Source organism: Bacillus rossius, chromosome 1, assembly GCF_032445375.1.
Source record: "Bacillus rossius redtenbacheri isolate Brsri chromosome 1, Brsri_v3, whole genome shotgun sequence".
NCBI classification, from domain to species: Eukaryota; Metazoa; Arthropoda; class Insecta; order Phasmatodea; family Bacillidae; genus Bacillus; species Bacillus rossius.
This window is the reverse complement of record NC_086330.1, coordinates 348,066,702-349,135,743: the sequence shown is the minus strand read 5'-3', so window position 1 is coordinate 349,135,743 and position 1,069,042 is coordinate 348,066,702. Positions and strand designations below refer to the sequence as shown.

The 1,069,042-nt window shown below is 38.2% G+C and overlaps 9 protein-coding genes and 3 long non-coding RNA genes across 25 annotated transcripts; 8 read left to right on the top strand and 4 right to left on the bottom strand.

The window, feature by feature from the left end:
- Nucleotides 1-98,480: 98,480 nt before the first annotated feature.
- Nucleotides 98,481-278,532, top strand: LOC134528314 (motor neuron and pancreas homeobox protein 1-like). The gene is made up of 3 exons (XM_063361833.1): nt 98,481-99,012; nt 272,005-272,219; nt 277,912-278,532. The coding sequence occupies exons 1-3, from the start codon at nt 98,481-98,483 to the stop codon at nt 278,278-278,280; spliced, it is 1,116 nt and encodes a 371-aa protein (XP_063217903.1). The 3' UTR covers nt 278,281-278,532.
- Nucleotides 278,533-287,716: 9,184 nt separating this feature from the next.
- LOC134528205 (uncharacterized) lies at nt 287,717-346,049 on the top strand. Its single transcript, XR_010074364.1, has 3 exons — nt 287,717-287,829; nt 334,364-334,513; nt 343,790-346,049. It is a non-coding gene; the product is annotated as an uncharacterized LOC134528205 (long non-coding RNA).
- Nucleotides 346,050-355,730: 9,681 nt separating this feature from the next.
- On the bottom strand, nt 355,731-768,073 carry LOC134528204 (CLIP-associating protein 1-B). Of its 5 annotated transcripts, XM_063361605.1 has the most exons (31): nt 767,845-768,055; nt 758,619-759,042; nt 673,291-673,396; nt 672,088-672,259; nt 669,579-669,755; nt 662,587-662,660; nt 445,809-445,852; nt 443,948-444,019; nt 441,954-442,035; nt 437,459-437,518; nt 434,052-434,212; nt 433,056-433,292; nt 430,968-431,221; nt 428,145-428,332; nt 418,790-418,933; nt 412,768-412,920; nt 406,328-406,438; nt 400,487-400,703; nt 398,812-398,932; nt 397,542-397,691; nt 395,642-395,704; nt 391,136-391,303; nt 389,538-389,743; nt 385,618-385,891; nt 383,698-383,864; nt 380,229-380,500; nt 379,422-379,596; nt 372,371-372,548; nt 369,361-369,567; nt 365,947-366,158; nt 355,731-359,609 (listed from the first exon to the last, which is right to left on the bottom strand). In XM_063361605.1, exons 2-30 carry the CDS (start codon nt 758,808-758,810, stop codon nt 365,958-365,960), a joined length of 4,626 nt encoding a protein of 1,541 aa, XP_063217675.1. In that variant the 5' UTR covers nt 758,811-759,042; nt 767,845-768,055; the 3' UTR covers nt 355,731-359,609; nt 365,947-365,957. The 5 variants fall into 5 exon arrangements, with proteins under 5 accessions (XP_063217675.1, XP_063217673.1, XP_063217676.1 ...); XM_063361603.1 differs by lacking the exons at nt 418,790-418,933; nt 443,948-444,019 and adding an exon at nt 420,810-421,178 and having other exon boundaries at nt 767,845-768,063; XM_063361606.1 differs by lacking the exon at nt 418,790-418,933.
- On the top strand, nt 446,664-454,053 carry LOC134528203 (uncharacterized). Of its 3 annotated transcripts, XM_063361600.1 has the most exons (7): nt 446,666-447,489; nt 448,019-448,161; nt 449,526-449,735; nt 449,859-450,130; nt 451,297-451,433; nt 451,525-451,728; nt 452,880-454,053. In XM_063361600.1, exons 1-7 carry the CDS (start codon nt 447,266-447,268, stop codon nt 453,103-453,105), a joined length of 1,416 nt encoding a protein of 471 aa, XP_063217670.1. In that variant the 5' UTR covers nt 446,666-447,265; the 3' UTR covers nt 453,106-454,053. The 3 variants fall into 3 exon arrangements, with proteins under 3 accessions (XP_063217669.1, XP_063217670.1, XP_063217671.1); XM_063361599.1 differs by having other exon boundaries at nt 446,664-447,489; nt 449,526-450,130; XM_063361601.1 differs by lacking the exon at nt 451,525-451,728 and having other exon boundaries at nt 446,668-447,489; nt 449,526-450,130.
- A 9,888-nt stretch (nt 768,074-777,961) lies between the features above and the next one.
- Nucleotides 777,962-817,152, top strand: LOC134528202 (testis-specific serine/threonine-protein kinase 3-like). Of its 3 annotated transcripts, XM_063361598.1 has the most exons (6): nt 777,962-778,211; nt 779,423-779,592; nt 781,770-781,919; nt 784,317-784,590; nt 787,544-787,698; nt 810,271-810,618. In XM_063361598.1, the coding sequence occupies exons 1-5, from the start codon at nt 778,059-778,061 to the stop codon at nt 787,691-787,693; spliced, it is 897 nt and encodes a 298-aa protein (XP_063217668.1). In that variant the 5' UTR covers nt 777,962-778,058; the 3' UTR covers nt 787,694-787,698; nt 810,271-810,618. The 3 variants fall into 3 exon arrangements, with proteins under 3 accessions (XP_063217668.1, XP_063217667.1, XP_063217666.1); XM_063361597.1 differs by lacking the exons at nt 777,962-778,211; nt 779,423-779,592; nt 781,770-781,919; nt 784,317-784,590; nt 787,544-787,698 and adding an exon at nt 806,670-806,755 and having other exon boundaries at nt 810,271-817,152; XM_063361596.1 differs by lacking the exons at nt 777,962-778,211; nt 779,423-779,592; nt 781,770-781,919; nt 784,317-784,590; nt 787,544-787,698 and adding an exon at nt 807,073-807,295 and having other exon boundaries at nt 810,271-817,152.
- A 2,316-nt stretch (nt 817,153-819,468) lies between these two features.
- Nucleotides 819,469-831,555, bottom strand: LOC134528201 (uncharacterized). Of its 4 annotated transcripts, XM_063361594.1 has the most exons (3): nt 827,494-827,560; nt 826,764-826,913; nt 819,469-821,184 (listed from the first exon to the last, which is right to left on the bottom strand). In XM_063361594.1, the coding sequence occupies exon 3, from the start codon at nt 821,170-821,172 to the stop codon at nt 819,712-819,714; it is 1,461 nt and encodes a 486-aa protein (XP_063217664.1). In that variant the 5' UTR covers nt 821,173-821,184; nt 826,764-826,913; nt 827,494-827,560; the 3' UTR covers nt 819,469-819,711. The 4 variants fall into 4 exon arrangements, with proteins under 4 accessions (XP_063217664.1, XP_063217665.1, XP_063217663.1 ...); XM_063361595.1 differs by lacking the exons at nt 826,764-826,913; nt 827,494-827,560 and adding an exon at nt 830,221-831,555; XM_063361593.1 differs by lacking the exon at nt 827,494-827,560 and having other exon boundaries at nt 826,764-826,955.
- A 12,637-nt stretch (nt 831,556-844,192) lies between these two features.
- Nucleotides 844,193-846,117, top strand: LOC134528200 (uncharacterized). Of its 2 annotated transcripts, none has more exons than XR_010074363.1 (2): nt 844,193-844,522; nt 845,792-846,117. It is a non-coding gene; the product is annotated as an uncharacterized LOC134528200 (long non-coding RNA). The 2 variants fall into 2 exon arrangements; XR_010074362.1 differs by having other exon boundaries at nt 844,193-844,555.
- Nucleotides 846,118-849,632: 3,515 nt separating this feature from the next.
- Nucleotides 849,633-856,594, bottom strand: LOC134528199 (uncharacterized). The gene is made up of 3 exons (XR_010074361.1): nt 855,891-856,594; nt 853,128-853,191; nt 849,633-851,302 (listed from the first exon to the last, which is right to left on the bottom strand). It is a non-coding gene; the product is annotated as an uncharacterized LOC134528199 (long non-coding RNA).
- Nucleotides 856,595-870,750: 14,156 nt separating this feature from the next.
- On the bottom strand, nt 870,751-925,508 carry LOC134528198 (ran-binding protein 3). Of its 2 annotated transcripts, none has more exons than XM_063361589.1 (13): nt 924,005-925,508; nt 923,776-923,813; nt 919,158-919,293; nt 918,471-918,653; nt 913,900-914,038; nt 908,901-908,985; nt 899,507-899,566; nt 886,627-886,710; nt 883,153-883,296; nt 881,680-881,838; nt 878,987-879,082; nt 871,992-872,169; nt 870,751-870,928 (listed from the first exon to the last, which is right to left on the bottom strand). In XM_063361589.1, the coding sequence occupies exons 1-12, from the start codon at nt 924,057-924,059 to the stop codon at nt 872,002-872,004; spliced, it is 1,347 nt and encodes a 448-aa protein (XP_063217659.1). In that variant the 5' UTR covers nt 924,060-925,508; the 3' UTR covers nt 870,751-870,928; nt 871,992-872,001. The 2 variants fall into 2 exon arrangements, with proteins under 2 accessions (XP_063217659.1, XP_063217660.1); XM_063361590.1 differs by having other exon boundaries at nt 923,782-923,813.
- Nucleotides 925,509-939,258: 13,750 nt separating this feature from the next.
- Nucleotides 939,259-961,138, top strand: LOC134528197 (translin). Its single transcript, XM_063361588.1, has 5 exons — nt 939,259-939,490; nt 952,325-952,418; nt 955,027-955,239; nt 957,908-957,987; nt 959,192-961,138. The coding sequence occupies exons 1-5, from the start codon at nt 939,419-939,421 to the stop codon at nt 959,456-959,458; spliced, it is 726 nt and encodes a 241-aa protein (XP_063217658.1). The 5' UTR covers nt 939,259-939,418; the 3' UTR covers nt 959,459-961,138.
- A 14,852-nt stretch (nt 961,139-975,990) lies between these two features.
- LOC134528196 (uncharacterized) lies at nt 975,991-1,036,360 on the top strand. Its single transcript, XM_063361587.1, has 14 exons — nt 975,991-976,036; nt 981,591-981,799; nt 998,735-998,765; nt 999,013-999,266; nt 1,000,024-1,000,199; nt 1,010,745-1,010,871; nt 1,011,088-1,011,147; nt 1,011,873-1,011,938; nt 1,013,699-1,013,777; nt 1,014,181-1,014,351; nt 1,016,456-1,016,574; nt 1,028,703-1,028,962; nt 1,031,715-1,031,822; nt 1,035,456-1,036,360. The coding sequence occupies exons 2-14, from the start codon at nt 981,662-981,664 to the stop codon at nt 1,035,592-1,035,594; spliced, it is 1,728 nt and encodes a 575-aa protein (XP_063217657.1). The 5' UTR covers nt 975,991-976,036; nt 981,591-981,661; the 3' UTR covers nt 1,035,595-1,036,360.
- Nucleotides 1,036,361-1,037,045: 685 nt separating this feature from the next.
- On the top strand, nt 1,037,046-1,062,447 carry LOC134528195 (probable glutamate receptor). The gene is made up of 10 exons (XM_063361586.1): nt 1,037,046-1,043,740; nt 1,045,565-1,045,740; nt 1,047,561-1,047,736; nt 1,051,506-1,051,656; nt 1,052,952-1,053,046; nt 1,055,012-1,055,188; nt 1,055,594-1,055,826; nt 1,056,177-1,056,394; nt 1,059,489-1,059,748; nt 1,061,708-1,062,447. Exons 1-10 carry the CDS (start codon nt 1,043,578-1,043,580, stop codon nt 1,062,018-1,062,020), a joined length of 1,962 nt encoding a protein of 653 aa, XP_063217656.1. The 5' UTR covers nt 1,037,046-1,043,577; the 3' UTR covers nt 1,062,021-1,062,447.
- Nucleotides 1,062,448-1,069,042: the final 6,595 nt, after the last annotated feature.

Here is a 1,069,042-nt window from a genome sequence, read left to right as displayed (position 1 = left end):
TAGGTTTATAGGCCTTTTGTTTCTGTGTTACGCAAATAACAAACTGTCTCATTATAGATAGATATAGGGTCTATAGTTAAATTCAAACATTTCACATTTCAAGTGTGTGTGTATTAAAAGAGACGGCACAGGGCCTTGGTTACCCGGCTCCTTGCCACCCCTGTAGATGAGACAAGGAAAACTACAAGTCTACGAGGTCCTAAGACATCATGACTACGCAACTACGAGCCATGAGGTTACGAGACAGAGGGACTACAGTGGTGTAGTCGTTAGATCATTCACTTCCCTAAGATAATTTGGTCCAATCAACGGGGGAGTTAACCTTTTCGAACATACTTTCTCAATTCTTAAATGTATAGTTTTGAATAATTTTTTACTTTAACTATAATATTTTTTGTGTATTTTATGTAGTAATAATCTTAAGCTATAATTGTAGTGTTAATGTATGATTATTATAATATATAAAATTATGAAACCATTTTATATTTTCATAGCCATAAACCAAGACCCACATATTTAAGATTTTACCAACTCCCTGTATCGTTATAAATTGTCACTTCAATGTGCGAATATATTGATCAGTCTCGCACGCCATGTTGATTTTATAATTATCTTTCCTCATTTTATCATTATTACTATTATTTAAGGGCTCTTTCTGAAATTCTAAGGCAATACTTCTATTGTTTTGTTGTTCTAACTCCAATATTTACAAGAGAGATTCACTAAGTTTAATATAATTGGTGTAAAAAGTTACACAAGTGTTTCTAATTATCACTTAGGCATTTTTTTACACCCATTATACTACACTTGGTGGATATATATTTATATACAGTTGAGTCCCGCTAATACAGACCCCGCTCTTCCGGGCATCTGGTTAATCACAATACAATATACAAATAAACACATGAGTCCCTTAAAGCACAAGTGGTGTAACTCAAATTGTCTTTGGAGATATTTAATGTTTATTAAAAGTAGGATGTACCTATTTTTGTAGGTTAAAAATTTAGGTCTTAAGTTTATAGGCCTTTTCGTTAAAGGGCTTTCTGCATTACACAAATGATAGATGTAAAAAACAAACGTGTATATTTTTATATTTTCACCCATTTAAAACTTGTATAATGAGCATTTTGAGGCAAATTCTGTTTAATCGTGACTTTCAGTGATTCGATTAGGGTCCTGTCCCGTCTAGTCCATATTAGAGGAACTCTGCTGTATTTTGGAAGTATTAGTGACAACGGACATACTGGGACCTCAATGAGGTATTAAGATTAATTTTATCATCTGATTTAACTGATTCATGATGGTAGAGATTATTTATTGGAAAATATTAGCTAAATGTTGACTCTTAGATGGTTATAAGGTTTTTTGTAATTATTTTTTTACCAAAATAATTAATCAATTGAACATACTTTGGGGTTATTGGAAAAAGTTGTTATGCCCGATTTATGAAAATTGGTGTTTTGTAGTAACCAAACAAAATGGTTTGTGTGTCTATTTGAAGTAAGGAAATGCAATGCATATTAATTATTGAAGTTTCAGAATTTAAAAAAAAATTGATATTAAAACTATGTCAATTGTTGACAGCAAATTACTCACTTGTTTTTGTTAGTTATCACATTTTTAAACCCCACTATATTTAATTCCATTACATTTAACATCATTGAAAAGCAACGCCTGCGAATCGGCTAGAATAATAATGAACCATATTCACTGGTGTACATGAAATTCCAGTACTTTTATTTGTGTAAATAACGAATAATCCAACTGCAGATTACACCCTGTGGAATGAATACCGCTGTTGAATTAAAAATGTAAAACGTGATAACAAGCTTTCCGTCATATTTACGGTTATCATCGTCTACTCAGTGAATCGCAACTGCTTGCTGTCATGAATAATGCATGCTGCCTCGTGACCACGCTGGAATTGTTTCCTCCATGTACACACTGTTGGAGAAATTTGATATTGGCAGTACACAGTAACAGTAACATTATAGTGTCTAAATAAAGAGTTCCTCGTACTAGAAAAACACTAGTGCATTTGTCTTAAGCTTTTACACAAGCACAGTACATTATTATACTTAGTATTATACCTAAGTATAATGAAATTATAATTCAATGACATTAGCAAGAATCGTACATTGCGATTATCATTTGTACTAGCAAGGTATTGGTGAGCCTGTTCAGTATTGGTTGCTGTAGGTTTAATTAACTCTTTAAGTTTCTGGTTTATTTTGCAGATTGGGAAATTAATTTAATAAATAAAAATAATATATATATATATATATATATATGTTGACTAGATTCTGCTCAATATTATTTTATTTAGTTTATTGTGTGCACACCATTGAGTTTGTTATGAACATCACAGTGTACATTACAAAGAACGGGAAAAAATGTGATTGCATCGCTACTATGTGTATTAGAAGTAAACTTCACAACATAGACTTATGATAATGTATATGAATTTGTGCAAGCATACTAGTGACCAAGAAGACCCCTATGTGAGTGAGCAAGTATGTATAAAATGCAAGTGTGCTACTATGGATATAGCCTTTGCCCCACTCCACATTTACATTATGCTCTGTCATCACTACCTCAACTTACCCTACCAGTTGTATTAAAATTTCACTTTGAAAAACTTTTTTCTAATTTCGCCCTGAATATGATGGTTGGTAATTGTATACAGTAGGTAGGTGTTAATCTGTGGGGGGGAAAAAACTCCAAACATTAATTAACATTTGCTCTCATTATTTTACAAAATATTTATTAGAGCCAACCTAGCCAACTGTACACATGATTTAATTTGGTTCCTCAACCTTTTAAAATTTTCTGGATGTGGAAGTCATTTTAAAATTATTAACCACATAAAACATTCACACACGTATACAGTAAACTCCCGGTATATCGCGCCCCGATTGATCGCGGAATCGGGTATATCGCGGGTCAAACCATGTCCCCCAGTCAGAAATGAATAATAATAATGGAATAAATGGTTGACAGCCGATTAGGATAATTTTGCGTTGTAACTAACAAACTAAGCATCGGGCAGAAAAAAGCCTAGGCGTAGAAAATGTCCGCAGTAAAATTCTAAACAAGATATCTCCGTACATTATTCCTCTATCTTGTAGGGTTTTCAAATTATGGTCCAATCCAGCCCAGTGATATTTTCTGAAACACTAGTTCTTAACGTCGCTTTATCTCACAAATGAAGCATCGGACAGGGGACCTGATAAAGCCCACCTTCCAGCGACATTGTCCAGCGTGACTCGGCTGGGGATTGATGTTGGATAGGCTTGGTTGTCGGCAAGCGCTGGGTAGGGAGAGGCGAGCCGAGAATATGGAGAGAGGTAGAGATTAGAGCGGGCAGAAACTTGTCGAGGGGGAGTGGGGGAGGGAATGTGTTCACGCAGCACACAGGCAGAGCATGAGTCACTTGACTGAGCAGCGTCCCTGCGTACAAGGCAAAATCAGGTAGTCCGGTGTTTAAAATTCCACTCCAGAATCTTAATTGGTACTTTACTGGACATCTGTATATAAATGTTTTGTTACAACTTAAACCTACAGACGTAATATTATTGGGTAATTCATTGTATTATACAAGTTCATCTTTTTACTTTGGTATAATGTTTTAACATTAAATAGTAAAGTAAATCGGCTAGCGTATTTTTAATCTTTGCCCAGGAATTCCCAGTGGTCCAATATTTACTTGAACCATACTGTACCACTTTTGCCGTGAGGTAGTAAACAAGTCCCGGAAATGTTTATGTGTAGCGGTCTCCCGACCTTTAAACAGAGGCTGGGGAATATAACACTTGCCGATCCGAGCCACACACACTCAGCAACTCGACACAGCTTTTGGTGAAATAAGTAAAGACAAAGTTTAACACGGTTTTTAATACGGTGTCACTGATTGCGCTAAAATTAAATTGGCGCAATTTTTGTTTCCCACATGTGACCATTTATAATTTACTGTAAGCATGGGTAATAAAGTTTAACCACTTGACACGAAAGACGATTCTTTATTTTTTATTGTACGAATGCTAGAATCGTTTTTTTCCTGTATCTGCGGCCTGCTTCTACAAAAGACAAGCTATCTGTAAGTAAATCTAGAATTTTTATTTTGTCAATCAAACTCGGTACTTTGCGATTCATATTCGGTTTGAAGTATCACTACGGCCTTTCTTTTTAGAAGACTTTGACCACAGAATCGTGTGTAACCGCACACACTGCGCTTACTTTGTTACGGACACTGACGAAGCAGATACTGTGGCTAACACCACGAGACTGGCAGCAGCAGCTTGTGTGCCGCACATGTGTATGGCGGCGTGTGGCGCGCTCGTAGGCCGTGCGACAAACTGTGCGCGGCACGCGGAAAAATAAAAACAATTCAACATTTAATATTTATCTTTAAAATTTATTATTTTTATTTTTTCACCCGTGTTTAGTGGAAACTGCGGATGCAAAGTCCGCACAAAGGCGGGCCGTCTATACTGTGCGTGCTTGCCGACCTATTAGAACACAGGCGGTGTTTTATGCCTTTTGACCTTGGTCACATCGAAACATCGCGGTTATGCAACAACGCGGGTAAAAGTTATGTCCCCCGACAACCGCGTTAAATAGGGAGTGTACTGTATTTATTATTATTTATCATGTTGTTCATTGTTAACGGTAACTGCATGGCACGCATCAACTTTAGCAGTACTGCCATCTGTGTTACCGGCTGTAAAGAACTATTTCTTCAAAATAGTAATTCTCATGAAATTAAACAAGAAACTCAACAATAAAGGTTCACTATTGTAACAAACATAGCAACGAAAAACCTACAGTTTTTAGATAGATTTCAAAGAAATACTACCTATTGTAGCCGTTACCATGGTGCGACATTTGGAAAATTTATATACAGATTTTTGTTTCGTGGACCGTAGACATCAAAACCATCACAACTCAAATGTTAATATGTGTGTGTGTATATATAATCTTTTTTTGTGAATCACGATAAAACAATTTTTCACAAAACATTTCTGAACTGGTACATAAAATCCAGTAGTGGAAAATCTCGGTCCAGTTCGTTAATGGGCAATATCTGACCAAAGGGATAGAAATGGGGAAGGTGTTTTATAAAAAAAATATCGTTTTAATGCTTATAATGTGGAAAATATCACATTGTTTGAATGTATTTTAACTTGAGTAATACTAAAATCTTTTATCTGAATAAGTTTTTGATATGACCAACTGTAATTGCAAGTGTTTCAAAAAATAAAGGTTGGAGGACAAAAAAAATCCAACCCCCATTCATAGGAATAACATTGAAGTCATGCAAATTTAATATTAATCTTATAATTTTTGTCTGAAACTATTGTTGATTAGACAAACTATTGCTGCAAGGGTTTGAAAATTGAGAGGTAAAATTAAAAAAAAAATTTCAAAACTCCCTTAGTAGCTACACTATCAAATCCATTAGAATTGTTTGTAAATCTTATAATTTTAATCTAAAATTTTAGTCTGATACAATTTGATACGACAAACCATTGCTGCAAGGGTTTTTAAAAAAAAAATCCTAAAATCCGTTCCTTTTGCACTACTAAATTAATTACTTTTTATTGTGAAACCTAAAAATATCTACAACTTTTACCCAAAATTATTTTTCGTATGACCAACCATTAATGCAAGGGGTGGAAAATAACAGCAGTTGGAGACAAAAAAATTCATAAATCCCTTAATGTGCACACTATTAAAGCTGTAAAAATTGTTTATAAAACATAATTTTTATCTTAAACTTTTTTTGGGAACAATTTTTGATAATACAATTGCAAGGGTTGAAAAAACCTGGGGTTGGAATGAGAAAATAAATAAAACTTCCGTACTTGGTACACTAATGAATCCATTGTTTTTTTTAACTGCCTAAATATTGACTAAAACCATTCTTACAAGTGTTATTGTTTACCCAACTATTACTGCAAGTGGAGGAAATAACATGAACAAGGTTTGAAAGTAAAAAAATAATCATTACTTTTTAAAAAATATATAGGTATACTATCATATCCATTAGGTAATAATTGATTGTATGATCCTAAACTTCATCTGAAAGTTTTTGATGAAACAAATTATTACCGTTAAAACGGGTTATAATTAAAGAAAAATTAAAACTTTCTTAGTATCAATTTCATTTGAATTAATTGTAAATCATCTTAATATTATCTTAAACCTTGGTGCAAAGAAAATTTTTATACAACCATGTTACTAGTGCAAGGAATGAAAAATAGTGTTTACAGGTTAAAAAAAATTAATAATAATTACCTTAGTTGGCATATAGGAAATTTGTTCTAAGCTATTCAATGCTGTATTGTAAACTTTTGAATGCTGGATACACAAGTTAAAAATATTTGTAATATTGGAGAACTTAAATATGTTATGTACATTAAGTTCTTAAAATGTTCCAGAACATTATCAAAGTTTTCAAAATATTCCCAGGATAAATATGTTCGAAATCTACCTACGCCTGTAAGGTGTGCCGAAAGGGATTTTTTTTTTTCATCTGTCTTACTCCTCTATTCGTTTTCTCCCTTTCCTCCCCCTCCCCCCTTCTCAATCGTTATTACACCTGCCATTTTTATCTCTTTTTCAAATCCCGTGCTATCGGACAATATCTGTTACCTAAAACCATTTCCGTAACCCGTAATGACGTATTCGCTAAACTGTACATAAGTGTCACCTAAAGAATTACGTCTGCATTTAGTCTCGGAATTCTAGCGCTATTGTAAATTTTACTATATAAAAACTGATTTTATTTTTGCCTCAACGATTAGACACTACCAACTATAACAGCATTAATTTCTTACAAGCTAAAACTACCAAAATAAACAAAGTAATGGGTTTATAGCCAGGTCGTTATGTTTGTTTCGTGTTAAGTGCTTGTATTTTTACAGATATCCTTTGGTCAATGTTTGTGTCGATTGCAGCTCAGCCGATACTGAATCCAATCGAAACTAGGCGAGTTATGAGTTCGGTTGTGGCGTTGTCAACGTGGCAAACGGGCATGTGGACGGAAGAAGCGAGTTATTGTTATGATGTAACAAGTTGTCAAGTTGTAATCATACCAAGATGATTCTCGCGGTTTACGTGCGCGATAAGTAAACTCACTACACGTAAATTTACGAAGATATCCCTGCATTTACTTATTAAGCTCTCTAGTTAATTTATAATCGGTAAGTAGCTAGGTAGCCACTCTGTAGATTTTAGAACATTTTTAACAGTGTAGCAATGGTACACGTCGTTGAAGGGTTAACTTTCGTAACGAAGCGTTCTCATTTAATCGGCCACATATCGGGCTGTTTTTCGGTACGTAAGACATAACTGAGGCCCGTTCTACAGCGGCACGGAAACAAGAGACGGATGAAACCGCGCAGATTAGTTTGGCAATGCTCTTCGTTTACGTTGCTCCGTGCAACCAATAGAAGCTAAGCACATCTTGGCTGCGGTGATAACCATGCTTTTTAATCTTCTATATACGTTAGAACTTGTTTCAAGTACAAGGACATCTAGTGTTCTATAATTAATTTGTCGGTTATTTTTTATTATGTATGTAAATTCTGTCCGTGCTATAATCGCAAAGCATACTTATTTTTCAAAAAATTAAATTAATATTTTGTAACCTTGCAATTTCATTGGTTTCCATTTGTTTCATTTCCGTGCCATTGAATAACGGGCCTTATATGCCTGCACGTCGTGTAAAGTAGCAACTAACCACCCGCGCAAATATAGAGGAACGTGGGGAAATACCGCACTGGCAGGCACTACCTAACTATGCCGTTATTGTGACTTGCATTGTAAGAAAAGTAGGTATGTGATCAATTCCAAACTAGAGCGATAGACAAAGCACAGTGTCAGGAGCATATAAGAGTCTAATAATATCAATACTATTCAGTTTTTGGAATTTTGATAGTGGTATATGTAATGCTCATACCTTTTAATTTTTTTACACCTTTTAACTTTTGATTCGTATGAATGGCGTATGGCGATGTTTCATTACCAGATTTATTTGTTTTGAGATGTGCGATGTCAACGATCCATGGCGAGTCTAGTGATGGTCCTGCTGCACCATACCGAACTACCAAACCCCCAGCTTATATACCCTAAATTTCTCCCCCCATTCCCACCTATTGCCCCTCACTTGTCTGGGAAGAAACAGAAAATCTGAGACTATATTAGAATGTTCTAGAAGTTTCTTCCTTGTAGTCCAAACAATCGATACACTGGCGAGTTTTCCGGTTGTATTCTTCTTCTTCTTCTTACTAAGATATCGGTTGGTACCCCTGAGTTTGAAGCTGTTTTTGGAAGGAACCCCATGAATTTTGGTTGGAGTTTGCCTGCACCCATCATTAGCCTGGCTATGACTTGTGATGTCACATGATGTTATGTCCACATGTTAACAACGGGGTAAGGTTATGTGTTTTCTCGTGTCCTTAATGTTTTCCAATGTAGAATTTAAACATGAAACGTCTCGTGGCCAAAACACACTGTCACAGAAGTGGAAATGATTGTACAGGTATTTTATATATTTAATATAAAATCAAGTATAATTTACAAAACTTTATTTCAAAATGGCAACAGTTCTTCAACTCTAAGTAAGGTACGCTAGAGGTACACAGATTCGTTCATTTACATTCTCACATGACTTCCAGTTCTGACAGCCCCTGTCATGTCACTTCCCGGGGACAAGTATTCTACGTATCTAAGTAGGCTATATTCTTCAGGTGAATTCAGAAACAGCCTTATCTTCAATTTAATGCACATTTTGAAGAGAAAAAAAATTGAAAAATACGCTCTTATTTCGTTTTAATTTTAATTTTAATGTAAAGTAGGCCACATTCGCATTTATACTTTCAGTTAATTGGAATTTATGCTTAGAATAATTATAATAAAACCTTTATATTGTATATTCATTAAAGTATTGGTTTTAATGCAGTATAAAATTACAAATCCAACATATTATTGGATTGCTAGTTATGCTTAGTCATAATGAAACCAAACCTACCTCTTTACCCCAAGAATGGAATAAAAAATAACTCAGGTTATTCTTAATTTTCAATGTAAAATATATTGGGCTTATGTAAATATTCACAAGTACTGATTTTGTGAATACATTATTCATTAACGTAACCAAACAATATTCAATACTTTTTACCACCACATACGTGAAATCCGATATAAAAATTGTAATAAACTGACATTATTTTGATTGGTTCCTTAGGGGCCCTATCAACGCACAGTTCGGCCTTCCGAAAAACTTACGTGTCTGGAGGATGGCCGGGTCTTCATTAGGTTTACGTGCAAGGAAAAACATCGCGTTACACCCGCTGTTTTATTCCACCGTGACGACTGGTGAAAATTTTCTTCTAACGGAGTTTATAGAGGAATTTAGAAGCCAACCATCTTTACATAAAATTAAAAGCAAAAACTATCGTAATCGCGATTTGAAAGAAATCAAATGTTGTAAACTTGTCGAAAAAGTAAAAACCGTTAGTAAATTAGCGAACAAGAAGAAAGTGTTGAAACACATAAGTAAATTTTGAAGCTCTTTCACAAAAGAACTCAAAAAAACTGTAACTTTGGAAGTAATCAGGTTCGGGGACCAGTGATGTGTATACGCCAAAGTTGAGGTATTTCTTGAACCAAGAAGAGTGGTGAAAGGGGTTCGGACGCGAGCGCAGAAAACGAGAAAGAGGTGAGTGTTTAAATTATTATTTTTAATATTATTACGAAACAAATGCACTGTATCACCAGTCTGTTTACACATGTTAACCGTATGAAAACTATTCAGGCAAGAATCTGTTAGTGACAGAACACATACTGCCTGTTTTGCGAGCTGTGTTGAGTGTGAGTGCTGTCCACTTTTTATACTTTTTTTCACTGCACTTAAGTCCACTTGTAACTGCACTCGTATCAAAAACCTATCCATAAGAACGTTCAAGGGGCGTGAACTGGTTGGAAAATTTACTGTGAAGAAAATTATGCAGGGCACAAGCCACAACTTGATGGACATCTACAGTTATTTATTTAAAGTGACAGGATATTGCAACACACTGAATATAGCTACAATAATAGCACAAACAGTTTTTCATTCATCGAGCTTATGCTAGACGATGATTTTACATTCTTTCATTTGTAAGGAATTTTTGGTCAAATGGTTTCTTGATATTTTCGCTGAGGGGAAAGGCACCAATTGCTACTTGAACAAATGGCAAGTTTCTAACTGCAATGACGGTTTTGTTTGGTACATTCAAAGTTCCGTCCTGAAATTTTCTTTCAAAGTCAGAAATATGCTGTTACTATACTGTTGGTTCTAAAGTTTAATAACAAAAGTTAATGTCTATAGTTCGCATTAGTAACGAAAAACAGAATTTGACTGATAAAATGGACAAAAAAAAACAAGTTAACAAAATACCTAACCTTTAACAGGTTGCTTCCACTAGCGTAAGTGGATGTTATTTTTGTCGTCATACTGTTTTAAATTTGTGTAGCAATTTTGTTTTAAGTTTTTTTTTCCCTCTTAGAGTGGGAGGAGAGTAGCAAACTGTTAAGGCACCGTCGTCTCACCACATCAGGGATTTCACGACCTCTCGAGTTGTTATGATACAATGGTCAGAACCACTCTGTTAGAAATCACATTAAATTTACGGACTTCTCACAAGAATGTAACTCAAGTAAACGAAGAGTTCTTCGTAATTTAAATTAACTGAATCTTCGTAGAAACTACGCCTTGTTTCGACTCCCGAATATTATGTTTCGTTATAAAAAAAAGTAAAAGCACGCGTGTACAAAAAAATTAGTGTTCTTACTGTAGACTTGATAAGTTTTTGAATGTTTTGTTAAAATACCTACCCAGAATATATTTTTTTTTTGTATTCATGTTCAAAGCAAGTGCATTCAGTGTCCGTAAGGTTACGAAGACCCCTGGATAATTAAAGACTGGAAATATAAAAGGCTGTAAGTGCCTGTTTTGTCAAATATTATATTTTCAGCAAAAAAGGATGTATGTTCCAAGGCCAATAACATGAATAAGGCTGAAAGTGCCATGAGGAGTGGTTAGTTAGTTGAAGCAACCACCAGGTTGTGCTTGCTATATCTCCTGGCAGTATTTCCTTAAAAAAAAAAAAAAAAAAATGTAAGTGCCATTCCAGTTATAACCTGATCAGAAGTTATGCCTTCAGTTTTGTTTACTTAACCTGTTGGACATCAGGGCAGGTCTATTCTATTTTATTATTATGTCTTTTAAGCGGAAACTTGGGTAAGGGAGTGTGGTGGAAATGAGAACAAATGGGCAAGAATATGTAATGGCAAAATGAAGAAAAAGCAACCAAGCAGCCTCCATTGCAATCGGTAAGTGTGTTTCTGTAGCTGTATTTGTTTGTTGTTATCAGAGTTTAATCGGTACTTCGTTACTAATGTTAGAATCTATGTAATCAATGAAATTAACATAAGTATTATGTTTTATATGTTTATTAAATAGATAAGTTAATTGCATATAGATTCGTTACAGTTTTAATTTTGTCTTTGTCGCTTTCAGATTGATTGCAAGTGTCATTACCAGTGTGAGGATATGGATTACCAACAATGGGTGAAGTTATTTACTGAATATTACAAAATAAAATACTACGCTTCCCAAACAACGTATCTTTTGAGACTATTTCACGCAACTGAAATCGCTCGTCGTTGGCATGGAAAGTACCGACATCCTCATCAAAGCAGAAGACAAAGTTCGTTTGCATACACATTACCTACTGCTGAAGGAAATGTAGTTCGTGTCTGCCAAACTTCATTCCGCAATGTGTTCGCGTTAAGTAAAAATAGTTTATAGGTTCTTAATAACAAGAAAAATGAGAGCGAAAGTGTTGCTAATGAACCTAGAGATAATAAAACTGTTTATAGAAAATATTCATAAGAATGTGAAAAAAAAAGTATCGTTGATCACAAAAACCTGATCCCTAAGGATATCAGTCTCTACTCTTGTAATAAGACTTCTAAGGAATGCCTGAGCGCTGATTTTAACTACCACAGGTTAATTCTGGCTTATAAGGAACTGTGTCCCAGCACTAATGTTTCATACAAATACTATACAAAAGTATTTATTAAGCATTTCCCAAATGTTCCCGTGTACCACGATCAGATATACTTAGTGCAAGACTAAAAGCGGATCCGTCGAACACAGTTCTGAAAACGAAGCTAGAACTGCACCATCGAAAAAGTGAGAAGGCACTAAAATGTATGAAAGAAGATCACCAGATGTCGGTTTTACCTAACAGCAATGTTACAACGTGTTCAATGGACTTGCAGCAAGTTATTTTTCTTCCTATTCTGAAACATTCCCAAATCTTTCATTTAAGACAGCTGTCAAACTTCAATTTTGCGATTCACGTTGGGGACAAATGATGCGGATTTCATGCACCTTTGACTTCGAGAATTCGCAGGCAAAATCTGATTATGTGGTTGACAATGTACAAATATATTTTTTTTAAATACGTAAGAAAATTGACATTACAATGATAATAATACATATTCTTCTTGCACTATGTCCACTGGTTCGGTAACACAGCGGTAGAGCGCGCGCTTGTAAAGCTCAAGGACGAATTTTGACATGTTCAAACATCGTCACTGGAGATATTTTTTTTTACATTTTTAATAACATAATAATATATTATGATGTAATAATAATGTTGAATCAGCTCAATAAGGTTAAGGTTTGATCGTAGGAAGTATGTATGTACAGATTGATTTCAGTCTTTTAAGCTAAAACAAATATTCAAACACTTCCTTAGTGTTATTATAAGTGATTTAAAAGGTTTTAGGTTAATATTTTAGTAATTCCATGGAAGTATAACTTCTAACGTGTGTGGAAACGTTAAAGCATTAACTATTTAGTGGATTTTAACAAGATTGGCAGTGTTTCAATAAAATTCTTCGTTGAAAAAAACAGGTTCTACACCGGGGTTTATGATTTATTCAAGGTTTTTTTTCTCTCGCTTTTATCGGATCTGTTTATAATAGTTTAAAATGTCCGTCTGTTTCATGCTGCTATCTGCGCATGATGGTGGCAAGCAACGTTATTGGTTCAGGCAGCGAATTCTACCGGCTGGCACAGAAAGTACGTATGTGGTTCGCGTACAGTACCTATATTTATCACGCTTGGCATTATTTTAAAGAATTCTGCGTTACATTTCGTGTCTTAGTTAAGTATTATAAGTTTATTTGCAACATGAACAAAACTAGACAACATGAATTTGCTTGTTACCTTGGTTAGAAGTTACATATCACTGGCGAGTACTGAAAGAATAGCTCATTTTTCTCTCTCTTTTTCTCTCCGTCTCCTTTCTCTCTCTCTCTCTCTCTCTCTCTCTCTCTCGTGGTGAATGATGACATGTGTGGTTTGTTCAGCATTTAATCTTTTGTGCATTAAGTAACGTCCAAGGTGGTCTCATTTTATTATTAATTAAACGTTTCCTTCGAAATACATTCACAGGGGTGTAAATCACTTGACAATCAGTGCCCCTGATTTGCAGCAGCTCTAGCATACTGGGTGTAGTGCGTGTTGCAAATGACATCAGGCGTTGCAGTTTTTCGTTCTCCGTTATTGATTCTAGCGTCTATCGAAAATGTGGAGTTTAGGGAATTGACACGAGGGGCTTTTTTTTTTCGGATTTTAAATGATGATTAATGATACGCCTTTTAAAAACTACATTATTCTACCGCGTCGCATAAATATTATAAGGACGTTACCAATAAATATGTCTACTTAATTTTACGGTGGCAACGAGTTTTGTGTTGATTGAAAGATTTTTTTTTTTTCACTCAGTCACTATCCAGATGCGTAAAGTTCCATCTTAAATACTTTATTCTTTATTTGCAGCAAACCAGGTGTACAACTCCCAATTCAAATACTTATACCAGCCTCGGGAAGATAAGTCGCATTATATGTTTTCCACGATTTTTTTTTTTTTTTTTCGTATTCAACCTGCACCGAATTTTTTCGGTAGAGTTCTGAACACACCGTATATATTATTATATATATTTATGCATAGTTATGTATTTATAAGGTCACTTGTAAATTATGAGCGCTTCGCTACGGGCAGGAAGAGAACCCAGTAAAATCAAACCTTGCCACGTTGCTGCTGAACTTCGTTAAATACGGCATACTTTGGCTGTACAGGAGAAGGGGAAGGGGAGGGGGTGAAAATGGGGTGCGAAAGTATGCAGGAATAAAAAATAGGAGCGGAAAAATGAGCGAAATGGGGAGGTTCAGGAAACAACGCTGCGACGAGCGGCAGCCATGAATCACGGCCGCGGCGCGCGCCATACCGCGCTGCCTTCACGTTCTGACGGCGGGTCGTTATTCATCGCGCAGTCGCGATATTTAACCAGCGCGTAACGAATATCGCACTTTATTTACGCGCTGTCATATTAGCCCGGGGCGCAGGCCCGTAGCAAACTGTTATCGTGATTTTTGTATTTTATCTGTTCCCCCCCCCCCCCCCCCCGGTTCCCTTTTCCAAGCCCCCTTTCCGTCCTGACAGTCGCCGAAACTAAGCTTTTCACAAACAAAAATGACTCGTGAGTAACGACACGCGAACGCAGTTTGTTGTTGTTTTTTTTTTTGCCCGCTTTTCCGGCACGTCTTTCTGGCTTTGTGACGCTGCGCCGCGCGTCCAAAACTGTAAATCAACAAAAATCCCGTGTACGGGATTTCTGTAAGTACTGAATGACAGATGCGATTTTAATATGAAATGTAAACATCGTATAGATGATCTAACGAGTTTTTTTTTTTTTTAACGAAAATATTTGTACCCTTAGCTACACATTTTTTTTTATTATTTTGGTAATCTGCAAGTAAACACTCGTAACTATACTGAACAGCATTACCGTTGTAATCAGCTTATTACTTTTGAAACTGAAGACTTCTCTGGCTTTGCAACAGTTTCCTTCGAAAATTCCAAAAATAATATCGTTTCGAAACAACGTAAAGAAAAATTTATATGTTCACTATTTGTTATTATTATTATAACTATCAAATCTCGGAGTTCATAACTCACGGACCATGGAGGTAATAAGTTAGGCAGTTGATGTGTGCAATCTTTACTAGTTTAATAATTGAAGTTAAAATAGATTTTTATTTGAAATATTTTTTGTGAAGAGTAACATCTCACGAAAATTATTTCAAGATGTCCTGCTTGCCAATTTTCCCAAAAACGTTTTATTTTCAAAGGAATCCAGTCTGTGGAAAATATATATTTCGTTTAAGAAATTACTTCGCAGGACACCGAAAATATGCGATTTAGATAAACGACGTAAATGTTTCAAAGAGGCAGGAGGTTAACAATATGCAACGTTTATCGAATACAAGACCTCCAATTTTTCCTATCCGAAAAGTAGAAAATTTTGTTATAATGAATTTAACAATAATTCCCTACTTATTGCTGTTCAAATCTTTATTTAACATTACTCACTTCATGGTTACATTTTTTTTATTATTCGTAGTGAAATCATTTCAATTTATTTCACTGTAATTTCTTTTGTAAATGAAACGTAAATATTCATGTAAAATTACAGATATTTGTCAATTTGTACATTTACATGAAAACAACTGTATCACTACAAAACAGTGTTTGCAGTAATACTGGGTTCGGATTCTTACCCGGGCATTTATGCTTTGTGTTGTCCCAGTACGTCCAATGGATTAAAGATATTTGTAAACTGTTCCCTGAATTGCTTTCCAGTATTATCTGCGCACATTAATAAGCATGATAAAACAAAATAAAGCCAAATTATTGGTTATGATATGAGTTTTTCTATGGTTTAAAAGATATTCTTCAATGCAACAAGTAGGTATATATAGTATGTCCTGGTGCAGGGGGGTTGGGGGTCGGGAGCCGGGGAGCCACGGCCACCATCTTGGATTACGTCACTTCCGGCGGCCATCTTGGATTCGACCTTGACCTTTGACCCCGGCGGCCATCTTGGATTACATCACTTCCGGCGGCCATTTTGTTTTTATCTGCCATTTTGTTTACTAGAACATTCCGCCAATTTGAGTTTCGTCCGCCATTTTGAAAATCTTTATTTATTATACGATTTTAATGAAATCAATTTTAAAATTTATAAAAAAATTAAATAAAATTTAAAAATATATTACTTAATAAAATTTTAATTAAAAACCTGCGCATCGAACACCCCACTCCTCTACATTACGAGTACACCAACTAGCCCCCCCCCTCCACTGTTACAATGACATCGTCATCGAACACCCCACTAACCCCTGTTACATTTTTTCGTTACACCACATTCTTTAAAATAAATTTATTATCAAAATAAAAATATATATACCATCGTTGTCTGCTGGAGGCAGCCATCTTATTTAGTGGAGACCGCCATCTTGATTTCATCTGATGGATGTCGTCATCGGGTTTAGGTTTCTAAAGTATGTTAGTGTATATAAGGTCGAGTTTCAATTCTCTACCAACATTATTATGAACCTTATAGACCGAAATTTACAAAATCCACAGTCATTTTGTTGTTGTAACCATAATTTTTTCTTAAAGTCTTATCATTTATAGGTTTTAACTAAAATATATGTTATCAATACTATCGTTGTGGATGCGTTAGTTAAAGTAATGATAATTAAAAAAAAAATTATCACTCCATCTTAGCGGACCAGAAATTTTTCAGTCTCCTAACTTACAAGTAATATTCTCTTCTCATGTTTGCGTACACATGTTTAAAAGCTGCATGGAAGCAGATATTTTTTAATGTTTGCGTATAATATCATTTCACTTTTCCGAAACCAATTTTAAATAAAATAATAGGAGAATTCATGTTTTATATTAAAATAGTAAAACAATATATGGGTAAAATTGTATTTATTAAAAATAAAATCTCATGAAGAGAAAAACGTACAAGAAAAACAGAACTATACAGCAAAGGGAAACCATGCAACAAATGGAAAATTTACAACAAAATAGATATAACAGCAAAAACAGAAAACTATACTGCTAAACTGTAACTATACACCAAAATGGAAAATATATACAAAAAAATAAAACGACAAAACAGAAAATAAATACAGCAGAAAAACTATACAACAGATTATTTTACAGGTCATTGCCAACATATCCGTGGGGGACCGTGCGGATACCATCTTCGCAGATCAGCCGTTTGTCGTCCTCCCACGTGATGGCCAGCTTATTGCTATATTCGCTGTATAGTATGTGCTGCCGGGAGCGAATGGCTCTTACACCCGCCCTCCTTGTGCGGTGTTCTTGCAGGGCAACCAGGTAGTCGCTGAATATGATGCGGTTTTTGACCACGCACCGCTGGATGCCCTTGGCCTTTTTCTCGCTCTTACCACCACACCTGTAGGCGTAGAGTTTGGCTCGTAAGCTTACAAACTCCTCCATCACTTCTACCCCACATTCATCTTTGAATTTGCCAACAACTTTCTTGTTGGTGGGGGAGAAGCAAGGGTGGCCGGAAGGGTAGCAGCTGGTGTCGAACTTCTCCATCAGTATAGGGTCGGCTTGGAGGTCATGGTAGAAGTCCTGTGTCTGGATCTCATACACGAAACTGTCTGTATCCATGTACGCCAGATGAATATTTTCAGAGTATTTAGGCTTCATGGTATTGTAGTGGAAGTCATACATTAGAATCTTTGATAGGTCAAGTACGGCCAGTCCGGCATAGATCGGCTTGTCAAATATTATCGTTTCATGGTTCAGGTGGACTAGAGACAAATTCGGCTCGTACATTGTGCGATCCTTGAAGGATGGGCGGCACACCAACTTCTTGAACCTCTTCTCAGAACACACCAACTCCATTTTGAGCCTTCGTCTCTTGTTCTCCATCAATTTTCCGAAGGTGGAGTTCACAGCCAACTTGAAGAACTCCTTCTCGAATTCGTTTGCTGCTGCTTTACGCTTGTTGGTGTTCAGTCGAATATAGGGCTCCAACCATGCCGACTGCTCAAACTGAAGAACTTTATGTATTCTTATGATTTTTAGTCCATGCGATACGGCTTGCTGGAGGTTTTTATAGTGGACGATGTAGTGCTCTTTATTTTCCAGCGTTGTCATCAGCTTTGATTGTTTTGAGCCGGGAGGACATTGATTCACGGGGAGAAATGGCAGGTCTTTGTGACTTTCGTGGAGCTCGGGAGGGTACTCCACGTCACACTCAATTATGTATCCAGTAGGTGAATTTTCCGGAATAGACATAACATCAACGGATGTATCCGACCATTTGAAATGACGAATTGGAAGCGGTAGAGACATCGCCCACCCGTACAAATTATTTGCATCAATATACTCTAGGAATATGGATGGCTTGGAAGCATCATATGTCTCAGGCACATATGAATTATTCGCAACACAATGACGTTTGATGCTTTGCGCTACACCACCACGAATACCAGCCTCCACAAACATATACATGTCATAATCTGTGAGTAGCTCTAGCTGTACACCTGTGGTTCGAAGCATCGCGTCGAAAGCGAACCCAGGACAAGAAATGTAGTGAGATGGATCTAAACTATATGTCTCCAAACATATGGAACGGAAATTCTCGAATACATCTGCTAGGATCAGAACATCCGTCTTCAGGTACAAGTCAGCATACTCCCCCAAAGTAGCACACTGAAACTTGTCCCAGACTTTCACTGCATGAGCATACTCCGTCTCTGAAATCCCAGAATCAGTCAGAATATTAAAGAAATCATCGATAGGTGGAAGACTCGTATCGTCTAGTCGAGCAAAAGAATCAACGAAGTCGTAGGGGAAGACTCCCTTGCGAGTAACCAACTCCAAGTCATCAGGAGCGAAAAACTCAGCAGTACTGACAAACTTGTCTGCAGGCAAGAACTCAGCGAGCGAAGCAAGACCCCGACTCATGAAACGGAACGTATCAACAAACTGAATGCTGAACTTATCATGTAACTTTTTGGAAAAAGTTATCAGCTTCTCTTCCGAATTAGGAATGATGAAGATGTCTTTAGTGTCGTACCCCAACTTCCTGATAATGAAGTTCTGATCGTACGCCAGGTTGTGGAAGAACACAATCATCTTTTTCGGTCTGCGCCTGAGAAGGTTGCAGTCATTACATGCAGGTCCAATAAATTCACCGGTGAAGTGATTATGATCACGAACTTTCTTTGCGACCCCTCCGAACTTTCCTTTACAGTAGCAACAACACCTTGCTTGCAGAAAAGCAGTGTTCTGCGAATGTGTGAGCGGAGTCATAGGAACAGACGTAGAAAATATTTTCTGTACGTCATGTCCAATCTCCACAATGCGGGATATGAATTTGTCTTCTGCGTCACAACCACGATACACTTCAGGCTGTGAAGGAAGTGAAGAAGTGAGGTGTGCTGGAATGACGGAGTTATCTGCTTTCACATAAATGCAGTAGCTGTATGCTTTATGCTTTTGGTACTGCAGCGTGTATGGCTCATCAGGATTCGGGTGACACGTATGGATTTTCTCCAGAATAGCTTCAAAGTCGCAATATACCACGATGGGCATCTTATCACTGTGATGGAAGTTTTTGAACTTCAGAACAGGTGGCTGGCCATTTTCATCAAGCTGTGGCATCTCAATCCTAACAGCAGCATGCTGTTTGCAGAGCACACTGTGTTTTTCCAAACACTGAAGACCAGTGAGCCCACTAACCCTATCCTGATCATCATAATGCTTGAAGCATCTTTTGCAAACATGAATAGCCTCAGTGTGTGTAGTGAGTTGGGACCGAACCAGGGCAGAAAATTTTTTAATGTATGTGAAATGGGACGAATCGTCATTGACCAAGAGCAGTAGATCGAAATGATGTTCTTTCTCTTCAGGAGCGACTCGTGCAGGAACAACATTCAGATTTTCGTCGATACTGTAGATGTTGATAGAGACTCCGGGGTTCTGTTTTTCAAACAGCGGTATTTGCTTGATTGGAGTAGGAAACTCGATGTTCGTGAAGTTGAATTTCTCTTCCAAGTCATGGTACCGCTGGTTGACACGTTCAGGATTCCGCCCTTCCACATACTTTACCAGGATCGCCCACTTGAAGCACATGTGATCATCCAGGTTTTGTGGATTGATCACTGCGTGTTTTGTTTCGATGGAAGTAGGTAGGTCGATGTAGGAGCTGGCACGGAGTGGATCAAGCTTGTTGATTCTCAACTGTAGTCTCTTAACGGCCGATAAAGTCCATCCGGACCCCTTACCCATGTAATCTTCCTCCTCCTTGCAGATCTTGGAGATGGACTCGGCAACTGCTTCCTCCACCTCGTGAACTGCGTAGAGGGGGGCATTCATGGTTTTGAAGGCCCTCTTGTCTTCGCTGGCATCCACAGGTTTCTCGTAGTCACACTCCAGCATTATGTTAAATTTCAGCGGTCCATTCTCTTCAATCTCCTCCATGAGCTGGCTTATTATTTTTGCCTTGATGGAGTTGAGATATGCGCATATGTCCTTGGCAGTACTTGTTGTGTTTTCTGCCACGTATGTTTTCAAGTTGCCCTTGAAACCTACTTCGGCGGTGATGAAGCCGTGGGTATTGGCCAGACCCATGCCGGACACCACCTTTGTACGACCTGGCTTGGACATAACTGCAGGCTTAACTACTGCCATCCTCTGCTTTTTGGTCGGAGGTGGAGCAGGCCTCTTGCATACCTTAATGTGGGCTTTCAATTTGTCAGCCCTGGCGAACTCCTTAGCACAGTTCTCGCAGGAATGCACTATGCGGTTTGGGTTTAGTCCACAAGCAGACTTCTCATGTCGTCTGGCATGGCTGGAGTTCTTGAAGGCCTTATAGCAGAAACTGCACCGCATGCTTGATGTCGTGGTGATAGCACCGGTACATGATGCAAGGTGCTGCTGCATCTTGTCACTGCGAGCGACAGTCTTGCCACATAGGTGGCACTGCTGGTAGTCACGATGCAGGTTCTCGGCACACTGTCGCTCGTGTCGGTAGCAATTCTTAGATGCCGTGAAGGAGGCAGAGCAGAAACGACATTTCTGAACGGTAGATGTCATCTCGACAATCGGTAGTCCGGTCTCAACGTACGGAACACGCGAAGGAAGCTCGACGTACGGAGAACTGCAACAAAAGAATTAAGAATACAATGTAGCTAGATGTTACATGAAAACAAACATAACCTCAAAACTCTAGCCCTCAAGCTTACTAACCTAAACTGCTAGCAATGTTACTAAATAAAAAAAATTGCAAACATACCCTCAAAACTCTAGTCCTCAAGCTTACTAACCTAAACTGCTAGCAATGTGACTAAATAAAAAAAGTTGCAAACATATCCTCAAAACTCTAGCCCTCAAGCTTACTAACCTAAACTGCTAGCAATGTTACTAAATAAAAAGGTTGCAAACATAACCTCAAAGCTACTCCTTTATGTACAATCCTAAAAATGGTAGAATATTTAAAGTACTGATAAAAGTTAAAGCTGAAAAAGTATTCAATGTTAACTCAAAATGATTGATTACATAACCTCAAAACTACACTAATACACAACTCAAAAATGCTAGAATATTTAAAGTACATACTGTTAAAAGTTTAAGCTAAACAATTACTGGTTACCCACACATAAGTGTACAGAGAAAAAAACTAGCTAGCAGATAACCTACGAAAAAGCTGAGAAACATAAAAATATTAACGAAACATGTAGCATACCTCAGAAAACGATGAAGTGGAGCTGCAGAAGATGATGTATCGTTGGCGGTAGGAATCATGGTAGCAGCGAAACTCACACACGAACTAGCTCACTCAAACTCCAATAACACAATGAAGCTCCGACAGCTAATCCTGGCCTTTTATAGCCTCGGACCTGCCTGTTCTTGGAAAAACCATTAGGAACAGAGTATTTCTGTTGTATCCGCCAATAGGAATGTAGTACATGGAAGTACCATTGTCTTCGGAAAAACCCAGCATGACTTATGTGCATGTCGTAGCAGGTCTGTGAGGGGTGGGGGTAGAAATGTAACCTGACAGCCAAACAGAGGAAACCTCTCTCGGGTAAAACCACTAATTACCTAGGTGATTAGAGATTAGGGCGCGAGGCACTGCCTGCATCGTGACTCATCACTCAGGAATGTCGTCTCGCAGTGCCGAGGGGACCCAAACAATAGACTTGACCGTGCATGTCACAACAGGTACATTAGTCCGCGACTTTGTGGCGCCATGAGGCGCTCATGAATGTCTGAGCCTGCCACAAACAGCTCGTCAAAGAATCATCACGAAGCACTCGAGCTGCAGTCATGACGCGCATGCTACAACAGGCCCGTTAGTCACCGACTTCGTGGCGCCAAGCTGACACTTGGGTAGACAGGTAGCTAAATGATAATACTAGTAATGCAAGGAAATAAAAAAAATCGGGTATGTTTAATACATTTTTTAAAAGTAAGAACACATTACAAAACTAAAACATTAAAAATTTATTCTACATTTATTATGACCAACATTCGTTTAAAATTTTTTAGCATTTCATTGCGAACAATCAGTTGAACATCCACAGAATGACACATTTTGCTGATGTTCCAGGAACAAACCCTTTTCACAACCATTTAAGGAGACTTTCCTTAAGCTCTCTTTTCATTGGTCAAATAAAACATCTCCCTCTCTTCCCCTTTTACAATGATGCTGCTTCACCATCACGCTAAAATTCTGTAAGACCAAAAAAATATATACTTCCCTTAAACCTTACGGTAGAAATTTCATCCTAGGATGCTGTTACTGCATCTAGAAATTAAAAATTATATTATCTCATACAGGTTTTATTTACATGTTAGACTTAACCATCCTACCACACACACACACACACACATGCACACACTTACACACACATGCGTGCGCATGCGTGCACTGAGATGAAATACATACCTGCCCACATAATGTACTTTTATTTACAAAGGCAACATATTAAAACACATAATATTTAAATTTTGTGTAGATTGGATGGTACCAGAAACCATACTGCAAAACGAGCGGACAACACTTGAGTCTTTTACTATGATTGGGCTGACGGATTGCCTCTGGAACGCCCTTGTTACCTTCAACGACTCAGAATTAAAACTTTTATCCATCAAAAAACAACAACTGTTTAACTAAGCAAACATACACCCTACACCCCTAAAAAAATTGTTATTACACAAGGCATTATTTACATGGCAGGAGACCGCACACACGAAGTGCGCAGCTTCAGGTTAGAAATATTGATTAAAATAACTGCTAAAGATGCTAATTTGTTTATGAAAAAATTGCACATGAAATACAGACACTTAGTTATTTACACACACGTACATACATACATACATACTTACACCCTGCATGGCTTCAGAAGGAAGTACGATATTTTAAAAACCACTCAAGACTTACATCTGTTTATGAAAAGGAGCTAAATATTAAAACATTTTCAAAGTTAATTTTAGAGATGAAATATCATGTGCAAGTCCTTGCATGCGAGAACATTTTATTACGTAATTATCTTCATTTTTCCCAAACCATAGGTCTGATGTCTGGATACCACACAAATCACATACTTAAGATATGCACTACGAGATGACTGCACGCCAGTCCAAGCCCATGCGCTTAGAGACGAAACTGCACTAGAAGCGTTAGCAAGCATTGCAATTATCTAGCTTCACTAATGCAGATTCACCTCTGACTAGGTGGACCTCCTGAAACAGTAAACATAGGACAGCGAAACACATTAAAATTATACATTTCAATACATTTCAATAATATAAAACACTGCATATTTCACGAAAATCGCCACGCAACTGACAGCACTTTCAGTCACAATTCTGCGAATGCTATCAGAGAATGCTAGATTTAGAAAGAAAGGATCATTCATTCCTTCATTATGGAACAAAGTGATACATCACATGAAGAGAAACAAAAAAGGCACACACTTCGTTCTTAGACTCGTGCCGCCTCCTTGACAGAGATAAAAGATTTAACACATAAAATAGTATATATTTCATTTCCAGCGATGAAGCTGTACCAATATCACCTTGACAAGCTTAGATGATCTAGGGAGAGACAAAGTAAATATATTAACAAAAAAACGACTAAAAATCATTTACAAACAAAATACTTAACATTCCTTCGATTACATATTTTTCTCAATTTAATAAATGAGAGAACACAAACATTTGCTTAAATCACTATTTATCAATTTTAAACTCTCGTGTACATCAGGAAAAAATATATTGTAACATTCATTATTAGTTGTAATGTAAAAAATGCAAAACAGTTTCTTTGTGGGATGTGGAATGCTCACTCACGATCGAAAAAAAGAGGGGCTTCGCTGTAACGCAAGGGGAGGGGGAAACCATCTTGAAAGTTGATGTTTCTCATATATTTGGATGTATAGTAATCAAGCAAGTAATAACATTTTGTGGTATAATCTCCGTCTGATTAAAGTTTATTTGCTAACATGAATTCACAAATTAAACGAATCTCTGAGTACATTTGCTTATCTTTTATAGAAAAAAATGCACAGATTGATTGTTTTATCATGAATAACCAGGAGCACACTAAAAAAACCAAAAACATTCTCGCCAATAATAACCAACAGCACACAAACAATAGAAAAAAACGATGTGTCAGTAATAACATGCAGCATGCGAAGAAAATCACCAAAATATTGTCAAGAATAACCATCAGTACATGTAGAATACCAATAAAGTCTTAATATGAAAAATGCTGAAGTGCACGGAGAAAATTATCAAATTCTTGTCAGGTAAAAAAAGCAGAAGAAAATGAAAAAAAACTCAACAAAATTATAACACAGTAAAGTTGGAGCACCCGTAGAAATCTATCGAAATTTCATGTGAAAAAATAGGAGCACTCAGAGAAAACTATCAGTGAGAAGATTAAAAACATCATAAATTATCAATTTTTTTAAAAAAGTTCAAATAAAATCCTGCCAGAACTCTCATGTTGCTTAAGCGAAGAGTTCACAAGCTGACTTGTGCCAGAACTCTCATGTCGCTTAAGCAAAGAGTTCACAAGCTGACTTGTGCCAGAACTCTCATGTTGCTTAAGCAAAGAGTTCACAAGCTGACTTGTGCTAGAACTCTCATGTCGCTTAAGCAAAGAGTTCACAAGCTGACTTGTGCAAGAACTCCCATGTTGCTTAAGCAAAGAGATCTGGCAGGATTTTATTTGAACTTTTAAAAAAAATTGATAATGTATGATGATTTTAATCTTCTCACTGATAGTTTTCTCTGAGTGCTCCTATTTTTTCACATGAAATTTCGATAGATTTCTACGGGTGCTCCAACTTTACTGTGTTATAATTTTGTTGAGTTTTTTTTTCATTTGCTTCTGCTTTTTTTACCTGACAAGAATTTGATAATTTTCTCCGTGCACTTCAGCATTTTTCATATTAAGACTTTATTGGTATTCTACATGTACTGATGGTTATTCTTGACAATATTTTGGTGATTTTCTTCGCATGCTGCATGTTATTACTGACACATCGTTTTTTTCTATTGTTTGTGTGCTGTTGGTTATTATTGGCGAGAATTTTTTTGGTTTTTTTAGTGTGCTCCTGGTTATTCATGATAAAACAATCAATCTGTGCATTTTTTTCTATAAAAGATAAGCAAATGTACTCAGAGATTCGTTTAATTTGTGAATTCATGTTAGCAAATAAACTTTAATCAGACGGAGATTATACCACAAAATGTTATTACTTGCTTGATTACTATACATCCAAATATATGAGAAACATCAACTTTCAAGATGGTTTCCCCCTCCCCTTGCGTTACAGCGAAGCCCCTCTTTTTTTCGATCGTGAGTGAGCATTCCACATCCCACAAAGAAACTGTTTTGCATTTTTTACATTACAACTAATAATGAATGTTACAATATATTTTTTCCTGATGTACACGAGAGTTTAAAATTGATAAATAGTGATTTAAGCAAATGTTTGTGTTCTCTCATTTATTAAATTGAGAAAAATATGTAATCGAAGGAATGTTAAGTATTTTGTTTGTAAATGATTTTTAGTCGTTTTTTTGTTAATATATTTACTTTGTCTCTCCCTAGATCATCTAAGCTTGTCAAGGTGATATTGGTACAGCTTCATCGCTGGAAATGAAATATATACTATTTTATGTGTTAAATCTTTTATCTCTGTCAAGGAGGCGGCACGAGTCTAAGAACGAAGTGTGTGCCTTTTTTGTTTCTCTTCATGTGATGTATCACTTTGTTCCATAATGAAGGAATGAATGATCCTTTCTTTCTAAATCTAGCATTCTGTGATAGCATTCGCAGAATTGTGACTGAAAGGGCTGTCAGTTGCGTGGCGATTTTCGTGAAATATGCAGTGTTTTATATTATTGAAATGTATTGAAATGTATTATTTTAATGTGTTTCGCTGTCCTATGTTTACTGTTTCAGGAGGTCCACCTAGTCAGAGGTGAATCTGCATTAGTGAAGCTAGATAATTGCAATGCTTGCTAACGCTTCTAGTGCAGTTTCGTCTCTAAGCGCATGGGCTTGGACTGGCGTGCAGTCATCTCGTAGTGCATATCTTAAGTATGTGATTTGTGTGGTATCCAGACATCAGACCTATGGTTTGGGAAAAATGAAGATAATTACGTAATAAAATGTTCTCGCATGCAAGGACTTGCACATGATATTTCATCTCTAAAATTAACTTTGAAAATGTTTTAATATTTAGCTCCTTTTCATAAACAGATGTAAGTCTTGAGTGGTTTTTAAAATATCGTACTTCCTTCTGAAGCCATGCAGGGTGTAAGTATGTATGTATGTACGTGTGTGTAAATAACTAAGTGTCTGTATTTCATGTGCAATTTTTTCATAAACAAATTAGCATCTTTAGCAGTTATTTTAATCAATATTTCTAACCTGAAGCTGCGCACTTCGTGTGTGCGGTCTCCTGCCATGTAAATAATGCCTTGTGTAATAACAATTTTTTTAGGGGTGTAGGGTGTATGTTTGCTTAGTTAAACAGTTGTTGTTTTTTGATGGATAAAAGTTTTAATTCTGAGTCGTTGAAGGTAACAAGGGCGTTCCAGAGGCAATCCGTCAGCCCAATCATAGTAAAAGACTCAAGTGTTGTCCGCTCGTTTTGCAGTATGGTTTCTGGTACCATCCAATCTACACAAAATTTAAATATTATGTGTTTTAATATGTTGCCTTTGTAAATAAAAGTACATTATGTGGGCAAGTATGTATTTCATCTCAGTGCACGAATGCGCACGCATGTGTGTGTAAGTGTGTGCATGTGTGTGTGTGTGTGTGTGGTAGGATGGTTAAGTCTAACATGTAAATAAAACCTGTATGAGATAATATAATTTTTAATTTCTAGATGCAGTAACAGCATCCTAGGATGAAATTTCTACCGTAAGGTTTAAGGGAAGTATATATTTTTTTGGTCTTACAGAATTTTAGCGTGATGGTGAAGCAGCATCATTGTAAAAGGGGAAGAGAGGGAGATGTTTTATTTGACCAATGAAAAGAGAGCTTAAGGAAAGTCTCCTTAAATGGTTGTGAAAAGGGTTTGTTCCTGGAACATCAGCAAAATGTGTCATTCTGTGGATGTTCAACTGATTGTTCGCAATGAAATGCTAAAAAATTTTAAACGAATGTTGGTCATAATAAATGTAGAATAAATTTTTAATGTTTTAGTTTTGTAATGTGTTCTTACTTTTAAAAAATGTATTAAACATACCCGATTTTTTTTATTTCCTTGCATTACTAGTATTATCATTTAGCTACCTGTCTACCCGAGTGTCAGCTTGGCGCCACGAAGTCGGTGACTAACGGGCCTGTTGTAGCATGCGCGTCATGACTGCAGCTCGAGTGCTTCGTGATGATTCTTTGACGAGCTGTTTGTGGCAGGCTCAGACATTCATGAGCGCCTCATGGCGCCACAAAGTCGCGGACTAATGTACCTGTTGTGACATGCACGGTCAAGTCTATTGTTTGGGTCCCCTCGGCACTGCGAGACGACATTCCTGAGTGATGAGTCACGATGCAGGCAGTGCCTCGCGCCCTAATCTCTAATCACCTAGGTAATTAGTGGTTTTACCCGAGAGAGGTTTCCTCTGTTTGGCTGTCAGGTTACATTTCTACCCCCACCCCTCACAGACCTGCTACGACATGCACATAAGTCATGCTGGGTTTTTCCGAAGACAATGGTACTTCCATGTACTACATTCCTATTGGCGGATACAACAGAAATACTCTGTTCCTAATGGTTTTTCCAAGAACAGGCAGGTCCGAGGCTATAAAAGGCCAGGATTAGCTGTCGGAGCTTCATTGTGTTATTGGAGTTTGAGTGAGCTAGTTCGTGTGTGAGTTTCGCTGCTACCATGATTCCTACCGCCAACGATACATCATCTTCTGCAGCTCCACTTCATCGTTTTCTGAGGTATGCTACATGTTTCGTTAATATTTTTATGTTTCTCAGCTTTTTCGTAGGTTATCTGCTAGCTAGTTTTTTTCTCTGTACACTTATGTGTGGGTAACCAGTAATTGTTTAGCTTAAACTTTTAACAGTAAGTACTTTAAATATTCTAGCATTTTTGAGTTGTGCATTAGTGTAGTTTTGAGGTTATGTAATCAATCATTTTGAGTTAACATTGAATACTTTTTCAGCTTTAACTTTTATCAGTACTTTAAATATTCTACCATTTTTAGGATTGTACATGAAGGAGTAGCTTTGAGGTTATGTTTGCAACCTTTTTATTTAGTAACATTGCTAGCAGTTTAGGTTAGTAAGCTTGAGGGCTAGAGTTTTGAGGATATGTTTGCAACTTTTTTTATTTAGTCACATTGCTAGCAGTTTAGGTTAGTAAGCTTGAGGACTAGAGTTTTGAGGGTATGTTTGCAATTTTTTTTATTTAGTAACATTGCTAGCAGTTTAGGTTAGTAAGCTTGAGGGCTAGAGTTTTGAGGTTATGTTTGTTTTCATGTAACATCTAGCTACATTGTATTCTTAATTCTTTTGTTGCAGTTCTCCGTACGTCGAGCTTCTTTCGCGTGTTCCGTACGTTGAGACCGGACTACCGATTGTCGAGATGACATCTACCGTTCAGAAATGTCGTTTCTGCTCTGCCTCCTTCACGGCATCTAAGAATTGCTACCGACACGAGCGACAGTGTGCCGAGAACCTGCATCGTGACTACCAGCAGTGCCACCTATGTGGCAAGACTGTCGCTCGCAGTGACAAGATGCAGCAGCACCTTGCATCATGTACCGGTGCTATCACCACGACATCAAGCATGCGGTGCAGTTTCTGCTATAAGGCCTTCAAGAACTCCAGCCATGCCAGACGACATGAGAAGTCTGCTTGTGGACTAAACCCAAACCGCATAGTGCATTCCTGCGAGAACTGTGCTAAGGAGTTCGCCAGGGCTGACAAATTGAAAGCCCACATTAAGGTATGCAAGAGGCCTGCTCCACCTCCGACCAAAAAGCAGAGGATGGCAGTAGTTAAGCCTGCAGTTATGTCCAAGCCAGGTCGTACAAAGGTGGTGACCGGCATGGGTCTGGCCAATACCCACGGCTTCATCACCGCCGAAGTAGGTTTCAAGGGCAACTTGAAAACATACGTGGCAGAAAACACAACAAGTACTGCCAAGGACATATGCGCATATCTCAACTCCATCAAGGCAAAAATAATAAGCCAGCTCATGGAGGAGATTGAAGAGAATGGACCGCTGAAATTTAACATAATGCTGGAGTGTGACTACGAGAAACCTGTGGATGCCAGCGAAGACAAGAGGGCCTTCAAAACCATGAATGCCCCCCTCTACGCAGTTCACGAGGTGGAGGAAGCAGTTGCCGAGTCCATCTCCAAGATCTGCAAGGAGGAGGAAGATTACATGGGTAAGGGGTCCGGATGGACTTTATCGGCCGTTAAGAGACTACAGTTGAGAATCAACAAGCTTGATCCACTCCGTGCCAGCTCCTACATCGACCTACCTACTTCCATCGAAACAAAACATGCAGTGATCAATCCACAAAACCTGGATGATCACATGTGCTTCAAGTGGGCGATCCTGGTAAAGTATGTGGAAGGGCGGAATCCTGAACGTGTCAACCAGCGGTACCATGACTTGGAAGAGAAATTCAACTTCACGAACATCGAGTTTCCTACTCCAATCAAGCAAATACCGCTGTTTGAAAAACAGAACCCCGGAGTCTCTATCAACATCTACAGTATCGACGAAAATCTGAATGTTGTTCCTGCACGAGTCGCTCCTGAAGAGAAAGAACATCATTTCGATCTACTGCTCTTGGTCAATGACGATTCGTCCCATTTCACATACATTAAAAAATTTTCTGCCCTGGTTAGGTCCCAACTCACTACACACACTGAGGCTATTCATGTTTGCAAAAGATGCTTCAAGCATTATGATGATCAGGATAGGGTTAGTGGGCTCACTGGTCTTCAGTGTTTGGAAAAACACAGTGTGCTCTGCAAACAGCATGCTGCTGTTAGGATTGAGATGCCACAGCTTGATGAAAATGGCCAGCCACCTGTTCTGAAGTTCAAAAACTTCCATCACAGTGATAAGATGCCCATCGTGGTATATTGCGACTTTGAAGCTATTCTGGAGAAAATCCATACGTGTCACCCGAATCCTGATGAGCCATACATGCTGCAGTACCAAAAGCATAAAGCATACAGCTACTGCATTTATGTGAAAGCAGATAACTCCGTCATTCCAGCACACCTCACTTCTTCACTTCCTTCACAGCCTGAAGTGTATCGTGGTTGTGACGCAGAAGACAAATTCATATCCCGCATTGTGGAGATTGGACATGACGTACAGAAAATATTTTCTACGTCTGTTCCTATGACTCCGCTCACACATTCGCAGAACACTGCTTTTCTGCAAGCAAGGTGTTGTTGCTACTGTAAAGGAAAGTTCGGAGGGGTCGCAAAGAAAGTTCGTGATCATAATCACTTCACCGGTGAATTTATTGGACCTGCATGTAATGACTGCAACCTTCTCAGGCGCAGACCGAAAAAGATGATTGTGTTCTTCCACAACCTGGCGTACGATCAGAACTTCATTATCAGGAAGTTGGGGTACGACACTAAAGACATCTTCATCATTCCTAATTCGGAAGAGAAGCTGATAACTTTTTCCAAAAAGTTACATGATAAGTTCAGCATTCAGTTTGTTGATACGTTCCGTTTCATGAGTCGGGGTCTTGCTTCGCTCGCTGAGTTCTTGCCTGCAGACAAGTTTGTCAGTACTGCTGAGTTTTTCGCTCCTGATGACTTGGAGTTGGTTACTCGCAAGGGAGTCTTCCCCTACGACTTCGTTGATTCTTTTGCTCGACTAGACGATACGAGTCTTCCACCTATCGATGATTTCTTTAATATTCTGACTGATTCTGGGATTTCAGAGACGGAGTATGCTCATGCAGTGAAAGTCTGGGACAAGTTTCAGTGTGCTACTTTGGGGGAGTATGCTGACTTGTACCTGAAGACGGATGTTCTGATCCTAGCAGATGTATTCGAGAATTTCCGTTCCATATGTTTGGAGACATATAGTTTAGATCCATCTCACTACATTTCTTGTCCTGGGTTCGCTTTCGACGCGATGCTTCGAACCACAGGTGTACAGCTAGAGCTACTCACAGATTATGACATGTATATGTTTGTGGAGGCTGGTATTCGTGGTGGTGTAGCGCAAAGCATCAAACGTCATTGTGTTGCGAATAATTCATATGTGCCTGAGACATATGATGCTTCCAAGCCATCCATATTCCTAGAGTATATTGATGCAAATAATTTGTACGGGTGGGCGATGTCTCTACCGCTTCCAATTCGTCATTTCAAATGGTCGGATACATCCGTTGATGTTATGTCTATTCCGGAAAATTCACCTACTGGATACATAATTGAGTGTGACGTGGAGTACCCTCCCGAGCTCCACGAAAGTCACAAAGACCTGCCATTTCTCCCCGTGAATCAATGTCCTCCCGGCTCAAAACAATCAAAGCTGATGACAACGCTGGAAAATAAAGAGCACTACATCGTCCACTATAAAAACCTCCAGCAAGCCGTATCGCATGGACTAAAAATCATAAGAATACATAAAGTTCTTCAGTTTGAGCAGTCGGCATGGTTGGAGCCCTATATTCGACTGAACACCAACAAGCGTAAAGCAGCAGCAAACGAATTCGAGAAGGAGTTCTTCAAGTTGGCTGTGAACTCCACCTTCGGAAAATTGATGGAGAACAAGAGACGAAGGCTCAAAATGGAGTTGGTGTGTTCTGAGAAGAGGTTCAAGAAGTTGGTGTGCCGCCCATCCTTCAAGGATCGCACAATGTACGAGCCGAATTTGTCTCTAGTCCACCTGAACCATGAAACGATAATATTTGACAAGCCGATCTATGCCGGACTGGCCGTACTTGACCTATCAAAGATTCTAATGTATGACTTCCACTACAATACCATGAAGCCTAAATACTCTGAAAATATTCATCTGGCGTACATGGATACAGACAGTTTCGTGTATGAGATCCAGACACAGGACTTCTACCATGACCTCCAAGCCGACCCTATACTGATGGAGAAGTTCGACACCAGCTGCTACCCTTCCGGCCACCCTTGCTTCTCCCCCACCAACAAGAAAGTTGTTGGCAAATTCAAAGATGAATGTGGGGTAGAAGTGATGGAGGAGTTTGTAAGCTTACGAGCCAAACTCTACGCCTACAGGTGTGGTGGTAAGAGCGAGAAAAAGGCCAAGGGCATCCAGCGGTGCGTGGTCAAAAACCGCATCATATTCAGCGACTACCTGGTTGCCCTGCAAGAACACCGCACAAGGAGGGCGGGTGTAAGAGCCATTCGCTCCCGGCAGCACATACTATACAGCGAATATAGCAATAAGCTGGCCATCACGTGGGAGGACGACAAACGGCTGATCTGCGAAGATGGTATCCGCACGGTCCCCCACGGATATGTTGGCAATGACCTGTAAAATAATCTGTTGTATAGTTTTTCTGCTGTATTTATTTTCTGTTTTGTCGTTTTATTTTTTTGTATATATTTTCCATTTTGGTGTATAGTTACAGTTTAGCAGTATAGTTTTCTGTTTTTGCTGTTATATCTATTTTGTTGTAAATTTTCCATTTGTTGCATGGTTTCCCTTTGCTGTATAGTTCTGTTTTTCTTGTACGTTTTTCTCTTCATGAGATTTTATTTTTAATAAATACAATTTTACCCATATATTGTTTTACTATTTTAATATAAAACATGAATTCTCCTATTATTTTATTTAAAATTGGTTTCGGAAAAGTGAAATGATATTATACGCAAACATTAAAAAATATCTGCTTCCATGCAGCTTTTAAACATGTGTACGCAAACATGAGAAGAGAATATTACTTGTAAGTTAGGAGACTGAAAAATTTCTGGTCCGCTAAGATGGAGTGATAATTTTTTTTTTAATTATCATTACTTTAACTAACGCATCCACAACGATAGTATTGATAACATATATTTTAGTTAAAACCTATAAATGATAAGACTTTAAGAAAAAATTATGGTTACAACAACAAAATGACTGTGGATTTTGTAAATTTCGGTCTATAAGGTTCATAATAATGTTGGTAGAGAATTGAAACTCGACCTTATATACACTAACATACTTTAGAAACCTAAACCCGATGACGACATCCATCAGATGAAATCAAGATGGCGGTCTCCACTAAATAAGATGGCTGCCTCCAGCAGACAACGATGGTATATATATTTTTATTTTGATAATAAATTTATTTTAAAGAATGTGGTGTAACGAAAAAATGTAACAGGGGTTAGTGGGGTGTTCGATGACGATGTCATTGTAACAGAGGAGGGGGGGTGGGCCAATTGGTGTACTCGTAATGTAGAGGAGTGGGGTGTTCGATGCGCAGGTTTTTAATTAAAATTTTATTAAGTAATATATTTTTAAATTTTATTTAATTTTTTTATAAATTTTAAAATTGATTTCATTAAAATCGTATAATAAATAAAGATTTTCAAAATGGCGGACGAAACTCAAATTGGTGGAATGTTCTAGTAAACAAAATGGCAGATAAAAACAAAATGGCCGCCGGAAGTGATGTAATCCAAAATGGCCGCCGGGGTCAAAGGTCAAGGTCGAATCCAAGATGGCCGCCGGAAGTGACGTAATCCAAGATGGTGGCCGTGGCTCCCCGGCTCCCGACCCCCAACCCCCCTGCACCAGGACATACTATGTATACCTACTGCAACATCAGTTAAAACATAAAATTAAGTGCCAATTTTAGTAAGAAATACTCAGTATTATCTCAAAAAAAGGTATTTAAAGTATGCAAAAACAACCTTAGCCATGTGTTGTACAAAGTTACAACATGTTTCTTGTAGTTCAAAAATATTTTTGAAACCATGGAAAAGATAATCAAAAATTCAAAAAATTGACTTTATATTTTGATTGCACTTATTAATGTTCGCAGTTAATACTGTAAAGCTATTCAGGGAACGGTTTACAAATAACGCTAACTATTGGAGGTACTGGGACAACACAAAGCATAAATGCCCGGGTAAGAATCCGGACTCAGTGTTACTGTGATAATTATTTTGTAGCGATACAGTTGTTTTCGTGTAAATGTACAAATTTACAAATATCTGTAAGTTTATATGAATATGTTTGTTCCATTTATAAAAAAACTAGTGTATGTATTCGTTCTTTGAAAGATTCGTACGATGGAGAATATTCATTTAAAAGAATTTCGTGCACATTATTCACTGCTGCTTTTCGCACTGGATGTCATAGACGACAAAGACAAATACATAAATACACGGAGAAAAGCCAAAATCAACTGATACCACATTCCTAGACAACACAGAAAATTCCTCTAAAGGAATTAAGTAAAAAATAAAAATAAAAAATAAATTGGTTGTCTGTAAAGTCGGTTTACGAACGATAGTTAAACGTGACAACGTCATAACAAAACATTGATGAAATGATTGCATACTTTTATGAATAAAATTGAACCATTTTTATTGAATTATCGCTATTTTGTATGGATACAAAGAAGGAGTGAAATGTAATGTACAATTTAATTGATAAATTTACTTTTATTTGCACTCATTAATTCAAATATGTTTATTACTTTAACGAACAGATAATTTAACTATAACTTTTATACATGTTTGCTATTTAACTTCTTCCAATCTGTGTTATTCTGTTAAGGGTAGGACGATGATAGGAAAAGTAGGAAACGAATGGGAGTGTTTCAAGTTTAATGTGCCTCGAAAAAGTCAAATCAATAGTTGTTCCAATCGAGTGGAAGCGAGATAGATACGGCGCAAGCGTACAATGAGCGTAACGGGACAATGAGTCATCCTTTTTCGTGCGTGAAGCCGGCGTTCATCGATTTATTAGTCGTTGTCACGTCAAAAAAAAAAAACTTACTGCACAGACAAGCACAGCAGGCTGACAACAACGAGACAGTTGCAACCCAAACAATAAACATTGACAAACAACAACACTGGTCAACACAGCGACGCACGGACGAACCCAGGTATGAGACTACACATATATTCTGGACAAACAAAGACAGCACAGACGAACGGAGTAAGCGGCTCCCTACGACAAAACCATTGCGACTTTTCTACGTCACTGTGAACCGGCAATGGTGTATGACCATGCAATATTGTTTTCCGTCATTTGTAACGTGAGGGCATCTCACGTTTGTTCGAGTTGTAAATTACACTCTATTCAGTATTCGATATTTATTAGGTGAGATTTTTTTGGCAGTTGCTCCACAGAACATTCACACTTTGACAGCAAAATTATTTTTATAAAATGAACAAAATAACAATCGATAAATGCTCAGCTAGTCTGGTGCCACATGAATCCGTGTTTATCTAGTTATTTACCTCACAATATTCAGCTGTCAATGTATGAATGTTGTTGAGACTGTAATGAACTAAGACAGTAGACGTTTCCATAACTTTACTGCGTGAACACCACAATATGACTGAACGCCCAGCAGGCCATTCTTTTACAAGACAACAAATACACAACACGGAAATTACACCAACTTTACAATCCTAAAAACACACATACCAACTGTAACATATACAACATAACCTTACACTTAAGTTGAAGACCGCTTCCAAATCATTAAAACACTAGTCATACTGACTATGAGAAAAACGGACAGGAGGCTTAACATTTCTTACAGATCTTTCATGCAAATTAACATCAATTGTTTCACCATTATTTGAATCTAAATTCTTTCAGGATTATGGTCTCCAAATTGGCTATTAGACACTGTGCTTGAGGGTAATGGAAACCAATAATTACAGTATCCTTAATTTCGCTCAAAATGATCATTGTCACATAAGTAACTCTTTCTTAATTGCGTAACATGCACTTTCTTGACTTCACCAGAATTAAGCTTGACCAAATATACAACATTACCGATTCTTTTGACAACACCACCAGGTAACCATTTTACTGGACCTTTCAAATAATGCAAGTTTACAAGAACCTTGTCGTTAACTGGATAAATTTTATAAGTACATTCTTGAGGAGGAGTGAACCTTACTTTCCCCCTCCTGGGTGATTGCGAACAATTCGTTTTATTTTTAAGACAACTGACTGGATTCGACAGAGAAAGAGGACATTTGGGTTCATAATTCAACATGAGACTCATCGGAGACACACCAGTAACACTTGAAGGAGTAGACCTTAGTGAAAACAAACATTGATTACACTGGTCTGTAGTGAAACAGTACTATTTGCCAGTACGGATCTTAACAAGGACCTTTTAAAAGATTGCACCTCTCTTTCGGCTAAGCCATCTGAGCGAGGATTATATGGTGGAATTTTAATTAACTTAATTCCTCTGTTACGACAGTAACTATCAAATCCTTCAGCATTAAATGGTGGACCGTTATCAGACACTATAACACTAGGTATAGAAAATCTAGAAAAACATTCACTTAACTTAAGTATAACATCATCTAACTTTGTATTACTCATGACAAAACATTCGATCCATTTCGTGTAATCATCAATAACAATCAAAAACTTTGCCTTGTGAGTGTCTAGCAAATCCACGTGAATTCTATACCAAGGAAATTTAGAATTGGGCCATGATTTGGTTATTCTACGACTAGAATTTTGGACTGACTGACACACTTTGCATGTTCTCACTTTCAGTTCAATATCGGTACACATTCCAAACCACCAAACAAAAGACCGTGCTAACAACTTGCATCTCGTGATACCAACATGATCTGCATGGAGAAATGATAATATTTTACCCTTCAATTGATCATGTATAACCACTTTATTACAAAACATAAGACATCCCTCCTGAATCGACAATAGGTTAAATATTTTACTATACCTTTTTAACTCTGGTTTACTACACAATTCCTTGATATTACCACTTAATAGTATATTCATGACCTTACTTAACACAACATCTGTTGAAGTTACCTCGGCAATTTCTTTATAAGACACTATAGGAGTAGACATGTAAATAAAATTACAATCAGATTCATCACCATGAAAATCAGTAACACCTTTGTCTGGTAAACGTGAAGAACAATCAGCATTCTGAATGTGTTTACCTTTCTTAAATTGTATTTTATACTGATAAGATGAAAGAATAAGAGACCATCGGAGTATGCGAGCTGCTGCCACTTGTGGAAGCTTTTTACCTTCCGCAAACAAACACAATAATGGTTCATGATCAGTTATTATTGTGAACCGATTTCCTATAATGTACTTGTGAAACTTGGTAACAACAAAAATAATACTTAACGCCTCTCTATGCAACTGACTATAATTCTTTTGAGCAGGTGTAAGTGTTGCGGACTCAAAGGCAACGGGTTTCTCTATACCATCACAAATCTGACTTAATACCGCACCTACACCATAACAACTACTTTCACACGTAAGAATGATTGGCTTTGATGGATCAAACAGGACAAAAAGTGACTTCTCTGAAATGACAGATTTACTTTTCAAAAACGCCAGCTCACACTCCTCTGACCATTCCCAAGGAACATCTTTCCTAAGTAACTTGTGCAAAGGTTCCAAGACATCAGGGGCCATGTCAACAAATTTATGGTAGTAATTGAACAACCCAAGATAAGATTTCAACTGAGTCACATTTTCAGGACGTGGGACTGAGAGTAACTTTTCTATCTTAGATTTACATGGGCTGAGGCCATTGGCACTAAGTACATACCCTAATATCTCTAAGAATGTGACGAAAAACTAACATTTGTCAATATTTATTTTAACATTATAATCATTAAGACGTTTAAGCACCGTAAATAACACACTTTTACAGCAATCATAATCTTTACCACCAATTAGGATGTCATCTTGATAAGCACCACAATGATAAATATTTTCCAATATCTTGTCTATGACAGATTGAAAAATAGCGGGTGCTGATGACAGACCAAAACACAAACGGTTGTAAACAAACAAACCACAAATGGTTTTAATAGTTAAGAATTTTTTACTATTCTCATTGACTTCTAATTGCAAATATGCATTTGACAGATCTAACCTACAAAAAACCTTACAATCATGAAATTTTTGAAATAAATCTTCAAATTTTGGCAAGGGATATTGATCAATATTTACAAATTTATTGAGTGTAACTTTCAGGTCCACACACAATCTAACACCACCATTTTTCTTAGGGACACAAACAATAGGTGACGCCCACGGACTATAATTAACTCTAGATATTATGCCTTTACATTTAAGAGATAATAATTCCTTTTTTACGTTTTCTCTCAACGCATATGGGACATCATATGCCTTACAAAATACAGGGACGCAATCATCTTTAACATTAATGTTGGCTTTAAATTGCATGATTGGTTCGTTATTCCTTTGTCTGCAAAATGCAGCGGGAAATTGTATTGCGAGGTCTTTTACTATGGACTTGCTACAACCTAATTGCTCTTGCTCAACTGTATTCACACTGACACACTCACTAATTGACTTCTCAAAGAAGGTGGTACTAGAACATCTAACCAATATCGACCAAGTAAAGCCTTGTTATGTTTCCTTAGCATTACCAATAGTTCTAAAGTACCAAAATCTTTATTATTGAACCTGACTCTGACAACACATTTTCCCAAAATGGGTAAGGCTTGATCATTTGCTGCCAATAATTTTCCATCAAATTTAACTAAATCATCATTGGAAAAATACTGTTTGAAAATATTTATGAGAACTAATGTACATGCTGAACCAGTATAGACGTCAAACACTATAGACTTACAATTAATGTCAATACTTAACTGTACTGGGTTAGGCATGGATGACTCACTTGTCCTATGACAAGAAAGGGTTATAAGATTGTTGTGAACTGTTTTGCTAAGGCAAAATTTAGAAATGTGACCTCGTTTGCCACAATTATAACATGTCCAAGACAAAGATGGACAATTATTAGGTTGATGCTTGACAAGACACTGACCACATCGTTTCCTCTGCTTTGAAGTAGTGTGGGGATAACTAGACCGCTGGCCTTGATTTTTCGATCGCGAACGACTTCGATGACTCACTGCACTGCTACGTTGACCAACTTGAGACGAAGACACTGGATGATTTTTCTTCACGTCGCGTAGAGACCAAACATCTGAAGCACTGCCAGGATGTTGAGTTGACGAAACTATTTTGCCCGCGGAAACATTAGCACTTTCCATATCAAGGACAATTTGACAAGCTTTATTGAAAGTTAGGTTAGTATCTTCAAGTAACAAGCGATTGACCATACCCTTATCACGAAGACTAATCACCAACTGATCACGTAAGGCCCGATCAAGAAAAGTATTAAACTCACATTTAATGGAAAGTTGTTTCAAATCAGCTATTAAATCCGAAAGGCATTCTCCATTGCGCTGAAATCTGCTGTGAAACTTAAATGTCTCGGCTATCACACGTGTCGTCGGAGCATAATGAGACAATAAACTTTGCTTGCATTCTTCAAAGGTACACTCTTTGACGGTTTTCGGCACTAACGTATTTTTAAGGACATTAAAATGTTCAGGACTAAGTAAAACCGTAAGATGATCAACCTTTTCCCGGGACGTTTGAATATTATGAATGTTGAAATAAGATTCCAGACGTTCTAGAAAGTTATCGACGGGTTCGTCATTCGGGTTAAACGGAGCAAAACTGTTACTCTGCATGTTGAAAGGTCGTAACACAGACGGAGACTTGATATCCTTACAGTCACTTGCGAGGCCAAAACAGAACATAACACCGAGGCTGACAATCCATGACGAAAAAATGGCCATCCTCGTCGCCAAATATGTTGAGACTGTAATTAACTAAGACAGTAGACGTTTCCATAACTTTACTGCGTGAACACCACAATATGACTGAACGCCCAGCAGGCCATTCTTTTACAAGACAACAAATACACAACACGGAAATTACACCAACTTTACAATACTAAAAACACACATACCAACTGTAACATATACAACAAATGTGTTCTTTGCAGCATCTGTCAAATATGTCTCATCTCGTATTAAACTAGTGAACTAACTTGTTTTATTATCTATATTTCATACATAATTCAAGTGCATTTGCACCTCTTTACTGAGTAAAATTTAACGATTTCGGATAAGAAGAGATCAACATCAGGAAATGTGTTGAATAAAAAAAACATGATTGTGTTTAAAAATTTCCAAAGTAACAGCAATTTTTGTTAAGAAAAAAATTGTATAAAGTACGTTGGTTTTAAATAGGGTTTTCATCCTGTAATAAAAAATTAAAATGCTTGTTTTTTTTTATGTAAAATGCTTTCACACAATAATACAATAAAACCACTGTTTGAAATCGTGAATAAAAAGTTTGGTTGAAACATTAGCAGAAAAGTGTTTTTTTAATGCATGTTTATAAATGCATGTAATAATTTATTTCGTACTGGTGCGGTTTCCTATCTTTCATAAAACGTTAGGCAATCTTTGTAAATATCTTCATTGCTTCCTTTCGGCATTGAAAGGAGATCGACTCTGTACTAAGAACAATCATGAATAATTAATTATTACGGTTTTGTTTTTAATCTGGCAGTAATTCTCTGTAATTTTGTCGGGGAAGGGTTGGTACAGCCTTATTACAGCGTCAACCATCTTCAACTCGAGTAGATACAGCAGTGCCTTCTCTCTCTCTCACTCTCTTTCTCTCTTCGCTAGCTCTTTGCTGCCGCCCATAACAACCAGTCAGACAAGCAATTGTCTAAAGTGGCTTTGCGTTAGGAGAACTTTTCGCATTACGCCATGTTTACTCGACCACTACCCCCTCCCCTCTTCATCGTTCGCCTTCGCTCTCGCCCCCCTCCCCCCCACCCCCTGCCTCGCTCGCCGAACCCATCCGACCCTCTTACGACTTCTGACGAATCGATTCCCCGAATTGGACGAGGAAGATCAGGGGCCCCTCTTCCCAGCTAACTGAATTATGTTCTTCTTTTGTTTCATCATCCGGCACTGCTGCCATCTACCAGCCATTTCCTTAATGAAATTTGAAATTCAATGAAGCATTGTGTGACGTGTATAAGTTGCGCGATGGAGATTCCCCGTCGTCGCTGCTGCTTTTAGTCGGTTATCCTCGAAGCTCCAAGGGGATTGCTTGCTCTAGTGGAAAAGACGAGACGATAATTCAGAGTGGATCCACAGATTACGGAATACTTTTAGATATAAATCTCCCTTCCGTGAGGAACGGATTTTTTTTTTCCGGCAGCAATACAAAAAAATAAATGAAATGAAAATATCACACAGAAGCATTTCATATTGCGAAACCTTCCAACCAGAAAACTGAAACTTTTGGGATTTTCCAGAATCATATGCCATCACAATTTTCAAAAAGTGTGGGGGGGGGGGGGGGGGGAAATAAACTAAAACGAAGTGTTCCGTAGTTTGAAACACTTTTCCGTGTACCACTTTTGTGTCTCGAACGTCCGTGTCAATAGGTATTGATCGTGGTTTTATTTCACGCACTGTTATAGTTTCGGGAAAGGCGAACAAACTTGTATTAATTGTTTTTTTTTAAAGACTTCCTTGCTTTTTGTATGGCTTTGCTAATGCAATGTAATGTGAAAATTTAAAAAATATAATTAAGATTCATTATAAACGTGGAAAACATACATTTCCATTTAACGATTTCAAACGCAAACAAGGACAGAACTAGGCTTTCCTTATTTCAAGGCAGACATTGTGTCTAGTGCTCCGTTCCCGTCCCACTGGCAATAAAAGTAGGCTACTATGCATAAATATTTGTATCCGTTTAAATAATATGTAAAATGTTAAGTAAACTTTTATTATTAAAATCCTTATATTAAGTTATTGATAATGAGTAAAATCCAAATATTAGTAATTAGCTATTAGGTTGTTATTTTTTTCTAGCCGCCTTTTAGTCCACACCTTTTATAGTCCACAAAAAGATATTTGTCAATACATCCTGCGCCCCCTCTACCCCCCCCCCCCCCCCACCTAACTCGGCGCCAGTGACCAGATGCCCCCCCCTCCCCCCTGGTTGACCACATGTCCGTCCCTAACGCAAACCTACACATTTACACAGAAAAACAAAAAAAACATTCGAGACATATTTAGGAGGAGCATTTGTCTATATATATAAAAATGAAACCCGTTTTCCTTGGTCACGGCATCACGCGTGAACGGCTGGACCGATTTCACTAATTTTTTTTTGTTGTGTTTGCTATGGTCAGGAGAAGGTTCTTATGAAAGAAAAAATTAAGAAAATTGTGCGGAAAATTAGAAAATTTAAGAATAATGAATTCCTTTTTCCCTTGGTCACGCCATCACGCGTAAATGACTGAACAGATTTCACTAATTATTTTTTTGTTGTGTTTGTTATTGTCACGAGAAGGTTCTTATGAAAGAAAAAATTTAACGGAAAATTAGAAAATTTAAGAATACTGAACCACCATATATAAAATTATTTCCAAACTAACCCAATACTTTGTACAATATAAATATTTTTAAAGTAACCTTATGACGTTTGACATAGAATTGACAGAATGTTTGCTGCAAATATCTTCAAAGAGGATGTAAAGAAACTGTATAGTTTAGGAAATATTTATCAACATTAACGTTTTACTACATATTGTACCGGTACATTCGGTACAGAGCTGCTGGCGCAGGCTATTCTGGCTGTGTACATTCTGCCTAGGCCATTGTCATGCCATAATTCGTTATTACTGTGTTGCAGTTTAAAAATAGAAAAACAAATCAATACATTATGTAAACATTTTCTATGTTTGTTTTTGTGTGATATACTTGCTTATAAAGAAGAATACAACCGTTTTCTTTAATTTACAGTTGAATTTTCATTTTTGAACTTTTTTAATGTAAATTTATGTCGTTTGACATATAATTGTTTTAAATACTAAGAAGATTTTTGTTTGCTAATAAGTGTTTGTTAATCATGGTAAGTTCACAGCTTCATATTGATTTTTAGAACTTTTTGGTGACTACACAATACTATAATTTGGTATACATGGTTATACAGAAAATGTATGAGAGCTTTTTATTTTCAGTTGGATTTTCGTTTTTAACAATGCCACCAACCAGACGTACAAGCTTAGGCCGCAGAACTCGAAATACGGCAAGTCAAAGAAATATACGAGCAAATCAAAGTGATGAGCAACGCGAAGCGCGAAATGAACTTGAACGGAATCGATATCAAGATAGGAATGTTGTGTTTAATCCCCACAGAGCTGCATTCAGTTATAATGTGGCAATTGATTACAGTTCAGAGCAAATTGTTGCTATTGGACTAATGAATATTGTGTGTCCACATTGCAAGGCATTGAAATTTAAAAATGAAGCCCCTGGATTGTGTTGCGCCAGCGGCCAAGTCAAATTCACGCCATTTGTACCGCCACCTAAGATACCTAAGATAGGTCAGCTATACAAAATAAAGTAGTGCATCATTGCTACGCTAAGGCGGTACGAAGTTCGCCGGGTCAGCTAGTATTTTATAAAATCATGTTCATTGCAAGTTTTTTTTATATGAATAACAATTGGCACCAAGATTGTTAACATGTCTAAAAATGTTCAATCTCATAGTATTTTCTCCCTCCTCTATCTAGCTCTCTCTCTCTCTCTCTCTCTCTCTCTCTCTCTGTGATCCTTTCTTCCTCGGGGCCGCAACCCAAGGGACATCGACTAAGGGTTGCGAAGTTAGTTTTCTGCTTCAGAGCACCACCGCTTGATTGCGCTGCTATCGCAGAACACGTTTGTCGGGCGGAGAGGAGGAAACGGAAATTCCCCCGGTACCTGTGCGGCGACCCGCAGAACGTGACGGCGGTGTTGCCAACATAACAAAAAGAAGTGCATCCGTTCTCCCTCGCCAACCACAACTTGAAAAAAAGAAAAGATCTGATTATGTGTATAGCTGACGCACAGTGTGGTGGTAGGTAGCACTCAGAAACTATTTTGTTAAGGCTCGGTCTCTCATGTTATGTTGGTTTTCTCGTTTTTTTTGTCATAACTTTTATTTAAGAACTATTTTTTTTTAACTTTTAACGTTTTAACTTGACATGTTCCTTGCATTTTTTTTCTGCTACAAATATTTAAACAGGTATTCACTTAGAGTAAAAAGGCGCGCAATCTTCGTAATTATCATCACTTGCGCGACTTTATACAGCCTTTATATTACACATGGTGAAAATCTGTTGTAAGTATTGGTGACAAAACATAAAATTCAAGGGAGGTAACCTGTTAGAATATCAGAAATCCGTAGCCCTTAAATAAGTAATAGAAATGACGGGAAAATGAAAAAAAAAAAAAAAATCAAAATATCGAATGAGATAGAGTCGTTTCACAAGATCCCAGGAGCAAGAATGGTGATAAGGGTGACTCCAGCTCACGCATCAACCACCCACTAGCCTCTACACGCGCAAGATACTTAACCAGACGTGTTGCGAGATGGTGCGGTATTCCAAGACGTTCGGGTAAGGTAGCGAATAAGCACTGCCTTGTTGGATACCACCGTAACCTAACTCGCGGGCCGTATTCCAGAACGTGTCCAAACTGAATCCCAGTAATATAACAGATCGGCAACCGTTTTAATAAACGGTGCCCTGCCTGAGGCTAGAAACTGGTTCCAACGCATTCTAGCGGACGTTCCGCAACCATTGATACAATTGTTACGGCAAAAATCCTAGAGGTAGCAGCACCATCGCACAAAATAAAAACCGCCTTTCTAATTTTTAAACGTATCTTAGAAGTTGCGATTAGTTAGTCTTGTATGAACATTAAAGTGTACAAAATGTATTCCAGGATAGTTTTGCTATCATAAAGTTTCATTTGGGAGCCGTTTTGTGCACTTGGAATACGGTTAGGGTACAAGTGTAACATATTCAACACCTAAAGCCTTATTTTTGTGTATTGGAATACTATGTAGTCATAGTGGACACACTAAAATGGCATTGCATGTGACAACAGTAATCTACGTAACTGGAATAGTTTGATGTTTTAGAATAAAAACTTTCTTACGTAAAAAAAAAGTTTTAAAAATACCTACCCCCAAAAATGCAATTTCTCAATAATTTGAGTAACTCACCATATAAATGTAGGGCCTGGATATTACATCCTAAGGTTCTTGATTGCTATTCGAAGACAGTACACACAGCAAAATGTTCAGATAAAAGCTTTCTTAAGGCTTGTACACACGAGCTGTGTTATTTATTAGAAGGCTTAATCGCATAAATTTATCACTATGCAGCTCTCGCATATTGTGTTTCATTTCAAATTTTCTCAACGTATATTTACTCAAATTTTATGTAATAAAAGCGGTAAAAAGTCACGCTGGGGTCCATAACTACGATCAGTTGCGTGAACTTTTACACCTCGAAAATTACATTTAGTAAATGCGTACCTATGTGCTAAGACAAATTGGTCGTAAGTGAAATGCAAGTTACAAGAATATCCCGTGATTAAAAGTAATGACAAGAAAATGAAATAACCAACTAGGCATGTGAGACCGAACCACAAGAGTAAGCTGTAGTCAGGTGTAAAATCTCTTCAAGTAGTTGCAGAAAGTTCTCACAGAGCTCAGTGTTGCAGCTGTCAGTCACATAGGATTATCTCTCGCCACTGTGTCCAAGACGGTCTTCCTTTTCTATTGCAGAGATTTTTTTTTTCTTCAAGCTTTGCCATACACTCGTCGCCGACGTTTTTCAGACAAGACTGCAGCTTACTATTTATTTTAAAAACTATTAATAATAAAAGTGAGATACGTGTTTGATTGAAGGATTCGTAACGTGCTTGCACAAGATGAATTCGTACTGAATAAGTTTTGCGGCGCGTGCAGGACGCTTTTGACCCCGCACGGGATAGTTGCAAGCTAGCAGAAACGTCGAAGCCACTGTCTAGCTTCCAGCCTCTGGTTCTAGCCTTGAGAATTTTTGAAGTGAAAACTTCTTTAGCCGCGTTGAGCGATTTTTGGTAGGGGTAAAACTTATGCTAATGACGTGTTGCGCCAGACAGGCGAATCGCAGCGGCCTGTGTACATGTATACGCATATATACACTAATGCTTACATTGTATATACTCGACTGTATCATGTGCGTGTTGGACTCTTTTTTGGATGGGTAAAATCTTGTGAGTTCGCATCACCGACATGCTGTAGTAACAGTAAGTGAAGTTAATTTGACCACGTGAATACATGACCTAGGTCTGACATCACTGGTGAGTCATAGCTAGGTAATGAATTTTTACGTAATTTTTACATACCACTGACATCTGTTGTGACTAAAAAATGATGTAAGGATAAATGATATCATGCTGACATCGTACTGATATAATACCAAAATAATTTTCTTACGTAGTACATTTGACGTAGAAATGATGTCATATTACACATTTAAAAACAAAGTTTTAAGTTTTCACTTCTGTTGACAGTCCCCATGACTGGCTATTTTTTTTTTAACTTTGTGGCTAACGTGCTTGAATTCAGGTCTTTAGGACAAAAGTGCTTGACTTCAGTTGCTGCTATGATTGTGGTAGGTATCAAACACACGCCCCTCGCTCCATGAGTGACTATGACTTTGCGTGTGCTTTTTTTTTTCTTCCTAAAATAAACAATTTTTGCATTGAGCGAAGATCGAAAAAAAGGACCGGAAACGATCGAATCAGTCAATAAATTACTGGGAGAGATTTTTTTTTTTTTTTACGATTTTTGGAATTTTTCCTGAATTTCCAGTTTAATAATTACTTATTTTCAAGATGGCAGCCCAAATGGCCAACAAGATGGCGGACGGACGCCATAGTAATAAATACTACTGCACTCCAGCAGGTAAAAATTAAACTGATATGGCGGCAACGATATCTCGTTGTGTGCACTTTGTATCGAGTACTCAAAATAAGATGGCTGCAGTAGGGTCCTATAGCAAACGATGTAGGTATGCACTAGCGCTCCTGATAGCGAGTATTGTAAAAAAAAATATTTGGCTGTGTGGTCTCAAACAGGTGATGCTATTATTCCTTCAAATTTAAAAATACGTCCGAATATGTGTGTAAATTTTTTTTTTATACTGTTCTCGGTCTGATAAATCTGTCGAATGACGTGTGGTTAAAAGTGTATGTTTTCCAACCCAGAGGGCCGAGCTGTCATTGTTCGAATTACCTCGCTTCCAATGTATTTTGTATAAAAAATTTAATTTAATATGTCGATAAGGACCATAACAACGTTGGTAGGTAATGAAACAGAAACCTTATGTGCGTGAGACAGAGCGATGCTGGCGCTATCTAGGAACAAACAGCAGAAACAAATATGGCGGTATCTAAGATGTTGACCTCCACAGAACAAAAAGAAAAAAAAATAACATGGCAATCTCCAGCAGACGAAAACAAGGTGGACGTGACATCATCCAATATGGCGGCCTCCAGCAGACGAAAACAAGATGGCGTATGTGATGTCAGAATCAGAAAAAGTGAGTGTGATGTCAGATCAAAGATGGCGGACGTGACATCAAAATTCAATATGGTGGAAGGTTCTACCGAAACGAAAAGTTTAACGATCGAGGACTACGACGCTCGATTTCCAGATGGCAGAATTAAAAGTGGAGGACTAGGTCAAAGGTTAAAGTCAAAATGCCGACCATAACGAAAAGTAAAATTCAAGATGACCGCCGTGACGTCAGATGGCGTTCGGTCATTGATAATATCCACAATCCACACCCAGAACCCAGTCCCAGGATCTATCCTTATATACTACTATAAATGTTTGAAATTCAATTATTCCGTAATTATTTGTGTGTGTTATAAGCCCAATTATCGTCTTTTCGAAGCATTAGCTATTTTTTAAGAAGCATTTCTCTAGAAGACTGCACATTGGCGTCAGAGACAGGGTTACATTTTAACTATTTTATATTAGAAATTATTGCACTTGTGACAATGCACCTTTATCTTGGTACAAAATAAAGCTGTATACTTGCGTGGTTATGATCTCATTCATGTCTCCCCTAGGTTCTTTATTAAAAAACCTTACATTATCCTAGCTAGAATTCAAATATCTCAATTAAATGTTGTGGGGGAAAAATAGTACAAAAATTCATACAGACAACTAAAATGAATTAATAAAACTTTTTTTTTAGTATCTGCAAAAACAATTTTTTTTTTAACTAGGGTTGACTCTGAAAGGTTAACGGCCTTGGGATGAAGTATCTGTGTGACATGTGCGACTTTTAAAACACGCGCGCCTCCCCAGCAGTTAGGAAATGGAGCCTTCGTCGGGAATCGTGAGTGGGTGTTTGGAGGGGGTCAGGAAGGGGTGCGCAGGGAAGCAAGAGTAGAGGAAAAGCGCTGGAGGGGGGAGGATACTTGGCTCGGAGAAATCGTTGTGTTAGTGAAGGAGGGGGGGGGGGTTTAGGGGGGCGGTACCGAAGAGGAGGGAGGAGTAATTTGATGAAAGCCAATCAGTGTCTTTTTCCAGACGAAAGGGAGCGCATTCAATCGCGAGGAAGATTGGGAGAATTGGCAATAGAGACGAGGCATTGTGCCCGTGGCCCGACTACGCTGGCAAAAAAAAAAAAAAAAATCCCACACACCGACCCGATAGCTGTCGATATTTACCGAGGAACAATCGATTCTGACGAAACGGCTAGAAACAAAACAAAAAAAAATTGCGATTTAGCCATAATTATTTCCTTGGAGTTGGAAATAAGTGTGTGTGTGGGGGGGGGGGGGAGGGGGGGGGGGGTTAAATCGAAATAAATATCATATTTTGGGTGCTTATGTCGTGCCGGACACATAGGAAGGAACTGGACTCGTTACTGGACTCGTAAGCACCTGAGGCAGCTGCGTACCAACGAAGAAATTCCTGTCCCGGATACCGTCTCAGCTTGGAACATAGTGTAAGATATGCCAAGACATTTATCAGGGTGTCCACACAGTTATGTAATCAAATATCCCTGAATTTAACCTGTCTTACCTTGACCAAAATTTCATATTTCCCTAATTTATTTGGTCGTAATTATCTACCCAAATATTGCATTTTTTTCTGAAAGAAAGCAATAAACAAAATCCAGGCTCCAAAATCTCCATAGCTGGCCGAGTTCACTCTCTCCATATTCTTTATTTAAAGCAGAACCTTGCATACGCCATTTTTATAGCTTGTACGACCATGACATCTCCCCTTAGGGAATTTCAATGACTTTCCCTGAATTTAAAGTAAAATCCCTGACTTTCCGAGGATTTCAAGTAAAATCCCTGACTAATTCCAACTTCCCTGAATTTTCCCTGATTCCCCATGACTTTCCAGGATGTGCACACCCTGTCACTTCACACTGTTGGATGCCGAACTCCGCAGCGCAGTCGGACGCTAAAGGAGTTCTGGGTTCGAGTCCCGGGTGAGGCAGCCAAAAACTGTCGACAGCCAAACGGTCAAACAGAAGAAATAAACGTCAATCAGAAGTCTTTAGTGATGAAAACTGGTTACACAGAAAAAAAAATGTTCTGTACTTCTACAAAATATTTATTTGGAAACCAATTGCCAAGAAATAATTTGTAATACCACAAGAAATATACGAGAATATTGTAACTTTGTACACATGGCTATGGTTATTTTTTTCATACATTAAATAATTTTTTAAAGATAATACTGAGTATTCATTACGAAAACTGGCGCTTAATTTTGTATTTTGACTGATGTTTCATTCAAGCATATTTTTAATTCCTGAAAAAGCTTATCTAATATAAAATAATTGGACATTATTTTGTTTTATTATACTTATTAATGTGCGCAGATAATACTGGAAAGCTATTCAGGGTAAGAATCTGAACCCAATATTACTGCAAACACTATTTTGTAGTGATGAAGTGATATAGTTGTTTTCATGTAAATGTAGGTACTATATGTAATTTTACATGAATATTTCTGTTCCATTCACAAAAAAAAAAATGCAGTGTTTTGCTTCTGGATTGTAAGCCAACAAATTTGTTTCCCGGTTGCTTAGGATATATATATATATATATATATATATATATATATATAATGTGCATCTAGGGAATTTCCTATACCCGCCGCAGGACAGAGCGTAGAGTGGTCCATTCACCTCCGGTAGGCTACTGATCGGTTTTCCCACCTACCACTGACCAAATCGATCTTCACACCTACCAATTCGATTATGATACATCGATATTGATTCAATGATTTAATAATAGTTATGAATCTATAATGTACAGGTAAATTTCACAAATTCAAAAATAATTGTTGCCTAAGCTTTTATTACAGACACGTAAAATGCTTCGAAGTCATTTAAAACTGTAACAAATGGGTCTTTTCCTCGTAGCTGTGTTCGCCACGTGAATTCGGCTAAGTAAGATGTCAGGAATTTCCCTTTTTTGAAGTGAAAACTTATATAGGAAGGTTAGGATAGGGAGTAAATTCATGTAAGTCGTCATCGACATGGTCACGTGACGTTTTAACGATAACACTATATCTGTTCTTATTAGTGTTCAAATTGTGTTTTTGTTCAATTTTTATTTTAAATCTTAAGTATACGAATTCTGTGCAGTAAAAAGTGAGTATAACATATTGTAACGATTTATCAAAATAAAAATAATAAATCGTCGTGTGGGAAAACTACTGGGTTCGTAAATTGACAGCCCAATTAAAGATTTTACTACACAGTTTTATTGATTGCCAAAAGGTATTTACACCACTAACAAATAATCTTCTAAAAATGCCTAATAATCAATTACACCTAAATAAATGTATATTCCCCAGTAACTCAGTTTTTACACACCGCACACCTCGCTGGGCCGCACCTCTGGTGCAACTCTCGCCGCAGCACCCCTCGTGGACCTCCATCGCGGAACTTCTTCGCCGCACTCCGCCGCCGCCGTCGCACTTCCCTTCGCCGAGGATCCACTCGACGCTTCGCTCGGATCCACTCGACGCTTCGCTCGGAACTTCGCTTGGAACTCCGCCGCACCCGCCGCACTATCGCCCGGAAAACTCCACTCAACACTGAACTCTCCGCCCTGGAACCTTCGTCCAGGGACTTCGCCGCCCCACCGCACCCGCGGCACTATCGCCCCGGAAACTCCGCCGCAGGAAAACTCCCGACTCCTCACTGCCAACTCGGAGGCTGGCGTCCTGGGCTTATATAGGCCCAGGAATAACGAAGAAAACGGAGTCTTTGTAGCCATATGACCTAAAAATTAAGAACGTCATTATTAATTTTTTAATACCTTTAATTTCTATGCAATGCGTATTTTATATTAATTTAGGAGTTATTTTACTAACGTGATAAAACAAAATTTTGGTGTGATAATATTTTTTTCGTAAAAATTGCGAAAAAGTCTCTGATTTTTATCAAAAAATATTTTCTTATGTTACACCATTATATTTTACAACGTTAGTATTTCTTATTTCAAATTATATTTGTATTTTCTTAATTCTGTTATTGATATTAATAATAGTACCTTTGATTTAAAAGTTTTAATTTAAGATGAAACAATTAATTTGGATATCCAAAAATAACAACTGATTGTTTATAGTTTTAAGTTTTCACTTCTGTCGGCAGTCCTCATGACCGGAGTGTGTTGTAGCGTTTGCTGATCCATGATTTACAGTGTAATGTATATAACCCTCACGCCAAATGTTTATGTATGCACTCCAACAATCACTTACAATTACACAGGCCAACAATAGTTTTGGTGCTGAGGTATTTGGAGCTGATTTCATATGAATTTGGTGACCTTAATTCAAATACATTAGTTTTTGCCTAGAAGGTCAAATTTCTACGATAGGCCTATAACGTTTTAGTAAAATGTACGTTTTACGTTATTTGAGGTTAAATCCATGAATAAAATCTAAAAATCAAACACGAAATTCTAATTATTAAATTACACAAAAATTATTATACTATACAAATGTCATAATTTATACTAATATAATTATATTATACAAATATTATTAGTTTATACGAATATTATACATACACACACACACAAATAGTACCAAGTCATCGATGGAACCAACTAAGTCATTCAACACTTCGGAAGCTTCTTTTTCGTGAACTTCTTGAATATATCTTGGAACAGTCCCTTTATAAACTCCAGCCATAATCTGCCATCATGTGCGTATCCCATATTCTTTTATAGCGGTCCTACATAATTTTAATATCTTGATGAAATCTTTCACTTTGCTCCTCACTGCTGTCTCTTGTATACAATCCCTCATAATCTCTGTCACCTTCATTAGTATCAGAAGGGTGATTATAGGGACAACACTCGTCCTCAGAAAGTTCTGGAAGCTGATGAAATGCTGGGATCGGTACTTCCTCTGAGTAAGGGACCGAGCGTCTTGCAGAGACTAAACTTGCTACGGTTGTTTCAATTGATTCCAGTAATATCTACTAGACAGAAACAACAGTCATCGTTTTTGGGTGCTCTACAAACCATCGGTACGTCGAATTCCAAACTTATTCTTTTCCCGCTAGTCCATTGGCGTAAATATTCTGTACAAGTTTTAGAAACCTGATGCGGTGCCCAGTATTTATCCCGATCGCCGAGCTTAACACCAAAGTATCCATGATAAGCTTTCTCGACAAGGTCACTAATAGTATTTCTGTTATCTTTTAATGTGTATTTCCGCATATTCAGCAAAACACATCAGGATGATTTACACAACTTTTAGGCCTACTGGAACTCATTTTTGATCAACTTCGATCCATCCTGCAGGGCTAAAACTCACAAACTGACCTCAAATTTTATTGAAGCGTTGAAATGAAGGATGGGATTCCCATCCTGGGGTATTCCAGTGACGAAGTGGGAATTCCCAGCCTGGGATATCCCTGTGACGAAGTGGCTTGAGTCAAGCAGGTGGTTTTACTTCTTTTTTCACACAGTAAAGCTGATAGAAAAAAAAATCATATTTAGATTTAGCGCCCAAAATGTAGCTATAATTAGTTCCAAAATCCTAGGCACCAAAAAATGTTTTTCTTGTCGGCCTTTGTTATAGAGCCAGTTTTTTTTATATACAAATTAGTGGCAACATAGGGTACTGAGATCTGTTTGGAACAGGCGTAAAAAGACATTCATCAGTCTCTCGGCAAATTCCGCCAAAGACCCACTATTCAGGTAACAATATAACGGCGTAATCTTTTTCTTTTGGAATAGCCTACAAGGGTTTCATCGATTTCGACGTAGAGGCCATTTCCTCCGATTAGAGTTTCTTCCTGTCGCATTCGCCACACGCAAACCTCACGCATGTAATGGCTGTGATCAACGAAAGCCTCAATGCAAATGTTCAACTCTTTATTACAAAATGATGCATTCTTCAGTTATTTCGACCAACAGTAGGTATATAAACAACAAAATCGTCTCCAACGATGATAATTTAGATCCCTCCTGCCAGTTTCCTTTCCGAACACCACGTTTAAACATTTCATCATGCATCTCCATGATATGACTTCTCCAAACGACAAGTACATTCTGTGGCTATTAATGCAGACATTTTCGGAAGGAATTATCCAATAGCGTTGGAAAAATATTACACTAATCATCACTGAAATACAGAAACAAATAACACCTCGACATTTAGAACTACGGATTTTAATGTTATCAACAGAAGTCGAGATAATCGAATTGTGGGAAATATCGATATGCCGAAGTATAGTTTTTTTTTTCAGGTGGAAGTACTACTCAACTTAAAACTGAGAAAGAAAATAGCGGACAACTGCAGTATTATCTAGCTTAGTAATCTTAAGGGATTAGTATCCTAAATTATTTTTGCTTCTGTTTCGTGTTGTTACACATGATTTTAAATAAGTACATTTATAATATAACCAGATTTTATTTTGTATAAAAAATATTTTCCTACTGAACAAGTCCTCTTTTTAATGTTTCATAATAAGTTAAAGGCAAATTGGTTATGTCAGTCCTAGTATGTACTGAAAGCATTACAATCATGTGCTAAAGACTACATATTTCAATTAACCGTTCATATGTAGCTTTCGTCTAAAAACTCTGTATTTTTCGTAGGTATATCATTCATTAAATCAATAAAAATTAGGTTTTCCCGAAACCCTGTAAAATTCAGGTTTATGCAGTTTTTGGGGAAACAAATATTTTATTGATTCTATAAATGATAGGGTAAAAGATTAGTACCTGATGTAATTTACCATGTCAATTTTATTTTTTCACAATTTTTTTTCCTTGTGTCCGAGAAACTGAAAGTAGGTACTACTAAGTGACCGCGAAAAAGTTTGTGATCACTGAAAAAAAAAAACCAAATTTCGTGACCAAAATATTGATATTCCTAAATATTGTTTGGCGGTGTAGAAATCGTCTACTCTCTATACCAACTTTTAAAGGAAATTATTTTGTTTTATTTAATGTATTTTATATTACATACTTGGAAATGATTATATATTCTTGTGTGAATTATATTGCTCTCTGCACACTCACACACACACACACTCTCTCTCTGATGTGTGTGTATGTGTGTGTGCGCGCGCGTACTATATGAAACACTTGGTAAGATAAACTGAAAACTCATTATTAATTAAAGGTATGCAGTAATGTGTTCGCGTTTTGTTTAAAAATTCGGTAAGTAGACTAAGTCGTTGGAAGAAACATGACTGAAAACAGTAAACCACAGGGGAGTCATTATTTTAAGGGGTATTTGGGGGGGGGGGGGGGTTAATTCATTGCTCTATTCTTTATACATGAACCATATAAAGCTAGGTCGCTCCATGGATAGCTTTTTCGTGCATAACCCATCTACCAAGTCATTTACAACTTTTTTATAATTTAATTTAATTTTGGAATAAATATTAGGCCTACCTACTGCTTTATTTTTACTTGAAAGCTGAATCATAGATTAATGTCAGTGAAGCAATACTATAAATCACGTTAATGAGTTGTTTATCACGATAGTGTATCAGTGGACGTATACCTAGCACTTGAATTAACTGTATGAAGTAACATTCAAGTAGCAGCAGTTATACAAGATTTACGAACAAATTTCTATGTTTCGAAGCGTTTCCTTTTTTTTCAACTTTAGAGTGCGGTGTTGCATGCAGACGAACAGGTATTAACACACCGGCGCTGCAGACTTCTTACTGAGTCAGAAGGGTTATCAGATACCTAATATTCAATATTCGTACATCTAAGGAAACTTAACAGAAAGTCAGCACATTGGTTTCAACCTCATTTTTCATAATATTTAGATCGTTTAATATTAAATTTTTTTGGCTCTCTTTGGCAATAGGACATAATTAAAGGAACGCCTTTTTATTTATATTGAAAGACTGCTACAAATAGGTTCACCAGAGAAATAATAACTGGTGTTTAGAATTTATATCCCCCCCTCCTTTTCAGAATCTATGCATCTGTAATAATACCATTAAAAACACTTGTTTTTGGCTTAAAAAAATAATAAATTTAAAAATATACCAATACTTGGTATAATCATCGATATTATATAAAATAATTATAATTTTAACAAGCTGTGCAGTGTCAGTCTGGCAACAGTGATTTCCATTTGGTCTTTACTGCAGTCTAAGCGCGATAAGGACTACATAGTCTTGAAATATTTTCGCGAAACATAGGCCTACATGGCGGTGACTCGAGCGGAATCAGTTCAGAGGCAGGAACTATACAGGTGCGCGCGTCCAGTCCCGACGAGCGGCTTTTCTGACGGTGTACGCGACAGGAGAGATTAAAAAAATAGAAGTAAAAGAGAGCGAGAGAAAGGGCGAAAAAGAGAGAGAGAGAGAGAGCGATGGCTGGGGAAACGCTGAGGTCGTAGATGGGGCATGAGGGAGAGATAGAGAGCGGATATATATATAAGGCCCGGATCACCGGCGGCTGATGTAATTTTCTGTGCGGGAAAGCTTCGCCTGATCACCCTGGTGGCCCGCTCCCGCGCCTACACATAGACGTGTGTATATACATAGGTATAGGTATATACCTACAAGGCCTCGCGCGCCTCGTTACGACTGCTCCAGGGCACGGACGAAGGAGGAGAGTAGGGATACCGTCCTCACTTCCCCTCCTCTCTTGCCGACGACATGACACGAACAATATATATATATATATATCCCCCTCCCTGGACGACCTCTTCCCCCCCCCCCCCCCCTTGGGTTCAGTTTTACAATGCAAATATTGAAATTTCGGTGGACGCAAGCGGGCACGGGAACGCAAGAGACAATCGCTTTTATACCTGCCGGTTAACGCGCGTCGCTTTGTCGGGCGGACCCAGTGGTTGGGGAGGGGAGGGGGGGCGCCCCCTTGCACCTGTACACTTCCCCCTCCTTTCGTTTCACCCGCGGCGACGCGACGCCTGCAGCTTCGCGTCTTCGCGTCGACGTCGCGCAAACCAATATGGGAGTTTAAGATTAATTTATTGGCGCCGAGGCGGAACACTCCGATGATGGGGGTGGGAAAGCCTCAACCAAAAGAAGTATCGAATCACAGGCGAACCAGTTCAGACGACTTACAACAAGTTAAGCAGCCAACGATCTATGGCGTTGTTTGTCCGAGAATACCAATAACTGTGTAGTCTATACCCCGAAGGTCATCGAAACCGCGAATTCTTTCAGTCCCTAATAATTTTTTTTCTTCACATTTTTGTTTTAAAAAAAATATATATCTTTCGGCACAGCCTACAGGCGTAGATATATTTCGAAGCAACTACTTATTCTGGAAATGTTTAGGAAACTTCTATAAACTCCTGGGACATTTAAGAACTGAATGTACATAACATCCTATGTGTTCTCTAGTATTTCAAAATGACATATTAAACTTGTTCTCATATTCCATGCAGCGAATATACTTTGAATGTTTTTAACTCGATGCGTCCAGCATTGAATAACTTATCAAATTTGATATGATGTCTACTAAGATAATTAGTTATGGAATTATTTTTTACCTTCAAACACAGTTTTTTTTATCGCTTGCACGAATACGTGGTCGTATAATTTTTTTAAACCAAGGTTTAGATGATATTAAGATGTCAAAAATAAATTTTAAAATTTGATGATCAGACAATTAATTTTTTTTTAAATTTCAACTCCTGTTTTTAAGTTAGGTGTTCGTTTCATCAAAAATTGTTACAGACAGTAATCGTTGGTCATAAGAAAAATATTTTAGCAAATGTTATGATATTACTACTGCAAATTATAATACGGTCAGAAGGATGTGGTACCTATTTATTATATATTATGGGATTTATAGCGATTTTTCGGTTTTCCAATAAACCTTCCCCATTTCTACCCATTTAGTCGGATATTGCCTATATGTAGGCTATATGTGTGTATGCATATATATATAAATAAGTATATATATATATATAACTTTTGAGTTGACGATGGTTTTGTGGTCTATTGACCATTAAACGAAAAACTATATTAAATTTTTTTGGGCAGTCGCACCATGGTAACGGCTACAATAGGTAGACTAGTATTTCTTCGAAATATAGGCCTACCTAAAAATATGTGAGCAAGTCTTTCAATACTCACCAGAAATGTGTAACTTGTAACCTCGGTAACGAGCAAATTCACGTGTTCTCATGTTGCAAATACACTTATATAATAGAAAACTGGACTCAAAATTTAACGTATAATTCTTTAAAATAATGCCGAGCGTGATAAATGTATAGGCTACACGAAAATTAATTGTGTTTTCAACTAAGTACATTTCCTGACGCGAATCACTCGTAGTTTCCGCACCCGTCGCCAGAATTCTCTGCCGGAGCAGCTACGTCGACTTTCGATCATCCCATTACATTAGCAGAGCGAAACACGATGAAACGGCTCCTACAAAAGCGAATAAGGCTTGAAAAAATAAAATTAAACCCCATGCTTGGGACCTAGCTTTCGACAAGGAATTTTATTAAAATACTGACCATGTTGTTAAAATTCACTAACTCAGTTAATACTATAAAGTTTACATATGTTTTATTTTTTTGTGAATTGTTGGTACGCGCCATCCGCCACAGATGGCAGCACCGTGTTCACACATTTCCGTTCCATTCACGAAATCACTCCTACCAAGTGCCGTAAACCGAGAGGTAAAATGTAGAGTCCCGGAAATTTCGCGGATTCCTCTGGCCGCAGGATAGAATTCAAAGTTATAGGTGTGCCCGACCCATGTTTACTTTCCCATTGGTTGATTTCTTAGCGAGAACATTTTTATACTTGTTATTTGGCACTGCCTGATTCGCTTACTTCTCTCCTAGCTGGGCATCGTTGGCTCACGGTCGTAGAGGGGCGTGTCCAGATAACTGCGGCCCGATCATGAACACAGTGCGAGAGTGTGGAGGTTTGGATTCTAACTTGCGACTAAATGAATCCGCGAAATTTCCGTGGCTCTAGTAATATGGTACACATAACATAAAGGGGTGAAGGGGGGGGGATTTAGGTAGAGAGGGGGGCTGCGCTTGGCAAGTGCCCCAGTTGCGCCGCTGCAGAGAGCGTACTCCGTCCGAAGACAGTGCGCGCGGGGTAATTGGCACCATCACTGCCTCGGGTGCCCCCCCCCCCTGCCTCCTCCTCTCCACAGCCGAGCGCTAGCTCCCGGCGAGGATATTGTTCCAGCCACCTACTCCACACCACCTCCTCTTTCAGCCCGTCCCACGCGCTCTCTTCCTCTCTCTCTCTCCCTCTCTCTCTCTCTCTCTCTCTCTCTCGCGATATCCTCCTAATTACGGGTAACTCGGTCTCTTGCGCCGGGCTCCGCTACTAGACTTATAACAGCATTAGGCGGGGGCCGGCCCAGCGGGCGACAGCCGCACAAGTCTCGGGGCGGACCGCCGCGCCGCCATCTTGGTCTCCCATGGTGGAGCCTGCCCGTGGCGGTCGCCAGGCGGGGGGGTTTTTCATGAACTAGAGACCGGAAAAAATTCGCGGATTCATTTCGCGATAGTCTAGAATCCAAAAAAAAAGTTTGCCTTTATGCCGCATCAGTGATCGGGCCACAGTTTATCTGAATGACACTACTCGGCCAATGGAAAAAAAAAAACTTCAACAAAAGAAGTATCGAATCATTAACGTCCCAGTTGACAGGTGTCACGAGTCAGTAGCCAATGAGCAGATGTAATTTTCCCGCGTGCGTAGAGGATCATGGAGCATATCCTATACAGGTCATTGAAATCGCGAATTTTACCGGTCTCTATCATGAACCACGCAAGGCGCCAACAGCTGCTTTCCTCTGCGCACCCGGGCAACTACTATACTGCCTGTTCGTCACACCTGTGAGACGTCTCGACTAGGTAGCCTGTGATTCGATGCTTCTCTGGTTGATGGTCTCTCTCTCTCTCGTTTTGGCCGAAGTAGGTACTCCGGAGGAACTGTGATCAGCAGACAGCAGAATCAGCCCGCAGACATATTTTAAAATATCGCACGGGGGTGAATCCGCGAATTTTTCCCGCCTCTGGCAAATAGCGTAACGCAAGTGTAGTTTTAACTTGCAACTTTCTTGCATTTTGGCAAGAAGTCTTATTTTTATTATTTAGCTGCATCATGTTTATTAAACTTGTTAAACTTTCACACAGCGGAAAAAAAAACTTTTAAAAATTAAATTATAAACAGTTTCTTTTGTTTTCTTGATAAATATTAGTTATAAAAAACCTCGGGTTAGAAATATGTTTTCTGTTGGTTTATAATTTTAGGTTATTGCGTTATGTCTTGCGACTTTCGTGCTTTATTAACGACTGCGATTTTCTTGCGTTGGTTGAGTGTTGCGCTGTTGCGTCGTTGCGTTCCTTGCGTAGTTCATAAACACAGCCTTACGATGGCGCGACTCCCGGAAATTCAGTTCGGATCCAGTTACAGCGAAAGGTCTTTCATCCGGCTCGTTCGCGACCAAGGCCCTTGCCGGATTATAGAACGTCAATAAGTTTCAACGGCGATACCAAGCGATCGGAAAAACTCGCGGGTTCAATGACCTCCAGGATGGACTCCTGGATCCTCTGGATACTCGGCAAACTTCGCCCTTTCATTGGCTGCTGACTTGTGAGGCATCACAACTGGATGACTTATTTTGATTGACAGTCTCTAATTAACCCACATACCGCCAGATTAACAGTGAACCAATAGCAGAAGCAGCACAAAAGAAATATTATTTGAATTTTAGCCTAACACAAAATGAGTCCGTGAATTTTTCCGGTCTATAGCAATACCAAATGTCTAAAATATGACATGCAACCCGCTAGAAAAAAAAACTGTCCCGAGATGAAAAAAAAAAAAAACCGTTATAACAATAAACTCTGAGCGAAGTAAAAATCGCTGGCAGCACAGTAATGCGACTTGTCAGCCAGAGGTCATCAGTCGTAAATGACAAAAAAAAACAACAGAATGTTAGCGTCTCTATTGGTGCCGGATTACAGAATGTGCAGAACAATTCAATGCCGAATTAAAAAAATTTCTGTAGGTATTACGTTTTTGTTTCATGGTTCTCAGATCCCAAAACCAACTTCAACAAAATATTGTACCTATATACGAGGTATGATCAAGAAAATACGGTGAATAATTTTATCACGGACGAAGTAATAAGCTTACATCTCATATGAACTAATCTCCTTCGAAATAATCTCCTCGGCTGACTCCACGACTGCAAGCACACCTGGATGCGGACAGACAGGAACCTCTTGTTCGGCCCAGAACTCACGGAGCAGAGGCGAGACCTATAGCTCGGCTCGTGGTCGTGACGGAGGAGCAAGCCATTGGCCAATTCTTCTGGTTTCCTTTCCGCAAACAAAACTAAACTTTAACGCGTTGTTCGAAATCCATGATTGTAGAGACCTGAAAAATTCGCGGATTCATTTCGTGAAATGCTACAATTCATATAATTATACCTTAGTTCTGCTTCTGCCATTGGTTCACTGTTAATCTGGAGTAATGAGGGCCAATTAGAGACTCTCACTCATAGAAGTGTCGAATCACCGGTGGCCCAGTCGAGACGACTCACAAGTCAACAGCCAATGAACGGTTGGCATTTTCCCGAGTGTATAGAGGATAGTGGAAACTATCCTTGAGGTCATTGAATCCGCGAATTTTTGCTGGTCTAATGATTAGAGATACGGAAACTACTCACATTCATTACGTCGCAAGTTAGAATGCAAACATTCGCACTCTCGCACTGTGATCATGATTGGTCCGCAGTTATTTGGACACGCCCCTCTACGACCGTGAGCCAACGATGTTCAGCTAGGAGAGAAGTAAGCAAATCAGGCAGTGCCAATTAACAAGGATAATAATGTTCTCGCTAAGAAATCAACCAATGGGAAATGCAAACATTTTTAAGCACACATATGACTTTGAATTGTACCATGAGGCCAGACGAATCCGCGAAATTTCCTGGTCTCTATCCATTTTTCACGACGGACACGGTAAACACGACCTCACTCTTCCGGCTCTGGAAGCCAACTGACAAGTCACAACTTGTTCAAATTTGGCACCGACAAACGTCACGTATCAGGCTATCGGGATCATTACATCGAATAGCTGTAGCGTCGGTGCTGCTATAAAAATTTATTCACAGTATTTTCTTATCACACCTCGTGTAGGTATAGGTATAAAGTGAAATATACAGAATGAGTCTGAATTCGACCGAAAAACCTCGTCTGCTGGTGAAGTAGTCTGAACTGGTTTGCCTGTGATTCGATCCTTCTTTGGTTGAGGATTTCTCATTGGTCCCGAGTCGTCGAGATGAACTGTGTGTGTAAGCCGATAGAAAAAACAGCTTAATTGTCTTATTGTTTTTTTTTAATTTTAGTCTAGCGCGAAGTTAATTCGCGAATCATTCCGGTATTTATTTATTAATTTTATCAAATTACTTGCCGAAAACACAGATATAGTAGCAGCAGCAGCAGCGCTCGATGGCATGATTGCTTTGCGCGCTTGCATACTTGCTGAGTGGCGCAATCGCATTTTTGCTCACTCGCATTCTTATACATGTACACTCACATATCTTTACACTTGCCTTTACGCCTGTAGCTATATACTTGCACCCTTGCACGCGTGTTTAGAATAGTTGCGTACTCTACAAATTGCCTATCCCTAGGGGCATGCACATTTCGCGAAATATTCCGGGACTAGCTGAAAGTCAATAAATTGTAGCATCGTCCGTGTTTCGTGATTGGGTGAGTTTCTTTCAAGTACATGTCGATTGTTACAACACCAACCACAGTAATTCAGTGCGGAAGCAAACGCGTCCTGAGTGGCTCGGTAGGATAAGGCAACGACTTCTCTCGCAGACGGCCGCCAATCAGGAGGAAGAAACCGCTGGTGTGGGTATACCTTGTTGCAGTCTAAAAGGTGTTCAGATCTTTTCGCGTAAAATGCCTGCCCGTACCTATCCCTTTATTTGTGAATGTTCCACTTCTAACGGGTTTAGCGGCCACCCACCCAATTTGTTTACATAGGCCTACTTATATATATATATATATATATATATATATGAAACTTCACAGATAGAGGCAACTATTAATATATATATTATTAGTTGCCTCTATCTGTGAAGTTTCACTTTTCACGCATTTGACGGCCACGCGCTCGTTTTTATTCATTTTTTGTACATCGTCAAAGTTTTTTTTGTAAATGGGACATAAATACGCATGTAAAATTATAGATATTTGTACATTTGTACACTTACATGAAAGCAACTGTATCACTACAAAATAGTGTTTGCAATAAGACTCGGTTCGTATTCTTACCCGGGAATTTATGCTTTGTGTTGTCCCGGTACCTCCAGTATGCAGTTGATAATTTGTTTGTAAACCGTTCCCTAATTAGCTTTCCAGTATTAACTGCGCACATAATAAGCATGATACAACAAAATAATGACAAACAGTTTAATATTCGATTAACTTTCTCGTGGTTTTGACAAAAAAAAATATATGTTTGAATGAAACATAAATTAAAATATAAAATTATGCGCCGATTTCGCTAAGGAATATTCAGTATCATGTCGAAAAACGTATTTAATACGTGCAAGTGTTGTACAAATCTATAATATCTTTCTTGGCGACTGGTTTCTGAAGAAATGTTTTATAAAAGTACAGAGTTATTATATTTTTCTTCTGTGTAGTTGCGTGGTTGTTGATCCTCGGCCGTGTCCCGCGACAGACGAGCCGTGGACTACCGCCTATCCCCCCGCCCTCGCACCCTCTTGTCCTAATTTCCCCGCCACCTCCCGACCAAGGAGCCTTTGTTTGCCCGGCTACCCCCCTTCCCCCCTTATCGCCCCCCTCACGGCGAGAGTCGCAGTCATCGTTACGCCCTTCCTTCCGCCTCTTCCTCGCAGACGGCGATAACAGTTACCGCTCCCACCCAGGGCAACTCCTTCTCTGGTGCGGCGCCGGCGCCGCTAATCTCAACACTTCTGTTGCCAACATCTGCAAACAAAAAGAAAAAAATTTTGTACCTCACATCATGGAGTTAGAAATTGTCAGGAGACGGCATTCTGCTACGTGGATGAAGTCATTTTTTTTTTATTTTTTTTTTAATTTTTACCTCGCCATCGTCGTATTGGACGCCTAAAACATAACTGTTAGTAAGTATGAATTAGGATAGCCATCGATAAACACAGTCAGGGGCGCAAATCTGTAGGATTCGCAAGGAGGGCCCGCGGACACTTTACCGAGGGAGGGGGGGGGGGGGAGGGAAGCCCTCGAGCGTTTTGCACGCTTTGGTTAACCGACACGTCATCTGTGTATGCGGTGCTTGTATGCTGTATACTGCCCATTATTTCGGCCTATATGCCGTTTCACAGTCACGTTTTTGCACTTTTGCAAGTGCAGGCAGGGCCCCTACAGTGAGGGGCTTCTTAAATACAGCCCCCCTACCCTTCTCTACGATTTACGCCCATGAACACAGTCCCGTGCATAAAATAAGTCATTTAAATATGTTTTCACAATGAAAACACTAAGCTTCAGCTAATTTTTCGGGCGTCTAACCAACATGGCACAGATAATGAGATAAAAATCCAAACAAAAAAAAACACTTCACTCAGTTATAGGTAGAGACCGGAAAAATTCGCGGATTCATTCGGCGATAGGCTAGAAGTCAAATACATATACCTTTTAGATGATTTTGCTATTGGCTTACCGTTCATCTGGACGAATCTCAACCAATTATAAAACACCAACCAAAGAAGGATCGAATCACAGACAAACAAGCTGAGACGACTAACAAGTCAGCAGCAAATGAACTGCCGTTATTTGCCCGAGTGTACAGGGGAATGTGCAGTCTATCCTGAAGGCCGTCGAAACCGCGAATTTTTCCGGTCCCTAGTTATAGGGACTGTAAAAGTTTGAGGGTTCAATGACCAGGATATCCTTCACACTCCTCTGCACACTCGGGCAAATGTCACCTGTTCTTTGGCTGCTGACTTGTGAGGCGACTCGATTGGGTAGCCTGTGATTCGATGCTTCTTTGGTTGATTTTAAACCTACTCTGAGCACGAAAAGTCAACAGAGACTCCTGCCAGTTATGACATAAGTACCTACCAGGAGAACTACTGTTAGAGATAGGTGTTGGAAGCATTGTTCTGTATAAGGGAATACACACTAAATAACACGGGATGTATAACCAAATTATTTGGCTGTTGAAACAACATGCATCAAAAGCTAAAGTGCACTATACATAAATAATTCACAAGTTTAACTTATTGCTCGCAATAACAACGCGCTGAATGTGTAATATGGGGTGCGCGCGGGGTTATGTAAAGACAACGATACCTCAATCAAAAATATACTTATAGCGCGACCTCAAAATACTGAAAACAATTTACTCTAGAATAAGATTATCACCTTACATTATCAGGGGATTATGCGATTATTGAAAGGTCTGAACAAATTTTAATCTAGTTTTTAATACAATCACTAAAAAAAACACAATAAATACGTCCCCATGGGATCCAGGGAAATATTAAAATTACGACTCAAAATAGGGCAAAAAGCATTTCAATCAGGTTGAAAAACATTATTCAACATGCTTTATTAAAAAAAATCGTCAACAGATAAAATATTTCTATATTTTTTTCAAAATATTCCTTTGGAAACCAGTTGCCGAGAAGTAGTTTGTAATACCACAATAAATATATTGTAAATTTGTAGAACATATGGCTATGGTTATTTTCGCATATATGAAATACGTTTTTCGAGATAATACTGATTACTTTTTACGAAAATTGGCGCATAATTTTATAGTTTAATTGATGTTTCATTCAAGCATATTTTTTTTTAAACCATGGAAAAAATAATCCAATATTCAACAATTGGACTTGGTTTTGTTTTATTATGCTTATTAATACTGGAAATCTATTCAGGGAACGGTTTACAAATAACTTTAACTATTGCAGGTACTGGGACAACGGTATTTCCCCGAACACACACACACACACACACACACACACACACATATATATATATATATATATATATATATCAGAAATCTTAAATAATAATTTTGAATGTGGCAGCCAGGACAAAATTTAAACCAACCAAACTGACCAGTTTACAGGAAGCGGTATCGCCAACATATACCGTGCACCAATACAATATTAAGTCACCTTCATGCGCTCCCATGACCAGTCCTCGCCGCATTGTTATCACTGATGATCTAATCTCTTGAAGCAGCCAACAACGTACAGGGAACGAGTCACCGCCGATCCACCATTGGCCAGCCGGGCCAACTAGTGGTGGGCGAGGCCAGAAACAGTGGTTTCTGTAACTCGCAATGAGCATTTTATTTCTAGAGACCGGAAAAATTCACGGATTTATTTCACGATATGCTAGAATCCAAATAACTGTACCTTTATATTGCTTCTGCGATTTGCTTACAGTTTATCTGAAGGACTTTGAGCCAATGGAAAACCTTCAACCAAAAAGAGTATCGAATCGCAAGCGTCCCAGTTGACAGGTGTCACGAGTCAATAGCCAATGAGCAGGTGGCATTTGCCTGAGTATGTCGGAGGTTCTGGAGTCTATCCTGGAGGTTATCGAAAGCGCGAATTTTTCCAGTCTCTATTTATTTCATATGCGCCCCCGCACATCTGTTCAAGTCATTTGGATCAAGGGGCGGGGGTGAGTGTCCCTTTTAGGGTAAGTTTGGAAAACGGCCCTGCGTGTTGCTGGGATATTGTGTAACGCTAAAGAAAATCACGTTTTCGTGTCGTCGGCGGGGATGGGTGAAGGGAAGCCAGGGCATTGCCCCCTATCAAACAGTATCTGCTCGAAAGGCCCTGTCAGAAATTTTGTCTCCAATATACCTATTTGACAACAGAGTTGCAGGGGTAGTATTTGACGTCTTAGTCTTCAAAATTTTCTCCGTCAAATGTATTTGGAAAGATAACCTCAAATATGTTTTAAAACACGTTACACTATCAACATTTATTTTTGATCTGAGCTATATAAAATTATTTAATTTTAATCTAAATTTTGAAATTAAATAACGGGTCACAGTGATGATTGAATGTTTGAACTTGTTATGCTATTTGTCGATTTTTTTAATACATAAATTTAATGTAAAATAATGTTCGTTACATAATTAAATAATGTTCAGTATTTTTTTTTTTAAGTTATAGAAATACAATTTTCTTTTTACAAAAAAATATTTCTCACGCGGCATTCATATTAACATTATTTTAGTTATGTTACTTTTACAGCTTCTTTAATCGGACATGTGTTTTTCGCCATTTTAAAGGATCGTTTGGACGGAAACGGATGTCATTTCCGTTTTCGCTAGGCACCATTTTGATTGGCCGATCGCATTCAACATCCAAGATATTTTAGAACCCGTCATATAGCTGTGCAAAATATTTTATAGAAACTCAAGTCATCCAACTTGTCAAACAAGCATGACTGCGCTAATGATGTTTTCGTATACGTCATAACTCTACAACTTTATTTGGCACAACATATTGGAAGATATTGGAAGCGAACATTTGACAGTGTGGCAGGACCTTAAGAAAATGTGCCAATAGGGGCGAGGCTATCCCTACCCTGGGGAGGGGCCATTAGAAGTGAACACTACCACTATAATGTAAAAAAAAAAGGGGGGGGGGGAGCGTTGAGAAGGGAACACGAACGCCTAAACGAAGAAGTCCGACGATCGCCGAAGCACCTCGGGGCGGCACCAGCGCTCAGCGATGATGCAGATGGTCTCTCATTGGCGCTAAGTCCTCCGCAGATAAACTGTGAGCCAATATAGCGGAATCAACCCAAAGGCACAAGTAATTTATATTCTACCTACAGCGAAATGAATCCACGAAATTTTCCGGCCTCTTACCGGTTACCATGTAACTATGAGGACGTGGCCACCCCTTGCCTCACATTGTAGGCAACCATTTTCACCGCCACAGTAATAAATAATTAAAGTGGCAAAATACATATATAATTGAGGTTGTGTTACCGTATGCATAACGATGTCAGATCGCTTGTAAGCTTTCATTGTCGCTGGCAGGGAGTGTCTCCTGGCCGTTTTCATGGGAGTGTTTGTGAGGTTATGTTCCCGTATGTATAATTTATTTGGATTATAAATTATTACATTGGTATTCAATAAATAATTAAAATTAATAAATTAGAATAAACCTTCAGTATATTTATTTATATTCATTACTAATTATATTTTAACTTTATTATTTTACTAAATTAAATAATTTGTTTTATACACGTGTTTATATTAACGTTGAATACTAAATACGTAGGCCTATTTAAATTTATATTATTGATTTTATTTGTACTTTATAAATATTATTTATAGTATTGCTCCAGTAATTTTATTATTTTTTTATAAATTATTTACATGCAAAATAAAGTCAATTTTTTTATCATGCCATGTAAGAATAACTTTTAACGTGCGAACACGTGCGTACACACACCCATTTTTACATGCTTTATATTAGCTTCACCTGTATGTTTGTCTGTCCGTCTGTAACTCTTTCTGTCCGTCTGTAACTCTTTCGACTAAGAGTGAGTGGCTCATGACTGTAAAATGTCCCAACAATTTCATCACGTTCGTTAGCCGAGCGGTCTAAGGTGCGCGACTTCTGAGACGTCAGCTTTCGTAGTCAGCGATCGTGGGTTCTACTCCCGGCCACGCCGAAAAAAATAATGTTTTTTTTTTCTGGTAAATTCTAAGATTATATCCATACATCTAACTGTAAATGATTCGGAGAGACTTTACTATTTCTTTGTGACGTTGCAACTTCAAATAGTTATCTCAGATGGTAATAGGTAGTGTCGGTAACTCATTTCCCTAAGATAATTATATATAAATATAGTTTAAAAAACTAAAAAACATGCTTTTAAAGAATATCAAACTAAAAAGTTAAAAATAAATATAGTTTAAAAAACTAAAGAAACATGCTTTTAAAGATTATCAAACTAAAAAGTTAAAAATAATTTTAAAATTTAATTTATGACAATAGTATATAAGCAATACTAGTATAAATGAGAAAAAAGCATGGGGCGCTTAATATACAAAAAATATGGCACAAAGCGCCTCAAGCTTTTTTTCTCATTTATACTAGTATTGCTTATATACTATTGTCATAAATTAAATTTTAAAATTATTTTTAACTTTTTAGTTTGATAATCTTTAAAAGCATGTTTCTTTAGTTTTTTAAACTATATTTATTTATTTGTATATAGCCGCGGACATAATAGTTACGGATCCTTGCCGCAGGCGGTTCCTTCCCCGAATACCTTCAAGGTGTGTACTTGTGTTGGTGAGGCGGGATTGGGTATAAGTGCAAATTCTGCTGGCGCTTCTAGCGCGGTATCGCCTCTAAGTCCAACACTCGGGGAAAAAAAATTGGTTGTCTGTAAAGTCGGTTTACGGACGATAGTTAAACGTGACAACGTCATAACAAAACATTGATGAAATGATTGCATAATTTTAGAATAAAATTGAATCATTTTTATTTTAATAATAAAAGAATAAATATGTACTTGAAATTATACGAGTAATCAGATTTTTAAAATGCAAGAATAATTAACCTTTATTGCCGAAATTTTTGTTGTAATAAGCAATGAAAACCACATTAACTTTTCACTTCACTTTATAAACAGTCGACGAAACAATACACGTGTAGATGTAAGTTGTGTGCTGCCGCTGTCTTTCTTCTCCTCGGACGCATAGGCCAATCGAGTGGAAGAGAGATAGATGCGGCGCAAGCGTACAATGAGCGTAACGGGACTCAGCGTAACGGAACAATGTGCATAACGGGACACTTTTTCGTGCGTGCAGCCGGCGTTCATCGATATATTAGACGTTATCAAGTCAAAAAAAATTGTAATTTTACAAGGGAAGTCCTTGAACACTCAGTTGCCAACGATATCAATTTTAAAATTGCAAGGCAGAGCTTTGCACCATTCAATTCTGTGCAAAGAAGTTCTACAAGTGATATCGTTGGCAACTGAGTTTCAAAGGTTTTTCCTTGTAAAAGAGCAATTTTTGTTTCAGTGACGAGTCGGAACTGGCGTTCACACCCTTAGAAATTACAGTAAATTTACATATTTTCCAACGAATAATTCACCTCAAATGAACGAAAAGTTCTTCGTAATTTTACATAACTATGGGTATTCGTAGAAAACACGCCCTATTCCGACTTTCGCGTTCCGGATATAATTATATTCAGGGCGAATAGGCACATTGAAAGATAAGAGTTTTTTTTTTTTTAAGCTGTCGACTTGAAAAGTTTTTAAATGTTTTCTTACTTAAACAAGGTTATTCTTGTTGATTCGTGTTCAAAGTAAGTAAACTAATTACTCGTAAAATTACGAAGACATGCGTAAATTTACGAAGATTCCTGTATAAGTTGTAACCAGTATTTTTCGTAAATTTAATGTGAAAAATTTTAACAATGTTCTCGTCGTGCATGCGACAGCTATGAGATTGTAGCAGTAATCATAACCTTAAATTGCAGGTAAATAAAGACAAAAGTGTAATGCAAGTCCCTTGAGTGATTTGGTATCTGTACCGGGAGTTTCATGCCTATACAAAATAATAATTGTGAAAACGCTCGGTTTAACAATAAATTTTCACTCGTCTAAACATCATCTACAGAAACGAAATGCGGAAAAAAAAACTACTCACCCTCCTTCAGCGCATTTTTAAATACTTTTCATAAGCAGAGATTACTCGGATATCTCTTAAATAATTATGGTTTTATTCTAATCTCTACTAATATGCATAAGTGTATTGTCTAGGTTTGAACCATAATTTATGCACGTTTTTGAAGAAAGGGGCTTTGATAAGAGCATTGTTGACTTACATATCAAGCAAGCATCATTTCGAAATCTATATTAGTTAATTAGTTATAAGCAAAATGAAAATAGCATTGAATTTTATGAGGTTAACGTGGGTTGCGTAGTGCCCCTGAAACACTGGAGTGGCCTCTTAAATCGCTCTGCGCACCGCATGTGTCCAGATAGGTGGGTACCTTAATTGCGTGGTTTATTGTTTGGACGGCTGCTGTTCTAGCTGACGACAAGACGCTAAGCCCACAAATAAATAAATAAATAATAAAATTTTATGCTGAAGAAAAGTCTTGATTATGCAATAGGTAGATTCTTAGATAAATATTTTGTTACGTGTTACGCAATAACTAGGGACCGTAAAAATTCGCGGTTTTAGTGATCTCATCTACATGTTCAGGGAAATACCACCTGTTTATTGGCTGCATACTTGTGAGACCGATTGAACTTTGTTGTCTGTGATTCGACACTTTGATTGGTTGAGGGTCCCTCATTGGCCCATAGTCCTCCAGAAAAAACAGCAAAGAGGAGAAATTGTTTGAGTTCTAGCCTGTCACGAAATGAATCTGCGAGTTGTTCTGGTCTGTAGCAATAACATAACCGGAAAACTGGGGGAGGGGGGGGGGGAGTTTTCTACTCCGGCAATTGCACTTCGTAGGGTTGGGGGGGGGGGGGTGGGAGGGGGGGGGCGGAGTCACTGAAGGCGCGGACGTAATGAGAGAGCGCGAGAAGGAGGGAAATGAGTGAAGCCGCGAAAAGGGACTCATAACAGCGATGTGCTCCGAGCTGCGAGATTCGCCATAGCCGTGCTCACGGCGATACTGCTGAGAGTCGCTGGGAATTACACTGGAGAGCGCCCGTACAGTCGGCGCAGCGGCGCTGTAGACCGGCGATTCCGACAGCAATTTATTTATTTATTTATTTATTTATTTTTGACGTGACAACGTCTAATAAATCGATTAACGTCGGCTGCACGCACGAAAAAGTGTCCCGTTACGCACATTGTCCGGTTACGCTGTGGCCCGTTGCCCTCATTGTACGCTTGCGCCGCATCTATCTCGCTTCCACTCGATTGGAACAACCATCGATTTGACTTTTTCGAGGCACATTAAACTTGAAATACTCCCATTCGTTTCCTACTTTTCCTATCATCGTCCTATCCTTAACAGAATAACACAGATTGGAAGATGTTAAATAGCAAACATGTATAAATGTTATAGTTAAAATAATCTGTTCGTTAAAGTAATAAACATATTTGAATTAATGAGTGCAAATAAAAGTAAATTTATCAATTGAATTGTAGATTTAATTTCACTCCTTCTTTGTATCCATACAAAATAGTGATAATTCAATAAAAATGATTCAATTTTATTCATAAAGGTATGGAATCATTTCATCAATGTTTTGTTATGACGTTGTCACGTTAAACTATCGTCCGTAAACCGACTTTACAGACAACCATTATTTTTAAGTGTGTAACATCTTAGCACTCAGTATACGGCATTTGGTAGCAGTAATTTCGTGAACGTAACGGAAGTCGCATGGAACGGAAGTGTGTAACCACGGTGCTACCATCTGCTGGCGGATGGCGCAAACCAAAGTTCACAAAGCCAAAGGGAAACTCTTATAGTATCTACTAACTGTTTAGTAAATTTTTAACAAAATGGGCAGTATTTTAATTTAAATCCTTAGTTAAAATCAGGTCCGAAAGCCGGGGTTTAGTGTTTTACGAGTCTTTTTCGCTTTTATCATAGCCGTTTCATTATATATAAGTATAGGTTTAAAATTTCGGTCTGTTAATCTGATGAATCAATAGCGGTTGTAGCTGCTCCTGCAGGGAATTATAGCCGCGGGTGCGAAAAATACGCGTGATTCGCGTCAAGACATGTAGTTGAAAACAAGATTTGCATACATTTATCGGCATTATTTTAAATAATTATACGGTAAATTACGTGTTTTACGTTTTGTGTTATAAGTGTATTTACAACAGGAGAACACATGAATTTGCTCGTTACAGAAGTTATGTGTTACACATCTCTGTACTGAAATACTCGCTCACATTTGTTAAAAAATATGTATAAGTAGGGACAAGCAAAAAGCCCATTACACTGCAAAAAAAAGGCATAAGGACACGAGCGGTTTCTTCCATGTAATTGCCAGCCGTCTGCGAGAGAACCCGTTACCTTACTTGGCCGAGCCACTCAAGACACGTTTGCTTCTGCACTGAATTACTGTCATTGGTGTTCTACCCACTAGAAAAATGTAAACCTGAAATAAATCACCCAGTCACGAACCACAGGCGATGCTGCAGTGTTTTTACTGTCAGCTAGTCTCGAAATATTTCCGCAAAAATAATGCATGCCCGTATGTACCTATAGTCTATATAGTCCACTCTAATCGATAAGTGAATGATGATAATGTTACGAACGCGAGAGACCAGACCGCGATGCCAGGTTCGGAGCTGGCTGGCGGCCCTGCACGCTGACGTAAGGCATGCCACGCGCGCTTGGCCGGATTACAAGCGTGGTCGCTAATCCCTCCCCCCTCCGCTCTCCGCGCATCGTCCTGCCTCGGCGCCGTTATGTATCGCTGAGCGGCCTTGAAAATTCCGCTATTCTCGACGCTTCGGGCATCGGGTCGGCTCGGAATGACGCGAATCGTCACACCTGCTCTCGTCGGTTCGAGAAGGGCGCCATAGACTACTTAAGCAACGACGCCGGCCTCTGCGGGAGTTTTTGGCAACCTGAGTTCCGCGGCGTGTGCCGCGTGAGTTCCGCGGTGAGTTCCGCGAGGAGTGTGGTGAGGAGTGTGGCGAGAGTTCTGCGACGTGTTCAGCGACAGTTCCGGAGTTCGGAGAGTTCCGCGAGTGAAGGGAAGTGCGGCATCGGCGAAGAGGGCGAGAGACCCCCTCGAGGGTTGCGCGACGCGGAGTTCGGCTGGACCACGGGGGTGCGGCGACTGAGTGTGTGTGGACGGGCACTGTCGAGCCTAGCTCCCGTGAGGAGTGCGAACTCCTGAACTTGGCAGACATTAAGTGATTTGCAAATAAAAATTTTTAAGTGCTAATAATTGGTGATTAGTAGAGACCGGAAAAATTCGCGAATTCGTTTCGCGATAGGCTAAAATACAAATAGTTATACCTCAGTGCTGCCTCTGCTATTGGCTCACAACTCACCTGGATGACTCTGGGTCAATGATAAACACGCAACCAAAGCTTTATCGAATCACAGGCTGCTACATTGGGACGTCTCACAATACAGCAGCCAATGAGTGGGTGACATTTGACCGAGTGTACGTATAGAACTATGGAGTTCATCCTGCGGGTCATTGAACCAGCGAAATTTTCCGGTCCCTAGTGATTAGGCATTCTTAAGTAAGATTATTTATTAGTGATGTAAATATTAGCAAACAATAAAACTATAATTATAAAACTTGATTGGGGTACCTATCCCTTACGAGCCCAGTTCTCCCCACATCATTAAATCGTAACAATGAGTAGGAACCGGAAAAATTCGCGGATTCATTCCGCGACAGGCTAGAAGCCAAACATGATTTAACTTTTTCCTGCTCCTGTGATTGGATCACAGTTGACTAGAAAGGATTCCGAGCCATTAAAAAAACAAAAACAAAAACGTGAGACGTATGGAATCACAAGAAACCCAGACCACCAGGTCTTACAAATCAGTAGCAGATGAGCAGGTGGCATTTTTCCCGAGTGCGTAGGCCTAACAGGATTTTGGAGTCCATCCTAGATGTCGATGAAACCGCGATTTTTTTTCAGTCCTTACCAGTGAGGTAGGGGAAAGTGGGGAAATACCGCACACTTAAGGAAAAAGTGCTATAAATTGAAATTTATTATTTATTTTAAAATATGTTGATTAATTATACGAACCTAGATCTATACAATTTGCATCTCTATAATATAACCTGCAAAAAACTAATTAGTTTATTTACATTTTACAACAAAACAAAATGATGCAATTGTGCGGTATTCCCCACCCCATGGGGCAATACCGCACACACCATGGGGCAATGTCGCACACCATATTATTATGTACAAGCACCACATCATAAACTTACTACCGACTATGTAGCATAAATTACATACTCCATTTAAACTTTGTATTACATTTAAACCTTTGGGAACAATATAAAACTAAGACATGTATATCAGGCCAGAAAATTTCACATTATAATTATTTCTACATAATAAGTAATTATTAATTTTTTTATGTTTTCCTCTCACAGTCCACCAAATCAATTAGCTTTGCAAAAGTCACACACAAAATTTTCTGCTGTGTCAGATGCGCTACAGTCAGCATGTACCCATCCCGAACAAAAAACACATCTGAACCACAACTCCTTATTTCTGCCAAACTCCCTACAAAACATGCACGTGTCACTTGAATTAGGTGTAGGCGTAGTTGCACATTGGTTAAATAATTGGTCAAGATTGTCAATATCATTGTCATCGCATAAATGTGCAAAAGAATCTGCATCACTTGCTTCATCGGAACTGGCAGTGTCAAAAAGTTTCTTCTTTGGACCAAATTTGCTTATTTTCTTACTTTTCTTTACTTTCTTGTCAAGCTTCAATTTCTTATTGCTGGTGCTCATGCGCCTGTCAGGATTCGCTTCTCTTTTCTTAGCTTTTAGGTTTTTTTTAATGTTCTTTGCTTGTTTTTTCTTCATAGCTTCTTCAAGCACAACTTTAGTTGGAGTTGCAGTGAAAATTACCGAATGCTGCCTAGACCGATGCCTAGGTGTTGCCTCTGAAGGTCCAGCTGTAGGTCTAAGACAAGGAATGGGATTTACATCAGAAAATCTAATGGAAATTATAGCAGTAGATAAAGCCTTTTCAGTAGGCCTAATGACAGTTTGCTGGTAACATTCAGCGTTTTCACTCGATTCATTCACAACATTTTCTTCCTGAATGTTTTCGTTGTCACTGACTGTAGGCCTAACCGTATGATCATGACTATTCTCGACTTCACTTCTCTCTGCGACATCATCAGAAACAGTTACAAGGTCAGATGTACGCCTGGAACTTATCTGAGTGGTAGGGAATGAAAAATCATCCTTTGAGAATTTATCAAGATTCATGGGATAAATTCCTGCAGCAGAGAATCCAGAAACTCCTTTCTCAATAGTTGCAACCCTCATAAATGCTTTGTTGAACAACATTGCAACATCGTCTGCCCTTATCCTTTTAAATGCATTTCCCTTAATAAACAAGTCGCACTCTCGGTTGTAGGCATTTTTTAAGGGACCAAAGAATGTTAAGTCCAGTGGTTGGAGACGATGCGAGGTGTGAGGAGGAATCGTTATCATAACAATACCATGATCTCGACAAAAATTGAATGCATTTAATGTCTTGTGAGAGTTATGGTTATCGGTGATCAACAGCACTGGGTCTTCTTTTGTTGGCTTCGCATGTGCTTCAAAATGCTCCAGCCATTTAATGAAAAGATCTTCGTTGATCCAACCATTCTTAGAGCAGTCATATATTGCCCCTTCAGGACCTCCCTTCTTCAAAGTTGGACTCATCCTCACTCTTGGAAAAACAAACATCGGTGGTATGTATGACCCACTTGCACTCATAGCCATGCAGACAGTTATGTTTTTGCCTCTTTCCAGGCTTGTTAGTGATCCAATTTGTTTTTGGCCTTTGGGCGCCAAAATTTTATTTGGAGTCTGAACAACAGATATTCCTGTCTCATCCATATTGAATATTCTTGACCCCTGAAATCTGTGTTTCGTCATCACTGTTTCAAGGTTTGAAGAAAACTCTTTTACAGCAGCTTCACTGAACCCAATAACACTATTCAAACTTGTTGCTTCTGGCTTGCGAAGGCTGACTTGTGGATTTCGCTTAAGAAACCCTCGAAGCCAGTCTTTTCCAGCTGTTCGAGAACTTGCATTAAAATTATTCCGGATAGAATTTTTCTCAGTGAATTCGAAAGCAATTCGGCGCAAATCTACAGGCGTGATTCCATGAAACATTCTAGCCATCGTTATTATATGATTGGTTAGTTACTTTTCTTGCGCTGCAGAGAAGACGGAGTTTCTACCTAAGCTAGCTTCGTGTGAGCGTCCAGATTTGCACCGATCTTTCAGAGTGGATACAGGAATCCCAAAAGATCTTGCTACTTCCCTAAGCCCTCGACCCATTGCCATGGCATTCAATGCTTCCTTCATACTCTCTGCAGTCCATTTCGCTCTATTTGTGGTTCTCAGTAGGAGTGACGAAGGGGTACTGGCTCAATGTAAACATTGAAATGTAAACACCGCGCCAGTAACCCCCCCATGGGCGCCGCCATCTTGTTTCATGGGGGCCGCCATCTTGTCACGTGGGGGCCGCCATTGTTGTTGACAATGGTTACCAGGGCGCGCCGGTAGGCCGCCATCTTAGTTCAGCCTTTAGTTACCGGAGCGCGCCACCGTCGCTCCGAAGGCGGGAATTGTATACAAAAAAACCTGGGCACTGGGTGGATTCGATCCCGGGGACGCACCAACGTCGGGAGGCGGACACCTTACCCACCAGACCACGACACCATTTGAGGAGAGTAGAAAGAAATAAGGAAGACATGCTTAACCCGCCATGTTTTAAATTTCGAAAAAAATGCAACCATACTAGCTATGTCGAAACCGTTAGCAAATACCGCAACCCCACCCCCCAGCGTACGCTTAAAACAAACACCACCATAATAGCTATGACTAAAGAAACATAACCTCAAAAAAGCGCCATAATAGCTATGTCTACCCCACACCCACCACCAGTATGCTTAAAACAAACACCGCCATATTAGCTATGACTAAATACCTGGGAGGAACATAACCCCAAAAAGGCACCATACTATGTCTACCACACCCCCACCACCAGTATGCGTAAAAGCCCCGTCATACTAGCTATGACTAAAGAAACATAACCTCAAAAATCCCGCGCAGAGAGAGCGAGATGTTGTCCACTGGAGCATCACTCATAAACTGCGCAATTATAACCCCCCACATCATATTATAAGCATAATAAAGGCGCCATGTTGTATGCTTAAAACCCCCGCCATACTAGCTATGCCTAAACAGTCATATTTAAATTTCGAAAAGAAATAAATCGAAAAAAATATATATTTCTATAAACCCCCACCACTCCACAACCGCCAGAAACCTCGCTCGTGCGCCGGCGACCAGGAATGTGTTTACCTGCTGGGTGACAGCGAAAGTGATTACCACAGAGAAACAAGGGCAGGCCATCGCTGCGTACTGGAAAGGAGCAAGCACATGCTTAAAGACCCCGCCGTACTAGCTATGCCTATAGACCCCACCACCCCACAATTGCCGCCATGTTTAAATTTCGAAAAATAAAATATCGCTATGCCTATAGACCCCACCACCCCACAACCACCATGTCCTTAAAAAAAATATGCTTAAATCAACCACCGCCATATTAGCTACGACTAAACCACTCCAACCCCCTACTACGAGTATGCTTAATCGCCATATATACATTTCGAAAAGAAATAAAATACCGCTATATTTAAATTTAAAAAAAAATACCGTCATGTTCATTAAATTACCGCCATACTAGCTATACCTAAACAGGTAACTGTCGAAAACAACCCGCCATGTTTCAGTATGCTTAAAAAACACCGCCATATTAGCTATGACTAAAACAAACATAACCTCAAAAATCCCGCGCAGAGAGAGCGAGATGTAGCCTGCTGGAGCGTCACTCATAAACTGCGCAATTATAATCCCCACATCATATTATAAGCATAATAATGTCTTTTAAAAAATGCTTTAAGTAATAAGCATAGTTAAAATTTATAATATCGTAAAGATAGAAAATAAGCATAGTTAGGACAATGACTATTATCTTACATCAAGTAAAATAAATAATGTAAAAACAATGTGTAGTAATTAGCTCTCGGCCAATGTGTTAAGCATAGTGACTATTACATTACGCCGAGTACAAACACCGTGCTGTAAGCCTCGCTCGTGCGCCAGCGAGCAGGAATGTATTAAGGGACCCCTACAGGTAACACGAAGCGTTCAGTAATTAAAAATAAAACGTAGATGCGGCACGATCGACAGAAATAAACCAAATAGTGTGAAGCGACATGTACCAGCGTAAATATAATCCCCACATCATATTATAAGCAAAATAATACCTTTTAATTAATAACAGAAGCCCACTCACGAATATGCTTTAAGTAACAAGCATAGCTAAAATTTATAATATTAGGAAAACAGAAAATAAGCATAGGTAGGACCCCCCGCAGTTAACACGTAGCGTTAAGTAATTAAAAATAAAACGTAGATGCGGCACAATCGACATAAGGTACCGAGGTAATAAAAAAATAGCAAATAAGCATACATAAAATAAAAACTCATCGGAACGCACCCCAACCACCCCGGCGACGTGTAACAAATAAAAACGCAGACGAAAAGATATATTAAAAAAAATATAAAATAGGTATATTACAAAGCGGGAGCGGCCCACTCACGAATATGGTTTAGTGTTATAAGCATAGTTAAAACCAAAAATAATGTAAAGCAAGTTAAGTATTAAGCATAGTTACTATTATTTTACGTCAAGTAAAAAATAAATATTATACAAACAATGTGTAGTAATCGGCTCTCGGCCATAGTAATAAACAAAATAAAAATAAAATGTAGATGCCGCACGATCGCCAGAAACAAATTACGTATGTTACCGAGATAATAAAAAAAATAAACTATAGGCGCCACCCCCATTCCTAGTATGCTTAAAACACCCACCCCAAGTATGCCTAAAAGAAACCCCAACCATACTAGCTATGCCTAAATCATTTGCAGCCATGCTTAAAAAACCCCGCCATACTAGCTAAGACTAAATGGAGTGCCACATATACACACCGCCATCTTTAATGTCACAGAGGAGAGCGAGAAACGTAACGTAAAAATGCTTGAAGTAATAAACATAGTTAAAATTTATAATATCGTAAAGACAAAAACAAGCATAGTTAAAAAACGTAGATCACCATTTAATAGTACTGGACCAGATAACATATGCCATAGAGAAAGCATGAATAAGCATAGTTAGGACCCCTACAGTCAATACGTAGCGTTAAGTAATTAAAAATAAAATGTAGATGCCGCATGAACGCCAGAAATAAATTTACATAAGTTACCTAGGTAATAAAAAAAATAGCAAATAAGCATACATAAAAAAAAACTCACCGGAACGCATCCCGCCCACCCCGGCGACTTGTAACAAATAAATATAAATAAACGTTGAACAAACGACCGTGTAGGGGAGCTGTAAGCCTGTTCGCGCACCGCAAATAAGCATACATAAAGGAAAAACACACCGGAACGCACCTAATCCAACACGGTGACGTGTAATAAAAAAAAACGCAGACGAAAAGATATATAAAAAATAGTAACACCTATGTACCCCGTGTAGAGTGCAACCCGCACAACCGACAGCATTTAACGATAAGTAAATTATTAAACATATTACAAAGCGGGAACACACGTCTGTACTGCGTAGACGCACTCCTCGAACTGTTGACGAATTCCTGGTACGACGAAAGCCAGCGAGAAAAGAAAGTTATTTTTCGACCCTGGCCCGCCGCGTGCTATAGTAGCTTGCAGCAGACTACACAGAACACGCCTAAGCGTGGAACACAATTAAAAAAACGTACAGCCCAGAGATACATGAAACCGCCGAATGCATGTGACAAAAAAATTACCATAAATAACAAAAAAAAAACAATTAAAACATAACAAAAACAATCAAAATACACTCACAAACGCAATACAGCGCAATGCAGTGGAAACTCCCATGAAATAATAAAATCGCTTATTGAGACAGCATGATGCAAAGAGTAAAAATCCCTATACGTAAAATAAAACAAACGCGAAAACAAAAATATGACGTAATAAAATAAACAAACGACAGCAAAAGCAAGAAAGGTTATAAAAATACTAATTCAGTTACACATTGAGGAAATAAATGACGGACCCCCAAATACCACATTCACTCTCCAACACACCAAATGGCATGACCCGATAAATGACAACACAAATAAATATCAATAACCATAAAATACCTACATAATCAAAATACGTTATTAAGCAACCGAATGAACGGCACAACACCAGAGACAAAACACGCTATTCCCATTAGTTAAAAAGACGCACATACGAGTCTGTAGTGCTAGCCCAGCTAGTATACATTCATTATGGTATTTGTGTAGGCAATAAATAGGAAGTACAAAGCGATATAGCCACAAGACGTTATTAAATATAGTAATAAAGTGTATGTATATCCATTAAATAATATACATGTAAGTAAATCGTGTTATACCCTAAACCAAATAACTGCAGGTTTAAGCTCTTATGGTCATACTTTGTAGGAATATAAACATAAGTCGTTTTAACGGTCTGCGTAATACAAATGCTTATCATCAGCTCTGAGTAATATACCATTCATAGAAGTAAACACAGCATGTTATTCTAATAAACTATGTAACATTATAAAATAGTTATACCATCGTTACTAAATAAACATTCAAAAAAAATATTAACTGCTATCCATCCGTCCCTTTCGCTCATGACATAGTGTGTGGTGTTCTAAATAAGGAGTGAAAGAATATTATATGAGTCATGTTGTAAATGCTTATAAGATTATTGTTAACTTTCCATCAAGGCTAGATAAAACACAATCTCTATATAGTGGTAGAGGAATAACCAGAGACCAACTATAGTCCTCATACTAGTAAATAAAAATAATTAAGGATATATCGGGGTACATATAAGAACCTATATAACTACACCCAATAAGCATAGGAAGCTCTAACGTTAATAACAAACCGTAAAATAAAAGGTTACTGGTTCAGTTTTAAATAAAAACTATATTCTACTACTACGCATCCCATTAAGCATAAGAAGGACTATAATCCCATACCAACGAAACCTGAATAGAACACACCAGTAATGTTTGTGAAATAACACACTAGGATAACATATTAATAACCACTTAGCCAAAATCGTTTACAGACATAGCAAACACCGCTTCGACGATGGTCCAGAACACGACAGACGCCTCGGCGGACCACTAGTAACTTTCACTTGCCGGAGGGCAGACGGAAATAAGTATTGTTTAATACAAACACGCAGCGTCCTCCGAACACAAACCTCCAGCAGGATAAAATAATATATTAAAATATGTTTTGCCTTGCAAACGATTAATTACGCCACCAATGACTTTAAAACAAAGATAGTGAATGACGAGGCCCGACAACAACTTTATAGTGACAAGGAGTAAAGAAGGAAATAATAATTACATGGGGTGTACGAACACTCATTTGCCCACCAACTATGTACTACCTACGAGTGCTAATCCATTTATTGCCAGACATAAAATAACCATTTTTATCTATAGAAAACACCTTTACATTAAAATAAATAAGTATGGAAGTAACTGAAGCGTGTACACAAACAAAACTGTATACCCCAACATATATAATTCGTTAATAATAACATAATATAGTTATCAGAAATAACAAGACAACTCGAAAAAAAAAACCAAACAACGCCTACAGGCATAGTGCAACCTACATCGAAACAACCACTAGATGCCCAATCCAAGACTCAAACCCAGACACCTCATAAACCCACAGAGATGGCCAGGAGAAATTACATTCCATATACTACAGATGCTGTACTAAAAAGACACATGTATGCCAATGAGAACAGGTGTAACCGCCATAACTGAAAGTACTATATAAAAGAAACAATACATTAATACCACAGCCTCAAAAAAAAAAAACACAAAACAGGAGAATGAACTAAAAGAGCAATTTCAAAAGCCTAAACTAAACAGAAAATTAGGTAAACAATGACGTATACACATGAGAGTACAATTAAGTAGAAATATATATTAAAAATATTACATTACCTAGCGTAAGAAAAACGCATTCAGAAAGACCAGACATCAATTCCCCTCGCAAAATGTTCAATGGTACCCATAATAACATACATGTGAAATAGAAAGAGTTAAACACCAACTTTAAAGAGACAACCACTCGTTAAAGACGTGTAAAAGTTTAGATACCAACCATACAATTATAACAATTTAAATACGAAACATATAAAAAATCCTCGGGTAAGTCGTATATCTAGAACCATACTGTCACCAGTAGTTGCCTGTACACATAATGAAGTAATAATAAAACATCCAGTGGTTACAAACAGAAATATTACAAAAATATGCACTTAACAATGACTTAGGTTATCCAGAAGCATATAGTAATAAATATACAAATAAAAAGCAAACAAAATTACAAATAATATGGAATCACCTCAAAAAAAGTAAACAAAGTTCAGACATTACAAACACAGAAAGCTGAAAAAACGCAAATAGATCAGTAAGAAGAAGCTTCAAAGACCAATTCCCTCGCGGATAAAGGATGATAATCATTGTAGCACACATTGTCCCACATATGTATCGAAACACAAGGTTAGATCGTAACACACACACACACACACACAAACACACACGACTTCCAGGATGTTTCCACCATCATGTTTGGAACCTTTATACTTATTGTTAATCTAAATTTACATTGATTAACAACGAGAACTGTAATATATAAACAACAGCACCGATAGTAGCTAAACACAACACACGTAATAGAATATTCTCCATCACTTTCACAAACCCATCCGTGAAATAAAAAATGAAGCAGCCAAGAAAAAAGTATCGATATAAAGACCTTAAACTCTGCCGTCCACCGCAACCCAGCATGAGTTGCCAGACGTGACCTTCACAGACAAAAGGGGTTGCCAGTGCGCAACCCATATGTAATTATTGTAAAAGTCTCAATTAAAAAAAATCAAACATGGACGTTCATACAGGCTAGCTTTTTCATAGTTTAAGGGAAAACAGGCCGGAACACAACTTGGTAACATAATATTAGCTATTCCTAAACCTTAAATACATACCTACAATGTAAGAAATCGCACTAGCCAACTTAACACTCATATTCCACAAAACATAAGTTCACCGAGATACAATGACACACGAATATATGCATGAATGATAGATAAATACTATACAAGACACAAAGTTAAAAACATATTTATCAAAGTACCCTTTCAATACTAACCCAATGAAGCAGAAAATTCCATTACATCCCAAGCATTGTATATGAAAGTAAGCACATATCACAATTGAACTAGAAAAAATAAATATAAAAAAAAGCTAGCGAACACACAGACAAATATTCATCATAGCACCATTGGGTGGAAAGAAGATAGTAAGTACCATCAATTTCATCTCTACAGCCACATGCATTAAGAAAAAAAAAATATATATATATATATATATATATATACTTTTATTAACCTCACAGGAATCTTTTAGTGTATAATCGTTGTGAAGCAAAATTAGGAGGATAAAATTACAATGTATTTAAAAAATAAATCTAATTACAACTATTAAAAAGTATGTGCGCTAACTCACAATTGTAAAACCATTAATGAAAAACCTACAAAACCTCTCTCTTCATATCTCTCTCTCTTTCTCTCTCACTCTTTATCTCTCTTATTCGCTCTATATACTGGTTGCGAAATTCCACGATTGATACAATTAACTTAGAGATAACCCCCACACCGATGCATTGTAACGTCAACTACATTCCGCTTTTGAGAGGGAAACTAGAGCAACTCGAGAACACTCGCAGGCTCACAGCAATGTCCGCCACATTTACACACAGAACTAACCACTCGTACCCACCGGATGGGATACGAACCCCGAGCAAAAGGCAAATACCTCCGCTTAAACACAATAACAAGTGATCTAAATATAGAACGATAGTGCTAACGCGAGCAAACACATTGGTTGAAAACTTTTTTAGAGTAATGGAAACAATACGCTCTTCAATTCTGTGTGTGTCAACTCTGGAAAATCATTACGTAGCGGCGGCAATATTTTACAACATCTTTTATAAAGAACCCTAAAGGAAAAATATCTCAAAGTAAACGATGAAAACAAAAAAACGTAGTATTTGTCGGTCGATGGTAGTGAAATAATGTGAGATAAAACATTAAAATAATGTTAAATAAATATATTAATTTTTACTATAAAATGAATCCACGTATAACCATTGTTTAATTGTTTAAATAATGCCGAATGTTATAAAAATACGAAATAATTTTATCCTTTGAAAACCTAACTATAATTCTGTTTCACAATATCGTACTATTGATTGACAGGGCTGACCTAACAACAGGAGTGCCGAATGCGTCGCATGTAAATGCCTCAAGGCTGAACCTGTGATATTTCCCCCCAGAATAGAAATATCATTGCCTGCGTATTAAAGGTATGCTTCTTTAGGAACCATAAATGCAATGAAATAAGCACGCATTACACGAAGGAAAGTTAACAGGTGGAAAATCCAATGCGCATGCATGCAGAAACTGCTATAGTCATGAGCCGAAGTCATCAAGATGGTGGACACACGTGTGGCAACATGCACCCGTGCATGTTTAGCGAACATCGGGGGATGCACTAAGTGTATTGGTGTGCCAAATGAATCTCTATGGTAGTGAAACTATCCTGGAAAACATGATGTAAGATTGAAAAGTCATAACAACATATAATATAATTTCACCTTTAAAAATAACTATAATTTACTAGCCAGAATATATGTGTTGGATCAAACATGACTCAAAGAAATTGAATATTTTGTTGGTTTTCTAAAGCTTATCGAACGTGGCGCCATATTTTAATATTTTTCAAACTAAAATTTTAATTCAATAGATACATAAAAACAAAATTAACCTCAAATATTTTAAAACACAATTTATAATAGCCTACTAAGTATATGTAGATATATTCGTTTTTGTTAAACGACAGAAATCAAGTCTGGTAAATACTTCCTACAAACAAACCTTGACCTTATTGAGCTAATGCAACATTTAAGATGTAACAGTAAAAACTGTATCACAAAATTATTTGTTCAACAATGCGTCGAATGTATGTAGGCTAACAATTTTTTGATTACAGTATGACGAACGCTGCGCTTTCTCTACATTTAAATGTTAACTAAGGAGTGTCAAAAGTGTAATGCGTACTTTTACAGTTGTCATTATTTATTTTATTTACTATAAATTATAACAAGGGACACCTGTATTTCACGAATACATTTCGTGACAAGGTATTTCACAAAATACTGTAGCTTTTCTCCTGTGGTTATTGGCTGAGGTCGGTGAGAGGTGTCGTCCCGCTCTTGACGGGGTCAATGAGAATGTGGTCACCGTACTGCTGCACCCTCACAATTTGCCATGACTCTTAGAAAAAACTACAGTGTTTTGTGAAATACCTTGACGTAAAATGAAATTGCGAAATACAGGTGTCCCTAATTATAACATAAAGTAAATGTAAAGTTTAGTTAGGCACACCGATACGCTTAGCACATCCTTCGACTGTCGGGGAAGTTAATATGTACGAATGAATCACGCGAGCCCGACATCTTTTCGAGATTTCTGAGACATTCGCAGATGGCAGCACCGTAGGTATACTAGGACGCATTCCCGTTCCAATCGACGTCCGTTCCGTTCACGAAATCACCCAAATCTCTCGTATTCCAAGTGCCGCACACCGCAGAGCTAACGTGTTGACACATCAAAAATATCTGTTTAAACAGCCCCGTTCAACGAGAGTGAGTTCGCAGCGTGAGGACTGACTCGATAGCTATAGTCGCCGTGACCCTTGCCGACACGACGCGACGAGGCGGCCTCCATCCCCCGCGGACTGCGGTGGGGGGGGGGGGGGGGGGAGGGGTAGGAATGCCCGGGCAGCGGTGTTTGATGTTCGTGCCCAAGAGGTGCGTGGCGTGTTGGTGCTGTCGCCTCAAGCATAACAACCCCCTCCCCCCCCCCCCTCCGCTGCAACTCCCTGCGCGGCTGCCCCGGGTCCCGCGCCCGCGCCGCCGACAAGGAAGAACACAGGGTGCTCCATGTATACAAACACCATTATTTCACTCCAGGATAGGCTCAACTCGCCTCAGCATGCAATCGAGCCTTTCAGAGGCGGTAACTACGAGTGATGATTAGAGACCTGTAAAATTCGCGGATTCATTTCGCGATAGGATAGAGTCAAATACTTTTGACATTATTTTGCTTCAGTTATTGGGCCACAGTTTATCTGAAGGACTCTGGGCCAATGAAAAATCTTTAACAGAAGAATTAGCGAATCACGATAATTCCAGTCAACATGTGTTACGAGTCGGTAACCAATCAGCAGATGTAATTTGCACGAGTGCATAGAGGATCATGGATTCTATCCTTTAGGGATTTGAAATCGCGAATTTTACAGGTCTCTAGTGATGATCAAAAATTACGGTGGATAATTTTATTAAGAACTAGCTAATGCCCGGTATGCGTTGCAGTACCTCTTTCAATTTTTTTTTGTAATTTATTTGAAGTAGGTACACATATAACAACATCTCTATCTCCCTCTCTATCTATATCTATCTATATCACCCTATATATATCAATATCACCCTCTATATATATCAATATCTCTTCCTAGCTCTCTATCTATAAAACTCTCCTTATCTATTAATCTCACTATTTCTCTATCTCTCTCTATTTATATCTATATCTCTTTATCTCTCTCTATCTATATTCATAGGCTCGCGCACCACCATTATTATTCGGACCATAGAAAAGAGGAACTGTCAATAAATACTTACAGGTAATTATCCAATTCTACTCGCTCGCCACCTTAAATTCTGCTTTAAGGGTTGGTTTCATCGTGATCTCGCCTAGACAAGTCACCTCCCTCGGGTTTCGTAGGTCAAGTGTGCAAAATTTTATCACAATCGGATGAAAGGTTTATAGGAACGCATATACGGTATACAACCAAACATTCATTTTCATACTACGGACAAAGTAATAAACTTACGTCAAATTTGTTCTTTTGTTCTTCGAAATACTCTCCTCGGCTAGCGATGCGCATTATCCCAACGCTGACTCCCCGACTGGAAGCACACCTGGATGCGGACAGACAGGAACCTCTTGTTCGGCCCAGAACTCACGGAGCAGAGGCGGGGCGTGGCTCGTCGCGTGGTCGTCATGAAGGAGCAAGCCATTGGCCCAGTCTTCTGGTCTCCGTTCCGCAAACAAACACGTTGTTCGAACTCCATGATTACAGATACGGAAACTACTCACATTAATTTAGTAGAAATTTGGAATGCAAACCTTCTCACTTTCGCACTATGTTCATGATTTGACCGCAGTTATTTGGTCACGCCCCTCTACGACCGTGAGCCAACGACGCCCAGCTAGGAGAGAAGCAAGCAAATCAGGCAGTAACAATTAACAAGGCTGAAAATGTTCTCGCTAAAAAATCTACCAATGGGAAAGCAAACAAGTCTTTGAACATGAATATGTCTTTGAATTTTACCCTGAGGCCAGAAAAATCCACGGAATTTCCGTGTGTCAATCAATGATGCGTGAAAGACACGGTAAACACGACCTCACTCTTCCTGCTCTGGAAGCCGACTGACAAGTCACAACTTGTTCAAACTTTACTTTGACTATCTAAACGGATCAGGATATCGGGCTTATTATTTCAAATATATTTAGCGTTAGAAGTTGCGCTGCTATAAAAATTTATTCACCCTTTTTTTTATCACACCTCGTAAGGACTGGAAAAAATCGCTGTCACGATGACCTTCAGGATGGACTACACAGTCTGTATAACTCGGGCAGTAATAAAACGCCAGTTCATTGGCTGAGCTGGTTTTGAGTCGTCCCGTTACTGGTTTGCCTGTGATTCGATACGTCTTTGGTTGAGTGTTTCTCACTGGCCCATCAGAGACGTCCAGATGAACAGTGAGCCGATACCTATCAAAAGAAGTTTAATTGTAGATGTGTTTGAACATTCGCTGATCGCTTTCTGGTCTCTTTAATAGTGCGTCTGAAACTCGGTTCAAAGCGCATTCTTCGTTGCAAAGTTCAGGCTGTCCTGCGGCCTGGCAATTCATCCACACTTCTTGTATTACCTCACGTATCATTAGGGGCAGGTATTTTTCGCGAAAAGATTTGAACACTTATTAGACTGCAACAAGGTACACCCGCACCAGCGCATTCTTCCTGTTATTGGCGGACTTCTGCGAGAGAAGTCGTTGCCTTATTTGACCGAGCCACTCAGGACGCGTTTTCTTCCGCACTGAATCACTGTGATTGGTGTTGTTACAATCGATATGTACCTGGGAGCAACTCACCCAATCACGAAACACAGACGGTGCTACAGTGTTTTAACTTTCATCTAGTCTCGAAATCTTTTCGCGAAATCTGCATGCCTCTACGTATCATCAATTGCCAATATTTCTCCATCAAATTTAAACGATGACAAACACACATTAGCCATAGGGAGAGCGAATCTGTAACTTTATTGATGTGTAACATCTTAGCTCTCTGTTAAAGGTGGGAATAATTTCTTGAATTCGACGGAAGTCAACTAACGGGAATGTGTAGGGACTGAAAACATTTGCAGATTCATTGCGCGATAAGCTAACATTCAAATATGTGTACCTCTTAGCTGCTTCAGCTTATTGGCACACAAGTATATACATAGGGAATACTCTTGGCCAATGAGAAACACTCGACTAAATAATTACCGAATCACTGGCTACCAAGTTGAGACGTCTCACCAGTCGGCAGCCAATGAACAGGCGACGTTTGCCCCAGCTTGCAGAGGACTGTGGATTCTACCCTGGAGGTCATTTAAATCGCGAATATTATCTTTGAAAGATTTGTGCAATGGGAGTGCATGACTTGATGTAAGTTTTTGGACAAACACCATTGCTAAGAACTTTTTTCTGTTGAAGAAAAACTATAAAATAAAAAAATAAAAAACCCAAAAAAGACAAAAAAAACACAAATTAAGCAAAAAATTGCTGCTGTCAACAAGGATATAAACACCACAAAATAATCCGTAACAGGAATATGGTCAACAAACAAAGAAAAATGTACTAAGAGAACGAAAAAAAACCCACAAATGATGACGACACAGAAATATTGAACCCAAAAAAATTCAGCACAACGGTTGAAACGAAACGAAAAGACGAAACAAACATGATAGTTTTCCAAAACAGAATAGAACGATAAAAAAAAAAAACCACAAATGATGACAGCACAAAAGTATTGAACCCAAAATTATTCAGCACAATAGTTGAATCGAGACAAAAACACGACAAAACGAAAAGACGAAACGAACACAATAGTTTATTTTCGTTTTGTCGTGTTTTTGTCTCGATTCAACTATTGTGCTGAATAATTTTGGGTTTAATATTTTTGTGCTGTCATCATTTGTGGGTTTTTTTTATCGTTCTATTCTGTTTTGGAAAACTATCGTGTTTGTTTCGTCTTTTCGTTTTTTCGTGTTTTTGTTTAGTTTCAACCGTTGTGCTGAATTTTTTTGGGTTCAATATTTCTGTGTCGTCATATTTGTGGTTTTATTTTTTCCGTTCTCTTAGTACTTTTTTCTTTGTTTATCTTTGTTTGTTGACTATATTCCTGTTACGGAATATTTTTTGGTGTTTTATATCCTTATTGACAACAGCAATTTTTTGCTTAATTTGTGTTTTTTTTGTTTTTGTTTTGGGTATTTTTATTTATTTTTTTATTTTTTATTTTTTCTTCAACAGAAAAAGTTCTTAGCAATGGCGTATGTCCAAAAACTTAAATCAAGTCGGAAATCGCGAATATTTCCGGACTCCAGAAATGTTTAGAAACCGCGGTGCTGGCATCTGTGGCGGAAGGCGCGAACTAAAGTTCACAAATACAAAATGTAAACTTTATAGTATAAACTGTTTAATGAATTTTAACGGGAATGAGAGTATTCTAATAAAATTCCTTTTCGAAAATCATGCCCAAATCCGGGGTTTAGTATTTTTTCAAGTCTTTTTAACTTTTATCGGAGCCTTTGTTTATATAGTTTAAAATTTTGGTCTTCTAATCAAATGATTTAATTGTCACTTAAAAATTAAAAATAAATCCCTTTCGACACAGCCTACAGGCGTAGGTAGATTACGAAGTACCTATTTCTTATGGAAATATTTTGAAAACTTCTATAAAATTCTGAAACATTTTAAGAACTTAATGTACATCACATATTTATGTTCTCCAATATTACAAAATGATTGATTAGGTAAACATTTTCTCATTTTCCATGCAGCGAAAATATTATGAATGTTTTTAACTCGATGCATCCAGCATTGAATAGCTTAGAACGAATTACATATTATGCCAACTAAGGTAATAACTCAATTTTTTTTACCTTCAAAAACTATTTTTTATCCCTTGAACTAATAGGTAACGTGGTCGTATAAAAATTTGCTTTGCATCAAAGTTTAAGATAATAAGATGGTTTAAAATAAATTCGAACGGATTTGATACTAAGAAAGTTTTTTTTTAAATTTGAATCCTTGTTTTACGGTAATAATTCGTTTCATAAAATAGTGTTTCAGCCAAAGTTTTAGATAAAGTTCAGGATAGTATACTTTCAAACCTTGTTATGTCCACTCCTTGGTTAAATAAAAAAATTATTTTAACAAAATTTTTAGACAATATTTAGAAAGATAAACAAAAATAAGAATAGATTCGATAGCGTACATGGTAGTGAAGTATTATTTATTTTCTTATTCTAACCCCAGGTTTTTTTAACCCCTTACAATATTTTTTTGTATTATCAAAAATTATTTCCTACAAATGTTTTAGATAAAAAAATTTACAATCAATTCAAACGGATTTGATGGTGTGCTTATTAAGGGAGTTAATAATTTATTTCGTATTTTAATCCATTTTTATCGACCCTTTGTAGTGGTTTGTCGTATAAAAAAAGATTTCAGACGCAAGTTGTAGATAATAATTTATGGTTTTACAATAAATTCAGTATGGATTCAATAATGTACTGTAGCTTACATGGTAGCCTACGGAATTTATGATTTTTTTTTTAATTCTACGCCTGTTTTTTTAATCTTTTTTCTGCAATGGTTCGTTTCATCAAGATTTGTTTTTGTCAAATGTTTTAGCTAAAAATTATACCATTTACAAATAATTTGAATGAATTTGATTGTATGCTTACTAAGAGAGTTGTGAATTTTTTTTTTTTTTGTAGTCTAACTCTTGTTTTTTGCACCCCTTGCAGTTATGGTTGGTTGTATCAAAAATGTATTTAGACAAGTGGTTTTGGTATTACTCCTACTAGTTATAATACGTCCAACGGATGTGATATTAATAATATATTATTATGAGAGTTATAGCGATATTTCTGTTTTTCAAAAAACCTTCCCCATTTATACCCCTTTGGTCGGATATTGACCATTAACGAACTCGACCGAGATTTTCCGTGATTATATGTTATTTTTCAGTTTGGAAGTGATTTGTGGAAAATTACGGCAGTTAGACTATAGTGTCCCAAAAATGTGATATATATATATAATTATATATTTATTTAAATTAAAACATTTGAGTTGACGATGGTTTTGGGGTCTATGGACCATGAAACGAAATTTTTTTTAAACATTTTCCGGATTTTCTCAATGGTAACGGCTACAATAGGTAGTATTTCTTCAAAATCTGCCTAAAATAGAACAAATATAACGGAGAAACGCGTTAGAGTTATCAAATTTAGAAACATACAACGCAGAACAAAGTAACCTAAAAACTTAATTAAAAAGTTATAAATTATAGGCCTAACTCTTATAACACTAATAACTTATAACTGAAAATGAACTTCTAGTGCGTGGCTTATATGCATTCAATAAAAAAAGTTTTAATTGTAAACACTGGATACAATTTTTAACATGCAATTTTGCTCCCTTGTGTGTTTGTCGAGTATTATTTGATGATTTAGTCTGTAAAGCTGGACCTATTCTTAAATAAGAACGAAATGTTACGTAGTAAAAGTGTAGCTAATATTATCTTCAAATTATTTCCCAACTAACATCAAGCGGCTTTTATTAGTTTTATTTTTCTTATACCTATTTACAAAATATAAGCATTTTAATAATTCCGTTAGAAACATTGAAATAATAAGTAATTTTACTGTAAAAAAAACGTTATTTGGTTATATTTGCCTTTTTTTTTTTAACAAAAATTGTTTGCTGTATTTGCAATATTTTAGCCTTATTTATCAATTTAAAATGCCCAAATTATTAAATATAATTTAGCAGTTTTCTCGAGTCTTTTCTACAGAATTTTCACGAGTGGGCAATACATAGATTCTATGGTAAAATGCGAACCATACAAATGTTTCTAAACAAGTCTCAGCTGGATTAATGCGCTAGTGAGCGATAGACTTAAAATAAAATTTTACGTTTGAATTTATTCAGAAAACAATCCTAAAACCTTGTTGAAGATTCCAAAACCCTTTGTTAGCAAAAGTAGGTATAACAAAGCCTGGAGTTTGTTTAGTAGGTATATATTACGCATTTTGTATTTTATAATTGGTGTAACTTATTTAAAACTCACAGATCCACAGATAAAATCCATCTAGGAATCATTTGGGTATATTACCTCGGCATAATATAACGTAGAACTGATTCTTTTTTGTTTACCAGTTCGTTGAAAGACGCAATCGAATAATATAATGTAGATTTAATAAATGTTTAATGGGTGTGCCTGATGTTAAGCGTGAATTCCTACAGCTCCCATTACGCCCGATTGCAATACGTCCAAACGAAATTCAAAACATACTCAATATAATAGTCTTCATAACGCGTACATTTGTAAAATTTTGTAGTGCGGTGGATAATACAAATTTTTTACGAATCTGATTTTGTTTTTAACATACGACAAAAATTTTATCTTTTATAGTTCGATAACACTGCAAAATTCAATACCTACTTCTGTCTGTACTTCATGCTGAAAACTTTCGTAACTCTTCAAAGCTCGTGATTGTATCTACTATCGGAAATGACGTGTCAACTGTCGAAGATAGTGTGCAGGTCTAAGTCACTCATGCGTGGTTAAGTGTTTATTTTACAGCGCCCATTACACGTGTAATCGTTCTATTATCATCAAGGTACACTTCATAAAAACACTAAAAGAGTCTCACTTCCCTATGAATGTATACCTACCTATAGCCTATACATTATATATACCTATATATATATATATATATATATATATATATATAATTTGTAAATGGAACAGAAATATCCATTTAAAATTACAGATATTTATAATTTTGTAAATTTACATAATGGAAAAAAAATTTACCGCTACAAAAAAGGATTCGCAGTTATACTGGGTTCGATTCTTACCCGGACATTTAACTTTTCTCTTGTATTGTCCCAGTACCTACCTCCAATAGTTAAAGTTATTTGTAAACCGTTCCCTCAATAGCTTTTAACTGCGCACATAAGCATGAAATAATATCGAGTGGTTGAATATTCGATTATTTTTTCCACGGTTTGGAAAAAATTACGCTTGAATGAAACATTAATTAAAATATAAAATCATGCGCTAATTTTCGTATAAGAAATATTCAGTGTTATCTTGAAAAACGTATTTTATAAGTATAAGTAGCCTATGTAAATATAACCATAGCCATGTGTTGTACCTACAATATCTTTCTTGTAGTAGGCCCTACCTATTAAACATTTTCTTGGCAACTGGTTGCCTTAGAAATCTTTTGTAAAAGAAAAGAAAGTGTTTTCTGTGTACTTATATACAGTATTGAATTTATAGAAGACATATATAAAAATAAGACTGTGTTACATATAATAAATATTCAGCTGTTTAAATGTGCACACTACCAATAAGGTAAAGGCACCTATTATGGGACCCCTTTTAAATAAAATTCATATATTTTTATTAGGTGAACATAAATTAACATTTGACGTCTAATAAATCACTTGATATGTTTAACTATAAAATGCAATATATACATATTGTTTTAAACTAATAAATTTACGTCCTATGCAAAAAAAGGAAGACACTGCACTTTTCCAAAGGAAAAAAAAGGTTTCCTAATATGGGACACATTATTTCTTTATCCTCTTTTGGCACTGAGGACACACAAAGTGACTGTCAGTTGCACCACAATGTTCATGAGCCCAACGACCGCAGACAATACACTGTATCCACTGTTCGCCATGTTTGTCATCTGAAAATATGCATCCACAGAAGAGGCACTCAGCATCGTTGTCTTCTTCACCAGAGCTATCTGATAAGATGTCGAAATCATCATCCGACTCGTCGCTGCTGGATTGTTCCATTAATCTTCTTGTACAACTTCGTGATCTTGTCTTTTGTGTGTTGGCAGAAGGTTTTTTCGTCAGGGTTTTATGACATTTCCATGCAGCTTATTTTTTAATTTTTGCTGTTGTAGCTCTTTCCAAACTCTTCAGGAGATCAGATTTGTAAGGCGATGAGGTTATTACAGATGCTTTGCCACATCTTCGGCTTTGTAAATTTGCTGAAAGACTAGGAAGTGGCTTAATGTCTTTAGGAGAGATAGGTGTGATGTCCATAGTTTGAGCAGGACTAGCATCAGAAGGCCCTGTGCCAGAAAAATGTGGGCGATCCATAGGCAGAACAGGGTGAGAATTAGATGGTCCTGCACCAGTTGATGTGTCATTCGAAGTGGCGATGATAGTTGCACTGGTATGAACATCTCTATCAAGAATTTCTTGACAACTGTGAATTACAAAGTCACATTCACGAAACACATCACTGTTGAATGGGTACAATCCTGTTTTGCGGAATGCATTGACAGCTTTGCAGCTCGTTGATATGCTGCACTGAACAACTTTGCAACCAAGAGTGGTGTTACAATACGGTTAGGGTTGTTTCTTAAAAAAGACTGTATTTGTGAGGCATATTAGGTTTTCAGTGGCTTCATGAAGCCTACATCCAGTGGCTGCATTTTGTGTGAACTGTAAGGAGGGATACAAATGATTGATACGTGGTTCTCTCTAGCCAATCGTATCACATCAACATTTCTGGTGTGTGAGTAGTGGCCATCGAGAACAAGAAGAACAGGGTCTTCAAGTGATGGCTTTGTATATTCAATAAAATGATCAAACCACTTTGTGAACAAATCCCCCTGAATCCATCCAGAAGGGTGGCATCCCCAAATAGAACCAGCTGGTGCCCCATCCATGAGTTCTATTTTCATATTCTTCCTTGGCCACACTATCAATGGAGGGACAAAAGAACCAACTGCATTCATGCAAGTAACGACTGTTATGAGTGACCCTCTCTCAGCTGATGTCAGTGCAGCTACTTCTCGTTTTCCTTTCAGGGATATTACCTTCTCAGCTCTGTGCTGTACCACAGTTACCCCAGTCTCGTCAACATTGTACAACCTGTGAGGACGGCCTTTAATTTTGTCAAATTCAGTTACATAGAGCTCAAAATTTTTTTTACATTTTCAGGACTGAAACCTTTTACTCTGGCGTGAGAAATGCCTTGGGTAACTCTTAATGACAACTGTGGATGACGCTTTAAGAAAGAACCCATCCACTTCTTACCAGCTGATTTATTTTTTTCTGAGAATGGATGTTTGATACCATTAGCAATGGCGAGTTGGAAGGCCATCCTTTTAATATCACATTTCCTCAACCCATAAAACCTTTTATCCATCTCAATGCAGTACGTTACAAGTTCATTTTCTAGTTTACAGCTTAATGTAGGTCTTCTTCTTAATGGCACATTTACCAAATCATCAGAACGCAATTCAGTATTTTTCACATACCTTTCCACTGTGCTCTTTGGTACCCCAAAATGTTTCGCTGCTGACTTGTAACCCATAGTACCTGTTTGTACAGCTTTGACAGCTAGGATCATCTGCTCCTTGTCCCATTTCTTCCTTTTCGGATTTCGGCTATGATCCATCTAAAAGAAAAACATTAATATGAAAGGTAATAATAAAGTTCAAATCAATGTCATTTTAGGCAAAGAAAACTTAATTTATGACTATAAATTTATATTCTAAGACCAGCATTACTTATGATATATGTCATTACAGTTTGTTAATAACGAGAATTATATTACTATATACTAGATATGAAGCAATTTAATTACATTATAACATAACAAATAATCATTGTATTGTAACAAGGCGATAGTTAAATGATATTCTGATGTTTAAATGCATAACACTTTATTTAGCAGGAAGCTCTTAATATGAGACCCGGTTCCTAATGTGAGATAGTATCCCATAAAAGGGTACTCTGTAGGTCTCATAATAGGAGTCATCAATATGCAACAAAAGACATTGTGTTGCGGATACAAAAAGTGCACAAAACACAATCTCACTAGCATGCACATAACCCCTCATCTATATAGCAATCATCGTGTATGAATGTTATAACAAGTAACCTTACCTTGATTTATATGTAAGCCGTTTCTGTTATCTCAGTGGAAAACTCGATAGCTCGTAAAACACAAAATCGGTAACCACGCTTGTCTACACATTCGCTCGCTAATGAAAACAATACACACGCAAGAAAACGTTCACTGCACCGAGTTAGTGTATTGTCCGCTAGAGTTCAGGAGCTCCCGGCTGAGAAAGTCTAGGGTCTCATATTAGGAAAGGTCTCATAATAGGTGCTTTTACCTTACTACTTCTATAAGTTTTGAAGATTATATTTTTATTATATGTTTTTACTCACAGGGCTACCGCTGCCGAAATATCGTGACACAATACCGTCCAAATTACTAAATATGCTAGCCTGAAACATACCTTTATTTGATTTTTTTACGCTGACTTTTCACCGATCAATAAATCTCATGAGAACCTTCCGCCTAACAGGTAGCCGAAGGACATTTTTTTTTTTTTTTACATATTTGAGCTCTCAACAATCAAAATGTATTATGGCGGAAAGTTTTGTTTACTAGGGCCTATTTCGATTTTGGAGGCGCAGATAGCCTGAGTCAACAACGCCCCCCCATCACTGTAAAAATAAAACTTCTGAAAGTACTCATTCAATAATAGCTGTTTGTGGTTAGCTTCTGAAGTACGATAAACGTTTCCTGATAACGACTTTAAGTGACAGAAAAAAAAATTAGATCACGTCGGGTTTTTTTTTTTCCCTTCCAGTTTGTCGAGGAGAGATATGATGCGTCAAGTTACAGCGGTTAGTGGGAGGAGGGGTGGGGAAGTGGGAGGAGCTGGGCGTGGCCTGTCGCCCCGCCCCCCGGGGGTCGCCGGCAGGGGAGGGAGGAACAAGTGACTGGCGGCGGGTGGCCGGGGCGGAGCGGGCCAATGGGAGCGCGCGGCCGGGCGGGCGCCGGTAATGTGGAGTTGACGATCCTTTGACGCAGTTTGGCGCGCGCTGGGGTGCTGGGCGGAGGCGTCGCAACACGGCGTCCCTGGAGTCACTGGCCCGCGCGCGTGACAGTCGGCGACATTTCCCCGCCAAGGGATTATCGCAGGCGCTGGTAATTGATGGCAACCCGCGATAGCGCTAATGTGGGGCGAAACTAATCTCGACGGTGATGAGATATTAATGATAGATTATGACGGATTCGACGCGCCCATCACCGCCGTAGATTACGTCGTGCGTGATTAAACTGTAATTTCGAGTTCGGGGGAAAAGGTTTCGGATGGCACTGCAGTGAGCCTGCGGTCACGCGGATGTCTTGAGGGACGTCGAGAGGGCAGTTCCCCCCATGGCGGCGACCACGGCAGCTCTGGTGCCGCCGCCGCGGGAGGCCGGCGACTCGGCGGCCACGCCCCCGGGCGCCGCCGCCGCCGCCGCCGCCTCCGCCGCCTCCGGCAAGTCCAGCAAGTTCTGCATCGAGGCGCTGCTGTCGCGCGACGAGGACGTGGACAACAACAACCTCCTGGGGCGGCGCGGGGGCGGCGCGAGCGACGACTCGGCGGCCAGCCTCAGCCCCCCCATCTCGCCCGGCTGCGAGGACCGCCCCCGGCCGCCGCCGCCGACCGCCGCCGGCTCGCACATCGTGCCGCGGCCGGGCCTGCTGCCCCCGGGGCTGTTCGCCGCCGCGCACCAGCCGCCGCCGCCGCAGCTGTACGCGTACCCGTTGCTGCCGGGCTCCGCCTCCGCCTTCCACCCGCTGGAGGCGGCGCGCGCCGGCGCCGGGGGCGGCGCGCCGCTCAGCCACCAGCACCTGCAGCACATGCAGCTGGAGTGGCTGGCCCGCGCGGGCATGCTGTACCCGCGCCTGCCCGATCTGGCAGGTAGGCCCGCGATAAGGACGACACCACCTCGTGTGGCAGGTGTCTCGTCGACCCTAGTCGCAAGGCGGGTCGCGTACTGCTCTGACCCCATACATTTATTGCACACGACAAATGACTACTAGACACATATTATCTGAATTTTATTGTTTTTTAAATTCACCCCAAAAATACACTTTTAGAAATTTTTAACACTCATTTTAGGTAGCTAAGTAGAGACAGCCTAGTGAGCGTTACTGAACTGACGAAACCTTTCTCAGATGTTTTTTTCTAAGCAAAACCTGACACCAGAACGGGCTGAGTTCAGTAGCGGTTCCAGAGGGTGGGGGGGGGGGGGGGGGCTAAGGGGCTCAAGCCCCCTCCAAAAGCATCTGGGTCCACTATTGTTTTAGTGTTTGCCTTGATAAAGCCTAGCCTCTGCTGGGTCAAGCCCCTCCCAAACCAAAATCCTGGATCCACCGCTGGCTGAGTTCTAAAGCTGTACACACCTATTAGTGCCAGCATTAAGGGCGATATTGGCTCGAGCATCAAATGCCTCTTCGGCTCAATGCGTTGCCCGGGATTGCAACCACTTTCTATTAGGGCACTGCAAGAAATTGGGTCGTCCTATAGGATTTGTCCCGAACAAAAATATTTAAGTCTCAACTATTCTGTTAATTAAAACACATAACCTACATAGTTATATATAATCACGAGCCAGAAACGATCACATAAGTACCTATATCGTTAATTCTATGGAAAAATGAATTTTTTTTTAAGTTACACTAAACGACAGTGTGAAAGGGGTTTAAATACCCATTCCTTTTTTCGTGTGGTTAGTGATCAGAAACCTTAGTAGTTAAAGTCTCTTTGTTTGTTTGATAAATCAAGGTGTGTGGCATTACGGAAAAATGGGAAAACCTGAAATAGCTAGGGAATTTAAATTTTCTGGAAAAATCTGTGCGTACCAAGGAAAATGTATGTTACATCAGGGAATTTAAACTATGCGGTAAGACAAAAGTTGGTATTTATAAGCTAACCCATTAAATGTGCCGTGCATATTGCATTTTGGTTCAGTAGGTATTTGTGTTGCGATGCTGTTATGTCAATCACTTTTTTTTTGAGCATACTCGAATTTTATGGCACGTCAGGCGAAATTCCATCAGTGATTGTGTCTTGGAATGCACTGTCCACAAAATCTCCTGGCTTTTGTGTTAACATGCTTGTCACGACATAAGAGGTCTCTACAATGTAAAACGATGTCATTGTTACTGAGTTATGCAAAAAAAAAATCAGTAATTTTGGTTTTCTGTTGAAATTGGTCGGGTAAAAATTACGACAGACCAGAAGTCAGAGAGTTCTGTTTGTGGATTTTGCTGTACATCCTGTCGGCGGTAGGTACCGCTCTATCTCAAACCTACGAGACGTCCTGATGTAGGATAGCGGCCAGATCCAAGGTCGTGAAATCACGTCTGTCTGTCATCGTACGTGAAAAGTAGAGACGTGCAAAATTCGCGGATTCATTTCGCGATAGGCTAGCATCAAAACAACTATACCTTCGTACCGCTTCTGCGATTGGCCCACATTTTATCCGGGGAACTGTGAGCCAATGGGAAACACTAAACCAAGAAAGTGCCGAATTACGGACAGCCTAGTTGAGACGTCTCACGCGTCAGTAGCCAATGAACAGGTGTCATTTCCGCGAGTATTTAAAGGACTGTGGAGTCTATCCTAGAAGTCAATGAATACGCGAATTTTGCAGATCTCTAGTGATAGGTGTAGTTAGTTAATGCACCAGTTAAGGCCAATAGCATCAGCGGGGAGTGTTTGATAATAGCATTTACAAAAAGGTTTAAAATCTATGTTGATGGAGTTGACATTACAGTTGCTGTAGTTGGTGATAGGTCAGACTGAGCCGAAGAACTATCAGTTGCTGATGGCACATGTGTAGAGACCCTAAAAATTCGCGGGTTCATTTCGTGTAATGCTAAAATTCAAATAATTATACCTTAGTGCTGCTTCTGTCATTGGTCCACTGTTAATCTGGAGGCCTGAGGGCCAATTAGAGACCCTCACTCATAGAAGTGTCGAATCACAGGCCACCCAGTCGAGACGACTCACAAGTCAGCAGCCAATGAACAATTGGCATTTGCCCGAGTGTGTAGAGGATATTGGAGTCTATCCTGGAGGTCATTGAACCCGCGAATTTTCCGGGTTTCTACACATGTGTTTATGCGCCATTTAAGTCCAATAGCAACAGCGGGGAGTGTTGATATAGCATCTACAATAGGATTAAAATTTAAAGAAGATAATTCCCAGAGAAAATTTTTTTACTTCATCTTCAAGATATCGTCAGATTAGCCTCTTTAACGTTCCGTTTGTTTAGAGCTAATCGTTACAATTACCACGCACAGGGTGAGTCAGACATGATGGCATCGATTGTGTGAGGCAGCTGTTCATTATAGAAATGAAGTCAATAATGTAGTTAGATAACCATTGTTTTCTAAACCGAATATTTTTTTCTGAACAGAAAATCAAATTCGCAATTTTTATTTGTTTACGAATTTAGATAACTTACTTGAATTTTTGAGACATAGGTAGGCCTACGATGTTTTAAAAATAAAATTGTAAAATTTAGATTTGGCGGGAAAATATTTGGAAATATCATCCTCATTTCTGTGTTTTTGAATATGAGTTGACATCATGCATGAAATATAAATAACAGCGATTTTGTTTTCCGTTTAGGTTTTATAATGAGAAGTTGGGACAGTGCAGTTGTTAAAAAATCTTGATGGCTAAAATTGAATAAATATAGTTAAACTTAATTTAATCACTATTTCTTAATACTTTTATTTTCAATAAAAAATTTGGAAAACAAAATCACAATTATTACTATTTGCGATAAATAAAACAGAAAAAGTAATTTTTTTGTCCAATGCAAAGCATATCTTAAAATGTCTTGTTGTCATCACAAGGTGTCTATCAAGGAAGGTTAATTTTCACTAAAAGTTATGTAGTACATAAGTACATAATTATAATTTTTTGTCATAATTGTTTAAAGTGTTTTATAAAATTTAATTTTATATGATAATTTTGCAAAAGTTGAAAATCAATTAGCCTAAGTATATTCTATATCCTACGAGGTCTTACTTAACACATTCGTTTGTTTAATTGAAGCTTCCGTGGATTACATTATAATTAGGCAGGTATGTTACTTTTTTGTGCCTATCATTGATATGTAGCTGTTCAGGTCATGTTGAATAAATCAAGGTTCATTCGTCGAAATACATTGAAGAAATATAGCATGTGTTTTCAAGTGAGACAGATAAACTCACATATTAACGCTTCGAATGTAAAATATTTTTAATTAGAACCCAGTAATGTATTTTATAATATATGGTAATTTTTCTTCTTAAAAACTACGTATAGAAATTTGTCAATAATAATTAGCCAATTTAAAATTGTATTGGCAGAGCTACAAAATAACCACAATAAAAACACATATTTATCATCAGATGGAATATGTTTGCAATTGGTTGGGTCTTGTTTTGATGTAAATGTCTCTTTTCCAGTACGTCTCTCTCTCAATAATATGCCGACTGTACTGCAATGTGCCTATGATAATGCTAACCGAGACTCTGAATATTTAAAGCCTATATTTTATTTGTGGGTTGCGGTAGCTGAAGTATTTTTTTATATCGGCTACGTATCCAGGCTATTCGGTATTAGCATACATATCCTAAATCCACAATTATGATTCTCATTTTCTTTTTAATTAATGTAATGTTTATGTACTATCAGACTACAAACATGTGTTTTATCATTCTTATGATTGTCTGAAAAATGATCGTGTCACCGCAGTTTTAATAATCTGTCGGTTCATTGTAATATAGGTACTAGGTACATACCTACAACAAAACATATTTTGTAGAAATGGCTTTATCAATTTTCTATAAAAATTTGAGCAGAATATTCTCAAACTTAAGTTTACTTTATCTTGGTTCTATAGATAACTATAACATTTTTTCAGCAGTTAATAGTGAAGAAAGTAGCCAAAATGTAATTGTCAAACAATTTAAGAAAACAAAAAAACTTTAGTAATAGTTATGTTGTGAGTTAGCCCTATTTTCAAACTACTTGTCACCGGATACCAAATAATACCTTTTTTATATAGGCATGCATATTTTGGGTTTTAAACGCCAGACTTGTAAGCTATCTGAAAAGGAAAATGTAATCGGTGATGTGAATTTTGCACCGTTTAACAAGTAGGCTTAACTCATTTTGATGAGATCTTTTTTTGGGCTCCATCCGCTAAATTTTGAAGGAGGATTGAGATTTCCGAAATAATATTTGTAATAAAATTCAAAATATTCCATTGATTGTCCAATAGGTATAATTTATTTGATAAAATTCATCATTATAAGTACAGGTTTAGGGACAACAATACTTTATCAAAAAAAAGTAGTGTAAGGTTTACTTTCTGATGTTAATTTTTATTTGTGGATTATTATATTTAGGCATAGCCTACCTATTAAATGCATGACATAAACTTTTCTATATTGTGTACACATCGTGATATGGTTATCATTATCATTAGTGGCTTCAATAAACTGCTATCGACTGGCAAGCAGATGTATCAAATGCATCTCCTTAATAAACTTTGTTCAAAATAAAGACCGAACATTATAGACATCGTTTGATCGCTTCTGTAACCCATGTGAACTAGCTTCCACACTTTTATAAATTAGAATAACTACGGACTTTTCTACGAAAAAAGTAACCAAAATATGATTTTTAGTAGATATTTCTAGATAACCGGATTTTATTGGGGGAAAAAATTCTTCTTCGTATTCCGACATTAGAGTTGTGTGTTCCGTTGTTAACAATGTAAACACTGCGTAAAAGGAAGAAGAGTTTTTCTGCTGTAGATCAAGTTTTTAGAGGTTTTGTTGATACTTCAGTACAATTCTTGTCAGTTCGCGCTCAAAGTATGTAAATTCATTCAATATCCGTAAATTTATGATAATCCCTGAATAATTTGTAATCAGTGTCTTCGTAAATTTATGTAAAATGTTTAAGTGTGCAAAAACACAGGAATATAAAATATAACTACAGCAATGCTTAGGTATGCTTAGAAAAAAAAGTGAAACGCCAACTTCAGAGAAATTTCAATACTTATGCAACACGTCTGTAAGATTTCACTGTTTAAATTGTATCTAAGTATATTGTCAACAATAATTATCTTAAATTTACGAAGAACGCTGTTTACAAATTATCCAGAGATCTCCGTCAATTCACGGTAATCGGTTATCTTCTTAAATTTTTTGGTACTGATTCCACTTACGTTGAACATTAAGGGAATCAATCATGGCGCCAATAGCTGCTATGTCTGGCCAATCCCTACATAAAGCACACGATGCATGTAACCCTTCCCTGCATGGCTAATCGTAGCATGACTATGCGTATAGGCTTCGGCCTGAGACGCACTTAGCTCCCTCCCTTAACCGGACTCCTCCTACAAATACAGTACACTTAGTTTAAGGTAGGTTAGAAAAAAATCATTGAACACGAATAAATAAGAATAGTGTTGGTATGCAAAAAAAATTAAAAACTTGTTAAGTATTCTTCCTTACACTTGCCTGGTTACTTTGTTTGCAATGATACAAAGAACTCGGAGGTCATACTTTGGAGTGGTTATTGCGAAGATCCGGTAATCTATAATAACGAGGAACTCTTCGTTTATTTCAGGTAAATTCATCATTATCATCATTATCAACAGCTTCTAGCCTGTCTTCTCCTCTCTCTCTTGCACTCCTTTAACAATCTGCTCTTCCCACCTTCTTCCTGGTCTTCCTTGGGGTCTTCTTCCTGTGTACTTCAACACTATCACTTTTCTAGGCAGACTCTCTTTTCTGCACATGGCCATACCATCTCATTATTGCTTTTTCAATGATCTCTTTCAGTAAAATTATTTGTTGAAAATTCCATTAATTTTCTGTGATTTCTAACAGTGTACAAGTATTTCGGCGTACTTCCAGTTCAATTACTTTCAAGAGTTTAAGAGCCCTACGTGACTAGCCACTAATGCTATGCTCATGCAGTTGTTTACTCAAGAACTGTTTGAAATATTCCCAATCTCTTTCCGCAAGGAAATAAAAAAAAAACGTTTCATGTAATGTCGGCAGCTTCATTGTTTTTCGTGCTAAGCACGTGAGTTTAATGCTCACGGAATAGGCGCGCAAAGCCTGTAGGGAAAGGCGGAGCTACAGTCTTGTTTCATAGTTAGATTGCAGTACAGAGTAAATGGCGAACACTGTTGCCAGATTGTCACTTCCCGGTTTGTTAAAACTGAAATTCTTATTTTGTACTTATACCATCGTTAATCAAAACAAGTTTCAATATATTTTTAAAATTATACTATTTTTTATAAGACCATGAAATAGTGTCTACTGACATTATAATTAGGTACATTCTGACAGAAAAAAAAATTAAATGCTAAACACCAATTTTTTTCACGGGAGAAACTATTTGTAACAGACAGTCACTAATAATAACCAAACATTCCATGAAAGTATGTGCAATGCTTAGCCAAAATTCTTAAAATTAAATGGTGTAAACAAAATTTTTACGAAAACGATTTAAACCCAAGATTATGTCTTTCAATTACATCTCCTTAGACTTAAAAAAAATGGAAATTACCTAATGACGCTCTTGATAAAATACACCGGCAAAATGTATTTCCACAAATCTCATTCCAAATTTTACCATACAAAATGTAAATTTTTTCCGATAATTTTGTTAAAAACAATTCTTTAGATTACAAAGTTGTTTCTGAAATATTTGCGCTCTGTGGCGTACATGTGACAACAGAGCTCACCGAAACAAGGACAGTGCTAATACAGAAATCGTGCATTGGAAAGAGAAACGAAATTTCCAGGATGAGATGCGCTATAGTTGTTACACGGGGCAAGTTGTTACCATTCGAAACCCACCATTGACCGTAGTTATTCCGTTAAAGGCCCGTCTGCATAGCAATGTCATAAATTGTGTCCGACGGACACTGATCGCTGATTGGTCCATGTTACCCTCTGACATCAGAAGTGGCGTGTGTGTGTGTGATGGTACGAATCTCCCTGGTCCGAATATAGGCTATTGGTCAACTTGAAACCTTTTGTCCCATTTGTGTCCTTTGGTAGAATGGAAGAAGAAAACAAATTATATTTGCTGCTTCCGGTTCCTGTTTACAAAAGTAAACAGAAAATAACGGACAATGTGGTAGAAAAAGGAAGCCAAGAAAACCGAGACGAAATATTGATTAGTGCCGTATGTTTGTGATCGGAGTTTTTCAAAGGCAGAACACACAGTTTTATTCGTGGTTGCGTGATTAGAATTCATTTATTAGCATTTGGGTATTTGTGCTTTACCGAATAACTAAATATTATTGAACTCTTACAACTTTTACAAGTTAAATTAATCACTGAGCATCACTTGTCTCGCGGATTTTTGACGACGTTCCTATATTATCCTAATGCAATATTTGGAATGTTGTTACAGCCAGTTGGAGGTTAGTTTTTACATTGCATTTACAATACAGTGTTAGTGTTCTATGCCCAATCAGATTTTTGACTTCTTCTAGTGACGTTACTGTGACTATTGAGTAGACTTGCAGTAAAAACCAAATATTAATTTTACTAATCTAATTTCAAACAATACTCTTACATTTTTTAACATTTTTGTACTGTAATAAAATGTTCTATTTTTTATACGTGAATGAAACCTTTATACATATGACACATTTGACATTATAATGCATTATGAAAATATATATCATCGAGCATATGCATTGAATAATATATTTAAATTGTAACACTGTGCCTCTGCGTGTGTAACATACGCCGTAGTGGGGTAAATTGTTACATTCTGAAAGTTTTTAGTTGACTTAAATTTACAAAAAAAAAAAGCTCTAAAATCCAGCAAAAAAAAACTGGATTATTAACCTTAAGTAAATCTGCAACTGGTTTTCTTGCTCACACATGTAATAAATAATATTACAAAAATTTTAATAAAGGTAGAAAAAATTGTAAATACTAGTTCCGGTCGTCTCTATGGGTTTTTGCGCGCTGAACTCTGCAAAAAATTTTCCACTGATAGAGCAATAAGGTCACAACTCTAAGTCTCGTAAGCGATGAGTCGACGACGGGAAGTTCAGAGAGTAGCGCCTCGATGATGTATTGCATTCGTATATATTTTCGTAATTCAAGTGATTACTATAGACAGAAAAAAATAATTTCATTTCGCGTCAGTTTAGAAGCCAAACACGTTTCCTTCTTCTGTACTTAATTGGAACACAGTTGACTAGAAGGACTCTGGGTCAATTAAAAACACTCAACATGAGCCGTATCGAATCACAAACAACTGACACTGTAAGAAATTCGTAAAATTACATAGAGGTACAAAGTTTAAGAGATTTTATGTTTTTTGTCGTATTATTTTGAAAAAATAAAAAAAAAACTATTAGGTACAGTTAGTGTAATTTTACACAAATGATTCAAGGAAACCAAATTGTGCTTCAGGATTCGGTAAAAAAAAAAGTTCAACTTTTATTAGATACTATAACTGACGTGTTAAATTACACATTTGGCTGTATACATGAAATTACACATACATAAAGTGTTAAATTAATCAGTGACCTTTTTTGTTGTCAATACAATGTACTTGTAGGTACACTCAAACGTCACTGCAAATGTGCAAAATAATTGTCAGAATAAATTTACTACTACCAAGGAACTGGAAAAAATAAGGTAATATTTTTGAAATTCATTCTGACAACCCCATTTAATTAAAATTAGGTTAAGAAAGTAGTAAAATTGCACTAACATCGTTGGAGACTCTGCTTCCAAATAAAATTTGTGTAAAATTACACCTTTTTTTCGATTGTGACAACAGATGTTACAAGTCAGTAGCCAATGAGCACGTGCCATTTTCCCGAATACGCACAGGGTTGTGGAAGCCATCCTGGAAGTAAATGAAACCACGAATTCTTCCAGTCCCTGGTGGTTACCTATTTGGAGAGAGGCTGAATTGCATAGGCCTATACCATTACACAATAGAACTGCGATCTAATTGCACCGCCCAGAAGAACAAGGAACCAATACCAACATTCAACCAAATTCAAATTAACCAATCACACGCAATCCGGTTGGAAGGTGAAACGTATCAGCATCAAATGTACAATAGACACCCGACTGATTGGTGTACACTGTTAAAAATTTTCACCTTAAATTTACGAAGAAATCTGGTCAAAAATTTTTATAACTCCCTTAGTAGGCACACCATCGAAATCGTTCGGATTGTTTTTAAATCTTATAATTTTTATCTAAAACTTTTACCTGAAACAACTTTTGATAAGGCAAACCATTCCTGCAAGGGGTTGAAAAAAATTAAAATAATAATAATAATAATTTCCGTACCATGTACGCTGTTAATTATTTATTTATTGTGAAACCTTATAAAATTATCTACAACTTTCGTCCTAAATAATTTTTATACTACCAACAATTAATGCAAGAGGTAGATAATAACAGGGCTTGAAAGACGAAAAAATTAATAACTCATTTAGTAAATACACTATCAAATCCGCTCAAATTGTTTTTAAACCTTATAAATATTTTCTAAAACTTTTGTGTGAAACAATTTTTTGATACAACCAATCATTGCTGCTAAGAGTAAGATAAACAGGGGTTAAAGATTAAAAAAAAGCATAGGCTATTTCCCATATTAGGTAAACTATAAAATCTATAACAATAAATTGTAAACCTTTTAAAGATCATCCAAAACTTTGGTCTGAAACATTTTTTGATAAGACGAACCATTACTGCAAGGAGTTGAAAAATATTGTGTTGGAATAAAAAAGAATAAATAAAAATTCCGTACTACGAATAGAAAAACAAAAGGAATCATAATTTTTAGTAGGTGTAATATCAAATCCATTATAATTTATTTCAAAAATTCTTAACATTATCTAAAACCTTTTATATGAAACTATTTTTGATAAAACGAACCTTTATCGTAAAAAACATGGGTTGAAATTTTTAAAAAATAAAATCTTCTTTACTATCAAATTCGTTAGAATTTATTTTAAACCATCTTAATGTTATCATAAACCTTGGTCCAAAGCAAATTTTTGTATGACTACGTATCTATTAGTGCACGGGATGAAAAAATTGTTAAGGTCAAAAAATGCATAAATATGTACTTTAGTGGGCATAATACGAAATTCGTTGTAAGCTATTCAATTCTTGATGAATTGAGTTAAAAAACATTCAGAACATTTTCGCTGCATGTAATATGAGATAATGTTTTAACGATAATTTAGGAATATTGGAGAACATATAGGATGTCGTGTACATTAATTTTTAAAATGGTACAGTTATAGAAATTTCCAGAACATTTCCAGAAGAAAAAAGTACTTCGGAATGTACCTACCTACTCCTGTAGGCTGTGCCCAAAGGGCTTTTTTTAAAAAAAAAAAATGTATTATAGCGTCTCGCCGCCAGCGAGGTGAATAAAGAAGGTACATACACTCAGCGAGTTCAAAAGTACAAGAATTTTTTTTTACAGTGTAGGTATGTTTCCACGTATGAAATTTTACTTTCAACAGCAACTTCTTGCAAATCTCTGTGAAACGCCCGTTGGTAACAACGTGTGATTACAAGAGCTGATTATTTTATTTTAAAATTAAAATATAGTGAAGCGGGCCCGTGGAGCGATGTAGAGGAACAACGCGGAACTGGGAAGGCCGGACGATGTAGCTGCCACGCCAGTCACACACATCGTGACCGAGCAGTCAGTTGAAGAGGGTGGCTGAGGGGAGCGAAGGGTGGACTAGGGAAGGAATTGTTTGTGGGTGGGGAGGGGGGAGGGCGCGAACTGTGACGTCAAGGACACGCGCCAGACATTGTGTCGGGGATCGACCCCTCAGGGGCGGAGGTGCGGCCGACACAGGTGGCACGACCTTCCTTTCGCGCGCCCTCGGCATCTCAGAGCCTCTAGGATAGGGTGACCAAATCATAAACTTGAAAAAACGGGACACATCCAGGAGGGTTTGGGGGCGATACAATCCAGCTAATAGGGGGTCCAAGGGGCCTCCATCGAGACGTAATCATTGAAACATGCTCTTATTTTATGCTAATTTGAGACCTATAAATCTTTTTTCAATTTACCTATGAATATGTAATTTAATTTAAATTGTGAGGCGTATAATAATTAAAATCAACAATTTTGCAGTGAATACTCATTTATTATAAGTATTATGACATACTTCAAAACATAATTAAACAAGATAACTAAAATTGTTAGTCAAAGTTATGTTAAAAATATTTAGGATTTCAATTGGGGATATTTTTCTTTCGTTCCAGCCAATTTTAAAACTTCTTTCTTTTCCAATATAAAGTTGTAAAAACTATAACAGTCCATTTTTAAATTGTATAGGCTAGTACCTGCAAGATTGCAGAAAGGGTATCCACTCCCATCTTGTTCCTTTCATCCGTCCATTGAATGTCCATAAGCGAAAAGATTCTTTCAGTAGGGGAAGACGGCCCGAGGAGAGGCGCGACAAAAGTGCAATATCAACCCAACGTAAATACGGGACATTTAGGCGTCCCGGGAGACTTTTTCGGGACACCGTGTGCGATCGTTAAAAAACGGGACAATCCTGTTTTTACGGGACGTTTGGTCACCCTACTCTAGGAGCCTTCCTGGAGCCTCAGAGAGACACCTTCAAGCCTCTAGCAACTATGAAGAGCCAGAGAATCTCAGGGCCTGTAAGAGTCACTGCAGCCTCTAAGAACCTCTACGAGCCACTCTAGAGCCTTTAAAATCCACTCTTGAGACAAAAAGAGCCTCCAAGAGCCATTATAAAGCCTCGAATAGCTACTTTGGAGCCTTTAAGAGCTGCTCTGTAGCCATTTAGAGCCACTTTAGAGTTTTTGTATTCCACCCTATAACCAAGGATAGCCTCGAAGAGTCACTTTAGACCCTCCAAATTCCACTCTTGAGACAAAAAGCTACTCTAAGAGCCACTTGAGAGCACGTCGAGCTACTTTAAAGTCTTTAAGAGCCTGTAAGAACGGCTCTGTAACCATTCAGATACACTTTAGAGTTTATACATTCCATCCCAAACCCAAGGATAGCCTTCGAAGAGCTACTATATAGCCTGTCATACCCACTCCGGAGCCTCTAAGAGCCTCTGGTAAGCGCGTGCAGAAAGGCTTGTTTAGGAGGACGACTTAACGATCCACTTATCAATCCTAAACACAATCTTGCCCGTCATGACAGTGTGAAGGGGGTCGTCCGGTGTGGGACTGAAACTATCAGGTAAAATCACAGATATTTGTAAATGTATACATTTATATAAAAACAACGGTACCTATCACCTAACAAAAAAAAAGGTTTCGCAATAATACGGCTTCAGGTTCTTGCACGGGAATTAATTTTTGTGTTGACGCAATAACTACATTAGTTAAAGTTATTTTTAAACCGTTCCCTGAACTATAAAACAAAACATATTCCAATTGTTAAATATTCGTTTATCATTTAAACGGTTTAAAGAAAATTATTCTTGTATAAAACATTTGTCAATATTTAAAATTATGCGCCAGTTTTGGTAAGTACAAGAACTGATCAGTGTTTTTTTTTTTTTTTTTTTTTTTTTTTTTTTTTTTTTTTTTTTTTTAAGTATTTCATTGATGCAAAAATGGTCATTGAAAATACGTTGCACAAAATTACACTATTTCTTGGCAACTGGTTTCCAAAGGAATTTTTTGTAAAAGTACAAAAAAAATTCTGTGTACATTTCCATACCTGTAAGTAGTACTTATAGGAATGGGGCCCCGAGCGCACGGGTTCTGGGTGTGGAGCCGAGAGCCGGTCCGCCATATTGGATTGTGACGTCACGGCGGCCATCTTGGAGGAGTGTAACGGGACATAGCGTAACGGGACAAGTTTGACCTTGACCTTTGACCCTCAAAATCCGCCAAAATTGGGCAAAATTTGCCCAAAATTCCTCAAAATTCGCCAAAATTTCCATTTATGTGAAAAAAAAATTCCGCCAAAAAATCTCAAAAAATTCCGCATTTCAAAAATTCCCGTTTTCGAGAGAAAAATTCCCGTTTCGAGGGAAAATTTCCCGTTTTTAGTCCTTAAAAATCCCAGCGGCTAGAAATGTCCATATGTAGGCTTAAGCATCCATGTCTACAGCCTACGATAAGCCTCTGACGTCATCATGGATTATGACGTCACCGTTGCAATTTTCGTTACTGCCGCCATCTTTAACTTTTTTATTTATTATCCGATTTTAATGAAAAAAAAAATTAAAATTTATAAAAAAATTCACTTAATAAAATTTAATGAAAAATACTTATAAAAAATATATTTTTACGACACGGAGTTTGGAGTCCTCGGTTCGAACCCGGTGAGGGCAAAAAAATTAAAAATGGCGACCGATCCTTCCCCCGTGGTGGGTGCTAGCAGACTGACTCCCACCACTTTTTTTCAAAGCATATATATCGTCACCTAGTATGACGTCATGTCCGCCATCTTGTCTTTGATGCTGGAGACCACCATCTTGTTTTCGTCGGCGAGAGTGCGCTGACACCATGTTAGTTTAATTCTTATCCGCTAGAGTGCAGTAATCATTTATTATTACTGTGACACCCGCCATCTTGAAATTTGACCGCCATCTTGAAAATCCGTAATTATTTAGCTAGAAATTCGGGAAAAATTCCAAAATTCATTAAATAAATCACTCATTAATTTACATATTGATTCGATCGATTCCTGTCCACGGTTCGATAACCGATCGATGCAAATAATCTTAATTTTTATGTAAAAATACCTAAAAAATGACAGGTTCGAAAATAAAAACACTGCAAGTTCTTTTACAAACATAATATTTATTACATAATTTCTATTTTACTACAGGATCACCTGCGAAGGTTAGCAATCTTACAAACATTTAGGTCCGCATAGGCGTGAAATGACTAATTCTTAGCTCCAATCGGTTTATACAAGACAGAGTCCAACCAGATCCTTTACAGACATAGTCCTCCTCTTCTTGACAGAGTTTCTGGATACCTTGTTTAACAGTTTGCTTGACATCGTTAGAACTGTAAATTACTGCAGCCGATGTCTTGAATGCACACTTCTTCACTTTGTCATCGAACGGATAAGGCTTTCCATATATACAGTCCAACCACAAGTTATATTTCAAAGGTCCGTTTGTTGCTACGTCATCAGTAAGCTGATTGATTATGTCCTGTCTGATATCAAGAAAATTACAAATGTCCTTTGACTCACTTAACGTACTTGGATAATAGTAGTCTTTCAATGTTCCACGAAATGCAGACTGCGCCAAGTAGAAGCCATTATCGTTCACTTGTAATGCTCCGATCACAGTCTTATGTTCAGATGCCACAGCAATCGGTTGCTGCACATCAGTTTTTTTACTTGTACGCTCACGAGTCACCAATCTAAACTCAGGAGTCGTAATTGCTGCAGGTAGTTCAGCAGTAGGCGCACGGACTTCACCTTTACAGTTTATCGAATGTCGGCGCAAATTATCAATTCAAGTAAACCATTTATGACACTCGTCACAGCGAAACTTCATGCGAGAAGGATTCTTCGTACATTTACTCCTCTCATGTCTCCGTACATCATGTGCAAATGCAAACGTCATGTCGCAGTAGCCACAAGGATGCCTAGTTGAAGACAAACCCGAACCAGATGTCGCTGTTACTGCAACTGAATCATTTCCAGGCATACTCTTATGCACATCAATGCATCGTTGTTGTATAGAAATCTTTACTTTCTGCCGCACTGCAGGTCCTTTACATGTCTCCAAGTGATGCTTCAAATTAGCATTTCTTGTAAATTGCTTGCGACACTTAATACAACCAAACATTTTACGATAAGGGTTCTTGGCACATTCTCTCTTCTCGTGTCGACGAGCATTGCTGATGTTTGAGAAAATCTTGTCACAGTAACGACATCGATGTTCGTTAGTTGTTGACGATTCGCCATCCATTGAAGTCTCCATCGAGGGCGAAACAGCGTTCGTCGAGGTTTCCTGTACAGTCAGCACTACCGGCATTAAAGTCTCTTCTGCTGGTGGTATCACATCTGTTGAAATCCCCTCCAATGTTGACGTCATCGTTACCAACGGGATCTGCTCCTTCTCCGTCGTAGCTGTCGATAAGGTTCCCGTAGTCGATGGTACAACCTCCGAGTTCAACGTTAAAGACGGTAAAGATGCCATCGAGTTCGCAAGAACAGGTAATTACGCGATTTATGCTCCAGATTAAACAAACTAGGTGATCCTTACACCGCCAACGTCAGTAACAAAACTGAGCGTCCTGCTGTCTAGGACTCGCTTATATACATGCACCGGATGGAATAATACGCTAGTAAAATCAAGAACAATTTATTATAATACTAGAGTCAAAACAACATTAAAAAAATAGAAGCACCATCAAAAAAAAAAGGAAGCACACTTGGAAGCACCGACAACGAAAAGGCAGCACATTTGGAAGCACCGACAACGAAAAGGCAGCACATTTGGAAGCACCGACAACGAAAAAGGCAGCACCATCATCGAAAAGGCCGCACATTTGTCATTGGCTCCAATATTCATTGGCTCCAATATTCATTGGTTCCATCAGTCTATTGATTCTATCAGTCTAGTGACTCCAACAGTCATTGACACCAACGGCCTTTTTCTTCATCAGCTCCAATGATATTTGGCTAGAATGCTACGAGTCTAAGAGACCATGAGACTACAATTCTACGAGTGTACAAGACTCCTCCAACTACCTTCAAGTGTATAAAGCTCCAAATGCTCCAACAGCTCCAACACGCAATGTACGCGCAATACATGCAATTTACACGCAATAAATGTAATGATTACACAGTACACACACACAGGAAACGGAACGTACACACAGTACACACAGGAAACGGAACGTACACACAGTACACACAGGAAATGGAACGTACACACAGTACACACACAGGGAACGGAACGTACACACAGTACACACAGGAAACGGAACGTACACACAGTACACACAGGAAACGGAACGTACACACAGTACACACAGGGAACGGAACGTACACACAGTACACACAGGAAACGGAACGTACACACAGTACACACAGGAAACGGAACGTACACACAGTACACACAGGAAACGGAACGAACACGTAATATTCACGCAATTGACACACAGTACACGCAGAGTACACGCAATTTACGCAAAGTACACCCAATGTACGCAATGTACGCAATATATATGTAATGTACACACAATGACTACGCTTCGTTCGCGCAGGACAAGCATTTAATGAAAACGAAGCACGTTTGGACGGAAATTCTATAAAACGAAAGCTCATTTAACGAAAAGGAGGCGCATTCTCTCGTTCATTCAACTTGGTAGGATACGATCTTCAATGATAAGTTAGGATAAAATCTCTCCAACAGTCTATGAATCCAACAGTTTATATTTCCATTAGCCATCGACTCCAACAGTCATTGACTCCAACAGTCATTGGCTCCAACAGTCATTGCCTCCAACAGACATTGTCTCCAACGGCCTTTTGGTTCATCAGCTCCAATGATATTTGGTTAGAATGCTACGACTCTAAGAGACTATGGGACTACAATTCTACGAGTGTACAAGACTCCTCCAACTACCTTCAAGCGTACAAAGCTCCAACTACTTCAGCAGCATTATGTTATACTTAATAGTACAAGGCTACTTGACTACGAAGCTACAAGTCTACATGGCTCCAATTGCGGCATCTGTCTTCGTCTGAATTTTCTCTTTGACTCCAACTCCGCCCGCCAGCATCTCTTCGATCTGCACCTCGATTATGTTATAATAGTACAAGGCTACTTGACTACGAAGCTACACATCTACAAGGCTCCAATTATCACATCTGTCTTCGTCAGCATTTTCTCTTTTGCTCCCACTGCTCCAACAGCATTATGTTATATGATTCCATGGATACTTTGTTACATAGCTACAGGTCTACGAGGTTCCAATGCATCATGTTTACGAAGCTTCCAGAACACAGGGTTACGAGACTGCGAGGCTACAGGACTACGAAGCTTCCAGGACACGAGGCTACATGGCTACGAGACTACATGACTCTAACTGATTACAATAGCACCACTCAGTGGTGAGAGTTAGGTTATCTCATGCAAAAGTACTTTATGCATGTAGTTCTGCTTTTCAACAACAGATGTCGCCACATGTTGCTTGCAGGTAAATAATATTTAGTTCTTTTATGCGGGATGCGGGATGCTCACTAACGATCGCAAAAGAAGGATGGCTTCGCTAGACTCCAAGGAAAAGGAAGTTCGTCTTACATGTTGGTGCTCCACAGATGTCTCATGGCGTAATATTAATTTGACTGAGTAATGATATTTGTCAATTCCACCTGATAAAAATATTGCAAGTTTTGATTTAGTAGCAGAAATTATCGAATTAAATGTAACTCCAATTAAAATGACATGTCTCAATAGACAAAAAAAAATCCATGCAGAGAGTGGTTCCTCAGAATAGTCAGAAACACTTGAAGAAACCACAGGAATGATTGCAAGAACACGGGAAAAACCATCAAATTATTGACATTAATAATCAGGAGCACACGGAGAAAACCATCATAATATTGGCAAGAATAATCAGGAGCACACGGAGAAAACCATCATAATATTGACCAGATTAATCAGAAGTACTCGGAGAAAACCACCACATGTTTTCCTTGATATCATAAAATTACAGGAAAAAAATATTTAAAAAAAATAAAAATTAATAAAAAAATAAAAAAATAAAAAAATGCATAAATTTCTGGCTTGTACAAGAACTCTATCTTTGCTCAACAATGATAAGTTTACAAGCTAGCAGAAACTGTTTATGCATTTTTTTATTTTTTTTATTTTTTTATTAATTTTTATTTTTTTTAAATAATAATAAATAAAAATAAATTAATAAAAAATTTAAAAAAATAAAATAAAAAAATACATAAAATTCTGGCTTGTACTAGAACTCTATCTTTGTTCAACAATGAGAAGTTCACAAGCTAGCAGAATATATTTATGTATTTTTTTATTTTATTTTTTTTAATTTTTTATTAATTTATTTTTATTTTTTATTATTTTTTTCCTGAAATTTTATGATATCAAAGAAAACTTGCGGTGGTTTTCTCCGTGTGCTCCTGATTATTCTTGTCAATATTATGGTGGATTTCTCCGTGTGCTCCCGTTTATTCTTGACAATATTATGGTAGTTTTCTCCGTGTGCTCCTGATTATTCTTGACAATATTTTGATGGTTTTCTCTGGGTGCTTCTGATTATTCCTGACTAGACATCTGATGGTTTTCTCCGAGTGCTTCTGGTTACTGATGAGGAATTGATCTCTGCATGAAGAATTTTTTACTTAATGAGTCATGTCAGTAGGTATATATAGTTCATCCTGGCGCACCGGTGGGTGGTGGGGGATCGGGGATCCGATCCAGCCACCTTAACGCTTCGCTTCATCAGCCATGTTGGATTATGTCACTTCCTTCGACCATACACACATGAAAAAGTGTCCCGTTACATTCATCAGCCATGTACGCACGAAAAAATGTCCCGTTACAGTAGTTGGAAATAGGGGGTTCAAGCACAGGCGGAGGAGCCAGGAGCCCGCCATCTTGGATGACGTCATCGGCGGCCATCTTGGATGACGTCATCATGACCTTTGACCTTGACCTTTGACCTTGCTAATCTATGCTAATATATGCCAATCTATGCCAATCTACGCTAATCTATGCCAATCTATGCCAATCTATGCTAATATATGCCAATCTATGCTAATCCGTATGCTAATCTATGCTAATCTGTATGCTAATCCATGCTAATCTGTATGCCAATCCATGCTAATCCATCCGCCTATTTGTATTTCTAGAAATTTCCACCAACTTCGAATCGTGACGTCACCGTTGCACTTTGTGTCACGGACGCCATCTTGGATTCGAATTTTTTTTTCGAACTTTTGAAATTCGATGTAAACATCAACCACCATCTTGTTTCGTCTGCTGGTGGCCGCCATCTTGTTTTCGTCTGCTGGTGGCTGCCATCTTGTTTTCGTCTGCTGGAGGCAGCCATCTTGTGACGTCATATAGTTCTGTTGGTCGCCACCAGATAGCAGCAGGGATTATTTTTTTTTTTCTTTAACTAAAATAATTTCAGTGACGAGGCTGGGATTCGATCCATGGGACGTGAAAACGTCCAGGATGTCGTGGTTACGAGGCGGACACCTTGACCACTAGACCACGAGACCAATTGGGATATGGTGGAATAAATAATCTATATATGCCACGTACTGACGTCAAGTTTTATGATAAAAGGGGGGAGGGTGTCTTTGCCTTCCCAAATGCATGAAATTCAAATTATTATTATACCATCGCCATCTTTAATTCCAGCACAGACTACCAGATGGCGCCAAATTCAAATATTAGTTAGGGAGTCGGCAGGCAGGTGTCGCATGCCGCCATCTTGGTTCTCAAGTTGGCTGGTAGATGTCGCTAGTATCGCGCGCCAAATTCAAAAATTAGTTACCAGAGGCGCCGCCATCTTGGTTCTCAAGTTGGCTGGTAGATGTCGCTAGTATCGCGCGCCAAATTCAAAAATTAGTTGCCAGAGGCGTCGCCATCTTGGTTCTCAAGTTGGCTGGTAGATGGCGCCACCGTCGCCATATTTTAGTTCATACAATCGATACCAGATGACGCCACCATCGCCATCTTTAGTTCCTAGTGTTGCTACCAGAGTGTGCCACTGTCGCCATCTTTAATTCCTAAAGTTACCGCCGGAGCGCGCCACCATCGCCATCTTTAATACATAAAGTCGCTACCGGATGGCACCACTGTCGGCCATCTTTAATTCAAGGTATTGTCGCCGGATGGTGCCAAGTTTGAATTTAAAAACCTACAAGTGTTATGCAATGTGTAACCAGTCGAGATAAGTTTGGAACCTGTAGCCATATTATTATTATTATTTATTAATGTATGTTTATTAAATATGATAGAGTATTTATAAAATATTGGTGTTGTGTAGAGTCTCTCTCTCTTCTCGTAGTGGCGGAAGACATCTCGAAGGTAGTGTTAGAATTTATGTATTAAAGCAATCACTCTAGCTGAGGAGACTAATAACTTATAGTTACAATTCAATAATAGCTAGCGGCAATTAAATATTTTGAAAGTAAAGCAAACAACGTAAATGTTAAACACATATTTATTTAAATCTTATTACAAACAGCAAGGGGTAAGAACAATCGATGATTTAAAAGAAGTAAATAACGAGTAATAAAATCACATAATATTCACACACTACACATCATAGTGACAAAGGCAACATTAACTCGAGACCCAATACCTAAATATTAAGCATAACTACAAGTTACATAGAGTATAATAAACTCTGAAATACATATTAAAGAGAAAATTGATATAAATAACATTATACTTTGCTCAATAGTTCCAGAAGTAATGAACGTACAGCTACACGGGCAATCTCAACAGTTCTTTCATCACTAGTGTTTTCTGTGGAACATACTTGAGTGGTGTCTTCACTGATCGGACCTAGATGACTGAGATCTCGGGTTCGACTCTTGCGAGATGTAGGAAGGCGAAGCTGACGCCGGCGTTTAGGCTGGACTGCTACTGATGTAGTAGGTGCTGGCGATGTAGCACCCATCTGGGTACAGGCAGTTGATGTCTGTACTGGCGAAGTCTGGCCACATGCAGATGCTGGTGGTGACCGAATAGCTGGTAGGTTGAATGCATGTGCGAAAACCTCTTCAGGTGTTGCAGGGAGAACTGTATCGTCTCTCATCATATTCACACTACAATGTCCATAGCCCAGACAGTTGATAACTTCTAGAGGTGTATCTTGAGGTCCTGGGTTTAAAACCTGTTTCACGTGAAACACAGCGTCACATCTCTCCGAAAAATGTTTTAAAACCCCGTCGATAGACTCACTGTAATCAACAGTACCTAGACCGGGCGTTACACTGGAGTATATCATGTTCGGTTGAAAGTTAGACATCTTGGTTAACTACTTCTGCTGTAGGTCCTTACACCACCACAGTTTCAGCTCGACTGCCATCGCACGAGGCGAGGGTCGTATTAAAAAATATATGTATCACTTGGATAAATATGTCTGTTATGCAATTCCATAGAGTAGAGCATTTATTAGAACAGTCCATTGTTAAAATTGTTTTCAGTTGTATACTATACTCTATGAGATGTTAATTGCTGATTCACTTACGTTTATAAAGTTAGACGTTAGATTTGCTCCTAGCATGAGATGCGATGTCCGTGCTGGTCTCCCCACAATTGATGGAGGTGACGGTCTCTCTTTGATTGATGTAGGAGGTGATTGACGAGATGCAATTGGCAGTGGTTCGACAGCGATGATTGGTGGTAACATTGGTTCACGAGCAGGTTGAATTGTAGGTACATCTCTAAAAACTTGATGTGCGGACTCTATTGGCGAACGATCACGCTCAGGGGATCGTCCCCACGGCTCTTCACGTGACCAGCGTCGCCCATGTTGTCTGCAGTACTCGATTTCAAACCAATTGTGTAGAAATGTTTCCTCATCCTCTGCTTCACTTGGTATGTCCTCTAAGGGTATGGTCCTAATACATTCACACGTATTCCGCCACAAGCTGTTGAAATCATTGTCATAGCGTGAAGACATAATAACAACCGCACGAACCTTCAAATTGCTTCTTAGCTTACAAATTTAACTGAAGGGTGTGAAGCGGTAGAGTCTACACAGTAGAAAGCTGCAGGATGTGTACCAATGATGGTTAACGTAGGTGGTGTTGTGAATAAACCCGTCACACTGTTCCTTCCAACTAATAACTGCCTCCGGATCGGTGTTGCGCCGCAACTCGCACCTTACTGAGGAATAGTCTGGTTCCGAGCTTATAGTTTCAGTCGCTGATGCAGCCTTAAGCGCTTCTAATGTTGTAGGGAATGTACTGTCAGGTCTTAGATAATGGACGACACAATCTACCTTGTTGCAGGATGTCTCGATGATGTCCGGAGCCTCCTCGTCACAATCACTGGTCCAGTGATGACCGAAGTTGCAGACCTCTAGTTGAAAGTATCCATCCTCGGTGATGTAGTTCACACGGCGAAATCCCGGCGTTACTTCCGCATACTTTGCAGACGGATCGAACGGCATTTGCTTGAATTTGTAGCAGCAGCACTATACCCACTCGACTATGAGTTGACTGCTGTGTCTAGGGTGTTGATGTCAATTTATACCGTTAGGACCCCCCTCCAGTCCAGTCACATGTACCGTTGCTTCCGTTGTTGTCCCCACCGCCTTGCTGACGCCCTCCAACATTCCAACGCGGTGATCAACCATCCAAGCCCTAAGCATGCTTGCATTGTGTCTTGAGATCGGACCTGGACATGTATTATTGCACGTGTACAATTTATTTAATTCTTTCAATGATGGACAGTCATATTCTGCTTGTACATCTAATATTAGCACATGATGCTTACAAAAGCTAGCCAGCCACCGTTTCTGCTCTATTCCTACAACCAATACAGGTCCGGTCAGATGACTTGTCAATATGTTGGGTATTGAAGCATAAGGAAAGAGTCCGTGTTCCCAATGTAAACCATGAAAATTTCTAGTGAGCCAAGCATTTGTTTTTTGATGCTTCCTGGTGAGATATCGCCATTCAAATGGAGGTTGAAAGTTACGTGTTATTACATTTCCTTCTTCATCTGCAATGCTAAGTTCCTTGATAATAAACCCATACTGACTTGAGAAGCCTTGGAGGTTTACACATTTCGTCATGGCAGTCGAGACGAGACTAAGCCAATATCCTTTCTAGGTCAGTATTTTAACAGTTTTGTCTCTTGGGTTATACGATACAAGTCTATCATGTAGTATAATCGCAAAGGCTTGAGTTAAAGCAGGGATGTTCCTTGAAGTTGTAACTTCAATTTTGCAATCTATTACATTTGAAGCAATCCTTTCATCCTGGCGAGATACATCAAACATAAACAGAGTTGCTCTGTCTTTGAAACTTTGAGGAGTCAAAAGCGGTGCACATTGCCGTCCATAGAAACTCGACTGGAAGTTTGCATACATGTTATATGCAAGTAAGTAATATCCATTAGTGAAATTGTTTTCTAAATCAATGTAGGGGTAGCTTTCTGAGTTGAGGTATACTTTGATATTCTTTACGTCGCAGTGATCAAATCTCGATTTATCAGCATTAATGGTGTTATGTCTAGCAGTTTGAAATGCTACGATTATATACCGTGGCTTCTCTGTGGAAAAACTCGATTTCACATTCCAAGAAATTGTTTGAGCATGTGGTAAACTAGGATATGATTCTATGCTCCACGATCTAAAAGCTAGGTCGATATTTTTTCCCTTCTCCACCAGTCGAAGAAGCCGTGTTCTTTGGGATGGTGAAACAGTGATCTGTGGAACAAGCCATTCGAAGCTATTTAGAGTTAATGACACTTGTTGTGGTTGGACACTTACATCTACAATGGCATTAGTAAATGTATTTGCCAATACTATCACTAGCTCTTGCTTTGCATTTATGATAATATGCTTATAGTCTTCTGCGAATCCGAGCAGATGGTTTAGTGGCACACAAATCTCAAACTGTCCAGCTGCAGTAACAGGAAGGCTGTAGTTCTCTTCGAGACTCCACCCTGACATTTCACTAAGTCCATTTTCATCACTTGTGCGTGACAAGTAGTTTTTCACGGTAGATACAGTCCCCACATCTCGACACTCATCAATCTGAACACCATTCAGCTCATATGCTATCCGACTCATCATATGCATTATTCCATTGTTTATAATTTTTGCATTATCCGGTGCTGTACCATCTGCCTTGGTGAAAGTGCCACGTATGCGTAGAATGCTCTTGGAGATTAGAGTGTAGATATCAGCATTTTGTATTGAAATTCTTACCTCAGAGCTTGCTTCATAGGGACCATGTAGGAATGGCCTATAAGAATGGTATTCACTTTTGGTAATGTCATCATCGTATTGTATCGGCTGTTCAATTTCTAAAATACTATCGGCCATTTTGATTAACTTTATACCCCAAATTCTTAAGTAAGCGTACGTTTACACGTGTTAGTCGCTTGAGGTCTCGTGATCCACTGACTCTAGGTTTCGTCACTCCCCTACCTTTATACAGATTAAAGTATTTCACGCCCATATTTCCTCAGATGTAGACGTAAAGTGATTTGTTCGTTTCGAAAGTTAATTAGGTAACCGTCCTGGTCAACAACCCGCACAATCAGTTCCTGTATTCTCTTGACGGTGACTGGAGTATAAATGAGACTTTTTGGTAGTTCCGTTATTTTATATCCGGGTGGTACAAGTGGAGCAAACTCATGTAGCGTGCTGTTTACCTTTCCGTTGAGAAAACTGTTGCCGACGATATTGGTTGTAATACGTATGACGTTCACTGGAAGGATATTCACAGCCAGTGTTGATTCATGTACTATTCCTTCCTTGTAGATTCCAGCTTCAAAGCCAAGCATGCTTCGTAGAGTATCATTTGCACGAAAATCTATTGCTGCATCACTATACATTGCACACTGTAGTGTGTTGGGGTTGCCTCTTAGTGTGAAGATGATGTTAGCTGGTAGATTTTGTTTCACATACATCTCACTGTCCGCAATTTCATAACTGCCTGTTGGTAGAATCAGCTCGTGGGACTGCTCTTCACCCTTTAAGATATAACGAAAATAATGGTTTGTTTCATGTACATTAGGAATGCTATTATAGCTGTGAAAGTCGACAAGAGCCATTTCCCACTCTCCACCACTAAGTTCCAATGGAGGAAAGTGTGTGGAACATAGTTCCGAACTGTTTCCCGTTAGTATTAACGTAATCGACATTTCAGGTTATACGATTACGTCTCTCTATGTGGTGCCACTTTCCCTCGTTTTTGAACTGTGAGCCTAAACTCTCACTTGTGTTTCTTATATACAGAGAGCAGAAACTGTATGCATAAATGACCACAGTTCCATGAGTTCATTCTCTGCTGCCTAGTATAGTTGTAGGTTATATTTGATGGATTCAAATATTGTCTTAGTTCCAGGGGTGGAGGTAAATCTCCAAAACTATCGTAATATGTAACATTCAGACCCTTCTTGCTAAAGGAAACCCAATGACTTCCAGGGCCTTCAGAGGAATCTAAATTAATAATAGCACATTCGTTATGCCATGGTTTTCTTGGTAGGTTGTTCCTCATAAACACATCTCTAAAGTAGGGAATTTTTAATTTTTTTATTGCTATCTTTAAGTCTACATTGGTAAGAGGTCGTTTCGGTAAGTTATTTATTATTGTTTCTTGTTTCCCTTCTTCTTGCTTCTTGGTTTCTGCCTTCCTCCTCCTCCCATCACTGGGTAAGGTTGCAAGAAGAGGCCGGACCCGTTTTTTGAAATGTGTGCTAGTGCCTGCATTTTAGCATTATGCTGAGCATTTTGACTTAGCAATTTCACCTGGTTCTTAGCAGTGTTAACAGATTTGGCTATGCCTGCAGCTCCACCAATCAAACTACCTAGCGCAGCCAATGCTGGGAAAATAAAGGGCAACAGTCCACCCTTCTTTATGGGTGCTTTCCTATTCTGTTTTTTCTTCATAGGTTTGTGTCTTATGCCCGATCCAAGTTTACCTTTAACACGCATGATTTTATTTACACCCCAAGCCGCAACTTTCTCCCCGAATTTCGTCCCTGAATTCTTTGCAATTTGCGCAGCTGTGTCTGCTAATATACCATCTGCTATGTGTCTGTCACTTAGATTATTGCTTTGCGAATAGCTAATATCATGCTGCTTGCATGCTTTGTCTAGAGAATTTATGCCTGAGTCACCACGTGCTAGTCGTTTCGATAATTTCGTCCCTGGACCACAGTATTGATATCCTGGCAGGTGTAGTTCAATTGGTAGCTTGTTAATAACAGAATTTATTAACCCTCCACCTTTCTGTACCTTCCTTCTTGCTCGAGTCATAACAACGAACTGATAGTATTCTTTATAAGTATGCCTGTTTTATAGGTTTACACTCAGTGTCATGGAGCTCGTAGCACAGAGCGAGTCGTTACCAGTATGCATCACTAATGATGATGAAGTAGATGCTTGTGATTCGCGACATGGGTCTTTATTACCCTCAACTGTTCGATGCATAATCGCAGGCCCATCCAACTGCGGAAAAACGTGTGTACTACTGAGTTTACTAGAGGAACCAAACGGTCAGATGACGCCACCATCGCCATCTTTAGTTCCTAGTGTTGCTACCAGAGTGTGCCACCATCGCCATCTTTAATTCTTAAAGTTACCGCCGGAGCGCGCCACCATGTCTGATAGGATGATGGTAGTAGAGGATTTAAAGTCTCTTTGATGATGACGAAGATTTTGATGATGATGAAGGTGATTATGTAGACATGGATAATTATACGGAAGATGAGTGGGATGCTTATTTACAAAATTTGTTTGCGGAGATAGACGATGAACGGATGACGAGAGATTTTGAAGTGGAGGAGTAATTTATTATTATCTTCCTTCCAACCTCTTTGCTGTCATCTTTTGTTGTTGTAATTAATGCTGGGAAGTATGTTTCAGCGATGGTTATTTTTCCCTCAATGTTTGCACATATTTACCCTCCCCTTGTGTTCTTATGGGAATTGTTTTCATTTTTCAGCTTCGTGGGGGGGTAACACAGCCAGGCATGGCACTTGGGATAATGTAATCGGATGGATGGTTTGTTTGTTACAAACAAATGAAAAGCCATTCCCTTGCATTACTCCTCTGGTTCCATGCTTGCCCGGTGCCAAGTCCGGGTAAAATAGTGGAGGCATAATTTCTAAGTAGTGTCGAGATGTAGTATAGTGGTTCCAAACTGACTACAATTGCTACAACTGTCTGCCACTACGAGAAGAAGAGAGAGAGACTCTACACAACACCAATATTTTATAAATACTCTATCATATTTAATAAACATACATTAATAAATAATAATAATATGGCTACAGGTTCCAAACTTATCTCGACTGGTTACACATTGCATAACACTTGTAGGTTTTTAAATTCAAACTTGGCACCATCCGGCGACAATACCTTGAATTAAAGATGGCCGACAGTGGTGCCATCTGGTAGCGACTTTATGAATTAAAGATGGCGATGGTGGCGCGCTCCGGCGGTAACTTTAAGAATTAAAGATGGCGATGGTGGCACACTCTGGTAGCAACACTAGGAACTAAAGATGGCGATGGTGGCGTCATCTGGTATCGATTGTATGAACTAAAATATGGCGATACTAGCGACATCTACCAGCCAACTTGAGAACCAAGATGGCGGCGCCTCTGGCAACTAATTTTTGAATTTGGCGCGCGATACTAGCGACATCTACCAGCCAACTTGAGAACCAAGATGGCGGCGCCTCTGGCAACTAATTTTTGAATTTGGCGCGCGATACTAGCGACATCTACCAGCCAACTTGAGAACCAAGATGGCGGCGCCTCTGGCAACTAATTTTTGAATTTGGCGCCATCTGGTAGTCTGTGCTGGAATTAAAGATGGCGATGGTATAATAATAATTTGAATTTCATGCATTTGGGAAGGCAAAGACACCCTCCCCCCTTTTATCATAAAACTTGACGTCAGTACGTGGCATATATAGATTATTTATTCCACCATATCCCAATTGGTCTCGTGGTCTAGTGGTCAAGGTGTCCGCCTCGTAACCACGACATCCTGGACGTTTTCACGTCCCATGGATCGAATCCCAGCCTCGGCACTGAAATTATTTTAGTTAAAGAAAAAAAATAAAATAATCCCTGCTGCTATCTGGTGGCGACCAACAGAACTATATGACGTCGCAAGATGGCTGCCTCCAGCAGACGGAAACAAGATGGCGGCCTGCAGCAGACGAAACAAGATGGCGGCCACCAGCAGACGAAAACAAGATGGCGGCCACCAGCAGACGAAAACAAGATGGCGGTTGATGTTTACATCGAATTTCAAAGTTCGAAAAAAAAAATTCAAATCCAAGATGGCGCCCGTGACACAAAGTGCAACGGTGACGTCATGATTCGAAGTTGGTGGAAATTTCTAGAAATACAAAATGGCGGATGGATTAGCATGGATTGGCATACAGATTAGCATGGATTAGCATAGATTAGCGTAGATTGGCATGGATTAGCATAGATTAGCATACGGATTGGCATAGATTGGCATAGATTAGCATAGATTAGCATAGATTGACAAGGTCAAGGTCAAAGGTCATGATGACGTCATCCAAGATGGCCGCCGATGACGTCATCCAAGATGGCCGCCGATGACGTCATCCAAGATGGCGGGCTCCTGGCTCCTCCGCCTGTGCTTGAACCCCCTATTTCCAACTACTCGTGTCATTTTTTATTCAAGGTTGCATTTAATTACTGAAATTCTGCCAATAAATCAGCACTTGTAAATTTTTATCAGGTGGAAATTTAAAAAAAAAATATATCATTATTCAGTCAAATAATCTCTGAGAAATCTAAGAAGCACTAACAGGATGGACGAACTTCCTTCTCCTTGGTGTCTAGCGAAGCCCTCCTTCTTTTGCGATCGTTAGTGAGCATCCCGCATCCCACATAAAATAACTAATTAATATTCACCTGCAAGCAACACGTGGCTACATCTGTTGATGACAGCCAGAACTACTTGCATTAATTTGCTTTGCATTAGATAACCTAACTCTCACCACTGAGTGGTGCTATTGTAATCAGTTAGAGTCATGTAGTCTCGTAGCCATGTAGCCTCGTGTCCTGGAAGCTTCGTAGTCCTGTAGCCTCGCAGTCTCGTAACCTTGTGTTCTGGAAGCTTCGTAAACATGATGCATTGGAACCTCGTAGACCTGTAGCTACGTAACAAAGTATCCATGGAATCATATAACATAATGCTGTTGGAGCAGTGGGAGCAAAAGAGAAAATGCCGACGAAGACAGATGCGATAATTGGAGCCTTTTGAAGCATTTGGAGCTGTGTTAAGCATTTGGAGCCTTTTGGAGCTGTCAAGCATTTGGAGGCCGTTTGGAGCATTTGGAGCCATTTGGAGCTGTGTTAAGCATTTGGAGGCCGTTGGAGCTGTCAAGCATTTGGAGGCCGTTTGGAGCATTTGGAGCCATTTGGAGCTGTGTTAAGCATTTGGAGGCTGTTGGAGCTGTTGGAGCCATTTGGAGGCCGTTTGGAGCATTTGGAGCCATTTGGAGCTGTGTTAAGCATTTGGAGACATTTGGAGCTGTCAAGCATTTGGAGGTCGTTTGGAGCATTTGGAGCCATTTGGAGCTGTGTTAAGCATTTGGAGGCTGTTGGAGCTGTTGGAGCCATTTGGAGGCTGTTTGGAGCATTTGGAGCCTTTTGGAGCTGTTGGAGCTGCTGGAGATATTTGGAGCTGTCAAGCATTTGGAGACCGTTTGGAGCATTTGGAGCCGTTTGGAGCTGTGTTAAGCATTTGGAGGCTGTTGGACCTGTTGGAGCCATTTGGAGGCTGTTTGGAGCATTTGGAGCCTTTTGGAGCTGTTGGAGCTGCTGGAGATATTTGGAGCTGTCAAGCATTTGGAGACCGTTTGGAGCATTTGGAGCCATTTGGAGCTGTGTTAAGCATTTGGAGGCTGTTGGACCTGTTGGAGCCATTTGGAGCTGATGAAGCTAAGAAGTAGTCAAGTACTCGTGTACACTTGTAGTCCTGTATTCTCGCAGTCTCGTAAACGTATGTTCTAGAAGCTTCGTAGCTCTGTAGCCTCGCAGTCTCGTAAGCTTGAATACCCGTAGTCACGTAGTCTCGTTACCTCATGGCTCGTAGTCGCGTAGTCATGATGGCTTGGAGCCTCGTATACTTGTAGCTACGTAGCCAAGTAGCCTCGTTGACTTGTAGCTGTGTAAACAAGCAGTCATGTAATCTTATAACATAATGCTGCTGAAGTAGTTGGAGCTTTGTACACTTGAAGGTAGTTGGAGGAGTCTTGTACACTCGTAGAATTGTAGTCTCATAGTCTCTTAGAGTCGTAGCATTCTAACCAAATATCATTGGAGCTGATGAACCAAAAGGCCGTTGGAGCCAATGACTGTTGGAGGCAATGACTGTTGGAGCCAATGACTGTTGGAGCCAATGACTGTTGGAGTCGATGGCTAATGGAAATATAAACTGTTGGATTCATAGACTGTTGGAGAAATTATATCCTAACTTATCATTGACGATCGTATCCTACCAAGTTGAATGAACGAGAGAATGTGCCTCCTTTTCGTTAAATGAGCTTTCGTTTTATAGAATTTCCGTCCAAACGTGCTTCGTTTTCATTAAATGCTTGTCCTGCGCGAACGAAGCGTAGTCATTGTGTGTACATTGCATATATATTGTGTACATTGCGTACATTGCGTACATTGCGTGTACTTTGCGTAAATTGCGTGTACGTTCCGTTTCCTGTGTGTGTACTGTGTGTACATTCCGTTTCCTGTGTGTACTGTGTGTACGTTCTGTTTCCTGTGTGTACTGTGTGTACGTTCAGTTTCCTGTGTGTGTACTGTGTGTACGTTCCGTTTTCTGTGTGTACTGTGTGTACGTTCCGTTTACTGTGTGTACTGTGTAATCATTACATTTATTGCGTGTAAATTGTATGTATTGCACGTACATTGCGTACATTACGTGTTGGAGCTGATGGAGCTGTTGGAGCACTTGCAGCTAATGGTCAATTGAAGCATAGGAGCAAAATGTAGATGGATCTGATGACGTGAATTGTAGCTCTTGGAGCCTGGCGTATATTGGAGAGATCGAATTTTTTTTCGATCAAATGATCCTCTTTTTTAATTTTGTAGATTTGACTCTAGTATTAATGTACATGGTTCTTGATTTGACTAGCGTATTATTCCATACGGTGCATGTATATAAGCGAGTCCTAGACAGTAGATCGCTCAGTTTGTTACTGACGTCGGTGGTGTAAGGATCGTCTAGTTTGTTTCTTCTGGTGCATAAGTCGTGTCAATTATCTGTTCTTGAGACCTCGATGGCATCTTTACCGTCTTTAACGTCGAACTCGATGGAGGTTGTACCGTCGACTACGGGAACCTTGACGACAGCTACGACGGAGAAGGAGCAGATTCCGTTGACAACCACGGCGACAACACTGGAGGAGACTTCATCAGACGCGATACCACCAGCAGAAGAGACTTTAATGCCGGTAGTGCTGGCTGTGCAGGAAAACTCGACGAACTTCGTTTCGCCCTCGATGGAGGCTTCAATGGATGCCGAATCGACAACAACTAACGAACATCGGTGTTGTTACTGTGACAAGATTTTCTCAAACAGCAGCAATGCTCGACGACACGAGAGGAGCGAATGTGCCAAGAACCTATATCGTAAAATGTTTGTTTGTGAGAAATGTCATAAGCAGTTTGCCAGAAAAGATAATATGAAAACGCACATGAAGGCATGCAAAGGTCCTGCTGTGCGGCAGAAAGTAAAGGTTTCGTCGCAACAACGATGCATCGATGTGCATAAGAGAATGCCTGGAAATGGTACTACTGTTGCAACGTCTGTATCTGGATCGGGTCTGAAAGGATCGTCTTCATCACCACGGTATCCTTGCAGCTACTGTGATACGTCGTTCGCATTTTCCCATGATGCACGAAGACATGAGCGGAGCAAATGTACGAAGAATCCTTCTCGCATGAAGTTTCGATGTGATGAGTGCCTTAAATGGTTTACTCGAATTGACAGTTTGCGACATCATGCGAAAAAATGTAAAGGTGGAGTCTGTGCTCCTACTGTTGAACTACCTGCCGACATTTCGACTCCTCGCTTTAGATTGGAGACACGAAAGCGTACAACAAAAAGAACAGATGCCCAGCAACCGATTGTTATGACGTCTGAACATGGAACTAAACCTAAGACTGTGTTCGGAGCATTACAAGTGAACGATAATGGCTTCTACTTGGCGCAGTCTGCATTTCGTGGAACGTTGAAAGACTACTATTATCTAAATACGTTCGGTGAGTCGAAGGACATTTGTAATTTTCTTGACGATATCAGACAGAAGATAATCAATCAGCTTACTGATGATGTAGCAACAAACGGACCTTTGAAATATAACTTGTGGTTGGACTGTATATATGGAAAGCCATATCCGTTCGATGACAAAGTGAAGAAGTGTGCATTCAAGACATCGGCTGCAGTAATTTACAGTTCTAACGATGTGAAGCAAACTGTTAAAAACGGTATCCAGAAACTCTGTCAAGAAGAGGTGGACTATGTCTGTAAAGGTTCTGGCTGGACTCTGTCTAGTATAAACCGATTGGAGCTAAGAATTAGTCATTTCACACCGCTGCGGAACTAAATGATTGTAAATTTGCTGGCTTTCGTAAGTGATCCTGTAGTAGAATAGAAATTATGTAATAAATATTGTGTTTGTGAAAGAACTTGTGGTGTTTAATTCCTCGAACCTGTTACTATTATGTTAAATTGATATTTTTTTCATCGTCCATAATCGTACCAAGGACCTAAGTTGATCTAATTAATCAGTACATTGATTGGAAATTTATTTAATGATATCTGAACTTTTTCCCGAATCTCTAGCATTAAAATTATGAATTACCAATATGTTGGTGTTGGTGGCTTATAGGATGATGATGACAGTAAAGGTTTTAATGTCTCTTTAAGAATGTTGAACATGGTTTATTGAAATTATTATTTTTTATATAAAATTAAATGTTTTGCATCATTCAGGGATCGAACCAAGGACTGGAGCGGATCGAATCAATATGTAAGTTAATGAGTGATTTATTTAATGAATTTTGGAATTTTTCCCGAATTTCTAGCTAAATAATTACGGATTTTCAAGATGGCGGCCATATTTCAAGATGGCGGGTGTCACAGTAATAAATGATTACTGCACTCTAGCGGATACGAACTAAACTAACATGGTGTCAGCGCACTCTCGTCGACGATACAATGATGATGATGATGGCTTCCAGCATCGAAGACAAGATGGCGGACATGACGTCATACTAGGTGACGATATATATATGCTTTAAGAAAAGTGGTGGGAGTCAGTCTGCCAAAAGTCACCACGGGAGGAGGATCGGTCGCCATTTTTATTTTTTTCGCCCTCACCGGGTTCGAACCAAGGACTCCGAGCTCCGTGTCGTTAACGTATGTTTTTTAAATATTTTTATTAAAATTTTATTAATTGAATTTTTTTATAAATTTTAAAAAAAATTCATTAAAATCGGATAGTAAATGAAGATTTTAAAGATGGCGGGCGTAACGGAAATTGCAACGGTGGCGACATAATCCAAGATGGCGGTCATGGTATCCTTATTCCTAGAAATGGCTTAACTGAGGCTTGAGTTAAGGATGCTTAAGCCAGTTTTAGGAATTTTCAGCCGCTGGGATTTTTAAGGACTAAAAACGGGAATTTTTCCCTCGAAACGGGAAATTTTTTCCCTCGAAAAGAGAAATTTTTAATTTGTGAAATTTTTTGAAATTTTTTGGCGGAACTTTTTTCCACAGAAATGGAAATTTTGGCGATTTTTGAGGAATTTTGGGCAAATTTTGCCCAATTTTGGCGGATTTTGAGGATCAAATTCAAGGTCAAGGTCAAAGGTCAAGGTCACAACCATCCAAGATGGCCGCCGTGACGTCACAATCCAAGATGGCGGACCGTCTCCTCGGCTCCTCACCCAGAACCCAGTCCTCGGAAATACTTTCCTATACTACTCCTGTACACTCGACTGTAAGCTTGCATACTTACACATTTGTACAAGTGTTCCAAAACCTGTATTTGGGTATCCTGCAAATTTGTATACCCCTCTATCGTTGATGTTTCACTTCTAATGCGTTTTTTTGTAGTTGTTGGTAGGAATGATTGTCGTTAATTTGATTCCAAAATGTTCTGATCGACTGGAATGTTGCATCGAGATCTTGTAGGTTCAGTCACCTCCAACTCCAGGGAAATAACCGTGTCGCGTGAAGCCAGGGTTCCGCTTCAGCCATTTCCATTTCTACTTTCCTCTTTTCTTATTTGTCTATTTTTCTGTGAAAAATTAGGACATTGATGGGCAAAGGAAGAATGTGTAATTTAAAGTGCTGGCAATACGGTTTTCATGATTTCGCATTAAAAATAAAATTTTCAAATATCTATATAATGACGCGATTTCACCCGAGTTTAATCTAAGGAATTTATAAAACTAACCCGAGCATAATTTATTAGAAAAAAACATCAAAATTTCTCAAGAAAAATGAGCAAAACCATTGTCGGAAATTAGGATCAAGTTTGACTTAAAACAAAAATATGTGAGCGTGTCTTTCCGTACTCGCCATTTATGTGTGAACATCTAACTTTTTTTTTTTAAAAGCAAATTCATGTGTTCTCATGATGCAAGTAAATTTATAATTCGAAAACTCTGACCCGAAAATTTAATGTACAATAAATTGTTTAAAATGATGCCGAGAATGATAGATGTACGAACATTGTATTTTCAATTACATTTATTGACGCAAATCACAAGTAGTTTCCGCACCCGCCGCTAGAATCCGCTGCCGGAGCAGCTACGTCGACTATCGGATCACTCGAACTGCAAAGAGAAATTTTAAACAGTATAATGAAACGGCTCCGATAAAAACGAAAACAACTTGAAAAAAAAATTTAAACATCAGTTTTGGACCTAATTTTCAACAAGGAATTATATTAAAATTCTATCCGTCCTTTTTGACGTGACAACGTCTAATAAATCGATGAACGCCGGCTGCACGCACTAAAAAGTGTCCCGTTACGCACATTGTCCCGTTTCGCTGTGTTCCGTTACGCTCATTTTATAATGCTCTTTGCTAACCTGAACCTCCTAGCATTGCGACCGAGTCCGTGGCGTAATTCTGTTTTCATGCATTTCAATGTAACATTTTCATTGCTCTTTGCTAACCCGTTCCCCCTAGCATTGCTGCAGATTCCGTGGAGCAAATATATTATTTTTGACTGCATCTTGGTGTTGGGTAAGCCATTTTCCTTCACATCATCCTTGAAACACTCCCATTCGTTTCCTACTTTTCCTATCATCGTCCTATCCTTAACATAATAACACTGATTGGAAGAAGTTAAATAGCAAACACGTATAAAAGTTATAGTTAAAATAATCTCTTCGTTAAAGTAATAAACATATTTGTATTAATGAGTGCAAATAAAAGTAAATTTATAAATTAAATTGTAGATTTAATTTCACTCCTTCTTTGTATCCATACAAAATAGTGATAATTCAATAAAAATGATTCAATTTTATTCATAAAAGTATGCAATCATTTTATCAATGTTTTGTTATGACGTTGTTACGTTAAACTATCGTCCGTAAACCGACTTTACAGACAACCAATTTTTTTTTTTTTTTTTTAAGTTTTCCTTTGGCTTTTGAGAATTTTGGTTCGCGCCTTCCACCGCAATTGCGATTTCCGTTCCATTAACTAACTTACTCCTACCAAAAGCCGTATAGTGAGAGCTGAGATGTTTATCTTGCTTTTAAATATATATATATTTTTTAACATCCTTCTCGGGAGTGATCCCTGAAACCCCAGTCCCTTCGGCAAGGCGCCTCTCCACAACAGGACCCCGCATGAGGAAGGGCCCAGGCCGCACGGCCGCCTGTCTCAGGACGGGCCCGCAGCCCCGGCTCTCAGGGCGTTATCTGACAAGCTGAAGCCGGCCACTTCCTGCCTCGTCACACCCCGTCCCGTCTGCGTCGCCATTGGTCCTTGCTAGGGACGGGGCCAATCAAATCCTCAAACACCATCAAATACCCACCAAAATACTTCGTATTTCGAAGGATTAGATATCCGAGGGAAAATAGTCAAAGGAAAATATTAACTGAAATAAAGTAAATTAAAAAAAATTCAACAATAATAACCTTTTAAGTTCACAGCATCAATTTTTTTTCTTTCATACCTGTCCTGTCACCATTCCCTAAGATATTTTACTTTAACATGTCATTATATATAAATAAAATTACATTATTTATTAATTCTGGAAACTGTGGAACAACAATTTGAAGGGTAGAATATTTCAACAACGTAGTTTATGCTTTACATTTATTGCATTTTATTTTATTTTTTGACCCTTGCCACCTATAATCGGATTCTAGGGATGAAGTATTCGAAGTATCGCTGGGAGTCAAATTCGAAATGCGGATTCGGAAAATAATCGGGATCTGACCCATCACTAGTTGTTTCACGTGTTTGTGGGCTCTGTTTAAAGAGCTCTGCCCCAACCAGAATCGCAAATCTGAGGAGTTAATCAAGAAAAGTCATGTCTGGATCCAGGGGTGCCATTCCCCATCATCCCTCAACGATGATGGCTCATTCCCCCCGCCCACTTAAAACAGTAATTCTGCCCCCCCCCCCCCCAAAGTTACTTTTATAGTGTCCAACCAAGTGGCACGGCAGTCCTGAACCAGAAAAGTTTTTAAAATCAGTTAATAAAAATCGTTTTATAATCTAAATATAACACTAAATTAGCCTACTGGGCGAAATATTGCACCTAAGGGGCAAAAAATGTAAACTGATAAAATGTTTTTAGATTTTGTGTTAATTTATTTCATCCCTTCCCCCTCCCCCTCCCCCCTCCCCCTTCACGGGTTCTCATTAGTAGAGCAACTCGCTCCATACATCTCACTCGGTAAAGAGAACAGAGAAGCACATGGTTTTACCATAAATTATCAGTGATTATAAAGAGAAGAGAATAAAATGTTTGCATGTACCAATTATTCCTGTGAATTGAATTTGAACTAGATTTAGTTTTCATTCAAGGAAAAATCTGTTTTCTAACAAAAACTACACATTAAATGACTGACGACAGCTCACCCACATTTCAACTTGTTACCGGGACTAAGAATAAGATAGGAAACCTTTAATTTTTTTTTTTTCGTTTTACTTAGGTCTTGTACTACTGTTTGGTATGAAAATTCTGAAATAACAAGTGAGGGAATTGATGAAAAAAGAATTCATAAAATTGTGTTTATTTAGAGGTATGATTAGGCAACACATGTGCGATTTTAAGTGTTAGCCTATTTCTATACTATCATTTAAATATTACACGAGGGTAGGTCGATTATAGTCTGGAACTCTTTCAATAATGCATGTCTACCTTCTCTTAATTCGCTTTTGCATCCATCTCGCTGGAGATCCACTGCACAAATGACTACGTTTGCTGTAAACTACGCGTTTATGTTGTTTTTTTTTGGATAGCGCCATCTAGCGCTTCGGTTGAGTTCCGAGCATAGCGTGTGTACATTGTACGGTGACTTGAGCTTACATAGTTGCGCTCTGTCGCTTCTTATGTGCGTACCATTCGCAGGAGCATTGCGTGTTATGTTTTATTAAAAAAAAAATTTGTTCTCAGATAAACGTAAAAATGATATCTGAATTTTTAGAAAGATGTGATCATTCACTACTTGTACAATCAGGTTCTTAAGAGTGTTCCTCAGTCTCATTTTAAATGAGAAAAACACGTTTAATCCCCTTTCCCCTAGTCCCTTGATCACTATTGTGGATATTGTAACGGAAAATTTTTTGCAGAAGTAAACACTAGGAGATAAATTTTTTGAATGTTATTATTTTTAAATACGTCATTGCTAAATATTAAAAAAAAAACTCGTAAACACTCAACTTTGCGCATGATTTTACTTTAACTGGAATATAATTACTGTGAAAATTAAGCCATTTAAGACATAATAAAAACGTTTTCTAAACAAAATCAAGTCTAAAACGGGTTTAATCATAATATCGATTTTTTTTTCAAGTTTATAGTCACTCGAGACTCCTGCTAGCCAAGGCGTGTTTTTTATTATTATAATTTTTTTTTTACGTTTTGCACTAAAATAATCTTATCTTGCGCCCTGCAGAACACTCCTGGGGTAGTGCGCTGCGATGTATAGAACAAGTTTCTCTCTCGGTTACAATCACGATTATGTCATAACTTTACTTTCTTGGATTTGGACCTTTTTTAAAGCACTTTTACACTGTAAATTTATTTTGTAAATGGAACAGAAATAAACATTCATGTAAAATTATAGATATTTGTAAATTTACATTTAAACAACAGTATCACTACAAAACAGTTTTCGCAGTAATAAAGTCCAATTATTGAAATTTCTATTATCTTCTGCATGGTTAGAAAATTCAGGCATGAATGAAACATCAATTAAAATATAAAATTATGAGCCAATTTTCGTACGAAATACTCAGTATTATCTCTAAAAACGTATTTCGTATATAAAAAATAACAATATCTATGTATCGTACAAAGGTACACTATTTTTCTCATAGTGCAACAAAGTATTTCTTGGCAACTGGTTTCCAAAAGAATATTAGGTAAAAGTACAGAAAAATCTTCTTTTTTTTTGTACAATCACACGCGATCAGGAAGAGTAAATCTATTAATTCTTGGCTTCTCTGTGGAAGCTACATCTCAAGGTCGAGAAACAACTGTAACTCGTCTTTGAGGATGGTTGGTACAAGTCATGCCGAAACATCGGGCACATAATTTACATGTGCGCGGCCTCAAAACAGAAGCCAAAGTAGTCAGTGGTTCTGGCTACGAATACCTGCGTTTCTATAGATACAGGGACAGTAATGTGGATTTTTGGATCAGCCTACTTTACAGTAGGTACAATTCCGTTGAAGTGCCTGAATTTTATAGAGCTGTTGAGGGTAGGTAATTATAGTAGGTTCTGGCACAGGGGTTGGGGGCGCGGGATTTTGGGGATTCGAGGCGACCATCTTGGATTACGTCACTTCCGGTGGCCATCTTGTATTACGTCACTTCCCGTGGCCATCTTGGATTACGTCACTTCCAGCGGCCATCTTGTGTTACGTCACTTCCAGTGGTTATCTTGGATTACGTCACTTCCGGCGGCCATCTTGGATTCCGCAATTTGGTTTTCTAAAAAATTCCGCCATTTTGTTTTCTAGAACATTCCACTGAATTATGACATCACGTCCACCATCTTGAAAATCCTCAAATATTAACTTAGAAAATAGGGTAATTTATAAAAAAAAATATAAAAAATATTAATACAATTTTAATTTAAAAACTTGAGCTCCTCTCTCCTGTGCGTTGCACTTTTCGTTTCGATGCCATCATCATCAACCTTCCCACTCCTACCCATGCATTATAGTCTGCTGGAAGCAGCCATCTTGTTTAGTGGAGACCGCCATCTTGATTTAATCTGATGGATGTCATCATCGGGTGTAGGTTTCTAAAGTATGTTAATGTATGCGAGGTCGAGTTTATATTTCCTACCAGTGTTGTTATTACCCTAATAGACCAAACAATTCACAAATTAAGTTAAAATAAATCACAAACTCCACAAAATCCACAGTCATTTTGTTGTTGTGTCCACCCTTTATTCTTAAAGACATAAAATGTATGTAGGGATGTGTTTATATTTCCCAACAGAGTTGTTATGAGCCTTATGGACACAAACGTGTCACAAATAGAAATCATTCCAATTGCTGGTACTTCGTCAGGACCAACTGTCTCAGTCACTGCGATTTATCCCTTGCCCAAAGCTCAAAAGCAAACCAAAATGAAAAGAATTGGGCAGAAATCTGAGATTTTAACTGCAACACTTTACAAAAATTTGCTCTTAGAAAAAAATAAATAAAAAATAAAAAAAATAAAAAAATTGAAAATGCGAAAGCAAGAGCTGAAAGAAAGCTATCCAAGTCAAACACTACGTTGTTGAAAAACAACAAAGAAGAGAAATGTGAAACATCGAAGTTACTTACAGCCAAACGCAAAATAACATTCAATACGAGAAGTGCGTCCGATCAGCTATCTCCTTTACAAGACTACATCTGCCCTCGATGTGATGAACCATGCAGTGATGAGGACTGGGTGCAATGTTGTGAGTGTAGTGAATAGTGGCATGAACTTTGCTCATCTTATGAAGGGTGCGGAGTTTTTTTTATTGTGATTATTGTTTAAAGAATATGTGATAATTTTGACTGGGTGCGAGTAGCGTGTGAAGGGAATAGTAGCATCAGATTTATTGGTTGTATAAAAAGAAATTCTAAATGTTTTAATTATGAAAATAATATGTTACATTTATGTATAAATGTATAAATGTTCGTCCAGTACGATTTTATGTGTAAAAGTGAATACAGTGGGTACAAAAATCTAAAGTATACAATGTATAATGTACTACTGATAAGAATTATGCGCACACTTACCTGACATGCTGCGCACACTTTCCCTCTCACAGAGGGTAAGTGTGCGCAAATGCCGACTTTTACCATTTTGCTCATTAAAAGAAAATCTCCTGCTGTACAATTACTTGGGCTCTCCAGGACATTCTCGAATAATTATTCTATCATCCTGTATTATTAATTTTCTTCAAATGCGTATTGGTAAATATTTATGCCAAATATTCCACTAAATGCGCACACTTACCCTCCACTACCTTATGCTTTGAGATTTTGGTACTGTAGTGTGTATGCTTCATCGGGGTTTGGGTGGCATGTATGGATTTCCTCGAGAATAGCCTCAAAATCAAAATATACCACGATAGGCATCTTATCTGAATGGTGGAAGTTTTTAAACTGAAGTACAGGAGGTTGACCATTTTCATTGGGCCGGAGTGAAATAATTACCCATTAATATGCAAAGGTAACCGTACAGTAACGCAGATCCCTGGATTATTTGTAACCCGCGTTATTCGTAAAATCAAGGTGAAAATTTTAAACATTGTATTTATACAAGGTATACAAGGTATTTTTTCAGTGTTTTTTCCCAAAACATTTTGCACTGTATATTAACCACTTGTTGCAATGAATAAATATAGTTTTTTTCCCTTGACAGTTTAATTTGGCTTACAATAAAAATGATGACTATCTATCCCTGACACTACAGTTTATCTTCTATGGTCCCATTTTTTGGCTACTTATATTTCTTCATAATAATCTGGAGTTATGAAAAATTCAAAATACAAAATTGTGGACAAGGCTTAGCTTTAATAATTAATTTTTCTATTATCCTTACGCCCGATGTTCAAATAACTTTGACATTGTTTTGGTGAATTAATTGCATTCGTGCGTCGAACAGTATGAAACTGTTACACAGTTAGAAACATAAAATAGCTGTCATGTTAAATCTTGTTTTGCAACAAGTAAAAGAAGATAAACTTATGTATTGTCCACACGTATTCCAAATACAATTTTCCCTAGTGTAACTACTTTATGGCTCACCAAAGATTTACATCTGTGACACTAATTATTATTTATAATAATTATTTATTTCCTTTTTTACATCATTTACACAGTCTAAATACGTTTTTCAGAAAAACTTAACACTTGCAAAGCAAACTTTTGTGTGAGTGCTGTGCTACTAGTCTCTTTTTGCTATAAAAATTGCTTCACTATTTTAATGCATTGTTTTAAAGAGCAAGTAATTATTATAAGTATTATACAATTTAAAATCATGATTATTGAAAAATATATTAAATATACATTAGACCTTTGCAGCCAGAGAAAGGAAATCTATACTTAAATATTTGATAAATCTCATCATCAGTTAAATTACCCAGCCAAAGTTGATATATTCTTTAGTTGAAAATTACTTCTAATTGTTAGTGCTGCAAATAAAAAAGAGTAAATCGCCCTTAATTTTATGAATATAATACTGTAGGGTGTGGCGTGGAATAGCATTCAGGAAACATGTCACGTGTCTATTATGTCAAATATTTTAAGGAGGAGGAATATTAATTAAAATATGCCATGTTGGTTTTAACAATTTTCAGGCCATAACATTTTTTTTTATGTTTAATTTTAAAAATTCGCCGTTTTAAATCATACATTATAATCTAATTGAATTCCCGCAGTGACTGGCTGCTACAAATAGTTTTTTTAACTTGTGAAGTCATTGGGGTTTAGTAATAAATTTTGGAATGATGACAACTGTCAACTGATAATATTTTTAGTATTAGAAATTATATCTGCTTTAACGAGGGAAATATAGAAATTTTAAACTAAAAAAAAAATGCTCGTTAGAAGACCAAACCGTTATTTTCGAAGTGGTGTCTTTTAAATAAGAACATTCAGATTTTAAGACTTTGATTTATATGCATATAGGCTACACACTAAATCCGAAGCAGTTATTTGATGTTTAAAGAAATTACAGGAACTGAAGATTCTGCTAAGTTGTTGTTGATTCCTGGAAAACCAGAGGAATTTGATATGAATTAAGGTAATGTAAATCACTGTGAAATCAGCGAAAAGCTCTAATTAATAATTTAATTCCAGTAACTGAAAACAACTGTATGATTTAGTATATTCGAGAATGGGAAGTTTTGAAAAATATGCAATCAAATTTAACTATTGTGGAGCAATATCCAATGTCTCAATATCAATTTACACTATTACAGCAAATATAAAAACTTTTGAGCTAAGAATGCACCTCAAATATACAATGATTCTTTAGTCTTCGTTTAAAAGTCCATAAATGTTCTATAATTTTTAACAGCGCAGTTAACGATCAGTTTTTTTGCAGTCTTTGCCATGGTGTGACATTTAGAAAGTTTCTGTCCAATTTTTCGTTCCAATGTCTCTAGACTCCAAAACCATCGTCACCTAAAGAGTTATATAAATATATAAATATATTTATGTATCTATATCACATTTTATGGACATTATAACTGCCGTAATTTTCAATAAATTTTTCGAATGATTCATGTACCTATATGTAAGAGGAAAATATCCAGTGAGTTTTTTTATTGGGAAAAATCATACTAATAAGGTAGAAATGGGAAAGTTTTTTTTTAAAAAACTAAACATATTTCCATAACTCTCTTAATATAAAAAGTATCGTATCCGTTTTATTTTATTACACTTCCTATGTCTTCAGTACCATTCTAAAGGTTTTACTGATAACACTAACAATTAAATAAAGGAATGTACCTATAATAATAGTGTTTGATGGATAAAAATTCATAACTCCATTAGTAGGCACAGTATCAAATATGTTCAAATTTTTTGTAAAGATTTTGATATTTTTCCTTTGTAATGGTGGCTCCGAAGGTAATGACATGAGATAAATGGATGAGCTAAAAATTTTCACAATTAAATTACGCAGAATTCTGGTTAAAAATTATCACTTTAAAAACTAACTTATGATTTTCATATTTAACTATTACCGAAACCTTTAAAAACATTTTTTTAAATCTCGATCTTACACGCCAAGAAGTTTTTTTTATTTCTTCATTTTATCGTTATTATTATTATTATTATTATGTGAAGGCTATTTCTGATATTTTATTAACATAATTCCCTTGCATGTGTTAATCTGTCACTAATTTCTTAAACAGATATTCACAACGTGTAAATATAATGGGTGAGTATCTGATGAATAAATTAGTGACAAAACCAAAGGCAAGAGAATCATCGTGTTCAAATTTAAAAACTAGTCCTTAAATAATAATAATAATGACGAGAAATTGGGGAAGGAAATTTTTTTTTAGCGAGTCTTTCAGTACTCGCCAGAGATGTGTAACATCTAACCTCGGTAACAAGCAAACTCTTTTGTCCTCATGTTGCAAATACACTTATAATACGAAACCCGGGCAAGAAATTTAACGTAGGATTCTTTAAAATAATGCCATGCGTGATATATATACACGCAAATTGTGTTTTAAACTATATTTCTGGACGCGAATCACGCGTAGTTTCCGCCCCCGCCGCTATTCGTTGCATCAGCACCTGCGTTGACTATCGAACCATTGGATTAGCACATCGAAATTTTAAACTATATAACTAAACGGCTCTGATAACAGCGGAAAAAAAACTTTTAAAAAAGTACTTAAAAAACCCCACTTTGGACCGGATTTTCGACAATGGATTTTTATTAATACTGTCCATCTCGTTGGAAATTCACTAAACAGTAAATGCTGTCAGGTTTCCTTTTGGCTTTGTGAACTTTGGTTCGCGTCATCCGCCACAGATGGCAGCACCGTGTAGCTACACGTTTCCGTTCCACGCGAATTCCATTCCATTCATGAATATTATTATTAGGGACCGGAAAAATTCGCGGGTTCAATGACCTGTAGGATGAACTCCATAGTTCTACGTACACTCGGTCAAATTACACCCACTCATTTGCTGCTGTCTTGTGAGACGTCCCAACGTAGCAGCCTGTGATTGGATAAAGCTTTGGTCGGGTGTTTGTCATTGGCCCAGAGCCATCCAGGTGAGTTGCGAGCCAATAGCAGAGGCAGCACTGAGGTATAACTATTTGTATTTTAGCCTATCGCGAAATGAATTCGCGAATTTTTCCGGTCTCTAATTATTATTATTATTATTATTATGTTAGGTAACACAAAATTAAAAACTTGCACGTGGCGTGTGGTACCGAGACTGAAGACCTGTTAGTTTGTCGGGCCGGGGAGTCGTGATGTGTCCAGGCGGCGGCGGCAGGCAGAGGCGCGGAGCCTCGGTCGGGTAATGGTGTTGACGCACTCCACCCGGTCCGCGCCGGCGTGGGTCAAACACTCTTGCCCGCGGCGACATGTGTCGCCCCTGGCGGCGCGCGCAGCAACCGCCCAACCACCCTCCGCGCGCTCCGCCTTAAAGGCAGGCTCCGACTTCACAAGCCAGCTCCATCTCGTTTTGTAATGTTACCTCTTGGCTCTCGCGGCACGCGGCGTTCGGTAGGAGTCATTTCCGTGAACGGAACGGAAATGTGTGACCACGGTGCTGCCATCTGTGGCGGATGGCGCGAACAAAAGTTCGCAAAGCCAAAGGGAAATTCTTTATCATTAATTTTTTTTCCATGAACGGGCAGTATTTTAATAAAGTTCCTTTGTCAAAAATCAGGTTCAAAGCCGGGGTTTAGTAATTTTGTTCAATATGTTTCGCTTTTATCGGAGCTTTTTCATTATACAGCTTAACATTTATATATGCTAATCAAATGATTCAATAGTGAACGTAGCTACTCCGGCAACGAATTATAGCGGCGGTTGCGCAAAACAGTGTGATTCACTCAAATAAATGTAGTTAAAAACACAATTTGCGTACATATTTATCACGCTTGGTAATGTTTTAAAGAATTCTACGTTTAATTTCGTGTCCGAGTTTCGTATTATACGCGTATTTGCTGACACGAGAACACATTAATTTGTTCGTTACCGAGGTTACATGTTACACATGTCTGGCGAGTACTGAAAGACTCGCTCATATTATTATTTTTTTCTTCATTTTATCGTCGGTGCTATTAACACTATGCCTATCTTGCATGTGTTGTCCTGTTACAAACATTTTCAACATATATTTACTTATTGTTAAATTTACAGAAAGAGCCCTTAACTATTAGAAACTACGAGGAAATGAAAATAATCAACATGGCGTGTGAGACCCCACCTTAAGGCTTGGTCTTACACGCAATTTTATTATTTTTCTTGCTCTTACTGTTATTAAAGGTCTGTTTATACAATTTATATCTCGATACATCCGTTGCATTTGTTGTTCTGTCACCAATATTCTCAACTAATTGCTACGAGGACTCAGACGAAGCTGGCCCAGTCAGCTGTCACGCCAGCCCTCGTATGGGTGCGATGCAGGTAGCGCCCGTCCTTCCATTATCGTTAAGTGCCTAATCTGATTAGCAGCGGTAGATTTCTCTCTCTTTCTCTCTAGAATGTTCGGCACTTTCCCTGAGCCCCGTCTACGTGAGGTGGTGTAACTAGGACTCCATTATTCTTGTAGCTTCGGGTGTTAAGTCGACCTTGATGACGTGACACTTCGAAGGGTTGCGAGATCTGCCCATAGCGGAGCTGAGAGGTTTTGTAAACCAGTACGTTAGACTGCGAGGGCAGTTGAGTGAAGAGGGTGAGTGACCCCTTGGTGAGCGATAACGGAGCGCGAGTGGCGGGCTTCGTGTACGAATATAGGTGCATCGGGGACCTAAGCATCCGGTACTGTGTTGTATGTGCGGCGGACGAGTGAGTAGTGCGAGGCAGTGTGTTGGGACAGAGATGTGCACGGTAAGAGACGAGCAGTAGAGACAGCCACCGTCGAGCCGAGCTCCAGAGGGGAGAGTAAATTTCGAATTAAATGAAAGAGTGATTAGTTTGTGAACAGACATTTAAATTGTTGTAATTTCATTAACAATGTTAATATTAGCCTGTAAATAAAACTCGTTAATTAAGTATTTGGTTTATCTTTTACAAACCCGTGTTTTACAACTTCGTACAATTTATTCACGTAGTGTAATATATTATATGTACAAAGTCTCGTAAGTCTTCGTAATTTTTACCGCCGGCGCGACTTGTTACACTCTTTATATCACACAAAGTGAAGTCTGTAAAACATATTTGTGACAAATTTGTATCTAATTTGTATCTAATTTAATTTTTATACCTTTTAAAAACTTGAACATAGATATTATTTGACTATCACATTTTCAAATGCTGTTTTACAATTCCCCCCTCCCCCCTATAGCCTATGTGATGCCGCGAATATCTTATGTTAAATCACGTAACACCAATGGCAATTCACTTTTCGCATTAAAACCTAAACAGACTTAGTGCTACGATATCAAGACAGGAACAGAAAAAAAAAACCCATCGTGGTTTCAACAGTTTCTAGGCCGTGACAATTTTCTATGGTTTAATTTTCAAAAATTAGATTCTTTAACGTATAGTTTGTAATTTACTAGAAGTTTTGAAGCGACTAGATGCTACATCGTTAAAAATTTTCACTTACGAAGAACGCTGGTTACAGTTTATCCGTGGATCTTAGTAACTTTACGGCTTTCCTCGTAAATATACGGAAAGTGAGTTCACTCACTTTTAACATGAATCACTCACTTTTAAAGTTTAACAAAACTTTGAACAAAAATCTGGTTTAGTCTACAGTAAAAAAAAACACACATATTTTGTCTATTTGTGTGTTTACCTTTGTTTTGAACGTAACATAACCCTTGGAAGTACAAATACGGCGTAGTTTCTACGAAGATTCAGTTATTTTAAATACGAAGAACGCTGTCTATTTAAGTTTAATCCTTCGTTGAAAATTCTGTAAATTCACTGTAATTTCTAAAAACCGTACAAATAGTTTCCCTTTTTAGTCGTTGGCATTTAGTAGATACTGAAATCACTTTTGAAAATGACTACAACTGTGATTATTATACTAATACCATAAACATATTGCGTGATCTCTGCCTTAACAAAGGTAAATTTTCAATATTAAACGGTTATCTAATATTTGTTATGTCATAGAAACCGTGTTTCGGTTCCTATATCCATCCCCTTTTAAAGGCTTGGAAATCGGCTTAACTGCGCAGTATTGCTTGTTTCAGTTCTATCGGCAAACAATCCGTTCGAGTTTGGAATTAAAAAAAAAAAATATTGGTTTTGAGAACACGGTGGAGTTTCGCGCGGCGGAGTTGCGCGCTTGTTCCACGCAGCCGCGCCCAGCTCCCGGTAATGCGCCCGTGTTTTCGTATCACGCCGCCAGATGGCAGGCCACTCGAGCCGCTAATACAGTGTTATTAGGAGGCGTGATGGCCGTTTGTTTTACCAGCAATTAACAAGGCGGCCACTCCACGCGGCCCGGCCACTCAGTCGGGTAAATATGATTAGAAAGAAATAACATCAGGCAAACAAACACCAACACATTACACGTTTCCGGGCAAGGGGGGAGGAGGAGGAGGGCAACACGCAGGACACGTGACTGGGACGTCACAGGCAGAGAGACCGCCTTCGTCCGGCATTTGAAAGTCGTCATGCGAGTCTCCAACTCCGCGCCCCTGGCCTTCGTTCTGAAGTTCAGCTCTAAGCTGGCTGTGCTAATGCCGTGTTCGAAATCATCTCAAGGTCAAACCTCGTCTGTCCGAACTAACTGGGACCAAAGGTAACCCGGAAAAACGAAAAATCCGGATGATCGGGTAATATGTGTAATACGCAAAAAAAAAAAATCCTTAAGTAAGCAGACTTGCCGTTTATTACGATAGAAGAAATTAAGTTTTGTAACAAAAAATACATAGTATAGATGCCTTATATTGTTTACAAGACATTAAAAAACATTTAAAAAATAACTTTTAACATAATTTCTTATCAAAGAATTCGTCCACTCTCTTCTGTTTCAAACACGTTATGACGCAAACGCTTTATCATCAGCCGGAGCGGTGTCTCAGTACTTCATGATGTTTGTCAGCTGGTGCGCTTTCTTAAACTCTATACAAAAATCATTCTATTACCATAATTCTACCATCCATGCAGGAACTGTACATTTAATCAAACTGTAAAGTGGATATGTGGCGTAGGTATCTACTTATAGTTACGTTCTTGCTGTTGTAGATAAAAAAAAAGGGGGGGGGGTTTGTCTGTAAAGTCGGTTTACGGACGATAATTTTACGTAATAACGTCATAAGAAAACATTGATAAAAATTGCATACTTTTTAATTTTCAAATATTATTTACAGTTTTTTGCAAATTTTATTGAAATAATTTGTTTAAATATAATCACGAACAATTAGTTATAGAAATAAACTGAAATCAAATCAATGTCAAATTGTTAATTTGAAATGACGAAATTGTACAAATAAATCAAATTTTTTAAATTGCTGCTTTAAAAAGCCCACCTTAATAACCTGTTTGATATTATAGAAGATTTTCTCGCACGGTGTTTGGCCGGTTCTTGCACGCTCGGCTCAGGTGGAACATGACAATGAGTCATGCTTTTTCGTGCGTGCAGCCGGCGTTCATCGATGTATAAGACGTTATCACGTCATTAAATAGTGTGAACATTAAATAAAATGTCTACAAATTTAATCCCAATTATCCTGAGATCCGGATCAACGAGGGCCAGATAAACGTGGGTTTACTTACCTTTGTACTTACACGTACTTGCCCTCGGAAGGGACGTCACGATGGGCTGTTCGAACTGGACGTGAACGAATATGTGCTCTACTTCTTACTACTTGCTAACTTTGAGTTAAAGAAACGTCACTATTGTGAAAACAAATTTAAAGGTTATATTTTATATGACATTTAAATAATTTAAAAACCTGTAAAATCATTACAAACTTTATATTTTACTGGTTTTGATAAATTGAATAAAAAATAAATATTCGAGCATGTATATAAGGTAGTTTTTTTTAAAAAAAAAATAGCCTTCACGTTTATTCATACCAATCGTAACTACGAAAGAAAGATAGAATCATAAAGTTAATTGCAATAAATTAGCGTGGTACTAAACAAGTGCTAAATTTTCTATAATTACTTAAAATTTTCCAATAAAATTTATTTGGCAAAAAAAATGAAAACAGTTTGTTCGGTTTGCTAATGTAATTTGAAGAGGACAAATACTGAGCCAGTCAGGATTCGTCAAGTACGCCACACGGGCAAGTCCAGTACGCAAGGTCGCAAGTACGCGACTGCGTACTTGAATTCGAGCACGTACTAATCTCCGAATGGATGTTGTTTTAGTTAGAAGATCAGATGGTCACCATTTTTTAATTTATGCTCCTACATTTTAAGCAATTTGATAACTCACTTTAACATAAAAATGTAAAAAAAAGGCACCTTAAGCCTAGAGTGTACATTGATTTTAATGTTAGTTTATGACTATTGTAGAATTTTATAGCTACCGTAATAGTAGCATTTCTTAAAAAAAATTAAACCAATACTATTGAACGCTCTTGAATTAAAATGTGGAAATACTGAATTGAACGACAGGTTTTCAATTATGTGCTAAGCTTTAATTTTAAATTATACCTTAACAACAGAAAAATCTGTAATCGTATGAAGACGGCTGAATCCTCCTTAACTTAATCTAAGAGGTTATATATACATTCCAATGTGCGTCAAATTCATTCACTAACTGAGCTATAAAAATTCGGAACCACTTACCTGTAGATAAGCTAGAAACTTATAATTTTGCAGCCTTATAGATCTTGATGGGTAACCGACGAAAATATTCCAAATAATTAATCGATTTGTTTAAGTCCTGAGATTCACTGTGGTTAAGCGGTGGGACATATCGAAATACGAAATATACCATCGAATTGAATTTGGCTAGTTCCACAATTTCACTTTCATTGCATTTTGTCGTGTACCATTTTATTATATGTATTTCAAATAGAGTTAAATTCTTTTTAGTAAGCTAAATTTTGTATTTTTTTTCGCGTATCTTTCAGTTATTTCCACACTTAGCGGACAGCTAGAGTTTTCAAATGCGGCAGAGCTATCCACATTATAGTGGTATACAAATTTAGTATAGTGGGGTTCGGATTCTTACCCGGGCATTTATGCTTTGTGTTGTCCCAGTACCTCCAATAGTTAAAGTTATTTGTAAACTGTTCCCTGAATAGCTATTAAATGGACCCATCAATAATCATAATAAACAAGTCAAATGATTGAATATTCTATTATATTTTCCATGGTTCAAATATATATGCTTGACTGAACAATCAATTAAAATGTAAAATTATGTGGCAATTATCTTAAGAACTATTCACTATTATCTCTAAAAATGTATTTCATATATGCAAAACTATAGCCATGTGTCGTACTAAGTTACTATATCTTTCTTGTAGTATTACCTTCAAACTATTTCTTGGCAATTCGTTTCCAAATGAATCTTTTGTAAGAGTACAGAATTTTTTCTTCTGTGTAGACTAAGTGTTGCTCACACGCAAATACTCTCCTAATATGCGAAGCCCTTTGGTTCTTAAACGTAGTCCACATTGTATTTAAGTTATTCTAGATGAAAAAAAAACCTAAGATATACTGACCCCGAGTAATAGAATGCCCGAATAATCTTCGTTCATACATCTTAGGTTAAGATAAGGTATCTCTGTTGCAAACATAAAATTACTAAAAATTTTTTTTTTTAATTTTTATTTTTGGAAGGGCAAGTTTCCACACGTCGTATCTTAAATTAAACTATTTGTTATTGTTTGGTCAGTTACCTACATAAAATAATTCGTAAATCTTTCGTTGAAGTATTAATTATTGTTTGCGACAATTCTTTTTGTTTTTGAGGTTGAGTTTTCTCACGCCTAGACAATAAATTGCAACTTGAATGAAAGGTTTGTTGGGCCAGGTCAGCATTATTCAAAATTATTCAAAATCGTGAAATCTTGAATTATTTCTAGTATAATTTACATTTTTTAATTACCTACTTATGGCTAACTAAATTTTCGGCTTGAAAAGGCATACCTAAATGATATCTGCCGACATTTGGTTTATACCTTATCACAGTTTTATATTCACTAACGGGTTACAGTTCCGTTCTTTGGAAGACATTTGCAATTGTGACAATTCCATTTGAAACAATTTCAGAACTACGCCATCGCTGGTTTTCGCCGGTTGTCACAGTAAAACCTGGAGAACCAGGGGCGGCTCCAGGCCTGGGCAAGTCGGGCAATTGCCCAGTTCCCGCGAATATTGGGACCCTGTGCCGGCGCATTTTACTTTTATTCCCCTTGTCTGTCTAGTGTTCTGTTAAGAATATTGTCATTAATGGGGAAAAAAAATTGAATAGTTACTAGCGCGTGTTTTAAAGTGCCGGACAGTAGCCTACCTATTTCAATTCATGATTTCGTATTTAAAAATTTTTAAAAGGTTTTATTTTCCGATATGAAGTTGCACTTTCACAGGAATTTGATCGTAAGAATTTATAAAACTTACCCGAGGATGACTTATCCGGAAATAATATCAAAATTTATTCAGATGAATCAGCAAAACCATCGTCGAAATGTAAGTTCTCGATTGGCTTGAAAAAAAAAATGCTGTTTGAAAGAAATTTTATTTTACAAAATACTATCCGATACACTGTTCCATTCCAGACATGGCTTCTCTTCAAAATATCATGCCACTGTAAGTGTAGGTACATGGCTCGGGGCCCAGCATAGTCTAGAACCGCCACTGTCGAGAATGGACAGCAAATATGAATGCATAAATACACGGAAAAGAAGCCAATATCAGTTTATGTTTGTGTGTGTTCAAGTGCTGCTATGACATCCAGTGTAAATCGGCAATGGCACTACGTTCATTAAATTGTTTTAAATCAGGTTTACAGTTCTTAGCCTTCGCGTCGGGAGGAAATAACGGATTATTTTTTTACTCGGGACACCATAACTATAGTGGCCTAAAAAACCTTTCCCCCTCTCCCCCACCATGGTTCACTAGATTTTACATCAACGCGTAGCCAAAACTTTAGGTCCTATGCCATATCGAAGCGTTAAAGATCATTACTGCGACAACTTCATCGTAGGACGTGGCGTAATATTTGGAAATAAAGACAAGATGTCGGGCATAATTCCAAATCTACGAAGAATGTTCGTAAAGAAAGGTCCGTTTAGTCATTTAAAGAAATAAACTCGTGAGAATAAGTTTTTGACAGTAGGTATACGTAATCACCATTCAGTTCCAAACACCTTTCGTAACGCTGCACCAGTTTGTTTAACCCCCCTGCACAGAAGTTCGCCGCCTGGGAATTAAAACAATTGACAATCGCAATTTCGTAATGTTTGCTGTACTTGCTGACCCATTTTTCATGATATCAACCAAAATGACGCCCTTTTCCTTAAATAAAACGCATGATAAGGCGCACTTAGTCTTCCCTAATCCAGACCCCTTCCGACCCAGTGCACTTAGAATTAGTTAAATTAGGAAAAAAGGTTCATTAACAAATGGAAAGAATTTGAAAGCAAACAGCGGGCAAAGTGGTATTAACCCCCCGCCCCCTCTTTTTCCCCACAGGAATTAAATTCTGCCTACGCTGCTAATCGGGACAGAAGGCACAATGTGGTATCGGCCTGTTTAGGGCTATGAACAATAATGTGGAGTCTAGCCCAATGCCAGAAAAAAAACGGAAATCTTGCAGGCCTTTACATATTTATTGTATAAGCGTTTGATTAAATAATAGCCTTATAAACGGCAAACGCAAAATTATAACGATTGTTTTTTCTTAATTATTCCTTTATAGCGTTCCTGTGACAAAAATTATTATTTTCACCGGATATTTTGATGAACAATTGTTGTGTATTAATATGTGGACTACTGTATTGGTTTTACGTTCAGGAACAAGTTAAAACAATTTAGTAGGATCACTAACTCTAAAACATGTTACGTATACTCCATCATCCACCTATTTACTCCCTAGTTGACGAAAACACTGAACTGATTTTAAAAACAACCTAAAACTAATATTAAAATTAAAATACGCATATATTCAAGTTATTGAATGGGATTTGTCCATCAATATACAAATCAATCGAATTTTTTCTAAGCTTTACAATCAAAATAGAAGTAAAGAATTTGCTGTTAGATTTGTATACCTATAACTACCACCATATATTCGAAGCAGTTTGAAATATCACGATAAAACAAATATTTCATTAATTAATCCTGAGATTACTATCTAAAATTGTCAGTACTGTGCGCAGTTTTTGACTCAAATAATTTCGTACAGTCATACAGACAGACATCTTTAACTCAGAGGCTCAAGAAAAGAAAAAATTAATATAATGATTCGAAAATCGCAGTTAGACACTTGGATTCTGTTTATTTTTATTGATCGATTCGGATCATGATTGATCGACTAGAAGGGTTAACATAAATACGTAACAAGTTCAAAAACACCACAAGAACGCCCATCGCTCCTTCAGATAACGTAAGCACAACCCAACAGCACTCTTTGAAGCTGGAGGAAGAAGCGGACAAATAATTCTTATGTCTGTTGAATTCCAATGCTCATTTTCCGAAGATAGCTAAACAACCTACAAGTTCTGCGTGACAAATGGGTATAGACCCAGGGAAACCTTCCAATACGGAATTCAAATACATTTTACTCCTGTGTACATACGGAGCGCTTAACGCGAGAGTCAGTCGCAGGTGAGGAGGACATTTCAATTGAAATAAATGCGTCGTACAAACAATTCCACACTTTAAAATGAAATACCATTTTGTGCGGGCATGAGTGGTATCTTTCTCAACACACAATATGCTACTAACGGCGGTATTCCAAGATGTTCGGGTAAGGTAGCAAATAAGCACTGCCTTGTTGGGACACAATCGGAACCTAACTCGCGGGCCGTACATATTCCAGAGTAGTCCAGATGAACAGTAAACCAATATCAAAAGCAGCATAACGATATATCGTATATATTTGATTTTTAAGCTTAACGCGAAATTAATTCGCATTTTTTTTCTATCTCTACCCATACATCCAATCATCTAACCAGCAATTTGACTAAATGATATCTACCTTACCTAGCGTCTGACTAATGTTTTAATACATCTAAAAGATAATCGAGAATTCACTAAATTGATTTGATTTTGTTTTATTGTGCTTATTAAAGTGCGCAGTTAATACTGGAAAACTATACAGGGAACGGTTTACAAATAACTTTAACTATTGGAGGCACTGGGACAAAACAAAGCATAAATGCCCCTGCAAGAATCTTAACCCAGTATTACTGTGAACAACTATTTTTAGTGCTGCAGTTGTATTCATGTAAATGTACGAATTTACAAATATCTGTAAGTGTACATGAATATTTCTGTACCATTTACAAAAGTAAAGAGCATCGATTGTCCGAATACCGATCAACCGAAATATCGATTAACCGGAAGCGTTCCAGAAGCAAATTCAAATTAGCGTGCCACGTAGTTCCTCTAGCGCGGGCGCTAGCGTGAGATTTAGCGGGGAAAAACTGCCTCGGCTCAGAAGCAAAAGACAACTTGGGAATACTATCTTCCCACAATGTAGTGTTTCTTTGGTTTACTTTTACTATTTTATGTAATTTATACATTCTTAAGACGTTTGATATAAAATGTAGGCCCAACCATTTTGTGTTTAATATCAGTGTTTCTTTGTTTCATATGTATTGTTCCTATGACACTGGTACAAATTTACTCGTAAATAATCGGTTACACGAAAAATCATTCATCCGAACACGCCCATTCCCGAATTGTTTCGGATTATCGATGCTGCACTGAACACGGTAAACAATTTTGAATGTGTATAGCACTCTTCCATGCGTAATTAATTACACTTCTGTGAATTGGACCATTTTTTTTGTTTCAAAACACAACCTTTTAAATGTGTTTAAATATAATTTTAAAAAATAATTATATAAACATCTAAAGAACTAAACTAAAGTCAAAAACGTCTAACATGATTAAAAATTTGACACGCAAAACCCTTGCAACCATTTTGAGGTTATAATTACATCTGTCCGTCCGGCAAAAGTTTGAAATTTCAAAGTTTCTGACGGACGGACGGATATAAATTTTCGGGCCATATGATTGGCTGCAGGTCACGTGATTGACGGGCGGAGACGACGGACTTTGTAATTCCGGCTTAGGTAATTCGCTAAGTGAATAAGACAATACTATTTTCTTGTCAACATAAGAAAATGAATTCTGGAGTTTACTTAAAATAAATAAATAAATAAAAGGTCTCGAAGCCTAGTTCTCCCTTCTCTAGATTATTCGAGCTTATTACCCCGCCTCTCTCCTTCCTTCATCCCCTATTTCCCCCACCCCCCTCTGACTTACCTGCGCCAGAGCCATGCAATACCAGCTAGGAGTAACACCCGATAGTATCGAGCTATTTGTCGCGCTGGCAAACAAATCTCCGTTCCATTTTACGGACAATTCCCTGTGTTCTTCGCGTCGCGCGGGGCGAATACAGGATGTTCGTGAAGAAGAGGAGGGGTTGGGAAGGAGAGGGAGAGGAGTTCGGAAAGAATCGTACATCAACAGCTTGTTTATTCTCGGCTGCGGATCCGGCACAAATCTCCCCGACGTAATTCCTCTCGACGGCTGCCATTTCATCCGCGTCTCTCTGTCTCTCTCTCTCTCTCTCTCTCTCTCGCTCTTCGTCTTGTCTTCCAAGATGCCGGTCGGTAGGAGCCATTAAGTTTCCTTCCTCCCTCTCCCTTCCTCCACGCCTTCGTGTCTTCGTCCGCCCGCGCTCTCGCGTGTAATGCCAACCTCGCAACAATGTAATTTATGGCTGATGGACTGCGCAGGCGCCATGCGAGCGGGAGGGGTAAGGGGGAGAGGGGAAGTAGGGGAAGAGCAGAAGGACGGGAGGTGGGGAGTGGAAGGTAATGCATGCAGATTGCCGAAAGGGAGAAGCATGACGGAGGGAGGTTGGGACACTGCTGGCTCCGGCACTGATGACAAGATCTCAGTGCGATGAATGAAATATTAGCGCCCCCTCCCCTCCTCGCGATATTTCCATATTTCACGAACTGTTTGTTTTACTCGTTACACCCGAGGCCTCGGAGCGAAAGCGGCACATGCGTGTTATGTTCTCGACGCCTAAGTCGCGCGGGTAGGCAGGTTCAGGGGGTGGACTCTATAGAAAGCGGCGAGCCAGTTTCTCCAGTTAATACAATATTTTGGACATACGCCTTTGCAGTTTCGCATTTTGTTTCTTATTTTTCATTCTTGAATTTTTTCCATGACAAAAAGTGCGAAACTGTAATGGCGCATGACCAAAAAATTGTATTTAATCAAAATTCCCCATTCCATGAATCATTTCAAGAACGTACCAGTTTTTATAGTTTCGATAAGCTAAATATAACATTGAAAATAAAAAAAACTGTACAACCACTATATACTAATAATTTTTAACATTATATAGCTATATATACTTTGTATATATATATATATATATATATATATATATATATATATATACTTTTTCAATTCAATGAAACGCTAAATTTGTTATTTCTTTTTAAAATGAGAAAAAGTAATTTTTATTAAATTTTTTTATCATGAATTGCTTAAATCATGGTAAACGAAGAAGATAGTGCCTAGTGCAACACTGTTAAAAATGTGCACCTTGAATTTACGAAGAAAGCTGGTTACAAGTTACCCAGGGACCTTAATAAATTTACGGCTGTCTTCGTAAATTTACGGACACTAAATTAACTTACTTTGTCATGAATAAAAAATTGGTTGTCTGTAAAGTCGGTTTACGGACGATAGTTTAACGTGACAACTTCATAACAAAACATTGATGAAATGATTGCATACTTTATGAATAAAATTGAATCATTTTTATTTTAATAATAAAATAATATACTAGTAATCAGATTTTTAAAATGCAAGAATAATTAACCTTTATTGCCGAAATTGTTGTTGTAATAAGCAATGAAAACCACACTAACTTTTCACTTCACTTTATAAACAGTCGAGTGGAAGAGAGATAGATGCGGCGCAAGCGTACAATGAGCGTAACGGAACAATGTGCGTAACGGGACACTTTCGTGCGTGCAGCCGGCGTTCATGGATTTATTAGACGTTGTCACGTCAAAATGAATATTCAATTAACAAAACATTCAAAAACTGGTTACGTCTATAGCAAGAACACTCTTCTTTGTCAACCTTTGTTTGGAACAAAAAATGCAACTCGAAAGTCGAAATACGGCATAGTTTCTACGAAGATACAGTTATTTGAAATTTTCGAAGAAGTCTTCGCTTATTTGAATTAAATTCTCCTTTGAAAATTTGATAAATCGACTGTAATTTCTAACAGTGAAGGAATCTCATTCAGTGCTCGGAACGTTTGTGAAATAAGTATGCTTGAATTTGATATACAGTGGGCGTAATACTACAAGGACAGAAGACCAAATAACAATGATGACCTTTTATACAATCTCCCATCGTTATGTTACTTAAATAAAAATGTTACAACTTAAAAATATGTTATAATTTTAGTATAACAATCTTAATAACATTTTTTTTCCAGTTAGTTTCGATAGATGTGGTTAGCACTGTGGTAATTGGTATACATGGTTGATGAATGAAAGAACATGGAACCGAATCCAGTCCGTTACAATTTTAATTTTTACATTTTCTTGTATGACTCATTATTACATTTTAACACTATAGTTATAGAAAATCATAATATTACTTGTTATTGTTTCAGAAACTGTAATAACTTTAAATACACAGCCCAGTCCGTTGGTTTGGTTATTTTACACTAGGTAGGCCTAGGCATATAATATTTATTTTTTACTTACAGTAAAAATTAATCTTATAAAAATATCCAAAATGTTTGATTGGGTATACGTGAATATGTGTAAATACATAAATATAAAGAAAATTTATGTTTGTTTGTATAAATAAATTGTAAGTCTGTTACTTCACATGCTAACAAAAAAATCCATAGTTTTCCCAGAACAGATAACATTTTATTTAATTGTATACCCACATAGAAGGCTAGCATTTCCACATATTTTAATTAATACCATACCTCATTTATTGACTAAAACTTTTGTCGTATTTCAAAGCATGGCAAAATTGCTTTCATGTTTGCCAAATTTGCGATATTATACAGCGACTACGAAGAAAATAAAATGCGAAGATTTAATACCATTGAGATACATTCATAGCATTGAGGTACATAGATACTACTGTCACTGATATACGAGGCCTTGAGCTGGTTCCGTTATTACTAGAGACCGGAAAAATTCACGATTTCATTTCGCGACAGGCTAGAAGCTAAACACGTTTAGGCCTACCTAATTCCTACCTTTGTTATTGGACCACAGTTGGCTAGAAGGACTTGAGCCAATGTAAAAACCCCAACTTGAGACGTATCGAATCACAAGCACCCTCAGACACCAGGTCTTACAAGTCAGTAGCCAATGAGCAGGTGGCATTTTATCGAGTACGTAAAGGACTGTGGAGTCCATTCTAGAGATCAATGAAGCCGCGAATATTACCAGTCCCTAGTGCTGTGTGTCACTGATGATAAGTAGGGACTGGACTTCCAGGATAGACTCCACGATCCTCTGGATACTTGGGAAACTATTACTAGGGCCATGCATATTTCGCGAAAAGTAATTCATTGCGAAAGTAAGCGCGTCTTGAGTGGCTCGGTCAAACAAGGCTTCGACTTCACTCGCAGACGGCCGCCAATCACAAGGGCGAAACCTCTGGTGCTGGTATACCTTGTTGCAGTCTAATAGGCATTCAGATTTATTCGCGAAAAATGCCTGCCCCTAACTATTACATATTCATTGGCTGCTGACTTCCTTCAAGGCGTGTCAAATTACTCGTGACCCAAATACAAGAGTCAGTTAAGTGTACAAACCTTAAGTTATCTATATTTATGAACTGTCTTAAGTTGCTTATGGTTACCGTTAACTTTAATGTGGATTATGGCATTAGTGTGTGGTACAATGACAATTATGATAATTATGGCTGTTTATAGTAAATATTGTAACCCAGAAAAAAAATTCCTGTTGGAATGTTACTTTAGTACGTAAAATACTAATTTTTTTAGTTGTCTGAGAACTAAAACAACAGGATTTCAAATTAAACTATAATAGTGGAAAAAAAATACCCGAGGAATTAATTCATTACACACATTTGAAACATTTTTAAGCGAGCAGAGGAGATGAAAATTGTTTAATCATTTGCTAAGTACGATAAAAATGAAACTTCACGCTTTAATAACCACTTTAACGATAAAAATATTCAATAATTCACTTTAATGATAAAACTAAACAATAAAGTACGCAATAACAAGAGATACGGATAATCCGTGCATTCGTTAAGTTACAAGTTAGAATCCAAACATTCGCACTCTCGCACTGTGATCATGATTGGACCGCAGTTATCTGGACACGCCCCTCTACGACCGTGAGCCAACGATGCTCAGCTAGGAGAGAAGTAAGCGAATCAGGCAGTGTCAATTAACAAGGATAAATGTGTTCTCGCTAAATCAACCAATGGGAAAGCAAACATGGGTTGAGCACACATATGACACATCAGTAGAGACCTGCAAAATTCGCGGTTTCGATGGCCTTCAGGATAGACTGCACATACCCCTGTACACTCGGGAAAATAACGCAATACGTTCATTGGCTGCCGACTTGTAAGTCGTCTCAGCTGGTTTGTCTGTGATTCGATCCTTCTTTGGTTGAGGGTTTATAACTTGTTTGAGATTCGTCCAGATGAACAGTAAGCGAATAGCAAAATTATCTAAGAGGTATATGTGTTTGAATTCTAGCCTATCACCGAATGAATCCGCGAATTTTGCAGGTCTCTACACATCAGTCTGTTTGTGCCTGATGACGGCAGTTCCCGAAAAGTCGCAACTGTTTTGTCACAGGAAACCTATCGTGTTCGTTGGTGTTTTCGTCGTTACGTTGTTCATAATTTCTGTTTGTCTTCACCGTTGTGCTCGAATGTGTGCCGCGTTGACCAGGTTTTCTTTTATCTATCTGCATTTACTGTTATTGTTGAAACTGTCTCTTCGTTGTTAGCCCACTGTGTTCGTCTGGCTGTCATTATTTTTTTCCACGACTAAATTCCTTCCACGGAATCCTTGTGTTATCTGTCTTTTAAGTTTGAATGTGTTCTTCTGTGTTGTCCATAACATCTGTTTAGGCTCATCGTTGGGTTTATCTGTTCGACATCAGCCGATTACGGCTTGTTCTCTGTGGGTTTAAGTTTTTTTTTTAAATTCTTGCTTTATATTCATGAATTTTTTTCCATAACAAACAGTACAAAATTGTATGAAATCAAAATTCCCCATTGCATTAAACATTTAAAGAACGCACATACTAAATGCCATCACGTGTAAGAAATGCGCGGCTGGGAGAGTCTGAGAGTGTTTCCAGCGGGCTGTCTCCTCGGGGACCGCCCGTCAGCAGCACGAGTGAGTCGCGGTGTGCGGCGGCAGCGTAACGACAAGTGCAGCACTGTAGCGTCGCTTCACCAACTCTCACCCGAGAGTGAGAATTGGGGCGATCATAGAACGTCCCACCCCTAAGCGTTGCTTTTTGACGAGACAACGTCTTATAAATCGATGAACGCCGGCTGCGCGCACGAAAAAGTGTCCCGTTACGCACATTGTTCCGTTACGCTAATGATCCGTTACGCTGTCGGAGAGTGCAGTAATAATAGGTTATGTTACAAATGACTAAAAAATTAAGGTGAGTCATATAATTTATGATAGATATTTGATTACAGTTTATTTATATGAAAACTTGTTCATAATTAATGTACCTGCGGGTAATAAGGCCTGTCGGGTAATAAGGCCTACGATCGATAAAAATGTAGTAGGAATGTCTGAATGCCTGCTCGCTGGCATATATTCAGGCGCAGACAAGTTCTAACCTGCACGCGGGCCCTCGTTGCCCCGCTCCCAGTCACCAGTGGCGCGCCAGTTTGTGCGGAAGAAGGTTGTGCAGCGAGTGTAACAAATATCCGTCAGAAACAATCGTAAGTAATTTTGGTACAGTAACATGAAACTATGTAAATGTATGCTCTATATTTTCCCCAGTTCATGCTCTTTACGAACCAAGTTGTTTGAATAAGGTTTTGATGCTGTTAGGATTTGTAAACGGTCTGTTTTTAAATAAGGAGGTAGGCGGGTATTAAGGCCTATCAAAATAATCGATAGGCCTTATTACCCTCCGGATAGGTTTTGTCCTCTATTTGCATTTACGATGCTGTTGATAATCTTTTGTCAATATACTTAATGACTATAGTAAAAGTACTCCATGGCCAGAGATCATACGTTCAAATCGAGTAGGGGCAAAACATTTTTTAACATATTTACTTTTGTTTCTCAGTTGTGATGAGAACTTCTATTTAAAATAAAATGTACTAAAATGACTCTTTATGATTTGATTAGGATTGGCATTTCTTAAAACAATATTTTTTCTTAAAATAATATTTTTTTCCAATGAATGGTTACTTTATACGTTTTCACATTTTTTGCCCTTTCAACATACTGTACTTTCCTACTGAATGTTGACTGAATAATTTTCATTGCTTTTGTTATTATATAAGGATGTTAATTAAACATTACTATTTGGTGATCAAATTTTAAAGTGCAATGGAGCATGCTTAAATTGTCACGTAATAAACACTAAAACCTAATTATATGTAAAACTTTTTGAGGAGCAAGAAAGGCTGTTAAAAAGTTATGTTTTATTTATAATCAATGGTAGTAACAAATGCTAACAGTATAAATGCACTCTCAAACAATTTAAAAATGTTTTTAATCATTGTGTATTTACAACATTTGGGAGGCAGCATTATGCTGCGTTTATTTAAAAGGGGACATGTGTGCAATTATTGGAATTTGCTTTATGCGCAGAGACATCGACCACGATGCAGCCCAAAAGAGCAGTATGGTCAGAAGACAATCTTGCGGCTGCAGTTCGTGCCGTGCAAAGGAGATCTCCAAGTACGTATGCGGCCGCAGAGAAGTACAAGTTCTCTATAAGAACGATTAGAAATCATCTCAAGAGTGGAAGTGTGAAGAAATATCTGGGACGAAAATCTATCTTGACCGAAAATCAAGAAGCTGATCTGGTAAGTAGAATTATCAGATATGGAGACATAGGCCTGCCTGTGACACCACCGACCCTGCGTCATCTGGTCTACGGATAGATATATTGATCTTTTGAACACCACTGGGATGCCGCAGTCTTGTCATTTTTGGACCAGAATCCACACAAGCAACTCACGAAGGCACGATTTAATGTCATTCTATCGAATGTCTGGTCCAAATGTAAGACGCACAAGAACATTACAAGTGGCTTCAAGGCAACTGGCCTGTTTCCTTTGGATTCTGCAGCAATCCCGGAAACAGATTTTGCTCCATACATTTTGACAGAAGATCCTGTGCAACTGACACTGGATGCCACCGACAACGAACCGATGCTGCCTTCCAACTCCCAGAGATCGTTGACATCAGGAACAGACCAGAAGACTTCAGATACCCATAACACAATACCACGTAGAAGATGATTCCTTTCATCATCATCTACCTCTGCAGCACAAGTTCAGCTCAATGAAACATCAGTCAAGCTGACTGGAAGATTATCGCACCGCGTGATTGCTTCTGATACTGATGATGATGATGATGACGACGATGTACCCATCTCACAACTGCAAGAACAAAATAATAGTTTTAATGAACTCATGCCAACACCTATCAAGACGATGGAGAAAACACCGGTAATACGGAAAAAATCCATAAATTACAGAGGAACACCAGTCACGAAAGAGCTTTTTGAGAGAAATAATACAAAAGACAAATATGTAAAATCGGATGCACTAGCAAGGATGATGTTTCTTTAATGAAAACAGGATGGTATTTTCATCAATGTGGGAATGATAGGGTGGCTGATATGCGCCAGGGCCTCAGTTGCGGCAAGTGGTACCATGAAGAGTGCATAGGATTAACAGCAGAAGATTATGATGCCTTTGAGTGTGCAAATTGCTGTTAGGTGGGACAAAATTATCGTGTTATGTTGAATTTCATTTTGAATTTACTATAGGACTAATTTTTGACATATTTGCACTAAATAAAGTTACTGCTTTGTATTTATTTACATGGTATATCTATAGGCCTTATTACCCTACCATAGTATAATAAGGCCTATTTGCATTGTGTTTGCAAATGTGCTAATTTTATTTAGTTTCATGGAGAATTCACAATGTTCCATTTTACATTTCTTACTAAAATAATGTAGTACTTATTGCCACTTAAACATACTGATTATCTGCTATACGTTTTATTTTATAGTCATTCCCCCTTAGGTAGGCCTTATTACCCGCAAGTACCTTATATTTAAACTTTATAGCTAAACGCCAGTTTTTAATATTAATTACGTCATCTACACGTGAACTGTTTCGTCGACTGTTTATAAAGTGAAGTGAAAAGTAAATGTGTTTTTCATTGCTTATTACAACAATTTCGGCACTAAAGATTAATTATTCTTACATTTTAAAAATCTGATTACTAGTATAATTTCAAGTATTTATTCTTTTATTATTAAAATAAAAATGATTCAATTTTATTCATAAAAGTATGCAATAATTTCATCAATGTTTTGTTATGACGTCACGTTAAACTATCGTCCGTAAACCGACTTTACAGAAAACCAATTTTTTTTTTATTACGGTCTATGAGTAGACAGAGGGAAAATTCGCAGATTCATTTCGTGATATGCTAAAATTAAAATAAATAAATACACTAATCTTTGGGCTGGTTCTGTTAATGGCTCACAGTTCATATGGAGTACTTTGGGCCAATGGAGGGACCACCAACCAAATAAGCATCGAATCACATCAGTCTACCCCCAGTCGAGACGTCTCACGAGTCAGCAGCCAATGAGCAAGTAATAAGTAGTTGCCCGAGTATGCAGAGGATATGCTGGTCATTGAATCCTTGAATGTTTCCAGTCACTGCTTTGACTTACCCTGCCAGCCGAAAAGATGTTTCACACAAAAATTGGTTGTCTGCTAAGTCGGTTTACGGACGATAGTTTAAAGTGACAAAGTCATAACAAAACATTAATGATTATTTCAACTATAAAGTTTATAAATGTTTGCTATTTAACTTCTTCCAATCTGTGTTATTCTGTTAAGGATAGGACGATGTTAGGAAAAGTAGGAAACGAATGGGAGTGTTTCAAGTTTAATGTGCCTCGAAAAAGTCAAATCAATGGTTGTTCCAATCGAGTGGAAGAGAGATAGATGCGGCGCAAGCGTACAATGAGCGTAACGGGACAAAGCGTAACGGGACAATGTGCGTAACGGGACAATGAGTCATCCTTTTTCGTGCGTGCAGCAGCCGGCGTTCATCGATTTATTAGACGTTGTCACGTCAAAAATATGTATTTTTGAAAAAAATAATGATTAAGATGTGAACTTTCATTTTACCTAGTGTCAAACCGTATAATTTTAATTTTTCATTTTTTTCTCTCCTTTTTTTCACCACGATGTTATTCGTGTAATGATTTTTGCACAACTAACTATACTTACTTCTTAACTTCTGAGTCGAGACCACATCTGTATAATTTATGGTTTTCCTGGCGTTTCGGCGGGCCTTGTTGCAGATTGACAGCTGTCACTCGCCCACGGAAGATGGCTGCAGCAAAGCACGCCGAAACGTCGAACCAAACATTTACTTAATGTAGCTACAGAGCAGTCGTCGACCCAGAAGCCAATAAGAAACTAGTGACTCTGGCCACGAAAAGCATGAGATCTGAGTTTTGCGTCACGGATGACGGGAACAAGCTACTGTCGGAAGTCATTTCCAACGTATGGTCACGAGCTTGGAAGAGGCGGGGGTGAGGCAGGCTAGCGGTCAGCTGGCCGCCGGGTGGGTCACGACCCATTAAGGGGCCTCCCTAGTAAAAATGTTTAGCTCGGTGGGCCACTGGCCACGTGCTACTGCCAGTGGTTGGGCGTGGCGATATACCTGAGCCTGTCGCCTGAGCCGCGGTGGAGGGGGGAGAGGGCGTTTCAGCGAGGGGGGCGGAATAATGGGAGGGTTGTCATTGTGTGGAGTCCATTTACTACTTATACCTGCGTTATCTGCGAACAAGATCGTGGCAAGAAAGGTGACTGTTTTTCCCTTTCGCTACATTCAACCAAAAGATAATGTTCTCATATTGCCTTGCTTGCTTCCTGACAGTGTTTATTAACTTGAAACATTAAATTAGTGTTGCGATCCAGTCCATATCCATTAAATACAAACAATCGTCAATTCTGTTTAAACATGAATTTTTATTTTTTTAATTATGTTCTACATAATTAATAGATTTACATACATTACAAAAAATTGTCACCAAAAATTGATGCGTTAGCTTGTGTTTTCAGAAAAAAAATTGTAAAAATTATTATAATTAAAAATAAATTTACAACATTATACTTTAGAACTGACATTTGTGTGATGAATGGTTTTGCACGAACATTATGCTTTCATTCATAAAAGTCTTCCGCACCGCGACGAGAAATCACGTCCTACTAATAGATTGAGTAATAAAACTGGGAATAAAATGATGAAAATAATATTACATATTTTTACTCTTAGACACAAATCAACTTTTGAAATCGCAATAACGACAAACAAATTTTTAACTTACTTCCTAAAGAAAAAGTGCATGTCAAACTCACTTTAAAATTCTGTAGAGAAAAAAATGTCAGGAACAAACAAGTGATCCCACCAACGACACATCGTCAACTTTGTATTCTAGGGTTCACGTCGTATTTAGGTACACTAAATATTACAGCATATTATTATTTTCTGGCACTTATTACATGTTTAGCATTTTATTTTTTTTAAATATTTTTTAATGACTTTAACGTTGCATAATATGATGAATAAATATACACGAATGAACTGGAATCCCGTTCCGAGTTACATACAGACTGTTTACGAGCAGTGTAAATTTCTTAGCTGTTGCAACAGCGGCCTACAGGTGGATTCAGACTACAGGCTTAGTCAGTCATGCTGAATCCACCTGAGTTCAGATTTTATCGAAGACAAGTGCGGGTGGTATGTAAGAACTCAGTGTGCACTGACTGTTGTGCTCAAGGTGTCAGTGAAATGTATAGCTGGAATCACGGGCGAAAATCTGTAGGATTCCCATGAGGCCCGCGCGATAACGTGAAGATTTTGCAAATCCAAGCGGGCCCCCTCCGATGGGCTTTTTTTATTTCAGGGAGGTTCGGGCCACCCTGAGATTTTCCCCTCCTCCCGGAATGTACACATGCAGCTGGAATTAATTTTTAGCCAAGTACGTAATTTGGTGCTGTATTTAGGCTGTCAAAGAAGATACGAAATATGGCTGCTTTGATAATTGACGATAACTCCTTTTTATTGTGAAATAGTACCCATCTATAACGAAATCCCTAAATATATCACCACTACTGTTGGGGATTTTCTATACAAACTATCAAAATAATTTTGGTTTCGTCACTGTCACTAGCTGTTATTGTATCATACAAAAACATGTTTGTTTTGTGTATTAATTTACGGTATTCATCTCTGTCAAAAAAAAATCCATTTCGATAATAAAGTGTAAGCAAGGTAGAATATAAGGCTTATTTTAAAATAAAAATTGAATAAAGTATTTTTTGCTTGCAGTAGTTCAAATTTTTGAATTAATTTAGTTGTTTGTTAAAAAAAAACCTTCTAAAATCAAAGAAACTACCTACTTCCTAAATAGATAAATAGCGCTTTAAGTGTTCACACGCTTTTATAAATATTTAAACGCCAACATTTCAAATGTAGGTTTCACATAATGATAAAATCTTATCTATTTTCATGGTTACGCCTAATGGAAATAATACACAACAATTCGTCATATATGTTTTTTATGCTTTTAATAACTACTCTACACATGAGCAAATTTCAATATACATAAAACTAAGGAACTCTGCATTACATTTTAAATCTGTGTACGACACTAACAGAAATTGAAGCATAAAATAACATTTTTATTTTTTAATTAATAAGTATTTCATCAACGTGAGCTATGCTTTCATCTCAATGAAGCCACGCTACATAGAGGAAGTGCACATGTATTCAGTCATAACAACAGACCCTGCGGATCACCGAGTAAACTAATGAATGGAATTCATAGCATTACCAGGGTTTTAAGACATATTTTCGCTTCTACGCAATCGCAACATCTCACTTAGCGCGTAAAGTGGTTTCAGTAAACATAACATAAAAAATATTCGCCCCATGTACAGTAGAGGAAACTAAAATGTTTGGAACACTGTAAACTAATTGTATTGTCATTTCTGTAGTCGCTCGAAGCGGCAAACTATGTATTATTGTTCAATTAAACGAAATATTAAAACAAACAAACAATAACATTACGTTCAGACAATTCGTTACGTGAAGTGAATGTAATAAAATACACAAGACAGTTTCTTAAAAATACACACACCATTACCAAAACACAATCCCATAAAAATCATATAATATTCCATGTCGATTTAAATTATTATCTATTATTCACCATGGTAATTTCTTGCGGGTAGCCAGCAGCAAAGGGACACAATTTTTATTCATTTAATTAACTTTGACCAAACTTGTAAAACCTGGCATGAGCAAAGTAAGCTAATTCACAATTTTATTTTGCGTCACAATATGAAACATCAACTAGTAATGAATTAAGAGTTTGCTTCGCTTGGTAGAACATCGAATATAGTCATCTCCAGGTATTAAACTGAATTTTGAAAGAGGGACTCAAGTTTCTGAACAAGTTGTTGACTTTCCTGATGATCCATCGACAGTTCGTAAACGGTCTCATCGTCGGGATGTCGAGCTTGGGACCTTTTTCCTCACCATAGACCCGTGGTCTGTTCTACCATTCGCACAGCTATCCCAACCTATACAAATAGCCGAGTGCTACTTCTCCCGTTGCTTCTATCATGGAGCTCGCCCGCAGTCGTACTTCCCTATCCAGCCTGCGTAATACACGCGTCCTACCTGCTAGCCGCCAAGAACGCGTCCATTTGTGAAAAAGCCTCACCCGCTAACAAATACTAACTCATTAATTATAATATGCAAAACATAAAAACATTACATATGCGATAAAACAAAATTTGCTGCTGTCATAAGCCGAAGAAAAAAAATCAAGTTGAAATCCTTATAACATACAGATAAATCTAAAATAGAGTTATCGATAGTAATGTTTTAATAAACAGAATAATGTATGTCATATTACACTAAATACATGTTCTTACTAACAACCGAATTTAAAAATAATATAAATTACTTTTTTTTCTTTTTCAACCATAACCGCATAGACGAAACAATAATTTTGATAAAAAAATTTGTATAACTATATACGACAGGACTAAAAGTACATTGTACGTAATAAGTATTTGCTTATAGGAATTAATGCTGCAGAATATACGAATAGATTCAAATGCATAGAATTTAATATATTGTGGAATTTATTTGGCAATATGCATGTACAAAAGATTGAATTTGAAATGAATTAACTGTTTTTAACTACAAATATATTTTTATCATTTCTCACTTTTATTCAAACTTCAGAGTGTCATTTTCAACAACAAAATAGCCACAACTTCACTTAAAAAATATTTTAACTTGATACTTATATTGTATAACTTTTGATGAAATTAAATGTTAAGAGTTTCATTTAAGTTCGAAAGGAAACATAAATAAAACGTTCAAAATAAATAACAAACGTTTTGTCTAGTTAGGAGTTCCGCGTCATGCAAATAAAGGAAAGTTTAACTTTTCAGTATACGGCTGCAATAATTATAGAGGAAAATACTATTTATTCATTACTTTTAATTCCCGTTTGAAGAAGAATAAATCGAAAAGTGCTATACCGAAAGTATAAAGTTGAAGTTCAATATTGCTTGTCAAGTAAGTTCAAGATCAAAACAAAAAAGAAGAAAATTTGTTTTCTTGAATATACTTTTTTCAGAAAAGTATACATACATACAATATTTTTTAAAACTAAAATAAACATTTTTAGTCCTTGAGTATAAATTTACTGAAATATTTTTTTAGTTAATTAATTTTTTCATGCGAAGAAATATTTAATTGTTAAAATCACGAGAACATAATTTATTACGTTTATGTATTCTAAAAGCTTATGTTAAAGATCGACTATATGCTATTCAATTTGCCCAAGAATTTTACTGCAATAGGAGAGCATTGCAAAAACACAATTTAACTAATAGGTATTATCACAATAAGTTATGTTCATAAACTATATTAAAGGGAAACAAATATTTATCATTTAATGATATGCAACTTTTTCCTTTGAGGTAAAAATTTAGGTATATTTAATGTAATAAGTAAATCCTCACATAAAATTTACTGAAACTAATATTCTTCATTGTCCGTCATATTATGATTCCAAACAGTTTAAATCAACTGAAACATGAAATAAAATAGTAAGGTTAACCATGAGGTGTGGAAGAAATTAGAGATTGCTTTGTAAAAAGTGTTAAAAATTTCTCATGAAATATTGTAATTATTATGTTCGTACATCATGTAATAAAAAAATTCAATACATGAAATTCAACACATAGGTACTTTGTATTGCAAGTTATTAAACATACCTATATTTTAAAAACACATGTGCGTATCTAAGTCGAATTGTTATGTAATACATGATGAACAATAACATTACCAACACAACTTCCCTTCCAAATAACTTTCACCCAAAGATAAGGCCGCGGACAAATTATACACACTGGTCGCACGAGGAGCTGAAATAAGTCTTATAAGAAAGCCGGCCGGAGTAATTCTTTTCAAGCCAAAGCTGAAAGTAATGGATGTTGTTTGTCTAAAGCAGGCAGTGAAATTACATACAAGTTTACAGAATAGCCATATAAGATCTTTGACGCTTCTTATCCCGTCAGTGGACTGTACGCGAAGAACCAACTGCATCATGGCCCGCCGCCAGTTATATACTTACGTATGAATACACTTGTAAACGATGGTTTGTATACTTATGTATGTTGCCGACATCGATAGGTATTCTTTGGCAGCTCGATGTGGATTCATTCGAACACGTTAGCGCTAAACACGACATATTTTTACATAAGAGTGACATCGCGCACTGAAAAAAGTTGCAGGTCTGTAACGCAACAGTGATGCAAATATTACATAGTTCGAACATTTTCTGGAGCACGACATTCACTTTGGGTAATGCTAAGCTACTTGATAGGTAGCCTACACTTTACCCGCTTTAAAAGTGATAACTTAAAAAAAAAAGTGCACATGGAAGCAGACTCAGCCATATGTTTATTGCTGTTGTATTTGTCATAAACCTACTAAGTTCAATACGGCCTGTAAGTAGAACCCATGTTTTTTTACGACTTGTGTACAAGCTGTGGTTGTAAAGCGAATTTATATTCTTAGTTAACTAACGTCTATCATAACAAATTTGGAATAAGGCTACCTTAATTTTTTTTCTAGAACGAAAATATCTGGAAATAAAAATCAAGGAAAAAAGCATGAAAGATTACGGATTTTTTTTTCAACAACAAATGATTAATGGTTTAACTGCTTTGTGTACTATATAAAAACATAACAAGCTTTCAAAATTTTACATTTTTTTTTTATTATCCGTTATAGTTATGTTTTGTTTTAACTCATAAATATTTAAGTTGATTGCCAACGTCACGAGTGTACAATAATTTATGTCACACTGCTCCGGGTTGCAGGTAAAGTAACAGGCGTGAAATTTGATTAGAAACGCGTTATATTTATTCAGGGCCTTTAATTGGGCGTGACGGACCATGTGCCAAATATGTAACAATTATAAGTAGGTGAAGTATTAAACAAAAAGAACTTGAATGCAAAATAATGCATCTAAAAAAAATAATTTGCAAGGTTCTTCGTGGATGTTGTAATGTATGGGCAATATTTACTTAATTTTGGTTTTTGGATAAATTAATTGTGGTTTGTAAAATTTTAATAATTTTGTATAATTGCTGTAAAAAATTTATTTCCTGTCCTTATTAATTAATCGAGCTGTAGAAATAAGTTTATCTGAAAATTTACGTCATCTTCATTAAACATTGCCACTATTTATACTTTTTAACTTCCAAATGGTTTTTGAATTTTGTAATTAATAACGTACCATCCATAATTACATATGTGAGCGATCGGTCACTGACCTCATCTTCAATACTCCTCGTGACTCCTGCGCCAGGAGGAACATATATATACTTCTGACTAGCTTATTTAATATAGATCTTCCCTTGTTTTTATTTTTTATTTATCATTCCATGAACATTTTTAAAACAGAGAAGACCATCAGATATCTATCTAACCAAAAAGCATAGAAAAATAACATTTAGTTTTCAAAATATGATTTTTCTTTTAGTTTAAGATACATTTTATATAAACCTACATTTTTAAGTATGAAAACTTTTGTAAATAGTTAACCATTTGGTTAATACCAGTATAAATTTTTCTTCAGCGTTGTAAGATGTGTAAAATAATTTTGGAAAACTAAAATAATTTAAAAAAATATTGGGCAGTATAATAATTGTTTTTTGAATATTTATTAAAAATAGAAGGAAAACACTGAAGTGTATGTTCATGTTAAAAGTTAAATAAAAATTTTGTCGAATTAGCTAGCGAGACTGTAAAGTCACCAATAAATAGTTTGTACGACAAATTTCAACGTGTTGATTGAAAAAAAGCGATGTTTTAGAGATACACGAATATACACACAGAGTAAGTCGAGCACATGGTACTGTGGCGAGGCACACTAAAAGCAATTCTGAGAATTTCTTTCGGTCATGGGATTATCTTTTACCGGTGCCGGTTGTGGGTTGTCTCCCTCTCACGCACGCACGCACACACAGGTAGCCTGCCTCCCCCCCGGGCCAGGGTCCACCACCACGCTACCTGTGCTGTGGGCTGCGAGCTGGCTTCGCCGAGCGGCAGCACGAGACGGTGGAAAACTTTCAGGATTTGCAGAAATTGCGGAAAAGATATCTCGGAATTCAGAGCGATGACTATATGTTTTAAATACATGAATTTCTTCAGAAAAAAATTATCTTTTTTTCTAGACTTGTACTTTTTTTCTGTCATTCTCCTAAGCAGTATAAAATGGCCCCAAAGTTGGACATATTGGTGATTTTTTATTTCATATTTTGATAGAAAAAAACATAAATGTAAAAGTATACAGACAATTCGTGTAGTATCTTCTCTTGGGTGAAAAATTTTCAGATTCGTAGTGTCGATCAATAAAGTCCCATCATTATTTAAAAAACATAGTGTTCCGCTAACTTCTGAAGCTACTAGGGAGGCCCCTTAACCAGCCGGGGGGGGGGGGGGGGGACTCAAACAGCCCAATATGTACCCAAGAAGAGTTTAAAATCCACAATAGATAGCGATACTATAGCTAGATAGTTCTTTTGTAATTAATAGAGATCTTTAACACTTATAATTAAGTATTATTTATTGTAGTGAAACTTCTAATGCGGCTTCCAGCAAGGTTGCGTTAAACGTTTAACGCTACCATGGAGGGGGTATGAAAGCACTGTTGCGTTAAACGTTCAACGCTCCTGGGGAGGGGGAATAGAAAGAGACAGAGCGAGAGTGAATGCGTGGCACTCGAACGCATGCGCGTAGTATACCTGTTACAGGCCAACGCAAGAGGGAGAGAGAAAGAAAGATACACAAAGGTAGAAAGTAGGAGAGAGAAAGAGAGTGAGTCGGTAGATCCCAAGCACATGCGCGTGGTATTCTTGCTATGCAGCGAAGTAAACAGTGTGAGCGTCGTGAAAACCAAAGGGGGAACTACCATTGATACAGTTTTTGCAAGAAATATTAAAAAAATAGAACTCAAACATTTCGTATCTTACTTTAGTTATCATAATCCCATTGTAAATGTTATAGTTTTGGATATTTCTCCACTCGAAAATGATAATTAAAAGATGCGATCAATTGTGAATTGTAAGCACTGTTAATAAAGTTTGTCTCAAAGAAACAATATTATTTCACTAAAAATCAATTTCTACCCCTTCCTATTTTCATTTCCACATTACGAAGTTTCACTTCTTCCGCGCGGAGGGACTCCACGCACTATTTTTTATGACTGAATTAAAAGTATGAATTAAATGATAAATATTAGAGGAAAGGATACGAATATGAAATAGTGCTTTAATATGGAATACCACGATATCTCATGAAGTAGGTGGTACACTCTCTCTGTGTTATTGTGAATTACGACAGCCGCACCAGCGCTGCTCGTGCAAGGAAGCACAGCAATTCTCCTAGTTACGTTTGTGTTGTAAGTTGCCATTTGTATTTTTAAAGAAGTTGAAACTTTTGCAGGTATGTACGCATAATTTAATTACAACATTATTGTAAGTTATTAGGATATGTGTAAATAATGGATCGTTAAGTACACGGATAAGTCTTAATAAACATGTAATTATTAGTTTTATAAAAACACAGATGTGCCTCTTTTGTTATTACACATATTTCAAAATGGCTAGATGACTAATATGTAATACTAGGATGGTTCAAAAATGGAATACTATTCCATATTTGCGACCTGATATTCCATATTATGTTCGTGCAGTTATGGCGCGGGGAAATTGAAAAAAAAAAGAGGAGAAAAGAAAGCAGTGGAATGCAGCATCCATGAAAATGGCTATATCGCAGGTGAGAGAAAATAAAATGGGCTACCTAAAGGCTGCGAAGGTTTTCAGTGTTTCAAGTACTACATTGTTTAGGCTTGCCCGGTCTGCCATCTCTCCTGAGATCGCGGTTCAAACAAACAAATCTCGGTAGAAAAACGGTCCTATCGCGGAATGTGAAAAGCAGCTCGTAGAATATATGTTGTTGATGGAGAATAAATTATTTGCCCTAACGACGGTAGAATGTTCGAAACATGGATTACCAAATTAATAAAGTTAACGACATTAGTAATCATTTGCATCAGGAAGAGCAGGAAAGGGATGCAATGACTGCTGGCACATCCAGCTCTTCAGCTTGTTCACAAATAACTTCTGTAGAGCCCTGGGATACTTCTCCAATTACAACACTCAAGAAAATTAAGGGCAATCGAGGAAGAAAAGCTGGCACAGCAGCTGCCTTGACGTCTTCGCCGTGCAAGATGCAGCTGGAAGAATCTTTAAAAAAATAATTCTGGAAAGAGCTTAAAAGCAAAGCATAGACCTAGAACTACACCTAGGCCTACACCTAGTAGGAAGCAGAAGCCGACAAAGAGCACCATTAGAAAGTCTATGTACACCTTTTCTTTTTCTGATGATGACGCATCATCAGATAGCACAAGTGCAGATATGAGTGTGGGATGATTCGTCCGATCTCAGTATTCCTGATGCGTCAGTGCCGGAAAATGGAGATGAATAATGCCTAATCTGTAGTGGAAGATTCTCTGATAATGTGCGCGGAGAAGAGTGGATGCACGTGTGTGCTTTGTGAAATGTGGACACATGTGGAATGTGCTGGTCACGAAGGTGGACATTATGTCTGTGATTACTGCAAGTAATTTTTAAGCAGCAGTACTTCGATTTTCACTACAGACTATGTAAATTACTTCTGTAGAAAGTGTGATAATTGTCACATTGTAGTAAATTTATAGCTCTGTAAAGTTATTGACAAGACATTGAACTTTTTCTTCTATATTAATTTATTTTAAATTGGTTCAGTGGTATTCCATATTAGTAACCCCCTTTTTTTTTGGTGGGACAAAAATGTCATTTTTCACAAAAAAAAATTTTTTTATAAAACTTTGATATGATGTGTTGTTACAGTTTCACAAATGTGTGCGTAATTGTTTCAGGTTCATGCTGTATTTTTCTTGTTATACTACAATAGAGATAGCACTTATAACCAAAAAACTAAATCGTATTCCATATTTGTATCCTTTCCTCTAGTATAAAAGTAAATAATTATTTATTACTATTGTTTGTTATATGTGAGTTTTTTTTAACGGCAAAGTGTTACCACCTGATCGCTCTATAATAACTGAAGAAAATTATTAGCAGGAATAATATAGTGCATAATATAAATTAGAACAATTTTTATAATTAAAAAAAAACATTCAGCGTACTGGTATTTTAGCGAGTATCCTGGCTTCAAACAAGTCTTAGGGTGTTTATTATTATCATTAATTCGCTACTATGCGAGCCTGATAGTTTATGTAGTGCCCGAGTTTAAGTTTAAAAAGAGTTGACAATCAATTTTTTTTTTCAATAGGTTGTATTGTATCGTCACGCACTTTCGATCAAGTTACGTCGTTTGTGGATTCATATATCTATAGAAGTGTAGTCGGTGATTGTACGTGGGTCTAGGAAAACAACGTTGAGTTTCCAGTCTTTCAGATACGTGGTCGTTGGTGCCAAGTGCCTTGTAGGAACAGCAAGGTCCTCGTTACCTCCCCACCCCCCTCACCACTTCCTCCTTCCTCGGCGCTTTGTCACTGACCCTCCAGAATCTCTGGAGGTATCCGCTGACTACGGGAGGCCGCCGCGTGGAATGGCATAACAAGGACGCCATTGTTCTGGTGGCTTCGGACGCGAGAACATTCCAGAAGGGGGCCTAAGGTATATAAATACGGCGAAGTAGAAGTGTAAGTAAGGAGGGCGAGTGACCCCTTGGCTAGCGATAACCGGACGACAGGCGACGGGCCTCACGTGCGGAGACGTGCATCGGGACTGTGTTCGTGTGCGACGGACGAGTGAGTGGTGCGAAGTGTGTCGGGACAGAGGCGCGAGAGAAAGAGCCACTGTCGAGCCGAGCTCCAGCGGGGAGAATAAACTGTGGCCCGAAACGAAAGGGTGATTGACTAGTGGACGGACATTTCAAGTGTTGTAATTTAATTAAAAGTGTAAATAATAGTTAATAAATATAACTGTATTTAATAAATTGAGCTATCATTTCCGAACCTGTTTTCCCGCACGTTACAATATTCATATTACCCGGAATGCATTTTATATAGTAGATGCAATAGCCTCCGTGTGACTCCCTGGTAAGTGTCGCATTGCCCTGTACACTGTTAAACAAATTTCACCTTAAATTTACAAGGACCGCTGGTTAAAAATTATCCAGGGATCTTCGTAAATATACAGATATTTTTCGTAAACTTTTACGGACACTGAGTTTACTAACTTTGAACTTGAACCCAAAAGAATTTTCTTAGTATATATTAATAAAAAAATTCACAACTGGTTAAATCTGCAGTAAGAACACATGTGTGTTTAAATATGTTTAAAATGAAACATAGGCCTACAATTCGGGAGTCGAAATACGGCGAATTATCTATAAAGATTCAGTTGTTTGAAATGACGAAGAACTCTTCGTTTATTTCAGTTAAATTATTCGTTGAAAAGTCCATAAATTTACTGTAATTGATAACGGTTAAGAGTTTACACTGTTGACTTGCTTATGGTAACATAGGATATAGGTGTTATTGTAATTAACTTAAATCCACGTTGGATATTACAGGTAGGCTACTCTCTGTTCTTGAAAATCTTACATAACCTTCCTGTAGCTGATAGTAAGCAACAAGTTCAGCCCTCCCTTCTTATAAAATAATAAAAGTATGCTCTTAGGTCTTATACAGTGTTTCTTTTATCATAGTGGCAGAAAAGGACAAAATCAAACTTGGGTAGATAGAGTGTTTGCGAATTACAACGTAAAATATTATATAAATTGTTTTCTGTTCTCGATTGTTTTGATATCATTAATTCATGAATCTGAAAAGAATACACTTAAATTTGAAATTTTATCGGAATCGGTTTGCTGAGAGCAGGTGGGTTTTACCATGGTATACTCCTATTTGCCCTCGTCCATTATTCCTTTGATGCTATACGTTCTCACATCACAAACCTTCAGCGCCTCACATGACCAGCTATGTCGACGAGACTTTCCAAGTCCTAATTCATTTCTTCACTTGAATGGCTCACAAAACCTCCAGGTGAACACCGCAGTCAAATCACCGAGACGCGTTTGAAATCCAGCCCATCGTGAAATGACCATGTACGGGCACGGTCATCGTAATGGTCCGTGGTGGGACAGGGGGGTGTGAGTTCTGAGATTTATTCTTTGATGCTTGGGCTTACCTTGATAGGACAAAATTACAAGTCTATCCTAACTAATATTATAAATGCGAAAGTGAGTTTGTTTTTTACATGCTTTATTATTAGCTTCACCTGTATGTTTGTTTGTCTGTCCGTCTGTAACTCTTTCGACTAAGAGTGAGTGGCTCATCACTGTAAAATGTCCCACCAATTTCATTACGTTCGTTAGCCGAGCGGTCTAAGACGCGCGACTTCTGTGATGTCAGCTTTCGGATTCAGCGATCGTGGGTTCTACTACAAAAAAAAAAATGGCACAAAGCGCCTCAAGCTTTTTTCTCATTTATACTAGTATTGCTTATATACTATTGTCATAAATTAAATTTTAAAATTATTTTTAAGTTTTTAGTTTGATAATCTTTAAAAGCATGTTTCTTTAGTTTTTTAAACTATATTTATTTTTTGATTGTTTGTTTGTTACGCTTTCACGCGTAAACTTTCCGACCGATCATCATGAAATTTTGTACACGTGTTCTCTAGGGCATAGTCAAAGACATAGGACACTCTTTTATGTATAAAATTTTTTTTTCCGAATACCATATTATTTTATTTGCAATGATCTTTGATACTTATTTAAGGACATTAACGTGAGCGAAGCCACGGGTAAAAGCTAGTTGTTATTGTAATTCATAGGAGACCTTACAATTATGCGATGCGCACATATCACGTTTACATTATGTAGTTATGGCCATTCAATTTTTTTTTTGAAAATGGAACATAAATATTAATTTAAAATTACAGATCATTGTAAATTTGTAAATTTACGCTACATGAAAACAGCCGAATCACTACAAAATTGTGTTCTAACCCGGGCGTATATGCTTTGTGTTGTCCCAGTAGCCCCAGCAGTTAAATTTATTCGTAAACCGTTCCCTGGACAGCATTCCAGTATGAACTGCGCGCATAAACAAGCATAATAATACAAAATAAAGTCCAATGATTGAATATTCGATTAAAATTCCAAAAATGGTTTTTGCTGGAATGAAACATAAATTAAAATACAAAATTTGATATTTCTTGTAGTATGACAAACTATTTATTGGCCAACTGGTTTACAAGAGAATCTTTTGTACAGAAAAAAATAAATAATATTGTGTGGTAACGTTTGCAGTGTGTGTGTGTGTGTGTGTGTGTAAATTTATATGTATATATAATGGAATTGTTGGGGATTAAAAAGTAGTAAGTTACGTTAAGAAATGGAGAGAGGGCCCGACAAATTGTCTAGCCTCTGGGTCCTTAGTTTCTCTCTACGGCGCTGTGATCAGAGCCCAGGGCCTGCCTTGCGCCCTTGTTGCAGGGGGCGTGGCCGGCCCGCCTCCCGAGACGAGGCAAGTGAAGCGTTTACTGCCATCTCTCGCGCTTCCTGTCACTCTTTGCCCCTCATTCTAGTCGCTCCTAAACGTCAAAATGCGAGCCGCCACCGGAAAAAAAAAGAGTCCTGCAGCAGCGTTCAAAATTGCGAGGGTAAACAAAATCATCAGTTTTATAATATTTCCGGGGCATGCCGGAGAGTGTTGACTGTTCCAATCAGGAGAGCCGTCTCTCTCTTTCTCTCTCTCTCTTGCAAGGGAGGGTGCTAGGTTGTCACGGAGGCTGCAGTGGAAGGGTAGCAGAGTAACAGGGTAGAAAAGTAAGGGTGGGGGGGGGGGGTGGAGTTAGACCGTGTTAAAAACTATTAGGGAAGCAGGTTTAAATACTGGCGTAGGGTGAGGCTCGTAGCACAACCCGCGCGCGCCTAATTACAGCGCTCTTGGAATAACTTGGCCATATTTACACTGTCGCAGGGTGAAGGGAGGGAGAGAGAGAGAGAGAGAGAGAGAGATTTTCGCTGGGGTAAAACTTATCGCTCATTAGCAGGCTCGCCAACCTAGTTACCCGCCATTTCTTTCCCGCAGCCGGAGGAATTATCGCGTCTCCAAGGGTGAGAGAAAAAAAAATGAAAAAAAAAAAAAACTTTTTTTGAGTTTTCGCTTCGGACTCGAAACGAAACGAGTTTCAGCGAATGCAAACAAGTCCACGTGTGGCGAGGATTCTCCAGAAACCCGCTGTCATGTTAAAACAATTCTAATCGAGTTTTCTTTTTTTTTTTTTTTTTTTAAATAAATTAGAGCGATATTCTCGGGCAATACAAAACGCTCCGTGCAAAAGAATTACGAATATAATCTTATTTCGAAATATTTTTTTCCCCCCTGGAGTCGTTTTTAAAACGTTAATCAACTCCAGCAGGCCGAGATGCTGATATGAAAACACCACGTTCACATGTTTCGAGTGACGAATAACTGTATTATGACCAATTCCATTCACCATTTGAAAACAAATAAGAAAATTTCTCCCATAACAAGGTACGTTTTCTAACTCGACAATTTATGTACTTTGGACTTTAAAAAAAATTGAAATGGGCAGTACTAATTTGTTTTCTGAAATTGTTATGGCTTTTTAAGAAAATGTGCGAAACCAATTGTGGGGGAAACTAGCCAGTACGCTGTTGCTTATGTATGGTATATATAGTGAAATTAAGATAATCTGCACGTTTTGAAATCAAATTGCGACAGTTATTCCTGTATAAAAATTGCACATAATTAAAAAAATTATTGAATAAAATAATAAAATAAAATTTTTATTAAATAAAAAAATAGTCATTAGACCTCTTTTAAAGGGTCTTGGACTGGGAGGCATTTTTACAATTGGTTTGGCATTTCATAAATGTAAAATCTCTTTAATAGGGATTTTTCGGGGAAACGGCCGTTCTGGAATGGTGTTTATGTCGGATTATCAAATTTTACTATAGTTTTACGTGTGGAGAAATCAAGGTCCGAAATTATTAGCCCTATATATATAATATTAAGTTTAAATTATTAATTAATATTAACACTATTATTTACACATTAATTTTTTGTAAATGATAAGAAATGTTCTTGTAAAATTACAGATATTTGTAAATATGTACATTTACTTAAAAAAAAACTATATCACTAAAAATTGTGTTCGTAGTAATACTGGATTCGTATGCTTACCAAGGCATTTATGCTTTGTGTTGTGCCAGTACCTCCAATAGTTAACAGTTATTTGTAAACCGTTCACTGAATATCTTTCCGGTATTAACTGCGCACGTTAATGAGCATGATAAAACAAAATAATAAATAATTTTTGAATACTCGATTATCTTGTCCATACATTAAAAACATGGTGTTTGAATGAAATCGCAATTAAAATGTAGAATTATGTGCCAGTTTTCGTAAGAAATACTCAGTATTATCTCAAAAAAACATACTTCATATATGCAAAAATAGCTTTAGCCATGTGTTGTATAAAGTATAGGTACAATATCTTTCTTGTAGTAGGTATTACACACTATTTCTTGGCAAATGGTTTACAAAGGATTTTATTTAAATACAGGATTTTTTTTGTGTAAGTTATAACAATTTATAGTATATATGTCCACAATGTAGTCACATTTTAATTAGTCCTATTATTCCCTCTCCCCACCGACTCTCTCCTAATGTAGTTTTTTTTATGAACATGATCCAAGGAAACTTAGTTCCAACTAAAACAATTGCAAAATTGAAAGCAGAGCTTTGCACCATTTGCAATTTCACAAAGGTCTGCCTTGCAATTTTATGTGCTTTACGAGTGATTTCGTTGGCAACTGAGTGTCCAAGGAGTTTTCTTGTAAAAGAACAAACAGTTTTACAGTAGATATACTCTTCGTTCTTGCCACAAACTTTGGTCCCAACACACTGATGCACACCACTCACTCGTCCGCCGCACCGCGACACCGCTCCCGATGCTGTGATCTTTGAACACGAAGCCCATAGCTCGTCGCCCGCTATCGCTCGCCAAATGAGTCACCCGCCCTTTTCAATTTACAGCGCTCGCAGGTCAGCCTCCCTTAAATACCGCCAAGGTCCTGCCATGGAAAGGTTTCGTATCTCTCCGAAGTGTCACGTCATCATAGTCTTACGATTTAATAATCTAAGCTGCGAGAACAATGGAGTCCTAGTTACGCCCCTTCACGCGACGGGGTTCTGAGGACTTGCCGAACCCGAGAGAGAGGGGGGGGGGGGTGGCAGAGGCACCCGGACTCCCGGTAAAGAAAGAGGCTCACTAATGGGAAGTTCATGTAGGAGTAGTGGGCGGGGAAAGGGAGGGATGGCCGTTACCTTTAGTCTCATCTGTTGAAAGAGGATATGGGTTTGTTGTTTCCCTAGGAATCCAACAGGCGGGTAGCTAGGCTGGTTGGCTGGCCTCGTCTTTAGCAGCCTCGTAACAATTGTTTCAATGGGAATAGCGAAGAAATAAATTATGTACAGAACATTTATATTGTTATTAAAGTACTGGGAGAATGGCTACTACGTGGGTCAGTGGGTCTAGTGGTCATCTGGCCTGTTGGTCCCCGGGTGGGGCGCGGGCCATTGATGCAGCGCATACCTCGGTGGATTAGCGGTCCGACCTCGCTACCCTCCTTCCCCTGCCCCCCCCCCCCTACCGCAGCGCTTTGCCATAGACCCTGAGCCGTCCATCTGGAGGGTTCTGCGGGCTCCCGGAGGCCGCCGAGTGGAGTGGCGTAACTAGAACGCCACGGTTCTGGGAGCTTCGGGCATCGGGTCGACCCCGATGATGCGACTCGTCAGAGGGGCGTGAGACCATTCCAGAAGGAAAGGCTGAGGGGTATAAAAGCAACGCCGCCAGCCTCCGAGCCAGTGTCGTCGGAAGTGAGGTGAAGAGGGCGAGTGGCCCCTTGACGAGCGATAACCGGACGACAAGCGACGGGCCTCGCGTACGGAGACTGGTGTCGGGGACTGTGTCGCGGTGCAATCGAGTGAGTAGTGCGAGACAGTGTGTCATTACAGAGATGTAAGGTAAGGGACGAGCGGTAGAGACAGCCACTGTCGAGCCGAGCTCCAGTGGGGAGAGTGAACTGTGAACAGAATGAAGGAATAATTAATTTGTGAACAGACATTTTAATGTTTTAATTTAATTAATAGTGTTAATATTAGTAATAATTAAAACTATATTTTAATAATGAGGATATCCTTTAAACCTGTTTTCCCACTCGTAAAAATATTTAAAAGAAATTAGGATATAAGCTGCTCTATGACAATAAAAAAAATACACTTGAGCGTTACCGTATAAAATAAGACTCTGATATAATTTTTAATTTGTTTATATGCGCCCATCAACATGTGTGAGTAGTTTATAACAGCCGATTCTGGTGCAATGTTATTCTTATGGGACTACGAATTTGTGGTGGATTCTTGTGGTGGTTTGACAATCGTCAGGATTCGGCCATGTTCGGATGTTGCTGGATGTCTAAGATCGGGACCTCATCGACAATCTTCGGGCTCTTTCGTCTTTTTTTTCTTTTCATCCGCAATCCTGCACAGTTGTTCGCAGTTGTGCTAGTGTCGCCTGCTAGGCGTACTACCGTCGTTGATAGTCGTATTTTTTATATTTTTCGCGGTGTTGGCTACTTCTGCTGTAAAATAGTTTTATGTTAAGTTTTATGGTGATTCCTTAAAATATTTAAAGAAGAGAAAAGAATGTTTTGGTGGGGCGGGTTCGAACCCACAACATTTAGATTACTTGCTCAGTGCTCTAACCACTTTTTTTATATATAAAGATGGGTGGCACACAGGCAAGTTTTTGACAGTCACCAGTGTGCCAATCATCTCCCCCCCCCCCCTTAACGTTGCATTGTTATGTCACCCCGAGTCATTGTGAGATTGTAGTTGTGATTGTTGGTGTATTAAGACAACACAAATTACATCCATGTCTTACCCGGGATTCGAACCCAGAGCCCCCGCGCCGTAGCCCGGTGCGTTATCGACTACGCCACGGAGGCCGACTTAACTACTGTGTCAATTATATTTAAAAGAAGTTCATAAGTGTATTAATGATACCATTAATTTACTTTTCAAAATAATTAAAAAGAAAACTTTCTCATAAAACAATTACAAAATGTCTGTTCTGGACCATCTCCTCCGCAGAATACTGGCCACGGCCCTGTTCAGAGGATGCAAGCTCCGCGGGACTCGACGCACATATCGACTATGGAGCGCAGAGTCGATATATCTCGCGGGTGGCTCGTTGAGGGGGAGGGGGGCATGGGGGAGGGGCTGAGCGAGTGTCTGCGGCGCTGCCGCCTTGCCTCCCTCCCCAACTGGGTACGAGGGGTAATTGTGAGGGGGAGAGAAAGGCAAATCAAATTAGTTGATTGCTGGCATTGAGACGGGGCCACGTAAGGGGTGGCCAACCCCCGAGGCTCCCCCGCTCCTTGGCTCGACGGCCGCCAGCGATGGCCGACGCCCGAGAGACGCGACCCCATGCTGGGACACTGGCCGTTAAAGAATACGTACACAGAAAAAGAATTTTCTGTACGTTTTTTAAAAGATGGCCACGGTTATTTATGCAAATTATATAATTTTTTTTCTATGTAATACTAAGTATTTCTTACACGAAATTTTGCGCATAGTTTTATACTTTCATTGATGTTTCATTCAAGCATATATTTTTTTTAAAAAACTTTGAAAAATTAATCCAATATTTATTTATTTATTTATTCATTGCCTTATTTTGTGGCGAAGTTAAGGCGTACGGCCTTGTCTTACACTTAACCACATACATCTTTACTAACTAGGTACGTGCAAAGTAAACCTGATAAATGCTATAGCCTTCACATACCAAAAATTGTCACAAATACATTTAAATAATAACTGAATTAACATATCAGTACAAATATTAAAATAACAAAAAAAAATAGCATATAAGATACACATGAGCTACCTGAAGTATAATATATTATAGCCATATTATAAAAAGACATTTTTTAAATATATCTAATGCTAAAGTTATAAAGATTTAAAGATATTAAATAACCTTGAATTTATTTTGTTGTATCGTGCTTATTAATGTGCACAGTTAATACTGGAAAGCTATTCAGGGAACGGTTTACAAATAACTTTAACTATTGGAGGTACTGGGACAACAGTACTACCGCGAACAATATTTTGCAGTGACACAGTTGTTTTCATGTACATGCACAAATTTACAAATATCTTTAATTTTAGATGAATATTTCTTTGCCATTTACAAAAAAAAATACACTATAGGGATGCGTCCTTATACATCACTTAGGAAAAGAAGCCACAATGGAAAGGACGCATTTCTAAGGAAATACTTTAATTACTAACGCCACCTATCGACAGTTGGTCGTACTAATGTGCACGCAGCAATTTTGGGTTGTGATATATACTGAGAGCCAACGAAACGTAAACAGTGACCATTGGAAAATTACAAAATTTTAATGTAGCGTGGATGTTGTAAAATGGCTAGCGATTAAAATAAGACAATAGTTATGAATTCCGAAATGTTAAAACTAATTCGAGCATTAAGTACACTTATAATTATAAGTTTATCTATCGGTAATACTTCTACTAACGATTTTACTTTGTCTCTATTTAACTTATAACTTACGCTATTTAAGTTTTCAACAAATATTATGCCAAAAATAGGAAGAAATATTATTTACAAACAAAATAAAACACACGTCTGAAGCTAATGGACATAGGGACGCACCAGTAGATGCGAATGTCGCATCCCTAGAAATATCGAGTTTTAGTGGACACACATGCATAAGCATCCCTTTTGAAGATTCGAAACAACACAAAGATGGCCTTGACAACGATGCACTTTTAGTGCTGGGATACTGTTTGGAAACAGTTACTGTTTTTCGCGGGAAAATTTGACTATACACAAAGAGTTTATGTGTCTATGTTTTGCACAATCATCATCATCATATACATATATATATATATATATACATATATATATATAATGACTCAAAGGTGTTTATACATTTTCAGAAACAATCGCCCAGTTAATAAATATAATTTTTTATCATTATATATTTTTATTATTGAGTTAGAAATAATTTGAATTAAAATAGTTTATTATTGAATTATTGTTATTACATTTATATAGTATTATTGAATGTTTGTTTGTTTGTACGAGTATTGCATTAAAGTTACTGGATGGATTTTGATGAAAATTTTTGTGTTTTAAAGCTTACGATTATAATTAATAACTGGCTTATATTTTTATCTCACTACGATGATGGGAGATGGAGATACATAACAATAAAATAAAATTTGTTCACTATCAAATGCAGGTATCTACCTATAAGGTTTTACCAACACCCACTTTCACTTCCAATAGATACTACTATGTGCCACATACATAATCATATTTATTTATTCTATCACAATCAGTGACTATTTCACGGGTTTTTGATAACTTTTTTATTACATTCTGTGATAATTAATCTGCAAAAAATCACCGTGCGATTATTTGCTCGGGGACCCACACTAGTTGTTATATAACTGCTAAAGACTTGTAAAATTCGGGTAATTTTTCACGAGAGGCTGGCATGCATTCCGTTACGCTCTTTAACTGCGTTCTCATTGGCCCGTAGGTAATTTTAACATTATGGAAAGCAAATATAAAATAATTACTGGGAACGGGACAAACCCTCTTAATACACATACCTAGTAAAATAAAATAAATTATTAAATAGTCGGTTACGTTTTTTCACGGTTTAAAAAAAAATAGCTTGAATGAAACATGAATTAAAAAATTAAAAAATGCACCAAATTTTGTAAAAAATACTTAGTACTATCTTGAAAAATGTATTTCAAATATGAACAAATTACCATAGCCATGTGTTGTACAAAGTTACAAAATATATCGTAGTATTACAAACCATTTCTTGGAAGTTGGTTTTCAAAGGAATATTTAGTAAAAAAAAACAAGAATTTTTTTTCTGTGCACTGTGGCAAATGGAACATAATCACTAACTTCCTAAAAACTGCCTAAATGTTAGATCACGTTTGAGTATTGAAAGGTTGGTCTCACATGTTAAAAAATATAATTTCATTTTAAGGGCTTTACTTCTCTCATAGAGCTATTTCTGCAAATTTAAAGAAATCTCCAACAAATGTGAGAGATGTTGCGTGTTAATTTACAGAAATATTCCTTAAACACTATGGCTTGTGAGACAGAGTCATAAAATATACAGTACTACAAAATACCTCTGCCCTAAAAATGTTACTCTGTATATAATAGTGACACACAGAGTCGTATTTTAAGGAAATCACTAATCATCATTACCGTAAATTCTTGAGTACTAAATCATAAAATAGCTTTTTAATCTAAAATATAAAAAAAGTTTCAATCCAAGATCAAAAAGGGTACACTTTGAGGTCGTAATGTGAATCAAATTGGTGAACAGTCAAAATATACATTGAAATGCTGGTTTCAGAGTCTGTAATCATAAACCCCCACCATTCCATCTTTGCTAAACATAACTGGGATACTACAGTGGAGATTTTTGTTCATACTGCATATACAACGAAAATGGATGGAGAAATGATTAACTGCTTATGCAGTAGACATTTCTGAAATGATATTGAGCTTACACGTGTACCCACTGATGATCATCAAACATCCTATTCAAATCATGCTTAAAAAAGTTGTCTGTTTAGTCTACAACTACTTGTAATATCACATTTTAATACTTAAATGTGATATTTAATGTAGGAATGAAATTCGCTTTGTTAACGCAATAAAGAGTTTTCTTTCATCGGGAAAGTAAAAATTCAGAACCGCTTAGAGTCCTAAACCTTCCAACAACCATGTAGCTCCAACAGTTGGCACGAATGAACGTGGCAGCCATTAGGGGTCTGTTCGCCCGCTTGGTGGCGAGATGACGTCATGATGTGTACAAAATGGCGCGTATTATGTCAGCGAAGTTCTCCGCCGAGAAAGAGGGGGAGGGAGGAGTCTGTTTGACGAGGAGGGGGGGGGGGGGGGGTGTGGGGGAGGGAGAAATGCGATTTCTCGTCGTTGTGAGAAGTATTTACAGGACGCTGCAATCTCGTTACAAGCTTTGTTCTTCCAGTTAGCGCCTCCCTCCCCTCCCCTCTTGGCCAACTGCTCTTCTGCCAACCTCACCCTCCTAAATTCCCCTCGGCGGGCCTCACGGCTGCTTCATCGCTCGACGGCAAATTGGATCAGGGCGCAGGCGCTCGAATAAAAGGGCCGGGGCATATTATAAGGGAGTTTGCGACCATCAGGTCGGCGCGGGGAATCCAGTTGGCGCTGACGAGCTGCGGACCAGAGTTGGCAGCCCTGCCCGGGGTCGGCCGGGAGAGCGCCGCGCCAAGGGACGGAAGCTGATTAAAAGATTTCCTTGCCTTTTTCCCTCCCTCCCTTTTTTATGTGTGTTTGTGTCCTTGCTTACGAGCCTCGCTTGCTTCCCTCCAGGGCATGCATTTACATTAGGCTCAGCTATTATTTTGACACGTTTTAACTCGAATTCGATTTCAATTTTAACTAAATTTTCTCTTGCATATACTATAAGCCCTTCGTTTTTATTTTTGTGTGTGTGAAGTAAGTAACATTAATATTTAATGCCATATAAATTTAATTTTGGAAGAATTTGGGGAATAATGTTTTGAGTATATGCTTGCAACGGTTATGCATTATATAATTATATATATATAATTAAATATATAATTAAATATATATAGGTACATATGAGGGATGGGCCAATCAAATCCTCAAATACTATCAAATCCTTAGTATTTAAAGAATTCTGTATTTAAGGAAAATATTTCAAGAATAATATTAAAGGAAATAAATAAAATCAAAAAATTCAAAATTGAAGTTTAGAAGGTCAATATTTTTTACATAACCTATCCTGTTACAATTTCCCAAGATATTGTTCTTTTAATATGTAATTGCTTATATAAATAAAATTACAAACTGTATTGATTCTGGAAACTTAGTTCATGATTAAAACATTAAGATAAAGGGTTAAATGTTTCAACATCGTTGTTAATTTTTTTTTGTTCATTTTTATACATTATTTTATTTTGGACCCTTGTGACCTAGAATCGGATTCGAGGGGTAGCTAAATTCGAGATTTGGGATATTTGGGATTCAAATTCGAGATTCGGGAATCGAAACCGGATGGGATGCGTGTGATATTTTTAATAGTAAAATTTATAAGCATATGCTACATATACAAATAACAAGAAATGTCTATATTTTAAAATTTTGCTAAAAAAAGAAAGTGAAATACAGAAGTGGCGCTACGGTGAAAGGTTGGACTTATATTCGGAAGAATGCGTGTTAAAATCCTGTTTACAATAGTTTAACCATGGTTCCCCATCAATTACGACATGCGAATGCTGGAATAGTTCCTTACCATAGTCCATGGACGATACGTTTCTCGATTTATCCGGCCTAAGACCTTGCTGTCGATACGAGAAAAGACCAAACACCTGACCTTTGCAGATTTCGGTGCAGTATCGGTACTTTAATATTGCAATATTTATAAATCTCGGTTGCAGACATCGTTCGGTTTGATGCCAGATTGTCACCAGAAAAAGAAATGAATCGGACGCTGAGTGATAAGGCATATCCCATAAGCACTGTGTGTGAACATTTAAAATTGCACCGTAAGGAATTGTTCAAAAATGTACCGTAATAATCTAATATATGGACGCAATGCAAAATAACGAATGGTATGAATTAAAAATGGGCAAATAAAATCCTCAATTCATTAATTACCATCAAATCTTAAGCTATCGAAAGATTTGAGATTCGTGTGAAAAATTTTTAAAGGAATATATATTGAGGAATATAAATTGAGAAATGCAAAAACTAGCACCTTTGTAGTTGACAAAGAATACTTTATTTACCGCCACAGAAGTTATCACAGAAATGTCTGCTTTTGCCTGCAGCTACAAACCTGTGGGAATATTTGTTGAGCGCAAAATAAAATGTTTTATTTCCTAGAAATGTAGCAACGCTATTTATTAAAAATATAATTTTAAAACTTTTGAATATTTTTTTGAAATTTAAATTTATCTTGAAATATCCTATATTCGGATTTAAGGCACTCTTTCAAGAATCGAATCGATTTTGAGATTAGGATCTGAAATAAACTGGATTCAACCCATCAGTAGAATGAATTTTTAATTTTTTTTTTTTTTTTTTACAATTTTACAATTTTACATTAAGTCACTAAATCAAATAGGCAATTGAGCATTCACAAAAGCAAGATTGTGTGTGAGTGCATATGGTCACTTTAATACACGTACGGAATTTTGACTAATGTAAACATTTAAAAAAAATTGTAACAATTGACGAATAAATAATTTTAAAATAATTTTAAAAGACTTACATTAGTTTTTATACAATTTTAAAGCTAAAGATATCGATTAATTTAAATACTAGGTAAAGTATAACATTAGGCCTATTTCAGAAAAATTCTAAAGCCTACATAAAACAGTCAAAATTTTATATTTACCTAATAGCAAAACTAAAAGTGCATAAGTAATATCAGTATGTAAAACCTTACTTAAATATTAAAAAAAAAAAAAAAAATCAGTTAAATTGTCCGGCCAAATATTGATATAATTATTTGTTTAATTTGAAAATATATATATTTTTTTGGTTGAATCCGCTAAGATTCGGAGAAATCACCCTTACGGTCAACAAGACGTGTTTCGCCGCTTCGTCGCGTGCAGTCGTCGATACTAATCGACAAAACGTCGCACTCGACGAGCAATAAGAGGCCCCGAGGAATATCTCTCTCTGGCTGGTGGTAGCTGCAGTCGTGGAACCACCCCGCGGTAAAGAGAAACCCGCTTTTATTAGATGCGGGTGGTACAAGGCCAGTTCGCCCAGGGGAAGGCTGAAACAGAGAAGGAAGAAAGAGAGCGGGAAAGGGATGAACCAGGGGGAGAGGCGAGGGAAACATAAATTAGAAGGAAAGGAAAGTAGTGAGCAGGCAGCAGGCGTCTCTCTCCCCCCCCCCCCCCCCCCCTCTACAAGCCCCTTATTCCAAGTCTTGTTGGCTCCGAAGCTTTGCGGGTTGCCTGGCGGAAAGGCGCTGGGAAAAGGGCCCTCAGGAGTAGGGAGGGTTAGGAGAAGAGGGCAATTATATCGGCGAGGAGAATGTGGGGGGTGGCGAGCCCAATTAACTTCCCCTTCGTCGGCCGCTACTGCCAACATGGCGCCCACCCCCACCTCGCCGCCAGACCCCTGGGCCAACCCCGACAGGACGAATCGACGTTGAAACAACAACGGCGATGAGACCAATGTTAGTAATCACAGTTAATTTCACGGACTTTCCAGGCAACGAAGTTTTCACCTGAAATAAACTAATTTTTTTTTTTTTCGTAATTTAAGATAGCTAGATCTTCGTATACACAATGCCGCAATTTCACTTCAGAACTATGCATTTCGGTGTAAACAGGGTAAGCACACACATTGTAGGAAATAACAATGTTCTACAGCAGTTTAAATAAGTTTTTAGATGCTTTGTTTCTACAACAAGTTTATTCATGTGGATTCATGTTTAAAGAAAGTAAACTTAGTACTCGCTAATTTACGAAGAGAGCGATAGGTATATTTACGAAGAGATCGATAGGTATATTTACTAAGAACCTTGGATAATTTGTAACTAATTTAAGGTAACTTTTAACAGTGGGGCGGCCATCTCAGAATCTTGAAAACAAGGGTGGCCAACTATTAAAATTTTCGGACCGATTATTACAAAAAAAAAATTAAAAAATCTAGTGGTCCAATTTGTTTGTTTTGTCTTTAGCAGCAAAACAAGAAGCTCATGGAAATTAAATTAAGTTTGCTTTTTAAGGGGGGATGGGTGGAGGGAAAGCACTTTTGTTCAGAAACTATAGAAATGTTTCCCCTTTGAAAACGTAATCCATTGTAAGTTGTGGTCAAATAAAATGAAGTATAATGATGAGGAGGGGGGTGGGGAGTTATGCTTTAGCCATAGATCCGCCATTGTTGTCAATTATATGTAATCATTAATCAACAACAATCATCCAAGCTCCATAATTATATTCCTGATTTTATGAAGTTTATGGTTTTTATGTAATATATAGAGAAAAGAAAAATTCGCAGATTCATTTTGCGACAGGCTAAAGCCAAACACGTTTACCTTTTTTTTTTTTGCTTCTGTGATTGAACCAAATTTGGCTAGAAGGACTCTGAGCCAGTGAAAAACCCTCAAATTGAGACATATCGAATCACAAGCAACCCAGACACCAGGTCTTACAATTCAGTAGCCAGTGAGAAGGTGGCATTTTCCAGAGTATGTAGACGATTGTGGAGTCCATCCTAGAGGACAATTAATCCGCGAATTTATCCAGTCCATAGTTATAGTACATAAGTTAAGGCAATTGTTTCTTATTGCGTAGGCTATCGAGTTGTATTTTAACATAAAATATTAAAATAAAGAAAGGCATTGTATGTTTTGTGATGTAAAGCTGTATAATTACCATATTATACTTGATTTTGAAATTATATATATACTTACCTAAATCTTTGATGAACATTAATCCCGGGAGCAATTGTACTGTGCAACATATCCAATTGTATTTTAATGTAAAAAATAAAAATAAAATAAGACGTTGAATGTGTTTGTGATTTTAAACTGAACAATTACTTTTTTTTTTTTTTCATTTTGAAGATATTTATTATAAAGTTTTGATATAAACTTGATATGCGATTAGGAAAATAGCATATTGCCCCGTGAGCAACTGTTGCGTGTACCGTATGCAATTGTATTTTATCGTAAAATATTAAAATAACGTAAGTAGTTTAATGTGTTTGTGATGCGCAACTATATTATACCATTATATAACTGAACTATAACCGAAATAAATTTGATTTTTTAAAATTTATTTTGTAAAATTTCGATATAATCCGGATATGCAATAAGGAACTCTTACCTAAGTAACAAGCAAATGGGAATCTTGTCACATGTACCATCTATGAAGCGATCGTGGAGAGAGATGGCAAGAGATGGCGCAGATGTGACATGCTGGACTCTCGTTCCCAGAGAACTCGTGTTGGTATTCCGGATACGTCCATCGTGATATCTGTTTTCCATGGTTTCCCGAAATACTCCAGGTACCAGGATCATCTCCACACACTCGTACACAAATGAGCCAGAGTCTATTTTCCATTGGCTGATGAATGGAGGCAAGAAAAAAAAAATCACGCATTCACTTCGCGATAGGCTAACATTTAAATACATGTACCTTTAAGCTTCTTTATCTATTGGCTGACTGTTCATCTGGATGACTCTGGGCCAATGAGAAACCCTCAACCAAAGAAGTATCGCATCTCAGGTGAACGAGTTGAGACGACTCACAAGCCAGCAGCCAATGAACTGGCGTTATTTCCCCGAGTAAACGGAGGACTTTGCAGTCCATCATGCAGATAATCGAAACCTCGAAGTTTTCCAGTCCCTTCTGATGACACATTTCATCTTCAAGGTCGGATTGCATGTAATTGGGCCATTTGAATTTTCTTATGTTATTGGTATCTTTTTCCTTAGGGGCGGGTGAAAACTGTATATGGTCCAATGAGGACGGAGTTCGTGTGTATAATGGTATGCAATGAGCCTCTCTACAAATAATAACGCCAATTTTTCAGGTCTTTAGCCAAATAACATGGCCGATTCCTTCTCCGCTTTAAATGTGAAGTATGGAGGCCACATTCGGCCTGCGTGCCGCTTAATATACAGGGTGAGTGTGAATTCCTCCGACAAACTTAGGCTGCAAATAAGTTGCAAACCTCTATACGATTATTCACAAAGTGCTTTATAATGCTGGTGCACATCTTTGAAGTTGTATCAGGACAACATTTTCTTGAAACTAATAAAGATAGCATTTAAGATGGATCATTTAGAGTTTTGATTGTGATTAATTAAATGTTCTACAACCACAGCGAATTTTATGGCTATAGTAAAATTATTATTATTTTTTTGCAATAATTTGAGGTAGTAACACGCCAAAATAGTTTGTTTAAAATTAAGGTATTAGGGTATCACCCCTAAATATTTCAATTAAATAATTTTGCAACAGTGACAAAATTCATGGTGGTTGTAGAAATGCATTCAATTAAACATAATGCAGACGCTCAGTGAACCATCTTTAATGCTGTGCCATTATCTACTATAAAAAGTTTTTTTTCCCTTGTTAAGTGGCACTGCCTGATTCGCTTACTTCTCTCCTAGCTGTGCATCGTTGGCTCAAAGGTCGTAGAGGGGCTTGTCCAAATAACTGCGGACCAATCATGATCACAGTGCGAGAGTGCGAATGTTTTCATTCTAACTTGCGACGTAATGAATGTGAGTAGTTTCCGTATCTCTAATCATGGAGTTCGAACAACGTGTTTGTTTGCGGAACGGAGACCAGAAGACTGGGCCAATGGCTTGCTCCTTCATGACGACCACGCGACGAGCCACGCCCCGCCTCTGCTCCGCGAGTTCTGGGCCGAACAAGAGGTTCCTGTCTGTCCGCCTCCAGGTGTGCTTCCAGTCGGGGAGTCAGCGTTGGGATAATGCGCATCGCTAGCCGAGGAGAGTATTTCGAAGGAGATTAGTTCATATCAGACGTTAGCTTATTACTTCGTCCGGGATAAAATTATTCACAGTATTTTTTTGATCACAACCCGTATTATTGGAAGGTTATGACGTCACCAAAAACGTCAATAACGAAGCCATGTTTGTTTGAGAAGTTGAATGACTTGAGTTTCCATAAAATATTTTGTACATAGGACAGATTATAAAATAGTGTTTTTTATGTTTTATGTTTGACGGAATCAGCCTATCAAAATCATGCCCAGCGATGGCTTGCGTTTCCGGCCAGTCCAATGATAAACTTTGATAGTGTGACAAATCTTAAAACATGTTGTTTAGGGGCTATGTACAAATTTCTTTGTTGGAGTAGTGTGTGGTGTTAAAAAATATATATATATTGTACCTTAGAGCTGCAATAACTAGCAAGTATGTATGGACGTAAAAATCAGTTAAATTATGAGAAAGATAAATTTACCTATTTCTCTACTTCATTAAACCATTTCTCAGAGATCTTTAGAATATTTTCTACCAACAATTGTAACTATTATTCCTGAAAAATTAAAATAAAATTTATCTTCAAATAAATGTATCTATATAAATCTTTGGCTGGGTAATTTAACATATAATATTATTTATCTAATATTTAAGTTTGTTTTCTTTTATCTGGTTGAATATGTATAGGTACGTATAGGTATGTATTTTTGTTTTAATCTTGATTTTTAATATTATATATTTGATGAATCAATGAAATAATGAATCAAACCTAAAAAAAATTACCCTTTTTTAAAAATAGCATTAAAATTGTTAATTTTATATTTTCAACCTTTTTTATACTGTTTGTAATATTTATTCTTCCTTATTTGGATCATATTGTCAAAACACCGCACGTAACATTAAGAGGCTAGTAAAACTCGCGCACAAGTTTGCTTTTGTGAATGTTAAATTTCCTGGGGGGAAAACTGTGAGAGAGTCTTTCAATACTTGCCTGTGGTGTGTAGCATATAATCTCGGTAACGAGCAAAGTAATGTGTTTTCATGTTGCAAACACAAATTATAATACGAATCTCAAACACGAAATTTAACGTAGAATTATTTTAAACAATATGCCGAGCGTGATAAATAGAGGAAAATAATTGTGTTTTCAACCACACATCTTGACGCAAACCACACGCAGTTTCCGCACCCGCCGCTAGAATTCGTTGCCGGAGCAGCTACTTCGATTAACGAAATTATTTGTTTAGCAGATCAAAATTTTAAACTATATAATGAAACGGCTCCAATAAAAGCGACTTTGTGGACCTGATTTTCGACAATGAATTTAGTTAAAATACGGTCCATCCTGTTAAAAATTCATTTAACAGTCCATACTATAAAGTTTCCCTTTGGCTTTGTGAACTGTGGTTGGCGTTGTCCGCCACAGATGGCAGCACCGGGGCTACCACCAGGGTGTCCACAGTTAGTACTTTCGTACCTGATCTAGTACTTTTATAAGTTTTTTAGTGGTCAAGTACAGATCTAGTACTTTTTTCTTTAATATAATAATATTACAGTAACTCCAATATGTTTTATTATTAAGCGTAATTATTTTTAAAAACTATGGAATGTATGTGTGTGTTTGGTGTGATATATTCAAGTTATAATAACTTCCTAAATTGTTAAAACCATAACAAATTATAATTTAGTACTTTTTTTTTTTTCAAATCTAGTACTTTTTTCTCGCCTAAGTTGGTACGAAATATTTTTTTTCCTTGTGGACACCCTGGCTACCACTTCCAGGACCAGTCGCTCGACGTCCGGGCCCGCGCGGGTCAGAAGTCTCTGGACGGCGAATCTGGCGGGGAGGTGTGTGTTCTCGTTATCATTCCGCAGCGCCTGCAGACCCCTCCCTCCCCCCCTCCCCCTCCGCGATACTTTCCCTTCTGCCCCCACGTGAAATGTAGGCCCGTGGGAGGGGTGGAGAAAAGGGTGCGCAACAATTTACGAGCGACTTCCAACTTGTCCCGGGTTAGCGAGGACTGGGGAAGGAGGGGGAGAGAACTAGCGAACTTTGTGCCATTCGCCGGTCGCTCCGGTACGCTCCGCTCCCCGTAAACATGGGCACCCGCCGTCTATCCCTCCCCTCCCCATCATCCATATAGCCGATCAGTAATAACATCACTTGGGTTAAATTATTTTAAAAAATAAAAATACCTGGGGAATGGAAACAATTCATGGCGTAGAGACCTGCAAATTTCGCGGATTCTTTCGGTGATAGGCTAGAATTCAAACACATATACCTCTTAGATAATTTTTCTATTGGCTTACTGTTCATCTGGACGAATCTCAACCAGTTATAAACCTTCAACCAAAGAAGGATCGAATCATAGACAAACCAGCTGAGACGACTTACATGTCGGCAGCCAATGAACTTGCGTTATTTTCCCGAGTGTACAGGGGTATGTGCAGTTTATCCTGAAGGCCATCGAAACCGCGAATTTTGCAGGTTTCTATATCATGGGTTTTAGCAGGGACGAAAATCTGTAGGATATCATTCCCGTTTCACATTTATGATTTTGTAAACCAGCAGGCTCTCACAATGGGGGAATTTTAATTCCTGTGTGTGTGTGGGGGGGGGGGGGAAGAGCTGCCCCCCTCCTCTCGGGATTTACACCCATGGGCAGGGGAGGAATGTCTTTTTCGCGAAACACTCTGATGGCTCGTTAGACTGCAGTAAAGTATACCCGCGCCAACAGTTTCCTCGTTGTGATTGGCGGCCGTCTATAAGAGAAGCCATTGCCATTTTTGGCTAGGCCATTCAGGACGAGATTGCTTCTGCACAAAATTAAAGTGATTCGTGTGCCGAAAGTTCAAATGCACCTTAAATAAACTCAACTAACCACTTACACGGACGATGCTACAGTGTTTTACCACACAGTCAGTCCCTACCCATGGGTTCTAAGACGATGGTGGATGGAACCCACTAATGTGTCAAACGGAAATTATTAATTATTTATTGTATATTTCCTAACATCTGTGGTGTCCTGCCAGAATGAATGAATTGAATAGTGTAAATTAACCTTACTAAAATCCAAACTGAAAATATTTCTTAGTGTGACTATTTTATCTGTGGTAAATAAAAGTATGTGATCTCTGTAACATATGGTAGTGTATTATCAAAGTGTTGTATCGTTGACATAACAATCATACAACATATTTGATTCACAGAATTAATAAGTCACACTATAATATAAGTAAAATGATTTGCTAATCTAAGATAATTGGAATTCTTTCAGGGATTTTAGTTACTCATCAATTCAAATGCAAAGTCGAAATCAAGTTTCTAAAATTAATATTTAGGCAAAGATGTAAATCAGTTACTTCAGATTAAAATAAATTAAAATTATCTCTCCTTTTAAGTTTAGTTCATGTTGAAAGTTACAACAAGCTAAAATAAATTATATGTGACTGTGTGCCGTTTAGTAATCAGTCGGTGAGCAAACCTCTGTGTTTCAGTGAAAACATACTACACCAGAATAAACATCTTACTAAATAGTTACTAACTCCAAAATGAATTCCAATCAGGTACTAAGTCTAAAACTATGTAATACTGGGATCCCAGTATAATATACGATAAATTAAATTAGCCAAGTTAATATATATGCAGAATAGGAGTTACAATTTTTAGTTAAACTTTCAATTCTTTAAGTCTCTTTGAATGAATAATTGTTGATTAGCGTGGATAGAAATCTCGAACGTAACGACGAAAGTTTATACAGCGACGGGACGGGACTGGGACAAACCAACCTCGGTTTCAGCAAACCACACCAAGGAAAATAGGCAATCCTCGGTGACCACTGCACAGCGCGATCAACGGACAGCGACCTCCATCAATCTCGTTACTGGTAGAAGCAGTCCTTCGCGCACTCCTCTCGAACGGTCTCCTGGGGCTGGTCGTCGGACTGGCTCACGGATCGTCCTTCTCTGGATACTCCATCGTTGCGTTGAAACGTTCTTCCACCTTCCTTCAGTCAGTCGTGGTTGGGCAGGACAGAAGTAGAATCGGGAATCAAATCTTCATTGAATTTGTCGATTATTCTTTAGCAGGTCAATTTGAGATTATCCTCAAAATTATATATTCCTGGTAAGTTCTTTTATACACGTCGATATCCGCAGCTAATGGTTCAGGTCTCGTTGATAATATCTGGTAATTCTTCGTAAATAATTTTATATAAATCCACTTAATTCCTTGCAAATAGTAGTATAGCTTGGCCGGTCCGAGATCAGGATGCAGGATGTGGAGCCAAGAGCCGATCCACATCTCTGACGTCTCGTCCATCTCTGACGTCACGGCGGCCATCTTGGATAAGCGTAACGGGACACAGCGTAACGTGACACTTTTTCGTGCATGCAGCCGGCGTAACGGGACACAGCGTAACGTGACACTTTTTCCTGCATGCAGTCGGCGTAACGGGACACATCGTAACGGAACATAACGTAACGGGACAAGTAGATCACGGCGGCCATTTTGGATCCGCCATCTTGGATTTGTGACGTCACGACGGCAAAAATTCCTCAAAATTCCTCAAAAATGACTCAAAATGACTCAAAATTTCCCGTTTTAAGAAAAAATTTCCCGTTTTCGAGGGAAAAATTCCCGTTTCGAGGGAAAATTTCCCGTTTTAGTCCTTAAAAATCCCAGCGGCTAGAAATGTCCTGATAGAGGCTTAAGCATCCTTAACTCTATCAGGATGTGACCTTGACCTTTGACCTTGACCCCGACGGCCATCTTGGATCCACCATCTTGGATGACGTCATTTCGTTTTCTCGAACATTCCGGCATTGTGTTATCCGCCATTTTGAATTATGACGTCACGGCGGCCATCTTGGATGAGCGTAACGGGACGTAACGTAATGGGACATAACGTAACGGGACAAGCAGATCACTGCAGCCATCTTGGATCCGCCATCTGTAAATCGAGCGCCCCACTCATGATGAAATGTTCGTCTCTGTAGCCATATTGATTTTTTTCTGTTCCGCTGCAGGCCGCCATCTTGGATACCGTCGACTTTGTTTCTGTTGTTTGTTCCTAGATAGCGCCAGCGTCGCTCTTGATTTTTTTCTGTTCCACTGGAGGCCGCCATCTTGGATACCGTCGATTTTGTTTCTGTTGTTTGTTCCTAGATAGCGCCAGCATCGCTCTTGATTTTTTTTGTTCCGCCGCAGGCCGCCATCTTGGATACCGTCGACTTTGTTTCTGTCGTTTGTTCCTAGAGAGCGCCAGCGTCGCTCTGTCTCATCACATAAGGTCGATGTTCCATTACCTACCATAGTTATTAAGAACCTTATCGACATTTTAAATTTTATTTTTTATGAAAAATATATTGGAAACGCTGTGATTCGAACCATCGCAGCTCTGATCTCTAGGTTGGAAAACATACGCCTTTAACCGCTCAGCCATCGAGACATTTACCAGACCGAAGATTAAATAAGGTATATATAAAAATAACATGCATGTTTGGACTTGTAATTTTTTTTAATTTAAAGTAATAATAGCACCACCTGTTCGAGACAGACCCACCATCTTGTCATTTGGCCGCCATCTTGAAAATCCGTAATTTTTATGCTAGAGATGCGGGAAAAAGTTCAAAATTTATTAAATAAATTGACAATAAACATAATGTTTGATTATATCGATGTACGTCCTTGGTTCGATTCCCGGCGAGAGTAAACGGTCGATCCTTCCTCCATAAAAGCTACCTAGACTGATCTACCACCAGCAGTACCAAGGTATATATCATCAACAGGTATGACATCATGTCCGCCATCTTGTCTATATCCGCTGGAGACCACCATCTTGTTTTTCATCTGCTAGAGTGTGCCGATCCCATGTAGTATAATTATCTGGTCACCATACTTTTGTCCTCAACTGTTGACATTGAACATTGACCTTGAAATTTGACCTTGACCTTGAAATTTGACCTTGACCTTGAAATTTGACCTTGACCTTGAAAATTGACCCTAACCTTGAAATTTGACCTTGACCTTAGCCTTTGGCCTTGACCTTGAAATTTGACCTTGACCTTGAAATTTGACCTTGACCTTGAAATTTGACCTTGACCTTGAAATTTGACCTTGACCTTTAAATTTGACCTTCACCTTGAAATTTGACCTTCACCTTAAAATTTGACCTTGACCTTGAAATTTGACCTTCACCTTGAAATTTGACCTTGACCTTGAAATTTGACCTTGACCTTGAAATTTGACCTTGACCTATAAATTTGACTTTGACCTTGAAATTTTACTTTGTCCTTGTCGACCATCATGGACCCGACATTTAATGTTCAGTACATGCTACCAGGAGCGACCAACTGCTGGACTACGTCATCTTGTGTGTGTACTCATATTATAGAGTACATTTACATCTGGTTAATTTTATTTTAACCTGCTACAGTGCAGTAATCATTTATTACCGAGGTGCCCCCCGCCATCTTGAAATTCGGACGCCATCTTGAAATCATGTAATAATGTAGCAAGAAAAGCGGGAAAAAATCCAAAATTCATCAAAAAAATCACTCATTAACTTACAAATCGAATCGATGGATCCCTGTCCACGGTTCGATTCTTGACCAGAGACAGTTGTAACTAATTATTAAATAAATGTTAGGTTCTGTTTTCCATTACCTTTCGTGGAGTTTATTAATCATTCACTCTACGAAAATCAACTCAAGTCAATATACCGGACCAACGAATTAAATCAGTGCCGATTAGCCTATTATGAAAGTCTAATTTTTCAAAAATCTGAATAACATATAAGCCGTTCATGTACAAAGCAACACATATAGATCAATTGCCTTCAGTCCATGAGACCGAGTCATGTCATTATCAGACGTATAGGCTAGTCATTTCAGGACTACATGACCTTCGTAATCCATCGTGACATTTTTATACATTCTAAAGGACCAAGTAACCTTGTAAAATATTTTAGTAACACCAAGAGGTGATAAACTAGTAAATATTCAATCACTACATTTTGTACTACGCGCAATCAACAAAAAAGGAAGCACCAACAACGAAAAGACAGCACCACCAACGAAAAGGCAGTACATTTGGAAGCACCGACAACGAAAAGGCAGCACATTTGGAAGCACCGTCATCGAAAAGGCAGCACATTTGGAAGCACCGACAACGTAAAGGAAGCACATTTGGAAGCACCGACAACGAAAAGGCAGCACATTTGGAAGCACCGACAACGAAAAGGCAGCACATTTGGAAGCACCGACAACGAAAAGGCAGCACATTTGGAAGCACCGACAACAAAAAGGCAGCACATTTGGAAGCACCGACAACGAAAAGGCAGCACATTTGGAAGCACCGACAACGAAAAGGCAGCACATTTGGAAACACCGACTACGAAAAGGCAGCACATTTGGAAGCACCGTCATCGAAAAGGCAGCACATTTGGAAGCACCGACAACGAAAAGGCAGCACATTTGGAAGCACCGACAACGTAAAGGCAGCACATTTGGAAGCACCGACAACGAAAAGGCAGCACATTTGGAAGCACCGACAACGAAAAGGCAGCACATTTGGAAGCACCGACTACGAAAAGGCAGCACATTTGGAAGCACTGACAACGAAAAGGCAGCACATTTGGAAGCACCGACAACGAAAAGGCAGCACATTTGGAAGCACCGACAACGAAAAGGCAGCACATTTGGAAGCACCGACTACGAAAAGGCAGCACATTTGGAAGCACCGTCATCGAAAAGGCAGCACATTTGGAAGCACCGACAACGAAAAGGCAGCACATTTGGAAGCACCGACAAATTAAAGGCAGCACATTTGGAAGCACCGACAACGAAAAGGCAGCACATTTGGAAGCACCGACAACGAAAAGGCAGCACATTTGGAAGCACCGACAACGAAAAGGCAGCACATTTGGAAGCACCGACAACAAAAAGGCAGCACATTTGGAAGCACCGACAACGAAAAGGCAGCACATTTGGAAGCACCGACAACGAAAAGGCAGCACATTTGGAAGCACCGACTACGAAAAGGCAGCACATTTGGAAGCACCGACTACGAAAAGGCAGCACATTTGGAAGCACCGACAACGAAAAGGCAGCACATTTGGAAGCACCGACAACGAAAAGGCAGCACATTTTGGATGCATCATCGAATAAGGAAGCACATTTGGAAGCTCCATCAACGAAAAGGCAGCACATTTGGAAGCACCGACAACGAAAAGGCAGCACATTGGAAGCACCGACAACGAAAAGGCAGCACATTTGGAAGCACCGCCAACGAAAAGGCAGCACATTTTGGATGCATCATCGAATAAGGAAGCACATTTGGAAGCTCCATCAACTAAAAAAGGCAAAAAGGAAGCACAAGTTACGAGATCTAAGTCTTAGTAAGAAATCATAATACAAGAAATAAAAACATTACATTCTTATAATTTAAATTATTTATTTTATTGCTTTACATTATACAAATGCAAGTAAAACAAGTCAATATTGTATGTAGCCAACATTCCTCAGTTCCTTGAGTATGAAGTATATTTCTTTGATGCACGAATAGTTTCCTGCACAAAGCGAACCATGTAGTAGTCTTAGCCGGTCAACCAATATGTTTGGATCTTTCCATGATGTGTAATCATTCTCTTCTACCACCATCTTCCTTGCACCTTTATAATAAATATTATGATCTCTGGTGTCTTCCGTTTTACCACCAACCTCAGGGTAACTTTCATGTTTGAGACGGTGATCATCACAAGCTTGATCAGATTTATTTAATATATCACGTCGTTTCCATCGTTTCGGTCTCAGGACACCGCCACATTCTTCGATCTTGGCAGCTTTAGGTGCTTCATCATAGTCTATGTCTTTGTCAACAGCCTCAGAGTCACTGTAACAATCACCGTAGAAGGAATCGTCTTCACCCAATTTACCGTAATAATTCGATGTTGATGATGTTGAAGTGTCTTCATCGTCTTCGTGCTTCCTTTTTAGGAGTCCATCATTTTTACAAAGTAGGAAAGATCTACTTGAATTCGGCTGGAATATATTCTCACTTTTCACGTTAAGGATTCTTCCATTGTCTTCATTCTTCCGTAAATCATCAACCTTCTTCAATTTAAGTTCTTTGTCGAGATCGGAAGAGCCAAGAAAATTATTGTCGTAATGCAGATCACTCTTCCTTAGGCTAGTAGATTCATCGTTGTCCTCTAGCTTGTACGCAGGCTTGGCGCTACAAGTTCTGCCATGTCTTTTTAGGCTCTCTCTCCGTGTAAACGACTTGCTACATCGAACACAACTTATCATATTGCGCAGTGAATTTTTAACACAGTCATTCTTCTCGTGTTGTCTTTTATTCTTTCTCAAGATAAACTCTTTACTGCAAAACTTACACCTATGTTCTTTCGAAACAGCGTCAGATCCCAAATCGGAATTCATATTAGTTACTGAGACTAATGCCAGATACCAATTGAGTGTTTTAAATTAGATTCAATACTTAAATAGAAATTTTTTCATATTTCATCAGCGAGAATTAATATATCTCATGCAAAAGTACTTTATGCATGTAGTTCTGCTTTTCAACAACAGATATCGCCATATGTTGCTTGCAGGTAAATAATATTTAGTTATTTTATGCGGGATGCGGGATGCTCACTAACGATCGCAAAAGAAGGATGGCTTCGTTAGACTCCAAGGAAAAGGAAGTTCGTCTTGCATGTTGGTGCTCCACAGATGTCTCATGGCGTAATATTAATTTGACTGAGTAATGATATTTGTTAATTCCACCTGATAAAAATATTGCAAGTTTTGATTTAGTAGCAGAAATTATCGAATTAAATGTAACTCCAAATAAAATGACATGTCTCATTAGAACAAAAAAAATCCATGCAGAGAGCGGTTTCTCAGAATAGTCAGAAACACTTGAAGAAACCACAGGAATGATTGCAAGAACACGGGAAAAACCATCAAAATATTGTCAAGAATAATCAGGAGCACACTGAGAAAACCACTATAATATTAACAATAATAATCGGAAGCACACGGAGAAAACCATCATAATATTGGCAAGAATAATCAGGAGCACACGAAGAAAACCGCCACAAGTTTTCTTTGATATCATTAAAATACAAAAAAAATTAATAAAAAATAAAAACGAAAAAAATTCAAACATTCTGCTAGCTTGTGAACTTCTCATTGTTGAGCAAAGATAGAGTTCTAGTACAAGCCAGAATGTTTGAATTTTTTTTCGTTTTTATTTTTTATTAATTTTTTTTTGTATTTTAATGATATCTAAGAAAACTTGTGGCGGTTTTCTTCGTGTGCTCCTGATTATTCTTGCCAATATTATGATGGTTTTCTCCGTGTGCTTCCGATTATTATTGTTAATATTATAGTGGTTTTCTCAGTGTGCTCCTGATTATTCTTGACAATATTTTGATGGTTTTTCCCGTGTTCTTGCAATCATTCCTGTGGTTTCTTCAAGTGTTTCTGACTATTCTGAGAAACCGCTCTCTGCATGGATTTTTTTTTGTTCTAATGAGACATGTCATTTTATTTGGAGTTACATTTAATTCGATAATTTCTGCTACTAAATCAAAACTTGCAATATTTTTATCAGGTGGAATTAACAAATATCATTACTCAGTCAAATTAATATTACGCCATGAGACATCTGTGGAGCACCAACATGCAAGACGAACTTCCTTTTCCTTGGAGTCTAACGAAGCCATCCTTCTTTTGCGATCGTTAGTGAGCATCCCGCATCCCGCATAAAATAACTAAATATTATTTACCTGCAAGCAACATGTGGCGATATCTGTTGTTGAAAAGCAGAACTACATGCATAAAGTACTTTTGCATGAGATATATTAATTCTCGCTGATGAAATATGAAAAAATTTCTATTTAAGTATTGAATCTAATTTAAAACACTCAATTGGTATCTGGCATTAGTCTCAGTAACTAATATGAATTCCGATTTGGGATCTGACGCTGTTTCGAAAGAACATAGGTGTAAGTTTTGCAGTAAAGAGTTTATCTTGAGAAAGAATAAAAGACAACATGAGAAGAATGACTGTGTTAAAAATTCACTGCGCAATATGATAAGTTGTGTTCGATGTAGCAAGTCGTTTACACGGAGAGAGAGCCTAAAAAGACATGGCAGAACTTGTAGCGCCAAGCCTGCGTACAAGCTAGAGGACAACGATGAATCTACTAGCCTAAGGAAGAGTGATCTGCATTACGACAATAATTTTCTTGGCTCTTCCGATCTCGACAAAGAACTTAAATTGAAGAAGGTTGATGATTTACGGAAGAATGAAGACAATGGAAGAATCCTTAACGTGAAAAGTGAGAATATATTCCAGCCGAATTCAAGTAGATCTTTCCTACTTTGTAAAAATGATGGACTCCTAAAAAGGAAGCACGAAGACGATGAAGACACTTCAACATCATCAACATCGAATTATTACGGTAAATTGGGTGAAGACGATTCCTTCTACGGTGATTGTTACAGTGACTCTGAGGCTGTTGACAAAGACATAGACTATGATGAAGCACCTAAAGCTGCCAAGATCGAAGAATGTGGCGGTGTCCTGAGACCGAAACGATGGAAACGACGTGATATCCTAAATAAATCTGATCAAGCTTGTGATGATCACCGTCTCAAACATGAAAGTTACCCTGAGGTTGGTGGTAAAACGGAAGACACCAGAGATCATAATATTTATTATAAAGGTGCAAGGAAGATGGTGGTAGAAGAGAATGATTACACATCATAGAAAGATCCAAACATATTGGTTGACCGGCTAAGACTACTACATGGTTCGCTTTGTGCAGGAAACTATTCGTGCATCAAAGAAATATACTTCATACTCAAGGAACTGAGGAATGTTGGCTACATACAATATTGACTTGTTTTACTTGCATTTGTATAATGTAAAGCAATAAAATAAATAATTTAAATTATAAGAATGTAATGTTTTTATTTCTTGTATTATGATTTCTTACTAAGACTTAGATCTCGTAACTTGTGCTTCCTTTTTGCCTTTTTTAGTTGATGGAGCTTCCAAATGTGCTTCCTTATTCGATGATGCATCCAAAATGTGCTGCCTTTTCGTTGGCGGTGCTTCCAAATGTGCTGCCTTTTCGTTGTCGGTGCTTCCAATGTGCTGCCTTTTCGTTGTCGGTGCTTCCAAATGTGCTGCCTTTTCGTTGTCGGTGCTTCCAAATGTGCTGCCTTTTCGTTGTCGGTGCTTCCAAATGTGCTGCCTTTTCGTTGTCGGTGCTTCCAAATGTGCTGCCTTTTCGTTGTCGGTGCTTCCAAATGTGCTGCCTTTTCGTTGTCGGTGCTTCCAAATGTGCTGCCTTTTCGTAGTCGGTGCTTCCAAATGTGCTGCCTTTTCTTTGTCGGTGCTTCCAAATGTGCTGCCTTTTCGTTGTCGGTGCTGCCAAATGTGCTGCCTTTTTGTTGTCGGTGCTTCCAAATGTGCTGCCTTTTCGTTGTCGGTGCTTCCAAATGTGCTGCCTTTTCGTTGTCGGTGCTTCCAAATGTGCTGCCTTTTCGTTGTCGGTGCTTCCAAATGTGCTGCCTTTACGTTGTCGGTGCTTCCAAATGTGCTGCCTTTTCGTTGTCGGTGCTTCCAAATGTGCTGCCTTTTCGATGACGGTGCTTCCAAATGTGCTGCCTTTTCGTAGTCGGTGCTTCCAAATGTGCTGCCTTTTCGTTGTCGGTGCTTCCAAATGTGCTGCCTTTTCGTTGTCGGTGCTTCCAAATGTGCTGCCTTTTCGTTGTCGGTGCTTCCAAATGTGCTGCCTTTTCGATGACGGTGCTTCCAAATGTGCTGCCTTTTCGTTGTCGGTGCTTCCAAATGTGCTGCCTTTTCGTAGTCGGTGCTTCCAAATGTGCTGCCTTTTCGTTGTCGCTGCTTCCAAATGTGCTGCCTTTTCGTTGTCGGTGCTTCCAAATGTGCTGCCTTTACGTTGTCGGTGCTTCCAAATGTGCTGCCTTTTCGTAGTCGGTGCTTCCAAATGTGCTGCCTTTTCGTTGTCGGTGCTTCTAAATGTGCTGCCTTTTCGTTGTCGGTGCTTTCAAATGTGCTGCCTTTTCGTTGTCGGTGCTTCCAAATGTGCTGCCTTTTCGTTGTCGGTGCTTCCAAATGTGCTGCCTTTTTGTTGTCGGTGCTTCCAAATGTGCTGCCTTTTCGTTGTCGGTGCTTCCAAATGTGCTGCCTTTTCGTTGTCGGTGCTTCCAAATGTGCTGCCTTTTCGTTGTCGGTGCTTCCAAATGTGCTTCCTTTACGTTGTCGGTGCTTCCAAATGTGCTGCCTTTTCGATGACGGTGCTTCCAAATGTGCTGCCTTTTCGTTGTCGGTGCTTCCAAATGTGTTGCCTTTTCGTTGGTGGTGCTGTCTTTTCGTTGTTGGTGCTTCCTTTTTTGTTGATTGCGCGTAGTACAAAATGTAGTGATTGAATATTTACTAGTTTATCACCTCTTGGTGTTACTAAAATATTTTACAAGGTTACTTGGTCCTTTAGAATGTATAAAAATGTCACGATGGATTACGAAGGTCATGTGGTTCTGAAATGACTAGCCTATACGTCTGATAATGACATGACTCGGTCTCATGGACTGAAGGCAATTGATCTATATGTGTGGCTTTGTACATGAACGGCTTATATGTTATTCAGATTATTGAAAAATTAGACTTTCATAATAGGCTAATCGGCACTGATTTAATTAGTTGGTCCGGTATATTGACTTGAGTTGATTTTCGTAGAGTGAATGATTAATAAACTCCGCGAAAGGTAATGGAAAACAGAACCTAACATTTATTTAATAATTAGTTACAACTGTCTCTGGTCAAGAATCGAACCGTGGACAGGGATCCATCGATTCGATTTGTAAGTTAATGAGTGATTTTTTTGATGAATTTTGGATTTTTTTGATGAATTTTGGATTTTTTCCCGCTTTTCTTGCTACATTATTACATGATTTCAAGATGGCGTCCGAATTTCAAGATGGCGGGGGGCACCTCGGTAATAAATGATTACTGCACTGTAGCAGGTTAAAATAAAATTAACCAGATGTAAATGTACTCTATAATATGAGTACACACACAAGATGACGTAGTCCAGCAGTTGGTCGCTCCTGGTAGCATGTACTGAACATTAAATGTCGGGTCCATGATGGTCGACAAGGACAAAGTAAAATTTCAAGGTCAAAGTCAAATTTAAAGGTCAAGGTCAAATTTCAAGGTGAAGGTCAAATTTCAAGGTGAAGGTCAAATTTCAAGGTCAAGGTCAAATTTCAAGGTCAAGGTCAAATTTCAAGGTCAAGGTCAAATTTCAAGGTCAAGGTCAAATTTCAAGGTCAATGTCAAATTTCAAGGTCAAGGTCAAATTTCAAGGTCAAGGTCAAATTTCAAGGTCAAGGTCAAATTTCAAGGTCAAGGTCAAATTTCAAGGTCAAGGCCAAAGGCTAAGGTCAAGGTCAAATTTCAAGGTTAGGGTCAATTTTCAAGGTCAAGGTCAAATTTCAAGGTCAAGGTCAAATTTCAAGGTCAATGTTCAATGTCAACAGTTGAGGACAAAAGTATGGTGACCAGATAATTATACTACATGGGATCGGCACACTCTAGCAGATGAAAAACAAGATGGTGGTCTCCAGCGGATATAGACAAGATGGCGGACATGATGTCATACCTGTTGATGATATATACCTTGGTACTGCTGGTGGTAGATCAGTCTAGGTAGCTTTCATGGAGGAAGGATCGACCGTTTACTCTCGCCGGGAATCGAACCAAGGATGTACATCGATATAATCAAACATTATGTTTATTGTCAATTTATTTAATAAATTTTGAACTTTTCCCCGCATCTCTAGCATAAAAATTACGGATTTTCAAGATGGCGGCCAAATGACAAGATGGTGGGTCTGTCTCGAACAGGTGGTGCTATTATTACTTTAAATTAAAAAAAATTACAAGTCCAAACATGCATGTTATTTTTATATATACCTTATTTAATCTTCGGTCTGGTAAATGTCTCGATGGCTGAGCGGTTAAAGGCGTATGTTTTCCAACCTAGAGATCAGAGCTGCGATGGTTCGAATCACAGCGTTTCCAATATATTTTTCATAAAAAATAAAATTTAAAATGTCGATAAGGTTCTTAATAACTATGGTAGGTAATGGAACATCGACCTTATGTGATGAGACAAAGCGACGCTGGCGCTCTCTAGGAACAAACGACAGAAACAAAGTCGACGGTATCCAAGATGGCGGCCTGCGGCGGAACAAAAAAAATCAAGAGCGATGCTGGCGCTATCTAGGAACAAACAACAGAAACAAAATCGACGGTATCCAAGATGGCGGCCTCCAGTGGAACAGAAAAAAATCAAGAGCGACGCTGGCGCTATCTAGGAACAAACAACAGAAACAAAGTCGACGGTATCCAAGATGGCGGCCTGCAGCGGAACAGAAAAAAATCAATATGGCTACAGAGACGAACATTTCATCATGAGTGGGGCGCTCGATTTACAGATGGCGGATCCAAGATGGCTGCAGTGATCTGCTTGTCCCGTTACGTTATGTCCCGTTACGTTACGTCCCGTTACGCTCATCCAAGATGGCCGCCGTGACGTCATAATTCAAAATGGCGGATAACACAATGCCGGAATGTTCGAGAAAACGAAATGACGTCATCCAAGATGGTGGATCCAAGATGGCCGTCGGGGTCAAGGTCAAAGGTCAAGGTCACATCCTGATAGAGTTAAGGATGCTTAAGCCTCTATCAGGACATTTCTAGCCACTGGGATTTTTAAGGACTAAAACGGGAAATTTTCCCTCGAAACGGGAATTTTTCCCTCGAAAACGGGAAATTTTTTCTTAAAACGGGAAATTTGGGTCATTTTGAGTCATTTTTGAGGAATTTTGAGGATATTTTGCCGTCGTGACGTCACAAATCCAAGATGGCGGATCCAAAATGGCCGCCGTGATCTACTTGTCCCGTTACGTTATGTCCCGTTACGATGTGTCCCGTTACGCCAACTGCATGCATGAAAAAGTGTCACGTTACGCTGTGTCCCGTTACGCCGGCTGCATGCACGAAAAAGTGTCACGTTACGCTGTGTCCCGTTACGCTTATCCAAGATGGCCGCCGTGACGTCAGAGATGGACGAGACGTCAGAGATGTGGATCGGCTCTCGGCTCCACATCCTGCATCCTGATCTCGGACCGGCCAAGCTATACTACTGCAAATATCTATAAATCTTCTCAAATTTTCAGCAATCCAGCTTGAATTATTTAATATCGTCATATTTCTTGTAGTAGATATTTGGAGAATCTAACTTAAAAACGTGCTTACTGACGAACATTCCAAAAGAACCCTTTTCTCTATCTTGTTAATAACAACGCGATTCTCTAAATTTTGACAAAACATGAACTGCTTGTCCAGAAATTAAGTAATAAAAACTCCTATTCTTTACAAATGCAGAGAAAATGAATTAAAATAAAATTTAAGGTTTATGACCAAAGATAAAATCATAATCATAGACAAAGCAAAATACTTTTCAAATCACACACAATTGCATAGAATAAGCGAACCATAATTTAAACTGATGAAAATGTTAAGCGTGAATAAAATAAATAAACCGATTTCTATAAAGTGTAGAAATTACCTTTATAATGGTTCTCAACAATGAGAAATCCATGGCCTATCTGACTGCCAGTACATGTTTTATCCCAAGACCGCTAACATAAAGGAATTTAAAAACTCGGGTTGTAAAACAACGTATAACGAAGAAAGATGATTTAATAATAAAATGCTTACCTGTTTACATACACCGTTTGGTGTCTCTTGCTGTCTAATAGCCTCTCGTTTGACTGTATCAACCATGACGTACCTCCTTCATTTGAAGAAGTCCATTTTTTTTTCGCAGTGCTTGACATCGGTAGGTTTGAAATTGTGAAACTATTTTTTTTTTTTTTACCCACTCAGAGGACGCTCATATTGCCTTTGTGATAGAAAGTTCACACCAATAATGCGCCCCATGAGGAGACATGTCTGAGTGTATACACGGATGGAAAATTTTCACATTAAAAATGAATGTCCCGTTCCAGGTTGTTATTATGTTATGTTTACGTTCCACCAGTTAAACTTGCTGATGTTTTGAGTTGCCAAACTGCGAATAAAATTAGTGCATACTTTTTGACAAATTAACTGGCAAAGTTTAATTTTTAACATATTTGTGCAGTACAGATAAGGAGAACCAAATTGAATGAATAACGGAACATATTTGGGTTTGGAGGCAATGCTGGTGGCTACTGCGTGGTATGGTTTAAAATTCTTTCAGAAAAAAATATTTAATTTTGTTAGCCTTTTATAATTGTAAAAATTCTGATGATTTAAAAAGCTATGTAAAAAAAGTTTTTTTCTGAAAGAAATCAAAACAATTTCACATAACAGCCAGTAAAATTTACTTTAAACCTAAAAAGTTACAGTTTTATGTTCCATTTCATTCTCCTTATCCATACTGCATAAAAACTTAAAAAATGCAACATTGCCAGCTAATTATGCAAAAAGTATGCGATATAGGCCTATATATATTTTTCATTTTGTGAAAGTTCAGCAACTCAAGAGTTGGCACATTTAACAGGTGGAACGTAAATATAAAATAATAAGCTGGAACGATACATACACCCTTAAATTTACGAAAAACTGTAGTACTAATTATGTAGGGATAGGCCTATTCGTAAATTTACCTTTGTATACGTAAATTTACGGGTACCTAGTATGTTAACCGATTTTCAACATGAATCTACAAAAATAATCTTAGCATACTATAAAAACCTTTAAAAAAAAACTTGATAAGACTCCTGCAGAAACACTCTTATTTCTTATATAAGTGTGTTTACCTCAAAAACAGAAATCGGAAGTAAAAATACGGTCTAGTTTCTATGGGAAATTACGAAGAACTCTTCGTTTATTTGAGTTGATTTCTTCAGAAAAGTCAGTATAAGTAACACATCCCGCAAGTCTGCTAACACTTTCACCTTGCTTATTGGGAAACAATCTTGGCAGATCTGTATTTCAAAAGCTGGTGGCTACTGCACTACAAATGAAGAGTGAATTTCACTGGATACAATGAAATTTGGTCGTGAGGCAAGAGAGCCAGTATTGCCAAAAAACTTTAGCCCAGTTAGAATAAACTTCGGAAAGAGAATTGTTGTGAAAGCCAGTGAATTTATAATTGGTCTGATTTCACGCACATTTCATCTAAAAACGACCTCCGATAACATTCTACTATTCATACAAGCATATCAACAACAGAGTTCCCATCAAGAAACAGAAGATAAAAATGAAAAAAAGGCTTGAAAAAGATGTGCTGTCACAGTGAATACAATTGTGGCCAAAGATGACTGAAGAACCAGATAAATTTTGTGTTGTTTAAAATAACTCTAAGATAGTAGCTTGGCTTCTGAGATGTAGCCGTGTCCTTGGCTACTTCAGACAATGGCCGTGAAAGCCTGCGAACATTATTAACTCGAAGATAAATGAGAATTTTTAAAAAGAAAAAAAAAATAAGGCTACATATTTCAATTTGGTTCTTTATGCTATGATTTAAGGGTGCCAAAAATTAGTTATAATCAGCTTAATATCGCAAATTGCATTTGAAATACTAAATATTGTAAAAGGAGAACCCAATCCCACAAGTCAGAAACTATACTTACTAATACATAAGCCTAACGGAACACGAATCGTCCACATTAATTTCATCCCCCCAATTTTCTGGAAGTCATTATTTTACTTTTTCTTTCTCTCATGAATTCCGAAATGGGGCTCAGGTACCTTTTAACAATACATATGTGGCCAAGAACACCCGCGCTACCAACGGCAACGTCCGCCGCGTTTTACCACGGTGCGAAGATCGAGCCGGGTTCAGTTCTCCCCCGGGGTGTCTCCTCGACCATTACGTCACCGTGTCTCCCCCCCCCCCCCTCAAGGCAGCCCATGGGTGTCGGGAATGCCTGATTGGAGGTGCGCCCACCTCCATCATGCTCGACCGCGCCTCATCAATTATGGATGACGTGGTCGGTCAGGCTGTGAGGAGGGGAGGTTCAGCACATCACGTCGCGCTGATAACAATACGGCAATATTGCCACGCGATAATGCGCACACACCACGTCGCATTACATCGCGTTTATCCTCCCAACGCGCGCGGCGGTCTAGCGGTCGGATCACTCCTTCCCCCCCCCCCCCTCAAACACACACCCAGCCCCTTCCACCCATGCACAGGTGGCGGATTAGAAAACGTGGCGGATGTTTCTGTGACCTGGTGGCAGTGGCGGATACAGGATTTATTTCTCTGTGAAAGGGGAGGGGGGAGATCAGTGGAGTCTAGAACGTCCATAATTTTTGTTTCTCCGATAAATGCGTGCTCCTATGGTTAGGGGCAGGCATTTTTCGCGAAAAAATCTGACCTCTTATTGGACTGCAACAAGCTATACCCGTACCAGCGGTTTCTTCCCTGTGATTGGCGGCCGTCTGCGAGAGACGGTGTTGCCTTGTTTGACCGAGCCACTCAGGACGCGTTTGCTTCCGCAATGAATCACTGTGATTGGTGTAGTAACAATCGACATGTACCTGAAAGAAACTCACCCAATCACTAAACATAGACGATGCTACAGTGCTTTAACTTTCATCTCGTCTCGGAATCTTTTCGCGAAATATGCATGCCCCTACTTATGGTTACTCATTGGCTGAGTTAAGTTCAGAAAGAGCTTCTTTCGCCAGAGGCAACAATACACTCCCTTTCGGCACAGCCTACAGACGCATGGCAGATATTTCGAAGTACCTATTTCTACTTAAAATATTTTGGAAACTTCTATTAACTTCTGGAAAATTTTAAGAACTTAATGTAGCCTACATAACATCCTATATGATCGCCAATATTAGGAAAAGATCGATTTAACGTTTTCTCATATTCCGTGCGAAGAAAATATTTTGAATATTTTTTAACTTAATGCATCTAGCACTGAATGTCTTAGCGAATTTCATATTATGCCTACTAAGGTAGTTATGCAATCAATTATTTTTTATTTTCAAAAACTATTTTCCACCTCTTGCCCTAATACATGGCCTTATACATTTTTTTGGACAAAAGTTCAAGGTCTCATTAAGATGGTTATTATTAAATTCCGACGAATTTGATACTGAGAAGGTTTTAATTTTTTTTAATTCAACCCCCTTTTCTTAACAGTACGGTAATAGATCGTTTCATCAAATATTGTTTCAGCCAACGATTTTAGATAAAGTTTAAGAGTTTTACAATAAATTATAATGGATTCGATGGTAGGCCTATATCTATTTAAAAAAGTAATGACATTTTATCTTTCTACCATTGTTATTTCTTCTACCCCTTGCAGTAATGGTATGTATTATCAAAAATTGTTCCAGACAAAAGTTTTAGGTAAAAATTATAAGCTTAACAAAAAATTTGAATGGATTTTATAATGTATTTACTAAGAAAGTTATGATTTTTAAAATTCTATCCCTCATTTTTTCAACCCTTTGCAGCAATGGTTAGTCTATTCAAAAATTATTTCAGACAAATGTTTTAGATAAAATTTATAAGATCAATATATTATGTGTACGAATTCGATGTTGGGCCTACGAACGCATGTATGATTTTTTTTGTGTCCTCCATCACTTGTTTTTTCAACCCCTTGTAATTATGGTTGGTCGTATCAAATAAAAGATTTTGGTATAACTCCTACGAGTTATAATACGTTCAAACTGATGTGATATTTTCCATACTAGGGGAGTTACAGCGACTTTTCAGTTATTAAAAAAAACCTTCCCCTTTTACTCCTTCGGGCGGATATTGGCCACTAACGAACTCGACCGAGATTTTACACTACTAGATATTTACGCATGTGTTTGGAAGTGATTTGTGAAAAATTGCGACATATGTTGTGTACACAAAATTTATATATATATATATATATATATATATATATATATATATATATATATATATATATATATATACACCTATACATACATGTTTATAAACTTTTAAGTTGACGGTGGTTTTGGGATCTAGGGACCATGAAACGAAAAACTATAGGTATAAAAATTTTCCGGAAGTCGCACCATGGTAACGGCTACAATATGTAGTATTTCTTTGAAATCTACCTAAAATAAATACTTATAGCAAACATGGACAACGTTTATGGAAGAATACCAAATAGGAATATCTCCGTTATAACTCCATCATCCCTAATCATGGAGGTTCAAAACTGAAGTAAACGAATAATCTTTGGCCAACTCAAATGCGTAATAGAAATCGTGTAGAAAATAAACATAGCGTGTTGAAGTCTAGATGTTAATTTTTCTCGCAAAATACAAAAATGTCTCTTCATATCAATGACGTCCGAAGTGCATGAAACTTTTCGCACTCCCGCTTTGTCTTTTACAACGGCCCTGTAGATGCGAGTGTTGCACCGTCGCGTGGCCGTGTGCAGGCCAGACGCGCGCCGTTTAGCACGCCGCCCCGCTCGGCCGTCGCTGTCGGCGCCGCCGGATGACAGCGTGCTAATCCCCGGGACGAGCGTCGCAATTACTGCCCCCCTCGCCCCGCGTCCTCCGCCGGTCGCGGCTGTGAAGAGGGAAGAAGGGAGGCGGCTGGTGTCCATTCCTTGCTTTGTTTCGTCTCCCCCCCCCCCCCCCTGCGGCGTAATCCCGCGGGCTAATTTATCGCTTGTCAGTCCTGCGCGACAGTATGAGCATGACACAAACGACGCCCTGACGAGGCCCTTTATCCGTCGCTCTTCGCCGACGCAGCCACCCACCTCCGATAAGGCCTATTTAATTAATTAATTAACGAAGATGGTGATTCACATCGCAATTTTTTTTTTTTTTTGGAAATGGGGAAAAGAATATTCATTTATAATTACCAAAATGTTTCATTTTTTTTTTACTTTTACACGAAAACAACTGTATCATGGGCGGATCCAGAATGATGGTCAGGGGAAGTCCAAATTATATTTTCTAATACAATTTTAGAATTTAAATATTTAGTTTGTTTTATTTGTGGTTCAAAGAATTGCTGTTATATATATAGCACTGCAGTAAAATAACACTTAAGTAAGTTTGGAGAAACTATGGTAAGGAATTAGGAGAAAATTATGTGTGTGTGTGTATGTGTGTATTCAGGGTTCAGGGGAGGGCCATACCACTATGGCCCTCCCTCTGGATCCGCCAGTGAACTCTATCACTACGAAATAGTGTTCTCATTAATATTACTAGGTTAGTATTATTACTCGGGAATTTATGCTTTGTGTTCTCCCAGTAGGCTACCTCCTATAGTTGTAAACCGTTCCCTGAACAAATTTCCAGCATTAATCGCGCGATTAATAAGCATGATACTACAAATTAAAGTCAAATTGTTTAATAATCGATTCTCTTTTTTATGGTTTCAAAAAATTATGACAGAATGAAACATCAATTAAAATATAAACTTTTGCACTAATTTTCGTAAGAAATACTCAGTATTATCTCGAAAAACGTATTTTATATATCTAAAAATAACCATAGCCTTGTGTTGTACAAAATTACAATATATCTTACAAACTATTTCTTGGCAACTGGTTTCTAAATAAATCTTTTGTAAACACATAGAATTTTTTTTCTGTCTACATATAGACACAGAAAAAAATTTGCTAGAAATCAAAACCATAAACATTTGAGCTGCTTTCCCTACTGGCTTACTGTTCCTCTGTATGAGCTCTGGGTTAATGAGAAACCCTCAACCAAAGAAGTAGAATCACACACAATCCAGATGAGACAGCTCATAAGTCAGCGACCATCGAACTGACAGTGTTTGCCTGACCATACAGATGACTGTTTAGTCCACCCTGAAGTTCACTAAACCCGTTAATTTTTCAAATCCCTGTCTCAGGACACCTGAGAAATTCGCGTCATTATTTTGACACAGGCTGGGAAGCACACCTTCGTTAACTTAATGGCGGTCTCGTTGGATCGTCAGGAATTTGGACACGCCCCCGAGGGACCGTAAACCAATAGCTAGTGTCTGGAAAAATTTGCCGTTTAATTCATCCCCAGTCCTCTGCTTAGTCGGACAAAACCACCTGCTCATTGGCTACTGACTTGTGAGACCCGTTGTCTGCGGGTTACTTGTGATTCGATACGTCTCAGTTGAGTGTTTACCATTGGTTCAGAGTCCTTATAGTCAACCGTGGTCCAATTACAGAAGCAGGCAGAAACTGAACGTGTTTTGCTTATAGCGTGTCTTGAAACTAAAACTGAATTATACATTTCAGATGACCCAATCAAAACCCGGCTGGAAGGTGAAAATGTGGCATCAGTGACGACTTATCTGTGAACATATGTACAAGTGTGTTCATATAAACCAGAATAGGGACAGGAAAAATTCACATATTCAAGCTCAATTTTAAATAATTATACTTTTATGCTGCTTCTGCTATTTGGTTCAAAGTTAATCAGTAAGTCTGTGAGACAATTGGAGAAACAACCTCCCCCCCCCCCCAAATCAAAGAAGAAACGATTAACGAATCACTAGGGCCGTGTATTTGTCACGTAAAGATTTCCAGACCAGCTGTGTGTTTAAACTTTTTAGCATAGGTTGTGTTTCGTGGTTGGCTGGGTTTATTTCATTTACAGTGTTCACTGTCGGCACACCAATCATAGACATCCGGTGCGGAAGCAAACGCATTCTGAACGGCCTGGCCAAACAATGCAATGAATTATTTTGTAGACGGCCGCCAATCACAAGGGAACAATCACTAGCGCAGGCATACATTAATTTCAGTATAATGAGAAATCGTAGTTTTTCTAAAAAAAAAAAAAAAAATCACACACATTGCCCTTACGTATCACCCAATTGAGACGCCTCACAAGCCAGCAGCCAACGAACAGGTATGACGTTTGACCGATCATGCAGAGGATTGTGGAGTCTATCCTGGGGGTAATGGAACCCGCGAATTTTGAGGGACTGGAAAAATTAGCAGTTTAAATGACCTCCAGGATAGACTCCACGATCCTCTGCGTGCTAGGAGAAATGTCACCTGTTCATTGGCTGCTGACTCGTGAGACTTCTCAACTGGGTCTCTTTGTTCGACACTTCTTTGACCCAGAGTCATCCAGATTAAAACTGAATGACTTGCAGCAGAAGCATCACAAAAGTATAATTATTTAGAATTTCAGCATAACAGGAAATTACTACGCGAATTTTTCTTATCTCTAATATATGTTTGCGAGACGCTCGTAGCGAGTCTAAGCCGTTGTCGTTGACTAAAGTCGCTGTTTACTGACTCACTTCCCCTCCCACTCTAACAAACCTGGCCAGTTTCTACTGAATGGAGAGAGATCAATCAGCCATTAACTGTTCGAGTGACGGGCGTTGCCCATTCCTCACTCGCAAGATAAGGACTTTATCTGTGAGCTAGCTGTTCCCCTCCGCACAACGACAGATCGTGATGTGGGGAGACTCCAACTTCAACCTTGGCGTGATTTTCATTTTCCCTTATTTTCACATGCAGTACCGTTGTATAACGCTGCACTCGCTATCAATAAAATCCACGGGGTTTGAACCCAGGACCATATCTCTGTTTTCCCGTGGTCTCCTCAATCACTCCTGGAAAATGTTCAGATAGTTCCTTCACATTAGTTGAGGGAGATTCCTCAGTCGATTTCCCTGAGTTGCGTTGTTACCTGCTTCCGTCTCCATCGACATCGCTGTAGACTACAGGCACCACCAAAATATAAACACCGTCAGTAGAAGATGATAAAGTTTTGGTTATAAATTTATGGTAGAAATTACTTATTAATAGGGGGCAGGCATTTTTCGCGAAAAGATCTGAACACTTATTAGACTGCAACAAGGTATTTCCGCACCTTTGGTTTCTTCATTGTGATTGGCGGCCGTCTGCGAGAAAAGTCGTTGCCTTATTTGACCGAGCCATTCAGGACGCGTTTACTTCAGCAATGAATCACTGTGATTGGTGTTGTTACAATCGATGTGTACCTGGGAGAAACTCACCCAATCACGAAACACAGACGGTGCTACAGTGTTTTAACTTTCATCTAGTCTCGAAATCTTTTCGTGAAATCTGCATCCCCTACTTAATAATTTTAATAGATCTTAATAATTTCAATATGTTCAGTATAAAAATAACTAATTAATAGGGGCATGTATTTTTCGCGAAAAGAGTTCGAGACTAGCTGAGAGATAAAAACTGTATCATCGTCCATGTGTCGTGATTGGTTGCATTTATTTCAGGTACATGTTTACTGTTGGTAAACGAATCACAGCCATTCAGTTTGAAAGCAAACGCGTGTTGACTGACCTGGTCAAATAAGGTAATTAATTGCTTCTCTTGCAGACGCCCGCCAATCACAAGGAAACAATCTCTGGCCCGTACATACATTAATGCAGTCTAATGAGCGATCAGATTATTTCGCAAAAAAAAAATACACGGCCTTACTTATAAAGCACATTTAAAAATTTTTAATTTATCTTATCAAAGATAATTGTCTGGATCTAATATCAAGAATCAGATATAAGTATCTAAGTATTATGTAAATTAAGTTAAATATCGGGAAATCACTACTACACTGTTATTCTATTCCATAATGTTATGATGTACAAACATGTTTTTTTTTTTAAATTACTATAAGATTTATAAAGCTGTTATGACTAGGCACTGAGAAAATTCGCGGTTTCATTGACCTCTAGGATGGACTCGTCAATCCTCTAGGAACTCTGGAAAATGCCTCCTTCTCATTGGCTACTGACTTTTAATTCCTGGTGTCTGGGTTGCTTGTGATTCGATACGTCTACCGTTGAAGGCTTTCCCATTAGCTCAGAGACCTTCTAGCCAACTGTGGTCCAATCGCAGGGAAAAAGTAAACGTGTTTGGCATCTAACCTGTCACGGAATGAATCCGTAATTTTTTCCAGTCCATATTTATAAAGAATTTTTTTAAAATTTTTTTTTTTAATTTTGAACATTTATCAATAGAGACTGGAAAAAGTCGCGGGTTCAATTACCCGTAGGCTAGCTTCCACAGTTATCTTCTTACTCGTGCAAATACTACCTGTTCATTGGCTACTGACGTGTGATACATCTCGATAGGGTAGCCTTGTGATTCGGTGTTTCTTTGGTTGATGATCTCTCATTGGCCCACAGTTTTCTAGGTAACCTGTGATCCAGTAGCATAATCAGTACAAAGGTACCTACAGGTATTTTAATTTTTGCCTATCACGTAATGAATCCGCGATTTTTGCGGGTCTCTACTTAATCAGATACTTATGTATCTTGATCGAATATCAAAACGAAGTTATTAGTATATTTTAATTCAATTAAGTTCACTATCGGGATATCACTACTGACATGTTTTCTATAATTTTATGATGTCCTAATCATGTTTTTTTTATTGAATATAAGATTTATAGCGACAGGAAACAGATTAATTTCGTGATAAGATAAAATTCAAATAGCTGCTTCAGTATATTGGCATCCGAGTACATAGAGAATACTCTTGGCCAATGAGAAACACTCAACTGAATAATAACAGAATCACAGGCTACCAAGTTCAGACGTCTCACCAGTCGGCAACCAATAAACAGGCGACATTTGCCCGAGTGTACAGAAGACTTTGGAGTATATCCTGGAGGTCATTGAAAACGCGAAATTTTTCCGGTCTCTATACAGTCTATAAATTTATGTCATATTTTTTTAGTTTGATATAAGATTAATAAATATGTTAAGGGTATTCAAATGGCTTGCAAAGCATATTTAACTAACAAGTATTAACTGCGTACATAAATAAGCAAAATAAAATTTTTAATTACAATTGTTTGATATTTACCATCTTTTGCAATGTTAAAAAAATTAATGATCGTATAAACCATCAATCAATTTTTTAAAATTTTGATCAAATATTGGTAAGCGTGACAATAAATATTCAGTAGTATAATGTTTCCAAAAACATATTTCATACATGCAAAACATAGCCATAGCAGCCACAACAAATTTACATTTTTCTTGTTGAAATAGAAACTTTTTGTTTGCAGTTGGTTTTCATAGTAAACTTTTATAAAAGCAAAAAAAAAATTCTACTGGTTCTCTAAAGTAGTACCGGTAGTACCCATTCCCGACCGTCACATTCAAGGTAACATATGCTGCTTGTTCTCGAACACTGATTTCCAACCGGAAGTTGTTTACAAACACTGTTTATAGAACAACATTGTCAGAAGGTTACGTTAAACATTGGTAGGCTACTACTTTTGAGAACTGCCAAAATTTGAGACGAGTTTACATGAGACTGACTGTGCCTATTCTCCGAGTGTTGATCACACGCAAGTGAAGAAAATTCGTTATTCTGTGTAAGATATTAGCTCTCGGTATACGGCATTTTGTAGGAGTAATTTTGAGAATGGAACGGAAGTCGCAGGGGACGGAAATGTGTAACCACGGTGCTAACATCTTCGCGGATGGCGCGAACCAAAGTTCACAAATACAAAGGGAAACTTTAACGTATTTACTATTTAATGAATTTTAACTAGCAGGGCAGTGTTTTAATAAATTTCCTTGTCGATAATCAGGTCCAAAGTTGTGGATTACTGTTTTTTAAAGTCTTTTTCACTTTTATCGGAGCAGTTTCCTTGTATACTTACTTTAAAATTTCGGTCTGCAAATGGAATGATTTGATAGTCGACGTAGCTGCTCCGGCAGCGAATTCTAGCGGTGGGTGCGGAAGCTACGAGTGCTTCGCGTACAAAAATGTACGTAGTTGAAAACACAATTTGCGTATATTTATCACGCCCGAAAATATTTAAAGAATTCTACGTTAAATTTCGTGTTCGAGTTTCTTATTTTGAGCGTATTTGCAACATGGGGACACTTGAGTTTGCTCGTTACCGAGTTCAGATGTTACCCATCTTCTCGGGCGAATACTGAAAGACTCGCTCGCATTTTTTATTGTTATTGAACCTTTTTTTGTATTGATTCGTTTTACAACACTATAGTATTTGATTGAAAAATACAAAGCTCCTACTTAAAATGTTTACTGAGCCTTACACGACCTCAGAAACGACAAGCGAGTGGTGAGAATAGTATATACTTACCGCCTTCAGCTTCCTTCATTGGAGCAAAGCGAGAGATGAGTCAAACGAGTCGAGCTGGAATAACGATGGCGCGACAGAAGCGACGCGACAGCAAAATATCGCGTTATTGTAAACATGCAACAACCAGTTGTAAATTTGTTAGTGCCATTATATACTCGCACTGAGCATAGCTACGACAGCCGTCAATGTTTACAAGTTGGGTTTGATGGACCGGTTTGAGAAAACGAATTGGTTAATCCAAATTTAATCCAAAATAATTACACGAAGACATTAAAAATAATTCGCTAACTTAAAATCCTTTACCAGTACTCCAGTTCAACCAACATTTGGAAAATAAATTCAATTTATTTATTTCACTGATATCGAGCTTACGAATTTCTTCGTGCCGTGTCGAGCGTGATTGGTTAAAGAATTTATTTATTTTTTTGTCGCGTCGCGTCGTTCGCGCGACTCAATCGACCGTAGATCCCGCGGCCGGATAGGAGTCCGCGCAGATAGATGCAGTGGCGGGTCGCGGGCCTAGTCCATAACATGTGTAACGATGTTTGTTATTGCCGGCGGGCCGTTGGCAATTAACCGAGATAGTGCGGCCCCTTCCCTCCACCGCTCCACCGCCCTTTCCACATCACCGTGCTAGAAGGGGGGAGGGGGTCCGCCACTACCCCCTCCCCCTCCCCCTCGAGCAGTCCGCTGCCAATTAGCGGGAACAACGCCGTTACGAGACCCCAGCGGGCAGGGAAGCGACGCAACACTTCCCCCCTTTCGCCCCCTCCCCTTTCAGCATCTGCATATCGCTGCTAATTACCGAGCGCGTGGGGTTATTAGCCCGCGGCCAGCCGCAACCCCTCCCCCCCCCCTCCGGCGTTCAGGAGCCATCATGCCCTACCGCCGCACCCCAGCTCTGACTGCGGTCGGCCGGCGCCTTCAGAGCCGCAGCGGTGCTGTCGTAACTCTCCAACACACCAGCTAGAACATAACATAGAAGCAAACTGGATCTTTTTTTTTTTTTTTTTTATAATTTACGACAGTTCCAAGTTAGCTTGTGATGGTTCCAATACCTGGATTTATAAGTCGTGACTAGAGACCGGAAAAATTCGCGGGTTCAATGACCTCCAGGATAGACTCCAATTTCCTCTACACACTCGGGCAAATGCCAACTGTTCATTGGCTGCTGACTTGTGAGTCGTCTCGACTGGGTGGCCTGTGATTCGACACTTCTATGAGTGAGGGTCTCTAATTGGCCCTCATTCCTCCAGATTAACAATGGCAGAAGCAGCACTAAAGTATAATTATTTGAATTTTAGCATAACACGAAATGAAGCCGCGAATTTTTCAGGTCTCTAGTCGTGACTGTTCTAAACTGTGGTTTTTACAACTAGATGTGTAGAGACCGGGAAATTTTTCGCAAAACGATTTCGAGAGTAGCTGAAAGTTAAAACACTGACTGTATCATCAGCTGTGTTTCGTGATTGGCTGAGTTTCTTTCGGGTGCGTGTGTTCTGTTTGGTGCATCAATCACAGTTAACAACGGTCACAGCGGATTCAAGCGCGTCCATAGTGGCTCAGTCAACTGAGGCAATGGCTTCTCTTGCAGACGGCCGCCAATCGCGAGGAAGAAATCGCTGTCACACAGGCATACTATGCAGCAGTCTGATGGGCGTTCAGATTATTTCGCGAAAAAAAAACATGCTTCTACGGATTCATTTCGTGACAGGCTAGAAGCCAAACACGTTTACCTTTTTTCCTGCTACTGTGATTGGACCAGAGTTCACCATAAGGTGTCTGAGCCAATGGAAAAACCCACAACGTGAGACGTATCGAATCACAAGCAACCCATACACCAGGTCTCAAAAGTCAGTAGCCAATGAGCAGGTGGCATTTTATCGAATGTGTAGAGGGTTGTGGAGGCTATCTTAGTGGTCAATGAAAACGAGACTTTTTCTACTCCCTAACTATAAGGTGGGATGTTTCTAAATAATATGATTCAGCGTTGCGTTAGCTTTACGTGTTTCTAGCTTATGGCAGTTCAAAGTTGCGCGTTACCAAGTTATGATTTTCTAAGTTAGGTGTATTGGCGCCGTTTTTTTCTAAATTACGTGTTTATAACGTATGATAGTTTTTGTGTTTATTTATGTATTTCTAGTTCTGCTTAGTTATAATATTCTAAGTTACGTTGTTTGTAAGTTATAATATTTTAATGTTAAGATTTTATATCTTACGGTGTTTCTATCTTGAGACTTTCGAAGTCAGGAAAATTGAATCTGAACCACACAGTCCAGTTCATCACAAGCCACTGTGGAACCAACTCCAGGTACAAGTGGACCACTAGTCAATCAAGTCTGTGGCTGGGAGAAATCTTATCTCTGCCAGATGCAAGCAAACGTAGGATTCAAAGTAGGAAAAGGAAGACGCAGAGAAGTGAAGTGCTTACTACAATTCAATTCAAAGAAGCTAAGTGTGATCGGTGTTTGCTTTTAACTTTGAAATACATTATTTAACTTTATTTAGAGGGTACAGTTATGTTGTAAATTCTGTGAAAACAAGAGAAACATTTCATTTAGTTATTGAATACATTGTATCGTTTTTAATAGTCTTATTCTAAATTTGAATAAATTCATGCAGTTTGAACAATTTTTTAACATTCGAACATCTGCGTTTGTGAAACTTTATACTGCTTAAAGAGCTCTATCATAATATTAATATGTGTCCATGACATTAAAAAACACATTACATGTATTATGATCCTGTACACAAATCCTTGGAAAGTTTTGTAACCCACCAATCTCAATGAAAGAGAAAATCACTCACTTTTTTTTAAGTTCAGTATTTTCACTAATTGCATTAGAGTTTGTGTTTATTTTACCAGTAAGTTTAATAAATATTTATTAAAATGTTGTTCTTATGGCATATTATTCTTAATTTTTGATACCTGTTAATTTAATTAGTAGTAACAAAAATATAACCTGCCCGGGGCTAGAAGACTCTGCTCTACACGATCAAGTATAGTTGGATCCAGAAGGAAAAGGAATGGGAGCAACATGGTCAAACATCTTCCCCCCTCCCCCCTACAAGATACTTTTCCCAGAAAGGTACAAGATGCACTGGATGAAACTGTTAAATTTTTTAAATATATATTTTTAATATTTGCCGAGGATGGGTGGTTATGAGGCTATGAGGCTACGAGGCTATGAGGCTATAAGTCTTAAAACCTCCAACGGCTACAATAACTCCATTCAGCTGCAAGAGTTAATTTATCTCATGCAAAAAAAAAAACTTGTTGCAAGTAGTTCCTATTCTTGTCAATAGTTGTCGTCCCATGCTGTGTTGTACAGGCAGTCGCTCTTTCGCGTGGTGTAATTATTGGTAAATTATTATGGACATAATGTTCAGACAAAGTTGTTAGTTACCTAGAAATTAAGTGATTTTAAGTTCAGTCCTGGGAAATCGCTGAAGTAGTTACTCGGTTGTAAAATTCATTGCTAAACAAAAAATTTATATTATTAATACAATATTAATAAAGCTATAAAGGGTATTTATACCCTAAAAATAAACGCATTTACTTGTTAAATAATTTTGAAATTTTTCTGAGTTAGCTTAAACGGTTCGCTGGTTTTATTGGGGAGGGTTATTCTACTGTAGACTCCGGATTGTAAAAATTTTTTGTACTTTTTACAAGGCAGATCCTCGGAAACTCAGTTGCCAACGACATCACTCGTAAAACTGCCAGGCAGAGCTTTTTAGAATTACCAATGGTAAAAACAAAGCTCTGCCTTGCAGTTCCACAAGTAATATCGTTGACAACTGAGTTTCTAAGGACTATCCTTGTAAAAGTACAATATTTTTTTTACAGTGCGGGTGCCCCCCACCCTTTTTATTTTTACTACCACCAAAAGTTAATACTGTATCTGCCTTTGCTATCGAAATAAAAAGAAAGCAACACTGATTTGAAGAAGGTCGAGATTTAAAAGTTAGAGAGAGCACTATATGTCCACCTAAGCGCTTACGCTATGCACATGTACGTCTTAGGGGGTGGTAAGTCCACACCTTTCAATCTCACGTATCCACGTTTTGTAAAACTATCTGCAACGATTGGTTTTTGAGATCGTAATTTCATTGCAACGAAAAATAAATATAAAAGATTTAGTCGTTTCAAATTTTTCAGTTCAGGCGCACGATATATATTTTTTACTTGGTGCTTTAAAACATAATACCATTCAGTAAAATCTTAAGATGTATGTGTGTTTCGAAGCTCATAATTCTGTACTTTGTAAAAAAAAAGCTAAAGTACTTTTCAATTTAAGGTCATACTTAATGTCATAATTTTAAACAATATTTTTTTCGCCTTACTCTTAAAAGATATAATATCTCCAAATGTATGCGTTATGTTACAGTCTTTAGAAAAAAATTCATATTTCTACCCCCATTGGTCGGTTTTTGCCCATTAACGAACTCGAGCGAGATTTTCGATTGCTATAATTTCATAATTTATTTATCTGTCTTCAAGTAATTTTTTTTTACAAAATTGAGGCAATAATCGTATGCGTGTGTACATACATATGTACACTTTTAAGTTGATGATTTTTGGGGGTCTAGGGACCATGAAAATAAAAAAAAATTCAGAAAGTCGTACCACGGTATCAACTACAATAGGTAATAGGTACACCGAAATCTAAATAAAAATTTACATACGCTTCTAATGGCGAGCTTTTTCTTATTTGTCCCGAAGAAACTGGAAAGGCACAAGTATCTTAATATTCTTTGTTTTATCTTGCGAAAATTCGAAACGGCTGCTGCGAGTTAAAACTTAGGCTTCCGCCGACTCTATACCACAAACAAGCTGTGGAGAGAGAGTGGCAGAGAGAGAGAGAGAGAGAGAGAGAGAGAGAGAGATCTGTCAATGTTCAACAAGCAGTCCTATGTGAAATAAGCAGTAGCAACATGTTAAGAGACGTCGGTAGCTACAGTTATTACGAAACAGCACAATAAAACGTTGCTGTTTTTGGAGTTTATTTCTTTAGGTGCATTATGGGGAAAAAAAAATGCTGAGAGTGAATTTTTACGATGCGCGCGCAGCTTGCAAAAAATTTTCACGGGATAAAAAAAAAGTCTATATACAAATAACAATTTTATATGTGCTTTTAAATATTATAATTTAGTAATTGTTATTGAATGCTGGTCCATATAATTAAAAACGTTTATTTATTGTGCATATTAGTGATACAAATTGTGTTAATAAATTTCAAGTGTATTTTCAAGTGTATCTATGTAAGTGAGGTTATGTTCCCGTATGTATAATTTATTCGCATGATAAATTAATATATTATTTAATAAATAATTAAGATATAATAACATATATTTATTATGTTTGTTGAATTTCATTATTAATTTAAAATTATCTCAATTATTTTATTAAAATAAATAATAAATGTTTTACATCAATATTATAGAGTAGTTATCTAAAAAATTTAATTTGGTTGAATTTATACTTTACAAGCTGTATTTATTATATCACACCAGTATTTGTATTAATTTATTTCTATTAATTATTATTGGCATTCTGAATTAAAGTTGGTTTTTTATTACGCCAAGTATGTATAACTTCTAACGCGCGTACATAAGTACACGCACCCATTTATTTCCCCATTTATAGCTACTATTTTGACATGTATCATATAGTTAACGGTACTTTACTACTAGTTTCATAGTATCACGTGCATGCACAATTCTTACCTATTACTTGTTAGCTACGGGCAGTAGGTACGTACCTAGTATCGGCAACACAGGTGTTGAAACGGTTAGCCTGTAAATGGACTAAACTATGTTTAATTTTTCACTTCAAAGTTCGGCACATAAATGTGTCCAGAAACCAGCTGAATATTTGGAATATAAGCCGTTTTGTGTGAATTTGTAAAAAAAAAAAAAAAAAAAATGCTCGAAAACAGCACAAAAGATTTTGTTGAGAAAAAAAAATTGAAAATTTTGGGCTCGAGAAATTGATTTACCTAGTGGTTTAACAGAAAATCTTATTATCTTGTCAGCATTTTTCACTCAACAAAATAGAATTTAATAATAATCAAACTGTATAAGAATTTGTTTTTTTAATTTAAGATCCTACCATCAAATATTCCGCAACATACCTAAGCACAAATGGTAAATAACAGGTATATTTCACAGGTGGGAATCAGTGGCAGTAAACGACAACAGGTGGCTATTAAGAATTCATACACAAAAAAGAACTTTCTGTACTTTAACACAAGATTCCTTTGGAAACCAGTTGCCAAGAAATAGTTTGTAATACTACAAAATAGATATTGTAACTTTGTACAACACATTGCTATGGTCATTTATGCGTATATGAAATACGTATTTCGATATAATACTGAGTAGCTATTTCTGACGAAAATTGGCGAATAATTTAGATAATGTTTTTTTTTAAACCGCGGAAAATATAACCCAATATTCAATAATTGGTTTTTATTTTGTTTTATTACGGTAATTAATGTGCGCAGTTAATACTGTAAAGTTATTCAGGGAACGGTTTACAAATAACTGTAACTATTAGAGGTAGGGGAGGACGGGGCAAGTTGACGAGCGGGGCAAGATGACGAATGACTTATTTCCACGTCATGGCACTAGATAGCACCACCTAACAGACACTACTAGCGCTCCACACTGGTGGGCACTAAAGAATCGCACAGTGAAGCCGCTGCCACCATTTAGTTGTTTGTTAGATGATGTTCGTACATTTGGTCTGACGTATTGTAATTTTCAAGAACTTCGAAGTAATATCTCATGGACAAACAGGTAAGATATTTGGATATTCAATGCCACACATTATTACCTTAGACTATATACTTTTCTTAACCACTATATATTGTTAACCTTTAATTTTTTTTCCTAGCGAAAAAATCCAATACTAATAACATTGCTGATCGGGGCAAGTTGACTGGGGCAAGATGACGACTCGTCATCTTGCCCCAAGTGCTTTATACGGTTTTTGTGGTATCCACATACAACTCTTTTATAACTTTTGTTTGATTTTCTGAGCTTTATAATCTCATAAGCAAAATGCAAGTGTCATCACAAGCTCACCCATGAAAGCGATTCTGGTTCAGAGGAGAGCTCAGAGGATAGAACAAGAACGTTTGAAGCAACAAAGACAAGAGTCTAGAGAAGCCAAAAAAGGAACTGTTACTAAGAAACTGAAGCTCGATTCTCGAGAAAAATCCAAGAAGCTCCAACTTTCGACAGGCATGACTTCAGCTCAAATATCCGAAGTGCAGTGTCCAGTGTGTGATGAGATTTATGTCAATCCTCCATCAGAAGACTGGATCGAGTGTTGCAAATGCCACACATGGTGGCACGAGGACTGCTCGAACTTTGAAGGAGGAAAATTTGTGTGCGATTATTGTTTATAAAACACCAACTCTGAATTAGTTATGTAAGTTAACTATTAATTGTAATTTTCAACAAACCAAGCCTTTAATAACATGCCTTATATGTAAAAACGCATGTAACAATGTTAAATTAGTTAGTTTACAGTAGTTTGCATTCTAAGAATAAATATGTTTAAACTTGTGTCAAAAATGTCATCTTACCCCGTAGTCAAAGTCATCTTGCCCCGGTAACGGGGCAAGATGGCACATTTGCATTATATTTTTAAAAGGGCAGAATTTTTGAGATAATATAGAAATATAGATTTTTTTCATGTAGTTACACCTCGACAAAAGACTATTCTAATAGTGTCTGGAAAGAAGGAAATCGTATTTCCAAAATTAAAATTATAAAAAATGGTGAACTCTTAACATCGCCAACTTGCCCCGTCCTCCCCTACCTACCTACTGGGACAGCAACAAAGCTTAAGAACCCGAACCAAGTGTTACTGTGAACACTATTTTGTAGTGTACATGTACAGATTTAAAAAAAATCTGTAATTTTACATGAATATTTCTGTTCCATTTACAAAAAGCAATTTACATTGCAGTTGTGTCCAACTCTAGCTGTAGGCCCTGCCCATGCGACGGTAGAGGAGCCACCTGAGTGAGTGTCAAGGGAAGAAGGGGGGGGGGGAGACTGGGCGCCAGCCCCCTGATTTCAGAACCCCCCCCTCCCACCCGACCACCTGGAGCAAGGTTCCCCCCTAGAGGGCGACAAATTACAAGGCCGATCCTTGTTTGGGGCTGCAACCAGGACCCCGGCACATAATGTTATCGCAGAGCCGATAGCCTTAGGGACACGTGTAGTTGTAGAGGAGGGGGGCGGGGGGTCCCGCGGACCCGGGTATCTCGCCTGTCATCCGTCAAGCGGGAGGCTGACGGTCCTCAAACACACGATAACGACCGTGACTTGGTTGGTGGAGGAGGGGGGGTAGGGGGGACAAACAGCGCAGGGTCGGCAAGGATATCATGCTGCTCCTGCGACCTGTCCGATCTCTCGGTAATTACGACCCCGACGAGATACAGAAGAAAAAAATAATAAACGTCCTGAAATGGTGCTGATCACCGTAGTGCAATGTGGTTGGCTGAGCCGAGAGATCTCGGCCAATCACAGCGGCGCAGGCCTGGACCTGCGGACTGGCGAGAGAGCCCTGCCATATGCTCTAACATTGAGCTGGACAGTGCGCGCTTAGTAATTTTTTTTATTTTAATTTTAAATATACCGGCGCACTTAACACAAGTATGCTGGCAGTTCATTAATTTCGACTAAGATATTCTACAGGACGTTCAACACCGGCAGATCACAAATGCGTAGGAGTTGGGGCTAGGGCCTCGCGATGAAGGACTGGATAATAATTTATCCAACCGACCGACTGCCTTCTCGCGACAGGTCGGACTGCAGCTCTATCCTCTCTTGAGCGTGTTTCGACGCACCAACTCGCGGTTAGACGAATTCAAATTAGTTAACCCGCAGCTCCTGAAGCGCAGATGCTTGGGACTAGAACTTTTGCGATGAGAGGCTGGATAATTTCGCTAACTGCCGACGTCATTTCACTGGCGACAGGCGACCTGCCGCTCTGTCCCTTCTGGAGTGAGACCCGATGCGCCGGCTCACAATTATTTAACGTAATTAAATTAACACAACTATTTTATTTATTCCCAACAAACACATTCTTCATTCCTAGCTTTAAGCACACGCGCTGACTGACAGACTGAAGGACGACGAGTACTGTCACCCACCGCCAGGGGCGCCAGGGACAATGGGCGTCGCTAGGTCCAAGCTCCCGACCCCAGCGTGGTAGACACTTTCTGCCCAGACCAACTCTTCTTCCTGGACCATCCGTCTTGTCGTGTAGCGAACCTGCCTGCTTTAATGCTTGCACTATTTAACCCCGCATGAATGAGCCCAGGGTTTTCCCTGTGTCTATGCACGTTTTACCTGGGCTCAACTTAACTAGTTAGTCTGGAGTTATTCATGATATGAACTGCTTCCATGGCTGGCCAATCCCCGAACAAAGCACATGGCGCAAGCTACCGATCCTGCATGGTTGAAACCCAGCACGATTGGGCGTTAAGGCTTCAGCCCGAGACGCATCTAAAGTTTTTCCTAACCCAGACCTCTCCAAACAAACACACTTAGTTTTAGTTAGGTTAGGAAATATAAATTGCGACCTGTCCGTGTGTCGGTCATTGTGTGGTTTTATCCCACCTAGTCGAGGGTGTATCTATGTTAGTGAGGCGGGATGACAAGTGCGACTCTCGTTGGTGTTTCTACCGTGGTATCGCCTCTAAGCGCAAGTCTGGACAGTATTCTCGTCGTGCATAGGGCAACTATGAAGCTGGATGGGTGACCACAACACTGTATGTCAGAGAAGTAAAGATAAAGGTGTAATGGACGTTCCTTGAGTGCTTTCAAGAATCTCTACCTGTTGTTCGATGCCTAAACATTACTCTGAAAACACTGCTTTAGCCATCTTCAAGCTTTTAAAGTTACAGTTTAAAAATGAAATACGGAAACAGGACTACTCATACTACTCATACTACTATTCTTAAATGCCTTTGGTAAACAGAACTCACTTGTATTACACGTGGTTTCTTCTGAAGCTCTGGTTTCTGTGACCCATGTAATTTGCATTCTTATGTTTTCTTCGTAACTTTAAACTAGAGTTTGATGCTTAAAAACTGAAAAGTATATATATCTAACTGTTATTAAAGAGAATATGTATTACAGTCGTTGGGGTTAACACCTTTATTTTTCCACATACTTTTGTGACATGTTAATTACTCCCAATTATTTCAAGAAAATAACTTGTGGTGGTTGCATAAATTTATTCAATTAAAAATAATCCAGATGCTCAGTCTTCAATTTAATTAATTACTCTATTATTTACAATAAAAGTGTTGTTCAGCTCGAATTTCAAAGACGTACACCAGCCTTGGGACGCACTTGAGACCACAAGTAATGTATAGATGTTTTCAACTTATTTTGCAGCGACGATTCTGCAGCCGAAGTTGGTCGGTCGGACTTGGCGACATCACTAGGACCACGCGCTGTAGCTGGATCACTGACCGACTCGCCGGCATGGTCGTGTCTGATGGCTGTCGCCGAACCCGGGTGGCCTTGCGACTTGGTGGTTCTTTTCCCGCGCGCCCGGGGTAATTGTACTGCGGTTGCATCTTGCAGGCTGCTCTTTTTTTTTATCCGCAGTGAAAACTCGGTGCGTTGCTGCACGTCTACTACTTCCTCAGAGTCTAGCTTTGCGTGTATGCCGGCTCTCGCTCCGATTTTCAAAGGTGCATTTCTCCCACGCATTAATTAATAAACTCATTAACCAGAATGGCACAAACACCTATATTTTGGGCACAAACTAGCCAAACTGAGCATAAAACACTTATGTTGGGAGAGAAGGGATAGCCTGTAGAACCTCCCCCCTCCACATTAATAACTAGAGGCTGGAAAAATTCGCGGATTCATTTTACTATATGCTAGAATCCAAACAACTGTACCTTTATATTGCTCCTGCGATTGGCTTACAGTTTATGTGAAGGACTTTGAGCCAATGGAAAACCTTCAACCAAAAAAAAAAAAGTATCGAATCGAAGGGTCCCAGTTTACAGGTGTCACGAGTCAATAGCCAATGAGCAGGTGGCATTTGCCTGAGTACATATGTAGGGGGTTGTGGAGTCTATCCTAGAGGTCATCGAAAGCGCGAATTTTTCCAGTCTCTATTAATAACTCATTAACCAGACTAAGTCTAACTCTGATATTTGTAGCACAAACTGAGTACAAACCACTGAGAAAATTTCATCTTGATCTTCATTTGTGGGGGAAAAAAGGAAGAAAAAAAGGGGGGAAGTTGGCGTCGTCAGTAAGAAGAAACAGTCTCCTAGCCACGTGGCAATTTTCAGTTTTCCATAATAGTCTACCATCCCTGCAGCACACACGCATATCCATCCACTCGCTTGTACAAGAGATAACGCGAAACCATAATGCATTGTGCAGAACAAGCTTGTTTTTAGTCCCTGGCTGACCTATACATTGTTCGTCAACATTGGCGGCAGTGTGATCGTACACAATGCGTATACAAACGTTTCTAAATGTCAGTCAGCTGCCTGCGAAACGTTTTTTCCCCCAGAGAAAGTGCAATTACAACAAAATATATTTAACTTAAGACTGAGTATTAACAATTAATAATAATATTAAATTAAACTCATAACCAGTATATAGGGCTAATAATTATTAGAGACCGGAAAATTTCAGGAATTCATTTATGTAGTAGTTAGCTTAATTTCAAATACTTGTACCTCTGGGCCAGATATTATTTATTTATTTTATGAATGGGTACGTTGAGATTTTTATAATCACTACAAGTCATTACAAAATGATTACTTTTATGGTCAGTTTCCAGGCTATTATTTTGGGAGAAATTTTGTAATTGTTTGGAGTAGAGACAAGACCGCGATGCATGCCAGGTTCGGAGGCTGGCTGGCGGCCAAGTAAATCCACTGACGTCACGCGCTGTCCATTGACGTAAGGCATGCCACGCGTGCCTGGCCGGATTACAAGGATCCTCGCTACCCCCTCCCCCCTCCGCTCCAGCGCATCCTCGCGCATCGGGCTATTATCACCTTTAGCGGCCTGGGAATTCAGGTCTTACAGAGGCCACCGCGTGGAGTGGCGTGAATAAGCGTCGCCATTCTTGATGTTTCGGGCGTCGGATCGGCCTGGGATTACGCGACACGTCGCAGCCGCTCTCGTCCCTTCGAGAAGGATGCCACGGGTATGTAAGCGACGACGCCGGCCTCCGCGGGAGTTCCGAGAGTTCCGAGACTTCGGAGAGTTCCGCGAGTGAAGGTAAGTGCGAAATCGGCGAAGAGGGTGAGAGACCCCCACCCCCCTTTTATAGAGCGGCGTGACGAGGAAAGACGGGACCGTGAGAGTGCGAGGCTGTGTGTGTGAGGACAGGCGAGAGGTATGGGGCGAACCCCTGTCGAGCCTAAATCCAGTGAGGAGTGCGAACTTTGGAACTTGGCAGCATTGAGTGACCTGCGAATAAACATTTTTAGTGCGAGTACGAGTGATGGGTGGAGACCTGCAAAATTCGCGGTTTCGATGTCCTTCAGGATAGACTGCACATACCCCTGTACACTCGGGCAAATAACGCAATAAGTTCATTGGCTGCCGACTTATAAGTCGTCTCAGCTGGTTTGTCTGTGATTCGATCCTTCTTTGGTTAAGGGTTTATAACTGGTTGAGATTCGTCCAGATGAACAGTAAGCCAATAGCAAAATTATCTAAGAGGTATAGGTATGTGTTTGAATTCTAGCCTATCACCGAATGAATCCGCGAATTTTGCAGGTATCTAGTGATTGGTGATTAGAAAGTTTTAAGTTACAATTTTTATTAGTAATTAATAAAATTGTAATAAAACATGATTAGGCTATCCCTTACGAACCCAGTTCTCCCCACAATCGGTCGTAACAATGTGATGATAACGAACATATCCTGTAAGCCGCAGCGGGCGAGCGCTAGGTTTACAGAACACTTGTCACAGTACGAAACTATCATGAAACCAATAATCATGCCGGTATAATTTAATGATCACGCCGGTACAGCCAACATGGACGAACACTTTATAGAGTTCAGTTTGCAGCAGAAGAGCGGATGTACATCCTGGAAACACTCCCCCGCTCTTTTCCCAACTCCTGCAGGACCTGAACCCTTTCCCAGCTGTCGCCGGGTCTCACCTGCCCCAGATCTGCTCGGCAATACGAACCCAACTGCCCGGAAGATATGACCGCGCTGCAACCAGCGACAGTATTTTACGGGCGAAACACCGCCAAATACTAAATACCCGGCCGGTCGTAATGGATCGGATCCGACTTCCCGCGGCAAATGGATTGGAAACACACAGCATTTCCGCCGGTGTCCTGACGATAAAAAAAAAAATATTTTTTTTTTGTCCTTCGGGCGAGTAGCGCGGATTTTTCCGACCCATTAGGCCGCGGTGGATGGTGCAACCAAGAGATTGTTCATCATCTTTATGAGCGTGGCGCTCGGAGGAAGAAGCGAATATCACACAAGCATTCTTTCATTAAAAAAAACACATGTATAGATATATTTATATATAAAGGTGTAATGCGAGTCCTTTAAATGCTTTCAAGAATCTCTACGAGGTGTCATGTCTAGGAACCTGAAAAATTCGCGGGTTCAATGACCTCCAGGATGAACACCATCGTTCTACGTACACTCGGTCAAATGCCACCCACTCATTGGCTGCTGTCTTGTGAGACATCCCAACGTAGCAGCCTGTGATTCGATAAAGCTTTGGTTGGGCGTTTCTCATTGGCCCAGAGTCATCCAGGTGAGTTGTGAGCAAATAGCAGAGGCAGCACTGAGGTATAAATATTTGTATTTTAGCCTATCGCGAAATGAATTCGCGAATTTTTCCGGTCTCTAGTCATGTCTAATAATTATTCCGGAAACATTGAACATGAAATACGTAAACAGAACTTCTCCTCCGCCCCCCAGCGAATTTGTAAGTGCTTTCCGTAAGCAGTTGCCACTCGGATATGTGAGGCAGTTTTCATCATATCGCGTGTACGTGGTTTCTTCTGGAGCTCTGCACACAGCACGTGTCAGGGCCCCCACATGGCCGGTGCTACCGTTGCTACGGCAACGGGGCCCGTGGGTCTATGGGGTCCGAGAAGGAAAGAAGAAACAAATTAAAACAAAAACATGTAGATAATATTAAAATAAATCGTAGAAAACAATTAAACAATCAGGCCTAATTTTAGTTACCGACGAAATGTCACACCAGAGTAATATGATTCGGAATACGCTATGCGTACAGAACGTGTCTGAATCTACAACTGTGAGCACAACAAAACCACCAACATCCGACGTGACACCATGTTACACTCATTTATTAGCCAATGATTCGACATAAATTTACGTTGACAATCTAAACACTTGACTTAAAACTAGTTTCAATGTGTGTTTGAAAAATAATTGTGATTAAGGTTAAGAATTAATATAACTAAAACAATAAACATAGAAGCCAAATTTTGTTTTTAAATCTTTTTAGTATAAAAAAATGGGGGGGGGGGGAAAGATCATCATGAACTCTAGCAACGGGGCCCACAGAATGATGTGGGGGGGGGGGGGCTGCGTGACGTGCGCCCAGGTGGGCGGGGCCATCGAACAATTATCTTATTCGCCGTATTATTCTCCGCGCCGTCCCTGCTGCAGTAACCGGCGCGGTGCAGCGCCTGGAAGCTGCGCGTGGACCCGCGAGAGAGGAACGAGTCAGGAACTACTTGCACCGCAGGGGGGTGGGTGGGGGGAAGGGGGGTGACGCCATGATAGCGGGACCCCCATGAGGTCGGAGCAGTTATTTCACGGGCCGCGCGCCTCGCAGCGGGGGCGCAACAGCTAAAAGAGCCGTGGTTTTCTCTCGGGCTCCGGAAGGACGACTGATGGGGGGAGGGGGTAAGCGCCCCCCCTGGCGAGTGCCGCGTCGGGAGATTAGCCGCGCGCCGACAATGGGGGCGGCTACATCTGCCACGCGACCGCGCGGGCCTTCCCCTCCCTCCCTCCCCCCTCTTCCTTAACCCCCGGCGGGCAACAGTGGCGCAACCTATAACACTCTCTTCCCAGTCTCACAACCCACATTATACGTGTTGTAAATATATGAGCATAACGAACATACATGCCATATCTCCATCCCCGTTCACTCCCTTTGCGAGTTGAGTTGATTTCCACACATATTCCGTACTTTGTGGATGCGTATGTAGCACCTAGCACGGGAAACATGCTCGCCGAATTGCAATTTTGAACGGTCTTACAGCTCCAGAAAACTAGTGATGATTCAGTGAGTGGTATTATTATTTATTGTGTGTATATAGCTATGTATATATATATTATATATATATAAATTTATGTATATATATATGGGCGTATATCGCGGGTGGGCAGGAGAGCCAGGGGGCCCCATTTCCCCCCTGGAATTAAGAAGCCCCTCACTGAGGGAGCCAGCATGCGCTTGCAAAATTGCGACTGTGAAACGGGGTTGATAAATGTAAACGTAAATTTTTTTTCAAACACACTATGCATGTTTTTAAGTTTTCTGCTTATTGCAAGCGTAGAGGCTAAGCAGCACACAACATACAAGCACCATACATATCCAGAGATGACATGTGTCGGTAGAAACCCACACGCTAAACACTCGGCTTCTTCCCACCCTGCCCCCTTTTGGATCCTATAGATTTGCACCCTTGTTTATATGTTTGTGTATGTATGTAAGTGTATATATCACTAGCCGATTTGGTTATTTAATTTCCTAGTAATATTTATTAACTGAGGGATTTTCCCTGTTATTTTAATCCGACCGCTCTCTTCCATTCATTAATGGACCACATTTTTTCCCCCCACAAGATCTACACTAAACGTTACGTATTTTAAAACTGTTAAAAGGTCTCACGTGTGCTCTCGATTCAGAACTATTAGGTGACTATTTACCGCTATTAGATGGCACTTAATGTAACAACTGCCTCTGCGCCTCTACGCACAAGCTACTGAAATGGCATGCAATACATAATTGTCAGTTAGGTCTTTGATGTGGTGACCCTGAATGAAGATGGATGAACTACCAGTAATTATTCTTAAAAAATCTTGACATTAGTTTTGTTTTGTGTGTGAACACTTACTACTTATTTAGGTTTACGAATTTATTCTTCTTTGTTACGCAACGTCTAATCATAAAAATGTTTTGTTGGTACTGTACGCCTGAGCCTTTATTAATAAATAAATTTATGAAAAATCTCAATTCACTTGAGCTCTGGCGATTGGAATAGCATTGGAAAAAAATTATTTACCGTAAAAAAATGAAATAACATATTAAATAGGGTCCAGGATTTGGATAGGTTTTGCTTTGATAAAAAACTAAGTATTAAAATAATAATAATTCTTACCAAAACTGCAGTTTGGGTGTTATAAGGGATAGGGAACGAATGAATGTTTTTTACAATAATGTTATTTTTATTATATTATTTGAGGGTTTGATTCTCGAGACAGTATTATAAAAACTAGCTTGAGAAAAATAAATACTTTCTGATAAATAGTTCAGAACAAAGATACGCCATAAGTGCATCACAAGTTGAATTTACGTTATTTTTGGCTAGGAAGCAAAAATCACAGGATAATATATGGGCCCACATATTATTATTAGCGCAATGTTTTCTAGTGTGGTATCGACATTCAAAATTTTCGGAGTCGTTTCTTAATCATCACCAAAATAAATATTGACTTCCGAACTTATGTTCTCTCTGGAAAACGAGTCAATGGGCCTTAGAAAATCTCGGCCCCATAGGTAGCCGAGGGCATTGCATTATCTTTGACGTAATAAATATTTCTGCGGGATATTTAAAAATTCGCGATACATACGTTAGGGAGTTATAGATCACATATACCACCACAAATCGTGAAATATATAACTTACTTGGAACTGAACCGGTGTAAGCACAATATGAAGGTACGTGCTGTGGTATGGAATGATAAAGAAAAAAAAATGTGAGCGAGAGTTTCAAAACTCACCACAAACCGTGGTAACGAGCGAACTCAGGTGTTCTCATGTTGCAAATACAATTATATTACGAAACTCGGACACGAAATTAAACGTAGAATATTGTAAAATAGTGCCGAGTGTGATAAATACACGCAAATTGTGTTTTAAACTACAATTCTGGACGCGAATCACACGTAGTTTCCGCACCCGTCGCTAGAATTCGCTACCGGAGCAGCTCCGTCTGCTATTAAAACATTTGATTAGCAGACAGAAATTTTAAACTATATTATGAAATGGCTGCAATAAAAGTGAAAAAAAAAATGACTCGAAAAAAAATACTAAACCCCGGCTTTGAACTTGATTTTCGACAAGGAATTTTATTAAAATCCTGCCCAACCTGTTAAAATTCATTAAACATCTAACAACATAAAGTTTTCCTTTGGCTTTGTGTGAATTTTGGTTCGCGTTATCCACCACAGATGGAAGCACTGTGGTTGTTACACATTTCCAGTGTCACGCGACTTCCGTCCCATTCACGAAGTTACTCCTACCAAATGCCGTATACCGAGAGCTAAGATGTCACACATCAAAAACTGTCACCAAATATTTTTTGTCAGTATTCGTCACAACCAAATATTTCGTAGCTAATTACAGCTGTCGCTAATTAATGGTTTTTAAATGATATTAATTAATAATTTTATTGTCACTACAGAATATTTTGTATTCTGATAAAACGTTGCGACGTCTCCATAATACATTTTTATTTATTTTTTTTTCAGTGCATGTAAAACCGAATTATGGATGGTTGGAGCGCGGGTTGTGGCAGTACCGCAGACGTCACTTGCGCCCTTCTTGCACTGGCTCAGGAGGAGGGAGCAGGAGAGGGGGGGGGGATCTCCGCGGGGGATCCCGACAGAAGGCCACGGGGTCCGAATCACACCACTTAGCGCACCGCACTATTTATTATTGCGATTTGTCCAGGAACTCGTCAAAGGAGTTGGGGGGGAGGGAGGGTTGGTTGCCTTCGGCTAACTTGTGGAGGGAGGAGGTTTCTCCCACCCACCCCCCTCTTTAGCGCAACCCAACTTCTCGTCCCTAGAGCTCTCTCCCTCCACCATTCGAGGATGATGAAATGGAACTTGGTGCGCGTTAAACAGGATTAGCACCATCTTCAGCCGGAGCCGCCCCATACTCCATTGTACCCCCTTCCCCCCTGGATAATTAATACTCAAGCTGGCTTCTGCCACCCCCCTCCCCAAGCCACCGGGCTGTCGGAACTGGTCTGCACACGATGCTCGTTGTCGACTCTGATGGACCGCTCCTTGCCGGGCTGAGCGCGCACGGAGATTGTTTTGACAGACACGATTATTCTTTTCTGTTTGGCGAAACAAATATTTACACGATGTTACAAAAGATTTGGTTGGCCTTATACATACCAAATTTTATGTGTGGCAATTTTTTTTTGGACCCCTAACAAAATTCATAGTTGAGTCGACGAAACGACTTTATCGATGGCAAACAAATCTTTTCCCCCACTGAAAAATATTTGTTTGAATCAACTGCGTGTATTTATTTGGCCAACAATCAACACAATTGACAAAAAAAAAAAAACTTTATTTCGGTGTCAGATGTTCTGGACGCGATTCTATGGAGAAAAACAAAGCTTACTGTCCAGAATAGAATTTTGACCCGAACGCATCTACATTGTATCTACAAGTGTAATTATTTCATACAATTTAATAAAGAATATTCATATCCAGGATAATAATAAAGTCCGTGAAACATTTCAAAAAATCGGTACAGTGAAATGGCTAAGAATTATGTAACAAATTATATACCACGTGAAAGAAAACCTCTCAAAGATTTTTTTTTCACTAGTTATAAATTTTATATGTGTCCACCTTGCGCCACACGACACACTAATCTAATCGATAGTCCAATTCCGCCCATACCCGACCCAGAATATCAGGAGTGATGGTAAGAGCAGCTGCTACGATGCGATGTCTCAATTCGTCAAGGTTCTGTGGTAGAGGTGGAACATAAACACTATCCTTGATGTATCCCCACAAGAAAAAATCGCAAGGTGTCAAGTCCGGTGATCGTGGTGGCCACGGGAGTAGCACTTGGTCAGCGGCCGCCCCACGGTCCATCCAGCGATGTGGCAACGTCTCATTCAGATAATCTCGTACCACATTGTGGTAATGAGGTGGAGAACCAGCTTGTTGGAAGATGAAGTCCCTGCTATCAGCTTCAAGTTGTGGCATAAGCCACAATTGCAGCATGTCGAGGTAGGTAATACCAGTGACAGTTCTCTCAATGAAGAAGAAGGGGCCATAAACTGTCTTGTTTGACATGGCACAGAACACGTTAACTTTTGGCGAATATCGGACGTGTTCGAGAGTTGCATGTTGATTCTCTGTCCCCCATATGCGTGTGTTGTTTCGGTTGACTCTTCATGAGAGATGAAAAGTGGCTTCGTCACTGAAGATTAATTTGCTTGCAAAGTCATCGTCTTCAAGACGGTTCTGCATGGCAATGCAGAACTGCAGTCGGAGCAATTTGTCATCGTGGCTGATGGCTTGCAGAAGCTGCAATTTGTACGGCTTCACTCTTAATCGCTTACGAAGAATTTTCCACACTGTTGGCTGAGGGATGTTCAATTCTGCACTAGCCCGATAAGTTGACTTCTTGGGACTCCGCACCATCACGCCCCGTACACAATCCACTGTCTATTGTGACACGCCTGGCCGACCCGACCGTTTTGCGTCGCACAAACAGCCGTCTTCCTCGAATTTCTTGTACCAATTCATTATGCTATTGTAAACTGGTGGTGTTTTGTTAAACTTGCCACGGAAAGCTCTTTGGACACACACTACCGATTCGCTACGGGCGTATTCAAGCACACAAAAGGCTTTCTCTGCCTGGTTCGCAGCCATTTTCAGCAACTACATGCACTAGCGCCCCTGTCGGTTGTTTTTTAAAATAGCTTTTTGGCGCTACATTCAAAAAAACTTTGAGAGTTGTTCTTTCACGCGGTATATAATTTGTTACATTATTCTTTTCCATTTCGCTGTACCGATTTTATGAAATGTTTCCCGGACTTTATAATTAGCCTGTATATATATATATATATATATATATATATATATATATATGTGTGTGTGTGTGTGTGTATGTATGTACTAGCGGATGTGTCTGCACTTCTCTTTATAAGTCTACAGGCAGCACTGCTTTTAGGCCCTATACATGCCCCACCTCGTGGGTACGCCACTGCCGCACTTCGATGGAATAAAAAAATCTTTCTTCTAATTTTTATAAACACCATAATATAATAAACTGGAAGAAATACAAAAACATGCCATATTATTTATAACAGCCTTCAAATTCGCATTTGTTTAACCAATGCCTTGTCGACATGATTGCAAAAATGATAATTACGGAAAAACTGGATTAGACGCTTACGTGAATGAGTCATAAATCCACATTGCCATGGAGATGATAAAAGCATAATCTAAAATACTACAGCCTTTGTCATGGAGATGATGAAATCATCACCTAAAATGCTACAGCCCTGCCATTGGGATGAGGAAGGCATCATCTAAAATTATACAGCCGTTGCAATGGAAATTATGAAAAAAATAATCTAAAATTCTACAGCCATTGCCATGGAGATGATGAAAGCATCACCTAAAAATGCTACAGCCGTTGCTATGAAGATAATGAAAGCATTACCTAAAAATGCTACAGCCGTTGCCATAGAGATAATGAAAGCATCGCTTAAAATGCTACAGCCGTTGCCATGGAGATGATGAAAGCATCACCTAAAATGCTACAGCCGTTGCCATGGAAATGATGAAAGCATCATCTAAAATTCTACAGCCGTTGCCATGGAGATTACGAAAGCATCATCTAAAATGCTACAGCCATTACCATGGAGATGATGAAAGCATCAGCTAAAAATGCTACAGCCATTACCATGGAGATGATGAAAGCATCACCTAAAATGCTACAGCCTTTGCCATGGAGATGATGAAAGCATCGCCTAAAATGCTACAGCCGTTGCCATGGAAATGACGAAGCATCATCTAAAATGCTACAGCCATTACCATGGAGACCGTCTAAATAACGGGGTTGACAATAGCTTAAAAAATTAATTTAAAATAATAAAATGAATTTAAAAAAAATTAGAGGTGCAAACGGGTCGTCTGAGAGTATCCACGTAACAAACTTCATGGCTCCTTGCCTCGCCGTCTCTGTGCTACGCGAACTACAGACAGACGGACAGACAAACTCTCTCTCGTAACATTTTGGAAGACATCTGTGTACCGAGTTAGACAGGCTGCAACCGCGCCTAATATTCAGCGGTTGGATAGCCTAAATTACAAATTTTGGACCGTGGTACGTATTGACTGCCGTTCCTTTTATTAAAAATAAGTTGCTTAGACTGCACTATGCTGCCTACAGCTGAATATAAGATCCGACTTCGTTTCTTACTACCTAAAATCGTATCAAATTTTTACAGATTTAACTGAGATTTATTTATCCTTCAATGGTATCCAAATATTTTATTTTAGAGTAAACATTTGGTGTTGGCGCAACCGATACAAAAATAATTCCTAACTGACTTTCAGCAGCTTAACCTGAAGTAGGTGTATGCAATAAAACTCGTGTTCAATGTAAGGGTTACATTAATAAACGGAAATTGTATATAGCCGTTGACGATAATCACGAGGAACCATTACATTCGTATACAATTAGTCATGTGTTAAGGACAGAACTAACCTTTACTGTTAATATCGTAATCACTCTGTTGTAAACTAGCATTAAGTTTTCAGAAGACTCATGTTTAAAGCCCTAAAAATAACCGCATGACAATCGCTCAACCCATTTATAATAACATTAACGATCAATTAAGCACACTTATATCGATTCCAGCAGTCTTCGATAACCGTGGTTAAAAAAATGCACCATAGTAATGGCGCAACGTTTTCCCTTTTATCGAAGCGTAAAACTTTTGTCGTATCAATTTTGAAATCACTTACAAGTAAAATTAATCAGATTTGGATGGTAACATTGTAGTTGATTAAATATGTATGGTTAAATTTATAAATTAACTTTTAATGGCATTCTGATATCGCTACTGATGGAAACTAATTTTGAATTTAAGTATCTAGTTACACTTTCCCGGGGGAACTTCTGGCCTGCCTAGAGTCTTGCTTCAAGCAAGGGCATAAGCAGGGAGGATTGAGGGGGGGGGGGAGGGAACATCTCCCCCCCCCCCCCCCCCGAAGGCCTAAAAATATACCATTCCGACCAAACAAAAGGAGAGAATTTGAAAGCGAACAGACTGGCAAAGACCGTCCTTCCACCGAGCTGGAATTCCGCGCGCGCTCCTGTTAGAAATTACCGTAAATTTACGGACTTTTCTAGTACGAAGAATTTAACTCAAATAAACGAAGAGTTCTTCGTAATTTCAAACAACTGAATATTCGCAGAAACTACGCCGTATTTCGACTTCCGAGTTGTCTGTTTCGTTCTAAACAAAGGTAACCAAACACACACGTGGATAAAATAAGAGTTTTCTTGCTGCAGACTCAACCAGTGTTTGACTGTTTTGTTTGAATACCAAGAATATTTTTTTTTTTTAGTCTTGCGAAGATAGCCGTAAATTACCGAAGATCCCTGGATAACTTGCAACCCGATTTCTTCGTGTAGGTATTTAGGTTGCAAATGTTCAACAGTGCAGTTAAATGAAGCACTCTGGTCGGGAAGCAGCCTCGAACAGCCTGCCGTGGCGGCTCCCGGCGCCGGAGGGACTCCGCGCAAGAAGCACGAGGGGGCGTGTTCCTAATTGCGCCACTCGCTCCTGATGGACCGACAGGAGTGTTAGTCCAGCCCGGCGCCGCTACGCAGCGCTGCCGCTCGGGGTTGTTTTGATTTCGGGCGCGCGGATGGCTGCGATAATATTTTTGATTCGATTTTTTTTTTAGCAGCAACCCAGCTCTCTTGGGGGTGAGTGGCGCCCCTCGTGGAAGGGTTTTTTTTTTTTTTTTAGGGGAGTTGGAAGTACGCCACAGACACGCCCCCCTTCTCCGCGAGAGAGAACCCCGACACCCCCAAGGCGAACCACCAGGCACTCCAACCCTCCGATAAATAAAAACACCCCTTTCCCCCGTCCCCATTACCGTAACAGATGCGGCACATTTCCTCCCATTACACAGCTCACTTGCTATTCATCCCCTCCTACCCCACCCCCCCTCCTTCTCGTCTTCCCACTCACACACACACACACCCCTCTCTTCACCCTCAATACCGGATATTAAATTATCATGACAATTGTCGAGGAGGGGGGGTGGCGGTTATTTATTAGCGCCCAGTTAACACCCCTCGTGTTTGCGCCGGCACGGACAAATCCAATAAAGCTGGTGGGCGAGGGGAGGGCCGGGCCGGGGGGTGAGGTGCACTCCCTGCGCGGGCAGGCGGTGGGGGGTGACTCCGTCCTGACGGAGCTGCGACTTGTGCCGCCGTCAGCTCCTGCGTTCCGCGGCCGACCCAGCGTCCACCTCCAGTTCACGAGCATTACCCACGGTTACTGAGTTAGCTTACTTTGGACGTAAATCCAAAAAAAATATATATATATATTCCTGGTACATTGACAAAAAAGAATTGGTTGTCTGTAAAGTCGGTTTACGGACGATAGTTTAACGTGACAACGTCATAACAAAACATTTAATGAAATTATTGCATACTTTTATGAATAAAATTGAACCATTTTTATTGAATTATCACTATTTTGTATGGATACAAAGGAGTGAAATTAAATCTACAATTTAATTTATAAATTTACTTATATTTGCACTCATTAATTCAAATATGTTTATTACTTTAACGAAGAGATTATTTTAACTATAACTTTTATACATGTTTGCTATTTAACTTCTTCCAATCTGTGTTATTCTGTTAAGGATAGGACGATGATAGGAAAACTAGGAAACGAATGGGAGTGTTTCAAGGATGATGTAAAGGCAAATGGCTTACCCAACACCAAGATGCAGTCAAAAATAATATATTTGCGCCACGGACTCTGCAGCAATGCTAGGAGGAACGGGTTAGCAAAGAGCAATGAAAATGTTACATTGAAATGCATGAAAACAGAAATACGCCACGGACTCGGTCGCAATGCTAGGAGGTTCAGGTTAGCAAAGAGCAATATAATTGAGCGTAACGGGACACAGCGAAACGGGACAATGTGCGTAACGGGACACATTTTCGTGCGTGCAGCCGGCGTTCATCGATTTATTAGACGTTGTCACGTCAAAATATTCAAAAACTGGTTAGATCTCCGGCAAGAAAACTCTTCTTTTGTGCTCGCGTGTGTTCATCTTTGCTCATAACGTAACATACAACCCGTGAGTCAAAATAAGACGTGGTTTGTACGAAGATTCAGTTATTTGAAATTATGACTAACTCGTCGTTTATTTAAGTGAGATGCTTCGTTGTAAAGTTCCGGAAATTTACTGTGATATTCTAACAGTGTGGGGTGGCTCCCGACTGCAGGCTTTATCGATGACCCTGACTCCGTCTCCGGAGACCTCGCTGTTGAAACAGACCTCAGCCTAAACCAAATTAAAGTGTGCAAGAATGCATGCAGGTGCGCATGAACGCAAGTAGGTAATTAATTTAATACAATTTTTCGGGCACACGTCATTGCAGTTTTTCATGGGGGAAAAAAATTAAAAAAATGGCCAAATCTATAAATAAAATTTTTATTAAATGTTCGTTCGTTAAAAATCTTGAATCTCCTAAAGTTCTTCACTGATTGCTTTGAAATTTTGAAACGATGTTGCATTAGAATAGGCACGTGTTTTATATACCTAGCTGTGTCACACCTATGACGGATTAAAAAAATTGGTGAAATATTGATAGGTAACAACACGGAACTTTAATATTTTTATTACTGTAGAGTGACATATATTGAACTATTTAGATTTAAGTATATAGAGGAGAGAGATAGAGATATATAGATATAAATATATATATGTAGATAGATAAAGAGATATAGCCTATAAGTAGATAAAGAGATATATAGTGAAGTACATAAATTTAGAGCTATAGAGATATAAAATTAGTGATAGAGAGATGCTTTGTATGTGTGTGCCTAATTAAAACAAATTGAAAATGCCTCTCTCTCTCACTCACTCTCTCTCTCACTCTATCTCTCTCTCTCTCTATATATAGGTATATATATATATAGGTATATATATATAGGTATATATATATATATATATATATATATATATATAAAACGTAGTCGACAATCGCTTAAAAAATTTAATTAAAAATAATAAAACGAATTTTAAAAAAAATTAGAGGAGCAAACGGGTTGTCTGAGAGTATCCACGTGACAAACTTCATGGCTCCTTGCCTCGCCGTTCTGTGCTACGTGAACTACAGACACGCGGACAGACAAACTCTCTCTCGTAACATTTTGGAAGACATCTGTGTACCCAGTTAGACAGGCTGCAACCGCGCCTAATATTCAGCGGCTTGATAGCCTAAATTACAAATTTTGGACCGTGATACGTATTGACTGCCGTTCCTTTTATTAAAAATAAGTTGCTTAGACTACACTATGCTGCCTACAACTGAATATAATATCCGACTTCGTTTCTTACTACCTAAAATCGTATCTATCAAATGTTTACAGATTTAACTGAGATTAAATTATCTTCCAATGGTATTCAAATATTTTATTGTAGAGTAAACATTTGGTGTTGGCCCAACCGATACAAAAATAATTCCTAACTGACTTTCAGCAGCATATTTAGCCTGAAGTAGGTGTATGCAATAAAACTCGTGTTCAATGTAAGGGTTACATTAATAAACGGAAATTGTATATATATATATATATATATATATATATATATATATATATATATATAGGCATTACAACACATTTTGGGCATTAGCTAGTAAGAAATAAAAATTAAAACATGAACCCACACAGAGCAAGCCTAAATCAGCGGATGTCGAACAGATGGACCCAACGATGAAACTAAAAAGGGAATTGTGGACAACACAGCGACCACAGCACAGACGAACACAGTAGAAATTCCTGTGACAGGACAGTCGCAAGTACGTCAGTATGTGCAGGTGCGCATGTATAAGAGTGCGAAAGTATGCAAGTATCAAAGTATACGGGAGCGTATGTGTGCTATAGTGTATGCGCAAGTGCGTAAGTGTGCGATAATGCAAACATGCAATCCAGCGCTCCGATCCTGATCTACGCTCTGACGACGTCATCGCTTCTAATCGTCCTACGTGTTTTTAATAAGCTCTGAGACATCTGAAAATCACTAATAAGCAAGGAAAACTTCCTTCTCCTTGGTGCTTAGCGAAGCCATCCTACTGTTGCGAACGTAGGTAAGTGAGCATCCTACATCCCGCATAAAATAAGTAAATAATATTTACCTGTAAGGAGCATGTGGTGTCATCTGTTGACAAGAATCGACACTACTTAAACAGGTTATTTTGCATGAGATAAATTAAGGGCGCGGTTACACGGGACCCTGAACTACTTCAGGTGAACATGTTTAAGTAAACACGTTTACAAACGCGAAAGTGTACGGTTACACGGTAGTTGCTGAAAAGTGTGTTCAGCTCTAAAACCGATTGTCTACTGTCAAGTGTCAACGAATGATTGTTATTGATCTTCTCCATTTTGTATCCAGAAAACGCGGGATTTTCTCACTTGTTTATACAGTATTATCAGCAGAAATGTAATGTGTTTTCATATTGCTCAATATTTTTTTTACAAATCGGGAATTCAAACAACATGCACAGTAAAATTTCTTAAACTTATTTTATTTTTTATTTTTTGAGCGAGAGTACCTATATCAGTTTTAGGAAAATTAAGGTCAGGATCAATTAATATATATATATATAATTACCTGTTGATTTTTTTTTTGTTGCATTCGGTAAAATATTACTCGAACTTATGCCAGGCAGGAACACTTTCCATCTTGAATTTCTGCAAAGGACTGTTTATATTCTAAACAGCCAATCAGAGGCTAATGTAGAAGATATGTCGATCAGAACTACTTTGCCAACCTGTGTAAGTTAAATGGGAAATGGCCTCGAACGAAACATGTTCAGACTGTGTGTAACCGCACTCAACAGCTGAACATGTTCACCTGAAGTAGTTCAGACTCCCGTGTAACCGCGCCCTAACTCTCACCGTTGAATGGTGCTATTGTAGTCAGTTAGAGCCAAGTAGTCTCGCAGTCACGTAACCTTGTGTTCTGGAAACTTCGTAGTCCTATAACCTCGCGATCACATAAACTTGTAGACTCGCAATCACATAGTCTCGTAACCTCATGGCTCGTAGTCACGTAGTCATGATGCCTTGGAGCCTCGTAGACTTGTAGCTACGTAACCAAGTAGCCTTGTAATCTTATAACATAATGCTGTTGGAGCAGTTGGTGCAAAAGAGAAAATTCCGTCGAATACAGATGCGGCAATTGGAACCTTGTAGACGTGTAGCTTCGTAGTCAAGTACTCATGTATACAAGCAGTTCTGTATTATCGTAGCTTCGTAACCTCTTGGTCTTGTAGTCAAATAGCGCCAGGCCTAAGACTATTTGGAGTCAAGTATTTTGACACCATTGATTGTTGGAGCCGTAGACAGTTGGAGCATTTGTAGCTGATGGAACTTTGGAGAATTGGAGCATTTGGAGCTGTTGGAGCATTTGGAGCTGTTGGAGCATTGAAGCGTTTTTGGAGGATTTGGATCTGTTGGAGCAACTGGAGCGTTTGGAGCTGTTGAAGCTTTGGCGCTGTTGGAGCTTTGGCGCTGTTGGAGCTTTGGATCATTTGGAGCTGATGGATATTTGGAGCTTTTGGAGAATTTGGAGCTGTTGGAGCTTTGGAGCTGTTGGAGCATTGGAGCTGTTGGATCATTTGGAGCTGATTCAGTATTTGGAGCTTTGGAGCTATTGGAGCTTTGGCGCTGTTTGAGCTTTGGAGCTATTGAAGCTTTGGCGCTGTTGGAGCTTTGGCGCTGTTGGAGCTTTGGAGCATTTGGAGCTGTTGGAGATTTGGAGCTGTTGGAGATTTGGAGCTGTTGGAGCTTTGGAGCATTTGGAGCCGTTGGAGATTTGTAACTGTTGGAGCCTAGCGTAAATTGGTGAGATCGAATTAATAAGACGAGAACGTATCACTCTGTATCTAATTTTTTTCAAATATATGTGCTTCTTTTTTAAATGATGTTTTGACTAGTATTATAGTAAATGGTTCTTGATTTCACTAGCGTATTATTCTATCGGGTGCATGTATATAAGCAAGTCCTTGACAACAGACCGCTCAGTTTGTTACTGTCATCGACGGTGTGAGGATCACCTAGATTGTTTCTTCTGGTGCATAAGTCTTTAAATTACCTGTTCTTGTGAACTCGATGGCATCTTTACCGTATATAACGGCAAACTTGATGGACGTTGTACCATCGTTTACGGAACCCTGACGACAGCAGCGATGAAGAAGAGCAGATACCGTTGGTAACGAATACGTCATCATTGGAGGAGACTACAACAGTCGCGGTACCACCAGCAGAAGAGACTTTAATGCCGGTAGTGCTGGCTGCACAGGAAAACTCGGCGAACTTCGTTTCGCCCTCGATGGAGACTTCAATGGCTGGTGATTCGACAACAACTAACGAACATCGGTGCCGTTACTGCGACAAGATTTTCTCAAACAACAGCAATGCTCGTCGACACGAGAAGAGATAATGGGCCAAGAACCTTGGTTGTGAGAAATGTCGCAAGCAATTTACAAGAAATGCTAATTTACAGCAACACTTGGAGACATGCAAGGGACCTGTTGCGTGGCAGAAAGTAAAGGTTTCTATACAACAGCGAATGATTGATGTGCATAAAAGTATGCCTGGAAATGGTACAATTGCAGTAACATCGCCATCTGGATCGGGTCTGAAAGGCTCGTCTTCATTACCGCGGTATCCTTGCAGCTACTGTGATATGACGATTGCCTTTGCTCATGATGTACGGAGACATTAGAGGGGTAAATGTACGAAGAATTCTTCTCGCATGAAGTTTCGCTGTGATGAGTGTCATAAATGGTTTACTCGAATTGATGATTTGCGACGACATACGAAGAACTTTAAAGGTGAAGTCCGTACGCCTACTGCTGAACTACCTGCAGAAATTTCGACTCCTTCCTTTAGATTGGAGACTCGAAAGCGTACAAGCAAAAAAAACAGATGCGCAGCAACCGATTGCTATGGTATCTGGACATGGAACTAAACCTCAGACTGTGATCGATGCCCTACAGGTGAATGATAATGGCTTCTACTTGGCGCAGTCTGCATTTCGTGGAACATTGAAAGACTACTATTATCTAAATACGCTAAGTGAGTCAAAATACATTTGTAATTTTCTTGACTATATCAGACAGAACATAATCAATCAGCTTACTGATGACATAGCAACAAACGGACCTTTGAAATATAACTTGTGGTTGGACTGTATATATGGAAAGCCATATCCGTTCGATGACAAAGTGAAGAAGTGTGCATTCAAGACATCGGCTGCAGTAATTTACAGTTCTGACGCTGTGAAGCAAACTATTAAACACGGTATCCAGAAACTCTGTCAATAAGAGGAGGACTATGCCAGTAAAGGTTCTGGTTGGTCTCTGTCTAGTATAAACCGATTGGAGCTAAGAATTATTCATTTCACGTCTATGCAGGGCTAAATGTTTATAAGATTGCTGGCTTTCGCAAGTGATCCTGTAGTAGAATAGAAATTATGTAATAAATATTATGTTTGTAAAAGAACTTGTGGTGTTTTATTTCTCAAACCTAACACTTTTCTGGTATTTAAATTAAATTTATTTTTAGCTTCGTCCATAGATCGAACCAAGCATCGATTCTATATGTAAAGTAATGTGTGATTTTTTCGGTTTATTTTGGAATTTTTCCTGAATTTATAAGTCAATAAATACAAATATCTAAGATGGTGGTCGTAATGGTTTATAGGATGATGGTAGTAGATGATTTTAAGTCTCTTTTAGGTCTATGGTCATGATTTATTGAAATTATTATTTTTACATAAAATTAATTTTTTTTTTGCATCGTCCAGGGATCGAACCAAGAACAGGAATCGATATAATCAATCATTACTTTAATGAGTGAATTTTTTGATGAATTTTGGATTTTTCCCGAATTTCTAGCTAAATAATTACGATTTTCCAATATGGCAGACGTAAATAAAATGCAACGAATGTTTTAAAGTTTTTTTATTAAATTTTAATTAATATTTTTTTTTATTAATTTTTAAATTTTTTCCCGATTTCTTAGCATTAAAATTACGGATTTTCAAGATGGTGGACATGGCGTCATACTAGGTGACGATATATATACTTTGACATAAGTGGTGGGGGAGTCCGTCTGCCAGCGGCTTCCTTAGAGGAAGGTTCGGTCGCCATTTTGATTTTTTTTGCCCTCACCGGGTTCGAACCGAGGACTCCTAGCTCCATGTCGTAAAAGTATATTTTTAAATTTATTTATTAAAATTTTATTAATTGAATTTTGTTAAAAATTTTAAAATTGTTTTAATTAAAATCAGATAATAAATAATTATTTTAAAGATGGCGGTCGTAACGGAAATAGCAATGGTGACGTCATAATCCATGTTGATGTCAGAGGCTTATCGACTGTAGACATGAATGCTTAAGCCTCTAAAGGGACATTGTTTTCTTTCTAAGGCAAAATGACTTTTGAGGTTTTTCTAAATCCTAATTTTTTAATTTTTAAGGAAGAAAACGGGAAATTTTTCCTCAAAACGATAATTTTTGAGTCATTTTAAGTAATTTTTGAGAAATTTTGAGGCATTTTTGAGTCCAATATGGCCGCCGTGACGTCAGAGCAATCGGTCACTGACCCGGCTCCAGCTCCACACCATGAACCCTGTTCCCGGACATACTTTCCTGTACTACTAGCAGCCTTTTACAGACACTAATACTCCCACTACTTCCAATGCACGTTTTCTGCCATTAGCGCTATCTTGGTTTCGGTGTGCAATGTTGCCAGTAATACCCCATGGAGCATAAAATTGTAGACACAACTTTATACTGTAATTAAAATGTTTTTATATTTATTTAAAAACTTGTGTTTTTTTTTTTAATATTTGGAATTAAAATTTTGAAAATACATTTTCGTGCCGCATTTAATCAAGAGAATCATCTGATAATATTAAATTTTTACTTCTAAGGAGAATTTACTGAAAGACGCCATCTTGGTTTCAACCGTTTTTGGAAAGATATTTAATTATATATTTTTATATTCAAAATATTGGCTGTGATTGAGCAAAGCACATAATTTAATGTAATTCCTAGTTATTAAATGTGACGACTGCTACAAATAGTTTCTCTTTTAAAATAATAATTGGTTTATAGCTTTGCATTTTAGTTTTTTTCTTTCCTTTCAGAATGACTACAATTGTAATAATACTTTAATATACACTATTTTAAGGTCAAAAAAACAACAAATTGGAAACATTAAAAAAAAATGAATTTTATTATAACTAACGCTAGTAGTATGTAAATGGCGGTCCTGAAACTGGGTCCTGGGTGTGGTGTCTGTGGCCGGTGGTGTCGACCGCCATATTGGATTGTGACGTCACGACGGCCAACTTGGATGAGTGTAACGGGACACAGCGTAACGGGACAAGTAGGACCTTGACCTTTGACCCTCAACATACGCCAAAATTGGGCAAAAATTGCCCAAAATTCCTCAAAATTCGCCAAAATTCCCATTTATGTGGAAAAAAATTCCGCCAAAAAACCTCAAAAAATTCCTCAATTCAAAAATTTCTCTTTTCGAGGGAAAAATTCCCGTTTCGAGGGAAAATTTCCCGTTTTTAGTCCTTAAAAATCCCAGCGGCTAGAAATGTCCATATGTAGGCTTAAGCATCCATGTCGACAGCCTCCGATAAGCCTCTGACGTCATCATGGATTATGACGTCACCGTTGCAATTTTCGTTACGGCCGCCATATTTAAAATCTTTATTTATTATCCGATTTTAATGAAATTTATTTTAAAATTCATAAAAAAATTCAAATCATAAAATTTTAATGAAAAATATTTTAAAAAACAAGCATTTACGACACGGAGCTCTGAGTCCTCGGTTCGAACCCAACGAGTGAAAAAAATAAAAATGACGACCGATCCTTCCCCCGTGGTGGCTGCTGGCAGACTGACTCCCACCACTTTTTTTCAAAAGCATATATATCGTCACCTAGTATGACGTCAAATCCGCCATCTTGTCTTCGATGCTGGAAGCCATCATCATTGTATCGTCGGCTAGAGTGCACCGACGCCATGTTAGTTTAATTCGTATCCGCTACAGTGCAGTATCAGTTATTATTGATGTGTCACCCGCCATCTTGTCATTTGGCCGCCATCTTGGAAATCCGTAATTATTTAGCTAGAAATTCGGGAAAAGTTCCAAAATTCATTAAATAAATCACTCATTAATTTACATATTGATTCGATCGATTCCCGTCCTCGGTTCGATACCCGATCGATGTAATAATGTTTAATTTTACGTAAAAAATAATAATTTCAATAAACCATGTTCAACATTCGTAAAGAGACTCTAAATCCTCTACGACCATCATCCTATCAGACATCAAGACCACCATATTGTAAATGCGTAATTTTAATGCTAGAGATTCGGGAAAAAGTTCAAAATTCATTAAATAAATTTGTAATCTATATACTGATTGATTAGATCGACTTAGGTCCTTGGTTCGATCCCTGGCCGATACAAAACAACTTTAATATTTTAAAAAAGTACCACTAAAGTGTTAGGTTTGAGAAAATAAAAAACACCGCAAGTTCTTTTAAAAAAACTTTTATTACATAAATTATACACTACCACAAGTACAAAAAACACAGACAAATTACCAAAGTTTCGTGGATCTCTCGATTCAAACAGTCTTCTTATTGTACGGACTAAGCCTTTTACATGACTTTAAATGTCTATCCGATCCGTTCATCACCACAGCCAGAGACGGACTGAAGTTCATAGCACTTATATAGTCTCATTAGCCGGTACAACACATGAGTCAAATCAATAACCATGTTTATTATACGTCTAGGAGCATTTTATATAATGTCGATGTAAGCTGTCGAGACGTGAAATTAGTTTATTGCACTTATTGCACTGAAATTGTATTAGTTTCAGTATATTATTCGGACAACTGCTTCTTTCATGTCTGCGCGCATTCCTAGGTTTTGTAAAAGATGCGTCACAATATTTGCATTGATGCGCTGTACGCTCTTCATTCATTGTAGTCTGGAATGCAGATGGTGGAACTTCAGCTGATGGTGGAACAGCACATATCGAAGTCTCCTCCAGTGTTGTCAGAGGCGTTGCCAACGGGATCTGCTCCAACATCGTCGGCGCCGACAACATGGTTCCCGTAGTCGATGGTACATCCTCCATCGAGTACGACGTTAATGTCGGTAAAGATGCCATCGAAGTCTCAAGAACAGGCAATTACACGACTTATGCACCAGAAGAAAAAAACTAGGTGATCCGTACACCGTCGACGGCAGTAACAAACTGAGCGTCCTGCTGTCTAGGACTCGTTTATATACATTAACCGGTTTGAATAATACGCTAGTCAAATCAAGAACAATTTACTAAAATACTAGAGTCAAAACAACATTAAAAAAATAGAAGCACCTTAAAAAAAGGAAAAAACAATAGGAAGCACCGACTACGACAAGGCAGCACATTTGGAAACACCGACAACGAAAAGGCAGCACATTTGGCAGCACCGACAACGAAAAGGCAGCACATTTGGAAGCACCGACTACGAAAAGGCAGCACATTTGGAAGCACCGACTACGAAAAGGCAGCACATTTGACAGCACCGACAACAAAAAGGCAGCACATTTGGAAGCACCGACTACGAAAAGGCAGCACATTTGACAGCACCGACAACGAAAAGGCAGCACATTTGGAAGCACCGACAATGAAATGACAGCACATTTGGAAGCACCGACTACGAAAAGGCAGCACATTTGGAAGCACCGTCATCGAAAAGGCAGCACATTTGGAAGCACCGACTACGAAAAGGCAGCACATTTGGAAGCACCGACTACGAAAAGGCAGCACATTTGGTAGCACCGACAACGAAAAGGCAGCACATTTGAAGCACCGACTACGAAAAGGCAGCACATTTGACAGCACCGACAACGAAAAGGCAGCACGTTTGGAAGCACCGACTACGAAAAGGCAGCACATTTGGAAGCACCGACAACGAAAAGGCAGCACATTTGGCAGCACCGACAACGAAAAGGCAGCACATTTGGAAGCACCGACTACGAAAAGGCAGCACATTTGGAAGCACCGACTACGAAAAGGCAGCACATTTGACAGCACCGACAACAAAAAGGCAGCACATTTGGAAGCACCGACTACGAAAAGGCAGCACATTTGACAGCACCGACAACGAAAAGGCAGCACATTTGGAAGCACCGACAATGAAATGACAGCACATTTGGAAGCACCGACTACGAAAAGGCAGCACATTTGGAAGCACCGTCATCGAAAAGGCAGCACATTTGGAAGCACCGACTACAAAAAGGCAGCACATTTGGAAGCACCGACAACGAAAAGGCAGCACATTTGGAAGCACCGACAACGAAAAGGCAGCACATTTGGAAGCACCGACTACGAAAAGGCAGCACATTTGGAAGCACCGACAACGAAAAGGCAGCACATTTGGAAGCACCATCATCGAAAAGGCAGCACATTTGGAAGCTCCATCAACAACAAAAAAAGGCAAAAAGGAAGCACAAGTTACGAGATCTAAGTCTTAGTTAGAAATCAGAATACAAGAAATAAAAACATTAAATTCTTATAATTTAAATTATTTATTTTATTGCTTTACATTATACAAATGCAAGTAAGACAAGCCATTATTGTATGTAGCCAGCATTCCTCAGTTCCTGAAGTATGAAGGATATTTCTTTGATGCACGAATAGTTTCCTGCACAAAGCGAACCATGTAGAAGTCTTAGCCAGTCAAATAATATGTTTGGATCTTTCCATGATGTGTAATCATTCTCTTCTACCACCATCTTCATTGCACCCTTATAATAAATATTATGATCTCTGGTGTCTTCTGTTTTACCACCAACCTCAGGGTAACTTTCATGTTTGAGACGGTGATATCACAAGCTTGATCAGATTTATTTAATATATCACGTCGTTTCCACCGTTTCGGTCTCAGGACACCACCACATTCTTCGATCTTGGCAGCTTTAGGTGCTTCATCATAGTCTATGTCTTTGTCAACAGCCTCAGAGTCACTCTAACAATCACCGTAGAAGGAATCGTCTTCACCCAATTTACCGTAATAATTCGATGTTGATGATGTTGAAGTGTCTTCATCGTCTTCATGCTTCCTTTTTAGGAGTCCATCATTTTTACAAAGTAGGAAAGATCTACTTGAATTCGGCTGGAATATATTCTCACTTTTCACGTTAAGGATTCTTCCATTGTCTTCATTCTTCCGTAAATCATCAACCTCCTTCAATTTAAGTTCTTTGTCGAGATCGGAAGAGCCAAGAAAATTATTGTCGTAATGCAGATCACTCTTCCTTAGGCTAGTAGATTCATCGTTGTCCTCTAGCTTGTACGCAGGCTTGGCGCTACAAGTTCTGCCATGTCTTTTTAGGCTCTCTCTCCGCGTAAACGACTTGCTACATCGAACTCAACTTATCATATTGCGCAGTGGATTTTTAACACAGTCATTCTTCTCGTGTTGTCTTTTATTCTTTCTCAAGATAAACTCTTTACTGCAAAACTTACACCTATGTTCTTTCGATACAGCGTCAGATCCCAAATCGGAATTCATATTAGTTACTGAGACTAATGCCAGATACCAATTGAGTGTTTTAAATTAGATCCAATACTTAAATAGAAATTTTTTCATATTTCATCAGCGAGAATTAATATATCTCATGCAAAAGTACTTTATGCATGTAGTTCTGCTTTTCAACAACAGATGTCGCCACATGTTGCTTGCAGGTAAATAATATTTAGTTCTTTTATGCGGAATGCGGGATGCTCACTAACGATCGCAAAAGAAGGATGGCTTCGCTAGACTCCAAGGAAAAGGAAGTTCGTCTTGCATGTTGGTGCTCCACAGATGTCTCATGGCGTAATATTAATTTGACTGAGTAATGATATTTGTTAATTCCACCTGATAAAAATATTGCAAGTTTTGATTTAGTAGCAGAAATTATCGAATTAAATGTAACTCCAAATAAAATGACATTGTTCATTAGACAAAAAAAAATCCATGCAGAGAGCGGTTTCTCAGAATAGTCAGAAACACTTGAAGAAACCACAGGAATGATTGCAAGAACACGGGAAAAACCATCAAAATATTGACAAGAATAATCAGGAGCACACGGAGAAAACCATCATAATATTGGCAAGAATAATCAGGAACACACGGAGAAAACCATCATAATATTGACCAGATTAATCAGAAGTACTCGGAGAAAACCACCACATGTTTTCTTTGATATCATAAAATTACAGGAAAAAATATTTAAAAATAAAAATAAATTAATAAAGATAAAAAAAATAAACAATGATAAGTTTACAAGCTAGCAGAAACTGTTTATGCATTTTTATTATTTTTTTATTAATTTATTTTTATTTTTAAATATTTTTTCCTGTAATTTTATGATATCAAAGAAAACATGTGGTGGTTTTCTCCGAGTACTTCTGATTAATCTGGTCAATATTATGATGGTTTTCTCCGTGTGCTCCTGATTATTCTTTCCAATATTATGATGGTTTTCTCCGTGTGCTCCTGATTATTCTTGTCAATATTTTGATGGTTTTTCCCGTGTTCTTGCAATCATTCCTGTGGTTTCTTCAAGTGCTTCTGACTATTCTGAGAAACCGCTCTCTGCATGGATTTTTTTTTTTGTCTAATGAGACATGTCATTTTATTTGGAGTTACATTTAATTCGATAATTTCTGCTACTAAATCAAAACTTGCAATATTTTTATCAGGTGGAATTAACAAATATCATTACTCAGTCAAATTAATATTACGCCATGAGACATCTGTGGAGCACCAACATGCAAGACGAACTTCCTTTTCCTTGGAGTCTAGCGAACCCATCCTTCTTTTGCGATCGTTAGTGAGCATCCCGCATCCCGCATAAAAGAACTAAATATTATTTACCTGCAAGCAACATGTGGCGACATCTGTTGTTGAAAAGCAGAACTACATGCATAAAGTACTTTTGCATGAGATATATTAATTCTCGCTAATGAAATATGAAAAAATTTCTATTTAAGTATTGGATCTAATTTAAAACACTCAATTGGTATCTGGCATTAGTCTCAGTAACTAATATGAATCCCGATTTGGGATCTGACGGTGTATCGAAAGAACATAGGTGTAAGTTTTGCAGTAAAGAGTTTATCTTGAGAAAGAATAAAAGACAACACGAGAAGAATGACTGTGTTAAAAATCCAATGCGCAATATGATAAGTTGTGTTCGATGTAGCAAGTCGTTTACGCGGAGAGAGAGCCTAAAAATACATGGCAGAACTTGTAGCGCCAAGCCTGCGGACAAGCTAGAGGACAACGATAAATCTACTAGTATAAGGAAGAGTGATCTGCATTACGACAAGAATTTTCTTGGCTCTTCCGATCTCGACAAAGAACTTAAATTGAAGGAGGTTGATGATTTACGGAAGAATGAAGACAATGGAAGAATCCTTAACGTGAAAAGTGAGAATATATTCCAGCCTAATTCAAGTAGATCTTTCCTACTTTGTAAAAATGATGGACTCCTAAAAAGGAAGCATGAAGATGATGAAGACACTTCAACATCATCAACATCGAATTGTTACGGTAAATTGGGTGAAGACGATTCCTTCTACGGTGATTGTTAGAGTGACTCTGAGGCTGTTGACAAAGACATAGACTATGATGAAGCACCTAAAGCTGCCAAGATCGAAGAATGTGGTGGTGTCCTGAGACCGAAACGGTGAAAACGACATGATATATTAAATAAATCTGATCAAGCTTGTGATGATCACCGTCTCAAACATGAAAGTTACCCTGAGGTTGGTGGTAAAACAGAAGACACCAGAGATCATAATATTTATTATAAGTGTGCAAGGAAGATGGTGGTAGAAGAGAATGATTACACATCATGGAAAGATCCAAACATATTGGTTGACCGGCTAAGACTTCTACATGGTTCGCTTTGTGCAGGAAACTATTCGTGCATCAAAGAAATATCCTTCATACTCAAGGAACTGAGGAATGCTGGCTACATACAATAATGGCTTGTTTTACTTGCATTTGTATAATGTAAAGCAATAAAATAAATAATTTAAATTATAAGAATTTAATATTTTTATTTCTTGTATTCTGATTTCTAACTAAGACTTAGATCTCGTAACTTGTGCTTCCTTTTTGCCTTTTTTTGTTGTTGATGGAGCTTCCAAATGTGCTGCCTTTTCGATGAGGGTGCTTCCAAATGTGCTGCCTTTTCGTTGTCGGTGCTTCCAAATGAGCTCCCTTTTCGTAGTCTGTGCTTCCAAATGTGCTGCCTTTTCGTTGTCGGTGCTTCCAAATGTGCTGCCTTTTCGTAGTCGGTGCTTCCAAATGTGCTGCCTTTTCGTAGTCGGTGCTTCCAAATGTGCTGCCTTTTCGATGACACGGTGCTTCCAAATGTGCTGCCTTTTCGTTGTCGGTGCTGCCAAATGTGCTGCCTTTTCGTAGTCGGTGCTTCCAAATGTGCTGCCTTTTCGATGACGGTGCTTCCAAATGTGCTGCCTTTTAGTAGTCGGTGCTTCCAAATGTGCTGCCATTTCGTTGTCGGTGCTTCCATATGTGCTGCCTTTTCGTAGTCGGTGCTTCCAAATGTGCTGCCTTGTCGTAGTCGGTGCTTCCAAATGTGCTGCCTTTTCGTTGTCGGTGCTGTCAAATGTGCTGCCTTTTCGTAGTCGGTGCTTCCAAATGTGCTGCCTTTTCGTTGTCGGTGCTGCCAAATGTGCTGCCTTTTCGTAGTCGGTGCTTCCAAATGTGCTGCCTTTTCGTAGTTGGTGCTTCCAAATGTGCTGCCTTTTCGATTACGGTGATTCCAAATGTGCTGCCTTTTCATAGTCGGTGTTTCCAAATGTGCTGCCACATCGTTGTCGGTGTTTCCAAATGTGCTGCCTTTTCGTTGTCGGTGCTGTCAAATGTGCTGCCTTTTCGTAGTCAGTGCTTCCAAATGTGCTGCCTTTTTGTTGTCGGTGCTGTCAAATGTGCTGCCTTTTCGTAGTTGGTGCTTTTAAATGTGCTGCCTTTTCGTAGTCGGTGCTTCCAAATGTGCTGCCTTTTCGTTGTCGGTGCTGCCAAATGTGCTGCCTTTTCGTTGTCGGTGCTTCCAAATGTGCTGCCTTGTCGTAGTCGGTGTTTCCTATTGGTTTTCCTTTTTTGAAGGTGCTTCTATTTTTTTAATGTTGTTTTGACTCTAGTATTTTAGTAAATTGTTCTTGATTTGACTAGCGTATTATTTAAACCGGTTAATGTATATAATCGAGTCCTAGACAGCAGGACGCTCAGTTTGTTACTGCCTACGACGGTGTACGGATCACCTAGTTTGTTTCTTCTGGTGCATAAGTCGTGTAATTGCCTGTTCTTGAGACTTCGATGGCATCTTTACCGACTTAACGTCGTACTCGATGGAGGATATACCATCGACTACGGGAACCATGTTGTCGGCGCCGACGATGTTGGAGCAGATCCCGTTGGCAACGCCTCTGACAACACTGGAGGAGACTTCGATATGTGCTGTTCCACCATCAGCTGAAGTTCCACCATCAGCTGAAGTTCCACCATCTGCATTCCAGACTTCAATGAATGAAGAGCGTACAGCGCATCAATGCAAATATTGTGACGCATCTTTTACAAAACCTAGGAATGCGCGCAGACATGAAAGAAGCAGTTGTCCGAATAATATACTGAAACTAATACAATTTCAGTGCAATAATTGCAATAAACTAATTTCACGTCTCGACAGCTTACATCGACATTATATAAAATGCTCCGAGACGTATAATAAACATGGTTATTGATTTGACTCATGTGTTGTACCGGCTAATGAGACTATATAAGTGCTATGAACTTCAGTCCGTCTCTGGCTGTGGTGATGAACGGAAGGCTTAGTCCGTACAATAAGAAGACTGTTTGAATCGAGAGATCCACGAAACTTTGGTAATTTGTCTGTGTTTTTTGTACTTGTGGTAGTGTATAATTTATGTAATAAAAGTTTTTTTAAAAGAACTTGCGGTGTTTTTTATTTTCTCAAACCTAACACTTTAGTGGTACTTTTTTAAAATATTAAAGTTGTTTTGTATCGGCCAGGGATCGAACCAAGGACCTAAGTCGATCTAATCAATCAGTATATAGATTACAAATTTATTTAATGAATTTTGAACTTTTTCCCGAATCTCTAGCATTAAAATTACGCATTTACAATATGGTGGTCTTGATGTCTGATAGGATGATGGTCGTAGAGGATTTAGAGTCTCTTTACGAATGTTGAACATGGTTTATTGAAATTATTATTTTTTACGTAAAATTAAACATTATTACATCGATCGGGTATCGAACCGAGGACGGGAATCGATCGAATCAATATGTAAATTAATGAGTGAATTATTTAATGAATTTTGGAACTTTTCCCGAATTTCTAGCTAAATAATTACGGATTTCCAAGATGGCGGCCAAATGACAAGATGGCGGGTGACACATCAATAATAACTGATACTGCACTGTAGCGGATACGAATTAAGCTAACATGGCGTCGGTGCACTCTAGCCGACGATACAATGATGATGGCTTCCAGCATCGAAGACAAGATGGCGGATTTGACGTCATACTAGGTGACTATATATATGCTTTTGAAAAAAAGTGGTGGGAGTCAGTCTGCCAGCAGCCACCACGGGGGAAGGATCGGTCGTCATTTTTATTTTTTTGCACGCATCGGGTTCGAACCGAGGACTCAGAGCTCCGTGTCGTAAATGATTGTTTTTTAAATATTTTTCATAAAAATTTTATTATTTGAATTTTTTTATAAATTTTAAAATAAATTTCATTAAAATCGGATAATAAATAAAGATTTTAAATATGGCGGCCGTAACGAAAATTGCAACGGTGACGTCATAATCCATGATGACGTCAGAGGCTTATCGGAGGCTGTCGACATGGATGCTTAAGCCTACATATGGACATTTCTAGCCGCTGGGATTTTTAAGGACTAAAAACGGGAAATTTTCCCTCGAAATGGGAATTTTTCCCTCGAAAAGAGAAATTTTTGAATTGAGGAATTTTTTGAGATTTTTTGGCGGAATTTTTTTCCACATAAATGGGAATTTTGGCGAATTTTGAGGAATTTTGGGCAATTTTTGCCCAATTTTGGCGAATTTTGTGGGTCAAAGGGCAATTTCCTACTTGTCCCGTTACGCTGTGTCCCGTTACACTCATCCAAGTTGGCCGCCGTGACGTCACAATCCAATATGGCGGTCGACACCACCGGCCACAGACACCACACCCAGGACCCAGTTTCAGGACCGCCATTTACATACTACTAACGCTGGTAAAAAGAATACATTTTTCAATTCTTACAAGCCACGCTGTTTGAAATTACAGAAAATGTACTGACTTTTCAACGAATAATTTAACGGAAAAAAAAATTCTTAATTTCAAATAACCTCATCCTTGTAGAAAACTACGTCATATTTTCGACTTCCGAGATGTAGGTCCAATTCTAAACCAAGGTGGACAAAATAACAGTGTTCGAACTGTTGATTTCAGGGGCGCAACAACTAAATTTCCTTTTTATAAAGAATCATCGATCCCTCCTATTGAAGCGGGTGGTCCGGGGGTCCTCCCCCGGGAAAATTTGTGTTTCAAGGTGGAAAATGGTGCTATTTAAGCAGTTTTATTATCTAAAAATTGATTACACAGCACTTTCTTTGACTCCGTTTGCCCCCACTTCAAGGTTTCAGAGGGAGGGGGGGCAAAATACCCTTGCACCCCCCCCCCCCTGTTGTTGCACTCCTGGTAGATTTAACCAGTTTTTGAATGCTTTGTTTGTAGACCAAGAATATTAATTTGGATTTATGTTCAAAGTAAGTGAACTCAGTGTCAATAAATTTACGAAGATCCCTGGATAATTTGTAGCCAGCTTTCTTCGTAAATTGAAGATGAATTTTTTTTTAACAGTGCGGGTCGTATCAATCTGGGAACAGTGGGCTTCGTTTGCTGAGCTTTTCAGTTCCTGTATGGTTGGCCACCCTGCCTCTGTTCCCACTCTCATCCTCCAACGGTATCTACGCACGTGCCGAAATCTACCGTGCCTGCAAAACACGTGACGAACACGTGACGAACACGTGACGCAACCGTTCAGTGATCGGTATCGAGGATTTCTGTCGAAAAAGAAAACGGTGGGACGTTGATTTATTTTCCCCTCCATTCTGATAAATTAAGGGGTCGGCATCTGGCTTCACTGAAAGAACTGTGGCCTCGCCTCTGCAGTAAGAGACAGCGAATTCAAGTTAATTTAACATTCAAATTAAAATTGTAAAGTAAGATGTTACGCGTTTTTTTTTATTTATTTATTTATTATTATTTTTTTAGTGGTTAGGAGGCAGCCGGTAGCAAAGTGAAAACAAGGGATGAGCACGATTTCCAACAAACTTAACGGAAAGTGAAAACTTCCAGAGATTATTTACAGTGATATGTTAGTAAACATTTTTCGACTAACGTTATTCTTGTCATCTTAATGGCCAACTAGCTGTCAAATAATCTATAAAAAAATAAATAAATTACAAACGATTAAACTAAAAAAATATTAAAACCTTAAGGAAATCATATATTTGACTTGACAATAGCCTGGAAAAGTAATCAAAAAATTAATTTTCTTACTTATGTGTTCAGAGCAATAATAAACTATTAGGCCTAAATGCGGGTCAATCAATTGGGATACGGCATTTATAAGAAGAAAGTTATCAAAATCGCCTTTGTGTTGGGGGGGGGGGGGGGGGGGAGGAGGGATCGAAGCCATGCCTTCCCCCATTTACGAAGTAGGACCTCTAACCGTTCTGTCACCGAGCGGTTTTAAAATTTAAAAAATAAAAGATGATTTTAATAATCCAGAAGCGGATATTTATTGTCTATTTTAGGACCGTGAGACTTATACTTCTGTATATGGGTGGGTTGGTTGCCAAAGTGGAATTAAGTCCAAACTGCAAATTCGGGAAATAGTTCTGTATGCCGGAGGTATGGGTGTAGAACATTATATTTATTTTGTTATGAAATAAAGTTAGCACCAGGTCCATGATGTAAATTTTTTGCTATACTTATACTGCGCAAATTGGGGGGCATAATTTCAATTGGGTGGCAGGGAACGCCAAAAAAAAAAAAGTTAAGGGGCTTATGTTTTGAAACGAGAGTTGCTTCTTACTTAGGATTTAAAGAGATTTGTTATGGTCATGAATTTTGGTAAATATTAAAATAATAAGTTTATAAATTTGTGTAAACGGATTTGAAGAACCATTTTTTCACGGCTCCTCATAATGATGAATAGGCTAATATGTGATAAGCTTGCATGTTTTCGAATGTGTGTTTATTTTCGCAATATGTACCGTGATGTTAAATCATCATTGGAATCAGTTGGGATGTAACGATAGTGGATCCGATGCACGGCAAAACTGGCACAATAGCTAAGTGTTATTTACAGCTGTAATAATAAATTGCCGAGCGCAAAAGAATGCAGAATCGTTCAATTCATTCCCAAAAAAAAAAAAAGGACACGTAAATAATGTGCTTGTATACCTAATTCACTCTCTAATGTTTCCCCTGCAAAAATATTAAAGAATTTGAAAAACCTGTCGATTATATAAACATTAAATAATTAAAAGGAGCTATACTCAACGATCTGAAAAATAAATATGGGTTTAGTTTTCAGGTATCACTGTTTCCATTAAGCATCATGTCAAAGAGGTTATAGTAATAGTCATAAGTAATATGTGATTTTCCTCAAATTTTGTAAACAGAGTTGTGTAGAACTCTCGCAAGGCAGCGGTAGTGTCCATGGTTTCCACGTTTCTCCGTGCTGAACACGCCGGATGTCCGGTATTGAGTTCTCTAGTGTTTCGGGTGATGTAGTACACCAGTCTTCGTGTGGCTAACTAAACGTCTGCGCCCGGCTCGAAGTCTGCTTCTGCTCCCCGCAGAGTATTTGAACGTCACGGCGCTGCGATCGCGCGTCCTCTCAGCCAATGGAGTAGTCCCCCTGGAGCCCGCCAAATTCAAATTTGCGCGCTGCTGCTTGTGCCTGTAACTTCGCAAGTTTTAGTTTCCGGGACAAATATTTCTTAACAGAAGGTGATTTTTTTTTTTTGACATTTCCTGCCACCAATATAAATTTGTGTGTGGCGTAGTGCACTATTTCCGATTGCCACGAACAGCTAACAGAGGGATGTCCAGTTTCGTTCTGAGGTAAAAAGATCACTAGACTACGTGAACATGACGACCTTTACCTCCGGGATGAAGAGTTTCACACCAAAAGCAATGCAGAAGGGCTAGAGAGGAACCACAGCATTTGGGAGAACAATTTTGGGTATCGCTGCGCGGTATCTAATAGTGCTGATGTTGGATGTCTCGTAACATCCAGTTCTCTGGAGAAGTCTGAAGGGCGAAGAGGTGATATGGAGCCGTACACTGGCAGGTGGAAGTAGAAGCATGCCGATAAGACTCACAGGCTCCGGGACTAATTATTTTGGAAGCGACTGGCGGCATGACTAAGGAAAAAATAATTCCATGGCAGTAATGTTTGACACATCTGTGACGTCAGTCTAACAAAATTCGCGGGTGCAACAGACTTTCCAATAATAAAAATTTTATACACCAATGCATCATGTACAGCGAGCGTATGCAGTAAAAGAAAAGGAGGGGGGATGTGAGAGGGATATATATCCCCTCCCCCCTCGAAATCTTAAAAAAAAATATCAGTTATTTTCACAAAAAAATTGAAAGAACTTAAAATCAAATTATTATCATCATTATTTTTATTCACATACGTTTTAAAGGTTTTGTTTAAACATTTATCTACGAAATCATTGAAAAGTGTTGTTTTTGCATTTTTTTAAATAAAATTAAAATTCACGAAACTAACATAGATTTCTTTAAAATAATGAAGAGCGTAATAAAATACCCATATTTTGTTTTCATTTACGTTCAGGGACGCGGATCACAAGTAGTTTCCGCACCCGCCGCTAGAATTCGCTGCCGCAGCAGTTACGTTGACTATCGAATCATTCAATTTGCAGAGCTAAATTTTAAACTACCTATATAATAAAACTGCTCCGTTAAAAGCTAAAAAGTCTAGAAAAAAATACACCCCGGCTGCGGACCTGATTTTCAACAAGGAAATTTATTTTTTAAAAAAAAACTTGCCATCTTGTTAAAATTCAATCAACAGTGATTGCTCCAAAGTTTCCTTTAATTTTTGTGAATTTTGGTGCGCGCCATCCGCCATAGACAGCAGCACCGCCGGTTACAAATTTCCGTTCCTTGAATTCCGTCGCATTCATTCACAATATTACTCCAGCCAAACGCCGTGTACCGTGAGCTAAGATGTTACATGTGGACCTACAGTAGAAGCCCTATGTGCCGTGGCTTCTCACACAGTAACATACTGTCTTCACTGATAGTTTGAAATTTCTTTTTCTCACTTCTTCGTGGGAAGGGATATATAGAGACCAAAAAAAATTCGCGGTTTCAATGACCTCTAGGATAGACTCCATGATACTCTATGTACTGGGACAAATTGCACCTGCTCATTGGATAGATACTGACTCGTGACACGCGTCAACTGGGATGCTTGTGATTTGATACGTCTTTTGTTGAAGGTTTTTTTATTGGCTTAGAGTCCTTCAGTCCAATCGCTGACTCAGCATAATGGTGTACGAGTTTGGAGTCTAGCCTATCGCGAAATGAACCCGCGAATTTTTCCGGTCTCTAGGGATATATCCCCCCAAATCCTCCTCCCCCCCCCCCTTGGATCCACCACTGGTGCAGGCTGCCCACTTTGTCGGCGACGCTGACGGTACAGCACCGCCGACGTGAGGGGAGAGGGGTCGTTTTAAAAGTTATGGGGAGGGGGGTGGGTTGGAAGGGTGTCCGTGGAGGGGTAGCAGGGGGACAGTTTTAATGGAGTGCTTTCAATTACCAGCCAGCGGGCCGTCCCCCATCTACCCCGTTTATCGCCCGCCTGCTGCCCCCTCCTTCTTGCCTGGCCCTACATCTCCCACGCTGTTTACGCTGCCCGCTAATGCCATCTCGCGCCCGCTCGCCGAACTAACTTGCCAGCTGGTGGCGTCCACAGGCCGGCCGCATTTCCCCTCCCGGCAGTTAGACGTGAAGTGCGGGTCCGAACAACGTGTGTCTCAGATTTGGAAACTTCAACTTCGTGTGAATGCCAGTGTTCACAAACAAACATGTGTAGTTTTGAAAGGAACAGTAGTTGGGGAATGAATAACACTGTTTTTTTTCTTCTTCTAAATATTAGTTTATTGATTACATCGTGTGTCCACATAGGCATACAAGATACCAGGAACATATTTACAATGGCGATATACAAAACAAAAACTCTGTCCTAGACCTTCAGTCGCTCGCATTGTAGCGGCGTACAGTCCTTTGGATACCATTTTTTTGAAATATAATTAGACGTGTACAACAAAGGAAAAATTGAGTTTAAAAAAAATCTCCAAAAAATTATATAAGAAAAGAGTTGGGAGAATAAATTGTCAATAAAAGGTGGAACAATCACATGAACTTGCGGCTAATACCACTTTGTGATTCTTTGTTGCACACGAAATTGATGGAAATTGCACCAATTCACTTCACTGTGCTGTCACACGGTGTTTCACTGTTTGAGTAAGAGGAAAGATACATGGAAATGTGTTGTCTGTGTTTTGGGGTTGGGGGGGGGGGGGGGGGAGCGAAGGGGGGTTGGTAGTATACCACTGGTACTTCGTTTGAGAACAATCAAATTACAATACACAAACTATACTTGTGTATCAGACGCCTCTTTGGCCCCGATCGGACCAGATAGTGGCTACGAAGTTCTTATATGGAACTAGTTCCTATGCTACTACAAACTTCGAAATAATGCACCAACCTGAATGATTTAAAGGTATTTTTTGTATTCAAGCTATAATAATAGTTTTCTGATAACATAAAAATTGTTCATTATCATCTTTAAATATTTAATGGTGATAGAGCTATTTCATTTTCAAGTGTATCAAAATTATCACCTTTATTGTTTTCGTAAATAAAACTATTTCGGAGGGTGATCACACTGATACACTTGATTTTGTTTGTGTGACAGATGTTTATAGTCTCACACAGGCAAATACTTTCGTGGTTTTTGTTGCTAAAGGAAAAAAAAAAACCTTGAAAATTCTGTTCGAATTCGTTTATAAAATAGAAAATGGAACGATTGGGTACGATTTATAAACAACATTTAACACGAATAAAATAGTTATTGACATTTGCTTGCAAGCGATAGGTACTAACTGCAACATATTAAACATACTCATTTTCTTACAATTTATTTTATCGTGACGACAGCATCCCGCACCCGTACTCGGGGAACGCTGATTGGCAGTCAGCGACGCTAGTCACTTTTTTTATTTTTTTTTTAAGAAGATTGGCACACTGGCAAGTTTGACAGTCACCAATGTGCCAATAATCTCTATATAATGTGCCAATAATCACCGTATCCCGGTGCGTTTCCGACTACGCTACGGAGGCCGACTTCTAGACCAGAGCATCTGTTGAGGGATGATGAATTAAATAAGGAATACATTGTTTCAGTTGGGCGATGGTAAATTCAAACATCAGAGGTGCGCCAAGTTTAAACTAATAGTACCTGCTAGTTACTGGTGGCATATTAAAAAAATTATACAGTCGTCTGCTGTGGGCAGCCATATTTATTACTGGTGCCAAGTTTATTACTGGTGGCATATTAAAAATATATATATAATCGTCTGCTATCGGCCGCCATCTTTTGTTATGATGCTGCCAAATAAAAGAAAATTAGTCGGCTGCTAGGGATCGCCATTTGTTACACTATCGCCAACTTTGAAGAAATAAGTTTGCTGCTATCTTTTTTTTTTACAGCTACACGTAATATTTTACACAGGGAAATTTTTTTTCAACAAAGTTTGAAAATTACTTTTAGCTGATTAGTAAAAAGCAGCTACGCATAACATTAAAAAAATTAACTCTGTGATGTGCTACTTGTTATTGTTTTTACCACAAAATGAAGAATTTATATATTTAATACCGCACGATGTTTGTCTATATGTTATCACAATTTAACAAATAATTAAGATTTAAAATAAAATAAATTATACATAAGAGGTATAAAAGAAATGTAGACCTTTATTATCTACTATAGGTATAAATACTTTAATAAGTGAAATGCTTAAAAATAATTATTTTACTTATATATATCTTATATAGTATACAGAAATATTTGTAAGTTTAAAGGAATAATACACAGTAAAAATATTACCTATGGCTGTAAGCTAGTGCTATAAGCATGCTTCTAATATATATGTCTATAGCTTTGTTATAATGGTAGTCAGCACATATGTAAATCCAAGATGTTGTCTTTAGTATTTAAAATATATTATTTTAAATTTAATATCCTGCCATTACCCAATACTATAAAAAATATGGTTTTTAGAATTTTAAACATAACTACTACTAGTATAAGTTTAATATTGACACAAATAGTGAAAAATATGGCGGCCTACAGCATGTGATTAATTTTTTCAAATTTGGTGACACTGTAAAAAACATGGCTGTGCCTAGCAGCTGACTAATTTTTTTCAAAGTTGGCTACACTGTAAATAAAATATGGTGGCCAACAGCAGACGATAATATTTTTATAATACCTATGCCACCAGTTTTAAACTTGGCACCAGTAATAAAGATGGCTGCCTATAGCAGACAACTGTGTAATTTTTAAATATGCTGCCAGCAACTAGTATTATAAGTTTAAACTTGGCGCACCTCTGATGTTTGAATTTACCATCGCTCAACTGAAATCATATATTCCTTATTTAATTATTACTTCCTCAGCAGACACTATAGTCTAGTGTCTAACGTCGCTGACTGCCAATCAAAATTAAAAGGTTTTTAAAATTCTTTTAACTACAAATTTCTTGTTTTTATTACTTTAATTAACATTATAAACAAGTGTAAATGTGAGCAAAAGATCACAGAGTGCTGGTGTGTTTAATACGTATTGTAAAACTTTTTAAAGTGTATAGTATGTGGAAATAAAACTTTTGAATTGAAACTGAATTGACTGCCGATCAGAGTTCTTGGGTTCTGAGTGCGTTCGCCGCGATAAAATATTTTTATTCTTAATAATAACACCACACCCGCGCTCCCTAGCTTCGGAAAAATGAACCAAAATGGCCGCCTGTGACTTTACCAGCAGACGACAACAACTCTTGTTTCTTGGTCCGAGCACGTGGCGCCACGCCCCCCTCGCCGACCACGTGATGCCACGCCCCCCCCCCCCCTCGCCACGTGGAAGGTCACGTGGTCCACACTTCCAGAACGAAGATGGCACTCGTCTGTTTACAGTGTCCCAGAACCATCGCGCTCTCCCTACTCACCAAATGTCTCATGGCTAAAAAGTATTATGAAAACAGGTGTTCTAGCCATTTTCCCTTTCAATAAATGCGATTTAAAAACGAAATACGGAAACAGAACCATGCATCCGCCCTCAGCGTATATCATTAAATGCTTTTCGTAATCAGACACTACCCTGATATCGTGGGCAATTTTTTTTTTTTAATTTTCTTTTTATTTGTGAAACTCTGCACATCGCGTGTCTTTGTCCAGATAGGCGGGGGCCGCCTTGCCAGGCCATCAAACAGCTTGCAGACCTTCAGGTCTACAAACCGCTTAAGATTTATTAAAAGTGTGTGATTAAGAATAACATTTAAGAGCCATTGCACTTGTCTTATATAAGTTTCGTGTCATGGTTTCGTCTTTACCTTTTGGCTGCGGAAAAGGCTAAAACGGGGTTTCCATGACAATTTTATGTATATAGTATTGCAAGTGGCATAAGGAAGTGCAGAATAAAATTGTAAGATAACTGCTTCAAGTCCCATAGATGCTCGTTACCGATACAAAAGATTGCTCGCTAGTTCGGTTAAGAGGCGAAGAGGCGTGTGATGCGCGAGCCATTGTCGCCCTTACTACCTTCAAGTTTTATATCACTTTTATTTTACTGTTACAACATTTTAATCTTTTAATGGCGGAAAGTTACCACATTAAGTGGTTTCAAAGACTGTAACACAGTGTCTGTTTGCCAGTTTTGTTATAGTTATGCAGTCAGGCACATATAAAAATGAGTTCAATACCAAATTCTGTGGCCTAAGAACTGTTGGAACCAAGATGGCATCTTTTGGTTCCTATCTTCCCCTGTTAACCCTGACGCCTTAAATCTTTTAATGGCGGAAAGTTACCACCTTAAGTGGTCTTAAAAGACTGTAACACAGTGTCTGTTTGCCAGTTTTGTTATAGTTACGCAGTCAGGCCTAAAAAATGAGTTCAATATAAAATGCTGTGGCCTAAGAACGGTTGGAACCAAGACGGCATCTCTCGGTTCCCATGTTAACCCTGGCGCCTCGGCGCAGAAACCCGCGCGACGCGGAGTGTAAACGGAGCTGTGTTGTCGGTGGTCGCAGGCTGCGGACCGCAGCACGCGCTCCTGGGCAAGACGCGCCGGCCGCGCACCGCCTTCACCAGCCAGCAGCTGCTGGAGCTGGAGAAGCAGTTCCGCCAGAACAAGTACCTGTCGCGGCCCAAGAGGTTCGAGGTCGCCACCAGCCTCATGCTCACCGAGACGCAGGTCAGCGCGCCCTTCTCTCCCTCAACTTCTCTACATCTCCCTTCATTTTACATTCTTGACGTGACAACGTCTAATAAATCGATGAACCCCGGGTTGCACGCACGAAAAAGTGTCCCGTTACGCTCATTGTGCGCTTGCGCCGCATCTATCTCTCTTCCGCTCGATTGGAACAACCCATCGATTTGACTTTTTTCGAGGCACATTAAACTTGAAACACTCCCATTCGTTTCCTACCTTTTCCTATCGCCGTCCTATCCTTTAACAGAATAACACAGATTGTAAGAAGTTTAATAGCAAACATGTACAAAAGTTATGGTTAAAATAATTTTCTTCGTTAAAGTAATAAACATATTTGAATTAGTGAGTGCAAATAAAAGTAAATTTATCAATTAAATTGTAGATTTCATTTCACTCCTTCTTTGTATCCATACAAAATAGTGATAATTCAATAAAAAATGATTCAATTTTATTCATAAAAGTATGCAATCATTTCATCAATGTTTTGTTATGACGTTGTCACGTTAAACTATCGTCCGTAAACCGACTTTACAGACAACTCATTTTTTTTTTCATTTCTCTCTAACTCACTTTCTTTTTCTCTCCCGTTCTCTACATCCATATATTTCTAATACCCTATAATCTCTATACCTTTCTTACACTCTCTATGTTGTTCTCTCCATCTCTATATTCATCCCTTTATCTCTACCTCTCTATTCTGTGACACCCCATAAACATGCTCGACCACTTTCCATCTCTGAAAGACCATGGGTCCTGCTACCAGGACCTCATTCGTGCGCATATCTTTGAGGCTGCATTCAATGGACCCGCCACACACTCCGCAGTGGAGTGCATGTCTGCTGTGAAGGTGAAGTCAACTGTTTAGCTGTTGGACAGCAAAAAAAAATCTTGGCTATATATATATATATATATATATATATATATATATATATGTGTGTATATATATATATATATATATATATATATATATATTAAAGTTTAAGTGTGTTAAGTAGCTTGAAAGTAACTCGCTAGGAAGAATCATAAAAATGTCATCATGTGGTGAGCATTGTTACACAAACACGATAACAACACGTCAGCAAGGAATGAGTTTTCAACTTCATTATAACCAATATGTGTGTATACATATAGGCCCCTATATTTTTTTTAAAAAATGAAAAACTCTTTAGCCGCGTTGAGCGATTTTTGGTAGGGGCAAAACTTATGGGTTCGCGAATGTCCAATAACTTTTTTTTTTAACAATCTTCCCCATTGCATGAATCATTAATAGAACGAACTGATTCCGTCAAACTACCAACATGAATTTTACAACACCAGTCCTATGTACAAAATATTTGCTGGAAACTCAAGTCATCCAACTTGTCAAACAACAAAAAAAGGATGTGCTAGGTGACGTTTCTGTGTCGCGGTAACACTCCAACATATCTGGCCATCTTGAATGGAAGATGTTGGAAGCGAAAGTTTGACGGTGTGAACACACAGCTGCTGCATTTGAAATGGTCATTTTGTAATTTGGCGATTTGCTAATTTTCAGTTGAAATGCATTAATAACTATGCTAACATTTATTTGTGCAGTTTATAATAAGTAAGCAAACAAACAAACAGACGCGGATACCAACTTTGTTTTATTCTGTTTATACATTAATACATAAATTGAAAACCAAACTGTGTCATATATTGAGAAATGTAGTTAAAAAATACACTGCACACAAAACGTAAAAAAAAAAAAATAAGATTACAGTGCAAAGTTAAAAATAAAATTAAAATATCTCCTGAAAAAACACCCTTTGACTTATACTCGTTTGCCTAAACAGTCTAGTTATTTTCTCTGGGGTATGTGAAAGTAATGCACGCTGAAAATACTTCCACTTGAGGAATATTAAGTACGTAGGCTATAAAGTAGAAGAAAAGTTGTCTTTTAGGTTAAAAACGGATAAATCTATCTTTCCGTAAAGTTTCTGGGAATAATTTAAACTGAAGAATTTTCATCTCCGAGAAGCATTTATTTTACAATTTAATAAAAATTGTCATTTATTGAAGTTATATTTTTAGGTGTGCTATGAAAAAAATTATGAGAATGATTTGTTACGATGCGCGCGCAGTGTGAAACAAAAATGACAGGATGAAAAAAAGGCTGCATACAAATAAAAATTATGGATGTGCTTTTAAATCATATACTTTATTGATTGATATTTAATAATGGTACACATAATTAAAACATTTATTTATTTTGAATATAGTGATTTAAATTGTTTTATAAACTTTTCAAGTGTATTTATATAAGTTTGGTTATGTTTCCGTATGTATAATTTATTTAAATTATCCATTATTACATTATTATTTAATAAATAATTAAAATTAATTAGATTATGAATTCGGCATATGTGTTGATTTTCATTAATAATTAAAAATATCTCGATTACTTTACTAAATTAAATAATTAATGTTATACTTGTGTTTGTATTAATATTAAATACATACTAAATATATAGATTTAAAAAATTAATTTGATTCGATTTATACTTTACCAACCGTATTTTTAACATCCCTCCAGTCATTTTATTATTTTATTTCTATAAATTATGTGCATGCAAAATTAAAGTTAGTTTTTTTATTATCTACGCCAAGTAAGTATAACTTCGAACGCACACCCATTTTTGTCCTGTAGGGATTTTTTTTTTTCATTTTAAAGGAAATATATTTAAAGTGTTTGTTTTTCCTAATTATAATAAGGGGAAAATAAAATTTTAACCAAACATTTTGCCGAGAAAGACGAATCGCAAACACCAGCACACGTAAGAAAAGGCTTTGAAAACAAAAAAAAAAAAAAAAAAACCAGGGCTGGTCCCTTTCCCGCGAAACAATGACCTTAACTCCCGCCTAGAGGTGCTAGCTAGCGCAAACAAAGCCTTTAATTCTCAATTTCGCGTCGCCACTTAATCCCAAGCGAAAACAACAAAAAAATAAAATGAAAGCCCTTTCTTTAGCTATTGTCTTTTAATGGGCTGTAAGGGTCCGCGCCATTTTCTCGTTTTTACAGACTTCTCGCCGGCGACCCGGGGGACTTTTAAAGTCCTTCCCAGGTGCGAGAAGTGAACACCTCGCCTTGCCCGGTCCCCACAATCAAGCGCTCTCTTCCGTGTAAAGCGATACCGGAGAGGATTATACGTTCCGAGCCAAAAAAAAAAAAGGAGGGGAGGGAGGAGAAAGACATAAAATCTTTAAGCCAATTATCCCAGATTATTATTTTTCTATTCCAAACACTAGTTAGCGACCTCACCCTTCGGATGCCCTCTTCTTTTTCCACCTTCTTCATCACACACTTTTTCCAGCTTAGCGAGTCATTGGCAGGGCAGACGTTCCGATCCGACAGATAAAACGCGAGATGCAAAAAAAAATCTAACACCACGTATACGGGAGAGACAGAATGAGAAGGGGGGAGGGAAAAAAATGGAAATAAAAAAAGAGGGGTCGGTTTTCGGAAATTTGTGTTTTGTGGGGGAGGGGGGTTGAGAGGGTAGCAGACGACGCGAAGCATAATCTGGCGATATATGAGCTTCAAGTGTCAGGCCGGAGGGCGGCGCTTTCATTTGTTTAACCGTCGGCTCAAGCGAAGAGTAAAATATATCGCCGCGCCATATTTCACGCGCGTTCAGCGTTGAAGGCACGGGAGGGCTGGATATTTTTATGAGCGGGAGTTGGAGGGGGGGGGGGGGTGGAGGTTTGTAGGATTTTTTTTTTCCCGGAGGCGACCGGCGGTGATGCGCCGCTAAACGAAACGCAACGAATCTATAATTTATTTGAATTATCGTCATTCTCGCAGGAGAAGAATTGATGGCACGCTTCCTTTTGTCGTTGTTTGACTTTCCTCAAACATTCCGCCCCCTCCCCTTATCCCTTCAGCCCAGATAACTTCTCCTCTCTGTGTAAAAGCGACACGGCTTTACATTTATATATATATATCTATATATTTGCTCCCGGATTTCTATCTGTCACGGATTCCAAAACGAAATCCTGATTCAATGGCATTTAAAAGTGGCATCATATGTACATATTTTTTTCTACCTCTTCTTTGATAGGTTTATCATTCAAGCTAGATAACTTTACGGTATCGTAATCCGGCTTAATTTCTCTGGTAGACATACATGGCGTTTGTTAGAATGGGCTCGAATCAAAAGCGGAAAAAGAATTCTATTCTTCGGACATCTTCGTAAATGGACTGCGTGACAGTGATCACACAATAGCAAACATAACTGTTAGGAAGACGTTATGATTTAGACCCATTGCCGTTTTTTTGTTTTGTTCTTAGCAAAATAAAGAAGGGGTTTGCAACTCCTAAGTCGTGTTCAAATCCACTTGTAATAAGGCTAAAGAATAAGAAAATCAAAGGTTCTAACATTCATCTTCAGTTGAAAATCAATACAGAACATATTTGAATAGATGATTGATTATATGTATTTTTTAATACTTTAATTGTTAATAATATTGAAATAATATTAATATGATACCTACAAACCTGTAGGCTATATTAAAAGAAAATATAAATGAATTTTTAAAACAACCAACAAATATCAGTCACATAATAAATATTCAAGTTAATGTATTGAAGATAACTTCGAATTAAGTCCACTTTTGGGTAAAGTAGAAAAATATAAATGAGCGTATGTTCAAAGATTCGCATAAAAATGTCCCTGAGATTGCATTGAATTGTTCAGACAGTAAAAGGGAAGACGTAATTGCGAAATGTTGTGACGTATTTAAGCATAATCCCAGCGTGAAAGTTGGAAGTGTCGCTACTAAGGCCAGGTTTACCTCCGAAAGATACGCAAGAGCGTAATCACACAAGGACGCAGTACGAAACTATCGCAAGAAAATCATAGTAGTTTATAAACCACAAAAGCTGCAAGACATCACCAACCTTACAACGTTGAATTGTAAAACAGTAGTAGGAGACTGTTGCCCTGATGATGGCGGCGGCAATGCCGACAGAAACCTTGAACTCCTCGCGTCTGACACGGCTAAAACCATTAAGCCAAGAAAACTCGTTATTAAAGGAAGTTATCAAATACAAGGAGACAGGCGTATTTTCTCTTTAATATATATTTGGAATGAGACACCAAAATAATCCAAAATGGAGATTTAGACATAGCCTTGACTAGCAGAATATTCATGGGGTGGTCGTGAAAGCATTACTACGTGAAGCAGCTTTTTGTTCAGTTGTTGGTCTGAGCCATGTTTGTCAAACATCCAAAATATTGGGTGAAAATGTAGTAACTTATTTGAAATGTGTGTGACGATTGAAATTATAATTTATACCTGTTAACCATCATCAGGGGTGGTCAAGTAACATTGTCGCAACGTTTTGAGTGTCGCAATGATGTAAAAAATGTCTAAGTCGCACCCAGGGTGTATTTCGAAACGCCATTTCTAAATATGTAGTTATGGCAGCTTAACTTTCAATTTATGTATTAATATAAAATATATTACTTTTTTTGCAGTTTTTTTTTACTTATACTATTTTGCCTAAACAGTATACATGTTTGTTAGTCGTGTTCCTGCAAAAGTACCGAGCTGTGAACTCAGGGGTTAATTCCTGTTTTAAGTTCGTGACCAACTACGTCACGGCATGCTAACTAACGGGAGTAAGAACCACGGGGGCGCTTTGTTGTTGCAGGTGAAGATCTGGTTCCAGAACCGGCGCATGAAGTGGAAGAGGAGCAAGAAGGCGCAGCAGGAGGCGAAGGAGAAGAGCGAGGCGGACAAGCGAGGCGGGAAGACGGAGGGCAAGACGAAGGAGGCGGCGGAGCAACGCGACTCGGACGACGTCAGCAGCAGCGGCGCGCAGGCAGCGCATTCTAGCGGCGGCAACTCGAGGAACGCCAGCCCCTCCCCGCCGAGCGACGCGGCGACCGCTGCGCATGCGCCCGAGCCGCCGCCCCTCCCGCGGCTGCTCGCGCAACATCACCACCACCACCTGGGGCAGCACCGGCGCCTCGGCCTGCAAGATGGTGGCGAGCCGCTCTACAGGCCCTATGTCGTCTAACGGCGCAACTGCTCCCGCCCGGGCGGATCCAGGGCTCCCGTGCTCCCGCAAGTGCGTGCGCGAGGACGTTTCACAGCGGCAGACTCCAAGCACGCCTCGTTTAAAGTCCTGTCTCCATTAACAAGCGAGCCAGGACCGAAGCGTTAATCCATTGTCACGCCATGGGTTGCTCCCACTGCTGCTAAAACTTCCGCACAGTTTTTTTGTTGAATATTCTTTCGGCCGCTTTTCGTATAGTGGACGTTGCAGATCTCACAAAAAAGCACTATGTAAATTTATCAAAATTGACAATCAAAACAAGTGATCTAGAGGAAATCACCGAGTACAAACTGACAACAGCTTAGTATGTCACCGACCTTATGGTTCGTGACGAGCACCTCGTGTACGACACTTTCATAATTGACTCAACGGCGTACACACTACGTTCGGTTTATGGTGGGTTGAGCACTATTGAAATGAACCTCTGAAGAAAATATTCATAACAATAAATACTTTCAACCAAGTACTACCCGTGCACTTTATTTTGCTCTCGGTTGCCATGAGCGATATCGGACCAATTCGGGAAAATACTTCAAACGTGTAAGCAACGACGATGATAAATTTCAGCAAATAACAATGGCAGATTTGTAAAGCAGTTTACATTAGGAGGGCAAGTAAGTACTACTATACATTCCACAAAAAGGGGAGTTAACAGCGTCTGTAGACTTTTAGGTTGAAGTTTACTTTTCATTTTAACATTTAAATGTGGTATTAATTGAAGTGAATTAATATTCATCCTCTAGATCGTGTAGCCAATCTATTAGGGCCTATAGATAAATATTGGAAATGGCTTGGCCCGTTTGTTGCGAAATATGACATCCAAGGACAACATTAATCAGTCGATACTTGATTAGTATGATTAATATAGACTGTTAAAAGTCAATTTAAAGCAATATATAAGCCTAGTAGACATAAAATATATACAATATAGTAGGTAGAAAATTATAATTAAATGTGGTTCCCTGTATTCATATCTAACAAGTTTTGCGTTTAACGTTATTTTACAAAATCAAAATTTCTAACAATTTCACAAGGTCAAGTAAGTAATCTGCGATGGGCTACATGCTATTTGACCCATTTTTGTAGGCCTACGTACTTATTTCTTGGCTCACTTATTGAAAATCTCACTGATTTATTCACGCCACTGAACAGTTGGATCTAATCTTCTATGCCGTAAACACCCCTTCCGAAAGCAACTAACTACATAATTACTTATCCTCAACATACGATTCAGCGCGCCAAATACAGGCATACTGGAAACGCGTACAGTGCGATATTCTCCAGGTGATCAGTCGAAATTCGTCGCTTTGACGAGCGGCGCAAAGCCAAAACATTTATCTTAGAGGTTAGTTTCCCTAAATTATTTTGTGGCTATAATTTGGTACGTTTCTGGTGATTCAAATGAAACCTGTATCTAATAGTTTATAAATAGTTATGTCGAGTCAATAAGCGTTATTTATTTATTTATTTTGAGGACATTCAAAGCCAAATTAATATTTCAAACCTAGAATGAATTACGAGCGTGTTATGTTCTATAGGCCTACAGTTTTGAATTAACCATTAGTATGTAGAGCTTAGTTTTCACAAAACCTTGAGAAACCCGGCTTTCTGTAATTTTTGGGGAAAACATTTCTTCTTCAATTCATAATGATATATTAAAAAATGTATTTACGAGAGATGCTGCATACAAACAATTTATTAAAAACTGAATAGGTGCTACACGATTGCATACTCTTAGGTCCGCTAGTATTTAATTATAATGTGGCCTTTAGGTGTGTCAAAACCATTTAACCTCTTGTTAAATTCATGAATGTCACGAATTTCTTTAAACTCATACACGAAATTATAAAAACAAAAAATATTTTAGGGATCTTTAAAGTAACTACAGCGGGTCCTAACTAAACCAGGATGGTGAATTGTGAACTTTTATTATCTAAATATATAGACTTTCTAAAATTATGAAAAACTAAGTGTATCATTCAAAATTAATATTTTCACAATGTTCTGACATTGAGAACATTTATCGACTCTTTCTCTATGAATGCTGTTGCTCTGCTATTGCCTTGGTGTGAACTTCCAATCCTTTGCAGAAATATAACTGGCATGCGATATACGCTATGTATATATTTTACTCTTGGCGGAAGGATACAAATCGTACGGAAATAAATAAAACTAGGTTTATTTTTCGTTTCAAAAGTGCTCAACTTAGACAAACATGACCGCAGATGTTAAGAAGCGTTTTATTTTTAACGTTCCAAAGATGCCTGCTGATGACAGAGCGTGTGATAGCAAGAGACATCCGTGTGTTGACTTTGGCACGTGTGGATACAGTCGAGACATGAAGCTAATAAAACCTGTGGTTATCCGAGACTAATGGTTATTGGACTCAGCTAGTGACGTAAAACGAAACTCTTGAGGGGAAAAATAAGCGTTCTGTTGATTTCAAGTTGATCTCAGTGAAGTTGTGCGAGCCATTTATATCGGCAGAAGTGTGATTCATTACAAGGAGGTAAGAATTAAAGGAGTGGATGTGTGCAATCTTTACCTTGTATATAATTGAAGCCAAAATCTAGATAGCAGAACTTTCTTTTTTTGCTAAATTAAGTTCTAACCTTAAAATCCTTTCAAACTATTTAACAAACTTTCGGCATTAGCCTTTATACAGCTACGGTTTGTTTTTCTAAACAACTGCTGACCAGACAGACACCCACTCCTTAGGCTTAATACCTCCATGATTCATTATGTACCTCGTGGCATGGTGCTATTGCTTTCGCTGGGACACAGTACGATCCGAAAGTCACCTTAAAAAAAAACAGCCGTACAGAGAATACACCGCAAAACTATAGATGAAGATTGACTCACAACCTCCGCTTAGCGTAAGTACGTAAGAAAATGCATTGCCACGTAAAAAAAATAATTATCACGTTAGAAACAATAGTTTAAAAACTAATTTTAATCGTTGGAATGATTTATTGACTGCTCTGATTCAAATACCAACATACGAAAAAAAATTCTGACGCTCACTGCACCCGCAACACAATTGGAATGAAATGTCTTTCTAATAGGAAAGTATGTTGCGTTCGCGAATTTGGTTGAGCTGACGTCACAGATGTATCGAACGTGATTGGTCAGAAAATTCGTTCCGTCGCGGTATTGTGATTCCGGGCATAATCCTCCGCGCAGGGCAGGTCACGGGAGGTGATAACAGATAGTATCCATGTGAGGTGACTTTCGGATCATCCTGTAGAAATGTACCAGATCAGCAATGAGACTATCGTGTACTAAAGTGCCACGCAAAAGTTCAACCGGGCGTAACTTAAACGTCCCGGAACCGAAGCTGTTCAACCCATTCAACTCCATCGATATTAATATACAACAAAAAATAATCCCTATGTGAATCATTTAAGCAAACGTAGGAACTGTATTTTATTTTTGATGACAGAACCAATACATGACAGTGGCCAATGCCAAAAATAAGTAATCATTTTCCAGTATCTACACTCGGTATTATTAAGTAACTTATATGTTGTTGTTGATTATGCCAGGGTACATACAGTCAAAAGTAAAAAAATCTCACTATGCTCCTTATTTTGTACTGAGCTGTGCCTATTAAAAACAGTGCATATTATTGTTTTTTGTTATGGATCCTGCTTTGCACATTCCCTCTTAAAAGAATCTCGTCAAATTGTAAATATTCCATACATAGCCTACATTAAAAAACATTTAACAAATAATTTGTAATTTTTGTTTGGTATTGTGGATCTTAAATGCAGTTTGTGTTTTTTATTGATATGCTCATATACATGATTTAAAGATATCCAAAAAATAATAATTGTATACTCTTTTAATTAAAAAAGTTTTTTTTGTATCTCAACACGGAAAGATTGACGAGAAAATCCAATGTATTAAATTAATTAATAAACCAACAATTAATGCAAATTTTATTTAGTGATAACTTTGACTATCATTCATACAATAAGTGTATTTTGAAGAGAAAAATTGCTCATATTTGAACACAGATTTATAGTCTGTGTTTTCAAGTAATACAATCGCAGTCAGCTGTTAATTTAAGACTCTATTCTAGTATATTTTTTTTCCTTGCTTAATGTCATATTATGTGAAACTGAAGAATTTTGAAATACTTCTATCGTTAAACATTAAGGTTATTTGTGACTAAGTAACTAAGTGAAAATAAATACCTAATTAATTTTACTTTTTAATTATTTTATCTTTGGCTTTCAACAGTAACCACTGCAAAGAAAGATTTAATTTGCATGACTGAAAATAATGGAATGGTGATGTGACCAGATTTGGCATTAAAGGATAAAACGTGTTTCACTTTGTGTTGTAATAAGTAAATACAAGTTCCTAACTTAAGGTAAAATTAACGTGACGTTAAAAATTAAATTATGGCTCAGATTGTGTGTTTATTATTTTTCCTTCCATTAGATTAGGCAAGAGATATAATGGTAATTTGTGTAACGAACATTAGTGTTTAGCACTACACACGTTAAAGTTTAATAATTTACAGTACCTTAGAGTAAGTGAAAAATTACCTTCACACACTGAGAAAATTGGAATCCAGCTGCGTATTGTATTTAATTCAGTGATGGAGGGAAGCACATTAATTTTCTTAGTATATTTCTTTATTAAATTGGCTAGCAAACAAATTATTTTCACAGCAACAATTATTTATTTTTTATTTGTTTCTCCCTCATTTCACATTTGTCTGAATTTACACGTAAGACCTGCGTTTTAAATTACAAAACTCTATTCATTACTGAGGGATTCAACATTACCAAGTTTCGTTCGTTTTCGTCTTAAGGGGCCCGCCTCGTCAGGGGTGTATGTGTGTTAGTGAGGCGGGATGATAAGCCCGACGCTCGCTGGTGCTTCTGGCGCGGTATAGCCTCTAAGCGCAAGTCTCTGAACTGGCGCGCATTCGTCTCGTCGTCACAGGATAACTGTGAAATTTGAGCGGTGACCGTAACATTATATGGCGGATAAATGAAGATAAAGGTGTTATGCAAGCCCCTTAAGTGCTTTCAAGAATCTGTGCTGATTGTTTTATGCCTAAAAATTACTCTGAAAACACGCGTTTTAGGCATTTTAACGCATCTAAAAATACAGTTTAAAAACTTAATCCGAAATTAAAAGTACTTTTCGGCCCTCAGCGAACTCTTAAATGCTATTCGTAAATAGGCCCCACTCGGATATCTTGAGTAGTTTTGAAATCGCGTTGTTTTTCCTAAAGCTCTGCGTACCGTATGTGTGCCCAGGAACGGCGCAAATAGAAACAAACTGCTCAATCAAATCTTTACATGTAAAATCCTTTAGTTTTAAAATTTTATATTTGGTGAGTTATGTATTTACCAAATCTAGAACGCAAAGTATCGTGGCCAGAGACCTTAACTAATTCTTGGTTTCTTGTTCAAGGCAAAGTCTATGAAAATGTTGGGCTTGACGTTTCAGCATGCTATTTTGCAGCCATCAACAACGAGAGTTGTTACTTGCCCTTGAGGATGGCTCCAACAAAGGCATGCCGAAACGTCGGGAAAATCATTTTCAAGGACAAGAATTCAACCCAGAAGCAAAGAAGTACGTAATTATTTTACCCAAATAATTTAGTCCGATTTCAACTGAAGAATATACTATTTAAAAATTCTTTGAGTGGAGCGTTTCTGTTGGCCCTGTTTTACGGTACTGAGAATGTGTGTTTTTTTATTTTTGACGTAAAATGGTGTAGCCTACTTTAATAAAAAAAAATTGTTTACTTACTTTGAGCACGGAATATTTCTCATGGCAGGGGTTTGACTAGTAAGTAAAAATGAAGACCGAAGGATGTTAACACAGATACAGGAAGACAAAAAATTTGAATTACATAGCCCTACTTACTTATTTTTTAAATATTTATCTGTAAATATTAACTTATATTGTTTGGACGATTAAATATTGGATTATAAAATGTTGAGTGGAATTTTTTATTGTTAAAACCACATTTATTTATTATTAATTATTTCCCGTTATAAACAGGGATGCAGGTGAATAATAACCATACAATTATGATGTTTGAAATATTTCTGAAAGAAAAAAAACTTTTTTATTTCACCATGTTTTAAGTACTAAAATATAGCCTACATTCGAAATAATTCAAAAATGAAATAAAACACACGGTAGTGTATTTCTTAAGAGCTAATTAAACAGATTTTCAGGGTTTTGGAAAAACAGAATTCAAAATAGAAGAGAACTTTTAATTAAAAAATTTATAACACAATATTACATGCTTTCAATTCGTGTTAGGATTGAAATATTCTTAAAGCCATTAGGTATATGCATTAACTGAAGTGCTTAAACAATAACTATAAACTATCGTTATAGTTTATTATTGGTTAAATTAAATTTGTAGGCAAACATAAAAAAAAAGAAACTATCTTCTTATGGCAATTGTAGCAATGTTGGTCTTTGCCGATCTATAAGAATACATTGTTTTGATTAGATACTTACTTTTAGTAAAGAAAACGGGTCGCTGACGGGAGAGAAAAAAAACAACAAACGAAACCATTTGATTCACCACCGTTTGATGGTCGTTTGTCCCGAAGCCTCAATTACATTGGGTGTGTGAACTAACTAACCGTTGGCGGGGGAAAAAATCGGGGCGGACTGAACGTGTTTTCACTAGATCTCCAAGTGTGTCGACCTCACAGCAGGCTCGCTCACGTCACAGTTAGGTTTCGCGTGAGGTTATAGCCTAGATTCCATAATAACGTTTTCTACAGTTTTATTACTTATTTAAATTTAATTGAAACAATACAATATTTCGTATTATGTAAATTTAATTTTTCCCCCTAAAAATGATTTCTGTCTTCAACTGTTCATGCTGGAATCACAAACGCAATGTTTCTGGCCATTCCATACGCACAACACATACGACAGCCATAAATATTTTGACAAGTTTTTTTTTAATGATCATGTTCGGGAGACATTCATAAGTTTAATCTAAATTTAATGGTCATTCCGAAAAAATGTCACTTCGTAAACACATTTCAAAGTTCTTAAAGATAAATTTATTTAACTTAAAATTTTAAAAATACTCGAATAATAATATTACTTTCAAAACACCAAACCAATCGTCATTTGAAAAATAAAATTTTCCTATTGGCGTTACGCTATTGTGATTACAAGCATTAAAGTGACTTCAAAAGTTGCAAGGGCATAACGAGCAAGGCCTGATTTATAAATTTAAAAATGTTCATCAACCACACTTTAGGGTACCGGTTTATAAACTATGCAAGGTGCAATGACGCAATGCAAGTATTGTTCAACTTGCAAATTTTTTGCGTTTTGGCTTGTGTTTCCGACGGCCTAATTTGAAAAGAAATGGTACCTATGTGCATACAAGACATGTTCTTTTCATTATACACATCTTTTTTTTACACGTGTTTAACTCTTACAGCGTGAAAGAAAATAACGCTTTTAAATCAAATTATAAATAATTTTATTTTGTTAGCCTGAGGTAGAACTTTGTTTTCAAAAGTTTCACAATTTTAGTTACATTGTTGGTGACGTCTTGCGTATTGTGTAGCCTACTTTATAAAATACCGTGATTTTAATTTGGCGTTGGTTGCATGTTGTGCAGTTTCGTGGTTGCATTCCTTGCATAGTTTATAAAGCCAGCCTAAATCAGACCAGTTTTAAAACTTTTCTAGTTGCATAAAGCCGTGATTACTCTGAGCTGAGCTCGACGATTGAATTCACAGGCGAGTGGCTTGAAAACTGCCGATGTGACGATTGAAGCTGAATTTATAAAATTTGTAAGAAACACAAGAGCACAAGAACGCAACACGCCACTGACGCAAGGAAACCACGGTGGTTTATAAAACACGCAAGTCACGACATCACCAACCCCACAACATGAAACTGTAAAACTTAACAAATTAAAGGCGGTATTCCAAGACGTTCTGTGGAGGTAGCGAATAAGCACTGCCTTGTTGCCGTATTCCAAAACGTGTCCAAAACCGAATCCCAGTAAGGAAACAAATCGGCAACCGTTTGAATGAACGGTGCCCTGAGCGAGGCTAAAAACTTGTTTCAACGCATTCTTGCAGAAGTTTTGCAGTCATCGATACAAATTTTTACGGCAAAAATACTAATATAGCAGCACCATCGCACAAAACTAGAAATGCCTTTCGAATTTCGTCAAGTAAGTTTTAAGTTGCGATTATTTCTTGTTATGGCCATTAAAGTGTACAGAATGTATTCCAGGATAGTTTCACGATCATAAAGTTTCATTTGGCACACCAACACCCTTGATTCGTCTCTGATCACAAAAGTGACTTAAGTATACGAATTTGGGCAACAGGTCGGCAACGGATAGAATACCAAAAAATAAGGGACTGGCCCTGTCCTAACGTGCACTAAGAATACGGTTTGGGTACGTACAGGTGTAGGATATTCAACACCGAAACTATTATTTTTGTGTCTTGGAATACCGACCTTAGAAACTTCATTGGGCTTATTTTCATATTAACTACTGAATCATCCGGCGTTGTCCTGGCTTAACGCAAAATGTCTTCATAGGGATGGTTTTCCGAATCATCAAGTAAACAGTGACCTTGTTATTTTAAAGTGTGCAAAATTTCATCAAGCTAAGAGAACAACTGTTTATTTGTATGAAAATAACAAAGGCACTTTTCCTATCATGTAGGCCTATGTTTTACATTTTGTTTAAAAACATTGATTTTTCTTTAACTGTATTTGTAAGTGAAAACTCACTGTGTTAAAAGAGAACATCGTAGCCTTCTATACACATTACTTTCGCATTCATTTGTAAGTTTGAAACGTTAGAGGTTGAAAGGTGGCCGATGATTGCGTTGCGTTTTTTGTCTCTTGCATAATTTATTAACACGTGTTCGAAAAAAAAAATGTCGTTATTTTTAACTTTCACATGTTGCGTACGTAGTTTTAAACACTCACTGGTTGAGGGGGGAGGGGGGGGGTTAGGGTGATATAGGAGGAATATATCTAGCACCCCCCCCCCCCCCCCCCGCAAACCACGAAGATAGGAAAAAATTTGCAAAATATCAATGAAGACAGTATGTTATTCAGGTGATGCAAGATGAGCTGTTATAACACTTGCAATTTCAACTGTGTTAGAAGCCGCGTCGCATACAGCTACTTCCTTTGGCCCATTTGTCATTGTGTTTGTGTCATTAGTAATGTAAGTATTTTTGAATACACGTTTTAATTTTTTTTTTTCTGTCTAATTTTCAAATCCTTTGAATCCGAAAAAAAAAAATGTTTTGTATCCGCCACTCAACCCGGCCCGGAAATGAAGCGAGCCCCACCTAACTTGTCGCGACCGGTTAGTCTCTGCCGGGCGACAGCTGTCAACTGCAGGGTAGCCAACTGTGTTTCGTCGAAGTTGTTTCGCCGCGCGGCGATCCGCTCCAGTTTCCTTCGGACGGGCGGCGGGAGACAGCGGCCAGCTGCGTCCCAACTGCGGCGGGATTGGTGAGTGACTGACTGGTTATTCCCGTGCACGCGCGGAGAAGCTGATGTGATGACTTGCACAATATACGTTTCTTAATGAAACTAACTTTCGGGTTCCGTATAACATGTATAAGCCTACAGTCCTACCTATGTTGGGCAACCTTCCTTTCACAGACGAGAGAGCCAAACGCCCGATCGTGCATCTTCGGGTTTTTTATTTGTTCATTGTAAATAAATATGGCGGTGTTGATAAAAGGATACTAATGGTCAATTAGGGTTAGATTAGCTACATTATAAATACTTAAAAACATTGTGGACGGTTGATTTGGATAGGATAGCTACATTAAAGATACGGAAAAAAAAACATGAACTTCGGGTTGTGGCTCTCTTGTCTGTGAAAATAAGGCTGCCCACCTATGTTAGTCTAGAATACAATACAGAACGTAAATTACCTGCAGGGTCGTGTTCCATTGTAAAATCTGCCCCCCCCCCCCCCCCCTTCCCTGGGTGGAACTTGACCCATTTTTCTTTTTGCGAGTTGTGCCCGTGGCCCGGTAGACGATGATATGAAGTGATGGAGTAGCCTACATTACTTAGACTGTGATCTAAAGGGTTTATAATTTTCAAATTTGTTCAGCGTTCACTTGGCGTCCCAAGACGAAACGACACAGATTGGATGCGTTTCAAAGTTAGTCACGAACGGCACTATGTTTGATAAAATACATATTTCAAATGCCTAATGCGTTACTTAAAGTAAACATTATACATTCTCCTTCCAAGTTTTCATTGGAAAATGTAAACGGTAGAGAAATAACTTAAACCAGAATCGCGACTAACTGAAATTTACCATTTTCTTTTCGATCAACATACGTAATTTTAAGTTAAGAATAAGTCAACAACACAGTTTATATTTTTATCTAAAGTAAAACAAATCCAATTTCACGTCACTTTGAAATAACTACTTAAAAAAAAAATTGTAGTGGTTAGAGCATGTAGGTAGTAGGCCTACTTCTTTATGGCTTTTTAAAGCCACACATTTATCATGAACGAACCATCCGTCCGCCTAGAGCACAAAGAAACACGTATGGTTTCTTATCTTGTGCAACACTATGTGACCGGTAGTTACATGCAGGAATTTTCCAAATACGTTAGTCGTGTTTCATTTTAAAACACGTAAATGTTTGCCAATACTAGTTCGATCGCCTTTGTAGTCTTCGTTGTATCTTTATGAAACACGCGTTTTATCACGTTTTTCCCTTCTGTGTTATTCGCTGTGTAATAACAAGTTATTTGTCTCTTTTCAATTTTCCTGCCCTCATTTGATCAAATATTCTTGTTTTGATCTCGTGTAGTTTTGTTTTTATAATGTCGTAAATTCTTGTTATGAATTCAATAATTATTCAATTAACTTATATAGTTTTGATGCAAATAACCATGGTTAGTATCTTGATTTTTTTTGTATATTTAGTTTTAGCTATAATTTTTTTTATTTTTAACGGAAGGGAGAAAGGAGTCCCATTCTACAGAATGTATCACGAAAGCTGAGACGGATCACGTAAACGGATCTCGTTGAATTTAGTATCTACAATAGCACGCACGTGGACACGACCCATACGGATTAGCTCGGCAATGTCCAACTCTTCCGTGAACGTTACTCCGTGCGACCAATAGAAGCAGAGTATACAATTTACCACGATGATAGCCATGTTAAAAAATTGTTTCATGTAACAGAATATTATCTACTGTTATTTACTTCGTGGATTATTGATGGGAAGCCTACGATGTACCTACATTCTGTATTGCACTGACCCGAACAAGTCCGAATATCTACCTTCGGCCAACGTCGGCATTAAAATGATTTGACACCTAGGCCCAACATATCTCTAGTTATAGTCTAGATTTAAGAGTGAGGGGAGTTAGTCATGGCACCAATCGCTGCCATGGCTGGCCAATCCCCTCCTAGCACATGATGCATGCGACCCTCTCCCTGCATGACTAATCCCAGCATGACTAGGCGTATAGGCCTCGGCCTGAGACGCACCTAGGTCCCTCCCTAACCCGGACCCCTACAAAATTCACTTAGTTTTAGTTAGGTTAGGGGAAAAAAATCAGTATTTTTTATGTAGCTATACTAACCTAACATAACCAACCGTCCACAATTTTGTAAAGTAATAAACAAAAAAACTGACGAAGTTGGCCGAAGGTAGATATTCGGGCTTGTTCGGGTCTGTGCAATACAGAATGTACATCATAGGCTCTTCATTATTGATATTGAATTTGTATATTCCGAAGTGTTATTTTCTTATATCTCAAAATTGTTCCAAATAAAATAATTTTTCGAAACCGTTAAATTTCATCACATTGTTGCCATTTGGTGTTTCCGTGCACCGTGGATTCGGCAGACGGATAGAGAAACGTAAATATATGGCAGTTTCGTGATCCGTTTTTAAGTTTCCGCGTTTTTGTGAAGTAGGTCTTAAGGCCAGGATAATAAACTTTGCAAGAAGAGCAAAGTCACAAATTGTTTTATAACCACTTTTATAAATTATTTAAAATGAATAAACGTATTGCAAGCATTGCCCAACTTTCAACTTCTTTCCTTTCCGCCTTTAAAATTCAAAATAAAATATTTCGAAAACTTTTAAAGATGCAGAAATCATGCAAAGCTACCTATATGAGGCTATACGATTAAATTTTTATTACGTGCATCAATTACTTTGAACGATTCTGCAATGGGATATATTGATTTAACATAATATCTTGTATATACGCCATTGCTGATTCACGCTGCTTGTCACAGTTAAAAAAAAAACAGTGAGCGAGTCTTTAAAGTACTAGCAAGAAATGTGTAAACAACCCTGGTAAAGAGCAAATTAATATGTTCTCATGTTGCAAATACACTTATAATATGAAACTCGGGCACGAAATTTAACGTAGAATTCTTTAAAATAATGCCAAGCTTAATAAATTTACGAAAATTGTGTTTTCCACTACATTTCTTGATGTGAATCACGCGTAGTTTCCGCACCTGACGCTAGAATTCGTTGCCGGAGCAGCGACATCGACGATCGAATCATTCCGTTTACAGAGCAAAAAGTTTAAGTATATAACGAAACGGCTCCGATAAAAACGAATAAGACAAATACTAAATACCCGCTTTGGACCTGAATTTCGACATGGAACTTTAAAATACCTCCTATCTTATTAAAATTCTTCTGGCTATGTGAAATTTGTTTTTCACCATCCGCCATAGATGGCAGCACAATGATTGTTACACTTTTCCGTTCCATGCGACTTCCGTTCCATTCACTAAATTACTCCTACCAAAATGCCGCATACTGAGAGCTAAGATGTTGCACATCATAAACCTCAGGAATAAACCACTAAGACAAATAAGTACACAAATGGGGAACAAGCCATATCAGCTTAGACAATGGAGAGTTTCGTGGAAAGATATTATTCAGAAAAAGATAGCACAGACGAACACAATGGACTAACAAAGACGAAACAGACTGCTATGTAGGCTACACTTATCCTTAAATTACAAAAATCTAAATGACTGTCCACAAATCAATCTCACTTTAAGTCCACTGTTTGCTCTCCCTACTGCAGCTCGGCTCGATAGGGGCTTTATCTACCGCTCGTCTCTCACCACACACCTCGGTCCCAGCACACTTCCTCGCGCTGCTCTCTCTCCCGCCCCGTCGTGACCCCGTCTGTGATTCCAAGATCTTCGCGCACGAAGCCCTCTATCGCTCGCCAAGGGGTCACTCGCCCTCTTTAGTTCACTGCCGCTCGCAGGTCGGCCGCTGTCTGTTCATGCCTCTCAAGTCCCGCCCTGGTGTGGTCACTCGAAGCTGCGAGAACATTGGCGGGTTAGTTACGCCACTTCACGTGACGGTGCTCTGGAAACCTGCCGGAATATTCGAGAGAGAGAGAGAGAGAGAGAGAGAGAGAGAGACATGGAGGTGCCAGGATTCTACGGGATGGTGCTAGAGGGTGATAAGGGGGAAGGGTGGTTGTGGTTGTCAGAAAGCGCTCGCTATTGCAAGGTTCTGGTAGTCGTAAGCGGAGGGAGAAGGGGCGGGCCTTACCTGTGTCCGGGAGTAAAGGTGGGATTTGCCTTGGAACCTCGCAGGCCGGCGCGCCTCGCTGGCTTGCCTTTTGCCTCGTCTCTAGCAGCCTCGTAACACTATTGACAACGCAGCAGGTTTTCTCTAACAAAACAGTTGCGACGTTTCGAGAATCGCTATCTGCTCCCGTCAGACACAGACAAACTGATTGTGGAAGCTGGAAAATGCGATTAGTAACTTATATATTCACATGCTCTATATCACGGAGCACTCTATTCCATGTGTGATCCACAGAATAAAAGAAATAGATAAAAAATAGTTAGGATTTATCCTTTACCAATACAGCCTGAACCAAAGGATCTTAAACTATAATAGCTGCATTCAGAGATAAACTAGAATTGAGAGGATATCCGGAAATTTTCTACGCTAACATAACCTGGTTATATCAACAAATACATGCTTTTTTTGGGATTTTTTTTTTGCGTTTACAAATATTTAACATTCTATTTTGAGCGTATTTTCAGTTTTTCTATGTTTTTAGTTAATCATTTCATAACAATACCTATAGCTGTAACTCGGTGGCATAATACTATGTAACATAAACCATATTTTTCATGGGAGCAGAATAAAAATTTCAAATAGTACCTCAAAAATATACTCAATTATTTTTTTTTTTAACCAAAAATTGTGGTTTTTCCACTTATAGTAGATCTTAGTGTTGTATGCCACTAGAAAGAACGTCAAACGGTGGTAAAGTTTATGGTAAAAAGTGCATTTTGCCCAAAAGTTATGCCTCCGAAGAACAGATATAAACATTAAAGTTTGTAGACAGCAGTGGGCTCTCATAGCAATAGACTATCTTCACATTTTTACTAAACGATTACGCCTCAATGACTCGTCCTTTCACGAAATGCTGCATCGGGGTTTCTTTAAAGGTCCTTACATCTATTCGGAGGGTAAAAAAAAAGTTTGACATTCTTGAAGTTACGTTTACCAAGCATCCTTAATAATAAAGTGTCATTTAAGGAGGTATTCGGACACAACCAAAATGTGCTGCGGCCATTGTCTTCCGGGAGTATGCTCCCTTTTTCGCGTTGCCGCGACTGTACCAACCACGTTCGCAGGGAACCGGGCCGATCACTATGCATGTATGGTAATATATCTGCGCGCAGCCCTAACACGCAGCGATAGCCAAATAACGGAATGGTAATTAACTCAAAATGGCAGTTTCCACCTCCCATAACCCTTTTTCCCTCCCTCCCTTCCTCCCCCTCTCTCTCTCTCTGTATCCCTCTCCATTCCCTTTTTTACTGTTTCCTGCGTGTCCCGCCCTCTACAGCGCGGTCTGGAGAATAAATAAGCCCCCGGGTTGTCTGGAGCGTTGCCACTCCTCCACCCCCCACCCCCGCTTTAATCTCGCTGCTTCCAGCTTCCTGCTGGCTGGAGTGGCCGTCCCGGAATTCCCGACTTCCGACTTCCGACTTCTCGTCCAGGTCGAGAGTTGTTGCTTTAAGCGGCCCGCCTCGTCAGGGGTGTATCTGTGGGGAGACCTAAGATGCACATAAAGTTCTGTCATCCCCGATTACACCCGAACAATTCACCTTCGGCCAACTTCGGGATTTGTTTTATTTTTGCGTAGGAAAAACGAATTCAAATATTAAAAGTTGTCGGTTAGGTTAGCTACATTAAAACACTTTAAAACACTACGGCCGGTTAGTAAGGTTATTATAGCTACATTAAAATAAACAGAGAAATATAAGTATATATATATAAATAAACCCGAGGTTGGCCGAAGGTGAATTGTTCGGGTGTAATCGGGAATAGCAGAACTTTATGTGCATCTTAGGCTTCCCGTATCTGTGCTAGTGAGGCGGGATGATGGGTGCGACGCTCGCTGGTGCTTCTTAGCACGGTGTCGCCTCTAAGCACAAGTCTCCCTCAGTCGTCCCGTCGTGCATGGGACAACTGTGAAATTTGAGCGGTGACCGTAAAAGTATATATAGCGGATAAATGAAGATAAAGGTGCAATGCAAGTCCCTTAAGTGCTTTGAAGAATCTGTACTGGTTGTTTTTATGCCTAAATATTAGTATGAAAACACGCATTTTAGCCGTTTTAACTCTCCTAAAAATGCAGTTTTGAAAATTTAATCTGGAAACAAAACTAATATCGGCCCTGAGCTAATTATTAAATGCTTTTCGTTAACAGACCCGCCAAGGGTATCTTGAGCAGTTTTCACATCGCGCATGGGTTTTCCTGAAGTTCTGCACACCATGCGTGTGTGTGGCCAGATAGGCGGAGAACTTAAACGAGCATTGCAATAGGCGAACGAATGAATTAAGGTTTTAAGTATCGGTATCCCAAGCTGAGTTGGGTGTTTCTTTTAAAAAAAAAAAAAAATCACTGGCACCACCTGGAGTTTTCCACAAGCACTGCAGACGGAGCAACAGTGGCAGAAGGATGCGTATACGTTTGGAACCCTTATTTTTGGGGTAAGACCAGCTACATGACGCAGTGTGTGTAGTTCATTACGGACTTTACGACTAATTACCATCAACCTGGAACTCTAAAACATTTCTGAAGCATTGCGATACCAGTGAACATGGGCGTAGATCCCAAGGAAGAATTAAGAAGCCCCTCTCTGAGGGGTTCCTCCTGCGCTTGCAAAAGCGTGACTGTGAAACTAGGTTGATAAACGTAAACATAAAAACTAGGTTTTATGGAAAACTGTCTCTCTCTATATATAGCATAGTTTTCTGCTGATGGCATGCATTTAGGCCAAAATATGGGAATCAAACAACATACAAGCACCCTATCCAGAGATGACTTGTGTGGGTTAAAACCCATGCGTAAAACTCTCGAACCACCCCCCCCCCCCCCGGATCCCATTTCCTTGTGAATCCTACAGATTTTTGCCTCTGGGGTAGCAAAAACCGCCACAAAACTGTCGGAAGGTAAACTTTTAGATTGAGAGTGGCTGAGAACACAAAAATACCTCGAGAATTTGAAGGCTTCAGGTAAGATTACCTACTACAAAAATAATTAATTTTTATTTATATAGTTTTGCAGCGTGACTCTTCTGAACTCCGCACTGTTGAATTGTGTTGACATGGGAAATATTATATATGTATTTTTAGTTCAGTAATATTAAATTTAATCTTCCTTAGTAAGTTAATTATTATTAGAGACACGGAAATTTCGCGCACTCATTTAGTCGCAAGTTAGATTGCAAACCTTCACACTCTCGCACTGTGTTCATGATTGGACCGCAGTTATTTGAACACGCCCCTCCGAGACCGTGAGCCAACGACGCCCAGCTAGGAGAGAAGTAGGCGAATCAGGTAGTCTCAATTAACAAGGATAAACATGCCCTCGCTAAGATATCAACCAATGGGAAAGCGAACATGGGTTGAGCACACCTATTACCTTACATTCTACTCTGAAGCCAGACGAATCTGCGAAATTTCCGGGTCTCTAATTATTATATTCAAAAGCTGTATGCCAGTGATTTTTATTATTTTTCTCCCTTTTTTAAAAATCTATATAAAGCCGTTATTAAAATAATATAACAATGATATACCATATCTCATCGTATTTTTCTATATTATAAAACATAACCAAAATTCTAAATTTCTATAAATCTGTAAAAACCCATAAATTGTTGACTAATAAACAGATTTCAATAATTTAAATTTATAGAAATGTATTTTGTCTGCAACTGTATAATATATGTATAGCAAAATATTGCACCAAAATGTTAGAGGAACGTATTTGTACAAATTTCATAATGGTCCTAATGTATTGATGAGTACTGTTCGATGTAATGTTATTGGTGTTTCTTGCTGACATTATGATCCTTGCATATCGTTCCAACACCTCGTACGCACTTCCGTCTTATTAGGCAGATCCATGCACATGTTGTTATCCCATGAATCGTAAACATATTTGCTCTTTTCACACAAAAAAAATAGAGAAAGAATAATTGACTGAAATAAATTTTCAAAATAAAAAAACATATAGGGCTATTTTATTTGAATTTTTGCAATAAATACCATCTTTATTATCTTTAAATATATTATGATGTAGGTTTCACAGTTATGATTTTAATATTATAAAGTGTAACACCCCCTCGTGCCTCAAAATAGAATTATTTGGAATTAATTAAAAAATAGCCTTGGAAACATGTTGGATAAAAAAAAGTTAAATAAATTGATTTACCAGAGGCGACACGAGGTGGGGAACAAACAAAATTTAGGAACTTCCTGTAACAAGCAAGGAGGAAGTTGGGGGATCGTTAAAATCAATCAATAAAAACTACACGATTAACTTGATCTATAGTTTCCCTGTTTTATTTGCCCTGATGGATTTTCTTGTTTCCATTATTTTACATACAAAAGGTTTTAACAATTTTCAAAGATTAACAAAAGAAAAACGAAAATGGGCCGGCCCGCGCTTACTTAAACCAATTTACATTCTTAGTTTGAAATATAAACATTTGCATTATGAGTTTCACACCCAAAGTTGGATGGATCCGATAATTACATTGATAATTAGTTCTATTCGTTTTACATTTTCTTGAGAAAAACACTGGTCGCTGGTGAGTTGGTCATCCGCTTAAGATAGTTCGTAGCTAGGTAAGGGGGAAATGTTGAATTTACATTACCACCCCGGGGTCTTCAAAACGATCACGTCGGGTAGTAGAAATGTTTCTTCTAATGTGACCCACGGAACAGGAAAGGGGGGGGGGGGGGCACGAGATGGGAGCATCAGTCTCTCCCTGTCATCGACCCTGTCTGCAACAGTCCAAATCAAACCTGATTAGAACTTGTATACAGGCAGTCTATGGGGCAGAAAATGCCCAAAAAAAAATTTAAAGGAAAAAAAAAGAGGGGGGGGGGGGTCGCGAATTATCACTCTCCAAAACAGGGGAGTTGCCCAGCACGCTGCAGTCGTGGAGTCAGCCAGGATCTGGAGCTCGCGAATTGCGCGGCAGGACGCGGATGATTTCTTCATAATAACGATTAAAAGAAAAAAAATTTGAAGGCAAATAATTAAACTATGCAGACAGACTAATCTACTAGGATTGACTTGAGGGATAGCATCCCTTATACAAAGCGACTACATAGTCGTTAGCGGTCGGATGAAGTCTTGCCGATTCGCCGATACTCGATGGAGATCTGTCTGCAGACGCGACGCGAGTAGATCTGTGTCGCGGCCAACCGCGTCTCGTAATTAAAAGTGCCCGCCGGCTCTAACAGGGGGAGGGAGGTCTGGACCGCCGAAAGATTCCGAACTTGCCCGAATGCGGGCGAAAAAAAACTTTAGCAGGAGTCTTGAAGTTGGCATCACTGGGCGACAGTAGAGAACTCTGTCGGAGGGGTCTGAGTTGAAAACAATCGACTCGCCCACGGCGTCCATATAACTCAAGGGAAAGCAGGTGCTGCTCTCTGGCGCCCTTGAGGGTAGGTTAGCGGAGAAGTTCGCGACTTGGTCGCTAGGTAGCGCTTGTGATCAGTTTTGGCACACTCGCTTTTGCGAGAAGACCTTGAGAACGGTCACTGTTGCCCAGGGGGTTACGACCGGTCATTGGTCTTACTTGGAACTGAGAAGGGGGGGGGGGGGTGGGGTAAAATGCAACACTGATGGGAATCTACGTCCCGTCGTGGCTGCAGAGGAGCGAACATAACACTAACACGTGATAAAAAAAAGCCAATCTCAGCTCGTCTCTGCGAACTGGTCGCCTGCAAGCTACAGGCTTGTCTATGCAGTTAGGGTCACGAAGAGAAATGATATTACAGGCTTGAGGCGTGACTGAAGGCGGGGGAAATGGTAAGCTGTCTGCCAGTCAGGGATTAGGCCAGCAAAATATCCGATACGCCGATGGGAAAGGGGCTTCAGAGCACTGAGACAAAGTTTAACTCAGAGGAGTACACCAGACTAACAAATTAAAATCACACTATATTAGAGCAAATAAAATTTCCACACAAAAAAAAATTTAAAATCATAATAAAAATTTAAAATATATCGTGTCGAAATTACTAATTAACGGCACATACTCCCCCGCTTGAATGCGGAGCATATAGGGAAAATAAAAAAAACACTTACACTGCTCAGTAAAACTAGTACCAGGTTCGCCTGTATCCTACTACTTACAAAAAATTATGTTGATCAAATCGAAGGTGTATTATAATTGTCTAAATCACCCTTAACGGTGAATGATGTAATTCGGAAAGTTGATCTCAGATGTTGGGAATGATGTCACATGACAAAAACTCTAAACATGGGCGCTGTGAGGCGGGCCGAAAACACTGGGCCGGAACCGGAACTTGGTCCGTCGGGTGCCAGTTATGAAGGTGGGGATTTGTGTACCCCTGAAAATAATGAAAGTGGGAATGTAAACCCCTGTACAATAGTCTTTCCATAAGAAGCCGAAGGCATTGGGACTTAGCCCTGCACAGTCAGGCGATGGAGAAGACAGTCGAATTTGCTGCTTGCTCGAAGGCGAAACAGAACCTCAGTCCCAGAGTGACACAGGGCCTAAGGGTGGTATTCCCTTGGCGGAAATTTAAATGATTGGGGATGAAAACCCCAAAAGATCAACAATCCGTAGGAAAGAATGAATTTAAAAATATTAAATATTCGATAAATTAAGAAATTTCAGCGCATACCACTCTGATGTTTATTATTATTAACTAATATTTATTATTTAAAAGTATTCTGCAAACAAAACGATAAATTAACGACTCTTCGCACTCAAATTTAAATTATTTAAAGAAATGTAAAATGCAATAAACCAACAATTATAAATCAAAAAGGGATAAATTATAATGGAGCGGTTGGATCTTCCATGACTGCTGATAGGCTTCGCACTGCCTGAGAGGGGGTTTGAACATAGGCCGTCCAAAGATGAGTGGTGGGAATGTAACCCAAAGAACACTCGAAAATGGTCATGAGATTTTTCACTCAGAGGACCGGTCATGGCTCGTTGGCTCAGAGGACCCTAACTTTTGCGCCGCTCGTTGGCTAGCTTGACCTAGCTCCTATTTTAGAAAAACACATAAAAGAAACCAGTTTGCCGTCTGGAAGTCACGTAGCTCTTACTTAAATAAAGAATCTCATCGATAACGATGTAAAAGAAATACAACTTTGGGATAGAATGAAAAAGAAAAAAGAAAAATGGCTAGATGTGACAGCTTCAGAGCTCAGACTCTATGTACGTCACTGTACATCACATTTACGTGCAAGGGAAAATAAAGAAATAAACATGTACAAGTATTAACAAATCAGTACAAAAAAAACACTACAAACATTATTCTTGCTTACTTTACGAATTATGGTTATTAAAAAAAGAAACGTAATCAGAAATTAAATATATGAAATCGTGGAACAAGATTCATGAAGATTCAAAAAATATCAGAGAGGTATTTCTGAGTAAAAAAAATTAAAACTATTTACGTCAAGTAGCTTGTTAAAGACTGAACATACTATGTAAAAATTAAAAATTATAATATCTTATATTACCTAGCTTGTGCTAGCCTAGAAACGGGATGCTCAAACATACCCAAATTAATTAAGTGGACCTCTCGTTGGGGGTTGAAAGTATTTCACCCTTCTCGGTGATTACCTTAAATATTAAAATGAGACTAGTCACCTCGTAGCTGCTTAATTTAGGGGGAATACTTATTTTTATATGCGTGATTATTATTATTATTGAACAAAAAAAAAGGATGCCTGTTGCCCTACTGCTTGTAATAGAAGCCGAATTAATTCCATGTCCTTTGACTGAAACACCTTATAAGTCAAACACAAGGTTGATAATTAAATAGGGTCCATTTAAACTTGGTTTGAATTATTCAAAATAAATCCTTAAAATCATTTAATAAAAAAAAATATTAAATTCAAAGCTTAACCTTAAAGTACCTGTAAGCTTACAACTATTTATGCCGTTGTTATATTAATGAAATGAAATTCATCCCGTTGATCTCAGATTTTGGATATCGTGTAGGAACACAAAATGGGCGCTATGAGGGAGGCCGAAAAGCACTGAGGCCGAAACAAGGGAAATGCGTCCTTGAGCACTCAGTGACTAATGGGGACTGTAACCCCTGTAAATGGGTATGGTAACCCGTAACTTACAAACTAAATTTGGGAATATAACCCCTGTACATAATTGTTTCGCTGTCCATAAGAAGTCGAAGGCATTGAGTCATAGCTCTGCACAATCTGACGATGGATCAGACGAAATGGATGAATTTAATACTTGCTTAAAAAGCGAAGTACACCTCGGTCCCGGATACCTACATTTATTAACTCACATAGGCTCAATATGTTCAAGCTCCGACGGTTGATCAGACCACCAGGCTGAAGCAGAGAGACCTACGAGGGAATTTCACCCCTGAGTTAGTTCGGGTTCGAAACCCGAAAGATCAACAAATTTGGATGAAACATGGATAATGAAAAAAATTTAGATGTTTTAAATACATAGCTGTACACCAGCTTATAAAGGAAATTAACACCGATCCAAAAAAATATAAAAGTTAATAAATTGTTTACTCAAAATTCATAATTACAAAAATATTATTTATCCTTTACTTATCATTCTTAGATTAATTGGCAAATAGCTTATAGAAAACACGACGGTAAAAAAGTATAGTACTCTATCTTACAATAAATTCCTCACCTCATGGCTAGCGTAAAAGTATTGGGGATTCAACCCATATATATATAAACAATTTAATTCAGTAACCTTTCCTTAAAGGCATGAGTGATTGCACCTCTCGTTGGGTGATCACGAAATAAATCTAAACAAAAGCTAGGCACATGGATGTGTATGGTGACACAATGAAATGGTACGTCGAAGTATATTCACGTTGCTTGTGAACGATGCAATAGGGTTAGAGTACTTGTTAAAATTACTTATAAGCATATTCTTATTTTATGTTACTTAATGAATGGACCCTTTTTTTTTTAAATTTATTTTATGTATTATTAAAACACTTAATCGTTAATTTTAAGATACTTAGAAAATGTAAACAATGGCAGTTTCTTAACATTAGCTAAAACAAAAGGTTTATATTATCATATTATTTGTATTGTTAATATTACTATAAGGTATATATAAAATTATTATGTTATATTTTAGTAACCCTAGATTAGAAAATTCTTTGCTGCTAGATTTAAGGTAGTATAGATTATTTATAGTGCTTGTTTTGTGACATAAAAAGCATGGGTAGTTTGTTTACAAAATACGTGGCCCATGAGTGGAGCACACGGGAGAGGAGAGGGGGTTCCGCGCGGTTGGCGGCCCTGTCATGTGGTGAAGAGATAAGTCGGCGCGCGCAAGACGCCGAGAGACAAACCAAAAATACCACGATGTCCGAAAGGACTTCGGTGATCTGTTTTTCACAAAGATGGCCTGGTTTGCAGGCGGATGTGTTATAAAAAAAACACAGATAAAGGGAGGAATTTAGACAAACTCAGGGCACTGTCGGCCGTGAGGAACTAACTAGATTGCAACACATTGTTACGCTGCCGGACACGGGTCAACGGCATGACCTTGTCTCCACCAGCCGGTGAGGCGTGGAGGGGAGGGGTGAAGTGGTGACAGGGAGAATGACACGCGCGTCTGATAAGACACGTTGCCTGAGGGTCGTCGCACCAACGCGACGGAGGCCGCGCGGTGTCTGACCGCGCGCAAAAACAATCACAGTGGGACGTAAAACTCAAAATAAATTTTAAAATAGAAAAAGCAATATAACTACAGGGTGTACCAGCGATCAGTTTACAATATTATTACAAAATTGCTATTATCAAAAATTAATTTAAAAAAAATTTGTTTTTGTACTTTTATTTTTATTTTAGATATGCTTATATTATTCAGGTATGCCTATAGACCAAGGAAACCACGCTCTGCTACCAAGTTGTAACACCCCCTCGTGCCTCAAAATAGAATTATTTGGAATTAATTAAAAAAGAGCCTTGGAAACATGTTGGATAAAAAAAAGTTAAATAAATTGATTTACCAGAGGCGACACGAGGTGGGGAACAAACAAAATTTAGGAACTTCCTGTAACAAGCAAGGAGGAAGTTGGGGGATCGTTAAAATCAATCAATAAAAACTACACGATTAACTTGATCTATAGTTTCCCTGTTTTATTTGCCCTGATGGATTTTCTTGTTTCCATTATTTTACATACAAAAGGTTTTAACAATTTTCAAAGATTAACAAAAGAAAAACGAAAATGGGCCGACCCGCGCTTACTTAAACCAATTTACATTCTTAGTTTGAAATATAAACATTTGCATTATGAGTTTCACACCCAAAGTTGGATGGATCCGATGATTACATTGATAATTAGTTCTATTCGTTTTACATTTTCTTGAGAAAAACACTGGTCGCTGGTGAGTTGGTCATCCGCTTAAGATAGTTCGTAGCTAGGTAAGGGGGAAATGTTGAATTTACATTACCACCCCGGGGTCTTCAAAACGATCACGTCGGGTAGTAGAAATGTTTCTTCTAATGTGACCCACGGAACAGGAAAGGGGGGGGGGCACGAGATGGGAGCATCAGTCTCTCCCTGTCATCGACCCTGTCTGCAACAGTCCAAATCAAATCTGATTAGAACTTGTATACAGGCAGTCTATGGGGCAGAAAATGCCCAAAAAAAATTTAAAGGAAAAAAAAGGGGGGGGGGGGGGGTCGCGAATTATCACTCACCAAAACAGGGGAGTTGCCCAGCACGCTGCAGTCGTGGAGTCAGCCAGGATCTGGAGCTCGCGAATTGCGCGGCAGGACGCGGATGATTTCTTCATAATAACGATTAAAAGAAAAAAAATTTGAAGGCAAATAATTAAACTATGCAGACAGACTAATCTACTAGGATTGACTTGAGGGATAGCATCCCTTATACAAAGTGACTACATAGTCGTTAGCGGTCGGATGAAGTCTTGCCGATTCGCCGATACTCGATGGAGATCTGTCTGCAGACGCGACGCGAGTAGATCTGTGTCGGGGCCAACCGCGTCTCGTAATAAAAAGTGCCCGCCGGCTCTAACAGGGGGAGGGAGGTCTGGGCCGCCGAAAGATTCCGAACTTGCCCGAATGCGGGCGAAAAAAAACTTTAGCAGGAGTCTTGAAGTTGGCATCACTAGGCGACAGTAGAGAACTCTGTCGGAGGGGTCTGAGTTGAAAACAATCGACTCGCCCACGGCGTCCATATAACTCAAGGGAAAGCAGGTGCTGCTCTCTGGCGCCTTTGAGGGTAGGTTAGCGGAGAAGTTCGCGACTTGTTCGCTAGGTAGCGCTTGTGATCAGTTTTGGCACACTCGCTTTTGCGAGAAGACCTTGAGAACGGTCACTGTTGCCCAGGGGGTTACGACCGGTCATTGGTCTTACTTGGAACTGAGAAAGGGGGGGGGGGGGTGGGGTAAAATGCAACACTGATGGGAATCTACGTCCCGTCGTGGCTGCAGAGGAGCGAACATAACACTAACACGTGATAAAAAAAAGCCAATCTCAGCTCGTCTCTGCGAACTGGTCGCCTGCAAGCTACAGGCTTGTCTATGCAGTTAGGGTCACGAAGAGAAATGATATTACAGGCTTGAGGCGTGACTGAAGGCGGGGGAAATGGTAAGCTGTCTGCCAGTCAGGGATTAGGCCAGCAAAATATCCGATACGCCGATGGGAAAGGGGCTTCAGAGCACTGAGACAAAGTTTAACTCAGAGGAGTACACCAGACTAACAAATTAAAATCACACTATATTAGAGCAAATAAAATTTCCACACCAAAAAAATTTAAAATCATAATAAAAATTTAAAATATATCGTGTCGAAATTACTAATTAACGGCACAAAAGCTACTTTAAATACTTTAAAAAAGTTTTGACAATGCCTTATAAATATATTGTGCGAAATTCTCCCAAGAATCGAAATAGGAGTACGTATACAATAATACGTTCTAATGATTGAATTTGCTTTGGAAATGATCATATTTACGTCGCGTCGCTGCACCTTCAGCGACCGTTCCTCTCTTGTTCGCCCGTCCGCCGACCTTTATGTCTTGCGTTCTGCGCCGGAGTGTACCCGCGGCCTTGGCGCGCCCGGGGTAGAAGAGGAGGAGGAGGAGGAGGAGGAGGAGGAGGGGGGAGGCGGGTGTCGTCATGGCGACGCCTGATTGGCCCGCTCCCATAATTGCGCCATTGTCTCCAGATTGGCTCCCGGAGCCGCGCACAAACTCATCACCGCAATTATCTCCGGCCGCCTCTCGTCCGCCCGTCCTGCCCCGGGGGAGCTGGCTGCCTCGGACATCTCCGGCTGCCTGCTCGGGCATCTCCGCCGGCCTTCGGCGCGGGTGCACGTTTCTTGAAAACAGACGTAAAATAATACCTACACTAAAACCGAATTGATTCTTTTTTTTTTTATATTTTGTTTTTGAAATTTTTCAAAAAATTAATAAAATAAATAAAAATATTTTATTATATTACAAGGGCTATTCGTAAATTAAACTCCCTTTGGCCATTAAAAAAAATAAACTCGTGAGAAAAAGTTTTTATTGGCAGTTTTAGTCTACTACACATTCTAATTATACAGTCTACTATAGTATAGTCTACTACACATTCTAATTATAATCTACTTCACATTTTCACAATTTTCTTTAATCCCTCTCTGCATAGAAGTTCACTCCTCTAAAATTAAACCAGTTGACAATCGTATTTTTTTTTAATTTTTGCTGTAATTGTAGACCCAAGTTTAATGTAATTATAAAAAATGAGGCCCTTTCCCCCCCCCCCCTTCACACACACAAAAAAACGGTAGCCATAATTTTCCGATAGAGTATGTACGGAGATTGCTTAAATGTTTTTCCGGAGATGTTTACTGATGGCCTCTATTTAGGCTACACGCATTGCATATTCGAAGTCCGTGATGCCTGTGATCAAGGCGTTCGTTGCAATCGCAGGCGACGAAGAGGGGTTAAAGAAACTGGTTCAGCGTTACGAAAAGTGTTTGGAACTTAATGTGAAAATGTGAAGTAGATATGAAGCAAGCTAAAAATGACAATAAAAACTTTTTCTCATGAGTTTATGTTTTAAATGACCAAACGAAGTTTATTTAACAAATATCCCTCTAATTATAATAAAATATATTATTTTGAATATTTAAGTTATAAAAACAAAATACAAAAAAAAAATATGTTTAGGTAGGCCTATAGGTATTACATAACGTCTAATAGCAAGCAGGGTGCGCCCACTGCTTGCTGTGAGCTGTGCATATCATAGAAACTAAAAAATCGAGTGTCCCGTTCGTACGTTTGTCTGCTTTTCTTCCTTCTCTATTTTTAGTTAGGTCATCCATACGATCCTCTGTATCCTGTATACTCCTACGCAATTAATGCATACCCTTGCATCTCGCATGTCTGTTCCCGCGGTTTTCCATGTGCCTATGCAGGTTTTACCTGGGCTTAACTTAGCGTAGTTTTTAAGCTTGTTTTAAGATAGAGGAGTTAGTCATGGCGCGAGTCGTTGTCAAGTCTGGCCAATCCCCGAACAAAGCACATGATGCATGCGACCCTCTCCCTGCATGGCTAATCCCAGCATGACCAGGCGTATAGGCTTCGGCCTGAGACGCACCTAGGTCCCTCCCTAACCCGGACCCCTCCAACATATACACTTAGTTTTTAGTTAGGTTAGAAAAAAAATCGGTGCTAAACTACCGCGTCAGCATCTAAAACTAGAGAAGAAAGAAAATAGACACACTCGCATGTTAGGTACTTGATTGATTAGTTTCTATGATATGCACACGCTCACAGCCGAGGCTTGGGCGCACATTGCTTGAAAATATACGTATTATAATATAATAAAACTAAATTTATATATTTTTTTATTTTTTGGAGCATTACATAAACCAAACAAAGATAGTGGCTTCCATGCCCATCGCAGCGGTTGGAAGAAATCTTCCTCTTGTTAATGCTGGAATCACAATAGCATGTTGGATGCGACCCAAATAATATATATATATATTTTTTTTTTCTCTCAACCAATCACGTTTGACTCGTCTGTGACGTCAGCCCGACATAATCTCCGATTAGAAAGTTTTTCTCTAATTCCATCGCGTTGTGGGCGTAATATTACTGAAATGAGCAACCGAATTTTGATTGTAAATGTTGGTTGCGTTGGTAATACAGTCACAATAATTTTTATACATATTTATTGATACGATTTATCGTGTATCTGATGTATTTTTGAGGTTTTGTGTAGTACTAAATTCGATCGTTTATGAAATCTTTTAAATACGTTTACAAATAAGTAGCCTACAGTGAATTTTCCGAACCAATAGGCTACTAAATTTGGATTAAACTATTTTTTTTTTCACAAACAGATCCATTAAAATCAACTTGTAAACATTGTCTGTCGTAGGTAACATACATATATGGGTTGCGTATGTAGTGCCAAGAAACGTTATATAGGTATATGTACATATATAAATATGTGTTTATATATAGGTAGTTATTCGTTTCGGTTTGTCGCGTGGGTAGAAGTACAATAACGCGATATTTGCTGTCGTGTTGTGTTCCTCGCGTCGTGTCTCTCGCGTGATTGTGATTACAGTATCAGAGGACTTTACTTCTCTGGTTCCTAACCTCTATAATGAACATGAAACCAGAGTGGCAGTTATAATGGCAAACACCCGGATGTACTCTATAGAGACCAGGGCCCTGTAAAAGGTTTATCATAAGGTAGTTCTTTAAAATGAGGAAAAGTAACTCGATTATTGTGTTTATGAAAAGAGAAAATGAAAATATGTAATTAGGTACAAGTGAATACTTACAAGTTTACAAGTACCTAAATTTCTTGTAGTTGACGATTGTAATCTACCAAATTGATTTACATGTCTTAAGATGTAGACAGATAGCTTAACAAGTTCTAAAAAATACTTTGATTTGCAAAGTAAAAAAAAAAGTCTAGTTCTTCGAATAGTGAGATATCATTCAACAAAGGAGGAGAGTGTTCAGGAAAAGAATAAATTTTCATTTGTAGTCAGTCGTATGAATTTAACGAATGATTTATGATGAGTGCTTTAAAAAGTGAAACATTTTCTAAGGGACAATGGGGCACACAATATTCCATACAACACAACTATCACAAGCATTATATGTAAAACTGCAGTTGTGTGTATCATTACATTGACTACCATGTCATAGCAGATACACATAGTGAGTAATAAAGTCTACGGGAGTGTCTGAAGGATTCTGTGAAAGCAGTAAATTGCCTACCATTGTTAAATGGCCTGAAAATGTTCTAATTGTATCCACATGATTCTTTGCCTCAGCCAATTCTCCCCAAGTAATAGGTGTTCTGTTGATGATTCATTAAATCAAATAGATGTACCAAGCGATCATGAGCCTGATTTTGTGGACAGAAATGGAACATATCATTCAATCAACTGCATGATTTGTTTGACGGCTACGTATAAAAATCTACTATGTCAGTGCCAACTGTCCTGGCAGTGTACAATACACTAGGGTATTACGAAACAGCAGCCTATTTCAAGGAAAACATTATTTTGAAGGGAAAATTCCTTGTTTTAATTACCTCCCCTGTCTTCAGTTTATGCTGATAATGTTTTTTAAGTTCTGCTCAGTACTGTGTAACTTTTCACTTTAAGGAGAGTACTTATTTCTACTAATATATATATATATTCATGAACCAATAGAAAACTAATTTTCCAAGTGTTGACGAGGCACTCATGAATACAAGACTAAGATAGCAAAAGCAATTGAATTAATTTAGGCCTTGAAAAAATATATGAATTAAGAAAAGTAAAAGTACATTCGAATGAACGACCAAAATAAAATTTATTTAAGTGATGCAATAAAAAATAACTTAATGTAACAATGACCTATAAAAAATATTTGTCCTTTTATAAACAGTTTATATTTGTCATTATGGGTTTCAGTATCATCTGTATTCATTATGTAAGGAATGCTTGTCAGTGATTCTGTAAGTTACGTAAACATTAGTTATTTAAAAATCTTTTAGGTATTCAGGAAACTTGCCTCCTCTAATAACTATAGTTGCGACTTATTTTTTTTTTCTTTTTCATCTCATCCCATGTTTCTTTATACGACGACTCTTCTTCCTTTTGTTGTATTTTTTAAGCAATTCCCAGCTTTAAACCACAAATTGATATCTCCTTTTTTGTACCCATAACTTCGATTGAGTTAACGTCGGGAACAGTTTGTCATTTACGACCAAGTGGTAGCCTATGCAAGGAGGGGGGATATACCCCATGTAATACTGAAACATCTATTATTCCCACCAACAAATGGAAAAAACTTTTTAAAAAAAAGCGGGAAAAGGGGTTCTATCTCCCCCCCTTTTTTTTTCAACCGAAATTAAATTATACGTACGCTCCTGTTGAGGCCATCATCCCATATCTCAGAAACACAAAAACTAGGACAAGTCTGTCCTGCCCAAATTATTACATTTAACATTAAGGTATTTACTTGATTGTATTGACGGCCAGGGCCTCTAGCTGATCCAGTCTTCTTTCAGTTGTTCATATTCTTCTGGGAAAAAAAAAATTAAGGTTAGGTTGTACTGAGGTTGTCGAGGTAAGAATACATTTGGCACCACGTGAGGTTGAGTAAAGCTGGTTAGTTAGAGTATCATGTGTTTGGTTGATACAGTACTGCAAGGGAGATTAAAAATTATGTTTTATTGCAAGGTAGTCTGGGCGTGCGGGTGAATGTGTGTTCGCATCGTCAGCTCAGAGTCCGTGGTCCCTCCGGCAGCCGTCCAGCAGTTGCTGTCTGTGCGGGGGAACCGCCCTGGCCCCGAGTGTCTGTGTGTCTGTGGCGAGGGGACACGGGGACCGGCGCAGAAGCCACGGGGTGCGAGCAGAGCTGTGTCAGCGCCGAGTGCGAGGGCTGCAGAGACGCGCTCCAGTGGCAGGCAGACATAGCGAGTACAGTGGGTGGCATACCCTTACTGCGCTCTGGTGGTCTCAGGTCCGAAGACAGACAGGACATGAGCGGCCACTGACCGAAGCTGGAAAGCAGCAGGTCACAGACAATAAATAGTGCCTGCAGAACCGAACAGGCTTGAGAGTAGTATCTGAGTACATCTTATGACTCCCCAGAGTTGAGGCAAAACCTAACTGATATAAGTGCGAAGCCCCAGAGATCCAGAACACAGCCCAATATGATCTTGTACTTTCCCCTTACTTCCCCATACCTAATCCCCTTTCTTCCGGAGTTTACTCTGGTGATGTCGGAACGTGGGAACATTGCAGTAAGGTATCATGAATCATTATATAACAGTACTATTAATTATATTACATTTTTAAATAAGAAAGGAGGCGAGATGGCAACACAACATCCAGTGGTGAACCTGAGAAGGAAATTCCCCTACAGGTATTTTACTCCTCGACCCGGCCGAGAACGGAAGCCGTGATGTTTGGTTCACCAGCCAGGAGTCATAAATATTGTTTTTATAAACATTTGCTTTACCGTTAATTTACATTGCCAACGAGCCAACCAGCCATTGATTTCTGCACTCTGCGCATGCGCCAATCCTCCTCATATCAGCTCTCACTCCTCCCGTCGTGAATCCAGGAAAGATTGTCTTACGTCATGGCGATGTGTTTTCTCACTTTGTGATACAGCTTTCCCGTGAGAGAGAAAAAAAAAACATGAAACCACTTATTTTTGGAACGTCGCTCGTAATAATTGGTCTACGAGTGAGACAACAATCGCGAGATGCGTGTTTCGTGAAAAACAATGTTGCCAAAACCTAACATCTATCAGGCACATACTTATACTATAATTTGACCCTGAGTACCTACCAGGTACCAGAAAGTTACCTTAATTGTGTCCATCCAAAGAGACTAAAAAATAAAACATTTTGAAATTGACTAAAGTAGTGACAGTACTTAATTATTATTCCCTACAGTGCATGGTTTATTACACTTTTAGACTACTTACTTGACATTTATATGACGTGTGTTTGACGGCATTTATACACTACAAATTCTGCGCATTGGCTTATCCGGGACTCGAACCCGTAACCCCTCGCTTCGAAAGCCGACGTTCTTCCAGCTGCACCGCGCAGGTTTTTATTTTATTTTAAAAGATTTTCATATTTTTTTATATGCTGTGTGGCCTACTGCTGAGCGCCAACAGGCATAGGGACATTTATTTCTTATTCGAAGCATTTTATTATATTATCAATCAAATTTCTGTACGTAGATTAACACCCATGTCCTACCAGGGACTAGAACCCAGGACCCCTCGCACCGTAAGCCGGCGTGCATCCGACTACGCTACGCAGGTTGGCACGGTCGGCTGTTGATAGGCAACCTAAATTTAAGGTATCAGAAACTTCACCAAATCGCAGAAACTGTATATAAAACTCTGTACTTGGAATCTGCGAGTTTATTCCGATTATTCACTGGTTTATCAAGTGAATTTTTTTTTTAAGTAGCGGATTCCCCATTAACTGGCGCGTGGATTCACGGTGAAAATTCACCGGCCATCCAACGGCACGTCGACTACGGGAATTCCAGTTGCTATCACGTCGGCGATACAAACCGCTGATTAATATTGAGCGCGTGGTGTGAGAGTGTGCGCTGGTAGTGGCAAGGGGGGAAAGCAGGGTGGAGCAGCAAGTGATCCGGCTAAAAGCTGCCATGTTTGTATGCATGAGGCCGGAGAGACAAATCTCCGGGAGGCGGCCTGATCGCGACTCCATGAATTACTGCTCTCCCAGGACCGGCCGGCGCGATCAGCCGCAGCTCCGCAGCGCATCACGCGCGCTGTCTCCCGCCCGCTTCGGGAACTACGGCTTGTCCCGGGAAATCAACTAATGGTACACTGCTAAAAAAAAAGAAACACTTTTTTTACGCAAGTATTAATTTAAAAAAAAAATATGGCATATTATGGAGTGAAACTTCTTTGGGCACGATGGGAGTAAAATTTCAAAGCCGAATTCCAATTTAATGTTTCGTGAAACATTTTTTTATTAACCTAAATAAAACTTATTGTATTTGGGGTACGGATTCTAGAGGAGAGTAAGTGCATCTCAGGCCGAAGACTATACGCTCTACACATTCAGAGTATTAACCATGCAGGGAGGGGTCGCATACAGCTTGTGCTAGGAGGGGATTGGCCAGCCATGGCAGCGATTGGCGCCACGACTAACTCCCCTCATTGACTGTTACAGACTAAAACTAGATACGTTGGGCCCAGGTAAAACCTGCATAGTCACAGGGAAAACCCTGGGCACTTACATGCGGGATGCAAAATATCATGCATTATTGACAAGCAGGTTGGTTAACGGTAAACAGATGGATGGTTCCGGAAGAAGAGTTGGACAGAGTGAAAAGAAACTACAAAGCAGGGGGGGGGGGGGGAAACTCGGACAGTGAATTGGTATAAAGAATTAAGTTTTTGTGGGCTTTTTGAAACCACAGAAAAGATGAGAGACAAGACGCTCTAGCCATATTATTAAAAAGATGTAAAGAAATACGCCCAAATACAACCATGTTACAGTTAAAAACATTAAAATTAAAATATATATTCTGATTCTAGCGCGTTTATAAGATTCACGTGACTTAAGAGCGTTTGTTTTGTCGTCTCTTCTTTTGATTTCTTTTTCGGCATAAATCATGAGCCCTGCGCTAACTTTCGCTTCTTTGATAGAACTGTGCGCATGTTTGCGTCCGCTCTTTGACAGCTTCAAAGTTGGATTGGCGCCATGTGGACGCCAATTTAATTCAATTGGACACCTTGTGGACATCCAATCTGACAAAATACAATGTAGGCCTACACACAATTCAATTAACTTACCAGTCAAGTCGTGTCGTGTGGAATAGACTTATGCCTTTCGTTGATGCTTGTGGTCGGACCTTTGAACAGTTCTTGTAAAGATTGAGAGTAGTGAACTGTTGCAGTGGTTTGTAATTGTTCACTTAAATCATTTAACACAAGCACATAATGTTGTATGTTTTAATTTTGCCATAGCATTGCGTGGTGCATATTCGTCAGGCTATTGAAATGAATGTTTTGCGACAACATGCTCTATTGTGTTGATTTCGATGAAATTGTTAGTAATATTTCACTAAAAATGTAAGCTTAGTCCTGTAAATAACATGCTAAAAAAATTCGGTATTGAAAATCATGTATTCACAATATTCAAAGATTTGTTGCTCAGCTCTAAAGTTTGATTTTTAAAGGTGCGTTACTTCCTTAATATGTAATTACGTTTATTCTGGGGGATAGGAAAACATTGTACAGTTTCCCTCTTATTTTCTCGTAAGGAATCGCATGCAAATCATTATTGTCGGTGTACAGGGATACCGTGTATTCCTACTGATAAAAAACTTTAACTCGTTTAGCACATAAGTCAATTATGTTTATGCTAGAAATTAAATTTGTTTTAAAAGTATGAATGAATCATGGCTTAAGTCTTTTAGACAACGGGGTCATCAAAGACGTTATGTTCTGAGAATGGAGCATTGACGGAATGAATGGGCTGAGGGAAACAGCAGCACTTGGAGAAAACCTACCCGCTCACAGGCGTTACACTACGCGGTTAAATCGGATGAGGTTGCCAGTTGCTACTCGATGATTTCTTCTGGCGCAGTTATTTACATGTTACGACTTGACAAATTTACTAAATGCCTTCTTGAGATTCCTGCATTGTGCGCTAATAAGACAATCTGTCGAAAGAATATTCCGCTAAAAACAAAAAAAAATTGGTTGTCTGTAAAGTCGGTTTACGGACGATAGTTTAACGTGACAACGTCATAACAAAACATTGATGAAATGATTGCATACTTTTATGAATAAAATTGAATCATTTTTATTGAATTATCACTATTTTGTATGGATACAAAGGAGTGAAATGAAATCTACAATTTAATTGATAAATTTACTTTTATTTGCTCTCATTAATTCAAATATGTTTATTACTTTAACGAAGAGATTATTCTAACTATACATTTTATACATGTTTGCTATTTAACTTCTTCCAATCTGTGTTATTCTGTTAAGGATAGGACGATGATAGGAAAAGTAGGAAACGAATGGGAGTGTTTCAAGTTTAATGTGCCTCGAAAAAGTCAAATCAATGGTTGTTCCAATCGAAAGGAAGAGATATAGATGCGGCGCAAGCGTAGAATGAGCGTAACGGGACAATGTGCGTAACGGGACACTTTTTCGTGCGTGCAGCCGGCGTTCATCGATTTATTAGACGTTGTCACGTCAAAAAAAGTTATCCTGTGTTAGGATCCCCGAACCACTTGGTTAGGCACTATCTAATTAAAAGTCTTAGATAAGTAACTTTTTTGGGGGTAGAGGGGGGGGGGGGGGGAGTGTCTGTCCCAAAGACGATACCTTGAGGAAGAATACTGAAGGAATACAATCTTGTGGCCGTCTAGGAATATTTTTGGCAATGCATGCAGATTCTACGGAATACATCGTGGTGACAGCCAGCAAAATAATTTTCTCAACAAAATCATTTATAAGAGACTGTAAACTTTTACAGTAATCCAGTTAGCTGTCAAACAATACCAAATATTGTTGTTTGTATTTTGGGTGTATATGTAGCTATATATTTCGTGTTCGTATTTATATTTTGCGTGAATTTTTACCCCCGTTATATTAGCCTACACTTATTGAATACAAGTTAAAAAATATTTTAATACAAAACAACAAATGCAACGGAGGTAATCGTGTTAAAATTTTAGTTTTAGCCCTTAAGTGATAGTGATGACGAGAAACTGAAATATTCAAGATGGCGAGTGAGACCGAGCCCTAAAGCTGGAGTCGCAATGCCACGACGGACACGACACGCTCAGCAGCCAATGAGATACAAGGTCGCCGTGACGTCAACACGACGAAATATGCGCTCCGACGGCCCGCAAGAAGTAGATTCTATTTCTTATTTCGTCGTGTCGTGTCGCACAACGGAAAGCAAAACATGAACCTTACAGAACCAAACTTCCAAAATATTTACCAACATGGTAAATATTGATGCTGAAAAACGAAATTTCGTTTTATATTTGAGTACACTTTCACATATGTAGTGTGACTAGCTGTTCATTTTTAATTTTTAGCGTAGCGAACAGCGGAATTACTTTCTGTACTTGTACCTAAAATAAACTTAATCTCACTTTGTGCAATATACGACTAAATGTTATATTTTTATTAACTTAAACTGTCAGCAGAAAATAAAAAGGACATACACTTATGTTTTTAGCGCATTCTATATTGCATTTTATGGACGCATTTGGTTTTAGAATTATTTGCTGACAGCCATATTAGAGTTGGTCTTGTTACTGTTGTCGTGGTGTTGTGACCCTGTCGTGCTGGAACGATGCACGACGCCTGATAGGACTTGTCGTGTCGTGACTGCAGCTGCACAGGGTCTTGAAGCCAGAGGCCCACGGCGCTCCGGCCGCGACTGTACGCAGCGGCGCAACTTGCGCGCGCACCCGACCCCCCCTGGCTAGGTGTGGGAGGGGTTTTAATTCCCAGGACAAGGCCCGCGGCCCTGACAAATTGTGCCATTAACAAGCGTCGTTAAAACTAATTACTCCCGCATGACCGCCGCGCCGCACTCGTGACGTCACGCGGCCGCAGCCAAGGAGCGGCTGTGCGCGCCGCCATTGGCCAGGGAGACGGCCGCTGCTGGCGCCATCTCTGGAGCGAGCGGCCAACCGCGCGTCGAGGTACGATTTACTCCCGTTCCGACCCGGACCCGCAACACATTTACCTTTTCGCTGTCCGTCTGCCGCTTCCAGAATGCACGGAAACGTAAAAAAAAAAAAAAAAATGTTAGGCAATGATTTTTTAATTTCATGGTTATGAAAAATTTATTTGAAATAATTCTAAGGTACAAGAACATACAACGCAACGGCCAAATAAAATTAAAATGAAACTTTAAAAAATAATTATGGAACACTAGATGTTCTTGAACTTGAAACAAATTTGTAAGTAATTAAAAACGTAACTGAACATGGCTAATGCCGCTGCCATGTACTCGGGTTCTTTTTGGTCGCGCGGAGTAACGTAAACGGAAGAGCTGGGCATCGCCGAGCTGATACGTACGGGTCCGTGTCCGCATGCGTGACGTTGTGGATGCTCCGTTCCGTGAGATCCGTCTCCGTTTACGTGTCATTGGAGTAGGTACTTTTAAAAGTAGCACAAGTGAGACGACCGAAGACATCTGCTTGCAGAGTCAACTATTTCGAGTGCTAAACACACAAAATAAGGCTTCTACTGGGAAAAGCCTCGCACGAAATCATATCTGTGTTTTAATCGAAACATTTTCAGCCGGAGGCGTCGCCGTCATCGAATCTTAACGAAAATTGCGGAACAGAAATTCCAGGTAACGAAAACCTTAACAAATTACTCGCCGATAACAATGGTGGGCCAGACAGACAATGGAAATAGAAAAAAAAATGTTTCGACTGGGGTCTCGCAAATGCAACATGGAAAAATAATAGGTTTGGGCAACATACATAATTTTCGACGAGTAGACCTGGTAAATTGCAGTGAAAGCTGTTGCGCTTACATTTAGCAGTGCAATCGTCCTTCACGGTAGAGCCAGTCCACCTAGGTCGCAGTATAATGGCCGCCATGAAGTTTTATAGCAAGCAACGCAGGAGCAAAGTAGTATAGATTAAGTAATATAAATTTTATGATCGATTACGAGAGTTGTAAGTATTTTTTAACTTAAATTTATTGATACCAAGACCCATCAGGTTTGATATGCGACACTAAGGGCGGTATTCAAAGACGTTCGGGGTAAGGCAGCGAATAAGCACTGCGTTGTTGGGATACAAACGTTATCTAACTCGTGGACCGTATTCCAGAACGTGTCCAAACTGAACCCCAGAAAGGAAACAAATCGGCAAACAGTTTTAATAAACGGTGCCCTGCGCGAGGCTAGAAACTGGTTTCAACGCATTCTAGTGGACGTTTTGTAACCACCTATACAATTGTTGCTGAATAAATACTATATAGAGAGCAGCACAATCGCACAAAATAGAACCACCTTTTTAATTTTTTCGAGTACACTTTTAGTTGCGATTATTTCTTATGTCCATTATAGTGTACAGCATGTATTCCAGGATAGTTTCATTATCATAAAGTTTCATTTGGTACACACATATGCTTGGTACGTCCCCCAATGTTCATGAAAGTGACTATATACGTGTTAATAATGCCAGAAACGGGTTCGCCATCTGGAAGAAATCAACGAAAAAGTCAGCTCTGCGCATTCGCCGAATTTGGGCGACAGATTGACAACGGATTTGACTCCAAAATACGTTACCAAAAAATAAGGGATTGGCCGTGACCTATCGTGTATTTGTGTCTTGGAACACCGGCCTAAACGAGAACTTGGACAGAGAAAGAAGCAAAAGGCTGATACTAAAAACGTTGAAAGTAATCGATTTTAGCTCGTTTCTCGTAACGAGATTTGGCCAATCCACTTTTTTTTTTTCGGCGAAGAATTCGATAAAGTTACTGTTCCACTTGGTAAACTTCGATTAACAACCACCTTCACGAACATGCTTCGCTCACTGCGGTGGGCTAGACTGCCGTGGTAGATCATAGTACGCAGCTGAGTCGCGCGAGTAAGAAATTACTTACAGAAGAATACCACGTTTTTTCGCCGATATGAATACAACTTCACATCGGATCGACAATAAACTTTAACAGAATGCCGTCTAACGTAAATGGCGACCACACACCCAAATGTGTTTTTAATAAGGTTTTGATTTAGGAAACTATGGCCCAATATGATATGGTTTAGTTTTCAAATATTTATTTTTCCAGTTAACTGAAAATATATCTAGTCTAAATTATGTGATTTAGTAACTAAATAAATATATGTACATTTAATACCACTGTAATCTAATACAAATAAATTAAATCGTTTAAATTAGGATTTATTTCGAATTGAGACCATTTATGAAGCTATTGTATCCTCTTTAAATTAATATAAGGCAAGAAAATAGCTAGTGTTTGTGAATCAGTATTCACCCAAATTTGAATTAAATACTGAAAACTTTTTAACTGTCAAATGTGATCTCAAATTGAGTTTTTAATTAAATTTAGTTTTGAGAGATTCAAATTGTTTTGTTGATACACACTAAAAATTTCACATAATCTATCCATGGTGCATCGAAAATATAATTTTTTTGGGGTCTTTAATACCTTATTATATTGATTGTGAAATATATATATATATGTAATTATAAGTAGTCTCCTTGTATCTGTCCACCAATTGACTTCAAATTTGGTTTTTCTTGGCGAAATATCGAGAAAACACAAAATGCCACATTCATCTCGCCCCATTTTGGTGCAAATATCGTATTTCATGAAAATAAAATAAATACTCGATTAATTTTTAGTTATCATAGTCTTTTTTTTAGTTCATTGCGTGACATCATTTAAAATATAAGTAAAAAATATTATTTATGTTCCACACTTTTTACGAAATGTACAAAATATGAAAATTCTTAAATATTAAATCCCATCGATGCCTGTTAAGCCGGAGGGAAAAAGAAATTCTGCTAAAGGTGATCTCGTTAGCCATTTTCCCTTCGGTTAATTAGATTGAAAATGTGTTTTTTTTCTCTCGTTATTTGAAATGTGCCTCGACCGACCCTTGTCGACCGCTCGGACGTCTCGGGAACACCCCCTCCCCCCTTGTAAGAGCCGCGCAGTTATCCCCCCCCCCCCCCCGCCCCCCTTGTGCTTCGCTCTCGCCGAGCACACCCATGCGCCAGCTTTATGAACGCATCAGGAACATAAAAGTGTTTGACTTTGTTTTGATGGCAAGACTGATTCGCGGCCGAATGTTCCCCATAAACCGGGCGACAGCTTGGGGCGCTTCGAGACCGTACACTCCGGGTCGCAAGCCAACCGGCAGAGCGGGATTATGCCACAACATACATACGGCACCTGTCAGGATGTCGCAGCGGGGAATTTCGTCTGTGATTTTCGGGTGTTTTCTTTTACCAGGATATTTTACCGGCAAATAAGTGTAAGAAGTGCCGCGGCTATCAAGAAAAGGGTGGGGGGGAGAATTTTTAGCCAGACTGTTTGAACTCGACGATGCACTGGCGGTTCACATTTGCAGGGGAGCCTTTATCCAACAATTAACTTATATCGATTGACTAGTTAAATCAAGATACCTTTCCGACATATTTGAAAAAACTAAATGAAACCACCACTTATCTTGAAGGGAAAGGAGGAGTACAAAGGAAAATAATTAAAAAAAAATTGTGATAGCGTGTGTTGAGAGCAGAGACTCCTCTGTTGTAAGAATTTGTTAAAAAAACAAATGAGATAAACCTTTAAACCTATTTAACTCGAAATTGTTATTGCCCACTGGAATGTTTGGAAAGAAGCATAGCTGATTGATGACTTCTAAAGCTGGATAATAAACCCGTTTTCCTGCGACCCGAGACATAAACCTACTAGAATGAAGGATGGAAATTGTCTAAATCTGCTTGAGATCAGTGAAGACAACAGTTTGAAACAGAAAGACCGCGAAGGAAGCCAAGAAGAGTTCTGGATGCGGGTGTATTCAGAAAACAATGCGGTTGGAAACGGTGCGGTGAAAATACTTGTGCGTTTTACTTTGTGAGTCTGCATTCTCAATATACGCGCTTACATACATTTAAATAAATCAGATACTTTTTGGTTCAAGTGATTTGGGGAGTAAAATTAACTAAATTTCCCAAAAACATTAAGGAAGTAATGAAAAATCCATCCAACCGTTTCATTCATCGCATTTAAAGACAGCTGAGTATTACATTTGAACTGTTTTTCCCAAGTTTTCAAACCGCTTTAAGGGTAGCTGTGCCGCGGTGAAAAAGTTGAACAGCTTCCATGGGAGATGTGCATTTATGTGTTCCGTGCAGCCAAGTGGAAGTGAGGCGGTACGCCATCTTGTTGGAACATGAAGTCTTTTAATTCTTCTCCCAATTGAGATGGATAAGCACGTCGAGGTAGGAATGACCGGTGACAGTTTTTTCTATGAAAAAAAAAGGGGGGGGGGGGGCGAAAATCTTCTCTCTCGAAATGACGCTTAACACGTTCAATTTCGAGGAATATTTGTCATGCTCAAAGATTGCATGAGAATTTTCTGTTCCTAAAAAAAAAAAATAGTTATGTCTACTCACTTTGCCATTCGTGTGGAATGTGATACTTGTCACTAAATATTAACCTCATTGGCAGGTTGTTGTTAGCGCCTCGGAGCAGACTGAGTCACGTGCTCCTTACTCATCCTGTCTCGAGTGCCTGGTACCACTGGAGTCTGTATGGTTTCATGCGCAAATGTTTGCTACCGTTGTTTGGGGAAACTACTAAAAATGATTCCCGATCACTACGCAGGGTCGACCGCTAGTCTCACCCTTGCAAATTGAACGTCTCGCACCAGGCGTAAACTGATGTCCGGGTGGTTTAGAGTTGAGATTTGTTTGGAATTCACTCTTTGCACAACAGTTACCGAACCATTTTTCGCTAAGTGATACATGCACAAAACTTTTCTTGGTGTGTTGTTAGGCGCCATTATACGCGCTAGCTGCTCGTGGCGATGGTGATCTGCGATAAACGAATCCGTAATATTTGTAAAAATAAATCCTTTCAGTGATTTTCTACAGATTGAAAGAAGTTGGGGTGTAAATAGGCTGCACCGATTCGTTCTTGTAATTTCTTGAAATTGTATTTAGATAATTTGTGCTCGCCGTATATTAAATCATCTTACAGCATGTTAGCATTATTATAGCTACGATCTGTTTTGCTGTTCATTTGCCAACCAGTTAACTTTAACTTCAGAACAGACCCACCCTTCAGGGAAAAGACGTCGTAAAATCTCACTGTTATGAAAATATTCATAAAAATTATACACAAGTACAAAATATACGTTCCTAAGTAGTGTGGTTTTTTGTTGGCTGGTACAATACAAAATTGAATTTGTTTTATTGGTATTGTGCAGTTTTTGGAGCCACTCAAAATTCTTCTTGAGCGCAGTATAAATAATATATTTGTAATTATAGTTCGTAATATAAACCATTATTATTGTCGGTTGAGACTTGTGATTTTGTCATCCATCGATTCGTAGCCACTGCCGTTTGAAAGTTTTTTTTAAAAATTTGATTATACGAGCATATTGCTAATACATTTTTAATACTACACTTTAATAGAGAAGTGTTTGAATGTTAACAAAAAAGACACGTTAAGACTAAAAACTAGCATTTTAAAAAACATTTTTAAATATTAGCCACGTGTCAAAATTACATAAGCTACGTGACGTGATTTGTTTCCGATTGCTCTTATACCGTAACTGCATGCTGAAATCACTAACACAGTAGGCTATCACAAAGACTGTCTCAAAATTAAAAACGTTGGCTAGAAGTAATATGCCAATAATAATACCGTTGACAGTTTCAAACATAATTGGGTTTCAAATCGACTCATCTTTCATTTTCTTATCACTGCAAATATGAGATAGTCAGCCATTTAAATAAACGCAATAGTTAATTGACTCAGTCGAGACAGTTTATCAGCTCGAAGGGAGGAAGTAGCAATACTGATAAGCGAGGACCGCAGTTTATTATTGCGTCCATCGGATGCATCGAAAATTCTGCGTCATTTCATTCGTTGCTCAGCTGCCACTACACTTAAATATTTTTAGTTTAAATTTACGAAGAACGTTGGTTAAACATCTTCCAGGGATCTGAAAAATTTACCGTTATCTTCGTAAATTTACAGGTGCTAAAATTACTTACTTTGAACATGAATCTACAACAATAATCTTGGTACGTCATCAAAAAATTCAAAAACTTTTCATACTCTAGCAAAAAAAAAAAAAAAAGTCATTTCTTCCACGACTGTTACTCTCAAAACAAAACTCGGAAGTCGAAATACGATTTATTTCCTTCGAAGAACCCGTAATCAGAAATTACGAAGAAATCTTCGTTTATTTGAGGCGAATTATTTGTTGAAAAAGTCCATAAATTTACTGTAGTTTCTAACAGTGTACACCGAGCTCAAATGTGATATGTTTATATATTGCATCTCTTGAGATTTGCTCAGTTAATAAATATTTATTTATTTGTTAGTCATCGAAACAAATTTGTTTCAGAAATATTAACTACATCAATTTAAAATTTCAGTTGCTAATCTTGTTCTTTATGTTTATACACCACAACACTAAACAACAGATTCATAGCTGTCGCAAAAAAAAAAGTTGTATTGGTAAAATTATTCTGCATACACCTGAAAACATATTCGGCACGAATAAATACACGTTTAATGAACATTTAACTTAAAATATTAAAACAAAAAAAAAGTGAAAACCCGACAAAATACATGGTTAGATGAACTGCCAGATACATTGGTTGAATATAAGCGCGTTGTTATACCTTATAACATTTAAGTCATAAATGACTATCATGCAATTCTTCGTGCGCACACAATATGCAGGAAACAAGTGCTTTGGGTGTTCTTATTAAGATGATTACTATTAAATTTGCGTAATGGCGAAGAGGGACAGAGTTTCTTATTAACAACAAAGCGACAGTCATATAGGGACAACATTTTTAATAATAGTACAAGATTATTATAACGGTGGAGGTAATAACACTAATAAAAATTCTGACAAGTTGGCACAACACCTGTGAATGTGGTAGTGAACTATGGTTATTGTTACGAACGCGAGAGACCAAACCTCGAGGACAGGTTCTGAGCTGGCTGGCGGCCCTGCACGGCCACTGGCGTCACGCACCGTGTCAAGTGCGGTCCAATGACATGAGGCATGCCACGCGCGCCTGGCCTGATTACAAGGGTCGTCGCTACCCCCACCTCCCTCCTCTTCGCTTCCCGCGCATCCTCCTTATTCGGCGCCGTTACCTGTCGCTGAGCGGCCTTGGGAATTCCGCGGGCCGCCGCGCGGAGTGGCGTGAATGAGCGCCGCCTTTCTCGATGTTTCGGGCGTCTGGTCAGCCGCTCTATCGGTTTGAAAAGGGCGCCCCAGGTACATAAGCAGTGACGCCGGCCTACGGGGGAGTGCCGTGACGAGTCCCGAGAGTGGAGGGAAGTGCGACATCGGCGAAGAGGGTGAGAGACACCCGCCCTTGAGAGCGGCGTGACGGGATCGAGAGAGTGCGACTGAGTGGCGCGAGACTGTGTGTGTGTGGACAGGCGCGAGGTAAGGGGCGAACCATTGTCGATCCTAGCTCCAGTGAGGAGTGCGAACTGTGGAACTTGACAGACATTGAGTGACTTGCGAATAACATTGTTAAGTGCCAGTGATTGGTGATCGGACATTTTTAAGAAAGTACAATTATTTATTAGTAATGTAAATATTAGTCATTAATAAAACTGTAATAAAACCTAATTGGGCTATCCCTTTCGAGCCCAGTTCTCCTCCACGTTATAAATCGTAACTGTATTAAACACTTAAAAAAAAGTGAGCTAGTCTATATCTCGGTAAAAAGCAAATTCATGTGTTTCATGTAGCAAATAGCTCCTAAGATTTTCCATGTACTTTTTTACTATGCTCCAGTCGGTGGATGAACAAATCACCAGTTGTCACCCCACAAAAATAATTATTTATATTACGAAACTTGAATACGAAATTTAAAGTATAATTCTTAAAATAATGCCGAGCGTGATAAATATACGTAAATTGTGTTTTTAACTACATTTTGTGACGCAAATCACACAAATTTTCCGCACCAGCCGCTAGGATTCGCTGCCGGAGCAGCTACGTCGACTATTGATAATGTGATCGACAGAAATTTTAAACTCCATATGAAACTACTCCGATAAAAGCGAAAAATACTTGGAAAAAAAAAAAAACTACGAAACCCCGTCTTTGGACCTGAATTCCGACAAGGAATTTTATTAAAATACTCCCCATATTATTAAAATTAATTGAACAATCAATACTATAAAGTTTTTTTTGTCTTTATGAACTTTGGTTCGCGCCATCCGTCACTGATGGCAGCACCGTGGTTGTGTGTTGACTTTCGTTACATTCACGAAATGTATACAGAGAGCTAAGATGTTACACATAAATAAACATTTTTAGGTAGCTAATGCTAATTAGGGAAAAATATTTTTAGTGACCCATTTGTAACTCTCTCACGAGTATAAAAATGATCTATATAATGCATTTTTCCTTAAGTGTACGAACTTGGAAAAAAAAAACTAACGCTTTCAGGTATTCTACAAATATAACAGTTATCTTCAAATCACTGACGAAACTCCTGTGAGTAATTCAGATAACTTCAACGAAATTCCGGCGCTTCGGTGCAGTATATCTTGCAGAGAGAGAAACGAATGACTTTGAGACGTAGCAATATATTTATTTTTATTTTTGGATGTTGTTTTATTTTTAAAATTAAAACTAAGCTAGTTCTTGTGTTACGCTTGATTCCCTAAATGGACTATTCTTTAGGTGGAAGCTAGTTATTTTTACGTTCTGCAGTTCAACGCGATTTTATAATGGAAAACATACGAAAGCACTTGTACGAATTGTAAATAGGAAACTGTGACTAGAGAAAAATTCTTCTGTGTTCACGTTTTCTTCCAATGTTTGTCACAAACAGAGAAACAATTGAATATTGAAGAAAGTTTTTAAAATTTTTTATTTTTAAGTTTTAGTAGAAATACAAGAAACGAGAACTTTGACGCTCATTTTTTTTTTCAGTTACAAGATCTAAAAACTTAACTATGTGTATTGTGGCTTATAAAAATGACATTTTATATGAGGCAGTAGGTATTGAATTTAATAAATTATTTACTTCGTAATTTCCTATTAAGCATAATTATTTATTAATTAAATGTGCGGATCCCACACGGAGTCCAACACACGGGATATAAAAACACGTCAAAAAATTAGTGTTTATGAAAAAACCGGCGTCTGACTTCTTAAAACTACACTACACAATTCTCTAAAGGCCCGAATTAAGTTACAGTACAGTAAATTTCGTACATTATAGAAAAAAATGTTATAATCACCATGGATTAAAATAAAAAAAATTGTAATTTTAACCATAGTCAAATTCATTTACTTTCTAACGGAATAAAGAATTAATTCAAACAGTATTAGCGTTTTTTTTTTAAACAATGGTTAGCTGTTGATGTTGGCTGTGTGTTGCGGTAGCAGCCGATGGTGCGGATCACGGATATTATCTAATTACATCCCTGCCTGCACGGGCCGGCAACATGCCAACATCAGAAGCTCATTAGCACGCGCGCCGCGCCGCCAGATGGCCGCGGGCTGGAACGAGAGCTCCGGGAAGGAGGCTCGGTGTCACGTGACCACTGCCCTGCCAACCTCAAATATCAAATATTGACCTCTCCCCCCTCCCCACACCCCACACAGGGTGTGCCGCAAGTGGCTGACTGCGCGGCAGGTGCGTGGCTATACGGGGGCTGGCCACGTCTGCGCGATCACGTGACGACCGGGTGAGGCAGTCAACTATTTTCCAGCTCGTGGTTAGACGCCCAAAACATTGGCTGAAGTGCGATGTTTGCATTGGGTGAAACAGTTTTAAACGACTGTGTTTTATGGGAGCGACCGTGTTTTTATCGAAGGAGACTTAATTCGTAGGGTAAGGTTGCCTACTTCCGTGATATTGTTTTTTTTTTGTTTTGTTTTTCACGATCAAGCGAGTAGCAGTAGAAGTTGGGCGAGAACTCATAATATAGCTCGCGATGTTCTCTTTCGTTCGCGCGGTTTTTTTTTTTTTTTCTCATATGGTGCACATTTGTTTGAAGAGTGGGTACTATGAAGCAATAATTATACTCATTTATACAACAGTAGAGTGAATTTTGTAATGAAAACGTAAATATACATATAACTGCCTTATGCTTTTAAGGATTTAATTTTCAATGTTTAAGTGTAAACTGTATGTGTAGATTATTGTAAAGGGCTCGTTTTAAAAATATGTATTTACTTTCCCGTTTCTCTCTTTTTTTTTTTTTTTTTTTTTTTTTTCCGTTTTTGGGCAAATATAATTTGAAGCACAAACTAAAGCATGGGAGTAACATAATTATTTCATTGTTGAAATATGTTTAATCAGTGCCTGTTTTTTCCTGAAACATGTAAGTATATATTTTTTAAAATTTAGAACTGAATATTTCATTTATCATTCTCAAACTACAGACTGTTCAACGATTAAAGACACTTGATATCAGTTGTGTCCAAAATATAACCTTCAGTTTAGCTGTTTTTAGTTTTATTATAATAATTTTGTTTTAGTTGCTTTACAGTAAGTTTCTTATTTTGCAGCCCGATAATGTATGTTTAATTCAGTAGGTAGTCCTTCTCGTTCAACAATGGGCAAAGAAAAAGGTAAAACCTGTTGTTCGTCTGGAAGTAGGAGGTCGAAGTGCTAAAACAATCCCTGGAACGAGCTGTCAGAAAAGTTCTTCAGGAAGAGTGGACAGTCTACAAGGCGTCCAAACACTTTAAAGTTCCGTGGTCGACATTAAAAGAAAACGTGAGGGCCAATGAACATATTGATGGGAGGAGTGATTTTAATCTCGATGTTGTGAAAGTTGGTAGACCATTCGTGCTTGAATTATTTGATGTAGAATGTAAACTTGCTAAGTAAGTATGTTGAACGTATGCAGGACATTGGTTTCGGATTGACTGATTTTCAAGTCAGGAAACTCGCGTATGAAATAGCCAAAAAACACGGGTCAGCTGAAAGGTTTAATGCAGTTAAAGAATCTGCGGGGAAAAAAGCGGTATAGGGGGTTTCATGAAAGGTTCAACTTCACTCTCAGGCGACCTGAAAACTTATCTAGTTATCGTGCATCATGTGTCAACCCTGTGTTAATACAGGAATATTACAATTCTCTAGAGAAAGTTCTGCTTGAACACGAGCTTTTGGATTCGCCTCATAGAATGTGGAATTGTGATGAAACCGGACTTATGTTTGTAACATCAGGCACAAATGCAGTGACTAGTGTTGTAGAAATACGATCACTGTGTTGGACTTGTAACACTTTATTTGGAGCATGTATTTTGTACTACATATTAATTTGTGTGTGTAAATAGTACTTTGGACACAATTATGACAGAATTGCATTTCTTGGATGTGTTTTATATACTTATTTTTTCAATGTATCACGGAATTAGGATACCACTATCACGAAATAAAGGCACCTATCAAGGATTATTATGTTGAGATGAGGTTATATAAATTATATATTAGATACAGCATGTGTTAACTGGCTGTGAAATAAACTTTATATAAAAAAATTGTTACACCTATATAGTCTCCCAAGAAGTTCAGTAAATTCATTAGAAATAACTTATCACGAAATAAAGGCAACCTTACCCTACTTACTTGGGCGTGACAATATGGCGATGGTGAGGTGTAAAGTTACTTGAGACAATTCCTGACTCCATGCCAATTTTGTACTTAACCGTATTTTTCAAACAAATAGGTATTTCAACTGGCGTTTAATGACGGTGGTTACTTTGTGCATTTACTTGAGGAAGCCACCATTCATCGAACCAAAGAATAACGCCGGAAATGTAAACTTTATCAGAAATGTCAATCCCACCATGGACTAAAAAAGGAAAACCGATCGTATATACATATATTTCAAGATGTTGTACTATATATTATTGTTACGAAAAAAAGTAGAAGTGAAGCAACGAGGCAGACCAGCTGGCCTACGAGTGGGCCGCGGTCCAATCACCGTCACACGACTAATCATATTAGCAGCGGCGCCTCGCTACCCTCGTCCCCCGGAGAACTCACTGCGGCTCCGGTTCCCAGAGCCCCCTGTGCGTGAAGTGGCGTAACTATGAAGCCATTGTTCGGGTGTCGAGTCGACCCTGATGACGTGACACTTCGGAGGAGTGCAAGAACATTCCAGAATGGGGGCTGAGGTGTATTAAAACGGCGACGCTGGCCTCCGAGGCAGCGGAGTGAAGAGGGCGAACGAAGGTGGACGACGAGCGAAGGTGTTCGTGTGCGGAGACGAGTGAGTAGTGCGATGCAGTGTGTTAGGACACAGGTGTGCGGTACTTGTCGAGTCGAGATCCAGTGGGGAAAGTAAATTTTAGACGAACGAAAGAGTATTAATTTGTGAACAGACATTTTAAGTGTTGTAATTTAATTAATAGTGTAAATGGTAGTTAATAATAAAGCTATTTTATTAATTGGGTTATCCTTTCCAAACCTGTTATCCAATTCGTAACATATATGACTTGATATCTTGACACAAGAAATCTTTAGACATACCGTATATGTATGGATTTTGTCTTAGATTTATCAATTTTTGAAACTTACACATAACTTAAGCTCATTAAAGTAAATGTTTGTTTCATCTTTTTAATTGGGCTTTTTAATTTTTTTTAAATATTTACATATTTACATAGGGTAAACATAACGTATTATTTGGTGTTTTACTAGTTTAAATGTTCATATAATTAAGATTGCTGGATCTTCTAAATCTAATTATTCTTTATTAAGAGGTCTTCATTCTGTTGCTCAAACTAATTATAGTGAGATTAGTTTTTTTACTGAATTTTATAACTTTATATTACCTATGTTAATATTTTTTTTGTTGATACTTGTTAAAATAATAGTAGTCTTTTATTTTTATGTTCTTTTTTGTATCTTTATTAGCCGATACTATTCGTACTTAATCCTTTTGATTTTTGTCGTAAATTTTTGAAGGCTAATTACAGCTGTGGGCCTAGTCTATGTAATGAAATAATGTGTTGATGCGTGTACTAATCGAGTAAAATTTAAATAAAAGTAATTGCAAGAAATTCAACAGTTCAAAATGGAGAGCAACACCCTCAACCATGTCACGTCATATCCGCGTAGCCCGCGTGATACCCCTTGATACAGCCGCTCCCGCTTTGCTTCGCCGAGGAAATGTCTGAACACGTCTTAGTTTAATTAAACTAAACAAGATTTTGAACGCAGTCATAAATTACATGTCTCGCGTGTGGCTAGTTTTATTATTTCAGTTAAATGAAAGTGTGGAAGTGGTAATGGTTCCAGGCAGCCCGGAGTTTCCTTCGACTGTACAGCGAGCTCGCTACTACCCGCGCCGCAAACACTAGCCCCTTGGGCGGCTGCCGTTGAGCAACACTCAGTTTATACTATCTTTCTCCCGTTGGTTGTCCGACATGTTGTCTCTTTAATTAGTAGAACCTTTGGCTGGTGAACCAACGGTCCCGGGTCCAATTTCCGATTGCGTTAAGGATTTTTTACGCGAGGAAAAAATATCGTTTTCATCATGTTGGCACTACGCTTCTGTACTATGGAAGGCAATGGAAAACCACTGCAGAATCATTCTGCCATGATAGCCTCAGGTGGGCCGCAGTTAGTAATGAGCATCAAGACTCCTATTGATAGGTATAGTCAGTGCCTAACCACTGCTAAATTTGGAAGACAAGTCAGTTTTCATTCCATTTACCGATTTCTTTCTCCTCGCAACCCTTAGTTTTTTTTCTTCATGTATCAAAATCGCAAGCCAGGTGTTTTTGTTATTGATAATGAACGCAAAATACAAACTTTTCTTTGAGAATAAATAAAGTGAAACACGAAAAAAAAAAAAAAAATGGTTGTCTGTAAAGTCGGTTTATGGACGATAGTTTAACGTGACAACGTCATAACAAAATATTGATGAAATGATTGCATACTTTTATGAATAAAATTGATTCATTTCTATTGAATTATCACTATTTTGTATGGATACAAAGGAGGAGTGAAATGGAATCTACAGTTTACTTTATAAATTTATTTATATTTGCACTCATTAATTCAAATATGTTTATTACTTTAACGAAGAGATTATTTTTAATATAACTTTTACACATGTTTGCTATTTAACTTCTTCCAATCTGTGTTATTCTGTTAAGGATAGGACGATGATAGGAAAAGTAGGAAACGAATGTAAAGTTTAATGTGCCTCGAAAAAGTCAAATCGATGGTGGTTCCAATCGAGTGGAAGAGAGATAGATGCGGCGCAAGCATACAATGAGCGTAACGGGACAATGAGTCACCCTTTTTCGTGCGTGCAGTCGGCGTTCATCGATTTATTAGACGTCACGTCAAAAAAAAACAGTTATCCCAATAATATAGTTTGTATGCTTATTTTTCCAACAACGGAACCTCACTGAAACTCTGCTCGCCTGAAACAGGAACGAGTTCGTAAACGGAGCAACGTGGAAAGTTATAAGTTTAACAGATTCAGTATTACTTTTATCCAAATATTAAACTTTTGTTTGAAGTGTAGTTTTCCCCTGAAGGAACTCCATTATAGATGCAATTTAGATGACGAAATAAAAAATTCTTCTATACGCACGCGTGGTATCGTTTATTTTAAAGCCAGTTAAATTAAATATTGTATTTATTTCATTTACTCATTTGAAATTAATGATTAATTAATTAATGTGGAATACCATCAAATTGACGATGTTAGACCCTACGTTATGACTAACGGAAAAACGGCGATGAAGAGATAACTACTTAGCATATACTTATCTATATATCGAACTTTGCATGTTTAAACAAGTCAAAGAATTCTTAATTTTAAAGTAATTACTAAGTAAATACTCGGTCTTAGGTGCCTAGTTGGTTATTTCATTTTCGTGTCATTATCATTAATTAAGGGATTTTCATGTACTTCTATGTATTTCCTTAGTTGTCTTTCATTTGTTGTTGGGTCACAAATTTTCTCACATGATATTTACTAAATGTTATTTTAGAGCTGTGAAAGGTCACGAAAGTGAAGATTGCATTTGCTGCTATTAGATCAATTTTCGTAATAAAAAAATTGTGTTCAGAAAATTTTAGCGCAGCTATAATTTGCAAAAGCGCTATCGCAATGCAGTTAAAAGGAAAATACTCAAATAACGCCAATGACCAGAAAATTAAAGAGCCCTGAAAGCAAATATTTATGTAAGTATATGGCAAGGAACCACCGCTATAGTATTTCTCCAAACGATTTAGCTTGTAACTATTTATGCAAGTATATGCTAGTCGAAAAGTTATCTCACAAAATACGCTAAGGTATTTCCGAAGTAAATATACTAGACGGAGTTAGATTCTTCAAATCGATGGCGTGCGTTTTGACTTGCGCTTATGATAAGTAAAGAATGAATAGTATCTTAATTGTTATAGGCGTGACTCAGTTTGTATAAAAAATATTTATTACTTATTTCTTATTATTTATTGATTAAGCGTTACGTCTCGTCGATGGAGAGTGATAGAAATTCTTCTTGAGAAACTTTACTCAGCAGTTTTACATGGATAAGCTTTCTTGAAGAAGCAGAATGTTATTTAAGTCCATGAAATGATACGTAGGATTGTACCATGGCGTTAGTAATTTATAAAAGTTAACAGAAAAAAATATATTCTAGCAAAAACATGTATGTGTTCTGCCAGATCTCAGGGCTGTATGTTTTCCACGACGGTAGTAGCGGCGGGGAAATGGCTTTTCCCGGAGCGCGGAGCGAAAATGAGGTGAATTAGGTCTAGATTAAAACTCCCTCCCTAGATGGTGCTTGTCCCTAATTAGTCCCAGATTAAAGTAATACCGGGGGAGCTATTAGAGCAAAGGCGCGCTGTAGTTTCCTAAATAATTAAAAGTGTTGAGCCGGCGAGCGAGTTAAGAGAAATGGCCAACTGGGGACAGGACAAGGTGTTCGCTAACTGGCTTCATCAAGTACATACTGTTCCGTAACAACATCGTAGACGAGTTCCCCCCAGCGTAATTGTAAGCTGGCCAGCTTTATTGCCATACTCGAGCAGTTATGATTCATATTTGGCTGTATCGCTTCCCCTCGATAACACACTATAGGGCTGGGGTCATAATAGTGCGACAAAAGCGATGTCACAGAAAAAAAAATCACACTATCGTGAACACGCTGATTTGAACTGTGTGGCAAGCAGGAACAAACAGCCATTTTTTTTACACAATTTTGTTTCAACGGACCTGTTTGCGAAACACTTGATGTTTGTTCGGAAACCTAGTTGTTTGTGAACGATTTTAGCAAACAAAACCTCAAAAATACAAGAATTATTACCAATGCAGCACCATTGTAACCATCGTTGGAAATATAAATTCTCACTATCATTCCAGTAACATAGCGCCCGCGACTAGATGGAAATGGAAAAACCTTTCTGATCGGAAATTCCACGAATTTTCCCGCTCTGACAGCCCAGATGCGCGGAACTTGATTGGTTAGAAAATGATTTATTCACGTCGCGTCCATCGCTTTATTGTGATCCCAGCACTAAGCTGTCGTCACAACAGAGCGACGCCGACGGCGCGACGAATAGGACGCGATGCGACAAGGAAATATCGCGTTGTCGTGAACACGCGATTAGGTATATTATCCGCGCGACGAACAAATGTTTCACGCAGTTGCATACGTAAAAATAAAATATAGGTACAACAGTCATCAAAGCTTGCGGTATTATTTTTACTCGACAAGTTTGAGATAAACATGTTTAATCCAAATTTAACATTCAGTCGGAAAAAGCGCCATGCGTGAACACATTTCAGAGATTTTAAAAATAAATTATATTTAGTAAACAATAATAATAGCAAACGCACCAATATAAACATATTTAGAAAAAAAATTTCTGACGGCTTTTTATAAGTATAATTGTGCCCGCGAAGCGGTGAAAATACTTAGAAACAAATTTCTAATCGGGAAGTCTGCAGCGTCAGCCAATTTTGTCGCGCTGACACGTCACAGATGTGTTGAACTTGATTGGTTCGAAGAATATTCGCGTTCACGCCATTAAGACCGCAGAATTATGCTCATTATGGAGATTGAAAAGTACGTTAACTTAGTCGGACTAAAAAATAAATAAATTAGGACTCGTCATAAATGCAACGTTATGGCACATTCAAACGAAAGTTTTTCTATAGTCGACCAAAGGAGTACGCTCATAATAGCTCGCTCATACACCAGTGATCTGCTTCAAACGAGCTCACTATTTTAGTCATACACGGAGTTAAGTTACTTCCAACCAATCTAAACAATTTAGAATTTTCGGTGATGATTTCTTTCATTCAAGAAGGCATAAAAAAGAATAGCTTGTAGTAATATAAGTTGAAGATAGTTTCAGCAGGCCAGGGACGTAGCTAGACTAGTTTCCACCCGGGGAAAGAAATCAACTTGTTCCCCCTCCCCACCCAATTTTTAAACCAACCAAACCAAAATCTTTCACAACACCTTCACATAGCCACCGCATATTAATTCCACTATTCCAATTTTTTTTTTTATTCAGCTTAGATGGTACATTCATTTGCAGTCATTTCATTTTTAATACATCGCAATTTACATAGTACGGTACGCGAAAAATACCAGTTTTTAGATATTTGACAATAAACATGTAAGTATATTTCAATACGAATAATTCAGTTCTAACACTACGGTATTCAAGTAAATATCTATAGTAAAATTACTCTGCCAATTAAGCCCCCCCCCCCCCCCCTATTCAAAATGCGCGCCCGGGTCTGCCCCCCTTCTAGGTACGTCTCTGCAGGCTAGACTATTTGAATTTTGCTCAGTGTTTTTACATGAATGACAGAAGTCTATTCAAAAATACTCAAGATTAGCTGTAATGTCATTATAGGCTCATACTCTTAATGGGTAGCGTACACTAGAGAGATGATTACGAACCACTTCTACCAAACTATCTAAATGCAATAATTCTGTCTATTTAACTAGCCGCTCGCTTTTAAGAGCTACGTTTATCGCCAGCCGTTTGAGAGGTTACTCGTTGGCAAATAAAACTGCGTGAATTGTACTTAGATTTTCATGTCACCGTGTTTACTTGGAAGCTTTGATTCTTGTAAGAAAGATTTAAAAAAAATGTTTGAATAAAAAAGCAATTTTTTTAAAACAACTATCACCAATATGTTATTAGTATCTAATTTAGTTTGTACGGATCCGAATTCAGTATTTTTATTGCGTGGGTCAATGTCCAATCGCCATATCGAATGTGTGATATCAAAACCGCCATCTTGGATGAACGCATAGCGGTTCTCTTATATGAACTTGACCTTTATCTAATGAACTGTTTTTAAGAGAATTATTTTTCGTTTCTTCACCATATGCCTCATATTTTATTGATTGTTGTAGGTAAAAAATAATACATTAAAATAATGTAAAAAATGTAATATTATTTCATATGCCCAGTTCCAGCTAACATAGTAAGATCACAGTCGGTTGCGAATACTGAGTCCAGACAGTTTAACACTGATGATGCATTACGTTTTTAAGCAAAGATCGTGTGAATGTAAACGTCATCGACTTTTTGATCGAAGTAATGACAACCGCGAAATGTTTGAAAGTGCGTTGGTAAAACTTTACAACACATCGATATATCGGTCGTTCGATATATCGCTTGAGTTATATCGATACTAATAAAATATCGGCCTGAAAATATTTATATTTTCGATATATTCGTCTTTTACATCATACAAACTTTTACCCATGCTTTATTTATTACAAAATTATTTTAAGTATATGTTATGTTAAGTTGATGCGTCTAAGCTATTATAAAGGAATTACACGTTGCATCAGTTTTACTGAGTTCTGTATAGTGCCTCCACACGTCACTTTTAGGAGCCATACCGTCACAACACGGAATACAAAATCTCACTGAATACGAACATGTAATCAGTTAACTAGACATAGTCCACGTATTTACTTTCACGTCACCGACCGCTGCCGTTTGCTAACAGTCCACCTGTCACTGCATTACAATGCTTCAACTTACCAACCAATGAAATTCCCTTCTGTGAACGCCAATATTTCCTTCCCCCCCCCCCCCCCTTACTTTTACGTAATAATATATTCTTTCCGAAGCCTTAAGTCCACCATTTTATTATTTTTTTCTGCCAAATTTATTAATAAATAATTTTTAATAAAATACTGTTGGAACAAATAATCAATATAAAATTTTTTTACATATATCGATAGTAAATTATCGATATTTTGAACTGTAAATATCGATACTTCCGATATATCGATACATCGTTGCCATGTGTAGGACTAGGGACTGACAGTTGGCGTGTGTTCGCCGACGGACACGGTAGACGCAGTACGGCGAAGGAGTCGTTTGCGAGGTGTTCTTGTGCGCTCACCGTGGACAGTCGCCGACGACGGTGGACAGTTCAATTTCAATTCAATAGGGTTTTACTATTCACATATTTTCTCTTTACAGTTATTTTTTGGTGTTTACAACATGACAACTCCAGCACTCGGTGCTCTTTTGCCTAATCTAATTTGAAAAAAAAATATACTTATATTTACATTTCTACTATGGTAATTGTAAAAACATGATTTGAATTGAATTGGACGAGTGTAACAGCGTGCAAGGAAGAGTCTCGGGGGTTGCCAAGACCAGGCTCGTGTCACTGGACTGTCCACAACCAAATGTTCTTGTTCCAAGTCACCGAGAAAGGGCGACGCCCGGGGCTGCAGTGAAGGAGCTGAGCGCTACGCTGCATCGTCTCGCACGGGAAGAGACGGGTGACGTCATCGGCAGCAGAAACGGCTGCAACGTAACCTTCGCAACGGACGCCCGGAATACGATATTAAGGTTAGATCCATGCACGAACTTACAAAAAGAAGAAGTAGACAATTAAGACGCTAGCAGGGACGTAAATAGAGGGGGGCAGACAGGGCTTGTGCCCCGGGCGCAGCAATTTTTTTGGGGGCAAGTGTTAAAAAAATGGGGTCGGGGGGGGGGGGGTTAACTGGCAGAGTAAATTTTATTATATATATTTACTTCAATATCGTAGTGCTAGAACATAAAAAAAAAAGTTAAGGGCAGATGAACTGAATTATTTGTATTTGTATTGAGATGCATCCATGTATACAGTCAAATATTTAAAAACTGGTATTTTTCGCTAACTCTCCAACTTTCGATGTATTAAAAATTAAATGATTGCACATAAAACTATTTATTTTCCATCTTAAGTTTAATCAAAAATATTTAGAATAGTTCAATGAAAATGTGGTGGCCATATGAGGTGTTGGAATTTTTGGTTGCTTTGAACAAAATGAAAAGGGGGGGGGGGGGGGGGGGGGGTTGTGTACGCCAAAATGAGTTCTTGTCCTAGTTACTTCCCTGGGAGCTATGGGTTATTTTCATGTGATGTAAAACTATACTGTAGTTATGTAAAAAGTGTAAAAAGTGTCACGATAATAATTTTACTTTATATGTTTCACCGTCCTACTATAACTTATTATATCTGAAGGATATCTTAATTTTAAATTTTATTAAGTTGTTAAGCCTGATAGCGGGCTTAAGCGGAAATAGTCCTACAAACATTTGAGCTTTCTGCCTGTTTCTTCACCTTCAACTTGCAACGTACAAAGGCCAAAATAAAACGTTGGGAACATTCGTTCATGAATAAAGATGTACTGGCGTGCTAGCGAGGTGGTTTCTCTTACATTCAGGATACTGTAGAAATTATTCATTGGTTCACGAAATGCTGATTGTAGCCACTTTGACGTAGGTAACTACGTAGTAAAAATAAAATTAATAAAAAAATAACTCGTATAGAGAATTTATGTATTGCATACTTTTTGCGTAATTATCTGGCAAAGTTGAATTTTTAACATTTTTGAGCGGTATGGATAATAAGAACCAAATAAAGTAAACGACTGAAAATTTTTGGGTTTAAAGGCAATGCTGGTAGCTATTGCGTGGTATACATAGTTCTAATTTATTAAAAAAATATTTAATTTTATATAACTGTCTAAAATCATAAATATCTCAGGATTTTAAAACGTCAGTTGAAATAATTTTTTTCTCTGAAAGACGTTTAACTATAAAAATAGTAACCAATTATATTGACTTTAAACCTAAAAAAAGTCATATTTTATATTGTCTTCATTTTCATTATCAATTTAATGCAGTTTTTCGGACCTACGCCATTGCAATGACGTATGTCCACCTCATTGCATGAATCATTCCAAGAAATATATATATATATATATATATATATATATATATATATATATATATATATATATATATATATAAAAGGGAAAGTTTCACCGTTGGAACGTAAATATAAAATAATGATTTGGAACAGTATATAGGTACACACCTAAGGTTATAAGTGAAAAATTGTTATGCCCAATACTTTTGACTTACGTTTTACGCGTTTTATTTTAATTTTTAACTGTGTGTAATATAATTAAGATTTTCTGTATATTCTTGCCTTTACTGAATCTAATTCTGCGCCTTCTGATTCTGAATAGTTCGCGGCCGCGTACTTCACATCTAGCACCGACCGTGCCTGTCACTATGTCAAGTGACGTAACAATGATACTTATGCAATTTTCTAATAATAATCGCATTTTAAATGGCTTACGTCCCGTGCGTTTTATGAAATTAAAAAAAAATGTAAGCGAGTGTTTCAGTACTCGCCAGATATTTGTAAAATCCAACCTCGGTAACAAGGAAATTGTGTTCTCATGTTGCAAATACACTTATGATACGCAACTCGGACACGAAATTTAACGTAGAATTCCTTAAAATGATGTCGAGAATTGATAAAAATACGTAAATTGTGTTTTCAACTAATACTACATTTCTTGTCACGAATCGTGCGTAATTCATGCTGCTAGAATTCGCTGCCGGAGCAGCTACGTCGACTATTGAATCATTCGTTTTTGCAAAGCGAAATATATCATGTAAAGGCTCCGATAAAACTGAAAAAGACTTGAAAAAAAAATTGTCTAAATCCCGGCTTTGGACCTGATTTTCGACAAGGAATTATTATTAAAATACTGCCCATCTTTTTAAAATTCATTAAACAGATAATGCTAGAACGTTTTCCTTTGGCTCTGTAAACTTTTGGTTCGCACCATCCGTCACAGATGGCAGCACCGTTTCCGTTCCTTGACTTCTACAGCATTCACGAAATTACTACCACCAAATGCCGAGTATAACCGGGAGCTAAGATGTTACACACCAGAAAAGTTAACACGAAGGCAGATATGTTGTGTTAACTGGCAGGTTGATGAGTTGAAAAGACTCTGTGCATGGTAGGATTCCCGGTAGCGGCGGTAGCGGGAGTACGGACCAAAGACTATATAAGGTACAGACCGTGACGGCTTCACGTGTAAGTGACGAGGGCTTATGCCTGAACAGCACGACCACTCCACCTTCCTAGGTAAAAAATAGTTTCTTTACTAACTTTACATTCTATATTTCAGGTTTACACGACAACAGCCTGGGGGCTAGCCACCGCAGCATCTGGCTTAGCCTGTTTTTGACTGAACTATTTTTGGAACGCAATAGTTCGGTCCCTAAGGCGGCCAGTAGTGTACTAACCCATGTAATTTCTCTTTCGTTCACCAACACGACCACACGATGACATGCCTGTGCGAGTGTCGGCCAGGACTACCTATTACATGCACATATGGGCTAACTACCCATGCATGTTCTGTGTTCCTAGGGGTTCGGAGGAGCGGCTCGCACAGCTTTACAGTACACGCCCCACCCACTTTTATAGCATTACACAACCTACCAGCGCACACACAGGCCCGTGTCAAACTTATCCCACAAGACACGCACCCCCGCCGTCGATTCAAATGATTCTTCACCAGTGTGGGGTGCACCTGATTTACTATGCACTTAGCGAGTTATAGAAACTTCGGTTTCTGGCCTCGCCCACGCTTACTGCCCCGGTTGGCAATATGATGAATCGGCGGCGGCGTCACGTGTTCGGCGCAGGCGCCGCTAGGAGCGCTAGGAGCGCTAGGAGCCTCTGGAAGCACACAGACGACCCGAGACACGTGACTTCGCGACGTACTGTAAGTGATTAGCCCCAATACTTTCGTACCGCTCAGGGCCGTAGCCAGGATTTAGGAAGGACGGTACAAAATAACCATTATATAATTATTCATAGGTAAATTATCTTTATAATTACAATTTAAAATGTATATTGTTTGTCATGCTACAATATCTGGGAATAGTGGACTTTAAGAACTCAACCGTTTGTATACAGATATTTAAGTAATGATTTGGCTGGAGAAAAGAAAACACAAAACTTTTTATTTTTTTTAACACACTGTTCTTAAGTAAACAAGTCATGGATACATAATGTTATTAAATAAATTTTAAACATATCAAGTTTGTACGAAAGACATGCTTATGAAAACGTGTGAAAACCGGCATTAAATGTAGACTACTTGTAAACATTCATGCTGCTTCTGTGTACATTATTGTAGTCCACTAAATATCACAAAAATCCTTCCAAAGTAATATCTCTGTAACCTTACAGCTAAGCAACTATGTTAATGGAACAGAAGTACAGTACACACAGTGGCGTAGCTAAGGTGACTGGCGCCCCTGGCCAAACTTGAAAATGGCGGCCCCTTCTGGATTAAAAGAAGGGGGGGGGGGGGGGTTCAGTAACCGCTAAACCGTCGTGGCGGCGCCCCCTCCCCGCCTTCCCTGCGCCAGCGCCCCTGGCGGGGGCCATCCCTGCCACCCGCTTGCCACGCCACTGAGTACACATGATCACACAAACCTTATGTAATTGATTCACACTCATGATTGCAGAGAGGAGCCCTGACAAGAAATCAAAATTAAAAGGACTTTCCCATTTTTTTCTTGGAAGAGGAAAACACATTTTTCTTGTCACAATCCCAAGATTTAGAAGGTTGTGTAAAGATAGGGGGAGCGGGGGATAGCAAAGCTCATAAAGTGGATTAAGCACCTACATAAAGTGACATGAGTTGCCCAGAGTCTTAAGTAAAACTTAGATTTTTAATAACGTTTTCAACAAATGATTGTCAAACAGGATTTCTACCATCAAGGAAAACTTTGAATAGGAAGGGTATTTAAAATTTAAGGAAAAGTCAGGAAAAAGACAGAGTAATTGATTGAAATGGTCTCCTTTCATTAACCCATTAACTGTGCCATGAATGTTGTATTTGGGATCAGTCTTGTTTTTGTTGTAGGGCTTTTCTGCCAAGTATTTCAGAACGAGTCTTAATTTATGGCTAAAGAGCGGAAAAAATTGTGGATTGATTTCACAAAATGCTAAAATTCAAATGCTTGTTCATTTTAATTTGTCCTGCAGTTTTTCTCAAGGACTCTGTGCCAATGGGAGACCATCAACCAAAGAAGCATTGAATCACTGCTACCCAGACAACTCCTCACAAGTCAGCGGCCAATGAACAGTTAGCATCTGCCTGAGTAAGCAGAGGATAGTGTAGGTGATCCTAGTAATTGAACATGCACATTTTCCCAGTCCCTGTTCATGGCTAAATTTCATTAATTGTGCCTTGGAGTACAGTTTATGAAACTTCACTTATTACACACTTTCCATGCTTTTTGTTACTGGGTCTACATTTTGTCACAGCATAGAATAATAGTAAGTCAGTGTTTGGAGGGATCACAAAAATTTATATTGGTTGGTATTTTATATAATATCAATGAAAAATTATTGAGAGGCATGGAGACGTCAGGTAAAGTTATTATTATTTTTTAATGATTTTTGTTAGACATCCAATGAAATTTTAAAACTATTTCATAGATGTACATTTACTTTCATTTACACCGGATGTGAAGAAAATCCCCAAGAATGGACAAAACAAAGTTGAATACATAAACATCAATCATATCCAGTGTCAAATCAGCAATGGACTATATGTCCATGAAATTGTTAAAATCAACCTTCTCCATTGCAAGAATTATTCAAACTGTGTGCATATGTTTTGCTAAATTTTTTCAATATATTGGTGGAAAAATGGTTTTAGTTGTAGGAAGCATAGTGACAAAAATGTCAATTTTTTAAATAGTGAGTATTTGTAAGTCAAAAGATTAGTTTTTTAAATTATAAAAAAAAGTGAATGGTGTTTTTAAAACTAATTGCAGTTTCTATTGTAAGAAGTGCACTGTCTTAAATACTCCTAACACTTCAAAAAATTTCTCATGTGTGACATAAGCATAGTGTGTGTTTGTCATCACTTGTATCCTATACATGAAGTAATTTTTCCTTTATTTTAAATGCATTTGCTGACAATGTCACAATTCATACGATTCTCAACTATTACCGGCCACATTTTGTAATATGATTGAAAATAGCAAAACTTCTAACTATGCACCTTACACTTATGCAGGCATAAGAACAAATTTTCTCAGAAATAATAAAAATTAAAAAAAATTAAAAAAAGGATTGGCAAAAAATGTTATTCACAATACAGTGTTATAATTCACATGTCTTGAAATTGTAAATGTATTTGAATGAATCATTAATTAGACAATTTGGTTTATTTCTTGCATTTTACACTCCTTTTGTTAAAGAATAGAGAAAAAGGTTTCACTGTATGTTGACTGTGGTAATCTTTGTTACTGAAGGTAGGCATAAAATATGCATTGTAACAAAGCCTTCTATGATGACACTGAATATATATGAATGGTAAGTAAGCACTTTAAGACTTGTGGTAGCTATTTCAACTCTATGGTTATCTGGTTTCATTTAATGGTATGTGAACACACATCTTATGCCTAGAGCCATGTTTTTTAGCACATCTATCTTCTCAGCACTTAATGTGTGGATGATGGTGTTGTGGGGAAGTGTTTCACAAGAACTTAAAACATGCCACAGCAAAAAACATCTAATATATAAAATTCTCGTGTCACAGTTTTCGTTGCCATACTCCTCCGAAACGGCTTGACCGATTTTGATGAAATTTTTTGTGCTTATCCGGTATCTATGAGAATCGGCCAACATCTATTTTTCATCCCCCTAAATGTTAGGGGTAGTCCACCCCTAAATTTTTTTTTTAATTTTTGGACAAAAGTTTTTTTTTTATATATAATGTGGCATTAGAAAATACATACAACCCTAAATTTTCACCCTTCTATCATCAACCCTTAATTTTTAATATATTTTTATATTTTTCAACCCCGGTCGATAGCTGATCAATTAACACTTGATCAACCTTCCCCGCCTACAGCGAGCTCATTACCTGGATTAACTCATAGACCACATATTAATATGAAATGCCATCCCTAAGGGAGTGAAAAAGTGATAATTTCATTTTATAACAAAAAAAATCATAGGTCATAGACATACAAATAGTGAGTGAGTGTCATTTCTTTATGTCTGCCACACGATCATACACATAGTAAGGTCTGGCAAATTAACATTTTTCTCCTTGGTGAGACCAGCCCGCTTAGTGGAGCTCGCAGCAGCTAGCAAAATAAAGGCGCTCATAACAGTTTTGTTCTTAACTTCGTCAATAGATAGCGTTAGTTGCCTTGAATTTTAAACGCACCATCGTTTGATGCGTTTGTCATGTCTTTAATTTTCGTTTGTTTGTGCCGTATATGTTCCTATACCATTCATCCAATTGCGATGCAATTTTGGTGAGTTGTTATGCGCATGCCCGTGAAGGTTTCTCAGACGGTATAACTATTTTGCAATAGTTGGAGCACAAATCGTTTCAAAAAAATGTGTTTATTTCATATTATATAACGGCACTTCGTCTGTTTTTGTTGTATAAGTGCACATGCATGACACAATTTATTTAAATATAAAGAGAGTCAGAGATAGAGTGATATATATACAGAGTGAGAATGAGAGAGACAGAGAGATAAGTTGAGATAGAGCGAGGTATAGAGAATGAAATGGGTTAGATAAATAGATATATAGATGCATAGCGCTATATAGAGATTTATATTTAGAAGAGATAGAGATAGTGGGAGGTAATTATATATGTACATATGTAGATATAAAGAGATAAATAGAGATAGAGAGATACATATATAGATGTAAATAGAGATAAATATATATTTAGAGATATGAATGGATGATTTGTTTATGTGTAACTACTTTAAACATATTACAAAACAAAACTGAATGAGGCATTGTAATGCATGCTGAGCATTAGCTTGATAATGGAATCATTTCAATATTAGTAATCTCTTATTTTTCAGCTTTTTTCTATAGTGCTTTATAAAGTCTAGATTGCATACAGACCACCAATTTTTCGATATATACAGGTAAATAACTATACACTGGCAGAACGTCTGTCGGGATCTGAAAGTGATATAAATTATTTTGCACAATTGACATTCAAATTAAGAAGACAATAAAAGTTACTAACTACATCTGATTTCTAAAAAGGTCCCCTTCACCCTGTGTTCAGCCCGGGCAGCGCTGGGTACTGCAGCTAGGAATTCCCTAGAAATAATTTATATGGCAAAACAACGTTTGCTGGGTCAGCTAGTGTATATATATATATATATATATATATATATATATATATATATATATATATATATATATATATATATATATATATATATATATAATTATGTAAAAAAAAAAGTGTAAATTATTTGTTAGTGTCCTTAAGCTATAAAAAAAACCATAGTTGAAATTAAAGAAAACCATTTTTTAAAAGTGTCCATGAAAACATGTGGATAAATAAGAAACACATTTTGATAAAAAAAATGTGAATTTAGTGTGCGTTTCTCAGACTCACCAATTCCATTCTGTTATACCTACTTTTGATTTGGAATGGACTATTATTAAATACATTATGCCAGCCCTTTTCTGTTGGCATACCTTTAAATTAAAAATAAATTCATATCCATAAAGATATAAAAAAAAAGTATATTTCGTCTGTGACATACTGCAATATATATTTGACTTTCAATACCCATTAATTTTCATCATGTTTTAAACAAGAACATTCAAACCACAAAAACGTCTTCCTGAAAAATATGTATCCTTTTATTTAACTTTGCAAAATGACTTAAATATACTCACATTTATCATGCATAATATATGCAGTTGTGAAAGAAAAAATATATACATTCACTGAACAGGGGTCAAAAAACTTTAGGTAACCAAGAAAATGTTTTCACCATTGCGCTGGATGGGTACTAATAAATGTTTGAAATGGCTTCAATAAAGTGTTGTTACAAGTGGAAGAAATGAGGGTCCAGAAATCACTCATTTTCCCGCGTCACAACCTGTAACTCACCACCACCACTCGTCACTCCAGCTCGCTTGGTGGTTTCACTAACCAAAGGCCTCGCTCGACTCATGAGCCGACTGGCTCTTGTACCTGCTGGTTATGTACCTTTCTTGGTTGCTGCAACAGCTGGCCTGCAACTGCCTCAGAGGCAGCCGGCACAGTGCGAGACAAAGTAACTTGATCGCCAGGCTCCGATTTACAAACGGGCCAACCGGGCATCGGCCCAGGGCACCAGTTTTTGAGAAGCGGGAGAATTTGAGGTGAAAATAAAAATAGAACAAAAAAATTTAAGGATGAAGAAAAATAAGTTTTTTAATGTACGGTAATGATTTAATTTTCAAAAAATACACATTAATAGGAAATGTTGGTTTATACTAACCATTGCACGGTACTTAAAAATATTTGGCCTTAAACCAAATACTTTATAAATACATTTGTAACTTGTTTTAAAAATATACAGTATACTATAACTCATGGTTTATTATGGTAATTTTAATAATAAATAAAATGATAAAAAGACAAACCTCTTTGAAAATCCTTAGTATTTAGCTGTATAAGGTGCTGTTTTAAAAGTAATGATAAATAAGCATAAATTTGTAAATTTTTATGATTTGGGGAGGGGGGGGTTTTAAAGATTATCTGCCCAGAGCACTAGCTAGCTGCCTGAAATCAGGGCCTGTTGTTCACCTGAGGGGGCTATATAAAATTTCTACTACAAAATTTTCCATGTAATTTCTAGACTCTGTGAAACACTTTGTATAAATGAGGTCATGTATTAAACTGGGTTGGTATTAACTAGGTTTCACTGTACTTAATGTATAGCTAATAATTAATTTATGGTTTTCTATTGTTACAGAATCACCTGTGTAGCTGATGGCAGCTTGTGGAACAGTCGACTGACCGTATAGACTTTCAAACCAAGCCCATAATTCCTGAAAATATAGTGGTGTCATATATAACATACTCTAGTCTCAAGCAAGCTACAAGCTATTATTTCATTGGTAGGATGAGTAGCTAGTTTGTGCAATGGATGTAACTGAAGATTCTACCCATGTGTTTGTGAATTTAGTTATGAGTATACCTGCCTGTCAAAGTACATCCTGATTTGTTCCAGGAAAACTTAGCACTAATCAAATATTTTAGTTCCAAGGCAGTATGTTAATCAAAATAATTTTGTTTTATAATCACGTAGGTGCACTCATTAAAATCAGTTCACCGTATTATGTCTAAATACATAACAAAAAATAATAGGCCGCATTCTTTTCTGAACAGGCCTTGGACATAATGTTTCCTCACTAAGCAGATGCTGTCAACATTTCTGAGTTATAAAACAATGAAGATGTTAAATCATATGCATTTCAATTCTAATACGGTTAAAGAAGCATAAACTTAATGTTTTTTTTATTAACACAAAATATAATTTGACATGTGTACATGATTCAAGACTCTTGTTTACTGTGTGTGCACGTGTGCCATGAACTGCTAACACATGACTTGCCACTAGATCATCCTGGTAGGTAGAGAGAAACTAGTTCTGAAATATTCTGGCTTTTCTGACAGGAGCTGGTGCTGACTGGTAGGATGGCATAATATAAACATTGGCTGAGGAATTTCTGCATAATATAAATCACTGTATGAACTGTAATGTTAATAAGGCTAAAGTAAATTGTATGTACATATGTAGTCAATGGGAAGCGAATAGCTGTTACGGAAAGGGTAAATGGTTTGTTGATTTGTTGCGTAGTATTTAATGCTACACAAGTGCCATTGCCGTTCAGAGTGCATGAAAACGAAAATTAAAGGAAAAAAGAGCGGAACTCCGAATTTATGACTGCTCTCAAGTTATGCCGTGATATAATGGTGTTAACCCAAAACCACCGGGTCGCAGTGTTACTTCGCTAGGAGGGCGTACACACGAAAGTTGCGATGCCAGGGAATGTAACCGATATGATGATGCATGTGACAAGCTAAAGCATGTAGTAATGTTTTGTTGTGACCGTAATTGTTAACGCTCTACGTTCCTTCTGCAAGGATTGCTAAGGTATGACAAACTAGGCATGAATCAGGCATTTCTGAACAAAACCTTCAATAGTTAATCAAATGCAGCAATATTTTATTTTTTCCTCGAGTTGTAATGTACTCTGTGTGTTTCTTACAGGACATGTGTATTTCTACATGATTGTGAAACTTTAATAATAGCCACAAACAAGTCAAAACTTTACTGAACTTAATCAAAATTGCACAATACAACCACCCCTCGAAATAACACAGTTCGATTTGCGCAGTTATAAAGTAACAATGCCAATGAATTATGGCATGATTCGAAGTAGCACGGTTATAGATTTGAAGTAGCATTTTTTTCCTGTACATTAATTTTTATTTCAGTGTGTGCAGAATGGCAATGGCACTTGTGTAGCATTTAATACAGTGCAATGAATAAATAATGTGACAAATCACCAACAGTATTTTGCTCTTTAAATTGCTATTTGCTTCCTTCATTGTGTATATATCTCCAACACCTGAGTGTTCAGCCCATGTTTGTATTACTCCATCGCACATGTTAGCAGCAGTTATAGAGAGTAAAGCTAGAGGCTTTGCAGGCATAGTTCTACTATGCACTTGTGTGAAATCATGGCACACACATTTAGTAAAAGACAGTGTTGGGAATTATGTTAACAGGTTAAATAAGTTCCTAATAATAGAAAACTAATTGTTTTTTTTAAATATTAGAACTGACAACATATATTCTATATTAATAACACTATTTTACTCACAAATTTTGTTAGCATCTCTTTACGAATGCTATGCCTAAGTCCTATTATGTAAACAATTTGATTTCTTAAATTTAATTTTTGGTGGTTTCATATTAAAATGATCAATATTAATTAAAACAAACTTATAGTATTTATACAGATTTAATGGGCACAGTATCTTCATTAAATTGGTCATCAGCAATGAAACTTACCTGACTGGGAAACAAATTATTTTGATCAACATACACATTTATGGAAATAAATATTTGGTTAGTGCTGTTTTCTTGGAAAGAATATGGTTGTTACTTTGATGGGCGTCAACAGAACTTTGTATTTTAGAGGAATAAAATGTTTCAAAGAGAACCTGTCCAATTATTTAATCACCTAGAATGTTTTTAATTTCTACAATTAATAACTAATATTAGGAAACAATTATTTTGTTGTTGGACTTAGAATGATTTTTTTTGCTGCTTTTACCCAAAGTTAGCTTAATCTAGATACAATATGTACTTTATTGATAGACAAATAATGACAGCTAATATACTAACCTAGAAAATCAGATTTAATTTTTATAAATTCCTATAATATACATTAAAAAAAACTGTACTAAGTCCAACACAAAAAAATTTCATTCCTAGTTCAATACAAGGTGATTTTGTTTATCAGGTTAGTAATGAGATAAGATAGGTTTCCGGTTTAAAGCAAAATTTATTTCAAAATTGTGTACAATATAGCAAAAAGTAACAAGATTAAATAAATAATTCAAGGCCCATGTATTACAAATTATAAATGTACAGTAGGCCACATAAGAGTTCAAGTATTTAAAAGCCTGTTTGGACAAATTATGGAACAAAATATAAGTTGGCACTCCTGGCTTGACACGAGTTCAAAATATGAAGTTTGTTATTTGAAAATGGACATACAGTCCAGACATACTAGACGAAAAAAGATGCTGAATTTGCATTGATTCCCAAGCTGGATTTTTGCACATTACGAATGATGTGTCCAAAGTCCCCATCGCTCCCGCTTGTTCGTTTGTTTATCCGAAGTCAAAGGTCACCAATTTCTGTTTTTACGTATATATCCAAAACGATAAAAGCTCCCGTAAAAATGGACCACACAAACTTTGTAGATTGTAAAATTCTCTACAAAAACCGTATCAGTACTTTTTTCCATATGAATCACAGTTCTCGAGTTATTGCAATTTCAAACCTCGAAAATACTAATATGCACTCATATGCGGCCAGTATGAATCAGGTCTTCCATTTGAAGAAAAAAATATTGGAGTATTAGTTTTCATGACTCTCGCACTCAAATACAATTTTGAGTGAGTCAACTATCCGTCCCTAATGCCATTGGTCGGTTGGCCTTAAAATCTGCCTGCGACACTCCATTGTTCGGGTAGAAACTGTAGCAAATTCAGTCAGTTTTGAACGGTTTTGCGTAATGAATAGACGTATTTGTAGATGATACAATCATTTTAAACTGTGCCGTTACAAAATTTTATAAAAATGTCAGCAGTTTGCTTCATTTACAGTGAATCTTTGACTGAAGGTGAAATTGTGGTTGTTGATCGTGGAATGAAAATTTGATCGATTCGAGTAATGAAAGGAGTGATGGGTATGATGAATACTTGAAAGACAAACAATCTGTAACAATCCATAATCAGTGTCATAAAGTGTACACCCGGAAGAGCAGCATTGCTGCAGCTAAAAGACAACGCGAGGTGAAAACAGCCAGTACATCTGGGATACGTCGTCCTCGTACTATAGCGCAAGGGAATGACTTCTTTTTGTTTAAAAAAATACTGCTTGTTTTTCGGCAATGAAGAAGATAAAGCGGCTGAAATAAAGAAAGCGTAGCATCTTCAGAGTAGTTTAATTTTCTTGTTGCTAAAATTTTTATTAATAAAATATTGTCCCATAAAATTTCCTTGATCAAAATATATTGTGGGGTATTAATACTGGGGAAACCATGTTAAAAAAAAGCGCCGAGTACACTACCTCGGAAGTGGTGCGGAAATGTGTGCATATAATTGAAAATACGACATTCCTACGGTTTGAAGTCACGATATCTCGAAAGCGGTGCTTCGTAGGGAACATATTCATACCTTTTGACGTGACAATGTCTAATAAATCAATGAACGCCGGCTGCACGCACGAAAAAGTGTCCCGTAACGCACATTGTCCCACTACGGATGTGTCCTGTTACGCTCACTGTACGCACGCGCCGTATCTCTATTCCACTCGATTGGAACAACAATCGATTTGACTCTGTCGGCGAGTGCAGTAATAATAGGTTATGTTACAATTGACTAAAAATTATGGTGATTCATATAATTGATGATAGATATTTGATTACTTTATTTATATGAAAACTTGTTCATAATTATATTTAAACTTTATAGCTAAACGCCAGTTTTTAAAATTAATTACAAGTCATCTACACGTGAACTGTTTCGTTGACTGTTTATAAAGTGAAATGAAAAGTTAACGTGGTTTTCATTGCTTATTACAACAATAATTTCGGCAATAAATGTTAATTATTCTTGCATTTTAAAAATCTGATTACTAGTATAATTTCAAGTATTTATTCTTTTATTATTAAAATAAAAATGATTCAATTTTATTCATAAAAGTATGCAATCATTTCAATGTTTTGATATGACGTCACGTTAAACAATCGTCCGTAAACCGACTTTACAATCAATTTTTTTATGTAAAGAATTCCGCGATCTACAAACTTTGTCTGATCCATTTTTACGGTAGCTCTTATCGTTTCAGAGGTATATGCAAAAAACAGAAATTGGTGACCTTTGACCTTGAATAAAAAACAATGCACAAGCAAGATTGATGGGGACTTTTGACATTTGTAATGGATGACGTATTCAAGACCTGTGCAAAAATCCAGCTTCTTGGGAATCAATGCAAACTCAAATGTCTATTTTGTCTGGACTAATACCAAATAGCCTATTATTCTCCAAGAATTAACAAGATATTGGATAGCCACCAAGAATTAAATTGGCCTACAATAAAAAAATTGCTTTGTATCCAATACCTTAATAGCTAAAAAAATTTTTATATGCACATAAACGTCCTACAACTGTCAGCAAAACCAAAGAATAGCCAGGCAAGAAAGCAATTTACAATTACAGATGTCTGAAAATATGTGTGTGGGTGAGAGAGACAGAGAGAGACACACACATGCACCCCCACCCACACCTCAAGGATTAAATTACTCAAATGCTGCCATAAGAACAATTAATTTGTAGAGACAATTTGAAATTTTTTATTTTTAATTCCTGTAACTAATTTTTTTATATCAATTTTAGATACAGGATATTTGTAAATTGAGGTGCATTAATTTAATAAATGGCAGAATATGCCAAAAGAAGTACTTTTTATTAAGGAACATCTGTATGTCCACAAAAACAAACCTGCCAAGTTACTGAATTGAACAATAGTGCACAAATTTGAACTTGGCAAGTCTTCAGGGGACTATGCAACTGGCACAGAGGACGAGCGATCGCAGCACACTGGCATTCAAACGCGCTGCGGGAAGCAGGCAACAGCAGGGCGCAGACTTTAAAAAGTAAGCAATTTGCAGTTTGGTTTGAATTAATTATCCTTCGTGAAATGAAACTCCCAAATTCAGGCAGTTGTTGGTTAAGCCATGTGAAGGTCCTCCTATTTGATACACGTCTGTTGTGAAAGCATCCTTGTATAACACTGCATTCTTTTCCCGCCTAGCCGTACACCATTAACATATCGGCCATTTCTGCGAAAGTAAAGTCTTAAGTACTATTGCTGTTTGTCAAATATGTAATCACAGACCGTACTTTAACGGTCAACACTGCGCTAACCACTTAAAGCCAAACATGTAAACATACCACAACCAACCACTCTCTGTGTTGTACACCTGGCTGCTTGTGTACTTGTGTTTGTGTTCGTGTGTGTGCCCATAACTCAACACAAAGCATTTCAGCACTGTGACCGCATATCCTCTCAGCCAGTTTATTGGTGCATAATGGGCAAAAAAATTCAAATTAGCACACTATTGTTTGCGCCTGTAACGTCTCAGGGTTCCGTTTCCATAATAAACTGCTTGTTTTGGCTTTCCCTCCCACCCGTTTAATTTATGCCCAGCAATTTGCGAACATGCTGTATACAAACTGAAAGGTGGAAATGCCAAACAGATCTTAGGTTATAATGAAGCTAATACTCTTGGTGACCACATATTTTTAAAAATGTCAACAACTCTGTTACCAGTAGTTACAAAGGCATAGTATTTCATTAGCAAGCCACAAGCTCCAGTTAAGGTAACTGCCAGTATGTGACGGTACGCCACACCTCCACGATGTCCTTGTTACCGCCCTTCCTGAGGTACTGCCTGTCACGGCTCAGCACCAGACCCTGCAAACAACCAGAGGCCAACTTCAGCATCTTGTATACAGCGAGGTCACTCTAAATCATTTCACACACCAGGCACATTTGTACAGCTACCAGACTTCACCTACATAGATTAATGATTATTCCCAGCATTTTCCTCTGAAGTAACTTTCGGGAATCTAAGTGAAACCAAAATCAGAACGGCTGGACGGGACACGAACACGGATCCTCTGGACTGCAAGTTCAGTGTCTCACCATGGCACTATTGCACTGCTACACAGTGTATCAAGTAGCTGCACAGTGGAGTACCTACTTGTGACCGCATACTTTATGACACAGCTTCCTCTGAAACTAATAAGCTTAGCTTTCCAGATAATAAAAAAAATAATTCCACAATATTTCAGTAGATGTTCTTTGCAGAAAAATGTGTGTGATATTTACACAAAATAAACACTGTAATAGCGAGGGAGATAATGCACAGGCAGAACTTTACTAGTACGCAGTATCCAATTCAGTGCTTTTACGAGAATTGTGTTTGCTACATTGCAATACAATTAATCTAAAACTCTTCTTAATTATTTCTCAGCATTTTCTTTCAGTCTGAAAAGTGCTAAAATATTAAACTGATTGTCTTAATATGTCGTCAGTTGGAATCTGTGTAGGGAAGACCATGTTTCAGTAAGATTGTGTAGATTTGTTGATAAAAAAGACAGTGGATTCCAGATTATCTGGACTGCATTGTGGAGATTCTTGGTGTGAAAACGTCTGGGTATGGTAGAACTAGAAACACATCTGGTTGGTGTGGCTTGATTTTAAGTTCTGTATATGTGGATGAGCTGGATGAGGCCACCATGTGGTCCTAATTTATACCATCTTTTTTTTTGTCTCTCTTTCTTCATGTTCTGTTGTTATTAATGTCTTTACTATCGTGTCATACACAATTACAAAGCTCAGTGTTCATTTCACCATATGTAGTCTTAAATTACTTACATGTTATACTTTGCGAACAACTGTTGGGACGTGCTGCTTTCCCAGATGCTGGCCCCTCTACTCTGGAGCTCCGTTCCTCGGGAAGGAGGCGCCGAGGGGTTGAGAAGCTCGTGATTGCCAGGGTCTCAATGGCGGCCGAGTTGCAGGAGGCACGGCCGAGTCTGGGCGGCGCAGGTTGCGTGACTGAGTCTTCCAGAGGTACTTACGTGACTGGAGCATGCACTAGTTTCCAGTCGTTAAAACCATTTCCAGTGCAAGGCCATTAATTGAACCCAACACAAATCACCGAATCTGGCCCCCCCTTGACACACACTGACAGCTACATCTATAGTGGCAACTGTTAAAGGACACATAACTTACGGGAAGCGGAACTGCCTGCCGCGCCAATCACACAATGCTGCAAAGAAGCATCTGTAATCACACGGGTTGACATGTCCATAAACGGACGGTCGGAACATTTTCCTTTCAAGGAAGGGTGCCAGTCAACGGAAGTTATAATCGGCGACAGGCGGGTGGCGGCAGCAGCGGAGGGCAGGCTCTTGTAGTTGAAGGTCGCAGGTCTTGAAGTGCAGGATGGGTAGAGTATAAACGAGCCGAGGCGTTGAGTATTGAGGCGATAAGGTGAGTCTGGAGTTAGGTGGCAAGTGGTAATCACAACTGCCGCACCCTCTTTTTTATCGCCTATCTGGCAGGGTGGAGTGTAACCAAAGGGAAGCGAGAGCAACACTGATTGGCGGTGTATGTTGAGTAGACAGGGAGGGAGGGGCAGAGGCACTGCCTCCCTCCCCAAGCAAATCTGTGGTTCAAGGTCACGCAGCAGCAGAGCCGGACGTGTGTTGGAATGGTGACCGCGTGGCTGCACGCACCCGGGCGCTACCGGCACCACAGCTGTGAAGAGAAGAGGGTGGGTGAAGAAAAAAGAGGAGACGTAGAAATTTAACTGGTTTTAGCTTTAAAGAACTGACAGTATATCAAACAAAATTATACATGATGTATCTGTCCATGTTAGGGCAGTTGATGAGGGATGGAGTACTTTGAAGATAGCTTGAAGTTTCCAATTTCTAATAGGAACATCAATACAGTCAAACCTCTCTGAAACGACCCCTCACGGTTCCCAGGAATAGGGTCGTAATAGAGGGGGGGAGGGGGGTCGTAATAGATGTTTTCCGAAATTTTCAGTTCATTTCTACCCCCCTCCCCCCTTTCCAAACCGCTACTCGCTAAGAAACCAGTCGTACAATGGCAGGATGCTGTCACAATGCTAGACGGCTTTGCTTTAAACCCACTTCAACCTTCATGACAAGTCCGTCGCCCTACAGGCCACCTCTAAAGAAAATATGTCAAAAGACAGTTTTATTTTTACTGGTTAGTTTACATGTACATTTTCTGCTTGCCGTAGTTAAATACACTAGAACCCTAATGTCACGAACCCCGGATTTAACGAAGCAGTGATTTTACAAATACATACTCGGGAACCGTCAAAAAATTGGACATTTTGACCAAAATGTGAAAATCAGAAAAAAAAAAAAATTATAAAAAAAAAGAAATGAAAGATCATTATAATCTGTTAATTTTAACACACAGCGTATTTTTGTGTCGGCTTTAATACTTCCAATAATGTTCATGTAAGAATAACAGAAAAATGGACATTTCCTTTAAAAATATGGCAGCTGTAGGTTCTGCAACGCGAGTGGGCGCACACGAAGCTCGCCGGCTGCTGGCGGCAGCGGCTTCATGATGCATATCTCACCCCTCCCTCCCCTTGTTAACATTCTTCAAGGCTAGCTCATCCCTCCCAGACACACAAACCATCTAGTGTCCTCCCTTATAACACCCCAACTTCGCTCCCCTTTGAAAAACCTTCAGTGAGAAAATGCTCATTTCACCCTCCCTTCTCCCATAAAATTGGGCTATTGTGAATGGGGTACTAAAGCGGCGAGGGAGGGGTCAAAATATGTCACATTTCACACCAAGTTCGAGTTCAGTCATCTCTGGCAAGGAATTTACAAGCTTTCAAACTTAAATATAAATGTATTTTAATAGCAAGGGTCCTATGAAAAGGAATATATCGAATAAAATCAAGCTACTGTCACCAAACAAAGCATTTAAAACGGCGCAATGCATGGTCGTTTCGTTATTGCTCACGCGAGAGGTGACGTGGAATGTTAGAAGAAAGATAAATGCGAGGGAGACAGACGGCGGCCAGTGTGTTTCCTGCGTGGGCAAAAAGTGGCGTAGCCTTTTTGTTTTACGCTGGGTGAAGCGACCTTTTTCTATCAACCCACGGGAAAAGATAATTGCTTGAGCTGTCAAAATAAACATAGCTCAGTCAGTTAAAACAAGTCGAGGCGGGCGTGCATCCAGTCGGTCGCTGTGTATTGTCAACCAATAGTAATCAAAATCAAGAGAAATCCAGCAGGTAGCTTTCTTTGCCTTAACTGCGTACCACACTACACACTCGCAAAAAGCTAAACGTAAACACGTTGCCACAAAAACCTTTATCTGCACCCTGCCAGCAAAGGGACGTGGAATAGGGGTTGTTAAGCGCTGACAGAGGTCGACAGAAAGTGGTATCTATTTTTAGATATGCGCTGCCTACGGCAGTACAGCACTCGGCAAGAGAAACGCAGTAACACACTACTCACCTCAAAAAACTTATTTTCTGTCCGATTTTCTTCGGATTTTCGGCAATTATTCACGGTTCCTCGAAATCGGGTTGTAATAAAGAGGTGGTCGCAATAAATGGGGTCGCAACAAAAAGGTTTTACTGTATTTCAAAACTACATTTATTATAATAAAATCATCTTAAGAAAATTTCCAGTATTTTAAGTTTAAAGAAATTTGAAATGAAACAGAAAAAGATACTCTTTTAATACAATTTCCCTGTTAATAATTCAACATTTCTAAGCATCTTGAGAAAATTATTAACAGGTATTTACGGTAATAGGTGTTAAAAAAATTGATTACATTAAAATCCCTTTACAACATACTCTAAACCCTAAATTTTTAGTGTACTTAATAATGAAAATATTTTTATTAAAAAATAATAAATGTAAAACATCTATTAGGAATATAAAAATAAATACTTTGAATTGAGGCTCTGTACTACTTTATAATAGGTGTTCCAACGTATTTCAATCAAATTGTGCTTTTTTTTTTACAGTAATTAAATGATGGATGTATAATTCCAGAGTCAAATTTTCCAGATTTGAAAGATTTCTTATGTAAAAAAATTCTGGGCACTTGAAATTTAACAGTTTGCTACTAAAAAATTGTTGTAAAAATTTTTATTTCATCAGCATATCTGAATTGTTGTATCCAATTGCAAAAAATTAAATGCCATTAATATTTAAAAAATAAAATATATAAAATATACCAAAAAAATTACATACAGTAGACTTCCAATTATCTGGGTATGGGTTATCCGGTCTGCAGGTTCCCTATGCCATATTTCCATAAACCATGAACACAAAATTAATTCATGACTTTTAATATCTGTGTGCGCACAATGGCAACGGCACTTGTGTAATATTAAATACAATGCAATGAATGAGTAATGCAACGAATTAATAATGAGAAGAAACATCAAACAATATTTTGCTCTTTCCTCGATGGCGAGTCACTTCCTTCATTGTGTAATTATTTACGATGATGCCAGAGTTTCAGTCAACGTTTATATTCAGTCATCTCGCATGTCAGGCATGTCAGCAGCAGCTCTGGAGAGAAAAGCCAGAGGCTTTCACGGCTAGTTTACCTTGCACCTACTAGGATGCGCTAGTTGCAAATCATGGCAGAAATGCATCTAGTAAATAACAGTGACAGGAATTACGTTAGCAGGTTAAATAATATTTCCAATAATAGAAAACATTAAGTTTATGCTTTTTTTAAATATTATTAAAACTGAAATATATCTCCTATATCAAACATTATTATTTTGTAACTCATAAATGTTGGTGGCGCCTACATAGGAATGTTATTTAATATTTAAATGTAAGTCTAATGTATTAAGTCATAAGTATATTAATATTGTATTATAATTTTAATGGGATTAGTGTCTTGATTAAAACGGTAGTCAGCACGCACACTTACCTGATTGGAAAACAAATTATTTTTATCAAAATACTCCTCTTTTTGAAGGGGGGAGGGGAAAATATTTGTCTAGAGTGTTTTAATTAGCGGTATGTTTTATTGGAATGAATTAGGGCGTTACTTCAAGAGGTGTATGTTACAGTGTTTGTATAGATAGTTGGAATACAAAAATTTTTTAATAGTATTTTTTTTTTACTTTGCTTTAACCGTGTTTTTTTTGTTATTCGTGGACCCCTTGCCAGCCATTACCCCAGATAACCGGGAATCTACTGTAATTACATAAAAAAATTAACAGTTTTCAATTTATGTAAAAATGAAAGTTTGCAATGGAGAGAATGTAAGTTCTTTCGAAGGGCATCTTTTAAAATAAAGCTAAATGATGACAGCAAAAAGACAAAAAATTCAAACCCATTTGCTGCTTGGCAAATGCAATCATTGACTGGACATTGTGAACAAAATCTTACATGCTCATTCATATAAGTGTAGGCTAATAAAAATCACACACTATACCCCCATTTAAGCTCTAAAAAAACATCAAAAGATCAAGTAAAGTTATTGCAATGGCATATGATTAAAATTTCTGTAATAAGCCAATTTTATTGAAGTTAACATGTTACATAATTGGAAAACAAAATCAGGTTTCATTCACAAATGAAACTAAGAGTGATGCACTTTAACATGGTACAGCAACTGTAGTCACAGAAAAGCTCAATAACTCCATATTATTACGTTGTGAAAGTTAGTATTAAATGGATACCATTTGCACGAAACCAGAGCACAAAACCACAACAAAAAATGCCTCACACTCGTTGCATTCACAAAATAATTATTTCATAATTAACTAGGTTACAATTAACACAAGGCAAATCAATTTTATGTTACATAAAAATGTGTTTTTAAACATCTATAAATGGTACGTAACATTAGTAACAAAAACATATAATACACGTATCACTAAAATAATTAAAACTGAACAAAGACTAGTAAGTTCTCATGGGAAACAAAATTGTTACAAAACAAATGAAATTTTTTTTTTTTACTTCAGGTAGAAATATCCCTCTCACAAAAACACTAGAAATTCCAATGTTTATTTCATATTTAAAGACTGGTATATATTATATATATCATCTGAATACAATTCAGATGTAAGCAACATGGACAAAAGTTCATTTGTACGTCAATACTTTTGCACTTTCAAGTTCAAGTAACATCACTTACATCACTTACCTTATCCACACATGCTACAAACAATGCAAAGCGAAACAAACAAACTACAGATGATTATTTATATTTATCAAATCCATAACTTTTCTGTACAACAACACTGTTTATTTTGAATAATAAATGTCAAAAACAATGACTACAGTCTGTCTTGTAGAGAAGTGCAGGCATGCAGTTGTCTCTATAGTCTGATTTGCTTAAAATCTAACACACGCAGTGAGAAGTATCTTGTTCTTTCATTTTTTTAAGTTATAAAAGTGTTTTTCTTCATGTGCAAAAATTAAAGTGACCACTTAGTTTCTAATGGCCACAAATAAATTTTTTTTTGCACCGAGTCTTCCAGCTAAACTATACTTATCACACCTTTTCCTGTCAGAAGTCCGATTTCATAAAACATCACACATCATTATTACATAAAAAAATTTACTCGCCATGGTTCTTCATCACATGTTTTTGATTCATAACAGTTGCTGGTATTATCTCAACAAATGGCAACATTTAACATCAACAGTGTCCATTGCTCATTTATAAATAGCATTATTTAGCTTCGGATATGACTTTGTGCAGCTTATGAGTTACATCAGAGTTTAGTACGATGGACTGCTTAAACTGTTGACAATGTTTCTAAAATCTAAACACTAACACCTGTCTAAAAGATGCTTAGCAGTTAACACTTAGTACTTGCTTATTATGAAAATAATTAATTAATAAATGAAAGTATTTCATCTAGAATTTAACATTCTAAAATATGATGTTTTAACAAATCAGTAAAACAAAAAATGTAAAATTCTCAAAAATGGAGTTGCATGAAGTTTAATAAACATGTATATAAAAACTGAAAACCTTTCAAGACATTTCTTGTCTTAATAAAGTATTCTTGCTAATCAAACAACAAAAGCTTGAATAGAGGATATTTATACTGTGTTTATACACCAGGAAAATAATTATGAATTTGCAATGTGGGAACACTCTTGAACTTATAAAAACCTAACAGGTTTGACTGTTTTCTTCTTGAAAGAGTGACTTGTTACTAACTAAAAAACAAATTATAGCAGTTACACCACCTTTAAAAACAATAAAAAACAAATATATATTTTAAACTAAAAACGAATGTAGCCAATGTTTTCCGCACTGAAACAAACATCTAGGCATTGAATTTATACTGAATTTAGAATTACTATCACATAAATTTGTCAATCATTATTTACAGAGTAAGATTGAATGTCAGCTAATGACCAGAACAAACACATGGATACTAATATGCTCAGAACTTTAAAATGAGAACATGAAAATAGCTTAAAAATATATATATTTTTTATGGACACCTGATCTAAACTACACATAGACTGAGAGTTACTTGAGGAATGATTAAGTGAAACACTAAAGATTCATTTGTGACAGATAATGGACAATCAATCATACAAGTAAAATTATGTTTTACTATTTTATTTCCAGTTTGAGAAATACTGATGCAATGTCAAACTGTAAAATAAATTATTTTTACTGACTGTTATATATACACCAGTTAAATCTCCAAATATACACAAAAAAATTTGGCTGTTAAGGCCAAAAACTTGAAGGAAAAATAAATTGAAAATTAAACTTTTTGCAATCATTTTGTCGCTACACATTGCAATTCACTTTTTGCACTTTATTCGCAAAAAAAATTTGTACATGTATAAATTTACTTTTAAATGAGCAATGCAGAACAAGTAACAATATGATTTTTTGTTACAACCAAGTCCCAGGAACTCTCTGTGATATATATAAAAAGAAAATTCAGCTAACAGCAAAAAATATTTTGAAGGCAGGAAACAAAACACTCTTTCAAGAGACCAATACAAGCAAGAGAGGTGGTTTTGCCTTCAACTCATTAATTTATTTGCATTGAGGGCTTAGAGCAAGGACTCCCAAAAATTTTGAAATGGACAAAATCCTAGATGCAATACACATGCATTTAAACTGCTCTATGACCCATAGTGAAAATTATATTATACATATGAGATTCACATTTTTTATACAAAGTAAAAATGCTGAAGATTTTTAATTTTATTTTCATTCATGTTTAGTAACAGGTGGTCCTGTAGGCTGTCTGAAAATAATTTCTCATCAAATGCTTTTAGGCACTACTATACTACGATGATTACCTATCTATTTCTGTAACGAAACTCTTTTGAGAAATTTCCTCTCTAAGTTTTTTCCTGCGTGATATTTTCAAATAATTTTGCACTAGACCTACATGGTATGTACAGTTATTTGAATCCTTTTAAGTAATTTATTCTGTTACTAATTAAAATTTTAATTCCTTAAAAAAACTTATTAAAATAGTTTTAATGTATTTCGCAAAGGAAAATAAAAATAAAATCATCATCAAAAATGAGTGCTTATAATTTTTTTATACTATATTAGTTCAATATATTCAATCTTGTGGACTTAAGCATTTGTTAAGTTTACTTTCTGCATGCAGTATTTGCTTCCTACCCTCCATCTAAGAAATTATTTTATGAGCAATGAAAAAGGAAAGGGAACGGAGAAAATGCGGCAAATACACTTGGCTGCACATATAATGAAACTAACTCCATCTCAGTCTTAATTCAGCCAACTAATATTGCAAATGTAAGATAACTTATACTGCTGTTTTTTTTTATTAATTCAGAGATTCACTTTAATATTCAAAAACACCATCCATCCACAGGGTATACTTTTACAGCAAGCACAATACTCTAGTCATAAAAAAATCTCTATACGATCACCAACATTTAGTAAACATATTTGGGCAACTAATCAAAAACTATCAGGTATTTCAGCACAAATACTAACATCTTCAAGTGTAATTATTTAAGTTTTCATATATATATGAAAATTCAAGTCAGTCAACTTGCAAAAAATTAATCACCTGAAAGTTTATTACATAAAAAAGGCACAAACAATAAAAATTAACAGTGTGTACCGTGGAAAACAGTTTGTAAAGAAATTAATTTTTAACTCTGAATATTTTAAATTTATCTGAACTTGCCTGAAAAAACCAAGGGTACTCATAACTAGAAACTGCAGGTCAAAGACCTCCTGTAAGGGGAAGTACTTGTAATAAACTTATTTTGTTAATCATCTTATTAGAAAGACCATTAAATTTTGTAATGAAATATGGAGTTGCAAATTTAATATTGACACTGTAAACATAGGCAGAATATGGCTAAAGGTTTAAAAACCACGGAATTGCGTTGTCACACACCATCTGAAAAACAATAAAAAAAAAAAAAACATAAATACAGTGTAATTTGAGCATTTAGGCCATCTCATATAATCAACTCTCTTATCCATTGGTGGCTCATTTAAACCATCTTAAAAAACTGGAGAGAGAAAGAGAGAGAGAAAGAGAGAGAAAGAGAGAGAGAGAGAGAAAGAGAGAGAGAGAGAGAAAGAGAGAGAGAGAAAGAGAGAGAGACAGAGAGAGAGAGAGAGAGAGAGAGTGTGTGTGTGTGTGTCAATATAAAATCTCAGGAAAAATTAAATATCTGAAAACTTATTCAAAACATTTTTGCAAATAAATGTAGGTGATTGTATTGTCACTCTAAAAAATTTAAACATAGATGCAATATTTGATGGTAATAATATATAAAATTGAAATATCATTGAAATTAAACTCAAAACACAAAATGCATAAAACATTCACCCCAATAACCTAGTTTGTCTATATAAATGAAAAATTCAATTTAATATTTAGTTTATGCTTATATCAAAAAATTAAATTTTTTTATACTAAGCAAAAAATTATTTAGTTTCTAGTGTATTGTTATTTTTTTACGTATTAGGTAAGTAAACAAAAATTAATTAACAGTTAAGTAAATATCTTACACCATACAAATGTTGCTAAAGTCATACAGAGAAATGTGGGCTTTCAACATTGCATATTGATTTTTAGATTAAAATAAATAGTAATGTAATATAGAGTGGAAAAACATAAAACTAATTTGAAACTACCGTATTTCGACATCAGAAAGAGTAAACCTCACAATCAATCAAATATTCTTCTTCCAATCTTAATATAAATAATGCAGGTTTAGTACAGGGTGGCCATACAAAATCTCAAATGATATTCCCTGACATTTCCAGGTTTTCCCTGACCCTGATTTTGCTACTTCATTTTTAAAAATTAATCGTCACAATATTTTTAAAATGTATTTCTTCAACAGATAAATAAGTGAACAATGATTGAATTTAATTGTATCCCACGTATATGCAATATGTGATAAATATAGGCATCTAAAGTTTTTTTTATCTACATACAAAACTAACTGAGAATTAAAACTTTATGAGATAACATATTTACTCCCCCAAATGTATTATTGCAGAGAATTAAGTTGAACAGGATTAATGTTTTAATGTTCCAACTAAGTCTCCAATTTGAACATAAAAAATACTTGTAAACCCACAAGAAGTTATTAATGCATATTTTATAAATAAATAAACACACAGTCTTTCACCAACACTAACTAACATTTGCTTTAGAATATTACTTGCTCTATTTTAAAGACTTGATTTCCTATTCTAGAAATGCAATTTCTTTCTTTGCAATTTCGATAAGTGCTTGTCTTTTCTTTTCTAATTCTTTAATTTCTACTGAAATTCTTCTCTTTTCTTTTTCAGCACATTCTCAAGCCTTTTCTTGTTCTTTTATCTTTTCTAAGTACTCCTGACAACGGGCTCTTGTATTTCATGTGGCATGTATCATGGGTTTCTCTATGGTAACATATTTGACGAAGTGCCAAAACTGCATCATAGCTGCCTCTGTGCTATTAAAGAATCCTCTTTTTGGTTTTCTACGATATATTTCTTATTTACTTAAAATCCTCTCTCAAGTCTCTCATTGCCATGAGAAATAACGAGAATTTTTTTCACAACCTTTTTTCATCACATTTACAACTGAAAAGAACTCTAATCCATAGGTAATCCAATTTGTCTTGCTCTCTAGAAAAATTCATTTCTTCTTTAAAAAATTCAGTTCCTATAGTATACATGTATTGGCATTGAACTGCATCAGCTTCCATCCCTGTCATATGCCTTTTTTGTACCAAGTGCTGCAATGTGGATGTTAATCTATTGTCTCTAACATTTGACTGCAAAGCTATTTCAGAAACCAAGCATGATATATACCCTTTGTTAGTGCATATTTCAATGGAGACCTCTCAAACAGTTTTTTTTTTTACATAAAACCTGCAGTCAAGTTCTACATTCTTGACGAAACTTCGGGATATCAATTTCTCTTACTTTCGTCTTAATTTTTCACGAGGCTTCCATTGTAACAAATTCCAAAATCACCTCTTTGGCAGTAAGAAGATTTTTGGATTCTGATATGTCTATACTTGTTACAGAGCTAGCAGCATTCATTACTTCTGCCTTGACAAATCTTGACATCAGAGCTCCCAGTATATGCTTTAGTGATTCATATAAAAATGGGGCCATTGGACTATCTAAATGAAATTCTGTCAAAAAAGGCTCTACTTCACTTGCTAGAGCCTGGAAAAATGTAAGCTTACAAATTAGCAGATTTTCTTTAACAGCTGAAGCCACAGTATTGAAAATCTTACATTTTGGAGTCAATTTCAGATCCTTTTTCACAGCATCAACATACTGAATCACCTTAGGTAATATCTAAATTGCTCTGGTCACCACTTTTCCATTTTCGACCCAACAGACACTGCAGAACTTTAATGGAAAAAGTTTGGAATTGGAAAAATGGATGAAATCACCACTTAGAGCAGGAACATACCTGAATAATGAGTATAAAGCCCTTAAAAACTCAATAATTTCCCATTCAGTTGCCTTTATTCCCACTTTGAAAGCACCATGTTATATTGTGTAAGCCACAAGTACCAATATCCAAAATCAGAGGGGCATCAGAATCTTTAGCAGCTAAACTGACTGAAAGATCACGAAGGAACTTTATATTTACATTTGGGCCATCCACTGACACCTGCAAAATCTTGGCAAAGTCAATTTCTGGCAAAGCTCGTGTGAATGCTTCCAACAACTTCTCAGACGTAGCATGATTTAAGATATTCTAAGGAAAATATCTAGTTGAAACACGTTGCTCACTTTCCTTCTAAAATCGCATAATGATGTCCATTTGACCTAGCCGAGCCACTTTGTTCAGCGAGTTATCAAACCCTACTACCAACTCCGAAATTCCATAACTTCCTTTTAAGTTCAGAATGAAAATATGGAGCGAGTCCTTCCAAAATAACATAACCAATCTTGGTTTGCTGGAGCTGCATTTTGCTTGCTATCTCAGAATCAGGAAACATTAACTGAAATATGGACACATAATTTTCTTTACATCACAGGGACTTGCGTGACATTACAGTCTCAAGACACCATATTATTTCAGCACATGTAACATTTTCCCCGAGAATAAATGTAACTCCTTGTGAGATGGCACAGGAACTCCATCAAACTTTTTTTTCAAATCATTTTCAGCTACGCAGGCCAGATTTGAAGACGATGTAGACACAGATTAAGAACTCGACAAGAAAGATGAAGCAGATGATGAGTTAAGTAAACCTTTTTCAAGCTGCTCAGATTTTACTGAATTAGTTAAGAAACCATCCAAGTTAACAAAAGTTTTTCTACTTTTTGCAGCTTTCTTGTGTTTTTCACCTTGCATGTGGCTTGTAATGGCACGTCTTCCCATGTTGCTTAATGAAATTGTTTTTTGACAAAACAAACACCTAGCTTCATTTTTGTTTAATTTTGACGGCACCATGAAGAAAATTCAACATATTTTAGTCAATCGTCTTGAAAGCTTGTGTTCTTGCGAATAGGAGGCATTTTCACAAATAAAATATAATGACTAAGAAATAACTGAAGTATGCATAGCATCCTAAATAATAATAACAATAATAATAATTGTTCTCTTCTTGAAAATAAGAATACATTATAAAAACAACCTCCCATTTTTAAAAAATTAAGAGTAATACGTAATAGATAAATGCAGCAGGTATACTGCCACTGTACACATGGTAGATAAGTCGGATTCATACACAGTTGCAAATATCTCGTTCACTTAATTATTGCTCGTGACATTAAAGTGACCATAATTTCTTTTGCCTTTTATTTATTTCAACACGTTATAAAGTCCGTATTTGTTTACCCTAATAATTCTCGCATGAATTAACATTTTCATTAAAAAGTTTTCATGCAAATACATGTCTTACTAAAAATTTTTATGGCGTAACTGTAAATTATAACACGGTTACATACCACGACACAATGTAAAATGGCTACCGAACGTAGCTGTTTTGTTTACTGCAGAAGAGCGCCACTTCATCTCCGCTACGAATGACCAAAATCAATACTAATTTACAAAGATTACAAATTAAAAAAAAAAGCGGGTACAGCTGAAGAAGCACATACAATATCCCACCATTAAACAACTTTTTTACTTCAAAAACATACCTTAATTTTTTCTCCAGTCCGCTTCTACATACTTTCTTCACATAGTACGATTTCCCATTTCCTTATAAATATTAATCAATACAGGTTTTTTTTTTAAAAAAGCAACTGAAAACCTTTGGTAATAATTGCGTCACTCATAAAAATATACGTTCAAACCAAAATGCAAGATGTCAGTTGTCCATTTTTAAACCACAGGCCAACCAACATTAGAGCATGAAAGAACTTGTGCTATTCAGTGTTTCCAAATTTTGAATAATTGCGCACCATGATTTTTCAAAATGCATTTTACGAACATTATGTTCAGATTATTCGTGTGAATACAGTAATTTGCAGAAATAAGTTTGAAAATGCTAAGGTTAAATACACATTTTTATATCAAAAATCACCACTGAAGAAACCATTAAGATGCAGAAACAAACTTTCCCAAAATATTTCTCTGACCCATCAAAAAGTTCCCTAACTTTTCCAGGTTTTACCTGACCTGTTTCAAATTCCCTGACTTTTCCTAGTTTTCCCAGTCTGTGGCCACCCTGTAGTAGTACCATTAACATAAATTACAGAGTTTCTTGGTTTCTTTACCACATAAAATGCAATACGCCACTATTTCAGCAATTTTATGTGTTCAAGCACAATACTAGTGGCATACATTGAACATTCATAAAAAAAAGTAAGTGAAATCTTACATTTCACACGACAAAATGATATTATTATAAAAAATAATAATTATTGGCTCTATTTATCAAAATCCACCTCTATATTACTTCAACATTCCTCAGCTAGATGTGAATATATTATGCTGAGATAATGTTGATGCTATAATTATTAATTACATTATTTATATTTTTGAGGCAGTGCAATAATTCCAATAATTTGTGAGGTCTCATAAAAAAAATGGGATGAAATCAAGTTTTATGTAAATTTATTTATAGATGAGGACATAGCTTCGTCAGAAACTAAAATAATAAAACTTGGTCCTAAAATGTTACACTTTTGTAAAAGCAAATTATTTTTCACATTGGGGCATACATAGTTATTTAAAATATTCTTTAATGCAAAAACATCGGAGCAACTTAAGTCATGAAATTGTCTCGGATGACTGGTACGTGTTACGAAACCAAACAAATAATTATTTATTACACTTTTAACATATTAAATAGTCTGTATTTTCAGTTGTGAACAAGATTCGTACTGCTATTGTTTCGTGACAGTAGTAAAATAAATGATTATTTGTTGCATGTTTAAAATGCTGAATAAAGTGGTTTTTTACTATTGTGCCTATACATGTATTAAACCACCATTAATAGTTTTGAGTTTGAATTGCTGAAAAAAAAAGGTACGTTTTCAATTGCATGCATGTATTGACATAGTTTAAAGTGCAACGCTTTCTTTGAAAATAATTTAAGACAATTTTGGCACACTGACATGCATACAACTAGAATAAATTCAGGAAACTGAAAAAAAAAAAAAAAAAAAAAAAAAAAAAAAAAAAAAAAAAAAAAAAAAAAAAAAAAATAATAATAATAATAATAATAATAATTTCCTACCCGACGTTTCAGAAATGATAAGTTCCCTTTTTTACAGAAAAATCTGGATCCCGCTGAACTCTAGATATGTACAACACTAACTGAAACAATTGCTTTCACAGTCTGGACGACAATGGACTGGAGAAAGATATATTCCCTCAAAATAATATCAATGGATATTCCGGTTTTGATACTATTTGCTGTATGTTTAATTACTTTCCTTTTTATGTATGTCTATGCTTAGTTTTTAATTACTTAAAATTAGTTATAGTTGAATCTTTTGTAATAGTTAATATTTGAACATTAAGTTAAAATTTTTATTTGTTCTTTTAATATTTAGTCAACATCTTCTTATATCATGCTTAATTAGTTAATTTTTAATATTCCACTCTTTGATGTAATTGCAGAAAAGTGGTTAAGTGTAAGAAAAGGCGTCTTAACTTCGCCACCAATAAAGACGATAAATAAATAAATAAAAATAAATAAATAAATATCAATGACTTTTTCCAGGATTTCAAGTAAACTTCCAGACTTTCATTGATCAATTACAACTTTTCTATGGCTTCCTGAAACGTGGATAAGCCGTGCTTGTACCTGGCAGCGGTTCACGGAGGGGCGTTCTTGGGGGACGTGGGTGCGGACGAGCCCTGCTGCGCGCGCTTGATGTACAGGTGCAGCAGCTTCAGCTTGCTGCCATTGAGGGCGGCGAGGTGCGGCTGGAGACCGTCCTCCCCCACCAGGTTGTGCAGCGCCACCATGCAGAACACGGCCGACTTGCGCACCGAGCTCTCCTCGTCGTCGTACGCCTGCGACCCGGCATCCCACCACGCTCGCATCACGCCTCCGCCGAATCAAGTACCAAGTCATTCACAAACTACCCGTGTATCCAATGTGATTTCCCATCCTCATTTCTGATGACGTTCCAAAAAATGCTGAAGCCAAAACACAAAATTTTCATATTTCTAACTTCAAAAATGACAACTTCTTATTAAAATGTAATAAGAAGGCACACAAACCGTAAGAAAACTCAATAATTCGTTTCTCCTAGTCAAGAAGACAAATATAAATTATAACCCATCAAATGAAGCAAAGCAATTTCATTATGGTTTTAGCATCCAAAACACCATGCGAAATCAGTAAATCCGTATATCCTAGCCAAGTGAATTTTAATGTTGGTTCGTATTTGTAAATTCTCTTAATTCTACCAATTACTGTTACAGAGGTAAAAATAAAACTAACAGTGCTATCTATTGGTTATTTGGTATAATATGCCATGATGATCGTGTTCACAGAGGTAAACATCTGAAAACTTCTGTGAGTTTTTTAATCAACTAATGAAGCTCCATCTTTTGACTTATCTACAAACTGTTTTAAGATATGAGAAGACTCCTAAAACTTTAAAGATAGCTCTTTTTTCAGTAAGCCGATTTTGATGAAATAAAGCCTCTATGTTTCACCAAGAAGTTAAGAGTAAAAATAAAAACCCTAAGAAAATTTGTCCAGTTGTTTTGGAGATTAGTGTGTTCAAACAGACAGAAGAAGATAAAGCAGCCATAAGAGTCACCCACCAACCAGTTGCCCTGTGGCGGGGCAGCACCAAAAGTAGGCTGCCTGCACACCACTTACCTACTCTCTAGGGCAACAGGTAAACAAGGTAGAACCTCCTTCCCCCAGGAAACTGAATTATTTGTGTGAATATGCAGCCTATTGATATTTGATAGTTTCAAAATACAATTATAAATTACACTCGTACTTTTTAGACATTGTTTTATTCCTATTCAACATGCGGAATAAAGTTCAAAACAGTAATTGTGTAACTTCGGCATTCCATATTCGCATCTTCAATTATTAAGTATGTATGCACGACATATATTTTAGTGATTTCGATAAACTATATAAGTTCTTCTCTAAGTTAGCATTGCATGATAAGAATACGTAGTTATGGCTTACTTGTAGAAGTGTGTAAAAAAGTAGAACTCTTATGAGAGGGTTTAATTTGACTACAACGTATATTTTTTCTTCAAGATTTCTTTGTCATAAAACAGTTTGGTAGTAACCAAAAAGAGAGAGAGAAAAAAATCAATGCTGGTTGAGTTGTGTTGGAAATACATTTATAACACATTTAACATTATTCTTCATGGAGAGGGTGATTTTGAAGCCAAATAGCATTTTTTTTGGATAAAAAATTTACTCCTGTGAAAAGTGAAAAAGTTAGTTTTAAGGTTCAGATCCACCCCTTCCCATTTCCACTTCTGAAAATCGAGCTTTGAGCTCAAGTGTGACGAGTGCATGTTGCAGAGGACATACATACACAAAGGGCAAACATATTATATTGTGCATTCCTATTATAAAATAATTAAATAAAATTTCACCAATTTTGGACATGTGTATTTCCAAGTTGCCGAAACAAACAGAATCATAAATGGCTAGTCAAGATTTTGTGGTGTTATTTTAAGACAAATTTCGGTGTGAAGAAATAAAGATTTCGGTGTTATATGGTTTTATTTTTTTGCTCAAAATACCCACGGCAAAATTTTCTTGCTTTTCTGTACGACATGCAAAATTATTAAAACAAATATTAATAAACACTAAAACCTCATGATCTAAATGATGCAAATTCATAAATTCAAACTTTTAAATAACTACTAAAAATTTCACGACTTAATTACAATCACATACACTACAAAATTACACAATTAAGCACTTCCAAAGTTACTATTAAGACGGTTTTATTGAAATTATATCAGTTAAATTTTCCGCATTTTCTGGAGTGAGACGTCTTCTGTCACTAACTACCAGTGAGTACCTGGAAAATGAACGTTCTGCATCAACATTTGATGTTGGGAACCAGATTGCCCTTAAACTGGCTTGAGCAAATTCAAGGGAGCAAAGTACCTTTGCAACATCAATTTGGCTTGTTTCTGGCAATGAAAGTTCATCCTCAATTATTTTTTTTTAAAGCAACGTAGCCATGTATGAATGGGAAGATGGGAAACAGAAGGCAAGTTATGCAGAGACTTCTGTAGGTTTGCATCTTCTATGCTAACCCTACTCACATTTCTTGGGTTGAACAGCAAATTAATGGCATTAAAGACTCTTAGACAAGGATGTCGTTTAACAGATATGTTTTGCCTCAAACGCTTATGTTTCTCACTCGCGACATGTTTCACAAGCGTATCGCGTCTCGTAGTCTAGCCTGCAGTTACAGAATTTGCACATTAAAATTTTATCACTGAAATAAAATCCTTCGCTGGAAAATTCTTTCGATCGGTCACTGGCAGAAACCTTCGTATTAGGCATTATCAAAATTTTTTAATCACATAGGAAGAATTTAACCTCTTAACACGCAAAAACTTGCCGTTCTGGAAAGATCAAAACAATGGAGAATAGATGCGAATACAAAAACATACCGAATACCAACATATGTACGTGAAAATTAATACCAACATAAATATGTACTATTTATTATTTACAATTGTTACGTTAAGCGGGGTTAATATTATTTTCGTACCCTATGTACTTTATTTTAAATAAACAGTAAAAGCAATGCGCTTTAGTGTGTAATATTTTAATGATTAAAAACGTAATCTTAGAAAAACATATTTTGGACGTTTGTTATTTTTGTATTTACAGAAAGCTAACGGCGGCCATTGTATCATAGTTATCAACATCTTAAATTATTATGGTACACAAGATTACAGTTTAAAGAAATATTACGTTAATTCCGAGACTTCATTTTAAAATCTGTAATGAATCACCGTCGCATATAATATATATGGCTGCTAGTTACTGTCAGAAATATTTGATTGTGCTGAAGATAGTGAATTGTCCTTACAGAATGGAAAAAAAAACATAAATAATCAGGATACACGAAATTTCGTGACATATCGCGGATTTCGCACAATTTCGTTTTATTTCGTGTTTTCAAGCGGTTTTCGGTGTTATTTCGTTTTATCGCCTATTACCATATAATCGTGGCTCTATAAATGGCACAACTACAACACTAACCGTAATGAGGCCCGGCATGACAGAAGCCACGTGGGGCTCTATGACCTCCCGCGGGTGGCTCTCCACCACCTTGGTCATCATCTTGATGGCACCCTGGTTCACCGGGTAGTCCCCGGTCGTGATGAGCGGGATGAGCACACGGATGACGATGTCCGGAGGCAGCACGGTGCCCATCGTGGCAGCGCAGCTCTCTGCGACACGCAGCACCTGGCCACAACCCCCACCCAGCATCACCACACCGGCCGAGCACGCGTTCCTCAAGGCTTCACACTTTGATAATTCACTCGGACGATAAAATAAAACAATTTAATGGTCGCTTACAGGCTGTGTACACTTTATACAATAATATCAATATTATATAGTCTAATTAACAATTTCAACAAACTTGATAAACATGCTCATCTTCTCGACAATCAAATAGGTATGAAAATGTTGTTTGTGTAAGGTGCCAAATTCTGATATTAAATGTTTCTGAAGTTCTGAAACCTTTTGTAATGTGTCAAAATGTTCTTCCACTCAGTGTAATGTAACTAAAGATATGACCCTACCAGTGTTAAAGTGGACAAATGAGGGAATGGGAGAAGAAAAAGGAAAGGGTGGGGAAGGGGAGAGGACGACGCTGGGTTCGTTCGTTATCTTCGCACTTGTCGCCTGGCTATAGGGTTTCTCAAGAGTTGGTCATAGTGTCCTTCCATTAATACACAGACATGTAATTACAAGGACAGTCCTATTTATTCATTGTCTTTGCATGCTCAGCCCTTTACATAAAGTCTAATCGCTGTTGGCTCTACTCTACCTGAGGGTGGGATCTAAGACCTTGCTTGTGGGCACCCGCTGCATTGCGTACTGCGGGCAAGGCTTGTGGTTCCTTAGAGATTCTACTTCTTAGTTGCTTCTAGCACTTCTATTACTTGTATTAACCTTACAATATTTAATTTGATTGCCATCGGCTATCTCTATCAAATCATCTCATGTCCTCGCATAATGCAATCTCCTTGAACTCCATCTCTGTCATGCCACCAAGCGTGTCAGCATTCTCGAACACTTTACACTACACAAAGTTAGTGCCTTCACTTCAGAGTTAAAAATAAACAAATCATCTAAAATTATATTTCCTTACATGTGCTACATAAAAAAATAAATAAATAAATAAATAAATAAATAAATAAATAAATAAATAAAAAACCTTCATTTCTGCATTAAATATAATATCTTATCCATAAAATTATTTCTTATGATTAGGTATATAATATGAGATTATTGTTATTCATTCATTAATGATATTTGTAATTTTATGGTCTGTCCCTATTTAATGTCTTACGTATTTCTGTATTTGTCTTGTGTCTGGTCTGTTGTAGTCCCTGGAGGTATATGTCTGCTTGTGTGTGGTTCCTGACTGCAAATGGTGCTCACCTGTTGCAGTGCTTTCCCTGCAGGTGGTGCCTGGTGCCTACCTTCATATAGTGCCTATCTGCACCTAGTGCCTCCCTGTACCTAGTGCCTTCCTGAGAGAGAGTGGTACTTGCCTATCTGCAGTGACTAGACTGTCCTTTGTATCTTTATGTCATGCTCACCTCAAATGTTCCCCAACTGTTGGTGACCATGTAACAAACTTAAATAAAATAAATAAATAAGTACCAATGGACTGCAAGATAACACTTGTGATAAACATGATTAGAAAAACCAGCAAATAGACTTGCAGTTGCCCGATTCCCTAGTTTATTCATTACTCCCCCTACCCACCACCATTCAATTAACCTTACACATGTTAAATATACAGTGTAACTGATTTATTAGAAAAATTAAAGGTAATTGTTAGAAAGGAAAAGTTTAAACTATATTCAAATTACATGTGACCACAAACGAACAATGCAAAATGCTTAGATTAAGGAGAAATAGCCCATGCCATCTTAGCTTGCTATTCAACTTACGTATTACACTTTACGGCATGAGACTTAGCTTTGGGAAGTTGTTTAAGTCAGCTTAAGTGAATTGGTGTAAAATTTTATTATTATAGCTGTAGTTTCTCGCATGAAATAATCAGATATTTCATACCAGCAGTTTTGATTTCATATAACAAAAGGACTAGGTCAGGCTAAAACAAGGGTAGAAACACAACGTCAGGCTATAACAAGTGTGGAAACACAGCGTCAGGCTATAACAAGCGTGGGAAAATATTATTTATGCCCTGTGATACCAGAAATTTAATTTGGCTAAACCAATGATTTTTAGTTCTAGCTGAAAGTTTAAAAAATATAAAATGGAAGGCTGGAGTTACAAATTCATAAAGTGTAAGAAAACAATTGTCACTAAAAAATAAAAATCACTCATACACTTGCTGTAAACATGATATTTCTATGACGGAAGTCACACAAAGAAAACTGGAAATATGTGATTTACTGATTTATACTAATACTCTGCATTGTATCAAGCTTAATTTGCTGTGTGACTAAGACCACAAATTTTTCAATTATTTACAACTGAGTTTTACGAGACACTGAAATAAATTATCATTTTATGATAATTAAGTAGGCATGTGAACATGCCTTCTCCCTTGAAATCCTAGCCAAAACTCTGCTGCCCTTTTGCAGTTGTGCCAATATGAACTGACTAACAATCAGAAGGACAGTACACTGCTACAAACAGTTAAATAACATCTCCTGTGTACCTGTCATTAGCTGCCATGCAGTTGCCAACCTGGCACCACATTAATTATTAAATAATAATTGTTTTAATTCTTGGAAAATAACAAACTTAAATTTTCTACCATATTAGAAGACTCTATTGAAGGGCAAAAAAAAATTTCAGAGCAGAGAGCCAATTAAAGATTTTCAATAATATTATGCACCAAGTCAGTATCACGTACAAATTTTATGTGCATTTTATATAGCCTTTCAAGTTTTTTCCCCAGTCTGTTACTAATTTATTGTTTTGAATAAAACTAGTTTTTTCCCCAGTCTGTTACTAATTTATTGTTTTGAATAAAACCATTTTGACTTTATAGTCTCACCTCTTTACTGGCATCTCGATGGGCTTCAAATACTTTGAGAACAAGAAGTTCCACAAAGTTCTGAAAGCAGCTAGCCATGCAACGCTTCTTCAGCATCTCAGTGAGGATGTTGAACACGAGCACCCTTATCGAGGACTCTGGTTTTGCCAGCTGGTCGAGCAGTACTCGCAGGACTGTCCTGAAAACACGCAGATCATGCATGAACAACACATTTTTATAGGACTCACAGTATGTATGCCAATATAACACTAAAAAATGCAACCCTGCATGATAAATTTTATATATACATGTTTGAAACCATGTTTTGAATTTTATAAATAAAAACATCCGGGAATATACAAGGTAAAGTGTCAAATTAACTATGAGATACAAAACATTTTATGTATGACTTGAGTAAATGTCATTTAAATGGATTAGTATCATTATAGTAAATGAAAATATTAGCGTTAGAGAATCAAAAATTTGAGCAGAATCAAGCCTCTAGCTTCAGCTTGAATCTGCTTTAAATTTTAGTTAATTGTACTTTATGGGAAAAGACTTGATTGTATTTTTCTAAAGCTCAATACATATCTGATGCATAAAATCATGTATCACTATTTTATGAACACTTTACAGTGATACGTTCAATTTAGGGTTTCTCAACCAATTTGCACAGTCATCTTAAAGTAAGGTTTATTTCACCTACATCCTGCAATCTACAACACATTTCAAAACACTGGAATCCTGAGCCAATTTTTTTTACCAATTCATCTCACCACGAGTGTCTGCAATTCAACAGTGAAAAACTATCACCTATTGCTATGGACAAAATTATATGGTGAATTGTGATAAAACTAAACTAACACAGCAAACCATGTCCAGCGCTGCCAACATCCAGACACTCATCAGTAATCACAGATATAAATCATATGCAATAAAACAGGTTTGGTGAAGTTTCAAGATATTATGTTGCTTGGAACACTTATCTTAAAAGTAGAACACCTGTGCTAAAAACTAGTGATGGCCCGATATTCGATATTCAATATCGGAGATCGCTAATATCGGCACATTTTTCAATATCGGACATCAGTAAATACTTGCGATATTTTGATAACTGATGTTTGCTCTCGCCAATAATACTTCTCACATAACCTTAACCATAATTCCAAGCTTATTTTTCGCGGGCGTAATTTATTTTTTGTCACGTCACCATATTACCTAGTAATTCCAAGCGTATTTTCCACTGAAACAATTTCAAGCCTATTTCTTCTTTCTGATACTGCAATGCATCCCAACGGTACAATTCTTCCATGTGTACACAAATCACAGTCATTAGTGCATATTTATTCATTTCAGATATTTGCAAAATGTTTTCGCTTGATGAATTTTCGAAGTTCACTAAGTGTACATAAATTGAAACCATAAACGAAAATAATAACGATATTTACATACTTTAATAAGTGGTGTAGCCACAAGTAAACATGAAGAAGAATAAAGTTGCTGCTTGATATAATAAGCATTTTCTTTCTGTGTCATTTCATTGTCGCCAAATCCTGTTCTATACAAAGACGTTATGTAAGTTTTACAAAAGGTAAAATATGAAACGTGTTTAAGTAGGGCAAGTTGCAGCAAAGGTATTATGTTAGCTATATTGAGTGCATTCCAATAACATAAATAAAGATGTGTGGTTTTATGAACTCTGCAGTACGTTTCAAAGTTGTAATTACTTTTCACGAATTTTTAAAGTGTTTTCGCACAAATAAATGGAGTGATACACTTGAACAATGGTCACAAAATTTGCTAATTGAAGACCTTCCTTTCTAGCGTGTCGTTTACCATGATGAAATTTTACAAAGGGTACAAAAGTTTGATGTTTTTCGGACGGTATTTTTCGTAGATTACAATTGAGACACTGGACTAAGTACATGCAGTGACTCGTGAATTTGAATTCAGAGAGCTTATTTAAAGCCATTATGATAATTTCATTATTAGCTTTCATTTAATGTGAATTTACAATATTTTACAAATAATAAAACTAATATACATTCATATAAGTATGTTTTATTAATATTCAACATTATTCATTATTGTCTCTAACAATACTCCAGAACCACAATTTTATAGAATCAGTGTTAGAAATGAGATAGGCCTATTATCGGAATATCGGGTATCGGGTATCGGATCGGTAAATTTGGAAATATCGGAATTGGTATCGGTATCGGGTTTTTGGATATCAGGCCATCACTACTAAAAACTGTTCTACATTCATACAAAGCTGGCCTGAATCTTTCTGAGCAACCAAATGGATATGGTGGCATGATCAGGACAGTAGAAAATGGATGGTTTTTTTTAACCTGTTCAAATGAAATAACTTTTTTTTTGCACCATTGTGTTAGCATTATCACACGAAAATGCAATACAGTTATCTATAATAACCAAATCTTAGAACAAAATATATTTCAACGATTGTCTTCTACAAATGCATAAGAGTATAATTTAATTCATTTTACACCATTTTTTTTTTCATAGTTGTTTATTTTTAGGTTGCAGCCATATTTTATAAAAAAAAACATTTGCAATTAAAAAAAAATTTCAAAGCAGTCATGAGGACTGCCGACAGAAGTGAAAACTTAAATCTATAAAGAAACAGTTGTTATTTTTTGGTAACCAAATTAATTTTTGATAAAAATCAGAGACTTTTTCGAAATGTTTACGAAAAAATATTATCACAAAACAAATTTCTTGTATCATGTTAGTAAAATAACTCCTAATTATTTTAAAACAGTGATGTCCTGATATCCAAAAACCCGATGCCGATACTGATTCCGATATTTCCAAATTTACCGATCCAATACCCGATACAGTACCCGATATTCTGATAATAGGCCTATCTCATTTCTAACACTGATTCTATAAAATTGTGGTTCTGGAGTATTCTTAGAGACAATAATGAAAAATGTTAAATATTAATAAAACATACTTATGTGAATGTATATTATTTTTATTAATTGTAAAATATTGTAAATTCACATTAAATGAAAGCTAATAATGAAATTATAATAATGGCCTAGAAATAAGCTCTCTAAATTCAAGGTCTTAAAAAATTAAATTGTTTTTCAAGGCCGGATAAAGCAATATTCTGGTGTAGGTATTACCTACAGTATGCAAAAAACATATTGTAACTACAAGGAAACAAATTTCAGATTTTTGTGGAGAAATGTTGAGAAATCTTGTAGCTGTCTGATATTGGTCTCTAGTGTATTTTGCTTTTAATGTATGAATCATGAGTCACTGCATGTACTTAGTCCAGTGTCTCAACTGTAATCTACGAAAAATACTGTCTGAAAAACATCAAACTTTTGTACGCTTTGTAAAATTTCATCACAGTAAACGACACGCTAGAAAGAAAGGTCTTCAAGTAGCAAATTTTGTGACCATTGTTCAAGTGTATCACTCCATTTATAGGTGCGAAAACACGTTAAAAATACACGAAAAGTAATTTCAATACAACTTTGAAACGTACTGCAAGTTTATAAAACACACATCTTTATTTATGTTGTTGGCAATGCACTCAATATAGCCAACATAATACCTTTGCTGAAACTTGCTCTACTTAAACACGTTTCATATTTTAGCTTTTGTAAAACTTACGTAACGTCTTTGTATAGAACAGCAGTTGGCGACCATGAAACGACATGTTTACTTGCGGATAAACCACATATTAAATTTAATATCGTAATTATTTTCGTTTATGTTTTCAATTTATGTACACTTAGTGAACTTCGAAAATTCATCAAGCGAAAACATTTTGCGAATATCTGAAATGAATAAATATGCACTAATGACTGGGATTTGTGTACACATGGAAGAATTGTACTGTCGGAATGCATTGCAGTATCAGGAAGAAGAAATAGGCTTAAATTGTTTCAATGGAAAATATGATTGGAATTACTAGGTAATATGGCGATGTGAAGAAAGATAATTTACGTCCACGGAAAATAAGCTTGGAATTACGGTTAAGGTTATGTGAGAAGTATTATTGGCGAGAGCAAACATCGGTTATCAAAATATCGCAAGTATTTACTGATGTCCGATATTGAAAAATGTGCCGATATTACAGATCTCCGATATAGAATATTGAATATCGGGCCATCACTACTTTAAAATACTCATTGCATAGTAATTGTAGGTATTAAAAAAATAATAATAATGATGTTCTTAATTTTTAGGTTATATTGCTACAAAGACTCCGTTTTCTTCGTTATTCAACTCTCTCTCTCTCTCTCTCTCTCTCTCTCTCTCTCTATATATATATATATATATATATATATATATATATATATATATATATATATATATATATATGAGAATATTAATATATTTTATACTTACGTTTTACTGCATACACACATTCGATTCACATATGCACAGCACTGATGTACAGGGACTGAAGACGCATATTAATAAGATATGTATTGGTATAGGTCGTGTGCATTACTTGTCGACCTGTGTTATGTATACTGGCTGCGAGCGCACCACTGAGTATACATTCACAGCTGACGTCATGTGACCGTGTCGATGATGACTTACATGAATTTACTCCCTATCCAAACCTTCCTATTGTGGCCATAGGTGGCATGGCCACTTGATTTTATATTTATTTAAATTAATGTTGAATTATGGCTGTGACGTAATTTTAGTTTTAGTATTTGCCCTTTTTCCTTTTTTATAAGTATTGGTCTTTTATAAGTTTTGTTAATCTTATTTTTAAATATGTTTTTATATTATGTTTTTTTAAATGGTTTAGTTTCTTGATATTTAATTATATCGTTTTGGACTTTGAATCATAATACGGTGTACGACGCTCCCCCCCGTGAAGATTGAAATGGACTGTTCCAAGGCAATAAGGTGGTGGGGGAAAATACGTCAAGAGGGACGGAATGAGCTGTATGAAGGAGTCGTCAGCTGATCGCCGTGGTGGACGTGTATGCGCTTCGGGCGTGACGAGCGCGGGTGATGGCTCGTGGTATTGGGCCGGCGGGGACTCGTGAATATTTTTTAACATAAATCAGCTGACGTATATTGAACTTCGGCAAATACTTAGATTGTGGCGGGTGCTGCCAAGAGGATGAAAAGTCTACGCTACTTTTTTCGTTAATGAAGCATTTAGCATGTGTGCTAAAGTACAGCCGGCTAAACTCCGGGCCAGGAGGTCCGGGGTGGGATGCGACGTACAACGTTTAATCCAAGTAAGTGATTCCGGCTCCGAACTTTGGCCCCTGTAACCCCGGGGCGTTGATATAAACTTTGCCCACCATAACAGTCAACAATTTAAAAAAGTTTTTTGCCAAAAGACCCTAATTCCCACGTCGAGTGTATGTTGCGTCCTCGTACTCATTTTTACCGAACCTTCCATCAAGCATGCCATGAAGCGCCGTAAAATAAATTCACCCGGGTGTAATCAAGATGTTTTAGAGAGACATTAATTTTTACTAACTTTTACTTGAATAGTATTGTAATTTATTATTTATACATATATATATATATATTTTTAGAACGGTTTTTGTATCAATGTCTGCATTTATTTATGCGTTTATTGCAGTATTTATTATTTATTGGTATATATTAAAATGTGGCTATATTAAAAGCCTCTATAACTTTATAGGGCAAATGGTTTTAGATATAATTGTAATTTTTTTGATATTTGGTGGTAACTTAAATTCCTTACCATGCTCATGCGCAAATGGTCTCATTAAAGTTTTTCACATTTCGAGTAATTATGTTCTTTTCATTTTAAATACTATTAATCTGATCTCTTCCTTTTCTAAAAACCTTTTGAATAATTTATTTATGAATTTTGGGGCACTCGTTTTTTGGAGCAGCGTGCAAAATAATAACTTAAAAAAGATAAACAAGATTGGAGTGTTGAAGGCTGTTCCCAGACGGGTGTATAACTTGTGGTGGTGTGACACCGGGAGTGTCAACCGCGACACTATAGAGGTCTTCACTTAAAAAAAAACACACATTATGTTGTCTTATTTCTGCACATTCAGGTCTCTGAAATTAAAATATTTAGGCAACACAACAAACCCCATTGAATTCTGTCAAGTCGTTCATATTATATTACTGTTTTTATATTCTCATCATTCATGCACGATCAAGCTATAGTGGTAACAGCAAATGAAACATCAATACAAATTAATGTGAAAACAGCGTATTTTGTACAAAATTTTTTTTTACATATGGGAAGCAAATTGTTAAGCACAAAAATAAATCTTTGGCATTCAATTTAATGACTTTATACACATGTAAATCCAATTTTCAACTTACTTCTTTTAAGCGAAAAATATATACCTATGTATATGTAAAAGTATCAAAAATACAACTTGAAATTAGCTTTAGTAAACGAAAGACAAAAATAAAGTTTATGAGTAACACAATTGGCCAACTTGCGTTAAATTATTAACTTCTACATGGTGTCAAGATTGCTAATTGACATTGGAAGTGAAAGATATTATTTTAACGAGTGGAGAGAAAAGTTACGTTAATGTTGTAGTATTTATGAAATAAAGCTGTTATACTGAAATGAGTTTATAATGTTTTCCCCGCAAGTACAGAAATCTAACATTGGTTAGTACAGTGTTTCGGATAAATATAGGCGATTGAGGTTGTTGATCTAACCTTAAAATTATTTCCTGCATTTTTAGTATATTAGTGCTAGGCGAGTTGCGTAAACATTGTCAATTTACTGGCCGGAAAATACGCAATTATGGCAAGAATTAATTTACGTGAATCTATTTACATCCAAATTATGGACAGTTCTTAAGACCTAGCGTTCTAAATACGATACAAAATTCATTATATGGTACAATCCTTCTTACAACTTCAGAATGAACGGTTCCAGAACCAGGCGGAAATCGGTGGAATCGAAGCACCGAGGAATTGACATGCCCATCCCTGATGAAAATAAAAAAAATAACACATAAACCCCCGAACTTAAAACAAAACCATCTGAGCGGTGATGCTTTACGCTTCCTAGCAGATTCCCGACGGTGGTTCAGGGGACACTCACTTGAACTGCTCGATGACGGTGACGGTGCTGCCCTCTCGTATGAGCTTGAGCAGCTGCGCGAGGGCCGCCTTGCGCTCGGCCTCCGTGCTCTCTGCGGGACTGTCGGGCGCTCCGTGGTGTGTCAGTGTGTCCACTACCTTGCGCACAGCCTCCGCTTCCTCGTGCTGGTGGCTCTCTGCAACGACACGCCATCCATCGTGAGTGCTCTCCGCACCGGACATCATTAAACACAGCAGAACCCTGTGAAGAATTTTTCTCCTGGTATTCACAAACTTAAACTTGCTTACAGGTAAGCTTGTGTGAATGCTGGTTTTTCTGATGCAAAGAGAATATCAAATTAAATGTTTAATACAATTGCACAATCAGATTGAATTGCTAATATTGTTCTCGGTGCAGCTGTATTACACTTATTTTACAAAAAAAAAATGATTGGAAAAAAGTTGACAAAAAAATGAGGAGAAAAAATGGCAACATGGCACGTGAGACCGACCGAGAAGAGGGTTTCCCGTACATGCATACAATAAAATCAAATAAATATTTGCATTGCTCCCACATTTCAGTAACTACAAAGATTTTTTTTTTAAATTAAAATGTTCTGTTTTAAGAATACGAATTGCAAGTTTTTTTTCCCTAGCATTTTACACCACTCTATTATGGTTTAATTTGACTGTATTGTGCATAAAATTTTCTTAAATTCCTGTGATGTGTGGGGAAAAAAAAAAGTTCCAATGGATGTTAGTATTTGATTGAAAAATATTCAATATTCGTTAATAATTTGAAGCCTGTTGTTCTGAGAAAGGATCTAACCACTGGGTATGAGCCCGTTGGCTGCGTCCTTGTCCTTGTTGATGGCGTTGATGGCATTGAGGCGGTGGGTGGGCGAGCCGTTGCCGTTGCTCCAGCCGTTGCTGCCCAGGCTCATGGCCTCGAGCTGCTCCTCCAGGCCGGCGCCCAGCGACATCTGGCTGATGCCCGAGTCCTGGCTGGTGGTGTCGCGGTCCCGCTCCAGCTGCTTGCCCGAGCCCAGCCCCGACTCGAAGCTGTAGTTCTGGATCTCTGCCGTCGTGCGGCGCAGGGACCTGTGCAGACACGCTCAGACACATGACGACTTCAGTTTCAAAACACCAGATGTGAATTTACACGGGAGTCTTTCAGAGATGGGACTGAGCCACAAAAACTCGAGCCGAGTCAAACGAGTTAACTTCAATTTTGGCTCAAAACTAAGAGTTCATTGTACTAGACGGGGTGAGACTCTACAATATATTTTCTTTAACACTTTAAATATATTTGGCATTTGCAATGAGAGAAAAAAAAAATCAGTATTCTGAAAGAAAATCTTTGCAAAGGAACATCATATTAATTTTCGAAACAATGAAATTTTCCATTTTGGAATGAAAGGGTGAAAGGCCTGACAGCAAACCAAACTTAGAGGGCATTTTTATTTTCTCCAAAGTACTCTGTTCTACTACAGCTTCAATTGATGGTATCAATGTTCAGCACAAATGTAGCACACTTTGTTTTGTTTATAAAATGCTTTTCACATTTTTTTATACCTAGAGTAATGCCACATTTTTTTGGTCGACAAAATTTGTTACAATTGCTGAAGTTTAACCTGCTGCTACTGAAATTCAATGAATTAATTTTAGTTTCTGACACTGTAAAACATGGCATTTAAATTCTAGTAGGGTGTTATTTAATTTATTTTCGGTTTACCACAATTTTAGTATTATGAATGTAGGTAAGACTGAAAGCACCCAAATGTGAACAAATCACTGTCATAGAAGCCAGAAAGTACTTAATACAATTAAAGTCACCCAAAATTATGGGATATTTAAAAGGGTCTGTGAGTATTTGAAAAACACATAATATTCCAAAATAATTTACGTATCTGATTCAACATTTCAAACTGAATAATTTTTTTAAATTATTCATTACCAATTTTTACACCAAGAGTGTCTCTCTCTCGCTCTCGCTCACTCTCGCTCTCTCGCTCTCTCTCACTCGCTCTCTCGCTCTCTCTCACTCGCTCGCTCTCACTCGCTCTCACTCGCTCGCTCTCACTCGCTCTCACTCGCTCGCTCTCTCACTCGCTCGCTCTCTCGCTCGCTCTCACTCGCTCTCACTCGCTCGCTCTCTCACTCGCTCGCTCTCTCGCTCGCTCTCTCGCTCGCTCTCTCGCTCGCTCTCTCTCTCTCGCTCTCTCTCACTCGCTCTCTCTCGCTCTCACTCTCTCGCTCTCACTCTCTCACTCGCTCGCTCTCACTCTCACTCGCTCGCTCTCACTCTCTCGCTCGCTCTCACTCTCTCGCTCTCTCTCTCGCTCGCACTCTCTCTCTCTCGCTCGCTCTCACTCTCTCTCTCTCGCTCTCACTCTCTCTCTCTCTCGCTCTCACTCACTCTCTCGCTCTCTCTCGCTCTCTCTCTCTCTCACTCTCTCGCTCTTGCTCTCACTCTCTCTCTCTCTCGCTCTCACTCTCTCGCTCGCTCACTCTCACTCTCTCTCGCTCACTCTCACTCTCTCTCGCTCTCACTCTCTCTCACTCACTCACTCTCTCTCACTCACTCTCTCGCTCTCACTCTCTCGCTCTCTCTCTCTCTCATATATATAAAGATCTGCATATTCTCACCAGACAAAAATTAGTCACCCCTGAAGAAATCATTACAAGCATCATTATAGCTGTGTAACTACACTTCTGGACTTGATAACAACCTGGATTAGGTTATGAAGTGAATCTAAACGGTTGTGCAGGTACGTCACATCCAGGTTAAGCCACTCGCTGAGGATTTTCGGACAATTCTACCAAATTGCGGAGATGCTTACGTCTGAGTTTCACCTGCTGTTCCAACATGCCCCAAGGATTTTCAATGGGGTTCAAGTCAGGTGATTTTGCATAGGGTGGGAGTGTGTTGATAAAACAAGTCACCTATGCATCCAGCTCAATGAACTTTGCTAGTACCGTATCTTGAAAAACTGGGGAGTACTCATCAAGCAGATGTTGACTGAAAGGCAACCTGATCATCCAGAATGTTAAAATAAACATGCTGTGTCACCACAGTGAGACTGCCCATTTCATGATACAAAAAACACCCCCAAAAAATCACAGAACCACCTCTGGCTTGAACTCCAGGATGAAATCTTTCATTTGGCCTTCCGTGCACTTGACGACATGCGTTATTGGAATACAGGCAAAAACGTGATTCGTCAGACCACATTATGTTCTGCCAGTCAGCTAATGTACAGGATGATTTCTAGCCCATTTAAGATGCGCAGCTTTATGTGCCTGTGTGAGCAATGGTCTCCTTTGAGTGGACCGACTCCAAATGTTCATTGCATGCAGTTCCTGTCGCAATATTCTCTCCTTAACAGGTTAGGATGACCCTTCATTCACTGACTGCCACAATTCCTGTCACATTTGGAAGCAATTTTGATTCACCAGCCACGAAACATGACTGGTTTCTCTCAGTCACAATTTTTTTCCGACCACAATTCTGACGTAGTTTTTCGTGGACAAGTGTAGTACACCACTGCTTGTAGGCACGTTGAACAGTCCGCTGCGAAACACCAACAAATCCAGCAACTTCACACACTGTACGGCCATGGGCACAGCCACACACGATTGATTGCCCCTTTTTGCAACTCTTTCACATCCTTACATCTACCCATGTTGATGTACACTGTCTGCTTGAAACATTAGTGTCTCACTGAGCGCTACTGCCTAATGCACACGTAGAGGCAGTGCACTTGCGGTTGAGCTAAGGACTCGTTCGCTGTGCCACCTGTACAGGCTTAACAATCAATCTGTGCGTTCGCACTACGGTAACTTAATTTTTTGTCCGATGAGCTTATATATACACATACATATATGTATGTATAAAGCTGAATAAACTTGTATGAAGCAAATAAGTTTTATTGACAAATTTGGATTTGTTTTCTGCAACCAATCAAACATACCATTTTTTATGTATAACAAACAATTTGTTATTTTGATAATCATTATTAAAAATTCTCTAGTTTAAGGTAATTGATCAGTTGGAAAAAAAATACAGTTTTACAAACACAAAATTTTAACTGGTTTGCATTTCAAACCACTGTATTATGATCCCATATATATTTAATCTTTTTTATTTTTATTTGTCTTGCATAAATTTTTCTTGGATGCCTGTAAAGTGTTGAAATATTTTTATTGTATCTTTAAATTCAATTATAAAAATGTTATGCATTCGTGAATTAATGGATATTCCTTTCGAAGTTCAAGCAGAATCAAAAACCAGTTACCTGTACACTTCCTCTGGGTTGAGGGAGTCGTCCATGTCGAGGGCGGGGGTGCGGGGGGTGCGAGGCTGCTGCGGGGTGCCCGGGGACTGCAGGCCGGGCGAGAGGGAGGGGGGAGACGTCGTGCTGCTGCGACGCAGGTGGTTCTGGACTAGAGACGCAGCTGCCTCCTGACAGGTGAAAACAACCACGTACTTATTACATTCAAATCATGGTTTAATACAGTCAATTACACTTGGACTACAACATTTTAACTGTTTTATAAATAAATAAAAATGCCTGTTAGCTTGTAAGTTGCCCCAATCAGTTCATCAGACTACCAAATGAGCATTGTAAAAAAAAAAAAAATTCCATTTCAAAGTTATGTTGTGTTCAAGAATATAATAAACATTTCTTTAATAAAAGAAACAAAGAATTTCCAAATTTTTTAAAAAAAAAATACACAAACCAGGGAAAAAAAAAAAGTAGTTTTACAGTTGTATATATACTGGCAATGTAGCATCCAGACTAATCATCAGCTATAAAGGTAATAATAGTTTTGATTTCAGTGAATACAATCAGGATTTATTGCACAAAGGAAACATGATGAACATAGCAGAGAACCAACTGTCTGATGGATTTCTTTAAACAACTATGTTTTTCCCTATCAAATCTCATCTTTACTCGTGTGCTCCACAGGCTAACTGGAACCAACGGTCTGTAACAACCCAGATTACAGCCTTCCCCATGAATCCAGTAAGAATAAATTTGTTATAAATTTTTGTTATATTTCAGGTTAGATTATCAAATGATGTAAAGTTTTTTTTCCTTTTAGACGTTATTGTCAAAGAAATTCTCCGGGTTTATTGTTTTTAATTTGATAATTCATAAGTTTACTTTTCTAGTATTATGTTTGCGGTCTTCTTTGTGTGGGAAGGCATGCTGACGTAATTCTCCTTCGTTTTTACCACAACCGAGCATTTGTTTCACACGCTAGGCGTGTGAGTCAGTCACGAGAGTGTGTGAGAGAGAGAAAATTGCTGCATCGTGGGAACAGAAGTAAGCATTTCGTGGAAGTGTCTGTTGTCATGCGCCGTGATTGGCTGAAAATTACGTCGCGAGCCCAGGTTACTGCCCACACAAAGGGAATAAGGCTTAGTCATTGTCCGAACACCGTGCCGAGCAGTCATTGTTTGAGCACCGGGCCGTGAGGCCGTGGTCGGGCGATGGCTCCGTGTTTTCTCCTTTCTGGATGTACAGTTTAATTTTTTTTTTTTGTGTTCTGTTGTGCTGAATATATTGTGATTTTTACATGAAAAAACAAAACAAGTAATACATAGAACATTGCGTATAAATTACTCTGTGACCTGCTACCAACCTGTATGTACACTCATCACCTAATTTTGAGCTAGCCGGAGGTGGTAAGTGGTAACAGGTCTGACCTTAAGATACGGTATTTGCCTAATCCCATATGCGTAGATCTTCTTAAAAAAAAATCATTGTGGAAATGTACCTGTGAAATCTGTGATGTAAAAAGTAATCTGCTATGGAGAACAGAAAACACTGTACTGGAATGAAAACCGACAGTAATGATAAACTCTGAACGAACTAAAAATGCGGACAGTCCAGGTCAACAGTCGGAAGCCACCTCAAATATCTAAATGCAAGCAGCTTGATTGGCACTGGGTTACAGAACTTGCCGGACATTAGAATGTTGTATTGAAGACCTTTCACTGTAATGGTTTAGGAAGTGTTTTAAATTTCAAACTCCAGGATTTATCCAAACAATAATAATTGAACTCTGTTGAATTATTTGCAAGATCATTATAATTTAAAAAAAAAAAAAAAAGTCAACTCACATTGGAGATTTTAGTTTGTGGGTATCTAAATAATTTACCCTGCCAACCCTGCCGTGCTTGCAAAGCGATATGTACATCTGCTCACCTGGTACTCCGACGGCAGGCTGGACAGCATCATGGTGACCTGCGGGGTGTCGACGTTGAAGAGCGCTATCACCGCCATCTGGGCGGCGCGCCGGATGTCCGCGGACTTGGCGTCGCTCATCCACGCGATGATCCGGGCCAGCGCGGGCGGGGCGTTGCTGTGAGACCCCAGCGAGCACGGCGACTCCACGCACGCGCCCGCCAGCTGGGTCAGGAAGGTCAGCATCGCGACCTTCACCTTGGTGTTGGGCGTCTGCGTCTGGTCCACGATGAACCTGCGGAGCGAGACTAGAACTGAGCATGCTAGACACAGATGTCGCATCACTGACGACCATTCGCTTGTTCTTATGTCGCTTTGGTCGAAGCGGTCACGACATTACGTCAAGTGGATTTCAAAACACATTATCTGAGAACGTTTCTGGTGAGACAAAACTTTTGTTAGTGTTAGTTCATAAATTTCTTCCAGTCTCAATAGATTCAACTTCAAGATTTGAATGTTACTTCTTCAATTCGACAAATATAAATGAAATTAATAAAAAAAATTCATAAATATAACTCCATAAATAGAGCCAAGATTTTATGGTGTTATGAAAAAGGACTTTTCGTCATTAAGAATTGTGGATTTCGTCTTTATCGTCATAAAAAATTAAAACACATGTAATAACATATACATACACACCTAGCAGAGCTGCCTTGATCAAATGCTTCAATAATTCGTGGTTAGAGACTTAAAATATGCACATTAAACATAAACATAAAAGTACATAAAAAATTAACAACTAAAATATTCAGTATTCTTATGCAGGTAAGTACTGTTCCTGAGTTCAGGAGAGAGTCTAAATTAATTAAAATATAATAAACTACAGTTAAACTTTTGTTCTATAAATGCAATATAATTAAGCTCAGGAAAAAGCCACCATTGTCAGCAGTTCAGCATTCTCTGGTTTTAGAGATCTTCTGTCACTTACAACTACAGAATACTTAGAAAAAGATCTTTCTGAGTCCACATTCGTTGCAGGTATCCATATTAACTTTAAAGCAGCAGCTGAAAATTCAGGATAATCCGCTTTCATTTTACATAGTATGTCCACCATGTCTATGTAGTTCACATGCAGTTTCTTCTGCTCTTGGGAAACCAGGTTTTGGAGTGTTATGTAGCCTGTCGCTACAGAGGTCTTCTGCACCTTGCAAAGGAAAGGTAGGTTCTCAAAATGTTTCTGGAATTCTTTTTCCTCCACACGAATGTTTCCTACATTTTGAGGATTCATTAGAGCGCTGATTTCCAGAAATAGTTGACGAGATGGATCAGTGTTCACCAGATCAATCAGTTTTATAAGACTGAGTTTAGCTGTGTTCTTGAACTGCTCTGTAAGGGCTGCAGAGTTGACAGTTTTCATTTCAGCCAAAATGTCTTCAACATTTTCAGGAAATATTCCCTTAGCCAAGACATCAAGAGTAGTTTGCAGTTTACTCAATTTTGTGCACAACTGATGAGCAGTAGGATACTTTGTTCCTTCAAGAAAATTAATTAGCTCTACAAAGGTGTTACAGTTTTGAGCCACAAATGTAAGAGTGGCCTCAAGACATTGTAACTCTTCCTTCTGGAGTCCCTTGATATATTTAACACCAGAGTTATCTTCGCTAAGCTGCTCAAAGAACTCCACAATGTCGTGCAGATGGAGTGCGAGGTATGATACAGATTCAAACCATGTGTTCCAATGTGTAACAACTGGCATGGGGAATAACTTGACCAGAGCCTTGTTTTCTCCATGTTTCTGGAGAAGAAATTGAAGGTATGCATGCCTCCTCTTTCTGGTGTTAAGAAAGGCCATCTTTACCTTACAAACGAAGAGGTTCAGTTCTTCCAAGTTGTTTTGCCAGATCTGCCCAACAATGTTTACTTTATGGGCCCAACATTGTATGTGGTACATGTGGTCACCAAATACACCTTCAAGGGTGCCAGCAGATTTTGTCATGTACCTGGCACTATCTGTAACATACGCAATTATGTTTTCTTCCTTGACTTCATATTTGGAGCATACATCAATCACTGCCCGAGAACAACAAACAGCATTTGCTGCATCAAGGACACAAGAAGCCCCTAAGATAACATCTTGTTCAGCACCTGGTTTCAGAATTTTAAACAAGATGTTGAAAACACAATTATTACTCTTGTCAGTGGTTTCATCTGCGAGTATGACCACATCTTGCCCCAAGAGCTGCTGCTTGATTTCCACTTCTTTTTTCTCTCTAAGTAGGGGAATGTACTTTTTCCTCATCCAATCCGCTGTTGGAAGATCACCAGCACCACTTACATGCTTCTGCATCCATGCAGTCAGCTTGCTGTTGTCAAGTTTCTCAAGAGGAATACCTACAGCTACAAAGGCTTCAACAGTTTCGAGAACAAAATCTTCCTTTTGTTTTTTTGCGCATATTTGCGCCACTCCTGCTTCTGGGATAGAAAGCTGTCGTTTCAAAGTGCATGGGGATCGTTTAGCTTTTACATGTTTGTCGCTAATTATGTGCTTGTTTACCGTGTCCTTACGTTCATGCTCCAAACGGTAATTACAATATTTACAGAAAAGTATTTTTCCGTCACTGACGTATAATCCCTCATTCTTAAACTCGTCAGCACGTGATGCCGCAGTAGCTTTATTTTTCGGCATGATTAAGAAATTTAGCTTTCATTTATGCACGTCATTTGTAAACAAAGCCCGGAGGTACCAAAAACTAGTATTTACTGAAGTTGTAGCGAAAAAATAAACCGCGGGAAGCCTACTTTTTACAGGCGAGAGAGCCTTATACCCGAAGTAAAAGGTTAGGTTATGTCAGGTCAGTGAAATAAATGTTTTTATTTATTTTCCGGAAGGGTTGGGTAGGTAAGCGTTATTTAAAATATTTAATGACCGTAAAATAAATAAATCCTTGCAATATGGTGTTTTTTCATTAGCGATCGGAAAACTTCGATTATGTTACGATTTTGGCTCTCTCGCCTGTGAAGTGTGAAATGAAAATGAAGGCTTCACTGTAAACTGCTTATTCAACAAGCACACAAAATTGCGTTACAGTGAAATTTCATTAAATATCAAGTTATCATTAAATATCAATATTCGCTTTTATTTTATTTTCATACGTATTTATTTAATGAATGCAGTTTTTGTTCACGTGTATATTTCAAAGGATACAGCAAACAAGGCGCTGAGATTTTTCACGTTGTTGTGTTTGTTAACTTGTTAATTTTAGTTTACGATCGTCAGCTGTTAATATTGCGTGATCTCTAGTGGCTAGATGCGTTTAAAAACCCTAACCTAACTCCGATAACGATCTTTTTTTTTGTTCGTGAAATCGTCAATTTTTGTGATAGCTTGTAATTTTTTAAGATGAATAATTAACACATTAAATAACCACCACACTGCAGTTGGATGACGACCATTTCTTCTACAAACAGATACGGAATTTTTGTCAATCAACCAATAGTCGGTTGTTAACGATTTAAATCAATATTGAGGTGTTTATTTGTGGTTAGAAACCATTTCGCATTTTTCGCGGTTTGGGATGAATTTCGCGTGAGAATTCGCGATTTCGCATAAAACCATATAATCTTGGCTCTATCCATAAATAATATAGATATCTAAAATAAAGTATGTGAAAACAACCTCATACACCACAACATGAGATATATAGCTTAGAGGCATGAAAAAATGTTATGTTTAAAGATTTATATAACTATTTTTTTTATATTAAGTAAAAAAATTTTCAGCACTATTTAGCGAGTGACCTACTGCACAAAACCTGAGTTCCAGTTAGGTCTAACATAATTTCTCTTTCAACTGAATATGTTAACAAACAATGAACTTGTAAGAAACAGTTCATCCACCTCAATTTTGCTAACCCACAAGTTGTGTCTTGTTGAAGGCTAACCTGAGAATGCAGCCCAGGAGAAGTTCGTGGGGAAATGACTCCCGCACGACGGCAAGGGAACGATGGATCTTGGTCTGGATGGACCCAAGCAGATCCCCGCCAAGCTTGTTGAGCAGGCGCGTCAGTAGGCAGTACAGCCAGTCGTTGAGGTCTGCCTTGTGGGTCAGTATCAGCTCGTTTAGCGTGTCCAGGAACAAGCTGAACACCTGTGTCAAACCAATCACGTTCATTTATAATAGTGCTCTGCGAGTATTCGAAAAATATTTTATATTCGTGGCAAATTTGATATTCAATATTAATGAATAATTAGACATTCAACATTTCAAATTAAATATTTTTTAAAATAACTTATTACCAATAGATTGGCCTACACCACGTGGGACTCATTTACAAACAAATTTACTATGTAATTTACTGAACAACAAATGTAACACATACGAGGCTTAGATGATTCATCGAGAAATTTTTTATTTGTTTTCCGTAAAATTATTCACACATTCTTTTCATATTTAACAAATTATCAGCAAATATGATTGAAAATTATTATTCACTAAATTTTATTTATTTGATCAACAAAATTTTCAAACATAAATTTTGAAAGGTTTAAGAAAATTTATTGCCAGGTTTATAATATTTTCCTTCATTTTACACCTCTTTATTATGGTTTCATTTATATTCCTATCTTTATCATTTTAACTGTATTTTGGATAAATTTTTCTTGGACTCCTGTGAAGTGTACGAAAAAAAGTTTCACTGGATGTTAAAATTAAATGAAAAATATTCGCTTTTCGTGAGTCTTGTGATATACGATACAAATAAAAACAAAAACAGTATTTGCAGAAGCTTAATTACTAATGTAAATAAACTTCCACTTAAAATAAGATTTAATTTAATTGTTTTTCCATCAAAATCCATAGAGTTTGACCAGGATATTATTAAATCCAAACCTTACATTATAGAACGGCTGCAGATGTTAAATGTTCACTTCTGATATATTGAACTGAGTGTAACAAAACTTCATCTAATAGACTTTACATTTATATAGAGAGACCTGAAAATACCCTAACAGAACATAATCGTTGAATGCTATAAAAATTATAAAAATTGAAACTTTTTAGGCTGGGAAGAGAAGATTATGTGAAATGTGACTAGTTTTTTTCTCTCCTTCAAACTTAAGTACAAAAATTTTCAGAATTAAGTCCTCAAATTTTTCAAATTTTAGAACTGATATTGGCCAATTTTGTTATAACTAACTGTGAGGATTGAAAACGAGACTAACAGAAAATATAATGGTCTTTAGGATGGTGAAAACAGATATGTTGTAGCCTCAGAATATCTGTAATTATTGGATTTTTTTATTGGTAAGGTAGTGAAAAATTGGAAAAACACAAAGTGTGAAATATTTCCTGAACTAATGTTTTATTTTACATTTAGAACTGAAATAATTTGAGGACTTGAGTATTAAGCAAGATGTGTTTGTTTACTGGATCAAATGTAAATATTTACTGCTGCTCTTTCATTATGATAATTAAATAAATAAATATTGATGACTAAATAAATAGCTGTAACAGCAAATTAAAGTACCAAATTGTAGTTACCTTGGTATGAGAGTCATTAAACATTTTGGTGAAGATCTCGGTGACCTTTTTCAACTCTGTTCCTGTCAGCATGTTTCCGTTTTGGAAGTAGCTTTGCAGACCCACCAGCCCTTCTTTGCGGTCGGACCAATGAGTGCTCGCGCAGTTGGCTATTATATCGGAGATGTCCTGCAACGTCATCAATGAACCGGTACAATTAAAACACAACTTCTACATACATAAAAGATGGCAGAAGTAGATCCTGTATTATTAAATTAAATTAAAACAGAAACCATTACATTATTTTATACAAATAGACACTGAAATTCTTGTACACACAATATCATGACCACGTGTGCAGCTACTTTTTTTTTTTTTTTAACACATAACAGCAAGTTTATTAAAAACGGATAAACTCAGCAACACATATCAAGGAAAATACGGAAGGAAACTGCAATGGTCTATAGTAAGGTCCCATCCCAGCACTTCCCTGGAGTGGTTTCGGAAAGCCATAGAAAATCGAAGTCGGATGACAATACAGGGGTATCAAACCCATCGGCAGATTACAATCACTAATGGAATCATGCAGTATTCTCCACGCTCTACTGAAACCTGTACCACTGAATATAGTACAAACCAACATGAGGAGTGCATTCCATTATAATCCCCGGAGACCTTTGAGCCATGGTATGAATCAATAAGGTCAAAGGGCAAACCTATTCTGAATAGTTAATGTACGCATTGAATAAACTATTCTGACAGCAAAACATGACAATCACAGGTCTTTGAAAACGTACATATTAATTTTTTTAATATATTTTTCTTCTTTCAATAATTTAAAATTTAGATTGACTTGTTTCATAAATATTAAAAATTTGGTGTAGGGTGGAGGATTTTAAAACTTTTGAAAATAAAACTGCATATAGCTTAAAAACTATGACACTTATTGAAATTTTTTTAAAATCCAGAACCTTAATTAATTGTCCTATAAACTCTTCTCAGAGTGAGATTGAGTTCTGGAGCATACTGGGTAACAGTAAAATTACTAAAAGAATTCAATAAATAACTGTATAATAGTACAATAAATAAAAAAAATTAGAAAAGAATGCAATTTTTAAACTTTCACATCTTAGTAGCTAGTACCAAGCTATCTTGTGTGACCTTATGTTATTGAAATTGTCTATGCTAAAACCCAAATTAAATTTTTTTGGGCAATCCTCTAATCAATTTAATTAAATAAACAAACAACAAAAATACAAGAGAATGTACTAAAACACCTAGACAAACCACTGCCAAATAACAAATAAATAAGAGTCAAATGGCACTATCGACTAAGCTAGGGATATGTAAATCTATACTATTATGCTTTGATAAAAATTTAATAAATTAACATCTAAACTATTTTACAAATATAATAATAAAACAAAACAATAAATAATAAAATGTGTGACAAATGAGGTCAAAATACATATTATAATTCATACATGTATAGGAAAATTGTTTCACATAAATATTATGTAATCATGCTTTGCAGATTTAATTATCTAAAAAAATTTTCAAGTCATATAACAGGGAATAGCAAATTAATTAACAAAGGACCGAGTAAGTCACTATGCAACTAACTTTAAAGTGAAAAAAATACAATAATAAAATTACTTTAAAAGTTACTTAGTACTTAAAAAAATGTTTTGATCATTGGATTAGCTTTCCCCGACAGCTAGTCATATAAGTGAACTGCAAATAGGTGGCTTTAGGGTCATGACAGCCTCTAGAATACTATACAAGATTAATTTAATCCAATTACACCCTCAACTCTGTTATACTACATGCTTTCCATTCAGAAAGCTTGGTTTCGGTTATCCACACTGCCCTCTAGTTGGTGGTTCACTTGTCACGACCCTAAGCCACTATCTCGCCCAAGATAGCCAATTCAGACAATGAAATACGAACAGCTCATGTCTCTTTCTTCAAGTAGCAGTCTGAGTTCTTAATGTGTCTGTTCATATTTCACGCTGAAATGGTATATTAGTACTCATACATGATTTAAACCATATACAGTTTGATTATTGTCATAGTAATTATATATAGACATATATATGTGTGTGTAAAATGTTCCTGCACTTATCACAAACAAAATGAACAGCCAGCAACAACACATTACCTGCTTAAATAAATTAAGATTGTTTTACGGAATTTTACTGGTCACAATCTACTAGCATGAAATTGAGATTAAGCATTGTTATATTGTTTAAGATCATGTAAAGAAAGCATGTATGGTAATGTTCAATGTTTTGCCTAGTATATATGCTTACACGTAGTCGCGAATAAACCACCATCACAGCATTACATCCATGAATCAAACTTTGGCGATTCACAAAGATGCAATAGCTAAAAAATTCACTAGGACTTTTAAACCTCAACAGTTATGTACGGAGGCTTAAGGGAGCGATACATCCACGTTTACAGTGGACACCTAACCACTTGGTTAACAACTCTGTGCTCACAAAATGTGTCATTTACAGTACTAGGGCTGAACCCGCAATCCTAACAACACGAACATGAAACTTTGGTGAACAGGGTCACTCCAAAATTACTGGGACTCCGATAAAAGCAGATAACACTAGTGATTTACCAAAACTACGTCTGTAAGCCTCTAAAGCAACCTTTAGGGATACTTCAATCTTCCATGTTTAATCAGGGCCACACCAAATGTCGGGGCAGATTAAATTTAAGGTTATGAACAAGGGCATATCTAGCTCAAAACAAAAAGGGATTGGAAGGGGGAGGGGGAACATTTTTCAGAACCAAACTCTTTCATGGGGGAGGATGGTTCAAGGTGCCCTACAATAAAACATGTGGGCGAGTTTCAGTACTCGCCAGAGGTGTGTAACCTCCAACCATGGTAACAAACTAATTAATGTGTTCTCGTGTTGCAAATACACTTATAATATGAAACTCTTAAAACAAAATTTAATGTAGAATTCTTTAAAATAATGCAAACTTATGCAAACTGTGCTTTTAACAACATTTCTTGATGCAAATTGTTAGTTACTTCCATACCTAGTGCTTGAATTCATTGCCAGAGCAACTACGTCGACTCTTTAATCATTTGATTTGAAAAAATTCTAAACCTTGGCTTTGGACCTGATTTTCGACAAGATATTTTATTAAAATAATGCCCATCTTGTTGAAATTCATTAAACAGTTAGTACTATAAAGTTTCCCTTTGGTTTTCTAAACTTCAGTTCACACCATTCACCACAGATGGAAGCACCGTGGTTACACATTTCCGTTTGATGCAACTTCCTTTCAATTTATGAAATTACTCCTATCAAATGCTATACAGACAGCTAAGATGTTACATGTAAATAAAAAAATTAAAAAACCGAAAAAATAAAACAATTACTATACTTTGTGAGGGTTATTTCTAAAAAATTTTACGTACAGCTACTGACTCCTTGTTTGTGTAAACCCACTGCTGGTGAATGCATCATACTAACCCATTTAACCTGTTTTCACCAATAGTGATTCTTAGCTATGTTTTAATCCACTAAAAAAAAATATTTTTTCACTTTAGAAGGGGGGCAGCAGCCAAACCTTACCCTCTCCCTGGATTCACCAATGGTTAGGGACATAGTTACTAAAGGAACAATAATATTTTAAAAACTGTCTTCATACAGCTGCCCTATCATGGAAATGAAAATACTATGCAAAAAAAGAGGCTTAAGATTAGCTGCTCTACAAAAAAGCAGTTGATGGTATATTAAGAATTGAATAATGAGCATACGCTTGTTATTAAACCAAAGCTCCCCTAACACCCACTACAAGATGAGAAAATCCAACCAAATAGCTTTTACATTATGTTGGTCATATTGCTGATGCTTAGGAAAAAAATGCAAGATGTCAAGACTTAACTAATTTAGTGAACATAATTCGCAGCAGACATAAGTCTCGCATCCAGTTGTTAGACCCGTGGTTCTCAAAGTGTGTGTCAGGGCACCTTGATGCGCTCTAGAAGATTTCTAGGTACGCCCTGTTCCAGAGATATGTATGTCCAAATATAAATATAGTTTTTCTATTATATCATTTCATTATAGATATAACACTCTTTTTGTTAAAACAACATTATGTGGTAATTGAACAACTCTACAGGTTTTGCTCAAATAGTGGTTTTGTTCAATACAGCATTGAAATCAAAATTTACTGTTTGTAAACAAGCCTGAATAAACTTAAATATGTTTCCTGTAATTGTTTTATCAAACTTTTTTTCTGTGATATTGGACTTAATTAAAACATATTTCTCAGAAATTTGTAAATGACGTGCCTACAATTATTTGTAGGATTTTAAATCGGCTCTGACTTCAAAAAGGTTTGAGAACCACCGAGCCAGATACGGGCCAACAGTGAAGCTGCAAGCTGGCAAACACATTCTTAAGCCAAACAGGAAACGGACTCGGGGTATCATTCTCAGAGAAGCCACTAATGCAACTAGAAGAGAGCGAGAGTGGGGCAGGCGGTAAGCATTACCTTGTTCGACGGCTCCAGCAAGTCCCGGTACAGTCGCTGCTGAGACCCACTCCACGAGAACGACTGCGTTTGGTTAGTTGGGAAAACATTCACGGCAGGAGAGAGAGAGAACAACAGACACACAACAAAAACTATCAAAACCAGGAAACAAAGCCAGAAAAAAAAAAAAAGAGAAAACAGAATATTAATTAAGGATGAAATTGTCAACATCAATGCTGGATGTAAAATGGATTCACATCTGGTTAACAGAAAATTCAAGTACGCGGCATGAATAAGCATGTTTAATTACAGCCAAAAAGCTTTTATCTCTCCCTGTACAGAAATTAAATAAATTTTTGTTTTTAAGTGTATCAACTAAGCTATGATATGAAAAAAAAAAATTAATGTAGCAGTGTGTAAAATATGAAACTGTTTCATAATTTCAACTATGGATATGAAACTGTCCTATCATTAATAAAAACATTTAAGTGTGTAATAAAAGCTGGTGATTAGATTTATAGTCATCATTTAAGCAAACAGCTTTGATCACATGCATGCACATTCCTTGCAGGTATGCATTTTAGCATTTCCTCAGGATAAACCTTTCTGATTGTTTTTCCAGCATCGTAGCCTGACAAATAGAATGGACAAGAACAGAAAGACATGCAAGCCAAAAACCATACACACACAAAGGTGGCAGGAATAAACAGTTAACACCAGACATTGATTGCTAAACGCCTAGATAGTGAGTGCATTGTAGTGAGTGCAAGATTAGAATTTAAGCACAGTTCATGAATTTAAGCACAGTTCACACTCCACACAAAAATATTTTAATTGTTTTTGACATTAATTTTAGGCATAAATGATTCCGAAGATGTCTGAATAAATCACCTTAAATATCATTACATAGAAGTTGCGTAAACTAAGTTTAACATCCAACAAAAATAGTTAAGAATCTATACACTGCCTTTTTTTTTAGTAATATCAGAGAACAAAATCAATAAAAATATAACAATTGCTTGAAAATAGTTTTCAAAACAAAAAATTCAAGTTATTTTAAACCTTTAATGTGGGGCTATGAGGCCACATGCAGAAACAGATAGGTAAAATACAAGCAAAATTTGCAGGTTAATCAAATGGAGAAATACTTTCTTTTACATGAAATCATGACTGTGCAAGCCGGCTTAAGAATTATATATATTGACAGTAACGTACATTTTATAGGTGCGCAGGGAATACATTTATGTTTAAAAGGAATGAGTGCATAAAGTTTACTTGTTGAAACTTGGATCAGGAAGAAAATAATTGCAGAGGTAAATCTAAAAATTCACTATAACTCACTATGGCAAGATAACTGTATTGTAGTATTGAGAATTTAGAGTTTTGCATTAAAATATTAAGAAAGTCATTTAGAATTTTTGAAGTTGATTACATTGCAAACAATAATATGCATATCATGCTCTGGCTTGTAGGCAAAAGATGATTTCTTACAGGCTGCTTTAAATAGCTTCCACGATCTGTTCACAAAAACAAAAAAAAAAATCTTGGCACAAAAGTATTGCTAATTGTAGAATAATACTAGGTAGTTTTTTAGGCAGTGAATGACTACTAGCAGGTTGATTTTCAAATATATTAGCACTAGCTGATTTATTTATGATACTATTATTTATAAATTATGACTAAGGATGAAAAACATGCTACAAAAAAAAAAGTAGTTTGTTTACACTGAAACAATATAAATATTTTCAGGGTGGCTACTGTACTACTGTGCACCTAACTTGTGCTCACAATACGTAAGTCACTATTCTATATATCGCTAATACATAATAAGCAGAGAGCACAAACTAAACTTGCATCACAAAGGGAACAACACAACAAACATGGCATGAACAGCAGCCAACTACTTTGCTAGTGAACTCACATCCGAGGGCCGCCTGAATGAGTCGAAAGAGCGCTCCGAGCACACACTGGATGTCTCGCTGTCGTCTGAGTGGTCGTCAAATGGCCGAAACCCTTTGCGGCCGCTGTTGGACAGCCGAGAGAAGTCACCACTGTCCATCGTGTCGAAATTCTGGTAACAAACACATGTACCTAAATATGTACAGTAAAACCTCTACATGGATGCACGTAACACACACGTCATAACTGTGGGTACATTTGCAGGACATGTGGAGAATGAAGAAATATCAATGAAAATCTGTTTATCGCTACAGTGTAAGTTGATACGCTGGAACGACATACAAGCAACGTACACAACTAACAACACGTATGGTGTGTAGTGTTCCGTAAACAAGATCACTTATTAAGCATTACAAAAAACAGGGATCCAGAGTAGTTCATTGAACATGGTAACAGCTTTATCCATAAAGAGTACCACTTTGTATAGTGAACCTTTTAACATACTGTTAGCTATGCCCCAGGCAAAAACTGTTTAACATAAGGCATATTCACTTTTATACAACACTTTTCTCATCATTCAGATAATTTTTTTTTTAGTATCTAACAAATTTATATGATTAAGAGCAAAAATCTTCACTGCTTAAATAGAACAATGCTAAACTAGGGCAAAATTACTGGAGGTTGTTGAAGAAGCAATAATAAGTAATTACTGTGCTTTCGTACCGAATTTTTAATAATACATGTGTTTATACATGTTAATTTCTAAAGCTTATGTGCATCTCACATCCTTAAAGATTTTTCACTGCATATGTGATATAGCTGTATGCCATTAAGAAGTTAGGTACATCTCTAATATGAATGCTTAAGTTGTAATAGTTCCTTTCTTTTACAAACAAATTGCTACAGCAAATTTCTTGCACTTTCAGTGGCAAACATACATTCCGGAATATAAGAAAATGAATTTACTAGCGTCACTTTGACCTGTCGTTCATAAAGAAGTTTTACTGGAAAGGATATTACTTAACAAAACCATTTTAGCTCTTAAATACTCAACATGATGGTCTAACTTACACAAAATGCAAGACACTTACTTGCATGTACCTTTGGCATCTGGGAGACAATGAGAGTAAAATTAAGTCACCTGCATCAATCAGAAAGATATGTACCTCCGAAACAGAACGGCAAAGTTTTAACAGCTATCGTTACAGACAATCAAAACAAGTTTGGTTTTCGTTCTCCGATCATGATGAAAGTGCGGAACAGCAAAGAGGATGGCTCGGCAACATTCTCACCAGAGCGTCGGCCAACGCGGACTCAGCCTCCAGACTCTGCTGCAGTATCTTCTGGGCCATGACCGGGCGAGCGGCCGGCGGTGGTCGGTCCGGGGTCGTGATCCCGTGGACGGGCCGACTCCTGTCGACAAAACATAATGACTTCTGTGGCCAGGACTTTTTTTTTTTTTTTTGCTGAGTGGAAGGTCTGGGGCAAAAAAAATAATTTCTGAGGCCCCTTCAGTACTGTTGGCTAATAATATTAACTTCACACCATCATATAGTCTCTATTCTGGGACGTTTGGTACCACGGTAGGATAAGTGATTTTACTGGATTATCAAATACCAAAATTGAGGAGTTCTAGGTATTTAAATACAATTCTATGATGCGTGCTGATGTGAAGCATACTACAAACCTTTGAAACTTTTCAGAGGTAGAAAAGAACTATCCATTAATCAGATAGCTTTTAGTCCTCGGAGCAATTTCACCCTAAAATGTCTTAAATGAATCACCATGACAATTTCTATTTAGTTACCAAAAATTACTCCAATGTTTTAGCACCATATAAAATGGCCTTAATTCTCACCAGAACAAAACGTTCTTGGGAAAAAATAGTATATTACCATATCGGCTCATCTTTCCCATTAAAGGTTCTTACCTTAAGGAGATATTTAGGAGCCCTTTAAGAATTTTAATGACTTTGGACAAACATGAATATTAAATAAATTTAGTTTTTTTCACATACTTTTCACCACTAATTTGCTATGAATCATTTAGACACACATTCATACATTCATACATACATACATACATACATACATACATACATACATACATACATACATACATACATACATATAAATCCTAATATTAAAATAAATCCTTTGCTTCTCCACTGACAAGAGAAACACATGGACAAATAATAGTTTTTAGGGTCTACACATTAAACCCAGTGAAACATTCTTGCTGCCGGCAGAGTTCAAAATAAAATAATTTAAAAAAGTTTCAAACAACACAATTTGACTGTAATGAAACATTTATGCAGGAGGTTTTTACTGAGTAATAACAAAATCTAAGGACATTTAAGGCCACCCAAACAATAAATATCAAATGAAGGACGTTTCAAGTCAAATGGATGAACGAAACCTGGCAAATGGGTTTTGTTTTGCCCTGCTAAGCCTCCATAAATGCACCTACGGTTAGATCTTTGAATATATATACTGTATGGAAGTCGCGAGTGGACAGGATTTACTCTACGTTTTTCAGGAGCGTATGATGAGCAGCTCGGGAACTTCACCGCTGCAGTGCGCTGCCGTAACGCCCTGTATCGTCTTAGGTTGTTACTTGCACGTCAGAGCGCAGCACTGTCGCCCGCTGTCATTCCCCCGCAACCCCCCACCATCCATCCTTCACTGCAGCTCGAGGTCGTTCAGCGGGAGGGAGGGGGAAGGGGTGTTCGAAGAGTTCGACACTTGTCCGCCAGGGACCACCGCAAGTCGGTGCCCTGGAGATGGTGGCAATCACGGCGGTGAATTAACCAACTGCCTCAAAACCGTGTTAGAAATTTTAACCTGAGCTGGCGGCTTCTATACAGTATGTATATTCAAAGGTTAGATAGAGTTTGAACGTGGCACGGTCGCGTACAGAGGTTTACAGGGGATTGAGTCGCGTTGAGGTGTCACCGAGGACCCTGACCTGAGCTTGGAGCCGAAGGAGCGGTCGTGCAGGCCCCCGAAGCGGCTGGGGCTGGGCTCGCGGCTCGTCTCCCGGGAGGCGCCGGTGGAGCGCGGGATGCCCGACAGCCGGCGGGGGCGCCCGGCCGTCGCGGGGGAGGCGGCCTCCGCTGCGGGCTCGCGGCTCGCGTACGTGGCGTAGCTGAGGCGCGACGACGGCGACCCCGACCGGCTGCTGGCTGCTCGGGGGACACAGCGCCAGTCATCGTCACCCGCATGCCGGTCTAGTTGTACACTTACAATGTTCCTTACTTCGAACAAATGCCATTACTGGTTACAATCAGAGGCGCAACAACTAAATTTCCAAAGGGAGGGGGGGGGGGGGGGGGGTCCGGGGGTCTCTCCCCCGGGAAAATTTGTATTTCAAGGTGGAAAATGGTGCTATTTAAGCAGTTTTACTATCTAAAAATTGATAACACAGCACTTTCTTTGCCCCCGTTTGCCCCCACTTCAAGGTTTCAAGGTTGTTGCGCCCCTGGTTACAATGTATGTCATAGAGAAACCACAATGACAGACAAAAATAGGATGAATATGCATAAACACAGGAAACAAAATCAAAATCAGCCGATGTTGAAAATTGAATTCACAGACTGCAAAGAGAATTAGATGGAAGTAGGGCCTGGAATTATTCGCGATCGCGAATTTTGCGAAAATTCGCGCGAATTTCGCATGAAAACGCGAAAAGTAAGTACATTCGCGAAAACCACAACATTTCTATATTACACTGCAAATATATCCCCGAAAAGTACCATTACAGTAGAATCCCGCCGATGCGAGCCCCCTCTGATGCGTCCATTCCGTTTATATGACTGTTTTTTGAGAAAACATGAAAAATTTGAGCAGAGAAAGTCGAAAATTTGAGTAAAATCGGCTGAAAAACAAGTCTGTTACACTTTGTTGGGCTCTATGTGTTCACGTTTAAATTGGCGAGACCTGTACTTTAAGCAGGCAGACATACAAAAGACGTCTAAAAATAGATACCACCCCTCTAGACTGGCCACGTGGCAGTGTCTAGACGAGCTCGGCGCCTCCACTATCGCACGAAAAGCCGTCTCAGCTGTCATGTTATCTTACCCGCCCGGCGGCTTGACGTCATACGTGACGTGACGCGACGCGACGCTTACCTCTCCCATCCCCTGCTAATTCTTCAAGGCTCATCCCTCCCAGAGCCACAAACCATGTAAAAACAATCCCCCCCCCCCTCCTTATCCAACTAACATTTCAACACATTCCCTCCCTTATTTCAACCTTCTGCGTGAGAAACTGTCAGCGTGTTTTTTTTTCTCTTTTTTTTTATGCTGCGAAGGGACGTGGAAAAGATAATTGCTTGAGCTGTCAAAATAAACATCGCTGACGGCAAGGGCAGGAGCGCATCCTGTCGGTCTGTCGCTGTGATTATCTACTCCAAAAACATGTCACAGCATTTCAGGATAGCATTGTTCTTATTTCTTTCGTTTATAGCCGAATGTTTTCTAATTGATCCACACAAGGTTAAAGTATCCTTTAACCCAAGTCTTGTGTTTCAGCATAATTACCTTATTTTTACATAAGCCGTGTTCGTGTATGGTTTTGATGCTCAAAATTGATCTGGGGTATAGTTCACACTAAGTTTCTTCTCATTTGTGCGCTGGGGTTTGTTCAAGTGGCAACCCCGTGTTCCTCCACTCCATTAAATACGAGCATATCAGTATCAGAAACATGGGTTTTATTGTACTGACAATAGCACAGTGATGTGCAAATTTTGCAACTGTAAAGTTTCATGGGATAGAAAAGATTTCATTGACAAACACCTAAAGTCGGCTAAGCATGTGGCATTGGCAGCAAAAAAAAAAGAAAATTTGTAGTTGCAAAATCTATAGCAACGTGTCTGTTTTGTGTAACTGTTTTGGATTTAATTGGCTGTTATTATGCATATTAGCCTATTCCTAGTATACATGGATTGTTTATTAAATATGTAAACTATTATATTCAATAACTGCACAATTTAGTCAACATTTAAAATACCGGTAAAATTTCCATTGCATAATGAAAATACCGACTTTAAACCACCGCTTTTCTAATTTGAAAGTACCGCTTTTTGCATACTGAAAACACCGAAATTTTCCAGGCCCTAGATGGAAGGGATAAGGAAAAAAAAAAAAACACAGCAAAGACGAACACAGTAGGCTAAAAATGACAAGACCATTGCAACAAGAACAACAAATAAGACAAAAATCAGATTTGGACAACACAGGAAAAAAAATCCAATGATACTAAACAGATGTTTGTCGTGTTTCATCCAAGGTTGGATTTAATGTTTTTGTTGCAACTCTCTCATTGTCGTCAGCCCACCATGTTTGTCATAGCTGCGATATTTTTTTCCTGAATAATTCCTTCCATGGCAGTATTTCTTGATTCTTTTCATTCAATTTTTGACATTGGCTGATTTTGGCATGTGTTCTCTGTGTTTGCGTATTCATCTATTTTGTCCATCACAAAGGTTTGTACATTGTAACCAGCAATGGTACATGAAAAAAAAATTAAATCTATCTTCCCCATCACAAGAATAATTCCATGAACGTGTAGACTTATATATGCAAAAGTATGCAGAAGGGGTAGTCTACTCCTGCTTTACCTCATACAGACATACAGATAATGATTCTTTCTTATACCATCACCTCTCATCATCTCTAATGACTACTATGTGGATGAGAAGTTAAGGCCCCCACCTACCCGGGCACACATACAGTGTGCAGAGCTTCAGAAGAAACACCACATGTAATTTGAAAACTGCTCTAGACATTCGAATGGAGTCTGTTCACAAAAAAACATTCAAGAATACTCTGCGGGCAGACGAGTATTTGTTTCCTGATTTCGATTTTAAACTGTATTTTTATAAGTGTGAAAATGACTAAAATGTGTGTTAACATAATAATTTTTACGCATGAAACTTTCGGCACAGATTTTTGACAGCATTCAAGGGACTTGACTTGCATTACACTTGTATTTTTATTTCTCCGCCATGTAATGTTATAGTTACCACTCATATTTCATAGTTGCCCTATGCACGACAAAAACTGTGCGCTAGTCCACAGCTTTGTGCTTAGAGGGGATACTGTGCTAGAAGCACCAGTGAGCATCACACTTGTTCCGCCTCACCAACACAAATACACCCATGACTAAGCAAGCCCCTTAAGCCACAATTCATTCATTCTCAAATACACGCAACCACGTCTCGACAAGAAGCTGTTACTATGTCACATTAGATCCTATTCCCATTGTTACATTACGTACACATGGTTCATTTAAAAATAACTCTTTGTAAGTACAACACTATGATGTAAATTTCTCAACGAGATATATTTTTTTAAATTCTCTTTTATACTTTTAAAAGGTTAAATCATGATTATATGTTAATAAACCAAATAAAAATTATTTGAACTTATCACACGGAGAAACTAACTGGAAACTTCTAAAAAAATAATTTTACAGTAGATCAATATTTTTTTTACGCATTTTGTATTACACTATTGTAAAGATTCTTAACACTACGTGTGCACAAAAAATTATTTTTATTAATTAAGACTTAAATTTTGTCAACACAATGATGTCATCAGAGACGATAAAAGCACTACAACACTAACACTGAGAAGTTATGAAAGTAAACTGCCATAATCTATATTAAGGGACCACTCTAGCATTTGATAGAAAAAAAAAAAAAGGGGGGGGGGGGGGGGAAATAACTACATTAGGTTGACTGAACCAAAATTTCAGTCTGGTGAGTTATCACTGTACCACCACTGTCAGTTCTAAAGCTAACATTACAAGACGTTGGGGCCTGAAATCACCGGAGCTACCATGCTGTACTGGCCAGACACCTCATCTACAACTAACGCAACCCGGAGTTTAATATCTGGCATGGTAAAACTCAAAATTTGTTTGAAACATTGTGTTTGTGACTGTTGGCCACTGAATTCCACTTGGGCCTCACCCCAGCCAAGGCATTCAATCACTGTTACCAGTAATCATGGGCGTAAATCCCGGATGAGGCTCCCCTGGAATGAAATAGCCCCTCACTGTGAAGTAGAAAATGATAAACGTAATTCCCCGGAATTCTATAGATTTTCGCCCTGCTTGTAGGGTGACCTCTTGAATAATACAGGTATGATGTGTACCTTAGCCTGTTAAGCTGTCAAGGATACATTCAAAACAAAATCTAATGAGAAAAAAATCAAGCATTCCTATAAAAGTTATAAAAGTTTCATCTGCACACTATTCTTTCTACTGTAAAATAAAAAAGAATATTATTTTAGCACAAAACTATTAACACTGTAATACCAGAATGTAACTACATTAAAGGCTCTTTAGCCCGACACTTTTAGAACCATGGCCATCCCGGACTGACAATTTTGCCAGATTATTCAACGTCAATAATATTTGAACAGGAACACAAAATAAAAATAATATTCATTACGACAATATTTAAAACAAGTCGTAACACACTGCTCTATGGCAAAAAAAAATTACACTAGTATTAAAGCCTGCCTACAACAGCCTGAACCTGCGGGCGATCCGTGTCCTTAACCTAAAGTGAATGACATCACGTCACACCGGAAAACTGCAGTGTCTACAATTGTGATGTTCGAATCTACTGATTTCTAAAGTAGTCACCAGAGCACAGTAAATATAAAGCACCTAAATTAGTGTTTTGCAACTGTTTTTGTTTATTGTTTTCACAAATTGCAAATGCGTACGCAGTTAAGTTTTAGATAGTTATTTTAATTGAAAAAGTTGAGCATATTTTTGAAATGGGTACCGGAAACTACAAATATCACACTTTTTTCTTCTAGGACACAGATTGGGACAAAAAGGTAAAAGTTTACCAATGTATTCGGACCACGAAAATTTGGGCAACTTGTCCACACCATCCATGATGTCGAAGGGTCACATGAACCAATCAGCGATCAGTGTCAGTCAGACACAATTTGAGACATTGCTATTGTAGATGGGGCTTTACTAATTGAACAAGTCTCGGTCAAGGTCAACTAACGCCCTAATCCAAACAAAAAAATCTGAACCCGAGCGGCTTGATTGGAGCCAAATTACAGAACACGCTGTAATGAAGAATCCCGGATTATCTTGCCCTTTAAGAAATGGACTTTTCCATATGTTATCCCAAAGCCAATGTTTAATTCCGGGACTAAGGAATCTGTAGCTCTCTGCAACAGAAAATAACTAAAAAAAATAATTGCCTCTAAGCTACTTCAAACAATGCAAATATCAACACACAACCTTATTCAATGTTAAACAGTACTGCAGACGGCCTCAAGGTGTCCACACAAATTTGCAGAAACATTTCCCAGACTTTTCCATGACTTTCCATAACAAACACTACAAATTTCCCACCACAATTTTTTTTCAAAATAATTTACCTATTTTGCAATTTTCTGAAATAGATGAAGACATTCCCGGCTCTCCCCTCCCTATAGCCGTACTAGTCCAAAAAAAAACATTGCATACGTCATTTTTACATTGCGTATGGAAAAAAAATGTGTTCTAAGCCTGGCTGACGGCACATCACTGAGGAATTCACATGACTTTCCCAGTTTTTTTTAAGTAAATTCCTCGACGTTCGCCAGAATGTGGACACCCTGGGTCTAGTCGGAATGGCAGCCCTGCTGCGTCGCCACACGACGTCGCCAGTCTGGCCATTCACAAGCAGGCCACAACATGCACAGCACGCACGCGGTTAGCACGTGCAAGGAGGGAGGAAGGGACGGACGGACGGGAGGGACGAGAAGAGAAGAAAGCCGGGACAACTCACGCTGGGACTGAGACACGCCCGACACCCGGCTCCTGGCACGGCCGGCGCGCTCGGGTGACGTGATGGCGCTCATCGTCATCGCCCCCACCGTGTCCACTTTCCTGGGCCGTGCTGTCGCAACAACAACCCTTCGCTCTTCACACGCCTACAAACTATCGATGGTACACAGGACGTCCACAATTACCTGGCCAGCCAATTTACGGCGTTTTCACGACCTTTCGACAAAATTTTCTTACAGTGTCTTTTTAAACATAATAAGCAAAACCAAACACAATATGAAAAAAGATGTAATATTTGCAGAAACATACATATTTTATTAGTTAGAAAGCAAAAATATTTTCGGAATGATTTCCACAAGATTCAAGTTAACCTTCTATCTACATCTAAGGGAGATTAGGCCCTGCCATGTTGGATTTTTTTCTATTTTTTTTTTGCTATAATTCTAAATTTTAATTACTTATCCATATTTTTGGCATGTCAAAGCATAAATTGTATCTCCCAGACCTATACCTTGTTGCAACCACAAATTTACTAACAGGCTTTAGTCTTCAAGTGCCACGAGGAAATGACTTATTATTTCACACGGGCAACTAGCAACTATCACGATAACCTCACCAGTTCAAAAGTACTGACTTCAACAAGTAGCCAAAATTAAGTCCTATGCCGTGTCAACCCAAAAGATTTATTTACCCCAGAAGCTTTATTACAAGTGGTATAAAAATATTTGAAATTGCAAAATGGTGAGACCTAATCCCCTTAATGTGCAACTATAAACTGAAGTGAGGTGTCAAAAAAATTGAATGCAAGTTAATAAGAGGCCGCTGGAAATCAAAGTTTCGTGACTGCCAGCAACATTACTATTAATTTCAACATTATTTTAAGGTTTTCATAGACACCATGAAAGATACAGACTAATCTGCTGCACATGGCCCCAAAGTTGGCTTATGATTTGCCAAATGAATGTTCAGTATCTTCTGGGGGAAAAAAAGGCAGTCATTTGCTTACAAATGGTACCTAAAAAGATGCTGTCCACGTTTTAATGCATTTTTCACTAACATTCAAACACTTTGATGCAGGAACACTTCCTGCATTAAAACTTCAACTACTGCAGATTTTATATCCCTGACAAAGTATAAGTTGCAATTTTATATATGATTTTTTTATTTATTTATTTTCTTTCAAAGTTATATTGGCAATGTTCAATGTTCGGGCTACTAATTTACTTCACTGTGCATCTCGCAAGCCAGCTATTTCCAGCATTAGTCCATGGACACCACCATGCATCGACCACATTACACATCTGCAGAAACACATAAAATTCAACAAATATGAAGGAAATATGCTAGTTAAATATTAAGAGATGGTTATTTTTTCTTCAGTTTTTCAATACATTAAAATTGAGTTGCAGTCAAGAAAGCAAAGTCAAAATGTGTTATGTTTGCTATCTATCCTAGTGGAAACTTTTAATATGGTTTAGGTAAATGTAAAAAATCTTTACTGTCGAATATCACAGCCTAATACAGATGACAAATGTATTGATGGTCTACACAACTAAGAATTGGCATGTTACTTTATTACAGTTGGTAAAATAATTTTTTTTTAAATATTGTGCTAACAGTATTCATTTAGTTTTGAATTTTAATGTAGAGCTGGGAATATTCTGTGAAGTTGTTACGTTATGAAAGATGCTAATTTGAAACAAAACAAAGAAAAACTAATCTTGATGAAAGAGTAAAATAAAGATTTTTACGTAAAACAAGATTTTTTCTTATTAAAAATTACATTAGGGTAAAAACTAGATGATCCTACATTAAACATTGTAATTATATGATATGCAAAATAGTATGCATTGATGAAAACATTGAAAATGCAACAGGAGTCAAAATATCAAATCTCAAATATTTGAATTGCCAAACATCCACTCACTAGCTGATCCAGATAATTGAAGTTTAATGACAGAAAAAAATGTAAAAACTTTAGTTTAATTAAATTTAATGTTACAGTCTACGCTGCACGTATAATAAAACCAGTACTTTGTGATAAACTTAGATGCTACATACAGCGTATAACTATTTGAAAAAGAGAAACCAGAGGTTGATGTGAAGGCCTCTTGTACACATTACCTCTTTAAATACAGTATGTTCATAAAAGAATGTCCCAGTTATCAAATTTAATAGTATTAACTGTAATCGAGTAGAGTTTGGTTCAAGGTTACAATTAAAGAGTAACTCAAACAGTTTTAATTAAGAGCAAGCGAGAGTACTGCTTTATTGTTTTCTCGAAGCATCACCTAAGTTGAAAGAAATGGTCTTTCTCCAAATTAGTAGAGGGTGAAATTGTAAACTTTATTTGGCAACAGGATGGAGCATCTCCCCATTGGAATCTTTTGTGAGTGATTGAACGTCAAAATCCTTGACTGTTGTGTTTGGTCGTAATGGTTGAGACGACCGAGCTCTTTTTCGATGGCCTCCACATTCACCTGACATAACGCCATGCGATATTTGTCCTCTGGGGCTTTATAATATGATTTTACAGAGTTGAGATACAGAATTGAAGAGACTACAATTACTTCATGACGTGTTAACCAAAGTGTGGGAAGAATTGGACTTCAGGTTGGATGTGTGCCGTATAACTCAAGGTGCACATACTGAACATTTGTAAGAAAAACTAAATTAGTGTACCTTCAATTTGATGTATGATTTGCTGTAAATAGTCTAAAATAAACTTTTATAATAGATGTACTATTGAAACTGGGACTTTCTTGACAGCATATATTAGGAAGGCTGAATAACCCTGATGCTTACCAACTACTGAAATAATACAAATGAAATACCTACATTATAATGACCGAGTCTGCTTATGCACTTAACCAATATGATGTCACCTTTGCTTTCTAAAATGACTGGAAAATTACTGGAATTTTTAGTGTTATTTAAAATTATGCACACAACACACCATAAAAAACAAAATTTCAAATAATATTATAGGGAAAAACACTAATATTATTATTCAGTAACAATACTGTACAAACCTCATTTCTTCGTAGTAGTAAATTTTTATTAGTGACATACATTTTTAAATATAAAGTGAATGCACTGCACCAATGTTAGCAACAAAATAAAATTTTACATGCTTTGTAAACTGGTTAGTTATAATATTATTAACACTAATACCATAAAACATTATCCAGAGTAAAATAAAACATGATATTATGTATATATTTATTTAATGAATTTTATTTTGAAATACCTTTTAATTTGTAATCATAATACAAACAAAAGACTTTGACCTTTATAAATTGGTTAGTTTGGAGTAAACTTCAGCACACCTTAATACATGGATTTTTTTCTGTTACATGTTGTATACAGTTGGAAAATTATGAACTACAGTATTAAGGGTTAAAATAAAGTACTTAAATTAAAATCACTGCCAAATCTACAAAGAGTGATGTTATTAGTAAGTGATAGTACTTATTATCACACATAATTAGTTTTAGCATTCCTATATTTACAGTTAAATGCATAAAAATACTGATTTGGACATTATTACAATTAGGAAACTTGAAATACACACTTACCAGCCCCATGATCATCTCCTATGGTAAGCAAAGCGTGGAACAGACCAAATTAGTTGAGTAGAGCAAAACGGTAGCAGTACCACAAACTTGCAAGCATCACTAACAACACCCCAGCAAAGTGCTCGATGAAAGGGATGAATGTAGGGAAAGGACTGGGATTCTCCACACGGTCACAAGACAACTCATTACACAAACACAAAGAACATGCTTAAGATCACGAATCACCAGCAAACAACTCTCGACAGTTAAAATAAAGAAGGAGCTGGTAGACCTCTCCATACTGTGATGTCTCCACACAAGTGTTGCCCCAACTATTCACAATGTGTGTTGCATTCTGGCAAGCACTGTCCAAAACCCATCAAGTTGTCTCAATCCTAAAACTAAAAAAATCTGTACAAAAATTTAGAGCATATAAAATTTTTAAGTCAGTGTTTTTATAAAATAATTAATTTAACAGTGTAATGGATAGGGTAAATATTAAGACCCAAAAAAATAAAATAAATATAAAATGAATTTCAAAAAAAAATTTAGAGACAAATGTTTTAAATTTAAATATAGCATTTAACATTTTTATAAATCTGCAGTTTCGTTTTATCTATTTTACGTTGAACAAAATATGTTTTTGTTAGACTACTAAATTTAAATTTTTTGTCGTGCTTTTGTATACTTTTTTTTTTAATTACACATTGTTTCTTTGCAACAAATTTTTTTTTTTACAAAAAACTTAACGTCAACCAAAATGCTTTTTCATGCTTAAAAGTCACACCCTTACATCATAAACTTGATATTAGCATAAAATGTGCTACAATTATAGGATAAATCATGGTATGATCAGAAATGCTTCAGGACGATAAGAACCTTATATGTGTAGAGGGCTCGTATCATTCTCGCATCTCCTCAGACAGTGATGTCGTGGAACAAAAGCACATAAAGAATCCAACCAATGTGTAGTGATGATGTGTGGGTGGCCACACAAAACTTTGTAAATGATTTTGAAGGAAATTATAAAGTTTTACAGATACTATCATGGTGTTTATTATAACAAAAAAAAAATTTGTCCAACAGGATTATGTTTTACAACAAAATACCACTGACACTAGTTTCTTAAGTCAATAAAACCATATTCCTCTGTCTTTTAACCATTCCTCCACCATTACTTTCTTCCTATTTAAATCCCTGTTCTCTACCCCTCTTCTACTTCTTGTTCTCATCTCTTCTTTGGCACACCTAGAAGTCTTCTACCTATGAACATAGGTCTGACATTCTTCTGAAAAACTTTCCATTCACGCCCATAACCATTTATTCTATCTAGCATATTTCATAATTCCAATTACGCACTTGGAAGTTTAATCATCCAACAATCTTATTCCATTTTATACCGCTTTGGAAATTTAACTATATACATAATGATTTAAACATTGTTATTTTTTAATGTAGTCTTTCGTAGCTTTCCAATAATTATTTTATATCGGATATCTTTCAACCTTCAGCTCCACTACCGGTAATCACAATGCTGAAGTCAGTCTGCGTTTTCATCCCTTCAGACCATCTAAAAACAAACCATTTAAAAACTTTCCTGGGCAGTGAATTTTTATTAGTGAAGTCATTCATCACACCAATGTCTAGCAAAACATATTGTGTTACTAATTAATTGTCCTTGAAAAATTACCTTTCCAAATTGTACGAGACTCTCGGTTATATGGGATAAATCAGTTAAGTCTTCTGTACTTTCATTTAGAATTAATCGTAAACCATTCTTTGCCATTTTCTTGTTACAGACAATAAGAAAGGCCTATTAAAATGTATTTCCCGGAACTTCATTGTCTCAGTTTGCTAACTATTTTAATATTTTAATCGATCTCAGTTCTAATAAAGGCGTTTTTTTTTTTTTTTTTTTTTTTTTTCCCCCCCCATTTGCCCATTGGTCCTTGACAGTTTGAGGTTGTTTGGTTCCAACTTACAGCCTATCTTTGTATTTGTTGCAATATTTCCCTTTTGTTCAACTACCACATGGCAATTAATGTCAACAATCACCTTCTAATGAATGTGTCTAGGAGGCATTTTGATTGTTTTCAAATGTCTTTTGTTCTGACAGCAGAAATTCATCACCCCTTAGCTTGACAGATCTACAATGGCTCCAGCACAGCCTCATTTTTCCAGCAGTTCTGAGATCCTCCTCTCCTGCGATACAGACAAAGACTTATAATTTAAATTTAACTATGATTTATCCTCAACTTAAAAAAAAAAAAAATATTACTTTTTCTTTCAAACAAACATTTTGCTTTTAAGAAAGTGGTTTTAACACACAAAAGGTTAACAATGCCGCTTGATTAAAAAAAATAAAATAAAAGTATTACAAATATGAAACACAGTTGTGTGTTGGCAAAGATTATATATTTAAAGTTTCGAAATCAAAGTTTATTACAATTCATAAACTTCAAACCTAAATAAAAATATCACCAAAATTAAAAACTTTACCGTAAACATATACATAGAGTAAGAAAATAGAATACCTGAACAAAACTAGTTTTAATGGCAATTTTATTCACACTTACAACATTGTATACAGAGTATAAAAAAAAATATCAGTTCAGATATAACAGATTTCAATTTTTATTTTTTTATACATTTTTTATACATTTATTATATATTAATAAAGCTAGTAAAAATCCTATTTATTTATAATAGGTTTAAAAAACCATGCCAATCACACACAATTACAGTATTACACACAGAGTTTGAAGACGTGACAACACAACGTGCCTGCAAGCCATCACTAGAGCCCAGCCCCGTGTGCAACTCGTTCAACAAGCAAGCAAACAAGCACGCACACTCTCTCTCTCGCCCCCTCAGAGGAACTTACGTAGCGAGGCCCCCGACCCGACCTTCTGGCGGGCCAAGGCGGCGTACTGAGCCCGCGCCTTGGCCCGCTGGGCGGCCTGCAGGTCGATGGCGCTGTTCGAACGCAGGGAGCTGCCCGGCGTGGCCGGGCCTCGCCGCGCCGAGGCGACGCCATCTGAACACAACCAGCCAGTCTCGCGAGACCGCCATGGCAGGTTCCCCAACAACTAGGCCTGTGCGAATACCAGTTTCCGCAGCTCCACTCGAATTAAAAAAAAAAAAAAAAAAAAAAAAAAAAAAAAAAAAAAAAAACCCACCACGCATCAAAATATTTTCAAAAACGAATATCACAGTTTTAATAATAAAGAGTAGAGAGAAAATTTCCTATCTCAGATTATCCTGCATTTTTATCTTTAAAAAGCTATTCTGCTGTTTAGCGTGTGTATATACAAGTTGACGTGTTTACATTAAGCAGTGTGGTTTGATTTTCCGATATCATTTAAACAACGTATTATGTATTCCTTTTTAAGAAGTGATCCTGCGTTTGCTATATACGCTTTATAATCACAATTTACTTTTTTTTTTTCGTGCTTTCGAGTTATTCTTATGATTTGCTCGCTTTGTAATAAATAAGCCACCAGGCCTTTTTTTTTTTTTTTTTTTAACTTGCTCGGTTGCAAATTTACAGTATATGTGATTTGACATATTTTTAAAGTGTGATTTTGTTTTGCTTTGTACACAAATAAGAATATTAACATAACTTTCATTTGTAATTAGTTTCCATTATGATTCTGTCTGAAATCTGATGCAATCTGTTGCGTAAGGAGATGAGAGAGAGAGAGAGATAAAGAGAGAGAAAGAGAGAAAGAGAGAAAGAGAGAAAGAGAAAGAAAGAGAAAATTTGGTAACTGTGAGAAAAAATGTCAGAGGTGTCAGGTGGCTGTTGTGCTATGCACACCTGTATTAGCTGGTAATTTTTAAGGTATTTTTGTGATTGGTTAACAGTCGTAGGTAACAGCCCAATTCAAGGATTGGGTGAACTCTGTCTTTGTTCTGAAGGACCGAGTGCTTCGGCTGTACAGTGAGTTTGTGTGCAACCACCGGACATAAGAGCGAACTGTCTTTTTAATTAGTAGTTATCCTTCGGTACCTGCGAACAGTCGACGTACGTATGTATTTTTTGAGCTGATGAAGAGGTTATGTGCAAAAAGGTTTATGTTACACATGTACTGTTTTTTGTAGTTGTAAGATGGCTGCCACAAGGACTGTGAATTTTTTTTCCAAGTATTAATAAAAATACATTAATATCAATCTGTGTCTGAGAGACATTATTTCAGTGACTAACTGAAAACAGTAAAAATTTTTTTGTTGTTGCTGGAACTTGTATAATTTTTGATGTCCAATTCATTTCTCCAAGTGTTAATGAGCTATGTATGTCCACGCCTAGGCCAACTATTTGCTAGCCGAGTGGTCTGTAATGCTATTCACCACACTTAGAATATAATTAAATATTCATTATTTCAAAGTGTTGGTTTTTGATACTGAAAAGAATTTTAATACTAAATATATTTTTTTAATATATTTGAAATTTTTAATATTCGCACAGACCTGAATTCCTAAAACTACAACACACACTAATAACTGAAAACACACATTAAAAAATAAAAGAGAAATCTGCAAATAAATACTACACTGAAAACAAGCCTTACAGAAAAACCAGTTCTAAAATAAAATATCCTTTAAAACCAAAACTTAAAAAAATATGCAAACCACATAAATACAATACCTCTAAAAGATAATGTGCAAAAACCAAATACAACGACAAATTTACAAAATAACAATTAAATTGCTCATTAGAAATGCAAATGATACAGCTGAAATATTCAAAAGTGAGTACATACTAAAAGAACACTGCACAATAAAATTACATTATCAACACTATGAGGATATTGTTTAGGTGCTTGAATACCATAAACAACAAACAAAGAGTGAAAAGCACTAGCTAAAAACAAATTATAAACATCAATTACAGGCATTGACCAGAGTACAACTACAGTGCATGACAAACAGTGTATGAACAGTGTGACCAGTGGATGGTGAGAGGTGAAGAGGAGTTGTGATGCTAACCTCAAACACAGACTTAACCAGAACACACATCTTAAAACATATGAGAGAAAACACACGAAACTACCCCACAATCAGATTCTTACACGTATCTCCCATTTTCCAGGAACTAGAAGAGCCATGCAAAATCTTTATTCACAAAAAAGAGTCAGTTCCAGACCTTATTAACTATGCCTGTGCTACGTACCATATTACCATACAGACTGTCCTAAAGTATAAACATTTAGGGAATTATTTATTTTTAGTCTTAAAAATTGTTAGCTGTTTGTAGGCATTTAAAGTATAAGGAATTAAATATAAAATGGAAAACAGCTACCACGTCACGTTAGGTTATTTCTTTTTATTTGTTGCCCCTCCCACACATAAAAGACCTTGAAGCGATGCAGTTTATTAATCGCTAGTGTCACAATTTTACTTCAGAAATAAAAACCTAACCTTCATAACAGCTTTATACAGATATGCAATAAAATCCCCATCATTTACTTTTAACGAAATTCTGCTCAATGAATAAAAGTATTAACATTTGACAGATAATTGATAGCAAAATAATGCTTACAGATTTAAATATTTAACACATATGTCAACATATTAAAATAGTAGTACTGCAAAGTCTTAATACAAAATTCATCATACTGTATGAAAATCTCAATTCAACTAAAATGTTATTCTGTATTGTACGAATGCAGAGATATTACATAACTTTCTTTATAAAACTGATAATGCAGTTAGTTTGTCATTGGGTCGGATTTTACACTAGAAATAGTTTCACATCATATTATTTTTTACACTGTAATAACATGAAATAATTAAATAGTATATTTAAGACTATCTAGTATACACACACCAACCCAAATTTTGTGTACAATCATAGGTAAATATATATCCATCTTCCAAACCCCTTCCTGCATACTGCAATTAATATTATAGGTTATTTTAATCTTTGTTACCATGTTTAAAGATCTATGTAACTGGCCCAGACCAGCAGAATTATTTCTTGCACTTGTATGTTGCATCATTGATTGGCCCACAGTACAGAGACCTCTGCACGATCAACAACCCTGCCACTGGAGAAGTGTTGGATTGCGAGAAACCTTGTCAAGATGCGCAAAGTTAGCAGCCCTGAGTACATCCTTCAAGTCAGTGGGACTAAGAATTTTTCAAGCCCTCTAATAGGTGTTTATGCTGAGGTTATGAAGCATTACCAAATCTGGTGAGACATATTGTGAGAAAATGTTGCTCTTGGTATTAGAGTCATTTGCAAGTTGAGAGAGTACTGTATTTAAGCTTTGTTATTCAGCAATACCACAGAAACAATACAGAAAGAGCAGAGAGAGAGGAAAACCACAGAAATTAGGGGGGGGGGGGGGAAAAATAGACAGCAAATACACAGGCACTTGTAGAGAAACACGAAGGGTGAGGAAATATTGGGGAAAAGGCTCTTGCATGAGATGGTATGAGGATGTTAGGGGATCGAAAATTAAATGTTGTAAAAAAAAATTGGTCAGCCAAATCACCAAGGGAGAAGATGAGGATAGCCAAGGAATAAAAAGGACAGAAACAAGAAATAGAAACAGGGTATGGAACAGAAAGGACAAAGTTGGAGAAATGGTGGAAACAAAAGAATTCACGTGCAGTTTAACAAGCCTGACCTATCTGCAGCCTGGACACAGACACAGATGACCAAGACCAAGTCAGAAAAAAATCTTGAAATAATCCCAAATTTAGGACAATATAGTATTAAAAATAATTAATTATAATAATAATAATAATTAACAATAATAGTAATCCTTGAAAATTGAGAAATATTTTAAATATTTTAGAAATAACCATAATAAATCTTGAATTTAAAGTTGTTTGTGTTGCGAGATGATGCAGAAATAGTTGCCAAACAAAAACAAACAAACAAACAAACAAAATTACTTAAAAGAAAAACATACTGAACTGTCTAATTTGAGGCAATTTCACTACAAAGAATAAGAACTATGCCACAAAACTATTTGGTGTCATGTTGATAAAATAATTGTAGAAGATTCTACACCATCAAACACCCACGCCTACTGACATTTATCTACATAAATTTTTTTTTCTGGATGCTGAATGCCACTCATTCTTTCCTTAGGGTGGACCGCAAGACTTAGCGAAGGACGACGCAATACAACTAAAGTCAGGTTCGTTCACGGCCAAACCACGGAGCGACCTACTCTAGCAGCTTCCAACATGAATGCAGCGTGGCTCGTGCCAAGGGAATAGAGAAACTAGCACACCCTCCAAGTTCCTTGCAATACCCGCCTCATCCAACCTCTCGATGCACACAATCCACGCAGAATAGTGAGCAGTGTAGCCAACATACAGGTGCCCGGACAGAGTTCACGATAAAAACAAAGCCAGTGTCTTAACTCATAACCGACAACATAAGAAAGACTGACCAATTATGGCACACAAGACTTGCAACATACTAATTACTGCACCAGACAGGAAAATTATCCAGATAAATGGGAGAGAAAAAGAGGATGTTCTAAGGAGCCGCAAAAAGAATGTCAAGAAATGTAGTAATGCTCAATATTATTACTTCCTACTGAATAGTATTTTAAAAACTAGGTATTAAAAATACATCCTAGAAAAGTATTAAAATCCATAATAGAGCAGTACCATGTAACGGTCCCCCTCACTTCACCGTTTCATATCTCAAAACTGATTCGTGTAACACAACACTAACAAGGGGGGGGGGGGGGGGGGGGGGAATATTACAACAGTAGGTACATACATTTTTTTTTATTCAATTTGTCTATCTACTGAAGAGAGTGGGTAGGTAGGTGCATTCAGAGTTTGGATACAGACCACATTTGAAGTGAGGATGACATGTTCTTTAAAATACAGAATCAATTAAATATGATTTCTAATCACAGCTCCTATTTAAATGGAACTCCACTGGATCATCTTCAACAAGCTACAATTATTATGTACAGAGGCGCAAACTTATATTATTACTGTGGCGGCAGATATTCTTGGTTTCCATTTGATGGCAAATTATCGTCTTGATATTTTGTTTTTCAAGTAGAGAGGGAAGTGGAAACAGCAAAACATTTGGAATCCCTAGAGCAGACACCTATTAACAAGCATTTTGTTCTTACACAGTATTGGTAAAACGTGTGTTGAATGTACAGTGCATGTACTACGTATGCATGGAAAGTAAGCCGGTGCGAATATTCAAATTTTTGTACATCAAAACAAATAATTTATTATTCATTTTCAATTCGAAAACAAAAAATTACACTTCGAAAAAAAAAAATTCACTTGTATTCAAAATTTAATCAAACTGCTTCATATCACTTCATGTAACGATTGAAAATGAGGTCAAGAGTCGTCGTCGTACAATATGAATGTGTACATCCCATTTCATTGTATTAATGAGCCAGATATAACCAATCTGAGTTCATTCTAATGGCACAGTGAACATCAGAAAGCTAACGTTGAACTTAAAGAGACAATTTGTACAATATGAACAATTGATACGTTTTGAAACAAGACAAGCTCATAAGCATTTTGCCGCCACAGGAGGAGAAGAAGAAGAAGAAGAAAAAGAAAAAAAAACCAACACCCCCTCAAAATTAGAAAAAATTCTTGAGTTGTGTTCACAACCAATAACATGAAATACCATACTGAATAGTTTTTAAAATATGACTTCAAAATTATAATTAAAAAAAAATTTTTAGAAATGTTCACCACTATGATTATTAGATTCAATATAGATATTCAAGAAAATTTTTATTATTTGTATTTGAATTCTATTCAAACAAAAAACAGATATTCGCACAGGCTTGGTAGAAAGCGAGCAAACGAGGACTCTAATCCACTCCCTGGACGACCGTGCTCTCTCAGGCGGGACGGATGCAGGCGGGGAGAGGGGGGGCGGTCAGTACCTGCGATGTCAATGGACTTGGGGCCGGCCGTGAGCACGGGGATACCAGAGCGCTGGTGACGCGTGAGGGACGGCGTGCGCTGTAGCAGGCACGGAGGGCCGGCCTGCTGTGGCGGCGGGAACTGGTGCAAGTTCTCCGTGCTGCCTGTTTCCCCCAACCCCCCCACAGAGCGACGTTAAGTCTAGACCGCAGCCTGTTTGCGACTGGAGTCGGTCACTGTTTCTCGGCCGGGTCGAGGCCACGTCTGTTTGAAATGACGGACTGCCCAGCGTGCAGGCATGCCCGTCCGCAGTGTCGCAGCCGTTCTACAGGGCGATCGACAACTGGAGGCACTTTCAACAGACATGACCTACACCCAGAAGCCAAGAAGCGGTTACAGAGTGACCGTTTAGTTAACTGTATGGGGCCCCCGTGAGCAACTTCGCCCGACACAAAAAAAAAAAAAAAAAAAAACATAGACCCTCAATTACTGTTGACCTGTGCTGGTAAACCGATTTTTATTAAGCAAAATTGAGCTGGTTGAATTAAAAGAAATATTTTAAAGTTCCAAAAATACATCCTCCTCCAAGATGCTTGAAGTGAATCGCCAACACATTATGTATACACTGGAAACACTGAATATTATTAGTGAAATGACATGTTTAAGCATAATTAAAAATAACCATATTATTCAACTAATACAACCTTCACACATTAAAAAAAATAAAGGATTAGTCAAACAATTTAAAAATTTTGTTACATGATGTAAGTTATTTTTTTTTATAACTATTACTAGCATAAACTGCAAACCAACATCATTAACACTAACATTTGTGTGATACATACGGGACACTAGAATGCCCATTGTTTCCCACAGCATAACATCCATATAACCAGTCATGTTCCATAATAAAAAACAATATCTGACCTAGCAATAAAGAAACCAACTTAAATCTGTAAAAGTCAACATCGTTACAAAAAAAACTTACTATAGATGTGGGAGAACAGATAAAAGAACTTATTAATGTAAAAATAACCCATTATAATTGTGATTGATTATTTATAAAAAAAATTTAAAAACAAAACCATGTTTTAAATACGTAGTAGGAATTCTCTCGTAAATAACAAGCACATGACAAATGTGCATGAGTAAATGCACCATGTGAGACAAATTAACAAGTGGACAGTCATGCACAGACATAAGTAGGCTACACCAAATGTACTAAAAATAAAAGCAAAAAACCAAAACACCACAAACCTGTCTTTTTAAAAACTTATGTGTTTTTTAAGTTTAGAAATTTGCAAGTCAGTGTATACCTGTATTTCTGATCCTAAGTGATCAAATTGGATTTTAAAAAATATTTCAAAGTTAAGTTCAGCTTCAAATGCCTTGTTTGTTATTTTGTTTTTATTTTGCTAATTCAGGAATCTTTACAAATAAATATTAAGAAAATGGGAACATTGAAGTAAAACCATATGAAATCCTCAGCTGTAAAAAAAACCCTCAAAATTAATAGTAACCATGACACAACTAAGTAGGGCCTAACTTTTCATTCCCATCTTTCTACAAATAGCAGATCATGAGTAGAATACATCTGGCAGTAAAATTTAAAACCTTACTTTTCAATTAAATATCCGTATAAACTGCAACAAAACTAAAATAATCACTGACATGGCATGCGAGACCTAAGCAATACTACAGTGAAAAATATGAATGAACTTAGCACACAACTACCCATCAAGTAACAAAACTAAAACCAAAAATAACCACAAAAACCGAACAAATTATAATACAAGCCATAACACATGAGCTACCACCCCCAACAGGTAAACTTTTGGAGGAAAAAAAAATTTCTCGCAATAAGAATTGCAAAGTAACTGCATTCAATGAGTACAACTTGAAAGAAGTTTTTAATTTTCCTTTGATAAATTCTAACATTCCACCTTGACACACATAAATCCGAAATAAGAGTTATAACAATAAGTACCTTCAAATTCGACACAACCTACTGCAAAGCACAATAAAAACAATGTTACCAACATTGAATATTCAACTTCCTCCTTGCAGTTGGTCCTGGCTGCTTGAATGATGGGGACGCATTGGAGGAGCATTCAAACCCATGTGACATGTCTGGCGTTAGGCCAATCCTGTTACGAGGTGTCGGAACCTTAAAATCATTTTTCTTTCTAGCGGAGCTGTTAGTTTCTATTGAAACTCTACAGCGAGACAGTCTCTTCTTGCTTATACTACTACACAGGTAGGTGACAGTTTTCTTCTGGGTTGATTTACTACCGCTAGGGTTCACTCTGAGAGGTTTCGGTGTTGACAAATGAGTACCTGAACTTTTCATTTTCAAGGGTCTGCCTACACTTCTGGGAGGTCCACTTTTGCAGGAACTTTGCATGCATCCTGAAAGGGTTGCATAAAAAGTACAATACATTAAGATAATTATATTTAAAGCTAAAACTGAAATTATTAAGAATAAAAATATATTAATATGAACTTCCCAAATATAAAACCTTAAAAAAACTAAACTAAAATTTTTAAACATACATTACGTTCGGAAATAGCTGGGCATAAATTTAATGGGTGGTGGGGAATATGACAGAACAAACAACTTTTGTTAAGGAACAAATATATGGTAACAGAAACCTGCAAAGTTACAAGTGCGAACACTAGGGTACAAATTTGAATTTTGTACACAACCAGGTGCCTACACTGGCTGAGAGGACGTACGATTGCAGCGCCATGATTCAAATGCTCAGTGGGAAGCAGGCGACAAGCGAGAAGTTTAAAGTTTGCCAAACACACTTTAAACCAGCCGTTTGGTCATCAAATCACCCTACATAGCATGACACACCCTACTCAATGCACAACTGTTGTGAAAGCACACTTTGTGATTGCTGAAATTCTTTGCACCCCCTCATACATCATGCGCATACTGGCCGTCTCTAAAGCCTGTCATACCATTGTTATTTATATATTATGTAATCGCAGCATCACATTAAAGAAATTGTCAACAATGCGCCAATTGCCTAAAGCCAAACGTGTAAATGTACCACAAAAACCCATCCACTGTGCTGTAAACCAGACTGCTGGTTACTAGTGTGTATGGCTAACACTAAAAACCTGCACCCGATTAGGCATTTGAACATCTTGACGTTGTGATAGCGCATTCTCTCAGCCAATGGAGTGGTGCCTAGTTGCTACTGTTGCGAACTAGACATCTGCGAGCAGGGTTTTTATAAGTCGAGTCGAGTTTGAGTCGAGTTCTAGGCAAAAACTCACAAGTCCGAGTCGAGTCGAGTGAGTAGCATTTTTCACATATTAATTCAAAATCAGTGTACATAAAATATATATATATATATATATTTTTTTTTGTAACAGTAAAACTCTATTAAAAAAAATTCCTAATTAAGAATATTTTCTGCATAATGGTAAAAAAATTAGAACTGGCACTGTAAACAAATACAATTTTAGAAATTTACACTTTTAATAAAAAATTTCCTGTTAATGAGTCTAACTCTAAATTTCTTGGTAACCTTGAGAATTATATTAACAGGGTTTACAGTATGTTACAGAAATTTACCTAGTGAATTTGTGAAACTGCATTTAATTATAAATAACTTACAAACAAACTGTGGTTACAATAGAGTTTTTACACAAGAAAAATTTTTCAATCAGTTTATTACAATTTAAAACGAGGGAAGATTTTTACAAAATTATTTTAACAACTTTGGTTAGGTAAAAGTCTCTCATGCAAAAAAAAATTAGTTGTTCCACATGTTGTGGCAAGAGATTCTCTCTCTTTGAAGTAACTGTATTTCCTGCAGAAGAAAACAGTCTCTCGCTTGCTACTTGTGTAGCAGGAATCCCCAAGTACTTTTTTGCCACTGGTGCAAGTAAATGGAATTTTGATTCATTTTGGCACCACCATGCCAATGGATTTTCTGAGCGGGGAATAGTGCCCTCCCTGAAAAAAGTCCTTATCTGAAGATCTCTCTCAATGCTCTGCACTTCTACAAAAAAAAAAATCACAAAATTAGTTCAGTTTAGAAAAAAAAACTGAAAAAAAAAAAAAATTAATAGAAATAACTCACCAGGTGTTGTAGATTGCTGTCCTTTCATTTCTTCAAAAACAGACCAGATATTGCTACTATCACTGCTGCTTGTAGGTACACTTGATTTACTTTCATTAGTAACACTTTGTGAGGGCTGCATATTACAACTTTTCATTTCTAGGGCTTCTTTACTTATTTCATGCATTCCTAAGTCTTTTTCATACTTGTCAAGAAGAATGGCCTTGAATCTAGGATCAAGCATCATGGCGGTCCTATACACTTTATTCTTTTTGTATTCCGGGAATCTCGACTAAACACACTGCTTCAGTTGTTTTGCAAACAACACAGCTGAACCAGCTCCACTTGCATCAATGTGTTTCTTTAAAACACTATCGATTCCAATCAAAACTGGAATCACCATGGGTAATGTTGGAAGTCTGTCTACACACATTTCTTTAGTGGCTTCATAGATTGGCTGAAGCACTTGCACCATACCTTCTGCCATCTTCCAATCCTTGGCCGACAGTCCATCCCTACCATTTTCTACCAAATCAGCCATGACAGGTTGCTTTTGTTCTAGCAACCTTGAAAGCATCAGATATTCACTGTTCCATCTGGTGTCGACCATCTGAATCAGTTCATGAACTGGAAAACCTCCTTGTTTTTGTTTGGAGTGCAGCCTTTCCCTAGCCACATTGCTATGACTGTAATATGTCACTATATTTCTGGCAGAAGCAAGCAAATCAATGATACCGAGACCTTTCTTTGCATCACTGATGGCAAGTTGAAGCAAATGAGCAAAACACTGTATGTGTTCATACCCAGAAAGTGAAACAGCATTCACTATGTTTCTTGCATTATCAGAGACAACATATATAGGGACAGACACCTCAGCAAGGCCCCACGTGTGAAGAAGTTCTGTCAGTTTTGAACTAATGGCCTCTCCAGTATGATTGCCCGGAAAATGTGAAATGCTTAACACATGTTTTTTGAGCTGAAAGTTGTTTGTTATGTAGTGAGAAGTCAGGGATATATATCCTTCTCCACTCCGAGAGGTCCACATATCAGTTGTGAAGGTCAAAGAAAATATGCTCCCTTCAATGTCAGTCACCAATTCATCTTTAATGATCTTTGACTGCTCATCAAACAATGCTGGGATTACAGACCTTGAAAATGTAGTTGCTGATGGCAGGTTGTACCGCGGCTCCATGGTTTCACAGAGTTGTTTGAAACCGTAATCTTCAACTATTGTGTAGGGCTGGAAATCTGTTGCCATCATTTTTCCTATACACATTGTGATTTCTTTTGCTCGGGCATGATCCCGAGGTAACTTTGCTGGCTTCTGGAATGCTTCACCAAGGGTCGTTTGCTTGAAATTGTCATTTATTTATCGTTTCTGTGAAGGTGTTCTTGTTAAATGTTCTTCCTTTAGTTTCTTGTAGAGGTTAAGTTCATTAGAATGCTTCTCTAAATGACGAATCAAACTTGTAGTGGAACCAGTTGGAGTCTTCAGAGATTTGAAACATGTTTTGCACACTGCATCACAACTGCCATGCTTGTTGTAAAAGTTCCAAATTACTGACTTTCCTGAAAACTGCGAAGAATGAGATGATGTGGCATCCATCTCAACACTCAAAACGTATTACTTTCACAACATAAAACCTAATTTTTGAAAACTACTTTATGATTCTGCTCGCAAAAATATCCACGCCTAATTGCATTTAATTACACACAAATCCCAGTAGTGATCAGTTTTCAACTGCTGAAAAATAAATAAATATATATTGATTGATCAGGTAGTAATGGAGATATTCCAAACAAAATTGACCAAAATGTAATGTTTTTTAATTGTAATCATTGGAAACAACTATCACAACGTCAATAATTATTATTAGGTTTGCTATTGTAGTACATTATTATGGTTTTTACAAACAAAACGAATAAATAGTTAGAAAGAAAATGTTGAATAAATCCGTACAAGTTGGTACATTGAAGTTTGTTACTCCTAGTCACATGGTCGATATATCGATGTATCGAACTTGTCAACAGAAACGTATCTGACTTTGCTTGGCCTATACTGAGTTAAGCATCACAAGATAAAATAATAAACATGTTTATCAAATAGTATTTTCAGAGTATCAATAATTAAAAAATAAAATTAAAATGTTTAGGATGCTGCTTTGCCTAAAAATTTACAAACGTTTCCTTTTCAATATTTGCAAATTCACAGCCGCCAACTGCCTTTCCAAAATTTTCTATTGATGTAAACCGAGCATCTCGGAACATGCACGAAGACGGCACACTTTTACGGGAACTTGGTTATGTTGCTTTAGAACTTATTTGACTATTTTATGTAAAAACAACATTTGCAACGCATTTCATGCAAGTTACATTAACGTTTTAAGGGGAGCTATATTAAACTGAACTTAATTTTCGCATTCAAGTCACACACGTTTTGGTTCATGGCTGTATTGTTTACCGTGACACGTGGCTAAGGAAAATAAAAGACTAGGTTGTTTACAATGCCAAATGAAGCATTGTAATAAATAAACATCACACTATTCACTTTAAACTTTTGTTTCGTTGAAACATTTCTGATTGTACGTTATTAAATGCAGCTCTGTTACCGTAAAATGAGGGAAATGCTTCCGCATAAAGCGGGAAAGTGATACATTAATGCTATGCAGAAAATTACAGACATAAAAAAAAATTAATCACGGAAATTCGTAAATCCCGGGTACGTAAAAATGAGGTGTTAATGTATACGGTATATCATGTTACATTATAAAGTAAAGGATAATAGTGTTGTAAGACTTTTATTCCGATATAATGAGTCTTTTTTTTTCTCTAGGTACAGTGCAAGAAAAGCTCGCTCGAATTTCGAGTTGTTGAAAAGCCACGAGCTCGAGTTCGAGTATTACTAAAAAACTCGACTCGAAACTCGAATTTCGAGTACTCGCAGGTGTCTATTGCGAACGTAACCTTTCAGGGTTGTGTTTCTGAACGAATGTTTCTTAACAATACATTTCTTGTTTTGGAAATCCCTACCATACATTAAATATATGCCCAGTAATTTTCAAAACCCTCTTCTATTTTCTATGAACACTAAAACTACATAAAACTATGTTACATTTTTTGAAGAATTTTAAATAAAAAACTTAAATCATAAAATATTAATGATATTATTAATAAATACATATTAAGAAAATATTATGAAACATGGCATACAAATAAGTAAAAAATTAAATCAGACAACTTTGCTGCATAAACACTTCAATGGAACAAGTTTGGGAAATGCAAACATTACAATCATCCCAGAACACACACAATTTCGAGAAAATACTTGTTTTCTGAAAGTTAAAACATCACAGCCCCCAGTTAAAGACTGCTCACAGCAAGACTTCCAGAACCAGGGTGGCCTGGTCATTACTGAAAACACACATGCATGTTGGATTTTCAAATGTTTCTGGTAATATTTATATTTTCAAATATTTATCCAAATTTGTTCACAACATATCCTCAACATATTCTTCATATATTCTTACAACTAATATGTCTCTCTAAACAGACCTCAGCCTGTAACCGCCAAGAGAAACAGCTGACTGAAGGTGTAATGGTTGCACTTGTCTTCACCAAGTGTGCTAGGCTACACAACACATCCTGCAAGCCATAACAAGTAATATGGAACACTGAAAGTTTTGGCTTATTATGTTTGAAAATCCAGGATGACCTAGGTTAGGCCTCACCTGCCACACTAGTTAATAATTAGGGGAGGACCACTCAAATCCTCCAACACCACCAAATCTTTAATATTCAAAGGATTATTATGTATTTGAGGAAAAAAAAACCTGAAGAAAAATACTAGAGGAAATAAAGTAAATTAAAAAATTCAACACTGATAACCTCTGAAATTTACTAGGTCAACTTTTTTCCTTCATACCTATCCTGTTACTAGTCCCCAAGATATTGAACTTTTAACACGTAATTATATAAATAATATCACAAAAAGTATGGATTCTGGAAACTTAGTTTGTAAAGCAATCATTTATCATATTTAATATTTTTAATTTCTTGTCAATTATTTTTTTTGACCCTTGACACCTAGATTTGGATATATTTGGGTATATTTGATGTTCCATTTGGGATTCAAATTCGAGATTCAGATTTGAGAAAATTGGGAACTGACCCATCACTAGTAATACCATTTTTATGTCAATTTCTACAAGTATTTTAATATACACACATAATAATTTTTATTTTTGTGGCAAGATTGCAAGATTCTGTCCACATATTATCTGCTCGTTGTAACAAGTCCAGCCAGTATTCATAAACAAAACTTTTGCTCACCTAATTCAATCACAACCATTTTTCAAGACCATTTTCTGTCTTTCTCAAGCTGGGTAATGCACATAACTTAACTTCTGTGGTCATGCTCTTGAAATATTGCTTCACAAAAGAATATTAAACACGGAAGAAAAAAAATTAGGTGGGTAAGGCAGAGCCTTAGATTGACCAAGGGATTGTTATGGTTTCCACAGAGCATCAGGACTAAATTTTCCACACATTTCCACATTTCATGCACAGTTGGTCATTTCACATTTTTTTTAAATTTCTATTAATTAAGAGATTTTTCTGAAAATTTATTTCAATAGCAGTCTCAAATTTGTTGTTGGGTCTCAAAATTTTTTCCACCAGATACTGAATTAAAATTTATTTTTTGAGCTGTAAAAAGCAACACCAAGAAATGATTATTACAAACACATGTGTGAAATTTTTTCATATTAATTATATCTGTTGAGATAATATTAGTCGCAATATAACATGCAAGAGCACTATCATGATTAACTAAGATAGTAATATATAACAAAAATTATAAAAAATTTCATAACCAACACTGCCTTAAATTAACAGTGCATGTAACAATAACACTTCGCAGAGCTTCAGAAAGAAACCTCGAAGATTTGAAATTTCTCAAGACATCCGAGGTGGTGTCTGCTTACGAAAAGCATTTTTTAGAATGTGCCCAGGGCGGATGATGAGTTTCTAAACTGTATTTTTAGGAGAGTGGAAACGATTTAAATGTGTGTTTTCAGAATAATTTTCAAGGATGAATCTCCCCAGCACATAATGTTACGGTTGTCGCTCGTATCTCACAGTTGGCCTATGCATGACGAGAAGACTGCGCGCCAGTTCAGAGACAGTACAGTACTAGGAGCACCAGTGTCCTGCCTCGCGAACACAAATGCGACTAGAAAGGTCCTTTAAATAGTATAGTTTTCCTGACTGTAGGTACCACGGAGTCGGCGCCACTCACCGGTGGCGCTGCCGGTGAAGCGGGGCCGGGGAGTGGTCCCGTGGCGCCCCTGCTGGTGCAGGGAGTTGCTGCTGCTGGAGTTGGACATGGCGAGGTCTCCGTTCAGCGCCCGCTTGTAGGACACGTCCAGGGAGTTGAGCAGCGCCTCCGCCTGGTCGGGGAAGTGGCTGCGGAAGCTCCAGTAGGCCCTGCGCAGCCGAGGCATCGGCACAAGTTACGACGCGCAGAGCTCCACGCAGTGTGTCCGCAAGGAAAAAATATATATATATATTTCGTACCAATTTGGGCGAGAAAAATGTACTAGATTAAAAAAAAAAAAAAGAAAGTACTAAATTATAATTTGTCATGGTTTTTAACACTTTAGGAAGTTATTACGACATTGCAATGCTCTAACTTAAATATCACACCAAACACACATATACATTCCATAGTTTGTAAAAATAATGACGCTTAATAATAAAACATATTGGATATACTGTAATATTATTATATTAAAGAAAAAAGTACTAGATCTGAGCGTAAATCTACTGGAGCACTAAAGAACTTATAAAAGTACCAGATCTAGTACGAAAGTACTAACTGTGGACACCCTGAGCTCCACGTCTTTACAAGTCAATCACAAAATTCTCAAGACTTATTAAAGGTGACATTAAGAAAATATTAGGCCTTGCCACGTTGTAATTTCAAAATATTTTGATACTGCATGCAATTAGGCTCCCAAAGCTTAATTTTTTTGGGTCTACTTAGCTTTGGCTACTTGAAGTAAACATTTTGTGAACTGGTTTGATTATCATCACAGTGAAATTGTCAGTTATTTACTCACTGTGCTTCCAGACTAGAGCCTTGCTAGTAAAATTATGATTGTAAAGAGATATATATATATATATATATATATATATACATATATAAGTCTGGGAGGTATTATTAATGCCTTGGCATGCCAAAAATTGTGATGAATAGTTAAAAATTAGAATTATAGCATAAAGATGAAAAAATCCAAGACAACAGATCTTAACCCCCTTGAGAATAGCATTAAGCGCTATTATACTGGTCTCAACAATTTTCCTTTAATGATTTTCTTTTTTGACCATTATTATGGACTGAAAAAGAAAAAAGAAACCTAAAACTGGGGTTTTCACAGACTTTTGAAGTATGAAAAATTTGACAAGTAGTAAAGGTAAATGCAACAAGCCACCACACAGTTAGTGTCATCACTTAAAGTATCACAGAGATGTGTTACCAACGCTAAGAAATGGGACTGCACTGCAGTTCAGTTTCTAGCGTGTAAGGATGAAGGTGCCTGTGATGAGCGCCCAGTGTCGCTCCTTAGAGCCCCTTTGTAGAGCTTGTACACCCTGCCTGGCCGCACTATAAGGGGCGATGAGATGACAGTGGAGCATTGACAAAATAAATAGGTCAGGGCAAACTGGAGAAGCACACAAAAACCCACTGGCTCACTACAACATCCGCCATATTTACAGAAAATAGTATAGATAAGGAATGGGCTTGTCAAATCTTCGAATTATTCTTCAATACCATAAAATATTTAGTAATCAAAAACGAAATATTTTAGGGGAAAAAAAATTCATTACGCTAGGCTTCTGCGAATCCTGTTTTTTTTTTTTTTTTTTTTTAATTTGAATCAAATCCAAACAAACAACGAACCATGTTTTTCATACTGTACAGGAGTCCAAGTCAAATTTACACAAAATACAATAAAATGAAAAAGAGAAATATATAAATCATAATCACAGATTATTTGCTACGTATAAAAAGCATGCATGAACCTTGTCGCAGATAACCTATTGGAATTTCTTAACAAATCTTATTTGGTTTTATACAATTTAAAAATTTTTCATTTAATTTTATTTAACTCAGCCCCACTTGCAGTATCTACTGGCAATTAATAATTAAAAAATTATTTTATTTAAAATATCGAATTGGATTTCAAGTAATTAAAATTGAATCTAAAATATTTGAATTCTAATAGATGCTTATAAAACATCAACACCTTTGTAGTTGACAGGTCTTGTATCACTGTTGCCAACCAGAAAAGTAATTGTGGGGACATACAGTAATAAAGTACATGTACGGTGTACGGCAAGGCTTGCGCAGCAATTGCTAAAAAAAAATACGGTCATTTTGACAATACATATATTGTTTTGCAAAACAACTTATATTTAATCTTTTTTCTTCTTCATCAAAACGTCCTGAATGAAAATCAAAGTTGTTCTAAACTTTGAAGCCTTCTTACTTTTAAGAGGTTGTGTACCATTGCAGAGATTATGCGATTTTAAGGATGCCAATGCGCAAGTAGGAAATTAAGAATGAATCGTTCTTGAGCTGGTACAAAACCTTCTTTGAACAAATCGTGAGAGATTTAATTGTACCATACACAGGGGCGCAACAACAAAATTTCCAAGGGGGGGGGGGGGGGAGGCAATATACCTTTTGATAAAGAATCATCTATCCCCCTTATTGAAGCGGGGGGGTCCTCACGCGGGAAAATTTGTATTTCAAGGTGGAAAATGGTGCTATTTAAGCAGTTTTATTAGCTAAAAATTGATTACACAGCACTTTCTTTGCCCCCTGTTTGCCCCCACTTCAAGGTGTCAGAGAGGGGGGGGGGGGCGGGGGCAAAATACCCTTGCCCCCCCCCCCCCCCTGTTGTTGCACCCCTGACCATACACCTATCGTCCCAAAAGAATCAACTTCAAAATGTATCCGATTTGTACACCATCGCCGATTTCAAGCTCGAGTTGAGCGGGACTGTGTTTCATGGTTGCGTCGGTGCATTCCAGCGGTGCACGCCGTCGCACTCACTTGCGGGCGGAGAGGCGGGCCTCGAGGTCGGCGTCCGCGATGCCCTTCTTGATGGCCTCCTGCAGCAGGGCGCAGTGCCGCTCCAGGCTGTGGGTCGACCACGAGCTCAGAAGCTGCTCCAGGAACTCGCACACAGCGCGCCGGATGTCCTTCGACTTGGAGCTCAGGTTCTGGGTGATGATGGGTATCATGCGGTGCGAGTGGGTGTAGCGGATCAGGAAGCGCACCGTCACCAGCCCCGCCGACGCCATCACCTGGGACACGCGCGTCGTTCCCCAGCTCGCACCTTCATTTTGTCATTGACGAAGAGAATTACTTAACTCGATTTTCATATAAAAAACTGTTATACTAACAAATTGAATTGCAAATATATACTTGGCAACACCGGTTTAAGAGTAAGTACCTCCTTTTAATAGTCGTTTAACTTCCACTTTATGTACAGTTAACAGAAATAATGATCTTATCTTTAGGCTGATAACCAACTTTAATAAATTTGACAAAGACTAATTATTCTCCTTAGTTCTTAATGATCATGTGTGTTTTGGTTCTGTGTTGTCTAAATTGTAACATTTGAATTTTGTTTTATTGTCTTTGTTATGTGTGTTTTGTTTTTATATTGTATTGTTTTGTGTTTTTCATTTATGTTTATTATTGTGAGTGTATTTGTGTCCAATTGTGTGCCTACCATTAAAGGCTTTGTCCTGTTAGTTGGCATGTTACAATTATAAATAAATAAATAAATAAATAAATAAATAAATAATTAACAAAGCATCGCTTTTCGTCAGTGGTGAGCCCAAGAGATTTTGAAACATCCCCCCCCCCCCCCCCCCCCCCTCCGTTCATTTCTAATTGCAACTTACTTAGACAGGATGAAATTAACTTTCCCTGGAGAGAAAGAAAAACTTTTGTTCATAATAATCTGAATCCACCACAGAGTGTTTCATTACAATACAACTACAAAAGAACTTCTCACCATTTATTTCAAGAAAAAATTCACGTCACCTATTGTGGATGAATTTCACATATAGTCCCTTAACAGCCAGAAGGGCCAACATCACAAATGTCAAATTGTTCAGGATCAAATTAAAACATTTAAAAAAATCCTATTTAGAAAATATAAATATACAATTTTCTGTGATATGCCAGGACATACTACGAACGGCCATGATTACTGCCATAACAAAACCTCAATTTTTAAAAAAGTGTGATGTTGGCCCTTCTGGCTGTTAAGGGACTTATAATTGAAGGATTGCTGCAAGAACCACCGAAGCCCAGATTTGTACTTTTTTGAGAAACAAAAGTTTGAATTAGTCCGATTCTTGCTTCAAACACATAATAGGGTTCATTGGCAAACTGCTGTATCTCATTCAGATAAGTCTGCACGGATTGGATCCTGTTGTATTTGTACATTATGCGTGCAATAACTCATTTTTGACCAAAAAATTAACTTAACTGGTTTTTTCGGAAAACCCCTCAATACCTCTCCAGAAGCCAGAAAATAAAAGGCTACCAAAAAATACATGCAGCTTCTCTGCAATGAACTTGGATATTTTTGGTCATTTTGAATACACAGCAACATAGGCAATGCATAATACATAACTAATGAATGTTGATTATTCTAATAGAACACTAGTTGCTACATTCCATACGTCTAAGAGGGTAGCACCTGAGGTAGGGCCTCATAAGAGAATGTGGATAATATTCACTCGCAGTGATGAGGGTGTTGCAAGTGAAGCAAGTAACATGTGTATTGACATGATTTTGCATCGCTTCACAATCATCAAGGTCAAGATGCAGGCGACATACAGCTTGCAGACAGATTGTTTTGGTAATCTAAGATAATAATTAATATGACTGAAATTCTTATGAGAATTCAGTAAAGAATTTTCTAAAGCAGATGTACTCGCCGACAGTAAAAATTAGCATCCCTAATATTTTAATGACTATCATATGAATGCTTTTATATTTGTGTTGGGTATGTTTTTATATTAAAAAAAATCAAGCTGTCCACAGTAACAATTATGAAATAAAATAGGATGAAACAACGAAACAAGAAAAAAAAAAAGCTGCTACTGCTATGAAACTTACCTTGGCCGAATTCTGGATGAGATTAATGAGGTTCGGGAGAACAGCTTCAGCAAATTTGTCTAACTTATGCCTAAGTTTTTCTGAGAGGAAGGCGATTGTAAGGCATGCTTCGCGCACAACTTGGGACCGCAAGTCTTTGATCACAGCTTGGAATGGGATTTCAAGCAACCGAATATGGGCGAACAACTCTTCAAAGTTGGCGGCGCCAGCAATCAGGAGCGAGCGCAACTTCTTTAGCTGGAGAAAGAGAAAAAAAATCCACTATTAAGAAGTACATTGTTAAGAACATTGTTAATCATACAATTTAATTTTTTTATTTCGGGTTGACGTCTCGTCAACAGCAAAGACATCGCAGACGGGCACTCACAATGAGAAACGGAACAGGGATACAGGATAAGGAATCAGCCAGGGGCTACGGCAAAGAACTATCCCCCAGCATCTTATTGGAGTGGATTTGGGAAATCATTGAAAACAAAATCCAGCAGGGCAGGGCCTTGGATTCAAAACCCAGGTCCTCTGCAGTTTGAGTTCAGAGTCTTACACAGCAGCAACTCCCTCAACACAACACACTAGATTTTCATTTTGCAGACACATGTTGACTTAGTTTAAATTGTATCATGATAAAGAGATTTTTTTATTAAAAACATTAAATATCTGTGGCCCATTAATACTAGTTTAAAGAACATTTTCAGAGAAACAGATCCAGACGTGGACTAAGGTTAAAATTTTGGGAGGAAGTGATTTGGGGGATGAGTGGGAAAGTGGATGACCACAGGGTTTGAATGGTCACAAATTTGAAAAAGTAAAGCCTCTTATGTTTTTTTTTATAGCTTTAGTTATTATTAGTTATGGGGGTTATGGTGGGGATGATCGCCCTCATCACCCCATAGGACCACCACTGCGCAGGTTTGATTCACTGATGGTAATCCGAGGGTCATCCGAGTACCATTATGAATCATAAAAAACTGTACACTTCCAAGCAAATAATATACTCACAGCATCCACTCGTTTGTTCCAGTCTTTGTTGGGATCAGATATTATCTCGCGTATCTGATTAAGGGAATCATCCAGGTCACGGGAAGAAAACAACTGGACCGTTGGCACGTCTTCAAACGAACGCGTGAAAGTTTCTTCGTCCATAGCCCCCGCTTGGCCACCTGACGGGGAAAAAAATCAAAAACTATTTATAAACTTTTATCAAAATTTTTGTATGCATAGTTATAAATGTAAATATTTCTTTCACAATAAAGTTTTTAGCTGACACAGCAATCACCACATTTACCTGGTATGGAGTACAAAGAAATAATATACATGGGCCAAAGCTTACAGCCAAAATCCATCAGTAATGGCCAACTGGCCATGAAATCATCTAGTATGACTTGCATAAAAAATCTTTTAATGAAGAAACATTATCATACATACTACTGTTTATTACCAGCCTTTGTATTTATATATATATTAATGATCATTAAATACACTATGTGGCATGTGATGAAGTAAAAGTAAATAAATTATTCTTTTAATAATAAGTATTTACAAAAAATAAAAAATTTAAATTCTAAAAACAATTACCATTTATTTATATATATATATATATATATATACATATATAACAAAAGTATAAATAATATTTCGCAATATTCTGCTCATATATATATATATATATATAAATTTAAATTTAAATTCTAAAAACAATTACCATTAAAATATATATAGATTACAAAGGATAGAAATATTTTGCAATATTCTGCAATATATGAGCAGAATATTGTGAAATATTATTTTAATTTTGTAATCTATATATACTATACATATATTTTAATGGTAATTGTTTTTAGATTTTAAATTTATTTTTTGTAAATACTTATTATTAAAAGAATACATAATTTATACTTTTACTTCATCACATGCCACATAGTGTATTTAATGATCATTAAACCCAGAAATGCCAATGTTTTCTGAACACTAAAATAGACATGGCTCCTCCAGCTCAAGTTCAGTTGTCTGTGAGGTACTACCACGGCACACGGCACAATGCGGCGAAAGGAATACCTACTGTGCGGAAGTATTCAAGGTCAATGCCAGGTAGGTGGAGGGGCTATCACTTTACACTCCTCGCACAAGACCAAGGCCAGATGTCACCAGAGAACCACAACGGGATGACTGTCTTCAGACTACAGTAGTGCAACCACAAATTTGGTTTGACATGGTGCCCAATTTGCTTCTCATTCACCACCACATCTAAATGACTGAAATAGTCAGTACATGGAAAGGTTTAAGGTGCTGCAAATCTGCATAAAAACAGCTTAGAAAGCAACTAGAGCATATACTTTACAGTGCTCTTTCCAAGCAAAATGCTAAGATTAAAGAGAAACTATGTGCTGTTGGGAAGGCAGGAATTAAAACTGTTCCATTTAAATGCGGCATTCCCAACTTAACTCGTTTAATGTTTTCTCATAAACCGTGAAACTCTCTTACTCATTTTTACATTAATCTGTGCTTAAAGGCGTTGTAGTATGTCCGTAGGTTTGACAAATTATGAAACCACCTTTGAATAAAAGCAAGGTGTTACTTTTTAATTAAAAAATATATCTTTTTTTAAATGCTTTAAAATTTATAGCTGTTATGATGAAAATATTAGCCTGGGCCAGTATTTGTTGTACTTGTTGGAGAATACATTATTCAACCGTCACTAGGTTTTCAGATATCCTGCGCCAACTATACAGTTGACCTATAAAATATTATTTCATTCAGAATAATTCTGTGTGTTGAAATATAACAGTTTCATTAGTATGCACATAGTCACTTTTTTTTCTGTAAACAGCCAAAAATTCCTGCATCATGAGGTAGGTATAAGTTAAGCCTAGTGAGGTATGGCGTTGCGGCCCTATTTTAAGCTAAATTGAGCATTTATCTTTATTTTTATCTGCACACATTTTGTTTCTTTTTAATCAGAACACAATTGATTGTAAAAAAATTATACTTTCATTAATTTCTCAATATCATATTTGATTGTAAGCAATTTATTGTTTATTATTGCAAAACTTTTCTCAGACTTTGATTTACATTCTTTGTCCTAAGTATAGGTGTTCTCAGATATAATTTTAACCAACAACCCCAAAAGTTAAAAAATATGATTTTGTTAACAAACATCTTGTTTTCTTTTAAAATGTAAAAAATAGAATGTGCCCATGTATAGGACAGGCTTGGAAAGGTGTTGTCATAGTTTTTCCTGATCTTTAATTATTTAATTATAAAAATAACTAATTTTGTGATTAAGAGTTAAAATGGTTTAAATTTGGATCCTAAAACTTGTAACTTATATCACTTTCTAGGGTTCATGTGTTTGCTATCGTAAGAACCTGGTACATCACAATTATACCTCTAAGTTAAAAGAAATACATTTATATTAATGACATATTTTATGTACTTAAATATTTACAATATAAAGGCACTTTATACAGATTTACATGCTCCAGAACATATATTTTATTAATAGTGGATTAAATATAAAGTCTCACACACAATACTTCTTACAACACAAGAGTACAAATGTTTGCACTTTCAAAGCTTAGAATCATAGTCTCCTGCTGTTTACATGTGAAAGAAAAATTGCCTTTACACTAAGTAGTGATCACATTAACATACTTTTACCATCAAGGGTTGTGTGTTGACAGCCATATCATTAGAGGCAAAGCACTCTAAACAAATAATCAGATTTTTAAACCAGTGATTCTCTCGTACATTCGCCATAATGTAGATTTAATTAAAACAAACACTATCCAAAAATTAATTGAACCCATTTTTTCACTCCTATCCTCACCATTAGTCAGTTGTGTTGCTGTACATTAACAGCTTTATATCCCATTTCATAGTTTAGGCTAAAACTAGAAGACTACATTACATAATCAAACTTACTGCTTATACCAAAACACTTGCAGTGGCACATTCAGTCCTTTGCAAGGGAGGGGCACTAAACATTGTGGCTTTTCCTTTCTTTACATTTATTGAGCTATCAAAAATACTATTGCAAACTACCTACCACTAAAATTAAATTAAATTTGTTTTGTAGTTGCTTCAAAATGAACCAAATTTGTTAATTGTCATGTTTTGTCATGGTTTAACATGAAACTAACATTAATATCAGTTATTATTTTGGGAGGTAGAGCCACGGCTTCTGTGCCACTCCCTTAAATACGTCCTTGGTAGTCAGAAATATGATTGTGATGCAGTCAGTTTCATTAAAAAAAAACATGGACACTATGTACTTCTTTAAAAAAAATATGTCTTCTATTTCTACCTATAATTCCTAACACTACAACCTATTCAAGCACTTATAGGCAACCAGACACCACACCTCTACTGCAGAGAAAGTGAAGCCATGCGAGACTGGTTCACTGTACCTGCCGACGACGCCCCCCGGCGCAGAGACGAGGTCCTGCGTATTTTGCTTCCCGAGGCGGCTGTGGCATGCGACAAGACCAGAGCACACAGGGGATTAGCGACCAAACACATTCCACAGGGGCATTAGTGCGCACCATGCACCTGTTCCCGGAGCCCTCAAGCCGAGAGACAGGACCACACACAGGAGGCGTACAGGGGCCAAACAGGGAGGCACAGCTGTTTTCAACTTGGGACAAATAACAAAGCCCATTGATAAAAAGACGCATGCCTTTCAAGGACAGACTCTATAGTCAGAGAAAATATTAAGCACAAAATAAATATCAGCTGTCTCAAAAAAATAAATAAATTTAATAACCGCACAAAGTTGCAAAAAATATAAGGTATTGGTGGTTTAATATTTCTAATAGGCCAACAACACTTAAAGAGAACCAATTATATAAAAAAAATACTACTAATTTAATTTTGATACATTAATTTTGTACTTAATATATTAATGAAAAGCATTTAAGTTGTTTTCAGTTTTAGTACATAACATGCATTAATTTACTAAGCATTAATATGTAAATATTGAAGCAGTAAGATTTCAAATAGATGGTTCAAAAACACTCAACTATTAGCTACAATAAATATCACATATAGCCAAGGGAAAAAATGGTTGGGAGAAATAATTGGTTGGGAGGAAAAATTGTTTGGGGGAACATGATTTAGAAGAAAATGAGTTTTGGGGGAAAAGAAGTTGTGTGAGAAATGGGTTGAAAAAATGGGTATTGAGAAAAAAAATGGGTCAGGGGTAGTTGGCCAAAAATGTATTTGGCAAATATAACTTCCATTTGTTCATTTCATGAAATGACATTTTGAATTCTTGCATTCTTAAACCATTACTTAAGTTATATGCGACTCCAAATAGTATGTAACTTTTTCATTTAACTATGATTAAATTATAAAACACAGAAATAAGCATTAACAAGGGAAGGTATAAAAGGCAGTACCAATGCAAACTTCAATGGGGGCCTTGCACAATTTTTTTTTTAAAATTAGTTTAAAACATTGAGTAGCTTTGAATTTTAAATGTTCAACCACATTGTTTTTAACATACAGAAAACAAATATTTAAAAAAATCTAGCATTTTCAGTTAGAGTAATAACAAACTATTTATGATACTGTAAGTATAAAATCACACAGTCATGAAAAATGAAACAAAAATCAAAATGGGGAGAAACTACAATCTAATTAAATATTACTTTAAAGGAAGACAAATATAATCCAAAATAAGAAGTCTACATCTAGACAATTACAAATAGTATCAAAAACATCATTCTTTAATATTATCTTAAAATGTATTCTTGAATAACTAAATGCTACACATCAATACTAACATTTCATATAATGCTTAGCTCAAATTGCATTAACTAACTTCATTATTCCCAAATGATCAAGTTTTCCATTTGTTTTAAATAGATTTGTGATATTATTTTTTACAATCCAAACATTATTAAAGGGATACCATTTTTTTCTAACTAAAGCAGATGATAGTATCTACAATTATAAGAATTAAATTGTTTCTTTTTCTTGTTCAGTTGATCAGCACTGTAAATTAGAGATCGATTTTCAATCTAAAAACTGAATTACATGATATTTGTTGCAATATACTGCTTCTTCATATCCAGGAAAACCCTTTAGCCTTCTATAAAGCTACATAGAAATTTTGTGATTATATATTTACTCATGTGAAAGTAAATAGCACAAATATTTTTTTTAAAACATATATTTGTATGTAGTTGTCATACTATTAAAAATGAAATGAAAGAACTGCTACCTCCTTAAAAGAGAGAAGAAACTAAATTACTGGTACAAAATAATTTGAAAAACTGTAGTTACATGCACCAACGTAACACAGTCACAATTGTGTGGCTAAAGCTTGATGTCAACCGGGGCTAACGCCCTTCTTAAGCCCAATGTGCCTCACGTCTTGCCCAGCCCCTCCCCTCCCATCTCCTCCTGGTTTCGAACCTCCCGCCATCAGGAACCAGTTTGTGTGTATGTGTGCGTGTGTTTGTCCGCCCTGCAAGAGGCACATTTATAGAGCCTGTGCCACGCAACCCTAATATAATTACTATTTAAATAATTAATTGTCATTTTTTATCTTTTCTTTTACTGTTCGCGACTGTGTTTATGTTAACAGGCTAGACATAAGGACAGAGCAGCGCCATGCACAGCAGGTTTCAGAACTACCTGGCGCGGGTAGACTATTTTCCGAACTTAAGTAGAAATTTGTAACTTTTTATGTAATGTTAATTCAGGGAAAATACGTTCAAGTTTGTGTTAAGAGCTGTAAGGGCTTTGCTTCGCTACTTATTCCTCCACGTCATTGTCCGTTGCCTAACGGTAAGTCCGAAGCTTCCTGCGGCCATGACACCTTGACCAGAGCCCAGTCTATCTCGATCGCCACCCGGAGCAGGACGCAGCGACCATGTGTGATTCCTTCCCGTCCTCCAGCGTGTGGGGACACCCAGAAACCACTCTGGTTTCTTCTCGTGAGTTAAGGAGCGTGCCCGCCGCTGAGAGCAGGTGGTTAGACTATATTTGAGTAGTAGAGCCTCGTCGCACTTGGGCTACTTCGCGACCCTGAGAGGGGTTAGCCAGGTCCACGTGCCCTTAAAACCACGTGGTGGCGCCCATATTTAGTCGATGCTCACACACTGCGTGACTCTCTCAATCTCAGTGCGATAGCAAGCTACTGCTATTGCAAAATTAGAAACTCCATGTGGATTAATAATTTTCATTATCACCTAACAGTATATCAGTTACAAGAAACCAATATAATTTAATGCACCAATGCTTAACAGAAGATTATGCTAAAAAACACTAACATGTCAGTTTGAAAATTGAAATATATGTATTTCAATTAATACTGTACGTAAAACATTAATAATATTTGACAATTAAAATTATTTATTCTGTAAATTAAATTTTAAAAAATCTCAGAAGCTGATAAAAACAAATAAATTATTATCAAATTTACCAAGTTTTTTAATTTTCAGCACTAATAATATAGTTTCACATTGGTAAACACATTTTTAGTTAATAATAAAAAAAAGTTAGTTAAGCAAACAAGAACACAATTATTATTGCTGATAATGTTCCACCAAACCTGATGAAAACAAAGCTTTCTCCACTGTAAGCATTAGTAAAATATTTAAATACCAGAAACCAACAAAGCGACTAGCAGTTACACAACACAAAATAGCTCTTACGCATATCCTTTCCAATTAGCAGCATCTACTATGTTTAAAATTTTTTATTTTAACTGGCAAAATCACATGTATGTGTATAAGTTAAGGATATGAAATAACCATGATCAACCAATGTGTTTAAGTTATTTTGTAAAGATTCATAATGATAACCAATTTAAAAAAACCTATAAACATTTTTTAACTCAATTATAATAAACTATTTTATAATCAGCTAGGTAGAAAGGAACTGCATGCAGTATTTTTAATGGGTGTTAAGAAACATTAAAATGTTACTGTACTTACCAATAACTGCTACGTATTCACTTTACTGTACGTACATACTATTAAAATACTTGAGAGCTAAACACTGGAGGCTGCTGTTTTAAACAAACAATTTTCCTTAAAAATGAATGAATTAATTTATTTTACAAAATTAATAATAAAACATCTGTCGAACTAAAGACTTAACATAAACACAGAATACTGCTACAAACTGGTTATTGAAAATTTCAGATTCTTCGCATTAGTGCAAAATGTGTGCTCTGTTTATTTAAAGGTAAAAACAAAATTCCAGTTAAGATCTAATTAGAAAATATCCACCATAGAAAATGACACTGAAATTCTGAAACTAATTGAGTGCAATTGCCAATGACCGTCAGCAAGAATTGGTCATTAGTATTCCAGAAGCCTATGGTAATCAACTGACACAAAAAGGTCAATGTTAATCAACTACAGACAACTAGCAAATTGTTAGCTTGTACTACATAAAGTAACAATAACTTTTAAAAAAAGACACAAAACAGTGAGTTTGACAATTCACATCAGATTTATTTGAAGTATTGATGAAGCAAAAGATAATTGAAGATTTTATTCCTGAACATATCAATTTACATTACATTACATTACATTAAGAGAGACCACTGTGCAGCATACGTAAAAAAAAAGGATAATTATAGCAACAGAAAATGCTTAAACACTATGCAGAAATTTTAGTTGTGATATGTAAATCTAATAAAATAATGTTTTTTTTTTATCCCACTACTCCAAAAACTACAACTGTGTAGTTTCGGCAACAATACTAATCTTTCACATAAATTTATTGCTTGCAATTACTCTCACAACTATTATTTCCTGGTTTTCATCTGCTAAATGCAATGAAAACCGAAAAATAATTATAATTGCATGAGACAATACAAGACTGAAAAAAAAAAATTGCTTCCAGAAAGAAAGTTTCAATCAGCCCGTGTCCGTAAAAACTCACCAGCACTGGATGGTGCAGACTTCGTAGTGGAAGCTGGTGTTTTTCGTGGCACACTATTGGCTCGCATTTTGGTTGCTGAAGACTGCTGAAACATTTATAGCTATTTAACATTCAAAAATAACAGTAAAAAGCTTTGAGTTAACCATGTAATTAACAATAAACAAGAGTCCTACAAATATAATGTAAATGTTTGTGTGTGCATTTCTCAATCACACTTTAAATACTCAACTGTTTTGCACAAAATTTTAAAGAGGTAGCTTGTACATTGGATAAACAAATAATAATAATAATAATAATAATTATTATTATTATTGAACTCCACCCTAAAGTGGTGAAAAAGGATAAGTTTATTTTCATAAAAAGACAATTATCTCCAAAGCAAATGAAGCTTGAGGTAAGATATTTGGGGATGAAAAGAAGTTAAATATGGTTTTATAATAAAAATATCAAATATATCAAAATACCAAAACAGTTTTGTACAAAAAGTACCAAAACAGTTTTACCACTTCATCCTTAATGAGGTGACAATGGTGGATTCATAAATAAAAATTCATAACGCTGAATGTAAAAGGGTAATGAAATTTTTTTCATAGTCCATGCAGGGAAAATTTTATAACATTTCAAACTCAATGCATCCAGCATTGAATAGCTTAGTATGATTTTTCATATTATGCCTACTGAGGTAATAGCAAAACTTTTGATCATCAAACACTATTTTTTATCCGTTACACTAAAACGTAGGCATATAAAAATTTGCTTTAGACAAAGAATTAGGGTAAAATTAACAGGGTTTAAAATAAATTCAGACAAATTTGACAATGAGGAAGATTAAATATTTTTTTTAATTACTTTAATAGTTTGTAACTTAAAAAAATAGTTTCAACTAATAGTTAAAGAAAATATTTAAGTTTTTTATAATAAACTATAATGGATTTGATAGTATACCTAATAAAAAGTTGTTTTTTTTTTTGTTACATAAAAATTTACTTTACACACAAGTTTTAGAACCAATTTAAGAAGTTAAAATAAATAAGAATGGATTCAATAGTGTACATAGTACAGAAAAATATTTTGTTTTAACCCAATGCAGTAATGGATCCTCTTATAAAAATTGTTTCAGACCAAAGTTTTAGATAATTTTAAGAAGATTTCAAATCAATTGATATAGGTTTTATAGTTTACCTAATAAGAGTGTCTTGAAATTTTTATGTCCTATAACCTTAGTTTTTTCCACCCTTTGAAATAATGGTTGGTTGAACTAAAGTTAGTTTCAGCCAAAATTTTTGGATAACCATTTTAATGTTTACAAACAATATAAATGTACTTGATATGTTGGCTATTTAGGAAGTTATGGTTTTTTTTTTTGCATTCAACCCCTGTTTTTTTCCACCTCTTGCAGTAATGATTAGTCGTATAAAAATTACTTCAGATGAAAGTTGTGAATAATATTTGAAGGTTTCACAATAAATAAAAACGGATTTAATAGTGTACACGGTTCGGAAATTATATTTTTATTTAATTTCCACCCACTGAAAAAAAAAAATAATAATTTTCAATCATCATTTCAACTTAAAAATAGATTATCTGGTAGCATTGTTTTTTGAATAGGTATGAAAAATGTCAGGTACTCACCTTTCTTAATCCTATATATACTTAAGTAACAAACAGAAGTCAGGTACATGCTTGCTACTTTAATCTGGTCAAAGCTTTTGGCTCAGTGAATCATTCCTAACAATGTGAAAAACTAACAAATTTTGGTTTATGTGACACTTATTTAAGTTGGTTCGCCAGTATCTCAAAAAAAGATGTTTTTTGTTTTGTTTTAATTCATAATTATAGTTCTTCAATGCATTATGCTAGTCTGGAGTCCTGTAAATATGACTCCATCACCCTTGCAATTCAACAATTTTATTAACGATATCACTAGGTTAGTAAATTAATCTTCCAGTGTTATTTTCCGATGATTAAAATATTTTGCAGAAAAATTATCTCACTTCATGATTTTCTGCTACTCCAGTCTGAGATTGCTGGAAATTCAAATTGGTGTTATCTCCAATCTTGTTGCTCTTAATAAAGAAAAAAAAAAAAAACAATACTATCATGTTCACAATAAACTTCACCCTATCAGATATGACTATAAATTAAATAACTCTCCATTTTCTATCACTAACTAAACAAGCTGAAGTTAACATTTATGGTATGAATAATCAAAACACTGAAAGTACAAACTTCTTCTTGTAATTTTTCAAACTAAAAACCCCATGTTGGTAAAAATTGGGTAGGTTTAGTTTTATAAATGAAATTCACATCAAAGCTCAACTATTTAAGATGAATGATGATAAACTGAGCATGAATTATATACACAAAGGTTTACATAACATGTCTTCATTTTTTTCCAAAATTAACCTGTAAACGGAGTGAAATGGGAGTAGGTTTGGTACTATAAAAAAATTCTTTGCTAATAAAAATTACAATTATGTTAAAATTTGAATTTTTGTAAGCTTTTAAACCAGTTACATATTTACTACTCACCATTTTTTAACTTTGGAATGGGGGTAGGGAACTCACATATTGCATTAAAACAAAGGATACTTTACACACAGTACAATGCCTTTGGAAACAGCCATCAAAATCTGTTTACTAGATACTGACAAGGGTCGCAATATATTGCGTGTGGGAACAGAGTATTAACATAATTATATACTAGCTTACTACCCATGGCTTCAATTTCCCAAATAATGAACATTGTTAGGAACAGAATGTAATAAATCTTTAAGTAAAGTAAGATATGCAATATAATGTCAGGTTTACATAATGTTTCATTCCTTACATTCAAGATAGGAATTTCAATAGTTTTAATGTAAATAAGCCTATCAATGTATTTAAATGCAGATAAAGTATGGCAATTTATTTCCCATTTTAGTGTATGATATGGGACCCTGATAAAATCACTCCCACTTTCTTCATTAGTAAGTGAATATTCAACTTCATTAGGAAGCAAAATAAAAGTAAAAAAATGCACGTGTCCCGTCAAACATAAATCACACCACGTACTCATATATACAAAGGCATTCTTAAGAAGGTAGGCTAGATCATGTTTCAAGAATTGCCAGCTGGTCTAACTATTCTGCTGCACTGGTGAATAAATTAATTCTAACTTTTGATATCCTGTACCATTTACCCTACCATAGACAATGAAATGTATTTTTATTACATGTGTGTGTTTCTTTAAATTTGAAACAATATGAATCTTGTAATTAACTAATGATGTACAATAAGCATTCTTGTTCTGACGTTCATGTTGCACATCCTGTAAGGACCAACATTTGATTCTGATAAATCTGTATAGTGAACCCCAAAAACAACTAGTTGTGCACTACATGTCAACTTGCCTCTTACACCACATTCAATCTCCTCCTATGTTCAGTACTTTCCAAAACCCAACCCAACCAAAATAGTTTACGAAAACTAGTAGTAATTAAAGCAAATGTTTTATGTGAGCAAAAAAGATATATGGGAATGAAAGAAACAGCCAATTAATTAATTTACGCTTAACGTTTCATTGATATGTACATCATTATAGATGAGTGATAACATGTGAATGGCGCATTGATGGAATGTATGGGTGTTTGAAATGAAAGTATCCAGAGTAAATCCTACAGACTCACGGAAATATCAGCAAAGTTTCCCCACTTGCAAAAATCTTGGTTATAACCTGCTAGGAATTAAATCCTTATCGCCTTGGTGGAAGGAGAGTGAATAGGAAGTGTGTTTATGTAGCCATACCTAAATCCTCTAAAAATTATCTGAACTGTTTATTCATGTTAGTTTCTACATAAAAATAAGTAATCTCACCATAACCGCTCCATCTGTGTCATCCTCATTTCGGCCAAGAGGTCCTGAAAATAAAAGAAAAAAGTCTGCATTAAATAATGAAACAATTTATCTATGGGAGGATTACAAAAACACAAGACCATTAGGATTAAATAAAAGAAAACATAGAAAAATGAAATTAATTGGATACTTTTTTGGCAATTACGAACCAAATACAAAAACACTTTTCTCACAAGTCATTTTTACAAAGCTTGAAATTAAATTTTACACTTACATTGCATCACATAATGTATCATCATTTATTCATTTTCAAAGAATTAATAATTGTTTTTAAAACAAAAATCCTTAGTTTAAGAAAGGGCAGTTGGTTCCTGATCACACAACTGCATCCAAATGTGTTTTTGGCAAGTTAAATATTTGTTTGTACACATTTTCAAGAACTTCTTACAGTTGCTGTGTTCGCATCATTATAGAAGCATTATCTGTTACATAGAATCAACAAAAGATTGCATTTTACTTTCAGTTATACATTATTTTTTAGTGAGTAACTATGACTACTGAAAAACTGCACTGCTGCGTGATTTGTGCAAAAACTATTCTGGAATTTTTTACTTATTATCATGGGACTTTTATATTTCAGGGTTAAAATGTACCCTCATATGTTAAGGCTGGAACCTATATTAAAAATGCATTTAAAATTCAATTTAAATCCCCTTCATGATTTACACAAAATTAGCAAACAGAGTTTGAGTAATGGCATTTGACATAATTAATAAGCTAGTATGAGCATGCATGTTTTTGCTACCAAATAAAATAAAAAAATGGTCCAAAATTTAACAAACTACTACAGGGACATTACTATAGTCCATCCACGGTAACCTCCTACTTTTTTAAACGAACCTTTGAAAAAACACACCAGGATGCAGCATGTTTGGTTCGTTTGCAAAAATACTTTCCATCATATGCATATTAAACATGCATTAACACTAAATTACCGTATAATGATGTTAAATAAAATTTTACAAAAAAAGTAACTATATATGTACAATATTATTAATATTAATGATCTCGCATGTGTGTAAATGAAACAGTGAGAGAAGTGGTGTGTTGGCAATGATTAGAACGAAATAGTTCCATAGCCAAAAAATATATTTTTTGACTTTCCGCGTGTATTTAAGAATTTGTTTGGGTATTTGTTAAGTTTGAACATTTTTTTAAATCTCTGGTGAAATAAAAACGTTATGTTAACGGTAAAAAAATATTACGTGCCGAAACCGTGGTCGCGCATTAATAATGTTAATAGTCACTTGTTTGTTTTCTCTTTCAGCCGTTTGTCTGCAGTCTGCAGTCTGTACGCCATATTGCAGTGTGTTTTAATATATTACTGACCGTGAAATAACGTACAGTTTGTGTTTCAGGATTTTGTGTTAATATTGTGTATTTTAACTTTGTTATATTATTTATTATCTACTATTGTAATGATGGAATTTGTTATCGTTTTGATATTTTGTGTGGTTCTTGTGATTGCTGTAATGGTAATTGGTTCCGGGATGGGGAAAGCTACTTCGTCGCAGCGTCAGATGGACATCATTAACGTCGCTCAGAACTTATATGTTTTAATTAGAAAAGGCGACTTGAAGAAATGTGACGTTACGCAGACGACCGCGTTTCTTCTCAACATCGCAAAGTCAACTGTTCTCAAGTAAGTAGGCTTTTTTCGTATTCATGCACGTAAAAAAAATATCGACTGTGTCCTAAGTATTGTCGGCCTGTGTTTTAACTCACGAGTTTTTTTGTGTTTTATTTCCAATTTATATTTTTTGGTGTGAGACAACACCGCCATGTGGCGTCTCTGTTGAAAAGTTAACCTAAAATCATATTAGGCCTACTCAGGTCCTAACAATAACAATATAGGCACTTTCAAGTATTTTTATGGGTGTGATACACGTTTGTTTATAACGATGTTTATAAACTTTATGATAGGTTTAACTATAACATAAGGGAGTGATTTTATAATTTGCATTTAATTAGTTTTTCATCTGTTTGGGAGATCACAAAATAAATAAAAAAACACTTCATTAATTTCGTGGACAAAGTCTGTCATGTTTCCATTTAGTGACCACAAAGCAAATATTTGTGACAAAATGCCATATTTGGAACACTGCCTAACTGCGTATTGTGAACGGGTCCCCGGAAGTGTTATGACAAATGTTTTTTTTTTTTTTGGTTAGGTACTACAAGAAAGACATTGAAGAAGTTTCAACACCAGGAAAAAAGAGGAAAAAAAGGCCACAGGAAGGAAAGTCACTTGACACAGTCGACGATTTCACAGTAAATGCAATCAGGAATGCAATTTACAGGATGTACGCTGAAGGTAAAAATTTGATACTGAAGAGTAGTTTCAATATCACTGGGGTAGGCCCTACTTAATTGTATTCATTTCATATATCCATATGCAGATTGACCGGTTCAGTTTTTTTCCGATATCATCTGTCCTTTAAAAATACTTAACATTTTTGGGTGGTTTGTTAGGTTTCTTTATTGATATGGTATTGATATATAGAATATTGTGCAACATATGAAATAGGTACACGTCCTTTTAAGGTTAGGTTAAAGATAGAAAGAAAATTGTTACATTCTAAAACTACAAGTAATGTTTATATCGTTATACACAGTATACATATTAAATAACCTCAACTTTTATGATGTATCAGAAGGTTAAATAATGACTATTTCCAGTATCAATAATATCCAGTTGTGCGCTTTAGCAGTAATTGGTTACAAATTAGTGAGTTGTGGTCTAAGCAAGCATGGTTATTAAAAAAAAATTGGGATACTTAATTGGCTAAATTGTACTGTGTGGCAGGGTCCAGTACAATATATATTCTATTGCAAAATAGTGTCATGCCCTGCCTAACCCTTTAGAAAATATAGGGGTATTGTTATTTTATAAACAATAGGCCTACTTCATTGTAATGAAGTATCATATGAAAACACAACTTAGCCAGACAAACTGTGTGTTAGTGTATGAAGTAACAGAAGGTTATAAAACAGTAAAAGTTTAGTATCGCGTATCCTATTCGATACATTGATCCTGATCGCATGATCCTGCAAATATTGATCCTGTGATTGATGATGCTTGCTTTTCTAATTTATTACGTTTAAAAATCCTGTACAAAACCAAAACTAAAAACCTGTGATGTAGTAATGAGTTATGATTTAAAGTTGAATAATAATGAAAATATATATGTTTTATTAAACTTATGATAATTATTCTTGCTATACCACAATATTTGATTATGTTCAGGATCTTTGATCTGAATAAATGAAAAAAAGCATGCACCACACGATCAATAGGATGTACAGGTTCATGCATAAAGATCTAGGGATCACATGGGATACACGATACAAAACATTTACCTACAACACAGTGTAGAGCTTGTAACTTATTGATTGCTAAATTGAATGCTGAAATACTAATGTTTTACACAACTTCAATACAAACGCGCAATATAATCGTCATATCATTGCAGACAAAAATACTGCAATGTAGAATTCCTCTAAGCAAACTACAAAATTTAAATTAATTTAAAAGTATTTTTGAAATGTAAGTTTATTAAAACTATTTAATAAATGTAAATTGTGCACTTAAATTATCTTCTACGGGGTTGTGGTTTCGCTTAGTTTTGTGTACCTCTGTTATTTCATGTATTGTTAATGTATGCAATAAATTTACAGGTTTGAATGTTACAGTCGACACCATTTTGAAAGAAATCAGGGAAAGACAAATAGATTATTATGGTGGAAGATCAAGTCTTCATAAATTGTTAAAGAAGATGGGATTTTCATGGACAACTGTTGATGGACGAAAAGCTTTGATAGAGAATGAAAACATAGTATTGCAGCGAATAGATTTCTTGAGAAAGTATAAAGAAGAAAAAGAAAGAGGTGCCAATTTCATATTTGTTGATGAAACATGGATTTTCCAGAGAGGCAAGGCATTAATTTATTTGAAAATTTGTTCTGTGGTCCAATACAAAGTATTTCATTTCCATTTCATATATTTTTCAGGAACTGTATCAAAGTCATGGCAGGACAAGAGTCTACAATCTGCGAAGAGACGTACTGTTGGAGATGGTAAAAGGTTTATTGTTGTTAATGCTGGAGGGCGCACTGGCTTTGTGCCAGGAGCAGGATTACTTTTTGTTTCAGGTCAGAAGACTGCAGACTACCATGGCGAGATGAATGGGGAAACTTTCTTGATGTGGTTTGAAGACATGTTGGTGCATCTTGAGGAACCCAGTGTCATCATAATGGACAATGCTTCATATCACAGCACCCAGGTATGTGCAATGGTAAAGCAGTGTCTTTTTATTGCTCAAATTGTAATGTGAAAAATTTACATGTGTTTATTATTGTGTATAAGTACGAATATTCGAGACTAATACATTTTGCCAGCAATAATTGTTATCTTAATAGTATGCCTACACTACATTTTTATAAACTATAATGTTTGAGCTGAAATTGAATACACACAGATATATATATATATATATATATATAATGTAATTGAATTACATTGTAGTGCAAACTAATTTAGTAGAGGGTTTGAAATACCAAATAAAATTTTTTTATTGCAAACAGCATTTGAAAATGACATAATTACTTGTTTGGTAAAAGGACCCACTTTATGAATGCTCTGTTGCCCTACTTAATAAATTAAAATAATATTTTCAAAAAAATTTCTAGTCACTAAACTAACATGCTTTGTTAAATTTAGAAATTCATTACGACAATATGCCAAAACACATGTTTGCTTTGCATAAGTACAGTAGAACCCTGTTATAATTTGTTTTTAAGGGGCTACAAGAAAAAAAAACATAAGCAGGAAATTCAATTTAGTACTTTTTAGTGTGGATTTATTGCCAATGGACTCAACAAGCTGCATAAAGATATATTTGATGCTCCAATTTGCTTGTAGCAAGCCAAAAACAATTTTTCTTTAACATCATGGTGCTTCCAGCTTCTATCTGCTTTGTCTTTACTTACACATTGTCTCATTGCTGTAAAATTGTCATAATTCACGACAGTGTTTACAGTGGAAATGCTTAAGTCCAGTTCTTTTGCCACTTGAACATGTGATTTAAGTGAATACATTTGAAAACACACAGAATGGCTAAAAATTTATGAATTTATTTGTTTTCCAAGGGTGTCAACAGGCAGTTAACTGCTAACATACACATATACATAGACAGTATAGACAAAGGCTTTTAATTTTTTTCGTCTTCTAAAATTTTATGATGTGAACATTACAAGCACGAAACGCATAATTTGTGAAACATTATATCCAGGAATTAAAAACATTGTCCTTATAGGGAAAATATTGGACTTGAAAAATAATACATTATAGGCAGGAAAACTTTATAAGCAGTAAAATTGTAACAGGGTTCTACTGTCATGAATTCTTATCAGCTACTTGAGTATTTAGTTAAATGTTGGCATAACGTAGGTTGAGAAAACACCTACAACGAACTGGACCAAGGCTGCACTGATCGCGTGGCTGGAGAAGAATGGGATAAAACATGAAAATAATTTGTTGAAAGTGGAGCTGCTGAGAATAGCTAAACAAAACAAGCCCCGAATACGGTATATTATTTCGTTTCTTTCACAGCATTTCTTTAAAAGTGAGATAGTTGCAAAAAATTACGTATACACCTTGTTCTAACACACTTTTCAGATATGAGGTAGACGAGTTGGCTCGTAACTATGGCCACGAAATTCTACGACTCCCACCCTATCACTGCCACTATAATGCAATCGAACTAGTTTGGGCTCAATGTAAACACCATTACAATAGTAACGTGGGGCGGGCCAAGAGATTTGACAATGATGCAGTTGCAGCCATCTGGAAAGAGGCTCTTGATGCTTCCACACCAGAGAGGTATTTTCATGTTGCATGACCAATGGGGTATTCCTTTTGAAGTAGAAATTGTTTTATTTTCCTGTAGAACATTCCTCAAGCTTCAGCAAAACCCTTACCATACATTTTTACATAATACGTAAGTATTGTTGCCTAGCAGCCTGGTCCTACCATTCCTTTTGATAACTTTGTGTGCTAGTGTGTGTATAGTGTGATTATCATTTTGTGTATATTCATATACCAGTAATACAGTTTTAAAACAATTGGTAAAAATAAGTGGTTTGAATTTGTGTAGTTGTCGTTTTGAAAATGTGTTGCATGTATGTGTTTGTGTTTGTGTTTGTGTTTGTGTTTGTAATTTTATTCCCATGTGATTCATACATATCTGTGTAGTTTCTAGATCTAACAGTGGTGACTTATTTGCAAGGTTTTTTTTTTGTAATTGCAGTCCATTTGCAATTGTTTCATTTCCATAAATAGTTTTGTATTTATTAGTAATTGTGATATTACTTTCTGTTATGCTTAATCTTGTGTCAATGACTTTAAAGTTATGGTGGGTTCAGTGCTGTAGGCAGATTTCAATATTCAGATAAAATTTCAACGTAGAGAATTTTGAATATTTTCATCTAGCGAACTTGAATAGGTATTTACACATGTAGTTCTTGCACATTAGTATTTTCAAAAGTTATGTTATTATAGTGAAATACATATACAGTAAATCATCAAAACTATTCAAAAAATTAAATTTTCGCTATATCTCACTGTTTTTGTCTGGGACAAATTTTAACCAAAAACAAACACAAAAATTATGAAATAAATATTTTATCATATGCATTCTAAGCCTTTATTGATAACATATATAATATTTACAGCTTTATTATATCTTGAATAAACCACTATATTTTTTTTTTTCAGATAACATAAAACAAAACATGTTACTTCAAGTATTAAATAATAGCTTTGATAGTTGAGGAAAACACATTAAATGAGTTTTGTTGTGTTTAAAAATAGTTTCTTGTGGAGTGAGTTCAAAATTGTATGTAATAAAGAGCATGCCATGCATTGTTTACTATGCCGTTTTGACAGAAACAAACATATTTTGTTATAGAGTGGTTTTTGCTATAAACAGGTCATTTATATAGAGGTTTTACTGTATACATTAATTTTTTTAGATGGGCGAGGTGTGTGGATCACGTGGAGAAGCTAATTCAAGCAGACTGGGAGAGAGAAGTCCACATAGACAGCGGCACCATTCCTCCACTCATCATCCACCTCGGCGAGGATAGTTCAAGTGAAGACAGTGACAGCGAAGAATTTGAGGTTACGACACAGCAAGTAGATGGAGACAGTGAAGTACTGGCAGTTCCTCTTGATGATTTACCCGGGTGTTCTTATTGAGGTCTGTATGTAATAAACACCTGGGCAACTGTAAGTATTGGGGTTTGAAACATTTTTTTTTCTTTTATGCATTCCCATTAAGTATGTTGATTACTGGAACTTTATGTATTAACTTTATATTACACGTATTATGAAATTAATAATAAATTTCATTTCTGGATTCGTATAGGTGTATGTGAAACATTTTATTTTGTTGTGTGTCTTCATTTTTCAGTGAACTTACTTGGAAAACAAAAAGCCAGTCCCCATCCAGGGCCACAAATAAATAATGCATATAAGTGGTATAGAAATTACTGTCAATTCTTCACCACAATTTTACTGTTCATAAAATTATGATTTTGTCTAATAAGTATACTCAGGAAAATGTATATAACCATATTTTTATTTGTGGCCTTAACCGGCAAAATGGTAGGGGTTTATTAAATAAAAGAAGAAAATTCATTTTTAAATGTTTTCATCTGAATTTGTTAATTTTATTAAACCTTCAATCCTTAGTCTTTTCCAGATTGCTTAGATGGACAGCCATATGTATAATTTACAATACTTTTTTTTTCAGATGCAGAAAACTGTGTTGAACTGTACTAAATGATGATATTTATTGCTTACATAAATGTTGTAAATTTATATATTCTCCTAAAAATTTACTTTAAATTATATGTTATTTCTTTAGCTAACAAACTTATTTTTTAATATTTTTACCATTGGGTATCATAAATAATGTTATGAACATATACATGTATACTTAGATCATATTCAAATTACTTATATATATATATATACATACATACACACATTGTTTTGACAGCTGGTGATTGTAAACAAACCATTTGACATTTGTCACATGGCAATGTTTTTGTTTACATACGGCGGAAGGATACATAGTGACATTAAAGTAGATCCGGTGAAAAGCAGGGCTTCAGAAAAGTAGGAGGTTACCGTGGATGGACTATAGACTAGTTTCCACCCGGGGCAAGAACTCATCTTGGTACCCCCCACCCCCATTTAATGTTTAAACTAACCAAACCAAAACCTTTCCAGACAACACCTTATATCACCACCGCATATTAATGCCACAATCCCAAATATTTTTAATTGAACTTAAATGGTAAATTAATAGATTTATTTGCAATCATTTCATTTTTAATACAACACAAGTTGGTGGAAGTAAGCAAAAAATACCAGTTTTTAAATATTTGATAATATACATGTATCTTTCAATATAAATAATTCAGTTAATCTGCCCTTCAAAATTTTTTATGTTCTTACACTACAATATTCCATTCAATATCTATAGTATTAATAACTCTGCCGGTTTAACACCCCCAAAAAAGGGACGCATGGGGCACAAGCCTCTAGTTACGTCTCTGAGTTACCAACAGGTTCCACCTGCAATTAATTTAATTTGTGCGAGGTGCACTACACAAAGAATGAAGCTCCTCCACTGCAAGAAAAATTGATTTCACTTATTTTTTTTATTTCAATTAATGTTATGGAGTTTGTAGAATATTTAAAAGTGTAGAAACAGCACACACATTAACAGAACACAAAAAAAAAAAATTCGTAGTCGCCACATACTGGTAAAAGTGAAACTTCACTTTCACACATGCAGTTGAACTATAAAATAAAATATTCAACAGTTAAATTGAACAATAAACTAAACAATAAAGTACCGTGCTTAAATAACCACACTAGTGTTATTAGAAATGTCCATACAATTTTTACAATTCTAATTGAATTGAATTTTTCAAAACAAAAACTATGTTACTTTCAGTATAACTAAAGCTTATCAGAGAGCGAGGTGCTTCCCCCTTTCCGCCATCAAGTGCCCCACTCCTGAGCGTTGCACTTTAAGTTACGGTTATCGCCTCGCCTTAATCCTACCAGTTGTAAGGACGTTTAACTTAAAATTAAAATAATAATAAAAACACGAGCGTGAGCGGAACCTCGGAAAACTTCCGATGCTATAAAACAGACTGAAAATGCGCGATCGCGTGAGCCAGCAGGTGTCGGTGCCAGGCGTGGCAACTACACGGTGGAAACCCCCCCCCCCCCCCCCAAAAAAAAAAGGGGGGGGGGAATAAATAAAAATTGTGCTGAGGGGGAAAGAAGGGAAGATAACTGTTCTGGGCGTAGATTCTGTAGAAAAAGTTACTGTCATCGGGTCATTAAGCAGGGGCGATTAACGGCCTTAATAACCACTGGCGGCACGGCACGGGTTCTCACAGAGAGAATTGAGAAGGGGGGGGGGGGGGGGGGGGAGGGCGAAGAGAGAGAAATAGAACTTCTCGCGTCGTTATAAATTAATGACGATCACGTGACTCAAAGAAGCCACTCATCGCTCGCTCCGCCTAGACATCCTAGTGTCCTGCTTCGCGACCGCCCTTTAAATTTAAAGTCTTTTATTCCAAATTCCAATATGCTATGTTATGCTCGGAAACATTATCAAGAGAGAAATGTTGAAGGGTCTCAAAGATCAGTGTCCGTGGAATGAAAGTTGTGTTAAGATTGTCAACACAAAACAGCCAATATAACAAAAATGTCAGTAGTTTACAGTTATCGTATCAACAACCAGTTCCTTTCAAAAATAGATTATACTACAACCCTAAGTTGTTTAGAGTTTGAAATTAACTTTTTTTATGAAATGAGATGGCCTGGCAGAAAGAACCAACCTCTCACCATGATCTGGTATATTCTTTATAAAGAATATAAAATGGCCTGAAGAGGGAAGAGAGGGGCTGAATATTCTCCTGCCGTCGGTTCTCCCAAAACCACTACGAACACCTGATGGTAATAGTTTCTTAGAAACCCAACCACAAAAAAAAGTACCCCGCGTTTTTTTTCCTACTCCGGTACCTCAGAAACATTGCTGCCATTTTGCTCAGTTATAAAGTTTCACATCTAAGACCATTTCAAATTCCATTTCAATGATACCGTGCACTAAACATACAGCTTAAAAGCCGCCAACCCGAACACACACACACACAGTGAGCAGAGCTTCAGGAAAAACAACGCGATTTTAAAACTACTCAAGATATCCAAGTGAGGTATGTTCACGAAAAACATCTAAGAATTCGCTGATACCTGAAAAAAAAAACTGTTGATTTCGGATTAAGTTTTTAAACTTTATTTTTAGAAGAGTTAAAATGACTAAAAGGCGTGATTTCAGAGTAATCTTTAGTCGTAAAACAACCGGTACAGATAATTGAAAGCAGTTAAGGGACTTGCATTACACCTTTACCTTCATTTCTATGCCATATAATGTTACGATCACCACTCAAATTTCACAGTTGTCCTATGGACGATAAGACTGCGCGTCAGTTCAGAGCCGTGCACTTAGAGGCTATACCGCGCTAGAAGCACCAGCGAACGTCGCGCTTATAATCCCGCCTCACTAACACACATACACACCTGGGGGATTAGGCCCACCACCTTAGATGTTTCCATCTTTTTGCTATAATTATAATAGTGAACTATGTATCCCAATTTTTGGCATGTCGAGGCAAAACTCATAATCTCCCAGACTTATACTTTGTTGCAAACGCATGTTTACATACAGGCGCCATGTTTACTGTAAGCGCCGCGGGGAAATAACTTATTTCAAGCGGGCGACTACAACAATCAGGACAATCTCACCAGTTCACAAGTGTTGACTTCAACAAGTAGCCAAGGCTAAGTCCTATGCCATGTCAAACCAAAAGATTTACACGGAAGCTTTATTACAAGTGGTATCAAAATATTTGAAATTGAAAAATGGCGTGTCCTAATCCCCCTTAAATACAAACCCTTCTATATATTATATATTTCAGCCGAATCACAGAACTGTTCGAACTGCCAGCCAGGCCGCCTCCTATGTTAGCATGTTCTGAATAAAATTCATGAGTAATGAAAGACGGACTTTATAATCGGCAGTATAGTTGAAGACAGCCATAGTTTCGCAATTATTCCTCTCCTCGAAGGCTTTATCTCCGACAGTGAAGCCCATTGAAATCTGATATAAAGCTAATTTTTTTAAATGTGCATGGTAAAGTTAGGGTATGCCAAACTAACCTTAACATATAAACAAGGACCATTTATTAAAACAGAATAAAAATGTATCGAACAAAGAAAAAAAAATAGTTTAATGGGTTTTTTATTGTACAAATTGTATTTCGAACACGCTGCTGCCGTTTAAACAGGTACACAAATTAAAAAAAAATTGCACCTTAAATTTACAAAAACACTGGTTAAAAAGTATACAGGAATCTTCATAAATTTATCGTTCTTAGTAAATTTACGGGTAAAATGTTCAGTTCCTTTGAACATGATCCCACAAGAATAATCTGATACTTAGTAAAAACATTCAAAGACTCATGCAAAAACACACATCTTCCACGTGTGCGTTTGCCCTGTTTATACGGTTGAGGGGGGGGGGGGGGGGGAGAGAACAAAATTCGGAAGTTCTAAAACGGCGTAGTTATATGAAATAACGAAGAACTCTTTGTTTATTTGAGGTGAAATGTCGGTTGAAAAGTCCTTGAATCAGAACTAAGTCAACACTGTAAGCGAATGACTATATTTAGCCGAGGTCACAGATCCTGTGGGAAATTACCGCGGCGGTCGGTTAAAAACTGAGCAGTTTTCCTGATCAACATTACATTTTCTACGCTCGATGTTTTTTTTTTTGTTTTTTTCTTCCCCTTCCGTCACAGGCGGGGGAACCAGTTTCCCAGTATTCCTCAGAGCGTGACCCTAACTTGGCGGTTCTAGCGGCGCTCACTATTTGCAAGCGCAGACTCTCGGGCGAGACCGTAGTTCGAGTCCTGTAACTTTAACATTTTCACCAACTGCCATAATGCACGGCCCCGCTTCACGTTTGTTTTACCAACACTGACAAACAACGCACAGTTTCCGGCGGCAGTATCCCAAATTATTTTGCTTCCACAGAGCATCCCATCCTCAAGATTGCAGTGCGCATTTACGTGGGAATTTACTTTCTCTTTCCGATGCATGATTTCCGCCGTTAGCGCTGTCCTTGTTTCGGTGCACACTGTTGCCAGATGCACGCCGCGGAGCGCAAAGGTTCCAGACACAACTTCGTGATGTAATGAGAAAATTGTATTTTGTAAGGTAAAATTTGGAATGAGAATTCTCGAAATACATCTTCCTGGCGTAGTTCATCCGGAGCATAATCTAATAATATTCATTTTTTTTTTTTAAATTTATTTATAAAAAGATGAAATCAAAAGAGACGGTCTTGATTTCAACCGATTGCTAACATTTTGTTTATATAATTTAATTTTATGAAGTTTGGATCTTTTCCGTATTGCACATAGTTTTATGGAATGCCTTTTTTATTAATAGCGACGGACTGTTACAAATAGTTTCTCTTGTGAAATAACAATCATTGGCGTTTAGCTTTTTTTTTTCTGCCAGAGTGACTACAATTGTAATAATACTGTCACTAGACACTATTTTATGGTCTTCAAAAAATAAAAAAGTATAATTAAAATGTATTTAATATTTATTATTAACGATGGTATACAAAATAAGACCCATAAAACATTTCAAACAAATTGTATGCAAAACGATTTTTTCTAATAACAAGCCCTTAATTAATTGTTATATTAACTTAAAGGCTGATTTTTATGTCAATCATAAGATGTGCTGAAATCACGAAATCATGTATATATTTGGGATTAACCGTTTGAATGTAGTCTTCGTCTTCAAACTGTTTTTAGTACAACAATATGTAAATCAATAAATAAATTAGGTTTTCCAAAAGCCATAGAAAACTTTGTTTCGGGTTATGTAAAAACTAATTTTTTATTTATTAGATTATTAGGTTTTTCAAAAACCATAGAAACTTTTGTTCAGGGTTTTATGAAAACCCAATTTTTATTAAGTTATGAATGATATACTAAAAATAAAAAGTTTGAAGTCGAAGGCATCATTAAAACGGTTACTCCAAAATGTGTACAACATAATTTCATGCTTTCAGCAGCTTAAGAAAGGCGTAAAAAATACCTTTAAATCCATAAAAACCATTAAACAATGACGTATTTAGTAGAAAAGGCCTTTAATAAAGAATTAAAAAAGGTATATTATGAATTTATTTAAAAGATTTTATCAGACGTTATGCCGACATGTTTACGTCGTATAAGCGATACATTTTTTAGTTAAAAAAATTTTTTGGACATACGTTATTGTTCTTTACACTATATGACATTAGAGAAGCCTCAATAACGGACGAATACGCAAACAGAGAAAACAAGCCACAATCTATCGATATGTGGTACATGCATTTATCTTTTTCCATTGGGTGATTTTCGCATGTGTTCTGTGCTTTTGCGTATTCATATTTTTTTTTAAAATCCGATATTTAGATTTCTCTAATCATGTAAAAAAAAAAAAAAAAAACACGTGAGCAAGTATTTGTTATTCTAAAGTGATGTGTTAACAACATCCAAACCTAGGTAACGAACAAATGTGTTCTCATATTTCAAACACACTTATAATACGAAACTCTGACACGAACTTTAACGCAGAATTCTTAAAAATAATACCAAGCGCATTCCATTTGCAGACCGAAATTTTAAATAATGAAACTGCTCCTATAAATAACACTAAATAAAATAATACACTAAAATAACACTAAACCCCGGGTTTGTACCCGATTCTCAACAAGGAATTTTATTAATTTTAACAAGATGGATATTATTTTAATAAAACAGTTAATGCTAAAAAGTTTCCCTTTGGTTCGCGCCTCCTGCCACAGACGGCAGCACCGCGGTTGTTACACACTTCCATTCCTTTTACTTGTGTCGCACTCGTGAAATGGCTCCAACCAAATGCCTCAACACCGAGCACTTGAAATCAGTCACCGCCACTGCAAAAGAAGCGGGACACTTACCGCACGTCATCGGCTCGACGCAGGCAGACCGCGCATGGGGGAGAAACTCTTAATTACCGAGACTGAGACCTATTTTTTTTTTTTTTTTTTTTTTTTAAGTATTTATGGGCCCGTCCGCTAGATAGTAGTTTTCATAATATATTGCTGACATAACTACATTAATTTATTAGGATAAGTAATGTATAAGCTATTATCAGGCAAACAAACCAGTGAAATTCACTCTATTTAGGTAGCCACTAATTTTTTGGTGTGAAATACAATGAGTTTTTGCACCTCCTACTCCTTTATTTATTACACGACGGTTTATTGCAAAACAGCATTAAGTATTTTCGCATCGATCAGATTAGTTTACGCCGCCAAGGAGATAACTTAATATAACCAAAAAAAAAGTATTAACTAAAAAAAAACTTTGTATGAGAACATCTATTGCGATTCTTTATTTGCTGGTAGTTATGGGCCCGCCCAACAGATAGCGACACATGTCGCGTGAAACATGGTTTCAGTTTCCACTGTAAGAGTCGCACTTCTTAATTTCCCTCGTAGTTCTGTGAGACCGCGGACGGTACAAACCCCCCCGCGCTATCTACGCAATCTGAGCGCGCGAAAGAGCGGGGAAGTGGACCGGCACTCCCACCCCGTTCCCACGGAGATCCGTCTGGGACGCGGCGGAGCGCGTTGCAACAAAGCCACGGGGTTAGCGGGACGACGCGACGTTCTCAACCTCGACTCGCACACCTGCCGTTCATCACCGTGCTACGCATCACGGACACCCCCGTCTTTTATGGTCCTACTTTGACTAGTTTTTCTGTGTCAAATAAGGGCATTAATAGGAAAATAATATTTTTTTTATTAGGATCTCATTTAAAATTTTGTTTAATACTTTTCTATTTCAACTGAGTTTTCATGCTTTAATATGATAAAAACCTTCAACCCTTTCAGTCACAATTCATAATTTCTTTAAATATAATTTTCATGTTTGGTACATCAACTAAACTTTTTTTTTTGTAATTTTGTCATGCAATTAAAATCTTAGTAGGTTTTAACTGACTGGAGATATGAATCGTCCACCATTTTTGGCATCAATGCCAAATTGTAACTAGAGGTGCAGACTTCAAATATTCTCGTGTAGTGCCCATTATTGTGTGTTCTGTGGCTTACCAGTCGTATTAAGACAAGTGCTATGAATTTTAAAAATAAAACTGTTAATATCAAAACTAAAATTATCAAAAACGTTGATAATAGATAAAAAAATAATCAAAAACTGAAATTGCTAGAGATATAACATCCATCTCATAGCCACTACAGTGTACACTTTGACCATAATGTCCACTACAGTGGTCAAATTGACTGAAAGGGTTAAAAAGATTTTTTTATTGCGTCATATAATGACGCGATTTCACAGAAATTTGATCGTTAGCATAATAAAACCACCCCGATTATAATTTTTTTCTAGAAAGATCAAAATTTTTTTTTTTTTAAAAAAAATTGTTTTCGAGAGTTTATTTTTAAAATCTTCCTGGTTTTTCATTGGTGCACCCTCTGCATAATATTGGAACCTTGAAAAAGTAAATGGCCCAAGGCCTCTCAAAGTCTAGAACAGCCACTTGTCGGACGAAACAGTAACGGATTAAACATAACATTTAAGGAATAAATGGAAGGTGAGTCAGAATACGACCGACAAATTTTGACTGCAGGTACTGGTTCATTGAAAATACAGACAAGCATTAAGATGGAACACTAAGCGTCTGAGAATGTATAGTTGAACAAAGTTCTGTCTACAGCCAACGCAAACATTTTCGCTGTCGTTTATTTATTTAATTACATTCTATCGATCCCGCACGAGCATAGGCTCTGGGTTATAGAACAAGTCAGTTTATATATGTATATAATACATGCAATGTATATGTATAAATAAAATACACGAATCAGCCATTAAACACAATAAAATTTGCTTCACAATAAATATATGTAGGAATTTAAAAATCAACAAATTTAACAGAATTAACAAAATTTATTCAAATTATTGATTTATTTCAGATTGCCACCTTAAATTATAATAAAATTTAATAAATTTTATTTCTTGAAAAGGAAAATATAAATAAAAGCACCAGGAATATATCACATAATTAATGTTAAAATTAAATTAAAATTATAAGTTTTAACTTTTTGATGTACACGTGTTAAAGGCTAAAATTTAAAACAAAGTTCATCCAGAGTATACAATGTGTTTAGTACGTAAAATTATTTTGTTTGAAATGATTACTCACCCAATGTAAAATTTCTCAATCGTTAACTGCTTATTAAATTGATGTAGTTACACATTCAGCAACCGCCATTTCTTATAAAGTTAGTCATAGTTTAAACAATTATTAATACTTGTCAATTACTTTGAAAAGGAATTGAATGGATAGTAAAGATGTAAAATTATGCAGCTGTGATGCAAATGTGAAATTTCATTCGTCGCCAGGTTTTGTGAAAAAGGCTGAGAGTAACATTGTATTGCAACAGTAGGTTTCTGACTGCACGACTGTTTCATTAGTGAGTCCATACACCAGAAATGACGTGAACTAGAAAATGGTAAACCTATGAAAGGAAAATGGCATACTTGTGAAAGGAAAATAACTCTATATCGCAATGTTATGTTCCATGTTCCATTGGTAATCGTTTTTCATTATGTTATATTATGTCACACTATGTCACACTGGGGTCTATTGGGCATGCATTTTAAGTATTACAATGCTTAACGTGATAAGTCTTGAAACATCATAATGCCAATGACTTTAACGGAAGAAACGCTAGCGTGTATATTGTGGGATTATTGGAAAACGTTACGCCCAGTTTCTTTAAATATAGTAGTTTTTTTTAATACACACAGTAAAAAAGACGGTTTCGTTGAAGGGAAGAAGTAGGAAGTGGGACAATTTAGACATTAAAGAAATTTACAATCCAAAAAAAGTACAATTATGTCTCAACAGAAAAAAAACTTGCACAAATTTCTCCAGTAACCCCACGACATTGCTATGATATTTCTTTGTATCATTCAAAATCATTTTAAAAACTTGATTAATAAATAAAGAAAATTTAAAACTTTAATAATTCAAGCACATACAACGTTAACAGTTCAAGAACTGCACATCACTTGGTTCATGCGCTGATGAAAGAGACGTGGGAATACGACACTTGGACGCAGAACAAGCAGGTTTTCCTTGATGACTTCAGCGCTACTGCGCTACTACGCTACTGCGCTACTGCACTGCCTAGAGTGAGTTGCAATGCGCCGAACCCTTACTTCGTCGCCAAGGTGGCCAATATACGTAAACAATTCGCTCGACTTCTCGATTCGTCACGCAAGCGAATGCATTATTCACGTTTGCCGACGAAAGGGAAACAGGCAGAGCTCGCACGAAACGGGGTCAAGTCATCGATATATCGACGAAAAAAAAGACCCGTGGAGACGCACCAGGCCTGTTAAAACACTGCCTGGTGTGGCGACGAGAGTAGTAAGCTACTGCGTTCTGGACCCTTAAAGAAAACATTAATAATCAAAACGAGTTGATGAAAATGAAAATAAAAATCCTGGCTAAGGGTCCCGCCTACATGGACACATGAGTTTTCGTATAGAAACAATGCCGTATTTCGACTTCCGAGTTCCTTTTTTCAGTATAAACAGTGCAAATACACTTGTGTTATTGCAGTAGTCTTAACCATCTTTCAAATGTTTTGCTTATTTATACACCAAGATCACCCTCGTGGATTCACGTTCGAAAGTAAGTGAACTTAGTAGTCCTAATTTACGAGTATCCCTGAATGATTTGATACCAAAGTTTTTGAAGTGAAACTACTAATGCGACTTCCAACAAGGTTGCGTTAAACGTTTAACGCTACCATGGAGGGAGTATGAAAGCACTGTTGCGTTAAAAGTTCAACGCTCCTGGGGAGGGGGAATAGAAAGAGACAGAGCGAGAGTGAATGCGTGGCACTCGTACGCATGCGCGGGGTATACCTGTTACAGGCCAGCGCGAGCGTTAGCAACGAGTAGCGTCCAATATCCCAAGCACATGCGCGTGGTATTCTTGCTATGCAGCGAAGTAAACAGTGTAAGCGTCGTGAAATTATTTTTACAGTTTTCCCCTAAATTATACTTTTCGTGTATCACGCACGGGAAGTTTCGTATTATAAGTTTATTTGCAACATGAGAACACATGAATTTTCTCGTTAGTGATATTAGATGTTTACACATCAGTGGCGAGTATTTGAAGACTTGTTCACATTTTTTAAGTGAAACTTCTTTGGGAACGGTGGAGTGAAATTTCAAGGCCGAATTTTAATGCAACGTTTTCGTGATACATTGTGGTGAAACATTTCTGACGCGAAAAGGACAGAGATTAAATAGGTACTTGGCCAAAGAGATATATATTCAAGGTTTGAATTGCCAAATAAGTTTCACTTCTATCACGTGCACTGTGTTACACGTGCTCTTTTTTTTTTCTTTTTTTTCTCCGTAAAACATCTTTTTAAGGTAAAACATCTTTGAGAGAGTGTGGTCTAGAGAGTGTGGATGTAGGCCCGTGCGGGCGCGAGGTTCGCGACGACGACGAGCCAAGGGCAACGACCTCTCGCGACGAGACGGTCCACACGAGACGGCGCGGCGGGAACTGCGCCGTGATAGGTCAGGTCACGCCACCGCGCCGCCCAGGCCAGGCAGGGACATCGGCACCTTCGCGGAAGTGCCGTGGGACGGATACTTGTCATTTCTTCACGCGGTCTGGCAAAGTGAGTTCCAAATCACTTTACTTCAGGCTCGGTCTCACACACACCACGTTGGTTAGTTCAGTTTGTTGTTAAGTTTTATTATTTGAAGGATTTTCATGTTCATTTATCACGACATAATTTGTGTTTCTTATTCAATTTTCTCAACAGATAATTACTAAACATTACCTAATAACGGTAAAAAGTCAACGAAAGTGATCATAATTATAATCAGTTGCGTGATCTCCAACAAATCGAAAAAATGGTTTCATAAATATCTATTGCGAAAATTTGTGCCCCAGCCAGCAAAATTAAAATGGCTATTTTAGGAAATATACAGGGATACCCCATCATTAACAGTTATGACAAAAAAATAAATAAATCGGTGGTGTGCGGAACTTCGTAAGAACCCAAGGGATTAAAAAAAAACTGATCAAGATATCCGAGTGTTGTCGGTTTGCGAAAAGCACTTAAGAATATTCTGAGGTCAGAATGGTAGTTTTGTTTCAGGCCTTCGTTTTAGGTTATGTATATATTTTTTTGCAGCGGGTTAAAGATGAATACGTGTTTTATAAGAGTAATTTTAACGGTATGTAAATACCAGTAAAGGTTCTTGAAAGCAACATAAGTACATTACACATTTACATCCATTTGTAGAAAATAAAATGTTATTGTCAGAATTAAAACTCACAAGAGAATAAGGCTGCGCACCGGTCCAGAGACATGCTCTCAGAAGCAATACCGCACTAGGAAAACCAGCGAGGATCGCTCGTATTGTTCCATCTCACGCTGTGTACGAACCCACAACCCTCACCACAAGAGCGAGACCGGTTGAAGATCCCACTTCTCGGGAAAAGAAGATTCCAAACATTACCACCACGTGAATTATTTTAATTTTTGTGATAATATACCTTAGAACTAAAACATGTTATGTTTTTAAATGATTCTTGCAATGAAGAAGATTTTTTAAATATAAAAGACGTTACGAAATACTTTTCCCTACTCTGAACATAAAGTTTAAAAACGAAGTACGGAAATAGAACTTCTCATCCGCCCTCAGCCCATTATTAAATGTTTTTCGTAAACAAGACACCCCTCTAATCTCGAAATGTTTTCTAAACGCGTGGTTATCTTTTCTGTCTCCACACTGTATGTATGCCCAGGTGGGCCTTAAGGTTCAGCTTAAACCCCCATGTCGTATTTTTTTCTTTTTGATCACATATCTCAATGAATAAATATTTATACAGTAAAACTATAACGATAACTTACGCCGCATTACGCAGCTGTGAAAACTCTCTAGTGATGCATTTAGAATAAAATTTTAACTAGGCAATGGACATTTGCTCGACGTTAAAAAAAATGTGTACAATATAACCGGCGCAAAAACTAAAAACAAAAAAGTAATATTCAATTCTAAAGTAGTGAGATCATCGCAACAAAAAAAACCGTTAAAATGTAATTACCCAACATGGCGCGAAGGGGCAACTATCTAAGCGGGAAATGAAAGTGCGAAAGGACACTCCACAGCCAGTGCAGTGTGTCCACACAATTCTGCAATAAAAGTTCCCTTACTTTTCCCATACTATCCATGACCAAAATTCCAAATTTGTCTATTTTTTCTAAAATAATTCACATATTTTGTGACTTTCTGAAAAAAAAATAACGACAGTACATCCTCTACCATGCCCATAGCTGTCCTCAAATGATTTAACATAAATATTTAAACAGAACCTTACATGAGCCAACTTATAGTGTGCATAACTATGCGCTAAAACACCACAATAAAACAAAATTCAGATTTTGCGTGATGGCACACTGGAGAATGTAAATTGCCCCTCAAATGACAACCAATGGGGAATCTCCACTACCTTCCTTGGATTTCAAGTAAATTTCCTGATTTCCCCTGACCATTTCCAACTTCCCTGACTTCCAGAATATGGACACCACACAGTGCCGCCTTAAAACCAGCCAAGTATCACAGTTACAGTTAAATCTCAAATAAAAGTAATATGAATCATCCTCGTCAATGCAAAAAGCCCCTCCAATTTCGCTCATTGGTTCGTATTTCTTCCTAACATTGTTCGATTCGTGGATATTAAAAGAAATACAATTATTAACTTTTTTTTAAGCGTTTCATAGTCTTATCGCAACACAAATGGAATTAAAATTTAATTTATGTGGTTATTTTGATGTTAAACTAAAGGAACATTTTGCTGCTTTCAAATACGTAGTTTCTCAACAAAAAACCACATGCAAGAAAACGTTCACAGAGCGGCTAGAAAAACCTGTAACAAAAAGTTCCCTGACTTTTCCAGTCTTAGAAGAAAAAAATCCCTGACCACTAGTATTAGTGAATCGCAAATAACTTAAAAAAAATCAAATTCGTAAATCGTAGGCATACCACACTTCGCCATTGCGAAAGGCAACTACCAATTGTTTTATCATACTACTGTCGATAATTCTGAAGTCAATGAGCGTGGTCGAAGTATGATATACTTGTGAGCATAAAATAATGGGAGAAAAACTTCAACACTTAGACACTAATTGGAAAGAAGGAAGAAAGTTCGCGTAGTGGATTCAGTATTAAAAAAAAAACCTTCAATTTTACTAACACCATTAAAAAAAAAATTCCCTGACCACATAGGAAATTCACAATCGTTTTCCAAGACTTTTCCCTGTTGCTAGCTACACTGCATTTAATAATTTAAATTCTCAAAAATATCTCTATCGAGCAATAAAGACAGAATTTGATGACGATGACCATGACGATGATATCCGAAGCCGCCACGTCTCGCTGTACAAGCTCCTAAGTTTCCCAATAACGATTGCATCTCTATAGATCTTCGCGACATGGGCAGGCGGCTCTTGCCTTTAGAAAAGCGCCAACGCACATGCAGGGCTTCGTTCGGCTGATCCTTCTTAATGCCCCTCCTTACCCTTTTCCTCTTCCAACGAGAATCACTCATTTCCACCCGAGACCCTCGTACTAACAGACACCGCAAAAATACGCGGACAGGCTGAAGTTCAAATACGTGTACCGTTTTTTGAGACATCTGAACCAAAAAGATCACGAGAAACCTACCCAAGAATCTCAAAATTTTAGCAGCCAATGGACTAACCTGAAAACTAACGATCCTGCAATTTTTTTTTCGATCCCTACATATATGTAATATTTAAAGGACGCTCTACGTTTATTAATGACGCAAAAAATTAATACCTAATTCACATCGAATGATTGACGAAAACTTAAAAATCTTTAGCAGGGTGTCATCACAAATCTGTGATATCTCTGATTATTCCTGTCTAATGTTTTTAAATAATTTATCTGCCAATTTCTTATTAAAAAAATAGGAAAAAAAATAGACTATCGTACCCATAGCTACCAAGTTCTTTCTTTTTCTCTCTCTTTTTTTAAATTATAAACAGAACCCTGCATAAGCCACTTTATAGTGTGCGAACTACAATAAGAGAAAATCTGAAAAATAAAAAATAAAAAGTTTCACAATATGGATTATGTCAGACTGGAACATGACATTTCCACTTCAAATTATTATCACTAGGGGATTTTCATTATTCTCCCAGGGTTTCAAATAAAAAACACTGACTTTCACTGACCAATTTCAACTTCTTTGACTTTTACCTTACTTTCCAGAATGTGTACATACTGCATAAACAATACACCCCTCTGCCCAGGAAATCTGAACGCTAGGCGACTGTTATATCTTCCTCAAACAAGGGCAGAGAATAAAACTGCTGACTTTCCCTACATTAAGAGAAAAAATAAACTTATAACATTTTTCTACGGTTAAATTTATCCATCCAGCACTTGTATAAAGACAACTCCAGCAGTCGTCAGGCTTTGAGATAACATGGGCGGACATATTTTTTTTTGGACAAGACGTTTGTTCACTCAACACTGGGGGAGGGGGAAAAGTAAAACTTTTAAAGCTCCTATTCGATGCCGGTTTCCCAGGCCGGTATTCGGCCTGAGCCCCGGGACCTCAGTTTCCTCCAGTAAACTGTCAGTTTGCTCAGGTGACCGTTCAGTCCCGTCAGTTGCACTGTAGATTTCGCAACACCCGCACTGAAACGAAAGAGCTTCCTTACAGTCCGAGCTTTGGAGAATACCAACTAATAGCCAAAAAGGCTGTTGAGTAAGATGCACTTGTAAAATTAAAAAAAAAAAAAAAAACTAATCACACGCTAATCTGAAAATAGGTATAAAAAACTTTCGCCCATCTTTCAGGAGAAATAACCCAACTGAAGAATAAACTGGAAAAACTGGACAAAAAAATTTCAGCTGTGGCTACACACGGTCAGTTGAGATGATAAGTTTCAGTTTATTCTTCACATTAGGACTCTGGTAATCTGATCGATAAACTGTGTGTGTAGTGGGCCATTAAGGGGCCCGCCTACCTGAGCTTCATAAAAAAAACACGCGATTTAAAAAATGCTTAATATATGAGTGGACCTGTTCACGGAAAAAAATAATTAGAATACGCCGAAGTAGGATGGGTGGTTCAGTTTCCGTATTTCGTTTTAAACTGTAATTTTAGGAGAGTGAACATGTCTAAATAACATGTTTTCAGAATAAGTTTTAGGCATGAAACACCCGGACAGATTCTTAAAAGCACTCAAGGGACTTGCGGTACAACTTTATCCTAATTTCTTCCCCATATGTAATGGTCACCACTCAAATCTCATAAGTTTCCCTATGCACGGCGAGAAGACTGCGCTATAGTTCAGAGCCTTGAGCTTAGAGGCGACACTGCGCTAGAAACACCAGCGAGAGTCGCACTCGTCTTCCCTTCTCACTAACACAAATAATACCACCCGCGAGGTGTAGGAAAACGTTTGCTGGACAACCGGTCGAACGTGCTTGCCGTGCGCAAGGGAAAGTCGGCCTTATCGCCTTGCCTCGATCACACACGCTACAGCAACGCGGGCCACGAGCCGCGACCGGCGCCAGCACGAGATGGTGAGATACTTTCCACGCGCGCTGGGAAAACTGCGATATCCCGCGCCGACTCGCACGCCTAGCGCGCCGCCCGCGAAGTCAACTCGGGCTGTCCAGTAGACCCCTGGCCTCTACCTAGCTTCTCACTGGCCTCTACCTGACCTCTACATGGCTTTTTAACATTTGACTCACCAAAACCAGCATCATTTCAATATCAAACAATCAATTAAAAGTTTCTGCAATACCTCATTACTAGGGACCGGAAAAATTCGCGGGTTCAATGACCTGTAGGATGAACTCCATAGTTCTACGTACACTCGGTCAAATGACACCCACTCATTGGCTGCTGTCTTGTTGAGACGTTCCAGCGAAGCAGCCTGTGATTCGATAAAGCTTTGGTTGGGTGTTTCTCATTGGTCCAGAGTCATCCAGGTGAGTTGTGAGCCAATATCAGAGGCAGCACTAAGGAATAACGATTTGTATTTTAGCCTATTGAGAAATGAACTCGCGAATTTTCCGGTCTCTAATCATTACATTGCCATAGCCATATTATGGATTCTTCAATGTTGTGACAGAACTGTTTAAACAGTATATAAATAAAAGTTTGGAAAGCACCACCACAGACGGAATTCCGCTCTAGGTATGATTTTTAACTATTAACGAACTGGGCAGAAATTTTCCACTTGTATTATGTAGGCTATCAGTATGCGAATGATTAGTGTAAAATTTAGGCAGTTATCGTGTCCATAAAAATATATTTGCATATAAAAATCTGGCTGCTGACGATTGATTTGGGGTCTAGAGACCATTAAAAGTCACACCATGGTAACGACTGCAACAAGAAAGCTTTCTTCGCAAACTTCCTACACACACGCACACGACCATACGCATCATACGCACACACAATACATACAGTTTCACTGTGCCTTGTTGGGCAAGGAAAATGGTAAGATATTTATTATTTAGAGTGAAGGATTGACACACGCATTGGTGCAATCATTCAACGCGAGGTACTGGCGATTTAAAACAAATCAAGATGTTGATAACGAGCGGCTCTTTTGTGATCTGAAGAGGAAGAGGGTTACGCCTTTCCATGGCGGGAGAATTAATCGAGTGTCACGACCTCCCCTTCTACGATCGTGACTTGCTCGGTAGCAAACAAGTTTTTTTTTTAGAACGCCCAAGATCTTTATCGAGTAAAGTCGTCGGGAAGCAGCTACACGCATTCCTCCCTTGCAATAACGACAGCTGAACTACCACTCAATGGTTACTAACGAGCTGTATAGCCAAATCATGTTCGGTGTCTAAACGTGTGTAATTTTGTCAAAAGCTGTTAGGTCAAGACGACAAATAAATAATTTAGCTGCAGAATTTCTGTGCCTTATTTACCGATGGGAATCCAAACACGAGATTTAAAAAAAAAAAAAAAAAGAAAAAAAGAAAAAAAAAGAGGTATTTGGTGTGCGGAAACAGGTTTCTGTAGGTATACCTATGCAGTAAATCTTCTTAAGCTATGAAATAAACGGCCAATAAACTTAATTCTTTGATGGAAACAAACGTTTATTTACTACGATACATTAATGATTATTTATAATTTTTTTTATACTGTGTCGAACATCTACTTAGATCACAGAATTGTACATAGTGAATGAATATAACTCGAGCTTACGCAAAATGACACAGAGAAAAGTGGCGCGGTGGTAAGTGCTGTCTGCAATTATTACAACATCCCAAACTGTGTCTGGCGGACACTGATCGCCGATTGGTCCACGACTTTTACAGGATTTCAAGTGAATTCCCTGACCAATTAAAACTTCCTTGACTTTTCATAATGTCGACACCCTTTTATTAATATACACACCTTATTATTCACACTATGTTGTACGTATCGTGTTTGTGATATGCTTCGTAAAGCAATATGCAGATAGAACTTAACACTAGACATTTCATAAGACCCACGAGAAACTTTAGCTTCAAAAAGGGCTACGTAGTTGAGTCTAGTGTACTCATCCCAACCCCCCCAGCCCAACTAAAAACTAACTGTATTCGTAGGAGAGGTTGTGCTGGGAATAGCCATGTATCGTGTACTTTGTATCTTAAAGCTATGCCAAATTGGGCCAACGTAAAACCTGCCTAGACAAAAGGAAAACACTGGGCACAGACATGAGGGATGGAAGGGCATGCATCAAGTTCATTATTTTACTTTTACGTTTAACGTGGTTAAAATTGTAGATTTTTTGAGTGTCCGAACTTTGACAAAATGAAAAATAGCACAGTTGAATTTTTAACATTTTTTTTTGTGCAGTATGGATCAGGAAAAAACTAAACGGAATCAATAAAATAACATTTTTGGGTTTTTAAGGAAATACTAGTGGCTACTGTGTGGTATGGTTTAAAATTACTTCAGAAAAAAAAGTTAATTTTATTTAGTCTTTTTAAAATCAAAACAAGCCTGATCATTTTAAAAGGCCAGGTAATTTTTTTTTTGTTCGGAAAGAAATTGAATGTCACACAGCAGCCATTAAACCTAAAAACTTGTAGTTTTACATCCATACCACAAAAAAAAAAACGTTAAAGATGCAACTTTTGGCAGCTAATTACGCAACACGTATGCGATGTAGGATATATATATATTTTTTCATTTGGTGAAAAGTTCAGGCACCGAAAACGTCGGCAAGTGGAACCACGCGGGACGTAAACGTACAATGAGTAACGACCTGGAGGGCAGGAGGGGGGACATACCACAACACCGAAATACCACAACGCCGAACGTACAATAACGCCGAAAACCATAACGCCGAATGCCAAATTGACTACAACGCCGACAGCTAGAAAACTGCTGTGTACCACAACGTCGAATTACCACAACGCCGAAATACATCAACGCCGAAAAATGTAATTGCAGGACTGCCACATAGGTTAGGTTAGGTTAGGTTAGGTAAGGTTAGGCTAGGTTAGGCTAGCCTAGGTTAGGTACACAATTTCATTCAGTTGTTTTTCATTTTGCTCCTGTGCCCCCCCCCCCCCTCTCCGCAGCAAAATTTTTCGGCGTTACTGTATTTCGGCGTTGTGGTACACAGCAGTTTTCTAGCTGTCGGCGTTGCGGTCAATTTGGCATTCGGCGTTATTGTACGTTCGGCGTTGTGGTATTTCGGCGTTGTGGTAACGACCTGGAGGGCAGGAGTGGTAACACGGGGACACGGAGCAGACCCGGGCCGCTACGCCGCGCGGTGATTATGCCGTTAGCCCGCCCGGGCAGGGAGAACAGTCTCGCTGTTTCTCACACACCACACACACACACACACACACACACACACACACACACACACACACACACACACGTCGACGTGCTGGCAGCGAGCGTGGAACTGGGTCGCGCGGCCGATGTGCCCCCCCCCCCCCCCCCCCCCCCGCCACCCAGGACAGGGCTTTGAGGAGCCGCGTGCTGCATCATCCTTCTACGCATTAGAGTTTAAATAAATAACCACGTTCAATTGTTCACGAAAACCCTTCCGTACTAAGCAAGTCCGTATTTATTGTTTTTCTTTTTTAATGAACTGAAAGGTAAATATTTAATTAATTCCTAACATGTACTGAAAGCATGAAATCACGTGTGTATGCAGTTTTGTATTAGCCGTTCGTATGAAGCCTTTGTCTTAAAAACAATTTTCAGTATATCATTAATTAAATCAATAAAAATTTGTTTTGACGTGATAACGTCTTATAAATCGACGAACGCCGACTGCACGCACGAAAAATTGTCACGTTCCGCCTGAGCCGAGCGTGCAAGAACCGGCCAACCACCGTGCGAGAAAATCTTCTATAATATCAAACAGGTTAAGGCGGGATTTTTAACTAATTGTTCGTGATTATATTAAAACATATTATTTAAATTAAGTTTGCAAAAACTGAAAATAATATTTGAAAATTAAAAAGTATGCAATTTTTCATCAATGTTTTCTTAGGACGTTATCACGTAAAATTATCGTCCGTAAACCGACTTTACAGAAACACACCCCCCCCCCCCTTTTTTTCTCTTCAAAAACTATAAGAAACCTGAGTTTTCCAGGATTTCCGGGGGAACCTAATTTTTATCGATTTATGAATCATATACCAAAAAGAGTTTCAAGAAAAATTTGCATTAAATAAGGACTTGTTTGGTAAACAAAGACTTTTTTATGGCCTTACTTCGATTAAGGGGCTATTATTTTGTAAATTTATCTCTACAGGTCTTTTATATTTAATTTTCGTTGCAACATATTGTGATTATTTATTTACCAAGTTATAAAATTGCCATATAATAATTACTCATGAGACCTTTACAACTCGCATACATGACAGAATTGGGGACGAAACATAAAGCAACATCACTATTCAGGCGAAATCCGCACGAATCTCTCCTTAAGAAAAAAAAATGACAAAAAAGTGACATGATTTAAAATATTAACATGGACACAAGCCATTGCTAGTTTAAACTGTCATAGAAAAACCACAAATATATATTATATATTATATATATTATATATATTACATATATTATATATAATATGTATTATATCTATAATATATATTATATATAACATATAAAAAGATGAATGACTACAAAAACACACAGAAAATCAACCGATGTCCAATGTTAAACAAATAGACACTACAGAGAAAAATTCCGTGGAATGAATTAGTTGGAAAATATTTGTACACTTTCATTGCTGGGTTAAACCTGAGCGTCGCTGTGTCGTCCAGATTATCTGTATAGTATCATCAGTGGGTTCAGTCTAATTGTTGAATACCTGTATTTTCTGTTCTTGTTACGCCTTGTGAGTGAGACAGAGCCTTCGACACAAGGGTAGCAAGAACCGAACAGAGGGATGACAGAATGCATGGGACGGCAAGCGGGCAAACCGGATCGCGGGAAACGTCCGCCACGTTCTGGGCCTGACTAAGTCGGGAATCGGCAAAGGTTCACCGTTCACCTTGGTGAAAAAAAAGAAAAAGAAAATGGGGACGACGAGTGATCTAACCACGCTACAACCGTAGATGATCTACGTCTCAGGAATGTGGGACTTCCCTTACCAAGTCACGTGCTATTTTTTTTATATTTGACCATCTAACGCGCACAACTGAATTATTTTATAATATACATATACAATAATTATATCACAGTTTAAGGTCTCATCCCGATCGAAAGCGATAAAGCTCAATATAGGAAAACAGTTTAAATTATAAAAAATTACTTTGTTTTAAGTAAACTTCAAATCGTACATTCAGGTTTTAAAAAAAAGTCTTCCATCAGAGACATTACCAACCATAAATAGTAGTAATAGCGGACAAATAAATTTAGGTTTTCCAAACGATCAAAAATGTACTAAAATATAGTTACGGAATAAAATTATAACACTAATAAAATCAGATGGAAAAAAAAAACCAACGGCTCATGTTTTACTTCTATATACCTCGCTTGGAAATTTACTAGGTACTACACATGAACCCGCATAACTGAAAGTTACGCGGTCAAAGCTTAACACATCACGGATACCATTTTGGGAATCGCATTCGAATAAGAAATTCCTTGGCGTAACCATTTCTCTACCCCCGAGAAATGTTTTCTCCGCGGGGCGTCAGGGAGGGAGAAAGGGAGGGAGGGGAGGAACGAAATGGAAGTGGGCGCCTCCCCTCGAGCACGTAGCAGCTCACATCCCCTAAGGGGAACACGCGCGATTGGGCTGGCTGGCTTCTCGGCCTCGTCAGGAGCAGCCCCAAGCAACCCCCCACCCCTCCTTCCTTCAACTAACCCTCGCGGGCACGACCAATCAGCGAGACAAACCCGCACGTCGCTGCCGATAACGCCTCAAGGTCTGTGTGCGGCGCTCCTGTGGGAGGGGCGATCCACCCCCTTTCCCGCTTCCCCAAAAGCTTCTACGAAAATACCCTGCAGAAATAGCCAAAACATACCCATTCCATGATTTCGATAATTAATTTTCGAGACGTCAGAAATGCGTTAAGGGAGATAAGACCTCATCATCTTGGATTTTTTTTTGTTCCATCCCTTTTGATATAATTTTAATTTTGAACTATTTATCCCAGTTTTTTGTAATTTCAAGGTAGAACTTCTATACCTTGTTGTGAACACCAGGCTCTAGTCTGTAAGCGCTGCGAGGAAACTACTAATTATTTCACGCGGGCGACTACAACTGGCATGATAATCACACCAGTTCATGTGTGTTTACTTCAACAAGCAGTCAAACCAAAGTACCATTCGACGTAAAACAGAAAAAAAAAAAATTGGCACGGAAGCTATTGCAGGCGGTATCAAAATATTTGAAATTGCAAGAGGCTAACCATTTATTATTTGGACTCCCCATTTAACTCTGGTCTTCCACTCCCCACCCCCTCCCTAAAATTGGAAGATGAGTCCTTCCCACTCTGCCTTAGGCAGAGTTCCAAATGGCCACTCAGCAGTGAAGTCAGTGTGTGTTATTCTGTACGATGCGAGTATGAGTGTGAGTGTGCTTGATGCATGCTCTCTGGTTATTGTTAGGGGCATGCAGATTTCGCGAAAATATTTCGGGACTAGTTGAAAGTTAAACACTGTAGCGTCGTCTGTGTTTCGTGATTGGGTGAGTTTCTCCCAGGTACATATCTATTGTAACAACACCAATAACAGTGATTCAGTGCGGAAGTAAACGCGACTTGAGTGGCTCGGTCAAATAAGGTAACGACTTCTCTCGCGGACGGCCGCCAATCAAAAGGAATAAACCACAGGTGCGGCTATACCTTGTTGCAGTCTAATAAGTGTTCAGATCTTTTCAAGAAAAATGCCTGCCCCTAGTTATTGTTTATCTACTTCCATGATATTTGTATTGTAATGAACGGTGCCGAATGACAGAATCATCTAAATATTACGAGTCTAAAACATATACACTAAAATTTATTAAAAAACATATGTATATATATATATATCTATCGTGTGCCAGCAACTGTAGAAGGTGCGAGTTGCTGGTTACTTGGAAACAGACGAGACGAGACGAGACGAGACGAGACGAGACGAGACGAGACGAGACGCGACGCGACGAGACGAGACGCGACACCACACACGATACAGCGAGACAGCTTAACACCTATTTCCGTTACGTTATTTCTTGCCACATTATTGAAATGAAATTGCTGTCGTTATGATACTCCTTCAAAACACTGAAGAACACTGAGACATCAGACTGTCAGCTCGCGACAAAGTTGGAGCAGTCATTCGATGTTGTCCCCTCTCGTCTGATCACGACAGTTTTGTGGCGTCGTGTTGGATCTCAAAAGAGAGAAAGCCCGCCACTTGTGTACACCCACTCGGCGCTCATGAGCATGAGACATCTTTCTGTCAGCTTGTAAACTTCTCATTTGCAGAACAAGGATAGAGTTATAGCACAAGCCGTAATTTTTTATATATTTTTTTGTTTTATTTTTATTATTTTATTTTTTTAATATTTTTTTGTGATTTTTCTGATATAGAAGAAAATGTGTGACGGTTTTCTCCGTGTGCTACCGATTATTCTTGTCGATATATTTTGATGGTTTTCTCTGTGTGCTCCTGGTTATTCCTGCGGTTTCTCCAAGTGCTTCTGGTTGTTTTTGAGAAACCGTTCTATGCAAGAAGGATTATTTACTTAATGAAATATGTCATTTTATTCAGAGTTAAATTTAATTAATTGAATTTCTGCTACTAAATCATCACTTGTAATATTTTTATCAGGTGGATTTCAAATGACAAAACCATTACTCAGTCATATATAATAATAAGCTCAGAGACATCTGAAAATAACTAATAAGCAAAACGAACTTTCTTCTCCTTGGTGCTTAGCGAAGTCATCCTTCTGTTGCGATCGTAAGTAAGCATCCTGCATCCCGCATAAAATAACTAAATAATATTCACCTGTAAGCAGCGTGTGGTGTCATCTGTTGACAAGAATCGACATTACTTTAAACAGGTTATTTTGCATGAGATAAATTAACTCTCATCGCTGAATGGTGCTATTGTAGTCAGTTAGAGCCAAGTAGTCTCGTCGCCACGTAGCCTCGTGTCCTGTTAGCTTCGTAGTCCTGTAGCCTCGCAGTCTCATAACCTTGTGTTCTGGAAGCATCGTAGCCCTATAGCCTCGCGAACACGTAACCTTGTAGACTCGCAATCGCCTAGTCTCGTACCCTCATGACTCGTAGTCACGTAGGCATGATGCCTTGGAGCCTCGTCGACTTGTAGCTACGTAACCAAGTGGCCTTGTAATCTTATAAAAGAATGCTGTTAGAGCAGTTGGAGCAAAAGAGAAAATTCCGTCGAAGACAGATGCGGCAATTAGAGCCTTGTAGACGTGTAGCTTCGTAGTCAAGTATGTACTCATGTATACAAGCAGTTAGTTCTGTATTATCGTAGCTTCGTAGCCTCTTGGTCTTGTAGTCAAATAGCGCCGGGCCTAAGACTATTTGGAGTCAAATACTTTTGGCATCATTGTTTATTGGAGCATTTGGAGCTGTTGGAGCTATGGAGCTTTAGAGCATTTGGAGCATTTAGAGCTTTGGAGCTGATGGAGCTTTGGAGCTGATGGAGCTTTGGAGCTGATGGAGCTTTGGAGCTGATGGAGCTTTGGAGCTGATGGAGCTTTGGAGCTGATGGAGCTTTGGAGCTGATAGAGCATTTGGAGCTGTTGGAGCTGTTGGAGCTGTTGGAGCTGTTGGAGCTTTGGAGCTGATAGAGCATTTGGAGCTGTTGGAGCTGTTGGAGCTGTTGGAGCTGTTGGAGCTTTGGAGCTGATAGAGCATTTGGAGCTGTTGGAGCTGTTGGAGCTGTTGGAGCTGTTGGAGCTGTTGGAGCTGTTGGAGCTGTTGGAGCTGTTGGAGCTTTGGAGCTGTTGGAGCTTTGGAGCTGTTGGAGCTTTGGAGCTGTTGGAGCTTTGGAGCCTAGCGTATATTGGTGAGATCGAATTAATGAGACGAGAACGTATCACTCTGCATCTGATTTTTTAGATCATATGTGCTTCTTTTTTTAACGTTGTTTTGACTCGTGTACTATAGTAAATTGTTCTTGATTTGACTAGCGTATTATTCTATCGGATGCATGTATATAAGCAAGTCCTTGACAGCAGACCGCTCAGTTTGTTACTGACGAAGACAGTGTAATGATCACCTAGTTTGTTTCATCTGGTGCATTAAGTCGCGTAATTACTTGTTCTTGCGAAATCGATGGCATCTTTAACGACGAACTTAATGGACGTTGTACCATCGTCTACGGGAACCCTGACGTCAGCGGCGATGGTTATGGAGCAGATCCCGTTGGCAACGTCAACATTGTAGGAGACTTCAACAGTCGCGGTACCACCAGCAGAAGAGACTTTAATTCCTGTAGTGCTGGCTGCACAGGAAAACTCGACGAACTACGTTTCGCCCTCGATGGAGACTTCAGTGGCTGGTGATTCGAAAACAACTAACGAACATCGGTGCTGTTACTGCGACAAGATTTTCTCAAACAACAGCAATGCTCGACGACACGAGAAGAGAGAATGTGCTAAGAACCTTTATCGTAAAATGTTTGTTTGTGAGAAATGTCATAAGCAGTTTGCCAGAAAAGATAATATGAAAACGCACATGAAGACATGCAAAGGTCCTGCTGCGCGGCAGAAAGTAAAAGTTTCTGTGCAACAACGAATGATTTATGTGCATTAGAGTATGCCTGGAAATTGTACAATTGCAGTAACATCGACATCTGGTTAGGGTTCGTCTTCATCAGCACGGTATCCTTGCAGCTACTGCGATATGTCGTTCGCATTTTCCCATGTAGCACGAAGACATGGACGGAGTAAATGCAGAAGAATCCTTCTCGTATATAGTTTCGCTGCGATGAGTGCCATGTTTGGTTTACACATATTGATAGTTTGCGACGACATGCGAAAAAAATGCAACGGTAAACTCCGTGTGCCTACTGCTGAACTACCTGCAGAAATTTCGACTCTTCGCTTTAGATTGGAGACTCGTAAGCGTACAAGCAAGAAAACAGATGCGCAGCAACCGAATGCTATGGCATCTGGACATGGAACTAAACCTAAGACTGTGTTCGGAGCACTACAAGTAAACGATAATGGCTTCTACTTGGCGCAGACTGCATTTCGTGGAACGTTGAAAGACTATTATCTAAATACGTTTGGTGAGTCGAAAGACATTTGTACTTTTCTTGACGATATCAGACAGAACATAGTTAATCAGCTGACTGACGACGTGGCAACAAACGGACCTTTGAAATACAACTTGTGGTTAAACTGTAAGTATATATGTAAAGCCATATTCGTTCGATGACAAAGTGAAGAAGTGTGCATTCAAGACATCCGCTGCAATAATTTAAAGTTCTGACGATGTGAAGCAAACTGTTAAACACGGTATCCAGAAACTCTGTCAAGAAGAGGACGACTATGTCAGTAAAGGTTCTGGTTGGTCTCTGTCTAGTATAAACCGATTGGAGCTAAGAATTAGCATATCACGCCTAAGCAGGGCTAAATGTTTATAAGATTGCTAGCTTTCGTAAGTGTTCCTGTAGTAGAATATAAATTATGTAATAAATATTACGTTTGTAAAAGAACTTGCGGTGTTTTATTCCTCGAACCTGACACTTTTCTGGTATTTAAATTAAATTTATTTTGCTTCGTCCAGAGATCGAACCGAGGACTGGGACTGATAGGATCAATTAGTATATTGATTGCAAATTTTTTGGTGATTTTTGGATTTTTTCCCGAATTTCTAGCTACGTAATTACACAATTACAAGATGGTACCCAAATGACCAGATGGCATATGCCTCCATAATAATACACGATTACTGCACTCTAGTGGGTAAAAATTACACTAACATGCCGTCATTGCAATCAAATAGCTGAAAACAAGATAGTGGCCTCTAGCAGATAAAAACAAGATGACGGGCACGTCATACCAGCTGATGATATATACCTTGGTATTGGTGGAGGGAGGCCAGTCGACAGGTGGCTTCCATGGAAGAACAATGCATTGACATTTTTTTTATTTTTGCTCTTACCAGGTTCAAACAAAGGACTTTAAGGCATAAGTGCTTTTTTAAATAGTATTTTATTAAAATGTGATCATTAAAATTTCTTTATAATTTTTGAAATTTTTTTCAAATTATACCATAAAAATTACGGTTTTCCGAGATGGCGACCGTAACTAAATTGCAAAGAATTTTTTAAAGATTTTTTAATAGATTTTAAGTAATAATTCTTTTTATTAAATTTTTAAAAAATTTCCCGATTTTCTAACATAAAAATTACGGATTTTCAAGATGGCGGACATGACGTCATTCTACCTGATGATATATATGCTATGAAAAAAGTGGTGGGGGTCATTCTGCCAGCAGTCACCATGAGGTAAGGATAGGTCACCAATTTTTTTTTGCTCTCACCGGATTCGAACCGAGGACTCCGATCTCCATGTCATAAATGTACGTTTTTAAAATATTTTTTATTAAAATTTTATTAATTTAATTTTTTATAAAATTTAATTTTTTTCATTAAAATGGGATAATAAATAAAGATTTTCAAGATGGCGGCCGTAACGGAAATTGCAACGGTGACTTCATGATTAAAAATGGCTGCCATGGCATCCTAATTTTCAAGGTAATGACCTCGGCGGCTTAAAGCAGCTAGCTCTTAGGACTTTTAAGCCGCTTTTAGGATTTAGTTCTTTCTAAGGCAAAAAGACTTTTGAGGTTTTTCGAAATCCTAATTTTTGAATCATCAAATAAATAGATTTTTTGGCGGGATTTTTTTTTCCAAAAAAATGGGCAAATGTTGAAGTTCAAGGTCAAGGTCATCCAAGATGGCCGCCATGACGTCAGAGCAATCGGCCGGCTCTACGGCTCCAGCTCCACAGCCTGAAGCCTGGCGCCAGAGGAACTATTATACACTACTTTAAAAAATTCACCAATATGAGCTGATGTCAAATGTTACAAGCTTATAAACGAACTGTCAGAAAAATGACAGCAGAGACAAACACAATGGAATGACGACGAGACAGTTAACACTGTGTTCAATCAATCTTCTCCACTGCAAGGATCGTTCTATGAACGGACAATTTATTTTTATCATAGAAAAAAAAATCTTTGTGCGGGTTAGAAATGTATTGAAGTACAGATTTTTCCTGATCGGTTCTCGGGCGTGTGGGTTAATTCTCGCGCATTGCGTGACCGCGAGTGCTCGCAGCGAGTGCGAGCTGGTTGGCGATAAGCGAGTGTTTACGCGAAGCCACCGCCCCGTTTACGCATTCCATCAGGGACGAAGGCAGCGCGCGCTCCCATCGGCTCGGCACAGTGGCGCCCTTCCCCCCCCCCCCCCCCCCAAACCCCAAACAAACCCACACCACACCCGGCCGCAGACGCTACGCGCAATTGTTTAGCAGTTTTCACGCCCAGCTTCCGCTAACGCTTCTGCTTCCGTGCACATAACTGTTTTCCCGGTCCGCCGCCGATTCCAGCCAGGGGTGTAACGGTTCCCATACGCCACGGGCGCGCCTTAACATATGTCTGTCTCTTCTGTATTTCTTCAGGGTGTCTACAAACAATTTACGACACCTGTCTCTTCTGTATTTTTTCAGGGTGTCTACAAACAATTTACGACATCTGTCTCTTCTGTATTTCTCCTGGGTGTCTACAAACAATTTACAACGACATCTGTCTCTTCTGTATTTATTCAGGGTGTCTACAAACAATTTACGACATATGTCTCTTCTGTAGTTCTTCAGGGTGTCTACAACCAATTTACAACCAATTTCAGAGCTTTAAAACCTTTAAATAAAAAATTTTTATGTAGCAAATTTAAATTTAAATTTTTGTAAGTCAAACTAAACATACTATTGGCAGAAACATGTCGATTTTTAATTCGAAACCTATAAATTTTTCGGAGATAATTTCCACGTGATTTAAGCAAACAGTTTCCAAATTATTTATATTTAATGAGCGACTAAAAACTGAAGTGAGACGTCAAAAAAAAAAAAATTACTGAATTTTTGTGACTTTCAGCAAGGTTACTGGTTATTTCCAGAATATTTCATGGCCAGTTTTTCAATTAGCCTACTTTTCGTGATTTTTTGGACTTTCGTGGCATGTTAGATATCCTGTTCTTGCAGTACACCCAAGAGCCAAAATTTCAACATAAACACTCGGGTATACTTTCAGTTTAAGCTACGAGAGACAGTAACTACTTGTATTCGAAACCTAATTCATCGGCAGCACTAAGTACAAATAAAATAATAAAATAACAGCTCGCAAATAACAGAAATTTGAAACAAGTGAAACTTTCGAAACACATTACACTGTGACAGCACTAAGTTCTCATTTTTCTAGCCAGCTTTCCTACACTGATTATTTCGTACCCGTGTAAACGTGGACACGTAGACATGGGGGCGCGAAGTTTTAAGTTCAAATGCTTAATGGTTAATTATTCAGTTAGTTACAATATGCCTGCTGTAGAAGGCAAATACATGTTTATTTCTGATGTTCCTTTATCGGTGCAAAGTGATTAGTTTCCCAATTGGCCAACGGTATTTTATGACACATTATAGCGTATTACTTTAACAATGTGTAAAATGTTTTTTCAAAGATCAGTGCGACAAATGAGTTGTGTGTATTGTAATGCTAACTGTAATTGCTAAAAAAAAATCATTAAAAGATTAGAAATTACTTTTCGAACAATAGACACTGACAATCGCGAATAAGGAAAAAGCTCAAAGCTCATAATAAAGTTCAGGCGCAGCCATACAAAGAAAGATTATAGCATTACGATACCGATTAATTATTGGGTACTTAATGTATGGTATCAGCGCAAGAAGATATATATTGATCCATTTATAGGTTTAATTTCGTAAAATAGAAAAAAATAGTCATACGATAACTTTGTTTCCACCCTTCTCCATTTAAATAATTGAAACTAGTATATCTTTTTTATGACCAACAAAACACAATCCATCATGATGCCAAAATAATCGGATATATTTACCTACAGTTTGTTCTGCAAAATTATACACCACTGAGGCATTTTTAAAAGCCAAGACGAAGACAATACTGTGCTTAATAGAAAGGTTTAAAAATACTAAACCTCGTAAGCACGAGTAACTTTAAGAAAAATATATATTGTAACGTTACAAAATACTTTGCAGGCATTCTCGATGTCAATTATTTTGTAATAATATAAATAAAACACATCCGGAAAAGCATTCATTAGAAATAATTATAAACCTGAAAACTCATGGAATTTTCTGGTTATCATGATGAATTCAAAATCCTTGTAAATAATTCGGTTTGATTAGCTCTGTACTGGTCGCCCTGGATTGGCCGACACAATTGTCACAAGATTGTTAGTCAAATAACTCGTGATAATAGCAGAGGGCATTAAAATGGATTAACAGTTTTGAAGTCTAGTCTGTTGCCGAATGAATAACGTGAATTTTGCACGTTCCTAGTCACAACAAAATATTGTGCAGTGTAAAATATTTAGTGACTGCCATAAAACATAAATTTTACAACAAAAAAAATTGAAAACTATAATTCAAATTTATTTTTTGCAACTCTTCAAGTAAATCAGTTCCGCATACATTCTTGCAGAACTTACACAGTTAATGTTATATTTTCAAGTTTACCATAAAAGTTGGAGACAACGGTACTTGCTTGTTCAAATGAAGTATCAGTTTGATAGTTTCCACAGCAGTGTACAATGCTCTACTTGCAGTGTTACAAATGTGCCAGAAAACCAGGTCTTCGGTTGCCAATCGCCACCACAGATGGATGCAACAAGGCACGCCGAAACTCCGAGCAAACCATCAATTTTACAGTCGTGGTCTCGACCCAGAAGCAAAGAAATGGCCAGCGATTCTGGCCACGAAAGCCCGCGATCTATAGTCTGTCTCACGCTCAGTTTGCTTTACAGAGTAAATGGCACTCACTGTTTCCAGACAGATACTACCCGGCTTGTTAACATTAAAAATCCTACTTTGTATACTATCGTTAATCATAATAAGTTTTAAAATATATTTTTAATTTGATATTTGCTGATTTTTCTAAGACCATGAAACAGTGTATGTACACTGTAGTCACACACAAAAAAAATTCAATGGTAAACACGTTTTATTATTTCACACTGCCAGTCACTATTAATAACAAAACATGCCATTAAATTATGTGCTATGCTCAATTAGAGCTTAAATTTAGATATTAAATTACATAAAATATTGTTGACAAAGGCGGTTGAAACTAAGTTGGCGTATTTCAGTTGTTTCTCCTTGGAAGAAAATTTTTGAACACTATCAAATAATGTTCATGATATACAAGACATTTTCAGATTCATAAAAAAAAATTTTTTCTTTGCATGTCAAGTTGTGGCCAAGCCGTTTGTCCTCTTTGGCATACATCTGGCAACAGAGTACACTGGAACAAGGACAGCGCTAACGGCAGAAATCATGCACTGGAAAGAGATTAAAAATGAACACTGCAAACTGAGGATGGAAGAACGATCCAAGATACAAACAAATGTTTTTTGGCAGCTGGTTTAGGAAGTTTCACATGGCGTGTGTGTGTGCCTGAAGCTGGAAAGTTTGGAGGGGGGAAGGCCCGGTAAACCACTGGTTGTTTACGATCTGCGCGCGGGAACACCCGGGGCGCGGGAGCGAGTAGGAGACGATGGCCCCTCGGGATAGGACATTCCTGTCGCGCTGCCAGCTGGCCTGCCGGCGGCGGTCCGGAGAGGACACGTGGCCAACACGCCGCGGAACATTCCACCAAACACTATGGCTTTTGGGCGAACATGTCTGCCACTGTCGTCACACCGGTCCAGTAAACGGCAGCATGTGCATGCAGTGTTAACACTGCCATCACCACCATCATCAACTGCTTCTAGTCGGGTCGGTCCAGTGGCGGATCTAGGATTTTGGTTTGGGAGGGGCTTGACACAACTCAGGCTAGGCTTTATCAAGGCAAACAATAAAACAATAGTGGACCCAGATGCTTTTGGAGGGGGCTTGAGCCCCTTAGCCCCCCCCCCCCCCCACCCACTGGATCCGCTACTGCGTCGGTCCATCTTCCTCTGTCACTCTATTCCAGTATTCTCATCTCTCCTGCACTCCATTTAACTATTTGCTCTTTTCCCACCACCTCCTCGGTCTTCCTTGGGGGTCTTCTTCCTTTGTACTTCAACTCTCTCTCACCCCCCCCCCCCCCCCTTTTCAAAGGACACGGCCATACCACATCATTCTTACACTTTCAATGCTCCCATACAAGCCCTGTGCCATCTCATCCCTGATCCTGTCTCGCCTCGTAACTGCCAACATACTCCTCATCAACTTCATACCTACTGCGCTGATCTTACCAGCACCTCTCTTATCTACAGTCTCTACTCTGTAACATATAACATTGTATTTGTTTAAAATGTACGGTATCAGCTTTATACTAAAAACAAAACTTTTTCTCTTAGCATTAGATACAGGTTTTTTTATCGTTATGTAGATTACAGTGCTTGGAATTTCCTGATATAATTGAATAAAAAATGTTTGAAAGCAGATAATAAAATCTAACATTTAACCATTAACTAAAGAAATATAATTGCAGTTTCACTCCATATCACTATGTTACTTGACGCACGCTCACCTGTGTAGATATCATACAGCTGTCTGGTATTGGTTAATAGCGTATTTGATGTTACACTTTAGGAATAAGGTTTTCTAACATACAATCACCATTTTTCTAACTCTTTCATATTTGGATATACCAATGTTAAGTACATTAGATTAAAATTTTGAGAGATTTGACGAGTTGTAGGTTTTTCCTTTTAATCGAAATATTTTACGCTTTCAATTTTCGAAATCTTCAAATGTTTGAACTGATGTTGGCCAACCATTTAAGCCACTGTGAAGATTAAAAATAAGATCGCATGACAAGAAATTTAATGCTGTTTAAGTGGTGTGATCAACTTTGTTCTAGTCTAAGTATATCTGAATTATTAGCGTTTTTATACGGTAAGGTTAAAAGTTGTAAAAACACAAAATGTGAAATATCTCCGCAACGAATGATTTTTCTGAAGGTTATTAAAACATTTTTTGTTATTTTTGAACTGTACAGCATATTTCCAGAGATTGCCCATTAGTAACTGAGACACCCGGTACACCGAGATGACTAACCTGCTCTTCCTGCCAAGATATACGTCAATGTGTCGCCTCCCCTTTTCGTACAGGCGGTGGTGAATTCAGAGTCGAAGCATGGGAAGATAATATTTCCCAGGTTTGCAACACTTGTTTTATTGCTGTTGGGTGTTCGTAGATAAATTTGATGGCGACGATTCGCAATTATATTGGGTGAAATAATGAATTTTAAAACAAATTCAATACACAGGTTCAATTGCGTTGTGCGACCAGTCAGAAGCCAATTCAACGTCAGTTCCGTTTACACGCGCGGCCAATGATACAGTGCGCAAAAAAAAAAAAAAAAAAATCGATTTTGCTTCTCAAGAGATAGGTAAGAGTTTTGTTTATGGGTGTTTAGGGTGTTATGTACAATCATCTTGAGTGAGTAAACAACACTGCGATGTTTTCCTTGCAATTAATCCCTTGAACAGTAACCACAATTCTATTCCAATTTAAAAAATTAAATTGTTAGCTTAATTTAATATAGATCGCCCACCCTCTGCCAACCATTCAACGCTATGACCGCTTTAGCTCCACTTTTTTTTTTTTGTAAATGGAACACACGTATCCATGTAAAATTAGATATATTTGAAAATTTATATTCAAACAACTGTATCATTACAAAATAATGTTCGCAGTAATACTGGGTTCGGATTCTTACCCGGGCATTTATGCTTTGTGTTATCTTAGTACCTCCAATAGTTAAAGTTATTAGCTTTCCAGTATAACTGCGCACATAAGCATGATACAACAAAATAAAGCATAATTATTAATTATTCTATTATTTTTTTCATGGTTTAAGAAATTATGCTTGAATGAAACATTAGATAAAAATATAAAATTATGCATCAATTTTCGTACGAAATACTCAGTATTATCTCGAAAAACGTATTTCATCCGTGCAAAAATAACCGTAGTCATGTGTTGTACACAGTTACATCTTTCTTGTAGTATTACAAACTATTTCTTGGCAATTGGCTTCCAAAGGAATCTTTTGTAAAAGAACAGAAAAAATACTTTTGTGTGTAAATTGAAATCGAAATTACGAAATTCGAAACTTTGGGTTGAAGGCGGGGCGTGCCGAGAATAAACCTTATTTTATGATCGACAACCTTTTTTTCTTCTTCTTCGTGACCCGGGTGAAAGGTAAGAGGTGAAAAGGCGACTTCAAAAGCAGCTGGGGCGTCACTCGCAGAAAAGTACTCGGCCTTTGGGTTCGGGCGGGGCAGAATCTCATCACGTCGACCGTCACGATTCAGTTCGCAACATTGCACAACAGGAAACCCCGTAACAGGTGTGTCGAACACTGATGTTTCCCACTCGCTAGGGCTACAGCTGTAAGCATGCAGCACATGCTACACTCTTTTTTAATTTTTTTTTTCCCAACCCAAACACCCCCACCGCTAACCTGCTTGCCCAGTCCAAATTACCGCATTCCTATTTAATTTCATGAATACAAACACTTCATGCATTTTAAAACGGGAATGTCGGTACGCACCATCTCTTGCCGTGTCTATGGGCTACGCCTACGCCTACGCCTACCCGGACACACACACGGTGCGCAGAGCTTCAGGGGGAAAAAAACGCAATTTCATAACTTCTCAAGATATCCGAGTGGGGTCTGCTTACGAAAAGCATTTAAGAGTTCGCTGTGAGCCGAAAAGTACTTTTGATTTCGGATTAAGTTTTTAAACTGTATTTTTATTAGAGTTAAAATGGTTAAAAACGCATGTTTTGAGAGTAATTTTTAGGCGTAAAACAACCAGTACAGATTCTTGAAAGCACTTAAGGGACCTGAATGACCCCTTTATCATCATTTCTGTCATATAATGTTACGGTCACCGCTCAAATTTCACAGTTATCCTGTGACGACGAGAAGATGCGCGTCAGTTCAGAGACTTGCGCTTAGAGGCGACACCGCACTAAAAGCACCAGCGAGCGTCGCGCTTATCATCCCGCCTCACTAACATACATACACCCCTGACGAGGCGGGCCCCTTAACCACGCAAGAAACGTTAAGACGCAGAAAAAAACAAAAAAAAAACACAAAGCTAGCATCGACAAACTTTCAACTTCTGCGCTTCGACTTGCGTTTCCGTCTTCGATATTTGAAGTGAAAAGGTCCAAAAACTTTTAAAGACGCAGACGTTATTTGCATAAAAGGTCAAGATGTTGTTATTATATACATCAAATTTTTTTTTTAGTTGTTAAACTCCAGCACAAAAACATTTTAAATAAAATTATTAACAATTTCATATGTTTTCATGAAAATAATTATCAAAAGAAGTCCGGGGAAGAAGTTTATTTTCAACTTTTTACAATTTCAAGTTGTTCGATTGGTCACATCTTGCGAAGTTACGTCGCTTTCATAATTTTGTAAGACCGACATAAGTCTACGCTTTAACCATCATGTTTCGATTAGTTTTTGTATTTCGCTATTTAGAGATCATTATTAAGAAGTGCTTGAAAATGGGACTATATAAATAAAGCTGCATGCATTATCCAGTTGTGTGAAACGCAGAAAATGAACTATCGAAAGACCATGGATCAATATGCTAGGCAAATATTGTAATTATCCCTGAACATTCGACAGACCTTTCTTAAAATAACTGATATCTTAACTAGCATGTAAAATAAATCTCTTTAAAATTATTAGTAAAGTACAATATGGATTTTATAAATATTAAAACTCACATATGAACTGAAAATCCATTAACACAAATCTGGGTCACCACAAGGTGCGCGCTGAAATGTAATGAGGTTTAACTCCAGCAAGCCTACTGCAGCCAAGCCGTTTCGAAAAAAAGGAGAAAAAAAATGCTTGGCGTGCCATGTTCCCGATGCACAAACATTTGTACGTCGACAAAAAAAAAAGCACGAGTTCTGCATTCGGCAAACCTCCGGGTAACCGAAAGGAAAACACAGCACTTGCCGCAAAAGTCAATTTGAATTTGCTCAAGTGTAAAAAAAATCGTGAAGGTATTATTTTCTAAGTACGCGTGACGTCATGAAAGCAAACTTCTCAAATTCCTACAGCCAACCATCCATACGTGGGAAACAAAATGGTTCAACACACGTTGACCACCACAGTAAAACAGAACGAAATAAAATTAATTAGCTTCCAACAAAAATGTTAACGGATATAAAATGGAAAAAATAAAAGTATTATGAAACACACGCATTTTACATATCAGAATAAAAAATTAAGTAGACATAGATACCTATTTTAAAGTTATAAACACACATTTTATAAATATATATATATATACACATACACACACACACATACACACACACACACATATATATATATATCGCAAGGGAAAAATATTTCTTAAACGCTCGCGTCATAAGGCCGAGTGGGCGTGTGGTATTCCAGGAATTATAGAATATATAGCTAAGGCTCAGCCACATCTATCTAGGCGGACTACGGTAAAGAGATTACGTGCTATAGTTCCTTGTCTCAAATTTGACGGTTTTGAAAAGTAGTACTAGTGGTACCCATTTTCCAACTGTCACTTGCGAAGCACCACGCTGTGTGTGTTCACTAAGGACGTACAACCACACAAAGTTGTTCGGCCGCAAAGCTTTTTATATATAAAAAACACGCGTTTAGAAAACTGCTCAAGATATCCGAGTGGTGTCTTGTTTACGAAACATGTTTTAAAAATACGCTAAGGGTGGGTGTGTAGTTCTGTTTTTGTATTTTATTTTGTATTCTCAGAAGACGAAAATGGGAGAAAAAACACGTGTTTTCAGAATAATATCTAGACATGAAACACCCGGTAGAAATATTTGAAATCACTCAAAGGATTTGCATACACCTTTATCTTATTTTTTCCGCCATCTATTTTATGGTTACCGCTTAATTTCATAGTTGCCCTATGCACGACGAGAAGACTCAACGCCAGTCCACAGCCTTGCACTTAGAGGCGATACTGTGCTAGAGGCACCAGCGAGCGTCGCACTTATAGCCCCGCCTCACAAACACAAATACACAGCAGCAGTTGCAGGAGGATACGCAGACCAACGGTCGTTATACTTCGAGAACTGTCTGATTCCAGACACGTGACACGACACAGAGAGGAGAGCAAACAGAGTCCTTCGCCGCACCAACTGGTAGCACTGCTGCTGAAGGGAGGAGGGGGGATATTTTCACGACCCCTCGCGGAGGTGTAATGAGTGGTGCCGGTGACACAACTGGCGCGCAAATAAACGAGGAGGGGTAACTAATAGGGAAAATTGAAGGAAAAGGGGGGGGGGGGGGGGGGGGGCAGTCGACTCGCATGTTCGATGGGATGGCTGGAGTCGACAGAACCAACACCAGCGAACCATGATTGAGGGGGGGGGGGGGGGGGGGGGGGCCGTCGAGCGTTTTCTTCGGTGCCATTTTAATTTTAATTTCCAGCAACCTGTCTACAGATTACTTTATATACATATTTATTAAATTATGTGCTATGCTCAACCAGAGCTTAAATTTTAGAATTAAATTATATAAAATATTGTTGACAAAATCTGAAGGCTCACTACGTTGTAATAAGCTATACCCGCCCAGTGGTTTCTCCGTCTGCAAGAGAAGAAATTGCCTTATTTTACCAGGCCATTCGGGACGTGTTTGCTTCTACACTGAATGGTTGTGATTCGTGTACCAATAGTAAACATGTATCTGAAACAAACACACGACGATGCTACAGCGTAACGCTCAGCTAGTCTAGAAATATTTTTGCAAAAAAATACATGCTCCTACGCGTATTCCCCCCCCCCCCCCCCTTGAATGTTTACACACCTCCAGTGACGTACCATCAACTAAATTTTAGTTACGGACCAAAAGTAAAAGCTATGGTTTAAAGGCTCATACTCGTACTCTTATTTATTATTTCAGTTTCATGAACACTACTTTGGCTTAAGTGGGAGATATATGAAACGAAGGAGGCCACCTTGGTTGCAACAATTATTTTCAGCTATAACAATTATCATTTCCAAAATCTGGTTCTGTTAAAGCATAGTTTATAATTTAATGGAATTTCTGAAGTCTAACAGCGGTATAAAAAGCGGGCAAGTGTTCATTATAATTATTATTGACGTCAAGAGCGTACGCAAGAGGAAGGGAGAAGGATGTCCCCGAAATACTTATAAAAAAAAAAAAAACCTTCACCAACAAAATTGAAAGCATTTAAATGCAAAAAAAAAAATGACAAAATTGTTTCTATTCTCTATACCCCCCCAATCCCACCCAAATAAATGAAACTCTACGTACGCTCCTGACAGATGTGATATTTTACAGCTCGCAAGATAACACTTTGATATATATGTATCTGGTGTCAAAGTTCTATCGAGATAAACTTACAGGAAAATACTTATGTTTTCTTTTCACAATACCGATAATGCCGAGTGAGGTAATACCAGGTATATCGACAGACTGTACAGTTGGTTGAGCTGGGGGGATGGTGTAGAGTAGGGTGACCAAATCATAAACTTGAAAAAACGGGACACATCCAAGGAGGGTTTGGGGGCGATACCCTCCAGTCCGAGTGGCCTCCATCGAGACGTAATCATTGAAACATGCTCTTTTTTTGTTAATTTGAGACCTATAATTCTTTTTCAATTTAACTATGAATATGTAATTTAATTTAAATTGTGAGGCGTATAATAAATAAAAACAACAATTTTGCAGTGAATACTTATTTATTATAAGTATTATGACATACTTCAAAACATAATTAAACAAGATAACTAAAATTGTTAGTCAAAGTTATGTTTAAAATCTTTAGGATTTCAATTGGGAATACTTTTCTTTCGTTCCAGCCAATTTTAATACCTCTTTCTTTTCCAATATAAAGTTGTAAAAACTAGTACATTCCATTTTTAAATTGTAGAGTACCTGCAAGATTGCAGAAGGGGTATCCACTCCCATCTTGTTCCTTTCATCCGTCCATTGAATGTTCATAAGCGAAAAGATTCTTTTAGTATTACCATTATGGGCAGGGATCGCAAACACATACTGGCATATCTTCAAAAATTCAACTGTCGAGAAGAGGGGAAGACGGCCTGAGGAGAGGCGCGACAAAAGTGTAATATCAACCCAACGTAAATACGGGACATTTAGGCGTCCCGGGAGACTTTTTCGGGACCCCGCGTACGATCGTTAAAAAACGGGACAATCCCGTTCTTACAGGACGTTTGGTCACCCTAGTGTAGAGGAATACTGCAGGGCTCAACTAGTCCAGACTCACCGGCGACGCGACGGCAAGAAAGCGAAACCAACCGACCCGGCGCGCCTTGAATGACGAGGGACTGCACGTGCACCTAGTCAATAAAGCCCCTTCCTTCCTACCAGCCGACAAGGACGGGTGCCCATGGCAACCGCGAGACGCTCTTCCTCCTCCTCCGCGCAGGGGACGACGGTCTACGGATACAAGCGCCGCGGCAAACATCCCCGACCCACCCCACAGCCACCGCCAACCCCGCTGGAAACTACCGGCTCGACTCCCACTCTTCTGCCGGCGGACCTGCGAGGCTGCTGCCGAAACTCCCTCCACGCCCGGATACCAGGCAGCGGGAACTGCCACTACACGTCTACTGGTTTCAACAGTTCTTATACCATAAATACTTTTTTTATCGTTAAAATTTGAAAATTTTACCTCCGATAAGACAGATACCACACACTGAAATAATACTCTAAAAACATTTTCATTGACAGTATTATTAGCTATCCCAATAATGAATAAAAAAAATAAAAAAACTAAACTCCAACGGCTTTAAAGAGAAAGTATTAGCTTCAGGCATTATATTTAATTCTATGACATGTTTTTATGAATTCCAAATTTTGAAAATGAAACGAAAGAAACTTGCTATGGCCTAAAATCTGTCAAAAAACCAAGATATTTTTTCGGCGAGAAGTCAACGCTACTGTAATTGCTAGTTTATGATAATGAAAGTAATTGTTATTTACAGAATAACGTCCTTGACTGAGCAGGATTATCGAAAAATAACATAACCACACTGTTAAAATACAATCATAAAAATTATATATTTAACATGAATTTGATTCGCATTTTCTTACGATAACATACCTTGACATTCAGAGATTCTGACTGATCGAAAATGTAACACAGTTGTGGTAGTAACACAGATAGCACACTACCATAAAGATACCACACGTTTATCTTGTAACCCCCCCCCCCCTCAAAAAATCCCCACAATAATTTGAGTACAGTACCATAGTAGCATTTGCGAAAGAAAACTAACCACGTATGTGATATGCCAAAAACCAAAACTACACCTCATAAAAAAAAGTACAGAAAATGCGAATGTCTTTGCAACTAACTTGTCACAATAATATGTAACAAACTCACATGGCGTTGCTGAAGACGCAATAGGTACGATACACGAAAATGTGTTAAAAAAAAGTCGACCACGGTTAAACTTATTGAATTTAGCTTCTCACGTCAGCCAATGAGAATCCGACATGTCGCCTACAAATAGGCAAAATCAGAAATAACCACGAAATGATAATTTAGCGCATAAGTGATGATTTTGTTGGCAAGATGGAAAAAAATGTATTTACGAAAACATTGTGTACATATATGTTGTCTGTATATGTTCATAAAAATTAATACTATATAAAGATAATTTTTGTCGTCGGAAATGTTGACTGTCTTTAATAAAAATTGTAAATATTTGAAGTCAAACTTTTCTTATTAGATTTTAACGGCTAAAGAATATGGTTCCGCAATTAACCAAGCCAATGAGGAAACACACTGTAACACAAAACGTTCGTGATTGGCAGCAAATAATTTATTTTCCAAACGTAAGGCAAAGATGAGGTAACAGTGGACTCCATAACGTTTTATAAAAAAAACAGGGCCGTTGAGAAGAAGGGACACAGGGGCAAAATCCCCGAGACGTGACACACACACGCAGAGAGTGAAAGAGAGAAATGAAAGAGAATGAAAGAGAAAGTGAGAGTGAGAGAGAGAGAAGGCAGGCACGATTGAGTTTCGAATTTTTTTTTTATGGTTGGTTTGCTTGTTAGGACGAAAATTACAAAGTCTACTGTTAACAGAATTCATAGCAAACATTATAAGTAATGTGATATGCACAGATCACGTTCACAGTTACGTTCACAGACAGTAACTGGTACCAGTTACAGCCTTCAGGATATTTTTTTTCTTTTAAATAGTGGCGTTTAAAAAAATTGTATATTAACCAATAGGGAGCGAGTCCAACAAAATTATTTGTACCAGAGTCCTTGGTTTCTCTTTCGGCGGTCCTGAGAGCAAAACTTTTTCCCAATAAATAAATTGTATGTACATGGTAACTTTTCTTCTCTGTTTATAAAGCTAAAAAATAACCACAAACGCCGCCTGAAAAAAAAAGTGTCAAAACAGATGAATAACTAACTTTGGAATCACCCCGGGCAACATAATCATTTTCAATTTCCTTCGCTATTTGCTCATAGGTTCGTTTTACTTTACCGACGTCTGTGTAGCCACGCCAGTTCGTGTATTTTAAGTCTTAGCGTCAGCTCTCATGAAAACGGGGATTTATTCTGATCTCCAACGGCATGTTACAACAGGTAATGCAAGATTACACGCGCCCAGTCCCTTTAAGCAGTTGTTCGCTCTAAAATAATAATGCATTATTCATGGGAGGAGGGGGGAGCCTTAAGGGTGTGATAGAAGGGGGGCTGTAATATAGGGGGGGGGGGGGTGGTTGCCCTTTGGGTGGATGGAGGGGGAAGGAGAAAAGACTTCCGACTACAGGGTCCGCGGGCAATCGCATCCTGAACAGATGGGGCGAAGGCTACAGACGGAGGAACTAACTTGCGGGGGGAAACGGGAGTCCCCCAAGAAAACCAAAAGCCATTTTTTTTATAGTGTCAGTGACTTCTATTTATATTTCTTCTATGTACATTAAATATATATATATAATTTATTATGGTTTTCTTTATACGTTGTATTTTGGTATATAGTGTAAAAGAATATATATTCATTTATCTTAGCTGACCAAACCACAAACATTATTTTATTTAAGTTTTAGGTAGACATAACATATTTGTTAACTGAGGCAGTTTTGAAGCAGGCTACCTATACGTAGAAAAGGTCCAGCGGCATAAAGGGCAAATGTTGCCTTAACTGTGGCCAGGGTAAAATTAAGAACTTAAAAAAAAAAAAAAAAAACACGGACACCACGTTTTTTTTACCTACGAAAAAAATCCCCGGAAATCGAATACGGCCTCATTCGCAATGGTATGCTGTTATTTTAGGTAGATTAAAAAAAATACTACCTATTGTAGCCGTTACCACGGTGTGACGATGTGTCTTTCAAAAGAATTTTTATGTAGTTTCCCATTTCGTGGTTCATAGACCCCAAAACTATTGTCAACTCAAAAGTTCATATGTATAATGGGCAATATAAGACCACCGAGAAAGGTTATAAAAAAAACACAAACAAATATCACATCTGTTTGAACGTATTATAACTCGGAGTAATACCAAAATATTTTGTCTCAATACGTTTTTGATACGATCAACCATAACTTCAAGGGGTTGGAAAAACAAGAGTTGGAGGACAAAAAAAAAATCAAATGAACAACACCGAATCCGTTCAGATTTGGAAATAATTTTTATAATTTTTATCCAAAACCCTTGTCTAAAACAATTTCTGATAAGATTACTGCAGGGAGTTTGAAAAAATATATATATAATTTCCGTACCAAATTCGTTATAATTTATTATCAAACCTTGAATTACTATCTATAACTTTTGTGTGAAATAATTTTTGGTACGACCTACCATGACTGCATGGGATGTAATAAACAGGGGTTGAATAGTAAGAAAATTCATAACTCCCTTAGTAGGCACACTATCAAATCCGTTCAAATAGTTTGTAAATCTTATAATTTTTAAATGGCATTTTTGCTTGTATTAATTTGTGACAATAGAAACCATTATTGGAAGGGGGTTAAAAAAAATTGGGTTTGGAACGAGAAAATAAATAAAATCTATTGATGAAATAAATTTTTGTTGACCCAACCATTACTGCAAAGGGTGGAAATACAAGATTTGAAAATTTAAAAGAAAAAAATCATAATTTTTTTTAAAAATAGATATACTATCATATCCGTTACAATTTATTGTATGAATCCAAAACTTCATCTAAAAGTCTGACTGAAACATTTTTGATGAAAACTATTACTACCGTAAAAACATAGGTTGAAATTAAAAAAAAGTCAAAACTTTCTTAGTATCGATTTTGTTTGAAATAAGTTTAAACCATCTTAATATTATCTTCAACCTTGGCGCAAAGAAAATTTTTATACGACCACGTTATTAGTGCAAGGGATGAAAAATAGTTTCAAAGTCAAAAAATTAAATAATTACCTTAGTTGGCATATAATATGAAATTTTTCTAAGCTATTCAATGCTGTGTTGTTAACTATTATATGCTGGATATACGGAGTTAAAAATATTCGTAATATTTTCCCTGCATGGAAAATAGGCAAATATTTAATATATCATTTTGTAATATTGGAGAACATAAATATTTCATGTACATTTTATTAAAATATTCCAAAAGTTTATAGAAGTTTCCGACATATTTCCAGAAGAAATAGGTGTTTCGAAATCTACCTAAGCCTTTAGTATGTGCCGAAAGGGATTTTTTTTTGTTTAAGATAGTTGTTAATAAATATTCCGAACTGCGACTATATATCTCAAGAGCTGTCAAAACGGAAAAAAATTAGTTTCAATTGCGAGTCATGCGAGATCAAAATAAAAAATAAAATTCTGAAAAGTTCAAAATTTTTATGAATATTACGAAGGAACACTTATTACTACTGTTCCGATTACACATATATTTGTACCGATTTTGAGAAAATTACTCAAACAGGACATTTCTTACAAAACGAGCTTTTTTTTTTTGCAGCATAAGTTTCCGGCCTGTTGGCTAATGTAAGAGTTTCTGGAGGGTGTACGAAGATCCCGTATTCGATTCCCGGTCGTGCAGGGGATTGTTAACTCGTGGAATGTGTGCTGTGTTGTCCCGTCACGCTCATGCTGCGGAAGACAGCGGTTAACCACTGCAGTATCTCGCTCAGTCTGCCCCAGCAACGTCATGACCGTCAAACCATGGAGACGGTTAACAATACAGTAAGAAAACCCATACTAACTCACATTCCCGTGTTAACTGTTCTGAACGAAATATAAACATGCCGCGTAGCCGCCATACACGTTAGAAGAGAAATTCAAAGACAGCGAGATAGGAAATGTGTAGTACTTATGCGAATGAACAAGTACGCGAGTGAGTGTGCAAGTACGCGAGTGAGTGTGCAAGTACGCGAGTGAGTGTGCAAGTACGCGAGTGAGTGAGCAAGTACGCAAGTGCGCAATAATGCAAACATATGCCAATCGAGCACTGACGCCGCCATCTCTGTTTTCGACGAGTGATTTTATAGCTAAATTATGATACGTAAACTCGTGCAGCACTTTTCGCTACCCCTGAAAACGTTAAAAATTATGTTAACGTGCTGATGACTCAACACCGCCGGCTGTAAAGAAGTGCAAGGCGGGCACAGGAGCAGGCGAGACTGCAAGGAGGACGGGCGGAGAAACAAGTGGCGGCAGGTTGTCGACCCTGCCGTCGCCGCGGCGAGGAGGGCGGACGAGGGAACGCGCTCCTCCCAACGAGGGAAGCCTTCTTTTCACAGACGAGAGAGCCAAAACCCGAAGTTCCCCGAAGTTCAGGTTTTTTTTTCCCCGTTATCTTTACTGTAGCTATCCTAACCAAATCAACCGTCCAAAATGTTTTAAAGTATTTATAATGTAGCTAACCTAACCTAATTGACCATTAGTGTTCCTTTTATCAACACCGCCATATTTATTTCCAATGAACAAAAAAAACCGAAGATGCACGATCGGGAGTTTGGCTATCTCGTCTGTGAAAAGGATTCCCTCCCAACGACGGGCGTTGCATGACGACGGGCCGCGAGATGCGCCGGCGACGAGGAGCGCTTTCACACAGTTTCCACTTGGAGATTCGTTCTAGATCATTTGCTCACACGTTATATATATATATATATATATATATATATATATTATTTTTAATATTTGGTGCGTTCTTGCGAGACCTGCATTTGCGAAGTTTCAGTCCGCGGCTGCCAGAGAAGCATGGTGCGACACCGGGCTTCAGGCGAGGTCACCTTCCCTCGTACCGCGCAATCAACTGCCTCGTCGTCTTGGCGCTGGACCCATCTGGGCGGTGTTCTCATCTCCCAGGATGACACACACTGGAGGCTGGCCGCGCGCGCGCGCCGCCGGGCCTGCGAGCAACTCAGCCCGAAGCTGACTCCTTCAGGGTCTCTCTCTCTCTCTCTCTCTCTGTGTGTGTGTGTGTGTATCGAATTTTTAAAATCAATTCACGAAACAAAACAAAATATTTAGAACTAAGATAACCGGAAGAAATATTAAGACTCAATGCCCCGCGTTGCCCGGTTAAGAAAGCATGGTTATCGGCGAACGGGTCTTCAGTTTGAGGCAATGCAAAGGCATTCCTGGCACATTTAACGAATTCAAAATCAGAAACCCTCCCCCTCCCTTCCCCCCCCCCCCCCAAAAAAAAGAACCTCAGTAGGTATCTGATACCCAGATGATGGCGACTGCAAGGTTGACTGAAACGTCGGTGAAATCTTCGCCTTCGACACGGCTACAACACAGAAGCTAAGCAATTCCGTTTCATCAAAGAAACATTTTTTTTTTTTTAAGTAGGATTTGGTTCTGGTAATATTTTACCTGTACTATTAGTTCTTGTAGCGGTTCCGGGAGGCGTCTGTCTGCAAATTAAAAAAAAAAAAAAAATTGTGTGTTTGTGTGTTCATGCGCGTGTCTTAGCGGGTGGGAGAATTGAAGGGGTTGATATGTTCGGAAGCAATCGCAATTCAACGTGATATGATTTTCTCGATAAGTATATGGCTGATATTTCCTTTCTGCTACCAGCGAATGATGCTAAAGCATGTGCCACTTTATTAGTTACGTTTCACTATAACTTTTTCCTTAAATGGTATTCACTGGCTGGATTACCTTAATTTTGGTTGTAAGGGTGTTCATATAAAAATATATATATATATATATTTTTTTAATCCAGCGAGGGGTCGCAATGATAAAAATTTTGGACTTGTATTAGAGAGGATCCGGATTGGAATCGCGATGCGGCTATTGCGCCATCCCGAAATAAATAAAATAAAAAATCGTGAAGTGCGTAATAATTTAGTAGTAGCGCTCGGGGTAATAATTGGCGGCACGTTGAGTGTATAATTCTTCCTCCCGTCCTCTCAGGGCCGCGCTTGTCTGGTTGTTTGCGCGCCGAGGACACACTCGCGCACTCGAGCTGTTTGCACAGCAGGGACACAGCTAGCTCTGGGACCACCTCGAGTGCCCTGCAGCTGGGGCGCGGGGAAGCACCACAACGCCGAACGTACAATAACGCCGAAAACCATAACGCCGAATGCCAAATTGACTACAAAGCCGACAGCTAGAAAACTGCTGTGTACCACAACGCCGAAAAATGCCATTGCAGTACTGCCACAAAGGTTAGGCTAACCTAGGTTAGGTTGTGGTACATTTTTCGGCGTTACTGTATTTCGGCGTTGTGGTACACAGCAGTTTTCTAGCTGTCGGCGTTGCGGTCAATTTGGCATTCGGCGTTATTGTACGTTCGGCGTTGTGGTATTTCGGCGTTGTTGTATTTCGGCGTTGTGGTAACGACACCTGGGGCGCGCGCAACCGCGGAGCCGCGTTCCGTCGGGAGACGGCACGCCGTGTGACGTGGTTGAAGCCACTTTCCACCCCGCCGTCGGCACAGTGTCCCACCAAAAACTTGACTACCACTGACGATGTGTAGGTGTGAATTAGGATCTCCGTCGTTTAAACACAGCCACTTCCATTGTATGAAGTCATTTAAAACTGTTTCAAAAATGCAAACACTACACTAAAAGCCGATGCTTTGAGCGTGTAACCAACATAGCGCCTGACACGAGCTAAAAAAAAAAAAAAAAAAAAAAAAAAAAAAAACGTTTTACCAGTTATTACGTAACCATGCAAACGTGGCCACCTTATGCACCTGCATAGTATACCGCGCACCACAACTGTGTTGTGTAACATTTGCTGGTTTTTAAGACTTTTCGTGAAAGGGCTTACTTGCCAATAGAGCCGTCAAAATAATGCCTTAACTGACGCTTAAAGGCGTTAAGGATTTTTCCAATGGGGAAGATTGTTTTAAAACATATTCATCGTGAAACTACAAGAAATATGAATACACCAGCACAGAGAGAGAGAGATAAAGAAAGAGAGAAAGAGAGAAAGAGAGAGATAGCCAATATCAGCCGATGTTAAATGCGCGAACGCATAGACAGTGCAGAGAATTTCATGGAAGGAATTATTCGAAAAAAAAAATATATATCACGGCACAAACGATCACAGTGGGCTGACGGCGAAGAGACAGTTGTAACAAGAACACGAACCACAACCTTGGAAAATACAGCGACAAACAGACGAACCTAACGATGATACAAAGAACAGATCATCTGGACCAACACAAGAGACGCACAGAATAACCCAGCTGTGAAGCTGAACATAGTCACTGGCCCAAAACCCGACGACAGCACAGACGAACACAGTACGATTCCAACGACAAAACAGTTCCGCGGAATACTCTTTGCCGTTTGTCATCTTTCCCAATTGAATAATCGTTTAAAGAACGTGCGTATATCCCTAACTACACCCATGTTTTTCCCGCGTTCAAACGAAGTCGCCGGACGCCGTAGCCCGCGGCGCAACAACAGGAGGTCTGCGCGGGCGAACTGGCAGCTCGGCACAGCCCCGGCGCGACGGAGGTGACGCCAGACGGCACTCGGAATACGGGAACGCGCCCGGGCGCCGAACACGCGCCGGCCGACGCGCCCAAGGACGCCCCGAGGTGCGTGCTCACTTCGGCAAACATCGCGCGCGCGCACACACACACACACGCACACACACGCACACACGCTGCTCGCGACCGCCGTCACTGTCAGAAGTCAGGCTCCATAGGCGTGGCCGTCGAGCGCGTCTAACCTGGGCACACACGAGGTGCGCACGACTGGGGACGCACCACAACGCCGAACGTACAATAACGCCGAATGCCAAACTGACTACAACGCCGACAGCTAGAAAACTGCTGTGTACCACAACGCCGAAATACATTAACGCCGAAAAATGTCATTGCAGGACTGCCACAAAGGTTAGGTTAGGTAAGGTTAGCACACAAATTCATTCAGTTGTTTTTCATTTTGCTCCTGTGGACCCCCCCCCCCCCCCCCCCCCTCACCACAGCAACATTTTTTTGGCGTTACTGTATTTCGGCGTTGTGGTACACAGCAGTTTTCAAGCTGTCGGCGTTGCGGTCAATTTGGCATTCGGCGTTATGGTATTCGGCGTTATTGTACGTTCAGCGTTGCGGTAACGACCACGCACGACTTCAGCGTATTTTCTTTATGGTTCTCTCGTAAACAGACGTCACTCTCGGACATCTTGGGCACTTCTCGAAATGCGCGTGCTTGTTTCCTGTGAAGCTCTGCACACCGGGTAGGCGGGGGCCTGAAATGCCACGAAAGACCTGAAGGGGGGAGGGAGGGGCGACAGCAGCAGCCCGTCACGCGCGCGGGGCGAAGGACGTCACTCGCGTTGCGACAACGTTTAATGACGCAATTGTTTGGCAACGACACGAGGCTCGGCCTTGGCCCAGCCCTTACCTCTCGGCCGCGGGCGAGTCGAGGACACCACGAGCCAACAGTGAGCTCGCTGGCCGCCGCGTTACTTCCCCCCTCCACGCCCGTACACACACACAAAGATCAGCTTCGTGTATTCCAGAAAATCATTACGATAATGTACGAGAAAAGAAAAACGATGTACAGGAAACGCTGTACCCAAAAAAACAACCAACAGTACCTAACGATAAATTCTGAGCGAATTATATTAAAAAAAAAAAAAAAAGTGCAGCAAAATAATGCGACCTAGCGGCCAAGGTGTCAATATACAGAATCCACACGGAAAAAATTACGTACGGAAGCGGTTCGATTGGTGCCGTATTACAGAAATGTGCACAACCTTAGAATTCCGGATTAAAGTAATTTTATTGTACTCCTAAATCTTATATATACATGTATATATAGTCATACACTAGTATTTTTGTCCATAGCCATTTACAGTTATATTACAGCCGCATAATCTAGCATCATTATTTTCTACGTTGATTTTATTTTCAAAGTAAACGACATGGATTTTTTTTTGTTCTAACAAAAACTACCGAATTTTTTATTTTTTCATAACCGCAGTTTTTGCAGATACGACACTCTGATCTGCAGTATGTTATTCTCCTTAAAATTTAACGCCTTCGTTAACTTTAACTTGGTTTTCGGTAAAGGCGTTTTGCACAAATGCAACATGCATGCCTGCGAAATGCGTGACTGCGCTATGCCTACCCACATTTTCCCTCGCCTAACTGCGTTTTGCCTAACGTTCAGGCAAATCGCCGTTCGAAGAAAGCAGACCACGCCAGTAGGAGTAGCCGTTCGAAGAAAGCAGACCACACCAGTAGGAGTAAAAACTTGCGGGCACCTAGAGGTTCAAACCCAGGTCAGGTTGCCCAGACGCGAGACGAGTTAACACGCGCGCTCAACCACCCGGGTCCACAAAATAAAAAGCAGGTTTAAGTTGAAAATGATCCGCACCACGCCACATGGGTCATAAACGCTCAATACTCCAGCGACACGTTCTCGGTGGCACCCAAGTCACGACACGGAGCTCATAAAATATTATGAGTCATGTCGGGGAGTTGAGATCAAACAGGCGGCCCTCGCCGCTAGAGCCACGCGTTAGCGAACACGACAGCAGAGGACCCTCTTTAATCCGGACGCATACGGTTCCGTCACATTCTGTAATCCGGCACCAGTCGAGCTGCTCGGTGGACTTCTGCTGTTGGCCTTGGTTTCCAGATCGCACTATTTTCGCTGCCGGCGTTCTTAGTTCGCTCAGTTTATAGTTACTGTCGGGTTTCCCTTTTTCAGCACAGTGTTTCCTATTTTTATAGAGATTTAACTTCACATTTCACGGGCACATTTTCGTAATAATTTGTTTCAAGATGACCAAAGCTCATATGTTTTTTTTTCTTCTAAAGAACAGTTTATAACTTGTTTTTTTTTTTAAAAACAACATTGTCCTGTATATTATTTTTTCTTATACAGCGGGAAAAAAAGGGGTGGGGATTTCCCGGAATTCATACGGGTGGAGGGTTCATTAAGTCATGAAAAAATAAAACAATGAAAATAAAAATCGCAGTGCTTTGCTAATTGTTTTATTTATTTTCCTCCCTTCACTAAAGACGAGGGGTGGGCACCCCCCCCCCCCCGGCCACTTTTTAATCTGACTATACTGACGTTCGTTAATCCGCGAACGTGCCCGGACTGAAGCTCTTCCCGCTGTAGAGAGACGACGCCGACGGCAGGTCTTGAAAAAAACCGCGACCGTCCAGGAAGTCACGACGGCCCACGAGGTTCCTTTGACCCGCCGACGGGGAGTTTCGCTGCGCTCCCCGAGTCTGCGCCATCACGCGTCCAACCTCCTGCAGGCGGCGGGCTTTCACCGGCCCCACTTTATAATTTCATTTAACGCTCCAGTTGCTGCGATCAATGGCGACAGGGAGAGATCCACCAACAAAAAAAAAATTAAAGAATTAAGTAAAATCTGCGGCCGCCTTTTAACATTCAGATTCATACAACCCGTTCTCATAATAAGCTACACGTCTCGCTCGGATTTCGATTCTCCGCAGTTGATCCAAAAGGCGTACGCGTATCAACATGTAACAAATCTGTCGTGACTCTCAACCAAACTAGTATTTTTTCACTGTCCGAGTCAATCCAGTGATCACATTACATTCATTTAACCTTAATAAGTCAAGTGGCCACAGTTTTTAAGGTCATCAAAATACTTTTTTTTTCAAAACCCCTTTCTTTACAGCTGTTGCCCCTTGTAAAGGTCGTTTCTATATAAATGTTAAAGAAATCCAGTCAATCCCTTTGTCATCACGGGCAAGAAAATTTCGGGAATTGATCAAACAGATTTATCTTGAAACACCTAAGATTGAAATTTAATCTGAAATTGCGCAGAAGGTTGTCAGTCACGGCCTGATAACTAAGAGCACATATTTTTCACGAACAATTCTTAACACCCATTTAGACTGCAATATAGTATGCCCGCGCCATCTATTTCTTTTTTGTAATTGGCAGCCGTCTGCGAGAAAGGCCACTTACTGCCTTATTTAGCCGGGGCATTCAGGACGCGTTTGCTTCCGCATTGAATTATAGTTATTGGTGTGCTCACAGCAGATATGTAGCTAAAATAAACTTGACCTATCACAACACACACACACACACACACACACACACATATATATGTAACTCTCAGCTATCGTAGAAATACTTTCGCGAAAAATACATGCCTCTACTGATAACATTCGCGTCAATGGCAAACCAGTAACTGAACAAAGACCAATTCACGTGCGATCCATTCAACACTTCAGATTGTAAGAATGCAACGACAAAGTGATATCGACTCGACTGCAGAGTACTGTTGTGTATAACTAGGTCCCTGAACCAGTGAATTTCGTGGCAATTTTGAGCAAAGACATTTGCAATGTAACTTCAACTGAAACAATTTCCAGCACAGAATTTTGTTTTGTTTGCAACACGCCAAAATCAATGCGCAGCAGCAGTTCTCTTTAAGTATGAACGTGCAGTATACAAAGGTTTATTTTTTTCCCGCAGGAAATCAGACAACAGGTTAGACCAGGAAATTTTGTACTTCAGTTCGCAACACTTCTCACTCCATTGGATACAATCGGTGACTAGGTTCATCCCACACGACAGTGCTGTCAATTACAATGTCACTGCCATACTACTGTATGTTATGTTATTCGCCTGAAGATGGCCGTACCCTGTCAAACATCGTCACTGGAAAGTGCAAAATATCGTTTGTCAAAATTTAAAGTTTTCCCCTTATTATTAATTTACGTGGTTTATTTGTGATATCCGGTGGTAAAAAAAAATCTTATGTCATCAACTGATCAAATCAAAGGAAAAACTAAAATCTAAATGTTCTTCGTTTGTGTATCTGATTGTTGCAACTGCAATTAGTTGTAACAGCTTTAAGACATACACTGCTGCCAACTTACAGTCACACCCATCTGCTATCATATTTCTGCATTCAGTAAAAACCACGCTAAACAAACGCGATAAATTTTACGCAGATTACTAGATTATACAAAATATATAACACTCACTTTTATATAGTAACGAGATAGTCCGTACATTAAAAAAAAAGTATTCAGGATTGATATTTATGTCAAGTTACTTTACAAAAAGTCTTAAACTTCTTGACACATGTGCCACATGAGCAAAATTTATCGTACGGAACGCTGATACACGCGACATTAAGAGGCCGTGTCACAAATTTGTGCTCCTATCTATATCAATGTTATTTTAAAAGGCAGTTTTTCTCAAAGTCTATAAGAGTTAGGGGCCGGAAATTTTGCCTACTGAAAGTATACAATACATTTAACATAACCGCTTTTTTCAAATTTAGTTATCATATCATATATTATTTCTGTGATGAAAATAATATTATCAATATTTTGATTTGTCCAAAAACAGTGAAATTTTGCTTATATTTATAATTATTTAGCAAAAACTGAAAAGACCATTGCAATGTATTGCACATTACCTTTCGATCAGTGTCTTCATGATCATGATGGGTTTAAAAACCTGGGTGTAATCAAGTCTTTAACTATTACATGACAACATTTATACTTAATAATTTGGAGATAGGCCTTTTCTATCCTCAGCCCCTGAGCTTTTATTATCTGGTCTGGCGACCGACCTGACACTCTTCAACCACCCCAAGGGTCTCCGATTGCACATCCCATCAAAAAAAAAGCTGTTCGTTCATTTGTTTTTGTGTTCGAGCGAAGGTTTACTTCTCCACAAGTGCCACAGACTTCAAACATTTATGCCAAGGGAATATTCCGCTGATGTGACGCCATACGAATGTATTATTCGCGACCATACAACTTTTTTTTTGTTTGTCATCGGGAAGAAATAATATCATGGTATTTTCTATACAGGGAAAAACCGTCGTTTATCAAGCAAGAGTGGGGTGTTTCAACTAGAAGAAAGAAACAGAGGGGAAAGTTTGCAGAGTTACAAAGTTATCAGCATAAAAATAGAAGTTATTTTTACGTAGCGCCTACTGGAATGAGTATTTTGTGTTGAATTATATAGCATGATTAATACTCTCTTATGGTATGTGTGTTTTGTTAAAATCTTATAAAACATAACTTACTGTTGAAGGATTTTCATTTTTTGTGATGATCTTACTTAAACAAGTTTTAATTATATTACACATGTCTATTTTAAAAGCATTTTAATGTGTACTTATAGAATTGTAATAGCCTTTATACGGACTCTCAAAATGCATGTGCGCATCTATAATTATCTACATTACCATTATGGCCGTTTCACAAGATCAAATATTTATTGAATTCAATCCGTTGCATTCATTGTACATGACTTTCGATATGTACATTGAATTCAATACAAATTGAAGATGTTACTCAACTAAGCTTATTCTTATTAACTTATAAGTATTTTGTTTGTTCAGTAGCTACATACAAGTAAAAGATTCTTTATTATTTAAATAATGAGCATCTATAAGCAATAACGTTTTCTAAATATTTACATAAACATAATGGAATATATTTTTTCAATACTTTATATCTACGATCACATCAACGGCAGTATTATGTAATCAATGAGGTAATGAAATATCTTTAAAGGATATTTTCTCCTCTGTAAAGTAAATTTGTAATGCAGCCCTCTTAATGTTAGTCTTGTGAGTTATTTCGTCTTCTAATATGCTACAGCAATATATAAAATTAAGTTTCGTTAGTGTTTTAGTCTTGTGTAATGTTAAAGTGTTATGTAATCAATTCAATATTTTTTTTTTGTAAATTCGTATTCATAAAGATACATATTGTAATAAGATAAATAGTAATATTTGTAAATTTAAATTCTTTGAAACAACGTCGATAGAGGTTGTCCTACCTCTGTTAAACTGTATGATGGTGCATGGTAAAAAATTAGGTAGTCTGACTTAAGTGAGATTGTATTTAGATTGGGTGTAATGCATATGCAATATATAAGCATATTAATTTAGGTTATTATCTTTTTTAAACGTTACATGATGAATTTCGTATACTTTTTATGTCAACTAACATTATTTTTCACGGAATATTCCATCCAGATAAAGAATAATTACCACATGTTTGAAGATTAATTGTATTCCGATACATTTGAAGATTAATTGTATTCCGATACATTTAAAGTATTAAAATTTTTAGATACGACTGATACTACAGTTGTAAATGTGAGGTTTCTTGACTCTGAATCCCTGCATCCGCAATTTCCTTGTGAGACGCCGGTCAGATTGTCATCCTCTCAGATTGTCGAGGAACCAGATACATTTTTCGTCGAGTAAGCTGGAGCTGTCAACCTTCCTACTAATCATGTGATAAGGGTATAGTAGCTTTATCACGCGCTGCGGCTACAGTTACTTCGGTTGAATAAGCCACTAAATCTCACTGTTTAAAGAGAGAACTTATAGAGCAGAATATTGGAAATAAACATTTACTGACACGGCCTCTTAAGGGGTATTAGACCTCTCCATCTTGCGATTTCAAATATTCTGATACCGTTTGCAATACAGCTCCCGTTCAATTTTATTATTTGACATGGCATAGGACTTATCTTTGGCTACTTGTTAAAGTCAACACTTATGAACTGGTGTGTACCATTATTTCACGCGGGCGACTACAACCATCATAAGTAATTTCCTCGCAGTTATTACAGAGTAGAGCCCGTTAGTAATTATTGGTTGCAACAAGGTATAGGTATAACTTGACATGCCAAAAATTGTGATAAATAGTTCAAAATCATAATCATATCAAGAATATGGATAAATCCAAGATGGCGTGACCTAATCACCCGTAAGTTTCTTTGTTATCGCGACAAATTATATAACCTTCCAGCATTTCTGTAACCGGGCGTCTAAAGCAGTGGTAATAACGGGATGTACGCAATGCTTGGCAGCAATGGCACACGCAACCTTTCGCTCTTTGGGTGACGTTACTCTACCGACCGCCGACCACAGGAGCAAGGGAAAGCTACGGCGGTTTGAGGAGCGCCATCTCGCACTGCGTCGGCGACAGCGACAGCGACAGATGCGGGGACCCCGGGAGCTGCAACCCTAGGCGAGGAGGAGGGGTGGAGTCACGACCGCCCTCATGGCGCCCAGAGGGCTCACACTAGATAGGGGCTGCAAAGCTCTTATTTTGAGTTTTTTTAAGAATAAAATAAAAACTCATCTCGGAGTAAAACCAGCTGCAAAGCTCTTATTTTGAGTTTTTTTAAGAATAAAATAAAAACTCATCTCGGAGTAAAACCAATGATACGTGTCAACACACTGCGCATCAAAAGTGCAACCAAATCGACGGTGTGTGATGTTTATAAGTGGATTCATTCTACGTTGCAACTGCTAGTGGCTATCCAACTACACGCAACATTGAAAACGTATTTTAGATCAGACATGTGACTCATCAATTGGCACATGTGATAATTTAAAAACAGCTTGGGTATTTCTCGAAATAAAGCACCAACCTTATGATTTAAAGGCATGTTTTGCAATCAAGCGAATTTTTTCTTTCCATGATTTAAAAAGCTTTCTTTCGCATCTTTAAACTTTAATTGTTATAAAGTAAGTAGAGTACCCAAATTATTGTCTATAATGTAAACATTAATAAAATTACTCGAAACGATGCTCACACTGTCAAAACTTGAATTTATTTTTGTGGCAGATGCTTATATACACGTGTGCGCTTTCGTGGTTACTGTTGCTCAGGTAACGTGAACATTCTAATTGAATTATTCTATTGAAAGCCTATCGAGAGAAAAATTAGCATGTGTGAGAAAAAAAAACTAAGGAAATGCCGACCTACATGACAGTAAAAAAATGTTTTGAGCATGTACATACAAAAGGAAGGCTAAAGGCACCGAGGGTGGTACGTACTATCAGAGTGGGAGTGACGTGTGTGCGCAGATGGTCCAGCGCGGAGCACAATGGCGCATGCGCAGACGCCAGAAGGGGCAACAACCCCCTCCCCTAGGGCGGCACGCGCCGCAGCTGCCTGCTCTCAAGGGCGAGAGGAGAGCGCTCTACCAGAGAGCGCCGCGCACGACAGCGTGGCCGAGTGGGCCAGTAGAGAGGACCACCACGACAGCGCGACGCTCTATGCGCACGCTTCAGTTTTTCAGTTACCTGCAAATCAGCTCTTTGGTTAAATTTTGAAATGGTTAATTCTTATTTTTTGAACATTGTGCTAAGCTTAAACCCTCTCTCTATCTTTTTTATTATTAACTTTTTCATATGGTGCTTAATCCTGTAAAATTATAATGTATAATATAATAGCAGAAAATGTTATTTAAGTGTAAGGAAAGGCGTATCGCCTCAACTTCGCCACCAATATAAATAAATACAACCCAGCATTCATAGGTTTCACACATTCCGTAATCCGGCACATATCGCGTTCGATTCCCCCCCCCCCCCCCCCCCCCCGGGAATTTGTAGACCTTGATAGATAATTTTAAAACAGTAACGCTCATGTAATTTTTTTTTTATTTCTGTAAGGAAACTTATTAATACTCGTTTTAGATATCGTTTTACAGTATCGTGTTATCGTGAACATGAGACGTTTTACCCAAGCTAAAAACAAATATAGACTATTATACATAAAAATATAACTTCATACGCACCACACATATGGCAGTTATACACTTTTACAAGTTTATTTTAAATCAAAATGTTATAGAAAAAAAATATATTTTAATCAAAATTTAATGTTCATTCGGAAAAAAAACCCGCACGAAAACATTACAATAATTCATAGATAAATTAAGTAAACAAAACCTTTAAAATGATAACATGATAAAAAGTTCCGAATCACAAATCCAAGTTTAAACCTTGATTCTGATGGCATGATATTGTATACCTACATTGACTCTGTGGTACTTTAGTACGTCGAAAGATCCTGGACCTGACAAAAATTTTGGATATAAAAATTAATCATGATAGTAAGTTGAATACGGTTTAAAATATTCCCATGCAACCTGACGTAACTAGTTTGTATTGTCAGATTCGAAATTTTGTTTGGACAGGATCTTTCGACGTACTAAATTAAAAAGACGTATTCACGTCAAAACTTAAAACTATCCTTGGGACTCTGTGTCAAGCTCGGAAACCAATATAGCTATGTTTTTCGACTGCCCTGTCGCCTGGTCTGGCTGCTCGAGGCTCCTAGCATCAAGCGTTTAGACGACTCCCCGGCTGCAGGGCTGGGTGTTGGCTGGGCAGGGCAACAGGCTACCAGGGAGGCGTGGGAGCGGACTGAAGAAAGAATAGTGATGGGTCGTTCGCGAACGAGTCGTTTATACTGAACGACTCGTTTATGTGAGCGACTCGCGAGTCGCTCTTCAAAAAAGAGCATATCATTCGCGAACGATATTAAAGGTAAGAATCGGCAGGCTATATTCACGAATGATACACAGAAAGGAATGGTTGAATGACTTTGGCTCGCTCGACGAAATGTGAGAATGAAGCAGATATCTCGTAGGTGTGATAACCTTGGCTTGTTTGGATGAAAAATGAGACAAGAGAAGTTGGCGGGTAGCAGATAAGACCGCTAGTTTGTAGGCTTATAGAATTTCATTATCGCGTGTTTTCTACAAAGACACATCTTTGGTAACAGATTCATAACGTTGGAGCGTGGTATCTGCTTTAAATCACACAGCACAGCATTCTATTTTTTAAATCCTAGAGAGAAACAATACGAAAAGAGTGCAGGTTTCTTTTATCGTGGAAAAATATTGTAAAGAAAAAACCTTACAACATGCCACATCACATATTGTGTAATATTGGGTTTATTGACTTAAAAATTAGCTGAAAATTGTTTTAAAAATTGATTCGACTACTCGGTAAAAAAGCAATGTAACGTCTTGAAATAATTTTGTGATATCTTGGATTAAAAAAACATATAAAATTTTACATATATCCTATAGCTGCACAGAAATTTTGAACATAATTAATTTAAAAATAAAATTAGGTGAGATGGTAAATTACGCATTTAAATTAAATTAATAGCTACATGAATTTAAGCGAAAATGATTACCTTATGTTGACTGCAGCAAGTGTATATTTCGACTTTCAAAACGGAACACTTAGGCCTATGTACTAGTTGAGATGCTAATTAACACTGACTCCTGCTGCACTTTCAAAAGCCGACACACGTTGAATAAGATTCAGATTCTTCTTACACATAGGAGTAATCCTTTTTGTTGAGATCGATGCATAACAGTTCGAAGTTAAAATTACTGAAATAATAATGTACTCGGGAATTGTTTCTTGGTCCATAATGAATGTTTGCGATAACTGCAATTATTTGGTAAACACCGATTAAATATCCATATTTCAACAAGTCATTATAATAAGGCGCATTTTAAATATTGTCCACAAAGTACTTTACAAATTTTCATTCAGAAATAATATTTGTGAAACAGATTTTCCTGAAAGCCTACTTCTTCTATCTGTGATAATTTGGCCAGCTTTAGAAAAAACTCGTTCGCATGGAACTGAGGTCGCAACTACACAAAGACGTTTTTTGGCTAGTTGGAATAGTGTTGGATAAACTTCACGCCTTTCAAACCACCAAGTGAGCGGGTTTCCATTTCTTGGCAACAATGGTTCCTGTAGGAATTTATCGACTTCAACTATCCCTGCAACTTTTCGATTGGGATTGCTCAGCAATTTTTTTACACTTTCATCGAACTCTTCCCAAATCGAAGACCCCTGGTATTGAGTAGCATTTTGCACCTCATGTGTTATGGTTGGATTAGATTTAGATCCGAATTTCACGCAGTGCGAAATTAGAGTCTGTTTAATTTTTTCCGAAGAATTCACATCGGAAAAACCACGGGCCTTGAATCGCGGATCCAACATCGTAGCTTCTGCAAACACACTGTTTTCTTCAACAGCTTTGAAGCGTTTGTTGATGCCTTCTAGCAATCTCTCTGCAATTTCCTTGGCGGGAACATTTTCGTCGAGTTCGGAATTACGTCTAGCACACCATGTCTTCAGTGCTTTAACAAACAAAATTATTTTTGAAGCAGTGACTTGTTTTTCAGAGCTAATTTCTTCTGTGCAGTCCTTAAACACTTTCAATAATTTACATACATTTTGAATATTGCTCACATCTTCGTTCGTAATAACTGGAAGGTCTGGGTAGTTAATGGCTGTAGTTGAAGCTAGGGCATCTTTGACATCAACAATTCTTTGAAGCATGTCGTAAGTAGAATTCCATCTAGTGACGACCTCTTGCTTTAGCTTCAGACATGGCTCACCTAATTGCTCTTGCATGGATTTCAATTTTGCACAAGCTTGAGGGCTTCGTTTGAAAAATGCCACGATACTCTTGACTTTGGTAAGTAGTATCTTGGTTTTAGTCCCATCAAGTCCATGCTGAACAATCAAGTTCAGGTTGTGGGCAAAACAAGATATGTGTGTCCAGCCGGTAAGGTTAACAGCTGCCACCATGTTAGCTGCATTGTCACTAACAACTGCAACAACTTTTCTGTCGATGCCCCACTCATGTGTCACTCGCCTTAATTCCTCTGCTACATTTACAGCAGTGTGCTTGTCGTCATAATTAAAACATTCAAGAAGACAGGAATGTAGTTCCATATCTTTGTTAATATAGTGTGCTGTTACTGATATGTAACTTTCATTTTTTACTGATGTCCAACCATCTGTCGTAATTGTAACTGCATCAGCAGCCTCTAGAGCAAGCCTAACTTTTACTTTCGTTTGTTCGTACATTTGAGGCACTAAAACAGTGGAAACAGTCTTTCGAGTAGGAAGTTGGTATCCACTGTTTAAATTTTGCGAATATTTTCTGAAAGCTGGGCTTTCTACTATTCTGTAAGGCAGGTAATCTTTAACAATCAATTCTGTAAGACTGTTATCAATGTCTCTATTTTTCCTATTTGACAATGGCTTATGAAAGTATGAAGAAATTGTACTCACACTTTTCCGACCTGTGTGTAACACTGTTTCTACTGACTGTGCTTCACTAGAAGGGACTGTGTTTCGTTGAGTATTTGAAGTTTCTTCTGCAGGCCTACTGGATACAGAAGGTTCTGGATCATTTGGTTTATCCTCTTCAAATCTTGAGATATCTGCAGGTAGCTGACGTTTCAAGGACAGTGAAATTGTGGGATGTATGGTTCGCACATGGCGTGTGAGATTAAATGTACTTCCACCTTTGTACGAAATCACTTTTGAACAGAAATTACATTTTGCTTTTCCATCACTGTTATTAACTTCTGAAAAATAGTCCCAAATTTGACTAGTTTTTTGATTTCTGGGTGCCATGATTAAATAACGTCAAAATAATTCATGGAAACATTAAACACTTTAAGTATATTAAAGATCAAATAAATAAAGTTAATCTTATTATTATGTATTTATACTCACTCCCGTGTTCAAAATGTTTGGCCACAAAGAAAGACTGTTTGCTGCTCGCGACTTTTTGCGACCCCGACTCGCTCGTGAATGAAATGACAACTCACGACTCGCAACTGAACGAAATGAATATCCCGGACTAGCTCCTGAATGAAGTGACGCGCTCCGACTCGCTCGCGAGCGTAATCTACAACTACCGACAGACGATCCGCTCATGAACGATATGACTCTTTTGAATGACTCAAACGAACGACTCCCTGTCGAGAGTGAGCGCACGTGAACGACTCTCTAAAACGAACTGTTTCGACCCATCACTAAGAAAGAAGCGGTAGCCGCCCCCAGCAGCCCCCTCGACGCCGACAATGTCTCCCAGCCTATTGGCTTCTATATCTCCCCCCTCCCCAATCCAACCCCCCGTGAAGCGGGCCCGTCCAGGGGTGTCCATCCCGCCGCACACCGTCAAACACAACGAGGTCCAGTGTCGCAACTTGCTGCTCTATCGAAAGTTATAAACATATAAAGGTTAAAACACTTTTGAGTGTCAATGAATGTGCACCTTATATAAAAAAAAGTCTCTCTTGCATGAGCTGGCGTTTAGTAAATTGACAAAAAATACGTTAAATACATGCTTAAGTTTGTTATTCCCGCCAATTGGTAGAGACCGGAAAAATTTGCGGATTCGTTTCGCGATATGCTAAAATGCAAACTGTTAACCTGGAGGACTGTGGGCCAATTATAGACCCTTAGTAAAGCAGTATCGAATCACGAGTCTCCCAATTGAGACGACTCACAAGTCAGCAGCCAATGAACAGGTGACGTTTGCCCGAGTGTGTAGAGTGTAGTAGAGTTTATCCTGGAGGTCATTGAATCCGCGAATTTTCCAGTCCCTAACAATTGGGTATAATGGTTCGCCCCATGCCAAAATAAACAATGCCACAAGTTTGTTAAATGCAGGCACGCCTTGATCAAGCAGATTTTAAGAAATTGTTAGAAACATATGATGTTACAATTATGCCACGTAATCACTTAAACGCGCGCGACGTTTTTTTAAATAAGACTTCTACCCTTAACTAGTTTTAGTTTATCGGGTGGAAAGACCTTTAACGTGCACTAGAGTAGAGGCAGTTTTAAGTCACGTAAACATGCATTAAAAATACAATCACGAAACGAACGAGTAAAATGCAGAATCTCAAAAAGATCTTCGCAGAAAAAAAAAGTCTGCTTACAGTGGAATAGAAATTTCTCTTCCCTCATTTTTTTTTTGATACTCGATCATTCCTTATTTTTATCTCCTTGAAAGACGAACACTATTATTTGAATTAAACTGTAAAACATCTTGAGGCTAGTGCACCAGTAATAATTACAAAGAATAACAAAAAGCATGTTATAATCCTGGATATGCTTTAATGACATTTATGAATTCCACAAAACTCGAGTCCACCGTCTGAGCAAGATTCGCTCCATCAGCAGTTACAAAATTTTCATATTCGCAATTTTAACTTCAGCATTGTACACTGTAACACTGGTTTTGTACGACATATAAAAAGTGCAGCCCCCTCTAACTAAACAGCAAAACATTCAACCACAATTCGGTAGCCCAAAGAAGTTCTATGAAATAGGCAGATCAGGTAGCCATTGAAAAAAAAAAAACTAAAAAACGTACTTAACTATGATTCGATGATCTGTCATGCTGCAAAAGCTTTGTTAATAAGTCAACGTGTATTTGCACTAGACACTTCACTTGGCTTCACCCAACACGAAGCCATTTTTTTGGCGTTTTGCTTATTTCAAATTTTTAATGAAAAAAAATTTTTTTTTATTAAATCTATACTAATATTATAAAGCTGAAGAGCTTGTTTGTTTGTTTGTACGCGCTAATCTCAGGAACCACTGGTCCGATTTGAAAAATTCTTTCAGTGTTGGATAGTACATTTATCGAAGAAGGCTATAGGCTATATTATATAATCAATAACATTAGGGATCCTTACTAAAAGTCCAATTTAGAATCAAATGCGTTGGAGGGGGTTAGATACAACATGCAGTACACGTACGAAGTGTGTGTTGACAATGCCGCAGGCGCCAGAAGTTTATTTCCTATTGCCTATTAACATTGTTGCCACGCACTAGATGCCTTATCATTCTTAATTTTCCCATACAAGTAAAAAACACCCGTTTGATATTAACAACGAAGCAATCAGTACCCTCATAAGAGTTCAATTAGTATTTAAATACTTTTTACCACTTTAAATCGCAAAACTAAACTATTGTTTTCTTTTCCTCTCTCTGTGTTTAATTTGTTTTTTTTTCTTTTACTAGAATTATTTTTATTATTTTTAATTAATTTTCATTTTTCCTACCATCGATAATTTTCCTCTCCCGTTACAATTCTGACAAGGACTTGTGTATATGTATATATGTGTGTATATATATATATATATATATATATATATATATATATATATATATATATATATATATATATATATATAAAAGCGAAATACCACTCACTGACTCACTCATCACGAGATCTCTAAAACTATACACCCGATTGACTTGAAATTTAGCATAGTTACTCATTTTGTGATGTAGACGCTCACTAAGAACGGATTCTGCGGAAATCCGATCCCAAGGGGTGTTTCGGGGGCGTAATATATCAAAATTTCCAGTTTTTGGTAGGAAATCACCATGGCAACGGCTGTTGCTTTGTTGATGCTTCATTCGTCTCTATGGCAACGACTATTTCATTGTTAGTGCAGTCCTCATCACCGTTGAAATTTTGCGGGTACTTTAAATATCAAAAATTGCCCTTTTTTTTTTCAAGTATATATATTTTACAGACTTGAAACTTCACAGTAATGTTCATTATGTTACGCAGGATGACATTTTCCGAAAATTAGATCCCATGGGTGGTTAAAACCAGGCAACAGTGGGTACTTTGTCTGCATGAGAACAGGATTTTGCATTGTTCATGCCTTCTGCGTCTCCATGGCAACGGGCATCGCAACGGGCATCGCGTACCCACAAGGAGGGGCATGTATAATGAGCGGCGCAAGAGTGACCTGCCTGTAGACTGCCGTAGCGAAGTACGGGTACATCAGTTGTACGTTGCGTGCACGAGTCGGGAAACCATCGGTGCTATTCATTTTCTCTCCGGTACATTATACAGCATTGTAATAAATTTTCACTGAATTTTTTTTTATTTACCATTACTGTAAATGGGAGATGTGGCTTAATTGTTTTCCATTAGTATAGCCGTGCGAAGCCGGGTCGGGCAGCTAGTATTTTATATGCTCAAATAACCACAGGAAAATTTTACAAAATATTTTATCGCTCATATTTGCCTAACCTCTCTTTTTTTTACAAATTGTAGAAAATATATACATCTTTACTACAAACAAAAAATGCAATGTATAGGCTATGTAGTGTATCATCCGAAGAATATGTACTACATAAAAAAATTTAATTGCTTGGCGGGTCGAGTCCACTCGTATCATATTTTAGTTGCTTCACAACTTGCAAGCACTACTAACAACACATTTAACATGATAATTAATAGCTGCATAACATTTCAGGCCGGAAGCATGTCCCCGCACCTTCGCCAAATAGGTTCTCCACGTTCCCACGATTATTTGAGAAAATCGCAGGAACAACTTGCAGGGAAACTCGTGTCTCAGAGACTTGTGATACTGCTCGGAGACGTAACACCCGTGTTTAGAGATTCTCTTAAACGCTTGGCGATGATGGGAGAGTTCTCGCGACATTAAAAATAATCCTGTGCTACGTGGGAACCCCATCTGCCCATATTTCCTCACCTGCTGTTACTTTCCCAGGGGCTCCTCCATGAGCTGGAGCAGACAATGTTTAGACCCTGGCAAATATTTACGGGTTTAATTATGTCAGTCGGTACGCTGTATGTAGACAGTCTGGTTTTACTAGTTCATATTTCGGAATCAGAACATTATTAACGACTAGAATGCTATTCGATTATTGAAAAAACTAAAATACTAAAATCCAGAACAAGGTATAAGAGTTAGCAGACTACTGCCCGAATTGTCTTTTGTTCCCCAAACCTCACTACGATAAAAAAAATTACTTTTAAAAAGAAGAAAAAGTTCCCGATAGGCGGGAAAATCGGGTAGCTGGCCAAACGCAATGGATGTTGATGAAAAAAAAAAAAAACAGTATGATTGAAAGAGAAGTTTCCCAATTATGAGTTATTCTAGTGCAGTGAATGGTAAAAAATAAATGTAAAATATCTATAAAAATTAAGTAACATGACGACATTGAACTCGACATCACTTAACATTCGTCGTTCACAGAACGAGATAAACGAAACCATTGTCGGGTTTGCCTGATTCAATCACAAATTGCAGCATACGAGAGGGGTGGTGTGGCCGCCTCTTACCATTGTTTACCAATCCTCCCAAGAGATAATGTCGTCCTTGCTCTCTGACATCGCCTCTGCCTTCTAACCTTTCTTCCGCCGCCGGAGAGCGATCATCGGTGCGACGCAACCTTCACGCGCCATTCCCATCATTCCACGGCAGTGACGCGTTCGAATGCTGCTGCGATGCAGTTGCGTGGGTGAGGCGGGATTGATAAGTGAGACGCTCACTGGTGCTTCTAACGCGGTATCGCTTCTGACCTGGCGCGCCTTAACTACGAGATCCGAGCGGTAACCATAAAATTATACGGCGGAGAGATAATTGTAAATGTGTAATGCGTCCCTTGGGCGCTTTCAAGAATCTGTACCGCATGTTTATTGCTTAAACATTATTTTAAAAAAAAAATTTGACGTGACAACGTCTAATAAATCGATGAACGCCGGCTGCACGCACGAAAAAGGATGATTCATTGTCCGGTTACGCACAATGTCCCGTTACGCTCATTGTATGCTTGCGCAGCATCTCTCTCTCTTCCACTCGATTGGAACAACCATTGATTTGACTTTTTCGAGGCACATTAAACTTGAAACACTCCCATTCGTTTCCTACTTTTCCTATCATCGTCCTATCCTTAACAGAATAATACAGATTGGAAGAAGTTAAGTAGCAAACATGTATAAAAGTTATAGTTAGAATAATCTGTTAGTTAAAGTAATAAACATATTTGAATTAATGAGTGCAAATAAAAGTAAATTTATCAATTAAATTGTAGATTACATTTCACTCCTTTGTATCCATACAAAATAGTGATAATTCAATAAAAATGATTCAATTTTATTCATAAAAGTATGCAATCATTTCATCAATGTTTTGTTATGACGTCACGTTAAACTATCATCCGTAAACCGACTTTATCAGACAACCAATTTTTTTTTAGCCATTTTCACTCTTCTAGAAATACAGTTTAAAAACGAAATACCGACCTACTCATCCGCCCTTAGTGTATCCGTTAGGGGTTTTTCGTAAACATATCCCACTCGGATGTCTTCAGCAGTTTTCAAATCGCGTGGGATTTTTCTGAAGCTCTGCACACCGTGCGCATGTACTGCGGAAAACACCGGCTCTAAAAGTCACGGAGCACTCGGGGTTATGGTAGTTTTGAGTGGTGAGATCACGAGCCTCGCGCCACCGCGATCCGGGTTCGATGCCCGAGCCAGGTCGAGTCCGGAGCATTCCGCGAGCGAGAAACGTGGCGGACGATGCCGTAGGCCGGCAGGTTTTTCTCGGTGTGCTCCGATTTCTCCCACCCATGCTACTTCATCTCATCGCCCTTCAAGGTCTGCAATCACCCTTACGTCGACGACACATTAAATCTTCATTCAATTAAGTCATTTGTTCTTTTATTCATCCATTCGTTCATTTTAAAACACTTATCTCACAAGGAGTATCAAACCACGTCTCATAACTGTACTGTAAAAAATGGAACATTGTACATGTTTTAAAAACCAACTTGGCTGCGTCGTCATTTTAAAGTTTGTTTTCTAGACAATGAAATTTTAAACATTTCTAACAGAATAAAAAAAATAAAAAAATCGGGGGAAAGCGAAATATGGCGGTTATTGGGGGGGGGGGGGGGCTTTTTTTTTGCCGCGTCTCAACCACTGTGACGTTTCAGTATTCATCGCAGTAATCATCTTCAGGACAGTAGAAGCAATGTATTGCAGTCATATTAAATAACATAGAAGAACATATTGCGGTAAAAACCAATTCTAGAAGAGACAAAACAAAGATTCATTCGAAAAGAAAATGGGATATTTAAAACACTGATAGAATACAAACAGTAAACGAAGTTAGACTGGCCTAAATATTGTCGCCTCAAAAAAACTGAACTTTCCAGACGACACAGATAATGCTTGGTTGGCCAAGGAATGGATTCATACGGACAACTGTTCAATTTCGCTAAATATGATTGTTCAGAAAACGAACGGCAAAAAAAAAAAACTTACAAAGAAAAATGTATTGTCGAAAGGGAACTAAAAGAAAACTGGTTAAAGAGATGCTGATTAATTTTTTTTAGCAGCATCCAAAATGCGTATCTTATCTTGACGCTTCCAATGTAGATGGGAATATTATCTGAGGATAACTTGGGAATTACAATGAACGGTTGTCATGATAAGAACCCGTCTTCTAGATGACAATGACATTGCCTATCAAGAGATTGTTTAATATGAATAATATTAATGGAAATTTCAATAGTCTTTGTTGTTACTTGATATCATAGTACTGTGGCTTTCCTTAAGCCAGCCTAAGCAGCTCAATGTATTGAAGTGACAGCAAACCATGCTCCGAATATTGTGCATTCAGGTGTACTAAAGTCCATAGCTGCTGACCAAACGGCACAAAAGCGGCAGCGTTAATACTCCCAATAAAACAAACGTACCTGACACGAAATATCTTTATATATATATATATATATATATATATATATATTACGGAAGCCTTAATTTGTTGTTTGGCACAAACATTTACAACGGATATCTTCATAGTGTATGTAATAAAATGGGTGTCAAAAATCACACAATTTCTCGTTATTATGTATCACTTGCACGTCTTCACAGAACAATAAATTCCAGAGCTTTAGTGTAAAATTTACATACAGCCCTTAAATGGTAGTAATAACGATAAAATTAAAAAAATCTAAAATGAGAGAAATAGTGCGGATCAAGTCAGTTAAAAAATTAATTAATTAAAGAGTATTTTTTAACACCACAAACATTGTATTTAAACATCCACAGACGAAAGGTTAAACAGCAACTCTGAAGAGCAGCTCTTCTCTAAAAATTCATATCACGACCTACTCCATATTAAATAAATGTGAATTCTATCCTAATATCCTTCTGAGGTACTGCGACAGTAATAAGGACTTATTTAGGTACAGCGAGTCACTCAACTACTACTATAATATTATAATGCAAGAGCTCGGGTTCTGGACTGGTGCATTATTTACCGGCGGACGGAAAAAATTGAGATTTGGGTGATGCATACGCCTCATTAAATATGTAGATTAATTCCACGGATTAATTTCCTTCACCGCAATAAGTAACGTAGGAAGGAAGAAAGAAGAGGGAGGGGTGCCATAGTAAGTGCACAACCTAACATTCAACAACTTGATGCACTGCTATACGGCACGCTAGGCTATATCCGTCCAGGTCACGTAAGCTGTATATTTATTCAAATGAAGCTGAAACAGTTTGGAACGTACCACCAGGTGTTAAACATTTCAGACGGGGAGAACTAAAGAAAAAAATTAATTATGCATTTATTTTGGTGACATCAGAAAACAAAACTGCTCACGACAGCTGGGATCGTATAAATTGGTTTTCTGGTGTCTGTACCCAATAAAGAAATTCAACACCAATCGTTTATGAGATACACGTGACCAAGACAAGAGAGTTCAAAAATTCCATTTAAAAGAATCGTACAGCTTTTACACATGTCCTGTAGACTAGGCTAGTATTTAGATAATTAAATCTAAAATCAAGCTTCGAAGTGATATGTAAAAATAGTCCACAGTTACAATGCAGAAAAACCAGTTGTCACCAACTTGCGACCCGTGGAAAATATTTCAACGAGCGTTAATTTTACTTACAACTACCACATGTACGAGGCGAAGTAAACGAAAGACGTCTACAGATGAATTTTATAACGGATGCAAAAAATATCTCCAAAGTTCGTTTCATTAATCAAAGTAGTGAAATCCTGTAAATTAAAACTTTTTTTTATCAAAACACATTTTTTTTTGTAAAATAATTTTGGCATTTTAAATATGAGTTGAAATTTAATAATTTTATTATTATTATATTTTGATGTAATTTTGTACAAATTTCTAATTTTATAAAATTAGTTTGTAGTTTTTAAAAATATTGGTTGGCAAAACCTTTTTTTATTATTTAAAGATTAGTGTTTTATGTTACTTTTGAAAATTGCAAAATAACAAAGGAAAAAATGAAAATGTTTATGGTGATAGAAATTGTACGATATACGCTGCCTGGCTGCAGCACTTTAGCTAAGGAAACAACTGGGCCTTGATTCAAATAAGAAGATCGCTTCTCTAAGCCCGACGAAAGTATTGGAGAGCAGCACGAATTACAGACGGCTTAAAAGACGCGAAAAACGGGCGGCACACTCGTGATTGAAACATCTGTCGCACAGGGGGAAAGACTGGCTGGGATAAACGCAACAACCCCGTGGTTCATCGACACCGCGCGGAAGTGCAGCAGGAACCGAAACACAAAACATGGAAGGGGCGCGGTACGTATTGAGAGATTTATGATCCTGCCAACCAATTAAGTTAAAACGCTTCGTCCGCCCTCCCCTCACCCACCAAAACCCCCACCTATAAATTGAGCTGAGCACCCTTGCATTAGAGGACGAAACGCGAGGCTGGTTTGAGCACGTGTCACTTTCACATTAACTGCTGTAATTTATCGTACCGAGTCGAGCGGTCCAGATAGGGGCAGTTCGGCAAAAAAAAAAAAAAATGACCATCCCGTCCGTTACAGGAGGGCCAAAACACAAGGTCTCTTAAGGTAGGGCTGGTCTGCTGTTTGTGGCAGGCAGAGACGCGATTCCCACAGTCTGGGTACATAGCACGCACTATAACCATGCATTGGAAGTCTAGCAGCGGTCAAACTCAAAACAATGACGAAAAACCTATGGCCATTTTTTTTTCCTGCCAGCTAAGACTTAGTTAGGAAGTGGCCCACCACTAGAGACATTAATATTCAGGAAACAGAATTTTCGGTAAAAATTTCGGGTGTTTTACAGGAAAATTTTCCAACGTGTTATTTTTCATAGAAACCCACAAATTATTTTTATCAACATCTCATACAACCAAAAAACAAATAATTATTTTTTGTCTTTCTTCACAACCTAATGGCTCACTAAACATCTGAAACTTGGCTAGGAGCCGTGCTACTCGCTACCATCCTATAATGACCAAACAAATTGTTGTTTGAACAGTACTAACGAATCTGCAGAAAATAAATTATTGTTTACTGTATATCAATCTATCTTAAATTGCGCAAATCTATACTGGTGATTGAAAAAAAAATCAGAAAAATATGAGTTTATAATTTTCCCAAATCAACAACTCTACACACCACTCGGGCAGAAAACAACTAGATACTCGACTGACAACTAAATTGAAATCAAACAAAACCATACATTAAAAAAAAAGTCTATCATGGGTTACAATTGTTATGGATGACAGCGTAGCATGGAGCGAGGTAGCGTAGTACGGAGACATTGGACTCGCATTCCAGAGGCTGCGGGTTCGAGTACCCGGTACGACGATCCTGATTTGGGTTTCGCCATGGCCTACAGAAAAGTCAGTGATAGCCTATGTCTGTCTTCCAAGGATGAATCACAGCAACCTTTTTTTATCATTCAAAATGGTGCAATAATAATGAGTTAGTTGCGAAGATATTTTGATCGACATAGTATTAATGCTTATCAAACTAAATCAGTTACGGGCGGTAAGTGTTAGTATGTATATAATATTTGAAAACAACGGGCACTTACGGGAACTTGACACTTATGAGTGCTTACTTATTAAACCTAAATGACGCTATATTAGTAGATCGCATCCGTGCGAAGCAGAGGCGAATAGCTCGCTAATATATATTATCTGGTGTCAAACATAATTAATTTTTTAATAAATTTGAAGTACTGGAGGTTTATTCCCCTTATAAATATGTACATCGTTTAAAAAATGCGATTAAAGATTTTTTAAAATACGCCATAGCTGTTAAAAAATGGCATGAAAAACCCCATTAATTGACATAAATGAGGTTTATGATACGGTTTAACCACCAATAAATAACGCATTTCCCAAAAGGAATCTTTAATCAATCTTCCCCATTGTATGAACGATTCAAAGAACAGATAAAAAAGTTTTTCTAAGAGAAAAGAAAGTTATTTCCGTTGTCATAATGTTGGTACAATGTATAAACATATATTGTTCATACCGTCTGTCATTTTTCGGACTAACGTGACGTCATGTTTACGGTACAAAAATCTTGGAGCTTTCCGGTATTAGTCTTCAATGTATTTGTTCAAATCAAAGTTTAAATTACGGATGTACTGTTAAGTTGCTCCTACTTAAGACTAGTAGTTAAATTGAGGTTCCAATAAAAATACCTGTCAGCCTAGTTCCCGAAGACAACATTAAAAAACCACACAAGTGGTTGGGAAAGCATGCAGCAACGAGAAAGTAAACCAATAAGCATTGCATTCGTATTTCACTACCTACTTAAAACAGGTTCGTGTACGCTTTTTTTTTGTCGACAGTAATAAATGAACCGCAAGGTGGCCCATTTTAAATAGAATTGAAACTTTCAAACCGTGGCACTTCTTAACAGTCAAATACACCAATTTAATATTTTTAAAAGAAATTGTTTGCTGTTAAAACAGCTTAGCAATACCAAATGCCGGGAAGTCTGCTAAGATTTATCATGGTGCTTACCGCCGTTATTTACACGCATCGTAGCATAAAATATCTATATTGTGGGATGCGAAAAAAAAATACGATGAAATGTTTGCAGACCTACGCAGACAGTATTTTTTTTTTCTAATGAGACAAACTTATTTACACCATCCACACGTCACGTCACACGTAGTGGTATCCTGTCCTGGTTAAAGGCGCTTAGCCAACACAAGGATGGCACGAGATTAACATAGCCATTGTATGCATTCAACGGCGATAACTGTGATTCAGGGACGTATACACAACATTTCCCTGGTGGCGGATGGAAAAAAAAATTTCCAAAGAGACTACGAGAGACATCACTGCAACCAAAATTATTGTAAAGCATAATCATGTACATTGAGACTTCCGACAGTCCGGCAACTAAAGGTCCGACATCTGCGAGAAACGTACGAACTTAAGTGAACTTTAGCTAAAACCCTGTAATATTCAAGGTAATTTCTAAAATTCTTTTACAGTAAGAGCATAAGAGGAAGTCGGGATCGCTCGGAAGTGATCTGTACGCTTCGTGTTTCTCCAGCAGAACTCGAAAATAAATCGAGTTTCTGCCGGAATGTGCGTTTAAATGTTTTACTTGTGTTCCTGCTAAACAAGATCTGCTGCTACAACTTAGCGTTTGGCGATCGTGGGAGATACCGCCCGATGAAAGCACGTGACAGATTATCGAAAATATACCTACCGTATACCTACTACTTTATTCAAGGCCTCGCCAACCTGGGAACACAAACCCACATTGTGCAGAGCTTGCTTCCGAAGAAACCACGTGATTTGAGAAACTGCTCAACAGATATCCGAGTGGGTTGAGGACGGATGAGAAGTTCCGTTTACGTATTTCGTTTTTTAAACTTTATTTTAAGGATAGTGAAAAGGGCTAAAACGTGTGTTTTAAAAAATTATTTATAGACATTAAACGCCCGGTAAATAGTCTTGAAAGCACCTAAATGGCTTGCGTTACACCTTTATCTTAATTTCTCCGCCATTTGATGTAATGGTCACCGCTCGAATTCCATAGTTGTCCCATGCAAGACCAGAAGAGATACAGCACCGCGCTAGAAGCGCCAGCGAGCGTCTCACCAACACAAGGTACACCCCTGACTTTGCGGGCCCCGTAACTGTAGTGTTCTTAACCAGAGACAGAGAAGCTACTGGGGGTCCAGCGTTGCCTTGTGCAGGGGAGGATTGCAACAATGTTGACCTACAAGTTCTGGGCGCATCTTCTTTACGTCGAGCGAGCTCACAACGGGGACGCACCACAACGCCGAAATACCACAACGCCGAACGTACAACAACGCCGAATTCCAAATTGACCACAACGCCGACGACCCGAAAACTGCTGTGTACCACAACGCCGAATGACCACAACGCCGAAATACATTAACACCGAAAAATGTCATTGCAGTACTGCCACAAAAACTAACTCAGAAGAAAGTCACTAAATATACTGAAAGAGAATTTAATTGTACAACAACGCCGAAATACCATAACGCCGAATGCCACAACAACGAATCTACATTATGACCATACCGCCGAAACCATTATATGACCATAAGGCCGAAACCATTATATGACCATAACGCCGAAACCACAATATGACCATAACGCCGAAATTCTAATATGACCATAACGCCGAAACCATAACTTGTTGCCTACCTGCCAGGCATTGAAATGCTGTATTCGTAAGATAAGCGCACTCTCTTGCAACTGTGAAGCTAAACATTATATAGGCAACATGTTTATCTTTTTTCACATTCAATATCAGTACTGATTTTTCCCCTAGTTAAAACATAACACTTTCTTATTTTTTATAGGGCAAATGGAACATTGATCGAAATGAAATATATTTTTGAAATAATATATATATTTATTTTACAATTCAAGGTCAAGTTGAATGTTTTTTATTTCGAAAATGCGACGTTTTTACAAGGGTTTCAAGAAGAGTAGGCGGCATTTTGAAATGTCAGCTCCTTTGAGTTGATTTGAGGAAATACATGAGATATTATATTAAGTAGCGCCGGGAATGATAGGCAGGAGAAACACGAGATCCCGAAAAAAATTGCCAACTTTCGTTGAAAATCTGGAAGTAAATTGGACCCGGATCGCCTAGGTGGGAGGCTAATGCTGTAGCTAACCTCCATTCTTGCAGGTACTAATATATTATTCGATTCTAGAGCTGTAGCAAACCGTATGTATTCGTTACTGAGTAACGGGTGCGGCATCTAGTAACGAGTAACGAAACGTTACACACGAATGCATTTCGTTACTCGCATCTTTCGTATGTTTCACGCATGCGCGCGTGTATTCGTTACAAAGAACGATGTTTGTTTATTAATAAAAGTTCAATTTGGAAATTCGTCGTCCAAGTTTTTTACTGTTTATTAAAGATATTGTGTGTGTAGACAAAGTTTTAGATTCGAACAGAAACAACGTAAGAAAGTATTTTTTACAAATTATAAATATGTATGTTTTTGTTTTTTATAATCGTGTATTTTCACGTTTTATGTTCTTATCTTAAAAGATATATTATAATAAAGCCGCTCTAATGAGAGTTAATTGTTTCTTGGTTAACAAAAGCTGTTAATTATCAAATATTTTTAATTGTTTATATTCGATTTATTTTTATTTACGCGACGTCATACTGTACGCGTACGAAATACGACTCGATTAGATGCTGTTACATAACATAGCATGTGCCATGTCATGCGGTATCAGAAGTAACGAGTAACGATACGAAAGTAACGAGTACTAATTGTTATAGTAACGAATAATACGGGTACACATTTTTTCGTTACTTTTACACCTCTATTCGATTCAGACTTGCGTAGTTATAACAAAAATGATGGGTTACCGCTTAAAGTCCCGTAGGTACACGCTGCACAATGAAAACACTGCATGCTCGTTCAATTGCTTGTGCGTGAAGGGCGACTCAGAGTTGGAGGCACCGAGGATAAGGGCGGTATATCGATTTAGTGTCTCATTCACACAAGTAACCTGTGAGTGGACGAGCGTCTTAAAAATTTGTCTCAATAAGTGAGTAGTTTGTAGTTCGTAATTTACACATAAAGTTTTTTTTTAATGTAAGCTTTTTGCAAATAGTGCACCATTTGTCTGCAAAAAAAAGTATTATACCATTTTAGGCTATTTTCATAACAATATTTACAATACTTTAGGTGCATAAATTTAAAAACTATTTTATTCATTGCTATAAAATAAAGTAAATAGGATATACATAATTGTATAATACTGTCCAAATAATGAAGAGATTCTTTAATACCAATAAGCCTACTATAATTATATTTAAAAAATCATAACCACTGTAAAACTACCTGGCATTTCCCTAAGGAGCTCGCCTACATGTGCCTAAACTGCATTGTAGCATGTCAGAGTAATTTTTTACAGATTTAGTAAAGTGTCTTTATGCTGTTTATCTACGAAAAAAACACACACTTCTTTCAAGAAAACATGCGCAATATAAAAACCCTTTTAGGTCGCGTCTAAATAGCCAAAACTGGGGTGTTTAGGGTGCTATTTCAGAAAATGTACTAGCTGGATACAAATGAAACTACTTAAGGGCGTTGCAATAGCCGGGCCCCTTAAAGGCGTTCAAGTGTGAAAAATTTACAGTTTGATGTTTATTATAAATAACGTTAATTCTTTATACATTAGTTGTAAGCATAGTTTGAATATTTTTCTCAAAACAGCTTGTTAAAGACAAAATATGCATGTTACACAAGCATACAATCAGTAAAAACCAATATTAAATTATTCAGAATGAAATTACGTGCGATAGGCAATATGCTGAAATATACCCATAACGTAATAATTTCTTCTTCTTCTTTTTTTTTATAATGGCTGAGTTTTCGAAATTTTTTGTAAAATACGAGGTTCTTCTGGTATTCATGTGATATCTTTGGGTTATTATATCCAGTTACGTGAAGTTATTTAAGGTGGTTGTTTGGACCGGCCACTATAAATACTGTGCAGAGCTTCAGCAGTTCACGTATCACACAAGTGTACCGCGTGTGTGCTCGGCACTTGCTACCAATACCACTTAACGTATGTTACACGTATTCCTAGACCATTGCCAGCTTATACAATCATCTATATAAATAATCTCTTTTGGAAGCTGAAAATGGCTAAAATAGTTATTTTCACCGTCAATTTTAGGTTTGAAAATAACGTTTCACTGACTTGAAAATGGTTTAGGAACGTACAAAAAACCTTCATATGTATTATTTCGCCATAAAATGATAGGATCCCCACTGAAATTGTCTTAGAGAGGAGTCTTCGACAATGTTGCTGCATGTCAGAAGACCACCTGACGGATATAGGCGTTAGGACCTTGATGCACGTGACTGTATCGCTCTTAGCTCTCCCGCCCTTCCCACGCCTCGAACATTAAAAACATACCCGCTATCAGGCGGCCACATTAAATCGTTGCGCAATATTTAGGATTCCTGCGTACAACTGTTTCACCGCGGAAATGTTTAACATATTTATGTTGAAATCATTTAATAAGATTATATCTTCATATTTTTCTAACATGTTGCATAGTTTATTTTCAAGATAGGCCGTTCACGGTAAGTGGACACTTTGAAAATCACTACTATTTGAATAACAACCAATATTATATTTCGTGGAGATTTCGGACATATAATTTTTGTTGGTTGAAAAAAAATAGACTATCTTGAATAGAAAAATATAAATATAAAGCATTAATAAGTAGTGAAAGGATACAAATTGATCGAGAGAAAAAAGTAACCAGGTGCTCAGAAGTGTTAAATTTAATTTATTTAGTATGTGGAATATATATGTATGTACATATATACATACATATATATATTTTGGCTTGTAGAGGACCCTAACGGCAATATGCCTGTGCTTATAGCGTACTTCTGCTGATAAGTATTTATGCCTACCTGGCATGAGAAAGTCTAAGGCAGTCACTTTTGTGCTTTTGTGTATATATATCGCTACTCCTACACCTTATTTTACAGTGATTCATTCTCATTTATGAACGTCTTTAAAAGCGCAGAGGGCATGCTAACGTTCCTTACACTGGACACATTTAAAATGCACATTCTCTTTATTGATATGTTATTTGAAAATCAATGCTCAAACGATACAATTACATAAATGTTACAAATACACAAAAACACTCCTAAGTGGCAGACTAAGTACTAATATAAAAAATTACAATTCTATTACGTTCATGTACACTCACACCCACAATTATACAGATCTGAATAAACATTTTGCGGAATGTCAGTGTCATCCCCTCAGCCATGGGATGGCTAATCTGATGTCGGTAAACTGTTCCAAGCTTATGACGTGGCATTGGTGGATGACTTTGAATATAAATTAGTCTTGCATAGTGGTATTAACCATCTATTGTCACTTTAAGAGCGGTGTTTACAAGGTGAAAATAATTCAAATATGAAAATATTAATTTTTTTATGTTATCAAGCGTGGAAGAATTTAGTATTTTAGCGCCAGTGGTATGGCAGATCACAACCAGCATTCAGTAATTGCGTAAATCTGTGTGTATTATCATCATCTATAGTCTATTATATTCCTCACATCGTTGACACACTACTAAATGAACGTTTATAATAGTAGTTATAGTACTTAGTAGTTGATGGTAGACGTTGTTTGTTTACAATGTGGGATATGCACCCCCCCCCCCCCCCCCAATTAAGTCCCTAAAAAGGTTTATGGTAGTGTGAGGATGGTTCAACCAAATATTTTAGAAGGACAATATAGGTAAGTCGTCAAAAAAACGGGCGACACATTCAGCAGCGCATTCTGGCGGCCTAGCCTGGACATACGTTGTAAGCGCATTTGAGACAATGTTATTTTGCTAATTTTGAATGGACGTTTTTTCCTTGTTTTCTCCTGTTTAAGTTATTTATAATGACTGGAAAAGTTTGTGCAAAGTTTGGTTGCAATAATTACGATGTATCTAGCTGTTAGAAGTCGTTTTTTAGTTTTCCGACGGCTGAAACTATAGTCAAATATCTTAATAGGAACTACAACATTTGCTATAGCCATGTTTACTTGTGTATGGTTTACATCAATTCCACTGTTTAAAAATGATAGTGCCTTATTGGAAACAATGATACATATTTCAACGTTCAATGTTTTAAAATATTTTTTTAGCCTATTTTTAATAGAATTTTGTTTTTAAATTTTTATTGTATATTTTTAAACCAGAGCATTACCTAAAAAATATTTTAAATATCCTCAAATTTGTATTTTTGCGCTCCACTCATTATGCTGAATGACTTAGTTGTCACTGTAGTATATCAAGCAGTTTACCAAAATTATTGATTTCAAAAGTTTTATGTTTGATTTTCAACATAAAAATAATGTAAATTAGTTTTAAGTGTTTGTTTATGTTAAATAAATTAAAACAATCTCAATTTTATAAGTGTTTGGTTGACTTCAATTAGCAACATAAAAAATACTTAATTTTGGTTAGGGTCAAGTCATATTCAATTTTTAAGTTTTTTTTTTTTTTCACTTTAAGCAGTTCCTCGAGGAATTTTTTTTTCAACTTTCGCGGAATATTTATAAAATATGTGATTTACAAAATTTCAGGTTTAGAGTTAAGTATGTTTCATTATTAAAAACTGTCTGATTTGCGTCATTTGGTTGTCTGTTATGTTTACAGTAACACTATATTTAATGGTCTTAAAAATCAATATAGCTCTGTAAATTGGGTAACTGTTTTGAAATATGAATACTCTGTTTCAGTAAAAATATATTGACCGTAAATTTATTTCACGATGACAACAAGATGTCAAGAGACGAGAGTAAATCTGTGCTGGTATCTCCCATTGTAATATTTGGGAATTTTAATTTCGCGGGCGTTCCTTTAGGCAAAGCCACCAGGGTCGTTGCTGTCGGGTGTCGCCAGCTTTCACCATGTTAAAAGGCTCGAGTTTCCTATATTGTCATTCTAAAATATTTGGTTTAACCCTCCACCACCACCCCCACACTCCTAATAAAAAAACGCTCATTCCGCACAGTGACCTTGACTATCCAGAATGGACAGCATAGCCGGCCTCCGTAGCTCAGTCGTTTGTGTTTTCATACCTACAACTAAAAGATATTTGTTTTGATTTATTTTTGTTAAATTTTTATTTTTTTATTTTACAGAAACAAAATGGAAACAAGTGTTGTGTTTGAATTGTTCGCGTGTTTTTCGTTGTGATGAATTTTAACGAACTGCTGATTTTCATGGTAAAATATTTACTATATATATGACAAGATGGAGAAAAACTTTAAAATGAAATGTTTAAACGTAAGACGAGGAGATTTATGCCTTCCATTATTTCGGAATTCCTTTCCAAATGGCTATTTACTATATTTCCAGACATACTACCGTACATATGCAAAGATTTAAAAAGTAATTAATTTTATACTCTTAGTTTTATGTGACGTCACGCTTGCTATTTACCGGCTGTTTTTCTTACGGGTCTGTGTAATTTTAGAAAGAGGAAAATACGGACGGAACGGAACAACGATCCGTTTTCGTTTTCGGTCCCGTCTGTTCCGTTACCGTTGCATTGCAGAACAGGCCTTACTAGAAAAACGTAACGATTTTTCACTATACGCACAGTACCTACTGCATCACGGCAACGTAAATTTATGGCAAACCCAATAGAATATCTGACCTACGCTTTCGAACTGATAACTGAACATACATATATTTAGTTTACATAAATATTCACACTGACGACTACGAAGTTGTTACGTTTTGTGTTCTGGACTTTCCGGCGCTCTTCGTTCACTTGGAAAAGAACAGACGAGTACGTGACAACAGCGCGCCTTCCATAGCACACTGGCCGCGCCAAGCACCTCCTATCCTAGCAGAGCACCCCACGCATTCTAGCGGGCTCTTCGGAAGCAACGTTTACCCTCGCGGTATAGAGAATAGTTTGTTCTTGGGCTACTGCACAAACCAATTACCTTTCTTGAACGCTGTAAACGTACGAACGGGACCTAACTCTAGCTCTATCAGTTTACATCTTTGAATATATATACTGTATAGAAGTCGCCAGCCCAGGTTAAAAATTCTAATACGGTTTTGAGGTAGTTGGTTAATTCACCGCCGCAATCGCCACCATCGATAGGGTATCGACTTGTGGTGGTCCCTAGCGGACAAGTGTCCAACTTTTCAGACACCCCTTCCCCCTCCCGTTGAACGACGTTGAGCTGCAGTGAATGATGGGTGAGGGGTGCGGGGAATGACAGCAGGCGACAGCGCTGCGCTCTAACGTGTAAATAACAACTAAGACGATACAGGGCGTTACGGCAGCGCACTGCAGCGGTGAAGTTCCCAAGCTGCTCATCATACGCTTCTGAAAAACGTAGAGTAAATCCTATCCACTCGCGACTTCTATACAGTATATATATTCAAAGGTTTACATACATGCTATTTTACAAATTCGTCGCTACGCTTTAATAATATAAATTTATAATTAAGTGCATACAATTTACAGTAGCCAAGTAAATAATATTTAATTTATTATTTATTGCGTCACACTAATTTCTATCTATGCAAGGCTCAAGATGAAGCCCCTGGGAATGAAAAAACAGCAAAATATGTTCGCTAATTATACTTTCATAAAATCTGTAACATAAATACGAATGGTACAAGAAAAAAAATATTAAGTGTACTATGCTTATTTTTTTTGTTAAACACATTTATATCGCAGTTAAGTACGCATTTGCGGCTAGAACAAGATTTATTCTTAACATGAAAAAATTCACAGACCCCTGCGATATGTAAGGAATTTATGAAATGTAATTTTCAAGACCCTAAAAACGCCCGAATATCTCAACCACGCCATTTCAGCATTAGCCTTTCGGGAAACCATTGAAAACCGGAATCAATGTTTAAAAGTTGGACATTGTTTGGTACAAATATAAAACTACAACTATTATTGTGTCCAAACCACCTTAATACAATGCATAATTATGTTATGTAGTCATCTTGCAAGACTTAAATGTTTTCCAAGCGTTTGAATAGCTACTTCAGTACATCCACAGTGCACAATGAAACTTAGGCATGCGGGCTAATATTGATACATGGAAGTGAGTTTAAATGCTATCATGAAATGATAACGAAGCAGTAACTGAGGAGACAGCTTGAGAGGAATGATTTTATAAATCACTATTGCGTTCACCAAGTATCCGGGGCTACTAATCATCGCTAACAATTCATATAATAACTGACAATTATAATTTATTTTAATTAATTGTGCCACTTTTACAACTACAGATAAGATTATAAACTTTGCTGCTTTCGTTATAAAGAAAATAAATTTCCAAATAGTGCGTTTAGGTTCCTGGCTGGTAGGCAACACGCTTGGGATTCTGCGCTGTGGTCAAATACGGATTCGGCGTTGTGGTCAAGTATGGATTCGTCGTTATGGTCAATTTGGATTTCGGCGTTATGGTCAACTCTGAATTCGGCGTTATGGCATTCGGCGTTGTGGTGTTTCGGCGTTAAGGTACTTTTAAGAAACACACATAAATTCATTTAGTTGTTTTCAGTTTGCTCATGTGGCACTCCCGCAGCAACATTTTTCGGCGTTGTGGTCATTCGGTGTTGTGGTCATTCGGCGTTGTGGTACACAGCAGTTCTCGGGTCGTCGGCGTTGTGGTCAATTTGGAATTCGGCGTTATGGTATTCGGCGTTATTGTACGTTCGGCGTTGTGGTATTTCGGCGTTGTGGTAACGACCCGCTCACAACCACCGGCCCTTACCTTTCAAGTGGATTCTTCCAAGGGCACATTTTCATCGCCACAGAGAACAAAATGGTCGCGTCGTTTTAAGTCGTACGATTAAGGCTTAAATTTTTTCCTACATAACACTTCAAAAATTATTAACAATCCACCACTGAAAGGCGTATCCACAATAGGTACTATAATAAACAATAACAAAAGTGAAACAAATTATTTAAAAAAAATTTAACAGTTGTGAGTATTCTTTAAAACGATTCCAGCGTAAATTCTGAAAGAACACACCTAATTTAATACAAACACAGTGACGTGTTTCCTGGGAAAACAAAACCGTGGTAACATACTTTTGTTTTAGGTGAGAAAATTCGAATAATTTCTACTTTCAGTGAGACCTTGCTGACACAAGATACTACGAGGGAGGAGGAAGATGAGGATGAAAAGGAGGAAGAGAAGGAAGATGAGAATGAGGTAGAGAAGGAGGGAGGGAAGGAGAAAGATGAGGATGAAGAAAAGTACTAAGGAGGAGGGGAGAGCAAGTGAATTATCGAACCCTTAGGCCGGGCGCACACAGAATGCGGCGCGACACGACATGATTCGACATTTCGTCTGAACAGTAGTTGCTTTCCATGTATTATTATGCAAGAAATCACACCGAATCAGACGCGGTACGACGCCACACAACTGTCGCGATCAGACACGAAGGCGACAAGATCTAATGACTGTTCCAACAGTTTGTCAAAATCATGTCATAGTGTTTGTGCTGACTAGTCAAACAATGTTTCCAAATGTTGAATTAATTTCAGCAAACATAAGTGAAAAGTTTTTTTATTTGAATTTTCTCAATTTCAGCTAGTGTCTTAGAAGGAGTATCTAGACGGCAATTTCATTTCAAGAATGAGGGAAGAAATAACGTGGAAATACAGTGTTGGGCTGCCACGAGCCTGTCTGACTGTGCGCCCTCAGGAGAGGTTGCCAGGTTGCCGCCGGAATGCGGGACAGACAGCAGGGGGCTGGGGCTGAAGACAGGGAGGTCACCCCCGGGGCGAGGGCTGGAGGGGCAACCAGCCTGCACCACCTCCACCTCGCGTCCACACGCCGCGAGCGGCAACACCTGCCCGCGGGCTACACACACCACACACCGGGGACGCACCACAACGCCGAAAACCATAACGCCGAATGCCAAATTGACTACAACGCCGACAGCTAGAAAACTGCTGTGTACCACAACGCCGAAATACATTAACGCCGAAAAATGTCATTGCAGGACTGCCACAAAGGTTAGGTTAGGTAAGGTTAGCACACAAATTCATTCAGTTGTTTTTCATTTTGCTCCTGTGCCCCCCCCCCCCCCCCGCAGTAACATTTTTCGGCGTTACTGTATTTCGGCGTTGTTGTGGTACACAACAGTTTTATAGCTGTCGGCGTTTCGGTCAATTTGGCATTCGGCGTTATTGAACGTTCGGCGTTGTGGTATTTCGGCGTTGAGGTAACGACCCCCACACACCTCATCTTTCCAACCGCGCCCTCTTCGCTTCCCTTCGCGCGTTTCCGCGAAATCACGTTCTGGTAACAGCACTTAGTCCGAGAGTATGAACTACGCAAGAAATGGAAAAAAAAAAAAAAAAGTTAAATAACAAGTTTTTTTTTCCTTCAAATAATTGTTTATAAACTATACAAAATGCAAAACTACCCTTGGTGGACCTCGAACGCATGGTGGGCAAGTAACTCACAATCAAAAATAATTATAAAATAATTAAAAAAAAACAATTATTGTAATGACAGCACTATTAATTACATATTTAATATAATTATTTATATAACCTGATTAAAAAATCCATCACAGACCAGAAGAAAAAAATTCACCTTCTGAATATGGATTTGATTCTAATTTGTTATATCATATTTGATAGCTCGGACGAAAACCGCCATGATCACAATAACACGGTGTTTTCGCTGTCGCGCTCGCGCCGCTAACGTAGCGCCGTCGTGATTCCAGGCATCAGCCCGGTGTTGGCCGACGAAGTCACGGACCGTCCAACCGGAAGGGGGGGGGGGAAGAGAGAGAGGGAGAGAGAGAGAGAGATAGAAGGAGGGGGGGTTATAAAGGAGGTGGAGGGGCAAGATCGCGGATACCAGCTGGCGAAAAGCGGGAACTACAGGCACGACGTCTCACAGCCACGGGGTCACGACCCGTGAATGGTCGAGGAGGAATGAAGAAGGGAGGGGAGGGAGCAGAGATCCCGCGGACCAGGATACAACTGGCTGGCCAAGGATAGCAACAAAACAATGGAACGATTCTTCCGACATTTCAAAGCTGTTGCACGCCAATTACAACCGGGTGGAATACAAGCCCAGCTGGTCACCTACACAACGCTGGAAATTGCACTGCTAGTTTTCAGTCACCGTCATTCGCTCTGCGCCACAGTAGTCTATTAGGTGCCGGGGGTAAAGCCGAAAGGGGAAGGGGGAATTTCAGTGTACTACACGTACCAAAATGACGGCCGTTTATTTAAGTATTTATCAGTTGCACCTGTATTGGAGATTAAATTGAAAAGAAAAAAAAAGTTTGTCAACTCATATCATTACATTTGTATTATGATGATTAGTTTTGAACTTTTAGGTACAGTCGTTAACAAAAGCAGACTAGAACAGCCGATACAAATATTTACAAACGTCCGCCATACTGGTATGTGAAAATCCGAGGAAAAAAATGGGGGGAAAAAAACGGCTTCGCGCCTGACGGCTAATGCTCTTATCTGTATCCTTTCCTATCTCTGCTCTGCACGCCCCGTCATCTTAGTATATCGATATTTTGGACCACTCGATATCGATACTTAGTACCACTCGCTGCTTTTTACTTAAATATTATTTTTTTTACAGTCGGTAGGGTAAGTCTAGAAGATCACTTATTAGAGCGTACCGAAAATTCCAACGATCAAGAGTCGGGGAGGGGGGGGGGGGGAAAGAACAACGAATTAAGTAGTGTCAGGATTTTCGTAGCATCGTTTGTTAACATCTGTGAACGTCCAAGTTGCAAACTTACATTGTGGTGCACGTTTTGTTTTATCATTCAAGTGAACTGTCGAATATTTTGTTCTTTTACAAAGAAGTGTATTACTAAAGGGTTGAAGTTTTACTTATAACACGCCTGGCAACCATGCTTAGAATCTCGAAATAAATCTTCAGGCTCCTATAATAACTTTCCGACATTGTAACATTTTAATTTGGATTTATTTCATTACGGCTTAACGTCTAGTTAACAGCGAGGTCAATTGAGACCGATAAACCCTACGGATCATGGCCTATAGTCTGTCTCACGCTGAGTTTGCAGTACATGGCGAACACTGTTGCCAGATTGATACTACGCGGCTTGTTATCATTAAAAGATTTTTTTTTGTATACCGTCGTTAATCATAATAAGTTTTAATACATTGTTTAAATTCTACTATCTCTTGATTTTTCTAAAACCATAAAATAGTGTCTACTGACAGTATTAATACAGTTGTAGTCGTTATGGCAGAAACAAAATGATATAAACAAAATATTAATATCAACGGTTGAAACCAAGATGGCGCCTTTCAATTAAGTCTCATTAAAAAATAAAAAATAATAACATTAGATTAGGTGTGCTTTTGAAAGACAACAGAAAAATTTATTTACACAATTATCATTCACAAAAACTACTTAGCAAAATACATTTTTCCACCTACTCCGTTTCCCGACAATTTCGCAAGTTTTCCAGTGTCGCAGCAAATGGCCCGCCTACTCTTTTGAGTTTTCCAGATAGCTGGTCACCATACAGCTCACTATCGTGAAACAGAAACCCTAAGAGCCGGTTCCTGGCATATCTGGCCACGTTATGTAGGTACCGAAGAAAGTTAATTATCCTGATGTTGCCATGATGCGAATGCGACTTCCGGAAGATTCATAGAGATTTTTTTTTGTTCCATGGTCTCCAGACGTCAAAACCATAGTCAACTCAAAAGTAAAGACCTTTTATGGATATGACTGCTGTAAACAAAATTCTTCTTGACTGACACAAATAATATGGGTATACAGTAGGCAAAATCGGGAAAAGGGGATAGAAAGAAGAATAATTTTTTTTTGTAACTGAAAAAATCACAACTCCTAAAATATGAAAAATATTGCAATAATTTAGGTTATTATACCTACTACGTGTAGTACAAAAAATGTTTATTTCAGAGAATGTTTTTGGTACCACCGACCATTAGCACAACGTGTGGGGGAAAAACAGATATAAATACAACAAAATCCATAACTCCCTTTGTAAGCACATTATCAAAACCGTTCCAAGTTTGGTATTCCTTCTATAAATTTGATCTAAAACTTATGTATGCAGTGATTTTTAATACCAACATTTACTGCAAGGAGTGACATTATGTTAATAATGACAATTTTTTTCCGAACGTACAGCGATATTAACTTCGAAATTTAACTGCGCTTTTACCGAAAGGTATTATTTTTTTTATTAGTCGTTGCCCCACACGAAATGAACCTCATTTATAAATTTTTATTTCTCCTAAACGGCCTTGGGAACGTTTATCATACCTTACGAAGTTAATCCCACGTTTCACTCGAGGATTACAGAGAGAAATATGGTAACGGGATAGGACAATACCGAACCTCATTTCCAGCACGGTCACGACGGTATTATTACGTGCGCCCGTGTACGATATAACACCGCACAAAGAAATCTCTTCCACGCGAGATTTTAAGCATTCCGGGGGAATTCACAGCGTGGAAGTGACGTCACAAAAAACGCTTCGGTTAAAATATATAATTTAGAGCCTGGATACAGCGCTTCTTAATTGGACTCGGTATTAACGCCAGGAGGAAAATTGTAGATGACTAGACGATTTAGTTCTTCATTCCCATTCCCATTCTCTCTCTCTCTCGCTCATTCTCATATATGACCAGAAGTAGTTTTATTTTTATTTATTTCAATTTATTGAAACTCCGTGCTGTATTTATTGTATAGAACAAATACGTCAACTACCATCGATGAGTTGCTCTATTCGACATGACCTTTGCTATGCTACGTAACTATCAAATAACGAAAACACTTCATACAAAATACTAATAAAAAATTGGAAAAGAAAACTAACCGAAAATATAACCAAAACCACTGAACTTTGATTGAGTATTTCTATACGTCATTTTAAACTTGTGCAAAACAAAGAATCGCGAATTTTATTTTGATGATTACAATGGTAGATTGAACTCCAGTTATTTATTCACAATTTCAACACAGGCTATCGAATTCGGCATGTTCTGACGCGTCTCACAGCTGAATAAATCACTACACAACGACCTACAATTACCCCTCCTTGCGGCAGAACCTTTGTCGGCTTCAATCAACAATTACCCTCATTTCTTACCATTCACTAGTGATGCAAGTGCTTTGGATCATACGGCTCTTTTGGAGCTTCGTGTGTAAGTGTACAACATTATTTGTTTTTGCTGTCGGTCTACCAAATTAGTGACTATTTCTATCATTTCGCAACATTATTTTGAAAAATACATCACTCACGTGTATCGGATGAGCTCACTAAGAGGCACACGGGCACACATAAGATGTGCACCGCTTCAGAATAAAACCACGCCATTTGAAAACTGCTCAACACATCCGAGTGGTGTCTGTTTACGAGAAGCATTTGGGGATACACTAGGGGCGGATGAGAAATTGTTTCCGGATTTCGTGAGAGTGAAAATGGTTATACTTTATTTATTCAGAAAATTTTTTTAAGGCATGAAACACACGGCACAGATTCTCGAAAGCATTCAAGGCAATTGCATGCAATTTTTATCTTTAGTTCTCCACCGTATAATGTTACGGTTACCACTCAATTTTCGTATTTGCCCTATGCACGACGAGAAAATTGCGCTCAGCTAAGTCTTGCGCTTAGAGGCGATAATGCGCTAGAAACACCAGCGAGCATCGCTTTTTCATTCCACCTCACTAACAGCAATACACCCTGACAAGGCGGCTCCTTAACCGTCAAAAGGTTACTGTGGAGTGTGTACAATAAATCAGTTTCAGATAATGAGAATATAGCTAGGATCAGATATATTTCTCTAGGGCGCAATTCACAAAACAGTGTTTAATAAATAACTAAATAAATATATTTATATAGAAACTTGGTTAATTTTATGCAAATGGATGTTATATAATGCGAAAGCTGCATTCTCACTTGTCCAGCCAAGTGCAAAACAAGCTTATTTCGCCGTCCAGAGTCAGAAACGAAACAATAGGAACGCCGCACAAACAAACGAAGTTTATTCAAGCCCCTGTGCAAAAACCAGTTGTTGGTGTGGCGGGATAAGTGCGACGCTTGCTGGTGTTCCTAATGCGGTATCGCCTCTAAAGTGCAAGTCTCTGACTGGCGCGCAGTCTTCTCGCAGCGCATAGGGCAATATTTTAAGTCGTAACCCTGACATTATATAGCGGAGAAATGAAAATAAACTAATCATCCGCTCACAGCATATTCTTGATTTTTTTTTTTCGTAAACAGAACCCACTGATATTTTGAGCATTTTTTAATAGCGTGTCCCCCCCCCCCTCGCTGAAGCTACGCATGGTGTATGTGTGCCTTTGTAGGCGGAGCCCGACGTACCCCCATCCACTTACCCGTGACAAGCAAGGAACGTGTGGATTTTTTGTTTTAATTTTCGTAATGGTTAAATTGAGGATATTGCTAAAGAGAGAGGCAGCTCCATTCTTATCGGCCTGTGGGAAAAAAAGGAATATGATTTCCCCCCCCCCCTTTTTTTTTAGGGTTCCATATCTTGGCCACCAAAAAATTGCGGGGTTCAAGTACACACAAGGCTGGACACACACATAATCGGTAAAGACGCGACGCGACACTACGCAACAGATTAACACCGTATCCCCGTTATGTTATTTCTTCCCACAGTCTTGAAATCAAATTGTTGTCGTGATACTCCTTCAAAGGATTATAAAAATAGGTCAGTCCTGTCCTAAATATACTAATCTATCCGCATCCAGCTTCCACAAAGAATTAAATTCTTTACATGTAAATATATACTCTAGTAACGCTGAAAAACAGTAATTGATTAGTCATCTAGCTATCAGTTATTCGATGCTGTTTGTCCCTTAGGGTCCGATCGTGACAGTTTTGTGGCGTCGCCGTCGTGCCGCGTCTGATTATGTGTGCAGTGTTTCTATATCAATACACGGAAATTCAACTACTTTTGGACCAAATTTCGCGTCGTGTCGTAGCTCATTCTGTGTGCGCCGGCGATGGTAAACCATCGCAGAATCACCCTTACCGTGGTGCGCCGTGGCTTCAATCGTCGCGGCGTTTATCTTAAGTAACCGTGTTAGTTTACGAATACCGCGGCATCATCATCATCATCATCATCATCATCATCATCCCGTTAAAACTATAATTGCCAACAAAAAAAATGAAACTGCCCCCATCTAGCAGTAAGGTCTTCCAATTATCCACAACTGCGAGCCTATTCACGGCAGCGTCAGCGTCAAACGTTACGTCGGGGGGAATGCCGCATCATCGCGCACTCCAACTGGCAGCGGCTCCGGAGTTTAATTACAGCTCCTCCCCCTTCAGCAGCGACCGGCATGACGGAGCAACTGAGGTGCGAACAGTCAGTCAGTTATCTGCACTCCTCAGCCGCGAGTCTCGCGACGACACAAAAGCCCCATCGATCCGCAGATCCCCTCTCCAATCCACGGCCCCTTTAAATATTAATTATATCCACTGGCTGGACAGCCCCTGGCTCAGTGCAGGCTATGGCACGAACAAAAATGGCTGGGTCACCAGCCGGAAAAAAGCCCCGCGCTAAAAAAAAAACCCTCTAAAGTGTATTCTAGCTAAAATGAAATTTTCGGAAACGACTTCTAGGAATCAATGACCTCTAGAAGTCAATGCCCTCTAGAAGTCAATGCCTGGGGGCATGCAAATTAGTTTAAAAATAATTTCTTGGACATGTGCCGTTCGCACAACCACCTCAAAAATGGACAGCACGGTGGTAGAAAAAAAATTAGTTGTTGCCAAAAGACAAATGTCTAGAAATAGAGAGCACGCAGAAAGGAATTAAGTCAGGCGAACCCAGACGAACAAAATAGGATGACCGAGAGACATACTAATTGAGTAGCTTTCAAGAACGCTTTCGTCGGCTGTGCAAAAGAGCACCAATCAAATGTTGTCTAAACGTAAACTATTTTTTTTTCTAAAAACGTCTCATCCATAAAGAGGTACACCAGGCTCGCTGTAGGAAAGGTTTTGATGGAGATTAAAAACGGACGAAAACTAGCTTCTACTGCGCAGCTCAAGTACCCCCCCTTCTAGGTGACGAAGAGGGGAGTGTAAAGGAAAGAAAACACGTGTACGGTACACACCATACTGAAAACATCATGCGGCTGTTATGTAGTTGGTTCGCCTACTGTAATACTTGATTTACTATCCCTTTCAGAGTGGTTACTTTCGGCACAGCAAAACACGTATATACAGTATACATTACACTGAAACCAAAATACATTTTCCAGGTTACTTACCTACTGCAGTTCTTCAATGCCCGACAACTCGCTGTCCCTTTCAGAGTGATTTCTGTCATCACTGTAGCTATCAGCTTCACTTGAAGTGTCAGTTTCTTCGCCTAAGTTAATTATCACTTCTTCCACAGCGATATAAATTGCCCCTTCCTGTGTTCTATATCCGTTTTCAATTGTTTGTACGTGTGCACATACTGACTTCCATTTGTCCTGATCTATCTCGGAGAACCGTTGATTGCACAAAGCGATAACACTTTTAATGTTAAAATCAACATTTCGTTGCGCAACCCACTGTTTAACGTCCGCCCAGATGAGTTCGATGGGATTTAAATCAGGATGGTATGGAGGAAGACGTAAAACTCGGTGAGAGTGCTGTGACATAAGCTCGTCAATAACGTAACTCTTATGTAGTTCTTTGTGTTTTTTTATTATTTCGTACAACTCTGGTTTCAACATGTCGGGCCGGAATGAAATACCTTTTTCACGTAGCCATGTCTTCATGTCCTCTTTCTTGGAGTTGGAGTTAGGACACTTTTCACGGAGTTTATTGTGATACGGTGCGTTGTCTATTACCAGAACACTGTTTTCTGGAAGATTAGGTATAAGCTTCTCTAATACCCACTTCTCGTAATTAGTGGCGTTCATTTCATTGTGATAGTCACCCGTAGCTTGCTTTGAACGCCACATTAACAACGCATCCTTGATAAAACCCATTTCGCCACCTGCGTGAACAATTATCACTCGCTCGCCTTTAGATACGGGTTTCAACAGGCCTGCATTGCTTTCGTCACTCCATGATTTTTCTGTACAGTGCGAGCTCAGTAAATACGTCTCGTCCATGTACACTATAGGCCTGCCTTGCTGCCTAGCTTCCTTTATCTCTCTTAGATACGCAATCCGTTTGTATCTTATTTCTTGTCTCTCTGTAAGTACAGAACGATTTGTTCTCGTTTTCTTCCATCTAAATCCCAATTCTCGTACGATTTTTCGTAAGCTTATTGCTCCTCCCTTAAAACCAATACTCTTTCGTAGTTCTTGTAGTAGTCTTGGGATAGTAGGGGCGATTTTCTGATTTATATAAAAATTGTGAATACTTCGTCGCACAACACACTTATCAAAATCGTCAAGTCCCGTAACATGCTTCGTACGCGTCCTATGCTTGTTTGGTGTTTCGAAACGTGTGCCCTCGCCGACTGCAATACGCTGCATCTCTTTGGTAATCTGGGTAACTACATTTGTAGACACGCCTGTAGCCACAGCAACACGTCTTCGTGCTTCGGCAAAAGGGATGATAGGCTCTTGAGCCGCTTTTTCATTGTTCATGAACTCAATCACATTCGCAATAACTTCTCGCGTTTGACTATGCAGAACCTTGTGTTTCAGCTTCGAATGTATTGGAGGCATTGTTACGTATATACCTCAAGAGAACGTGCACACAAAATCCGACAATTCTCGCGGTAGCCTACTCTGTTAAATACGTACACAACACAACCACGGAAAGAGGAAGACTGATATATTCACGCACGGTAGTAGTCTACTAGACAGCCGTGCGCTATCGATGGCCTTCGCAGGCACAGCCAATTAGAGCACAGGCGCCGCTTTGACTGCCGAGGGGGGCGGTATCACAACCTGCGCGTCTCAAAGCCCTTCCTAGCCTGCGCGAGTTGTAGGTAGTTTAGAAACTGACTCATGCAACATACACAATGTACAGAAATCGAGGAAGGCATTCGCCACGGCCCTTGTACGCTATATGGTGAAGAACCACATCAGCATTTTCCAGAGGTATCTCGGGGAAACCATGAAATCAGGATGACTAGACCACCATTATTCGAGTCCGGGTCCAAGCGGCCGACTGGTCGGGCGCGCTACTCTAAAAACGCAAGGGCGCTAAGGGCGACACTGGCTCGAGCATCAAACGTCTCTTTGCCTCTAAGCACCGAACTGGCTTGGCAGTTTCGCGCCGGTGACGCACCTCTACGACTCCAAGCCTGTCATCTAAAAATGGAATATTAAAGATGAAGACTCCCTGCACTTCCTCTATAGGCAGGTACAAAATTCTATGATGAGTTTCGATAAAACCGAAATACAAGTTTATAATACAGCACCATTTAACACCAAAAAATTAAACAAAAATTGAAATTAATCAGCAATTTGACATAAATTAACTCCAATTTCAGAAATGTTATCTTTTAATATAGTGAATTCATCGAATGTAATTAATTGTTCATGAATTTTGTACCAAAATATATTAACTAAATGGATTGTAAAAAAATATATTACGTTGTTTCAACTATCACTTCTTATTTGGAACAGGTTTTTACGTTAATGACGGCATATTTTTTTTCAAACACACAAAAGTTTGCTAATTTATTTTTATTTTTATGACCTGTTTTGTTCTAGTAATGCTCCTTTCTAATGATTTTATTGTATAAGTGAATTATTAGTATTAGTCAATCAAAATGAGACACTTTTGGTGAAATTAGTACAACGAAAACTATTTTCACATTTATTATATAATATACTAATTTAGGAATAAAAACCACGAATAAAATAAAACCACGTATAAAATAAAAACACCAACACTAAAATTCCCTGTTTTAAGACTGAAATTGGCCCAAAAATAAAACCATAAAATCTTATCCCTACCTGTAGGCCCCACTACTTTAGTGCCTAAAAACTCCCGTGCCAATCTTTCTTTGCAAATGGCGCGTTAACAGCCGGAGCTCTGCACTCCTTTATAGACAGACCTGGCCACGCGGAAGCAACAGCAGCGGGTGGTTTTCGGGAGAGGGGAAAGGTGGATCGCAGCGAGCGGCGCTTTGCACGGGCCAAGTACGCGGGTTAGTTGTCTCGCTGGGAAACTTCCGCGATGCTTTTCCCACTCTCACGGGCGGTCACACGGCGAACGAATCAGGCTCCACGGCTCGGTCTCACACGCAGAGTTGCTATTTTTTAAATTTTATTTCCATCAGTAACCACGGCCACGTGCGCCAAGTTTCAAACATTCTGAACATACTGTACATGCCCCGCTGAGGATCATCCTTGGCGGAAGGCGTGGTCCGACCACTCAATCACAAAGAACCCGTCCCAGAAAAATGAAAATGTGAGCGAACGCTATGCAGTGAGTTAGCCAAAGATTTTAATTATAACTATTTGCTTATTTTTGACGTGACGTCTAATAAATCAATGAACGCCGGCTACACGCACGAAAAAGTGTCCCGTTACGCACATTGTTCCGTAACGTTGTGTCCCGTTACGTTGTGTCCCGTTACGCTCAATGTACGCTTGCGCCGCATCTATCTCTTCCACTCGACAGTTTATAAAGTGAAGTGAAAAGTTAATGTGGTTCTCATTGCATATTACAACAATTTCTGCAATAAAGGTTAATTATTCTTGCATTTTAAAAATCTGATTACTAGCATAATTTCAAGTATTTATTCTTTTATTATTAAAATAAAAATGATTCAATTTTATTCATAAAGTATGCAATCATTTCATCGATGGTTTGTTATGACGTTGTCACGTTAAACTACCGTCCGTAAACTGACTTTACAGACAACCAATTTTTTTTCATATAAGATAACACGTAACTTATTATCTTACAAAAAATTGCAACAAAACTAAACGCTTTGATAGCGGAACATCCATATTAATCGTCCCAGATGAAGACTTCACCGTAATACACTGCACACAAGGCTAAAATAAGAGAACCGTGATAATGGCACACTAGCAACTCTAGCAACGACGCCGACACCGCTAGTTCCACCGAGGGTTGTTAAGACGTACCATTATCACGGTACTTGTACCATTAACTCTGGCAATGTCGCCGACACCGCCGAGGGTTGTTTGGACGTACCATTATCACGGTGTACTTGCACCATTATTTCACTTCAATGTAAACAAAGTGACTCATATATGTATCATTTGTATAAAATAGCGTTCTAACAAAATTGTCAGTGTGAGAAATTATTCACAATGCATAAACCAGGCCACATTAAATTTAATTTCATACATTTATTTTCATTTCATACCAGTAATATAACTTGAAGAATATTCTATTGTATACAAATAAAATATATATTTTTTAAGCTTTTTAAAAAATGTAACATTATTTTGTGGCTGTGTGCTATAACATTGAACGCCCCGCACAGTGACGGGACACTTGCCGGCCCCTCCCTCCCTTGATGTAAGCTTTTGGACATACGCCATTGCTAACCTCATGTATGTATGTAGAAGAAAACTACAAAAAAGACAAAAACACAAATTAAGCAAAAAAAAATGCTGTTGTCAATAGGATACAAACACCACTTAATATTCCATAACAGGAATATGGTCAACAAACAAAGAAAAATAAAGCAAAATGGACTAACAGAACGAAAAAACCCCACAAATGATGACAGCACAAAATAATATTGAACCCAAAATAATTCAGCACAACAGTTGAAACGAGACAAAAACACGACAAAACGAAAAGACGAAACAAAAACACAATAGTTTTCCAAAACAGAAACAAGCGACGTTTCGGGAACTATCTGCTCCCGTCCTCAGGCAGAGACGCACATGGTACGAAAACACCCTCCCTCCCGCCCACCAACGGGTCGTAAAAAAATCGTTCGCAAGGAGAGGGGCGTACTGGGAACGCACGACGAACCAACAGAAAGAAGGGTCGCCAGCCGCACTTGCGTCACTTTCACTGCTTCTCGAGGGTCGTCAGCGCGATCACTACCTCCGAGGGAAGCGATAACAGCGCTTCGACGGGCGCCGAACAAATCACAGCAAACCACCACAGAACGGGGCGAGTGGGGCCCGATAGCTAACTTTTATCTGCGAAGAAAAAACCCCGCGAGCTCTCAACGTAATTAAAACACTGGGTTCATTACACTGATTCCGAAATCAGAACCAAATTAAGAAATGCGCGAAACTACAACAGTGTACACAGAATACAATTATCTGTACTTTGACAAAACGACTAATTTGGAAACCAGTTGCCGAGAAATGGTTTGTAATACTACAAGAAAGATATTGTAACTTTGTACTTTGCGTTGATATGAAATACGTTTTTCAATATAATACTGTGTATTACTAATATTGGCGTAATTTTTATATATTACTTACTGTTAATTAAATGATAATTTATTTAAAACATGAAGATAATTTAATATTCAATAATTAGAATGTTATATTTTGCTTATTAATGTCCGCAGTTAATACTGTAAAGCTTCTCAGGAGAACTGTTTACAAATCATTTTAACTATTAGAGGTACTGGGACAACACAAAGCGTTAATGCCCCGGTTAGAACTGGGTATTACAATACTACTATTTTATAGTGACACAGTTGTTTTCATGTAAATGTAAAAATGGACAATTATCTGTGATTAAACACGAATATTACTGTTCCATTTTCAAAATTAAACAATAAATTACTGTGTAGGCGACACAGTTTTAGATACGCGCATGCGCGAATACTGATTTGTCGTTTTCTCGCTTGCAGCGCGAAAGAATGGCTCTTTCCCCAATTAGTAGAGGGCCAACCTGTATACTTTATTTGGCAACAGGATGGAGCTCCTCGCCATTGGAATCTCTTTGTACCGGAGTGGTTGAACGCACAAGTCCCTGACCGTTGGAGTGGTCGTAATGGTCGAGACGACACAGCTCCCTTCCGCTGGCTTCCACGTTCACCTGACATAACGCCGTGCGATGTCTTCTTTTAGGGGCTTCATGAAAGATCGTGTCTACGTCCCGGCGCTACCACAGTTGAATCTCAGAATTAAAGAAGCTATCGCTTCCATTACTCCGGACGTGTTCATCAAAGAGTGGGGGGTAATGGACTTTAGGTTGGATGTGTGCCTGTATGACTAGAAGTTCACATATTGAACATTTGTAAGGAAAAAAACTATTAGTTTAACTTCAATATGTATGATTTATTGTTAATAGTCTAAATTAAACTGTTATAACCATTGTAACTGGGACATTATTTTATGGGCACCCTGCATAATCGCAGGCAACGAGCTTGCTGCACGCCACAGGGTGAACCCGTATGCGGGAATACACACAAACCGGGGTGCCTCAAAGGGCTCCGCCTACCCGGGCACACATGCGGTGAAACAACGCGATTTCAAAACTACTCAAGATATCCGAGGTGGGGTTCTGCTTACGAAAAGCATTTAAGAGTTCGCTGAGGGCCGAAAAGTACTTTTGATTTCGGATTCCAAGTTTTTAAAACTGTCATTTTAGAAGAGTTAAAAATGGCTAGAACGCATGTTTTCCAGGGTAATTTTTAGGCGTCAAACAACCGGTACAGGTTCTTGAAAGCACTTAATCTTCATTTATCCGCCATATAATGTTACGGTCATAGTTGTCCTGTGCACGACGAGAAGACTGCGCGCCAGTCCGGAGGCGACACCGCGCCAGAAGCACCGGCAAGCGTCGCGCTCGTCATCCCGCCTCGCCGACACAGATATAGAGGTGTAAAAGTAACGAAAAAAAAGCGTACCCGTATGTATTCGTTACTATAACAATTAGTACTCGTTACTATAGTATCGTTACGTTACTCGTTACTTCTGATACCGCATAACATTGAGTCGTATTGCGTACGCGTACAGTATGACGTCGCGTAAAAAATTATAAATAGAACAATCAACAATATTTGATAATTAACAGTTTCTGTTAACTAAGAAACAATTAAATCTCATTAGAGCGGCTATATTGTATTATCTCTTTTAAGATAACAAAAAAACGTGAAAATACGCGATACTGAAGAACAAAAGCATACATATTTCTCATTTGTAAAAAAATACTTTCTTACGTTGTTTCTGTTCCAATCTCAAACTTTGTCTACACACACAATACCTTTAATAAACAGTAAAAAAAACCTGGACGACGAATTTCCAAATTATACTATACTTAATAAACAAACATAGTTCTTTGTAACGTAAAATCATCGAATATGCGCGCGCATGCGTAGAACATACGAAAAATTGCGAGTACCGAAATGCATCCGCGTGTAACGTTTCGTTACTCGTCACTAGATGATGGCTCACCCGTTACTCAGTTACCGAATACATTACGGTTTGCTACAGCTCCACACAGATGCGCCCCTCGAGCGCTGCGTCCCTCGTCCCGGCGGGCGATAAAGCGGCGCCGAGGCTCGAAGGCCGACCACTAATCGATTCCCACGGAGCGGGCGGGCCACCGTGAAGGAGCACGGACTCCGCGCCAGCCGCAAAGCGCGGTTCGGCAAAGCGCGGAGCGACTCTCACCGCCGCCGCGTCACACCCGCCCGCGGCGGGGGCGGGGAGAGGGGGGGGGGGAGGGGTGGGAGGGGGGAAGGAGGGGGGGGGGGAACAAAAAAAACCGTTCCAGCGGATCGGTCACAAAACTCCAAGGAACGACACAGTTCTACAAGGTTTTCGCCCGCGGTTGATTTAACAACTCTTGACAACTACCTCGGAAATATATATATATATATATATATATATATATATATATATCGCTCACTTGTTTTTAAGTACGCGCAGATTGTTTTTTCAAAACAATCTGGCACACACGATCGAGTTTGCGGAACGAAATCGGTTTGACGTCTACTCGACCTCTATTAAGCGCGCAGTTAATACACACTGGCCTTACACAACTAACCCTTCCGAAAGTATTTGCGAAAATGCTTCAGGAAAATCTCTACAAAACATAAAAAAAGCAATGTCAAAATTATTTTACAGTCGCTGCATCTCGCCTCTGGAACAGCTCCGGACAGGACGCTAGAAACCAACGGTGTACCTAGATATTTTAAAAAAAATTTCTTTCTAAATTCACAGAAACGTAACCAAGGTAATAATGAATGAATGTGTGTGCGAGTGTGTGAATCAGTGTTATAAATAACAATTAAACTTTAAATTTAAACTATATATTATATGATTTGCGCAAGTGCTAAACTTTGATGTTATTAAGTAGGCTAGATGCTTAATAAGATATTGCTGTAATTTATTAGTATATAATTTCATGTTTGCTCGGGGCGTCACCCCGTAGGATCCCTAGTAGGGAACATCCCCCCCCCCCCCCTCTTTCCCAACACTTCCCGACTAAACTTACGTAAGTGTGAAACTATTATTTCGGAACATTCTGTAATCCGGAAACGAACGAGACGCTGGCGTTCGGATTCTTTTCGCATGGATTCGGGAGATCGTCGACCACGGAAACAACGCGATGCCAGAAATTATTAAAACCCTCATATGCATTTTTTTTCTTTTAATCGAGCAGCTTATTACAACTTGTTTAAATATCATTGTACTGTATTTAAATCTTTGGTACACTATATTGATGGTCCATAATCCGGCGAATTCGCTAAACCGGCATGGCTGTGGTTCTGAACGTGCCGTATTGAAGAGCATCTTAATTATCATTATTATAAACATTAATAGGAAATACAGCCAGTTTCTACGTAACGGTATCTAAACAACAACGTACCCACAGCAATGCATTTTTCGCGAGAAGATTTCGAGACTATAGTTGAATGTTAAATCAATGTAGCATCATCTGTTCCGTTATTGGGTGAGTTTCTTTCAGGTACACGTCTACTGTCAGCACACTAATCACAGTACACAATTCAGTGCGGAAGCAAACGCATCCCGAGTGACTCGGTCAAATAAGGCAATGACACTTCTTGCAGGCGACCGCCAATCACAAGGAAGAAATCACTTGCGCGGACATACCACATTGCAGTCTAACGAGCGGTCAGATTTTTTTTTCTCGCGAAAAATGATTGTCTGTAACTATATCCCAAAATCATATTATATATAATTTTTTCTTCTATATTTCACAAATGCTGAGGTCCCTTAACACAACATAAAATTTATCTCATACGCCAGAAAAGACGGACGGTTAAAACAGCGACGGCAACACTGTCGCGGCACGGATCAGCAAAGAAGCTGCCAACCATTGAAAGATTTACCCAACCGCGCGGAGTAGCTCTAGAGACCGTAGCCTCAAAATCTTTCGAATAAAGAAGAAAGCAGAACCTACAATTACAATTTCAAGCGTAACATCATTAATTCTTTTTCTATTACTTACCAGCGAACAAGTTAACAAAACGAGATTTTTCTGAAGGTAATTTGCTAACAAGCTCACATGTTACAGAAAAATGAATTACCTACAATTCAATGAAACATTAAAAAAATCTAACTACATTTATTACGAAGCACGCAGATGCACTGAACGTGCCTCCAGAACTACCACTTGTAAGCAAATCAGGTGAGGACATTCGCGATCGATGGAACAGGAAATAAAACAAGAATCGTTGGAAGATGGGTCATCGGGCAGCGCGCCAACTTGACGCCGACTGTCCAGCTACAGCAGCGATATGGCTGTGCTAATGAACAGCAGGACCCAAAATATCTACAAGTTAAAAATATATGAAAAAAAAAAAACAACAAGCGTGGATGAATTTCGTAAGAGGGCCAAGCGACCCAACAACGCTACAGCGCACCAGCATTTACACAAATCCGATTGTAAAATCCGACAGTCAATTTTTTGTTTTTATTCTTCGGAGTCGAGTTCAAAAACTGGTTCATATCAGTCCAAACATTTTAAAACTTTATAAAATACTTAAAATATATTTACATTTTTTTTTTCATTCTGGTAAAAAAGAAATGGTGTTTTGAAAATAAATATTGACACGTCATAATACAAACCCAAGGCTAAATTACGTAGGCCTTCGCGTTTTGTGTAGCTATTAACCAAGTGCTTACTACAAATCAATTTGGCTTCCGTGCTGTAAAATTTATGTGCATGTTATAGAACCGACTTCAAAATGTAAATGTTCAAAATGCTAGTGGGAAATACTCTCCTGCTCTCTTCAAAATTGTAAAAAATTAGGTATCGTCTTAACACGTAATTAAGTTATTAATCTATGTTTGGTTCAGATATTTACTACCAATCCATGGTTCTCTCCAAAACACAAAAAAAAAACATAAAAAGATTTGTAAATGTAACATATTTTCATATCACATTTCACATATACAGTAAACGTTAGTCTTTCCGTGGTTAGGTGCGTTTCCGAAATTTCCATACATTGTACAGGAATTCCAATTTCAAGAATGCCCGACAATGTCCTCACATGGTGTGTCAGCTGCAGTCTATGGCATCTCTACATTTCACCACACAAATAAGAAATAAAAGAATGTTCTAACACACGGGCGATATTGCTATAAAGCCATTCTTTAACTACGGCTAGTGTCGCCATTACCGGATATTTCATGCGTAGAGACCTGCAAAATTCGCGGTTTCGATAGCCTTCAAGATAGACTGCACATACCCCTGTACACTCGGGAAAATAACGCAAGTTCATTGGCTGCAGACTTGTAAGTCGTCTCAGCTAGTTTGTCTGTGATTCGATCCTTCTTTGGTTGAGAGTTTATAACTGGTTCAGATTCGTCCAGATGAACAGTATGCCAATAGCAAATTATCTAAGAGGTATATGTGTTTGAATTCTAGCCTATCACCGAATGAATCCGCGAATTTTGCAGGTCTCTATTCATGCGTACTTCGGCCTAGCGAACACCAAAAAGAAACATTCCGAACACAAATAAACGAGTTCCAAGGCGAGTCAAAAGTCACGCTACATGAAATAGTACATAAGAAAATATTATGTTATATATATATATATATATATATATATATATTTCATGGTCATTTTATATCGAAATATTTAACATCGCATCGATTTTAAAAATACCAAAAGGTACGCTAAATAAAGTTACTGAAACTATTGTAAATGAAAGGGTTTTCTTGATGGTTCATATGTATGGTATGTATTAGCTTTAATTATTAGACGGCAATGAATCACGTAATTTACACTACTCTACTCACAGAGCTAATACTGCGTCGACTATTTCCAAAGAAATCTTCTGTAAATTACATCTTTACTACACAACGTAAGCTCCCACCCGGCTGTTCACGTCTTGGGTCAACGCGAAAGCGCAGGGCTTGTATTTTCATCATAAATCACTTTCGAGGATGCGTGTAGCTCCTCGCTGGTAACAACCACCATCATGCTGTCATGCGTGATTGGTGGAGATTGGAGGAGAGAGTGACGGTGGGGTTAAACTTGGGAGGAAAGCATGGACTTTTATTTCACTAGCGTCCGTGGAGCGTTCGTTGGAACCTACCACCGAGCACTGTCCTTAGTGCGACGATGAGATGAAGGTGATGAAGGGGAGGGGTGGGGAGCATACCGAAAACATACAATAACCGCCGAGCAAGTTTCCGACATGCAAAAATTTGAAGGTGACTACAAGGGAGTCGTACAATACTTGCACGGCTTTAGAATATAACTCGCGTTCTCCAAGTCGAAGTCGGTTCCATAAAACACACATTAGCAGCAAAGAAGCCAAATTTATTTGGAGTCAACAAGTGGTTAAGGAGGATTAGGCCTCTCCATTTTGCAAATTCAAATATTTTGATACTGCTTGCAATAATGCTTCCATGCTAAATGTTTTGGCTCAACGTGGCATAGGACTTAGCTTTGGCTACTTGTTGAAGTCAACACTCGTGAACTGGTGTGCTAACCATGAAAGTTGTAGTCGTCCGCGTGAAATAATAAAGTTATTTCCTCGCGGCGCTTACAGACTAGAGCCCGTTAGTAAGTATGTGGTTTCAACAAGGTATAGAAGGTCTGGGAGATATGATTTATGTCTTGACATGCCAAATATTAGGATAAGTAGTTCAAAATTAGAATTACAGCAAAAAGATAGAAAAATCCAAGATGGCAGGGATTAATCCCCTTCAAAGCAACACAAAACGTAAAGGCCTACGCTATTTAGCCTTAGGTTTTTATTGTTACATGTCGATAATTACAGTTAAATACATCATTTCTTTTTTCCATACCGAAATAACCGATTGTACAATAAAAATACACTGTAAATATTTTATACTTTTTTTTTAAGTTTTAAAAAATGTTTGAACTGATATTGGCCAATTTTTTAACTTACTCTGAAGAAAGAAAACAAAGATTGTCCGACAGGAAATCAGCGCTATTTCGAATTTTACAATCGGATTTATTCAAGCCTCATGATAACTCAAAATAAAAAAAAAAATACAATTTGAAATTACTTTTTCTGGTTGCTTTTTAACATTTAACTTTACAGTAGATACCCAGAGTTTGGTCATTAAGGGGAGTCCATAAATTACGAAAGGCGTTTAGGGGGGAGGGGGTCGAGCCGAATCTCGCCCAATCTCACGTGAGGAAGGGGGGTTTCTCGGCAAATATCGCGTAATTATTTCCCCGCAAGAAACAGTGTAAAATTGCGAGAAAACTGGGTTAAATTAAGTGAAACATGTCTATCCACTAAAATATAGCTAAATCATACACAAAAATATTTATCGCGGTTATGCGAAAGTCACACAGTCACTCTTGAGACCACACGAGTTTCCGTGGACAGAATTAGAATGAATATTCTTTTACGAACTTAAGTAGTTCCTATTTAAGTATTTTATTGTTAGGTTTTCTCACTGTGAGTCACGTACTGTCTTAAATACTAGTATTAACTAGTCTTAAAAAACATCATTAAGTAAATTATGTTGTTAATAATTCCAACGCAATCAAGCCCAGATTAACGTAATTACACTAAAATTACGCATTTTGAAAAATATCACGTGGGATTGGGGGGGGGGTCGAACATAACCGCAATTAATGCCCCCCCCCCCTTTAAAGAACTTATACAACCTGAACACTTAAAATATTACTTAGAACAAAACAAATAACAAGGTTAAAGTCTAATCCTCAAGTATTCGATTTTCGTGATTTCGTACATATTAAATGAATCTAAAATTAAAGGGCCTGGAAGATTTTTTTTTTACTTTTTTAACAATTATTATGAAGTTGAGTGAAGTGTGGTAATACCGGAAACAATTTCATAAGGACCAGTCAGACACATATTTTATTCAGTTAGTACTTATTAGGGCACAAAATAGTATTGTATAGAAACATTTTATACTAAGTAAATGTTTAATTTAATTAGTACTTACTAATTATACACCAAATTAGAAGTTATATTGGCACGACATAGTACTGAATTGAAGTATGAATAGAATTGAAGCATTTTGTACTAAATAAATGTGTATTTTATTTATTTAATTTCAAATCCACATTCAACATTACCTTTAACTTCTACAGTCAACGAATTATCTAGGCTCGGAATCTAGATGCGAATTGAGTTACGAAACATAAGCAAATCGGAATCGACGAAAAATGGGAAGCCTTATATGCACACAAAGTTCTGCCATTCCCGATTAGCCTACACCCGAACAATTCACCTTCGGCCAACCTCGGGTTTATTTATATATATTTATATTTCTCTGTTTATTTTAATGTAGCTATACTAACCTAACTGTCCATAGTGTTTTAAAGTGTTTTAATGTAGCTAACCTAACCGACCACTTTTAATATTTGAATTCAATTTTCCTGCGCGATTTTTTTTTATTTAACCTAACTAAAACTAAATGTATTTTGGAGGGGTCCGGGTTAGGGAGGTACCTAGGTGCGTCTCAGGCCGAAGCCTATACGCCTAGTCATGCTGGGATTAGCCATGAAAGGAGAGGGTCGCATGCATCATGTGCTAGGAGGGGATTGGCCAGCCATGGCAGCGATTGGCGCCATGACTAACTCCCCTCACTCTTAAATCTAGGCTATAACTAGAGATAGGTTGGGCCCAGGTAAAACCTGCATAGACACAGGGAAAACCCTGGGCACATTCATGCGGGATGCAAATTGGCATGCATTACGTGTAGGAATTTACAGGAGACAGAGGATGGTCTGGATGAAGTGTTGGACAGAGTAGAAAAGAGTCTACCATGTGGGGGTTGTGCACTTGGACTCGTGGTCCGCTTTGCTAATTGTCCAGTACTGGATTTAGTGACCAGGGACGCAAGCGCCCCTGGTGGTGAGTGGTTGCACTGACCACTCACTCCGCCGCCAAAAATAAAACAAATCCCGAAGTTGGCCGAAGGTGAATTGTTCGGGTGTAATCGGGAATGGCAGAACTTTATGTGCATCTTACGTCTCCCACGAAAAATCCGTTTCGCCGGACACATCTCTTAACAAAAAAAGGTAAGAGCGATTGTAGTTAGCACCCAGAATGCAGTAGGCATCCCGTGAAAACAGCCCCACTGTAAACCACCGCCGCGTCTCGTTCACGCACGACTCAAGCACTCTCATCAGCTCGAGAGGTCTGCCACGCCCACGACGAACGAGCGCTCTCCAATCAGCAGCACCGCCTCGCCTGGCCTGGCAGCCACTCCCCCCCCCCCCCCCGACCCCCCGGTTAAATGACGCTCATCTCGCCGGAGAGAGAAAAGCGAGCGACAGAAGACGACCGCAGACAGTTTATAGAGTCCCGTCTGCCCTGGCACACACACACACACACGGTGTGCAGAGCTTCAGAAGAAACAACGCTATTTGAAAACTGCTCAGTGCATCCGAGTGGTGTCTTGTTTACGAAAAAAACACTTAAAAGAATACGCTGAGGGCAGTTCAGTAGTTCTGTTAGAGTAGTTCGTTTTTAAACTGTATTTTTATGTGGCTTAAACGCGTATATTCAGAATGGATTTTAGGCATGAAAACGCCATATACATAGCGACCGGAAAAATTCGCGGATTCAATGACCTCTAGGATAGCCTCCATTATCCTCTGCATTTCTCAAGTAAACACAAGTGTTCATTTGGTACTAAATTGTGAGGCGTCTCCACTGGGTAGCTTGTGATTCGACGCTTCATTGATCGATAGTCTCTCATTGGCCCAGAGAGCTCCAGTTAAACTGCGAGCCAATAGCAGATCCAGCAGAATTGTACACATGTTTGAATTTCAGCCCATCACGAAATGAATCCGCGAATTTTTCCAGTCTCTACATGTACAGATTCTTGAAAGCACTCAAGTACCATCTTCAGTTCTCCGCCATATAATGTTATGGTTGCTGCTCAAGTTTCATAGTTGCCCTATTCACGAAAAGAAGAATGACCACCAGTCCAGAGACAATACCGCGCTAGAAGCACCAGCGAGCGTTGCACTTACGATACCGCCTCACCAACACAGAAGCATGCATCCCTGACTAGACGTGCTTCTGATTACACTCACGTGCCGTACACTTCACCACCTCGTCCAAAACTGTCGGCCGACTGATTTTAAAGTATTTACACGTGCATGGCGCCATTGCTTATTTACGCTGGTGGCCATTGGAAACATCCCCCCCTCCCCCTAGGAATAACAAAGATTACAAAGTTAGAACAAACCAAAATCAGCTGAAGTCATATTGTTAAACGTCTAGACATCACGGAAGAACACAGAAGGCCGACAACGACGAGACAGTAGCAAAAATAACAGCAAATAAAAAAAAAACCTGGACAACACAGCGACGCAAAGACTAACCCAACGTAGGGCCAGGTCGCCGCGACTTCGACGCTTATAGTAACATCGTAATCCCGAAGCTTAACAATCGGCATGCATATTATGAAGGGACATCAAACCAGAACCTTGTTTGTAATGTATATGGGTGTTAGAGATTTTATAAACAAATTATTTAATTATATGTTTTCGTGCATGTAACTGGAAGAACTAAGATTTTTATTTTCTTTAATGAGAAGCTTGCTTTATTATGTGATTTTTACCTCGTTATTAAAGTATTATCTACTATGATCACATTGATCACTATAAATTTAAAAAAAAAAATTGAAATGTGTGCTCGGAGAAACCAAACTACCTCAAATTGTATTGCCATTATTTTATTACACATAAGGTTAACACAAAGAAACTGGACAATGTCATACTTATGTGCAATATAAAATCGTGGCTTCTTGTTTTGTTCGTAGCGAGTAATAAACTGGTCACGTTCGTGACGCGCTGAGATAGTACTCGTGTGCTAGTACTCGTGTGCTGCCGCGACCAGCGTTGTCGCTGCTCGAAAGACAGCGACTTGTCCGCGGCAAGTCGCCATCCACCTAGCGGAACCGTTACTCTTGGCGGCACGCCTTCCTTAACGCTGCTCGGGGAGAGAGCGACGTGACGTGAAGACGTTTTCGCTGTCGCGGGTTGTGAGGCCTGGCACTGCGACTTAAACAGTTAACAGTCGCCGCCGACGGTAAACATCCCCCCATCCCTACCCTCCGAGCGCTTGCCTGAGGAGATGAACTGGCATCGTGACGCATGGCAACTCCAGCGCAGCCATCCAGTGTCGGACAAGGCTAATCATGATCAGCAAGCAGGCAGGAGGAAGTGCAGTTAATTACACGCGCGAACCACCTCGAAGGCAATCGTGTTCTGCTTCCGCAGAGTCCACGGCGGGTAACGAGGGGCCGCCGCTTCCAGCCAATTACGACACCCCCCTCCCCCCCCCCCTCGTCGGCGTCACTGAAACCTCGATTACCACGCGGATTCATTGGACTCCATTGTAGACTCGAAGACTACTGCTCGTGCCTGGAATGAACTACCCAAGTCAATCAGACTTCATAATTCCCTTTCTGTGTTTAAGAAAACTTTCTTTAACTCCGATAATCAGGTTTAGCTGTGGTATCAGATATGTGCGATAGAATATGTGTGAATGTGTCTAGGTATGATTTATTGTAAGAAAATGTATTGGTATATATATTTAAATCTTTATATCTTTGGCATTAGATAAATTTTAAAAAAGACATTTTTTATAAAAAAATTTAATATGTTATACTTTAGGTAGCTCATGTGTATCTTATATGTTAATATTTGTTATTTTCATATTAGAACTAATGTTATTTCAGTTTCTTATTTAAATGTATTTGTGACAATTTTTGGTATGTCTAGGATATAATATTTATGAGGTTTATTTTGCATGCACCTAGTTAGTAAATATGTATGTGGTTAAATAAGGCAATATAAAATAAATAAATCTATCACGGTGATGATTGGACTAACAGTGCTCTTGACACGCCCTCGACGACCCCAAAACCAGTTATGAACAAGGATAAAGGATGTGATCTTGTTATCGACCAATGAGCATTATACTTGGGCAATGAGCATTATACTTGGGCACGTTGTCTAACCTGGACTGAAATGAATCCGCGAAATTGACGTGGCTCTATACACCAAAGACCACGGGGTTAACACTAGGCTGAATTATAGAAGGTGTAGGCAAGTGTGGGTGTGAGAGAGGGAGTGAAGCCATAAGATAGATTCTAGTAGACCTCATGGCCATCACATTGGGAACAGAAAACGGCCCCTTTTGTTTGGAATCACATTCGCTACCACAAATATCCGTATGAACGCACAGAACCAGCATGGACCCAAAAAAAACTCGTTTTAACAAATCTACACGTTAAGACACGTGAATGTCATCTTCCTGGTGTTCCTTTGACAGTCAGTTCTTTTACAACAATACATTAAAACCTTTTATAAAAGAAGTCCCATAAATATGTGTTTCGCTAAATTGAAACAAATACATTTTTTTCCACAAACAAACTTTTTTCTCACTGCAGATTAGACTACGCAGCCAAGTGCTGTTAACTTTGAGGCATCTTAAAGAGCATTTCAATAGGTCGTTTCTTTACTCACTTGTTTTCACTGGGTTAGGGCGAACGAAAGCGTCCAGTTAAGCCTCTAGTCAAACTTCATAAGTCTTACAAGATTACGAGCGTTCGGAGTTTCCGGTCTCTTCACTATTAAATTACTGCGACGAGGGGGGGGGGGGAACAGGTTAACAAAGGATAGCCCAATTAAGTAAACACAATTTAATTTATTAACTATTATTTACATTACGAATTAAATTCTTTCCACAATTCAATAACTCTTTCGTTCAAACCAAAGTTAATTCTCCCCACTGGAGCTCGGCTCGACAGTGGGTCACTACCTCTCGTCTCTTACCTCGCGCCTGTGTCCCAACACACTGTCACCCACTACTCACTCGTCCGCGCCGCGACACAGTCCCCGACACCAATCTCCGCACACGAGGTCCGTCGCTCGGCAAGGGGTCACTCTCCCTCTTCACCTCACTTCCGACGACACTGGCTCGGAGGCTGGCGGCGTTGCTTTTATACCCCTCAGCCTTTCCTTCTGGAATGGTCTCGCACCTCTTTGACGCGTCGCGTCGTCAGGGTCGACTTGACTCTCAAAGCTTCCAGAACAATGGCGTTCTGGTTACGCCACTCCACGCGAAGGCCTTTAGGAGCCCGCTGAATTCTCCAGAAAGCTGATGGATCCGTGACAAAGCGCCGAAGGAAGGGGCGTCAAGAGGATAGCGAGGTCGGGCCGCTAATCCGACAAGATAAGCCAATGGGCCTCGCCCTACCCAGGGGTCATCGGGCCAGATGACCGCTAAAAGACCCACTGGCCCGCCTCGCGACAGCGCTCCCTGTACGCTCGTAACATTACAGTATATTTAAGGCCTTTCCAACAAGAATGCGCTTAAATAAACGAATGACTCTTCATAGCTTCAGGTAACCGGGTAACGCGGATTCCATCTGCCAAGTTTTGTGTTACGTTGTAAACACAGTAAACATGCACGCAGAAGGTAGAAGCGTGTCTGCTGGAGACAAAGTTTAAGATGATTCTTGAAGTTTTCACGTTGAAAATCAACTAACACGGTGCCCGTATATTTAAGAAGATCCATGGATGATTTGTAACCTGTACATCGTTGATCTTAGGTGAAAACATTTGCCGGTGTACTGATCAGGCTTCTAACGTTATCACGCGCGGCCATGCCGTTTTGTAAAAATAAAAAAATAAATAAAAACTGAGGATTGTTTTACATGCTATCGTGTTTCGTTACGAGTGCGAGACGATCGACATATCTCGAGAGGTGCAGCGACGCGCGTTCACTGTCCCGACACACAACGCTGATTTGAAAGTCAAACATCGCAACGATGGGGGTAAACTTCGACGGATGAGGGAAGAAAAAAAAGACCTATCAGATGCTGCTACTGTCAATATCGCTCTCGTCGCACGCGCGATCAGTCTGGACGAGGAGAGATTACTCGTGGCTGCATACACCAGCGTTATAGTCAGTTCGCGTTCAAGTGAACAATTTAAGCACTCCGTCTGGCCGGGCGCACACACGGTGCGCAGAACTTTTTATTTATTTATTTGTATATTTATTTATTTTCTTAGCACCCAATAGACTCAGTTGATGAGCAGTGGCTCTCTGAATATAGGGCTTGTCAACTTCAGTAGAAACAACGCAAATTCAAAACTACTCAAGATATTCAAGTGGGTTCTGTTTATTTACGAAAAGCATTTAAGAATTCACTGAGGAACGTAAAATACTTTTAATTTTGGATTAAGTTTTTAAACTGTATCTTTAGAAGAGTTAAAATAGCTAAAAGGTGTGTATTCAGAGTAATTTTTAGACTTTAAACGACCGGTTTGGATTCATGTAAGCACTTACGAGACTTGCATTACATCTTGAGCTTCATTTCTATGCCATATAATGTTATGGTCACCGCTCAAATTTCACAGCTGTCCCGAGGACGATGAGAAGACTGCGCGCCAGTTCAGAGACTTGCACTTAGAGGCGATACCGCGCTAAAAGCACCAGCGAGTGTAGCGCTTATTATCCCGCCTAACTAACTCAAACTCATCTACGATATGGCAACAAGTTCGCTCTACTATCACAGATTTAATTATGTTAAAATAAATACTAATACTATAAATTAGTCATATGTGACTAGTGAATCTGTTTAATTTACTGGTAATCTGTGCTGAGTTGAGTAAAAAAATCAATGCGAAAGATATAAGTAATTATTAACAAATCAGCGAACATCAATTACTCAATTTTAAGTATCAAGTGATCTGTTCCGCAGAAAATTTGGAATCAAATGGTTGTTTTGACGCAAGTGAAACACTTTAAAATTTAATGCGAAATATTGTCGCGGGTTTCGACCATGCAAGGCTGTTAACAGTATCGTAAGGAAAATTTAAAATTTCAGCGTGACTGCAGTATTAGCGAAGCAATCTGTAAAGATCTATGAAAGGGCCGGTTCCATAAACATAAGTGTATCGAGTTAAAAATGTTAACTTCTATTTTAACTGGTTTTAATGCGTGATCCACAATTACTTCTAACAATTATTAAATTACTTCACTATAGACCCTTTAATTGGGAATAATGACATTCTCATATTTCCATCGTGGTCGACACTAGATAATGAATTACTTTCATCTACCGAAAACAAACAAAAAAAAATTCACACGAAACTCGCCCCCCGGATGCACGAGTAAATTCAAAAATAAAACGTTTCCACGCAAACGTAACGAACTCGATTTTACACGAGCTGACGGATTTATTCAGGCGAGCGAGAAATGGTCAATGGATTATGGATCCCGCCTACCTGGCCATGCATACGGCGTGCAGAACTTCAGGGAGAAAAAAAAACCCACTCGATTTAATATCCGCTCAAGATGTGTGTGTGGTCTTTATACGAAAACATTTAAGAATACGCCGAGGGCGGTTGAGTAGTTATGTTTCTGTGTTTCGTTTTTTAACTGTGTTTTTAGAAGAGAGTGAAAATGACTAAAACGCGTGTTTTCAGAACAATTTTTAGGCACGAAACAACCCGTTCGGATTCTCGAAAGCTCCCAAGGGACCTGCATTGCACCTTTATCTTAATTTCTCCGCCATATAATATTGTGGTTATCCTCTAAAAAATCTCATAGTTTTCATATGCACGACGAGAAGACTGCACGCCATCGTGTTTATAGAGGCGACACCGCGCTAGATGAACGGGCGATAGTCGCACCTACCAGCCCGCCTGACGCACAAGGGCGTGGCAGCGACGCTGTCGCTGGCAATCTGGCCGCAGCTGTGACAAGCAGCGACGAGCAGCGACAAGCAGTGACAGGCGCGTCCCCGGAGGAGTCTGGAAACCCGAGAGGGCCCGCTGTCCAGGAGACACTGGCGCAACGGCGCGGGCGTGGCGCAACAAGGCCCCGCTCGCTCCAGATACGTCACGTGGTCCGACGACGACGAGTGTTGACAACGTCGCAAAAGATTCCATAAATAGTGGAGAGGGAAAAATTTGCAAGTTTCAGGGCCGCGAAACATGTCACAGATCGTTCTGGCTTATTTCAACACTTATGAAAACAACCGACGGGGGAGAAAAAAAAAATCACATCGAAACTCACGGCGAAACATTCCGGGGTAGACTATAGCTTATTGCAAAAACATTGCCTCACTTTTCTCTAGGGATACTTCTGCAAACCAAGGAAAAACAGAAAATGATATGGAAAAACCGGGGTTCAAACCTGTCTTCTTCTGGAATACGAGTCCGGTCTTCTGCAACTTTTCGCCTCCCTGCTCCATCCACATATCAGGGTAGTCAATTCAAGTTTAGCGTACATCCTATGAAAATAGCATTTTTTTAAAATAAATGATCATTAAATAAGATTTCTGCAATTTTTTTTAAACCTTCTTAAGGACGGGTGTCATTAAACTATTGAAGTGCAGCGGTTACCATTCACGTCTCGGTGATTTCTGGTAGATCAGTTCTTTACATGTTCGATCTCGATAAATGTACTTATTGCATTTAGAAATACATACATTGGGTACTTTCAGAAAATCTGTTCGAAAGAATATTCTGACAAAAAAACTTGCTGAGTAAGTTTCAGCCGCAGCACCAGAAACGCACATTGTTGTGACACTGAGCTATAACCATGGCCACATGATCTGCAACAATGCCTGCAGGTCGTGGCAACTCTGCTCGGTCAACACAGCTAAAATTGGGGCACGATTCAACTACGGCGCGATGGCGTCACACATCAGAAGTGGACTTGACAATCACCCCCCCCCCCCCCCGACCAACGGCAAACTGTGGCAAGACCTCCGTCAAGCCACTGGATCGAAATAAACATTTCGTCGGCATGGTCATTTTATAAAATGAAAGGTGATAAGAAAGAAGCACATAAGGGGAACGGGAAAACTTTTAGAAAAACCCACCCACGCACGGCAACGTCCGCCAAATTTACCACTAGCGAAAAATCCGTGGTTCGATCCCGCGGGGAATCGAACCCGTATCGACAGGTCGAACGCTTCTGGTTGTTTACAGGGCTGCTGTCCAGAAAATTTATGTAAAACAATGAGAAAAATAACTATTTTAAAAATGGCTAACTTCAGCTTGGAAAGTGTAGCCTAAATAAAATGAAAAACTAAATTGTGGGTAGCGGTAAATACGTAGCAGGCAGGCCACTTGATGACCACTCATCACCGGGTCTGGCAGACAAAAAGTGGATTCAACCGTGAAACTGCCGCTTGTGTGAGCATCACCCGTCGAGAGTACACACGATACCTGCTTTCACGTTGGACTGGTTCATCGAGTCTTGCTAAAGGCCCCAATTGTAAGCCTCTTTTATCAGCGAGTGTTTAAACAGCATTTGTAAGACAATTTCACACTTTAAATAAATTAAAACTTTCACCATTTTTTTTAATGCAGTCATATATTTGTATATGTGCTAAAGCAAAAATTAACATTTTTCGCGAACAAAAATCGAACAAATGTGTGTTCCAACAAAATTTCTTGCACTTACTATACACCCTTATTAAAAAAAACTCGTAGAGCTTGGAGGGAAGCAAGGGAGAAAAGAGTGGGAGATGAAGAAGCAGGGATGAAGAGGATTTGTGGAAATTTTTTCTACTGCAAACTCACATTTTACGAAGCCATTACTATGAATGGTAGCCTGAATAACTTTACAGATAATTCACACATATAGAATGTAAAAATAAAAGAAGAGTTAAAAATTCGTTTAGCAAATATTTAATTTATCTTAACTCGCGGTTTGCGAATCTCCATATACATATTTCTAATGCTACCATATTAAGAGAACTACAAGAGACAAATGGCCATTACTACAATTACATAAATGCTTATATACGATCTGCACCCCACATATTTTATGACCACTAGCAACGCCTGGCATTTTACGACTGATTTCGGCAATTATTAATTTTATTTTCCGTCGTCCGCACACCCTACAAGGTCAACAAATTTTAATCGTGATATAACCGCTTCTGCTTGATGAGAACGCTTAAGTTTATATTTCACTACAATCATGCATAAATGAAACAAACATTCTAAGAACACCACTATACCATTACATAAAAATATATAGGCTATGTTGTGTTAATAGAAACACACGCCAACATACATACACACACGTTAGTGTGCTTGATCAGCGAAAGGCACAGTCTTGATATTTACAACACGATTTACTCTGTTTGCCGATGAAGAACCAATTCGAAGTTGCTGGCATACGTCCACACTAGCCGCGATGAAAAAACTAGTAATTCCAAACCTTATAAAAAGTCGTTTCGCAGAATGATTGGGTGGGAAGGGTTATGTAACAGATCCTTTGCCACCCTCAGTAGTATTGGATGACGGACAGACAGCCTTTGCGTATAGCTTAGAACGAGGACATGTGAATAGTCCGATTAAACCCATCTCGATCGCTTCGTGTAGTCAAAGCACAGGAACAGGACCACTGAACTTTAATTACGTCACTGATGCTCAACTCGCATCCACGTTCGTCGTAAATGCAGCGCATAGAACCTACATATGGCCAGATATCCATTTTCGGTACTACTGCGGAAACACAGTGGAAGAGTTGAAATTCAAATGGGACCAAGTGCCAAAACAAAAATTATCAGGATTATTTCATAAAATATGTTCCGTGTGCCCTCGTGAGTCGATACGTTGTCTAAATTTTCCTTTATTTCCTAACAATCTAATTTTTAGCACAATTTGAATTTCAATTCTTCTATTTACGACGATATCGGTTTATTCTTAGTTCACTGCTAACCTTCTATAAACCTGCCACATCCACTTTATTTTCTGGTGCCAGGTTAGAATCCATAAAGGTGCATAATTAATTCCATGTCATGAGTTCATTCACTGTGAAATAATGTTTCTACTTTTACAAGGATAGTCCTTGGAAACTCACTCAGTTGCCAACGATATAATTTGTAAAATTGCAAGGTAGGGCTTTTACAATTTGAAATTTTACAAACCTCTGTCTTGCAGTTTTAAAAGTATTTCACTCTTATATTCCGGTCCCACGTGATACGGTCGCATGTTATTCTGGGTGTTTTTCAATGGCTTCTAGTCCTTCAAGACGTGTCGAGAAACCCTTGATCGAATAACCAGGGGCATTCAAGTGCACATAAATTTGCACTCTATAGACTGTTGTCAAATAGTAACGCGAATTTTGCAGGTTTCTACAAATATACTATGAAAATAATAATTCTCTTGAAATCAATACTTTTTATATGAATAACAACATAATTTCAATTACACTATTGATGTGTAACATCTCAGCACTCGGTATACGACATTTGATGGGAGTAATTTTGTGAATGGAACGGAAATGTGTAACACGGAAATATTTAACACGAAGTTGCTGTCGACGGTGCTGCTTTCTGTGGTGGATGGCGCGAACCAAAATTCACAATGACAAAGGGAAACGTTATCGTATTAACGGTTTGATGAATTTTAACAAGATGGACATATTTTGTTAAAATTCTTTGTCGAAAATCAGGACCAAAACCGGGGTTTAGTTTTTTTTTCCAAGTTATTTTCGCTTGTATCGGAGCCGTTTCATGGTTGTTCAAAATTTATTTCGGCTAATCGAATGGTTCGACAGTCGACGTAACGAACATGCTGCTCTCTGCGCGTGATGGGGGCAAGCCCCTATTAAGATTGTACTATTAAGGCAGCGGATTATAGCGGCGGGTGCGGAAAGCACGTGATATTCGCGTCCAGAAATGTACTTAAAAGCACATTTTGCGTAGATTTATCAATCTCGGCATTATTTAAAAAAAATAATAATTACGTTAAATTTCGTGTCCGAGGCCTCGTAAGTGTATTTGCAACATTAGAACACATGACTTTGCTCGTTTCCGAGGTTAAGACGTTACAAATCACTGGCGAGTACCAAAAGACACGCTCACCGGGGGAAACTTAAGCAGCCCGAAGAGAACCCACACCGACTCCCGCCTTCGTCCGTCACACTTCCCAACTTTGGAAAAATATGGGCTTGGTCACGGACATGTATTATAACACGTGTAGTTTGGACGGGAGGCGAGAGACGTGGTCAGACACTGTCCATATAAACATAAGTATCTAATACATGAAATAGATTAAATCATATAAAATTGGAGCGGTGACTAGGTGTACGGCCGTTGGTTTGACGTGGAACTGCAGTGGTAGAGAACAGCCTTCAGCGTATTGCTTGCTGCTTGCGGCGTCGTTCACAGAGCACGCCGCGTCAATCTTGCGACGTCCCCAAACCATCTCGCTCGCTAGGCACCGGACACTGGGGCGCCCGTGTGAGGCACAGAGACTCCTATAGCCACAAATATCACGCACCTAAATTTTAGGCCGGCTCTTACGCAGGGTGAGGCCTACCCACGGATTTTTTAATGTTTTTATTCTGAATACATGAGTACTTTTTAGTTTTTATAAAGAACCTCTCCAAAGTAAGTATGGTTATACATTATTACTAAGGTCGACCGAGCTCGAAAAAAGCTATACGCGGGCACCAGAATCGCTGTGCTCACACGTTTGGGTAGTGAGTTAACTGGACGAGAGTGCCGGTTCTGATTGGTTGGTGTTGTACATTCCCTCCTTCCCCGGCCTAGGCCAGGGCAAATGCAGGCACGCGACGAAAACTCAAGCTAGTATTTGCGGACTATATTTTCCCGGAAACGACACCGCATTTACGTCTCTGAACTAACTAACATTTAAGAAATTATTACGGCGAGATTAAATGTTTTAGTTACGGTCAGAATTTTTACCCTGGCACCCGTATATTTGGGTCTGAAAGACGTTTCACTTCAAAAAGTTGTGGGGAATCTTTGAATGATATCTGAAATATTGTTATACTTTAAATTGTATTTAAATTAATTGTTTTTCAACATTCATATTTATTTGTCAATTGTTACAATTTTTATAGTGTTTACATTAGTCAAAATACGGCACGTAGACTAAAGTAACTAGAAGCACTTACACACGAGCTTGTTTTTGTGAGTGCTCAATTTCCTATTCAATTTAGTAATCATTGTCAATGTTTTGTAAAAAAAAAAAATAGGAAAATGATAATAAAACAAAGCTTTCCGCCTAAGCTGTTCGGTCGCGTGGCGTCTGTCGAGCATCTGGCCTGCTCTTCCAGTTAACTTCCCAGAGTCTTGCGGTAAGCACCCTCCCGCAGAGTCTGAAGACTGGCGCGGGGCAGGACTTTGCGGTCGGAAGCACTGCTTGCCGGGGAACCAAAGGGAGGCGATGGGATCGATAGGCGGAAACCGGCCCTTGCACTACCGGCGGAAGGGCCGGCCCCTCCTCCCGCCGTCGACGGAAAGGAGGGGGAGGGGGGGACGTCAAAGACAGGCGGGCCATTAGGGATCCGCGGAGCTGTGAAGGCGATAACCCCCTGCGGACCCTCCGCAGTCTTCCCGAGGGGAGGAACAATTCTTTCCGTCAAGATCAGGGGCCGAGCGAGTCGTGTTTTATCAACTTGGACTGCGATGAGCAGGGAAGCTCCCGTGCTTCCCGAGATCGGCCGCAGCGCCAGCGAAGAGGCAGCACGTCTTCACGGCTGTACACAATCACGATTATCTTCGCGGACTCAAACTGAACTCACAATGATCCGTCACGTCCGTCCGTTATAACTAGAGACCGGGAAAATTCGCGCTTTCAATGACCTCCAGGATAAGACTCCACAACCCCCTACATACTCAAGCAAATGCCACCTGCTCACTGGCTATTGACTCGTGACACCACGTCAACTGGGACGCTTGCGATTCGATACTTTTTTTGGTCGAAGGTTTTCCATTGGCTTATAAAGTCCTTCAGATAAACTGTAAGCCAATCACAGAAGCAATATAAAGGTACAGTTGTTTGGATTCTAGGATATCGTGAAATGAATACGCGAATTTTTTCGGTCTCTAGTTATAACATATTTCTACTTGGATGCTGCCAACTTAAAGTTTTGAAATTTATTCCGCAGAAGTTTACCTGTTCGACGATCATGTACGCTAAGCACTTACAAATGATGATAAACAAACTTTAAATATTCATTCAAATATACTTTCGAGTTCCCGTGCAGTATTAATTAATTTTGTGTCTGACAAATTCGTTTCTAATATCAAACTTAAAACGTGTCCATTTCTAGCCAAAAACTTAATACGGAAGCAGTTTATCAAATAAAAAAAATAAAGGCAATGCCTTTCAGACATTTTTTAGATTATAATTTCATCCGTCTGTCCGTCGAAAGTTAAAGTTTGGTAAGGTTTAGACGGAAGAGTGACGGACGGATAAGTCGGATGAATGTGAGTCCAGCTTTATTTATATCATTAGTTTGTATTTGTTTGTTTGTTTCTTTGTTCGAGATTGGCGCAAAAACTACTGGACCGATTTTGATGAAACCATTTGGTTCGAAAAGCTTATGATTTTACTTAAAACTGGTTTGTATTTTATCTCGCTACAATGACAGAAGCCGTAGATATTTTTTTCACAAGCAAATGTAACAAATATAAGGTGAGCTCCCATTCCAAGTTCATTAATATTAAAGAGAGAGGTCAGGTTTGAATGGCCTTTGCACTAGATGCCACGTGGGCGGAGTTGGGAGCTGTAATACCTATATCATAAAAGATTGACAAGATTTGATGAAATTTCGCCATTTCATTGATGATGCTTTCTTCGTTTCCTGACTACGGGCTTTTGCATTGTTGAAAGATTCAGTAATTCAGTAACTCCAGATCAATCCACAAAATATTCGAAGTTCGCTCAGAGACAACATTACGATCACCTAAACGTTGCAAAAACCTTACCTTTCCAAAAAATAAAAATAAGGAACGAATTTTGGGAGGCTTTAATTTTGTTTCATACATAAAGTAACCTATTTATTTATCTTTTAAAAAAAATTAAAGGAACACAACATGGTTTATTTGGGCGTTTGACTTGGTGCCAGTAAATCGTAATTTTCAAGTGATTTTATGTCATAAAATATATTTTATACAGGCTGTGTCTTAATTCGACCTACTAATTTCAGCTGCATGTTCATCACAAAAAAAAAATTAAACCATCAATGCGACTTGTAGTTGAAAGTGTTTCCCAAGGTTGCTAAACATCTTTGAAGTTGGAGATGAACAACATTTTTGTTGTGAATAATATAGAAAATGCATTTAAGACAGAACATTGAGTGTATCGATTATGTTTAATTGAGTGACGTTTAAAACCTCCGCGAATGCTGTCGCCAAATTATTTCATTCTAATAATGGGGGTAGTGACACGTTCAAAAAATAAGTGAAAAAATAAGGTTTTATTTTTTATACGCAATTTATATTTTAAAATTCACACCTCGCTGAGGCAGCGAGTAGTGCTACAAACCAACACATTTTCATAGATTGTAAAAGTACGACAGTTGATTATGTACTTACACTTGTAGCTCTTCTTATAAATGAATTAAACTCTGAATCTTCAATTGTTTGACTCTGAACCAATTTGTTGCAGCCACTGAATGTCAACTTCGGGCACACCATAACATTTGAAACTTTGCCTTAGCGAGGAAAACTTTTCAGAAGTAACCTACAGGTTATTATTATGGTTAGGAAAGAATTCTGCTAAAACAGAAATGGTGTGTTCGTATTTCGGTTGTATATGCATTTTGCGGTACATTTCGTCAGGCTGTCCTACAGACATCTGTGATTCTACGTCTCGTTGGACCAAAGATAGTGTGACACCAGCCAGACGACTTAGAGCTGATGGTAATCATTTCAGTCATCTGTAGACACATGTACAATTATAAATTAGAGAAAATTACAGAAAGAAAATGTATGTACACTCGTACGTCTTTCATCAGTAGTTCACGGGTTATTTCACATTCCCCGAAGGACTAGACACCCGAGAAAAAGGAAAATGTGGCAGCATCCAACTAACACGTGATATTGACTTGCTTAGGCACGTTTGTATGATTAGAATTGCGAAGTTGACCCTTGTACAGAAATCTACCATATATTACAAGGCCGGTAGCTTTTATAAGCTAGTAAAAAAAAAATGTTTTGAGCAACGCAAAAGCATTTGAGAAAGAGCTTGGCGAACACCCTAAAGGTTTTATGCAAGTCAATAAACAAAACACAGAAACATAACTACCAACTCAACCGCCCTCGGCTATGTTGAGCAGTTTTCAAATCGCGTGATTTTTTTTTATGAAGCTCTGCAAGTGTGTCTAGGCAGGCGAGGGCATTACATATTCAAACGACAGCGAGGTCACCAGAGGCGAATACGTATCAGAGGAGACGGAAAAACCCAACGGCCCAGAATTCCAACCCTGTCAGCGATCATTTCCACATGATACATGTGTGGACAATCTCCAGACAACGAATTTATTTTTAATGAGCCACTATAAACTGAAGAGGGGCGTCGAAAAAAAAATTTGCAAGCTAGCAAAAAAAAAAACAAATTTGTAAATTGAAGTTTCGTGACTTCAAGAACTGCCACTGATAATTTTATGTTTTTTTCCCCGTGACTTTCAAGACCAGTCCTCCAGTTGACACTCTTTCGTAACTTTTCCGACCTGTAAAAAACTGAAGGATAAAAAGTGTGCGTGACATTATAAGTGTAACTTCACACTTCAATAATCCATAACATATATATATTTTTTTTTTACAAAACGGTGGTGTAACGAACATGGCAACGAAAAACACCTGCAAAGAGGTTTACAAATTTCCGACTCTACTTTAACCTCCCCTTTCCCTGCTGAGAGTTTCATTTTTACGTTACCCTTCAACGAGTCATCGCATCCAATTACCCTGCACCGTTTTTAGGGAAACTTACGCGCGTTCGTCTAACACGGGCAGGATTCAGACCAGTGGCGGATTCATAGGGGGGGGGGGGGCGCAGGGGGCGTGCGCCCCCCCCCCCCCCCAATTGACCAGGGCAGCCCAGCACCAAGCATGGTTCTTGGCAAGGGGAGGGCGCGCACCCGGCCGCCGATGTTATACAATACACATTCATACACTCATCTTTAACGACTTCATGTCTTGGAAACAGTTTGAATAAAGTTTTATTAAGCTTTGCACGTAAATGAAACGGATAGAGCTTGGAAAAAGATCTCTGGCTGCATGCAACCAAGGTGACGTAACAAGGGAGTGTGTGGAAGAGGTAGACCTGCGCCCCCCCCCCCCCCCCCCCTTGAGATTTTTCTGTATCCGCCACTGATTCAGACCGAACTGGGAGCCGAGCAGCAGGTGTCTCGGTGGCTGGACGGCTGATCGCGGTCAGGGCCGGCGGCGGCCTGGACGGCGCGACGGGCTGGATATGGGCACGGGTCGCCACTAGCGCCCAGCCACACCCCGCCAAGGGGGAGACCTCCCACAGCTCGAGGGAGCGCCTGTGTCACCGAGGCGACGCTCAGCAGTTTTTTTCTGAAGCTCTCTGCGCACCGCATGTGTGTGTGTCCGGGTGGGCAAATCAAATTCAAATGTTTTTATTAACACATACTTTACACTTTACAGTTTCGGTATATACAACAGGACACTCCAGCACTCAGTGCTCTTTTGCCTTAATATAATTTTAAATTTATTTACAGTTTCTATTTGAATAGTTTGGAAAAAACATGTGGTGGGCGGGACTCGCAACTTCTGTCCGTATCCACCTACCTCAACGCAACGGTAACATCGTCCGTTCCGTAAGCGAGGTGTCGCCTCCAGGCACAGCGGAGCGCAGCCTTCTCCCGGTGCACAGGACGACTACGAGACCTGGTCGGTAACCATTCGCGTGGCGGAGAAATGAAGATGAAGGGTGTAATTCAAGTCCCTTGAGCGCTTTCAATGTTCCACGCCTAAATATAATTTCTAAAATAGCCTACGCATTTTAACTACCTTCACTATACTAAAAAATAGAATTTGAAAACTAAATAGGGAACGGAACTACCTATCCGCCCCTGGCGTTGTCTCAAAAAATTTCTGCAGGTTTCAGCAGTTTTTTTAAATCGCGTGTTTTTTTTTCTGAAGCTCTGCGCACCGCATGTGTGTGTCCGGGCGGGCGGGGCTCACAACTTCTGTCCGTATCCATTTACCTCACACAAGGGTATATAGCCCGTTTCATGTAACTCATCTCGAATTGGACAATTAATAAAAATTAGGGCCAGCAATCTACAAGTCCTGCCACTGCTGTTGTTCGCAATGCTTTGTAAGTGGCAGTTGGGGAATGGGTACCACTAGTGATATTTTTGAAAACTATCGAATGAGAAAAGTTACGTGGCATAGACTTTATGGACTGGAGGAACGCTAACGGAACAATCGCAATGTTAGAAAAGTAAATTTTCATGCTGGACTTCAAAGTTCGCCAAACATCCAGATTGGCCCTTTTCAGCAAATCGAACCTGCCACCTCTGTGGTAAAACACTGTTCTTACGTTTTGTTTTCCTTTTTTTAAAGATCTCCTGTAATTTGTTTGGACCTTGGAGGGTACATGGAATATTTAATAAATTAACGACCATTAACAAGAAAGTCTTACACAGGACGCTAGTCGACGATATCACTAGGGTGAGATTCATGGCTCCCCGGTAAAATGTCTGAACCAGTTTGATCTCTGCTTACGTCCGCTTCATCATCTATCATTCTTATCTGACACCGCAACCAGATGTTGCCTTTTAGATCAAACTTTCGGTCAAATAACGCTGGAAGGTTATAGTTATGACGAAATCAAAAACGTCACTGGCGCAGCAAGGTTGTCTGGCAAAGTAGTAAGACATTAGTTCTAAACTATGTTGGAAATTTTACGGATTCAACCTATCAGAATGGTGCCCGGCGTAAACGTAAACGGCTTTCGTTCTCCTCTGAACGAATCCTAACAATGGCGAAGCACACTCGGGATACTATAGAGGTAATAAAACTAAAACAAAATTTATTTTAATGAAATATGTGAATTGATATTTCCGTAAAAAAAAACAAATAATAAGTCGTTAACTTTTAAAGATGGCAGAACATCAATTTTACCATGCAATGAGTATTAATGTAATTTACAACAAACGTTTAAAAGTTGAGAAACCCCAAAATTCATAATAAGATAAAAAATATATATCCAGTACTAACCAGTGATGCGTTAGTTTAGTTTTAAAACAAAATTAAAATTAAAAGTTTGAGCTAGCTCAGTCCAATAATAATCTTTGATAGTTCAACATGATAAAAAATATGTTTGAAATTATGTCAAACTTTATTTTACGAAGAAATTGAAAGCTTTATATTTCGTACAACATATTACCCTTAAAACTTGGTTGATAAATTTGTTAGCGATGGGTTTTTGACAGTGTAACAGTGCCTTTAGAAATATATGATTTGAACTTTCAAATTATCTCGCAAATTTGCTAGCGTCCGACTGTTACACCATTTGGTGGAAGCAATACAAGTAGATGTATTTGGTTCGTATGGGGGCACCGGTGGGTGGTGGGGGATCGGGGATCCGCGGCAGTCACCTTAAGGCTTCGCTTCATCAGCCATGTTGGATTACGTCACTTCCGCCGGCCATACACGCACGAAAAAGTGTCCCGTTACGTTCATCAGCCATGTACGCACGAAAAAATGTCCTGTTACAGTAGTTGGAAATAGGGGGTTCAAGCACAGGCGCAGGAGCCCGCCATCTTGGATGACGTCATCGGCGGCCATCTTGGATGACGTCATCGGCGGCCATCTTGGATGACGTCATCATGACCTTTGACCTTGACCTTTGACCATGCTAATCTATGCTAATCTATGCCAATCTATGCCAATCTACGCTAATCTATGCCAATCTATGCCAATTCGTATGCCAATCTATGCCAATTCGTATGCCAATCTATGCTAATCCATATGTTAATCCATGCTAATCCATATGTTAATCCATGCTAATCCATGCTAATCCATCCGCCATTTTATATTTCTAGAAATTTCCACCAACTTCGAATCGTGACGTCACCGTTGCACTTTTCGTCACGGCCGCCATCTTGGATTCGAATTTTTTTTTTCGAACTTTTGAAATTCGATGTAATCATCAGCCGCCATCTTGTTTCGTCTGCTGGTGGCCGCCATCTTGTTTTCGTCTGCTGGAGGCAGCCATCTTGTGACGTCATATAGTTCTGTTGGTCGCCACCAGATAGCAGCAGGGATTATTTTATTTTAACTAAAATATTTTCAGTGCCGAGGCTGGGATTCGATCCATGGGACGTGAAAACGTCCAGGATGTCGTGGTTACGAGGCGGACACCTTGACCACTAGACCACGAGACCAATTGGGATATGGTGGAATAAATAATCTATATATGCCACGTAGAATAAATAATCTATATATGCCACGTACTGACGTCAAGTTTTATGATAAAAGGGGGGAGGGTGTCTTTGCCTTCCCAAATGCATGAAATTCAAATTATTATTATACCATCGCCATCTTTAATTCTAGCACAGACTACCAGATGGCGCCAAATTCAAAATATTAGTTAGGGAGTCGGCAGGCAGGTGTCGCATGCCGCCATCTTGGTTCTCAAGTTGGCTGGTAGATGTCGCTAGTATCGCGCGCCAAATTCAAAAATTAGTTGCCAGAGGCGCCGCCATCTTGGTTCTCAAGTTGGCTGGTAGATGTCGCTAGTATCGCGCGCCAAATTCAAAATTAGTTGCCAGAGGCGCCGCCATCTTGGTTCTCAAGTTGGCTGGTAGATGTCGCTAGTATCGCGCGCCAAATTCAAAATTAGTTGCCAGAGGCGCCGCCATCTTGGTTCTCAAGTTGGCTGGTAGATGTCGCTAGTATCGCGCGCCAAATTCAAAATTAGTTGCCAGAGGCGCCGCCATCTTGGTTCTCAAGTTGGTTGGTAGATGGTGCCACCGTCGCCATATTTTAGTTAATATAATCGATACCAGATGACGCCACCGTCGCCATTTTTAGTTCCTAGTGTTGCTACCAGAGTGCCACCGCCGCCATCTTTAATTCTTAAAGTTACCGCCGGAGTGCACCACCGACACCATCTTTAATTCTTAAAGTTACTGCCGGATGACGCCAAGTGTTATGTAGTCAGTCTAGACAAGTCGGGATAAGTTTGGAACCTGTAGCCATATTATTATTAATTAATAATGTATGTTTATTAAATATGATAGAGTATTTATAAAATATTGGTGTTGTGTAGAGTCTCTCTCTCTTCTTCTCGTAGTGGCGGAAGACATCTCGAAGGTAGTGTTACAATTTATGTATTAAAGCAATCACTCTAGCTGAGGAGGTTAATAACTTATAGTTACAATTCAATAATAGCGGCAATTAAATGTTTTGAAATTAAAGCAAACAACGTAAATGTTAAACACATATTTATTTAAATCTTATTACAAACAGCAAGGGGTAAGAACAATCGATGATTTAAAAGAAGTAAATAACGAGTAATAAAAGTACATAATATTCACACACCACACATCATAGTGACAAAGGCAACATTAACTCGAGACCCAATTATACATAGTAGTATGGATGGTCGAATAGCCAGAATTTTAAGTAGCTGAACATTACAATGGGCGCAATGGAATTTTCCATACATTTTTATACATTTATCCAGGCGGTTTCCATAAGTCTTTTAAAAGTTTGTTCAAGCTAGGACAGTTTCTTTCATTATGTAAATCAACAATGTTGGCACTGCACAGTTCACTCAAGATAAATTTTTGTTTGTCTCCTAGAACGTACACTAAATATCCTTCTTCAGGGTTGATGATGTCACATAACACTGATGAGATTTGGTCAAAGCTCACTTCACCTTCGTTCCACGAGAGTCCATGCACTTCATAAGTCAGTTTACGATTCTCGCTTTGCGACAGCCTGTCTAGTTCGGACCAGTCACATGGCGGTTTGAATATGTATTCGTAGGTCCTTAATACATCACCGTCCACGATGAACATTGGTGCAAGTTGCTTAACCACATACCCCTTTTGTGATGTGAGGCACTGAATGTTGCAGAGAAATAATGTCATTTTTGCCAGTACTCACGATAACTGATGTGTGAAGCTGTGCTAGCTCTGCAAGGCTGATGCTAGTTCTACAGGTATGACTGCAAGGCTGCAGTGCTGATGTTGTCTCTAGGATGCTGAATGTCAGACTGGTTGTAACAACCTTTGGTGTCGTAGTACACACAAATTTATAATTCGTCTTCATCACTATCCCCCAAGCCACTATCCGTTCCTTCATCCACATCTTCGTTCGCCTCTTGCGCTTCCTTTGCGGCCTCGATGCAGGTCATAACAGCCTGATATAAATAGGTAATAAATTCCTCTTCCTCAGGGAACTCAGCGAGAATGTTGAGGGTGGAGGATGTAAGGTGGTAATGTATATCATTAAAGTCCATACCTATGTAGCGACGTACTACCTCCATTACAAATTCCCGAACATCGTCCATCGTAACACTGTTTAAATTACAATCGCAAACACTCTCCGCATAAACACTGGTGGAAGCCATGTTGACTGGAGCTTGGTCAAAAGCAGAATGAATTCTATACCTACCACGTTAGCATGGAGATGTTGTCAGAGCCCCCCCACACCACTGGGCGGCAGTTACGGTGACCCCGGAACTCGCTCGAAATATCCTGCACAACACATTCCAAAAACATGACGTAGCCTATGGTTGACGGCACAAACACCCTGAGTGGCTCTGTGTGTTTCCTCCTGCCCGAACACGCGCTGCTGTGAAAGCCTCTTCCCGAGCACAGACATCACTCCCGCAGCAGACAAAACAGGCGTATGCTACAGGAGCTAGAACAATTGAATAACCAAATATATTTAGACTACCCAACTACATAAATGACATGAGATAATTTCTGTGCGATAATCGTACTTTAAATAATGCAATGTATGTATAAACAATAATCATGACTAAGTACTTGAAAAAAAATATATGTAAATGAGGTGTTATTCACCTTTAGCGCTTCTCGATTTCTGTATCTGCTACCCACGAATTAAATTGAGACGGGAAACCCCACCATTTCACAAAAGGCCGGCCATTTCTTCGTTTGAGAACTTTTTCCACCAAATATAAGTCCGGATACATCGTAGGCTGGATCTCTTCAGCATAGAAGCCACCACGAATAGGCTTGTGGTCCAAGTCTTCGAGGTAGTAGGTCCTGGGTTTCGATTCACGAACATGTGTCACACGGAAAAGTTCAGAACTCCAATTCATCGTGAAACCTTTCTCAAAGACACCTTTCTGCTTGGAGATTCTCACAATGTCACCAACATTAGCTTTTATGCTTGCGTGTATCTTTCTTCTTCGTGTTGGTGAATACAGTCCCAAGCAGACGATCATCCTTTACATCTGTCGATGGTACATCCTCCATCGAGTACGACGTTAAAGTCGGTAAAGATGCCATCGAAGTCTCAAGAACAGGCAGTTACGCGACTTATGCACCAGAAGAAACAAACTAGGTGATCCGTACACCGTCGACGGCAGTAACAAATTGAGCGTCCTGCTGTCTAGGACTCGTTTTTATACATTAACTGGTTTGAATAATACGCTAGTCAAATCAAGAACAATTTACTAAAATACTAGAGTCAAAACAACATTAAAAAAATAGAAGTACCATCAACAAAAAAGGCAGCAAATTTGGAAGCACCGACTACGAAAAGGCAGCACATTTGGAAGCACAGACTACGAAAAGGCAGCACAATAGGAAGCACCGACTACGAAAAAACAGCACATTTGGAAGCACCGACAACGAAAATGCAGCACATTTGGAAGCACCGAATACGAAAAGGCAGCACATTTGACAGCACCGACAACGAAAAGGCAGCACATTTGGAAGCACCGACTACGAAAAGGCAGCACATTTGTAAACACCATCAACAAAAAGGAAGCACAATCGGAAGCACATTCATAGAAAAGGAAGCACAATCGGAAGCACAATCACAAAAAGGAAGCACATTTGGAAGCACAATCACAAAAAGGAAGCACATTTGGAAGCACAATCCACAAAAAGGAAGCACATTTGGAAGCACATTCAACGAAAAAGGAAGCACAATCATAGAAACAACGCACAATCGGAAGCACAATCAACAAAAAGGAAGCACAATCGGAAGCACATTCATAGAAAAGGAAGCACAATCGGAAGCACAATCACAAAAAGGAAGCACATTTGGAAGCACAATCACAAAAAGGAAGCACATTTGGAAGCACAATCCACAAAAAGGAAGCACATTTGGAAGCACATTCAACGAAAAAGGAAGAACAATCATAGAAACAACGCACAATCGGAAGCACAATCAACAAAAAGGAAGCACATTTTGGAAGCACCATCAACAAAAAGGAAGCACATTTTGGAAGCACCATCAAAAAGGCAGCACATTTTGGAAGCACAATCAAAAAAGGCAGCACATTTGGAAGCACCATCAACAAAAAGAAGGAAGCACATTTTGGAAGCACCATCAAAAGGCAGCACATTTGGTAACACAAGTTACGAGAACTAAGTCTTAGTTAGAAATCAGAATGCAAGAAATAAAATCATTAAATTTTTACTTTTTAATATTTAATTTATTTCTTAAGATTATACAAATAGAAGTAAAATAAGCCATTATTGTATGTAGCCAGCTTTCCTCAGTTCTTAGAGTATGAAGGATATTTCTTTTATGCACGAATAGTTTCCTGCACAAAGCGAGCCATGTAGAAGTCTTAGCTGGTCAACCAATATGTTTGGATCTTTCCACGATGTGTAATCAATCTCTTCTACCACCATTTCACTTGCTTGTTTATTATAAATACTTTTAATATCACAATCGTCCCAGTGATCATAATAAGCGTTATCAGATTTATTTATTATAACACATCGTTTCCATCGTTTCGGTCTCAGGACACCGTTACATTCTTCGATCTTGTCAGCTTTAGGTGCTTCATCACAGTCTATGCTTTTGTCAACAGCCTCAGAGTCACTGTTACAATCACTGTAGAAGACATCCTCTTCACCCAGATTACCATATGAATTCGATATCGATGATGTCGAAGTGCCATTATCGTCTTCATGCTTCCTTTTTAGGAGTCCATCATTTTTACAAAGTAAGAAAGATCTACTTGAATTCGGCTGGAATGTATTCTCACTTTTCACGTTAAGGATTCTTCCATTGTCTTCATTCTTCCATAAATCATCATCGTCCTTCAATTTAAGTTCTTCGTCGAGATCGGAAGAGCCACGAACATAATCTCTCTCAAGACAAGGAAAATTATTGTCGTAATGCAGATCACTATTTCTTAGTCTAGTAGATCCATCGTTGTACTCTGGCTTGTACGCAGGCTTAACGTTACAAGTTCTGTCATGTCTTTTTAAGCTCTCTCTCCGCGTAAACGACTTGTTACATCGAACGCAACTTATCATATTGCGTAGTGGATTTTTAACACAGTCATTCTTCTGGTGTTGTCTTCCATTCTTTCTCAAGATAAATTCTTTGCTGCAAAACTTACACCTGTGTCCTTTCGATACAGCGACAGACACCGAATCAGGATTCATATTAGTTACTGTGACTAATGTTAGATACAAACAGACAGTTTTCCAATTGGAACCATTACTTAAATATAATTTTTTAAATATTTCTTAAGCGAGAGTTATCTCAGGCAAAGGTACTTGTTGTAAGTAGTTCTGATTTTCAACAACAGATGACACCACGTATTGCTTGCAGGTAAATATTATTTCTTTCTTTCATGCGGGATGCAGGATTCTCACTAACGATCGCAATACAGGGATGGCATCGCTAGACTCCAAGGAGAAGGTAGTTTGTTCATCCAGTTAGTGTTTCTCAGATTTCTCAGGGCATATATTATTATTATTTGACTGAATAATGATTTTTTTTAAATTCCACCTAATAAAAATAAAATAGAAGCACTCAGAGAAAACCATCAGGGATGATGTCGTTTATAAACATCATAAATTACCAATTTTTTTTAAAAAAGTCCAAACTTAATCCTGATTAAGCAAAGAGTTCACAAGCGGGCTTGTGCTAGAACTCTCATGTTGCTTAAGCAAAGAGTTCACAAGCGGGCTTGTGCTAGAACTCTCATGTTGCTTAAGCAAAGAGTTCACAAGCGGGCTTGTGCTAGAACTCTCATGTTGCTTAAGCAAAGAGTTCACAAGCGGGCTTGTGCTAGAACTCTCATGTTGCTTAAGCAAAGAGTTCACAAGCCCGCTTGTGCTAGAACTCTCATGTTGCTTAAGCAAAGAGTTCACAAGCGGGCTTGTGCTAGAACTCTCATGTTGCTTAATCAGGATTAAGTTTGGACTTTTTTAAAAAAAAATGGTAATTTATGATGTTTATAAACGACATCATCCCTGATGGTTTTCTCTGAGTGCTTCTATTTTATTTTTATTAGGTGGAATTTAAAAAAAATCATTATTCATTCAAATAATAATAATATATGCCCTGAGAAATCTGAGAAACACTAACTGGATGAACAAACTACCTTCTCCTTGGAGTCTAGCGATGCCATCCCTGTATTGCGATCGTTAGTGAGAATCCTGCATCCCGCATGAAAGAAAGAAATAATATTTACCTGCAAGCAATACGTGGTGTCATCTGTTGTTGAAAATCAGAACTACTTACAACAAGTACCTTTGCATGAGATAACTCTCGCTTAAGAAATATTTAAAAAATTATATTTAAGTAATGGTTCCAATTGGAAAACTGTCTGTCTGTATCTAACATTAGTCACAGTAACTAATATGAATCCTGATTCGGTGTCTGTCGCTGTATCGAAAGGACACAGGTGTAAGTTTTGCAGCAAAGAATTTATCTTGAGAAAGAATGGAAGACAACACCAAAAGAATGACTGTGTTAAAAATCCACTACGCAATATGATAAGTTGCGTTCGATGTAACAAGTCGTTTACGCGGAGAGAGAGCTTAAAAAGACATGACAGAACTTGTAACGTTAAGCCTGTGTACAAGCCAGAGTACAACGATGGATCTACTAGACTAAGAAATAGTGATCTGCATTACGACAATAATTTTCCTTGTCTTGAGAGAGATTATGTTCGTGGCTCTTCCGATCTCGACGAAGAACTTAAATTGAAGGACGATGATGATTTATGGAAGAATGAAGACAATGGAAGAATCCTTAACGTGAAAAGTGAGAATACATTCCAGCCGAATTCAAGTAGATCTTTCTTACTTTGTAAAAATGATGGACTCCTAAAAAGGAAGCATGAAGACGATAATGGCACTTCGACATCATCGATATCGAATTCATATGGTAATCTGGGTGAAGAGGATGTCTTCTACAGTGATTGTAACAGTGACTCTGAGGCTGTTGACAAAAGCATAGACTGTGATGAAGCACCTAAAGCTGACAAGATCGAAGAATGTAACGGTGTCCTGAGACCGAAACGATGGAAACGATGTGTTATAATAAATAAATCTGATAACGCTTATTATGATCACTGGGACGATTGTGATATTAAAAGTATTTATAATAAACAAGCAAGTGAAATGGTGGTAGAAGAGATTGATTACACATCGTGGAAAGATCCAAACATATTGGTTGACCAGCTAAGACTTCTACATGGCTCGCTTTGTGCAGGAAACTATTCGTGCATAAAAGAAATATCCTTCATACTCTAAGAACTGAGGAAAGCTGGCTACATACAATAATGGCTTATTTTACTTCTATTTGTATAATCTTAAGAAATAAATTAAATATTAAAAAGTAAAAATTTAATGATTTTATTTCTTGCATTCTGATTTCTAACTAAGACTTAGTTCTCGTAACTTGTGTTACCAAATGTGCTGCCTTTTGATGGTGCTTCCAAAATGTGCTTCCTTCTTTTTGTTGATGGTGCTTCCAAATGTGCTGCCTTTTTTGATTGTGCTTCCAAAATGTGCTGCCTTTTTGATGGTGCTTCCAAAATGTGCTTCCTTTTTGTTGATGGTGCTTCCAAAATGTGCTTCCTTTTTGTTGATTGTGCTTCCGATTGTGCGTTGTTTCTATGATTGTTCTTCCTTTTTCGTTGAATGTGCTTCCAAATGTGCTTCCTTTTTGTGGATTGTGCTTCCAAATGTGCTTCCTTTTTGTGATTGTGCTTCCAAATGTGCTTCCTTTTTGTGATTGTGCTTCCGATTGTGCTTCCTTTTCTATGAATGTGCTTCCGATTGTGCTTCCTTTTTGTTGATTGTGCTTCCGATTGTACGTTGTTTCTATGATTGTGCTTCCTTTTTCGTTGAATGTGCTTCCAAATGTGCTTCCTTTTTGTGGATTGTGCTTCCAAATGTGCTTCCTTTTTGTGTTTGTGCTTCCAAATGTGCTTCCTTTTTGTGATTGTGCTTCCGATTGTGCTTCCTTTTCTATGAATGTGCTTCCGATTGTGCTTCCTTTTTGTTGATGGTGTTTACAAATGTGCTGCCTTTTCGTAGTCGGTGCTTCCAAATGTGCTGCCTTTTCGTTGTCGGTGCTGTCAAATGTGCTGCCTTTTCGTATTCGGTGCTTCCAAATGTGCTGCCTTTTCGTTGTCGGTGCTTCCAAATGTGCTGTTTTTTCGTAGTCGGTGCTTCCTATTGTGCTGCCTTTTCGTAGTCTGTGCTTCCAAATGTGCTGCCTTTTCGTAGTCGGTGCTTCCAAATTTGCTGCCTTTTTTGTTGATGGTACTTCTATTTTTTTAATGTTGTTTTGACTCTAGTATTTTAGTAAATTGTTCTTGATTTGACTAGCGTATTATTCAAACCAGTTAATGTATAAAAACGAGTCCTAGACAGCAGGACGCTCAATTTGTTACTGCCGTCGACGGTGTACGGATCACCTAGTTTGTTTCTTCTGGTGCATAAGTCGCGTAACTGCCTGTTCTTGAGACTTCGATGGCATCTTTACCGACTTTAACGTCGTACTCGATGGAGGATGTACCATCGACAGATGTAAAGGATGATCGTCTGCTTGGGACTGTATTCACCAACACGAAGAAGAAAGATACACGCAAGCATAAAGCTAATGTTGGCGACATTGTGAGAATCTCCAAGCAGAAAGGTGTCTTTGAGAAAGGTTTCACGATGAATTGGAGTTCTGAACTTTTCCGTGTGACACATGTTCGTGAATCGAAACCCAGGACCTACTACCTCGAAGACTTGGACCACAAGCCTATTCGTGGTGGCTTCTATGCTGAAGAGATCCAGCCTACGATGTATCCGGACTTATATTTGGTGGAAAAAGTTCTCAAACGAAGAAATGGCCGGCCTTTTGTGAAATGGTGGGGTTTCCCGTCTCAATTTAATTCGTGGGTAGCAGATACAGAAATCGAGAAGCGCTAAAGGTGAATAACACCTCATTTACATATTTTTTTTTTCAAGTACTTAGTCATGATTATTGTTTATACATACATTGCATTATTTAAAGTACGATTATCGCACAGAAATTATCTCATGTCATTTATGTAGTTGGGTAGTCTAAATATATTTGGTTATTCAATTGTTCTAGCTCCTGTAGCATACGCCTGTTTTGTCTGCTGCGGGAGTGACGTCTGTGCTCGGGAAGAGGCTTTCACAGCAGCGCGTGTTCGGGCAGGAGGAAACACACAGAGCCACTCAGGGTGTTTGTGCCGTCAACCATAGGCTACGTCATGTTTTTGGAATGTGTTGTGCAGGATATTTCGAGCGAGTTCCGGGGTCACCGTAACTGCCGCCCAGTGGTGTGGGGGGGCTCTGACAACATCTCCATGCTAACGTGGTAGGTATAGAATTCATTCTGCTTTTGACCAAGCTCCAGTCAACATGGCTTCCACCAGTGTTTACGCGGAGAGTGTTTGCGATTGTAATTTAAACAGTGTTACGATGGACGATGTTCGGGAATTTGTAATGGAGGTAGTACGTCGCTACATAGGTATGGACTTTAATGATATACATTACCACCTTACATCCTCCACCCTCAACATTCTCGCTGAGTTCCCTGAGGAAGAGGAATTTATTACCTATTTATATCAGGCTGTTATGACCTGCATCGAGGCCGCAAAGGAAGCGCAAGAGGCGAACGAAGATGTGGATGAAGGAACGGATAGTGGCTTGGGGGATAGTGATGAAGACGAATTATAAATTTGTGTGTACTACGACACCAAAGGTTGTTACAACCAGTCTGACATTCAGCATCCTAGAGACAACATCAGCACTGCAGCCTTGCAGTCATACCTGTAGAACTAGCATCAGCCTTGCAGAGCTAGCACAGCTTCACACATCAGTTATCGTGAGTACTGGCAAAAATGACATTATTTCTCTGCAACATTCAGTGCCTCACATCACAAAAGGGGTATGTGGTTAAGCAACTTGCACCAATGTTCATCGTGGACGGTGATGTATTAAGGACCTACGAATACATATTCAAACCGCCATGTGACTGGTCCGAACTAGACAGGCTGTCGCAAAGCGAGAATCGTAAACTGACTTATGAAGTGCATGGACTCTCGTGGAACGAAGGTGAAGTGAGCTTTGACCAAATCTCATCAGTGTTATGTGACATCATCAACCCTGAAGAAGGATATTTAGTGTACGTTCTAGGAGACAAACAAAAATTTATCTTGAGTGAACTGTGCAGTGCCAACATTGTTGATTTACATAATGAAAGAAACTGTCCTAGCTTGAACAAACTTTTAAAAGACTTATGGAAACCGCCTGGATAAATGTATAAAAATGTATGGAAAATTCCATTGCGCCCATTGTAATGTTCAGCTACTTAAAATTCTGGCTATTCGACCATCCATACTACTATGTATAATTGGGTCTCGAGTTAATGTTGCCTTTGTCACTATGATGTGTAGTGTGTGAATATTATGTACTTTTATTACTCGTTATTTACTTCTTTTAAATCATCGATTGTTCTTACCCCTTGCTGTTTGTAATAAGATTTAAATAAATATGTGTTTAACATTTACGTTGTTTGCTTTAATTTCAAAACATTTAATTGCCGCTATTATTGAATTGTAACTATAAGTTATTAACCTCCTCAGCTAGAGTGATTGCTTTAATACATAAATTGTAACACTACCTTCGAGATGTCTTCCGCCACTACGAGAAGAAGAGAGAGAGACTCTACACAACACCAATATTTTATAAATACTCTATCATATTTAATAAACATACATTATTAATTAATAATAATATGGCTACAGGTTCCAAACTTATCCCGACTTGTCTAGACTGACTACATAACACTTGGCGTCATCCGGCAGTAACTTTAAGAATTAAAGATGGTGTCGGTGGTGCACTCCGGCGGTAACTTTAAGAATTAAAGATGGCGGCGGTGGCACTCTGGTAGCAACACTAGGAACTAAAAATGGCGACGGTGGCGTCATCTGGTATCGATTATATTAACTAAAATATGGCGACGGTGGCACCATCTACCAACCAACTTGAGAACCAAGATGGCGGCGCCTCTGGCAACTAATTTTGAATTTGGCGCGCGATACTAGCGACATCTACCAGCCAACTTGAGAACCAAGATGGCGGCGCCTCTGGCAACTAATTTTGAATTTGGCGCGCGATACTAGCGACATCTACCAGCCAACTTGAGAACCAAGATGGCGGCGCCTCTGGCAACTAATTTTGAATTTGGCGCGCGATACTAGCGACATCTACCAGCCAACTTGAGAACCAAGATGGCGGCGCCTCTGGCAACTAATTTTTGAATTTGGCGCGCGATACTAGCGACATCTACCAGCCAACTTGAGAACCAAGATGGCGGCATGCGACACCTGCCTGCCGACTCCCTAACTAATATTTTGAATTTGGCGCCATCTGGTAGTCTGTGCTAGAATTAAAGATGGCGATGGTATAATAATAATTTGAATTTCATGCATTTGGGAAGGCAAAGACACCCTCCCCCCTTTTATCATAAAACTTGACGTCAGTACGTGGCACATATAGATTATTTATTCTACGTGGCATATATAGATTATTTATTCCACCATATCCCAATTGGTCTCGTGGTCTAGTGGTCAAGGTGTCCGCCTCGTAACCACGACATCCTGGACGTTTTCACGTCCCATGGATCGAATCCCAGCCTCGGCACTGAAAATATTTTAGTTAAAATAAAATAATCCCTGCTGCTATCTGGTGGCGACCAACAGAACTATATGACGTCACAAGATGGCTGCCTCCAGCAGACGAAAACAAGATGGCGGCCACCAGCAGACGAAAACAAGATGGCGGCCACCAGCAGACGAAACAAGATGGCGGCTGATGATTACATCGAATTTCAAAAGTTCGAAAAAAAAAATTCGAATCCAAGATGGCGGCCGTGACGAAAAGTGCAACGGTGACGTCACGATTCGAAGTTGGTGGAAATTTATAGAAATATAAAATGGCGGATGGATTAGCATGGATTAGCATGGATTAACATATGGATTAGCATGGATTAACATATGGATTAGCATAGATTGGCATACGAATTGGCATAGATTGGCATACGAATTGGCATAGATTAGCGTAGATTAGCATAGATTAGCATAGATTAGCATAGATTAGCAAGGTCAAAGGTCAAGGTCAAAGGTCATGATGACGTCATCCAAGATGGCCGCCGATGACGTCATCCAAGATGGCCGCCGATGACGTCATCCAAGATGGCGGGCTCCTGGCTCCTGCGCCTGTGCTTGAACCCCCTATTTCCAACTACTGTAACGGGACATTTTTTCGTGCGTACATGGCTGATGAACGTAACGGGACACTTTTTCGTGCGTGTATGGCCGGCGGAAGTGACGTAATCCAACATGGCTGATGAAGCGAAGCCTTAAGGTGACTGCCGCGGATCCCCGATCCCCCACCACCCACCGGTGCCCCCATACGAACCAAATACATCTACTAATACATGATATCATTTATCTCTCACCTTCATCCCTACATAAAAATCTCACCGTAGAACAAGTTTCTCGCTTCAAAATCAAACTAAGATGAGCTTGAAACGACGACCGAGAAACCAGTTTCTGAAGAGTACGTCCAAATCTGTCATCTACACTAATCTCGTAAAGCGCCGTGTTAAAAAAAAAAAAAAAAAAAAACACACACCTCGTCCAATAACACCCCTGTGCATTGGTGCCAACTTTACGAGGCTACACTTCACATATAACTTAAAAAAAAAAAAAGCGACTTGCAGGGCTATAACACCTTAACGCCTGGTAATAAGACGTATTTATCGCCAACGATCGAAAATCGTCCATATTTATAGGTTTGCGTCACTTAGAACATTTACATTTATGCCATAATTTCAAAATTAAGTGCCGAGTTGTTCACTAGCACCATCTTCTATCAATAACAATAATTTGTGGATACGTTCCATAAATTATGATAACATTTAATATTTAAAACAAATTCACTTAAGCATAGAAGCAACATGAAAGAATTGTATACATTGTGGACTTTATAAACATCAGTTTGAAGGTAGAAATTACCGGATACTTTAGAAACTAATATCCTAATTATTTTACATACTTTTGAGCAAACAGCAAATTTATCGTGTTTATGTGGCACTATGGCTGATCATTTATGAAAGACTAAGACTTTTTCAAATGCGATTGTGTAAATGGATAGGGGCAAAAAAATTTTGGCACGGAGACAATACCAACACAACAGACACTTTCAAACACCTGAGCCAAACCTCTTTAAACTCTAAGATTATAATAAATTATCAACGCCACTATGCACGCAACCTCTTGAATAAACACATATCCTGTCTTCGCAGATAAAATCAATCAAGGGGTAAATTTTGCGTGCGTACGGAACCCTCTACACTTCCAGCCACTAGTTTTTCTCCTCCCCAAAGGAGGCTCACGTCCCTGAAAAAACACGCAATGTTTACTGACGAATTCCCGGATGTGGAGGAATAACACAAGAGTCCCTCAGATATCTGCTTATCGTGTTGGTACACCTGCGTCTGTCGCCCTCCCAACATCAAAAGCCGGTCCCAACACTTTTACCGCGAGGAAGTTTGTGTGCCATGAAGTTGTGGCCAAGAACCCGCCAGAAAGCCCTGCTTAGCTTCTCCTGCCCGTTGTATACGCTTCAGCCACGTGTCAGCATTAACACCGTGAAAGTGCTGGTGACTTATGTACCCATGCCCGGAGATCACTAAACACTGTGAAGCTGTGGAAAAATACACAAATAGACTGCCAATTAATAATATAAATGCAAATCATGAGTGGATGAAAAATATTATAATAATCTTAACAACCATAAGTTTTTACTAACGCGTAAAGTCATCGAACTACTTAGCTTATTTTGCAATTAAGTACCAACTACACAATGTATATAATGTAATGTAAAGTTTTATTTTAAATTCTGTAATACCTTAGCTCTCGGTATACGGAATTTTGTAGGAGTAATTTCGTGAATGGAACTAAGTCGTAATGAACGTAAATGTGTAACCACTGTCTTGCCATCCGTAAAATGCTCAGTAATCTCGAAAAATGGCGGACCCGCGTGGTTCATCCGTATATATTGCTTTCGTGAACATCATAGAATTTACATCGCGTTCAAACTAACAAAATGTTACCTGCATATATTCGACGCCATGTTGAATAAAATTATTTCGTTATTGAATATTTGCTGTTAAATATTAAATGTCGTATTAGCTTAATAAGGTTTTTCGGTTATAGGATGTATTTACTGATATCTGTAATTTAAGTAAAATAAAATATAAGAACATATAATTAGTGTTAAAATATGCATTCTAAAAAGATTTAGGTTAATATTTTATTTTAAACAATTCTACGTTAAATTTCGTGTCCGAATTTCGTAACACTAGAACACACAAATTCGATCGTTCCCGAGGTTAGACGTTATTAATCTCCGGGGAGCACTGGAAGTGTCATGGTTTTTTTTAGGAAACTTAATTTTATTTTTAACATTATACTGTAATCTGTTTTGTTATGCGTTGGGTGTTTTTGAAACAACTAAACTTTAAATTTATGTATTGATTTTGGAAAAGCGAGATGAGACAAATCCCTTGCCTGACTAAATCAAATTCACTGAAGAAAGAAAAAAAAACTTTACACGACAAAACATACAGAGTTGTAACCGTTGTGTGTACACTAAGAATTTAACTCGAGATATCTTGGGTCAAACGTCAGCAATCAACCGCTTCTGAGGGGGAAAAAATGCAATTTTTCGAAATAAAATTCAGATGAGTATTACTTTCTGGAAAATGTATCTTCGCTAATTCCACAGTTCATCCTACTCAATAAAAGATACATTTTACAATATGAAAAAAAAACTTAACAGTTTAAGCATTACCGTATGACACACAACCACTGGAAATTAAATCTTAGACATTAAAATGTTTCACTTGTAACTATTCACACTTTTGGTTCAAAACTATTATGAACAGTAAAATTAATCTAGACGAAATGAGTTTGATTTAATCCAAAACAATACCTAACCTCCACAATTCGATTAGCTGTAATACGTTTTTGGTACAAAAAAATCAAACCTCTATAACGAATTGATGTCGAAATATAAAAATTTCAATTTTTTGAATTACGCAAAAAATATTAGTAAAATTTCTATTACTTTCAGGCTTTTAGGAAAGTGTTACTTTGCGAACTAAGATATTTTTCCTATAACTCAGCCACTAAGAACCGCTTTGCAAAACTGTACCATGGTTTCGTGTTGTTCAGAACGCGGCGAATAGTACCTTTTTTCGTTATTGTCTGGCTTTTTGTCGACTAACATCTAGTAAGATGCATTTCTTTGCAGCGTACGACACTTGTCACTGTGCTTATTGCGCTCCTTGGTAAAGAGAGAGGTAGTTTTAACAGAGGCATAACCCACAGAAATTTATAGTGTAAACATTTTTAATACACAATCAATGCCATGCGTTACACAAACTTGTATTAATATAATGTAACGGAATCTTATTTTAATCCAGGTCATGTTTGTTCTTTTCGTAAAAAAAAAATATCTGATATTAAAATATAACTGAATATATTATTCCTTGGAATATCGTAGGGTTAAAATTTTCAGAAGCCATTTCTGAATATTCAAACTATATTAATCAAAAATTTCTTGACAGATTTCTATTGAAAATAACTCTAACTTTCATTTACATGCCTGCAATGAAGGTCAATTTGTAAGCGAAATCTTTCGATAGTAAAAAGTTATAAATACTAATATTAATTCTATACTTGTTCACGGTGACCTAAGACATCGCTTTCATTCAAAATAACCTCAAGCAGACTAAACGGAGGCTACTCTTGACACTTCTAAAGCAGTTACGCTCGAGAATGTCTCAAAATAAGACGGCTGAAATCACCCCACGTACATAAACGAGTATTCGCTACGCGACAAAAGAGTAAACGAAGATTCCGAGCATCAGACAGATTTGAAAAGTAAGCAAAGTGCAAGGTCGACAAATACCAGCGTGACAGATAAAACTGTGTGGCAGATAAAGCTGTCACAGTGCTACTACAGAGCTATAGTGACATTGGACCCCCCCCCCCCCCTTTTTCCATTCGTAAATGCAAAACTATAATAAACCGTATCAACACATGACATTACAAAATGCTAAAATTTTAAAAATCTCAAATTGTAAGAAACGAATGCGTGAACTGATGAGGCGATAGAAATGTAGCAGTAACGAAAAAAAATTTTTTTTTTGTGGTAAACGGGATTACAAAAAAAAGTTCAAGGAAACGTCCGTCACGTTTTCCACTTGCGATACATCCAGGTTTGACCCTGCCTGGATTCGAACTTGGATTGCCTCGGTGGCCTATTGTAATAATTATAAATACTTTTCTACGACAATTAATTAAGTTATAATCGACTATATTGCACACTGTATTAAAACTTAGTACTTAGTACTGTGCTGAGCATCTTAGGTCGATCAAACATCTTCAAATGCTTGCCGCGAGAGGTTAACTATTAAAGATAATAAATAAATACGTAATGACAAAAATTGTGTGGTCTGTGCGAAATTCCTATGTTAGGTAGAAAATGTATCAACTAAAGATTATTTAATTTTCGTCGCGATAACGAAAATTTTGTTTCATACTTATAATTAATAAACAAATTATTTAATGAGATATTTTTAAGTACACATACTTTGATACATTAAGGACAACGAATCATTTTATCCCGAATGCCCACACATTAAGTGATAACGATTACACAACAACAAAACAACTTAAAAGTTTATATCTGAACGCCATGTTGTTTTTTCTCGTCATTTGCGCAAGTAGTAACAATTACAAACACTTGCGCGATATTTTACTCCCATTATATAAAAAACACTTACTAAATATCTCTTCAAAATATTTGTGACAGAACAAAAAAAATGCAAGAGAAGTATAGGGTTAAATTTACGAAAAAAAAAAAAAGGCCGTGACTAATAGTAACGTCTCGAGAATTAAAAACTCAACCTGGCGTGCTAGACCCCACCTTAGCAATAATTTAGAAGAAAATAGAAAATACTTCAACACGAGAAATGCACACACATTTCAGAGAGTTCACAGATAGATTTTTACGAATATTATTATTACCAATGCACAGTCTAACCATCGGAAAGAAAAAAATTGTGACACGCATTTCAGCAACGCCGTACCCGCGACGCTCGCACTGAAGTCACAGATGTGTCGAACACGTGACTGATTGGCGAATAACTCGCTTCACCCGCGTCACGCACGAGCCACTATTGATCCCGGCATTACGGCCGCTCTCTCCGGAGGAGGCGTCGCAACCAGGGGCTGTCCGACTGTCCGACGGCCGGGGAAACCATCGACCTCGACGGACGGACAACTAACCTCGTCGCGACACCTCACGACACGGGAACGCACTTCCCCCCACAGTCAGCTCGCTTCTCATTATGCAGCACTGACAGCCTTATAACCAGAATGAAGTAACGATCTTTGGAACCCACCTGGAACTGCTGGCAATTCAACACGTGCCTAGTGCCTTACACCCCTGCCATGTCTGGCAGCAAAATCACGAGAACATACGTAGCGCTCTAACATACATGTAATGTTCCTATTACGCAATGGGACTTATTAACCCAGGGGTGCCCACAAGGGGGGGGGGGGGGGTAACGACGCAGACTGCGTCATTAAAATTTCAGGGGGGGGGGGGGTGGTTAAAAGACGAGAAAAATGTATATATTATTTACATAATTATAGCTTCTAATGTGAAAATACGTTTCTGGTGCTTTGATAATTGAAAGGGATCTTGTAAATCAAATTGGCAACCCCGCACTTTCCTCAACAAAAGCAGTTTGGCATATGTCGGTTCAGGATGGAAATATTACCTGATATGACCAAAATTATTATTAGAAAATCAGTTCTAATTAATGCAAAATGTGATAAAATATAATACTAAAAAGTATAATATTATAAAACAATTGAGTAAATAATTGAGAAAATGGCATAAAAAAATTTCGGGGGGGGGGGGGGGGTGGCGCATCATGAGTCATATAGTGTTGGGGGAGGGGGGGGGGGTTGGCACCTCTGATTAACCTATAGAGTTGTAAGATAAATTTATCATGAAACCATTGTATCAAATACACCAGTACCCTACAGCTATATATAGTGTGAATAATAACATAGCGGCAGGAGGTGTGACTACAAAAACATTTAATACATAAATTGTAAAATTATTTATTATATTATCTAGTGTTAAACATGATTAACTTCTTTTTAAGAAATCTGAAGCACACGAAGTTTATCCCACCTAAAGAAATCTGTATAATGGTTAAATATTTCTGAGTACCATAGCATATGAATTGTTCATACTGGGCATACCGTCTGCCGTATATGGGACTGACGTGACATCGCCGCCTGGTTTACACACAAAAATGTTAAAGCTGTTCGGTGTAAGTCTGTAGTGTATTTGATTGTATTCTTCCGAAATTTGCTTGGAAAAAAAATGGAAGAAAATAAAATGTACAAAAATTTTTATGGTACATTTACCATACAATTGTACAGGTTAAAACTGCCATCACATGTTTAAGAACCTAAAACAATATTTATCTGCAGAGAGTTCCGTATATTAAAGACAGATAGCATTCGCAGTCTAAGATTGGTTCACTTCTCTTTTAAGTTATTGCATTAGTCATAATATTGGTGGCGTTGGCATATTAACATATTAGTTCACTAACAATTATTTTATCGTCACCACACCACAAAATATTTGGTAAGATAAATGCTCCAAAATATTGTCGACATAGTAAAAATTTTTATATAGTATTTTTCTACTCCCTAGTGTCAAGCAGATCAGAGTAAGCTTTACAGAAGGCTTATAAATGACGGTAATTTATGCCAATTTACTACAGTTATAAAAAACATCTTTAAGAAAACAAAAATACCTACATACAATAGTCCGCGTCAGACACTGGTAATTAAAGTTTAAAGACAGCAATTTTTCCACCACAAAAAAAAATGCCACTAGCAACATCTAATGCGTTTAAAGATTCAATACATTCTAATTCCTTAAGTAAATGTTTATAGTACTGTGTGTATAACACTGATTGTATTCAAAGCGTGAAATATTGACAGTTATTTTGAAAGCAAAAATAACTGTTAACATTTATGATGTTTATGATTTAACGCTTAGCACTGTCTTTGTTTTGAAAATAATAAACGCAGAGCCCAAAATACTCACAAGTTCTCTCGGTTATTAGAATGGTAGGAATCGTACGCAAGGCACGTGGGAACGAACATTAAACGGGGCGGTATGAAAGCGCCAAATGCAGGCAGGATGTCTTCCTCCGCAGTCAGAGGCAATAAAGAGGGGTTCCGCAGACACAAAGCTCGTAATGTCTAAAACGGGCCGGAAAGGCAGGGAAGGGACGTGACACTAGCAAAATGTGCGTATGCGTGTATACAGCGTGGATCTGAATTCAACCGACAAACCATGGCTGCTGTTAAACACGGCAAAATAAGTTGAAAACACCTACTGGATAATGGTCTAAATGCTTCCCAAGGCTGGTATTACACGTTTTTGAAGATGGAACTTAACAACTTTTTTATTGTAAATAATAGAGAAAAGTATTTACGATAAAACACTAACCATCTGGATTATGTTTAATTGAATTAAGTTTCACAACCATGACGAATTTCGGAGGTGGTAACACTACAAAAGTATGTGAAAAATTAAAGTGTTATCACCAATTATTACAATGAAATTTTTTTTTGCCACAATTAGCGATTGTTGTGGAATTTCATTCAAATCAACATATTTCATACGCTCAGTGTCCCATCTTAAACATAAAAAAAAATGTTCAGTTCCATCTTCTAAGACGCCTTGGGAATCACTTTTAAAACATAATTCGTAAAGATGCTTTCAACTAATTTTGTCGTGGTAAACCAGCAGCTGAAGTTTCTCGGTTGAATTTTAGAGTCACGCTGTATATACTAGGCCACTCAGCGAAGGGGGAAGACGGCGCTCAAATTGATTTGGAAGCAAGCAACTTACACTTTATTCAGATTAACCGCAGAATTTATGGGTTGGTAGGGGGAAACTAACCGCAGTGAAGAGGGGGGTGAGGGGGGGACGGCTCGTGGAAGGGTGCGAGCGACCAACCAGGAGCAAGAGAACCGGAGCGGCGCCGCCAAACAATATAGCGTCTGTCGTCCGCAAAACCTATTCCCTCCTCCCTCATGGACGAACATTCTATCAAGGAGGGAGAAAGGGGAAAACACAGACTTAGTAAAGCCTGTGGCCGGATACTTTCTTCTGCGCAAGGGCTCCGGCACTGGCTTTTAAAGACATGTCGATAGAACTGCTGTTCATTTCGTATGCGAGTGAGCGCAAGCTGTTTGGCAGTCTTGCTCTCTGAAATAAGGTCCCACCCAACAGCAGCACGTGATTGTGGCGACACCCTCCCCTCCCCCCCCCCCCACCGTATAAATCACCCAATGCCACATCGTTGGGGTCGCGAACCCCTCCCGGGATTACATCCATGTTAATTCTAACCACGCGGGGCAAAGTCTCCCTAAGCTTGCCCGGACATCTCCGATGGAAAAGTTATAAGAGGGAAAAAGAGCTAAACAGAGCCGAAGCACTACACACATTTCAGTTTCCAAAGTATGAACGTTTCTTGCAGCATTTGCCAAATTAAAGCCTAGCCTTAACTTGAAAAATTATTTTGGGGTGGGAGCGGGGAAATCCCAGAGAAAACCAACTGGCTCAAGGCTGGGAATTGAACCCGATTCTCTTTGGTGGTAGGCCGGCCAACGTGACGGCTAAAACGAGATGAAGTTTACGCCAAATACCAGATACTACAAAATAATTAACACATACTCCTACCCTGTAGCTAGCTAATACATCGTAAGAAACTTTGATCGAAACGATATTTCAGACGCGTCATTATGTTTCTCGGTTTCCGTAACACCGAATGAAAAACACTCCGTAATTCCGTAACCAGACGTCTAATGCTAAAATCACAATAAAGCGACGGCGCGAGACATCGATACAACAGCAAAAAAAAAAAAAAAAAAAAAAGTTATTGTGAACATAGTACGGTTTTTACCCACGCCACAACCAAAAATAAACGATTGTATATAAAATGTTTCTTGCTGTTACATACGCACCAAATTTACAACCATCAATGCTAGCAGGCTTTTATAAATGCAAGTTTGAGAGAGTAATTAGTTTCATTCAAATCTAACATTCAATTGTAAAAAAAATCAATGCGCGTTAACACATATAATGTGATTTACCAGATAAATTTAGTAAACAAAACCTTAAAAACGCAAGAAAAATAAAAGAATTACCAATGCACCAGTTTAACCATCATTTAACTTACAGGTATTTGTAAATTTGTACATTTACATGAAAACAACTGTATCACTAAAAAAAAAATGTGTTTGCAGTAGTACAGGGTTAGGATTCTTACTCGGGAATTTGTGCTGTGCGTTGTCCCAGTACCTTCAATAGTTAAAATTGTTTGTAAACCTTTCCCTGAATAACTTTACAGTATTAACTTCGGATATGTTCATAAGCATAATAAAAAAATGAAGTCAAATTGCGAATCCTACAGATTTGCGCCCCCTGGTTATTAAAATCGATTTTTTTTTTTTAATATTGTCGTGTTTTAAGCTTCATATACATCGTCTTCCAATATTTGTAGGTTACGAATTCAACGTCATTCAAAGATATCTATGAAATGTATGAGTTTTATTCAGCGAGTTAAGAAGACGATGAACGTTACATACATTAGCGCACATTTACACCAGGCTTCTTTCGTCTCAACCAAATCAGCACAATGATATTCATGACAGCTAGGATTCCATTCGTTGGACCCGGCGACCTTGGTTATCTGCGAGCCATAAAGAGTATCTGTGCTTATCTCGCCACGCACGCGCTTACGTGCTCAGGCCAAGATAAGCTATGGCCGTCACGAGTGGTACAGCATGCGAGGCAAGTTATTGTCTGATGCTGCCATCTGCACTACTATATACTCGCTTTTTTTCTATCGGTGAAAAAAAAGCAAGAAAGAAAAAATTATGGAAATGGCTTAAATGTCGAATTAATATTGTGAACTATGATATTTCACATCTCACGTAAATGAATGAATTAATTAGGGTTTTAAGAGGCCGGTCTAGTCAGGGGTTATATTTTTGTCAGTAGACGGGATGGTAAGTAAGACGCTCGCTGGTTGGTGTATATAGCGAGGTGTAGTCTCTGAAGCCAGCCCCACACGATACCCATTGCCTTAGCAGTTTTCGTAACTATTTTCTGTTAGCGCGCCTGCTCTCGTGTAGGTAACATTTCAGCACCCATTGCACTGGGTTTGGCTGCGGGTATAAAATTTTTCATACCCGAATTCAGCCAAAACCGTAACAAAACGTGTTCTATTGTTCTGATATACCCACGAGCCCAAGTCGTCAAGATGGCGAGCCCAGTGCAGCGATATAAACCCATACATAGTCCGTTTTGTAATCATTAGGGGACGTAACAAACGTAATGATATGCCAAATGAAACTTTATGATAGTAGAACTACCCTGAAATATATTTGGTAAACTAAAATAGTCACAGAAAGAAGTAATCGCAAGTTTTAAAATACGTAATGAAACTGCATTACACTGCTAAATAATTGTTAGTCTCCATGCAAAAGCACAAAAGTCACGGTAGCGCATTGGAAAAGCGCGCGGTTGTGATGCTAAATTGTAATATCCACCGAGAAGATAATCGAATATTCAATAGTTGGACTTTATTTTGTTTTATTATGCTCATTAATGCGCGCAGTTAAAACTGGAAAGCTATTCAGGGAACGGTTTGCAAATAACAAACTATTGGAGGTTCTGGGACAACACAAGGCATAAATTCCCGGGCGAAAATCCGAACCCAGTGATACTACAAACACTATTTTGTAGTGATAGTTGTTTTTCTAAATGTACAACTTTACAGATATCTGTAATTTTGCACGACTATTTCAGTTTAATTTACAAGAAAAACTACAGCGCTGGTTATAGATGGGTGGCTGATGGGAGATAGTAGATGATGAGTGAGGAAAGGCTGGAAAAAGGGGAAGAGGGAGGGTTGGAATATAATCAAGATGTCCTCGTGAACTTCTGAAGCCCGTCATGACACGGTGATGAATCGCAGTTTCGAGAGGCACGGCTCTGGGATTACAATCAGCGCCGGAGTTGCACTTCAAGTTTTTGAGGCCACCAGAAGTCAGCTGCGTTGAAATTCCACGACATAATGCTGGAGGTCTCAGAGGTGTAGTTCACACACGAAGGGAAAAGGAAGAAAAAAAAAGGGGGGGGGGGGAGTTCGGAGGGCAGAGCGAGCTTCTCACGACAGAGAACTGACAAGTGTACAATCTGAAAAAACAACGAACGTATTTCTTCGCCTTGAGAATAATTGCTATGACGCACATTTTGCGACTGTCTGAAATATTTAATAGGATGAGCTTCCTTGGCAGCAACGCACTTTCGCAGCCACAATTTTTTTATCTATAAGCTAACTGTTCACTTTGCCATTTATTCTGCGGAGTTAACACAATGCATTTTGCAGCAGCCTCAAAATTGTTTACTAGTCATGAAAATGTTTCGCGATTCTCTAAAAAAAAATTAATTTGAGACCGTAAATATTTGACGGAATATTTTGTTGCGGCCACATGACTGTTCCTTCATTGTCGAAGGCGTTAGATATTCCTGGTTGGGGCTGCTGGCCAATCAGTGCTCTCTACTGGTTGGCTGGGCTGTCTGTCCAATCAAGAGGCGTTCGGTCTTTTGTTGGATGCAAAGCTTGGTTTTGGGGATTTCTTAGTCGTTCTCATATTCTGCTTACTTTGTATCCATCCTCCCTATTTATATTTGATGGGTGTTTCAGTATTTCTACTGCTCCTCGGATGTATCTTTTCTTGTATTGAGGATGTTGGCTATGGTGTTAAGTTCGTCGAATTCAATGCTGTCGGTGAAATCTTCGCCATCTACGCGGCTATAACCCAGAAGCCAAGCTACTTCTCACAGAACTTCTTGAACACGCGACCTATACGAAATTCACTTCATTCCAAAAAGCTATGAAACAAAAATTAAAAAAAGCCTTATTAATTGGTGTAGCAAAGGTGCGGGTAAAACCAGTTAAAGTTGAATGTTGTGCAGAAGTGAAAGGAAATTACAGTAGAGGGTCAATACTTACCAAATGCTCACATTAGCTGAAATGCACTGCACCTGGCGACTGTGCAGATATTATTCCGAACCTTGAGACCGACTGTATGATTTCTGTCAGACGTTACTAAGCACCCCACATAATTAAACCATCGATCAGTTACTGCATTAAAATCTGGACAAGCTACAGGATACATAGTTTTACTTTCAATTCAAAAATAAAATGGACGCGAAGTCCCCAAGAATGTTAAATGATAAACTTCACACTTCTATAACCCAGTAAAAAAAGATCAATGATTCGATTCAATTCAACGATAAAACTAACAATGGATGTTCAGAAATGTAAGTAACATGGCGACGAAATTCCTACAAAGAGTCTTCCAGTTGTTTGAAAACTATTAGTAATTCACCTCGGGCTTCCCCCACTTTCATTCCAACACTTCACACCCGAGCGTTGCACTTTCCGTTACGCTCCAAGTCGTCGCCTCGATTAACACTACCTTACGTACATAAGCTTCACTCTGCAAAACCGGGGCGCACACATCCAGGGGTGAAAATCTGTTGGATTCTCGAGGGGGGGGGGGGGGGGGGGGGGGGGAAGCGGAACTTAGCAAGGGGTCCCCGAGAGTTTAGCGCGTGGATTTTAACCGACACAAGACATTTCTGTATAGGGTGCTTGTGTGTTGTACACTGCCCATACGTTGGCCTATGTGCAAGCGATGAACGGAAAACATAATGATATACAGAAAGTTGTCCATAAAACATACATATCTACATTTGCGTTTATCAATCCCGTTTCACAGTTACGATTTTGCAAGCGCAAGCAGGCCTCCTAGGGTAAAAGGGGGGGGGGTCGCTTCTTGATTCCGGGGGGGGGGGGGGGCTGCCACACACACACAACCATCCACACCCAACCACTAACACACACAACCCCACACAATCACCCCCAACCACACAAACCCCCCACACACACACAAACCCCCCCCCCACACACACACAAACTCCACACACGCACAAACTCCCCCCCCCCACACACACAACCCCATCACACACACGGATGTATGCCCATGCGTACGTCCATCTTCAGGCCCAGACGCCAGCCCCCAGGCCCTCAGCTCATCCCTCCGCAGCCCGACTCATGCCCTCCAGCCTCTTCGGGCGTCCAATCGCGCGAGAGAAGGCAATCGCAGGCAATCAATTTCCTGTGCCCCCGCGCCTACTCCCCTCCCTGCGGCGGTCCTTGCTGGTGCGCGGCTCGTACGCCCCGGGGCAGGCCCTGCCCTGCCCTGCCCTGCCCTGCCCTGCACCGCGATGAGTCAGTCGCGCAAACCGAGTCGGCGCAACTGCAGGCTGCGGACGAGCCAGTTCGGGGAAAGAAAAAAAACTGCCAGCGTACAAGCCTCACACCTGCCGAAAACACCTGTCGCTTTTCGCTCGTCCGGCTGTGTTAGGGCAGGTGCACACGAGATACTTTCCGTCGCGAAACTATTTCGCCTTTCCCACATATGTTATGCGCGCACACGGAGCGACTCGACAACGAAGGCAACAATTTGAAAAGCAAACAAAGTGTGTTTAAATGTGTTGTGTACGACCTGAGGACCGATTTACAGAATTTAAAAAAAACACTAGCAGTTATATTTTTATTTTCCAAAGTTGGTTTTCATTGACATATTTGCAATACTACAAAACCCCGTGAAAATAAGTCTGCTGTCAGGAAACAGTTGCTCATCGTGTGCGCTAAAAACCGAAGCAACTGGAGAGGAACAAAGAAAAATGTTGCGCGAAAAAACGTATACCGTGTGCCTAGACGGTTATATGAAGGCAGTTACAGGTAAGGCCTGTCTCAAAATCTAGTTCCGAACAATAGTCCCAGTGGTGCCCATTTCCAAATGTCACATGCAGAGAAAAACATGATGTTCATTAAGGGGCCCGCGTTTTCAGGTGTGTATGTTTGTCAGTGAGGCGGGATGATAAGCGCGAAGCTCGCTGGAGCTCATAGCGCGGTATCGCCTCTAAGCGCAAGGCTCTGAACTGGCGCGCAGTCTTCTCGTCGTCACAGGGTGACTGTGAAAAATTATATGGCGGAGATGTGAAGATAAGTGCTTTCAATCTGTACCGGTTGTTTTACGCCTAAAAATTACTCTGAAAACACGCGTTTTAGCCATTTTAAATCTTCTAAAGTTACAGTTTAAAATCTTCAATCCGAAATCAAATGTAGGGCCTAAGTACTTTTCGGCCCTCAGCGAACTCTTAAATGTTTTTCGTAAGCAGACCCCACTCGGATATCTTGACTAGTTTTGAGATAACGTTTTTTTTTTTTTTTTTTTTTTTCCCTGAAGCTCTGCGCACCGTATGTGTGCCCAGGTAGGCGGAGTCCTTAACGAAAATTGGCCGAATACGTAGTATACCATTGGTACTAACTACTTTTGAGAACTGTCAAATCTTAGAAACGTTACATGGGACGTGCAGGCACATGCGATACGTGTATTTCTCTAAAAAGGATCTTATAATCCATACAGAATTCTCCCTCCCCTACCCTAAAATTTATCTTCCGACACACCTATTTCACTGGATTCGTGCACAACTTTTTTTTTACGTCGTGATTTTTCAGCGCGAAGGAAAAAAAAGTGTTGAAGCAAATAGTTGCAAACAGATAGCTGCATACATGGGAGATTTTTCAAATTAATTTAAACAGTAACAAATACAGACAGTTCATAGAGACCTGTTTTGTTAATAAATAAATTTGCAAATATCTTAATTCCAAGCATTTTCGTCTCTACAATGCACTATTTTCGATATATGACGTAAAACAAACTGCTGCATCGATTCAGATTCTGGAATCGGCCGATTCCACCGGTATCGAAGGATTCAGAAATCCAATGTTTTGGAATCAAACCGGTAGATTCTTGATTCTCCCCCTACAGCAGAATCTTGAAATTCTGGAGTAACTTTTTTTTTTTTTTTTACAGGGGTTTAAACCTGATTTGTCAGTACTTTGGGTAAAGATATTCAACGGTTTAACGACGAGTAACGAGCGTGTATAGGATCGACCTGCTCAGAGGCAGAAATGGTGATTAGCACCACCTTCGCCAACCGCCATCGCCGTACCAGGCATTACTTTACTTTGCATCCGGGTACATTATTGTGTAAAATTTTATCAATGCCCGTGTTTTGAGTGTAAGATTTATTTCACGTAGAACTGTATTTGTGGTAATATTTACGTGTTCAAGGTTCAATGGAAACACAAATGATTAAAAAAAAAAAAAAAAAAACACAAGTTTTAATTGTGTCACATATTGGAGAAAATTTATTCAACAAAGTACAGAAACTAAACTTACTTAATACTGCTGTATTACCTGACTCTTATACATTTCCGAGTACCGATAAAAAGTTTGTCGTCCCACTCTGCACCTCACCGTTCCAACCCGACCGTTCGGGGTGACGTAAACCTTCCACGGTTGGACAGACTGAGCGCCCGCAGAGATGCCTGGCTGCCGGCCACTTTCACCCACACGCGCTGGAATGTGACGCTTCTCCAAAACTCCGGAACAACAGCACGCACGATGACCACGGTGAGAGAAAGCGGGGGAGAACTTCATCTCTGTGAGTCAGCATCAGGAGATAAAAAAATAAAAATAAGTCCAAGATAAACAGAGCCCGCCAAGTTCAAGACTGTCGAACACAGACCACAAAATGGTGGTGCCTGGTTCGAATAGACATTAAATATATTTTATAAGTTTTCACGGTTTTTTTTTTGACGTGACGTCTAATAAATCGAGGAACGCCGGCTGCACGCACGAAAAAGTGTCCCGTAACGTCATTGTCCCGTTACGATGTGTACCGTTACGCTCATTGTACGCTTGCGCCGCATCTATCTCTCTTCCACTCGATTGGAACCACCATAGATTTGACTTTTTGGAGGCACATTAAACTTGAAACACTCCCATTCTTTCCTACTTTTCCTATCATCGTCCTATCCTTAACAGAATAACACAGATTGGAAGAAGTTAAATAGCAAGCATGTATAAAAGTTATAGTTAAAATAATCTCTTCGTTAAAGTAATAAACATATTAGAATTAATAAGTGCAAATAAAAGTAAATTTATCAATTAAATTGTGGATTTCATTTCACTCCTTCTTTGTATCCATACAAAATAGTGATAATTCAATAAAAATTATTCAATAATCTTCATAAAAGTATGCAATCATTTCATCAATGTTTTGTTATGACGTTACCACGTTAAACTATCGTCCGTAAACAGACTTTACAGACAACAATTTTTGTTTTTCATTTTCAATTATTTCTAAAATGTAATCGATGAAGTATTCAGTGATCAAGTATCGATATTGTTGTAATATCCATACCGAAGGTGGATACTGATGTGGGTTAAGGAATATCGGAACGCTACCCTAGGTACTGGTACGCGAGGCGGGCCTTGCCGTGGGAACGGGTCGAGGATGCCGGCGGCGTGAGTCACCCCTCGGCGCGGGGTCCATATTCGCCCCCGCGCCTAGCCTCGCGCCGGCTGCAATTCGATCGCGCGTATCAGGGGGGAAACCCTCATCCCCCCCCCCTCCGCGCTCTCTCGTTAAGCCAAGCCCGACAAGTTGTCAGTTACACAACGAGCGAGCGAGCGATGCTGCAGTTCCCAGCTCCTCTGTGTTCACACGACTGCCCGGGCGCGCGCACACGGTGTGCGGAGTTTCAGAAGAAACCGCTCAGCATATCCGAGTGGTGTCTGCTTACGAAAATAATTACAAAAAAAAAATACGCTATGGGCGGATGAGCAGTTCCCTGATTCCGCCATTCCTTTATAAGTTGTATTTTTTTGAATAGAGAGAATTTCCTAAACGCGCGTTTTTTTATTTTAAGGATAATTTTTAAGCATGAAACATCGAAGCTACTTTCTAGCGGATGGGCCAAAAACTACTTCAAATACTAGGTCTCAATCTCGACAAATATTTTTCTCTCTCTCTCGCCCCCCCCCCCCCCCCCAAACGAACAAGGCGGTGACTCGAGTGGAACGTCCGCGGGAGCACGAATTATACAAGAGTAACAAGGCCACTTCAAATTTTCCGAGAGAATTAAAAAAAAGCCTCATAAAGTCTTCTAATATCACTAAGACTCGTTTTGAAATAATGTCCTATAGACTATATAAAGTAATTGAGTGATTGTAAATACATTGAAAGATCTTTAATCCGGCTTTCTATGGTTCGGCACATTCTGTAATCCAGCAGCGACCGTGTCGCTTGAATTCCAGTTTATTTTATATTTTTTTTAATCTGGTAGTGTATACGCACTTATCGTCAATAATGCGCGGAAAACCTAGATTGAAACAAAAGTTATTTGGGATGAAAAACAACGTCGCGTATGTTTTCTCAAACTTTTCCAGAGTCAACACCGAGGCCAAGCTGATTTGCTTCCCAACGAGCCATTGTTACAAGCCCTCCTCTCCCTCTCCCCATAACCCAGCAGAGGCTAATTTCCCCGTCATTACTCTAGCAGCCCAATCGTGAAGCAGACACTATGATTCATGTAATGACCGAGTCGATCGTTACAAGTGTGCAACACGTCCCCACGCTCATCTTCAACTGGCGTGCTTTCGGGAAACAGATGTCCGCTTTTGTTGCGCCGTAACATTTGTCCTCCCTTAAGAACTAATAAAACAACATTCACGATTACTTACAGTATATCCAAACAAGTGACTTTTTTTTCTTTTTAACAAATTTGCCTGAGTAGTTTTACCCACCTAGCTACTGTCCTGGAATCGATTCCCGATCAGCAGCTCTACACAGTATTTAAACAACAAATTTTTATTTAATTTATTTGTTATTTTTTTTAGTTAAAGGCTTCAGCATAGTTATCCCGCGCGTAAATGCGGTTCTGCAAAGCATGTAGTGGTCCTGATAATAACAGGAACTTACCCCCGCTTCAGACAGATTATTCTGCCATAGGCCCTACGTAATAATCTATTGTATTTTATAAGCTAAATGTCTAAAATTTTTACAACCTGAATCCAACCTCCTATCTGAATGTACAAGGATGCTAGTCGTATATTGTTGCAATAATATAGGATGCTAGTCGTATATTGTTGCAATAATATAGGATGCTAGTCGTATATTGTTGCAATAATAACTTATTGCAAATTACAACTTAATTTATTAAAAAAAAAAAAAACTTTTTTTCCCGAAACATGTAAGTTTGTGTCTAAGATTTAGATCAATTTCAATTTTCCTCCTATATATTACTAACCCTTTCCGGTCCAATGTTACCTGAGCAACTCATGCAGTATGTATAATTGAAACTAGCATTTTGCTAGCATTTGCTGGTATATAACCCTACCTCCCTGCTTCTATTCCAACAACACTTCTAACTAATTTTTAATTTACCTATACTATCAAATAATACAAAAAAATGTATTTTTACTCGTACAGTTTTTTATTGTAACTGCATTCGCTCGATTAAATTTTCTTTACTTATTTACACCCACCCACCCCCCCCCCCCCCGGCCTAAAAAACTCTTCCTTTTACAAGCACACACTAATAACAAATATTGGAACTACTTATAAAATTCCGGCGTAAAAAACATTTACATCGTGGTATATCTCTATCTCTAGTAGGCTCTAGGTACCCAAAAGTTACCAAAAATCTATTTCATAAATCTCTCCTACACTGACTGACTTGTAATGTTTACTGTTTTAGCGATAGTGAGCCACGGATGGAATCAAACCAGAAACAAACTGAGATAAAACTGGACAAGCGTTCGAGAGGACTGAAGTTCGAATACCGGGCCCGTCCAAACCGATTTCTTTCTCCTGTGGACTTCCCATAAATCACTTCAGGCAAATTCCGTATCAATGAAAACGGCAAGTCAAACATAGTACATCTCAGAGCACATTTTTACGGAAACTATCAGATGGTATGGTCTTTCTCTATGTTCATTATAAACATGTTACCTCAAACAAAGAATAAGTCTTTACATTTTCCATACCGGTTTATTATAAAGTTATTACTGCAGAACTTTAAATATTACGATTTTTTGGGCAATTAGTTTCTAAAGATACTTTTTATAACAAAAAAAACTTTCACTGTGGGTGTGTAAGGCGATTCCTGCACTAAATTCCCGTTAACTACGTTCGTTGTCAGAATAAAGCAAAAAAATTAAAAATGAATTAAGTTAAAATTAAAATTATTCTACATTCAACAGTTAATAAAAACTAATTCGTAATATTCAAATGTTGTTATTCATCTTCACTTAGTTATAAGCTACACCTTACCCTGAAATATATATTTAAAAAAAAATCACTTCTGAGACGTTATACATTGAAATAAACAAATCAAGAATAATAAAAATGAGAACCATCGATTACGGTAAAAATTTATCTAGATAGACTAAACGCTCTTTTAAGTTTAAAAAAAAAGCTATTACTACCCTAATCTATTTTAACATAAAATAATATATGATTGGATAGTTTGTTTCAGACTATGCATGTGAGTATTATACAGTAAACGCCGAGACGTGCCGAACCTGGCGTCCTGGAGCGCTGGTGCACGTCGCAGCGACAGCCCCTGCACTTGCCCCCCGGGTGCTTGATGACGTTGTCGAACTGCAGGATCCAGCGGGAGTCGCTGCCCCACACGCTGGGGTCGGGGTCGGGCGCGTGCGCCGGGCTACGGCACTCCACGTCCCACACGGGCATCGCATAACACAGCACACCGCGCGCGCGCACCTCGTCGCCACACGGCCATCCACACACGTCCGCACCCCAGCGCGGCCGCCGCGCTACTGGAGACGGCGGAGACTCCTCCCCCGCCCGCGGCGCGCGCTGCGGGTCCCGCGCATGCGCACCAGGCTCCCCCCGGCCGCGACGCGCCCATTCAACCGGACCGCTCCGAGTAGACCCTCCGCGCTAGGTCATGGGCATCCACGAGCGCCGAGATAACGTCTTATCTCTTGTGTTCTCGGCACGGGAAGCACCGCTCCGAACCATTCAATAATCTACAGATAAACATATACTAGACAGAGTTTAAATATAGTCCCAGTTGTTGGCCGAAGCCGTTCAGAGGGATTAGGCCCAGCCATCATGTTTTTTTATTAATCTTTTCACTATAATACTAATTTTGAACTATTAACCACAATTTTTTGGCATGTCGAGGCATACATTAAATCTCCCAGACATCTGTAGGCTTTAGTCTGTAAGCGCCGCGAGGAAATAACTTATTTCACGCGGGCGACTACAACTATCATGATAATCACACCAGTTCAATATATGTATTTGAAATTTTAAGATTGAGAGGTATAATCCCCTTTAAAAAAAATGTTCACGAGATAGCACCCGCTAGAGCACTATAAAGACAAGCCTTTAAAACCCGCTAGATTCCAAACGCGTGACCCTACTGTTTATAACTCTTTACATTCCAATATAATTAGGAACTGGAAGAAAAAAAAAACGCGCGGGTTCAGTGACCTATAGGATACTCGGAGTGGGTGACAACCCACTCATTGGCTGCTGTCTTGCGAGACGTCCCAAAGTAGTAGTTTGCAAATCGTTATAGAGAGGGACAACTGTATTTCGCGATTACATTGCGTGCCAACGTATTTCACAAAGCACTGTAATTTTTTCTCAGAGCTATAGCGAATCATTGGCTCCGTCAAGCGTCTCACCGACCACAGCCAGGAACTAGGGCCATGCAGATTTCGCGAAAAGATTTTGAGACTAGCTGATAGTTAAAACACTGTAGCATCGTCTGTGTTTCGTGATTAAGTGGGTTTCTCCCAGATACATATCGATTGTAACAACACCAATCACAGTAATTCAGTGCGGAAGCAAACGCGTCTTGAATGGCTCGGCCAAATAAGGCAACGACTTCTCTGGCAGACGACCGCCAATCACAAGGAAGAAACCACAGGTGCGGGTATACCTTGTTGCACTCTAATAGGTGTGCAGATCTTTTCGCGAAAAATGCCTGCCCCTACCAATAACTACAAGAAAAAGCTACAGTGATGTGTGAAACAGCTTGACACGAAATGTATTTGCGAAATACAGGTGTCCCTAGTTATAGCTTTGGCTGAGTGTCTCACTGGCCCTATAGTTTCCAGATGAGTTGTGAGACAATAACAGACGTAAATATAATCTGGAACTATTTGAATTTTAGCGAATTTTTCTGTCTATTTATACATTGCTAGCTTATGAAGTCTCGTGGAAATCTATACAAGTTTTTTTATAGTTAATGACTTACACATTAAAATATATTATATGCCAAAACAAATACCTATTTAAAATTTGTCTTGCGTTCAATATATTTAATCAAGAAAACACAGTCAGAATAACTTATTTATACTACTATTATAACTGAATAATTGAATACAAAATGTTACACCTCGGAATTAGACAAAGATAAATCAAAGCTAGCCAATAAATTACAAACACAATAAATATGTATAATATAGGACAAATAAAATTAAAGTTGACAGAAAAACAAGCGTAACAATGGTACACGACTAAAAGCAATTGTGATAAAACTTGGGCAAACAATGAAAACTATTTAAACATTGTGTATGAGTTTATATATGTTTTTTTTGTGACTCAAGTTAGTGCAGGAAAAAGGGCATTAAAATCAGACAGTATGTCAGCCTACTGTTTAGGAGCATGTATTCTTCGCGAAATGATTTCGATACCGAAACTCTGTAGCATCGTCTGTGTTTCGTGACTGGTTGGGTTTCTTTCAGGTACCCGTCCACTGTCGGCACACGCACCACAGCCAATCAGTGCGGCAGCAAACGCATCCTGAATGGCCCAGGCCAAATAAGGCCATGGCTTATATTGAAGACGGCCGCCAATCACAAAGAAGAAAACGCCGGTGCGGGCATACCTTATTGCAACCTACACGGTTAAAAATATTCACCTTAAATTTACGAATAACTCTGGTTACAAATTATACTGGGATCTTCGTAAATTTATTGGTACTAAGTTCCCTTACGTTGAACATGAATCAACAAGAAAAATCTTGGCATATCAAAACATTCAAAAACTTGTTAAGACTCTTACAAAAACAATCTTATTTGTTTACGTGTGTGTGTTTTTCTTGAAAACAGGACTCTGAAGTCAGACTACGGTGTATTTTTTACGAAGAACAAGTTATATTAAATAATGAAGAAATTTTTATATGAGGTGAATTCTTCGTTTACAATTCTGTAAATTTACTGTAATTTATGCGTGTAGTAAGCGTTCGGATGTTTTTTTTGTTTTTTTTTTCGCGAAAACTGCCTGCCCCTAATAATACTTCATCACTGCCAATGAACTTTAAAAACAAGTTTTATATATATATATTGTATAATCTCAATTAAACATCGGACTTGCATTCTGGAGGAGCCGTCTTCCGGTCCAAGGTTTCAAAAAGTCTCTCAATGCAAATGCAGGGATAGCAACTCCCATCAACTCGAGGCCGTCTGCTTCCCTTGATCAGCTGATTTGCAGTGTTGGCAGCCGTGCAACTGACACGCGGGTTTTAGATTGGATTTTCGCAATAAAACCCTGTTGAGAAAACCCAGTCTATGAAACACTTGGCTTTTCTTCTTTCAATTATTAATATAGATAAAAACAATATATTACAAAAATTACCATGTTTTATTACAGTTTAACATAAATAACACAAAGTAAGTACCTTGTAAATTACAGATGCACGCAAAAGTACACAACACTAAACTGATTTCAACTTTTTGTAACTAATCACCCAGTAGTTCAAAAAATTAGTAGATAAATAATAATTCACTTGGAAAAATTAAAAAAAAGTAGACAACTAAACAGAAGGTTTTCGATATGCTTAATACTTAATAAGTTTATTGTTTTAAAAAAACTACCAAATATTAGACCTTTTGAAAGAAAAAAACTCAGGTAATGTCAAAATTTTTAAGTAAAATAAACGCATAAAAAGCCACATGGGCTGGGTGTTGAAAAAAGCCCGGGTTTGCGCCAGCCCCGCTGCTGTGTGCTGGCACCCTCGTCAGCTGACCGCCGGGCAGAGAGCCGGAGACCACTGTTGCAGGGCGGTCGCCCGAGGATTACCATTTAAACGACGCGGAACGTAGGGCGAGCGAACCGCCGCGGCTCCTTCATTACGGCCCTCTGCCGGTGCCACGCTCCAAAGGGCAAAGGGACAGGGGCGCTACGCTACTGCACACGCGCCGCCGAGCACACAATCCACCATAAGCGCACAAGACGGATTTTAACATACGGCGGGGACCGGCAGTTACATACATGTTGATATGTTGCCGCCGAGAGCAATCTCAAGAAAACACGACACGGTGCTTTTGTTGAGACCAAGTCTTCTGTGCAGCGTCCGGCTAAAAAGCGTCTTTCTTGTGTCGGCGGGGCGAAACGTTTTCAAGTGCGACGCTCGCTGGTGCATCTGGCGCGGCGCCGCACTTGAAAACTGGCACGAGCAACTACGGGACTAAACGCTAGACTTCGTCCGCCATGTTAATTATTTGTAATACATTACTTAATTGTGAGAACCCAGAGAATAAACAAACAACGAGTTACCACGCTCTTGTTATTCAAGAAAGAATTTAAGAGATGAATATATTTATGTGTGTTTTAAATTTTTTCAGGTTAATATTTTAGAAAAGCGGGCAGCATTTCAATAAAAAATTCATTGTCGAAGATCAGGTCCGAAACCGGGGTTTCATGGGATGCGTTTCTAATAGTTTAATATTTCCGATTGTTTCGCGCTGCTAACTGCTATCCGCCTTTGGTGGTGGCCAACAACTTTTACGATTCAGGCAGCGAATTCTAGCGGCGGACGCAGAAAATATGAGTGTGATTCGCATCCAGAAATTTTGGTATTTGAAAAGAGAATATTTTATTTATCAGTTTATTTATCACACTCGGCAATAATTTTTTTTTTTTAAGAATTCTACGTTAAATTTCGTATTTTATTTGCAAAATGAACAACATGAGGACACGTCTAGTTAGCTCGTTACCGAGGTTCGATGTTTAATACATCACTGGCGAATACTGAAAAGACTCGCATCACAGAGGTTTTGAAAATATCTTTCTAAATGCCGTGTATTTGCCCTATCTGCGGGAACACCGCAGGCACCGAGCACCGGTGTACACAGATGGTGTACGCCTGAGCAGTCATCTCTGCGCTGTCAGAATGAAAAGGGAACGCGGTGCTCTTGAGCGACTACTGCGCCGCAGAGACGCGGCGGCGGGAGAGAGAGATCCAGCTAAAACATAGCTTCACGAAGTTATCGCACGACTCTTCGATGAAAGTGAAATCACCCGACACTTCAACTTTTTTTTCACCGCGACGTGCACAGTCTTGCAGGGTAATTTCTGTCAACAAACGTCTTGCTCCCCCTTCCCTCTTCCCCTCCTCCACCCCCTCATAACACAAGCCGCAGTGCTTTTTTTTTCCGGGGACGTAAATTAAAATAATTAAAAAAAAAATCTCGCGAAACTGTGTGGGAACAAAACAGACTCCGCCGTCAGATCACCAACACTTTCCTCTCGGAAACGTGGTCGCATCATGGCGGCAGAGATTTCTTTCTCTTTTGTCCTTTTGTTCTTTTTTTTTCCCCCTTTCCCTCCTTGGTCAGACAATTTGTCTTCCATCACACCGCGACCGCGCGTCGTTATATTCCCCTCGAGCCGCGCTGGCGGTAATAATAGCGTCGAGGTGTTGACTCGGGTGAGAGGGGGGGGGGGGGGGGAGGGGGACAGAGTGACCACGTGATTTATGCACGAACTGGCTCCCTCTCCTAGAGATCGTTCCTGGGATTCACGTGCCTTTAAGACCACTAGCACGAAATTAAAGTCGCCCGAAGGTTTATTCTATACACATTTTCATTAAGTACCTGTTTGGTACAGCACAACATTTACGAGGTGTGATATAAAATACTGTGAATAATTTAAATCACATCAAATTTGAACTAATTTCCTTTAAAATGCTCTCCTTGGCTTGCGACGCGCATCCATCCCAATGTTTATTCCACGATTGGAAGCGTTTCTGGAAGGTTTAACGCTCGTCATTGTCGGCAATGTGTCATATCGTTTTCATTTTATAACGGACGACCCAAGCACACTTGACCTACGAAATACGAGGAAGGTCACTGCTTCTCATCTCATAATACTCTCACCGTTACTTGCGATAAACCAATCGACGGTGCTGTCGCGTTGTCCCGGTTTGTTGTCAGTCTGAATTTACTGTTCTTATTGACACTGTGCCATCGTTGTTAGCCCACCGTGTTCGTCTGTTCTGTAATTTTTTTTTAATGACCAAATTCCTTCCACGGAATTCTTGTGATGTCTGATATTTAAAGTTTGAATGTGTTCATCTGAGCTGTCGTCGTTGTTTTGTCCGTAATACCTGTTTAGTTTCACCGCTGGGTCCATCTGTCAGACTTCAACTGATTTAGGATTGTACTCTGTCAAGTTTGTTTTCATTTTTATGTCTTATTTTGCATTCTTGAAAAATATTTTCATGACAAACGGTGCAAAACTGCAATTGTCGCATGTCCAAAGATTTGTATTGAATCGTAAACCAATCTTTTCAGCTCCAAATTTCAAGAAATTTTTTTTGACCATAATTTGTAAATGTTTTTTTTTTGTTTCGACATTTTTTTATTTTTTAGCGACGAACCTGCAGCCGAAGATTGCAAGCCAAAGGCTTCGCGCAATGCATCTTCTCGGTTGCAACACACGCCCCGGCGTCGCATCCGTTCACACGGCCGGAGGAAGTTACTTTCTACACTCGCCGGAGGACAGAACAGCTACAGTTCCGCTGCAGACACCTAAATGGGTTGGGTGGGGTGGGGGGGTTGGAGGGGGAGGGAAGCACTGCACCTGAAGGCTCAGCTCCGTCGCGCCGTTCACTATACGCCCACGCTCAAACTCAAGACTCAGAGACAGGGTTGGGTTATTATGCAACTATTGTAGTCGTTACCCCGGAAAGACTTTTTAAAAAACTCATACGCAGATTTTTTGTTTCATGGTTCGTCACCCAAAAAAAAATCATCGTCAATTCAAAAGTTTTTGCTTATATTATATACAGCACTGTTTATTCATGAACACTGTGGCCACATAATTTTTATCGCACGTTACTTCCAGATTGATACATCAAATATAGATATGTAAAACGCCTGTAGCCAAATTCGGACCAAAAGGAAGGTTTTTTTTTTTGAGAAACTGAAAAATCACGTACACATAAGCAGCTCTGCCAATGATAACCCCGCGAGGACGTTGAAGAAGGATGGCTCCAAATCCACAGTACGGGGCCAGGAGAGAAACTAACAAAGTTCGTTGACTACTTTGTGCACCATGGCTGAAAAATCTAAACATTCCCACCGATATCTGACACTGTGGAAATACAAAAGCATCGAACAAACAATGACTGTGAAGAATGGAACAATCAGCTTAATAATAAAGTTGAACTTAACTCTCTTAACCCAAATTTAAACACCACTTTTAAGTAATTGAAGCAATAAACTAAATATAACGGTTACAAATATATGGTAGGTCTACTCTCGGTTTGTAAAGATCAAAGCGGCTGTACATGAAACTGGACAAACAGATTGCCATAGTTTTGCACACATACGAAAAAAATACGCACAAGAATCACGCCAAGCGTTTGAAGAGTCTGGCCTGCATTCAAAAAATTTAATGACAAGTCAACGGCAGTTTTTAGCTACGTAAATACAAGTGCAACAAAAATGTCTAAGCAAAAAATAAAAACAGAAAAATGTTACTGACGGACATATCCTGCTCCTAAACTAGAAATACCACTTAACTTTGGATTTTACATACCTACATTGTAATTATCAAACGGCAATCATAATTTATGTAAATACAATTATAATACGTATGTTCAGGTAAAAAAAAAATTACACAAAGGGCATATCATTATCCCACTTTAAATGCCAAGGCGCCATTTTCCCGATACCGCTATTTAAAACACTGTGTTTCCACAATAGTAGTATGTAAATGACGGACCGGGCGCAGGCGCCAGGCGCTGGTGCTTAGTGCCGATCCACATCTCTGACGTCACGTCCATCTCTGACGTCACGACGGCCATCTTGGATAGTTGTGACCTTGACCTTTGACCTTGACCTTGAATTTGATCCTCAAAAATCGCCAAAATCTGCCAAAATTGGGCAAAATTTGCCCAAAATTCCTCAAAAATCGCCAAAATTTCCATTTCTGTGGAAAAAAGTTCCGCCAAAAAATTTCAAAAAATTCCACAAATTAAAAATTTCTCATTTCGAGGGAAAAATTTCCCGTTTCGAGGGAAAAATTCCCGTTTTTAGTCCTTAAAAATCCCAGCGGCTGAAAATTCCTAAAACTGGCTTAAGCATCCTTAACTCAAGCCTCAGTTAAGCCATTTCTAGGAATAAGGATACCATGACCGCCATCTTGAATTATGACGTCATCGTTGCAATTTCCGTTACGGCCGCCATCTTTAAATTTATTATCCGATTTTAATGAAAAAAAATTTAAAATTCATAAAACAAATTAAATAATAAAATTTTTAATAAAATATTTAAAAAACAAACATTTACGACACGGAGCTCGGAGTCCTCGGTTCGAACCCGACGAGTGCAAAAAAAAATAAAAATGGCGAACGATCCTTCCCCCGAGGTGGCTGCAGGCATACTGACTCCCACCACTTTTTATCATCATCTAGTATGACGTCATGGCCGCCATCTTGTCTTCGATGCTGGAAGCCATCATCATTGTATCGTCGGCTAGAGTGCGCCGATGACATGTTAGTTTAATTCGTATCCGCAAGAGTGCAGTAATCATTTATTACTGTGACATCCGCCATCTTGTCATTTGGCCGCCATCTTGAAAATCCGTAATTATTTAGTTAGAAATTCGGGAAAAGTTCCAAAATTCATTAAATAAATCACTCATTAATTTACATATTGATTCGATCGATTCCCGTCCTCGGTTCGATACCCGATCGTTGCAATAATGTTTAATCTTATGTAAAAAATAATAATTTAAATAAACCATGTTCAACATTCTTAAAGAGACTTTAAATCCTCTACTACCACCATCCTATCAGACATCAAGACCACCATATTGGAAATGTGTAATTTTAATGCTAGAGATCCGGGAAAAAGTTCAGAAATCATTAAATAAATTTCCGATCAATATACTGATTAATTAGATCGACTAAGATCCTTGGTACGATCTAGGATGATGCAAAAAAAATTAAATATATCATCAATTTAACATAATAGTAACAGGTTCGAGGAATTAAACACCGCAAGTTCTTTTACAAACATAATATTTATTACATAATTTCTATTCTACTACAGGATCACTTACGAAAGCCAACAATCTTATAATCATTTAGTTCCGCAGCGGTGTGAAATGACTAATTCTTAGCTCCAATCGGTTTATACTAGACAGAGTCCAGCCAGAACCTTTACAGACATAGTCCACCTCTTCTTGACAGAGTTTCTGGATACCGTTTTTAACAGTTTGCTTCACATCGTTAGAACTGTAAATTACTGCAGCAGATGTCTTGAATGCACACTTCTTCACTTCGTCATCGAACGGATATGGCTTTCCATATATACAGTCCAACCACAAGTTATATTTCAAAGGTCCGTTTGTTGCTACATCATCAGTAAGCTGATTGATTATCTTCTGTCTGATATCGTCAAGAAAATTACAAATGTGCTTCGACTCACCGAACGTATTTAGATAATAGTAGTCTTTCAACGTTCCACGAAATGCAGACTGCGCCAAGTAGAAGCCATTATCGTTCACTTGTAATGCTACGAACACAGTCTTAGGTTTAGTTCCATGTTCAGACGTCATAACAATCGGTTGCTGGGCATCTGTTTTTTTGGTTGTACGCTTTCGTGTCTCCAATCTAAAGCGAGGAGTCGAAATGTCGGCAGGTAGTTCAGCAGTAGGAGCACAGACTCCACCTTTACATTTTTTCGCATGATGTCGCAAACTGTCAATTCGAGTAAACCATTTAAGGCACTCATCACATCGAAACTTCATGCGAGAAGGATTCTTCGCGCATTTGCTCCGCTCATGTCTTCGTGCATCATGGTAAAATGCGAACGACGTATCACAGTAGCTGCAAGGATACCGTGGTGATGAAGACGATCCTTTCAGACCCGATCCAGATACAGGCGTTGCAACAGTAGTACCATTTCCAGGCATTCTCTTATGCACATCGATGCATCGTTGTTGCGCCGAAACCTTTACTTTCTGCCGCACAGCAGGACCTTTGCATGCCTTCATGTGCGTTTTCATATTATCTTTTCTGGCAAACTGCTTATGACATTTCTCACAAACAAACATTTTACGATATAGGTTCTTGGCACATTCGCTCCTCTCGTGTCGCCGAGCATTGCTGTTGTTTGAGAAAATCTTGTCACAGTAACAGCACCGATGTTCGCTAGTTGTCAAATCAGCATCCATTGAAGTCTCCATCGAGGTCGTATCGTCGATCGTCGTGGTTTCCTGCACATCCAGCTCAGTAGTCATTAAGCTATCTTCTGCTGGTGGTATCACATCTGTTGAAATCTCCTCCAATGTTGACATCGTCGTCGTTGCCAACGGGATCTGCTCCACCATTGTCGTCGCTGTCGTCAAGGTTCCCGTAGACGATGATACAACGTCCATCGAGTACGACGTTAAAGTCGGTAAATATGCCATCGAGTTCTCAAGAACAGGTAATTACGCGACTTATTCACCAGATGAAATAATCTAGGTGATCCTTACACCGTCGACGACAGTAACAAACTGAGCGACCTGCTGTCTAGGACTCGCTTATATACATGCACCGGATGGAATAATACGCAAGTCAAATCAAGAACCACTTACTATAATACCAGAGTCAAAACAACATTAAAAATAGAAGGACCATCAACGAAAAGGCAGCACATTTGGAAGCACCGACAACGAAAAGGCAGCACCGACAACGAAAAGGCAGCACCGACAACGAAAAGGCAGCACATTTGGAAGCACCAACAACGAAAAGGCAGCACCGACAACGAAAAGGCAGCACATTTGGAAGCACCGACAACGAAAAGGCAGCAGCGACAACGAAAAGGCAGCACATTTGGAAGCACCGACAACGAAAAGACAGCACCGACAACGAAAAGGCAGCACATTTGGAAGCACCGACAACGAAAAGGCAGCACCGACAACGAAAAGGCAGCACATTTGGAAGCACCGACAAAGAAAAGGCAGCACCGCCAACGAAAAGGAAGCACATTTGGAAGCACCGACAAAGAAAAGGCAGCACCGCCCACGAAAAGGAAGCACATTCGGAAGCACCGACAAAGAAAAGGCAGCACCGCCAACGAAAAGGAAGCACATTTGGAAGCACCGACAACGAAAAGGAAGCACCATCAACGAAAAGGCCGCACCGCCAACGAAAAGGAAGCACATTTGGAAGCACCGGCAAAGAAAAGGCAGCACCGCCCACGAAAAGGAAGCACATTTGGAAGCACCGACAAAGAAAAGGCAGCACCGCCAACGAAAAGGAAGCACATTTGGAAGCACCGACAACGAAAAGGCAGCACCATCGACGAAAAGGAAGCACATTAATTTGTCATTGACTGCAATATTCATTGGTTCCAATATTCATTGGCTCCAATATTCATTGGCTCCAATATTCATTGGCTCCAATATTCATTGGCTCCAATATTCAATGGCTCCAATATTCATTGACTCCAATATTCATTCGCTCCAATATTCATTGGCTCCAATATTCATTGACTCCAATATTCATTGGCTCCATCAGTCATTGACACCTACAGTCTTTTGGTCCCAAAAGTCTTTTGGCTCCTAATATATTAGGCTAGAATTCTTCGAGTCTAAGAGACTATGAGACCACATGGTTACAGAACTACGTGACTACGAATCTTCAAGTTTACGAGACTGCGAGGCTACAGAGCTACGAAGCCTCTAGTACACAGGTTTACGTGACTGCGAGGATACAGGACTACCAGTCTGCATGAGTACTTGACTACGAAGCTACTCGTCTACAAGGCTACAATTACAGCATCTGTTTTCGTCAGAATTTTCTCTTTTGCTCCAACTGCACCACCAGCATTATGTTATAAGATTACAAGGCCGCCTGCTTACGTAGCTTCAAGTCTACGAGGATACTTGGATACGTAGCTTCAATTCTACGAGGTCCTAAGACTTCATGACTACGAGACTACGAACCATGAGGTTACGAGACTATGCGATTGCAAGTCTTCAAGGTTACGTCATCGCGAGGCTATAGGACTACGAAGCTTCCAGAACGCATGGTTACGAGAATGCATGACTAATTGGCCGCATGGCTACGAAACTTTATGTCTCTGACTGACTACAATAGCACTATTCAGTGGTGAGAGTTAATTTATTTAATGCAAAGGTACTTGCTGCAAGCAGTTCCGCTTTTCAACATCAGATGACGTCACGTTTTGCTTGCAGGTAAAATAATATTTATTTATTTTATGCGGGATGCGGGTTGTTCACTATCGGTCGCATAAGAAGAATGGCATCGATAGTCTTCAAGGAGAAGGAAGTTCGTCCTTCCTGCTAGTGCTTCTCAGATTTCTCACAGTCCGCCATCTTGGATTGCGACGTCACGGCTGCTATCTTGGATGGGTGTGACTTTGACCTTTGACCGAAACCGCAGGAATGATCGCAAGCACACGGATTAACCATCATAATATTGATAAGAATAATCAGGAGCACACGGAGAAAACCATCATAATATTGGCAAGAATAATCAGGAGCACACGGAGAAAAACGACACATGTTTTCTTTGATATCATAAAATTACAGAAAAAAAATATTTAAAAATAAAAATAAGTTAATAAAAAAATTTAAAATAAAAACAAAAAATACATAAACTGATTCTGCTAGCGTGTAAACTTATCATTGTTGAGCAAAGATAGAGTTCTAGTACAAGCCAGAATTTTATGTATTTTTTGTTTTTATTTTAAATTTTTTTATTAATTTATTTTTATTTTTAAATATTTTTTTTCTGTAATTTTATGATATCAAAGAAAACATGTGTCGTTTTTCTCCGTGTGCTCCTGATTATTCTTGCCAATATTATGATGGTTTTCTCCGTGTGCTCCTGATTATTCTTATCAATATTATGATGGTTAATCCGTGTGCTTGCGATCATTCCTGCGGTTTCGGTCAAAGGTCAAAGTCACACCCATCCAAGATAGCAGCCGTGACGTCGCAATCCAAGATGGCGGACTGTGAGAAATCTGAGAAGCACTAGCAGGAAGGACGAACTTCCTTCTCCTTGAAGACTATCGATGCCATTCTTCTTATGCGACCGATAGTGAACAACCCGCATCCCGCATAAAATAAATAAATATTATTTTACCTGCAAGCAAAACGTGACATCATCTGATGTTGAAAAGCGGAACTGCTTGCAGCAAGTACCTTTGCATGAAATAAATTAACTCTCACCACTGAATAGTGCTATTGTAGTCAGTCAGAGACATAAAGTTTCGTAGCCATGCGGCCAATTAGTCATGCATTCTCGTAACCATGCGTTCTGGAAGCTTCGTAGTCCTATAGCCTCGCGATGACGTAACCTTGAAGACTTGCAATCGCATAGTCTCGTAACCTCATGGTTCGTAGTCTCGTAGTCATGAAGTCTTAGGACCTCGTAGAATTGAAGCTACGTATCCAAGTATCCTCGTAGACTTGAAGCTACGTAAGCAGGCGGCCTTGTAATCTTATAACATAATGCTGGTGGTGCAGTTGGAGCAAAAGAGAAAATTCTGACGAAAACAGATGCTGTAATTGTAGCCTTGTAGACGAGTAGCTTCGTAGTCAAGTACTCATGCAGACTGGTAGTCCTGTATCCTCGCAGTCACGTAAACCTGTGTACTAGAGGCTTCGTAGCTCTGTAGCCTCGCAGTCTCGTAAACTTGAAGATTCGTAGTCACGTAGTTCTGTAACCATGTGGTCTCATAGTCTCTTAGACTCGAAGAATTCTAGCCTAATATATTTGGAGCCAAAAGACTTTTGGGACCAAAAGACTGTAGGTGTCAATGACTGATGGAGCCAATGAATATTGGAGTCAATGAATATTGGAGCCATTGAATATTGGAGCCAATGAATATTGGAGCCAATGAATATTGGAACCAATGAATATTGCAGTCAATGACAAATTAATGTGCTTCCTTTTCGTCGATGGTGCTGCCTTTTCGTTGTCGGTGCTTCCAAATGTGCTTCCTTTTCGTTGGCGGTGCTGCCTTTTCTTTGTCGGTGCTTCCAAATGTGCTTCCTTTTCGTGGGCGGTGCTGCCTTTTCTTTGCCGGTGCTTCCAAATGTGCTTCCTTTTCGTTGGCGGTGCGGCCTTTTCGTTGATGGTGCTTCCTTTTCGTTGTCGGTGCTTCCAAATGTGCTTCCTTTTCGTTGGCGGTGCTGCCTTTTCTTTGTCGGTGCTTCCGAATGTGCTTCCTTTTCGTGGGCGGTGCTGCCTTTTCTTTGTCGGTGCTTCCAAATGTGCTTCCTTTTCGTTGGCGGTGCTGCCTTTTCTTTGTCGGTGCTTCCAAATGTGCTGCCTTTTCGTTGTCGGTGCTGCCTTTTCGTTGTCGGTGCTTCCAAATGTGCTGCCTTTTCGTTGTCGGTGCTGCCTTTTCGTTGTCGGTGCTTCCAAATGTGCTGCCTTTTCGTTGTCGCTGCTGCCTTTTCGTTGTCGGTGCTTCCAAATGTGCTGCCTTTTCGTTGTCGGTGCTGCCTTTTCGTTGTTGGTGCTTCCAAATGTGCTGCCTTTTCGTTGTCGGTGCTGCCTTTTCGTTGTCGGTGCTGCCTTTTCGTTGTCGGTGCTTCCAAATGTGCTGCCTTTTCGTTGATGGTCCTTCTATTTTTAATGTTGTTTTGACTCTGGTATTATAGTAAGTGGTTCTTGATTTGACTTGCGTATTATTCCATCCGGTGCATGTATATAAGCGAGTCCTAGACAGCAGGTCGCTCAGTTTGTTACTGTCGTCGACGGTGTAAGGATCACCTAGATTATTTCATCTGGTGAATAAGTCGCGTAATTACCTGTTCTTGAGAACTCGATGGCATATTTACCGACTTTAACGTCGTACTCGATGGACGTTGTATCATCGTCTACGGGAACCTTGACGACAGCGACGACAATGGTGGAGCAGATCCCGTTGGCAACGACGACGATGTCAACATTGGAGGAGATTTCAACAGATGTGATACCACCAGCAGAAGATAGCTTAATGACTACTGAGCTGGATGTGCAGGAAACCACGACGATCGACGATACGACCTCGATGGAGACTTCAATGGATGCTGATTTGACAACTAGCGAACATCGGTGCTGTTACTGTGACAAGATTTTCTCAAACAACAGCAATGCTCGGCGACACGAGAGGAGCGAATGTGCCAAGAACCTATATCGTAAAATGTTTGTTTGTGAGAAATGTCATAAGCAGTTTGCCAGAAAAGATAATATGAAAACGCACATGAAGGCATGCAAAGGTCCTGCTGTGCGGCAGAAAGTAAAGGTTTCGGCGCAACAACGATGCATCGATGTGCATAAGAGAATGCCTGGAAATGGTACTACTGTTGCAACGCCTGTATCTGGATCGGGTCTGAAAGGATCGTCTTCATCACCACGGTATCCTTGCAGCTACTGTGATACGTCGTTCGCATTTTACCATGATGCACGAAGACATGAGCGGAGCAAATGCGCGAAGAATCCTTCTCGCATGAAGTTTCGATGTGATGAGTGCCTTAAATGGTTTACTCGAATTGACAGTTTGCGACATCATGCGAAAAAATGTAAAGGTGGAGTCTGTGCTCCTACTGCTGAACTACCTGCCGACATTTCGACTCCTCGCTTTAGATTGGAGACACGAAAGCGTACAACCAAAAAAACAGATGCCCAGCAACCGATTGTTATGACGTCTGAACATGGAACTAAACCTAAGACTGTGTTCGTAGCATTACAAGTGAACGATAATGGCTTCTACTTGGCGCAGTCTGCATTTCGTGGAACGTTGAAAGACTACTATTATCTAAATACGTTCGGTGAGTCGAAGCACATTTGTAATTTTCTTGACGATATCAGACAGAAGATAATCAATCAGCTTACTGATGATGTAGCAACAAACGGACCTTTGAAATATAACTTGTGGTTGGACTGTATATATGGAAAGCCATATCCGTTCGATGACGAAGTGAAGAAGTGTGCATTCAAGACATCTGCTGCAGTAATTTACAGTTCTAACGATGTGAAGCAAACTGTTAAAAACGGTATCCAGAAACTCTGTCAAGAAGAGGTGGACTATGTCTGTAAAGGTTCTGGCTGGACTCTGTCTAGTATAAACCGATTGGAGCTAAGAATTAGTCATTTCACACCGCTGCGGAACTAAATGATTATAAGATTGTTGGCTTTCGTAAGTGATCCTGTAGTAGAATAGAAATTATGTAATAAATATTATGTTTGTAAAAGAACTTGCGGTGTTTAATTCCTCGAACCTGTTATTATTATGTTAAATTGATGATATATTTAATTTTTTTTGCATCATCCTAGATCGTACCAAGGATCTTAGTCGATCTAATTAATCAGTATATTGATCGGAAATTTATTTAATGATTTCTGAACTTTTTCCCGGATCTCTAGCATTAAAATTACACATTTCCAATATGGTGGTCTTGATGTCTGATAGGATGGTGGTAGTAGAGGATTTAAAGTCTCTTTAAGAATGTTGAACATGGTTTATTTAAATTATTTTTTTTTACATAAGATTAAACATTATTGCAACGATCGGGTATCGAACCGAGGACGGGAATCGATCGAATCAATATGTAAATTAATGAGTGATTTATTTAATGAATTTTGGAACTTTTCCCGAATTTCTAACTAAATAATTACGGATTTTCAAGATGGCGGCCAAATGACAAGATGGCGGATGTCACAGTAATAAATGATTACTGCACTCTTGCGGATACGAATTAAACTAACATGTCATCGGCGCACTCTAGCCGACGATACAATGATGATGGCTTCCAGCATCGAAGACAAGATGGCGGCCATGACGTCATACTAGATGATGATAAAAAGTGGTGGGAGTCAGTATGCCTGCAGCCACCTCGGGGGAAGGATCGGTCGCCATTTTTATTTTTTTTTTTGCACTCGTCGGGTTCGAACCGAGGACTCCGAGCTCCGTGTCGTAAATGTTTGTTTTTTAAATATTTTATTAAAAATTTTATTATTTAATTTGTTTTATGAATTTTAAATTTTTTTTCATTAAAATCGGATAATAAATTTAAAGATGGCGGCCGTAACGGAAATTCCAAAGATGACGTCATTATTCAAGATGGCGGTCATGGTATCCTTATTCCTAGAAATGGCTTAACTGAGGCTTGAGTTAAGGATGCTTAAGCCAGTTTTAGGAATTTTCAGCCGCTGGGATTTTTAAGGACTAAAAACGGGAATTTTTCCCTCGAAACGGGAAATTTTTCCCTCGAAATGAGAAATTTTTAATTTGTGGAATTTTTTGAAATTTTTGGCGGAACTTTTTTCCACAGAAATGGAAATTTTGGCGATTTTTGAGGAATTTTGGGGCAAATTTTGCCAAATTTTGGCGGATTTTGAGGATTAAATTCAAGGTCAAGGTCAAAGGTCAAGGTCACAACCATCCAAGATGGCCGCCGTGACGTTACAATCCAAGATGGCGGACACCGGCACCGGCACCACAGCCTTAAAGCCTGCGCCCGGACCGGCTATCCTATACTACTCACAATGTTAATTAACGCTCACTCTAACTCCTAACAAATTAAAACCTACGTTGAAATTTGCGCTAAGTCATTCCGGAATAAAATTTTATTACTATATACGAACTTAAGGTTATCGATCAAAGACTGTAAAATGCTGGACGGTTTCTGCTTCTTTTCCTGGACTGAAAATAAAATGTCCCGCTTTGTACGTACAGAGATAATCCTACAAAATAAAACAAGCTAAGAAAAATATGCCGCAACTAATAGATCACGGGTAATTCATCAGTTAATAATCAGACATTCTAATAACATAAATCAAATACTGAACAAAAAAAAGGGATAAAATATTAATAGCGATGGAAAACTGGGCCCATAAAATCTTAATTCCCACGTGTTAAAACTGATCCCTACTAGAAAAAAAAACTAAAAGCAACACAAGGAATGTGATGGTTTTTTTTGTGCATACCTAACTTATTCCGGAGAAAAAAAATGTGGATTTAAAAAAATAATATTCTGTCAATATCTGGTCGGAAAAAAATGCGCTTGCCTTCAAAGCTAGATCGATTGAACAGCCTGGATCGCGTTATTTACAAAAGCCCAGTAGATAAGCGGTAGTTATTGCCGTCCGAAGGAGAGGCGGCGTGAACAGGGCTGAACGTCGTACTACAAGCAGTAGGGGGGAAGCCGTCCTAAAGCGACAATGCCACTGGCGTAACGACACAGGCCACCGAGTGGAACAAACACCATCAACCCCCCCCCCCCCCCAGGATTTTATATATATATATATACTTATATATATTAATGAGGCAAGAAGTTAGTGGGGTATGTGCAATCTTAGCAGTATTAATAATTGAAGTCAAAATGAGCACGACCAAACTCAGTTTTACCATCAGGATAGTAAAACATTTTGTGCCGACAATGCAATTTATATCCAATTCTCTGCTGGTGTGCTGTCAACCTCTTTGTCTACCAATTCTAGCTCCGTGCTATTATTACTATTCTCCCAAACGAGTACATTTCGATATATTAAACTAAATGTTAGAAATGAGCCTTTATACAGCAACGGCTTGGTTGTCTATAAACAGATTGTATAGGAGACACCCACTACCTAGCCTAATACTTCCATGCTAAATGCCCTGAGAATTGGGATATCACCCGGCACCAGAGACGTCTTAAGTGCACTTGGAAATATGCGAAGCGTCGTAGGAAGAAGCCTCTGTGTTCTCCGTGCTGTCCTCATTTGTTTGCATGTCGTGTTTGGTTTCGCAACTGCAGTCCTGTGTGCTGTCTTTGTTTAGTTCATTTCATTGTTGTAGTGCAATCTTGCTTAACATGACACTTCCAAACTCTTAAGTGTTTCCTTACTGACAAGTAGTTAAAAAAAGGAATTTTTCCGAGTACTTCAATTGAAATAAGTGTGATACACGCTATGTAAAGTTCAATTTTTTTTTTACTTAATTCCTATTACGGAAGTCCACACGTACATACATCTTTGACAGTAACTAATCAATGCGCATTTTTTATTTTTAGTGTACATTTTCTTTGTTAGCGTATGTTTATTTTATTTTGCGACAGATAAATTCCCTCACTAGATTCCATTAAATTGTTTATCAGTGTCTAATAACTTAAGTAAAGGTACAGTTAATGTCACTAGTTATGTATTTCTAACCGTATAAACTTTTAAATAGGACATAGACAAAGGCTCTCACTTACGAACATCATATCTCAGAAGAAATGTCCGATGAAAAAATTAACATGGCTTATGGTGAACATTTTTTTTAATGGAAAATTGTTTACCCACATAAGTCAAGTACGGACGAAATTTCCTTGACCGGTTTCACAAGAAAATAAATCTTGACCTGGCCGACTACGACAAGCGCTGTGAATACTGATCGAGTGTGAGCGCGCCAAATTATAATGATTCCACTACGCCTTCTTTTGGTAACCCGGCAATTACAGAGCTACTTTATTACTGCACATGTCTATAACCGGAGTGTTGACCTACGGTTTCAGAATGTTTCGAAAACCAGTTTTTTTTTTAAAACAAACAAGAGAATATATTACCAATATTCATTACGAAACACGCATGCGCAGACGGCTCTGGAACACATTTCGAATGTTGCGCGTTACGAACAATAATAATCCGCAGCTCGGAGCTTATAAACGTTATTTTCAGAACGGAATGTGAAAACATATGCCTACTAGTAGAATACACGTGAAACACGAACACGCGACTGCATTTTGCTCTACTGCGGACTTTCTACTACTAATAATAAAAAAAAACTGCTTCGTTACTGACGTTTGTTCCATGGTTGCGCGTCGCACGAGAGGAAAAAAGCGCACGTAACTGCAGTCCTTTGCTCGTTAGTGCGTTCAAGCGTTTTATGCAAATGCAAATTTAGCCGTAAGCATCACGAAAAACCGCAATATACCATAAAGTTAGCCAATACAGTTGAGACGAAAGTATAGGACACGTCTTTTTTTTTAAAAAAAAAAATTGAAACGACAATTTTTTTACAAACAGTGAGAACCAATGGCCGGTCTCCATGCCACCATTGGTCGGAATACGTGCCAACTTCGAATACAATAGTGGTTCAGGGTTCGAATAACGGGGCAATTTTTTTTTTAAAAACTCAATTAGACTGTAAGCCTTTCCACCCACCTGATTTACCAACTCGCATAAAAGACGGGACGTTAATAAGTCCAATGCAATCATATAATGTGACAGTGTCACATTAATTAAAGGCTCGATCGCACAGGGTTGGTTATTTCATTGTCCTGTTACTATTTGCCTGAGCGAGTTTCCTGTAAACTTATTCCATTAGCTGACATTAATTATTTTTTTAGAAGGTTCACAAAATTTCTCACCACATATTTACTAAACGTTATTGTCGAACCGTAAAACGTCGCGCAAGTGGTCATAATTATGACTTCTCGCCGCTTCTATATAACACTTAGTAAATATAGTATGTTGAGAAAATCTGCGACGTTAACACCAAACTCACGAGAGCTATCGCGATACATTCACGGGAAAAGTTCTCAAACATTAGTAATAGCAAGTAAAGTATACTGTGTAAAGTACACCAACACGGCGTGTGAAACCGAGCCTTAAAGTGCAATATTATTCAAAGAAACTAAACCGCCATGAGTAACAGAAATGTATTGTTAATATTTCTCGCCTGTATATTAGTGCTACAAACAGTGTGCCCTACTAAACGTCGGCAAAGTTTCTTAGATCGTCATCGGGTGCCTTCTACGAAACGTTCAAATGCTTTTCTCTTTTCTACACCGCAGACTTCCACATACTGTCATTCTGATTGTAATTCCCCCCCCCCCCCCTGTGGAGAAATCGGAGGAGGAAACAGTCCGGTTCCGAGTTTCCGCGATGTACAGTCGTCTCGCGTGTTCGCAAGAAGAGTCACGCGAAGGTCACGCGAACAACTTGAAACCAAACATATATTAACTAAGCTCACTAGCACGCGACTTCATCAACTACTGAAGGGCCTTGCAAAGGTTCGAACCATCTATCTCAGTTGCGACAGAGGATCTCGTATGGACCGAGTTCGGAAAACGTCAATTGGAAATTTAGCGTTTAATCAATCCAGAAATACGTGAATTGCGCTGCCGTGTGATTAAGTCAGCAACTACAGCCTGCATACAGTGGTGCTCTAGTGTCACTAGGTAACAACAAATATAACCCGACAATTTTATCATATGCAAGTGGATACTTATTTATTCTTCACTAAAATTTTCCCTCTAACTCAAGGCAGACTAAAATATAATTAATCAATACTAGAACGTAACTATTTAGGCACTCGCATTGTTGATTTTTTTCCCTTCATTTTCTTGTCGTTACTCTTAAAAGAGGGCAGTTCCTGTGAATTTTAACACCATAGTTCGTTCAAATTTTATGTTACGTCACAAATTTTATCACCGTATGTTTACTAGGCGATATCTGATATCGGTGAAAAGTAGCCTAATGCAATTGTTCATAATTATGACGACTTGCGTGAGATTTTACGTAGCTTGCGAATAACGTTTGGTAAATATCTCCGGACACAGTTTTCGACCAAACCACGAATTCAAGAGAGCTATAGAAATAAATTTACACACGTCTACAAAAAAAATTATATATATAACCAGTTTCAGGACCTTTTCAGGACATTTTGTTAAAACTTTAATCCTTGGTTTTACATCACAATGTGAATTTTCATATAGAAAATAAGCACAAACATGTGAGCGAGTCTTTCAGTACTTGCCTTGGTAACGAGCAAATTCATGCGTTCTCATGTTGCGAATACACTTATAATATGAAACTCGAACTCGAAATTTTACATAGAATTCTTTAAATTAATGGCAAGCGTGATAAATACACGCCAATTGCATTTTCAACTACAATTTATGGACGCGAATCACACGAAGTTCCACAAAACTAAATAATGAAAACAGCTCCGATAAAAGCGAAGAACACTTGATAAAATACTGAACCCCGGCTTTGGACCTGATTTCCGACAAATAATTTTATTAAAATACTGCCCAACTTGCTAACACTCATCAAACAGTTAATACTATACAGTTTCCTTTGGCTTTGTGAAATTTTGTTCGCGCCATCCGCCAGAGATGGCAGCACCGTTGGTTACACGTTTCCGTTCCTTGACTTCAATCGCATTCACGAAATTACTCCAACCAAATGCCGTACACCGAGGACTAAGATGGCACACATCAACAAAATACGAGCAAAGGTATGCACGTGAATTAAGTGGACAGTCTTCAACTATTTATATTTAAATAGCAACTATAAACTGGAATGAGGTGTCTAAAAACAAAATGCAAGAAGGTAAAAAATGCTGCTGGAAATTAAAGTTTCGGGACTTCCAGCACCACTGCTGGTTTTTTTAGGCACTTTTTTGTGCGACTTATGTGATTAAGTCCTTCAGTTTCCTTACTTTTTCGAGACTTGTTGAATTGTAGACACCCTGTTACAGAAATAGCCCCTGAACTATAGTTCACCAAGATGGCGAGAGACGCAGAACCTTAAGGTTTCGTCTCACAAGCAATGATGATTTTTTTTGGTTTTTCGTTATCACTTTTATTTAAGAGCTATTTCTAAAATTTTAACATGATACCTACCCTGCATTTGTTGTTATGCCACAAATATTTTCAATGGTGCAACATCATGGGTGTAAAAAGGTAGAAAATAATTTGTGGTAAAACAACAAATGCAAATGAGGTAACAATTAAAATTGTAGAATGAGACCTTTAATAAAAGTAATGGCGGGAAAAAATCTACATGGCGTGTGAGACACAGCCTTAAGAGACAATATTCGGGGCTTTAAATCGCGTCACGACGTCGTGACGAGGCATGAACAACTATTCGCGGGGCACCGCTCGCAAGTACAAAATGATAGCAACGGTAATCCAAATGATTGGGTATCCGAGTGCTTTCGCAAACCGGTTAGCAGACCGTTACACACCGGCGGCGGTCGACGCGTTCGCAATAATAAAAATAATAATATCCATTCCGGAGGCACGGTGACGTCACAAAGCGACATGTGCCGCTGACTGGGTGACCGACCTGAATGTTTTCCCCGTCAAGTGGCTGTAACGAGATCCGGCTACATTTCAGGACCCTTCCCTGTCATTTCGAAAAACGACTAAGTATGCAGAACAGTTTTAATGGATAGCTAAGAACGGAAACGGATGAACGATTACTTAGTGTAAAATCACATTTTACCTACAAAATCACTTAAATTAACGCGCCATATTTTGGTTAGGGGCGTATTCCCCGGCCCCCTGAAATAAAAAATAAAACAATCGATCACTCCCACCAACAAAAGGAAAGAATTTGAAAACAAACAGCAGGCAAACAGAGTCTATCCCCTCTAACTTAACGAAATTCTGCGTAGGCTTCCGGATATGGTAACGGTGGTACAGTAAAACAGTCAACCAAGTGAAAGTAGACAAAGTACATGTCCCAAAATAATGGAAGAGATATTGCATGCTTCACTGCGCAGTAATGGATTCAGGTATTTCCAATGAAACTCACTCAGAGCAATAAACGGCACTAGATAAATTCAAAACCTGACTCCGTGTCAGAAACCCAACAGTTTATGGGCACGCCTCGTCAGGTGTGTGTGTGTGTGTTAGTGAGTCGTGATAATAACCGCTACGCTCGCTGGTGCTTCTAGCGCGGTATCGCCTCTAAGCGCAAGGCTCTGAACTGGTGAGCAATCTTCTCGTCGTCCATTGTAGAGACCTGCAAAATTCGCGGATTCATTCGGTGATAGGCTAGAATTCAAACACATATACCTCTTAGATAATTTTGCTATTGGCTTACTGTTCATCTGGACGAAACTCAACCAGTTATAATAAAACCTCAACCAAAGAAGGATCTAATCACAGACAAAGCAGCTGAGACGACTTACAAGTCGGCAGCCAATGAACTTGCGTTATTTGCCCGAGTGTACAGGAGTATGTGCAGTCTATCCTGAAGGCCATCCAAACCGCGAATTTTGCAGGTCTCTATCCATAGGACAACTGTAAAATTTGAGCAGTTGAACGTAACGTTATATGACTGATAGAGATGTAATGAAAGTTCCTTTAATGCTTACAAGAACTTTTACAGGTTGTTTTATGCCATAAAAGATTGCTCAGTTGAACACGCGTTTTAACCATTTTAACTCTTCTAAAAATACAGTTTAAAAACTTAATCCGGAAACTAAACTACTTATAAGTCCTCGGAGAATTCTTAAATATTTTTCGTAAACAGACCCCATTTGGATATCTTGAGCAGTATTCAAATCGCGTTGTTTTTCCTTAAACTATGCGCACCGTGTGTGTGCCCGGGTAGGCGGGGCCCTTAAAACTCGGCTAACCACGCCTCTTTGTTTATCCTGAGTCACGGTTGTATAGGCTTTGAATATATATACTGTATAGAAGTCGCGAGTGGATAGGATTTACTCTACGTTTTTCAGAAGCGCATGATGAGCAGCTTGGGAACTTCACCGCTGCAGTGCGCTGCCGTAACGCCCTGTATCGACTTAGTTGTTATTTACACGTTAGAGCGCAGCCCTGTCGCCCGCTGTCATTCCCCGCACCCCCCACCCATCATTCACTGCAGCTCAAGGTCGTTCAACGGGAGGGGGAAGGGGTGTTTGAAGAGTTCGACACTTGTCCGCTAGGGACCACCACAAGTCGATGCCCTAGAGATGGTGGCGATTGCGGCGGTGAATTAACCAACTACCTCAAAACCGTATTAGAAATTTTAACCTGGGCTGGCGACTTCTATACAGTATATATATTCAAAGGTATAGGCGTGTCATGAACACCGTGGTCCAATCATCAACGTGAAACAGGTGCATACACTGTTAGAAATTAAAGTAAATTGACGGAATTTTTAACGAAAAAATAACCTCAAATAAACTAAGAGTTCATTGTAATTTAAAAAAATTTATCTTCATAGAAACTACGCCGTATTTTGATTTCCGATTGTATATTTCGTCATAAACAAATATAAACTAACACGTAGACAAGACGAGTGTTAAAAAAATTTTAAATGTGTGTTAATATATCAAGAATATTCTTTTGGATCCATGTACAAAGAAAGTGTCCTTATATTTACAAAGATAGCCGTCAATTGGCGAAAATCCCTGGATAATTTGTAACCAGTGTTCTTCGTGAATTGAAGGTGGAAAATTTCAAGTGTATGTGCTTCAAGTCTATTTAGCTACACAATTAATCCGGGACTTCTTTTTTCCAAGATTGTGTTTCCAAAGGGATCTGGTTACAGCGAAGCGGGGTGGTTGTTCGGGGTACTCGTGTTGGCTGCAGACTTAGGAGGGGCAGCAAGAGACAGGCGTCATCACTTCAGCGTGTCCTATCCTTACTATGCAGTGTGCATTTTCTATTAGCGCTGTCCTTGTTCACGTGTGCTCTGTTTCCCGATATACGCAAAGAGCACAAACGTTAGATACAACCTTTTCTTATTTATTGAAGAAGAAAAAAGTGGGACGAGAATTTTGGAAATATATATATTTTTTTTTTGATAAATTTCATGATAATACAGAATTCTATCTTCTAAGGAAAAGTAAAATAATATCTACATCTTGATTTCAACCGTTTTTGAAGTAAATTGTTTTAACATTAAATTTTTTGGCCTTTTTCTGACCATAGAATTAATAAATGGAATGTCTTATTTATAAATAGTGGCAGTATGCTAAAAGTAGTTTTTCCTGTAAAATTTCAATTGGTGTTTAGAATTTATATTTGTTTCTTTCACAATAGTGTACCTATATAACTGTAATAAAAATATCAAAATATAATATTTTATGGTCTTAGAAAAAAATTGGTTGTCTGTAAAGTCGGCTTACGGACGATAGTTTAACGTGAAGTCATAACAAAACATTATTGAAATGATTGCATACTTTTATGAATAAAATTGAATCATTTATATTTTAATAAAAAAAAGAATAAATACTTGAAACTATACTAGTAGTCAGATTTTTAAAATGCAAGAATAATTAACCTTTATTGCCGAAATTGTTGTAATAACCAATGAAAACCACATTAACTTTTCACTTCACTTTATAACCAGTCGACGAAACAGTTCACGTGTAGATGTAAGTTGTGTGCTGCCGCTGTCTTTCTTCTCCTCGGACGCATAGGCCAATCGAGTGGGAGAGAGATAGATGCGGCGCAAGCGTACAATGAGCGTAACGGGACACAGCGTAACGGAACAATGTGCGTAACGGGACATTTTTTCGTGCGTGCAGCCGGCGTTCATCGATTTATTAGACGTTGTCACGTCAAAAATTAACAAATTATAAATATACTCAAACTTATAATAACTGAACGTATACAAATCAAGAAGCTGGGTGGTATCAACCTGGCAACAGTGGCGCTGCAATCCGAGCGCGAGACAGACTGTACAACTCGACAGCCTCGCCGCTGAGGCCCCCCGGGGGCAGAGCCGGCTACACGCCGGAACGCAGCGCGCGGGTCGGGACCTGCAGGTTCGCCCACCCACGGCGAGATAGCGCTGCAGGTCGTTAGAAACAGGGAAGCCTTCTTTTCACAAACGAGAGAGCCAAACGTCCGATCGTGCATCTTAAGTTTTTTTTTTTTGTTCATTGTAAATAAATATGACGGTGTTGATAAAAGAATACTAATGGTCAATTAGGTTAGGTTAGCTACATTATAAATACTTTAAAACATTGTGGACGGTTGATTTGGTTAGGATAGCTACATTAAAGATACGGAAAAAAAGCATAAACTTCGGGGTTTGGCTCTCTCTTCTGTGAAAAGAAGGCTTTCCTTTGAAACAAGCGTCTTATGCGACAAACTACCGGGCGTGTTCTCGCAAACAGTTCTCACGAGAAAACAAAAATTAACTTCAGACCACGCACGATGCTTACTTTCTTTCAACACACACAGGCCGTGTCCGAACTGGGAGTGAAGTTTGCGAGTAAACGATTCTGCGTTACTTCGAGCTAAATACACGTCGCCATTTTGAAAGTTATATATTTCTTTTTTAGCATTTAAATTCTTAAAGACTTCTAAAATAATATTTACTTAATTTTTACCGGTATTAATAAACTGCGTTTTAAAAAACGTCAGCGACACTTTCAGTAATCTACAGTGATGTGTAACCATTTAAACTCGGTAACGAGTAAATTAATGTGTTCTCATGTTGTTCATGTTGCAAAAAAACTTATAATATGAAATTCGGACATAAAATTTAAAGCATAATTCCTTAAAATAATGCCGAGCGTCATACATATACTCACAAATAAAATAGCAACTTTTCAAATACCAAAATTTCTGGGTGCGAATCACACACGTAGTTTCTACACCCGCCGCTAGAATTCACTGCCTGAATCATAAACGTTGCTTGAAACCATCAAACGCAGATAGAAAAGCAGCGCGAAACAATTCGGTATTTGAAACTATTAGAAACGGCTTCGATAAAACCCCGGCTTAGGACCTGATTTTCAAACAGGGATTTTGATTAAAATACGTACTGCTCGTCTTGTTAAAATTCACTAAACAGTTAGTACTATAAAGTTTCCGCACACGTTTGAAGTTATACTTTATGGCATTACTAAAATATTAACATTAAATTTTATAAAACATATTAGAAGACTATATATGTTTGTATATTTGTGGTTTATGTTGCTACACCTGAGTCTGCCATCTTTGTGTCACATTTCCGTTCATCGACTTCCGTTCCATTTTCATGAAATTACTCTACCAAAATGCCGTAAAAATAAAAAAAATAAAGTTTCGACAAATACATGAAACAATGGTAGAATCATAAAGTAGATTGCCGTAAACTCTGTTGGCAGTAATGAAGTGTTAAAATTTCAGTTCAAATGTCTTTACAATAAAATTTATTTGTTAATAAAAATTGTTAACTACGAGTTCAGCTGGCCAAACGTTGAACCCGTCAAGTATCAAGTGGGAACAAGAAGTACGCAAGGTCGCAAGTACACAACCGCGTACTTGAATTTGGACACGGTCTTAGCACACGGTTAACTTTTATTCCAAGCCCTTCTACACAGCCAAGAAAATGACTAATTTTACCCAGTAGGACATCAAAATAAGCGACCAAACAAACCACGAAATTGCTTAAGGCATGTGCACTGAACTCTGTTAAGTCTCACAAATGCACGGAGCACGTCCAGAAGACTGCATTGAGCCTAGGGGCGACTAAGCGCTTGATGTAGGTACCCGGATTCACCCGTAGCACTACCTTGTTTTTGTCCAGATATAACAAGGTAGGCGGGGTCTTTAAGGTGGGGATTCACACGCCATGTTGATTTTTCCCCATTTTCTCGTCATTACTATTAGTTAAGGGCTATTTATGTAAATTTAACACTATAACTCACAAATCTATTGCATTTGTTGTTCTGTCCAAAATATTATCAAACGGATATTTAATAAGTGTTACATAATGGGTGTAAAAAAGTTTATCACTTGCGCGATATCAAACGCAAGAGAGGTATTGAGTTAAATTGACAGATATAGCCCTTAAATATTTAATAGTAATTACAGAAAATTAAAAATATCAACATGGCATGTGAGATCCCGCCTTAAGGCGCACGGTTAAGCATACATACAGGTGTACAGAGCCACTTGGTTGGCGATGCTCGTCGGACGAAGTCATGTCTGGTGGGGACGAGGACGAGGGGGTAAGGGGGGCAGTGTTGGGTTAGAATGAGCGTGACGCGTCAGTGAGAATTAAGGCTGCGCGACACGTTGACACCGGCTTGTTAGGGATTAAAGTTTGTCGGGAGACCGGAATAGCTCTGAGCGGGTCGTTACCACAACGCCGAAATACCACAACGCCGAACGTACAATAACGCCGAATGCCAAATTGACCGCAACGCCAACAGCTAGAAAACTGCTGTGTACCACAACGCCGAAATACAGTAACGCCGAAAAATGTTGCTGGGGAGGGGGGGGGGGGGGGGGGGGGGGGGCACAGGAGCAAAATGAAAAACAACTGAATGAATTTGTGTGCTAACCTTACCTAACCTAACCTTTGTGGCAGTCCTGCAATGACATTTTTCGGCGTTATTGTACGTTCGGTGTTGTGGTATTTCGGCGTTGTGATGCATCCCCGCTCTGAGCCAGCAGGTTGTCGCTTGACCGGTTCTCGCACCGGACTCCCTCCATCCCTGCGCTGCATATTGCATGCGGGAGGAAAAGCCCTCCGTTACTTTTCATCCTCGCCGACTCCGGGGGGCGAGGTCCCGCGACGGCGGGTAAATAATGCACCCGGAACTTCCACCCGTGGTCCCGCGGGGGGGCCCCGCGGCACGCCACGCTGTATCTCACCGCCTTATGGGAGACCCCTTCCTTCACGCCCTGCCGCGAGCCGCGAGAAACCCCCGCCATACCTTACACCACCGGCCAAGTATAAAGGTGTGTACGGGGTTTCGCGCCGCATGGGTTTACAACAGAGGCTTAACTCGGGTGTCCACAAACACCTGGAAAAAACCAATCTCAGGTCATTATTCAAAACCTCTCGACAAGTTTCCTTGCAACATTTCTGTATGACCCCGTGATACATATATACAGTTTGTCCCATTATTCAACTTCAAGACGAGAACGGTTGATGGACTGGGAAATCACGGTTCTGAAATTTAAAAAAAAAAAATTCATAACGTTTGAGCTATAGGCGTATTTTCTCTTCAAAAATTTTTAACTCCCCCATCCTGCACCAAATTATTAGATACTGCGAATAATTTTTTTTGCTACGCAATCATAAACAAACGTACTATTGATGATTCCAAATAAATTCAACACAGTATACCTTCAGGGAAGAAGAAATATTTGGAATAAGGTCAGGGGGGGTAATAAGGCCCACTTTCGAAATAAACAGCACCTGTACGTAAAGTAATGAAGTTATAAAAAAATCTTATAAATGAAAGTTCACATTTGTAAAGTACTGCACTTAAATGGAATTAAGATTAATTTCAGCGAGAGGTACAGTTGACATGAAATGAAGGTGAAGACATCGCTGCAAATGGGCTTTATTTCCTGCACTGACATGTAATAAGGCCCACTACATGAAAGGTACATAAAATCAACAACAAGTTTAATACATGTAATTAAAATAACTTTTTTATATACCTACATATTACATACATACTTTATTGACCAAAAATAGAACATTTTTGTCTTGTAAAATGCGATACATGTAGTTTGTAACCTTATTAAAGTTAAAACTAAAGGTAAGGACCAAATGAAACATTTCTCTAATAAGTGAAACAACAATTTGACTGAGCAATTACAAAATTAACAGCAAAAAAAATCTTCCTTGTCGTCTTTTGTAAGACCGACACATATCTCATGGACCCAAACCCCACACTTGTTGCAAGCCCGCATGTCAGCCTGGTAGTCTTCTCCGCAAGCAGTGCAGTACCAACTTTGTGTCGTGGTGTCAGATGTTGAAGATTGTACAGTTGCAGTACCAGCTTGTAATAATGGAGTAGTTGCTTTTGAACGAGCAGTAGATCTTCCTGGAGCTAACGAAGATGTTGCAGGTTGATGTAGTGGTGTAACCCCTTCCAACTGGTTTGTGCATGCATCGTTGTCTGGGACAGCTGCGAACAAATTCCTTGATAGTCTTTGAGCTTTATAGTTCACAGCCTTTTTGCGAGGAACTCCACTTGATTTCTTGACTTTCTTGTGTGGTGTTGGTAAAAGTTCTTGAAATGGTGATTTTGTCATTTCATGTCTGCGTTTATCATGTAGTTTTGCCAACCTTACAGAGAGAGGCGTATCATCATCAGATTCTTTTTCTTCGTTGAATGTGACAGTACTGGGGGCGAAGGCTTCTTCTGGAATCACTTTATAATCGAATGGATAAATTCCTGTCGCACGAAAGCCATTAGCTATGTTGCTCAAAGTCATGGATTTGCTCCACACAGGAGTGAATACTTCAGAGAAAGTATCCTTCGTTAATTTCCTGTCAGGATCTTCTGGGTCTCGGTCCCACCAGTATAGCAGTTCAGCATCCCAATAATGCTCGAAAGGTCGGAAGACTGCTTTGTCTAGTGGCTGTAATTCGTGTGTAGTGTTACTCGGCAAACAAAGCAGAGTTATGGAATGTTCTTCAGCTTTCTCTACAATAGATATGTCCAAATGAGGTTTTGCTCCATCCATGACAAGTAAAGTATCACCCGCAGGTTTGAATTTTGCAAAGTGTTCCAGCCATTGCACAAAAACTTCACTTGTCATTGACCCCTTAGGTGTCATAACCACTTTTGATCCTGGAGGAAGGCCATGTTTGAAAGTCTTTCTGTACCTCTTTCCTTTAAACAATATCATGGGAGGAATCACAGCTCCCATGGCACTAACACATGCAACAGCTGTCACATTCTCAGCATGTTCATGAGAGACAAGATGAACACGTTTGGCTCCCTTGCGTGCAAGAACATTCTGTTGGTGGTGCAATGTCAAGCGAATCCCTTTTTCGTCCATATTAAATATGTTCTGAGGGCGTCCGTTCAGGTTAAGTTGGTTAATGACAGCACCCAGTTTAGTGAAGTAGTCATCAACAATGAATGGGTTCAATTTCTGAGCTCTTGCGGGGTTCAGTGACTGGGCCTTTCTTCTGCACAGACGTGGATGGCGTTTCAAGAAGCCACGAAACCATTCTCTACCAGCTAACTTGTCTTCTTTTTTAAATGGATGTTTGATTCTGTGTGTTTCTACGAATTTGAAAACACACCTACGCATGATTAAGGGCGTTAAAGGAAATCCTATATCAGCAAAACGAACAATCCTCTCTTCCAGATCCTTCTCTTGGTCTGCAGTGAGAATCTTATGGCAACCCAATTTTCTTTCACAGCTCCCAGACTTTAAATGATTTCTTAAAGTTCTGCGAGGTATACCGCAGTGATTTTCAACATACCTTTGAGATTTTCCTTTCCTAAGTAACTGTAAAGCTTCCTCCATCATGCTACGTGTCCAGTTGCCTCTTAGGCCTCGGCATTTCTTACCCATTGTGACAATCTGAAACAAAAATAAAAACGCATTTCTTATGTCAACAATGGATTAAAATCATCCAGTAATGGTGACTGTTTTCTTATGTATTAAAGTAAGGTTAATTTAACTCAGGTAGGTAAGCTCAAAGTTATAAGCTAGAAACAAATAATTTAAACTATTACTTTTCAATCAACATACACCTAATATGGTGCCGGGTGTTTCACTTTCAACACAGAGTTCATAAGAAGTCCATGGCTACCATTATATCTACCTACTTAAAAATAAATTAACATGTAAAAATACCAACAAACCTCTTTCTCTGATTGTATAAACTCCTGACTGACTACTGACAATATATAGTACATACTTGCACCATAGTTCAGCAGTGATTTCATACAAATAAAATAAAAATAACGGTGTTTGGTCCTTGCAGGAAATAAGGCCCACTTATTCTTTCATGAGGGCCATATTTCCTGTAACGTAGACATTTTGGTTTGCGGTTATACCGTCGCTTCCTTTATGTAAATTATAACAACAATCATATCTAGTTTATTGTTAATTCAATACCCAACACATTGCACTAATTCACAAAAATGTAATACATAACTTACAATGAAATAGCATATCACGATTCTAATACAAATTTATAAAAACATCAATGTTCTTACCTTGCTCACCTTGCTTCGTGCGTGCTTCACGCGTAACTAAATCCACCGGGTTCTCGTATACACCGCTAGATGGTAGCCCAGGGTAGGTACATACTGCTTTGCGTTGCAACCTAAATATCTCATCGCTACTATCGATATCAGCTCTCGGGCCTTATTACCTGCTGGGCCTTATTACCCCCCCTGACCTTACTTAATGCAGCAAAAAAAAAAAAATGTTTCGAGGGAATTTGACTGGCGTACTGTACAGAAAAATAACTTTGTTAGCTTAACTAGTTATTTTAAAAGTGACTAATTAAAGCAAATAATCTGCTAAGTTACCGAAATAATTTTTTTACACAGCAAATTCTCAAAGTTGCCCAATTAAAAATTATTGCCGCATTATACCGTGCAGATTTTTTTCCCCAAAGGTATAATTTATTTTGAATTGTTATCGTTAGCAGTTATTTATGATCGCGTGGCAATACATATCAACACATTATATTGTTGTTTGGTGCAGGGTGGGGATTTAAAAACTTAAAAAAAAAAAAAAAATGGCTATGCCACTTTCTGATTTTGGTTTTTTGATTCAAAATCGTGATTAATTGGCCTATCACTTTTTTCGGCTTGACGTTGAGTTATGGGAGATACTGTATAAGAAAAAATTACACGGTAGTAAATAGGTCTACTACTATCAGGAACGTGCAGATTTTTAAGTCAAAAGGCTAAAAAAATTGGTATAGAATAGATAATTTTTATTTCACGTGATTGAAGTGGACAGTCGCTAACAATTTATATTTAACTAGCGACTATAAACTAAAGTGAAGCGTAAAAAAAAAATTAATCCAAATGCGCTGAAAATTAAAGTTTCACGACTTTCAGTACAGTTTATTTCGGGATAATAAGATTTAACGAATCTATAATGATATATTAATATAATGAATCTATAGCATACGTAATATCTATAGACCTACAAAATTCGCGGTTTCGATGGCCTTCAGGATAGACTGCACATACCCATGTACACTCGGGCAAACAATGAAAGTTCATTGGCTGCCGACTTGTAAGTCGTCTCCGCTTGTTTTGTCTGTGATTCGATCCTTCTTTGGTTGAGGGTTTATAACTGGTTGAGATTCGTCCAGATGAACAGTAAGCCAATAGCAAAATCATCTAATAGGCATATGTGTTTGAATTCCAGCCTATCACCGAATGAATCCGCAAATTATGCAGGTCTCTAGTAATATCTTATAATTAGAGTCCCAGAAATTTCGCGGATTCCTCTGGCCTCAGGATAGAATTCAAAGTTATAGGTGTGCTCTACCCATTTTTACTTTCCCATTGGTTGATTTCTTAGCGAGAACATTTTTATCCTTGTTATTTGGCACTACCTGATTCGCTTACTTATCTCCTAGTTGGACATCGTTGGCTCACGGTCGTAGAGGGGCGTGTCCAGATAACTGCGGTCCTATCATGAACACAGTGCGACAGTGTGGAGGTTTGCATTCTAGTTTGCGACTAAATGAATCCGCGAAATTTCCGTGGCTCTACTTATAACATATACATATGATCATTTCGCGTAACTGACACAAAATCCATACACCAAAATATACAGGCGAATCTTCTTCCCTTTCTCCGCGGGGTTTCTTGCGTCTATTGCGCGGTTCGTAAGGCAGGCGTGACCACTTCCGCGAACGCCTTGGGCGTGGGGTAGGGGGAGGGAGGTGAGTGAGTGAGAGAGAGAAAGAGGTAGGTTCGCTAGGCGAGGCTCCAACGACGAGAAGAACAATGAACAAAAGCCCCCGGCTGAATGGCGCAATAGTCTCTCGTTAGGCTCCTGCTGCGGGGTTCCTGTATGTGATCCACATACACACGCACGCACGCACGCACACACACATCCGATACGACCTCGAGGACACTGACGTCGGGGTTTGATTTCAGATGATTTTTCACGTCACGCGGCTACTTACAGTAACTTAGACTAGTTTCCACCCGGGGTAAGAACTCGTTTTGACGCCAACCCCCCCCCCCCCCCCCCCCACACACTTTTTTTTTAAACCAAACAAACCAAAAACATTTCCCGACAACACCTCACATCGCCACCCCATGTTAATTCCAATATTCCAAAATTATTTTATTCAGCTTAAATAGTAAATAAATAGATTTGCAGTCATTTCATTTTTAATACATAGCAAGTTTTTGGATAGTACGCGAAAAATACCAGTTTTTAGATGTTTGACGATATACATGTATGTATATTTCAATACAAATAATTCAGTTCATCTGCCCTCAGACATTTTTTTTTGTTCTAACACTACAATATTCAAGTAAAATTACTCTGCCAGTTTAGCCCCCCCCCCCCCTCCTCCAAACTGTCACCCGGGGCACAAGCCACGTCTTCCCCCCTATAGTTAGGACTCTGCCCCCGGCCCACCCACTGTTAGGGATACGGCATCCAGCGAATGAAAAATATCGATACTTTACTAATGAGAAGTTTCGAAATAAAAGTATAGAATTCAAACAAGTATTAATACTTTGAGGTATCTATTATTTTTCTTAGATTGGTTTGATTTTTCACATTAAATAATAACAAAATCTTGTAATTTGTTTGCAATATTGAATATAAAATGAAGAGTACCTACATGAATCACTACGTCCACCAAACAAGCAAAAACTGAACAAGATAAACAAGGAAATGAATGGCAGCGCAGCGAACGGAGCACGGAATTTTAGTTTTCGCTTTCACACTTGCTCACTCGATTGCTGCAAATAAATAAAAAGGCAATGGAAAATCGTGGTTTGCATAAAACCTACAGGTTTTGGATACGTTCAAACTCATTTTATAAAAAATATACGTATATAAAAATATTATATACTAATATTCATATATAATAGGTCTACCAGCAAAAAAAACCTCACGTGGGCAAATGTGTCAATTAAAAAGTATCGGTATCGAAAGAAAACGACGATATAAAAAAAAGCAATGATACTTTCCCCTAGTCCCTAGCCATGGTGGGTTATTGCATCTTCACGTCAACTGGTTTGTTTCATGGCGATCAATACTGATGTTTCACTATATAAGCATTACATTCATGTTTTGTTGCAATTTTTTTTTTGTCCAGATACATGTTGTTATCTTTAAAATATTTGTGCAATGGGAGTGCATGACTTGATGTAAGTTTTTGGACATACGCCATTGCTAAGAACTTTTTCTGTTGAAGAAAAACTAATAAATAAAATAAATAAAAATACACAAGAAAGACAGAAAACACACAAAATTAAGCAAACAATTGCTGTTGTCAACAAGAATATAAACACCACAAAATATTCCGAAACAGAAATATGGTCAACAAACAAAGAAAAAACAAAGAAAAAAGTACTAAGTGAACAAAAAAAACACACACAAATGATGACAACACAAAAAATATTGAAACCAAAATAATTCAGCACAACAGTTGAAACGAGACAAAACCACGACAAAACGAAAAGACAAAAAAAATACATTAGTTTTACCAAAAGAGAAACAAGCGACGTTTCGGGAACTGCTATCTGCTCCCGTCCTCAGGCAGAGACGCACATGGTACGGAAACATATGTGCGACTGAGAAGGGGCCTCATTTTCCAGCCCCTTCTCAGTCGCACCTGTGTTTCCGTACCATGTGCGTCTCTGCCTTTATTTTGTGGTGTTTATATTCTTGTTGACAACAGCAATTGTTTGCTTAATTTTGTGTGTTTTTGTCTTTCTTGTGTATTTTTATTTATTTTATTTATTAGTTTTTCTTCAACAGAAAAAGTTCTTAGCAATGGCGTATGTCCAAAAACTTACATCAAGTCAGATACATGTTGCACCCCATCTGCAGTCTGTAAAAAGTCAGGTATATATACATAGTTCACACTATATGACAGAATGAATCGTGATCACTAATTGTTAATTTCCTCTTTTTGTTCGCTGCTAAGCGCAAGGGTCTGAACTGGCGCGCAATTTTTTTTCTTCATCGTAAATAGGACAACTATGAGATTTTTGCGGTAGTCATAAAATTATATGACGGAGAAACGAAGATAAAGGTGTAATGCAAGTCACCTCCAGTGCTTTCAAGAGACTGAGCCGGGTGTTTCATGCCTAAAAATTATCCTGAAAACACGCATTTTAGCCACTTTTCACTCTTCTGGAAATACAGTTCGAAAACGGAATACGGAAACAGAACTGCTCGTTGGCCCTCAGAATATTATTAAATGTTTTTTTGTAAACCGACACCACTGGATATCTTGATTTTATGAAGCTCTGCACACCGTATGCAGGGGGGCGCAACTGAATAGGCGGAATATTGTCACCGAAACAAATGGCGAGGTTGAGAAGTGCCAACATCAAAAATTAAGTTTTAAATGTAAGAAAACAAGCATAATCACTTAAATAAAAAAGTAATTTTACAGACATTATTAGTTCGGAATTTATGGAATGGTGTATAAACAGAGTGGCGTATTGAGTATAACTGCAAACTATTATACTTCGGAAAAGTTTTTGACAATGTTGAATTATCTTGGTAGCAATGAAATAAGCATGGCTACCATGTGCACATATACAGTCGTGTGCTCATGTGTATTTTTTTTTTTTTTTTTTTTGCAATTGAAACTGAAGTTATGATTTCCATCACTTATACAATGCGGCTATGCAGTTTTAAGTTATGAAACAAAATATGAAAGCACTTTTAACATATTGGTTGTTACGTATTGGAAAAAAAGGTCATCTGGAACATTTTATGGTGAATATTCCCGCAACGAACGACAAAAAAAAATCAAGGTAACAGACATTCTTTCAAAAACGTTAACGACTTTTAAGGTTGTTAGGTTGCCGAGAAATACCTACCGCAATTCACTGATTTCCGAAGAATATAAGAGCGTATAGTTATAGCATTGAGTTGCGACGACTGTTCTTCCCTGCTTTGCGACCGTATACGTGCGCTGGGCTGGGAGGTGGGGGGGGGGGGGGGGGGGGGGGGGGGGGAAGGGGTCGCCGCGCGACCGGACGAAGACGTCTCGGCAGGACGCAACCAGCCGCCCGCCCGCGATCCGCGGAGGTGGGCGTGCCGCGCCGCCATTCCCCGTGATTAGGCATTGTTTTTCAGCGCGGGCCGCCCCTGGGACGTGACGTCACGTCCTGCGCGGGGAGCCGTCAAGGTGACACCCCTCTTCCCCCCCCCCCACAATACTCCAACCTCCTCACATTCCGCTAGCAATCGTACCGAGCCCGAATTGCGACACGGCTCTCGCAGGCACGCGTCACTCGGCATCTTCAGTTGCTGCACGCGTCCAGTCAAGTAGGAGCCGTGTTAACTCGTCTCAGATACACGGTCCCCGCAAGGGTGGGGCTGGGTGGACCCCTGGGTCCAGGGCCCTGTTTATTTTTAAATGTCTAACTATTATCATTTTTTACAAACTAGAAAAAACATATTGAGTATTTTATAAATAAAAACTTAGTTTGGACTTATAAAATAGTAACCATAATTATTATACTCAGTATTTTCAGGTTAAATAACATTCTAAAAAGAGCGCAAGCACGAAATAACCATGAAAAATGTAGCACGTAACTGTAAAATTGCACCACCCCCCCCCCCCCTCCCAATCCCGGTCGCCGATCCTGGGTCCAAGGCTCGTAATCAGATGTGGGGGCCATGCTCAGATATGATAGTTCTCAAAAGATATGCCAAACGGTACCCATTATCCAACTGTCACTAGAAAAGCGGCGGCTACAGGGGTCGGGCAAACCCTCGCGACCACTCTGTCAAAAAATTTTCAGCTTAAATGTAAAAACGATGGATAGAAATAATCCAGGGATCTTCGTAAATTTGTCGTTATCTTCGTAAAGTTACGGATGCAAGTTTACTTTATTTGAATCATAATAAAATTGATATGTAAAAAAAACATACAAGAACTGGCTAAGACTTATGCATAAACAGTATGTTTATTTCGTCCACGTGTAAGTTTACCCTGTTTATACCGTAAAACAGAATTCGAAAGCTGAACAGTGTAGCAGGGGTCCACGCCGGCTGTTTTTGTTTCTTAAATTCCTGGTTTGTGTAGACTTCCGTGAAAAATATGGACATTAATTGGAACAGGAAAATTACAATACAATACATTTGGATTTCAACTGAGTTTACATGTATACGTATTGAAATATCTTTTAAGATTTAACACACAATTTCATCGCAATTTGAACGTTATCATTTATATAACTAGCCCGAATACAACAGAATGAATCCGGAATAAATATCAATATTTCTTAAAATAAATTAGCAAAATCATCGTCGAAATTTAAGTTACAGATTGGCCTCAAAATGCTATTTTTCAAATTTTCCTGGGAAGGGACACTCGACCTATCCCCCCCCCCCCTTTTTTTTTTGCCGTCCCTCTCAAGATAAGGACCCTCTCCAACATTTTAGGATTCCACAAAAGTAAATGTCCCAGGGTCCAGCAAAGGCTGGGGCCACAACTGAGCAAAGAAACACAATGTTTATTTACGAAAACTGACATTCACCTGATATTGTTTACTGACACTTCACACACAGAACAACGGTGACAGAATACGTGCTACTTTTGAGGACTGTCGAACTGAGACACGTTACGCGAGAGACTATCGCCCCATAACTTGCGGGGTGATTTCTGCCACGACTCTGCTAGTCAGGGTAGGGCGTCTACCCACAATGCATTCCAACAAACCTCGACATTTTCGTATCGATTTATCGATTTTCAAAGGTCATTCGTGGCTGTCAATAATTACACAAAATTCTACTTAATATAATCCTTTATTACAACAGTTACAACTGTAACAATAACAAATCCATGCATGTTTATACTGAAAGACACCACTTGGTAACGAATCGAAAGTGTTTTCTGAAGAGTAGTATTGCACCACATAGGTATTTTCTGTAGTCCATTCCATTACCTCAACCTCTCTTCCCAATAAAGTATTAAAAAAAAAAATTCCAAGTATTCCAAACAATTTTTGTATGTGTGTAAACAGACATAATCTGACCAAATAGAAGGGTTTAGTGTATCAAATCGATAAGATGAGAAAATGGAGATAAAGTTCGTGGTAAAACGTAAGTGATCGATGATCGAAACTATTTCATACTTCAACCAGATAAAATACCTCGAACTCGGATGGTGAAATACACACAAAATGTGCGAAAACCTTGAAAAATTGCCGACTTTCAAGGGAGAAAATTACTACACTGTAAAAAAACTTAGTACTTGTTACAAGGAAAATGTTTGGAAACTCAGTTGCTAACGTTATAACTTGTAAAACTGCAAATTGTACTACACTCAGTCTTGTAATTTTACAAGTGATATCGTTGGCAACTGAGTTTCCAAGGACTATTCTTGTAAAAGTACAAAATTATATATATTTTAGTGTAATAATGTTCGCAGGCTTTCACGGCCATTGTCTTAAGTAGCTTAGCTTCTGGGTTGTAGCCGCGTCCTTGGCGAAAAATTCACCGACGTTTCGGTCGACAATGCAGTCGCCATCATCAGGGAGCAGTTAGTTACCTACTACAGTTACCGAAACGTCGGTGAATTATTCGCCAAGGACGCGGCTACAACCCAGAAGCCAAGCTACTTCATATTTTAGTGTACCTTGCAGCACTTTTTTCCCGCGCGATCTGTCGTGATTCACGGGCTCTAGTTGTAGCTCTCCCGCGCATGGGATTGGACGAAACGCGCCATATAGCGGCAGAATTTCCGTTGTGTTTCACTAAAATGCGATGCGATTTTCGTTTGAATTTCAAGGTTCAGATGTGGCTAACATGACACCTAAATATTGATTTACTATACAGGAATATTGTTACGAAATATTTTAATTTTATTAAAGTAAAGTTTTCGTTTCTGATGTAGAATAATAGTATGGAATTTTAGTTTCATCTGTAGTAAAGTTCAAACAAGTAAATAACAACGTTCTTTTAACTTCACGTAACTGTTGGTTTCTCATTTGAAATGCTGAATATTATAAGACCATCAAAATGAGAAATTATAGAAAAACCTATTAAATATTCCAGTCTTTGTTTTCGTAATTCCTGAATATCAGTGCAAAAACAGGTTCAAATATCAGAACCATAATTTATTTTTGCGTTCACCGATAAATCACAAACTTGGTCACGGCACGATACACGCCGTGTCGCTTTTTACGTCGGAAAAAAAACCTGCCAGGACTTACAAATTATTAGGCACGGTGCAATTGATCTTGCGCTGATAGTTCGCTCGTGCGAGTGGGCCGTGGGGTCGGGTTTATAAACGCAAGAAACGAAAGAACGCAAGGATAAAAAAAAAGTTCAATAATGATGTTTTCAAATACTCGTTCATAAACTACGCAAGACGCAAAACTGCAACGCAAGTACCTGGCAACTTTCAACTTCTTGCGTGTCGGCTTGCGTTTCTGCCTTCCATATTTAAAGTAAAGTGATCCGAGAGGCGCACACGTTATGTACAAAGAAGGCCACGATATTTGTTTTTACTATTTACTTGCACTTTTCATATGTTCAACTTTTGCGCAGTGAAAGAACAAAACACCTTCATATCAAACCGATATTTCGTAAGTTTTCGTGACGAAAATGTATTATAATGAAGCGTGGGAACAAATTTTATTTTCTAATGTATTACAATTTCAGGTTGTAGGGTTGATATCTTACGCCTTGAGTAGTATATAATAGTTCCTCCGGGGACTGGGTTCCGGGTGTGGTGACGTGGTGTCGGTCCACTATCTTTTTTTGACCTCGCCGGGTTCGAACCGAGGACTCCGAGCTCCATGGCGTAAGTGTACGTTTTTTATACAAAAAAATTAAATATTTTTTATTATTTTTTTATGAATTCTTTTATGAATTTTTAAATTTTTTCCCGATTTTCTAACAAATTACTGATTTCCAAGATGGCGGTCGTAACGGAAATTGCAACGGTCATTTTTAAATATATTTTATTTAAATTACATTTATTAATTTTTTTATAAATTTAATTTTTTTTTATTAAAATCGGATAATAAGTAAAGATTTTCAAGATGGCGGAAAACAAAATGGTGGATCCAAGATGGCCGTCGTGACGTCACAATCCAAGATGGCGGTTCGGCTCCATGGCTCCACACCCTGAACCCTGTGCCAGGAGGAACTATTATATACTACTGTCTTGCGCTGGTTGCGTCGTTTACAAACCCAGCCAGATGCATACAGTAGGCGTTGGATATCTAGAATCTTAGGGACACGTACTAGATTTATAGTAGTGGGGGTGCGACATAGGAGGGAGGGAGCAAGTTTGGGAGGTTACCGTAATTTCGCAATTTCGGCTTATGCTCCTTAATAATTACGTAAAGTGTTGGTTTGAGCATGTCATCTGCAAATAGAATACCATGTTCTCGCAATCACCGCTGTATGTAGTGCTTGGTCGAGTTAGATGTTGGCGATTTATTTATCTAGACGTTGTGTGATACGGCGTATACAACACTATTGGCAGGAAGATCGATCATAAAGTTTTTCCCTTGCCGACTTTTCGTAGCCGTCCACGCGAAGAGGGTTGCCACCACCACGAACTGCAGGCGCCGTGAAGACTAGTTTAGACGGCCAGGTGGGTGTTCTGCTCTTATTCTAGAAGTCTCTCGTAAAACCAGCGGTTTGGCCACGCCTGCAGTGCGACCCGCATTCCAAGTGAAACAGCTTTTCGTCCACTTGGTGGTCCGTGACATGTCTGCGAGAAGTCTCGACAATTTGGCTGAAGTGCAGTGTTTTGCAATGCGGAAACATTTTTCGACTGTATTTTACACAGGTGACGGTGTTTAGCGAAGAAAATTTCAACGCATACTTCATGTGTAGTCGAGCAGTATATCCAAAATTTTGTGGGTGTAACAATATGGCGATGATGGGGGCAGAAACTGACTTGGGCTACGCCACGGCATGCCATCTCCTGACATTTCCTAACTCCTGCACGGGGGCAAGCAAAATATTCCGAGGAATGCAAGGTACATGGGAACCGCCATTCATTGCCTTAAACTGTACGTCACATTCTATTACAGAATTCCGTAAGAAAAACCGTGATTATTTTAAATTTTTTGATTCAATTCAGGCCATGACCTATGGTAAAGAGCCACCCGAGCATTTTCCTAGATTGCTTTTGGGAACTAATAGAAAACCGAAATCAGAAATCAGAATGCCGGACCAAGATTAGAATCCGGTGTCTTACAGCTGCAACACCTAGCTGCACTGAACCAAAAAAAAAAAAAAGTATGCGCCAACGTAAATCACCTTATCGTGCACATATTCACATCCTGTTTGTAATAGATAGTTTTGATGGTTAAAGAAAACACGTTTGAAGTATGAAACAACACAATCCCAGAAGTTAACGGGGGAAAAAAGTGAGCTAGTCTTTCAGTACCTACTCACCAGAGATATGCAACATCTAACCTCGGTAACGGGCAAATCCAAGTGTTTTCATGTTGAAAAAATACACTTATAATACGAAACTCGGACACGAAATTTAACTTGGAATTATTAAAACTAAAGTCGAACGTGATAAACATACGCAAATTGTGTTTTCAACTAAATTTATGGACGCGAATCATTCCATTTGCACACCGAGATTTCAAACTATATATTAAAACTGCTCCGACTAAAGCGAAAGAGACAGGCTTTGGACCTGATTTTCGATAAGGAATTTTAATAAAATGCTGTCTATACTGTTAGAATTCATTAAACAGTTCATACTAAAAGTTTCCCCATTGGCTTTGTTAACTTTGGTTGGCGCCATCCGCCACAGATGGCAGCACCGTGGTTGTTACACATGTCAGTTCCGTTTAAGAAATTACTCTCACCAAATACTGTAAACCAAGAGCCAAGATGTTACACATCAAAAACTAAATCAATAAAAATTACCTCAAACGCAAGCGAAATCAAAATGAAAAATAACTGACAAAATAAAATTTAAGAAAAAAAACAGTGGATTTGAAGCGCGCTTTGACTTCTATGTAACATACAAACTCGTATCAGAACGTGCATAGTACATACCCTGCGTCCTGGCGCTTAAAAGTGTTTACGCCGCGATAGTCGTAAAACACACCAGCAGTACCGGGGAGGTGTCAGCGCTGGGATTACGGGGGGGAATTAATGTGTTTACAGAGGTCCAGCAGCGCCTGAAGACTATTACGTCACCGCAGCATGACGCGCAGGTCACGACGAAGGCGAAACCACGTATGTCCCCCGAGCGAAGTACACAAGCAGTATTGTACGGGTTTCCTCGCCATGCGAACGTCTAATGAAGCTGAAGGCAAGTAGAAAGTTTAGGACCCCACCTATTTAGGCGCACCTACATTTAGGCGCACCTAAGTTACACATAGCTTCAGAAGAAACCATGCGATTTAAAAACCGCTCGAGATAGCCGAGTGGCGTCTGTCTAGGAAAGATTTAAGATTACGCTGAGTAGTTTCGTACCAAAAATTTCGTTTTTAAACTGTTTGTTTAGAAGAGTGGAAAGGGCTAAAACGCGTGCTTTCAGAATAACTTTTAGGCATGAAACATCCAGTACAGATTTTTCTAATTCACTCGAGGGGCTTTTATTACAATTTTATCTTTAATTTTCAGCCACATAATGTTATTCCAAAAGTACCAAAAATACAAGCTAATGTTCCAGTGAGGAAAAAAAAGACTCTTTCGACACTATAAAAATACTTTTGCAAGTAATTATGGCCGCAAAAGAAATAAATACGCACAAGGCAACGCGCGGCATGCTTGCAAAATTAGCCACAACGCGAATTTCCCAACTTACATCCCAGGACACTAACTTACCAGACATGTCACAAATTCAAAGTCAGAATAGGTATAATGCGTTAAATTAACTCAAACACTGAAGTCAATTCGCAAAGGTTTAAACAGCTGACGAGTTGACGTCACTTTCAAGTAAACGATGTAAGTTCTATTTCCCCCCAAACTAGCACCAAAAGCACACATGGCTAATTGAAGAATGGGGTGGGAGAATATAAAATACAAAAGGAGGACAGAGCAGTTATGATCTATCACGTAATGAGTGAAGTAGGAGGGGCGGGAAAGTAAAGAAACAGAGAACTGATAGCCTAGAAGCAGGAGGGTAAATTCCAGAAAAGTTATCAGTGATCGATGATGAGGGGAAAGGGGTTAAAACTCGCTAGTTATGAGAACGATTGGGGAACGGATTAAGTTCTCTACGTCAAGAGTCCAAATTTGACGATTTTCGTTTTCCCGAAGATTGTGTCTTAATAGTTCGCTTTCTATTGAACCATAAAATAGTAACGCAGTAAAAAAAAATTCTTGTAACATTGAGAAACAGAACAAGTATAAAACTTCAGTTGAGTTAGACACACTAATAAAGTCCAATCCCAATGTTGTGTGCCTGTTGGAAAGAGTTTTGTCGGTAAAACACACATTATGGAGGTTGATGTTCACTATTACTGAAAGAACTTTTATTTACTCTCCTGCAAAGTTGCCAACATTATGACGGCTCGTTTGGTTCTGAGGCACACAGTTTAGAATGAGTGTGTGTGTTTGCGAGTAATTCGGTAGTACTGTTCATTGAGTGAACTGCTTGCCCTACAGCAGATGGATTCAAATTCAATCATGGACAGACTTGAAATTTAAAACAAAACGTAAGGGTGCTTTGGGGCCGTGCCTGTTGAGGTCGTGGTTTCAAAACGGCTAAATTTCCAAGCATACAAGTGGTTCGAAAATCGCCGTTATCTTGGGAGCACGCAAGGTTCAAAAGGAAACCTACTATTTTCAGTTTTTTTTTTTTTTTTTTTTTTCAAAAAGCCCGAATATTTACCCTTGTGTAACTTGGGAATTTTATTAAACTTCACATGAAATTAACCGTTCAACGTTTGCCCGTGTAGTAAACGTGGGCACCGCCATGCGTGGAGTCCCTTTTGTGCCTGCCAACAGCTTGCCTTAGGGACCTTAAAATCAGAACCAAGTATCAAGTGATGTAACGAAGATATAACAATTTTCAAATTTTTTTTCTCTCGTTTATTTAGTTTCGTGCACTTTCAAACTTAGAAAGAAATGTTACACGAAGGTAAAATATTCAGGCGTGTTTAAAAGACTCTTGTGAATAGTAGGCTTCCCGAGGCACAAACCCCATACCTCGGCCTTTGCACTTCGTTTCTCGTGACCACGCTGGAGCGAGAGAACGCCCAAAGAGCGCGTGACGTCACAGCCCCAGCCAAGCCCAGCTGACGTCACGTGTTTACGACGGGTAAAGCCCGGCCGTCCGGCGCAGCTGATGGTCGCCGAGACAGGATGGAAGAGGGGGAGGGGGGGGGGCCTACTGGACTCGTGGTCGAGCCGTTTCGCCCGAAAGCGCGCTACGTCACGTCGCTAGCCTTTCTTCGCAGAGACGGAGCTGGTATACCATGGGGGGAGGAACTTTAATTGTCGAGGCCGAGACCTAGTTTTTAAAGTAGTTTTGAGCCCACTCCTTAAGGCAGCAGCTTTCGTAATATATTTCTAACACAGCTTCATTGATTGTGAGAATAAATGCATAAGCTATTATCCAGGCAAACAAACCAGTAAACATTTTTCACTTTACTTTGGTAGCCACATATTTTGTGGTGTGGCATATACCAGAAATTTTGCATCTCGTAGTAATTTAAAATAATTTTTTACAAAACAGCATTAAGTGTTTCTCGGAAAGATCGATCCATGCTACCCTTTCTGCACGGCTGAAACCAGCATGAGTAGGCTTAGGCCTGGGACACACCTAGAATCTTACCTAACCCGGATCCCTCTCAAACAATAACACTTAGTTTAAGTTAGGTTAGAAAAATTAAAAAATATATACCTATATAAAAAAATTAAATCTCTGTTTCTAAGCAAATAGTCATCAAGTAATTAAATTAAAAACCTCAAACATTGGATTTGAACCTCCCGTCCAATTTTTTTTTCTAGTAGTTATGGACCCACCCAATAGATCTCGTCGCATATCATGAAAAACATGGTTTCAGTTTCCACTGTAAGAATCACACTTCTACATGACTGGTACTTGCACTATTTTCTAGACTTGTGTACCCAGACTATAAAGAAGAACTAAAAGCCCAGGATGAGATTATTTTGTCGGGCCCTCTCCTCATTATTTAATGTACAACTTTTCAAACCCAGCAATTACAAAAATTATTAAAGACCTATACGCAATCGTGGCTATAACAGTAAGGCCCCAAAAAATTTTGGGACGAGTAGAAGGCTATGAGGTTTTTTTGATACATAAATCACTTTCTCATTTAAACCTTTGCACAGTCAAGGAAATTAACTTTGAAAAAAATACTTGACCATTTATGTTTTCATAATAAATATGAATTATAATGCAGCTTGAATAACTTGTAGGGTTTCCGATAGATCTATAAGCAACAGACTTATAATTTAGTTCTACTATTAGAGTAAACTCATGCAATCAAAAAAAAATCAAGTTACAAGGCCTTACAGATTTTATGACCATGGTAATTTTTATTATTTTTATGTTTATAAAGATGTATAAACCAAAATGTAAAACATAAATCCACATTTGATATTTCTATATATCACTTATGATTTAGCATGTACTGTCATTCCCAGAAATTAAATTGAGCATTTACCTTCATTTAAACTTTATCCTTGTTTGGTGGGTTGTGGTGGGGGACAGTATATTGTACATATTACTATAGCCAAGATTTTTTTACTACACATAAAATGATCACATTATAAGGATACTAATATGTATCCAAAGTAATTCATGTATTAATCTACCTTTACTTTCAGATGCAGAAACGTTTTACATCAACAATGTAATTCAGTACCCGTCTATTAGCGATACACATACACATTTCCGCACCTAAGCCAAAACAATAATAGCTCATGCGACCAGTGCATACTCTCACAACCAACGGTAGCATGCAAATCCTTTTGAATGTTTAATGTGGTATTTAAAAATTCAACATTTTTATAATATTATAATTTGAAAACTAATGTGCAAAAGAAAAGAAAACTGTGCATGGTTGTATTACACAAAAAAATTAACTATATTAAAGAATAAATTATAAATTAAATGATTTTTCTAGGAATCTTGCCTAGTTTTATTTGTACAACAAAGCTTAGCAAAAGGCATCACTTATCTTTAAAGCTCAATCTTAATATGTAGAATGAAGTCACAATCAGAATGCTCACAAATTCTGGAAATTTTCCATTTGCTTTTCCCAAAGTTCTTAACACTTACTTTTTATGGTAACCTTATCTTGAAGTTAAGTTCAGTAACCTGGCTATACTGTTGTTAAATATTTTCAGAGTGATTCACTGTGATTTATATTACACATAGCTAAACAGCTGTGTCGGAGGTAGGGTTAATTCATTACTTTCCTTATCATATATAAGATTAAAAAAAAGTCCACTAGTAAAAGAAAATTAATGAAAATGAATTTATATTAGAACAAAGATATAAACTGGTCAGAAAATGTTACTCACAAATTCTTCTGAGTTTATTTTGTTGTTTAAATAGGCTAAAGTTTTAAAGAATGTAATTTAACTTAGTATGAAATTATGATAATAATAATTTATGTTTCAATTTCTATAAATCACATAGTATTTTTAGTGTGCATAGTTAAATTATATAATATCTCATGAGAAATCTTATGGAAATATTTATTGTGTTTAGCCAATTATTTTAAGCAACAGATTAGTCAAACCGCTTTGGGTACAATTATATAAAAAATATTGACAAATATAGTTAGGATTTATTTCTAAATTACACAAGAGAATCTCTGGTGGGAGAACTGTAAAATATAATGCTAAATTATATCAATTGAAAAAAAAAAATTTGAAATAATTGAATATAATCCTTAAACCAATTCTATATGTGAAAATAATGTTTTTAATAACCTAGGAAACAAAATTTTGAACATTTTAATTCTTTGAGTGTTTCAAAACAATACTGATTAACTGAGCCAAGAACAGTAAATAATCAATACAGACATTGAGATTGGCTCAAAAATAATATGTTACACCTTTGATACTCAAATGATTATTATTTTTAACTCTGGCTTTCTTCAATCAACTGTTTTGTGGTAAAGAGAACATAATGCTGTGTTTTTAATGCTAGAGTTTTTAAGAGGCTAAGGTTAGAGATGGGTAGCGACCCTAAAAAACTATAAATAAAATTTACCAAAAGGGGTGTTAAAATAAGGAAAAAAGCAGTCCAAAATTTTGGTGTAAAAACATAGAGTGGTGCAAATAATTGGTGTAAAAAAATAAGTTAGTTCTAAATTTGGTACTCATCATCCATTTCCCCTTTTTCTCCCCTTAAAATTAGTTTCCTAAAGATCACGCGTCAAAATTAAAGAATTTTTTTTAAATATTGTTTTAACAGTTTTAAGTTCCAGAAACTATCTAACATAATCTCTTGAAAAATATAGGTTTATATCTATTAGTGATCATCTCTATAACCTTCTTAAAACTCAAACAACAAACTAAAATTACTTACGGCCAGAGGTGTACGCAGGGATTACGGAAAAGGAGGGGGGGGGGGGATTTAGGGAATTAACCCCCCCCCCCCCCCTAAATCCTAAAAATGTATCATTCTCAACAACATACAGAAAGAATTTGAAAGCAAACAGCAGCAATGTGGGTCTATCCTACCCCCCTCCCGAAATTAATTCCTACATACGCTCCTGCTTACTGTTTAATCATGCAGACACAAAGTAAGTACTAAATAAAGCAGCACACCAACTTCTATCATCTGGCATAAACACGGCAAAGCAGTATACACAATGTGTACGTTTCTAGATTTTGTAAATAAAAAAAATTGAATTTAAGCAAAGGGACAGGGCTCAACGTACATAAAACCCATTGTAACATGTATTCTCATGCTATTAACAATTACTTCTTGTCCTAACTATAAAATCACTCAAACGAAAAGTGTAAACAAATGAGAAGATAGGTTAGTGCATATTATTTTTCAGATCTGTTTTATGATTTCCAAAGAAATAAATTTTCCTTTAAAAAAAAGAAGCATTTATAGTGTCACTTCACATGATAAAATAAAAGTAACGTAAAATCAGGATTCATCGTTACATGTATAGTATCTTATCTTCTTCAATAACGCCATCCTGATTTTACACAAAATAAGTAAATAACCAAAGATATCAAGACACAAGATGGGTAAATGTGTAACTGTGTTGTATGCACTGCACCTACAGCAACGTATGTTTGTATAATTACTATAGATTGCTGCTGTAGTAGAAAATAAATATAGTTTAAAAAACTAAAGAAAGATGCTTTTAAAGATTATCAAACTAAAAAGTAAAAAATAATTTTAAAATTTAATTTATGACAATAGTATATAAGCAATACTAGTATAAATGAGAAAAAAGCTTGAGGCGCTTTGTGCCATATTTTTTGTATATTAAGCGCCCCATGCTTTTTTCTCATTTATACTAGTATTGCTTATATACTATTGTCATAAATTAAATTTTAAAATAATTTTTTACTTTTTAGTTTGATAATCTTTAAAAGCATGTTTCTTTAGTTTTTTAAACTATATTTATTTTTAACTTTTTAGTTTGATATTCTTTAAAAGCATGTTTTTTTAGTTTTTTAAACTATATTTATGTATAATTATCATAGGGAAATGAGTTACCGACACTACCTATTACCATCTGAGATAACTATTTGGAGTTGCAACGTCACAAAGAAATGGTAAAGTCTCTCCGAATCATTTACAGTTAGATGTATGGATATAATCTTAGAATTTACCGGAAAAAAAAAATTTTTTCGACATGGCCTGGAGTAGAACCCACGATCGCTGAATCCGAAAGCTAACGTCACAGAAGTCGCGCGCCTTAGACCGCTCGGCTAACGAGCGTAATAAAATTGGTGGGACATTTTACAATCATGAGACACTCACTCTTAGTCGAAAGAGTTACAGACGGACAGACAATCATTTACAGTTAGATGTATGGATATAATCTTAGAATTTACCGGAAAAAAAAAATTTTTTCGGCGTGGCCTGGAGTAGAACCCACGATCGCTGAATCCGAAAGCTAACGTCACAGAAGTCGCGCGCCTTAGACCGCTCGGCTAACGAACGTAATGAAATGGGTGGGACATTTTACAGTGATGAGTCACTCACTCTTAGTCGAAAGAGTTACAGACGGACAGACAGAGTTACAGACGGCGGACAAACATACAGGTGAAGCTAATATAAAGCATGTAAAAATAGGTACTATGTTTATTGAAGTTTGATTTCCTGTATTATAAATCTATGGTGTACTTTGAGATATTTTCAGAAATGGCATCCAACTCGTGAAAATAGCTATATTTCAAGCAACATTTTGTGTTTCTACAAAAATGTTGAAATTTTGCAAAAAAAAAAAAATGTAAAAACCTACAGAATTTTATTATTTTTCTGAAAATTTTGTGCAAATTTTTGTGGGTTCCTAGTGATGGGTAATAAATTCTTTATCAATTAAAAATATTTACATGTCCTACATATCCTCAATTTTCAGACGCTGTCATATTTTATTTATATGTTGTTAATAACTATAATAATATATTATTATTATTGTTTGGTTTCTATGTTCATGTTTGATGACTGTCCCCCATAACAACTAACAAATCAGTCATTTCTTAAAGATTTAACAATCATATTAATAAAAAAGTTTATTTATAGTGTGGCACATGTGTGTACACAAACATATTTTCCAAACATTAAAACAAAAAAAATTATTATTTTTATAATTAAGACTTGTTGACAGTAATATCTAATATGTAAGTAAATAGCACTCTAATAAGCATACATTAAAATGCTTGCATAGCTACTTGCTTTATGAAGTAAACTTACAAAAAATTAACTCGAAAAATTTACTTTCAAAATATAAATAAAATTAAAAATGAAAACTGTTAGATACCATTACAATATAGAAAATGGAATACCAGGCCATTCAAACACTGTATTGCATTTACAAATACAAAAATGTGGACAGGATACAGGAGACGTACCTAGCAGACAGATGAACAATACTTCATTTCAGTGAAGCATGGTGACACAAAAGTCTTTATGCGAAAAGTAAACCCAAGCCAATGTTCAAAGAATACTACAAATTGAAACACACTCTTTCAGACATTTCCGTGTGGGCGCCAGATGTTGACACTGGCTGCCAGGTCACATTACTGCACAGCAGGCATTTTGAGTTCGCTCAGAGTTTATTGTTACTATCAGTTTTAATTTCAGTACGTATGTTTTCTAGCGGGTTACATTTCATACTTCACATATCACAGGTACATTTCCATAATGGTCTGAATTTTTCTTTCAGTAGAGCAACTTATGTATTTTAATATTTTTAAACTGAACATTATTATTATTTTAAAAATTCCATTTAAGTTATACTGACTTTTGATAATCCAGTATGGCTGAGGTCAGGGACACGAATCTGTAGAATTCACAAAAGGGGCCACAGAAATTCGCAGGGGAGGCTCACGTGGCTAGGGACGGCAATGGTACATGATGTATCGGAAGTATTAATATTTCAGGTCCAAAATATCAATAATTTGGTATCAATATTTTAGTGCAGTTGTTTTTTTATATCTATATTTAGTTCCGATGAATTTGAATAAAATTATCTGTAAATAAATTTGGCAGCAAAAATAATAAATAATAGAACTTAGATAACTGAAAAATAAACGCTTCTAAGTTTGACAAAAAAAAAAGGAATATATTTATAGTAGTTAAAGAATTAAATACCTACAACAGGTTTAGGTCTTGCCAGCAAAATCAAATACAACTATGTAATTTTTCAATTTTTTACATTTAATTATTCTCTTTTCTACATGTTTGTTGGCTTATTTTTCACTTAACAGCTTCTGAAGTCTATAACAATAACAATTCATAAAAATTACTTAAAAATAAAAACTAAAAAATAATTTTACAAAATTGAAACACATGGAGAAGATATTATTGAATAATAAAAAAAAATGAAAATAATAAAAATAGTTGGATTCATTTTTGCTAGAAGAAGCTTAAACTGGTATCAGGTTATTCCTTTATATTAGTTTAGATATCAAAAACTCAATATAACAGGTACTTAATATTTTATAAGAAGTAAGGCATGGGTAAAAGTTTGTATATTATAAAAGAGCGATATATCAAAAATACTGATATTTTCATGTTGATGTTTCATCAGTAGTTATATAATTCAAGCGATATATCGAAATACCAATATATCAATGTGTTGAAAATAAGTTTTGCCATCACTATGCATGGTCAGAGAGTTTTTGGCACAGCTTTAACTGACGCAAGTCATCTCTGGATACAGTGGTTGTATGTTGTATACTGCATATATGTTGGCCTATGTGCATGCAATAAGCAGAACATTTTAAAATATACAGAAAGTTTTCCATAAAACATAATTTTTATGTTCATGTTTATCAACCCTGTGTCACAAGTCACGATTTTACAACTATAAGCAGGGCCCCTCAATGAGGGGCTTATTAATTCCAGGGGGGTGCATACTACCCCCCCCCCCCTCCTCACCGTATTTACATTCATGGCAACAGCAATGAGCCAAATTAAAAATTTTCACTGTACTTTGAACTTGTGTCCCAATTTTTCATTCTAAGTAGTCAGCAAATTTAGGTGTGTTCTTTTCGACATGGATCGTCTACAAAACGGAATGTGACCTACACAAACAACGTAAATACTTTGTGCAGTTTACGGGGACTTTCTGATGCAACAATAGCTTGTATGTTATCGGTAGTTACAGATATCAACATGGACGTTTTGTTGCATTTTTAGAAAAACTACCAATTCACACAATATACATTTGGGCTCAATACAAAAATATATATCGTGAAAACCAAAAAAAATATTGTGCACTATCCAGTTAAGTGTATACATAAATCATTACACATTGCATTGTGAAATTTACAAAGAAGCAAGTTGTAGATTATGAAATTATAGTGTATGTTGTCATAATTTTCATTAGTTTAACTTACTAAGCTGCAAATATTTGTGAATTTATGAATAAATACCCCAAAGCAAGAAGACCTGACTTAAAAATCATTAGCTAGAAGTTCATTTAAAGTTGAATTAAAATGGGAAGCGATCATTGTGATACTTTCACAACATTTTTTCAGAAGGAAGAGTGTAAGACAGTAACACTTTAAAGTGTATTGATGATGGCATGGTAATCAAATATCTTATTCCAATAATGTTACTGTAGTTATTACTAAAGCTTCAGTGCTGCAAAAATTAAGAAATTTACACCAAAGTTCCCAAATTTCACCACAAAAATATAAAATTCAGTACTTACCATCAACCATCGCAGAAGGTAACATGTCTCCGGCAGCTTTCATTTCATCGAACCTCGCCATCAATGCTGGCAACCTAAAAACATAAAAATGACTAACTGTTGAGAAAATACTATATCACTTAAATATATAGAAATTAAAATGCACTTACATAAATACAAAATAATTTTTACGAACAAATTTTGAATTACATTAAAAACTTTTTTAATCAAAACCACTGCGAATATTGAAATATATCTAGAAACCCGGAACTAATAGCGACAAATATCAAAATTTGTAACAAAGAAACACTGAAGTCCATAAATGAAGCAAGTTAAAAATTATTGAAAATATGGATAAGGACATTCATGAATAAGACTAAATTTAGGTAACTTTCGAAAAAGAAACAAACTTTTAAGTTGTATGCAATTTTAAAAATAAATCTGTCATTTTTTATTTATAAGATTAATATACATGTGTTGAAAAACACTCTCATGTTATATGGCAGTCACTAAATTAAATACAGTACACAGCTGATACACTTCTATAAATACATGCATTTTGCAGAAATGTTACTACCCAATGTCATATTCAGACCTCTTCACCCATCGCCCATCGACAAATATCCACATGGTGCCCGCCACTCTAGCTCTCCCGCCTGAAGCTAAGCCGATCACTGTCGTTGACGGCAGATACTGCCAACCACTTGCACAAAGAACAATGCTGGGAGGGGACACATCTAGATTCAGCCAAGCTCATCCATGTTTACGACCACTGCTCGTCCAGACTGCGACAAAATTCTCCTGCACGACCACCCAACCCCAACAGGAAGCTACAAACAGCATGCCATAAATAATTTCAGCTGAGACATACACACACACATACACGTGTGGGTTTGGGTGAAAACACTGAAAGATCATAAATGTTTGTGATTTCGTTCTAATTAACGGTTTCTTCCTTTTTGACAACAAAATACTATGTTCTTGCAAACATCAACACCAATGCTAAATTTTCTGCTTAGAAAAATTTTGAAGAATAAATAATGAAATCAGTAGTTATGAATAACACTTAACAACAACAAAAAAGGATAGTTAGTTTCAAATTACCTTAATATAAAATATGTTACCAATTTCCATGCTCTTACATTCTTAAATTTTTTTTATAAAAATATACATGCTGTAATTTTTTTGGCTGAAAATCCATTTTGTTTTATATCTCATACTTTATTCTTTTCTGATAAACAATTAAATATGTGAGCTACTGCACACAGTGTCTTTATTTAATTAGGATGGATTCTATTTCTAATTTTTTTTATCAGAATTTATGTCTGCATCTCTAATGAATTTTTAATACAAACTAGCCCACCGATTAAAATGTTTACATTTCACTACCAAAGAGTGAGACACTGTCTTTCATGTGCAATACATTTTGCTGATTCATTATTTTTTTGCATGTTTTTATATTATTCATTACTCAGACTTGAACTTCTGGGGAGGCAATTTAATAGTAGTAACCCTAACTCATAATATATGATTGTTTCATTACTAATTAATGTAAACTTGTCTTGTAAACAGCAAAGAAAATAAACTTGTTCTTCCCGTACAAAATTTATTTCAAACATTTAGTACTTGACCTATTAATGCATGTTAAATAAGTCTTCCCTGTTACAAATTCAAGGATTTACTGAATACAAATCTTAATTTTCATGCACAAACCTTGTAAAAATGATTTCTGCACAATATAATTAACAAAACAAGCACTCTTTACTCACTATATGCATTTAGGGGTACAAACGGTTTAGAATTGGGTATTTTATTAGCTTTGGATGAAAGAGTTTTTTTTTTAAATGTGACCTAAGTATACAGTTTAAAACTCTTTTTTAACCTAATATACAAGCGTAGGCCACACTTTACACTACCGTGATCCTTGTAATGGGTAAGATTGAGTACCGTGTTTTCTCGCATAATCGTAACACATTTTATTCTAAAATCAAGTTTGAAAAGTAGGGGTGCAACGATTATGCAGAAAAAAATTTGTTTTTTTTTTTTTTAAGTATTCATAAAAAAAACCATTCATGGAAAGTACGTTTATTTACAAAGTGAAGTATAAAAGAGCACGCCAAACAATTTAATTTAATAAGTCATGCAACAAAAACCTTTCTTCAACTTTAAATAGAAAAACTAAATCTGTGATCCAAATGCAAGCCGAACGAACGCGTAACTACCATGAGTGTGCAGGATATCAAATGTAGTTAACTCGGTACCGAATGCATGCAATCGGCGAGATATCGATATTCGACTATGTGTGCGCGCTTTATACGGGAAGCAACAAAACCAAACAGTAATGATTGTAACAAGCGCTGGCTACATTTTTGTAAGCGGTACACTGCGGCGACGCAGACGAACAATGAAGGTTATAGCGTTTAAAAATAAAAGAAAATTTACGCATCACACAGCTTCGTATTTCAGTTATTTAAATAAGTACGCAGTAATTTCTGAATAAATATTATATTTATACTTAAAAATACATAGTTTTATACGGAAAAGATACCTACACAAAGCGCTCAGCATCTAATAGCGGGACCAAAAACATCATGTGATGTTTACGCGAGAGGTTTTTTTTTATCCAAATTTTGACGCCCTAAAATATGGGTGCGACGATTACACGAGTGCGACGATTATGCGATAAAAGAGTGTAATTACTTTTTTTTAAACCTATGCCATTTCTGGTTAAACTATATGTCATAGATAAACCCCAATAACAAATAAAAAAAGATAAATACACAAGCACACAGAAAAAATGCCAAAATCAGCTCATGTCAAAATTTAAATGAATGGATTCCATACAAAATTAAATGGAAAAGGAATAAGTTAGAAAAAAGGCACAACACAGAGGAACACAGTAGGCTGACAACAATGAGACAATAGCAAAACAGTATATAAAGACAAAAAAAACTTACTTTGGACCAAACCCAACGATAACACTAAACTGATAATCTGGACAGCAAAATGACAATACAGAGACTTACAGGCAAACCAAGAGATGTGACCTAACTGATATTCTGGACACCAATATGATGACAGCACAGTTGAACACAGCAGACAACCTACGGTAAAACTGCTGCGATGTTTCTGGAACTGAGATCTGTTTCTGTCATTAGAAACAGACTGATTGCAAACACTGAAAAACAGGTGGTTTATGTACTACCTTCAACCCATTCTTGTCGCGACCAATGACACGCAAGCAGCCCTCTGACTGGCCGTGCACCTAAGACCTGATGTTATTAGCTGTTGTATTGGAGTGAGGGTAGTTGGTTTATAATTATTTTATTTTTGTGGTAAATTAGTTTCAGTTTTAACTAAAGGTATCTCTATATTTATTTAATTCACTAATTTGTTGACTGATAACATTGTTATTGCCGACAATAAAAGCTGCTTCTTTAATTTTCATTTTAATCGGGTGTTGTTTCTTTATGAATGGGAAGCATTGTCCCAGCGTATTTTAGGACTGTTGACTCAGGTATGTTTGGCAAGTCTAGATTTTTGAGTTTCAACCTTCTTTAGATTTCTTTTGTGTTCTTTAATACGTGTTGAAAGGGCTCAGCCAGTTTCTCTATCCACAGGATGTCTGATAATTACAGTTCTGACATTGACATTTGTCTGTGGTTGTTTTTACTCTGGTGATCATACTTTCAACTGTGGAATTTGACTTGGAAACTGTTCTCAGTCTGTTTTGCTACCCAATCATCTCTTTTCAGTGTGTTTCAGGAACTAAGGAACAACTAATGTGCCACTTGGTTTTTCAAAAGTTTTTCTTGAATGGTGAGTGACTTGTTGTTTTTGATGCCAGATGGGTAGCCATTTGCTAGAAGTTCAATTTTAAGTGATCTTGTAGTTTTTTTTTGGAGACTATAACATCTAGGAAAGGAAGCTTTTCATCAGTTTCTGTTTCATATGTGAACTGTATTGAAGGTCCGAATGAATTGAGAAAATTAGAAAATTCTTCTTTCTTTTCAGATCCATGTCAGACAAGAAAAGTATCAATATATTATATAGGGCCTCCCTATATAACCTCTCTTGTAGCCAAAAGAAGCATTAACACCGAGTTGTACAGAAATTTTAGAAATTTTCAGTAAATTGTTGAAAATAAAAAACAGGTAATTTTGTTCTAAAAAATTACAATTATTTCAATTTGATCCGTCTTCCAAACAAAATGATAACACACAAGGGCACAAAAATGTCTTAGTGATCAAAAAAATTAAGTATAAGCACTGAGTAATATTTAAGTGTTAAAAAAATATGCAATCAGTGAGTTCTTAAGAGAAAATTAAAAGAATGTTTATTATAGTCAATTATATCACTAGTTAGATTTTTCCATTTAAAATAAAATCCTAGAAGCGCAAATACTACCTCTTTTTGTGGCCAAAAGAAAGCATAACCAAGAAAATGTACCCAGCTTTTAGCAAAAAAACATTGTTTTGTTATCAAGACTTAAAATTATTTTGTTGCAACATGTTTTCATTTCAATTTTTTGTATTGCAAACATGTACTGTTCTTGTCTTGGTGTGAAGCGTAAGTTTAAGCAATGCATGTAAGAAGTTGTTTTACTTAAGAGTAAAATATATAGGTATATAAAAAAATGGGTGCGTGTACTTAGGTACGCGCGTGAGAAGTTATACTTCTTTGGCATCATTAAAAAATAGTTTTTAATTGCATGCAAAAATAGTGCGTGGAGTCCCTTCGCGCGGAAGAAGTGAAACTTCTTAATGTGGAAATGAAAATAGGAAGGGGTAGAAATTGATTTTTAGTGAAATCATATTGTATCAAATCAAACTAAAAAAATAAAGGAAATAAATTTGTAATGATTCATAGATTGATTTTCAGAGAGAGAAAGAGAGAAAGAGAGAGAGAAAGAGAGAGAGAGAGAAAGAGAGAGAGAAAGAGAGAGAGAAAGAGAGAGAGAGAGAGAGAGAGAGAGAGAGAGAGAGAGAGAAAGAGAGAGAGAGAAAGAGAGAGAAAGAGAAATAGAGAAAGAAAGAGAAAAAGAGAAAAAGAGAAAGAGAGAAAGAGAGAAAGAGAAAAAGAGAAAGAGAGAAAGAGAGAAAGAGAAAAAGAGAAAGAGAAAGAGAGAAAGAAAGAGAGAAAGAAAGAAAGAGAGAAAGAGAGAGAGAGAGACCTTTGAATGTCTATAAAACTAATTTTTTTATGAGAGCAGATTTTCATGAAATAAATCATGAAATCATTCAACGATAAAAGCTGTTTATTTAATTAAGCGGACGGGTTTGCCCCAAGGAGAAAATTGACGCGGCGAGACCTCGTGGACATAGAGAAATGACACACACTCACTATTTATGTGACTATGAAACATGATTTTTTTCTGCAATTTAAATTGTATATACAAAAAGGGTATTGAAAATTGAAACAAATATGGCGACACTACAAACTGTCAGGATCTTTATTTTTTTCTTACTCTCTACTTAGTTCCTTACAATAGCATTCACTCTCACTCTCTCTCTCTTTCTATTCCCCCTCCCCAGGAGCGTTAAACGTTTAACGCAACCTTGTTGGAAGTCGCATTAGAAGTATAACTTAAAAAAAAAAAAAAAAAACATTTTATAGAGATCAAAATTTGTTTTTGTAGCTAAGACTGAAAGAGAATAAGAACGTAAGACCAATTCAAGTGTAAAAAAAAAATATATTGTTCAAGCCGAGCTGTGCTTGACAACCTTAGTGTATATGCGGCAAGGCATTCGAGCATACTTCACATGGGTTTGTCTTACTGTGGGAATGGAGAAATAACCAAGACAAACCAGTAGGAGAATGTAGACAGCTAGGGAAGTAAGGACTACTGCAGAACAAAAAGTGCACTACGCCACAATGCCGCATGTAAACCCACCTTCTAACCAGATGGTTGCAAGAGCAGCGTTATTGAAGTCATTATAAACGACAATGACTGCATTTATTAACCAATTTTTGAAATTATATTCATTTAGATTACTTAATCTTATCAATAATATTGGTTGGGTGGTGGCAGTAAAACCATTATCGTTTAATCAGACGGATAGTAAATATATTTTCAGTCAAATTCAATTCCCATTTTTTCCATTTTGTTGAGAATCAGTGCTGCTGTCAATAAGCTGCAAAGTTGATAAACAATAGTTGAAAGCACTACATATTCAGTATTCACCTAAAAGTTTGGGGACCTTATATATTTATGTGAAACATATGTAATAACAAAATTTATTTAAGTTACTAGTTTAATACAAGAGTTTCAATTTTACTTTCAAGTATTACGTTCTATTGAGTAGCTTACATAATGTGAAACAGTACAACACTATATTACTACATAAGGTAAACATTATGAAACTTGAGAATATATTGTATTATTTTGCAGGTGTTTAAGTTTAATTACCATAATATTTTATAATTTATGTTTTAAATGTAAACTCCAATGTTCAATATAATCCTGCAAATACATGCCCCACTCACATAAACCGTTAATCTGGACGGGATTTAATCACAAGATGTTTTGGGTTGTTAATCCTACATCCTACATCAGTTCGTAGGTAAACACTTCGGTCTAGGTATATAACATTGTTCCAATTGAAATTAAGAAAAACGTATTTATTGTAAAAAAATTTGATTTTTATAGTTTTTACCCATCTACACTGAAAGAAATGTTTGTATATTTTACAAGGAAAATCCTTGGAAACCCTGTTGCCAAGGATATTACTTGTAAAACTACAAGGCAGAGCTTTGTACCATGTGCGATTTTGCAAGGCTCTGCCTTGTAGTTTTACAAGAAATATCCTTGGCAACAGGGTTTGCAAGAATTTCTCTTGTAAAAGTACAAATTTTTTTTTTTAGAGTGTACCGTGCATTTTAAGGTAAAATCCGTCCAACCCGAACTTCCGGTGATCTGGACGAGGTCCGGCCAAGTCTGCAGTTTCACGGCAGGTGACGCTTGTTCGGAAATTACTAACAGACGCTGCTTCCCACCCGGACGGAGAACTCACTTGGACGCAGGCACGGCGTACTTCTTCTGCAGGTCGACCCGCAGCCGCTCCCCGACGTGCCTGTATATCTCCACCAGGCTGTTGAACGCGGTGTCGCGGACAGACGCCATCGGGTCCCCGAGAAGCTTCACGATGGACGGCAGGAGGCGCGAAATGGACAGCGACTGTGCACCGTGCCTGCAACGCACAAACCGACACTCACAGCTGAATGAGAAAAAATAGAGTATAATATGGTTTAAGTTTGAACAGTGTTACAGCTCGTTTATCAATTAAAATAACACTCAGTTTAATTAAAAAATTATTTAAGCGAAAATTTTTATTTTAAATATTATTTAAATATTTTAAAAATTTTTTTCAAAACTTAGTTTTTATTTTAAAAATTATTTCAATATTTTAAAAATTATTTCAACACTTAAAATTACTTTTAAAACGTATTAAATAATTTAAAATTTTTTGAACATTTAATTTTTATTTTCAAAATTAATTCACGACTTATTTTTATTTTAAAAATTATTATAATAATTTAAAAATTATTTCAACACTAACTTTTTGTTTTTAAAATTATTTCAAAATTTTAGAATCTCTTTCAACAGTTAATTTTTAATAAAAAAAAATTATTTCAATATTTTAAAAATTATTTCAATACATAGTTTTTATTATAAAAATTATTTAATTATTTTAAAAATGATTTCAACATTTAATTTTTATTTTAAATAATATTACAATATTTTAAAAATTATTTCACCACTTATTTTTATTTTTATAAAATATTTCAATATTTTATAAACTATTTCAACGCTTAATGTTTATTTTAACAAATATTACAAAAATTTTAAAAATTAATTTAACACTTAATTTTTATTTTACAAATTCAACACTTGATTTTTATTTTAAAAATTCAACACTTAATTTTTATTTTAAAAACTCAACACATAAATTTTATTTTAAAAATTCTTTCAAAATTTAATTATTATTATAAAATTATTTCAATAATTTAGAAATTATTTCAAGACTTAAATGTTATTTAAAAGTTTATTTTAATATATTAAACATTATTATTTCAAAACAATTTTATTTTAAGAATTATTTCAAAATTAAATTTTTATTTTAATAATTAATTCATACTTAATTATTATTAATTTAAAAATTTTAACATTTAAAAAATTATTTCAATATTTAAAAAATTATTTCAACACAGTTTTTAACTCAAAAATTATTTAAATATTTAAAAATTAGTTGAAAATTTTAAAAATTATTTCAACACTTAATTTTTTATTTAAAAAATTATTTTTTTAAATTAAAAATTATTCCAATATTACAAAAATTATTCCAATGCTTAATGTTTATTATAAAAACTAATATAATATTTTAAAAATTATTTCAACACTATATTTTAATTATAAAATTAATTTCAATATTTTGGAAATTATTTCAACAATTAATATTAGGTGAGTTTTTTTTCTTATTTTAAAAATTATTTCAACTTTAATTTTTATTTTAAAAATTATTTTAATACTTTAAAAACTATTTCTATATTTAAAAAAATCAACATTTTTATTATTATTTCACACTTAGTTTTTATTTTAAAAATTATTTCAATATTTTAGAAGCTATTTCAAAACTTATATTTCAATATTTTAAAACTAATTTCAAAACTTAGTTTTTATTAAAAAAATTATTTCATTTTAAAAATTATTTCATAACTTAGCTTTTATTTTAAAAATTATTTCAGTATTTTAATAATGATATCAATATTTTAACAATTATTTCAATATTTAAAATAACAATTCACCACTTTATTTTTATTTTAAAAACTAATAGCATATTTAAAAATTATTTTAACACTTAATTTCACTTAATTTTTATTACATAAATTATTTCAATATTTTAAAAAATTACTGAAACACTTAATTTTAATTTTTTAAATTATTTTAAAATTTAAAAAAAAATTAATACTAGTTTTTATTTTTAAAATTATTTTACAATTTTAAAAAATTATTTCAATAGTTAAAATATTTCAATGCTTATTTTTTATTTTAAAAATTATTTCAAAACTTAATTTTTATTTAAAAAATAATTTCATTATTTTGGAATCTATTTCAACACTTAATTTTTATTTCAATTTTTTTCTATATAATAATTATTATTTCAACACTTAATTTTTATGTTAAAAATTATCTTAAAATTTTAAAATTATTTCAATATTTTAAAAATTATTTCAACACTTAATTTTATTTTAAAAAATTTTTTGGCATCAGTTTTTGAAAAGCCAGTAGGAACAAATAAATCTAAAATAAAATTTTTTTGTAGGATAAAGAATGGTGTCTCAATTTTTGTACTAATATCCCGTTTGCCATATCTATAATGGTACTATTAACAAATATTATATGTCACAAAGAAAGACACATTAAACTGTACGAATATCAACATTTAGGCACCAAGGCAATGATTGAAAATTCACCACTCTAAATCACACATTTTGAATGTGTGATGAAGACGCAACACTTACTCTGTGAGAGTTGTCTGTAAACAGTTCATCACTTCTTCCCGTATCTTGCCGTTCTTATGGGAGAATGCAGGCAACAGCTTCTCGAAAAGTGTCTGCGGTGTTATCACGTCTTTCTCCATTAATTTGAGGATGAACAATTGAGACTTCTCTCGCACCATCTCTTTGCTGTCACCTGGAACATTATCCACCATTTCCATCACAAGTTAAAATTGTTTTTATTGGGTTTCAAGCACAAAGCGTACAAAATAATACCTCAGCTGGGCGGAGTCTGGCATGGAACTTACAGTTTTCTATAAACTGAAAACATTTTAATGCTTTGACCATACTCATTTATAAAATGGTTTTGTCTGGAAAACTAGCACTTAATCTGCTATTATTTTATTTTCAATACTGGATATTTTCTAGTTAACAGAAAAATCACGTGCAAAATTGGGTGTTTTCATTAATTTAAAATATATACACAATTAAATTTAGTTTATCCAGACTAACTGGCACCGAACGAAATCTTAACAGTCAAAAATCAGGATAATTCCAGTAATACAGGTAATATGCAAATCAAAATCTTTCAATAAGCAAACTTACCATTTACTATGATAAAAAATATGTTTTGTAAGAACAAAATTACGTAGCATACACACCCTATATTGTTTACAAGTCATTAAAAATATAAAATTATCTTTTCAACATAATTTTTTAACAAAGAATTTGTCAAATTTCTTCTGTTTCAAACACGTATGGTATTTGAATGGTCAAGTACTTTATTGTGTGCTAACCATCTTTGTTTGCATGGATCTAGAATAAAACTGTTATTTTTATGTAAACATTAAATCAAATTTCTACAAATCTGATCCGGATTATCCAGAGATTCAGAGATCCGGATCAACGAGGGCCGGATAAATGACCAACTAGGTCTAAAACCCATGCAGAATTACAGTAAGGCTAGTGTGCTAACACACAGACCTTGAGGTTTCTAAAATATAAATATGCAAAAATTAATCAAAAATATCCACATGTATTACAAGCATTTAACAGTATAATGTGAACTGCTTCCTTGATTTAAGCTAAACATAAATGTTAGTATCTGTCTTGCAAAGAACAAATACATTATGTGTAATCAAAATAATGGCCCAGTTAATATATTACTATACCATAATTCACACTATAAATTATAAACCTATGTATAATGTAGCAACAGAAACATACCAAGCCTATCAATGATTGGTGGCAACACTGTTGAAATATACGGCCGGAAGTCAACTCCCATCCTGTCTACGAGATATGTCATGGCATCAATTCCGTTCTGTGATACCTGCAACAAAAATTATAACTTACATCAATAAATGCTTAATGAATGCATATTTTTGTTAACATTTTGGCAAACAGAATACTGAACCTTTTAAAGCACACAGTATCACACCAGCAAATTATATGAAATAAACTCTCTTCTTGTTCTAATGACATTTTCACTATACCTTACAAGTAAAGTTCTACATTTACATCATAATGATTCATTTTCAAAGTAATTAACAAGATCCTAAATTTAGAAATATGCAGTTGGTCACTAATGCATAAATACACTCATTTAATTTCACTTTTTAGTATATTTTACTTGAGCCTAATAATGTACAAAACTTCCTTTCTGCCAGGATTATATCTTATCAGAGGCATAAAAATACATGGAGGTTAAATAATTTATAAAAGCTACAGTTACAGAATATGTAAGTTAACCTTTTTATAGTAAACAATTGCAAATACCTTTCACAGATCAGTTGACTACATGCTTCACAGTTTCAGGACATTGCACAATTTTTTTTTTACACAAAATAAGTGATTTCAAAGTTAGGTTTAGGGGAAAATCCACAATTATAGTAGACAGTTTATTGTCTTATAATGTATTCAGTAAATGTGACACTTTTAGTAAACATACGTAATTAGAAAAACTATGACATTTTACAAAAAAAAAAAAAATAAGTTAAATATATTGTGCACATAGAAGTATAGGACTTTACACTGAAGATATACTCTCCAAATAAAAAAGATAATCCATTAACTTCAACCAGTTTTATACTTGTTTTTTATTAATTGAGTGTACAGGATACAGTATATTTGGCTACAGTCCTCAGCTGACCTTCAAAACTGTTATACCCCTAAGAGATTACCACATTAACAATTATGTGCACATAATAATAAAAAGACTATTTAATTATACTTACTATTGAGATTAAGGAGAATAATGCCAACACACACACACACATATTTTACCAGAACCCTGGGGACTCCTCTAATCCACTAAGCTTGAAATACTTTAATTTAAGCTGTTTTGTGGAGTGTGGACTAAAAAAACAATGGTTTTAGATAGAACAAATCATTATTCAAAAATGTCTAAAGCAAAGATTGATGCTAAATCACTACTTTAAATTTGATAATTTTAACCAAATGACAGGTGTGTCAAAATCCAAAAAATCATCTTCTTCACATGATGTTTACATAAGTTGATTTTTATCATTCCACTGGCAATTTGTAAGTCAATAATAGCACAATGCACATAAGAAGACAACCATTCTATATAAAAAAAAATTTTGTTGCCACAAACGGTTAGTTTTACAAACAAAGAAAAGTTACTGTTTTCACAATAAAGAAATAACTGCGACCCTTGAATAGAGATATATACGCTGAAGTTTTCTAAAGTTGGCATAAGGTTGTAAGCAGGGCGTTAACAAAATATTCAATAAATGTTTATTAAAGCATTATAGAAACGGTAACTACTTAAGAATGAATCAGTTTTTCAAAGTCATAATGAAAATTATTTTTAAAAAAATTGAATTTTATTGTATAGACAGATAATGATAAAACTAATAAGCATATTGATTAGAATATTTCACTGAGTAAATGGATAAGCAAGTCTAATTCACAACACTGCAAAATAGGTCTAACATAATACTACGGTAAAATGAAAAGTTATCATTAGATGGCCTATATAGAGAAAGGTAGTACCACATTAAAAAAAAAAATTTGCATTAGGAGGGACCAAGGTTCAAATCACAGTCTGTGCATTTTAATATTGGTTTTCCATTGTTTCCCTTAATAACAAGTATGCTAGGATGGTTTCTTACTATAGGTCATAGCTGATTCCTTCCCCCAATATGTCTGATATGTCCATCTCTAACGAGCTCATTGTCAACCTTAACTAAAATATTAGCATATATAGTTGTGTCGAAGCAGCTGGGTCTAGGGACATCTGACCACTTGCAAAAATGTGGGAGAGAAATTTTCTTATCTCTATACAAATAAAAAATTCTAAGGACTAATATATTTTTTTTAACAAATTGTAATTTTTGTAATGTAACAGTAAACCTTAAAAAAAATATGTTACAGCTCACATAATAGCAAAATTTGTTAACTGCTTAGACAACATACTTTATTCCTACAAAAGTCAAATTCTCCAAATAAAATATTAAAAATATATCTGTTATAAAATATATTTTCATCATTTTATTGGACTAACTTCTATCCAATGAGTTTTGGAGATGAATGAACGGAAAGGTTAGCTATAATTTCTGCCCCCACACTCAGATCAATGCGAGGGAAATTACTCATGCTTCTCTCTATTACAGGCATCCCTAGTAGAGTAGTACCGGATGTAGGTCCATGCAATCCATACATGCAAGAAATCATCTGCCTTGACAGATTATTCATATGAATGATGAAAGATGGTGGTGGTAATATTCAGTGATTTAACAGGAGGCTGGTTTGGACCAGTTGGCTGAGCATCACCACTGGGAGATGGCCATGGCCTGACTGGTGAGTAATAGGCCGATAATTCTGCAGGGGTTCAGCATTGCCTCACGCAGCATAGAGATTAAAGGATAGGACGACACAGTGCTCAGTCCTGAAAACAGGAAGGAAATTTTCTGGACCGGGAATCGAACACAGGGACCTTTTCCCCACCAGCCATAAATTTTAATTACTGAGCGAATGGGTCAGTAAACAAGGTGGATACTTTTATGGTGCCGAAACCTCTGGAGAAGAGGAGGAAAGGAGGAGAAAACAGACAGAGGAAAGAAAGTAGGAAAGAAAGGAGGAGAGGAAGAAAGGGAGGAGAGGAAGAAAGGGAGGAGAGGAAGAAAGGGAGGAGAGGAAGAAAGGGAGGAGAAGAAGAAAGGGAGGAGAGGAAAAAAGGAGAGGAAGAAGTGAGAAGGAAAAAGGAGGAAAGGATGAAAGGAGGAGAGGAAGAAAGGAGAGGAAGAAAGGAGAGGAAGAAAGGAGAGGACGAAATGAGAGGACGAAATTAGAGGAAGAAAGGAGGAGAGGAAAGGAGGAGAGGAAAGGAGGAGAGGAAAGGAGGAGAGGAAAGGAGGAGAGGAAAGGAAGAGAGGAAAGGAGGAGAGGAAAGGAAGAGAGGAAAGGAGAGGAAAAAAGGAGAGGAAGGAATGAGAGGAAGAAAGGAGGAGAGGAAGAGTGTAGTAGGGAGAGTCGGCACGTGTCTGGTGTGTGATCCCCTCCTCCCCCACGCCCCCACAAACTCTCTGACCGCCGCCGCCATCAGGCGAGCCCTCGCAAACACGCAGAGGCGCGCAACGTACACACGCATTATTACCGCACACACGGACAACAGCTCCCAGCTGGCGCTCGTGATAGACCTGGATTACAAACAACGCAAGAAGAATACTAAAGGAATTGTCAGGAGACGGCATGCTGCGACGTAGTTCAAGTCACTTATTTTTACATCGCCATCGTCATATTGTCACGCCCAAAACATCGCGGTAATGGTGCTTGACCAAGTCTGATGATGGTCAGTAATCATGAATTAGAATATCCGTTAAACAAGGTCACCTCCATAAAATATGGTCATTTAACATTTAAAACTGGTTCTACAATGCGAACACTACATTCAGCCAATTGTTTTGGATGTCTAACCAACATTGCGAAGACCACGGGTTGGGAAAAAAAACAGCTTCACCCGGTTGTCATGTAATCATGCTGACGTGGCCACCCCCTGGGTTCGCTAGACTGTTTGTTTGTTTGTTTGTTGCTAGTGCCTTCGAGTGTCTGCGCCCGGCTGCGGAGCGTTTGAACGTCACTACGCTGCGATCGGGCTTCCTCAAGGCCAGTACGCACGAAATTCAAATCTGCGCGTTAATGTTCGCGCGTGTAACTTTGCAGGGTCGAGTTTCCGGACCTACGTCCCCAAACAAAAACTGCTACTTTTGGCATTCCCTGTAACCCAATAAATTCATGCCCGGCAATTTCCGAACGCCCTGTACGGCAATTGTAAATAATTTTCCGTAACACCCGTTGAAAAAAAAAGTTTAAAGGAAACGGCTTGTAGAGAAGAGGCGGGGGAGAAGAAGCTTTATCATTAGCCGGGCTCTAATTAAAGCACGTGACAATGCGGAAAAAAAACCGATGTCTGGATAATTACGGCTTTTTTCCATGACTTGATGAAAGAGAGATAATTAAGTAATACGTTGTATTTTTGAGCTTTCCTGCATCTGTTAATTAGCGCGTGGTGCTCGCACCTGCTTATTAGATCAGCCGGCTGAGACAAAACTACATCGGTCATCCAAGGGCGACTCCGGGAAGACGTGTCAGGAGGGGGCTATCGTACGAAGAAACGATGCACGTCAAAGACTGGATTTGGAATATTTACAAATTTGTGGTCTCAAATACTGAACATTAATAATTTTATACAACATATTGGTGAACGAAAAGTTTTGCACACGAATTCAACTATTTAAGTAAACAACGGTAGATATACCATCAAAAATAAAACTAAATAATACAATTGTGCTCACCCCCCTCTCCCCATCAAGAGCCTAGCTCGAAACCCACACTTACCAGCTGCATCCGTCAAAGTCATCGTTAAACGCTCGTCACTATAAAAAAAAACCGCCAGTTTCTTTAAAGCGTGGATGATTGGTACAGCCGTTGGAACTGATGGCTACAAAAAATCTTTGTTGATACCACTAATTATTTTTATGAAAACATACCCTGCCAATATTTTTTTCTACGATACAAAATTTTGTAGCAACCCAGAAATCAGTTTTTTTGGGACAACACGGTTTCTCTCGAACGCCATCAAGCAGATGTGGTTGACCTGACCTGATGAGCGAAGCGTGGCTTTGCCACCGAAAGCTGGACCGCGTCGATAATTTACCGCTCGTCGACTTCCGAGGCCGTTACAGACGACGCGGTGCGAATGGAGCAGCCACGGAATGCACCGGTGAAGTGAAGTTAACGGGAGCAACCAGCTCGCGGCACACGTCCGCCATGTTTTCCCACATGCAACATGACATCGAGAATCGAACCCGGATGCCTCGGTGGAATGCGAGCGTGATCTGACCACTGTCAAATTATTTAACGTAAGATGTTTCTGCCGATAATTTAATAAGCACAAGGTAACGTTCTTTCCACGATTTGAAGTTGATCAAGGCTTGGTTTTAAATTACATGTTTTACTTTATTTTCTTGTCATCCACAATATTTCTGGGATTTTCCCATAAATTTCATCACGATAGCTCTGTTGTATTTTACGTTTCACCTCAAATTTGCTAAACCGATTATTTACCTAATATCATCCAATAACGGTATAAAAAAAATCACGCAAATGCTCGAAAATAACGTTACATAAATATCTGGTGATAAATAGTGTGATACAACAACACTGCCTAAGAGCTATCGGGATAAATTTACAGTAAAATCCCTTAGCAAACAGTAACGACAAGAAGATGAGTGCGAGATAGTCTCTTCAAGTTCATGAAGATCCGTGCGCGCTGCTTTCCTAACAAGTGACGGGAAACCAGCGACACAAAGCTGAGAGGCTTCTGTGCCAACAGATAGCGATGGCGTTGCAGAAGAGAAGGTTGGATAAGAGGGGGGGGGGGGTGGAGGGGGAGGGCCCCCACCGGGGGGGCCCCTAGTTTATTGTCGCGGCCAGAAAGTGAAGTTTCCAGCCGTATAAAGCGAGACGAGTACCGGAGGCGTAAAAGGCGAGTCGAGGAAAGTCACCACGAGGCCTTCCCCGAAGAGAAATGCGGTCCCGCCGCCAGCCAAGATCTCTCATGACGATGCGGGCAAAAGGCCGAAAAACACTCCGTCCCATTCGTCGCACGCACGTACTTATAATTTATTTTTTAAATAAAAGCATGCATTTAAAATTCTTAGGGTACTTTTTTTTTAAATTTTCCTTTATGGATAAAATCCAGAAAGTATCATAAAGAGAAATAGAAGACTAACACTCGAAATTAATTTTGTACCTGTTAAATTTCCTGAAACACTTAGTATAATTATTGTGTAACTAACGTGAAAAAAAAAATTTAATACCTATTGTGCCTATGCAACACAATGAATGGGGGTGGTCCTGAGGGAAGGGGGAAGCGTAAAAAATAACCTTATATACGATATATTTTTTAACCAGCACTTCCTGACAAGACCTCAATACGGCACAACAAGCATATGCCACGAATGACCTACAGAGTAACCACCTGGCTTACCTCAAGCCAGCCAATACCGTCCTTTTATGGTTTAAAACGCCTGAGTTGGGGCTGAGGCCGGTCAGCATTTCCGTCAGACAGGTAATCTACGCGAGGGTACGCCGAATCGGATGGCGAAGAACGGCAAGTCAAGAATAGAACCACAAAACCATTGGAAATATGTTGCGGGGAGTTAACATTCATGGTCGAAACACACTGCGTAAATGGTACGTTTGGGTCGTTCAGGAGAATGGCTGCAGCTTTGCGACACTGTTCCCCGTTTCTTTGTTAAAAGAAAAATACTAGCACGTGCGTGGTAAATCAACACCCAGTAAGTAGTACACGAACACTCCCGCGAAAAAGACAAGCACTGCAGTCTTGAGTTCAGCTAGACACAGGCAACCAAATAACAACCCAATACCAGTCCGATTGTTTGCCTCTTTGAAGAACGCGTATAGGCTAATAAGGCTAGCACCTGAAGTAGGAGAGTTAAATGCACTCAAAAGCGTGATACAAACATTAAGAGGAAAAAAAATAGGACTATACGACGAACAAGGCTGGTTTAGTTGTATTCGTTTTGGTTTGCTTTGTTTTACCGACTTAATAGCTTCTTTTGAATTCCATGTGTCAGTTATATTTTCACAATTAGTCGCTCGTGGTTTCCAATAACGGACAAAATGCAGTCCCAACAACGTATTATCATAGTTTCTCGAAATAGTGCGAAATACGACAAAGACGCAACATTCGGTGAATCTGGCGGGAATTGAGGTCTCACCAGGGGGTTCGGGAGTTTTGAAAACATTTTTAGACCCCGAGAACCCAGTGTCATGTCCCGGCAATCGAGGCCTATCCTAGGGGTCTGGGACTGTTATATCAGAGTATTGTGCATTTTGCGGCACCTTTCTGTAGGAAATACGAAACTAATGCATTGTCTTGTATGCACTGATATAGACACCACTTACTTTCTCAAAACGATACTGTATAAATGATGTACATTACCAAGTGAAAGGATGTACAGTAAGATTGAAACCATTTCACTCGTGCAACAAAACCGATTTCGGAAACTAGTTTCAAAAGGACCGTGGAAAGTGGAAAAAAAAAAAGTTTGCAATAGAGGCTGGCGACGTGAATGATGGACAAGGTTTCGGCGGGAGTTTTCGACGAGCGACAGATCCATTACGCGAGGTGCGAGTACAGCTAACAGGCGGCGGGACCCTGATTACACCACACTTCAAAAATTTTTACGTTATCTACGAATAACGCTGGTTAAAAAAAATATCCAGGGGATATTCATAAATTTCCTGGTAGCGTCCGTACTTTAAAATGAACACCAACACACAAAACATATCTTGGAAGTTTTTCCTACTAAAGATCCAGCTCTCTGGAACTACGAAGAAACCTTCGTTTATTAAAGGTGTATGTACCAGTCTAGGTCATTATTTTATTTTCACTTTTAACACTGTTAAACTCGTTAACTTTGAGTGCCCGAACTTCAAACGAAAAGTGCTTATTGAAACAAATGCAAGCAGGAGAACAAACGAAAGGCTATTTCACAACACCTGCGGAGGTTGGAAGTTCTTCTTTGCCGCTTCGAAAAAACACCCCCCCAAGAGCCGGAGCGCAAATTTTCTTGGCGGAACAATACCTCGTCTGATTGCAAACAGAGAGTTACAGTTTCTCGCAGAACCGTGTGCGGAACAAACGCAGCACGGTCGTAACGCTTCCTTCGGCACAACTGCTCCTTGAACGAAACGGGCCGTGGCAACACGCCGCGGTAGTTCACGCGGCAAACAATGACTAGAGAACAGGAGAGAAGAAGAGCGGGAGAGAGAGGGGGAGAGACGAAACACTGGCCGCTCGCGGGCCAGGATAAAGACTTCCGGAGAAACCTCAGGCAGCGCGCCTTGGAGCAGAAAAAGAGGGCGACCCCCAAGCCCGAACCACGACATCGCACCAGCTGGGTGCTGCAAAATAAATTGGGAGATGCGCAGACACGGAACAAAAATAAACCATCCATACTTCTTGAAGTGAACCTTTAGAACGAAACGAAAAATGCGGCCTTCAGGAGTAGGGTGGTCGATGAATGATCCGGGGGTTTAATGAAGTATTCGAACAAATGAGTCAATGTACACTATTAAAAACTTTCACCTTCAATTTACGAAGATCGCTGGTTACAAATTAAACAGGGATCTTCGTAAATTTACGGACACAAATTTCACTTACTTTGAAAAATAATCCAACAGAATAATCTTCGTATATTAACAAAAACATTCAAATATTGATTAAGTCTACAGCAAGAACAGTCTTCTTGGGTCCTCGTGTGTGTTTTATCTTTTTTAAGAACGAAACACTCGAAAGTCGGAATACAGCGTAGTTTCTACGAAGATTCAGTTACTTGAAAACACTAAGAACTCTTAGTTTATTTAAGTTAGATTCTTCGTTAAAAGGTTCGTAAATTTACTGTAATTTCTAACAGTGTGTGATTCTTCGCATTTTTGTAAAGGTTATGAACCTTTGTGTACTTTATGTTTTAGTTTGATGGTTCAAGGTAATTATTGAATATTAAAAAACTAGTTAACGGAAGTATATCACTGAGAAAAAGTACAAAAACAAATATTTGCTGGCGTACGGCGAAACAAACGTTTTAAGTAAACGCATCATTACATTGACCTAACCAAATTAAATGCATGACAGTTTATTTTGCACGCCTAAAAAATGAATATGTAAATAAAATACACATTTGAATTGACAAATTCATTTTATTGGGCCAGTTAATTTTTTTCTGCGGCCAAATATTTGTTAATATTAACTTTATAATATATCCCACCAAATAAAAAAATACTTCGTTTACGAAACAAACCTCTATATTGATGCACTTTTTTGTGTTCCATTGCAAACTATGCGAACGAACAAAAGTTTACACATTTTTAAAAGATACACTACGTTAATACATACAAAATGTTATTTAAACACACACATACACACACATTATTTATATATATATATATATAGTCGAAATGTATAAAACTATTTTGGGGGGGGGGGGGGGGGGGGGGAGAGACTTTTAATGCCAGCAAGTTCAGAATTTGTCAAATCATTATTGCGTCCTACTTTAGCCGCGTGCTGTACTCAACACGTAATCCGGACATCTATCAATTTCCCAACAAGCACTAATCGAATAAACAAGCAGCACAGTGGCTCGTTTGCTTTCGTGCTGCAGTGCCAACCATCTATCGCGGAACGGCTGGGTTATAATTGAATTAGTCCAGCGTGCCTGAACGTAAGGCTCGAGAGAGATCTTGAACGTGCTTCGTCCACGCCAGACACGTGGCGCTGCCAAACGGCGGGTCTCGCTCGTCGCTCGAGCGGGTCGGCGCGCGTCACAACGGCCCGTGACCCGAACAGTTCCGAAGTTCACCGAAGTTCACCGATGTTCGCTGTTCACTCGTACAACTTTGGCAGCATCTATTACAGGATAAAAAATTCTTCAATATTCGCTTAAAAAGAAAAACAAATTAGGGTGGGAAAAAGGTCTTGGCCCCGTACTGACATTTAGGTCCCTGTCTTTTTGAAAACAGTCTCGGCTACGCAATATTCCTAAGAATCTCCGGAGAACCACAGGATAAAGTTTCAGATAGTGTCAAGTAAACAGTAGGGCGGCGACACAATTAGGGCAATCTCTTGTTGAATACCGTCTCGGCTACGCTATTAAAGCATAGCATAACATTCACGTCAAATATTTTAAATGTTGATAACATAACCTAACTAACCTTCCACTGTGTTTAAAGTATTTTAATTTATGTAACATAACCGGTCCACACGTTACAATGGTAAACTGCTAACACTATGTTTTATTTGCAGAAAAAGTGACTTGCCTGCAGAATTATCAATGTTTTAACCAATCAAAATGAAAACTTTTACCCAAATGCAGTACATGTGCTATAAGTATATGTAAAATAAAATTAAAATTATCTACGTGTGTTTTTAATGAAAAGAGAGAGAGAGAAACCCCGAGGAGAAAAAAACAGAACTTGCACAAAAGCGGTCTTGGAATGGACTCGTGTGAATCAAATGGGCCCTACACACATTCCTGAAATCCTCAAGAGTAAAACTGCGCAGGCCAGGTCTTCGGGACTATCGAAAGAGGCCTGATTGTAACCTTCTCCACACACGTTCCGGAAGTAATGTGGGGAATAATTGTGCATGCGTGGCTCAGAACATTACCAGAGGCAACGATGGTATAATCGGAGGATGTGTTAGCTGTTGCCGGGTGTTCCTTTGCGACATATGTCATTAAGAACCCATAGAGTAGATGTAACCAAGTATCTTACTTTAAAAAACTTTAGTACCACAAATTCTGTTCGTAAAATTCATCACTTCGTCGTTTCGTTACAATTTTTGCCTCCTCCTTCTGCGCACTCATTTTGTTTATTAAATTTTTTTATTAAAATTTCTCTTGTTGCATTTGGCGCAAAGGTTTTAATACTTCGGCTAAACGCGTGTAGGCATTTCTTACTTTTCATCAGCCAAAAGCATGGTTCTGATTCTTGCGTTTTTTATAAACTCTTCCATTACGTCGCGAGAAAGGATTTTGCAGCATCAACAGAACTGGACTGGCGTCGCGAGGCCACACGCGCTCAGGTACAGCACTGCGCAGGCTTAACTGGTGGTTTTCCCATTCGTCTCCGGCGGCCAGTACAGTGCTTCAGAACCGCACAGTTGCGCGCCACACGCGTCCCGTGTATCCCGAAGGCCTGGTATGCGCCAGTTTTCCCTCTGAGGATTTCAGGGACAAACGTTGTAGAAGGGGGGGGGGGGGGGGCGATCCTTGGTTCTCACCCACGCCCAGCTGCCAGCTGGATCGCGGAGCGGGCGGCGCCTGCGAAACGGCGCGCAGGCAACACGCAACACACAGCAGGTAACCTGTCGAGCATACCGCCCCAGGGGGGAGCTCGCTGCTGCTTCCGAGACGGCGCGGCGGCAGTCCGTTTTAAAAACATCGCCTCACTCCGCGGTAACTCGGGGCAAAACCGCTTGTCACGCCACGGGTTTGTACAGCAAAACCTTGACACTTCTCGAAAGAAGTTCCAGTGTCACTTGCAAAGCAACACATGATGTTCGTTGAGCGCTGACATCACGTGAATTTGTTTACTAACACTGCTGACAGAACAACAGTGGCAACCATTTTGATAACCGTTAAATTTGAAACAAGTTACATGACACAAGACTATATGAATATCTACAAATAATCCTCAATGGATGTCCAGCATGAAACGTGGAAGAATATCACACAGAACTTGGTGGGTCTTAAAGCTAGCTCAGTCTTTCACAGTTTTATTTGACGACAACTTCAAAAATTTAAAAATTTTGACTCTATACTTCCTTTGCATTTGTCGTTTTGCCATAAATAGTTTCAACATGATTTCACTTAGCGTAATATCATGGGTGTAAATAGTCGGGCAAGTGATGATAAATACGAAAACTTTCGTGCCTTTTTTTATATATATGATATTACACTAAGTAATTTGTATTGAAAAATTTTTGGGGGGAAAAACAAATACAAGGGAGGCATAGAGTTAAAATTTTTAGAAATATCCCTTAAGAAAAAGCAATGATAAAACTATATATATATATATATATATATATATATATATATATATATATAATGGTGTGTGAGACCGAGTAACATCAGAACTGGTTTCACTATAGCCTAATCTCCAGCAATGGCGAAACGGCTTATGATAAACTTATTGGTAGGGGCGCATATTTTACGCGAAAAGATTTAGAATCTAGCTGAGAGTTAAAACACTGTAGCTTCGTTTGAGTTTTTTCCAGGTGCAAGTCTGCCATTGGAACCCCAATCACATTACTTCAGTGCGGAAGCAATCACGTTCTTAGTGGCTCGGTCAAACAAGGCAGACGGCTTACTTATACGTGAGACATTCAGGCATCTTGGATGCCAGGAGGGACCCTGCCGTCGAGGCTCGCGCGTGACTGGCGAGCGACGCCTCACCGGCCACTGACGGGCGCGGCGCCGACAATGAGACGCTGTCGGCATCACCAGCGGGGGTTGAATAGTGATGACTAACGGGAGTTAACAAGCCGAGCCGGTGGACCCCGTCCTAGCACTGCAGCCTCCTCTTCCGCGTCGGCTATCTGCAATCGCGCCCGTCGCAACCGCCAGTTAAGTAAATCTGAAAGACCCTTCTTTTTTTTTTTTTTTTTTAACTTGTGCCAAAGATTTGATCTCACACGCCATGTTGAATTTTTTTTCCCTTCATTTTCTCGACCTTAAGGATTATTCCTGTGAATTTAACACTACGCCTATTGCATTTCTTGTTCTGTCACTAAATATTTTCAAGAGATAGTCACCAAGTGTGGTATATTTTTTGTGTAAAAAGTCGCGCAATTGTTTGTAATTGGGATCACGATGTTTTTTAATAGCCATTGTTATGTTTACGTCATTTCGATTTTCAGTGAAGTCGTCTTATTGCACGGAGCGAAGTAGCGTAGCGTTGTTATGAATTCACAGTAACAAAATAAGTAAGGCTTGTTTGCCGAGAATTCACAGTCGCAAAATAGGTATTACTTATTTGTCGAGAATTCACAGTCAATAAAGCAATACCTGTTCGCCCACAGTTGTTTTCCATCAAGTTTGGCCTGTGGTTAACTGAAGAATTAATCTCCTATTAAAGTTGCGTGGATGATGGCATTTGGACGGAAACGGGCAATCGCACGAAATTGTAACCCGAAAATACAAATTTTCAAATCATTTTTATAAATGGTTTTTGGTAGCTTATACATTGTATCGTTGAAAACCCATTTTTTTGAATCAATATTTTACTATGATTTGTGCATAACGGAGAAAAAAGTACTCAATTTAAAAAAACGTGAAATACTAACCAACAAAAGTAAACCCATCAAGTGATTATTTTGTGTGATTTTGCTGAGTCATGATTGTTTTCTTGAAACACAAACAAATAAAACTATATAAAAATATACGATCAATAGTTCGAGTTTTTTTTTAACAAATATGAAAAATAATCAGTTACGCTTTGCGAGCCTAGTCAAACAATGTTTTTGTTAGTAACTAATTAGTAGTACAGTTATACGTGAAGCGTAAACATACTTCGCTAAATAAACTGTATGATTACGTCAGTGTGACGTTTTGGTTCTCTTGCGAGTGTGTGGTGAAGTATAGTTACACGCACGCAAAAAAACACGCACACACGCTAGGACCGTAGTTATCTACAGCAGTAAGGACCAAACCAGGTGACGCAACTGTAAAACGTACTCGCACTCGTGAGAATGTGGGTTCGAATCCCTCTCCATCCATAACGATCTCGATCTTCCGTGGTTTCCCGCAATCGCTACATGCAAATTTTGGGACGAGCCCTTGCTACATATCGTGGCCGATTCCTCTCTGGAAATCCTTGAACTGTGTTTTTTGTGTCCGTCTTCCATGGTATCTCTGTCGATGCATCAGATTTTAAAATAAAATATTGCTGGCAATAACATAAATTCATCCACTATAAGTATATAGTCTCTCTCACTCTTAGTTTGCATAACTAAGTAAATGGCGCCAAATGTTACAAGACTGATCCTACACGGGTTGTTAATATTGAAAATATTGTTTTGTTTACTACCATCGTTAATTAAAATTAGTTCTGATATTTTTTTATTTTATTTTTAATACCATAAAAGAGTGTGCAATGACAGTATTTTTACAACTGTAGTCATTCTTAAAGAAAAAAACATAAATGTTAAACACTACCTATTATTTCACAGGAGAAGCTATTTTTAGCAGCCGGTAACTATTAAAAACAAGGCATTAAATTAAATTATACCTATGTTATGTTCAACAGAGCCAAAATTTTCAATACTGAATAACATTACAAAAAACCGTTGGCAAAAACTGTAAAAACCATAATGGCATCTTCAGTTACGCCTCGTTAAATTGAATACAACACGAATATGTGTTCCAAAAATTTTAATTCCATTTTTTCCTTTACAAAACACGATGGTCCAGATACATTAATTTTTTTTTTTTGCATTATAAAGTTGTCTAAAACGTTTGTGCTCTGTGGCGAATAAACTGTTAGAAATTATAGTAAATGTACGAACTTTCCAACGAAGAATTTAACTGAAATAAAAGAAGAGTTCTTCGTAATTTCAAATCATGAATCTTTGTAGAAACTTCCGAGCAGTGTGTTCCATTCCAAAGGCGGACAAAAGAAGATTTTATGCTTTGTACTGGAGATTTAACCAGTTTTGGAATGTTTTGTTAGTGTACCAAGAATATTCTTTTGGATTCATGTTCAAAGTATGTTAACTCAAGTGTCCATAAATTGACGAACACATCCGTAATTTTTTCGAAAATCCCTGGATAATTTGTAACCAGCTTTCTTCGTGAATTGAAGGTGAATATTTTTGAACAGTGTATCTAGCAGACAGTGAAACGCCACACTGGGAAACAAGTATGGGACGTGCTCTGGCCGAGTCCACGCCGCGGAGCCGACTGTACCAGGAGGCCGGCGCGGAGGGGGCGACGCGTCGACGGGCTGGACCAGGAAGTAGGGCATACCGCTCTTCCCAACATGGAGTCTATCTCCGCCCGGTTCGCCGTGGCAGGCACTCGAGGACGCCAGTAACATTTGAAATGTCACCAACAGAAATGGCGTTAGAGGTGACCAAAAAAAAAAAGATTGGCAGCATAGTATTTAACACCGTTCAAAAATTTCACCTTAAATTTACAAATTATCAAATGATCTTCATAAATGTTATCGTCATCTCCGTAAATTTACGGGTTCAAAGTTCACCCACTTCGAACATGATCCCACAAGACTAATATTAGTATTTAAGAAAAACAATCAAAAATTTACCAAGATACAAGCAAAAAATACACTTATTTCTTCCACCAGTGTGTTACTCCGGTTTATACGGAAAATAAAAAAAAAAACATTCGGAAAATTAAATACGCCGTAGTTTTTACAAAGAACTCGTGTGCAGTTTTAAAATGTTCTGAAAGGTTGAAGTTTTAGACCTAGCTTAGTATACCTCAATACGGGCGCCATTTTGAGCTCTGGCGATGTTCAAGCTTCAAGCGAGATTCAATAACCCCACCACATTTTTTTTTTTTTTTTTTTTTCAGATTCGTGTTCACAGCTACGTTTGCAATTTTTGCAGCGATCCTCACTTTAATGGTGCCGGATGTTCGTTACCTTTCCACGTGCACAATGTTTTAAAAGTATCCCCACACAAATACAGAGTTCCTGTCACGATGCGTGCAAAGGGGCAAAGAGAGTGGCGCTCCGACACTCACTTCGCTGCTCGCACTTCCGCGTGGCAGGGCGTGGACCACTCAACAGGAGACTCGGCTTGCATTGTGGACAACCAGCTTCCGTTCTGCTACGACTAAAACTTTAAACTTTCCTGAATTTTTGATGTGTAACATCTTAGCTCTCGGCATACGGTATTTGGTAGGAGAAATTTCGTGAATGGAACGGAAATGTGTAACCACGGTGCTGCCATCTGTGGCGGATGGCGCGAAACAAAGTTCACAAAGCCAAAAGTAAACTTTATAGCATAACTGTTTAGTTAATTTTAACAAGCTGGGCAGTATTTTAGTAAATATCTTTGTCGAAAATAACGTAAACACCGGGCTTTGGTAAAAAAAAATTCAATTCTTTTTCGCTTTTATCGGAGCACTTTTTAAAATTTCGGTCTGCAAATCAAATGATTCAATATTCGGCCAGCTGCTCTGGAAGCGAATTCCAACGGCGGGTACGGAAAGTACGTGTGATTCGCATAAATAAAACACCATTTTCGTATATTTTTATCACGATCGGCATTATTTTAAAGAATTCTACTTTAAATTTCGTGTCCGCGTTCCGTATTATAAGTGTATTTGCAACATGAGAACACGTGTATTTGCTCGTTACCGAGGTCACATGTTACACATCAGCGGCAAACACTGAAAGACTCGCTCACATAAAAAAAAAAAAAAAAAAAAGACGCCACACGTGGATATCGATTGAATACTTATCTTACCGCACAACAGTTTAGAATACCGGCAGTAATTCTCGATGACCCTGCCGCCCAAATCTCATAGTTGTCCCGTGCACGACGAGAAGACTGCGCGCCAGCTCAGAGGCGATGGCCGTGCTAGAAGCACCGGCAAGCGTCGTAATTATCACCCCGCCTCACTAACACAGATACACATCCCCTGACTAGGCCTGTGTTTGCGCAGGTGCACTTCAGAGCCAACAGAGACAAGGTTCAACCCCTCGATATTACTCCCGCCCGGCCTGGAAGAAGATGGTCGCCGGGAGGGGGGAGTAAAGCGCTCCCGAACACCCGGAAGCGAGTCTGGTTCCGGTGCACGTAATCTGGAAGTCGAGAGGGGACGAAAGTTAGAAGGTGCGCGGCGGGGGTGTGAATGTAAAGCTAGGTTCAAAGCCCTCGAACGCATCAAAGGAAGGCATGAATGACGCCGCGGGTTAATGTCCCCCCAAAGAGTACTCTGGGTGCAGAACGGGGCCAACTGCCCCGTGCTGCAGCGCCTGTAGTCCTCCGGGCTACAGGCGTGTGGTGCATTTAAGCTAATCTCAACACTTAAAACGCGCGAGTTTTTTTTCTCCTTCCAAACAATATCATATCCAAATTATTAAAATTACTTCCAATACGCAGCCACTTTAAAAACTTAATCTAAATCGTAGGCTTTAGTGAACAGTCACTAATTTCTCATTGGCTTCTTGAGTTCAAATCACGTCCGTGGAAATTTCGTTGTGCCGTTGAAGCCATCTTCAAACGCGTTTAACAACTGAAAATCTGGTATTTTATTACAACCTTAAATAACTTTAAACTGTTTACAGTTGCGGACAGAGATAATTGGCATAAATAGATTTCTCAAGTGTTCAAGTTTCAAAGTGTTCAACCTGAATTTTTTATTTCGTTTCCCCAAAATTTCGGGGAAAAAAAATATTTTCTGAGAAGCCAGAGAAGAAAACAATTAACATGCCCATGCTTGCGAATAGTTTAATTTGTTATTCTGTTGCGCCACACAACAAAATTAAAACTGTACTCAAAACTTAAAATTAATCTATTTCAGAGTTCATTAGGTCGGCAGAGATTCCTTAGGTCCATAATAAATAAACTTTTTTTCAACACATATATACGACTAAAGTCGAAAAAAAATGCAACGCAAGTCTGGTATACACCTTTGAAGTTACGAGCTGAAGAACTTTTTATTGCAATTCATATGAGAAAGTTTTTACTATGGAACGTAGTGTTTAATTAAACAAAGTTCTACAAGCACCGCAAAACTTGTCGCTGTCGTAAAATGGTTACATCATTATATTGGATGTAACGCTATCATTTTCCATATATGTATTCCAACTTGTTTTCAACTTCATTCTTCAAAATGACCTGCAGATGGAAGTTTGTCGATGGAATTCAGACACTACCTGTACACTGTAAATTGCCCCCCCCCCCCCTCCCCCGTAAATGGAACTGAAATATTCATGTAAACTTACAGATATTTCACACTTATACACTTGCATGAAAACAACTGTATCACTACGAAATGGTGTTCGAATATTTACCCGGGAATGTATGCTTTGTTTTTGTCCCAGTACCTCCAATAATTAAAGTAAACCGTTCCCCGAATAGCTTTCCAGTATCATATAACTGCGCACGATACAACAAAATAAAGTAAAACTGTTGAATATTCGATTATCTTTTCCATAGTTTGAAAAAAAAAAAAATATATATATATATATGCTTGAATGAAACACCGATTAAAATATATAATGTGCGCCAATTTTCAAGATACTAAGTTTTATATCGTAAACGTGTTTCATGTATACAAAAATAACCATAGTCATATGTTGTGCAAATTTACAATATATTTCTTGAAGTATTAAAAACTATTTATTAGCAACTGGTTTCTAAAGAATTTTTTTTGTTAAAGAAAGAACATTTTCTTGTTCTGTGTACGCCACACCGGAACAGCAACGCGGCACGGCAGGCGACTCTTAAAAACACGCCGGTCAAAGCCACACCAGGAGTTAACCACCACTTGGGGCCTCGAGCTCTGCATGCCTCGCTGATTTCTCCCCAGTAATTCAACCCACGGGCATTAAACGTCATTAACACAGGCCGGGCCATATGCTGACGCCGACTTTCTCCCGCCGGAACGAAAGAGAACCTCACTCAGGAGCCGGAGTTCACAGCTCCGCTTCCCTGAGCCGGACAATGGCCGGACCCCGTGCATCCGTGGCAAAGCTTCACGCAAACTGCACGGTGCACCGACACTGCGCTTCAACGGGAACGGTGGCTATTAACCATCCGAGACTGTAGGCCAGTAAGCAGTCGTATACGATTTAAAAAAAACTCACCTGTTTTGTAGCTGCCACAACGTATTTTGTCAATACATAGACCCAATAAATATTTCTTCATGACGACAAAATAATAATGGAGTGTCCATTACGTTACTTATTAATGAAAACAAGATTTTTGCTACAATTTATTCTGTTGCCCCCCGCTAAATATTTATTTGCTAGCATCAATACAGACAAAACATGTTTCGGTGACTTACTAATTTGTTTAGTTTTTTTTTTGTAGCCACTTAAGCACTCCAAACCTTTACCTGAAAAATAATAATTTTTACCTATCTTCCAGTTTCTTTCTGGTGTTTTCTGTTGTCTTTGTTGAAACATGTGCGCAATCCTTGGCTGGATACTCTAGTAACACATCCATCCGTTTCCTGCCTTTGCAATCTGTCTCTTCGGAAGATCCTTTCTTCAAGCAGCAATGCCCCTAAACAATTCAAGTCCTTCTCCTCCAAAACTGCATGTGACATTATCTAAATGTGCGTATCTTCTTCTTGCACCGCCTAGTCTTCTGTTGCAATGTTTGAATTTTTTTTTGTATAACTACATTTCGATAACTGTGTTTTCAAGTGTTTTTTTTTGTTTTGTTTTTAGGACTTTAGAACCCGCACGATGAAACAATTATGCTTTTGTTGCAATTATGCTCTTTTCTAGGAGACTTAAGATAAGCTACCTAGCTGGGGGGCTCTTTCTTCCTCATCATTGTGCCGGTGTGTAACTGCAACAAACGTGTTCATAATCATAACGAAAACAATAATGAATTCGAAAAATAATTATGAAATTATGCTTTTTTAGGCACGTTATGAAAAATTGAAGAGTTAATTTTAACGATGCGCGTGCACAATGCAAAGAAATTTTCACAGGATTAAAAAAAAGACCACACACAAATAATAATTACATATGTGCTTTTAAATCGCATAGACTGATACTGAATACTGGTCCATACCATTCAAAACATTTATTTATTGTGAATATTAGTGATAGTAGTTGTGAATAAACTTTGTCAAGTGTATTTATATAAGTGAGGTTATGATGTACAATTTATTTGCATTATACATTTTTACATTATTATTTAATAAATAATATTAATAAATTATAATAGACTTTCTACATAAATACTAATTAAATTTTATCTCGATTATTCTACTAAATTGAATAATTTTATACGCGTGTTTATATAGAAATTTATTTTTGAGTATTTATTTGAATTTTTGAATTTGATTGAATTTATACTTAACCAACCGTATTTATAATAGCATTTATTTTAATTTCTATTATTATTTGCAAGCAAAATTAAAGTTAGTTTTTTTTCACTGTGTCCAGAAAGTATAACTTCTAACGCGCCTACGTAAGTACACGCACCCAATATTTTTAGCTCAAAATTCTTAGGCTTTTGTCGATTTCCCTGTGTTTTAAAAGGGTCTGACACAATTTAAATCCCCTGAGTTTTCCTGTTTGCGGGAACTGCCGAAATTTGAGACAAGCTACGGGATCTCGGGACGGAGTGACGACCGCAGCTCCCGGCACCGAGGGGGGACAGAACCACGCGGGGCTTGACGACAGCGCCCCAAGAGGCTTCATGTCTGTTCTATTAATACGTGGTCCGTGGGGCACGTGGCTAGCACGTGTGCTGCCCGTCCCAGGTGACTAGCTCGCTGCCGGCGCCCCGACACAAGCCAAGGGCGATGCTGGCACTCGCGGGAGCAGATAGGCATCATTTTCGCCCAGCCTCGACAATGTGTAAGGTGAGATGAGGTTTTTTTTGGGTATTGAGCACAAGTGCAACTAAGATTGCGGGAAGAGGCGGGAACTACGACCCGTGTTATTACCACCCCCTCCCCCCCCCCCCTCAAAAAAAAATTCAAAATCTTATCACGAAAATATTCAAGTATTAATAATGTTAGCTTTTTTTTAAAATGCCTCTGAAACATGTCATTTTAGGTTAAGTAAAATATTTCACAAAAAAAAAACTATTTTTCTACCACCAACACCACCTGCAATGGCATATGTCAAAAATGATGTTTTGAATCACCAGCTTACAGTTGTGAGCTTTGTGTGTCCGAGTAGCTAAATGACTTAATTTTACGGTTTTTTTTTTTGCTTCAAGAAGCTTAAATGATTTAAATAACAGAATGCAATGGCAGGGGAGGAATGTGAGTACCTCGACGAAAAACCCATAGGCTCACGGCATCGTCCGCCGCATTTCCCGCTTGCGAGAAAAAAAAATCTCTGCATTACTTCACCAGAGATCTGTGTTAGCGAGGCGGAATGGTGAGTGCGACACTCGCTGGTGCTTCTACCGCGGTATCGCCTCTGAGCCCAAGAACTGGCACGCAGTCTTCTCGTCGTGCACAGGGAAACTATGAAATATGGGCGGTAACAATAACATTAGATGGCGGAGAAATTAGGATTAAGATTTATGCAAGGCCCTAGGGTGCTTTCAAGGATCTTCACCGGGCGTTTCAGGTCTAGAAATTAATTTGAAAACACGCGTTTTGGCCATTTTAACTCTTCTAAGAATACAATTTAGAAACGAAATACGGGAACAGAACTACTAATCCCTCTTAGCGTGTTCTTAAATGATTTTCGTAAATACATAATCGGATATGTCGAGAAGTTTTCAAATCACGTAGTTTATTTTGAAGATCTGCATACCATATGTACGGCCTGGTTGGCGAGGGCCTTAACCTGGATCGCATTCAGTGGGGAGACGGAATGTAATGATCACTCAACCACTTTGGACCTAGGTACGATTATCATCTAGTGAAAAAATATATATTTACTTATTGTATTATTTGTTCAATGAAATTAACTTTGCACCATAATTTTTTTGACTTGAACGAAACTGCAACACTCGTGAGACAAAATTGCAACGACAAAAGTTAGAGAATAGGTGCCTTCACTGAGCGCGGTTACGCGCAGAAACGATGGAACCTGGGATATCGTTAAGCGGTTTTCGAAACCCTCGGTTCTCCACCAAACACAGGCCTGAAAACCAAGTTTTCAATCAAATTTCTCTGTAGTTTTATAATTTCCACGGATTACTTTGCAGTAATTTGTAAAGAGAATCCAATTTGCGAAAACATAACTTGAAAAAAACAAATGTTTGTCGGTTGCAATGTTTGATTACTTATAACTCTCGACCTATCACAATTTTCTTGTTAAATATTTGTGATATCACTTGCTTTGATCACGGTGAAGTAGGACACACATATTTCCCAACTTATCTCGTGGATCAATACACACACAAACCAATATTTTCAAACAATTTATAAACTTTTAACAGTAAAAAAAAATTACAAAATTAAATGTTTTTACTTGGAAGTCAGATGGAAGTTATTTCTTATTAAGATGAAGAAAACTTTGGCTTTGTAGGAGTATGGATTTTGGCTTTGTAGGAGTATGGATGATTAATAATTTCTCCCCTTCCTCGATTGTTCCCCGCACCAACAAAAGTTGATCCCAAAGAAAGTCACGGCGAGGCACACGCGACAGTTCGCAGAAATCCCACGGGAATCGAGAGACACGACACCCGACCAGTTTCGCCGCCGAGCGAGGCGTGGCGAGCTCACGCAAGGACCCGGGTTCGAATCTCGGTCCGTCCCCGCTGTTTCCTCCGGGAGTCGCTCCAGAGGCAGAAGATGCTGGGTGGGGGGGGGGGGGGGGGGGGTTCCTCGCAGCAGGTCACGGCCGGCTCCTACCACAACGTATCCGTCTCGAATAACCTCAGCCAGTTCTCCTTCGACGAATGAGAGAGCGGGAGAAAGACAGAAGCAGCACGAAAGATACGTAGATAGGTCACCCATTTCCTCGGGGGGAATAACCGCAGGCGGTGGCAGTGACGAAGTGGACGCGACCCAACATGGGAGGCAGCGACTCTCGCGGGGCGATGACCGCGCGTATCGATCAAGGCTGATCCCGACGGGGGAAAAGCTCTCGAGGGGGCGGGGAAATAAAAAAAAACGGTTAACCGCGTTGGCGGCACAAAATCTTTTCTACTTCTCGTAGGTCACCGTTAGAGAAGCACGTAAGCCGCACAATCCACGGAAATAAGACGAGGGAATCCTCCCTCAACTATATGCCTGCGAATTTTTTTTCGGTGAAACCACGAAGACCCGAATCCACGATGACTGAACCTGGGTCGAAGGCGAGTCCGGTGTCTCGCCACAACGCTGCTTCGCCCTACATCATCCAAGAAGCAAGCAATAAAGCATGCTTCGTCCATTTGTAGTTTTTACAAGGCTCTGTCTTGCAGTTCTACGAGTGAAATCGTTGGCAACTGAGTTCCCGAGGATTTGCCTCGTGGAATGCAACCACCGCTACTCTAATGCCATAGGCCCGAGAACCTCCACTCGGTGCCTGGTCTGGTCAGTGTCTTTCCTATTATTCGCGTCAGTCCTTCGACGGGAGGGGAGCGTCCCTCAAAGCCCTCACCCAGCATGCGGGTCGTAACCTTGAAGAGGTGCAGTACGACTCCCACACGTGGCTTGTCGTTGGTTCTCGAGAATACCACAGACGAGGCTCGCGTCGTCGCTCCCGCCCACTACGAAGGCTGCAAGCCGGGCAGTTGCGCCCCACGCCGTCCCTTTGAGGAAGATCAGGCCTCGTCATCTTGCAATTTCAAATATCACGTTACCGCTCGCAATAAAGCTTCCGTGCTAGTTTTGTTTTGTTTGACATGGCATAATATTTAACTTTGGCTACTCGTGTGAGTGATTATCATGATAGTTAAAAGTCGCCCGCGTGAAAAAAAAATCAGTTATTTCCTTGCGACGCTTACAGACAAGAGCATGTTAGTAAATACGTGGTTGTAACGAGGCATGGAAGGTGTAGGAGATATTATTTGTGCCTTGACATGCCAAAAAAAATTGGGATAAATAGTTCAAAATTATAATTAGAGCAAAAAGATGAAGAAAAAAACAGGATGGCGGTGGCTAATAAGCCTTAAAACACCAACCCATTTGTAATGTTCTTCATTAAATTGTTGAATGCTATTCATTATGTAATGTAAACGTAATTTATGTGAATTTAATAATGCTATGTTCATATTTATGGTTCTTATCATTCGTTATACTTTTACGATACAAATAAATTAGCAAAATAATCGTCGAAATTTAAGTTCCTGAATGGCCTAAAACGTTGTTTTGAAGAGTTTATATTTGAAAGAATTTCCGGGGGAGGGGAGGTGGAGGGGGAGTGGTTCGCCCCGGACCAGTCAGCAAAGCTCTTCTCCAGAATATTTAGAGTCCCGCAAGTTCTAGGGCGGTCACTGGCGGATGCAGTCTGTGGGGAGCACCGAGGTTGTCCAGAGGATTGACTGCTGTACAGAGCTGGGGGCTGCACTCGTGTATACCAGGCTCGCCGAATGCGCGGCGCCGCGGCCAATGCTGCCACATTCCCTGGTACTGGATTTCCCTAGCAAGCAACACACTCCCGTATCTTACATACACACAACCCCACGAGCGATTCGCCACCCGCTGAATAAATTACTAACTGATCTAATTCACTCTCACCTACTTCACAAATGGGCTAGAAATTAGAAATTTGTCGATGTTACAAACGTCGGCATGTCATTGAAGTAAAAATTCCAGATCGCAAAATTTTTCAATTTTTAACATCCGGGAGAAGGATTCAAAATGGTGAACGCAATTATATGTCGGTGCAGACCTTTCTTCGAAGGTCCATTGTGGCAAAAAAAAAAAAAAAAGATTGCGCTATCGTATCGGATTTGGCTGGATCTACAAATTATTTGATCAAATATTAGGGTTTGGGGGACGAAGCCCCACACAAGCGAAGATATTTTAAGAATATATTACTATAAGGCTTGTATTTTAAAGTGCATCGTTCCATTGAAAGTCATACAAATTTAATCGATCAGCACTCACACTTTTGTGACATAGTTAGCCACAATGTTTCACCAAGGTTAGCACGAAGGATAGACAGTTCTAAATCCGGATAGGACATCCCATCTTGTACCGTTTTCAAGGTTCCGGGCTAGTTCAAATTTATAAACGAACCTATCTGCAGGGATTTGATGAAGTTGAAAATTTGGCGAGGTATTGAGGTAGTATTCTAAAATATAGCTATAGCAAAACCAGCCAATGTGTTAAATTACTGCGAAACTAGCATCACAAAAAGGACTAACAGTTCGTATGAATTAACATGCCAAATGTATGTTTACATTATCTTCAAGTTTTTCCTGATGAATATACCGCCAGATAAAACATGGAATTAAGATATTTAAATTACTGCAGGTCTAACGCATGTAAATTGCCCTGAACGAGAATATTTACCAAGCTGATACAGTAGCGCCATAAAAGACACGTCGTAAATATGGCATGATGAGAACGGAGGACTCTTGCAGTAGCAGCAACTCGTCCCGACGAAGGAGAACGTGTTCTGGCAAGAATACAGAAACAGTACTGCCGGCAGGGTCCACATAAACAACCTCTCGACTGATGACAGTCGATAAGCCGCGGAACGGACGAAGCGGGTGCATAAAAATAAAGAATAAATTTGCCCGCATCACAAATATTGGAGATACGAACTTTTTACCTTTGAATCGTCTTGTATTCCACTTTCTGCTACAAGCGTCAGTGCCTAACTACAAACACGGGACGAGACGCCTCTCGCCAAATTAGCTTTGTTCAAATCTGAAAGCTTCAGACATTAGGCTGATGCCTGACCTAGAGCAATGGCGGCTTTCCCGTGGCCCTCAAAGGCTTAGGCATTGGCCCACGCCACTAATTAATTTTAAATCACACAAGACAGTACATTCTTGGACATTATAACATTGTAAATTGTTTTCAAAATAGTACAGTATGAGAACGATTATTTTACTGAAATTACGATACTTTGCTTGTACTTACGTTTTATTAAAAACAAAAATTACATGGGGGGGGGGGGGGGTTTGTTGTGCATACTTATTAAAAACACCATACAAGAAACAAGTTGGTCCATTTTATTTTTAAACTATTGTTAATTGGCTCTCGCTATTCAAGCGGGCAGCCCAGTCAAAGGTGTATCTATGTCAGTGGGGCGGAGTGATCAGTGCGACGCTCGCTGGTGCTTTTGGCGCTGTACTGTGTCTGGATTGGCGCGCAGTCTTCTCGTCGTGCATGGGAGACCACGCAATGTTATGCGGTAACCATAACTTTATACGGCGGATAAATGAAGATGAACTGATTCCTATCCAGCATATTCTTAAATGCTTTTCGTGAACAGAGACAATTCGGATATGTTGGGCAGTTTTCAAATCGCGTGGTTTCTTCCGAAGCTCCGCACGCCGTATGTGTAACCAGATAGGCCGGAGCCCTTAAACGAAAATCGAACTTGGCCTAGAGCGCGCACGGTGAAAACACGAACCAGAGTGTAGGGCGATGGTGAAACGAATACAACCGCGGTACGTCCCGAGTCCCAAAATTCCCTCACAAACGCATTTGGAAAAAAAAAAGTTTGTGACAAGAACAAAATGTTTTTCGTCAATATAAAAACTACCAAATAATTTTTCTTGGCAAAACATTTTCGTAAGTATCAACAAAACAATTTATTAGAAAAATAATGTAACTACGTATTAAGCCAGATACAACACAATTTATTAGAAAGAACAAAACAAGGTTGTAACTATTAAGCCACTTTGTGGACACTAAAATATTTTGTTGTCACTACAAGATATTTTTGGCGGCCACAATCTGTCATTTTCAGAGAGGTTCTACAACAACAGTATCACTGTAATTTATATTTCTATTGTTGTGGCCAACAGCCATTCGCATGACTTACTGCATTACTTTACTATTCGCGCTCTGGGGCAAAACTTTGTGGTTTGTTACTAATTACAGAATATTTCAATAAATATTTGGTATTTTTAAAACGATACGATAAGCCACTTCTATGTGCATTACAACAACGTAACCATTCCCATCGTCAGTAACAATAATAGATTGTGAAAAATGCGGAAAAGTTGTTTACCTACATATAAATTTGTAAATAGTGTCATGTTTAACATAAAAAATACAGTAATTGTGACACTGAAAAAAAAACTATTTGCTGTTAAAATCCGTATGCGTTAACAACAAATTCCAAAATCAACTACTATTTTCATACAGTTTAATTAAGCTTCAGAAAATTACAATGTGTTACAAAAATAATATACGTGAATTCATAGTTCTAAAATTGCAAAAAAAAAAAAACTGATACGATACTGTCCTTTTTTAGTTATAACTATGCGTACACTTACAGCATTGCCCCCAATATGTAGCCTATAAAGCACATCATTCGCGGAGTTAAGATAATCAATTCGTCTATTCTATCCTGCCAATTGTCATTTTCACAGTTGCTTTATTTTTTGGAAATGAAAAATAATTTCATTCACATTTTTATTATAATGAAATTAAATATTCACGTTCAACGCCATTCTAAATCTTAAATACGATTAACTTGAGCATGCCCATATCCTATTTTCAAGTATTGGCTGTTATTTTAGTCAATTTTGTAGGGCCTTCTGTTTTTGGTGGATAGTCATTTAACGAATTCCACAAGCCACGAAAAACACTGAGGAACTAAGGAAAGTACCATCAATCAAAATCAATCACCTTCTGGGAACACAACGCTGTAATTGTGGCGTTAGAAATGTACCGCGCGCATGGATGCATCTAGGCTTGCCGGATTTCGAATCAATCAATCACTAAAACTCTGAGCGGTTCATTCGATGACGGAGCCGTCGATCACTGTGTACCTCAGAGAGAAGCGAGCGTACAGGTTGTCTACAAATATCTGGTAAACCAATAGCAGGACTTTTTCAGGACCTTTGAATAGTTTCTTTTAACTTCCTTTTTATCAAAAATAATATTTATACGTAATTAGTAAAATTAAACTGTGCCGATTTTATGTTAGAAATATAATACCTTTTCAGAGATAATTTAATTTGCATATGATTTTAAGCGAACAATTTCAACTCTTTGTATTTAATGTGAGATCATAAAATGAAGCTAGGCATCAAAAACATCTTGAAAGTAAAGTTTTGTGACGTCTTCAAAATTAGTTTTCTATCGAGCCATAACAACTTACTCAAGAATTTTTCTCAAGCATTAAGAGAAAGTTATAAGATCCTAAGTCGAAATATTTAGTTAAACCAGACAAACCGAAGTGTAGTTACAATGCTGTGCACTGTTAAAAATTACAGTAAATTAACGGACTTTACAACATAGAATTTACCTCAAATAAACGAAGAGTTCTTCGTAATTTCAAACAACTGAATCTTCATAGAAACTACGCCGTATTTCAACTTCCATGATTATGTTTCGTTCCAAACAATGGTAAACATAGAATAATGTTCTTACTGTAGACTTAACCAGTTTTTGAATGTTTTGTTAATATACCAAGAATATTCTTTTGGACTCAAGCTCAAAGTAAATGAACGCAAGTGTCCGTAAATTCCCGAAGACTACAGGATAATTTGCAACCAGCGTTCTTCGTAAACTGAATATGGACATTTATAACAACGCGCCCCTGTGGCTGTTGGAATACGTTTGCTCTCCTCTGCCGCATACATAATGGAGGTTGATGGAAAAGACGGTATCGGCGAAGGAGCAGTTTCCCAAGTGTGACTCTGTCTGACGTGGTTCCGAGGTACGGCACTGGGGCGGCGAGTTCGCACCGGAAGGCGACGAGATTGCACACGCCGACCGTCCCATTTCCCTCGTCGCCTTGTAGGGCGCCCGCGAAGGTCGCGCGGGACGAAATGTCACCTGGGGCAGCTGTCCGCTGTCCGCCCTAGGACGCTGAGCACATGCGCACCGTGTGATAGAACCTCCACCGGACCACGGGTTGAGGGGTCCCAGTGTGATAGTGGTAGAACGGACTAGGCGCCAGCAGTGCTGATAACGTCTAATGACTAGAGACCTGTAAAATTCGCGATTTCAAATCCCTACAGGATAGACTCCATGATCCTCTATGCACTCGTGCAAATTACATCTGCTGATTGGTTACCGACTCGTAACACCTGTTGACTGGAATGATCGTGATTCGCTAATTCTTCTGTTAAAGATTTTTCATTGGCCCAGAGTCCTTCAGATAAACTGTGGCCCAATCACTGAAGCAAAATAATGTCACAAGTATTTGGACTCTATCCTATCGCGAAATGAATCCGCGAATTTTACAGGTCTCTACGGGTAATAGCTTAGGACGCATTCAAATTGTCTGGTTAGCCCAGAGGGGCGGCGGTGAAGGTGGTGTCTAAAGGGCCCCATACACTAGCAGATATGCTCGGCGCATGGCCGCTACCACACACTACACGAACATGCTCGTCTCTTTCTCTATAAAAACAGTCGGTGTAGTACTTGCACAATGGCTGCAAGTAGCATTGCACTGTTTGGCGGATTATTTTGTTTGGATGAAGAGCCACTAAAAAAGAAACGAAGAGTTTGGTCTAAAAGGTGGCTTGTGAAACGAACTCGTTATAGTGACACGTCACTGCTGAGAGAGCTGGAAATCTCAGAGCCAACAGACCTGCATAATTATTTGAGGATGGATAAATGTGCAATCAATGTTTTGTTAAATCTTGTAACTAAAAAAATTAGGAAAATGAACACTAAGCTACGAGAATCAGTAAGCCCAGAAGAACGACTAATTGCTATCCTGCGCTTCCTAGATATTGGCAGAAGTGACGAAGATTTGAAGTTCGGCTGTACTGTTTCCCCTCAGTTGCTTCGACGAATTATTCCTGAGACCTGCTCCGCCATATTTATAGTATTTGTATTGAAATAGATGTATACACTTACTGGGCTGTTGCATACATCTTCAGTTTCTCCATCACCATCGGTCTCTGCAACATAGCCTTCAGCACTTGATGTAGGCTTTTGGACATATGCCATTGCATAGCATTTTGACAATGATATGCGGCAATTCTTTCACTCAGTAGCTTCTGGCTGGCTTTCCGGGTTATTTGTTGAGCCTGTTTGCTGTTGACCGGGGATTTGATTGTGAGTCCTCTAGGAATGACTCCCTTACTGCGACATTTACAGAGAAAAGTCAAGTTATTGGAACATTGTGATAGATCAATCATTTTCTTTTCAACTTCCTCAGAGAAATATGCATACCGGGTCCATGCCGGGCATTGATATTATCTTTGAAAGATTTGTGCAATGGGAGTGCATGACTTGATGTAGGCTTTTGGACATACACCATTGCTTAGCATTTTGACAGTGATATGCGGCAATTCTTTCACTAGTAGCTTCTGGCTGGCTTTCCGGGTTATTTGTTGAGCCTGTTTGCTGTTGACCGGGGATTTGATTGTGAGTCCTCTAGGAATGACTCCCTTACTGCGACATTTACAGAGAAAAGTCAAGTTATTGGAACATTGTGATAGATCAATCATTTTCTTTTCCAACTTCCTCAGAGAAATATGCATACCGGGTCCATACCGGGCATTGATATTATCTTTGAAAGATTTGTGCAATGGGAGTGCATGACTTGATGTAGGCTTTTGGACATACGCCATTGCTTAGCAATGGCGTATGTCCAAAATCAAGTCATGCACTCCCATTGCACAAATCTTTCAAAGATAATATAGCCTTCAGCATTCCTCTTTGTCTGCAATGAAGAAATTCCTTTGCGCACACATTCTTGGTCAACAGATACCACAATGTCGGCTGGTAAAGATCATCACTTCCAGTTCCTGTTATATTGGATGTTTTAATTTTTCGCAGTTCACGACGAAAGCTTGCACGTAAATTGTCAATTTTTGTTTTCCTTCACAAAGTCGACGTCGGCGTCTGGAAACATTTCTCTGGCTTTTTTCACTAGCTGTTCGTAGCACTCTCGTTTTATATGCCTATTGGCATTATCCTCACTCCTTATATCCCACACTGGTCGAAGAGTGGGATATAAATTTATGTACTCCTCCCAAAAAAAACTTTGTCATTAAAATACACGATGATGCGACCACAGACAGCACACTCGTTGTGGGCTCGGGGCGAGCATGTTGGGACCTGCCACTCATTGGCGGATATGCTCGGTCCGGGGCTCGGCTCGGAGGGAATTGCCATTCGACGGCGAGCCGAGCATGCTCGCTCTGACAAAGGCCGGACCAGCCCATATACTAGCGGATATTCTCGCCAAGCCAAGTCGGCGAGCATCACTGAGGAATTTTTTCATCATTGTACATAGGTACTGGAAATATGTAAAAGGAATACATTAATAATATTTAATCAAATGGTACACAATTGGTGTAAGTAAGCATAGTATCAAAATTGTAAGTAGTGACATATATGATCATATGTTTTGCACAGTGTAGTTGTGACTATAAGTTTAGAGTATATCTAGTTATTTCTTTGCCAAGGCAGAGACCCTGGCTCGGAAAAAAAATAGTTTGTGAACAGTTCTCTGATACGAAATGCACCTGTCGTAGCATTGCCCCCTTGAAAATGTAAATTATGTAGTGTGTGACCCCCTCCCCCCTGCCTAAATCCACTTCCTGAGTAACGTAATTACACGTATTTCTATCGTATTTTTTAATGAAATTCCCCTTCTCTTCCTCTATTTTGCCAAGCCTAATGGACCCACTTCCGTTTTTTCACTTGCACTTCCTCTTCTTCTTCTTCATCCAAAATCACAGCAATGGCCAAGAGGTCATCCTCCGAGCATGTAGCCATCTCAATTACTGCTACACGCCGGGTGAAACACTGACCATTGTGACTAAACAGCACTGTGACATCACGGCCGGTGGATTCACGGGCCGGTCACGGCACTGGTGTGTGTAAAGAGACCTTAACACCTCTCCTGTTTCGCGTATACAGCGCATTTCGTATCCATGCCCGTGGGGGCCCCAGGTCGGTAGGGCTCACGCTAAGAGGGCTGGGTCAACAAAATAAAAGAGGGGAAATCCCCTAAGCAGTCGTCATGTGAAAATACTGTGTGTATATAACTGATCAACACGTATCCTAGAATCATCGTCGAATAACGAACGCTAACGCTTCTCATTAGAAAATCTTCCGTCATTTGACTACAAAACTTCTAGAAATTATGTTTGTAGGTTTAGGAAGTAATAACTTGGGGCCACAGCACTGTGTAACGGAGTAATAAATATTTTGGAATTTTACTAATTTAATCAGGGCTTAACACCAACATCCGAGGCCATTGGAAACGATGAGGGTGATGGAGATACTGGGACAATGACGGAGTGAATATGTGGGGATAATAGGAGCACTCAGAAAAAACCACCCAGCTCAAAAGACACCACGATTTCCCGCTTGCGCAAGATGCTGGTTCAATCCGCGCCGGGTACCGAACCCAGTTCACCTAGAATGAGACTTAGCTGTCCACTAGGTTAAAAAAAAAAAATTGCAATTGCTACGAATTAAAGTTTTATGGCTTCTAGCATAGTCACTGTTTATTTCATAATTTTCCCGTGAACTGCGTGGCCCTGTACATACCCTGGTAAAGTAAACAAGTAAACTTATACAGCTAGATATAGTGTGTAGGGTTCACAACTGTTCTGTTCTAAAAGCGATGAACACTCGGCAGTTATGACATTCCAGTACATCTCTGCTACTACGCAAGCTGGCTTTACTAAACTGGCCCTTCGCGGGACTGAACAGTCGAAAGAAAACCCGCGCGCGCACTAAGCTACTGCAAATATTGTAGGACAATATAGTGTTACGATTTATAATGTGGGGAGAACTGGGTTCGTAAGCGATTATAGCCCTAATTAATCACAGTTTTATTGAGTACTAATATTTACATTAATAATAAATAATTGTACTTCATAATGTCCGATCACAAATCACCGGCACTTAAAAATGTTTATTCTAAAGTCACTCAATGTCTGTAAAATTCCGCAGTTCGCACTCCTCGCTGGCGCTAGGCTCAACAGTGGTTCTCTTCTTACTTCGCGCCTGTCCACAAACACAGTCTCGCGCCACTCAGTCGCCGCACTCTTGCGATCCAGTCAAACTCCGCGTCGCACCACTCTCTGGGGGGGGGGGGGGGCGGGGGGTTATCTCTCACCCTCTTCACTGATGTTGCACTTCCCTTCGCTAGGAATCCGCTCAGAGGCCCGCGTCGCTGCTTAAGTACTCGTGGGTCGTCTTTCCAGAACAGACGAGAGCGGCCGTGACGAGTCGCGTCATCCCGGGCCGACCCGACGCCCGAACAGTCCAGAAGGGAGGCGTCCATTCACGCCACTCCGCGCGGCGGCCCGCGGAATTCTCAAGGCCGCTCAGCGATATATAACTGTGCCGAGGCAGGGCAATGCGCGGGGAGCTGAGGGGGAAGGGGTGTAGCGACGACCCTTGTAATCCGGCCAGGAATGCGTGGCATGCCTTAAATCAGTGTACGGCACGTGGCTCGTGGCCATGCACCTTCGAACGTGTCGCAGTTCTTCGTTCGTAACAATAAGAAAGTTGTCGAAAATCCGCGAGACAAGTGATGCCAAGCAATCCTAGTGTTGTAAACAATGTTGTCAGTACAAGATTTTTCAGTTTTTTATTTAACTTTAATTACTATTTATTCTACACACACACATATATATACACACACACATTAGATATATATATACATATACATATATATATATACATATATATATACACACACACACATATATATACACACACATATATATATATATATATATACATATTATTTTGAAGCATGAATACACTTTCAGAACTTTGGAGTAATACAAAAAACATATAAAAGCATTATTTTCAGTACAAGAGCAGTTTTTTTCCTTCAGAATTTACAACAAAAAAAACCGTGCCTAGGTCATGGAGTTATTACTTCTTACCTACATGGCCCAAGTCACCCATTAAAACGTACACTAATTTGAAATCCGCGCGTATGCTTACAGCTAGGAGCTATGAGTTAAACGTAGGGCGTCTCGTGCTTCGCCCATTAACAGGCCTGAATTTCCTATATTGTCTTCTGCAATATTTGGCAATAGTTCGCAGCTGTGAATCCAGGGACGCAGGGTACGGTAAAAACAACAACCTTGCAGCCTTCCCAAAGCGCGTCACTGAACGATCCCTAAAAGGTCATCACACCGTCTATCTTGGGCGATGTCCGAGTAGACAGAGAGATAAGAGCTCATTCCGCGCATTTTAACTACACCCCACCAGAAGTATATCTGCAAACATTTGAATTCAGCGTGAAAACGTGACGTGCAATATTAACGCTGCAATAAATCCCCTGAGGAAAATTCTACATACATAACTGTACGCTCGTATACAAAATAGTAATTTTGAATTTTTTACATCAGATGAAAACACACATAAGAAAATAAAAAAATTAATAAAAAGGGTAGCTACAAATAGATGGTGAACCAATTTCAGGACTAATTCAAAATACCTGAATTAAAAAATTACAATTTTTGTATCATAATACGAAATTGATTCAACCATTCACGGGAACACGCCAGATTATTATATTTTCAAAAATATATTTCACATAATTTAAGTGGACAGTCGTCCAACTATTTATATTTAATGTGTGACTATAAAATGAAGTGCGGAGAAAAAAAAATCTTAACAAAAATACTGCAACAATTTTTTTATCACTTTCGTAATCAGTTCTTGAATTTATTTACTTTTTCGTTAACTTTCGTAACCTGCAGGTATCCTTTAAAAGTGTTCAAGATTAAAAAAAACAACACAATATTTGAGTAATACGATTATGCCATAAATATAATTCCCTAAATGACATTTTAGGTTGGTAGCCATATTACTTCCGAACCAAGCACAGTTGCGCAAAACCGAAAATTTGTGTTTACTATTCATATTAGGATTTTTTTTTCATTTATGTCTAAACACATGTGTAAAATATTACTACGCGGAATCTTTGCTAACATACAGGTAAGTAGGTCTACCTGTACGTACAAATGCATAAGGTGTCGGACCATCTGTCGAACGAGGGGCCCGGGTCACTTGGCCTGCACTTTCACATACCTCGGCCGGGCGCAGCATCCGGCGAGGCAGGCTCCTCCACCCCCTCTCCCCCACCAAAACCCCCAACCCCCCCCTTCCCCCCAAAAACCCCTTCCCCAGCGCGACGTCGCGAAACCGCGTAACCGCTCGCTAGCTTCAACGACGCACCAACACACGGCACGTGCTCCTAGTCTCTCCACGGGCAATTTTAAAACTGTTGCGTACTTCAGGGGCTAACTTCGCGTGTTCCGAATAGTTAATAACGTGTCCTTCACCGACGCAGCCTTACCTAACATATCATTACATTTCAAGGCTGCAATCAGTGAGAAACTAGCCGTGAAAGCATAAACCAAATCTGTTGACTCTTACACAACCTAGTGTTTTAACAAAGATATATATATTTTTTGGAAGTAAACTTTTTGCGTTTAAAATTTTTACATTCGAGTTAATTATTTGACAGTAATAGATAAACATAAAAGCGTGCAAACAACAGACGGCTGGCCAACTGTGTTCGTCATGCTGCCAGAACATCTGTTCTGAATCATGTTTGGGTTCCTCTGTTTGTCGCCGAGTTGTCCTAGCTTGTTCGTTTGTCCGTATTTACTGTTCTTGATGCAACTTCTCTCGTCGCGATCAGCCCCTTGTGTTAGTGTATGCTGCACTATTATTTTAATTCCACGTAATTCATCTGTGCTGTCTACGCATAACAACAATATGAAACAGGCTTGCTTATCTGTGTGGTTAACTCTAGCTATGGCGTATGTCCAAAAGAATTTTTTTTTTAAATCAGCCTTCCCCATTGCAAGAATCATTCAAAGAACGTAACAGACCATCGAGTACATTTAGTTCTTCCACGAAGCTCTGCAAAGGCGATTCTGTATGCAGGGAAAAAAGATTATGTGCTTTTAAAAAAGATTATTTTGTAAATCAGGAGCCAAGAAATAGTTTGTAATACAACCAGAAAGATGTTGTAAATTCGTACAACACATGGCTATGGTTATTTCTGCAGATGAGATATGAAATACGTTTTTCGAGATGTATTATTTCTTACGAAAATTGGCGAATACATATTTTTTTATATATTAAACCATGGTAAAGCTAATTAACTTTATCTATTGGAGGTATAACTGTCCGGGTAAGAATCCGGACCCAGTATTACGTAGTGACACACTGCTGGGACGGGACAGGCGGTGGACAGTGCAGCCTGCACCACGCCTTCGCAAGCCGCGGGCGCCGGGCAGGTTGCACGCACCCGCACGTGGGAGGCACCCGGGCCAAGGCCGGCGCCCGTGACGTCACGGCAATCTCCGTCGTCGCCGCCGAGGGCGCGCCGGCACCTAACTGGCTCCGAGGTCGAGCCGCCGCGCAGAGAGCATCGTCGCCAGCGGGGAACACCACATAACTTAGAAGTCATAACTTAGAAAACTTGGAAAAATCCACGTAACTTAGAAATACACAACTTAGAAAGATCATAACGCAGAAACACAAAACGCAGAAACACAAAACGCAGAAACACACAACGCAGAAACACACAACGCAGAAACACACAACGCAGAAACACACAACGCAGAAACACACAACGCAGAAACACACAACGCAGAAACACACAACGCAGAAACACACAACGCAGAAACACACAACGCAGAAACACACAACGCAGAAACACACAACGCAGAAACACACAGCTTAGAAACGTCATAACGTAGAATGTCACAACTTAGGACTGTCACAACTTAGAAACACACTACTTAGAACTGTCATAACTTAGAAACACGCTACGCGGAACCACACAACTTAGAAACGCTATAACGTAGAAAGTCATAACTTAGAACAGTCATAACTTAGAAAATTCTAAGTATGTGTTTCTAAGACGTGTGTTTCTAAGTCGTGTGTTTCTAAGTCGTGTGTTTCTAAGTCGTGTGTTTCTAAGTTATGACAGCACCCCTCGCCAGCGAACCTCACGCGACCGCGAAACTCCCCTTCGCCCGCTCCTGGGACGGTATGCCAAGACACGAGGTGTTCAACATGCTACACCTGTACCCTACCCGCATTCCTAGCGCCAATATAAGGACACGGCCAGGCCTACAATTTTTTGGGGACGGGTTTTGTGTGTGTCCTGTCCATGACCCATCTGTCGCCCAACTTTCGCGCATGCGCAGAGCTCACTTTTCCGTTGATTCCGTCCAGATGGCGTGTTGGTGTGCCAAACGAAACTACATGGTAGCGAAACTATCCTGGAAGACGAGTACACTTTAATGGTCATAACAAGAAATAATGGCAACTTAAAAAGTATTTGAGAAAATTAGAAAGGCGGTTCTATTTGTGTGCTCTAGGTTTTTTTTTTTTTTTTAAAAGAAACAATTGTATCGATGGGTGCGAAACGTTCGCTAGAATGCGTAGGAAACTGTTTCCAGCTTCGTGCATGGCACAGTATATTAGAACGGTTGCCGATCTGTTACCTTCGGTTTGTACACGTTCTGGAATACGTCCCGTGAGTTAGGTTAAGGTTGTATCCCAACAAGGCAGTGCTTATATATTACCTTAACCGAACGTCTTGGAATGCCGTTCTAAATGCAGTTAAAGGCGGTAGTATCCTAAATTATTTTCCTTCTAATATTTCGTGTTTTTAAACATTTTAAATAAATCCATAACAAAACAATATTTAATTGTTTATGAAAGGTTTTTGCTACGAAAGACGTACATATTTAATGTTATTTTATGAACTTAAAGCTAACATATATATGTTACTCCAAGTATGTAGGTACTGCAAGCATTAAATTACGTTGATTACCGTTTTTGTTTAACCGTTTGTATGCAACATTTGCCTTTAAACTTGTTAGTACATCATTTGTACAAATTAGGTTTTCCCAAAACCCTGGAAGACTGAGAGGCTTCTATGGTTTTAGTGATTTAGAATTATGTGCTAAAAAAAAAAAAATTACGAAAGACGAAGGCTACATACTGTTACATGCGTGCTAGGAGACAAGGCAGGGACGCGTGCCAGGTACCTGAGCGGGCCTTCCAGCGAGTCTGGGCTGCGGCCCCGCACGAGCGCTGACGTCACGCATGCCACGCGTGCCAGGCCGGAGTACAAGGGCCTGGCTAACCCCCCCCCCCCCCCCACGCTTCCCGCCTGTGGTCCCGCATTGGTTTTGAAAACCCCTACACTTACACATAGGACAAAATGTATTTTCTGCGCAGCTGGAACAGATTTACGGTTTTCTTCTCAATGCGTTTTAAGCACGTTATTATCGCATCTCATATTAACCTAGTTGCACGCAACCTCGCGTAGGCGTAGTGCCGTAGTAGATGTCTGTAGATCGGCGGCATGGCGACGTGGAGTACAATGCGTGTGGCAGTGTTCACAGTGCCTGGCTTGTAGAGCGCACGGTGTTGCTCGGTGAAGTTCGGAACGAATCGGGCGCTTACCACTTTCGTTTCGTCTGTTCTCAAGGTCAGTGTAGTTCGGACAGTCACGCAGTCGGTGTCAAGTCACCTCTGCGGCTGTGTGTCTGGCTTGTGTTTCTGTAGTTTAGCTTTGTTGGTAGTGTTTTTTTGACATTTTTGGTCGATAAAATGGCAAGAAAAAAACGTAAAGTTGATTCAGAATATCGTGTTTTTAAAGATGAGTAGACTTGGAAATACTTTTTCACGCCTTTTAAGGTGTTTTGTTCAATTTTTTTTCCGGCACGCCTAAATAATTTTTAATGTTATCTGGCCAGCCCCTTAAAAACTTTGCCCATTCATCGACTATTGTCACTGACACTTTTAGCGGTCTAGGAATTCTGCGGGTTTCCCGAGACCGCCGCGCGGAGTGGCGCGAATAAACGTCGCCTTTCTGGACTTTTCGGGCATCGGGTCGGCCCGGAAAGACGTGACACGTCCCAGCCGCTCTCATCCCTTTGAGAAGGACGTCATGGGAACATAAGCGACGACAGCCTCCGCGGGAGTTTCGCGATTTCGGAGAGTTCAGCGAGTGAAGGGAAGTGCGATATTGGCGAAGAGGGCGAGAAACCCTCCTCGAGAGTGGCACAACGTGGAGTGACGGGATCGAGAGAGTGCGACTGAGTGGCGCGAGGTAAGGGTCGAAACACTGTTGAGTCTAACTCCAGTGAGGAGTGCGAACTGTGGTACTTGACAGACATCAACTTGCGAATAAACATTGGTGATGACATGTTTAAGCACAATCGTTTATTAGTAATGTAAATATTAGTAATTAATAAACTTGTAATAAAACTTAATTGGGATAACCCTGATGAACCCAATTCTCCCCACATTATACACGTATAAATACGAACTTGAAACCCAAAACTGTATAAAACATGATTTCATGCTTTCAGTAGCCTACTTGCTAGATGTGAAACAAACATTTGCCTTTACGTTCATAAAAACATGTAAATAAGGACTTGATTAGTAGAAAACCCATTGTATAATATTAATTTATTTAAAATCATGTGCAAAGCACGGAATATTACAAGAAAAAGAAGCTTTGTTTTTAGTTCATCATTAACACATAATTTCCCAATATTGATGTTTAATAAGATAATGAATGGTTCATTAGCTATCAAGAAGACAACATCACTGTACCAGTTTTACATGGCTTCATACTGCTAAAGTATCATTCATGGTAACAGAACGTCAAACGCTCTGCCTAGTGTTTCTGCAGGCTTTTTTTTCTCTTCATAGGGTGACGTCAAAACATCTGCCGAAACTATCGTGAAACATGACTACCTTGGCATTTTTATTTCTAACCGAGGCACACCAAGATTTAAAACGATCCTATAACGTCATACTTGTAAGATGCTAATCATTTTGGTTCCAACTCATGGAAAGTTATTACATTCGCGTGATATTAAAAGATGTAGTTAAAACGTAAGCAATTATCTGAGAGTCCCATCAGCAATCTGAGCGAAAACAATGCATTAGACAAAAACAATATTTTTTTTTTTCAAATCGGATGTAATTACTTGCAACTGGCATTTGCAACGACGTTTTTGTACTGTTATGGGGAAAAAAAATAGGTGTATAGTAGCAGAACTACGCTCAGAAAACAAAAATGAATAACCAAAAGTGAAATTTTACGATCAAAAATAACATGGGAAGTAGAAGATTCATAACCATGTGTTCTATTTCTAACCACTGTAAATATATATGGCTATTAACAGTAAATATGACCTTATCGATATGTGAAATAAAATGTTTGTGTATTCAGAAATACCCATTCTTTTGTTGGCTAACATACATGAAAATGAAGTGGTACACAAAGATATTTTGAAGCACCATCTTCTGATAAAAGTGACTGTCAACTTTCACACATCCGTGCTTGCATTCGAAGAATGTCAAATAAAAAAAACAAATGCCATCCGAAGTCAACCACAATCATTAGTAACCCGCAAGCTATAATGTTATCCTGCCATTCTATTTGCAAGCAATGTAAAGCTGAGACGAGCAATCACGCAATGTACAGTAACAGGCAATGAAGTCTCAAACAGATAACCCGAAAGGTCAACAAATGAATTACAAAAATAACCAGAGATGAGATTTTCCTGTTTATAGACAGTCGAATAAAAAAACAAATGTGAGCCCGAGTCTTCAATACTCGCCAGTGATGTGTGAACATTTAACCTCGAAAACGAGCAAATTAATGTGTTCTCATTAAACTTAAAATACGAAAATCGGACACAAAATTTGCCGTGGTTTCTTTAAAATAATCCTGAGTGTGATAAATATACGAAAAGTATTCATTTTAGAGAAAAACTGTAAAAAAAAAAAAATTGCCCCCTTTTTAAAATCTACATATAATTTTGTTTAACAAGGTGGTACTATTGATTTCTCACGTATAGCCGAACAAAAGGGGTACCGAACGCGTCGCACGTAAACGAGTCAAGGTGCTGAACCTGTGACCTGTCCCCCTGCGTTTTTGAGGTTATACATCTTTAGGCGAGTTGAAGGTGAAATTTTATTATGCACCAGAAATGCAATGAAATACGCGCACATTAAACCGAAATTTAACAGTAAACTTTATCGTAGTGAAACTATCCTGGAATACGTTTTGTAAACTTGAATAGACATAATATATACTCAAAACTTTAAAAATACCAATAGTTTACTAGCCAGAAAAATTGTGTTAGAAAAATTGTGTTAGAAAAATTGTGTTGGAATAAATATGGCGTCAAAGATATTTAACATTTTGTTGGTTTTCTAAAGCATTACGAAAGTGGTGCTAACTTTTCTTAAGTAGTTTTCAATCTAATAGTTGGAAGTCCAATACATACATTAAAACAAAATTACTCTGAAACATTTTAAAACACATATTATAACACTGAGTGTATGCATATTTGTTTGTTTGTTTTTTTTCCTTTAACGACAAAAATCAGTCTGTAAATACTTCCTACAAACTAACCTAAACCTTACTGACATGATTCAACACTTTAGATTTAACAGTAATAATTTAATCACGAGATTATTTTCTTCATCATGGCGTCAAATATAATTGTGTAGGCTAACAATTTCTCGTGTCTCTACATTTCAATGTTAACTATAGATTGTCAAAAATGTATTGAGTATTTTTTGTCATTATTTCATTTTATTACTGTAAATTATAACACAAAGTATAATAAATAGTTTAGCTATTATAAAGTTTAATTTGGCAAACTTATATGCTTAATACACCCCTTGATGTTTGCGAAAATTAATACACAAATGAATCAAGCGGGTCCGCCGTAGGTTCAAGATTTTCGAGATACAGATGGCAGCACCGCGTTTATGGACCCATTTCCGTTCCAATCGACTTCTATTCCATTCAAGAAATTACTCCTACCAAATGCAACATACCGCGAGCTAAGATGTTTACACATCAAAAAGTAACATGTCAAAATATTTAATGAGTGTTGAGAGAGCGCGCCTTTCACAAACATTTTGGTTATTTACGTTGAAATCCAAAATATCTCCACGTGAAGCACAGTGTAAAAATGGCTTAGGTACCGGTAAAACTGACTGTTCACAAAACGGAAGACTTCTAATTTTAGTCCAATATTTGGTGCAACATTTAAATTAACACCAATAATCATGCACTTCCCGAAATGTTAAACTACAGATAAACAATCTAAGCTTTACATAAAGACAGATGTCACGATGACAAATCACACATACTGCTTCCATGGCAACGTTCCAGACAGCGTCTAATACTTAGCGAAATGTTTCTAAACGAGGCGGGTGACGTAGAAACGTGAATAATTCATACGAAGCAGCGATGGCGCGAGACAAAGGTTATTCCCACCGCACAACCTCGCGCGCGCGTGCGCAGATTCCCGACCAGTCGCGCGGTCACCCGCCCACCCACAAGCACATCGCAGGCGACGCTAAAAACAGGGGTCAATGAAAATCAGCTGCGGAGGAATAAGAACTAATGGCGCTGGAAAAAGTGTTCCCGGCAGAATGCACCACGACGGACACTTCCGCGTGTACTTACTTCACCAACCACACCGAGAGAAAAGTTTTGTTCACCTGAACAACATATTCATTTGTAAATGGCGAAACAAATATATAAATTGAGTCAAACGAGAGATTGTTGACCCAACTCAAAACGTCCTTAGGACTCCCTTTCTCTGATAACAGGCCGACACCATTGAGCAGCGATAGAATTCCGGTACTAACCTGGTACGCTAGTAACAGTTAGATGCACTTCGGCCAGATTACAGGCTCTCTTGATTTGTCCGAAGGGGCATAGAAACATGGTAGACTTGGTCTAGCCCCTCGTGAAAATATTAGGAATGGGGTTTTCTCAGAGTCAACCACAGTCTATCAGAATGGGCAAGGAGGGTGAAGGGGTGGCAATGATGCTGGGATGTGTTGTCTCTCGTTGTAGCTCATCCTCAAACACCTCCAGATCGCGATTAAATGGCGTATCAATTCCCCGTGGCTCTTGGGAGCTCGTGTCGGTGGTGATTCAGCCTCCACGGGAGCAAACACAGTCACACACGGCACGTTAAACCACTTGTGACGCATAAGCCAGATGATTGTTTTTTTTTTTTTAGTGTACAAAATTAATTTTGTCAAACTGAAAAAAATTTTGGTCAGGCCAATAAAATATTTTATTACAGCGAGTAAGTATTGGTTTCGCCATATGGAATTATTTTATTGTATCGAACAAACTTTTTTCTCTGTGCACGGGGGAGCAAAGTGGTGCAGTGGTAAGGCAATGGACGCGTATTCCAGAAGATCAAGAAACTAATCCCGGCCATAATTTCCCGATATCAACCCATGTCAACGCTGGGACGGTCCCTTAACCATAGCCCATGGTCCATTCCCGTCCCATCTCCGTCTGTTCAAAATTTGTTTATGCTTTAAGCCATTGCTGGTTTACACTGTATATCAAAGAGAAACCTCAAGAACGGACGAAGAGATGTACACAAAAACATACAGAAAATCAGCAAAAAATCAGCCAATGCCAAAAGTTAAATGCATAGACAGCACACAGAATTCCGTGGCAGGAATTAGTCCGAAAACTATCACAGCCCAGACCAAAATAGTAAGTAGGCTTTCTAAAACTAAACATTTGGATCGTTTCAGGAACTGACGTCTGCTTCAGTCATCCTTTTACAATTCAGAATATAGCATTTTATACTAAAAAATTGTAACTATTTAGTTACAGGTGTGTTTCAGATTAAAATTTAAATCTAAAGTAATTGTATTCACTAACTTTTACAAGTTTACCCTGACGTTTCCAGAGCTTCCTTGGCCGCGTTCAAATTCCCTGAATTATACAGGTCTTAATATTTTCCAGACCTGCGCAAACCTGTTACACCTGAAAAATATTAGGTCTGCAATACATTAACTTCTCCTGAATTGCATGTCCCAGTTTTTTTTATATGTGTAGCATCTTAGCTCTCGGTATACGGCATTTGGTTGGAGTAATTTCGTGTATTGGACGTAAGTCTCGTGGAACTGAAATGTGTAACCACGGTGCTACCATCTGTGGCGCTAAACAAAGTTCACAAAGTCCAAGGGAAACTTTATGGTACTAACTGTTAAATGAATTTTAACAAGACGGTCCGTATTTTAATAAAATTCCTTGTCGAAAATCGGACCCAAAGCCGGGGCTTGGTATTTATTCAAGACATTTTCGCTTTTATTGGAGCCGCTTATTATATATATATATTTTTTTTATTACGTTAATTTAAATGCTAAACCACTATGCGCAAGAGGGTCAGCACTATGTCTAGAGATGGGTGAAGAGGTTAAGGTGCAAGAAGACAATGGTTACCCCGACCCGCGGGGAAGAGAAAAGGAGGGGGGGAGATAAATTAAGGGGCAAACAGGGCCAGAGTGCAAGGGGTTCAAGGACGGACGGACGGACAGACCCGACTATCGCTCTCGCTATCGCTCTCGCTATTCTCTCTCTCTCTCTCTCTCTCTCTCTCTCTCTCTCTCTCTCTCTCTCTCTCTCTCTCTCTCTCTCTCTCTTCCCCCTCCCCTCATCAAGGCACACGGCTGGTTGCAGCCGCTCCCAACTCGGCCGGCATTCCTGACGCACGGATGCTGGACGCTGATGAGTCACCACTCGTCAACAGGTACCCGATTTAACGGGTTTATTTATAGGTCAATCTCTTTTTTTAAACAAGCGATTCAGACGTTATATATTGTTTTACTTTAATGTATTCTGTTTATTTATGCATCTTATACTTATTTCACCAATCTAGCGTAATTTTGTCTGTGATCATGCAGCATTTTGATAACAGAGTAATTTGTAGTAAACGAGTTTAACACTTGTTCACTCATACCAATAAAAACAAACTTGATAATATATTGCGTGAAAAAAAAAGCTCCTAAGTTATGCTTAAGTTAAGAGCAAAATTCTACTTTTCAATATTTTTCCATCATGGAATTATATACATTTAAACAAAACTTAAATCAAATAACATATATATTTTAATATATTAAATTTAATGCATTTAGTTTATTCTGCATTAAGTTTGTGTCAAAATGTATCACCTGAACAGATCGGAGAAAATTTGTTTTACTTTGTTTGAGCTGGCATTCCTTATAACATAAGTAACTAATTTTTACATTCCTAGCGGTACATTTTTCTAACACACAAAACACTTGGTGATGAACTTTTTATTTCAAATAGTTCTTTCCTGTGCTTATTACAAATTGTTTTATTGAAGAAGTGGATCCTGTATCAGTCAAAATTACACTATTCGGTGAAGCATTGATAAATACCGTCGTGGCATATTTGTTATTACACTACCTTAATGGATAAAATGAAATTATAAAATTAAAAACACCACCACCGAAATCTCCTGTTTTCAAACTCGAAATTGGCCTTTAGAAAACCCATAAAAATCTTGTCTGGTCATCAGACGACGGCCCCGGAGGTATAGGGTTCAACGTACCAAATTGCGTATATGATGCTTTTACAAAGCTACGTGTGTGTGTTTAGGTTACGCGGACGGCTTTCGGTACATCTACGAAAGCAACAAGAAATCGTCAATGGACTAACAGCAGAATTCCACTATTTCTGAACATTATGAATCACACAACGTGTGGGACCCTTAAACCCCCCTCCCCAATGCATCTTCCCCTCCTCGACCGCCCTAAGACACATGCTGCGTCCAGTGGGGGATCCAGGATTTTGGTTTGGGAGGGGCTTGACCCAGCTGAGGCTAGGCTTTATCAAGGCAAACACTAAAACAATAGTGGACCCAGATGCTTTTGGGGGGGGCTTGAGCCCCTTAGCCCCCCCTCTGGATCCGCTACTGGCTGCTGCGTCCATAACAGAGGTTAATCAGCTCAAACTCTAGAAGCCGTGCGTAATGCGGGCGGGTCTATTTATCGTTACCACCGAGTTCCGCTTGGGTGAGTGCTTTCAGCTGTGTGCTGTTCGCTCGGATCTCTTGCAGCCCACGTGTAACGAAGGAATGATCGAACGACAGAGGAAAAAAAAACAGTGTAACCATGCATGCTAAGTCCCTGTTATATTACCAATACTGCTGATACCTATATATCGATAAGTCTTTAGATAACTCACACAAATGAATACGTCAAGAATCGGCTCCTGTGTTCCACGTCATCTATATCTGAGAGATTTAATTGAAGGTGACTAACCTGCATTCCACCATTCCCCGACCTTTAATCATGTTTTTCATGGTGGCCATTCAAAATAAACAACCAAAAAATGCTGAATTAATGGGCTAATTTCAGGCATTTCTTAAAAACATATCCGAAAATGGGTATGCCTACATAGGAGTAAAGACGTGTGTGTTTTCCCGGCTGTAGAAACACATAAATTGAACTTCTAGTGCGTAAGCAATGATGCTATTAGAATGGCAAACACTTTTCATTACAAATAAGGGCCTAACTTAATACATCTGGTGGAGCAATTATTAATGCTTGAGTAGAGAAATGATGACGTGACCATACAATAACCCAGCTGAACATCGGCCCGCGGATCGGCTTTTGTAGCACTTTTAAGGCCGGCTGGCACATTTATGACTTCAGCCAAAGTAAAGTATTTCTCCATTTGAGTAAACTGATAAGGGCCCCGCCTACCTGGCCATACACACGGTGAGCAGAGCTTCAGGAAAAAACCAAGCGATTCCAAAACTGATGAAGATATCCGAGTGGGTTCTGTTTACGAAAAGCATTTAAGAAATCGCTGACGGCTGATAAGCAGTTTGATTTCCGAATTAAAGTTTTAAAACTGTATTTTTAGAAGAATAATAGCTAAAAGGCGTGTTTTCATAATTTTGTTTTGGCATAAAACAACCGGTACATATTCTTGAAAACTCATAAGAGACTTGCATTACACCTTTATCTCAAATTCTCCGCCATATAATGTTACGGTCACCGCTAAATTTCATAGTTGCCGTATGCACGACGAGAAGACAGAGATTGCAGAGGCGATACTGCGCTAGAAGCACCAGCGAGCTTCGCACTTATCATCCCGCTTCACTAACACAGATGCACCCCTGTCGAGGCGGGGCCAATTAAGTTTTGGCTTAAGACATAATTCACCGGAACACGAGAATTAATTAAAAAAAAAAAAAACACGTGGGAGGGTGGGTGGGTGGGTGGGTGCCACGCTCGTTAGAAGTGAAACTTCGCAAACAGAGGTATGTGAATGAATGAGAATGTGGGCAACTATGCAAATGTGCCGCACCCTTCTCCACAATCAAGGACTCTACATACCTGATCGTAGCCCTCTTGAGTGTTACACTCAGGAAGTGGCCACGCCTGCACGATTACATGGTAAGTCTGTAAGGCCGTTTTCCTTCTTCAGCTAATTTTGGCGCCACATTGGTTAGACGCCCAAAACATTGACTGAAATTCGCATTGTGGAAACAGTTTTAAATGACTTATTTTATTTCACGAAAGTGGCCGTTTTTAACGACGGAGATTCTGATTCATACTGACTCGCACCATCGTCCGACTTTATCAAGCAACATCCCCGCAATGTTTTGGGCGGGACATCATGGCTATGGCGAGGTTGAAAAATGACTCCAACTGCGTCACAGCATGCCGTCAACCGACTCCGTGGTTACACTCCGCTGACGTCACGGGCCCGGGCTTGCCCTGCTGGATGTACGCAAACATTCGCGCCGGGTCGTCAGGGTGTTGATGCTCCGAGACGCCGGGACCAGGGAGGTAGAGGAGAAGTAATGAAGGGAGCAAAGGGGGGGGGGGAGACACTGACCTGGCAACACCGCGCCCCTCCGCGGGGACGGCCGTGAACCGGCGGCGGCGCCCCGCGAGGCGCGCGCTCTCCAGACGCCTGCCTCTCTCTTCCCCTCGGAGGGCTTCTATTTCCGTCGCGCGCCGCGCCGCGGACGGCTGTTCCGAGCCCGGGGCTTCCTGCCCGGCAGAAACCCCGGGTACGTCACATCGTCACATCGAATAGCTCGCGTCCGATTTTTTGACGTGACGACGTCTAACAAATCGATGAACGCCGGCTGCACGCGCTAAAAAGTGTCCCGTTACGCTCATTGTTCCGTTACGCTGTGTCCCGTTACGCTCATTGCAAGCTTGCGCCGCATCTATCTCTCTTCCACTCGACTGTTTATAAAGTGAAGTGAAAAGTTAATGTGGTTTTTATTGCTTATTACAACAACAATTACGGCAATAAAGGTTAATTATTTTTTGCATTTTAAAAATCTGATTACTAGTATAATTTCAAGTATTTATTATTTTATTATTAAAATGATTTAATTTTATTCATATAAAAGTATGCAATCATTTCATCAATGTTTTGTTATGACGTTGTCACGTTAACCCATCGTCCGTAAACCGACTTTACAGACAACCAATTTTTTTTTCCAGCTGGATCCAGGCTGTTAACTGACTGAGCTGCCGGCGTTTTCAGTTCGCTCAGAGCACTCTTACTGTCGTTTTACACTTCAGTACAGTTTTCTAGCTGGTGTTCACGTTTATATATATATATATATATATATATATATATATATATATATATATATATATATATATACACATACATACATACATACATACATATACATACACACTACTGACTTTCGGATCATCCGGCAAAATCTCGTATCTGTGGGGACAGGAAACATAGGCAATAATTCAAATAGGCCCAACATATAACTAAGCTGCTTTCGGTATTGGCTTAATGTTCAATTTGTACGACTCTTAGGCTAGTGAATAAAAACACTCAACCAAAGAAGTATGTATCGAATCACTGGCAAACCAAATGAGACAGACGACTCAAAAGTCAGCAACCAAATTTACTGGCGTTATTTGTCCAAATGTGCATAGTACTATGTAGTCTGTCGTGGTCATCGAAACGCGAACTTTTCTAGTTCCTACTAATTTTGAAAGACCATACTTACGAACGTGTCGGATTGAAGACTTATCACTGTGTTAGTCCATTCGATAATCCTCCAAAGGTTTTTTGTGTTTACTTCCGATTTTTTTTCCATCTGGCTAACAAATCTCGACGGTGGTCGGTGGTTAGAACTTTGTACTTCCCCCGGCCCAACTCAATATGAGCACCCACTGGGTAGAGAGAGGCTCATACTTCGATGTCCAGTCGCATTAGATGCCCATTTTGTACACCGCGCGAATGAAACCCATAACTTCAACTCTAATTTATTTACACACTTGTTGGATTGTGTTCACTTGCGTAGTCGTTGGTCATGGCCGAAGCTGAATCTGTGATATCCTGAACTGGGATTAGCAGTAGCCCATCTGAATACTGCATACCTTACCACACTGCAGCAGGACACTGCCATCTAGAATATCCCGAGTTTTATTGCAACAGCACTCAACCGGCATCAGATATCGACAACTCAACTACAACAGCACTCGAAGATCGCCCGCACAGCTGCTATAGAACACCACTCACTAATCTACAAGACCGACAACTCAGTTGCAACAGCACGCTAACCAGAAAATCGCCGGATTTACTTTCAGCAGCAATATCACCAATCTACGAGAGCGCCACTCAACTATACATCACCACCAATTCCGAAGATCACCAACTCAACGGCAGCACTCTGCCGATCCAAAACAGAACAATGCGAGCTGTAAAGGTCAACACGTGACGTCATGCAAAGAAGCGATGACGCGGGCCGTCGACCGTGGACCAGCGACGAGCGCTGAACGGCGGCAGCAGGTGATGGGGGGGGGGGGGGGGGAAGAGGAATGGACGAATAGGACGAACTCCCTGCAGGTCGATATGAGGCGTCCCGACGACAGTGTGGCGCCACAACTCCCCACACCCCATCATCCCTCCCACTCCGCACAGCCGCGCACAGCTGACTGGCGGGCGCACGTGTCTGTTCACGTCAGAGAGCGACCGCTTCATCACCTCGGTCGTACATCACTTATACATTCAACATTTTTGTGTGATTTTTTTTTTGACAGGTGCTCCAGTAAACATTTAAAATCTTAACAGCATAAGGTTCGGACTCAAACACCATGTTGATTTTTTTTTTTCCTTTTTAAATTTATCGTCATAACGGTTATTTAAGGGTTATTTTTAAAATTTTAACCCGATACCTCCCTTGCATTTGCTGTTCTGTCACTTATATTCTCAACAGATTTTCTCAAAGTGAAAAATAATACAAAGGTATAAAAAGTCGCCCAAATGTTTGTTTGAAATTATTACCACTTGCACGACTTTATACACCTTTTACATTACACTTATGAATATCTGTTCAAAATATTAATGACATAACCAACGCATAAGATTTATCCTGCTATGATGCCAAAAATAGCCCTTAAATGATAGTGATGACCATAAAATAAAATTAATCAATATGGTGTGCGAGAGACAAAGACTTTATGTTAGTATGAGGTTAACAAAATAAATACTTATACATAATTAGCTAGCCAGTCTTGTGCTGCGTGATTTTTTTTAATGGCTTAGTTTTATACATAGCCACACTACCGAGTCAAATACACTACAGACTAAAACTGGGCAGCCCCAAGATATCTATGAGAAAACCTGGCGTTATTGTTACGTCAGTTTGATAGATGGCAGACGGTATGCCAGTATAAACAATGTATCTGTTTGACACACATGGTACCAACACTATGACAAATTACAATGAAAAAAAAATATTTTCTCTCAGAAAAACTTTTTTAATCATTATACAGAGTATGAATTCAAAGTTAAACTCTAAAAATTTTTTTAAATCTAAGATGATTTCGTTTAAAAAATCTCCCTTTCGGCGCAGGTAGATTTCTAAGTGCCTTTTTTTTACTTCTGGAAATATTTTGGAAACTTCTATACTCCTGGGGCATTTTAAGGACTTAATGTAGCCTACATAACATCCTATATGCTAGCCAACATTAAAAAAAAATTAACATGTTCTCAAATTGCATGCGGCAAAATATTTTGAATGTTTTTTTAATTAATGCATCCAGCATGCCAACTAAGTTATTTATGAAATTATTTTTGATCTTAAAACACTATTTTTTATCCTTTGCACTACTAATACTTAGTCGTATAAATTTTTGGGACAAAAGTTTAAGGTAACATTAAGATGGTTATTAATAAATTCCGACAAATTGGAAAATAAGAAAGTTTTAATTTTACCCCTGTTTTTTCGGGTATAGTTCGTTTCATCAAAATTTGTTTCATTCAAAGGTTTTATAAAGCTAAGGCGTTTTACAATAAATAATAATGGATTGGATAGTATATATATTTTTTTAAAAAAAGTAATTACATGTATTTCTACCCTTGTTATTTCGACCCCTTGCAGTAATGGTGTGAATTATCAAAAAAAATTTCAGACAAATGTTTTAGGAAAAAACTATAACATTTACAAACAATTTGAACGGATTTGAGAGTGTACCTACTAAGGGAGTTATGAAGTTTTTTCAATCCCTTGCAGCAATGGTTCGTCTCATCAATAAGGTTTCAGACAAAAGTTTAGATAAAAATTATAAGATTTACAAAATATCCGAACGAATTCGATGTTTTGCCTACGAAGGGAATTGTGATTTGTTTGTCCTCCAACCCTTTTTATTCTACCCCTTTGCGGTAATAATTGGCCGAATAAAAAATTATTTATAATTGTGAGATTTACAGCGATTTTGCTGATTTTTTTTTACCCTTCCCCATTTCTACCCATTTGGTCAGATATTGCCCATTTAAGAAACTCGACCGAGATTTTTTAGTACTAGATTTTATTATCAGTTTGGAAGTGATTTGAGAAAAATTGTGACACTGCCAAACTGATACATAAAATCTAGTAGGTACTTGAAAATCTCGGTCGAGTTCGTTAATGGGCAATATCCGACCAAATGGGTTAAAATGGGCAATTATATATATGTATGTGTGTGTGTGTTGAAATTGGTTTTTTGGGTCTATGGACCATGAAACGAAAAACGATATAAACAATTTTCCGAAAGTCGCATCATGGTAACAGCTACAATAGGTATTTCTTTGAAACCTACCTAAAATCACGCTACGGCCTATAAATTATTGCTCGGTTACTTTCACATTTTCTTTCACTCTTGATTTCTTGCATCTAGCGTTATCGAAAACACATTTTTTAACCCAACCATACATTAAACGCCCGCACATAAACGCATCTTCAAACTTCGTTGTATCTATGAGAAGTTGTAAGACACCGGGATGATGTCTATGTAATAGCAAGTTAGCGATAGCCGAGACACAAACTGGTGTTTACCGGTTAAGGGAGGTGCGCGCGCTAAGTGACCCCACTATAAGCCAGGTGAAGGGTGAAAGACCCTTTTAGCATAATGGTCGCATACCATGATAGTTAATGTAGCGCGTAACACACCCGACTTTGCTGAGTCAAGCCATTCCACTGATATATATTGAAGGAAGAAGCGTATAGAGTATATTAACAAAAAAATGCAAATGCAAATAAAATGCACAGGATTAACTTACTTTCAATAAACATTAATATGAGTAGTATAGGATAGCCGGTGCGGGGACACGGGTTCTGGGTGTGGTGCCGGTGCCGGTGTCCGCAATATTGGATTGTGACGTCACGGCGGCCATCTTGGATGAGTGTAACGGGACACAGTGTAACGGGACAAGTTTGACCTTGACCTTTGACCCTCAAAATTTTCCAAATTGGGCAAAAATTGCCCAAAATTCCTCAAAATTTCCATTTCTGTGGAAAAAAATTCCGCCAAAAAATCTCAAAAAATTCCACAATTCAAAAATTCCCGTTTTCGAGAGAAAAATTCCCGTTTCGAGGGAAAATTTCCCGTTTTTAGTCCTTAAAAATCCCAGTGGCTAGAAATGTCCATATGTAGGCTTAAGCATCCATGTCTACAGCCTACGATAAGCCTCTGACGTCATCATGGATTATGACGTCACCGTTGCATTTTCCGTTACGGTCGCCATCTTTAACTTTTTTATTTATTATCCGATTTTAATGAAAAAAATTTTAAAAATTATAAAAAAATTCATTTAATAAAATTTTAATAAAAAATATTTAAAAATTGTACTTTTACGACACGGAGTTCGGAGTCCTCGGTTCGAACCTGGCGAGGGCAAAAAAAAATGGTGACCGATCCTTCCCTCGTGGTGGGTGCTGGCAGACTGACTCCCACCACTTTTTTTCAAAGCATATATAACATCATCTAGTATGACGTCATGACCGCCATCTTGTCTGCGATGCTGGAAGCCATCATCATTGTATCGTCGGCTATAGTGCACCGACGCCATGTTAGTTTAATTCGTATCCGCTAGAGTGCAGTAATCATTTATTACTGTGACACCCGCCATCTTGTCATTTGGCCGCCATCTTGAAAATCCGTAATTATTTAGCTAGAAATTCGGGAAAAGTTCCAAAATTCATTAAATAAATCACTCATTAATTTACATATTGATTCGATCGATTCCTGTCCTCGGTTCGATACCCGATCGATGCAAATAATCTTAATTCTTATGTAAAAATACCTAAAAAATGACAGGTTCGAAAATAAAAACACTGCAAGTTCTTTTACAAACATAATATTTATTACATAATTTCTATTTTACTACAGGATCACCTGCGAAGGTTAGCAATCTTATAATCATTTAGGTCCGCATAGGCGTGAAATGACTAATTCTTAGCTCCAATCGGTTTATACAAGACAGAGTCCAGCCAGATCCTTTACAGACATAGTCCTCCTCTTCTTGACAGAGTTTCTGGATACCTTGTTTAACAGTTTGCTCGATATCGTTAGAACTGTAAATTACTGCAGCCGATGTCTTGAATGCACACTTCTTCACTTTGTCATCGAACGGATAAGGCTTTCCATATATACAGTCCAACCACAAGTTATATTTCAAAGGTCCGTTTGTTGCTACGTCATCAGTAAGCTGATTGATTATGTCCTGTCTGATATCATCAAGAAAATTACAAATGTCCTTTGACTCACTTAACGTACTTGGATAATAGTAGTCTTTCAATGTTCCACGAAATGCAGACTGCGCCAAGTAGAAGCCATTATCGTTCACTTGTAATGCTCCGATCACAGTCTTATGTTTATTTTCATGTTCAGATGCCACAGCAATCGGTTGCTGCACATCAGTTTTTTTACTTGTACGCTCACGAGTCACCAATCTAAACTCAGGAGTCGTAATTGCTGCAGGTAGTTCAGCAGTAGGCGCACGGACTTCACCTTTACAGTTTATCGAATGTTGACGCAAATTATCAATTCGAGTAAACCATTTATGACACTCGTCACAGCGAAACTTCATGCGAGAAGGACTCTTCGTACATTTACTCTTCTCATGTCTCCGTACATCATGTGCAAATGCAAACGTCATGTCGCAGTAGCCACAAGGATGCCTAGTTGAAGACAAACCCGAACCAGATGTCGCTGTTACTGCAACTGAATCATTTCCAGGCATACTCTTATGCACATCAATGCATCGTTGTTGTATAGAAACCTTTACTTTCTGCCGCACTGCAGGTCCTTTACATATCTCCAAGTGATGCTTCAAATTAGCATTTCTTGTAAATTGCTTGCGACACTTAATACAACCAAACATTTTACGATAAGGGTTCTTGGCACATTCTCTCTTCTCGTGTCGACGAGCATTGCTGATGTTTGAGAAAATCTTGTCACAGTAACGACATCGATGTTCGTTAGTTGACGATTCGCCATCCATTGAAGTCTCCATCGAGGGCGAAACAGCGTTCGTCGAGGTTTCCTGTACAGTCAGCACTACCGGCATTAAAGTCTCTTCTGCTGGTGGTATCACATCTGTTGAAATCCCCTCCAATGTTGATGTCATCGTTACCAACGGGATCTGCTCCTTCTCCGTCGTAGCTGTCGATAAGGTTCCCGTAGTCGATGGTACAACCTCCGAGTTCAACGTTAAAGACGGTAAAGATGCCATCGAGTTCGCAAGAACAGGTAATTACGCGATTTATGCACCAGATTAAACAATCTAGGTGATCCTTACACCGCCGTCGTCAGAAACAAACTGAGCGTCCTGCTGTCTAGGACTCGCTTATATACATGCACCGTATGGAATAATACGCTAGTCAAATCAAGAACAATTTATTATAATACTAGAGTCAAAACAACATTAAAAAAATAGAAGCACCATCAAAAAAAAAAGGAAGCACACTTGGAAGCACCGACAACGAAAAGGCAGCACATTTGGAAGCACCGACAACGAAAAAGGCAGCACCATCATCGAAAAGACCGCACATTTGTCATTGGCTCCAATATTCATTGGTTCCATCAGTCTATTGATTCTATCAGTCTAGTGACTCCAACAGTCATTGACACCAACGACCTTTTTCTTCATCAGCTCCAATGATATTTGGCTAGAATGCTACGAGTCTAAGAGACCATGAGGCTACAATTCTACGAGTGTACAAGACTCCTCCAACTACCTTCAAGTGTATAAAGCTCCAAATGCTCCAACAGCTCCAACACGCAATGTACGCGCAATACATGTAATTTACACACAATAAATGTAATGATTACACAGTACACACACACAGGAAACGGAACGTACACACAGTACACACAGGAAACGGAACGTACACACAGTACACACAGGAAACGGAACGTACACACAGTACACACAGGAAACGGAACGTACACACAGTACACACAGGAAACGGAACGTACACACAGTACACACAGGAAACGGAACGTACACACAGTACACACACAGGGAACGGAACGTACACACAGTACACACAGGAAACGGAACGTACACACAGTACACACAGGGAACGGAACGTACACACAGTACACACAGGGAACGGAACGTACACACAGTACACACAGGAAACGGAACGTACACACAGTACACACAGGAAACGGAACGTACACACAGTACACACAGGAAACGGAACGTACACACAGTACACACAGGAAACGGAACGAACACGTAATATTCACGCAATTGACACACAGTACACGCAGAGTACACGCAATTTACGCAAAGTACACCCAATGTACGCAATGTACGCAATATATATGTAATGTACACACAATGACTACGCTTCGTTCGCGCAGGACAAGCATTTAATGAAAACGAAGCACGTTTGGACGGAAATTCTATAAAACGAAAGCTCATTTAACGAAAAGGAGGCGCATTCTCTCGTTCATTCAACTTGGTAGGATACGATTTTCAATGATAAGTTAGGATATAATCTCTCCATCAGTCTATGAATCCAACAGTTTATATTTCCATTAGCCATCGACTCCAACAGTCATTGACTCCAACAGTCATTGGCTCCAACAGTCATTGCCTCCAACAGTCATTGTCTCCAACGGCCTTTTGGTTCATCAGCTCCAATGATATTTGGTTAGAATGCTACGACTCTAAGAGACTATGAGACTACAATTCTACGAGTGTACAAGACTCCTCCAACTACCTTCAAGCGTACAAAGCTCCAACTACTTCAGCAGCATTATGTTATAATAGTACAAGGCTACTTGACTACGAAGCTACAAGTCTACATGGCTCCAATTGCGGCATCTGTCTTCGTCTGAATTTTCTCTTTGACTCCAACTCCGCCCGCCAGCATCTCTTCGATCTGCACCTCGATTATGTTATAATAGTACAAGGCTACTTGACTACGAAGCTACAAGTCTACATGGCTCCAATTACGGCATCTGTCTTCGGCTGAATTTTCTCTTTGGCTCCAACTGCTACAGCAGCATTATGTTATAATAGTACAAGGCTACTTGACTACGAAGCTACACATCTACAAGGCTCCAATTATCACATCTGTCTTCGTCAGCATTTTCTCTTTTGCTCCCACTGCTCCAACAGCATTATGTTATATGATTCCATGGATACTTTGTTACGTAGCTACAGGTCTACGAGGTTCCAATGCATCATGTTTACGAAGCTTCCAGAACACAGGGTTACGAGACTGCGAGGCTACAGGACTACGAAGCTTCCAGGACACGAGGCTACATGGCTACGAGACTACATGACTCTAACTGATTACAATAGCACCACTCAGTGGTGAGAGTTAGGTTATCTCATGCAAAAGTACTTTATGCATGTAGTTCTGCTTTTCAACAACAGATGTCGCCACATGTTGCTTGCAGGTAAATAATATTTAGTTCTTTTATGCGGGATGCGGGATGCTCACTAACGATCGCAAAAGAAGGATGGCTTCGCTAGACTCCAAGGAAAAGGAAGTTCGTCTTGCATGTTGGTGCTCCACAGATGTCTCATGGCGTAATATTAATTTGACTGAGTAATGATATTTGTCAATTCCACCTGATAAAAATATTGCAAGTTTTGATTTAGTAGCAGAAATTATCGAATTAAATGTAACTCGCAGTAGATATTAGAGATTTGTAAATTAGTAATAAGTCCTAGATACTAAATAATAGTCATCAAAAATATATATTTCAAAAATAATAATAATAAAAAAACTAAAAATAAAATAAAAATTAAAAAAATAATATTTATAGTTATTATTTTAGTTTTATCTTAAGCACTGCACGTCCATCCCTGAGTTGGGTGTCTGCATATTTCGTAACGAAATGCCTAGTTTGTAAGTCATTCATCTTTTTTTTTGTCTTAGTTTCTTAGTTTTTTAGGTGCTGACTGGCGGCGGAGTGAGTGGTCAGTGTAACCACTCACCACCAGGGGCGCTTGCGTCCCTGGTCACTAAATCCAGTCCTGGATAAAAAGCAAAGCGGACCACGAGTCCAAGTGCCCAACCCCCGCATGGTAGACTCTTTTATACTCTGTCCAACACTTCATCCAGACCATCCTCTGTCTCCTGTAAATTCCTACACGTAATGCATGCCAAATTGCATCCCGCATGAATGTGCCCAGGGTTTTCCCTGTGTCTATGCAGGTTTTACCTGGGCCCAACCTATCTCTAGTTATAGTCTAGATTTAAGAGTGAGGGGAGTTAGTCATGGCGCCAATCGTTGCCATGGCTGGCCAATCCCCTCCTAGCACATGATGCATGAGACCCTCTCCCTGCATGGCTAATCCCAGCATGACTAGGCGTATAGGCTTCGGCCTGAGACGCACCTAGGTCCCTTCCTAACCCGGACCCCTCCACAATACACTTAGTTTTAGTTAGGTTAGAAAAAAAAAAAATAAATGTAACTCCAATTAACATGACATGTCTCAATAGACAAAAAAAATCCATGCAGAGAGTGGTTCCTCAGAATAGTCAGAAACACTTGAAGAAACCACAGGAATGATTGCAAGAACACGGGAAAAACCATCAAATTATTGACATTAATAATCAGGAGCACACGGAGAAAACCATCATAATATTGGCAAGAATAATCAGGAGCAAACGGAGAAAACCATCATAATATTGGCAAGAATAATCAGGAGCACACGGAGAAAACCATCATAATATTGACCAGATAATCAGAAGTACTAGGAGAAAACCACCACATGTTTTCCTTGATATCATAAAATTACAGGAAAAAAATATTTAAAAATAAAAATAAATTAATAAAAAAATAAAAAAATTGCATAAACAGTTTCTGCTAGCTTGTAAACTTATCATTCTTGAGCAAAGATAGAGTTCTTGTACAAGCCAGAAATTTATGCTATTTTTTTTTTTTTTTATTTTTTTATTAATTTTTTTTTATTTTTAAATATTTTTTTCCTGTAATTTTATGATATCAAGGAAAACATGTGGTGGTTTTCTCCGAGTACTTCTGATTAATCTGGTCAATATTATGATGGTTTTCTCCGTGTGCTTCTGATTATTCTTGCCAATATTATGATGGTTTTCTCCGTGTGCTCCTGATTATTCTTGCCAATATTATGATGGTTTTCTCCGTGTGCTCCTGATTATTAATGTCAATAATTTGTTGGTTTTTCCCGTGTTCTTGCAATCATTCCTGTGGTTTCTTCAAGTGTTTCTGACTATTCTGAGGAACCACTCTCTGCATGGATTTTTTTTGTCTATTGAGACATGTCATGTTAATTGGAGTTACATTTAATTCGATAATTTCTGCTACTAAATCAAAACTTGCAATATTTTTATCAGGTGGAATTGACAAATATCATTACTCAGTCAAATTAATATTACGCCATGAGACATCTGTGGAGCACCAACATGCAAGACGAACTTCCTTTTCCTTGGAGTCTAGCGAAGCCATCCTTCTTTTGCGATCGTTAGTGAGCATCCCGCATCCCGCATAAAAGAACTAAATATTATTTACCTGCAAGCAACATGTGGCGACATCTGTTGTTGAAAAGCAGAACTACATGCATAAAGTACTTTTGCATGAGATAACCTAACTCTCACCACTGAGTGGTGCTATTGTAATCAGTTAGAGTCATGTAGTCTCGTAGCCATGTAGCCTCGTGTCCTGGAAGCTTCGTAGTCCTGTAGCCTCGCAGTCTCGTAACCCTGTGTTCTGGAAGCTTCGTAAACATGATGCATTGGAACCTCGTAGACCTGTAGCTACGTAACAAAGTATCCATGGAATCATATAACATAATGCTGTTGGAGCAGTGGGAGCAAAAGAGAAAATGCTGACGAAGACAGATGTGATAATTGGAGCCTTGTAGATGTGTAGCTTCGTAGTCAAGTAGCCTTGTACTATTATAACATAATGCTGCTGTAGCAGTTGGAGCCAAAGAGAAAATTCAGCCGAAGACAGATGCCGTAATTGGAGCCATGTAGACTTGTAGCTTCGTAGTCAAGTAGCCTTGTACTATTATAACATAATCGAGGTGCAGATCGAAGAGATGCTGGCGGGCGGAGTTGGAGTCAAAGAGAAAATTCAGACGAAGACAGATGCCGCAATTGGAGCCATGTAGACTTGTAGCTTCGTAGTCAAGTAGCCTTGTACTATTATAACATAATGCTGCTGAAGTAGTTGGAGCTTTGTACGCTTGAAGGTAGTTGGAGGAGTCTTGTACACTCGTAGAATTGTAGTCTCATAGTCTCTTAGAGTCGTAGCATTCTAACCAAATATCATTGGAGCTGATGAACCAAAAGGCCGTTGGAGACAATGACTGTTGGAGGCAATGACTGTTGGAGCCAATGACTGTTGGAGTCAATGACTGTTGGAGTCGATGGCTAATGGAAATATAAACTGTTGGATTCATAGACTGATGGAGAGATTATATCCTAACTTATCATTGAAAATCGTATCCTACCAAGTTGAATGAACGAGAGAATGCGCCTCCTTTTCGTTAAATGAGCTTTCGTTTTATAGAATTTCCGTCCAAACGTGCTTCGTTTTCATTAAATGCTTGTCCTGCGCGAACGAAGCGTAGTCATTGTGTGTACATTACATATATATTGCGTACATTGCGTACATTGGGTGTACTTTGCGTAAATTGCGTGTACTCTGCGTGTACTGTGTGTCAATTGCGTGAATATTACGTGTTCGTTCCGTTTCCTGTGTGTACTGTGTGTACGTTCCGTTTCCTGTGTGTACTGTGTGTACGTTCCGTTTCCTGTGTGTACTGTGTGTACGTTCCGTTTCCTGTGTGTACTGTGTGTACGTTCCGTTCCCTGTGTGTACTGTGTGTACGTTCCGTTTCCTGTGTGTACTGTGTGTACGTTCCGTTCCCTGTGTGTGTACTGTGTGTACGTTCCGTTTCCTGTGTGTACTGTGTGTACGTTCCGTTTCCTGTGTGTACTGTGTGTACGTTCCGTTTCCTGTGTGTACTGTGTGTACGTTCCGTTTCCTGTGTGTACTGTGTGTACGTTCCGTTTCCTGTGTGTACTGTGTGTACGTTCCGTTTCCTGTGTGTGTGTACTGTGTAATCATTACATTTATTGTGTGTAAATTACATGTATTGCGCGTACATTGCGTGTTGGAGCTGTTGGAGCATTTGGAGCTTTATACACTTGAAGGTAGTTGGAGGAGTCTTGTACACTCGTAGAATTGTAGCCTCATGGTCTCTTAGACTCGTAGCATTCTAGCCAAATATCATTGGAGCTGATGAAGAAAAAGGTCGTTGGTGTCAATGACTGTTGGAGTCACTAGACTGATAGAATCAATAGACTGATGGAACCAATGAATATTGGAGCCAATGACAAATGTGCGGTCTTTTCGATGATGGTGCTGCCTTTTTCGTTGTCGGTGCTTCCAAATGTGCTGCCTTTTCGTTGTCGGTGCTTCCAAGTGTGCTTCCTTTTTTTTTTGATGGTGCTTCTATTTTTTTAATGTTGTTTTGACTCTAGTATTATAATAAATTGTTCTTGATTTGACTAGCGTATTATTCCATCCGGTGCATGTATATAAGCGAGTCCTAGACAGCAGGACGCTCAGTTTGTTTCTGACGACGGCGGTGTAAGGATCACCTAGATTGTTTAATCTGGTGCATAAATCGCGTAATTACCTGTTCTTGCGAACTCGATGGCATCTTTACCGTCTTTAACGTTGAACTCGGAGGTTGTACCATCGACTACGGGAACCTTATCGACAGCTACGACGGAGAAGGAGCAGATCCCGTTGGTAACGATGACATCAACATTGGAGGGGATTTCAACAGATGTGATACCACCAGCAGAAGAGACTTTAATGCCGGTAGTGCTGACTGTACAGGAAACCTCGACGAACGCTGTTTCGCCCTCGATGGAGACTTCAATGGATGGCGAATCGTCAACTAACGAACATCGATGTCGTTACTGTGACAAGATTTTCTCAAACATCAGCAATGCTCGTCGACACGAGAAGAGAGAATGTGCCAAGAACCCTTATCGTAAAATGTTTGGTTGTATTAAGTGTCGCAAGCAATTTACAAGAAATGCTAATTTGAAGCATCACTTGGAGACATGTAAAGGACCTGCAGTGCGGCAGAAAGTAAAGGTTTCTATACAACAACGATGCATTGATGTGCATAAGAGTATGCCTGGAAATGATTCAGCTGCAGTAACAGCGACATCTGGTTCGGGTTTGTCTTCAACTAGGCATCCTTGTGGCTACTGCGACATGACGTTTGCATTTGCACATGATGTACGGAGACATGAGAGGAGTAAATGTACGAAGAGTCCTTCTCGCATGAAGTTTCGCTGTGACGAGTGTCATAAATGGTTTACTCGAATTGATAATTTGCGTCAACATTCGATAAACTGTACAGGTGAAGTCCGTTCGCCTACTGCTGAACTACCTGCAGCAATTACGACTCCTGAGTTTAGATTGGTGACTCGTGAGCGTACAAGTAAAAAAACTGATGTGCAGCAACCGATTGCTGTGGCATCTGAACATGAAAATAAACATAAGACTGTGATCGGAGCATTACAAGTGAACGATAATGGCTTCTACTTGGCGCAGTCTGCATTTCGTGGAACATTGAAAGACTACTATTATCCAAGTACGTTAAGTGAGTCAAAGGACATTTGTAATTTTCTTGATGATATCAGACAGGACATAATCAATCAGCTTACTGATGACGTAGCAACAAACGGACCTTTGAAATATAACTTGTGGTTGGACTGTATATATGGAAAGCCTTATCCGTTCTATGACAAAGTGAAGAAGTGTGCATTCAAGACATCGGCTGCAGTAATTTACAGTTCTAACGATATCGAGCAAACTGTTAAACAAGGTATCCAGAAACTCTGTCAAGAAGAGGAGGACTATGTCTGTAAAGGTTCTGGTTGGACTCTTTCTAGTATAAACCGATTGGAGCTAAGAATTAGTCATTTCACGCCTATGCGGACCTAAATGATTATAAGATTGCTAACCTTCGCAGGTGATCCTGTAGTAAAATAGAAATTATGTAATAAATATTATGTTTGTAAAAGAACTTGCAGTGTTTTTATTTTCGAACCTGTCATTTTTTAGGTATTTTTACATAAGAATTAAGATTATTTGCATCGATCGGGTATCGAACCGAGGACAGGAATCGATCGAATCAATATGTAAATTAATGAGTGATTTATTTAATGAATTTTGGAACTTTTCCCGAATTTCTAGCTAAATAATTACGGATTTTCAAGATGGCGGCCAAATGACAAGATGGCGGGTGTCACAGTAATAAATGATTACTGCACTCTAGCGGATACGAATTAAACTAACATGGCGTCGGTGCACTATAGCCGACGATACAATGATGATGGCTTCCAGCATCGCAGACAAGATGGCGGTCATGACGTCATACTAGATGATGTTATATATGCTTTGAAAAAAAGTGGTGGGAGTCAGTCTGCCAGCACCCACCACGAGGGAAGGATCGGTCACCATTTTTTTTTGCCCTCGCCAGGTTCGAACCGAGGACTCCGAACTCCGTGTCGTAAAAGTACAATTTTTAAATATTTTTTATTAAAATTTTATTAAATGATTTTTTTTATAATTTTTAAAAATTTTTTCATTAAAATCGGATAATAAATAAAAAAGTTAAAGATGGCGACCGTAACGGAAAATGCAACGGTGACGTCATAATCCATGATGACGTCAGAGGCTTATCGTAGGCTGTAGACATGGATGCTTAAGCCTACATATGGACATTTCTAGCCACTGGGATTTTTAAGGACTAAAAACGGGAAATTTTCCCTCGAAACGGGAATTTTTCTCTCGAAAACGGGAATTTTTGAATTGTGGAATTTTTTGAGATTTTTTGGCGGAATTTTTTTCCACAGAAATGGAAATTTTGAGGAATTTTGGGCAATTTTTGCCCAATTTGGAAAATTTTGAGGGTCAAAGGTCAAGGTCAAACTTGTCCCGTTACACTGTGTCCCGTTACACTCATCCAAGATGGCCGCCGTGACGTCACAATCCAATATGGCGGACACCGGCACCACACCCAGAACCCGTGTCCCCGCACCGGCTATCCTATACTACTAATATGACAAAAGAAAAATAAATACAACGTACAGAATGTTCAAAAATTATCCATTTTCATTTTCTATAGCCGAAATCTTAAGTTTATTTTAGTTTTAAATTACTAAAATAAAATTACTTTTACTTTAAATATCAATTAAAATCTCTTGTGGATAAATCTAGCATTTAGGATTTTTTTTTTTTTATTTCTTAGTACCATGCGCTATTAAATATACCGCCCGTAAAAATAAAACGACTAACAGCACTCGCACACTTCAAAATGTGTTTTCAAAAAATTAGTTATTGTAATTTATGATTGAAATTCATTCACTTTAACCAAGGCCTGTCTAGGTGATATTTTGTTTTCTAGAGACCCCTGTAAAATAATTACTCAAACTGTACTTGTTTAAAATAAAACTATACTGAAAAAAATAGTACACATTAGTAAAGTTATACTATTTATTTTGCAGTCTGGTTCTATGCCACTGGGGCACAGATGACTCGCGGAACCGCTAGGAATAACTGTAAGGTAAGATCATAAATATTATTCAAGTGATACCTTTGTTGGGTTAGAAGGGTTAGATCAACCAAACTCCTATTTCAATCTATTTCTTGAGTTTTCCCTGTCTCGACGGACTTTCTGGCATATCAGATGTCTTACAAAAAAAAACAATCAAACAAACTTAAATTACTATAAGATGTTTTCATGTTAGACACTGTAGAGGTTGCACTGTTACTATTTTTTTTAAACACTACATAAATAACTCTGCCGGTCTAAAAACGGAAACAAATTTGTTTGATAAAACTTTGACACTGTGTATTATTAGCTGGCCAGGCAAAATTATATATTTATTTATAGTACTACGAATAAATTTTAAAAATTGTTTAAATTCGTTACGATTCATTAAGGTTAGTATGGACCAGATACCGATTACAAACATTTCACGAATGTGAGACTGAAACAGTGTTACGAGTGGGAAAAATACAGGTCCGGTTAAGGACAGCCCAATTAATTAGATTAAATATTTACACTATTCCTTAAATTTGAACAATTTGTATGTACACTATTTAATCACTCTCATTAAGTCCACAAATTACTCTCCCCACTGGATCTAGGCTGGACAGTGACTTTCTCTACTGCTCGTCTCACACCGCGCACCTGTGTCTCAACACAATGCCTCTCACTGCTCACTCGTCCGTCGCGCACACACACAACACCCGGATGCTTCGGTCCCCGATGCACCAATCTTCGCACACTAAGTCCGCGGCTCGCCGCCCGTTATCGCTCGCCAAGGGGGTCACGCGCCCTCTTCACTTCACTGCCTTTGCAGGTCGCTCTCGAGGATCCGCCGGTTACACCACCAGCCTCTTGTCATTCGCACTACTCGCCCTCTTAAATACCTGCCAAGTTCTGGCCTGGAAAGGTCTCGTGGCACTCTTTAAGGGTCGCGTCATCAGAATCCCCGAACTTGACACTCGAAGCTACCAGAACAATGGCGTCCTAGTCACGCCACTTCGTGCGGACGGGGCTCTGGTAACGTGCTGAACCCTCGAGAGACAGGGAGAGAGGCGCCGCTCCTAATCGGAGTACCTCAAAGGGAAGGGCGCTACCTGTCCGGGAGGTGGGGCCTCCCCTGGACTCCCCGATGGCCTTCACGCCGGGCCGACAGGCCTGCCTCATCTCTAGTATCCTCGAACAATACATAGTTTTAAGACATTAATATACAAAGTGGTAAAGAAATTATTCTTTCTGTTTTGTAACTGACTCTGTGTTTCCCATGTTATCAAGACGTTTCATTTTATCTGTTACCAGAATTTTTTTTTTTTTTCCTGTTTTCCTGATTTTCCCTGTCTGCTTCCCACGAGCTAATACCAGAAACTGCACAAACGTTTAGAGTATGTGTGTGTGGATCTTAAGCTTACCCGTTGGGACCGTCGTGACCCGCGATGGTTCGCTGTGCGGGACGGGAAGCCCAGGTGTCGAGCCAGTTACGCCGCGACCCGTTAGTGGCGGCGTGGGGCAGAGCGTGGGAGTTCGTAACCCCCCCCCCCCCCCCCACACACACAACACTTTTCTCTTCCCACTCGCATGCACACGTCACCTCCCGCTACACCAGGCACCCTGTTGTACCTCGCGCTGACTTTCCCCTGTTCCCGCTCCACAGAACTGACGTAGTGGCCAAGCAACCAACAGCATCCAAGCGTAACAACTTAACAGAACATAAAATTACAGCAATATTTGTGATATCTGTGGTGTTTGCCTACGTAAAGTAACGGTAACAACATTTTCAAACGACGTTTAGCCTACCACCTTATGTTAATACTACCTCGTATTGAAATGTTCAATATTTCCACAATAAAAAACAATTTGTGAACAGTTTTATACCCCTCTTTGCATTTGTTTCGTATAGTTTCAACTATTTCACTGCCGATATTTTATCACGAGGGACATAAAAAAAATCGTGTTTCAAAGGATCATCCCCACACAGTACTCACCCAAACCAATCACAGATTTTCAATTGCAAGGCGGATGAGTGGAAGGAACTCACTGAGAAACAATGTAAATCACATAAAAGTCAGTGAAATCAATACAATCAAGTAAATACAACTGAGTAGTTTTCATCGATTCATCATCGAATTTAAAAACATTTAAAGAAACCGTAATTCTTGTTTTTAAGTCAAAACATAAGAATGTTAGGCTGCAAAGGACACGGTACATTCGGGTGCAAGCTTTGTCGCGCCCAGCACGCCGTACTCAACATATTTAAACACCACATATGTAAAGGTTGTTCAAATAATAAGCTATGAACATGCCCTCGTAAGTACGTAAATTTTTATTGGGTGATCTGGAACAGCTGCAGGGGTATAGAATCCTAAACTATTTTTCTTCTAATACCTATGTCTTGTTTTTGCATAAAGTTTTAAATAAATTCATATTACTACATGAAATTGTTCGATAAAGACTTCTACTAAACAATTCCTGAATTGATGGTTTTCTTGAACTTAAAGGTGAATTGTTATGTCAGTCGTAACATGTACTGAAAGCATGAAATCATGCAGTATACAGTATTGGATCCATCTTCGTATGCAGCCTTTATCTGAAAACTCATTTTTTTAATACATCATTAGTAAATCAGTAAAAATTAGGTTTTCCCAAACCTCTGGAGAGAAAAAAAATGTTTCTGTGATTTGGGGAAAACATCATTTTAATTGATTTAATGAATTGTGTACTAAAAATAAAGAGTTTTAAGTTCATAAAAACCATTAAGGAGTTGTTAGTAAACTATTAAATATGCTAGCTCGTAGGCTTTCGTAGCCAGAGTCACAAACTACTTCTTGGCTTGTGAGATGACCCGACGTTTCGGCGTGTCTTGTTGCAGCCATCATCATGGCCACCAGAACACCAGGCCTCAGTAGTTAGTCGTCCTTGAAAGCTGCAATAAGGCAAGCCGAAACGTCGAATACATCATCACGTAGAAAGAAGAGGCATCAAACCTGAAGCCAAGAAGTAGTTTGTAATTAAATATGGTTATGTTATGCATGTGCAAATCAATAAATATTAGTAGCAAGTAATTTTGGATACTACACCCTTAACCTTATTTTTCGAGCGAGATGAAAATGCGCCAGAACTCCCTCCACCTTCCAATTCCGATTTGCGGCAACGCTAGGTGTCAACTGAACTGCCTGTGTAAAGCCGGCGCACAGACAGCTACGCTATGTTCGCGATGTTCAAAATGTACGCTGCGCCAGGTGGCCACACATGATAGTCTAGTTCGCGACGTCGGAGAGAAGCATGCCGTGGGATTCGAGTGATGACTACGACGATTACCTGCTGGCTCTCACAGTATGTAAACGTAAAAAATAAATGGGTTAATGAATTTAATATAAAAACAAAAGAATTTGAAGAATTTGATCATTTTATGAAGCAGTTACTTGTGAAGACTAAACCAAATTCATGGATTATTCCAGTATAAATTCAACTTAGTTTGATAGCATTCCCTTGGAATCAAATCCCATGCATTGGCCCCTGCACATCCTGCCTTCTACATTCTTCCATCGATTTATTCCATAAACATGGATATTTCCGTAATCTTACAACTAACTTTTTCCGTCGACGTGACTATTTAAATCACAATACTGAGAGAAATTAAACTTCATAATAAGCAAACGCAGAAGTACAGCCGCGCGAAAACATACTTTTTTTTTGTTTATCTGCGCATGCGCGAAGTCAGTGACGTTAAAAAAAAAAAATAACCGCGAGCCAAACACATGGCGACGTCGCGAACGTAGCTAACATAGCGAACGCAGCTTTGTGTGGCCAGTGACGCCTGAGATGCAGCTGGCTATATTTGACTATCGTAGCGAACATAGCGAGCATAGCGTGGCCGCAGCTTTAGTCACCGGCTGCAAGATTCGCAACCCACGCGCATGCGCCGCTCGCGCAGCAGGTCAGCGGCAACCCAGCGCGATCTCCTTTCGTATCAACCGTTCAGAATTCACATCTTTGAATTCACGAGGGACGCTGGTTATCCACGGATCTGCGATAACTAAACTTACTTAATTTGAACACGAACTCCAAATCACAATACGAGAACCATCTAGGAGCGTGGGCGTAGACCCCGAGGTCCCGGTCCTCAAATATAAATTTAAAAAAAGCCCCATCATCGCAACTGTGAAACGGGGATTATAAACGTAATAATTACGTCCAAACTATTTTATTTTTATTTTTGTAATATTACTATTCATGTATCAAGGCCCAGTTCGACCAGTGAGATGATTTGTGTCGGTCACCCCCAAGCATATCCGCCCCCACCACCCCTCGAAATCATACAGCGATTTGAACCCTTGTCTTGGGAGTATTAACAAAACCTACAGGTCCAACGTCGGAATTCAGCGTAGTTGTTACGAAGATCCTGTATGTAGTTCACAGCTACAAAGAACTCACTGTGTAGTTACGGTTTATTCTACGTTATTAAAAACAGTGTACCCTTTTTTTTTAATTGTTAATACAAAACTCTCATCAATACAAAAATATTTTCACAGTCACGAGAAATTATGTAGGAGTTATTAGTGCTAAGTAATTTGTTTAGTTCAAAAGTATGGTTAGTGTGTAATACGAAGTTATTTTCGTTCCAATGGCAAACATTAACATGTAAATTACGGTGAACACAAATATCCCAGGATAATGTAAAGGAACAATGTGTAGTTTCAACTAATATAATACTGATGCCATTGCTTTGGTTCATTGTAGGTTGGGGGGAAAAAATCTTAAGGAAATTTTGTTCTTCCGAAATTACGAAAGCACGTCTTTTTGTAAGTAATTTACACAACTTTGCTGTATTCCCTGCCCTGAATCTTAAGTGTGATACAGTAGAAAATATTTTTTTGAGACAAAGGAATAATCCCAAAAATGTATTTTGCATTCCCCAAAAATGTGATTTGAAAATGTTATAAAAGTTGTTGATTAGATATTGCAACAGTTTGGTTATTGCCAAGTGCTGAAGAAAAGCCGTGTACCAGCCCTCGGGCAGAGCTCAGGTCCAGCTCAGTGCTCGCCACTCGGGACAGGACCGCGCCGCTCGGTCGCCTCTCCAAACAGTCCGCAGACACACGGGCAGGCGGGGGGCTGTCTAGCGAGACCCCGAGTGCCGCCAGCTGTGTGCCCTCCGCCCTCCGGGAGACACACGCGTCACGTTGCATTGTGATTATGTGTGTCTGGCCGGGGTCGCGAACCTCGCGAGAGACGCAAAGGGCGCTGCAAACGCCAAGAAAAATGCGGTAATTTTATGTGGGGGAAAAAAAACACGCAAATTGCCACACACCAACAAGCCTACAACTTTAAATTGTAAAAGAAAAATTTCTTTACCTGGCTTATTTTTCATAAATAATTTTTTTTTTCACGAAAACTGATAATTTTTTTAAAAATAAGTGAAAACGCGAAGAAAAGATGATCGTATTACTGCAAGAAGTTGAAAGTTGAGCGATGACTGCGTTTTTTTTTTTTTTTTTTGCGTTTAGGCGTCATGCGTAATTCAGTGACCGGGAATGTGAGAACGTCGTTATTCAACTTCTTGCTTCTTCTGTAAAACGCGCCTTGCCGCTTACAAACAAAATTCCCGTAAACGCACTATGTGCAGAGACCGAAAGGCAGGAGGAATGGAGACCGTTAGTAAAAATCTAAAAACCACAAAATTATTGCCCATACTATGAAATATATTCACGTAGCCCAAACCAAGTAATGAGCTCAAATATATCATAACATAGTACTGCGAGACAATAACGAAAGTCTTAAGGCACTAAAAGTGTTACAATGTTTCATTTAAAATACACAAGCGGTCTCATTTTCAGTGCAAATACGGTTTTAAAAAGTTTAAGGAATATTCCCTCATTTAGAAGTTATAAAAAAATCACAGTATGCAGAAGGGAAGTTAGAGCATTTCAAGATCACGCCAATTATGTATTTTACTCCAAGCAAAATTTAAAAAATTACGTCATAAGGAAATAATAATAAAGTAACACTACGTTTACATTTCCAAGGTATCTACATAAAATGTTAAATTTCCCTGACCTGAAAAAAATTTCAAAACTCCCAGACTAATTATTTAAAATAATTAACCAACGTTGCAATTTTCTGAAAGAAATAAAGAAAATACAGCCTACACTATCCCCATCGCTGGCCTAATTCTCTCTCCACTTTCCTTATTTCAAATAGAACAATGCATATGCCATTTTTATAATGTGAATTACCATACACTGAAAACGAAAATTAAAAAAAAATGTTATCAGTCTGGGTGATGTAGACAGAAGTATAGCATTTTTCCTTTAAATTATTATTTCTAGGGGAATTTTCAAGACTTTTCCAGGATTTCACCTGAAATTCTTGACTTCCTTGACTAATTCCAATTTCGCTGAAGTTTCCCTGATTTTTCTATGTTTTCCAGAATGTCTCTTAATCATTTCATTGTTGAGTAAATACCGACTAAGAAGAGGGACGTATACGATTGGGAACAGTAACGGGGTCCGTTGACGAGCGAGATAAATCACATCAATGTCGGAACGGCTGTATCAATAACCTGACGACGTGAAGGTATAATCTGGGACTCGGTTCAAAAGGCAGGAAGGCAGCCGGGTGTCAGGCGGATCGATAACGGTCCGCTTATACTGCAGCAAGACGATGCAGTCTGCTGAATGTAGGGCACTCTGCGTGGGGCTTAATCCTATTACGTTTGGGTTCAACCTTTTTTTCTTTTGCCGCAGTAATTTACAGTATTTATTATCTATATGCACATACGTGTAACATCTGAGCTCTCCGTATTCGGCATTCGATAGGAGTAACTTCGTGAATGCAACGGAAGTCACATGCAACGGAAATGTGTAACCACGGTGCTGCCATCTGTGGCAGAGATGGCGCAAATCAAAGTCCACAAAGCCAAAGGGAAACTTTATGGTAAAACTTTTTAGTGAATTTTAGCAAGATGGGAAATATTTTGTTAACATTCCTGTCGAAAATCAGGTTCAATCCGGGGATTAGTAGTTTTTTCAAGTATTTTTTTGTAGCTTTTTATTATATAGTTTAAAATTTCTTTCTGCAGATAGAATGGTTCGATAGTCGACGTAGCTGCTCCGACAGCGAATTATAGCGTCTAGAACTTTAGTTCTAAACACAATTCGTATATTTATAACGCTCGGATTTATGTCATTTTAAAGAATTTAACGTTAAATTTCGTGTCAGAGTTTCGTATTATAAGTTTATATGAACCATGAGAACATGCGAATTTGCTCGTTACCGAGGTTACATGTTACACATCTCTGGCGAGTAGTGAAAGACTCGCTCACATTATTATATATTTATTTTTGTCATGACAGAGCATAAGCATAAGGATTATACTCGCGAACTTTATGAAGTGAGTCATGAAGCAGGTTTGGGATTGATATAAACGGCCCAAAAAGAGTAGGAAACAGTTGGTCGCAGGGTCGATTACTATTGGCGAGATTACTAGAGCTGCTCTTCGACGAGAAAAAGCGCGCGCAAGTGATCGTGTCGCCACGGGTTCAACGAGCTAGTACAATCCACACACTCGACCAATAAAAGCCTCGGGGAAGGTTAAGTTTAACTTGCATCGCGTAGTTTTTTAAATTTCTTTGCTGAGGGGGCTATAATTATCGAGCATTACGAAAATTCCGATGGCATGAGAGGAATAGTTAGTTGCGTGGTGGGGGAAACGGGAGAGGAGGGGAATAGTTAGGTAAGTGGCGGGGGAACCGGTAGAGGAGACGGCAAGGGAGAGGTAGAATGACTCAACATATTTGTACACTTGCATCTTGAATAATAACACCTCAGCCAAAGAGAATTAATTCTGTTTCCTATAACAAATAATATAATAAGCAAGAAGTTTCACTTCTGTCGCGCGTGAACTCCGCGCACATTTTTTTAATACTTTAATTTTATTTTTATTTTAAATTTGAAATGAAACGAAACAGTAACACCGTTTAAATTTTTTGGAAGCGAAACTTCTTTACAGCCGATAGAGTAAGTAGAGGCGATCACTAATGGGGGCGTAACGAAAAGTGTAACACTCGGGAGTGATGGCACTCAATAGCAGAGAACACTCTCGGGAAAACGTTACTGAAGCGACAGTACAGTGCTGCACTTCTCTTTACGCTGTAAACTACAAATGTGTTTCAAATATTTGTGTGCCCCGCCAACTTCATATCCGCTTTAACTTGTTGAGTTACACTTAATACCAATTTTTTTTTAAACTGTGAAATAAACACGCAAACTAAAAAAAAAAAAAAGAGAAGAAAAAGAAGAAGAAATGATCAGTCTGCCCGATCTTTACAAGCTCGTAATTAATTGGCTGTCAGTAATGAAAGCTTGGTCAGCCCTGCCCTACTATTATCAGCGTCCTTACACGCAGCTGATCGGCGCGTAAATCGTAACGTCCACATGACAAACCGCCAATTGTAACGACACTGTGCCTGCCGTAAAGCCCACGCGCGACCAATTGTGTTCCGGGCCGGTAGCGTTGAACACCTACTATCGGCCATTACTTACGCCAGTCGTTGCCTGCAGGCCACCAAACCTACTCAAGTTTCTTTATCGTGCAAGGACACTCGTTCGGCAACTGCTACGTACCGATCGCAACATCGTTTATATTCACAACTTCCTAGACACGTACATACTACTTAGGGCAGCAAATCGACTTAGATTTTCTGTAAGGCTTGGCCGTATTTGTATTCTTATTAACAGCGTACATAACGTTTCGTTATATGAAAAGTGGCCGAGCTAAATTAGCTAAATGACACAAAATGAAAATTTGGATATTTTCTAACAAAAGTGGTATATGAACAGAGCATGCTATACAAGCTAAGTTACAATTAATTTTCTTAGTAGTTAAAAAAAAAAAATCTAACAGAATGTCTTTATGTGTCATCTCAGGGTCAAACGGCCGCGCTAAATGAGCTAAGTACGTTCAAAGTAATAGTTTGAGAATAGACTTTCACAAAGACTACAATCATGTAAGTTTCTTCAAAATAAAATTTACACGTAAAAATGTTAAGCTTCAGTATAACCCGAAGTAACAAACTGGCAAAAAAATTATCTTCCATTTGTAGGCCTAACTTTTTTTTTTAATGAAGGGTCATTTACGAAAACCTACATAATAAGGTGATTCATTTCAGTTTTACTTAAACGAGATGCAGTATTGCATGTCACACGACGATCCACAACACGTCACGAGAGCGGCTGTGTCCCGGCGCAGACACTAGACGCGGTCCCAGAATAGACGATCGTGGAAACGATTACTCACTTGCACGGAGCGTCACGCCAAGATCGTGCGTCAAGGCGAGCCCACACGCATCATGCAGTCCCGGCTCGACAGGCTAAGAGAACCTATATTCAACTGTTCATCGATAGCTACAGAGACTGCCTCCTACTCTGACCTCCACAACACAACAACAACGACAAAACGTTTGTGCTACGTATCTATATAGGCAAACGATTCGATGTTCTCGAATCTAAAGTTTAATTTTTTTTTCCTTCGAAACTTCTTTCGAGATATCAGTTCAAGCCATTTTAATACTCGCGTTAATACGTTATCTTTGAAATATTTGTGCAATGGGAGTGCATGACTTGATGTAAGTTTTTGGACATACACCATTGCTAAGCAATGGCGTATGTCCAAAACTTACATCAAGTCGCGTGAATACGTTTCAGCTAGTACATTTTCAATAACCCGACACACATACACATGATTGTGGTGCAACCACAGCAACACAATTTTAAGTTTAACAAGCACACCACAGCCGTGGTGTGAAACTTTTTTTTAAAATGCTATTCGAAGCCTGACTCAAAGGCGGCCCTTAAGGCTCGCTATCACACGTAATTTGAGTTTTCGTCACTACTATTATTGTTTCGTCTCAAATTTTGATGAATGGATATGTACTAAATAGTATCTCAGTGGTAAAAATTGTCCACATGTTAAACGTGTTTGAAACATAAGAGAGTGGACAAATTCTTTATTAAGAAATTTGAAAAGTTATTTGTGTGTACTTCTTAATGTCTTGTAAACAAATAGAGCACGGTTGGCTGATTTAAACTACAATGGTTTAAACCACGTGATTTTTACAAAAACCAAATTGTTTTTTGTATCACTTATTTTTAAATATAGTTTTTTTTAAATGAAAGGTCTAATTTCACTCTAATAACAAAAAATTGATATATACAGGAACAAATAAGTATATACTAATAAGATATTTAAATTACCTGAATAATTATTAATTATACCTAGCTAAATACTCCTCTAAAATCAAATATACTAGCTAGTTGAAGTCATAGCGAAAAAAAAGAGAGAAAATAAATAAATGTATCATTAAAAAAAAATCCTATTCTTGAATAATCCCCCGACTATACTGTATTCCCCATTCCGTGGGAAACACCCATTTTGAAATAAATACATGTTCTGTGTTTAAGTCCCAGTCAGATGTGCAGATTCGCTGGACCTTCGATGTTATTAACTTCTCTGGTACAACATGATTGGCAGAAAGCGGGTTGTGTTGGATGTCTTTGATTTGAACATGCTGACAACAAAAAAAAAAAACTAAACTTAATAAAAAAAATTCTGTTTAAATCTAAAAAAAAAAAATTTCCCCAACACTGATATAGAGCACGTGTACTAGGTATGTTTTTTTGTTATAGAGCTGTATTTTTTTTCCATCGTAATAATGGTAAGTCTCCTTAGTTAAGGATTTTGTTTTTTTTGCTTATTCTTTATAGTACCCTGACTGCCCGGATGGCCTCTGGTCCCAGTTAGTCCGGGCGGACGAGGTTTAACTGCCTATACACGCTGCATGAATGCCGATGATGACTCCAGAGGAGGCATGACCCGGGGCGCAGATCTTCGCGACCTTGCGGGGGCTTCAAGGTGAGCCGCCCACGCGCGCCGGTGCAGTTTTAAAGCCCGACCCGGCATTTAAAAAAAAAACTGCCGCAGTGACTACGTCGCGCCGGGCCAGCGCGCCGAGCTCGTAACCTGCACTTTTTTTTTTTTTTGTATTTGGAACAGAAATATTCACGTTAAATTACAGATATTTGTAAATTCGTACATTTACGTGAAAACAACTGCATCACTACAAAACAGTCTTTGCAGTAATACCGAGTTCGAAGAATTCTTACCCGGGCATTTATGCTTTTTGTGTTGTCCCAGTACATCCAATAGTTAAAATTTTATTTGTAAAACGTTCTCTGGACAGCTTTCCGACAGTAATAACTGCGCGCATTAACAGGCACGACAAAACAAAATAAAAGTTCAAATTAATGAATATTCGATTATCTTTTCCATGGTTTCAAATAAATATGCTTGAGTAAAACATCAATTAAAATATCAAATTATGCGCCAATTTTCGTAAGAAGTACTCATTATTATCTCGATAAAAGTATTTCATATATGCAAAGATAACCACAGTCATGTGTTGTACAAATTTACAACATAATTCTTGTGGTATTACAAACTATTTTTTGGCTACTGGTTTTCAAAGAAATATTTTGTTAAAGTATGTACGCAAAAAAAAATATTATTTTTTCTATGTACGCCCATTCCGCTAAGAATGGAAAAAGCGATACAAAGCGATACCTCTCAGCAAACCAACCTGAGACCTACATATAGTATCTTAAATTATTTCGCTTCTAATAGTTCCCTTTTTTGCTCAAAATTTTCAAATATATTCATAATATGGTAGCTATATTTAATTGTTTATAAATGTTTTCCCATGTTTATGTATTCATAAATAATCTACGAGCAAGTTCATAGATACGAACGTCCTACTGATAGCTCGTGATGTGCAGTGCAACAACACAACACAAAACCTGGTGTTACGTACAAAACCACATTTAGATAAAACTAATTTAGCGCGGAATAAAGTTACCCTTGATATAGAGAGTAAAAGCATTGTTTAGATACATTTATTACGCAGCAAGCTATCAAAAACTATACCCGAGAAAAATGGAGCAGACAGAAGGGCTACATCGAATCAATCATATCATACTGCGACGCGCGAAGCTGCACAGGTACGTCAACGACAATCAATATTAACGATTTTTAACCGACTTCAAAAAAAAGAGGAGGTTATCAATTCGACTATGTTTTTTTTATGTTTGTTACCTCAGTACGTTCGACTGGGTGAACCGATTTTGATGATTCTTTTTTCATTTGAAAGCTGGTGCTTCCCGTGTGGTCCCATTTAAATTTGGTCCAGTTCTGACAATGGCATCCATGAGAAAACCATATAAGTCTTAAATTTTCATTAAATGTGTGCGCGACAAAAGGACGAATAACTCAATATCACGCCAACCGATTTCGATAATTTTTTTTTTATTGGAAAAGACGTACTTCAAGGGTATTTTAATGAGAGTTTGGTTAGGTTCTGATCATGGGATCCATGACAAAGTAACGGAACTCTTCAATTCTTAGGAGCCTGCCATGGCGCTAATTAGCAATAGCAACATTTTTTTTTAAGTTTGTTATTTTAATTTCATTTAATTTGGTTAAACGTGACTTCAAGAGGTAGTTTAAAAAACATTTCATACCTGTATTTATATTTACGAACTTAAATTAAAAAGTATAAAATAAATAATACTTCAGAGTCACTAAAAATGAAAAAAATAAACAAACATTTTAACAAAAAAAACCGACTTCAAAATAAACAATTCCAACACAAAATAATATGCACTAAAAAGTAAAAAAATAATTGTGTATTCTTCTACAACTTAATAATCAAATTACTTTTTCTACTCATCAATATGTATGTACGATCTATGTGTTTACCACGCAAGAAGGTAGGTAGGTACCAACCCACTTCAAATATAACTCAACACATACCTATGAATAACAAACAATGATCAAAATGTTTTATAGAGTTCTCCTAAGTAAAATGAAATGAAAAATATTAGACTACTTAAAAGTCAATCAAATTATTACGATAATATAATGTAGTTACAATTATTGTTATTTTTGGAGTCGGTGTCAGCCAAGGAAACAAATAAACTAGCATACTTGTGTGTTATTTACAATATGTAAAAAAATCACGCATATACTCAATATTGAAATATTTGTCCAATTTCCGTGTGTGACCAACTCACTAAGATGTTGATTTTTTGGGTCTGTACAGCGGGATAACATACAAAACTGCTTCTATAATTTAATTTTGGTTTTTTTTCCCCCATTAAAATATGAGATTTGCAAAATTAAAATAAAAAAACTAACATGACAGGTTAAACGGAGCATATTTCACATTCACTATTTTCTCAAGATATTATACATTAAAAAGGGGTGTGTAGCCACTACGAGTGTTTGAATTCACACTTGAAGTATCTACTTGGACGATAAAGTAAAATATTCAATATCTCGAGAGTACGATAAAACCAAATATCCAATCATTCACTTGAACAATAAAACTAAAAATGATGCACACAATGAGGTTCACAATGGTAATAAACATGGCGATGAAAAACGTGGAATGAATCTTAGTTAATCTGAATATTCCTTATTGCTATCTCCCCCCCTCTGTCATCGAGCGCCACACTCGTGCGCATTAAACTTAATCTGGACTCACAATGATCCGGCTCATCCGTCACCCGTCCGTTCGTCAATCACGTGACACGAAGTCAATCTGAAGGGCCCGAAAAATTCCGTCCGTCCGTCAAAAACTCGCCAAGCTTTCACTTTCGACGGACGGATGGCAGGCATTATAACCTCAAAAATGTTATTTTAAAAAGGCTTTAAGCTCGCTTATTTGTTTCCGTGTTACGTTTTTAGCTTGCTTATGAACACGTTTTAAGTTTTGATATTTAAAATAAAAATAGTCCGAGGCACAAAAGTAATTAATAGTGCACGGTAATTCGAAATTATATTTAAATAAATATTTTAGGGTTTGTTTCAACATGAGCGTACATGATCGTCAAAAACTGGTATTCCTTTAGAAAATATATTTCCTCAGAAATGTTAGCCTTAATAAGTGTTGGCAGCATCCAAGTATAAACATGTGACGAACGTGCGGACGTGGAGAAGTTTCAGTGGAGCGCGGACAGTCTCTGCGGGACAGGGTCCCGGCCCACGCCGGCGAGCCCACCAGACACCTCCTGCCTTTTGCCCACACGCGCGCGGGGCCGGGCGACCCGTTACGCCATATCGAGACGCTCGGCCACGGCCGCGGACACGAGCGGGGTCCCCCGACGGAACAAGAGAGAAGGCGTTCCTGATGCCGGCCGGGTCGCGGGTTCTGGCGCGCGTAGGATTACCAAACACTGATAACAGAAAAGGAGGACATTCACCTCGCAAAAGGAGGACATTTCACTAAAAAGGAGGACAATATTTTTTTTTTTAAAAAAAGCCATGAATTAATTACAATGGAGTACTACAATGTTTTGGCATTTAATACAGTTTCAGTATAAAGAATCAAACAAACTACGCATATACAGCATATTAAAAACACGTGCTTCTGCATGTGCTGCTACCTGTCAAGCTGTCATAGAACTACTTACTAGTGGGGTGACTCTGCGGACAGAGCATTAGCGCGCACAGCGCGCTTTACTCAGAGTGTAACTGCAGGAATTATCTCACTTCATAAAAAAGCCGGACATTTTGGAGCACTAAGAAAAATCCGGCCGAACGCAAAAAAATACATAAAAAGGAGGACATGTCCTCCTTTTGCCGGACGTCTGGTAACCCTAGGCGCGCGCCACCGCGCGGCCGCTATCACCGTCACCGAAAACCCTCGTCCGATCGTGGAGGTAAAGTCCAATTCCCAGTTCAGGACTGCTCAACCCGAACTGACAGTATGGCCTGAACTGAATGAAGCCTTCGCCCACACACACACGATCAGTCTTGTGGTTGCTGTTGCTGTTGGATGTATCGCTTCATCGTGGAATACGAAAGAAAAATTTGGATGTTGCAGTTGCAGTTGCAGACTATAGCAAAGGAACCAAACGGTTTAAACAAAGATGTCTGCCGCGACAGTCAGCTGGTGGAGTGCTTGGACCGGCGAGACGCTGTTCCCCACGCGCGGCAGTTACGACTACGGGCTCTCGAACCCACAGTCCGATTCGATTGAAGGCCACAAGTTCGTCAGTCCATCAATCCCGACTGATCAGTCCACCGTCCTTGCACACACGTCGTGTCCGTCCGTCAACAAGCCGGGCGATTCACAATGATCCACACGTCCATTTTGATGCTGTCAACTGACTAGAAGGCTTACATAGTTGTGAAAATTTATCTTGTATAGGTATACTGGATTGACGATCATGAAAGTTGATCACTTAATATATCGTACACCGAGAATAATAGGGCCACATCTCAAAAAAAAAATTTTTTACATTTTTTTTTATATTTGTAATGTCTATGGCTATATCTGTTCGGTATAACAAGGCCATATATGTAGTACAATAAATATTCACCTGAGATGAGATATGTCCTTATTACATTTTAAATTTGTAAAACAGAAATCAGAATAATACAGCCACATTTTGACATGCGGCCTTATTATTCGTACAGCTGAGGGTGGGTTGGAATACACCATGGCCATATTTTGACTTGTGCCATAGAAACAGTGTCGACATTATGCACTTCCTGATTGCTGAGGCTAAGAATAAACTTTCAATTATTCACTCTCCTGTAAAATTTAGTTTTTTTGAGATGTGGCCCTATTATTCTCGGTGTGCGATATCATGAAACCCAATATTTTCGCCTGATATTTATTAAAATATTTTCCGTTAAAAATGTGTTCAAGCGCAAGTTACAAACATTTAATGGAAGCAGCTAAACAAACAAACTTAAAAATAACCTTGCCGGTTGACAGCAATAACTTGCTAACATTTTGCGTCCGTCCGTCGAAAATTTGGTAAGGTTTGACGGACGGGTGGATTTTTCAGTGCCATCTGACTGGCTGCAGATCACGTGATTGACTGACGGACGGATGAGTCGGATCATCTTGAGTCCAGCGTAAGGCAGTTGGCTTGTGTAATATATACCATGTTCGTTACTGAACCAAAATAGAAAGACCCCCATTGCCTATCCCAAATGAAGTTCAACGCTAAGTCTTGGCACATGTGTTATCATGTATGTATAACAATACTCTATTCATGGTAGCATTGAGAGTCTTTCTAGCGAGTTCTTTTCAAGCTGTTAAACTTCTGTCAAGTTAACCTTTATACAGCTACGATTTGTTTTCCATATAATTGCTAACTTCAGAACGGACACCCACTCCTGTCAGCTTTCCGAGAATAAAAACACAACTAAAGTGAATCTGTCTGTTCCTTAGGATACTTGACATCCGGATTGATAAGTCACATAATATACTCGATGCACATTTTTCTGAACACAGGATTGTTAGATTCGCAGTATTACAAGACAGGAAAATTATGTTACAATCTAACATATCTTAAAAGTCATGTAATAGTAATTTAGGGGATTCTACACCAATATATACATACACAATCTGCATTCTGAGTACATCAATATCTCATAGATATTATTGTACAGAAACTAACATCTCAATACTTTATAATCATCATAGATTTCATGTCTGAGGAATTCGGTCAAAACGAAGAAAATGTGTTCTCGGCTCTAGTTAGACAATAAAGACGAATACGGAATAATGAAGTCCGATTCTCAACAACGAATCCCCTCAATATTCTTAGTCAATTTGACGGTTTGGATTCTATGTGAGCCACCAAAAGTTTGTAAAATTAATTTATAAGCATTCGTTATGGTCAGTAATATGAAATGTGAGAGGTAAAATTCTTCCGTTCGGAAATTTTTCTGGAAAAACATGACATTTTTCCCTGGATAATTTTCCTATTTTCTTTTCATTACCAGCATATATTTGCATAAATGAAAATAGTTTAATAGACATTATACTTTTTTTTGCAGATTATTAGGAACTGTTTAAACAACCAATTTTTTTCCCCTATAAATTCTGAGGATAGCATGTGTCCTACTCAACTCTCAAATGATAGGTGAACCACTAGGTGGTAAAGAAACACAAAATGCATATTTTATTTGGTTCTGTTTGTATAAAAAAAAAATTATAACATATATTTTGTGTATTTCTGTGAAATAATAGCTCTTTGAAAATTTTTCCTGTTTTTCAGGATACTTTTTTGTAAATTACATGAAAATTGATCCAGAAATACTTTTCCGGAAAACTAACATCTCTAGTCAGAGACTTTAGTAGCCAACAGACACATTATATACATATTTTTGTTTACATAACAGTACTTCGGAGTTAATTCTTCTGGGCTGTTATGGAGGGTTCACGGGCAAGGAGTCTGGTCGGGAACGCCAGCTGTCGTCACGGGGTAGATGTGACTCAGGCTTACTAGGCGCGATGATGCCGCGGTGGTTCACCACTGCCTTCCCCTGTACGACGGGTGAAGGCACAAAACAACAACCCTGCCCTGTACCCCGGGAAGAAGATTTACCCACAGGTGAAAAAAAAACCTTTGGCCTTGGACACGGGACCTCCTGCTAGCTAGAAGCACTAACCAACGAGCCAACATGTCGGACTTCAGGGGAGCAGTGAACCTGCGAATTCCTCCAGTCCGTAACTACGGTGCGGTGTTGCCGTCTACCACGCACACCCATCAGTGACCACATTCGTGCAATAAAAAAAAATACGCGCGTAAAACAAAAACGATAAGTTTTCGCCAATACTACTCTAAAAAAAAACAATTAGCACTTACACCATTACAGTAACTAGCCAAACCCATCCATTAAATAATTTCAAAATTAATACAATTTCGAAAATCACTTAATATTTAAAAAATAAAATAAGTTAATGGTTCATATTTATGTTAATTACTTTCAAAAGGTTTACCAAAAATGAGCTACATTTATTGTTCGAAACGGTGGTACACACTATATTTCAGAAGCGTCAGTAAGTTTTTCTGTTTTCTTAATTAATAAATAACTCCGTAATTTCGTAACTAGACGACCCAATCAGAAATAATTACGTATAATCCGTAAAATTTGGCAGCTCTGGCAATGCTACATCGTCATTGGCGAACGCAAGGGGTTGCGCGGTTAAGGTGAAGGCGGTGCGTTATTTTTGGGTGATGCAAGGTGAGGACTTTTACAACACCGGGAACTTCAAACTACACAGGAAATGACGCATGAGAATGATAATGCAACAGCCAAAACCACTAGCTGACGCAAGTTCCCCCCCACCACCTAGATTTCCCTGGGAAAAAAAAAATTCCTGTATCCGCCAAGACTGCAGCTTGTATTTCTAACAAGAATCCAGGCGAGAACGAGCTCATGTTTTTCGACTAGGAGAATTGTGAATGGGGGAGGGGGGAAAGGGGTAGCTCTGGCATGCGCCTGAGGCCCAAGAGCCAGACCGTCTTTTGTTCGCCCTCCTCCACCCCGTGCGCGGGCCGTATTTATAACAGCCATCTGGGCTCGCAGCTTGGGGGCGACGTCCAGGGAGAGAGAGAGAGACTTGCAACCTGCATCCGTCGGCGGTATGGCCGCGGAGAAGAGGGCTCGCCAGTCGGCCGGTCTCGTATCGCAACAAAACTGTGGTCCATCAGCCGCGGCGGGCCCCCACCACAGATGCTCTTAATTTCTTCCACGTCTCGTCGACCACCAGGCCAATCTAATATAACCTAGCTCCCTTCAAAGCGCAGGTTGAATAAGTATTATAGGAGCACCTACTCAGCATGATCACGTGTGTGAATGTGAGAGTGACTGGCATCAATTAAAAGTTCACCTCTAACTATCTTACAGTGGCAATGAATGACTTTTAACCATTAATTGCATATCATGTGTGTGCATATGCTTAATTTCGAGTATTATATGAATACGTTTTCTGTTTATCTGTTATCTTCGAACATTTAGTTAGAATTCAAGCAGGTTTCCTATCATCTTACCTACTTTCACATTAAGATAATTTTTTATGCTTTATTAATTTACTTTTTAGTATTATTTATTTAATGTTAGAATCTTTTCATGTGGTTAAGTGTAAGAAAAGGCGTATCGCCTTAATTTTGCCACAAATAAAGACGCTAGATATAAATGTAAAATAGCGACGGATATGAATCCAAAAAGTCGGAGATAGAAAAGAAAGAATCAGCCATGGAAAATATCAAGGGACAATCCCAGCATTCGCCTGGGGTGATTTCGGGAACCCATGGAAAACCTGAAATCAGGATGGGTGGACCAGAATTCTAAACAGGGTCCTACCGATTGCAAGTTAGGTGTATTACCTCCCACTGCGCCCCTTGCTCGGTAGTGACAATCGACATCCAAACAATTTTAAGATTTCGATACATTTTCTTAAAGTCAACAAAACCAACATTTTTAGGGTTAAATGTTTATTTTACTGCCCATTGAAAATTCATTTGGTTAGTAAAAATTAAGTGTACTAATTTGGGGACAAATATTTTCTTTATAATGAAAAGAAAAAAAAACGAATATTTTAATTATAAATTTTCATTTTTATGTTATGCATCAACATTCAGGCATACACGGTGACTTGCCTTGAAATGCAAAATCGAATGTAGGACATCGAATATAAGGCAACCTCGAACACAGGACAACCATAAACCTTATACATTCTCGATTAGAAGATTATCTCAATTAACTGATGACCACAATTGTACAACAAAAACAATTAAAAGACGACTTAGAATGTATAACGAACTCAATTACAAGATGAAACTAGAATTTACGACTACCTCGAATTTTATAATACCTCGAATGTGGGAAGAACTCGAATGTGGAACGACCTCAAATGTATGAAGACATTGAATGCAAGAAGACCTTGAATGCAAGAAGACCTTGAGTGCAAAAGACCTTGAGTGCAAAAGACCTTGAATGCAAAAGACCTTGAATGCAAAAGACCTTGAATACAAGATAAAAGAAATTCAATGTATGCTAAACTCAAATATAAAACAACTTCAAATGTAAGGCATTCCTAGAATAATAGTGGGATTTCGAAAGTCAGTCTCTATTATAAGACAACTTTGAATTAAAATATACTTGGGCAAGAAGCTAACTCACACATAAGATAAAAATTAAACATAATACATATGACAACTCGCAACTTAAATTGAGATCAAAATTGTTAAAACTTGATCATCATCACATGTGAAATTATTTATCATTCATTTCAATCCTATGGTATTTCATAATTTTAAATGTTTGATCTGAAAAAGTTGCATCATAGAAAAAATCCTTTAAATATTTGAAATTTTGTACAAAATCTTTTTCTACCCGTGTTTGATCAGTTTACTATATGTAGTCCAAGCAAATATTTGGTATTCTGGTCAAAATAAATTAGCCTAAATATTTTTCCATTTTACATTCCACAAGAAAAAGTTGCTTTCGCAACATTATGGGCACAATTTTTAAATACAGGTTGACCTTAATGTTCTTTTACAATTGTTTTAATTTCATATACATTAATAATAGCAATATTTGCACCAGGCACCCTACTTTTATTTCACTAGGGTGGATGGATGGATGGATAACATATGATCAATATCATTAAAAACGAATTAGGATCAAACTGAGATTGGTCAGCAAAGGGAATACATTTTTAAGGAAAACAGGAGTACTTCAAAAATACTCCACCAACTCTCTGCAATGTTAACCACATTTATCACTTTCCAAATGGGTATCCGGGTTAAACTCCCCTCCCCCCCCCCCCTTTTCGCAAAAAAGACTGCCTGCCTTTGTGGGAAACAAGTAAGTGATCTGACCACTCAACCACCACCCTCCCTTTTTCTATATTCCATAAAAATTATATAGAATTTTTTTAGATATTATTATTATTATTATTATTATTATTATTATGTAGCCTGACATGTTCAAAATCTATATACATATTGTGAGCAATCTTTATTTACTGGTAGTGTTGCAATCAATAAAAATACATACAAATGTACTAGTAAATTTAGTGTTCAGTGCATCATCCTCTGCTTTTATTTTTTCCCCTTCCTTCCTTTCATGTAGAAATTGCTGACCAGCTTCACTTACTAGGTACACAAACAGCAATGATTTTAGAAAATAGAAGACAAGCAGAAATATTTCATTTGTTGCTTTGTATTATATTTTGATATAACATGATTTTCTCATATATATTTATGCAACCTTATACACATGAAAAATAATATAATAGATGCAACAGACTAGATTTTAAAAAAAATTACAATTATCTGTCATTGAAACATAAAAAAAGGCCTCATTGATTTATGTTACAAAACAAACATCAAAATAAACATTGCTGGGATACTTTTTAAACCTTTAAATTAAATCTAACTCAAGATCAATCCAGTCTGATCAAAATTGGTGTCAAGGTACAAGGTTTGCCCATCTGAACGACTAGACTTATCTTTTTTGCCAGATCTTGGTCAGTAACAGTATCAATTAGAAGAAAAACGGGCTGTTTATAACCCCTGTGGCCATTTATTATGAAAAATAATTGACTGAACAGTATTTACATGCTCACTGTTAATATAAACTAGAATTGTTAAAACATGTTTATGCTTTGACTCACCTTGTTGTTACTACTTTGCATCCATGGTATGAGGCTGTCGATGACCTGTCCAATATCCGAGCACTCAATAGAATTATCTGGTTCTGCCAAGTAATTAATTAAGTTATTAGCAATTGTTAACTTTGCCTTAGTGTCTGTAGATGTCAACAACGCCATGAAACCATCCATGTCCCGTGCGTTATAAGCAGCCATCTTGATTTCTTTGATCTCTGCTCACCAAATAATAAACACAACCCCACACACGCAAGCACACACACACTTTCTACAATATAATCATGCGAAGTACTGACGATTCAAAACTGCCACATAACAAAGAATAATACCCAACCCATTATCACTCAAAATTTATCAACACATCATGCTTGAATCTAGTTTTTCTTCAGCATCAGCGTCAATCATTTTCAGGAACGGTTTCAGATGCACTCTGGGAACAATAAAAAATTACTGTATTATTTAATGAGAACAGACAGACAGAAAAAATGATTACACAAAACATAACACTGAAAAGAGTTGATAAAGCCTACATCTCTATGGTACAATTATCAACAAGCTGCGTAGTAATATTACATAGGTATAGGTAATGTTAAGTAGCACATAAACAAACATAAAAAAAAACACACACAGAGTGTTTGTGAAAGGGATATAAATAAAATGGGTGGTAGGGAATGCCAAAACAAACAATTTTTGTTAACGAATATATGTCAGATGCAAAGTTACAGGGCACGAACAGCAGGGTGCAATTTTTAATTTTCCACGCATTATGCGCCAAACCAGAGGCCCTACTATTGCAGCACCATGACGTTCAAATGCTCCACAGAAAGCAGGCGATAAGCACTAAGTTCTGTCATGAATTTTATTCGATTACACATAATTGAATGTGCATTTCCTCTCGCCTCTACTTACATCTTGTGAACATCAGACATCTCTGCGAATGTTAAGTCTGTCATGCTATTGTTGATTGTAAAATGTAACTGAAGCACTAACTCACCACACCATCAACACTGCGCTAATCGTTAATGCCAATCATGTAAATATACCACAACCAACAATCCACTGTGCTGTCCACCAGACTGCTGGTCGCTGGTGACCATGTTTTAGCTCTAAACATCTGCAACCCCCTTGACTCCTGCTTCCCCCGAAGCATTTAAACATCACAGCGCTGTGATCGCTGTTCTCTCAGCCACTGGAGTGGTGAATCTGTGCGCAACCGTTTGCGCATTTAACTTTGCAGTGTTTCGTTTCGGGACATATTTTCCTTAGTAAAAAATTGCTTGTTTTGGCATTCGCTACCATACATTAAATTTATGCCCCATTTTTTTCTGAACTTAATGTATGTATGGATTATGTATAGATAATTAGTACATACAATATTAAGATTTTTACATTCTAACTTTAAAAATCTGCTCATTGATTACTAAATCATAAAAATATTTTTTTTGTTCCCAAAATCTAAAGTGTGTCACATTAGGAATATTTCATTTGTTCTTAATTGCCTTAAGTGACAAACTACAGTACATATCTTATTATTTTTTTTATTTTTAACAAAAAAAAACAAGTAAATCTGTACTAATTATGTGATATCATGAATATTGAGAAACAAGATTCCCTCGCATTTAAATAGGAAATATAATGACTTTTAATCAGTAATGGCCATTTGCAGCACTGGAAATTTATTCTCAACTGAAGGTCAAATTTTTCCAATGTTCTAGGTTCGACACTTCAAAACTAATTCAACATCTTCAGAAAATCAACACTTGACATGAGAATAACAGGTTATATTTTGAACCACTGATTTTGGTGGTTCAAAGACTATCCTAGATAGTCTTTCTAAAAATTAATTTTTCTGTACATAGTTTGTTTCATATAAATTTTTAGCTACAGGCAATCCAAAAACTGCACAGTGTAATCTTAAAATTTGTCTTTCACCTAAAAATTTATCTAGAGGACATGTAGGCTTTTAAGAAACTTGTAGAAAATTATTTAAAGTCATTTGAGTTGTATTAATAAAAATTTCGTAAAAAGTTTGTATTTGTTTTGAGGAAAGCACAAAGAAAGACTAAACAAAGCCATATATATGAAATTTTCAGTCAGTGATGATATACTAACAGCAATTATGGATTAATCAGATGAAAAATATACTTATTATAGTTCTTTTTTTTTTTCGAACATAAAAGTTTTGATTTATAAGGTACAAAGTTTTTTTTTAGTGCACATTATCTTCATTCAAGCGGCTTTATACGTGTATTAATATGAAAAAAATTAAATGTATGGTAATTCAAAAATACACAAGAAAAAAACTCTTACGAAACTACGTTAATACAACAAAAATGTTTGGAAATTCTATTACAACATATTTACCTATGACGACAAATTGTGGGCCAATTAGAATGAATGTTTCATATTACCCCTCAAACTTAACATTTGGATCAACGAATCTAATATTGGGAATTTCCGATCATGCAACACATTTTCAGTGGAACCTCGATCGAACCAAAAGAGAGTTGTGTCTAGAATTGTTTGATTTCTGTTCGAGCAAGTCCATGGTGCAAAAGTGCCATAAGTCCTATTTATTTGCAGGTATGAAATATTTAGCCCTCTTACTAAATCTTAGGCATACAGTAATAAATACTGACTGATTGTAAGCTCTAATGGAGAAAAGTAACTTTACAAAAATGACAAGCATGATTTCAAGATGAAATAACTCAACTTTGTTAACTCAAAAATTAACATTTCAGTATACCAGGTTCTACTCCCTAATATCTGAGAAAACCAGACAAAAATTTTAATCAAATAAAGCACTGTTCTGTTAACGAAAAAGAATTTTCTTTGAAAATTATAAAAAAAAATTGCTTTATTCTGCATTGCAATCTCCCTTATCAGTTTTCTTTTCCTGTGAAATCACAAAAGATTGCTTAGACATTTAAAAAACTTACAGGGTTGTTCTTGAGATCAAAATTTCTATCTTTTCATGGTTTAAAACTTTAGTAAACATTTTGAAATGTTAGTATTTTCTCAGGTTTGTATAAATATTTATATTAGAACTATAGTAGCAAGATTATCAGAGATAATTTTTGCTGCATGCTCTTGTACAATTTAAATTTAGTTTATTAAAAAAAAGTATGAAATGGTGTCTATTAGTTAATACTTGATGATTTTTAAGAAAATATTTCATTGAGGTTTTAGTTCAATTTAAGAATACTCACAATTTTTTTGTATTCATACTATCATTTAGCCTACGTTATATGAGATATCTGATAACACATTAGGTACTTACATTGCTTGGCAAGCCTTATTTGTAATTACGAAAAATTTGTGAAATAAGGTCTTTATACGCTACCCCTCCAACAGAAGACTAGGTACAGACTGTACAATAAGGTCACATGCAAACTGGATACTACCCTACCTGTTGTTCATAGCAATATGTTTTGCTGAAACATTAGTAAGGTATGCCCTTGAAAATTCGCTCAGCTAAAATCAACTATCTGGTGTACCTTACAGCTTTTAAAAATAATACCTAGGTAATCGACTGAGCGAAAAGAAGGCTCAAAATCAATGGGAGCGGATCGGTATATGTATGTAACTATCCAAATTAACTTTCGAACTTTTGATCCTATGAAAATTTTCTGTACATGTCAGAACTTTTTTTTATCATGGCCTTTATGTTTTTAGCCATAACAACCCAGAATAGTACAATTTGATTTAAGTAGTATATTGCAACTGATACAAGTCAAATAATCATATTATAGGGTGTTATTAAGTTTTTTTAAAACACTAAACAATTTTTATTTACTTTTAAAACTATGCTAATGAAAATTTTGTAGTACAATGTAGTACAAAATTCACAACTAAAAGTCACTATAAATATGTGTCAAATGCTAAATCTGCAGATGAAAATGCATGCTGAAATTTATTCTGTATTGCATTCTCCCAATTTTTTTTAACTTTCAAAAAAATTTTATAATTATCTAAATTTCATATTATTTTGTCAATAGGTTTTCACTTGCATTGTAAATATTAGTTATTGCTTTGGTACTATTTTACTTCAAACGGTTTCCTTGATTTGTTTATTTGTTTCATTTTAATTAAATGAGAGGGACAGAAGCAAAGTACACTGAAGTTAAAGATTACAAGGTTTCAGAATTGTCTTGATATTACAAAATGGATATTTAGATATTGTTTGTCTTTATTAGACATAAAAGTACTTTGTAGCATATTCTGCTTGCATGTTGAATTAACAGTTTAATATGAATGATCTGTTTTATATCATAATTCGTCAAATATGTACGCACTTGTATCCCTTTGCTTCCAGAATATTGTGAAATAAGAAGAATGTGAAATATTTTTCCACTGTAATGTTTCTTATTGAATGTTATCAGTTTATTGGTCATCAAATTGTTATTTAGAGTTATAACAATAATCTATGTAATGCTACATGAACCTTAAAATAATAAAATGAAATAAGAAAGAACTCTGTTTAACACATTACCGTATCTGATTTTATAAAATATTTCACAGCACATGGGTCACTTCCTTTTCCTCATATATGATGGAAAGGTTATTTAGATATACAACAAACAATTTAATCAGTATAATCCTATAAGAACCTAATGCATTTTTGTTTGTACAGCATTAAAAATAGTGCTACAAAATAGGAAAGAAACTAATTCTGTTTATAATCTGATTCCAGAAAGTCTTTTAACAGCACTGGTTCACATCCCTCAAGCAGGTCATCCCTAATTTTTCTTCTTGGTTGTCCTTCACGTGTAAGCCCAGAAGATGTGTATATTTAGGAAGCTTAATCTTTGGTGATTGGTTGTACAAAAGTGACCAAGGCATTCGTCGGAGTTTTTCTTTCTTCTGCCAGGTTTTCTTAGTTCAAATGTGAGAATCCTTTTCAAAATGTAACCGCACCATCTTTTACGGAATCTTACAGAACTGAATTAATTTCTTCTCAATGGAATGAATGTGAATTTGTGACTTGCTTTTAATGATAGTATCAATCCAATCCTTTGGAACAAAGCTGTAGGATGTATTATTTTTCCTTTTCTCAAACATCCCAAAATTTAGATCACTTCATGTAAGAGTGACCGGAAACAAAAAAAATCTCAAGATCCACAGTATTGATATTTGTGTGGGTGACCAACTCCAAAGCTTTACTATTATCTTGTTCTTATTTTGCCCCCCACAGATATTGCTGAAAACATCAATGTGTTTAACACAGGCAGGCAATACTTTTATGTTTTATGTATTTGAGTAAATAGAACGCCATTTCCTAGGACCCTCTTCATTCTTCATTTTCAGTTGATTCTTGTTGCAAGGTCATGTACACAAGTGATTGTAAGTCCATAACTGTTGATTGTAATACACTTTGATACAGGTTAGAACAGGAGTTGGTAAAGCCTTTCGTAAATCAAAGCAAATGGCATGCAGAGTCTGAATTCTGGGATAGTTATTTAGCTTGTTTAGCTTTTCTTGCTGCTTATGCTTATCTCAAATGAAGCACTTTCTCTGTACCAATGCTTTTCATGTCTCCTGTCTTCATAGCAATCTCAAAATTATTACATTTCATACAAGTATTGATACATATAAGGTTTATGGAACCTAAGGTAAAAACAGTGTTAAAAATGTGCCTGTAATAAGATTCTTTAACAGGTAATTTTTACCATGCTCTTCACAGTACTCTGTGCAAAATTTATACATTGCTTTCAAGTAGTCCTATGCTTAGGTAACTTGTGTTGGGATTGTCCATTCTGGTATAGTGACTTCGAAAACATGGAAAGGAAGCAATATGTTGTTTAACATATTGGGTTTGTTCCATGGTAATTTTATTTTATGGCTCATGTCTTCCTCGCATATCTCTCCGTAATACACCACTTAGTCTTTTGATGTACCTACCACATTCATTAATCTCTTGTTACCAATATCTAGAGTTTTCAAGGAAAAAAAGAAAATACTAGTATTTACAGTTGTTTGTAGTATAATGTACTCTCTCTCTCTGGAATATGGGTTTCAATACATGTGTTTAAGAAAGCAGTTTGCAAACCCTGATGCACCCAATTTCCAATAATTACGGAAGATTGTCTGCAATTCTTCAGGTGGGGTTCATTACACTTGTATAGGCATTTATGATTATATTGCTGAAATAAGCACTCTCAATGTTCCACTTCTCTATATCCAATAAACTTCTTACATTCATTTCTCAAATCTCTTGGCAACCTGTTTTTTCCAGTTTTCTGTTCTTATACATTTTCCTTTTGCCTGAAGAGTCTTTATCTGTGGAAGTATTGGAGGTTTTAGAGGCAACGTATTCCTCACCACTGTCTTCCCCAAAAACCTCAGATGAATTTATTTCATATAACCACAAATAAATGAAACCAGTACAGAAGCACACAAACTCGGGCACAAAACAGAGTATTATTAAGTATTATTACATTAAATTTATATTTATATTGCATAACCTATAATGAGTAGAATATAAAATTTATCACACAAAAAGAGTAGCAAAAATTACTTACGCTCATCCTGATATTGTCAAATTACTGGAGTCAATAATATTCACCTTGATACTTTTAAATCTTTGAGTACATAACAGCCTTACAATAAACTATTACAAGAGATATCATGCAGTAAACACAGGAACAGCTGACTCAAGGTCTGTTTGATTCACATGTTATTCTCAGAGGCCACAGGATACATGTACACATGTATCTCTTTGGTACCTAAGTACTAACTGTTTTGTGACATCTTACAACTAGTTTTCTGTTCACTATTCAGAGAGCAACAAAGAGTGAGATTTCACTTGTATTCCTTTGCCACAACAATTTTACAAGCTTCACCATACTTTAGATGCACTCATTACAATTTTGTAGGAAATTCCACATGTGTTAGGTGGGATGTGAGTTGTGTATTAGGTTAGTTTTGCAGCCTTTGACGTGAAAAAAACAAAGCAAAAGTTTCAATGAGAGAATGCCAGGTACCGTAATAAAAAAAAATTACATTAACATTACGATATGGTAGGGATATTGATGAAGTCATCAACAAGGCTGTGCTGAAGCAATTACGACCTGTATGTTCTTATGGTGTAAGTGGGGAAATTTATTGGTTTAGGCAACACAGAATGTAGGTACAGTAATTTACTTGTATTATATTAAGGTCAATTATAGGTTTAGGTTATAATAAAGTAGACAAATTCTAGCAGGTCTAGGTTGTTTAGCGAGAACGGTTTCATTTGGTGAAATATTTGGGCTGTATTGTGAAGTAGACTACAGTTCCACCCTATAGTATATATTGTAACACCAGATTTTTTTTTTAAAGTGAGATATTTTTTCTACATAACATTTCATCTGTATCATGAAGTAGAACAGTGTCCCACCCAGTGTGGTCTATTATGTGATACCACCGTTTAATTTATTGAAAGTGAGACTTCTGGAGATGTTTACTTGGTATCATGTAGTAGAACACAATCCTATCCAGTCTAGTCTATTTTACAATACCGGTATTTTATTCCTCATAATTCACCACTTTTCCAGCAACTATTATTCTTCAATATCAATAAGTTTTCTAATAAACAGGGCACGCTGATATATTTCACAATACCGCCAAACATTGTAATGACTACAGACAATATTTCTGTGATAATAAAATATTAGTATCACAAAATAAACTATAGGGGGGAGTTTATAGTCTATGATACCAAAAAGTATAGTAGGTATTAAAAACAAATAGCCTACATGAAAAATAGTATGTTTATAGTCCCCCACCCAAAAAAATACCATATTCCCGTGCTTATCCAATAAGAATGTAGGGGTGGTAATGATGTAAGCAACACATTCTTGGTGATATCAGTATTATTATGGAATCAGGATCTAGACTACTCCCTAAAAATACATGCCTATAAAACTTAATTATGGAATGATATCAAAACCATCTCTAGTTATTTGAATGAAATTCAATCACACAGTACTCCCTTATGTCATTGCACTAACTACCACCTTTCCTTGCTCACTCCAAGGATGGATCCACACAGATGGTCAGGAGAGGGCCAAATTTAATTTTCTAATACAATTTTAGTACATTTACACTTGAAATATTTAATACATTTTATTTGTGGTTCAAAAATGTCCTATCATCTATAGTACTGCAGTAAAATAATACTTTAGAAAGTTTAGTGAACTATGATAAGGAATTTGGAGAAAATCTGAAAATTATTCAGGATTCAGGGAGGGAGCCATGTTGCTATCGCTTAATCTTTCTGTGGAATGCATGGCACCATCCTAAAATGTTAAAATTTAATAAAAAGAACATTCTACTTTACATCTTTTACTTTTGATGCATAAACAAATTTATAAATTGAATTTTAAAATTTAAATACACAAAATCAAGTAGGCCTACTTCAGATGAATTTTGTTACATTTCCTGTTTTGCCAAACATTTCAGTATTATGCTACGTAAGGTCTTGTATTTTTTTATTCACTAAGGGCCCAATTTTTTTGTGAGGAAAATAAGATATCCTGAAATGTTAAGTTTGAAAACTACGAATTGATCCTTTGGGTAAAAGTTCCGTATCACGTATCCACGTTTATCCCTTGGTACTGATTACATGATCCTGTGCATTTTGATTCTGATGCATGATTGAAAAAAAACAATAAAAACAAATTGTCACGGCTTGAGGAAATTTTTCTTTCGTATTCAACTTATAAACTTAATTCATAGTTATGTAAGTTGTTGTTACGTCCGGGATCTTGCGAAGTACTAAGACAAAATGTTTCTGAATTTTAACTTATTTCCTTTTTACATAAAAAACGCTAAACTCCGTAATTGCCCTGTTAAATTTGTAAATAAGTTTGTATCGACGTCTGAAATCTAATCATTGCAAAAAAAAATGGAGAAATTATATCCGGATAAGTAAACTAAAATATTGAGGTTAAATGCATAAGATAATTATTACTTATGAATCATTTAGAACATAACCGAGTCTAAACTTTTAATAATTAACTATGTGCCCTAAAATAGCACCAGCATAGAACAACTATTAAAGCACAAAATAAATAACTCACTAGATATCTAACTTTTGAATGTCCATCTAACACCTGTAAAATGTTTCTGGTTTTTAAATGCATTAGGGTTATTAAACAATTTAAATTTTCATCTTTATCTAACTTAATAGCTGTCCTATTCAAACCACATAATCGGAAAGGTTTTGAAAAATAAAAGATTATGTACATACCAAAATATTCCGACCAGAAAAGCTCCAACGTACCACTCAAAATTCACAACACATAGAAATTATTTGCTAATTTATTTAATTGCCGTCAAAACACTATCACACATAAACTGTTTTTAACAGTGCTGCCTATAAATAAGCACCATAAACGCTGGAAAGTATAATAAAACCCTCGTCTAAACGCGAACACTGACACTTGTTCAACTACTTAACAGAAACCATAACTTCAAAATACGCAATATCGCCAAAGATTCTAATACTCATATAGTAAGCTACTTTACAAAGTTAAGACAAGTGCACACAAAAGACTATTATGCTAAAGAGTGAAACTTAGAGAACGTTTCAGTTGAAAAACAAATACAGGCTTAAAACCTTCAATTAATTAAAATATATTGAAAACATTACATAATTATCAATTTCTCAACTTGTATAACATCGAAGAAAGTTAACAGAACGTTTCAGTTAAAAAAAAAATACATGCTTAAAAAGCTTCAATTAATTAAAGTTTATTGAAAACAATACATTTGTCATAATTATCAATTTCTTAACTTGTACAACAACGAAAAATTTTTAGGGTATTAGCAGACTATTAAAGAAACGCTATGAACAGATAAATAAGGAAAGTATTTTAGTAATCTAAGTTATTGAGTATACAAAATGAAAAGTGGTCTGTGTATAGTTTGCCTCCAATAAATTGACGCCAGCCGCCGGTGCTCCCTCTGGGTCGCACAGGCCGTTATGTCCCAACAACACTTACTCGAATTGCGTGTGCAACGAACACGCCCGTGCGTGAAGTGTGCCGCGACGAACGGCATACCGACCGAAGCGCCTGACGGGATGTGGCAATGCGCTAGTGTGTGATAAATGTGAAATTTTCTATTCTTTCCATAAACCAAAATAATAACAATTTTAGAGATTATAAAATAATATAATAATTGTATACCATTGTAGAATAATTATTGTATATCTCAAATTTAACAACTAAGTCCATAACTGGTCGTGGCTGTTTTCCCGTGCTACACACGTCTTGGCGTGAGGTCGCGCGGCGCTCTAGAGCCAGTTACCTTCCGGCGCTCACCAGGTACGATCGCTCCGCACCCTTCGCGCAGACATTATCGCGCCAAAACCAGCATCTAGGCGACATGACGTAAGAGCATCATAAGTTAGGACTTTTGTATTCGCAATCCAGCCGCGTCACGGCACTTTATAGTAACTTTCATGTTTTAGCGTTTACTATCAAGTTAGGCTTGTCTAGGTTCATAGTTTATTTAACTTTATTATATTTCATTTGTGTTACTGTTCAAAATCCAGCCGCATCACGGCAGTCATCAGTAACAGTCACGTCTCGCAGTATATTTTCACGTACATCTAAACGTATTTGCAATCCATCACAAACTTTGACTTATAAACATATGTAGTTGCATTCCTGTTTAAGAACGGTTGATTGTGTACTTTTGACATTTCATTTTCAATTTCCATCATAACATAAATTAAGCTGCAACTTTTCAGTGCTGCAATGTTTCGCCGCGGCCTTCGTTTGTCAGTGCCGACCTCATGATAGAACTTCTACACACGTTTGCCACCTAACCTGTTCACGCGCAACGTCGGTGTGTTAAACTGACAGTGTAGAGACGGTCTGACAACAGACTCGGCCAGAGTTGGACCAGCAAGTGTATCAACCTTAATAAAGTGTAGTGTCTTTTCAGTCAGTTTCCTTTTATTTCAAGGCATCCTGGGTGGCCTGAACAGCCCCGGTAGTTCACGTGGACGACGCACTCCTGCCTGCAGCCACGAGGTCGAACCCCCTTTTTTACCCCCTGAGATAATTTTCAATTTAATATTTATTCAAAACTTAATCAGGCAGCGGGAGTGGCGTCAAAATAATAATAATGGGGTCTTAAGACCTCATCACAAAATATAAGTTTCCTTAAAAGATATTTCATGGCCGCATTTATGGATTTTTCTGTGGAAGAATTAGCATAGTGCTGACATTTTCTAATAAATATTTTTAATCCGCCATGTTCAGATTTCTGGGGAAAGTTTTGTAGTGACGTCGTACCTCTAATCCCGTGCTCTGCACCGTTAGTACCCGATCCCATTTTCGGAGCGCACCCCCAGGCCAGTGGGAATGAGTCAGGCGAGTGCCTCGGGCATGACCCCAATAGACGTAATGAAACTTAAGGACACAGAACCCCGGGGGCTCGAACCCATAATTCAATTAAGGGAAAAGCCATTAGTACAAAATTACTAATTACCCGACATATAATAAGTGCGTCGTAGCCACTCCGGGCGAGTACCGCACGCACGGAGCAGACAACAAACCTTATTAACATTCACCGTGGCCACTGGCCTTAATTAAAGTGCCAGTGACTATGATCAAGTCAGACTAGGAGAAATCCCTCTAAAACAATTCGCAGTGGGACAATATGTAGTAAATTTACAGTCGCCAACTTGATGTCACAATTTGAATAATTAAATACATTGAAACCAATGTTTAGCTTTAAGCACCCAATTACCAGGTGCTACCTTTTAATTGGGCACATGGAACGTGTTTTAACTGATAATAGAGTAAATTAAATTAATATAAGTTTTTTGGTGCCGACTCACAAAGAAGAGAAAGTATTTCTTCCTTGCGAGGCGGCCATGTTCGGCACTATCCAACCACTCCGCGCCGGGTCAAGATGTGTGTCCGTGAGCAGCCTTTCACTTTGTTTCACCGACCAGTCATTCTGCAGTCATTTTTAAAACTTAAACCTTTTCTTTTATTTCATCGCTGCTCACGTCGACTCTGCGTGTATTTTGCGGGCCCGGGCTTATCCCGACCACCTTCGTTAGTGGTTCCGCACCGCATCGCGGACCACGCTACGTACGGCACTGGCTGACTCCAGCCAACAAGCAAGTAAGTGTAATTTAAGGTCACGCTCACTGAGCCACCCTAGGGCTTTCGGTACTGGCCGTCTCCAGAACAATCGTTACCGCATCCCGCGAGGCTGCCGCGCGAGTTCATTGTGTGAGATTAGTGACGTGTGTGTTCTGTAAGTAACGTATGTTCATGTACTGTAAAACGGCTCAGACGCCGCATAGCTCATTAGCATAAACGTAAATCAACGTAACCGGTGTTGCATACAATTATTTCGTGTTACCCCGTCCTCCAAACGGCTGAGCGGCCTCAGGGGATTTCAGGGTAGACTTCAAGCCGCGTACCTGGCGGGGCACACGGGGGCCGAGTACCCACGACCTACCATCAACGGCCTAGTGTCCCACTAGCCTGCCCCCCCCCCCCCCCCACCCAAGGACAACAGCAGCACTGCGACGCAAATAGCGCCCGTCAGGTACTTCCCGGGCCTTCGACAGAGGCCGGGTGACGGCAGTAGAAGGTAAAAATTTTACCCAATCATAAAGAAATGCTGTAAAAATGTGGTCTGTATTTATCAGTGTCGTTGGCCTCCTTTATCAATGCACAGCCTTTCTACCAAAGTGATGTCAGCTTCGGATTGGATGCTTGAATTCGAGAATTTGAAGCGATAGATAGAGAGAAACAGTTAGTGAGGGACAAGAGTTATGAGGGAGTGGATGCGGCTAATGTGGTGTGATAGTTAAAAAATCTCGTAAGTCTGAAATGCAAAATTAGGCAATAAATATATACATAACATTAGTTTGTGTAATTAAGGTATGGGTGGAGCCCAAATTATCACCCGGCATACTCACAAAGACAGGTTAGTAACGGTGAAGCCACACGATAGGTCAAGCATTAGAGATGGCCCGGGTGGATGATAGCTAAACCTGAGGTAATATCTCTACACACTGCTCTCCCAACACCGGATTGGGGACAGATGTGTTAGTAGTTACAGTATTATTCTTAGAATCATCCATGTTTTTACCATACAAAAATATTAAATATCATAATAAAACCATTCGCACAAGCTAGGCGTACACCAGTCACAATTCTACATGTAATGGTTTTTTCCATATGCATCACTCGTGGCTTCGTGGCTGAAAACTGGGGTGAGCCTAGTAGGATGGCTGGTGCTGGATGGTTGGAATCTATTCGGAAGGGCGTCAGGTTGACACCGGTCCGGCTGCCCCCCGTTAAAGCTATCAAGTTTTTGCGGAATGGGTCTCGGTGTTTGGGTTCGGCCAAGTGGCGGGAGGCATGGACGTGTCCCTAGAGGTGATCCTTGGGCTGTTTAGGCCACCCAAGACGCCTTACACTACAAATGATACACTCCACTACGTACAGTGTGGTTTTTATTACACATCAACCTTTACACGGTGCTATCCATCCCCTGGCCGCGACTGTTCGGGGTTAGAGAGCTTTGCGCTTGTATGGCTGTTCGGTGATGACCCCGCTTATAATGGAGAGAGGGGGAGTTTGATAACAGTACGTGGCGGACGTTGCTGCTGTGATGGCGCTAGGCTTGCGACGGCTGCTAAGACCTGCGCGGGGATGCACGGCCAGTGGTGTTGTAACTTACGCCCTAGATGAGGCTGCTGAATTGGCGCAAAGGTGGCCTCTCAACTTTGCGCGAAGACGACCAGCCTCTCCGAGCTCCCGGTGGATACTGCCTCGCTCGTGTAGCACGGCGCTACAGCAGGCCTGCCAATTGCGCGCCAGAAGCGCAGCGCGCGGGAAACAGACGCGGCCAAGTTTAGGACATATTCGCACGTTGAACAATTCCATTAATAAATAAAAACATTTGATGAAATATACATTACATAGTTTATGTTTGTAAGGGAAAACATGTGCCCTTGAATGCTATAGTCAGGCGGAAGCACTTTGCCACACCCGGCAGAGTGCTTCCGCTGAGGTGGCCGGTAGTGGTGCTAGCTGCGGGTCGTTCGGTGCACTCACACTCGTTGCACCATGGCCTGTGCGACTAAGAGGCGCACTATCGGCTGGCGTCAAGGTTAGCTTGCAAACTAACCAATTGTGTTTGTGGGGGAGCACGAGTCGTTAAGCTTTCATTAAAAGTTAAATAAATTGAAAAGGATTACAATTGAGACAGGTAAGTAAAGGTAAGTCCTCTGGAGTTGGCCAGTACCGTAAGCAAGTTATCACATGACAGAGAGGTCATATGACAGTTGAAGTTGAAAGTGGCCGATGTATGACCTACACTGTAAAAATTATTCGGGGATGTAGGGAAGATAAAAGAAAAGGGTTTTAAGGGAGATTAAATATATTAACCATAATGAAAAAGATCAAATGAGGCAATGATAAATGCTCCACATGGAACGACGCGTCCGCCCCGGACCACAGCATTATGAAGACAGCTCGCGGGGGGGGGGGGGGAGGGGGCACGAGTAGGGGGAACAGCACCGCCTCATGCCAAACCCACAAAAGAAATAATAAATATTTATACATTAAACTTATAAACTAAACATGTAGCAATCAAATCATATTTATTAATTTTTTGGAGTATTAAACAAATAACAGAAGACTAAAAATATGGTCATTAAATTTTAATGTAAATAATTAGTTTCAAACATGAGTCAAAATGTAGACTGTCGCTTCTGTGACTACTCCATTTAAATACTACCAGTGGTTTTGACATTATTTAACACAATCAATAGGCACTATGAATTAAAACAGCCCTAATGCTACGAAATGAATTGGGTCGTTCATTACTCACTGTGCCCTTAATGGGCTAACACAGTTCAGGCTATTTTTTTTTCTTGGTAACTGCTCCCTGATGATGGCGACTGCCATGTCGACCGAAACGTCGGTGAATTATCCGCCGAGGACAGGGCTACAACCCAGAAGCCAAGCTACTACTTCAGACAATGGCAGTGAAAGCCTGCGCACATTCCTAAACAGTTACACAAATTTTCACTAACTCAGTATGCACATGAGGTGGAGAGTACATTATATATGAGGAAAGTAAAGATTATGTAGTAGGCTTGGACAGACGGCCACTGTAGGTTCACATATAACCTGGTCACTACAAGACCCATCTTAAAGTCCCAAGTTGAGCAGTTTACACATTTAGCCTGTAGGCAGCCCAGTGCGGGCAAAGTTGAATGTTCTGCGCTATGCTAAGCCCACCCTCCAGTCTGAGTGCTCTCCGCAAGTGGAGCTCAGACGTGGAAAATAGATTGCTAGCAGTTGAAAAGTATCAGGAGGATTTTCACACCATGCCTACGCCCGGTAGGTTTTCATAAAATTCTAAAGTCAAATTTCCTAATTTTCAGTCCGCTTCGAAGGCCAGTTCTGAACCCGCTTGCGCCATGCGCGCAACGCGACTCTTTGATTGCGCGGCTAGTGTTAGTGATCCCTCTGGCGGGGCGAGTCTTGCCGCAGGCAGACGTCCTGAGTCGGCTAATGCGCCCGGCCCTTACTCTAATCGTCCCATGAGTGCCAACTGCTGTACTTATGGCCACGTGGTGTCTGAGTGCACACAGCCCGCCGTGAGCCGCGAATAGCGGAGATTTTTCCGGTGTAAACGAACGGGGCATTACAGAAATCAATGTCCGGTTCCGGGAAACGGGCTCTGATCGGGCGTGCGAGTGGTCGCCACGGTCGTTGCTTGAGGAAAGCCGTTCATCATTTTTTAAATAATTTTGTACACGTTAGTCTGTTTAGTGAAAGGATTCCGGCCTTAATAGAATCTGGTGCCACCCGTTCTTTAATTAGCTCTGAATTGTTCGATGCTTGTTGCATCAAAAATCCTGATTTGCTAAGCCGTGTATGTACTGGCTCTGACGTAACATTTTGTGTCGCCAATGGCGAGATTGTTTATTCTGGCGTTGAAGTTGAACTTCATTTAAAAATCGCGGGTTTCTCATGGAATTGGCGATTTAATGTAGTCCCGGGGTTATGTCACCCGCTCATTATAGGATTAGATTTTCTGGGGAAAACTCGATGTTTGCTAGATGTCGCTAATCAGGAAATTGTATTCGGCTTTCATCCTTCCAAGTAAATTAAACTCATCCATCAGGACTCCGCGCCTATTGTCATGTCGTGCCCCGACATTTCTGACGTGATTAATAGAGACGCTGTTATTGCTGACGTCATGAATGCGTATTCTGACGTAATTACCAGCCGTATAGGCAGGTGTGATGTCATGCTCTATAAATTCTATCTTAAGGACGCGACTCCCGTCAGGTCAAAAGGACATAAAATCTCACCCCCTAAGTTGCAAAAAATGAAAGCTATTATCGATCGTCTCTTAGACGCAGGAATTATTGCTCCCTCTGTTTCAGATTTTAGTTCGCCTACCTTTTTAGTTCCTAAAAAGGAGTCTGGAGAATTTAGGCTAGTTCATAATTACAAAGAGCTTAATGACAAGATTAAGGAGGACGGCTACGAGTTGCCAACAGTAGAGGGAGCCCTCCAACACCTCGGGAAGGCTGCCATATTTTCAGTTATTGATTTAAATGCTAGCTTCCACCAGTGTCTTTTACATCCTGACTGTCGTACATACTCGGTGGCGTAGCCAGAATTTGTGTATGGGGGGGGGGGGTTAAGAAGCATGGTTCCCCCCTTATATTTTAGCAGTTTTTGGTACTTAACTTTAAAAATTGTAATGATAAAAATATTATTAAATTTTTAATAAAAAATTGTTTGAGTGATGAAGTAAGAAATTAATTAAAGATATTTTTATCAATCCAAGTGCCTTGTTTACGTCCACTCAAAATTATAAATCATGCTCGAAGCTCGACAATACAAAAAAAAAAAAAGGAATTAAAAGGGTTGGGTTTCGGCAGAACTGATCTATTCCTGGAAACAATTAGCTTTAGCTTGAAGAGTCGCATGACAACATGTCGTCTCAATTCTATACACACACAGCGATCCTTACACTTTTGGAAGCTCAGTCACCACCTGCTTATAATTACCGTGCTGGTTAAATATAGTAGGTGTAAGATATTTGAAAACTTGGGACCCGTCACGGCGTCACAACCTTATAGCTTCTGCTCGCGTCACGGGTAGGGGAAGGGAAGAAGAATCGGTAGGGCTCGCTTACTCTTCCCCTCCAGTGCAGTGGCCGGTGATAGCAGTAAGACACCCATGCTTTTCGCTAACCTGCTTTCAGTTAAGAAAAATCATTGGGGCTAAGGGGGGGGGGTTAGAACCCCTAAACCCCCCCCCCCCTGTCTACGCCCCTGGTAAATACACTTCATTTTCTACCCCGGGGGAGGGGGGGGGGGCAATTTCAGTTTAATCGAGTGCCTATGGATGTGTCTTTTGGTAGTCAGGCGATGAGCCGAGTGCTAGATCACATTCTCGGCGACTTGAAGTATAAATCAGTCTTCAATTACATTGACGATATTATCGTGTACAGTGCTAACCTGGAGGAGCATAAACAACATTTGTGTCAGGTGTTTGACCGCCTTAGAGCCGCTAATTTAACCGTAGGCCCTAAATCTCGATAAGATTCACTTGGGTAAGGACTACCTACGTCAAATTTTTAGGTTACATCATTTCTAAGGGTAAACCTATCATGGATCCTGATAAAGTTTCCCTTATTGTAAATTTCCCTCCTCCTAGGAACGTCAGAGGAGTTCAAATATTTTTGGGCATGACGGTATATTACGCTCGCTTCATTCCCGATTACGCTGCGGTCTGTAGTCCGCTTAATAAGCTGCGTAAAAATAATGTTGTTTTCGAGTGGGGCGACTCTCAACGGAAGGCTTTGACAGCCTTAAGGCATTGGTCTCCTCTCCCCCTGTCTTGGTTCTTCCTAATTTTCAACGCAGGTTCGCCCTGCAGGTTGATGCTTCAAGCATCTCTGTAGGTGTCGTACTTGGGCATATTGAAAACGATAGTTTACGTCTATCGCCTATGCCAGTAGAAAACTCACTGACGGAGAACGATGTCTGGGTACCTACGAGAAGGAAGCCTTAGCGTGTTTGTTCGGCGTCGAGAAGTTTGCGTCCTATCTTGATTGTCAAGAATTTGATTTGTACACGGACAATCAGGCGCTCAGCTGGCTCTTTAACCATCCTAACCAGCTGGGTAAGCTCGGGCGCTGGGTGTTGAGGTTGTCTCGCTTTCAATTTAAATTACATCATTTTAAGGGTAATGATAATGTGGTGGCTGACATGCTTTCGCGAATGTTTTCCCTGGAAGAGTTTGATACTCGTGTTTTGTCTGCGGCTGAAACGAAGCCGATTTGCGCCGCTCCACAGTTAATCCACGGTGACCGAGGAGGGGGTTCCATGTGTTGTGGACCTTCGTCCACAAAGTCACGATGTACAAACCGCGAATGCGTCAAGAAAATTAGATGAATTAAGTTGAGCGGCTATGCTTTAAATCAAGCCAGATCGATGCCGGCCACGGAGCGAATAAAAAAAAGATTGATAAAAGCTTATACTACTGTAGCTACTGTCAGTGACGGCAAGGTGACGAATGCTCCACAGTGCACGAATGCTTCCTACCTCGGTGCTGGGAGAAAGACGACTGAGCTGACTCCTAGCGATGCCGTGGCGTGCGGGGTCGCTGTTCGCGCGCGAAGTGTGTAGAAAGCAAAAAAAAGGTTAAGGCTATTTTCTTTGACTGAAGCACACAGTGAATAAAAGTAATTTAACTAATAAAATCACATGGTGATATAAAACATCTCAAAATACATTTGTTTCTTAATTACATGTACACTAACCTTGGCGGAGGAACACAATGCCATCATTCGTTAGCTGCGCGGACGGCTGTCGATATACTGGCTGCGGGGCTGTTCTACTCATTGCACAATGCATTGTAAATTTCCCCGATGCTGTGATCTCGGAGCAAATTTTTATTTTTTAATTAAATTAATATTTTGTGACCTTGAAATAAAATCTCAGTGGTTGCAATTTGTTACGTTTCCACGCAATGTGGATGCAGCAGACGTGATGGTGGAATGTTCCGGGAGATCCGTCTCCGTTGACGTGATCCGTCTCCGTTTCCGTGCCATTGTAGAAAGGGGCCTTAGCCGTATCTTGCAGTCAGCAATGTCACGCGCACGCGCCCCTACGAACAACTATTCACCCGTGTCTTACCGGGGACGCGAACCCGCAACAGTCCCTTGCAACAGTATCGTAGGTAGCTCTTCAATCAATTTCGCCACGGAGATCGGCTATATCCGCGGTTTCAACATTGTTGAAGACACGCGCAAAAATGGTCCCGGTTTTCAGAAACCCTGTTGTTCACATCCATGGTTACGTGTATCCCAAAATTGGCAGTGATGTAAACAGACCGAAGAAAATCCTACCGTACACTTCAAAACTGGAACATCAATAAATAAAATATGGACAACGATGAGAATAAGTTTGAAGGAGCCGTTCGCAAAGAGGACCTTACCAGAGCAGGGAGAAGTAAATCCAAATCCCCGTCCGTCCTCGAACAACGCGGCTATCAGTTGGGGGAAGTAATTGGAACTGGAACATACTCTGTTGTGCAAGTAGGTGCTATGTGAGCATATTGCCCAGTAGTGGCCCTAACTTTGCTAGCCTAGACCTAGCCCTAGACCTGGGCTATTTACTTTTATGGAAGTCTTCCCAAGGAAAATTTGATATATATATATATATATATATATATATATATATATATATATATAATTACTCTTTCAAACAACATTTTTTATCCTATCTGTAACTTAGATTTCGACGATGGTTTTACTAATGTATTCTAGGATACTTTTATATTCTTTCCTGATAAACTATCCTGATTTCTTTTTTTTTATATAAATGCTTACGATCAAGTTTCCTTTATAATAGCGTCATTATAAGTGGCAATAAATTTTTTTAATTTTTTTTAAGTAGGTACTCTGTTAACATTTTTCACCTTAAATTTACGAAGAACGCTGGTTACAAATTACGGGTACTGAGTTCACTTACTTTGAGCATAAAAGCACAAGAGTAATCTTGGTGTCTCAGCAAACCTTCAAAAACTTTTAAAGGCTACTTTGCAAGAACACTCTTATGTCTTCCACTTTTGTGTACCCTGTTTATAACGAAAAACAGAGCACGAGAGTTTAAACATGGAGTAGTTCATACGAAAATCTGGTTATCTGAAACTACGAAGGTCTCTTCGTTTATTTTAGGCGAATTCTTCGTTGAAATGTCTGTGAATTTATCGTGATTTCCAACAGTGTGCAAAATCATGAACTGAAATAGTATTTACCAGCACATTAAGTAATAAGATTAAAAACAAATTTCCTTTTCCCATAAATGTTCGTATTTTAAACAGAGCCCTAGAAGTAAAAAAAAAAAAAAAAATCAAAAGCATCGGCGCGTGGTGGGATCCACCCTGCCCTACCCTGAATTTCAACTCGCGGTGTCATCCTTCCAGACACGAGACACAGACACGAGACACAGAAAATGACCTGCCGTGCCTGCTCCAGGAAGACTTTTTGGTAGGAAGGATGCGTCGACCTTTTGTTCGCGTAGAACACGTTCCGTGCCGACACACGACTGCGTGCGTGCGTGCGTGACTCAAAATACTTAATGTGAAAGCAAAACTAGACTAACGAAATGTTCGTGGTGTAAACAGACATTAAAATCAGTGTTTCCAAAGAATTGTTTTTTTGTAAAAGTACCAAAAAATTTTTGTTCTGTGTAAATGGTTCATCGTTTGGGCCAGGAGAAACAACCAACCTGTCCTTGTTCTCAGAGAGCATACTCGAACAAGCACAAACAGAACGTTGCCATCAAGATAATCACCAAGGCAAACATACCCGTCGACTACCTGGAGAAGTTCGTCACCCGCGAGGTGTCAGTGGTGAAGGGCCTTAAACACCCCAATATTATCACTTTCTTGGAGGCCATCGAGACCACCCACAGGTACGCAGATCAACGGTATAAAATATATAAAATAACTATGGAAACGCAGTCCGTAAGGTTAAAAACAAAAAGAAACAATTCTCAGTATGTTTTTAATACGAAATTGTCCTTTCTTTTATTTTAAGGAAGCAAGGCCATCCGGTCGTTGGTTGTCAACTCTTCACCACTGTATCAAAAAAAAAGTCTTCCAATATAAGTTAAAATATTCATGCCAATCACAAAATCAAGTTTCTCAAACCACCTTTCATAACAAGCTATTCTTTAAAACCCTAATCTGGTTATGAAACTGCTAATATTTGTTTCATACAATCATATAAAAAAACGTTATTTTAACATTTGATGATGAGAAAGCATAGAACATCGTTTCAGGTTTAGACGCTGAACATAAAACTGTTTAAATTACTCCAAGCCAATGGGATTTCACTGATTCAAAGTGGAGCAGTTCCGCCAGTTTCTCGGTGAAAGTCCGCTGAATCGCAGTAGTTTTAACGGTTTCATATTTAAAGTGTATTTATTTTCATTCTTGTTGAAATCGAAACCATTACAAAAATGTTCTTACCTTGTTTATATACAGAGCGATAGCTTTCTTAAACCGAAAATAAATTTTATTACAATACAAACAACATTTAAATTGCACAGCACAGAAGTCGAAGCTACAGTCGTAACAGTTTGAAACCTTCCAACTATTTTCTTCCCTCATTTAAGTCTGTCGAAATTTTGAAAAACAAAAGTTTGGATTTTGGCAGCCGTTAGCATACTTACTTTTCCAGTCCCCCACAAACAACATAACATTTTACAAATTAAAGCTTATTTAAAACAGCACATTATGCTACTAAATAGGTAACTAAGGTTTTTTAAAGACATAGTATAATTGTCTTTTTTCTTATTTAAATTTAATAAATTATTGTTGCAGTTTTATACGGTTGTTATAACTGCCATAATAAAACATGAGTTATAGTATACTGTAAATGGTTAAACAGTTTTAAATCTATTTATAAAGTATAAGGCCTAAAATTTTTAAGAGCATTGCAATAGCTGGTATAAAATAAAATTTTCTCTCTGACATATATTTTTGAAAATCAAATTTTTATCGTATGTTAGAAAAAAAACTGTATTACCCGTCCCTCAAAATTTTTTCCGTTCTATTTTTTTCGCACTTCATATCCTCCCGCCCCTCAAAAACTGGAGCGCTGGTCCATTTGTAATTCGGGACTGTGCATTTTTACTCAAATGCCACAAGGTTGCAATAAAGGGCGTAAGCGACTCGTCTTTTCACAAAACGCTGCATCGGCGATTCTGTAAAGAGCCCGTGTAACTATTCAGAAGTTAACACAAAAATGGCTAGCTTCATCTATGATGAACTTCTCAAAGACCCTTTAGTCTAAAGACAGCAGAATTAAACTCTGGAAACCTGACAGTGGTATACATTGAAACTTTCTTAATAAAAACCCAGTTCAAACAAAACTGTCATTAATACAAAGTGTTCCGCAGTCCCTAAACATTACACAGGAGTTACAGTGCTAAGTAATTTGTTTAATACAAAATTATGGTTATTATGTTATACAAATTGGATTTTTTCCAAGGGTAAACAATTACCTGTAATAAAGAATGGTTAATACTAAAGAAACAATGAGAAGTTTCAACGACTGCTGGTTTGAGGGGGGGGGGGGGCAAAGCTTATAAATTACATATTTTTCAAAAATTATGGTATGTCTCTATGTAGGTAAATTTTAAATCTTTGCTTAATTTTTAATGTATTGAATCCTTTTAAAAAGTATTACTTTTTAACATTTTTGTCGCAGGTGTAACTATCCTAGTATTTTATTTACAGTCCCTAAAAAGTATATTTAGTGCTGTATAAAATTGTGTGCAAGATTCCTTGGAGCATATTATTTTTTTTTTGTGTTTATGCATGCATATGTTTAACTTTAATTGAATTTGATTTCGAAATTATATAAAAATTGTGATTTTATTTGTAATAGTTTGTAATGGTCAGTAAAAAACTTTGTTAATGTAAAGTGACAAAATGTCGGTCCCTACAGGTTTGTATTATTGAGGTTGGACTGTAATCAAGCGTTAACAAATCTACACCTACTTGTGATACATCATACTTGATAAGTAACATATTAAACTATTTATGGAAAAAAAAAATATATATTTTTTTTTGGTCGTTTCAGAGTTTTCATCGTGATGGAGGAAGCGCAGAACGGCAACCTGCTGGACTTGATTAGGAGACGGAAATACCTGGACGAAGAGACGGCTCGGCGGTTGTTCAGCCAGATTCTGGATGTCATCGAGTACTGCTACTCCAAAGGGATCGTGCATAGGTATCACTTGCACCTGTATATTAGAACGAGGCATATATTGTTTCCGAAACTCTCAAAATTTTCATACACTGTAATCTCTTTCTCTCTCTCTCTCTCTCTCTCCGTAATTTTCAAAGAAAACAAAAGCCAAAATATTTTATTATAAACATTTAAATATAATATCGTGTATCATACAGTATAATCATTCGGAATTTGATAAAACTAATGGTTTATCTGAATAGCCAAGTTTTTTAAGTCGAAATTATTACAATCATGAAGTTACAGCAAAACATTTTGAATTATCCACAGCAGAGCACTACAATAAAATATTCTGACAACAGGTTATACAAAAAATTTCCTCGTTCCATCTTTGTGTGTAAAATGTATCAGAGCGTCTTTCATATATTCCAGAGGTCATTGGACTTAAGTTGTATGCACTTAGCTGTATGTCAAGTTAAGTATAATAGGTTAAAACATTTTTCTAATTTTCCTACCCCAATATTTTTTTTCCATAGAGAACACACGTAATTTAACCATGTTGATTTTCATTTGGTTGGTTATAGCTATGAAAATATATAATTGCACATTAATTATGTTTTTCAAAATAAAAACTTCATTTCAATTCTCAGATCCCATTGTCGCCTTCACGCATAAACGTGTGAAGTTAAACGGTAACCTTGCTTATATATATCAAGGCATACTAATAGTGCGGCGCATTCTGCCCCACTATTCGCTAATCTTGACATAAGCCTTGACGCGGGAACCAGTGCGCCGCTAGATTAGTCCATCCGCCTCACAGCGACGTCGTGAGGGAGGGGGGAGTCCAGGCGCTGGCCTTGTCATCTCTATTCATTGGCGGCTAACTTCTTCGAAGAAGGCATCGAGTAGCTTGTTTTACGGTATGAAAAATGCCTCGATCGTTTTGGCGATTGCGTAAAAAAATAAGTAACACACGGCTGCACTTTTGGTAGCAAAACTATAATGATATGTACAGGGGCGTAGGAACCTGGGGGGACAGGGGGGACGTGTCCCCCTGAACTTTTTGGGTGGAGGGGACTGTCCCCCCCAACTTTCTAGACCATGATATTTTTATTTTGTAATATTATTCTGCCCAACTTTACTTGTAATTTCTTCACTCATCAAATTTTATCTTAAGGAAACAATAATAATTTTAACATCGATGTATCCAATGGTTAGATACAAAAAAACTGCTTAAAAAGCGCTCTTTGCACTTTTAAAATCAAAATTTTCCGGTGGAGGACCCCCGGACCCCCCATCTAAGTAAGAGGGGAATGGGTTTACATGACATAAAAATCATTATTTGTCCCCCCCAACATTATGAACACAGCTACGCCAATGGATATGTAGATTTGTCCTTTTTTTTTATAACACATCCGAGTTTGGGAAAAAAACAGCCCTCGTGTGTGTATGTATATTATATATATATAAACATATAAACAAATTTCAGATACCACATGCATACCTTTGTTCAAAATTAACTTTTTGTCTTTAAAAAATTGGCCTTCCTTTTGTAATTGGATATTAAAACATGGCAGACAATTGAAACAGGGCATGCATAATGGCATACGTGTAGACCAAGCGTCTGCGGTACTAGGAACAGCACTCAAACATGGCGTGTGCAGTGTCAGGCGTGCAGGTGTTGGGTAGCACTGCCAGACTTGCCCGGCAGTGTGACGGCGGGGCGGGCTACGTCTCCCCGGCAATCCCCGACCCCGCGCGTGACCTCGCCCCGTCCACGGCTGCCGCAGGGGGGGAAGCCTACGATTCACTCGTCCTGGTCATACCCGAATACTCAACGTTGGCAAACCTTCTTTCAACAGACGAGAGAGCCAAACGCCCGTTCGTGCATCTTCGGTTTTTTTTTTTTTTGTTCTTTGTAAATAAATATACAACTCATGATAACTAATGGTCAATTAGGTTAGGTTAGCTACATTATAAATACTTTAAAACATTGTGGACGGTTGATTTGGTTAGGATAGCTACATTAAAAATACTGTGAAATCATGTAAACTGTTTCCTAGCGCTGGATAGCTACATATTAAAAAGTTATTTGCTAAGCAATCATAAAATGATTTTACAGTATTTTTAATGTAGCTATATTTACCTAATATAACCAACCAGCCACAAAGTTTAAAATTATTTATAATTACTTCTTGCTAATTTTATAAGAATGACATCTTATAAGTTAAACCCGCGCATTTGGAGAATAAATGCCCGTGAATTTCCCCCCCCCCCCAAAAAAAAATACACCTGTAGTGGTACGTAAAAAAAAAGAGCGAGCATGAACTTGGGGAACATCGGGTTTGTCTCTCTCGTCTGTGAAAAGAAGGCTTGCCAACGTGAGTATTCGGGTATGTCCAGAAGGACGAGTGAATCGTAAGGCTTCCCTGCCGGCAGGGACATCAAGTGCGAGAACCTGCTGCTGGACGAGGGCTTCAACATCAAGCTGTCGGACTTCGGGTTCGCGCGCGGCGGCATGTTCCCCGTGGACGGCCGGCCGCGCAAGTGCGACTCGTTCTGCGGCAGCTTCGCGTACGCGTCGCCCGAGGTGCTGACGGGCCAGCGCCACGACCCCTACCTCTCGGACGTGTGGTCCGCCGGCGTGGTGCTGTTCGCCATGGTGTTCGGCTGCCTGCCGTTCCGCGACCGCGACCGCCGCCGCATGCTCAAGGTGCGCGCCGAAGCTCCCGCGCTTTTTCCAAAACCAGTCGAACACAGTGCACGGTAGCTTCGCTTCTGGGTTCTAGCCTCGTCCTTGGCGAATAACCACCGTGGAAGAATATAGACGCAAAAACTATCACAGCACAGACAAACACTGTGGTAATGTGACGTTGAGACAGTAAGTACAGACAAGTAACCACCATGAACAAGACAGCGACGGACAGAGGAACCCAACTATGATACCAAACAGATAATCTGGACAACACAATGACGGACAGCACAGACGAACATCCTGAGACAAGACAGTTGCGACGTTTCGCGAACAGACATTTGTTTCCGTGAATGGGCACAAACGCAGACTGATGTTGTTTTACTTCCGCTGGTAGATACCAGTAGGTGACTGCTCTCCGATGATGGCGACTGCAATGTCGACCGAAACGTCGGTGAATTATTCGCCAAGGACGCGGCTACAATCCAGAAGCCAAGCTATACTTCAGACAATGGCCGTGAAAGCCTGCGAACATTATTAAAGATATGGTAACTCTGTACAACGCATGGCTGTGACTATTTTTTTTTCTTAAATAATCGATGATTCATTCTAGTACAATTTTTTTTAATCTAATGGAGATGATAATTGAATATTTAACAAATTGGACTTCTTTTAGTCAGATAATACTGGAAAGCGGTTCAGGAAACGTTTTGCTAATAAATTTTAACTATTGGATGTACTGGGATATAGTTGAAAACATAATTTCGTCTAATCATCACGCTCGGCATTATTTTAAAGAATTCTAGGTTATATTTCGTGTCCGAGTTTCGTATTATATAAGTGTATTTGCAACACGAGAACACATATGAATTTGCTCGTTACCGAGGTGGTACTGAAAGACTCCTTCACATGTTTATTTATTTATTTAGTTTCAATGTCTCGGCGACAGCGTAATTAGTGACGGTGTCGCTAAACGATATTGGGAAAGAAGGAAACAACCCAGCATACTCGAGGTGTGGTTTCGGGGAAACTCAGAAACAGAACTCAGGATGGCCGCACGGGGTTCTCTGGAAGCGCGGCCCGCCCCCTTTTCCACACACACCTAGGTAGCTCCCAAAAAGCATTAATAACAGAATTAATAATGGCTTTTATTTTCCTCGGCATCAGAGTAATAAGAAAAAAATATATATATGTTACAGTACTCGCCAGTGATGTGTCTAACCTCGATAATGTGAAAATTAATGTGTTCGCATGTTGCAAATACACTTATAATACAATACTTGGACACGAAAATTAACGTAGTATTCTTAAAAATAATGTGTTTACTACGTTGATTTATTAGCTGTAAAATCGTGTTGGACAAACATGGCGTTAAATATTTCTAGCTTTTTATCCGTTATCAGCATTACGAACGCGACGCTATATTACTGTATTTTTTTTTTTAAATAACAGTTGCAGTTCAATATATCATTAAAACAAAATTAAAAGGTATTATTAAAAAAACATATTATAAAACTAAGTATATGCATGCATATTTGTTTTAGCTCAAACGACATAAATCAGTCTTTAAATACTTGCTACAAACAAACCTATACCTTATTGAGCTAATTCAACATTTAAGATTCAACAGTAAATTTTTCATCACGACAATTTTTTATTTTTAATGGCTTTGACTATAGATATGCTAAAAATTTGTTGTGTGTCTATTGTATGATATGAAAGCTGTACTATTTCTACATTTAAATGTTAACTAAGGATTTCTAATGCCAGGATACTAACGTATTTATAAGTTGTCGTTATTTAATTTTCTGACTATAAATTATAACATAAATAATAGATAGTTGTACTATTATCAAGTTTAGTTGGCACATCAATACGCTTAGTAAATCCCCCTGATGTTCACGAAAGTAAGAATCACGCGGGTTCGCCATCTTTAGAGATTTCTTAGATTTCCACAGATGGCAGGCAGCAATGTGTTCCTACATTTCTGTTCCAATCGAATTCCGTTCCATTAAAGAAACCACTACTTCCAAATGCCGTACACCGAGAGCCAAGATTTTTTACACTTCAAAAACGACGGGAGGATGATGAAATGAGATCGCGAGCACTAAGGAAGTGAATGGGCGAAGGTAGAGTCAGCAGCACCCCGAGAAAACCCTCCACGGCAGCACCTCCACGTTTTCTACATGCGAAGAACCAAGGGTTTGATCCCGCCGCGTTTCAACAATGCAGCTGCGGGTAGCGGTCCTCAAAATGCCCGGTCTCTTCTGCAGCTGTAAGTGCACTCTCCATGCAACATCAACTTTTACAGCAGTTGGCCACATTTTTAGAGTTTTTTTGTTCCAAAGAGATGTAAGTAAAACTTTTGACGTGAATACATCTTTAAAATTGCTTCCATATAGGGAAGCAATTCAAAAAGCGAATGATAAAATCGGGGGATAGAGTTTGGTGTTGCAGCTACATGTCTATCATCTCCATCCAAAATTTAATTACACCACTGGATAGCTAAAGGATCAAAGAATTCGTTACGCTAAGTGAGGACTGTAACGCATCACGCGCGGTGGAGGAGGAAGCGCCGCCATTTTGATGTCATTTTGCTGCGTTTCGTGATTTCCATTTAGTATAACATTTGACTAGGAGAAGCTACGACGTTCGCTTGAGTTTCAATCATCAGCTCTCGTCAAAATCTATCGATTGAATATATAAAACATATAATTAATAAAGTTATTACACGGTAATTATTTGTTTACTTGATTTCTTTCCTGAACCCGACGAACGGAAATTTTTGCTATCATAAACAAAACATGGAAATCCGAAGGTCTTCTTAGTGTTCAAACATGATTATAACATACATAAAATGGCGTATTTAATATTTTGTATAGAAAGTATTACCTGTTACGTCGTACACGTATTCACGTACAACACACGCCGTGTCCATGACACAGCCACACCCCATGTTTTTTTGTTCTTCCAGGCTGTCCATCACCGAGTTCGATTCCCTCGGGAGCCCGTAGTGTCCGACGAGGTCAAGAGACTGATAGAGGGGATGATCTGCCGTCAGGACGAAAGGCTGAGCATTGAGCAATTGCGTGCCCATCCCTGGATGAATATGAAAAGGTCTTAAAAAGGGTAATTGGTTTACGATGGTACTTTTTAACATGCTTCTTTAGGCTTTGGTGCGTGAAACAGATCTTTTGATAACTGATTCCACATTAATCTCAGTTGTTCTTAGATTATAAAATAAATTTTATTTTTTACCCAAAAAGACAAAAAAAAATATTATTACGCACTTAAAGTTTCTCTTTCGCCATCGTAAATACCCCCCCCCCCCCTTTTTTTTTTTTTAGAAAGATTTTGTCAAGGCATATAAGAGCCAGGGCATTGATTGCTTTCACATGGTTTCACAAGAGGTTTAACACACTCTTATTAAAATAACTTCAAAATATATCCCCAGTTAAAATCCTGAGAAGAGCTAATATGAAAATTTATAAGATAAAATATTACCACAATTATAGTGTTAAAATATTAAAAAATGTTAAACTAAAAGATTCTCCTTCCCTTCACTTTCTTATCCCCTTCCCCTTCCCCTCCCCTTTCTCTCATTCCCTTTCCCACTTACATTTCCCTTCCCTTCCCTTACCATTTACCTTTACCCTTCACTTAGCATCCCCCTTTCCCACTACACCCTTTCCTTACATCTTTTCCTTTCCTATCCCTTTCCAAGCTCTTCTTTCCCATTCCCTTTCCCCCCGTGTCATTTCCCCTTAACTTACCCTTCCACCTCACAATCCACATATCTTTTTTTCAACAATTTTATTTTCAACTTTTTTCTTCCCACCCCTTTCCCTTCCTCGTCCCAAACACATTTCCCTCCTCCTTCACATCCTTTTCTCTTTCCTTTCCCCTTTCCTTTCCCATTTCTCCTCCCGCCTTCCCCCAACTTTCCCTTTCCACTTTTCCCCTTTCTCTCTCTTTTTCCCTTAAACCCATTCTCCAACCCATTCCCCTGCCATTATATTCCATGTACCACTTTACCTTCTCCTCCCCCTTTCCATACCACTTCTCTTTACCTTCCCCTTCCCTTTCCCTTTTCTTCATCCCTTTCATTTCTTCGTCTTCTTAATTCCTTTGCCTTCACTTTTCCTTCCCTCTTCCCATTTCTTTCCTTTCCCTTCCCTTTCCCTCATCTCTTTCCTTTCACCCTTCCCTTTTATTTACTCCCTTCACCTTCCATTCCCATTACCATTCAAAATCACTATTCCCTTTTTCCCCCCTTTCCTCTCACATTTCCCTTTTAACCTTCCCTTCCATTTCCTTAAATATATTTTCTCCTTTTTCTTCCCCCTTCCAATTTACCGCACACTTTCCCCTTTCATTTTGCTTCCTCTTACCCTTCGTTCTTCCTATTCCATCTTACCCGTACCACTCACTTTCTCCCATATTTTCCTTCTTCTGCTTCCCCCTTCATTACCTCTTCACTTCAGCTTTCCCTTCCTCCTATTCCTCCTCCCCCCCCCCCTTCCCTACCCTATCCCATACCTTCCCTATTAATTTCCTTTTCCTTCTCCTTTCCCTTTTTCGAAACTCTTCCTACTCCCCTTATCATTCCCTGCCTTTCCCCTTGCCCTTCCTCAAGCCTTTCCCTTCCCCTTGTATTTCCCTTGTCCTTGTATTTCCTCTGCTTTTACTTCTCCCCTTTAACTTCCTCTTCCCTTTTCCCTCCCTTTCCTTGCCCTTTCTCTTTACCTCTCATTTATCCTCCCCCCTTAGCATTACCTTCTCTTTCCCTTTACCATTACCTTCCCTTTCCCTTTCCTATTCCCTTTAGGTTTCCCTTTCCCATTCCCCTTGCCCTTCAACAACTCTTTATTTTCTCTTTCCATCTTCCGCTTTCATTCCCCTTCCCATTCCCTTCATCTTATTTTCCTTCATTTCCCCCCTCCCTTAATGCTTCCTTCCTCCTTACATTACCAATTTCCATTCCCTTCCCGCTTACCATAAACCTCCCAGTCCCACTTTCGTGGACAATTTCCCCATTCAAAAATCTTCCCCATTTCCTATACATGCCCTCTCTCACTTCCCCCTTTCTCATCTCTCTCATAATTTTCCTTTGCCTACTCCGTTCCCTTTATTTTCACCTTGCCTCTTTCCTCTCCTTTTTCCTTTCCTTCCCTTTCCTTTTACTTTCGTTATCCCTTTTACTAGCCCCCTTTCCCAACCAAACTCCCTTTCGCTTCACCCCTTCCCTTACCATTCCATACCCGCTTCCCCCTTGCACTGTCCCGTCCCCTTATCCTTTCCCTTTCCAACTTTTCTTTTCCCCTTTCCTATCAACTGTCTCTTTTCCTTTCCCCTTTCCCTTTCCCTGATTCCTTCCCCTTTCTTCTTCACATTCTTCACCTGTTGTAAAAATGGATGTACCAATTCTGAAACCTTCACAGGCATGCGCATAATAAATCACCAAAGTTTGATGGTAATTGGATGAATGGTATAGGAACGCATATGGGACAAACAAACAAACATTAATTTTTATATGCATATTTTAGCCTGTATATATTTACGATTTGTTTTCCTATCCATTTGTTAACCTGTTGATTTCAACTTCAGAACAGGCACTCACTGGATAAACTAATACCTCCAAGGATACGACTCGCGTGCCACCATTATTATTCGGACCACAGAAAAGAGGAAGTCATAAAATATTTACTGATAACTATCCGATACGACTCGCACGCCACCTATTGTACGTTATTTCATCTAGACCTTTACCTTCCTCGTATTTCAAAGGCCAAGTAGGTAAAGTTTCATAGCAATCGGATGAATAGTTTAGGAATGCGAAAGGGACATATAAATAAATAAACATTCATTTTTAACACAATTGATTAATTTTATATGCATATAACATTGGGCTCTGTGTATTTCGTATTTCGATTTTGCATTAGCTTCAAAGGCTAAAAATAATTGAAATATTAAAGAGTTAGTATACATGCATAACTATGCATTTAGCTTCAGAGGGAATAATGGCCTTTGTTTTTTGTAAATAAATGCATAGTTAAATAGATGTAGGCATACTCAAGAATATCCTAGAATAATTAACACATATGTTCTACATAAAATTATTTATTTCTTACTTTAGACCTAATGTACTTAGTTTTTAAGTAGCAAGAATTTTAAATGTAAAATATAGTTTTTTTTATTTTTACTTAACATACTTGCATTTAATTAAGCATTAGCAGTTGGAGGTATTAAGGTCCAGTGCCCTTTGCGGCTAAATGCAAATGTAATGTGTGCATGCAACATTTCTGAGAAATATAACAACTTAATTTTTTTATATTAATAAGTTTTTTCAATTATAACATTAAACACCGAAAACTATCCGTTCATGGACATAAACTTTGAAAACAGAAGATTTCTTCTTGCTTATCAATTGTATGCCAAATTTCAACAAGTGTACTATGGCAGTGGACAGTCGCCGATACTGAGTCCCGACAGTTTCAAGAACAAGGCTCCGTTAATGGTGTTAGAAGTTTCTAAACAGGACGATCGAGATATCGACAAGCATAAATATTCTACCAAACACTTATGCTTTTTGTCTGATACTTCACGATCGTCTTGCATCATACAACTGGCTAGACAAGCTAAAGAAAATTTTTCTCATAAATAATAGTGTGTTTGCGAGATTAATTTAGTTACAGCCAAGCATTGCTAGCATCAAGATGTACTGCAACCTGCAAGGTTTCCAGAGCCAAAACGGATTCTTCCTAAACGAGATTGCTGTCATGTATGAGAATGGTGGTAGGACTCGAACCCGCACTTTCCAGCCTCCGTATCTCTGGAAACTACTGGACGAAAAAAGTAAAAGTTCATGTGAATGGCTATGCAAATACTACCATGGCCTGCAGTGGATGAAGGTAAAATTCAGTACCACCAAGTGAAAAACAGTATAGATTATTTCCTTTTGTATAATCTGCATGGCATCATTTATGCTGCTGGACCTGAGCAGAAGAAATGGCTGAGCAATTTTTACGATGGAGTCACCATAATTTTAGTCCTGCAAACAGGACAATTGGTGTCCTTCCCTGCGCAATCATAGTGCAATGTATGGTGGGCAACCACACGACAAGTTTGAACGAATATTTGCCTATACAAACTCGCAGTTAATGCGGAAATGACGCAGTGAGAGTAGAGCCTGCATATATAAAAGGTGTGCAACAGTTCACACCTTCAGATAATAAGCAGGGCAAAAGTCACAAAAAAAGAATATGAACTAAAATCTATCCCCTAGGCAGGAGGTAAAGGTCCGGTGTACCAGGTACTCCAAAGTAAACTGCAAAGGGTCTCTGGAAGGCACTCAACAGAGTGCTCTTTCAGGGACTCAAGCAAATAAACAAAAAAAGCCTTCAGTTGCAGTCCGACCTGCAAGAAGATGTTTTCATTTCATTCTGCCAACGTGAATGTGAGTGTAATACCTAGCTAAATCAGTGTCGAGTACAGCTACTAGGATGCAGGATATCTACGCACATGTACAGAAAACTGTGATGGAAGCGCTCAGCACTGGCGGTTTTCGCACTTTCCTGTGTCCTACAAACCGACTCAGCAACTGCTAGATTGCTGCTAGCCTGGAAAATGTGTTGTCTGTCACATGAGATCGCACACGTTTCTTCCAACCAGCATCGAAGAAGTAGTCGCTTCATCTTGGATGTGCCGCAATACGAAATTTATTAATCAGGCCAAACATTAGATTCTTAATAAACATTACATTTTAATTTTGTTATCAAAGAATTATTAAACAATTAAAATATGACTTAGAAATAAAATATAAATTACATTCAGACGGAAGAATGCAGCCATATCCGGCATAATGATACATGCTTTGAAATCGATAACCACGCAATCGGCTATCGACACATCGGCAGTACGGGCTGTTCGACACATGCTCGCATTGGCATGTTCATCGCACACACCCTGGTGGGGTGTCGATGTGGCATAGCGGCCTGTGCAACCAGAGGGATCATTGGCAGTCGGCAAAAAATTTTGCTTAGGTACGCATAGAATGCACCATCCATTGGGATGAACATAAGAATGACACTCAGCAGACAGATGTTTCCTATTGCCATCACCCGGCCTCTGTAGAGGGCCTGGGAAGTACCTGACGGGTGCTACGGGCGTCGCGGTGCTGCTGGCTAGTGAAACACTAGGCAGTTGATGGTGGGTCGTGGGTACTCTGCCCCCGCGTGCCCTGCCAGGTACGCGGCTTGAAATCTACCCTAAAATCAGGCCGCTCGGCTGTGTGGAGGACGGGGTGGCGCGAAATATTGTAAGCGGCACTGGTTCTGTTGATTTACGTTTAATTAACGGACTTCTCCGGTGGTTCGCATGGGTACGGGATACTCCCTATGCGTACTCTACGTGGTGGCAGAACCGCTACAAACACTACGTGAAACAGTTACATGAACATACGTTACTTACAGAACCAAACACGACACTAATATCACACTATGAATTCGCCGCGGCAGTCTCGCGGGACGCGTCTGCGAGTGTTCTGGAGACGGCCAGTGCCGAAAGTCTTAGCGTGGCTCAGTGAGCGTGACCTTAAATTACACTTACTTGTGGTTGCAACCGGTAGGCGTATGCGCGGCGGTTTATCGAAAGCGTGTTGGCTGGAGTCGGCCAGTGCCGTACTTAGCGTGGTCCGCGACACGGTGTGGAACCACTAACGAAGGCGGTCGGGATAAGCCCGGGTCCGCAGAATACATGCCGATTTGACGTGAGCAGCTGTGAAATAAAAGAAAAAGTTTAAGTATTAAAATAACTGCAGAATGACCTATTGGTGAAACACAGTGAAAGGCTGCTCACGGACACACATCTTGACCCGGCGCGGAGTAGTTGGAGACTCCCGAACATGGCTGCTTCGCAAGGGAGGGAAAGTTTTACCTCCTTTGTGAGTCGGCGCCAAAAACTTACATTAACTTAATTTGCTCTATTATAAGCAAAAAATACATTCCAGGTGCCCAATTAAAAGGCAGCACTTGGTAATAGCATGCTTAAGGCTTGACGTCGTCCGGGCCTGCGGCCCCTTTGAGCCCGATATGACACCGCCCAACCACCATCTCTATTCAAACCGCCCGCTCGTGCGTGCGTGTGTGCGTGTGTATCTAGCCCGGCAAGAGGGCGCTTAGAAGCAGTGCGGCGACCCCTAAAATTGCTACATTTAATATTAATTGTAAACCTTTTTGTTTGTTCTCATTCATCTTTGCCCCAGTGTTGTGCAGTTTACTTGTGTTTCTTTAATTTAAATATGTTACTTGAAATAACCACAGACGTTGCCCGGGCGGACCCGAACAGGCACGGACTTGGACGAGAGTAGGAACGTTTTATATAAATTATCATTAATTAAGTAACTATTAACAAACTTTAAACTATCAGTAATTTTTATATATTTTTTAATGTTGATCTGTAATTTGCTTAACTTTCGCCGGGGCACGGAATCGTAGGATATAGTAACGGTAATTGTGTTGGCGCGAAGGGCGCCATGTTGCCACCTGCGAGCGATGAGCTCAGCCCAGTCCATCTTCATCACTGACCGAGAGCAGACGCGCCAGCACCCTGGGGACCTCAACCTTTGTTCATCACTGACCAAGTAATTTCTGTATCGTTAATTCTTTTTAAATCGCTTTCGTTCGTCATCCTCGGGGCAGCTCTCGGTCAGCGGGCTGTTTAATTAATTAATTGTCTCAGTCGAGTTTTCAGCAATCGTGTAATAAATAAATTTTGTAGCATGGCCACGTGTGTGGACCATGCCTTCACCTAAGTCGATTCGTGCCTCAGGCTTTTTCTACCGTGAAACGTGTAACGGACGTGGAGATAACGTGTTAGTGAAATTTAATCTGGGAATGAATATAAATTGAGTATTTTTATTTAACCACGTGGTGAGTGACTTAGCCTAGGAGTGTGGCGTGCCCGACGCCTAGAGCGGGCCAGGTCTGGATAGGTAGGGTAGAATGGGCTGGTAACTCGTCCCCACTTGGGCTACGTCACGCCCTGAGCGAGAGACTCCGCCGGGTCCACGTGCCCCTACACGTGGTGGCGCCCATACTTAACATCTTAAAATCACCGGGAACGTGCGCGCAGCCCTCAGGCTTAACAATTGTTTCAAAGTATTTAATTATTCGAATTGTGGCATCACGTTGGCAACTGTAAATTTACTAACATATTGTCTCACTGTGAATTGTTTTAGTGGGATTTCTCCTAATCCGACTTGATCATTGTCACGAGCACTTTAATTAAGGCCAGTGTCTGCGGTGAATGTTAATGAGGTTTGTTGTCTACTCCGTGCGTGCGGTGCTCGCATGGAGTGGCTACGACGCACTTGTATAATGTTTGGTAATTAGTAATTTTGTCCAAATGGCTTTTCCCTTAATTTTTTTATGGGTTCGAGCCCCCGGAGTTACATGCTCTTAAGTTTCTTTACGTCTATTGGGGTCATGCCCGAGGCGCTCGCCTGACTCATTCCCACTGGCCTGGGGGTGCACTCCGAAAATAGGATCGGGTATTAGCGGTGCGGAGAACGGGCTAAGAGGCCATGGTCGGTAAACTTCACTATATAATTTTAAAGACTACAGAAATATATATCGAAAAAGACTTGAAAACTATACCTGTATATATACCGTACCTATCTCTGATTTTTTTTTATAAATGTCGTTGATGTCCCTCGGCTTTAGGTCCCCGATTCCCCGTTTACGTGACTGTCCAGTTATGCCCATACTGCTCTCGTCGGTGAGGTGTGGGTCCAGGCCAACGTGGCCGGGACAGGGAACTGCGGGACCTGTAGGGAGAGTTAGGTGAGGAGGGATAGTTGTAGGCTGTTCCAAGGATAACCCAGCATAGATGATTTCACGAGCCCCTTTTATTATCGTTTTAGAGCCTGCCGCAGCCTGGCGGAACCGTCGCGGAACAAGCGCCCTTCCCGCGGTGACCCGGACTCCCGTAAGACCGTACGGTCCGTTAACACGTGCCGACCCGGGTTGGGAACTTTCCAACGTAATACTGACCCGTTTAAGGTTACTCTGTGAAGAAGCGCAATACGTGCGCGGCCCGTTACGTAATGTTTCGTAAAGACGACGAAGGTTCTGAGACCCGTAATTGCACGTCCGCGTTCTGGAACTCTCGGTTGGTAACGTCACTCGAAAGACTCGTAAATTCAGTTAGATAAATGACTCGCGGAGGCAGCTCGGCTGCCGCGACAATCCGTGAACTAAACGTACGACTGGTCACGAGCTCAAGGTACGCGCCTCGCGAGCAGCGCGGAGCGGCGTACATGACTGTCTCGGTTCGAGCTCTGAACACGGCTGCCCTTCCCCGCCCGCCAGCGGGAGCCCGCGGGCTGCGGGGGAGGGGAGGATAAATCGGCCGGCGTGGAAGAGGTCCCGCCCCGCGGCGCGCCAGGCTGCAATTACATACTAGCCCAATTGAGAAAACACTGAATATTTACACAGCTAAACGAAACATTAATCACAAGCAAATTTACAGAATTAATAAATTACGATTACATTATTTACATAGATGTTGAGGCCCGTGACCATTTGGGAAAAATATACAAACACAAAATTATCTATTGCACAAAAAGGCTCACTGGCACGCTAGGGCGCACGCGGGTGCGTCCCTGGCCGTCGCACTTAACCGATGTTGCACTGGGGAAAACACACTACCTCAGGCCCACGTCGGTGGCCAGCTACGGCCTCTGCACCTGGGAGGGTACGACGACTGTCGTCATATGCCCCCCCTCTCCCGAGGCCGTCCTGGCCCCCGACGCCGACCTAGACCGGCAGCTGCGTCCGAGTCCGACCACGTGTCTGGTCGTCCGAGTCCGTCACGTCATTTCGTATGGGTCGGGCAAACTGGGGCAGGAGCTGCATCACGCTGCAGCATAGCCCCCCGTCGACCGTCCGTCGTACATCTCGGGGCTTGTACTGACCTCCCCACTCGTAGTCCCGGAAGTAGTGACGGGCCGTTTTCTCACGCGTGTAGCGGCGCAATGCCGGTCCCCTCCCCGCCTGAGTGGTCGTCATCGGCTCCCCGGAAGGCAAGTCCAGGACCACCTGCTGGGCCCTGTCAACATCGCCCTCCCCACTGAGGAGCCAGACCGTTACCCCATCTGTCACGTCCTTGCTCACGTCCGTCCTCTTCCCCGCCATCCCAGGAGTGGACGCATCTCCGTCCACGTCTCTGGACAGGCTCCGGCAACGTCACCACTGGTTCACTCAGGCCGACCAGGTTGCCCTGTGCAGTGTCGTCATGCGTCACGTCCTCGATGAGTGGTCTGTCATTATCGTTGGCGTCATCTGGCGGAAGCACCCGGTCCACAAAGCGCTCCAGCTCTGCCATGCTCGCACCACGCGGGCCACTTCCGCCCCTCCTGACGGGCGTCCTTGCCCCGCCCCCTCTTGCCAGCCGAAAAACGCTGTCTCCCATTTGATGTCCCCTCGTAGGTAACTGAGTCGGTGTCGTCGTGCGGGCCCGTTCGTGCGTCGTGCCCCAAGTGTCATCGTCTCCGTCAATGTTCCTGCTTACCACCCGCTGTGACCTGGGGTGGACGTGTCCCCGTCGACGTCCCTGATTCAACTCTGGTGGCGTCACCACGGGGTCTCCGAAGTCGACCAGCACTCGCACGGCGACATTGTCATTGGCCCTGTCCTGGACCACCGGTCCACTACCGTCGTGGCTGCCGTCGTGTGTCCCGTCCCGTGTGCTGTCCTCGTCAACGTCCCTGCTTACCACCCGCTGTGACCTGGGGTGGGCGTGTCCCCATCGACATCCCTGATTCATCTCCGGTGGCATCACCACAAGGTCACCGAGGTCGACCAGCACTCCCACTGCGACTTCGTCATTGGCCCTGTCCTGGGTCATTGGTCCACTTCCGTCGTGGCTGCCGTCGTGGCTGCCCCCGTGTGTCCCGTCCCGTGTGTCGTCGTCCTCGTCAACATCCCTGCTTACCACCCGCTGTGATCTGGGGTGGGCGTGTCCCCGTCGACGTCCCAGGTCCGGCTCCGGTGGTGCCACCACGGGGTCGCCGAGGTCAGCCAGTTCTCCTTTGGTGACGTCATCATCGGCTCCGTCACCAACCACTGGTCCGCTGTAGTCGTGGTCATCCTTGTCGTGCGGATCGTCTTTCAGACGGATGTCGTCTCTGTGTACTTTAGTCGTCCATCCGTCAGCGCGATGTGAGAGGTACGAGGTGGTCCCCAGTCTGTCCACTACCTCCTGCGGTCCTGACCACTTAGGGGCCAGACTGGCACAAAAACCCTCTCGCCAGATGACAGGTGGTGACACCTGACAAACAACTGCTGGCCCGGCTCCAATCGTCCTGGGGGCCGGTGCGTCTGCGGCGTGCATCGGGCCAGGTAGTCAGCTTGGCGACATCGGGCATCTTCGCGCAGATCGTCCGCGGTCATTTTGAGCGAGTCGGGGGGTGTGCGAGCTTCCCCGGGCAGGGCATGGCTTCGGCCCTGCATCAGTTCAGCGGGGGAGTGGCCCGTGACCACGTTCGTCCGACGGCGCAGGCAAAACAGCAGCGTCAGCAGGTGCAGGTCCCACTTAGTGTGGTCCTCATCCAACCGGATGCGCAGCTGAGTTTTAATGTCCTGATTCCGCCTTTCGGTTGGATTCGCGCGCGGATGGTAGGTGGGCGTCGTGTGATGCTCCACCCCCCACCCTGCGCAGGACATTCGCCAGCTTCTCCCCGTGAACTGCACCCCGTTGTCCGTCAGCAGGACCGCGGGGTACCCGTATCGCGGGAAGAACTCGTGCTCAAGCAGGGCAATCACGGTGCCAGCCTTCACGTTTGGTACTGCGAACGCCTCCGCCCAGCGGGTGAAGACGTCCGTGACCACAACAATGAATCGCCGACCACGGGACGTGCGAGGATACGGCCCCATAATATCCACCGCCACAGTGTGGAAGGGATCCCGGGGCTGACGTGGGACCTGTTGCTCCCTGCCGTCGGGTCGCCTGGACTTCCGCTCCTGGCAACGCAGGCAGGCCCGCACGTAGCGTCTCACTTCCACCGCGTCGCCAGGCCAGTGGAACGTCCGTCTGACCTCACGCAGCGTCTGCTCCGCACCCGGGTATCCCGCCAGGGGGTGGTCATGCAGGTAGCCCATGACCCAGCGCCTAGCCTCGGGCGGCACGTGGGTCCGCCACCTGCTTGTCCTGTGAGCCCCCCTGGTCTGGAGTACCCCATTCAGACTTCGGCAGCCCGGTACCACCCCTTCCCCGCACTCTGTCAGTCGAGTCTGGGTGTCGGGGTCCCGGAGCTGCGCCGCGTGGACCCACGTGAGCAGTTCAGTCATCGTTTCTGGTCGCGCGTCAGGCGCAGGGGCAGTGGAGCTTGTCAGCGCGTACAACGCACACGGTCGGGGCACCGAGTCCTCTATCCCGCATTCACGCTCAGGGAGGAGCACTTCCTCCCAGCCCTGGTCGTCGTGGAACTCATTCTCAGGATCCGGATTCCGGGACAACTCGTCGGCCAGCTGATTTTCACGTCCAGGAATTTGTTCGACCGTGAACGAGAATTCCTGGATCAGCATGGCCCACCGAGTGAACTTAGACTTCCGGCGCTGAACAGAGTCTAGCCAGCGGAGGCATTGGCTGTCGGTTCTCAGCGTGAATGAGCGCCCCTCGACATGGTGACGGTACCTCTGCAGGGCCCAGACCACCGCAAGGCACTCCTGCTCATTCACGTGATACCTCCGCTCAGCCTGCCCAAACTTGGCGCTGGCGTACTCGATCACGCGACTCACGCCCCGGTCATCCATCTGGTACAGTACCGCACCCATCCCTCCTGACTCGCGTCTGTCTGGATGAAGATGGGGCGGCTGGGCACCAGGCGTGAGAGCGTGTGACAGTTCCTGAACCAGTGCTTCACCTGTCGCAAGGCCTCGTCCGCGGTGGGGGTCCACCGGAACTTAGTCTTCAGCGACAGTAGGTCCTTCATCGGGGCCGTTACCGTGGCGAAGTCGGGGACGAAGGACCGCAGCCAGTTGAGCAGCCCCGGCAGCTTCTGGAGCTGCTTCAGCTCCAACTGCTCAGGTCGGGGGCGGCACCCCTCCGCCGTCACAATGTGTCCCAGGAACTCGATCTCAGTGGCCCCAATGTGACATTTCTTTGTGGCACACGTCAGTCTGTGTCTGGCCATACGTTCTAGCACCAGTGCCAGATGGTGCACGTGCTCCTCCCACATCCTGGACCAGATGATAACGTCGTTCAGATAGGCACTGGCGAATTCGCCAATGTACCCATCCAGAACACGTACCATCAGTGCCTGGAACGTGGCAGGGGCGTCCATGAGACCAAACAGCATGGCGCAGAACTGGTATCGCCGGCCGTCTGGTGCTGTAAATGCCGTCTTAGGGCGGTCCTCCAGGCATACCGGCACCTGCCAGTAGCCCGATTTCAAGTCAAGTGTCGTGAAGATAGTCGCGTCCCCCAGTCCGGCCAGGGCGTCCGTGATGTTGATCTGCAGGAGCGGGGCCGGAATGGTCAGTTTGTTTACCGCCTTAAAGTTCACGCAAAAGCGTAAACTTCCATCTTTATTGGTGGCCAGCACCACCCGCGAGTTGTACGGGGAGGTGCTGGGTTCAACCACCCCGTCACGTAACATCTCGTCAATTTGAGTCTGTATAGCCCCCCGTTCTCGGATGCCAAATCCGTATACCTTCTCAAAGGGCGGGGCGGTGCGGTACCATCGGTATCCGGTGTTCAGTAACGTTCGTCCGTCGTAGCCGGTCCGTGGCCGCAAATACCTGTGCCTAGGAGGCGAGGACATTGTTGATGACGTCGACTTACTCCTCGGGGACACCGTGCTGAAGATCCTCTAGGCGGATGACTGACTGAGGGGGATTGGGGGGAACCTGGTGCACGCCGTACACTGTCCAGCGCCCCCGGGTGCCGAAATGCATCCGCCCAGCTCGTACTTCCACGGTGGCGTCGACCTCGTACAGCCACGGGACTCCCAGGATCACCCCCTCGCGGTTCTCGGGGACCACCCAGGCCTCGATGTGGCTAACGTGACCAACGATGTTCAATGTTTACTGAGTGATGCCCCCTGCTGCGACGACGGCGTCCCTGGTGGCCAGTTGCACCAGCTCCCTCCGCGGGGTCACCGCCTCCGCTCTCACCAGGTGGGCCGCGATGTAGGATCGGCTGGCGGCGGTGTCCACCAGGGCCAGCATCTCCCGTCCGTTAGCGTGGACGGGATTTCGCAGCAGCTCCTGCTCCTCGGGGCTGACCTGCCCCAGCTGTGCCGCCATCTGTCCCCCACCGCCCCCGGCCTCCTGGCCGTCCGGGCGTGGGGAACTCGCGGCGAGGTCCGCGGCTCGTCCCGGCGCTGACATGTTGACGTTCCGGTGGTCCACCTAGTCGACGACAGGTTGACGAGGCGGCTGGTCCGGCCCCGGAAAAACCCCCGTCGGGGCCGCTGTGGTCCTGGCGGCATCCAGTTGTTCCTGGGGCTGTCCCAGCACGGGAACTACTGGCGGGATGCCTATGCTGACGTTCCGGTTGCCCACATCGCCGACGGCACGTCGACGAGGCAGCTGGTCCGGCCCCGGTAAAACCGGCTTCAGGGCCGCGGTGGTTGTGACGGCATCCAGCTGTCCCTGAGGTTGTCCCGGCACGGGAACAGCTGATGAGCAGTTCTGTTGCCCCTTGCTTCCCGGCTGCGGACACGAGGTTGGTGTGATAGGTGCTGGCGGTGGTCGACGAGTCCTGTTGATTACTGGGTCTGCCGGTGGCTGGCGGGTCGGGGAGCGGCACCCAGTTGTCCCTCCGCCCCCGTTCCCGCATTTCCCGCCTGCGACGTGTTGCCTTCGCGCGCCTCCTCCCACGCGGCTCTGGTGGGGCACAGGCGATGCTAATGGTACGCCTCTGGGCAAAACCGGCATCGCGGCGGACGCTCGTCCCTCTCCCGCGTTTCTGTCCGCTCGTGATGTCCTCCTCCTGCTGCAGCTGTCTCTGGGCGTTCCCTGGTACCACCACGGTCTGTTGTCTTCCGCGGTCCCGCGCCGTCGGCGTAGCTCACCATGGCCATGTCATTGTCCGTGACCTTTGTGACGGTTACCCCCGTGGTCCCGAGCGGGCACGGGGAACCCTCGCGCCCCTAAGTGCCGTCCTCCACTGCGACATGTCGCGCTCAATCACGCGAGCGAGGGCCACGAACTCCTCTGTGTCTCGTCCGGCGGCTGTTCTCATGAAGGGGCGGAACTCTGGTAGCAATTGTTCGACGATGGTTGGTAACGCCACACTCACGTGTCCACTCGTCCCCAATCGGCGGAACATGCGCAGCTTCTCGTAAATGAACTGTTCCGCACTGTCGTCCTCATCCTGGTTCCGGCAATAAAATGTCTGCAGACACAAAGCACACGCCTGATCGTTATCGTACCTAGTCTCGACTTGGCGTACAAAAAGCCCCCACTCGGTATCAAAACTCCCGGCCATTGACCACCAGTTTCTTGCCTCGCCGCGGAGCTGTCCTGCCACTCGCGATGCCCACTCTGCCCGTCGCACTTCGTATAGTTTTAAGAGGTGCTCGCACTCCCGCAAAAACTCCCGCGGGTCCTCTTGTCTCTTCCCGCAAACACTGGCAACTCGAACTGTGTGTTCACGTACCGCACTACCGGCCCCTCCACGTCCGCGGGCCTTTCGCTCTGTTCCCGCTTACATTCGGCGTCTGTGCTGTCCGTGCCGTTCGCGCCCCTGGCTGCGCCGCCGGGCCCGCATACTACGCTTTTTACGTACATTTTCGCGGAGTCTCCTTCCTCATGCATGTCTGTTTCGAAACTGATTAGATCGTCTCTCTCTTGTCCCGCCTGCTTCCACGCCATCCTGTCCGCCGGTGCTACTGATCCGTGACGTAATCGCAATCTCCCCCAGTAATACAATCCGATTCTTCCCGGCGCGTTATCTTCAGTCGGAGATCCCACTGTGCCGCCGTCTTGAATTTCTGTCGCTCCCACGTCGCGCTATCTCTCGCCGAAACGTCTCGTGTTCGCACCATTCCCGCGCCACGTATTCTCCCGCCCTGCGACGGCTCGAGTTCGCGCCGCTCCCACGCCGCGCGGCTGCACCTGCTTCTGTCCTGTCCTGCACCTGTGCGCTTGCGTACGCTTGCGTGCGTTTGCGTGTGCTTACGGCCACACTAGTTGGGCGCCAAATGATGTTTCTCGGCTTTAGGTCCCCGATTCCCCGTTTACGTGACTGTCCAGTTATGCCCATACTGCTCTCGTCGGTTAGGTGTGGGTCCAGGCCAACGTGGCCGGGACCGGGAACTGCGGGACCTGGAGGGAGAGTTAGGTGAGGAGGGATAGTTGTAGGCTGTTCCAAGGATAACCCGGCGTAGTTGATTTCACGAGCCCCTTTTATTATCGTTTTAGAGCCTGCCGCAGCCTGGCGGAACCGTCGCGGAACAAGCGCCCTTCCCGCGGCGACCCGGACTCCCGTAAGACCGTACGGTCCGTTAACACGTCCCGACCCGGGTTGGGAATTTTCTAACGTAATACTGACCCCGTTTAAGGCTACTCTGCGAAGAAGCGCAATACGTGCGCGGCCCGTTACGTAATGTTCCGTAAAGACGACGAAGGTTCTGAGACCCGTAATAGCACGTACGCGTTCTGGAACTTTCGGCTGGCAACTTCACTCGAAAGACTCGTAAATTCAGTTCGATGAATGACTCGCGGAGGCAGCTCGGCTGCCGCGACAATCCGTGAACTAAACGTACGACTGGTCACGAGCTCAAGGTACGCGCCTCGCGAGCAGCGCGGAGCGGCGTACACGACTGTCTCGGTTCGAGCCCTGAACACAACTGCCCTTCCCCGCCCGCCAGCGGGAGCCCGCGGGCTGCGGGGGAGGGGAGGAGAAATCGGCCGGCGTGGAAGAGGTCCCGCCCCGCGGCGCGCCTGGCTGCAATTACATACTAGCCCACTTGAGAAAACACTGAATATTTACACAGCTAAACAAAACATTAATCACAAGCAAATTTACAGAATTAATAAATTACGATTACATTATTTACATAGTTGTTGAGGCCCGTGACAATTTGGGAAAAATATACAAACACAAAATTATCTATTGCACAAAAAGGCTCACTGGCACGCTAGGGCGCACGCGGGTGCGTCCCTGGTCGTCGCACTTCACCGATGTTGCACTGGGGAAAACACACTACCTCAGGCCCACGGTGGCCAGGTACGGCCTCTGCACCTGGGAGGGTACGATGACTGTCGTCACCGTCGTCCGGGTTCTCGTGTTCGAGACCGGGTGTGTATCCTAGCGGGAAAAACTGGCTATTAGTGAAAATGTGTTCCGGGAGGGTGCCAGGCTAGCTCTGTGTCTAATCAAATTTGAGTTCTGTGGGTGCATTGCCCCTGCATGGCCCGCTAGAACCGTCGGCGAAGTTTGCGGTTGGAGGGGTCCCTGGCTGTTAACACATCACAGGCCCTGTGCAGCATAACACACTGATTCCTAGCTGGGGTAGGAAGACTCAACACAATAACAGACACGAATTCGAACTTTATACTGTCGGTGACACGTCGCGCACGGCGTGTGTGGAGTGGACATTTAATCGGTCGAGCAGTTACAGTTACAGTTTACACTTACACGACGTACATTGTATTACCCTACGAAATTACATTGAATTAACACTGAGTGCTCTGACGCACTGCCACTAATTTAAGCCCTCATGCCAGTCGAGGTTAAGGGGGATGTTGATTGCAGACGGCAACCGGGTCCACCTGTGTGGACCACGGTCCGCAGTTAAATTAAATGCAAATTCTATGCGTAGCTGTCGTCATTGCCTGTGCACTCGATGTTTAACAAAAACACATTTATAGCGGGAGTCGGCCCGTACCGTATGGTGAACTGCCCCGTGTAATGCCTCGTGCGGGGAGTTTATAGTTAAGCGGCTGGGTTAGGCCCTACACCGTAAAAGGACCGGGGATGCACGGGGAGTTTATGCGACAAAGAAAAGATTTTGTTTAAATGACTATAGTTAGGTACCAAAAGTACTGTTCAGTGGGGACAAAGGGTGATGACTCCCTGTGAAACGCATGTCCGCCCTGGTCTGCGAGTCGCTCGGTACTGGTGTTTGCCCTTGGTGCGAGGGAAGATCTCAGCGTTCTCTCGCGCCAAAGTTGCTAAAGTTCCGTTATTCGGAAATAATTTTAATAACAAGAAGCTAAGAGCAACTCTAAATTTACACATTAATTATTAATAACTAATCTGATTTACAGATACTCTTTAATAATTAGGGTTAGTAAAATTATGTAAATTAAGTTTAAATATTAAAAGTCACAACAGAGACTTTTCGTCACTTACTGACTGCTCTAGTGTCTAGTCACACATAAAAAATAGAGAGGTAATATCTATGTTAACATAACATAAGGCTGAAGGCCGCAAGAGAGGCACTCACAAACTTATTAACATAAATTCACACGTGAGTGTCTCGGTCACTCCTGCATCGCACTTTCCTTGGGCGGGGATTTTAATTCATAGTTGCGTTACTATTAAATAAGGTCTGATTTTTAATGAATTGGGGTCTAGGTATTTGATTAATTAAGCATGTCCCTTGGTTCTACCTGGTCCTCAGGCGCTCGCCTGACTCGGGTGGGCCATGGCTAGGGGTACATTCCGTTAGTGGGGTCGGAACCTGGCGATTGCAGGTCGGGCTGGCTTTGGGGTGGCCTTCGGCCAGACGACGTAATAGCTTTCATTGTTTAGTATGCGATTGCGTTATTTTGATGTATTAATTTTTCTAACTATCATTAACATTGACGCCACTCCCGCTTCCTGTCTAAGTTTTTAATTGATTATTATTGTTGAAAGTGATCTCAGGGGTTTTAACGGGGGTCCGGCCTCGTGGCTGCAGGCATGAGCGTGTCGCGGTTCGAAACCTACCCGGGCTGTTCAGGCCACCCAGGACGCCTTATAAATAACTGGTAAACGATTTGACACGACACTGCACTTTATTCAGAACCGATACACTTATTGGTCCAGGTACTGGCCGCTTCTGTTGTCTGACCGCTGCAACACGCGTATCTCTCTACGTAAACGGTACGCGCGACCAGGATAGGTTGCCAAGTGGTGTACACGGACTTATACAGTGGCCGATTATAAATGTGAAAGGTGCGGTGGATAGCCACAGATCTCCTGTGCTGCAAGAACTTCTACAGGCAGTTACGTTAACATGGAAGACAGCACATACAAACGGACGTTCCCAAAGTTATTTGCAATCTAACCTGTGGCGCAATATTGAGGTCCCGAAAAGTACGTAACCCGGTACGCTGGAATCATACACGTTACAGTCACTTTCTAACTGGAAATTCTCGGTTAGATTGCACATTACAAGTTACACATTTACAGACGATGAAAGTTAAAGGCGAAAGTTAGTGAGTAAGAACTCGACACACGTTGCTAAGAGTCTTCGATGATAACAATTAAGTAGCTGTGAAGCCGAAACTGCGTAACTCAATTACGCTGTCCTTAATCTCTGGACACGAAATTACGTAGAAAATGCAAAGTTCCCTGTTGGGATAAAATTAATTAGTTACGAGACGCCGAAATATCTTGCGACTGGGTAGGGTCGGCGCAGAACTGGTAAAAGTATTTTAAAACTTACACTATTGCTGATATGTGGATGTAGCGCGAAAGTTGATGGCTCTGCGTTCGCGGAGCGTCCGACCCCTGTGAGACGGTAACTGAACTCGAGACCGCCCTGCGGCCTCGCGCCTAAACACATGGAGCGCGGGAAAACAGATCCGGCCAGTTTTGGGCTTAAAAGACATGTTACACAATATATGATTATAAAACAATTAGACATAATTTCCCTTGGACTAGTTATCTTTTAATTGTTATTATTTAGTTGTTTTTGATTTAAAAGAATAATTGCATATTTAATTCGACGCATTGCCACACCCGGCCGGGCGCTGTCATCGCTTTGGTGTTCGTCGCGGCGCACTTTTATACACTCGGCGGACATCATGCTCGGGCGAGTTTGATGCACTTAAGAGTAAGTGTTGTTGTGACATAACGGCCTGTGCGAACCAGAGGGAGCACCGGCGGTCGGCGTCAACATTATAGGATTTTGTAGTGGGGGCCACAGACCCTGAAACTATTTGTAGTAAAAATTGTAACGCTAATGGTAAAATATTCATAAATAATAAAATATTTACGTAAAGAATAAATAAAAGATCTGTGGCCTCATCCTCCACTTGGATTCGTCACTGTACACTTTTGACATATTCTTTAATTACTTGATTTCATTTGATATTTTTTCCTTAAGTAAATATTTAATTATTTATGAAATTTTACCTTCAGTATTGCATTTTATTCGACATAAATTCCAACTTTCAATTCGGATAGTAATTATAAGTAATTATATAGTTACATTGTTAAAACCATAATGGGCATTTTCAATAGTATTAGAGGCTTTCTTGACTTTATCCTTCGATCAATCAATGCTCGTGGGCCACAAATATCTCGCAAAACCGGTAAATCGAAATTCCAATCACAGTCGAACTCGAAAGCTCTAGAATATTACGCACTATTTTGATTTGAGGTTATGTAATTTAATGTGTATTTAACGTCTAATTGTAATTGGAAAAAAAATCTTTCGCATTTCGTAAATAGTACACTAAAATGTGTACTGCTTAAAGTTAAATACAATAGAGAGAAACCCGAGGTTTGTTGGAATGCCAATTGTAAACATGTTTATTTAAACAACTTTGATGGGGCTTCCCCAAGTTTAGTACTTTACGCTTCTTCACTTTCCCATACTTTTAAGCCTACTCCTTAGTTCTCTTTAACTAACTTTAAATATCTTGGCTTTAACCATCCTTCCTGTTCCTTTCATTGTTTTTCCAAGCATCCATTGTGTCCTTTTGTCTGTTTTGACCACCCTCTGTATCTGTTTCCTTTACTCAAGGATGATTTGTAGGGTAACCCATAAGTATTTATACTTATTTGCCTGCCCTACCTCTGCCTCTTCAATCTTAAACTTTCTTTATCACCTTTCTTTTCCTTGTAAACCTAGCCACGTACGTCTTTTTTTTTATTATTTATCTTCATATATTTTGCCAGTGACTAGCGCTCAAAGTTGTCCTTGTTCGACCTCACTGGGAATCGAACCCGGATTGCCTTAGTGGCAGCTTTGAATATATATACTGTATAGAAGTCGCGAGTGGATAGGATTTACTCTACGTTTTTCAGAAGCGTGTGATGAGCAGCTTGGGAACTTCACCGCTGCAGTGCGCTGCCGTAACGCCCTGTATTGTCTTAGTAGTTATTTACACGTTAGAGCGCAGCGCTGTCGCCCGCTGTCATTCCCCGCACCCCTCATCCATCATTCACTGCAGCTCAACGTCGTTCAACGGGAGGGGGAAGGGGTGTTTGAAGAGTTTGACACTTGTCCGCTAGGGACCACCACAAGTCGATGCCCTAGAGATGGTGGCGATTGCGGCGGTGAATTAACCAACTACCTCAAAACCGTATTAGAAATTTTAACCTGGGCTGGCGACTTCTATACAGTATATATATTCAAAGGTGGCAGGGAAGTGATCTGACTGATCAACCACAGTGGCCATCTCATCTTCGTTAACCAATCCCTTCTCATGCTGATAGAGGCAACTCTGCAGAATTTTACCACAGCTTGCATGCAAACTCATAAACCATATCATTGTGTTTTTTTTAATGATTTAAAAATTTTTCCTTAATAAACTCAGCTAAATACAAAGTATGAGCTTACACATTAACAAACTTTGAAATTAACAGGATTATTTGGAATTTAATTGAATAAAATACACCTGCAATTAGGCTCTCGCCGAGTGGAAAGGAGAGGACTCCTACTTTACTCTACCATTTGTAGAACCTTCCCATCAAGTCTAGTGCAGTATAATTTTAAGGTGTGCTATAATTCAGCAAGGTGCATAAATGCTAAGTGTAAGCTAAATTACAAAGTAGGTAATAGCATATCTTAAAAACCATAAATAGGTATATATTAAGGGGCTCACCTAGTCAGGGGTGTATCTGTGTTAGGTGGGATAAGTGCAACGCTCGCTGGTGCTTCTAGCGTGGTATTGCCTCCAAGCACAAGGCTCTGAACTGGCATGCAGTATTCTTCTCACGTCATACATAGGACAAATATGTGATTTTAATGGTGACTATCATTAAATGGGGAAGAAATAAGGTAAAGGTGTAATGCAAGTCCCAATACTGATTTCAAGAATCTTTACTGTATCTTTCATGCCTAAATATTATTATGAAAAAATGTTTTTCAGTTGGTTTCACTCATAGTTCAGAAACATAGTACGGAAACAGAATTATTCATCCGCCCTCAATATGTTCTTAAATGCTGTTGTAAACAGACACCAATCGGATATCTTTAGCAGTTTTTTTAATCACATGATTTCCAGGTAGGCTGTGGTACCCGGCTTTGAATGGGTGAATAAAAATTGTTAAAAGCTTAACTTGCAAAATTATGCTGGCTAAATGGCCACCATAAAATGTGGATGTCCGTTAGATTTAGGAACTAAAATAAGATTTTGCTAAAAAAAATTAATAGTTTTAATTATGATAGTGATGATAATAATAAAGGTAATGTCTCATATTACACCAACAAATTAAAAAAAAAAAAAAAAACTGTAAAAGGAGCTGGGGTGGAAACACTACAGGTAAGTGGCTGATAGAAAGACTGGTGAGACTGTTCAAGGTGTTCAAAGGAAGGGGTGTTGGGGGGATCTGGGATATAAGTTGTACAGGAGTGATACACAGGGAGGAGAGACCATGAGTGGAAGATACATAGGGAGTGGAGGCAAACAGAGGGAAGCATTTATTCTTGGCGAGGGTAGGGTGAAGTGGAATGGCCTTGAGGGAAAGGTATTGCCAAGGACCTGCGGAGAAAACCTAAAGGAATGGAGAGTAAAGTAGGAGAAGGACACCTTGCAGGTGTATTTAATCAACCATAATAAAATTCAATTTATCAATTTTAAAATAGATTCTCAACAGATTTCTAATTGTACTCAGTTTGTATATTCAGTATTATTATTAACATGAGGGTGGGCAACCTGATGCACTTTGACTATTTTGAGTGGTTGGCACTAAAATAAATAATACATTTATTAAATTGCTTTTACCTTGTTACATGTTTTGAAATTTCTTCATAAGTATATTAATGATTTGACCTTGCAAATAAAGTGAGTGAAATCTACTTGAGCAATTTGACCCTAAATCATATATTGTTTATTTTACAAAAATAAAATTGCATCAGGATTGATGGGGTGAAAACCAAAGTAGGAGAACAATCAAATTGGTCAAGTGCGTATCAATTTTAAGAAAAGTATATTTAATTTTTTTGTTCCAATTGTAATAATTAAATTTGTAATAAATGTAAAGAATGTCAGCTGTTTCCAAACAAATAAGAGATATAAACACTAAAATGTATTCATTATATCTTAATATTATAACTTCAGAAAGTTTGTCTATTTAAAAGCAGTGCTTATACATTTTCAAAGCTGCTTAATACAATGCAGGAGTAAAACTAATAATTGATTCCATATATCATTACAATTACTCTTCTTTTGTCGTTATCCAATTTTGTTTTCTGCCTGTAATTATATATGTGCAGCTTGAAATAATTGTTCACAATTTTTTTTTTTTCAGTTCTAAACACAGCAACTGGCTTGAAGCAGGTATGGAAGCAGAATCAGCCAACATTTTACAGCAAGTTATTCGAAATAGTGACCAGTTTCCGGTCAAATTTCCCATTGATGCAGTGCGGTGTGCATCTTTGATACGCAAGTCGGCTGAGTTGCCTGCTGTCCTAAATGAGTTTTCTAGGTCAGCATACCCAGTTTTACATGAGTCTGTTCTCCCGTTATATGATAATTTTTTGATGTACAAAAAGAGTCATGGTTCTGAAGAAGAAAAACGCTTGTATGTCAGCATGACCGTTGTAGAACTGGTGGATCGTCTGCTAAATAAACGTGCTGTAGCATTCTTAAATCCGTGTGATTCCTATCTTTTAGTTGATGGTCGTCGTGGCAATGGTGATTGGGATGACATAGGGAAGGAAGGCTCAAATTCCTCTTTACGTTTGGCTGACTGTTTGAGCTATGACGAAATGAAGCTGTCAGCTTTTTTGTCAGTCTCGTCGTACAGTTACTTCATAAATAATGGTAACAGGAACAATGTGGGCATACCAGCTAAAGATATGCAAAGCGTGGAAAAAACGGGAGTTGTTATTGGTTTGATTGGAGCACGATTTGAGCGTCCAGAGAAAATGGATTGGGAAGAAGTGATGGTCACAAGGGAACAGAATGTAGTGCAGAAAGGCTATGGTTCCCACGAGCTTGCAGCAAAGCCAAAGTATTTCTGGCGAAAGCTGTGGTGTGAATTTTATAATTTGGGCTCATGCCTTCCTTTGTACTCTGAGGTAGAAAGCGGCTTGAACAAGAGTGAGACCAATCGCTACGAGAGGTTGCGATTCAGCGGCAATTACTTTGACAACACAGTATTTGCCTGTCGTTTGGCCATGTCTTTCGAAACACTTTTGATAGAAGCCCAGCACCGTGCCCAGTTAGCAGACAAGTACGCTTACATACACGTTGTGGGCATTGGGTTGGGTGTGTGGATGATTTCAAGTCACCAGCAGAAAATTTTCCTGGATTCGTTCGCTGGTTGTTTGAGAAGATTGTTGCCGGTTTTACAAAATGTAGCAGACGTCAACTTTGCGTGGTTCACGGAAAGCACAGTTGGGGGGGTACCACACGGTGGATATTTTCGTTCAAGTGAACACGCAAGAGGCATACAAGTTCACTTTTCCAGGAGAAACCCTCATGATAAACTAGAGGACCCGCACTGTGATAACTCGCACTGTGATAAACTACTTGTGGTCTCGTACGCTTGGGACAGCAATGCCCTTCCAGGAAATGAATTTTGGTTGGGAATGTTGGCGGCCTCAGGAGACCCGGCGGAAGCGTGCTCCAGTCAGATTGCAGAGCTCCATAACTCGCACATTAATAACACGTATGTGTGTGGGTCTAATCTGCACATTGCGACTAGAAAATGGGGGGTGTTGCGTATGGACCAGTTTGCACTCAAATCTTTGTAGTAGTAACAGTTCTGCATTTTGTAGGGTGATTTACTTACCATATAATCAGTTCGCATACTAGGTGCTATTTTTTTTCTAGAATACTGGAGGTCAAGATTGTAATGGTGTGACTTTTGTGGCATATATTTTAATGAAATACTTGTTTCTTATTTATTGTAAAGTAAAGTGATTTTTTCGTGTGATGGGGAACATTCAGTATTTTTTATGATCTCATACTGTTCTACCAGAATTTATACTGAAGAATTTTTAGTAAAAATATTTCAGCAGTAAGAACTTTAGATGTAGGAGAGGTTATTTTTTCACAGTTTCTGACAAGTAGGAATTTCCATGCATCTTCACCTCTGTATCACATTGTACAACTACACTACTGAAACGTGCAAACCTCACCAAATCATGCATTGTGTGCCACATGGCAGTATCAGGTTGACGTAGTCTGATACAGCCGTCATAAAAGAGGTGAGAGCTAATTCCTGCCAAGCGAGTCTTACCCAGAGACGTTTAGCTCCATCTTTTTGAAGACCTTTAAATGAGTTAATTGTTTAACATAATTTTCATGTTTTTCAGTTGTATTTTAGTTTTTGCAACACAAACACATTTTTTTACTGGCAGTCTTGGTTCAAAATCAAAGTATTTTCATTCCAATACCTCACACGTGAATGTTTCATTAATATTAACCTTCCGATAGGCGCACCCATGTTTCAAACATGGATTGGCGCAATGCACCTGTGAGGTGCTCCTCCTATTTCCACCAACATAAATCCCCACTACTGAAGAGTTTCATTACAATACCATGTAAATTTGAACTGTATATATGTAAAGATTTAAAATGTAAATTTAAAATTTATTTAACATAAGAATCTTCATAATTTATTGTTAATATTACCACAGTATAAATGCATAAAAAATCCAAAACAATAGCTGTAGATCAGTAACAAATAAATTCAGGTATAATATTTTAAAATTATTTTTCAGTATTTAAATAAAACATAATTTAGTGAGATATGTTATGAAATATGTAAGTTCTTATATTTCGATTAATTCCATGCATTATTTACACTTCTTATTTGGTACATACACAATCCAAATCTTTGTGAAATTAATAGGTAATATACAAACTTTTCTTCTCGTATAAATGAGTCCAGATGGAAATATGTTTTAAAGTAAAATAGCATGATAAAATGAAAAAACAAAAGCACTAAAAATTCAGAGAACACATAAAATATAAAAATTGCAGACACTGTTTGTTTTTCAGCTGTCTTTTTTTCACCAACTCACAGGCCTTTTGCACTTATTCACTATCAACTTCCAAACCATCATCTGCAGAAGATGTCTTACATTCATAACAATCTTTGCAAATAATAGTGACATGACTCAAACACAAATATTTGCCACAAGTAGCGCAACAATATTTGGTATTTTTGCGTTGTTTGTCTTCGCGACAAGGCTCACACAATTTCCTTTTATTGTTTTGGTCGTTCATCTCTTGTGATTTGCTGTTCGATTCCCTACACTTGAGAGGCTGCTTGGTTACTTCTGTCAATCTGTGCCGAAGTGGTATGTGTAAATTCTGTTTTTCAGCACTGCGTCGTGTCATTTCTTCTGAAACAAGACCTTTGGCAAGTTGGCGTAAAAATGTCCTGCGGTTGGCTACAACATAACCGTTTCCAGAGTAAATGACTTGTGCGTTGATACCGGCCACATTGAGCATAGCAAAAAATATTACCAAAGGCCACCGCCGAGCATTTCTCGCCACGTTATACGTTGCACACAATTTATCCACCGTATCCACACCACCTTTAGTTTCATTGTAAAATGTTACGATGTCCGGTTTTTTTGAAGGCCCAGTAGAATCATCGATTGCATTGTCAAAATGAAGGCTGGATATGAGAATACATTTTTGTTTTTCCTAGGAACATAGGAAACTAAAGTCCCTTCTTTTCTGAATCCAAATATACTGGACTTTTCACTTATGTTAGCCATGTGTTTGACTACGTCAGGGATTTGCCATTTATTTTTTTTCAGTGTGGCAACAAGGGATAGTTTTTTATCGGCCAGATCACTCAAAAGTGGAACATCACTGAACCAATTATCAGTAGTAACATTTCGTCCTGAGTTGACTATGGGCGATACCATCCTATGAACAACATCTGTACAATGATTACTGACAGCATGCGGTCCATCTGGTTGTTTCCCAGCATATACTTCCATGTTGAAAGTGTAATACATTTTGGAATCTACAAGTGCAAAGATCTTGATTCCATATTTGGCAGGTTTTGAGGGAATGTACTGGCGGAAACCGCAACGACCCCGAAATGCTTCTAATTTTTCATCAAGTGTGACATTCTCTCCAAGAGAGTAACTTTTCTGGCAATTAGCAACAAATGTTTCAAAACATTCTCGTATTGGTGCAATTCGATCTAGTTCTTTCCTTTCATTTCTCGTCTCTTTGTTGTCAAATCGAATACACCTCATCAAAAATCGGAAGCGTTTTAAGGACATGGTGAGCCTAAATGTTTCAACACCATCCCCAGAGGGATCCCAAAGGTCTTCTAAGTTCAGGCGTGACCCACGATACACACCAGCTAGGTACAACAAACCCATAAAAGCCTTCATCTCTATTACATCCGTCGAACGTGCATCTCTGAGGCGATTAAATTGAGGTCTTACAAGTTCAATATGTTGGTTTGTCCATGCAACAACAGAGTCGAGTATTGACTCATCAAAAATAATAAGCCAGGTATCTAAAATGGTTTCAGCATTCATTGCTGTTCCTATAACCCCAGGGATGTGTAATAACAAATTTTGCTTACCTCTTCTCCTCTTGTTCGGACATGGGCATTTGTTCCATTGGTACGAATCGACGATCTTACCATTTTTCTTATGGTTTGCCATGTAGTAAGATGCATTACCGGGATCATCACCATCTGATTCATTACAGCTTTGCTCAGTGTCTGAATTTTCCTCTCGCTCGTGTATCTGATCTTCACTATCAGAATCAGATTGTTCTCCAAAGTCCTCATCTCCCGAAGTATCATCAAACAGCATACATTGGATTTTCTTGACGTCTTCAGGATTATCCAAGTTAAAATTATTTTTTTCCCAGCCATCCTGAAACACATATTGTAAAACAAACACATGAAGTCGCGTCACACCTACTAGGTGATTCTATTTTTTCAGTAGTTAATGTTAAATTCACAATCTTAGCTAATAAGTGTGTAATTGAATAGAATTAATAAGCAATTTGGTGAAGATAGCAATTGAAAATATCATAGTCGAAAAACTTACGTCAGTAGTCGCGCTGCACCTGCAGGGTGAAAATGGCTGCCACAGCCTTGAAGTAACTCCGTCAACAGTCATGCATGAACTAACCAGAGAAGAAACAAAAGTTAGGAAGCTAGACGATAGACACCCCCTCCCCGACACACGACCTCGTGCAGGGAACATAAACAAGATAAGAATGCACCTGTCAGGCGCGCGCGCCTAACGGAAGGTTAAGGAATCCATTGTGATAAATTGTACAGTATTAAAATATTACATTTTGATCATTAAATATTTGTCAAATTAAGTTAGATTAGTTATTTATATATTGAAATATGTGTATAATAGCAGTAATAATGTTATCAACTACATAAAAAATATTCTCTTGGGCATAAATCTTATGGTGGAAGTGTGTGTATATGTAGCATCTTCTCAGTAGTTTGAGTCTTCCATTAGTTTTAAGTGAATATTTATAATGTAAAGGAATACTAAGTGCCTATTTCATATTTATTGTGTCAATGCATTTTAAATATAATCCAATTACATTAATTGAATTCCTAATATTTGCTAATGTAATTTTACAAACCCTGTGCAAATATTCATTTTCAGTTTGAATCAAATTAGAATTCCATTATCACAATATTCTAAGCTACAAATATTAAATTCAAATAGTACCTAACGATAGGAAACCTTTTTTGAAAACCTTCTCAATGATATTTTGAATGTGATATGTTAACAATGACTTGTAGGTTCTTTTGTGCAACTGCTGTGGTAAATTTCATGTAATGGTTATAATTATATAAACACAACTAAAAACATAATGTTTTGAGGTTTTTCCAGTGTTCACAAAATTATTTTTGCTCACTTGTTTTCAACTTAACAAAAATTTCTGATCGTAAACTGTCATGCAAACTGATATTTATCCTATCTGCTGTTCATTTGTATGTGTTTAAAAAGGCTGTGGCTATTTTAATTTGCCCCTAAATAGAGTTAAACTTTGTATACTCACGTTTACATTGTAAAAAAAAAAAAAAAAGCTCAATCTCGTTGTTGATAGTTACACGGTGGATGTGATGTACAACAGCTTGACTACATTTTAAATAAATTTAAACATTCATTATTTAGAGTGTAAGTATGTGGAGACAAACGAAATAAGGATAATGAATTATTTTTTTTTTGGTATTTTAAATTCTGAATATGTATTAGCACAGGCCTGCTATTTGCCAGTGTCTTCTCATAGCTCTATATATTCTTATATACTCTTGTCCTCCAATGACACAGTTCCTGTCGCAACAGTTACTTGATAGTTTGGTTGCCGTAGTCACCCCAGCTCCTCGCTGCTCTTGCTGCGATGCCTTGGCCCACAGCCAGCAAGGACGCGGACGCAGGTCTGGACGGTCGGAATTCGTTGCCTGTCGTCGTTCACAGTTCCAGGTGGTTATAGTAACTCACTTGGAATTCATCGCATTTCATTGGCTACTTGTTTACTGAAATGGATAAGCTTTGTGATATAGTAGTTTTGTGATAAGAGTTTATCTCTTGTGATTTGCCAAACTTGGGAAACAGAAGGTACAGGTATCTGGTGTTATGGAATATGCTGGATATTAATTACCACCCAATTTGTATGAATGTTTCAAGTGTGTGCGTGCATCCATGTGTATAGTAACCTTGCTTATTAGTTCGTGAGAATAGTAGTTGTTTCATTGTTTCGTTTATAAAAAAAAATTTATCAATATATATGTCTTCATGTCAAAAATGTGTTTGATTTTTATTGTATTCATTTGGTTTTGTCTTTTTTTGTGTCATGTATCTTTAAAAGTCTGTACTATTGTAATCATTCACAACATTCTGTTTTTTAACTGAACATTTATAATTAAATCAGATGTAGTTTATTCTTTTGTGTTAATTGTGGCATAATAAATTGTTTATGTACCTTTGTTAAAAAGAGAAATGCATTAAAATTATAATGTGTTTAAGAATTCATGAGTTGCCAAATATTTTAAGACAGTAGAAGTTAATGAGAGATATTTGTTAATAATTATAAATGTTGCTAGTAATTTTAATTAAGCTTCTTCTTTGATCTGCATCTTTTGAGTAGCAATATCAAACAACAAAATGTACTTTTTTTTTTTCATTTCTTTCAAAGAAAAAATAAACAACTGAATTTATTGCTGAAAAATTTACATGCATAAATCTTTTGTGACTTTATGGTATAAACTATTTCAAGACAGTACAGTTCTGAAAATTTAATACTCAAAACAGAAGCTATTGAAAAAAAAGATATTGGCATATTTGGGTCTTCCTGCAGTTTCAAGTAGAATTTGTCACATTTTCATTTCAAATTGTCATTTTTTAAAAGTAACTTTAAAAAAATTATTTTTTTTAAAAAACATTTCTGTATTATAAATACCCAGACATGCAGGGTCACGCCAAACCCGGCATTACCAAGAAAGGGCACAACAGTTTTAATGCAAATGCAAGTGAATAATTGTTAACTTTTTCCTTTCCTTGAGAACTTCTCTTAAAAGATCATTTAATGTCTACATCTGTGTCATATCAAAATTACTTGTTGATAGTACAATAAAGACAAAATTACCAAAATTAGACAGTTAAGACATAAGTAATTTTCATCTATATTCATTGTAGTATACTTAGTAAATATTAAAAAAAAAAAATATCCTTGCTTGAGCTGTGATGATATTTTTTCGTTGATGAAGAAAAATAGTATTGTCACTGTCTTAGATTGCAAGGAAAAGTTTTTTTTCTGGGTGTTTGCATCATTGTTGATACAACATGAAGGGCCCCGCCTATCCATACACACATACGGTGTGCAGAGCTTCAGGGAAAACAAAGTGATTTGAAAACTGCTCGAGATATCCAAGTGATGTCCATTTACGAAAAACATTTAAGAATACATTGAAGGCAAATTAGTTCTGTATTTAGTTATTAAGCTGTATTTTAAGAATAGTGAAAATGGCTCCAATATGTGTTTTAAGAATAATTTTGAGGCAAGAAAAATCCCGTACAAATTCTTGAAAGGATTCAAGGCTGTATAATGCAATGGTTACCACTCAACTCTCTTCTCAATCCCCTAGAAGCACCAGCGAGCATCACACTTATCATCCTGCTTCACTGACACAAATACACCCCTGACTAGGCTGGCTCCTGAAAGCTCAAACTCATCACTTTTGTTGAGCTTACACAATAACTTCTAGCTAGTTAGTACCCCTAAGCTCTTGTAGCTTTATTCAAGTTGGTGTGGCTTGTCAGCGAGTCGAACTGGCTCTTGAGCTGTAAGCTAGCTGCACTTCTGGTTGATCCGACTTGGGCCATGCAGTCATCTCAGGGTACTGTTACCTACTTAGACTGATATTGAACTTTTACCTGTGGTACAGCTGTGATAATAAAAAAATTAAATATAAGGTAATGGATGGAAAGTTATCTTGCCAATTGGAAATATAACATTCAAAAGGCATTTACAAGGAAAACAACCACCTAGTGGGGTAAGTAGAACAATGTTATAAGTGATACTGATGCATATAATGCTTAACGTGAATTAACTAATTGTTCAGTATTGAATTAACAGATGTATATAATATAATATAATATACAGATACAATATTATGATTATAGGGCATATTTATTTTAAAATATAGGCATAATGATATTCTTAGGAATGTAGCTGTTGTCACATTAGTATTAATTGTACCCTATTTAATTCTCTTGATCACAAAAATTGTTCAGACTTTTCATATAATCTTTTATATACTAAATGTGTACTTTATTTATAGTGATTTTACTGAGCATTATGTTTGATTTCCTTTAGTAAATTTTGCAACAGCAAGTTTCTTTTGGATATGTACATGCAAATAGTAAAAGAGGAGTCAGAAACTTAAATCGGCCCCTATGAACATTTCAGCTGTTCCGATTTATATGGAAACTCTCTACCAATCAAGAGTGCCAAAAAAATATCTATTGAACACATATCAGTATATTCCTGCCGAAAAGAGGAGTTTTGAATGAAAACTTAGTCTACTAAGAAAATAATATTTTGCACCCTGATGTGCAACAGTTTTTTTTTTTTTTTTGGGGTCTTTAATAATAACTATCTGACTAAAAGTTATAGTGCAACGTAAAATATTTTCCAATAAAAATCAAACTCTTGATTTCTGCAGAATTTTGATATTACAGTACCTATAGGTATACTTGTTAGTTTAAGTATTTCTTTACTTCCTAATTGCTTTCTTCTATTTGTTAAAAAGATTTCAGGTAATATTGTTATTGTATTTAAGAATAACAATGTTGTAACTAGCCTCACACAATGTTATTCCTGCTAAAAAGTTTTAATTTTGCCATTCATCAGGTGTTGCCATTCATCAGGAGTTGCCATCCATACTGTTTTGAAACCGTTACAGAACATTGTTTAATTATGGTGTTAGTTCACATATCCAATTTAAGTTCAGAAATAATAGTATTTGACCATTGAACAATTTTTTTTTTCGGTTATGTAAATTTACTTTCTGTTGGATGACAACATTGTTTGGGTGAATTATTCAAATGTTGAATAACTACATATGCTTGTAACTGACTTTTAAGTATTTGGATGTAACAGATTTTTCAGAGTAAGCAGTATTAAAGCATACACAACATTATACCAAAAAAAATATATGTTGATAGTGTTTATTTCCTGAGTTGTGTGATAAAAATATAGAAACTGTTAGTTTTGTGTTTTATCATAGAGTCTGTGTTTTGCTGACAACATGTTTCCATCGTGCAAACTCTGACACGTGTATCACTCCCCAGCTGGTGGTTGCAATGTGCAGGTTGCTGCCGCATATCCTGGTGCTGTTGATGTGTGGGTTGTGAAGCTCAGAAATCTGGCTGGAGCACGCCTCGGCAGAGCCTCCTGAGTCCGTTAAAGATCCAATCCAGAACTCATTTCCAGGCAGAGCATTGCTGTCCCATGGATACGTCACTACGAGTAGTTTATCTTTCAGCGTGTCTATTTTCTCATGAGGGTTTCTTTTAGAGAAGTGAATTTGTATGCCTTTTGGGCGTGCCTTGGAATAGAAGAAGCCACCGTGGACCACTCCCCCGCACGAAGTCTGCTTGAACGATGAAAAGTTTATGTCCGACACGTTTGGCAGGGCAGGCAGCAATCTTTTCAGTGCATAGGCGAAAGAATCCATGAAAACTTCCTCCTGGTGTTGGGAAGCCATCCAAGCACCTCCTAGGCCGATCCCAACAACGTGGATGTAGGCACTTGTTTGTGCTTCTTCGGCTCGATGCTGGGCTTCCAGAAGAAGTGTCTCGAATGATATGGCCATACGATTGCTGTACGCTATGTTGTCAAAATAGTCTTGGTCCATCTTAACGTATCGCTGTGCCAGCTTTGGGAAATATTTCTCTACTTGCGAGTAGAGTGGAAGGTAAGGACCAAGACCGTAAAACGAAGCCCACATTTGTCTCCACAAAAAGAGAGGCATGCTCGCAACATTTTGTGCACCATAACCTTTTTTGTCTGTATTCTGCTCTTTTGTGACCAAAACATCTTCCCATTCCATTTTCTCTAGGCGCTCAAACCTTGCTCCAGTTAAGCCTATAACAACTCCTGTTCTCTGAATGTTTTCCATATATTCGGCTGGTTGGCCAGCGTTCAGCCTGTTGCCATCATTTATGAAGTAGCTGTGTGAAGAAACAGACAACAAAGCTGAGAGTTTCATCTCATCATAACTCAAGCAGTCTTTCAAATTCAGAGCAGATTTTGGGCCTTCATTTCCTACATCTTCCCAGCCACCTTTGCCCTTTTTACCATCAAGTAGAACATAAGCATCTTCTTTTCCCATAAATACAACAGCACGCTTCTTCAGAAAGCGATCGACCAGTTCGATGATGCCCTTTTTGGCATAGAAAAGCTTCTCTTCTGCAGATCCATACTTTTTCTTATACTCCAAAAATTTTATGTACAGTGAAATAACTTCTTCATGCAAGATTGGATAAGCTGACTTGACAAACTTCTCTAGATTTGATTGTGTGACGTCCGACTCACTCGATATGGATCTACACAGAACTGTCTGAACTGGGAATTTTACAGGAAATTTTGAACTGTTCTCTTGGAGCTGCTGTAGTTTACAGTTCAATGGTTTCACATTCAAACATCCGTGAAGATACTTGAGAACAACAGGGTCAGTCATTCTTGCCCTTGTCTGCGAAAAAAATGTATACATTTACTGTTAGCCGCTTTTCACACACACAGTCACGTAGAGTTTAAACATTTGAGTACACGGTACAGACATGACAAGATGTGAGAAATAGGGTAAAAGTGGTCATGACATTTGATGTTTACGAATGGATATCCAGCGACACATGTGGCATGTATGTATTCTAATGTTTATAAGATATACAATCATGGCCTACAGGTACACTGGATGCTCATAACTTGTTATGGGGACGTTGGAAGAAAAAAGTAGATGGATTTTAATCAAGTCCTCCATTTCAAAGTACAAATCTGTTCCTACTGTATGTTTAGCCTATACGTGCATTGGTGACTTAGCATCGACACATTGTCAGCTAGTTTCGTAAAAATGCTTAGATTTAGTGAAATTACATAAGTTACTCAGGGTAAACCATAACATTTATTTTTGATTTGAAATACATTTGCCTAACTCATACAATTAATGTATATTACTATTTATTTTTTCTAGATAGAAGCTATAAGATATTGTATATTACCTATTTCAGACAGTCATCCAAGTTTATTTTATTATACCTAATATAATAATTGACTTTTCTAATGTACAGTAAAAACCCTAAAAAGAATTTTAACATGGTTTTTAGAAATTTAGACTTATTAAAAGGGTGAAAATTATTTGTACACCTATCCCTCACTTAGCACGACTAATTCGTTCCTAAAAATGCCCTTGTTATTCGAAATCGCGTATTCTGAAGCATTAGTTTCCATAAATAGCAAGGCTAATTTAATTAATATGTTCCAAAATTGTCTAGGAAAATATACTTTACATAATATAAATGTGTTGAATAACACTCAACTATAAATATGTCACACCATTAATCTTTCTATGTCTCCCATAGCACTTAGTATGACAAATACGACACAGTGTAATGGAATATACGTGGTTATGTACTTTATCGTCAGTCGGCTGGCTAACTTGCCCGCCTAGGCGTGACCTTCAACTCATGTCGCGTACCTTTCCAAACATCCTTTACTGACAGTGAAGGCGATATTACTCTCCGGATAATTACATTTTAACTTTTCAAAAATTCAAGTGCTTACCTTGTCTTATCGCATAATCGTCGCACAATTTATAATGAGATCAATTTTAAAAAGGAAAAAAAAATTGTTGTTAGGTAAAGTTATTCATAAAAACATAACCCATTCATGGAAAGTACGTTTATTTAAAAAGTAGTATATAGAAAAGCACGTCAAACAATTTAAATTAATAAGTCAGGCAACAAAAACCTTTCTTCAACTTTAAATATAAAAAAAAATCTGTGACCCGAATGCGAGCCTGAACTAACGCATAACTATCGCAGTACACACCACAAAATAGTGCGGGCTATCAAATGTAAACTCGGCACAAGACGGAGAGCACGCGTTGCATGCAATCGGCACGATATCAATAACGATATTCGACTACGTGTGCGGGCTCTATACGGGAAGCAACATAGCCAAACATGAATGATGCCAACTAGCACTGGCTACCTTTTTATAAACGGTACATCGCTGTGACGCAGACTAACAGATAAAGGTTATAACGTTTAAAAAGTCTTTAAAAGAAAATTGTGTGCACAGTTGACTTGCTTAAAACTAAAGTGCGATCAACATAAGCGTGGCCTTCATGTCAATCTGTGTGCCGTAATACTTATAGTTTTGTCTCAAATACTTGAACATGATGCATAATGAGTGATCAAGCACGTACAGTTACCGGCAGCTGAATGGGCAGACGTTGTTTTGGTTTGTGTGAATTCCTTGCCACTGGCTAGACTGAGTTCACGGCATGGTCTGTGGGCAGGCAACAACGATATGGCACGGCGGCATACGCGCGGACGTAAAAAAATTTGGTCCTTTACACTCCATAGCCGCAATTTAACTTGCCATAGCTGATGTTTGTACAACAGCCGATAGCGCAGTCAGACCTGCGCGCACATCTCTTCCCCCCTTGTTTGGCTAACTGTATCCTACAGCAAATCTGTTGTTTACAGAAGTTGAAACAGACTTTGTGGCATCTTACTAGACTTTTTTTTTTGCCTGTGGAGATTTTGTGCTAACTGAAATTTACAAACATGCTATTTGAGACTGGGGCAGTAAAATTCACATTGCGCTAAATGGATCCATGCTATCTGAAGATGTGCTAAGTGAGGGATAGGTGTATTGATAGGTCAAATACTAAAAGATTATTAACTAATCATGAAGGAAATTTCGTTAATAGGGCTTTACTGTATATGTATACTTACTGTTAGCATTATTAACTTTTTTTATACTCTGCCATTGTGGGTTGGAGTCCCAGTTAAGGAGGTCTGGTCATGTGCTTCCCAACATGGTGACCTGGGTTCAATTCCCAGTGGAGACAAACCCAGATTTTCCTCTTGTATCAAACATTGCAGGAAGTTAATTTTTTTTTTCCCCAGTTATTCAGATCCATATTCATTTATAAATGGAAAACTTTGTTAGCAAGTCAAAAATTATAAGAGTACTGTATCAATAATTTATTGTTCACTAAATCTTGTAGATGCTCCCTTTCTTCAAAGCAAAGTTGGACTTAATAACTGTACTCATTGTTTTCGTTTCTAGCCAGACCATCGCATGTGCCCAGCATCATGCGCATGTGATAAAAGTAAACAAAAAGAAAATGTATCCACACTATTATGTTCTTCAGGACCAGGGTTGGAAAAAAAAAACTTTTTTTAAACTCATAAAACCCTTTTTTCTTGGTTGAAATCATGTTTTATGGTTTAAACCTGCCTTTTTTATTACATTAGTTATTTTGGTTCTCAGCATGTTCAAATGAAAGCCATGTAACATTCCGCTTTCTGCCACCCACTCATGTTGAACTGAAGTCCAGCAAATCTGCACATCTGACTGGGACTTAACTGTAGAAAGGATATTTCCCCACAAGAGTAGGGATTTACAGTACAGTCAGCGATTTTCCACAGAATAGGTTTTTTTAATAATAAATTTATTTATTTCCTCGCTTTTTTACACTGTCTACAATTCACTAAATAACTTTATTTTACAGTAGTATTTAGCTGGATATAATTTACAACTATTCAGACAATTTAAATGATAAGATCGTGATTAGTAAATGATTTTTTGTTCCTGTAAATCATCATAAAAATTAATGAGCTATCTTTTGTTGCTATTTGAGTGGAATCAGACCTTTCATTAAGAAAAATTAAGATATTCGATTAAAAATACATTATTTAAAAAAACCATTTGGTGTTTTTATAATAACTGCTTGGTTCTAACCATGGTTTAAACCAGCCAAACCTGTTCAGGACCAGTCAGACACATAGGCTGGCAGTGTATCTATTGGGGTGTACACAGGTCACGACAGTCCAGAAATAAAGTTTACTTTAAATTTTGAAACTTTAATTTTCAGCATTCTTTTAGTTTTTGATGCTTCACTTCACCTGAGATACAAATAGTAGGACCCTGTTCTTTCAAATCAGTCCTGGCCAACTTCACTCTTTTATGAGGGCCAGATATTATTTTTCAACCTAATCAAAGGCCTGACAGATATGAATTATTATTATTATTATTATTACATGTCTTACAACAAATTTTAAAATATGTTTTATTTTTAACAATAAATACAACATGTTGCATGTGGTGAAGGAACTAAAAATAATCTTCTTAACGATAGTATATAGAATTAACAAAAAATAAATAAATTAAAGTACATGAGAATTCCATGAAAGAAATATTTATTACAAAAATGTTAATATTGCTATCGCACTGGGTTGCTGAATATTAAAGATATTATGTGGTGGGCGCCACCACGTGGTTCGTGGGCACGTGGACCAGGCGAGAGACTTTCTCCTGGTCGTGACGTCGCCCGTGTGAGGCGAGACACGCAATCCTATTTACCTACGGTGGCCCTAACACCCGCTCTCAGCGTCGGGTACACTATCACCATGAAACAATTATCCTAAGTGGGTTCTAGGCGCCCCACACGCCATACACTCCTTAAGGACACACGTGGTTAGAATGAAAAGATGGAGACTTCAATGCGCCTGAGTTTTATTAACTCCGTCCTCTTACATATTTACTTATTAAGCGGTTAAAAAGCCAACGGCATGAATCAGCTTAGAGGAGGGCCAGGTCACCTCGTGGCCTGACCGACGATTCGCAACGCAGTCGATTTCAAAAGCCCGGCTGAGCAGAAAAAAAATATTTACGTTAAAGAGTCTTCCACCCGGAGTAGGCCTCGAAGCGGTTAAAAGCGATTTAGATAAATTATTACACGGCCGGATGCTAAAAGATCAGTTCTTACCAAGTATTGAAGACGACGAGGTACAGCACGCGTCCTACTCCGGGCGGTTCCAAGATTAGACTGCCTGGCTAGGGGGTGTCATGGCGCCTCCTTCCGCTCCCGTTACCGTTAGCTGTTCAATTTACGTTTTTACTTACAATGAAATATGAATAAACATTTAGTAAATCAGTATTAATTAAGTTAATGCCTCTGCTCCTTCCACCTAATTAACAAAGCTAAATAAAAGAATTACAATAATGAAAAGTTAATTTGGTAGTTCTCTTAGCGGTCGCTTGTGGCGCTGTAACGTCTGTTTAGAAAAATGGACCTGCAAACATACGACCCTTGGGAATTAAAAGATAAAATAAAGGTTGACAATTCTTATTTAATAATTAGGATTTACGGGGAAGCCGCACCGACTCTAATTACTGGCCTCTTGTATGGCCGCAACACACACACTCACCTACACACGCTCGCCGTCGGCGGGACGTTTGAAATAGAGGGTGCTGGTGGGAGGGAGGGGTGCTGCCGTGGATGGGTCACATCGGGCTTAGGAGGGGCGTAGCCCTGGACGACGTCAATATATTGCTATATGGTTGAGTGGTTAGAACACACTCCTCCCTCAAAGGCAACCAAGGTTCTGTTTCCGGCGGGGTCAAGCCTGGATTTTTTTGTAAGTATAAAACATGGTGGATTGGGTCGTGGTCTGTGGATTTTCTCAGGGAACTCCCGTGTCCCCCCATTAATTCATTCTGTCGCTGCTCCATCCATACCCGTCTCATCTAACCTTCGCACTCCTCGGACTGGTTAGAACGACAGGTCTGTTCCTCGAGGAGGGCAGCCGGCCCCTATGAGTGTCGCCCCCAATCCATCCATGTATACACTGCCTCAGGCAGGAAACATCATGCCAATTTTTTTCGCTGTAATAATATCATGGGTTCCAAACAACTTATTCTACATATGCAAACAGATGGCTGAAACACGACTGTGCCTAAAAATATTTATTTGTTCGCAGATTATTTGAGCGGGCTGCACAAAACAATATCGAGGGCTGCTGGTAGGCCATCGCCTACTTAAATCTACAGCTTCCTGCAAATAGAAGATCTGTTTTATTATTTATTATTATGTTTGGTTATGTAAACTAAACAAAAAATAATCCTGTGATGCAAAAGGTTTTGGGGAAATTTTATTAAAAGGTCCTGAAAAAGACCTGAAATTGGTTCAACAGATTTATGACGACACCCTATTAGCACCAAGTCTGACTGAATGTGTCATGTACGTTAGATACTTACAGATCTGATGCTGATTAATGTTGGCGATGGGACGGAAACAGAAGGTGTCTGCAAGAGAGGACCATAGTCCTTAATGGAAGTGACCAGTTTGTGTTTGAGAGTTTTCTGCCATCGAGTATGCACTCCTATTAATGCTGCAAGATGTGACAGCTAAAAAAAGTATACAAAAATGCTCATTGAAAAAAATTCCTATAAAATATCTAGAAAAATTGACAAACATTCTAATACTGTTATTAATATTTAATTATAATTAAGAATGGAATGCACGGAAATGTATTTCAACTACATTTTTGGTTAGATATTGTTTCTGATGAAAAAAATGACCAGTAAAGTATTATAATTTTTTTATGCATTCTTAAAACATAATTATAGCTTGTTACTAAGAATGCATACACCAATTAGAGTCCCAGATGTGTTACTGTGAATTCTTAACTAACTTACTGAGTAGTAAACCCACCTAAGGAATACTGTATTCACACCACAGGTATGGGCTAACCATTGTGGAATGATATGCTGACTAGCCTAGTTTTGGAAATATTTCAAAAAAATCTAGTTTTAAAAATCTATTTCTTGCATAAAATTTCCTCTCCTGGCTAAGCATCATTAAATACTCAAGCAAAGACAAATATTACATGTGTTGCCACCAAAATTTTAAATCTTAAACTGAACAGTATAATGCTGAACATCTGAGGAAAAAAAAAATCTGCAGTGAGAGAGTGATTTATCTTACCCAGTTATTTTACAGAAATTTCATTAATGATTGCAAATATTTTCTTTTAATTACTAAGATGCTTATTAAAATCATAGATAACACATCCTGATGGTGTTAAATTTCATTGACAAAAATTTTAGGTATTTATATTTTAATATAAAATGAATTTTCTCTATGCCGTCATTTAAATAATGTGCTTGTGCCCAATTCACTTGAAAACCATTGAGGCAAGAAGAAATACTAATACCTCCATGTTAAGCAGACATATTGAAAATCTGAACAGTCAATCAGAGAAATGTTTTTTATCCATATGAGTCATGGTAAAATATTGAACTGGTGCTAAAATTTCTACACACTGAATAGCATACAAAGGTTCAGGAGTGGATCCAGGGTTAACTTCAGGGTGAGGCACCGGTAGTCTGGACCTAGTGTAAAACCTGTTTATTACTTGAGAAGTCGTATTATCCGGTGTATATTTTACCCTTCTGGAAGGGACACGTGCTTCCGTGACCCCCTCTAAATCCGCCTATGCAAAGGTTATTTTTCTCAGAATTCTACAATTCTGAGTGTATTATAAGAGCTGAAAGAAAAAAAAAATCCTTTTATGTTTGTGATAGGTAGCAGACAAAAAAGTTAGAAGTAATTATATAATAGATCTAAAAAAAACACACACACACACACACACACACATACACACACACACACACACACCTATCTATATTTAACTGGCACATACAAACCACCAATACAAGTTGTAATTATGTATTTTTTCTTTACATTCTATTGCATAATGTATGTACTGACGTCGTCCGGCCGAAGGCCACCCCAAAGCCCGACCTGCAACCGCCAGTATCCGACCCCACTGATGGAACGCACCCATAGCCATGGCCCACCCGGGTCAGGCGAGCACCGGAACAACAGGTAGAATCAAAGACCATGCCCTAATTAACCAGCCACCTCGAACCCAGTTAATTATAAATCAAACACAATTGAATGGTACAGTCACATTTTATTAAAAACCCCGTTCAAGGAAAGTTCAACGTAGGAGTGCCTGGGTCACTCACGTGTGGATTTATATCAATACATTTGTGAGTGCTCCCCTTGCGGCCTTCTGCCTAAATTAATTAGAGTATTGTGTAACGTAATTATGACCTCCCCATTTTTTGCGTATAACTCACCACTGGAGCAGTCAATAAGTGACGAACAGTCTCCAGTGTGACTCGTATTATTCAAACTTAATTAATGTAAACTTGTTAGATCTAATTCTTAGAGAGTATCTGCAAATTAGGTTAAACTTTATTATTTATTGTATGAATTTAGAGCCACTTTCAATCTCTTGTTAATCTAATAATTTCCGAATAACGGAACTTTAGAAACCTTGGCGAGAGAGAATGCTAAGGCCTCCCCTCGCGCCAAGGCTAGACGCCAGTACAGAGCGACTCGTGGAGCGGGGTGGACGTGCGTCCCACGGGGAGTCCTCATCTTTTGTCTCCACTGAAATTCACTACTGGTAATCATAGTCATTCTTCAAATCCTTTTCGTACTTAAACTCCCCGTGTGCACCCGGTCCTTTTTACAGTGTAGGGCCTAACCCAGCCGCTTAAACATAAACTCCCCGCACAAAGCATTACGCGGGGCAGTGCAGCATACGGCACGGGCCGACTCCCGCCACCAATGACTCTTGGATAATCACCGAGTGCACAGGCACCGGTAACGACGTAAAAACTTGTAATAAATTTAATAGCGAGCCACAGTCCACACAGGTGGGCCCGGGTATCGCCGTTGTGCAATTTTCGGGATTGGCCGCCTCCAATCGACCTCCCTCTCAACCTCGACTGGCGTGAGGATTTAGGATTAGTGACAGTGCATCAGAGCGCCCAGTGTCAATTTAGTGTAATTTTTGTAGGGAAATTCAATGTGCATAATGTAACTGTAAACTGCAAGTGTAACTGTTCAATTTAATTAAAAGTCCACTCCGCACACTCCGTGCGCGACGTGTATACGACAGTGCAAAATCGAATCTGTGTACGTTATTGTGTGAACCTCCCTAACCCAGTCAGGAATCAGCGTGCTATGCTGTGCAGGGCCCGTAACGTGTCAATAGCCAGGGATCCCTCCAACCACGACCACCGCCGACGGTCCTAGTGGGCCACACAGGGGCATTCGCACCCAACAACCCAAATCTTGGTTAGACACAGAGCTAGCCTGGCACCCTCCCGGATACACTTTCATTAAAAAACCAGCCTTCCCGCTAGGAACCACACCGGATCTCGAACACGAGAACCCTGACGACAGCATTACTGTATAAAATGCTGGCATGCTCACTTAAGTAATGATATTATAAACTATAAGAGATTTCTCCATAATAAATTTTAGTAGCTACAAGGAAGCACAATATAACCATAGCTGGAATCATCCTGGAAAGCATAAGATTTGTGGATCCTTGTTACTTCCCAAAAAATCCACATTGGTGCAATTTTGGAACTACACTTTTTGGAAATCGACGATTTCAACATATTCATTTAGGGGCTGGTCTAACCTAATCTACTTTAATTATTATATTTTTAACATGAAAAGAAAATTAATAAAAATAAATATAGAAACAAAAGAGACTGGGAAAGGCGTTAATGCGCTTGAACTAAATATTCATATAGACTGTTAGCATGAGCTGCGAAGTACAAAATTTTCGAGTACGTAACTAAACGGCCTATTTGGCAATAAAACTGTAAAATATACGTGTCATACCCAACTACAGTTGGTGCTTTGTTGAGATTATAAGGTCTTGTATTACTTTCTCCCATGTCCAAGTTTCAATACAGAAGCTAATGAATTGTTTGTAAGCGGAAAGCTTGGTTATGTGTGTACAAGTACAAGTCAAAACTCGTCGGTCCAGGGGCCTATTCCACCAATAAACTTTGCAACTTTTCACTTTGCACTTTGCACTTTTCTTTCTTACTTGTGTTCCACGAAAATTATAATTCGCAAAGCAAAAATTGAAAAGTGCAAAGCGAAAAGTGCAAAGACTTTGCACTTTTGAACGTGTTTCTGTTCCACAATAATCTCTCTCTGCATAACTCATCTATAAATATTTGCAAAGTTTTCAGAGGTTATGCAAATATTATTTTGCTTTTGCAGTTTAACTTTTTATTGTGTGATCTTATTTAAATAATTTGTTTGAGGTGGTTGAAAGTGTTGTTTGTTATTAATTTAGCATCTAAGTAATTATTTTATTTAATTTAATGTGGTTGAGAGACATGAAAACAGTAACATAAACACATAACCTACAAAAGTAAAAGAAGGAAAATGATGAGGCGTATTTTATTGCATTCAAGTGATGAATCTGATGAAGATGACAGAGTTCCAGTAAGGAAAGTGTACAGATTAAGAATAAATTTCATGATTGACAATGATATTCATTGTGCTTTTAAAAGAATGTCAGTCAATTCCTTCTCCTTTTGTTTCTGTGTTACTGTACTCGAGAAACTTGCAAATAATATATCATTTTTTTCTTTTATAAGTTCTAATACTGCTAATTTTTTATGCACAACTTCTATGTTCTTACTCATCATGCACTCTATAACCTACAAACTAGGCAACAGTAATGAGTAATGTAAACAATGAATAAAATAATGCAAAGACTTTTCAGACTGGCTGTAGGAATGCAAAGAGGTTAAAAATTTTGGTGGAACACATTTACTTTGCACTTTTCAGTTATATGCAAAGTTCAAAGTGCAAATTGAAAAGTTGCAAAGTTTATTAGTGGAATAGGCCCCTGGCTGCTGGGTGTAATCTGCTTAGGATCGTCCTCTTCTATTCCAGAAGTCTCTCTCTGCTACTGCTGAGCTGGTTGCTTCAGCAGGAAGTATAGCCTCAAACCCAAATTATCACTATTCGGCTGTTTCGGGAAGAAATTGAATATTATTAGCAGCCGTAGTTAGAGGTATATTAATTATTTATCATTCAACAAACAATACAAGAAAACACAAAAATTAATAAATGAATCATATAGAATCGTCTGAGTGATAGAACCACTACCAGATTGATTTCCTCCCGGCAGTTATAATTGGATGCTGTTATTAAATTAATACCAGGCTTCAATAACGCAAATAAGAATATTATGCTAAATATAACCAGAAATATACTATAAAGTTTTAAAATGATAGTTACCAATAGTGTCACTAGGTTGCAGTAACAGTTTATTAATTTATGCACATTACAAATGTTATTTCAACTTTTTGTCCTATTATGTTAAGAAAATTAAATTGTTATGAATATTAATTTTATTACTTTATTGGTTTAATAGCTAAATACTTTGCAAACAACATTAATAATAATACAAAAACAATACTTATTATATACATAAAAAATATTTAAAGTTAGGTATATACTGTTTTAAGTTAATTTATTGTTATTCTCATTACATCTTACTAGTTCTTCCTATTCGTTTTTTTGGTGGGAATTAACCATGGCCTTGCGCCGTGGGTCAATTTCCTAATGTAAATCCTGTCTCATATCAAAGATTATAACATGCAATTTAAGTATGAGACATTTTCATACCAACACCAATAATTGTGACTATTTGAGCTCGAATCATAATTTCTAATGGTGACAGCACTATTGGTGTAGTAGTAACTTAACATATTAACATAGAGGTTAGTTGTTACAGCAATTTTCGGTATCTGTTCAAACCTGATACTGATACAGTAATGTACCTAGTTAAAAGTCTCTGATACTTTTGTATCAGAGCATTAGCGGTCCAAGGAAGCGACAAGGTATCAGCATTCTTGATACAGGGTACACATCCTCCGTGCCGTCATCACCAGCGTAAAAAGGTATTGGTGTCTCTGATACAATATTTATCACGCCCGGTCAACGACCTAGAGATATATAGACTGCTAGTGGGAGGCCATCTTTGATTCCAATTGAATTTGACAGAATGGTGGGCAAACAGTGCTTTGTTAGCAGACGACATACGTTGACAGCAATAATACGGGATGAATTTGTAAAATTACGTGATGAATGAACAGATGATCTGTTGAATTGATTGAATTTACTTTCAAAATAAGTTTTGAAGTGTATTTTCTTTTAGGAGTTATCTTAATTTTTAAATATTTGTTTACTTTAAAAATCCGACGAATGTAATCTCAGCTTTTAAATAATAAAAAAAATGATGTCAAAAGTAATCAATACAATAATGATTGATTTCAGTTTCTTATACATAAATAAGCTTCATTTAAATATTGATGTGTATGTTAAAAATTTAGGATTTGTGTTACGAATATAATGAGAAGTGGGAGTTTTTGGTGGTCATTAGGTTATGTACTCACACCAGTGTTAAGCAAATGTGCTGTAAATTTTGTTATACATAACTAAAATTTGTGCTTGACAATAACTGTTAAACATTTACACCTACCTAGGCAATAATTTTCTTTTTGAAGTTGTCAGTCTACTGTTACTTTTTCCTGTATTACATTTCTTGTTTTATTAATTTAATTCTAGAGTAGATAAAAATTTCAAACTTTGGTGACAGTGTTATGAATCGTATCAGCAGTGTTTATTTATGTGAATTTTATTTTAAGGCAACAAGTATACATCAAAATAGTCCACGCATAAATTCTGTTACAATTACTTCAAATTGAGTCATTTATCTTCCTGGCCCAATTTAGTCCCATTGGGCAATATCTCTTAACAGTCAAAATTTGGAACTGAGTTTCTTTGCTTACAATTTAGTATACTTCAAGATTCTAACAAGGACTTGGTTGTAATCATGACATAGTATGTAGTTACAGACATCCAGAAACTACACAGGCTACGGAGTAGTAGTAGTAGTTAGAAAATTAAATAGCATGGTATAATAGGCCTCTTGGAGAAACTCACCGTGTAAAATGAGTTAATGTATTGTGCACTACACTGCTTCCACTCAGTACATTTCTCCAGAAGTATGATTTTCAATAGACAAACAATTATGGTATGTAACATTGATTTTTCTTACGTCATATAGTAGGTACATTGCACATCTTTGATTGACTTTACTAAATTGCATCCAGTGGCGTTTTCCTGTGGGGCAGATCAAGTCTGCAGGAAAGCCTCTGAATTAAAAAAAAAAAAAAAAAAAAAAAAAAAAAATCAAAATTTTTTTTTTCTGCATCCTAACATGTTTTCCATTCAGCAGAAGCTCCAGGAAGACACTTTGAGAGGGACTATCATACAAAGAAACATGATGTTAAGGCTTCCTTTATGGTGGGCCACTGCAAATGCGCCAAAAGAAACACGCAACGCCATGGTCACATAAAACCAAATACTGAGTGGTGCTGTCATTCCAGCATTTTTCGGGGGTCGAGCACACTTCTGGAGCCACGCTTGTTTCCAATCATACTATAAAAGGGTGGTGTTCAGATAGTTCACCATTTTAACAAGCCTATGTATACACTGCACATCTAATAATTTTAAAAGTAATTACAGAAATGAGCAACTTCACAGAAATGTGTATATTACATAATTAAAATTTAAAAAAAATGTTGTGTAGGTAAGGTGAGCAACATTACACGTAAATTACTATTTCTACAAGAGTTTACGCAATAACCAATTAAAGATAATAGTTATTTTTCAAAGTAGGTTTTCCTGGAAAATAGGCAAATTATGAATGTGAAAGGTTTTAATAGGCCTATTGGGGGAAACACCACGTAAAACAATGAGTAGGCTAAACACATTGAGCACTGTAGGCTTGAGACAAGGTTCATAGTTTCTCCAGACACACGAGTTTCGATAAGTCACCAGCTAAGATTGTATGAACCTGTAATTTTTTTCCTCGTGTAAATTGAACGTCTTTGATTTAAGTATATCCGGTGGATTTTTGTTAATAAAGGCAGGATAGGTTTGAAGGAAAGCAATTTTTTTTTTGTCCTGAATAAAATATATATATATTTGTGTATTAATCTTTTTACCCATTCTCTGGGAGGGAATTGTGATACCTTAAATAGTTTACCATTTCAAAAAATGGTTAGGTTAGGTACATTAAAAATACTCTGAAATTGTGTGCATAGTAGGTTCGGTTATATCAGCCATATTAAGTGAAAAGATTGAGAGGTTAGGTAAGCAAAGTTAGTCATACTTTAATTACCATTTCAACAAGATATTATGCATTATTAAGGTAGCTGATCCAACCAATCATTTACTTAACAATTATTTTCTAAAATCTGCTAATCTCCAGTATTACTGGTTCAGCAATTTATGTGCATAGAGCCTTATTTTTAGGGTTGGCTTTTCAAGGTGGAGAGTCAAAAATGTTTCTTTTTTTACTGCTGTAAATGCTAATTTTCTCGAAAAATGGGTAAGTATAAATATGTTACTTAAATTTCTATATAGAGAAGGGTCTGCGGAGAGAGCACCTGAAGACAATACAGTAAATTTAGAAAGTAGAGGCTCCTGGGGAAATGGCGAATAATAACAAAACTTAAAGGTTTTAAAGTGATAAATAAATTACATTTTTTTAAAAAATAATGCAACCCAGATTAAACGTATTAATTTAGCTGACTCACAAGTTTTTACTTCAGCTATTACGTATGCACTTTATTTTCTAGAGCCACTACTTTCAAGATTTAAAAAAAAAAAAAAAATTGGACGACATACTATTATAATTGTAGATAATATTATCTGTAAATATGTATTGTACGGATTAGCGCCAAAAAAAAAATCGTACAAATATGAAATAACTTTCATTATATGCTCTTTTACGTCCTCTTTTCAAAAGCGCCTGCGGAGATCAAAAATTCCAATTACTTTTGGAGATATCGCCGTTCTTATTTTGCAATACAAGCCCTATGTAATCATTCAACAGACGCCATTTTATATTTTGCCGTGTGTGCGTGAATGCCTAAATAACAGAAATTTTCCATTAGGTAAGGTTAGTTACATGATAAATACTTCAAAATAAACGGAAATTAAAAATAATATCAATTAATTTTACTTGTATAGTTTTAAGTATTTATAATGTAACTGACCTGACCTAACAAAACGGGACAAAGGTAGATTAGGTCAGGTCAGCTACAGTATAAATACTTTGAAACTGAACGGACATTAAAAATAATAAAAATTAATTTTAATGGTTGTTTAGTTTTAAAGTATTTATAATGTAGCTGACCTGACCTAACAAACCAGGAAAAAGGATGACCAGTAGGAACTCACGTAATTTTCTTTTTACGTGATGTAGTCGTTCAACTACGTCGCGAAAAAAAAAAAATCTTACTTGTAAACAAGCAACAGGTATTTTCGGATTTTTAAAAATTCAAAAAATGAATATTAAAAAATTCGATATCTCCAAAAGTAATTGGAATTTTTTTTCTCCGCAGGCGGTTCTGAAAAGAGGACGTAAGATAGCATATAATGAAAGTTATTTCATATTTGTACGATTTTTTTTTTGGCGCTAATCCGTACAATACATATTTACCATATTATCATGAGATAGAGCAGTTTGTGATGACAATTTTATTTGTATTTAAAACATCAACACACAGTCTAGGTTTGCACTCGTCCAATGATTTCCTCTTAAAATCTATCCTAGCAATAGGTTTGTTTTATCTTGCTACGTAATGTAGATTATCCTGTTTAAAAAATTGCATTGAATCTGAAATATTATAACAGTAAAGACACAACTAAAACTCGTAAAGAACGAATACGACTACAATAACAAACCCACACAAATCATTTAAAAGTGGTCATTATTCAATTGCAGTCGATTATTTTTAATTAATAGTACTTAGTGATGAGATAAATTCCATGTACTGTATCAAATTACCTATCCGAAATACATTTATAATAGGTTCAATAACTGATCTACATATTGGTCACAAGCGTTGGGTCGAAGAAGGATTAGCTATTTTCTAGCGCATTTAATGTCGTACTTACACATCGCACTACAATATAACTGTATTTAAAATTATATTTCACTCGTTCCATCTTTAAGTATTACCCGCAAAAACTGTAAAATTGCGAAAAACCTACATTTTTAGGGAATTTACTAGCAACTTGCATCTTTCTCCCATAAGAACCAATGCTTTTACAGCAATGTTTTGCCCACCATTCTGTCAAAACAGCTCTCTGTCTCTCTCGCTCGGATTGTAGTTCCCCAGTATGCCGTCGACAGAAGCAATTGGCGCTGAAAGCAGGGTGATAAGCAGTCTATAGAATCGTCTACAACCACTACCAGATTGATTTCCTTCCGGCAGTTATAATTGGATGCTGTTATTAAATTAATACCAGGCTTCAATAAAGCAAATAAGAATATTATGCTAAATATAACAAGAAATATACTATAAAGTTTTAAAATGATAGTTACTAATAGTGTCACTAGGTTGCAGTAACAGTTTATTAATTTATGTACATTACAAATGTTATTTCAACTTTTTGTCATACCATGTATGAAAATTAAATTGTTTTGAAAATTAATTTTATTACTTTATTGGTAAAATAGCTAAATACTTTGCAAACAACATTAATAATAATACAAAAACAATACTCTTTATACACGTTAAAAATATTTTAAGTTAGGTATATACTATTTTAAGTTAATTTTTATTACCCTCATCTCATCTGACCATAAGTGGTCTAAAATTCGATTTCTTGGTGGAAATTAACCCCGGCAATGCGTCGTGGGTCAGTTTCCTAATGTCAATTAATGATGGGCAGAACGGTTCTTTTGACCGATCCGGTACTTTCGGATCAGTTCCGTGAAAGATTCGTTCATCTCGGTCATTTCGTTCTTTTCTGTGTATAGAATCTGGCTCTTTTATCAAGTGTCGTAACTCGTTCATCCTTTAGAGTATTGGCTACGTGTTTGCTTCCAGCCTCCCCTCGTTATCGCGTGACCCGATAACGAGAGGAGGCTGGATCGCGTGGGTGGTTATCTTTATCTACTCTGCATGGGTAAATGAAATTTCAAACGTCTAGTTGTATACTGACTGTTATAAAATTATTGACTGTTGATCGCTGCAAATGCTTCATGCAGTGATTCTATAAAATACGGGAGCATTAAATCTAAGAATGTTACGAAAGTGATCTTTCTTAACTTTAATTTGTAATCGCACTATTATAGCTAGTACTTGAACATTGCTTTTCGTAGCCAGTGAATCACAGTTGCGTATATGAAACAAGATTATTTATATTGTATTACTTTTTAAGTTACAAATATTAATATACAGGCTATTTACACTCTAGAGAGAGTAAAGTGTTTACATGTAGACCAACACATTTAGAGAAAAAAAGACAAAAATTGAATACTACTACTGCGATTCAGTATGAAGAGAGAAAAATGAAGTACATTAATTAACACCTAAATGGTAAGTGTGAACATTTGTAGTTACTTTCCCAGTTATTTTTAATTCATGTTTTTTTTTTTTTTTTTAGTTTTTTTCTTTTTTTTCTTCCAAATTTGTGTATGTAATGTGAAAACGCAATTTTAAACCACTACTTAACATGACGCCGTCCCCGCTACCTCTGAGTATTTAGACGTGATTTTGTTCAGTTCGTGATCTCAGGGAAGGTTCGGCCTTGTGGCTAGAGGTAGGGGTCAACGCAGTAGGGCCCCCCGAGCTGTTGAGGCCACTCGGGACGCCTGAATAATAACACAAAACCTCTTCAGATAGTTGGTGAATTTAATACAGCACAGCCCAATACATGGTGCTGCCCGTTCTGGCCGTAACGGTTTGCCCGACGCGACTAGTCACACGCGCAGCTCACTTCCTCAGTGGCGGCTCACGATTCTTATGCGCGTGAGGGGCAGACTCGTATACGTGACGCGAAAGTTACAAAAGACACTCTGACATGGCACACGATATTTTGAAGCACAATACACTACACTAATACCTAGCTCTGGATAAACTGGGCTAGCAACACGTAGGCCCGTGTCTCCGGCGACTCTACGTGGTGACTAGGTGTGTCCCAGGGACTGAATCGTTATTAAGTTTGGTGGCGCACTGCAGTACGACGGTGATACATAAGCCCTGACATGACGAATTACACTTAGGCGAACAACTATTCCGCTAACACATTACACTTGATAAACTGGGCTAGCAACACGTAGGCCCGTGTCTCCGGCGACTCTACGTGGTGTCTAGGTGTGTCCCAGGGACTGAATCGTTATTAAGTTGGATGGCACGTGTCGCCTGCTGGCTGCCCCGTGCGGGCCAAAACTAAGTAGCCTGTAGGCTAGGTTGGGCGTGAAGCGCCGACGTAAAAACACATACTCTCCCCACAGTACTTACGTATGACGTAAACACTCATCTCGGAGCACTGATTGAATTAAGTTAAGTACCTCATGGTAAATTTAGGCCGACCGCGGAACTGTACAAAAGGTTGAAAAGAAATTACACTATGGAAAACTACATGTCGGTGAATGCAAAGGTTGAAGGTTCCGCGTTGCGCGCAGGCTGCCGGCCTGGTTGAGCTCTCGAAGGACACTACTGGTGTCGCCGCGCGCGACCCCCCTCCCCCGCCAGCCCTCCCGCGGAAACGTGTGAATTTCGCGGGAAACTGAATCGGCCAGGTTCGGGACAAATCGCACATTGAAACATGATTTTGCAAAGACTTAATTATTAATTAATAAAAAATAATGTTTAATAAAATCCTGTGAAAAAACATAATTATAACAATTTGTTGTAGTGCGGCGGAAGGATATGCCACACCCGGCCGGATCCTTGCGCCGGTGTAGCACTCGTTGTATGGCGTTCGCCTCGTCGCACGAACTGCACTTTGCTGCGCGCACGGGCGCGTTCGGTGCACACGCTTTTGCGAGACGTTGATGAGGCATAGCGGTCTATGCGACAGAGGAGCATTGGCGGTCGGCGTCAAACAGTTGACATTTTCAGGTATATATACTTTTCATGTTACCCTATTTTATTTGATCAGTTATCGTTTGCTCTTATGAACATGCGTACGCTGTGATTACTAATTCTTCAGACTCCTGACGACATGAATCATTTCACGAACGAATCAGACCGGGCGCGTGGCCGGTTCTCTCATCTCGTTCTCTCGTTCTCTCCGCGTTTTCGTTCTTCCGAATCTTTCAAGGTACCGGCTCTCAAAGAGCCGGTTCTTTACATCGCGAACGAATCTCAAGATTTCGTTCTCTCAAAGATTCGTTCTTTTTGAACGAATCGTTCACGAACGACCCATCACTAATGGGCAGAACTGTTCTTTTGGATCAGTTCCGTGAAATGATTCGTTCAGAACGATTCGTTCATCTCGGTCAATTCGTTCTTTTCTGTGTATGGGATCTGGCTCTTTTATCAGGTGTCGTAACTCGTTCATCCTTAAGAATATTAGGTACGTGTTTTTGTATTTGAATTTGAACATTGCTTTCCGTAGCCAGTAAATCACAGTTGCGTATATGAAACAAGATTATTTATATTTTATTACTTTTTAAGTTACAAATATTAATATACAGGCTAGTTACACTCTATTGACAGTAAAGTGTTTACATGTAGACCAACACATTTAGAGAAAAAAAGACAAAAATTTAACACTACTACTGCGATTCAGTATGAAGAGAAACAAATGAAGTACATTAATTAACCCAAAAATGGTAAGTGTGAACATTTGTAGTTACTTTCCCTGTTATTTTTAATTCAAACGGTTTTTTTTTTAGTGTTTTATTTCAAGATTTGTGTATGTGTGTCGCGGCCTCGTCTCTGGTGAAGCTGTGGAGATGGGGTGGACGTCGCTCGGTCGTTCAATTGTTGTGTTGTTTGCCCGGCGCCAGCTCTTTGGTAGAGCAGCCTCACACTGAGGCGGGAGTGGACCGTTCGGCCCAGTGCAGCTGACCGAGGACGTGCTGACAAGAAGTAGCTAGCAGGAAGATTGGGTGTAGAAGAGAGGGATACCCGCGGTCTCACGAAGAGTCGCTAGCGGAAAGGTTGGAAGTTGGAGAGAGGGATGCCCGCGGTCTCACGAAGAGTCGCTAGCGGATGGGTGGGTAGAGAGAGGAAGAATATGAGAGAGAAGGAAGCCCGTGGTCTCACTAAGAGTCGCTAGCAGAGGATTGTCCGCTGTCTCACAATGAGTCGCTAGCGGATAGGTGCGAGAAAATGAGAGAGAGAAGGTAAGCCCGCGGTCTCACGAAGAGTCGCTAGCTGAGGAAAGGAAGATGAGGAATTCAAGCCAATGATACCACTTTTGCCTGAGGTAATAATTTTATTCTCCCAGATTGGCTGGGAGAGAGGAAAGCTGTCTATGCTTGTTAGCCCGCACAATTTATACAAGTTTCTTCTAGAACTATCTGTGTTAAAGTTTTACATATTTCTATCTCTTTTGCATGATGATGATCTTTTGCATTTTACAATATTATTTCCACATCTACAAAACATACTTCCAGTATACACTTAATAATCTACCTAAATATTTACAATAATAACATATATAAAATAACTATGATACATTGTCTCTTTATATTTACACTGCCATCTGGTGACGAGTGGTAGCACTACCAGGGCCATGGCTGGAGTGTTGCGCCGCGGACAGGATTGTGACCCGGGTTTTTTGTTTAATAAAGAGGAGGTACGACGTCATGTGAATGTGAAAAAGCAATTTTAAACCACTACTTAACAGTTGACATTTTCAGGTATAGATACTTTTCATGTTACCCTATTTTATTTGATCAGTTATCGTTTGCTCTTGTGAACATGCGCACGCTGTTATTACTAATTCTTCAGACTCCTGACGTCATGAATCATTTCACGAACGAATCAGACCGGGCGCGTGGCCGGTTCTCTAATCTCGTTCTCTCCGCGTTTTCGTTCTTCCGAATCTTTCAAGGTACCGGCTCTCAAAGAGCCGGTTCTTTACATCGCGAACGAATTGCAAGATTTCGTTCTCTAAAGATTCGTTCTTTTTGAACGAATCGTTCACGAACGACCCATCACTAATGTCAATCCTGTCTCATATCAAAGTTTAAAAGAATTATGACTATTTGAACTCGAATCATTATTTCTAATGGTGACAGCATTAATGGTGTAGTAGTACTTAACATATAAACATACAGATTAAAACCAGTGGCTAGCCCCAACCTCGGCGAGGGTTTACCGAACTCACTGCATAGCTTAAGTGCACTGTTAGCAACTACGCATTCGTGGACTTCTGTTTTTTGCAGTTGACGGACCTCGTGTGATTTCCATCCTCGGGAGTTAGGCAGCACTGGGCCATCCTCGAAAGATGTGTGTAAATGCTTCTCTGAACATTGTTATATCTTAGTTCCTCTACGTGAGACTGTGCTGAAGGCCATGTCTATGCACGTGAGAGCCTTCGCTCATGCCTAAGTGGGCATCCGTGTTGTACCGTATAAAAACACCCTCGTGGCGATAAGTAACATAAGTGAACCGAACCCTACTATTTGCGAGACATGCTAAACACCACAGACTTCGCACACATGTGTAGATTAAAGGTATATGTAATTCTAGGGTTTCTTGTGGGGTTAATTAAACTGTGCTTTGTCTTCCTATAGTTTTTGTTGTGTGCCACGTCACGAACTTTTAAGCATCACTAAGTATTGCCGTCGTCCGGGGTCTCGGGCTCGAGTCCCGGTGCGGCTCCTAGCGGGAATGGCTGTTGTCATTGTAGTGTTTCCGGGTGGGCGCCAGACTAGCTCTGTTTCTAGTCGATAGGTGGGTCGTGGGGTCGGTTGCCCTGCGTGGCTCACTAGGACCGTCGGCGGTGTTGCGTGGGTTATGAGGAATTCCCTACTTGGCAGTGGTCGTATGGTTAATTAATTAGGCGCTGAAGTAATACAACAAATGACGTGCGTCGTTTATTCGTGCGACTGTGGGTTTGGTGTAATACCGCTGATTACACACCACGTCGTACAGAGGGTGACGTCACACAATACAGAAGTTCCACAATTACCCAAAGTTAGTCTGAAAGTTACTTAATAAGACGTGGCATAAGTTTACAAAAAATGTTACGCGGAGGTGCGTTGCACAAGTTTGTTGAATGTTACGTGGTGGCGCGTCACAAAAGTTTACAATAGAAAACGTTCCAGATTCAAGGCGTCGCACAAAGTTACTAAATATTACGTATTAGCGTGGCACTAGGCAGTTCTGAGCCTGGTTACTCAAAAGAGGGGTGAGGGCGATTGGAGGCGGCCAATCCCGTATATCAATGTCTCGAGGCGGTGTTCGCGTCCACTGTAGTGGAGCGCGAACCGCAGCTAAATTCGCTCAAGTTCCCTTACGGGGTGGTGTCAGCGCCGGAGCGACTGGTTTTAGTTAAAGTTCTGTTCTTCGGGAGGCGGCCCGTGCCGTATGCTGAAACTACCCCAAAGACCAAGTGTGGTGCAGGGGGTTTTAAAGTTATGCGGCCGGATTAAGTCCTGGACCGAAAATTGGACCGGGTACGCACGGAGAGATAAGTAAAAAGAGGTTTCGAGGGAGTGACTATAATTACCAGAAGTGAGTTCAATGCAGACAATGGATGATGTCTCTCCGTGGGATGTGCGTCCGCCCCGGTCCACGAGTCGCGCTGTACTGGCGTGATGTCATGGCACCCGGCTGAGGCTCGGTGGCCTTCGCGCCAGGGTTGACCTCATTACGTTAGTTTCTAGTGTGATACGTTAATAAGAGATTTTAAGGGCGCTAAATTCCTACATTAATTATTAAGGCAAAATTAACATCACTCGTCCCTTCTACAAATTGGAGTTAGTATTTTTACGAATTATGTCCTTTAAATTATACGTCACACCAGCGACTGTTCGTCTCTTGCCAGACTGCTTTGGTGGGGGTTAATAACGATCACAAGGGGTTAATAATTATGTCACATGGTTAATTAACTAATCTAGGCAGAAGGCCGCCAGGGGGACACTCACACACGTATCGACGTATTTACACACGTGAGTGCCCGGGCACTCCTACGTCGCACTTTCGTTAATCAACTTTTAATTTATACATAATATTGTTTAATATTCTGTGTTTGTTTTTGCAATGTGGTCGGCTGTAATGTCGGTCTGTTTATTAGGGGGCCGGGTTCTACCTTGGTTGCTGGTGGCTCGCCAGACTCGGGTAGGCCATGGCTAGGGGCACGTTCCGTTAGCGGGGTTGAATACTGGCAGTTGCAGGTCGGGCTTTAGGGTGGCCTTCGGTCGGACGACATCAGTATGTAACCACGCATTGCCATCCGCGGACATATAACACCACATTGCCATCACACTTAAATCCGAATATTAATCGCAGTAAACACAATTATCTTTTTCCATCAATATGTAGGACAGTGCTCCAGCACCGTAACGCATCGGGCTGGGTACTGTGGCAGCACCATGTTCGAGCTACTGTTATGTAATAAACTCGCACATTTTTACAGTCTTTTCATTTTATTGCTGTCTTCGGCCATGTAGCATAGTGTGTATTTTGACCTCAACTTCAAACTCAGCCACAGAGCCTAATTGACCATACTAGGGCCGAACACCCAGAAAATCGTCGGTTAGTAGCAATAGCTAGCTTGGCGCCCTCCCGGAACAAAATCTAAATTCATTCTCGCCAGCTCCTATTAGGCTCACCCCGAGTCACGAACTCAGGACCACAGATGATGACAGTTACAAAAAAAAATATTAATTATTAATTTTAAACATGCTATAAAACTATAATATGTTACTAGAAATGTAAACACTAAAAATAAAATTCAAATTGTGCCCAGAAAATTCATTATTTTGACCAAACGTTTATATAAAATGTCGGAAATATCGCATCGTGTTACTTATCTTCGACAACAGTTGTAATAACTAAACACTACTAAAGAATTGTTCCAGAAAAGATTATTACAATCGTAAATTACAAATTAAAAACTTTCTCTCATTAGACAGAAAGTTTGTACTTATTGCAGTGGGAACAGAGCTGCGTATTTAGGACACAACCCTCCCCCCTCCAATTTCGCCAGTACTATTTTCCGCTGACGGAATGCACCCAATCAGATCGAGCTATTGATGTTTAAGTACCGCGTGTATTGTCTTAAATAATTCTCTTAAGAATTGAAGTAAAGCGATTTCCTTCTAATAGCGCCCACAAAGGGAATTGTGCGTAAAACATGTTAGCCCCTTAAGGGCACCGTGAGTAGACTGCCCTAATTCCTTTAGCGGCCTTGGGCCAGTGATAATTAAGAGTGCCGACTGATTGTGTGTACTAATGTCAAAATAGCTTGCAGTATTTAAATGTAGTGGTCACAACAAAGCGATAGGGATAGTTTCCATTTAGAATCATGTTTTTAAACTAATTATTTACATTAATTATTAAAGATAATTGTATGTTATAGTGTAAATATTATATTTACAGTGTCTTTTGTGGGTTTGGCGCGAGGCGGCGCTGTTTCCCCTCTCACAATTCCTTAAGGCCGGGCAACATTCGTAATAGCACGCAAACAGCACACACATAGCACACTACAGAGATAGCACAGAGCTTGATGCTACATTCACGCACAACACAACACAAAATAATACCGGAAGTACTCAAAAAAAAGTTTTTTAAATGTATAACTTCCGTTAACAATTTTGGTCACTGAAGTTGCCATAAATGACGTTTGTTTAGATTCGTGTATTCTTATTGTGGTACGGTTTTCGTTAAACCCAGAAATATTTTGTTAAATACTTCAAAGTTTACATACAAAACACAATGAGTATTCAAAAATATATATCACTGTTTATTTCAAATCCGGCTTCTTTAACACATTCATACACGGAATTCCAAGCATTTAATTTAGCTTATTCATTTCCTGCGGATCCCCTGTCATACAAAATATTTTTAATTTCTATTACAGCTATCAAAAAGCTATCAAATGTGCCTTCCATTTTTATGTTATCGCGTGTTTGAAAACAATAACAAACTACTCAAGTCAACAGCACCAATACTTTCATGACAATTGTTCTTCTGTAAGCCCACTATAGTAGTACTTAAACTGTTTGCTGATTGGCTACCACCAGGGTCGCGCACAGAAAATAACCTAGAAGTTAAAAGTTAATGAACTTTCTGTGTGCCGATCCTGTGCTATTTTTCTTCGCATGTGCTTTTTGCCAATGTGTCAGCTCATATCTAATAGTGTAAGTTGAACTTCTGTGCGTCTGTGCTGTTTGCGTGCTATTGCGAATTTAGCCCGGAAAGTAATGTTAAAAACGTGGGGGGCAAGGTTACAACACGCGTCAGGTACCTGAGCGGCCTGGTAGCCCCCCCATGGTTGCTGATGTCATGCATGACCTTCAGGGATTAGAGTGGTTTTGCCTCACCACCCCTGCCCAACTTCACCGGTGCTGTCATCTATCCCTAAAAGGCCTGGGAATTCCATGGGCTTACAGAGACCACCGCATGGAGTGCTGTGAATAACATGCTGCTGTTCTGGATGCTTTGAGTGTTGGGTTGGCCGGGATGACGCAACACGTCACAAAACAATCACTGCAGTATATTCCAGGAAGATGTCCAATGGGCATAAAAGTGGCGACATCAGCCTCTGTGGGCATTCCTAACAGGCAAGTGGTGCAGGTGCGGAGCAAAGGGGCAAACCACTTTCGAGCCTAGCTCCAGCAAAGAGTGTGAACTGTGGACTTGGCAGATACTTAGTGATTTGTGGACAGACATTAAGTATGGAGATTTAATTAGCAATAAATAAAACTGTCTAAAATTAGTCGGGCCATTCTTATGAACCTGTTTTCCCCAATCCTAACAGTATTTTCAATTTTATACTGACAGCAACGATCATCCATAAAATAAATGGTTCTATATTGGGATGCATTTGAAATACAGGCTCACTTATGTAAACTCTGGCAACATTTGTCAAGGTACAAGTTAAAAAATCTATCTTGTTGGCTTGAAAACTTCACACAATATATCCCAACTAGAGCCAAGTGGTGCAGTGGTAAAACACTGGTCTTGCATTACAGATGACCCGGGTTCAAAATATTCACTTTTAAAATTATTTTGGTTTTTTTTTTTGTGTATATATTATGTTTTGCTTCAATAAAGTTGGTTATTAAAAAATATCAAAAGATAGCACTACATTGGCCTGTATGAATTCTTAATATTAATATTATACATGGTTATCACTTAATCAGTTCAAATATAACAAATGTTACATGATTTCTTCTTCAATCCTTTATTTTCTCAGCTTTGCTGAGAACCATATTTGTAATTTGATTCAACTTCAAGAATATTTTCAAAAAGCTATATTCGCACAGGTCTACCTGAAACTACTCCAGGGAAACACTGGATGGTTCCTCACCACAGACCCTTAATCATTTTTCTTATACTGTAATGTTCAGTTTATCAGTCTCTAATAACCTCGTCAACAGCACGTTAACATCTTTTAAAATAACGCGTTTGTATGGAGTCCACGCGTGACAGAAGTGAAACGTCTTACTTCTTACACATAGATGGAGATATATTGAATTTTTTTACTGAATAATAGATAACAATTAAGAATAGTAAGGATTGACGTCGTACCGACCATGGCCTTTAAGCCCGTGCTCCGCACCGCCAGTACCGTATCCCGTTTTCGGAGCGCGCCCCTTGCCCAGCCGGACTGAGTCAGGCGAGCGCCTCGGGCATGACCCCAATAGACATAACGAAATTTAAAGGCACGGAACCCCGGAGGCTCGAACCCATAATTCAATTAAGGGAAAAGCTATTAGTACGAAATTACTAATTACCCGATATGTAATAAGTGCGTCGTAGCCACTCCGGGCGAGTACACCACGCACGGAGCAGACAACAAACCTCATTAACAGTCACCGCGGCCACTGGCCTTAATTAAAATGCCCGTGACTATGATCAAGTCAGAATAGGAGAAATCCCTCTAAAACAATTCACAGTGGGACAATATGTTAGTAAATTTACAGTCGCCAACTTGATGTCACAATTTAAATAATTAAATACATTAAAACCATTGTTAAGCCTTAAGCACCCAATTACCAGATGCTACATTTTAATCAAGCACCTGGAGCATGTTTTTTACTCATCATGTAACCTATTAAATTATTATAAGTTTTTGATGCCGACTCACAAAGAAGAGAAAGTTTCTCTTCCTTGCGAGGCGGCCATGTTCGGCAGTCTCCAACCACTCCGCGCCGGGAACAGACGTGTGTCCGTGGGCAGCATCCCAGTTTTCTTTCTTTGATTATTTTATTCTATACTAAATCGTTAAAATTAAAACCTCTTATTAATTCATCGCTGCCCACGTCGACTCGGCGCGTATTTTACGGAACCGGGCCTATCCCGACCGTCTTCATCGTGATACCGCGACGTATCGTATCACAGAACGTACGGTACTGGCCGACTCCAGCGAAAGTGTTTATACTTAAGGACGCCGTGCATATGCCTGCCGGCTGCACACACGTAAGTGTTTCGCCGAATTTAGGAGCCCGCTCATAGAGCCCCCCCTGCACCCGTTAACTTTCGGCGCTGGCCGTCTCCAGCGAACATCGACCCACGTCCCGCGAGACTGCCGCGGTAACCATTGTCACGTAGTGTTGTGTTTAGTGTTGGTGAGAATTTTTGTAGCGGGAATGAACCGCGGAGCGGACTTGTAGAGTGTACCGTGTACCCACATGGACCCCCGGTGAAACTCCCAAATTAAATGTATTCTTGCCAACTCGTATATCATTTTCCGTAATTCCCCGAGATCCACACGGCCGAGCGACCTTCACAGTCAAGGTAGGACCATTCAGGTTACATTCAAGCCGTGTACCTGGCGGGGCACGCGGGGGCAGAGTACCCACGACCCCACACCAACGGCCTAGCAGCCCGCTAGCCTGGCGCCCCTCCAGACAACAAGAGCATCGCGACGTCCGTAGCGCCCGTCAGGTACCCCCCGGGCCTTTCACAGAGGTCGGGTGACGGCAGGATGTGGGTACAATCTCAAATGAAAATTGGCATGGAGAGAAATAAAAGTTAAAGTTTTCGAATCTATTTCACAAGGAATTTGTTATTTAATCTGATATAAACATGAATCAATTATGGAAATTATGAATCATTATCTGCAGAGTACACAATTTAAAATACAGCTAAGAAAAAATCAATTAAAAAAAAAAAATGATTTTGAAATTTTCTTATTTCTTTTCTTATTTCCTACTCTTAAAAACCAATTTACAAATTATATTGAATTATTTTTTACTACAGCCATAAAACGTTTTTCTTCTTTTTGCTGCTTTCTGTTTCACTAAAGAACATGTAAATCACTCTACTGACAGAAAGTGGCTCCAGAAAAGCTGTTAGTAAATATGGTATAAATTTACATAATTGATTTTTAATTTCTGTGAGTTTGAATAAACTATAGCAAAAACAACCTTATTTTCATACCAAATTCAATGACATACAAGTTCAGTAAATGTTTAATACTTTACTTTAATTTAGGTATTAATATATGTTTTTCAAAATTAATTAAAAATACAACTATAGTTTGTTTTTTATGTGCTTTTATGTAAAATTTTCTCAAACTTCACTTTCAATAAATCAGTCAACTATGTAATTGGGCTAGTTTTAATATTTCAGGGAAAATAAATAATAACAAAGTGTTTATCATCCCTGCCACTATTATCTTTAAGACTAACAAGAAAAAGTTCATAGCTAGCTCTTTATATCATTAATTTGTTAAATATTACTATTAATAAGTAAAATGTGCACAAGGAAAAACATGTCAGGGCATTAACTGGTGGTCCGTCATTAAGAAGCAAAAGTATCTCATTTCCTTCCCTAACAAGTGGCACACAACAGATCATTATGTTCTCCTTTCATTTTCATACACGACATCAAGTATTATAGCATAAAGTAGTGTTGTTTTGGTAGAACTCTCACTCTCTGCCTTCAAACCATCAGGTATTCCGAATCCTGAACGACTGCTCGAGGAGACAGAGAGGGGGCAGCTGTTAGTTGAGTGGCAGTGCCTTGCTGCCACTCGAACCGTTGCTTTGTTACGGATTATTTATAACCATAGCACGTTACATTAAAAAGAAAAGTCTTACAAAGCATGAGGGTGCATTAAAAATAAGTAACACTTCATTGCATATTCCCGCATGAATTTTTGCATTAAACTTTAGTTGAATATGTGCAGGGAAAATTGAAGTAAAACTGCAACCTCCCGCAAATCAGCATTGTAATACCATCAAGATTTTTAATTTATCAATGTCTGAGTAATAGTCACAAAAATGTATTCAACCATATAGTTATAATTTCAAACTTTTTTTTTATACATGTACATTATCATTTTATACTAAATTTACACAACCTAATGACAATCAACTTAAATATCTTACTTAATACCTGGAATCCACAGTACAAACCTTTCCAACTTCAACAGTTGCCACATCTCCTAGCTGAAAAGTAAAATAATTTGCTCAGTACCAAGTTCATAGCTAAAAATTTCAACAAATACTGCATAAGTTGTAACTTTTGAAATACGGCCAGCCCATCAATACATTAAAGATCCATTTGATTGTATGTAACTGTATTACTTCATAACCATCTGAACAATACAGGCCAAAACAAATGCCAATGAAAATAAAAAAAATATATATTGTAAACTCAAATGTACCTACAACACTCTTAACCGACTTAGTCAACTTATCGAATTATGAGCAAATTAAAAATAAATAAATAAATAAACAAAATGCAGAAAAATTGTTGCATGGCATGTATTATTGACGTAAAGAATTTTTACTTAATATTATGCTGGTGTTAGGATGTATTTTACATTAGGTCACATCCTTTCAACCAGATTATCCCTTACCTGAACTTCATAACAGGCACGTACAAGTACAATGGTTTGATGTTTAGCTCTCACAAATTTAAATTTAATAGCATAGAAAATTTGTAAACAAACTTCCAACTTCAGTGAAGCCATTAGCCTTAAACTGAATAATTAAAATACTGTATAGGAAAAAGCATAAATTAACTTAATCGAAAATACACTTAGCATTACTTTAGATATAAAAGTCTGTTATGCAAAATTTTTTTTCAAGATTTGTTCAAACATCTGCAGCAATTTCAAGCAATGAATTAAATGCAGATGGCTACAAACATATTTATCTTCTTTCCCCTACTTTCAATCACTTAAGTAGTCAACTAAAATGTAAAGAAGACTGTGTACCAACAACAAATGGTGTAAAATGTAGCTATACATAATAAAGGAATAAAGTTAAAATAATGAATCAGCATTTAATATTATCACAATTTACTATGTGTACGGAACTAGCTTAACGCAACTATAAAGAGCTTGAAATATCAAAGGAATGTTTACTTTTAAAAATAAAAAATAAAAACATGTACTTTGCTAAATTTTGAAAATTTAGATAGTGGTATTTTAATTTAAATACATAAAAAATTGTTTTTCTCATGTTCAGTAGAAATTCCAGAAACTTGTATGTTAACAGAACCAGGAATGCAACAAACAATTATTATCAGAGCATTAGGTCACCATTATTGATTCCTGACATTATTTTTCATACTCATAAACATATTATAACAAAGTCACTCATCACGTCATATTATGCAACACCAATCCAACTTTTCAACATGAAGGTTTAGAATACAACACTTTTGGGTCCAGTAGTTGGTGAAATTTATTCTGTGCTTTTGCATACACTATAATAATGTCTGCATTTTGTTTACATGCATTAGTTTTCCACACTAAGTGCTCGAAACTGCCACATGTACCAAATTAGAGTACTACAAAGTTAATTCCATTAAATATGTATTTTAGAGATAAGTAATAGTTTCTAAGACATTTATAAAAAAAATAGATGCATAAAAATTACAGACCATGAAGTTATACTTAACCTGCTGGGGAACAGCAAGAATGGTGATTACACACATCTCGACTGGAAAGAAAACACGAAACTTCGATAATTACTAGCTCACAACTTTTCACTACACAGACAATCCTACATTCCTTCATCTGTAATTTACATTCTCTCTTTAACAGTATCTACTTCAGTTAGTATAGTGTTTTTTTTTCTTTCATCATGACCATTCTAACATTGCAAATTACAGCTGTATCTGTATGATGGATTTCAAAATAGAATTACAAGTATATTGAAAATATTTATAATACAAATAAAATATTCCAACAGATATGCATATATACTTGAAACCCCAGGTAAACTGTGTATTTTTAACAACATGAATCAAAAATTAAATTTTGATTGAAATGGCTTAAATAAACATACAAAGAAATAAACCATGCACTCTTGCAACAGACACTTGTAAGCTACGTACAAACAAATAGAAAAAATAATATTTTGCCAACATACAGAACTGAATTGTATACAATTGTATTTAGTGAAACTATTAACTATACATGTCAAAAGTCTTACAAAAGTCTAACTTGTTGCTGTCTTCAGGAAAATTTAATTTAAAACACAGTATTTACAGGCAGACCTGCCAACATTCAAATTTAAAAAATTGAGGTCCTCGATAAAAATTTTCAGGCCCATAAATACAGATTAGATATAAAAAACAACAAATGAGAATCTTTAAATTTAAGTGTGAACATAATTTAGCACTGTCGTGTAGTGATCATGCAGGGCCGCAACTAAAAAAGATGTAAAATAACATTCTGCTCGTGTAACACTATTATCACTGTTCACAGCCAAATTATTTTTTTCATTGGAAGCAATACACTTCATGTGTTAGTTGTTTTTTTTTTTGTAGCGACATGTTTCACAATGTCTCCTCTTCCACTATGCGAGATAGAAAAATCAGCACGGCACACGCTACAAAATGCAAAATTGCTTCCTTTACGTGACTCGAGTATTGATGGAAACTCGTTACTGTAAGCTTTCGTAAAACTTGTTTTGTAACTTTTACAAACAAAATCTTGGGGCCCCGAAAAATTGTGAGGAAACACTATTTTGGCATGAGGGCGAGATGGACCTTAAAATCGTGAGCCTCACACCAAAATCGTGAGAGTTGGCAGGTCTGTACAGGTAAATCCAAACCACCACATCATTATAGTATGTGCTCTAATGCAAGCTCGTTTAATGTTGTAAACAAATATTTGTTTTGGGCAATTTCAATTATTGCTCCAAGAATATTTTAATGTAAATTGACCCTAGTGTTGTTTGCAGCACAATCAATAAGGCTTTTTTGTTATTTAATAAAGCACAGAATGAAATTTTACGTATACCTTTTCTGCATCATCCAAAGCATTTGCTTGGATTTCAGTCACTACCCAAAATTTGTGCTTTGTAAAATATCTTGACTCTTCCTCACACAGATTCCTCCTAAAAGTTTGCATCTACCATTTGACTTAGTTTCAGACAATGAAAAATAGCTTTAAAGAATGCCTAAAATATGATTATTTTAAGTCTTGAGCTCTTTATTTTTCCCCTAATTTTATTTAAAAACTAACTAGATTAATTTACTATTTTTTTGCTTGCACTGCTTAAGCATTTTCCAGAATGTAACTTAAAACATCAAATTTTTTTAAATTGCCAATACAAAAATGTATTTGTTCTTAAAAATATAACTTAAAAAGAAAAGGAACTATGGAAAACAAATATATAAAAATCATTATGCCAAAAAATACAGGATAGCAATACAATTTTTCTTACACTTTTAAGAACAGTGCTGCTACAAAGGGCAATGAATGACTAAAGGAAGTTACAACGTGAATAATAAATAAAAAAATCTTAAATACTACACCTTTTGGTCAGCATCTATCGGAAGGCGAAGTCTGCAAGCCTTCCGATCACTGACGCGAATCTGCCTGTAAAAAATGTTTGCCATACAACAAATGTTCACGGGATCAACAGCGCTAGCAGACTAGCTGTTTTCCCTCCGTTGGAGAGGCGAGCGCGGAATTCGTTACCTTACCTGGCGTTATAGTACAACTAGTGTATTAGATGAATTTCAAAATGAAATGGGAAATGGTAAAATAGCAAGCTGCGTACAAACAACAGCCAAATGTCTGAAATTACGATGAAATGTGAGTCCCGAGTGTTAAAATGGACCTTCCAAAGTTAACCCGTTAACTGAATACGAGAGGAAAAAGTTCTACATCGGCTTAATTTAAATAAAATAAGTTAAGTTATAACATTTATAAGGTAGCAATCGGTAAAAAAAATTCCATTCTCTTTGGAAATTAAAATTTTTAAGGTGACCGTCTGGCTAAACGCAAGAGTCACAAGCCACTGCTAACAGGGACAATGGCTCGTGCATCACACGCCTCTTTGGCTATACGCGCTAGTGTGCAAGTCTTCTCGTTGGTAACATGCCTCAATGGGACTTTAAGTGGTGACACTGTATTTTTGTGCTAAAACGTTCCATGAACTTTCCTATACAACTTAAAAACTATGTTAGAATTATTCATATAAAAAAAAGTCCATGAAAACACCCATTTAAGTCTTTTCGCTGTCAAAAAAATACATGTTAAAGACTAAACATGTATAGATAAGTGCAATGGCTTTTGAATACTTTTCGTAAAACTTGGAGCTCTGAATGGCTACAAAGTAGACAACTTGGACCCTCCAATAAAATATATTTCAGTCCAGTAAGTAATATTAAGGGAAGAGTTGTAAGCCATCTTACATTCATCATTTTTGGAACTCAGCCATTATGTTTATTACCTACTAATAAATGAAAGCAAAGCTACATCAATAAAATCAGTTTTTGCTTATTGTAAATTACCTGAACTCAAATTACAACTTATGGCTTCTTTATAAACTGTGTTTGAAAAAAAAAAGGAGTGTGTGTGACTCAACTAACACAAGGAAACCACTGCTGTTACAAAATATGCAAGTGTTACATCATCACCAAACACACAACTTACACTTGTAATATTAAAGGTAGGTACACATTTTTTACCCAGTGCTTCTTTTTTTCAATTCATTTTCATCAAAAAGCTGTAGAAAATCCTTAATAATTAGATTGAAAATTCCTTCCATTTCCTTTTTCTCAGTGTGCAATCAGCATTCCGTGATCAGCAATTGTCGGACTAATGTACAAATATGATGAAAGGGCGGAAAATAAAGTTGTAGCCTTCTATACACATATAGCAAGCAACTTCAAATAAAGAAAGGAAAAACACAAGCTGAAATACAAAAAGTGAAGAGTGACAAATCTTTTTGTTACATTATTGCATATTCATTTTTACTTTTCTGCAACTTACCTTCACAAAAATGTAAATATAAACAGCAGCAAATAAATGGAGTGGCCCTATCCAAATGGAAGATTGAAAAATATTACTTACCACTTGAAGACAAAACAAATATATGTAATAACTTTTAACTTCACAAGCTATTGTATTGCTACGTGACTCAATACAAAATGTAAATAGGCCTAGTGACTCCTTTACAGCTTTGATGTGCTTACATAAAAGCTTATTAATATCAGCATTTGTAGAGTTTGAGAGCATTTATAAATAATAAATAAACCAGATAAAATTCATTAAAATTGTAGTTTTGGGTGCTGCTGATTTTAGTCCATGACCATTTTCTCAGGACATAAAAATTAAAATCCTGATACTACTGTTTGGAACCTACTAAGCTTGTAAATTGTCATGCATGAACAAATTATTAAGTTCCATCCACACTTAAATTTTTTCCCCACTTTCTGGAGCTGAGTGAAGCGAGCATGGAAAGTACACCCATCTACCTACGATACAAGTTTCACATCATGTATTCAAGTTTATCCCTTGATCCTGTGTGTACATGATGCTTGCTTTATTAATTTAGTAAGGCCAAAGATCCTGGACATTAAAATTGTTATTGTTAAGTTGAAGTGAAAGCAAGAAATTTCCATAAGAACTGAAATATTTTGTTTGTACTGTCACATTCAAATTTTGTTTAGACAAGATCTTTCAAAGTACTAAATTAAAACAGCAAAAATCATGTACCACAGGATCAATATATAAATGATCATGCCATTACGATCATGGGATAAACTTTGATAAGTGATAAAGAATAATTACCATTTATTTAATTTTATAAGAAAAGCCCCTAAACTTCAAAAATATTGTGCAAAAATTGAAATATATACATCACTAGCTTTGTTTGCAAATTCTCTAATAATATTTTCACTCCCAGTACTCCTCTATATTTAACTTAAATTCACAATAACATTTAGTTTACTTCAACTGTTCATTCCGTACTTTTCATTTCAGCCTTCCATGCTGATGAGGCACTATTACTGCAGACCGCACATAACTCAAGAGAGGCCCTCCTTTTGGATACATGGAGGCAAATGCCAACATCATCTGATAAATTACCATTTGAACAAAAATCTGCAGATTCAACACACGGATCTGAAAAATCAGAGTCTGATAGAGCAGGGACATCTAACTCTCCACCAAACAATGATGAATCCAGGTTATCTATAACGGCGTCATCAGACAAGGAAAATAAGCCTGAATTTAAATTCACATCATTTGAGACAACTGAAATGTCTTCATCCAAATCTTGATCATACCTTGCAGGTGGAGACGACACCCTTGAACGCTGTTTTAACGAAGTTGTTACATCCAATCCAGTACCAATTTTAACAACTCTTAATAGTTTTTCTATTTCTTTTCTGTTGGCAAATACACTACGCAAGTACTTGTTCTCAAGTCGGATTTCTTGCAACTCCTTATCGTTTTTATCAAGTCTCAGCCGCAGATCAGCATTTTCACTAGACAGCTGTGAAAGTTTTTCTTCCAAAGATTTTAAATATTCTTTCTTTTTAATCCTGTTTTGGCGTGCCACTATAGCATTTTTAGAAGAGCACTTGTATCTTCTACGGGCATGATAATCATGATCCTCTTTACTATCCATTATTTTCTCTCTTCCACGTGTATTACATCCAATAGACGACTGTCACCAAGTAACTAGGATCAAGTAATTATAAATATAATAAAATGTTCTTCAAATATTACTAAAATAAGCTAATCATTATCTGCAGATAACCAAAAGTCAAATTCTTCAAACAAGTTTAAACAAACAAAAAATCAGCATTATTGCCACAGCAGAAACAAAAATTGTTTTAAATACTATGAAAATAAAATATTATCATTTTATTAATGTAAATATATTTTAATAAGCTTTTTTTAACATAACCGTACAGTAAAAATAAATAATGTTCTTCTAGAAACAAGTCAACTCGTAAGAGATATGTTGTCGGAAATACTGCCAAAGCACAAGAGTCTACAGGCAGCAACGCTACTTCCTGCAACTGGCTGCAAATGCCGAACCTTTCCGAAGTTGGCCGATCGGGAGCGCCTACCCCCTGGATGTTTTTTTATTTTTACGCGCGCGTTTTTTCTCTCCAGTATAAAAAAGCCACACAGACTGTTCAGTGGATGGTTGGTTATTAGAGGTGTAAAAGTAACGAAAAAATGTGTACCCGTATGTATTCGTTACTATAACAATTAGTACTCGTTACTTTCGTATCGTTACTCGTTACTTCTGATACCGCATGACATGGCACATGCTATGTTATGTAACAGCATCTAATCGAGTCGTATTTCGTACGCGTACAGTATGACGTCGCGTAAATAAAAATAAATCGAATATAAACAATTAAAAATATTTGATAATTAACAGCTTTTGTTAACCAAGAAACAATTAACTCTCATTAGAGCGGCTTTATTATAATATATATTTTAAGATAAGAACATAAAACGTGAAAATACGCGATTATAAAAAACAAAAATATACATATTTATAATTTGTAAAAAATACTTTCATACGTTGTTTCTGTTCGAATCTAAAACTTTGTCTACACACACAGTACCTTTAATAAACAGTAAAAAACTTGGACGACGAATTTCCAAATTATACTTTTATTAATAAACAAACATCGTTCCTTGTAACGAATACGCGCGCGCATGCGTGAAACATACGAAAGATGCGAGTAACGAAATGCATTCGTGTGTAACGTTTCGTTACTCGTACTAGATGCCGCACCCGTTACTCAGTAACGAATACATACGGTTTGCTACAGCTCTATTGGTTATATTCAGGGCCGGCGCGTCCATATAGGCGAACTAGGCAACCGCCTAGGGCGCCAAGTAGCTGGGGGCGGCGCAGCACGACACATAACAGCTGATATAATATGTTTAACGATTATTGAAACTAGATGAAAATGGAATTTTGTAACAGTTTGGAATGTTTATATTGATATAAGTAATTATTTAAAGTCCACAGTGACCTGTTTATGATTTGTAATAAGTAAAACAGTTAAAAAAAAAAAAAAAAAAAACACAAGCCTGCTTACATTTGATTGTTGACAAAATTTTAGGCTTACGTGATGTATTTTGAGGCAAGGAAAATTTTTTTGGGGTGTCCGGCCGGTGGGAGGGGGGGGGGGGGAATTAAGGTTTTTCGCCTAGGGTGCCAATTTACCTTGCACCGGCCCTGGTTATATTAGGTTAGTATAGCTACAAAAATACTGTAAAATCATTGTATGGTTGCTTAGCAAATAACTTTTTAATATGTAGCTATCCAGCGCTAGGAAACCGTTTACATGATTTAACAGTATCTTTAATATAGCTATCCTAACCAAATCAACCGTCCACAATGTTTTAAAGTATTTACAGGGTGGCCACTAAACCGGGAAAACGGGAAAAACCGGGAATATGTCGGGAATTTGAAAGGGCCCGGGTAAAACCGGGAAACTGTCTGGAATTTTATTTCTTTCCTGGGCAAATGCTGCGTTGTAAATGCGCACAACTTATATAAGACGTACATCGCGGCGTCTGATAATCACGCGGCAAATCTGTACAGTGTCATGTTGGCAGAGACTGTAGTGTTCCCAGGCGTGTCATGTTTCTTTTTCCTCATAGACGCAATACGTCACTAAGGGGGAGGGGGAGGGGGAGGGGGAATATGAACCGCACTACGGCGTGCAACACGGGGTGGTGTTCTAATTTGTTCTGTTCAGTACAAGTCTTCGAGCGGTTTTAGTCTTACGCTGTGCAGTTTGTTAGGAAGCTATTGCGGCAATGTCTACTAGGTATTCCTGTCGTTATGAGTCTTGAGGTTCCATGGGCGATCGATGCGAAAGACAGAACTTGTGCGAGATGCAAGATATGCAATAAAAGTTTCAAGATCGATACGATGGGTAGGGGAGCATTTACAAGCCATGCCAAATCTAAGAATTACAATAGAGTTATAAATAACCAATCAAGAAACCTGCAAGTTACAGAATTTTGTTTCCACTCAACCTGCTCAGGATGAAGCCCACGCTTCCTGTAACAAAGTTTTATTAGTACTTTAATTTATACTAGTAGCTTCCAACGGTTTAGCGGTGTTATAAACTACGACGTCTTGTAATCCATCGCTTATCAATAAACTGTCAAATATGTCCAGTAACTAACGACACTGCACGTTTTTTTATGAATATTCGCAGCTGTGCGTTGAGGCCGGCCGATAAACCTTCCGCATTAACTTACCTTTAACGTCGGTAATGCTTGTTCACTTAAAATTTGTAAAATAATAATACTAAACATATAATTATTATGTACACCAGATCCCCGATTTAACGAAGCAGTGATTTTACGAGTACATTCTCGGGAACCGAAAAAAAATTGGAAATTTTTACCAAAATGTGAAAATCAGAAAAAAATATTTAAAAAAAAACGCAATGAAAGATCATGTATACCGAATAAAAGCATGTTGGACCTCCTGCGGTCACCAGCAAAGCATAAACACGACCCAATGCGTGGTGCAACTGCTACATCGCTTCGTTATTGCTCGCGCGAGAGGCGAGACGTGGAATGTTAGAAGAATGGAAGGGGGAAATGCGGGGGATGACAGACAGCAGCCAGTGTGTTTCCTGCGTGGGGAATAAGTGGCGTTGCTCCTTTTTTTATGCTGTGTGAAGCGACCTTTTTCTATCAACTCACGGGAAAAGATAATTGCTTGAGCTGTCAAATAAACATCGCTGCGACAGTACAAGACGCGGGCGAGCATCCGATAGGTCGATGTGTATATCTACTCGAAAAACATATCTCAATTCATGATACTAATAAGATTCCTTATAACTTACACGTATAGCCTGATGTTTTCAGCCTGATCCAAGACAAGCAGAAAAGAACCTCAGGGAACTTAAGGCAAAAAAAGTCAAAATAATGAGTGATGCCTTAAAACAGACCGCTCTCATAGACGAAGAAATTTTAAACACAAAAAAGGTTAAAGTTATGTGGCAAGAAATATATATTTAGTAAACTGTCACCTGTTTTTTTAGTTGGGTATGTACCACATTTTGTGCATTTTTGTTTTATATTTAGTACTATACAGTTCCGTGTTTTAAAATGTGTGCTTTGTATCAATCATGTATTACATAAATAAAAACATGTCATTTTGTATATATATTGCAAAACCTGGAAAATCTGGAAAAGACCTGGAAAAACCTGGAAAAAACCTGGAATTTTTTTATCACAAATATAGTGGCCACCCTGTATTTATAATGTAGCTAACCTAACCTAATTGACCATTAGTTATCATGTCCTTACCTGAAAATTACAAGTTGCGTAAAATTGCAAGGGAATACGGGGCGTCCCGAGAATATTGGTGGAAGACAGACTTCCTAGATTTTATACGGTATGAAAAATATACAAATCCATGAAGTACGTTTCTTCAATTAGGTATTTTCCTCTAAAAACGATTACAAATAAATACCTTTGCCTTGTTTATGGTCTTTGCCTCTATATTTATTTACAATGAACAAAAAAAAAACCGAAGATTCACGATCGGACGTTTTGCTCTCTCGTCAGTGAAAAGAAGGCTTCCCGTTGCGGGATCACGCCGCCGGCCCCGGAACGAGCGTGAGCGGTGCGGCATTTGCAGGTTGCAGCCAGTTGCAGTAAGTAGCGTTGCTGCCGCTAGACTCTTGTTGCCAAAGCTACATTCCCCGATAGTTCGAATACCACCAAATAATACAACATAGCAGTTCAAAAAATTCCTACTTTTTTTTCAGCCTCAACTTTTGTGGAAGTTTTCATTTTCAAATGTATGTGTTATCTAATATATTTCATGAATCGGTTGATTACATAAATTAAAGCATTTGATTTCGCTATTTAGTTTTGAATGACAGAATAAATAACTTCAATTCTATGCCTCGCAAATAAATATATGCAAATAACAACACATTCGCTTGGTACTTCTAAGGTTAATTCTCTGTTTATTACTGTTTATCTATGACGTATTGAATGTTGAATGTCCGCGCATAGAAATTAGGCCAGTGTTGCCAGACGTACGAGAATTCTCGTATTTGTACGATAATTTTGAAGATCATTATCAATGTTTTTTTACCCGGGTTCTAGTAAGATATATTAGTTTTATTGTATCGTTTTGTCAAAACAAGTGTATAACATTTATTTTGTAACTTAATACCATTAAGTGAAGTTCCTGCCTGACAGCGTTGACTTTTTTTTGGCTGGCAACATAGGCGACTAAAATATAGTGTTTGTTTTTTTATTAGCAGGTGCCAACCTCTATTTGTCTAGCACAGGAAATGATGACCCAGTCAGAATAATGTTAAATGTACAACCCCAAACTCACAATTTAGAGTATTTTTGTATGTTAAATTAACGAAAATAAAAAAAAAACTGGATATTTTTTACGAAAAAAATAATGCAAAAAGAGTAAATGGCAGGAATAATAATTGTTTTGTGTGAAAATTGTTGTTAATAATGTTTTACTTATGTAATCATAGGATTGTGAAAATTGTTTAGTTTTGTTTTGTTAGGCTTGCAACTCAAATGTCAAGGATATAAAAATATTGTAGAAACACATTTAAACTTTTGCTTTTACAATACCATTGGGTACGAGATGTTTTGTGTGTCGTACGAGACATTGACATTTACAATCTGGCAACACTGAATTAGGCGCACAATTCGGAGAAAATTTAGATTTCAGTACCTATAAGGTAGGGAGTAGTTTCGAGGCTGCGACGGAAGTCAAGGAACGAAAATGTTTAACAGGAAGTAGGGAGAAACGCACGACATTCAATTATTCCTTGCGGCCTACTGTTCGCGCTTGTGCTGCAGTGTAAAGGTACGATTCCTAAGGCTAGAGTCGCGCGGCTCGTGAGGTTGCCCCATTCCTAAGAAGCGGCTGAAAACTATACTTCATGCGGCGCGACCACAGTGCAGTTCCAGTTGTTCGTAGAAATGGATGAACGTAACGTTGTTAAATGGTTACTGCTGGACGAAGAACATTGATGCACATGTGATATTTAAAGCAAGACGAGAAGAGGGATTCTACACAATCCTTATTAACAGACACTTAATGAAAGACGACGCAAAATTTCGGGAGTTTTTCCGTTTAAATGTAAGGCAGTTCAATTATATTTTGGGACTAGTGGAAGATGACGTCAAATGTAAGTCGTGCAACAAAGTAAGAGAACCAATAACACCTGCAGAGAAACTGGCCATAACATTAAGGTAAACTGTTGAACTTAATTATAAATTAAATATAACAAAAGCACTCATGTCAATATTAATCTTTGTTACTAATATTTTTTTAGAAATTAAATTTTATATCAGGAATTGTAACTTTCAATTGCCATATTAAGTAGAGCGAATAAAATTGCTTAAAGTACAATTATCTTACATAAAGTAGTATGAGAGAAATATAAAGACAAAGCACGTGGTCAATACAACTGTGGAGATGACACGAATTGATAAGTTTTGTATGTTATGACATATTTAACATATACATTTCGTTTGTTTCACTGACAATAGGATTGTTGTATTGAAAGGAACCTTGTAACAATGACTGCTATTGGTGTGTTTCGCCACTATTTGTAACATCATCATAGTAATCACTCGCCGAATGACTAGGACATGAAGTGTCCGACAAAGTGGATGAAGATCGTCCAGGAGCTCCTAAAGGAGACATGTTTGTGTGCTGTGCCATCTCGAGTGCTCTTATTTCTAATTATGACACAACACTGCAGATGCGCATCTTAGCTTGTGCACGTAGAGAGGGTGGTAGCTGTTTCACTGTTAGCGACATACTTCTGAAGAACACATCTGTTGCATCATCTTCACGTTCCGTTATTTTACTTCGATTTAGAGCTTTCAGGATCTCCTCTCGTCCATTAGATCGTTTTTTAAGTATATCCAACACCTGTTGATTTGTTTGTTCCACTGAATGCTTGCGTTTCTTCACGCCGAATCCAGATGTACTAGGAGTAGGTTTGTTAGCCTCTGAAATATTTTCTATTGTCTCAGTTACTTGCAAATGATCTTGAGATGCTTCTATAGATATCGGACTACGTGGTTGGGTTTCCAAGAATCTCTTCTATGGCACTGGGTGTGTTTCATGTCCGTTTTCGTTAGTTGTGTCGTTTTCCTCATGGCTTGCTGTACGAGAAGAACAATTTAGATAGTCTTGGTTTCTCTCGGCATTCTGTGATACGTTGGAGACGGATTCAATATCCTGTGAGATGTCTTGAAAGGATTCAACAGTCTGCGAGATGTCTTGAAATGATTCAACATTCTGTGAGATGTTGGTAATGGTCCTGAAACATTTATGTATATACGTTACATAACATTACAAATATACATATACATATTTTTCTTGTGCAAAGATATATTAAAGTTTGATGAAAAGGACGTACATTAGTTGTATCGTTTATGTTTTATTTGCAATAAAAACGATAGTGATTTTTTCCTAAAGCTGTGAATTTTTCTATTTGTTACTAACATTTCAAACAATATAAAAGTGTCAGCACCAATAAGCTTTATTTATCAGGAACGTGACACATTTTTTTGGTGCTGGGGTAATCGAAATACCCACCTTGGTAAATCATGCATTGTATAATCGTTTAATGTACTATCATTTATTAGGTTTTGTAATATTATAAGAATGTAATTGTTTGGTTATCAAGTGATATGTTTCTTTTTACGAGAAAGGTACATATATTCTTTTATATATTTTATGGCCTAATAAAATAATGAATATTCTAAAGCCTATCTAAAATGTATTGTTTACACCTTTGTCTCTTAGAATTCATAAATGGCTAAAAAATACACACCTGAAGAGATACAACAAATACTAGCTATAGATAATCCAAGTAATCTTACAGCTGAAGAGAGGGAAATAGTACTTACTGTCCTTCATAACGTACTGCATCTAGGAATGATAGAGCATCAGCAAGAGGCCACTTTGTACGTTTGGCATTTGCTGCTGACCCTGTCCCTATATTGCTTTCCTTCTTGCGCCTGTTGTACGTATCTTTCATGTTCTTCCACCTTTTCTTACACATATCAACTGGAATAAATAAAAACTCATTTGAATTTACAGAGTGTAATATGTAATTGCATAGACAAAGATACTCTGTATTAATATATCGTATTGTATTTCAGGTTTATGTCCACTGGAGTGTCCTTCAGATCGTTCTTGTTTGCATTTCGAATTACAGAAAGCTACATAAGCCGCATTGTGAAAAAAACGCTGAATGCGTTATCGAGGAAACTTCCTCCGATACTGATGCCAAACCCTACCAAAGAAGTCCTTCTTGAAAAAGCAGCAGAGTTCCAGAGTCTGAGGAATATTCCTAACTGTGTATCAGCCATTGATGGGAAACACATTCGAGTCAAATGCCCCGCTAAATGTGGGTCTGTATTTTATAACTACAAGGATTACTTTTCAGTGGTTTTACTTGCTGTTGTAGACGCCAACTACAAGTTTGTTCTTGTTGACATTGGTTCGTATGGTAAGGAAGGAGATAGTGGGATTCTTGAGAAATCAGCACTGGGAAGATGTATCAAAAGTGACGGCTTTTTCCCACCTGCACAACGTTTGCCCGGCTCGGACATTGTTACTCCTTATGTACTCGTAGGCGATGAGGCATTTCGTTTGAGTGATCACATGATGAAACCGCACACAAAACCTGAGGCGCGAGAAGATGACCACAAAGCAGTCCTTAATTACAGGCTTTCCCGAGCAAGGAGAGTTTCATAAAATAGCTTTGCATTGTTAAGTCAGGTTTTTAGAGTATTTTACACGTCTATTGCCATTCATCATGAAACTGTCAATGCAATGATTAAGACAGCTTGCTGTTTGCATAATTTACTTCGCGATGCCTACCTAGAAAATGACAGTAGATGCTACTACAAATACGATCCTTCAGTGCCTGCCCCTGCGGACAGCACGATGCCATTGGTTAAACCTGGTGGATTCGGAAATTTAGAGGGATTTGTAGTGAGAGATAATTTTAAGATGTACTTCAACAGTCCACAAGGCCGTGTAAAATGGCAATACAGTTCAGCAAGGAAAACTGATGTTTCTCATTAGTATAAATTGTGAAATGTAAACAAAAAAATTCATTACATGGTACATGTGGATTTATGCGTGATTGTATATGTATATATACAAACGTAGCAGTAAAATATATAAGTATAAAACTTTAATATAAGGTACTTACTTAATCTTCCCAATTATTTTCCTATTTCAGCCCACACATTTTCCCGTACATTTTGATCCTTATACTGTGGATGCTTTAAATCATGAAAGCATGGATGCTGGCCAACTAACTCAGCAGGCACTACGTCTTCTGGGGCCCTATTCTTGACGCTGCTGGAAGAATTCCGCTAGCGGAATTACTTGATTCCACCATAGATTTGCTAAACCCTATTCTTGAACACTCGCTAGCGGAATTATGTATCGGAATTACGTCACAAACTACCGGAATTATTCCGCCACCTCGTGAGCTGGCGGAATCACAATTCCGGTAGAGATTTAAACGTTGTTTGTTATTTGAAACCATGATTTGTCCAAAATGGAGTCTCTGGTATGGTTCTGAAATTTTTTTAAATCGTTTGTATGTTTGGTTAGTTTAGGTTAGCTACATTTAAATCTCGTTTAATAATGCGTGTGTTTATATACTTATATTATATTACTTCATTTAAAACCAGAAATAACTTATTCGTCTCATTATGTTATGTGATTATTCAGATACGCCATGTGATGCTTTCAACCTTCAAAATTCGTGTGTGCGTGGCGAGAAAACTTTTGTAACAATTTAACTAATATTTAATGTTTTAAGTATTACATTTTTGTTTGTGTGATTTGCAATGGCAGGTATTTAAATATTACTTTACGAAAGTTATATTTACCATCTTCCATTAAGTACTTAATATTGTACCTACTTAGCATAAAAAACTTTGAAATTTTTGCTGTGTATAAATTTGTGGCTTATTTGACGTGTATTGTGATAAATACAATACCGGTAACGTAGTTTCCATATTACGTAATTCGTTTTTGACACCAAATATTGCAATCGTGTGTCATGTTTTGATGGAACAAAACTATAATGGTAGTTAGATTATGCACATGTATTCGTTAAAAGTACATCCATCCCGGAATTGAAAAGTACTCGAAATGAGTCCATTTATATATGAATTTCCCACAGTGATAAGTGATTGTGAAAATAAAGGTTATCCTATTTACCCTTCCCTATCTTGCAAACAGAGCCAACATTCCTACCACGCAAATAATATGATTGAAAACAACACACACCGATGAAAACCCACACAAGTATTATTAAATAAATGATGAAAGAAGATATAGTTGAAAGATTATGTTAATAAATTCATAAGATTGTTTTCAAGAAGCCCCTACACCAAACAATTACAAACTTTGGTAAAAGTTCCGTTTTGCTTATACAGGTGTATCCAGATATACCTTTGATTCTAATGGCATAATCCTGTACACCTGATCCTGTGTTCTATGATGCTTATCTTTTTTATCAGTTGGAATAACTTCAGATTTCGCGCTGTCGAGCGAAATGCGTCGGCGCTACGCGCCTGCCCACTGCTAAAAAAATAAGCATTATGTACCACAGGATCAGGTGTACAGGATCATGCCAACAGGATCACAGGTTAACTTGGATACGCAATACGGAACTTTTACCCATTTCCCCCCGCACCATGAGATAATTGCCAGATGATGTTCATAAAATGTTATCATTTTGTATTGACTTGCAGTTATAAAAATCTTAATGTACACATTCACAATTGTTTGCTGAATCAAGAAACACCGCATAAAATTTATTTTCACCCCAAATTTTACACTAACATAAAAAGTTGCGGCAAAGTAAGCAGAAACAAACTAAGAAACGATTACTTTTAAGTGATAAGAATTTTAAATTCTATCAAGTAAGCAGAAACAATAAACTAAAAAACGAGTACTTTTAAGGGATAAGAATTGTAAATTTTAATAAAATTCTTGCCACAAACTATCAGCACGTTTCTTGGTACTACAACTGTAATGCCTGTATTACCTGTGAAACTTATTATATTTGTATGAATTGTGTTATAAAAAATTATGTGTCATATTATGCCAAAACAGAGCTATGCTCTCCGGAACATTGTAAAAATAAATGAATAAATAAATAAATTTTCCTCTGGACAAAGAATCATTTTTTTCCATGAATGATAGCAAAATTTCCCGTTGTTCGGCCGTAACTTTACAGCTCATTTTAATTTGATAAGTAGATCTTCAACCTACACCCCTACACCAACAAGAGGATATTTGCAAAGAGTAAACAAAACAAAACATTCAGTATTCACCCACTTTCACGGGAAATTTACCTTTCCTCATTGTGATTGGCCTTCTACCAGTGACGTCAACAGTTAAAGCAACGTTGCCACACTTCCGTAAAGACTTTTCGTTGACCCGACAATGTAAATTCATACAACTTAGGGTTTGCAAAATATTTATTAACATGAAGTTTTCAAACAAGGAATGAAGCCGTAACTTGGGTGCTCTCATTTTATAACATTACATCTTGTTTGTCTAAAAATTAAAACTTGGTACATGTTTCAGTTTTCAATGTTCGTTCACCTGGATCATATTTGCAAAACACTTGCATAAAATAAGTACACTACAGTAGAACCCTGTTATAATGTTCCCACCCATGATGTTTTTTAAGTCCCAACATTTTACCCATTAAGGACAATGTTTTTATATCCTGTGTATCAACATTTAATGAATTATTAATTCCCCACTAATAGTTTGCTTTCTTAAATTCAAATAATACATATAAAAAAATTTAAAAACCTAACAATTCCAACACTTATCCCATCTGTAAAGTTAAATACATTAAAAAATTAGCTTACACTTAAAGCACTGTTTTGTTTACAATCACTGCTGCATCATGGATGTAGACTGTTAGATTAGGATTGTATGCAAAAACTAAATGGAAGTGCGCCAAAACACTAAAGCTACACGTTAAGAGCTGGCTAAAGCTGTGTATTCAATATATCGAAGGTACATTATGTTCACAGTTATGTATCTGTTTGCACCTTTGTGGCGTTAACACGAGTTCAAGTAGAGTAGAGTCTCGACACAGGCATTTCCACTTTAAACTCCATCATAGCGAATCATGAGACAATTTTACAGAAATGTGGCAGTGAGTCTGTGAAGACACAGAAAATAAGCTGAAAGCATGAGGAAGTAAAAAAAAATTTTTTTGACTTGGTTTAAGCAAATTTAAGCATCTAGTGTACCCATCAGAGGCAAATACATACTAAGGGAGAAGGCTCAAGAAACTGCTTTGAGGTTAGATTGATGAGTTCAAAGCTACAAACGAGTGGATAAATTGCTTCAATGTTATGTGCTAAATGAGTAAATTAAATATAGGAACATTGAGATATAATGTAATCTTTTGGACACAAAATTTGTATACTACATAGCTTAATGAGTCCTCCACTAAAATGTTCAAGCAATGACAAGTGCTAAATTCAAATTTCCTACTTATAAGGTTTTTCCCCCCTTAAGAAACATTATAATAGGGTTCTGCTATAATAACAAATGAAATACCCTAACTAAAGAAAGATGAATAAATTTGTTAACAACTTTTGTTTTAGCTAATATACGTAGGTACTTTAAAAGCCACACCTGCAAATCTTACACATTGTACACTGTTTTCCCACAGTGATCACACAGAAAGCAATAGGTGTGACTAGCATGAGATTACAATGAAGATGATGCAGTTAATCATTCACACACTTTGTCACAGTTTTATAAAGGATAATGTCTGCTGAAATTTGCTTCACAACTGGCTGGAACCATTTACAAAAGGAAAAACTTTTTAATATATAAGTTATAAATAATATACAATAACTATGTATATGAAAATACAGCATGTCTAAAATATACATACTGTTTACTTAATTAAACTATTCTTTAAGCATATGGGAAAATATTAATGGGACTAAAAGTTATTCTTCATCATTCAGATAACAAATGTAATTACATGCACATTTTTAACAGTATCATGGTGTTTATTTACTGCCTAAGGAATTTCACAAATGTTTATATTATATTAGGAGTAGTATTCATAAATGGGTCATCCCACAACAATTATTAGATCAATACCAAAATGAATAACTGGTTTGATATTTTCCATACAAGCTGCAATTATTTACCAAATATCCACTGCACAATTACATTTTTTGCAAAAATTTTTAAAGCCTTACCATTATTCCATAAATTCAAAACATCACTGTCTTCTTTTTTTTGCTTTAGTAAACAAAAAACCTAACAACATATTACAAGTCAAATTTATGGTAACAGAAAGTTGAGAGATGAATTCAAAGATGTGGTCCACAACACTTGGTATGGAAATAGGCAATCTCAAATTTCCTTAAGCAATTTAGTATGTACTATGTCATTTTAAGTACATAGGTAGTTACTAAACAATATTTGTTTTGAATTCATCAAAAAATTAAAAGCATTTGTCTAGAGAAATGGCGGAGAAAATTGTACGGATTAACATTCACCATAAAGTTGATACTTTTTTTTTTAGCTAGTAGCGATATTTAGCAACCTGACTCTAAAAACATTACATTAAAATTTTGCCCTAACCTAACAGAAATCAACATCAAAACCTTGTAAAGAACTACATAAATCCAAAAAAAAAAAAAAAATCTAATTTTTTTTTGTAATAAACTTTCCAACAGAATTCATATAATCTTAACAGAAAATTTTGTTCAAGAAATTAGATAGTTTTCAAATTGGTTTCTTAATCTCAGACTTAAGTATGAGAATATAACAACTTAATAAAGTAATTTAATAATAGGCGTGTGCAAATATCAGTTTTTTTAATTTGAATCAAATTCAAATAAGAATATTGAATATGAATAATAAGAATGAGATAATTGGAATTTCATAAAAACATTTCAAATCAAAGTTTAACATGAGATTGTTAACGTATTTCCATCAGTTATACATTCAAGTTCAATAGTCTTAAGATTGATAGCTTGTGGCAGATAGGTTGGTAATTGTATTCGTGTTAACCTAAAATGGCATCACTGAAAGACTGCAACACATTTATGAGCTAACCTATATTATAATTACTACGAACCTGAATACAAAAAAAACTCACAAACACAAGTTACCATCAAATCAATCGCCAATAAATAAGTGAAAATGTTATTTTAACTTTATATAATAATTATAGTGAGCATCAAGATTTTTATGAATGTCCAAGTTTCGTCAGTTACATGTTTGACATAAAAAGTAAGGAGTTTTATATAATCAAACACATAGCTAATGAAAAATGCAAAGACCATACTTCTGCTTCAACACCTGCAATATTTTTAAAGGAAAAAAATGTACGAACAGCTGCAATGTGGAAAGAAAAAAAAAAAGGGGGGGGGGGGGAAATTACATGCATACACCGGTAAAATAACAGTAGGCATGTATCTTTAACACATATATTGCTCTAGAACATGAATGTTGTAAAGTAAAATGGTTTTTCGGAGAGGTTATGTTTAAAGTTTTTGTAAACTGATTACATTTTTAATCTTGTCTGAAAACTATTTTAAATTCAAAGTATTTCTGTTGCCTGTTAAGTTGGGGCCACGTGGCAAAATTATAATACTGTGTGGATTTTAGTACAATAAACTCATGATTGACGTGTGTTGAAAAGGTTAGCATAAATATTTAGTGTCTACATTATTTTTTTTAAAATTAATAGTTCAATACTATTTCTTTAATTCTATTTTTCTAAAAAAAGAATAACAATCGCATGCAATCAAGAATAATTGTAACCAAGGAATCGGCTCGGAACTGAAATCTATTAAAATTTGGACTCCACTTATTCTTACTAAGAATCTTAAGATGAATTTTATAATCTTTTATAAATGTGGGGTATGACCCATACATCTTCAGTTACGAAACACGACGTTGAACAGGCTTGAAACAAGCATGAAACGGTAATGCATCTGGCATCACTAAATACTTGGAACTATTTCAAAGCATCTTTCCTTAGTCTATACAACAGTGTCTGTTCGTTCACTTCAGGTAAAATAAAAAAATAATAATAAAAAAACACACTCAAAACAAAATCTATTTTCAACAAAACACCTGGGAAAAAAAATGTTTATTATTTTGACAGAATCCAAACTTGGGTATTTGTCACTGTACACTATGTGAAGTAGGTAGTGCAAGGCGTGTGTGCCCCACAGTGCACAGAGTTGTGGTCCTTCACTCAGCCACTGGTACTTGCACCTACAACACAAAGATCATGGTCGGTCACACCCAATGAAACAAGAATATACACACATTGAAACCAGTGCATACAAGATATGTTGAAGATTTTCAATGGCTCTGAAAGCTCAGGTACCAAACACATTACCGGCACGACTCTAAATTTAGAGCACCAAATCTGTAACCAATGGTTAGGAGACCACTACAACACTGGACGCCCTGTCTGCAAAAGGCCTCTGTGCATTGTGCATTGTGCATTATGCATTATACACACACACACATTTGTCTGGTCGTGTGTGCGCACGTATGTGTGTGTGTGTGTGTGTGTGTGTGTAAATAGTGAATTTTGGTGGTACAATTTAAAATAGGCTGCCTTTTGTTGCTGGTAAAGAGGTGAAAGATTCCACTATTTTTTTTGAGAACTCTTAGAACCTGACTCTTCACCACTGCCCAAGATCCATTTATAATTTATAGTAATGAACTTCAATAAAATTCACTGTAAAAATATTAATCTTTAATTTTACATTTTTAAAGAAAACAACAGAGGTTAGGTCTAAAAAAAAAAAATGAGTGAGTGATAGTGTGAGTGTGTGTGTGTGTGTGTGTGAGAGAGAGAGTGAGAGAGAGAGAGAGTGAGAGAGAGAGAGAATGAAAAAGAGAGAGAGAGAGTGTGTGTGTGTGTGTGTGTGTGTGTGTGAAGTATGTCGTTCAGTTTATGCTGTTACAGAACAAAATTTTTAGATTGGGTTTTTCTTAAGATACTTTTGATGAGTGGTATGAAAGATTCAGGTATAATCTTGCTTAAATATTTTTTTATGAGCTGCGAGGTGTTGACTACGGCTCCTCTGGTACCTGAAAAAAATCATTCTTGTTAGAAGTCACGGCGCTGCAGGTCATTGTACGAGTTTTGGCTCGTCCTGAATTCTTCGGTAATGTTGGATTATTTTCCAGATAGTCGGGGGAGCCCCTTTAATAGTTAACAAAATGCTCTCCATTCATATATCATGTGTTCATTTTCTTGTCCTCCACAGCACCTGCCAATCAACTATAAATGCATACAAGTAAAAAAAAAAAAAACCAGAACCTTGAGCTTCTTAATCCATATCAAGCACGCAGTTGTCGGCCACCAGGCTCTTCTTGGGAGAAGGCTCCGACAAGCAGGCCTTACTGCTGACGCTCGCCGAGCTCTGCTGCTGGGAGCACAGTCTCGCCACTCTCGCGCTCAGACTCGAATACAGGTGCTCAGCTTCCTTGGGGGTCGCCTGCAAAACACACGTCCGCATGTTACACACGTGCCTACTCTCTCTTCGCATATCGTCGGTCTAATTAGCAAACCTCGTAACTCCACTTTTTGTCAAAAATTGGTTTTTGGTACTACTATATACTCAGTTATGTGTTCTATTACCATTCCAAAGATCATAACAATAAACAATCCCTATGGGCTACAATCCTATTTTCAGAAAACCTATCTCCAGCTGTCGATTTCCTGCATATTAGCATACCTCGTAACTCCATTTTGTTAGTAAACAAACACAGTGTTATTGTTGGACTGTCTATTAATTGTTTTTAAAATATTATTCTAGTTGTTTCAATATTGTTTGTACGTATGGACAGGTACATTTTATTATTATCTCACACTTTAACTATTGTCCATCGGTTATTTATGCATACAAAACACTTATTGCAATAAATTATATTTTTAAAACTTTTGTAATACAGGCCATAATATCAAATGTTTTTGGAGGTAAAGTCTAAACTATTTTATACGATTTAGCTATCCATTCTTCATTTCAGAATGTCAAGAGCCAAGAATGATTTCGGCATGGATCTCATGAGTACCCCTTGTAGAACATCATACATTCTTTACGATATTGGCACTTTCATTGTTTTCTTTTACTGTTTTCGATTTGAAAGCCAAAGATGGCTTCTGTTATCTGTGGAACGAGACTGAGAGGGGCCTTGGTTCAAATGAGTTTGCTACAATAATTTGCAACTTCATCTTGTCGCAACTACCTTTGAGGAACGATGCCGACAAATTGATACTGTATAGTAGGGATGGGTTGAGTACACATTTTTATCGATTCCGATACCGGTACCGATTCCTAAATTTCGATTCTCAATTCCAAGTCATTCCAGTTTTCGATTCCTGGTAATTCTGGTCACATAATTAAAACTACTTAAGAATTGAATGCATTACATAATGATAATAACATGTATAAAGGATAATTATAAACTTAGAATTAAATGTTGAGGGTTTTTTTTTTTTTTTTTCAATTACCAGTGAAGAAGCATCTTCACATAAAGTTTGTTTGCTAGTAAGTACTAGGCTGTGCACAAAGAAGTTCAACATTTAGACAGGGTTCTTTAACAGGCGATAATGCCGATAACATAACATCTTTGTTCAAAATGGGTTCAAAGGTAGCACTACTTTTTTCTGTGGTACCTTTTGACTTAGTTGTTTTTCTTCAAAGATTATTTTTTCTGGTAGTAATGTGTGCCGGGATTTCAAATGCTTCATTAAATTGGTTGTAGATTTGTAAGTACCGCTCCGTGAAATTTGCGCACTACCATGATTACAAATTGCATATTTGTCATTTTCACTAATGATGCGAAAATGTTCCCAAACTTTAGACATGTTGATACAATATCAGACCATTCGCATCGTAATTTGAAACGACAGTCGGCGAACATTTTTTTATTAACAAACTAGCAAAACACTTGAAAATAGTTTTAGCAAAACAATATTTGTGCCAAATAAATAGCATAAATGCGCAACAATTCACAGTAACCTCAATAGCACGACGGTGAATTACGCCGTAATTCACCGTCGTGCTATTGAGGTTACTGTGAATTGTTTCGCATCTATGCTATTTATTTGGCACAAATATTGTTTTGCTAAAACTATTTTCAAGTGTTTTTCTAGTAATTATTACGGTTTTCCTTTGCAAGAAATAAACACGAGCCTCTGTTGGCGGTATGGCCAGAAAATTCTTTGAAATCGATTGTTGCTTTCATTATACAATTTGTCCCGTACGCAACGAATCGATACGTTTCGACTTGACTTTATATTTTATGGCCACCAGAGATTTTGTGGAGGCCATCATCCTTGAATGGCTCACAACTAAAATGGTGACGACACGTGATGTGATCTCGTTTCATAACCGTCCCTTTCTTCACAAAAAACAATGGACTTTTCTTAACTGCAAATAAAATTAATAAGTCTATTTACAATTTATTTACGTCTAATACATGAGTGAGGAATAATGTTCTTCGATCGTGGAGTTTTAATTAGAGGTTAAACATGCCCCGTAACATTGTTTTTATTTATTTTTATTCGTATAAAATTAATATTTAATAATAATGAGCATTATTAGGAATTTAATGCGCATACGGCAGGTAAGATATATTAAAATAAGTAAGTAAAGTTCAGACGAAAATATATTACTACTGTATTTTCTTAACTTAACCGATTCCTAACCTACCTTGCCCTTTTTTAGTACCCGATACTGAGTACCCAAATTTTTTAATAATCGGTGGTATCGAGGAATCGGAGAATCGAATCGACCCATCCCTACTGTATAGTGATGGTTGCTGCTATCAGGACAGAAATGTGACTCTCGCCAATGCACTCTTACAGATATCGGTGACAAAGTGTGTAACGATAGAGCAAAAGTTTCTGGAGGTCGGACACACACAAATGGAGGCAGACTTCATGCACTCGAAGATAGAAAATAAGCTGGAAAACAAGAAGATTAATGTTCCAGCTGACTACATTGCAACTTGCAGGGAAGCACACAGAAATCTACGTCCATATGAAGTTCATTATTTGACTCACAGTTTTTATAAAAAATTTGGTCATTATCAAGTGTATAGCTCTATCAGACCAGGCAGAATAACTGGGGATCCATGTGTTACCGACATCAGAGCCTTGAAGTACACTCCAGATGGGGTTTTTTCCTACAAGTTGGGTTTCACAGAAGAGTGGAAGAACTTGCCTATTCGCAAAAAGAACATTACTGCTAAGCCATTTGATAGTTTGCCAGCACTGTACACTGAGAGGCTGAAGATAAAGAAAACTAAATACGACCATTTGCAGTCCCTGAAAACAACTATGGAGTCAGACTATCACTTATTTTATGATAGCCTTCCTTTTCAAAACTGAAGCATTGATTTTCTGAGGGGTAATTTTTTTTTTTTTTTTTCCAATTTGTTGGAGTAATATTTATTGCCTCATTTATCAGTATTTAAAAGCTAGTTTTATCTTGATGTTCTTTCAAACGAATTCATAGTCAATGTTGATTTTATGTACTATACAATATTGCTGTTGTGTATTGTATACTGTCCTTACTGTTCAATATCGGAAATAACCCTTGTATTGTTAGAGATACTTTTTTATAATACACGAATAAATTTGGTGCTATAACTATTCATCTCAAAATTGTTCTAATATCAATATTAAGTTTACGCCAATAAGAAGATTTATATCTTATCAAACCTCGTATCTCCATATTTAGTTTGAATTTATGATTGTAAAACCTCGTAACTCCATTAAAAAAGGTTTAATAATTAAAAACTGACACAGAGTTTATTGACAAACGTCAGGGGGTCTTTAACTTTTATGTGATGAATTAAACATATATTAAGTACAAACAAAAAAGTTATTCAGTTTTTTGCTTCTCTTGTAAAATTTGTCTTCAGGGAGTTACGAGGTTTGCTAATTAGACCGACGATATGCGAAACCATCACCAGCTCACTGTTTCCACAATTTTTATGGAGGCATACAAATATCTTCTTAGCAAGCTTAATAACAACGAAAACCTGCAATGAAATTTCCCTGAACAAATCTTTTTACAAATCATTCATCTATACTACAATTTTCAGAAACAAATAAAGAATATCTAGCATCCACCATCCCCATATCTCCACTTTCTTTATTTAAAACAGAACCTTGCTTACACCATTTTATAGTGTGTATGATAAGGCACTAAAACTTAATAACAAAAAACTTTCCCTTCTGGATTACATTTTCCCCTCAATTACTATCTCTGGGGAATTTCCATGAATCCTCCCCTGATTTTTCCTGACTTTCATAATGTGGACAGTAACAGAATTACATGGGATGTAAATTTTACTATGTACCAAAATCAAAAAATTTAACTCAGAGTGATTTAATAAAGAATTATAAGGCTAATACTTAATAAAACATGTGTATTACATAAAGAAAAATTTCTTAATGATGCATCTGATTTTGATTACAAAAAAACAGAAAGCCGAAATCTGCTAGATGTATATTTTTTTCCGAAAATTTGTCAGTTATGATTTTGTACAGGCGAGTACCATTTCATTAAAAGAAAGAAAAAAGTAATACTTGTAAGAAGAAGGCAAAAAAGAGAAAAGGAAACAAGTTAAAAATAAAATTAAAATTTTATTACATTAAAAATACTAGTGGTTCACCGATGCGGATACCGATGAATCGTAATCGGCGATTATGGGTACTTACCGATTAATCGTAATCGGCGATTATCTTAACGATTACTTTGCCGATTATTTACGTCCCGGCGTAATTAAGTAGGTTTTTACCGTGTAATATTTTGTTACACATTTTAGGACGAAATACCGTAATATTTGTATATATTACAAAATTCATCTAACTCCGTCATATCATAATTACAGATATTTCGTTAAGTTTAATAAATCTCATTGCCTCCAACAATAAAAAATACATTTTTCCTACACGTTTATTTACGTTTCGTCTTTTGTTTCTTTAGTGGCCTTGTTCATTACCTATAGCCAGAGACGTAAAATAGATGGCACGCAATCAAAATACCACGAACAGTTGCAGTGGATTCTATGACAATCGATCTTTTCGAGTCGTAGTAGTGGTTCAAAATCGTAGTCCCGATACCTTCTAGAGTTTATCACTGCATTTTACCAACTCGTTATAGGCGTCTTTGGTAACATTATCCGTTGTTGTGTTATTTGTATGTGACGTGAAAAGTGAAAAAGTATTTATAATTTTATATATTCAGTCAACATAAATAAAATAACATGTGCTAGAATTGGTTTTTTGTCATTTTTATATAATTATAGTTAGATAGCGAGTAGGGAGAAAAAAAGTGAAGTGTGGATACATTTTTCTATAAACTCAAGTGAACAAAATAAAGCAGCATGTTTACATTGTTAAACGGTAATTTCTTGATGCAACCTTATGTGATAGTCGATAAAGCCCACCCCACACGAAGCCCATTTTCTGCTATAACTTCTGTTATACCCATGGGTATAAAAATTTTCATAAAAATTTGTATAGCAGAACCGCAGAAAGATTTCTTAACTCCATACACACGATACCTAGAATGCTAACAGAAAACCAGCCAACGCAGTTGCCGACCAAAGCAAACATACCAGGGGAGGATAAACCTGTTGAAGTCAACTTATCAAAATACTGAAAAAAAAGTGAAAGTTACACCTGTTTGTGTTAAAAATTATGTAACTTGCGGAAATATTATTTGATATTTTATCTTATATTTTTCATTTGCAAATAAATAACAAAATTGGTTTAGTATTTAAAAACAAATTAAGAGCAATTTTGGAATTACAAATATATTTTTAAGTTGTAGGTTAATTTCATTTAATTTTGGAATTACAAATATATTTTTAAGTTGTAGGTTAATTTCAAAATCTAAAAATATATAAATTTAAATGATACAAGGGACATTGGGTTTACTAAATGTAGTTTATGTACGGTTTAAATTCAATTATTAATTTAATTATACAGTTAATCAAGCTAATTTCATTGTAATAGTAAAAAAATGCTACCGATTCATATATGTTATATATAAGATTTATTGATTACTTATATATTTAACTACATAATTAGAGGAATTGTAACTAATATTTTTGTAACCCAGTGAGACAAATAAACACGCACATACCGCGTAATAAATTTAAATCTTAGGTGAAGAAAAACATTTTGCATGTTTTTTTTTTTACCCTCACAGGTGTGTCACTATGAAGTATCAGTTTATTCATTATTAATTTATGGACACTTGTTTCTTAATAAACGTTGGCGTTTTAATTATAAAATTAACTTTTGGTTTAAATTATTTGTGAACATGTGATTTTACTTTACTTTTTAAAAAGTAAAAATAAATCTAGGTACGTAGTACTATGAATAAAATCAATGGACTGAGACACCTAAATGTAGTTAATAATATTATATCATAAATTAATTCTAATAATTTATATTTGCAGAAAGCACAGTATGTACAATTTAATTATCTGTTATTTAAAAAAAACTAAAAAACAATTGGACTGATGAGGATTCGAACCACATTCAAAATCACCCTTCTACCGTTGCCATCGTGCCCTTCGCCACTACGCTACCGCAACTTCTACGAATGTGATAGGAGATAATGGGTAATATATAATGCAACGTATTTTTATAACGTATTTTAAAATTTCCGATTACTTCTTTCTGTGGCAATTTCAGCTTAACAAATATATTCCATAGTAGTTTTACTATTATAAAGTTTCATTTGGCATACCATTACATTTGTTACGTCCCTTAATGTTGACAATACAGACTATATACGGGGTTATATTGCAACACGTGGGTCCGCCATCTTGACGGCTCCAGCTCGTGGGTATAGCAGAAAAATAGAACACATTCTATTACGGTTTTGGCTAAGACTTCGGTTATGAAAACTTTTATACCCAGAGCCAGACCCCTTGGAAGGGTGCTGAAATGTTACCCACACGGGAGCAGGCGCGCTAGCATAAAAATTACATGAAAACTGCTAAGGAAATGGGTGTCGTGTGGGGCAGGCTTAATAATGCTTGTTTTCCGCAACAAAAACTTACCCATTGTAAATTACAATTATTAGACTATAGTTCAAGTTGTTTACAATAACAAATATTTAAATAGAAGTTAATTTAATTTACACTTTGCAATGACTTAATAGTGTATTTTATGTATTTTTATACTGTTATTATAACTGTATTCTCAATTTTACCTAATCTTGTTATCCAAATCACATGGGAATAATAATTTTTGTGTGCATTATTACACTTAAGACTCACCATAACCAAGAAAACTTTGATCTGTCCGTCGCTGTCCTGCGCAGTCAACCGCACACTCTTCTGACTTGCTCGCTCAACTGTCATACCCGTCCAAACCTGCACAATACAAGACAACACGGTGAATACCTAACAGGTAGGGGCAAAATTATATGGTGAATTGCGATAAAACTGAAAAAACACAGCAAAGTATGCCAATGCAACATATAACACAGAAATGTAAGTTAATACACCATTTAGCACAAAATCACACTAAAAACATTAAGTCAATCATCAAATTGACAAAACTCAACTCAAATTGCAAAAATTTCATATTTTATAGTGGTAAATTCATTCAATGTACCTAATTTATCTAGCACAAATTCTGTACCAAAACGTATAACCTAAATGGATAGGAAGAAAATTAATATATTGTTTGATCTTACATGTCTTACAGTAGTAACACGTTTTTACATTAATAATGGCACATGTTTCTCATACAAATTTCTGATTTAGTTTTATTTGTCTGAGTAGTTACGTTCTAGACATGCTTATTACTAATGATTTTACTATATAAGAAATAAGTGCAATAAGTATTTAAAAATATCTCATTTTCATATTTGTTGAAATAATACACTTATATTGAATGAATAAAGACTAGTGATGGGATTTTCAATACTTCGATACCTCGATACCTTCGATACTTGAAGGTATCGCAAAGTATCGAGTATCGAAACTGTAAGTTCGATACATTTTTTCGATACCGGAATGCTTGTTCATTTGTATTGAATTAAGTTTTGAGTCGCCATCGTACAAAATACAACTACAGTAGAACCTCGACGATACATTCCCATTTCATACATTTTCCCGTGTCATACGCCGATTAATTTTGGTCCCGCCGAAAGTACTATATTTGCAATGGTTTACTTTCCCAGGACATACACTTATAAAAACATTAATTTCCCGTTTAATACGTTTTTAAGAAGCGGAAAAGTCCTAAAATTCACAAATTTTTTTATTACATATTTTCCTCCTGATAAATTACGTTTTAATTAATGCTTTTATTTTGAAAAACGTTCATTGTTTACCTTTGCAAACGTAAGAAAATAACTTTATCGCACCATAGATATGGATAGTATCAAGAAGACTGTGCACTTCGCTAGTAGCATCTATGGCCAGCACCAAGCGAGACTAGTGGCGCAAACTAGCAATGATTATGAAAATGGTGCACGCGCTTTACCAAGGCACGGATCTCATATTTTGTGCATTCATTAATCTTTGAACTGAATATACTCGTTTGTTATTGTTTTCTTACGATCGGATATTTTGTATTTTACGTTTCTCAAGTTAAAATTTTATTGAAAATTGTTCTGTTGCATAAAGTTGTTTATAAAATGAAACAAACAAGCAAAAATTTCTGATTTTCTTTTTACAATAGCCTAATTTTTTTATTTCTAATTTTGGCTTGGTGACTTTTCAGCCCCCTCCAAGAAAGGATTTCAAACATTTTGTAAGGCCACTTTTTCTAATGCTTTGCTTGATTATGGACTGTATTTTACATTTCTGGTGGTTTTATTATATATTTGTGTGTGTGTGTGTGTGTGTGTATGTGTATGTGTGTGTGTGTGTGTGTGTGCGTGCGTGCGTGCGTGCGTGCGTATATAATGATGAATTCATATCAAAGTATCGAACTGAAAAAACAATACAGAATCGAGTATCGAAAGTGTGGTATCGTCCCACCTCTAATAAAGACAATGTATAAAATAAAAACAATAACACACACATCTCCTGTTTAAAAAACAAAATTTCCCTAAAATAAAACCATAAAATCTTGCCTCTACTAATAGATGACTCATGGATGATAGAGATGAAAGTTCAAAGCAGCATGTTTACAAATACCTAGAGAACCAATTTAAAAACTATTTCAGAATCTTGAAATATATTTTTATAGAATTTTAATACTACAGGTAAAATATAATAACAACAAAATAATAATAGGTTACCTAACACACACACACACACACACACACACACAGAGAGAGAGAGAGATAGAGAGAGAGAGAGAATGTCGTTAGTCACCACAATCCAGCCCACGGCCAATCTTCTTCTCCCTTCCCAATGCTAAAGAAAAGTAGCGGAATGAGACAAGGCACGTTGCTTTTTACCAATCCTGCCACTTCCATCCTCGTCATTCTTTTAGCAGTCTTTGTGTTAACTGCTTAAACTTTTTTTAAAAATGTCATTTAAATCACTCGTACCTACGGAAGGGCCAACAAAGAAACACTCGTAATTACCAGACAAATTAAGTATGATTTACGTAGTCAAACTGACGGTGCCTTACAAAACTCTTGTATCTTCGGAGGTCTCGTAGTATCCCATACTCGTAATAATGAGGTTCCACTGTATTTCAATTATATTAAAGAAAAGTTTGGTCCTTTTTTTAAGTTAATTCACCAAATACATTTCGACAGGTTATAAAAATACAGCAAATTTTGTAAACATAACATATGCAATATTATATTTTAGAACCAATAAATTTCAACTATGAGAATCAAAATTGGAATTGCAATCAGCATATTTTGAAACCAATCCAACAATAGAACAATTTTTAATTTTTGGTTTCTTCATAAATATTATACCAAGGTCTCCTCTGCAGATTAAAAAAAAATGCATCCAAGACTCAATTGGATCTGAGACCCAAACAACATGTTACTGACCTTGGTGTTGAGCAGAACTCTTAAGCTGCCGGTCATCCTGACCACAACTCGCGACTGCACGCCGTTCTCGTCTTCCTTATCGTTCAGTCGCAGTGTGCCCCTGCCGTGCTCCGTCCACGTGCTGTTCACTTTGCTGAACGCAAACAGCTTGCAGTTTATCTGCAAACAAAGCAATGGAATGTAGCCCAACAGAAATTGCTTAAAGGTTAATTGCGTAACTGTAAGAAGTATTTACATTTGAATCTAATCATCATATTAAATGATTTTTTTAAAATTCAATTATACCATTTAAAATAATTAAACTCATTTTTAAACAGTTTTAGATATAACTAGTGAAATAATTTTGAAAGTGAATTCCTGGGAACCATCAAAAATTAACAATACTAAAAAACTAACAGACAAAATTACAAAAATTCTAGGAATACCTAAAAAATTAAAAGAATTCCAATAAAAATATTCAGTATTCAAGGAATCAAGTTCATTATAATAAATGATATTCGGGAAAGTGACGGACAGATTTTTCATGTTCAGCATTTCTTCACACTCTTTCTTGGCTAAGTCAAAAACATCAATGTTTTGAAGAATATGATCATGTAGTGGCAGAAGGCGATAAAGCTCTTTGGTCTCCGCTTCACAAACCTTCCTTTATGTTGCTGAAAAATTCCACTAAAAAAATGGACAGCGACATACTCTGTTTTATGCCCCTTTGATTTCTTTTGTGGCATTCTCTAATGCTGTGATGTCGCAGGTCCTTAAGCCCCCCACTGACAATATTAAGCATTGAATTCCACACAGTGCACTCTGCCTGGCAATCGCTGCTCCTTGGCTTAATTCATCCTAGTTGGTTATCCTGATCTCGTTTATACTTCTGCTTAAATGGAGCTCGACCTGGTGATGCCTTACGTTTTTTGTTCATCATAACAAGGGCTGCGAATATTTAATTCAAATTTATATCGCCAAGTCTTAGAAATTATTTGAAACAACAATAAAATATAAAGAAAAGTTCTGAAATAAAGGCAATAATCATAGATAAAGGAATAATTGACTTTTGTATTTCAAATCACCTTCGACTACAATCAATTACAGCGGTGCTCAACAGAAATCACATGCAGTCGACCATTATTACGTACTTCCCCGCTAGAGTTCTGCGTCTTATTCAAAGTAGTTGCCATATTATGCCTTGTTGCCCATGGTAGAGTTTTGTTTATAAATGCACGCAAACAAAATAACTATACTGTGTTTCTCTGCCCTTTACAATATTTTTTTTTTACGAATGATGACGTATGTGTAGGTATGACAGAAATTGCATTTGTAAAATCTGTGATGATTTAGTAAAATCCAGGAATCCGGCTTGAGGGCCTGAAATCCGTGAAAATGGATAAAATCTGTGGAATCCGGCAGGCCTGCGACAGCAAATAAATTCAAAAAAGTCTAGTCCACAAAACACAAGTCCATGCATGACTTGAGCAGTACCTGCAGCACATTTGCCTCGTCCTCTTCCCCTGTGACGACCATCACCTGGTCGTACTTGCGCTTCACGGACCTCGCCTCCTCGTACTCCCGCGCGGCTTGGTCCAGGCTCTTGACGGGCCGTTCACTCTGGTTACTGGAACTATCCTGCAGAACAAATATTACCAAACATTTTCGATGTTTAAAGGTATGGCCTATCTAAGGCACAAAGAGAACAATCTGTCTCGGGATGTGGATTTAAATAGGGCTGTTCCGATACCAACATTTGGTATTGGATATCAGACAATTTTCAGCTCCCTGCAAGAATACAGGCATCAGAAAAGGCATGGGCGATATTGGGGGAAAAAAATAAATAAATAAAAGTGTACAACTATGATTTTTTAAAACTTGTTTGGTTAAAAAGCTGATAACCTTATGTATTCTACCAGCAGCACACTGGGCTGAGCAGAGCAAGAAAGCTGGCCAGGTAACAAGTAAACAAACATGAAGTTTACCTGATAAACAAGTGTTGCACAATGTCTTTAAAGATCTTGCTTGGAACTGAGATTTCATAAAAAAATTATGACAATCTTCCAAAGCTTTATGAAAAATTATTTTTAAATTATTTCCTCATATACTATGCCCAGTAATTATTGTGAATGTTGGTTGTAGTATCATTATCGGTGATGGTATCAGCAGGGCTGCCACTCACTACGTAGATAGAATTATGGGTGTTTTAAGGACCTCTGGCAGAAAACTAGGGAATTTTTAGTTACAGCTGGAATGAAATTAAGGACTTTTTAATTTCGTTACCATTTGACATTGACTTTCTTACAACAAACATCGTGTCAGAACAGTTTTACAAAAAAATTCCTACAAATAAATATATCAACTAACTTTTAAATAGAGCTGTGCCGATTTACTGATTTGATACAGGCGAAAACACATTTTGGTTAAAATGTTTTTATAAATTTACTATATCACCCAAAATGTATCATTCTAAGAAAAGCATGCAATGCAAAAGCACACTTATTTTAGTTTGCATAAACAAATGTTAATTAAAAAGAAAGATAACCTAGTAAGAACTGAATGGGATTTCTTTTTTGTAAACCTGCAGTAATATAAATGCAAAAACAAGTGAGTGCTTGACTAAAGTTCCCTGTCATTAAACATTTTACAATAAATTAATAATTCAACACAATTTACACAGCCATACATTGGCTAACTATAGAGAACAATTAACTAAACTAGCAGAAATTACAGAATTCCTAGTTTTTTATCAAGAACATATAATTAATTTTTCAATGAATGTCTTTTAGTGCCATAAAAAATACATGCATTGAAAAGACTCAGATAGAATGCTAGTAGCAGGTACACATACACTTTGCACCAGAAAGTCATAGTTTCTGTAGTACAGAAATCAATAATTTGCATTTAACTTCTCTAAAACGGATATTCGCAACTCCATAATTGTATTTAGTCTAGTCACAAAAAATATATTCTCAGTTTTCAGTTTATAAACAGAAATTAACCTCACTTTTTGAAACTATTATTTTTTTGCGTTATTTTAATTTGTTTGTTGATGTCCCATTAGTTGCTTAATTAAACACGAATTTACTAATGGAGACTTAAAATTTTTATTTAGTATGTAATTATTTAAAATAAGACTTTAATAATATGTACCTATGAAATATTTTGATTCACAAAATACAAAGTAAAAAAAAAAAAGAATTGAAAATGTGCAAGACTGTGAAAATTTGTACATGTTTACAATTCAATAATGGGAATTACAATGCAATTTAATGCGTGCGTCAGCAAAAATTCACTTTACCAAACATTTATACTGAAATGAGTTTCATGTGGTCACTTTGTACAGGAAACAGTAAAGGCAATTTACATTATATGAAACTATATACTACTTAGTTATTATTTTCAATTCAATTTTAAAAGCTTGACATAAGTTAATTTTAAAATGTCTTTGTCACAATATTACGAACATTTCTTTTCAGTTCAAGCAGTTGGTATTTTCCATTGTTTGTAGTGGCCGTCAAGCTTTAAATAAATCAAGTTTTTGTTTATTCTTATCTAACTTTACCGTGCTGGTGATATATTTATTTACAATGTATTATATTCAAGAACGTTATTTAAACACGATGTTTATGTTTAATATGTACAGCTGGCACACTTAGCTACAAAATTATGCAATTTCAAAGTATGTATTGGTAGGAAAAGAGAGAAGGGTACTGGTGGATTTTTAGGTTAGGGCTCTTTCATTGTTCAGTAATAAGGCCAAAAATTGTGAATCTGCATTTCTGCCGATTCAATTAGATATCGGCACAATTGGTTTCTACCAATTTGCATTGGCAAAGCTCTACTTTTAAGAATGGTCACCCTTCTTCACAAACAGTAAGGATATAATGTCAATAAAATAATTTCCCCAATAAATGTACTCAATTAATTTTTCTGATATTGTGTAAGCTGGCAATAAAACAAAAACTGCACCACAATGAAGATGTTTATTCTAAAATAGACTTCAAATAAAATTTTGAAGATATCTGGATGATTCTTTCAACACGGAAGATTCATTTAAATCATTACATTGGACATACGCCATTGCTACTTTACACTGTATTTCATAGAGAAAACCTGAAAAACAAAGAAAGATGAAAAAAAAAAAAAAAGCCAAAATTAGCAGATAACAAATACACATATTACAATAAGTTTTTGATTAATGTATTACAATACTGGCCTCCTCTTCTTTAATCATCCTTATCTCAACATATGTTTTATAGTTACATGATTGCTTCAATTTCAATGTAATGTACTTACAATACAATAGCTAAGTAATGAAATGAATTACACTGTTCAAAATGCAGCAAGCATCCAATAAAAATATGGTATTCTCTTTAGTAAATATGTAAATTTTTACAAATGACATTACATCTTCTTATATTAATATATAATCATAACAGACTTAATAAGAGTTGGCCAATAAAAACATACACTATCTGACAATAGAAGGTTCTGAAAGGTATTTTTCCTTTACAAATTAAAAAATGCAGTATTGACAAAATTTAAAAAAAAAAAAAAAAAAACTTCTAGTGATTTCAAAATCTGAATTACAATTAGAGAATCTGGCAGCCCTGTCTCAGGATATCAGGAATTGATATCAGAAAATGAGTTATTGTACCAGCCAGAATTTTAAACTGCAGAAATGTTGTGTGTCTGTATATGAATGTCATTTTTACTATTGCTTGATAAAGCATGATTTTGTTGAGTAGTAAAATAACAACTGAAGGAATAACTTTTGAAGTGAATTTTGGGTAAGAAAATTCAGATTCTCAGATATAATTATGACTTCTACTTTCAATAATAGGTGACATATAAATCATTTCTGCAAGCCTCCTAACACCACTACTACTTCAAAAATGAGATAAAGTAAAACATTAATATATTATCTTGAACTATGGTAAACTACACCATGACTCTAAAACTTACACTTTGGTGCTCTTTCTTCAGAACTGATGTAAAAAGCATCTCTTCCGTTCCATTTGTTGTTGCTATCGCATCTCCCACAACATTCTGCATGGATAAAACAGAACTATAATATACCACATGTTATTTGCTATAACAAAAGATAAATTTAACATGTTGACCAGTGAAAAAATCAAGTCTAGGCCTTTGTAATTTTAAGATATAACTAACATATACTTCCAAATTGACACAAGCTGTTTCTTCTGTAGGGTTGAAATATTTTATTTATTTATTTATTATCAATTTGTTACATGCCTACCAACGGCATAAGGCCATGGGTGGTAGGCACGATAAACATAAAAAAATACATAAACAAAACAAATACATGAAACAAAATGAATAACATTGAGGACAATACTATAATAACACATACACAAGACAATACAGCAAGCAACTAACAGATAAACAAGAACAAGTTTCATAATTCTATAACAACAGTAATGATAATCCAGAACCTGATTATAAATAAAAAAAATTAAATATGGTAGCATCATTAACCTTAAACATATTCAAATTAAATTAAGATAAGAAAAATTGTTTTATATTTAAATTATTTTTTGATAGAGAGACATAGCATCCATGTTTATTAAAATTTGATATAATTCTGTATAATATATCATTTGATTTGCCTAAGGAGCATAATAAAGGTGTCTGTCGACTGTTATAGGTAGGTACTTTAATCCCAGTATTATCTAGAATATAATTGCATTTTGTTTTACTGGTATAACAGTTATAGATAAAAAGGGCATCTAATAGCTCTCTTCTTAGAGCTAAAGATCTGAGAGAGGATAGACTATTAGAATTGTTGGTAATGTTGGTCTTTTGATTAATGATATTGATTAATTTATCTAGTTTGTCACTATCTGTTTTTGTGATATTGTTCCAGACCACGGAGGCATACTCAATCTTGGATCTTACTAAAGCTAAATAACTAACAATAGAATCTAAATTAGTGGCATTGAAATAATATATTTAATCAACGCTAACAATCTATTACATTGCGATCTAAGAGATTCAATATGGTTATGAAAGTACAATTTATTATCAAGTAAGACACCTAAATCTCTAACACAAACTGACTTCAAGATAACATGATTACCAAGTTTATAATCAGAAGCAATGATATGATGTTTTCTGGAGAAGGTTATAGATGTAGTTTTCTCATAATTAAGGTCAACAAGATTTCTTTTACACCAATCGAAAACTGATGAGATGTCATTTTGAAGAAGTTTACAGTCTAGATGAAGAGAAATTTTTCGGTAAATCTTAAGATCATCAGCAAAAAGTAGGCAATTAGAGAATTGTAATACTTTGGTAATGTCATCTATAAAAATGTTAAATAGAAGAGGGGTTAATGTTCCACCCTGGGGTACACCAGAACTAACTATATGTAGATCAGATTTAATATTATTAATTGAAACATAAAAGATTCTATCTAATAAATAGCTATTGAACCACTTTAGATATTTATCGCTTAATCCTATATTTGATAATTTTGTTAGTAAAATACAGTGATTAACAGTGTCAAAAGCCTTGGCTAAGTCAAAGTAACATGCGTCAACTTGACCCCGCGTTATTACTTCTGAATAGATTGGGTTAACAAAACTAATTAAATTAGTAGTAGGAGATTTCCCCTTTCTAAACCCATGTTGACAGTCGGAGAGTCTATTTTTAAGATTGAATTCAAGATCCTTACATATAATTTTGTCAAATACTTTAGCAAATCCATTTAAAAGTGATATCGGTCTGTAGTTTGCAACATTAAGTTTACTCTTTTTCTTATGTACAGGTATTACCTTTGCAATTTTCCATTTTTTGGGGTAAATTCCGCTATTTATACTAGAATTGAAAATAAAGTTAAGTATAGGGGCCAGAATAACAGCACATCCTTTTATAATAAAATTTGGAATACCATCAGGCCCAGTTGACATAGTGGATTTCAATGATTTAATTCCCCAAAGTACAAGGCTCTCAGATATGGTAGTCATAGGAATAGAGCACTTACTGTTTTCAGAAATTGAGTAATTTAAATTATTTGTAGGAGTTACATAAATACTAGAAAAATGATGTGCAAAACTGTTAGCAATAAGTACTGGGTCATTGGTAACGTTATCATTGATTTTAGGAGATAATTTCTGTCTGTATCCTTCTTTCATAATTTTTACATAGCGCCAAAATTTTTTTGGATTTTTTTTAACTTTATTGTTAAGATTTTGTAGCCAAAAATTTTTGTCCCGAGAAATGAGACTTTTGGCCTCTCTACGATATTGAGAAAATAAATCATAATAATAGGGGTTCATATTTCTTTTATATAACTTATGGAAATGTTTTTTGGATTTTAATGTTTCTATAAGTTGTTTGGAATACCAATGTGGGTAACTGGATTTTTTATTTATTTTATTCGGGATGTAGTTCTTGATGTAGTTAATCAAAGTAGTAGTGAGAAAATCAACCATTAGATTAACATTATCAGATTTGTACAGTGTAGACCAGTCATGTTCTTTAATTGCCATAAATAGACTTTAATAATCACCTTTTTTGTAGTCCAGATAAGAAGACGTAGTATTAACATCCCTTGTTAATATATCCATTTTGATATTAATTATGATAGCAGGATGATAAATATCTTCCGTAACAAGAGGATTTAATGATTTGCTGACCAAACAATATTGTAAATTAGAGAAACAAAGATCTAAAAGATGGATGGGCTGCTGAGTATAATTGAATTGAGACAAGCCTAAACCTGTTGTGAAATTGCATATAGCCATAGCTTTGGCTGATAAGCCTCTATAATTTATACTATCAGACTGAGAATTTAGCCAATGTATACCAGGCACATTGAAATCACCCAGTATAATAACGTTATCTAAACAATTTGCAAATTTTTCTTCGAGATCTTCAAAGTAGGACTGGTAGGTTGCCGTAGAAGTATCGGGAGGAATATAAATATTGCCAAGTATTAAGAAGTTGGTATGTGATGTTTTGACCTTAACCCAAATAGATTCAATTTCATGATGCTTAGTTATTTTAATCGAGAAAGCAGAATTGAATTTTTGCTTGTTGATAGCAATTAAAACCCCACCACCTGTATTTTTGTATGTTAATTTTGCGTTTCTATCATTTCTAAAAATCAAATATCTATCGTCAAAGTAATGCGAGTCAATACAATTATTATTAAACCAAGTTTCAGTTAAGCAAATAATGTCAAAATTATTAATAGCTAAATTATTATAAAATTCTATTGATTTAGTTCTCAGTCCTCTCACATTTTGGTAAAGAATTTCCCACTCACACAAGTCCAGTATGCGCAACACAGGTTTCAGTGTGCTCCTCCAGGCACCGGAATGTGATCTTGGACAGAAGAATTTAATGCAGAGTTGATTATTTCATGGTTATTGATGTTTTTATCAGCTTTCTTGAATATTTGATCTGGGAATAGCTTACCATAAAATGGGCTGATAAGGCAACCGCTCGGCCAGAAAACTGTATTGTGTATCATGTCAAAGTCTTCTTCTAATACTGATACATGGAAAGATGCATAGGTGTCATATTTGGATCGTAGTTTAACGACTTTCAGTTGTGATAGATTAAGATCACTGGTTATATAATAAACAACTTCTTTTTCTTCAACTGATGGGTCAAAACGGGTTACAAATAATGCTTTTGTTTTTTTGAAAGCTGGTTTTGAAACTGTTTTAAGAGATGAGATGTTCCTCATCCCAACTTGTATTTTTGATTTCTTTTTGTTGTCAGACTCAGGCTGGTTTACGTGGCTACCGTTGGATTTGTTCTTACCTGAATAATGCACGGTGGTAAAACCTTGCTCATCAGTAGTCCGCTTGATAGGAGAAGTGCTTACTAAGTTGCTTGCATCAGCGTTGCTTGCAACACGGGGAAAAGTGCTGACTGGTAACGAGGTCAGCCGCACGTTCAACCGGCGCGGCGACAGATGTTTCAACTTTCTTTTTCTGTTCAATTTTCTTTTGTTCTGTAACTTGACTATAAGTTTTATTGGTTTTATTTGGCTCAGTTTGAGGATTTTTTTCATTTTTGATCTTGAACACTTCTTCACTTAACTTCACAATCTCATTTCTGGAGTCGTCCAGTAAAGTTTTTAATACCTGGTTTTCATTTTTAAGGTCGTCAATTTTAGTATTCATAGATTTAACAAGATCATATAATTCAATAAGTTTGCTCATTTCCATGGAAACAGGTGACATGACTACATTACCAGATGCAGTTGAAACCTTTTGGGATGATGACGTTCTAGAAGGCTTGTTTGAAGTCGCGTCCTCTTCTGGGATAAGTGTTACTTTCAGAGCATTAAGATTAGTCGTATTTACACTCTCAGTTTGAAACTGATTTGGCGCAGTATTCACATTAGTTTTTTTTTGTCGGAGACCGGAACATGTTAAAGTTATCTATATGGTCTAATTCACAATTAGTTATTTCATTCGTTGCATCACTATAGGATAGAGAAAATCCCTCAAAATCCGACTGACTGAGTAGTAAGGAATTAATACTGATTATCTCGTTCCACTTAGTAAAGAACAACAAAGATTAGATATAATTACGCGGAGCTCGCACTAAACACGTCCGTCCGCTTAGGACACACGGCCGCGACTGAATAAACTGAATATATTTTTATTTTGTAGAGTTGTGCACATATTTGGTGGTGCAATAAATACCAAAAACATTCAGAAGATACATTTTTGATTTTGTTAAAACGTTTTCTTAGGGAATGTCAACAAAATAAAAACTTTGAGTTAAATTCATTTTCTACTGCCTAATGAATGTTCATTAGGTTTATATTGATTAACCCTAATTAAAATAATAATTTCAATTTTATTAATGCTAAGTATTATCTCCAATAAGTAGATAGCCAAGAAAACAATGAACAAAATGGACCAAAAGCCATGCAAAAAGTCGGTAGTAAAACATAAACGTGATGCAAAAATTCTGTGTAACATATTCACGTTAGTTTTAAAATTCATTATAAAATGTTCATAATTTTTTTTTACTCCTTTAACATTTATATTCTGTACCCTATGTATTCTGTACTACTTAATTTTTGGTAATTTTGAAGAAAAAGCCTCTTTTCCAGCAAAAAAAAGTTCTAAAATACTTTCTTCACTTCCTGACAATTCTCTAAAAGAACATTGTGATATTTAAAATAGCTTACCATTTTAACAAGTGGTTAGGATAGGTACATTAAAAGTATTGTGAAATTGTGTGAATTACTGTGAGTAACCGTACTATAGATAACTGCTTCCTGATGATGGCGACTGCAGCATCGACCAAAAGTCAGTGATATCTTCGCCTTCGACGTGGCTACCACCCAGGAGCCAAGCAACTCCGATGGTTGGTTGGGTTAAGTTAACTAGGTACATTTTAAATGGTAGTTAAATTCATTATGATTTTACAGTATTTTTACTATAGCTAACCAAACCTAATCAACAGTCCACATTTGCCAAAGTATTTTTAATATAGCAAACCGTACCCAAATAGCCTAATTCACTGTATCACAGTATTTGTAATATGTATACCTATACCAACCACTCATTAAGATGGTAAACTACTTTAAGGATCATCCTTTTAGAAAACATGCCCAGTAAGAAACAAATATATAAAAATAATAAAGTTGGGTTAGTTACACCATTTATAACATTATAACTCAAGAACGGCTGGACCGATTTTAATGATCTCTAATTTGTTGGATTCGTCTCCACCCCGATTAGCAGATTAACTATTAAAATATTGATAAAATTCAAAGAAAATAAATTTTAAAAAAAATTAGGTTTGGAACCCCGCCATATTCAGCAATTAACAGCTCATGTCAGTTAGGTTGGCCATAGACATACAAAGTTACAGACATACAAACTGTGAAAGTTATTTTCTCTATGTCCGTCAAGCAATAGCTGCGAAGCTATTCTAACAAATAAAGTAGAGAGAGTAAGAAAAATTAAAGCTCTAAACTGTGTGTAGTCACCATGTTTGGGATTAATTGTTTTTACCCAATTTGTGATTAATTGTTTTTTACTTTTATCATTAACCCTTTCACTGCTATTGACGAGGGTAGGAGCTCACTATGTTGTTGCTAAGCTGTGTTTGTAGGTGTTGCACCCTCTGTGCTGAACAAATTTTTTATGAAATCATAAAATTCAGATCCTTCTGTTTGATCGCACTGGCGAAGTTAAAATTTTTATATATAATTTTTATTTTTGGAATTTTATTATTTTCAATTAAAGTTTTTTTTTATTTTTAAATTTATAATTTTTAAATTTTTTTTTTAAACTTTTTGTGTTCTTATGTTATCTTTTATATTGAGGTATATGTACATAAAATAAACCACAAATCTTCAAAAGTTTGCTTTTGTGTGGTATATCTCAAAGCAAGGCCCAATACATAGTGAAGTATCACAGGTCTTGCAGCAGTAGCGAGTTTCCTTACGTTTCTTGTTCTTTGTGCATACTATACATTTCCTTGTTGGATTTTTCTTAGACGTCATCTCTAATACTGATGGGAAATGTCTTCCGACAAGTCTGGTTGGATGTTCTTTGTTTGATCGCCTGCCACTTTGAACAGTTTTTCTCTTTTTTGAATGTTTTTCGAGAATTTCTCTTATGAGAGCAAGCTGAAATTGGGCTATTGTTACATTTTTTCCAGTCACTGTTTTGTACAGAATATAAGAATTCAGTACTGCAATGTCTAGGAGGTGAAAGAAAACCTTCTTGTACCATTTTACAGATTTTCGTACACTCTCGATACAGGTGATGATCATGTCAGAACTATCAACTGCTCCCATGTTTTCGTTGTAGTCCACGATGCACTTTGGTTTCATTACCTTTTCTCCATTTTTGCGCGAAATCTCCATCATATCGGCACTATGGCATGTTGTCAACATGTGAACCTCTCGTCGATCACACCACTTTAGCGCTAATAATTGTTCAGACGACCTGAAAGTAGCTTCTCCTTTCTTCAGCTTTTCATCCATTTTGGGCATTTGCTTCCTTGTTTTTCTGACTGTGCCACATGCATTTGTACCATTCCTATGTAGCCATTCAAAAAGGGTAGGACTTGAGTACCAATTATCAAGATAAACAGTGTGTCCTTTTTGCAGGTATGGTTTCAGTAATGTTGCCACAACATTGCCAGATTTTCCTAGGTTCAATCCTGCCTCTTCAATGTCAGACACAGCACCAGTGTAGATTATAAAATCTAGCACAAAACCAGTGTCACAATCACACAATACAAATATTTTTATACCAAAATGACTTCTTTTTGAGGGAATGTATTGCTTGAAAGATAATCTTCCCTTGAAGAGCAGGAGACTCTCGTCAATACACAAGTTGGCAAATGGATTCATTGCAGATCTGAAGGTCTCCCTGAGACTGTCAACAAGTGTGCGAATTTTACATAGCCTATCACCATTCACAGGAACTTTGTTGTCAGAAAAATGCAACATTCTCAACAATAAAAGAAAACGGTCTCGGGACATGATTTCTGGGAAAGCTGGTGTTTTTAGAAGAGCATCTCGGGACCAATACTCGTTTATGCTGATTTTTTTTGTTCTTGGCATAAGCATGCAGACAGCTAAAAATGTGTACATTTCCTCCCAGTTGGTCTTTGCCCATTTACTGAGGCGGGAATGCTCAGATGGAGAGGTGCTTTCAACAATGAAATCAAAGTATCTATTAGTTTCTGTAGCAATATGCTCCATAACTGATTTTGAAAAAAAATGGTAAAAAAAATCACTAACGTTTTCAGCTTCAGTCAAACAAGTTTGATTACCAGAACTTTTTTCTTCAAAATAATGAATATGAGGCACAAATTCACCCTGTGTCCAAGCTATTTCTTCTGGTCTTATTTTTTTTTGCTGTTGGTTCGTATTCCTGCTCTTCATCGCTCGTTTCACATTCTGACTGTGAACTAGGGAATCTTTGCTTCGCTGGTGATCGTGACGTCAACGTGGAAGGTCCTGGTTGTGATTTATCAGATTCCCAGCCATCGTCCCTGCTTGAAATGCTACTCACATCGTCGCCATCACTATCTGCAAGCATTGCTAGCAGTTCCTCATTTGTGTATATTTTTCGTGCCATGGGTAAATACTACAAAGAACTAAATCAAAATTTCACATACCGTTTATACAGAACCAATAAAAATACGATCCTCTTCAAAGAACCAAAAACATGATCAACTGAAACAACTATGAATAACAAGTAGGCCTTCAGTTTACTCCTAAAGAATTCAAAACAGCGCGAGTTTCATTATTTCTGCGACCAAACAAGACATACACAATAAGGTGTGAAAATATTTCCCGAGCTCGAAAAAAATAGTAATATAAGTGCTATCTATGAGTGAACAAAAAAAAAAATAACTGTCCGAGTTGTAAAGTACAAACATGACACAATCGACTACTGTTCTCTCGAGCAAACACACGCGATGCGACACGTACACACTCTTGTTGGGAAAGAAAACAGTTACAGGATCTATACTCTCAAACCTCGAATGCAGGCCACGAAGATCGATAAACACTACATAAGTTACAGAAACGGCCACTAGATAGTGTTGGTTTATAGACGTACTTATATGTCTGTAGCAGTGAAAGCGAAAGTAGCGAGACGAATATAGTCGTCCTTCGCACAGGCAATGCTATTTAGATAGGACGGATATATTCGTCCTTAGCACACACAGGACACAATTTACGTACGAATATATTCGTCTGTAGCAGTGAAAGGGTTAAAATTAATTAAAATGAGTTACCCAATCACATTAACGCTACAGGACTACAACAAAATAATAAAAAAGATTGACAACACAGAATGTATGAGAAACACTCTTAACATTCCAGTGCCGCCACCTGTCAGTCGCGAAAGTGTAATTTTTTTGTTTCATGTTGTCTATGATTTGTCTTGAAAATGCATACAATGGTTACAGGTAGATTTGTTTGTTTTGTTTGAGTGTTGTTAATAAATCTTATTGGCGAGTATTATTATTAACAATGCCGCGAAAAAGACTATCTATCTATCCTTTCCTAACAAAGCCGTAATGCAATTAGGCTTTGGAACATTGTGAATCAATCCACTAAGAAGAACGAGAAAAAGCAAGAGAAGAGCGTCACGTTAGTATGGCCCGACTTTGTGCTTCTCAAACTCAAGAGCGGATTGATTTCATTTCCTCCAAATTTTTGCAATTTCAATTTTGTCTCATCAAAAGACGAGCTCATCAACAAAGTGTTTCCAAACATCATTGCTAACCACAAAAATAACAAATGGTTGAGTGAGCGAGCAATTTTGGCGGCTAAGAACAAAGATGTGGATGACTTAAACTTTATAATTCAGAATAAATTCGTTGGTACTCTGCATTCATTCAAATCTATTGACTGTGTAACAAACGAAGATGTGGTCACCAACCATCCAACTGAATTTTTATACTCCTTGGATATGCCTGGCTTACCACCGCACAATTTACAACTGAAGGTTGGCTCGGTAGTCATCATGCTTCGAAATCTAAACCAACCAAAACTATGCAATGGAATGCGTTAGGTGATAAGAAAACTGATGATCAATGTGATTCACGAGATGATACTCAAAGGAAAATTCAAAGGTGAGGAAGTTCTCATTCCGAGGACTCCAATGATCCCAACCGATAATCCCTTTGAATTTAAACAAATTCAATTTCCGATTCGACTTGCATTCACCAAGACGATTAACAAATCACAAGTGTTATGTGGTCTAAATCAAGAAAATGTTCTGACATAATCGTCACACATTTTATTCTAAAATCAAGTTCAAACAGTAGGGGTGCGACGATTATGTGGGAAAAAAATTTTTTCTGTTAGGTACAGTTATTCATAAAAAAACCCGTTCATGGAAAGTACATTAAAAAAAAAAAAAAAAAAAGTGGAGTATACAAAAGCACGCCAAACCATTTATATTAATAATTCATTAAACAAAAACCTTTCTTCAACTTTATATAGAAAACCCAAACTGTAACGCGAACTCAGGACACTTGAATCTGCGACATGAACTAACGCGTAACTATTGCCATGGTACAGATTTACCACGAAAAAATGCGGGCCTTCAAATGTAGTTAACTCAGCACTCGACAGAGAGCGCGCGCTGCATGCAATCGGCGAGATATCAATATTCGACTACATGCGCACACTCTATACGGGAAGCAACATAACCAAACATGAATGATGCCTACTAGCGCTGGCTACATGTTCATAAGTGGTACACCACGACGACGCAGACGATCAAATAAAGGAAATAACGTTTAAAAACGTCTTTAAAAGAAAATTTACATGTCAGACAACTTCGTATTTCCGTTAATTAAATAAGTAAGTGGTAATGTCCGAATAAATACTAGATTTCTACTTTAAAATACATCATTTTATATGGAAAAGACACCTACACAAAGCACTTAGCATCTAATAGCGGGACTAAAAACATAATTCGACCTTTAAGCGAGAAGTTTTTTTATCCCAATTTTGACGGCCAAAAATATAGGGGCGACGATTATGCGATAAAAGAGGGTAATGTTTAGAATTTTATTTTACTCTAAGGATATTTTATAATCCTAAATTTTTCATTTGAAAATCTTGCATTATAAATAACAATGCAATATACTCTGCAAAAACACACATAAATTTTTCTAAAAGAATCTGATCAGTTTACTAGTGTGGTGAACCTATACATGTTTTGTATTATTTTATTTCCCAAGAAAAAATTACACAGAACTAAATTTTTTTTTATAAGAGGTGAAACATAACCAAATACGTATTTCTATTAGGAATAGGACAATTCCAAAATTTTCGATACCGATACCCGATTATCGATTCCTTAAAAAATCCTTCGATTCTCGATACTCACCTAGTTAACTTAATATTAAATAATTCAAATTCTATTTGCAAAATTTTTTTTTTTCAGCTTTCAATACATATACGTATGATGTAGCATACATCATAAATTCATATTTATCAAATTTGAGTACACAACTAAGTTATTAACATTAACTCATATAAATGTTTACATCATTAGAAGTTAATGGCTCATATGTCAAAGGGGTCAAACTAATCTAAAATTTGTTTTGTAATACGGAATAAACTATAAAAAAATTTTTTAAGCTTTCCTTGAGCAGTATAAATTATTTTTGTTCATACAACTTGCCTAACTTAGAGAAGGGTACAAATTAACTAAAAAATTTGTGAAATGAAACAGTAACAAAATTAAGCAACAACTAGAGAACTAGCAAATGAAAGTGTTGTACTTGATTGTGGTCTTTCGGCGTTAAGTTACATTTAAGAAACACAAATTCATTCGTTGTTATTTCGGCGTTGTGGTAACGACCCTACAAAATCTATAAAACACTGACCAACTAATCATCATCCCACACCATTTGAAAATGAATGTTTGTTTACATTTTTTCGCTTTTTGGCGCGATTTAAAATGCTTGTGCTGCCCCGTACGGCTGGGTGACGAAGTAGCATGGTTCGCCCGATAATCTGCTTGATACTACGACGCTGTTCCAACTATATGCCAGCGCCCCCGGCTGACGTGGTATGGCCACTCACGTAAGGCTGTTCCAAACACTGTTCGTCCAATCATCTGCTTGCTTTTGTATTTATTTGGTGTCGCTGTTCCAAGCTGACGTCAGTGCCCCGAGCGTTGTGCGTGGACTTTAAAACTTCGCCTGTTTGTCTTATCTATCCAAACATTATGCCGGAAAGGAAAATAAACGCCGTAGTTTTGCGTATTTTTACAGTATATTTTTGGGTTTAACATTATAACGTGAGCGTGTGTAAGCTTTTGTTTGCTTTAGTGCATTTATGATTAATGTTCAGTGGCGGCCATGTTGCGGTGTTTTTTTACCAGTGACAAAGTCTTTTACCCAGTATTTAAATTTCCCGTTAAAACATTGTGATTTCGCTTTTTAATACTAAATTTCGTGGAAAAATGCTGTTTTGTGGCGATTTTGCGTAAAAACTGTATTTTACGGTGATTTCGCATTTATCGTCGTTTAATCGCGATCGCGAAAAGAACAGGCCCCTTCTAATATGCAGTGATAATTTTTTAATAAATAATTTTTGTACTTTGACTTGTGTATAACATCGACCCAAGTTTTAGATATTGTTTATTTGGGGAAATATGACTGTTATATATGCGTCTAGTCAGTCATAACCCCACTCAAAGAGTCATTAAATAATTGTATCTGACAGATTTGCAATGTTGTGAAATGATTTTTTTTGCTACATGCGGGAATCGACTTTTATCATCGATTCTCGATTCTCGATTATTTAAGTAGAATCTGTAGGTATCGATGAAATTGGGAATCGGTTTTCCCATCCCTAATTTCTATTCATTTCCACAAAAGCTCTGTAAATATTGTTTAGTTTATGATTAATTAAAGAAAAGCTCTATTTACAAGGCCAATGCACCACGAAAATGCACTTTCTCAATATTTTTTGAAGAAATAATCAGGCTATAAAAAAAATAACAAAAAATAACTCATGTACATCAAATTTTCTCAAAAAAAATATTATAAACATGCTACTGTACATAACATCAATTATAAACTTAAAATTGTCACCAAGTTGTGCAAAAGTAAAAAAGTTGGACTAGCAATAGCAAGGGCCTGGATTCGGATCCTGGACACTTCATTCTGATTTTGGTTTTCCATGGTTTGCCAAGAGTGCTCCATGCGAATGGTGGAATGGTTCATAACTACAGGCTGATTTCCTTTATATTCTTAGTGTATGTCCGATCCAATCACCTCATTGACAATGACCAATGAGACGTAAAAATACATAAATAAATAAAATACATAAACTAATAAAACTTACATTTGTTTGGGAAGAGCCATCAGCAGGAGTATGTGCTGCACTTTCTGTAGGCACCGTTTCCTGTAAAGTTGAATAGTTGCATCAGCATAGTTGCATCCTTACATTTCCAAGTGTATTCACAAACTTATTGATTTCTTTATCTTTCTCACACTATATGTATTGTATGAAGAGTGAAAAAAAAAAAAATCAATAGAACACATTCATAAAACCTTCTACAAAAATAAAATGAACTCACACAATGACATATTGTCCACTTTTATTTAGATGAAAGCAGAAAGGCAGAACATCATCTTTAATAAGCCAAGTGTGATCAAGTTGCTTTTTTCTTTTAGTTACAGTAAAAATTGAAATTCGTAAACTATATTATTTTTAACAGACAATACTCTTCAAGCAGAAAATCAGTAGCAATTTTTTGCTCATAACTACCTATGTCAAGTGAATGAAAATGTTTACCTCAAATGTTTTCAGACATATAAATGAAACAGTTAATAGTGACATGTACGTATTAAATATATTTAATATAAAAGATATTCACTAAAAAATCATTAACGCAAGGAAAACTTTTAATTTTACTCTTTGGAAAGTATTGTGTGCAGAAGAAATAGAATTAGAGCTATGTAGGAATCAATTTTTTGTTTGGGAAATTTCCAGGCAGGAAAAAATAATTTCCTGTGGGAACCACAAAAACATTTGGTGAAAAACATTTAGTGAAATAAGAAGTGCTTACTAATTATATTAAAATCAAAATATTTCCTGAAATGACCTTGAAAACTTAAAAGTTAAAGGGCCATCAACATATGACTTTGAAGTTCTAATTTCATACAGTTGTGGTCAAATATCTCAATTTTTAGGTATGAAAATTTCTGCTAATGTAAATTTAAGGCTCAGTTAGCAAATTAAACTTAAGAAACACACATACACTTAGAATATGTGAAGCAAATTAAGAATGCAGAGATAAGCAGAGCACTGCAATTAATTCCTATCCATTCCATAAGAAACATATAACGTTTGGAGAGTGGGTAAAAAAAGAATTTTACTGAAATTTTTTTTAAAGTTGTAATTTGATGCGTGTCATGCATGCAACTGTCGACATACGTGAATTATCTCACTCCCCCTCCCTTATAACGGCAGTGGTGCCATTTCCATTAGTGCCTGGGTGCGTGCAGTATCGAAAATATAACGAGAAATTAGCTTTAGTATACGACAGACTTAAAAAAATAAAATCCAGAATAACACATTTGGACAGCCTGCCTTGAATTTGGCCAGAAAAGTAATGTAAATGATATATTTATCAAATAAAGTTATAGTGCTGAAGTGAGGTAAAATGTTTTCCCCACAAGTACAGTATACTAACTTAGGTTAGTACAGTGTTACGAATAAATATAGGTGATTGCAGTTGTGATCTAACCTTCAAATAAGTTACCAGGGTGGCCACTCAATTCTGCTTAAAAAATTCCCTGACTTTTCCAGGTTTTTTTGACCAGTCAAAATCATCGGCATAATTAATTTAAAAATAAGGCCCGTTGTAAACAACACATACATGCAGACAAATCATGCTAAATATTTATTTCTAACAAAGAAAATTAAAAAGAGAAACAAATGCACAGTGTAGGCCTAGTTAAAATTCCAATATTAATTACAATTTAAAGCAAAAGTTGAGATTTATTCAGGCCTAGGTACATACCTATTCAAGCTGCTGGTACTTGCATTTTTTGTAGCATATCACACAACACAAAAAAATTCTTCAACTTGACACTTTATTATTTAACACCCTCAAAAATTGAAAGTTCAAAAAATTATGTACATAAAAAACACACACTAAATTAACATTTCAATTTTTTTTATAAAGTCTATTTTTGCATTGATGGCATCAACTTCCTTCTTCATATCTTCTACCAGTTTCAAATTTTTTGTTTCCAACAATTCTAGTTCTTTTACTTGTCACTTTTTGGTTTGGTGTTTATCATGTTCAATTTTGTCCAGCTCTTGCTGTGTCTGCAGAGCCTTAAGGTATTTTGCATGGGAATTCCTAACAAACTGCATCATTGATTTTGCTATTTTTACATGCTCAACCCCACCTGCTAAGGTAACTGCATTGTGCACATGTCTTAACGCCACAAGGCTGTGTTCTTTTTGATTTTCAATCAGTCACCATTAACTGAAAATCCTCTCTCTAAACTAGTATTTCCATGAGAAATTATCAGTAGAAATTTAACAAAATCAACTACTTGGCTTGAAACATTGTGTGAACTGAACAACTTCATCCAATGATGATCGAGGCGAGAATGTTTTTCAAATGCAGTCATGCATCCAATCACTTCTTCTGACTCTAGAAGAAGATGTAATTCACGCTGAATGCTGTCGGCTTGCACACCAGATAACTAATTGTGTTTCACCAATATTTCCAAGCATGATGCCAAATTTTTCTTGAACAGAACAGATTTAGTAGCAACAGCAGGATCAAGAAATGTCAGTGCCTCAGTTAGTCTGAATTTCAGAGGAGACTTGTCCAACAATTTTGTGGTACATTGAGTTAGAGCTTGGTGACAACATTGCTTGAATTCCAAAATCTGAAGTTCTTTCACTCCTTTTGCTTTTTGTAATGCATCTCTTACAGCAAAACCAACATCAACATTTTTTGCATGTAGCAAGTTATCTGTGCTCAAAATAAGTTTGCCTGGTGAAAGAAAATTCTTCTTAATGACATCTTCCTTAACAAAACGTACCATCAATGTTTGTACCAATGAGAAGAGAGCAGAATGAAGAAATTGAGCCACTAGAGATTCTGTCTGAAACTGTCTCAAGAAAGGTTCTAATAAACCTGCAAGAGAATAAAAGAATGAAAGTTTTGCTCCAAACAGGTTGTCTTTGACACATCTTGAAACAACAGAAAAACATTCATTCTGTCTAGTATATGCTTTCTTATCCCGCACTGCACACTCCACAAATTATGACAAACAAGGTAGAATTTCAATAGCTCGAAGTGCAACTTTGCTGTTCTCTACCCAACGAATAGAACAAAATTTCATAGGAAATATTCTTGTATCTGTGTATTGTATATAATCTGCTCTTCGTGCAGGTACATTTTTTAGTAAGTTGTAGACTGCTCTCAAAAATGCAACTATCTCCCACTTAGTTTCAGTATAGCTGCTTTAAAAGCACAATGGACAGTGTGTAAACCACAATATCCTATATCTAGTAATGTCGGCTTATTAGGGTCGTCACCTTTTAAGTCAAACAACAAATCTTTCAAAAATCTATGATTGACATTTGGGCCATCCATTGACACTTGTATAAGTTAACTTAAATTTATATCAGACAGAGAGCTTTTAAAGTTGATAAGCAAATCAGCAGCCGTTGTATGAGCAAGAAATGCAGACGTAAAGTACTGTGATGAAACTTCATTTTTTTCAGAGTTCCAAATTCTTACGAAAAGGTCCTGCTGCTTTTGAGCCACCTTGTTTAAACTCTAATCAAACCCTACAACCACATAGTTGCAATCTGAAATCAATTTCACCAGCTGTGTTTTGACATAAGTGCCCTAACCCATGTACTATTGTGTATGCAACTTTAGTCCTCTTAAGTTGAATTTTCTTGGCTATTTCACTGTCAGGGAAAAGTATTGGAAAAAGGTCAGCACTTCTAGCACCACTCCTAAATGAATTTGTTCTGCCACAGAATGTAAACACCAATACCTATATTTCAGACTTGGTTATGCTATCATTTAATAGAAAAGCATGCAAAGTTTTCTTAGACATATCAGTCACTGGACTTGGACTAACAGGTTCAGTGGCATCCGTTGGGTACTTACTAACCGAAGCTTCAGATGTGCTTTGTCCATGTTTTAATAGAACGTCTATTTCTACACACTTCTTATGGTTTGCAGCTGCTTCTTTGTGTTTTTTTCCATTCATATGGCTTATCACAGCTTTTTTCCCATATTGCTTAGGCTGAACTTAGTCATGCAATAACAACACCGGGCTGAAAATTTATTCGACTCGTCTTCAAGTAACCATTGTGAAAAATCTTCATATGCAAGCCATTTATAATTAAAACTAGTTTTTTTTTTGTTTGGGGCACGACATGAAAACTTGTCACTTTGTCTTTACAAATAAATATTTACGTACCACAACTAAAAAGTTTGTCAGCCTTAATCAACATATTTACGTACCAAAACTAAAAACACTTGCCAGCCTTCATCGACGTATCCCGCCATTTTTACACAAAAACAAATAATGAAACGCAGTTCTTCAGGATTAATGTATACACATACACTAACTTGTTTTATTCACAATCTTAAAAAAAAAACACGCCACAAGAAAGTTTTACAACAAAAACTATCCATTTAACTGTAACAAGCCATGCGCAGATGGTTATATGCAAGGCCTAATAATCTGCAAACAACAGAACGGAATAACGGATTTACAAACCATAAAATAATAGCGAGACAGGTGCACCAACTTAATGTATGAAAGCCGCAAAATGTTACGAGACAACACGAGGTCTCGAAAACACTAATTCAAAATAAATCCTACCTTTCATTTTCTATTTTACTAGTAATATTTTTAAAAAAACCTGTTTCAACGAAAAATTTCCAGATTTTTGATGAAATTCCCTGACTTTCCCTGATTTTTCCCTGTAGCTACAAAATTCCCTGACATTTCCAGGTTTCCAGGTCGAGTGGCCACCCTGGTTACCAATCTTCTGTATATTAGTGCAAAGCCAGCTGCGTAAACATTGTGAGCTTACTGGGCCGAAAATTAGACAACTGTAGCAAGAATTACTGGTTTTATGTGAATCTATTTTACATCCACAATATTCTCTAATTATGACACAATTCTTCACTGCGTAAGAATCGCCGGTCCAGATTCCAGGTATTGGTGTAATTGAAGCACCTAAGAATTGACGTAACCATCCTTAGTTTTAACAATTTAATGTAAATCAATAATTATATAACAATGACATTACAGTCACTGACACAAAAAAACTGGACGAAAGTTCTCAAATATTCATCAAACAGTTCAATTGGACTTACAAAATGGAATACATTGAATGAATTCAGATACAGCAGTTTAGATGTGTGTCTGAATGGTTTCAAAAGAAAAGGTCCAAGAGCATGCCAATTATAGGGTGATTCAATGGTAGCAGGTCTAAGTTTCCCACAAAAAATTATACGTAGCAGTTACACAGCTGGATGCCCAAGCAATGCCACTGATCTGGCAACACTGCAGTAATAAAACAAGGTCTCAAACTCTTATTTACTCCGTTTTCCCTCTTACACACCCACAAAAATTGAGAGGGGAAGGGACGCAGGGACGCGCAAGATAAATACCATGTTTTCTCGCATAATCGTCGCACATCTTATTCTAAAATCAAGTTTGAAAAGTAAGGGTGCGAGGATTATACAGAATTTTTTTTTTGTTAGATAAAGTTATTTATAAAAACAGAACCCATTCATGGAAAGTACATTTATTTAAAAGGTGAAGTATAAAAGAGCGCACCAAACAATTTAAATTAATAAGTCATGCAACAAAAACCTTTCAACTTTAAACAGAAAAATAAAATTTGTGATCCAAATGTAAGCCGAACGAATGCATAACTATTGCCGTATACACACCATGAAAGAGTGTGGGCCATCAGATGTAGTTAACTCGGCACTCGACAGAGAGTGCACGCTGCATGCACTCGGCGAGATATCGATATTCGGCTCCAAGTGCACGCTCTATACAGGAAGCAACATAGCCAAACAGAGAGCGCGCGTTGCATGCATCGGCAAAATATCAATATTTGGCTACGTGTGCGCACTCTATACGGAACGAAACATAACCAAACATTAATAATTGCAACGAGCGCTGGCTACAATTTGTTACGTTGTATGTTTTTGCCCGGCTAACCACACATAGAAACGTAACAATACAAAACAAACAATGTTCCTGAGGTTCTGCTTTATTTGGAAATAAAAGAGTTTATTAAATTATCTTTGTTTATTTCTTTAAAAAAATGTTTTTTCTCATCGTTACATGGCTTCAATACACAATTTTACAAATGAATTTAATTAGAAAAACTTCGTTACTTGTACAGTTTTTGTCTTTTCTTATACGAATTTTAACGATATCTTTGAATTTTGATAGGATGAGGTCCAAATACATACCACAGCACCATACATATTGCCGTTGATGGTCGAGGAGTCTTGTCACTCGCCAAAGAAGAAAAAAAAAAAAACTTAGTAATGTCCCTTGGTTAATTACCTAACTCAAGGTACCGTTGATCGCGGACCGAAATCACACGAGTCGGGCCGATGCCGACGCCTAGGGCCTAAATTTCTAATTACATAGTCCGAAGAAAAAAAAATGAACTTAGGTTAAAGAATTACGGCGTGGCCCCAGCCCCTAGGCGTTAAATTGTCCCTTAAAAATTTTTCATTTGTTTCGTGACTTGCCGACGACGCGACCGAGTTCGGCGACGATCGAGCAACAAGTGACTTGGTCGACGAGATTACCTTCCCTTGTAAAGGTGAAAACAAGGGAGGCAACCCCGTGGGCCAACTGACCAATCTGCGCACATAATTCCAAAACATGACCATATAAGGAAATTCGTGCGGGCACATCACTTGACGCCAGGGCTTGCCCTGATTGGCTGGCTAGTGGTAGCCTCCAGAGACCCTTCCAGACGGTCGCTACAGCTGTGCGTACAACGTGACGCGTAAATCCCAAACACGCATTTACAAAGTGAAAAATAGCTTTCTGGCGCCAGAGTGTCGCGCCTGTCCGCTCTTCCTTCTGTACCTTCCAGACTATTCTCAAAATATTACACTAGCAATATCCAATAGAATATAAAATTACCCAAAAAATTAAATACAATGTTAAAAATTTAGTAAACAAAGTTGAAATTCATATAAAAACTTTTGTTTAAAAATGATGTCCTGTAAAATTATAATCTATACTGCTTTAATTACTGACATTAATTATCAAATGTCAACATTAACTATTATGAACTAGAGTTAACCCTCAAATTAATAATTAAGTATCTCAAGGAAATAAGTATTTTAAGGCTTTCCATGAAATTTAACCAAAGTAATTAATAACAATTCTTAACATATCTGAACTGTTTTCTATATCAACAAAAAAAAAATATCCTTCACCTCAAACTTATTCTTAATATTCTTATGACCCATTTTGCAATGCTACAAATTTTCTAAGCGGTACACTGCGGCGACGCAGACGAATAGATGGAAGGTTATAACGTTGAAAAAGGCTTTAAAAGAAAAGTTACACCAGACAACTTCGTATTTCTGTTAATTAAATAAGAGGTAATGTCTGAATAAATATTAGATTTATATTTAAAAATACATTGTTCTATATGGAAAAAATACCCACTCAAAGAGCTCGGATTCTAATGGCGGGACCAAAAACATCATGCGACGTCTACGCGAGAGGTTTTTTTAATCCAAATTTTGACGCCTTAAAATATGGGTGCGACGATTATGTGATAAAAGAGGGTATCTGCTGCTGGCATATAGTGACACATATCGCGAGGAGGGAAAAGGTAGGTGTACACAGAGACTAACTGAAAATAGTTTAAGCACCATGTACCACCTCCGTTACTTCATCTTTTACCATTCACGTTCAACTTAGTTTCCATGCTCACCTGCAAGGCATGAATCACAGCTTATGCTAAAGATCTTTACTTGCATATTACTCTGCTAAACTGATGCAGCAACATATTTATACATAAAAGGATCAGCAAAACTGTGTGACAGCTGTGTTTACCTGAATGTACATACAGTAGAATCTCGTTATAGCGAGCACGGTAATAGCGAGAACACGGCTATAACGAAGTATTTTTGAGGAATTTACAGCGTGATCGCTTGAAGCGCGCTTTTGTTATTTGTCTGCTTTATCTCCACCCCTCTCGCTCGCCCCTAGACATCTTGCCGTTGACGCCTGTCACATTCTTCAGCCGTGCAGTCGCCACCTAAGTGTGTGGCTTTAAAAATAGAATCCCATTCTTTCTTTCTTTTATCAAACTTCCGTTAGTTATCTGTGCCGTGTGTAGACAAAGTTTGAGATTGGAACAGAACCAACGTAAGAAAGTATTTTTTACAAATTAGAAATATGTATGTTTTTGTTTTTATAATGGCGTATTTTCAGGTTTTTTTTTTTTGGTTATCTTAAAAGAGATAATATTAAAAAGCCGCTCTAATGAGATTTAATTGTTTCTTGGTTAACAAAAACTATTAATTATCAAATACTGTTAATTTTTTATATTCTAATATTATTATTTACGCGACGTCATACTGTACGCGTACGCAATACGACTGGATTCGTTGCTGCAACAATACATAGCATGTTATGCGGTATCAAGTAACGAGTAACGTAACGATAGTAACGAGTACTAATTGTTATAGTAACGAATACATACAGGTACACATTTTTTTCGTTACTTTTACACCTCTAGTAGGCACTACCGTATTTATTTCAGAATCGCTAGGGCAGTTTTCTTGTAACTTTTGTTTCGGTCAGTTGTTGGGGTATCTGTCCGGGAAAGGGGTGGTGATGGTTTGAGTTTAATCCCAAATTTATTTTCTAAAAAAGTTGACAGGTTTCTTTAAATGAAAAAAGTATAGTTTTCCAGCGACTATTCCGTTTGAGGCGTACGTGCTTTGCCGCAGCCGCACTCCTGCTTTTTTGTAAGGAATTAAATCGTTACGCTACACTAGCACCACCTGTTAGCAACATCCCGAACCAACATGGCCGCCAGCAGACAGCCTGCGTCGACAATAGATAACAGGACAAGGCGTGGTAGGGTATTCTGGTTATTTTGACGCAATCGGTGATCGCATCCGTACTTGTGGGGTATCGTTTTAAAGAGAATTCACACATCTGCTCACAGAAATTAAGATTTCGTTAATATAACCTGTTATTTTCCAATTATACAGGTTTAAAAACAATTTTTATACTATTTTCGGTTAATTTTTATTTTTTGGGGGCCAAAATTTGTCCAATTCGGTTATAGCGAGGACACGGTTATAGCGAGGATCAAACCCGGAACCATGACACCTCGCTATAACGGGACTCTAGTGTACTTCATTTCACCACTCTTCCCAAATTCACTTCCACGCGAGATGAACCCGAGAAAATACAACACTCAAGGTCAAAGCCTTGCTGATTTCTAGGAAAGACCCAGACTATTGTAATGTGAAGCAGCTTGGCTATAGGTAACCACCGCCAGTCAACAGCTGTTAGTAAGCATGAGTCGCCTAAGAGCAATTTCCGATTATGAGAGACACTCGTGTCTTGCATTATAGTTGTTATCAAGGTTCTACTGTATAATCTTCCAAAAGAAGATGTGTTTAATTAATTTTTTTTTTTAGAAATATGATTATTATACTTACCGCCACTCTCTCTTGGAGATTCTGGCCAAAAACAAAGCCAGGTGCTGGCGAAGCTATGGGCGCTACACACAACGAAGGATTCATGCTGCAATAAGAAACACAAGTAAATATTGAAAAACCATCACAAGATCTCATAGTTTATTGAAAAACCATCAAAATATCTCATAGTTATGATTCAAAAATAGTTCATATTATTTGCAGCTGCTTGAAGTTTTGGAACATAGCAGTTCTCAGATTCATTCATTAAATAACCACTTTCTTTGTTTTTGTTTGTAAAAACAATAATTACCTATTAGTAACTCGCTATCAATTTAAGAAAAAATTTTTGGTAATATATATAGCAAACTAATCAATCATACATTTCTTAAAATTGTGTGTATATAATTAACATCTACTGGTGGTTACTTAACGTTACATATTTCAGAATAAGAAATCACAGATGGAGTTGCATCAAAAATATTCTTTAACAAAGTGGAATATTTAGAGATCTCTGGTAAAAAATGAAATGAAAATTGAAATAAAATTCTTGTCTAGTTTACTTCTTGGAAAAAAATGATTTCAATTTATTTTTCTTTTGAGTGTTTGTGGGAGAGAAAGATGTAATTTAGATACTCAATATTTGTTACTTGGTTGATTATCAACCACTTATAGAAATAAATTAGTGGTGCACCGATGCGGATACCAATGAATCGTAATCGGCGATTATGGGTACTTACCGATTAATCGTAATCGGCGATTAGCTTAACGATTACTTTGCCGATTATTTACGTCCCGGCGTAATTCAGTAGGTTTTTACCATGTAATATTTTGTTACACATTTTAGGACGAAATACCGTAATATTTGTATATATTACAAAATTCATCTAACTCCGTCATAATATTTCGTTAAGTTTAATAAATCTCATTGCCTCGAACAATAAAAAAGACATTTTTCCTATACGTTTATTTACGATTCGTCTTTTGTTTAGTGGCCTTGTACATTACCTATAGCCAGAGACGTAAAATAGATGGCACGCAATCAAAATACCACAAACAGTTGCAGTGGATTCTATGACAATCGATCTTTTCGAGTCGTAGCAGCGTTGTAAAATCGTGGTCCCGATACCTTCTAGTTTTTATCACTGCTTTTTACAAACTCGTTATGGGCGTCTTTGGTAACATTATCCGTTTGTTATTTGTATGACGTGAAAAATGTAAAAGTATTTATAATTTGATATATTAAGTCAACATAAATAAAATCACATGTGCTAGAATTGGTTTTTAGTCATTTTTATATAATAATAGTGAGATGGCGAGTAGGGAGAAAAAAAGTGAAGTGTGGAAACATTTTTCTATAAACTCAAGTGAACAAAATAAAGCAGCATGTTTACATTACTAAACGGTAATTTCTTGATGCAACCTTATTTGATAGTCAATAATAATGCTAGTTTTCCGCAACAAAAACTTACCCATTGTAAATTACAATTATTAGACTGTAGTTCAAGTTGTTTACAATAACAAATATAAATAGTAGTGGTGCACCGATGCGGATACCGATTACTTTGCCGATTATCTACGTCCCTGTGTAATTAAGTAGGTTTTTACCGTGTAATATTTTGTCACACATTTTAGGACGAAATACGGTAAAATTTGTATATATTACAAAATTCATCTAACTCCGTCATATCAAGATTAGAGATATTTCGTTAAGTTTAATAAATCTCATTGCCTCGAACAATAAAAAATGCATTTTTCCTACACGTTTATTTACGTTTCGTCTTTTGTTCTGTCTTTTGTTTAGTGGCCTTGTACATTACCTATAGCCAGAGACGTAAAATAGATGGCACGCAATCAAAATACCACAAGCAGTTGCAGTGTATTCTATGAGAATCGATCTTTTCGAGTCGATAGTAGCGGTTCAAAATCGTGGTCCAGATACCTTTCAGAGTTTATCACTGCGTTTTACAAACTCGTTATGGTCGTCTTCTTTGTCTTCGTCGTCTTTGGTAACATTATCCGTTGTTGTGTTATTTGTATGTGACGTGAAAAATGAAAAAGTATTTATAATTTTATACATTCAGTCAACATTAATAACATCACATGTGCTACAATTGGTTTTGAGTCATTTTTATATAATTATAGTGAGATGGCGACTAGGGAGAAAAAAAAGGGAAGTGTGGAAACATTTTTCTATAAACTCAAGTGAACAAAATATAGCAACATGTTTACATTGTTAAACGGTAATTTCTCGATGCAACCTTATGTGATAGTCGATAATAATGCTAGTTTTCCGCAACAAAAACTTACCCACTGTAAATTACAATTATTAGACTGTAGTTCAAGTTGTTTACAATAACAAATATAAATAGAAGTTAATTTAATTTACACTTTGCAATGACTTAATAGTGTATTTTATATATTTTTATACTGCTATTATAACTGTATTCTCGATTTTACCTAACTTTGTTATTAAATTCACATGGGAATAAAAAAATTTGTGTGCATTATTACACTTAAAAAAATTTGTTCATTATAATCGGTAACTGAATCGGTATCTGCCGATTATTGCTCTCATAATCGGTAATCGAATCGGTAATCGGTAGTCATATCGGTGCACCACTAATAAATAGAAGTTAATTTAATTTACACTTTGCAATGACTTAATAGTGTATTTTATATATTTTTATACTGTTATTATAACTGTATTCTCAATTTTACCTAATCTTGTTATTAAATTCACATGGGAATAAAAAAATTTGTGTGCATTATACACTTAAAAAAATTTCTTCATTATAATCGGTAACTGAATCGGTATCTGCCGATTATTGCTCTCATAATCGGTAATCGAATCGGTAATCGGTAAAGTCATATCGGTGCACCACTAAAATAAATTTTTAAATAAAATAGCATTCAATAGCATTGATACTTGTAAAACATCTTTCACATCAAAATGTAAGAATTATGAAATTACACCAGACTGAAAAAAAATTAATTCTAATTTTGCATTTGAGTTTAGCAAAAGAGATTTTTTTAATGATTTTATAATAATTTTAAATTGAGAATTGTATCTTTACAATATCCTTATTCATTTAATTCTTTTTTATTATGAGAATTTTTAACTGAAATATAAATTGTATGTCCAAATTTTTTTGATTTTGGTAACACTACTGAATGTTTACACAACCCTAATCACATAGCAGAAATCCTTATAATTTCAGATTCACAAAACCCATGAACAATCACACGTCGATAGAGTCATTCAATGTAATTTGGACAATGGTGTGATACTCATTAGGGAAATAAAATAAAACATGTAAAGCTCTACAAGTGTTCATTTTTACATAAAATGTTAGTTAAATTATTTGTTAGAATGCATTGATATAAAAAATTTTATATGTATATTTTTGTGCTAAAGTAAAATAGGTCCTACATAATATGTACAGCGAAACCCCTTATTTACGTTACCGTTATTTACGTTTTCCCGTTATTTGCACTATATTCTTCAGGTCCCGTTTGGTTCCCATATAGTCCAATACAATACTTTCCCGCGAATTACGTCTCAAAAATCGAATCAATCCCGCTATTTACGTCACGTAACAACCATAAACAACCAGAAAATACCGTGGAGCTAGTAGGCAATGAACATTTTAAATAGCAAAATATACATATTTTATAACATGAAAAGTTGCTTTTATTTCTAAACATGTAATAATTTAAGCCTAGGCGTGTAAAAGTACGAGTAATTATAGCAAGAGACAATCTAAAATGCACGAGGGAAAAACGTAAACTCATGAATGTACAAACATGGCTGCTTGTAAGTTCTGTTACTGTATTTATGTCACAACTTAGCCGAAATACTGGTACGAGACATAAACTTCACAAGATAAAATGAGCGGTGTCTTGGTAACTGTTTTATACGTCTTTTATAATTTGGGAAGTATTGTACAGTTGACGCCATATTTTTTAAACTAACCATTTATTTCTGGGGATCGTAAATAATTAATTATTGGTATCAAGACATCATGATAAACGTAAACTTGAACATGTCACGGCAGCGAGAAAACTGGTGCGTATACCAATAAACTGGTATTAGAACTGGATAAAATTGGTACACGGGAGGTGGAGCTTATATTTTTTTCCGCTAAGCTCGCATCTATTGGTTGGCGGCTGATGGCGTCATGAGTCTGGGCGGAGCATAGAGTGCGCATGCGCCGCCGCGTCGTTACAGCAGCTGACCGAGTACAATGACCTTTCTCCGCGTTTGGCGCGCTATTGACGGTAAATATTCATCAATTTGCGGCCTTTTCTTAAAAAATTTTTTTACTGTGAGCAATGTGTATGTAGCCCGTATTTGTTATAAACCCTGCCGGTTGCAACTGTATTTATAATTTGGAGAGGCAAATAATCTCCTTGAACAGCTAAAAAAGCAAGCAGAAGAAAATTTCAAATTTATTTTTTAGGAAGTAATCAGAAAAACATTTTGGCTTTCATTCTTTATTTATTTTTGTCAAATGTGGTAAATTAATAATTGATTAAATACTAAAGTAAAATTTGTTGTTAGTGTGTTTGTACCTGCATTGTAGTATGTGCTATTAAACAAAAGGAAAAAAATTCTAAATAAGGTAAACTGTACTCCTTTTTATACTTTTCCCTTTATTTACACTTTCCCGCTTTTTACACTTTTTTACTTTGTCCCCATGAAAAGTGCAAATAAGGGGTTTTGCTGTATGTGATAAAAAGAGCTGCACAGGATAGAGAATTTTAGTTTGCTATGGAAATAGTTTGTTAACCACAATATTGGCACACAGACATGTATTTTCACACAGTGAAATTGGGAAAGATATGTTCCAGTCTTTTCCTAAAACACTCCCCCCCCCCCCCCCTTCTCCAATAGGAAAACAACTACTATTTAATGCTGTTAATTTCCATTAGTACAGTCAAGTGCAGAAACAGTTTTAAGTGCTTGCAAGTGACACACGACTCAAAACTAGATCACTACACCATCTACCTGCAAGGTTACCTTTCTTCTCGACACGGCGACTTGGTGCCCAGAGGAACAAACTTTGGTGTAGAGGGGGAGCTGGTAGTCCCGACCACTGGCTCACTTCTGCAAGCCGTCGCTGGCTCACTCTGCTCTGCAGCAGCATCGCTGTTTTTTGCTACACAGAAGGATATTTACTACATAAGCTCTGTATTCCTAAAAGTGATAAAGCTACGTCTTACACACCATGCTGTTTTGATTTGTTTCCTTGTCATTATTACTGTGTTTTCTACGCAGGAGATTTACTACATAAGCTCTGTACCCCTAAAAGTGATAAAGCTACGTCTTGCACACCATGCTGTTTTGATTTGTTTTCTTATCATTACTACTGTTTTTTCTCACATAATCGTTGCACATTTTATACTAAAACCAAGTTTGAAAAGTAGGGGTGCGACGTTTATGTGGGAAAAATTTTTTTTTGTTAGGTAAAGTTATTCATAAAAACAAAACCCGTTCGTGGAAAGTATGTGTATTTAAAAAAAAAGTTGGAGTATACAAGAGCACGCCAAACAATTTATAATAATAATACATGCAACAAAAACCTTTCTTCAATTTTAAATAGAAAAACAAAATCTGTGACCTGAATGCAAGCCACTTGAATCTGTGACGTGAACTAACGCATAACTATTGTCGTATTACACACTTACCACGAAAGAGTGCGGGCTATCAAATGTAGTTAACTCGGCACTTGACAGAGAGCGCGCGTTGCATGAATCGGCGAGATATCAATATTCGACTAAGTGTGCGCGCTCTATATGGGAAGCAACATAACCAAACATGAATGATGCCAACAAGCGCTGGCTACAATTTTATAAGCGGTACACCGCTGCAACACAGATGAACAGATAAAGGTTATAAAGTTTAAAAACGTCTTTAAAAGAAAATTTACACGTCAGACAACTTCGTATTTCCGTTAATTAAATAAGTAAGTTTTAATGTCCGAATAAATATTATAACTATAATTTAAAATACATTGTTTTATATGGAAAAGATACCTACACAAAGCGCTCGGAATCTAATAGCGGAACCAAAAACATCTTGCAACGTTTACGTGAGAGTTTTTTTATCCAAATTTTGACGCCCTAAAATATGTGTGTGACGATTATGCGCGTGCAATGATTATGCGATAAAACAGGGTATTTAAGACCTCAGCCTACACGGGCACACATACGGTGTGCAAAGGTACAGAAGAAACCATGTGATTTGAAAACTGCTCAAAATATCCGAGTGGTGTCTGCTTACGAAAAGCATTTTAGAATGTGCTGAGGGCGGATGAGTAGTTCCGTTTCCGTATGTCATATTTGAACTGTATTTTTATAAGAGGAAATTGGCTAAAACATGTTTTTTCTGAATAATTTTAGGCATGAAACACCTAATGCTTAAAAGCACTCAAGGGAATCGCACTTCACATTGATCATCAATTCTTCACCATATATGTAGTGCTATAATTTCAACTCAAATATAATATTTACCATGTATTAGACTGAACGTCAGTCCACATCCTTGCGCTTAGAGACAATGCCTACTAGATGCGCCAGCCCGCATTGCACTTATTATCATCCCGCCTCACTAACAGTAGGCTGGCACATTAAGTGCTTTTCCTGTACATTTACAGTAAAACTCACTTAAAACGTTCCCGCGTAACACGTTTTCCCGTTTATTAAGTTCAAAAAATTATTCTCTTATTCACTTCCATATATGTTAATATTTCCCATTCATAACGTTTGTCTTTATATATGCTTCCCGCATATAACGTTCAGCGTTTGTGGGAAAAAATAAAATAATATTGTTTATCTTTAAGCTTTTCAACAATTTTTAAGGTTAATTTTAAAAATTTACATATTTCCAAACGTTTCATACCGTATTGGTCCGAATATAAGGCGGCCATTTTTACATAAACGAGAGATGCGAAAATTGGAAGACACCTTATTTTCGCACCCAAGTCGTCAGCACCGCTAACATTAGTTCCAAGCTGAAAGCTACAGTAGAAACATGGTTAAACAAATGTTCACGATTTTTTATATTAACTAAAACATCGTTACCTCACACGGGGAAAACGATAAATCCACCCAATATTGCAGTAATTCACAATTGTTAAAAGTTGAAAATTAAAATATTTGTTCTTGAGTAAAAATGTGAACGTTGAAGCATCTCAAAATGGCAACCTTTTATTACACAATTCATATTTGTACTTGGTGTGCAATCGCGTGTTAACATTTACAGAAATTTAATTGCAGATTTTTAACGGAAATATTTGTACTAAAATATCACAGCCATTTTCAGAACGATTGTTTACGTTTACAAACAGAAAATGTTAAGAAAATTTTGGATGTAATGTTTGGAAATTCACGGCTGCCAACTGTCTTTCCACAATATTTCTTTGTTGTAAAACGAACATTGCCGAACACGCACAAAGACGCCATATTTACAGGAATTTGGTATGTTGCTTCAAAAGCTATTTTAATAATTTCACAGTAATCTACGCTTTATTTATGTAAAAACCTTCCAAACAGCATAAATATCATAGATTATTCTTTAAAATTCATAGGACAGAGACTCTCTGTCAGAGAGTAATATGGACAAATATTAGCGGTTACATCACCGAAGTTATTCATGGCCGTATGCTTCATCATGGCAGCTAGCCACTTGTTTTGTTGCGGCAAGCTGCATTCATTGTTTACTTTGTTACGTTTCACTCACTACTAAATAGTAATACCACAGAATAAATTTATTTATTCTGTGGTAATACGTAGCTTAAGTGAAACGGAAAGTTAAATGTGGTATACATAAATGCAAAAAGGATTTATCAACACAAAACGTATGTCTAATGATGTTCACATTAATTTCTACCAAAAGTATTTTTACATTTGTCTGGCCTCCTGAAACTGCAGGTCACCTTATATTCGGGCCAATACGGTAGTTAATTTGAACAGAACAAGACCGTCGAAAAACCTGCGCCGCACGCCACACGCTGTTGTATCTGTGCGCCATTTCGAGTGACGAATGAGAAACGCGCACAATCGTCGAAACCTGCGCCGCACGCTGTTACTTGTGTGTATTTCGACGAATCATATGCCTGCGTTTGTTTGGACTTAGCTGCTGTTCCACCTGCAGAACATTTTCCCCATTCGTGGCTTAACTGACGAATGAGAAATGCCAACTATCTTCGAAACCTGTGCCGCACGACCAATCACCTGCTTGCATTCTCAGGGACTAGAGGCTGTTCCATCAGTACACCAATTTTCCAATTCAAGTCACGTGACGAAAACAAAGTAAACCATATACCGCCAGCTATTACTTTCTTTGAATTATTTGCGTATATTTTTTAAAACAAAAATGTTAGTTATTGCTTTTTTTGCTAGTGTTTTTATAATACTAATTTTAATGTGCTTATTAAATTAAATACAGTTTTATTAATTCAATTTACTGGTAAAACACATGTCATTCATTAGTTATTCCGTTATTCCAGCATGCCAATGACAGTAAGTGTATTTTTGTGTGAATACAGCACATGTCATTTGTGTAAAATCGATTTTTACATTGAAAATTACTTTTCCCTTTTAAGAAGTTTTAAGCATCCAGTCCCTTGAAAAACTTCGTAACAGGGTTTTACTGTATTATGACAGCACTGTAGCATGTTACGTTTCTTCTAAAATTTTCTGAACAGAAGTATACTAAATATTACCTAATAGCTTTAAAAAGTCACGCAAGTGTTATTGAATTTACCAGCAAAAGAAAGAAAATTTAAAAAACCAACATAGCGTATAAGACCGAGCCTTAAGGCACATAACTAGAGACAAGACTATACAAATGAATTGAGATAAAACCAAAATAACAACGAAAAATGTTTCAATACACCATGTAACACCAAAATGCAAGTTTGTGACATAGCATAACTCCTGCCCTCTGCTAATAATATTTGAACTAATTTGTGTCATTTTTTTGTTCATATAATTAATTTGTAATAATGTTTCTTTTATTATGCACAGGCGTCTAAAGTATTTTGAATGTGTTAAAATAAGAATTAATTAATCATTATCAATTTTGGTTAGGTTTTACATACAATTTGAAATATTTTTAAAAATATTTTATTATTCTATGGCTTTTTTTTGAGCTGTTAACACACATGTCACTTCTAGAACTTGAAAGTTCCAGAAGGTTTGAAAAGAAAGCAAGACAGCAATGGGACACTCTGGTGCCATGAAGTAATTTTTTTTTGTGTTATCTGAAAAATGTGTCACTGGAAAACCCATCACATAACTGTGCAACAATAGCCCAGAAGATTCACTAGGTGCTTTTCAAAGAGCCAAACAGAATTAACCACGACGTGGTGGGACGTGAATTTTCAGACTTGCAGAAAAAAATTTTCAGCAACACACCTTCCATATAAAAATATTTAACACCGAAATGATATCAGCCAAAAAACCGACCACATAATCTTGTCCCTACACAAAACATAGCGCATGTTTAGGTTCCGGCATGAAGGCAGAAGGCAGGTCCCTTAACACCAGGCTCGTGAGCTCCCAGGGTATTCTTCAGTCGGACGTTACCTTTGGCAAATGGATTGCTGAGCTGCGTGGCCTCCAGAGAGGTGGCTATCTTCGCAGCATCCGAGCCGACGGCCAGCTGCGAGGGTCGCAGGACCAGCGGCTTGGCCGGAGTTGGCGGGGAGAATGTGAGCACGCTAGACCTCAGCGGGAAGAGGCTGCTCGACACGCGAGACGGCGCCAACACTGCAACACGTGGAACCACACACGACACACTGCAGTGTTTGAGTTACAATACTGACAGAGATACCGTCAATGGACTCATTCTAAATGATTCTTTTTATTTTTAAGTGTATTCAGAGCAATAAAGGTAGTTTTACTCATACTTTAATAAGGCAACTATTGAAAAAACAATTCATATAAAAATTTAAATAAAAAAAAAAATAGGATTTAAAATAATGTATGAAAATTAAGCCCAATACTATATTAATATGTAATATACTCAAGGTATTTCAGGTACTAGATATATAACAATAGATATCATTTGAAAGGGACTTTTAATAGAGACTATCTAAAAAAAATTTTTAGTAACAAATATTAGCAAATCAGTACCTATATATAAACTTATGTTTTAATAATTTTGAATTCATTGCTAAATGGAAGAGTTGGAGATACAGAAGGAGAAAATAATATACTCAACATGTTACTAATTTTATTTAAAGGTACAAGAGCATATGAAGTTGAGCCAACCTGAAGAGTGCTTAAACACTGGCCTCGAAGGGGGGAAACCATGTGTGCTTGGAGAATACGACGCTTTGCTCTCCCCCCCTCCGCCGACTTCTCGCCCGGTGCTCTGAGTCACATCCTGGACTGCGTCTGGGGCAGCCTACAAAAACAAACCCCCCCGAGTCAATGCAAGCAACACGCTTTAAGACAATATGTAATTGGTGCTGGTCCAGTCCAACCTGTAGACTCAGTGGTTAGAGAGAAGATTTTAAGATTTAATTCTGCTGAGATTAATTTTCATAATGAAAGTTATCAGTGGTATTGATTTTATTTTTATAAATGCTGTTTATTTTATTAAGATGGTGCAATATTTAATACAAAAAAATGTTGAAATGTAACCTAATACTTTTCTTTTTAACAAAATAGCATATTTTTGATAAAGGTAAAAACCACAATACAAGCAAAAATAACTAGCATAAACTTGTTTTTCAAGCACTTTCATATAAAACATTCTAAGGTAAAAATGAGGATCAAAGTCATGCATTACCAATTGGGGAACATAATTCATACTAAAATCTACTTGGCCAAAATATTTTGTTATAAATTAAATACACCTATCCCTTAGCACGTCTTCAGATTGCGCTGATTCATTTAGCGGGATGTGAATTTTACTGCTCCAGTCTTGAATAGCACGTCTGTAAATTTCAGCTAGCACAAAATCTCGGCAGGCAAAAAAAAGTTGAGCACGACACCACAAAGTCTGTTTCAACTTCTGTAAACAACAGATGTGCCGTGGGATACAGGTCTATGGCAAGTTAAATTGCGGCTATGGAGTGTAAAGGACCAAATGTTTTTACGTCCGCGCGTATGATGCCGTGCCGTGCCGTACTGTACCGTTGTCGTTTAGCCACAAACCGAGCTGTTAACTCAGTCTAGACAGTGGCAGGGAATTCACTCAAACAAAAGCAACGTCTGCCCATTCAGCTGCCGGTAACTGTACATGCTTGATCACTCATAATGCATTGTGTTCAAGTATTTGAGACAAAACTAGAAGTATTACGGCGCGCAGATTGTCATGAAGGTCACGCTTATGTTGGTCGCACTTTAGTTTTAAGCAAGTCAACTGTGCGCATAATCGTACGAAATAAGGACTCTTACCAAAAATTTATATACATAAGTCTGATGCTGTTGGTTGTACTAGCGGGAATATATTTGACATTAGATACCAGAGTAGAAATGAACAGATGATTCAAGTTGAAAAGGTTGTTAAATGAATGTTGCAATGAAAAAAATAATCATTGGCCTGACAGGATTGGTGTGAACCAGGTGGTGATACGCAAATTAGAACTTTAATTTTTGAAAAATTAAAATGTAATTATCCGGACAGTATTATCGGTTTCATTGTCAGTAAAGGATGGTTTGGAAAGGTACGGCGACGTGAGTTGAAGGTCACACCCGAGCGGGCAAGTCAGGCAGCCGACTGATGATAAAGTATATAACCATATATCTCCCATTACGCGGTGTGGTATTCGTCATACAAAGTGCGATGAGAGGCATATAAAGATAAATGGTGTGACATAATTATCATTGAGTGTTATTCTACGCATTTATATTACGTAAAGTATATTTTCCTACACAATTTTAGAACACATTAAATAAATTAGCCTTGCTATTTATGGAAACTAATGCTTCAGAATACGCGATTTTGAATAACACTAGCATATTTAGGAACGAATTAGTCGTGCTAAGTGAGGGATAGGTGTACTAAAATATCATTCATTAAATAGTGGATGTTAAAGAAAAACATTTAAGTGATTTGAGTAAAATTGTTCAAAATCTGTTTGAACTCATTAACTGATTGACCTTTTTGATGTTAGTGGGGTTTTATTGCTATTTAACATAAACTCTTGCAAGACACATTCAAGGTTCAATTCCAGGTCAGGTCAGGTCAGTGATTTTTCACTTGGGGAAGTTTCCTTCCAGAGTTCAGGGCTAGATGTGCCGTTCTCATTGGTGGCCCTAGACTTTGCAGGGCTCTTATGTTATAGAGCAGGGCCTTTCTGGAGGGTCTAGGTGTATAGATTAGCCCTAAAAGTAATTTCTTCAAAAGAGATTCTACGCTAACCTGAAACTAGGCCTGTGCGAATACTAGTTTTTTGATGAAAGTGAATATTGAATAGACAGTTCAAAATATTTGTGAAGTCAAATTGAATCCAGAATAAAACAAATAGCAAATTGCATGGCCAAGTCAAATAGAATATTAAAAAGAGCTTTGATTGATTTGCTTAGTTGAATCTTCGCAAAGGTCTAGAATTAAATTTGGAACATGGTTTTAATAATTTATTTTAAAAAATATTGATATTCTTTCCTAACAAATTATACTCAAGGTTAGTTTTAAAAATGCTAACAATTGAATTCTGCTACAATCACATTATAAGAGCCAATAAAAAATTTAGATTTTTATTAAGACATCAAAATGTATTGACCAGCACCTTAAAATACATTCATATCATCACTTAACCAACGCCTAAGTCATTTTTTTTAAAATTAGTTTTTTGTTTCTCCATGGAAACATAAGCTATTACCATCTTCTCACGATGTGTTTCACCAAAAATCTAACAGAATGCGCTGCTATGGTTTTTTTTCTAACCCCGGGTATCATTAAATTCCAGCATAGCGCATAAAGTTATTAGGCTCTCCTGAAAAATTTTATTTTTTTTCTAATTTGCTGTCTTGTTTCTCAAGCGATAATATACAAATTTTATACTTTCCTTTTCCTATTAATGTCCATATTTTTCATAGAAAACTAGATAAACAAGGAAAATAAAAATGAGGTCAGTGAGGGGTCCTGCTATTCACGGGACCCTCGGTGGTAGCCCGGCTTGCAGCCATGGAGCCACCCCTGGCTGTACCTTCACCTCCTTCATGTTGTGGAAGGCAACCGTCAATCACAGCAGACTAACCTAGCCAAGTCTGCCCTAGTGCCGTTATGGCCATTCTCCCGTGAAGATGGCTGGGGAGCCAAGCCAGCCTCCGGGAAAGATCACTCCAACATTAATTAATAATAATCACACCCGATAAAACAACCAAATTTTAATCTATGAACCACTTATGATATAGAAATTTTGGGAAGCTTGTGACAAATAATACAGATGCAGCCCACAGACTCAAATTGTAGGAGTAGAAAATGTGTTAAACTAATAGAGACTGAGGCAGGTATAGCTAAGAGTGTGCTTCAGGGTTCGAGATCAAGATGGTTTGAGCACAAAACATACAAAATAATGCCCAAGCTGGGCGGAGACTCACAAAACCAATGTGCAGCAACATAAACCGGTATAAAGTCACTTTCGTAAACATTAGGGGAACATACCAAACGTATCGATGTGCTAAATGAAACATTATGACAGTGAAAATACCCTAGAATACATTTGGTAAACTAAAATAGAGAAAAGGGAAAAAGTAATCTCAAATGTTAAAATACCTTAAGAAAACTGGGTTACAGTATTTATAATACTTATTCTCGTTCTAAATCCTCAAAAGTCTTTGTAGCACAGAGGTAGAGATGTGGTGCGTGACTAATCACGGATGTGATTAAAATCTCACCACAGGGAAAATTTTTTTAATAGAATTATCACATAATATTATATAATGATGTTAAATCAGCTCAATAAGGTTAAGGTTTGTTTGTAGGAAATATTTACAGACTGATTTCAGTTGATTAAGCCAAAACAAATATACAAACGTATACTCGGTGTTACAATAGGTGTAGTAAAATGTTTCAGGTTCATGTTAAATATGTAGTTGAGCGGTATTTGCGAAAAAAAATGTTAAAAAACCGAAAATACCTTTATTAGACGCTCTTCAACTTCCTCTTTTCATTAAAAGCGGCGGAGGTAAGAAATTCCAAATACTTTAGGAGATATCGAATTTTTAAATTTCATCATTATGTAGTTGAGCGGTATTTGCGAAAAAAAATGTTAAAAGTCCGAAAATACCTTTATTAGATGCTCTTCAACTTCCACTTTTCATTAAATGCGGAAACTTTACAGTATTAACTGTTTAGAGTGTAACAAAACAAACATTTTGTAATACAATTATTTATTCTAATAAAACAAACATGAAATATAAAAAGATCAAAAATTCCTTACAATTACAGTTCAGTCATTATTTAAACAAATTTCATTATCACGACCACCTACATTGAAGGTTCTCAACAAAAAAAACTAAAAAGAAAAACACAGGTAAACAATGAATGTCATGAATATGTAGGTATTGTGTGTGGTACAAACAAGTAGAAATTAATAAATTTTCCTTTCAGGGTTATCAGGAACGTCTCTTAGTATATGGAAAACATATATTACTATTTATCGCGGGTAGACAATGAATAGCGGCGGCAGTGTAAAAGCACAGGTAGTGCAGAGTAACACATAAAAATGTCAATTTTTTTTTACAAAGTAGTAAAAATTACGAACACACCTTCGGAGTAAATTTAGGGACGTGTGTAGTGTATGAAAACCATGTTTTCCGATTTTTTATCCTTCCGTTATAAAAAGCCGTGACGTAAGATATTTGCCAAACAAATTGCTAACAAACATATTTCTTATAAAACCAGTGGTGTAAAAATATACAAATAAAGATTTACCTTTACCTTGCACGGTTCACCCGTCGATTCTGAAGATCCTAAAATCAAAATCAATTATGTTATAAACAGTAGTAAAAATAGTAAACAAACAGTGCAGCTGTTCCACACGTATGTAAGGATAAAGCTAAAAATTTTCATATAGGCTCAGTAGAATTTTAAGAATCTGTTTTATAATTACCTACCAGTCACACCAAACAATACATTGTAAAATAAATCCTTTCTAACTTACCATCAATTGCATCCGCCATGAGAACAAATAACCACGGATAATAACTAATAATCATAGGCAGAAACGAAAGAAGATGAAGTGAAACCACGAAATTACACTTCTGCAAGTACTAATTTCAATGGTAAAATTCAAGCAAAAAATAGGAATAAGTTATTTCGAAGCTAGTAATAATTATTATAAATGACTTTTTCGGCGATGAAATGCAAAGTAAAGAACACAGAGAATTTTAACGCAGTTTTATGATTCACTCGTTTGAATTAGATTATAACGATATATGCTTATAAACAACATGTTTACGATGTTTACATATTGCAATAATGTTGATTTTATGAAAAAAAAAAAAAAGTTTACAAATCAAGTTTTCTTTTTGATCAAAGTGGCTAGAACTCTAACTTAATTAAACACATACATTTTGACGTCTTACTTCCAGTAGCAGTAAAGCCCAGTCCCCACCCCGCCAGTACCAGCCCCCGCGGGCGGAAGACACCTTTTCAGCATAGACGCCCGAGGACGTAACTACATAAAATGTGATAAGTGTTGACGTCGTACAACCTTTCAATGTAAAGCCTGGTCTTCACCCCGCCAGTACCAGTCCTCGCTGGCGGAATGCATCCTCGCATCACATCCACACGAGTGAAGTTAGTGATTCTGTACGTAACTATGTTAGTGCTCTGTGTCAATAGTTAGACACCTGTATGAGTACCAGTGTTTTAAATGCCCGTAAGAATTTATTTAAAGTCATAATATGTATTCACAAAAGAAAGTGCATCATTAAGTATGTGTGTGACCCATTAAGAGTGCCTGGTTTGATAAACACTTTAATATATTGACGTCGTACCGACCATGGCTTTTAAGCCCGTGCTCCGCACCGCCAGTACCGTATCCCGTTTTCGGAGCGCGCCCCTTGCCCAGCCGGATTGAGTCAGGCGAGCGCCTCGGGCGTGACCCCAATAGACAACAAACCAAATTAACAGTCACCGCGGACACTGGCCTTAATTAAAATGCCCGTGACTATGATCAAGTCAGAAAAGGAAAAATCCCTCTAAAACAATTCGCAGTGGGACAATATGTTAGTAAATTTACAGTCGCCAACTTGATGTCACAATTTAAATAATTAAATACATTAAAACCATTTTTAAGCCTTAAGCACCCAATAACCAGGTGCTACATTTTAATTGGGCACCTGGAACATGTTTTAACTGGTAATAGAGTATATTCAATTAATATATGTTTTTTGACGCCGACTCACAAAGAAGAGAAAGTTTCTCTTCCTTTAGAGGCGGCCATGTTCGGCAGTCTCCAACCACTCCGCGCCGGGAACAGACGTGTGACCGTGGGCAGTATACAAGTTTTCTTTCTTTGATTATTTTATTTGACGTCGTCCGGCCGGAGGCCGATTCAAGCCCGACTTGCAACCGCCCGCCAGTAAACCCACCTCTTTCCGGAACAGACCCTTGTCTGAAAGACATTGTACATGTCTCGGACCTGGTGCTTCTATGGAATGTTAGTTCAGCCAGCGCCCATAGATGGCAACTATAATTTATACACATACAGACTAAACAATGGTGTGTCTTGGCCTCTATTAAACTGTGGCACAAATTAGCATTCATGTGTAATATAGTAATGTTGTAAAGTATTTGTTAAATTAGGGAAGTGTGCGGAAATCTTATGGGTAACTGTATTTTGCCACTGTATGCCACTGACCATTGTACCAGGCTGGGGGATATATTACTCCAGCAATGTTGGCCTGGCATGACACGTAATTTTTTCTAGCATTACACAACCTACCAGTGCACACACAGGCCCGTGTGCCAAACTTATCCCTCAAGACACGCGCCCCGCCCGTTGATCCAAGTGATTCTACAAAAGTGTGGGGTGCACCTGATTTACAATGCACTAAGCGAGTTATAGAAACTTCGGTTTCTGGTCTCGCACACACTAACTGCCCCGGACGGCAATATGATGGATCGGCGGCGGCCTGGCATGATCCCTACCCCAGAGAAATCTGAGGAAATACATCAGTAATATTGGATTGGTGTTTTTCTACTGCTCTCCTCTCCCTCTCTCCACTTCCTCCTGAGCGGCTTTCGGGATTACGCTCAGGAATCCTTTGCTGAAGCAGCCTTTCGAATTATGCTCTAGACTCCCTCCCCCCCTTGGAGCAGCCTTTCGGGGATTTTGCTCTAGGCTCCTGTTCCCCCCCCCCCCCTATTACCTATCTTCGCTCATACCCAGCAAGAGGGCAGGCAGACGACATTCCAGGCAGGGCAATCACCAGCCGGACAAGAAGGAATTCTTCGGTAGCGCCTGAACCCGCTACACCTCGGGGGTTTTCAACCCCACCTTAAAACCCTCCATCACCTACTGTCTCTGGCTGGGACACGTCTGTACTGGATAACTAGCTCTACGAAAACCCCCCTCTTAAATTCAATCACAGCCGAAGGCCTAGTGGGCCACACCGGGGCAGAAAGTATCCACGCCCAAAACCATTGGTTAGCGACTGTGCTAGCCTGGCGCCCACCGGAACATACCCACACACCATCACTTCCCACTAGGCCCCGCCCAGGTCTCGAAGCCAAGACCGCGGGTGACAGCATATTCTATACTAAATCTTTACATTTAAAACCTCTTATTAATTCATCGCTGCCCACGTCGACTCGGCGCGTATTTTACAGAACTGGGCCTATCCCGACCGTCTTCATCGTGATACCGCGACGTATCGTATCACAGAACGTACGGTACTGGCCGACTCCAGCGAAAGTGTTTATACTTAAGGACGCCGTGCATATGCCTGCCGGCTGCACACACGTATGTGTTTCGCCGAATTTAGGAGCCCGCTCATAGAGCCCCCCCTGCACCCGTTAACTTTCGGCGCTGGCCGTCTCCATCGAACATCGACCCACGTCCCGCGAGACTGCCGCGGTAACCATTGTCACGTAGTGTTGTGTTTAGTGTTGATGAGAATTTTTGTAGCGGGACTGAACCGCGGAGCGGACTTGTAGAGTGTACCGTGTACCCACATGGACCCCTTGTGAAACTCACAAATTAAATGTATTCTCACCAACTCGTATATCATTTTCCGTAATTCCCCGTCCTCCACATGGCCGAGCGGCCTTCACAGTCAAGCGTAGAACCATTCAGGTTACATTCAAGCCATGTACCTGGCGGGGCACGCGGGGGCAGAGTACCCACGACCCCACACCAACGGCCTAGCAGCCCGCTAGCCTGGCGCCCCTCCGGACAACAAGAGCATCGCGACGCCCGTAGTGCCCATCAGGTACCCCCCAGGCCTTTCACAGAGGTCGGGTGACGGCAAATGGCGCCCTTGCGTTAGGCAACTACAGCCAAACATCACAAAAAACACAGCAAAATCAGACAAAGGGGAAAGAAGACGGCAATTTTGGATGCGCGCAGTGGAATTTGGCGCACAGAGGAGTAGCGACAAAGGGACCACCCGGAAGCGCGTGTCACCGCCCGCGACGACCGTCGCCAACTTTCACTTTCACCAACACCCCTCCCCTTTGGACTTTCAGCGAACATCCTCCCCCGCGCAACCCCCCCCCCCTGCCATCAACCTTCACATCCTCGCGCTCTCCGCTTTGTGTGGCTGTCCGGGCGCTCTCCGCCCCCGCTACACACGGCTATCCGCATCCCCCCTTCGCAGTGGCCAGTCTCGGCTCTCCCTTTTGTCCCTTTTGTGCGGCTGTCTGGGCGCCTCTCGGCCAGCTGCACGAATAAGCGCGCGCGCCAACCCCCCTCTCCCCCCACCCACCGCCGGAAGAACGTTTGTCAACAGAGCCACTTGCGCGCACGGGTTAGATATCCACATCAAAGCCCCGCACAATGCGATGGCGGACAGGATCAAGACCGAAGAGCTTCTGGAACTGTGGCACAACAGCACGGAGATGCAGTCACAGGCGAGAACACCACCAGTGAACAACACCCCCTTGCTGGTCCACCACACACCTGCGACCTTCGCACCACTGACCACCAGCGCTAACGACTGGAGCTCGCACACCGACCACGGGATGCACGCCCCAAGGAAGACCGAGGCCAAATGCGCCTGGCTCGCCCTGGAGGACCTGGCATGAGCCCTGCTACCCAGCAGAGTAAATCTGCCAGAGTTCACCAGAGCCCCGCATGAGGATCCGAGGGATTTCCTGAGGCTGTGCGAAGCGCGCCTAATCGGGTGCCGGATGCACCAGTCCGAATGGACAGAGCGGGTTAGCGATCAGCTAAGAGGGACCGCCTGGAGATGGTGGAGCATGTGGGGCAGATTCGCAATGCCGTGGAGCGAATTCGCGAATGAGTTCAGCCACCGATTCGACACCGGATCGCCCCGTGTCGAGTATTCCGCCCACTTCTATGGGACGGCAGAGGGACGACGAAGCAGTCGAGGCATTCATAGCCACGAAAATACGACTGTTCCGCCGCATCTCACCCGGCACCGACCTGTCCGGGGCCCTGCCCATCATCACGAGCTTGGTGAGAGACAAGCTGCAACCCTTCCTGCGCCGCTACCACGCCGGTGACGTAGCAGGAAGCACGCGAGACAGAGCACAACTTTCAGCGGGCCTGTAAGCGCGGCCCCGCCGCGAACGCCGGAGGGAATGACAGCCCACCGGAAGCCCGGCAGAACACGGCACCACGAGACACGCCTCAATATCAGCCCAGAGGACCACGAGCCTTTGAGGCGCCGCCATCTTGGCGGGCGGAGTGACCGCCGCAGGACGCCACGGCACGGGAACACGTCCCTATGTGTCGCTTGGGGTGCCCGCGTGGCGAACGTCACTGGCACAGTGAGTGCCCGCGGGGATTCCGGGCGGCGCGACCCGCCACACCGCCGCGCCAGGAGGCGCATGTGAGACCACCCCCACCGCAATGCGCCAGCCTGCCGGCCCCAGGTATAGGGCGCTCTCCCCCAGCACTCGCCCACAGCCAGGCGCTCGGAGAGGGACACGCCCTCCCGACCTTGGGACAGCTGGACCACCCGCTGGACAACTTGTTCCGCATCCCCGTGGAGGTCAACGGATGGCCTGCCGCCGCGCTCTTCGACACCGGAGCGAGCGACGTCTTCGTGCGGCCCTCGTTCGTGCCCGCAGGCGCGTTACGACCGGGCGGCGGTGATCTACGCCTGGCCACCACGACGCACACCGGGCGGATGCTGGGACACACCAAGATTGCGGTGAGTACCAGAGAATCGGACAGTTGTGTATCTGCGGTGGTGATGCAGGATTTGCGCGAGGAGGTGGTGCTGGGACTCTCCTGGCTAGTCCAGCAAGACGCAGTCTTAGCGCTGGAACCTCCCCGCCTCATCCTGGTGCGGGCGGAGAGATGTGTAGTGTACACCCTAGGACAGACGCCCCTCCACCAGGACACGGTTCTGGCCCTAGTGAACGTGCGCATCGACGTCCCCCCCCCCCCCGCTCACTAGGCTGGGGTAAACAAGATCCTGCCCCCCACACATGCCAGCACAGCTGCCGATGGGCTTGAGACTCATCCCGACGCACACCCGCCCGGAGGACCGGAAACGGACACCAAACATGACCCCCGCGAGGTCCCCTGATCCACAGCAGCCCCGCCACGAGGGGAAGCCCCTGAGAGCAAGCCCTCCCCGAGGCAAGAGGAGCCTGCGGTGACATACACCACGCCACGCCGGCAGAGAAGGTGCCGATCCCGCCGTGCCCGGCACCGGGTAATGAAGGTCGTGGGGGAGTGCCCCGAGGGGAGTAGTCGGCGAGAGCGCCCCCTACGGCAGCGCCGACCCCTGGCCCACCTGGCCGAGTACGTCCTGGGCAGTCTCGTCATGCCGCCCCACACATCACGCTCCGCGGCGCCGCCTCCCGGCCCAGCTGCCCACGCAGCGACCGAGGCGGCATCAGCCAGCGCCGACACCTCATGCGCCGCGGTGCCACCTCCCGGCCCAGCTGACCACGCAGCGACCGAGGCGGCGTCTGCCTGCGCCGACACTTCATGCGCCGCGCCGCTGCCTCCCGTCCCAGCTGCCCACACAGCGACCGAGGCGGCGTCCGCCTGCGCCGGCACCTCATGCGCCTCGGCGCCGCCTCCCGGCCCAGCTGCCCACGCAGCGACCGAGTCGGCGTCCGCCTGCGCCGACACTCCATGCGCCGCGGCGCCGCCTCCTGGCCCAGCTGCCCACCCAGGGACCGAGGCGGCGTCCGCCTGCGCCAACACTCCATGTGCCGCGGCGCCGCCTCCCGGCCCAGCTACCCACGAAGCGACCGAGGCGGCGTCCGCCTCCTCCGACACTCCATTTGCCTCAGCGCCGCCTCCCGGCCCAGCTACCCACTCAGCGACCCAGGCGGCGTCCGCCTGCGCCAGCACCTCATGCGCCGCGGCGCCGCCTCCCGGCCCAGCTGCCCACGCAGCGACCGAGGCGGCGTCCGCCTGTGCCAGCACCTCATGCGCCGCCGGCGCTAAGGCGCCATGCGCCATGGTATCATGTGACGAAGGGTGCCGGCTGAGCTAGGGGGTCGTCGTACCGCAGGAGCGGGAACACGGTGCGGAGACGTGCTTCCACTGAGGGAGGGATATTTGACATCGTACCGACCATGGCTTTTAAGCCCGTGCTCCGCACCGCCAGTACCGTATCCCGTTTTCGGAGCGCGCCCCTTGCCCAGCCAGATTGAGTCAGGCGAGCGTTTCGGGCGTGACCCCAATAGACATAATGAAAGTTAAAGGTACGGAACCCCGGAGACTCGAACCCATAATTCAATTAAAAGAAAATCAATTAGTACGAAATTACTAATTAGCCGACAAGTAATAAGTGCGCCGTATACACTCCGGGCGAGTACACCACCCACGGAGCAGACAACTAACCTCATTAACAGTCACTGCGGCCACTGGCCTTAATTAAAATGCCCGTGACTATGATCAAGTCAGAATAGGAGAAATCCCTCTAAAACAATTCGCAGTGGGACAATATGTTAGTAAATTTACAGTCGCAAACTTGATGTCACAATTTAAATAATTAAATACATTAAAACCATTGTTAAGCCTTAAGCACCCAATTACCAGGTGCTACATTTTAATTGGGCGCCTGGAACATGTTTTAACTGGTAATAGAGAATATTCAATTAATATAAGTTTTTTGACGCCGACTCACAAAGAAGAGAAAGTTTCTCTTCATTGCGAGGCGGCCATGTTCGGCAGTCTCCAACCACTCCGCGCCGGGAACAGACGTGTGTCCGTGGGCAGTATCCTAGTTTTCTTTCTATGATTATATTATTCTATACTAAACCTTTAAATTTAAAACCTCTTATTAATTCATCGCTGCCCACGTCGACTCGGCGCGTATTTTACGGAACCGGGCCTATCCCGACCGTCTTCATTGTGATACCGCGCTGCGTATCGTATGACAGAACGTACGGTACTGGCCGACTCCAGCGAAAGTGTTTATACTTAAGGACGCCGTGCATATGCCTGCCGGCTGCACACACGTAAGTGTTTCTCCGAACTTAGCAGCACGCTCATCGAGCCCCCCCTGCACCCGTTATCTTTCGGCGCTGGCCGTCTCCAGCGAACATCGACCCACGTCCCGCGAGACTGCTGCGGTAACTTTTTCAGTGTCACGTAGAGTTGTGTTTTTTTCTTGGTAATTGTGTAACCGCTAGACGTCGCCAAGTGTTGGTGAGAATTTTAGTAGCGGGACTGAACCGCGGAGCGGACTTGTAGAGCGTACCGTGTACCCACATGGACCCCCGGTGAAACTCCTAAATTAAATGTATTCTCACCAACTTGTACACAATCATTTTCCATAATCTCCCGTCCTCCACACGGCCGAGCGGCCTTCACAACCAAGGGAGAACCATTCAGGTTAGATTCAAGCCATGTACCTGGCGGGGCACGCGGGGGCAAAGTACCCACGACCCAACATCTACGGCCTAGCAGCCCGCTAGCCTGGCACCCCTCCGGACAGCAAGAGCATCGCGACGCCCGTAGTGCCCGTCAGGTACCCCCGGGCCTTTCACAGAGGTCGGGTGACTGCAATGGGAATAAAACCATGCCCACTAAAATGTTTTATTCATTCAGTAATTCTCTGCCCAACCTACTTAGAAATCAACTACGGTACCTATGTGGAGAAAGGAGCACCTAAGGATAAGGTTAATTAGTAGGGTCCTCACCAAATACTTAATATTTGTTACTTGATTAATTATGAAACATTTTAGAGAAATAAATTTTTAAATAAAATAGGAAATTAAATAGCATTGATTCTATACATATGCATACTAAGAAAAAACTTTTAATTTTCATTACTTAATCTTATATTTATATTTACACGGGGTGATGCCGTCCCCGTTGCCTGATCTGAATTTTACGTGAATTAGAAATGTTTTGATTAATTTTGATCTCAAAGGCGGGGTTCCTGGCCTCGTGGCTGCAGGCAGGGACGCGTCGACAAAGGACTCCCCGGGCTGTTATGGCCTCCCAGGACGCCTTATTAATAAAAACACACACGTACTTTTAGCTGGTTTATTCCGTCGCACACTTTACACGTTACACGCTCACGTAACTGGCCGCTTCATCGTCGACCTAAGCTCCACGCACACCACCCTCTATTAGCGGACTTGTTACGGCCACACGGTAACCCGGTGGCAAGTACGTTTATAGGGGTTGTTCCCGGCGAGTTGCGAGTGGGATGCTCAGGCGAACGGTAAGTCTGTTCCTACCTACGTGAAAGTCTGCGGAATGCAAAGTGAAATGCGTGGGCGACTGGTCATACAAAATTACTTAATACAAAACACTACACTACAGTCACTGTGGTTAGTCCCGGGTTCGGACCAGGTCCGGGTGTCCCACACAGGTGATTATACAATGGCGGCTACTCTGCGTGGTCGCTGGGGCCACGTTATGCTGGGTACGGACGTGGCGGAATCCGGCAGGATATCGCACTCGCGACCGTGGCACGCCCCAGTTAATGACTCGTCTTAACACTTAGGTTCGCGTTTGGGGCAGTGCCGCCCCGCGTGGGCGAAGAACTATTTCCCGAGGTGGGATTTCATTAGCGTGAGGCGCAGGTGCCACGAGGGGTCACCTAATCGATTACGTAGCACACGAAAGGCCCGGTATCGGGCTACACATTATATTAAAGGACCGTGCGAAATCTCGAACGGCCAATTCGGGCCGACCGGGGAGCTGAATTAAACGGTTTGACTATATTTACCTATTGTAGTGACTGGTGAAGTTGGCGCGAAAGTTAAGAGCTCCCCGTGCGTGGGCTGCCGGCCCTGGCGAGTGCTGGATGGCGACTGCCTAACCTCCCTGGCCACCCGGGCCAGGGAGGGGGGAAATTCCGCGGGAAACTGCGGAGCGCGGGAAGATGATTTCGGCCAGTTTTGTGAATGATTCCAGTTTTCAATTTAATGATGATTAAATTAACATTAATTATTAGTTATTTTACAAGTATTAGTTTTTGTTTGTTTTATCAAATGCATGAACAAATTATTTAGTTGCGCAGTTCCACACCCGGCCGGGCGCTTTGCACACGTAGGGGGCCGTGACTGACGTCACGCCGTTCGGGGCACTGCACTATGTTGCACGCACGGGCGCGTTCGAGGCGCGGCACTGATCAGGTGTTGAGGACACATAACGGCTTGTGCTCTCAGAGGGAGCACTGACGGCGGCGTCAGGGGTTATCATACAGTCAAATTGTTTTTGGGAAAGGAGCAGAGAAAAAGGCGGCAAGGGCTACACATTTTGCTAGTATGGTGAATACAATTGCTGTATGTAAATCCACTAGGCAAACGATAAACTTACACGAGAATACACAAATTTCAAATTTTATTATTGGTAAGTTTTATCGTATACAACTTGGAAGATTCTTGCTTCGACTGATTTTCACTACGGTCAGTTTCTGGGCTGTCCACAGATCTTTCAAGTAGTTATATGTCAGTTATCGTTGATTGTTTTGTGTATCTATCTCATAATTTCCTCCGGAATGATTAACCATAAAAAAAGTTATTATTAAAAAACGCAGTTAATGTAGAAAACCATGTAGGAAACTGTTACGTGTGAATGAAACTATTTTGTCATGGGAATATGGTTATGCTTTATGGCAAATCAGTGTATTACCATTGAATATATATAGTGTATAGAAGTCGCGAGCCCAGGTTAAATTTTCTGTCCGGTTTCTCAGAAGAATTGTTGTAGTTCCAAGCTCCGCCGCTGCGATCGCTTTCATCGCTGGGTATCGGCCGTATACGCCCCTGGCGGTATTTGGCAGAACTAGGTTAACCAGCCCAGTCGTGACATCATCCTTCACACCCCCCCCCCCCCCCCCACATCCAACCCTTCGAAAATCCAAGACCAACGATTCAAATTACCCGGCAGGTCTTATAAGCATCTTTAGACGACCTTGAAGAGGAGCTTCCTTTACCGTCGTTTGAGAATGATGAAATCCCAAAAGAAGCTAGCCACGGAAATCACTGAATGATGGGATTCTGTACCCGAGTGAAGTGAAAATTAGCTATTAAAACTTTGTATTGGGCCAATAGTCAGTGTTCCGTTCAAAATATGGTTTTATTTTAAAAGTAAAATACTTATTTTAACTATATTTCGCGTTTGTACAAATTTACTTTTAGATATTGGCAAGGAAAATCAACATACCTTAAACAACCTTCTCTTATTCAACGTTATCTATTAAGTAGTAAAAGGGGTAGATATTATTTTAAAAAATAAAAAAATGGAACCCACTTAATAAGTATTGGCAAGATATATATAAATTCAATAATAAAATACGTATATTAAAATTTTTTGTATTTAACTTTTTTCTGTAATAAAAATTCAGGATGATTTTGTTTTAATTGGTTTACGTATATTGCTATATTTTCTCAATCACATAGAAAAGGGAAAAGAGTACATCAGTGAAAATTCAAAAATTTAGTTTAAGTATTACTAGCCATACCAAAAAATCAATATGCGAGATAAGAAATTTTGTAACTGCTCTACATTTCAAATAAAAATGCATTGGTTTCATGAATACTGAAATGTATGCGTAATAAGGCATATTATGTTATTATACTAAGCATGACTATAACTAAAAAAAATACAGTAATTTAAAACGATGGCAGTCTTAACATACAATAAGTGCGCGAGTCTTAGTTTATATTTTAATTGGCTTCTTCGTCAGATGGAAAAGAGTTAAGATTTCATCAAGGAATAATATATTCTCAAAGTCACTAAACCGGGAGATAGAAAAAAAGGTAGGTACTTAATTTTAAATAAAAGTTAAAATAGGCTTACGCTAAACCAATTAAAAATAAGTCGTAAGAATATTTTTATTTATTAAATATGTTCTATTCTTGACAGTTCTTTGTGTATAATTCTTCAAAAATCTTTGGAATTTAATACATACTTTTCTTAAAATGGTAGAATATCAGCAATACCCGGAAATTACGTGAGCAAAGCCACGGGTTATTAGATATACTTTTACTATAAAATAAAAACAACTATACATTTGTAGTTCACGAATGTGATATTTTGTTTATTGCTTCACAATATTCATTTGCCAGTCTCAAATTTCATCGTACCACTTGTCAGAAATGTCACCAAAAATGATAGATTTTTTTTTTGACGAATTTCAATTACGAGGAAACCTTTCGCAAGATTTTTTTCTTCGCAGTAGTCACTGGGACACCATTAATTTAAATCCACTAAGATAATAAAATTGTATGTATAATGATTTGTTTTTGTATATTTATTTGTATATTTATATTCCCAACCAATTTTTAATGATTTTCATGTGAATAAAAACTTGTAAAGCAATTTAATTAACTGTGTCATAATTCTTCTGATTAGATGGAAATACAAACTTTTCATCCGTAATATACGATGATAAAATATATTTATTATTGCAAAATAATATTCACTGTTCAAATGCAAATTTAAATAGATTATTCATACATGTTTCCTGCTAATTAATGGTTTAACATAATAATTTTTAGTATAAAATCCTTTTTCTCTTGTGTTAAAATGGGTTGCTAAAATGAACAATTATTAATATATCACTTACTAAGTCCGTTCACAGATTTACACAAAACAGCAATGTAGATAATCTTTTTTGGTAGTTTCTAATTTTCTGCCCTCAATAACATGAATTTGGTTGAATTCATACCAAAGTGAATTTTTTGAACAACTTAAATTGATGTCATAAATAAATATTTATTTTATAATAAAAATCCACAAACTGTTTTTAAAATATAATATTTATCACGCCAGATGGAATAATAAACAAAAAATAGCTCTTATATGTTGTCTGTGTTTAAATAATTGTATTATATTTCATGGAAATAATATTTACCTTTCGGTTATTAAAAGAAAATATATTTGTATTCAAAATACTTGCGCATCGTTTTTACGAACATAACTTGTGTATCTAACCTCAAAGCAAGGAATATAAAGAGTGGCAACTCAATGCTATAACAAAAAGTCTTATTTTCTTTGGAGATCCGGGAAATGTGCGTTATTTATAAGCAACTTAACATAGTAAATCGTTAACTTTTCAGATCTATGTTGGCAAAATTGATTTTTTTTAGTGGTCATTCGTTACTGGGAATATTCACCATATAACGTTTAAGATTATTTATTTTGAATTACGAAACAACCAAAACATTATGTAAAAATGCTTCATCTTATGTTAAAAAAATTATAAACTGCATAGCCACAAAGTAAGACATCATACCATTAGTTTCAGTTACTAATAACATTACGTGCACGCGTTTGAACAGTCATCGCAGCCATAGTTGTTTCATAGCTACCAAAATCATTCAACGTTGTCAAGAATTATTCCAAATTATGTTTTGCCATTTTACTCAATGCGCCACTCTGTTAACACAACATTTTATAAATTCTGAACTACGAATGTCAGTATTTTTTTTTACGTTATTACGTTTAAGAAATTTCTGTAGTTTTCTTATAATTAAAACTTAAATTTTGATGTTGGCATCCTTTAACCACACTTTTTTTTTTCGGTGGCCGTACTCCTCCAATTCAGTTGCGCCCGCCCGTATCTAAGCGCTCGGATTTCAACAAAAGGCACCGCCTCTCGATAGAGTGAGACAGATAATTACGCGCATGACCTTGAAAAAAGCGACGCTACAGCGCTCTGGCGTGGAAGCTGGTAACTACGAGCACCCTCTTGTGGAAAGAAGAGCTGTCTAGCGGCGAAGCTAACAACTACCACAGTTTTGGATCCGAAAATTGGAATAATAAATCCTATCCCCTCGCGACTTCTATAAGTTATATATATTCAATGGTATTACCGTCAACATTTCACCTCTTTTTCACGGTTGTTCACGGTAGAATCATAGAGTAAATAAAGTACTAGTACAGAGTGGACACTCAATGCTATTGCAGTTCTAAGTTTTTTTTATTCAGAAATGCGCTAGTTGCTATACAAAAACCCAAACTTGACAAACATTAAAACGAAGTTGCAATGGCTTAAAACCGAGATAAAGTACCTTCTGGAGTAAGACTTAAGTTTCAAATTATAAGTAAATTTTAATTTAAATACAACATTGATCCTAGAAAGTACAATTTGCAGTTAATATGCTTAAAACAATAATTTGAATAGTAGGGAAATTTGCAGCTTCAACTGAATGTTGGCAAGCTTGTGACTTGTTTCGTGCATGCATAAATATTTATAAAAATATTGATTTTATTTTTTTCCCCTTATAAGCAAATCATTTAACTAAATATCGGTAAACGTAACATATTATGATTTAGGAGAGCAATATTTTTAAAAAATAAGTAAATTTCTTACCTTCGGGACAGTGTTTGACTTAACCTCATTTCGGTTAAAAATGTTTTCTTTACGTAGCATAACATTTGTTAAAATGCATAACATGTAACATATTTTCGGATTATAATAAATCGCGTCCTTTTTTTATGTCCAAGAAATAATTTCTGTTCTAGTAGAATCACGTTGATTGAAGTTAAGGTTAGGATTTTCGTAGGTACCTATCGAATTGCATTACAAATCGCAAACAAAATGCATAAAAAAACGTGCAGAAGTATATAATCATTAACACAGGCAATGTGTATTTCTGGCAAATTTAACTGCCTATGATGTACAATTTTTCCACAAAAACTGAAATGAAGCTGTTACCAATGGCATCTAATTCTTTATGGATTAGGTGAAAGTACAAATCTTTATCGTATCTTCACTTCTTGAAGTAAACGTGTGTAGCAATAAATTAAGGGAAAAAAAAAACCTTAATTTCAACATAAAAATTTAAGACACTTAATTTTTTCGCAAACCTCACCTCGGTAATTGTTCCGTATCACGTATCCAAGTTTATCCCTTGATCCTGTTGGCATGATCATGTATGATTTATCCGGTGGCACATGATGCTTGTTGTTTTAATTAATGTTAAATCAGCAAGCATCATTACCACAGGATCAATGTATTCAGGATCATGCCATTTATTAGTATCAAGGGATAGACTTGGATACGCATTACGAAATTTTTACCCACACCTCCCTCTCGACCTAAAAATAAAATTCATACAAAACATTTAGACTAATTAAAGTACATAAGCAGCAAGTTTGAGCAGAATTTGAGACTCAGTAACATTTAGAACAGTACCTACCTAAGTATTTATGTATTGTGTGCTTGTCCTCAATGTGCGACTACACACTACCTAAAAAGAGGAAATTCTGTAGGGGATGAAAACAAAATGCTCATCACTATTTTAATTACACAAAACTTTTATTTTGTTTCGTTTTAATAATTTACACATACCTAGTTTCGTCAAGCGGAAACTTAAAGTAAAGTTAATTATTATCTCTTCTCTTGTTGTAGCAGTAGTTAACACAACACGTAGCTGAATCAGGCATGTTTCATAACAGTGATTTATAAAGCAGTTCATGAAATCATTGATATTATTTAACGAGATTACTATTTCAACATGATTGAAACAAAATTTCCTTAGAAATTTTTTATTAACCTAATATCACTTAATTCAACGCCGACGCCATTAATTATGGTGTTGATGGATAAACAAGTGGTTCAACGTGCCAACGAAAACTCGTTTATTTTCTTTTACGTAAATATATTATTTTCATTTCAACTATATCAATTTATGCCATAAATTTGATAAAATGTTAAAACAAATGTAAAAATTATTTAATCAACGTGGCATTTTGATTATAATTTTTGTGCTCAGATGTTGGATAAAGCTGTATAGCAACTAGAAAAATGCGTTTGCTATACCCTATGAAGTGTCCCCCCCCTGGGTAGAATTATATTAGTCTATGACTGAAACATTTTTTTGTTTGTTGTTTGTTATTTTTTAATTGTGGCGTGGTTTGGCGTTGCGGTATTTCGTGTTTTGACGACTATATAAGTTTGTAATTTTTATAAAATCGTACCTGTTCTTCTAAACAGAAGTCAATATGAGTTATTCAGTGAATAACATATTTACAGCTTTTCAAGAGTATTTGAACTCAGATCAAGACCTGAGAGAGGTTTGTATAACTTGTATAATTATAGCTGTTTGCCAATACTTTTAGATACATCCGGTAATTGTGTACTTTATAGGCTCTATAGTTAATATTGAGCTACATTTTTGGTAGCAAGTGAATAGCGACTGCGTAAAAAAAGTATGACTTTCAGAAAAGAGTATTTGTGAGTTACTGTCGTTCTATTTAGTGATTCTGTTCAACGGCTTTTGTTAATTTCCTCAATTTGAGTTTTTTAATTTAAAAAATTTTGAATATGGTATTTTCTAGCGCCGATGACATTCCTTTATTTTGCACGAAAATGTTTTATTTAAATATTGCTCCTGGATTCTGAGAAGTTGCTAGTGAGGAGCCCATGAAGTCGAGGGAAATAGTGGGTTAAAAGCCATAATAAACGAGGAAAATGTTGGTTAGAAAAGTATTAAAATGCTTTAATAAAATATTGCAGCTAATGAACCTAATCATTTGGCATCAATATTTACTGATTTTCATCTTATAAAAAAAACACTGGTTTTGCTGACTTCAGGGGTGTTTTCCACTAGCCTACCAATTTACTATATCATAATGGCATTGCAGTAAAGTGCACAGGATTTTTTTCTTTCTAAATTTAAACAGCAATTATGTGCACCTCATGATCAATCCATCATAATCAAATGCACTGATTTTTTTCCCTGTACTAAATAGAAACAGCAATCATCATGTACCCACCACAGGATCAATTTATACAGGATCATGCCATCAGGATGAGATGCACAGGTTGTGGGTATATTGCATATTAAAACAAAACTTCGACAAACGGTGTACACTCACAGTTCGTGGTGCGTACATATTCTTAGCTGTGAGCAGAAAATTATGGTTTATGATTGTCTGAAATTTTCACCATAACTTGAATTCCACGTGGTATCCAACACAATGAGGAATTTTCTGACCATACCAATGTACAGTGTCTCACATCATGCCACAATCCGAGAAACATGAGCCATGCTTACATCACAAATTCCAGCTGTACATAAACAACAAATCCTTTATGAACTACCATAAATTTATGTTCTCAGATAATTAATGTCTTCACTTAGCTTAGCATTCAACACACCGAATAATGATACGTGAACAGATCAAATTTGATGTTTCTTGCCACTATCCCAAATTGTTTTGAACTTATACAAAATTAGCCAATTCAAGAGTCAAAAATCATCTTAAAATGCTAATAACCTAACATAAACTTTCCTTACAGTTGCATCCATGCAAACATCCATTTAACAACATGTAAAACCATTTCCATAATGAATAAATTACCACACTTGACACAACTACAGCTAAAACAAAAAAAAATTGCTGAGTTTTTGTGGTGCCAATGAAGTAGGTACCTACTTATAAGAAGAATACATCACTTGAATCGTAAACCGTTTGCAAGTAATTTTCAAGTAATTAAAATATCATATCTTGCACTCTTGTCTCAACACAACCACCACAATGGTTAGTAGAACTTAAATAAATATAATTTACCTGTTTAAAATGTAAATTTTTTCTATGCAAAACCACTAATCTAGATAATTACTGAATGGTTGGTTATTTTAGAATAGTGGTATTTAAAATACTTAATGCTTCATTTCAGGGCAAGCAAAAAACATAAACCATTTATGTATGTAATTTATTTGGTAAATATGTACAGTCGCGGTAGATGCCAAAAAAAATGCTAAAAATCCGAAAACACTTTTATTCTGTGCTCTTTCACTTCCTCTTTTCAAATCAACCGGCGGAGATAAGAAATTCCAACTACTTTCGTAGATATCGAATTTTTTAATTTTCATCACAATACCTGCGTATTCATGCGGAAAAAAATGCTAACAATCCGAAAATACTTTTATTCTATGCTCTTTCACTTTCTCTTTTCAAATCAACCGGCGGAGATAAGAAATTCCAAATACTTTGTGAGATATCGAATTTTTTAATTTAGCAATACAACGCCCGTTTAACCCTTCGAACGTCGCCTTTTTTTATTTTGACGTGTGTTAGTGAATGCGTAATAAATAAAATGGTCGATTAGGTCAGGTCAGTTACATTATAAATACTTTCAAACTAAGCGGACATTAAAAATTATGTGAATTTAATTTAATGGTTCTTTAGTTTTAAATTATTTATAATGTAACTGACCTGACCTAACAAAACCCGGACAAATGATGAACATTAACAACTCACGTAATTTTTTTTACTTAATACTTGCGCAACAATATCCAAATAAAAAAATAATACTTTCAAATTAGAAACGTTAAAAACTCACCTAAGTTGGAGGCGGGTACATTTCCTTTGCCACTATAAGGAAATGATGTAGTCGTTCACGGCAGAAGTTGACCGATTAATTAAACATCGTATTGAACAATAAATGAATAAATAATCACGTATTGGTTCATTTGAATACTGACCAATCACGGAATAAATAATCACCTATTGGTTCATTTGAATACTGGCCAATCACGGAACAGTCACGTGACAAAATTGTCCAATAAGAAACATGATACTCGTAAACAAGAAACCTTATTATCTATGACAAGAAACAATGGTGATCGCCGCATACTACGCAGGTATTGTGATGAAAATTAAAAAATTTGATATCTCCTAAAGTATTTGGAATTTCTTACCTCCGCCGGTTGATTTGAAAAGAGAAAGTGAAAGAGAACAGAATAAAAGTATTTTCAGATTTTTAGCATTTTTTTTTGGCATCTACCGCGATTCTACATATGATGAAATTTAAAAATTCGATATCTCCTAAAGTATTTGGAATTTCTTACCTCCGCCGGTTGATTTGAAAACAGGAAGTGAAAGAGCACAGAATAAAAGTATTTTCAGATTTTTAGCATTTTTTTTGGCATCTATCGCGACTGTACATATTTACCATTTATTTCCCACTGTAAAATCCTGGCTCTGAGGTATTACTCTGAAGTGTAATTCCTGGGCAATGCCCGGCCTTGTTTGCTATTCTCATGTTTGTGAAATAAAATATATATGCTAAATCAACCCACTCCAAATACACTGTTAGTATATTTGACCACATGTAATTTCATACAGCCACAGAATATAACACCATGAACTAAGTTTACAATTCCCATAGCATATAACTGACAGTCCTACTTCGCCTGTTAGCTACAATTTAACGTACATACTTAACATTTTTTAAACTCTTTTTTTTCTTGGACAGCTTCCAATATTCAAATTCCAATATTCAGTTTTCCCCTATTATCCCCCCCCCCCCCCCCACAAAAAAAACTTCCTACTATCATCTTGACAATTGCAGAAGATTTAATATTGGGTTATTTTTCCATGGCATTTGTGACATAAGTAGCAGTTTTTTTTTTTTTACTGCATTAAACCTTGTTGACGTTCCTGAGGTAAGTAATTGTGGAGTTTATTGAAATTTTTTTTTCTGAAGCAAGAGAAAAGTCAAAGAATGAATTTTTGAGTTCTATTAATGTTGCTTTAGAGTTTTAGACTACCTATCCCTTAAAGGCTTATTTTTTGAATTCCAAATGTATTCTCTGAAACCCATTTATGGGAGGGCTATGAAGATTGGGAAAATTGTCAAATCAAATTCATTAAAAAAAATTGATCAAAAATGTCAAATTGCTATAATAAAATCTTTCTACTAAACAAGTTAAGAATGGAGAAGGATAAAAACATTTAGATTTATAAAGTAACACAGTCTTCACCTATATACAATTTGATAAATAATGCAAACAACAGATCAAATATTAAAAGTATTTCAGAGGATGTAAAATATTTTACCAGTTTTCACTGTTACAGCACTGCGCTCTGATTACCATTTTTGTTACGTTGAGGCAGTGTAGGTAAATTAGATTAAATACATAAATAATACCATTAACATTATACACTGCTGTAACGGTGGATCTTTAAGTTTCACAAGGATATGAAGAATGAACAAAAACAAGGTGTGATTCTGTCTGAATATAATTACTCCATATTTATTTAAGGAAACATAACAGATATTAAAATGTGTTAAAATACAATTTCAATTACATAATTAAAAGAGCTCTCGGATATGTTAACAAAAATATGGGCTGGCCCTAAATTAGATTATAAAAGGTTTCATTAAACATAAATAAACAAACTCAATTAAATTGAAGATAAAGAAATAAAAAGTGGTATAACAATCCCAATACTGATGGTGAAAGTCCAGAACGAAAGTTTTATATAGTTCTTATTTCTCCTAAAAATAACTATGCTGTGTACTGTGCAGACGGACTAAACTACTTAAAGAATTTACAGGGATAGCATCCCTTGTCTAATCGACTACATCGTCTGTTACGACCGGACAGAAGTCTTGTAGTACGTCTCGCCGATCCGCCGATAACCTTGAACAATCCGTCTGGAAACGCGACGCGAAGTGTCCACGGAAGGGCCACGTCTTGAAATTCAAAGGAATAGCTCAATTCAAAGGTGGGGGGGGGGGGGAGACTAGGGCGTCCGGACCGAAAGGTTCCGAAGTTCTCCAAGTAGGAATCACAAAAAACTCTGACTTCGATATCTCGAAGTTGGTAGCACTGGCCGATTTTATTTATTATTTATTTATTTATTTATTAAAATTTGTGACATGCACACCAACAGCCGAAGCTTTAGAGGTGTGCACAGAACAAGTAATACAAACACGACACATACAAGCGAATAAATACAACATAAACAGGATAATAAAAGACGACACATACAAGCGAATAAATACAACCTACACAGGAAAATAAAGGACGACACAATAACAAACAAAACAAAACAAAACAGCAACTGAGATAATTTTAACTAATTGATCTAAAATTGGAAGAATAAACAGGATTATAAAATTACTCAGAATATTAGGGTAATCATAAAAATTAAAATTTGAAGTTTTTAATAAAATTTTCATATTTATTGAAATTTGAGATAAGTCTGTAAATTAAATCATTATTATTGTGTAAGGAACATAATAGGGATCGAAGGCGGCTTTTGAACTGCGGGACTCGAATACCAGAGTTATCAAGTAAGTATAAGCAATTAATTTTTGAACTATAGCACTTAAACACAAACAGGGCATCCAGATGGATGCGACGATTTGAAAGAGATTCTAATTTGGGTAATTGATGGTGTCTAGAACTAATTATTTTGAAAAATTTATTTTGTATGGATTCAATTTTGTCACTGTCGGTGGTGTTAATACTGTTCCAGATAACTGAGCAATATTCGAGTTTACTTCTAACTAAGGACAAATAAAGAGTAAGAATGGATTCAATATTAGATGCATAGTAAGTTATATAATTTATTAAATATAAGGTTCTACGGGAAAAGGATACTAAAGAATTAACATGTTGATGAAAGAATAGTTTGGAATCAAGAATAACACCAAGATCTTTTATACTAAGAGATTTGGAAATTTTTGAGTTGTCAAGAAAATAATCATATTTAACTGGATGAATTTTCCTTGTGAAAGAAATAATTTTTGTTTTATCTTTGTTAAGTGAAACTAAATTCATTTTGCACCAATTATCAATTTCAGTAATATCAGATTGAAGAAGCAGACAGTCATTTAAGGAGGAAATTTCTCTGGATATTTTAAGATCATCAGCAAACAGAAAACCAGTAGTATGATGAAGAACTTTAAAAATATCATTGATATAAATATTGAATAATAAGGGAGATAAAGTACCCCCTTGAGGCACACCAGAAGTAGCATGATATAAAGTAGAAGTTTTTTTATTAAGTGAAACAAAGAAACATCTATCTTTAAGGTAACTAGTAAACCAGGTTATATAATTATTACAGAGACCGAAGTTAGAAAGTTTAGCTAGTAAAATGGAGTGATTGACAGTATCAAAGGCTTTAGCCAGATCAAAATAACATGCATCAACCTGCCCCCTTGTTGTAACTTTATTGTATATAGGATTAATAAATGAGAGAAGATTAGTAGAAGTTGTCATACTATTTCTAAAGCCATGCTGATTAGGAGCTAATCTGTTGTTTATTGGAAAGTTAATATGTTTAAATATTATTTTTTCAAAGATTTTAGTAAAGCCATTTAATAATGATATAGGCCTATAATTAAATACACTGAGTTTACTACCCTTTTTATGTATGGGAATAACCTTAGCTATTTTCCATTTAGTGGGAAATACTTGTGATTTTAGACTTGTATTAAATAGATGCAACAATAGAGGCATTAGAATAAAAGAGCAGCCTTTAATAATGAAATTTGGTATACCGTCAGGACCAGTAGACATAGTTGGTTTTAATGATTTAATTCCCCATAAGACCTGGCTTTCTGATAAGAATGATACAGGAATTGAATCGTGAATAATATCGGGATCAATGATACGAGGGTGGTTGGTGGATGGTACATATACACTAGCAAAGTACTTAGCAAAGACATTAGAAAGAATACCAGGATCATTACAGATATCACCATTGACATTAAGAGAATGGGATTCACTATAACCATTTTTCATAACATTGACATATCTCCAGAATTTTTTAGGGTTATTCTTAACCTTATTATTGATACTACGATTCCAATTAGTTTTATCACGCTTAATAAGATTTTTAACTATTGCTCTATATTTAGAGAAAAGAAGGTAATACTGAGTATTATTGTTTCTTTTATAGAGTTTATGAAAGTGTTTTTTAGATTTTAAGGCATGAATTAATTCACCAGAGAACCAATAAGGATGTTTAGAGGCCTTACGTGTGGATAATGGAATGTGAGTATTGATTTTATCACAGATACAAGATGTAAGTTGATCTACAAGAGCATCTACATCAGTGGTGTTATAATATTCATCCCAATTGTGGGTTTTTAGAGAGTTATAAAGGCTTAAGTAATCACCAGCTTTGTAGTTTCTGAAAATAGAATCTGGAGTAAAATTGTGTGAGGTCGCCTCAATAAGTAGTTTAATAAGTAGGGTAGGATGATAGATATCCTCTTTGACCAGAGATTCAACAGCTTTTTCAACCACACAATGGGATAGATTAGAAATACAAAGATCTAGAAGATTATTGGAAGATTGTATTAGGTTGTGCTGAAATAAATCCAAATTAGATATGAAATCAAGCAGGCACTGAGCCTTGGATCTGACATGTGCACGGGCAATATTGAAATAGTGATTTCCTTTCCAATCTATCCCAGGTACATTGAAGTCACCTAAGATAATCACATTATCATGAGAATTAACGAGTTTTTGTTCAAGAGCTTCAAAATACAATGTGAATAGATTAGGTGATGTAGTTGGAGGAAGATAAATATTACCCAATGTTAGGTACTTATTAAAGGCAATTTTAATATTAATCCATACGGCTTCTACTCCACGATAGTCATATAATTGAATTAGCTGAACAGAAGGGAATTTATGTTTGTTCACTGCGATCAACACTCCGCCACCACGTTCCATTGATGAGAGTAGCGGATCCCTATCAGTTCTAAAAATAGAATAATTATCGGTGAAATAATGAGCATTGATACATCTTTCGTTGAACCAAGTTTCTGTTAGACAGATTATGTCATACTGAGTATTAATAAGATTATCAAAGAATTCAACTGATTTTGTTCTAAGTCCTCTAACATTCTGATATGCAATTTCCCATTCATTAAGATTGGGCATTCACTGGAAAGTGAGTAGGAAGCACTCCTCCAGGCCCTGGCATAGAAGTTGCTGGCATAAAAGGTGACGATGTACTGCAGGAACTTGGAGGTAATTGGGTAGAATTACCGAGAGCTTCAGGAGATGAATTAGTACTAACAATTTGGTCTTGATGCAGTTTTCCAAAGAAAGGACTGATTAAACAGCCACTGGGCCAAAAAACAATATTATTAATTCTACTAAAATCTTCTTCCAGAACAGATACATGGAAGGAGGCGTAAGAATTATGCTTTGTCCGGAGCTTGGCCACTTTGACTTGCTTGAGATTTAGTTCGTTGGAAATATAATCTACGACTTCTTGTTCCGTGACAGACGGCTCAAAACGCGTGACAAAGAGAGCTTTTGTTTTTTTGTAAATAGGTTTACCAATTGTTTTTAATGTGGAAACATTCCTGATGCCAATTTGCAAGGGATTTTTCTTACGATCCGTGTTAGATAATTTTCTATCGGAGTTTTCATTATTCGTGGACTTGCGTGAATGTTGTACTACGGTGAAGCCGTCTTCGTCGACGAGCTGTTTACCGTTTTTCCTGATGACGTCGTTGGAGACACGCTGAGTTGTAAGTGGGTCACTGGTGCGCGCACTGTTGCCAGATACACCGGATGACTCGACACAAGCAGGTTTCTTGTTTGAGGAGACTTTTTTAACTACTTGACTGTATGAATTAACAGAATCAGTCTTAGAAGATAAGATCTGTTTAATCTGTTGCAGTTCATTTTTTATCTCTGCAGTTTCACTACGAGAGTCGATAAGAAGGGTTTTTAACACCATATTCTCGCTTTTTAACTCGTCAAATTTCATACTGAGGGATTTCACGGCCGAGATTAAGTCTTCCATGGTGGGATCCAGAAGTTTTACCGTCCAAGCTTCACTAGAAGATTTTTGCTTCGATGAACTTTCACTTGCTTTTTCAGATATTCCCGGCGAATTAGAAATCACTTTTTTAGTAGGCGATCTGAACATTTTAGTAACCGTGTCTGGAACTAATTCAATGATCGAATCATTATTATCGGGTAATGAAAACCCATGAAAGTCGGAAAGATTAAGCAGCGATGAATCAATTATGAGTCGAACTTAACGATAGTGAAGAAATAATAGCACATTAAAGCCGGGGAGCGCGCGCGCACGTCCGTCGGCTATGAACGCTCAGCCGTCCCACATGTTGAGGGGTGTCTGAAACAAATAAGGATTGACTCGCCCGAGGCGTCTGCTACAGCCTGGGGCTAATGGCGCAGTCGGTGCTGCTCTCTGGCGGCCTACAGAGGAAAGAAAGAGAAAGGTTAGCAATGTCGCCACCAGATGTCGCGAGCGTTAGCTCCACTAGCTGGCGACATGAGAAGAAGTTACTACTTCAGCCGCTAGATGTCGTGTGTGGTCCATATTTGCACATATTTTTTCTGTGGCAAATCATCCTTTAAGTCGGCCACTGCCTGCCGAGTTGACGTCAGGGCAATGATCCTGAGCTAATTTCTGAGAACTAAAGGGAGGGGACTGGGAGGTGAGGGTGGACAAAAAACGCAACGAGGCTGGGAAAGAGCGTCCTAACGTGACTTTCTATGAGTGAACCTAAGACGTATGCGTGACGGTAAGAGCTGTTGTAAGCTCGTCTCTGAGAAATGGTAACAACTCGTCCAGAGCTGTTGTGTGCAGATTTAGTCATGCAGGGAAATAATATTACAGGCCGGGAATGTGACTGCAAGCGGGAGAAAAGTCATCCGGGCTGCTAACGTCTTCATTAGACTTGCAAAAGATCAGATTGGTCCCTGAGAAAAGTTGCCTTGGTCCACTGCAGCAAAGTTTAACTAAGTAGAGTACACCAGCCTAACAAAGTGTAAATCACCCTTGTGTAACCAAATTATATGGAAAATAATATTTCCAAAAATAATTTAAATTTATAATAAAAATTAAAAAAAAAAGTGCAGAAATACATAATTTCCGGCACATCACAAAATCAAGTACAAGCTAGCCTTTGTCTGGAAATCAGTGATGAAATTTTACCTCAGTCAAGTATTATAATAATTGTGTAATATCAAAAAATTCCACACAGTAACAACCACCAAACCCACCACTGCTCACAATTTTATATTCACTAACCAAATGAATATTTTTTCAGCAGCCAGTACATAGCTATTTAAAATGTCTATTAAAATTGCATTTAAATGTGGCCACTGTTTTTCTACGTTGATGAAGAGTGTCTACTCACTGAGGTATCAGTAGTGATATTAGTTTTCTGGACTGATGTAAGTAGGTAGTTCTTCAGATCTTTCAAATATTATTTTATAGTTTTATACTTGTAGTTCTCAAAGATTATCAATATTAGTTTGATTCCTTTGATTTTATAGGTTGGATTGGAAATTTTTGAACATACATTGTCTTCTATTGTATTTCTAAGTATGATTTAATATAATTTGACGGTGATTTATTCTTGGTTTCTTATAATTTCGTAGATTTATTATCTTTGTAAAATATTATTAATAGTTTCTCATATCTTGAGTAGAGTTGATCAATTTTAGATGTTTATAGCCTACAAATAAAATTATGTTAGTCTTTGACACTACATTATACACATTTGTTTCTTATTGTGTTTGAAATTCCACTGCCAGAAGTTCCAAACAAAAACAAATTGTGACTGTCTTATGTTTTTAAATTGGACACAAAACTGTAATTCGTATGAATCAATACTCTGCAATTAAAATGAATTGACCAATCACAGTTTGGCTTACAGTTTCAGAACATTATGTATTTTTGGTTAAAAATGATAAATGCAGCAAATTTCAGATTATTTAAATAATGTTATTACCTGCTTCTGTTCTTTAAATACCGTTCATAACAAATGCTAGTCAGACAAACTTGTAATATACGTTAAAATACACCAATTTATGAGAAACCTTTTTGTATAATAGATAGCCTACTGATTGGTAGATATAATATTATGAATTTATAAGCAAAGATATAATTTAAGAGAAACATGCTATATAAGAATAAATACACTTATACTACAAATATGATGAATATCAAAATGTTTTTGGCCAAATTACATGTTGTTCTTTTTCTTTGCTAGGAAGGTTGAACTCTACCTTCATAGCAGACCAAAGGCAAAGATGAAAAGGGAGGCTAGAGAGTTTTGGAAGCAAATGGAAAATCGAGAGAGTTTACCAAGCTGACCCGACCATAGGATGGGTTCAGTATTATATACTGGGTACAGAACATTTCCATTGTAACAACTTACATAACACAGAGACCAAATTCAGTGGGTAGCTTTCAGCTATTAAAGATCATGGTTAGTAAATAAGCACTATGAATGTAAACATTTCCGAAATGGGGCACTTGAAGAGCATGAAGAATCTTGACATGTGTGTGTTTGATCATGGTGCGCAATGTCAGTTTGTCTGTGAATGCCATCTGAGCATCTTTACTGGATGCCGGTAAGGGATCGTCACAGTTCTAACGGTTGGCGAGAGCCCGGCAGGGTGTTTTGGGCCCGCCAGATGGATGCTTCCTGTTACATTGATCGGGGATAGTCGAGAAGAGCCCAGCATGGAGCCTTGGTCCCGGCTCACCAGACCGTCGCTTCTTGATGTGACAGAAAGGGACTCGTTTGCTAACTGGCTTATTCCCTTGCACCTTTGACACCTCGTCATTGTGGGTGGCACTTAATTGCAAGGGTGCTTGTTTCTTGTGGCTTGGTGGTCCTGCACAGAATGCATACAATTGCTATTTAGTGATACTGATATTTCATTATCAAAGAAATGACATCTGTAGACATGGCAAATTATGGCGGTATAATAAAGTATAACAGCTTGCCCTATTTATTTTAAAACTTCATAATAATACGAAAAAAAATTTTTTAAAGTTGTGAATTATGAGGAATAAAAGGCCGGTATCGCAAAATGGACCAGGCAATGTGGGATTATATTCTACTTCACGATACCAAATAAATATGTCCATAAAACTCTCTAAAAAATTGAATACTGGTATCTCGAAATAGACTCTACCGGGTGGGACTGTAGTCTACTTCACGATACCACGAAAATATAACAAAATGTCTCAGTTTCACAAAATCAAATACCGGTATCCCTAAATAACCCATACATGGTAAAATAAAAGTTTTTTTTATGATAATCTAAACCTAGAATTTTCCTAAATGAAGTACGTACATTTTCTCTTGCCATAACCCATAAATTTCCCCTCTTATACCGTAAGATAGTGCAGGTCATAATTGCTTCAGCACAACCTTAGCTGTATCCTAATACATATGGATGCGTCCATAGCACAGACATCCCTAAATCCCTTAGCAATTGCAGCCACAATGTAGAGGACACATTTCTAATGAATAGATAGTATCTGAATACCTGTTTACAGTGGTTTGTACTAATGTAAACATAGCCATTCGGAGTCATGATATCTGGATATTCAGCAACACGTGAATAACAACAATCAATTTAAAAAACTCAATGTTTTGTGACTGTTATAAATGTCAGAAATCATAATAAAATTTTTGTTATGTATCTCAAAATATTAAAAATACTTACAATGATTATTAAATCCCCATGTAAGCTCAAGTTCTCCTTTTGGTAATATTTATGAATGTTTTAATTTGTCTGACAAGTAAGATGCTGTAGCAGTTTTATTCACTTGCCTACATCTACAATACAGGAGACAACTTATACATGCTGTTTTTACTAGAGGCTTGCTCTTACATGCTGTGTTAGTTATTTAAATTTTTTGACAATCAAAGGGTATAATTATTTAAGGGGGTGGTGCAGGAAGAATGTGCCCAACTCCATTCCCCAGGAAAAAAAAATTATTCACTTTAATTTTACATCAGACCGGTGCAAGCATAACTGTGCTCTAACAACTTAATTTAAAAGGTTTACTATTTTTGTATGAATGAAAAAATACACTATGAAGTTAATAATAAAGATTTTGAAGCAGTTGACATAAAATATAGTATGAATAGGTAATTTGATTAAATATGATTATTAATAACTCAGTAAATGTTGAGAAGGTAGTAGCGCTAATAAACATTGTGTGCCCTTCCTGTGAATGGGGCGTGATTATGCTACTATAGACAGTTACAGCAATCATGTATAGAACTGTGTGTAAATTGCATTTAAATGAACTGGAGCTGCCTGTGTAAGACTACATTAAATAAACTCTCTGTTTCAGGAAATACGCACAATTGTGAAGGATATTGAGCAGTCGTCTCGTGAAATGCTAACAACTCTGCAGAGAATTCATAGTGAAGGTGGTCAAAAAGAAAGTACGTATTAAATAATTACTGGTTAAAACAAATTGTTAATTATATTAAACTTAATTTTCATGAGAAAATGTAAACCAGTTTGGAATTTGGGGTGTTGATAATAGAAGTGAAAGATTGGTTATTTGGGCGATTCCACCGCCACTTGTGGGACAGTTGAACTCATTTTACAGTTATGTTTTATCTTGTGCATGAAATAGCAATGGGAATTTTAATAATTTTAAGAGGGGGAAAACTAAATACCAGCTGTCATGTGTTGGACATGCATTTACTACCATCTATTCACATTTATTCTGCAAAACTAAAAATGATTTTTCTTTTTTGATATTTCAACAATTAAATTTCAGAATGTTTGTTATTAATGAAGTGAGAATTTTGAAGGATTTATAGGTTTTTATTTAGTATTATTTGTGGGACAAAGTTTTCATGTGTATGACTCTGTACATCAAATGAAATATTTAGAACCATTCGTGACCCCAAATATGTAGTACGAAAAAAGTTTCTACAAATGTTATGCATTGCAGAAAAAAATATTAAATTGAACCAAATTACCATTTTATATAGAATCACTCATTTAGTTTTAACAAGCGTGTTGTCAGTTTAGAGCTAAGTATGAGAAATTGCAGAATTTCACATGGTAAAGTTAATGTAGGATGTTGGTGTGATTTGACAGGTTTCATGCACGGGGAGGCTAGAAAAAGCAGAATATGTTTAAAAATTGGCACTGAATTGACTAGAAGCAACTTTTATTCGTATTGACGTCGACCAGGGTCTACGCCTCTCTTAAGGGGAATTAGCTCTTGCCATCTAGCAAATGTCAAATAATTAGCTAGTGCTTGCAATAAAGTTTCTGTGCTGAATTTTGTGGGTTGATGGGTCGACATGGCATACGACTTAGCTTTGGCCACTTTTTGAAGTCAGCACTTACTTGTAAACTGGTGTGATTATCACAATAGTTATAGTCGCCCACGTGAAATAATAAGTAATTCCTTCACAGCACTTAGAGACTAAACCTTGTTAGTAAATATGTGGTTGCAACAAGGTATAGAAGGTCTGAGATGTATAATTTGTGCCTTGATAAGCCAAAATTGGGATAAATAGTTCAAAATTACAGTTAGAGCAAAAAGATGGAAAATCCAATATGGCTGGACCTAATCCCCCGCATAGAGCCCGATGTGACCCGCCAACAGGCATCCTTCCACTGTACTCCCTAAATCTCTTCCCAACATGTATTCTTACATTATATATTAATTTTTTAGTCATTGCCAGTTCCTCTAATTTATCTTATTAAAATTAGTAATATTCATGGCGATCGTTCGAACGTATAGAAAATGATGCACAGCAGCAGCACCATCTAGTGGCCAGTTACAACAAAATGGATAGCATAAAAACTTTTTCCATGAAAAAACACTCAGAAGTGCCCACTTTCAAGGTGATCAGTCAGTGTCGGAGTTTATAAACGTCATACCTATACAATGAAATTCCAGAATTTTTTGGATCAGCTACATTCATTTGATCTCCGCAATAACTGATAAAATCCATAATGTAACTGATCTCAGCATCACACACAACAAAAATTTTTATATCAAAATGATGGTGTTTAGTTTTTATATACTGCTTGAAGGACAATTGGCCTTGAACAACACAAGGTTTTCATAGATGCATAGGTTTTGAAACAGTACAAAATTTTCAGCAGAACATTTCTTTGAAAGATCAATCACTGGCCTTATTTGTTTAATTTGTCATACCTGTCTTGTGACATTATCACTTCTCGATTGCTAAATATTTATATTTAAATCTAACTATCTTGCAAAATTTCAACTAGAAAAATTACTCTTTAAAATATATGTAATGTAGTAAGGTGGCAAAGAGGTACATTACATAGGGCCCGGGTTGAATACGAGTTGTGATTTCAGTTTACCTTAGTTTCCCGAATGGTGGGATGTGTCCTGCTTTCGAAGTGAAACTGTATCGAAATGTGTGCATGTCTTACTGTGTGCAAGTATGCTATTGTGCACAAGTATACAAGTGTGCTATATTGTAAATATGAAATTTATTTCCCCACTCCTGCACCTCTACTTCTCTCTAACATCGAGTGCTTCTCCTGATGTTGCACTTTTCGTTTCCATCTGAGCATTACACTTTCGTCACACTTTTATGTGTTTGTAATTATTATTACCTACAAATGTTGTACTCACATTCCATTTAGTGAATGTGTGTTGAAAATATTGGTGACCAAACAAAAAGTGCCAGGTAAGTGAGTTAAAATTTACAAAAAATAGCCCTAAAATATAAGTAACGATGTGAAGATTAAAAAAAAAATTAACATGGCTTTTGATATAGTCTCTTAAGCCTGTCTTCTGCCTGTAGGTAACATTTTATACATTTTTAATCGTTAATATGTTATTTGCAAAAATTTTGTGGTACAACTACAAAGGCTTTATATCACGTTACTGATTCATTCAACGTGCCAGTCTTAAGGGTTTCGCGAGCTGAATGTTGAATGGGAGTGGTGTAAGGTGTTATAGTCTATTCTGGTTGAGTTGTCTGATGGAAGTTGCGGGAGTTTCCAGCAGAGTTGGTAACCGACACATTGCGTGGGCTGCTGCAGTTGCTGCCATCTGCTCGGATGCCAGGAAGCTGCTGGGGCCTGTGCGTGGGGGCTTTGCCAAGCTGTCGGAGAAGATCCCGTACCAGACGTACTACCGCTACAACGACCACTGGAGGTTCGCCACCCAGCGCCTCACGTTCCTCGTCTCGCTGATCATCTACCTGGAAACGAGCAAGCTGGCCACCCGGGAGGAGGCCGCCCAGGCTCTGGGGGGTAGGTTGCCCCCCTGCCGCCCCCCTTAGTTACTGCAGTTGGCAGGTCTGAGCACTGGTTCAAGGGTCTATGCCTGTGAATACTTAAGCTGTTGGAATTTCGGGGATTTCCTGCCATGTGGTTTCTAATGGGCAGCATGACAACAGGTCAGGAAAATGTAACGAAACTAAAGGACTGGTGACTAGAATCATGATAAAAATCCCAAAATAAACAGTAACTGTGCTGGAAGTCACAAATATTTGGTTTCCAGCAGCCTTTTGTAAACTTGCATTATTTTTATGCCCCACTTCAGTTTATCGTCTCATGTTAATAAATAATTTTATCTTTCCTGCTCAAAGATCTCAAGATCTGCACGTTCCTGCAAATTTGCTGACTCTGCCACAGGCTGGAAGCAGTTGATGGTGGTGATGTTCGTTCAAATAGTAGATTAGTTTTAATATTGCTTATTATTTATCAAATAAATGATTCTTTGATATAAAAAAACTTGAAAAGAAGGTTTAATAAATGGTCCTGAGATTGTTGTTTTCATAAGGTATCACCCTAATGGAGTGCTTCACAATTGACATCGTAAAGAAGTAAAGTTGAAGTCAAATAAATGGTCAGATGGCAGAGAACTAATCTGAGTCTAGCATTTTTAATTATTTTTTCAGCGTTGGGAGGGCAAGGACCTTATGTGGTTTGATTTTGAAGAAAATTGTTCTTGAAATATATATCATAAGTATTAGCCGGGATTCAATATTACAGCTGCTATTTACTTGGCTGGTATACCAAACCCCTGAAGCAAAATATTTGAAAGTAACAAAAATTCTACATACTTAAGAATTACACTAGTTAGTTGCTAAATTTTGTTTTTGTTTGTTCATATTCAGTACTTTATTGTTAACATTTCACTATATTTTGCTTTTTTTTTTACAGATAGTTTTTCAGTGTGTGATAATCACTGAAGCATGACATGACACAAAGTGCAATGCTGCACAAATCACACATGCAGTGAGATTCTCGTTTATTCTCTTTTCTTTCAGTGTTGCTGCAGACACAGTTGTGCCTCATGGGATTTTTCATATTCTCTGTAGCTGAAACAAGGGATAAAAAATGTCTCTGTATGAGTTGCAATGGTGTGTCGGAATTGGAAGTTAGTCTATGGATCTGTGGAGAGGTTTTCTTCTCTTGATATTTTTCCAACAATTGCTGTACTACGTACACATAACTGAAAATCAGCGATACGAATCTTCGCACATAACCTCTTCTCCGACAAAAAAAAAAAAAAAAAAAAAAAACTTCGCAGGTACCAAAGGATGAATATTTCAGGATAGTTCGTAGTTACTTCCCGTGGTTACGCACAAACTCACAGTACGAAGCCAAAAGACTATCTCCTTGGAACAATGGTGAGATCACATGAACATGTCTGGGGGCGAAAACCTGCAAACTGTTGTAACAAATTCTAGTTAAAAGTTCCGAAAGATGAAAACATGTTGGTAATAAAAGGTAGGGCCCGGACCATAGCCGCTAAATTCAATTACCAGCCAATACAGGCGCTTAACAACAGCACTCTTGAGGCCTCTCTCACACTGTCTCTCTCTCTCTCTTTCTCTCTGAATCTTACACAACCCAGCAACTCTTGATCAGCTTCGTTTGGACAAAGACTCCTGGCCATAAAAAAAAAAGGACAAAGGAAAATTATATTACCATTCTCATTTATGAACAAAGCAAAACAAAACCATACTTAAAAAAAAAAATCTTAAATCATATAAAAACATAAATTTACAACAAAAGTAGTAAAAACAGAGTCTAGGGGCGTATTTATTACCAAGCAAACAAATCAGAATAATTTGAAAAGCATGAAATAATGTAAATTATGATAATAAAATGTATAGCAAACATAGGAATAATTCTAAAAAGGAATAAAGAGATATAATTAATTTAAATGATATCAGCAAACCTAGCCAATGTACTGAACACGCTGAAACAACATAAAGAATTAGTAACTAAACCATTTAACCAGTGGGAAGAACCTGGATTGTTACATCTAGCTGCATGCACGTTGTCAACAAAGAAATTCTGCTTTTGTGCTCTATTGGCTAAATATAGATAGCACTAGCATCTGGCTTGACTTCTATGGCATCTAGAATTAGGGCAAAAAAAACGAATGCAAGTATAATCTACAGCTGCAGCAGCGTCACTGTTACAGGGTTAGAGTTAGTATCTCGACCATCGTACTGGTGTGCATGTTATAACGCATTGAGATAACTCAATCATAGTAGTTAAAGGGTAAATAATTGCACTTCAGATTAAGACTAAAAATGTAAAACTCTTATTCATCTGGGATGCCAGGATTCTGTAGCAACCTGTTAGATATGGTAATTGAGTACATAAGTGTTCCAAATTCAGATATTTATCAAGATACTGAAGCTATTCCTTTCTTTTATTGTTGAATGTGTATTTTTGACTAGTATTATCAGGTTCAACTTTAATTCTGAATTGGAGAAGCTGAGTTTTGCTTGTCCAAACAGATCAGGACATAGTTCAAAGAAATAGTTCTGGCGATAAATTTTTTCCACAATAATCACATCTTAAATGTTAACCAGTAATTGTGTGTTTCATTTAACATGCCATTTGCCTGTACCGAGAAGTGTCTAGAGATTGTTTAATCATCATCACTTTGTTGCAGTACAAATTGAACGTGAGAATGGCTTTCACCTGGACTTAGAGGACTACTTGTTTGGACTGCTCCAATTGTCTTCTGAGCTTGTGAGTATACACTGATGAATAGCCTGATGCTCATTTCTGAGGTGGTCATGGCATGGTTATTCCGCTGTGGTTCACCACTGCCTTCTGCATTATGGCGGTGAAGGGACAACACAACACCCAGTGCTGAACCCACAAAGGATCTCTTCTACGGGTGAAAAATCACTGACCTGGCTGGGAATCGAACCTGAGACCCTTAGCTCCCTAGTCAGAACTCCAACCACTGAGCCAGCGAGTTGGACAGAACAAACTATCACAGGGAAAAAAAAAGACCAGTAAACTTCAATAATACAAATCTGGTGTGGCTGAAGTTATTTTGCTCTGAAATAAGGAAGCAGTAAATGTTACACAGAGCATGCAACAAGTGTGCCGTCACATCTTCGTATCTGTATGCTGGTAAACTTGCATGCAGTCTTTTTTGTAGTGTTTGTGCATGTCTTACTGGGTTCAAAAGGATAATTTACAGCTTTCAAATACATAATGATAAAAATATGATGTATGAACCTTTAGTATTTTACAACATTTATTACTGCAATATTCATAAATCAAATGTTATTTATGAGATGCTTAGTTTAATCTTTGAATGTTCTGCAAAAATTAATTTTAGATATGAAATGTGAGATTGGTACAATCATTCTGACCTTAACCTTTCTTAAGTGTTATTTGTAAACGGGTGCCACTCAAAAATCTTGACTGTTGAGCAGTATTTAAATTATGCATATTCGTTTGAATTTCAACTTGGCATTTGGATTGGTTCCTGTTGTACTAGCTGTTTGTTATTCCTCATAAATCATATAAATGCAGAGAGCCAAAGTATTTTCAAATCTTCAGCCAAGGAAAGATAATATTAAGTAACTCTGTTTCTGTTGCTGCTTTTAGTACAGTTAGTTAAATAGGCTACTAATTGTTGGTAGGTAAAATTTTAAGATAAAGACAGGAATTCATGTTTTCTGGTTATGCACAGGAAGTCTTAGGACTTTGGCGACAAGATTAAGAATAGATCACTGAATTATTTTGTTATTGGCCTAATGATCGTAAGTTAATGTTTAGTTCTGTATATCGAAATGAAACATTTTTTCGTTTGTTTGGGTCATGCTATGTTTTTCCTTGAGTATTTTTCTTTGTGTCATGTTGAGTATTTTTCTTTGTGTCATGTTGTTCTTCAATCACTGTACGTTTATTATTACTTTCCTTCTCCTGTTTGCAGTCTCGTCTTGCAGTCAACAGTGTCACCTATGGCGACTACGCTCGACCAATCGAACTGTCTCGTTTTGTGACGGAACTGAATGCGGGATTCCGTCTCCTGAACCTCAAGAATGACAACCTCCGTAAAAGGTTCGATGCTCTCAAGTACGACGTAAAGAAAATCGAAGAGGTTGTGTACGACCTAACCATTCGCGGCCTCAAGCCAGAGTTGGTAGCACAGCAGGCGAGCAGTCACGAAGAACACGCCGGGGTTGTTCTCCAGCAGTAAGACCTTCAGATGTAACGTGTGTTGTGTCAGTGCTGTACGCTACTTGAATATAATTTTATGTGGGTGCTTTTTACAGCGTTCAATCATCGTAGCATAGTCGTCTAGTTCTAGAGGTTGTACTCTAAAAGGAAATGCGTGAAGGTTTTTTTTTTGTGACCTGTGTCAGTGGTGCATCAGTGCGCAAAAATGTGTTTAGTGAAACAGCAATCTGTGTTCAGGGGCGTACGCAGGGGAATGGTGATGAAGGGGATATCCTCCCCCACCCGAAATCCTAAAAAAATTCTTTAAAATTCTATCATTCCCACCAACAAAAGGAAAGAATTTGGAAAAAAAAACAGCTGGCAAAGTGTTTTACTCCTCCCCACTCCTCACCCTCACCCCACCCCACCCCAAAATGAAATTCTGCGTACGCTTGAGTGTGTTTCTGTGAAGCATTTTAAGACATTTCTGACACCTGTGTGTCACAGACTTCCGTTATACTCGTTTTTAAGTTTGTCCAACATTACGAATGGGTTTTTAATCAGTGTTTTGTTTGATATGAATTGTACTAGGTTTTTTAGATATATTTTTTTTCAAGCTTAGCTTGGCGTAATTTTTTTACAACTTGGCATGAGACTCCCCTTGTTAAGAACTGTATTTTTTTTACCCATTTCTATAATTATATAGACCTGCAAATGTTTCCAATAATGAAAACATTATTTATTTATATCCATTGCAAGTAAATTAGATTTTTTAGCTTCATGGAAGGGAAATAATGTATAATGATAGTCAAATTCCATATTTAAATATGGTTTTGAAATCTGTATTCTTCAGCATTCTTTGAATTCACATAGTTTTAAGCTCAAGTTATGTTCGTAACTGTGTGAAACCTTGCTAAAGTAATAGTTACCAAACAGATGTTAACAGTGAAGAAATTGTTGGTTTCATGAAATAATGTAATTTAAATCAGTCTTATTGTATTATATTCTTTTAACAAAGTTTGTATTAAAAAGTATCTTTATAGACCAATAGTTCTCAAACTATTTGTTTTGGAACATTTTATTAAAATTATTGTATTTTAATTTGAAAGAATTTTTCGTCATACAAAATGCTAGAGTTAAAGAAATAGGTGGTAAGAATATTATATTTGGTTTGCCAAATTTCCCCCCTGATATTCAAGAAGCTAAGAATGCATTCAATTGTGGAACTACAGCAAAGATCTACATTCTATTTATTTATTGGTGGAAAGATTGCAGCGAGCTTCAAAGCATGCCTGTATATTAAGTTTAGTTGTGATGTTGAGTAAATGGCATCTGAAATGAGACTATTTTATGGTCACTTTTTTTTTCTTCTTCAATGGGTATGTATTTTTACTAAAATCCATTTATTTATGTTTAAAAATTTGCAATGAAAGAATGGGTCATTTAATGGTTGGCAAAAAAAAAATAATGGTTTTAAAATGTTGAGAATTTTTGTATACCATACATCTTATAACACAGTTCTAGTGTATCATATTAAAAAAAAATATTGTATTTTAATTTTTATTGTATGTTATAATCATTCACGTATTTATAAACTTTTATATACAAACAATTATTGTGTTGTTCTATTTAGTCCTACAAAATTTATGTATGAAAGCAAGTGTTTTAATTGCAGCTGTTATGACATTATTAGATTCACTCATAAATATGTTCTTAGTGTGTATGTCATAATTCTGATTCACTTAAAACAAATCAATTCTTGCATTTATTACCACTGTTTAAGTAAGAATTTATATTGTAATTTAAGTTGGAAATACTAATTGGACCCTACAGTTTTGAATTTATGTACAAATTTGCCCTTTTTTTTTTATTAAGATTACTTGCTGACTTATTTATTAAGTTTACTTGATTACTAGCTTAAAGAAACCATACCCCATTCTTTGAGAATATGATCCTGTTTGAATAGCATAAAATCATGGTTTCAGGGCTCATTTTCCAGAGTTTTGTTCGTGTACCTACTGCAGGATGAATTAATGCGACTCCGAGAATTGCGCGGTGTCAACCGGAAACCCAAACAGATTGGTTGATGAGCAGCCCCTTTTATGGAAAATTATGTTCAGAGCAAATTGCCAGCAATAAAATACCCATTGATACTACTGAAAACGCTAGAACATTAAGTCAGATGCCCTCTATTGATAACACCACCATAACATTACACAACAAGATTAACATGCGTGCCTATCCCTTTGAGTTGGAGATATTTTACCAGAAAACCATATCTACAGAATTTTTGATGTGAAAACGTCTTTAAAATTGCTTTTATAGTGGGAGGCAATTAAAAAACAAATGATAACAAAATCGGGGGTTAAAGATTGGTGTTGCAGTTACATATCTATCATCTCCATCCAACATTTAATTACACCACTGGATAGCTAAAGGATCAAATAATTTGTTACGCTAAGTGAGGACTGTGATGCATCGCGTGCGGTGGAGGGGGAAGCGCCGCCATTTTGAGGTGATTTTGCTGCGTTCCGAGATTTTCATTTAGTATACCTTTTGACTCGGAGAAGCTACGGTGTTAGTTTGAGTTTCAATTGTCAGCTCTCGTCAAAATCTATTGATTGCATGCTTAAAAACAGTGTAAAATAGTTACAGTGAATATATATGATGTTAAAATAAAAATATAATCAAAAATATATGAGGTTGGCCTATATGCGACTTCTTAGTGTTTAAACATGATTATAACATACATAAAATAGCATATTTTATAATTTGTATAGAAAATATTACCTATTACGTACACGTATTCACGTGCAACACACAACCGTGTCCATGACACAGCCACACCCCATAGTTAGAGCCAAGATTATATGGTTTTATGCGAAATCGCGAATTTTCACGCGAAATTCATCCCAAACCGCGAAAAATGCGAAATGTTTTCTAACCACAAATAAACACCTCAATATTGATTTAAATCGTTAACTACCGACTATTGGTTGATTGACAAAAATTCCGTATCTGTTTGTAGAAGAAATGGTCGTCATCCAACTGCAGTGTGGTGGTTATTTAATGCGTTAATTATTCATCTTAAAAAATTACAAGATATCACAAAAATTGACGATTTCACGAACAAAAAAAGATCGTTATCGGAGTTAGGTTAGAGTTTTTAAACGCATCTAGCCACTAGAGATCACGCAATATTAACAACTGACGATCGTAAACTTAAAATTATCAAGTTAACAAACACAACAACGTGAAAAATCTCAGCGCCTTGTTTGCTGTATCCTTTGAAAAATACACGTGAAAAAAAACTGCATTCATTAAATAAATACGTATGAAAATAAAATAAAAGTGAACATTGATATTTAATGATCACTTAATATTTAATGAAATTTCACTGTAACGTAATTTTGTGTGCTTGTTGAATAAGCAGTTTACCGTGAAGCCTTCATTTTCATTTCACACTTCACAGGCGAGAGTGCCAAAATCGTAACATAATCGAAGTTTTCCGATCGCTAATGAAAAAGCACCATATTGCAAGGATTTATTTATTTTACGGTCATTAAATATTTTAAATAACGCTTACCTACCCAACCCTCCCGGAAAATAAATAAAAACATTTATTTCACTGACCTGACATAACCTAACCTTTTACTTCGGGTTGAGTATATGGCTCTCTCGCCTGTAAAAAGTAGGCTTCCCGCGGTTTATTTTTTCGCTAAAACTTCAGTAAATACTAGTTTTTGGTACCTCCGGGCTTTGTTTACAAATGACGTGCATAAATGAAAGCTAAATTTCTTAATCATGCCGAAAAATAAAGCTACTGCGGCATCACGTGCTGACGAGTTTAAGAATGAGGGATTATATGTCAGTGACGGAAAAATACTTTTCTGTAAATATTGTAATTGCCGTTTGGAGCATGAACGTAAGGACACGGTAAACAAGCACATAATTAGCGACAAACATGTAAAAGCTAAACGATCCCCATGCACTTTGAAACGACAGCTTTCTATCCCAGAAGCAGGAGTGGCGCAAATATGCGCAAAAAAACAAAAGGAAGATTTTGTTCTCGAAACTGTTGAAGCCTTTGTAGCTGCAGGTATTCCTCTTGAGAAACTTGACAACAGCAAGCTGACTGCATGGATGCAGAAGCATGTAAGTGGTGCTGGTGATCTTCCAACAGCGGATTGGATGAGGAAAAAGTACATTCCCCTACTTAGAGAGAAAAAAGAAGTGGAAATCAAGCAGCAGCTCTTGGGGCAAGATGTGGTCATACTCGCAGATGAAACCACTGACAAGAGTAATAATTGTGTTTTCAACATCTTGTTTAAAATTCTGAAACCAGGTGCTGAACAAGATGTTATCTTAGGGGCTTCTTGTGTCCTTGATGCAGCAAATGCTGTTTGTTGTTCTCGGGCAGTGATTGATGTATGCTACAAATATGAAGTCAAGGAAGAAAACATAATTGCGTATGTTACAGATAGTGCCAGGTACATGACAAAATCTGCTGGTACCCTTGAAGTTGTATTTGGTGACCGCATGTACCACATACAATGTTGGGCCCATAAAGTAAACAAAATGAAAGCGGATTATCCTGAATTTGCAGCTGCTGCTTTAAAGTTAATATGGATACCTGCAACGAATGTGGACTCAGAAAGATCTTTTTCTAAGTATTCTGTAGTTGTAAGTGACAGAAGAAGATCTCTAAAACCAGAGAATGCTGAACTGCTGACAATGGTGGCTTTTTCCTGAGCTTAATTATATTGCATTTATAGAACAAAAGTTTAACTGTAGTTTCTATTTTAATTAATTTAGACTCTCTCCTGAACTCAGGAACAGTACTTACCTGCATAAGAATACTAAATATTTTAGTTGTTAATTTTTTATGTACTCTCAACATAGTATTGTTTAATGTGCATATTTTAAGTCTCTAACCACGAATTATTGAAGCATTTGATCAAGGCAGCTCTGCTAGGTGTGTACATGTTATTACATGTGTTTTAATTTTTTATGACGATAAAGACGAAATCCACAATTCTTAATGACGAAAAGTCCTTTTTCATAACACCATAAAATCTTGGCTCTACCCATAGTCAACATGAATACATTATCTGTCTTACTGAAACTAGTTTTAATAATTGCAGCATAAATTCTCACTACTTCACAGATCAATACTTCATGTTTAGTACCAACAGAAACTCCTCACTAACTATGTATGTTGGAAAGAGAACTTAATGTTTAATTTGCGTTTAATAAACAAAAATTTAAGTCAGTCCATCACATACAAATCTACGATCATCCTGGAATTGAAGCTCTCTGGATCAAAATTAGCTGAAAACCTTTCCAACTAACCATCTAATAGTTGTTAACATCTTTATTACCCCACAAACAACTCCAAATACATGTGCAACGTATCTTTAAGCATAGAAGATAATCTCACTAACTACCAAAATGATTTGTTAGTACTTTTCGTGCCTGGTGTTGATTGAACTAACAAACAAACCTACTTCTAATATATCACATTATATCTAAAACTAAGGCAAAATCATTGCTAAATAAATCTACTAGTTTGGGACTAGTGTAATATTATTCAATCGTCTAAAAATCTGTTAGATCTTTGCTTCATGAATTTACCACACGGTGAAGTAACAAAGTCAGTTGAAGCACCTGTGAAAGAAGACTTACCATAGCCTGTCGTAAATGTTAAAATTACATTGAATATTCAGTTAACAAACAGCATCATTTCCACCTATCAAAATTAGAAACAAACAAGGCTGTGACTTTTTTTTTTTATGACTGCAGAAGCTATATACTTCACTTTCAAAAAATGCAACAAAATTGTGTGTGTTTGTGGGTGCGTGTGTGGGTGTGTATGTGTGGGTTGTTGAATTACCTATAGAGTTAATTTTTGATGTGACAACGTCTAATAAATCAATGAACGCTGGCTGCACGCACGAAAAAGTGTCCCATTTCGCTGTGTCTCGTTACGCTCATTTTATATTGCTCTTTGCTAACCTGAACCTCCTAGCATTGCGACCGAGTCCGTGGCGTAATTCTGTTTTCATGCATTTCAATGTAACATTTTCATTGCTCTTTGCTTACCCGTTCCTCCTAGCATTGCTGCAGAGTCTGTGGCGCAAATATATTATTTTTGACTGCATTTTGTTGTTGGGTAAGCCATTTTCCTTGACATCATCCTTGAAACACTCCCATTCGTTTCCTACTTTTCCTATCATCGTCCTATCCTTAACAGAATAACACAGATTGGAAGAAGTTAAATAGCAAACATGTATAAAATATAGCTAAAATAATCTGTTCGGTAAAGTAATAAACATATTTGAATTAATGAGTGTAAATAAAAGTAAATTCATCAATTAAATTGTAGATTTCATTTTACTCCTTCTTTGTATCCATACAAAATAGTGACAATTCAATAAAAATGATTCAATTTTATTCATAAAAGTATGCAATCATTTCATCAATGTTTTGTTATGACGTCACGTTAAACTATCATTCGTAAACCGACTTTACAGACAACCAATTTTTTTTTGTTCAAGGTGGTTGTGCTTATTTTATTTATTTTTATTCTAATAATAAATAAATGCTATGTAGTAGGAAATAATGAAACCAATGGCCTGAGCTATGTAATAAAAGTTATTACAGCAATTATGTAAACAAAACACTAATCATTTTTTCTTAAAGTACAATTTGTATACTGCAATATTCATTTATAAAAATATTTTAACATTTTTTTAGTGATGAGATTTGAACCAAATCAACAAGAATTAAATTATATTTGAAAGCATCAACAAGAATTACATTATATTTGAAAGCACAAACTTTGTCACTGCGCTATAGATGCACAATGTTAATCCGAGATTATGATTTATTAATAGAAAGAGGAAAAATTCATAACATATTTTGGGTAGATTTCGAATAAATGTACCTAATGTAGTGACTTCCGGAAAATTTTTGTATAGTTTTTTGTTTCATGGTCCATAAACCCCAAAACCTTTGTCAACTCAAAAGTGTGTGTGTGTGTGTGTGTGTGTAATTTTTTTATGATCATGATAACTGCTGTAAATTTTATAAATTACCTCCAAACTTATGCATAAATATAATCATGGAATATATTGGTTGAGTTCGTTAATGAGCAAAATCCAATCAAAGGGGTAGAAATGAAAAAGGTTTTTTGAAAAACAGAAAAATTGCTATAACTCCCATATTATAATGAATATCATATCCGTTAAAGTATTATAACGTGTAAGAGTGATACCAAAACCTTTTGTTGAATACATTTTTGATATGACCAACCATAATTGCAAGGGGTGGAAAAACAATGGTTGGAGGAAAAAAAAATTCATAACTCTCCCTTAGTAGGCACACACTCGAATCTGTTCAAATTGTTTGTAAAACTTAAAATTTAAAACTTTTGTCTGAAGCAATTTTTGGTAAGATGAGCCATTGCTGCAGGGGGTTGAAAAAAAAGGGTAGTAATAAAATAAAAAATAATTAAATTTCTGCACCATGAATACTATCAAATTCGTTCTAATTTATTGTAAAGCCATGAATTATTATTTTACAACTTTTGTCTGAAATAATTTTTATATGAATAACCAATATTGCAAGGGGTGGAATAAACAGTGCTTGAATGACAAAAAATGCACATTAGTAAGCACACTATCAAATCCATTCAAATTGTTTGCAAACTCTACAAATATTACCTAAAACTTTTGTGAAACAATTTCTGATACAACCAACTATTGCAAAGTGTGGATAAAGAGGGGGTGAACTACAAAAAGAACTTTGTAACTCCATTAGAAGTCACACCATCAAATTGGTTCAAATTGTATAATTTTTATCTAAAACTTTCGTTTGAAACAATTTTTGAAAAAACCTGAGGTTGGAATAAGAAAATAAATAACACTTTCCTATTATGTATGCTATTGAATGCATTCTTATTTTTGTTTAACTTCCAAATATTGTCTAGAACTAAAAAAAATTGTTAAAATAAATTCTTATCTAACCAACTATTACTGAAAGGGGTGGAAATAAGGTTTGAAAGTATACTATCAAATTTGTTATAATTCATTGAATGAATCCAAAACCTTTTCTAAAACTATGACTAAAACAATTTTTGTACAATCATTACTGTAAAAACAAATTAAAAACTTTCTTAGAATCAAATTTATTTTAAACAATCTTAAACCTATGTGTAAAGCAAATTACACAGGTCTGCAATGAAAAAGATTTTAAAATAAATTTATCACAAACATGTAGATGTTGGTCTGTATATAGCAAATATAAACTTTGTTTTAACGTATCACGTCATTCTTTTTGCATATAGATAAATATATAATAGTTCGTTAGTTTTTTTTACAAAATGGATTCCATGATCTATATTTCTTTTCTATACTCTATGACCGACCATCCTATTGTCTATTGTTACTAACCTGCCTTTCCCTTGTGAGAAAAAGTATAAAAAAAAAAAAAAAAAAGTTTATGTAGTCTATGATTAATCATAGTGGTTTAAACTGCAAAAGAAAAAGTGTAATAAAAGATTGTTTTATTAAATCTGTAACTATGGCTCCTCGGAGTTGCAAAAACAATCCAAATGTATTTTGCTATATTTGCAGTTAATATACAATAGTTAAGCAAAGATTAAAAATAACAGACTTTGTAAAAAATACTTATTATGTTTACTTCGGAATGAGGTTATGTTACTAAGAGAAACAGTGGGTTCCGCATACATTATGCCGGCTATGTGTTGAAGTGTTAAGATAATGGACTTATGGTAAATCAAAATCATTGTCATTCTGTCATTACTATGTAGTGGCGAGAACAAAAAATTCATACAGATGATTGTTATTTTTGTTTGACCAATGTAATAGGATATGATTCTAAAATCCGCGCCAAAATTGTGTATTCTGATGTTTCGTCCATAACAAAGCCAGTTCCACATGAACCCGAATTACCCATACCAGTTCCTATTAAAACTAACAGCTTTGAAACGCCTTTATCACAAAACTCAGAACAAATTGATCATCTGCAAAGCAGTGGTGAAATTTTTCACCCTACAAATGACCCTCAACCTTTAAAACAGCAAGAACTGAATGATTTGGTACGGAATTTTGGATTACCTAAGGACGCTGCAGAACTTCTCGGTTCTCGACTAAAAGAAAAAAAAAATATTAGATGCTGCAACTACATTTTACTGGTATCGAAGCAGAGAACAAGAATTTGTAGAGTATTTTAAGAAAGAGAATAATTTAGTGATTTGCTGTGATATTGGTGGTTTAATACAAAAATTCAATATCGAATACAATACACAAGAATGGCGACTCTTTATAGATTCTTCAAAAAGAAACTTGAAGGCTGTCCTTTTGCATATCGGCAATAAATTTGCATCGATACCTGTAGCTCATTCAGTTTATCTTAAAGAAACTTACGAAAACTTGAAAAATGTTTTGGAGAAAACAAAATACACCGAACACAAATGGTTAGTTTGCGGTGACTTCAAAATCATATGCATGCTTCTTGGTCAACAGCAAGGCTACACAAAATTCCCCTGTTATATTTGAGAATGAGACAGTAGAGCAAGAAATTTACGTTGGAAAAAAACTGATTGGAAAATTAGAATGGAATTGAAAGTTGGAGTAAAAAATGTCATCAATCCGAGCTTGATGGATTCCGAAAAAATATTGCTTCCACCACTTCACATCAAACTTGGTTTGATCAAACAGTTCGTAAAGGCATTACCGCAAGATGGAAATACTTTCAAGTATCTTTGTTCATGTTTCACTAGCTTATCTGATGCGAAGTTGAAAGAGGGAATATTTATGGGACCTGATATCAGGAAACTGATTAGGGATACAGAATTTGACAAAGTGATGACAACCTTGGAACGAAATGCCTTGCATGGCTTTAAAAATGTTGTGTCTAAGTTTCTAGGCAACACAAAAGATCCTGCGTATAAAAATATTGTCCAGGAAATGTTAAATGCCTATAAAAATTTAGGCTGTAATATGAGTCTGAAAATTAATTTTTTGAAGTCTCACATTGATTGGTTCCCAAAACATCTAGGCGACTACAGTGAAGAACAAAGTGAACGGTTTCATCAGGACATAAAAGAGATGGAAAGAAGATATCAAGGCCGTTGGGACATTAATATGATGGCGGACTATTGCTGGATGATACACAGAGATGAAATAAAAAATCGCAAACGAAAATCAACAAAAGGCAGTTTTTTTTTCAAAAAGAAAACATTATTAATTGTTTTCTTCATGTATACCTTAATGTATTTTAATAGCTATAGACTCAATAAAACTTTATAAAATATTCTAAAATGATTCTCATTCATTTTATTAATTTTTTTTTCCTTTTTCATATTAAAATACTATTTCATCTAAATCTGATAAATGTAATGTGGTATATATCATATGAATACCGTTTTATATTACTTTTAAGACAATTAAAACAAATATTAACCATTCTACAAAAAAACTTTAAAAATAAATTGGTTGTCTGTAAAGTCGGTTTACGGACGATAGTTTGTGACGTCATAACAAAACATTGATGAAATGATTGCATACTTTTATGAATAAAATTGAATCATTATTATTGAATTATCCCTATTTTGTATGAATACAAAGAAGGACGAGTGAAATGAAATCTACAATTTAATTGATGAATTTACTTTTATTTGAACTCATTAATTCAACCTATGTTTATTACTTTAACAAAGATTATTTTAACTATAACTTTTATACATGTTTGCTATTTAACTTCAAGATTGTCGAGAATGTTTTACGCTTTTTCGCAATTACACATTCATCGACGAAGTTTGTTCGTCGTGAAATTAAACGTAGAATTTAATAAAAATTGCCCTTGCAGTTAATAAAATAAGTATTAGTAAGTTTAAGAAAGAATTTCGGCTTTAATCTCCAACGCAGACGCTCGTGGTGCGCTGGGGCCAAGATTAAAATTCGTCGAGAATATTTTACGTTTATATGTCTTAGTGCTCAAAATTATATGCAATTGTGGCCCCGGGCACGAAATTTTATTTATAATTCATCAATAATAACGCTCCTCGCGATAAACAAGGGAAATATGTATTAACGAGTGCCTGGTTGTCGCGGAAGCGGATAGATAGCGAGATTCGTTCGGTTCGCGTCCGTCACCGTAGATGACAGCACCGTAGGGGAATAATATTTCGTTTTTATAATACGATTTAATAACAAATACACATCCCAAATACACCAAACTTATTTATAATGTGTTACAATATTTTTTAAAACATTGTGCAAAAGATCCCGGGTGTAATTTGAATTATTATGTGTAACTGTAAAACACCATTGTTCGTACAAAAACGTATTTGAAAATTCAACATTACTTTTAAATAACCGTACCTAGTGTGCTGAAAATCGGTGGACGATCGTTAAGTTACATAATATTAATAATTCAAACGACAAAATCATGATTGAAAAGTCAAATCGATGGTTCCAATCGAGTGGAAGAGAGACGCGGCGCAAGCGTACAAAGAGCGTAACGGGACACATCGTAGTGGGATAATGTGTGTTACAGGACACTTTTTCGTGCGTGCAGCCGGCGTTCATCGATTTATTAGATGTTATCACGTAAAAAAAAAAATCGCAGACCTGTGTTATTATACAACCAAGATTTTAGTGCAAGGGATGATAAATAGTTTTTGAAGGTCAACAATATTGTATATTACCTTAGTTGGCATAATATGTAATTCATTCTATTCATTCATAATATTCATAATATTTTCATAATATTTTCATTATTTCATTACATGGAACGTGAGAAAATGTTTAATCGATAATTTTGTAATATTGGCGAACATATATATGTAGGGACCGGAAAAATTCGCGGTTTCAATAACCTTCAGGATAGACTGCACATTCCCCTGTATACTTGGGCAAATAACACCAGTTCATTGGCTGCTGACTTGTGAGTCGTCTCAGCTGGTTTGTCTGTGATTCGATCCTTCTTCGGTTGAGGGTTTATAATTGGTTGAGATTCGTACAGATGAACAGTAAGCCAATAGCAAAATCATCTAAAAGGTATATGTATTTGACTTCTTGCCTACCGCCGAATGAATCCGCGAATTTTTCCGGTCTCTATATATATGTCATGTACATTAAGTTCTAGAAATGTTCCAGAATTTTATAGAAGATTCCAAAATATTTCCAGAATAAATACTTACTTTTAAATCTACCTACCTACGTCTGTAGGCTGTACCAAAAGGAATTTTGTTATGTTGTGATTACTCCTTGCTATTATTATTTAAGTTTACACGTTTACAGTATGTATCCAAGGATAATTTTGCTTCTATAAATTTTCATTTGGCACACCAATACGATTGGTGCGTCCCCATATGTTTACGAATTGGGATATGTACCTATTGGTTTATGCTGAAACACATGGGTCCGCCATGTTGACGACTTCGGCTCGGTCTGTGGGCCTCATTGTGGTATTCTCACACACTAACGACAAGCCACAGGCGGGAGTTCGACCGCAGCTCGTCGCTCATGAGAACAGTTCGTCAATTCCCAAGCTCCTGTGCACGAGGCTACAATCACTGTACACACGAATGAACCAGTCAAATAGCAGGTACCGTCAGTGGTGGGCATAGCCTCGCAACTGGGGAGCTTGTAAAATGACGCTCTGGTTGTGAAGAGCGTCCCGTGGCTTGTCGCAGCACTAGAGAGTAACACGACCCGGCCCGCAGGCGGGAAAACCAACACTCACGCCTACCGCCTACTCGCAGGGTGCAATTCATATTCGAGCCCACTTTTTCGCGTCACTTGCCTGGCGAGTGTTGATTTCACGAGGCTATGCAGTTTACGCTTGGTATTCCCTATTATGGTTGAAAATACGTTCATAAAATTAATTTTTGGGTTCGTTAGCTTCAGATAAAATGGACACAACAATGCCGGATTGTGGACTATTGGGGGGAGGTGTGAAGGGGATACTGCTTTTTTGTCCATAAGAAAGTATTGTTTGGATTTTATGACCGGCATATTGGAAAGAGAATATGTACGGTCCTTATCCGTTAACAGTCCGGTTTGTATATGGCTTCACTTCTGCTGGCACAGATACACTGGACTCTTCCGATATCTTTGAATCATAACTTCACTTGCTCGTTGCAATAAATAAAAAGAAATACCCTCAACTGGATGAAAAAAAAAAAATTGGTTGTCTGTAAAGTCGGTTTACGGACGATAGTTTAACGTGAAAGCGTCATAACAAAACATTGATGAAATGATTGCATACTTTTATGAATAAAATTGAATCATTTTTATTGAATTATCACTATTTTGTATGGATACAAAGAAGGAGTGAAATGAAATCTACAATTTAATTGATGAATTTACTTTTATTTGCACTTATTAATTCAAATATATTTATTACTTTAACGAAGAGATTATTTTAACTATAACTTTTATACATGTTTGCTTTTTAACTTCTTTCAATCTGTGTTATTCTGTTAAGGATAGGACGCTGATAGGAAAAGTAGGAAACGAATGGGAATGTTGCAAGTTTAATGTGCCTCGAAAAAGTCAAATTGATGGTTGTTCCAATCGAGTGGAAGAGAGATAGATGCGGCGCAAGCGTAAAATGAGCGTAACGGGATAAAGCGTAACGGGACAATGTGCGCAACGGGACAATGAGTCATCATTTTTCATGCGTGCAGCCGGCGTTCATCGATTTATTAGACGTTGTCACGTCAAAATTCAAACGAGAGTAAAAATGAATTCTTAGAAAAAGTTAACAAAACAACATCCTCACGGCACCATCCTTTCCAGCGTCCATAAATATCGCGAGGTCGTCTGAACTTGCTGTTTGTAACATGACATTGTTAGCTGTATCTCTTCCTGCTGAGGAGGAAAAACTATGACGCTGATAAATTTCTGAAACCGAACGATAAAGGAGGGACCCCAAACCAACAACGACGCAGTTTAGCGCGAATATCTACAGGTTTCGTGTCTCAAAACTATCATGCTAATATTTTTCAATGAAATTCCCGCCCACTTGGATCTCGCTACGGATCCACTAGAGGTGTAAAAGTAAAAAAAAAAAGCGTACCCGTATGTATTCGTTACTATAACAATTATTACTCGTTATGTACTATCGTACCGTTACGTTACTCGTTACTTCCGATACCTCAGTATAGGAGCTTCCAGAACTGCTGTATCTGACACGGAGTATGGAATGATGGTTTCATAGGTTGATCTGTGTTTTTTTCATGAGATGCTTTTTCAAATTTGTAGTATAGCCGCCTTTCACTGAATACAGAACAAAGATCACATTTTGTCTTATCGTCTTTAGTCTGCGTAAAATAAAAATCCATAATTTACTTCTTTTCTTATCCACTGTAGCAGGTAAATTGAACTGTAAAATAAAAATAATAATAATAAGTGTAAATAATAATAAATCGAATATAAACAATTAACACTATTTGATAATTAACCGCTTTTGTTAATTAAAAAACAATTAAATCTCATTAGAGCGGCTTTATTATAATAATTTATCTCAAAAACTTGAAAATACGCGATAGTAAAAAACAAAAACATACATTTTTCTAATTTGTAAAAAAATACTTTCTTACCTTGTTTCTTTTCCAAACTCAAACTTTGTCAACACACACAATACCTTTAATAAACAGTAAAAAACTTGGACGACGAATTTCTAAATTATACTTTACTTAATAAACAAACATCGTTCTTTGTCACGTACGTTTTTAAATTCGCCGAATAAGCGCGCGCATGCGTAAAACATACGATCAGCAAACGTTTCAATACACGCATCAACGGTACTTGCGTGAACTGAAACAGTGTAGGTACCCATACTACGAAAAATGCGAGTAACGAAATGCATTCGTGTGTAACGTTTCGTTACTCGGTATTAGATGGCGCACCCGTTAATCAGTACCGAATACATACGGTTTGCTACAGCTCTAGGATCCACACAGTCCTCGTCGTAGCTTTATCATCCTTGCTTCCACACATAATATTTTGTTAATAAATAAAACGTAGTGTATGATAGCAGCCTTGGGTCGTGTTTATAAATTTTTCAAGATACGTAAGAGCGCAAGGACGCAAAACGTTACTAACACAAGAAAACTACGGTAGTACGTATAATAAATCACGCTAGTTGCAAGACTATATAACCAATCCTACAACTTGAAACTGCAGAACTGCAAAAAAAAAAAAATTCTTCATATGGTTTTTTATACAAAATAAAATAGTTAAAAACTATTTATTAAAGGGGTTATATTTAAAAGTACTTAAAAAATGTTACATGTTATGATAAGTTCAATATAAACCATACATTTTATCGATTAAATGTTTTTTAAAGTGATGAATATTTGGCAAGATATCACTGAATTTGTCATTTAAAGACCAGAAGAATGCTTGGTGATTCCTAAATTAATTTTGACAAAATAGTCATTTCTAGAAACATATAATTCCTCCGTAACAAATTCAATCGAAATCGTTTAGATAGGGGCAAAGTATGTATACAAGAGGGTGCATAGTGTATAAATTTAGCTAAATTATTTGACAAACTTAAAAAAAAACACTTTTTAGAGTTTTTCTGTCGTGACTGAAGTTGTGGTTACTCGAAAGTGTCGAGTTTATTTTACCACCGCTCAGTCCCTTGTCGCACGAGACCAATAGAGGCGGAAGTTAAATCTTAGTCTTTATATTCCCTTGGCTTTTTTCCTTTCAATTTCAATCTCTCCCACGCAACCCCCAGCTATTGCAGCTAAAGCTGAGAAATTGAAAACCTCGTATGTGTTTCTCAGTAGGCGATAAACACAAATTACTTGAGGCGCACCCGCGGCTGAAAACACGAGCCTCACGTGCGCAGAAACACGGAGACAGCAAGGCACCTAGTGTGAATGTAGCCGCGTACACAATTTTCACGATAGGTCATGCGCTCTGGAAGAGGGGGTTCCCAAGGGGATTCCTGGCTATTTTTCCTCTTCAAACTCCAGGAAAGTGCTTATATTGGCAATCTTAAATTAAACTTCCGGGCTTCGTCACCACTAACGTCAAGTTGCAGATCAGTCGTTGGTTCAGGGGGCCCCCCGCATTAGTCAGGGGAATAGTTGTTTTATGACGAACAATAATAAATCTGAAAGTACGCCTTTTAGCCATTTTTAACGCTTCTAAAACTACAGTTCAAAAACTTGATCCGGAGACAAAACCTCTTATCGGCCTTCAGCGATTTGTTAAAAATTTTTTTTCGTAAACAGACTCCATTCGGATATCTTGAGCAGTTTTTTGTTGTTTTCCTGTAGCTCTGCACGCCGTATGTGTGCTCGTGTAGCCGAGGCCATTAAAAAAAAAGGATTAAAAAAAAATTAAACTTCTACCAAACATCTGCTCTATGGCCGCAGCGAGGCGTCGCGTCGGGTCACGGCGCTCCCGACTCCGCGCCATGTGGCCGGTCGCCCGGCGTGTCCAGTGACGTCATGGCGCCGACGCGCAGGACGTGACGCGCAAGGCAAGCGGACAACAGAACGAGTCCGCCAGTCGTTCGCTGGAGGCCGCGAGGAGCTGGCGCTATACTGAACGTGGCTCGGATGGTGAGTGCCATTACCCACAGTCGCTTTCATTGTTCGTGCTATTCGGACACAGAGGCCGCCGCTTCGCATTAGATTTATAGCTGGAAAGCCGCGTCATGAACGTCGCTGTCGTGGATAACGACCACTAACATTTGAGTCCTGACGAAAAAAAAAAAAAAAGGCAAATTTAGTGCTAGCGTAATTTGAAGCTTTTTTTTTTATATTTTGTTATAAAAAAATTGTGATAATTTACATTAGGAAATAAGAGAACGCAACTGTAGGCAAGCACTAGTCACCACAGAAGCACTAGAGGGTTGTACGTGCTTGTGTTATGAAATGACGAGAAACAAGACAGAAAGAGACACAATGACAGGACGCCTACGCATTTAAAGAAAACGGTTTGTTCGACGACTTCCAAATAACGCAAATCCCTCGTCAAAACAAGCATTCGAAAGTGCAGGCTTCACACCCAGTGGCGTAGCCAGGATTTGTGTATGGGGGGTGTTAGAAGCATGCCCCCCCCCCCCCCCCCCCGTATTAAAGCGGGGGGGGGGGGGGGGGGGTCCCTCCCCCGAAAAAAATTGGATTTTAAGGTATAAAATAGTACTATTTTAGCAGTTTTCGGTTTTTAAATCCAAACCAACATTGTGATGGTAAAATTTTTATTAATTTTAATATGAAATTTGTTTGAGTGATGAACAAGAAATTAATTAAAGATTTGGTGCTAAGGGGGGGGGGGGGTGTGGAACCCCTAACCCCCCCCCCCCTGGCTTAACCCCTGTTCACACCGTCGACGCAGTGACCGCGGAGGACATCAGGCATGTATGTCTCTTATGGCGCCAGCAGCCATGGAGGTATTAGTGTATGGAGTGGGTGTCTGTTCTGAAGTTGAAGTCAACTGGTTAGCAGCTGTATACAGGCTAATCTGCTATAACTTTGTTTTAATAGCTTGTAAAGAACTAGCTAGTAATAATCGTCGGTTTACGGAATATAGTTTAACGTGACAACGTCATAACAAAATATTGATGAAATGATTGCATACTTTTATGAATAAAATTGAATCATTTTTATTGAATTATCACTGTATTTTGTATGGATACAAAGAAGGAGTGAAATGAAATATACAATTTAATTGATAAATTTACTTTTATTTGCACTCATTAATTCAAATATGTTTATTACTTTAACGAAGAGATTATTTTAACTATAACTTTTATACATGTTTGCTATTTAACTTCTTCCAATATGTGTTATTCTGTTAAGGATAGGACGATGATAGGAAAAGTAGGAAACGAATGGGAGAGTTTCAAGGATGATGTGAAGGAAAATGGCTTACCCAACACCAAAATGCAGTCAAAAAAAATATATTTGCGCCACGGACTCTGCAGCAATGCTAGGAGGAACGGGTTAGCAAAGAGCAATGAAAATGTTACATAGAAATGCATGAAAACAGAATTACGCCACGGACTCGGTCGCAATGCTAGGAGGTTCAGGTTAGCAAAGAGAAATATAAAATGAGCGTAACGGGACACAGCGAAACGGGACAATGTGCGTAACGGGACACTTTTTCGTGCGTGCAGCCGGCGTTCATCGATTTATTAGACGTTGTCACGTCAAAAACAAACATAATCTGCATAAATCATCGCCAAACTTCATTATAAACAAAAATTGTTTTGCTGCGAAGATCGGAAAGGGGTGATGAGGGGTCGTTCTGATTTAGACTTCAAGTATTAACATGGAAAATATAGAACACTTCAACTCCCTTACTTCTTACCTCCTTGCCAGCAGCATAAAAAAATCCTGACAACGAAGTCCATCTGAATCGACGGGACTTGCATCGCCAGCACAAATGACGACTGCTGTGAATTTGCTCGTATGTATCGTTTGCTGGGAAGCGCCACTACAGCTCTTCGTCGATTGAGTTCCGGGCGTACACGGTATGGTGACTCGTGCTTGCCTAGTTGCGTTTCGTCACCCCCTAACGTATTTGGAAACACTTCCTGTAGGGGAAACCGTATGACGGCGCCTAAGGCCGGGTTTGTAAACTACTATAACGCAAGACTCTGAAAGGTCAATAACGACCTTTTCAAACGACCCGTATATAAAATACGCACGACGCAAGCTGCAAGCATCCGTCATCTTTCAACTTCTTGCGTTTCGGCTTGCGTTTTCGCAAGCCGAAAACTTTTAAAGGCGCAGACTTTGTGTGCATAGAAGGCAACGATGTTATTATTATATGCATCACGTTTTTATTTGTTAAAATTACACACAGTGAAATAAAATAACATTTTAAGATAAAATTATTTACAATATCAAATGTTTTTTATGATAAATTTGTTTTATAAAAATAAGCCAAAGGGAATAAATTTGTTTTTTTCTATTTTACAATTTTACAATTTCAAATTGTAGGGTTGGAGACGTTTTGCGTCTTTCGTGATTACAAATAAAATGATTTTTGCTAGAAAAAAAATAGAAACAAATGTGAGCTAGTGTTTCGGTACTCACCAGTGATGTGTAACATTTTTAAATCTCGGTAACAAGCAAATTCGAGTGTTCTCATTTTGCAATTACACTTATGATACGAAACTCGGACACGAAATTAACCGTACAATTCTTAAAAATAATGCCGAGCATGATAAATATAAAAAAAAAAAAAATATTGTGTTTCAACTACATTTTCTTGATGCGAATCACACGTAGTTTATGCACCCACTGCTAGCGCTGCCGGAGCAGCTACGTCGACTAACGAAGTATTCGATGTGCCGAGCGAGATTTTAAACTATTTAATGAAACGGCTCCGATAAAACTGAAAAAAGACTTAAAAAAATTCTAAACCCCGGCTTTGGACCTTATTTTAGACAAGGATTCTCATTTAAATACTTCCCAACTTGTTAAACTCCACTGAATGGTTAATACTATAAAGTTATCCTTAGTCTTTGTGAAATTTGATTCTCCCCATCCGCCACAGATGGCAGCACCGTGGTTACACATTTCCGTTCCATGCGACTTCCATTCACTAAATTACTCCCTCCAAGGGCCGTATGCAGAGAGCTAAGATGTTACGCATAAAAAAAAATTGCGTGTTGCGTATCTTGCGTGATTTATGAACACAGCTTAATTCCTTCTGAACATATGTATGGGCTGTCCATTGTTCCACAAGTGCCCGGGTCGGGAAGATGAAACGTTTTAGGTTTGGAGAAGGAAGTTGAGGGTGGGGGTTGGGGGGCGGAGAGAGAGAGAGAGAGAGAGAGATATTCGAGGCAGATATCGCCACATCTCGGCACGCGACACGCGGCACGTCATTGGACGAGCGGGCGAAGCAGGAAAAAGGGGGGAATACCCACTCTCCGCCGCGCTCAAGCGACGCGTCATCAACGGCCGGCTTTCTGTAGCGTCCTCGCTCGAACTCGTGCGCGCGAAATAGACCTGATGGATCAGTGTAACAATTTGAACAAATCTAAAGACGTTACTAGGGGCAGGCACTTTTCGCGAAAAAATCTGAATACCTATTAGACTGCAACAAGGTACAATCGCACCAGAGATTTCTTCCTTGTAATTGCCAGCCGTCTGCGAGAGAAGCAGTTGCCTTATTTGGCCGAGCCACTAGGGACGCGTTTGCTTCCGCGCTGAATTACTGTGATTGGTGTTGTAACAATGACATGCGCCTGAGAGAAACTCACCCAATCACGAAACACAGACGGCACTATAGTGTTTGAACTTTCAGCTAGTCTCAGAATCTTTTCGCGAAATATGCATGGCCCTAGTAGTGGCCTTACTAACCGCACATCTCGCTGCCTGTAGCCAGCTACACGCCGTGTTACAATGAAAATCACGACTTACAAAAAAAAATTTTTTATCAGGCATGAGGATAAGATGGTTTTTGAAGTTATAGTTCTTTAAGCGCTTTATGGAAAAATGATGAGTGAATTGATAAGAATGCGCGCACACCATGCAACGAAATTTTCACAGGAATATGGTGAGCCCAAGTGTAAGCCCATATATAGTCACTTTCATAAAAATTAGGGGACATAACAAACGCAGGGGTGTGCCTAATGAAACATTATGATAGAAAAACTACACTGGGATATATTTGGTAAACTAAAATAGTCATAATGAAGAGTAATCCCAAACATTTAAAAAAAAACCTTAAGTGAGGTTATGTTCCCGTATGTATAATATTTTTGTAACACAAATTATAACGTTATTGTTTAATAAATAATTCTATCCAATAAATTAGATTAAACATTTAGCATATTTATTTGATTTTCATTATTAATTAGAATTCATCACGATTTTACTAAATTAAATAATTAATTTTATACACATGTTTATATTAATATTGAATACCGAGCATTTATTTAATGGAATTTTGTTTCAATATAATTAAAAAAATTAAAACAAAAAAGAAGTATAACTTCTAACACGCGTACATAAGTATACACACTATTTTTTTTGTAGAAAAGTAAAGTTCACATGTGTGTGTATGCGGGCATAGAATATGACCATGCATGCGTTACTACACACTGATTAGTGCGTGAAGCCTCTATTTGTTCAGCTGATAGTCTGAGCCTCGTTTGCTGGACACCCAAATTATTGATTGAATTCTTTGAATTTGTGCTGTGGAAACCGTTAGCTAAATGACTGCATTTTACATAAGAAACTGCGTGTAACAACAGAAATCCTAATTCATACTTATTTACCGTCCTCAGGCTTGGTCACACACAATTTCCGCAATGTTTTGGGTGTTGCAAAGTGGAGATGGCGGGATAGAAGGTGACTTAAATTACGTCACAGCATGCCTTCTTCTGACACTTCTGACTGCATGCATATAAAATCCAGAGGGGGAAGTGGGAATGCACAGGGGCGTACGCAGGGAATAGAGGACTGGAATGCTACTAAAAACATCTATAAGAATCTATCATATCCAACAACGAAAAGGAAATACTTTGAAAGCAAACAGCGGGAAAAGTGGTACTATCACCCCAAAATGGAATTCTGCTCTTGGGCACGGGGATACATTTACCCCCTACCTCAGAAAGTCAAAAGATGCGCTAGATAAAATTACTTGTGAAGTAGATTTTTTTGGGCAATTTTTTTTATAATGTAACATCATACATTTGGTAGTAGTAATTTATTGAATGTAACGGAAGACGCATGAACTCAAATGTATTAAATACGATGCTACAGATGGCGCGGATCAAAGTTCTCAAAGCCAAAGGAAAACGTTATAGAATTAACTTTTTGATGAATTTTAACCAGATAGGCAATATTTTAATAACATTCCTTATCAAAAATCAGGTCCAAGCTGGGGGGGTTTAGTATATATTTTTTTCAAGTCTTTCTCGCTTTTATCGGATCTGTTTCATTATATAGTTTAACCTTTCGCTCCCCAAAATCGAATGATTCGGAAGTCGACGTAGCTGCCCCGGCAGCGAATTCTAGCGGCGGGTAAGGAATCTACGTGAGATTCGCGCCTATAAATTTAGTTATAAAAACACAATTTTGCGTGTCCGTGTTTCGCTCGCGTGTCTTATGTTGTTTAAAATAATAAATTGCTAGCACCTTCCACCTGCAGACTTGCTGTACCCGGCGCTGACTCCACGGGTGTGTGTGCGGGGCAGATCTCGGCGAGGGGGGTGCGGAGCCATGCGGGGGTCGACGCGCGCGGTCAGAGCCGCGGCGTGCCTGGGGCTGATGGCGGCGCTCGCGGCCTGGCCGCCGGCCTCGGCCGACCAGTTCAAGCAATGCCACCTCGGCACTGAACATTTGCACAAGCTCGAAAAGGTATGTCCTCCCTTCTCCCTCCTGCACTATTTAAAAAAAGATTCACGTAATTTGCGAATTTTTATTTCGTCCTTTGCAGTTTTTTACCGCTGTTTGTCATGGAATTTTTTTTCAAGAATGCAAAATAAGAAAGAAAAATAAGAAGGTTAATGTTTGTTTGTTGTAATTATTTACAGAAATAAATATACAAACATATACTTAGTGTTATAATATGTGTTTTAAAATTGTTCAGGTTAAGATTTTTAGTAATGCCATAATTTTAACATGTTATGCATGCGAAAGCTTTAGAGTATTAACGGTTTGGTGAAGTTTAGCAAGATGGACAGTATTTAAATAAAATTACTTGTCGAAAATCAGGTCCAAAATTGGGATTTAGGAATTTTTCAAGTTTTTTTTTTTTAATTTTTGGCTTTTAATCGGTGCCGTTCTAATAGTTAAACATTTCCGTTTGTTTCGTGCTGCTATCTGCGGGTGATGGTGGGAAGCAACGTTTATGATTCAAGCAGAGAATTCCAGCGAAGGACGCAGGAAGTGTGCGATGTGCGTCTATAAATGTTTGTATGCACCTGAAAAGTGAATATTTTGTTGATGAGTATACTTATTATACACTCTGCATTAATTTAAATAATTCTAGTTTAAATCTCTTGTCCGAGCTTCGCAATAAAAGTTTATTTGCAACATGAACAACATCAGAAATCACGAATTTGCTCGTTACCGGGGATAGATGTTTACAAATCACTGGACGAGTATGTACTGGAAGACTTGCCCACATTCATTTTCTCCGATCAAATTCCTTCCGCCAGATTCTCTGTGCTGTTCAGGAATTTAACATCGATCTCCGCGTGTTAATCACGTTTGTTGTCTATTCTTGAGGAGTTTGTGACATCCAGTGAAAATAAATCAGCGATGACTAATGTCTATGAAGCTGATTTAAATAACGTGCCATTTTAATATCTTTTACCAACAATTTTCAATAACATCAAAGCTTTATTTCATTAAAACGTCTCCTAATTAAGGCTCGGTCTTCCACGACGTACTGACGATTTTATTTTTAAACGAGGCCATAGTTCACGATTTTTGCGAATTGGCATGTCATTTGATCAAAAACTGAGCCAGCATGATTTAAGTTATAGAGATATCGTATGATATATCTTAAAGAGGAATGTTCAGCCTATTTTTAGGAATATTGTTAAATGCAGTAATGTATTTACATAATTTAATAAAAATGTTTGAAATCAGACTTTTTTAAAGCTTCGGCACCATCAGAAATAGTACGTCACTACGTGCAATAAAAATAAACGAGTATTGAGTTTTATGTCCAATAAATCGTCAGTCATTTGGGCATCAACCTGTCTAAACATACTTACTGATAATTTGATATTTTCTTTTAAATTTAATTTTTTGATGTTTAACATGAAAATTTTCTAGTAAAAATATTTGTTTTTAAGACGTTGTAGTGTATTATTTTTGATAAGTAAGTGTCTTGCTTAAAGGAGTAACGTCATATCTTGACTTTGGTAGTACAACAATTAAAATCAGAGCAATTGACGAGCTGAATAACCAAAAACAAACGTTTTCTCCTATACTGCAAGGTTAACGGATAGTTGTCAGTTCCGCTAACAGAGCGCAGTGCGATGCTCGCTCGGTGCGTTGCTCGCCGGCTGTGTAGGGCACGCGCTGGCACAGTGATGCCAAGTCGTCGATATTTAGTAGTTTGAAATCTCTGTAGTGGTGACACAGTGCGCGCAATTTTTACTATTATTTACAATGGGCAAGAGGAAAAGGTCTTACCGCAATCATAAGCGAAATAAAAGAGCTTTGTCGGTTTCTGCCTACTGGAGAAGACAGAATACTTCTAACAATTCTGAAACAGTATCAACATCAGAAAGCAACCCAAGTGCACAAGAAACTGAACCGCATGAAATTTTATCACAGTAAGTACTTCTGTTATTTTTAACTAGACTTAATTTATAACAGCAAAGTCATGTATTTATTTTCGCTAATGAAACTTGATAGTAGATACTATTGAAAAGCTATATTCTGATTGGCAACAACATGAAAATAATTTAACAACGAGTAAATAATTATAAGAAACAGGGGTACATTTCCTCCCTGGAAAAAAAAAATGTGAACGGTGGTAATGCCTTTTACTCATGTTGTGAAAAAATCTTACCGACATGTCCCCCGGTCTGCAGCTTCATGGCAACGGCTTGCGTGGCCGAGGTTCCAAGCCCGTATATAGTCCGTGGCAGAAAACGTGTTCCTAAGTTATTTTGCCTAAGAATATATAATAAAAAAAATTCAATAGCAAAACATTTAAATCGTAGGTTAAGTGTTTTTTGCATACAATTGTATACAATTTAATGCAAAACTTGAGACTTGATTTTTAACTGTAATCACTTTGTTTAAAAAAAAATTAAAGTATATCATACACCTTCTACCTCTGTACACCTTTTAGCTTGAAAATATTTGTGTTATTTTTAAGTTAATTGAAATATGTGGTTTAATATTTTTTGTTTCATATAGGAATGAAAATGAACAGACAGAATTGGATGATAGTATGCCACCACTTTTAATTGAAGTTGATCAAGGAGGTTCTTCTTGGGATAATCTGAAAGGAAACCGGCTCTTCAATCCTGCATACGTAATTCCCAAAATTCTTAGCCTTCAGAGCAGCCACAAGAAGCAGTGCACTTTGGGTACAATCCAATTCAAAAAAGAAATCAGAAATGGCTTACATTGTAAGTGATTCATGGAATGTGATGGCTGCAATCGACAATATGAGATACAGAATGAAGAATGTGATAGCAGTGTACTGAATAGTACGGGGGCATGGGCTGCTGTGTCATCTGGCATCGGATTCACACAATTAGAAAACATTCTGAGCATTTTAAATGTTCCTTCAATGTCAAAGAACACTTACATAAAGAAAGAAGTAGAACTAGATAAGGTAATTAAACAATTTTAATTTCTTTTTCAAATAAAATAAAATATTATGTTAATCTTAGTACATTACTTTTCACTACTCATCCATCACAGGTTAATAGTCGCCTTATTTTACGGGGCATGGTTAAATGATCTTAAAATACAAATGTTCGATTAGATAAACAATATAAGTCAAGTGACAAAAAGCAAAGAAAATTATTCATTTAGGAACGAAATATCATCAAACTACGTTTTATAATTAGTGTTTTAGTACAAAATCTGGAAAGTTAATGATTGCACATATAAAGAAAATTAATTCCTACTTATAAGTACATAATAAATGCGTGAATCCTTTTATTGTTGCTTACAAACTAGTGCAACTCAAAAATATTTAAAATGTTCTGTATTATTATCCATGCCCGTCAAAACAAATTTCAAAATAAAATAAAAATAAAGTTTCAGTTTAATGGAAAATTTTTAAATCTGATTATGCTAACCTTATTTTGATTACTTGCAAAAGCCCCCATTAAGCTTTAATTTGAAACACTTGCACAAATTATGTGAAAAACTAAACAGTTTTTTTTTTTTACTCGCTTACAAACTAGTGCAACACATTAAAATAGTACAAAAGTAACGCATTTCACAACCCCAATAAAACAATAAATCAAAACAAAGACTACCTATGCCATTCTAAAGTAGTCTTTTTTTGAAATCATCTTATGTCTACAGTATAACACATCATTAAACATCTTAGATTTGTTTCAGGGAGAAACACATTTATTCATAATAAATATCTTTAGGACAACAATTGCTGCTACGAAATTCTCTAAGAAAGTGTAAAATGTAGTATTATAGTATTTTGGCGATGGCATATGATTTAATTGAGTGTATTTAAGGTTTGGAGCGAGAACTTGGACCGAACCATATCAGATGCAGGGAAAGAAGAAAGAGCTCTGGCTATTCAAGAAGGAGATGTAGACGAAGATGGCATTCCATTTACTACAGTCATTGTGGACGGTGGATGGGCCAAGCGTTCTTACGGGCATAAATACAACTCTCTTTCAGGAGTGGTAAGTTACTTACGGGTCTAACCATATCAATTTCAATAATGTCGCAGTTGTTAAGAAGTAAAGGGCTGAGGTAGTGTTACGAAATACATATTTCTTTGGCTAAGTTAGGCCCCGCTAGTTTGGATTATTCTATATTTTAATTATATTTAATGAAATATAGGGGAGGACGGGGCAAGTTGACGAGCGGGGCAAGATGACGAATGACTTAGTTCCACGTCATGTTACTAGATAGCACCACCTAACAGACACTACTAGCGCTCCACACTGGTGGGCACTAAAGAATCGCACAATGAAGCCGCTGCCACCATTTAGTTGTTTGTTAGATGATGTTCGTACATTTGGTCTGACGTATTGTAATTTTCAAGAACTTCTAAGTAATATCTCATGGACAAACAGGTAAGATATTTGGTTATTCAATGCCACACATTATTACCTTAGACAATATACTTTTCTTAACCACTATATATTGTTAACCTTTTATTTTTTTTCCTAGCGAAAAAATCCAATACTAATAACATTGCTGATCGGGGCAAGTTGACTGGGGCAAGATGACGACTCGTCATCTTGCCCCAAGTGCTTTTTACAGTTGTGTTTTAATTGTTCATGCCCTACAGGCTTTCATTAAACAAAAATTCTAATTAAAAAGTATTTAGCCTACCTAATTGTATTTTTTTCTAGGAAATGCCTATTCATGGTGGAAGATTTTGAGAAGTTTTCACTGAAGAGCAGCTAGAAGATTTAAGGAACTACTCGACAGCAACGGATAACATTTTTTTTGGGATGACAAAGCAGCAATGTAGAAGGCTTGTGTTTTACTTTGCAAAATATAGTGGAATTTCGCATCCGTTCAATGTGGAGACCAGGATGGCAGGTGATGATTGGTTGGCTAGTTTTCTGAAAAAATGTAAGTTCAGTTTTCGGAGACCAGAGGAAACATCCATTGCCAGAGCAATGGGCTTTAACAAGCCCAATGTTGACAAGTTTTTCTTAATTTTGAAAGAAGTGCGGGAAAAACATAGATTTCCAGCTTCTGCCATTTACAATGCAGATTAATCTGCACTTTCCACTGTACCTAATAGGCTACCAAAGGTTATTTCACCCACAGGAAGTAAGAGAGTTTCCAAAATCGTTTCGGCAGAGAGAGGAAGAAATGTTACTATTATTTGTTGTGTGGCCGGCAGGGCCACATTTTTACTTGTAATTTATTTTTGTTTCTGGTCTCTAGTTTTATATGGTTTTTTATTTCACGTATTTTTACGCTTTTTTAATTAATGTTAATTTATCTGTAAATTTTTTTTAATTATATTTGTTTCTGTTAATTAGTTATACGCCGTTTGGTAGCTATCGATTATGAGTTTAAGAATATCGATTGTGTTTCACGTAAATACCACTTGGCGAGCGCCCGGCGGTTGGCTGATGACGTCAGACATTCGGCTTGCCGGGAAGAAAAAATCAGCTGGGAGTTTGTGCCGAGCGACCGTCGAGGACAGAGCCATGTGACGGCGCGGACTGGTATGCCGGACGGCAACGGGCGACGAAGAGTATTGGGTTGGAGGCTCCACGATGGGTGACAGGGCAAATGGATTGCCCTGTGGTACAGAAGAAATCAAGGTAAAGAGAGGCCGCGATTTTGATTTTTACCCTCGTGGTGCTGCGCTGGTTTTTGGCAAACCTAGTGAACTGTGTATTTTCCCATACTAAATTTTATTTGGACGGAACTTTTATTAGCCTGTTTGGTGAAGAGGCCCATTTGTTTCACACGTTGTTCCAGTGTGGGATTTTTTAATAAGGTCGCCCGTTTGCCTGTAGTTGTAATAAAAGTATAAGTTTGGAAGAAACGAACATTTTGCAATTTGTTTTTGAGACTTTGTCTTCGGAATTGGCATACTTAAAGTTGCATTTAGCTAATATATCAGCTTGTGCAGTATTATTAAAAGTATGCGATCGGTATTGGACTACATGCGCAGCCTGATGTTGGTTGGTGCGGCCATTCTACGTGTTTATGAAATCATTGGCAAGTTAATAAAGAAGTAAGACTTTGTTTGAAGTATATGATAAAAACTTCGGTGGTAACATAGTTATGTTACGTGAAGAGTTTTTGCTACATTTCCCTAAAAAAAAAAAAAAAAAAAAAAAAAAATAAGATAATTTTTTTTTGGTCATCGTTCACGCCTTTGTGAATTCGTACCTATGGCCCGGCGTGGCATTAGACTCTGGAGTTGGTGAGGAAGGTCAGGAAGCCAGCGCACGCCTAGGATATTAACTTTGTTTTTTTGGCAAGTCTTTAGCAACGAACATCTGAAGAAAGACTAAACCGTTGATTGAGAGTTTAAGAACTTTATTTAAATAAATTTTTTGTACTTCAGTTTTATTATTGTAATATTTTTTTATATATTTATATATTATATTGATTGTCTTGTTTGATTTTTGGTATTAGGGCAGTCAGTATATTTTGATATTTTATAGTGGCCACGCCTCACGCCCTTATATATTTTTATACTTGTTGTTATCAGTATTTATATTTTTACGATTTTTTAAAGGTTATTGTTAGTATCGCAAATGGGGATAAGATGCTGCCATTATTAACGTCAGCTTTTGTAACTAAGCTTGTATGGTTATGTATAGTAAAAATTATTTTTGCAAATTTCTATTTTTTTTAATAACATACGTCCAAAGTCTTGCCTCTTGTTTGTTTAATGGTTACTCTACTATTATATCCTTTGAATTTTTTTGGCCTGACCCCTGGGAAGTGGTGTGGGGAATTTATATTGTTTAGCTTTTTATGCCTGGTTTTAATATTTATTTTTTCCCTTCGCGCCCAGAGTGAGTCGGGGACGCAACCCCTCTTCCAATTAAGGAGGAAGAAGGGTTCCAACCTGCGCCACTCTGCTAGGCAGAGACTTTGGACTTTTGCGATTTTGCTGACTTTTTTGATTTTTTTAATAATGGCAGTTTCTTGGATTTATAAACTTCCCAAAGAACAGGTTTACGCTAATTTGCAAGCAGCGGGAGTAGAGAGTGGTCTGGAGGATGACATTGATACCTTACGCAGGAAATTAAGTACCCACATTAAAGAAGGGAGGAAAAAACCTGTTGAGGAAAATGTGGAGAATTCGGAGATCAGCCAAGTAAATTCATTGAATACTGCTATGCAAAGTAAATTGCTTTTTAAGGAACTGGATAGGTTGCCATCTTTATGCTCCGGTGGGCCAAGAGATTTAATAAAGTTTTGCTTGGGGGTAGATAGTTTGAAAACTAATTGTTGTTTACAAAATGAGCAAGAATTGTTAAGGTGTATTTCGACTAAATGTAGCGGGATCGCTAGAGACGTGATTACGTCAGGTATAAATAAGTCTGTTGGATGGTCGGTAGTGAAAGAGAATTTGTGGGAATATTTGTGCCCTAAGAGGGTGAAGGACGATCTAATTAAGGAATTGATTTTCCGTTTTCAACGGGAAAATGAAAGCACCTTAGAATTTATACAGGATATTAGAAATCACGTTAATGTATTTGGTCTGCAGTTAGATGATCACCGTTTTGTAGCTATTATTTTGGAAAATCTAAATCCTGCCATCAGACACGAATGCGCATTTATTGGCAGACCTAATAGTGTGGAGGAACTCAACACTTGGGCTATCCAGGTAGATAATATTTTTTACGCTAAATGTGAATTCGATAAGTGTAAAGGCAAAATCAATTTTAAACCGGTTTGTTTTAAAACGCCCGGTAGTGAAAAATTTGATAAGACTTGTTTTAAGTGTAATAAGGTAGGGCATTTTGCTAAGGATTGCTCGGTTTCGAAGGTTAATAAATTTGTTTGTGGTTTTTGTGGCAAAAATGGTCATTCAGAAAAAGTTTGCTTTAAAAAGAAGCGGGAGCAAGAACAGCACCAGGAATTATAGTGGTCTTTAGTTTTTGTTTTTTTTTGTTTTAAGAGAGAAGGTTTTGTTTAATACGTTTCGGACTTGACTTTGGAGCTTGTTTGTTTGTTTTGGCATACTTAGATCCCGTTTGTTCGGTTTGTGAGTTTAGTTTGTCTTTTCCGTTACTTGTTGGAAAATCCTTCTCTTGTTTTTTTTTTTTTTTTTGAGCGTTGAAATTTTGACTGAGGCTTTGGAGGCAAGTTTTCCTTGTTGCAGGTTTGTTTGTTTGAGTTTGGGCTGGTTTGTTGGATTAGAAGTTTTTGAGAATACTTTGTCTCCAAGTCCAAGGTTTTTTTTTGACGTTTTAGTTTTTTAAGGTTGCTGTTTAAATTTTTTTTTGTTCAAGGCGGAGGTTGTGGCCGGCAGGGCCACATTTTTACTTGTAATTTATTTTTGTTTCTGGTCTCTAGTTTTATATGGTTTTTTATTTCACGTATTTTTACGCTTTTTTAATTAATGTTAATTTATCTGTAAATTTTTTTTAATTATATTTGTTTCTGTTAATTAGTTATACGCCGTTTGGTAGCTATCGATTATGAGTTTAAGAATATCGATTGTGTTTCACGTAAATACCACTTGGCGAGCGCCCGGCGGTTGGCTGATGACGTCAGACATTCGGCTTGCCGGGAAGAAAAAATCAGCTGGGAGTTTGTGCCGAGCGACCGTCGAGGACAGAGCCATGTGACGGCGCGGACTGGTATGCCGGACGGCAACGGGCGACGAAGAGTATTGGGTTGGAGGCTCCACGATGGGTGACAGGGCAAATGGATTGCCCTGTGGTACAGAAGAAATCAAGGTAAAGAGAGGCCGCGATTTTGATTTTTACCCTCGTGGTGCTGCACTGGTTTTTGGCAAACCTAGTGAACTGTGTATTTTCCCATACTAAATTTTATTTGGACGGAACTTTTATTAGCCTGTTTGGTGAAGAGGCCCATTTGTTTCACACGTTGTTCCAGTGTGGGATTTTTTAATAAGGTCGCCCGTTTGCCTGTAGTTGTAATAAAAGTATAAGTTTGGAAGAAACGAACATTTTGCAATTTGTTTTTGAGACTTTGTCTTCGGAATTGGCATACTTAAAGTTGCATTTAGCTAATATATCAGCTTGTGCAGTATTATTAAAAGTATGCGATCGGTATTGGACTACATGCGCAGCCTGATGTTGGTTGGTGCGGCCATTCTACGTGTTTATGAAATCATTGGCAAGTTAATAAAGAAGTAAGACTTTGTTTGAAGTATATGATAAAAACTTCGGTGGTAACATAGTTATGTTACGTGAAGAGTTTTTGCTACATTTCCCTAAAAAAAAAAAAAAAAAAAAAAAAAAATAAGATAATTTTTTTTTGGTCATCGTTCACGCCTTTGTGAATTCGTACCTATGGCCCGGCGTGGCATTAGACTCTGGAGTTGGTGAGGAAGGTCAGGAAGCCAGCGCACGCCTAGGATATTAACTTTGTTTTTTTGGCAAGTCTTTAGCAACGAACATCTGAAGAAAGACTAAACCGTTGATTGAGAGTTTAAGAACTTTATTTAAATAAATTTTTTGTACTTCAGTTTTATTATTGTAATATTTTTTTATATATTTATATATTATATTGATTGTCTTGTTTGATTTTTGGTATTAGGGCAGTCAGTATATTTTGATATTTTATAGTGGCCACGCCTCACGCCCTTATATATTTTTATACTTGTTGTTATCAGTATTTATATTTTTACGATTTTTTAAAGGTTATTGTTAGTATCGCAAATGGGGATAAGATGCTGCCATTATTAACGTCAGCTTTTGTAACTAAGCTTGTATGGTTATGTATAGTAAAAATTATTTTTGCAAATTTCTATTTTTTTTAATAACATACGTCCAAAGTCTTGCCTCTTGTTTGTTTAATGGTTACTCTACTATTATATCCTTTGAATTTTTTTGGCCTGACCCCTGGGCAGTGGTGTGGGGAATTTATATTGTTTAGCTTTTTATGCCTGGTTTTAATATTTATTTTTTCCCTTCGCGCCCAGAGTGAGTCGGGGACGCAACCCCTCTTCCAATTAAGGAGGAAGAAGGGTTCCAGTTGCATTAATGCTTGCGGATATTACCTGCCCTTTTTTTTTTTTGGTTTTCGCAAGAAATCGGATGCGACCTGAACTTGTGGAAAGAGCCCCTTACGGGAACCGTTGGGCATTGCAGTGATAATAGTTGGAGCAATGAAGAAATATTTGTGTTGTTTTTGAAACATTTCAAACTACATGTCAAAGCAACCAGTGAATTTCATGTGCTGTTGCTTGTTGACAACCATAAAACACACGTAACACTGGAGGCTATAAACTTTTGCCGGAAAAATCACATCGTTATGGTCGGATTCCCACCCCACACTACCCATCGTCTTCAACTGCTGGATGTTTCCTTTTTTGGGCCATTAAAAACCTATTACAGTCAAGCTTGTGACAACTTTATGGTCACTAATCCAGGGCAAGCCATAACTGACAAAAAAATTGGTGAGCTACTGAGCACTGCTTATTTAAAAGCAGCTACAGTCGGTAATGCAGTCAATGGGTTCCGAGAATGTGGAATCGAGCCTTATGATCCCCTTGTGTTTGCTGAGCATGATTTAGCTGCAGCGAACCCCACCGATCATGATCTTGAGATGGAAAAAGCAGTAAATGAACATCAGGCAGAGAAAACTGAAGAACCAGGACCTTCAAGAAATGCTACTTCCATTGAGCCAGGACCTTCAAGAAATTCTACTCCCGTTGAGCCAGGACATTCAAGAAATGCTACTCTCATTAAGATAGGGCCTATAAGAAATGCTACTCCTGTTGAGCCAAAACTGTGCCGAAGTGTTTTCGATTTCAAACCATTGCCTAAAGAAAGACCATATGTGAGAAAAAGGAGAAGTCATAAGCAATGTGCAAGTGTCATCACAAGCTCACCCATGAAAGCGATGCTGGTTCAGAGAAAATCTCAGAGGATAGAACAAGAACGTTTGAAGCAACAAAGACATGAGTCTCGAGATGCCAAAAAAGGAACTGTTATTAAGAAACTGAAGCTCGATTCTCGAGAAAAATCCAAGAAGCTCCAACTTTCGCCAGGCATGACTTCAGCTCAAATATACGAAGTGCAGTGTCCTGTGTGTGATGAGATTTATGTCAACCCTCCATCAGAAGACTGGATCGAGTGTTGCAAATGCCACACATGGTGGAACGAGGACTGCTCGAACTTTGAAGGAGGAACATTTGTTTGCGATTATTGTTTATAAAAACACCAACTCTGAATTAGTTATGTATGTTAACTATTAATTGTAATTTTCAACAAACCAAGCCTTTAATAACATGCCATATATGTAAAAAAGCATGTAACAATGTTAAATTAGTTAGTTTACAGTAGTTTTCATTCTAAGAATAAATATGTTTAAACTTGTGTCAAAAATGTCATCTTACCCCGTAGTCAAAGTCATCTTGCCCCGGTAACGGGGCAAGATGACACATTTGCATTATATTTTTAAAAGGGCAGAATTTTTGAGATAATATAGAAATATAGATTTTTCCACGTAGTTACACCACGACAAAAGACTATTCTAATCGTGTATGGAAAGAAGGAAATCGTATTTACAAAATTAAAATTATAAAAAATGGCGAACTCTTAACATCGCCAACTTGCCCCGTCCTCCCCTATATGAATTTCAAGGCATAAGTAATATCTCCCAGACCTATAACTTGTAATAACATATATTTAATAAAAGGTCTTATTATGTAAGCACTGAAAGGAAATAATTATTATTTCACTCAGGTGATTACAACGAACATGATAATCACATCAGTTCAAAAGTGATGACTTCAACAAGTGGGCAAAGCTAAGTCTTATGTTATGTTGACTCGAAACATTTATCACGGAAGATTTGTTACAAGCAGTATCAAAATATAAGAAATTGCAAGATGCGAGGTTGTCAGACCATATACGTCCCATATGAATTCGATCTCCTAATTTTCCTGTATGGTTAATCCACATTTTCTGCAAGTGAGATATTTGGATGACGTTTCCATACGTATATGGATTTACTCCTATGTATGCCACCTATGTATTTTGATTTAGTCGATTCATTAACAATGTGTCTGCCATTTGGTTGGTGATTCTCGGATCTTAGGTTCAGTCCAATGCTATTTTATTAATGTCTGTACTAAGAAATGTTCATGATATTAAACCATCTAAAAATGTTTACTACATACGGAAATTATTGTGCAAAACTGGAATATAAATAATCTCGTTCTTCTAATGCAAGAATGTAAATGTTAGGATGTTTGAATGTTTTTTTTTTACTCACAAATGTCTTCACTATTGTAATTAAATTCGAAATAGATGTAACTCTTACATTAGATAAAAACATTAAGTTCTTTTCAACCTGAATAAACTGAGTTCTTTAATACATAGGCATTAAAATATATACTACTAGTATTACATAACAAAATTACTTAAAATAGACTTGACTTCAACATAAATAAACTAATTCTTAACTTCTCTTTCCAGGCAGTGATCATAGGCCAAAGAACAGGAAAACTTTTGTTCTTGGGCGTAAAAAATAAGTATTGTACCATCTGTCGTCTTCATTCGGGAGCAGATAAGGAACCGAAAAAACATTTCTGCTACAAAAATTGGAGCCAACAAAAGCCATCCATAGCGATGGAGCAAAGTGTTATTGTAGAAGGTTTTTGTAACAGTATACAAATGCATGGTTTAAAGTACAAATACTTCGTGGGTGATGGAGATTCTAGTGTTTATGCAAGAATCATTCAAAATGTCCCTTATGGACGTTTTGTGCACAAACTTGAATGTGCTAACCATTGCATACGCAACTATACCAGTCACCTGCATACCTTGGCAAGTGATAAGAGTTTTGACCCAGAGGCTCGACGGATGCTCAAATCAGTCATTCCAAGGCTAACTTCTGCAGCACGAGGTGCCATAAGGCACTGTGGGAAAGTGGGTGAGAAAGCTGAAGACCTAATTAAGGACTTGCGAAATGGTCCAAATCATGTATTTGGAGACCATTCTGAGTGCCGACCTTACTTTTGCGAAGGCAATGAATCTGATGGTAAAAGGGTAAATATTTTACTCGGATCTGTATTGTTTGACCATATTCAAGGTCTTTTAGGAAGCCTGGTAGCAAAAGCGCCAAGACTTGTGGAAAATAAAACAAGCAATGCAGCTGAATTTTACATGAGTCTAGTTGCAAAGTTCAATGCTGGAAAACGTCTCAACTTTACTCAAAGAGGATCTTTTCAAAGACGATGCCACGCCGCGGCTTTAAGATTTCAGAAAGGCCACGCGTGGGAAATAAGCCCTTTCAGGAAACTGGCAGGAAGAAGCCCTGGACTGAGTCATTATAAGGTTATCCGAAAGAGACAGCAGACATTAACACGCCGTAAATTGCAGTTCCCTGACGACTTCCCTAAAAAGAAAAGAAGCAAAACTGATACAACTCATCCAGCAGACATCGACTATGGACCAAGCTCTGAACAAGTAGAAGATGATCCGTGTGACGAGATTTCAGATGCACAGCTAGCAGAAAAGTGTGAGAACTTTGTTGAATCTCTGAATGTGACCTCTGAGCAGCAAGAAGAAATTGCCATTCAAACTAAAGATCAGGCGGATTGTATAAGCTGGCATGAACTTAGGCGAGTACGCTTAACAGCTAGCAATTTTGGAACAGTGTGCCGAAGAAAAGAATCAACTCCATGTGCGAACTTGGTGAAAAATCTTTTGTACAAACCCTCTGTGAATACCAAAGCTACAGAATACGGTCGCTGCAATGAACATGTTGCTATTAAAAGGTTCGAAGCACTAACAGGCTTGGATGTAGAGAAGAGGGGACTGTACATAGATGTAGAAAATGGGTTTTTAGGAGCTAGTCCAGATGGAATTGTGGTCACAGAAAATGCTACAATTGAAGTAAAATGTGTTCCATCAGGCATATCTACTGGGCTTCAAGAGCTGGCCAGAGGTAAGAAAGGATTCTTCCTCCAAGAAATTGCCAGCAAGAAGTTACAGCTTAAAACCACACATCATCACTTCTATCAGATCCAGGGAACTTTAAATATAACAAAAAAAGAATTTTGTTATTTAATTGTCATGACTGACACAAAACAAGATTTGTTTGTTGAAAAAGTTCAGCGAAATGAAGATTTCTGGAGAAATGAAATGCTGCCCAAACTCACGCGATTCTACAAAAAGTGTTTACTACCTGAAATTGTTGATTCACGAGTAATTAGAGGAAAACAAGTGAGAGAGCCAGAGTATATATCAAAGGCAAAAGAAGAAATGAATGCAAAAAAGTCCAAAAAATCTTAGTGTCTTTTGTAAAGTTGTGATGTTTTTTCGCCTTCAAATAAGCATAAATTTTACCTGCATTTACATTTAAAGATATCCACGTATGTTAAACAGCATCAGTGCCATTGTTACTGGTATTATTTACACAAAACTTCGCTACGAATCCTTCAAAACATATGAACATTATACACTTTTATTCTGTTCATTGTGTACTTCAATAAAAAGGGTCAACTTTATATTTTTTAACATTTTGATGTTTAGAAAATATACTTAGTAAATTTGCCGAGTTTCCGTTTGTAATTTACAACACAAATATTATCTAGTACGTAATAAATAAGATAGGAAATAATAGAAACACATATATGATATTCGTTAAACAGAATAACATATAATGATGAAACTGTAGTATGTTTTCTTTTTAAATTTTAATAAAATTTATTTTCTATTTCTAGTAACTGTAATTATTGCTAAGTATTTTTAAGTGTTTGCTAATATCATTTCTGAAAAAAAAGTACATATATGTCATTTTGTTAAATGTTATTTTTATAACTCACTATGTTTCACTGTTTTACATTGAATTTGCTGATGTATGTATACGTATTTATTTATTTTGTAGAAACTGTAAAGTAGTACTGATAAAAGTTGAAAGAGAGGGTCCAGACAGCATGTTTTTCTTCGTTACGATGAAATTGTAAACTGGGCTTTCATGATATATATGGAGGTATGGTTATTTACTTTCAGCTAATGGTGATAAAAGCAAAAAATATACCAAGCTAAAGTTAAGATTTAATGAAACTGTCAATGCACATAGATTACGAATATGGACATATTATATTACTAAGCCTGTGTAGAATGCTGCTTGAAAACCTGACAATTACATTAGCGTCACGCATTTACGCACTAGTTCACCTAGTATTTCTTAGAACTAGAATAAATACTGTCTTGTAATCGAAACCAGCATTTTTATTTTAAAACAAAATGTCAAGTTTAGACAAGAAAAGTATAATTATGCTCCGTAGCTATCCACGCTAAAATAAGCTGCCACTTAATTTTAAGTTTATAACTTGGATATTAATGTTACAAATAAATATTATTGAGCATCTTTATGAGCAAAGTCGTCTTGTTACTAATGCAATGTAAATTTAATACAGAATTTAAAAAAAAGAAGGTAATATTAAAATTGATATTTAACATAGCAAAAATTGTTTGACCAATAGGTATATTCGACAGTATAGTGTTTAAACTGCATAGTCAAGTATTTACACTGCTAACTGATAGTATTGTAACCCAAATAAAACATTTGGGGTTTTGGTTTTATTTAAGGTGGATAACAATGCTATCCAATGTTAATCATAGTATGACACAAATTTTATGTACTTACGTGTGTTATTGTTAGGTATATTTAGAAGAGAGACTAACTATTGTGGCCGTTACCGCAGTACTAATTTCGGAAAATGTTTGTACCCTTTTCGTCTCATGTTATAAAAGGTTTTTTAAACTTTCATTTTATGTTAGTGTAATGCGTATTATGATGTTTAATTCTAATAATGTAACCGATTGTGTAATTGGCAAAAGAGCAAAGATTCTGGAGTGTCAATGTAACCACTCTTAAGTTGTAAAGTGTTATCGTGTACAATAAAAAGACTTCGAATTTGAATTCGTCCATAGATCCCAAAACAAGTGTCAACGCCAAATTTGTGTGTGTGTGTATGTGGTGGGGGGGGGGGGGGGGGGGGGGGGAAGATTTTTGGGGTGTGAACCATCCCCTTAAATAGTGTACAATGCCTGCGGTGATATTTAATAGTAACGCCTCTAATTAGACAATTTACTGTAGCAGTAATTGGATTTAAGTTACTAAGAGAAGATTTTATTTCTTTAAGTATGAGATATAAATTACTTCTCATAACTTCAAGTCTTCAAAAACTGAGTTAACCGTGGGCAAATTTTAAATTATTATGTGATGATATAACATGTTTTTAACGTCTCATTTAAAGATATATGTTTGAAATGTTAGTGAAAATAACAATAAAAATTTATTTTAAATGTGTATTATGGTTTTATAGTGAATATTAGTTAACATCAAATATTACGTACAGCACGTAAATGTGTTGATGTCTAAAGTGCGCGCGAAGGTACAATTTCCCGACGGGCCGTCAAACTTCGCTCACTGGCCGGCGCGGCGAATTGTAAACCTCGATCGGCTGCGGAGGCTCGTGGCCCTGGTCGGGTGGAGTAGAACCGGCAACACTGCGGCCCTCAGCCGTGTCCTGCGCATACGCGGGTAGAACCCGCACATTCAGGGGGAGGGGGCGGCCAGCCGTCTTCGCGTGTCTAAAGCCGGCCAGGAGAGAGGAGAAGCACACCCTCCCCGTATGAAGAGCCTGACTCGAATGACCGTTGCTCCCAGCTACGCAGGTACTTATACCGACCGGGCGGAGTGGTCGGGTAGTTGATTTCGAAGGTTTTATTCACATTTTACCAAAATTAACACGATTTGGAAGTGTAGCGATTTTTAGTCTATGAACCTTCCCCAGAAAAATAATAGGAGAGTCGTAATGGTTGGTGTTTGTGTGGAAATTGAGTACCCGGAAGAAAATCCACCCACCTCTGCTATGTATTTTTTAAGATACTTTTACACATGTAAAGTGAGCTAGCTGACTTCATCTTCAATTGTCTGTTTTTAATTTTAAATGTTTATTTGTTTCAGAAAAAAGCTGACATCAATGGCCCCAATGGTGGTACGTATAAACTTTATACTCCGTATAAAAATTTTAATAGAAAAATTCTTTCACCACAACATGATGGCAAAAAAGCTTTGTGGAATAAGTTAAGATAAGATTTTGTACGATGGAGCTACATATAATTAATACTTACCATGATTTTAAAAACAATTTTAGACACTATCTTCATTCTATACTGTTAAAAGTGACCTGAATAACATTTTCTAATAAATATATATGTACTTTTTTTTAAATTTTTGTACAGATTACAAACAAGACTCTAAGTGCTGTGACGCATCTTCGTGGGTAGTAGATGAGAAAAAAGGGACATTAGGTGTGTATTTCCAAGCCAAAAGAAGAGGAAAATGGAAGGAGTTGATTTTAGAAAGACTAGAAGATGGGCAATCTAAGACATGGAGTACATACACAAGAATAAAACTGTTTCCTGAAGATTACCAGTTCAGTGGCGATGAACCCTCGCTAAATACCTCCCGGTGCGTGGATTATGTACAGCAGAAGGTAAGCACCATTCCTCCACCGTGGTTTACCAACAGGTAACACAGTTTTTATACTTACAACATTACTACTAGGTACTTGAATTTTAGCAAGGTATCAACTTAGTTATCACTCTCGTACTTTGAAACAATCCTTCTGAGCTCTATTTGCTACGTTATTTCGCCCAGCAGCGCAAATTAAGATTAAGTAAAGTATTCATTTGGATTCTGTTATTGAAATCGTCAAACGTACTTAGGTGTTTTGTTGTCTGCTCTGAATGTGAGTTAAAATATCGCCTTTAACAATTCATTCACTGAAGTTATATAGTAGCTAATAAATAGGGACATGTATTTTCCCCAAAATAATCTGTTCGCTCATTAGACTACAATGAGGCACGCCTGCGCTAGAGATTGTTTGGTCAGTCCATTCAGGACGCGTTTGCCTCCCCACTGGATGTCTATGATTGGTGTGCTGACAGTAGACCTGTACCTGAAATAAACCCAGCCAATCACGAAACACAGACGATGCTACAAAGTTTTAACACACAGCTGGTCTGGAAATCCTTTCACGATAATTGCATGGCCCTGGTAATGAACTAAATCTCTGCTGGCGTTACTCTCGAGCAAGCAAATTTACTTGCTAGTCCATGTTATTGATTTCTTACAGTCTATATTTATTTTTTAAAAAAAAAAAGGTTTATTTGCTACGTGAGTAGTACGTACTGATGTGAATTGTTGCATCGTTCAGGAAATGGAACTACTAATGGTAATTTTGTTTTCAGTTCGGCTACCACGAGTTCCAGTACATTTCTAGTGGCCGTTACAGACTCAAGTCCTGCGAACTGGCATCACGCAAACGAAACTTAACTTGGGAGCGTAACATAAGAACTGCGTTTGATATAAAGAACTTGAACTGCTGGGCAACACAGAGCGTCTATGATGGAGAATGGTCAACTGAGTGAGTATTCTGTTCCATGGTGACTATTCATCTTGATCATGATTGTTAAGGGCTGTATCTACGCCCCATAATAACTCGAAGAACATATCTTTTTTTTCTAAAGCTTTTTTCGTAAACCATGCAAGACACAGAGTTCAATAATTTTATGCCACAAGAAGATACTTATAAAATTCCACCTACAGTTTCAAAATTGTGTATATGTTCTTTTTAAAATATATAAAAAATAATAAAAGTAAGAAACAATAACTTCAACTTACGAGTAACTTATTAGTATTTTTACAAAAGTAAAACTATAGGACTAAAGTTCGCATTATTGCGAATAAAATGGTATATTAAAAGTATATGGTTACCGCGACAATAGTTTAGAAATTCTTAATCGCAGATGGACATTTTTCGTGCTGCTAGGGCCTGCTTCGTGCTGCCTGTGCGGGAGAAGGCATGAAGCTTCCCTGATACCGAGGTTGGTGGGGGAAGCCTGAAGCCGCTGTAGGGGAAGTGAGTTTGTGAGCCTTGCAAGGGGTAAGGGTGGAAGGGGGGTAGCGCGTGGCTTTCCGGGAAACCCCCGGTATCTTCAGTGCTCAAGGCTTCTGTCTGCCTATGCTAGAGCGAATGAATTCCATTGACGTGATGTGTCCGACTAATGGTTATGGTTTAGCTCGAAAAAATAGTAATTTTGAAATGCTTGCTGTTATACAAGTAGTTCGCATTGGTGTTCCTTGAATGTAAGTAGAAGAACGACTATGAAACAGAAATCTGATAAAAGGAAGGGGAAATGGGGCCAATTGAATTTGAGTGCACACCGAAGAAAACGAAAAGCAACTGCTTTGATTGCATATCAAAAGCAAAGGTTAGTGTGTACGTCTACGTCTGAATAAAAATGTAATTTGTAATATATGGTAATTATAGGTTTGTTACGTGAAAAATAATATTTCTCTGCACAGGAAGTGCAAAAAAATATCAGAAAATCTTACAGTAACAGAGGATACTTGGCAGAATGCAGAAAAATGTTTGACTGAGGAGCACGAAGAAATTCAGTTAGGTTCACGACCAGGAACAAGTTATACGGAGAACGAAATACAGGCACAAAAAACGGATAACAAGTTTCCTGTTAAAAAAATGTATTCTCCAATACTCGTTCAACTATAAAAATTTTAATGAAAGTTTAAACTTCGGGTTTATTTAGACATTCGAGAAACAAAAAATCGATTCAAAATCAGCAAGTACCTACCTAGGTAATTAGATTTTCCCGTATTATGAACAACCAAATTGAACTGTACATAATAATTGTAGAGTACATTTAATTTCACTTATGAATACTATTATAAATGTGGAGCAATAGCATGCAGACATTAAATGATATATACTATGCCTTGAATGGTGAGTTGAGCAAACAATAAAAACCGAGGTTCATTTTTAATTTAACTTTCTTTAAATCTAATATGCAATGAAATTCAAAATAGTTGATAAACTATAAGTTAACACTGTATAGAGGTGCTGTTTTTCGCCTTTGTTATTTTTGGTTTTCATCTTATCATCAGTAATTTTCCCAATAAAAAAACCGTGCAACTTTGACACCTATGAACTGAATGAAGTTACAGCATTTTTATTTTCGCAACAAATAGCAACTTTGGCTGTAATCGAAATTTTACAAAATCTGTCGCATGGAAAGTAAGGTTTGATATTGTTTAAATTTTTTAAAAAAATTTTGTCTGTTTTAAACAAACAATTCAGTATGTAAATTCTTCAAATACTTTTTACATCATATGTTAGACATTCTAACTGGTTAAATCAACTTAAAACTGGTTTTTATTCAAACCTTTTAATCTGAAATAAATTCCCATGTTCAGATCACTATTTAATGTGTGTACATGACGTCTCCTAAATCCTTCGCGTTACTTCAGTCACCCCTGCAGCTACTGGAGACAGAGGAAGGCGCTTTGTACTGGTCCGCACGTGTTACTGACAACGAAGTAATAGACGAAAATTGCACTGATATCAGCTCAAATACAGTAGATGAAACAGCAGCTATATCTTTTCCAAAGGAAAGCAAGGTATGGCATTTACTTCTAAAATGTTACATGTATGTGAGTACCTGTATTATTAAAAAAATTATTTGATGCTACACTCCAAATCGGAACCATTGAACATTCAGAAATTGACTGATTTTTCACCCATTTAATTTGTCAAAACTTCTTCATCGGGAATCTGTGGAAAACTAGTTTTAAAAAAAAAGGTAAAATAAAAGCACAGTTGAAACACTGAAAGGTATGAATTCACGTATTGAATTTGTGAAGAAAATAAATGTACCCACTCATAAAAAGAAGAGTAACTTTAGGGATACACTTGATGTTACAGACGGGCATTGTCAAGACATAGGTTCCTTTTTTTATAACGCAAACCAATTTTTATAAATAAAATATGCTTTTATCTCCGAATAACTAACTAAACTGTGCTAAACTGGGTTTAAATATTGATATAACTTATCTTTTGAACCTAAAAATAAAAAATAAAAATTGGCTTACATGTTTTTGACGTGATAACGTCTTATAAATCGATGAACGCCGGCTGCACGCACGAAAAGGCATGACTCATTGTCACGTTCCGCCTGAGCCGAGCGTGCAAGCGAGGGCGCGGAGCGTTCGGCTTGAGACGAATCTTTTTAGGATCCACACCTGACGCCCTAGAAGGACAAGATGGGCTTGTAGAAATTAAATTTCCTTCTTCAGCAGCTGGCAGAAACGTTGCGGAATCAGTTGCCGAAGGGAAAATAAAATATCTGTCACTTGTTGGAAACGAATTACAACTGAAAAAATGTAACGAATATTATTACCAAATACAAGGACAGCTCCACATAACAGATCAAAATGTATGCCTTTTCGGTATATGGACATCAAAGAACAAGAAATGGTTATTATAAGAATAGAAAGAGACGATATATTCTGGAAGAATGAAATGGAACCTAAATTGGTCAAGTTCTATGAAGAATGTTTGCTCCCAGAACTTGTCGACCCCAGACATACATGAAATATGGAGATTAGGGACCCATTTTTCAACAATAAATAAATTATGCAAACAAGTCCGTAACAATCTGCGGGACTGCAAGAACATGCTGCGCATAGGAAAAGTAGTAGACTGACATATAAGTCATTTTACCTGATTAAGTTTATAAAATTATGTACATTATTTGTGGATCACAAACAACTGCCTTAGCAGAACTGTGTTTCTAAGGAGTAAATGTTTATTAATCAATATTGTTGGATTTTGAATGTTGTTCACCGATGTCATGTAACAAGAGTAATTTATCCTTCCTTCAAATATATCACTTAGTGTTTTAATTTTGCATTTTGATGCAAATCCTGTGATGCATTAATTAGTATTCTAAACTGGATTATAGTATTAGGTGGCTATAACTATCAATTGTATGATGACATGTTCATAAATGAGTAGGCTAGGCTATATTTTGTGTGAATTAATAATATATATAGACTATATAGAAACTATAGACTATGTACAGGATGTCCTGAAACGGCCGTAAATTTAGCACACCGCACGTGAATGGTGGGCAAAATGACAACATTTTTGACGTGACAACGTCTAATAAATCGATGAACGCTGGCTGCACGCACGAAAAATTGTCCCACTACGGATGTGTCCTGTTTATTATTTTTTTTCCTAACCTAACTAAAAACTAAGTGTGTTTAGGAGGGGTCCGGGTTAGGGAGGGACCTAAGTGCGTCTCAGAAATAAAAGTAAATTTATTATTTAAATTGTAGATTTCATTTCACTCCTTCTTTGTATCCATACAAAATAGTGATAATTCAATAAAAATGATTCAATTTTATTCATAAAAGTATGCAGAGGTAGAATTTATCATACAAAAGATAGACATATTTTGAAAAAATTTCTTCCTCAAAGGATATAATATTTTTAATGCCTAAATGGTTTGGTTGCAAAAACCTATTACGGCTCAGTCTCAGGCCGAATATGATATTTCATTTTCTTCTGGATCAATCATTTCATCAATTTTTTGTTATGACGTCACGTTAAACTATCATCCGTAAGCCCACTTTACAGACAACCAATTTTTTCTGTTTTTTTTTTTTTTTTTCACACAATGTGGCAACACAGCATGCGGTTAGTCGCCTCTTGCGCTCAATAGGTTTCATACTAACTGAGTACGCGGGTTAAAATTATGGTCAGTCCAAAAATTATCTTTCGCTAGAACGGTAGTTGTATTATATTTGTTGAGCGTAAGAGAGGAATAACCGGCATGATGTGTTGTCACTTTGCATGCGAAAAATGTTGCCGTACAACATTTTGCCACTTACATTTTCGTCTCCAATTTTGTCCAGGAATATCGTGGTGTGCTTTATTATACTGCCGTTTCAGGACATTCTGTATGCATAATATGTTGGCACAATAAGTCAGCATAATATCTCTGCAAAAGCTTATGCATATAATTAAAACTACTTTGAATTTAACTTCAAACAAATCATTAAAGTTAAATTAACGCTCAGAGAAAAAGAATCATGTTCCTTGAATATGCAGGCCAGAAAGAAATGATTCTTCAATTTGGCTACATTTGCTATATGAATAGGCCTACGAATATGAATAAATAACCATGTATTTAAGTAAGAGAGAAACCGAACGCAAAATAATCTGTTACAAAGCGTTAGCATTAGGAGGCTAAGTTAATATTGTAATTTATCAATAGTATGCCAATGTATGTGTGATAGTGCTGTAACTATGCAGACATTTAGTGTTGTTATTGTGAACATATTGTAATATTGTGTGATAAGTAGTACAATGTGTATTCTAAAACTTTGTCTGCATCTCATATTAAAGATGAGGTATTGTTTATTGGAATTATTGTGTCACACAGTTTCAGAAATAGTGACGATGTAATTACTGCATAAACATAAAGTGGAAGTTTTATGCAGTTGCAGGCCTAATAATTGCTGACTTATTATCACCAAATTACCCTTTTGTTGTTTTACTTTGCGTACCTACATCTTTGTACTGACTTGTTGCGTTTTAAATGACGATAATTTATAAGGGGAAAAAAATATGGAAACTGGTGTGTAACTCCTCGATCATCAACCGTGTATAGTATGTAAGACCTACTATTTACATGTGGATGAGTATTTAAAGAGGCCATGGGACATAATTATCTGTTAAACATCTTCTCGGCCTACCATAGCTATTCAAAAGCAAAAATGGGGAATCTAAAAAATTAACTACCATATAAAATAATCCTTTTACCGTAGTTGCAATAACAATTTCAATGTTTTGGCTAATTATTTGGTCAGCACAGGAACAGTTAATGGAACAGTGCTCGTGGCGATGTGGTAGTTATTATCAGCAACAATAAGAGAACTATGTAGATACGTAGGCCTATGAATTTTTTAAAACAAGGCCTTATGAAAATGTTCCTCGTGATATTTTAGGATGAAAATATTACGTCTCATGTTTGTTCTGTTTAGGATTGCCATTAATTATTGTAAACATTTCTCTCAATGATTATTCCCCGTGTGATGGCATGGTAGAATTCCACCACAGCCTGCTGGACTTGGCACATTACATATCATTACCAACCTTTTTTTCTTATTTGTTTTCAAACACATTATAAAGTATTTCTCAAACCAAATAAAAACTGAAGTTGCAAAAATATAAGCTTCTGTGCATACCGTCTTCCTACATAATTTGTGTTAGAATGTGGTTTTGCAATAACCTACTGCAATTAATTTCAGTCACTAAAAAAATGCAATGTTTTTGTTCGTCTATTTTATTTTGTATACAACAGGAATTATCACTGGTAAATACTGGTAATATACCTTCTCTGTTACTCAGGACCGTTAGTACACCTAAAACGTTTACCGAAATCTGATGTAACCAAAACCTTAAAGGTTGCAGCATGCCAGAAATCCATTAAAACGTGTTTTTGTAACTCGTCAAAAACTTCAGGACATAATTCAAAATTAAGTATTTCATAATATTGATGTTATCTATAACATCCTCATAACCTATGATATAATTCTAGTTCTGATAACAAATCTGCTCTGTTCTGAAATTAATAAATATAGTTTAAAAAACTAAAGAAACATGCTTTTAAAGATTATCAAACTAAAAAGTTAAAAATAATTTTAAAATTTAATTTATGACAAAAGTATATAAGCAATACTAGTATAAATGAGAAAAAAGCTTGAGGCGCTTTGTGCCATATTTTTTGTATATTAAGCGCCCCATGCTTTTTTCTCATTTATACTAGTATTGCTTATATACTATTGTCATAAATTAAATTTTAAAATTATTTTTAACTTTTTAGTTTGATAATCTTTAAAAGCATGTTTCTTTAGTTTTTTAAACTATATTTATTTTTAACTTTTAGTTTGATATTCTTTAAAAGCATGTTTTTTTAGTTTTTTAAACTATATTTATGTATAATTATCATAGGGAAATGAGTTATCGACACTACCTATTACCATCTGAGATAACTATTTGGAGTTGCAACGTCACAAAGAAATGGTAAAGTCTCTCCGAATCATTTACAGTTAGATGTATGGATATAATCTTAGAATTTACCGGGGAAAAAAAAAAAAAAAAAAAAAAATTTTTTCCGGCGTGGCCGGGAGTAGAACCCACGATCGCTGAATCTGAAAGCTGATGTCACAGAAGTCGCGCGCCTTAGACCGCTCGGCTAAAGAACGTAATGAAATTGGTGGGACATTTTACAGTAATGAGCCACTCACTCTTAGTTGAAAGAGTTATAGACGGACAGACAAACATACAGGTGAAGCTAATATAAAGCATGTAAAAAAAAATCAACGTGTGTCCACGTTTTAAAACTATGTAGTCTCAGATTAATCGCAGGTAATACAACTTCCATAACAAAAAAATATTAGTATATACAGTAGAGTCTCGCTAATACGGACTTGTCGGAACCGGACCCTGTCTGGATCACCGAATGTCCGGATGAAACGAAAACCACTTTAAAATGTTTCAAAAACAAGCTTTATAGCCAAAAGGAATATATATATATATATATATTATTGATGAAACTAACGTTTATTCTTCATAAAGTACATATGTATATAAGACTTCAGGCGACTGAGGGCAAGCGGACCCTCTCTTAGAATTGTAATTTCTCATTTTTCTGTGTCACAACACTTTTTTTAAAGATTCGTCTGGATTAACCGGATGTCCGGACTAGCGGCGTCCGGATTAGCGTAATTCTACCGTATAAATAAATATATATTAATATATACACATAAAAATGAATTAAGGCATACAATAGCAAGTTTCTGCAAAATACGTAATTGCAGAAAACTCAGAAATCTACAAAAATCCCAACATATTAATTCATCATAAACTAAATCCTTTTTTACCTTGGTTATTTGTAACAGATTTAGGATATCTGAAACTATTTAATAAAATTAAAAAATAACTTCCTAATTTACCAAATTACATATATAAATTAAATATTATATATCTTACTTGACTGAGTATGCACAGGCAAAAGTAACCTCTCGTAATAAGTAAATTTCGCAGGGGCACAGATAATCATATCATTAACTTGCTTTCTTTTTTATTTGTCTTTCCTCCTGAGCACGTTTCATACTTGCACTGTGACATTTTTACCCTCCCTCACTTTCAGTAGGTAGCTAAGTAAATATAGGCCTACATTTCACTACTATCATTCTGTAACAGTAGTGTAACATTTGTTCTATATCCGTTTTTATTCTTCGTATTGTAATCTATTCGTATAAGTTAACATACCTAAATATCCAATTGCGTCTATCTCAGTTTCAATTTATCAGCATGGATATAGATGTGACGGCCAGAACACAGACATCCAAAAATATATGTATTACCTCTGTATCAGTTTAAAAAAAAAAGCTAATTTTTGACAGTTCTAATTTTGCGCCAGTATGATTTTGACAGCATACACTCTAAATCTGAATTATTGAAAGTTCACTAATTCACAAATATGGATGAAGCAGTTTCAACTATTTGAATCTGTGAAAATAATATATGTCAAAACAGTGAATATTAACAGATTTCGTTTAAAAGTGTCAATATTTCACAAATGAATTAGTGAATATTCACCGATTGTTTCTGTTTCCACATAATAGTTTTAGTTAATTGAAGCAGAATAAAATCACCCCTTCATCGGTGCTGCACCTGATGGCCTCATTGGAAGTCATACAATAGTGGAAATAAAGTGCCCAGCATCAGCATACGAAAAGGATCTAAGAGAAACCACGAACGAAGGAAAACTGAAGTACCTGACGTTTTCCGATGATAAAATGAATTCTGTCGTTATAAATAAGAAACATGAATATTTTTAATATAATACAAGGTCAGCTACATGTCATACAAAGGTAAAGCAGAGGGAAATCTCAAAAACAGTTTTAGAAGTGTCTATAGCATGTATTTTGCAAGGACGTACGAATATTTTCAAATAATATTTAATTTCCTGTAACCATAACAAAAAACTTTAATTTCAGGAATTTATCGCTTTACAGAGTAGCGTTAGATAAAAATTACGGTCAATTCATGTATACGTCCTTAGCATGAAGTTTTCAGTTTGTATTATTATTGTTGTTCAATTTCTGTGACAGAAATTGTGTGAGCAGGAAATAATTTTTCAGTACACTGCGTACAAATTTCAACAATGTCTTCATTGCACGTTTTTGACATTACATACTCAGTTTTAAACGGTAAAGTTTTGATATGTTAGACAAATTAAATTGTACAGCTGTGCAAAAGTTAAGCTTTCGACAAATTTGCCATAGATTATAGTCATTTGCCTATATTCCTGGGCTAGGTATAATGTGCATAGCCTACGTAGCAGCATACGACTTTGCTGGGACGAAAGCCAAACACAGGTAAATTCTCAGAACTGGCGGTGGAGACCAGCCGTCCTTTCTCCACGTCGCGTGCAGACGACTGTCCGCGCGAGAGGGGGGGTAACGCGCCGTCATCCCCTCCCTACCTACTGTAGATACGCGGCGAGCCAAGAACAGTGACGCCCCCAGCTACAAACTCCGCCTCCAGGGCGCTCCGTTCAAGGTCATCCGGACACATACCGAATTCTCACGCGTATAGATACGAACCTTAAACCGGAAGAAAGGGAGGTAGTGCAGTAGTGAGACAGTGGACTTGCATTCTGTAGTACCTGGGTTCAAATCATGTTCTAACCATCCTGAGCTCGGGTTTTCTTGGTTTCGCAAAATCCAGTCAAGATTAAATTATAGGATGGTTCATTTTAAGAAATAAGATATGGCTGATTCTTTCCTCAGTTTACTTGCGTTCTTCTCACGAGAACCTCTAACGACCTTGTTTTCGACGAGACTTGACCCACCGCCCCTCCCCCCAAACCAAATTGGGAGAAAAACTTATATTATTTAGCTACCAATCCAATTTATTACCTATATCAAATGTATCTAGTGGATGAATACAGTCGTAAAAAATCTTTTTTGGCACAGCTTACAGGCTTAGGAATATTTCGAAGTAGGCCTACCTATTTCTTATAGAAATATTTTGGAAACTTCTATAACCTCCTGGAACAATTAAAAAATTTAATGCACATAACAGCTTTATGTTCTCCAATATTACAAAATGTTCGATTAAACATTTTCTCATTTTTCAAGCAGCGAAAATAAGTATTATTAATGTTTTTAACTCAATGCATCCAGCATTTAATAGCTTAGCACGAATTTCATATTATGCCAACTAAGTTAGTTATGCCAACTAAGGTAGTTATTATTTTCTGATCTTCAAAAACAATTTTTCATCCCTTTCAGTATTACCTAGTACCTATTATAAAAATTTCCTTTGCTTGAGGTTTAAAATTAATAATTTAATGTAAAATTGACACTCTTTTTTTAAACATAGGCAAAGTACACAGACATTGACAGTTTTAAAAATACACTGGTGATTTATCATGTTCATTGGTCAAGAGCGTACGCAGAATTTCATTTATTGGTGGAGGGGGGGGGGGGGGGGAGGGATGGGATAGAACCATTTTGCCCGCTGTTTGCTTTCAAATTCTTCCCCTTTGTTGGTGAGAATGATACATTTATAAATATATTTCTTTTGAGAAACTTAGGGGGGGGGGGGGGTTATATATCGTGTATCACCTCCAGTTGCATACGCCCCTGCCCTTGGTAGGGAGAATATATTTTTTGCTAAAAGATTTGGAGACTATCTCTTTGTTAAAACACTGCAACATCATCTGCGTTTCGTGATTGGTTGAGTGTCTTTACGGCACATGCATACCGTCAGCAGAAATTGCTGGCGCGGTCAAAGCCACGTTGTAGTCAAATGTGCAGTCAAGTTTTTTTTTTCTCGCGAAAAATAACTGTCATTACCCATTGGCCTCAAAATATTACTCAAGATCCTTTAGCCATGCTTGTTTTTATGTACCTATGATACCTGCTATGCAAATAAGAGAAAAATATCAATGCGCTTAGTGTACTAAAAGTACCTTGTACTAATGCTTAAGTGTGTGTCCGTATACGTGCAATTATGCTTGCATTTCAGGAATAGAACAGTCAATGTGATCATTCCCTTCCGAAATCCTGTGACATTTCAGAATGATAGAATATACAAGCTGCTGGACTCAAACATGACAGAGGTCAGCGTGTGGACGATTAGAGCTCGCGAAAAGGTTGGTGCCAAACAAAGTTTTTACTGTAAATAATAAAAAATGTGTTTCACTGTAATTTAAAACTATCCAAGTGAATTTTTTGCACAGTATGAGATGTTAAAAAAGCATTATTGCAAAGAAAAAATTGATGAACTTGTTACATATTATAAAGCAAATGATATCCAGTAAAAATAAAAATGCTCCATTTAAACCGTCTATAATATTTTTTTGTTTCAGGATAGTGACAGTTTAATTTGCGAAACGAATGACAGCAGAGTTTATTACAAACCTGAATCCGTAAGTAAGAAAACACCCAAAACAAGAGTTCATAATATCATAAAATTGCCTACTGTTCATATATTGTGTTTGAGGTGTAGCTGTCTACAAGTATTTTCAACAATAATTTAAATAAAGCTTTGAAGATTAAATGATATTTTAAAAAATAGCACAAGTTTATAAGCCCTTTGTAAGAATCCATAAAAAAAACAACACATTTCCAGAGAGAGGGGTCTCAGGGCATTAGACCAATTTTTGACCCACAACCTTATGACTGTAGGAATACATTTTAAGTGATCTCAAAAACTGAAGGAAACAAATCACTGATTTATTTTTCCATCTCATCTTATGTTGGGTAGTACTGAAGAAATCATTGGCATTTAACTGTTACTGGTCCAAGCACACTAAAGGCGGGTCTATTAAAGCACAAGAAAGGGGACGTAACAAGAGGTGAACACAAATTAAGTTGAACGGAAAAGACAATTATTTTTTTGTTCATTATTTTATAAACATTAATCACAGGCGTAGCAAATGATGGTGTCAAATACATTAACACATTGCAAATACAACGTGAAAACTTTATTTTTCAGAGTGTAACAACATATTTATACATCCACTTGAATATATATTTGTAAGATTTTGTAGTTCTGCAACAACAGTTACTGGTATCCTGCCACAAGAAACACGAATATCTTGTAATGGGTAATGGTGTTGCAATAACAATATGCATTTGTTTTTTGTTGCAGGACAGCAGGATTCACGAACAGAGATTCATGATAAAGAACCTGTTGTCTGGAAATTACACACTCATAGTGAGTTATATCTTAAACAAAAGTAACTACGGTGAAATCTCATTAAAACGTACCTGAAAAAACCTAACGTTTTAGTACATATTAATGAAAGTACTTTATACAGAACTGTTACTAAATGTAACACATCTTTTTGGGACCTGAAAATATATACTATAAAGTGAAGAATGATTTATAGTGAGGTACTTTATGGTGAGGTTTTACTGTACGCTATATTTTGTTTGGAACTTCCATGTTTGTGCTACACATTGGGATTTCAAGGAAAGCTGTGAAACTCGTTTCTTTTGCAGTTCTCAGGAGACAAATAATGTAATAATGTAAAAGGCTGGAAATTAAATAAAAATAAATAAATAAAATGATGGAAATTTATATTAGATTAAATATTACTTGGGAACACGGAAAAGTGGGTCCAAATTGAGTGTGTAAAATCTGTGAATGAAAGAAAAGGAATCCTACTGTGTACTAACTTGTAGAGTGGAAGGTCTTTAATCCTGCCAGTTTGGTGCCACGACCATGCAAGTTAAAACTTGTGCAGAAGGGGATTACCGCAGAAGTAGATTTAGTTCATCGTAATGAAATTAGTTATTAATTCACAAGGTAATTCACTGTTCACAATTAACCAAACAATATATAATTTAGTTGTATGAAAAGAACACTAAAAATATGTATTGTGTTCGATAACCTCCATTTTTTTTTGTAAATGGAACATAAATAATCATGCAAACTTACAGATATTTGTACAGTTGAACCTTTACATGAAAATAACTATATCACTTAAACATAGTGTTCGCAGAAAAAACTGGGTTCGGATTCTTACACGGGCATTTATGCTTTGTGTTGTCCGAGAACCTCCAATAGTTAAAAGTTATTTGTAAAACGCTCCCTGTAAAGCTTTCTAGTATTAACTGCGCATATAAATAATCACGATTAAATAAAATTAAGTAATACCAAACACTATTGTTTAATATTCCATTATATTTTGCATGGTTTAAATATTATGCTTAAATAAAACACCATCTAAAATATAAAATTATGCGCCAATTTTCGTAAGAATTATATAAAAAAAACGTACTTCATGTATGCAAAAATAACCATAGAAATGTGTTGAACAAATTTACAATATCTTTCTTGCAGTATTACAAAATATTTCTTGGTAACTTGTTTCCAAAGGAAATTTTTGTAAAAGTACAGAAAAATATTTTCTGTGCATTGCCGCATTCAGGTGAAGCCTGTTTACTTTGAAGAAGACCCAAAATCAAACACTGTTCGTAAATGTGACACCTGTCTAACTAATGAAATTGCAATCATTTAATGCTAAGTTAGTATTAATTTACTAATATAGTGGACGTTGACATATGTCCCAATGTAGTTCGGAAGGTTTATAAACTAAGCGTGCCTAAACATATACATAGTTCCAATTTCAGATGCCTTACACATCCATGCCTTCAGGAGGATTTTTACTTTGAATTTCACACATACAAAGTTATCTGTAATTCATTCAAACAAGTAGGCTATGCCATGGTAGTCAGAGAAAGCAGGTTCCATTACTGTTACATATTACAAATTACACCCCAATGAAATTACACGACAAATAACTTTGACATACTGACTCATTTATTCATGTATGCTTTTTTTATTTTTTAAAGCTATGGTATTAATAAGCTTAAAAAGTAGTATATTGCAAAATTCTCGTGTTAAAATTGTTCTATGTTGTGAAGCAATACTAGCAAAATTTAATTTTGCACATTTCTTGCTGATTTCAGGTGGAATCGTTGTTCAACCCTCTGTCCGTATTGGGCACAAAGATAAACGTGTGTGAAGAGCTGAAAATAATTTATATAGGTAAATACATAGATGAAAGAAGAGTTTTGTTCTCAGTAGAATTAAATTATTTAAAGTGTTTTATCTAATGTGTGCACTTCATGAATGGAAGAGCATCTACGTAAACCCCTGAAAGCATCAGGGTGATCCTGTACTGCGGGTATTTATCACCCGACCTTGGATGAGGAAATTTTAGTTCCCTGCCACGGGGGATTGCCCTGACCTTTTTTTCCCCGCTTCTTCCAGCCACAGATGTGCCGTGTTTTAATTTTCTGTATGGAGTTCACTCACGTCCTGAATCAGTAATAGTTTGTCCAAAATTTACGCAGTTGAACGGAGTTACACAGTCGCTGTACTTTTGGTAGGAACTGTCTTGTCACACTTTACGATAAACACAAGCTCAATTTTTATTTATTTCTTTCAGATGTCAGCCCCAAGCAGCCGAGCTCCAGTCTTATTTTGTCCCGGGAAGAAAGGCCAGTGACGATCTTCGCGATACTGTTGGTAGCAGTTGTAGCTTTGAGCAGCTTCTGCTACCTCATGCATTTAGTTTGGAACTACCTACACTATCACGTTGTCGATGAAGTAAAGTGTGGTAAGCAAGTACTGAAATACATTCGTTATTTGGTTGGTCATACAATAATTCTTCTTTCAAGTGTAGCCAAAAAAGTATTTTGCTTGGACGTCCATTTTTATTCCATTTCAGAATTTTATAATACTGTGAACAGGACCTCAGAACCTGCATGGTTAATTAGCTTATACAATACTTTGCTTTACTGCTTTAAAACACGTACTGTAACGTAAACATATTACTGTGCATAACTGTACAGTACTGTCAATGCCAAATTTATTGGCAGTGAAAATTCTGGTTGGGGGCATGCTTCATTGCATAAGACTACAGAGGCGACCATCAATGCTGTGGTCACAGTCCACATGCAACCTTGGTGTAAAAAAATGCCAGCTATGGTGACCTGTGCCGTTCCGACGATCAGCGATCGCACAAACAGTAGGACGAGCAGCCAAGACATTTGGCTCGAGCGCTGTCGGTGTTTAATATCTATTTAAGATTTTTAGTTTTTGTAGCTGAACGCAGAATATTTATGTAGTTTGTAGGTAATTGACATGTCGTATGATATTGTTACGATTTACGCGGGTTCGTAAAGGATAGCCCAATTAATATATTTTATCACACATTTTTATTGATGGCCACTACTTATGTCACTTACAATTAACCTTATAAAAATGCCAAATAATCAATTGCACTCAACAAAATGTTCCTTCCCCAGTCACTCGTTTTTACAAACCACACACCTCGCTGGGCCGCACCTCTGGAGCAACTCTCGCCGCAGCACCCCTCGCGAATCTCCGCCGCGGGACTCCGTCGCCACACACCGCCGCCACCGACGCACTTGCCTTCGCCGAGGATCCACTCGATGCCTTGCTCGGAACTTCGCTCGGAACTCCGCCGCGGGAAATTCCCGACTCCACTGAACTCACTCACTCCCTGCCCTGGAACCTTCGTCCAAGGACTTCGCCACTCTGCCGTACCCGCGGCACTATCGCCTCGGAAGCTCCGCTGCGGGAAGGCTCCCGCCTGAACTCTCTCTCTCCCTGCCCTGTCGTCCTCGGGCATATATATAGGCCCCGGCGCAATTACAGAACTCACGAGAGCGGCTGGGGCCAGTCGCGTCATTCCGAGCCGTCCCGACGGCAGAAATCTCTCGAAAACACGTGTCGGTGGCTCGCGTAACTCCGCAGCTGTCAGGTTTCAGTTTCGTGTCAAAGGCAGGGCGCCCCGCGGGGAGTGATGGGAAGGAGGGGGGAAAGCGACAATCCTTGTTATCTTCCAGGCGCGCGCGGTGCATCTCACGTTGCGGCAGTCGCCAGCCAGCTCTGCACCTGAACGTGTCCCGGCCTTGCTCACGTTCGTAACATTATATACAACGTGTACTGTTGGTCCGAAGAATGCATATAAATAATATTAAAAAAAAAAAAAATTAATGGCACCAAAGAAAACTTTTTTTTTTTTTTTTAATAATCTGAATCTGGCTTTGAATTTGAAACAAGCCATGAAATTGGATACTTCTTTCAGCTGGATATTGATGTTTTAATTTAGTACCTAACCAGGTCCTGCTTCACCAGCAGAAACCTTTGAGCTAAAATTTTGTAAGTTATAGTACATAAGAAATATATATGGTTAAGTGTTGAACTTGAGGACAAGTAAGAATTATTATGTGTACTAGATATTTGCAGGGTTCTTTATGAATGAGCAAAAAAGAAGCAAAATTCTTTCTAGTCAAGCAACAAGGTATAAATGATAATTTTGTGTGTTTGTTTACAATTTTACAAAATAATAAATGGGTAATTAGTTTAGCCAAAACCTAGTATTTTGAAAGGAAGGGTGAAGTTAGTCTGTTTGTACTGTGTGTTTACTATTTATCCAAGAACATGGACAGCTATTTAGACATTACATTTTAAAATATACATCTTGAAGTAGAGGAACAGGATCTTAAAATCTTTGCTGCAGTAGGTAATATATATATTTTTAATTTTAGTAATTAGAGTTAGTATAAAATACTACAGCCACAAACCACAAAGTAAATATATATGGTCCTAAGTAAACCATGTAAAACAAACTAACTTTAACAGCTGACATTGAAAACAATGTTGTCAGTTAAGTTTGACTAATTTTTTTACAGACATAGTTGAAAAAGATTCAACAAGAAAGAAAGTTCTGCTCCTGTATGCCAGGGACTGCGTCCAATTCAATGACTTGATGGCAACGTTCCGGGGACTTTTGAAGAACAACAACTTTGAGGTCAGCCTTCGCTAAACTCATTTTTTTTTATAAACCATGTTGTGAAATTTTATGTTTCTGAAAAATTTATCTCATTGAATGGAAAATATAACGCTTAAAACACTTTTGCTAAAACAATTTTTGGTATATCTTGGTCGCTAACAAACTTATGAAATAAAAAAAAAAAATTCAAAAACTTTAAGTTAAAAATCACTTAGTGGTTAATATGATTATTTAAAAATCTGGTAGTTTTCAACAGAAATTTCTAGTAAGGGGTCTTCTCAAAATATTCATCTTAGTTATCTACCATCCATATTACTTTTATACTATTGAGCTGGGAATTTGTGTATGCGTTATATTTGTCATATTGAGTTTGGTTCTTTCGTGACTTCTTAATAACCATGCCCAGGTGCAGAGCCAAGAGGGAGGATATTGGGATATAAGTGAATCTTGCAGATGCACTTATAATTCTTAATGTTTGTAATTCGTGTTTTAGATTAATTGTAAAATATCAATTTATGTGCTGTGAAATTAAAAGAAGATTGATTTGAAGTGATATCAAGCGCTATTATAAATCTTTAGTAGACAATGCCGTAAAAATATATTCCCACGAAGCTGTGGAAATACCAAATTACGATAGGCGGGAGAGTTATCACGGCGGACTAAGTTGTACGACTCTACCAGCGTGAGTAAATATAGCGCTCCTGTTTTGGCGTAATATTTGAAAAGATACAGAGAACTCTCTCATCAACCATGTGGCGAATGTCACGCCCTGTGACATGCCCCTTGAAATAACACAGAGTGGCGCCCAACACCCTTAACACTAACGCTAGCTCGTCCGAGAATAACCTTATCACTGCGAGTAAACAAAGCTTCGCGGCGGAGAGTTTCTGATAAGTGCTTGACCATAACTTCCTTCCGTTCCCGCGGAACATCTGTAAAGTGATTGCGCGTTCGCCAGCAAGCCAAGCCAGGCCGAGGCGAGATACTTCATCGTTGGCATTTGAAGTTTAATGCGGTGGGTGTCCCAATACGATGATGCTTCCGAACCCATTTTTGTAAACATCGAAATGTAACTTGCTTTTTGAAGTGAAGATGGCATTCTTTAGAATGATACGACAAATGTCATCGCACAAGTCTGTTATGCATGAAGTCTTATTTAAGGTGTTTTTTTTTAACCAAAAAACTTAGTAGCTATAACAAAATAACATTTCTGCATAAAAAATGTAAAAACCAAAATTGAATACTAAAAGAAAGGATAGTGAAAATAATTTTATATTTCATGTACTTACTCTTATTTTTTATTTGCTGTGGCACACACAGACTGAAAAATTTGGTAAGTAGTTGTTGCAAATAACAAAAATATATACAAATAGAATAGTTAAACTGGCTAGGGGACAATTTTTATCAGTCACTGCCTGCTTGGCTTGTAAATAACCTTGATCATGACCTTTAGCTTGATGCTGAGTATTCACAGGCTCAGGAGAACTGTATCGATACACTGCGTTTCAAGTTTCATCGATAGTATACATAGATCTGCATGTCTGCCATGTTGACTACTGCTGCTGCGTTTAATCGGCTTGATGAAAACAAATGAATGATGAATAAATATATAACAAGTACAAAGTAAATAATATTAATCATAATTAAAGTTCCACGTAGTTACAAAAAATCACAAAACTCTTAAACAAAAATATAAAAAAAATTGTTAAAAAATTAATTATGAGGCCCCAGCGCACAGAATAACATTTATTAAACTGCCCAACCCCTGGCTGTCAGTGTGAGTCTGAAGCCGGAATTACAATCGCCCTTCCGTCCGTCCGTCATCCATCCGTTGATCACGCGCGTTGCAGCCAATCATATGGCCTGAAAAATTCCATCCGTCCGTCCGTCAAAAGCTTGGTAACTCCATACTTTTGATGGACGGACGATTGAGATTATAACCTCCAAATGGTTGCAAGGATTTTACGTGTAAATTGTTTATATATTAGAAGTTTCTGAAGTTTGTTTAATTATTTAAATGCTTGTATGATAATTTTTAAAATTGTCTTCGAACACATTTTAAAGGATTGTGTTTTGAAACAAAAATCGTCCGATTCACAGAAGTGTAGTTAATTACACATGGTAACTTTAAAAATGTTGAAAAAAATACCAGAGTGATAAATATTGAGTTTAATGGGTCACAAGTGCATAGTTTACATAATTTTGAAACTAATTTAATAAGCTATACAAGATAAATTTTCTTCAAAATTTATGTTTTCTGAACAGTTGGCAGCATGCATAAGGGAAAATATAGGATGCTAAAAAAAAAGTACCAGTTTATAGTCCCTATGTAACATTTTAATTTAGACTAATTACAACGTATCATACATAAAATTGAAGGTAGGGGAGACCAGGGCAATATGATCCCCTTAAGCATTGAAAAATTATTCCTAATATATCAGTGCATGAAAAAATGTGAGGATATTTTCGTGTATTAAGGCATAATCAACGAACACTTACAATTTTTTAAAAATATTTATGACATGAAAACTAAAATCTTTGAGAGTGATTAATTCTTAGTATGCAAAAAGCTCATTTTGCCACGGAATATGGGGCAAAATGATCCCTAAATTAACTTACTTTTACAAAGGTGAATTTCAACCAAAATAAATTAACAAATTATGCAGCATAACAAACACATGAAGTAATATTACAACAATTGTAATTATGTGGATAAACATCAAGAAAAATAATTTTTTTATCATACAACTGGCATGACATGTTTGTTTTGAATGTTAAGTCCATATTCAAAATAATGTTTTTTTAAACTATTAAATGTCTTCACACATTCCCTTTTTAATGGCGACAATAATCACAACAGAAGACTGTATCATCTTATTCAATGATTGCACAATTCACGTGAGCCCACTGTTTGCACGACTGACACCATCCAAGGCTCACCTGCTACAGATTGAAGAACTGCTTCGGTGCAGTAAATGCATAGTGGATCATTATCATCCTCGCTATTATCTTGCTGTGGCATATCCACATGAACCTGACTAGAGACATTGTTTTGTAAACAGCCTCCCTTATTCTCCTTCTTGAGAACTGATTTGGTCTGAACCTTAGTAGGCCTGCCCTTTTTTAGCATTCGGTTTTGTTCATCGTCTTCTTTTTTCTACTTTTCTTCCACTAACATATTTTTGTAGGGACTGCTTGTCAGTACTGCTGTAGCTCCGCGTTTTAGTCTTATTGTGGTGTTACACCTTGGCCTGCTGATTTTGGGAACTGGACAGATTTCCCCTGGAGGTGAATTTGTAAATGCTGAAGGATTCTGACACCTACTTAAAACTGGCTGACCTTTGTCAACAACAGAAGACACTTTCGACACGTAAGCACGATCTTCACTTAAGCCTACAGTATGCTTACATGAAGGAACATCAACCACATTATGAGACAGCCCATCTGCTGCTGTATTTGCACTTACAATGTCGTGATCTTGTAAACAACCTGCAGAAGAGGTCTCAGGGCGAGCAACAGGTAAAGCAGACATAGAATAATTACAGTGTTGAAGTTCAGTTTGATCTGTTGTTTCTGCAGGTGTAAAGTCATAGTCTTGGAACACATCAGGGTCGTATGGGTAAATTCCACACTCCTGAAAACCGTTTATAATATTGACAGGAGTACATGCTCTCAAAAATGCCTCGCCGAACAATTTACTTATCTGATATAGGGTGACAACTCGGCTTGGATGATTGTTCAACCATTTCTGAAGGGCTACATTTAGTACTCACTCAGTGGAAACATTACTGCAACGTCCAGGGGTTGGAGCCTGTGATTACAGTGGTAAGCAAATGATTGTGACATTACATTTTCTCGCTAGTTCTATGACATCCAGGTTCTTTGTATAACTCAAATGGCCATCCAATATCAAAAGAATGGGATCATCACGGGTTGGTTTTGTATGTTGAACAAAATGATCAAACCAAGAAGAAAACACGTACAAATTCATCCACCCAGAGCTGTTACATGCAAATACTGAACCTGGAGGAGCTCCATCAGTCAGCTCCGCCTTTATTCGTTGATGGGAAATATGAGAACCACTAGCAGACACACACACAACGGCTGTAGACGACTCGCCTCTCTCAGCAGATACAATCCTACAAACTCGACGCCGCCCTTTCTGAGCCAATACTGCAGAATTTCTACTTCGAACAGTACCAATAGAAGTTTCATCAACATTGAGATAATTCTATGTGGCGGAAAAGGTCTCTCTGAGTTCACATCCCCAAGAAGTTTAAAGAATTTCAAAACAACTGGCCGATTGAAAGTACGTGCTCTTGCAGCAGATGTGGATTCAGGAACCCTTAATGATAATTCTGGATGTCGACGTCGGATACCCAGTAACCAGTCTTCTCTTGCAAGGCCCTCTTCATGGTTGAAAGGGTGTGCAATGTAATTCCTTTCTGCCAACTGAAATGCTAACTTCCGCACATCACGAGTAGTCAGACCATACATTCTGTTTTGCATCTGAAGTCTGTGACTTACCAACTCTTGTTCTTGTTCTTCGCTTTTATTTGATGTTGCATCAATGTTTTTACCGGTGATTCGGCGCTTAAGCGACATTCTTGGGACACCAAATTTCCTGCTCGCTGTCTTTACAGCCATGGCACTTGAGATGTTTTCACTTTCCCAGCTTTGGCGAGTAGTTTTGCGTTTGTAGGCACGCACCATTTTGTAATCCTGAAAACCAAAATCAAGCATTATAATAATAATGCTACGACAAATGAGTTAGTAGTTAGAAGTTAAAAAATCAGGAAATTTTGGAATTGTATAATAATAACCGTGTTATAGGCTGACGTTTTAAAAGGCTAAATTTAAATTTTCTAAGAATAATGCAAATTATTAGTGCCTTCTTTGTTCTACAGTTTCGTAAACTCACTACAACAAAACTATGATTTAAGCAGACAAGCTAAAATATACGAAACCAATTTAAAATCATGAAACTTAGCATTAATTATAATCGTAATAATGCAGTGTATTATTTTTAGCAATGTATTTAGCCTACATTTCAGAAAACAGATAAATTCAATTCTAAAATGGGTAACTAGTATCAATATGCAAGTATCTCACGAGTAATTTATTTTGTAGACACACAAAGACAGATAACCAATACAGAACTAGCACTTATTAAATGTCAGGGGCTAAATAATCCTCGTAGGGTAAAAAGATCCTTCTTGTGGGATTGTTTTGCCCGAAGCGCGACATTTTGTTTCATTCGGACATCTGCATCCAACCGTCAAAGCATTTTTGTTAATACTATTATCTATTTAATGTATACTCCCCGCGTGTTTTGACAATACAAGCCAATACAAAACTAAGCAAATATGTTAAGAATATAATATTATTTAAATGGGTGCTTACCTTAGATCAGCTCACCAATAAAATGGGTTTATGTCGTCTACAGCTGCATGGTTCATCCGGTATGCACGAAACTTCTCACAACAGTGCTTCTCTATCAAAGACAAGTAGTGTGTACGCTAGCCCCGAGATAGCAGCACCTACAGGTTTTAAAACCATGGGTGATCGTTTTACCCTGCCATCGCCCGGGTTCTCGCGTTCGAGATCCGGCAGGTTCCCAGTGGGAAGGCTATTGCGTGAAGCGTGTCCGGGAGGGCGCCAGGCTAACGCAGTGGTTAACCATGAGGTGGGTCGGTGGGTACGAAAAGCCCCTTAGTGGCCCACTAGGAACGGCGGCGGTGGTGATCGTGCTGTTCGGGGCCCCTAATTACTGCTGCACTACTGGCCCTACACAGCATAGTGCGCTGATCCCTAACTGGGTTGGGGAGGTTCCACAATTAACACACACGAGTCAGGTTGGTATACACCTCGCGCACAGTGGGTGCGGAGTGGATCTTTAATTCACGTTGGTCATTACACTTGCTTTTACAGTTCCATACACAAAGTACACTATGAGTACACTGGACGCTCTGACGTGTCGTCACTTAACTAAGTCCTCCCGCCAGTCGAGGTTGAGAGGGAGTGTTATGTTTATGCGGCTGGGATAGGCCCTACACCGGAAAAGGACCGGGCGCACACGGGGAGTAATTAAAAAAGGTTTTGAAGTTTGACTATAGTTACCAGAAGGAAGTTCAGTGAAGACAAAGGATGATGGCTTCCCGTGGGACGTGCGTCCGTCCCGGTCCGCGAGTCGCGCTGTACTGGCGTCTGGCCCTGGCGCGAGGGGAGGGGTGAGCATCCTGTCGCGCCAGAATTTCTAAAGTTCCGTTATACGTACAAAATTATATTAATAACAAAATGTAAGTGGCTTTAAATTCACACAATAAAACTTAATAATTAACTCAATATATATATATATATGTTTTAGTAATTAGATGTAACAAGTTTGTATGAAATAAGTTTGAATAATCAGTGTCACACTGGAGACTGTTCGTCGCTTGATGACTGCTCCAGTGGCGAATGATAAATGATAATTTGGGGTGGTTTTAATTAAGTCACATATTACGCTATTGAAATCATGCTGAAGGCCACAAGGGGGGCACTCACAGCTGTTTTACTAAAAAACCACACGTGAGTGACCTGGGCACTCCTACGTCGCACTTGTGTTGCACGGTGTTGTTAATTTAAAGTGGCGTATTCTTTAATGTGTATTGAATTTACCATGTACATGACTCGGTTTGTCTTGCCGATTAAGTCAAGGGTGTTGATTATACCTATGTTCCGCGGCGCTCGCCTGACTCGGGTGGGCCATGGCTAGGGGCGCGTTCCGTTATCGGGGTCGGATACTGGCAGTTGCAGGTCGTACTTTAGGGTGGCCTTCGGTCGGACGACGTCAAACGCCCCCCCCCCCTTTAGGAGCCCGACCTTGCAGCGCTAGTGACCCCGCCACGTGGGGGCACCCCTAGCTTTGACAGCAGTTCCATCCAGGTGGTGCTCGCAGCTGGTAGGCTCTGTGCTCCAGTTTCAGGTCGTCCCACGTCGAACACCCGGGTGCTGGCCTGTTGGCGTGGTCCCTCATCACCTAGTACGGCATGGATGGGTACAGCCTCCTCTCCCGTCCCGGTATGCCAGGCGGGTTTGGAGTAGAGGCCTCCTCGTCCTCGTCGTCCAGTCCCGTCACCATGGGGGTGGTGTCGGCGTGGTCGTTCTGCGGTTGTTCCCTAAGCACCTCCCCGGACTCGTTCTTGGGGGGTGACAGTTGCTCCGAGTGTGGCTGCGGTGTCTCGCAGCGTGCGGTGGTGCGGTGGTGGACAGGGTGCCGGGTGGCAGGGGCGGCGGCGACCAAGGTCAGGTGGCTCTCGGCAGGCGGGCAGCAAGCGCGGGCGGCGCTCGGCATGGCCTGGCTCAGCCTTGCCGACATGCGGGCGTTTCGCGGCCCGTCGTGCCAGACAGATGACAGGGTGACGGTCACGTGCGGTGGTTGGGCGGTCGGGCGTCCAGGTGCCATGGCGTCGACCTGAATTGCATCAAGCGGATGCAGGGAGCTCAGGCGACCCGGTAGCCGCGGTGACATCACGGTGTGGTAGCGCGGTGGCTTTGGAGGCCAAAGTGCGCGTCGCCTCGGCGGCTGCTGTGGCAGGCTGGCCGAGGGGCGGCATCATGGCGCCTGTGGCGGCCGGAGTGCGCGTCGCCTCGGCGGCTGCTTTGGCAGGCTGACCGAGGGGTGGCGTCGTGGCGCCTGTGGAGCACAGAGTGCGTGTCGCCTCGGCGGCTGCTGTGGCAGGCTGGCCGAGGGGTAGCATCATGGCGCCTGTGGAGGGCAGAGTGCCCGTCGCCTCGTTCTGGCGGGTTGAATCGACTGTGCCTCGAAGCCAGGCGGGCACCGCGGAACAAATCCAGGCGGCGGGGCCTCGCTCAGGCATCTCGGCGTCGTGGCCCTGGGCATTGCGTTGTCCAGCATCCCTTTTGAGACTGCTCACTCATGTGGCAGTGACGACGGCAGCATGACGTTGAAGCTAGGCGGTGGCGACGACGTGGCGCGACGTGTCGGTGTCGAGTCTGGTGGCATCCTGAATGAGGCGTGTGTCGGAGGCGACACGGGTTTCTTCGGAATGGTCCTTCGCGGCACTGTGACGGCGGTCAGGTGCGGTGGAGAGGCCATCCCGGCGTCGTGAGGTGTCTCCGACACAAGGCGGGTTCGGGACGGTGTGGCAGACTGTGGTGGGACGGTCGACGTCGTGCGTCGTTCGGTCGGCTTCGGCGGGTCAAGCATCGTCACAATCGTGTTGAGTGGCGTCAGGGCTGCGAGGGGTGTTGAGGCTGGTGGTTTTGGGCCCGGAGGCGGAGGGAGCGGGATTGGCAGCGAGAGGGTGACGAGCGTCGGTGTCGAGACGGAAGGCATCCTTGGTACGTAGTGCGTCGGCGTGAGTGGCGTCAGTTCGATGATGCGTGGTCTCGCTGGTGACGGTGTTTCCGGACTTGTGTCGGGAGGCGTCAGGTCTACGAGGGATGCCGGGGCAGGTGGCTCCGTGACGGGAGGCGGTGGGAGCGGGATTGCTGGCGTCAGGATGACAGTCGTCAGCATCGGGACGGTTGTACGTAATGGTGCGGATGTCGTCGGGACGTGCGTTCGTGATGCTGGCGCACGTGGTAAATCATGCGTCGGCGTGAGTGGTGTCTGGATGTCGTGAATCGTCGCGGTGTATCGTAGGGGAGGAATGTTTAGCAACGCTGCTGGATACCGCACCTGGGTGGCTCGCTTGGCGGTACATCGCGTGCACGTGAAGGTGAAGGACTCGCGCAGCAAAGTCCCTTCACGCTCGTTGATACAGTCACGATGCCATAGGCCGGCACACTCGTCGCAGTGGTAGCCCACACTACTTACTCCAGGACACAACAGGTTTCCACACATCGTCACCCCGTATAGGCGGTACTCTTCACAATAGCCGCACTCGTACCCCGCGGTGGTCCTGCCATATAAGTACCAACTCAGGCAGGGGTGGTAACACCCGATGCATTCGTCCGCATACATCTCTTGTTATGGTGCGTGTTCAGCTGTGTCGATTCGTGTTTCTCATTCGTGGCGTTGTACGCGCGGGTTCGCGCTCGCCGGCTGGCAGGTGCCCAGATAGCCGCACAAAACGGAAGCCGAGAATGGCCGCGGCGCGAGCGGGCTTGCGAATGTGCGTGCGAGGCGATGGCCGACAGCGCCCGGACAGTCGCACAAAGCGGAGGACGGAAACAGGCGCTGTGGAGGAGGGGTGTGGAGGGGTGCGGGTGGTGTCGTCGGTGCTCCGTGTCACGCGCTGGGCCGGAATGCTCGTTGAAGAGGGGGGGGGGGTTGTTGGAGCCCCTTTGTTTCCTCGCCTCGTCGCGCCGGCCTGTCTGACCCTAATCTATTTTCCTGCGCAAAATGGCTGTCCTGTTCCGCGTTGTGGCCGGAGAAAAAAATGGACAGAAAGATGGCTAAAAAAAATGTTTTTTCGGGAAAGCTTTCTGTAACCAACGTGAAGGAATTCTTGAATTTTCTGTCTTCGTCCCACGCAGCGGGCGCCAAATGCTGTCGCCCGGGTTCTCGCGTTCGAGATCCGGCGGGTTCCTAGTGGGAAGGCTATTGCATGAAGCGTGTCTGGGAGGGCGCCAAGCTAACGCGGTGGTTAACCACGAGGTGGGTCGGTGGGTATGAAAAGTCCCTGCGTGGCCCACTAGGAACGACGGCGGTGGTTTTCGTGCTGTTCGGGGCCCCTAATTACTGCTGCACTACTGGCCCTACACAGCATAGTGCGCTGATCCCTAACTGGGTTGGGGAGGTTCCACAATTAACACACACGAGTCAGGTTGTTATACACCTCGCGCACAGAGGGTGCGGAGTGGATCTTTAATTCACGTTGGTCATTACACTTGCTTTTACAGTTCCCTACACAAAGTACACTACGAGTACACTGGATGCTCTGATGTGTCGTCACTAAACTAAGTCCTCCCGCCAGTCGAAGTTGAGAGGGAGTGTTATGTTTACGCGGCTGGGATAGGCCCAACACCGGAAAAGGACCGGGCGCACACGGGGAGAAATTAATAAAGGTTTTGAAGTTTGACTATAGTTACCAGAAGGAAGTTCAGTGAAGACAAAGGATGATGGCTCCCCGTGGGACGTGCGTCCGTCCCGGTCCGCGAGTCGCGCTGTACTGGTGTCTGACCCTGGCGCGAGGGGATGGGTGAGCATCCTGTCGCGCCAGAGTTTCTAAAGTTCCGTTATACGTACAAAATTATATTAATAACAAAATGTTAGTGGCTCTAAATTCACACAATAAAACTTAATAATTATATGTAAAAAGTTTGTATGAAATAAGTTTGAATATTCAGAGTCAAACTGGATACTGTTCATCGCTTGAAGTCTGCTCCAGTGGCGAATGATAAATGATAATTTGGGGCGGTTTTAATTAAGTCACATATTACGCTATTGAAATCATGCTGAAGGCCACAAGGGGGCACTCACAGCTGTTTTACTAAAAAACCACACGTGAGTGACCCGGGCACTCCTACGTCGCACTTGTGTTGCACGGTGTTGTTAATTTAAAGTGGTTTATTCTTTAATGTGTATTGAATTTACCATGTACGTGACTCGGTTTGTCTTTCCGATTAAGTCAAGGGCGTTGATTATACCTATGTTCCGCGGCGCTCGCCTGACTCGGGTGGGCCATGGCTAGGGGCGCGTTTCGTTAGCGGGGTTGGATACGGGCGGTTGCAGGTCGGGCATTAGGGTGGCCTTTGGTCGGACGAAGTCAACCCCTGGGGATCATATTGCCCTCGTCTCCCCTAAACTAACATAGTTTTTCTTACAATTTTTCAATATGTTTACCGTTAGTTATACGGCACACATTCAACTTAAAGTCCAGTTCTACCCACACTTTGCTTAACACCTCCGGAGTAACGAAAGCAATAGTCTCTTCAATTATGTGTCTCAACACCGGCAAATCTTTCGGTAGCGACGGAAAGTAGACACGAGTTTTTTTTAAATCTCTGAAGGTAAAAAAATAAATACATGGCTTTATGTCAGGTGAACGTGGAGGCCAGCGGAAACAGCTCTGTCGTCTCGACCATTACGACCTTTCCACTCTCGTACAAAGAGAGATTCCAATGGGAAGGGCTGAAATTACAGATTAACTCATATGGCAAATTACAGCACACAAAACGCTTTACGCTCAGGAGTCGCCATTTTGCGTAGCTGGCGCTGCAAGCGAGAAAACAACAAATGAGTACTCGTGCATGCGCTTATCTTAAATTGTTTGATTTAGGGTACTCGTTAATTGAGACTTTTGAACCAAAACTTTATAATGCTTGCAGTTGACAATATTAAAATTCAACACTTACTGTTTTGCGACGGAAGAACGGAGTGTTGTGATGGCTATTGTATTTTATTTATTTAATTTTTATTTTCGTCCATATCACCATGCAGACATTTGCACAAATGCACGTCAAAATATATAAGAATAACAACAAACAACTAGTTTTACAGGTTCTAAGGATATAAAGTTAAAATTTGACAGTTGATACAAGAATAACACAATAAGGTTGCAGAAACAGTAATACAAGTAAACATATAGGCTTTATACAAAAATGCAGTTGTATACAGATAAAATTTAAATAGTAGTAGTACAGTTACAATTATATATTTTTTACACTACAATAAAAATATATATATGAACATACACACATAAAGGTAAATAAGTAATACAATCCCGGCTGCACGCTTTGTTTCACCGGCAGGTGTACCACTGCCACGACCCGCAGCTCGGCTGCAGGCTTCACCCCGGCCCCACCACGTGTCACTGAGCTGTGTCTCCCCGGCAGGTGTACGACTGCCAGGACCAGCAGCTCGGCCGCCAGCTGCACCACGTGTCACTGAGCTGTGTCTCACCGGCAGGTGTACGACTGCCAGGACCCGCAGCTCGGCCGCCAGCTGCACCACGTGTCACTGAGCTGTGTCTCCCCGGCAGGTGTACGACTGCCAGGACCCGCAGCTCGGCCGCCAGCTGCACCACGTGTCACTGAGCTGTGTCTCACCGGCAGGTATACGACTGCCAGGACCCGCAGCTCGGCCGCCCCCACCACGTGTCACTGAGCTGTGTCTCCCCGGCAGGTGTACGACTGCCAGGACTCACAGCTCGGCCGCCACCACCACGTGTCACTGAGCTGTGTCTCCCCGGCAGGTGTACGACTGCCAGGACCCGCAGCTCGGCCGCCGGCTGCACCGCGGCCCCACCACGTGGCTGCGAGACCGCCTGGACGACTGCTCGGTGCGCCTGCTGGTGGTGTCCACCAAGTGCGCCCGCCTCAGGCAGTCGGCGCTGCTGGGCGACGGGCAGGTCTCGTACCGGCGGCCGCACCACCTCGACCCGCTCTTTCTCTACGGCCTGCGCGGCGTCCAGGACGTGCACACCGACGTCTACACCAGGATCTTCAGCGTCGCGTAGGCGTCCCTCCGTGCTAACCGCCATACTTTCAACGAGGCGCGTTCCAAAAGTAGCGAGAGTGATTTCAGCGCCGTCCACTGTAAAACTCTCTCTTCTGACACATTGCGTCAAATAAAGTTTGAAAGGTTATGACGTCAGATAAAACGTCACATGGGCAGCCATATTTATTTCACAAGCTGGAAGACTTCAGTTTCTATAAACTATTTTGCATACAGAGCGTCTTCTAAAATATTTTGGATGTTGGATCAATCAGCAAGCCAAAATAGTGCGTACATTCATTTCCGTCTCAACGAATCTTTACAATGATGACGAAGAACAACACATGGGCAGTTTTAAGAGAATATAAAAGTGAAATAACTGAAATAAAGTAGGCAAAACCGTTAATCATGCAAAACGGAAATTATATTTATATAATTTTTAAAATTAACAGAAAATTTGTTTCAATATGTAAGAAGTATTATTTTGAGATAAATATATATATTTTATTTAAAGTTAAAAAATTCACACTAAAACATAACAAGTTCGAAAATTCTAATCAAAACTGAGACACATTATTTAATTTTAAAATGAGATTAAAATTGAAAAGTTTGAGAAAGTACAGACCAAAAATAATAAACTTTGGTGATGAGACATGATTAAAAACATATTTGAGGTTATCTGGCCAAATTTGTTTTTGATGGGGAGAATTGGAAACCATTTTCCGTTCATATATAGTTGGAGACACATATTTGACAGTGTGACAGGACCATAAGTGTTGTGGCGGGTTACATCGGGAGGCGGGGAGGGGTAAAGGTCCTCAGGTAGAGGTTCCGGCCACCCCTCAGTAGCCACGTGACCTCCAGTCGAGCGAGTTTCAATTACGAGTGTGTGTTCTATTCTCTGGTTAACACAAAGCAAGATGCAGCTTTATGCAGTTACATTTTGCGTGGAGCTTAAAAGAATCTGGACTGAGAAATCCTTGAGCGAATGCGGAAGAGATTGAGGGTTAGGGCGGGGACCGCCTCTTCACGGATCCTTCATCATGACAACTCGCCCTGCCACACTGCCCTGACCTTATGCGAATATTCGGCTCAGAAAAACAAAGTACCAACAATTACCCAGCCAACCTACAGTCCATATCTGGCTCCCTGCGATTTTTTTCTTTTTCTCAAGCTGAAATTGCATCTCAAAGGGACGTATTTTGGGACAGTATAAAACAATCAAGAAGCTGTGACCAGCGCTCTCCGTAGACTTACAGATCATGACTTGGCCCATTGCTTTTAAGAGCGGAAAAATGGCTAAAAACACTGTATGCTTCTCAAGGACAATACTTTGAAGGAAATAACATTGAATTGTAATTTTTTTTTCAATAAATACGATTTTTTTAATCACTCACATTGCTTTTGGAACGCATCTCGTATCACACATTATGTAAAAAAACATGCTGTGGGAAATTGAATTGCAGTGAAAGTCTTTTAATCTGGCATGTTCACGACCACAAAATTGCGGGAGTGACGGCAATGCAGGATTATCGAACATCAATATATTTAAAGTGAATTCCAAACGTGGAACTGCAAAATATAACCGCTAGAAAACAGTAAAAACTGTACTGAACTGAAAACGAACGGCAACAATAAACTCTGAGCGAACTAATTAAATGTCGAAATTCACACGAAAACATCTGAATGCAAGCTGCTTAATTGGTGTAGAATTACAGAATGTACCGAATCATATAACGTCGGATTAAAGGGCTTTTACTGTTAAAATTGAATCTGTCAAAACTAAAAAAAAAAAGTTTCTTGAATACAGTAGACTTCCGATAGTCCGGCATTCAACTGTACGGAATGTCAGATGGGCCGGCAATAGAGAGCAATATACAGTTTTAAGCCAACTAAGCAAACTCAAGCTGAAAACTTAAAATTTCTAGCTAAGGTTGAAAACGCTCTTACAGTTCGCGCTTAAGTGGTAGTTTTGTTCGGAATCGTTCATTACTGTGCTGTAAGTTGCACGTTTGTACATACGAGCCTTCAAAATGAACATTAACAAAATTTAGTTTGTCATATATTTGTGTTGATATGTCTATCCTTATGTTCCATCCAAACAATATTTTCTGCTAAACACCATCTTACAGAGTAGTATTCGCACTACAACTTAGCGTTTAGCAATAGCGGAGGAGATATCGCCCGATAGTCCATACTTTTTCAGTAAGATTTCCCGAAAGTGCTAGACTACTGATTATTTTAGCTATTTAGCCCAAATTTTTGGCATGTCATGACATAAATATTGTCTCCCGGACCTTCCATACCTTGTTGGAATTACACATTTACAAACAGGCTCTGGTCTGTAAGCACAGGGAAGTAATAACTTTACCCGGGCGACCACAGCTGCCATGATAATCGCACCAGTTCACACGTGTCGACTCCAGCAAGCAGCCGAAGCTGAGTCATATGCCATGTCAACCCAAGATATTTTAGCATGGAAGCTTTATTGTGAGCGCCAGTTGATAATTGGAAATTGCAGAGTGGCGAGGCATAATTTCACTAAAGGCAGGGCTGTAACGCAGATGACGCGCAAGGATACCTTCGGTCCCGTGCGAACCTGGAAGGTGAAATAGTTTGGGGCGGAGCAACGGTGGAACGGCAGCGACAAAAGGGAAGTGGAATAGCCTCGAGAAAACCCACCTGCGTCGCACGTAACATGGCATCACACTTGTCGCTGGTGTAGGAAGTTGAGATTGAACTTTGTTTTATTTTTTCCAACTTGTTACAGGTTGGAAGGATTCACGGAAAAGGAGGACATGCTGTCCCTATTTTGTGGCAGCAGGGTTTACTCGCTGCCGACCCACTTGCTGGAGCTCTACAGGGACCTGCGAAGAGAGTAAGTGACCGTTACAGCATATCTAAAGTATAATTTAAACATTTTACAATAATTTGATCTTAATTTTGAACAGAAACAAAAATTAAATTGAAATATATTTTTACTTAATTTCTATGAAGCTTTTTCATGTGTTACATCTTAGCTTTTGGTACACTGAATTTGTTTGGTAGGAGTATTTTTGTGAATGGAACGGAAATGTGTAACCACAGTGCTGCCATCTGTGGCGGATGGCGCGAACCAAAGTTCACAAACCCAAAGGGAAACTTTATAGCATTAACTGTTTTGTGAATTTGTAGAAAATCAGGTCAAAGCAGGGGTTTAGTATTTTTTTTCAAGAATTTTCGCTTTTATCATATTCGATATCATATTCGATTTTTATTCGATAGTTGCCGTTGCTGTTCCGGCAGCGAATTCTAGTGACGGGTACGACAACTATGTGTGGTTCGCGTTAAGAAATTTAGTAGATGTAAAATTTAGTAAATGTAAAATTTTATATTTGCCAGTATAAGCCTAGCGTTTTATATCATAAAATGTACGGCTTTAATCAACCAGGTTCTTTCTATTAATTTTATGGTATATATGTGCTGCGGCACTGTGTAATTTTTTAGCTTTAGTGGCCCAAGTTCAGTACATTCTAGTGATGTTAATTTGAAAATCAATTTGCCTCACAGTAATTAAATGTTGGTCTACAGTATTTTAAGGTTTTTATTTGATATGCCATACATAGATCACTTTTATTTCATTCTGCGCACATTTTGGTTTTGACAACTTCGACTGCCACTTCTGTCTCGGGTCGAAATTAGAGGCGCCCCCCCTTTTTTAACGCCTTACATTAAGACAATTCTGTTAACTCTTTGAAGCACAAGTATGAAATTTACAAATATAATAAAACATTTCTTTATTATTGAGACATTATTAACTGAAATAACACAAAAAAATTATTTACACACATTTAGTTATTAATATGTTCGTTATCAGGTGGTATGAATACTATACCACTATGCAAGTATGTGTCAATAATAGAAATAATTTAAAACCAGTTGCCATTACTATAATTAGAACAGATATCCATTTCTTATATTTTACTTGATGCGTGAAACTCCTGGAAACACTTTTTGTTTTTACTGAGACACAAAGGAACCTTACACACAGAACACATCCACATTGTACGAACTTGTTTGTTTTTGTTGCTGCACTTAGCACAGCGTCTGGCTGTGGCTCGTTCAGGCTGATGTGCTGAACCCTGCAAACGTACATCTGCACTAACATGTGGTTTGCGTTTTCTGACTTGAATTTGGGCTCTTGGTGAACGCACTATTGACTGTTTAGTTAGTGTCCCTGCTACCAAACTGGTCAACACGTTTCTTCGAAATGTTTTAGCACTCATTTTCTCCTGATCCTGCAGTTCTTTCCAGATTATGAAACTGTTCACAACACATACATCAAGAAGATGGAAAAAAATCCTGTGCCACCACTTTTTGCTTCGTCTGTCGATTGCAAACGACTTCTTCAACTCATCAAATGTATCGACGTTGTTCATATGCAAATTGTAGTCTTGAAGGGCTTTGGGGCAAGGTACTTCTGTAACACTGCCATCTTTTTCTCGTCTTGGCACAGACACAACATCGCTAGGGTTGTGATGGTTTGAAAGCAGGTGCACTGTTCTCTTATCCTTCCATTTCATGAACGAAATTCCGTGGTCACTTACTCGCCAATCAAATTCCCCTCTTTTCAATTCCTTGTCTGATTTCAGTGTTGGTAAATGCTTCCTGTTTGCTTGCACAGTTCCACAAGCATGTATTTGTTTGTTACGTAGTTCTAGCATCAACTTGTAGCTGTTGAAGTAGTTGTCAAAGTACAAACAATGATTTTTTCCCTCTAGCCCTTCACACAGTCGTAGCACTACACTTGCCCCAAGGTCCTTCTGTACAGTTTGTCCTACTTTTCCGGTGTAAATATCAAATTTTATGTTGTAAGAGCTATTGTCGCACAGCATCCAAGATTTGTATCCTCGTTTTACAGGCTTGTCTCTCATGTATTGCTTCAAAGTGCTACGACCTTTAAATTTTATCATCGACTCATCAATGGCTTGAAACTTGCTAGGACAATAACATTTCTGGAATGTTTCAGAGAGTATTTTGATCAGTGGGCGTAGCTTGTACAACTTGTCATAGTCACAGCTGCCCTTTTTGGTTGTAGTGAATTGTCATTCAAGTGCACATAAGTAAGAATCCAACCAAACCGATTTACTGTCATCAGAGATTAAATATAATGATCATGGAGTTCAGGCGTACTAGACCAATAATCTCTGTAGCTAGACTGCTTCTTCAAACCCATCAACAAATTTATTCCAAGAAATGTGCGTATTTCGACTGGTGTTGTGGGTGTAAACTTGTTGCCCGATTGTGTAGCATAGAGATTAGTGTGAAATACAATGTGTTCAATATGTTCATCTGGAAATAGTTGACTGAATATGTCTATAGGTGTAGGATCTTCAATTTCTAAGATGCAATTCGATGATCCAGAAAATTCACTGAATTCCGAAATGTTTCGTACAACACATTCCTGCCTCCATTTTGTTTCTTGTACTAGTTCTGCCATAACTGTAGTGGGTGATTCTTCTGCTGTATTACCTGTGATGGAAGAATTTGTTGCATCGTCGTCTTCATCCGATGAACTTGTTTCCATAGGTTCAGGGTTTGGCTGAATATTAGGAGTAAAGTCAGGATCATCATTGCTGTCATCTACAACACTTTCTTCATCGGAAGGTACCGAAACAAATACGTCAGATCTCTCTTCTCCACCTCTTCCAAGTATCCTCTGAGACCGCCGTAGCATCTAGAAAAAAAGTTACTTTTTTAGTTATTTATTCCCTTTGGACTAGCGGGGTGATTTTGTGAGAAATACAACTCAAGGACATGGGATGTGTCACAATAAATTATAAACCATATTAAGTTGCATTTAAAGAAGAAAAAAAAATTCCATTATAAATATACAATTATAAATAATAAACTTTGTTGGTAGACATTTTTAATTTATAATGCGAGTGCGGGAGGGCCCTGTATTTCTCCTATAAAGACCGATAAATAACTCAGGGAGTGAGTATAAAACAAACCTCCATGCTAATGCAGTATATTTATAAGAAGTCCGTAATGAATTTTTGGTTATGGTTTTGTTGCCCAGCTCAAAGATGCACAATGGTATAATTTAAATACCACATAGTTTATGTCTAAAATACTATTTGAAAATATTACATGAAATGTTGTTCCAAATTTCTTACCTTATGTGTATACCTTCTGATGATATATAATTGTAGACACACAGAAAACGCGGTAAACACCTAACTTTATAGTCGTAAACAATGTTGTAGCAAAGAGCAATAAACACGTCCTGGCGCGAAACGTTTCTTGGAAGTCTTTAGGAGCGATGGGGTAGCTGGCGCTATCTCTGGGTGGCGTAGAGAACTACATGAACGGTATAGACAAGTGGTAGTAGCAGTATACCGGCGTGCTTCATCTCAAGAAATGTTTTAAAATGTGGTATGGTTTATTTACCATCGTGCTTCAAAGAGTTAACTCTTGCTAGAACAATTTTCACTGTGCAGTTATTCGTTATTTTCTTTTTACCTTGCAGGCCTCACATCCCTGAAGAAACAAAGGAGCTGAGAGAAGAAATTGCAACGCTACAGAATAAGCTTGACATCCTTGTCAGGCAAAAACAAGCTGATAAGCACTACCTCTCCAAAAATATCTTGACGTGTCAAGATGCGTGACGTGTTCTGCGAGGTGGCTGGGTCGGTCACGGAGATAGTAACGGCTTGGCAGGAGGAGACTTCCGCACATCCAAGAACACATCTTCACCACCCGATCCAGGATTCCACACGAAGAGTTTCAGTGTAGCGTCACTGTCCATGGCAGTAGAGCTCTCTACTTATGATATTGCATTCACCTAGTCAATTTTTATTTTAAGTATGGCATAACTACTTCCGGGTTGAGGCAATTATGGTGTGCTCGATGTGTTTTGGCATGCATTGTTGCAGCCATCTTCAGGGTATCTATGGTCTCAACCCATAAAACCAAAGACAAGGTGACTTTCACAACATAACAAATACACACTATTATATTCTCAGTCTAAGAGACAATAATTTTTTCCCACATAAATAAGCTGAAATATAAGTAAATAATTCTGTAAAATTAGGACTTCACTATATACATTATTATTTTATTTGTACATACTGTATTAATATATAGTTTTTTTTGTAAATTTTTTAAATGTTATATATTCGTTACAAAGAATCTGTAGAAGGAATAAAATAAACTGCAGAAAGCACAGTCATCAACTTTATTACATTCCAGGTTGGCTCAGAAAAACAACCCAGAATAGTAACAATTTCCTATCCATTAAAAAAAAAATTTGATAATTTTATTGTAATAACTTTGAAGATTATTTTGCACATTAATATTTTCACCAAAATTAATTAACAAAAAAGAATGTTTCTTTTATTTCCTCTACAAAATAAAAGCGTTTTTTAAACAGAATTTTGTTTTATTATTAATTTTCAAAACCAAAACGCAGATAACCACTTAAATATCATGTCCTGATAATTTTCAGTACACGTTCAATGTCGCTATTGTTCGATTACAAAACAAATTAATCCGTTAATTAAACTTTTAACAAAGGTACAGAATTCCAAGCTACTGTCTCAGGAGAATGGCCACATACATCATGGGACAACGACCACACGTGGGCTCAAATTTCTAGTTACTACTTCCAAAAAAAAGTTGGTATATACCTACTTATGTACGCGCGTTAGAAGTGATAATTACTTGGCGTAGTAAAAAAATTACTTTATTTTGCAAATAATTACCACAGGTAACGAATAATTCCTGGAAACCTGAACAGTGAATTGGTGATAATACTGGCAGATAAAGTAGGTAGTGATTTTAATGCACTCTGCGTATGTTGCATTGTTTGTTACGAAACTATAAGAACATGTACTTAGCGTACACATCAGGGATAATCAAAAACAATTATCTTAAAAATAAATATGTACTAGCTAAAACCCGGCATGCATTGCAATGCCTTTTTAATTATTTTATGTATTTTTTTGAAGTTTGTTCATACATACACAGCATCTCTCTAACTATAGACAAAGGCGCACCCAGGATTTTTTTTTTTTGGGGGGGGGGGGGGGGGGGGGTTATGTGTGCTTGAAGTTTGTTTTTTTATGAAGGAACACCGGTTTCAAAAATAAAGAGGGGGGTCCTCTCCCGGGAAAATTTGGATTTCTAGGTGAAATTTGGTGCTATTTAAGAAGTTTTTGTATCTAATTATTGAATATACTGCTGGTAGAAAAAAGAATACTTTTTAGTACGGTACTAAATTTTGTTTTAGACAAGAATCAAACAAAGATACCTTTATCAAACCCAGGGTCTCGTCCGCTCAAAATCAGTATTATTTTAATACCATGAGACTCATAGCATGCATTAAAGTCCACATTCTGTGCAACTTAAATCACTGACAATGATGATTTGCTTTTTACTTTTCACACACACAAATTAAGTTCACTCTACGAGTAAAAAAAAAGGGTATAAAATTCACACCTATAATGTCTAGCTAAAACTGCAGAAATACAGTCCAAAATTATGCAAAATTGAGATAAACGTAGCGCACAAACAATTCTTAGTTTTTATATAACACAAACTTAATTTGTAAAAAAATTAAAGTACCTAATTCACGGTAGCAGACTACAATTATAATACTTACACCGTAATGTATACCCTGACGTGAAAACATCTCACAAAGTTTGGTAGATTGAGCGCTGCCCATAGAACATTGTACCTATTTTGCTGGGACTGGGAATGTTTTTACTTTTTCCATTCTAGATTATTTCTTCAAATTTTCGGAGGGGGTTTAAACCCCCCATCCCCCACCCCTGGGTGCGCCACTGGACTATATATATATAATATATATACACACACACACACACACACACACACACACACACACACACACACACATACTAGCTGCCCAACCCGACTTCGCACGGTTGTATTAATGGGGAAAAAAGGAGACCAAATCTCTTATTTACAGTTATAATAAATAAAATAAAATGAAAATTAATTAATTTTGACAAAAACTTAATACAATGCTTTGTAATGTACCGAAGAAAAAACTAATAGCACCGATGGTTTCCCGACTCTCGAGCACGCAACGTTGTCATGGAGACGAAGTACCCACTGTTTCCCGGGCTTAAACACCAATCAACATTGATAATCAGTTTATTATTAATTATAAATTATTAAGACCATTAATCGAAATAAAAACTATCCTATCTCTCAAGTTGGAAAAAAATTACACATAAATGCCAATTTTCATCAAAATCGGTTGACTTGGTGAAGAGTTCACTGGAAACAAACATCAGGACACTGGATTTATATATATTAAGATATAAATATAAAGAATATAAGATATATTTTTAATATGATTTCAGTTGGAATTTTAGTGGTAATGGAATGGTCGACATTTGGGTCATTAGAGATGATGTGAAGTGAAGTGACGTGAATGGAACGTGGTGGGGGAGATTGGAGCCGCCTGAGAAAACCCACTGGCACACAGCAACATCCACCACGTTTCGTACTTGAGGAAACCTCGGGTTTGCCCTTCACCTGTATTGGAACTTGCACTGCCTTTGTGACAAGCGAGGTGATCTGATCACTCAACCACCATGGTCCTAATTTTAGTGGTGTAGCATTAAAATGTAATCTCTCTTTGACACAAGTGCAAACACATCTTGAGCTACTGAAGCATCCAACAAACTCTTTCCTAAGAATCTTTACCACGTGAGTTTTCTTTGTTGAAAAATAAGTCTGTGCGTGGAGTCCTCACGGGACAGAAGTAAAACATATTGTTTATTAGAGATGGATAGAGATAAAACATTAGTATTTTTTATTGAAAAGAGATAATAATTGAGAATTGTAAGGATGCGAGTATGATCTCAAATGAAATAAAAATACTTCACTACCACAGAGCCCACTATAAACTTTGAAGTCTCATTGCTTTAAGCTTCTGTGTAAAACCATACGACACTTTTAGAATGTGCAACAACATTTGTTTTTTTTGATAATATTTAACACTTTTCGCGTAATTTGTAATTAAAAATTCCCCACAAAACGTTTCCTTAAAGTTTTGCTACAAAACAGGCATGGTAGCATGGCAAGTGTGTAGCTACCCCTTTCAAAACTTTTGTACTATCATGCTATTTCAAATTATTATCAAATAACATGTTTTATTCATTTTGATAGTTTTTACAACTCAAAATATTTTAATTGTTTAGAGCTTGATACTTACCGTGAAATATTTTTGTGCCAAGACTGATCAAAGTAACTTTTTTCATACCCTTGTTGTTTGAAGCCACATTTTTTTATAAGCACAGAGTTTTTTTTAATACACCAGCCTCGTTCTCATTGATTGAGTCAAGTGCGGAATGAAATATTTTCTCAAGTCAATGCCCGTAACAAAATCGCTGATCCAGTCATGAGAAAAAAAAAATATGTTGGAACCCAGAGGACCCCCGAAATTTTCTCACGATATTTCACCACCTTTAGAGATGGACTTCGGGATGATACTTCAAATTTACTTTTTTTGTGGAAAAAAAAGTTTTGCCTGAGTAGGTTCACGTCTAAAAAAAAGTTCTTCCCCCACTCCTTCAAAAAACTAACTTGTGAAATATTTTTGCGAGTTACCCGATAAAGCACCATGCTGGTTGGAAAGAAAATATGCATGAATATATAAAAGGCATTGCTTCTCTTTGTCTACAGAGAGAGTACAAGAATATACACAGGCTCCCTGTTATGTAGTCTGTCATATAGGAATAATTTACAAGTAACTACATGTATGGTGTGTTGTGTAGCACACTGAACACAATGACAATTCGTCAAGATACACAAGTAACCACAGGTATGGTGTTATGTGAGGCATACTGTACACGATTCATCAAGATACACAACTAACCGCACGTATGGCGTTTTGTGTAGCATACTGTACACGCGATCAATTATATGTCATTCCACATAAAATTAGGATCAAATTCTCTCCCATCGGGCACACAGCAGTTGATGAATAAAACATTGAATCAAGTCCAATGGGTACTCTCTTCCTACTATCTAAAGGACATATTTGATTTGATAGAACATATAGAGAACTAGAAGTGGAAGGAAGGCGGAGGAGCAGAGGGGGCAAAATATTTGGGGCCCGGTCACCAGAGGGGAAAGGGGTTGAGTTCAGACTTCTTTAATGCTTCGACTTTCCCTGATATGACGAATATTACAAGTCTATTGCAAATCGGGGGGCACGGCAGTGCCCCCGCCAAGTCGAGCGCGAAGCAAACACTGCCGTACCATCCTTTACTGGAACCATTTCGCCGCATTTTCAGGCCCCTATTTGAGAACCTCTGGATAAGACCAGAACGCAGATATTTTCGTCATCCAGTAAGCTATAAAATCTCATACTTAAAATAAAATTTCAAGTCTGTAGGTCATTTAGTTCCGAAGTTAAGCGAAAGCAAAGTTTCGCATTTATGACACTCACTCACTCATGATCATCAGAATAGAACTAGTACTTACCATAAACTCAGAGAGCTGAAATTTGGTACAGAGTTAGGGTTTAATGGCCAAATAAAGGGAAAACTATAAAAACGAGGATAATCGAAGATCTGGAGTACCTGGTGATCCTTATTTGAAAACACAAGAGCCCAACCAAACTATTAAAGATCGACAGACCGCCTTTACAAAAAATATTCAACTTTGTTTGCCTCTTCATTTGAAGTCAAAAATCGAAGGTCTGAAGTATATGATGAAGAACCCTCAGCTTGTCTCAGCTGTATTAGAGATATGGTAATGCCCCCTTCTACTATTGGTAAATAAAAAAATCGACTGTCATTGCAAAAATCCAGCGTAGTGGGACACATCTTCTAATTTAATCTAGCCTAATGCTTCCCACTGCTGAGCGAATGCCTCCCCTTCTGCTTTTAATACACATATAAATAAAATTAAAGGAAAACTGTGGATAAGACTAGACTGGCTTTTATACTTATACTTACAAGTTTACAAGAAGAAATTGTCGAACGATTAACTTTATTCTACTCGAACATTACACAAATCACACTAAATTATTAAATAATTTCGCTCAAAATTTGGTCAAAATATAAGTAATTGGACTAAGAGTGGCGGTGATACCCGCACACATCGCTAGATCACGCTGACTGTATTTTAAAACGCGCTTACGTTTGTTTTTCCGATAACCTTATATTGCGAAGTGGCAACCGGCCGCGTTACAGTCGTTTACGACATTCTTCTACTGCGCTTGAAAACGTTTGCTAGGGATTAGGAGGGATTATTTGCATTTCGTTGATTTCGCTTATTATTTCGTGAGGTTTAGGCGTAAATACCGCGCCGATCTTTCAGAAATTAAACCGTCTAAACCGTCTAAAAGAATAAATAATGAACGCGAATGGGCAATACGAAAAACTGTTGCTACTGTACAAGGATCAGAACCGGAAAGAAGAAAAGAAAGATTTGTAATAATAAAAAAATTCTCTTAAAAAGAAAAAAATGTGTCAAATAAGCAAATCTAATAAAATAAATCAATATGCCCACGTTTCTACAAAAAGAAGTGAAATCCCACCAAAAACATTCTGTAAAAAAAATAGCCAAGTCTCGATGGAGCTGCTTGTTTATCTCTAAAAAGTAATGAAATCTAGACAAAGTCGTGCCAAGTCTAAGGTTCCTTACTGCGATATTTTTATTATTATAGTTAATGTTGTGTGACTTGGCCGTTGAAGGGTACACAAGGGTACAAAACCAGGTGCTCCATGACACAATTGCACCAATCTGTCGCCAGAACCGCTACCCATTGACGATGGAAAATTGCCACTTGGAAAACGTTGATTTAATAACCAGTCAATTGTAGGCTTGATAAAGCTGCGTATTTCAATAATACTTATGTGTAGGCGAGCCTGAAACAAACAGTATAAAAAATTATTTCCAGTACAGACGGACTTCTAATCATTGATAGAAGTCCGTCTGTACGTCTATTTTATGTTAGATCGGTGGTCGATTTGACGCTCCAAAAAGAAGAGAGCAGAAGTCAGCATTGTCAAAGCTGAATGCATGTGTTACACAATCAACAGCCTAAAATGATACACTAGCGTCCAATTACCAATACCAGTATGGGATATTATCTCGCTTAACAAACAGATATAACATTACGTGTAAACAAAATTGACTTGTACCCACTAACGTATAAAGATTGTTCAACGGCCAAGTCACACAACATTAACTATAATAATAAAAAAATCGCAGTAAGGAACCTTAGACTTGGCACGACTTTGTCTATATTTCATTACTTTTTAGAGATAAACAGGCAGCTCCATCGAGACTTGGCTAATTTTTTTACAGAATGTTTTTGGTGGGATAGAATTTACTGGAAACCTTGCAAGTAAAGATATACACATATCACGCTTACAGTTATGGCTAGAGTAACAGTTGAAGAATTTTTACTTTTTTTTTGTGGTCTGAATAGTTTTACACTAAATAATTGGGATGGGTCCCGACAAAATTATTTTCCCCCGAGACTTTGGTTTATTTCTCTCTCGATGGGCCTGAAAAGTGGAGTTAAGTATGTTTTTGATATTACTTTATAGTAATCAATACAATTATTTTATCTTATAAAAATACTTTACGAAAATTTTTCCATGGCTTAGTTAAAACAATTACACAGAACAGTTATATTTTAAGACGAGTAGTTTTTAATGTAGTTTAAGAAGGTAGACGTGTTTTACCTAAACTTCAATGTATGCAGATTTGCGTGTTTTTGGATATTGTGTGATTAATGACGTATTTTATGTTCTTGCGTGTTCGACTCCGTGTGATGTCTACGCGACAAAATAAACAAATAAAATGATAACTTTTATATACCGGCATTGACCAGCCAACCAAAAGCTCGCAGTGGAATATTGATCAAGTTCCGGTAACGTGACCTTTTTTTTTTTTAAATGAAAGCTTTATGGCTATTATTCCCTCCCTGCACTATCACCACCATCGTGATACAATAAAGTCCATTACGTACTCCCCCCCGGAAGACTCATGCGGGATGGGAGGTTAGGGCTGTAAGTATCCCGAGGGGCAGGTCGTGTGCGGAGGGCACAGAACATCGAGGTCGTCGGCCCGGGCACAATCTGCCAATCAACGGACGAGGGCGGACCCGACGGTTGCGCGGCCAATCAGAGGTTTCGGCGTCGGAGAGGACCAAATAGTCGGTCAAACTAAGTTTCTGTTCATTTCGGTGACTAAAGTTAGAGTGGTACGTGAAATACGTCTGATCAATAGAGACCGGAAAAATTCGCGGATTCATTTCACGACGGCCTGAAATTCACATAGTTATACCTAAGTGCTGGCTCTGCTATTGGCTCACAACTCACCTGGACGACTCTGGGCCAGTGAGAAACACTCAACGGAAACTGTGTCGAATCACAGGCCGCTGCATTGGGAAACCTTCGCCAGACAGCAGACAATGAGTGGGTGGCATTTGACCGAGTGTAGGTAGAACTATAAAGTTCATCCTAGAGATCATTGAACCGGCGAATATTTTCCCGGTCCCTACGTGATCAACGAAGACAGCTGAGGAGCGAAGTGTCCGGCTCGGATGGTTGGTTGCTGGTGGTTGGTCGCCAGTGTCGCGGAAGGGGACCGCGGGCATGCGCGGGGTCGTCGCGGCTCTGGCGGCGTGCGCCTCGCTGCTGGGGCTGGCAGCTCCGGTCAGAGGGGGCGACGACGCGGCGCGCCTGGTCGCCGACGTGAGGCGACACCTCGGCTCCAGCTGCGTGTTCCTGCCGCGAGGCCGCGCCTCGCGACCACCAGGTACCCGCTGTCGCAGCTCGGAATAAGTCGCGTGCTCCTGCGATACCGTGTTTCCGAGTTATCACGGTTCTAAGTCGTGACAGGTCTAAGTTATGACGGTTCTAAGTTGTGACTTTCTAAGTTATGACGGTTCTAAGTTGCGATAGTTCTAAGTTATGACTTTCTAAGTTACCACGTTTCAAAGTCGTGTGGTTCTGCTTTGCGCGTTTCTAAGTTACGCGTTTCTAAGTTGTGATAGTTCTAAGTTATGACTTTCTAAGTTACGACGTTTCAAAGTTGTGTTGTTCTGCGTTGTGTGTTTCTAAGTTATGATCGTTCTAACTTATGACAGTTCTGAGTTACGTGGAATTTTTTTTTCCTCGAGGTTTCTAAGTTATGACTGTTCTAAGTTGTGTGTTTCTAAGTTATGTGTGGTTATCCCGCGTCACCCAACTCCCCTCTCTCCCCGGAGGTGACCGCTGTGGTGCTGGCCGGCTTCCTGGGCTCGAGTCCCGTGCGTCTAAACATTGGTCTCATTAAATGGAACTGCCAGAAATAAACTGTGAAAATGTCAATGTCAAGTCGGCAAAGGAGCGATTATGGCTCGTATTGTGATTGAAATTGCCAAGTGATCACACATTGCTATTTCACGTGTAACATCTAACCTATCATTTCACAAACTATGTATTAACAGCATGTATAACATTATTGAATTTATATTTCATATTATATACATTATTATCTCACAACTTATTTTTAACGTATCAGGAAAGCGTATTAGTCGCGCTGTTCCACGACTACTGTTAGAGGAAAGAACGGTGAACAACTGTGTTCTTACTCCTTCTCTGTTGGCATTTTTGAGAATTAAAACGGGAAATTTTCCCTCAAAACGGGAATTTCCCTCTTGAAATAGGGAAAATTTTTAATTTCAAAATTTTGAAATTTTTTGGTGGTATTTTTCCCCCCCGAAAAACCGGAAATTTCGGCGGATTTTGAGAAAATTTTGAAGGTCAAGGTCATCCAAGATGGCCGCCGTGACTTCACAATCCAAGTTGGCCGATCCCACCCTTCATCCTCAGCCAGAAGCCAGGGCTCGGACCTACATTTACATAGTACTTCTACCTACGCCTGTAGGCTGTGCTGAAAAGGGATTTTTTTTTTAATGATTTCGTCTAAGATTTTATTCATTGGTTTGGTCTCGTCATTACCTACATTATTTTGTTGACTCATATCAGACAATCTGAAGACGTCAATTTATTTAAAATCCCATATTAGTTAATTTATTTAGGTAATATCCGTGTTAAATTTGACACATTAAATTGTAAGCATATAAACAATTTTAATGCATTTGTTTCGTATAGACCATAATGCTATTTGACTACAGTTAACAAATTAAACACTCACAAGATAAAAAAATAATTAAATCACTACTACTTTAACAATCTCACATTAACTCAATTATATATATATATATATATATATATAATTATTTTGCTTTCCCGATTAAATATTTTGTGATGTAAATTATAACCATTCTAAAAATTTCTTAGCTTAAAAATCTTTACTTTGAACACATGGCATCTAAAATAAAACCATGTCTGTTATTGAAAAAAATTTAGTAAGCCTAATTACTGAATATTTTTTTTGGTTGTAATAATCAAAGCGAAGGGTGCGCAGAAGAAGTCAAGAAGTTCAAAGCTTATTTCTTACGAATTTTTGTGTCTTCGTTTACACCAAAATACTCGTACCAGTTTCTCTCGGTTAAGATATTTTTGCAGTAACCCCACGTGATATTTAAACTCAGGTTGTATTTATTTGATAGTATGTATTCATTTATGATTTTAGTTTATGAAGAACGCCTCGCAGCTGAGACCATGAAGCTGTTGCCAACGAATGCTTCGCTGTACTTTGAAAGCACAGAAAGCATGTTGGAAAAGAAGAATTTTCAACACTGCTTGAACACAAGTCCTTTGCAAGTCCTCGTCCCAAGAAGCAACGCTTATGTTGATATAATGAAACAAGTAAGTAGTAGTTATCACTCAGTATTAAAACTCCCTTAAAAAAAAAAAGCATGTGCACATACTGTGATTTCTTCAAATGTAACCTGTTGTGTGAAGTTCTAACATGAACCCATCATTGACGCATTCAGCTTGTATTAATAGTAACATAATTGAAGAAATAAGCAAACATTAATTTTATCTAGTGGTCGGTAGTTGCAATTGTGAGTGAGTACAATATCTGGCCGTACTGCCTGCGCCACCCTGCCTGGCGGCTGAAAATACGAGAAGAAGGGTATAGAACATCCACAAAGACGTTTCGCGCGGACAGTATCTTGTCTTCACTCTCTTTCAGAAACCCTCTTTTCTTATCTTGTTACACCGTTTTGAAAACCGCCAAAGATTGTTAAAATGTGTTACCATTTCATTCACACCGAAATTTGAATTACTAAATATAATGAAATTTTGTTTATTTTAAATATATTAGAATTAAATTTTATATTTTTAGTTCGAAAAAAAAAATTACCATGGGAAATTTTATTTACTTTTTTATTTATTACCGAATTGCGTTTCAGGGCCTTGCACGCCGTTCAAATGGGTAGTGAAGCTTCGCGCCCATGTGGTAAGGGGTGCGTGTTCGACCCTTAACTATCCACATAGCTTAAACTTTCGTGCATCGAGTCTGTATCCTGAAGGTTCTGGGCTCACTTCAACCTTGGAGGTTACATCGCCTTAAACCTCTTTACGTAACGTGCAACGTAAAATTTATATAAATAAAAAAATGTTAATGTTCGTTCAAAAGCTTAAATCTTCGAAAATTATTCACCGATTGCTTTGAAATTTTGACAGAACGTTTCATTCAAACGCACGCGTGTTTTTATATACCTATGTCACACTTGTGAGAGGTAAAAAGTGAGATATAATATAGGTAGGTAAAAACATAGATTTTTTAAAAAATTTTTAAATTGTTCTTGAGTGACATATATAGAGAAAGACAGACAGGTATAGAGGGGGGTATAGATAAATAAATATAGAGAAGTATATATATATATATATACTTCTATATATATATGTCACAGAAGCTAATATGGATTCCGGTTCGTTGCCTGCAAGCTGTATCGGAAGGTATTCGGTGTGTAGTTGTTGCAGCAATGCTTTTACTTTTAGAACGTTACTTGTTATTACCTTTGTCGGCATGACCCCCCACTGACACCTCCCAGTGGCTTCGCTTCGGTGGTATAGGGATTCCAGCGGTGTTCATGATGGGGACAAACATGTTACCAGGCCATCTTAAACTTGCACAAAGTATTCATACTGGATCTCAGCAGGGTAGATTCCGGGAAACAGCAGGGGCGTAGCCAGGGGGGGGGGAGGGTTAGGGGTTCAACCCCCCCCCCCCCCTTAGCACCAAATCTTTAATTAATTTCTTATTCATCACTCAAACAAATTTCATATTAAAATTAATAAAATTTTTACCATTACAATATTTAAATTTAAGAACCGAAAACTGCTAAAATAGCACTATTTTACACCTTAAAATCCAAATGTTCCCAGGGGGAGGACCACCGGACCCCCCGCTTTAATACGGAGGAGGGGGGAGGGCATGCTTCTTAACACCCCCCATACACAAATCCTGGCTACGCCACTGTCTAACAGTCGAGAGATTTAAAGAGGACAAGGACCAGGTTTGCCGGCTGACACGGGAGTCATCCTCCCTAACGTGTGGAAGAGTACTCCCGCTGGGGCATGTGTACCTCCAGCCCGCACTAGCCCCCCGCGAGGAGACAGCGGGCAGCGCATGGCGCGCGTCCCGCGAGCTGACACCCGAATATGCCCCCCTCCAGCTGGCGACCTCGTACCTGTGGAGGTCCTCGGTGTGGCTGGTGGTGCTGGCCCGGGGCGAGACCGCGGGGGACCTCGTCCGGCCGGTGTGCGGCCTGTCCGTCGGCCTCGTGGTCGTCGCAGAGCTGTCGCCGCAGCAGGCGCGCCTGTCCAAGGTGGTCTGTCCCGGGACTCCGAGGTGCGTGCAGCTCCACACCGCGGCCCATTGGGGGGAGCTGAATCGTTGCCTCTTGGAAGGGCAGCCCATAAGGATTTTTCGACAGTGGTGTTTTTGAAAGCTTGTCTGAATTGTTGCCCCTTGGATGGGCAGCCCTTCAGGATTATTCTGACAGTGCTTGTTAGTTTAGGTTAGGTTATGTTAGGTTACATTAGGTAAGTTAGGTTAGGTTAGGTCACTCTACAAACTAACCACTGTCAGAATAATCCTGAAGGGTTACCCTTCCAAGGGGCAACAATTCAGACAACCTTTCAAAAACATCACTGTCAGAAAAATCCTCATGGGCTGCCCTTCCAAGGGGCAACAATTCAGACAACCTTTTAAAAAACACTACTGTTAGAAAAATCCTGATGGGCTGTCCATCCAAGGGGCAAGTTTTCAGGATCATTTAAACTCTTAAAGTAGCGTGTTTTCAGAAATTGGATGGGCTGCCCTTCCAGTCTCTGTACAAATAAACCACTGTCAGAAAAATCATGAAGGGCTGCCCTTCCAATGGGCAACAATTCAGTCGCCCCGGCCATTCGCTAACCACAGCGGAAAGTCTTTAATCGTGCACCGGACGACCCGTTCGGAATTCCTTCGGGTGCATTCCGTCTGCCGACCTTGGCGGCCAGGTCAACAGCCACTGCGGGGCGTCCGTAGTTCGCACAGAGTCCGTCGTCACTGTCGGTTTTCATTTCACTGCAATATTTCCAGTTATCTAGCATGTTAAAACAGTATGTTCGTAAAATAAATGTCCCAGAGCTTCAGGCGGTAATCGTCCTTGAAGATGGCTGAAATAAGGCATACCGAAACGTCAGTTGTACCATCATTTCCAAGGACATGGCCTTGTCGAAGAAACAAATAAGTAGTTAGTAATTAAGATATTTTAGGAATATTAAAAATTCTAGAAAGTATTTTTTTTAAATTAGTAGGTATCGATTTTTTATTCCACTATTGCTTTAACATTCGAGAAGGGCCTAATCCATGTCTATCGTTTATTGAAGGGTTACTTTGAGTGTGTTGTTTAAACGTAGATGAAACAAATCGTACTTAGAGGTGAAGGGCTCAAGAAAAATCTTTCTGGCCATGCAAAACTTTCACCCTTTTTCCCCACAATGAAAATCAAGGCTGGCCCAGCCGAAGTTCTGGGAACTTCTCCTTCGTGATCCCAGGATTTGTATCCAAACTCTTATGTGCCCTACCGCCACATGACGTAATTCAGGCGGTGGTGTGCTCATGAACTGTATCCAGCATCCTAAATTGATATGGCAGAGGTGTCAATGTTTATACTCGTACACTAGAAAACGATGCCAAATTGGCCAATGAGGGATAAACATGAGGTATGTTTGGTTAACTACCCTTCCACCCTATGAAATATACAACGTGATTTTGGGCTTATGATCATCATAGTTTTATGTGGTAGTAATGTCTGTAATTTCGCCCTAAAACACGTCGGCAATAATGAGGTACAATTCCCCCACGATGAAGAATCAATACAATGATCAGCAATACGACTCCTTCATCATTGTCTGAAAAAATTGTTGGAATGAGGATTACATCAATTGAACTGTAAATAAATTTCACTTGTTTTTGTACAAAATAGTTAGGGTCTATTGCATTTAAGTGATGAATTTATATATATATATATATATATATATATATATATATATATATATATTAAAGGATATTAACGTACGGTTGTGACGTAACAAGTCACAGCGGGATATTCAAAGCTGTCAACAATATATTTTAGTTATTATTTGTTTTCATATAACAGTAAATACACTTAAATCGGTAGTGCTTTACGTCCGTAAATACCGTGAATGAACAGCCACTTACGATTGCAAACTGAGATTAATCGCTAGTAAACGTACTTTTGATGCAGGCCATAACACTATTATCAGAGTTAATCCTTTTCCTATCTCCCTAGAGGTCTGAGAAACTAACAAGATATCAAATATACCCTGAGCTAAGCCAAATGAAAACAATTTAGGTTAATTGAAAATTTAACGTAAATTTCACATTTTTTGTAATATTTTTTTTCTTTTCAAGCTGATAGAACTATCCCTCGTGTGCATAAATAACATCAAGAACTTTTTCAATACATTATTTGTTGTGATAATCAGATACAGAACATTTGAAGTTAAATCTGCGCACGCCGTAAATTTCCTGCCTATTATCAAGTTAAGGCTAAACACAGTTTTGCTGGATATAAATTTGTATTTTATTTTTAAATAAAATTATTATTATTTTTTTCGATGTTTGTATATTTAAATAATATTAGTTATACTGTCAATCAATGCAGGTGTTATTAAATTACACACGTTTAAGGTATGAAATCTGTGAGTTTGTTTAAAAAAATTGATAACAGTAAACGGTATCTAAGATACCTGGCGCCCTGGCAATATTAGAGAGAGAGTGTGTGACTGTGCGGTAGGTTATGTACACACGACACTATTAAACCTACTACAAATCAGTCACGGAGTTATTAATGTATGCATATGTATAGTAGTATATGTATAACAACATAACAAAGGCGCGGCACGGTACCTAAAGATTAACGGTTTACATGCTAATTTTCTGAGAAAAAAATATCCATACCAAAGGAGGGACTCAAACCCATCACATGAAAGCTAGAAATCAGGCACGCTAATCTATAAATAACCGTGGTTAGCAGTTCGGTGACCAGAGAGCCGACAAGGCTAGTCCCAGATAAGCAAGACCGTCGAGAGAAACTAAGGGGTCCCCGGGGGCAAATAAATTGTTAGGGCCCCATTATTTAATAAACAGTTTTTAAAACCCCAAAATATCCACGAATCTCATAACTTTGCAGGTTTACAATCAATTCTTTTAGCAATGGACTTGTAATTTTTGTCCTAATTTTAGGGTAAATTCACCCATGATAATAAAATTAAAAATTTCCCAGGCTTCATGGATTTTGCTCCCTGCAGATAAGTAAAATAAAAACTTAGGCCTGTACGTGTGCATATTAGTGACATTTCTGAAAGGGTCTTAAAAAGATGTGTTTTGACTGCAAGGGCGAAAGAAAGATAGGAACATAAAAACGCCATCCTGGTTTCAACATTTTTTTTTGCTATAATTATATATAGCTTGGTATTCAAAATTTGGCTTTAGTAAAGAATATGATACATTTTGGTTTTTAATGTCTGAAGCCGTTGGCGTTTAGTATTTAATTCAATTTTTGGAACTGACAACCGTAATAATACAGTCAATAGTCATTTTGCTATGGGCTTTTTCATCATAATCATCATCATCATCATCATCATCATCATCATCATCATCTGCAGCAGCAGCAGCAGCAGCTTCCAGCCTGTGGCCGTGTTCGCAAAGCAAAATGCCTCCATTTTCATCTGTCTCTCCGCCATTCCTCGGCCTTGTATGTATTCCAGCCTTCTCATCTCTCATGCACTCCTTTAACCATCTGCTCTTCCCACCTCATTCTTGGACTTCCTTGGGGCCTTCTTCCTGTGTATTTCAACTCCATAATTTTCCTAGGCATCCTCGCTTTCCCCATTCTCTGGACAAGACCATGCCATCTCATTCTTGGTTTTTCAATTATCTCATGTTCAAGCCCCGCAATCCTGCTGTTGTTACGTGATCCCTGTCCCAAAGGAGACAAATTTCCAAAATTTGAACTATATGATGAAATCGGTTATGGCGCGATGGCGTCAGGACCGTCGGAACCATGGATGGCGTGTTTCTGTCCCTATCCCTGCCACTTCAACAGCGGAAGCACGCCGTTTCGGGACAGTCCTGAGGCGCGCCTCGAGTCGCTGGGACGATGGAGCCGCCTCTCCGGGCTGAGCTCCACGGGGGAGTACGAGGCCGCCGCCGCCAACCCGCTCAGGGGATCTCACCTCAGGGTCGCCGTGCTGGAGGTCAGCACTCTCACATGGTGTCGTCCCCTCCCCCTTCTTACCCCCAGGGAGGCCTCCGGGAACACCTTTGGGGCAGGGGCTATGGTACTCAAAAAGGACGCTGCTGCAAAATAATAAAAAAATTTGGCTAAGTCATACATTGGCCTGGGAATATTAACAGATATGGTCTCAAACGAAGTAGCTTGGCTTCTGGTAACTGCTCCCTGATGATTTGCGACTGCAATGTCGACCGAAACATCGGTGAATCATTCGCCAAGGATGCTGCCGCAACCCAGAAGTCAAGCTACTTCAGAATATGGCCGTGAAAGCCTGCGAAAATTACCTATATGGTCTCGAATGCTGAACCTTAACAGTTTGCAGCAACTTTTGACGAAGGAAACATTTAACGCGTGATTTTAAGTATTTAAGTAAATATGAATATAACCTCTAGAAAAGAAAAAAAATAGGTTCGTGAGGAACTATCGCCCCTGCCTTCGTTCTCTGGAACCGCACCGGCGCTCTCCCGCACACCACTGTTTGTAAGCAGTTTTGATTTCGTGTTGTTTTTAAGTCCCTATTGCCTGCTTATACTATACAATTCCACGCAGAAAATATTATATGATTCTTCCAACATCTTTAATGTGTCAAAGATAACTTTTTTTATGATAACCAATAAATATTCTTTAAAAAATTAATGCATACAATATGAGCGTTATAAAATAATTTTTGCGTAAATTACATAATTCCCAAAAAGATTTTATATGTTTTTTTTTTTTTTTTTTTTTTTTTTTAGATTTTAGTTCGTCGTATTAAACTTATACACATTCGGTTATTTTAAGAACCTTGTTTGGGGGAAGGGGAGTGAAAGGAGAGAGATGAGCACATTTCGGCTTTCTGTTTTTGTACTGGGAACTAGGAAGTATTCACTACGAATAATGTATCATTATAGGTAAATTTAATATTTTAATTTAAAAAAAAAATAATTTATGAATTGACAGGTTTATATATTGAAACTTTTTTTACCACGAGTTCGTTAATTTATAATACATGTAATATCTCAAATACATATATTTTCTTAATCAAGGAAACCTCTTTGTTTATAATCATCAAATGTGAGATGGAAAAACACAGCCCTTACAGAGGATTTAATGTACTTGAATATTAAGTGCGAGTGTCAATTATTTTACTCTGCAAAAACCAATGTGTCTGACTTAACATACCTTATAATCTCTGTAAATGCTTTCGAGCCTAGGAAGAGCATTTTATAAGTATTACATTCTATGGATAAAACATATTCTTTTGAATTGTGATTGCAGGTACCAAGAATCACCGAAATGTATGACAATCAAACGCGTGTTGGAGGAATATTTGGAAAGATTTGGGAAGCTTTTGGAAGAGACATGAACTTCACGTAAGAAAAATAAACACATTTAAATGTTCTGTTTTGTGTAGTAAGAATAAAAGAAGCCTAACGATAATTTTGCACAAATGTTAACATGATTAATTTAGAAATTGGAAGCTACCACTAGGGCATCACCTCAAGATTATAAACAAACATTATTCTCATTGTTGTAGTTTGTAAGTTTATTTTTATTTTGACACACTGCAACTATGATTTGAGGTCCAGAAATTTCGCGGATAAATTTAGAGACAAGTTATACCCGATCACTACTTTCAATTGGACCACGGTTGTTTTTTGACATGCCCCAGGGTACTCTAAATATAAACTAACGGCAGATGAACGGTCGAATAAGACTCAGGTCATTTACGCCTAGAACGTCTTCTTTCGGATGCAGCAACCAGTGGAAAAATTACCAAGGATCGAGTAGATACAGTTTTTAAGTTAATGGACCCGCGAAATTCCCGAGTCTCTATATGTCTTTTTTCGACCTCGACTAGAAGTTAACTTCATCATCTGCATTGCTCGCATGTCATAATTGAGGCGAATCATTCACGGAGGCGCCAAAATACTTCTAAAACGTGAAATGCATGAACGCATGACGAATCCTCAGCGCACAGAAGACGTATCAGTTTGATTTATGATCTAAATAGCGATGTTGGGAGTGAAAAAAATGTATGTGATGAAGTAGTTCCTGGAAGTTGTTGTTTGCCGAATGTCGACTCATTTTCCTCAGACTTTATCATGAGCTCAGCTCAACCTTTTATTCTTCTTCAGTCACTTGAAAATCCTGTGAAGTTTGTGGGGAGAAAACATGATTTGCTAGCGGATGTTTGTTTCGCAGATGCGCCTTAGAGGCCTCCTAGACCATTAGTAAATATTCAAATTTTTTCCAATTTTTCTGGCGAACAGACTGCTATTGTCCACTACATAAGAGCCACAATTTACTGCCAATGCATGTTGCCTCATGGTCGATTAAAGAGTAGCGTAGCTCTACAGAAGAATACTTCTGGGTGTCCAATTTGTGAGAGAAGAACAAGTCATCGCCAGGAACACGTATTTTTCGCGAAAAATATTTCGAATCTAGTTGTATTTTAAAATACTTTAACGAAAGCTTTGTTTCGAGCTTGTTTGAATTTCTCTCAGTCACACATCTACTACCGGCACACCAATCACAACGATTTTGAGCGGAAGCAAACGCATCCAAAATGCTCTGCCAAAATAAGACAATGCCTTCTCTTGCAGACGGCTGCCAATTGAAAGGAATAATATGCAGGCGCAGGCCTACCTTGGAATCTAGTAAGCGTTCAGGAATTTTACTCTAAATAAATACTTGCCCCTAGTCATTGCTGATAGTGGTTTGGGTCCTTGGTTAAAGTGTGTGGGCTGAGATATCATGTTTCTTTGACAAGCAAGCTCAACCTTTGACATTTATCAACATTCGATATCATTCAACTTTAGATATCACTCCAAATCTAGTTAAAAGGCTTTTGTGGCTGTAGTCAATATATTTTTCTTGGCTTATGAATTATGAGAAAAATCACGACAAGAGATTTATGTTGACCTATTGGTATCGCATTGTATTCTGAGGAACTCCATAGCATTTAACCAAAATGTCGCTTTTAAGATATTTCAAATGTATAGACCATGGACACAATTGGAATGACAAACAACACTATTTGATTTTTCAATGAATTTATAGTATTTAATGGAAGGACGTACAATGTACACAATATCTACCTAATATTTTCTAAAACTTAGATTCAGCTCAAAAGACTTTAAGCAGTTATTGACTCATGTAAAATTATCCGGTTAGTATTTAGGAGGTCTGGATTCAGTTAACGTTCTCTAAGTGTCTTATCCTTTGGCCTTTATTTTAGAACAGAACTAGAATGTAAATCTGTAATGGTGTGGGATCAGTACTGAATGGAAAATACTCCACAAAAAGTTGGTCGTGAGCAACATGTGTTTCGGCAGGAGCGAGTACGTGACGGTACCCGATGGCGCCTATGGCCAGCGGAAACCAGACGGCAGCTGGAACGGCGTTGTCGGCATGGTGATGAGAAGGGAGGTGGATGTCGGTCTGGCGCCTCTCACCATGACAAAGTCTCGAGCCGAAGTCGTCGACTTTGCCATCCCGCTGCTGATGTCCAAGTAACAACCACATTTCATTCGATGTTATAATTGCTGAATGGCTGTGGTGTACTTAAATCACATTTAAAGTTCGGTAGGATTCCGTCCATTGATGGGTCACGGAGGTAAGAATTTAGGGAGTGTGTGATCTGTGAGTAATCTTTGCTATATTAATGATTGTAATCAGTCTGAGAACGATCTCCTCGTCTCTTTTTTCTCATCTGAACAGGAAATGTTTTTCGGTTAGAATGAATTTTAACGAAATTCCTTGCTGTTACACTGATAATGTAATTGTTTAACAATACTCACTTCTAGTTGATGGATGGACGAATGGATGGCAGATGCATACGAGAGGTCATTGAGAGTCAACCTTTACTTTTTCGGATCCAAAGTGGGACGTTGATTGCTTTTTTGCCTCCCCCGCAGCTACATGATCTTCATCCGCAAGCCGAGCACGACGCAGATAAACTGGAAGAGCTTCATGAAGCCGTTCAGCTGGGAGCTGTGGCTGACTGTAGCGGTGCTGGTGGCGGCCGTTGGCGCGACCAACACGGTCGCCCTCGCACTCATCCGCCACCACGTCGGGCCAGCCACCGAGGAGCGCTGCTCGACGGCCGACAACTTGTTCTACGCCTTCACCATCTTGTACTGCTATCAAGGTGCGCGTCCCATGGACAGAGATGCAAATATGTCAAGGGAGTTGGGAATTTCCAAGGGAGATGACAAGCTGTTGTTATGACTCGCTCTGAGCACTCTGGCAAGCGGCTTCGAGGCTCGCCCTGAGTCAAACACGAGGCCTCATTTGACTAAGCACAGGAAGTCTCACCAGGCCAAGACTACCAAAAGGATTAACTGATTTATAGCTCTTTTCTGATTCGGTCAGCGGTGGTGCATTGCCATTCTTAGATGGTGGAAACATTTGTCTGGTAAAGTCCGATAAGGAACGAAACATCCTGATAGAAGTGGGCTTCCCAACTAGCTTTTGTGTACTTGGGACTCTGTGTTGCAGCACTGGACAAGTTGCCCAACTCGTTGTCCTGCAGAACCGTGTACATCCTGACTTTCCTGACGGCTGTGGTGCTGTCGGAGGCGTATTCTGGGAAACTGATCTCCTTCATTGCGGTCAAGAAGACTTACTTGCCATTCACATCACTGGAAGGCATCTACAAAGATGGCACTTTTAAATTTGGCGTGGTGGCGTCTACTGCTGAAGCTGACTTATTCAAGGTCTATCAAGTGCACTGCAAACCATCACATTAATTACTCTCTTAGGTCACAAGTTTTTTTTGCCTTTTCATTTAGAGCTGACAAATATATAACAACAGAGCATATAAAACATCACTTTCAGGTGATTTTTTTTTAATGTGTAAGCTATTTTTGAAATGTTTTGGATGAAATTGGCATTGAAGTTGAAATATAAATTATATCAAGTCCACCTCACCAATTATCAATCCGCAATGAAATAGCTCATCATTTGGAAAATAATTTCACTCTAGCAGGTTTGGGTAACCAGTAATCAAACGATTTTGTGAAATTTGTAGGTAATTTTTTTAACGAAGTTAATAAATAAATGGTCTACTCGCGTTTTTTCGTGGATGAGAAACTTAAAATAATTCTCTACATCATATTATGTACTCTATTCCTTGAAACATAGTTCTTCAATGAGCTAAATAAAGAAATATTTCGTGATTAACCTCCTGTTTGTATTAGTTTTGGTTTTGGAAGTTTTAAATAACGGTGACCACTCAAATTATGGCCATTACACAATTAGATTTTTATGGATGTTTCAGATATTGATGTTTGTTCTCTGATGTACTATGTTTGCTGTAACTGTATTGTGTGAACGTCGTATATGACACTAAATTTATTAGTTTTTATGATTTCCGCTGTTTAAACTTCCAATGTAAATGTATATTATGAATGACTGTGAATTTTAAATTTTATTGTTCTCAATTTGGTCTATTTATGTCAATAATACAAAATTCATCATTTCACATATACATATATTGGATGCGCATGGGCTTACAACATAAATTTATGCTTCCAAAAAATATTATAATTTATTTTTGTAACAAGCGAGATGATACCTACAGTGTTAAAATATTGGACTCGCATTCGACAGACCTGAGCTCGAATATCGACCTAGGCATCCTTAATTATTTTATCCATTTTTTATTGAAATCATTTCAGGACCATTGAGGGATGGTTCGTTACCCTAGGAAGTACCCGATTATTTCCCTAAATTCTCCCTACTTGCACTGTACGAGGGTCATTCTAAAAGTAAAGGACGTTTGTTTTTCTAGATTTGTATCCCATATATAGTTACGCTCATCACTGACTTAATGATCGCGTAACGCCAAAGATATATGTATACATTATATACAAGGGTATTATGAAACACATGCATTGGCCTACTCCATAGAGATGTGTATAAAATATAAATCGGAAGTATAACAGTAAAGTGACATTAGATATATAGCTACATAAGTGGAACACGCCTTATTATTAGATTAACATGTTTGTTTTATTTATCATTTTTCAACACCGCCTTAGGTGCCTTACAACTTTGCTTATAAATAATAAAAAAGGCTTATATCTCAGAAAGTTTAGCTTTTAACGAAACACGGTGATCAGTTTTCCCTTTTTGGAAACGTAAGTTTGCGTCACTGGGAATCTTTTGATAATATTTTCAATTTTGTACTTCGGCCCTTTCGAAAATATTTGTTTTTATTTTTTAAATATGCTTATATTTTGAAGTTTATATTCTATTTTAAAACAGTTTATCAGCTTATATATATATAAGAAATTATTCTCGTTTGCACAATATTAAAATTAATTGAATTTTGAATATAAATTTCGATTATATTAAATTAAGTGTTTGTTGTATTCATAATTTTTTCAACGGGCGCCGTAGGCGCCTTACAACCTCCAAGTATTTAAGATATTCAAACAAAATTTATTTTACAACACATGATAACTTAGCTAATTTTTTACATATTCGCCATACAAATTTAAACTGTTGTCATAGTGTATCACCAGCTTTTATATACTTTCTGTATACTCAGTTACCGCAAAGTTGTTGAAACAGTCATTACCATCTTGAAATTTCAGGACAGAATGAACTGAGCCCATATGCAGTGAAACATCTATACTGTTTAATTTCCCCCCTCAATTCTTGATTCCAGTTCGTCAGTCACAACTGAGGGTCGGCCCGAGCATTCATCACGAATATTCGTTCACCCCGACATTAAACAAGATGCGCCATTTTCGAACTGAAGCTTCATTCATCACATCACAAACTTCGGTTATCTGTCTATAAATATCGATGGGGCGGACTTAATTTTTCGTATTAAAAAAAAGCGTGTCATACTACGAACCTCTTAAGGGGACACACACGGTGCGCAGAGCTTCAGGAAAAACAACGCGATTTCAAAACTACTCAAGATATCCGAGTGGGGTATGTTTACGAAAAGCATTTAAGAGTTCGTTGAGGCCCGAAAAGTACTTTTAATTTTGGATCATGTTTTTAAACTGTATTTATAGAAGAGTTAAAATGGCTGAAACGCATGTTTTCAGAGTAATTTTTAGGTGTAAAACAAGTGGTACAGATTCTTGAAAGCACTTAAGAGACTTGCATTACACCTATATCTTCATTTCCCCGTAATATAAAAATACGGTCACCGCTCAAATTTCACAGTTATCCATTGACGACGAGAAGGCTGCGCGCCAGTTCAGAGCCTTGTGCTTAGAGGCGATACTGCGCTAGAAATTCCATCGAGCGTCGCGCTTATCATCCCGCCTCACTAACACACATACACCCCTGACGAGGCGGGCCCCTTAAATTTTGCAGCATCTTTAAGTTTTGTTACACATTTGAAAGTCACGCTATGGACATCAGACGACCGTAATGGCTCGCCGTTAGCGTCAGACTGGCGAAGGAATGGGAGACCCATGACGCGGCAGTTACAGGGGGCTGGGGGGGGGGGGAACTGAGGGTCTCGTCAGATCAAAACGTTCTTTACTTTTAGAATCACCCTAGTATGTGCATACACCTCAGAATGAACACGTAGACCGTATGTACAAAAACTGAAACATGACGTCTTTTTCTGTAATCTTCCCTCGTCAATAACGAAATGTTTAAAGGCGATTGTTTGGTAAGTAAATTAAAATATATACATATTAGCCATGATAGTTGTTAATTTGTCATAATTTTAATGATTCCACGTAGAAGAACGGTATGGTACTAGGCAGCACAATGGTTCGTCTGATTGTGTCGCAAACATCACTACTTGTTTGTTGATGAGCGGGCCGGATGTTCCAGCACTCCAAGGAGGACTCCCTGAGGAAGGTGTACCGGCAACTGATGGCCCCGGACCCTCGCAACTACGTGCCGGACGAGCTCCGCGGACTGCAGAGGGCCTGCGACATGGACTACGCCTTCCTCAGCTCCTACGAGGAGACGGTCAGCTTCGTGCGCGAGGTCAGCTGCAGCGTGGTGACCCTCCCTGAGATCTTCTTCAAGTCAGCTCTGGCAATCGCCCTGCCTAGGGGCAGTCCGTACATCAGCACCTTCAACGCCAAGTAAGCCACTCCTTTGTAAAAAGAATATCATAGTAGATTTGAACCACTAACTCTATTTCAGATACATTTTTAAAGATACAAAAAAAAAGTTTTTGCTTCATGCAGCCAATGAATGGAAATAACCAAACATTTTCTCAAGACATTTCAGTTGTCAGGGTACATATTACATTTCAATCATTAGTTACTTTCCATTCATGGTTTGCAAAGGAGCGCCAATTCTACAACATTTCTAGTTAAAAAAACAGTTAATTAATGCATTTATGCAATAATTCATGTTTTTAGAAATATGGTTTAATTACATTTTATGAAAAACTTTGTAAAATCATAATTATGAATAGTTTTATTGTTCACTTCACTCCAATTATGTCGTTGTTATATGAAACATTATACAAAACAGAATGTAAATTATGGAATTTACCATTTTCAGTGACTTTATCTAGTTGGCGTTCGTTAGAATTGAAATGTCTTGGTTAGCTATATTTTTACCCAACTCTGTTATGTAGTTATTTATTGCTATAGTTGTGGATATATATATATAACTATTGTTTCTATCTGTTTTTCGAATATATTTAGAATATATATCAGAATGACACTAAACCAAAACAAGTTTGTTAAATATATCATTTTGCGTAAAGTAGGTCTATAACTATTTTGCGACCAACTGGGTGAACTGTTTTCATAAATTTTTTATTCTGGCTTGAGGGTTAGCGCCAAGAACCTCTTTGGGATGGTAGAAACCCGAGTCCCCCAAATTACCATTGGCTCAAAGCGCCAGGCACCTCTTCTTGTATTTATATCTGAGACTTTCATAGCAAGAACAGCAAAACTAACTTAGCTCATGGATTTAAGCCCCATGTGTTGATAATTTCTTCGTGACATTTCGGCATGCTTTGCTGCATCCTTTCTCAGTTGCCAACAGATGTGATATCAACTCAGAAGCTATGCCAGTAGTTAGAAAAAGGTGCCCCGGAGACTCAGGCATCAAAGGCATCTTCTCACCAAGTGCTTATACATCCGATGTCATCGCCACCATATTGGAAGCCATCGCCACCATCTTGGAAGCCAACGCCACCATAATTTTTCCATCCAACATATTGTTTACATCAGCCGTCTTGCTTCTTAGCTTCTTCCCGCAATATCGTTTCCTTCCGACGCCATGCTCCCTGCTTCCTCCTGACGTCTTGTTTTCATTCGCCATATTTGCTTCCATCAGCCATATTTCTTCCTTGCTTCCTCCAGCCATGTTATTTCCATCAGCAATCTTGCTTCCTGCTTATTTCTGCCATCTTGTTTACATCCACCATATTGTTCCCATCAGCCATACTGCTTCCTGCTTCCTCCCACCGTACTGTTTATATCAGCCATGTTCCTTTCTGCTTCCTCCCGCCGCCATTTTGTTTCCATCCACTGCAACACTTTTTCTTCCGAGCATCATGTTGTGTCGCTCACTGTGTTGCGTGCGAACAAAGGATCAGTAGAGACACCTGTATTTCGCGAATACATTTCGTGTCAAGGTATTTCACAAAATACTGTATCTTTTCTCCTGTGGTTATTGGGTGAGGTCGGTGAGAGGTGTCGTCCCGCTCTTGACGGGGCCAATGCGAATGTGGTCACCGTACTGCTGCACCCTCACAATTTGCCATGACTCTTAGAAAAAGCTACAAGTTTTGAGGATCTCTCCTCCTATTTGATAACCCAGCCTTCATGCCTCAAAAGGATTTTTAAGGCTGGGGCCCCCATGGGCGTGGATGCGGATACGCCGCATACGCAACCAGAACTCAGCTGACCAGAAAGTTGGATGCTCCCTTAGCCCTCTGAAGTCATCACTTCTGGCGCCTGCCCCAGTCTCCCGCATCACCCTGGGACCCCTCAATAACCCAGTGTTTTGTGAAATACCTTGACACGAAAATGAAATCGCGAAATGCAGGTGTCCCTAAGGATCGGCCGTGTGCCCGCCAGGATAACCGCCGCGATGTCCTCGGGCGTGGTGTCGCGGCTGTACCGGGGCGCCTGGCCGCGCGAGGAGGAGCTCCCCTCGGGCGACACGGAGCCCGTCGAGCTGGGCAGCGTGGTGCCGCTGCTCAACATCCTGGTGGCGGGCGCGGCGGCGTCCCTCGTGCTGCTGGCGGCGGAGGCGGCGTCCAGGCCGTGCCGGCGCCTCTGCGACGGCCAGCTGGGGGCGGCGTCCGACACCTTGCACCTGGTCCGCTGCAGCCCGCGGCCGCCGACCTTCCGCCGGGGGTTCTCCCTGGCCAGGAGGCACAGCTTCTAGCTTCTCCCCTCTCTCCACCCCCTCGCTCGACCCCGAAGTTTCCGTCACACTTAACGTCTCTTTCTTTTGCGAATAGTGACTGTACATCTCGATATGAACAATGTTTGCAACGCTTTCACGGCCATTGTCTCGAGTATTGCTTGGCTTCTGGGTTGTAGCCGCGTCCTAGGCGAATATAGTTCACCGACGTTTCGGTCGATAATTGCAGCCGCCGCCATCATCATCATCAGGCAACTGCTCCCTGACGATGGCGACTGCAAAGTCGACCGAAACGTTGGTGAATTATTTCCCGATGACCGCGGCTACTACCCGGAAGCCAAGCTACTTAAAATTTTGATATAATTGTAAATTTTGATTTTTTAATATGATATACTTAACCATAGGCGTGCCTACAAGGGGGGGGGGGGCAGGTGGGCCATGGCCCCCCCCCCCCCCCCCCAATGTAATCACTGAGATCAGCATTTTCTCTAATGCGTTCGTTAATATTCGTATATTCCTGGCACCGTGACACTCAAACTGTTTTTCAGTGTTGCAGCGTGCTAATTAACTATATTTTTAAACATTTTATCTTTCTAGAAATACAGCCGCCTTAGTTTATTTAAAACACGAGGTCATGGCCAAGCAAAAAAAAATATTTTAAGAGGTTTGTTAAAGTTCTGTTGTCTGAATTGCTGTGTTTGCATTCACTAAAAAGAAGTTAATTTCAAGGTAGATCTGGACCAAGCTATTGGAAAATTCGAGGGGGGGAAATGTGTAAGTACCCTTTAAACATTGTCTATGGAAAAAAAAACATATTTTCAAGATTGTTAAAATCATACGGATATAAATATTAACTAGTAAACATATCTCGTTGATACTGCACAAAAATATAAACACGGCAATGAGTGAATGTATTTAGGCTATTTAACATTCTAAATTCAGTTTCTGATTTAAAAATTTAGCAGGGTCCCCCCTAATGGAAATGTCTGGGCACGCCTATGTACTTAACTAATAGTTTGCTATGATTGTACTCTGGGGCTGGGTCGCCGGGCGGTAGCCTCCTGGTAGTTCTCTTTGGAAATCGGACAACCAAATACCACTCTCCACCTAAAATGGATTGCCCTTCAGGAATCTTTCCTGGGTGGACTTTAGGGGATTTCCAAGCTGACACCCAAATTAATAATTAAACAATAAGAGAAGTATAATAAATGTATTTCTTCTTGGCAGAATAAAGATATTTTAAGGTTTCAGTAACTTAAGGACAATGATTTTTTTAAATTTTAAGATATTGTTAATATATTACAAAATAACGTTTTAAAATGTAACTTAACCCCAGTAGGGCCCTTTGGGAGAGGAGGTTCTTTCAGGATGTATATACAATAGTTTATGTTGCAAATAAGTATGCAGAATCTTTTACCGCAGCTACACAGACGGTGGTGACGTCTTTATTCGTCCACCGATTGAGATGCAGCGAACGTATCAGTAGAGGCCTGTAACATTCGCGTTATAATCTTGCTCCAGGTTTATATTCCACAAAAATTTGGATAATAAAGTTGACGTCACGTGTTCATTGGCTGCTGCCATTTGACCTTCTCTCTGGGTGGCATATTATTTTGTTAGTTGTTCGTAAGGTTTTTGTTATTGTCTTATTGTCCTTCGGGGCGTGTCGATTAGTGATACGACAATTGTCATTTAAGTCTGAAAATCATCTGCAATCTCTACCGTTACCAAATGATAACGTGAATTTTACATAATATCTAATTATCGTTGAAAATTATGTAAAGCTGTAGGGAATATTTGCATTTAAAACCAATAAGTTTCTATAAAATATCCGAGGTGTCACTTTCTACCGTGTAATCCAGTGTGATCATATTAGTCTTAAGATGCATAATATGAAAAATATATACAATATTAAGCTGTAATAATAGGTTTAGTTAATAATTTTAATGAATTTTCTTTTGTGAAAACATAAATGATTCTAATTAAAAAAAGTTAAAATAAAAATCCCGAGAATAGTTTCTTTTTCATCCGACGTCCAAATAACTATAGTATTAATTAGAGACCTGGAATTTCACGGGTTCGATGCACTGATAGTGATAGGTATGTTTACCGGAGCCTTTCTTAAAGGAATATTTCGAAGAAATACTGTCTATTGTTTTCGTTACTTTGGGGCGACTTCTGGAAAATATTTACATAGTTTTCCGTTTCATGACCCATATACTCAAAAACCACTGCCATCTCAAAAGGTTTTACATATATACATACAGATAATCACTTCTTTATATACACGATAACTCCGTACTTTTAAACAAATAAGTTACAGACTGATACTTACATACAAAAACAAAGATAAAAATTCTCGACCGAGTTCATAAATGGGAGACATCGGATCAAAGAGATAGAAATGGGAAAGGTTTACTGAATAACAGAAAAAATAATCGCTACAACTAATTTAATATGACAAATATCCCTTCCGTTTTATGTTATATTACCAAAATCTTTTGTCAAAGTATTTTTTTTTATGCCACCAACTAGTACTGTAAACTGTGGAACAACCTGGGGTTGAAAGACACACATATTAATAGCTACCATAGAAGTCATACTATTAAATCCGGTCCAAAGTTTTGTAAATCTTCTTAATATTGTCGCGGGTTGAAATTTTGCAGGGTTGTTGAAATCAAATTTAGGGACTTTACTGACGGGACTCTGGGCTGGCTGCTCTGTTCACTAGTCAGCGCAAGTGGCGTGACCATGTAATTGGGGCACGGGGCCGGCGCGGCGCGCTGCGGGCTTGCAGAATTTTGTTTGTTTGTTTGGCCGCGCGCTGGCGCAGCCACGGGCCGCAGTTACTGGGGCGCGCTGTCGTAACAAGCCGCGCGGTGTGGCCTGCACATTGGGGTAGAGGGGGGGTAGTCTTCCCAGATGTTCTAGTTAGTTGTTTAGTAAATTTGACTTCAATAACGAGCTTTTGTTATGGTAGGCGCGGCAGGGCGCGCGAATTTAAGCGCAAGTGATTGGTGACTCGGGGCTCACTCAGGCGGAGGCTATGCGTCTCACCTGTGGTCACGAGTTGTTAGTTCGTTCGTGATGTAGGAATTCAAGCTTTCGGGCGGAAGCTATGGCCGACGCCAGAGGCCACGAGTCGTTTAATTTAAGTTAGGTCATAATGTAGTCATCTTCAAGCTTTCGGGCGGAGGCAATGGTCGACGCCAGAGGCCACGAGTCGTTTAATTTAAGTTAGGTCATAATGTAGTCGTCAAGCTTTCGGGCGGAGGCTATGGCCCTCGTCAGGGGTCACGCGTCATAGTTTTTAAAATGTAATGTTCGTTCGGGATTTCAAGGGCAGGAGAGGCCCCTACGTTATTTTTTTAAAGTAATCGATCAAGAAAGGCTTTTCGGAAAATGTGAGTATGGACTTATCTTTGTTTTAATTTTAAGTATTAATTATGATTTGAGGTATTCGGAAGGACTAGGGAAGTGTTTAGTGAAGTTCTCTCATTCTCTCTCTTGTAAGGTCGTTCAATCGTTAAGGAAGTAAAGAGATTATTGTTTTAAATTGTAATCCCGCTATTTAAATGTTCTTTAAAATGATGTTGAGTATTTGACTTTAAGAATAAAATAATTTTAATTAAGTATTATGTTATTTTGCAAAATCTCCTTAGTTCAGCTCTCACCAGACATCCTGTACGGGATGACGAACCTATGATCCTAGGTACAGTAAAGTATTTTATGAAGTTAAGACTAGTTGATGCCAAGCGAGTTGTTTCTATGTAAAGAGCTACGATTCTCGCCCCCCCCCTCTGAAGGTGGATCGTGACAGAAATGGTAGAGTTCGCCGGATAGGTTCTATTTCTGGAGAGAGAGAGAGGTAGATTTTTATGTTTATTATTAAGTTAGTTTCAGCTTCTGATAGCAGGTTATTAAGAGTTTACTTGAGGAGAGGATTACGGAATTTTAGTCTATAGTGGAGGAAGTCTTTGAGATTTTTTTTTTGACGTAACAGATGTTTATTTGAGGATACTTGTAAGGATAAAGTTTATAGTGATAAGTTGTTTTAAGTCGTTGAATTTATTGTAGATTTATATCGGGGATTATTACGTGAGGAGAATACGTTATAAGTTAAATGCTTATTAGAGATAATGCAAGTGGTTTAATTTAATTGAAGTTCATTTTAAGATTGTAGGTTAAGAGAATTATAATTTAAAATAAAGTTTTTTGTCGTAAATAGGAATTATTTTCAAGAGAAGTTTGTTTTGTTTTCGTGCGCGTAGGAGACGAGACGTACGAATTAAATCAGTCGAGGGAAGGATAAACGTTAGAAAGGAATTAAAGAGAAAACGAGAGTTTATGTAAAAGAGAGTTATAGAATTTATAGTGATGTTTTGTTTTAATTAGAAAAATGTTGAGAGTTGTTTCAGAACGACACGTCAGTGGACGTGGCAGAGTGAACACGTGACGGGGAGGTGCTGAGACCTAGCGGAGAACGGAGGAACCGCAAGCGAGGGTTGGCGCACCTGATGGAATTCGGTGACGTCACGGGCTCATACGGAGACGTGGACAGGCCGTGACCTTGTTTTGATCAGCTGTACAGTAACTTAGCGATAAGAAAATAGACTATTGGTTAAATAAATTTAAATTTAAGTGTGTTTTAGAAGAAGAGGAACTTTCAGTATGTAAGTAATTTAATTTAAGAAGTGTATGATGTATAGGCTAGAAGTGTTTCGTTGTAAGTTGTTTATGTTTTTGTTAGTTAAATTCTACCTCGGTTTTAAAAATATTTTTTTGGGATTTGTAAACATTATTAAGGAGGTACACTATAAAATCGATAAGCATTGAGAAAACTGGGAAGGCTAGATTTTGTGTGTAGAGGGAATTTACTCCAAAAGAACAGAGAGACAAAATTAATGTTTTCATTAGGGCGAGGGACCCTAAGGTGAGGCGTTGTGTCCCTGGGAAGAAAGGGAATTGTAGCGCAGACCATAGGAGATGGGCTGACTACGGAATTAAGGGTCAGGAGAATCCTGAGAGTTGTGAGTAGTTTGGGGCAGGAGTTCCCCATGGTAGTACCGAAGTGGCTATCCTGTATGGGATAGGGTACCATTTCAATGAAGTTTGTTGGTGGGGTTAGAGCCCCCTGTGTAGTGGGCCTATAGCAGATAGGCACTACAGTGAAATTTTTGGTTATTTTGTGAGGTAAATTCCCTGGAGGTTAAGTAAGATTGGATTCAGTTAGGAAGGAGGGAAATGAGAAACATTGCTGTAGAGAGTTAGTGTACTTGCCTAATGTGAAATTGAATTTTAATAAATTAATTAATGAGAAAGTTTTTTCTGGTCAAATAATAATGGAAGGGAATTAATTAATTTTTTTGAGTAAGGTGTTTTAAGTAATGAAATAAAATAATGTGAAGAAGTTTGAATAATTGGGGAGGAATTTCTTTAAGAGTTTAGATAATTGTTTTTGAATTTATTGAGATATTCAGCCAGTGGAGTTTGAGTATGAGAGATACAGTGAGATTTCAAGGAAATTGGTTGTTTATTAATTAGGACGAATGAGATTTTATGATTTAGAGTCAGTAAGCATAGTTAAATTTACGACATAATATTTGTTGACAGTTTACAGTTATTAAGGAGAAAACAGAGTAATCTATTTATTTTTATTTTAAGGGTTTGAAGATAAGATTATGAATTTTTTTTGGAAGTTTCTTTGGCATGTTGGAATAATTTTTTTTGATTTTTAGAATTTACAGAGAAAATTTAATTGATTTACATTAGTTTGGAAGTATGGAGGTTTAGTGTTCGATTAGCCCTAACTTGATGGTCGGATCCCAAAAGAATGCCGTAAAACCGATAGCCAATTGAGAGGAATGCGGTAGGCGCTTGTGTAGAGAGGGGTTGTGGGAAAACTCCTTGGGACTGATGGCAGATCAGGGGCCCTAAATAGTGTGTGATGCTGTAAAACCAGTGCAGGGAAAGCCTGGTATGCTTAAATTTTTGGGCACAGGTTATGTAAACCTGGGGTTCCATGGGATTTAGTCATGTTAGCTGCTGTGAGACATTAAGATTTCCAGGCTCCATAGTAAATTCAATGTAAATTTTTGTTTTCTTAAAATAATAAATTTGTTTTTAATTTTTTTGAGATATTTGATTTGTAACAGTGAATACAGACCCCGAGGAATAAGAGTTGTCATGCTGTGAGAGGAGAAGGTGGTAGGCCTAAAAGGGTACAGGCACCACAGAGGTTATGTGCATTGCATAATTTAAATATAAGGAAACTTGAGAATTTGAAATTTTGTTGTTGGTTTGTACACCCATAAGAAGAGTATAGGCAGAATTTTTATTGTTATGAGATGTCTAATTTAATTGAAAAGAAGAAAGTTTAAAGATGCAAGGTAACATTATTATTGTAATAATTGAAAGAGATTAAGAGGTAGAGAGAAATAGGCAGTTTTTGTTTGTAAGTACTAAAGTTTACATATAGAAATTTAGTAACTAAGAATGAATAATAAGTTAAGTCTAGTGTAAAAGTTTTTTTTTAAGTTTGTTAAGTTAAGAGTCACAAGTAAATTTTTTTTTAGAGAGAATGTCTTTGATAGGAAGTATTAGAAACTTATGGGAATTTTAGGGTAACATAAATAATGTAGGTAATGAATAATAAATAGATGGTAGGTCTTAAGTTAGGATTAACATTTGAAGCAGAATTTAATTAAGAAGAAGGAAAATAAATAGGCCTAATGAAAAGAACAAAAAAGGATTTTATGGTAAAGCATTTTTTTTAAGTAATAAACAATGAATAATAATGTTGTTTCAGGGTAATGTGTACTAATAATACAATTTTTTTTTTAGGACCAAAGAACAGGAATTATGTAATTTAAATTAACATGTATTTTTGAAACTGTTACAGATTCCTTAAGATGAGCTGAGCAGCAGTCCAGTTTACAAGATGACAAGAGTTCGAGAGACAAGATACAAGATCACTGAAACAAGAGCCAAGACTGAAGATTCAAGAGAAGAGAAAGCTGGCAGCCATGGACTTACAAGTGGAG

Coding starts and splice junctions, on each gene's coding strand:
- LOC134528203 (XM_063361599.1), top strand. CDS start 447,266: ATGATGGAATTTGTTATCGTTTTGATATTTTGTGTGGTTCTTGTGATT. Junction 448,162..449,525: donor TTACAGGATGTACGCTGAAG/GTAAAAATTTGA, acceptor ATAAATTTACAG/GTTTGAATGTTACAGTCGAC. Junction 450,131..451,296: donor CTTCATATCACAGCACCCAG/GTATGTGCAATG, acceptor GGCATAACGTAG/GTTGAGAAAACACCTACAAC.
- LOC134528195 (XM_063361586.1), top strand. CDS start 1,043,578: ATGCGCGGGGTCGTCGCGGCTCTGGCGGCGTGCGCCTCGCTGCTGGGG. Junction 1,053,047..1,055,011: donor GGAAGAGACATGAACTTCAC/GTAAGAAAAATA, acceptor GTGTTTCGGCAG/GAGCGAGTACGTGACGGTAC. Junction 1,055,827..1,056,176: donor CATCTTGTACTGCTATCAAG/GTGCGCGTCCCA, acceptor TCTGTGTTGCAG/CACTGGACAAGTTGCCCAAC.
- LOC134528202 (XM_063361597.1), top strand. CDS start 810,302: ATGGAAGCAGAATCAGCCAACATTTTACAGCAAGTTATTCGAAATAGT.
- LOC134528204 (XM_063361602.1), bottom strand. CDS start 758,810: ATGGCTGCTTATAACGCACGGGACATGGATGGTTTCATGGCGTTGTTG. Junction 662,661..669,578: donor TACGCCGTGCCTGCGTCCAA/GTGAGTTCTCCG, acceptor TTATGTTTTTAG/GTTGCCAGCATTGATGGCGA. Junction 397,692..398,811: donor CCGCGTTGGCCGACGCTCTG/GTGAGAATGTTG, acceptor GTTTGTTACCAG/AATTTCGACACGATGGACAG.
- LOC134528196 (XM_063361587.1), top strand. CDS start 981,662: ATGCGGGGGTCGACGCGCGCGGTCAGAGCCGCGGCGTGCCTGGGGCTG. Junction 1,028,963..1,031,714: donor ACCAGGATCTTCAGCGTCGC/GTAGGCGTCCCT, acceptor AACTTGTTACAG/GTTGGAAGGATTCACGGAAA. Junction 1,031,823..1,035,455: donor TACAGGGACCTGCGAAGAGA/GTAAGTGACCGT, acceptor TTTACCTTGCAG/GCCTCACATCCCTGAAGAAA.
- LOC134528198 (XM_063361589.1), bottom strand. CDS start 924,059: ATGATTATTAGTTATTATCCGTGGTTATTTGTTCTCATGGCGGATGCA. Junction 883,297..886,626: donor TGAAGAAAGAGCACCAAAGT/GTAAGTTTTAGA, acceptor TTTGTTCTGCAG/GATAGTTCCAGTAACCAGAG. Junction 881,839..883,152: donor ACGAGGCAAATGTGCTGCAG/GTACTGCTCAAG, acceptor CTTTGTTTGCAG/ATAAACTGCAAGCTGTTTGC.
- LOC134528197 (XM_063361588.1), top strand. CDS start 939,419: ATGAGTTATTCAGTGAATAACATATTTACAGCTTTTCAAGAGTATTTG. Junction 955,240..957,907: donor GGCCGCCCAGGCTCTGGGGG/GTAGGTTGCCCC, acceptor ACTTTGTTGCAG/TACAAATTGAACGTGAGAAT. Junction 957,988..959,191: donor TCCAATTGTCTTCTGAGCTT/GTGAGTATACAC, acceptor TCCTGTTTGCAG/TCTCGTCTTGCAGTCAACAG.
- LOC134528201 (XM_063361591.1), bottom strand. CDS start 822,068: ATGGGAGACATAGAAAGATTAATG. Junction 821,185..822,044: donor GAGACATAGAAAGATTAATG/GTGTGACATATT, acceptor TTTTTTTCGCAG/ACAAGGGCAAGAATGACTGA.
- LOC134528314 (XM_063361833.1), top strand. CDS start 98,481: ATGGCGGCGACCACGGCAGCTCTGGTGCCGCCGCCGCGGGAGGCCGGC. Junction 99,013..272,004: donor GCGCCTGCCCGATCTGGCAG/GTAGGCCCGCGA, acceptor GCCTCGGCGCAG/AAACCCGCGCGACGCGGAGT. Junction 272,220..277,911: donor TCATGCTCACCGAGACGCAG/GTCAGCGCGCCC, acceptor TTGTTGTTGCAG/GTGAAGATCTGGTTCCAGAA.